Source organism: Pristiophorus japonicus, chromosome 1 (assembly GCF_044704955.1).
Source record: "Pristiophorus japonicus isolate sPriJap1 chromosome 1, sPriJap1.hap1, whole genome shotgun sequence".
NCBI classification, from domain to species: domain Eukaryota; kingdom Metazoa; phylum Chordata; class Chondrichthyes; family Pristiophoridae; genus Pristiophorus; species Pristiophorus japonicus.
The window spans coordinates 453065155-454218587 of NC_091977.1; the positions used below are offsets into that span (position 1 = coordinate 453065155).

General features: G+C 45.5%; 3 protein-coding genes, 1 long non-coding RNA gene and 1 other non-coding gene across 12 annotated transcripts in view; 2 read left to right on the plus strand and 3 right to left on the minus strand.

The window, feature by feature from the left end:
* The first annotated feature begins 185354 nt into the window (after positions 1 to 185354).
* Positions 185355 to 969024, plus strand: LOC139276002 (RNA-binding Raly-like protein). 3 transcript variants are annotated; one of them, XM_070893323.1, is made up of 8 exons: positions 185355 to 185610; positions 511910 to 511985; positions 690883 to 690930; positions 775883 to 776046; positions 805081 to 805194; positions 832204 to 832382; positions 834100 to 834156; positions 967201 to 969024. In XM_070893323.1, the coding sequence occupies exons 1-7, from the start codon at positions 185355 to 185357 to the stop codon at positions 834136 to 834138; spliced, it is 876 nt and encodes a 291-aa protein (XP_070749424.1). In that variant the 3' UTR covers positions 834139 to 834156; positions 967201 to 969024. The 3 variants fall into 3 exon arrangements, with proteins under 3 accessions (XP_070749424.1, XP_070749433.1, XP_070749443.1); XM_070893332.1 differs by lacking the exon at positions 967201 to 969024 and adding an exon at positions 895749 to 895811; XM_070893342.1 differs by lacking the exon at positions 185355 to 185610 and adding an exon at positions 409288 to 409399.
* On the minus strand, positions 701120 to 791995 carry LOC139276012 (uncharacterized). The gene is made up of 3 exons (XM_070893357.1): positions 791516 to 791995; positions 702332 to 702494; positions 701120 to 702026 (listed from the first exon to the last, which is right to left on the minus strand). Exons 1-3 carry the CDS (start codon positions 791684 to 791686, stop codon positions 701665 to 701667), a joined length of 696 nt encoding a protein of 231 aa, XP_070749458.1. The 5' UTR covers positions 791687 to 791995; the 3' UTR covers positions 701120 to 701664.
* Positions 969025 to 1078094: 109070 nt separating the features above from the next.
* lrrcc1 (leucine rich repeat and coiled-coil centrosomal protein 1) overlaps positions 1078095 to 1153433 on the plus strand; it is a 371497-nt gene continuing 296158 nt past the window's right edge. For 4 of the 6 annotated variants that reach the window (XM_070893371.1, XM_070893397.1, XM_070893406.1 and 1 more), the window contains exons 1-5: positions 1078095 to 1078390; positions 1094082 to 1094124; positions 1094266 to 1094364; positions 1117538 to 1117743; positions 1119857 to 1119922. In XM_070893371.1, the coding sequence (XP_070749472.1) occupies positions 1094306 to 1094364; positions 1117538 to 1117743; positions 1119857 to 1119922 (331 nt within the window). In that variant the 5' untranslated portion in view covers positions 1078095 to 1078390; positions 1094082 to 1094124; positions 1094266 to 1094305. The remainder of the gene's footprint in view (positions 1078391 to 1094081; positions 1094125 to 1094265; positions 1094365 to 1117537; positions 1117744 to 1119856; positions 1119923 to 1153433) is intronic. The other 2 variants (XM_070893380.1, XM_070893389.1) reach the window with 2 other exon arrangements.
* LOC139260050 (uncharacterized) lies at positions 1099564 to 1100880 on the minus strand. The gene is made up of 2 exons (XR_011592709.1): positions 1100664 to 1100880; positions 1099564 to 1100550 (listed from the first exon to the last, which is right to left on the minus strand). It is a non-coding gene; the product is annotated as an uncharacterized lncRNA (long non-coding RNA).
* On the minus strand, positions 1110370 to 1110461 carry trnay-gua (transfer RNA tyrosine (anticodon GUA)). The gene is given in 2 exon segments: positions 1110370 to 1110405; positions 1110425 to 1110461. It is a non-coding gene; the product is annotated as a tRNA-Tyr (tRNA).

The window sequence follows — 1153433 nt, forward strand, 5'->3', positions numbered from 1 at the left end:
ATTCCTATCCAGGGCCAGCGGAACATCACTCCTAACTCTCTGCGGGCGAGCAGCTTGGAGCAAATCAGTGACGCCTTGTAAGGCCAGGGCTGAAGTATCTGTAATCCTGTTTATGCAGCATAAAATGTTGGCATCCATAATTTGCATGGCTGTGGTCAGGGCCTGCATGGACTGATTAGAGTTCCACATTTGAAGCTCCACAGGTGAGGCCAGACTATCCATGAAAAACATCCTCGCAATGGCCTGCGACTTCCATTCACAAATACTTTAGCTGGTACAAGTATTCCTCCATCCTCTGTGCTGTTGTGGACAGTGTGCCTGGCACATCTGCCAGTACTTCGCAGATTTTCTGCTGACCCTCTACCACTCTCCTTTTCATTGATGGCCCCTGGGATTCAGCTTCTATGTCCAGCTGAGCAGAGCTTGTAGAGGAGTGCACCCTCCAACGCGGACTCTTCACAGCTATCCCTGCCACCACTCTCTGCTCGTGCTGACTTGTGAACTGTGAGGCAGTCACCAGGTGAGAACCCACCTAACTATCTAAGAGGACTCATTTCATTCGGTGCTTAATTCAAGTCTCGCAGGAGATGTGGGTCAGAGAAGTCCCAGTCTCTCCATCTCCGATGTTCAGGTACACTGATATACTCCTTATGTCCGAAGCCTTGTGTTTGGCATTTGGCATTCCACAATCTGTGGGGGTCGCCTCTGGTCCTCTCCCTCTCCCTCTATTTTGTACTCTCTTTTCCTGCAAGGAGGGACAACAGATCTATGAGTGGCTGTAAGGTATATGTACATCCAATGGATGCAGTGTATTCAGTGAGGGTAACTATCAGACAGGATTTATCGCCTTCAAGCCCATCAATTTCCCTAACACAATTTCCTGACTAAAAAGGATTTCCTTCAGTTCCTCCTTCTCGCTAGACCCTCGGTCCCCTTGTATTTTCTGGAGGTTAATCGTGTCTTCCTTAGTGAAGACAGAACAAAAGTATTTGTTCAATTGGTCTGCCATTTCATTGTTCCCCATTATAAATTCACCTGATTCTGACTGCAAGGGACCTACGTTTGTCTTTACTAATCTTTTTCTCTTCACATATCTATCGAAGCTTTTGCAGTCAGTTTTTATGTTCCCAGCAAGCTTCCTCTCATACTCTATTTCCCCCCTCCAAATTAAACCCTTTGTCCTCCTCTGCTGAATTCTAAATTTCTCCCAGTCCTCGGGTTTGCTGCTTTTTCTGGTCAATTTATATGCCTCTTCCTTGGATTTAATATTATCCCTAATTTCCCTTGTTAACCACGGTTGAGCCACCTTCCCCATTTTATTTTTACTCCAGACAGGGATATACAATTGTTGAAGTTTATCCATGTGATCTTTAAATGTTTGCCATTGCCTATCCACCATTAACTCTTTAAGTATCATTCGCCAGTCTATTCTAGCAAATTCACGCCTCATACCATCGAAGTTACCTTTCCTTAAGTTCAGGACCCTAGTCTCTGAATTAACTGTATCATTCTCCATCTTAATAAAGAATTCTACCATATTATGGTCACTCTTTCCGAAGGGGCCTCGCACAACCAGATTGCTAATTAGTCCTTTCTCATTACACATCACCCAGTCTAGGATGGCCGGCCCTCCAGTTGGCTCCTTGACATATTGGTCGAGAAAACCATCCCTAATACACTCCAGGAAATCCTCCTCCACCGTATTGCTACCAGTTTGGTTAGCCCAATCTATATGTAGATTAAAGTCGCCCATGATAACTGTTGTACCTTTATTGCACACATCCCTAATTTTCCTAATCCTTATTAGTAAGGACATTGTGTTAGGGAAATTGATGGGATTGAAGGCCGATAAATCCCCAGGGCCTGATAGTTTGCATCAGAATATTTAAGGAAGTGGCCCGAGAAATAGTGGATGCATTGGTGATCATTTTCCAACAGTCTATCAACTCTGGATCAGTTCCTATGGACTGGAGGGTAGCTAATGTAACACCACTTTTTAAAAAAGGAGGGAGAGAGAAAACGGGGCATTATAGACCGGTTAGCCTGACATCGGTAGTGGGGAAAATGTTGGAATCAATTATTAAAGATGAAATAGCAGCGCATTTGGAAAGCAGTGACAGGATCGGTCCAAGTTAGCATGGATTTATGAAAGGGAAATCATGCTTGACAAATCTTCTAGAATTTTTTGAGGATATAACTTGTAGAGTGGACAAGGGAGAACCAGTGGATGTGGTGTATTTGGACTTTAAAAAGGCTGTTGGCAAGGTCCCACACAAGAGATTAGTGTGCAAAATTAAAGCACATGATATTGGGAGTAATGTATTGACATGGATAGAGAACTGGTTGGAAGACAGGAAGCAGAGAGTCGGGATAAATGGGTCCTTTTCAGAATGGCAGGTGGTGACTGGTGGGGCGCTGCAGGGTTCAGTGCTGGGACCCCAGCTATTTACAATATACATCAATGATTTAGATGAAAGAAGTGAATGTAATATCTCCAAGTTTGCAGATGACACAAAGCTGGGTGGTGGTGTGAGCTGTGAGGAGGATGCTAAGAGGCTGCAGGGTGACTTGGACAGGTTAGGTGAGTGGGCAAATGCATGGCAGATGCAATATAATGTGGATATATGTGAGGTTATCTACTTTGGTAGATAACCTCACAGGAAGGCAGAATATTATCTAAATGGTGACAGATTAGTAAAAGGGGAGGTGCAACGAGACCTGGGTGTCATGGTACATCAGTCATTGAAAGTTGATATGTAGGTACAGCAGGTGGTGAAGAAAGCAAATGACATGTTGGCCTTCATAGCTAGGGGATTTGAGTATAGGAGCAGGGAGGTCTTACTGCAGTTGTACAGGGCCTTGGTGAGGTCTCACCTAGAATATTGTGTTACATTGTGATCTCCTAATCTGAGGAAGGACATTCTTGCTATTGAGGGAGTGCAACGAAGGTTCACCAGACTGATTCCCGGGATGGCAGGACTGATATATGAAGAGAGACTGGATCGACTGGGCCTGTATTCACTGGAGTTTAGAAGAATGAGAGGGGATCTCATAGAAACATATAAAATTCTGACGGGATTGGACAGGTTAGAGGCAGGAAGAATGTTCCCATTACTGGGGAAGTCCAGAACCAGGGGTCACAGTCTAAGGATAAGGGGTAAGCTATTTAGGATCGAGATGAGGAGAAACTTCTTCACTCAGAGAATTGTTAACCTGTGGAATTCTCTACTGCAGAAAGTTGTTGAGCCCAGTTCATTAGATATATTCAAGAGGGAATTAGATATGGCCCCTATGGCTAAAGGCGTCAAGGGGTATGGAGAGAAAGCAGGAAAGGGGTACTGAGGTGAATGATCAGCCGTGATCTTATTGAATGGTGATGCAGGCTCGAAGGGCCGAATGGCCTACTGCTGCAACTATTTTCTATATTTTCTATGTTTCTCTCCATACCCCTTGATCCCTTTAGCCATAAAGGCCACATCTAATTCCCTTTTGAATATATCTAATGAACTGGCCTCAACAACTTTCTGTGATAGAGAATTCCACAGGTTCACAATTCTCTGAATGAAGAAGTTTCTCCTCATCTCGGTCCTAAATGGCTTACCCCTTATCCTTAGACTGTGATCCCTGGTTCTGGACTTCCCCACAACATCGGGAACATTCTTCCTGCATCTAACCTGTCCAATCCCGTCAGAATTTTATATGTTTCTATGAGATCCCCTCTCATTCTTCTAAATTCCAGCGAATATAAGCCTAGTCGATCCAGTCTTTCTTCATATGTCAGTCCTGTCATCCCGGCAATTAGTCTTGTGAACCTTCGCTGCACTCCCTCTATAGCAAGAATGTTTTTCCTCAGATTATGAGACCAAAACTGTACACAATATTCAAGATGTGGCCTCACCAAGGCCCTGTGCAACTGCAGTAAGACCTCCCTGCTCCTATACTCAAATCCTCTCGCTATGAAGGCCAACATGCCATTTGCCGCCTTCACCGCCTGCTGTACCTGCATGCCAACTTTCAGTGACTGATGTACTATGACACCCAGATCTTGTTGCACCTCCCCTTTTCCTAATCTGTCACCATTCAGATAATATTCTGTCTTCCTGTTTTTGGCACTAAAGTGGATAACCTCACATTTATCCATATTATACTGCATCTGCCATGCATTTGCCCACTCACCTAACCTGTCCAAGTCACCCTGCAGCCACTTAGCATTCTCCTCACAGCTCACACTGCCACCCAGCTTAGTGTCATCTGCAAACTTGGAGACTTGGATATATTACATTCTTGGGCCACTTGCAACCACACCTTCTTTGTTGTGGCACAAGGTTTCTTTTCCCCAATGGTAGGGAAGAGGACCTCCTTCCTCACCCAGCAGTAAATCCAGAGAAACGTCATTGAATCTCGGTCCAACCTTTGCCGTCCTTGATTCCGTGTCTCAACTTGTAATTCACAGAAAAAGTTGAGCCTGCTCACAGGCATCACACTCGCTCATATGCAGTAGAGAAGAGAAACCTGGAAATAAAGTGAAATTGAGACAACGCTGTTGAAATCTGACATTTCCACGATGTTGCGCATTAGTCGTTACTATCAACCCCCACTCCTGCTCAGATCCTGCCTCTGCTTTATTAGTGGGCCCTAATTGTTGTTCACTTCATGTTAATATATAGAAATCAATTTAAAACCAAGCCCTGTAACCGTTTAGTTTTATAACGGTTTGTATTCCATAACCCTGTATCAGGATGAAAGTGATGTCAGGTTATTTGTTGCCTTCATTTTATATTAGTCCATCATTAGAATTATTAGAATCTTTAACTCCATGTAGGTATATAGGAATATCAGAATTACTAGATAAAAAAGTCCAAAGTCTATCTAGTTCATCATCTACCATCTTGGTCGCATGAACATGATAATAACAAATAGGAGCAGAAGAAGGCCATCTAGTCCCTTGAGCCTGCTCTGCCATTCAATACGATCATGGCTGATCTGATCTTGGCCTCAACTCCACTTCCCTGCCTTCTCTCCCATAACCTTTGACTCCCTTATCCTTCAAAAATCTGTCTACCTCCACCTTACATTTATTCAATGACCCAGCCTCCTTAGCTCTCTGGGGTAGAGAATTCCAAAGATTCATGACCCTCTGAGAGGAAATTCTTCCTCATTTCCATTTTAAATGGGTGACCCCTTTTTCTGAGGCTATGCCCCCTAGATCTAGAATCCCCCACAAGAGGAAACATCCTCTCTGCATCCAACCTGTCAAGCCCCCTCAGAATCTTATACGTTTCAATAAGATCGCCTCTCAGTCATCTAAACTCTAGTGAGTATAGGCCCAATTTGTTCAACCTTTCTTCATATGACAAACCCTTCTTCGCAGGAATCAACCTTGTGAACCTTCTCTGAACTGCCTCCAATGCAACTATATCCCTCCTTAAATAAGGGGACAAATACTGTACGCAGTACTTCAGGTGTGGTCTCACCAACGCCCTATACAGCTGAAGCAGGACTTCTTTACTTTTAGACTCCATTCCCCTTGCAATAAAGGCCATCATTCCATTTGCTTTCTTAATTACTTGCTGTATCTGCATGCTAACTTTTTGAGTTTCATGTACAAGGACCCCCAGATCTCTCTGTACTGCAGCATTTTGTAATCTTTCCCCAAATTAAATAATTTGCTATTTTAATTTTTCCTACCAAAGTGGATAACCTCACATTTTATCACATTATACATCATTTGCCAAAATTTTCCACTCACTTAGCCTATCTATATCCCTTTGCAGATTCTTTGCATACTCCTCACAACTTGCTTTCCTACCTATCTTTGTATCATCAGCAATTTTGGCTACATTACATTTGGTCCTTTCAACCAAGTTATTAATATAGATTGTAAATAGTTGAGGCTCCAGAACTGATCACTGTTACAGTTTGCCAACCTGAAAATGATCCATTTAACCCGACTCTCTGTTTTCGTTAGTTAGCCAATCCTCTAGCCATGCTAATATATTACCCAGAACCCCGTGAGCTCTTATCTTGTGCAATAACCTTTTATGTGGCACCTTATCGAATGCCTTCTGGAAATCCAAATACACAACATCTACTGGTTCCCCTTTATCCACCCTGCTTGTTACATCCTCAAAGAACTCCAGAAAATTTGTCAAACATGATTTTCCTTTTGTAAAACCATGCTGACTCTGCTTGACTGCAATATGATTTTCTAAATGTCCTGCTATTACTTCCTTAATAATGGACTCCAGCATTTTCCCAATGACAGATGGTAGGCTCACTGGTCTATAGTTTCTTGATTTCTGTCTCCCTCCTTTCTTAAATAGGGGTGTTACATTTGCGGTTTTCCAATCCGCTGGGACCTCTCCAGAATCCAGGGAAGTTTGGTAGATTATAACCAATGTATTCACTATCTCTGCAGCCACTTCTTTTAAGACCCTAGGATGCAGGCCATCAGTCCAGGGACTTGTTCATCTTTAGTTCCATTAGCTTGCTTCGTACTTTTTATCTAGTGATAGTGATTGTTTTGTCCCCACCCACAATAGCCCCTTGATTATCAATTTTTGGGATGCTTTAAGTGTCTTCTACCGTAAAGACCGATACAAAATATTTGTTCAAAGTCTCTGCCTTTTCCCTGTTTCCCATTATTAATTTCCCAGTCTCATCCTCTAAGGGACCAACATTTATTTTAGCTACTCTCTTCCTTGTTATATATCTGTGGAAGCTCTTACTGTCTGTTTTTACATTTCTTGCTATTTACTCTCATAAATTATCTTCGCTTTATCATTTTTTTAGTCGTCCTTTGCTGGTTTCTAAAAATTTCCCAATCCTCTGGCCTTCCACTATTCTTTGCCACCTTGGGCACAATTTTCCCCAGTGATTTGCGCCATTTTTTTGGAGCAGGCTGTTCTTTTTGGCCTAAGTTGAAAAACCACAGTTTCCCCAATCAATTTGTATCAGCGTGACTCAGTTAGTTACGATTTTTTTAGGCCAGTTTTTTTTTCAGCCAAAGGGGGCGTAACCAGCCACCTCCGCCAATTCTGACAATTTAGGGAAGTTTGGCCAGCTGAGAGTTACTCCAGTTATGCTTACGCCAGCATGTGTGGCCTCGGCAGAAAAACTTTCCCTAGATTTCAGGAAATTGGTGCAGGTAAGGAAATTGGCGCAGGTAAGGAAATCGGCGCAGGTAAGGAAATCGGCGCAGCAGATGCCCGGACACACTAAAAGAATTGAAAACCACATAGCAGCAACTTACCTCTAACCCTCTCTGAAGGCTGTCCGGTCCCATTCTCGGGTCCCATTCTCCCGGTCCGGTCACATTCTCAGCCCTCGGTTCACACAGAGAGAGAGAGAGAGAGATATCCACTTTGCAGCCTCAGCTCGCATTGTGTCCCTGGTTACCATGGCAGTCCAATTTTTCACGCAGATCAAGACTTCACCCCCAAAACTAAAGGTCGGGTTAGGCCACGCCAAAATAAAAAAATCCAACGGGGAAACTTAGAATTTTTTGGGGGGCGTAATTAGGCCCCAAAAATGCTTTGGGGAAAATTGAACCCAATGTATGGGCTAGAATTTTGATTTTCAGCGTAAAAGGTAGTTTTACACCAAAATTACTGTTTTCGCTCGCTACCATTATTCGGCCCGTTTCTCGGCCTTTAATTTGTGTATCGGTAAAAATCAGTGTTGCACAAGGATTCGCAGTGCAAACCGCAAATTTCGGCAACTTTATTCCGGGGCCGATAACGCTACGAGAGAGGCCTTGGGAGAGGGGAAAAAACAACACAAAAAAATTGCAAAAATAAATTCACAAAACCCTTACCCACTAAATTGCTGAAAAAGAATTAAAGAATAAAAACTTAAACTTACCTTTTTTGCAGGTCTTCATACTTACTGCTCCTGGCAGGGCTGCACCGCAGGTTTTAACTTGTCGGTATTCTGGGTGCAGAATACGGGTCCCGAGAGAGCCAAAAATCGATCGCAAACGCTATTTCCGGTGTTGCACGACGGCGCTCCCCTCCTTGGCAGTATGTGGAAGCGCCACCGCAAAAAGGTACCTCGAAGATCCCGCCGACTGGGTTTTCGCCGCGGAGGGTCAAATCGTGGCGAAAACCCGGTCGCAAAGTCATCAAAATTCTAGGCCTAAGCCTTTGTTTTCAATTTGATACCATCCTTTACTTCCTTAGCCAGGGATGGTTCATCTTTCTCTTAGAATCTTTCTTTCTCACTGGAATATATCTTTGCTGAGAGTTATGAAATATCTCCTTAAATATTTGCCACTGGTTATCTACTGTATTACACTTTAGTTTATTTTCCCAGTTCACTTCAGCCAACTCTGCCTTCATATCTTTGTAATTTCCTTTATTTAAGTTCAGGACACTAGTTTGAGACCGAGCTTTCTTACTCTCAAACTGAATTTGAAATTCTACCATGCTGTGATCACTCTTCACCAGGTGATCATTAATTAATCCAGTCTCATTACACAATATCATTACACAATATCACAATAAAATAGCCTGCTCACTGGTTGGTTCCACAATGTATTGTGCTAAGAAACCATCCAGCATACACTCTATCAACTCTTCCTCAAGGCTACCTTTGCCAATTTGATTTGTCCAATCAAAATGAAGATTAAATAAAATCACCCTTGATTATTGCTGTAACTTTCTTACAAGCCTCCATTACTTCTTGATTTATACGTTGTCTTACAGTGTGGCTACTGTTAGGGGGCCTATAGACTACTCCCACCAGTGACTTCCTTCCCTTATTATTGCTTATCTGCACCCAAACTGATTCTACATCTCTATTTTCTGAGCCAATATAATTTCTCAGTAATGCATTGATTTCATCCTTTATTAACAGAGCTACTCCAGCTCCTTTTCCTTTGTGCCTATCCCTCTGAAATGGCAAATACCCCATAATATTCAATTCCCAGCCTTCATCATCATCATCATAGCCAGTCCCTCGAAATTGAGGAAGACTTGCTTCCACTTTAAAAGTGAGTTCTCAGGTGACTGAACAGTTCAATATGGGAATTACAGTCTCTGTTACAGGTGGGACAGACAGTCATGGAAGGAAAGGGTGAGTGGGACTGGTTTGCCGTACGTTCCTTCTGCTGCCTGTGCTTGGTTTCTGCATGCTCTTGGCGACGAGACTTGAGGTACTCAGCGGCCTCCCAGATGCACTTCCTCCACTTAGGACAGTCTTTGGCCAGGGACTCCCAGATGTCAGTGGGGATGTTGTATTTTATCAAGGAGGCTTTGAGGATGTCCTTGAAATGTTTCCTCTTCCCACCTGGGGCTCGCTTGCCGTGTAGGAGTTCCGAGTAGAGCACTTGCTTTGGGAGTCTTGTGTCAGGCATGCGAACAACGTGGCCCACCCAATGGAGCTGGTGGAGAGTGGTCAGTGCTTCGATGCTGGGGATATTGGCCTGATCGAGGATGCTAGCATTGGTGCGTCTGTCCTCCCAGGGGATTTGCAGGATCTTGCGGAGAAATCGTTGGTGGTATTTCTCCAGTGATTTGGGTGTCTACTGTATATGGTCCACATCTCTGAGCCATAAAAGAGGCGGGTATTACTACAACCCTATAGACCATGAGCTTGGTGGCAGATTTGAGGGCCTGATCTTCGAACACTGTTTTCCTCAGGCGGCCGAAGGTTGCACTGGCGCACTGGAGGCGGGGTTGAATCTCGTCGTCGATGTCTGCCCTTACTGATAATAGGTTGCTGAGGTATGGAAAGTGGTCCAGGGCCGCGCCGTGGATCTTGACTGGGGGCCAGTGCTGTGTAGCAGGGTCGGGTTGATGGAGGACCTTTGTCTTATCGATGTTTAGTGTAAGGCCCATGCTTTCGTACGCCTCAGTAAAGATTTTGACTATGATTTGGAGTTCAGTCTCTGAATGTGCGTAGATGTAAACCTAAAACAATAACCTAACTCGGGCGCAGCAAAGCAGCATTACAGACGGCTTAAGGCCAAGGTCCAACAAAAAACCCGCGATCTAAATAATAGCTGGTGGGTGGAGAAAACACAGAAGATTCAGCAGCTGGCCGACAGCCATGATGTGCGAGGATTCTTCACCACAGTCAAGGCCACCTACAGCCCAAGCACCCAAGGCCCCATCCCACTGCTGGCCAAGAACGGGGAGACACTCTTCGAGGATACCGAGGCAGTCAGGACCCACTGGAAGGAGCACTCCAAAGATCTCCTTAACCGAGACTCTGCCTTTGACTCGAGTGTTCTCGACTCCATCTTGCAGCATGCCACCCGCCACCATCTCAGCAAAACTCTAGCCCTGCACGAGATAGAAAAGGCCATCCGTCAGCTCAAGAACAACAAGGCAACGGGAGCGGATGGAATCCCCGCTGAGGCACTAAAGTATGGCGGAGAGGCAATATTGGCATGAATGCATGACTTCATCTCTTTCATCTGGAAGGAGGAGAGCATGCCGGGAGATCCCAGAGATGCAGTAATCGTGACCATCTTTAAAAAAGGGGACAAGTCCGACTGCGACAACTGCAGAAGAATCTCCCTGTTATCAGCCACTGGGAAAGTCGTCGCTAGAATCCTCCTCAACTGTCTTCTCCCTGTTGCTGAGGAGCTCCTTCCGGAGTGACAGTGCGGATTTCATCCTCTACAGGGTACAACGAACATGATTTATACAGCGCGACAGCTGCAAGAAAAATGCAGGGAACAGCACCAACCCTTGTACAAAGGCCTTTGACACTATCAACCGAGAGGGACTATGGAGCGTCCTCCTCCATTTCGGCTGCCCTCAAACGTTTGTCACCATCCTCCGCCTGCTTCACGACGACATGCAAGCCGTGATCCTTACCAACGGATCCATCACAGACCCAATCCACATCCAGATAGAAGTCAAGCAGGGCTGTGTCATCGCACCAACCCTCTTCTCAATGTTCCTCGCTGCAATGCTCCACCTCACTCTCAACAAGCTCCCCGCTGGAGTGGATTTAAACTACAGAACCAGTGGGAACCTGTTCAACCTTCGTCGTCTCCAGGCCAGATCCAAGACCGTCCCAAATTCTGTCGTCGAACTACAGTACGCGGATGACACTTGCATCTGCGCACATTCAGAGACTGAACTCCAAGTCATAGTCAGCATCTTCACTGAGGTGTACGAAAGCATGGGCTTTACACTAAACATCCATTCCCAGCCTTGGTTACCTTGCAACCACGTCTCTGTAAGGACTATCAGATCATACCCATTTATTTCTATTTGTGACGTCAACTCATCTATCTTGTTGCGAATGCTGCGTGCATTCAGATAAAGAGCTTTTAATTTTGCCTTTTTACCATTCTTCACTACTCTAACCCCACTTTTTGATGCACTTTTATGTGTATATGCTCTGTCCCTTCCTGTCACACTCTGGTTATCATTACCCTTATCGCTATCCTGCACTATTGCCTTCTCCTTTCTCTTTGACTTTTTTAATTTCCACACACCGGATCCCTCCCCATATTAATTTGTTTAAAGCCCATTGATGCAACAATAATGGAGTTGTTCATTAATCATAGCTATCAGTCTCTTTCTGATCCACATTTCTTCTTTTTGTAGAGATATTTACTTCAAATATTAAAAGAGTGGATCATCATCAGAGGCAGTCCCTCGGAATCGAGGAAGACTTGCTTCCACTCCTGAAGTGAGTTCTTTGGTGACTGAACAGTCCAATACGAGAGCCACAGGCTCTGTCACAGGTGGAACAGATAGTCGTTGAGGGAAGGGGTGGGTGGGACTGGTTTGCCACACGCTCTTTCCGGTGTCTGCGCTTGATTTCTGCATGCTCTCGGCGTTGAGACTCGAAGTGCTTAGCGTCCTCTCGGATGCACTTCCTCCACTTAGGGCGGTCTTGGGTCAGGGACTCCCAGGTGTCAGTGGGAATGTTGCACTTTATCAGGGAGGCTTTGAGGGTCCTTGTAGCATTTCCGCTGCCCACCTTTGGCTTGTTTGATGTGAAGGAGCTCCGAGTAGAGCACTTGCTTTGGGAGTCTCGTGTCTGGCATGCGGACTATGTGGCGTGCCCAGCGGAGCTGATCGAGTGTGGTCAGTGCTTCGATGCTGGGGATGTTAGCCTGAATGAGGGCGCTGATGTTGGTGCACCTGTCCTTCTAGGGGACTTGTAGGATCTTGCGAAGACATCATAGAAAACATAGAAAATAGGTGCAGGAGTAGGCCATTCGGCCCTTCTAGCCTGCATCGCCATTCAATGAGTTCATGGTTGAACATGCAACTTGAGTACCCCATTCCTGCTTTCTCACCATACCCTTTGATCCCCCTAGTAGTAAGGACTACATCTAACTCCTTTTTGAATATATTTAATGAATTGGCCTCAACAACTTTCTGTGGTAGAGAATTCCACAGGTTCACCACTCTCTGGGTGAAGAAGTTTCTCCTCATCTCGGTCCTAAACGGCTTACCCCTTATCCTTAGACTGTGACCCCTGGTTCTGAACTTCCCCAACATTGGGAACATTCTTCCTGCATCTAACCTGTCCAAACCCGTCAGAATTTTAAACTTTTCCATGAGATCCCCACTCATTCTTCTGAACTCCAGTGAATACAAGCCCAGTTGATCCAGTCTTTCTTGATATGTCAGTCGCACCATCCCGGGAATCAGTCTGGTGAACCTTCACTGCATCCCCTCAATAGCAAGAATGTCCTTCCTCAAGTTAGGAGACCAAAACTGTACACAATACTCCAGGTGTGGCCTCACCAAGGCCCTGTACAACTGTAGCAACACCTCCCTGCCCCTGTACTCAAATCCCCTCGCTATGAAGGCCAACATGCCATTTGCTTTCTTAACCGCCTGCTGTACCTACATGCCAACCTTCAATGACTGATGTACCATGACACCCAGGTCTCGTTGCACCTCCCCTTTCCCTAATCTGTCATCATTCAGATAATTGTCTCTCTGTTTTTCGTTGGTGATATTTCTCCAGCAACTTGAGGTGTCTACTGTACATGGTCCATGTCTCTGAGCCTTACAGGAGGGCCGGTATTACTACAGCCCTGTAGACCATGAGCTTGGTGGCAGTTTGGAGGGTCTGATCTTCAAACACTCTTTGCCTCAGGCAGCCGAAGGCTGCACTGGCGCACTGGAGACGGTGTTGGATCTCGTCATCAATGCCTGCTTTTGTTGATAAAAGGCTCCCAAGATATGGGAAGTGGTCCACGTTGTCCAGGGCCGCGTCATCGATCTTAATGAATGGGGGGCGGTTCTGTGCGGTGAGGACAGGCTGGTGGAGGACCTTTGTCTTACGAATGTTTAGTGTAAGGCCCATGCTTTCGTACGCCTCAGTAAATATGTCGACTATGTCCTGGAGTGCAGCCTCTATATGTGTGCAGACACAGGAGTCATCCGCGTACTGTAGCTCGACGACAGAGGTTGGGGTGGTCTTGGATCTAGCCTGGAGACGGCGAAAGTTGAACAGGTTCCCACTGGTTCTGTAGTTTAGTTCCACTCCAGCGGGGAGCTTGTTGACTGTGAGATGGAGCATGGCGGCGAGAAAGATTGAGAAGAGGGTTGGAGCGATGACGCAGCCATGTTTGACCCCGGTCCGGACGTGGATTGGGTCTGTGATGGATCTGTTGGTAAGGATCACGGCCTGCATGTCGTCGTGGAGCAGGTGGAGGATGTTGCCGAACTTTTGGGGGCATCCGAAACGGAGGAGGACGCTCCATAGACCCTCTTGGTTGACAGTGTCAAAGGCCTTTGTAAGGTCGAAGAAGGTAATGTATAAGGGCTGGCGCTGTTCCCTGCATTTTTCCTGTCGCTGTCGCGCTGTGAAAATCATGTCCGTTGTGCCCCGTAGGCTACGAAATCCGCACTGTGACTCCGGGAGGAGCTCCTCAGCCACGGGAAGAAGACGATTGAGGAGGACTCTAGCGACTACTTTCCCAGTGGCTGATATCAGGGAGATTCCTCTGTAGTTGCCGCAGTCAGTCTTGTCCCCTTTTTTAAATATGGTCACGATCTCTGCATCTCTGAGATTCCCCGGCATGCTCTCCTCCCTCCAGATGAGAGAAATGAGGTCGTGTATGAGAGAAGAGCTGAACACTCATGGAAAAAGGTAACCTCTTTGAACAGTACGGTTAGCAGAAGAATGTAGCTGGAGGACATTTGTTCTCTGTCGTCAAGACCCCATTCCCGAGGCTGTGGAAACCCTCAGGACCAGAAAGAATGCTATTACAGCTGACATTTGTCATTATATCATACGACTACCAGAATGGTAGAAGGCAAACGAAATGGAGTTGATAATGATAATGGAGTTGTTCACTAATCATAGTAATCAATCTCTTTCATTTAGCCGACAACAGACCCATGACGTGGGCAAAACTCCAGTGGTGCAGAGCTTTGGGAACCAGGGGTCCAAAGTCGTTCATTCCACCCAAGCATGCTACACTTATGACATGTCATGTCTCAAGTGACTCATATACTGCATCCCAAGATGTTATTTTCTGAAAGATACATATTTAGAACTTTCGATTAAATTTTACTGATATAAAAGGCCATGTAGGTGGTAGTAATAAGTTTGATTGCATTACACTCCAATGTGTGTGATGAAAGTATTATTCTGTGAGTGTACATGGATTTTAATTATTTGATGGATCCAGCCCTGTACATTAATATTATGTCTGTCTGGTCCTCCAGGTAGAAAAAAGACTTGCATTCAGAGATTTCAGTAAAAAATATTTACATGTTATAGTTAGATGTCATTGTGCTTCTGAAATTGCCATTTCAGGAGCTCTAACTTCTCTCTTGTTTCTAAATGTAAAAAGCTATTTTAATTATTGCAACATTATTTTTCAATCAAAATTTTTCTTGAAAAATTACGTCTTTGGTTGATTAAATGTGATCTGTATGAACCTTGACTACCCCACGTCTGCACTTCTGTGTCAGCATTTTCCTGCGACCCGGTATGGCAGATGCATTATTTTAGAATGATTTTGCCTGGTATCCAAATAAAAACACTTTGAAGTTGTTTGTCACAAAGCTGGCATTGGTTTACCCACTCTGGGACACTCGGGTAAGAGCAGTCTGAGGATTTCTTCCCAAACAATTAAATTTGATGCCGGACAGGCCTCCCCGAGTTATCGCACAAATCACGTTGCAGCACCGATGATGGCTTTTAAATCGTAATTTAGTTCCTCGCTGGCCTGCAGCGGGAGTCGTGAACAACTTCAGAGTCAGTGAAGTTAAGATGTTGCCGGGCGAGAATAGTGCTTAAATGGACTTGACCTGATCTTAACCCCTCCCATGCACCATTTACACTGGGGCGGGGAAGTTAAAGTTTACCCCAAAGTGAGAGATTAATGGTTTAGATTCCATTTTTCAATGCAAATACAAATTAGGAGAGATGTAAAACGGGCTACCGATTTGCTCTTGCTCATTTTACATTATCAGCCAAAATCAAAATGACACCTAAACATATTCATTGATGCTTACATCTCCATTTTGCTTTGCCCTGTTGCCCTCCTGGCCATTCTGCTCTGCCCCACAATACAGGAATAATTTAGCCTTGCGAAGTCATTGAACATCTCAGTTTATACCTGCCGCTATACTACCAATCCCACGCGCAAACAGCTACGAATCCAGGGTTTTTTTAAAGACATAATTGTCAGTAGACTATAAAACTTTCCAACCACTCAAATCATATTTTTGAGATTTATTAATTTCTACAACTGTTATAAATACTTGTGATCCTTTGTGCTGTCAGAATGGTAAATTTGTCTTCTCCTATGGCTGCTATATTTATTTCTTTTTGTAAGAAAATAGGAAGATAAGGTGTAGTATCACAGATAAATAGGTCATTTTATGTAGAAAAGTATGTAAACGTATTTTGCAAGTTCATGCAAATAAGTACCAATTAATTACAGACAGTATGTTATAATTAATTTTGCCAGATATAATACTTCTTTGTGTCTGATCTTGAGATATTTCTTTACAGATTGCTTTTAAATGATCTGCTGAAGGCTTATTAAAACGGCCACAATTTGAATTACTGTTGTTGATCCTATTGCTTTACTTTGGCACATAATGGAATGAGAAGACTATTAGAGCATGAAATTGCATATGCTGCAAGGCAGGACTTCCTGCGCCAGGTGCAGAAGGCCCATCCCACCAGCTAAATTGGGCTTACCGCCCCCAAGAGGAAGTGGAGCGCAATTTCGCATGCTCCACCTCCTCTCGGGGGCGGGACTGGGACGCTAACCATCGCACATTTTTCAGCGCTGCGCGGAGAGGCACATGAAGCTGGTGAGAACGGTGCGTAAATGGACTTGACTTGATCTTAACGCCTCCCATGCACCATTCATGCTGGGGGGTGGGGGCAGGGAGGGAGGCGGTGAAGTTAAAAATTTACCCCAAAGTGACAGATTAATGGTTTAGATTCCGTTTTGCAATGCAAATACAAATTAGGAGAGATGTAAAACGGGCTACCGATTTGCTCTTGCCCATTTTACACTATCGGCCAAAATCAAAATGACACCCAAACATATCCATCTGTGCTTACATCTCCACTGTTCAGCTTTGCCCTGTTGCCCTCCAGGCGAGTCTGCTCTGCCCCACAATGCAGGAATAGTTTAGCCTTGCAAAGTCATTGAACATCTCAGTTTATACCTGTCGCTATACGACCAATCTCACGAGCAAACAGCTATTATTCCAGGTTTTTTTTAAAGAAAAATCCATTAAAGGGGAGGGCATGCAGCGGACCCTGCATTAGGGAGAAGGGGACAGCGTTAGACGACTAGTGAGTGTGGTGCCGTGGCAGCAGCCCCCCACAGAAGCGGAGTGCTGGGCTGCAACATTGCGGCATGAACCGCGCAATATGAAGATGAGAAGGCTGCGATTGGCAAGTTGGCTATTTTTAACATTTCCAGTGCCGCACCTCCCCTTTAATTTTCATCTGCAAGCAGTCTAAATCCCAGTATGTGCCCCGTGAAGCTATCGCGAGCATTGCCCGCGGCAACCTCATGGGCTGCTACCGAATTTTCACTCTGGGCGGAAACAGGTCACTGTGCATGGTAATGACGTAGCCATCGCCAACCCAGTGGCTCGGGGCGCTAACGGGAGGCGCAAATGACCTGAATGTTTCCACCTTTGTTTTCTTATATATTACATGGTAGTCTTGAATATAAACATTGATGTTTCTGATACCCAAACATTTCAGGAATGGACATTTTTTGTCACTTACATTTGTTCAGATTTTTACAAAGTTATTTTAAATAACTTGCATTTATATGCCACCTTTTATGACTTCAGGACATCCCAAAGCACTTCACAGACAATTAAATACATTTGAAGTGTAGCCAATGTCGTAATGTAGGAAACATGGCATCCAATTTGCGCTCGGAGACTCCCACAAACAACAATGTGATATTGATCAGATGTTTTTTAGTGATGTTGATTGAAAGATAAATATTGGCCACGACACCAGGGAAAATTCCCCAGTTCTTCAAAATAATCGGCTGCATTTCAATCGGGAGGCGGGTTGCGAGTAGCGGTGGAGTGGGGAGGAGAGGTGGGGGTGTGGGACTCGGGAGAACGGGTTCCTGAAAGGCCTTGCCGAATTTAATGGCAGGCTCTGTTTTGCATTGGAAACCTCTGTTTCCCAACCGCAGACAGCCAGATTGGGAGGGTGGCTGGCTGCGGGCAGGTAGGCCTGCGGCACTAGGCCGCAGAGAGGAGAGAGGGGTAGAGGAATCACGGGGCCAGAGTGGGTTGTCTGGGGGTGGGGGGGGTGGTTCGGGGGCGAAGGGTTGCGGGACTGACCGGGGGTGGGAGGAGTGAGGGGGTCAGGACCAATCAGGTGCAGGAACGCCTGATTGGGAGGGTTCCGGAAAGATCGGGGGCCGGAGCGGCTGATTGAAGGAACAGGGGGTTGGGGAGTCGGGACTAATAGCAAGGCCAGGGGGCCACGAGGGGAGAGCATTGGAGCTGCCGGGGGTGCTGGGTGAGCATCGGAGGGCCGGGAGCGACTGATCGGGTTGCCGGAGCAGCCTTATCGGGGGGCTGGAGGAGCGTGTGGAGGGGGCGGGGCGGGGAGCCCTCGTGGGACACAATTGGAGGCCTCAGAGGATGGGTTAGGCGGGGACGCTGGATTCAGGAGGTAAGTGTAAAGGCTTTTAGCTTACTTTAGCTGGCGGGTTTCGTAAGGCCTGCAAAAAACAAACTGATTACCCAAATGGTGGTTAAATCTGAGGCATGGCAGCCTCATTATAATATTTAAATTGCCGACCTGGCTCCTGGGAGCGGTTTGGCTGCCCGCTTCAGTTAAACTGGAAGTGGGTGGGATAGAGGCGGATTGGGATTCAGACTTTAAATACTTGGGCTAGGATTTTCCCACAGCGTTTTAACTCCACAGCGTGCGTGTGATGAAATGAGTGGGTTAGGCGCCCATAAGTCAGCCTGATTGACAGACTGGCTTCCAGTCGGGCGGGGAATGCAGACTGGACACTGCAGCAACAGGTAAGTGCTGGGTCCAGATGAGGGGGGGGGGGGTTCCGATCCATGACCTGGTGGGGGATCCAGTCCCCAGGAAGGGTCCGATCCCTGACCCGGGGGATGGGATCCAATCCCTCGGATGGGTCTAATTCCCGACTGCGGGATGATGTGATTGATCCCTGGGAGAGAGGGTTCTGGATGGGGGGGTGGGGGGGGGGGGGGGGGGCGGGCTGAATTGTTTATCCCGGGAAGGGATTAGATTTTTCCAACTTTCACTTTCCGCCCCCCCTACCGCACCCCACCGCCTCCAACCCATCCCCTTTAACTTCCCACCCAACCTCAACCTACCCGTTTTGTTGGGTTAGAAAGAAAGAAAGCCAATGAAGTACTTTTGGAGTGTAGTGACTGTTGCACTGTTGGAAATGCCGCAGCCAATTTGTGTGCAAGCAAGCTCCCACAAACAGCAATTTGATATTGACCAGATAATCTGTTTTTTCTGTTCTGTTAATTGAGGGAAAGATATTGGCCAGGACACCGGGGATATCTCCCCAGCTCTTCAAAATATTGCCATAGGTTCATTTACGTCCACTTGAGAGAGCAGACGGGGCCTCGGTTTAACACCTCATCCGAAAGACAGCACCTCCGACAGTGCAGTGCTCCCTCAGCACTGCACTGGAGAGTCAGCCTAAATTTTTTGTGCTCAAGTACCTGGTGTGGGAAGGTTGAACCCACAATCTTCTGACTTAGAGGCGAGAATGCTACACACTGAGCCACAGATGACAAAATTGCCCTCATGTCTCAGGATCTTTTACGTTCACCCGAGAAGGCAGACGGGACTCAGTTTAACATTTCATCCAAAAGACGGCATCTCTGATTTTGTGTGTCCTCAGTCCTGCACTGAAGTGTCAGCCTAGATTTTGTGCTCAAGTCTCTGGAGTAGAATTTGAGCCCATAAATTTTTGACGCAGTGCTACCAACTGAGCCATTATGATTAATAGATTATCACTACAGTGGGCAATAGTATTTACATTGCAAGACTGTTTTTGTCACAATATGCATTTGCTGCTTGCCTTTATCCTGCTGTGTATTTGCAATTTCCAATCCCATTGCAAAAGTCACCACTGCAAAACCAGAACATTATGTGTGGGAAGAAACAACCATTGGGGAACCATTTGCTAACTATTGAGTATTGTCTTTGTAATAACTTTTTTTATAGTAGCCTTTTATTTTTAGGCGGAATTATGTTGCAAAATTCTGTTTCCCTCATGGCTTCACATTCTGCACACATAAAGGTTTTATTGTTGCAGGTGTAGCATTTGAAATTACAGTAGGTTGAAAATTGGGGCTCAAGGCTGTATTTAAACAAAGTAGCAATTAATTCTGATAAACTGCAGTAACATCTAAACTTGTCTGATGCTTCTTTTTTATCAAAATGTATATTGAAGTGTTAAGTGAGGAATGTTGCTTTTGGTTGATTCTCCACCACAGTCCTATTTTTTATCCTTTGCTGTTTAGAAACATATAGAAAATAGGTGCAGGAGTAGGCCATTCGGCCCTTCGAGCCTGCACCGCCATTCAATAAGATCATGGCTGATCATTCCCTCAGGACCCCTTTCCTGCTTTCTCTCCATACCCCTTGATCCCTTTAGCCGTAAGGGCTAAAACTACCTCCCTCTTGAATATATCGAATGAACTGGCATCAACAACTCTCTGCGGTAGGGAATTCCACAGGTTAACAACTCTGAGTGAAGAAGTTTCTCCTCATCTCAGTCCTAAATGGCTTACCCCTTATCCTTAGACTATGTCCCCTGGTTCTGGACTTCCCCAACATCGAGAACATTATTCCTGCATCTAACCTGTCCCGTCCCATCAGAATCTTATACGTTTCTATGAGATCCCCTCTCATCCTCCTAAACTCCAGTGAATAAAGGCCCAGTTGATCCAGTCTCTCCTCATATGACAGTCCAGCCATTCCTGGAATCAATCTGGTGAACCTTCGCTGCACTCGCTCAATAGCAAGAACGTCCTTCCTCAGATTAGGAGACCAAAACTGAACACAATATTCCAGGTGAGGCCTCAGTAAGGCCCTGTACAACTGCAGTAAGACCTCCCTGCTCCTGTACTCAAATCCCCCAGCTATGAAGGCCAACATACTATTTGCATTCTTAACCGCCTGCTGTAACTGCATGCCTACTTTCAGGGACTGATGAACCATGACACCCAGGTCTCGTTGCACCTCCCCTTTTCCGAATCTGCCGCCATTCAAATAATATTCTGCCTTCGTGTTTTTGGCCCCAAAATGGATAACCTCACATTTATCCACATTATACTGCATCTGCCATGCATTTGCCCACTCACCTAACCTGTCCAAATCACCCTGCAGCCTCTTCACAACTCACACCACCACCCAGTTTAGTGTCATCCACAAACTTGGAGATATTACACTCAATTCCTTCATCAAAATCGTTAATGTATATTGTAAAGAGCTGCGGTCCCAGCACTGAGCCCAGCGGCACTCCACTAGTCGCTGCCTGCCATTCTGAAAAGGACCCGTTTATCCCAACTCTCTGCTTCCTGCCAGCCAACGAGTTCTCTATCCACGTCAGTACATTACCTCCAATACCATGCGCTTTGATTTTGCACACCAATCTCTTGTGCGGGACCTTGTCAAAAGCTTTTTGAAAGTCCAAATACACCACATCCACTGGTTCTCTCTCGTCCATTCTGCTGGTTACATCCTCAAAAAATTCCAGAAGATTCGTCAAGCATGATTTCCCTTTCATAAATCCATGCTGACTTGGACCGATCCTGTCACTGCTTTCCAAATGAGCTGCTATTTAGAAACATAGAAACATAGAAAATAGGTGCAGGAGCAGGCCATTCAGCCCTTCTAGCCTGCACCGCCATTCAATGAGTTCATGGCTGAACATGAAACTTCAGTACCCCCTTCTTGCTTTCTCGCCATAACCCTTGATCCCCCGAGTAGTAAGGACTTCATCTAACTCCCTTTTGAATATATTTAGTGAATTGGCCTCAACTACTTTCTGTGGTAGAGAATTCCACAGGTTCACCACTCTCTGGGTGAAGAAGTTTCTCCTCATCTCGGTCCTAAATGGCTTACCCCTTATCCTCAGACTGTGACCCCTGGTTCTGCACTTCCCCAACATTGGGAACATTCTTCCTGCATCTAACCTGTCTAAACCCGTCAGAATTTTAAACGTTTCCATGAGGTCCCCTCTCATTCTTCTGAACTCCAGTGAATACAAGCCCAGTTGATCCAGTCTTTCTTGATAGGTCAGTCCCGCCATCCCGGGAATCAGTCTGGTGAATCTTCGCTGCACTCCCTCAATAGCAAGAATGTCCTTCCTCAAGTTACGAGACCAAAACTGTACACAATATTCCAGGTGTGGCCTCACCAAGGCCCTGTACAACTGTAGCAACACCTCCCTGCCCCTGTATTCAAATCCCCTCGCTATGAAGGCCAACATGCCATTTGCTTTCTTAACCGCCTGCTGTACCTGCATGCTAACCTTCAATGACTGATGTACCATGACACCCAGGTCTCGTTGCACCTTCCCTTTTCCTAATCCGTCACCATTCAGATAATAGTCTGTCTCTCTGTTTTTACCACCAAAGTGGATAACCTCACATTTATCCACATTATACTTCATCTGCCATGCATTTGCCCACTCACCTAACCTATCCAAGTCACTCTGCAGCCTAATAGCATCCTCCTCGCAGCTCACACTGCCACCCAACTTAGTGTCATCCGCAAATTTGGAGATACTGCATTTAATCCCCTCGTCTAAATCATTAATGTACAATGTAAACAGCTGGGGCCCCAGCACAGAACCTTGCGGCACCCCACTAGTCACTGCCTGCCATTCTGAAAAGTACCAGTTTACTCCTACTCTTTGCTTCCTGTCTGACAATCAGTTCTCAATCCACATCAGCACAATACCCCCAATTTCATGTGCTTTAACTTTGCACATTAATCTCTTGTGTGGGACCTTGTCGAAAGCCTTCTGAAAGTCCAAATATACCACATCAACTGGTTCTCCTTTGTCCACTTTACTGGAAACATCCTCAAAAAATTCCAGAAGATTTGTCAAGCATGATTTCCCTTTCACAAATCCATGCTGACTTGGACCTATCATGTCACCATTTTCCAGATGCACTGCTATGACATCCTTAATAATTGATTCCATCATTTTACCCACTACTGAGGTCAGGCTGACCGGTCTATAATTCCCTGTTTTCTCTCTCCCTCCTTTTTTAAAAAGTGGGGTTACATTGGCTACCCTCCACTCCATAGGAACTGATCCAGAGTCAATGGAATGTTGGAAAATGACTGTTAATGCATCCACTATTTCCAAGGCCACCTCCTTAAGTACTCTGGGATGCAGTCCATCAGGCCCTGGGGATTTATCGGCCTTCAATCCCATCAATTTCCCCAACACAATTTCCCGACTAATAAAGATTTCCCTCAGTTCCCCCTCCTTACTAGACCCTCTGACCCCTTTTATATCCGGAAGGTTGTTTGTATCCTCCTTAGTGAATACCAAACCAAAGTACTTGTTCAATTGGTCTGCCATTTCTTTGTTCCCCGTTATGACTTCCCCTGATTCTGACTGCAGGGGACCTACGTTTGTCTTTACTAACCTTTTTCTCTTTACATACCGAAAGAAACTTTTGCAATCCGCCTTAATGTTCCCTGCAAGCTTCTTCTCGTACTCCATTTTCCCTGCCCTAATCAAACCCTTTGTCCTCCTCTGCTGAGTTCTAAATTTCTCCCAGTCCCCAGGTTCGCTGCTATTTCTGGCCAATTTGTATGCCACTTCCTTGGCTTTAATACTATCCCTGATTTCCCTAGATAGCCATGGTTGAGCCACCTTCCCTTTTTTATTTTTATGCCAGACAGGAATGTACAATTGTTGTAATTCATCCATGCGGTCTCTAAATATCTGCCATTGCCCATCCACAGTCAACCCCCTAAGTATCATTCGCCAATCTATCCTAGCCAATTCACGCCTCATACCTTCAAAGTTACCCTTCTTTAAGTTCTGGACCATGGTCTCTGAATTTACTGTTTCATTCTCCATCCTAATGCAGAATATTATGGTCACTCTTCCCCAAGGGGCCTCGCACAATGAGATTGCTAATTAATCCTCTCTCATTACACAACACCCAGTCTAAGATGGCCTCCCCCCTAGTTGGTTCCTCAACATATTGGTCTAGAAAACCATCTCTTATGCACTCCAGGAAATCCTCCTCCACCGTATTGCTTCCAGTTTGGCTAGCCCAATCTATGTGCATATTAAAGTCACCCATTATAACTGCTACACCTTTATTGCATGCACCCCTAATTTCCTGTTTGATGCCCTCCCCAACATCCCTATTACTCTTTGGAGGTCTGTACACAACTCCTACTAACGTTTTTTGCCCTTTGGTGTTCTGCAGCTCTACCCATATAGATTCCACATCATCCAAGCTAATGTCTTTCCTAACTATTGCATTAATCTCCTCTTTAACCAGCAATGCCACCCCACCTCCTTTTCCTTTTATTCTATCCTTCCTGAATGTTGAATACCCCTGAATGTTGAGTTCCCAGCCCTGATCATCCTGGAGCCACGTCTCCGTAATCCCAATCACATCATATTTGTTAACATCTATTTGCACAATTAATTCATCCACCTTATTGCGGATACTCCTTGCATTTCATCCTTAATGATTGATTCCAACATTTTCCCCACTACTAATGTCAGGCTAACCGGCCTATAATTACCCGTTTTCTCTCTCCTTTTTTAAAAAGTGGTGTTACATGAGCTACGCTCCAGCCCATAGGAACTGTTCCAGAGTCGATAGATTGTTGGAAAAAGATCACCAATGCATCCACTATTTCTATTGCCACTTCCTTAATTACTCTGGGATGCAGACTATCAGGCCCCGGTGATTTATCAGCCTTCAATCCCATCAATTTCCCGAACACAATTTTCCGCCTAAAAAGGATATCCTTCAGTTCTTCCTTCTCACTAGACCCACTGTCCCCTAGTACATTCAGAAGGTTATTTGTGTCTTCCTTCATGAAGACAGAACCGAAGTATTTGTTCAATTGGCCTGCCATTTCTTTGTCCCCCATTTTAAATTCACTTGAATCCGACTGCAAGGGACCTATGTTTGTCTTCACTAATCTTTTTCTCTTCACATATTTATAGAAGCTTTTGCAGTCAGTTTTTATGTTCCCTGCAAGCTTCCTCTCGTACTCTATTTTCCCCCTCTTAATTAAACCCTTTGTCCTCCTCTGCTGAATTCTACATTTTTCCCAGTCCTCAGGTTTGTTGCTTTTTTTTAGCCAATTCATAGGCCTCTTCCTTGGATTTAACACTATCCTTAATTTCCCTTGTTAGCCATGGTTGAGCCACCTTCCCCATTTTATTTTTACTCCAGACAGGGATGTACAATTGCTGGAGTTCATCCATGTGATCTTTAAATGTTTGCCCTTGCTTATCCACCGTCAACCCTTTAAGTGTCCTTTGCCGGTCTGTTCTAGCCAATTCACGCCTCATACCGTCGAAGTTACCTTTCCTTAAGTTGAGGACCCTAGTTTCCGAATTAACTGTGTCACTCTCCATCTTAATAAAGAATTCTACCATATTATGGTCACTCTTCCCCAAGGGGCCTCGCACAACAAGATTGCTAATTAGTCCCTTCTCATTACACATCACCCAGTCTAGGATGGCCTGCTCTCTAGTTGGCTCCTCGACATATTGGTCTAGAAAACCATCCCTAATACACTCCAGGAAATCCTCTTCCACCGCAATGCTACCAGTTTGGTTTGCCCAATCAATATGTAGATTAAAGTCGCCCATGATAACTGCTGAACCTTTATTGCAAACATCCCTTATTTCTTGTTTGATGCTGTCCCCAACCTCACGACTACTGTTTGGTGGTCTGGACACAACTCCCACTAGCATTTTCTGTCCTTTGGAATTCCGCAGCTCCACCCATACTGATTCCACATCATCCAGGCTAATGTCCCTCTTTACTATTGCATTAATTTCCTCTTTAACCAGCAATGCCACCCCACCTCCTTTTCCTCTCTGCCTATCCTTCCTAAATGTTGAATACCCCTGGATGTTGATTTTCCAGCCATGTCTCCATGATGCCAATTATATCATATCCGTTAACTGCTGTCTGCGCAGTTAATTCGTCCACCTTATTACAAATACTCCTCGCATTGAGGCACAGAGCCTTCAGGCTTGTCTTTTGAACATACTTTGCCCCTTTAGAATTTTGCTGTAATGTGGCCCTTTTTGTTTTTTGCCTTGGATTTATCTGCCCTCCACTTTTACTATTTTCCTTTCTATCTTTTGCTTCTGCCTCCATTTTATTTCCCTCTGTCTCCCTGCATAGGTTCCCATCCCCCTGCCATGTTAGTTTAACTCCTCCCCAACAGCATTAGCCAACACTCCCCCTAGGACATTGGTTCCGGTCCTGCCCAGATGCAGACCGTCCGGATTGTACTGGTCCCTGAACCGGTTCCAATGTCCCAGGAATTTGAATTCCTTCCTTCTGCACCACTCCTCAGCCACGTATTCATCTGAGCTATCCTGCGATTCCTCCTCTGACTAGCACGTGGCACTGGTAGCAATCCTGAGATTACTACTTTTGAGGTCCTACTTTTTAATTTAGCTCCTAGCTCCCTAAATTCATTTGCAGCCTACACATCTGTTTGGATATGATTGAACCAGGCTGGCGCACATATTTTATTTGATCTAGAAGACTGAGCATTTTATAATTGGAGGATCCTTTGGAGATGTACAAACAATGATGAAATTAAAAATGTACAATAATGGCAAGCACAGCCTTAGTGAGTTATATCTTTTGACATGATCTGATATAACAACTTTTTTTCTTAGAAAAATGTGGCGTGTATTATGGTTTGTTTTGTGTACTTGAGCATAGCAGCAATTCCATTTTTGCAAAGTTTAGACAGATTTCATGGTAATCAAGATTATCTTGCAGTATAGTGATCATGCAAACCCTTGGTTGGTCATTGCTAGGGTGATGACGAGGTCCAACACCGCCTCCAGTGCGCCAGTGCAGCCTTCGGCCGCCTGAGGAAGAGAGTGTTTGAAGACCAGTTTGGGTATGGAGAAAGAGTCAGACTGAACACTGTGAACTCAAAGTAAAGTGTGACTTTAGTCTTTTATTGCAGGTCTCCAGAGTGTCTCTCCAACCTGTGAAGCCTCCTTAAATACATGTGATCCCAAGGGATTATGGGATCCCTTGGGGATCCAGGGGATGAGCCCTCTAGTGCTGTACAGAGTAAATACAAGTCCATCTATATAAGAACACTCCCCCCCCAAAGTCAATAGTGTAACTCTTTACAATGTGAGTCGATCTGGGGCCCTTCTTGCCCTGGTTGATCGTCTCGGTGTGAAAGCTGGTGCTGTTGAATCATTTGTTGGGCCCTCGCTGGGCTGCTATGCAGCTGGCCTTGCTGGGCTGCCTAGTATGTTGGGTCCTGCTGGGCTGCTGTGGATGATTGGTTCTGCTTCGTGGTCAACCGTGGTGCCGTTTGCCAATGGTGTGTATGTTGGGGGATCAAAAAAGGTAGGGTCCAAGGTGGGTTGCTCAGGATAGTCTGTGAATCTGAGTTTGATTTGGTCCAAGTGTTTCCGGTGAATGAATCCATTTGAAAGTTTGACCCGAAACACCCTGCTTCCCTCTTTGACCATGACAATGCCGGGAAGCCACTTGGGACCTTGTCCATAATTTAATACAAATACAGCATCATTGATTTCGATCTCACGTGACACATTTGCGCTATCATGGTATGCACTTTTGTGAAGCCGCTTGCTCTCTACCTGTTCATGTAGATCAGGGTGAACTAACGAGAGCCTTGTCTTAAGTGCTCTTTTCATGAGCAGTTCAGCAGGTGGGCTCCCAGTGAGTGAGTGGGGTCTCGTGCGGTAGCTAAGCAGGACTCGGGATAGGCGAGTCTGCAGTGAGCCTTCAGTTACCCTCTTCAAGCCTTGCTTGATGGTTTGCACTGCTCTCTCTGCCTGATCATTGGACGCTGGTTTAAACGGGGCAGATGTGACATGTTTGATCCCGTTACGGGTCATGAATTCTTTGAACTCAGCATTGGTAAAACATGGCCCGTTGTCGCTCACCAGGACATCGGGTAAGCCGTGACTGGCAAACATGGCCCGCAGGCTTTCAATAGTGGCAGTGGACGTGCTAGCCGACATTACCTCACATTCAATCCACTTAGAGTACGCGTCTACAACCACAAGGAACATTTTACCCAAGAATGGGCCTGCATAGTCGACGTGTGCCCTAGACCACGGTTTGGATGGCCAAGACCATAAACTTAGCGGCGCCTCCCTGGGTGCATTGCTTAACTGCGAGCATGTATTACATCTGTGAACGCAGGACTTTAAGTCCGCATCAATACCGGGCCACCACACGTGGGATCTGGCTGTCGCTTTCATCATTACGATGCCTGGGTGGGTACTGTGGAGGTCATTGATGAAGGTGTCTCTGCCCTTCTTGGGGACCACTACACGATTGCCCCACAGAAGACAGTCTGCCTGTATAGACATTTCATCTTTGCGCCGCAGGAACGGCTTTATCTCTTCCTGAATTTCCACTGGGACACTGAACCAGCCCCCGTGAAGCATACAGCTTTTGACTAGAGATAATAAGGGGTCCTGGCTTGTCCAGGTTTTGATCTGCCGGGCAGTGACGGGTGATTGCTCACTCTCAAATGCTTCCATAACCATGGCTAGATCTGCGGTTTGCGCCATTTCCACCCCCGTGGTGGGCAATGGCAGCCTTCTGAGAGCATCGGCGCAGTTTTCTGTGTCTGGTCTGAGGCGGATGGTGTAGTTGAATGCGGACAACGTGAGCGCCCATCTCTGGATGCGGGTCGATGCATTGGTATTTATTCCTTTATTCTCTGAAAACAGGGATATAAGTGGCTTATGGTCAGTTTCCAATTCAAATTTTAGCCCAAACAGGTATTGATGCATTTTCTTTACCCCATAGACACAAGCAAATGCTTCTTTTTCAATCATGCTGTAGGCTCTCTCAGCCTTAGACAGACTCCTGGAAGCATAAGCAACCGGTTGCAGTTTCCCGAAATCATTAGCTTGTTACAATACACACCCGACGCCATATAACGATGCATCACGTGCTAGTACCAAACGCTTATATGGATCATACAACACAAGCAATTTGTTTGAGCATAAAAATATTCTCATTTTTACAAAGGCATTTTCTTGGTTTTTACCACAAACTCACTCACCCTCTTTTTGTAGGAAGACATGCAGTGGTTCTAGCAGTGTGCTGAGACTCGGTAAGAAGTTACCAAAGTAGTTCAAGAGTCCCAGAAATGACCGCAGCTCCGTCACGTTCTGTGGCTTCGGTGCGTTCGTGATTGCCTCTGTCTTTGCGTTAGTGGGCCTGATGCCGTCCGCCACAATCCTCCTTCCCAAGAATTCCACTTCAGGCGCCAGGAAAACACACTTTGAGCGTTTTAACCTAAGCCCCACGCGGTTGAGTCGACTAAGATCCCCCTCCAGGTTCTGCAGGTGCTTGACTATGTTCCGACCTGTGACCAAGATGTCGTCCTGGAAGACCACGGTGTGCGGGACCGACTTCAGTAGACTTTCCATGTTTCTCTGGAATATCGCCGCCACTGATCGGATTCAAAACGGGCATCTGTTATAAACAAAAAGACCTTTGTGCATGTTGATGTAGGTGAGGGTCTTTGATGATTCTTCCAGTTCCTGCGTCATGCAGGCTGAAGTCAGATCCAGCTTCGTGAACGTCTTTCCTCCAGCCAGCGTTGCAAAGAGGTCATTGGCCTTTGGTAGTGGGTATTCGTCCTGCAGGGAGAAACGATTGATAGTTACTTTGTAATCGCCACAGATTCTGACGGTGCCGTCTCCCTTGAGGACTGGGACAATAGGACTGGCCCACTCGCTGAACTCGATCGGTGAAATGATGCCCTCTCTTTGCATCCGGTCTCGCTCGATCTCTACCCTTTCTCTCATCATGTACGATACTGCTCTCGCCTTGTGATGGATGGGTCGCGCCCCCGGAATTAGGTGGGTCTGCACTTTTGCTCCTTGGAATTTCCCGATGCTTGGTTCGAACAGCGAAGGGAATTTGTTTAAGACCTGCGCACACGAAGTGTCGTCAGCAGGCGATAGCGCTCGGACGTCGTCCCAGTTCCAGCGTATCTTTCCCAGCCAGCTCCTGCCGAGCAGCGTGGGACCATCGCCCAGTATCACCCAGAGTGGTAGCTTGTGCACCGCTCCATCATAGGAGACCTTTACGGTAGCACTGCCGATTACAGGAATCAGTTCTTTTGTGTAAGTTCTTAGTTTCATGCGAACTGGAGTTAAGACTGGCTTTGAGGCCTTGTTGCACCACAACCTTTCGAAAGTCTTTTTGCCCATGATGGACTGGCTCGCACCCGTGTCCAGCTCCATTGACACCGGGAGTCAATTTAGTTCAACATTCAGCATTATCAGGTGACAATTCGTGGTGAATGTGTGCAGCCCATATACCTCTGCCTCCTCTATCTGAGGCTGTGGTTCGTCGTGATCCTCCGTGGATCTGTCCTCCTCTGCAGCATGGTGGTTTGCAGGTTTAACAGACTTTGCAGCTCGCCTGCACACACGTTGGAGGTGTCCCATTGTTCCACAGCCCTTGCAAACACACTCTTTGAATCAGCATGAATGGAAACGATGATCACCCCCGCAGCATCAACAAAGTGTTAATGGCCTTGCATTCATCACCCTTGATGGTGGACTCTGAGACATCTGTGGACGTGCAGCTGCAGGTATGTGTGACCTGCCCTGTACGTTACGATTCGAAAACAACATCACTTTGTTCACAGTACTTGTAGCTGCACTTGTGTGCTGAGAGATTTGCTTCGTATTGTCACTGGTGGCAATGAACGCCTGGGCTATCGCTATGGCCTTACTCAAGGTTGGATTCTCTGCAGTCAAAAGTTTGCGAATTATGGTTTCGTGGCCAATGCCAAGTACGAAAAAGTCTGAGCATGTGCTCCAAATGTCCTTCAAATTTGCAATGTCCTGCAAGGTGTCTTAGCTTGGCGACATAACGCGCCACTTCCTGGCCTTCAGACCTTTTGTCGGTGTAGAACCGGTACCTCGCCATCAGAACGCTTTCCTTCAGGTTCAAATGCTCTTGGACCAGTGTGCACAAATCATCGTACGATTTCTCCGTGTGTTTCGCTGGAGTGAGCAGATTCTTCATGAGGCCATACGTTGGTGCCCCACAGAAGGTGAGGAGGATCGCCCTTCATTTGGCAGCGCTCTCATCTCCATCTAGCTCGTTGGCCACGAGTATTGGTCAACTCACTCCACAAAAGTTTCCCAATCATCTCCCTCTGAGAATTTCTCCAGGATGTCCACTGTTCTCTGCATCTTTGGGTTCACTATCTGTATCTCTTCGCCAGTTGTTGTGTAAGGAGAAAGAGTCAGACTGAACACTGTGAGCTCAAAGTAAAGTGTGACCTCAGTCTTTTATTGCAGGTCTCCAGATTGCCTCTCCAACCTATGAAGCCTCCTTAAATACCTGTGCGGGACTCCAGGGGATGAGTCCTCTGGGGCTGTACAGTGTAAATACAAGTCCACATATCTAATACCCAGGACCTCAAATCTGGCACCAAGCTTATGGTCTACAGGGTAGTAGTTTTACCCGCCCTCCTATATGGACTATTTACAGCAGACACCTCAAAGCGCTGGAGAAGTACCACCAGCGTGCCTCCACAAGATCTTGCAAATCCATTGGGAGGATAGAAGCACCAATGTAAGTTTCCATGCCCAGGCCAACATCCCTAGCATCGAAGTACTGACCACACTTGACCAGCTCCGTTGGGCAGGCAACATCATCTGCATGCCCAACACGAGACTCCCGAAGCAAGTACTCTACTTGGAACTCCTACACGGCAAGTGAGCCCCGGGTAGGCAGAGGAAACCCTTCAAGGACACCCTCAAAACCTCCTTGATAAAGTGTAACATCCCCACCGGCACCTGGGAATCCCTGGCCCAAGACCGCCCAAAGTGGTGGAAGAGCATCCGGGAGGGCGCTGAGCACCTTGAGTCTCGTTGCCGAGAGCATGCAGAAACCAAACGCAGACAATGGAAGCACTGTGCGGCAAACCAGGCTCCCCACCCACCCTTTCCTTCAACCACTGTCTGCCCCACCTGTGACAGAGACTGTAATTCGCACATTGGACTGTACAGCCACCTGAGAACTCACTTTTAGAGTGGAAGCAAGTCTTCCTCGATTTCGATGGACTGCCTATGATGATAATGACGATGATGATGTTCGTGCAGCAGAGTACTGTTGCAACCAGGTAAAGTTCAGTTTATCAGTTTAACAACAAGAGATTCTCTGGATTGTAAGGTGCAATGAGCACTCTTACCAATAGTAAACATTTTATCTCCATGGTAAAAACGAGTCCATGGAATATTTTCTTGATAAACTGTTCAGATTGGATCTAATAATGATAATGACCTGTAATTTATGGTCACGGCGATGCAACGGCAATCGCCGTTCACGTTGAAGAAAGCTTCCTACAGAGATCTATGATGAGAACTTTAACTTCCTCAATGTGAAATTGATTGTTGCACTTTCAAAAGGGGAACTCCAGCGCAGAGCAGCAGTAATGTCATCAAGCTAATCATATTGAAGAATTCTCAGAGAGAGCAAATCAGGAAATAAAAAGCACTGATTATCTGCACTTCACAAAAATGTTACAAAGAGAAAAATAAAGATTCGGACATACATCTGGGGTTAAGATAGAAGCTGAAATATCATGAACAACTTTTAAAAAAATATATATATATTTTTAAAAATCTGATCGTTTTTATCATAATGGAGAAAGTTGAAATTTCACAAATATAAAAAATTAGCTTTTCAGGGCCAGAACAGTTACTTAGCAGTCAATACAATGTTAAAACCCTAATTACACCTATTTCAACAACGTTTAATGTTTAATCGGTAGTTTAACAGTGATATTAGCACAGAAAAGTTTACATTTTCTTCAGTTGCACTGATTTCACTGATTGCTGGCTATGGCGGGGAGTGGGGGGGGAGGTCCACATTGTAGCATGTGTCAGAGCAGTGAATGACAGGCCGCATCTTCAGAATTTCCTTGTTTAGCTGTCCATGCGATAAATGCTGAAATTACGATCAGTTTCAGAGGGATAAGTCGTGATTACCATTTTATTCTCTAGACCAATATAGATTTAGGAAAGTGAGGATGTGTATCATAAATTTATTGAGATTCTTGAACTTTAGTGTAAAGCAATATATATTTGTTTACAAAGATTTATAACAAACATGATCACAGAAATCTGTCAGCCATGCATCACGGCATAAGTGCCAGGATGCACCTCCCAGTGGTGACCATCAGTGCTGAACCTGGTGGTAGGCCACCTCATTTAAATAAACTGGGTGTGTTCCTATTTCACTCAGTGGCCATCTTTGTTGCCTGGCAAAGGGAGAGGATGCAATATATGGCGGAGATAGAAACCAGTGCTACCCCAGAAAGATGGCTTATGTGTGCTCATTGGCCCCAAATATTGTGCTCAAATTCTTAAGATCTTCTGCAATATAAACCACAATCTCCACCAGCTGGCAGACTGCTCTCATTCAAAATACCAGCCTGTTACTTATATGCCAGGCCGGGGATGGAGGAATGCTTCCTCCCACCTCTGGTCATGTTCCTTTGGACATGGCGGGTCCATTTTTGGGGTGAAAACTAGCAGAGAAGGCTAGGAGTCAGCATTACTGGGTCCTGGCCTAATTTCTGGTGCTTCTGCCATATTCCTGTTGGATTTACGGTGGGAAGGCACCAGTAGGGCTGTGAATTTTGGGCCTGAATATCAAAGCACAACATAACAATGTATTGAATTTGGCTGCATAACAAAAAACATAAAAGTGATTATACAAATATGTAATCAATAACATTCCACAATTCTTACCAATTAGTAATGTGTAATCATTGTAAATGACCTTGAAGGGTCTCTAAGTAAATTTGTCTGCAAAAATTGTGTGAGAAAGCAGTTTCTTCAGTCCAAGTACATCCTATTCAAAGGAATCTGAAGAAAATTAACCCATGGACCAATTATTGTCCAATAGCATTCAGTGTTGATAAATGCAAAATAATGTCCATAGGTCTGAAAAGATTGAAACATATGAAAAGAAAAATTAATGCCTTGAAAGTAGTGACAAGAAAACAAATTTATAATGGAAGATTCCTTGAAACAGTACCACAGCACAAAGCACCCATAAATAATGCAAATAGAATGAAGTGTTGCATCACTAGATATTTGAAGTGTGCATCCTGCAGTGTTTAATTTATCTTGTTGTATTGCATTGGGAAATAAGTACAGTAAATTCTAAAGGAACAGAGGATGATGAAGTGGTGCTGCAGGTTAGACATTACCTGTAGGACCTGCCTTCAAATCTAGCCCAGACTGCTGAAATAAAATTTTCCATTGCCAGCTAGTTGCAAAGTAGTTTCAATGCAGTTTCTACTGGATATGCACCTGCAGCACAAAACTGCCCTAAATATCACACTGATGCAGTTGAGTGATTTTCAGATGTTGGGAGAGTTTGGCTCTGCAATTCACTGGGACAGTTTGATTTTGACACTGGGAACCTAAAATATGAAAGTGTTCTATTCACAAGGCACTAACATCCCTCACCTTGAGTTAAAAAGCCCACAAAAAGTCTTAGAGGACTGAAGTACATCAAACAGGAGGCATATCGATGCATGTTGTCTTAAATTGTTGTGGTATGAGACTTCATTTGGTTCAAGACTAATCTCATAAGCAAGGACGAGAGGGCACATGATTTAGATATTTTTCATTATTAAGGGAAGTATGTCCTTAATTATTTGTTCTGTCGAGAAAGAGCAAGAGCAGTGGACATAATCTTAATTAGCAAATAACAAACTAATGAAGTGCTAAGAAGAGGCTAATGTCTAATATGTATCGACTAATTGTAAGGATGAGACAATCATGTTTCTCGAGAACATTCCTGTTGGAGATTTTTTGTAGTATATATGTGTTACAGTAATACAGATGTAAGACTTAAAGGGATAAAAATTGAATAGCCACAAGGGGCGCTAAAGGTTAGCATTCGTCCGCAGCGATATTAGCGCCGCTTGCCAACTTGATTGGGGATTAGTGTCGGCTAGCACCAGTGGAACGCCCCGGTAGTGCCAGGGGAACCAACTTCAATGGTTTCGCCTGCCTTAGCGCCTGGCGCTAATTTCACCAGAGAAAGCTGGAGTGCAGAGCTGTCCCAGGGCGCTAATGAAAGGGATTAGTGTACCAGGTAAGTTTTAGTGATTTTAGTTCCTTTTATTTGCCATGATTTTACTTTATTTGGGGTGTTTGATGTTTAAAATAGTTCATTTGTAATTTATTTTAAGTTTTTATGTTTTGCAGCTAACCTTCTCTTCAAGCACTATGATGCCATTTTTTTAGCAGCAGAACTTCATTAACGCTACTGGCTTAGAGCCCTAAGAGAAGTGTGGAAAGTTTCCCTTAGTGCTCCACTCCACTCTTAGGGTGCCCATAATCAATTAGCGACCAGGCAATATTAGCACCTTAAGACTGCATTTATTCAATTTTTTCCCCAAAGAGCTTAGTGTTCCCTATTATTCACAGTTTGTTTGAAATTTCAGGCCCACGATGAAAATTGGGTGGACCTATCATTTAAGTTGCAGAGAATCTTGTATCTTACCTGGCCTCAGTGGACTGGTGACTGCTGTCTGGTCATCCAGGCAGGGCTTCCATATGTATTGCTGTAAAATAATTGGCTAATATAAGCCACCATTGAAGAGGAAGGCTAAGTGGCAGCTGCAGAAATAATTACGTTTTGAAGGAAGGCATTTTCTTCAGGATTCAAACTGTTCATCAAGCCTTGCTGTTCTGTTGTGGGAGAGGACATGTCTCCTCTCACCTCAAGGGAATTTTGCCCTAGACAAGGGGAGTACTTTCTAACATATTGTGGTTTGTTCAGGAAAGTGAAATAACATCTTCACCGCAACTTTTTGGAGAGTCAGATCTTGACTAATGGTTGTTTTGTCACATGGAAATTTTGCTTGATGTTCAATTGTTTCACCTGAAATGAAAATCAAATGCATCTTCTATTCTGCTTGGCATATTTGTTGATAATATTGGAGAGGTTACGAGACTGATTTACTGAAATGAGAAAACGGATCATTTAACTTTGGACGTGCTTATTTGTACTGTCAAAATGGCCAACATGCTCCACCCTTTGTTTCTGATTGGTCCCATTGATGGATAAGCCACACCCCTGAAGTTTCACTGGAATGTGTAACTGGAACCGCCCATCCTAAGGTCTCACTGACTTTGCAAATTGTAACTCGACCCACTTTGACTTCCTGAAGGGACAGAGGACAGAGCTCCTCCAGAAGACAGCAAGGGCCAGCCAAAGTGTCTTACCCCAGTCCGTGCATGCCTCCCCCAGCCAAAGTGCCTTACCCCAGTCCGTGTATGCCTTCCCCAGCCAAAGTGCCTTACCCCAGTCAGTGCATGCCTTCCCCAGCCAAAGTGCCTTACCCCAGCGCAAGTGCATCTTTCCCCCCCGCCCCACTCCCACCCACCATAGACGGGGCAGGCATTGTGTACGGGTTGTTAACAGGTTTATTGGGTATGAAGTGAATAGGGCCAGTGTCGTGAAATCTGGATATCATCCACTCCAACGATGTCCCTTGTAGGGGGTTGGAAGAACGTGATCCATCTTCCCCCCCACCCGTGTCTCTCCCCCCCACACCCCCCACCCATGTTTCTGCCCCCCGCCCCCCCCAACCGTGTCTCTCTCACTCTCCCCACAGTCTCTCTCACTCTCCCCCCAGCCTTCCTCACTCTCCTCCCAGCCTCTCTCACTCTCCCCCCAGCCTCTCTCTCTCCCCAAGCCTCTCTCTCCCCCAGCCTCTCTCACTCTCCCCCAGCCTCTCTCACTCTCCCCCAGCCTCTCTCACTCTCCCCCCAGTCTCTCTCACTCTTCCCCCCAGTCTTTCTCCCTCTCCCCCCAATTTCTCTCCCTCTCTCTCCCACCAGTCCCCCTCTCCACCCCCCCCCCCCCCGCCCCAGCCTCTCTCTTGCTCTCAGCCCCAAACCCGCCGCTCTTAGCCTCAGGGCCTCCGCTCTCAGGCCCAAGCCGGCCTCATCAAAAATCTGCTAGCACCGACGAAACCAACGGACAAGACATATGAAGAGTTGTGCACGCTGGTTCGGGCATACCTCAAGCCGAAGGAGAGCATCTTAATGGCCAGGTATCGCTTTTATACGCACCATCGCTCTGAGGGCCAGGATGTGGCGAGCTATGTCGCTGACCTAAGACGCCTTGCGGGACCGTGCGTATTTGCTGGATTTTTGGGGGCAGTGTTGCGGGACTTTTTCGTGCTTGGAATCGGCCACGAGGTCATTCTTCACAAACTGCTGTCTGCCGAATCCCTAGATCTGAGCAAGGCCATCACGATAGCTCAGGCTTTTATGTCCACGAACGATAACACTAAACAGATATCATTGCAGCATCGAAGCTCACCGGCAAGTACTGTGCATAAAATAATGTCTTCAGCAGGCAGAACTGTACTTGGCAGGGCCTGCACGCCTGCAGAGGCCAGATCTAGGATCACTCAGAGTCCGCCATGGGGCGTGAATGCGAATCCATTAGCACCATGTTGGCGCTGCGGGGGTAATCATCGAGCCCATCAATGTCGATTCAAGCACTACATGTGCAAGGGCTGTGGAACAATGGGGCACCTCCAGCGAATGTGCAGAGGTGCTGCGACTCACCAAGTGGCAGAATCGGCAGTAGATGACCGATCCGGCACAGATCATGCTGAACGAGTAAGAGAGGCAACTTAACCCAAGGCTGATGAGGAAGTGTATGGGGTACACACCTTCACCACCAAAAGCCCTCCGATAATGTTAAAAGTCAAATTAAACGGCATTCCAGTTTCCATGGAATTGGACACGGGGGCAAGTCAGTCAATTATGAGCCAGAAGGCTTTTGAGAAACTGTGGGGCAACAAGGCACAAAGGCCAAAACTAAGTCCGATTCACACCAAGCTGCGCACTTACACCAAAGAGCACATACCAGTCATTGGCAGTGTGGCAGTGAAGGTAACCTACGAAGGAGCTGTGCATGATTTGCCACTATGCCTGTCCATGTTTTACCAGGCGATGGCTTAATGCTGTTCGACAGAAGCTGGCTAGGAAAGATCCGATGGAACTGGGACAACATCAAAGCACTGTCTTCGGTGGATGATGCCTTCGTTCGCCCAAGTGCTAAACAAATTCCCGTCGTTATTCTAGCCAGGCATCGGCAACTTCACAGGCACCAAACTGCAGATCCATCTCGTCCCTGATGCACGACCCGTTCATCACAAGGCCCAAATGGTTCCATACATGATCAGAGAGAAAGTCAAGATCGAGCTGGACAGTCTTCAACAAGGGGATCATATCGCCAATCAAGTTCCACGAGTGGGCCAGTCCAATTATTCCGGTGTTGAAGAGCGATGGGATGGTCAGAATCTGCGGGGACTACAAGGTAACGATCAACCGAGTCTCGTTACAGGACCAGTACCCACTACCCAAAGTGGATGACCTGTTTGCAATGCTAGCAGGGGGGAAGTCGTTCACCAAGCTGGATCTAACATCTGCTTACATGGCACAGGAGCTGGCTGAACCTTCGAAAAAATTGACGTGCATCAACACGCAGAGAGGACTGTTCATATATCACAGATGCCCCTTTGGGATTCGTTCGGTGGCAGCCATCTTCCAGAGGAACATGGAGAGTCTGCTAAAATTGGTTCTGCACACCGTGGTGTTCCAAGACAACATCTTGATCACTGGCCTCAACACCACCGAACACTTGCACAACCTGGAAGAAGTTCTCAAGCGACTGGACAAAGTGGGACTCAGGTTGAAACATTCCAAGTGTGTTTCCCTGGCACCAGAGGTCGAATTTCTGGGGAGAAAGATTGCAGTGGACGGCATCAGACCCACGGACTCCAAGATGGAGGCCATCAAGAATGCACCCAGACCACAGAATGTGACGGAGCTGCGTTCGTTCCTGGGACCCCTCAACTATTTTGGTAACTTCTACCGGGGTTGAACACTTTGCTGGAACCATTGCATTTATTGTTATGCAAGGGTGACGACTGGGTTTGGGGTAAATCTCAAGAGACAGCCTTTAACAAGGCCAGAAATCTGCTATGTTCCAACAAGTTACTTGTATTGTATGACCCGTGTAAACGTTTAGAGCTAGCTTGTGATGCATCTTCGTCTGGGGTTGGTTGTGTGTTACAGCAAGCCAATGTGTCAGGCAAACTGCAACCGGTTGCATATGCGTCCAGAAGTTTATCTAAGGCTGAAAGAGCCTACAGTATGGGTGAAAAAGAAGCATTAGCATGTGTATACGGGGTTAAGAAAATGCACCAATACCTATTTGGGCTCCAGTTCGAGCTCGAAACCGACCACAAACCGCTCATTTTGTTGTTCCCAGAAAGCAAATCTATTAACACCAATGCTTCGTCCCGCATCCAAAGATGGGCACTAATGTTATCTGCGTATGACTATGTAATCCGCCACAGACCAGGCACGGAGAATTGTGCGGATGCCCTCAGTCGGCTACCATTGCCCACCACCGGGGTGGAAATGGGCACAACCCGCAGACTTGCTCCTTGTAATGGATGCTTTTGAGAGCGAGGGGTCACCCGTCACGGCTTACCAGACCAGGACCTGGACTAACCAGGACCAGTTGCTATCACTAGTAAAAAGCTGTGTCCTCAATGGGAGCTGGTCGGCGGTCTCAGGGGAAATGCAAGATGAAATTAAGCCGTTCCACCGACAGAAGGACGAAATGTCCATCCATTCAGACTCTACCTCTTATGGGGGAATCGTGTAATTTTGCCAAAAAAAGGCAGGGTAACGTTTATACGCGACCTTCACAGTACCCTCTCAGGCATAGTCATGATGAAGGCTATCGCCAGGTTGCACGTTTAGTGGCCCGGCATTGACTGGGAATTGGAGTCATGCGTACACCAATGCAACACTTGCTCACAGTTGAGCAATGCACCAAAGGAGGCCCCACTGAGTCTGTGGTCATGGCCCTCCAAACTATGGTCAAGGGAGGCATGTGGTCATGCTGTTGGAAATCATTACTGTGTCCTCATTTTTTTCTCGCATTCTCACTCGAGATAACTTGATCAAGATAGTTTACAACAGAGATTTATAGTCCATTTGTGTTGAAACCTTGTCGGTACTTCTTTTGAACCATTGGATTCTGCCACCTGCCCCCACCACTCTACCCCACTCAACATCATATATGTATATGTACCTATATCAGCCAGGTGTATTATGGAGCTAAAGACTATTACAGTGAATTCACTGTACTTTTAATTTTCAGGGTTATAGTACTTTTGGGGCCCACATTGGAGTTTTATCCAAAGTAACCTTGCCATGTCATATTAATTAGGTTGTGAAACCTCCTAATCGGAAAGGTTTGGATTGTAAACTTCAGCAGATGTTGAAAGAGCACTTATATTATATTTAGGGACCCAGGAGACATTGATATTTGGGTATGATGAAAATGGACATCATAAGCCTGACTGAATTGAGGGTCATTTGATTGCTAGAGGCATTATGTTTTCCAATGGAGAGTAGTTGGAGACTTTGTGGGTTGATATTTGTAATGTGGTAATGAGGTTTTTTGGCGACATTTTTCCAAGCATTATAAATTACATTTAGCCTCTGCTGAGGCTGCGATTAGCGGGCAGCATTACTGATAGTTGTTTAAGTAGGATGTTTTTAATACCTTCAGATCTTTTGGGCATTGCTCTGTGCTTCCTGTGGTAAAAAAATGAATTGTAAGAGAATAAAAAAAGAGAATTAAAATTTTTCTGGGAGAAAAATGAAAAAATAAAATGAGCGTTCCACTCTTCTTGCCTCTGCTGGTTTTCTTTCCTCGGAAATCTACTGTTATTTCTTTACATCTTGAATAATGTATGAGGGTGTCAGGAGGGAATGAGCACTATAGTTGTACATCAGCAGCTTAGTTATTTTATCTCATCTTCTGTTTCTAGCTCACTGGATTTCATCTTTCTCTTACGCTAACCTAGATAATTCTGACCTGCACTTTGGGGTTTTTGCTTCCTGACTTAGAATGTTCAGTTCAATTAAATATTTCCTTCCATGTTTAGAATCTGTCCAGCTTTGCTAAGTTATCTTCATGCTGGACCATATTTTTTCTCAATAAATTCATGTTGGAATCTTGAAATATGACTCTGATCTTTCCTTGTTACCACTGAGGAAGATGAGGGATGGCTGCCTTTATAGATCTGATTGGGGTCCTTATTCTTTGTGATGTCACAGCCTCCTATATCTTGTAGGTGCCTGACTAACCCCATGGTGAAGGTTTATGGATCAGGAGCGAAGAGAACTTTAGAAACCATCTCCGGGTAAGTGAAAATTCTCTTTAACCTGTTCATCTTGGCCTCCTTGTTATTTGGGGTGTGTGCAATCACTTACTAGTATTTTTTATCTTGATTAAAGCTTCTTTTAGCTGCACTATGGGCAGTATCTGGTGAAATGTTGAATTATTCAACATGGAAACAGACTTGGGGCGAATAGATTGATTCGACAGCCTTTGTACCAAATATTAGATGCAACAAGAACTGCTAACTGCATAGATTTTTCCAAAGGGAAAAAATGTAAAGGCTTGACTTGCATGTAAGTTTTTGATGAAGGATACAAGCTGTCAATGCTCCAGGACTGCTGCGTTTCTTGGATCAGTACTATTTATTATCCTGAAGTAGACAGTTATAAGGGTGTATGAACTGTAAATTAGTCTATATCTAGCATCCAAAGATGCTACAATTCACAACCTTTCACATTTGTCTCTAAGCTATCATTAACCAATTCGTTTGGAACTCCATAGAACTGATTATCTTGGTGTGCGCCAGAGAAGAATGATTGACAGTGGGACTTCACACTTGTCACATGAGTGAGCAAGATTTCATAACTCATTGACAAGTGGATTGTTATGGCGATAGTTAAGAGAGGAATGGATGAGGTGTTCCACTGACATCTGTAATTTTTTGTTTATACCAGACACTTACATAAAAACAAGATATTTTGAGAAGTAATTGTTCGTGCAAACCATGCAATACACTAGGAACCCAATTTTAACTCAATCAGCATAGGAATGGGATAGATGAGTGGCTAAGATTGAGTAAAATGATTTATCACTATGTTCCCACTGGAAATTCACCAGCCACCATTTTCACATGCAGCTCACAGAAGTTGCAAAAACAACCATCAGAAAGTGGCAGGTGCCTTGTAGATACAACAACAACTTGTATTTAAATAGCACCTTTAATGTAGTAAAACATCCCAAAGCGCTTCAAGGAGCATTATAAAACAACATTTGACACGAGTTACATAATGAAAAATTAGGGCAGATGAACAAAAACCTTGGTCAAAGAGGTAGGTTTCAAGGAGCATCTTAAAGGAGGAAAGATAGGCGGAGAGGTTTAGGAAGGGAATTCCAAGCTTAGGGCCGAGGCAGCTGAAGGCACAGCCATCAATGATTGAACGATTAAAATCAGAAGAGCCAGAATTAGAGAAACGCAGATAGAGATTCATAGAAATTTACGACACAAAAGGAGGCCATTCGGCCAATTGTGTCTGAACCGGCGGAAAAAGAGCTATCCAGTCTAATCCCACTTTCTGCCATTTGTTCCGTAGCCCTGTAGGTTACAGCACATCAAGGGCATATCCAAGTACTTTTTAAATGTGATGAGGGTTTCTGCCTCTACCATTCTTTCAGGCTGTGCATTTCAGATCCCCCACCACCCTTTGGGTGAAGAAAGTTCTCCTCAGCTCCCCTCTAACCTTTCTACTAATTACTTTAAATCTATGCCCCATGGTCATTGACCTCTCTACTAAGGGAAATAGGTCCTTCCTATCCATTCTATCCAGACCCCTCATAATTTTATACACCTCAATTAAGTCTCCCCTCAGCCTCCTCTGTTCCAAAGAAAACAACACCAGCCTATCCAATCTTTCTTCATAGCTAAAATTCACCAATCAACATACTTGTAAATATCCTCTGTACCCTCTCTAGTGCAATCACATCTTTCCTGTAATGTGATGACCGGAACGGCACGCAGTACTCTAGCTGTCATCTAACTAGTGTTTTATACAGTTGAAGCATAGCCTCCCTGCTCTTGAGGGGATTGTGAGGCTGGAGGAGATTACTGAGGTAGGGAAGGGCGACCCCATAGAGGGATTTGAAAACAAGGCTGAAAATTTTAATATTGAGGCGTTGCTTAACCAGGAGCCAATGTAGGTCAGCGAGCACAGGGGTGATGGGTGAATGGGACGGTGCAAGTTAGGACATGGGCAGCAGAGTTTTAGATGACCTCAAGTTTACATAGGACAGAACATGGGAGGCAAGCCAGAAGTGTATTGGAATAGTCAAGTCTAAAGGTAACAAAGGCATGGATGAGGGTTGCAGCAGCAGGCAGTCTTAGTTATGGTGTGCATATATCGTCGGAAGCTCATTTCAGGGTCAACTATGATACCAAGGTTGCGAACAGTCTGGCTCAGCCTCAGACAGATGCTAGGGAGAGGGATGGAGTCAGTGGCTTGGGAATGGAGTTTGTGGCGGGGACCAAAGACAATGGCTTTGGTTTTCCCAATGTTTAGTTGGAGGAAATTTCTGCTCGTCCAGAACCGGATGTCGGACAAGCAGTCTGACAATTTAATGACATGAAGGGGTCGAGAGAAGTGATGGTGAGGTAGAGCTGGGTACCGACAGCGTTCATGTGGATACAGACACTGTGTTTTCGGATGATGTCGTGAGGGTAAGCATGTATATGAGAAATAGGAGCCTGATGCCACTATATCAACCCAACGAGATTTTAACTGGATTTTAACTGGTCAGAAGTCCTGCCCAATAGCATACCTGATGAGTAAAACTTAGTGGCATTGGCTTCATAAACTGACATATCTAGAAGCTGAATTTAAAGAGGCACCCACCTGCAGGCACTATGGTCATCAGGATCTACATACCACCGAGTGATGTGCATTCACAGAGCAGTTCTGTGCTTCCAGTTTGAATGTTTATGATCTATCTTGCCCTTATTTATCCTCATCAAGCACCACTGTTTATCGTGGGTGCTGTTTTTGCTTCACTCCTTTGCATGGATGAACAGTTGGAGGAAAAGGAACAGCAGCATGAAGAACCTTAACAAGCAGTAGCTGGACTTGTTAGAAGACAGCAGGGTAGAGGGGGGAACTGATCGTAGAAGGCCTTACCCAGCCCACAGAGTCGATAGTCCGAGAGTTACTTTCTTGAATATTTCTGAGGAGCAGTGCAGGAGGAATCTGTACATCACCAGGCAAGCCGTTGCTGATCTATGTGACCTGTTTCAGCAGGACCCACTGTGTGCTGGACCAGGGGCCCATGCTTTGCCAGTGGCTCTCAAAGGCACCACCACTCTTAATCGTTTTTGCCACAGCCTCCTTCCAGGCTGCTGTAGGGTACATTGTACACTCTGCAGTGCATGGCTGTATTAAACAGGTCGCCTGTGCCTTCCTTGCCAGAGTAAATCAGTACAATGGATGCCAATATGAAGATGAGAGAGCCATGGGATTTGCAGCAGTAGTTGGCTACCCTTCTGTCCACTGCATAATAGATGGCACTCATGTAACTTTCAGGGCACCTGAAAAAGAGCCCACAGTTATATCACCATGGAGAGCTTCCATTCCATCAAAATTCAACTGATCTTGCGGAGATCAGCGATGTCTCCGCAAGATCCTGCAAATCCCCTGGGAGGACAGACGCACAAACGTTAGTGCCCTCATCTAGACCAACATCCCCAGCATTGAAGCACTGACCACACTTGGCCAGCTCCGCTGAGCAGGCCACATAGTTTGCATGCCAGACACGAGACTCCCAAAGCAAGCGCTCCACTCGCAACTCGTCCACGGCAAATGAGCCAAAGGCGGGCAGAGGAAACGTTACAAGGACACCCTCAAAGCCTCCCTGATAAAGTGCGACATCCTCACTGACACTTGGGAGTCCCTGGCCATAGACCGCCCTAAGTGGAGGAAGTGCATTCAGGAGGGCACTGAGCTCCTTGAGTATCGTCGCCAAGAGCATGAAGAAATCAAGCGCAGACAGCGGAAGGAGCGTGCGGCAAACCAGGTTCCCTGCCCACCCTTTCCCTCAACGACTATCTGTCCCACCTGTGACAGAAACTGTGGTTCTCCTATTGGACTGTACAGCCACCTAAGAACTCATGCTAAGAGTGGAAGCGTCTTCCTCGATTCCGAGGGTCTGCCTATGACTGCAGAAGGAGAAAGCAAGTCTGCAAATGTTACACTGATAGCTGCCTACATGCCTTCATTATGCGACCCTCATCCATCACCCTATTTTTTGATCCATCTAGATGTCAGAAGATGGCTGCTAGGAGACAAGGGATGCCTCCTCCACATCTGGCTGATGATGCCCCTCTGCCTAAGCAACACAGGTGCAATGAAAGCCATGGGATCACCAGGAACATCATGGAGCATACCATGGCATTTTGAAGCAAAATTTCAGGTGCATTGATCGCTCTGGGGGCTCCCTACAACATTTCCCAGAAAAAGCAGGCCGTATCATTGTAGTTTGCTGCATTCGGCACAACCTAACAATTCAAAGGGGCTTAGAGTTGGAAGAGGCACAACAATAAAAAGATGCATTGTTAGAACAGGACAAATTAGATGACTGTGAGGGAGCACCATAAGAAGGAGCAACAGCAGAACAATTTGCAGCTAGACGAGCCAGGGAGAAGTTGATCGAGCAGCGCTTTCAGTGACCTCCTCAGCCTCCTTGACCAAAAATGTCAGAAAAAGCATTAACAGTGCTTGTTACCCTTTCACAACTCCCTTGATTCTGCATTGAAGGACATTGAAACAATTCAGCCAACCTCTATGTCAATCAAATTCTGACAATACAGACTAAGAAGATGTACTGAGAAGAAACGTGAGACCAATGCTGAAAATGTATAAATGTGTTGATCTTCATTCCAAGCACAATAGTGTAGTGAATTATTTTGTCAACCAAGTGCTCAATCCATAGTGCTTTATTTAAAAGAAGATTTACTAACTCTCATACTCCTATGAGGTGCTCCCCCAGTGACTTCAGCACTGGTGGTGGAAGGCAGCTATTGCTCATGTGGGGACACTTGAGATGTTTGTGGCTGTGGGAGTTGGACCACTTCGGCTACGACCAAAGCAGTTTGGCCCAGCTCGATTGCTGGCACCATGGCTGGCATTGGTTGAGGGGGTGACAATGAATCAGACATGCTGACTATTATGTATAGAAGAACTCCGCGAGGCTGAATACTTAGTGTGAGCTAAACTTAGTGTGACCTTGGTCTTTATTACAAATCCAGAGTGCCTAAACAACATGCCAGCCAACCTTTTATACTGGCCCTGCACGTGAGTGCAGGTAACCATTAGAACTCCAATAGTCGCGCCCTCTGGTGGCAAGTATTACATAGTTACATACATAACATCATTTCCCCCTCCAAAGTCTTCGGTACAAGTTATTTACAAGTTGAGGCAAACCGGAGCCCTTCGCTCCCTGGTTAATCGTCTAAGTTCAAACCCTGGCACGTGTGAGTTGGTCGGACCATTGCTGTACTGCAGCCCGGCTAGCCTGACCAGACTGTCAGGAACGGTGGGTTCATCCTCGTGATTGACAGTGAGGTCGATTGCTGGTTGGGTGTGCGTTGGTGGATCGTCGATGGTGAAGTCTCTTCAAGTCATTCCTGGTTGTCAGTAAATCGCAATTTGGTCTGATCTAAATGCTTTCTGCACATTTGGTCATTTAACAGTTTGATTATAAATGCCCTATTCCCTTCCTTGGCCGAAACAGTGTCAGCAACCCACTTGGGACCATGACCATAATTCAGGACAAACACAGGGTCGTGAACATCAATGTCATGTGAAACAGCCGTGCGATCGTGGTACATGTTCTGCCGGTGTCGCCGGGTTTCCACGTGATCATTAAGATCCAGGTGGACAAGGGAGAGCCTGGTTTTGAGGGCTCTCTTCATTAACAATTTTGCCGGGGAAACCCGGTGAGCGAGTGGGATCGCGTCCGGTAACTGAGCAGAATGCGAGACAAGCGGGTCTGCAGGAAGCTGTCCGTCACGCGTTTCATGCTCTGCTTGATTGTTTGGACTGCCCACTCCACTTGACCGTTAGATGCGGGCTTAAACGGAGCAGACCTGACATGCTTGATGCCATTGCAGGTCATAAACTCGTTGAATTCCGAGCTGGTGAAATACGTTCCATTGTCGCTGACAAGGGCGTCGGGCAATCAGAGCCCGAAGACTTTCAATGATGGCTGTGGACGTGCTGGATGACATGATTACACATTCAATCCATTTGGAGTAAGCGTCCACTACTACTAAAAACACCTTTCCTAGAAAGGGGCCCACAAAGTCTACGTGGATCCTGGACCATGGTTTGGAGAGCCATGACCACAGACTCAGTGGAGCCTCCCTTGGTGCATTGCTCAGTTGTGAGCAAGTGTTGCACTGATGCACGCATGACTCCAAGTCCGAGTCAATGCCGGGCCACCAAACATGCGACCTGGCAATTGCTTTCATTATGACAATGTCTGGGTGGGTACTGTGTAGGTCACGTATAAACATTTCCCTGCCTTTTTTTGGCAAAACCACGTCATTACCCCATAAGAGACAATCCGACTGGATGGACATTTCATCTTTGTGTCGGTGAAACGGCTTAACTTCATCTTGCATTTCCCTTGGAATGGCCGACCAGTTCCCATTTAGGACACAACTCTTTACTAACGATAGCACAGGATCCTGGCTGGTCCAGTTCCTGATCTGGCAAGCCGTTAGTGGGAGTTGTGTACAGACCTCCAAACAGTAGTAGTGATGTTGGGGAGGGCATCAAACATGAAATTAGGGGTGCGTGCAATAAAGGTGCAGCAGTTATAATGGGTGACTTTAATATGCACATAGATTGGGCTAGCCAAACTGGAAGCAATACGGTGGGGGAGGATTTCCTGGAGTGCATAAGGGATGTTTTTTTAGACCAATATGTCGAGGAATCAACTAGGGAGGAGGCCATCTTAGACTGGGTGTTGTGTAATGAGAGAGGATTAATTAGCAATCTCGTTGTGCGAGACCCCTGGGGAAGAGTGACCATAATATGGTGGAATTCTGCATTAGGATGGAGAATGAAACAGTTAATTCAGAGACCATGGTCCAGAACTTAAAGAAGGCTAACTTTGAAGGTATGAGGCGTGAATTGGCTAGGATAGATTGGCGAATGATACTGAAGGGGTTGACTGTGGATGGGCAATGGCAGACATTTAGAGACCGCATGGATGAATTACAACAATTGTACATTCCTGTCTGGCGTAAAAATAAAAAAGGGAAGGTGGCTCAACCGTGGCTATCAAGGGAAATCAGGGATAGTATTAAAGCCAAGGAAGTGGCATACAAATCGGCCAGAAATAGCAGCGAACCCGGGGACTGGGAGAAATTTAGAACTCAGCAGAGGAGGACAAAGGGTTTGATTAGGGCAGGGAAAATGGAGTACGAGAAGAAGCTTGCAGGGAACATTAAGACGGATTGCAAAAGTTTCTATAGATATGTAAAGAGAAAAAAGTTAGTAAAGACAAACGTAGGTCCCCTGCAGTCAGAATCAGGGGAAGTCATAACGGGGAACAAAGAAATGGCGGACCAATTGAACAAGTACTTTGGTTCGGTATTCACTGAGGAGGACACAAACAACCTTCCGGATATAAAAGGGGTCGGAGGGTCTAGTAAGGAGGAGGAACTGAGGGAAATCCTTATTAGTCGGGAAATTGTGTTGGGGAAATTGATGGGATTGAAGGCCGATAAATCCCCAGGGCCTGATGGACTGCATCCCAGAGTACTTAAGGAGGTGGCCTTGGAAATAGTGGATGCATTGACAGTCATTTTCCAACATTCCATTGACTCTGGATCAGTTCCTATGGAGTGGAGGGTAGCCAATGTAACCCCACTTTTTAAAAAAGGAGGGAGAGAGATAACAGGGAATTATAGACCGGTCAGCCTGACATCGGTAGTGGGTAAAATGATGGAATAAATTATTAAGGATGTCATAGCAGTGCATTTGGAAAGAGGTGATATGATAGGTCCAAGTCAGCATGGATTTGTGAAAGGGAAATCATGCTTGACAAATCTTCTGGAATTTTTTGAGGATGTGTCCAGCAGAGTGGACAAGGGAGAACCAGTTGATGTGGTATATTTGGACTTTCAGAAGGCTTTCGACAAGGTCCCACACAAGAGATTAATGTGCAAAGTTAAAGCACATGGGATTGGGGGTAGTGTGCTGACATGGATTGAGAACTGGTTGTCAGACAGGAAGCAAAAAGTAGGAGTAAATGGGTACTTTTCAGAATGGCAGGCAATGACTAGTGGGGTACCGCAAGGTTCTGTGCTGGGGCCCCAGCTGTTTACACTGTATATTAATGATTTAGACGAGGGGATTAAATGTAGTATCTCCAAATTTGAGGATGACACTAAGTTGGGTGACAGTGTGAGCTGCGAGGAGGATGCTATGAGGCTGCAGAGCGACTTGGATAGGTTAGGTGAGTGGACAAATGCATGGCAGATGAAGTATAATGTGGATAAATGTGAGGTTATCCACTTTGGTGGTAAAAACAGAGAGACAAACTATTATCTGAATGGTGACAGATTAGGAAAAGGGGAGGTGCAACGAGACCTGGGTGTCATGGTACATCAGTCATTGAAGGTTGGCATGCAGGTACAGCAGGCGGTTAAGAAAGCAAATGGCATGTTGGCCTTCATAGCGAGGGGATTTGAGTACAGGGGCAGGGAGGTGTTGCTACAGTTGTACAGGGCCTTGGTGAGGCCACACCTGGAGTTTTGTGTACAGTTTTGGTCTCCTAACCTGAGGAAGGACATTCTTGCTATTGAGGGAGTGCAGCGAAGGTTCACCAGACTGATTCCCGGGATGGCGGGACTGACCTATCAAGAAAGACTGGATCAACTGGGCTTGTATTCACTGGAGTTCAGAAGAATGAGAGAGGACCTCATAGAAACGTTTAAAATTCTGATGGGTTTAGACAGGTTAGATGCAGGAAGAATGTTCCCAATGTTGGGGAAGTCCAGAACCAGGGGACACAGTCTAAGGATAAGGGGTAAGCCATTTAGGACCGAGATGAGGAGGAATTTCTTCACCCAGAGAGTGGTGAACCTGTGGAATTCTCTACCACAGAAAGTTGTTGAGGCCAATTCACTAAATATATTCAAAAAGGAGTTAGATGGAGTCCTTACTATTAGGGGAATCAAGGGGTATGGTGAGAAAGCAGGAAGGGGGTACTGAAGTTTCATGTTCAGCCATGAACTCATTGAATGGCGGTGCAGGCTAGAAGGGCCGAATGGCCTACTCCTGCACCTATTTTCTATGTTTCTATGTTTCTATGACCCCTTGCTCTCAAAAGCATCCATAACCAGTAGCAAGTCTGCGGGCTGTGCCATTTCAACCCCAGTAGTGGGTAATGATAGCCAGCTGAGAGCATCGGCATAGTTTTCAGTGCCTGGTCTGTGGCAGATAACATAGTCATAAGCGGATAATGTTAGTGCCCATCTTTGGATGTGGGACGAAGCATTAGTGTTTATACCTTTGCTCTCTGAAAACAGCAAAATGAGCGGCTTGTGGTCAGTTTCAAGCTCAAACCGAAGTCCAAATAGGTATTGGTGCATTTTCTTAACCCCATATACACATGCTAAAGCCTCTTTCTCGACCATACTATAGGTTGTCTCAGCCTTAGACAGACCTCTAGATGCGTATGCAACCGGTTGGAGGTTGCCCGATACATTGGCTTGCTGTAACACACAGGCAACCCCGTACAGTGAGGTGTCACAAGCTAGCACTAAACGTTTACGTGGGTCAAAGTGTACAAGTAACTTATTTGAACATAGCAGGTTCCTGACCTTCTCAAAGGCTGTGTCTGCTGCAATCTTTCTCCCCAAAAATTCGACTTCTGGCACCAGGAAATCACACTTGAAGCGTTGCAGCCCGAGTCCCACTCTGTCTAGGCGACTTAGAACCTCTTCCAGGTTGTGTAGGTGTTCGATGGTGTCACGACGGGTGATCAGAATGCCGTCTTGAAACACAACGGTGCACGGAACAGATTTCAGCAAACTCTCCATGTTTCTCTGGAAAATGGCTGCAGCCGAGCGAATCCCAAAAGGGCAACTCTGGTATATAAACAGTCTTTTGTGTGCGTTGATGCACGTCAGTCTTTTCAAAGATTCAGCCAGATCCTGTGTCATGTAGGCGGAGGTTAGGTCCAACTTGGTGAAAGACTACACCCCCCTCCCCCTCAGCTAATGTTGCGAACAGGTCATCCGCCTTGGGCAGCGGGTACTGGTCCTGTAGTGAGACTCGATTAATCGTTACCTTGTATTCTCCGCAGATTTTGACCGTGCCATCGCTTTTCAACACCGGAACAATTGGACTGGCTCACTCGTTGAACTCGACTGGTGATATGATTCCTTAGCGTTGGAGTCTGTCCAGTTCGATCTCGACTTTCTCCCTCATCATGTACGGAACCGCCCAGGCCTTGTGATAGATGGGCCGTGCATCGGGGCCCAGATGGATCTGTACCTTGGCGCCTGTGAAGTTGCCGATGCCTGGTTTGAATAGCGAGGAAAACTTGCTTAGCACTTGAGCACACGAGGCATCATCCACTGAAGATAGTGCTTTGATGTCGTTTAAATTCCATCTAATTGTTAACTTGTGGAATTCTCTACCACAGAAAGTTGTTGAGGCCAATTCGTTAGATATATTCAAAAGGGAGTTAGATGTGGCCCTTACGGCTAAAGGGATTAAGGGGTATGGAGAGAAAGCAGGAATGGGGTACTGAAGTTGCATGATCAGCCGTAATCATATTGAATGGTGGTGCAGGCTCGAAAGGCTGAATGGCCTACTCCTGCACATTTTCTATGTTTCTAATATTTTCTAGCCAGCTTCTGCCGAACAGCATTGGGCCATTGCCTGGGACAATCCACAATGATAGGTCACGTAGAGCTACATCATACGATACCTTCACTGCCGCACTTCCAATGACTGGTATGAGGTCTTTGGTGTAGTTACGCAGCTTTGCATTAATCGGGCTCAGTTTGGGCCTTTGTGCTTTATTACCCCACAGTTTCTCGAAAGCCTTCTGGCTCATTATTGACTGACTCGCACCCATGGATATTAGAACTCCATGGATAGTAGAACTCCATTTAATTTGACTTTCAGCATTATAGGAGGTCTCTTGGTGGTGAAGGTGTGTACCCCATTCACTCCTTCCTCGGGTTGAGTTGCCTGTGCTGCGTGATCCGCGCCGGGTCGATCATCCTCTGCCACGTGGTGTGGCGCCACGTTTGCACATTCGCTGGAGGTGTCCCATTGTTGTGCAGCCTTTGCACACGTGGTGCGTGAATCAACATTGATGGGCCCAATGATTACCCCCACAGCGCCAACATGGTGCTAATGGATTCACATTCACCCCCGATGGCGGACTCTGAGTCATCACAGGTCTTGCAGCTGCAGACGTATAGGCCCTGTCATATGCAGTCTGGCCTGCTAGTGATGTCATTTTATGCACAGTACTTGCCGATGAGCTTTGATGTTGAGAAGATATCTGTTTGGTGTTATTGTCCGTGGCCATGCATGCCTGGGTGATCGCGATGGCCCTGCTCAGGCCCAGGGTTTCGGCAGCCAGCAGCTTTCAAAGAATGACCTCGTGGCTGATGCCAAGCACGAAAAAGTCCCGCAGCATTTCCCCCAACGCAGCTCCAAAATCGCAAGGTCCTGCGAGGCATCTCAAGTTGGCGATATAATCCGCCACGTCCTGGTCCCCGGAGCGATGGTGCGTGTAAAAATGATACCTGGCCATGAGGATACTCTCCTTCGGCTTGAGGTGGTCCCGAATAAGTGTGCACAACTCTGTATATTCCTTCTCCATTGGTTTTGTCGGTGCGAGCAGATTCTTGATGAAGTCGTATATTTTAAGCCCACAAATGGTGAGGAGAACCGCCCTGCGCTTGGCTGCGTTAGTGTCTCCTTCCAGCTCATTGGCCACAAAGTACTGGTCGAGATGCTCGACGAAGGCTTCTCAATCATCACCCTCTACGAATCGCTCTAATATTCCAACGGCAGCCATGGTTGCGTGAAGGTTCGTATTCTGTTACTCGTCGTTAATTATTATGTATAGAAGAACTCCACAAGGCTGAGTACTGTGAGCTAAACTTAGTGTGACTTTAGTCTTCTTTATTACAACTCCAGAGTGCCTAAACAACATGGCAGCCAACCTTTTATACTGGCCCTGCATGTGTGTGCAGGTGACTATTAGGACTCCAACAGTTGCACCCTTTGGTGGTAAGTATTACATAGTTACATACATAACATTGACATCCTGAGAGAGGGTAATGTACAAACATAATAACAAAACATTAATTTGTTGGCTGCTGTGAAAGGAGCAAGAAAGTGGTGAGTGTGTAATTGGTGAGGGGTGGGGAGGCAGGGAGGACTGGTGCTAAGTCTACTTGAAAGAGCTGTATGAAATTAAGAGATGTACTCATTCTTACTAGTCTTGTGAGGTAATTGAAACACTTCCTGCACTGGATCTAGGTCCTGGGCTGAATGCACTTGGAGGTGACAACCTCAGCAATCATTCTCCATGCCTATTGGATGACTTTCAGGGCTCTTCCTGGCATTAGATGGGACCTTCAGGGAGACCTCCGGGAACCTGGGGCTATACCTGTGACCTATGCTGACACAAATTCTTTCTGCACCACTCCAACATTGAAATCTTGCAGAAGGAAATGCAACCTCACTTTAAGAAGTGCTTTTGTACTTTAAATAGGCTTCTGGCTGACCCACCGGAAATTACACTTTGGCTGGTCAGCGAATGGACTGGGAAACCTTATAATGAGGCCCGGAAGTTAAAATAACTTAGGCCTGCTTTTGGCTGCAGTGAGTGAGTTTTGAACTGATAACAAAACTTACCCACTGAAAACTGGCTGGGAGTTAAAATCAAAAGTCTGTGGGGGAGAAATTGGCCTCCTTTGCGCCTCCCATTAGCGCCTCCAGGGGCGCGGTAATGGGACGCTAAGGGGTTACCGACCGGGTGCGGCAAAATTACTGACACCGGCGAACTTCCCTGGCGGGTTTGCACTGGCGCTAAAACAACAGCAGTTGTTACCTTGGCTGGCCGCTTGGGGAGCTCTAATTAAAGGCAGTGGTGGTCAGGTAGTGCAAAATTGATTTATGTCCCCATTCTGGTGCCTCCTGCTTTCTTTTGTCCCCGCGTTTGTTCAGCCTACACTCTCTTAGAGTGCTTGGGGCTGCTATGCGCGTAGTGCAGGTACCGTCCTCCAGCAGACACAGCCTCAGCATTCATTGAATGCAGGATTGGCCCTTCCCTTTAAGGGAGGGAAGGAGTCTGTAAAACTGGCATCGCTGCCCCAAACATTGCTCGGTGCTCTGCAGATGCTGCCCCTCTCACTCCCTTTAGCGCTCTAAGGGAAGTGATAGTGCTTGAATTAGCGCTCCACTATACCTCTTGAAGCGCTAAAGCGGAAGTTCCCGGCAAAATCAAATCTGTAACGCCCTGCGATACTTTTGCGCTTCCGCAAAAGTTATCGCCTCAAATGGGGCACTAAGCATTTTCTAGCTCTATAGGTCTCAAGAGCAGTTATGATATAGTTCTCAAGTCACTAATTCCTACGTGTATGTGTCCTTCCCTACACAGCAATTACTTTTTTAATTCATTTAATTCTGTGGCAACTTACTGTACTGACATATAAAGATATACTCAAAGCTTGTTGTTTTTTCAAAGCTAACTGGCTGAAATACCTTAGCAGGTTTCCATGAAGAACCATGGAAACTGTTGAGTGTAGAGTAAAATCTTGATCAAAAAAAAAGAAAGACTTGCATTTCTATTGCGCCTTTCATGACCACTGGATGTCCCAAAGTGCTTTACAGCCAATGAAGTACTTTTTGAAGTGTAGCAATGTGGCAATCGATTTGCGCACAGCAAGCTCCCATGAACTGCGTGATAATGATCAGATAATCTGTATTTGTTATTTTGTTATGTTAATTGAGAGATAAATATTGACCAGGACACTGGGAATAGCTCCCTCGCTCATCTTCAAAATAGTACCATAGGATCTTTTATGTCGAACTGAGAGAGCAAATGGGACCTTAGCTTAATGTCTCATCTGCACCACCGATAGTGCAGCGCTCCCTCAATCCTGCACTGGGGTGTCAGCCTAGATTTTTGTGCTCAAGTCTCTGGAGTGGGATTTGAACCCACAACCTTCTAACTCAGAGGCAAGAGTGCTATCACCTGAGCCACAGCTGACATGGTAAGCTATATATGTAAACAGAAATGCACAGCTCCTCTGATAGCTGTTTTTGTAAAACCAACTGCTTGCTTATACAGATCAGAAGGACTTTGGTTCAATTGATGATCCTTGCAGAGCAGACTGGTGCCATCCTCATTGTCCATGGATTAGGGAGAACAAAATCAGTCAGGGCTTCTATTTCTGATCACAATCCAGTGCTCCCTACTGGAAAGTTAAAGAACATAAGAAATAGGAGCAGGAGTAGGCCATTTGGCCCCTCAAGCCTGCTTCACCATTCAGTAAGATCATGGCTGAACTTCTACCTCAACTCAACTTTCCTGCACTAGCCCTTTATCACTTGATTCCCTTAATATCCAAAAATCTATTGATCTCTGTCTTAAAAATAATCAACGACTGAGCCTCCACAGCCCTCTGGGGTAGAGAATGCCAAAGATTTACCACCCTCTGAGCGAAGAAATTTCTCCTCATCTCAGCCCTAAATGGCATTGTGACCGTTAGTTCGAGACTTCCCAGCCAGGGGAAACAAATTCCTGTAAGAATTTGTATGTTTCAATGAGATCACCTCTCATGCTTCTAAACTCTAGGGAATATAGGCTTAGTCTACTCAATCTCTCCTCATAGGACAATCCCCCCATCCCAGGAATCAGTCTGGTGAACTTTTGTTACACTCCCTCTATTGCAAGTATATCCTTCCTGAGGTAAGGAGTTCAAAACTGTACACAATATTCCAGGTGTGGTCTCACCAAGGCCCTATATGATTGCAGTAAGGCATCTTTACTCTTATATCTAAGGAAGGATATACTGGCCTTGGAGGCAGTACAACGGAGGTTCACAAGATTGATTCCTAGGATGAGAGGGCTGTCTTATGATGAGAGATTTTAGAATGGGCCTATACGCTCTGGAGTTTGGAAGAATGAGAGGTGATCTCATTGAAATATACAAGATTCTGAAGGGGATTGACAGGGTAGATGCTGAGACGTTGTTTCCCCTGGCTGGCGTGTCTAGAACTAGGGGGCACAATCTCAGGATAAGGGGTAGGCCATTTAAGTCAGAGATGAGGAGGAATTTCTTCACTCAGAGGGTTGTGAATCTTTGGAATTCTCTCCCCCAGAGGTGCTGTGGATGCTGAGTCTCTGAATATACTCAAGGCTGAGATAGATAGATTTTTGGAGCCTAGGGGAATCAAAGGATATGGGTATCGGGCAGGAAAGTGGAGTTTGAGGTCGCTGATCAGCCATGATCTTATTGAATGGTGGAGCAGGCTCGATGGGCCGTAGGACCTACTCCTGCTCCTATTTCTAATGACTTATGTCTTATATTTAAATCCTCTTGTAACAAAGGCCGACCTACCATTTGCTTTTCTAATTACTTGCTGCACCTGCATATTAACTTTCAGCGATTCGTGTACAAGAACATTCTGCTTTGCTATTTTTCCTACCAAAGTGGATAACTTCACATTTCACAAGTGTAGATATACCAGGTAAGGACAGCAGCAGGCTTGAATTTAATGCTTAATAGTCTATAAGTCACTATTTAGCCTTACACACAGTGTTGGCCATTCATGTGAGGTACCCACTGATCTACGTCTGAACTTAGCTGGTATCTGTGGAACCATACTCAACACAAGACCAATGGGCTGGATTTTCCTGTTAGTTGACTGGACTTTCAAACCTGCAGCATCTTCAACCAACTTTCCTAGGTTTGGGGTTATTGGCTATTCGGGGTAGGATCCTGGTGGGAACCCTGCCATGACGAAGGAGCCCACCGTTGCGAGGGTGAGAAATCCCAGTGCAACACCAGAAAAGGCAACTGGAAATTTAAAGAAGTTGGAGAGCCTCAAAGAGGAGAAGGGTGTGGTAATGACAAGAGAGGAGGCCTCAACTAGAATCTCTCCCTCTATTTGCAAACATCAGGACCATTACCGACAACTTTCACCAAGAGGTCCTGGATACTGAACCGTTCCTTCAGCGTCGCTGGGTCAACATCCTGGAAATCCCTCCCGAGCAGCACTTTGGTGGAACCTTCACCACAGGAATTGCAGTGGTTCAAGAAAGCGGCTCACCACCACATTCTTAAGGGCAGTTAGGGATGGGCAGTAAAAGCTGGCCTTACCAGCGATGCCCACATCCCGTGAATGAATTTTTAAAAATTTTGAGGTGGAATGGCAAAGAAAAAATCAGTCCACAGACTTCAGACATAGAGGACTGGGGGAAGTGAGAAGAAACACTACACCAAAATAATGGCTTAATATTCATCTTCAGCACTGCGGGAAAGCATATTGGGAATTTGCGTACCCTCTCTCCCCTTCCATTATTTTCCACAAGCAAATTCCCAAACTGTGCTCTCCGGGAAGACTGATGATGAAAATTTATCTCCTACTTGTGGTTCATAATGTAGTTTGTACTATTTTCTCTTTGATACCCAGAATATTTTATCAAGATACACATTAACTGTATACATAATAAATAAATTACTGTACAAAATAATTTGTGTATACAACTTTATAGGTCATTTGCTGTAAGTGCAGTATGAATTGTCTCTGACGTAAATGCAAATGTTTTCACATTTTACTTCTATTGTCTGAGTTCCCCATATCTTTTACTGCAGCCACAGGCATTCTTTTTACTTTGACCTATTACTATAAGTATAGCATATTTGTAAATGCCATAGTTGTTATTGTTAATGACTGTCCCTACTGTCTGCAAACAAAAAACTCCATTACAAAATCTTCAAATTTAAACAGTGACCAGTTAACTGTTGCTATTTACTTTATGAGAAAATAGGTTTAATACCAGTGAGAGACATTTGCACTAATTTCGTTATTCCAAAACTTCCATGCATTCATTGTCTGTATCTGTGTTATTTTATTGATCGTAGTGTTACATTGGATCTTTTCCTAATGTAATCTGGAAATCATGTTTATAGGGCAGAACTCTTGATTTACTGGGAACTATCAAATGACTATTTGCAATTTAAGTAGTTGCCATTTACTGATAATGCTGAAGTTACCCAGAAATCCTGTGATGCAAGAGAAGAAATTTTAAGAAAGGTCAGACATATTGGGATCAAAGGGTGTTATGTGTGCGATAGATATCATTACCTTTGTAGACTTTGCAATTTTCTAATTTTTATTATTGTCAGTATATGTTTTTTTAAATTTATTAGTATTGTGTTCCTAACACAGATGAGACTGCACACAGGGAGGTTAAAGTAACAGTGACCTCAGTCTTTATTAAGACACTCCAGAGTGAGGAGCAGGCCTTAGGGGCCGGCTTATATACAGTGCTCCCAAGGGATGCTGGGATCCCTTGGGACTTCAGGGGATGCGCTCCCTGGTGGCGGAACATGGGAGTGCATGCTTTACAGATGCACAACAATTAGTTCCTGGGCTATGGGCGTTGTTGGCAAAGCTAGCATTTATTGCCCAAACCTAATTGCCCCTGGTGAACTGCCTTCTTGAACTGCTGCAGCCCCTATAGTGAAGGTACTCCCACAGTGCTGTTCGGGAGAGAATTCCAGGATTTTGATCCAGTGACGATGAAGAAATGGTGATATATTTCCAAGCCAGGATGGTGTGTAACTTGGAGGGGAACTTGGAGGTGATGGTGATCCCAATGTGCCTGCTACCCTTGTCCTTCTAGGTGGTAGAGGTCGCAGGTTTGTGAGGTGCTGTCGAAGAAGTCTTGGCGAGTTGCTGCAGTGCATCTTGCAGATGGTACACACTGCAGCCACGGTGCGCCATTGGTGGAGGGAGTGAATGTTTAAGGTGGTGGATGGGGTGCCATTCAAGCGGGCTGCATTGTCCTGGATGGTGTCAAGCTTCTTGAATGTTGTTGGAGCTGCCCTCGTCCAGGCAAGCGGAGCGTATTCTATCACATTCCTGAGTTGTGCCTATGGTAATGGTAGATTGAGGGATATGCAGGCCTATGAAGTTACAGATTCTGCTGCTGCTGATAACCCACAGTGCTTCATGGATGCCCAGTTTTGAGCTGCTGGATTTGTTCTGGATCTATCTCATTTAGCATGGTGATAGTGCCACACAGCATGATGGAGAGTGTCCTCAGTGTGAAGATGGGACTTTGTCTCCACAAGGACTGTGCAGTGGTCACTGCTACCAATGCTGCCATGGACAGATGCAACTATGACAGGTAGATTGGTGAGGTTGAGGTCAAATAGGTTTTTCCCTCATGTTGGTTCTCTCACCACCTGCCACAGGCCCAGTCTGGCAGCAATGTCCTGCAGGACTCGGCCAGCTGAGTCAGTAGTGATGCTACCAAGCCACTCTTGGTGATGGACATTGAAGTCCCCCACCCAGAGTACAGTCAGTGCCCTTGCTACCTTGGTGCTTCTTCCAAGTGGTGTTCAACATGGAGGAGTACTGACCCATCAGCTGAGGGAGGGCAGTAGTTGGTAATCAGCAGGAGTTTCCTTGCCCATGCTTGACCTGAAGCCGTGAGACTTCCTGGAGCCCAGAATCAATGTTGAGGACTCCCAGGGCCACTCCCTCCCAATTGTATACCATTGTACCGCCACCTCTGGTTGATCTGTCTTGCTGGTGAGCTAGGACGTACTCAGGGATAATAATGGAGGAGTTTGGTACATTGGCTGAAAGATTATGAATGTGACTATGTCAGGCTCTTGCTTGTCTAGTCTGTGGCACAGCTCTCCCAATTTTGGCACAAGTCCCCAGGTGGTAGTGAGGAGGATTTTGCAGAGTTGACTGGGTTGGGTACTGTTATCGTGTCCGAAGTCGGTACAGAGGTCGAAGCCGGGTGTTCTGTCTGGTTTTATTCTCATTATTGTTTTCTGTAGCAGTTTGTTACAACTGAGTGGCTTGCTAGGCCATTTCAGAGAGCAGTTTGGAGTCAACCACATTGCTGTGGGTCCAGAGTCACATATAGGCCAGACTAGGTTAGGACAGCAGATTTCCTCCCCTAAAAGACATTAGTGATTCAGATGTGTTTTTACGACAATCCGATAGTTTCATGGTCACCATTACCGATACTAGTTTTTTATTCCAGATTTATTTAATTAATTGAATTTAAGTTCCCCAGTTGCTGTGGTAGGATTTGAACTCATGTCTCTGGATCATTAGTCCAGACCTCTGGATTACTCATCCAGTAACATAAACACTATACTACCATTACCTATATTATTTAATTTACTGTATATACCTTAAAACTGCTGTACAGTTTGCAAGTCTTAAAGTAAGGTTGTGGATTCAAGTCCCACTCCAGGGGCCTGAGCACAAAATCGAGGCTGACACCCTTGTGCTGTACTGTTGGAGAAGCAATCTTTCAGATGAGGCGTTACACCGAGGCCCCGTCTACCCTCTCATGTGGATGTACAAGATCGCAGGGCACTGTTCAAAGAAGAACAGGGGATTTCTCCCTGGTACCTTGGCCAATATTTATCCTTCATCCAACACCTAAAAAACACAGATTTTCTAGAGACTGTAAGCCTGCACAGGAGTGATGGGTGAGTGCACCACCCGACATATTGGGTAAGGACAAACAAGACATTAGGCCGTTTGAGTGTAGTATATAAGGGACGTAAGGCCTAACCACTGTTTTATACAGTTCAAGCATAACCTCCTTGCTCTTGTATTCCATGCCTCGACTAATGCGGCAAAGGTGTTGGATGAAGGATAAATATTGGCCAAGGTACCAGGGAGAAATCCCCTGTTCTTCTTTGAATAGTGCCATGCAATCTTGTACATCCACATGAGGTAAGAGATCATGGCGGAGGTGTGCACACGCTTCCTGCCTGCCATTTTGAGGCCCTAGGAGGCCAACCTGCGCCTGAAAAACGGGTGCTACGCGGCAAAATTTAACCTCAGAACGGCGAGAGATCATGGCGGAGGTGCGGCAAATGGGGGTACAGGGCCCAGAAGAGGCGAGGGCCCAGGGGCAGCACAGGCCAGTCCACACTGCGCTATGTGTGCGCACTAGGTCCGTGCAGCAGAGCTTGTCTCCAGCCGTCCTGGTTAACCCTTGCCACTGGATAAAGGCGTTGCTCTGTCAAGCCCGTGTGGTGGCTGATATGCAATGTCACCACATGTTTAAAAAAAATCCACGCACAGGCATCTTCCACTCCTGGAGTTCAGAACTGGAATGTCGGGTCCTTCATTGAAATATCTGCAAACTCATCCCTTTTGGTGTGGAAGCAAGTCATCATTGTTTCAAGGGACTGCCTATGATGATGATGATGGGTGAGTGGGACTTGGTTACTTGTGCCAGAGGTTTGGATGAGGTGAAGTTTATGGAGAATAGGAATGTGGCCAGGAGAACATTGGAATAGTTGAGTCTGGAGGTAAGAAAGGCAGGGGTTGATAGGGAGGAAGTAAATGGTCATTGTGATATAGAGAATCTGGTGTTGGAGTTTAGCTGAGGGTTGAATAGGAGGTCAAAGTTGCAAGCTTCTGCCTGAGACAGATTCCAGATTTTTATTTAATTATTTCGAATTTAAATTCCCCAGCTGCTGTGGTGGAATTTGAACTCGTGTTTCGGGATCATGAGTCCAGGTCTCTGAATTACTAGTCCAGTAATATAACCACTATGCTACCATACCCCATGAAGAATGACTTGAAGAATGGTCACTTGAGTTAGGCACTAGAGGCAACACCTTTAGAAAAGGAATAACAGGGAGGAAGGAACTACCTGTATGTTAACTGTTGTGTTGCTTATTCCTGTTGTTTTATTACATTTGAAGTAATATATTCAAGTATAATAACTATTAGTATTTTAGAAGTTCTCCCTTCTTAGCTGATCAATTCAAGGGATGATTTCCTACCACTGAAATTATTAACCTATTTACATATTACAGAGACAGTGGACGCATAGGGGGAAGATTCATTCTGTGCAGTATATGTAGCAAATTTATGAATATATTTAGAAAGCATATATTTATGATTTGCTGCATGTAACACAGAATAAATGTCATTGATGCAAAGTTTATTGTTTAACCCTTTGAGTACTCAATTTCGATTGTACTTTCTGAAAATGCACATGTACAATCTATACTATAACTGCTACAGAAAAGAAACACAATGGGCTGAATTTTCCATGGTGGTAGCGGGCGTGATCGATGGCGAGTCGGGTGGAAAATGCTTTTTTGACAGCTGTTCGGAAATCCACTATCAACTTGCTTTCACACACCTTTCCCACAGGCGCATCTGTTAGCGTGGAGCCAACCTGACCAGCAGCGGTGGGCGACCCAATCTAAATCATTATGAGGTATTTAGGAGAAACTTTTAAGAGCCTTTTCCCCATACTTTTTAAATACTGCATGGCCACGGGTCTCACACAGCTCAGGAACCATGTCTGTCAACCTGAGTTCCGTGGCCATTACTCCAGCTGGTTACTTGACAGTATGGAAAATAAACCAAAATAAACACATGTTGATTACATCACCTAACAGATTGATGGAGATTCTGTTCTACTTGAAAAGCTACTGTAAATGTTAATTTTTCACTGGCCATTCTCGGCTGTTGCCTTCCAACTGAACAGTAGTTGCAGTGAATTGATCTGCACTATAAAAAATTACATCTACGATTTCATTTTTGTGATGTTTCTGGGAAGGTGTTGCTCACAGTATAGGTGATTGTCCAGTTACACATTAAATCAAGTCACCAACTGTAACACTTTCAATCTCATCACTCATTCCACTGGTTCAATTTGCTTTCAGTCCCTGACTAATTTAATTTTTCAGTCTGAGACATCAGGGTAAATTTCTATGGAGGTTCTCTCAGTTATCCATTGTTAACTTCAACGGAAGAGCTGCAGAAATCTGAGAAACACATTGTAAGTACCACTTACACTGTTTATCAGGGTTTCCAAAGCTCTTTTGCTGAACTTGCATAAGATTGTAAACCACCCCTTTACAATCACATTTAAAACCTGCTTAATTTTGTGTTACCTCTTTTATTTGTATCAGTTACTGATACAAAAGTCTATAGATGTGTGATTAAAGCACCAATAACTTCACAATTAATGTACTTTTTAAATTATGTTTGTATTTGTAAATGAAGTCATATTACTTAATAATATTGTTTAAATATTTCTTTGTCACTCATATGTAACTTTTATTATATGATTGTACAATAAAGATTCAACATCCACTATGTATGATTGAAACAGTCACGGTTCAAATGTCGGAAATGCAGCAGCCAATTTGCGCACAGCAAGCTCCCACGAACAGCAATGTGATAATGACCAGATAATCTGTTTTTGCTATGTTGATTGAGGGCTAAACATTCAGAATGACTATATGCACTATGTTTTTTCTGCACCTGCTTCCTCTGGACTCTGCCCCTGACGTCTCTTGCGCATGCACAGACTCCTCAGATCCAAAACCGGAACCAGAAGTGGGGCCCCGACGAGTCCACATGGAGTCCGCTGCTGAAATATTGCTTCCAGCCTTTGCATTATTGCAGCCTTCTGTGGGAGAGAAAACATCGGAGGTAGTGGGAGAAAGGGTGGTGGAGTGAGAGAGAGAGACGGAGGGTGGCGGGTGGGAAGAGAGAGGTGGAGGGCGGGGGGGAGAGAACTTGGGCTGGGGGTGTCAGGGACTTGAGCTGGGTGAGGGGAGGCATGCACTTGGGCTGGGGATAGGGGTTTGGGAGGCTTTTGCTGGGAGCTCTATCCTCTCTGTGACTGCTTGCAGGGAAGTTCTGAAGTCAGAACGGCTTGAATTACACTTTGCAAAGTCACTCAAAACTTGGGCTGGGCGGTTCTAATTACACACTCCAGAGAAACTTTTGGGTGTGGCTTATCCTTCAAGGGGAACAATCAGCAATCAGGTCATGTGATAATGGAGTTCCAATCAACCAGAAACACAGTGCAAATAAGCCCATCCATGAATATTGATCAGAACACCAGGAAGAACTCCCCTGCTCGTCGTCGAAATACTGCCATGAGATCTTTAACGTCCACCTGAGAGAACAGATGGGACCTCGGTTTAACATCTCATCCGAAAGATGGCACCTCCGACAGTGCAGCATTCCCTCAGCACTGCACTGGAGTGTCAGCCTGGATTTTTGTGCTCAACTTCTTGAAGTGGAACTTGAACCCACAACCTTCCAATTCAGAGACGAAAGTGCGACCCACTGAGCCACAGCTGACACAAATTTAATGTGGCCAGGGTCTCTTTAAGGATCCCGATTAAAACGTGTCATGAGTGTTGTCACCAGATCCGCTCCAATGATTGGGCCGGGTAATGCTCTGGGCAGGCTTAAAAGGCCCCATTAAGGTAAGTTCATTTTGTACAACAGGATGGATCCAGCAATGGGGTCGGGACTCGCCACGGACTCCGGCTGCACCTGACGCGCCAAGGTAAGGAAAATTCAAGCCAATACTTTCTCATTTTTTGAGTGAAGGAAGACACAAAAGAATTCCATGATTACATAGAATTTACAGTACAGAAACATGCAATTCAGCTCAACAGGTCCATGCCGGTCTTTATTCTGCACACGAGCCTCCTCCCACCCTTCTTCAATGAACCCCATCAACATATACTTCTATTCCTTTCTACCTCATGTGCTTATCTAGCTTTCCCTTAAATGCATCGATGCTATTCACTTCAGCTACTCCTTGTGGTAATGAGTTCCACATTCTAACCACTCTCTGGGTAAAGAAGTTTATCTGCATTTCCTATTGGATTTATTAGTGACTATCTTACATTTATGGCCCCTAGTTCTGGTCTTCCCCACAAGTAGAAACATTGGGGGGAATTTTAACATGAAGAAAAGGGTAGTTTGAAAGCGAGGGGGTAATTAAAGTTTAAAAAATCTAAATTCCCACCCCAATTCACCCACTTACAGGAGGCGGGTTAGCATTTAAAATATGATAATGAGACCCTGAAACCATTGCTTTAACCTACTGTGCAGGTTTGACTGCAGGCAGCTGGGGATCCTGGGCCTCAGCGTTCCCCGCCCGACTCCAAGTCAGCCTGCCCATGATGTTATACACATGCTGTGGAGTTAAGACTTCTGGGTTTCCCGCGGTCTACCGTCTCCCCCTCCCCCCACCCACTGCTCGCTCCGACTGAGTCGGAAACTTCAAAATTCAGCCCATCTTTTATACGTCAACCCTTTTCATACTCTTAAAGACCTCTATTGGCCTTATTGAGGAATTAACTGGTGAGAAGTGTTAGCTTGGCTCAGTTGGTAGTACTCTCTCCTCACAGTCAGAAGGTCATGGATCCACGCTCTATCCAGAACCTGAGTACATAATTCAGGCTGATACTTTTCAGTGTGATATGAGGAAGTGCTGCACTATTGATATTGCCGTCTTTTGGATGACATGTTAAACTGAGGCCTCCACCTGCTTGTTCAGATGGGCATAAGGATTCCAAAGTTTTCTTCAAAGAACAGCAGGGAGTTCTCCCAGTGCCCTGGCTAACAATCCTCCCTCATCCAACATCATTAAGAATAGTTTAATTGATAATTCATCTCAGTTGCAGTTTGTGGATCCCTGTTATCTGCAAATTAACTGGCAACATTTGCTCAACAACAATAATGATTACACTGAAAAAAAATAATTGGATGTAAAATGCTTTGAGACATCCTGAGAACGTGATATAAGAACATAAGAACATAAGTAATAGGAGCAGGAGTAGGCCATTTGGCCTCTCGAGCCTGCTGATCATGGCTGATCTGACATATAGTGCAAGTTCTTTCTCTCAGATTATTGTTTACTAAGGATATATAAGAATACATACATTTTATATTGTACTTAAACATCAATGGGAATATTCAACCTAGAATAAGGGATCATAAGGTTTTTTTCATTTCTACAAAGAGGATTGGATTAACTGAACATACAAAATCAATGAACCACTGTTATCCCGATTAGCCATGTGCACTCTCGTGATGGACTGTCCATTGAAAAATAAAGGTTGTAAACCAGTACAGTCACAGATGCTAAGACAGCTAGCATTGTCACTCTCATTCACAAAAATATCCCCAGTACCTTTTTATAATCCCATTGCATTCAGCAGAGTTTTCCAGATAAAATTTTGGAAAATAAACTCTGAACCATTCTGATAATTTTCTTCATTATCCAGCAGTCAAATATTATTCGGGATTAATCTACTGACAAAAATGCATATTTTTATTTTATTAAATGCCAGTAAAGCAAATTCCACTAGAAAATGGACCATGAATGTTCTGAATGAATTTGATAGACAGGATCAAAAGTGTGCGGCAACCCTTAGATGGATCAAACTGTGGGGAGTAATAAAACGAACTGATGCGCTCAATGTACCAACAAAGCCTGGAGAAAGGAATAGGAAATGATTTGGTTCCCTTAGGCTGCTCCAGGCTAAATACTGTATGACAATGAATGGTTGCACTATTCATTATCTCTGATTGCTAATTACCCCTTTGAATGATTCAGCTGTGCCTGCTGCTGGATAATTAGTTTAGAAATTTATGGTTACAGTTCATAGTAGTGTTTCCATTGCAAAGAATCTTGATATCTGTGATTTTAAAGTATTCATTTATTTGTTATTAACCCTTTAAATCAATCATATCTATATGATGACTCACAGCTGGAGGGCAGGATTCCACGAGCTGACATTTAAAATTTATTTCACAATCACTCCATAATGACAACAATTTAATCAGTCCTTATTTGAATATTGAAAGCTGATTTACTGAAATTATATCTTTTGACAAATTTGATGATACATAAGACAAATAATCTCTGGTATTCAACTGTGGGTGAGGGGGCGAGGAGGAAAGGTTTCATATAATAAAGTATTTGCGAGATAAAATTGACAAATAATCAAAAAATAAGAGACTAAAATGTTAAAACCTAAAAGCATTTTTGGGCCGCGTGCTTCAGTTGACCAGTCCTAAACTTGCAGAGACAATATTCATGTCAAACCATTATTACAGATGATTTATTATTGATGATGGTTAACCACTTAATGGAGGGCAGGAATTTATAGATGTTAATTATTTTTGCAGGCCGTTAACGATATCTGGAAATAGCCCAGATCCTGAGTTGAACTCCGATCAGAAATTAAATATATTTTTCAATCTGGTATTTGTGGGGGGGCGGGGGGCACCAGGTAAAAAATGATGGAAGTTGTCAGATTGCTGTAAAAACCTTACTGGTTCATTGTCCTTTGGGAAGGAGCGCCTACCTCTACCTGCTTTTGCCTAGATTTTGACTCTTAATGCCCTCTAAAGTACTGCTTAGTTCTAAAAGCAATAATTACAGAAGGTCCATCGCCACTTTCTCAGGAGTAACTAGAATAAGCAATAAATGCAACTTTTCCAGCCCTGTCCACAACCTTTAAAAAAGGAGGGACAGAAAACAGGGAATTATAGACCGGTCAGCCTGACATCGGTAGTGGGTAAAATGATGGAATCAATTATTAAGGATGTCATAGCAGTGCATTTGGAAAGAGGTGACATGATAGGTCCAAGTCAGCATGGATTTGTGAAAGGGAAATCATGCTTGACAAATCTTCAGGAATTTTTTTAAGGATGTTTCCAGTAGAGTGGACAAGGGAGAACCAGTTGATGTGGTATATTTGGACTTTCAGAAGGCTTTCGACAAGGTCCCACGCAAGAGATTAATGTGCAAAGTTAAAGCACATGGGATTGGGGGTAGTGTGCTGACATGGATTGAGAACTGGTTGTCAGACAGGAAGCAAAGAGTAGGAGTAAATGGGTACTTTTCAGAATGGCAGGCAGTGACTAGTGGGGTACCGCAAGGTTCTGTGCTGGGGCCCCAGCTGTTTACATTGTACATTAATGATTTAGACGAGGGGATTAAATGTAGTATCTCCAAATTTGCGGATGACACGAAGTTGGGTGGCAGTGTGAGCTGCGAGGAGGATACTATGAGGCTGCAGAGTGACTTGGATAGGTTAGGTGAGTGGACAAATGCATGGCAGATGAAGTATAATGTGGATAAATGTGAGGTTATTCACTTTGGTGGTAAAAACAGAGAGACAGACTATTATCTGAATGGTGACAGATTAGGAAAAGGGGAGGTGCAACGAGACCTGGGTGTCATGGTACATCAGTCATTGAAGGTTGGCATGCAGGTACAGCAGGCGGTTAAGAAAGCAAATGGCATGTTGGCCTTCGTGGCGAGGGGATTTGAGTACAGGGGCAGAGAGGTGTTGCTACAGTTGTACAGGGCCTTGGTGAAGCCACACCTGGAGTATTGTGTACAGTTTTGGTCTCCTAACCTGAGGAAGAATATTCTTGCTATTGAGGGAGTGCAGCGAAGGTTCACCAGACTGATTCCCGGGATGGCGGGACTGACCTATCAAGAAAGACTGGATCAACTGGGCTTGTATTCACTGGAGTTCAGAAGAATGAGAGGGGACCTCATAGAAACGCTTAAAATTCTGATGGGTTTAGACCGGTTAGATGCAGGAAGAATGTTCCCAATGTTGGGGAAGTCCAGAACCAGGGGTCACAATCTAAGGATAAGGGGTAAGCCATTTAGGACCGAGATGAGGAGAAGCTTCTTCACCCAGAGAGTGGTGAACCTGTGGAATTTTCTACCACAGAAAGTTGTTGAGGCCAATTCACTAAATATATTCAAAAAGGAGTTAGATGTAGTCCTTACTACTAGGGGGATCAAGGGGTATGGCGAGAAAGCAGGAATGGGGTACTGAAGTTGCATGTTCAGCCATGAACTCATTGAATGGCGGTGCAGGCTAGAAGGGCCGAATGGCCTACTCCTGCACCTATTTTCTATGTTTCTATGTTTAGAACAAATAGAAAAAAAAAAGCAATCCACAAAACAGTTGTTTAGCAGTGACAGAGGCACCCAATTTCTGATCTGGTTTAAAACTTTGGCATTGGACTTCCAGCATTGGAAGGGAAGCAACAGTTATGCCTATTTATTGATGAGAATGTCAAATTAAATGTAGCCTTGTTGCACTTTCTTCACATGAGTTTATGGATGTTCCATTCTTATCTATCCAGTCGTAGCCAGAGAATTACCGCAATGGCTTCTCTTCCCACTCCTGCACCATTCCCTCTGGAGTCCTCCAAGGATCTATCCTCGGCTTCCTCCTATTTCTCATCTGTATGCTGTCCCTGGGCAACATGATGTGAAAAAACAGCATCAGGATCCACATGAATGCTGACGACACCCAGCTCTACCTCACCACAGCCTCTCTCGACCAAGAGCTATCCAGCCTAATCCCACTTTCCTGCTCTTGGTCTGTAGCCCTGTAGGTTATGGCACTTTAAGTGCACATCCAAGTATCTTTTAAATATGGTGAGGGTTTCTGCCTCGACCACCCTTTCAGGCAGTGAGTTCCAGACCCCCACCACCCTCTGGGTGAAGAAAATTCCCCTCATAGCTCCTCTAAACCTCCCCCCAATTACTTTAAATCTATGCCCTCTGGTTGTTGACCTCTCTGTCAAGGGAAATAGGTCCTTCCTATCCACTCTATCCAGGCCCCTCATAATTTTATACATCTCAATCAGGTCTCCCCTTAGTCTCCTCTGTTCCAAAGAAAACAGACCTAGCATCTCCAATCTTTCCTCATAGCCAAAATTCTCTAGTCCAGGCAACATTCTTGTAAATCTCCTCTGCACCCTTTCCTGTAATGTGGTGACCAGAACTGCACACAGTACTCCAGCTGTGGCCTAACCAGTGTTTTATACAGTTCAAGCATAACCTCCTTGTTCTTGTATTCCATCTCTTGGATAAACTTGAGCTCATCCAAAACTCCGCTACCCATATCCTAACTCGCACCAAGTCCCGGTCACACATCACCCCTGTGCTCGCTGACCGACATTGGCTCCTGGTTGTAAGTGGTTTTGCCCTTGGTGGTTTCGAATCACCCCCCCCTTTTTTACAACTGTTCTAGACACTGGGATTACAATGGTGAACAGAGATACACAGTTACAGCCAGATCTTTCGGTCTCAACCGTCACAATGCTTTTATTCAAGTGAAAGCACACACCTGCACCCAGCAAAAACACACCCTGGTGGTGTAAAACAAACAAACACAGTCCAACACACGCAACACTGGCCCCTAATGCAAAGTACCCACGTCTAAAACACCCCTGCTCGGATTCAAAAGTGCACCACCGAATCTGTTCAACAGAATTGTACGTACGCTTATGATCCTAGCAGAAAACCTCCCCTTAAACCCCTAAGGTTTGGTTGGGACACACGACACCCTTTCACACTATGCGGTGGTCTTAAAGATGTGTGGGCTGGGATAAATGCTCACCAATTACCCCTCTGGCTTACTCGCTGCTTCTCCCGATCAGGCGTATCTTCTGGTTCTGTACCAACCTGTGGTATTCAAGTCCAGTCTCAAGGTCAGCTTCCCAGTCAAAATAGTGAGGCTCTCTTTGCTCGTAGATGGTGTTTCTTCTCTCCATCCCAGATGGAGTGCTCAGTCCTTGTCCGTTGAAAGGCGCAAGCAGATGTAGTAGAGAGAGAGAGAGAGAGATGGTTGCAAACTGCCACTCTTATACCTGCAATATGCTTCTTCTTGCGCCAAAAGTTCAACTGTCCTTTCGCCTGAGGCAGTGCAACTGAAAGAGCAAAATCAATGTCCTCGGCCTGTTCCTTTGTTACTGGCTGTTTCCACGATAAGGCTCCGACCAATCCGGGTGGTCGTATAGCTTCCTTTGTGTTCTGAGCACCGACCAATCTGCTTGATCTCTCACTGATTGCATGACAAAGGGCCTGTCCATCAACCATTCCTGCCATTTCAACCATTGATTCATTCCTGTGCAGCTGATGTGTATTCCTGTGGGACATGTTTGGATCTGTCCCAAGTCAGGCTGCTCTGCTCCTCTGCAGTAATAGAAAATGTGTCCAAGCAATGTCAAAAACTTAAGCCCAAAAGTATATTATCGCCGAATTCTTACATGGTTCAGTAACACCTCAATTTTCAAATTCTCATCCTTGTTTTCAAATCCCTCCATGGCCTCGCCCCTTCCTACCTCTGTAACCTCCTCCAGTCCTACAACTAATATTCCCTCTAAGCTGCGTGCGTGTGCGGCTGCACAATAATCGGGAAGTTAGTGCACAGGCGGATCACAAGCTGTTCCCTCTAAGATACTCCATGTGCACGGCCGTGGCGCAAAATAAAATTTAGAGGGTACATTGCCGACAACCCTCCTTGATCCGTGTGTCCTCCAATTCTGGCCACTTGAGCATTCCTGATTTTAATTGCTCCACCATTGGCAGCTGATCCTTCGGCTGCCTGGGTCCTGTGTTTTGAAATTCCCTCCCTAAACCTCTCCGCATCTCTACTTCTCTATCCTCCTTTAAGACGCTCCTTAAAACCTGCCTCTTTTGCTCAACTGTACTAATCTCTTCTTATGTGGCTCAGTGTCAAATTTTGTTTGATAACGCTCCTGCGAAGTGCCTTGGGATGTTTTCCTACATTAAAGGTGCTATCTAAATGTAAGTTGTTGTTGTGTGAGCTGGGCATATGTTGACTATGGGGTCAATAGTGCAACTCCTTCAACCTGCACTGATGACCAGTATTATTGGATGCTGAGGCCTGCTGTGCACCATATATATGGTGTGGTAAAGCCTCTAGCACCGAAGGCTCGTACAAATTATGTTAACGAGTTGCGTGTCCTATTAAAGGAAATGCAATTATACAAAGACTATGAAGCACCTATGCATATCCCACTGAGCATCCTTCTATATCTGGCAGAGAAAGAGGAGGATCAATTGAGTCATGTAAAGCTGTTCAAGAAGGAGCAGACCGCCACCAGTATGTATAGATCAATGCAATAAAGAGATCTGCATATGCATAATCAGCAATGGTGTGACAAGACTAGATAGTCTCCTGCAGCCAGATCTTAAATGCAATTTAAGGACAGGGATGACTCTGTCAGTGGCCGTGAAAATTAATACAAATGTGAATTCTTTATGCCACTGAATCATTCCAAGCAATGGCAGGAGATATCAAATGAATCTCCCAATCTTCAGTGCACAGTTGTATTATGTAGGTGACACATACATTGGTGACTTAGGTCAGGAACTTAATTGCTTTCCCAATGGATTGTTGCCAAGGGACTAAGGGCTAGAACCTCTACTTTTTTGCATGATTAACGTCCACTTAACGCCCATTTTACCGCCGAAATGACGTATAACGCTCATATATCGCCCATTTTGGCACAAAATGGAAACTTGCGGACATTTTTCGGAAACTTATCGCCGAGTGTTACTTTCCCCATGTGCTTAACGGTGAGAAAAAATATTACTACCCACCCACTTTTTTTGGGCTGAATCAGCAGAATGTGCGAATTCAACGCCCATAATATCGCCCAGCGTTACTTTCCGCCCTGAATTAACGCCGAGATTCAATATTAACGTCCGCCCACTGTTTTTTGTTGTAAAGAGCATATTTATCCAAACTAGCGGCCATGGAGATCGCCCATTGTCAATTTCACCATCTCGCACACATATCGTCCACAATATCGCTCGCTCAAAATACCACACAAAAAAGTGGAACTAACCGGAATGAATCACAGCGTTATGGACGCCATGTTAGAACATAAGAAATAGGAGCAGGAGATGGCCATATGGCCCCTGCTCCGCCATTTAATACAATCAAAGCTGATCTGATCATGGACTCAGATCCACTTCCCTGCCTGCTCTCCACAACCCTTATTCCCTTATCGTTCAAGAAACTCTCTCTTTCTGTCTTGAATTTATTCAATGTCCCAGCTTCCACAGCTCTGAGGCAGCAACTCCCACAGATCCACAACCCTCTCAGAGAAGAAATTTCTCCTCATCTCAGTTCTAAAAAGGCGGCCCCTTATTCCAAGATCGTGCCTCTAGTTCTAATCTCCCCTATCAGTGGAAACATCCTCTCTGCATCCACCTTGTCAAGCCCCCTCATAATCTTACACATTTCGATAAGATCACCTCTCATTCTTCTGAATTCCAGTGAGTAAAGGCCCAACCTACTCAACCTTTCCTCATAAGTCAACCCCCTCATCTCTGGAATCAACCTAGTGAACCTTCTCTGAACTGTCTCCAAAGCAAGTTTATCCTTTCGTAAATATGGAAACCAAAACTTCATGCAGTATTCCAGGTGTGGCCTCACCAATACCCTGTACAACTGTAGCAAGACTTCCCTGATTTTATACTCCATCTCCTTTGTAATAAAGGCCAAGATTCCATTGGCCTTCCTGATCACTTGCTGTACCTGCATACTAACCTTTTGTGTTTCATGCACAAGTACCCCCAGGTCCCGCTGTAGTGCAGCACTTTGCAATCTTTCTCCATTTAAATAATAACTTGCTCTTTGATTTTTTTCTGCTAAAGTGCATGACCTCACGCTTTCCAACATTATACTCCATCTGCCAAATTTTTGCCCACTCACTTAGCCTGTCTATGTCCTTTTACAGATTTTGTGTCCTCCTCACACATTGCTTTTCCTCCCATCTTTGTATCGTCGGCAAACTTGGCTACGTTACACTCAGTCCCTTTCTCCAAGTCGTTAGTATAGATCATAAATATTTGGGGTCCCAGCACTGATCCCTGTGGCACCCCACTAGTTACTGATTGCCAACCCAAGAATTAACCATTTATTCCTACTCTCTGTTTTCTGTTAGTTAGCCAATCCTCTATCCATGCTAATATATTACCCCCAACCCTGTGATCTTTTATCTTGTATAGTAACCTTTTATGTGGCACCTTGTCAAATGCCTTCTGGAAGTCCAAATACACCACATCCACTGGTTCCCCTTTATCCACCCTGTTCGTTTATCCTCAAAGAATTCTAACAAATTTGTCAAACATGACTTCCCCTTCATAAATCTGCCTGACCGAATTTTGCTTTTACAAATGTCCTGCTACTGCTTCTTTAATACTGGACTCCAACATCTTCCCAACCACAGATGTTAGGCTAACTGGTCTACAGTTTCTTGCTTTTTGTCTGCCTCCTTTTTTTAAATAGGGGCGTTACATTTGCAGTTTTCCAATCTGCTGGGACCTCCCCAGAATCCAGGGAATTTTGGTAAATTACAACCAATGCATCCAGTATCCCTGCCGCTACTTCTCTAGATCACATGTCGAATCCTTTAAAAGGCTGCTGTGCTTCAACCTCAGCGGAGTTCGGATGTACTCTGCAGGTCGTTGGAGTTGATGTAAACATCTTGACCACACTGTGACCGATTGGAATTGAAAAGGTGTGTTCGTCGGGACATTCCTTACTTGTGAGCAATCGGTGGAAAACCGAGAACGATTGCAATGGGGCCTGTCCTTTCTCACCCTCTTTTGATGACCAAATACATGCAGCAGACTCGACATCGCCAAAGAAATGCTCCACTGCATTATGTGCCCAATGTAAGAAGTGACAGACAGATGAGGAGGACCAGATGTTACACCCCCCCACAAGTACAGGGAGAAGCAGTCTTACCTCGACTTGCCCGACACCACCTGCCTTCGGAGACTGCGCTTCCACAAAGAGGTTATCACTGAGGTATACCAGCTCATAAGGGGAGATCTGCAGCCTGCCAGCACCAACAGTACTGCACTGTCCATCGAGGTCAAAGTCAACGCGGCACTGTCGTTCTACGCCTCGGGTTCTTTTCAGGCCACAGCTGGCGACATTTGCAGACTTTCTCAGCATGCCACACATTGCTGCATTAGACAGGTCACTAAAACCCTGTAGGCATGCTAGATCAGCTTCCCTATGACCAGGGAGGCTCAGAGTGAGAGGGCTCTAGGATTCTCCAGAATTGCAAACTTCCACAAGATGCAGGGAGCATGAGACTGTACGCACATCTTCAGGATGCTGAGGTTTTCAGGAACCGCAAGGGATTCCACTCCCTGAATGTCTAACTGGTTATCGACCACCAGCAAATTATACTGGCAGAGAATGCTCAATTTCCAGGCAGCATCCATAATGCTCACATCCTGCATGAGAGCACTGTATCTAACTTGTTTAACAGTGAGCCACAAGGTCAATGCTGGATGCTTGTGGACAAAGGATATGGCCTCACCACCTGGCTGATGGCTCCCCTGCGTGACACCCACACCGAGGCCGAGAGGCAATACAACGAGAGCCACAGAGCAACTCGCAATATCGTGGAGAAAACCATTGGAGTGCTGAAGCAGTGCTTTAGATGACTGGACCACTCAGGAGGCGAGCTCCAATACCACCCTGAGCAGGTAGTTCAATTCGTGGTGGGGTGCTCCATGCTGCACAACTTGGCTATCAGACTCTTCAGGCAATTCTTGTCCCCTCCTAACAGGCCACCTCACCAGAGAGAGGAAGAGGAGGATGAGGAGGTAGATGCTGAAGCCATGCCCCCACCCCCCTGTAGACTGCATGAAAGGGCCCATGGTGGCATAATAGCTGCAAGAGCCTTAGTCAGATGCTCATAAATGAGCATTTTGCCTGAAAGAATGTTGGTGTTATTTACAAGGCTGACACACTGCTGGGTGTGCAGGTCATACATCAATGGTGGGCATCACCTTAGTGACAGTTAAAGTTTAAATTGATTGAAATTAAGTGTGATTATACCCTTTGATGTTAAGGAATCACCAGTGTAATGGTGCAGCTATCTGAGCCAATGTGCTACAAGGTTTTGTTAAATAAAAAACATTTAAACTGAACATTAGGCTGAAATCATCAGTATTCCTGTACATACCAACCCTCTTCCCTCCCCCCGCTTCTCCTCCCCATCTCTACCCCTTCCCCTTCCCCTCCTGACTCCAAGCCGCCTGGCCGAGGAGGTCCTCAGGCGATGCTTCATTGGGGGGAAGTGGTGGTGACGGCCGAGGCACTGCTTGGAGAGGACTATCCCGAGGTGGAAACGTGCTCCGAGCCAGAAGCAAGATGTTGCTCCTGGCTCTTATGGGGTTGCGGCATCATGGGGTGCAGTGCCGCACTCCGGGACCACTGAGAGCCCTCTGCCACCAGTGTTCCTGGCTACCAGCTCCAGAGCCTCCTCCATCCCTTCCATTTTATAACTTATTTGTTGGACAAAAACTCGGTGCCAACTATGTTCTTGGTGCTTAGTCGACTTTTTGCTACTGGTGAATCTCTGTCATGCCTCCCACAACAGCCAGACAAGCATGCACCACAGCCACACACACTTCAAGTGCCTCTGAGCTCCCTCTCTCTCTCTCTGTCTCCTCTTCTGTGCATGTCATGATGACCCTTGACCTCCTGAATCGCGGGAATCGAGCGTTGCCATGTTGTTGCTAAGGACAGCCACACTTTACAGCAGAAGGTCAAAAAAATTTAACGCTACCACTCATTTGATATTGCCCGCGGGAATGCCCATTTTCAAAAATGTAAACTAAGTGTTTTGAGAATGGGCGAGAAGCCGGCGATCTGAAAACCCTTTTTTAATGCCCACGGCGGAAATAACACACGTTTTTGGGCGATAAGCACAAAAGTGGAGGTTCTAGCCCTAAGACTGATTCCTGGGATGAAAGGGTTATCCAATGAGGAGAGACTGAGTAGAATGGGGCTATATTATCTGGAGTTTAGAAGAATGAGGCATGATCTCATTGAAATGTATACAATTCTTAGAGGGCTAGACAGGCTTGATGCTGAGAGGCTGTTTTCACTGGCTGTAGAATCTGGAACTAACGTTCATAGAGGGCGAATGGCTTTACGACCGGGTACGGCAATGACATCGACTCCTGCCATATTCGGCGGCACCACGGCATTCTGCCCGATCTCCTTTGCCCGGAGATCGTGACATTATTGCTCCAGTAGCGCCCTAAACCCGAAATTGCCTCCCGCTCCCTGCGGCAGTGCTGGGTGAAGTTTGCATCATCATTATAGGCAGTTCCTCGAAATCGAAGAAGACTTGCTTCCACTCCTAAAGTGAGTTCTCATGTGACTGAATACAGTCCAATACGGGAATTACAGTCTCTGTTGCAGGTGGGACAGACAGTGGTTGAAGGAAAGGGTGTGTGGGGAGTCTGGTTTGCCGCACGCTCCTTCCGCTGCCTGCGCTTGTTTTCTGCACGCTCTTGGCGATGAGACTCGAGGTGCTCAGCGCCCTCCCGGATGCTCTTCCTCCACTTAGGGCGGTCTTTGGCCAGGGACTCCCAGGTGTCGGTGGGGACATTGCACTTTATCAAGGAGGCTTTCAGGGTGTCCTTGAAACATTTCCTCTGCCCACCGGGGTCTCGCTTGCCGTGTAGGAGTTCCAAGTAGAGTGCTTGCTTTGGGAGTCTTGTGACCTGCCCAATGGAGCTGGTCGAGTGTGGTCAGTGCTTCGATGCTGGGGATGTTGGCCTGATCGAGAACACTGACGTTGATGCGTCTGTCCTCTCAGGGGATTTGCAGGATCTTGCGGAGACATCGTTGGTGGTATTTCTCCAGCGATTTGAGGTGTCTACTGTACATGGTCCATGTCTCTGAGCTATACGAAAGGGCAGGTATTACTACAGCCCTGTAGACCACAAGCTTCGTGCCAGATTTGAGGGCCTGATCTTCGAACACTCTCTTCCTCGGGCGGCCAAAGGCTGCGCTAGCACACTGGAGGCGGTGTTGAACCTCATTGTCACTGCCTGCCCTTGCTGATAATAGGCTCCGCATGGGCGGCCGGCCACTTTGGAGGGCGATGCGTAAAGGCGAAGTAAGTTTTTTTTTAAAGTACCTTTTTTCTTTCAGCTTGTTTCGTGGGTTCCTTCTTGCGACCCATCGACCCGGCACTCTGCTTGAATGCCAGGCTGATCGCGCGGGATCGCGGCTGCCGTTGTGGTCCACGTAAGTTGTTTTTACTTTGCAGAGCCTGCAGCGATGGCCATTCCCTTTAAGGAAGGGAAGGAGCCTTTCAACACAGCAGCGTTAAAATGCCCAGTGTGCAGCGCTGCTGAACTCATCGTCCCGCCTACTGCCGATTGTGCTCCACAAGGGAAGTGGAGCATTTGTTTAGCACTCTGCTTCCTTCTTGGAGCGCAAAGAGTGAATTTTTTACAAGTTTGAAATCATTGGCGCCTTTTCAAACTTTTAAAAGTTACTGCTCCAAATAATGAATTTCTCCCCCATAGTCTCATGATTTTGCAGTCAGTTATTTAGGACTGAGATGATGAGAAATGTCTTCACTCAGCAGGTTGTGAATTTTGGAAATCTCTATCCCAGAGGCTGTGGATGCTCAGTCAATGAGTATATTCAAGACAGAGATTGATAGATTTTTGGGACTCAAAGGAATCAAGGGATATGGGGATAGGGCAGGAAATTGGAGTTGATCTAGAAAATCAACCATGATCTTATTAAATTGCGGAGCTACTCCTACTCCTATTTCTTATGTTCTTATACGCTGGAGCTCTGGCATATGACCCCTTTAAAGAAAGGCGACCATAGAATAGAAAAGGATCACCCTCAACTAATGCCAGAAATACACCTTGATCAGGAGCCAGAGAGATGTCTGATGTTATTCATTTAAAAGGAATCTTAAGGCAGGCTACAATTTAAAAAAAAACATCTTGGGTGCTGTGCCATACAATGCACAACATCCATGTGTACATTTGCCCAATGCCCTGACAAAAAAAAGGATCCCTACCATTGCTATAAACCTTCGTCAATTATAAGAATAAAACTGGATGGACCACCCGGCATCGACCTCGGCACCAACTTCGGACACGACAACAGCGGACCAGCCCAGTCGACCCTGCAAAGTCCTCCTCACTATTATCTTAACACCGCAAGTTAGCGCCGCAATCCTGGCTAAAAATGGCAGCTGCCACTCTAACGTGCTTCTCTGGTGCGACTCGACAGCCGCCATTTTGGTGAGGGTCTTGGAGCTACCAATGACAGCGCTGGCCCTGAAGATGCAAATATCGAGCGTGTGATGTCAGTCGGAGTGCAAATCCAACTTAACTTGAAACTTCGACTTTAGCATGGAGTTTATTGATGGGTCCTAAGCTCGCTCTGAAAAGCTGACTGACAGGACTCCTCTGCTTTTATACTCTATCCCGCTTGCAATAAAGGCCAACATTCCATTTGCCTTCCTGATTACTTGCTGTACCTACATACTAACTTTTTGTGTTTCATGCACAAGAACCCTCAGGTTTCTGTACTGCAGCACTTTGCAATTTTTCTCAATTTAAATTAAAATTTCCTTTTCTATTATTTCTGCCAAAGTGGATAACCTCACATTTTCCCACATTATATTCCATCTGTCAAATTTTTGCCCATTCACTTAGCCTGTCTATATCCCTTTGCAGATTTTTTGTATCCTCATAATTTGCTTTCCCACCCATCTTTGTATCATTAGCAATCTTGGCTGCATTACACTCGGTCCCTTCATCCAAGTCATTAATATAGATTGTGAATAGTTGAGGCCCCAGCACCGATCCCTGCTGCATCCCACTATACACCTTATACATGTCCGCCTTCGACCTGACAAAGGCCTTTGACACTGTCAACCACGAAGGTCTATGGAGCGTCGTCCTCCGTTTCGGATGCCCCCAAAAGTTCGTCACCATCCTCCGCCTGCTCCACGACTACATGCAGGCCGTGATCCTTACCAACGGATCCACTACAGACCCAATCCACATCCAGACCGAGGTCAAACATGGCTGCATCATCGCCCCAACCCTCTTCTCAATCTTTCTCACTGCCATGCTCCACCTCAGTCAACAAGCTCCCCACTGGAGTGGAAATAAACTACAGAACCAGTGGGAACCTGTTCAACCTGTGCCGTCTCCAGGCCAGATCCAAGACCACCCCAACCTCTGTCATTGAGCTACAGTACGCGGACGATGCCTGCGTCTACGCACATACAGAGGCTGAACTCCAGGACATAGTCGACTTATTTACTGAGGACCTTACGCTAAACATCCATAAGACAAAGGTCCTCCACCAACCTGTCCTCACCGCACAGCACTGCCCCCGTCATCAAGATCACGGCATGGTCCTGGACACCGTGGATCACTTCCCATATCTCAGGAGCCTCCTATCAACAAGAGCAGGCATCAATGACGATATCCAACACTGCCTCCAGTGAGCCAGTGCAGCCTTCGCCAGCCTGAGGAAAAAAGTGTTTGAAGACCAGGCCCTCAAAACTGCCTCCAAGCTCATGGTTTACAGGGCTGTAATAATACCTGCCCTCCTGTATGGCTCAGAGACATGGACCATGTACAGTAGACACCTCAAGTTGCTGGATAAATATCACCAACGATGTCTCCGCAAGATCCTACAAATTCCCAGGGAGGACAGGCGCACCAACATCAGCGTCCTCATTCAGGCTAACATTCCCAGCATTGAAGCACTGACCACACTCGATCAGCTCTGCTGGGCAGACCATGTGGTTCGCATGCCAGACACGAGACTCCCAAAGCAAGTGCTCCACTCGGAGCTCCTTCACGGCAAACGAGCCAAAGGTGGGCAGCTACAAGTCACCCTCAAAGCCTCCCTGATAAAATGCGACATCCCCACTCACAACTGGGAGTCCCTGGCGCATGGCCGCCCTGAGTGGAGAAAGTGCATCCGAGAGGGCGCTGAGCACCTCGAGTCTCAACGCTGCGAGCATGCAGAAATCAAGCGCAGTCAGCGGAAAGAGCGGGCGGCAAACCAATCCCACCCACCCCTTCCCTCAATGACTATCTGTCCCACCCGTGACAAAGTCTTTGTGGCTCTCGTATTGGACTATTCAGTCACCAAAGAACTCATTTCAGGAGTGGAAGCAAGTCTTCCTCGATTCCAAGGGACTGCCTATGATGATGATGACCCCACTAGTCACTGTTTGCCAACTAGAAAAAGACCCATTTATCCTGACTCCCTGTTTTCTGCTGGTTATCGAATCCTTTATATTACCCCCAACCCCGTGAGCTTTTATTTTGTGCAGTAACCACTTAAGTGGCACCTTATCGAATGACTTCTGGAAATCCAAATACACCACATCCACTGGTTCCTCCTTATCCACCCTTCTTGTTACATCCTCAAAGAACTCCAGCAAATTTGTCAAACATGATTTCCCTTTCATAAAACCATGTTGACTCTGCTTGATTGAATCATGCTTTTCCAAATGCTGGATCTGGTGGATGGGAGTGTCAACTCGAGTGACAGTATTTCTTCTTCTTCTTCACTCTCCTCTCCCTCTTCTTGGTCATCCACTGCCTGGGGAGGCTGCATTTCTTGGGTGTGTGAAATGAGAAAGCCACACAGCTGTGGTGACGGGAGGGTGGGAAAACAAGGGGTGCATGCAGGAGGATAACATATGAGGATACCAGCATCTTGTATCCTTAGCCATGGGTCTGCCAAGAATGGCCAGCATCGTCTCCTCCAAGGGGGTGAGGTGAAGGTAGGAATGGGAGGTGTGCCTCGTGTTTGGTACAGATTGTTGGTAGATGAATGATTGGGGGAGCTGGCCACAGTCGTACATTGTGAAGTTTGAGAGACTAGTGATTCAGATGGTCGGAGACGATTTTTGAAGATGCATTCACTGACCTTGACCACTGGTCTGAGGTCACTAAACTTCTTTGGGCACTGGAGCCAGGTGGTTGGGGCAACACTGGTGGCAGTGACGGCCTCGTGATCTGGTCCCACGTCCTTCTTTCTGGAGGGCTTCCTGACCTTTGTGGATGGAGGACCTCTCTTGCAGTGTTGATCTCCTGCACAAAGCTGTGTGCAAGAGCCTGGTTGCCCTTTCCCTGGCTTGTTGAGCCATTTGAGTTAGTGCTGAAGCACCTTTCCCAGTTTTTTAGGTGCGGAAGGCAGTTCAGCTTTAAGAACTGGGGATTTGGGAATTCTTTTTAATGTGATTTTTTTTGTTTTCAGAAGACAGTTTAGCTTTAAGGGCTAAAAACTGCCTATTTTTACATGATTTTTATTTCTTTTCATTTCAGACGGCAGTTCCCCTTTATGGGACCGAACTATTTTCCACAATGTCAGCCTTGCTTTAAGAGAAGGCTGTTCTTGCTGCAATGACGCTATGGCCACACTACATTGGGGCCTCCTGCTGGAACGAACGCCTCCAGAACAGCATTGCACGCTAAGTTTAGCGCTGGACTAATGTTAATTAGCCACCAGTGTCAATTTACTGGTCCTGCAGTGCAATCATTTCTGGTGACCAGGCCACGGTGGCATTGGCAGGTGTTTACCGATGTAAAATTTCTCGACCAATATATGTACTGCCGCTTGCCACTGTAGGTTGGTGCAGTGGAAACACCTATTCTACACGTAAACGGGATTTCCGCTGCAATTGAAGTGAAGTTACAGTGGCAGAGCAGGAACAGTCCTGAGGAAATTCCTGGCTATATGATGACCCTCTCCAGCACTGACATTGCTATCAATCATGGAGTCAGCTGATAGGCTCAGCTGTCACTGCTTAACGCCTGTGTAACATGGAAATACTGTGCTGAAAGGAATGGAAATTGCAAAACACAAAGCCTAGCGTAGCCGAAGATTGCAGTCGGAGGCTGAAGGAGCAGCAGGTGAACATTTTGCAAGGTTGAGGTTACTGTCTGCTCATGTGAGTTTTTCATGATGATCAGAAGCAGAAAGTTGAGGAAAGGACCACACAACGTTCCCAAGAGCAATGTCTGACCTTGTGTTTCCGTGGCACAAACCTCACAATCTCATCTCCCCCCCCCCCCCTTGCACAGCTTGCTTTTTCACTTTTACACATCAACTCAGATACCTTCACGTGGAGCAAATTAGATGGTGTTAGTCAAGCTGTGGCGTTGGCTGATTTGTGTGGAGTCGGCGGAGTTTCTGAAGCACAAAATACATTTTTCAGATCACAATAACCTATAGAACTCATGTTTAAATAGAAATGAATGATTTCTCAAATTTGATAAGAAAACGCAACTAGCAGCACAGTCCAATGACTAGAAAAATAGCTTTGTAAGTTTGCGGTTGAAAGGGTTAGAGGTTAAAATCCTTGTGAAGATTTTCATTTGAAAGTATATCATTTGAGACAGCTTTATGCAATATACCTCTGCAGAAATGTAAAGCCTGGCTGTTGGTAAAAGATGGCAGTAGTTGCGGTCAGATACAGTCATCTACCAAATATCCAAAACATATAAGAAATGGTAAATGAGCTAAAATATCTGAGAGACGGTATTCCATTTATTATGATACTGTATATTGGAAACATGTAACATACGTAGGAAATAGATTATCCAGCAAAGCAATCTAAATAATGTTTAATTGAATAAAGTCTACTTACATGAAAATAATACAGAAGCTTTTTGATTTCTGCAAAAGCAGCATGCTTATAGACAGAGCTATGTGATCCCACAAGTAACTGATCAGGTCAAAGCTCTGAAGTCCTGTCACATCCAGTCATAAATGTTGGTGGACAATTAAATAGCTAATGAGAGGAGGAGACTCCATGAACATCCCCATCCCCAACAATGGTGCAGCCCATCACGCAAGTGCAAAAGACAAGGCTGAAGGGTTCACAACTATCTTCAGCCAGGACAAAAGAGCTGAATTCCAGAGGTGAGTTGAGGGTGACTGCCTTTGACATCAACGCAACATTTGACCGAGTGAGGCACCAAGGAGCCCAAGTAAAATTGAACTCTATGGGGAAAGGTCTCCACCGGCTGGAGTCATACCTAACACAAAGGAAGATGGTTGTGGTTTTTGGAGGCCAATCATCTCGGCTCGAAGACATCACTGCAGGAGTTCTGCCGGGCAGTGTCCGAAGCCCAACCATGTTCAGCTGCTTCATCAATGACATTCCCTCCATCATAAGGTCAGAAATGGGAATGTTCGCTGATGATTGCATGGTGTTCAGAAAATGAGCAGTCCATGCCCGCATCCAGCAAGACCTGCACAACACCCAGGTTTGGGCTGTTAAGTGGCATATAACATTCACACCACTTAATGCCAGGCAATGAACATCTCCAACAAGAGAGACTATAACCACCACCATTTGACATTCAATGGCATTACCATTGGCAAATCACCCACCATCAACATTCTAGGGGTCACCATTGACCAGAAACTTAACTAGACCAGCCACATATATATTGTGGTGACAAGAGCCAATCAGAGGCTGGGCATTCTGCGGCGAGTGTCTCCCCTCCTGACTCCTCAAAGCGTTTACATCCACTTGCCTGAATGCCTTTCCAGCAACATTCAAGAAACTCGACACAATCCAAGACAAAGCAGCCGACTTAATCGACACCCCAACTACAAGATGCACTGCAGCAACTTGCCAAGGCCTCTTCGACAGCACCTCCTGAACGCCAAACTCTACCATCTAGAAAGAAAAGGGCAGCAGACACATGGGAACACCACCTCCTTCAAGTTCCCCTCTAAGTCACACACAATCCCGATTTGAAAATATATCCCCATTCCTTTATCGTCATTGGTCAAAATGCTGGAACTCCCTCCCTAACAGCAGTGTGGGAGTACCTTCACCTGCAGCGGTTCAAGAAGTCGGCTCACCACCACCTCCGCTAGGGCAACAAATGCTGGCCTTGCCAGCGATGCCCACATCCCGTGAATGAATAACTAAAAAAATAATTAGTTTGCTGGAAATTACAACAGATGGATGAACAAACCATCTCTTACTCCAATATCAACATTTCAAAAATTAATTGTCCGAATGAAGGGCATCATTGTCAAGGCCGGCATTTATTGCCCATCCTAGTTTCTCTAAGAAGGTGACGGTGCAGTTGATTGATTTGCTAGGCCACTTCCGTGGGCAGTTAAGAGTCAATCACTTTGTGGAACTGCCGTCATATAAACATTAGACCGGGAAAGGACAGCAGCTGTCCTTCCCTAAAGGATGCAAGTGAACTGGTTGCATTTTACAATAATCCAACTGCTTCATGGTCATATTTACTGACAGCAGCTTTTTATTTCCAGATTTTAAGAAATGGGAGCAGCAGTAGGCCATTTGGCCCCTCGAGCCTGCTCCGCCATTTAATAAGATTATGGCTGATCTGATCATGGACTCAGCTCCACTTCTCTACCCGCTCCCCATAACCCTTTATTCCCTTATCGCTCAAAAATCTGTCTATCTCCGCCTTAAATATATTCAATGACCCAGCCTCCACAGCTCTTTGGGGCAGAGAATTCCATAGATTTACAACCCTCCGAGAGGAAATTCCTCCTCATCTCAGTTTTAAATGGACAGCCCCTTATTCTGAGACTATGTCCCCTAGTATTAGTTTCCCCTAAGAGTGGAAATATCCTCTCTGCATCCACCTTATCAAGCCCCCTCATTATCTTATATGTTTCGATAAGATCATCTCTCATTCTTCTGAAGTCCAATGAGTAGAGTCCAACCTACTCAACCTGTCTTCATAAGTCAACCCCCTCATCTCTGGAATCAACCGAGTGAACCTTCTCTGAACAGCCTCCAATATAAGTATATCCTTCCTTAAATACAGAGACCAAAACTGTACACAGTACTCTAGGTGTTGCCTTACCAATACCCTGCACAGTTGTAGCAGGATTTCTCTGCTTTTATGCTCTTTCCCCTTGCAATAAAGGTCAACATTCCATTTGCCTTCCTCATTAATTGCTGTACCCGCATATTCACTTTTTATGTTTCATGCACAAGGACCCCCAAGTCCTTCTGTACTGCAACACTTTGCAATTTTTCTCCATTTAAATTATACATGTTGAACCTCCCTTATCCGGGACCCTCGGGACCTAGCCTGTTCTGGATAAGGGATTTATCCATCGAGGGGTGGTCATGTTAAATTGCATGGTACAGGTACTGAGCAAGGGGATATCGGGCTGGCTGGCTTGGGTCTGGGAGTGCAACAGAGAGATCATGGAGGGGGGGGGGGAATCACGGGGTCAGGCCAGTGATTGCAGGAGTTGACAGTGAGGAAGGACTTCAATTTGTTCATGTCGGAGTTCTGCGCATGTGCCACCCAGTAGCCGGGAATGGTTCTTGACGAGGGGTGGTTCCGGATAAGGGAGGTTCAACCTGTAATTTCCTTTTCTATTTTTTTCTGCCAAAGTGGATAACCTCACATTTTCCCACATTATACTCCATCTGCCAAATTTTTGCCCACTCACTTAACCTATCTATATCCCTTTGCAGAATTTTTGTGTCCACCTCACAATTTGCTTTCCCACCCATCTTTGTATCATCAGCAAACTTGGTTGGTTACATTACACTCAGTCCCTTCAACCAAGTCATTAATATAGATTGTAAATAGTTCAGGCCCCAACACTGATCCCTGCGGCACCCCACTAGTTACTGTTTGCCAGCCAGAAAATAACCCATTTATCCCGACTCTCTGTTTTTTGTTAGTTAGCTAATCCTCTATCCATGCTAATATATTACCCCCAACCCCATGAACATTTATCTTGTGCAGTAACCTTTTATTTGGCACATTATTAAATGCTTTCTGGAAATCCAAATACATCACATCCACTGGTTCCCCCTTATCCACCATGCCCATTACATCCTCAAAGAACTCCAGCAAATTTGTCAAACATGATTTCCCTTTCATAAAATCATGCTGACTCTGCTTCATTGAATTATGCTTTTTCAAATGTCCTGTTATTGCTTCCTTAATAATGGACTCCAGCATTTTCCCAACGACTGACTGGTCTATAGTTTCCTGCTTTCTGTCTGCCTCCTTTTTTAAATAGGGGTGTTACATTTGCGGTTTTCCAATCCACTGGGACCTCCCCAGAATCCAGGGAATTCTGGTAGATTACAACCAATGCATCCATGCATCCATTATCTTTGCAGCCATTTTCTTTACTAAATTCAAATTCTGAAACTATCATGGTGAGATTTGAACTCACATTCTCTGGATTATTAATCTCGGCCTCTGGAATACAAGGTAGATTTTAATCCAGGTTGCTTAGGGTGAACAGAGCAGGCAGGTTGATAAAATGACTGCAAAAGTTTCTACTATGTAGTGGGTAAAATGATGGAATCAATTATTAACATAGAAACATAGAAAATAGATGCAGGAGTAGGCCATTCGGCCCTTCTAGCCTGCACCGCCATTCAATGAGTTCATGGCTGAACAAGCAACTTCAGTATCCCATTCCTGCTTTCTCGCCATACCCCTTGATGTAGTAAGGACTTCATCTAACTCCTTTTTGAATATATTTAGTGAATTGACCTCAACAACTTTCTGGGGTAGAGAATTCCACAGGTTCACCACTCTCTGGGTGAAGAAGTTTCTCCTCATCTCGGTCCTAAATGGCTTACCCCTTATCCTTAGACTGTGACCCCTGGTTCTGGACTTCCCCAACATTGGGAACATTCTTCCTGCATCTAACCTGTCTAAACCCATCAGAATTTTAAACGTTTCTATGAGGTCCCCTCTCATTCTTCTGAACTCCAGTGAATACAAGCCCAGTTTATCCAGTCTTTCTTGATAGGTCAGTCCCGCCATCCCGGGAATCAGTCTGGTGAAGGATGTCATAGCAGCGCATTTGGAAAGAGGTGACATGATAGGTCCAAGTCAACATGGATTTGTGAAAGGCATGCTTGACAAATCTTCTGGAATTTTTTGAGGATGTTTCCAGTGGAGTGGACAAGGGCGAACCAGTTGATGTGGTGTATTTGGACTTTCAGAAGGCTTTCGACAAGGTCCCACACAAGAGATTAATGTGCAAAGTTAAAGCACATGGGATTGGGGGTAGTGTGCTGACGTGGATTGAGAACTGGTTGTCAGACAGGAAGCAAAGAGTAGGAGTAAATGGGTACTTTTCAGAATGGCAGGCAGTGACTAGTGGGGTTCTATGCTGGGGCCCCAGCTGTTTACATTGTACATTAATGATTTAGACGAGGGGATTAAATGTACAAATTTGCGGATGACACTAAGTTGGGTGGCAGTGTGAGCTGCGAGGAGAATGCTATGAGGCTGCAGAGTGACTTGGATAGGTTAGGTGAGTGGGCAAATGCATGGCAGATGAAGTATAATGTGGATAAATATGAGGTTATCCACTTTGGTGGTAAAAACAGAGAGACAGATTATTATCTGAATGGTGACAGATGAGGAAAAGGGGAGGTGCAACGAGACCTGGGTGTCATGGTACATCAGTCATTGAAGGTTGGCATGCAGGTACAGCACGCTGTTAAGAAAGCAAATGGCATGTTGGCCTTCATAGCGAGGGGATTTGAGTACAGGGGCAGGGAGGTGGTACTACAGTTGTACAGGGCCTTGGTAAGGCCACAGCTGGAGTATTGTGTACAGTTTTGGTCTCCTAACTTGGGGAAGGACATTCTTGCTATTGAGGGAGTGCAGCGAAGGTTCACCAGACTGATTCCCCGGATGGCGGGACTGACATATCAAGAAAGACTGGATCAACTGGGCTTGTATTCACTGGAATTCAGAAGAATGAGAGGGGATCTCATAGAAACGTTTAAAATTCTGACGGGTTTAGACAGGTTAGATGCAGGAAGAATGTTCCCAATGTTGGGGAAGTCCAGAACCAGGGATCACAGTCTAAGGATAAGGGGTAAGCCATTTAGGACCGAGATGAGGAGAAACTTCTTCACCCAGAGAGTGGTGAACCTGTGGAATTCTCTACCACAGAAAGTTGTTGAGGCCAATTCACTAAATATTTTCAAAAAGGAGTTAGATGTAGTCCTTACTACTAGAGGGATCAAGGGGTATGGCGAGAAAGCAGGAATGGGGTACTGAAGTTGCATGTTCAGCCATGAACTCATTGGATGGCGGTGCAGGTTCGAAGGGTCGAATGGCCTACTCCTGCACCTAGTTTCTATGTTTCTATGTGAAAAGAAAAATATTAGTGAAGACAAATGTCGGTCCTTTACAGACAAAAATGGGAGAATTTGTAATGGTGAACAAGAAAATGGCAGAACAATTAAATAAATACTTCGGTTCTGTCTTCACAGAAGAGGATACAAATAATGTCCCAGAAATGCTGGGGAATCAAGGGTCTAGTGAGCAAGAGGAATTAAAAGAAATGATTATTAGTAAGAAAATAGTACTGGAGAATCTAATGGGACTGAAAGTTGATAAATCCCCAGGGCCTTATGATCTGCATCCCAGAGTACAAAAAGGTGGCCATGGAAATAGTAGATGCATTGGTTGTCATCTTCCAAAATTCTATAGATTATGGAACAGTTCCTACAGATTGGAGGGTGGCAAATGTAACCCCACTATTTAAAAAAGGAGGGAGAGAGAAAATGGGGAACTACAGACCGGTTACCCTGACATCAGTAGTAGGGAAAATGCTGGTTTCTATTATAAAGGATGTGATAATGGCACACTTAGATAATATCAACGGGATTAAACAAAGTCAACATGGATTTATGAAAGGAAAATCATGTTTGACAAACCTACTGGAATTTTTTGAGGATGTAACTGATAGAATAGATAAGGGAGAACCAATGGGTGTAGTGGATTTGGATTTTCAGAAGGCCTTTGATAAAGTCCCATATAAGCGGTTAGTGTGCAATTGATTGGGGGTAATGTATTGGCATGGATTGAAAATTGGTTAAATGACATGAAACAGAGAGTAGGAATAAACGGGTCTTTTTTGGGGTGCTGGGCAGTGACTAGTGGGGGTACCACAGGGATCAGTGCTTGGGCCCCAGCTATTCACAATATATAAATAAATGATTTAGATGAGGGAACCAAATGTAATATTTCCGAGTTTGCTGATGACACAAAACTAGGTGGGATTGTGAGTTGCGAGGAGGATGCAAAGATGCTGCAAAGCGATTTAGATAGGTTGAGTGAGTGGGCAAACACATGGCAGATGCAGTATAACGTGGATAAATGTGAAGTTATCCATTTTGGTAGGAAAAACATAAGGACAAAGTATTATTTAAATGGTGATGGTTTGGGAAGTGTCGATGTACAGAGGGACCTGGGTGTCCTTGTACACCAGCCATTGAAAGCAAACATGCAGGTGCAGCAAGCAGTTGGGAAGGAAAATGGTATGTTGGCCTTTGTTGCAAGAGGATTTGAGTACAGGAGCAAGGATGTCTTACTACAGTTATACTCGGCCTTAGTGAGACCGCACCTGGAGTATTGTGTGCAGTTTTGGTCTCCTTACCTAAGAGAGGATATACTTGCCATAGAGGGAGTGCAGCGAAGGGTCACCAGTCTGATTCTTGGGATGGCAGGACTGTCGTATGAGAAAAGATTGGGTCGACTCGGCCTGTATTCACTAGAGTTTAGAAGAATGAGAGGAGATCTCATTGAAATGTATAAAATTCTGACTGGGTTGGATAGACTGGATGCGGGGAGGATGTTTCCCCTGGCTGGGAAGTCGAGAACAAGGGGTCACAGTCTCAGGATATGGGGTAGGAAATTTAGGACCGAGATGAGGAGAAAGTTTTTCACTCAGAGGGTGGTGAATCTGTGGAATTCTCTACCACAGAAGGCTGTGGAGGCCAAGTCACTGAATATATTTAAGAGGGAGATAGATAGATTTCTAGAAACAAAAGGCTTTAAGGGGTTTTGGGAAAAAGCGGGAATATGGTGTTGAGATAGAGGGTCAGCCATGATCATATTGAATGGCGGTGCAGTCTCGACAGGCCGAATGGCCTACTACTGCTCCTATTTTCTATGTTTCTATGACAGTGGGGTTTGCACCATGTTCTTGACGGTTTCCTGCTCCCTGTCATTTTAATTTACTCCAAAACAGCTTGAAAGTGTTGTCATCCACAGACAGGTGGGGAGCTACTGTAAAGTCGTGGCCCAATTACATCATCAGTGCCACAACAATTTAACTAAATCGAGGAGGCCCGCACAGGGCCAAACCGCACAGACAGACCTGGAGGCAATCAGCTTTTCTGAGGATTTGTAGTGGGCTAAGAGGAGCAGGAGTGTGCACCAGACTCCACAAGGAATCTCCAGCCTCAGCCTTGCCTTTCCTCAGTACCGCCATCTCCTGCTAAACTGCAGCCCCCGCCAGCACTAACTTCATGCAGGGGTTCATTTGCTTCATTCTCTTGTGTCCTCAGGCTACATCCCAATTTCCTCTCTTGCCGGTTTCAGGTTGGATACATCATTTGTGGAAACTGCATCGGTTCTTTGTTTTAGATTTTCAAAAATGTTGTATTGTGTTCCCACCACAAATTTAATGCTTCACTCCAGTATTGGTTCTATTTTTATTAATTAAGAAGTGATGTTAGGGCAGAACATTTGCCTGAGTTGAATTGCCATTTTGTGCCTGCACAATTGGAAGGATAGATGCAAGCACTGCTTGCCAGTAAGTCACAAAAGAGTACCATCTGGTTTAAAAAATGTTTTTTTGATTGCTATGGGATTGGAAGGGGTTCGCCAGAGACAGGGGCTTGATATGGGTGGCAAGCTTTGTATTTCAACAAGAAATTGTTTTCTCACTGCATCTTAATGAGATCAGCTCTTGGTGCAACAATTCCTGTTGGGTTTTTCTGATAACGTACTAGAGAAAATCCCGTGGCATAATTCATAAGAAGCTGGCCCACCCCTCCTCCATAATCGCTGTGGTATCTCCCTACAGTTGGAGGCAGTGAGAATATATTTTGGTCGCAGTAGCTGCCACAAACCATCCAACTGCATAAGTGCCAGGGGATATAAACTACCATTGCAGCATAGCAAAAATAAAATCCAATTGTATGTAGTTAATCAAATGTATTCAATGCTAGGCCATGTCCAACAGCAGCCAATGTCCAGTATATTATTAACAGAATATAGCTACTTAAAAATTTCAAGCCTGCACTAATCCAGAGTTCGAAAGAATTAGTAGAGTGTTTTAATTATGTAGTGGCTGAAAACTTAACTGAAACAAAGGATTGTGGTTGTCAGAGGTCAGTCATTGTCATCCCAAGACATTGCTGCAGGGATTCCTCAGGGGAGCGTCCTTGGCTCAACTGTCTTCAGCTGCTGCATCAATCATCTTAAATAAAAAGAAAAACTGCTGGAAATACTCAGCAGGTCGGGCAGCATCTGTTGAGAGAGAAACAGAGTTTCAGGTCGATAATCTTTCGTCAGAACTTGAAAAGTGAGAGACGGAACAGTTTTTAAACAAATACAGAGGCAGGGAAAGAGGGTAGGAGACAAAAGAACAAAAGGTAAGCAGCATCTGTGCAGAGAGAAACAGAGTTAACGTTTCAGGTCGATAATCTTTCGTCAGAACCATTCCGACGAAAGGTCATCGACCTGAAACGTTAACTCTGTTTCTCTCTCCACATATGCTGACTGATCTGCTGAGTATTTCCAGCACTTTTTCTTTTCCTTTTATTTTCCACTTCCTTTTGGGACGGTAATCCCAACTTCTCTCGAGAGGCGAGACATCTGCGTCTCACGTGTTTTAGCCCAAAATGTTTTCTTCAGCACTAAACTGAGGTGTCAACCTAGAATATGCATTTAAATGCTGGAGTTCAACTGGTACCTACAGTTAACGTGATAAACTGAATTTATCAAAATATTAAAAAATAGGCTCGAACTAAGATATTAATAATAAATGAGTTAACATTCATATGAAATTCCTTTGGCCATTATTTTAACAAACTGGTTAAGACACTCACTAAAACAGCAAATGGGAATTTCATGTGTTCATTACAATTATGGTAGATGAGATGCTTTTGATTTTTGGAGGTACAAAATCAATATAGCTTGTGTTGCTAAAACAAAAAGGAGATTGTAATTTCCTTGAACTTAACTCATTAACTTGCATTAATGGTGAACTGCTAATATGAATTTTGAGGATAAAGTAAACAAACAGCAATATCATGACTCCCTGGGAAGCCTGGAGGGACTTGGGGCCCAAACTTGCCCAGAAGTTGCTCCGTTTTTTTGGAGCAACTTGATTTTTCTGGAGTATCTTAAGAATCCACATTTTACACATTCAATTTGCGCCAATGTAAGTGAGTTAGTTCGGATTTTTTTAGTTTAGTTTAGTTTTTTTTTTCAAAAGGGGGCGTTACCAGCCACCTATGCCCATTTTGGCCATTTAAGCCACTTTGGACAGCTAATAGTTGCTCCAAACTAACTTACACCAGCGTATGTGGCCAGTTGTGGTCGCACAGAAAATCCTTGTGGAGAGTTAAGAAATTAGCCAGAGATAGGGGCGGGAAGGGGAGCACTAAACAAAGCACAACATTCAAGAAGCATAAAAACCATCAAGAAGAAATAAAAAATAAAATTTAAGTCCGACCTTCCTAACTTGGCCCGGGAAGTCAGCGGGCCGGCCGGTGCGAGAGGCCACTTGGCCGGGGATAGGTGCGGGTGGGATGACCGAACAGGAGAGCACAGGGAACTGGCTACAGGCTCGCAGAAGACATAGGCAGGCTGGCTGGCTGGGCTGGGCTCGCAGAAGACACGGGTTGGCTGGCTGCAGGAATCAGCGGGCCGGTGCGGGAGGCCACTCGGCTGGGGATAGGTACGAGCGGGACGACGGGGCGGGAGAGCACAGGGAACTGAACACAGGCTCGCAGAAGACACAGGCAGGCTGGGCTGGGCTCGCAGAAGACGCTGGCTGGCTGCAGGAATCAACCAGGCTGCAACAGGCTGGGTGTGGGGTCGGGGAGGGGGCGAGGGTGGATGAGGAGGGAGAGAGAAGTCACATGACTGAAGGGGGGAGGGGAAGAGAACAAAAGATCTTTGGGTGTGGTCCATATACATACCTTGGGGGGAGGGAGAACTGCACAACTCTGCTGTGCTGCCTGCTTTGCAGCCATTGCAGTTAGGGTTAGGTGTTGTGTTAATGGAACATGATTCAGTTTCAATGTAAAATATATTTTATTCAAAAGTTTACAAAATGAGAACATTTACACTCTAAGATCACTTAAAACCTTAAAATCACTTATAAAGTTATAAATTTACACAACTTACAAAAAACTTTCAATTTGAAAACAGTAACAACAACAGCAAAGAAAGGCTGCACCCATCTCTCATTACCATCTCAGTGAATGTGTACTTCATGGTGGGGGGGGCAGGTGTTAATGTGGAGGGCCCGGCTTGGGTCTCTTCAGAGGCTGCTGTGGCGATTGCAGTGGGAGTGGCAGTTGATTCTGTCAATGGCGCATGGCCTGGGTGTGTTCCCTTATTGCAGCAGCTACCTCACACATGCCCTCCCTGATGGCCTGTGCCATAGCTTCCGCTACCTCTGACATTCCCTCCCTCATGGACACTATTCCCTCACTGATATTCCCAGAAATCATTCCCATCTCCCGTACGATTATTGTTATTTCTCCCAACAGTCCCGTTACCTCATCACCCACCCCACTAATGGTGTGCACGAGTGACTGGGTAAGGTCATTGCTCTCCGCACCCAATGCCATCATCTGAACCATGTCTGTTGCACCCTGCATCTCAGGAGAGTGTGGTCAACTTCTCCTTACCCTCATCCTGCCTCTGCCCCAGTGGGAGCCGCAACCTCGGATGGTGGGGCCCTGGGTGTTCCATGCTGCATCCCACCAGCACTGTGAGGGCAACCTCGAACGGTGGGGTTCTGGGTGTTCCATGCTGCATCCCACCAGCACTGGGACCTGCAACCTCGGAACTTGGGAAACCATGCAATGACACATCAGAACTTAAACCCCGATACATGGACGGGCTGAAACCAAAGAATGTCGCACCAGAACTCATGGAAGGGTTTGGCCATGCGAAGTTCATTAAATGGCCTTATCCATATTCATTTCAACGTTGTCCCCTTCATCCATCTCTATGCCCCCCCAGTCCCCCCCCCCCCCCCAAGTTGGTCTGCAGGGTTAGGCTCGTACGCATCTGAATCTTCTTCTGGATCTTCAGGATTGGCATCAGGTTCTGCAAAATATAACAGAACAGTCAAATGGTTAGCAGCACAGGAGGGGGCAGGATGGGCGGCATGAGTAGGCTCACACATCGCAGGCCAGGCAGCAGGTTGATTTGAAGGGCCATGATCCATTTTCAGGACTTACCCTCTCCCTTGCGTGTGGGCCCAGCTTGTGCAGTACTTATTGTTTTTCTCCAGGTAGGACCCATCAAAGCAGCGACCCTCTCTTCCAAGGGTGTCAGTTGTTGCAGATTTGGCAGGCCTCCTCCTGTTCGAGTTCTTTCCCTTTTGTTGTGGGCCAATTTCTTCTGCAAAGATGAAAATGCAACTTTTTAGAGATGGTGTCTTTCTGCTGGGTGGGACATGTACAGCTGATCACATTTACAATTGTAATTGCATTGAATAAATTAAAATATTACTTACACTAACTACTTGACCAAGGTCCTGCCATTTCTTTTTACACTGACTTCTAGATCTCTGGGTGTTCACCACTGCGCAGTAATCTTCTGCAACTTGGTTCCAGTGTTTCTTCATTTCTTTGGGTTGCACTTTTGGGCAACCTCTGTTGCTGCTATCCAGCTCCTGCCATCTGTTCTCAATTACATTAACTAGTATCTCCACTTAGTCATGCAAGAAATTCTTTATTCTTGGTGCACGTTATTGTATTGCTGTATTGAATTGACACTCAGTGATTTTTTTAAAACACACAGTCCTTATTTTGCATGCAGCAATTATTTTCACATATGCAGCACTCCTTCTGGAACTTTAGCAGCAACACAGGGCACTCACTGATTCCAGCAGCTGATTTATTCCACAGCACTCCTCACAGCACTCCTTCTGGCACCAAAAATCAATCAGCTTCCTTTCCCTTTAAAAATGGCCGATTGCCAATGTTATTCGCTACTGCGCATGCGCAAATGCTCCAGTGCGCATGCGCAGCACTGCCAGCACTCTTTCACGCGCAAGGCCCTAGCTCCGCCCCCCAATCCACTGGCTGCGCCAAGCCCCGGGAGAGTCAACAGAGTGGCCAGAATCCGGGGAGATCTTTTTGGCGCCATTTCCAGCCTACGAAGTCGACGCATCTCTGGTGAATGCGCCATTAAAACGGGTGGGCCAAATTTGGGCCCTCAGAGTGGAGAGAGGAATCATAAGTAAGTTCTACCAGGTGGTAATGTGCTGGGACCTAATTGACAATAAACTATGAAGACAATTGGAAGTAAAACAGAAATTAAGCATCTATGAAAGTATAATATTTCAATCAGTCTTACAAGCAGAAGCTTTGGCAAAAATGGGATATGCCTTCACTAGCATCTAAACTATTATCCTTGAGGCTGATGCTTACAGGCTGTAGCCTGTATAACCAATAAAAAAAGACAATTATTTCAACCAAATTAAATAATACTTTCTGATTAAAGGTAGAGTCTAAAAAGGTAATACATTAATTGCACTATATTTATGCACAATTCCTTATGAAAACTGCTCCCAATTTTCTACTTCAGTAAAGCATAAAGTGGTAGGATTTCTATTGTAACTGATTATATTTTCCTCAGCTGCATTGCACAAGAAATATATATGCAAATTCTAATTTAATATGTATTTGGCAGACATTGCTAGCATCAGTTGTAACTTTGTGGCTTATTGAGCATGCAGTGAAAGCGGCTAAGAGGCAGTCGATTTGGATCGATGGATTTTTCAATAAAGATATTTGTAGTGTCCGACTGCTTGAGCAGCAAGGAGGTCCACTCCAGTTTGCCATCAGTTTTGTTTTCATGCTAGCACTCGACACAATGTTATAGACCAGAACATGGCAGTACATCACAAATACAATGCCTGATTTACATATACTTTTTTGTTTGTTATTAAAATTAAATTTAGTTGAAAAGAAAAAAAACAGAATTAGAGATTTTAGAGAATGTCTAATTATTAAATAGACAAGAGGGGAGAAATTTGGTCTTGCCTCATTTGGGGTGGCAACCCAGGCGGAGCGGTAATTTTAGCACCTTGAAAATGTTTGCGCCATCTGCCCAGAAATTTGTCAGAATCGGTCAAAGAGCTGACGGGGTGCTAAATCAGTTGCACACCAGAGCTGGGGGGACGCTAATGAAAATGCCAGCACTAAATTTAGCCCAGTCATTGTGCATGCGCAGAACTCTGATTCAGATCATGGGAAAAGCCAAGTCTTAAAGACGCAGCATAGTAATGCACCCATTATTGTTTTCAAAATTACTTTTTCTCAAGCTGAACTTTTATTTCTGTCTGCCGCTGCAAATCGGAGGCTCACCACTCTGCTGTGTGTAAACGTTGTACTGACAGTGTTCTGACGGAAGTACGTCCTCATCCCTTTCAGTAGCCACCAGTTAACGACTCTGCAAGCCTGTACCGGCTGTTTTTCTAGACGTTGTTCTTGGCGGCCGCTAAATGAGGTGGCCGCAGCTAATTTTCCAACCAGGATGCAAGCGTGCGCGTTGCACCAGGAATACGTCACGATCAGAGTGATTGGCAGCAGCCAGGCGCTACTGGTTTACATCCCCAGTGAGCCTCTAATGAATTTTCAGTCGGAGCACTAAACACTGCGTTCCAGGTCGGTAACCTCTTACACTCCCATTAACGCCCCCTCTAGCCGATAACCAAGGCATTAAGACAACTGAACATCCAGCCAAAGGGTTTTATCAGTGCTGTGTTAACAGATTACATCATTGTTATCAATACCCTGTGATCTAATGCAAATTCTTTCCAGTTTTCCAGACTAATTAATTTATGGATCTGAAATTATTAACATAGGGGTGTCCTGGCCACTATTTTTCCCTCAACCAACATCTAAAAACAGATTATCTGGGCATTATCACATTGCTGTTTGTTGGACCTTGTTGTGCATGCATTGGCTGCCATGTTTCTTACATTACAACAGTGACTACAGTGAGATTAAACACTTCAAAAAAGTACTTAATTGGCCATAAAGTGGTTTGGGATGTCCTAAGGTTATGAAAGGCACAATATAAATGCAAGTTTTTCTTTTTTTCTTTCTATGTAGTGTAGACAGATTATATGAATATATATGCTAGGAATGGCAGCACAGTGGTTATGTTACTAGAATGTAATCCAGAGGCTTCGACTAGTGATCCAGAGACATGAGTTGAAATCTCATCATGGCAGCTGGGGAATTAAATAAACCTGGAGTAGAAAGCTACTATCAGTAATGGTGACCATGAAACTATCGGATTGTCGTAAAAACCCAACTGGTTCACTGGTGTCCTTTAGGAAAGGAAGTCAGCTGTCCTTACCTGGTCTAGCCTGTATGTGACTCCAGACCCATAGTAATCTGGTTGACTCTTAACTGTCTTCTGAAATGGCCTAGCAAGCCACTCAGTTGTAATAACTCACTACGAAAAACAATAATAAGAAAACGGACGGACTATCCATCATCAACCTCGGCACCGGCTATGTAAAGTCCACCTCACTAACATCTGGGCACGTGCCAAAATTGGGAGAGCTGTCCCACAGACTAGTCAAGCAATCGCCTGACATAATCATACTCTCAGAATCATACCTTTCAGCCAATGCTCCAGACTCCTCCATCACCATCCCTGGGTATGTCCTGATCAACCGGCAGGCCAGACCCAAGAAGTGGCGACACAATGGTATACAGTCGGGAGGGAGTGGCCCTGGGAGTCCTCAACATTGACTCTGGACCCCGTGGCTTCAAGCATGGGCAAGGAAACCTGCTGATTAACATCTACTGCCCTCCCTCAGCTGCTGAATCAGTCCTCCATGTTGAACATCACTTGGAAGAAGCACTGAGGGTAGCAAGGGCACAGAATGTACTCTGGGTGGGGGACTTCAATGTCCATCACCAAGAGTGGCTCGATAGCACCACTACTGACCAAGCTGGCCAAGTCCTGAAGGACAAAGGTGCCAGACTGAGCCTATGGCACGTGGTGAGAGAATCAACACGAGGGAAAAACCTACTTGACCTCGTGCTCACCAGTCTACCTGTCGCAGATGCATCTGTCCACGATAGTATTGGTAGCAGTGATCAGCACATAGTCATTGTGGAGATGAAGTCCCAGCTTCACTCTGAGGACACCCTCCATTGTACTGTGTGGCACTACCACCATGCTAAATGGGGTAGATTCAGAACAGATCTGGCAGCTCAAAATGACATCCATGAGGCGCTGTAGGCCATCAGCAGCAGAATTGTAATCCTCCACAATCTGTAACCTCATGGCCTGGCATATCCCTCACTCTACCATTATCATTAAGCCAGTGGACCAATCCTGGTTCAATAAAAGCATGCAAGGAGCAGCACCAGGCATACCTAAAAATTAGCTGCAAACCTGGGAAAGTTGCAACACAGGACTACATGCATGCTAAGCAGCAGAAGCAGCATGCTATAGACAGAGCTATTGATCCCACAACCAATGGATCAGATCAAAGCTCTGCCATCCTGCTATATCCAGTCGTGAATGGTGGTGGACAATTAAACAATTAACGGGTGGAAGAGGCTCCATCGCTATCACCATCCTCAATGATGGCAGAGTCCAGCACGTGAGTACAAATGACAAGGCTGAAGCGTTTGTAACCATCTTCAGCCAGAAGTGCAGAGTGGATGATTCATATAAGCCTCAACCTGAGCTCCCCACCATCACAGAAGCTGGTTTTCAGCCAATTCGATTCCCTCCACGTGATATCAAGAAACGGCTGAGCACCCTGGATACAGCAAACGCTATGGGCCCCAACAACATCCCAGCTGTCGTGCTGGAGACTTGTGCTCCAGAGCTAGCCAAGATGTTCCAGTCCAGCTATAACACTGGCATCTATCCGAAGAGGTGGAAAACTGTCCAGGTATGCCTGTCCACAAAAAGCAGGACAAATCCAATCTGTCCAATCCCTTGACATCAAGGCAGCATTTGACCGAATGTAGCATCAAGAGGCCCTGGTAAAACTGAGTCAATGGGAATCGGGGAAAACTCTCCATTGGCTAGAGTCATACCTAGCACAAAGGAAGATGGTTGTGGAGGTTGGAGATCAATCATTACAGCCCCAGGACATCGTTGCAGGAGTTCCTCATGGCACTGTCCGAGGCCCAACCATCTTCAGCTCCTACATCACTGACTTTTCCTCCATCATATGTTCAGAAGTGGGGATGTTCGCTGATGACTGCACAGTGTTCAGTCGCATTCGCAACTCCTCAGATAATGAAGCAGTCTTTGCCCGCATGCAGCAAGACCTGGATGACATTGTGGCTTGGGCTGATAAATGGCAAGTAATATTTGCGCCACACAAGTGCCAGGCAATGACCATCTCCAACAAGCGAGAGTCTAACCACCGCCACTTGATATTCAATGGCATTACCATCACCGCATTCCCCTACATCAACATCCTGGAGATCACCATTGACCCGAAATGTAACTGGACCAGCCACATAAATACTGTGGCAACAAAAGTAGTCAGAAGCTAGGTATTCTGTGGTGAGTGGTGACCTCCTGACTCCCCAAAGCCTTTCCACCATCTACAAGGCTCAAGTCAGGAGTGTGATGGAATATTCTCCATTTGGCTGGATGAGTGCAACTCAAGAAGCTCGATACCATCCAGGAAAAAGCAGCCCGCTTGATTGGCACCTCATCCACCACCTTAAACATTCACTCCCTCCACTACTGGCGTACTGTGGCTGCAATGTGTACCATCTACAGGATGCACTGCAGCAACTCGCCAAGGCTTCTTCGAAAGCACCTCACAAACCTGCGACCTCTACCACCTAAAAAGACAAGGGCAGCAGGCACATGAGAACACCTTCACCTGCAAGTTCCGCTCCAAGTTACACACCATCCTGGCTTAGAAATATATCGCCGTTCCTTCATCGTTGCTGAGTCAAAATCCTGGAACTCCCTCCCTAACAACACATTGGGAGTACCTTCACCACAAGGATTGCAGACGTTCAAGATGGCGGCTCACTACCACCTTCTCAAGGGCAATTAGAGATGGACAATAAATGCTGGCCTTACCAGCAATGCCCACATCCCTTTAACAAATAAAATATGAAAAAAATATATAACTTTTCAAGGATTGTGAATCAGATCAGAACTAGAATAATATATTTCAGAAGTTGATATGGCAAAGGATTGCAATTTGGTTTTTGTCCAATTTGGGGCTCGCCAGATGGACTGAAATGATACTTATAACCCTGTCCATGCCTATGTTCTTATTAAACGTTATTAATATCATTAGCCCTGAATTTGTGGTCGGAGGCTTCCCATGGGCGGATGCCTCTGACCAGCAAAAAAATCTACGAACTTAGCTGATGGTCCTGGATCCACAGCGACGTGCAGTCATGGGTATTGAAGCCTAGGCATGTGTAGAGGCCCACATATCCCATGGGCGCAAATGCTTTGCAAGCGCCCCTGGGATCACGTGGGCCAGCCCAACCAATATAAGAACGGGATTCCCATTCATACTTATGAGGATTCTATATGTATGGAATCCCTATAAGCATGAATGCGAATACCCCCAAAAAATACATGTACACTTCAAATAATTTTTTAAAAATCACATATTTAAAATGAATCAAAATAGCATTTAATTAAATGTTTAAAATAAAAAGTAATTTTTTGAAAAATTTAATTTTTAAAGGGGCTAAAAATAAACTTACCTTATTTCTCAGGGTTTTAAATGTATAAATTATTGAAAAAAAATATTTTTCTGTTCTTTAAAAGTCATATGCTGGTAAAAGCAGGCCTTTTCATGGGCATTCGCTGGGCAGAAGTTGGGAAAAAGCGAATTCTTGACAGATCGCAAATTCCGGGTTTTAGCACATGCACTTCGCATGTCCAAACCCGAAACTTGCACAGCCCCTATGAGCGCATGCACAATTCGTACGCACCCATAGAGACCGCAAATTACGGCCCAATGTTGCTGTGCAAAAGAAATTCTCTTGCATCCTAATTTGAACAATTTTATGATCATGTAAAGAATTTGAGACCAATGATTACTTCAAAGTAATCTTCATGAGTGTTACTAATGAACAACCAATCCTCCCCCCCCTGTTTATTAATATGTTCTGCCACACTGTAGTTGCCAATAATGGTCCTGGGTTTAAGTCTAGACCAGGGAGACAATAAGGTATTTTCTTCCTGACACGTGTGTAAATTGCTTTATCTGAAATGAGTTGTGACCATCTGCAATCTGCAATCCTGAGAAGGTAAAATTTAAACAGTACAGAAGTTATAGTCGATTTGGGGCTCTCGCTGAAGCCATTTTCTCTGTCTAACCTCGGAATTTGTACTGTTCATAGAGTCATAGGAGCCGAAATTGTCCCTTTCTATAAGGCCCGTACAAGTCGGTGCAGACTAGCCGCCAATTCTCCGCGGAGGGGCCGCCATTTTATAAGTTGCCCTTCCTCAGTTTTGGAGCGGTGTAGGGGTCCTTCCTGCCCATTTTCCCACCATGGTGTGCACGTGCCAACCACTTACCAATGGTAGCGACCCCTTCCCGAAATTGTCCCTTTCAAAAATTGCCCTGCGGGAGCGGCGCTGCCGCCAGTCAGTACCACTGACAGCTTTTACTGTCGGTACCCTTTCTGTGGCTTGGCGGTACGGCCACCCTTAAAGGGGAGGTGGCGCTGCCGGCGACTCCATCTTATTTTTTTTTGTTGGCCGACTGCCAGGTCGGGCCGACAATTATGGCCGTAGGTTTGGCCGGGCTGTCAACCGGCAGCCTGGCACCCCCTCTTGGGTGCCAGGCTGCTGGCCCAGCCGAAACCCTCACTTGTAGCCCAGTGTTTGCCACTAAAGTAGCTGCAGAGTTCGCAGTGGTCCTCCCCTTTAACTGAAGGGAAGTGATGTTGTGATGTGCCAGCATGATGATGATATCAGCGCGGCACTGATGACTTGTAGCATCAGCCACTGTGACCTGCTCCCACTTCCGCCCCGATGATGAGGCCACTTCTGCCCCACTCCAACAAAAAGCAGAACATGCATTGGGTCGGTCAGAACACTTCAAGAGTTTTAGGTGCAACTCGTTTTGGGCGGTGGCCGATTTCGGCCCCATAGAGTCATCACGGCACTGAAGGAGGCTATTTGGCCCATCGAGTCCATGGCGGCTCTCTGTAGAGAAATCCAGTCAATCCCATTCCCCCGCTCTATCCCTGTGGCCCTGCAAGTTTATTTCCCTCAAGTGCCTATCTAATTTACTTTTGAAATCATTGATCACCTCCGCTTACACCACGTTCGTCGGGAGCGAGTTCCAGGTCATTACCACTCGCTGCTTAACAAAGTTCTTTCTCACATCCCACGCTGTATCTCTTGCCCAAAACCTTCAATCTTTGTCCCCCAGTCCTTGTACCATCAGTTAATGGGAACAGCCTTTCTCTGTCTACCTTATCCAAACCTGTCATAATCTTGTGCACCTCTTTCACATCTCCCCTCAACCTCCTTTGCTCCAAGGAGAACAACCCCAGCTTCTCCAACCTAACCTTGTAGCTAAGATCCCTCATCCCTAGAACCATTCTGGTAAATCTCCTCTGCACCCTCTCAAGAACCTTCACATCCTTCCTAAAGTGTGGTGACCAGAACTGGACGCAATACTCTAGTTGTGGCCTAACCAGAGCTTTATAAAGGTTCAGCATAACTTCCCTGCTTTTGTACTCAATACCTCTATTTATGAAGCCCAAGATCCCATATTTGCTAATCACTCTCTCAATATGTCCTGCCACCTTCCAAGATCTATGCACATGAACCCCCAAGTCACTCTGTCCCTGCACACTCTTTAGAACGGTGCCATTAAGTCTATATTGCCTCTCTATCACTTCTGCCAAAATGCATCTTGAGGGGTCTCGACAATGTGGATGCAGAGAGGATATTTCTACTCATAGGGGAAACTAGAACTAGGGGGCATAGTCTCAGAATAAAGGGCCGTCCATTTAAAACTGAGCTGAGGAGGAATTTCTTCTCTCAGAGGGTTGTAAATCTATGGAATTCTCTGCCTCAGAGAGCTGTGGAGGCTGGGTCATTGAATATATTTAAGGCGGAGATAGACAGATTTTTAAACAATAAGGAAATAAAGGGTCATGGGGAGCGGGCAGGGAAGTGGAACGGAGTCCATGATCAGCCATGATCTTATTAAATGGCGGAGCAGGTTCGAGGGGCCAAATGGCCTACACCTACTCCTATTTCTTATGTTCTTATCTTCTTATAAAGCAGTTCTATTTAAAAACTATGGTCGAGATTTCACCAACAGAGGCGAGTTCGATGCGGGCGGCATTGGTGCAGCATTGGAAACCCGCTCCAAAGTGCAGCCCGCCCTCTCCCTTCAATTTTCCGTAGCTGGGGCTTGTTAAGCCTGCCCTGTGGGTTTTCCTGCTAATTAACTGGAAGCGGGTCTGATGACATCATCTGATGACATGTCATTTGGACCATTGGCAACTTTTTTTGACAGTTCTTCTGTCAATCTTTTGCAGCATTGAGGTGCTGCAAACACTGACAAACACTGCACAAAGGTGCATGGCTGCACCCAGGCGCTCCCATGCCTCCCTCCAGATGCTTATGGAGGGAGTCACAGCACACAGGGAGGTTCTCTTCCATTCCAGTCTGGTTGCACATTGCACATGCGGACACAAACAGTGATGTCGTCTGGAGGAGCTGGCTGCAGTGGCGCAAAACTTTCAATTATCTCAGTAGATCATGAAACGTTACTGCAAAGCTGCACTCAACCTCATCCTGCTGTGCCACTTATCATATTCCCGTCACTCTGCCTTCCCTAGTCTACCCCTGCACATCCTTACTTACACCAACTTACCTTGCACCTCCACTCATCCCTCTCTCACTCTATCTATATTATCAGTTCCCCATTTCACTATCCACCCCTCACAGTCACCCTCATCCTTGTCCCATCATACCAACTAACAACACACAAGGGTAGGCACTTGGGTCCTTTAGCCAATGTTCATATATAGTTAATGTTAATGCGTTGTCAAACATTGAAATCTTTATTTTCAGGACTTTGCGTTCAGGTTTGTGAGCTCCTTTACAAGTGGTTTAGTGAGTTGTAATGAATGGTGAGACATAAGGGAAGCCCCTACAATGGTGATGAATGTGAAAGGAAAGGATTAGACATTGCAGGGATGCTTTAGGAGCTGCTGTAGTGTGGTGCCAAACAACGTGAAGTGAAGTAAATGTGGCCATCACTGGCCTCCCGGGCAGCAATGTGGTTGGGTGCTGATGCCCTATGTACTGTGCAGCATCAGGTGATTGCGGAGAAGGTTGGTGTTGTAGGTGGCGATGCTGGTGTGTTTAGTGATGTTGGTGTTCGGGCTGATCTTGGTGGGATTCTAAGGACCAAGGTGAAATTTTTTTCAAGGGCACCGATGCTGCTGGAATAGATGGCAGGTAAAATTGAGATGACTGAAGCGCCTTTTCAATGGTGAGAGAGGTTGCTCTAAGGATCTCAAAAATCTCTTCCAATACCTGAAGGCTTCAGCTTCTGATATTGGAAAGTGAACAGTTGTGAAATGGCAGCTTTGAAACCATTTCTGCAGCTGTCAGCTAGACAAACCCGACTCCAATTACCTGGCGTGAAACCTGAGGGGCGGCAAAGCCGTCAAAAGGTTGGTAAAATTGTAAGTGCCTGCTTTTAAGCCTCTTAACAAGCATTTAAGTACTTTTTAATCAAGTTGGTTACCTGTCTCGCCGCTTGCTGTTGGGTCTGCAATCCAAACACCGACCTGACAGCTGAGAAACTCACACGGGGACGGATTCAGAGCGGGATCCCAACCCGCTGTCAATCAAAGCCATTTTGACAGCGGGCCCGCCTCCAAACCCGCACTCGCAGGGCTGGGAAGATTCCGGCCAATGTCCCAGAAATTTGGGTCATTTGCACCTCCCGTTACTGCCCCCGGGGAGCTAATGAGGCACGAATGACTTTGCAACTGGGTGCGGCGTCGCTAACGACTCCTACTAAATTTGGCGGGAGTTTAGCGGCGGCGGTAACCCATAGTGCCCCGTTCCGTTGCACCAGTGATGCTGACCTCATCACCGTGCGCAGTGCCCCGTTAGCACCCCGGAGCCTAATTAGGGTATCGTTCCCTGAAGCTGCGCCGGGTGATGCTTCAAGACAGCTTCAAGAGACACATACCGGACTGCCAGCTGCTACTAGGGCGACACCTAAAGGGGAGGTCTGCTGCGATACCAAAAATAATTAGCTGTTTTTTTTCTTGCGCCCCGTTGGCGCTTTGAACACACGGTCCGTGCTGCGATCGGTCAACCTGGCACCCTGCTTGAGTGTCGGGCTGTTGGCGTGGCACTCCCGCTCCCTGGTGGTCCAGGTAGGGCCCTTTTTATTCTGCAGCCTATGTAGGCTTTGGCCCTTCCCTTTAATTGAGGGAAGAGCCCCTCCTACGTGGCAGCGCTACGCAGCCCAGTTTGTAGCGCTGCGCCCCGGTCCTGATGTGTCCGCCCCACTACCGCCCCAGAAAGGAAGTGGTGTGCTTGATTTTGGGCTCCACTTCCTTTCGGGAGTGGTAACACCAATTTCTTGCATGAGGCACAAGACTTCAGCACGTGCTGCAAAGTCTTGTGCCTCGCAAGTATTACAGGGCCGAATGGGTTTACTAATCAGATCCGTAGTGTTGGGATTAAGGGTTTAAAAAATTCATTTTTCAGGCTTTAATATGAACCTGTAGAAATAGCTGAGATTATCAGCTTTTCCACTGTTCCCCATGGTTTTTATGCAGTACAGTCCCACTTAAAAGGTTTTAAGAACTTGGAATAAAGTTAATGCTTCATAAGAGTGTTAAGAAAATGCAATTTGGTCCATCGAGCTCAGAACTACCTTGCACAATTTGCCCTGACATGTACCGTACCCAATTTAGTCAATCACAAAGACAGATTCTGCAAAGTATCTCTCAGTTGCCTCCCGCCACCCATCCCCCAAATGCTAGTGTGAGATTCCAGAATACCTGTCTAACCTTGAAACTTACATTATACATCTTCAAACCTTCATTCTCATGCTCCTAGAAACTAAGAAACTATAGGTCTCCATAGAATATGTGATTATTATTTTCTGTAGTACTCCTTATAGCCTTCAGTTCAGTTGTTAATCAGATGCTAATGCAACTCTATTTTTTTGAGACGAGTTAATGCTATCATACATCCCTTCTAGCTTTCAGTTCTGGCACGTGAAGAAAATGAAAATAACACCTTCCACTCTATTGTAGAGAGTGGTCAATTTTCATGTTTTGAACTTTTACAGAAGAACATAAGAACATAAAAAATAGAGCAGGAGTAGGCCATATGGCCCCTTGAGCCTGCTCTGCCATTTAATACGATCATGGCTGAACCGATCATGGAGTCAGGCCCACTTCCTTGCCCGCTCCCCATAACTCCTTATCCCCTTATCGGTTAAGAAGCTGTCTATCTCTGTCTTAAATTTATTCAATGTCCTGGCTTCCACAGCTCTCTGAGGCAGCGAATTCCACAGATTTATAACCCTCTGAAAGAAGAAATTCCTCCTCATCTCAGTTTTAAATGGGTGGCCCCTTATTCTAAGATTATGCCCTCTAGTTCTAGTCTCCCCTATCAGTGGAAACATCCTCTCTGCATCCACCTTGTCAAGCCCACTCATAATCTTACACGTTTTGATAAGATCACCTCTCATTCCAATGAGTAGAGGCCCAACCTGCTCAACCTTTCCTCATAAGTCAACCCCCTCATCCCTGGAATCAACTCAGTGAACCCTCTCTGAACTGACGCCAAGGCAAGTATATCCTTTCGTAAATATGGAAACCAAAACTAAATGCAGTATTCCAGGTGTGGCCTTACCAATACCCTGTATAACTGTAGCAAGACTTCCTTGCTTTTATACTCCATTCCCTTTGCAATAAAGATCAAGATTCCATTGGCCTTCCTGATCACTTGCTGTACCTGCATACTAAGCTTTTGTGTTTCATGCACAAGTACTCCCAGGTCCCGCTGTACTGCAGCACATTGCAAATTTTCTCCATTTAAATAATAACTTGCTCTTTGATTTTTTTTCTGTCAAAGTGCATGACCTCACACTTTCCAACATTATACTCCATCTGCCAAATTTTTGCCCACTCACTTAGCCTGTCCATGTCCTTTTGCAGATTTTTTTGACCTCCTCACACATTGCTTTTCCTCCCATCTTTGTATCGTCAGCAAACTTGGCTACGTTACACTCGGTCCCTTCTTCCAAGTCGTTAATATAGATTGTAAATAGTTGGGATCCCAGCACTGATCGCTGCGGCACCCTACTAGTTACTGGTTGCCAACCATAGAATGAGCCATTTATCCCGACTCTCTGTTAGTTAGCCAATCCTCTATCCATGCTAATATATTATCCCCAACCCCATGAACTTTTATCTTGTGCAGTAACCTTTTATGTGGCACTTTGTCAAATGCCTTCTGGAAGTCCAAATACACTACATCCACTGATTCCCCTTTATCCACCCTGTGCATTACATCCTCAAAGAATTCCAGCAAATTTGTCAAACATGACTTCCCTTTCATAAAACCATGCTGAATCTGCCTAACTGAATTATACTTTTCCAAATGTCCTGCTACTGCTTCTTTAATAATGGACTCCAACATTTTCCCAACCACAGATGTTAGGCTAACTGGTCTCGTTCCTGCTTTTTGTCTGCCTCCTTTTTAAAATAGGGGCATTACATTTGCAGTTTTTCAATCAGCTGGGAGCTCCTCCAGAACCAAGGGAATTTTGGTAAATTACAACCAATGCATCCATTGTCCCTGCCGCTACTTCTCTTAAGACCCTAGGATGCAAGCCATCAGGTCCAGGGGATTTATCCATTATATTCATGAGTACCACCTCCTTAGTGATTGTGATTGTGTTAAGTTCTTCCCCCTGCCCTATAGCCCCTTGACTATCCACTGTTGGGATATTGTTTGTGTCCTTTACCGTAAAGACTGATGCAAAATATTTGTTCAGATTTTCTGCCGTCTCCATGTTACCCATTACTAATTCCCCAGTCTCGTCCTCTAAGGGACCAACATTTACTTTAGCCACTCTTTTCCTTTTTATGTACCTATAAAAACTCTTGCTATCTGTTTTTATATTTCATGCTAGTTTACTTTCACAGTCTATCTTCCCTTAATCATTTTTTTAGTCAATCTTTGCTGGCTTTTAAAAGCTTCCCAATCTTCTGTCATCCTACTAGTTTTGGCCACTTTTTATGCCCTTGTTTTTAATTGGATACCGTCCTTTATTTCTTTAGTTAGCCACGGATGGCTATCTTTTCTTTTACACCCTTTTCTCCTCACTGGAATATATTTTTCTTGAGAGTTGTGAAATATCTTCTTTAATGTACGCCACTGTTCATCAACCTTCCTACACTTTAATCTATTTTCCCAGTCCACTTTAGCCAACTCTGCCCTCATACCTTCATAGTCTCCTTTATTTAAGCTTAGTACACTGGTTTAAGATCCAACTTTCTCGCCCTCCATCTGAATTTGAACTTCAACCATGCTATGATCAGTCATTTCAAGGGGATCCTTTACCAGGAGATTGTTTATTAATCCTGTCTCATTACACAGGACCAGATCTAAGATAGCCTGCCCCCTGGTTGGTTCTGTTACATATTGCTCAAGAATTCTGCCCCTTGTGCACTCGATGAACTCTTCCTCAAGGCTACCCTGACCAATTTGATTTGTCCAATCAATAAGGAGATTAGAAATTCTGTTGCACCCCATTTGGGGCAGTAACATCCAGGAGGCGGGACAAAAATTTGCTCAAAAAATTCGGGTCTCTGCCCCCAAAAGGAAGTGGAGCGCAAAATAATGTGGGGTGGTAATGCAACGGACGGGTCGGGAGCAGGACACATCGCTATGCGCTGGGCCGCATAGCACTGTGACGTAGGAAGGCCTCTACCCTTCATTAAAGGGAAGGCCCAAGGTGCAAATACTGCAGTTATGAAACAGGCCTCCATGGACCAGCGGGGTGCTGAATGATTGCAGCATGGACCCTGTGATCATGGCGCCCAAGGAAACCGCCACTTTTTTTTAATGTGGTCGGCACTTCCCCTTTAAGTAACACCCCATGAGCGGCCTTCACTTCCTCTGAATCTGTTGCTGGTATCGCTCGGCACAGCTTCAGGGTGCGCTCCCCAGTTTTTGTTCTGGGGAAAAAACAGGACGCTGCGCACGGTGATGACATCGTCTTCGCCAGTACAGCAAGTGGGGCGCTACGTGTTACCACCGCGCTAAACTCCCGCCAAATTTAACGGGAGTCATTAGCGGTGCCGCGCCTGGGTTAAAAGATGTTTGTGCCCCATTAGCGCCCCCGGAGGCGACCCAAATTTCTAGGCCATAGTCTTATGGATACCACATTAGGCTGGATTTTGTTCTCAGCAGCGAACGAAAGACACCAGCCATTCATTACACATGCACTTGCCCGTAGACTTTTTATGGGCTTTTGCACTGAATGTTCCAGTCAGCCAACAATCAATAAAGCGCAGCGCCCTCTACAGCACATCTGGGATGTGTGTGAACAGGACAAGCAATTGTGTATCTCTTTAAACAATTGTTTATGACTAGCACAGAATCTGAAGTAGGAAGTGTCAGTTAGAATAATTAATTCAATGTCAAATCAGGTACAGAAAGCAAAATAAAGAGAGAGAAAGAAATATTGTATTGAAACAAAGAGATAAAAGAGACCAAAAGAAAAAGTAAAAAAATGTATTTACATTTTTATATTATTTAAATGTCCAACAATAATTAAAATCTGAAGGAATGAGACTCCACACTTGTTAAAGTTAATTTTCAGTGCCAGAGAGGTTGTTTGGCAGTAATTTAGACTTATCCTGCCGATAAAAGGTTACTTCACTGGAATGGACAAACCCTACCTTTTCTGACCAATTTAGAGGGTATATATCAGGTATGTACAGCAACTTCACAACGTTCCGTGTATTTGAATGGCGGGTCTTTCGGCGAGATACCATTATTGTGCAGCTTTGGGAGGACTAGGATATCTCGGACAGCAACTTCCTGATTTACACATTTCGCTGGAAGTTGTTCTCCAATTTACACGGTAATGAGCGCTATTAGCCACACCATTATTTCTACCACAAAATCCAACACAGTGAGGTATAAGGAGCTAAACACAATCATTATTTAATTTACAGTGTAAAGACTAATTAGGTGCCAGGCTCCAAGTGTGTAGAACTAGCAATGTTCCTCACTTTGTCATCTAGCTGCTAAGTACTGTCACCACTTCTAAGATACTAAATAGAGGTGTGGATGACTTAACCGAAATTGACCACCACCTAAAATGAGTCGCACCTACCACTCTTGAAGTGTCCTGGCCGCCCCATGCAAACTGGAGCAATTCAGCACTTCGTGCATTTTTTTGAAGCGGGGAGGAAGTGGCCTCATCAGGGTGGAAGTGGGGATGGGCCGGAGTGGCCATCACTAGCGGGGACGAAGTGGGGGGCGGAGTGGCCGATGCTGCAAGTCATCAGCGTCACAACGCCCCCCCCCCCCCCATCAGTTAAAGGGGAGGGCCACTGCGAACTCTGTAGCCACTTTAGTGGCAAACACTGGGCCACGAGGGAGGGTTTCGGCCGGTCCAGCAGCCTAGCATCCAAGAGGGGATGCCAGACTGCCTGTTGGCGGCCCGGCCGAACCCGCGGTCATAATTGTCCTACCGACCTGGCAGTTGGCCGACAAAAAAAACCATGGAGTATCACCTCCACTTTAAGTGCGTCCGCGCCGCCACGGCACAGGCAGGGCACCAACACAACAAGCTGTCTGGGGCACTGACCGGCTGCAGCGCCGCTCACACCGTGCAATATTTGAAATGGGGAGATTTTTGAAAGGGGTAATTTCCCACAGGGCAGTTTCGGGAAGGGGTCACCACTGGTTGGTAAGGTTTCGGCGGTGGGAAAACAGGTGGAGCGGTCCCCTACACATCTCCAAAATGGAGGAAGGGCAACTTCAAAAATGGCGGCCCCTACACGGAGACTCGGCGGCCAGTCTGCAGCGACCAGTGGCCACCACTTTCAGGTGGCCATGGGCCTTATAGAAAGGGGCAATTTCAGCTCCAGTAACTAATATATTTAATGGTATGCCTCGCTTCTGTAAATTACGAGACTTTTTAAAAAACATTTTTATTACATTTGTTATGGAGTTTCTCTACTGTGAAATTAATCTAACCCACCAGAGTTTAAATAATTTTCTGATGCAACATATTGTGGATAGAATGGAACCTCACTCTACGCAAAACAGATGATCAAGAAAAGCCATCTCTTTGCCTTGATTACTGTAGTCCCTCATGGGTTTTATGAAATGCCTTTAAAGGATTTTAATCATTAATAGCTCTGTAAATGTGTGCAGTAAATATCTACCTGCACCCTAGCAAGACAGTTGATTGATACCAATTGTCCTACATAACAATAGTAGTTGCTTATTGAAAAAACAAAGCTTCAAATGAACAGAAAAACACACATGTATTCCATTAATCTAACTAACAAAGCATACTGCCTCGGCGGTGTTATTTTTCTGCATCTAATATTAAAACCGGGGTTCAGTTGCTTCAAGGCTGGCTGGTTGCCATGCTGTACTAGTCCTGTCCCTTCTTGTCCACGACCTGTGAGCTCTTCCTGCCAACAAATTATCTTTGTATTGACTCTGTGGTGTTATTTAATACAAAACAATTCTTTTTTTTAAATTTCAATTTGATCTATATTTAGAGCAACTGTTATGAGGACAAATTGTAGAATCAAGCAGCACTTAAGGAGAATATTCAGCCCACTGTGCACTGTGCAGAGCAGCATCAATTATGTCTCAGCAACAAATCTGCAGTGCCTGATCCATTGAAATAAGGTTCATTTTGTAGTGGACAGAAGAAATCACAGAATTTTTGGCTGTTGCACAAATGATACCTTGGGGAAGTGAACATTGGAAAAGTGCATTTGCCGTTGCTACTGCCGTTACTGCTTGTTACTGAAACTAATGTAGTTGGGTACATGGGGAAATAAGGCTTCAGTTGTGTCCTTAAAGGACCACTGACTGGCACAGCTACTGCGGTGTCTTCTGCAGATGCCTGGAAGGACCTTGTGTGAGAAACGTGGAGTACACTGGTAAGCTTCAGTGCCACTGGTACTCCACAGTGGACAGCTGGATGTCTCTGGAAATCCTTGTGCACCAGTAAGTACACCTTCTTCACAGTTTGCGAGCTGATTCTTTTTCAAGTCATTTATTCCCTGGGGTAGTTTGTTCTGTGAGTGATGAGTCTCGAGGTACTTGGTGCTATCAGTTGACTCTTTGCTGCCACCATTTCCACACTATTACACAACAATAAGAGCCACTGTACCCATTCTGTGAGACTCAGAATCCTGCCTGTATTGTGCTGATATTTCCAAATCTACCCATTCTGCTATTGTAGTAACTTCAGCTCAGCGTGTAATCATAAACTCCCTGTTCGCTTTCATTTCCCTTCAGTGGGAGGCTGCAATGCTTTTCTTCGCATAGGCAATAACAAGCAAGTGATTTTATTCAAATAATGGTAGTACATATTTCTTAGAACAGATGGAACATTCTGAACAGCAGGAAAATGGGCAGAAATAGGCATTACTTTTTAGCCAATTTGCCACTCCTTTTAACACAATTCTCTACTGTCAACACATTTAACAGTTGGTGGTATATATACTCCTAATAGCTGACACCTTTAAGAACACTGGAAGATTCTAGAAGATTATATTTATAGATGGGGGATTTTTGTTGCAGCTTAACTTTGCATTGAATAAACTAACCATCCCAAATGATATTTAATTATTTGATTTTATTATTGTTTGGATAATCTATGTTGAGTAAGTGCACTCTGAATTCAGCTAAACTATTGTTTTGTGTTCTCGATTTAATAAAGGTATTTTTATCTGCAAATTTGAACAAATGCCAGTCAAATGTTAATGTTGGGTGAAAAGCCTATTAAGTACAAAAGCAAAATATTGCAGATGCTGGAAATCTGAAATTAAAACAGAAAATACTGGAAATAATCAGCAGGTCAGGCAACATCTGTGGAGAGAGAAACAGAGCTAACATTTCAGGTAAATGACCTTTCATCAGAGCCTACGGGCCTAAGTTTCTCCCCCCCCCCCTTTAGAATCCTCTGTGAGGTGCGGCGACTTTGTAGAAGAAAAACCGCGCCTAAAACTTACCTCGGTATTCTCCCCGCTGCTGGAATGTTGCAGGCTTTTGGCGTGGCACAGCACAAACCGTGCCGGGGCCTCTGCACATGCGAGCTAGAGTGTGCGCACATCTGCATTCGCTCCTCGCCCCCACAATCTCTGCAGGCTGTGCGGGAGGGGCCCGAAGCAAGCCGCCCCTAGCCCTGGCCGAATGGGCTCCCTCATCGATGGCCCGCTGCCTTATCCAGCCACACACACGTTGACCTGGGAAACCAGGCTGCTGAAGGGAGATGAGATCGGCTGGCTGAAACAGGTTAAGTGTCTTTCCAGCACTGCTTGTGGGTCAGGAGGAGCAAGAATGCTACCCCCGGCTCACCAAGCTGACCTGTAAACCACCGTGATCAGACCCCCGTAATCAGCCGACTCCCCCCACGGTTGGACATGCCTCCTCACACCCTTCCCGATGTCAGCTCTCCTCCCGATAGCGGACGCCAGCTGTGGCCTGGAGACGCAGGCCCACCCATCCGACAGCCAGGGGAGGTAGGTCGGAGGCCAAAATCGGTCAAAGAACCCGGCATGGCCAGGGACGTAGACGTCCTGCCCCCACCCAACCCCGCCTGCTCACAGGCCTCCCTGCCTCCTCCCCGTCCAGCCAGTAGTTTCCCCTCCTCCCCCCAGGTCTCCCAGTCGACAGCATCCCCCCAGCCTTTCTAATCGCCGACCAGGGCTGATTGGTACTGGGGACCAAACCCAAGGGGACCAAACCCAAGGGTCCCAGGCTGCAATCTCCTGCTGCTGGTGGTCCCTCCCATCCAGCAGCCGGACTGCCCATTTGGCCGGCAGCTGGGCAGGAGATGGTATAGACTCTGTGCAACAGTACCCAGCTGCTAGTGTTTTTCTGCAGTAAAGCTTTGCTGAAGGTAGGACTTCTATTTCTTATTTGTTTATTTATTTATTTATTGATTGATTATGTGGTCCTAAATTCTTGTTTGATTTACATTCAAGTTTACTCTTCTTCTGCTTTCAAAAGGAATTCTGTAAAATAGTTTGGCTGAAACTCTTATTTACAGGACTTACTATAATGTATTTGCTAGTTTACTAATCCATTTTTAACCTAGTTGTCAGGTGCTTTGTAAGTCTTGGTGCTAGGTGCAGGTCCTCTCTGCCTCCTTGTATTTTTTATTTGTTTTTGGTGCTTTAAATGTACTTACCTGCGCTGATTTCTTAGCTCACCGCATGGTTTTTCTGTGTGGCCACAAGTAGCCACATGCGCTGGCCTAAGTTTAGTTTAGAGTAACTTTTAGCTGTCTAAACTTGCTTAAATGGCCAAAACAGGTGTAAGTGGCTTGTAACACCCCCTTTTGAAAAAAAACGAAACCAAAAAAAAACCTAACTAACTCACTTACACTGGAGCAAATTAAATAGGCAGAATTGCGATTTTTAAAATGCTCAAAAAATCTAGTTGCTCCAAAAAAAACAGACAAACTTGGGCCCTATAAAACACAAGTGGCTCTCTATTAACATTAAAAAGTTGAAAATGAAGCTTAACCATCCGGGAATCTAAGAAACGTTATTGTACATTGGTTAAAGTTATAGTGTAATTGGGCAAAACCTGAAGTAATATGAGACTGCCCCTTTGAAATGCTTGGTTCACCAATTTCAATTCTTAAGTTATATTTCAATTTTGCATCGAAAAATTTTGTATTAATGAAATGTTTAGTGATAAATATTGGGTTGATCCAAAATACATCGTAGACCTGACCTGCAAAAATAATTTCAATTGTAGTATCTATTCCATGTTAGTTCTATTTTTCATCTCCCTGGTTTTGCTATGTCTAGAAATCAATAATAATTGCAATTTGTTTCTTTCTATTTGTCTGTAATTCTCATTTTGTGGAGGATTACAACCAATTAAATGTTAGAATTCATCGGCCAGAGGGAACCAGGTGTTTTATTTGATTTTCAAAAGAGACACTAAAATCAATCACTTTGTGTTATTTCATCATACATCTGCTAAACTATTGTTAACAGTGATTTTGTTCCATGCCTCGTTGGCTTACTACAAATAGCTACTGTTGATCTACACAGGTTTAATTTGAGCACTATGGAAACTCATTCACATTGATCAAAAGGCTATTGATTTTGGCAGCATGAATATTGTACACTCAGAAATTATGAAGACTTATTTTAGATTGTTAAATGATATAGAAAACGTCATTGTATATGTGCACCGGGAAACATGTACATGGCGTTACAGTATGAATAAAGTAGGCTCGAGCAAATTGTTTTATTTTGTTGCAAAATTATGCTTTCGTCTTTGAACTTTAGTGTTATGACTAAAGGAATCAGGGATATTATCAAATAGCCAAATAGCAATGATATTTGTCAGTGTGAATTGTTTCCATACGCGTGCAGATACTGATGATCTTTACGAGGCAGTGACAAAAGAAGAATCACTTCACATTTTTAGAGCATAAACAATAAAAAAATTGTCGTTTTGTATTTGCATTATTAGAAGACACCTAGGGCCTGAAATTGCCCCTTCCCTTAAGACCTGTTACCGTCAGAAATCGGCGGCCATGCTGCGGCGTGCAATGACCGCTGATTTTACGTGGAATGGCCGCCATTTTGAAAATTCCACTGCTGCGGTATCCTGGCGGTGACCTGCTCCCCCCACTTCCGCTCCGCTGCTGACGATCTGTCCGAAGTGCGTCATCAGAGCGCGCATTGCCGATGTGACCTCTGATAGCAAAATTCTGCCGAGAAAATCTTGCTCCCGCCGCTCGATGCTACCGGCAGCTTTTTCTGCCGATGCACTCTGCCGGCATACTTGCAAAAAGGCGGTGCGACTGCCATTAAAGGGCCGTTCCACACCGGTGCAACATTCCTTGGCACTAAGTATTGTTTTGTCGGCCGACTGCCTTGTTGGGCTGAAAATTATGCCCCCGGGTTTGGCTGGGCCGCCAACAGGTAGCCTGGCACCCCCACTTGGGTGCCAGGCTGCTGGCTCGGCTGAAATCCTCCCTGGTGGCCCAGTACACCTAACCTAAAGAATCGCAGCATCTTTTCCCTTTAAGTATATTGTGGGTCCGCTGGTGTGATTATGTTACTGAACTAGTAATCTAGAGGCTGGACTAATAATCCAGAGAACATGCTCATATTCCACCATGGAAGTTTGAGAAGTTGAATTTAGTTTAAAAAGAATCTGGAATTAAAAAGCTAGTATCAGTAAAAGTGACGTGAAGCTGTCAGATTGTCTTAAAAAAACAATTGGTTCACTAGTGTCCTTTAGGAGAGTAAACCTGCCATCCTTACCTGGTCTGGTCTATAATGTGACTCCAATCGCACTTCAGTGGTTGACTCAACTGCCCTCTGAACTAGCCTAGCAAGCCATTCAGTTGTATCAAGCACTACAAAGAGAAATAACAGGAATAAAACCCGAAGGACTTTCAGCTGCGACCTAGACATCAAATCAGCAAACAACTAAGGCACAACCAACCCAGTCAACCCTGAAAAGTCCTTCTCACTAACATCTGGTGACTGGTGCCAAAGTTGGAAGACAAGCAATGGTCATATTCACAGAATCATACTTATCAGGTATGTCTTGGCTTAGTAATAGCAATCTTGCTTCTGAGTTAGAATGTAGTGGGAACTAGTCCCACTCCAGAGACTTGAGCACAAAATCTAACCTGATATTAGTGCAGCATTGAGGGGGTGCTGTACTGTCAAAGGTGCCGTTTTCTGGATGACACGTTAAACTGAGATCCTGTCTGTTCTCTCAAATAGACGTAAAAGATCCCGTGGCACTTTTTTGAAAAAGAGCAGGGGTGTTCTTCCCAGTGTCCTGGCCAATATTTATCCCTCAACCAACATCACTAAAACAAGTTATCTGGTCATTATCACATTGCTGTTTATGGATCTTGCTGTGTGCAAATTGGCTGCCATATTTTTCATATTACAACAGTGACCATACTTGACTTGGCTGTGAAGTGGGTTTGGATATCCTGAGGCCACCGAAAGGTGATAAAAAGAAGAAAGATTTGCATTTTTATATCATCCAATGTTCCAGACTCCACCATCGCCAGATCCAAGTATGTCCTGTCCCACCATGGAAAGTAGTGAAAACAAGACTGTCATATCAACATGTTAAACGTTCACTCATTAATATTGTAAACAGTAATTTGTCGTCTATTTTTCTGTACCCACTAGAGAAATCAGCTTACAATATGCTCTCAGTTAAAAATGAAAACAAAAATAAAATTAAAAGACACTACTCAGCTCTTTTAAATACAACAAATTATATTTAATAGTGAGAAAACAGGTAACAATGAAACTGTTACCTTATTGCCAGTAATAGAAACAGAAACAGCTGGCGACACCTCCTGCGCACATGATCGCCCCGGCTGCGCGAAGCATCCAGGACTTCTCACATGCCATAGGATGTGCAATCCACGGGACTGAGCTGCCCTGCCATCCCTCTCATTACACTCGGAACTATCGAGTAGAACTAAACTCTAAACCTTAGCACAACACACCCAGCCGCTACTCAGCAAACAGCCGATTGAATTATCTCGCTCTCCTTAGATAATAAAGATCACAGATATTTACTTGCAGTTCCTATTTACAGCAATGCCAAAGGTTTCCTACTGAAAAGAAAAAGGAAAATACTCACCAATCCACCAGCCAATCACTTACCCACTTGGCTGTGACGTCACACTTCGATTTTGATTTTTTTTTTTACTTTTTGTCCCTGCACCAGCTGGCTCCTCCCAACTCTTGGGCCCTTTTATCTGGGCCTGGAACTCCTGCTCCTGTGGCTCCTTTCGACTCTCGGGCCCTTTATCTGGGCCAGGAACTCCCGCTCCTGTGTTTCATGTCCAGCTGCATTTGTTCAGATCCAAGGGCTTTAAAGGGCTGTATCATCATAGGCGGTCCCTCAAAACAAGGATGCTTCCACGCCAAAAAGGGATGGGTTCACAGGTGTTTCAATGAAGGATCTAAAATTCCAGGTCCCGAACTACATCTTGAAGGGTGAAAGATGCCTCTGCGTGGATTTTTTAACGTGTGGTGGCCGTTGCACACCAGCCATTACACGGGCTTGACAGAGCTAGGTCTTGGTCCAGTGGCAAGAATTACCTAAGACGACTGGAGACCTGCTCTGCTGCACGGATCCAATGCGCATACATATCGCAGTGTGGGCTGGCCCGTGCTGCCCCTGAGCCCTCGCCTCTTCTGGGCCCCGAACTCACGCCTCTCCTGGGCCCTGATCAGGACTCTCTACGAACTCTCGCCGCTCCTCCGCCCCAACCTTGCCTCTCCTGCTGTACCTGCGTGCACTCCAATCAGCGACCTGGATTTGGGTGACGTTAAATCCAGTCGCCCTCTTCACAGCCGTTGCCCTCCTGCAGCAGCACGCGCTGCTCCCTGCAGTGGCTCCATGCCGCACGTTGCTCCCTCTAATGGCCCCGGCCTACTGAGCAAAGGAAGCTTGAAATTCAATTAAGCACAGAGATTAATCCAAAATACTGATGACAGGCACAATGAAAGAAAATTGGATCTTGTCATAGAAAATCTCATTCTTGTCTTTACAGTTGAGTAATTTTTCAGACAGTTAGATGTTCTCTTACCAAAAATGTGTATTGTGAATGACTGGTACAATGAAAGACAGCTTTATTTGCATCAAGGTTTGATGAGTAAACCTGAACCTATTACAATAACCAATGCAGAGAAATATGGGAAGCTGATTGCATGGGAAAATGAACCAATAAACTGAATAGCATTTCAATTCATTCAGTGTTGTAAATTGTTTGTCAAAGTTCTTTTCAGCTGAAGTTGTCAAAGTTGCTGAGACGCAAGCATTCTATCACGAAAGAAAGGTCATGAAAAAATATACCGAATATCGTGATGCCACCATAAAAAAATTTAAAATGAGCTAATCAGAATTGAGTTTGTAATGTCAAAATTTAATGTTAGAAACATTTCTTTTATGGGAGTGTAACAAAATAACAGTTGTTTAAAGTAATTTCATCATGGTACACTGAATTGCATGTTATTCTGGTGGCGGCAGATGCTGTATTCAATTGCTAATATTTTAGAAACACTAGTGCTTTAATTCAATATACAGACATAATGGCATGCAACGATGACAATTGTAGTAATGGTGAGGCATGCGTCTGATTCGCACGGGCTACTGGGCCAGGACTAAATTTAGCAGGGCCTTTTTTTAGGGAGTCTTGGCAGCTCCCAAGGCTCTACATTGGTCTACATTTATGCCCTGCTAGTGATAGTTATGGCAAAGTCAGAGCTGATAGGAAATGACATATTAGGTGCATGGGAAATGGTAAGGACCCAACTGCTGATCAATGCAAAAAGGGTCGGTGTGTTGCACAGTGTAATGCTGAGCTTAAATGTCAGGTTTAAGATGAGAGTTACACTGCATCTCTTATGCATCCCTGATTTCTTTTGCCCCTTCCTTGGTGGCCTTGTCTTCAGCTATCTAGGCCCTAAGCTTTGGAATTTCCTCCCCAAACCTCTCTGTTTCTCTACATCACTCTCCTTTAAAAGGCGCTTTAAAAACTACCTCTTTGAGCATGCGTTTAAAAATGATGGGCCTGCTTCCAGGTGCAAGAATTTGGAAAATCTACATTTTAGTGTGTTTGCATGAAATTACTTTGTCCACTATTTTAATAGAGCATTTTAAAAGAATCCAGGCGGGGGGAAATTTGGTACCACCACTGCAAGGCTGGACTTCCTGTGCCAGGCGCAGAAGTCCCAGCCCAGCAGCGAAATTGGGGTTACCGCCCCCGAACGGAAGTGGAGTGCAATGTCCACTTCCTCTCGGGGGCGGGACTAGGGCACTAACCACAGCAATTTTCCAGCACTAGGCAGAGGCCGCATAGCGTTGGCGGGAGCGATGGTGAACTCTACATCGGGGAGAAGGGGCCACCAATATGCCACTGGGGAGTGGGGTGTCATGGCAGCAGATGTTGCCAATGGTAAGTTGACCATTGTTTAAAAAGTGCCGCTGCACCTCCCCTTTAATTTTTGCCCCACGAGTGGACTGAGGCCCGGTTTGCGACCCGCGAAGTGGCGCGGGCATTGCCTCAAAGTAGCCTCAAAGGACGTAACTGAATTTTTGCTCCGGGGCGAAAACGGGTTGCTGCGCACGGTGATGATGTGCCCCGGGCAAGAAGTCATTTGCGCCCCATTAGTGCCCCCTGGGGGCGCTAACGGGAGGTGCAGCAGACACAAATTTCTCCCCCAACATCGCTGTAATTTCATACAAACGTACACAAATCTCACAGAGCATAATTTCTAGGCTTTAGTTTAGACTTATGTTTCTAATTCAACTGCACAATACTGTATTGTATTTTAGTTTCCCTTCAATTAGTGATGGCCCTGTTGGGCTTTAACAATAGAATCAAGGGCTGAATTTCCGCTTTGATTATGCTGGTAAATCAGCGTAACCTGAGGTGGTCGTACAAAGCGCCCATCCTAACGTAGATGGTATTGTAAGGAGAGGGGACGATGTCAAGCACTCTATTTCCTGTGATTTGGCACAGCCATGCTTTTCCCCTCCATCCTTCTATAAACCAGTTCTGGTACAAGCTCAAATAGTCCAGCATCTTCTCCATCCAGTATTAACATCCATTAAAGCTCCAAACCTGTTCCAAAAATGCTGCCAAGCCCTGGGACCCTCGTCACTACTGCCAAACCCCAGGAGCCATTGAATAATCATACCCTACATTGCTCCCCCCTCCAGTCTTACCAAATTGTATGTCCTTTCTCCGCAAGTACAGCCAAATCCAGAATGATCCCAACAGTACCAAAGTAGCATAATTCCATAACTGTTGCTAAATCACACGTCCCTTTACAAGCCCACTACTGCTAAACCTGTCGCGCTATGTCCAGTTTGCTACATTATCAACCATATTCATATGTATCTTCAGGTTTAGAAAAGTTAAGAGATAAAAACTGAACACATAAGTAAAGGAGCATACAATAATAATCAAGGCCACTTAGTTACTCTATCTATACAAAAAGACCAGGGGCTAAAAATTGAATAGCTTAGTGGCACCGTGCATGAGTTAGCGTCTGTGCACAGCGATATTAGCGCTGCTCGCTAACTTGATTGGGGTTTACCGGCGGCACTAATACTTAGCACCAGGGAATGTTACACCGGTGTGGAACACCCCGGTCGCACCACGGAAGCCAACTTCAATGTTTTCACCTGCCTTAGCGCCCGGCGCTAATCTCACCAGAGAAAGCTGGCATGCATATCTGTCCCAGGACGCTAATGAAAGGGATTAGTGCTCCAAGTAAATTTTAGTGATTTTACTTCATTTTATTTGCTATGGTATAACTTTATTTGGGGTGCTTGATGTTTAAAATAGGTGATTTGTAATTTATTTTAAGATTTTATGTTTTGCAGCAATGCTTCTCTTTGAGTGCTAGGATGCCTTTTTTAGCGTCAGAACTTCAGTAGCGCTATTGGCTTGGCGCCCTAAGAGAAGTGTGGAACGCTTCCCTTAGTGCTCCACTCCACTCAGGCTGCTAACAATCAATTTTGCTACTGCTGCTGCTAAAATTCTCCCGACGCTAAAGTTAGCACCCAGGCGATACTGGCGCAAAAAGACCTTTAATCAATTTTCCCCCCAGATTTGTTGAATTTAATCCCCCCAAAAGCACAAGTAAAATCCCCTGACCCCAGCAATTTATGTGGTTAAGTTGAGGGCAGGACTAGGGGTAAATAATCATAATTTGCATTAAATGAGGGCAGGTGTATCTTATGTCAGCCAGAAATTCACATGCAGTGTAATAGGGCGGCATCTCTGGGTCTCACCCGATTTTTCTCCCCCGTTCTCCAGATTGAGCACTTTTTGTGCAACTTTCTGAGAGGGATTTCCAGGCTCTCTTCTCCAATCAATGAACTTTCTTTTCAACTTTGTTCCCTCTTTGTTATTGCAACATTAAAGTTAATTATATTATGATTGCTCATCCCTAACTTTTCTCATATTCGTGGCGTTGACCTGCTCCAGTTTGCTTTTCAGCACCAAGTCCTGCACTGTATCTTTCCTTGTAGGGCTTGTTCTGTATTCAGAAAACAGTTTTGAATGCAGTCTATAAAACTTTTCCCATTTGAATCCTTCTCCGATGTATTCTCGCAGTCTGTCTCTGAATTGTTAACCTCCCCCTTTACGGCAGCCATATTATTTCTATGCACAGTCTGCAGATTTCCTCCTCACTTTCTTTGAAAAAAATGATAGTCTTTTAAGGGCATTCAGTATTGTAGCATTCTCCACACACTCTATGTGGATATTCACAGATTAATGTAAGGAAAAATTGGCAAACAGAACCAAAGCAATGGGAAATATTAAAACAGGAGATAGAAAGGATACGAATGAAGAACATTCCAGGAAGGACAAAACGGGAGTCTCTTGAAGGCAGAGTTAACTCAGGAGATTAGATCAAATTTAAAAGTTAGTATGAAAATTGTGATGTGTATTCCATAAAATTGCAGGAGGACATAAATAGACAAAGAAAGACTTGGCTTTCACGATCTCAGGACGTCCCAAAGCGCTTGATAGTACTTTTGAAGTGTAGTCACTGTTGTAATGTAGGACTGGCAAAGTGGGCAGATAGATTATAAGTGCAATCCAGTGTAGAAAAATCTGAAATGATACATTTTGGAAGTAAAAATAAGGAAAGGAAGTACACCTTAAATGGTAAGATTTTAAATGAAGTATGAGAGCGGAGGAAGTACTGGTAGTTAAAGATGGTTTCATATCTAGAGGCATAGAATACAAAATCAAGGGAGTATCATTGAACTTCTATAAGATCTTAGTTCGGCTTTAGTTGAAGTATTGTGAACATTTTTGGGCACTCCATTATAGGAAGGATATAATAGCATTTAAGAGGTGTAGCGTAGATTCACTCGGTAGTTACAGGGATGAAGAGAGATTTGAGGTTCAGGTTTTTTTTTATTAGAGCTGAGAAGGTTAAGGGATAAGTATTCAAGATTATAAAGGATTATGATAAAAGTAAATGGTGATGAACTGTTTCCACTGGTCAGTGAGATTGTAACAAGAGAGAACAATTTGAGATAATCACAAAAATGTAAAGGGAAATATTTGGAATTCACTGTCACAAACTGTTGAAGTAGAGTCCATTAAAAGGCAATTAGATAGTTGCATAAAAAAGGGAAATATTAAGTTGTATGGGAAACATCAAGGAGAATAGGATTAGACTATGTGGCTCATGTAGATAAACACTGGCACAGATTTGATGGACTGAATATGCTGTAACATTCTGGGGGAGAAATTTGCAACAGTTGTGCCTCCCATTAGCACCCCCGTGGGGAGTCGCTAATGGGGCGCAAATGATTTCTCGCCCAGGGGGGACATCATCACTGCGCAGTGACCCATTTTTGCCCCGCAGCGGAAATTGGGTAGCGCTGTGTGAGGCCACCGCTGGCGATGTCAGTGCCAGCCTCACGGTTGCAAACCGGGCCGCACTCTGCCCGTGGGGTGAAAACTAAAGGGGGGTTGCGTGGCACCATTTGTTTTGCTCGACTGACTTACCAGTCCGGCTTTTTGTTGCCCATTACGCGGGCTCCATGCCGCAATAGTGCAGCCCGGTATTCCACTTCTGTGCCAGGCTGGGGTCACGGAACCCCGCCCTTTGCCCCACTGCAGAGCTTGCAATGTTGAAAGGGGAAGGTCCTGTGCTCACACCAGCGCTACACAGAGAGGCCGCAAAGCGCAGGAAAATTCACACGCTTACCGCCCCGGTCTCGCCCCCAAGAGGAAGTGGAGTGCCTGATTGCGCTCCACTTCCTCTCGAGGGTGGTAACCCCAATTTTGCATTCGGGGCGGGACTTCCACGCCGGGGGCAGAAAGTCCCGCCTTGCCTCGGTTACCGCCCCCAAACGGGCGATACCGAATTTCTTATTTGACTATTTGCAATATTTTTATTTTCCAACACTAAAGATGGTTCCTTAATAAGCAATGCTAAAACTTTGGGGTTGAATTTCCACGGGTGTTCTTCTGATCATCGTAACTTTGGCAGACAATCTGCGGAAACCCTAGAGAAATAGTGTAAATGGGGTTTACCCCTTTATATTGGAAAAAAATAAGAGAGAAAGTGCAAAGAGATTCACCAACCCCCCGCCCCCCCCCCCCCCCCGCCCCCCCCCCACCACCCCATTTTACTTTCCATAGTGCAAATGTAAAGCCAAGCACTTCTCCTCCCCCACCATTGCTCCTGCAATTAAACGCATCTTAAGTCTGCTCAAGCACGAGGTTCAAAACACTGCACAGAGGCTGCTGGAAATTACATTAGCGATGCAACATGAAGGCAATTATTTCACTCTGAAATGATGCTGTGTTCTTGTACCTGCCTTAACAAGCTGTCAGAAAGAGGAGTGTGTATACACAAGGCAAAATAGATTATTTCTGTTAAATCATATTCTATCTAGCTGCAGGTCTTGCAGGCTGGAGTCGTTATTGAAATTTAGTTGCTCTTTTAGAAAATGGCAACTTTCAAGTTTAGCCCCTCTCTAGAGTACCTGTTAAAGTTGATTTTTTTTTTAAAAGTCATGCATTGAGCTTTACAGAAGGTAACTGAACTTTAATAAGCCTGCAGCACATGAAGGAAGCTGAACTACTGTGAGGTAATAGGTAAATTGATTTCTCTGAGGAAATAAGCCACCAACTAACCACCTTCTCTCTGATTGAGAATATTATTGTGAATAGTGCAGATCTGTCACACCGTGCTCGGAAACAATAAAAAAGAAACAGTGTTATCTCAGAGCGTAAGAGGAGTATGCCACAGTCACTGAAACAAATCTGAATCAGTTATAATTGCAATTTTTAAGAAAATGGCTTTCCAATAGCCGTGTCTTTTCTGAATTGTATGATCCAATGTTGCCAACAGCATTGGTTATAATAGGGGTGAGAAAGAGGGGGGGGGGGGTGAAATTGGATAGAGTGAACTTGGCGTAGGGAATAATCCCTTCACCAGAATGGGTAGGACCATGGCCGCTCCATTTTGGGCCTCATGCCTCATTTAAATTAAACCGGTAGTCTGCGGCCGCTCACTAGTAAATGATTCCAGTCTTTGTTATCAGGAACTCATTCTCCAATGTCAGAGTCATTTTTATCAATTGACCTTCCCATACAGGGAAAAATCTAACAGGGTAGAAATTCTCTTCTGAGCTAGCCAGACTGTGCTTTTTCTTCCATTAAAGTGCATGGATGGAAAATTGTGAGTTGTCGAACATGGAACGGGGATTTCTACCCTTTTGTCTTTCAAAATGAAAATCGAGAGAGGTGTATAATGGGCAGCCAATCCAACATCATCCGTTTTACACTATTGCCAAAGGTTAAAATGAACTCAAACCTGTACATTCAGGGCATGGAAGCCCTTCCTGTTGAGGAAGCTGTCGGGATTGTTTGCAGGAGTTTCCAAATCAATGTGGGTGCCATCTGTTGCACCTTGGATCTTGGGAAAGCCAACAACACAGTACAACTGGATGTTCTATCTTGTCAAACTGGATGAACTCCCCAGCTATCCTGTGAAATATTTCAATTACCTGACAAAAGTCTGCTTGCACTGCAGTCTGGTGGATATTACTGTGATCCCCTGTGCTTTCTTAAATGAGCTTGTGTCTTAAAAGTTGAGTGCCATTTCACTCTTATAATCAGAGTCAGAGCAGTGTGAGCAGATGACCATGCCTGCAGGTCCTCATTCAGTAGGTGATAGAGCTTCCCTGTTGCCTCTTTGGTGAAACGCAGTCTTCTACTTCTAAGATCTTCATAGGACACATGCATATTTTTTTAGGGGGTGGGGTAATATTTTGTAGATTGACTCCTCCTTAATTGTTGCCTCAACCTCCTTTTCTTCATCCTGTGTAATTCATCCTCCCCCTCCATGAAAATGGCATACAATGGTGCGCTCTTGCGAAATGCCATACCTGCTCCTGCAAAGCCTCATTGTGGGAAGGATAAGGGGGTGCTGGGGGAACAGGACAGTCGGGAGGTGGGGGGCTGCAGGTGAAAATTTCCCAGTGGCCACAAACTCCCAGAAACAGTCAGTGGCAAGTCCACAGTTGTGTAAGCAGAATGCTAAAGGAAAAAACTCACTCCAAAATGCTGTTCCCAGCTGCAGAAATCATTATTCAAACTCTCAACACTCTGTAGACTCAAAGGGGGGGAACTTCGGTATGAGTGGAGGAGGGTTAAAGACGGCAAAAGTGTGATCACGTCTGGAAGCCAGCTCTAATGCACTAACTTACAGGTTTAACTTGGACAGGTTTGGTTGTATGCGCCTAACCTCTTCTGGAGAGGCAGGTTAGCGATTTGAATATTTAAATCGCTGAATTGCAGTGATATTTTAACTGGCATTTAATCTAGTCATCGAAACCAAAGCGAGAAGAAAACGGCAATTCATGGGACTCTTTAAAAGTCAGGCTTACAATACCAATAAATCCCTCAGTGCTCACAGCTGCTTTCTTGCCTACCACTGGGAAAGGCTTTGTTAAGAGTACTTATGCTGAGAGATTAATTTCAGCATTTTGGAAGTATTCGCACTCAGGATCAGGATGGGTGGCACCAAGGCTACATTAGATTGGACCACGGATGAGAAGCAATGTGACCATTAGCAGCAGCAGCTACAGCATGCTGTGGAGTTACCTGCAGGTGGTCAACATTGAGGGGAGCATCAGAGGGGTCAAAATCGCAGGAGGAACTACATGTGTAACAGGGGATACAGGTAGAAGCTCAGCTTCCTTGACCTCTCTGAAGAGCACTGGTTCCAGTGGCTGAGGTGGTGGCAAACATCTACAGCCTCCTAGAAGAAAATCGGCTCCCTGCTGGACCATGTGGCCACATATTACTAATGGCTGTGAATGTGACCACCGCCCTCAACTTTTTCATCTCCGGATCCTTCCAGGGTGCTGCTGGAAACTTATCCAGGATCCTCTAGTCAACTACACACAAATGTATAAGGCAGGTTACTGATGGGTTGTTTACCAGGAACAGCAATTATGTCAACTTCGCCTGTGATGAAACTAGGCAGAATGAGTGGGCGCCACGAGGAATTCCATTCCATCAATGTGCAGCTGGTGTGGAACCACAAGAGAAGGTTCGTGCAGGTGTGTGCCAAATTCCCGGGGACCTGCCATGATGCTTTCATCCTGAGGCAGTCCAAGCTCCCTGACCCCTCTGGACCTGTAAGCAGGCTTAAGGGGTGGCTGCTAGGAAACAAAGAATACCTCCTTCAAATTTGGCTGATGACACCCATCAGGAACATAACCAATGAAGCTCAAGAGCACTACTATGAAAGCCATATGACAGCCAGATGTGTCATTGAGCAAGAGATCCGCATGCTCAAGATATGCTTCAGGTGCTTGGACAGATCTCGAGTACTCACAGCCAGTGTCTCCAGAATGATCGTGGTGTGCTGCACTCCGCATAACATTGCGCAGCAGTGAGGAGTGGAGCTGCAGGAGAAACAATGTGCTGAGCACACATCATGTACGGATGAATCTGAGAAAGAGGAGGAGGAAGAAGATGGAGACCCCAACGCAGCACTAGCTGCTTACATTACCGCTTGGGATGCCAGAGATTCCTTTATAGCTGTAGAGTTCAGTTAGTTACCACCACTGGAACGATGTAGCAATCACATCCAATGGCCACTCTCCCCCCAACCCCGATCCCTCTGACACAAAGCAGTCCTATAACCAACCAACCATCCATTGCATATACTCACATTGGTCAATTCATGTCTTCTCATTCTTCAACAAGCAACTGAGAAGGCAAGTTGCTAAATAGCAACCAAGAATGAACAACATGGGAAAGTGGAGCAAATAAATAGATTTTATGTAATTGTACTAAACAAAGGAAACTTCACAACCTAATATTTTCTCATACACCCAAGTGCAAACTATTGATGAACTACAAAGCTTTTCTTTTCATGCTCCTACCGTTCCTATATAGCGCAAAGCCTGTGGCTTGAGCAGAGCTAAAGGCAGGTTGCTCAGATCCCTGTTCTGACTGTTGAGATGCTCTAGGCCGACAACCTCTGGGTGTTGGAGCACATGAGGGCCCCACCAAAGACTACTCCACCTGCACTTGTGCAGGGGCAGACTCGGCCATCAGGAGAGGAGAGGAGATAGTATGTCAGGTACTGACTAATAGGGGTGGGGGGGGGGCGGTCAACAGGTGAGAAGTGGGAGTGCTTTGAGTTGAGTTCCCACTTCCCCTTTTGCCATCAGACCTTCCATGGGCTAGCTGCACTGCCCACCCACCACTCTGTTGGAGAGCAGCTTGGTGCAGATCAGTGATGAGCTGTAAGGTTAAGGCATCTGTCGTCCTTTTTAAGGCACCAGACATGTTGGCATCCAGAGGCCATGGTCAAGGCCAACACTGATTTATTTGATGTTCCACAGAGTTGGCAACTCTATCTATGCAAGAAGACATCCTCGTAATGCCTGCGACATCAACCTACTCATGCTTGAACTGGACTCCTCCATCCTCTCTGCAATCGTGGACAATGTGTGTGGAAGGCCTACCAGTATGTTGCAGATTTTCTACTGCGCTTCAATGATTATCCTTTTAAGAATATAAGGATTAGTTGCAGCATTAGGCCATATGGCCCTTCGAGCCAGCTCCGCCATTCAGTACGATCATGGCTGATCTTCAACCTCAACTCCACTTTTTGACTCCTTATCCTGAGATTATGCCCACCCAGTTTTAGACTCAGCAGCCAGGCCATTTAAGACTGAGATGAGGAGGAATTTCTTCACTCAGAGAATTGTGAATCTTTGGAATTCTCTGCCCCAAAGAGCTTTGTGGATGCAGAATCGTTGACTATATTCAAGGCTGAGATAGATAGATTTTTGGACTCGAGGGGTATCAAGGGATATGGAGATAGGCTGGGAAAGTGGAGTTGAGGTTGAAGATCAGCCATGATCTTATTGAATGGCGGAGCTGGCTCGAGGGACTGTATGGCCTACTCCTGCTCCTAATTTTATGTTCTTATTTTCCAGTCATGTTTATTCAAAAAAGCTAGATCAGTTCAGTTAATTCAAATGGTAGTACCTTTGAAAGAGAAGTAGGAGCTCACTGTCAATTAAGTTGTAATTACAGTACGATTGCAAGTTAATGCCTCAAGGAAATTAGATATGCAGGTTTTTCACACATCCTTAGTCAAAGAAGTGCTGAGATTAAAAGCACTAAATACAAGTAATTGGAGATGGGAGGATCTGATAGATGCAATGAGGGAAGGTCACATTGAACCTGAATACTTGAAGGATACATGGTTCTCTCTTCTCCAGCCTGTGCTTACCTTATGGCATGTGGAGTGTCATTTTCATTTGAAGAATGATAATTATTGTGCCAAATTCAGCTTTTTTAAGAGAATTTTTTTTAGACTGCACTCAATTACTGATGGTAACTTTTAGCTTTCATAGAATCATAGAAGGAGGACACATTCAGCCCATCGTGTCTGTGCCGGTTGAAAAAGAGCTATCCAGCCGAATCCCAGCTTCCAGCACTAGGTCTGTAGCCCTGTAGATTACGGCTCTTTAAGTGCACATCCAAGTACTTTTTAAATGTGATGAGTGTTTCTGCATCTACCACCCCTTCAGGCAGTGAGTTCCAAACACCCACCATCCTTTGGTGAAGAAATGTTTCCTCATCTCCCCTCTAATCCTTCTACCAACTACTTTAATCGATGCCCCCTGGTTATTGACCGCTCTGCTAAGGAAAATAGATCCTTCCTATCCACTCTATCTAGGCCCCTCATAATTTATACACCTCAATTAAATCACCCCTCAGCCTCCTCTGTTCCAAGGAAAACAACCCCAGCCTAACCAATCTTTCCTCATAGCTAAAGTTTTCCAGTCCTGGCAATATCCTCGTAAACCTCCTCTGCGCTCTTTCTAGTGCAATCACATCGGTCCTGTAATGTGGTGACCAGAACTACATGCAGTACTCAAGCTGTGGCCTAACTTGTGTTTTATACAGTTCCAGAATAACTTCCCTGCTCTTATATTCTATGCCCAGTTAATAAAGGAAAGCATTCCGTATGCCTTTTTAACTATCTTATTGACCTTTCCTGCTACCTTTAAGGATCTGTGGACATACACTCCAAGGTCCCTCTGTTCCTCCACACCTCTCAGTATCCTCCCATTTAATGTGTATTCCGTTGCCTTGTTGCCCCTCCCCAAATGCATTTCTAATTATTTTGCCTTTCAGAGTCTGCTTTACCAAAATAGTGGTTCTGACTGCCTGGGATGGACACCACAGTCCATTCAACAACTGTCTCATCACCTATGGGTTGATTTACACCAACAATATTCTTTTTTTCTGCACTATTGAGTTGGCAGCTCCAGGGTCAGCTATGACCACAGCATCTCCTCAGGTATTGTAGCTAACACTTGGCTAATCTCGTTTTGAGTGCTATATCAGTTGTAATGCGGTTGTAATGATGGCTAAACTGTCCGCATATGCAGTTAAACACGGAAATCCGGAAGTTGCTCTCAGTGACACCCTGTTCCTCCACAGGTTGCGCTGTTGCAGTTTTCGTAGATGGAATCAATTAGAAATCACTGATTTGACGTCAACGTCAACTTTTTAGGCGCTATTCACGCTGTAAAAACTATTGAAAAAGTTAAGTCTTGTGGAATGAGGTGTAACTGAGTTTATAACGGTGTACTGTCATAATTAATGCTGAACAACATCTCTGGCTCTGAAAAACGTATTTTTCTTGTGGAGTGCCATTTCCTCCATTTCATGATAAAAATTCCATAGATTTTTAAAATAATAAATGTTTATTTTATTTTTCTAAAGTTTGTTATGATATTTCATCTTCTACATTAATCTCATATGTATGTCCCAATCTTTATTTTGCTTTCTGTAAAATTATTAAAAAGTGAAAGATAAAACCTACTTTTTACTTCCTGGTTGCTGTCTGTGAGAAATCTTCAATGTGATTGGCTGGTCAGCCTGCTTGATGACATCACTGTTGCTGAATGCCACAGATCCCTAATAGTTGGCACCAGATGCAAAATCACCAGAATAAAGGAAATTGATGCCACAAAGCCCACAGTGGGCAGCTCGCTTCGAGGTCAGCGGCAATCACCGCAAAATCCAAATATTATCCAATATCTTACTTTCTGGAAGACTGCTAAATTTAAATGGATCATATGAGATGTGTCAGGGAAACAGCAAAACTAAATAACTTGAATTTACTGAGTAGAATATTAGTCTGGAGTTTCTGGCCACAAATAAATTACGTGGTTTAACTGATTGCCAAATTTTGGCTGTAAGCAAGTAATTTTGACATTTTATGTTTGTCAAACCCTCTGTCCAGTTATTCTCCACCCACAAAACGGGCCACACCGCCAACTCTCAGATGTGAGCAGCCTCCAACTCCGCTTGTTCGTGGGATCTTTCAGCAATGCAGTCATTTTTCTCATTTTTTAATAGCAATTTATTAAGCCTTTTTAAAAAAAAATTAAAATTATCCTCACTGAGACCTGCTCTGTATTCTCTGTTTCTTTTAATGTATTTTTTATGGAATAAGAATAAGTCACATTAAAAATTTAAACGCTTCCCCGATTGGTTCTTAAAAATGCTGTGCTTGATGTGCATATATGATGATTAAATGAGTTTAAACTTAAATCTTAAGACTCAAAAAATAAAGATACCAGTGTGAGTTTGCCATTTCCATGGGCCTCGATTGTTTACACTGATTTATGCCCATCTACGCACTTTTACATTTGGGCGTATTCTAATGAGATTCGGAGGAAACTTGGACATAATTTGACATCTTCAAAGTGGGCACATTTTTGGACCTAGCTTCCAGGTTGCATCCAAGGAGGAAACTCCAGGCAATACTGGCCTAGTTACTTGGGCAGTATTTAAACTCCTGATGGGCAGGAAGCGTGTGCCATCCTCCATATTTGTTAAGGACAAATAAGAGGCATTCTTTGCCAATGCCTGAAGCAGCTGTAATGCCCTTTGCATATGCAACAAGGGGCCAAATGCCTGTTCTAGGTCTCCTCTCCAGGATTGGTTTCACTTGAGGCCACCAGCGTCATCGCTGGCAGCACTCTGGGAAAGCAAGCCTAGGAATTGCCTCCAAAAAAGAAGGTTTTACATATGTTATATAGCACGTAAAGAGGTCCTTCGGCCCAACCAGTCTATACCGGTATTTATGCTCCACTCGAGCCTTCTCCCGTCTTTCCTCATCTAAATCTATGAGCAGAACCATCTATTCCCTTGCCTCTATACTATTCACTTCAATCCCTATGGTAATAATTTCATATTCTCACCACTCTTTGAGTAAAGAAGTTTCTTCTGAATTCTCAATTGTATTTCTTGGTGACTATCTTGTATTGATGGCCTCTAGTTATGCTCTTCCCCACAACTGAAAATATTCTCTCTATATCCATCCTATCAAAACTTTCATAATTTTAAAGACCTCTATTAGATCACCCCTCAGCCTTTTTTCAAGAGAAAAGAGACCCAGCCTGTTCATCTGTTCCTGATATTTATACCCTCGCATTTCTGGTATCACCCTTGTAAATCTTCTCTGTACCCTCTCCAGTGCCTCTATATTCTTTTTATAATATGGCGACCAGAACTGTACGCAGTACTCTAAGTGTGGCCTAACCATACAGTTTTAGCATAACTTCCCTACTTTTCAATTCTATGGGCTGGATTTTAGGCTTTTCTGTTTTTGGGGGGAAAACGGAGGTGGGGCGGGAAAGTTACGGGCCGGAAATAGTATACGCTTTGGTAAGGAAGTTTCGCCATCTGGGCTTGCGTGAAGGGAAGCGTTGTACACTTTGAGGCGCAAAAATGGGAAACTCGCGAACAAAAGAGTCGGGCCGTGTGCGCTGTAAGAGAGGCCTGGGGGTGGGTTTGGGAGGGGTGGGGACAGAACACAAGAACATTCCCAAAACATTGCCCACGTCACCACAACACAAATCGCTGAAAAAAATTAAAAGAACAAACACTCGCACTCACCTTTACAGCACATTATCTTCCTCACCACTGCCAGCTATGCTGGACTGCTCTGATTTCTCAGGTGGTCATTGCAAGGAGCGCGATTCCAGGCATACGGGTCAAAACTCAGACGGTGTCGCACCGAGAGGCATTGCACACACGGCGCAGCTCTTCCTGGTGGTGCTGCTCAGCGCCACAGCAAAACCGGACCCGAGGATCGCGACCAGACACAGGAGACCTCACCGCCCCATTTCACGCCTCTCCGGGGCAAAATCTGAAGTGCAAAGGACCGTAAAATCCAGCCCTATACCTCTAGAAATAAACCCTCGTGCTTGGTTTTCTTTTTTTTATGGCTTTGCTAATCTGCGTCACAACTTTTAGTGATTTGTGTACTTGTACTCCGAGATCCCTTTGTTCCTCTACCCCATCTAGACCCGCACCCTCCAAGTAATAAGTGACCTCCCTATTCTTCCTACCAAAATGTAATACTCACATTTATCTGTATTGAACTTCATTTGCCAATTATATGCCCATTCAGCAAGTTTATTAATGTCCTCCTGTAAATTGTTGTAGTCCTACTCGGTATTGACTATCGCCCCCCACTCCCCTCCTCCAATTTGGTGTCATCTGCAAATTTAGAAATTGTGTTTTTGATTCCAAAGTCTAAATTGTTAATGTAAATTGTGAACCTTGTGGAACACCACTACCCACCTTCTTACTGTGAATAGCTACCCTTTACTCCTACTCTTTGCTTTCTGTCTAGAAGCCAGCTAGCAATCCATTCTGCTACTTGTCTAATATAACCACATTATGCTACTTGTCCCCTGACTCTGCATTTTCTGACCTTGGTCAGCAGTCTAAGGTAAGTACCTTACTTGAATATGTTGGGAGGAGCAGGAGTGCTCTGATGGAAGTGCCTGGGTAGCTGCCTCTGGCAATATGATGGCACCTGTACCACTACTGCTAATCTGGCACGTGACCTTACTCCCGAAAAGAGGCCCTCATTGCACCTGTTCAGTGTCTATCAAGGATCAATTTCTACCCAGTTTTGTGTTTTCTGTTCTTTCATCATTTTTTCTTTCATGCTGCTCTCTTTTCAATATTTTATCAACAAGTCTGTTATGCAACCTAAACCAACACCTTTTGAAATTCCATTCATGAACATACAAAAAATGACAGGGAAAGTACTTGGAAGTTTCTCTGTGACTCCTTAAGGCAATTAAAGAAGCTCCTGGAAGCCCAATGACCCACCTACATTCTAGATGTTGATATATTGGTCACTTAGAAACTTGTCCAGCTCCCTTTTGAGTGTTTGTAATGAATTCACACTCACTACACATGCCAGCAGTTTTTTTCCAGTGGTCGATGACTCTCTGCAAAAAGAAGTACCTCCACCTACTTATCCTAGTTCTATGCTTTTGTAATTTATACTTATGTCAACTTACTTATCTAGCTCAAATAGCCTATACACTTGTAACCTTCATTATTTTAAAGACCTCAATCATATCTCCTTGAAATCTACACTTTTTCAGAATAAAAATTACCACTTCGCTAAGCCTGTCTTGGTAACTAAGAGCCCTTAAAATATGTATCAATTTAGTGACTCTTCTCTGAACCTTTTCCAGGACATATATAACAACCATCACGCGAGAGAAACAAAACTGGACACAGCACTCTTGGTGCAGCCTGAACAAGACTTTATTCACAGAAAGAATAATGTTTCTTATTTTATATTTAATTGTCCTGGCAATACTTCCCAACACTTATTCACTTTCATAATAGCCTTGGATTACTGGTCATGGACTCATGCACTATAACCTCAAGGTCCTTCTCCCACTCAGCAGCTTTGGGCATTCAACCCTGTACAAGCTTGGGGTTGCTCCAAGATGCTATGTTTGTTTATACTAAAAGACCAGACAGGGCCATTCTCCCATTGTACCCAGATCTGCCTGCAAAAAAATGTCTTTATCCGAGGTCCTTACACCTGTATATAGCATTGTTCTTCATATGAGTTCTTCATCCAGTTTGTTGATAAAGATGGGGAAGAACAACAGCCTTACCACTGCTCCCTGTGAGATTTAATTAGTGAATGGAGAATGCAGAACTTCGACAACAATCCCACAAGACTCAACCTTGCCAAAGATTATTTTGTGAAATACTTTGTCAAAGGTTTTTTGAAAGTCTAGATACACAGGCTTCCAACTTTGTAACTTCCTCAAAATATTCATCCATGTTAGTGAGACAGAACATATACACAACATGTACTGCATTTCTTTTATCAACAATTTACATTAGTTATTCTGTAATACGTCATACAGCACTTGCCTTCTACAAATCCATGCAGACTGTCCTTACATACTCATGTTTTTTTAAGTGACTACTAATATTATGGTCTCTAGCAGCTTACTCACGACCAATATTAGGCTGACTGGTCTATAATTATCTGGCTTATCCCTTTTTCATTCTTGAAAAGAGGTGTCACATTAGCAACTCTGCAATCGTCTGGCCCAACTTCTGTCTCCAAGGGCTCAATTTTCCCTGGTCATTTGCGTCATTTTTTTGGCGCGCACCGTTTTTCCTGGCGTATTAATTTTTTTCCCAGTTTCCCCCTGCGATCTGCCCCGGCGTAACTGACTTAGTTATGATTTTTCTAGGCCGTTTTTTTTTTATGTTCCCTCATGTCTGCACCGTTTTTTTCAATTGTTCGCAGTTTGGCTAACATTTTTTTCTCTTAAGTTGGCGTATTGATTTGAAAAACCTTCTGATGAGTTAAGAAAACCAAAGCACATTCACAAATCTGCGCTGAAAGACGCCATTGTTTTTAAATCGAAGATTTTGGAGGGAGTCAAGAACACTGTCAAAATCAATAATAAAGTTCAACTTTTTTTTAACCTGTCAACGTAGAAGTGTAAATGTGTTGGATTTCAGAATTTTTCTCATATTGTTACTTACACGCCACCAGCAAACATCTTGAAGCAGGGCTGGAGGCTCATAGGTTTGGCCGACAGAATCGGCCTCGCGCCCGGACACAGCGGCTCGGGGCTCGGGGCTCGGCTACAAAACAAGCCGTGGGGCGGGGCGGGGGTGGAGAGGGAGGAGAGAGAGGGAGGTGCCGATCGGAAGAGTTGGAGCCCGGGGAGGGAGAGAGAGAGAGAAGTCATAAGACTCCAATTAGTAAAGGCTGGAGGAGAGGAGAGAGAGAGAGAGGTGCCAATCGGAAGGCTTGGAGCCGGGGGAGGGAGAGAGAGAGAGAGAAGTCACAAGACTCAGGGGTGGGGGGGGGCGGGGTGGGGGGGAAGAGGAGAAGTCACAAGACCTTTGGGTGTGGTCCATCCATACAGACCTGGAGAGATACAACTGCAAACCTGTGCTGCCTGCTTTCTTGCCATTTTGAGTTTCTTTCAAAGTTTAAATTTAAGCATGGGGGCAATACTGACAATGCCATACCTTGTGCGAGTCTTCTACATCATGGTGCTACGTAGAAGACAATTGATTCGACTTCATCATATCAGGAACATCAGATCCCATAGGGTGCTGGGTAGGAGGCCTTACCCACCTCGGGTATATCGAGACAGGCATTCGTACCTCCAATTGAGTGATGCAGACTGTGTCAGAAGCCTAAGTTTCCGCAAAGAAGTTGTAACTGAGATCTGTGAGTTGGTCAAATCAAACCTGCAACCTGGAAGCATCAGGAGGACTGCTTTGTCAGTTGAAGTGAAGGTTACAGCTGCACTTTCATTCTATGCCTCCGGATCATTTCAAGCTACAACTAGGGATGTGTGCGCCATCTCTCAACATGCAATACATATCTCCATTCACCAGGTCACGGCTGCACTGTATGCGCATAGGAATGACTTCATAACGTTCCCCATGACCGCCCAAGCAATCTATGACAGGGCTGTGGGCTTCGCCAGGATTGCTGGCTTCCCAAAGGTACAGGGCTGCATTGATTGTATCCACATCGCCTTGCGAGCACCTTTGAAGGATTCCGAGATGTACAGGAACAGAAAAGGTTTCCACTCCATTAATGTGCAGCTCATGTGTGACGACATGCATCATCATGTCAGTTGATGCAAGATACCCTGGCAACACCCATGCTGCATTCATCGTACACGAGAGCGTTATATCTGCCATGTTTCAGTAGCAGCCAGAAGGACAGAACTGGCCACTGGGAGACAAAGGGTACAGCCTCGCCACCTGGCTCATGACGCCCCTACACGTAACCCAGACGGAAGCTGACCGTCAATACAATATGTCACACATTGCGACGCGCAGCAACATTGAGAGGACCATTGGCATATTGAAACAGCGTTTCCCGATGCCTGGACTATTCCGGAGGCTACTTGCTGTACTCCCCTGAGATTGTCGGTCAGTTCACTGTTGTGTGCTGTATGATGCATAACTGAGCCATCATGAGGCAGCAACACCTGGTAGTGGAAGACCCACCTGCGGTGAGAGTGGCTGATGATAATGATGTGGAAGATGCAGGTGCCGAGCAGGAGGAGGAGGAGGATGACGAGGATGAGGAAGCTATGCAAGTGTCTGAGGCCAGAGCACAATGGCGGAGGAGGGCAGGGCATCATGCTCCTTTAACGATTGCTCGAGCCTTGCGCCAGCAGCTCATCCGTGAACGCTTTACTGATGCCTGAGGGCTCAGCGCCGACTATTTTACATGGACATATTTACTGTTTGAAGCTGTTCCATAATGTTGTGTTGTTTTAATGGAACATGATTCAGTTTTAATGTAAAATATATTTTATTCAAAAGTTTACAATAACTTAACTTCAATAAAATTATTCTTATATCAAACTTTACTTTAAGATCACTGAAAAACATTAAGATCACTTATAAACTTGTAAATTTACATAGCTTAGAAAAAACTTTTAATTTGAGAACAATTACAACAGTAACAATAATAATAACAACAATAACAGCAGCAAAGAAAGGTTGCACCCATCTCTCAACCCCCTTATTCTAAGACCGCCCGCTGCGATTGGTCTTAGACACTCCACCACCCCTGCCCGCAGGCAGTGGTGCAATGTTTCTGGGTTTGATACTAAGCTTAATCTTTCTAACATCTCAGGTACTGCGCACCTCTTGAGAGGGCGGGCGGGGTGGCGTCAGCGTCAGGCGGCAAGTTGGAGGGCCCGGCTTTGGGTTCTTCAGAGGCTGGTGTGGGGATTGGAGTGCGAGTGACAGTTGATTCTGTCAATGGGCGGTGGGGTCTGGGCGTGTTCCCTTATTGCAGCAGCTAACTCCAACATGCCGTCCCTCATGTGCTCTGACAGTGACTGCAACATTCCCTCCCTCATGGTAAGTGATGTGATATGCACTACCTCTGACATTCCCTCCCTCATAGCCACTATTCCCTCACTGATGGTTCTAGATATCATTCCCATTTCTCGTGTCATTGCTGTTGCTTCTCCCGACAGTCCCGCTACCTCATCACTCACCCCACTGATGGTGTCCAGGAATGATCGGGTAAGGTCAATGCTCTCCGCACTCAATGACATCATCTGAACCAGATCTGTTAGATCCTGCATCTCAGGAGAGCGCGGTTGAGCTGTCCTTCCCCTCCTCCCCATGGGTGTCGCTTGCACCCCAACATTGGGACCCACAGCCTTGGATGATGGGACCCTGGGTGTGCATGACTGCACCACACCACTGGGACCCGCAACCTCAGAAGGTGTGAAACCATGGAATGTCCCACCAACACTCAAATCACTAGCCACGGAAGGGGCTGTCACCTCCATGAGGGGCACCTCCTCCAAAGTCAGTAGAACAGTGGGAGCTTCATCCAGCTCCATTCCCTCCCTCTCCCCCTCACCCCCATGTTCTTGATCTGGCGGGTTGGATTGGAAGATGTTCTCTTCAGGCTCATCCTCATCTGAATCTTCTTCTGCATTGTCAGGGTTGGCCTCAAGTTCTGCAAAAAATAACAGAACAGTCAAATGGTTAGCAGCAGAGGAGGGGGCAGGGTGGGTGGAATGACTAGACTCACACATCGCAGGCTAGGCAGCAGGCTGATTTGAAGGACCATGATAAATTTGCAGGACTTACCCTCTCCCTCGAGTGTGGGCCCAGCTTGTGCAGTACTGATTACTTTTTTTCCAGGTAGGACCAATCAAAGCAGCGACCCTCTCTTCCAAGGGTTCCAGTGGGTGCAGATTTGCCGGGCCTCCTCCTCTTCAAGTTCTTTCCCTTTTATTATGTGCCACCATCCTCTGCAAAGAAGAAAATGCAACTTTTTAGAGAGGGTGTCTTTCTGCTGGTGGGACATATACAGCTGGTCACATTTACAATTGCAATTGCAATTCCATTGAATAAATGAAAATATTATTTACACGAACTACTTGACCAAGGTCCTGCCATTTCTTTTTACACTGGCCTCCAGATCTCGTGGTGGTCACTATTGCACAGTAATCTTTTACAACTTGGTTCCAGCATTTTTTAATTTCTTTGGGTGGAACTTTTATGTGACCTCTGCTGGTGTCCAGCTCCTGCCATCTGTTCTCAATCACAGTAACTAGTGCCTCCACTTCTTCCTATAAGAAATTCTTGGTCCTTGCACCGCGTTTCATCTTGTACTGCTGCAGCTGCGATTTTTCCAATGCTCTCATACAGCACTCAACGTTCTCACACACACAACTGGCTCTTTAAAAATGGCTGATTGCCAAATCCAAGCTGTACTGAGCATGCTCGTCCATTGGAATGACGTCAAAAGCGTAACTTTTTTCCGCGCATGCGCAGAAGGTACGGCTTTGTTTTTCGGCGCAGACGAGGTTGGGTTGTTGAGGGCCGGGGTGAGATTGGGCCGCCGAGGGCCGGGGTGAGATCGGGCCGTCGAGGGCCGGGGCAAGGTCAGGCCGCCAAGGCGGGGGAGTCCGGATTTTGGAACATTTTCTAGTTCCTGGACGACCTTGCTACATATCAGCCCGGTGTCCAGATTCTGGAACATTCCGAATTTCAGAACTCCGGATTTCGGACACTCAACCGGTACATACAAGGTATGCAAGGTGCATTCTTCCTCTGTAACAACAATGAAATAAAATGTGGCATTACTTCAGCTCAAATCACAGTAACACTTCAGTTCAAATCATATCATTCAGTAGATAGAGCTTGCCAACAGTCACTATCTATCATGACATCTGCTCCCAGTTAACAAATAATGTGCAGTAAACAGAGTAAAACTGACATCGAGGAACTGTACCTTTCTACAAAATAATAGAGGCTGAAATATATTTCAAGGATAAAATCCATCTTGGGATGGAAGTGATGCGATATAGGCTTAACTTTACCTTTGTGTTTTTGATGTCATCACAAAAATGCCCAATTGCCTTATCACATGGTCTAACTTATGTCATGCTACACAATCCTAGATGTCTATTATCCTACAATAATATGCTAGTGAATTAATAGGAAATACGTTAAAAAGCAACAGATAATAACTTTCTATCTGTAATATGATGTGTTACAGTTCAATAGTTCAGTGCTAATGTACCAAGGATTTTTCTTCTCTTATCTTGTGCTCATCAAGCTGAAGGATATTAGATCTAGGGAATGGAACCTTTTCATTTCAGCCACCCAGTGTTGGCACCAGGTACTGGCAAATCATGTATAGCATAGTCAGGTGAAGAGTAACGCTCCTCTGCTCTGCTCTAATAATATGCATCATCCCCAACCTCAATAATCCCTGACTGCTACAGTGTGAATTTTTCTCCCCATTTCCCACATCAGACATTCTGTGATCTCACTGAGGAGGAGTTTGCCGATTAGTGTGAAATAGAAATGAAGAAAGAATTACAAAGAATATGTGGCATGGAAACAGGCCATTCAGCCCAACCAGTCCATGGCAGCATTTATGCTCCACTCGAGCCTCCCCCACACCCCATCCATCCTCATCCAACAGCGTAACCCTCAATTCCCTTCTCCCTCATCTGCTTATCTAGCCTCCCCTTAAATACATCTATATATTCGCCTCAACTACTCCCAGTGGTAGCGAGTTCCACATTCTCACCACTCACTGGGTAAAGAAGTATCTTCTGAATTATGCATTCCCTACTTGATTTCATGGTGACTATCTTATATTGATGGCCTCTAGTTTTGCTCCTCCCCACAATTATCAAAACTTTTCATAATTTTAAAGACCTCTATTAGGTCACCCCTCAGCATTCTCTTTTCAGGAGAAAAGAGACCCAGCCTGTTCATCCTTTCCTGATAGGTATACCCTCACCTTTTTGATATCATTCTTGTAAATCATTTTTGCACCCTCTCCATTGCCTCTGTATCCTTTTTATAACATGGTGACCAGAATTGTATGCAGTACTCTGTTAGATCTCTTAATTTCCAATGAAATACGAACTCCGATTGTAGTTTTAATTTCTTTATTTTTCTGGCAGACAGCAGTAACAAGCTTCTGGCTTTAAGCCAGGTCTTTGTCCTTCTGAGACCATATGGTCAAAATGGCTGTACTTATACCTGGATCAATTTACAGAAAAGAACTCGCCTTCTTTGACCTTATTGGCTCAATTAATAGTCTTTTAACCTTTTAATTGGCTCACTACCCAAGGTCCTAAAATGTCAAGTTGATTGATGACTCAATGCAACATGCCGAACTGCATGTAGCAGCCTTGACTTGGGGGTCCGTGAATTTTCACAATCTGTCTAAATGCAGCCTGTTTGAATTCTCTATCAATCCCCCCTTTGATTCTTTCACAAACTGAATCATAAAACATCAGGTATCACTGGTTAAACATTCTACAAAATAATTTCATACATGTTAATATAGTTTCCTTCTAAAATTTGTTGATTTGTTTCGCCACATGTCCGGACTAGTAGCTTCCACACAAATTTACACCAACCCGAGTTCCATCGTGGCCACAATGGAAGTCTGGTTTTAGTAGGTTAATTAACCTTATTCCAATTTAATCCAAATCAATATTTTAGTTCAACCAGTAAACAACCTTCCCTGAAGCATAACATACCCCTGTGCCACGTACAGATGGTCTGCTGGGACCTGCAAGGTGTCTCACCTGCGGGACAGCAGCTACAGCCATCTGGTCGCAACAACATTTAATCAACATAAACAAACAATATAAAAGTAAAATAATTACAATAAATAGAATTAAACCTTCTACCAATGAAGTTCCTATTGAACCCAGCCATTCAGTGGCTCCACTCCACAAAGTGAATGATGGGGGTTGCTTAAGTTTTTCTACCTCCTTTTGGATATGCTCCACTAAGTGGGTAATTTCCTCGGAGCTATCTGGGATACATGTGCAACACTCAGTTCCGAGTAGGGCGCAAGTACCTCCCTTTTCAGCCAGGATGTAATCAAGGGCCAGTCTATTCTGTAGGGCTACTGTGCGGATTGCTACCATTTCTGTATTGATTTTAATTAGGGTCTCTGAGGTATCATTGGCTACCCGTTCCACAACGGATGCCCTGTTAATGGATTCCCTTGCCAGTCTGGCGGTCCCATACGCGGGGATCAGAATGGCAAAGAACCTCTCTGTTTCTGTGATAGCTCTCTTAGGACGGTGTAAATGTTTCGACAGTGACTTTATATGATACATATATGGCACAATATAGGCTAAATAGCAGGATCCCATCCAATTCTGGGGCAGCCAAGGGTAGGCCTTGTGGCCACACACCCAATAGGTGCCATTATAGGCAATGAATGTTAGCTGTTTCTTTGTCAGCAACACTCCGGGACCTGTCCAGGCTTTTCCATCTGTTTTATTCAGAATCCCCGCTACGTTAAAAATTCCCACATCAGCCCAGTTTGGACGGTTCCGTGGCTTGATTATGTTATAATTCCGGGAACAGTTATTATACCCCATATTTTGGCTTCCTTTGATGTTTCTAATCAGACAGACCGATTCCCCCGGTCTTCCTATTCCCGTTGTATTAGTGATAACAAAAAATGGGGGCCGTTTGGAATTATTGTAGCACGGTTGGTATCCCCCTTCAAAGGTAGTCAGATTGTAACCTGCTGACTTCCATTTACGTGCCTAGTTTTCCGTATCCTGAAACGCATTGCCTGTTTTGTTTTGATTAATTATCTTGATACTTGATAAGGTCCTTCCCACTTGGCACCCAAAGGTTCTTTGTGCAACTTTTTCACATACACCCAGACTCCCGGGATGATGACATGTCCTCCTTCGGGTGGATTACCACAAGCTGCCGATACCTGTCGGGAAACAGAACTAATAGCATTGGTTAAGTTCTGACAGTATGATAACAAAGTGTCACTCATTAAGTGAACATCAGCTTTCGGTAAATCGATAGTTCCTGGCAGCGACATGGGTCTTCCTGTTATAATTTCAATGGGCTTAGACCTGTAGTTCTGTTCGGGGTTGCCCTAATGCTACATAGCACTATTGGTAGTGCCTGGGGCCATGGTGTTCCTTCTTGGTGATATTTGGCAAGCCGTTGTTTCAGAGTTCGATTCATTCGTTCTACTTGTCCTGATGATTGTGGATGATAAGGACAGTGTAAATCCCACGTAATGTTCAGTAACCTACAGACTTCTTGGCAGACAGCACCTGTGAAGTGTGTTCCCTGATCTGGGTCAATGCTACTCGGGACTCCACATCAGGGAATGTAATCCTTACACAAGACCTTTGCAGTGTGATTGGCTATGTGTCCTTCTGCTATTTGACATGCTTCTGACACAGCCCGTAACTCGGCCTGTTCTGATGTTCCTGAGGGTAAACATCCTTTTGCCACTACGTCATATAAGGTTGTAACTGCCCATCCTGCTTTTCTGGTACCATTGTCAACAAAGGAGGAACCATCTGTAAACAGGATGAGGTCTGGGTTGTGCAGAGGCTCCTCTGCTGCTAAGGCTGCTTCTTCTGTTTCTTTTAAAATCTCCACGCAGTCATGCTCTTCACATTCTCCCGCCTCTTGCTCCCTCGATTCTGACATCAGGAGCATAATTGCGGGCTGGCCCGGACGATATGGAGATTAGGAGCTTCCAAAACTGCTGTCCAGCGGGTCCATCTTGCTGCCGTCACCTGAGACATTCTATTCATAGACAGCAAAGCGTGTACGGTGTGGGGACACTAGACAATCAGCTTTTGGTCGAGGACTAGACCCGCAGTGATCATTACCGCTCGACATGTAGCTTCCATGGCCCTTAGGCAACTTCCCCATCCAAGGGCTACCGCATCCAGTTTTGCCAAATAATAGCCAATGGGTCTTTGCTGATCCCCATGTTCTTGTGTCAGTTTGGCTGTCATATATCCTTCTTTCTCATGGACAAACAGGGTAAATGGCTTACCACTGTCGGGGATTCCCAGAGCCGGTGCCGAACACAAAGCCTTTTTCAAACTCAGGAAGGCTCTTGCTGTTCCTTAGTGAGGGTGATGGCTTCTTTAGAGGCACGTTTCCCCTTTGTGTGAAGGAGTCAATCCAATTTCTGTTAAAGTTACACAATCCGAAAAAAGACCTTAGTTCCTGAATAGTGGTGGGTTTTTTAGCAGCCCGAATGGCTGCAGTTCTATCCTGGGTAAGTTCTCTCTTTCCTTGTGAAATCTTTTGTCCCAGGTATACAACCTCTTCTTGGGATATTTGTGCTTTGTCGATGCTGGCTTTATGTCCTTTCAGCCGAAGGTGGTCCAGCAAAGCTCATAAATCTTGTTCATGCTGTTCTTCCGTGTTTGAAGCTAGCAGGATATCGTCTACATAATGGATGACTGTGGATGACAGGGGAGGTAATTTTCGCAAATGGCTTTGTAAAACCATGTGGAATACCGTAGGGCTGTTGTGGAAACCCTGCGGTAACCGGGTCCAAGTATACTGTTGTCCTTGGACAGTGAAAGCAAACCACTGTCGAACCTCCGGTGCCAGAGGCACCGACCAAAATCCGTTGGCCATATCTATAACCGAGAAATATTTATGTTCCGGTTTAAGGGCATTAAAAATGGTGGAGGGATCTGCGACCAAAGGAGCTTTTTGATCAATACACTGGTTAGCTTTCCTATAATCGACAGTCAAACGCCAAGTCTCATTAGATTTCTGTACCGGCCACACGGGGCTAGTGGAGGAGCTATGCGTTTTAATAAGCACCCCTTGTTTCTCCAATTGCTGAATAACCGGTAAGATTCCCGCGATGGCAGTTGGACTGATGGGATACTGTTTAGTGCATGGAGGCTTGGTCCCGGTAAATGACGCAGGTTCCATCTGGAGTAGGCCACAATCATTCCTATCTTTAGCCCATATCGGGTGTTCCTTCAATTCTTCTTTCTTCAAAGTTCTAATTGACCATGTCACCCGACCATTCTCGAAATGCAACGATGAATCTATTTGGATTAGAACGTCCATTCCCAAAAGGGGTTGATCTACTGGGCCTATCTAGACCGGCGTGGTTAGTTCATGTGGACCCAGCCCTATAAGTACCGGTGTTGTCCTTTTAATTTCCATTTTATGGCCCCCAACTCCATAGGCTGTACGTGCCCTACCATCCAACGGCAAAAAGTCTCCATATTGTAGGGGTAAGCATGTTAATTCCGCCCCTGTGTCTAAAAGACAGTCCACATCCTTATCGCCCACCCTCACAGTTATATATAGCCCATCTCCCCTCTGTTGTATTAGTGCGAGGAGGGGGGCCAGGGTGGGCTCCAACCGTTTTTTGCTATCCCAAGTAACTCCTTCTGTTGTCGTATTGTCAGTCGCTTAAATGCTTCTATGAGGTCGTTATCTTGTGACAAGCCTGGCTTGTTGGCTGAATTGTATCCCTGGCTGCGTCCTCTTCCCCAGCCACGACCTTTCTGTTTTGCCCTGCACGTCTTGGCCCAGTGACCTTCTTTCCCACAATAATGACATTTTCCGGGTAATTTTCCTAATGACTGTTTATCGGAATCCTGGGATTTCCATCCCATAGCCTGTACAGCTCGGACTTTAGCTCCCATATCCCGATCTAATTGGTTACATCGATCCACCAATGCTGCAAAGGTAGTTCCTCTATCTTCCCAGTCCGGTAACACTACCTTAAGCATTTTGGACAATTCTGACTTTAGACCTGCCACGAAAGCTGCTTTCAGGGGTCCAAACACTTGTTCATCCATTTCCTCATCCGTATTATTCATACCCGAATGTTCGAGCCACGTGCATCTAAACCGCTTGTCATACTCCAGGACCTCCTCTGTTCCTTTCTGTTGACAGGCTGCAATTTTTCCCCAGTCTGTCTTAGCTGGACTGAAGGCTTGCAGCCAGTGTTTAATCGCCTCCCATCCTGCATCTAATTCTTGCTCATCCTGCCCCAAAGCTTCTTCTACCTTGTCGTGCAATTTTCTTCCCTGTGTTTTTCGCACCACTATGGTCAAAATTTGCACTCCGTCCCAGGGATGAAGTTGATATATATTTCTTAAGCGGTCCAATTGGTCCCACATTTTCACTCCCCCTTTCTTTGAATTGGGCAATTCCTTGGACCATTTATCAATTTTCTCTGGGTCTGCCGGATCATGAAATAAGTATGCTGCATGCACCCTTTTCCTCGCTTTTTTGGTTCCGCCCTCATCCGCAGTCTCTTCTGATTTGACTACAACTCGTCTTTTTTTAAATGGGGCAAAGCGCACCCCTAATTCTTCATCCTCCGACCCTGTATCGTCGGAGGATTCAGAATTCGTATCTATTCCTCGGTCGTGTCTTCGGGTTTGCACTTTTAATTTATCCAAACATGGGTACCCTGGGAATTGACCGATACATTTTCCTTTTCCTATTACTATCTTTTGACCTAATGATTTTTTCCATTCTTTAATTTCACCTTTAAGATCTTTAACTTCCGCTTCCAGCTTTTCTGTTCAAGTTTTTTCTGTCGCAGCTGTGCACAAACAGCTTGCAATTGATCCTTTGTACTGGTCAGTACTCGATCATGTTGGGAACCCATTATAATTTCATTCCGGTTTCGGATCTTTCCCATAACGGCTAGGGACCATCTAGTTCGCTCTTTATTTTTCATACTGGTCGTTTTTCCCCAGACCTTTTTAATCTCGTCCAAGGACCATTGTCCTTTGGAGGTTCCGTACTTTTGTTCGATCTTAATATAGGTTTTAGATAAATTGAATTGTTGCTCTATGTATTCTTTCAACTGTTCGAGAATTAAATCTAGCGAAACTTCAGGTGGTGCCTGCCCACCTTTAACAGGTGTAGGCAATTCTTTGCTATTATCTCCTGCTGCCATAATACTGATTTCTTTACTGGAGTCTCGAGTCGTAGGCTTTCCAGCCGATCAATAGGTCGGTGATTAATTAACTAACACACCGCCGAAGTTTAGACGTCTATGGGACCTCGAGCCGACTACCAACTGGAGGGTTCGCAAACCGGAGGCTTTCGGAATCGCATAGAAGGAGAGGCGAATTTAGACTTTTGACCGAGGACTTTTTTATAAAGAGGAGTCCTTACCTCAGTATGTAGGTCCGATGTCCAAAATTCAGTTTATTTCCTCAGCGATCGTGTTCGTGACGCCAAAATTGTTAGATCTCTTAATTTCCAATGAAATACGAACTCCAACTGTAGTTTTAATTTCTTTATTTCTGGCAGACAGCAGTAACAAGCTTCTGGCTTTAAGCCAGGTCTTTGTCCTTCTGAGACCACATTGTCAAAATGGCTGTACTTATAACTGGATCAATTTACAAAAAAAAAAATCGCCTTCTTTGACCTTATTGGCTCAATTAATAGTCTTTTAACCTTTTAATTGGCTCACTACCCAAGGTCCTAAAATGTCAAGTTGATTGATGACTTAATGCAACATGCTGAACTGCATGTAGCAGCCTTGATTTGGGGGTCTGTGAATTTTCACAGTCTGTCTAAATGCAGCCTGTTTGAATTCTCTCTCATACTCCAAGTGCTGTCTAACCAAAGTTTGATACAAGTTTAGCATGATTTCTTTACTTTTCAATTCAATCTCTTTAGAAATAAACCCTAGTGCTTGTTTTTATGGCCTTATTAACCCGCGTCGCTACTTTTAGTGATTTTTGTATTTGTACTCCCAGATTTCCTTGCTCCTCTATCCTATTTAGATTCTTATTTTCCAAGTAATATGTGACCTCTTTATTTTTCTCACCATAATGTAATACCTCATACTTATCTGTGTTGAAATGCATTTGCTAATTATATGCCCATTCTGCAAGTTTATTAATGTTTTCTTGTAATTTGTTGGAGTCCTTCTCGGTACTTACTTTTATATAACATCTTTCATAATGTCTGTATGTCCCAAAGCATTTTACACACAATTAAGTTCTTTTGAATGGTAATGTAGGGACAGTTTTCTGGCTTAGACCCATGCTCATTAGAAACTAGATTCAGACTGCCAAAACCCATTTGCATAGGATCCTTACTACTAGCAGACAGAGGAGACTTTTAACTGGGCCAGCTGCATTCAGGAAACTGTGGTCTAAATGCAGGGACCTTAAAGGGACTGCAGGAGGCCGCCATCATAAAGGTAAGTTTAAAAAAAATACTTACCAGAATGTAGAGCCATGAGATGCAGGAGGGCTCCTCCCAGTTACACTGCAGGACAAAGAGAGTGATCGACCCCTAATGATTGCCCCCACCCCGATCGCTTCACCCCTCTCCCGGTTGATCTCGTCCAAGACGTACCTGAGGGTCGCTACCGGTGATGCAGTGGCCTAAAACTGAACACATCTTTGCCGGCGAGATGCCTGTGGACGCCAGCAGTAGACCATATTCTGACCACACTTTCATAGAGAGCTTTGCACAAAAGGGGAGTAATTTTGACTATATGTAATGTAAAACAAGTGATGTTGATTCAGCAACAAGTTATACATAATTGGGAGAGATGCATAACGGGTGGTTGAATCAATATCGTCCATTTTACACCATAACCCAAAGCAAAAATTACCCACAAGCAGTTTGTATCAAAAAATTGAGCACATGATTTTTCCAACCGTAATTGCAAGTCTCCCTTTTGTGAGCAGGAAGCAACATAATTACCTCCAATTTATTTACTTTCCAAGAACCAATCAAAAAAACAATTGGGGAGAACTATAAGAAACTTCTTTCCAATTTTTTTCACTGATGATATATGTACTCTTATGATTCAGTGGGGCTCATTATTATGCAGCAAGAAGCTCACCTCCTGACTCCCCAAAACCTCTCCACCATCTACAAGGCACAAGTCAGGAGTATGATGGAATACTCTCCACTTCCCTGGGTGGGTGCAGCTACAACAACACTCAAGAAGTTTGACATCATCCAGGACAAAGTAGCCCTCTTGATCAGGACTCCATCCACCAGCTTAAACATCCCCTGACTCCACCACTGGCCTCATCATAGGCAGTCCCTCGGAATCGAGGAGGACGTGCTTCCACTCCCAAAGTGAGTTCTCTGATGGCTGAACAGTCCAATACGAGAGCTACAGACTCTGTTACAGATGGGACAGACATTCGTCGAGGGAAGGGTCGGTGGGGCTGGTTTGCCGCACGCTCCTTCCGCTGCCTGCGCTTGGCCTCTTCATGCTCTTTGCGTTGAGACTCGAAGAGCTCAACGCCCTCCCGGATAGACTTTCTCCACCTCGGACGGCCTTCGGCCAGTGTCTCCCAGGTGTAGTGGTGATGTCGCACTTTACCAGGGAGGCTTTGAGGGTGTCCTTATAACGTTTCCGCTGTCCTCCTTTGGCTCGTTTACCATGAAGGAGCTCCACATAAAGCATTTGCTTAGGGAGTCTCGTATCTGGCATGCGTACTATGTGGCCTGCCCAGCGAAGCTGATCAAGTGTGGTCAGTGCTTCAATACTGGGGATGTTAGCCTGGTCGAGGACACTGATGTTGGTGCGTCTGTCCTCCCAAGAGATTTGCAGGATCTTGCGGAAACATCGTTGGTGATATATTTCCAGCGACTTGAGGTGCCTTCTGTACATCGTCCATGCCTCAGACCCATACAGGAGGGCGGGTATTACTACAGCCCTGTAGACCATGAGCTTGGTGGTAGATTTGACGGCCTGGTCTTTAAACACACTTTTCCTCAGGCGGCCAAAGGCTGCACTGGCGCACCGGAGGTGATGCTAAATCTCCGCATCAATGTCTGCCTTTGTTGATAAGAGGCTCCCGAGATGTGGGAAATGGTCCACGTTGTCCAGACCCATGCCATGGATCATGATGATTGGAGGACAGTGCTGTGCGGCGGTGACAGGCTGGTGGAGGACCTTTGTTAAGTGTAAGGCCTATGCTTTCATATGCCTCAGTGAATGCATTGACTATATCCTGGAGTTCAGCCTCTGAATGTGTACAGACGCAGGCATTGTCCGCATACTGCAGCTCAACAACAGAGGTTGGGATGATCTTGGACCTGGCCTTGAGGCGGTGTAGGTTAAACAGCTTCCCAATGGTTCTGTAGTTTAGTTCCACTCCAGCGAAAGTGAAAAAGGGGACAAGTCCGACTGCGGCAACTACAGGGGAATCTCCTTGCTATCAGCCACTGGGAAAGTTGTCGCTCGAGTTCTCCTCAATGGTCTTCTCCCTGTGGCAGGAGAGCTCCTCCTGGAATCACAACGTGGATTTCGTCCTCTACGGGGCACAACAGACATGATCTTTGCAGCGCGACAGTTGCAGAAAAAATGCAGGGAGCAGCGCGAGCCCTTATACATGGCCTTTTTCGATCTTACAAAGGCCTTTGACACTGTCAACCATGAGGGTCTATGGAGCGTCCTCCTCCGTTTCGGATGCCCCTAAAAGCTGGCCTATCGTTGCTGCAGCATGCGCTATTTACAGGATGCACTGCAGCAACTTGACAACACCTCTCAAACCCTCAACCTCCATCACCTTGAAGAACAAGAGCAGCATATGCACGGGAACATCGTAACCTCCAAGTTCCCCTCCAATTAACACACCATCCTGACTTGGACATATATCAGTTTTCCATCATCGGCGCTGGGTCAAAATCCTAGAAATCCCTACCAAACAACACTGTGGGAGTAACTCATCACACGGACTGCAGCGGTTCAAGAAGAAGGTCCACCACCAGTTTTTCAAGGCAACAAGGAATGGGCAATAAAGGCAGCCTTAATAGTGATGGCCATATCTTATGAATGATTTTGAATTAATACTTTAATACTGAGTGTTCTCTCAGGCCTGTCAAATTTGACTGCTGGAAGTAGATGTTAACTTTCGGGCAGCCAGCCGGCCGAGCACGCTGGCCAGCAGGTCGTTCCAACCAGCCAGAAAGCTGAGCCATTTTGAGCCCTGGGCCTCATTTACATGCTACTAGCCAGCTACATGCCACTAGTGAGTGTCCTACTGAAGCTTGTTGACTTTGGTCCAATGCAGTATTGTATGGCTCAGACACTGCACCAGCCCACAGGTAGGTCCTGGGAGGGGTGGGTTGGGATGCAAAGAGGAGAGGGCGAGCCCACAGTACTTTTGTAGAACCAGTACATACACTCCTGTTTCTCCTAGCTCCACAAAAATATAACTTGGGAAAAGCTTTGTAGCCGTTTTTGGAGCGGTCAGCAGTGGTCACTTTAAGGCCTGTTGGTTCGGCAGTTCAACACCAGGACACATGGGTTGAGCAGGTGCAGTGTATGCTCATCTCATATGTCTGCTACAATAGCAATCAGGGTCCTAACTATGTTATTGGACCCCGATTTGCATAGTAAAGAGGCCTATCGCTCCTGCTGCCCATGGAAAGGCCTCTTTAAAAATAGCAACAGCCAGAAAGCCAGTGTTCACGGGGTGGTAAGTCTACCTACCCCATTTTTAGAACATTAGTGCCCGTAAATGGCGATCGTCAAAATTATGTAGATGATGCAGATTGTGATGTCAGTGAGTGTGCAACGCTCATCAATCTGCGAGTTTTGACTTTACCGCTCCATTTATCGGTATGCCTTAAGTGCGACCAGCTGAGCAGGCGTTGAGAAGCAGGAAGAGGGCTCCAGCACGGGTATTTAAAGGGATCATCAGCAACATCTTAAAGCTGCCATGTTTCTGCAGTTTGACTGCCTGTGTGCAACCTTTCGCAACTCCAGTGGTTTTAATGTTTCTTTCAAGGTTCTAAGGTAACAGGGAGTGTTATTGCAAGTGGAGAACAGCATCATTCTTTTTTTAAAACTTCTGCTCACAACAGTTGCTCACATTCAAGGGAGCTCTAATGGTAGTCCCCCTCACACTCGAGAGAGGAAGCTGAGGTAGTGACGAAGATGAGAAGATGTGTGCAGAGGGAGGAGGAGACCCAGGAGGCATCTCAACAGGAGTCTTCCGAGAGCACATCTCTTATATCCACTTAATTGAGGAGCAGTGTATTAGGAGGCTCCACTTCACCAAGGAGGTGCTCACAGAACTCTGCCACCTCCTACAACCAAACCTGCAGCTTGGGAGTAAGATGACCACGGCTCTCCCAGTGGCAGTCAAGTTCACCATGGTCCTCAATTTCTTCGCCAGCAGATCCTTCCAGTCTGCAGCAGAAGACACAGCTAACAGCTCCCAGTTTGCCATCCATCGCTGCATCCAGGAGGTCACTTAGGCTCTCTACACCAGGAGAAGGGATTACTGTAATATAGCTCCACCTAATGGACTACTGTTCCACCTAGTAGACTACTGTGGTAATGCAACTGCTGCTGTAAATACAATAAAAGCATCATCTAACAAGTACCTGTAGAGCCATCTTGTATGTGTGTGTTTGTGATGTTATAAAGTAGATATCACATTGGCGACAAGGATGGGATAATCGGATTCCCTAGCTTAAATTTTTGTTGGTGGATGATTCAGACCTTGAGAGCTTCTTTGTTTTTGCAGAGCAGCTATAAGTCCAAGGTAAATTACAAGCACATTTAGCTGAACGGTCAAAGTCCAGTTGGCCATGCCTATGGGAGTAGTAGGGCACTTGGATGAGTTCCAGCGCGACCGAGAGACTTTTGGAGCATGTGTGGAGCAGATAGAAATGTTTTTCACTGCAAATAGTATCGTCAAAGTCTCCGATGATGAAAACCATGGTTTTGGAAAGAAAATGGACTATTTTCTTGACTGAAGCAGGCCCTAAGTTGTATGAAACCCTGAAAAATGTGCTTGTTTCGTCAAGCTGAAGGACACGGCACTGGCGGAGATTCTAACAGGATTACAGTCCTGAGCCCCTGGAAATTGCTGAAAGTTATCATTTTGGAATACATGATCAATTACATGACGAGAGTCTCAGTGAATACATTGTAGCATTAAAAAAGCTATCCATTCACTGTCATTTCACAAACTTTCAGGACCGAGCATTGTATGGCCGCTTTGTTTCTGGGTTGAAAAATGAAGCGGAAAGTTGTTGGCAACTCCTAACTTGACTTTTGATTTAGCTTGTCAGACTACTATGTCGATGGATATGGCCGACCAATACTCCCGAGAATTTCGTGCCATTTCCAGTTATCAACCAACCAAGGTGAATTGCCTGCAGGTTAAAATTAAATGGCAGTTGGACCTCAAGACCTCAGCAATTGCCAAGGCAACAGCGCATTGAAGTTGTGCTATCGGTGCTCAAAGCTGTCCATATGTGATGGCAGAGTGTTTCTTCTGCAAGAAAACTGGTCATCTTGCAAAGGTGTGCTGACTGAAGGTTAACCAACTTTCAAGACAATAAGTAGAAATTGTCAGAGACTACATAGCATGAAAGAAAAGCAACAGGATGAGGAGGTTCAGGAGATACACATCATTAGGAGCACACGGGTACCTAACAACGATTTGCGAAGTATTGTCATCGAAGTAGATGTTGCAGGAACCAGGATACCCATGGAAATCGACACTGGTGCATTCATGAGTGTAGTACCAGAATCGCTATATCTCAAAAGTTGAGTGATTTTCCACTAGAAAAGTCACAGATAGAGCTGCGAGGCTACTCAGGAGAGCAAATCCCTGTGGTAGAATGTAACACCATACTGTGAAATACAAGGATCAGTTTCAGAGCTTGCCTCTCTTACTAGTATCAGGTAAAAGTTGGTTGGAATCACTGAAGCTGGATTGGAATTGAGATTTTTCGTGTTCAAACAAGATTTGCATCAAAGGATGATATAATCAAGCAGTATCCGAAGGTGTTCCGCGAAACAGGCAGTCCGAATCAAGACCAAGGCGAGTGTCAGAGTACAGAAATACGCTAGACCAGTTTACTGCAAGCCATGTCCTGTACCATACACACTCAAGGTGAAAGTTGAGCAAGAACTCAAAAGACTAGAAACTGAGAACATTATCTCCAAGGTAGAAGAAGTGTTCCATTTTTCATGCATTGATGAAATGTCAGTCACAGCTGAAGAGATTGGTAGAGCAACCAAATGTGACCCAGTTATGCCATAGGTGTAACCTATACTTGGCAAATGAATGGCCAAACCTGGTATCAGAGGAAGATATTCATCCATACTTCATTCGTTAGAATGAATTATCAGTGGATAAATATTGTATCATGTGGTATACAAGAGTAGTTATTCCAAATAAATTCAGGTCCGAACTATTAGGAAATCTTCATGACCAGCACCTGGAAATGTGCTTGACCAAGAGTTTTGCATGTAGTTACTTATGGTGTCCAGGTCTAGATAAAGATATAGAGGATACCATTAGTCAGTGTACAACATGTCAATCGGTAAGCAAGAAACCACCATCATACCATCACAGCCATGGAAATGGCCTCCCAAGTTGTGGCAAAGGTAACATGTAAACTTTGCTGAGCTAGAAGGACAACAATTGTTCATTGTGATTGATAACCATTCGAGGTGAGTAGAAGTGTTTCCGATGCGGAAAATAACAACAATTAAAACACTAGACAATTTGCAAAGATTGTTTTCTTCATATGGTCTCCCAGAAGAAATTGTGTCTGATAATGGGCCGCAAATTTGTTCAGAAGAATTTGCACAGTTCACGAGCAGAAATGGTGTGAAACATACCAAAGTTCCACCGCACCACCCTGCTTGAAATGGTGCAGCAGAGCGCACCGTACAAATTGTAAAACGTGCTCTCATCAAGCAAATGTTGGATCCAAATCCAAAGAAATGGCAGTTGTCGTTAGACCACACACTAACAAATTTTCTAATTACTTATCATAATACTTCTCATACAACTACTGATAGAACATCAGCAGAGTTGTTTCTCAAATGACAGCCATGAACAAGGTTCTCGTTGATTAAGCCAAACTTGGCACAGTTAATAGAAGAGAAACAATTAAGACAGAAAGAGAATCATAATAGAGATAGAGTAAAAGAGAGAAGTGTGAAATTAAATCAGAAGGTTAGAGTGAAGAACCATCACCATAAATGGTTAAAGTGGTTACCAGGAAGAGTAGGAAGATATGTGGCCCTCGCACATATTTGGTCAAGATGTTTGATCATGGAAAGGTTAGGTTTGTTCACATTGATCCTATTTTACCAACAGATGTGGAAGGAGTTGGAAGTTGGAATGATTCGATTAAATCTGATGAGTAAGATCGTCTTGTTACAAGTAGAGTACCAGTAGCAAATCCTACATCAGATGTACTAGAAACAAGTCTAAGAGAATGTCAGAATTAAAGTCTGAGTCCGAGTCAGGCAGACAAACAGTCTGAAGTTGTAGACAGTCCAAATGCCCTAGGAGAAAAACTTTCCTCAGGATCAGCCTAGAATGAGTCTAAGTTCGACACCATGTTTGGAAAGTTCTGTCCGAGAACGAAGGTATCCTCTTTGAAACAGAATACCAGTGGTTAAGTTTGATTTGTAAATATGGCAAAATATGTCCATGGGCTAGATTTTACACTTTTGTGCTTATTGGCCAAAAATGGGTGTTTTTCCGGCATGGGTGGTAAAAATGGGTTTTCAGATCGTCAGCTTCTCGCCCATTTTCAAAGCACCTAGTCTCCATTTTTTAAATTGAGCATTACCGCGAACGATATGAAATGGGCGGTAGTGTTAAATCTCGCTGACCTTCTGCCGTAAGATGCCTCGGTCCTTAGCAGTGACATGGCAACCCTCGATTCCCGCGATTCAGGAGGTCAAGGGTCATGATGACATGCGCAGAAGAGGAGACAGAGAGAGAGGGAGCTGAGAGGGACTGAAGGCGTGTGTCACTGTGGTGTGTGCTTGTTTGGCTGTTGTGAGAGGCACAAGGGAGATTCACCAGCAGCAAGAAGCCTACTAAGCACCAAGAACATAGTTGGCACCGAGTTTTTGTCCAACAAATAAGATATAACATGGAAGGAATGGTGGAGACCCTGGAGCTGGTAGCCAGGAACACTGGTGGCAGAGGGCTCCCAGTGGTCCCGGAGCACAGCACTGCACCCCAAGGTGCCACACCCCCATTTCCAACCACACACGAGAGCCAGGAGCAACATCTTGCTTCTGGCTCAGAGCACTTTCCCATCTCGGGACCGTCCTATCCCGTATCCGTCCAAGCAGAGGTGCGGCCGTCATCCCGCTCCAATGAAGCATCGCCTGAGGAGCTCCTCGGCCAGGCAGCTTGGAGTCAGGAGGGGAAGGGATAGAGGTGGGGAGGAGAAGTTGGGGGGGAAGGGTTAGTTTTTACAGAAGTACTGATGATTTCAGACAACTGTTCGGTTTAAATGTTTTTTATTTAACAAAACATTGTTACGCATTGGCTCAGATAGCTGCACCGTTACACATTGGTGATTCCTTAACATCAAAGAGTATAATTACACTTAACTTCAATCAACTTAAACTTTAACTGTCACCAAGGTGATACCCACCATTGATGTATGACCTGCACACCCAGCAGTGTGTCAGCCTTGTAAATAACACCAACGTTCTTTCAGGCAAAGCATTCATTTATGAGCTCCTGACGTAAGGCTCTTGCAGCTATCATGCCACCACGACCCTTTCATGTGGTCTACAGGGGGGTGGGGGCATGGCTTCAGCGTCAGCCTGATTGTCTGGGCTGATGTCAGCGTCCGCCCCCTCGTCCTCCTCTTCCTCTCTCTGGTGAATCTCTGGACTGTCGGACTCATCAGGCAATTCTTGTCCCCTCCTGATAGCCAAGTTGTGCAGCATGGAGCACACCACCACGAATTAAGCTACCTGCTCAGGGTGGTATTTAGATGCCTGGACCACTCCTTAAGCACTCCAATCGTTTTCTCCATGATATTGCGAGTGGCTCTGTGGTGCTCGTTGTATCGCCTCTGGCTTCGGTGTGGGTGTCACGCAGTGGGGTCATCAGCCAGGTGGCGAGGCCATATCCTTTGTCACCAAGCATCCAGCATTGACCTTGTGGCTGATTGTTAAACAAGTCAGATACAGTGCTCTCACGCAGAATGTGAGCATCATGGATGCTGCCCGGAAATTTAGTATTCGCTGCCATTATAATTTGCTGGTGGTCGACAACGAGTTGGACATTCAGGGAGTGGAATCCCTTGCGGTTCCTGAAAACCTCTGCATCCTGAAAAGGTGCCTGCATCACGATGTGCGTACAGTCTATTGCTCCCTGCACCTTGGGGAAGTTTGCAATTCTGGAGAATCCTAGAACCCTCTCACTCTGTGCCTCCCTGTAGGGAAGCTGATCAAGTCCCTCCTCCGTGCGTACAGGGCTTCAGTGACCTGTCTAATGCAGCAATGTGTGCCATGCTGAGACAGACCACAAATGTCGCCAGCTGTAGCCTGAAAAGAACCTGACACGTAGAACGACAGTGCCGCGGTGACTTTGACCTCGACGGACAGTGCATTACTGATGGTGCTGGCAGGCTGCAGATCTCCCCTTATGAGCTGGCATACCTCAGTGATAACCTCTTTGTGGAAGTGCAGTCTCTGAAGGCAGGTGGTATCGGGCAATTGGAGATAAGACTGCTTCTCTCTGTACTTGCGGGGGTGTAACATCTGGTCCTCCTCATCAGTCTGGCACGTCTTACATTGGGCACATAATGCTGTGGAGCATACCTTTGGCCATCTCGAGTCTGCAGCATCTAATTGGTCATGAAGAGAGGGTGAGAAAGGACAGGCCCCATTGCAATGGCTCTCTGTTTTCCACTGATTGGTCACAAACAATGAATGTCCTGACGAAGACACCTATTAAATTCCAATCGGTTACAGTATGGTCAAGATGTTTGTGCAGATGTTCACATCAACTCCAATGACCTCCAGAGTACATCCGAACTCCCCCGAGGTTCAAGCAGAGCAGCCTTTTAAAGGATGCGACATGTGATGTAGAACATGGTGTCCATAACGCTGTGATTAGTTCCAGTTAGTTCCACTTTTTCCGGGCGTATTTTTTGGACGAGCGATATTGTGTGCGAGGTCGTGAAAGTGATGCTGCGCGATCTCATGGCCGCTAGTTTCAGCAAATATGATCTTTGCGACAAAAAAAAGTGGGCAGTCGATATTATTGAATCTCGGCGTTAATTCCATGTGGAAAGTAACGCTGGGCAATATTATGGGCGTTGATTTCGCCCATTCTGATGATTCCGCCCAAAAAAAGTGCAGACGGGATTATTTTTTCTCGGCATTACGCACATGGGGAAAGTAACGCTCAGTGATAAGTTTCAAAAAAATGACCATCAGTTTCCATTTTGTGGCTAAGTGGATGATATATGGGCATTATACATCATTTCAGTGATAACATGGATGTTAAGTGGGGTTAAGCATGCAAAAAACGTGGAAAATCTAGCCGCTAATCTTTTGTAGTGTTTAACCATGTAAGTTATGTATAATGATTATTTTGTTATAATTATTTCTTCATTAAGGAGGGAGAAGTGTAATATAGCTCCACCTAGTGGACTACTCCACTTAGTGGCGTACTGTGGTAATGCAACTGCTGCTGTAAATACAATAAAAGCATCATGTGACAAGGTCATCTGACAAGTTCCTGTAGAGCCATCTTGTATGTGTGTGTTTGTGATGTCGTAAAGAAGATATCACAATTACATTGTCTTCTCTGAGCAGAGAAAAGCAGGAGGAGCATGCATGTGGCTTTGGCAGGATAGCTGGCCCCCCCATGGTGCAGGGCGTCATCGACTGCACGCACGTAGCTTTACAGATGCCGCATAACAATCCTGAGATCTTCCATAACTGCAAAGTCTACCACTCACTTAATGTGCAGTTGGTGTGCAACCATGCCAAGTGCTTCCTCATGGTCAATGCTCGCTATCATGGCAGCAGCCATGATGCCTTCATTGCGTGTTAGTCCAGTGTGCCAGCAATTTTCCAGCCACCACATGAAGCTCTGGCGTGGCTACTTGGAAACAAGGGCTATCTGGCTGAGGACTCCCCTCACCAAACCACCACTCATCCCAGAGCCTTCGAGATGTACGTGGCGATTGTTTCCTGCCAATCTGCGAGAAGAGGACAGCCCGCCTCCTTTCCATGGCCACCACCAGAGTCTCAAGAGCCACGTCTGAGAATCTGCAGGTTCTCTCCCTGTGCTGAGGCTCAGCCATCTGTTTCCACTGCCGTCTGTTTCTAGGTGAAGTTGAAACGGAGTTGACAATGAGGTGCTGTACCGTCACTGCACCACTACTTTAATTACCGAATAAAGTCTGCGACTGGGAATTAGACTGGACCTGACATTGGCCCGCCTGCTGAGCAATAAGCCAATGAGAAGCAGTGTTGCACTGAGATCAAGACTATAATCATGGTAATGAGGTCTGTGCTATCAAGACCATTTTGACCAGTTGCAGCTTAACATCGTTGGGACTTAACACTGTCCATTTTGTGGCCATATCCAACTTCTCGGCCTATGAGAAACTCTTTGTCCACATAAGACTATTCATCTAGATATCTGAAATACTTTTTTGTGTTGAAATATGAACAAAAATCACAACGTGTAAAGCCTTTTGTGACTTGAAGTGAAATAATTAATGAACAGTCATTCAGCAGCTAGAGTCAGAATGTTAGCCGCTGGCAATTTCTTACTTGGTTTAGTATAAGGGATAAGCTGACAGACAATATAATGGTTAAAACATGATGTACTATCTGAAGGCTTTTGCTGAGCTTCGGAACAAATCCTTTATGTACACATACATACTTTGCAAAATCCCCTCTATTGCTGTAATGAATGTAATCTCTACTGTAATGACATATTCTTTTACATAAGTCTTTTGCAGCACAAGATTACTGCTTATTGCTGGTAACTGGATATTATTATATTATTAAATGGTAGAATCATTGTTATTGGATATTGCTAGAAAATGTGAGTGTTCTGGTCATGGGGGAGTCAGAGCTCAATTTATACATCTGTGATTTAATTTATGCTGTCTTGTGTATATTTTACCTGTAAATGTCTAGGCCTTGTAAAATATTAATAATTTTAGCCTTATCATCCTTTTCTATTGTATTTTACTCTAAATCCCAAGAACCATGGCAGTGACTAGGCTCTACTCAGAACTCCTTCATGGCAAACGACCCAAAGGTGGGCAGAGGAAGTGTTACAAGGACACCTTCAAAGCCTCCCTGATAAAGTGCAACATCCCCACTGACACCTGGGAGTCCCTGGTTAAAGACCTCCCTAAGTGGAGGAAGTGCATCTGGGAGGGCGCTGAGCACCTCGAGTCTCATCGTCGAGAACATGCAGAAAGCAAGCGCAGACAGCGGAAAGAGCGTGTGACAAACCTGTCCCACCTACCCTTTCCAACAACGACTGTCTGTCCCACCTATGACAGGGACTGGGCTCTCGTATTGGACTGTTCAGCCACCTAAGGACTCATTCTAAGAGTGGAAGCAAGTCTTCCTCGATTCCGAGGGACTGCCTATGATGATAACTTACTACACTTTATTTCTTTAAGCAAGAACTCACAGTGAGGTCAGGGCTTCCTATGTAGGCCAAGTGCTTAAATTGCATTAGCATTTATAAAGTATAATATTTACAGACAAAACTTTAAATATTTAAGCAGCACATTCTAAATGTAATTCTAGACTGATTAGCCATTTTTAGCATTTTTTCTCACTGCATGAATTGCTAAAGCAAGTGTGAAGCTCCAAGAAGCCCGAAGCGTGCTAAATAAATCAAATCTCCAAGTATAGTCTAATTTCTTTCCAGCTTGGTAATTTTATTTATATTTTTCAGTGACAAGGCTCAAATTCAGTTTCATTGACATTCTGGATATTTAAAGGCCAGCATGTAGTTATACCTGTAATGAGCTTGTCAGCTCATAAACCAGTTGTCTGAGCAAGAAGTATCCATCAGGTGCTTAACAGGACTAATGCAGGCTGCTAGTGATGGAGGAAAGGGAATCAGCGATGCTGTACTGTATCATATCACATTTGTATGCAATGTTTCCAAAAATAATTTATTTTTATCAGTTTTCAGTTATCAGAAAATCAGTTTTACATCATTCAAATATAGCTGTAGGAAACCAATCTTCACAATTGACAGCATGTCGAACAAACACTGCCTTTATACGGCATAAATAATAGAATTTTCTGGGAAAGTTAGCAAAGCCAATTGAATGTCTGATGTCAAAACAGCTGAAGAGATAGAAAGGAGCTTTTCCAATATACATATAGGAAGTGTTGCTCTTGTGCAAATAACAAATGTATTATTGATTTTCAATGGGCCAAGAATGTTTAAGTTGGTTTGTGTTTTCAGTTGGGGTGCAGTATACTTGTCCAGCTTGAAAGAAATTAAATTACACCTTGTACATGCTCCTAATGGCCACCTTTTCATAATTGAATCAATCACCACGAAAAGTACCAGGTGGCCTCATTCTCACTGCAATTTCTCGTCCCAGAAAGATGCTACTTGACATTCTTATCCAGAACGAATGCAAGCTGCAATGAGTGTCATCTCACTACAAGTGTACAATGAAGGTGTTAATTATTTTGCGTATATGGAGCTTCCCATAATCTCTAATTACTCACAGACCCACATGCAGTGGGAGAGGAATTGCATCAGTGCTTATAGTTATTGAGATTTCAAGGCAACAACATTACTATGACAATGTGACTAATGATACTTCCTATAAGCCCCTTCTGAAACTACAGTGACTGCTATTTACTTAGTTATTATTGTACAGATAACCCTCCAGTTTATTCCTGATATTTTACATGGAATTGAAATAAGACGAATGAATCTGTAGTTAGGGTGTTTTGAATATTTGATAAGGTGCCACATTAAAGGTTACTGAACAAGATAAAAGTTCACGTGATTGGGGATAATATATTAGCATGGATAGAGGATTGGCTAACTAATAGAAAACAGAGAGTCGGGATAAATGGTTCCTTCTCTGGTTGGCAACCAGTAACTAGTGGGGTGTCGCAGGGATCAGTGCTGGGACCCCAACTATTGACAATCTATATTAACGACTTGGAAGAAGGGACTAAGTGTAATGTAGCCAAGTTTGCTGATGATACAAAGATGGGAGGAAAAGCAATGAGTGAAGGGGACACAAAAAATCTGCAAAAGGACATAGACAGGCTAAGTGAGTGGGCAAACATTTTGCAAATGGAGTATAATGTTGGAAAGTGTGAGGTCATGCACTTTGGCAGAAAAAAAATCAAAGAGCAAGTTATTATTTAAATGGAGAAAGATTGCAAAGTGCTGCAGTATAGCGGGACCTGGGGGTACTTGTGCATGAAACACAAAAGGATAGTATGCAGGTACAGCAAGTGATCAGGAAGGCCAATGGAATCTTGGCCTTTATTGCAAAGGGGGTGGAGTATAAAAGCAGGGAAGTCTTGCTACAGCTATACAGGGTATTGGTGAGGCCACAACTGGAATACCGTGTGCAATTTTGGTTTCCATATTTATGAAAGGATATACTTGCTTTGGAGGCAGTTCAGAGAAGGTTCACAAGGTTGATTCCGGAGATGAGGTAGTTGACTTATGAGGAAAGGTTGAGTAGATTTGGCCTCGACTCATTGAAATTCAGAAGAATGAGAGGTGATCTTAATCAAAATGTATAAGATTATGAGGGGGCTTGACAAGGTGGATGCAGAGAGGATGTTTCCACTGATAGGGGAGACTAGAACTAGAGGACATGATCTTAGAATAAGGGCCGCCCATTTAAAACAGAGATGAGGAGAAATTTCTTCTCTCAGAGGGTTGTAAATCTGAGGAATTCGCTGCCTCAGAGAGCTGTGAATAAATTTGACAGAAATAGACAGTTTCTTCATGATAAGGGGATAAGGGGCTATGCGGAGCAGGCAGGGAAGTGGAGCTGAGTCCATGATCAGATGAGCCATGATATTATTGAATGGCGGAGCAGGCTCAAGGAGCCGTATGGCCTACTCGTGTTTCTATTTCTTATGTTCTTAAGTTCTTATTAGCCTGTTTCCAGATTGTCAGTGTAGCTTCTCTTAGCAGTCTGGGGTAAATTCTATCTATCACTGAAGATTTATTTATTTTTTTTAGCCTTGTTAGGTCTTTCATCTCAGATATATATATATATATCAAAGTCATTTTGCTTAGGTTGTCTGCGTTTGGGGAGGACATGTTGCTCATGTATTGCCTTGTGAATGCTCGGAGAGAATAATCATTCAGAATTTTTACTATCTTGTGCCTACTCTGTTTCCAGCCCGATTGCATTCTTGATGGTGCGTATTTCTTCCCTGACTACCCTTTTATTGTTGAAGTACTGAAAACACCACAGTTCATGCCATTCTGGCGTTAATCATCCCATGTGACATGAGTGCTGAAGATTGCTAGACAGTTGCAAGTATATGATGGTTATGGAAAGGTTACAGAAATGTTGAGATAAGTGTATGTCAACCAATGCACCTTTGTGCCAGTTTTTGTATATTATTTATATTTCGCACTTGACACTGTTATTAACACCAATCTGTTTTGTAACGGGTATCCCGCTATTTGATGTGTTTGGAAGAAGAGGAGCAATAATGGGGGTGGGGGCACGCAGCTCAGGCAACACAAGAGATTGCCCAATCCACTGGGACCTTCACACCTGCATCTGCAGACAGAGGTTAACATATCGCACTTTGGCTGATGATTAAAGCAGCTGAAGGCTCCCATTCCTAACGAATGCTGTTGGATTCGGCCTGATAATATCACTAATTTACATGAATGCCTGTAATGTTGGATGCATTCTTGGAAGCACCCCAATCACAGTATGTCACACTTTTAGTGTCATTCATTAAAAAAAAACAGTGTACCATAATTGCCAGCATTCATCAAACTGCCAAGCCCTGGAAAATATACCTGGCACTACCTGTGGAGAACTATTTTCTCAAGGTCTGTGATATCAGACAGCTAGTTATCATGCAGCATAAGACTTGTACATCCAGTGATAATAATGGTCAACTGTGGTATGCTGCAATGCTGGCCTATGGGGAAGATGTCATGGAGTCATAAGTCCTCATTGTCCACATACATTGTCCTCACAACCGCCTCATGTAGCACAACCTCAGACTTCTGCAGCCATCAATAAGCAGTCAGGCATTGTATTGTTATGCCACTTGCCTGCAGATTCATGCTTGCATCTTGTAATTTCTTTTCCTCTATTTTTACCACGCTCTTCCTTATTCTTTGCCCCTTGCATCTTGGCTAAAACATGATCATGGGCTGGGGATGTATTTTAACTCTCTCCAAAGGCAATAGAACTTTTGATACACTCCCCTTTAAATATCACCACGTTTTTAAATTTCACTTACATTTATGAGCTTTAGTGTGCTCCATACAACCAAGCTACGCTATTGAGCTGACCTAGGAAAATTCAGAGGAAACAACCTCCTTCCTTTTGAGTGTATTTAAAATTCGTCATTTCCCCTGTAAACTATGCCAAAAGTGGAAAATCAGATATAGGGTCAGGTTTGAAAATTGGCCATTTTTATGAAGTGCCAGAGGACAATCAATGTTCCTGATGGCTCATCAGGTTTGTTCAGTAATAGCTGATCTGTACAGACTGAGACGGTCCCATCCTGATCCTTGGCCTGTGCTGAGTTAGATGATCGCAGCTGGGATATTGGCAGAAATGTACAATTGCCTTCATTACTCCAGTCTATCAACAAGTGTTCACACTCCTGTGATCAATACTGGAAATACATATTGGAGGACATTAGACGAAGACAGGATCAGGTTAATGGTGATGCTTGTTGTGGTTGAATAGCCTGCCAACACTCATTATCAAGGCTTGCACATGAATACGTGGCTACTTGGAAAAAGTACTGAAGGGATTTGACACCCATCAAACTGTATCCAGCAAGGAGAGAAAGGAAGAACAGAAAAATGGCAAAGAAAAAAATTCAGTTTCACATTTGGATCTACGTTTAAATTTGGTTATACATTGCTCCATGTCCTATGTAATGATCCTCATGGACCGGGATGAAGGAGAGCAGAGTTGTGGTTTCTCCCACCACTGAGGAAAGGAAATGGGAGAATGTTAATGCATAAGGCAAAATCCAGAAGGTTATGTGAAGTGAGAGAGACACACAAGGCAGGAGATGCTGTTGTAGTTGCTGACTTTTATCATTGTTGTTAGTTATTATTAAACACTCACTGTTCTATATATATAACTATGTTTGCAGTTTTGCCTGGAAGGAGTTGTAATCCCTGTTAGCTGGTGCTGATGTGAGTCTTCACACTTGAAATTCTGAAGATACAAGATTGTGGGGCTGAAATTGCCCCTTTCTATAAGAGGCGGCCCCAGATCAGTTAAGACTCACCGTTTGGTTGGCGCGGAGAGGCCGCCATTTTGAAAATTGTCCTCCTTTTTTTGGAGCAGTGTACGGGACAGCCCCGGCCGTCTTCCCTCCCCGTCGCGCACACACCGACACCTTACTGACCGGTGGCAACCCCCTTTCCGCACAGTCTGGGAAATTGCCCCATGGGAGCGGATCGGCTGCCGCTCAGTACCGCCGACAGCTTTCCCGGTGGGAAGTTTCTTGTGGCTGGGCGGCGCATCTGCCCTTAAAGCGGAGGGCGCACTGCCGCGGCCACCATTTTATTTTAATTATTGGTCGACTGCCAGTTCAGCCCCACAATAGTGGCCATGGGTTCGGTCGGGCCGCCAACAGGCAGCCCGGCACCTCCTCTTGGGTACCGAGCCACTGGCCCGGCCGAAACCCTCCCTGGTGGCCCAGTGTTTGCCTCTAAAGTGGCTGCAGAGTTCGCAGTGGCCCTCCCCTTTAACTGAAGGGGAGGGACGTGTGATGCGTCAGTGCGGCGCTGATGACTCGGAGCGGCAGCCGTTCCAACAAGCCCACACCTCCGACCCGCTGGTGACACCACATCCGCCCCCTGCAAAAAAAAAATAAAGAGCTGAATTTCACCGGATTCTCCACCCCATGCATTGGGACAGAGAAAACACTTAAAAAACAGTAACAGCGCCCCATTTGGGCGGAGGGCAATTTCGTCCCTGTATCTATAAAGTCATTACCGAACACTTCTCCAGATTGATTTCCATTCAGCACTTTTCTGCCCACCTGACCAGTCCATCGATCGATATCTTCCTGTGGTCTACAGCTTTCTTCCTCACTATCATAGGAACAAAAGTAAGCCATTTCGCCCTTTGAGTCTGTTCCGCCATTCAATGCGATCATGGCTGATCTGCGACCGAACTCCATATACCCGCCTTTGGCCCATAACTCTGAATAACACGGGGTAACAAAAAGATATACATTTCAGATTTCAAATTAACAATTCATCTAGCATCAATTGCTGTTTGCAGAAGAGAGTTCCAAACTTCTACAACCCTTTGGGCCAAAATTGTCCCTTCCCTTAGGCCTGTTACTGCCAGAAATCGGTGGCCATGCTGCGGAGTGCAATGGCTGCCGATTTTTTGTGGCATGGCTGCTATTTTGAAAATTCCGCTCCTGTGGTATCCCGGCGGTGACCCGCACCCCCCCCACTACCGCTCCGCTGCTGAAGATTCGTCCTAAGAGCGCCATCAGAGCGCCACCGCCGATGTTCCCCTCCGATGGCAAAATTCAGCTGAAAAAATCTTGCTGCCGACGCTCGGTTCCTCCAGCAGCTTTTTCTGCCAGTGCACTGTTCTTGGAGTACTTACAAAATGGTGGTGCGGCTGCCATTAAAGGGGAGCACCTACTGCCGCGGCCAACAATCTTTCCTTTTGTCGGTCGACAGCCAGGTCTGGCCGATAGTTATGCCCCTGGGTTCAGCTGGGCGCCAACAGACAGACTGCCATCCCTTCTTGGGTGCCAGGCCGCTGATCCGGCCGAAACCCTTCCTGGTGACCCAGTGGACCAAACTTAAATAATCACACCGATGTCCCCTTTAAGTAAAGGGAAGAGACATGTGACGAGGCACCATGATGATGTCATCAGCTGATGACTGATAGCGACAGACACTCCGCCCGCCCCCCAACTTCCGCTCACCACTGCACGTCCGTCCCCATTATGACTGACCTGTGGTTCATTGAAAAAAAAGCCAAAGAGCAGAATTTCGCTCAAGAGGCCACTGCATTTACCGCGCCAGTAAGAACAGTCGAAACACGGTAGGTGCGCCGCATTTCCAGCGGTGGGCAATTTCAGCCCCTTTGTGTGTAGAAGTGTTTCCTAATTTCACTCTAATTTTTAGACTATGCCCCCTAGTCCTAGTCTCCCCAACCAGTGAAAATAGTTTATCTCTATCTACCCTATCTGTTTCCCTTAATATCTTGAAAACTTCGATGAAATCGCCCTTTAGCCTTCTAAATTCTAGGGAGTACAACCCTTATTTGTGTAATCTGTCCTTGTAATTTAACCCTTGGAGTCCGGGTATCATTCTGGTAAACCAACACTGCACTCCATCCAAGGCCAATATATCCTTCCTGAGGTGTGGTGCCCAGAACTGCTCACAGTACTCCAGCTGTGGTCTAACCAGGGCTTTGTACAGCTGCAGCATTACTTCTACCCCCTTGTATTCTAGTCCTCTAGATATGAAGGCCAGAGTTCCATTGCCTTTTTGATTATTTTCAGTACCTGTTCATGACATTTTAATGATCGATGTACCTGGACCCCCCAGTCTCTTTGGACCTCCACTGTTTTTAATTTTTCACCATTTACATAGGATTGTATAGGATATACGCTACAGAAACAGGCCATTCGGCCCAACCAGTATGTGCTGGTGATTATGCTCCACTCGAGCCTTCTCTCATTCTCATCTAACTATCAGCATAACCCTCTATTCCCTCCTTCTCATATGCTTATCTAGATTTCCCTTAAATGCATCTGTACTATTTGCATCAATAGTCCCTGTAGTCGCAAGTTACACATTCTCACCACTCTCTGGGTAAAGAAGTTTCTTCTGAATTCCCTATTTAGAAAGTACCCTGTTCTATCCTTTTTAGGTCCAAAGTGGATGACCTTACATTTGCCTGCATTGAAATCCATTTGCCACAGTTTTGCCCATTCACTTAATCTATCAATATCCCTTTGTAATTTTATGCTTTCATCTAAACTGCCTAATCTTTGTGTCATCAACAAATTTGGATATGTGGTTTTCTATGCCATCATCTAAGTTGTTAATAATGACTGTGAATAGTGGAGGACCCAACACAGATCCCTGTGGGACACCACTAGTCAAATCCTGCCAATTAAAGTACCTGCCCATAATCCCTACTCTGTCACCTGCCACTCAGCCAATTTCCCAACCAGGTCAATAATTTGCCTCCAATTCCATGGGCTTCTACCTTAATTAACAGCCCCTTATGAGGGACTTTATCAAATGCTTTCTGGAAATCCATATAAATAACGTTCATAGACATTACCCTGTCCACTACTTAAGTCACCTCTTCAAAAGGTTTAATCAGGTTTGTCAGGCATGACTGGCCTTTCACAATTCCATGCTGGCTCTCTCTGATCAGCTGAAAATTTTCAAGGTGTTCAGTCACCCTATCCTTAATTATAGACTCTAGTAATTTCCCAACAACGGATGTTAAACTAACTGGTCAATAATTCCCTGGTTTCCCTCTCTTGCCTTTCTTAAATAGCAGAGTGGCATGTGCAATTTTCAAATCTAAAGGAATGGTTCCTTAATCGAGAGAACTTTGGAAGATTATAGTTGGGACATCTGCAATGTGCTCACCTACTTCCTTTAAAACCCTGGGATGGAAACCATCTGGTCCTGGGGATTTGTCACTCTTTAGTGACATTATTTTCTTCATTATTGTTATTTTACTTACATTAATTTTATTGAGTCCCTGTCCCTGATTCAGTATTAGATTCCTTGGGATTTCCGGCATACTATTGTCTTCCTCTACTGTAAGTACTGACGCAAAGTAATTATTCAACATGTCTGCCATTTCCTTATTATCACCGATATCAGTTTTCAGGGGACCAACGTTGCTCCTGATCACCCTCTTTTTCCTAAAATAATTGTAAATAAAATGTGGGTTTGAAGTTTCTTTTCATGCTCCCTTTTTGTAGCACATACTATCTGTTTTGTGACCCTTTACTTTTCTTTGTATCTTTCCCTTTCACCACAGTCTGTGCCATTTTTTGAATTTTTGAATGCCTTTTCTTTTAGTTTTATGCTGGCCCTTACCTCTTTAGTCCTCCATGGCTGTTTTTTTGGTAAGTAGAGCTCTTTTCCCTCAGAGGTATAAACTGGTTCTATATCACAATAAATTATTTTTTGAACATCTCCCACTGATCTTCTTTAGTTTTATCCAATGACAGATTTGCTCAGTATAATGTAGACAGCCTCTGTCTCATCCCATTGAAGTTTATCTTCCTAAATATAGAACCTTAGTAGCTGTTTCCTGTTTCTCCCTTTCAAACACTATGTTGTTGAACTCGATCATGTTATGATCGCTATTAAATAAATGTTCACGCAACGTTAGGCTGTTGACTAAATCTAGCTCATTACTAAATCTAATATGGTTTGCCCCCTTGTTGGTTCTATTGTTGTAGAAAACTATCCCAGCTGACACACACAAGAAATTCACTACCGTTCTGACAGGTGCAAGTCTGCTTATCCCAATCTATATGAAAGTTAAAATCCCCCATTAAAACCACTCTGACTTTATTGCACACTTGTCTAATCGCTGCATTTATACAATCTAGCACTTCACAGCTGCTATCAGGAGTCTATACACAACTCCCATCACAGTCTTAAATCCTTTCTTATTTCTTAATTCAACCATAAAGTCTCCACTGCCTGCTTACCTCTCACTATATCCTCTCTTATCATTGAAGTGATTTCATTCTTAACCACTCCTCCCCCTCTACCATTTTCCCTATCTTTCCTCTAGACCTTAGAGCCTGGTATGTTTCGTTTCCAGTCCTGACCATCTTGCAACCATGTCTCAGTAATGGTTACAATGTCATACCCTCCAATCTGAAATCACATGTTTCTTATTCCTGTCTCCTGGTTTAATAATTTTATATCGTTTTACTCTAATGCCGAAAGCACAATTTCTGACTGTTACTCTACTCTCTTCTCTTTCGTTTGTTTTTAAACTATTATTTGTACTACGATGACCACCACATGGAAGAAGCACTGAGGAGTAGCAAGGGCACAAAATGTACTCTAGGTGGGCGGCTTTAATGTCCATCACCAAGAGTGGCTCAGTAGCACCACTACAGACCGAGCTGACTGAGTCCTGAAGGACATAGCTGCCAGACTGGGCCTGCGAGAGAACCAACACGAGGAAAAACCTACTTGACCTCATCCTCACTAATCTACTTGTCGCAGATGCATCTGTCCATCACAGCATTGGTAGCAGTGATCACTGCAAAGTCATTGTGGAGACAAAGTCCTGTCTTCACTGAAGATACCCTCCATCGTGTTGTGTGGCACTACCACTGTGTTAAATGAGATAGCTTCAGAACAGATCCAGCAGCACTAACCTGGAGAAGCTGCAACACAGGACAACATGCATGCTAAACAGCAGAAGCAGCGTGCTATAAACAGAGCTAAGAGATCCCACAACCAATGGATCAGATCAAAGCTATCCAGTCCTACCACATCCAGTCGTAAATGGTGGTGGACAATTAACGGGAGGAGGCTCCGTGAATATCCCCATCCTCAATGATGGCGGAGCCCAGCATGCGAATGCAAAAGACAATGCTGAAGCGTTTGCAACAATCTTCAGCCAGAAGTGCCGAGTGGATGAATCATATATACACCTACTCCTGAGGCCCCCACCATCACAGAAGCCAGTCTTCAGCCAATTCTATTCATGCCATGTGATATCAGGAAGCTGCTGAGCGCACTGGATTCAACAAAGGCTACGGGCCTTGACAAAATCCCAGCTGTTGTGCTAAAGACTTGTGCTCCAGAACTAGCCACGCATCCAGCCAAGCTGTTCCAGTACAGCTTCAACACTGCCATCTATCCGACAATGTGGAAAACTGCTCAGGTATGTCCTGTCCACAAATTGCTGGACAAACCCATCCAGCCAATTACCACCCTATCAGTCTACTCTCAATCTTCAGCAAAGTGAAGAAGGTATCATCGACAGTGCTATCAAGTAGCGCTTACTCACCAATATCCTGCTCACTGATGTTCAGTTTGGGTTTGGCAAGGACAGCCAGCTCCAGACCTCATACAGCCTTGGTCCAAACATGGACAAAAGCTGAATTCCAGAGGTGAGGTGAGAGTGCCTTTGATATCAAGGCAGCATTTGACTGAGTATGGCATCAAGGAGCCCTAGTAAAATTGAAGTCAATGGGAAACAGGGGGGACACTTTCCACTAGTTGGAGTCATACCGAGCACAAAGGAAGATGGTTGTGGTTGTTGGAGGTCAATCATCACAGCCCCAGGACATCGCTGCATGAATTCGTCAGAGCAGTGTCCTAGGCCCAACCAACTTCAACTGCTTCATCAAATGACCTTCCCTCCATCATAAGGTCAGAAGTGGCAATGTTTGCTGATGATTGCACAGTGTTAAGTTCCATTCGCAACTGCTCAGAAAGTGAAACAGTCCATGCCCACATAAAGCAAGACCTGAATGACATTCAGGCTTGGGCTGATAAGTGGCAGTATACATTTGCGCCATATAAGTGTCAGGCAATGACCATCTCCAACAAGCAAGAGTCTAACCACCTGCCCTTGACATTCAACAGCATTACCATCACTGAACTCCCCCACTATTAACATCCTGGGGGTTACCATTGACCAGAAACTTAACTGGACCAGCCACATAAACATTGTGGCAACAAGAGCGAGTCAGAGGCTGGGCATTCTGTGGCGAGTGTCGCACCTCTCAACTCCCTAAAGCCTTTCCACCCTCTACAAGGTACAAGTCATGAGTGTGATGAAATACTGTCCACTTGCCTGGATGAGTGCAGCTCCAACAGCACTCAAGAAGCTCGACACCATCCAAGACAAAGCAGCCTGCTTGATTGGCACCCCATCCACCACCTTCAACATTTACTCCCTCCACCACTGACACACTGTGGCAGCCGTGTATACCATCTACAAGATGCACTGCAGCAACTTGCCACGGCTTCTTCAACAGCACCTCCCAAACCTGTGACCTCTACCACCTAGAAGGATAATGACAGCAGGCCCATGGAAGCACCATCAGCTGCAAGTTACCCTCCAAGTCACACACCATCCTGACTTGGAAATATATTGCCATTCCTTCATCATCGCTGGATAAAAATCCTGGAACTCCCTCCCTAGCAGCACTTCTGGGTGTACCTTCACCACAAGGACTGCAGCGGTTCAAGAAGGTGGCTCACCACCTCCTTCGCAAGGGCAATTAGGAATGGGCAATAAATGCTGGCCTTGCCAGCGATGCCCACATCCCAGAACTAATAATTAAAAAAATTACTAGTTACTATCAACCACACGGCCAATTTTTGTATCATCTGCAAACTTCTTAATCTTGCCCCCAACATTGAAGTATAAATCGTTAATTTTACACCACAAAAAGAAAGGGGTCTAATACTGAGCCCTGCGGAACCCCACTGGAAATAGCTTCTAGTCACAAAAACACCCGTGAACCCTTTATTTCCTGCCACTGTGCCAATTTTGGATCCAACTTGGCACTTTCCCTTCATCACCCTTTGAGGTTAGGCTAACTGGCCTCAAGGGATTGATTCACGTGGTAATACATTTTTAGAGCTCGTGGTGAGCAGTTAACACTTGGGAATATTGCTATTTGAACTTCTGTGTAATGTTGGCTGGCTATGGTGCAATAACATTAGAATAATTTTGACACCAAATGAGCCATGAATTAAACATTAAACATTAAACAAAATATGAATGAATAGGAAATGATTTAATGTTTGCCTTTCTATGTTAAATTTATTGTACAAAATGGTAAATTAATATGTTTCGCTGAAAAAATGTGAAGCTTATGACTGCAAATTGAGGATAAAATTCATACATTAAGTGCATGAACTACATTGGGCATGCATACCCTTGGATCTTTAGATGACATTGTCAAACCAGGATGGTCCCTATTGTGTTCCTAACACAGATGAGGCTGCACACAGGGAGGTTAAAGTAACAGTGACCTCAGTCTTTAATAAGACATTCCAGAGTGAGGAACAGGCCTTAGGGGCTGGCTAATATACAGTGTTCCCAAGGGATGCTGGGATCCCTTGGGACTTCAGGGGATGAGCTCCCTAGTGGTGGAACATGGGAGTGCATGCTTTACAGATACACAACATCACCTCCCCCCCCCCGCAAAGTCAAAGTGAAAACGATTTACAAGGTGAGGCGGTTGGGAGCCTTTCTTTCCCTGGTAGACCGCCTTGGTACAAATGTCTGTTCTGGTGTGTTGGCTGTGCCCTCGCTGGGCTGGCGTGTTGTTGGCCCTACAGGGCTGCTTGGTGAGCCTGGCCTTGCTGGGCTGTTGGGCGTGATGGGTTCGATTTCCTGCTCCGGCGTGGTGTCGTTGATCCTTTGGGTGTGTGTTGTGGGCTCGAAAAAGGTGGTGTCTGCTGTGGGTTGTTCAGGGCAGTCTGTGAACCGCAGCCTCATTTGGTCCAGGTGCTTTCTGCACATTTGTCCATTGTCTAGTTTGACTACAAACACCCTACTCCCTTCTTTAGCTATCACCGTGCCCGCGATCCACTTGGGACCATGTCCATAGTTTAGCACATACACAGGGTCATTCAGATCAATTTCCCGTGAGACAGTGGCACGACCATCGTTTACATTTTGTTGCTGCCGCCTGCTCTCTACCTGATCGTGCAGGTTGGGGTGAACCAGCGAGAGTCTGGTTTTAAGTGTCCTTTTCATGAGTAGCTTAGCCAGTGGCACCCCTGTGAGTGAGTGGGGTCTCGTGCAGTAGCTGAGCAGTACTCGGGACAGGCGGGTTTGAGCCTTCTGTGACTCGTTTAAGGCTCTGTTTGATGGTTTGTACTGCCCGCTCTGCCTGCCCATTGGAGGCTGGTTTAAATGGGGCCGAGGTGACATGTTTGATCCCATTGTAGGTCATGAATTCTTTAAATTCAGCACTGGTGAAACATGGCCCATTGTCACTGACCAGTATGTCAGGCAGGCCGTGGGTGGCAAACATGGCCCTCAGGCTTTCAATGGTGGCGGTGGCGGTGCTTCCCAACATTATTTCACATTCAATCCATTTTGAAAAAGCATCCATCACCACCAGGAAAATTTTACCAAGAAATGGGCCCACATAGTCGACATGGAACCTTGACCATGGTTTGCAGGGCCAGGACCACAAACTTAGTGGTGCCTCTCTGGGCGCGTTGCTCAACTGAGCACATACGCTGCATTACCGTACACAGGACTCTAAGTCAGAGTCGATACCAGGCCACCACACGTGGGATCTGGCTATCGCTTTCATCATTACTATACCCGGGTGTGTGCTGTGGAGCTCCGAGATGAACGTCTCCCTGCCCTTTTTTGGTAGCACTACGCGGTTACCCCACAACAGGCAGTCTGCCTGAATGGACAGCTTGTCCTTTCACCGCTGGAACGGCTTGATTGGCTCTGGCATTTCAACGGGGATGCTGGCCCAGCTCCCATGCAGTACATAGTTTTTTACTAGGGACAGCAGAGGATCTTGGCTGGTCCAAGTCCTAATCTGGCGGGCCGTGACAGGTGATTTATCATTTTCAAACGCTTCCATGACCATCAACAAGTTTGCAGGCTGCGCCATTTCCACCCCCGTGGTGGGCAATGGTAGCCGACTGAGAGCATCCGCACAGTTCTCGGTGCCTGGCCTGTGGCGGATGGTATAGATATACGCTGATAGCGCGAGTGCCCACCTTTGTATGCGGGCTGAGGCATGAGTATTTATTCCCTTGTTTTCAGCGAACAGGGATGTCAGGTGCTTGCGATCAGTTTACAGCTCAAATTTGAGGCCAAACAGTGACTGATGCCTTTTCTTTACCACAAACACACACGCTAATGCCTCTTTCTCAATCATGCTGTAGGCTCTCTTGGCCTTCAACAAGCTCCTGGAAGCATAGGCGACAGGTTGCAACTTCTCCGCAACGTTAGCTTGTTGTAATACACACCTGACTCCGTACGACGACTCATCACATACTAGCACAAGTCTTTTACACGGGTTATACAATACAAGCAGCTTGTTGGAGCATCAAATATTTCTGGCTTTCTCAAAAGCAATTACTTGGTTTTTTTCCCCATACCCAGTTCTCAACTTTGCGCAATAACACATGTAAGGGCTCTAAAAGGGTGCTTAACCCCGGTAGGAAGTTACCAAAATAGTTGAGGAGTCCCAGGAACGACTGCAGCTCCATGACGTTCTGTGGCCTGGGCGCGTTCCTGATAGCCTCTGTCTTGGCGTCTGTGGGCCGAATGCCGTCCGCCGCTATCTTTCTCCCCAAAAACTCCAATTATGTTGCCATGAAGACGCATTTCGACCTCTTCAGCCACAGCTCTACGCGATCCAGTCGCTGGAGGACCTCCTCCAGGTTTTGTAGGTGTCCCGACCCGTAACCAATATGTCGTCCTGAAAGACCACCGTGTGTGGTACTGGCTTGAGTAGGCTCTCCATGTTTATCTGGAAGATCACTGCAGCCGACCGAATTCCAAACGGGCATCTGTTGCAGATGAACAGTCCCTTGTGCATGTTGATTCAGGTGAGGCCCTTCGAAGATCCTCCAGCTCCTGCGTCATGTAGGCCGAAGTCAGGTCGAGCTTTGTGAACGTCTTGCTTCCTGCCAGCATCGCAAATAGGTCGTCTGCCTTAGGTAGCGGGTATTGGTCCTGTAGCGAGAAACGATTAATAGTTACTTTATAATCGCCGCAAATTCTGACCGTGCCATCACTTTTGAGTACTGGAGCAATCGGGCTGGCCCATTCGCTGAATTCCACTGGGGAGATGATGCCCTCGCGTTGCAGCCTGTCAAGCTCAATTTCCACTCTCTCCCTCATCATGTGAGGTACCACTCGCGCCTTGTGGTGAATGGGTCGTGCCTCTGGGACCAAGTGGATCCGCACCTTCGCCTGGGTACATGAGGCCTCATCGACATGTGATAGCGCTCGGATGTCATCCTAGTTCCAGCGGATTTTGCCCAGCCAGCTCCTTCCAAGCAGTGTGGGGCCATCGCCTGGGACAATCCAGAGTGGCAGTTCGTGCATCGTGCCCTCGTAGGTGACCTTGACCATGGCGCTGCCCAGGATTGTGATAAGCTCTTTGGTGTACGTTCTCAGTTTTGTGTGGATAGGGCTCAGGGCTGGTCTGAATGATTTGTTGCACCACAGTTTTTCAAACATCTTTTTACTCATGATGGATTGGCTAGCGCCAGTGTCCAGTTCCATGGCTACGGGTAAGCCATTCAATTTTACATTTAGCTTTATAGATGGACATTTCATCGAAAATGTGTGCACCCTGTGTACTTCAGCATCTGCCTCCTCTCTCTGAGGCTCAAAATTGCTTTGATCCATCATAGACCGATCTTCCTCTGCCACGTGGTGGTTAGCAGGTTTTGCAGAGATTGCAGCTCGTTTGCAAGCTCGTTGGAGGTCACCCATTGTTCCACAGCTCTTGCAAACAAACCCTTTGAAGTGGCATGAATACGCTGATTGGAAGCCTCCACAACGCCAACAAGGTGTGAATTGCCTTGCATTCATCCTTTGTTGGGGATTCTGAGTCATCTGGGTCACCTGAGGCCTGCTGGCAGTTGCAGACTCGTGGGTTCTGCCCTGTACATTTCTGCTCGCTAACACAGTTCCAGTTAATTTATGAACATTGCTAGCACTTGTGTGCTGAGAGATTTGTTTGGTGTTATCACTGGTGGACATAAATGCCTGTGCTATCGCAATGGCCTTACTGAAGGTCGGTGTCTCTACAGTGAAAAGTTTTCGTAGGATGGTCTCGTGGCCACTGCCCAGTACAAAAATGTCTCTGAGCATTTGCTCCAGGTAGCCATCAAACTTACATTGTCCTGCAAGTCACCTTAGCTCGGTGACGTAGCTCGCCACTTCCTGACCTTCAGATCGCTGGCACGTGTCGAACTGATACCTCGCCATCAGCACGCTCTCCCTTGGGTTAAGATGCTCCCGAACCAGTGTACACAGCTCCTCATATGACTTATCTGTGGGTTTCACCAGACCCCGAAGATTCTTCATGAGGCTGTAGGTCGGTGCCCCACAGACTGTGAGGAGGACCACTCTCCTTTTTGCAGCGCTTCCTTCTCCATCCAGCTCATTGGCTACAAAGTACTGGTCTAGCTGTTCAACATAGGCTTCCAAGTCCTCACCCTCTGAGAACTTCTCCAGGATGCGCACAGTTTGCTGCATCTTTGCGTTGGATTCGTATTCTCGTCACCAGTTATTGTGTTCCTAACACAGATAAGACTGCACACAGGGAGGTTAAAGTAACAGTGACCTCAGTCTTTAATGAGACACTCCAGAGTGAGGAACAGGCCTGAGGGGCCGGCTTATATACAGTGCTCCCAAATGATGCTGGGATCCCTTGGGACTTCAGGGGATGAGCTCCCTGGTGGTGGAACATGGGAGTGCATGCTTTACAGATACACAATGGTCTTGAATCTAAGATTAGAGCAATCTATTTTCTCTTTTATACAGGCCTGCCCTCCCTGCGAGTGTGGGTTTGGAGGCGGGCCTGCTGTCAAAATGGCCCTGATTGACAGCGGGACAGGATCCCACTCTGAGCCTCCGTGTCAGTTTCGTAACTGTCAGGTCTGCTGCAGATCACAGACCCGACATCAAGCAGCGGGCCAGTTAATTATGGTAGTTAACAGGTAGTTGAATGCTAATTAAGAGGATTAAAAACAGGCACTTACAATTTTACCTGTGCTTCACAGAGCATGCCAGGTCAGTGACGTCGGATTCTCCATGACTCTCCATTACTTTGGTTAGTTGAAAGCTACAAAAGTGGTATAAAAGCTGCCATTTCACAGCTGTTCACTTTCCAATGTCAGAAGCTGAAACCTTCAAGATTTGGAATCAACTTTTGCACCGTATGCAGTTTGGAAGTCTTTGCAGTGAACTCACTGTTACCTCCCTGGGGCAACCTCTTTCACCAGTGACAGATCACTTCTGTCATCTCAACCTCATACAATATATATTAATGATTTAGATGAAGGAATTGAGTGTAATATCTCCAAGTTTGCAGATGCAACTAAACTGGGTGGCGGTGTGAGCTGTGAGGAGGACGCTCAGAGGCTGCAGGGTGACTTGGACAGGTTAGGTGAGTGGGCAAATGCATGGCAGATGCAGTATAATGTGGATAAATGTGAGGTTATCCATGTTGGTGGCAAAAACACGAAGGCAGAATATTATCTGAATGGTGGCAGATTAGGAAACGGGGAGGTGCAACGAGACCTGGGTGTCATGGTTCATCAGTCAGTGAAAGTTGGCATGCAGGTACAGCAGGTGGTGAAGAAGGCAAATGGTATGTTGGCCTTCTTAGCTCGGGGATTTGAGTATAGGAGCAGGGAGGTCTTACTGCAGCTGTACAGGGCCTTGGTGAGGCCTCACCTGGAATATTGTGTTCAGTTTTGGTCTCCTAATCTGAGAAAGGACGTTCTTGCTATTGAGGGAGTGCAGCGAAAATTCACCAGACCGATTCCCGGGATGGCTGGACTGACATATGAGGAGAGACTGGATCGACTGGGCCTTTATACACTGGAGTTTAAAAGGATGAGAGGGGATCTCATAGAAACATTTCAGATTCGGACGGTACTGAACAGGTTAGATGCGGGAAGAATGTTCCTGATGTTGGGGAAGTCCAGAACCAGGGAACACTGTCTAAGGATAAGGAGTAGACCATTTAGGACTGAGATGAGGAGAAACTTCTTCACTCAGAGAATTGTTAACCTGTGGAATTCCCTACTGCAGAGAGTTGTTGATGCCAGTTCATTGCATATATTCAAGAGGAAGTTAAATATGACCCTTACGGCTGAAGGGATCAAGGGATATGGAGAGAAAACAGGAAAGGGGTACTGAGGGAATGAGCAGCCATGATCTTATTGAATGGTGGTGCAGGCTCGAAGGGCCAAATGGCTTAATCCTGCACCTATTTTCTATGTTTCTAATCTTACCTGCCATCTATTCCAGCAGCTTCTGTGCCCTTGAAAAAAATCTCACCTTGGTCCTCAGAAACCCACCATGATCAGCCCCAACACCATCATCACCAACAACAAAACCAACCTTTTCCATAATCAACCGATGCTGCACAGGACACAGAGCATCTGCACCTGACCACATGCTGCCCGGGAGGCCAGTGATGGTCTCACCATGGCCACATTTACTTCACTTGAAGCTGTACACCCAGGCTGCCACATGATGCGCCAGGGTGGCACCACCTGACACCAGCTCCATAAAGTATCCCTGCAATGCCCAAGCCATTCATTCACTCATCACCATTGTGCGGGGTACCCTGATATCTCACCATTCACTCGAACTCACTAAGCCACTTCCAAAGGTGCCCTCAAATCTGTCCAAGAACGCAAAGTGAAATGAAGATTTCAGTGTTTGACAACACATCAACATAAACTTTACATGAATATTGGCTGAAGGATCCAAGTGGTTACCCTTGTGTGCTCATTGGTATGATTGGACAAGGATGAGGGGTGGCTAGTGAAATGGGGAACTGATAATATAGAGAGAGAGGGAAGGGTGGAGGTGCAAGTTAAGTGGTGTCAGTAAGGATGTGCAGGGTAGCGTAGGGAAGGCAGAGTGATGGGGATGTGATGAGTGACACAGCAGGATGAGGTTGAGTGTGGCTTTGCAGTAACATTTCGTCATCTATTGAGATCATTGAAAGGTTTGCGCCACTGCAGCCAGATCCTCCTGATGACATCCCTGCTTGTGCCCTTTGGACAGGAAGAGAACCTCTCTGCGTGCTGCGACTCACTCCATAAGCATCTGGAAGGAGTGATGGGAGAGTCTGGGTGCAGCCGTGCACCTCTGTGCAATGCTTGTCAGTGTTTGCAGAACCTCACTGCCGCAGAGTACTGACAGATGAACTGTTATAATCAATGTTGTGGGCATGGTCCCTTTAAGGAAACCGACTGATTACTCGTCATCAAATGACATCATCAGACCCGCTTCCTGTTAATTGGCTGGGAACCTTGCAGCCCCATCAACGGAAGATTGCTTTGAAAGGGCAGGATGGAGCCGAATGCGCGTTTCCCACACTCCACCGATGGCGGCCACCCTGGACTTGCGAGAGGTGGCAAAATCGCGGCCGCAGTGTGTGAATTTTGCCAACTTGAGTTACCTAACTGCTGACCATTGTTGTTTTAATTTTGTTTCAGACGTACAGTATCTCAGTTACCATTTCTTCCAAGTGATTCCCTTGCAGAAGGACTAATTGCTTTGGCAGCTGCAGGGTTTTACCAACATCCCATTAAGATCTTGATGGCCCTTAGCTGCCTCGGACCATTCATTATGAGGGTGCTGCATGCAACTCTGGCATGTCCAGGACTATGGTGGCTGACTGTGCTGCCTGCTTTCAACCACAGCCTCCCATGCAGCAGGCACCACTGGGAGAAAGGCAGGTGACCTTCTGTCACATAAATTGTGTGCCTCTTGTCCCTAAGTCCTTACAATGGCTGGCCTGCAGTATTTTCATTACTCACTCTAATGTCCAATTCTTCAGCAGTTCTGCTGAATAAACATTTGGCTTTGCTTTCCCGTATTTTTACAGGTGCTTAATTGTTTCCTAATTGCAGTTCACGTCTGATTAAAACAATTACTGCTCCTTTCTTTTCACTGTATATGAGATTTTGCCAACACACTGAAAGCAACAAAATCGTGACTAAGCCAGCAGGCTTCTTTACTCTTAGTAACCCACAATTAGCATCTGAATCACACACCAACAGCAATTTCTAGGCTTATGTTCCTGCACTACTATATTGCGCTACATCATCGAGTTGCTGCATTCTAAAATATATTTGTACTTTCATCTGAAGCCTCTTCAACTAAACAGAGGTGGGGGGAGGGGGTGTAATAATGGGGCTTAAATCTCTGGAATTCTGTAAATCTTGGTTTGACAATTCTATTTTGCGTCGGAGACTCGGTTGACCAAAAAGAAAAATTAATGCAGATACTAAAGAAAAAAATACTTTTATGGAGTATGTGTAAGCTGAAATGCTTTAGGAAGGATAGATGAAAGCAGTCTGTCATGAAACTTTAAGGCTTGTTGCTAAGTTATTAAAATACAGATTGATCAATGTACACTCTTAAAGCTTCTGGGAGCCTTTGGGGATAAGGAAGCTGGATGTCGAGCTTTGAACGAATATTTTCATTGAAATGAATTCCATTGAAAGTCACAGAGCTAGATTCAGTATTTTAATAACCGTGCGTACTCAGGTGGTATGTTGCAAAAAGCAATGACTCTGGCTATTGTGAATGCATCAAATCACTATGACATTACTAGAGTTGTCAGTGTTGAGAATTGTGTTGTTCAATATATGTATACATATGACTTCTGTCAATTTGAAAAACAGCAAATTTTACTGTTCATCCTGTGAGGTTTATGGACGTAGCAACTTCTCTAACTCCATTCATCTGTCTTCTGGTCTGGCAAAATAGAAAAACAACCATAATAATCTTGCAGTGCTTAGTAAAATGACCAGAAAGTTGAAATAGAGTAAACCAAATATATGATCTGAGTTTGGCCTGAGTGCTAGGTTTATTGCCTGTTCACCTTGCTCCCTTCCCTTTTGGTTTTCTATCCCAGTCATTGTATAGCTATAGCTTTTAGTTTATCCTATTCCTTTATGTTTTCTTTTTCCATATTTTGCAATGTTAGCATTAATCACTAACAACATTGCTGCAAGAAGAATAGTGGGAGGGTTCCTGTGCACTTTTCATGTGGTAAAGCATTAATGTAGCAGATTAGGCACATTTTGTCCCATATTGCAATCGGAATGCAGTCATGGTGTGATATGGTCATCATACACAAATAGAGCAGGCACCACTGGAGAGACTGCAGGGAGAAAAGTGGAATTTTTCTTTAAAAGATTTAACATTCTAGATTTTTGGCTATTATGCTTCACTGGAACTGTACTTAGCAGAGGAGAAAGAGCAGGAGAGAGCTGCTTGTAATGTCAAGTACCACACATCATGTACTGTCAAATTCTGCTGCTTCACTCTACAGCAGTCTACTGTAACAGAAATAGCTGCTTGATTCATGACAGTAGAGAAGGATTTAAGGAGTCAGTGACTGATTTGTGCAATCTCCTTCAGGAAGACCTCCACACAACTTGTAACATCTATATGGCATTGCCAGTGGCTATCGAGGTCAGGCTCCTTCCAGGCCAGCACTGGTTACATTTAATTTGATTCTCGCAGGACGTCAACATCTGCAGTGTGAGAGGGTAACACAATTCTACAGAACTGCTGGCTATCCCAAAGTTTAGAGGGTCATTGATTGCGCCCATGATGGCTCCTATACATATTGTTGTGAACTATATGACTTGAAAGGGATTATATTCTCTCAATGTGGACATGACATGTGACTAGCAGCACAAAATGATGTGGCTCAATGCCTGCTTGTCCAGGAGCTTTCACAATGCCTTCCTTTTAACACAATCATCTGTATGACCTTTATTTGTAGGTGCTGGATTTAAAATATAGAAATTGCTGGACAAAAAAAGACCAAAATCCATTTAATTCACCTTCTACCATCCTGATGGTTGCACGATACAATGATAGTGGAACAGTTGACTAATCATTGCAATCAAACTCTATCAATTGGTCTACAACAGACCGAGACATGGCCAAAGGAAAACCACCAGTGGTGGAGAGCTTTGTAAACCAGAGGTCTAAAGTCATGTCTCAAATTATGCAAAATATTATTTTCTGAAATAAATCTATCAAATGTGTACTTTAATGAATCAATACTAAGGCTGCCACTGTCCCCATAGGGAGCTTGTTCCGTAGATTAACCACTTGCTTATTGAAATATTAAGAGTAATTTTAACCCCCAATAATGGGTGGATTTCGGGAAGTAAAAATAGTAAAAATGTAAAATCTGACCCCAAGCCACCACCAACCTGCCCACTTGTGGTTTTAATGGAGGCAGGTCGGGGGGCAGGCGACCAATTAGCTCTCAGGAGGTAGATTGGTCATTGAAATTATTTAAGGAGGCTGTGTGCCTTCATTTTTACGTCATTTTTATTTTTAACCAACGTTGGCCAGGTCCCGGGGCTCGGGAAACCTAGCAGGTAAAAGGAGGCGAGAAGTGCCAGATCCGTAAGGCAAGTGCATTTACATCACTGCTAGTGGGCCAGGAGGAGCAGGAGTGTTTTTTCCAGGCCCAACAAGCTAACCTCGTCGCAATCGGCCAAACCCCCATCCCAAATCTCCCCACCCCCCTGACCTCCACGATCTACCCCTGATCTCCGCGATCTACCCCCGATCTCCATGGTCTCACCCTCCCTTTCTCCTCCCCGCTCCGTGGCTTATGCCGCAGGCTTTCCTACCCAATGGGTGGTTGTTGGGCGGGCAACCTGCAGAAAAAAATTAAACGCCGTCCTGCTGTTAATTTTAGCAGGACGCCCAGGAAACCCTTACTTCCGGGTTTCCCGGCCGGAAATCTGCTTCCGCACCCCCAGGGTCCGAGTAAATATTGAGGCCCTTATTGCCGGAGAATAGTTTTGAATTTACCCCCCTTCAAGTGCAAGGCCGTGTCCTCAAGTTCTACTATTCCAGGGAGGCTAATGCTGTCCTATATGCCACTCATGACACCCAGGCACCATGATCATGAACAGAATGCGGGTACAACAAAGCTCCTACTACAACCAGGATTATTATCAAACATACCATTGGAATCTTGAAGCAGCGCTTCATCTCTGGTCCAGTGGAATGCAGCGCGGCAGTACACCCTCCTGCATCAGAATGTTTCCAGAATAATTGCCATTTGCAATTTACTCAGATCCAATCATCCTTTAATTCCTAATGGTTCTTTCAAGCATATTACTTGTGGCATGTTTTTGTGGTGGAAAGAATCATATCACATTAATGGAGAACTTACTTCAGTAGGGGAAATATTAAGCGAATGCTAAACACAATTTTTTTTGATTCAAAAGGCACATGTTGGGTCTTTGTTAACAAAATGTCAAATACATCAATCCATCATTTAAAGTTATGATTAATCCCAACTGTCTAATTTGCATAGCACTAATATATGAACTAAATGAGTAGGTTGGAGTTGCTATAGAAATTAATGGATATTCAGAGAAGAGTCTCGAACAGCAAGTTGAAAGAGCTCTTCGGACCTAAAAAGGAGGAAAGGTATTTGGTCCACAAGGGCTTCGAGTCCTTGTGACTTTGATTTAAAGTATATTATCATGACTGAGCAGCTACCGAAATTTTTAAGTGTTGAATTATTTTTCTTCTGTCTTAGGCGAAGATAATCTACAATGACTGGCAAAACACAGACCAGCAATGTTACCAATAAGAATGATCCCAGATCCATCAACTCCAGAGTCTTCATTGGCAACCTCAACACAGCCATTGTGAAAAAAGCTGATATAGAAGCTATTTTTGCCAAATATGGAAAGATAGTCGGCTGCTCTGTACACAAAGGATATGCATTTGTACAATACATGAGTGAAAGGAATGCACGTGCGGCGGTGGCAGGGGAAAATTCCAGAATAGTTGCAGGACAACCCCTTGGTAAGATGGCCTTATTTTCTACTTAAGGTTGTTTTTTGTGGTGTTCTATATAATACGTAAGCAGTCACATAAAGGTGTATTTATTGCAAAGAGCATGTTATACAGAGGCTGTTTGATATGGTTTCTATGTTAATGAATAAACCATAAATGATACATGTTGCATTAGAGGTTATAGGATATCAGAACATGTTATAGTTATGGGATGAGCATGTACTATCTTTTATCTTGTGTCTAAGTCAGTACTATGTGGACATTGGGAAGCACAGAGGGAACAATGGAAATAAACCAGCCCTTAAATCTCTGTTTTACTGAAACAACCGGCAGCAACCAGTAATCTTTATAGATTGCCAGAACAAAACTGATTCTATTAACCTATTAACAAGAAGGATAAACAGGTTTAATTAACACTTTTCATAAGCACAAATTACTTTTAGAAAGCAGTTAATCCTTGAGTGAATTAATCTTTTAATTAATAATAAAGTGCACATCGATGGGGGACGTAATCAGAATGTCGCATCAAGTCCTTTGTCAATGCATGTTTTAACATTTTCAGAACCTCTTCAAAAGTATTTAGTCACAACTAGGACATAATCACAAATCAATCAAGAACATAAGAACATAAGACATAGGAGCTGGAGTAGGTCATTCGGCCCCTCGAGCCTGCTCCGCCATTCAATAAGATCATGGCTGATTTCTTCCTCAACACTTTCCTGCCCTATCCCCATATCCCTTGATCACCTTAATATCCAAAAATCTATCGATCTCGGTCTTGAATATACTCAAAGACTGAACCACCACAGCCCTCTGGGGTAGAGAATTCCATAGATTCACAACCATCTGCTGAAGTAATTTCTCCTCATCTCAGTCCTAAATGACTGCCCCTTCTTCTGAGACTGTGACCCCTAGTTCTAGACTCCCAACCAGGGGAAACATCCTCCCGACATCTACCCTGTCAAGCCCAGTAAGAATTTGGTATGTTGCAATGAGATCACCTTTCGTTCTTCTAAACTCTAGAGAATATAGGCCTGGTCTACTCAATCTTTCCTCATAGGACAATCCCACCATCCCAGGAATCAGTCTGGTGAACCTATGTTGCACTCCCTCTATGGCAAGTATATCCTTCCTTAGGTAAGGCGATCAAACCTGTACACAATGCTGCAGGTGTGGTCTCACAAGGACCCTATATAATTGCAGTAAGACATCTTGAGGCCGAAATTCCCACCACTAGAAACAGGGCACACCTACCGTGTTTCGTCTGTTTTTACTGGCGCAGTTGTTAAGGTGGCCTCTTGAGCGAAATTCCGTTCTTTGGCTTTTTTTTCAGTGGACCACAGGTCGGTCATAATGGGGACGGATGTGCGGTGGTGAGCGGAAGCTCGCACACTCGAGGGAGGGAAGTTGGGGGGGCAGGCGGAGTGTCCGCCGCTCTCAGTCAGCAGGGTAGCGCCTAGGACGTCACCACGGTGCAGCGTCACCACGTCCCTCCCCTTCACTTAAAGGGGAGATAGGTGTGATTATTTAAGTTCGGTCCACTGGGTCACCAGGGAGGGTTTCGGTTGGGCCAGCGGCCTGGCTTCCAAATGGAGGGAAACATCGGCGGTGCGTGCTCTGATGACGCACTTAGGATGGATCTGCAGCAGCGGCGCGGTAGTGGGGGAGCGGGTCACCACCTCGATACCGCAGGAGCAGAATTTTCTAAATGGCGGCCATTGCACTCCGCAACGTGGCTGCCGATTTCTGGTGGTAAGAGGCCTTAAGGAAAGGGGCAATTTTGGCCCTCTTTATTCTTATGCCCAAATCCTCTTGTAATAAAGGGCAAAATACCATTTGCCTTCTTAATTGTTTGCTGTATCTGCATGATAACTTTCAGTGATTCGTGTACAGGTCCGTCTGAACACCAACATTTCCCAATCTCTCACCATTTAAAAATTACTCTGCATTTCTATTTTTCCGACCAAAGTGAATAACTTACCATTTCTCCACAAAATATTCCATTTGCCATGTTCTTGCCCACTCACTTAGTCTGTCTATATCCCCTTGAAACCTCTTTGCATCCTCCTCACAATTTACATTCCCACCTAGCTTTGTATCATCAGCGAACTTGGATATGTTACATTTGGTCCCCTCATCCAAATCATTGATATAGATTGTGAATAGCTGAGGCCCAAGCACTAAACCTTGCGGTACCCCACTAGTTACAATCTGCCAACCCAAAAATGACACATTTATTCCAACTCTTTGGGGCCAAATTTGCCCCTTCCCTTAAGGACTGTTACCACTGGAAATCAGCGGCCACGCTTGCGGAGTGGAATGGCCGCCAATTTGAAAATTCCGCTCCTGCAGAATCTCGGCGATTATCCGCTCTCCCCACTACTGCTCCGCTGCTGCCGATCCATCCTAAGTGCATCATCAGAGCGTGCACCGCCGATGTGGCCCATCGAACGCGAAATTCCATGCAGAAAATCTTGCTCCTGCTGCTCGGTGCCACTGACAGCTTTTTCTGTCGGTGCACTATGCTTGGAGTGATTGAACAAAAGAACATAAAAACATAAGAAATGGGAGCAGAAGTCGGCCATTTGGCCCCTCGAGCCTTCTCCGCCATTTAGTAAGATCAAGGCTGATCTGATCATGGACTCAGCTCCACTTCCCTGCCTGCTCCCCATAACCCTTTATTCCCTTTTCGTTCAAAAATCTGTCTATCTCCGCCTTAAATATATTCAAGGGTGCACAGCTCTCTGGGGCAGAGAATTGCATAAATTTACAACCCTTTGAGAGAAGAAATTCCTCCTCATCTCAGTTTTAAATGGGCGGCCCCTTATTCTAAAACTATGTCCCCTAGTTTTAGATTCGCCTGTGAGTGGAAATATCCTCTCTGCATCGACCTTGTCAAGCCCCCTCATTATCTTATATGTTTCGATAAGTTCACCTCTCATTCTTCAGTGAGTATAGGCCCAACCTACTCAACCTATCTTCATAAGTCAACCCCCTCCTCTCCGGAATCAACCTAGTGAACTTTCTCTGAACAGCCTCCAATGCAAGTATATCCTTCCTTAAATACGGAGACCAAAACTGTATGCAGTACTCTAGGTGTGGCCTCACCAATACCCTGTACAGTTGTAGCAGGACTTCTCTGCTTTTATACTCCATCCCCCTTACAATAAAGGCCAATATTCCAGTTGCCTTCCTGATTACTTGCTCTATTTGCATACTAACGTTTTGTGTTTCATGCACAAGAACCCCCAGGTCTCTCTGTACTGCAGCACTTTACAATTTTTCTCCATTTAAATTATAATTTGCTCTTCTGTTTTTTCTGCCAAAGTGGATAATCTCATATTTTCCCACATTATACTCCATCTGCCAAATCTTTGCCCACTCACGTAGCCTGTCTATTTCCATTTGCAGATTTTTTGTGTCCTCCTCACAATTTGCTTTCCCACCCATCTCTGTATCATCAGCAAACTTGGTTACATTACACTAGGTTCCTTCATCCAAATAATTAATATAGATTGTAAATAGTTGAGGCCCCAGCACCGATCCCTGCGGCACCCCACTAGTTACTGTTTGCCAACCAGAAAATGTCCCATTTATCCTGCTTGTAAAATGGCGGTGCGGCTGCCATTAAAGGGGAGGACCTACAGCCATGACCGCCATCTTATTTTTTTTGTCTGCCAACTGCCAGGTTGGGCCGACAATTATGCCCCGGGTTCGGCCGGGTTGCCAACATAGAGACTGGCACCCCCTCTTGGATGCCAGGCCGTTGGCCCAGCCGAAACCCTCCCTGGTGGTCCAGTGGGCCCAACTTAAAGAATTGCAGCAGCTTTCCCCTTTAATTAAAGGGGAGAGACGTGGTGATGTGCCAGCGTGATGATGTCATCAGCACTACACTGAGAGTGACAACGGCAGACACTGCCCACCCCCCACTTCTGCCCCTCTACTTACCGAACACATGCTCACCGCTGCACTTCCGCCCCCATTATGACTGATTTCTGGGCCAGTAGAAAAAAAAAGCCAAAGAACGGAATTTTTGCACAAGAGGCCACCACATCGACTGCTGTTTTTAAAAACAGTCGAAACACGTTGGGCGTGCCGCGTTTTAGGCAGGGGCATGGAGGCGGATTTCAGCCCTTCTGTTTTCTGTCTGTCAACCAATCCTCAATCCATGCTAGTATATTGCCCCCAATCCAATGAGCCCTAATTTAATAACCTCTTGTGTGGCACCTTATCAAATGCCTTCTGAAAATCCAAATACATCACATCCACTGGTTTCCCCTTATTTATTCTGCTAGTTACAACCTAAAAACACTCTGACAGATTTGTCAAACATATGATTTCCCTTTCATAAATCCATGTTGACTCTGCCCAATTCAATTGCAATTTTCTAAGTGCCCTGCTACCATGTCCTGAGTAATAGATTCTAGCATTTTCTCTACTACTGATGTCAAATAACTGGTCTGTAGTTCCACGGTTTTCACTCTCCCTCCTTTCTTAAATAGTGAGGTTATGTTTGCTACCTTCCAATTTACGAGAACCGTTCTCGATTCTATGGAATTTTGGAAGATGACAACCAATGCATCCACTATCTCTGTAGGCACCTATTTCAAAACCCTACGATGCAGGCGATCAGGTCCAGGGGATTTATTGGCTTTCAGTCCCATTAATGTCTCCAGTACTATTTTTTTACTAATACCAATTTCTTTCAGTTCCTCATTCTTGCTAGACCCTGGACTCTCCACTAGTTCCCGGAGATTTTTTGCATCTTCTTTCTCGAAGACAGACACAAAGTCTTTTTTTAAATTTCTCTGCCATTTCCTTATTCCCCATTATAATTTCTCCTGTCTCAGCCTGTAAGGGACCCACATTTACATTTACTAATCTTTTCCTTTCTATATACCTATAGAAGCTTTTACAGTCTATTAAGAGAAGTAGCGGCAAGGATAGTGGATGCATTGGTTGTAATTTACCAACATTCCCTGGATTCTGGGGAGGTCCCAGCAGATTGGAAAACCGCAAATGTAACGCCCCTATTTAAAAAAGGAGGCAGACAAAAAGCAGGAAACTATAGACTAGTTAGCCTAACATCTGTGGTTGGGAAAATGTTGGAGTCCATTATTAAAGAAGCAGTAGCAGGACATTTGGAAAAGCATAATTCAGTCAGGCAGAGTCAGCATGGATTTATGAAGGGCAAGTCATGTTTGACAAATTTTCTGGAATTCTTTGAGGATGTAACAAACATGGTGGATAAAGGGGAACCAATGGATGTGGTGTATTTGGACTTCCAGAAAGCATTTGACAAGGTGCCACATATTAGGTTGCTGCACAAGATAAAAGTTTACGGGGTTGGGGTAATATATTAGAATGGATAGAGGATTGGCTAAATAACAAAAAACAGAGAGTCGGGATAAATGGTTCATTCTCGGGTTGGCAATCAGTAACTAGTGGGGTGCCGCAGGGATCAGTGCTTGGACCACAACTATTTACAATCTAGATTAATGACTTAGAAGAAGGGACTGAGTGTAACATAGCCAGGTTTGCTGACTATACAAAGATGGGAGGAAAAGCAATATGTGAGGAGGACATAAAAAATCCGCAAAAGGACATAGACAGGCTAAGTGAGTGGGCAAAAATTTGGCAGATGGAGTATAATGTTGGAAAGTGTGAGGTTATGCACTTTGGCAGAAAAATCAAAGAGCAAGTTATTATTTAAATGGAGAAAGATTGCAAAGTGCTGCAGTACAGTGGGACCTGGGGGTACTTGTGCATGAAACACAAAAGGTTAGTATGCAGGTACAGCAAATGATAAGGAAGGCCATTGGAATCTTGGCCTTCATTGTAATGGGGATGGAGTATAAAAGCAGGGAAGTCTTGCTACAGTTATACAGGGTATTGGTGAGGCCACACCTGGAATACTGCATCCAGTTTTGGTTTCTATATTTAAGAAAGGATATACTTGCTTTGGAAGCAGTTCAGAGAAAGTTCACTAGGTTGATTCCAGAGATGAGGGGGTTGACTTATGAGGAAAGGTTGAGTAGGTTTGGCCTCTACTCATTGGAATTCAGAAGAATGAGAGGTGATCTTATCGAAACGTATAAGTTTGTGAGGGGGCTTGACAGAGTGGATGCAGGGAGGATGTTTCCACTAATGGGGGAGACTAGAACTAGGGGGCATAATCTTAGAATAAGGTGCCACCCATTTAAAACTGAGATGAGCAGGAATTTCTTCTCTCAGAGGGTTGTGAAGCTGTGGAATTCGTTGCCTCAGAGAGCTGTGGAAGCTGGGTCATTGAGTAGATTTAAGACAGAGATAGACAGTTTCTTAATCGATAATATGGAATAAGGGGTTATGGGGAGCGGGCAGGGAAGTGGAGCTGAGTCCATGATCGGATCAGCCATGATCGTATTTAAATGGCGGAGCAGGCTCGAGGGGCCGTATGGCCTACTCCAGCTCCTATTTCTTCTGCTCTTTATATTCTAATGCTATCTTTAACTTCTCTTTTTAGCCATGGTTGGACCACTTTTTCTGTGGGGTTTTTGTACCTTAAAGGAATATATATTTGTTGTAAATTATGTATTAATTCTTTAAATGCTAAACATTGCTTGTCTAATGTCAAATCTTTTAATGTAGTTTCCCAATCTACCTTAGCCAATTCACCCCTCATATCGATGTAATTTGCTTTGTTTATATTTAAGAACCTCATTTCGGATTTAACTAAATGACTTTCAAACTTGATATAAAATTCTATCATATTATGGTCACTCTTTATTACAAGGTTATTAATTAACTCTTTCTCATTGCACAATACTAGGTCTAAAATAACTTGTTTCCTAGTTCGTTCCTCAACATAATGATCTAGAATAATATTGTGCATATATTTCATGAATTTGTCCTCCACACTATTACTACAAGTTGTGGTTTGCGCAGTATATATGTAGATTAAAGTCCCCCATGATTACTGTATTACCCTTACATAGAAACATAGAACATAGAAACATAGAACTTAAAGAAGGGCAACTTTAAAAGTATGAGGCGTGAATTGGCTAGGATAGATTGGTGAATGATACTTAAGGGGTTGACTGTGGATGGGCAATGGCAGACATTTAGAGACCACATGGATGAACTACAACAATTGTACATTCCTGTCTGGCGTAAAAATAAAAAAGGGAAGGTGGCTCAACCGTGGCTATCAAGGGAAATCAGGGATAATATTAAAGCCAAGGAAGTGGCATACAAATTGGCCAGAAATAGCAGTGAACCCGGGGACTGGGAGAAATTTAGAACTCAGCAGAGGAGGACAAAGGGTTTGATTAGGGCACGGAAAATGGAGTACGAGAAGAAGCTTGCAGGGAACATTAGGACGGATTGGAAAAGTTTCTATAGATATGTAAAGAGAAAAAGGTTAGCAAAGACAAACGTAGGTCCCCTGCAGTCAGAATCAGGGGAAGTCATAACGGGGAACAAAGAAATGGCAGACCAATTGAACAAGTACTTTGGTTCGGTATTCACTAAGGAGGACACAAACAACCTTCCGGATATAAAAGAGGTCAGAGGGTCTAGTAAGGAGGAGGAACTGAGGGAAATCTTTATTCGTCGGGAAATTGTGTTGGGGAAATTGATGGGATTGAAGGCCGATAAATCCCCAGGGCCTGATGGACTGCATCCCAGAGTACTTAAGGAGGTGGCCTTGGAAATAGCGGATGCATTGACAGTCATTTTCCAGCATTCCATTGACTCTGGATCAGTTCCTATCGAGTGGAGGGTAGCCAATGTAACCCCACTTTTTAAAAAAAGGAGGGAGAGAGAAAACAGGGAATTATAGACCGGTCAGCCTGACCTCAGTAGTGGGTAAAATGATGGAATCAATTATTAAGGATGTCATAGCAGCGCATTTGGAAAGAGGTGACATGATAGGTCCAAGTCAGCATGGATTTGTGAAAGGGAAATCATGCTTGACAAATCTTCTGGAATTTTTTGAGGATGTTTCCAGTAGAGTGGACAAGGGAGAACCAGTTGATGTGGTATATTTGGACTTTCAGAAGGCTTTTGACAAGGTCCCACACAAGAGATTAATGTGCAAAGTTAAAGCACATGGGATTGGGGGTAGTGTGCTGACATGGATTGAGAACTGGTTGTCAGACAGGAAGCAAAGAGTAGGAGTAAATGGGTACTTTTCAGAATGGCAGGCAGTGACTAGTGGTGTACCGCAAGGTTCTGTGCTGGGGCCCCAGCTGTTTACACTGTACATTAATGATTTAGACGAGGGGATTAAATGTAGTATCTCCAAATTTGCGGATGACAATAAGTTGGGTGGCAGTGTGAGCTGCGAGGAGGATGCTATGAGGCTGCAGAGTGACTTGGATAGGTTAGGTGAGTGGGCAAATGCATGGCAGATGAAGTATAATGTGGATAAATGTGAGGTTATCCACTTTGGTGGTAAAAACAGAGAGACAGACTATTATCTGAATGGTGACAGATTAGGAAAAGGGGAGGTGCAACGAGACCTGGGTGTCACGGTACATCAGTCATTGAAGGTTGGCATGCAGGTACAGCAGGCGGTTAAGAAAGCAAATGGCATGTTGGCCTTCATAGCGAGGGGATTTGAGTACAGGGGCAGGGAGGTGTTGCTACAGTTGTACAGGGCCTTGGTGAGGTCACACCTGGAGTATTGTGCACAGTTTTGGTCTCCTAACTTGAGGAAGCACATTCTTGCTATTGAGGAAGTGCAGCGAAGGTTCACCAGACTGATTCCCGGGATGGCGGGACTGACCTATCAAGAAAGACTGGATCAACTGGGCTTGTATTCACTGGAGTTCAGAAGAATGAAAGGGGACCTCATAGAAACGTTTAAAATTCTGATGGGTTCAGACAGGTTAGATGCAGGAAGAATGTTCCCAATGTTGGGGAAGTCCAAAACCAGGTGTCACAGTCTCAGGATAAGGGGTAAGCCATTTAGGACCGAGATGAGGAGAAACTTCTTCACCCAGAGAGTGGTGAACCTGTGGAATTCTCTACCACAGAAAGTTGTTGAGGCCAATTCACTAAATATATTCAAAAAGGAGTTAGATGAAGTCCTTACTACTAGGGGGATCAAGGGGTATGGCAAGAAAGCAGGAATGGGGTACTGAAATTTCATGTTCAGCCATGAACTCATTGAATGGCGGTGCAGGCTAGAAGGGCCGAATGGCCTACTCCTGCACCTATTTTCTATGTTTCTATGTTTCTATTAGATCAAACCTATTAATTTCTATCTGTGCTATTAATTCTTCTATTTTGTTATGAATGCTTTGCGCATTCAGATATAGTGCCTTCAGCTTTGACTTTTTTCTATTTCTCCCTGATGTTACATTAGTCATTGATGCCCGATTACCTTTGTTACTCTCTTTGCCTCTTCGTGACCCACTCTGCTTATTTTTACCCAAAACTCTGCTCTGTTCTGGAGCCTTGACATTTCTTTGTTGCTTTTAAATTTACTCTTTCCTGAATCCTCCCACACACCTTTCATTAGTTTAAAGCCCCGTCTACTGCCCTAGTTATTTAATTCGCTAGGACACTGTTTATAGCCCGGTTCATGTGGAGCCCGTCCCAACGGAACAGCTCCCTCTTTTCCCAGTATTGGTGCCAGTGCCGCACGAAGCAAAACCCCTGCATCACACACCAATCTTTGAGCCACGCATTTAACCTTCTAATCTGCTTATCCCCGTGCCAATTGGCGCGTGGCTCAGGTAACAATCCAGAGATTATTACCTTTGAGGTTCTGCTTTTTAATTTGGTCCCTAACTTCTCAAACTCTCTCAGCAGAACCTCATTTCTAGTTCTACCTATGTCGCTGGTTTTTACGTGGGCCACAAAAACTGGATCCTCCACTTCCCAATCCAAATTCTTCTCCAACCGAGAGGAGATGTCCTTGACCCTGGCAAGAACACAACATTCAGAGCTCCTGGTTGTGGCTGCAGAGAACAGTTTCTATCCCTCCGAGTATACTGTCCCCTTTCACAAATACATTCCCTTTCACTCCCCCACTTAAATGGCCTCCTGCACCATGGTGCCATGGTCAGCCTGCTCATCCATCCTGCAGGCTTTTCCCTCATCCACACAGGCAGCAAGAACCTCATACCTGTTGGATAAGTACAAATGGCGAGGCTCCTCCTGCACTGCACCTGGCGCCCCTTACTTGCCCGAGTTGCAATCACACCCTCCTGTCCCTGACCACTAACCAGACTTGTACTATTATCTAACCTAAGGGGCGTGACCGCCTCCTGGATCAAAGTGTCCAGGTAACTCTCCCCCTTCCTGATGCCCCGCAATGTCTGCACCTCAGACTCCAGCTCAAAATTCTGAGCTGAAATTCCTCAAGATGCAGGCAGTAACTGCAAATGTGGTCGTCTGGGTTCACAATACTGTCCATAAACTCCCACATACTGCAGTTGCGGCTCACTACCTGCACTGCCATCCATACAAGACCTTGTTCTATTTAATTAAGTTTAATTACATTTGTATTTAAGTAACTTCGTTTACAGTTTAGTTTCTTGACTACTCAATGGATCTAGATTAAGTTACAGATATTGAAATTAGATATCTACCTGTAACACAAAGCACTACCAGTAATGTAGGCAACAAACAGCAACTCCTTCCCCCTCTTCTCCAAATTCCCACTCTTTCCAAATTCCCAAATAAAACATTCTGTTTAAGTGCACTGCGTTTAAAACAGTTCTGTGCAGACCACCAACTCTATTTCATGAACTCGCCACTTGGGCATAAAACTGACTTTGCGGATTGGGTGCCTGCTATAGAAACCACCCAATTTTCATTTTCATTTCCATGGCAATAAAAAGATGGTGGTTTCTATAATCTAACCCACAATGCCAGTTTTATACTCAGATAGCAAATTGAAAATCAGCCCCATTGTAGTTTTGTGTTGCAGTGAAATACAAGTCCATATTACAGCAGTATTGACAGTCACAGAAGTACTTAAGACTAGAATTTCCAGTGGTTCACCGCCCGGTTTCTCGGCGGTATTGGTCATTTTGGGCGAGAACCAGGTCGCCGAAAAATTCCCCAGCTGAGTTACGCCGGTGGTTTCGAAGTATCTCTGCGGAGCGGACCGCCGGCATGCACCGCCCACAGATAGCCATGGCACGATTTTTGGCTCAGCGGTGATCCGTTGGTAAGTATTTAAAAAATGCCCACGAGAATCAGCAGAGCTGGGCGGTAGGTGAGTAGCCCTGCAAAAAACAAGGTAAGTAATTGTTTTTTTACTAATTATTTTTAAATTCTCTTGTAGTGATTTAAGTGAAAATGGTCCTGAGAATGCTTTTATGATTTTTTATTTTGTTTTTTGAAAAAATATTTTTTGCGTTTTTCTCCTCCTAGACCCAACCCGCAGCCTCAGAGTAAATTTTTCAGTAAATTTATTAATTATCGCCCATTTTCTTTAAGAACCGCCCAATCGGCCCAAGATTCCATTTTTTTGCCGAAAATCAGGGTGCAACGCCCCTTTTTTCACTGATTTTTTTCTTTTTTGGGGGAGAAGTTTTCGCTGGCGATAATCTTGGGAATCTTAGCGGTCTTTTGGGCGGCAATCGGGCGCTGGTGGATTGTTTGGTAATTCTAACCATTGTATTTTATGAAAATCATTATAAAGATGGGAAGCTTGTTCCTCAAAAGTAAACACACTTAAATCATTGGAGTTGTTTGCTAAATGTTCTCAGAAAAAAATTAGCTCAACCCCGCTGAGTCCTTCAGAGATATAGATTGGTTGAACTGTGGAACCTGTAAACTGCATCTGGGAAAAATAAATAAGACAGTTGTAATCTCCACTCATGATTTTTTTACTTGCTAGGGAATCCAAAGAGTGAATTGCTTTCTTACATTCTTTAAGTTTTTAGTTGAGGTATCTACGCAATGAGTAACTACCATTTAAATATCATGTACATCCCCATCGCTGTGAAGAGAAATTAAATGGAATTGCAAAAGGTTCTCTGAAATTAAAATTAACATTGTAGCCATGAATGGGGAAGATAAGAGAGGATTTCTTTAATAAGGAAGCAGAGGCAAATTCCAGCAGACCGTCTCCTGCGCTTGTTGGGAGAGTGGGATGGAGGGCCGTGCAATGGCTGTCGGGAGTTCTGCCATTAAAGAAAGCTTTAGTGGCTCTGGTGGACAAAGTTAATCTAAGTTTTGTCCACTTGCTTGCCTGGGCAAAAGTGTACCTGTTGGCAGAGGTGTAACTGGAGACCATGGTGTTTGGATGCCTGGCAAGGTATGTTATGCACTTGTTGAAGGGAGAGGGAAGTTGTTAGAGTCAGGTTCATGGTAAGTTTTGAATTTTTGATCTCTTTTTTTTACGTGTTCAATTTTATTTTTAGGGATATTTCATTGAGTGGTTGAGAAAATGATGTGGAGGCTGAATCTCAAGGAATTACTTACATTGGAATGTGATTGCGTAGCTTCTTTCCTGGCCGAATTAGAGAGAGAAGTTTTTCACGATATTAATGCTGAATAACAATAACATAAAATAACTAAATTAACCAATTAAAAACAGAAAGCAGAGACTTGAGCAATGAGGAAGAAGGACAGACATTTAACTTATGAAGAAAAATTAATGGTCACAAAGTGAATGAACGATGCAAGAAATGTTATTGTAAAGACTGATATCATTGATATTAAGTGAATCTTTTGTAAAAGCAGGATGAATGGTTTAATAATGTATTTCTGAATCATGAGTAAGTCATATGTATTTAATTATGACCCTGGAACACAAACATATTTAACAGGAAAATTGGTGGGATGCGGAGACTTATTCCTGAGCCGCACTTTAATTTAACCTTGCAGTAAACTGGTTGTTAAGAAATTATGCACTTGTAGAATGAATATATTAGTGACTCTGTGCTGCATCTAGCCAACACTGTTGAATAATATTGCATGCCATTTATGTTCTTGGTATATAGACCTGTAGTAAATTATTTTTGTGACTATTTGCGAGAATATTTTTCAGCTTCTTAAACTTTTCTTTTTTTTAATTCATTCATGGAATGTGGGTGTCACTGGCAAGGCCAGCATTTATTGTCCATCCCTAATTGCCCTTGAGAAGTTGGTGGTGAGCTGCCTTCTTGAACCGCTGCAGATTGTGTGGTGAAGGTACTCCCACAGTGCTGTTAGGGAGGGAGTTCCAGGATTTTGACCCAGCGACGTTGAAGGATCGGAGATATATTTCCGAGTCAGGCTGGTGTATAACTTGGAGGGGAACATGGAGGTGGTGGAGCTCCAATGTGCCTGCTGCCCTTGTCCTTCTAGGTGATCGAGGTCTTAGGTTTGGGAGGTGCTGCCAAAGAAGCCTTGGTGAGTTGCTGCAGTGCATCTTGTAGATGGTACACACTGCAGCCATGGGGGGGTATGTCGGTGATGGAGAGAGTGAATGTTTAAGCTGGTGGATGGAGTGCCAATCAAGCGGGCTAATTTGTCCTGGATGGTATCGAACTTCTTGAGTGTTGTCGGAGCTGCACTCATCCAGGCAAGTGGCGAGTATTCCATCACACTCCTGACTTGTGCCTTATAAATGGTGGAAAGGCTTTGGGGAGTCAGGAGGTGAGACATTCATCACAGAATACCCAACCTCTGACCTGCTCTTGTTGCCACAGTATTTATGTGACTGGTCCAGTTAAGTTTCTGGTCAATGGTGACGCCCAGAATATTGATGGTGGGGGATTCGGCAATGGTACTGCTGTTTGAAAGTCAAGAGGTGGTGGTTAGACTCTCGCTTGTTGGAGATAGTCATTGCCTGGCATTTGTGTGGTGCGAATGTTACTTGCCACTTATCAGCCCAAACCTGATTGTCGTCCAGGTCTTGCTGCATGCTCCATTATCTGAAGAGTTGCAAATGGCATGGAACACTTCGCAGTCATCAGCGAACATCCCTACTTCTGACCTTATGATGGAGGAGGTGAAGATGGTTGGGCCTAGTACACTGCCCTGAGGAACTCCTGCAGTGATGTCCAGGGGCTATGATGATTGATCTCCAACCAACACTACCACCTTTCATTAGGTATGACTCCAGCCAGTGGAGTGTTTTCCACCTGATTCCCATTGACTTCAGTTTTACTAGGGCTCCTTGATGCCACACTCGGTCAAATGCTGATTTGATGTCAAGGGCAGTCACTCTCACCGCACCTCTGGAAGTCAGCTCTTTTGTCCACGTTTGGATCAAGTCTGTAATGACGTCTGGAGCCGAGTGGTCCTGGCGGAACCTAAACTGAGCATTGATGAGCAAGTTATTGGTGAGCAAATGCCACTTGATAGCATGTAGACAACACCTTCCATCATTTATCTGATGATTGAGAGTACACTGATGGGGTGGTAATTGGCCAAATTGGATTTGTCCTGCTTTTTGTGGACAGGACATATCTGGGCAGTTTTCCACATTGTCGGGTAGATGCCAGTGTTGTAGCTGTACTGGAACATCTTGGATAGAGGCGCGGCTAGTTCTGGAGCAAAAGTCTTCAGCACAACAGCCGGGATGTTGTCAGGGTCCATAGCCTTTGCTGTATCCAGTGCACTCAGCCGTTTCTTGATATCATATGGAGTTAACTGAATTGACTCAAGACTGGCTTCTGTGATGGTGAGGACCTCAGGAGGAGGCCGATATGGATCATCCACTCAGCACTTCTGGCTGAAGATGGATACATTAACGTTTGTACTGTAGTTCTGGTATGCTTGATGTTGTGAGTCAATATTGCCTGGAACATAATTGCTGTTTCTAAACTTGATTAAAGGAGACGCTATACATTATTTAAAAATGTTAGATTTCAGTTGTTGACTTGCAACTTCAGTACTTTGCTGAGTGTTTTATCTTGCAGTATTGCTTCAGCTCATTACCAAAGGACTCCAGTGTTTTTCCTTCATGGAGTGAATTCCCACTACGACAGCATTATTGTACTAATTTGTTCTCCAGAGTTATGCTATGTGGCGTTCTACAGAATTTTGAGTGAAACTTATTATTGTTTCACGATCTATGATTTCCCAGAACATTTTAAAGTGCATCTATAGAACATAAACTGGTCACAATTTTGTTATTCTATTCATATTATTGTACAAAGACAAGCAGCAATGGTGTCCCTATGGTGGTTAAAGAAACACTGTCACAAATTGGATTTCTGCTTAAGCCAGCAATAGATGGTTCAGAATACCTGACAGAGGTTTTTGCCTCTGTGTAAAATATTGGAAGTTACTGTTTTTAATTAAAGTAGGTAGCATTCTTTTTTCTGTCTCTTGAACTCACAAACGAATGTTAAGATATTGTACTCGCATTTCTATAAAAATATAATAATTTTACATAACTTGAGCATCATCTATCCATCAGCTTCTCTGTTCTGAAAATAGTTCATCAGTAGCTGCAGTCTGGTGTAGAATGGCCTCTCTGAGCTAAGGAGTTTATATGTATGTTTGCCGTGGTTCATTAATCTGCATGCAGTGTGTATAATGCTGATAAAGGAAAGATTGTTAAAAATCTAGGCATCAGAACACCCAAAACCAAAATAAAGTAATTCCAATCTTGCAACTTAATTTGTAGAGTTCTCCCATCCAATATAGGTTATTGATTACTCATCACATTTACATAAAATCCTTAAATAAGTTGAATAATGACCAACAGTATGTGGTCTGAGGAAAGTCATTGTAATGTTAATTGGTAAAGCTGCCTATCTGTGCTGAGCAGCCGTACCAAATATATTGAACTTTCATAATCCTGCCAGAGGATTCTCAGTAACATGGATATTACACATAAAAGTCCCATTAAATACAAGATATTTAAATATGTTTTATAGAATTAATACAGTTTTAAGAGTCACAAAACAATGCTTTAGTGTGAGGGGCAACAAATACAGTTACAAAGTTATTTTGCTTCACAAAATTAGGAAATCTTCATATATCACTTCCATGGGACTCATAGTTTGAAGAAGCTAAAAGTTATGTAGTTATTATTGCATTCACTCTGCAGCAAAAGCTGGTCATTGAGCTGTTGTAGGCTTGAATTCAATACTCTGAAGCAAACTAAATGGAAATCATTTATCCGTGCTGTATTACACCAGACTAGTATTTGACCACGTTAGCAGAAACAGATTGGCAGTCACCCAGGGCAAAGTGCATGAGCTCCAAAGATTCTGCTCCTTTAATCTGATTAATGAACATCAGGAACTAAAGCACAGCTTATTAGGATGCTTATTAATGTTTTTTTCTACCTCCACATTTTAGACTTGTGTATAAATAAATTGCTTTGCCATTTTTTCCATTATGAGGAATAATAGTCTACTGCAAGATACATGTGATTGCGTATATTTTTTGACAAACCTGTTTTTTGTGACTAGCCCAACACATAAAATATAATACTGGCCATGTTTAAATATTATTTTGAAGTTTTAAAATTATTTCCTTAGAAATTTCTAGATGTTATTAGATGCAAGGATGACATATTACAAAAAAAGCTCATCAATTCTCACCATTTTACCTCTGTACCTCACTTATGATTTCATCTGTTACAGATGTCCAGCAGCTCTCAATGACAAGAATACAATGTTATATATGCACTAGTTTATGTGACAGGCTTGTAGCTAGAGGCTGATATATTAAAAGAGGCCTAAGCCTGTAATAGTAGTTGAGTAGTTGTACTAAACAAGTAGTAGCAATAAAGGAAAAAAAATGACCTAAGCTATGAGAAAATAGTATCTTCATAACATAGGAATTGCTAGACTAAAATAGGTCAAGGTCCATCCAGTTTGCTATCGACCATCCTAGTAATCACATGATACAATGATAATGGAGTTGTTGACTAATTATAGCAATCAGTCTCTATCAATTACTCAACAACAGACCTAGAAATGACACCGGGAATGACCCAGGGTGGAGAATTTTGGGTACCATAGGTCCAAAGTCATCTTTTTCCTCATTCCTCATTCTTTCAAAAAGAAATTGGATATATACTTAAAAGATTTACATTTATATCGTGCCTTTCACCACCTCAGGACAAAGCTCTTTACAGCCAATGAAGCATAGTCACTATTGTAATGTAGGAAATGTGGCAACAATTTGTGCACAACAAGCTTCCAAAAACAGCAATATGTTAAAAATACCAGATTATCTGTTTTTTAGTGATGTTGATTGAGGGATAAATATTAGCCAGGACACAGGGGAGAACTCCCCTGCTCTTCTTCAAAATAGTGCCATGGGATTTTTTACATCCACCTGAGAGAGCAGACGGGGCCTTGGTTTAATGTCTCATTCAAAAGACAAAATGTTCAGGACTATGGGGAAAGAACAGGAGAGTGCAGCTAATTGGATTGCTCTTTCAAAGAGCTGACACAGGCATGGTGGACTGAATGGCCTCCTTCTGTGCTGTAAGATTTTATGATCCTGTGACAAGAAAAAACTTCCCAAAGTGCTGGTGAGATAGGACAGAGGCCAGAAGGAAATGTACTGGTCAGTAAGAGAGCACACCCTTGCATATTTTGAGATAGGAATCTGGAGGGTGTGACTGTGTTATGAGAGAGGCAAAAAGATGAAAGCAGCTAAACCTACAAGGGAGGTGGTTGCTCTTTCCCATAAGAGAAGTAAGAAGCTGAAACAAACTGCTTGGTTTCTGAAAGAGGCAAAGAGCTTAAAAGTAGGCTTCAGTCGATGTAGTAATGCTGTTAATCACCCCTGAACACATCAATCTGTAAATATATACCACAAAATATATTTTCTGTCCTAATCTAAATTTATGGGCATTCCATGCATAAAGTAATGGTATTTATTGAAAATCATGTTTGGGAGAGGTAAAATGATTGGTGATAATAAACATTGGGAGTTAGTGCTACAATTATCAGTTCCACTGGTAATGGTTCAAATGTACACATGTGCAAGTAAAGGCAGAGCTTGCAGTAACACACTGGTCTCACTGCAGTAGGTCATCCTAGTGGCTGTCAAAGTCACCACCGCCCTCAACTTCTTCACCTTAGGCTCTTTCCAGGAATCTGCAGCAGACATTTGTGGGATCTCACAGTCGGCCGTCCACAAATGCATCACCCAGGTGACCAATGCCACATTTCACAAGTTAGCCAATTATATCAACTTTGCCACTGAGGAGGCCAGTGTTACTGAGCGGGCGCTTGGCTGCCTGACTTCCCACAGGTGCAGGGCATCATTGACTGCACACATGTGACCATGAAGGCACCCCATCATCACCCAGGAATGTTCGTGAACCACAAGGTCTTCCACTCCCTCAATGTGCAGCTCGTCTACAACCATAAACAGATCATCATGCATGTGTACGCCACATTCTCTAGCAGCTGTCATGACTTTTCCTGCTGCGTCAGTCCACCCTCCCTCTTCGCACCTCCACACAGACTTACCGGCTGATTGCTTGGAGACAAGGGCTATCCACTGAAGATGTGGCTCTTGACACCCTTAAGGACGCCAAGTACTGAGGCCGAGGAGTGTTATAATGAGAGCCACATATTCACCAGATGTGTTAGATTGGCGAATGATACTTAAGGGGTTGATTGTGGATGGGCAATGGCAGACATTTAGAGACCGCATGGATGAACTACAACAATTGTACATTCCTGTCTGGCGTAAAAATAAAAAAGGGAAGGTGGCTCAACCGTGGCTATCTAGGGAAATCAGGGATACTATTAAAGCCAAGGAAGTGGCATACAAATTGGCCAGAAATAGCAGCGAACCCGGGGACTGGGAGAAATTTAGAACTCAACAGAGGAGGACAAAGGGTTTGATTAGGGCAGGGAAAATGAAATACGAAAAGAAGCTTGCAGGGAACATTAAGGCAGATTGCAAAAGTTTCTATAGGATGTAAAGAGAAAAAGGTTAGTAAAAGCAAACGTAGGTCCCCTGCAGTCAGAATCAGGGGAAGTCATAACGGGGAACAAAGAAATGGCAGACCAATTGAACAAGTACTTTGGTTCGGTATTCACTAAGGAGGACACAAACAACCTTCCGGATATAAAAGGGGTCAGAGGGTCTAGTAAGGAGGAGGAACTGAGGGAAATCTTTATTAGTCGGGAAATTGTGTTGGGGAAATTGATGGGATTGAAGGCCGATAAATACCCAGGGCCTGATGGACTGCATCCCAGAGTAATTAAGGAAGTGGCCGTGGAAATAGCGGATGCATTGACAGTCATTTTCCAACATTCCATTGACTCTGGATCAGTTCCTATCGAGTGGAGGGTAGCCAATGTAACCCCACTTTTTAAAAAATGAGGGAGAGAGAAAACAGGGAATTATAGACCGGTCAGCCTGACCTCAGTAGTGGGTAAAATGATGGAATCAATTATTAAGGATGTCATAGCAGCGCATTTGGAAAATGGTGACATGATAGGTCCAAGTCAGCATGGATTTGTGAAAGGGAAATCATGCTTGACAAATCTTCTGGAATTTTTTGAGGATGTTTCCAGTAAAGTGGACAAAGGAGAACCAGTTGATGTGGTATATTTGGACTTTCAGAAGGCTTTCGACAAGGTCCCACACAAGAGATTAATGTGCAAGTTAAAGCACATGGGATTGGGGGTAGTGTGCTGACGTGGATTGAGAACTGGTTGTCAGACAGGAAGCAAAGAGTAGGAGTAAATGGGTACTTTTCAGAATGGCAGACAGTGACTAGTGGTGTACCGCAAGGTTCTGTGCTGGGGCCCCAGCTGTTTACATTGTACATTAATGATTTAGACGAGGGGATTAAATGTAGTATCTCCAAATTTACGGATGACACTAAGTTGGGTGGCAGTGTGAGCTGCGAGGAGGATGCTATGAGGCTGCAGAGTGACTTGGATAGGTTAGGTGAATGGGCAAATGCATGGCAGATGAAGTATAATGTGGATAAATGTGAGGTTATCCACTTTGGTGGTAAAAACAGAGAGACAGACTATTATCTGAATGGTGACAGATTAGGAAAAGGGGAGGTGCAACGAGACCTGGGTGTCATGGTACATCAGTCATTGAAGGTTGGCATGCAGGTACAGCAGGCGGTTAAGAAAGCAAATGGCATGTTGGCCTTCATAGCGAGGGGATTTGGGTACAGGGGCAGGGAGGTGTTGCTACAGTTGTACAGGGCCTTGGTGAGGCCACACCTGGAGTATTGTGTATAGTTTTGGTCTCCTAACTTGAGGAAGGACATTCTTGCTATTGAGGGAGTGCAGCGAAGATTCACCAGACTGATTCCCGGGATGGCGGGACTGACCTATCAAGAAAGACTGGATCAACTGGGCTTGTATTCACTGGAGTTCAGAAGAATGAGAGGGGACCTCATAGAAACGTTTAAAATTCTGACGGGTTTGGACAGGTTAGATGCAGGAAGAATGTTCCCAATGTTGGGGAAGTCAGAACCAGGGGTCACAGTCTAAGGATAAGGGGTAAGCCATTTAGGACCAAGATGAGGAGAAACTTCTTCACCCAGAGAGTGGTGAACCTGTGGAATTCTCTACCACAGAAAGTAGTTGAGGCCAATTCACTAAATATGTTCAAAAGGGAGTTAGGTGAAGTCCTTACTACTCGGGGGATCAAGGGGTATGGCGAGAAAGCAGGAATGGGGTACTGAAGTTTCATGTTCAGCCATGAACTCATTGAATGGCGGTGCAGGCTAGAAGGGCTGAATGGCCTACTCCTGCACCTATTTTCTATGTTTCTATGTTACAGAACAAGCATTAGGCATGCTGAAGATGCACGTCACATGCCTTAACAGATCTGGAAGAGTCCTTCAGTACGGGCCAGTCAAGGTGTCCAGAATTATCGTCGTTTACTGCGCGCTGCACAAGATAATGCAACAGTGAGGAGATGGAGCTGCAGGAGGAGCAAGGCGCAGAACACATAGCCTCTTCAGAGGAAAAGGAGTAGGAGGAGAAGTAGGTGGAAGACAAGGAGGAGCAGGAGGAGAAACCCGAGGTGGAGATGGCACCAGCAGTAGCACACATTTCAGCCGAGGAGGCCAGGGATAGTCTCATCATGGCCAGATTTACTTAACTTGCTCCAATGCAGACACATGGCTGCCACATGCTGTACTAAGTCCCCCACCCCCCGCCAGCCCAAACAACACTACAAAGCATCCCTACCATGACCAAGCCATTCCTGTTATCCAAACCCACAGTGCTTCAGGTTAAGTAATGTCTCACCATTCACTCCAAGTGACAAAGCCACTTCCAAGGTAGCAGGCAAAAATGGACAAAATCGGAAAGTGGTGCAAAGAAATACATTTATGTGTCTCATCAAAATAACTGCAACTTAACACTAACATTTTTTCATACACCCATGTACATTCCTGTGTGCATCTACTTTTGTGACTTTTTTCTTTTCCGAGTGCTTCTACGAGGTGTAACCCCTGTGGCTTCAGCAGAGATAGTTGCAGGCTGTTCACTTCACTGCTACGACTCATTAGACATTTTTGGTGGCCGTCCTCTGGATTTTGGAGCCTGTGATGGCTCCGTCAAAGTCTGTTCCTCTTGCATCTATGCAGGGGCTGACTCGGCCATCAGGATCCGAGGAAGCATGTGGGGCTCTGACTAAGGGGAAAGCAATGGGAGAGAAGTGGGAGTTGTTTGAGAAGACCCCCCACTTTCATGTCCCCTCTATCATAACTCTCATGGGCCACCTGCACCTGCAAGGAGAGCACCTTGCTGTACAACAATGGGGCGATGAATGCCCAAGTCTATGTTTATATCCCTCCTAGAAATGAGGTTTATGAGCATCTGCCATTTGTTGTCCACAGCTAGCATGTGCTCGTGTGACTGGCTTCATGCATGTGGCCATCCTTTCCATTGAATAGCACATCATTGCCATTGCCTGTGACATGGTACTGCTCATGTTGGAGATGGACCCTTCTTCTGCTGGTGTTAGTTGGGTGAATACTGGAGGGCCACCTCCAGTTCTCTGCCTCTCCCACATGATCTGGACACTTTTCTCCTGCAAGGAGGGAAAGAAGAGAAGTTTGAGGGAAAGTGATGGAATAAGTGTCAGGAATGGATGGGTTACATCTGTAGAGGCAACTATGGGGGAGTGGGGTGACAATGCCAAATGGCCTCCTTCTGTGGTGTTACTTTCTATGATTACATTAGGGTGAGGGTAAGCGTCAGGGTGGTTAGTCAGATGGGGATGTGAGTATGTACATAGAGAGGGAGGGATGGGTGGGCGTGAAAGGTATGTTGATTTCAGTAATGATATGCAGGAGTAGGTTGAGAATGATGGGGATGTGCTGACAGGCACATCAGGATGTAGGTGAGTGTGACATTGCACTCACTTTTCTTGATCTCATGAGATCACTGAATCGTTTCCTGCACTGGATCCAGTTCCTCCTGACCACATTCCTGCTGCTGACCTCCTCTGCTATATCCAGCCAAGCTCTTTTGGTGTCTTTTGGAGATCTCCTGCACCTAACTGCAGGGAACAGGACCTCTGTGTGCTCTCATTGCCTCCACCTGAGTATGCAGGAATGCGTCAGAATTTCGTGGTGCAGCCCTCTGCCTTTGACTATTCATCATTGATGCTTTAGAACAGTACTCGTGCCTTTGTATTTCAGCTTCCACCCTCCTCTCGCAGCCTTCAAATAAGTTGTGTGCAAGGCTGCTTTAAATATTGGCACTGAAAACGAGTCACTGATGACATCATCAGATTCACTCCATTTAATTGGGCCGGAAAACGCGTATGACTGCTTTAAGTGGGGCCATGAAGTTAAAGTCGTCCCGAGGAACACGCTGAGCAGAATATCGATTTCCTGACCCGCGATGCAGTTTGCATGCACCCGACCCAACTCTGCGACTCCGCGGTAAAAGTTCCGGCCATAGTAGTTGTTAAATTTGCGAATCAGCCGTAAGTGGAATGCATAGCCAACATGAACCTCATCAAACATGTTCCCATGAGACAATTCAGCACTAGGTAGGCTAATGCATGCCAACATGACAAGCAAAGGAACAGCTGTCTTTTTGGAGTGTTGGTTGACATTTCGATGAAGTGCATGCAGATGCCTTTCCCTAGATGGCCTACATTTCTAGATTCCAGCTTCTCAAGCTGAAGTCAAGAGAAAAAATCCAAACCTATATTTTCTGATCTAAAATCTGGTTATTGTTTACTCATAAATTATGTATATAAATTTACAAACATTCATAGCCTTTGAACCAATTTGTCATGCCTTCCTGATGTTGCAGCTGATCAGTATGAAGAGAATCCTATCATTATAAAAAGTACAAACGCAAGATCAACTACAAACAACCACCTAATTCTCAGACATTCTCCAAGAACTTGTGGAAGATTGTCAAATCTGTTTTCAACATTAGATCCAAACTCACGATCCTTCCTGGAGAATGGAGTTTTATCGCACACTGCTAGATATTACAAAATGATTGAACAACTACTTGCCTTAAAGTTACCTGAAATCTAAGGTCAGATACCAATACACATACATCATTGATTGACGATAGAACTGACACTAGATTCCTTAATGGAAAACTGACATTGGCAACTCTTTTTCTCTCCCTGTTCTTCATTCTGCAGTGAAAGAACATGACAATTTTTTTTCAATTTCCCTGTCTCCTTTTCATGAAAGCATTGATTCTTGCTTGGGGTATGATTCCACAGATATCTACCAGTACCTTGCTAAAGTGGCCATTCTTCATGTGTATTCAACCTTGCAACGGACATGATTTTTGCAGCGCGATAGCTGCAGGAAAAATGCAGGGAACAGCGCCAGCCCTTATATATGGCCGCCTTCAACCTTACAAAGGCCTTTGACACTGTCAACCGCGAGGGTCTATGGAGCGTCCTCCTCCGCTTAGGATGCCCCCAAAAGTACGTCACCATCCTCCGCCTGCTCCACGACAACATGCCGACCGTGATCCTTACCAATGGATCCATCACAGACCCAATCCATGTCCAGACCAGGGTCAAGCAGGGCTGCGTCATCACCCCAACCTTCTTCTCAATCTTCCGCGCTGCCATGCTTCACCTCACAGTTGACAAGCTCCCGGCTAGAGTGGAACTAAACTACAGAACCAATGGGAAGCTGTTCAACCTTCGCCATCTCCAGGCCAGGTCCAAGACCACGCCAACCTCTGTCGTCAAGCTACAGTACGCGGACGACGCCTGCGTCTCTGCACGCACAGAGGCTGAACTCCAGGGCATAGTTAACGTATTTACCGAGGCGTATGAAGTATGGGCCTTACGCTAAACATCAGTAAGACAAAGGTCCTCCACCAACCTGTCCTCGCCGCACAGCACTGCCCCCCAGTCATCAAGATCCACGGCATGGCCCTGGACAACGTGGACCACTTACCTTATCTCGGGAGCCTCCTATCAACAAGAGCAGGTATTGACGACGAGATCCAACACCGCCTCCAGTGCACCAGTGCAGCCTTTGGCCACCTGAGGAAAAGAGCGTTTGAAGACCAGGCCCTCAAAACTTTCACCGAGCTCATGGTCTAGAGGGCCGTAGTAATACCCGCCCTCGTGTATGGCTCAGAAACGTGGACCATGTACAGTAGACACCTCAAATCGCTGGAGAAATACTACCAACGATGTCTCCGCAAGATCCTACAAATCCCCTGGGAGGACAGACGCACCAACGTTAGCGTCCTTGTCCAGGCCAACATCCCCAGCATTGAAGCACTGACCACATTTGATCAGCTCTGCTGAGCAGGCCACATAGTTTGCATGTCAGACACGAGACTCCCAAAGCAAGCGCCCTACTCGGAACTCGTCCATGGCAAACGAGCAAAAGATGGGCAGAGGAAACATTACAAGGACACCCTCAAAGCCTCCCTGATAAAGTGCGACATCCCCACTGACACCTGGGAGTCCCTGGCCAAAGACCGCCCTAAGTGGAGGAAGTGCATCCGGGAGGGCGCTGAGTTCCTCGGGTATCGTCGCCGAGAGCGTGCAGAAATCAAGCGCAGGCAGCGGAAGGAGCGTGCAGCAAAGCAGGCTCCCCGCACACCCTTCCCTTCAACCACTGTCTGTCCCACCTGTGACAGAGACTGTGGTTCTCGCATTGGACTGTACAACCACCTAAGAACTCATGCTAGGAGTGGAAACAAGTCTTCCTCAATTCTGAGGGACTGCCTATGATGATGATGATGATCAACCTTGCAAAGCATCACAGCTGAGTCTAATATTTTCCTCATGCAGGCTCCACAAATTCACACTTCCAAGCTTCAGTAACTGCATAGCAATAAGGACCACTGGCTGATTTTTCCCTTGCTAGCCCATATGTGTTGAATCAAATAAAACATCTGACTGCTGCCCTGACTGAGATTAGCTAACATAGCATAGACTAGAAATCAAACCTGGGATCTTTTGGTTCGTGTTGCATCAGTTAATGCCTTTACCCACTAATAGATTCCTTCTTAGATTAACGGAGAAACAGATACTTTTAACATAGCTATTAGGGCACGCAGAAAGTTGATGGAACAGGTCGCACAGACCGCAAAAGAAAGGATTTAAATAATTAACTCACTCCCTATCATCTAAGGCCAGAAAATGTCTTTGGGCATCCAATTGCCAATATAATAACATGCATAGACAAAGTGGCCAAATGTGTAACACAGTCCAGTGCCTGAGGCGATGAACTTGTTAAACATTTACTATTGATTTCATTTGAAAAATGGGAGATCTATATGTAAACTGTTCCTAAAGCTCAAAGTCTGTATAATTATTTATTAGGCTCTGCTCGCCAAATGGAGAGTAACTTTTTTTTTTAAAAAGGAGAATTGCATCTAAATGGTCTGGATTGGACAAAACATTGTAAAGATGTCTAAATTGGGACAACTTGGATTGTTTCAAATTTTGTTCAAGGCTCATGTTATAACACAAATATAGCATAAAATAATTTTCCTGGTGTTACTGATTCTGAAGAGACAGCGTGTCAGATAAAAGAAAAAATATTTGAAGCTTTACTTGTTTAAGAACCAACGTGATTTGAAAGTTGCTGTGACAGCTCAAGCTGAAATCTGCTGTGTTTCTGATCCTGAAATTTGAAGTGACAGATCCTGATGTAAAACTCCATACATTTGTACATTTTCAGTTTGTGCTGCTAAATAAAACAAAATCAGCATGTTAATTTACTTTAAAAAAATTTTAATCTCCATGGGCGGTTGGAATATGTGATACATTTGTCCATTTTATGCATGCATTGCCAATTGGACATCCAAAGAGATTTTCTGCAAGTATTAATGGTCCTTAGTTTGATTCAAAATTAGGAGTTTTTAAAGAAAAAGAGCAGCGCCTAATAAATAATTAGATAGAATTTGAGCTTTAGGAACAGTTTGTATACAGATCTGCCATTTTCCAAATGAAATCAATAATAAACATTTAACAAGTTCATCGTCTCAGGCACTGGATAATTTGATTGTTATGCTGACCCTGTCTTGATCAGCATTGCTCACTCTTGAAGTGCTAAGATATAAATGATAGCTGATGTACAATACAGTTAAAAGTATGTTTGCTTGCATTCATAGTATATGTGTATGTACATGAGCCTTATAAAACATAGATTTAATCTATGCTTACAGTGGACTAGTAATAAATTATCCAGAATAAACCAAGTAGGTAAACTTGATTATGTTTTTGAGATTTTTGAGAATGTAATTAATGGGCTAAAAGCATGTTTTTTTAAACTTATTTAGTAATTTATTTTCAGTCATAATGCAAGGAAGTTATTGAATGTCAGATTATTACAAATGCAACTCATTTGGTCTGCAAGGTGCTATCTTCCTGCATCGCTCGTTTCACAATATAACCATTTTGCAAGGAATGGGGACTTTGCTTACAAAAACCAAGTAAAGATTCTCATGGTTAGCTCAGTATGTTATCAACTGTCAGTGCTACAAGCATTAGGAATAACAAGGTAAGATGATGGACAGAACTTTAAAAGGATTTGGAACCCTGCTATTTCCCTTCTGCTGTGAGTATATTACTGAAAATAGACAGATTCACTTGATTGTTCTTTTCATAATGGGCTAGACTTTCACTAAACCCCCCGCCGGATTGCCGCCCAAAAAGACCGCTATGACTCTTCAAATAACGCCGGCAAAGAATTACATAAAAAAGGGAAAAATTACCGCCCAGCGAGAAAATGGATCTTACAAGTAGATTCTCAGCGGTTAAACGCAATCCTTGGCAAAATGGGCGGCTCTTAACCAGAATGAGTGCTAAGTACTCAAAATTTAGACCTAGGGAGAGGAAAACGCAAAAAATATTTTTTCAATGAAACAAAAAATAAAAATTTAGAAAATATTCTCAACACCCTTTTTAACTTAATAGTCGTGAAAGAATTTTAAAATAATTATTAAAAAATCTTTAACTTACCTTTCTTTGCAGGGTACTTACCTACCGCCCTGTTCTGGCAGCTTTTCATGGGCGTTTTTTTCGATCTTACCTACGGATCACCGCTGAGGCAACAATTGGACCGTGGCGGTTTTCTCGGCGGTAAATGCAGGTGCACGTGGGCGGTCTGCTCCCCAGCAGTATTTTGAAATTGTCGGCGGAACTCTTTAAAAAATGAAGTAGAAACGTCCGCCAGGTGGTTTTCCGCCGAAAAAGAGTTGTACCGCCGCGAAAACCGCCAAAAATGAAGAGGAAAGTCGAGCCCAATATGATCTCATGTCAATTTGGAATTTGCAGATTCTGTACTGATGCAAGTACAGCTTTTCATTGGCATGTTTCTAAAGCAAATTTTAATCTCCGATCTGTTTAACACATAAAGCAGAAAGCAAAATGGATTATAAGAAACAAAGACATGTGTACCTGTCTGGTAAAGCTTATTCGTGTACCCGCAGAGATTTGGGGAGAAACATTCAAATTTTCTGGACTTAAGCCTTCAATTTCACAGCTTGTAAATTTCAGTATTTCTCCATTATACCATTAAAATACTCTTCTGTACACCAACAGGATCTCAGCATTCCCCATGCCTACCAACACGATCAGAGGAAAGTGGACAAACACTTTTCACTCGTTGACAACAGAAATCACATTCTTTCATGCTAAATTCTGAGAGAAAAGAAATTGATATCTGTTCATCAGTAATGGGGAGGAGATTGTTTTTCTTTGGCATTTTAATGATGATTTAATATAGGGGTACATGTTCTGTTACCAAAGCCATCAGCAATGCTTTTCAAACAGTGTACCCTCAATTTTCCAATAAGCTGCCTAACTCTGTGTGAGGCCCCGATGCATTCATCACTGAACAACCAGGAATGACATTTCTAAATCCCCTCCCTCCATCCTTACCATCAGGAATGAGAACCCGTAACATTCCTCCCACATACTACACTGAGTTATAAGGTAAATAAAAATTATAAAAGAACTCTTTTGCTGATGTCGTTGCACTCAGAGCTGAGACTTATTTATCCACTATGTGCAAAATATCAATGGCAGGATTCGTCAAGTTGCGCTGTGTAATTACACATACTGTTCTCTTATATATGCAGGCCAGCATATTGTTTAAATAGAGAGACAAAGCAAAATAATTTCAATTAGGCAAAATTGGCATATTAATCTGAAATAACCTGCTCATTGTTCGTATATGTCGGCCTTGCAGATCAATAGCACAGGATTGATGCTCTTCTAATTTGATATTTTTATATAAAGCATTTTCATGAACAGCATACGTGAACATGAATATTGATTAATATTCTCATGTTACCAGTCTACATGTCCATTGGGTTAATATTCACACACATTACATTGCTGCACCTTCATTTGGATAATTATTATTCACACATGCATCTCTATATTATTGTTTAAATAGTTAATATTCACACACACTGCATCTCTACACATAATTTAAATATAAAGAACAATATTCACGCATTACATCTGCATACATACTGCTGCACCTCAATTTAGTTTATAGTTATGGATTTTTGCATGCTAGACCTTCATTTTGAACCCAGAATATATTCAGCAAAATCGCAGCCACAGTTTCTGCAATGCACTATGTCTGAATATAACACCAATTCAAAGGTTCCAGAAACTGCAAACAATTTGCTAAACATTTGCTGAGGAGACCAAGCATATTAACCTGCAAAAGCTCTATGAATAGAGTTCCTTTGTATCATACTTATACCAAAGTCCAAATGTCAGAAGATTTCCAATGGTGCATCTGTTTGATGTCAGGTTTAATTGATCGGTGTGCTTGCAAACCTTAGTAGGTGGGCGGATACCCTTAAGCAATCTATGTGTGCATGTTTTAAAGTGGATGATACACTTCTTTTTCAAAACTTTCTCCCTTATTTTCAGTTTTATATTCAGGACAGTTATTACCAGAGGCAGAAAAAAATGCCTGAAGGCAGCAAAGCCTCAAGTTGACAACAAAGTTGAAACAGCGTATTAAATGTGAATTTTAGTTAGGAGTTACATAGAACTCATAAGAACATAAGGAACAGGAGCAGGCCATACGGCCCCTTGAGCTGCTCCGCCATTCAACACGATCGTGGCTGATCCGATCATGGACTCAGGTCCACTTCCCTACCTGCTCCCCATAACCCCTTGTTCCCTTATCATTTGAGAAACTGTCTATTTTTGTCTGAAATTTATTCAATGTCCCAGCTTCCACAGCTCTTTGAGGCAGCGAATTCCACAGATTTACAAACCTCAGAGAAGAAATTTCTCCTCATCTCAGTTTTAAATGGGCGGCCCCTTATTCTAAGATCATGCCCTGTAGTTCTAGTTTCTCCTATCTGTAAAGTCCTGTCCCCTCAGTACAGATTCACACGAGGCATGTAGTGAAGTCAAGGCCACTCTGGACCTGCACCTTTATTTCACAGCTCTGGAATGCTGCACTTGCCTGAGAACTGCCCTTATATACCTGTCTCTTGCAAGTGCACCCCTGGTGGTAAGGTATGCTGGTGGTTACAGGTCATATCTTATTACAGTCATGTATAGCATGTTAGGATACAGTTATATATAATAATGTAAGATACATGACACTATCAGTGGAAACATCCTTTCTGCATCCACCTTGTCAAAGCCCCCTCATAATCTTATACGGTTCGATTAAGATTACCTCTCATTCTTCTGAATTCCAATGAGTTGAGGCCAAATCTACTCAACCTTTCCTCATAAGTCAACCACCTCATCTCCGGAATCAACCTTGTGAACCTTCTCTGAACTGCCTCCAAAGCAAGTATATCCTTTCGTAAATATGGAAACCAAAACTGCACGCAGTATTCCAAGTGTGGCCTCACCAATACCCTGTATAACTGTAGCAAGACTTCCCTGCTTTTATACTCCATCCCCTTTGCAATAAAGGCCAAGATTCCATTGGCCTTCCTGATCACTTGCTGTACCTGCATACTATCCTTTTGTGTTTCATGCACAAGTATCCCCAGGTCCCGCTATACTGTGGCACTTTGCAATCTTTCTTCATTTAAATAATAACTTTCTCTTTGATTTTTTTTCTGCCAAAATGCATGATCTCACACTTTCCAACATTATACTCCATCTGCCAAATTTTTGCCCACTCACTTAGCCTGTCTATGTCCTTTTGCGGATTTTTTGTGTCCTCCTCACACATTGCTTTTCCTCCCATCTTTGTATCATCAGCTAACTTGGCTATGTTGCACTCGGTCCCTTCTTCCAAGTCGTTAATATAGATTGTAAATAGCTGGGGTCCCAGCACTGATCCCTGCGGCACCCCACTAGTTATTGATTGCCAACCCGAGAATGAACCATTTATCCCAACTCTCTGTTTTCTGTTAGTTAGCCAATCCTCTATCCATGCTAATATATTACCCCCTACCCCGTGAACTTTTATCTTGTGCTGTAACTTTTTATGTGGCACCTTGTCAAATGCCTTCTGGAAGTCCAAATACACCACATCCATTGGTTCCCCTTTATCCACCCTGTTCGTTATATCCTCAAAGAACTCAGAGCTAGTCTCATACTTAAAATTTTAATGGATGCACTGAGTTCATTTCACCCAATGTCGTTTTATCCTTTTTTATGTATGTGAGTGAACAGAAGATTACATGCCATTTGTCATTTACATAATCTCAAATTCAATGGTGCTGCTGTCTAACCAGATGAAGACCAGCAGTGGAGCATCGTCATGGAAATTCTTGATGCATAAAATAGGGCTTTATGCATCCGTCTCTCCCATCCGTATTCCAATTGCTGAAGCTAGCTATGTATTACTTTTCTAACACAAACCTATTTTATTTCTTTAAAATATACTGTTTAATTGCATTTCTATCCCATATGGAGACAAGGAGCTGGACAGGTTGTTCTCAGTATTTCCCTCACCAGTATTCTAGCAGTAACTTGTGATTTTTCTGCCTTACATCTCTGGAATATTTTCTGTCCAACCACCTCAAGCATTTGAAGCCTCAGCAATCCTCACTCGCTATACATTTATACAGTCTGCAGTCAATCACTTGTGTACATGGGAGCCAAGAATTTCCATGGTGGTCTTCTGATCTGCCGTAACTTGGGTGGAAACTGTGGAGAACATGCATGCTTTTCCATTCACATCACTCCTTGTTGGGTGGCAGTGTGAGCTGCAAGGAGGATTCTATGAGGCTGCAGAGCGACTTGGATAGGTTAGGTGAGTGGGCAAATGCATGGCAGATGAAGTATAATGTGGATAAATGTGAGGTTATCCACTTTGGTGGTAAAAACAGAGAGACAGACTATTATCTGAATGGTGACAGATTAGGAAAAGGGCAGGTGCAAAGAGACCTGGGTGTCATGGTACATCAGTCATTGAAGGTTGGCATGCAGGTACAGCAGGCGGTTAAGAAAGCAAATGGCATGTTGGCCTTCATAGCGAGGGGATTTGAGTACAAGGGCAGGGAGGTGTTGCTACAATTGTACAGGGCCTTGGTGAGGCCACACCTGGAGTATTGTGTACAGTTTTGGTCTCCTAACCTGAGGAAGGACATTCTTGCTATTGAGGGAGTGCAGCGAAGGTTCACCAGACTAATTCCCGGGATGGCGGGACTGACCTATCAAGAAAGACTGGATCAACTGGGCTTGTATTCACTGGAGTTCAGAAGAATGAGAGGGGACCTCATAGAAACGTTTAAAATTCTGACGGGGTTAGACAGGTTAGATGCAGGAAGAATGTTCCCAATGTTGGGGAAGTCCAGAACCAGGGGACACGGTCTAAGGATAAGGGGGAAGCCATTTAGGACCGAGATGAGGAGGAATTTCTTCACCCAGAGAGTGGTGAACCTGTAGAATTCTCTACCACAGAAAGTTGTTGAGGCCAATTCACTAAATATATTCAAAAAGGAGTTAGATGAAGTCCTTACTACTAGGGGAATCAAGGGGTATGGTGAGAAAGCAGGAATGGGGTACTGAAGTTGCATGTTCAGCCATGAACTCATTGAATGGCGGTGCAGGCTAGAAGGGCCGAATGGCCTACTCCTGCACCTATTTTCTATGTTTCTATGTTTCCTTAAAGGCTTCTGCCGCAGTCACATTGGGAGATCAGAGAACCCCTGTGGAATTTCTACCCTGGGAAGCCACATCCAAGTGTAATCTTCAGGTCACTCAGACAGTGGCAGAGGCAGTGAGGGGTTGAGGGGGTTAAGATCACCACAGCCACTTTGAGGTTAGACAATTTTGTATGACAGGAGTCGACCAAAACTGATTGCAAATAATTTACTCTTAACTATTAAATTGTTGATCTTGATCACATTACTATTTTCAGATGGATGCAAATGGCAGGTGGTGTTAGAGGATATCGTCTTAGCTGTGCTCTATGGCAAATTAGGACTTCGAACGATGCCCCTCCCCCTCAATCCTTCGACCTTATCTCCCCCCAACTCAGAAAATCAAATCTCTATTTTAAAGTCATGCATTGACCTTATTTTTATATATTTAATTTATAAATTCCTGTGTCCAATTTATAACTTGTCATGCTCACCTGCCAACGTGCTGCTGCCCCTTGTAACTTGAAGATGATGGTGTTTGCATGACATTATGGAGCCAAAATTGGCCCTTTCGTTAAGGCCTCTGAGGCCACGGAGCAGCGGGGAATGGCCGTCGATTGCGCAATTGTCCTCATGCGTTTTTCCGGCAGTAAGCATAACCGCCCTACTCCCCCCCCCATCCCCCACCGCCCACTTCCGCCCTGCTGCTGCCGAAGCCTCCTTAAGTGCATCATCAGAGCACGCACTGCCGAGGACCTATCCCAGAAGCGACATTCAGTTGAAAAAGTCTTGCCACCGCTTGACGGTGCCAACGTTAGTTTTGTGTCAGTACACTGTACTTGCTGAAGACCACCAGTGGTGTTTAAAGGTGTGTTGGGTTTAGCAGCATTTTTGTCGCCGACTCTTTCTCTGACTTTTTAAAGAATTGCGAGCTTGATTGCCAGTGCTCCAGGCTCTTCCAACTCCACAACAGGGAGCCGTGATTGAGGAGGCTGGACTTGGGGAGGAGATCGAAATGGGGGCATTGTTGGCAGACCAACGCCTCCTGCACATTGTGCGTGGCAGGGACGCATGCAAGAGAAGGCGACGCCGAGTCCAACGGCTGGGGAAACAGCAGGCAAGGGCCGCAACAATCATGGCTGACCAGCATGGAGAGGGCCAGGGAGATGGCTAGAGAGGTCAGCCCAGAGAGCTGCAACAGGAAGGGCCTCAGCAAGGGTGTGCCATCAGGAGCAGGGTGAGGTACGCGGACCCCCCGCACCAGGCCAGGAGGCAGCCTGCACAGGAGGCAGATGCTGGCTAGCAGCAGCCTGCAGAGGCTGAGGACCAACCAGACCAGAAGGGAGAAGGCAATGATGCAGCTGAGAGAGGAAGACGCCTGCACAGATGGGGTGGCAGAAGGCACTATCGGCAAGGGGTCTATCGGCAGCAGTTATCGTACAGGGACCAAACTGATGCCCAGTGTCTCCATAGACTGCGATTCCGCAAGGACGTCATCACGGAGCTCTGCAATTTCCTGCAAGCAGACTTGCAGTCGCAAACAAGGTTGAGGACAGCCCTGAGCATCGCATCCAAGGTGACCATCGCCCTCAGCATATGCCACTGGATCCTTCAAAGCTCCAACATCAGACATCTCCAACATCTCGCAGTTTGCCATGCACACATCCATATGTGAGGTCACAGATGCTCTCTATAAGAGGAGGAGCGACTACATCTCCTTCCCGATGAGCAGGGAGAAGAAGTTGGAGTAGCAGACTGGATTCCTGCGCATTGCGGGCATCCCCAGGGTTCGGAGGGCCATTGACTGCACCCATGTCGCACTGAGGGCAACCCAAAACACTTCCGAGATGTTCCAAAACCGCAAGGGATATCACTCCTTCAACATGCAGCTGGTTTGTGAGCACAGCCGCAAAATCATGGCAGTTGATGCCCGGTATTCTGGCAGCAGCCACGATTCATACTGCGGCAGACCAGTGTGCCAGGCGTCTTTACTGGGCTTAATCAAGATTGCGGCTGCTTCCTTGGAGACGAGAGCTACCCACTGTGCACTTGGCTGATAAATTCCCTTCGCAATACCAATGACAGTCATTCGGCCACCAGGTCCTTCATCGAGCACACCATCGGAATCCTGAAACAGAGGTTCCGTTGCCTGGACCACTCAGGAGGTGTGCTGCAGTACTCGCCTGAGCGGGTTGCCATATTCGTGGTCGTGTGCTGCATGAGGGCACAACAATTGGAGGATGAGGCAGCAGTACCACCTGAGGAGGAGGAGGAAGAGGAGGAGGAGCAGGAGGAGGAAGTGCAGGAGGCGCAGGAGCCCGAAGTGCATGAGGAGCAGCAGGAGGAGGCACAGAAGGAAGACCAGGATGCAGGTGGCCAGCCACACAGGAGGCAGCGTCGACATAGTGACCCTGCAAGGGAAGCACACTTGTTGCGCATTTCCGATAAGCTAATGCACACATGAGCCTTTATTTGTGCATCTCCATGGGCAAACTTTGAGCCCTCTCACACAGCATTCCCCACACTAAAATGAGAGACTTATACAGAGATTGCAAACCAAATTATAGATTTATTAGACCCCAAACAATGGATCCACAAAACATAGACATTATCAATTATCATCCTGGTGCATCTCTTAGAAACATAGAAAATAGGTGCAGGAGTAGGCCATTCGGCCCTTCGAGCCTACACCACCATTCAATATGATCATGGCTGATCATGCATTTCAGTACCCCATTCCTGATTTCTCTCCATACCCCTTGATCCCTTTAGCCGTGAGGGCCACATCTAACTCCCTTTTGAATATATCTAACGAACTGGCTCCTTATAACTCCTCTTACGCATATCTATTCTTACACTACGCCACAGTGTCTCCCCTGTGGTTGCATCATGGCTCTGGGAAGGCTGTTCTGTGTCAGGTGAGGAAGCTACAGATGTCCTTCTAGGATGCCCTCGACCAGCTCTGGCCCTGGAAGGGCGGGCTGCAGACTGGGCAACATCCTCCTTGGTGCGTTCAGTCGGCCTTGGCTTGGGCGAGTCCATGCTTGTCGGCAATGGCGGACTGTTGTGATCCTGGTCTGAGGAGCCTGCGCCACTTCCCCGGGCCAGCACTGCACCATCCCCACCAATCTGAGGGAGCACAGGTCAGTGGTGTGGTGAGAAACCGGAAGGTCTCCCGGGGACTGTGATGGACCCAGCCATGATGGGATCCGGCTGGGACTGCATGAGAGCAGACACAGCCTCGGTGCCACCAGAGGCGACAGCAGTAAGATGCTCCGTGGCCTTTTACCCAGGGTGCATGAGCAAATGCTGAGCTTCCAGGGCTGCGGCCATCCTATCCAATCAAGGGGTATGGTGAGAAAGCAGGAATGGGGTACTGAAGTTGCATGTTCAGCCATGAACTCATTGAATGGCGGTGCAGGCTAGAAGGGCCGAATGGCCTACTCCTGCACCTATTTTCTATGTTTCTATGTTTCTAATACAGCACTGAGACATTGGCTCCCTTACGCATGTACTGCAATCGCAGCTGCCACCTTGCGCATGACACGTGTCATCACAGCTGGATCTGCACGGTCACTCTGGGATTCCACCATTGTCTGCACACTGGCAATGATGGGCTCCATGTTTTGTGCAGAGCTGTCCACAATATGGGAGGTTTAGTCCTCCACGTTGCTGACCACTTGCGACAGCCTCTCGGGTACCCTTTCCATTGCCCCAACATCTGGGAATGCATGGCCTCCACCCTTTTTTCATAAGCCTCAACATCGATGGGCTCGTCTGAGTCCTCTGCAGCAGAACTCGCGTGCGAAATTGTCCCCCCGGAGAGATGGCACCAGAGGTTCCCTTGGCCCTTAACCATGCTGCAGCTCACTAGGCCCCAGTGCATCACCCAGTGCAGACCCCTCTCCTAAATCTAACTGACTCAACCATGTACTTCCAGTATCTGAGCTGGTGCATGCGAGTGTAGGAAGCAGTGACACGGTGCTGCTCGGACTGTCCCCCTCTTCCTCGGCCTCATCGGACATTCCGGCAATATCTGCCATGGCCTGAAAGGTGCCCTCCTGACTCTGGCTGCCAGTCGCCTCAAGGGTGTCCATCTCACTGTGGCTCACACTCGGGGTCTCATCTGCAGTAATAAATGGGACAAGGGGTGGCGTCAGGGTAAGGTAGTGCACTGAACCATGCAGCAAGCAACTTGCACACAAGCATAAACAATTGCCAGGTAGACAATTACACTTTCAGTGAGCGATGGCATTGGACGAAGGCCTTCACTTACCCATGCTGCCCCCAGCGAGATCGGTGCGACCGGCGGCCACAGGGAAGCCAACATGCGGGCCCACTAGCCGCTGCACCCTCTCCTCTAGATCAGTCAGCGCTTGTGTTTCGGACTCGCCCTCACCAGTGCGCGACCTTGGCTTGCAAAGCAAAGAAAGGTTGCTGAGTAGCTGTGTAATTAGGTCTCAGCAATTAGTGCAAGTGTAGGTCCATTATATGCAGCTGTCAATCACACATGAAAGGGGAGCCTCCATTGTGAGTGTGCACACACATATATACAGGCTTATCAATCAAATGGTGCTTCAGTGACTATACAGTGTTGGTGAGAAAGAAGAGGTGAAGGAGAGTCTGCAGATGGAAGGTGAAGAGTTGGGGGGACACGTACTCACTTTCATCACTTGAATGAGGTCGTTGAGCTTTTCTGGCATTGGGTAGGGGTGTGCTGATGAATGGAGGTCCCCGATACCCTCTCAGCAATTTATCCCCAGGCATTGGTAAATACGCTCTTGAGTGGGTTGGTCTGTATCAGGGTACAGAATGGGCCTCATTCCCTCCACAGCTTCTAGGGTTTCGAGCTCCACATCACTAAAGCGGCTGGCAGGTCTCGCTTCAGCCATCTCCTCTCAAGCAATTGAGACCAAAATCAATGCTCAGGGCCTAGCTGTAAAACCTGTGCTTTAAGAAGGCCAGGGAGCAGCTGCCTCATTGTGAGCAATTGGTCAGTTGTCCTTCTCCATGGTAGAGGTGCTGTTGAAATAACTAAAGAGTGAGGGCTGGATTTTCAGCCCCTGTTAGTGCCCCAGAGGGACAGCAATGGCGGCGGTAAGCACTTGCGGGCGGGCTACCAGCGCCCTGCCGGGACTTTCGGTGCCAGTTTCAATGGGGCGTGGAGCATTACCACCCGGAAGAGGCAAGCAGGTGTGCACTGCCCATGATTGCGACACCGGCTTGATTTTTGGCTGCTGCCTGATCCATAGCGCTCTATAGAGCGCCGTGCTGGCACCACCTGTGAAAGATGGCGGTCCGACCTGCACAGGCTGCTGTGAGGTAAATAATGTCCACCTCGAGTAAGTGTGATTGTTTTTATTTTCTTTTTCTTGCGACTTATGTTGTGACGATGAGAGTTATTTATTGGGAATGTTTTGGGTTTTTTTTAAAAAAGGTTTTTTTTCCCCACCAGAACTGTCTTACAGTGCTCCAAGGCCGACTGTTTAGTTTGAGATTTTCAGTTGCTCAGCTGGCCTAAGAGAGGTGTGTAATGCCTCCCTTTGCACTCTGCCCCACACTCAGGGCCCAGCTGACGAATTTTGCTGTCTGAGGCGCAAACTTTACCGCCCGACCGCCATTACCGCCCCGAAATGAGCAGAACCAAAAATCCAGTCCTGAATCTCCATCCAGGAAATGCAATAAATAAAGAGCAGACCTCCATCAGAAAATGTCTTCTTTGTGTCCATTTCAGCCTATTCTGTGACAAAACTGAAGGCTTCAAAACTTAGCTGCTTGACAGTGACACTGAGTGGTGAGAGCCTACAACTGCACACAGATTCAGAACACCAGTGTAAAATCTCAGCTATTGCTTTCGCAGCTAACATTACTTGAATTTCACAGGGTGGAGGCCCCAACCGGTGTGAGAACACCAGCGGCAGGTCAGGGCCATAAAAGGAGCAGTGTGGAGGCCTCGGGAGCCGGGTGGAGGCCCCGGGAGCAGCGTGAAGGCCCTGGGAGCAGCGTGGAGGCCCCGGGAGCCGGGTGGAGGCCCCGGGAGCAGTGTGGAGGCCTCGGGAGCCTGGTGGAGGCCCCGGGAGCAGCGTGGAGGCATACTACTTCAGGGAGCAGCACGAGCTGGTGCAGGAAGGAGACGGCAGCGAAGAGTGACGTCATCAAGGTCGGTGATTGGAACGTGGGCAGACACAGCTGGAGCGGCGAGGAGCAGCGAGAGACTGTAGAGGGACATGATCGGGGCCTAGGAGAGGCGTGAGTTCGGGGCCAGGGGTAGCACGGGCCAGCCCACACTGCGACATGTGTACGCACTAGGTCCGTGCAGAAGAGCAGGTCTCCAGTCGTCTTGGATAGCCCTTGCCACTGGACCAAGACCGAGCTCTGTCAAGCCCGTGTGGTGGCTGGTGTACAACGGCCACCACACTTTAAATAAATCCACCCTTCAGGATGTAGTTCGGACCTGGAATATTAGTTCCTTCATTGAAACACCTCTGAACTCATCCTTTTTTGGCGTGGAAGCAAGTCATCCTCGTTTAAAGGGACCGCCTATGATGATGATGGTAATGATGATACTTGAATTTTAACATTGAACCTAGCTATCATGACACCACCTACAGGTGTAACAGGTACTACAGGTACACATGCATTTTCCTCAGAGACGAGCTGACACAGGAGTTTTCAATGTATTTTGTAATGGGATGTTGAAACCCGCCCAGCAGTTTTAAAGCAGGTTGAATCTTTCCTTTCCAGGACTCCCTTATCCGGCACCATCCCTCGTCTGGAACCATTCCCAGCCACTGGGTGGTGCATGCGCAGGACGTGGCCCGTCAAAATCCTACTCAACAATATAATCTTTCTCCTCAATCGGCTGCCTCCTCCTAGTAGCCCTGTTGGAACTCCTGCAGCCACAGTCCTCAGGCCAGCCACTCCATCCCCACAGCGCTCCCTCCGAAGGGGTCGGGCTGACTCTTCGGGGCCCGCCCGCTCTTCTCAGCCCCCTGCACACTGGCTGATTGACTGACTGACAATCGTTCCAGCCAATTGGTGCACACACATACTGACCACAGCAGCACCCCAGCCCAGCAACAGCGCTTAAATGCGCTGTTCACTCAAACACGTGACCTCCCCTTATCCGGCAAAATCCCTCGTTCGGAACAGGCCATGTCCTGAGGGTGCGGGATAAGGGAGGTTCAACCTGGATAGGCAATGGGGCTTTACTTTTTTTTCTCTTTTTATACAATGACCGCTGGTAGTTTTGCCTATGTGGAATTTTGTCAAAAACAATATTTATTAAGAGTCCAATCTATTTTAAATAACTAGTCATGGAGTAAATAGATGGTGAATCTGAAAATCATCACAATAAGGAGTGTTCCTCAGGACACAGGAGCCTATAATTTAAGGGGGGGGGCAGTCTAGTCCAGAACTTCTAAGAATGGATGTTGCCACATTACAACAGTGACTACACTCCAACAGTATCTCATTGGCTGGAAAGTGATTTGAGACATCTGGTGGTCGTGAAAGGCGCTATAGAAATGCAAGTCTTTTTTTCTAACTGAGAAGAGATTGTTATTAGTCGATGTGAACCTTCAACACCCCCCACCCCGCCAAAAGAAATACAGCACAGAAATGCTAATTTTTGCATGACCCAGATTCAATGTATAAAATATCCTATCATACATTAAATTTAAACAGGAGTAGGGTGCTTATTTTCACTTTTTCTTTCTGTTTCTTTTATCTCTGTTTTAATCCAATCTTACTTTCCTGCTCTTTATTTCACTTTCTGCACCTGATTTGACATTGAATTGAATATTCTAACTGACTCTTCCTGGTTCAGACTCTGGGCTGCTCAATAACAATTCTTCAGTCTGATTGGTTAAGGAGATGCATGGTTGCTTGACTTGCTCAGAGGTCCCAGATGCCCTAGGGCATTGTGCTGTTTGGATAGTTGGCTGACAGGAACTTACAGTGCAAAAGCCCATCGAAAGTCAAACGGCTGCTGCTGTTTGTTCACTGCCTTGAGCAAAATCTCGCGCATTATCACATCACTTGCATAGGTTAGCATTGTGACAAAAAGGACATGCAGCTCTCCTGGTTCTTCTCCCACCCTCCGAAAAGAAAAAGTCTTGTCAAATACTTTTTTTTCATGAAGACAGTGCCTCATGAAACAATTCAGAATCTTGCATATATTCTTACAACATTTCTTGTCCTTAAGAAAAATAGCTTGGAGGGTATAGACATTTGTGTTCCAGGATGTCCCCTCCGGCAATTCCTCTCTGGCACGGTGACAAACATGTCTGCTCCACAAGTGCATGCTGTATGATTTATGTCAGGTTTTATCTTATGGTACGAGCTGTTATCTGGTTGGAAAATTCCTTCATTGCATCTAAACAAGTGCCAAAAAAAGAATATTGAACATCTAGACTTTGAAGATAGTTTATTATTTAATTTTTTTGTAAGATTTAGTTCTCACTGTGATCACCCCCCCCACCCCCACCCTTTCTGAGGCTACATGCATAAATTGGTCCCTGGTCTTTTCATACTGTTACAGGCTGTCCCCAGTATCATTCTGAGATGCTAAATGTTACATTCAGCCAGGATTTTGTGTCTGGGCAGATTGCCACATACTTCACAGAAGCACGAATGACAAGGTCACAGTTAATTTTCTGTACACGTTGTGATCTGATTTAAGATTCCTTTCTTCTTCCAATAATTTTCTTGCCTAATAGATTATCCTTGACATACAGTATCGTGTGATGTAGATGTAACGTAGCACACAGATTTATAATGACAAATAATAACTTGTCTTATACTGGTTGAAATTAATGATGTTCTCCAGTGATTTACCCGGAAATCTAATAATGAGATTATGAATCCAATATAATGACAGGATTTTAGTTCAAAAGGACTCTCTCAGAAACCTGCAACCATGCCGAAACATTTCAATCAGAAATCAGAATATTGTACTGGGAAATGGGGTGCCACAGTAGGTTAGCACAATGCCGCTCCACTTCTAGGTTTGGATCACCCCAGACTGATGGAATGTAATGGGCCTGTGAAATTGTTTTCAGTGGTTTCAGCCTGGTTCCAGCAAGGCATGAGCCCACAGTGAATCAGTTGCTCATAATTTTGCAAAAAAATGGGCAGTGTACTGACAGTCTCACTCAGGAGGCCTTTACTTTGATAGAAAGTGATATTGTCATATTTGTGAATTAGGGATGATGCTCTTCGGAGATTGGATTTCAGGGACTTTAACCTGGAAATATCTCATCTGATATTATTGTACAAATGCTTACCACATTCCTATCTAATTGTTTTGTCCAATAGTTTAACCTTTACTTTAAATTAGACGGATTAATGCCTGTCAAAAAAGCAGACAGAGGATATTGATATCAATATATTATGCACTCATACAATAATGTTGCACAGTATACTTTCCTGGATTTTCTTTTCATATCCTGCTTCTATTTTTCCCTAGCCTCACGATTTCTTTCTATTGCCACCAGTTCAATTTATGGTTGGAATCCATGGAAACAATTTATCTCTCTGCTCTGATTTTCTGTCCTCCTGCCTTGAAGGTGCTGGGTTACTGGCTCATGCCCCATGGGAAGTAGTAGCCATCCATGTGAGCCTTGACTGTGAGTGTGAACAAACTATTCACCATGGGAGCACTGCAACTAAGTCTGATCCTGACATTCAAAATTACACATGTTCCGACAGACTGTCACAGCATTGCAAGTAGGAGCATAACCCGGGATGATTTTTTTCTCTCTGTTCCCTAACCAAGAGGCACTGAGGCCAATATAACTGTTCCTGCCTCTTCCCTGCCATCCAATTTCTCCAGACAAACCAAAAATAGAACCTATGATTTTCCTAATTTCTCTGGCTCAAATCGACATTATGTGGTGTATCAATGGATTGAACCATTGGCCTCAATATTTACGGGGAGGCTTGGGGATTGCGAGAGGGCGAAATCGGCCATGGAATACGTCGAGGACACATTCCTGTCGAATGTAATGGCATTATAATTTTGTCTAACGTTTACCACCCGGCAGATGGCCAAATTGACAGGCTGTCCGGCTGCAGGGCTGGAAAACCAGTGGCAGAGTGGCCACAACCGAGGATCCTTGGGAACGGTCCCGGCACTCGGAGCTTGGGGGAGGGAGGAGAAGAGAGAGGCCATGACGGGAGCGGGTGAGGGGGAAGGCTGGAGATTGGTGCTTAAGCAGGAAGAGGTCTGCAATCAGAACATGGTGCTTGGGGGTAGGTCTGCGACCACGGCAAGGGAGATAGAGAGGCCACACTTGGCAGAAGGGAGGCCAAAGGCTTGCTTGAGGGGCCAGGGCCAGGGCTACATTCCTGGTCTTTCTGGTCCACAATAAGTACTAGAAAAGGCATTTAACTTCTTGAACTGCAGCTCCCTCTTTCCTTTTGCTGCCGGGTTTCTTGAGTCCTGGGAGACCCACATAGTAGGTCTCAATCTTCCTCTCTTCTCAATCTTCCTCACCGCCATGCTCCACCTCACAATCAACAAGCTCCCCGCTGGAATTAAGCTATAGAACCAGTGTCAAGCTGCTTAATCTACGCCGCTTTCAGGCCAGGTCCAAGATCACCCCAACCTCTGTCATTGAGCTGCAGTATGCAGACGAAGCCTGCGTTTGTGCACATTCAGAGGCTGAACTCCAGGATATAGTCAATGTATTCACTGAAGCATATGAAAGCATGGGCCTTACGCTTAACATCCATAAGACAAAGGTCCTCCACCAGCCTGTCATCGCCGCACAGCACTGCCCTCCAATCATCAAGATCCACGGTGCGGCCCTGGACAACATGGACCATTTTCCAGATCTTGGGAGCCTCTTATCAACAAAGGCAGACATTGATGCAAAGATTCAGCATCGCCTCCAGTGCGCCAGCGCAGCCTTCAGCCGCCTGCGGAAAGGAGTGTTTGAAGACCAGGCCCTCAAATCTACCACCAAACTGATGGTCTACAGGGCTGTAGTAATACCCGCCCTCCTGTATGGTCTGAGGCATGGACAATGTACAGAAGACATCTCAAGTCGCGGGAGATATATCACCAACGATGTCTCCGCAAGATCCTGCAAATCTCCTGGGAGGACAGGCGCACCAACATCAGTGTCCTCGACCAGGCTAACATCCCCAGTATTGAAGCACTGACCACACTCGATCAGCTTCGCTGGGCAGGCCACATAGTACGCATGCCAGATACGAGACTCCCTAAGCAAATGCTTTATGCGGAGCTCCATCATGGTAAATGAGCCAAAGGAGGACAGCAGAAACGTTATAAGGACACCCTCAAAGCCTCCCTGGTAAAGTGTGAAATCACCACTGACACCTGGGAGACCCTGGCCACAGACCACCCGAGGTGGAGAAAGTCCATTCGGGAGGGCGTTGAGCTCTTTGAGTCTTGACGCAAGGAGCATAAAGAAGCCAGGCGCAGGCAGCAGAAGGAGCACGTGGCAAACCAGCCCTACCGACCCCTTCCCCCTACAAATGTCTGTCCCACCTGTAACAGAGTCTGTAGCTCTCGTATCGGACTGTTCAGCCATCAGAGAACTCACTTTAGGAGTGGAAGCAAGTCCTCCTCGATTCCGAGGGACTGCCTATGATGATGAGCTGTTAAATTTAAATCAAGCTCCCAATTACACTACGGGTGCCTGATTTAAATATGTTAATGAAGTGTCCTGCCTCTCCATGGTGGGACAGTCTTACGCCACGAAACCCACCGCCATGAAAATGGCAACAGGTGTGTACACGAAGGGTTGGGGATGCAATCCCCAATTTAAAAATGTTTAAACCCCTCCTCGCCCGACCCTCTCCCACCTATTGTGGTGGTGGAGGGGGGGGGGAGGGGGATGTTAATATCAAGTCCATCATGTATGTGGTAAGACAAATCTGTTAAAATTGTACCTTTCTTTCAAATCTGTTTCCTTGTCTTCCATTTTTCTTCATATCCTATATTTAATTCTTACTTTCTCTATTATCTCTTCAGCCAGGCAGGGATAAATGCCAAACTGAATTTAATTCCTTCAGTAAATATCTAAAATTGACCCTTTGGAGCCAAATTGTGGTGGTTGGTGGTCCGTATTATCAGGTGTGAAGACCTGAGGCCTACAATTTGAACAATGTGTTCAGAGAACCTCAATTTAGCCGACTAATGTATTGTATGCTGGCAGACTGCACACAAAATACACAGCAAACTCATTAAAGACCCACAATTTATTCAAGTTGGAGATCTCCCATAATGTTTGGAAAGGGCTCCTCAGAGGAGTCAAGTGGGAACGGGAGAAATATCATGCTGGGTTGCCCTCTCCCCAAAATAGGACCGCCCTTTTTTGCCACCATTGTTGCTTTTGTCCTTCAGCTTATGTCCCTGGGAGGGGCCAAGATAAAAAAATGTGCTACAGTAGAGCCAACCTGCAGCATTTTACTGCCTGTCTCCCGACCTTCCTGGCACTTCCATGGAACTTGTGCTCCTCATTATGGGATGAGGTCAGCTCATTCAGGCTCAGATGCAGCCAAGCACTTGAACATCTGTGACCCTGGAGCAATGTAGCCAAGATCGAATTGTTAGTTCCTTTAAAGTTCAGCTTCTCCATTTTTAAACAATTGTGACACTCCTGCAGAAAGAAACATGCTTAGTTGCTATTTTGTCTTTCTTGCCAGAAACTTTCCTAGCAATGTGTTGTTGGTGAATAATTAATGTCATCCATGGCTGAGGGACAGTAGCATAGATAAGGACTTGTATATATATTTTTTTAAATAAATATTTGTTTTAGGTGCAGGCAATGGAAGGAACTTGATTCCCAGGTAGTCTGATGAGTTCTAAGAAAGGCCATCGACCTGAAATATTCACTCTGTTTCTCTCTTCATAGATACTGCCTGGCCTGCTGTGTATTTCCAGCATTTTCTGTTTTTATCCCAGATAGTCTGTATCTGATCTAGTGTGCATTTCACCCATATGTGGGAGCCTTTACTAATTCCCAAGCAGTCTGTATCTAATTAATGCTGATCTGGTGCATATCCTATTTATACTCATAATTCCAGGTCCAATTCCTGAGAAATCTGTTAGTGGTAGCAAAAATAGGAAAAGCTGGAAATAAAGGTCAGGTAGCATCCATGGAGAAACAGAAGTCAGTCAACTGATGTTTTAGATCTAAAGACCCTTTTTTCCTGATACACTGGTGATCTAGTGTACATCTCATTCAAGCATGGAGATTTATATTTGATTCCCAGATAGTCTATTATGAATCTGTAATACATGTACATAAGGTCTGCCCACCACCAGAGGGCACTACCGTTGGAGGTCCTAGGGTCATAGGTACACTCGTGCTGGGCCCAGTATATAACCTAAACTTCACCTTTGTATCTTCACTTCTGGAAGCCATTAAAGACTGACCAGGTTACACCTAGTCACTGGCTCACAGTACGGCGTTCATTGTATCATTTCATACATGACAACTGGCGACGAGGCAAATACAAACCCACGCAAAAGTATGGCGACCACAGCACGATCAAGTACTGTTGGAATTCTCAAGAGATTCAATGAGGGAGAGGATTGGGAAGATTTCACGGGTCGTCTTGACCAGTATTTCGTGGCAAACAACCTAAACAAATACGTGGATGCAGAGAAGCGCAGGGCAGTTCTTCTCACCGTCTGTGGCCCCACGATCTATGCACTCATCAAGAATCTGTTCTCACCCTTTTCTTCCTACAGAAAAGGATTACAAATAACTGTGTCCTCTAGTTCAGGAACAGCTTAAGTCCATGGAAAGAATCCTCATATCCAGATATTGCTTCTATACACACGTTCGTCCAGAAGGCCAGGACGTAGTGGCATTTGTTGCCAACCTGAAACGTTTTACAGGGCCTTGCAAATTTGGGCCTGCGTTGGAAGACATGCTGCGTGACTTTTTCGTGATCGGGGTCAACCACGAGGCGATCTTAAGTAAGCTTCTGGCTTCGGAGACGCCAGACCTCAGCAAGGTCATCACCATCGCCCAGGCTTGCATGTCCACGCAGAAAAGCACGAAGCAGATATTGCGACAAAACAGGAACTCCATGGCAAGTACTGTGTACAAAATTGTATCGACGGCCGGCAGAGTTTCACATGGCAGGGCCTACTCGACTGCGTCTGCAAGACCGGGAGCAGCTCAAAGTTCACCATCGAGGGCCTAATTGACTTCGTATGTGAGAACGGGAGCCGCTCAAAGTTCGCCATCGGGTGCAAATCCGAGCTCAACGTGTTAGCGTTGCGGGGGAAATCAACGGCCCCATCAGTGCCGCTTCAGGCAGTATGTATGCAGAGGGTGTGCGAAGACGGGCCATCTTCAGCGGACATGTCTGCAGTGAAGCAAGCGAGCTGTGACACACCATGTGGATGATGATCAATTCAGCATGGATCTGGCAACGCAGCCAGAGGCATTTGAGAGCTCCGAGGAGGAAGTGTATAGTTGATGTGCATTCCTAACAAGGAGCCATCTGATAATGCTGGAGGTAAAATTAAATGGCGTGCTGGTAGCCATGGAATTAAACATGGGTGTGAGTCAATCGATAATCAGCCAGAGGACTTTCGAAAAGCTGTGGGAGACCAAGGCAGAGAGACCCAAGCTGAGTCCGATAAATGCGAAGTTGCGAACCCACACCAGTGATCGGTAGTGCAGCAGTAAGAGTGTCGGACGAGGGAGCGGTTCATGATCTATCATTATGGATCATCCGGGCAACGGCCCATCGTTATTCGGCAGGTGTTGGCTCGAGAAAATAAAATGGAAATGATACAATATCAAAGCTTTGTCATCAGCGGATGATGATTTGTGTGTTCAAATGCTGAGCAAATTTCCCTCACTGTTTGAACCGGGAATTGACAGCTTCAAGGGAGCCAAGGTGCAGATTCACCTAGGCCCAGATGCAAGGCTCATTCATTACAAAGCCAGGACGGTCCCGCACATGATGAGAGAAAACGTCGAGCTCGAATTGGACAGGCTACAACGTGTGGGGGTCATCTCATCGGTCGAATTTAATGAAAGGGATAGTCCAATTGTTCCGGGTGTTAAAGAGCGATGGCACGGTCAGGATTTGTGGAGACTACAAGGTCACGATCAACCGAGTTTCGAAACAAGATCAGTACCTGCTACCGAAAGCTGATGACCTGTTTGCAACGCTAGCCGGGGGAAAATCATTCACCAAATTGGATCTAACATCGGCCTACATGACACAGGAACTGATTGAATCATCAAAGAAACTTACGTGCATCAACACGCACGAAGGACTATTTATTTACAACAAGTGCCCTTTTAGCATTCGTTCGGCGGCAGCCATATTTCAGAGAAACCTGGAGACCTATTGAAATCCGTCCCCAGGACCGTGGTATTCCAAGACAACATCCTAGTCACAGGTCGTTACCCGCCGAGCACCTGCACAATCTAGAGGAGGTTCTGCGCCGTCTGGATAAAGTGGGACTCAGGCTGAAACGTTCGAAGTGCATTTTCATGGCACCAGAGGTCGAATTCCTTGGACAAAAGATTGTTACAGACAGAATCAGGCCGACAGATGCGAAAACAGAGGCCATCAAAAATGCGCCCAGGCCCCAGAATGTGACGGAGCTGCGTTCATTCCTGGGTCTTCTCAACTACTTTAGTAACTTCTTACCCAAATTGAGCATAGTATTAGAGCCTTTTCCAAGCTGCTCAGGAAAGGAAACGACTGGGTGTGGGGTGAACTTCAAGACAGAGCCTTTGAGAAGGCTTGAAATCTGTTGTGTTCCCACAAGCTACTGGCACTGTATGACCCATGCAAGCGCCTAGTTTTGACCTGTGATGCGTCGTCCTATGGGGTTGGCTGTATACTCCAGCAAGCCATGAGTCAGGCAAACTATAACCAGTTGCATATGCATCTCGAAGCCTGTCCAAGGCGGAAAAAGCTGATGACATGGTAGAGAAAGAGGCTTTAGCATGTGTTTATGGGGTAAAAAAAATGCACCAGTACCTGTTTGGGCTTCGCTTCGAGCTGGAAACCGATCACAAGTCGCTTATATCATTGTTCTCGGAACATAAAGGTATCAATACCGACGCGTCGTCCCGCATCCAGAGGTGGGCGCTAACATTATCTGCCTGTCATAAGCCATAGACCAGGCACCGACAACCGCGCTGATGCATTGAGCCGATTACCGTTGCCCACACGGGAGGTGGAAACGCCAATGCCTGCAGAGCTACTCATGGTCATGGATGCCTTTGAGAGTGAAGGGTTGTCTGTCACTGCTCAACAAATTGAGAACTGGACCAGCCAGGATGTGACCCTATCGGTTGTAAAACGTTGTGTTCTTAACGGGGACTGGTCGACCATCCCCAAGGAAATGGGTGATGAAACCAAACCGTACAGCCATCGCAAAGATGAGCTTTCCATCCAATCCAATTCGTGAGAGATTCGGAAAGCACTGGGATTGTACTGAGACGGTCAACTAGAGAGTGAAGGGCTCCGGACCGTCTGAACTTGTAATATGGACTTGTGCCAAGAACTGGGGGCGGGGGGGGATAATGTAATGTATGTACATAAGGTCTGTCCACCAACAGGGGGCACTACTGTCGGAGGTTCGAGGGTCACGGGTACACTCGTGCTGGGCCCGGTATATAACCTGAACTTCACCTTTGTATCTTCACTTCTGGAAGCCATTAAAGACTGACCAGGTTACACCTAGTCACTGGCTCACAGTACGGAGTTCATTGTATCATTTCATACACTACAGAATCTGCAGTTGTATTTTATAGCCTTGTGTGGGAGGATTCATCGGTCTTCCATGGGGAAATATGGTCACTTGCTCACTGGAGGTACGGGGCCAAATTTCCGCAGGGGTTCTTAACTATACCTGTCAAGGCTGCGGCCTGAATGTACCACCACAACGAGTCTCAACTGAGATCAGCGAACATAGCATCAGTGACAGATCCCTGTTTGTATGGCTCACTCCTACATTTACCAACTGAATTATCAAGGAAGGATTGCTGCTCCTATAAATTCAGTACTAAGCAAAATACACCGCCATGCTCCCCCTGGCTGTGCCTCATGCAAAGGTTTTTTTAATGAACGAAAGAAATATGAAACACAGTGCGAGAGCAGTATGTCCTTGGGAACAAAGTATCAGACCCTTATGCTGCTTTAACTCCCACCCCCGTTTCATTTTTGACAGCAGCAAGGAGTTTGTCAATTAAAACATAGAGGCCGCAAGGAAACCAAGACAGAGCTGTACATATAAGAAGTACACTTCAATATATAAAACATCAGATAAATGACTTAAAACCTATAAATTTATTTAAAAACCCAAGAGAGCTAGCCCCCAGTGAGAATTAGCAGATGATGAAAGGTGAAATTTGTGAATCTCATGCCCCTCCTCCCAAAATAAAGATAGCACACCAACACACAGCATAGTTTTGTTCGCAATTATGAAATGCAGACATCAGATCCAGCTTTAACATTTTAGAGTAATTATCTAACTGCACATTTCTGCTGCGGTGCTTTTCCTGCCAGCAGCACATAGAGTGGGATTTGAGGCGGGTGCTGTGCATAGCATTGCCAACCCTCCTGGGTGTAAATGAATGCTTAGAAAATCATGCGCATCATGCTTTCAAGCCTCTGGTACAAGCTTCCAGTGGGCAAGGCTCCCAACTGGTAGCGTTAAGTTGAAAATGTATTCCTTTTTTGTTTTGTGAAACATTGGAAAAATATTTCCGGTGATTAACTACCATGTAGTTACAAAAAAGAACTCAAATAAATCCCTGGATGTTTCCTTAAACTTTTCTGATCAGTTTAGCCAGTTTAAAGTCACAGGTCCTGTTATTTAATAAACTGAACACATGCAATGTATGGCTTGTAACATTAGAATGGTTCTTTTTAATTGATAGTATCATCCACATTGTCTAAACAAGCTTTGAATAGAATTCCACTAACTCACACAGCAATCAATAACTGCTTTAGGCAGTTGTGTTTGAAACGATTTTCCAACACAGTCTAACCTGCAAATAGAAATCTTTGTATTGGACCATTGCATGTTACATTTCTTGACAGTCCCTAGATAGTGTTTGAGGCAACCAGATTAGCCAGCCATGTAGGTGATTGCTTTCTTGGTCAATTTTTACAGAGATGAGAATAAGTCATTTTAAAAGTCATTTCTTTCTTTGTTATTCTCAACATTCTTCTCTGAATTTACAATGAACAGAATGTTAACTGGCAAAACTCTGTACTTTTATAATGCAAAGAATGCACTCGAGTTCCTATTTTTTAAACATCATTCTGAATCTCACGTTTGTTTCATATGGAAGCATAAGAAAACACGGAACAAGAAAAGATCGTTGGAGGCATTGTGCTCTTCTTTCTCCAGAACTTTGCACAATATTATGTGCCTGAGGAAAAGTCTGGCAAGTGTTGTCAAGCAAAACTCCTGAATATCTATCTAACGTTAACAAAAAGAAGTAGTAAGAATAATCTTACTTCTTACCAAATACATCTTAGACCAACAGCCTTCCTTACATTTCATGGCATTTAAGTTCTCTGAACAAGTCAGAAGTATTTATGGTGGAAGTTCTCCAGATTGCCCACCATAACTTTGATGGAAGAGCCCGGAGAAAATAATGCAATTTATGTAGTTTTCCTGAGGTTTCTGCTGCTCTTCTGCCGAAGTTACAGTGGTTGATCGGTAGAACCTTGGTGTAAAATCACCCCCTATATTCCAGACAGCGTTCAATCACCTTCATCTGTACTTTTCCTCGAACTCTCAATCTTGTTCTTAATCCTCTAACCCATTTTTACCTTTTATGCTGACTGACCAGTCTTTTTCGTTTTTGTCTCGCAAATATTTTTTTTAAGATGTTAATTGACTCAACATTAACCACTTTAGTTGAGATTTGTCCCTGTAACCACTACTCAAAACAGAAAAAACAGGAGAACCATGGAGGTTTACAGCATATCAGCATATACAGAGGTAATTTGGTCATCACGAGGGAAAATCCACAGTGCTTCTGGTATACTTTTACCATAACTCCAGCGGGGGTGCTGGAAGGACTGGAAATGAGATTGGCACTTGGATATGCTGGGTCCCCGCCTTACTCCAGGGATTTTGCGGGTCTTGGAAGGGGCAGTGCTTGCTCCTTACAAGGCTAATGGAGCAGAAGAGTCTGGAGCAGAAGCTGGGGATGGCCAATTCCAGAGGTTTTTGCACCCCTGTCTCTTAGAGTCACCTGGCACAGGTTTAGCAGTGGTATCTGCCAAACGAGGCCAGTTGAGGCCCAGCTATGGGTCCATGCATGGATTGTGGCCTGGACCACGAAGAAAAAGTAAGGGGTCCGATGGGGACAGTCTTCCTTGAGAGGAGGTCTCAAAATTGTTCCAAGCAAGTTTTGTGGCCCCTTTAGTAGACAGACACCCAAGATGAACCCCTAGTTGTGTGAATGGCTGCCAGTACAATACAAATAAAGCGATTGCCCCCGACCCCACTAATTTTGTCGGGTCAGCAGAGGAGGCTGCTGCAGGTGTATCGAATAGAGGTCTAATTACAACATCCTTCTCAGACAGCCCTTAGTGTAAGATATACAGGCCCACTGACACTTCTATACTGTTGCTAAAATAAGAGCACTGATATGAGTAAGGTATGTAGAACACCACCTCAGTTGTGCTGGCATGGTTTTTGTAGTGTATGAAATGATACAATGAACTCCGTACTGTGAGACAGTGACTAGGTGTAATCTGGTCAGTCTTTAATGGCTTCCAGAAGTGAAGATACAAAGGTGAAGTTCAGGTTATATACCGGGCCCAGCATAAGTGTACCTGTGACCCGAGGACCTCCGACGGTAGTGCCCCCTATTGGTGGGCAGATCTTATGTACATACATTACAGTTATATCATCTCATCACGTCGGCAATCCTGTGACAGTATTAATGTACAGATGACAGTATGAACACGAGTTCAAAGTATTTTGCTTTTTATGGAAGCAAATGAAGGGGCTCAATTTTCCCCAAAGCATTTTTTTGGCGTACTTCAAGAATTACGCACGATTTTTTGTGACCCAAGTACGCCAAAAAAAAATGGTGTAAGTTTCCCCTTAGGATCTCTTCATTTCGGTGTGGCCTAACCCAAGGGGGGTGGAGCCTCAATCTGCGCTGCCATGGTAACCTCTGAGTTCTCCTGCCTGCCGGTGAGTTCTGAGAGTTCTCCTGCGTGTGTTCTGTGAGTTCTCCTACCTGTCGGTGCGATTTCTTGCGTTCCTGCCTGCCGGTGAGTTCTGTGAGTTCTCCTACCTGTCGGTGCGATTTCTTGCGTTCTCCTGCCTGCTGTGAGTTCTGAGAGTTCTCTTGCGTGCGTTCTGTGAGTTCTCCTACCTGTCGGTGCGATTTCTTGCGTTCCTGCCTGCCGGTGAGTTCTGTGAGTTCTCCTACCTGTCGGTGCGATTTCTTGCGTTCTCCTGCCTGCTGTGAGTTCTGTGAGTTCTCCTACCTGTTGGTGCGATTTCTTGCGTTCTCCTGCCTGCTGTGAGTTCTGTCAGTTCTCTTGCCCACCCCTCGCCCTGGCTGAGTGGCCTCCCGGTGCGACTACTTAGTGCACCTGCCTGCCGGTGAGTTCTGTCAGTTCTCCTGATTGTGTTCTGTGACTTCTCCTGCCTGCTGGTGCGATCTCGGAGTTCTCCTGCCTGCCGGTGAGTTCTCCCGCCCCTAGCCCAGGCTGAGTGGTCTCCTCCTTTCCAGCCAAAGTTGCCTAAATGGCCAGAACTGGCATAGATGGCTGGTAACGCCCCTATTTGAGGAAAAAAAACGAACCTAAAAGAAACGTAACTAAGTGAGTTACACTGGTGCAAATTGATTGGGGAAACTGGGGATTTTTAAGTTAGGCCAGAAAAAGAAGCCTACTCCAAAAAAAAGAGAGCAATTCCTGGGGAAAATTGAGCCCATAGTCTTTCTTGAATATTTTTTTGATGTACTTAAAAATCACTGATTTTCTAACTTAGAGAAACTCTCAAGTTGGTGCTCCCTCTCTGTTAGGCCACTCCAGTGAGTTCGCTGATGGGGTGCATCCACTTTCCACTGCAAACAACAAGTAGCATGAACAAGCACCAGAACCACTGGACTGCAGAAGCCAAGCTACAGGGTTGAATTACATTGGCAGCACTTGTACCATTCAAAAGTAATTATAACCCTCCTGGCCGGTGGGTGTGTAGTTAAAATTGCCCAGCACAATGTCGCTCCACTTCCTGTATGGGTGGATTCAGAGACGCTGCAAACTCTGCAGGCCCTTTGGAGGTCTCCACTGGGCCACCAGGGCTAAGGGGTGCCGTGACCACAGCCCAGCACCGAGACAGAGTGCCGAGTTGTACAACTGCGAAAGGAGCTGCGAATGGCTCAACCGGTAAGGGGGGCTGGGGGCGGAAATAAAAGATGGCAACACCCCGCAATAGGTGACCGGCACGGTTCATGACTCGTAAGGCTGGCATGGGCATTGCCCGTGGCAGCCTCACATGGGCTGGCCAATTTCCACTGTGGGGCAGATAGGGGTCATCGCGCACAGCGATTATGTCATCGCCGATGACGCTGCGGCCCGGGGCATACCGACAGGGGCGCGCGCTACCGTTTTCATGCCTCCGCTAACTCCCGTGCAATTTCTTGGGGGCAGGCAGCATCACCATTACCCCACCCCCGGGCGAAAACAGTTTTGCGTCCCATTAGCACCCCTTGGAGGCGCTAGCAGGAGGCACAGAACAGGGGAATTTCGGTCTAGTCTACTCCAAAACACGTGTTGTGAACCAAGAGCTTCTGATCTTGCACCAGGCATTTCCAAGCTGGAAATCCTGGACTCCAAGCTCTGCACAAAGTACTGGGCAATGTTGGAGGCAGATTCCTCCATGCTCCTTGATATTGCCGAGAGGTTCTCTGGCAGGCTTGCCATTGCACCTTTCAATTCGGTGTGCATGCCCAGCACCCTTCTTCTGAAGGCCGCCCTATCAAATTCCTCATCTCAATCTTGTGCAGTAGAACTTGCGTGTGAACTCGCTGTCCAGGGAGCGGGCCCCGGGGCTACCCTTTCCCCCTGGCTTTGCAACAGCCCACTTGTCCCTATGCCTCACCCTGTGCAGATTCTGCTTCTACATTAGCCTCTCAAGTATGCATAGTGCCAGTTTTTGAGCTGGTGTCTGCGAGTGACAGATGCCAGGATGCAGTGTCTACTTCCTCTTGTTCCCCCTCACTCTCTTGCATGACCTTGGGGACAGGCTGGTCCAGTGCTTGTTGATTATCTGAAAGCAGAAAGGCACAAGAGTCCGGTTATGGTGAGCAGGTGGGGGCGGAGCCAGAAATGCATGCATTCACCATGAGTAGCTTGAAAGTGAGAAGAGATTGTGGGCTGAGGCGGAAGTGGGACGTGAGAAGAAGGATTAAGAATGAACATACCTTTGTTGTCTCCAAGGGGTTCAATCTCATCGGTTTCCACAGTCTCGATGATGTACCGCCTAATGCTCTGGAGAACTCTTTCCTTGAGTTGGCTGAGGTCCTGTATTTCAGCCTGCCTCCCATCTGTCTGCTGCTGCTCCCTCCGGTTATGAGCCAGCTTGGCCTGTGAGAGAAAGAGAAGTGTGTGAGTGAGTGTGGTGCAATGTGTTTGTGTGATGTGCCTGCCATAGTCGAATAGCTGTCAGTGTGTTCAAGGTGCTGGGGGTTTGAGAATGTCCAGCGAAGATTCCGCCCAATCAGGAGCTCAGCAGGTGTCTTCCTCGTTAGCGAATACTTTGTCGAACAGTTTGTGCGGAGAATGGTTTGAACCGCTTCGTCGAATATTTGGCCTGCTGCGAGGCTGGCTTTCAAACCCTCTTTGATGATGCGGTTAAATCGCTCAACACCTCCGTTGCTTTGAAAATTGTACCAAGCAGTCATCATCATCTTAGGCGGTCTCTCGAAACGAGGAAGACTTGCTTCCACACCAAAAAAGGATGAGTTCACAGGTGTTTCAATGAAGGACCCGAACTATATTCAAAAAGGAGTTAGATGTAGTCCTTACTACTAGGGGGATCAAGGGGTATGGCGAGAAAGCAGGAATAGGATACTGAAGTTGCATGTTCAGCCATGAACTCATTGAATGGCGGTGCAGGCTCAAAGGGCCGAATGGCCTACTCCTACACCTATTTTCTATGTTTCTATGTACATCCTGAAGGGTGGAAGATGCCTGTGCGTGGATTTTTTTTTAACGTGTGGTGGCCGTTGCACACCAGCCACCACATGGGCTTGACAGAGCTAGGTCTTGGTCCAAGAAGACTGGAGACCTGCTCTGCTGCACGGACCTAGTGCGCACACATATCGCAGTGTGGGCTGGCCCCTGGCCCTGAGCTCACGCCTTCCCTGGGCCCCGATCACATCCCTCCACAGTCTCTCACCGCTCCTTCGCCACAACCTTGCCGCTCCTGCTGCATCTGCCCACGCTCCAATCACCGACCTGCACCTTGATGACATCACTCTTCGCTGCCATCGCCCTCCTGCACCAGCTCGCGCTGCTTCCCGGAGTGGTCACCACGCTGCTCCCGGGCCGCCGCTCGCCGCTCCTTTTATGGCCCCGACCTGCCTCTGGTGTTCTCACGCAGGTCGGGGCCTCCACGCTGCTCCCAAGGCCTCCACTCCACTCCTTTTATGGCCCCGAGTAGTAAGGCAATGATTGATAGCATGACGAGTGAGGAAATCCGCAAATTGGTCGGACACAAACTGTGGTCCATTGTCAGTGATTATGAACTCTGGGAGGCCCCACTTCATGAACATTCGCTGCAGAATAGTGACGATCGTTGATGAGGTTACTGAACTTGTAGCAATTTCTGGCCATTTGGACTGCAGGTCATGTAGTACAACAAGGAAACGCTGGTGCTGTGGAGCTGCTTCAACTGGACTGAAGATATCCAACTGAAGTTGTTGCCATAGTCTTTGTGGCCATGGAATGGGCTTCATTAGCGCTGGTCGGATGTTTGTGGCCTTTTCGCTCAGGCTGTGTGCTTTGCAGTGTGAGACAAACTCTTCGATGCGAGTATCAATCCCAGGCCACCATACTGAATCGCGACATCTCTGCTTTATGCGGACAATGCCAGGGTGTCCATCGTGTGCCAATGAGAGAACGCGCTGTTGAAGCGACTTGGGAATTACTGCTCTATCACCACAAGCTAGGCAGCCATCATTCCAAACGGAAAATTAATCGCGAAGTCAGTGGAAGATTTTCAGTTCTTCCGGAATTTGCTGAGGCCATTCAGTCTGGAGGAAGTGGCACATGAGCTGGAGCGTAGCATCACTCTGTGATTCGGTTTTGAGTTCGTCGCAGGAGACAAGGCTTTTATGGACTGAGTGATGATCGACGTGACATATATGTCGTCATCTGTGAACAAGTCAGCACCAGAGTCTGAAGCAGGTGTCGAGTGGCTGAGCATGTCAGCAATGTACTGTGCATCAAAGTTATCCTGATGAAGGCGATCTGACCATCGGCTGATTCATAGTGGTCTGTACCCAGATCCAGTTGCAGCAAGAAGCGTCGTTAACACTTGGTGATCCGTACGGAGGGTAAATTTCCTGCCATAGAGGTAGATGTGCCAGCGTTCACATGCGTAGGTGCAAGCGAGTGCTTCGCGTTCCCCTGTAGAATATTTACGTTCTGCAGGTGAGAGCGTGCAAGAGACGAAAGCTACTGGGCGTTCCAGGTCGTCAATCCATTGCGAGAATATAACACCCATGGCAGTGCCTGATGTATCTGTGGTGATGTACGTAGTGGCATTTGGATCAAAGTACGTGAGGATAGGAGGAGATGTGATTTACTCCTTGTGGTGAATGCCCAAGCCTGGGAATCTGTCCATTCCCAAGGGACGTCCTTGCACAGCAACTTACGAAGTGGTTCAGCAATGTACGCGTAGTGTGGGACGAACTTCAGATAGAAGTTGCAAGTGCCAAGGAATGATGAAAGTTCTTTGACATTGGTAGCCTCCTGCATTCACTGGATCACATCAATGTTGTCAGTTGTCAGCTTGACACCTTGTGCTGTGACTCTGTAGCCCATAAAGTTTATTTCTCCAGCAGTTAATGTACATTGTAAGTGTAATGTTATGTGTAGCAAGTCTAGCTATAACTGTGTGAAGTCGCTGGTCATGTTCTTCCATTGTCGTCAAGCAGATTGAGGGCTCCCTCTATGCCTGCTAGCATAGTAGTGATAATTTTCTGAAATGCACTGGTGCAGAAGATAGTCTGTAGGGCATGCGTCGATACTGATACAGACCATCATGTGTCGTGAATGCCGTGAGCGGTTTGCTGTCCTCTGCTCGGGGTATTTGCAGGTAACTGTGGCACATGTCGTAAAAACTATTGAGCCGTGGAATACTAAAGACAGTTCGTTGATGGTAGGAAGAGGGTACTAGTCGGAGCTGATGGCCTTGTTGACCTCTTTCAGGTCGATGCATAGGCGGATCTCCTCATTTCTACGCCAAGCAATGACCAAGTTCGAGATCCAGGGTGAGGAGTCGATGCTCTCAATGATTCCCTGAGATTCGAGTCGCGTTAATTCTGCGGATACTTAGTCGCGGACCCCGAATGGGAGATGGCGAAGTCGCTGTGTAACCAGTTTGACAAGGGTCAACACGGGGCGATGGTAGAATTTTGTTGTCACTCCAAATCCTGTGAAGATTGAGGGATACTACTTGTCAAAGTTCACCATGTACACAGGTGTGCCGGTTGGGTGGTAAACTTTGAACCCAGGCTTGTCAAAAAGGTCAACACCCATGAGGCTTTGTCCCTTCGCGACATGAAAGGAAAAGTTCTCCAATGTTATATCCTTGTAGTATATCCGGACAGATATGACCCCAAATACCTCAATTTTGGAGTCGGAGTACGCATGTAGAGTGGAAGTTGCGGGCTGCAGTTGACAGTGCGTGAAGTGGGCTTTGTACACAGCCTCACTTAATATAGAGACTTTGGCTCCAAGGTCAATGAGGAGGCAGATGGGCATGCCGTCAATGTTTACATTACAATCCTTGAATTTGCCCAAACCGATGTGCGAAATGTCACTAAAAGTGTAAACCATACTGGGTTCATCACTATCGGGGTTATCCACATGTCGAATATACTGCAACGAGCGACAGACACTAGCCAAATGATTCATTTTACAACACACAGAGCATTACTTCCCACGTGCAGGGCAGTTAGGACTCTTTGCTGAATGTGATTTCTCCCCACAGTTAAAGCAGTGGAAGTTAGGCCCGCGATCTGTAATGGGTGGCTTATTACTAGCCCTGGGTCTCTGCTGTGATTTCCGCTTTGGATGAACACCTTGCACATGGGCTGTAGCTGCAGTCTGCTTCACAGGGGGAGCAGAGGATCTATTTGCTTTTGAATCGGAAAGTGCTGATTTGATTTGGATGGCCAAATTAGTTGCTTTGTCCAATGTCAATTTGTCAACCTCCATTAGCAAGCGTTTGCGAATGCGGGGGATCGTTGTTTTCTCAATAATTGGATCCCTGATCATTTCCTCTGTGAGTGCCCCGAAGTTACACATAGCGGCCAGTTCAGTTAATGAAATGATATACTGTTTGATTGGCTCACCGTTCCCTTGCCCCCTTTGATGAAATTTGTTTCTCTCCATCATGATACTTTTCTTTGGCCCAAAATATTTCTCTAGGGCACTTACCACTTTGTCGTTGGACTCCGTGTCTTCGATTTGGCCAAAGACGCGTTGGCCTTCAGTGCCGAGGCAGTAGATAAGTATTGCACGGTGGCGAACTGGTGTTACGGTGTCGCCGTCTAACCCACTCGTCGTGATACATAGAAAAGATTTTTATCCATCTCGGCCATGCGATTGGAGGATCTCCGGCTGTAGAGAGGAAAGGCGGAGGGGTAGGAAGGTTAATTGATTCATCCTCATCACCAAATTATGCTGTGTATGTAAATAATTAGATTAACTGAAACAGGAATAATGTAACTTAACTGTGTCCTTTATAGCAACTCCCAAAATGGTGTCCCAAAACCAGCATGAACCAGTAATACAAAAGCAAAATACTGCAGATGCTGGAATCTGGAATAAAAACAGAAAATGTTGGAAATCTCAGCAGGTCAGGCAGCATCTGTGGAGAGAAAGCAGAGTTAATGTTTCGGGTCGATGACCCTTCGTCAGAACGGGAAAGTGTTCGAAAAGAACATGAACCAGCATGTTTACAGTAGTGTGAGAATAGCTCCCGCATGCTGGTTAATGCTTGTCTAGTGAGGGTTCGTGCATCAAACAAAGAGTATGAACACAAAAATCACATTCCGTTTTCATGCAAACATTAAATGCAAAATAGAGTAAGTGTTATATGTCAAGGAAAGATGTGTGTATAGGAACCCAAATAAGTAAAAAAAAACACAACAGTATAAAATATTCCTGGCCCGAATAGTTCCAGTTACTCAAATCCCACAGTGTAAAATCTAGTGATTATATATAATATTGGACCAGATTTTATCAAAAAAACGGTGCAGCTAACGGCAAGTTTATGCATAAAATGCCCATGCTCCAACAGACGGAGCGGCGAGGTCGGGGCTCAGGAGAGGTGTGAGTTCGGGGTCCAGAAGAGGTGAGGGCCCAGGGGCAGCATGGGTCAGCCCACATTGCGATATGTGTACGCACTAGGTCCGTGCAGCAGAACTGGTCTCCAATCGTCTTGGTTAACCCTTGCCACTGGAACAAGACCGAGCTCTGTCAAGCCTGTGTGGTGGCTGGTGTGCCACGGGGCACCCCACGTTAAAAAAATCCACGCACCGGCATCTTCCACCCTTCAATATGTAGTTCGGGACTGGAATATCAGGTCCTTCATTAAAACACCCGTGAACTCATCCCTTTTTGGTGTGGAAGCAAGTCATCCTCGATATAAGGGACCGCCTAAGAAGTAGTATGCGTAAATGGTACAGCAACTTCAGGCGAGGAGCAGATGTGCGGTTAAATGCCAATGTCCAAAAGTTGCACCGCTCCGCTGTTAGCTTGGCGAAAAGTGTATTTCGCAGCTGCCTCACCATTGACATACATTGAATGCGTGACATTGCTGTATTTGCGCGGTAGATACAAATTAAACCTGCCATGGAAAGTTAAGTCTTGACATTACAGACGTTACCCTTTTAACAATGTGATAATTGTTAATTATCGGTTCAAGAAGATGGCTCAGCACTACCATCTCGAGGGCAATTAGGGATGGGCAATAAATGCTGGCCTGGCCAGCAACGCCCACATCCCAGGGACAAATACATTTTTAAAAATTACTGCCAATCAACCACTCTGGCACTGAAAATTAACTATCTCAAGTGTGGAGTCTCATTCCTTCAAGTATTGTTGGAGATTTTTTAAATGGCAAATTACATTTTTTTGTACTTTTTCTTTCTGTCTCTTTGTTCTCTCTCTTAATCCAATCTTTCTGTCCCTTTCTTTATTTCCCTTTCTGTACCTGATTTGACATTTAATTCACCCACTCTAATTTACACTTCCTTCTCAGTCCTTCCACTGTTTATTTCTTATTCCTTAAATCTCATTGGTTAAGGAGATACCCTTGTTGGTTGCCCTGTTCACTAAGGTCCAAGATGCCCTCTTTCCCATGCTGTGCCGTTATCAGCTTGCACATTCAGCAACTTAGTTAAGCTCAAAAAATTTTGCCCTCAAACGGGAGATGTCATAAGATGCCCTGCTACAGCAAAATCTGGTCCAAATATTGCATAACAAATCTCTTAAATCTCTGCACTACATTGTGTAATGCAGTTTTGCATTTAAAAATTTCTATAAGCATTGTAAATAATGATTTCCGTGCAGATATGAGGGATAAATCACTTGCCTTACCTGTTGTGCATGTAGGCACCTTTAGTATTGACTCCACGAGGCAGGGTATAATACTTAAACTGTGCAGACCTGCAAACCTGCAGTCCTTTATTTGCAGCTCCTGAGTGACGACAACAAGCTGTGAGTTCCCTTTTATATTGGGTTAGCTGCCGTGTGCGGGCAACCCCTAGGTCTCCAGCAGCTGCACCCTCTGGTGTACCGGTAAGGTGTGTGCAGTATGAGGATACATTCAATGTGGCATAACAGTGTTACAGACATCACACAGTAAACAGGCATGCATACACAACATTACCAAAGATGCATTGTTTGACTGCCCATAATAAGGTTTCACGAGGAGAGCCATTAGACCCATGTGACCCAATCTTAAACTATCCAGAAAGATTTGATTCTATCAAAACAGGTTCAGTCTTGTTTACATTACAGCTGAAATCCTGGGAGGCTATCACCAAGAACTGATCTCCGCTGATGATTTTCATAAGGGGTCGGGTCAGTTTCAAAAATATTGTTCTCAGGATGTGGGAAAGACCACATTTATTTGGCCGTCATTGGATGTCCTGAGAATAGTGATAGTTTGTACAACTCAGTGGCATGCTGGACCACTTCAGAGGACATTAAAAGTTAAGGAAGTAATGTGGGACTGAAATTATTTGTGGGACTAGATTCACATGTAGGCCAAACTGAGTAGGAGTGACAGTTTTCCTTCCCTGAAGAATATTCACATATCAGTTGCGTTTTTAATGAAAATCCGCCAGCTTTCACGGTCATTTTCTCTGGGATCAGACCACAAAGGAGAGGTGACAGTAATTGCCCTCAAGATCAACACAACGTTCGACCAATGATGTCACTGAAGAGTGCTCGAAAAATTGAAGTCAATGGAAGTCATGGGAGAAAGACATCCTGTGGTTGGAATCATACCTTTCACAAAAGAAGATGGGCATGATTATTGGAGGCTAATCATCATCAGCAGGAGTTCCTCAGGCAGTATCCTCACCCGATCATGTTCAGCTGCTTCATCAATAACTTACCTTTCATGGTACTTAAAGATGAAAAGGGAGTTATCTTGGTGTCCTGGCCAACTTTACTACTTCAACCAACACAACCAAAAAAGCACAGATTAACTGATCATTCACCTCACTTGCAGTTTGTGGGAACTTGTTCTGCACAATTGACCCACATTTACCTGCATAACATTTACTGCACTTTAAATGAAATTAATTGATGGTGAAATACTTTGAGATATCCTGAGGATGTGAAAAGGCATCGGGGTCAAACAGGGCTGCAACATCGCCCCAACCCTCTTCTCAATCTTCCTCGCTGCCATGCTCCACCTCACAGTCAACAAGCTTCCCACTGGAGTGGAACTAAACTACAGAACCAGTGGGAACCTGTTCAACCTTCGCCGCCTCCAGGCCAGGTCCAAGACCACCCCAACCTCTGTCGTCGAGCTACAGTACGCGGACGACGCCTGCGTCTGCGCACATACAGAGGCGGAACTCCAGGACATAGTCGACGTATCTACTGAGGCGTATGAAAGCATGGGCCTTACGCTAAACATCCGTAAGACAAATGTCCTCCACCAGCCTGTCCTCGATGCACAGCACTGCCCCCAGTGATCAAGATCCATGGCACGACCCTGGACAACGTGGACCATTTCCCATAACTTGGGAGCCTCTTATCAACGAGAGCAGACATTGATGACGAGATTCAACACCGCCTCCAGTGTGCAGCCTTCGGCCGCCTGAGGAAAAGTGTGTTCGAAGACCAGGCCCTCAAATCTACCACCAAGCTCATGGTCTATGTTGTGTATCTGTAAAGCATGCACTCGCATGTTCCGCCACCAGGGAGCGCATCCCCTGAAATCCCAAAGGATCCCAGATTCCCAGCATCCTCCTCCCAGTCTGCGGGGCACCGACCTACAGCCTCATGAAGAATCTTCTGGCTCCGGTGAAACCCACAGATAAGTCATATGAGGAGCTGTGTACACTGGTTCGGGAGCATCTTAACCCGAGGGAGAGCGTGCTGATGGCGAGGTATCGGTTCTACATGCGCCAGTGATCTGAAGGTCAGGAAGTGGCGAGCTATGTCGCCGAGATAAGGCAACTTGCAGGACAATGTGAGTTTGATGGTTACTTGGACCAAATGCTCAGAAACTTTCTTATACTGGGCATTGGCCACGAGTCCACCCTACGAAAACTTTTGACTGTAGAGCCACCGACTCTCAGTCAGGCCATTGCGATAGCACAGGCGTTTATGTCCACCAGTGATAACACCAAACAAATCTCTTAGCACACAAGTGCTAGCAATGTTCATAAATTAACTGGAACTGTGTTTGCGAGCAGAAATGTACAGGGCAGAAACCACGAGTCTGCAACTGCGAGCAGGCGTCAGGTGACCCAGATGACTCAGAGTCCGCAACAAAGGATGAATGCAAGGCAGTTCACACCCTGTTGGCATTGTGGAGGCTTCCAATCAGCATATTCATGCCACTTCAAAGGGTATGTTTGCAAGAGCTGTGGAACAACAGGGCACCTCCGCAAAACCTGCTAACCACCACGTGGCAGAGGAAGATCGGTCCATGGTGGATCAAAGCAATTTCGAGCCTCAGAGAGAGGAGGCAGATGCTGAAGTACACGGGGTGCACACATTTTCGACTAAATGTCCACCTATAATGCTAAACGTAAAATTGAATGGCTTACCCGTAGCCATGGAATTGGACACTGGCGCTAGCCAATCCATCATGAGTAAAAAGATGTTTGAGAGACTGTGGTGCAACAAGGCATTCGGACCAGCCCTGAGCCCCAGCCACACGAAACTGAGAACGTACACCAAAGAGCTTATCACTGTCCTGGGCAGCACCATGGGCAAGGTCACCTACGATGGCATGGTGCATGAACTGCCACTCTGGATTGTCCCGGGCGATGGCCCCACACTGCTTGGAAGGAGCTGGCTGGGCAAAATCCGCTGGAACTGGAATGACATCCGAGTGCTATCACATGTCGATGAGGTCTCCTGTACCCAGATTCTCAACAAATTTTCTTCCCTTTTTGAGACAGGCATTGGAAACTTTTCTGGGACGAAGGTGCGGACCCACTTGGTCCCAGAGGCACGACCCATTCACCACAAGGCGCGAGCGATACCTCACATGATGAGGGAGAGAGTGGAAATCGAGCTGGACAGGCTGCAACGCGAGAGCATCATCTCCAGAGTGGAATTCAGCGAGTGGGCCAGCCCGATTGTTCCAGTACTCAAAAGTGATGGCACGGTCAGGATTTGTGGCGATTATAAAGTAACTATTAATCGTTTCTCACTACAGGACCAATACCCGCTCCCTAAGGCAGACGACCTATTTGCGACGCTGGCAGGAGGCAAGACATTCACCAAGCTCAACCTGACTTCGGCCTACCTGGCGCAGGAGCTGGAAGAGTCTTCGAAGGGCCTCACCTGCATCAACACGCACAAGGGACTGTTCATCTACAACATATGTCCATTTAGAATTCGGTCGGCTGTAGTGATCTTTCAGAGAAACATGGAGAACCTACTCAAGTCGGTACCACGCACGGTGATTTTTCAGGATGAAATATTGGTCGTGGGTCGGGACACCATTGAGCACCTACAAAACCTGGAGGAGGTCCTCCAGCGACTGGATCGTGTAGGGCTGCGGCTGAAGAGGTCAAAATGCGTCTTCATGGCAACAGAAGTGGAGTTTTTGGGGAGAAAGATCGTGGCGGATGGCATTCGACCCACAGACGCCAAGACAGAGGCTATCAGGAACGCGCCCAGGCCACAGAATGTCATGGAGCTGCGGTCGTTCCTGGGACTCCTCAACTATTTTGGTAACTTCCTACTGGGGTTAAGCACCTTCTTAGAGCCCCTACATGTGTTATTGCGTAAAGGTGAGAACTGGATATGGGGAAAAAAACAAGTAATTGCTTTTGAGAAAGCCAGAAACATTTGATGCTCCAACAAGCTGCTTGTATTGTATAACCCGTGTAAAAGACTCGTGCTAGCATGTGATGCGTCATCGTACGGAGTTGGGTGTCTATTACAACAAGCTAACGTTGCGGTGAAGTTGCAACCTGTCGCCTATGCTTCGAGGAGCTTGTCTAAGGCCGAGAGGGCCTATAGCGTGATTGAGAAAGAGGCATTAGTGTGTGTGTTTGTGGTAAAGAAAATGCATCAGTACCTGTTTGTCCTCAAATTTGAGCTGGAAACCGATCACTAGCCCCTCATATCCCTGTTCACTGAAAACAAGGGGATAAATACTAATGCCTCAGCCCGCATACAAAGGTGGGCACTCGCGCTATCAGTGTACAACTATACCATCCGTCACAGGCCAGGCACCAAAAACTGTGCGGATGCTCTCCGTCGGCTACCATTGCCCACCACGAGGGTGGAAATGGCGCAACCTGCAAACTTGTTGATGGTGGCGCAGCCCGCAGACTTGTTGATGGTCATGGAAGCGTTTAAAAATGATAAATCGCCTGTCATGGCCCGCCAGATTAAGACTTGGACCAGCCAAGATCCTCTGCTGTCCCGAGTAAAAAACTGTGTACTGCATGGGAGCTGGGCCAGCATCCCCGTTGAAATGCAAGAGCTAATCAAGACGGTCCAGCGGTGAAAGGACGAGCTGTCCATTCAGGCAGATGCCTGTTGTGGGGTAACCGCGTAGTGTTACCCAAAAAGGGCAGCAAGACGTTCATCTCGGATCTCCACAGCACACACCCGGGTATAGTAATGATGAAAGCGATAGCCAGATCCCACGTGTGGTGGCCCGGTATCGACTCTGACTTAGAGTCCTGTGTACGGCAATGCAGCGTGTGTGCTCAGTTGAGCAATGCGCCCAGAGCGGCACCACTAAGTTTGTGGTCCTGGCCCTCCAGACCATGGTCGAGGATCCATGTCGACTATGTGGGCCCGTTTCTCGGTAAAATGTTCCTGGTGGTGGTGGATGCTTTTTCAAAATGGATTGAATGTGAAATAATGTCGGGAAGCACCGCCACTGCCACTATTGAAAGCCTGAGGGCCATGTTTGCCACCCACGACCTGCCTGACATATTGGTCAGTGACAACAGGCCATGTTTCACCAGTGCTGAATTTAAAGAATTCATGACCCGCAATGGAATCAAACACGTCACCTCGGCCCCGTTTAAACCAGCCTCCAATGGGCAGGCAGAGCGGGCAGTACAAAAAATCAAACAGCCTTAAACGAGTCACAGAAGGCTCACTCCAAACCCGCCTGTCCCGAGTACTGCTCAGCTCCAGCACGAGACCCCACTCGCTTACAGGGGTGCCTCCGGCTGAGCTACTCATGAAAAGGACACTTAAAACCAGAATCTCGCTGGTTCACCCCAACCTGCATGATGAGGTTGAGAGCAGGCGGCAGCAACAAAATGTGAACGATGGTCGCGCCACTGTGTCACGGAAAATTGATCTGAATGACCCTGTATATGTGCTAAACTATGGACATGGTCCCAAGTGGATCGCGGGCACACTGATAGCTGAAGAAGGGAGTAGGGTTTTGTAGTCAAACTAGACAGTGGACAAATTTGCAGAAAGCACCTGGACCAAATGAGGCTGCAGTTCTCAGACTGCCCTGAATAACCCACAGCAGACACCACCTTTTTCGAGCCCACAACACACACCCAAAGGATCAACGACACCACCCCGGACCAGGAAATCGAACCTATCACGCCCAACAGCCCAGGCTCACCCAGCAGCCCTGCAGGGCCAACAACACGCCAGCGCAGCGAGGGCACAGCCAACACACCAGAACAGACATTTGTACCGAGGCGGTGCACCAGGGAAAGAAAGGCTCCCGACCGCCTCACCTAGTAAATAGTTTCCACTTTGACTTTGAGCGGGGGGGGGGGGGGAAGCGATGTTGTGTATCTGTAAAGCATGCACTCCCATGTTCCTCCACCAGGAAGTGCATCCCCTGAAGTCCCAAGGGATCCCAGTATCCCTTGGGAGCACTGTATTTAAGCCGGCGCCTAAGGCCTGTTCCTCACTCTGGAGTGTCTTAATAAAGACTGAGGTCACTGTTACTGTAACCTCCCTGTGTGCAGTCTCAAATGTGTTAGGAACACAATAGTCTATAGGGCTGTAGTAATACCCGCCCTCCTGTATGGCTCAGAGACATGGACCATGTACAGTAGACACCTCATGTCGCTGGAGAAATACCACCAATGATGTCTCCGCAAGATCCTACAAATTCCCTGGGAGGACAGACGCACCAACATTAACGTCCTCGACCAGGCCAACATCCTCAGCATTGAAGCACTGATCACACTTGATCAACTCCGCTGGGCAGGCCACATCGTTCGCATGCCAGACATGAGACTCCCAAAGCAAGCGCTCTACTCGGAACTCCTTCACGGCAATCAAGCCAAAGGTGGGCAGAGGAAACGTTACAGGGACACCCTCAGAGCCTCTCTGATAAAGTGCAACATCCCCACCGACACCTGGGAGTCCCTGGCCAAAGACCGTCCTAAGTGGAGGAAGTGCACCCAGGAGGGCGCTGAGCAACTCGAGTCTCATCGCCGAGAGCATGCAGAAATCAAGTGTAGGCAGCAGAAAGAGCGTGCGGCAAATCTGTCCCACCCTCCCTTACCCTCAACGACTATCTGTCCCACCTGTGACAGGGACTGTGGCTCTCGTATTGGACTGTTCAGCCACCTAAGGACTCATTCTAAGAGTGGAAGCAAGTCTTCTCGATTCTGAGGGACTGCGTATGATGATGGGATAAGGCACTAAATAAGACCAAGATATTTCTTTCTTTCTTTAGGTTGCTAAAATACATTATAACAAATAATTAGAGAATGCTAATGTAAAGCTCAACAAACATTTTGCCGAGTCAAATGGAAACTGCTTCCAAACATTTACAAATGTACTCTGCTAAACCACTGTCTCCCATTTTATGAATAAAATTGTACTTCAACCCTTTGAATTGACAATTGCCAGATCAAAGCAAATCAGTCTCCCAGTTGAGCTGCGGTCTGTCAGCCATTTTTGGATGATTTATTTAAGTAGCCTAAAGCATGAAAGAAAAATCGTGCACTTTCTAAGCCTTTAAACATGTCCTCAGAATGTCTCTCCTGTGTGTCATGGCCTAATCAGCATTAAATTGGTTTCTCTCAGGTAATGTAATCTTCCTAACTTGCTGTAGATCAAAAACAATTCCATGAGAAATTAAATCCCCTATATAGACTTGTTCTGTGCATTGAAGCAAAAGTTCAGAGAGTCCTGGAAGACATTATACCTTTTTTTAAATGCAAGTTTAATTTTGGTACCTTGACCCTGCATTAGAAGTTGGGAAATTGGCTATCAGCCCTACAATTTGCTTCTCCTGATACTTGCTTATCATCCAATTAGTAATGTTCCAGTTCAGTGTCAAGCAGGTCTTGAGTTAAGGGCTGTCTGATTAGTTTTTGTTGTGCATTAATACATGATTAGTTTTTGTTGTGCATTAATACATGATGTAGAACTGCCAACGTACACAGATATAGTTGGAGGTGCTATCTGACTAAAGCTTTTCCAGAATGTTCGCTATTACATCAATAGAATATAATAAACTGCAACACTGGATGTAGGACAAATTAACACCCTGCTATTACAGCCTACAGAATGAGAGCAAGAAAAGAACCTGGGACAAAAACAAACAGATGTCTACTTGTTAATTAAGTGCAGTGGCAATTCTGAACACACAGCTGTTGTTTTCCCTCATGCAGCAACCAAGGCATTCCTAAGCATTATCCAATGTATGCATGACTTACATTATTTTATCTCTGACTGTCTGATCCAGAACATTTACTGTCACTCATTGATTCCTGCTCACTCTCTCTATTTTAGGGTTGATCTTGTGCCTTTGTTGGTGTTGCCACTATTGCAACAATACATTGGTATCTGTGTGAATAGATAAATTGAGCTTTACTGCATGCTGCTTGTTGAGCTTATGTAGAAAAGCAGGTTGCACGGTCATGATCACTTCAGCTGGCTTCCTGCTAATTAACAATTATGGTTATTAAATTAGTTTAATTCTACTTGTAAGTATCTTCATTCCCTCTTCCAATATTTGAAGGGGCTGCTCCTCAAATTCTGGTTGTACTTCAGTCCCACACTCCTGATCTTTGGGCACCCTGTGCGGAGGGGAGCGGGCTGAGGGCCTCCTCGTAGAACTGCTCCTGGGCACGGCCAAGGGTGCCATCAGCCGGTCCAGGCAGCGGGCGGTCGAGGGGGTCGTTCAGCCTGACTGCCTGCCTCTCTTCCGTGCGTACATCCGGGCCAGGGTGTCCTTGGAGATGGAGCACGCGGTGTCCACCGGTACGCTCGCAGCCTTCCGCGAGAGGTGGGCACCGGAGGGACTGGAGTGCATCGTCACCCCCGGCAACCAAATTTTAATTTGATTTTATATGTTTTAAAGATTAATTTGTTTTAATTGCCAGTTTTAGTGTCCCCCTCCCCTTTTATAGGGGGCACTTGTAAAATTTATGATTTTAAAGCCCCCAAAAAAAAATCACAAAAAAAAAAACCCCAAAAAAAAATTTGAAAAAAAGGGCAGTTGAAAAGTGTCTGGAGTGTCCCCCAGATTGGGGGGCACTTGAACTAATGTTTATTTTTCTCCAATCAAAAAGAGTTGTACTTTAGTCCCACACTCCTGAATTTTGGGCACCATGTGCGGAGGGGAGTGGGTAGGTCCGAAGGTCTCCTTGAAGGACTGCTCCTGGGCACGGCCAAGGGGGCCATCAGCCGGTCCAGGCAGCGGGCGGTCGAGGGGGTCGTTCAGCCCAACTGCCTGCCTCTCTTCCGCGTTTAGATCTGATCCAGGGTGTCCCTGGAGATGGAGCACGCGGTGTCCACCGGTACGCTCGCGGCCTTCCGCGAGAGGTGGACGCCGGAGGAACTGGAGTGCATCATTCCCCCCCCCCCCCAGCAACCAAATTTTAATTTGATTTTATATGTTTTAAAGCTTAATTTGTTTTATTGCCGGATTTTAGTGTCCCCCTCCCCTTTTATAGGGTGCACTTGTATAATTTGTGGTTATTAGTGCCAAAAAAAACCACAAAAAAAAACAGAAACAAGAAAAAGACAGTTTTAAACCGTTTGGAGTGTCCCCCCCTTTAATAAGGGGGCACTTGATTTAATGTTTATTGTTCTCTCTAAAAAGAGTTGTGGCCACAGCACTGGCTCTTAAATGGACTGTTGGAGGTTGCCACTAGAAATGTAAGTTCTTTCTAAAATACTTACCTAAATGTGGATCTGGAATAACCGGGAGTGCTCCTCCCGGCTCCATGGCTTTCACAGACTGTTACCGGCCCCACCTCCCCTCCCTCCTTCTCTTCCCGCTGCCCCCCCCCCACCCTCCCTTCTCTCTCCCCCACATCCCTTCTCTCTCCCCCCCCACCCTCCCTTCTCTCTTCCCCCCCCAACACTCCCTTCTCTCTTCCCCCCCTCCCTTCTCTTTCCCCCCCCACCCTCCCTTCTCTTTCCCCCCCCACCCTCCCTTCTCTCTTCCCCCCCTCCCTTCTCTTTCCCCCCCACCCTCCCTTCTCTCTCACCCCCCTCCCTCCCTCCTCTCACTCCCTCCCTCCTCTTCCCCCCCTCCCTCCCCCGTCTCCCTTCTCCCCACTCCCTCCCTTCTCTCCCTTCTCGCTCTCCCTTCCTCCCTTCTCGCCCCCCTTCTCGCCCCCTCCCCGCCGTCTCGCCCCCCCCTCTCGCCCCCTTCTCGCCCCTCCCTCCCTTCTCGCCCCATCCTCCCTTCTCGCCCCATCCTCCCTTCTCGCCCCTCCCCTCCCTCCCTTCTCGCCCCCCCTCCCTCCCTTCTCCCCCCCTCCCTCCCTTTTCGCCCCCCCTCCCTCCCTTCACGCCCCCCCCCCCTCCCTCCCTTCTCTCCCTACCTTCTCTCTCTCCCTTCTCTCTTCTCCATTCCTTCTCTCTCGATCTCCTCCACCGTTCACCTGACTGCCAGGTCCTACCTTTGATTTGCCGGCGAGCGGCCTCTGGATACACTGCCGGTGTCCGCAGCTCACTGGTCTAATTTAAATAAAGCCCAATTTTGATCAGGCCTTGGGCCTACCCATTCCACAACAGGGATCATTCCCTGCCCCTACTTTGTATCGGTAGGCCAGTGCTATCTTATTTCGCTCCCATTAATTCTTGCCAGTATCTGTCTAGTTGGTGTGAAGAACAGCCCTACATCCTCAATGCTCTGAATACTCAAATAAAGGATGCACAGCGGTAAGAACATTTGCCGTATCAAACATCACTGGTTTGGAACAAAAAATAATTGCCGTACTTGGTCAGTCTTTTACAACAGAGTACGAGATTGCTGTAATTCAGTACCACTCTGCCAACTCCTTAGTTGCCCCCGACACTTCTGGGATTTTCTGTCGGAAATGATAGGAGTATAGAATAGGTCTGCCAGTTATGGATAGATGTATTCAAATGACCGAAGTACATCACATTGTCATGTTTGTAACTACAATGTAACACCACTGTATTACTGTATGCACTGTATACACTCAACTCAGATGCACACCTTGACCACAGGGGGTGAACTTGTGGGAGACACTCCTTACCTTAGTGAGGCCTCAGCTGGAATATTGTGTTCAGTTTTGGTCTCCTAGTCTGAGGAAGGACGTTCTTGCTATTGAGGGAGTGCAGCGAAGGTTCACCAGACTGATTCCAGGGATGGCTGGGCTGTCATATGAGGAGAGACTGGATCAACTGGGCCTTTATTCACTGGAGTTTAGAAGGATGAGAGGGGATCTCATAGAAACATATACGATTCTGATGGGACTGGACAGATTAGATGCGGGAAGAATGTTCCCGATATTGGGGAAGTCCAGAACCAGCGGACATAGTCTTAGGATAAGGTGTAGGCCATTTAGGACTGAGATGAGGAGAAACTTTTTCACTCAGAGAGTTGTTAACCTATGGAATTCCCTGCCGCAGAGAGTTGTTGATGCCAGTTCACTGGATATATTCAAGAGGGAGTTGGATATGGCACTTAGGGTTAAGGGGATCAAGGGGTATGGAGAGAAAGCAGAAAAGGGGTACTGAAGAATGATCAGGCATGATCTTATTGAATGGCGGTGCAGGCTCATAGGGCCGAATGGCCTACTCCTGCACCTATTTTTCTATGTTTCTACCTGATCACACAGGTATATAAAGGGAGGTCCCATGCAGGGTCATCACTTTTGGAGTGCTGTAATAAAGAGTTAAGGTCACGGAGTGGTCTTGTCCCTGGAATGTGCCTCATGTGGTTTCATGCTGTAGAGTAAGGATTTTACATTGGCGACGAGAAACGGGAATTCACGACCCATGAGAATGGCCACCGGTAGCACAGATGAACGGTACTGTGTTGGGGAAGACTGGGACGATTTTGTTGAGAGGCTTCAGCAGAGCTTTGTCACAAAAGATTGACTGGGGGATGCAGCGGCTGACAAGCGTCGGGCTCATCTTTTGACCAGCGGGCCAAAGACTTATGCGCTCATGAAGGACTTACTGGCACCCAAAAAGCCGTCGGACAAAACCTTTTGAAGAGCTTAGCAAGTTGATTGGGGAGCACCTTAAGCCGGCGAGCAGTATACACATGGCTCGACACAGATTCTACACCCACCGACGTCGCGAAGGATAGAGCATACCGGACTTTGTAGCGGACCTCAGGCGCTTGACCAGCCTCTAAGTTCACAGACGCCTGCAGGAGGAAGATGCTAAGGGACTTCTTTATCGAGGGTATCGGTCATGCGGGAATTTTTCGCAAGTTAATTGAGATCAAGGACTTGACCTTGGAAGCGGCGGCGTTGTTGGCTCAAACTTTCATGGCAGGGGAGGAAGAGACAAAAATGATTTACGCGCGCAATTCTGCCTCCAATGCGATGATAGATCAGGGCGTCAACGTCCTCAATGCTACTAAGAGCACCCGCGGGCAGGTAGGGGCAGTCCGACATTCATCATGCAGTAATAGACCCCAGAGTAGGACCTCAACAGAGACAATGGCAAACTGAAAAGACATTCACGTCATCACAGTGGACAATGCAGCCTGGGATGGGACCATTGACACTCACTAATAGGGTACTTAAGAGCAGTCAGAGGAACAGTCAGCGCGGAATTCCTGGCCATAGCCCTTTTGTCCTCAACAATGGAAACTTTTAACTCGTGCTGGAGGTGTGGGGGAAAACACGCAGCCAGATCTTGCAGATTCCAACAGTTTGTCTGCAGAATCTGCAACCTCAGTGGCTATTTAGCTCGTATGTGCAGAAAACCTGCAACCAGGCTGATATGAGGCAGCTGGACCAGAAGAGGGTTCTTTGAGGCAGGATGACTTTTGGGGCATATCGATGGATGCCGAGGTTCAGCGGGTCCATGCGGCGAGTATTCACAGTTCATGCACCAAAACGCCACCAATGATGATGAGGGTTTTATTCAACGGTATCCCAGTACGCATGTAGCTGGACACGGGGGCCAGCCAGTCACTCATGGGCGTTCAACAATTCGAGAAGCTATGGCCACTCAAAGCCAGTAGACCCAAATTAGAACATATCGAGACACAATTAAGGACTTACACCAAAGAAATCATTCCGGTGCTAGGCAGTGCAATGTTGGCTGTCACACACAATGGGTTAGTGAACCGGCTGCCACTCTTGATTGTCCCGGGCAATGGTTCCGCACTGTTGGGGAGGAGCTGGTTAGCCGAGATGAACTGGAAATGGGGGGATGTTCACGCAGTGTCCTCGGTGGAGCGAAGTTCGTGCTCACAAGTCCTACAACAATTCGAGTCACTTTTCCAACCGGGCATCGGGACTTTCAAAAGCACTAAAGTAATGATACACATCACCCCGGACGCCAGGCCAGTGCACCACAAAGCCAGAGCGGTGCCGTATGTGATGTGGTATATAATCGAGAGCGAATTGGACCAGCTATTGCGAGAGAGCATCATCTCGCCTGTTGAATTCAGCGACTGGGCGAGCCCCATCGTCCCTGTTCTCAAAGCGGATGGCTCTGTCAAGATCTGTGGCGACTACAAGGCCACCATCAATCGGGTGTCCTTACAAGACCAATACCCACTCCCAAGAGCGGAGGACCTCTTTGCCACGCTGGCAGGCGGGAAGCTGTACACCAAGTTGGACCTCACTTCAGCCTATATGACCCAGGAACTGGCCGACGAATCTAGACTGCTGACCACCATCACCACGCACAAGGGACTGTTCATTTATAACAGGTGTCCGTTTGGCATTCGATCAGCGGCCACGATTTTTCAACGTAACATGGAAAGCCTGCTTAAATACATCCCTGGAACGATCGTATTCCAGGATGACATCCTCATCACGGGTCGAGACACCGAGGAACATCTCCACAACCTGGAGGAGGTGCTACGCTGACTGGACCGGGTAGGCCTGCGACTCAAGAAGTCTAAATGTGTGTTCTTAGCTCCTGGGGTTGAGTTTCTGGGCAGGAGGGCTGCTGCAGATGGGATTCGGCCCACCGAATCCAAAACAGAGGCAATTCGACAGCTACAACCTGTGGCTTATGCCTCCAGGTCTCGCTCTCAAGCAGAACAAGGCTATGGGATGGTTGAAAAGGAAGCGCTTGCATGTGTCTATGGTGTAAAGAAAATGCATCAGTACCTCTTTGGTAGGAAGTTTGAATTAGAGACGGACCATAAGCCACTCACATCCCTGTTGTCAGACAGCAAGGCTGTCAATATCAATGCATCAGCTCACATACAGCGATGGGCTCTCACGCTAGCGGCCTATGACTACTCCATCCGGCACCGGCCCGGTACTGCAACACATCGGAACTGTGTTCATTCCTGGGATTGTTCAACTATTTTGGGAACTTTCTGCCGAACTTGAGCACATTGTTGGAGCCGTTACACGTGCTCCTGCAATTGGTTTTGGAGGGACTATCAGGAAGGGGCTTTTGATTGGGCGCGAAACCTACTGTGTTCAAACAAGCTGTTGACTCTGTACGACCTTTGCAAAAGTTTAGTTATGACATGTGATGCATTATCCTATGGGGTTAGGATCGTATTGCAGCAGGGTAATGCTGAGGGTCAGCTACAACCTGTGGCTTATGCCTCCAGGTCTCGCTCTCAAGCAGAACAAGGCTATGGGATGGTTGAAAAGGAAGCGCTTGCATGTGTCTATGGTGTAAAGAAAATGCATCAGTACCTCTTTGGTAGGAAGTTTGAATTAGAGACGGACCATAAGCCACTCACATCCCTGTTGTCAGACAGCAAGGCTGTCAATATCAATGCATCAGCTCACATACAGCGATGGGCTCTCACGCTAGCGGCCTATGACTACTCCATCCGGCACCGGCCCGGTACTGCAAATTGCGCTGACGCGCTCAACAGGCTTCCACTGGCCACTAACGAGGGGGCAGCTGAGCAAAGCGTTGAGATGGTCATGGCTGTCGATGCCTTCGACAGTGCAGGCTCCCCTATCACAGCCCGCCAGATCAAAATCTGGACAAACAGGGATCCCCTCCTATCCCTGATTAAGAAATGTGTCCTGACTGGGGATTGGGCGCCCGCACACGGAGCATGCCCTGAGGAGGTCCGACCACAGACAGATGGATGAGCTCTCCATCCAAGCTGACTGCCTACTATGGGGCAGCCGGATAGTCATGCCCCAGAAGGGCAGAAAGGCGTTCATCAGGGAACTCCACAGCGAGCACCCAAGCATTGTACTGATGAAGGCCATTGCCCGGTCACATGTTTGGTGGCCCGGAATTGACTCAGACCTGGAACACTGTGTTCGCAGGTGCACGACATGTGCCCAGCTGGGCAATGCCCCTAGGGAGGCCCCGCTCAGCCCGTGGTCCTGGCCCACCAAGCCATGGTCACGCAGTCACGCATTCACGTTGACTACGCGGGCCCGTTCATGGGGAAGATGTTCCTTATCGTTGTAGATGCATACTCGAAATGGACGTCATCCATTCATGCACGTCATCCACCACCATGGAAAGCCTACGTGCGACCTTCGCAACCCATGGCTTGCTGGACATCCTGGTTAGTGATAATGGCCCGTGTTTCACGAGCTATGAATTCCAGGAGTTTATGTTGGGCAATGGCATCAACCACGTCAGGACTGCGCTGTTCAAGCCGGCCTCCAATGGCCAGGCGGAACGTGCTGTCCAAATCGTTAAGCAAGGGATACTCAGGATTCAAGGACCCTCCCTACAATGCCGCCTATCGTGCCTCCTGCTGGCCTATAGGTCCCGCCCGCACTCACTCACGGGGGTCCCACCCACAGAGCTACTCAGAAACGGACACTCAAAACTCGGTTGTCCCTCATCCACCCAGTCCTGAGCGACATAGTTGAGGGCAAGCGTAAGGCACAAAACGATTACCATGACCATAATTCGAGGGGGAGATGTATAGAAATAAATGATCCTGTATTCGTCCTCAATCACGCCATGGGGCCCAAATGGCTTGAGGGTACCGTCATTGACAAAGAAGGGAATAGGGTCATTGTGGTAAAACTCAACAATGGCCAGATATGCCGTAAGCATCTGGACCAAGTAAAAAAAAAAGTTCAGCATTGACACACAGGAACCTGAAGAAGACCATGAGATGGAGCTCACACTACCGCCAGTGAACGTGCAACAAAAGCAATCAGAGGAATGCACAGTTCCTGAGGTCAGCCCGGATAGGCCGGAATCACCACAGGTGACTGACAGACACTCACGTCAGTGTCAAACAATCAGAGCCCCAACTGTGGAGCTCCACGAGGGAGCGCAGACCACCTGAAAGACTAAACCTATGATCCCAATAAGACTTTTGGGGGGGGGGAAGGTGATGTCATGTTTGTAACTACAATGTAACACCACCGTATTACTGTATACACTCAACTCAGATGCACACCTTGACCACAAGGGGTGGACTTATGGGAGACACTCCTTACCTGATCACTCAGGTGTTTCAAGAGAGGTCTCCCGCAGGGTCATCACTTCTGGAGTGCTGTAATAAAGAGTTAAGGTCAAGGAGTGACCTTGTCCCTGGAATGTGCTTCGTGTGGTTTCATGCTGTCGAGTAAGGACTTTACACACATAATGTAATTTCTTATCATTTGGGTCCCAGCAAAACTGAATGCAAGCAATGCATGTGTGTTCCTTTGCAGGGCAGCAGAGGGAGATTTAAAATCTAACTAGCCAGAAAGCCTAAGCGGACAATTATAGTGTGTTTGATGCTACAGGCCAAAGCACTTTTTAAAAATATAGTTTTGTTTCTTGCATTTAACCCACTACAAGTCCAGCCACAACCATCTCTGCAACCTTGTTGATGAGCCTGACCCCAGAAAATTAGCTAGGATCAAAGGTTCATCTTTACAGTAGGCAGAGCTCCCGCCCAGCCGCACTTCCACCAGCACAATGGCTGAGCGGAAAATCTATGCCAATTGCCTTGATTTAGTAACTCAGCAGCAACCAGTCGTTTTTTGTATGAATTTTTATTGAATCAGGTACTAGAGTTAGTGGGTCAGTAAACCAGTAGATTATGATTTATTTTGATGAAATAGTATGCAGGGTTGAAGTGTCTACAACAAAATGAGCCCCTATCCCTCTCATACTCCGTTGTTGTAAGTGCCTGGCACCATTGGAATAATGGACAGGGATATGTGTTACTTGACAGTGTCGGGGGGGGGGGGGTCTGGGGTCCGGGGGAATACTCGAAAACAAGGTTAGGAATTTCCTCAAAGCTACTCTCGCTCCGCTGCCATTACTCCACAAGTGCGATGGAAACACTGATTTCAGGCATAAATGGGGTTTCTGTCACACTTCTGGTTAAGTTATGGTGGCAGAGTGGCAGCAGCTCTGGGGATTTTCCTGGTCTAAATTTACTGAAGAAGTCTCCAAGCATAATGGCTGCTTCTCCACTGCTGTTAATGCAGCTTCCTAGCAGATTAATACTTGTAGGTCTTTTCCACAATTATGTTATAACCACCCTAGAAATTTGTCTCAGGCGGTGGCGCAAAACGGGCGGTGTCAGATCAGCCGCCCGTTATACGCAGCGCCTGATATTCAGTTCCTTTGTCGTTAATGGCATTGAATATCAGGCACTGTGTATCTCAGGTGGCCAATTCGATACCGCCTGTTTGCATCACCGCACAACACAAATTTCTAGGCCAATGTCTTTAAAGCAAATAATAATAAATAGAAAATAGAACAGAAGAGGCATCTTTTTTATTGAATTTTATTGGTGATTGATCAAGATTTTTATGTGATCTATTTTGTGAAACATGAATTAATTAAGAGAAGCACAGAGAACTGGCCAGTCATGACTCTCCTGTAATAATGTTCCTTTCACACTTCTCAAGCAGCCGAATTCCCATTTAAGCTGTAGAAATTATGGTAATTCACTCAGACACTCAAATACTTCTGTATAATTGTTTAATAAAAGTGGAGAAAATGCCGATTTATGAGCAAAAGTTCCTGCTGCTCCGTCAAAATGGATGGTATTTAATTTTTTATTCATGATATTTATTCTTGTATATGATGTTTATGAGGCATTCACAGTACATGTTTCCGAGATCCACAAAATCCCCTGAGCACTTTGTAAGCCTGGTTTGACACTGCATAAGAACTATACCCCATGAGATATCTGTTATTTTGGGGTCTTTTTATTATTATTATTACTCTAAATTATTTCAGCTTTCATAGCTTCGATCACTCTCAAGTTCCAGCTTTCCATTCCTTTAAAAGTGCCTATTCGAACCTTACGATCTAGCAAAAATATTAGTAACATGCCCAGGATAATAAACAACTACTGTCTGGTAATTATTTTTAAGCTGCACTGGATGCCGTTTTTTCAGCGGCCAGTGAATTCTTTGGTGCCAAAGCTCAGTCCAAAGATTCCCAATGTTGGGGCGTCGGTGTCTACTACCAGTGCCAGAATGTTTGCCGCCAAACATTCTGGCACTGGTGTACCTGTAAAAGAAGGTCCCGCGTCATTTCTTTACATAAGGCAAACTTTCCCCACCAACAAAATTTTTAAAACCGGTGCAGAGACCCTAGAAGCACCGTAGGAAAAACCCTTACCTACAGTTAAAGAATCCGCGCTGGCCCGCTGCTATCCCTGGCCGAAGGGACTGCCATTTATCTTACAAATAAACTTTAAGGAAACTTAAAAAAAAAAAATTTTAACTATAAGCGGTATAAAATAAAAAATAAATATAAACTTACCCATACTGATTCTCCTGCGATGAGAAAATAATGATGGCAAAAAAAAAATATTTACCTTTTTCCATCGATATCCTCACTGTCTAAAATACTCCAAATAGTTAAGGGAAATCTTTTGAAACATTCAAAAATGAAGAATCAGCATACCAATCGTAGCCGTCTTCTTCTGGCATCCAATGCAGCCTTCTCCCCATTCTCCTGGACGTCGAATGCAGCAGCTGCTAGTCCCCGGCCGAAGGTCCTCCACCCACGCGGCCCACTGCTAGCCCAGGCACAAGGTCTGCACACAAAAGATTATGTAAGACACTCCAGGCTCAAAGGGAAGCAGAAGTGATCTCTATTAAAGGTGGAATAATACATTGAAAATAAAAATAATCCCACCACAAATCTTTTATGTTTTTATGGAGTATTGAAATGCTTAGGTGGACTTTACGTTATGTTTATTAGATATTCCCACCACAAATTTTGTATGTTTTAATGGAGTTTTGGAGTGTTGGACTGCTTAGGTGGACAATAAGACTAAGTTGTTCATGGATCTGGACTGGATGAGGGTCACTGATATATGCACCATGGTACTTCGTTGCATGTATCAGTGACCCAGAACAAGGCAGGAGCCATGAACACCTTAGTACTGGAACCTGCCCCTGTATCAGTTAAACTAATAGGTTGCAAGGGGTGAGGCCATTTCACATTTTGAGTCTGGTTCTCCTGTAATATTTATTAGTGCAGCATTAAAAAATGAAGTGCAGGAGTCAGGTTAAAAGTCCAAACTTAAAATGGTTATTAAACATTTATACAGCACAGTTGTAATTAGCTTGACATTACTTATGTTTAAACTTTCATAACTTGAAAAACTTTATTCAAAACCGTAACAAACTTTACAAAGAACAATCAACTAAAGCAATCAAAAAACAAACAAGCCATCTATCCTCTTCATTAGCACTGTGTGCCAATCCTGCCCCAGTAGATGCCGCTACCCCTGTGCGTGTCCTTGGTTGCAGACTTCTGCTTCCTTCCCCTCGTACACCCAGGTGTAATCTGTTTCTTTTCCGGCGCAGCGTTTCTTGATGCTGGGCTACAACAGGGACAGAGCCAAAATGTGTCATAGTGGAATGCCCGGGTTCCTATTCGTAGTCAACCTCAGCCTCAGGATCAACCCTTGAATTTGGTGTAGAGTGGAAAGCACTCCTCGCATTAAGGACAGCCTGGATGAGCCCCCTATTACCGATACTATCTTGTTCAACCATCCCGAAAGTCTTTTAACCTGTAATGACAGTCCCACCAAAGGCTTCCAGGACCAATCGAGATTGTTGGATGTTCTCCCCGCTCATCCCCACAAGATGTCCTATGTTCTGAGTCCAGTGTTTCTGCATCAGGTCTGGAGTTCGCCCTCCTATGACGTCTCGCAGGTGTGGGTTGCTGCGACACATTTGTACCTGCAGCCTCAGACGTCACACCTAGAAAAGTCCTCTCACTTGATTCACTCATGAAAGGGCTTGGAATCCTCGAGGGGTTCAGCACCTCCAAATCCAGGGTAACCGTCTCGTCGTCTATGACTTCTTGCTGCCCATCATTGTCTTGAATTTGAATATCTGCCATGGCGTTTTCTTGAACATTCTCTTCTTCAACTTCAGATGCACCTTTACTCCTCCTGATGCTCAACTTCTGCGAAACAAAAGATAGATGCTTGGTTAGCAGCATTGAGGAAGGAGAAGCGTAGGAAGCACACACGTCAGTGACATAACAGTTAGCCAACCCAGACTGTGCAATTTGCAGGGCTTACCCTCGAATGGAAAACTGGGCCCAGCTTCCACGTTGATTGTTGGTCTTCTCCTGTGACATTTAATAATTGGCGCTATCCTCTGCTCTACAGCTGTTAGTTGCAGCCTACTTGGCAGACTTCCTCCAGTTTGTGACCGTACTCGGTTGATCTGTGACACCATCTTCTGCAAAGATACAAATGGAACTTTTTAAGAGAGGGTCCTTCTGAACACACGCACACACACGGATCACATTTACAGATGTTATTGCAGTGCATAAAAAACATACATTTATTTGGGCTTTTAAATGTAAGTTTAACGTATTAAGTACAGTCACTGCTTGTCTGAAGTCCTACCACTTCTTTTTCAGCTGCGCACCAGTTCTCGGGGTTATGGACATTCCATTAAACTCGACTGCGACCTGGTCCCAAACTTTTACGAGTGCAGATGGTTTAAGTTTATTTTTACTGAATCTCTTCGCCCTTACGGTTTCCCCTTCTCCGTCCCTGGCCCTTTCACCTTCTCTGTGCCCTTCCATTGCAGCCATTTCATGAACGAAACTGTATTTCCTACCTGCGAATCTACCTCTGCCACCAATGAATTCTCAGTGGTGATCCACACAGTCCCCACATGTGCTGTTTTTTTAATACTTTCTACTGCGCATGTGCAAATGAGCATTTTATTTATTTATTGCATGCATGCGCAACGCGCATGCCCAGTGGGTGAAAAAAAATTATTATTTTTTGAGTGTAATGCATATGCGCAATTTGGTGTCAGTTTTTTTTTTGTTGCATGTGTTGTGCGGTTTCAGCGCTGAAGGGATGCAAAATTCACAAGAAACCCATCCTGTATTTGGGCTCATTCGAAAGGAAATTTAATTTGGGACTATCTACTGAAAAGTTTAGAACTCTTAAGTGCTTATGGAAGAAACTACAAATGTTAATAGAATTTTGGATTTTAAAAGACAAACTCAAGGCTGTGGACGGACCTACGGAACTAACAGAAGACAGACTGATTAAGTGAAGCTACCTGGGTGTGAGGACTAAGTTAACCTGTCTGGAAGAATGAGTATTCGAAAATCCTTCTCCACAAGAGACATAAACATCACAAAATCACCCAGAGGTAGCTACCCATCAAGATGGGCCTGGACAACCATTTCAGCATATACATCACAAAGAGGCTCAATCCAGCCTGTATGCGAAAGATAAACACAAAAGGACATTGCAATTACCAAACTAATATTTCCATCAGGAAACAGTTTTCGAACATCAACTCACCCAAAACATATCAACTTTTAACAAGCCCACCAAAATATTACAAAGAAGAACCAAGCCCGCCAAAATTATACAAAGGATTTTGAACTGATTTGGCGCTAAGATTAGAACCACTGAAATCGTATAACTGGCCCCTGTTTTCAACAGAGGTTAGGTGGTTGCTAGGTAGCTACAAGGCTGCTACTACCTCAGGTGCCATCATACACCAGGTGCTATACTGCGAGTATGTCATCATGACAAGGAGAGAAACCAACGTGACAGTTATAAACTAACTTCTCCAGCCTTGAAGTCCTGAAGGAAGAACATCACCATCGCGGCTTCAACCGACCACAGTCAACGTGGTATCAAGGGAAAAACAACTGTGATCTACCGTTAACTATCAAAAGGATTGGTGAGCATAGTCTTTGCCTGTCCTGGAGTCTAACCTAGCTAGAATTAGGTATTGGGAGGTGGGAGGTATCATTTTACTGCAACCCCCTTTGAATGTGTAGTTATGGTACTTTATTGGAGTGATTTTAAGTTTGACCTTGTACTTTTCCTTGTATTGTCCTTTATTAGAGTGATTGTAAGTTTGGCCTCGTATTTTCTTACTAGAATAATAAGCCTGTATTACTTTGACTGGAATAAAAACAAAGTTCTTTTGCATCAAACCAGTGTCCTTTGCACTTTTGTCACACCCCCCAAATAAATCCAGAGTACAGAAGCCAAGGGAGTGGGAGCGATTCGAACCGCTCAAGTTGGTCAGAAGGGAACCTGACCCCCTCAGAGACCACCCCCCTTACAGCGCACATTGGAGGCTCCGCCCTTCAGATTAGGATTGGGTAGCGCATGTGGTGAGAAAACTCTGCATTTTTATTTTCAGCGCTGAGGGGCCGCAATAAACGAGCATCCAGGTAAGTAAACGCCATTTTTCTTCTTTAGGGAAGCTTGGGCCCTAATTTGTTTGATAACATTCCTGTGAAAGGCCTTGGGATGTTTTACAATGTTAAAGGTGCTATATAAATGCAAGTTGCTGTTGTTGTAAGCTATTCCTTTATAGATAACTTTTACATATACATGATACTTTTCCTCCTTGTAATCTTTCTGACTATGGAAGCTATCTAGTCTACCTTAAGTTGTCCTGTGAAGATTCTAATCAGTTTGATTATTTTCTATTAACTTACCCGAATTCAAAGATAATTGGTTATAATATATTTAGCTGATCAAGTCACACAGACTTGATTTATTCAAAAATGGTTGGCTGGATCAATGTGATTGGCTGCTTGGTTCCTCCTTGCAAGACAAATAGTTTGGTCTTTAAACCATTTGACCTAAAAACTGTGGTCCTTCCCGCAATAAATTCAATGAGATTTCGCTGGAAGGGCCAGAAACAATGCCAGAACGCGGATATGCTGGGTTTTAGCATGGGTCTTAGTGATTCCATGATGGCTTTTTGGGGGGAGATCCTCTGTCTGTCCCAGACATTGCCATCAGCATAAGATGGGGTGGCCCCAACATAGGTAGTAAGAATTTTCTCAGCACTGAGTGGAACCCAGCATAGGCTTAGTGGTTGTATCTCTGGTGAAATAAAGTGTACAATGCCAATCAATGCTGGAAGTGGGGCCTACCTATGGAGCCATTGAATATGATGCACCCTCAGGGCACAAGCATCTGCCATGAGGGAATTACCCCTGACCCCGGAAGATCCACTGGAGTCAGCGGCAAAGGTTCCTAGCAGATGGATCTCATTGGCTTAGATTTTGTGGTCAGTGGTGACGTGATGGTGCATGTCGCTGAACTCGAAGAGGCCTGCCACCAAGATCTAGCGATCTCTGGGGCATCGATTTCCTGGTGTTAATTTGATTCTGGCACCAACTCCAGGGGATCTCCAGCGTCCAGCAACAGTGATGTCATCAATCTAGCGAAGCAGCCAATCATAATCTTACAGCAAACCAGGAAGTAAAATGCACAGATTATCCTTCACATTTTAATCATTTTACAGAAAGCGAAATAAAGATTGGGACATACGCATGGGAATAAGATAGAAGCTGAAGTATCATAAACAAATAAAAATATATATATTAAAAACCATGGAATTTTTATGATAATGGAAACATTTGATATTCCATAAATATAAAAATTAGTTTTTCAGGGCCAGAATGCTTGTTCAGCAATAGTTATGACTCAGTATGCCGATAAAAGTCCAGTTACACCTAATTCAATTTAGACTTTACATTTTCAGGGGTTTTTAAACCCAATATTACAGCATAAAATGGGATGTTTTCATCAGTTCAGTGCTTTCAATTGATTGCTGACTGCGGGGAGTTCAACACTGCAGGGAATCACTGACAGCAACTTCTGGATTTCTACATTTAACTACGCATGTGCAGACACCAGACAATGCTGTCACATTTACAGTTGTAATAACAGAAAACACTGAGAGCTTTGCCATCGTTACAACCGTGGCCATTGTGACTGGATTTAAAGAGTAAGACACCAAGCCAAACTAAGACAAACAAACTCAAGTGGTGTGAGACTGTCTCCTCCAGGGGATCTCAAACCACTCCAATCCCCTTCAGAAACAAGTCGAGACCTGGGGGGAGAAATTCCCCAGCGCCCCGAATTGGGGCGGTAACCGGCTCTGGGTGGGACTATCTGCATGAAAGTCCCGACCCGGTCGCGAAATTGCGGTTACCGCCCTTCACAGGAAGTGGAGCGCAATCTTGAGTGCTCCAATTCTTGTTGGGGCGGGTTCCAGGGCGATACTGGGGCGCGATCGGCAACGCTACGCGTCTGCTCCGTGTAGCATTAACGCGGTTCAATGCCCTTCCCCTTCAGAGAGGACTGCTGCGCACTCTGCCGGGCCTCAGATAGCCTTCACTGGGCCAACAGGGCGGCATGGTACTGAGTCCACAGCCTGGCACCCAAAACGGAGTGCCGTGCTGCACGGTGACGACCTGGACCATGCCAGTGAGTCGGACAAACAGGTAAGATGGCAGCGCAGGGCCCTCCCGACCTCTCCTTTAACTTCTGCCCCGCGAGCAGAGGTCGGCCCGGTTCGTAACCTGCGAGGCTCGTGCTGACACCGTTCGCGGCCAATGTCCGCCGTAGCCTGGAAAGGGGCTGGCATGCGGCGATGCCGTCATCGACGGTTGTGCGGAAGCCAGGGGCATTACCAGCGGTGTGCGGTGCTACCGTGGCAGCAATTCTGTAAACTCCTGCCAAATTTTGTGGGTTCCAGTAGCACCCCCTACCCCCGGCAAAAACTCGACTCCCCGGAGGTGCTAACCGGCGTCGTTAAACAGGGCAATTTCGACCGCCTCATTCCTTAGTTATGTCGCATCTTTAGTGTCTCTCACTATGAAGTAGAAACAGCTTTGGAGCAATGCTAAAATAGCAGTCTAATGACACCCTCAGAGTGCATTCAATCTCAGTGCATGCTATTGAGCCTAAATGAGGATGAACATATTGGAAGTGTTTACTTTTCTGAGAGCTCACATACAGCACAGATTCAGAAGTTCCTTTGATTATGGGACATTAGGAAGCACACCATCTTTTGTTGACACTTGAAAACATGTAAAATGTTCAATGAATAATACAAATGTAAATTTCATAATCTAGTTCTACTTTCCAAGTTAATATACCATCTAACTTTATTCATTTATTCTGATTGTAGCACTGTAAAAGTACATGTGATTGAGTGCATCATTTATTATCAGAAAAATACTGCGTTAAGTTTAAGTCCATTTCTTCGGCTGGAGCTTTTAGTGCCATTATCTAGGATTGCAATAAAATATGAATGAATGAAAAAAAATGACATTCATCTTGTTGACAACAGGTAGAATGCATTTTTCAGTTTATAAGGCTGTAGAGGAATAGAGAAAAATAGGCTATCCAGTGTGTCTAATTGTTTAGTGTGCAGTTTATAAAGGGTAATTTTGTTTTCCACAATTATCTCTATAGAAGCCTATTCTTCCAAAGTGTATTTTGGTCAGTTGCAAAGGTATAGTTTCACAACCTGTATATAACAGATGAAAATAAACAATATATGTTGGCCCTTATAACAGTCACTCCATTGGAAAAGTAATCTATTGCATAAAGTGCATCGACACGATAAGGCACCAAGTCATCATCATCATAGGCAGTCCCTCGGAATCGAGGAGGACTTGCTTCCACTCCAAAAGTGAGTTCTTTGATGGCTGAACAGTCCGAAATGAGAGCCACAGACTCTGTTACAGGTGGGACAGACATTCGTCAGGGGAAGGGGTCGGTAGGGCTGGTTTGCCGCACGCTCCTTCCGCTGCCTGCGCCTGGCCTCTTCATACTCCTTGCGCTGAGACTCAAAGAGCTCAACGCCCTCCCGGATGTACTTTCTCCACCTCGGGCGGTCTGCGACCAGGGTCTCCCAGGTGTCAGTGGTGATGTTGCACTTTACCAGGGAGGCTTTGAGAGTGTCCTTATAACGTTTCCGCTGTCCTCCTTTGGCTCGTTTACCATGAAGGAGCTCGCCACAAAACATTTGCTTAGGGAGTCTCGTATCTGGCATGCAAACTATGTGGCCTGCCCAGTGAAGCTGATCGAGTGTGGTCAGTGCTTCAATACTGGGAATGTTAGCCTGGTCGAGGACACTGATGTTGGTGCGCCTGTCCTCCCAAGAGATTTGCAGGATCTTGCGGAGACATCGTTGGTGATATATCTCCAGCGACTTGAGGTGCCTTCTGTACATCGTCCATGTCTCAGACCCATACAGGAGGGCGGGTATTACTACAGCCCTGTAGACCATGAGCTTGGTGGTAGATTTGAGGGCCTGATCTTCAAACACTCTTTTCCTCAGGCGGCCGAAGGCTGCACTGGCGCACTGGAGGCGATGCCAACAAGAGGCTCCCGAGATATGGGAAATGGTCCACGTTGTCCAGGGCCATGCTGTGGATCTTGATGATTGGTTGGCAGTGCTGTGCAGCGATGATAGGCTGGTGAAGGACCTTTGTCTTACAGATGTTAAGTGTAATGCCCATGCTTTCATATGCCTCAATGAATTGACTATATCCTGGAGTTCAGCCTCTGAATGTGCACAGACGCAGGCATCGTCCGCATACTACAGCTCAATGAAAGAGGTTGGGGTGATCTTGGACCTGGCCTGGAGGCGGCGTAGGTTAAACAGCTTCCCAATAGTTCTGTAGTTTCATTCCACTCCAGCAGGGAGCTTGTTGATTGTGAGGTGGAGCATGGCGGCGAGGAAGATAGAGAAGAGGGTTGGAGCAATAACGCAGCCCTGTTTGTCCCCGGTCCGGATGTGGATTGGGTCTGTAATGGATCCGTTGGTAAGGATCATGGCCTGCATGTCATCGTGAAGCAGGCGAAAGATGTTGACAAACTTTTGGGGGCATCTGAAACGGAGGAGGACGCTCCATAGATCTTCACGGTTGACAGTGTCAAAGACCTTTGTAAGATCGAAAAAGGCCATGTATAAGGGCTGGCGCTGCTCCCTGCATTTTTCCTGCAACTGGCGCGCTGCAAAGATCATGTCTGTTGTGCCCCGTAGGGGACGAAATCCGCATTGTGTTTCTGGGAGGAGCTCCTCGGCCACAGGGAGAAGACGATTGAGGAGAACTCGAGCCACAACTTTCCCAGTGGCTGAAAGCAGGGAGATTCCCCTGTAGTTGCCGCAGTCGGACTTGTCCCCCTTTTTAAAAATGGTCACAATCACTGCATCTCTGAGATCTGCCGGCTTGCTCTCCTCCCTCCAGATGAGAGAGATGAGGTCATGTATCCGCGCCAACAGCGCCTTTCCGCCATATTTTAGCGCCTCAGCAGGGATTCCATCCGCACGCGTAGCCTTGTTATTCTTAAGCTGTTTTATGGCTTTGCCAACCTCATGCAATGTTGGAGTTTCACTGAGTTGGTGGTGGGTGGCATGCTGCGGGATGGAATCGAGAACACTCGAGTCAAAGGCAGAGACTTGATTGAGGAGATCGTCAAAGTGCTCCTTCCATCGGGCCCTGACAGCCTCGGTGTCCTTGATGAGTGTTTCCCCGTTTTTGGCCAGGAGTGGGGTGGGGCCTTGGGAGTTTGGACCGTAGGTGGCCTTGACTGCAGTGAAGAATCCTCGCATATCGTGGCTGTTGGCCAGTTGTTGTATCTCCTGTGCTTTCGCCATCCACCACCTGTTCTTTAGGTTCGAGTTTTTTGTTGGACCTGAGCCTTGAGCCGTCTGTAATGTTGTTTTGCAGCTCCTGAGTTGGGCTGTTGCTTGTGGCTCAGAAATGCTTTGCACTTACGATCTATTAGTTCTTCGATCTCCTGTGAGCACCAATAGTATATGCTAGTCTAGAAATAGCTATTGCTGTGCTTTTTATTGGTAAATTGAGGGTCACTGAAAGTTTCTAGGAGAATTCAATCCTGTATGACAGGACATATTTTCTATCCAGCAAGCTCAGTCCCAGCAGCTAGGAAATTGAGTTCACTGTCTAACTAAAACAGTGCGTGACCTTTCAGCCAGCCTCGTGTTAAACACACAAGAATTTGATTTTAATAATGTAATCAACTCAAATAATCTACTAAGTGTTTGTGCAATTCCCCCATTTTCTCAAGTGTTCAGGTCAACCAAATAAACTGGGTAATGTAGATCAAGCCTCTTTGCAGGGAGTCAGCACAAAATGATAGAGCTTGGACTCCCTAGAAGGGCTCTACTCTAATAAGCCATTGATCTGTTCACACTACGTGATGCGCTGCTTTAAAATGTAATGTAATGCTCAATAATAAGGCTGGTGATTGCATGGGCTTATCTGTATCTGTGCTCTGCTTCTATCCATGGTTGTTTCAGGCTGTCAATAGCCAGCACTGAAGAAAGTAGCCTCGGCCTCCCAGGAGCTATTGTACTCTGTGGTCCCTTTCAATTAAAGGTGGTATATAATGGGCCGAAAATTCCAACCTTGCCGGGTCCGTACGAAGTGCGCACGGACCAAGTGAGGCCGCGTAAAAGCCGTTTTTTGGGGCGCAATGCGCATGCGCCGAAAACCGTCTTTTCCGATATGTCAAGATTTTTCTTGACAGATCCTCCGCATCCCCGGGAGAAGGACATTCGCGCAGGAGAGATTGGGCTAAATGCCCAGCGAATGTCCTTCAAACATTTACACCTGGTAAAAGCAGGAGCATAGCTTACTTTTACCAGCATAAGAGTTTTAAAACATATAAAAATTAAATGTAAACATTCATTTTTATATTAAAAACTCTGTCCATTAAGGTAAGTTTATTTTTAACCTTATTAAAACACATAGAAAAAAATATATATTTTTTGGAATTTTTTAAAAAACATTTAATTACATTTCATTTCAATTAATTTTAAATATGTGAGGTGTTTTATTTATTATGCTGTGTTTCGGTGTTTTAGGGGTTATCTCATTGATAGTAATGGGAACTCGTACAAACGGAGTTCCCATTTTTATCAATGAGAATACTGCATCGTGATTGGTGGTCCAGGCCCAAGTGACTCCAGCAGTACGTACATGAAAGACAGCTTCCCATGCACTGCGCAGTGATTCTAGGCCTCCGACCGGGATCCTACGTTCCTCCGGGACCACTAGGTTCTTTCGTAGATTTTTGTCGGGTCGGAGGCGTCCATACGAAGGATGCCTCCGACTGCAATATTCCCCCCAATAATTACGACAAAAAATGCATTGTGGAAGCTGCAGGGGAGGTGGGCATTGATAGAATCATAGAATGGTTATGGCACGGAAGAAAGCCATTCGCCCCGCCGAGCCCATGTGCATGATCTGCATGAATATATTCTGGTAATCTCAGCAGCTGGTCACAGAGAGTAGAACCCTTTTTTATCAGCCATAGCATTATCCTGCTCCTGTTTGTCTTCCCCAACTAACTAAAGCACCAGGGAAGGACTGAATGCAATGCTCATTGTGCTGTGTTCACAGAATAATAGATGATTTTTCAAGACTCTCCACAGCTATAGATGATTCCTCAGATCCCATAAGCCTATATTATAAGGGCAGTATATATAATTACTCGTGCAATGTGCATGTTGAGCAATATGGTCTGTTCCTCCTCCAACGGTAAATTATACCAGTACTAATTTTATGAATTAATGCTACATATATCACAGTTGTTTGCTTTTGATGATTTTGCTGCTGCATTGTCTTCAATTACAGCTGGTGCTTTTATGGTAACTGAACCATACTAATTTGTGAATGTCATCGCTGGGAGTGCTATCAGGAAATCTTGCTCTCAAACAAGCACATCTATTCGATATTAACTTTAAAACATCAAGGGGGGAATTGGGCTGGTCCCAGTGGGGGGGAACCCCAGGCACCTCGAGGCGGATTTTTAGAATATTTTCTCCCAACATAGAACCTCACCCACTGGGAAGCCCATTCCCCTTGATGTTTCAACCGTTAAAATGAATAGATGTGCATGCAAGATTTCCTGATACGCACTCCTCGTGGGTGGGGCTCCACACCAGGAGCATGAATTCACAAAATTAGTCTTCATGTGTTGCTGCTTCACTAAAGCATAGACAGTTAATCTGCAATGGACAACCTCACAAAAGCAAACTGTCATATATGTAGCCTTCATGTAACAACACTGCAATACTGTATATACTTGAGAAATGCACCGTTGGAGGAGGAACAGACCATATTGCTCAACATGCACATTGCACGAGTAATTATATATACTGCCCTTGTGAACTTGTGGGAGACACTCCTCACCTGGTCATCCAGGTATATAAAGGAAGGTCCCACGCAGGGTCATCACTTCTTGGTCCTGTGAATAAAGGTGCAGGTCACAGAGTGACCTTGTCCATAGAATGTGCCTCATGTGGATTTGTGGTATTGTGTAAGGACTTTACAATGGTGACGAGAAACGGGAATCAACGACCCACGAGAATGGCCACTGGTAGCACAGAGGAACGGTACTGTGTTGGTGAGGATTGGGACGACTTCATTGAGAGGCTTCAGCAGAGCTTTGTCGCGAAGGACTGGCTGGGAGATGCAGCGGCCAACAAGCGAAGGGCTCATCTACTGACCAGCTGTGGATCTAAGACTTACGCGCTCATGAAAGACCTGCTAACACCCGAGAAGCCAACGGACATGACCCAAGAACTGGCCGACGAATCCAAACTACTGACCACAATCACCACGCACAAGGGACTGTTTGTTTACAACAGGTGCACGTTTGGCATTCGATCAGCGGCCGCGATCTTTCAAAGAAACATGGAAAGCCTGCTCAAATGCATTCCTGGAACGATTGTATTCCAGAATGATATCCTCATCACGGGTCAGGACACCGAGGAACACCTCCACAACCTGGGGGAGGTGCTATGCCGACTGGACCGGGTAGGCCTGCGACTCAAGAAACCTAAGTGTGTGTTTTTGGCTCCCGAAGTCGAGTTTCTGGGCAGGAGGATTGCTGCAGACGGGATTCGGCGTACTGAATCCAAAACAGAGGCGATTCGACGAGCGCCCAGGCCCTGCAACACATCGGAGTTGCGTTCATTTCTGGGACTCTTGAACTATTTCGGGAACTTTCTGCCAAACTTAAGCACATTGTTGGAGCCACTACATGTGCTCCTGCGTAAGGGTTGCGATTGGTTTTGGGGGGGCTGTCAAGAATGGGCTTTCAATCGGGCGCGTAACCTGTTCAAATAAGTTGTTGACCCTGTACAACCCCTGTAAGAAATTGGTTCTGACATGTGATGCATTGTCCTATGGGGTTGGGTGCGTGTTGCAGCAGTACAATGCTGAGGGGCAACTCCAACCTTTGACTTATGCCTCCAGGTCGCTCTCTCAAGCAGAACGTGGATATGGGATGATTGAGAAGGAAGCACTCGCATGTGTCTATGGGGTGAAAAAGATTTTGGCAGGAGGTTCGAATTGGAAACGGACCACAAGCCGTTAACAACCCTGTTGTCAGACAGCAAGGCTGTCAATACCAGTGCGTCAGCCCACATACAGTGATGGGCTCTCACACTGGCTGCGTATGACTACACCATCCGGCAGCGGCCAGGCACTGAAAACTGCGCTGACGTGCTCAGCAGGCTTCCACTGGCCACCACTGAGAGGGCAGCGGAGCAAAGCGCTGAGATGGTCATGGCCGTTGATGCCTTTGACAGTGCAGGCTCCCCCATCACAGCCCGCCAGATCAAAATCTGGACCAACAGAGATCCCCTCCTATCTCTGATTAAGAAATGTGTCCTGACTGGGGATTGGGCACCCGCACACAGAGCATGCCCTGAGGAGGTCAGACCATTTCACAGGCGGATGGTTGAGCTCTCCATCCAAGCCGACTGCCTACTATGCAGCCGGATAGTCATGCCCCAGAGGGGCAGGGAAGCTTTCATCAGAGAACTCCACAGCGAGCACCTAGGCATCGTGCTGATGAAGGCCATTGCCCAGTCACATGTTTAGTGGCCGGGAATTGATTCAGACCTGGAACACTGTGTTCGCAGGTGCACAATGTGTTCTCAGCTGGGAAATGCCCCCAGGGAAGCCCCGCTCAGCCCGTGTCCCTGGCCCACCAGGCCATGGTCACGCATTCACCTAGACTACGCGGGTCCATTCATGGGGAAAATGTTTCTTATCATGGTTGATGCGTACTCGAAATGGATCGAGTGCATCATATTGAATTCGTGCATGACATCCACCACTGTGGAGAGTCTACGTGTGGTCTTTGCAACCCACGGTTTGCCGGACATCCTTGTTAGCGATTAAGGCCCATGTTTCACTCGCTACGAATTCCGGGAGTTCATGTCGGGTAATGGCATCAACCATGTCAGGACAGCACCGTTCAAGCCGGCCTCTAATGGCCAGGCGGAACATGCGGTCCAAATGATAAAACAAGGCACGCTCAGGATTCAAGGTCCCTCCCTTCAATGCCGCCTATCGCACCTCCTGCTGGCCTATAGGTCCCGACCGCACTCGCTCACGGGGGTCCCGCCCGCGGAGCTCCTTATGAAACATACACTCAAAACTCGGCTCTCCCTCATTCATCCTGTCTTGTCCAACATTGTTGAAGGCAAGTGCCAGTCCCAAAATGAGTACCATGACCGTAATTCAAGGGGGAGATTTTATAGAAATTGGTGACCCCGTATTTGTTCTCAATCACGCTTTGGGGCCCAAATGGCTTGAAGGTACTGTAATAGACAAAGAGGGGAATAGGGTCATCGTGGTTAAACTTAACAATGGGCAGATATGCCGCAAGCATCTGGACCAAGTAAAAAAAAAGGTTCAGCATGGACTCTGAGGAACCTGAGGAAGATCATGAGATGGTATTCACACCACCGCCAGTGAACGAGCAACAAGAACATTCAGCAGCATGGACAGGCCGGAATCACCATAGGGGACAGACACGCAGGCCAAGGCTCAACAGCCAGAGCCCAACTGCGGCGCTCCATGAGGGAGCGCAGACCACCCGAAAAACTTAACCAGTGATCCCAATAAGACGTTGGGGGGGAGGTGATGTCATGTATTTAACCTTCATGTAACAACACTGCAATACTGTTTTTACTTGAGAAATGCACACATTGACCACAGGGGGTGTACTTGTGGGAAACACTCCTCACCTGGTCATCCAGGTATATAAAGGGAGGTCCCATGCCGGGACATCACTTCTTGGTCCTGTGAATAAAGGTGCAGGTCACAGAGTGACCTTGTCCATAGAATGTGCCCCGTGTAGATTTGTGGTATTGTGTAAGGACTTTACACAAAGAATAACATTGCTTTTTTTTTTTAGCAGCTTACCAATCAGCTGCAGCAAAATGAACCAATTAAATCCAACGCTCCACACTATAGGCTGATTTAGTATTCAGGCATAGCTAGCGAGCAGTGTTGCTCACATGGAATCCTGTTTTTTGCTGGGAGTGCCCAATCACAGAGCCAGCACTAATATTTTTTATTTATTCATTCACAGGATGTGGGCATCACTGGCATGCCCAACACTTATCGACCATCCCCAATTGCCCTTGAGAAGGTGGTGGTAAGCCATCTTCTTGAACCACTGCTGTCTTGGATGAAAGCCTTGACGAGTGGCTATAGTGCATCTTGTAGATAGTACATGCTGCAGCCATGGTGTTCCGGTGGTGGAGGGAGTGAATGTTAAAGGTGGTGGATGGGATGCCAATCAAGAGGATTGCTTTGTCTTGGATGGTCACATCCCTGATTTGTGCTTTGTAGGTAGTTGAAAGGCTCTGGGGAGTCAGCAGGTGAGTCCCTCGCCACAAAATACAGCCTCTGACCTGCTGTTGTAGCCACAGTATTTATGTGGCTGGTCCAGTTAATTTTCTGACAAATGATGACTCCCAGGATGACTAGAACTAGGGGGCACAGCCTCAAAATGCAGGGGAGCCAATTTAAAACTGAGTTGAGAAGGTATTTCTTCTCCCAGAGGGTTGTGAATCTGTGTAATTCTCTGCCCAAGGAAGCAGTTGAGGCTAGCTCATTGAATGTATTCAAATCACAGATAGATAGATTTTTAACCAATAAAGGAATTAAGGGTTATGGGGAGCGGGCGGGTAAGTGGAGCTGAGTCCACGGCCAGATCAGCCATAATCTTTTTGAATGGTGGAGCAGGCTTGAGGGTCTAGATGGCCGACTCCTGTTCTTAATTCTTATGTTCTTATGAGCCTCTTGTGTGGTTTTGGAGCTGCACTCATCCAGGCAAGTGGAGACTATTCCATCACACCCCTGACTTGTGCCTTGTAGGTAGTTGTAAGACTCTGGGGAGTCAGGTGAGTCCCTCACCACAAAATACAGCCTCTGACCTGCTGTTGTAGCCACAGTATTTATGTGGCTGGTCCAGTTAATTTTCTGACAAATGATGACTCCCAGGATGTTGATGGTGGGGATTCAATGATGGTAATCCTATTGAATGTCAAGGAGAGGTGGTTAGACTCTCTCTTGCTGAAGATGGTCATTACCTGGCACCTGTGTGGTGCAAATGTTACTTGCCACTTATCAGCCCACACCTGGATGTTGTCCAGGTCTTGCTGCATGCGGACACGGACTGCTTCATTATCTGAGGAGTTGCGAATGAAACTGTGCAATCATCGGTGAACATCCCCACTTCTGACCTTTTGACGGAGGGACGATCGTTGATGAAGTAGCTGAAGATGGCTGAGAGATATGCTTGGGCTGAGATAATTGGCCTTCAACAACCACCACCAACTTTCTTTATGCTAGGTATGATTCCAGCCAGTGGAGAGTTTTCCCACTTATTCCCATTGACTTCAATTTTACTAGGGCTCCTTGCCACACTCGCTCAGATGCTCCCTTGATGTTAAGTGTAGTCACTCTCACCTGACTTCTGCAATTCAGCTCTTTGGTCCATTTTTGGACCAAGGCTGTAATGAGATCTAGAGCCGAGTGGCCCTGTTGGATCCCAAACTGAGCATCAGTGATGAGGTTGTTGGTGAGTAAGTGCCACTTGATAGCATAGTCGATGACTTTTTTCATCACTTTAATCAGAAGGAGTTTTCCTTGCCCATGTTTGACCTGATGCCATGAGACTTTGTGGGGTCCATAGTCAATGATGAAGATTCTCAGAGCCACTCCCTCCCGTGGGAAAGGACATACCCTGGGATGGTGATGGAGGAGTCTGGAACATTTACGGATAGTCATGTTCACAAAACTGTGCTTAGTCAGGCTGTTGCTTGACTAGTATGTGGGACAGCTCTCCCAATTCTAGCATAAGTCCCCAAATGATAGTGAAGAGGACTTTGCAGCGCCGACTACATCGGTGTCCCTTTGTCATGTCCGCATCCGATGCCTAGGTTGATGCTGGGTGGTCCATCCAGCTTTAATATTATTATAAAAACAGAAAATCCTGGAAGTCTCAGCAGGTCAGGCAGCATCTCCACTTAACTACCATTTCAGAGGGCAGTTAAGTGTCAATCACATTGCTGTGGGTCTGGAGTCACACATAGGCCAGACTAGGTAAGGACAGCAGGTTTTCTTCCCTAAAGGACATTAGTGAGCCAGTTGGTTTTTACAACATTCTGATAGCTTCATGTTCACCAATACTGAAACTAACTTTTTATTCCAGATTTATTTAATTTACTGAATTCAAATTCACAAACTGCAATGGCGGGATTTGAACTCTCATCTCTGGATTATTAGTTCTGGCCTCTGAATTACTAGTCCAATAATATAACCACTATGGTGTCATACCCACCATTTGCTCTATAAACCCCTAACAATTAATTTAATAGATTAACGGTTACATAATCATTTTATTTAACATTACTAAACCTACCACTAGAACTCCCTGCACCAACTTTGCAGTGCACACACTTGCCCTATTTTCTGGGGTCTGCTTTCTGCATTGTTCCTAAAGCTAACAGTCTCCACCTCAGTCTCAGTCCCTTTCCTAACCTCTGTTCATGTGCGGGCCCTTGCCATCCATGAGCTTATCGTGCATCAACATCATAGCCCTGACAGAAACTTGGTTGAGGGGTGATGACACCGTACCCTTAAATGAAGCCTCCCCGCCTGGCTATAACTTCCCCCACTTTCCCCACTCAGACCGCCATGGTGGCAGTATGGCTCTTATTGGCAAATTACACCTTGGTCTATTCCCCAACTCCTCCGGCACTTTCTCTTCCTTTGAACATCTCACCTTATTCTACCCCTCTCACCTCTCATTTAAAATTCTCGTTATCTACCACCCACCCAAGTACCATAAAAATGTTTACTGCCGAGACATTTTCACTGCTTTACTCCTTCAGCCTCTGCACCAAATGACTTCTCATCCTTGGTGATTTCAACCTCTAACTCAATTCATCATGCTCTCTCTCCTCTGAGTTCACAAGCCTCCCATCCTCCCTTAATCGCTCCCTCCCTAACCCAAATTCATGGCCAACTCCTCTACCTTGCCATCTCTTGTGGCCTCGCTACTCCCATTGTGTCAGTCAAAGGTAAGGCCATCTCTGACCACTTCCTCATATCTCTCTCCACCCACATCCCCCTTCCAACCCGCCACCATCCAACCCTACCCCCTCCTGTGTCCGTTCCTGGAAAAAAAACTCCCTCCCACCTCTCTTACAACTGCACTTATGAAATCCCAACTGTCCAGCCTTTGGTTCTCCATTCACCACGACATTTCTGAAGCTACCGATCTGCTCACCCACCCCCTCTTCATCTCCTTTCATGCCCTAGTCCCGACTAAAACTCTTACCCTGGCTGTTCCCCCGGTATGGCCCTCATCTTCGCTCCCTTAACTCCAAGGGATGCAGACTTAAATGGATATGGCGGACAACTGGTTCAGCCTTTCTCTGCCAGATCTGGCTGGACCACTTAAGCATTATCGGCTTCTGTTCTTGTCTGCCATAATTGCTCACTATTCCAGAATTATTCTGGAATGCAAAGATAAACCCCGGCTTTTATTCTCCACTGCTAACCATCTTCTTAAACCCTCTCCCCCCTGTCTCCTCCACCCTCATCTCCGACAAGTGCAAGGAGCTCGTGGACATCTTTGTCTCAAAGATTGAGACCATCCAGTCAGCTGCCTCTGCCACTTCCCTTCCTTCCCCTAGCCCACTGGGCCAAACTTCCTCTGAGCTTCCCCCCTGCCCTAGCCCTGAACTCACATCTTTCTCCACTTTCTCCCCAATGTCTCCTCATGAACTCTCCACGCTCATCTTGTCCATGAGACCCACTTCCTGCTCCCTTGACCCTATTCCCACTAAACTGCTGACCACCCAACTTTCTTTTCTGGCCCCCATGTTAGCTAACATTGTTAACGGTTCTCCCTCCTCAGGTACTGTCCATCTTGCCCTCAAATCTGCGGTCATCACCTCTCTCCTCAAAATACCAATCCTTGACCCCTCCGTCCTTGCAAACTATCGCCGCATCTCCAAACTCCCTTTCCTCTCCAAAGTCCTTGAACATGTTGTCACCTCCCAAATCTGTACCTTTCCTGTAACTCCATGCCCCCGCCATAGTACTGAAGCGGCTCTTATCAAAGTCACAAATGACTTCCTTTGTGACTGTAACAAAGGTAAACTATCCCTCCTCGTCCTTCTTGACTTGTCTGCAGCCTTTGACATGGTTGACCATTTTATGTATGTGAACCTCACCTGTGTGTAAGACTTGCCACAAGGGGCCACCTGTGTACCTTGGAGCAAGCAGGTATAAAAGGCAGTCCACCACACTGCTGTCTCACTGTGGAGTTATAATAAAGAGACCAAGGTCACAACGGTTTGAGCTTACAACACAGTCTCGTGAAGTTATTCTGAACTTAACAGAATCAAAGCTCACCGGCAAGGACTGTGCATGAAATAATGCCTTCAGCAGGCAGAACTGTACATGGTAGGGTCCACACGACCATAGAGGCCAGGCCTAGGGAGTCTCAGAGGCCACTGTGGAGTGCTAATGCAAATCCATTAACACCATGCTGGCGCTGCAGGGGCAGCCATAGAGCCCATCAATGTCGATTCAAGCACCAAGTGTGCAAGGGCTGTGGAACAATGGGGCACTTCCAGCGAATGTGCAAGCGACCTCGGACTCACTACGTGGCAGAGTCAGCAGAGAACGACCGATCCAGCGTGGATCACGCTGAACGAGCAGGAGAGGCAACTCAACCGGAGGATGAGGAGGAAGTGTATGGGGTATACACCTTCACCACCAAAAGCCCTCCGATAATGCTAAAAGTTAAACTTAACGGCATTCCAGTCTCATGGAATTGGACATGGGGGTGAGTCAATCGATTATGAGCCTGAAGGCTTTTGAGAAACTGCGGAGTAACAAGACAAGGAGGCTAAAACTGAGCCCGATTCACACTACGCTGCACACTTACATCAAAGAACTCATACCTGTTATCGGCAGTGCGGCAGTGAAAGTATCGTATGACGGAATAGTGCATGATTTACCACTATGATTGTACCAGGCGATGGCCCAACGCTGTTCGGCAGGAGCTGGCTAGGCAAGATCTGGTGGAACAGTCTGATCAGACCAGCCGAGCTGCCGTGCAGTAATGATCCGACCAACTCACCCATGCCAGGATTTCAACTCAGGCGATCGACCAGGGAACGCAGACCGCCAGATCGCCTCAACCTGTAAATAACTTGTACTCAAGACTTTGGGGGGGGGAAGTGATGTTATGTATGTGAACCTCACCTGTGTATAAGACTTGCCACTAGGGGGCACACCTGTGGGAGACCTATGGGTCACCTGTGTACCCTAGAACAAGCAGGTATAAAAGGCAGTCCACCATGCTGCTGCCTCACTTTGGAGTTATATTAAAGAGACCAAGGTCACAATGGTTTGAGCTTACAACAGTCTCGTGGAATTATTCTGAACTTAACAGACCACTCTATCCTTCTTCAACACCTCTCCACCCAGCTGGGTGGAACGACACTCGCCTGGTTCCATTCTTATCTATCTAATCATAGCCAGAGAATCACCTGCAATGGCTTATCTTCCTGCTCCCGCTTTGTTACTTCTGGTGCCCCGAAGGGTCGATCCTTGGGCCTTTCCTATTTCTCATCTATATGCTGCCCCTTGGTGACATCATCCAAAAACAGTGTCGGTTTCCACATGTACACTGATGACACCCAGCTCTACCTCACCACCACTTCTCTTGACCCCTCCATGGTCATTGAATTATCCGACTGCTTGTCCGACATCCAGTTCTGGATGAGCAGAAATGTTTTCTAATTGAATATTGGGAAGACCGAAGCCATTGTTTTCGATCCCCATCATAAACTCTGTTCCCTAGCCAATGATTCCATCCCTCTTCCTAACATCTGTCTGAGATTGAACCACACTATCCTCAACCTTGGTGTCATATTTGACCCCAAAATAAGCTTCCAAACACATAACTGTCTATTTCCACCTCCATAATATCCCCCATCTCTACCCTTGCCTCAGCTCATCCAGTGCTGAAATCCTCATCCATGCCTTTGTTATGTCTAAATTTGATGATTCCAACGCATTCCTGGCTGGCCTCCCACATTCTACCCTACCTAAATTTGAGGTCATCCAACACTCCCGTGTCCTAAGTTGCACCAAGTCCCATTCACCCATCACCCCTGTGCTCGCTGACTTACATTGGCTCCCGATTAAGCAACGTGATTTCAAAATTCTTATCCTTGTTTTCAAATCCCTCCATGGCCTCACCACTTCCCATCTCTAATCTCTTCCAGCCCAAGACCCCCTGAGATATCTGCGCTCCTCTAATTCTGCCCACTTGAGCATCCCTGATTATAATCGCTCAACCATTGGTGGCTGTGCCTTCTGTTCCCTAGGTCTTAAGCTCTGGAATTCTCTGCCTAAACCTCTCCGTCTCTCTACCTCTCTTTCCTGCTTTAAGCTGCTCCTTAAAACCTAACTCTGACTAACCTGCCCTAATTTCTCCTTCTGAAGCTCGGTGTCTAAATTTTTGTATTATATTACTTCTGTGAAGCGCCATGGGATGTTTTACTATGTTAAAGGCGCTATATAAATACAAGTTGTTGTTATTGAGGTCAGTGCTCCTCAGTGCCTCTTTTGGAGCCTGTGCACAATGCAGGACTATCAATACCTCTGTCACTTTCTGCATGTGTGACTCAGGCTCTGCTCCTTTTGAGCCTGATACCAGCCCAATTCCTAGTCCTGCCTCTCTTTGAGCAATGCCTCAGGAGTTCCACTCATTTATACCTGAAAATCTTTATGCTGACAATTTGTTTTTATAGTCTTGCTTTACTGAAAAGGCTGTAATTCTTTTCAGTTCCATATGAATCTTGTTTCAAATTCACTCAGGAGGAAAGGTCAAGTTATTAATCTCTTCTCACTATGAAAATGGTAACAAATTTATCAAACAAATTCTTTATAAAAAAAAAAGCTAAGAATAAATTGTCTAGAAATCTGGGCTGAGTGCTTCCTGTCATTCGCTCTATTAATATAATTCACAGATAATATTACATTAGCCTAACTCTGGCTGTGCTGAGGATAAATGGCATTTTCCAAGTAATATATTGGATATCCCATTGGGAATGGAAGTTGCAGCAGTTCGCTTGTGAGTGTCAGAGACTTTTAACGTTTGCATTCCACAGACACAATTGACCTATGATGATGGTCTTCGGCATATGTAAAGAAACCTTCCTGTAATTCACTGCATGATGCGGTCAAGCTCTCTTATTTGTGCAATTTTACTTTTGTACATTTTGTAAATATTACTGAGTGATGATAATATCACTGGAACAACATGTTATTTTAAATCTTGCAGTGCCGAAGACACAAATCTCATTTAATGATTCTGCTGTTTTCTGGTAATGCAGTGTAGATTGTCACTCAATAAACTTTAAGTGATTATGTTGCAGTCATTAATCTTTCAGGGAAGGCATCATCATTGATTGTTAACCACATTTTACCACTGACCCACCAAATCTTTATCCCAGCTCTGTCTCCACTCCTGCTCACTTGCTGAGATCCTCCTTAAGTGCTGTAGCTCTGCTTTTGCCAATCTTCCAGATTCAAGTTCAGCTTTGGGCATGCTCATTCCCTCCTGCCAGGCTTCTATAGAACCTTGGTTCGACCACACTTAGAATACTGTGCACAGTTCTGGTCTCCATACTACAAAGAGGACATAGAGACACCGGAGAAGGTGCAAAAAAGATTTACAAGGATGATACCAGAACTGAGAGGTTACAACTATCATGAGAAGGCTGAGAGATGAAGTAATAGAGATCTTTTAAAAATATGAAAAGATTTGATAGGATTGATGTAGAGAAAGGGGGCTGAAATTGCCCTCAGCAAGAAATTGGGGAGGGCACTTCGAAGTAGGCAGAAATTTACTGCCCGGCAGGAGTTGGAGGGAAGAGCCAACAAATTTGTCTCTTTACCTCTGCCAGCGCTGTTGGAGATAATATCAGATCAGGAGCAAGGTGGTGTCCTGCGGCGGTGATGACATCAGTGCGTTGTGGACGTGCCCAGTTGCGCTGAAGCATCGCACTGTCCCTCCCCTTCATTTAAAGGGGAGAGATGTTGCGGTGAGGCCTCCATGGGGCATGCTGGGCCACCAGAGAAGGGTATGGCCAGGCCAGCGGCTGGTACCCAAGAGGGGGCTGCCAGAACCAGAACCAGCAGCTGCCATTGTCGGGCCTATGCTCTGGAGTTTAGAAGAATGAGCAGGGTTGAATGTAGGGTTTTTTGTTGAGCAAATAATGATGACACTTTTGTTTAGGGGGAACAGTACCTGAGGAGAGGGAACTATTTACAAGGTGATTTTTATTTTAGTGGGGGAGCGCAATGTTCTTGAACACTGGGTAACAGCTGTTCCCTGCCTAATCGAATATCTGCTAGACCATGTCCTTAGTCGAAAGCCATCTGTTTGTCATTGGAACTTACACAAAGTCACATATAATTTATCCTGAAGTTATTACTAATTATAGGAGCAATTAGCTTTGCAGTGGGAGGAGGGTACCTTGCCCCCATCTCCATCCTGTTCCCTGGCTGATTGCTCAGATTAAACCAGTTGGTGTCCTTGAGCTGGGTTTCACACTGCATAATTCCACCACTATAACATTGCTCACCTCTGTGCTTACCTCACATCCAACTTTGCTGAAACCTATACCCATGTCATCATTACCTCCAGACTCGACTTCTCCCTCCTTGATGGCCTCCTGAGCTCCTCATTACACAAACTCAAAACGTGTACAAAGCTCTGCCATCTGCATCTTGTACTGCACCAAGCCCCACTCATCATCATCCTCGTCCTTGCTGACCTCTAGTGATTCACTATTCCCCTGGAATATTGAATTCAAAATCCTCACCTTCATCTACAAATCCCACCATGGCTTCGCCCTAGCGATCTCTGCAACCCCCTCTGGCTCTACACCTCATCCTATGCCCTTTAATTCTCTGACTTTCACCTCCTGTGTATCTGTCCTTTCTCTACCACCAGTGGGAGAACCTTCAGTGTATCAGCCATACTCTCTGCAACTTTTCCCCAAACCTTGTTTTGTGACTCCACCTTGTTATTTTCCTTACCTCAAGCCTGCAATTTGGCTAATCGAGGTCCTCTCTCCTAACTCTTCTACTGCCGCTTGGCATTTGTTTCTCCTCTAAGCGCTTTGGGATGTTTACTGCATTAAAGGCACTACGTAAAGAAAGAAAATGTTTAAAATTCTGACGGGTTTAGACAGGTTGGATGCAGGAAGAATGTTCCCAATGTTGGGGAAGTCCAGAACCAGGGGTCACAATCTAAGGATAAGGGGTAAGCCATTTAGGACCGAGATGAGGAGAAACTTCTTCACCCAGAGAGTGATGAACCTGTGGAATTCTCTACCACAGAAAGTAGTTGAGGCCAATTCACTAAATATATTCAAAAGGGAGTTAGATGAAGTCCTTACTACTAGGGGGATCAAGGGGTATGGCGAGAAAGCAGGAATGGGGTACTGAAGTTACATGTTCAGCCATGAACTCATTGAATGGCGGTGCAGGCTAGAAGGGCCGAATGGCCTACTCCTGCACCTATTTTGTATGTTTCTATGTAAAAGCAACACTTACATTTATATAGCGCCTTTCACGACCTCAGGACATCCTAAAGCGCTTTACAGCCAATGAAGTACTTTTGAAGTGTTGTCACTGTTGTAATGTAGAAAACGGGACAGCCAATTTGCGCACAGTAAGCTCCTTTAAACTTCTCCTTCTTAGGCGGTCCCTCGTACCGAGGATGACTTGCTTCCACACCAAAAAGGGATGAGTTCACAGGTGTTTCAATGAAGGACCTAATATTCCAGGTCCCGAACTACATCTTGAATGGTGGGAGATGCCTGTGCGTGGATTTTTTTTAAACGTGTGGTGATCGTTGCACACCAGCCACCACACGGGCTTGACAGAGCTAGGTCTTGGTCCAGTGGCAAGGATTAACCAAGACGACTGGAGACCAGCTCTGCTGCACGGACCTAGTGCGCACACATATCGTAGTGTGGGCTGGCCCGTGCTGCCCCTGGGTCCTCGTCTCTTCTGGGCCCCGAACTCACACCTCTCCTGGGCCTCGATCACCTCACTCTACAATCTCTCGCTGCTCCTTCACCCCGACCTCGCTGCTCCTGCTGTACAATCTTATTTTTGTTGTCAGATTGCACTGACCGACAATTTAAACAAAACATAATTGAACACAATGGGGCAGCAAGTGTAACTTGTTCTTTGATTTTCTGAACCTTGGGATTGCAAAAGCCATCAAAAGATTCTCTGAAGAACTGCATCTCTTAAACAGCAGTATGATAATCTCCAGATAATCTGTTTTTGTTATGTGGATTGAGGAATAAATATTGGCCAGGACATCGGGGACAACTCCTCTGCTCTTCTTTGAAATAGTGCCCTGGGATCTTTTACGCCAACTGAGAGAGCAGACGGAGCTTCGGTTTAACGTTCTCTGAAAGACAGTGGAATGCCAGCCTAGATTGTTGTGCTCAAGTCTCTGGAATGGGACTTGAACCCACAACCTTCTGACTCAAAGGTGAGAGTACTATGAACTGAGCCACGGCTGACACTTGTAAAGGCAATTCGTAATTATTACAGGTAAATTTTATGCCCAGTATCTAATTTATATATTAACAGTATTGTGTGATCGCCTCATCACAAATGACTGATTGCATGGTCTCCTCACCACAACAATTCTCTGTTCCAGTGGGCTATGGATGCTCAGTCATTGAGCATTGCAGAAAACAAGTGCAGGCAGTGGAAGGAGCATGCGGCAAACCAGGCTCCCCACCCACCCTTTCCTTCAACCACTGTCTGTCCCATCTGTGACAGAGACTGCAATTCCCGTATTGGACTGTACAGTCACCCAAGAACTCACTTTTAGAGTGGACGCATGTCTTCCTCGATTTCGAGGGACTGTCTATGATGATGATGATGATATTCAAGACTGAGATCGATAGATTTTTAGATACTAAGGGAATCAAAGGACATGGGGATAATCCAGGAAAGTGAAGTTGGGGTAGAAGACCAGCCATGATCTTATTGAATGGCGAGCAGGCTCGAAGGGCCATATGACCTACTCCTATTCCTTACCCTCTTATATCATATAAAACCATCAGAAATACTACTGGACAAATATAAATAATCCATATTATTCCAGTAATTAAAGTTAAAATGCGCCTTTTCTTTTCTCAATATTTATCTTAATCCATTGTTTTCTGACAGACTGTCCTCTTAAACTTAAACTGTTTGGACCAAAAAGGAGAAGTCCTTTGTCAATAGATCAAGAACATAGAACCTAAGCTGACTATAATAAACTAAGATAAATTAACCTTGGCATAAAGTTTTAAATACTGATTTAGTGAAAAAAGGTGATCAAAATTCTTTTTATGTACTGGTACTAGTGCTAAATACTTCTACTGCTACTGCCACCCTGTGGTTGAATACATGTACAACAGTTGATTTTTATTCCTATTAAAATAACAGCATTTTAAAATTATTTTTTCACTCCAATTTTCTCTTTTCTTCACTTGAAGACATTGGTTTATGCTAGGATCTGATTGCATAGGCACTATCTGGCCTCGGATGCCTTGTCCAAGTGGGAAACTGGTCACTACATTTTGGCAAGCTATTTGAGCATGGTGGCACCACAACCAAGCCTGGTCCTGTTCTCACCCCAACCTCCACAAACATGCAGCTGGAATTTTGTTCAGGTCGATGAGCTTGAAGCAGGGGGTCTCCGAGGTGGGCGGGAAGCCCGAAGGCCGGGTTTCCCACAAGCCCTGCCGACTTTAGCAGCAAGGCCTAATTTGCATGTGAGGCTTCGGATTCCCGCCCGCAGTCAGCCAGATTGTGGCTGGCTGCGGTCAGGTAGGCCTGCAGATGTGGGGGTTCAGCCTGGGACAGGAGGGGATGGGGGGTGCGGGGGGGGTTTGGCATTGGGGATCGCGGGGGGAAGTGTTGGCATAGGGCATTGGGGATCGTGGGAGGGGGGGGCGGCATCGGGCATCGCTGGGGTCGGCAATGGGGAACAGGTGGGTCAGCATTCAGGGGTCGAAATTCTTCATCCGAGAGCTCGGGGGATCGGCTTCGCGGAACGGGGTCGGGGTGGGGGGGTGGGTCGGCCGGGGATTGGGCATCGGTGAGGGTGGGGGGGGGGGAAAAGAGGATCGGCATCATCGGAGGGGGGGGGGTGGTGGAAGGCCTCATGGTGGGGATTGGAGGCCTGAGGCAGTGATCGGAATTCTCATGAGGGATCTGCGATCACAGGGTGCGGGTTAGGCAGGAACCCTGGATCAAGGAGGTAGGTATAAAGCCACTTACCTCCTGGATGCAGCAGTACCTGCCTCTGTTTAACTGCTAGGTTTCCTGAATTGTGTGAAACCCGTACACAGGCAGTTACATTCAAAATGGACGGGGACAAAGATGCTTCCAGCCTCATTACAATATTTAAATGAAAGTTCCGGCCCCTGGGAGTGGGTTCGTCACTGCCCTCCCCCCTCACCGCCCCCCGATTCTGCCTCTGGTAAAACTGGAAGTGGGCAGGTTGGAGTCGGAATCAGGTCGGGAATCCCATTTTTAACAATTTAACTGCCCCTACACTCCAAACCCACACATTTTTTGAGGGGGAAATTCTGGCCGCACTTTCTAGCAGGGATCACTGAATAGCAATTACAATTGAGATCTCTGACTCACATTTTTCCTTCTTGGCTCGGTAGGGAGGGAAAAAAAAAATCCATTTTAGCACCCCATCACTATCACAGCTGAGACCAATGAACTTACTGCTCCCTGAATTCCTGGGCGGAATTTTTTCCTATTTTTGTGGAATTTTTCGCCCGCGGTAATTTTAAAAGCAGTACTTTGGGCGGCAATCCGACGGTGGCGGAGTTTTTGGAAATTCCAGACATCAGGAACAGCAGGTAACTTCTGTTCTGAATTGCTTTTGCATCATGACTGATGCGCTATTTCAAGACCTTTCAAATCGACAAACACATTCAATAAAAGAAAATAATAGAATGATAATCTCACATACAGTATACAGATGAATTTTAAAGCAATTTCTGAAATGAAAATCTAAACAATAAGTCTTGAAATTAGAGTACTATTACTGTATGACTACTTAACACATTCCAATGAAATATACTTAGACTACTATTAATTATTGGGTTAACACATACATGTTAAAAAAGCAGACAATGACAATTCAACTTTGAGAGAGTTATGAAGACACAGGATCTTACTGGACACTTTTTGCAAGACACTGAACAGGAAGTGACGAGAGTAATTGTTGCATACACGGAAAAGAACATTATATTTAAACACTTTATCGAGAATGCCATCGTTACATGTGATCAGCTGGAAAGGATTAAGATCATTTCTGGGGAAGTGCATGATGCCAGCAGTTTTGAAGGGTGTGTCGCCTCAGCGATGAGTATTCATGTGTTGGTGCTCAGGGAACTGAGGTGAGAGATGTGAATGTGGAGAAAGTCAGAAGGGAAACGGTCAATTGAGCAGTTGGTAGGTTGTTGTTGCCAGTTTATTGGATATATTCAAGAGGGAGTTAGATATCGCCCTTACGGCTAAGGGGATCAAGGGGTATGGCGAGAAAGCAGGAAAGGGGTACCGAGGGAGTGATCAGCCATGATCTTATTGAATGGCGGTGCAGGCTCGAAGGGCCGAATAGCCTACTCCTGCACCTATTTCCTATGTTTCTATATGAATATATGAAATGTATGCCATGTTAAATGGTAGTGAACATTCACACTGATAGCTAGAATAAATAGCAATTGTACCCTCCAGCTGAATATAATCATGTTATGGTAAGTTCTCTCCCCCCAAACTACTACTTTGCCAAATAATGTTTCATAAGGTGATTGCCTTTAACATTATGGTAAGTATGAATAAAATATTATGATGGACTAGAGACTTTTAGTGGTCATTTCAGCTGCATCTGTAAATGTATACGATCAGTGCAAAGAGCTGCCCCATCAAACACTAGCCCTATTTATTACCAGAGAATGACAGCATGTGCCACATTTACTGCTATCCACTTCATGAGTTAGGTATCTGTTGTGACGGGAAATTATTTATGTGTCTATTTTTGATATAATTTCATAAAGAGCCTACAGCTCTGGCCGGGAAGTGTTAGAATCCTATTCTGAAAACTGCATTTGAGATTCTGCTTTATCCTCCGTGGAGGTTTAGTTGGTTTTACTCGGAGCAGGCTCGAGGGGCCAAATGGCCTACTCCTGCTCCTATTTCTTATATTCTTATGTACCTGGAATTGAGGCAAACGCATCTACCTTTTTTTAAAGAGGGGAGACACATTGGGAGAATTATTCTGCACTATAAGATATGGAGTGTGTCAATCAATATTCAGTCATCTGACATCTGATGGGACAAATAGCCAAAGAATCATAGAATCATAGAAGTTTACAGAAGGAGGCCACTTCGGCCCATCGTGTCCGCGCCAGCCAACAAGAGGCTATCGCCTAATCCCACTTTCCAGCTCTAGGTCCGTAACCCTGTAGGTTACGGCACTTCGTGCACAACCAAGTACTTTTTAAATGTGGTGAGGGTTTCTGCCTCTACTACCCCCTCAGGCAGGGAGTTCCAGACCCCCACAACCTTCTGTGTGAAGAAACTTCCCCTCAAATCCCCTCTAAACCTTCTACCAATTACTTTAAATTTATGCCCCCTGGTTGTTGACCCCTAAGGGAAATAGGTCCTTTCTATCTATTATATCTAGGCCCCTCATAATTTTATACACCTCAATGAGGTCTGCCCTCAGCCCCCTCTGTTTCAAGGAAAAAAAACTCAGCCTATCCAATCTGTCCTCATAGCTAAAATTCTCCACTTCCAGCAACATCCTCGTAAATCTCCTTTCTACTCTCTCCAGTGCAATCACGTCCTTCCTGTATTGCGGCGACCAGAACTGCATATAGTACTCCAGCTGTGGTCTAACCAGTGTTTTATATAGCTCAAGCACAATCCACTTGCTCTCTTATATTCCATGCCTCAGCTAATAAAGTCAAGCATTCCAAATGCACTCCCTTTGTTCCTCTACACTTCTCAATGTCCTTCCATTTAATGTGTATTCCCTTGTTCGCCCTCCCCAAATGCATTACCTCACACTTCTCTGCATTAAATTCCATTTGCTACTGTTCTGCCCACCTGATCAGTTGATTGATATCTTCCTGCAGTGCGCACTATCAACCACACAGCCGATTTTTGTACCATCTGCAAACTTCTTAATCATACCCCCTCTATTCAAGTCTAGATCATTGATGTATACCACAAAAAGCAAGGGACCCAGTACTGAGCCCCACTGGAAACATTCTTCCAGTCACAAAAACACCCATCAACCAAAGAGGAGAAAGCCAACTGGATCCTTCATTACTTGGAACCTCTACAGGATCACCTCAAAAAAGGATGTTGCCTTCTTGGCCTTAATCCATTAAAAAAGTAGTAACCTGAGATAATAGCAAGTAACTGGAGGAATGTTGAAACAAATAATATACTCAGCATAATACAACCTGGTTGAGGCCAGTTTAAATAGTGTTTGAATCAATCACAGCTGGGGATAGTTGGTTAAACAGGTGTCATTTTTTGACAAAACAAGTTCATCTTTTCCATGGGAAAAAAATGATTCCATTGATCCTTCGAATGACTGAGGTAGCAGGACTATTGTGACTTTTGTGGACTCCACTCAGATCTGACCCTTTGAAAGGTTGCATAGTGATGCCTGCACCAGAAAGCTCCACCTGAGATAGTTCATAGCTATTCGCCCAGGCAGTAGTTAGGTCGAAAAAATACATCACCCTTTGTAAGACTGCTGAGCAGAAATTTTTTCCAATTGAATATTGGGAAGACCGAAGCCATTGTTTTCAGACCCCGCCACAAATTCCGTTCCCTAACCACTGACTCCATCCCTCTCCCCAACTTATGTCTGAGGCTGAACCGGACTGTTCGCAACCTTGGTGCCAGCATTTATTGCCCATTCTTAGTTGCCATTGAGAAGGTGGCGGTGAGCCTTCATCTTGAACTGCTGCAATCCATGTGCTGAAGCTACTCTGACAGTGCTGCTAGGTGCTGCTAGGTGCTGCTGGAAGGAGGCGAGCATGCTGGGAGATCTCAAAGATGCAGTAATCATGACCATCTTTAAAAAAGGGGACAAGTCCGACTGCAGCAACTACAGAGGAATCTTCCTGTTATCAACCACTGGGAAGGTCATCGCTAGAATCCTCCTCAACCATCTTCTCCCTGTGGTTGAGGAGCTCCTCCCGGAGTCACAGTGCGAATTTCGTCCACTACAGGGTACAATGGACATGATCTTTACAGCGCGACAACTGCAAGAGAAATGCAGGGAACAGCACCAACTCTTGTACATGGCCTTCTTTGACCTTACAAAGGCCTTTAACACTATTAACCGCGAGGGACAATGGAGCGTCCTCTGCCGTTTTGGCTGCCACCAAAAGTTTGTCGCCATCCTCCGCTTGCTCCACGACGATATGCAAGCCATGATCCTGACCAACAGATCCACCACGGACCCAATCCACGTCTGGACCGGAGTCAAGTAGGGCTGCGTCATTGCGCCAACCCTCTTCTCGATCTTCCTCGCTGCAATGCTCCACCTCACACTCAACAAGCTCCCCGCTGGAGTGGAACTAAACTATAGAACCAGTGGGAACCTGTTCAACCTTCGTTGCTTCCAACGGGATGGCACAAGACCATCTCATCCTCTGTCGTCGAACTACAGTATGCGGATGACGCTTGTGTCTGCGCATAGAGGCTGAACTCCAAGTCATAGTCAACATCTTCACCAAGGCATACGAAAGCATAGGCCTTACACTAAACATCCGTAAGACAAAAGTCTTCCACCAACCTGACCCCACCACACAGCACTGCCCCCCCAGTCATCAAGATCCACGGTGCGGCCCTGGACAACGTGGACCACTTTCCATACCTCGGGAGCCTATTATCAACAAGGGCAGACATCGACGATGAGGTTCAACACCGCCTCCAGTGCGCCAGCGCAGCCTTCGGCTACCTGAGGAAGAAAGTGTTCGAAGATCAGGCCCTCAAATCTGGCACCAAGTTGATGGTCTACAGGGCTGTAGTAATACCCGTCCTCCTGTATGGCTCAGAGACGTGGACCATATACAGTAGACACCTCAAATCACTGAAGAAATACCACCAACGATGTCTCTGCAAGATCCTGAAAATCCCTTGGGAGGACAGACGCACCAACATTAGTGTTCTCGATCAGGCCAACATCCCCAGCATCGAAGCACTGACCACACTCGACCAGCTCCATTGGGCAAGTCACATTGTTCACATGCCTGACACAAGACTCCCAAAGCAAGCACTCTACTCGGAACTCCTACATAGCAAACAAGCCCCAGGTGGGCAGAGGAAACATTTCAAAGACACCCTCAAAGCCTCCTTGATAAAATGCAACATCCCCACCAACACCTGGGAGTCCCTGGCCAAAAACCGCCCTAAGTAGAGGAACAGCATCCGGAGCACCTTGAATCTTGGTGCCGAGAGCATGCAGAAAACAGGCGCTGGCAGCGGCAGGAGCGTGCAGCAAACCAGACACCTCACCCACCCTTTCCTTCAACCACTGTCTGACCCACTGTGACAGAGACTGTAATTCCCTTATTGGACTGTTCAGTCACCTAAGAACTCACTTTTCAAAGGACTGCCTTTGATGATGAGGTAGAGAGTGCCAGGATTTTGGCCAGCAACGATGAATGAACAGCGATATATGTCCAAGTTGGGATTGTGTATGACTTGGACGGAAACTTGGAGATGATGATAGAAACATAGAAATCTACAGCACAGAAGGAGGTCATTTCATCCCATCATGTCCGCTCCAGATGTTCCCATGCATCTACTGCCTTTGTTTGTCTAGGTGGTGGAGGTTTAGAGGCTGCTGTCGAAGAAGCTTTGGCAAATTGCTGCAGTGTATTTATGTAAATTGTACACAGTGTAGCCACGGTATGGCAGTGGTGCAGGGCATGAATGTTTAAGGTGGTGGAGTGCTGCCAATCAAGCAGACTGCTTTTTCTTGAATGCTATTGAGCTTTTTGATTGGTGTTGCAGCTGCACCCCAGGCAAGTAGAGAGTATCCCATCACACTCCTGGCTTGTGCCATGTAGGTGGTAGAGAGGCTTTGGGGAGTCAGGAGGGGAGACACTTGCCTTAAGAATACGCTTCCCCCTTACCTGCTCTAGTAGCAATGGCATATATCTGGCTGTTCCAGCGGAGTTTCTGGTCAATGGCAACCCGCAGAATGTTGATGGTGGGAGATTCAGCAATGGTAATACCTTTGAATGTCATAGGCAGGTGGTTAAACTCTGTCTTGTTGGAGATGGTCAATGCCGAGCTCCCTGTGTAGACTGTTGTAAGAGCCTGGGATCCTTTGCCAGAGGGAATAGTTGACGCAGATATCGTTGCATTTTTTTTAAAGAGAAAAGCAGATAAACATTGAAACAGAGTCACAAGGCTCTGGAGAGAGCATGTGGCAGTGGGATTAGTTTGATATTGCTAGAGCAGAAAGCCAGCACAGACATGAAGGGCTCAATGATCTCATTTTTGTTGTGCTGTGAACTTAAATGGTTCAGTGGTGCTATTTATCTACTGAACCATAGGGAAGTTCTAAATTCAAATCAATGTTTACGCATCAGCTGGATCAAAGCTCAAAGAGGAATTATCTGAATTCCCAATTCAACCTAAATATTTTTTAAACACTCATTTATGTCTCAGTGTTCTCTGTGTTTAACAATTTAGCCTTTCTAGTCAGGGCATTAGGGAGAGAACCCTAAAGATACATTTTGTGTGTAATCTTACCAGCAAAGGCCTAAAGAAGCTCTGAGAGGGCTATTCACAGCCCTGTGTGAATGCAGTGTACCCCACCCCATTCCAAAATATTGCCTTTGCCCATGTTATAATTTGGGACATGAAGCACTGTTTTCCTTATCAATTTCCTTTTAGTGTACCTTTCCCCTTACAATCCTGAAGCTGTACACTGTGATCTCCCCTTGCAGATGTTATGCGACCCGAAGGTAACAATTACCCCAATTGCAGTAAGATGTGAACTGGAAGCTACATCGACTCATACTACATCTTCGGCCACTTGGTTAGATGGAATATCACCACGTTGATCAGTGTTGTTCCAGGTTGTGAAAACTACAGTATTTATTTGCAATTCAAAGTGCAAACAGAAGCAAAGGGATTAGGATTAAGCAACTCTAGAACTTTATGGTAATCGTATACCGGTATGTTCTTTGCAGTATTCACAAGGAATTAGTTACCCTTTTCAGTCTTCTGATGAAGTGAACATAAATAGCCGGATTTTGTCTCAGCGACGATTCATTACACTTACACCTACTCACAGAATTTCTATGGGATTTTGCACTGCAATGTACTGTAATTTGATGGTCCTTTTGGTGCAGTGCCCTCTACAGGGGATCTGGGACCTGTGTAAACAGGGAAAGCAACTGCATCTCCATAACCAATCAGATTGAAGAGTCATTCATGAGGAGTACAGAGTCTGAACCAGGAAGAGTAAGTTAGAATATTTAATTCAATGTCAAATCAGGTACAGAAAGCAAAATTAAAAAAAGAGGGAAAGAAAGATGGATTAAGAAAGAGATAGATAAAAAAGACACAAAGTGTTTTAAAAATTACATTTTTAAATTATTTTAAATCTCCAACAATAAATTTAAATCTGGAGGAATGAGACTCCACACTTGTAAAAGTTCATTTTCAGTGCCAGAGAGGTTGTTTGGCAGTAATTAAGACTTATCATGCTGTTAGTAATTTATTTACACTGGAATGGACAAGCCCCAACTTTTTCTGGGTTCGTGGGTATATATCACGTAAGTACAGAAGCTTCACTATGTTCCATGTATTTCAGTGTTGAATCTCTCAGAATATATCAGTTTCTGGAGGAGGTGGACAACTCGGACAGCAACTTCCTTATTTCCGCAATTAACTGTGGTGCAGTCGCTGGAAGTTGCTGTCCGATTTACTCTTTAGTCTCGCCGTTAGCCTTGCCGTTATTTCTACAGAAAAATCTGTCTCAAAATGTTTTGCAGCCTCTTGATTTTTGCTGAATTACTGTGCAGAATGCCTCCATTTCTCTGACTTTCGAACATATTCGTTCTCAAAGATGAATTTGACTTCAGCAGCTTTTAATATAGGAAAATCTTAAGGTTAGAAATTCCGTTGAGCTAAATAGTAAAACCAGAGGGTTTCATGGGCTCCATACGATGAGGGTGGGCCACCCACACACATACCAGACAAAAGTATCTCACTAGATAGCAGCACAGAATTCATAGCTGGAGCTGCAGTCTCCTCTCATCAGGACTGTCTGGTTCAAGGTTTGGACCCTACACATTCTGACATAGAGGCAGGAATACAACCATTAACCCCAAGGCTCGCTCCACTCTGACACATTTGTTGATTAGTAAAATGGCTGAACATTTTCTTGCTTAAATGAGACCAATTTGCCTATTAAATGAATTAGCTGCTGTGTGTATCCATTGAAACTCATATGCAGGCCTTAATCACTTGCAGGCTTGATTCCTCCATTGTGCTCTTTGTACATCTCCCTAACTTTACTCTACATAAATTCGAGCTCATCTAGTAATCCACCATTCACACTCTATTCCATATTACGTTCCACTAACCTGTCACCTCAATGTTGTTGACCTCCACCAGCTTCCGATTCTCCAGCATATTGGTTTCAAATTCTGGTTGAAGTTCAAATGCCTTCAATGGGGCCGAAATTCAGCCTCCCGAAAATGCCTCTTACCACCGGAAAGCGGCGGCCACACGGCAGAGTCGAATGGCCACCACTAACAAAATTCTTCTTGTTGCTTTTTCCGGCGGTCCCCACTTCCGGCCTACTGCTGCTGACACCTCCCAAGTACATCATCAAAGCGCGCACCGCCGATCTCCCACACCTCAATCAAAATTCACCGTAAAAAATCTTCGGGCCGCCGAGCGGTGCTCCCGACAGTCTTTTCTGTCAGTGCATTGTGTTCGCAGTGTGTACGACATGGCTATGTGGCGGTTATTCAAGGGGAGGGCGCACTTTTGTGGCTGCCATTTTCTTTTTTTTTTGTCGGCCGACTGCCAGGTCGGCCCGACAATTATGTCCCTGGATTTGGCCGGACCGCCAACAGGGCACCCCTTCTTGGGTGCCAGGCTGCTGGCCCAGCCAAAACCCTCCCTGGTGGCCCAGTGGACCTAACTTAAAAATATGCAGAGCTAGCAGCGGTTCTCCCCTTTAAGTGAAGGGGAGAGACGTGGTGACACACAAGCGTCATGATGTCATCAGCGCTACGCTGATGACTGACAGTGGTGGAGACTCCATCCTGCCTCCACTTCTGCCCCTCTACTGTGCTCACCACCGTACTACCACCCCCATTATGACCGACTTCCAGTCCGCTCGGAAAAAATTACAAAGAGCTGAATTTCACGCAAGAGGCCACCTCATCCACAGCGGCAATGAAAACACATCAAGAGGGGTAGGTGTGACCCATTTCTGGCAATGCTGAATTTCTACCCCCAGGTCTTCTATCACCTTACCTGTGCAACATCTTCCAGACCGTTGTCCCAACATGGATTATCCATCTTCCAATTTTAGGTTATTACCCAGCCCTACTCCCTCGGCTCCACAATGGATGACCGAGACTTCAGCAGCTGAAATCTTTTCCTAAACCCCTCCGTTTTGCTACATCTTTCCCCATTTTAAAACCCTCCCCAAAACCTAACTTTTTGACTATGCCTTTTGTCACCTCCCAAAACACCTTTTGACAATATCCTGTAACTTCTGCTCAGATTCTGATTTGTCGCTGCTTTAAGAAGTGCTTTGGAATATTTTAAATTGCATACAGAGCGACTTGGGGGTATTTGGCAGAAAAAAAATTGAAGAGCAAGTTATTATTTAAATGGGGAAAAATTGCAAAGTGCTGCAGTACAGCAGGACCTGGGGGTCCTGGTGCATGAAACACAAAAGGTTAGTATGCAGGTACAGCAAGTGATCAGGAAGGCAAATGGAATCTTGGCCTTTATTGCAAAGGGGATGGAGTATAAAAGCAGGGAAGTCTTGCTACAGTTACACAGGGTATTAGTGAAGCCACACCTGGAATACTGCATAGAGTTTTGGTTCCATATTTAAGAAAGGATATACTTGCTTTGGAGGCAGTTTAGAGAAGGTTCACTAGGTTGATTCTGGAGATGAGTGGGTTGACTTATGAGGAAAGGTTGAATAGGTTGGGCCACTACTCATTGGAGAGGTAATCTTATCGAAATGTCTAAGATTATGAGGGGGCTTTACAAGGTGGATGCAGAGAGGATGCACTGGTGGGGGAGACTAGAACTAGGGGGCATAATCTTAGAATAAGGGGCCGCCCATTTAAAACTGAGATGAGAAGGAATTTCTTCTCTGAGAATCTGTGGAATCCGCTGCCTCAGAGAGCTGTGGAAGCTGGGTAATTGAATAAAGGGAGCTAGGAAGAAAATTAAAGGGTAGGACCTCAAAGGTAGTAATCTCCGGGTTACTACTGGTGCCACGTGCTAATGAGTGTACGAATAGAAGGTTAGAGAGGATGAACACGTGGCTGGAAAGTTGGTGTAGGAGGGAGAGTTTTAAATTCTTGAGGCATTGGAACTACTTCTGGGGGAGTAGGACGGGTTGCACCTCAACAGCTCCCGGACCAATATCCTTGCGGGGAGTTTTGCTAGTGCTATTGAGGAGAGTTTAAACTAGCTTGGCAGGCAGATGGGAACCCAAGAATGAATTCAAAAGGGAAGGAAATAAAGCAAAAATTGGATAGCAAGAATCTCGAAAGCGAATCTGTAAGACAGAGGAAACAGGGCTTAGTATGTAGTAAGCAAGGAGGTCTTCCTGTGCTGAATGGTATATATTTTAATGCAAGTAGTATAGCAAATAAGGCAGATGAGCTAAGAGCACAGGTAGACACTTGGGAGTATGACATTATAGCCATTACAGAAACATGACTGAAAGAGGGGCAGGTTTGGCAGATCAATATTCCTGGCTACAGGATTTTTAGACAAGATAGAGAGCGGGGTAAAAAAATGGGGGTGGGGTTTGCGGTACTGATTAAAGAAACTATTACAGCGGTAAGAAGGGATGATATGTTATAGGGATCATCAAATGAGGCCATATGAATTGAAAAATAAAAAAGGGGTGATCACACCGCAGGGCATGTATTATAGACCCCCAAACAGTGGGAGGGAGATAGAGGAGAAAATATGTAGGCAAATTGCTGTGAAGTCCAAAAACCATAGGGTAGTAATAGTAGGGGATTTTAACTATCCAAATATTGATTGAGACAAATTTAGTGTGAAGGGTATAGAAGGTGCAGAATTCTTGAAATGCATTCAAGAGAACTTTTTTAGTCAGTATGTAGCAAGCCCAACACGAGAGGGGGCGGTCTTGGATTTAGTTTTGGGGAATGAAGCTGGGCAGGTTGAAGGGGTATTAGTGGGAGAGCTCTTGGGTGCCAGTGACCATAATTCAGTCAGATTCAAGTTGGTTATGGATAAGGACAAGAATAGGCCTGGAATAAAAGTTCCAAGTTGGGGAAAAGCTAATTTTGCTAAGTTAAGGAATGATTTGGCTATAGTGGACTGGAAACAGCTACTTGTGGGTAAATCAGTGTCGGAACAGTGGGAGGCATTCAAGGAGGAGATCCGGAAGGCTCAGGCCAAACATGTGCCCTTAAAGAAAAAGTGTGCGAATAATAATTCTAGAGCCCCCTGGATGTCTAGGGACTTACAGGTGGAGGATAAAGAAAAAAAGGGACGCTTATGTCATATATCAACAGCTAAATACTATAGAATCTTTAGAGGAATATAGAAAGTTAAGAGGCAAAATTAAAAAGGATATTAAGAATGCTAAGAGAGAGCACGAGAAATTCTTGGCCATTAAAATTTATATAAATATATTAAGAGTAAGAGGTTAACTAAAGCAAGGGCAGAACCTATTAGAGACCATGACGGTAATCTTTGTGTGGAGGCAGAAGATGTTGGGAGGGTTCTTAACGAATACTTTGCATCTGTCTTCACAAAGCAAAGTGGCAATGCTTTGTAGCAAAGTAGATACTGCTATCGAGGAGGAGTGTGATATTCTGGATGAAATAAAATATAGTGAGAGAGGAAGTATTCATGGGTTTAGCAGCTTTGAAAATAGATAAGTCTCCAGGCCTGAAATGCATCCCAGGCTGTTGAGTGAAGTAAAAGAAGAAATAGCAAAGGCCTTGACCATCATTTTCCAGTCCTCTTTGGATCTGGGCATGGTGCCGGAGGATTGGAGGACTGCTAATGTAGTACCCTTGTTTAAGAAGGGAGAAAGGGATAGACCGAATAATTACAGGCCTGTCAGCCTAACCTCAGTGGTGGGAAAATTATTGGAAAAAATCCTGAACAACAGGATAAATCTGCATTTGGAAAGGCAAGGATTAATTAGGGACAATTAACACGGATTTGTTAAGGTAAGATCGTGTCTGACTAACCTGAATGAATTTTTTGAGGAGGTAACCAAGAGGGTCGATGAGAGTAGTGCGTATGATGTAGTATATATGGACTTTAACAAAGCTTTTGATAAAATCCCACATGGCAGACTGGTCATGAAGGTTAAAGCCCATGAGATACAGGGCAAAGTGTCAAGTTGGATCCAAAATTAGCTTGGAGGTAGGAAACAAAGCGTAATGATTGATGGATGTTTTGTGACTGGAAGGATGTTTCCAGTGGAGTTCCACGGGGTTTAGTACTGGGACCCTTGCTTCTTGTGGTATATAGCAACAATTTAGATTTGAATATGGGGAGTATGATTAAGAAGTTTGCAGACGACACTAAAATTAGCTGTGTGGTTGATAATGAAGAGGAAAGTCATGGGCTGCAGGAGGATATCAATCTACTGGTCAGGTGGGCAGAGCAGTGGCAAATGGAATTTAATTCAGAGAAGTGTGAGGGGATGCTCTTTGGGAGGGCTAATAAGGAAAGCGTATACACATTAAGCAGTAAGCCACTTAATAGTTTAGATGAACAAAGGGACCTTGGAGTGCTTGTCCACTGATCCCTGAATGTAGCAGGCCAGGTGGATAAGGTGATTAAGAAGGCATATGGAATGCTTGCCTTTATTGGCCGAGGCATAGAATATAAGAGCAGGGAGGTTATGTTTTAATTGTATAATACTTTGGTTAGGCCACAGCTGGAATATTGCGTGCAGTTCTGGTCGCCATAATATAGGAAGGACGTGATTACATTAGAGAGGGTGCAGAGGAGATTTACGAGGATACTGCCTGGAATGGAGAATCTTAGTTATGAGGACAGATTGGATAGGCTGGGTTTATTCTCATTGGAACAGAGGAGGTTGAGAGGAGATCTCTTTGAGGTGTACAAAATATTAAGAGGCCTGGACATAGTGGATAGTATGAGTCTATTTCCATTGGTGGAGGGGTCTATTATGAGGGGGCATGGTTTTAAGGTGGTTGGTGGAAGGTTTAGAGGGGATTTGGGGGTGGGGGGCTTCTTTACGCAGAGGGTTGTGGGGATCTGGAACTCGCTGCCTGGAAGATGGATGCAGAAACCCTCACCACTTTTAAGAGATGGTTGGATGGGCACTTAAAGTGCAGCAACCTGTAGGGTTACGGACCGAGAGCTGGCAATTGGGATTGGACTGGATGACCTTTTGTTGGACGGAGCAGATATAATGGTAAGTAATGCAGGGAATAGAATACGGCCAGGGTGATCTCCTGGACTAGTTTCAATCGCCTGGATGGGTCGGAGAGGAATTTTCCCAGATTTTTTTCTCCCTAAATTGGCCTGGGTCTTTATCCGTTTTTTTCCTCTCCGAGGAGATCACATTGGGATGGAGTGTAGAATGTTTTAGTGTAAGGGGTGTCGCAGTTGTGGTGAAGCGGACTGGTTGGGCTGGGTGCTCTTTGCCTTTCCGTTATTGTTCATAGGTTTATATGTAACCTTTAGGGCTGCTGACCAAGGGCCGTGTGGCTCTTTGTCGGCCGGCACGGACATGATGGGCCGAAATGGCCTCCTTCTGCGCTGTAAGTTTCTATGTTTCTATAGACAGTTTCTTAACCGATAAGGGAATAAGGGGTTATGAAAGGGAAGTGGACCTAAGTCTGTGATCGGATCAGCCATGATCGTATTAAATGGCAGAGCAGGCTCGAGGGGCCGTATGGCCTACTCCTGCTCCTATTTCTTGTGTTCTTATGTGCACAAATCTTTGAAGGTGGCATGTCCAGTTGAGAAAGCGGTTAAAAAAGCAAACGGGATCCTGGGTTTTATAAATAGAGGCATAGAGTACAAAAGTTATGATGAACCTTTTTAAACACTGGTTCAGCCACAGCTGGCGTATTGTGTCCAATTCTGGGCACCACACTTTAGGAAGGATGTGAAGGCTTGAGAGGGTGCAGAAAAGATTTACCAGAATGGTTCCAGGGATGATTGACATCAGTTACGTAAATAGACTGGGGAGGCTAACTTAGAGCAGAGATTATTGAGAGGAGATTTGATAGAGGTGTTCAAAATCATGAGGGGTCTAAAGCAGAGCTAAAGTAGCGATAGAGATAGAGTAGAGATAAAGTGATCCCATTGGCGGATGGGTCAAAAACCAGAGGACACAGATTTAATGTGATTGGCAGAAGATCCAAAGGTGACATGAGGGAAATTTGCAGATGATACAAAAATTGGCCGTGTGGTTGACAGTGAGGAAGAAAGCTCCAGACTGCAGGAAGCTATCGATGAACTGGTCAGCTGAGCAGAAAAGTGGCAAATGGAATTCAATCCGGAAAAGTGTGAGGTAATGCATTTGGGATGGGGCAAAATGCAAGTGAATACACAAGAATGAGAGGATACAGAGAGGTGTGGAGAAACAGAGGGACCTTGGAGTACAGGTGTCCACAGATCCTTAAAGGTAGCAGGACAAGTCGATAAGGTCGTTAAAAAGGCATACGGAATGCTTTCCTTTATTAGCCGAGGTATACAATACAAGAGCAGGAAAGTTATGCTAGAACTGTGTACAACACTAGTTAGGCCACAGCTCGAGTACTGCGTACAGTTCTGCTAACCACATTACAGGAACGATGCGATTGCACAAGAAAGGGTGCAGAGGAGATTTACGAGGATGTTGCCAGGCGTGGAAAACTTTAGTTATGAGGAAAGATTGGTTAGGCTGGGGTTGTTTTCCTTGGACAGAGGAGGCTGAAGAGAGATTTAATTGAGGTGTATAAAAATATGAGGGGAGTAGATAGAATGGATTGAAATGACCTGTTTCCCTTAGCAGAGGGGTCAATAACCAGGGGGCATAGATTTAAAGTAGTTGGTAGAAGGATTAGAGGGGAGATAAGGAATTATTTCTTCACCCAGAGGGTGATGGGAGTCTGGAACGCACTGCCTGAAAGGGTGGTAGAGGTAGAAACCCTCATCACATTTAAAAAGTGCTTGGATGTGCACTTGAAGAGCCGTAATCTACAGGGTTACGGATCTAGAGCTGGAAGGTGGGATTATGCTGGGTAGCTCTTTTTCAACCAGCACGGACACAATGGGCCAAATGGCCTCCTTCTGTGTTGTAATTTTTCTATAATTCTTTGAAAAACTTTTTTATGCAGTGAGTGGTTATGCTCTGGAATGCACTGCCTGAAAGGGTGGTGGAGGCAGTCATAATCATGGCTTTCAAAAGGGAATTGGATAAGTATCTGAAGGAAAAAAAAATTGCAGGGCTTCGAGGAAAGGATGGGGGAGTGGGACTAGCTGAAGTGCTCTTGCAGAGAGCCGGTATGGGCTCCACGGGCCGAATGGCCTCCTACTGTACTGTATCGATTCTACGATTCTATGATATAAGTTCAAGATATTGTTATTACTGTTCACAGGTAAGAAATGCATGGATTTTATGTTTCAATTATTAAATATATTCTGCACAAGTGCACTGTGCCAGACAGTAAAATTGATTCTGTCATGGATAAGAAAAGATAAAAATATAAAAGATGGTTAAACAAAAGCCTGAGGAATGTGGGAATATGGGAGCCAGCTCTGGTAGCATGACAATAGGTAAACTCGGATGCTGTAATCGACCATTACAATGGACAACTATTATTCTAGAAGACAAAAGGATGGGACACACACCTGGCCTCTTGCAAACAGAAATGGAAGGAGCTCAAGATTCTTGTTGCCTGATGCCGCCTGTGGCTCTCAATGGAACCATGGAACCTGTGTCATGCTCTCTCTTTTTTTTCCACTTTGACTGTGTCCCTTTGATGACTCAGTCTCTCTCGGCCCTTCATCCCTTCCCTCCCTCTCTTTCTCAGCCCTTCTAACTTCACAGGTAGTACAACCAGGTAATACCATTGATATGTGATTATACTACACACTATGGTGGAGAAATTCGGTCGCGCCTCTGTTGCGGCGTTAATCCAGGTGGAGTGGTACTTTTAGTGCCTTGAAAAAGTTTGCACCTCCCGCTAAATCAGGGGTGCTAAATCAACCGTTGCGCACCAGCCCTGGGGGGGTCGCTAACGAAAGTTTGGTCGCTAAATTTTGCGGACCCAATGCGCATGCGCGGAACTCCGATTCAGATCCCGGGAAAAGCCAACTCTTAAAGGCACGGCAAAGCAAGTATGTGCCTACACAGTTCAAGATGCTCACTTACCCGAGAGTGAGAGGATGGATACGCAGGCAGCCAGACGAATAGCACACCACTTCTCGGCCGCAACCCTTGAGGCATTACTGGGGGCCGTGGAACATCGCCAAAATGTCCTGCTGCCGAGAGGGGGACGAAGGCCACCCCTCAGAGTGTTCAGGAGGCTGTGGAGGGAGGTCGCACAGCACGTTTATGCCCACGACACGGTGGTGAGGACCACGACTCAATGTCGCAAGAAATTCAATGACTGACTAGGTTCGTCAGGGTGAGTACCTGTTACATTATCCTGGCACTGCTTCAAACTGACCACACCTTCTCGATGTGTGCCAGGCCATGCTCCTCATTGCTGGAGACACCCTAATAGCTCTCTATAGCCTCCCCAGACATGCCCCACCCATCGAAGAGTCTCGCACTTTCTAGCTCCCGACTCAGCCTGAGGACACCAACAAGACATTTTAACTCTCCATATGCGGTCACAGGCCTTCAGCTTCATACTTACTCATAGCTCTTTGTGCCCAGACCTCATCTTTGGCACATCCACTGTGAGCTGCCACGCAGGCTGAGATGCAGACATTTACACACCGTGACATCAGTAGTGAGTCACTTACTACAGACACATGTGGCACACCAGTAGCTACAGACCCACTGACAACATCTTGTTTTGCTTATTGCAGGCCAAGTTCGCCCACAACAGGCGAGAGCAGGAGCTGAGGAGAGCCAGACCTCCAGGACCTCACTACCATCGAGGAGTGAGTGTCGGCCCTCATGGACCCAGCAATCGGAGCGGTGGTGGCTGGAGAGGCAGAGCCCCTCCCCAGGACACTGACGGTTTGTGAATGAGATGTCCGTTTTCTGTGACAGCCCTGACCCTTGATCCCACGTGCCTTACAACATGTATCTGCAAAATATCGATGTCCCCTCCTTCTTGCCTTCCTGCCTCCTCCCCAACACATTTGTGTTGCTTTGTGCTTGCAGATAATAATCCAACTATGTCTCAGCCTGCCCATCAGCCAACGTCCTCAAACGATGGGGGAAGAAGGGGAGGATGTCGCGACGTCTGTGGCGACCGACAGGGACCCAACCCCAGTGCCTGCGAGTGGGGACACCAGCTTAGTGGAGGACACCATCAACCTTCGGGGGTTTACAGATGCTGACGCTCCTGGACTCAGTGGTCTGCAGCAACGCGCTACACGAGGGGAAGCTCGCGGACAAGCTCGCCGGAGGGTAAGTCGGCCCAGGAGTCCTGCTCAGTCAGGCAGCTGAGAACTTGGATTGGGAGACTCTGTCCAGGGGGTCATCGCACCGTGAGATTATGAATGCACTGGGGAATGTGTTAGGGAGTGTGCCGCTGAGTGTGGATGTACTTGCTGTGAGTGTGGCGGAGTCCACCTCCAGCATGGCACATGCCTCTCGCGTCTAAAGCAGGAAACGACCTCAACGAGCAACAGTGGGGTCCCAGAGGTGATTGCGCGTGCCATGGTTGACAAGGTCTTTGTGATGCCATGCACTCTCAGAATGCAGTGGTTGAAGCGCAGACTGCAGCGTTTCAAGTGCTCCCTGTGTTTATGCAGTCTAAGAGTGCTGTCATGAAAGCAGTGTCTCCCGCTATCCTCTCTGTCTTCCCCACAGTCGGACAGGGAACAGGCCGTGCCGCAGCAGGTCACCAATCTGTGGTGGCACACATTGCTCCTGATGCTCTGGCACTGCCCTGGAGGAGGGGCAATGTGCCGCAGGAAATGGAAGAGGCTGTCCTTCCTCACGATGACAGCATTCCTGCTCCCACCACTGCCAGTCTGCCTTGCACCAGATATGGCTTGCACCTCCAGCCATCTCTCATTGTTGCCCTCCGTCCTGAGGCGGCGGTGCAGTCAGCAGTCAGAGCTGGTCCAGGGGGTCCTCCTAGGCCATGTGTCCTGTGCTCCTCAAACACACAGCAGCCCTCAAGCGACCTTGCTGCAGGCTTTGAGAAACCATTGAGGCAGAGCAGTAGGCAGGGGTGGGGGGGCAGAGGGGTGGGAAATGCCAATGTAAAACCCATTGATGAAAGGTGCCTCATGGGTCCTATATACATATGGTGCCAATTTTCTTCATCTGTTGTATAACTGAAGGAGGTGGGAGCTCCATTTTGTATTATTTGAGTGTGTGGGGTTTTAATGAAAATGTCCAAAGTCTGATGTTTCTTTTTTTTCTTGGAAGTGGCGGGTGCTCTGTGTTGATTTATTTGAGGGTGTGGGGTTTTTAGGGGATGTTACTGCTGTGTGTTAAATAAAGTGTTACTTTGACTGTCTCCTTCAGCCTCTGGTGTATGGCTGTGGACTTGTTACGGAGATGTGGCATTATTGTGGCACAATGCGCGCTCATTATTAGCTGCATCACTCAGCTCACTCCTTTTACGCGAAGCGCTCCCTTATGAGCCACCGCCGAAAAGCCCTGCCGCCGCCAACATTGGCATGCTGCCTCCTCCGCGGCTGCGCCTGGGTCCTCGTCGTCTTGCTGGACATTCGGGGCATCTGCAGGCTCCTGTTCCTCCTCCTCCTCCTCCCCCTCCTCTTTGTCCTCCTGAGGTGGGCCAATGATCCCCACTGGCAAGGTTTGGGCCCTCACGATGGCCAGGTTGTGCAGCATGCAACACACCACAGTGAATAGTGAGACCTGTTGAGGGGAGTATTGAAAGCTGCCTCCAGAGCAGTCCAGATATCAGAATCGCTGGTTCAGCAGCCCTACTGTCTGCTCTATGATGTTACGGGTAGCGACAGCATGGCTCTCATTGTAGCATTCCTCTGGGTGTGAGGTGGGGTTGTGGAAGGGATTCATTAGCCAGGTGGCCAGGCCCTATCCCTTGTCCCCGAGCAGCCAGCCTCGGCCTTCCTGTGGTGGCTGAAACAGTCATGGCACTGTCATCTCCTGCAGGATAAAGACATCATGTGCACTGCCAGGATAGCGAGTATTGACTGCAAGGATGCACTGCGTGTGGTCGCACATCAGCTGCACATTTAAGGAGTGATATCCCTTTCTGTTTCTGAATACCTCTGTATTCTGGAATGGTGCTCGCAAGGCCACGTGCATGCAGTCAATTGCTTCTTGAACCCCCGGGAAGCCCGCTATCCTGGCAAATCCACATGCGCACTCATTCTGTTTCTCCACAATCATTGGGAAGTTAATGAAGTCCATTCTGCGTGTGTAGAGAACCTGTGTGATGTTGCGGATGCAGTGATGTGCTGGGAATTGTGAGATGTTGCATATGTCCCCTAATGCAGCCTGGAAGGAGCCAGAGCTATAGAAGGTGAATGCCACTGGGATCTTCACTGCCACGGGCAGCGCAGTCCTGGTGCCGATGTGAGGCTGCAGGTCTTCCTGCAGGAGATGGCATATCTCTGTAATGACCTCCTTTCGGAAGCGCAGCCTTCTGACACACTGCTCCTTGGACAGGTCGAGGTGAGTGTTGCTGCTGGTAAAGCCATGGGTGGGTAAGACCTCCTGCCCCGACATTTAGGGACTCTTCTCCTTCGGCCACCAACATGGCCAATGGCCCTTCTCTCTTCATGATGCCTTGCTAGAGCATGTAGAATGCGATGCTGGTGAACTGATAATGCCCCCATTAAAGTTTTCAAAATGACTTTTTCTCAAGCTGAACTGTTATGTGTGTCTGCCGCTGCAAATCCGGATGCTCACGCACCATGCTCTGTGTAAACGTTGCATTGACTGTAACCGCCGAGGGAAGCACTTCCTCATCCCTTTTAAGTAGCCACCAGTTAACTACTCTGCAAGCCTGTACCAACTGTTTTTTCAGACATTGTTATTGGCAGGCGTTCAATGAGGCGCACGCACCGAATTTAGCAACCGATGCACAAGCATGCGTGTTGCACCAGGATGACATCATGATCAGAGTGATTGTCAGCAGCCAGGTGCTAGCGGTTTGTGTCCCAGGTAAACCTCCAATGAATTTTCTGTAATGAAGCTATGTGCCCAGTTAGCAAGCTCTAACGCTCGCATTAACACCCCTTCTGGACACTAACTGAGGCTTTAGACAACCGAAAATCCCGCCCTATATTTTTTGAAATTATATAACTGTCATCTGAGTTAATTCACTGAGTGAGCTTTGCTCTGTTGCTTTAATCAGAGTAGAGTTCTTAGAGGTGATTTTAAGAATTCTGTCCATTAAATGGCACATAGCCAAATTCCCAATATGTGGTCCAGCTCTACACAGGAAGCAGACATTTGTAAAATTACCCCGACTGTGCTGTGTTTTGTTACCTGTTGCTTTATTTTAATAACTTTGCTTTGTCTCACCATACTATGTTGAGCACTCCGTATGAACCTGAGTAATGAGTAAAAGGAATGTGGTTGCAGACTGCGAGGAAGGCGAGCACCAGAGCCCCATTAAACAACTGTTTTAAATTATACATCGTTTAATGCAAACTGAGCTGACAATACCAAAAACTGAGATTACCACCAGTCTCTTTTCTTTAGAACAATTTATATTATATGTTTTAATGATACTTTGCAACATTCAGAATTTTGTACATGGTTTGAGGTTAAAGACATTCTAACTGGATATATGTCATATCGTTTTGAGGAGTGTCTTTGGGGTAGAAATTCCCCTAGGCCTGTAATAAACATTGCGCACAGAACACACACCCCAACTGGGACAGGGGTCCAAGGCCGGCCCAAAATTTAACCTCGGGCTTCATTAATATTGTTTGGGCGAGCTGTCTGAGAAGGTGTAACAAGTGCTGGCAGCTTACACATTCTGTGAAGAACAATTCGGAGCAGCTTCCACGCTGGCAGCAGCCTAGGAGAGGGAGAGGAGAATGGGAGAAGCCAGGCAGCGGACCTCAGAAGTGCTGTGAAGCCAGGAGGCCAGTAGGCCTCACATTGGCATATGGAAGAGTCTTGGCGGGGGGGGGGGGGGGGGGGGGGGAGAAATTCACTAGCGTTTCATTTGGGGCGCTAAGTTTTAAAAGTTTGAAAAGTTAGCGCCAGGCTCTAACAATTTCAAACTTTTAGAAAATTTGCCATTTGTGCTTCATGAGCGCTAAATCAAGCGCTCCACTTCCTTCTTGGAGTACTAACGGCAGCAGGTGGGGCAGAGATTTTAGCAGCACTTCACACTGGGCCGTGCAGCGGTGCCGCATTCAAAGGGCCCCTCCCTCCCTTAAAGGGAAGGGTCATCGCTGCAGGCTCTGCAATATGAAAGGCACCGATCTGGACCACCAAGGCAGCGGTGAACCCGTGCGATCAACCGGCACTCAAGCAAAGTAACAGGCTAAACTACTGTGGGCAGAAACCCGTGAAAAAAACAAGAAAGGCCACCTCACCTTTAATCATCACCTCGGTAGTGGCCAGACGCCCGATGCATGCCTCCTGCAACGGGGTTCAGGGTGCTACCGGGGCAGTGCGCATGGCGATGACGTCTCAGTCTCTGGGCGCAGGAGATTGGGACGCAACGCCGTAGTGCCACCGCAAAACTCCTGCCGAATATGTCAGCGCCGTGCCCAGTCACAAAGGCACCCAATTTCTCCCCGTCAATGTCTGTTTTAGGTGTCAGTTCCAGACGGCTAAACAAATGGCCTGACCTAATATCAAGTTGGACATCTTTCAAAGGTCCTTGGGACACAGAATGTTGGTCGGCAAAATTGCCCTCATTGTACCCATTTTACACCTATAAAACAAACACATTGAGGTACAATTATCCATTTTAGTTTACAGCAGTGACAGTATTCGCAGTGTGACAGACTGGCCACAAGGTGGAGATCCTTATTTACTTTTTGACTGCCTGCTTGCTGTCAGTTGCCGGACTAAAAGCAGGTGCCTGATAGAGTTTTTAATTGGATTAGATCGCTCCTGTGCATAATTTTACTTGTTTAATTAATTGTAATAAACCTCCAGTTATCAAAAGATCAGTCAGTAGCCCTTCATGATCATATCAAGCATTTCTAGTGCCTGAGCCTGATTAAAAGATAAATTGGCTTCAGATGTAACAGCAGCTTATTTCTTTGGGAATTCCACTGGCATCTGGGGTTTGGTTCATTTGCAATATTACAAGCTACTTCAAGAAACTGGGATCCAATGTTGGTTGTTCTTTGAAGCTAAGGGGTAGCCTTGCAGAAAGACAGAAAGCTTATTTCAGTTTCTATTTTTTGGAATTACTTTGCCATCTGCTTCTCACTTTGTCTGACATTTCAGCAACAATATCAGAAATGTTATCAGGGAATCAGAATCCAAGTCAATGATTCCTCTGAAGTTCTTTTGTATCTACAAAGAACAACCTACACTGAAGCAGCACATATGCGAACTGTGAAGACAAAAATCAATATTCAACAGCCTTGGACGCTAGCCACTGCCGTCTCCTCATGGCCAAACCAGAAGCTTTTCTGCTGCCAACCATTTGGAAACACAGGAGCTTGGGTAATGAAACAAGAGTGACTTCCAGCAAAGATTCAGTTAACATCTTCAACTGCTTAATATGGTTTTTTTAACTATGCTCATTAATTTAATTTCAGTAAGAATGAAGGGCAAGTAGGATATATAGTTGCATAGGCTGCAGCTTATCTGGTCAAAACAATAACGGTAACACAAATTATAAGGAGAGAGAGAACGGGGCCGAAATTTAATCCCGCTGGAAAGCTGGTGCACCTACCTTTTGTAAAGAGTTTTTATCGTCCTTTCGGCTCTCATAAAATTCACCTCTGTTTTTTTTTCCAATCGGCCAGGAAGTTGGTGTTAAAGGGGGCTGAAGTGCGGTGGTAAGTGCTGGTAAGGGGCAGAAGTGGAGGCGGGACTGATTCTCCGCCGCTGTCACTCAGCAGCGGAGCGGTGTTGATGTCATTGCGCACCTGCAACACCACGTATCTCGCCTCTGTTAAAAATCGTCCGTCAGTCGCGATCGGACACTGGACCACCAGGGAGGGTTTCAGTCGGGCCAGTGGCCTGGCACCCAAGCCAGACTCCCTGTTGGTGGCTCGGCCGAACCCGGGGGCACAATAGTCCGGCTGACATGAAAGTCGGCTGGCAAAATAAAAATGGCGGCTGCGGAATTGGGCCCTCGCCTTTAATGGTTGCCTGCATCCCAACCAATTTTTCTTCTTTTGCTGCTGCTACTCAACATTGCCTCCTGTCTCTGTCATTCTCACTGCGCCAGAAATCAAGCAGCTGATACATCAACTGAGTGAAGTTGAACTGGCTTCCACAAGGACATTTGTGGGCCCTACCGGCCTGGCCACTGAAGACTTTGAAATGTCCATTTTAAATTTACCCAAATCATCCCACTTGTTCAGGGTGGCCAAAAGAAACATTGTTGGGATTGGGAAGGGACAACTGGGCTACCCATGTCCCTCCTCCATCCCGGGACGAGTGGGCACCCAAGTATCTGCCCAACAAGAAGGGGGGAATGCCAGAAATGCTCCCAATATGATGCTTGTAGCTGCTTGCCCAATGCAAATGAGATGCTCTTCTCAGATTCCTCAAGTTTCAGTGGGGTCAACTGGAGGGCACGTTTTGAGTAGATTTTCAACTTGCCGCCTGGCAGTAAAACTGGCATTATGAATCGGTCGACCATTATAGAAAACACACAGTTTTCATTTTCATTGTGCTTTTTGGAATAGTTTACAAGAACACAAGAAATAGGACAGGAGTAGGTCATTTCACCCCTTGAGCCTGCTCCGTCATTTAATAAGATCATGGCTGATCTGATCATAGACTCAGTTCCACTTCCCTGTCCGCTCCCCATCACCCTTTATTCCCTTATCGCTCAAAAATCTGTCGATCTCTGCCTTAAATATATTCAATGACCCAGCCTCCACAGATCTCTGGGCAGAGAATTCCATTAATTTACAACCCTCAGAGAAGAAATTCCTCCTCATCTGTTTTAAATCAGCGGCCCCTTATTCTGAGACTATGCCCCCTAGTTTTAGTTTCCCCTATGAGTGGAAATATACGCTCTGCATCCAACTTGTCCAGCTCTCTCATTATCTTATATGTTGTTTCGATTAGATCACTCTCATTCTTCTGAACTCCATTGAGTACAGGCCCAACCTACTCAACCTATCTTCATAATTTAACTCCCTTAACTCCGGAATCAACCTAGTGAACCTTCTATGAACAGCCTCCAATGCAAGTATATCCTTCCTTAAATACGGAGACCAAAACTGCACGCAGTACTCCAGGTGTGGCCTCACCAATACCCTGTACAGTTGTAGCAGGACTTCTCTGCTTTTTACTCTATCCCCCTTGCAATAAAGACCAACATTCCATTTGCCTTCCTGATTACTTGCTGTACCTGCATACTAACATTGTGTTTCATGCACAAGGTCCCCCAGGTCCCTCTGTACTGAAGCACTTTATAATTTAAATGGAAAAAAATTGCAATCTGCTTTTCTATTTTTTCTGCCAAAGTGGATAACCTCACATTTTCTTGCATTATACTCCATCTGCCAAATGTTTGCCCACTCACTTAGCCTGTCTATATCCCTTTGCAAATGTTTGTGTCCTCCTCACAATTTGTTTTCCCACCTATCTTTGTATCATCAGCAAACTTGGCTAGATTACACTCGGTCCCTTCATCCAAGTCATTCATATAGATTGTAAATAGTTGGGTTCCCAGCGCCGATCCCTGTGGCACCCCACTAGTTACTGTTTGCCAACGTAAAATGACCCGTTTATCCCGACTCTCTGTTTTCTGTTAATTAGCCAATCCTCTATCCATGCTAATATATTACCCCCAACCCCGTGAACATTTATCTTGTGCAGTAACTTTTTATGTGGCACCTTATCGAATGCCTTCTGGAAATCCAAATACACCACATCCACTGGTTTCTTCTTATCCACCCTGCTTGTTACATCCTCGAAGAACTCCAGCAAATTTGTCAAACATGATTTCCTTTTCATAAAACCATGCTGACTTTGCTTAATTGAATCATGCTTTTCCAAATGTCCCGCTACTGCTTCCTTAATAATGGACTCCAACATTTTCCCAACAACAGATGTAAGGCTAACTGGTCTATAGCTTCCTGCTTTCTGTCTGCCTTCTTTTTTTAAAAAGGGGCGTTACATTTGTGGTTTTCCAATCCGCTGGGACCTCCCCAGAATCCAGGGAATTTTGGAAGATTACAACTGATGCATCCACTACCTCTACAGCCAGTGACAGAGAGGTCAGAGAGAGAATGAAAGAAGGAGGTAAAGTGGCAAGGCACAGATAGTTCAGGGACTCATTTATTATAATATGAGTTTTCATTACATTGTAAAGTGAAAGTTAGGATTTTACAATAACTGACTCAGCAGGGAAGAGGATATCTTTGTAAAGTGCAAATAATTTAAAGGTAACTATTGCTTACAAAGGCCATGAAGGCTAAAACTGCTTCTGCAATTCTGAAAGTGTCATGGCACTGTCAAACACTGAGAAATTGGTAAGAGCCATTTATTTTATGCCATCTATGATGGTACAAATAGATATTGGCCCACCTGAGGAAGAGAGTGTTCGAAGATCAGGCCCTCAAATCTGGCACCAAGCTTATGGTCTACAGGGCTGTAGTGATAACCGCCCTCCTGTATGGCTCAGAGACGTGGACCATATACAGTAGACACCTCAAATCGCTGGAGAAATACTACCAGCGTTGTCTCTGCAAGATCCTGCAAATCCCCTGGGAGGGCAGACGCAGCAACATTAGTGTCCTCGATCAGGCCAACATGCCCAGCATTGAAGCACTGACCACACTTGACCAGCTCCATTGCGCAGGCGACATTGTTCACATGCCTGACACAAGACTCCCAAAGCAAGCGCTCTACTCGGAACTCCTATACAGCAGGCGAGCCCCATGTAGGCAGAGGAAATGTTTCAAGGACACCCTCAAAGCCTCCTTAATAAAATGCATCGGCACCTGGGAATCCCTGGCCAAAGACCGCCCTAAGTGGAGACAGAGCATTAGGGAGGGTGCTGAGCATCGCGAGTCTTGTTGCCGAGAGCATACAGAAAACAAGTGCAGGCAGCGGAAGGAGCGTGCGGCAAACCAGACTCCCCACCCACCCTTTCCTTCAACGGACTGTCTGTCCCACCTGTGACTGTAATTCCCATATTGGACTGTTCAGTCACCTAAGAACTCACTTTTAGAATGGAAGCAAGTCTTCCTCAATTTCGAGGGACTGCCTATGATGATATGAACTTACGCCAAGATTTCCTGGAAAAGTAATTTGCATACACTGCAACAACCATAATGGCAAATCAGGGAGCTCAATAATGACACAGCCAATGGTTTACCTCATCTGCAGCAATGAACTAATAAAGAAGATCAATATTGACAAAGCCTGAGTCATAGAATTCTGAATTTCAGATCCTTTCACTATGCTGAACTTGATCAGTTGCAGAATATTGTTTCAGTTATGGACAAATGCAGTTGCTGTATTCAGTTATCAGGACATTCTTAATTACAGATATATTTCCATGATGGCATTAGTAATTTAAACTACCTAAAAAGTCTCAAATTAAATAAATGGGGGGCACAATTGGACCTTATTTGCTCGGATGAGAGAGGTTATTTTTTTATTCATTCATCGATATGAGCATCACTGGCAAGGCCAACATTTATTGCCTATTCCTAATTGCCCTTGAGAAGGTGGTGGTGAGCCACCTTCTTGAACCGCTGCAGTCCGTGTGCTGATGGTACTCCTATAGTGTTGTTAGAGAGCAAGTCCCAGGATTTTGACCCAGTGATGATGAAAGAAAGACCAATATATTTCCAGGTCTGGATGGTGTGTGACTTGGAGGGGAACATGGAGCAGATGGTGTTCCTATGCGCCTGCTGCCCTTGTCCTTCGAGGAGGGAGAGTTGCAAGTTAGGGAGGTACTGTCAAAGAAGCTTTGGTGAGTTGCTGCCATGCATCTTGTCGATGATAAACACAACAGCCACAGTGTGCTGGTGATTGAGGGAGTGAATGTTTAAGGCGGTGGATTTGGTGCCAATCAAGCGGGCTGCTTTGTCTTGGATGGTGTCAAGCTTCTTGAATGTTGTTGGAGCTGCACACATCCAGGCAAGTGGAAAGTATTACATCACACTCCTGACTTGTGCCTTGTCGATGGTGGAAAGGCTTTGGGTAGTCAGGGGGTGATTCACTTGCCACAGAATAACCAGCCTGTGACCTGTTCTTGTTGCCACAGTATTTATATGGCTGGCCCAGTTCAGTTTCTGGTCTACAATGATCCCCTAGGATGTTGATGATGGGGGATTTGGTGATAGTAATGCCATTGAATGTCAAAGAGCTGTGGTTAGACTCTCTCTTGTTGGAGATGGTAATTGCCTGGCACTTGTGTGGCATGAATTTTACTTGCCATTTATCAGCCCAAGTCTGAATATTTTTCAGGTCTTGCTGTATGCGGGCACGGACTGCTTCATTATCTGAGGAGTTATGGATGGAACTGAGCAGTGTGCAATCATCAGCAAACATCCCCACATCTGACCTTAGGATGGAGGGAAGGTCTTTGATGAAGTAGCTGAAGATGGTTGGGCCTTGGACACTGCCCTGAGGAACTTTTACAGCGATGTCCTGGGGATGAGATGATTGGCCTCCAACAATGACAACCATCTTCCTTTGTGCTAGGTATGACTCCAGCCAGTAGAGAGTTTTCCCCCCGATTTCCTAAAAGGTTCAATTTCGCAGGCTATGTCCTGTGCTCCACCAGTGCCTGAACTACATTCCTAGCCATGTTGGCTCGAGCAATATTCAAGCGTTCCTGATGACCACCTTAAACTGGCATATGCTCCTTATTTATATGCTATTGGTGGGCCTAATGCCTGTTTATTGGTCCTAAATGGGTCAGCATGTTCTGCTCAGTTTCTCTGATTCCTTCTGCAGCCTAACCAGCAACAGCAGTCTTTAAAGGGACTGCTGGAGGCTGCTAATATATAGGTATAATTTTTTCCCTTTAACAAAAGTTAATCTGGGACCCGTGATCACCCCACTTCCAGTTTGCCTCCCCCTCCTTCCAGGAACTAATTGAGGGCTGCTGCTGGCATCGTCCAGAGGAAATAATTGAGCTGCCTCAGGAGGCCTGACAGGCTCCTGATGCCCTGTGAATTCGCCAATCATCTCGGGCTCGAAAATGAGCCTAAACATGTTTCTCCCCCACCTTCATTTTGATCAATGTCATGAGCAGGCACTTCGTCATGTTATGCATTGTGGACATAATACACACTAAACCTAACACAACGACAAAGAAGTATTTTGATAGGTCTTATCATAGAATTAAAAATATCAAGGAAGAGCAGACCCTTTATTTGACTTTAATCAATTATTTTGATCTCAGGAATTAAAAGACATTCACCTACACTGTTATTTTTCTGTTTAAGTGGCTGCAGTGAGAAAACTGGTGTAAATCCAGGAAATTTGTGATCGCCTTTGACTTGAGCAATGATAATCAGTTGAGAGGGTATTGGCAAAGTAGCGTGAAAATCTCAGGAAATTATGGTGAGGCGTGAATAATGGTGTAACTCACTTACGCCATCATTTCCTGGTACTTTTATGGTATAAAATGAACCCAGCGCCATAGATGTGCCGTTGCATTGGCACAAGTCTGCAAGAAATTCTCAATGTATTCTATTTGCCAAGGTATTAATACGGGAAATAGGTATAACTTTGCATGACTGAAATTTTCATTTGTGATAGTTTTTAAATTAGACAATAGTGATAATGCACATAAAGCCCCTAAAATTCCATTTATAAAACTCCACATATCCATCCTGAATTAATCAATACGATGCCAGATATTTCTTTGCTGTGCAGGTATCAGTATTCGTGTGAATAAATCGCCAGAGCATGCAGTGGGAAATGGTTACTGTAAATAAAGGCTCAATTTTGTCATTTGTTTAAAAGCTCCATAACTGTGGCATATTGTAGAATAACACAGTGGCCCTGATGTTTTATGGGTTGGGATGGAAGGCATACGGTAGGAGAGAGGAGGGAGACATCATGGGTTGGCAGCGGATTGTGGGGGTTGGGGGGGCGGGAAGGTTGGAGCGCTGGGGAGCTGGAGATCGGAGCGCTGTGGGGGGGGTGCTGGAGATCGGAGCACTCTGGGCGGGCTGGAGATCTGAGCACTGTCGGGGGTGGGGGGGGGGGGAGCTGGAGATCGGAGCACTGTGGTGGGGGCTGGAGATCAGAATGCAATGGGGGGCTGAACAACAACAACAACTTGTATTTATATAGTGCCTTTAACGTAGTAAAACATCTCAAGGCGCTTCATAGAAGTGTTATAAAACAACATTTGACACCAAGCCACAGAAAGAGGTATTGGGACAGATGACCAAAAGCTTGGTCAAAGTGGTAGATTTTAAGGAGTGTCTTAAAAGAGGAAAGGGAGATAGAGAGGCGGAGAGGTTTAGGGAGAGAATTCCAGAGCTTAGGGCCTTGGCAGCTGAAGGCTCGGCCACCAATGGTGGAGCGATTAAAGTCGGGGATGCTCAAGAGGCCAAAATTAGAGGAACGCAAATACCTCGCAGGGTTGTGGGGCTGGAGGGGATTACAGAGATAGGGAGCGGTGAGGCCATGGAGGGATTTGAAAACAAGGGTATGTTTTGGATGCAGCAGAGTTTTGGCTGACCTCAAGTTTACGGTGTGTAGAACATGGGAAGATCGGATCGCGGGTGAAGGTGAAGATTAGAGTGTAGGGGTCTTGGCCATTCACGGGGAGGGAGGCAGATTGCAGCATGTAAGCTTGAGGGGCCGGGTGGAAGACTCCTTCTCCTTCTGGCCCACAAGCAGTGTTCTCTTCTCCCTTCAGCTGCTGGGTTTCCCGAGCCCTGACAAATCCGGCACACAGCCATTAAACCCACATGGCTGCTAAAATCTGAGATACCTAACCTCAATTAACTATTATAATTTCTGACCCGCCTCTCGAGAGCAGCTCTCTCACCTGACCCCTAACCCGCCCAATAAACTGGAAGTCCTGGGTTGGGGTTGGCATTCCCATTTTTAAGAATTTAGCCCCCGCCCCTCTCCTGGGGGTTTAAATTATCACCAGTGAGTCTGCTTAACTTTATATATCTTTGTCAGCTCTTTGCGGCCAGCATGCATCTCTATTTAATAATCTTACTCTTTATGTTACTGCAGATATTCAGTTTAGAAAAGAAATAGCTTATCAGAGCAGACTGCAGCATCTCGCGACCTGCAGTAATATCCAATCTGATCAGTAGAGGGCAAGAATATTCCACTTTTAATATCGCAATTCTGAAAAAAGGATCAGCAACTTGAGAGTTCTAGATAAGTGTTGAATGTTCTGGGGCTAAAAACCAACAACAACTTGCATTTATATACCGCCTTTAATGTAGTAAAACATTCCAAGGCACTTCACAGGAGTGTTTTAAGAGAGAATAAAAAATTGACACTGAGCCACATGAAAAGAAATTATGGCAGATGACCAAAAGCTTGGTCAAAGAGGTAGGTCTTAAGAAGCGTCTTAAAGGAGCATAGAGAGGTGGAGAGGTTTGGGGAGGGAATTCCAGAGCTTAGAGCCCAAGTAGCTGAAAGCACGGCCACCGATGGTTGAGCAGTTATAATCAGGGTACCCAAGAGGGCAGAATTTGAGGAGCGCAGATATCTCGCCGGTTGTGAGGCTGGAGATTACATAGATAGGGAGGGGAAAGGCCATGGCGGGATTTGTAAACAAGGATGAGAATTTTGAAATCGAGGCGTTGCTTAACCAGGAGCCAATGTAGGTCAGCGAACATGGGTGATGGGTGAACGGGATTTGGTGCGAGTTAGGACATGGGTTGCCAAGTTTTGGATTACCTCAAGTTTACGTAGGGTAGAATGTGGGAGGCCAGCCAGAAGTGCATTGGAGTAGTCAAGTCAAGAGGTAACAGTGGCATGGATGAGGGTTTCAGCAGCAGATGAGCTGAGGCAGGGGCGGACATGGGCAATGTTAGAAGAGGAAATAGGCGGTTTTAGTTAAGCTGGGATATGTGGTCGGGAGCTCATTTCAGGGTCAAATATGACATCGAGGTTCCGACCAGTCTGATTCAGCCTCAGACAGATGATAGGGAGTGAGATGGAGTCGGTGGCTAGGGAACCAAAGACAATGGCTTTGGTTCCCAATATTTAATTGGAGAAAATCTTTGCTGTCAGACAAGCAGTCGGACAATTTAGAGACCGCGGAGGGGTCGAGAGAAGCGATGGTGAAGTAGATCTGGTTTTCATCAGCGTACATATGGAAACTGCTTCCGTGCTTTCGGATGATGTCGCCAAGGGGCAGCATATAGATGGGAAATAGATCCTTGAGGGACACCAGAGGTAACGATGTGGGAGTGGGAAGAGAAGCCATTGCAGGTGATTTTCTGGCTATAATTAGATAGATAAGAATGGAACTAGGCAAGTGCAGTCTCATTCAGCTGGACAATGGTGGAGAGGCGTTGGAGGAAGATGGATTGGTCAAACGTGTCAAAGGATGCAGACAGGTCACGAAGAAAGAAAAGGGATAGCTTACCTTTGTCACAGTCACAAAGTATGTTATTTGTGACTTTAATGAGCGCCATTTTGGTATTGTGGTAGGGTGGAAAGCAGATTCAAGGGATTCAAACCTTGTAAGATAATGATGTTTAACCCCTCCAACAATCCATCTTTATTCAAAAAAATAATTTTATTCTACCAAACTCTGTCGTATGATTCTTTACATCAAGAAACAATGGGGCCGAAATTCAAGCCCGTCAGAAACCTGGCGCACTTACCGTTTTCTAAGTTATTTCACTGCCAGGTAGGATGAGGTCAACTCTTCATTGATATTTAGTTCTTTGTCATTTTTTTTGCAGCGGACCGGAAGTTGGTCGTAATGGGGGCGGAAGTGGGGCAGTAAGTACTCTTGAGGGGCAGAAGTGGAGACGGGATGGTCTCCACCACTGTCAATCAGCGGCGGAGCGGAGATGACGTCATGACGTCATGACGCGTGTATATCACCATGCTCTCCCCTTCACTTAGAGAGAGCATTCGGCACTTTGAAACTTCAAGGAGGGTTTCGGCCAGGCCAGTGGTCCGGCATCCAAGAGAGGGTGCCGGGCTGCCTGTTGGCGGCCCAGCCGAACCCGGGGGACATAATTGTTGGCCCGACCTGGCAATCGGCCGACGAAAAAAAACATGGCCGCCACGGCAGTGCGCCCTCCCCTTTAAGGGCCACCGCACTGCTGTGGCTCATAGAGTGAAAGTAAGGTGCACCTACAGAAAAAGCTGTCGGGAGCACCGCACGGCGGAAAAAAGATTTTTGCAGTTACATTTTGCAGGAGGTGCTATGGAGGTGCGGTAGGTCGGCGGTGCGATCTTTGATGACGCATTTAGGATGGTCGGCAGCAGCAGGGCAGAAATGGGGATCGCCAGAAAAACCCCCGAGCTAAATGTCGATCGAGGCGGTCATTGGACCGGAAGTCGGAGGCCACTCGACTCTGCCGCCTGGCTGCCGCTTTCTGGTGGTATGTGGCTTTTTTGAGAGGCTGAATTTCAGCCCCCAAATATCATAGATGAATTAGGGTGGTAAATTAGTCTTGGGTGGTAGCACATAATGGGTGAATTTACCTCCTGTTTTACACCCCACCTGATTTTCTTTTCCATTGACTTCAATGTAACGGATAATTGGGTTGGGTGTAAAGCGGGCTGCCAATTTGCTTACCCCTGCTTTGGGCTGCCACCCAAGACCAATTTCCTGCTTCACCTTTTATCAATTTTTTTGGCTTCCTGGATGTCTGAAACACAGTAAAGTCATCCTCGACTCCAAGGGACTGCCCAAGAAGAAGAAATGTTGCTAAAGGAAAAAACAGCCACAATTCACTCTTCCAGTAGAAGGGATATATAAACAGCAAAATTGCAAGACTCCGCACCTTCTGGATCTCTGCTCACTTTTCTGCTAAGGCTCACCCTATTTATATTCACATTTCAAGCAAACGCGAGTGGAAAATCCACGCCACTCACTTCCCCACTCGCATGCATTCCGGCATGCCACCAACACATTATTAACTAGATCTGACTTCTGTTTGAAATGGTGTTTTGCATGCAAATTCAAACATAATTTCCTCTTCTGTTTCGATGCGATAACCCCAACAACAGCAGTAGATCTCATTGACACCCAATAAACCAGCATCTTGCAACACCCTGTGTTCCTCATTCCTTCTGTAACAAACAAAAGGACAGGCACAATCATCCCAGGTATAGTCATTTTGAGGAGGATGCCCCGGGTGATACATCAATTACAAGTTCACAGAATAGAGTCAATGGCAGAAAACAAGCAGGAATCTGATGGCCAGACAGCCCATTCACATCTTCCTCAGCTGACAAGCTGAAGTTTTCCTCTAAGATAGCCTGCTGTATAGATCTTCCTGCCTACATTGGCATTTCAGCAAGCATCGCTTCTGGCTGATGTAATTTCCATTCACTGACTTTGATTTGCACATTAAAACAAGGCTCCTGTCTGTTTGGGCAAGCACCTGGAGACCGTCTTTGTCACAGAAAATAAAGGAAGCAAACATGTTCTGGACATCAGTGACAGGAGTAAATATATTTAAATTTATATTCTTTGCACGCATATTTATTTCCCGCATGCGCTATATCCCGAACTTGCGATTTGTTAAGTCTCGCCTTGACAGATGAACCGCACAGACATGGAAATCCTATTGCTGGCACAGATTTGGGCTAATTACCCACCAACTGCCCAGCAATTACGCCTGAAAATGTTATGGCTGGTGCAAACAGACACAGCAGCCTGTTTGCACAACATAAAGGGATAACCTTTTGGAAATCCGAGTATATATTTAATTTTAAAAGCTTAAACTACAAGCCAGACTTTCAAACTTACTGCCAGCCCCAAAAAGAGTAGAAAACTCTTCCAAAAAATTACAACAATATCCAAAGTAACATTCCACTGTAGCCTGGCATATATCCTCTATTTTTATTTTTGGATGCGATTGGAAAGTTGCTGCATTTTACTTGAATGTCGCAAGCATTTACATGTAAGCAATTTCGTCTTGATAAAAATTTTGTTGGCTCTTAAGTGAAAGATTGGGGAATGAAGGAGAGACCATCTGTTTCCTGATTGGAGCACGGCCCACGTGAGTTCAGGTACACTGGCGCACACGGTGTGTCCCTGGGATCCATGGGCCACTACGCCGCCCTCTACTACGCAGCATCTGCTAGCTAGTTCCCAAAGGAGGGTCCCCATCAAGTAAGTGCGCATTTCGTTCAGATGCCGGTAGCATTATTCTTATTTACGCTGCCGTCCCCGAAAATTTGCACCTATACTTTTCCAATCCCTTTACTAAAGATGATAACCCATGTAGGTTATAGTAGGGAGCTGCATTTCAGCACAAATGTGACCCTAGAAGACAGATTATTCAACTGCATGGGCAACATAGTTGAACTCGATGCAGTCAACATCCAGCATCCACACACTTCTTAAAAGGGATCATTGAATAGTGATCATGGAGAAATTATTGGGAATAAAAGCCGACAAATCCTCTCGACCTGATGACCTACATCCTAGGATTCTAAAAGAGATGGCTGCAGAAAACAAGGTCCAGGTTGGTGATTGGAGCGAGGGCAGATACAGCAGGAGCGGCGAAGGAGTGGCGAGAGATTGTAGAGGGACATGATCGGGGCCCAGGGGAGTCATGAGTTCGGGGCCAGGGGCCCAGGGGCAGCACGGACCAGCCCACACTGCGCTATGTGTGCGCACTAGGTGCAGCAGAGCTGGTCTCCAGTCTTCTTGGGTAATCCTTGCCACTGGACCAAGACCAAGCTCTGTCAAGCCTGTGTGGTGGCTGGTGTGCTACAGCACCACATGTTAAAAAAATCCACGCATCTTCCACCCTTGATGTAGTTCGGGTCCTTCATTGAAACACCTGTGAACTCATCCTTTTTTAGCGTGGAAGCAAGTCATCCTTGTTTCGAGGGACTGCCTATGATGATGAGATGCATTGGTTGTGATCTTCCAGAATACCCAAGATTCTAGAATGGTCCCTGCAGATTGGAAGGTAGAAAATGTAACCCTGTTATTCAAGAAAGAAGGAAAAAAGAGAAAACAGGCAACTATAGGCCAGTTAGCCTGACATACATAGTAGGGAAAATGCTAGAATCTATTATTAGGGATGCAGTAACAGGGCACTTAGAAAATCATATGATTGGTCAGAGTCAACATGGATTTATGAAAGTGATTGACAAAGTTTTTTGAGGTTATAACTAGCAGGATAAATAAGGGGGACCCAGTGGATGTAGTGTATTTGGGATTTCAGAAAGCATTCAATAAGGTGCCACACAAGAGATTATTACATAAAATTAGAGCTCATGGGAATGGAGGTTGTTATGTATGTAACTATGTAATACTTGCCACCAGAGGGCGTGACTGTTGGAGTCCTAATGGTCACCTGTACACACGTGCAGGGAGAGTATAAAAAGTTGGCTGCCATGTTGTTTAGACACTCTAGTTAGTGTAATAAAGAAGATGAAGGTCACACTAAGTTTAGCTCAGTACTCAGCCTCGTGGAGTTCTTCTATACACAACAATTGGTGACGAGTAACAGAATATGAACCTTCATGTAACCATGGCTACTGTTGGAATATTAGAGAGATTCTTAGAGGGTGATTATTGGGAAGCCTTCATCGAGCGTCTCGACCAGTACTTCGTGGCCAATGAGCTGGAAGGAGACACGAACGCGGCCAAGCGCAGGGCAGTTCTCCTCACCGTCTGTGGGCCTAAAATATATGGCCTCATCAAGAATCTTCTCGCACCAACAAAGCCAATGGAGAAGGAATATACAGAGTTGTGCACGCTGGTTCGGGACTACCTCAAGCCGAAGGAGAGTATCCTCATGGTCAAATATCATTTTTATACGCACCATCGCTCTGGGGGCCAGGACGTGGCAGATTATGTCACCGACCTGAGACGCCTTGCGGGACCTTGCGATTTTGGAGCTGCATTGGGGCAAATGCTGCGGGACTTTTTCGTGCTGGGTATCAGCCACAAGGTTATTCTTCGAAAGTTGCTGGCTGCCGAAACCCTAGACCTGAGCAAGGCCATCGTGATCGCCCAGGCATGCATGCCCATGGACGATAACACCAAACAGATATCGTCTCAACATTGAAGCTCACCGGCAAGTACTGTGCATAAAATGACATTGCTAGCAGGCTGAACTGCATATGGCAGGGCCTATACGTCTGATGACTCAGAGTCCGCCATCGGGGGTGAATGTGAATCCATTAGCACTGTGTTGGCGCTGCGGGGGTGATCATTGGGCCCATCAATGTCGATTCAAGCACTACATGTGCAAAGGCTGCGCAATGATGGGGCACCTCCAGCGAATGTGCAAACATGCTGCGACATACCACATGGCAGAGGATGATCGATCCGGTGCGGATCACGCAGCACAGGCAACTCAACCCGAAGAAGTGGTGTATGGGGTACATACCTTCACCACCAAGAGCCCTCCTATAATGCTGAAAGTCAAATTAAATGGAGTTCCAGTATCCATGGAGTTGGACACAGGTGCAAGTCAATCAATAATGAGCCAGAATGCTTTCGAGAAACTGTGGGGCAATAAAGCCCAAAGGCCCAAACTGAGCCCGATTAATGCAAAGCTGCAAACGTACACCAAAGAGCTCATATCAGTCATTGGAAGTGCGGCAGTGAAGGTATCGTATGATGGAGCTGTGCGTGACCTATCATTGTGGATTATTCCAGGCAATGGCCCAACACTGTTCGGCAGAAGCTGGCTAGAAAAGATTAGATGGAATTGGAACGACATCAAAGCACTATCTTCAGTGGATGATGTCTCGTGCTCAAGTGCTGAACAAGTTTCCCTCGCTATTCGAACCAGGCATCGGCAACTTCACAGGCACCAAGGCACAGATCCATCTAGGCCCCGATGCATGGCCCATCCATCACAAGGCTCGGGCGGTTCTGTACATGATGAGGGAGAAAGTCGAGATCGAATTGGACAGACTCCAATGTGAAGGAATCATATCGCCAGTCGAGTTCAACGAGTGGGCCAGTCCAATTGTACCAGTGTTGAAAAGCGATGGCACGGTCAGAATCTGCGGAGACTACAAGGTAACGATTAACCGAGTCTCAGTACAGGACCAGTACCTGCTGCCCAAGGCGGATGACCTGTTCGCAACGTTAGCGGGGGAGAAAGTCATTCACCAAGTTGGACCTAACCTTCGCTTACATGACACAGGAGATGGCTGAATCTTCTAAAAGACTGGCGTGCATCAACACACACAAAGGGCTGTTTATATACCACAGGTGCCCTTTTGGGATTTGCTCAGCCGCAGCCATTTTCCAGAGAAACATGGAGAGTTTGCTGAAATCTGTTCCGCGCACCATTGTGTTTCAAGACGACATCCTGATCACTGGTCGTGACACCATCGAACATCTACACAACCTGAAAGAGGTTCTAAGTCGCCTAGACAGAGAGGGACTCAGGCTGAAATGCTCAAAGTGTGTTTTCCTGGCGCCAGAAGTCGAATTTTTGGGGAGAAAGATTGCAGCAGATGGCATCAGGCCCATGGACTCAAAGACAGAGGCCATCAAGAATGCACCCAAATCACAGAATGTGACGGAGCTGCGTTCGTTCCTGGGACTCCTCAACTATTTCAGTAACTTTCTACCCAGGTTAAGCACGTTGTTAAAGCCTTTGCACATGTTACTACATAAAGGTGATGACTGGGTTTGGGCCAGTCTCAAGATGCAGCCTTTGAGAAGGCCAGGAACGTGCTCTGTTCAAATAAGTTACCTGTACATATGACCCATGTAAACGTTTAGTGCTAGCTTGTGATGCCTCATCGTATGTATTGTGTCCCTAACACAGATGAGGCTGCACACAGGGAGGTTAAAGTAACAGTGACCTCAGTCTTTAATAAGACACTCCAGAGTGAGGAACAGTCCTTAGGAGCCGGCTTATATACAGTGCTCCCAAGGGATGCTGGGATCCCTTGGGACTTCATGGGATGAGCTCCCTGGTGGCGGAACATGGGAGTGCATGCTTTACAGGTACACAACAGTATGGGGTCGGCTGTGTGTTACAGCAAGCCAATGTATCGGGCAACCTCCAACCGGTTACATATGCATCTCGAAGTCTGTCTAAGGCTGAGAGAGCCTATAGTATGGTCGAGAAAGAGGTGTTAGCATGTGTATATGGTGTTAAGAAAATGCACCAATTCCTATTTGGACCGGTTTGAGCTTGAAACTGACCACAAGCCGCTCATTTCACTGTTTTCAGAGAGCAAAGGTAGAAATACCAATGCTTCATCCCGCATCCAAAGATGGGCACTAACATTATCCGCTTATGACTATGTTATATGCCACAGACCAGGCACTGAAAACTGCCGATGCTCTCAGCCGGCTACCATTACCCACCACTGGGGTTGAAATGGCACAGCCCGCAGACTTGCTACTGGTCATGGATGCTTTTGAGAGCGAGGGGTCACCCATCACAGCTCGCCAGATCAGGACCTGGACCAGCCAGGATCCTGTGCTATCATTAGTAAAGTGTTACATCCTAAATGGGAACTGGTCAGCCGTTCCCGGGGAAATGCAAAATGAAATTAAGCCGCTTCACCGACGCAAAGATGAAATGTCCATCCAGTCCGATTGTCTCTTCTGGGGTAATTGCGTGGTTTTGCCAAGAAAAGGCAGGGAAACGTTTATACGCGACCTACACAGTACCCACCCAGGCATTGTCATGAAGAAGACAATTGCCAGGTTGCGTGTTTGGTGGCCCGGCATTGACTCGGACTTGGAGTTATGCATGCATCAGTGCAATACTTGCTCGCAACTGAGCAATGCACCAAGGGAGGCTCCACTGAGTCTGAGGTCATGGCCCTCCAAACTGTGCTCCAGGATCCACGTAGACTTTGCCAGCCCCTTTCAAGGAAAGATGTTTTTGGTAGTTGTGGACGCTTATGCCAAATGGATTTAATGCGTAATCATGTCATCCAGCATGTCCACAGTCATCATTGAAAGCCTCCAGGCCATGTTCGCCACCCATGGCTTGCCCGATGTCCTTGTCAGCGACAATGGACCGTGTTTCACAAGCTCGGAATTCAACAAGTTTATGACCCGCAATGGCATCAAGCATGTCAGGTCTGCTCCATTTCAGCCCGCGTCTAACGGTCAAGCAGAGCGGGCAGTCCAAACAATTAAGCAGAGCATGAAACGCGTGACGGATGGCTCCCTGCATTCTGCTCAGTTACTGGACGCAACCCCACTCGCTCACTGGGGCTCCCCCTGCAGAATTGTTAATGAAGAGAGCACTCAAAACCAAGCTCTCCCTAGTCCACCCGGATCTTAATGATCACGGAGAAACCCGGCGACACCGGCAGAACATGTACCACGATCGCGCGGCTGTTTCACGTGACATTGATGTTCACGACCCTGTGTTTGTCCTGAATTATGGTCGTAGTCCCAAGTAATGCTGGCACTATTTTGGCCAAAGAAGGGAATATGGTGTTTATAATCAAACTGTTAAATGGCCAAACTTGCAGAAAGCATTTAGATCAGACCAAATTGTGATTTACTGACAACCAGGAACGACTTGAAGAGGACATCACCATCGATGATCCACCAACACACACCCAACCAGCAATCGACCTTGCTGTCAATCACGAGGATGAACCCACCATTCCTGACAGTCCGGTCAGACCAGCCGTGGTGCAGTGCAGCAAAGGTCCGGCCAACTCACACAGGGTTTGAACTTAAGACGATCAACCAAGGAGCAAAGGGCTCCGGCACACCTCAACTTGTACCGAAGACTTTGGGGGGGGCGGGGGGGGGGGAGTGATGTTATGTTTGTAACTATGTAATATTTGCCACCAGTGGGCGCGACTGTTGGTGACCTGCACACACATGCAGGGCGAGTATAAAAGGTTGGCTGCCATGTTGTTTACGCACTCTGGAGTTGTAATAAAGAAGACTAAGGTCATGCTAAGTTTAGCTCACAGTACTCAGCCTCTTGGAAATCATCCAAACACAACAGGGGTAATATATTAGCATGGATTGAGGACTGATTCATGGACAAAAAGCAGAGATTAGGAATAAACAGATCAGTTTAGGGTTGGCAGGCTGTAACTAGTAGGGTACCACAAGGATCAGTTCTTGGGCCTCAGATATTCACGATCTATTTCAATGATTTAGATGGGGGGACTGAGTGACAATAAAAAGCTAGGAGGGAAAGTAAGTTGTGAGGAGGATGCAAAGAGGCTGCATAGAGATATAGACTGGGTAAATGATTGGGCAAGAACATGGCAGATGGAATATAATGCAGTAAAATTTGAAGTTACCACTTTGGTAGGAAAAATAGAAAAGCAGAATATTTTTTAAATGGTGAGAGATTGGGAAATGTTGGTAATCAGAGGAACCTGCGTGTCCTTGTACACAAATCAGTGCAAGTTAACATGCAGGTACAGCAAGCAATTAGGGGAGCAAATGATGTGTTAGATACCCTTATTACAAAAGGATTGGAGTAATAAGAGTAAAGAAACCTTAATGCAATTAAATATGGCCTTGGTGAGAACACACCTGGAGTATTGTATACACTTTTGTGCTCTCCTTACCTAACAAAGGTTCACCAGACTAATTCCTGGGATGGGGATGCTCAGTTGTTGAGTATATTCAAGACAGAGATCAATAGATTTTTGGCAAAAAGCAAAAAGGGCCACATTACAGCAAAATTCTAAGGGGGAAAAGTGTGTTAGAAAGACAAGCCTGAAGGCTCTGTGCCTCATTGCGAGGAGTATTTGGAATAAGATGGACAAATTAACTGCGCAGATAGCAGTTAACGGGTATGTTGTAATTGGCATCACAGAGACATGGCTCCAGGGTGACCAAGGTTGGGAACTCAACATCCAGGGATATTCAACATTTAGGAAGGATAGACAGAAAGGAAAAGGAGATGGGGTGGCATTGCTGGTTAAGGAGGAAATTAATGCAATAGTAAGAAAGGACATTAGCTTGGATGATGTGGAATCGGTATGGGTAGAGCTACGGAATACCAAAGGGCAGAAAAAGCCCAGCGGGAGATCGAGAGCCAGCGGCAGTTGGAGAGAGGGGAGCGACCTATAAAAGGCCCAGCGGGAGATCGAGAGCCAGCGGCAGTTGGTGAGAGGCGGGAGCGGCCTATAAAGGCGTACCGGTGCAGCTACAGCGGGAGAGAAAGCAAAATAGAAGTAGAAAGAAATCAAAAAGTGATGTCACAGCCAATGGGGTAAGTGATTGGCTGGTGATTGGTGAGTAGCTTTTCTTTTTCTTTTTTATATCAGTAAGTGAACTTTAGCATTGTTATTACCAATTTAAGGGTATCTAAGGTTAACGCATGGCAGGAGAGCTTGGTCATGTGATATGCTCCTCCTGTACCATGTGGGAACTCGGGGACACTTCCGGTGTCCCTGGGGGCTACGTGTGTGGGAAGTGTATCCGCCTTGAGCTCTTGACGGTCCGCGTTGCGGAGTTGGAGCTGAGGGTGGATTCACTCTGGAGCATCCACGATGCTGAGAATGACGTGAGTATCACGTGTAGTGAGTTGGTCCTACCACAGGAGAAGGGTCCACAGCCAGATAGGGAATGGAAGACCAGCAGGAAGAGCAGTGCAAGAAAGATAGTGCAGGAGTCCCCTGTGGACATCCCACTGCAAAACAGATACACCGCTTTGAGTACTGTTGGGGGGGATGACTCATCAGGGGAGGGCAGCAGCAGCCAAGTTCATGGTACCGTGGCTGGCTCTGCTGCACAGGAGGGCAGGAAAAAGATTGGGAGCGCGATAGTGATAGGGGATTCGATGGTGAGGGGAATAGATAGGCGTTTCTGCGGCCGCAACCGAGACTCCAGGATGGTATGTTGCCTCCCTGGTGCAAGGGTCAAGGATGTCTCGGAGCGGGTGCAGGACATTCTGAAATGGGAGGGAGAACAGCCAGTTGTCGTGGTGCACATTGGTACCAACGACATAGGTAAAAAAAGGGATGAGGTCCTACGAAAAGAATTTAAGGAGCTAGGAGCTAAATTAAAAAGTAGGACCTCAAAAGTAGTAATCTCGGGATTGCTACCAGTGCCACGTGCTAGTCAGAGTAAGACTCGCAGGATAGCGCAGATGAATACGTGGCTTGAGCAGTGGTGCAGCAGGGAGGGATTCAAATTCCTGGGGCATTGGAACCGGTTCTGGGGGAGGTGGGACCAGTACAAACCGGACGGTCTGCACCTGGGCAGGACCGGAACCAATGTCCGAGGGGGAGTGTTTGCTAGTGCTGTTGGGGAGGAGTTAAACTAATATTGCAGGGGGATGGGAACCAATGCAGGGAGACAGAGGGAAACAAAAAGGAGGCAAAAGCAAAAGACAGAAAGGAGATGAGGAAAAGTGGAGGGCAGAGAAACCCAAGGTAAAGAACAAAAAGGGCCACTGTAAAGCAAAATTCTAAAAGACAAAGGATGTTAAAAAAACAAGCCTGAAGGCTTTGTGTCTTAATGCAAGGAGTATCCGCAATATGGTGGATGAATTAACTGTGCAAATCGATGTTAACAAATATGATATGATTGGGATTACGGAGGCGTGGCTCCAGGATGATCAGGGCTGGGAACTCAACATCCAGGGGTATTCAACATTCAGGAAGGATAGAATAAAAGGAAAAGGAGGTGGGGTAACATTGCTGGTTAAAGAGGAGATTAATGCAATAGTTAGGAAAGACATTAGCTTGGATGATGTGGAATCTATATGGGTAGAGCTGCAGAATACCAAAGGGCAAAAAACGTTAGTGGGAGTTGTGTACAGACCTCCAAACAATAGCAGTGATGTTGGGGAGGGCATCAAACAGGAAATTAGGAGTGCATGCAATAAAGGTGCAGCAGTTATAATGGGTGACTTTAATATGCACATAGATTGGGCTAGCCAAACTGGAAGCAATACGGTGGAGGAGGATTTCCTGGAGTGCATAAGGGATGGTTTTCTAGACCAATATGTCGAGGAACCAACTAGGGGGAGGCCATCTTAGACTGGGTGTTGTATAATGAGAGAGGATTAATTAGCAATCTCATTGTGCGAGGCCCCTTGGGGAAGAGTGACCATAATATGGTGGAATTCTGCATTAGGATGGAGAATGAAAGAGTTAATTCAGAGACCATGGTCCAGAACTTAAAGAAGGGTAACTTTGAAGGTATGAGGCGTGAATTGGCTAAGATAGATTGGCGAATGATACTTAAGGGGTTGACTGTGGATGGGCAATGGCAGACATTTAGAGACCGCATGGATGAATTACAACAATTGTACATTCCTGTCTGGCGTAAAAATAAAAAAGGGAAGGTGGCTCAACTGTGGCTATCTAGGGAAATCAGGGATAGTATTAAAGCCAAGGAAGTGGCATACAAATTGGCCAGAAATAGCAGCGAACCTGGGGACTGGGAGAAATTTAGAACTCAGCAGAGGAGGACAAAGGGTTTGATTAGGGCAGGGAAAATGGAGTACGAGAAGAAGTTTGCAGAGAACATTAAGGCGGATGGCAAAAGTTTCTATCGGTATGTAAAGAGAAAAAGGTTAGTAAAGACAAACGTAGGTCCCCTGCAGTCAGAATCAGGGGAAGTCATAACGGGGAACAAAGAAATGGCAGACCAATTGAACAAGTACTTTGGTTCAGTATTCACTAAGGAGGACACAAACAACCTTCCGGATATAAAAGGGGTCAGAGGGTCTAGTAAGGAGGAGGAACTGAGGGAAATCTTTATTAGTCGGGAAATTGTGTTGGGGAAATTGATGGGATTGAAGGCCGATAAATCCCCAGGGCCTGATGGACTGCATCCCAGAGTACTTAAGGAGGTGGCCTTGGAAATAGCGGATGCATTGACAGTCATTTTCCAACATTCCATTGACTCTGGATCAGTTCCTATCGAGTGGAGGGTAGCCAATGTAACCCCACTTTTTAAAAAAGGAGGGAGAGAGAAAGCAGGGAATTATAGACTGGTCAGCCTGACCTCAGTGGTGGGTAAAATGATGGAATCAATTATTAAGGATGTCATAGCAGCGCATTTGGAAAATGGTGACATGATAGGTCCAAGTCAGCATGGATTTGTGAAAAGGAAATCATGCTTGACAAATCTTCTGGAATTTTTTGAGGATGTTTCCAGTAAAGTGGACAAAGGAGAACCAGTTGATGTGGTATATTTGGACTTTCAAAAGGCTTTCGACAAGGTCCCACACAGGAGATTAATGTGCAAAGTTAAAGCACATGGGATTGGGGGTAGTGTGCTGACGTAGATTGAGAACTGGTTGTCAGACAGGAAGCAAAGAGTAGGAGTAAATGGGTACTTTTCAGAATGGCAGGCAGTGACTAGTGGGGTACCGCAAGGTTCTGTGCTGGGGCCCCAGCTGTTTACATTGTACATTAATGATTTAGACGAGGGGATTAAATGTAGTATCTCCAAATTTGCGGATGACACTAAGTTGGGTGGCAGTGTGAGCTGCGAGGAGGATGCTATGAGGCTGCAGAGTGACTTGGATAGGTTAGGTGAGTGGGCAAATGCGTGGCCGATGAAGTATAATGTGGATAAATGTGAGGTTATCCACTTTGGTGGTAAAAACAGAGAGACAGACTATTATCTGAATGGTGACAGATTAGGAAAAGGGAAGGTGCAACGAGACCTGGGTGTCATGGTACATCAGTCATTGAAGGTTGGCATGCAGGTACAGCAGGCGGTTAAGAAAGCAAATGGCATGTTGGCCTTCATAGCGAGGGGATTTGAGTACAGGGGCAGGGAGGTGTTGCTACAGTTGTACAGGGCCTTGGTGAGGCCACACCTGGAGTATTGTGTACAGTTTTGGTCTCCTAACTTGAGGAAGGACATTCTTGCTATTGAGGGAGTGCAGCGAAGATTCACCAGACTGATTCCCGGGATGGTGGGACTGACCTATCAAGAAAGACTGGATCAACTGGGCTTGTATTCACTGGAGTTCAGAAGAATGAGAGGGGACCTCATAGAAACGTTTAAAATTCTGACGGGTTTGGACAGGTTGGATGCAGGAAGAATGTTCCCAATGTTGGGGAAGTGCAGAACCAGGGGTCACAGTCTGAGGATAAGGGGTAAGCCATTTAGGACCGAGATGAGGAGAAACTTCTTCACCCAGAGAGTGGTGAACCTGTGGAATTCTCTACCACAGAAAGTAGTTGAGGCCAATTCACTAAATATATTCAAAAGGGAGTTAGATGAAGTCCTTACTACTCAGGGGATCAAGGGGTATGGCGAGAAAGCAGGAAGGGGGTACTGAAGTTTCATGTTCAGCCATGAACTCATTGAATGGCGGTGCAGGCTAGAAGGGCTGAATGGCCTGCTCTTGCACCTATTTTCTATGTTTCTATGTTTCTAAAACGCTAGTGGGAGTTGTGTACAGACCACCAAACAGCAGTAGTGAGGTTGGGGACAGCATCAAACAAGAAATTAGGGATGCATGCAATAAAGGTACAGCAGTTATCATGGGTGACTTGAATCGACATAATGATTGGGCTAACCAAACTGGAAGCAATGTGGTGGAGGAGGATTTCCTGGAGTTTATTAGGGATGGTTTTCTAGACCAATATGTCGAGAGACCAACTAAGGGAGCAGGACAACCTCGACTGGATGATGTGTAATGAGAAAGGACTAATTAGCAATCTCGTTGTGCGAGGCCCCTTGGGGAAGAGTGACCATAACATGGTAGAATTCTTTATTAAGATGGAGAGTGACATAGTTAATTCAGAAACGAAGGTCCAGAAATTAAGGAATGGTAACTTCGATGGTTTGAAGCATGAATTGGCTAGAATAGATTGGCAAATTATACTTAAAGGGTTGACGATGGATAAGCAATGGCAAACATTTGAAGATCACATGGATGAACTTCAGCAATTATACATCCCTGTCTGGAGTAAAAATAAAATGGGGAAGGTGGCTCATCCGTGGCTATCTAAGGAAATTAAGGATAGTGTTAAATCCAAGGACAATGCATATAAATTGGCCAGAAAAAGCAGCAAACCTGAGGACTGGGAGAAATTTAGAATTCAGCAGAGGAGGACAAAGAGTTTAATTAAGAGGGGGGGAAATAGAGTTGGAGAAGAAGCTAGCAGGGAACATAAAAACTGACTGCAAAAGCTTCTATAAACATGTGAAGAGAAAAAGATTAGTGAAGACAAATGTAGGTCCCTTGCAGTCAGATTCAGGTGAATTTATAATGGGGAACAAAGAAATGGCAGACCAATTGAACAAATACTTTGGTTCTGTCTTCACGAAGGAAGACACAAATAACCTTCCGGAAGTACTAGAGGACCGAGGGTCTAGTGAGAAGGAGGAACTGAAGGATATCCTTATTAGGTGGGAAATTGTGTTAGGGAAATTGATGAGGTTGAAGGCCGATAAATCTCCAGGGCCTGATAGTCTGCATCCCACTGTACTTAAGGAAGTGGCCCTAGAAATAGTGGATGCATTGGTGATCATTTTCCAACAGTCTATCAACTCTGGGTCAGTTCCCATGGACTGGAGGGTGGCTAATGTAACACCACTTTTTTTAAAAAGGGAGGGAGAGAGAAAGCAGTTAATTATAAACCGGTTAGCCTGACATCAGTAGTGGGGAAAATGTTGGAATCAATTATTGAGGATGAAATAGCAGCGCATTTGGAAAGCAGTGACCGGATCGGTCCAAGTCAGCATGGATTTATGAAGGGGAAATCATGCTTGACAAATCTTCTGGAATTTTTTGAGGATGTACTAGTAGAATGGACAAGGGAGAACCAGTGGATGTGGTGTATTTGGACTTTCAAAAGACTTTTGACAAAGTCTCACACAAGATTTTGGTGTGCAAAATCAAAGCACATGGTATGGGGGATAGAGAACTGGTTGGCAGACAAGAAGCAAAGAGTAGGAATAAACGGGTCCTTTTCAGAATGGCAGACAGTGACTAGTGGGATGCCACAGGGTTCAGTGCTGGGACCCCAGCTATTTACAATATATATTAATGATTTAGATGAAGGAAGTGAATGTAATATCTCCAAGTTTGCAGATGACACTAAGCTGGGTGGCAGTGCGAGCTGCAAAGAGGATGCTAGGAGGCTGCAGGGGGACTTGGACAGGTTAGGTGTGTGGGCAAATGCATGGCAGATGCAGTATAATGTGGATAAGTGTGGCATTATCCACTTTGGTGGCAAAAACAGGAAGGCAGATTATTATCTGAATGGTGACAGATTGGAAAAGGGGAGGTGCAACGAGACCTGGGTGTCATGGTACATCAGTCATTGAAGGTAGGCATGCAGATACAGCAGGCAGTAAAGAAAGCAAATGGCATGCTGGCCTTCATAGCTAGGGGATTTGATTATAGGAGCAGGGAGGTCTTACTGCAGTTGTACAGGGCCTTGGTGAAACCACACCTTGAATATTGTATGCAGTTTTGGTCTCCTAATCTGAGGAAGGACATTCTTGCTATTGAGGGAGTGCAGTGAAGGTTCACGAGACTGATTCCCGGGATGGCAGGACTGACATATGAAGAAAGACTGGATCGACAAGGCTTATATTCACTGGAATTTAGAAGAATGAGAGGGGATCTCACAGAAACATATAAAATTCTGACAGGATTGGACAGGTTAGATGCAGAAAGAATGTTCCCGATGTTGGGGAAGTCCAGAACCAGGGGCCACAGTCTAAGGATAAGGGGTAAGCCATTTAGGACCGAGATGAGGAGAAACATCTTCACTCAGAATTGTGAACCTGTGGAATTCTCTAGCTATGAAGGCCAGCATGCCATTTGCTTTCTTTACTGCCTGCTGTATCTGCATGCCTACCTTCAATGACTGATGTACCATGACACCCAGGTCTCGTTGCACCTCCCCTTTTCCAATCTGTCACCATTCAGATAATAATCTGCCTTCCTGTTTTTGCCACCAAGATGGATAATGCCACACTTATCCACATTATACTGCATCTGCCATGCATTTGCCCACACACCTAACCTGTCCAAGTCACCCTGCAGCCTCCTAGCATCCTCTTTGCAGCTCGCACTTTCACCCAGCTTCGTGTCATCTGCAAACTTGGAGATATTACATTCACTGAAAGTTGTAGAGGCCAGTTCGTTAGAAATATTCAAAAGGGAGTTAGATGTTGCCCTTACGGCTAAAGGCTTCAAGGGGTCTGGAGAGAAAGCAGGAATGGGGTACTGAAGCTGAATGATCAGCCATGATCATATTGAATGGTGGTGCAGGCTCGAAGGGCCGAATGGCCTACTCCTGCACCTATTTTCTATGTTTCTATTCAGAAGGGAAAATCTTGCCTGCCCAACCTGCTCCACAAGTGACAAACCAAGTGAACGGAGAGAAGCCCTCGGGCACAGTGTGACTTCAAACACTTTTGGTAAAGTTACATGTGAAAGATTATTAATTAAACTCAAAGCTGTGAGGATTCAGGGTAAACCCTGAGAGTGGATAAGAAACTGTCTGAAAGATAGGAAACAATGAGAGAGGAGTTATGTCAGATTGGGGAGGAGAGTGGTTAGGTGGGGCGAGGGGGAAACTACTGAGTGAGGTGCCTCAGGGATCGGTGCTGAGACCACTGCTATTTCAAATTTAGAAACTCAATGCAAAATGGTCAAATTTGCAGATGATGCCAAACTAGGACAGGCAGTGGAATCAGAAGAGCTAGCTCAGAAATTACAGAATGTTGGAGAAAGTACGTAAGTGAGCAGTTCAATGGCAGATGAAATTTAGTGCAGTAAAGTACTACACATAGAAAGGACAAATAGATGACATGCATAATCCCATGAATAGTGTTGAAATAGCTAAGAATGAGGTGAAAGACATATCGGAGCCTTAATAGATTCAACACTAAACAAGTCCAATAAATGCAAAGCAGCAATGAACAATGCCAATAAATACCCAAAACAGTAGAATATAAATCCGAGGAGGTATTGATCAATGCCCTGGTCAGACCGTACCTTTTGTTATGTCCTTAGATGCTCTGATAATGACTCCACGAGGCAATGTGTTGTACTTGAACTGTAGTGACCTTAGTCCTTTATTGATGACTCCAGAATGAGGCTCACACATGGTGGCCTGCTTTTTATACTAGACCAGGCATATCTTTACAAGTAATCTGCAAGTCTCCCACTGCGGTGCCCTCTGGTGGCACGCCTTATAATAGTACTAGCAATAACCATGTAGGATACATGACACCTTTCATATTGCGTCAAGCTCTGGTCACCAAGAAACAAGGGACACTTATGCACTGGCGGCAGTTTAGAGCAGAGCTATTCAGCTGTTCCCTAGTACAGGGGCCTGAATTCTGAAGAAAGACTGGAGAAATGGATGAATTTCCACAGGAGCTCACCCGCTGGTCTGCTATAACTTCGGCGGAAGAACCGGGAACCCATGGAAACGTGACGTGAATGGTGTTGACCTTGTTTTCTCCAGAGTTTATGCAGTTCTTCCGTTCTTCCACCAAAGCTATGGTGGATAAATGGGGGAACGCCTGCATAGATTCATTCACCTTCTCAGCCTAGAAGGGAGCCATCTGGGAGGATATTTTATGGAGATGTATAAAATTGTTAAGGGCAGAGAAAAAGGTAACCTGAAATATTTCTCCAAATTAACTGTGGGAGGAGGGAATGGGGAAACAGCAATAAAAGATCATTTTTGGACTGATATCCAAGAACTTCTTCACACAAGGAGTAATCAGCCGGTGGAATAAACTCTTAGACAAAGTAGTAGAGACAAAACCTCTGGAATCATATCGGAAACAATTGGATGCTACATTGGGAGAGAGGGCATTGCGATTCTCTGGATGGATGAACAAACTTATCTTGTGAACTGTAGTGTCCTTATACCTTACTATAGAATCACACGAGGCATGTACTGGAGACAAGGTCACTACGTGGTGGTTGAGCCTTGGCATGCATCTCTGTCGCCTGAGGTGATTCTGGCTTGTCCAGGCTGGCCGCAGGGACTGTGCATGCTGGTGAATGTCCTTGTTGCTTGTTCACTGGCAGTGGTGTGGGTGACATCTCATGATCTTCCTCAGGTTCCTCAGTGTCCATGCTGAACCTTTTCTTTACATGCTCCAGATTTTTTTGGCATATCTGCCCATTGTTAAGTCTGATCACTATGACCCTATTCCCCTCTTTGCCAATTACAGTACCCTCAAGCCACTTGGGTCCCAAAGCATGATTGAGAACAAATACAGGGTCATCAATTTCTATGCATCTCCCCACTGAGTTGCGATCATGGCACTCGATTTGGGACTGGCGCTTGCCCTCAACAATGTCTGACAGGTCTGGGTGAATGAGGGACAGCCGCTTTTTAAGCATGCGTTTCATGAGTAGTTCCGCGGGCGTGACTCCCGTGAGTGAATGCGGGCGGGACGTATAGGCCAGCAGGAGGCGCGATAGGCGGTACTGAAGGGAGCGTCCTTGAATCCGGAGCATGCCCAGTTTTATGATTTGAACCGCACGTTCCGCCTGGCCATTGGAAGCCAGCTTGAACGGTGCTGTCCTGACGTGTTTGATACCATTACCCGACATAAACTCCTGGAATTCATAGCTAGTGAAACACGGGCCATTATCGCTAACCAGGATGTTCAGCAAGCCGTGGGTCGCAAAGACCGTACGCAGACTTTCCACAGTGGTGGATGTCATGCATGAATTCAATATGATGCACTCGATCCATTTTGAGTATGCATCGATAAAATTTTTGGGAACATTTTTCCCATGAACGGGTCCACGTAGTCTACATGAATACGTGACCATAGCCTGGTGGGCCAGGGCCACGGGCTGAGTGGGGCCTCCTTGGGGGCATTTCCCAGCTGAGAACACGTCGTGCACCTGAGAATCCAGTGTTCCAGGTCTGAATCAATTCCCGGCCACCATACATGTGACCGGGCAATGGACTTCATTAGCACGATGCCTGGGTGCTCGCTGTGGAGTTCCGTGATGAATGCTCCCTTCCTTTCTGGGGCATGACTACCCGGCTGCCCCATAACAGGCAGTCGGCTTGGATGGAGAGCTCGTCCATCCGTGAAACGGCCTGACCTCCTCGGGGCATGCTCCATGTGCGGGCGCCCAATCCCCAGTCAGGACACATTTCTTTATCAGGGATAGGAGGGGATCTCTGTTGGTCCAGATTTTGATCTGGCGGGCTGTGATGGGGGAGCCTGCGGTGTCGAAAGCCTCAACAGCCAAGACCATCTACGCACTTTGTTCCGACGCTCCCTCGGTGGTGGCCAGTGGAAGCCTGCTGAGCTCGTCAGCGCAATTTTCGGTGTCTGGCCGGTGCCGTATGGTGTAGTCTTACGCAGCGAGCTGACGCATTGGCATTGACAGCCTTGCTATCGGACAACAGGGATGTTAACAGTTTGTGGTCCGTTTCTAACGCGAACCTTCTGCCGAAAAGGTACTGGTGCATTTTTTTCACCCCGTAGACACATGCGAGTGCTTCCTTTTCAACCATCCCATATCCCCGTTCTGCTTGGGAGAGCGATCTGGAGGCATAAGCCACAGGTTGGAGTTGGCCCTCATCATTACTCTGCTGCAACACACACCCAACCCCATAAGATGATGCATCACACGTTAAAACCAGTTTCTTACATGGGTTGCACAAGGTCAACAGCTTGTTAGAACAAAGCAGATTCCGCGCCCAATTGAAAGCCCGTTAGTGACAGTCCCCCCAAAACCATTCACAACCCTTACGCAGGAGCACGTGCAGCGGCTCCAACAATGTGCTTAAGTTCGGCAGAAAGTTCCTGAAGTAGTTCAATGGTCCCAAAAATGACCGCAACTTCGATGTGTTGCCGGGCCTGGGTGCACGACGGATCGCCTCCGTTTTGGATTCGGTAGGCCGGATCCTGTCTGCGGCAACCCTCCTGCCCAAAAACTCGACCTCTGGGGCCAAAAACACACACTTGCACTTCTTTAGTTGCAAGCCTACCCGGTCCAGTCGGCGTAGCACCTCCTCCAGGTTGTGGAGGTGTTCCTCGGTATCTCGACCGGTGATAAAGATGTCATCTTGGAATACGATTGTTCCAGGGATGGATTTAAGCAGGCTTTCCATGTTCCTCTAGAAGATGGCAGCCGCTGAACGAATGCCAAACGGACACCTGTTGTAAACAAATAGCCCCTTGTGCATAGTGATGGTGGTCAGAAACTTGGATTCTTCAGCCAGTTCCTGAATCATGAAGGCTGAAGTGAGGTCCAACTTGGTGAACAGCTTGCCACCTGCCAGCGTGGCAAAAAGGTCCTCCGCTCTCGGAAGCGGGTATTGGTCCTGTAGTGACACTCGGTTGATGGTGGCCTTGCAGTCGCCACAAATCCTGACCGAACCATCCGCTTTAAGGACAGGAACGATGGGCTTGCCCAGTCACTGAATTCAACAGGTGAAATTATGCCCTCTCTTAGCAGCCTGGCTCTGGCTTTGTGGTGTACTGGTCTGGCGTCTGGGATTAAAGGTCCCGACACCTGATTGAAAAAGTGGCTCGAATTTCTGTAGGGCCTGTGAGCATGAACTTGGCTCCACAGGTAAAATGGCGTGCACATCCCCCCATTTCCAGTTCATCTCGGCTAGCCGGCTCCTCCCCAAGAGCGCGGGACCATTCCCCGGGATAATCCAGAGTGGCAGCCGGTTCTCCAATCCATTGTGTGCGACCACCAAGTTTGCACTGCCTAGTACTGGGATGATCTCTCTGGTGTACGTCCGTAGCCAAGTGCCAATGCTTTCCAGTTTGGGCCTGTTAGCTTTGAGTGGCCATAGTCTTTCAAATTGTTGGGCACTCATAAGTGACTGGCTGGCTCCTGTGTCCAGCTCCATGCGTACCGGGATGCTATTTAATAGAACTTTCATCATTATAGGTGGCGTTTTGGTATACGAGCTGTGGACGTCTGCCACATGAACTCGCTGGACTTCAGCATCCATAGCTTTGCCCCAAGCATCACTCTACTTTGCAGACCCCTCGTCTGGTTCCTCTGCCTCGTAAACTAGCCTCGCTACGGGCTTTCTGCACATTCTGGCCAGATGTCCACTGAAGTTACAGCTTCTACAGATAAATTGTTGAAACCTACAGGTTTTCGCAGCATGTCTGCCACCGCACCTCCAGCATGAACTGAGATTGTTGTGAACAAAGGAACTGTTAACAGGCATTCCTCTCTGATTGTCTCTTTGATTACTCCTGAGCACTCTGTTGCTGAGTGTCAATGGTCCCATCCCAAAATGCATTGTCCCTTGTCATGGCATGAATTGCTGATCCCCCTGCCATTGTCTCTGTTGCTGGCCCACCATGGAGTCTGTTGCTGCCTGGGCAGTGTCGAACTGCCCTTGCCTGCCTGTGGAGTTCCGTGTCTCGTTTACAATGTTAACTCCATGGTCCATTGCCACGTTGGAACCAGGGCTGTGCACGTAAATTATCTTGGTCTCCTCTTCCCCTGCCATGAAGGTCTGAGCTATCAGCGTTGCCCTTTCCAAAGTCAAGTCCTTGGTCTCAATAAGCTTCCTGAAAATCCCGGCATGACCAATGCCCTCAATGAAGAAATCCCTTAACATCTCCCCCCTGCAGGCGTCTGTGAACTTACTGAGGCTGGCCAAATGCCGAAGGTCTGCAACGAAGTCCGATATGCTTTGTCCCTCCCGATGCCGGTGAGTGTAGAACCGGTGCCGGGCCATGTGTATACTGCTCGGCGGTTTGAGGTGCTCACCGATCAGAGTGCTGAGCTCTTCAAAGGACTTGTCCGCTGGCTTCTCGGGTGTGAGCAGGTCTTTCATCAGCGCATACGTCTTGGATCCACAGCTGGTCAGTCGATGTGCCCTCCGTTTGCAAGCCGCTTCCTCTCCCAGCCAGTCCTTCATGACAAAGCTCTGCTGGAACCTCTCAATGAAATCATCCCAGTCCTCACCAACACAGTACCGTTCCTCTGTGCTACCGGTGGCTATCCTCGTGGGTCGCTGATTCCCGTTTCTCATCGCCAAATGTAGTGTCCTTACACCTTACTATAGAATCACATGAGGCATGTACTGCAGACAAGGTCACTGCGTGACCTGATCCTTTATTCCCAGGACCAAGAAGTGCTGACCCTGCGTGGGACCTCCCTTTATATACCTGGATGACCAGGTGAGGAGTGTCTCCCACAAGTTCACCCCTGTGGTCAAGGTGTGCATTACTCAGGTGTATACAGTGTACAGTGTTGTTACATAAAGGTTACAGTTATGTGAAAGTTACAAACATGACATGAACCACTAGAGAGATAAGACTTTTCAACCCATTAGCCTCAACTGCATTCACATCCATAGGTGGAAATACCACATTAACCCACACCATCCCTTGCACCAACTATAAATAGACTATGCAGATATCACTTTCATTTTGGTCTGGGTTCAGTGTTTTATTTTGGGCCTAGGTTCAGTGTTTTATCTTGGGGTGGGGTTCAATGGGCTTTTTGTCTTTTACTTTTGCCACACAGAATCAGGCATTCTACTGTTAAAAAGGTAAACTTCTAAATGTAAGCCATTTTGGATTTCACTCTTGTGATAGTGTGGCAAACTCTTGTTTTAAAATAGGCAGAATCAATGGAGCTCATTTTCAGGTGACCAATTCTATCAGGTGGGACCCTGGCGGTGCGAGCTCGAGACCTGACCAATTTTCATGGATAGGCCTCATTTTCATAATGCCAGCGAGTTGCAAGTGGTGAAGCAGCGTTGACAGGCATTCCCCTGGTGCGAGGCCAGGAAATCAGATGGCTCCTCTGAGGAGCTGTGCCGAAAGTAAAGAGTTAAGCGGGGAGGCAGCAATTGGAGGAGAGGGGAGGGGGCCGGCAGAGGCCTGAAAGATTTTTGTGGGGCCAAGAGGACCGACAAAGATCTTTAAAAAACACCAGCATGTGTTGTTTTGTGAGCAGTCTGCAGCGGTCCCTTTAAGGATTGCTAGTTAGGCGACTCGATGCCGAGTACCAATAGGTGTGGTGTACGCACCACTCATTGGCACACCAGAATGGCATTGGGGTTCTACATTCTGGTGTAGGATCCTAATTTAAATACTGAAATCAGCAGTTGGAGATGTCGAGATCAGAGATCATCAGTAAGACACAGTATATTGGCAAAGTTAGATGAATAGCTGGTTTTAAAAGCGTGTTAATATGTTCTGTATTCTGCAGATCTAGATTTATAGTTAGAATTTATACGATTCATTTTTCACTGATAACCTTGCTTCTTCCGAAGTCTTTTACAAGCGGGCAATTTTTTAAATTCTTTCTTTTAACAACTGAAAAAAAAATTTTTAAATGTCATAATTTCAATGTTGGAAAATAGTTAACAAGGGAGAGTAGTTGCATGATTTCTTAACTAATGATAGATCATTAAAATAAAGCACACTGAGCAACTCGGTTTTATGGAAACACATTAATTTCAAAAGCACAGCGTAACAATAAGTGAGTGACTTATCACAAACAAAAGACTGGGGACAATTTTCTTTTGCCTATTTTTGGGCTGGAACGTTGGTTGTCCATTTCAAAGACTGCTCGAAAATCAAGGCAGGAGACAATTTTTAGATTTACATCTGCAATCCATGCCAATTTTCAGTGTGACTGAGATGGTAGGCAGATGAAAATCGACCCCAGTCTTTTGTTTTAATTGTGTCATTAATCAAGAAAGTGAAGAGTTTCATCAACAATGTAAAATTACCCAACATTTTAATGAAATGCTCTCTATCATCCTTCAGTACATGCAGAACTATGGAAAAGGCAAGGTCACACTCTGCAGTTTGCAGTGCCACTCACTGTTATATATCATCAGTGTTAAGCTGAACATTTGTAATAAATGTCTGGCCTGGTTTGTTATAAATATAATTAATTGTCCAAAATGTACTATATATTTTCAGTTTGAAGTACACAAATGTGAGAGTCTATAATATTGAAGATTACCAATCTTTCCCATGAAAAAATTTAAATCAGATATATTTGTCCATTGACTTTAGCATTTTAAAGTTGCAAAGTGTGTCGCCAATCACTGCATTCATCCATTATAATGTTCAGATGAAAACATGGCCTGAGAGGTCATGTTAGTAGCAAACAGTGACCCTGGAATTCATTGAGGTTCTATTGGTCTTCCACTGTAACCAGCTTGGGGTTATTACAGAGAGTCACTGATGATATCTGCAACATCAGTCAGTCAGTTTACATCAGTACATTCACCACGTTCAGAAAGCCTCCTCTTTTAAAAGCTTGTCCTCATCCTCTGGGGAGGGTGGTGAACTCAGCCCCTCCTCCACCTTACGGAGGTTCATCGTTCACCACATTCACCTGCTTCTGCCATTTGCATCCCGCACTGTGCTACTGACCATCCGCCTATCAAAATCCTCCGAGGGTGGATGGCTCTGTGCTGACACTTGTCAGATTGAGATGCCATGACATGGTGCTGGGTGAGGTGCTGGGTGACTATTCAATGGAAGGTCCTGCTTTAGCTTCTGCCCTAGCTGCAGAGACAGAAAGAGGCGACTGTTAAAAAAAGACTTACATTCCTACAGTGCTTTTCACGACCACCAGACGTCCCAAAGCGCGTTACAGCCAATGAGGTACTTTTTTTTGAAGTGTAGTCGCTGTTGTAATGTCGGAAATGTGGCAGCCAATTTGCGGATAGCAAGCTCCCACAAACAGTAATGTAATAATGACCAGATTATCTGTTTTTTAGTGAAGTTGGTTGAGGGCTAAATATTGGCCAGGATACAAGGGATAACTCCCCTGTTCTTTTTCGAAATAATGCCATAGGATCTTTTATGACCACCTGAGAGGGCAGACGATTTCACGTCTCATCCGAAAGACAGCACCTCTGACAGTGCAGCACTCCTTCAGTCCTGCACTGGAGATTCAACGTAGATTTTTGTGCTCAAGTATTTGGAGTGGGACTTAAACCCACAACCTTCTGAAGTTAAGAGCAAGAACTCCGAAAAACTTAGTCTGGAGCTGCCCTCAGCCATGGATGTAATGTATGTCCGCGTGTTTGTCAGTGCTGATGAGAGGAATCAGGATAGAATGTGATGAAAGGATCATTGTCATACCCAACCTGCACTGGGTCATGGCTTCATAGCTTATGAATCTTTTTCTGCCACTTTTCAATAATGTCTACTAAGGAGCAGCTGGCACACACACCACAAACAAGGTAGCGGGATGTGGCACACAGGCAGAGAAGATGTCACAATTTCACAGACCAGCAAGTCCTGCTCAAGGAAATTGACATCAAAAAACACAGACTACTGGGTGTCCATAGTAGGAGACCTGCCAGAAATGTCAGTTGTGCCAACTGGAGAGACACGGCACTGGCACTGAGTATTAGTCTTTCCCCACCCCCTCCCCTCCCCCAATTTTGCTGCCAAGTTACTTGCCACAATTATGCAATAAATTATACTGAAGAAGGCAAGGAATTTCTCCCCCAAGAATTTCAATATGATTTAAATCATGTTTTAAGGAAAAAAATATATTTTCAAACCTGTTTCCAAGAAGGTAAGATTGAGCAATTAATGTCTAGATTTTAAATTTTAAGTTCTTTTTTAATCATTTCATTTTTAATACAAGAAATCTATATTCTTTCAGGACATGGTTTCATACAGAATACATGCTACAGTACATATTTTGCAATACTTGCAGGTAAATGTATACATAATTAGAGTAAGAGGTACCCGGTGTCAGGACTGGGTCATCTTTGGTCAGGAAGTGCTGGGGCCTATTGGGAGTGAGGTACTGCAATCATTTACGACCATAAGTATAGTTGAGCATAGTTAGGTCCATTATTATTTTAGTGGCCTCCAGCATGACTGTACAAAAAGGGTTGGAGCGTGGGGTAGAACACTGTCTGGATTGAGTGGAATGTTCTCTGGTGAGATCTGTGGAATGGAGCCTTCTGCTGCAGGCGGAGATCATGAGGGCCAATCTTAGCACCTCCTTCTACTCTTCCACTGAGAGTAAGCATCCTAAGTCTGGTCCCAAGAGCCACATAGATTTTCTGTGCCATCTGGAGCAGAAGTGGAAAGTATTATATAGAGACCTGAGTCATAGTTGTTGTCGAGCCCTGTATGAACAGAGTCATATTTTGTTGGGTTTTACAGAGTATGCTAGAGTCTTGGTTGTAGTGATGGACCTGGAGGTTGAAGCTGTAGTCATGTTGGGTGTTGTGGAATTTATTGGCCAGCTACTGGATGAACATGATCCAGTGCTGGTGGAGCAGTGTGCCCAACCCTCTGATGCTTTTCGCATGTTATTCCTTGAAGCTGCTGGCATGAAGATCTTCTGGCAGGTCACTGTTACACCATGCTTGGGACAGATCCGACAGGCTCAGTGGTATCTCAGGGATTCAATTAGTTAATTCTCTGCACCGATTTGTCATTTAATGAGGGCTTGTGAGGCACACAGAGTGTGTAGCAGTGCTGGTACAGTGGCATTTATCTCCATACTAAGCCAAAGGTTTTGATGATGTCTTGCTCCCAGTAATGATGTACTAAAATTGGGCTGCTCAGTGGTTATGCTGAAATTTTGGACAATTCAGCCCACCTTTTTTTGAGAATTGGAGCCATCTCAGGCTATCCTTGGTTACCTTCATGCCCAGAGAAGTCTGGTGATCTGCATGATGAGGTCTCAGAACAGCTGAGCAAGGATAAGGATGGGCAGCCTCTGGGGAAAATGTACATGAGATGGGGAGCATATTCATTTTTATAATGCTTGTCAATGGATGCGCAGAAAATAACACAGAAGTAATGTATTAAAGTGACACTCCACGCTTAAAATAAATTGAATTAATTTGTCAGCATCTGAGCATGATATTAACTGGGTCTCTGCTCAGCCTCCTTCAAGGGATACAACAAAGATGCAACAAGGCATGAAGAAGCCAAATTGAAAATTATCTGACTTGTACTAAAATGCATGGCAAACATATTTTTGCCATGAGGTAAATGTAATAGAATTTATCTCTTGTGGTTTGGAAGTGAGCCACTGAGTGAAGTGCAATTCAAAACACATAAGTAAATGGGGGCATAAATTCAATACGTGGCACAGGTGCCTACATTTGCTAAATTAATCCCTGTGCCTAGGGTCAATAATAACTCATGAAAGAAACAACTTACAAAGCATTTTTACAAAATTGAGCTTTCTAATTAACCCTACAGTTTTCGATATATGTCCATTTTCTATTTTGTATATTCGGCTAGTTATTCATTTAATTTTGAATTACAATTCATACGTTTCAACGTCTTGTCTTTTATCTATTGGACGCATATAGGACATATCAGCATTCCTGTTCCAAAAAGACCAGACATTCGACAATTTTCCAAGGAAGTTAGACCAAAGTAGGAATAATTGAAAAAAAAATCAGTGATTGTATTCACATTGTAAATGACATCCCATTACATTCTTGGAATCCTAAAGGATTTCAGCCTCATCATCATCATCATAGGCGGTCCCTTGAACGGGGATGACTTGCTTTCACACCAAAAGGGCTGAGTTTGCAGATATTTAAATGAAGGACCTAATATTCCAGTCCTGAACTCCAGGGGTGGAAGATGCCTGTGCGTGGAATTTTTTAATGTATGGTGACTGTTGCACGTCAGCCATCACATGGGCTTGACAGAGCTAGGCCTTTATCCAGGGTTAACCAGTATTACTGGAGATCTGCTCTGCTGCATGGACCTAGTGCGCACACATATCGCAGTGCGGCTGGCCCGTGCTGCCCCTGGGCCCTCGGCTCTTCTGGGCCCGGTATTCTCATGGCCGCACCCCCGCCATGATCTCTCGCTGCTCCTTCCGCCACAAAACATTCGCCGCACCTCCGCCGCGATCTCTCACCGAATCAGATAAATTTCAGCCTACAAGGCTAAGGTCAACACGATGTCCATATTCACATCTCTGAGCACTAAATAGTACAATAGATTGTGTAAATATATTCGATTAGGTGCCACATAAAAGGTTACTGCACAAGATAAAAGTTCACAGGGGTTGGGGGTAATATATTAGCATGGATAGAGAATAGACAATAGGCTAACTAACAGAAAATAGAGAGTCGGGATAAATGGATCATTTTCCGGTTGGTAACAGTAACTAGTGGGGTGCCGCAGGGATCGGTGCTGGGGCCTCAACTATTTACAATCTATGTTAATGACTTGGATGAAGGGACCAAGTGTAATGTAGCCAAGTTTGCAGATGATACAAAGATAGGTGGGAAAGCAAATTGTGAGGAGAATACAAAAAATCTGCAAAGAGGATATGGAAAGACAAAGTGAGTGGGCAAAAATTTGGCAGATGGAGTATAATGTGGGAAAATGTGAGGTTATCCACTTTGGCAGAAAAAATAGAAAAGCAAATTATACTTTAAATGGAGAAAAATTGCAAAGTGCTGCAGTACAGAGGGACCTGGGGGTCCTCGTGCATAAAACACAAAAAGTTAGTATGCAGGTACAGCAAGTGATCAGGAAGGCAGATGGAATGTTGGCCTCTATTGCAAGGGGGATAGAGTATAAAAGCAGAGAAGTCCTGCTACAACTGTGCAGGGTATTGGTGAGGCCACACCCAGAGTACTGCATTCAGTTTTGGTCTCCGTATTTAAGGAAGGATATACTTGAATTGGAGGCTGTTCAGAGAAGGTTCACTCGGTTAATTCGCTCTCCTGTGACAGTTGGAACTGGTGCTCTCCACTCTCCCATCCTGTGACATTTGGAACTGGTGCTCTCCACTCTCCCGTCCTGCGACAGTTGGAACTGGTGCTCTCCACTCTCCCATCCTGCGACAGTTGGAACTGGTGCTCTCCACTCTCTTGTCCTGTGACAGTTGAAACTGGTGCTCTCCACTCTCCCGTCCTGTGACAGTTGGAACTGGTGCTCTCCACTCTCCCATCCTGCGACAGTTGGAACTGGTGCTCTCCACTCTCTTGTCCTGTGACAGTTTGAACTGGTGCTCTCCACTCTCCCGTCCTGTGACAGTTGGAACTGGTGCTCTCCACTCTCCCATTGGTGTAGGAGGGAGGGCTTTAGTTTCCTGAACAATTGGGACCGCTTCTGGGGTAGGTTGGACCTGTACAAGTCGGACAGGTTACACCTCAACAGAGACGGGACCAATGTTCTCGCGGGTGGTTTTGATAAAACGGTTAGGAGGGCTTTAAACTAGCTTGGCAGGGGGATGGGAACCCAGGAGAGGGCTCTGAGCTAGTTAGGGTGGGTGAGAGCTCAGATGAACAGAACCCCAAGAAAGAATGCAAAAGGTAGGAGGCAACAGAGCAGAATAGCACTGGGGTAAGTGTAAACCACAAGGTGATAGGAAGGGACAATGTGTATGAATATAAAGGGGCTGCAGGAGGGGTCAAAACTAAACATCATGGTTTAAAAACTAGTTTTAAAACACTTTACCTAAACACACGCAGCATTCGAAACAAAGTAAATGAGTTGACGGCACAAATCATTACAAATGGGTATGATTTGGTGGCCATTACTGAAACGTGGTTGCAGGGTGACCAAGACTGGGAATTAAACATACAGGGGTATCTGACAATTCAGAAAGATAGACAAGAGGGGAAGGGAGGTGGGGTAGCTCTGTTAATAAAGGATGATATCAGGGCAGTTGTGAAAGACGATATTGGCTCTAATGAACAAAATGTTGAATCATTGTGGGTGGAGATCAGAGATAGTAAGGGGAAAAAGTCATTGGTGGGTGTAGTTTATAGGCCCCCAAATAATAACTTCACGGTGGGGAGGGCAATAATCAAGGGAATAATGGAGGCATGTGAAAAAGGAACGGCAGTTATCATGGGGGACTTTGACCTACATATCGATCGGTCAAATCAAATCACACGGGGTAGCCTGGAGGAGGAATTCATAGAATGCATACGGGGTTGTTTCTTAGAACAGTATGTTACAGAACCTACAAGGGAGCAAGCTATCTTAGATCTGGTCCTGTGTAATGAGGCAGGAATAATAAACGATCTCCGAGTAAAAGATCCTCTCGGAATGAGTGTTCATAGTATGGTTGAATTTGTAATACAGATTGAGGATGAGGAAGTAGTGTCTCAAACGAGCGTACTATGCTTAAACAAAGGGAACTACAGTGTGATGAGGGCAGAGTTGGCTAAAGTAGACTGAACACACAGACTAAACGGTGGCACAATTGAGGAACAGTGGAGGACTTTTAAGGAGCTCTTTCATAGTGCTCAACAAAAATATATTCCAGTGAAAAAGAAGGGCGGTAAGAGAAGGGATAACCAGCCGTGGATAACCAAGGAAATAGAGAGTATCAAATTAAAAACCAATGCGTATAAGGTAGCCAAGGTGAGTGGGAAAATAGAAGATTGGGAAAATTTTAAATGACAGCAAAGAATGATTAAGAAAGCAATAAAGAAAGGAAAGATAGATTACAAAAGTAAACTTGCGCAAAACATAAAAACAGATAGTAAAAGCTTTTACCGATATATAAAATGGAAAAGAGTGATGAAAGTAAATGTTGGTCCCTTAGAAGATGAGAAGGGGGATTTAATAATGGGAAATGTGGAAATGGCTGAGACCTTAAACAATTATTTTGCTTCGGTCTTCACAGTGGAAGACACAAAAACCATGCCAAAAATTGCTGGTCACGGGAATGTGGGAAGGGAGGACCTTGAGACAATCACTATCACTAGGGAGGTAGTGCTGGACAAGCTAATGGATCTCAAGGTAGACAAGTCCCCTGGTCCTGATGAAATGCATCCCAGGGTATTAAAAGAGATGGCGGAAGTTATAGCAGATGCATTCGTTATAATCTACCAAAATTCTCTGGACTCTGGGGAGGTACCTTCGGATTGGAAAGCAGCTAATGTAATGCCTCTGTTTAAAAAAGGGGGCAGACAAAAGGCAGGTAACTATAGGCCAGTTAGTTTAACATCTGTAGTGGGGAAAATGCTTGAAGCTATCATTAAGGAAGAAATAGTGGGACATCTAGATAGGAATAGTGCAATCAAGCAGACGCAACATGGATTCAATCCATTTGGAGTACGCATCTACAACCACAAGGAACATTTTTCCCAAGAATGGGCCTGCATAGTCGACATGGACCCTGGACCACGGTTTGGGGGGCCAGGACCATAAACTTAGTGGCACCTCCTCGGTGCATTGCTTAACTGTGAAGGTAAGTGTTACATTTGTGCATGCAGGACTCTGCATTGATACCGGGCCACCACACGTGGGATCTGGCTATTGCTTTCATCATTACAATGCCTGGGTGGGTACTGTGGAGTTCACTAATGAAAGAGTCCCTGCCATTTTTTTGGCACCACTACCCGATTATCCCATAGCAGGCAGTCTGTCTGTATGGACATTTCATCTTTGCGCCGCTGGTACTGCTTTATTTCTTCCTGCATCTCTAACGGGACACTAGACCAACTCCCGTGGAGCACACAGTTTTTTTACTAAGGACAGTAAGGGGTCCTGGCTCGTCCAGGTTCTAATCTGTTGGGCGGTAACAGGTGATTGCTCACTCTCGAATGCTTCCATTTCGATAACTAAATCTGCGGTGGGCAATGGCAGCCTACTGAGAGCATCGGCACAGTTTTCTGTGCCTGGCCTGTGGCGGATGGCGTAGTTGTGTGCAGACAACGTGAGTGCCCATCTCTGGATGCGGGCCTATGCATTCGTATTTATCCCCTTACTTTCAGAAAAGAGGGATATAAGTAGCTTATGGTCGGTTTCCAATTCAAATTTGAGCCTAACAGATATTGATGGATTTTCTTTACCCCATAAACACACGCCATCGCTTCTTTTTCAATCATGCTGTAGGCCTTCTCGGCCTTAGACAGACTTCTGGATGCATAAGCAACCAGTTGCAATTTCCCAGATTCATTAGCTTGTTGCAATACACACCCGACACCGTATGACGACGCATCACATGCTAGTACCAAACGCTTACATGGATCGTACTACACAAGCAATTTGTTTGAACACAACAACTTCCTAGCTTTCTCAAAGGCATTTTCTTGGCTTTTACCCAATACCCATTCATCTCCTTTATGCAGTAAAGAGTGCAGGGGTTCTAACAGTGCGCTAATACCCGGTAAGAAGATACCAAAGTAGTTCAGGAGTCCTAGAAATGACTGCAGCTCCGTCATGTTCTGTGGTCTCGGTGTATTCTTGATTGTCTCCGTCTTCGAATCGGTGGGCCTGATGCCGTCCACCGCGATTCTTCTCCCCAGGAACTCCATTTCAGGCACCAGGAAAACGCACTCCAATCATTTTAACCTGAGCCCCACACGATTAAGCCGACTAAGAACCTCCACCAGGTTCTGCAGGTGCTTGACAGTGTCCCGACCCATAACCAAGATGTCATCCTGGAAGACCACCGTGTGTGGAACCGACATCAGCAAGCTTTCCTTGTTCCTCTGGAATATCGCCGTGACTGATCGGATCCCAAATGGGCATCTGTTGTAAATGACAAGACCTTTGTGCGTGTTGATGTAGGTGAGGCCCATCGATGATTCCTCCAGCTCCTGCGTCATGTAGGCTGAGGTCAAGTCCAGCTTCGTGAACGTTTTTCCTCCCGTCAGCGTCGCAAATAGGTCGTCTGCCGTTGGTAGCAGGTATTGATCCCGCAGGGAGAAATGATTGATAGCTACTTTGTAATCACCACAGATTCTGACGGTGCCATCTTCCTTGAGGACTGAAACAATCGGACTGGCCCACTCGTTGAATTCGATCGGCGAAATGGTGCTCTCTCGTTGCAGCTGGTCCAGCTCGATCTCCACCCTCTCATCATGTACAGTACTGCTCTCGCCTTGTGATGGATGGGTCGCGCCCCCGGAATCAAGTGGATCAGCACTTTTGCTCCTTGGAACTTCCCGATGCCCGGTTTGAACAGCGAGGGGAACTTGTTTAGGACCTGGGCACATGAAGCGTCGGCGACGGACGAGAGCGCTCGGATGTCGTCCCAGTTCCAGCGTATCTTTCCGAGCCAGCTCCTGCCAAACAGCGTGGGGCCATCGCCCGGTATCACCCAGAATGGTAAATTGTGCACCGCTCCATAGTAAGAGACCTTTACGGTAGCACTGCCAATTACGGGAATCAGTTCCTTTGTGTATGTTCTCAGAGAGTCAGGATCGGCCTTGCTGCACCACAATTTATTGAAAGTCTTTTTGCTCATTATGGACTAGTTCGCGCCCGTGTCCAGCTCCATTGATACCGGGAGTCCATTTAATTCAACCTTCAGCATTATCGGGGGACACTTTGTGGTAAATGTGTGCACCCCATATACCTCTGCCTCCTCAGTCTGAGGCTCTGATTCGTCGTGATCCACCGTGGATCTGTTCTCCTCTGCAACATGGTTGTTTGCAGTATTAGCAGGGTTTGCAGCTCGCCTGCACATGCGTTGGAGGTGTCCCATTGTTCCACAGCGCTTGCAAATGTATCCTTTGAAGCGGCATGAATGAAAAGGATGATCCCTCCACAGTGCCAACAAGGTGTTAATGGCCTTGCATTCACCACCCTTGATAGTGGACTCTGGAACATCTGCGGACGTACAGCTGCAGGCATGTGAGTCCTGCCTTGTAGGTTACGATTCAAAAACAACATTACTTTGTTCACAGTACTTGCAGCAGCATTAGTGTGCTGGTAAATTTGTTTGGTATTGTCACAATGAACGCCTGGGCTATCGCTATGGCTTTACTCAAGGTTGGGGTCTCTACCGTAAAAAGTTTGCAAAGTCTTATTTCATGGCCAATGCCAAGCACAGAGAATGTGCTCCAAGTTTCCTTCAAATTCACAATGTCCTGCAAGGTGCCTTAGCTCGGCGACATAGCTTCCTGGCCTTCAGACCTCTTGTACGTGTAGAACCAGTAGCTCACCATCAGAACGCTTTCCTTCGGGTTTAGATGCTCCTGGAGCAGTGTGCACAAATCTCTGTGGGTTTCGCTGGAGCGAGCAGATTTTTCATGAGGCCATACGTTGGTGCCCCGCAAATGGTGAGGAGGATGGCCCTTCGTTTGGCAGCGTTCGCATCTCCTTCCAGCTCGTTGGCCATGAAGTATTGGTCGAGTCGCTCCATGAGGGTTTCCCAATCATCTCCCTCCGAAAATTTCTCCAGGATGCCCGCGGTTCTCTGCATTGTTGTGGTGGGGTTCGTCATCTGTATCTTGTTGCCAGTTGTTATGTCTTGAATAAAGAATCTGACCAGATACTGTAAGTTTGAAGTAATGTGTGACCGTAGTCCTTTATTACAGGTCTCCAGAGTGCCTCTCCAGCCTGTGAGGCCTCCTTATGTACAGGTGCTCCCAAGGGATTGTGGGATCCCTTGGGACTCCAGGGGATGAGCCCTCTGGTTGTTAAACAAGGTATTTACAGGTTTACATATATAATAATTTACATACAAATATGTAAAGAGGGTTGCAGATATATCAATGTATTGTGTATTGCTCATCGCTGCTTTTAAATCCAGTGGTACAGCTGCTATACCTTCCAGGTTACATGGAGTTGATGGAGAGCATCAAGCTCACCATCTACCACAGAGGGACCATAACCACCAGTTGTCCCTCAGGATAAAAAATGATCTAACAAAGAATCTCTTCTGTTCAAAGAAAACAATGCTTTTGGCTATCCTTGAAGAGGTGAACTTTAAAATCACTTTTATTAAATTTGCTTACACTACACAAAAGATTTTTGCTGTTCATTACTGTGTTGGCCTGACATGTATAACTTATTTGTAGAGGTCAAGGGAAGTTCTGTAACATCTTCTGGGAGCTTGAATTAAAAATGAGAAGGCAGAAATTTGGACCATCAGTAATTTTATTGCTCACATTGTGTTCAGTGGAAAAATCCAGTCTTAGTGACAAGGGTACTTTGAATAATACTAATGCTGCTGCAGATTTTGACATAGGTTTAACATAGTAATAAATTATTACCACTAGGAAATTAAAACATTTGTTTCAAATTATAAAGGAGTAGCTCTAGTTAGTGTGGGTAATGGGGCATATTCTGATACTTCAAGATGCCAGTGTTATAGGTCAAACTTGGGCTATGTATCACCACCAACCACAGACTTAAGCCAGTATATTTAAATATAATTTATCTTAAAACTGACAGAATTTCCAATGTAAAAAAAGTGCTCAGAGTGCGATTGTGCACCAGGAACCCATGTTAATGACTGTTCCAACATTCGACCTGGATGGGAGCAGAGGAGGAACAGCAGCAGCCAGCCACCGGGAATAAGCAGGAGCAGGTAAGAGAGGGCGACAAAGGAGAACAGGGCAACTACATTCAATGTCACAGGAAGGCAGGGAAGTGATTGATTGGTGAGCTTTTCGCTCTCTTTTCTTGCTTTAAATTAAGGGTCTTAAATTAAGGGCCGGAATTAATAACAAAAAACAAAATCTAATGAATTAAATACATTAGAGATGACAGGGCAGGCAATGTGTTACTGCTGCAACATGTGGAAGCTGGTGGACGCCATTGAGGTCCACGGCGACCACAATGGCGTCCACGAGGAACTTCAGCTACGCGTTGATGAGCTGGAATCCGAGCTGCAGACACTGCGACACATCAAGGAGGGGAGAGTTACTTGGACGCCGTGATCCAGGAGCTAGTCACACCAATTAGATTAATTAATTCAATTTCGATCTGTGGTTAGGGACAGGAGGGTGTGACTATGAGTGAGGAAGGTATGGGGACTCAGGATGGAATGATGGAGGAGCCTCACCCCTTGCTCTGTCCAACAGGTTTGAGGCTCTTACTCCCTGTGTGGACGAGAGCAGGTATTGCAGGGAGGATGAGCAAACGAACCACAGCACCGTGGTACAGGGGGCCATTCAAGTGGGGGGAGTAAAAAGAAACGTAGTGGTAGGGGACAGTATCATTAGGGCGATAGATACTGTTCTCTGCAGCCCAGCCGTGAGTCCCGAAGGCTGTACTGTCTGCCTGGTGCCAGGATTAAGGACATTTTCTCTGGGCTGGAGAGGAGCTTGGAGTGGGAGGGGGAAGATCCAGTTGTTGTGGTCTACGTAGTACCAACGACATAGGTAGGACAAATCAAAAGGTTCTGCTGAGGGATTATGAGCAGCTAGGGGCCAAATTTAAATCAGAACCACAAAGATAATAATTTCTGGATTACTACCTGAGCCACGAGCAAATTTGCATCGGGTAAATAAGATCAGATCGTTAAACACGTGGCTCAAAGACTGGTGTGGGAGAAATGGGTTTTGTTTTGTGGGACACTGGCACCAGTACTGGGGTAAGAGCGAGCTGTTCCGTTGGGACAGGCTCCACTTAGACTGTCCTGGGACTAGGGTCCTGGCGAATCGAATAACTAGGGCTGGAGAGAGGGCTTTAAACTAATTAGTGGGGGGTGGGGGAGAGGATTCAGGTGAGCGGAAATTTAAAAAGTCAAAGAATAAGGAGAAGGCAATAGAGCAGGGTAGCACTGCGGGGAAATGAAAACCAGAACATGCCAGGAAGGGACAGAATATATAAACATAAAGGTGAATCAGAAAGTGGGATCAAAGCAGAGAAAAATGGTGAAAAAAAACAAATTTAAAAGCTCTATCTGAATGCACATAGCATTCGTAACAAAATAGATGGGTTGACGGCACAAATAGATACAAATAGGTATGATCTGATAGCCATTACAGAGACGTGGTGGCAAGGTGACCAGGACTGGGAACTAAATATTCAGGGGTATTTGACAATCCGGAAGGACAGACAGAAAGGAAAAGGAGGTGACGTAGCTCTGTTAAAAATGGATGAGATCAGTGCGATAGTGAGAAACGATATTGGCGCAGAAGATCAAGATGTTGAATCAGTTTGGGTGTAAATAAGGCATAATAAGGGGAAAAAGTCGCTGGTGGGCGTAGTCTCTGAGCCCCCTAACAATAGCTACACTGTTGGATGGAGTATAAATCAAGAAATAATGGAGGCTTGTAAAAAAGGAACGGCAATAATCATGGGCGATTTTAACCTTCATTTTGATTGAACAAAGCAAATTAGCCAGGGTAGCCTTGAGGAAGAGTTCATAGAGTGTATCCGGGATAGTTTCCTTGAGCAGTACATTGTGGAACCAACCAGGGAGCAGGCTATCTTAGATCTAGTACTGCGTAATGAGACAGGATTAATAAATGATTTCCTAATAAAGGATCCTCTAGGAATGAGTGACCATAACATGGTTGAATTTCAAATTCAGTTGGAGGGTGAGAAAGTTGGATCTCAAACCAGTGTCCTAAGCTTAAATAAAGGAGACTACAAAGGTATGAAGGCAGAGTTGGTTAAAGTGGACTGGAAAAATAGATTAAATTATGGGATGGTTGATGAGCAGTGGCAGACATTTAAAGAGATATTTCATAACTCGCAACAAAAATATATTGCAATGAGAAGGAAAAACTATAAGAGAAGGGATAACATCGGTCATTGAAAGATGGCATGCAGGTACAGCAGGCGGTAAAGAAGGCAAATGGTATGTTGGCCTTCATAGCTAGGGGATTTGAGTATTGGAGCAGGGAGGTCTTACTGCAGTTGTACAGAGCCTTGGTGAGGCCTCACCTGGAATATTGTGTTCAGTTTTGGTCTCCTAATCTGAGGAAGGACGTTCTTACTACTGAGGGAGTGCAGCGAAGGTTCACCAGACTGATTCCCGGGATGGCAGGACAGACATATGAGGAGAGACTGAATCGACTGGGCCTGTATTCACTGGAGTTTAGAAGGATAAAAGGGGATCTCATAGAAACATATAAAATTCTGACGGGACTGGACAGGTTAGATGCAGGAAGAATGTTGGGGAAGTGCAGAACCAGGGGACACAGACTAAGGATAAGGGGTAGACCATTTAGAACTGAGATGAGGAGAGATTTCTTCACTCAGAGAGTTATTAACCTGTGGAATTCCCTACCGCAGAGAGTTGTTGATGCCAGTTCATTGGATATATTCAAGAGTTAGATATGGCCCTTACGGCTAAAGGGATCAAGGGGTATGGAGAGGAAGCAGGAAAGGGATACTGAGGTAAATGATCAGCCATGATCTTATTGAATGGTGGTGCAGGCTCGAAGGGCCAAATGGCCCACTCCTGCACCTATTTTCTATGTTTTTAACCATCCGCAGCTAACTAAGGAAATAAAGGATGGTATCAAATTGAAAACAAGGACATAAAATGTGGCCAAGACTAGTGGAAGGCCAGAGGATTGGGAAACTTTTGAAAGCCAGCAAAGAATGACTAAAAAAATGATAAAGGGACCAAATTTTCCCAAACCCTTTTCTGGCGCACTCACCCGAGTTGCGCCGTTTTTGTCCGCTTCCAAGCACACCGAAAATCTTCCTCCCGATTTTGGCCGCTCCCCAGCCTCTTCTCAGTGATGGCGTAGCGTGGCCAGTGGATTGGGGGCAGAGCCAGGTCTCGGCACTGAAAACAGTGCCGGGACCTCTGCACATGCACGCTAGAGTGTGCACGCAAGTGCGGTAGCTCCTGGCAGCCCGAATCTGTGCGACACTCTGCAGGCTGTGTGGGAGGGGTCCGAAGCACACCGTCCCTAGCCTGACCGAATGGGCTTCCTCATTGGTGGCTTGCTGCGTTCCCTAAGGTAGGACTTCTATTTTTTATTTGTTATTTATTGATTGATTGATTGCTTATTACTTTGGTCTTGGTGCTTTAGGTGCAGGGTCCCTTCTATTTTTTATTGGTTAATTAATTGTTTATGACTTTTTGTGCTTTGTTTAGTGCTTTCTTAATTCACTGCAGGGTTTTTCAGAACGTACACTTATGCTGGCCTAAGTTAGTTTGGAGTAAGTTTTAGCTGGCTAAGCTTGCTTAAATGGCCAAAACAGGCGTAGGTGGCTGTTAACGCCCCCTTTTGAAAAAAATACCTAACTAGCTCACTTACACTGGAGCAACTTAAATGGGGAGAATTGCGATTTTTAAGTTACTCAAAAAAAATCTAGTTGCTCCAAAAAAAGCGGAGCAACTCCTGGGGAAACTTGAGCCCAAGAGGACAGATAGATTATGAAAGTAAACTAGCACAAAATATAAAAACAGATAGTAAGAGTTTCTATAGGTACATAAAAAGGAAAAGAGTGGCTAAAGTAAATGTTGGTCCCCTAGAGGATGAGACTGGGGTATTAATAATGGAGAGCAGGGAAATGGCAGAGACTTTGAACAAATATTTTCTGTTGGTCTTCACGGTAGAAGATACTAAAAACATCCCAATAGTGGATAATCAAGAGGCTATAGGGAGGGAAGAACTTCATACAATCACTATCACTGAAGAAGTAGTACTCAGTAAAATAATGGGACTAAAGGCAAACAAGTCCCCTGGACCTGATGGCTTACATCCTAGGGTCTAAAAGAAGTGGCTACAAAGATAGCGGATGCATTGGTTGTTAGCTACCAAAATTCCCTGCATTCTGGGGCGATGCCAGCGGATTGGAAAAATGCAAATGTAACTCCCCTATTTAAAGAAAGGAGGCAGACAAAAAGCAGGAAACTATAGACCAGTGAACCTAACATCTGTCATTGGGAAAATGCTGGAGTCCATTATTAAGGAAGCAGTAGCAGGACATTTGGAAAAGCATAATTCAATCAAGCAGAGTCAGCATGGTTTTATGAAAGGGAAATCATGTTTGACAAATTTGCTGGAATACTTTGAGGATGTAACGAGCAGGGTGGATAAGGGGGAACCAGTAGATGTGGTGTATTTGGATTTCCAGAAGGCATTCGACAAGGTGCCACATAATAGTTACTGCACAAGATAAAAGTTCACAGGGTTGGGGGTAATATATTAGCATGGATAAAGGATTGGCTAACTAACAGAAAACAGAGAGTCGGGATAAATGGGTCATTTTCCGGTTGGCAACAGTAACTAGTCGGGTGACGCAGGGATCGGGTTGGGTCCTCAACTATTTACAATCTATATTAATGACTGGGATGAAGGGACCGAGTGTAATGTAGCCAAGTTTGCTGGTGATACAAAGGTGGGTGAGAAAGCAAATTGTGAGGAGAACACAAAAAATCGGCAAGTTTGGATATAGACCAGCTAAGTGAGTGGGCAAACATTTGGCAGATGGAGTATAATGTGGGAAAATGTGAGGTTATCCACTTTGGCAGAAGAAAAAGAAAAGCAAATGATAAATTAAATGCAGTGTATTCAAATTACTTTTCCAGGAAATCTTGAAGTAAGTTCATATCATCATAGGCAGTCCCTCAAAATCGAGGAAGACTTGCTTCCATTCTAAAAGTGAGTTCTTAGGTGACTGAACAGTCCAATATGAGAACCACAGTCTCTGTCACAGGTGGGACAGACAGTGGTTGAAGGAACGGGTGGGCGGGGAGTCTGGTTTGCAGCACGCTCCTTCCGCTGCCTGTGCTTGATTTCTGCATGCTCTCGGCGTTGAGACTCGAGGAGCTCAGGGCCCTCCCGGATGCAGACCTCCACTTAGGGCGGTCTTTGGCCAGGGACTCCCAGGTGTCAGTGGCGATCTCACACTTTATCAGGGAGGCGTTGAGGGTGTCCTTGTAACATTTCCGCTGCCCATCTTTGATTCGTTTGCCGTGGACGAATTCCGAGTAGATCGCTTGTTTTGTGAGTCTCGTGTCTGGCATACGAACTATGTGGCCTGATCAAGTGTGGTCAGTGCTTCAATGCTGGGGATGTTGGCCTGGACAAGGATGCTAACGTTGGTGCGTCTGTCCTCCCAGGGGATTTGTAGGATCTTGCGGAAACTTGAGGTGTCTACTATACATGGTCCACGCATTGGAGGCTGTTCAGAGAAGGTTCAATAGGTTGATTCCAGAGATGGTTGGGTTGACTTATGAAGATAGGTTACATAGAAACATCGAAACATAGAAAATAGGTGCAGGAGTAGGCCATTTGGCCCTTCGAACCTGCACCGCCATTCAATAAGATCATGGCTGATCATTCCTTCAGTACCCCTTTGCTGCTTTTTCTCCATACCCCTTGATCCCCTTAGCCGTAAGGGCCATATCTAACTCCCTCTTAAATATATCCAATGAGCTGGCATCAACAACTCTCTGCGGCAGGGAATTCCACAGGTTAACAACTCTCTGAGTGAAGAAGTTTCTACTCATCTCAGTCCTAAATGGCCTACCCCTTATCCTAAGACTATGTCCCCTGGTTCTGGACTTCCCTAACATCGGGAACATTTATCCCGCATCTAACCTGTCCAGTCCCGTCAGAATCTTATACGTTTCAATGAGACCCCCTCTCATCCTTCTAAACTCCAGTGAATAAAGGCCCAGTTGATCCAGTCTCTCCTCATATGATAGTCCAGCCATCCCTGGAATCAGTCTGGTGAACCTTCGCTACATTCCCTCAACAGCAAGAACGTCCTTCCTCAGATTAGGAGACTAAAACTGAACACAATATTCCAGGTGAGGCCTCACCAAGGCCCTGTATAACTGCAGTAAGACCTCCCTGCTCCTATACTCAAATCCCCTAGCTATGAAGGCCAACATACCATTTGCCTTCTTTACCGCCTGCTGTACCTGCATGCCCACTTTCAGTGACTGATGAACCATGACACCCAGGTCTCATTGCACCTCCCTTTTCCTAATCTGCCACCATTCAGATAATATTCTGCCTTCCTGTTTTTGCCCCCAAAATGGATAACCTCACATTTATCCACATTTTACTGCATCTGCTATGCTTTTTCGCACTCACCTAACCTGTCCAAGTCACCCTGCAGCCTCTTAGCATCCTCCTCACAGCTCACACCACCACCCCAGTTTAGTGTCATCCGCAAACTTGGAGATATTACACTCAATTCCTTCATCTAAATCGTTAATGTATATTGTAAAGAGCTGGGGTCCTAGCACTGAGCCCTGCGGCACTCCACTAGTCACTGCCTGCCATTCTGAAAAGGACCCGTTTATCCCGACTCTCTGCTTCCTGTCTGCCAACCAGTTCTCTATCCACATCAGTACAATATCCCCAATAACATGTGCTTTGATTTTGCACACCAATCTCTTGTGTGAGACCTTGTCAAAAGCCTTTTGAAAGTCCAAATACACCACACCACATCCACTGGTTCTCCCTTCTCCACTCTATTAGTTACATCCTCAAAAAATTCCAGAAGATTCATCAAGCATGATTTCCCTTTCATAAATCCATGCTGACTTGGTCCGATCCTGTCACTGCTTTCCAAATGCACTGCTATTTCATCCTTAATGATTGATTCCAACATTTCCCCCACTATGTCAGGCTAACCGGCCTATAATTACCTGTTTTCTCTCTCCCTCCTTTTTTAAAAAGTGGTGTTACATTAGCTGCCCTCCAGTCCATAGGAACTGATCCAGAGTCGATAGACTGTTGGAAAATGATCACCAATGCATCCACTATTTCTAGGGCCACTTCCTTAAGTACTCTGGGATGCAGGTCCCAGGGATTAATCGGCCTTCAATCCCATCAATTTCCCTAACACAATTTCCCGCCTAATAAGGATATCCTTCAGTTCCTCCTTCAGACCCACTGTCCCCTAGAAGGTTATCTATGTCTTCCTTCGTGAAGACAGAACCAAAGTATTGGTTCAATTGGTCTGCCATTTCTTTGTTCCCCATTATAAATTCACCTGACTCCGACAGCAAGGGACCTATGTTTGTTTTCACTAATCTTTTTCTCTTCACATATTTATAGAAGCTTTTGCAGTCAGTTTTTATGGTCCCTGCTAGCTTCCTCTCGTACTCTATTTCCCCCCTCTTAATTAAACCCTTAGTCCTCCTCTGTTGAATTCTAAATTTCTCCCCGTCCTCAGGTTTGTTGCTTTTTATAGCCAATTTATATGCCTCTTCCTTGGCTTTAACACTATCCTTAATTTCCCTTGTTAGCCATGGTTGAGCCACCTTCCAACCATATTATGATCACTCTTCCCCAAGGGGCCTCGCACAACAAGATTGGGAATTAGTCCCTTCTCATTACACATCACCCAGTCTCGGATGGCCAGCTCTCTGGTTGGTTCCTCGACATATTGGTCTAGAAAACCATCCCTAACACACCCCAGGAAATCCTCCTCCACCGCATTGCTACCAGTTAGGTTAGGTTAGTCCAATCAATTAGGTTGATTAGGTTGGGCCTATACTCATTGGAATTCAGAAGAATGAGTGGTGATCTTATCGAAACATATAAGATAATGAGGGGGCTCGGCAAGGTGGATGCAGAGAGGATATTTCCACTCATAGGGGAAACTAAAACTAGGAGACATAGGGCTAAACTTTCCTTTTGTTTTTGGCGGGTTCTCGGTGATTTTCTTGGTGGTACAGCTGTTTTTCTGCCAGCGAAAGTTTCCCCATTAGTTTTTTAATGTTATCGCCCAAATCTGATAATGCCTGCTGGGACCAAACCGCTGACTTGCACCGCCGAGGAATTTGCCAGAGCTTTTGTTTGGCCTCAACGGAAGCCAGTCCAGATCGCCGAGGGAATCACCCTGTGAAAGCTGCTTGAACAGGGCGGTAGGTAAGTACTCTGCAAAGAAAGGTAAGTTAAGGTTCTTTATTTTTAAAATTTTAAATGGCGATTATGTGTAAAAATGTCTTGGAAGTGTTTTTAATTTCTTATTTTATTTTTTAGTGAACTTTTTATTTTTTCCCCTCCCTAGACCCAACTGCAGGCTTGGACTAAATTTTTTTTAAACTGCCCGAGAAAAATGCCGAGAATAATGGTGCAAGATCCATTTTCTCGCCGGGCAATTAGTTTTAATTAGTTTGAACTTAAAACTGGAAATTTTCACCAGCGTTACTTACCAAACATTAGCGGTTTTTCTGGGCGGGCAATCGGGCGTTGTGGGGCTCTCGGGAAAGTCTAGCCCCTCGTCTCAGAATAAGGGGTTGTCCATTTAAAACTGAGATGAGGAGGAATTTCTTCTCAGAGGGTTGCAAATCAATGGAATTCTCTGCCCCAGAGAGCTGTGGAGGCTGGGTCATTGAATATATTTAAGGCGGAGTTAGACAGATTTTTGAGCGATAAGTGAATAAAGGGTTATGGGGAGCAGGCAGGGAAGTGGAGCTGAGTCCATGATCAGATCAGCCATGATCTTATTAAATTGCGGAGCAGACTCGAGGGGCCAAATGGCCTACTCCTGCTTCTATTTCTTGGATTATTAAGTTCTAATACATGCAACCTACTCATTAATAAAGAAATATTTACAAATGCAAAAACATCTTGCATTAACGTAATACTCCTGTGCATCTCGAAGCTCTGTACAATTAAGAGGAAAAGGAAATAATGGACACTGAGAAAAACCAAGCCACTTGCTACATTTATATTTGAACAAAAGCAGGGCACACAAAAAAAAGAACACCTACTGTGACAGAATACTCCATAAAGGGCAACTAGGAGGGTGAAGAAACAGTGTATAGCAGATTTCCAATTTGTACATAAACTGAATCGAGTTGATATCGACAAGACACTGGACAAAGAACAATAAAAATAAACTGGTGAAAGACAATAATCACTTGTGCAGGTGAATAAAGATCTTTCTTTCTGTTCTTAATGTATATGTCAAAATCATTACATTATTAAAAATTATGAACATATTTACAGTGTTTGAAATTAAAAACACATTTAGAACTGTTTTAGAGTGATGAGCAAATTTAACAAATTAATGAAGGATAATTCTGTAATCCCATGCTTCTCATGAGGAGTCGCACTCGTCGAGAATCAGGGCTACATAATTTTCAGGCAGTGGTGATAGGACGACGATCAAAGCTGACCTCAAAGAAAGCTGCCCACAGTGATCTTGTGATCTCTGTGGCGAAAACTTGAGATTTCTCGACCTGTAATTGACGCGGTGTGAATAGGGAATTCCTAGAATGATGCAGCAGTGACATCAACAAGCTGTCTATAAACAGCCAATCATGAAGAATCCTCGCAGATAGCAAACTAGGAAATAAAAAGCAGCTTTTATCCTCTTTTTAAAAAATGTTACAGAGAACGAAATAAAGATTAGGACATACACATGGGGTTAAGGTAGAAGCTGAAATTTGAACAAACGTTAATTTTTTTAATTGTAATTTTTATCATCATGGAGTAACTTGACATTTCACAAATATAAAAATTAGTTTTTCAGGGCCAGAATGGTTATTTAGCAATCAATAAACCGTTACACCTATTCCAACAAGGCTTAACATCAAATGGGGTATTTAACAGTGATATTAGCGTGGAAAAGCCCAAGTTTTCATCAGTTCCACTGATTTCACTGATTGCCGGCTGTTGATGGGGGCGGGGGGGCTCCACCTCTGTGTTTAATTTATTTATTCAATTTACAAATTTACTCAATTTGTATACTTGTGGTTTAAAAGACTTTACCAACTATCATTGGTGCTGTGGAAATTGCTATGGCATTGTTATTTATGAGATACTTAAAAATATATGACATCTACATAAATCAGAATACTCCAAACATGTTAAGCTCCCTCATTTGGAAAACTGCAGTTTTTGGTTCTTACACTGGCTTAACTGAATATCTTATTTGAGCCATGTGCCTGTGTTTCTCATTTTGACCAGTTTCTGAATTATGTGGTTTCTTTTGCCTGGACAGTTTTTAACGTCCTGCAGTCAGCTGCTTTGTCAGCACTTTAGAAATGTTTCATTACATAATGTCTCAGACCTTTTGACAGCCCCAGATGTGGCCATAGTTGTTTTGGTGCCAAAAGATGTAACCTTGCAATTGAAGTACTGTTTTACTAAAATAGACAGTTGAGCGTCATTAAAATGTCTTCAGCGCCATCATTTCTGCTTTTATAGCCATCAGTGTAATAGAATGCATGCATTTTTATAGATCAAGTGACTGATTGCAACGTATTAGGGTGGTAAATTTGAGTAATTTCAGCAAATATTTTGTGGGATGACTTAATTTACCAACGGCAATAAGTTGCATTCCAGTAGATTAGGCTGGTCAGGGTTAAGTTTGCTGATAAATGTATTTTGTAAAGAGAACAATTCTTGCCCACTTCATCTCTATGCATAGCATAATAATGTAAGTCTCATTTGTCTCAACAGTTTTCCCTGATGTGGTGTGGTGAACAAAATTGAATAGAATATTCTAAATATAATTTCACTAAAGTATTATCTAGAATCAGTACCATACCATTAGAAAAATAGAATGTATTAGAAATATGGAGCAGGTTAGTCAGCACTTGTGAAGAAAAAAGAAGACTGATTATCAGTATTTTGGGTGTGTAAGTACTACATACCTGAAATATTAAAAACCTGCTTTTTTTGCTTTTACAGATGCTCACTGACTTGCAACATGTACTGTTTTGTCAGACTTGCAGGATTATCTTTTTCCACATCTTTAGATCTTTACTTCTACCACTGTATAATAACATTCCGTTAAATCTTAACAAGTGTCAATCTTGCACTACTGAGGTATTTTCAAAAACCAGTCCACAACAATTGCCAAATCAGCTACCCATGCAATGGATGGCTACCATTTGTGTAATCACAGTTAAGATATTTTTATATTTATATATACATATTTATTCCATATAAAAGGCATTGGCCAATCCTGAACTAAATACTGCTAAACCTATCACAATCCTTTCCAAGTAATAAATGCTTCCAATAAATGGAACATGCGTCTTTCTCATGCATGTTCCCCACAGTTATATAGTTTTTTTCCTTAACTCCCATAACCATGGAGCCCTGTGGTTATTTACTTACTGATGAATATCTGCGATCACTATTTCTCATCTTAAATGATGTGCGATATTTTGATTCCAAGGCCGCGAACTTGCCAACCTCGACAAGTCTGGGGCGGCCTGTGGCGGGTGGCAATTCCACTCCTGGCTCCAGCCTGTACTGTGTGAAGAATCTTCTGTTGATGGGGCTTGTTAAGCCTGCGAGATTGCTGGCCAATTAAAAGGAAGCCAATTAAAGGCCAATCAAAATTACTAATACCTGCGAACTTGCATGGCGAGTTAGTGCTGGCGCTAAAATTTATCGCCTCAATCTCCTGCGCTCAGAGATCGTGTCATCATCGCAGCGCCCCGTTATCGCCCCTGATCTTAAATTTGCTTCCGCCCCCTGCAGCATCGCCGGGCGTAACAATGGCAGCTGCAGAAGGCGTTGTGACCACAGCCGGCCGCTTGGGGAAAGGTAATTAAAGGCAGTGGTGGTCAGGTAGGCCAAAATTTTATTATCACCCTAGTGTGCTGTTTCTTGATTTTTTTTCCCATCCCACGATTGATCAGCCCGGCACTCTCAGAATGCTTGAGGCTGCTCTTCGAGGATCGCAGGTGCTGTCGCTGACCATTCCCAGCCTTACCTTGAAATGACCTCAGCATTGGCCCTTCCCTTTAAGGGAGGGAAGGAGCCTGTGAATCTAGCAGAGCTTCACGGGACATTGTGCAGCGCTCTGCCGCTACTGCCACTCTTGCTCCATTTAGCGTTTCAAGGGAAATGGTAGTGCTTAATTTACCGCTCCACTTCCCTCTTGGAGCGCTAAACAGGAAGGTTGCGTCTGACTGAATTGTGCAGCACCCGCCGATACTTTGGCGCTCCCGCAAAAGTTATCACCCCCAACAAGGCACTATGCAATTTCTAGCCCTTGGAGTTCCATTGTGATCATGTGTCCATGTCCAATGAAAAGTAAATACAGTTGTTGGAAGGCTCCCAAGCCTGTATTAGGCAAAGAATCACCAAAAGCAAACGCACCAAGTAAAAAGTACAGGGAAAATGGAAGATAAGGATGATGATGCGAACTATTGTGTAGGAGAGTCTCTTCTTGCTAAAGGAAAATAGAAGAGGAAGAAGAATGTCAATTTTGTTGTGAGAATGTTTGGGGAGGATGTGAATGAAGCTTGGGCCAATTATTATGTAATTTTTAAATTAATTATGCTTTTTTAATGTGATTAGTGTCGCTACCAAAACGATAAAAGATTGAAGCAGTTTAGATATAATTGTATCTTTACTTATGTAGAATTCCCCAACACAAATCCAAGGCCTTTTGAAAGGCACTTGTTTGAGGATGCCCCAGTGCTGAGGTGGACCATAGTTATACTGGGTGAAATATCCTCTACTAAGACATAATTTATTGAGCATTACTTGATAGGATTGCACTTTATTTTTCTTTGTATTACTTCTCATTCCATTTGAAAGGAAGATTGAGTATTAGGGCTGGATTTTCCAGTCTTGTCCGCCTCTGTTTTCATCCCGGAGGAGTAGCAATGGCAGCGGTGAGCTTCTGGGTGGGCAGCCAGCTTTAGCACCCCGGGGTTTTCGGGACTGGTCTTGGTGGGACACAGAGCAGTACTGCCCGAAAGAGGCAAGCACTGGCTCGATTTTTGAGTCCCGCACGACCCCTAGCCTTACCTGTGAAAATGGGCGGTCCGATCTATACCGGCTGCAGTGAGTAATATCCACCTCGGGTAAGTGTGATTGTATTTTCTTTTCTTTTTTTTACAATTTATGTTGCGGTGGCGTGGACTATATATTGGGAATGTTTTGGTGGGGGTTTTCCAGGTTTTTTTTTTCTCCCCAGGCGTCTCTCAGAGCGCTCCCAGGCCGGTTGTTTGGCTCGGGATTTTTGCATGCTCAGTCGGCTTAGCGCCCTATGAGAGGTGTGCAACACCTCCCTTAGCCCTCCGCCCCACAATTTTGCTGACTGAGGCACAAACTATTCCCAGGCGCAAACTTTACTGCCCCGCCTCCATTACCGCCCCAAAATGAGCAAAGCTGAAAATCCAGCCCTTTAAATTTAGAATTGAATACAAACAACAGCTTGGCTGAGAGGCATATTACATATTTACATAAATATGCTTAGTTTTACTATAGGATTAAATTTCATTTGCACTCCCTCCTGAGCAATGTTCCTTGGACCATCATGATCATGGACTTCTCCATTGCTGTGAAGGGATTCAGGCACAGGAAACTTCAGAAACTATTTAGATAATGTGGAACTCAGTTAAATTGTACTTTAGTCTGCTATGATGATTTGCTCATTTCTTTATAACTTAGGCATGCCAACTCATTTTTTTTCTAGGGTAAACAACATTGCATCATTTACGAATACGATCTTGTTTGGCCCTTAAATTTAGGCTGTCAGATATTTTCCTTCCAGTTAGTTATTTGGCCAAATCACATTTTCACCTCACTCAAGGCAAGATTAGGGTGTCATCACCATTATCATAGCAGATTCTCCTTGTAATGTATGTACATAAGGTCTTCCCACCACCAGGGGACACTACCATTGGAGGTCCTCGGGTCACAGGTACACTCGTGCTGGGCCCGGTATATAACCTGAACTTCATCTTTGTATCTTCACTTCTAGAAGCCATTAAAGACTGACCAGGTTACACCTAGTCACTGGCTCACAGTACGGAGTTCATTGTATCATTTCATACACCACAACTGGAGACGAGGCAAATAGGAACCCACGCAAAAGTATGGCGAGCACAGCACAATCGAATATTGTTGGAATTCTCAAGAGATTCAATGAGGGAGAGGATTGGGGAGATTTCACAGGTCATCTTGACCAGTATTTTGTGACAAATGACCTAAACAAAGAGAAGGATGCAGAGAAGCGCAGGGCAGTTCTTCCCACCGTCTGTGGCCCCACGATCTATGCACTCATCAAGAATCTGCTCTCACCCACTCATCCTACAGAAAAGGATTACAAAGAACTGTGTGCTCTAGTTCGGGAACACCTTAAACCCACAGAATAAATCCTCATATCCAGATATCGCTTCTATATGCACATTCGTTCAGAAGGCCAGGACGTAGTGGCATTTGTTGCTGACCTGAGACGTCTTGCAGGGCCTTGCAAATTTGGGCCTGCATTGGAAGACATGCTGCGTGACTTTTTCGTGATTGGGGCCAACCAAGAAGCGATCTTAAGTAAGCTGCTGGCTGCGGAGACGCCAGACCTCAGCAAGATCATCACCATCGCCCAGGCTTGCATGTCCACGCAGAAAAGCACAAAGCAGATATCGCGACGAAACAGGAACTCCACAGCAAGTACTGTGCACAAAATTGCATCGATGGCTGGCAGAGCCTTCAAGGCAGGGCCTACTCGATTGCGTCTGCAAGGCCGGGAGCCGCTCAAAGTTCGCCATCGAGGGCCTACTCGACTGCATATGCGAGAACAGGAGCCGTTCAAAGCCCGCCATCGTGCGCAAATCCGAGCTCAACGTGTTAGCGTTACGGGGGCAATCACCGACCCCATCAGTGCCGCTTCAGGCAGTATGTATGCAGAGGGTGTGCAAAGACGGGTCATCTTCAGCGGACGTGTCCGCAGCGGAGCAAGCGAGCTGCGACACACCACATGGATGATGATCAATTCAGCATGGATCTGGCTATGCAGCCCGAGACATTTGAGAGCTCTGAGGAGGAAGTGTATAGCGTACGTGCATTCCTAACAAAGAGCCAACCGACAATGATGGAGGTAAAATTAAACGGCGTGCCGGTATCTGTGGATTTAGACACGGGTGCGAGTCAATTGATAATGAGCCAGAGGACTTTCGAAAAACTGTGGGAGACTAAGGCAGAGAGACCCAAGCTAAGTCCGATAAATGCGAAGTTGCGTACCTATACCAAAGAGCTCATACCAGTGATCGGTAGTACGGCAGTAAGAGTGTCGTACGAGGGAGCAGTTCATGATCTACCGTTATGGATTATCCCGGGCAATGGCCCATCGTTATTCAGCAGGAGTTGGCTCGAGAAAATAAAGTGGAAATGGTACAATATCAAAGCTTTGTCATCAGCGGGTGATGATTTGTGTGCTCAAGTGCTGAGCAAATTTCCCTCACTGTTTGAACCGGGAATTGGCAGCTTCAAGGGAGCCAAGGTGCAGATTCACCTAGGCCCAGACGCAAGGCCCATCCATCACAAAGCCATGACGGTCCCGCACATGATGAAAGGAAAGGTCGAGCTCGAATTGGATAGGCTACAATGCGAGGGGGTCATCTCACCAATCGAATGTAATGAATGGGCCAGTCCCATTGTTCCGGTGTTAAAGAGCGACGGCACGGTCAGGATTTGTGGAGACTACAAGGTCATGATCAACCAAGTTTCGAAACAAGATCAGTACCCGCTACCGAAAGCTGATGACCTGTTTGCAACGCTAGCCGGGGGAAAATCGTTCACCAAATTGGATCTAACATTGGCCTACATGACACAGGAACTGGTTGAATCATCAAAGAAACTTACGTGCATCAACACACACAAAGGACTATTTATTTACAACAGGTGTCCTTTTGGCATTCGTTCAGAGAAACATGGAGAGCCTATTGAAATCCATCCCCAAGACCGTGGTATTCCAAGACAACATCATAGTCACAGGTCGTGACACCGCCGAGCACCTGCACAATCTGGAAGAAGTTCTACGTCGTCTGGACAAAGTGGGAGTCAGACTGAAACGTTCAAAGTGCGTTTTCATGGCACCAGAGGTTGAATTCCTTGGACGAAAGACGGAATCAGGCCTACACACACGAAAACAGAGGCCATCAAAAATGCGCCCAGGCCACAGAATGTGACGGAGCTGCATTCATTCCTGGGTCTTCTCAACTACTTCCGTAACTTCTTACCCAAATTGAGTATAGTATTAGAGCCTTTGCACAAGCTGCTCAGGAAAGGAGATGACTGGGTGTGGGGTGAACTTCAAGACAGAGCCTTTGAGAAGGCTAGAAATCTGATGTGTTCCCACAAACTACTGGTACTGTATGACCCATGCAAGCATCTAGTTTTGACCTGTGATGCGTCGTCCTATGAGGTCGGCTGCGTACTCCAGCAAGCCAATGTGTCAGGCAAACGACAACCAGTTGCATATGCGTCTCGAAGCCTGTCCAAGGCGGAAAGAGCCTACGGCATGGTAGAGAAAGTGGCTTTAGCATGTGTTTATGGGGTAAAAGAAATGCACCAGTACCTTTTTGGGATTCGCTTCGAGCTGGAAACCGATCACAAGCCGCTTATATCGTTGTTCTCGGTACACAAAGGTATCAATACCAACGCGTCGTCCCGCATCCAGAGGTGTGCACTGAGATTATCTGCCTATGATTATGTCATTTGTCATAGACCAGGCACCGACAACTGCGCTGATGCATTGAGCCGGTTACCGTTGCCCACACTGGAGGTGGAAATGCCAATGCCCTCAGAGCTACTCATGGTCACGGATGCCTTTGAGAGTGAAGGGTTGCCTGTCACTGCTAAACAAGTTAAGACCCGACCAGCCAGGATCCGACCCTATTGGTTGTAAAACGTTGAATTCTTAATGGGGACTGGTGGGGTAATCGTGTTGTAATGCCCAAGAAAGGCGGGGCGAGATTAGTACGGGACTTACATAGTAAGCATCCCGGTATTGTCATTATGGAGGCCATCGCCAGGTCCCATGTTTGATGGCCTGGCATTGACGCGGACTTAGAGTCATGTGTGCATCAGTGCAGCATTTGCATGCAGTTAAGTCCGCTCAGTCTGTGGTCATGGCCATTCAAACCGTGGTCTAGAATCCACATCAACTTTGTGGGCCCCTTCCTCAATAAAATGTTTTTTGTGGTGGAGGATGCATACTCCAAATGGATAGTGTTATGTATGTAAACCTGTAATTACCATGTCTAACCACCAGAGGGCTTATCCCCTGGCGTCCCAAGGGATCCCACAATCCCTTGGGAGCACCTGTATATAAGGAGACCTCACAGGCTGGAGAGGCACTCTGAGATCTGTAATAAAGGACTACGGTCACACTTACTTTGAGCTTGCAGTATCTAGTCTGACTCCTTATTCAAGACATAACAACTGGCGACGAGATATAGATGACGAACGCCAATGCAACAATGCAATACTATAGGCATCCTGGAGAAATGTTCAGAGGGAGATGATTGGCAAACCTTCGTGGAGCAACTTGACCAATACTTCGTGGCCAACGAGTTGGAAGAAGAAGGGAACGCTGCCAAACGAAGGGCAATCCTCCTCACCATTTGTGAGGCACCAACGTATGGCCTCATGAAAAACTTGCTCGCTCCAGCGAAACTGCACAGACAAGTCATACGATGAGTTGTGCACACTGGTCCGGGAGCATCTAAACCCGAAGTAAAGCGTTCTGATGGCGAGGTATCGGTTCTACACGTACAAGAGGTCTGAAGGCCAGAAAATGGCGAGCTACGTCGCTGAGCTTAAGACCCTTTGCAGAACACTGCGAATTTGAAGCACACTTGGAGCATATGCTCGGGACTTCTTTGTACTTGGCATTGGCCATGAAGTAATACTTCACAAACTTTTGACTGCAGAGACTCCAACATTGAGTAAAGCCATAGTGATAGCCCAGGCATTTATCTTCACCAGTGACAATACCAAACAAATTTCCCAGCACACTAGTGCTGCTACAAGTACTGTGAACAAAGTAACGTTGTTTTTGAATCGAAATGTACATGGCAAGACTTACACGCCTGTAGCTGCACGTCCGCAGATGACTCAGAGTCCGCCATCAAGGGTGGTGAATACAAGGCAATTAACACTTTTTTGGCGTTGCGGGGGTGATCATCGATTCCATTCATGTCACTTCAAAGGATACATTTTCAAGGGCTGTGGAACAATGGGAAACCTCCTTGCTAATCCTGCAAACCACCATGTTGCAGAGGAGGACAGATCCATGGTGGATCATGACGAACCAGAGCCTCAGACCGAGGAGGTAGAGGTATATGGGGTGCACACATTTACCACAAAGTGTCCCCCAATAATGCTGAAGGTTGAATTAAATGGACTCTCGGTGTCCATGGAGCTGGACACAGGCGCAAGCCAGTCCATAATGAGTAAAAAGACTTTCGATAAGTTGTGGTGCAACAAGGCTTCAAGGCCAGTCCTGACTCCCATTCTGAGAACGTACACAAAAGAATTGGTTGCCGTAATTGGCATGCTACCATAAAGGTCTCCTATGATGGAGCGCTGCATGATTTACCACTCTGGGTGGTACCTGGAGATGACCCCACGCTGTTCGGCAGGAGCTGGCTGGGAATATACATAGATGACCTGGAAGAGGGGACAGAGTGTAGTGTAACAAAATTTGCAGATGACACTAAGATTAGTGGGAAAGCGGGTTGTGTAGAGGACACAGAGAGGCTGCAAAGAGATTTAGATAGGGTAAGCGAATGGGCTAAGGTTTGGCAGATGGAATACAATGTCGGAAAATGTGAGGTCATCCACTTTGGGAAAAAAAACAGTAAAAGGGAATATTATTTGAATGGGGAGAAATTACAACATGCTGCGGTGCAGAGGGACCTGGAGGTCCTTGTGCATGAATCCCAAAAGGTTAGTTTGCAGGTGCAGCAGGTAATCAGGAAGGCGAATGGAATGTTGGCCTTCATTGCGAGAGGGATGGAGTACAAAAGCAGGGAGGTCCTGCTGCAACTGTACAGGGTATTGGTGAGGCCGCACCTGGAGTACTTTGTGCAGTTTTGGTCACCTTACTTAAGGAAGGATATACTCGCTTTGGAGAGGGTACAGAGACAATTCACTAGGCTGATTCCGGAGATGAGGGGGTTACCTTATGATGATAGATTGAGTAGACTGGGTCTTTACTCGTTGGAGTTCAGAAGGATGAGGGGTGATCTTATAGAAACATTTAAAATAAGAAAGGGATAGACAAGATAGAGGCAGAGAGGTTGTTTCCACTGGTCTGGAGAGACTAGAACTAGGGGGCACAGCCTCAAAATACGGGAGAGCCAATTTAAAACCGAGTTGAGAAGGAATTTCTTCTCCCAGAGGGTTGTGAATCTGTGGAATTCTCTGCCCAAGGAAGCAGTTGAGGCTAGTTCATTGAATGTATTCAAATCACAGATAGGTAGATTTTTAACCAATAAGGGAATTAAGGGTTATGGGGAGCGGGCGGGTAAGTGGAGCTGAGTCCACGGCCAGATCAGCCATGATCTTGTTGAATGGCGGAGCAGGCTCGAGGGGCTAGATGGCCTAATCCTGTTCCTAATTCTTATGTTCTTATGTTCTTATGATACGCTGGAACTGGGACGACGGACGACGTCCGAGCGCTTTTGTCTGTCGACGACACCTGATGTGCCCAGGTCCTAAGCAAGTTCCCCTCACTGTTCTAACTAGGTATCGGGAAGTTCCAAGGAGCAAAAGTGCAGATCCATTTGATTCCGGTGGCGCGACCCATCCATCACAAGGCGAGAGCGGTACCCTACATTATGAGAGAGAGGGTGGAAGTCGAGCTGGACAGGCTACAACGAGAGGGCATCATTTCATCGATCGAATTCAACAAGTGGGCCAATCCGATTGTTCCAGTCCTCAACGGAGACAACACCGTCAGAATCTGTGAGGATTACAAAGTAACTATCAATCATTTCTCACTGCAGGATCAAAACCTGCTACCAAAGGCAGATGACCTATTTGCGACGCTGGTGGGAGGGAAAACATTCACAAAGCTGGATATGACCTTGGCCTATATGACGCAGGAGCTGGAGGAATCTTCGAAAGGCCTCACCTGCATCAACACGCACAAAGCTCTTTTAGTTTACAACAGATTTATGTTTGGTATTCGATCAGCCGCGGCGATATTCCAGATGAACATGGAAAGCTTGCTGAAGTCGGTCCCGTGCACCGTGGTCTTCCAGGACGACATCTTGGTTACAAGGCGGGACACCGTCGAGCACCTGCAGAACCTGGAGGAGGTTCTTAGTCGGCTTAATCGTGTGGGGCTCAGGCTAAAATGCTCGAAGTGCGTTTTTCTGGTGCCTGAAGTGGAGTTCCTGGGAGAAGAATCGTGGCGGACGGCATCAGGCCCACCGATTCGAAGACGGAGGCAATCAAAAACGCACCAAGACCACAGAACGTGACGGAGCTGCGGTCGTTTCTAGGACTCCTGAACTACTTTGGTAACTTCTTACCGGGTCTTAGCACATTGTTAGAATCCCTGCACTATTTACTGCATAAAGGAGATGAATGTGTGTGGGGTAAAAGCCAAGAAAATGCCTTTGAGAAAGCTAGGAAGCTGTTATGTTCAAACAAATTGCTTGTGTTGTGCGATGCATGTAAACGTTTGGTACTAGCAGGTGATGCGTCGTCATATGGGGTCGGGTGTGTTTTGCAACAAGCTAATGAATTTGGGAAATTTCGACCAGTTGCTTATGCATCCAGCAGTCTTTCTAAGGCCGAGAGAGCCTACAGCATGATCGAAAAAGAAGCGTTTCCGTGTGTTTTCGGGGTAAAGAAAATGCATCAATATCTGTTCGGGTTCAAATTTGAATTGGAATCTGACCATAAGCCGCTTATATCCCTCTTTTCTGAAAATAAGGGGATAAATACGAATGCATCGGCCCGCATCCAGAGATGGGCACTCACGTTGTCCGCATACAACTACGCCATCCGCCATAGGCCAGGCACAGAAAACTGTGCCGATGCTATCAGTAGACTATCATTGCCCACCACCGGGGTGGAGATGGCACAGCCCGCAGATTTAGTTATGGTAATGGAAGCATTCGAGAGTGAGCAATCACCTGTTACCGCCTGACAGATTAGAACCTGGACGAGCCAGGACCCCTTACTGTCCTTAGTAAAGAAACTGTGTGCTCCATGGGAATTGGTCTAGTGTCCTGCTAGAGATGCAGGAAGAAATAAAGCCGTACCAGCGGCGCAAAGATAAAATGTCTATACAGGCAGACTGCCTCCTATGGGATAATCGGGTAGTAGTGCTATAAAGGGCAGGGACTCTTTCATTAGTGATCTCCACAGTACCCACCCAGGCATTGTAATGATGAAAGCAATAGCCAGATTCCACGTGAGGTGGCCCGGTATCAATGCAGACTTAGAGTCCTGTGTACACAAATGTAATACATGTTCCCAGTTTAGCAATGCACCCAGGGAGGCGCCACTAAGTTTATGGTCTTAGCCCTCCAAACAGTGGTCTAGGGTTCATGTCAACTATGCAGGCCCATTCTTGGGAAAAATATTTTTAGTGGTTGTAGATGCATACTCCAAGTGGATTGTATTGTGTTCCTAACACAGATGAGACTGCACACAGGGAGCTTAAAGTAACACTGACTTCAGTCTTTACTCAGACACTCCAGAGTGAGGAACAGGCCCTTTGGGGCCGGCTTATATACAGTGCTCCCAAGGAATGCAGAGATCCCTTGGGACTACAGGGGATGCGCTCCCTGGTGGTGGAACATGGGAGTGCATGCTTTACAGATACACAACATCACTCCCCCGCCAAAGTCAAAGTGAAAACTATTTACAAGGTGAGGCGGTGGGGAGCCTTTCTTTCCCTGGTGGACCGCCTCGGTACAAATGTCTGTTCTGGTGTGTTGGCTGTGCCCTCGCTGGGCTGGCGTGTTGTTGGCCCTGCAGGGCTGCTGTGTGAGCCTGGCCTTGCTGGGCTGTTGGGTGTGATGGGTTCAATTTCCTGGTCCGGGGTGGTGTCGTTGATCCTTTGGGTGTGTGTTGTGGGCTCGAAAAAGGTGGTGTCTGCTGTGGATTGTTCAGGGCAGTCTGTGAACCGCAGCCTCGTTTGGTCCAGGTGCTTTCTGCAAATTTGTCCATTGTCTAGTTGGACTACAAACAGCTTACTCCCTTCTTTAGCTATCACCGTGCCCATGATCCACTTGGGACCATGTCCATAGTTTAGCACATACACAGAGTCATTCAGATCAATTTCCTGTGAAACAGTGGCGCGACCATTGTTTACATTTTTTTGCTGCTGCCTGCTCTCTATCTGATCATGCAGGTTGGGTTGAACCAGCGAGAGTCTGGTTTTAAATGTCCTTTTCATGAGTAGCTCAGCTGGGGGCACCCCTGTGAGCGAGTGGGGTCTCGTGCGGTAGCTGAGCAGTACTCGGGACAGGTGGGTTTGGAGTGAGCATTCTGTGACTCGTTTAAGGCTCTGTTTGATTGTTTGTACTGCCCGCTCTGCCTGCCCATTAGAGGCTGGTTTAAACGGGGCCGAGGTGACATGTTTGATCCCATTGTGGGTCATGAATTCTTTAAATTCAGCACTGGTGAAACATGGCCCGTTGTCACTTACCAGTGTGTTAGGCAGGCCGTGGGTGGCAAACATGGCCCTCAGGCTTTCAATGGTAGCGGTGGTGGTGCTTCCCAACATTATTTCATGTTTAATCCATTTTGAAAAAGCACCCACCACCACCAGGCACATTTTACCGAGAAACGGGCCCGCACAGTCGACATGGATCCTCGACCATGGTCTGGAGGGCCAGGATCACAAACTCAGTGGTGCCTCTCTGGGCGCGTTGCTCAACTGAGCACACATGCTGCATTGCCGTACACAGGACTCTAAGTCAGAGTCGATACCGGGCCACCACACGTGGAATCTGGCTCGCGCTTTCATCATTACTATACCCGGGTGTGTGCTGTGGAGATCCGAGATGAACGTCTCCCTGCCCTTTTTGGGTAGCACTGCGCAGTTACCCCACAACAGGCAGTCTGCCTGAATGGACAGCTCATCCTTTCAACGCTGGAACGGCTTGATTAGCTCTTGCATTTCAACGGATATGCTGGCCCAGCTCCCGTGCAGTACACAGTTTTTTACTCGGGACAGCAGAGGATCTTGGCTGGTCCAAGTCCTCATCTGGTGGGCTGTGACAGATGATTTATCATTTTCAAATGCTTCCATGACCATCAACAAGTTTGCAAGCTGCGCCATTTCCACCCCCGTGGTGGGCAATGGTAGCCGACTGAGCGCATCCGCACAGTTTTCGGTGCCTGGGCTGTGGCCAACAAGGTGTGAATTGCCTTACATTCATTGTTTGTTGCGGACTCTGGGCCATCTGGGTCACCTGAGGCCTGCTGGCAGTTGCATACTCGTGGTTTCTGCCCTGTACATTTCTGCTCGCAAACACAGTTCCAGTTAATTTATGAACATTGCTAGCACTTGTGTGCTGAGAGATTTGTTTGGTGTTATCACTGGTGGACATAAACGCCTGTGCTATCGCAATGGCCTTACTGAAGGTTGGTGTCTCTACAGTCAAAGGTTTTCATAGGATGGTCTCGTGGCCAATGCCCAGTACAAAAAAGCCTCTGAGCATCTGCTCCAGGTAGCCATCAAACTCACATTATCCTGCAAGTCGCCTTAGCTCAGCGACGTAGCTTGCCACTTCTTGACCTTCTGATCGCTGGCACGTGTAGAACCGATACCTCGCCATCAGCACGCTCTCCCTTGGGTTAAGATGCTCCCGAACCAGTGTGCACAGCTCCTCATGCAACTTATCTGTGGGTTTCACTGGAGCCAGAAGATTGTTCATGAGGCTGTAGGTCGGTGCCCTGCAGACTGTGAGGAGGACCGCTCTCCTTTTTGAAGCGCTTCCTTCTCCATCCACCTCGTTGGCTACAAAGTACTAGTCTAGCCATTTGACAAAAGCTTCCCAGTCCCCACACTCCAAGAACTTCTCCAGGATGCCCACAGTATACTACATCGTTGCGTTGAATTCGTATACTCGTCGCCAGTTGTTGTGTTCCTAACACAGATGAGACTGCACACAGGGAGGTTAAAGTAACAGTGACTTCAGTCTTTACTAAGATACTCCAGAGTGAGGAACAGGCCTTGGGGGCCGGCTTATATACAGTGCTCCCAAGGGGTGCTGGGATCCTTTGGGACTATAGGGGATGCGCTCCCTGGTGGCGGAACATGGGAGTGCATGCTTTACAGATACACAACAGATTAAATGTGTGATAATGTCGGCAAGTACGTCCGCTGCCACCATTGAAAGCCATGTTTGCCATGCATGGCCTGCCTGATGTCCTTGTAAATGTCAATGGGCCGTGCTTTACAAGTGTTGATTTCAAGGAATTCATGACCCGCAATGGGGTCAAACATGTCACGTCTGCCCCGTTTAAGCCAGCGTCCAACGGTCAGGCAGAACAAGCAGTTCAAACAATCAAGCAGAGCTTGAAAAGGGTAACTGAAGGCTCACTGCAGACTCGCTTATCCCAAGTCCTGCTTAGTTACCGCACAAGACCCCACTTGCTCACCGGGGTCCCTCCCACTGAACTGCTCATGAAAAGGGCACTTAAGACAAGGCTCTCGTTAGTCCACCCTGATCTACACGAACAGGTAGAGAGCAGGTGGCTTCAACAGAATACATATCATGATCGCGCAAATATGTCACGCGAAATTGAAATAAATGACCCTGTAATTGTGTGAACTATAGACAAGGTCCCAAGTGGATTGCTGGCACTGTTTTGGCCAAAGAGGGGTGTAGGGTGGTTGTGGTCAAACTCGCAAATGGATTCAGCTGCAGAAAACATTTGGGCCAAACCAAACTCAGATTTACAGACTATCCAGAACAACCCACAATAGACTCTACCTTTCTCAATCCTCCAACACACACAAGTGGCAAACGACCCAGCGGTTGATCACGAAGCAAAACCCATCACCCCCAGCAGTCCAGCAAAGCCAGCTGCGTAGTAGCCCAGCGAAGGCCCAACAAACGACTCACCAACACCAGCATTTGCACCGAGACGATCAACCAGGAAAAGCGGGGGGAGTGTTGTTATATCTGTAAACCTGTAATTACCATGTCTAACCACCAGAGGGCCTTTCCCCAGTTGTCCCAAGGGATACCACAATCCCTTGGGAGCACCTGTATATAAGGAGGTCTCACAGGCTGGGGAGGCACTCTAAGATCTGTGATAAAGGACTACAGTCACTCTTACTTTGAGCTTGCAGTATCTAGTCTGACTCCTTATCCAAGACATAATAGATAGAATGTGTGATCATGTCATCCAGCACTTCTACTGCCACCATTGAGAACCTGAGAGCCATGTTTGCCACACATAGTCTGCCAGACATCGTTGTTAGGGACAACTGACCGTGTTTCACGACCCTGGAGTTTCAAGTGCTCATGAAATGCAATGGCATAATATACGTGAGGTCAGCCCCGTTCAAACCCGTGTACAATGGTCAAGCAGAGCGGGCAGTACAAACCATTAAACAGAGCCTGAAACGCGTAACTCACGGTTCCTTGCAGACATGCCTGTCGCGCATACTGCTCAGTTACAGAACAAGGCCATACACGATCACTGGGGTCCCGCCTGGGCACTATTGATGAAGAGAGGCCTCAAAACCAGGCTGTCTCTAGTCCATCCTGACCTTAATGATCATGTCGAAACCCGACGACAACACCAGCAGTGGTATCGCGACCGCGCCGCAGTGTCATATGACATATCTGTAACTGACCCAGTGTATTAAAAGAGATGGTGGAAGTTATAGCAGATGCATTCGTTATAATCTACCAAAATTCTCTGGAATCTGGGGAGGTACCAGCGGATTGGAAAGCAGCTAATGTAACGCCTCTGTTTAAAAAAGAGGGCAGACAAAAGGCAGGTAACTATAGGCCGGTTAGTTTAACATCTGTAGTGGGGAAAATGCTTGAAACTATCATTAAGGAAGAAATAGCGGGACATCTTGATAGGAATAATGCAATCAAGCAGACGCAGCATGGATTCATGAAGGGGGAAATCATGTTTAACTAATTTACTGGAATTCTTTGAGGATATAACGAGCATGGTGGATAGAGGTGTACCGATGGATGTGGTGTATTTACATTTCCAAAAGGCATTCGATAAGGTGCCACACAAAAGGTTACTGCAAAGATAGAGTTACGCGGAGTCAGAGGAAATGTATTAGCATGGATCGAGAATTGGCTGGCGAACAGAAAGCAGAGAGTCGGGATAAATGGGTCCTTTTCGGGTTGGAAATCGGTGGTTAGTGCCACAGGGATCGGTGCTGGGACCACAACTGTTTACAATATACATAGATGACCTGGAAGAGGAAACAGAGTGTAGTGTAAAAAATTTGCAGATGTCACAAAGATTAGTGGGAAAGCAGGTTGTGTAGAGGACACAGAGAGGCTGCAAAGAGATTTGGATAGGCTAAGCGAATGGGCTAAGGTTTGGCAGATGGAATACAATGTCGGAAAGTGTGAGGTCATCCACCTTGGGAAAAAAACAGTAAAAAGGAATATTATTTGAATGGGGAGAAATTACAACATGCTGAGGTGCAGAGGGACCTGGGGGTCCTTGTGCATGAATCCCAAAAAGTTAGTTTGCAGGTGCAGCATGTAATCAGGAAGGTGAATGGAATGTTGGCCTTCATTGCGAGAGGGATGGAGTACAAAAGCAGGGAGGTCCTGCTGCAACTGTATAGGGTATTGGTGAGGCCGCACCTGGAGTACTGCGTGCAGTTTTGGTCACCTTACTTAAGGAAGGATATACTGGCTTTGGAGGGGGTACAGAGACGATTCACAAGGCTGATTCCAGAGATGAGGGGGTTACCTTATGATGATAGATTGAGTAGACTGGGTCTTTACTTGTTCAGAAGGATGAGGGGTGATCTTATAGAAACATTTAAAATAATGAAAGGGATAGACAAGAAAGAGGCAGAGAGGTTGTTTCCACTGGTTGGGGAGACTAGAACTAGGGGGCACAGCCTCAAAATACCAGGGAGTCAATTTAAAACCGAGTTGAGAAGGAATTTCTTCTTCCAGAGGGTTGTGAACCTGTGGAATTCTCTGCCCAAGGAAGCAGTTGAGGCTAGCTCATTGAATGTATTCAAGTCACAGAGAGATAGATTTTTAACCAATAAGGGAATTAAGGGTTACGGGGAGCGGGCGGGTAAGTGGAGTTGAATCCACGGCCAGATCAGCCATGATCTTATTGAATGGCGGAGCAGGCTCGAGGGGCTAGATGGCCTACTCCTGTTCCTAATTCTTATGTTCTTATGTATGTACTTAACCATGGTCAGGGGCCCAAGTGACTCCCGGGCAATGTTATGGATAAGGAGGGTAACCGGATGTATATGGTTTAGCTCAAGAATAGCAGATGTGCAGGAAACACATTGATCAAATCAAGCTAAGACACACTGACGAACCGTAACAGTTGGAAGAAGACACCACGAGCTTAGACGACCAATCAACTCACGTCCAGCCATCAGAAGAACCCACTGTGATCAATGCCCAGCCCCAAGTCATGAGAGACTCGGAAAGCACTGAGATTGTACTGAGACGTTCAACCAGGGAGCGAAGAGCTCCGGATCGTCTGAACTTGTAATATGGACTTGTGTCAAAAACTGCGAGGGCGGGGGGGGAAATGTTGTAATATATGTACATAAGGTCTGCCCACCACCAGGGGACGCTACCGTCGGAGGTTCTAGGGTCACAGGTACACTTGTGCTGGGCCCGGTATATAACCTGAATTTCACCTTTGTATCTTCACTTCTGGTAGCCATTAAAGACTGACCAGGTTACACCTAGCCACTGACTCACAGTACGGAGTTGATTTTATCATTTCATACACCACACTCCTGGCAGCTGAATCATGTGTAATCCAACACATGTATTGTATTGGAAAATGAAAAATGAATTCACTAATAATAAGTGAAAGGCAAGAGCAAGCAGCTAATAATTGTCAGCAAAAACTCCTGCAACCATACTCAGTATCTTCAGAAGATAGAAAAGAGAAAATTGTTGTGGGTATTGAAAGGAATAAGAAGGTGAGATGATGAACTGAGTGTGTAAAAACAAAGGGCGTGAGATATGGAAATTGGAGGGAAGGAAGGACAGATGAGAGAAGAACAAAAGTAAAGCTTTGAAACATTCTGGTAAAATTTTAAAAAGTGAGAAGAGGCTGTCAGGATATGAAGTAGCATATATTGCTTTCAAATTGCCTGTCATTTATTCAAGTCCTGACATTCATTCATAATATATGTGAAATTACTTTAGTTTGATAGATAGAAATATTATTTTTCTGTCACTTTAGGTACATGTAGAAGAAGCATGCAATAAGAATTCTTCGAGTCACTTTGTATACTGAAATTGTAGTTAGAAGGTTTGATTTCTGTAGAAATAGCACACAGAGAGAACCTTCACAAAAAATGTACAATGTCACTACACATAAAGGGTAATTTCCACAAATTCACATTCCTGGCATGATCTGTGCCACATCAAAAATTTTTGGATGGAAAATCAGAGAAGACGTCTGCCTGAATTCCCAAACTGCATTCACAGAAGGCAAAGCTTCGAATCAGGCCCAAATTTGTACAACTACCCACATTTTAGAGAATAGTTTTCAGTTGACTTAGAACATAAGAATATAAGAACATAAGAATTAGGAACAGGGGTAGGCCATCTAGCCCCTCAAGCCTGCTCCACCCTGCTCCACCATTCAAAAAGATCATGGCTGATCTGGCCGTGGACTCAGCTCCATTTCCCCGCCCGCTCCCCATCACACTTAATTCCCTTATTTCCCTTATTTATTTCCTTATTTACTTCCACTTCTGTGAGAAGGTTTGCTGTATATAATGTTCTGAGTTTGTCTCTTAGTATGAGAGAGTTGTTGAGCGAGAGACATTTAACTTACCCTCACTCCCTGTATAGTGTTATGGATATGTTTTGTTCAGGAAACCTGCACTAATTCCAATTCAGTAACACAGTGGATAATGTGGATTGATTATCGGTGGTCAAATTATGTGCTTCGGTGCTTGAGGAAGACCAGTAATCTGTCAGACAAATAAATATAATGCACATCTGACAGCTTGCAACATCCAGAAAGAAGAAAGATGTCCCAAAGCGCATTATAGCCAATGAAGTACTTATGAAAATATAGGCTGTTTTGCCATTTGTTGTGGCAATGGTACATTGGAGACCTAATGAATGTGACCCTACCTCAGAAACCTTTAGCTGCTGTTCATACCATGAGAAATTTTGTAAGAAGTGCTTCAGGACCAGAAAGATCAAGAGATGTAAGGGAAAAGTGTAATAGATTGGGCCAAGGGAGTCTGCAGAATATACAAAGACTTACATGGCTATTGGGTCACAATGGACCAATCAAAATGGCAACTTCAATGGCATTTTACCCGAGATTGAAGCTAGGGCAGTCGGGAGCAGCGTCAAGGAAGTGCGTGGAGAAACCTATAAAAGGCACAGCAGGGAGTCCGGGGCCCAGCGTCGGCAGCAGTCGGGAGCAGCATCGAGGAGGTGCATGGAGAGGCCTAAAAAGGCACAGCAGGGAGTCCGGGGCCCAGCGTCGAGGAGGTACGTGGAGAGGCAAGAGGCTTGTGCAGCTACAAGGAGAAGGCAAAAAAGAAGTCGAAAGAAACAGAAAGGTGAAGTCACAGCCAAGGGGGTAAGTGATTGGCTGGTGATTGGTGAGTAGTTTTTCTTTTTTTCTCTTCTGTAACAGTGAGTAAACTTTAGCATTGTTGTTGCCAATTTAAGTGTAGCTAAGGGTTAAGTCATGGCAGGAGAGCTCGGTCACGTGATATGCTCCTCCTGTACCATGTGGGAACTCAGGGGCACTTCCAGTGTCCCTGACGACTACGTGTGCGGGAAGTGTGTCCGCCTCCAGCTCCTGACGGTCCGCATTGCGGAATTGGAGCTGAGGGTGGATTCACTCTGGAGCATCCACGATGCTGAGAATGACTTGAGTAGCACATGTAGCGAGCTGGTCTTACCACAGGTGAAGGGTCCACAGCCAGCTAGGGAATGGAAGACCAGCAGGAAGAGCAGTGCAAGGAAGGTAGTGCAGGGGTCCCCTGTGGTCATCCCACTGCAAAACAGATACACCGTTTTGAGTACTGTTGAGGGGGATGACTCATCAGGGGAGGGCAGCAGCAGCCAAGTTCATGGCACCGTGGCTGGCTCTGCTGCACAAGAGGGCAGGAAAAAGAGTGGGAGAGCGATAGTGATAGGGGATTCGATTGTAAGGGGAATAGATAGGCATTTCTGCGGCCGCAACCGAGACTCCAGGATGGTATGTTGCCTCCCTGGTGCAAGGGTCAAGGATGTCTCGGAGCGGGTGCAGGACATTCTGAAAAGGGAGGTTGAACAGCCAGTTGTCATGGTGCACATTGGTACCAACGATATAGGTAAAAAAAGGGAAAGAGGTCCTACAAGATGAATTTAAGTAGCTCGGAGCTAAATTAAAACGTAGGACCTCAAAAGTAGTAATCTCAGGATTGCTACCAGTGCCACGTGCCAGTCAGAGTAGGAATCGCAGGATAGCTCAGATGAATACGTGGCTTGAGCAGTGGTGCAGCAGGGAGGGATTCAAATTCCTGGGGCATTGGAACCGGTTCTGGGGGAGGTGGGACCAGTACAAACCGGACGGTCTGCACCTGGGCAGGACCGGAACCAATGTCCTAGGGGGAGTGTTTGCTAGTGCTGTTGGGGAGGAGTAATATGGCAGGAGGATGGGAACCAATGCAGGGAAACAAAAAGGCGACAAAAGCAAAAGACAGAAAGATGAGTAAAAGTGGAGGGCAGAGAAACCCAAGGCAAAAAACAAAAAGAGCCATTGAATACAAAGGGGCTGCAGGAGGGGTCAAAACTAAAAATCATGGTTTAAAAACTAGGATTAAAACACTCGACCTAAACGCACGTAGCATTCGAAATAATGTAAATGAGTTGCCGGCACAAATCATTACAAATGGGTATGATTTGGTGGCCATTACAAAAACGTGGTTGCAGGGTGGCCAAGACTGGGAATTAAACATACAGGGGTATCTGACGATTCGGAAAGATAGACAAGAAGGGAAAGGAGGTGGGGTAGCTCTGTTAATAAAGGATGATATCAGGGCAGTTGTGAGAGACAATATTGGCTCTAATGAACAAAATGTTGAATCATTGTGGGTGGAGATTAGAGATAGTAAGGGGAAAAAGTCACTGGTGGGTGTAGTTTATAGGCCCCCAAATAATAACTTCACGGTGGGGAGGGCAATAATCAAGGGAATAATGGAGGCATGTGAAAAAGGAACGGCAGTTATCATGGGGGACTTTGACCTACATATCGATTGGTCAAATCAAATCACACGGGGTAGCCTGGAGGAGGAATTCATAGAATGCATACGGGGTTGTTTCTTAGAACAGTATGTTACATAACCTACAAGGGAGCAAGCTATCTTAGATCTGGTCCTGTGTAATGAGGCAGGAATAATAAACGATCTCCGAGTAAAAGATCCTCTCGGAATGAGTGTTCACAGTATGGTTGAATTTGTAATACAGATTGAGGGTGAGGAAGTAGTGTCTCAAACGAGCATACTATGCTTAAACAAAGGGGACTACAGTAGGATGAGGGCAGAGTTGGCTAAAGTAGACTGGACACACAGACTAAACGGTGGCACAATTGAGGAACAGTGGAAAACTTTTAAGGAGCTCTTTCATAGTGCTCAACAAAAATATATTCCAGTGAAAAAGAAGGGCGGTAAGAGAAGGGATAACCAGCCATGGATAACCAAGGAAATAAAGGAGAGTATCAAATTAAAAACCAATGCGTATAAGGTGGCCAAGGTTAGTGGGTAAATAGAAGATTGGCAAAATTTTAAATGACAGCAAAGAATGACTAAGAAAGCAATAAAGAAAGGAAAGATAGATTACGAAAGTAAACTTGCATAAAACTAAAAACAGATCGTAAAAGCTTTTACAGATATATCAAACGGAAAAGAGTGACTAAAGTAAATGTTGGTCCCTTAGAAGATAAGAAGGGGGATTTAATAATGGGAAATGTGGAAATGGCTGAGACCTTAAACAATTATTTTGCTGCGGTCTTCACAGTGGAAGACACAAAAACCATGCCAAAAATTGCTGGTCACGGGAATGTGGGAAGGGAGGACCTTGAGACAATCACTATCACTAGCGGGGTAGTGCTGGACAGGCTAATGGGACTCAAGGTAGACAAGTCCCCTGGTCCTGATGAAATGCATCCCAGGGTATTAAAAGAGATGGCGGAAGTTATAGCAGATGCATTCGTTATAATCTACCAAAATTCTCTGGACTCTGGGGAGGTACCAGCGGATTGGAAAGCAGCTAATGTAACGCCTCTGTTTAAAAAAGGAGGCAGACAAAAGGCAGGTCACTATAGGCCGGTTAGTTTAACATCTGCAGTGGGAAAATGCTTGAAGCTATCATTAAGGAAGAAATAGCAGGACATCTAGATAGGAATAGTGCAATCAAGCAGACGCAGCATGGATTCATGAACGGGAAATCATGTTTAACTAATTAACAGGAATTCTTTGAGGATATAACGAGCATAGTGGATAGAGGTGTACCGATGGATGTGTTGTATTTAGATTTCCAAAAGGCATTCGATAAGGTACCACACAAAAGGTTACTGCAGAAGGTAAGAGTACGCGGAGTCAGAGGAAATGTATTAGCATGGATAGAGAATTGGCTGGCGAACAGAAAGCAGAGAGTCGGGATAAATGGGTCCTTTTCGGGTTGGAAATCGATGGTTAGTGGTGTGCCACAGGGATCTGTGCTGGGACCACAACTGTTTACAATATACATAGATGACCTGGAAGAGGGGACAGAGTGTAGTGTAAAAAATTTGCAGATGACACAAAGATTAGTGGGAAAGCGGGTTGTGTAGAGGACACAGAAAGGCTGCAAAGAGATTTAGATAGGTTAAGCGAATGTGCTAAGGTTTGGCAGATGGAATACAATGTCGGAAAGTGTGAGGTCATCCACCTTGGGAAAAAAAACAGTAAAAGGGAATATTATTTGAATGGGGAGAAATTACAACATGCTGCGGTGCAGAGGGACCTGGGGGTCCTTGTGCATGAAACTCTTTTAGAGTCTACCTGCAAAACATAAAACATTAAACCGTGCCACCCGACCTGGGTGACACAACAGACATTTACAAGGCCCTTTTTTTCCTTTTTTTGGTTTTTTTTTTGTTTTTTTTTTTTTGGGCACTAAAATCACAATTTTCCCAGTGCCCCCTATAAAAGGGAAGGGGACACTAAAAGCACCGGCAATTAAAACAAATTAAACTTTAAAACGTAAAATCAAATTAATATTTGGTTGCCGGGCGTGATGATGCACTCCAGTCCCTCCGGTGCCCACCTCTCGCGGAAGGCCGCGAGCGTACCAGTGGACACCGTGTGCTCCATCTCCAAGGACACCCTGGACCGGATGTAAGAGCGGAAGAGAGGCAGGCAGTCAGGTTGAACGACCCCCTCGACCGCCCGCTGCCTGGACCGGCTGATGGCACCCTTGGCCGTGCCCAGGAGCAGTCCTACGAGAAGGCCTTCGGACATACCCGCTCCCCTCCGCACAGGGTACCCAAAGATCAGGAGAGTGGGACTGAAGTGCAGCCAGAATTTCAGGAGCAGCCCCTTCAAATAATAAAACAGGGGCTGCAACCTCGTGCATTCCATAAAAACATGGAACACGGACTCTTCCAGACCGCAGAAATTGCAGGCGGCCTGGGAGTCCGTGAACCGGTTTAAAAATTTGTTGCACGGCACTGCTCCGTGCACCACCCTCCAGGCCAAGTCCCCGATGAATAGTGGGAGGACCCCTGCGTAGAGTGCCCTCCATCGGGGACCCCCGCCTCCTCCGGACGGCAAGATGGTACGCCATGGCATGTCCGGACGGCCGGCGAGGATGGCAAAGTTGAGAGTGTGCAGGAGCAGCCCGTACAGGAAACCCCTCCGCGCGGAACTGGAAGGCACGGAGGGGATTTCCCCGAGGCGGCTCAAGTTGTGAGGCGCCGGCCCCCGAGGGAGGTTTCGTGGCTTGGCGCCGATGAGGAATTCCATCCGGACAGGGGTCGGTTTGGACGGGATCTCCCCACGTGCTTGAGCCGCCTCGACACACCTAACGGAGTCAGGGCCCAGAGCTGTTTTTAGCGACTCGATGGCAATGGCCGCGCAGTGGATGTCGGCCGAATGTAGGCGCCGTGCCAGCGCGTCTGGCGCCATCCAGCCCGCTCCTCCACCATCGAGCAGGTCCCTGACCCTGGTCACCTCACCAGCCACAGCCCTCTCTTCCGACCGCCACATAAAACCTCGGTCGTGGAGGTACGGATTCCTGAGCAGCGGCTCCTGCAGGACGGCCGCCACTCCACCCGGCGGAGAGCTGCGCTTGGTGGAGACTTTGTTCCAGACCCTGATGAGTTCCTTGTAAAAGACAGGCAGCTCCCGGAGGGCGGTCCTGACACCCCCCAAGTTCACAAACAGGAGCCGCGTGTCGTAATTGAGGTCGCGCTGCTGGCAGAAGAAATACGTTGCCAGAGCACACCACCTAGGAGGGGGCTCGACGTAAAGGTATCTCTGCAGGGTCTGAAGACGGAAAGTCGCGAGCTGGGCGCTGACGCACACCAACGACTGACCGCCCACCTCAAGCGGGAGACTCAAGACCGCAGCAGAGACCCAGTGCTTCCTGTTGTTCCAGAAGAAGTCCACCAGCTTCTTCTGTATCTTGGCGACAAACGCAGGGGGAGGGGTCAAAGTGACCAGCCGGTACCACAACATTGCGGCCACCAGCTGGTTTATGACTAGCGCTCGACCCCTGTAGGACAGCACTCGGAGCAGTCCTGTCCAGCGCCCTAGGCGAGCGGCGACCTTGGCCTCCAGCTCCTGCCAGTTCGCCGGCCAGGCTCCCTCGTCGGGGCTAAGGTAGACTCCCAGATAGAGGAGATGGGTCGTGCTCCAGGCAAAAGGCCTGAGCTCCTCCGGCAGGGAGTCCACCCGCCACTGACCCACCAGGAGTCCGGAACATTTCTCCCAGTTGATCCTGGCGGAGGACGCGGCCGAGTAAATCTCCTGGCACTGACGCATCCTCCGCAGGTCAGCGGGATCCTCTACCGCGAGGAGCACGTCATCGGCGTAAGCCGAGAGGACGATCTCCACGCCCGGCCCTTGCAGAGCCAGTCTCGTCAACCTCGTCCGCAAGAGGCGCAGGAAAGGCTCCACGCAAACGGCGTATAACTGGCCGGACATGGGGCATCCCTGGCGCACCCCTCTCCTAAAGCGAAGGGGCGCCGTCAAGGACCTCCTTGTGCATGAATCCCAAAAAAAGCTAGTTTGCAGGTGCAGCAGGTAATCAGGAAGGCGAATGGAATATTGGCCTTCATTGCGAGAGGGATGGAGTACAAAAGCAGGGAGGTCCTTCTGCAACTGTATAGGGTATTGGTGAGGCCGCACCTGGAGTACTTTATGCAGTTTTGGTCACCTTACTTAAGGAAGGATATACTAGCTTTGGAAGGGGTACAGAGACGATTCACGAGGCTGATTCCGGAGATGAGGGGGTTACCTTATGATGATAGATTGAGTAGACTGGGTCTTTACTCGTTGGAGTTCAGAAGGATAAGGGGGGATCTTATAGAAACATTTAAAATAATGAAAGGGCTAGACAAGATAGAGGCAGAGAGGTTGTTTCCACTGGTCGGGGAGACTAAAACTAGGGGGTACAACCTCAAAATACGGGGGAGCCAATTTAAAACTGAGTTGAGAAAAAATTTCTTCTCCCAGAGGGTTGTGAATCTGTGGAATTCTCTGCCCAAGGAAGCAGTTGAGGCTAGCTCATTGAATGTATTCAAGTCACAGATAGATAGATTTTTAACCAATAAGGGAATTAAGGGTTACGTGGAGCGGGCGGGTAAGTGGAGCTGAGTCCACGGCCAGATCAGCCATGATCTTGTTGAATGGCGGAGCAGGCTCGAGGGGCTAGATGGCCTACTCCTGTTCCTAATTCTTATGTTCTTATGTTCTTATGTAACAAGCTCTTTGTGTGATTCGAACCAGGACAGCACTATTGCCAAATCATCAGATAAGAATGAGCTTAACACTATCTGCAGAATTCATCTGAGCCCTGGTAAAACCATCGCCCACATAATTCCTTAGTCCAATTTAATAGTGCGATTTGTATTACATGCATCCTTTAAATAATGAACACAGAGAGCAAATGAGAAGCATAAAGAATTAATATTCGTTTTTTTTAATGTTCATAAACTCTTCAAACAATTTTGTAATACAACTTAGCAGTTTTTCATGAAATGATTCATCATTTCTTTAATGGCTTCAGTAGTATTTTTAGCACTGTGACCAAAGTTTAGCAAATTCAACATTTTCCATGAAATTATTGTATTTTATTTTCAATGTGCTTTGCAGCATTCAGTTTTGCATGTACATAGATTATATATGAAATTATATTGATACACAAAGCTGATTCTGCATCTTTGCATTCTGACAATAGAAACATAGAAACTAGGTGCAAGAGCTTGCCATTCGGTCCTTCGAGCCTGCACCGCCATTAAATATGATCATGGCTGATCATTCAACCTCAGTACCCCACCCCAGCCTTCTCTCCATACCCCTTGATCCATTTAGCTGTAAGGGCCACAGCTAACTCCCTTTTGAATATATCCAACGAACTGGACTCAGCAACTTTCTGTGGCAGAGAATTCCACAGGTTCACCACTCTCTGGGTGAAAGTGTATCTCCTCATCTCAGTCCTATATGGCTTACCCCTTATCCTTAGACTGCGTTCCCTGGTTCTGGACTTCCCCAACATCAGGAACATTCTTCCTGCATCTGACCCGTATAGTCCCGTCAGAATTTTATATGTTTCGATGAGACCCCCTCTCATTCTTCTAAATTCCAGTGAATATAAGCCTAGCCGATCCAGTCTTTCCTCATATGTCAGTCCTGCCATCCCGGGAATTAGTCTGGTGAACCTTTGCTGCACTCCCTGAATAGCAAGCACGTCCTTCCTCAGATTAGGAGACCAAAACTGCAAACACAATACTCAAGGTGTGGTCTCAACAAGGCCCTGTACAACTGCAGCAAGACCTCCCTGCTCCTATACACAAATCTCCTCACTATGAAGGCCAGCATGCCATTTGCTTTCTTTACTGCCTGCTGTACCTGCATGCCAACCTTCAATGACTGATGTACCATGACACCCAGGTCTCGTTGCACCTCCCCTTTAACTAATCTGTCACCATTCAGATAATAATCTGCCTTCCTGTTTTTGCCACCAAAGTGGATAACCTCACATTTATCCACATTATACTGCATCTGCCATGCATTTGCCTATTCACCTAACCTGTCCAAGTCCTCCTGCAGCCTCTTAGCATCCTCCTCGCAGCTCGCACTGCCACCCAGCTTCGTGTCATCTGCAAACTTGGAGATATTACATTCAATTCCTTCGTCTAAATCATTAATGTATATTGTAAATAGCTGGGGTCCCAGCACTGAACACTGTGGCACCGCACTAGTCACTGCCTGCCATTCTGAAAAGGACCCGTTTATTCCCACTCTTTGCTTCCTGTCTGCCAACCATTTCTCTATCCACGTCAATACATTACCCCCAGCACCATGTGCCTTAATTTTGCAAACTAATCTTTTGTGTGGGATCTTGTCAAAAGCCTTTTGAAAGTCCAAATACACCACATCTACTGGTAAACCCTTATCCACTCTGCTAGTTACATCCTCAAAAAACTCTAGAAAATTTGTCAAGCATGATTTCCCTTTCATAAATCCATGCTGACTTGGACTGATCCTGTCACTGCTTTCCAAATATGCTGCTATTGCATCTTTAATAAGAGACTCCAGCATTTTCCCCACCACTGATGTCAGGCTGACCAGTCTATAATTCCCTGTTTTCTCTCTCACTCCTTTCTTAAAAAGTGGGGTTACATTAGCTACCCTCCAATCCATAGGAACTGATCCAGAGTCTATGGAATGTTGGAAAATGACCGCCAATGCATCTACTATTTATCGGGCCACTTCCTTAAGTACTCTGGGATGCAGACTATCAGGCCCTGGGGATTTATCGGCCTTCAGTCTCTTCAATTTCCCTAACACCATTTCCTGACTAATAAGGATTTCCCTCAGTTCCCCCTTCTCGCTAGACCCTCGGTCCCCTAATATTTTTGGGAGGTTATTCGTGTCTTCCTTAGTGAAGACAGAACCAAAGTATTTGTTCAATTGGTCTGCCATTTCCTTGTTCCCCATAATGAATTCACCTGAATCTGACTGCAAGGGACCTACATTAGTCTTCAATAATCTTTTTCTCTTCACATATCTATAGAAGCTTTTGCAGTCAGTTTTCATGTTCCCTGCAAGCTGACTCTCATACTCTATTTTCCCCTTCCTAATTAAAACCTTAGTCCTCCTCTGCTGAATTCTAAATTTCTCCCAGTCCTCAGGTTTGCTGCTTTTTCTGGCCAATTTATATGCCTCTTCCTTGGATTTAACACTTTCCCTAATTTCCCTTGTTAGCCACGGTTGAACCACCTTCACTTTTTTATTTTTACGCTACACACGGATGTACAATTGTTGTAGTTCATCCATGTGATCTTTAAATATCTGCCATTGCCTATTCACCGTCAACCCTTTAATTATCATTCGCCAGTCTATTCTAGCCAATTCACGTCTCATACCGTCGAAGTTTCCTTTTTTACATTCAGGACCCTAGTCTCTGAATTAACTGTGTCACTCTCCATCTTAATGAAGAATTCTACCATATTATGGTCATTCTTTCCCAAGGGGCCTCGCACGACCAGATTGTTAATTAATCCTCTCTCGTTACACAAGACCCAGTCTAGGATGGCCTGCTCTCTAGTTGGTTCCTCGACATATTGGTCTAGAAAACCATCCCTTATACACTCCAGGAACTCCTCCTCCACAGTATTGCTACCAGTTTGGTTAGCCTAATCAATCTGTAGATTAAAATCACCCATGATAACTGCTGTACCCTTATTGCACACGTCCCTAATTTTCTGTTTGATGACATCCCCAACCTCCCTGCTACTGTTTGGTGGTCTGTACATAACTCCCACTAATGTTTTCTGCCCTTTGGTGTTTCTCAGGGAATGTGTCACAAAAGGATTATAGAAAAATGTTAGTAATTTCCTCAGGGATTTTTCCGATCGTCCGCTATAACTTTGTTGTTTCTCTGGGGGTTTTGTGGATCTTCCACTGAAGTTGCAGCAGATGATCAGCAAAATTCCCCCACCATCCCGGAAATTCTGTCCGTTTGTCATGAAACTTAATTTGAAAAATTGAATTTGAATCTAGTTGGAACAGACTAGTGTATCGTCTTCAGCATCCTTTCGTTGCCCCCAGTGATCATTCCCCATAGAGCATTGTTTCTCCCCGACTGACCATTCATATCTTATTGGATAGGGAGGACTTCTGTAATTATGCCTTTTATAAGCTGCTTGATTGTTGCATCTACTTAGCACAAATTACATAATTAACATTAGGCTATCCCTTGATATAACTGTGCCATCCCCCTCGTCCCAATCTGGATTCAGCCGGGCAGGGGAAGTGAGAGTCATGTCAAAAGTCTTACAAAAATAATGGAAAGATTTTTAAATTACCACCTTGATCTGTCTCGGAGTGCCAGCTATTCAGTGCAATGGTAGATTAATTACAATAGAAATTTATTCATCCATCATAATTGATCAATAATTGCAATGAATGGCAATGAAAGGATTTAATTGAGTCCTGAAAGCTGGCAGATTGTCAAACAATTAGAACTGCATTCATGTAAAGATTTTAAACAACATACTTTCCATACGCATTTACAGTAAATTGGACCCAAAGCAGCCACACACACAATCATACATGGTTTCCTACGAGACCTAAATAGCTTTGCCTGCCAGAAACTGGGTAAATTTGCAAAATTGGTTGGTAACCCTAATCACAATTCCCCAAGCAAAAATCAACTCATTGTCATCCAACCAAGAAAATTACATTTGTCCGTCGACACACGTGCTTTATGTGAAGTGGTTGACTGTGCTTATTCCTGGTCAGATGTGCCTTATGTTTATTTTGTTGTTTTGTATTTGGCTATTCATATTTCTCTTCGGGTGGATTACAGTTAAAGTTTGATTGTGTTTGGATGAACATTGATTAGATACTTATATTGTCCCTTTCCTGTGGCTAGTTTTCTGCACTGTACAAGCCATTGTTCATTTATGAGCACATGCATAAGATAAAAACATAAGAATTAGGAACAGGAGTAGGCCACACAGCCCCTCGAGCCTGCTCCGCCATTCAATAAGATCATGGCTGATCTTCGATCTCAACTCCACATTCCTGCCCGATATCCATAATCCCTTGCTTCCTCTAAAGTTCAAAAATCTACCTATCTCAGCCTTGAACATATTGACTCAGCATCCACAGCCTTCTGGGGCAGAGAATTCAAAAGATTCACAACCCTCTGAGTTAAGAAATTCCTCCTCATCTCAGCCTTAAATGGCCGACCCCGTAGCCAGAGACTATACTCCTTAGTTCTAGACTCTCTAGCCAAGGGAAACAACGTCTCAGCATAGACCCTGTCAATCCCCCTTAGAATCTTATATGTTTCAATGAGATTACCACTCATTCTTCTAAACTCCAGATAGTATAGGCTAAATCTACTCAATCTCTCCTTATAGGACAACCCTCTCATCCCAGGAATTCATCTAGTGAACCTTCGTTGCACGGCCTCTAAGGCAAGTATATCCTTCCCCAGATAAGGAGACTAAAACTGTGCACAGTATTCCAGGTGTGGTCTCATCAAAGCCCTGTACTATTGTAGCAAGACTTCCTTACTCTTGTACTCCAACCCCCTTGCAATAAAGGCCAACATGCCATTACGAAGGTTCACTAGATTATACATACATATACATTGATGACTTGGATGAGAGAACAGAGTGTAGTGTAACAAAATTTGCAGATGATACAAAGATTAGTGGGAAAGCGGGTTGTGTAGAGGACACAGAGAGGCTGCAAAGAGATTTAGATAGGTTAAGCAAATTGGCTAAGGTTTGGCAGATGGAATACAATGTCGGAAAATGTGAGGTCATCCACCTTGAGGGAAAAAAACAGTAAAAGGGAATATTATTTGAATGGGGAGAAATTACAACATGCTGCGGTGCAAAGGAACCTGGGGGTCCTTGTGCATGAATCCCAAAAAGTTAGTTGCAGGTAATCAGGAAGGCGAATGGAATGTTGGCCTTCATTGTGAGAGGGATGGAGTACAAAAGCAGGGAGGTCTTGCTGCAACTGTACAGGATATTGGTGAGGCCGCACCTGGAGTACTGCATGCAGTTTTGGTCACCTTACTTAAGGAAGGATATACTAGCTTTGGAGGGGGTACAGAGATGATTCACTAGGCTGGTTGCGGGGATGAGGGGGTTACCTTATGATGATAGATTGAGTAGACTGGGTCTTTACTCGTTGGAGTTCAGAAGGATGAGGGGTGATTTTATAGAAACATTTAAAATAATGAAAGAGATAGATAAGATAGAGGCAGAGAGGTTGTTTCACTGGTCGGGGAGACTAGAACTAGGGGGCACAGCCTCAAAATACGGGGGAGCCAATTTAAAACCGAGTTGAGAAGGAATTTCTTCTCCCAGAGGGTTGTGAATTCTCTGCCCAAGGAAGCAGTTGAGGCTAGCTCATTGAATGTATTCAAATCACAGATAGATAGATTTTTAACCAATAAGGGAATTAAGGGTTGTGGGGAGCGGGCGGGTAAGTGGAGCTGAGTCCACGGCCAGATCAGCCATGATCTTGTTGAATGGCGGAGCAGGCTCGAGGTGCTAGCTGGCCTACTCCTGTTCCTAATTCTTATGTTCTTCTGTTCTTATGTTAACAACTTGTTATATATTACCTCAATCATGTGCTGCATGAGTTACAGTCAGCAGTCGAGTTAGTTTGATGCGTCATTTGGTGGATGCAATTAGTTGTAAAACTAGTTTTCAGTAATCATTTTATTGCTCATGAATAAGGCCGATGAGAAATGCTTTAGTCATTACTAACAAAAAGATATAGAATAAATATTTTATTTGAGCATTCTGCAACCTCAGATTTATATCCATGCTGTAATATCAAGCACTAGATATTCTTCTTTGGTCAGGTAGAAGCAAAAAAAAACAAGGTATAACTTATGATACAAAAATTACCATAATCATAAATGTTGTGCTTCAAAACTCATCTACAGTCTTGGTATTCACAGCATGTCAGTAATCCTTTATTTTAACAAAAGTGAGGGAATACAATTTATTGACCAAAGGCAATAGACCTTCTAGTCAAAGGAAGGCATTTAGAATCATGCCAGACCTCCATTTCCTGCAAGCTTGTGTATGATAGCTGTGTTTGCTTAATTTAGCATTTTTAATTTTCTTTAAGCACTTTAATTACTGCTGACATATTTGTCCTCGTTATGCAACCTTGTATGAAGTTGCTATGGTGCATCTTTTAGATCAGGTTGAAGTAGCAACAATTACAATTGTCAGTAAGTCTAATTATCATTGTGATGTATAACAAAGGTTACTTTGAGCAAAATCATGGAACATGAATGATTTTCTGTTCATATCTGCCCGTGTCACTATTTGCATACTGTAATAAAACTCCTTTCTTCTAAAGCACTTGTTGTTTAAGGAAGATTTTAATGTTCCTTTTCTCATTAATGTATCAGATGTATAACTGAATAACAGAATATTTGGTTCTTTAAAAGATAATGCATTTTTCTCTGAAGTGATGTGTATAGTGAGCTGCAAATCCTACATATAGAAGGTCTATTGAAGATTTAATGGTGTGTTTTAGTAGTTTTTTTTCCCAAATCCCAATTTGAAAATTAAATCATAATCTTTGAATTCTTGCAGCTCGTGTCAGCATGCTGTATCAGCTCATTAAGGTGATAATTACTTAGAAATGTGATGAGTCAAGAAAAATATGACAATTTCTTGATGGCGTGGGCACCTGTTAAAATTGCCATTAGCACATTTAGTTGTATGCTGCTTCCACTGCAGAAATGCTAATGTTGGTATTGAAGATCGAAGAAAATGTTTACACCATGTTAATGCAGATGATTTTCTGTTGGTAGATTTAAATTCATTTATAGAATTTCTGGTGCTCAACATTTTGTTCCTGATTAATGATTATGTTTGGTTATTTTATTACATCAATATATTTTTAATTCAAATCCTGTATATTGTATCCAAATTGTAATTTGGACAGGAAAAATTATGTTGTCATAAGTAGTCTCGAAGGAAGCATCAATGTTTGTACTCTCTGGGGATTCAAAGCTTTTACCCTGAATTGCTCAAATGCAATTTTTGCAATTTGCTTGTAAATGGTCAGTGTTGCAGAAACATCTGGCCATTTAAATACAAATTTTAAAAAACTGCACTAGATTCAAAGTCAAGATCAGATACTTAAAATAAACATACAATTAATTTATAATTAGAATAAAACAATATAACATTTGTTGGACAGGTATTTGAGAATGAGGAACTTACAGGGTTATGGACAAAAAGTGGGGTTGGGGTCTGAGCACAACTACTCTTTCAAAGAACCAACACAGACTCGACGGGCCGAATGGCCTCCTTCTGTGCTGTAAGTTTCTATGATGCTATTATTCTTCTAAATTAATATGTTTATCATCATCATCATAGGCAGTCCCTCGGAATTGAGGAAGACTTGTTTCCACTCCTGAATTGAGTTCTTTGGTGGCTGAACAGTCCACTACGAGAGCCACAGACCCTGCCACAGGTGGGGCAGACAGTTGCCGAGGGAAGGAGTGGGTGGGACTGGTTTACCACACGCTCCTTCCGCTGCCTACGCTTGACTGCTTCACGCTCTTGGCGTTGAGACTCGAAGTGCTCAACGCCCTCCTGGATGCACTTTCTCCACTTAGGGCGGTCTTTGGCCAGTGATTCCCAGGTGTCAGTGGTGATGTCGCACTTTATCAAGGAGGCTTTGAAGGTATCCTTGTAATGTTTCCGCTGTCCACCTTTGGCTCGTTTGCCGTGAAGGAGCTCCGCATAAAGCAATACATTCTTATCAAATATCAAATATCTGCATTATAAATAGGATTTTTTTTTTAGAGCCATGGGTAAAGAGCAGGGGAGTGGGACTAATTGGTAGCTCTTTCAAAGAGCCATCACAAGCACAATAGGCCGAATTGCCTCCTTTTGTGCCATATCATTCTAGAATCCTATATTAGATTCTACTAGTTTATCTAACTATATTGGGGGTGAAATTGGGTATCGCCCCATTTGGGGCGTTAACTTTTAAAAGTTAGAAAAATTAGAGCTAGGCTCTAATCATTTCAAACTTTAAAAAAATTTGGCGTTTGCGATCCAAGAAGGAAGTGAAGTGCTAAATCAAGTGCTCCATTTTCTTCTTGGAGTCCAATCGACAATAGGCAGGGTGGTGAATTCAGCAGCACTACACACTGGGCCATGGAATGGTACCGCATTGAAAGACTCCTTCTCTCCCTTAAAGGAAAGGGCCATTGCTGCAGGCTCTGCAAAGGAAAACAAACTTAACTTCTCAATGACGGCAGCCACGATCCTGCGTGATCAGCTCAGCACTCAAGCAGAGTGCTGGGCTGACAGGAATCCATGAAAAAAGCTGCAAGAGAAAAGGTAAGTTGTTTTTTTTACTTACCTCGGCCGTCACGCCTTAAAGCATCGCCGCGAAGCGGCTGGCCAGCCGATGCATGCCTCCTGCAGCTTTCAGTGTTTTCGCCTGCCGCTGCTGCAGGGGGCGAAACGCAATTTTGGGTTCGGATCGCTGCCAGGCAATGCGCACGATGATGACGTCCCGATCTCCTGACGAAGGAGATCGGGACGCAATGCCTTGGCGTCTCTGCAAAACTCCCGCCGGATATCACGGGAGTTGATGGTATCGCCGTACCCGATCGCAAAGCCATCCAATTTCGCCCCCATTATATTCATTATTAAATCAATATGTGAAATTTTGCCCCCCGCATCCTGCAATATTTTCTCTGCCTTAGTGGGTTCCTCTGCTCCATGCACTAAACCTGATTTGAGACAGAACACTGATGAATTATTCCTCTTCCCCCTGACAAGGCAGCTTTGTAACCAACTATTCGGAGGTGTACAAGAGTGCCACAGGTCAACTCCTCCAATTTTTGTTCACTTACCCTGTGGGGATAACTAATCACCTTCACTCAGCGCTTTATTTCCACTGGTTTAGCTGAGACCAGAGGCTTGCCATAAAATCAGCTCTCTTACACATCCATGATATTCCTACAGCCATACTGTTGGGCCATCCATGTCATATAATATTGTAAAATCAATCATCTTGTATTATGGTGGAAGCCACTTTTCTACATATGATGTGGATCTATACCTGGTACCTTGTGAATTTTCCATTTATTGGCACAGATATCTTGCATCGGTTAGAATGTTGTTGTGATTGGTTAAACATTGGTGCATGTGGACATCTATACTCGGAAGTAGTGTTTGTTGTTGACTTCAGTCTGTAATGATCACAAATTTGTGAAGCCAATGACTTAGGCTACAGCCCTGTAGCCACATTCTCACCGCTGCTAGGAAAAATACACCCATTTCAATCTCTTCCCCAACCCCCCCCCGCCCACCCCCCTTTATCATCCCACCCCATCCATCCCCCCACTCCATCACTCATACACATATACACACACACAATGGCCGGGATTTCGCCAACAGAGGCGAGTTTGATGCAGGCGGCATTGGTGCAGTGTGGGAAAACTGCTCCAAAGTGCAGTCAGCCCTCTCCCTTCAATTTTCTGTGACTAGGACTTGTTAAGCCCGCCCTGCAGGTTTCCCGGCCAATTAACTGGAAGTAGGTCTGATGACATCATCTGATGACGCGTCATCATCTGGTTTCCATCAAAGAACCATGCCCACTTTTTTTTTGACAGATCATCTGTCAGTCTTTTGAAGCATTGAGCTACTACAAACACTGACACACACTGCACAAAGGTGCATGGCTACACCCAGACGCTCCCATAACTCCCTCCAGATGCTTATGGAGGGAGTCACAGCATGCAGGGAGGTTCTCTTCCACTCCAATGGATGGAAGAGACCTCTCCAGGAGACCAACGCAACCTGATTGCACATTACACATGAGGGTACAAGCAGGGATGTCGTCTGGAGGACCTGGCTGCAGTGGCGCAAAACTTTCAATTATCTCAGTAGATCATGAAACGTTACTGCAAAGCCACAATCAACTTCATCCTGCTATGCCACTCATCACATCCCCATCACTCTGTCTTTCCTACTCTACCCCTGCACATCCTTACTCTCATCAACTTACCTTGCACCTCCATTCATTCCTTTCTCTCTCTGTCTATCTACATTATCAGTTCCCCATTTCACTACCCACCCCTCACACTCACCCTCATCCTTGTCCAATCATACCAACTAACAACACACAAGGGTAGGCATTTGGGTCCTTTAGCCAATGTTCATGTATAGTTAATATTGGTGTGTTGTCAAACATTGAAATCTTTATTTTCAGGACATTGCGTTCTTGGACAGATTTATGGGCACCTTTGGAAGTGGCTTAGTGAGTTGCAGTGTATGATGAGCCATAAGGTGATGAGTGTGAAAGGAATGGGTTGGACATTGCAGGGATGTTTTATGGAGTTAGTGTGGGGTGGTGCCAACCTGGTGCATCATGTGGCAGTCACGATGTACAGCATGAGGTACATCCTGACTGCCACATGTGGCCATGGTGAAGCCATGGAGAAGGTTGGTGTTGTTGGTAATGATGCTGGTGTGTTTAATGATGTTGGTGTTGGGGCTGATCGTTGTGGAATTATAAGGACCAAGGCGATATTTTTTCAAGGGCACCGTGCTGCTGGAATAGATGGCATGTGAGGTTGAGATGACAAAAGCACCCTGTTAATGGTGAGAAGTTGCTCCAAGGAGGTGACAGTGAATAGAGAGTTCACTGCAAAACACTTCCAAACTGCATACAGCTCAAAAGTGTATTCCAAAACCTGAAGGCTTCAGTTTCTGATACTGGAAAGTGAATAGTTGTGAAATGGTAGCTTTTGTACCACTTCTGCAGCTGCCAACTAGCCAAAGCAATAGAGAGTCACTGAGAACCCAACTCCACTTACCTGGCGTGAAACTCAAGGGACGGCAAACCCATCAAAAGGTTGATAAAATTGTAAGTGCCTGCTTTTAAACATCTTAACTGCCATTTAAGTATCTTTTAATGATGTTAATTACCTGTCCTGTTGCTTGCTGTTGGGTCTGCTATCCGAACGCAGATCTGACAGCTGAGGAACTCACACGGAGGTGTGTTCAGAGCGGGATCCCAACCCGCTGTCAATCACGCCATTTTGACAGCGGGCACGCCTCCAAACCTGCATTCGTAGGGCTGGGGAGATTCCGGCTAAAGAATGCAAAGACATATGGAGGTGTACTCAATTCCAATGCAATACAGACCATAGATAGCCCCCACTCCTGCAGGCTGAGTGCCCTAACATGGAACATGGTGATGCTTTGTAAATGCTCACTCTCCACCTCCCTACCCGAAATCCTGTGGCAAACAGCAATCATCCAGTTAGGGTTATCAACACTCCAGGAGGATTGGCCTGAAATCTCCAGGAATTGAAGATTAATCTGCAACACACTACTGCGAGCAACCTCGGAGAAGATCATGGGGCATTAAAAAGATTGTGGGTGAAATTGCCCCTTTTTAAAGCCCGGTTAGCACTTCCAGGGGGCGCTAACAGGACGGAGGAGACTTTGATCCCGGGGGAGGGGGCGCCACAGCCTCCCACGAAATTGCCCGGCAGCACCTCGGTTAGCGCTCTGGGCTGCCGCACAACCGGCGATGACGTTATTGCCGTGTTCGGTGACCCATCATCGCCCCATGCCAACCACTTAACGCCCCGCAGGGGAAATTGCCCCGCTGGCCACGAGACTGGCACTTGTGGATGTGAATGCCAGCTTCACGGGTTGAGAAGCTGGCCGACATCCGCTCTCGGGGTGCTCCTTAGAGAGGAGGGGGCCAGCGCCCTGGGCTGCCATCTTTTTTTGCCTGCTGATTTTCGGGTCGGCTCAACAATGGTGGCCCTAGCGTGGTCCGGGCCGCCATTGTGCAGCCTGGCACTTCATTTTGGGTGTCAGGCTGCAGGCCTGGTTGCACACTGCCCTGGTGGCCCAGTGGAGGCCATCAGAGGACTTACAGCATATACAGCGGCCCTCCTCTTTAAGCGAAAGTGAGGGGCATTGATGCACATCAGTGTTGCGTGGAGCATCCAAGTAGCGCTTCCTTCAGTGCCCCAGTAGCGCCCCAGTAACCGCCCCCAAAGGAAGTGGAGTGAGCCGGGGGGCGGGACATCAATGCCGGATGCTAAAAGTCCTGGCCCCATATGGTTATGCCCCCAGTTGGGGCCCAGAGCAATTTCATCCCGTTTCTTTCATTTTCTTTGAACACTTCTGTTTATTAGTTATAAAAATAGTGAAGGTGGAAAAAAGGTTATTTGACTGACAGTCAAGAATCAAGCATTTGGTCATTTATTGTCTTTTCACTTTCCAATTGATTTGGGAGGGTGGTGCGTTGCGAGAATGGACATGTTGTGTGACTAATGGCGGGAGTGGGGGAGCCGGTCATGTGATGAAACCTCCAGGTATACATTCAATCAGAGTTGCCAACATCACATCCCATTAATGCCAGCTTTGATAGTTGTATGTAGGAGCAGAAAGTGAAGAATTATGTTCATGTGCACCTCCTTTATTAAAAAAAAAACAACAGGTACATTTGCATCTCTGGGTCAGGTGTGGATCTTTGGAAATAAGCCTGAAAGGAGTCAGTTCAGGTCACATTGGCTTGCAAACATGATACATCACCTGGTTCCGAATGCATTAACCCCAGATAACACCGCCAGCTGCGTGCTCAGTAATATTACTCAGATATTATATGAAGTAATGAACTATTCTGAAAAATCTATTCTAGAACGTGAGAAAAGCAGTTCCAAAAAATAATGTTTAGCAGGGGAACAATGCGAAATTCTGGTCTATCTTGTGAAATTTGAGATTCTACCTTTGTTTTATTTACTCCTTTGAGAGCATTTTTTATTTGATGCAGAATTGGACAAAAGATATATCTTTAGCATCCATTGCAGAATGGAGCCTCTTGCTCCCCTGTTATATCATGCGAATGGTATCATCCAGGCTACTGCTGTTCGATCACTGGTTACTTTCTGTCGGTGAGTGGAACAACTGCCTCCCTGAAAACGAGAAGCCTTTTCATTCAGTGTCCTGGAGTGTGATTACTACAGAAGAAACCTGGAGCCGTTTAGAATGAGTATGGTTAAAGGCAGACGCCGCAACCAGAGATGTAAGTATTGTTGCTGTAACGACAACTCGATTAAGGACATTGACAGGTTTAGTGAAGGAAATAGTCCTGTTGAGCAAGGTTTGTTTAAATCAAATTTGGACAAATCAAGAATTGAGACAACTATGTAAGTAAATAAAGTAATCTGTCGGGAATGCAATTTAGTGGCAGTTAGAGGTCAGCTTATTTTATTGGTTTTATTCACCGGACCAAACTGCACAGAAGTATTCATCAGAACTTTCAATTACTTGTCGAATGGAAACTTGCTTTCTTCACACGTTTAGTGATGAAATAATTCGGATTATATGAGTATTCTGTCATTGTAAATTGCAGTCCGAGTTTCATATTTTACTTTAGCAAATTGTTGGGAAATAGGACTGGGAGTTTTATTTTTAATGTAAATATTGCAACAGAGAGGTAATTTAAAAATGAATAGAACCTGATATTGGAGTATAGAAGGTGTTTTAGAAAATCGGAGTATGCGTAATGGTCAAGGAAGTCCAAGTGAAGAGAGGAAACATGAAAATTATTTGACATCGAATAAAATAAATGACGAATATAGGAGCAGTTTTCTGTTGAGAAACAATTCGACTGCGATCCCCAAACTCCATTTACTTAAGGGAGATGAAAGCAATCCGACTTGAAGTTCAATCAGTTTAAAATTATAGCGAAATGAGATGTACTCAGCAAGGATTATTTTGCTGTTGAGATAGAAGTTGATGCATCGCCTCTGGGGCAAATCAGGCAGCCTTCACACCATGATACAAATTGCCCTGGGAATAAACCCCAGCAGCTGTGCCATCAGTCTGTTGAATGAGACAGCAGGGTGACAACATTCAGAGCATAATTCATACATTACTATGGGGAGAGAAAATGTGATAACTTCAGTGGAAAGACACCTAATCTTTAGGCAGTGGGAAAGAAAAAATTACTGCACAGTGCCAGGTGCTTATAATGCAATTGATTACAAACAAACATAACCTAGATTATGTATTTGACATAGGGGTGAAAAGCCATTTTTTAAGCTACAGTACATTTATAAGTAATGCAGCATGTAAACATGTGCTCTATGTCTATATTCTGCATTTGTTATATGATATGCCTCTGCTTAATACTGCAAACTTGCATTATTTCTTGATTTTATAGAAGCAGAAGCATTTCATCCTGACAAAACACTTATTGTTTTGGTAGCGGTCTGTCTCTCTTGAAGATAATAGCTTTTTATTCACCATTGACGTTTATATTTCTGGGTTGATTAAGGATTTAATATGTTGCACGTAATACTTGTGGGGTTATACACAGAAGTTATTCCAAAATCAAGAACCCAGAAATGTCTGACCCATCTGTATTCTTTTTGCGTACATTAATTTTGAGTTTTAAAATATGATTTAATGATTGGCCCCAGATTTTACTTCAAAATGATGATTCATAACTGTTGCAATGAAGTTTGGGAAGTTTCCGAATCTAATCCTTTGTCTGTTCTGAATGGTAGAATGTTCCAAACATATCTTGTCCGAGTGTAGATTCAATAGTTAATTAATTGCACTGTCCATTGGCCCCTTTTTCCATTTAGAAATAACACTTCCGAGCGATGTAAGCCAAATATTGGTGCATTGTGTTGCTTCAAAGCATTGTGCCATGGAAGAGACATGCACATGCCTCTGATTCCCAACTTCGGTCAAGCAAAGGCAGCAAATCAATAAAAGGCCAAGTCAGCTCTTTATGGCTGGCTCGAGTCGCATAGACAGGTAACTGGGTGCAGGCTGATGTGCAATAGATGTTAAAAAGAAGGAAAACTGCCCTGATGGCTAGGTTGGTAGGCACACTGCTTTGTGTAGACCTGAGACATGCAGCTGATGAAGGTCTGAGGTTCAATCTCTGGTCTATGCTGAGTTAACTAATCTCAGCCAGCTCATTGAGGATATGGCACTTCAGTTGGCGACAGCACCTTTGGTTAGGGAGGGGAAATGTCAGTGAGGGTTTCGACTCCAGATCATTAATTAGTGTCCTTGCTGAAAAGTCCATGTATGGATATTAGGCGAGAACTGGATTGGGGTAGCCTTGCCTGCCGCCATTCACTGTCAAGGTGCATGTATGAAGAGTGACCCCTTGGACCAGGTAATGGGAGGTAGCCAGTGTGTGTGGATCTCTACCCTTGCAGCAGTCAACATATTCACAACAGCAGGGGGGAAATTGGAAAGAAAATAAACAAAATGAGATTGGAGCAAAAAATAATTTTGAAAAATAAATGATCTTGTGATGGCATGTGTGTGTGTTGGGGGGATGGGTCCAAAATTATATGTGGTCATAAACAGATCTAGATCTAGTTATTATTGAGGTTGAAATTGGTTAACAATTTGGTTAAAACAGCAAACAGATAAATTTGCATGCAAATGCATGAATAGGTACATTACATGTATTGCACAGTGGAATTCAAACCCCTTCGTGTTTTTTTGAGGGAGGGGCCCATTCACTTATTTTGTCTTGAAAGTAAATACCATCAAAGTAAATATTCAGAACTGGTACCACTGTAACAGGATATTTAAAACATGAGTTGATGCATGGTAAATCAGAGATAAAATAATGTTTATAACTGAAACTTGAAAGGATGTGGATTTTAAACTTGTTTACGGCAGGATTCCAATCGCATAGTGCATTAGTAGAAAATAGAATAGAATGTTTGACCTCCATAACTGCAACACAATATAGAAAGAATTCTCTTTCTATTGGTTAAGTGTGGCCCTTTATATTGCAATCTATTATTAATCTTTTGAGGACCGTGAATGTACTTTTGTATCTGACTGAAAGTATTCCAGTACTATAATATTTAGTTTATTTGCTAAATACTGCAAACAACTATTTCATGATCATATACTTAATTTTCATTTCAGCACAGCATTTTTACAGAATATTTTTAATGAATGTCTGGATATAGGATTCTGTTAAGTCATGGCTGATGTGTACCTCAACTCCATTCACCCACCTTCGAGCCTCAGCCCTTGCCTAATAAATATGTCAAATCTCGGTCTTGGCCCAATTTTTGGGGGGAGTGAGTTATAGATTTCCACTCCCCTTTGTGTGGAAAAAGTGCTTCCTGATTTCACTCCTGAGTGACCGAGCTCTAATTGTAAGATTGTGCCCTGTATTGCCCAACCGTAGGAAATAGTTTCTCTGTATCTACTCTAGCTAATCCCCTTATCATTTTAAACAATTCAATTAGATCACTTCATAATAGTCCAAATTTAAAGGAATGTAAGCTATTTCTGAAACTTATCCTCATAAATTAACCCTTTAAGACCAAGTATTATGATTCTGGTGAATCTGTGCTGTATCTCCTCCAAAGCCAATATATTCTTCCTGAGGTGCGGTGCCCAAAACTGAATGCATCAGACTCGATGGGGTCTGACCAAGGCTCTGCACAACTGACTCATCACTTCCACCCCCTTGTATTCCAGCCCACTTGTGATAAAGGTCAACATTCCATTAGCCTTTTTAAATAACTGCTAGATCACAGGTACAAGAAATAGTGTGCCTGGATACCTAAATCCATTTGACCCTCCACATTTTCTAGTCTTTAATCGTTAAGAAAATATTCCTATTTGTCTTTCTTGGATCCAAACTGTATGAACTCACAATTCCCTGCATTGAACTCTATCTGCCACACCCCATTCACTTAATCTGTCTGTCGCTTAGAAATCCCCTGCTCCCATCTACACATTTTACTGTACCTCCTTAGGGACATCTATTTAAGGGTATGGTAGATTAGTGGATATGTGGAGGCCCCGACCTGCGTGAGAACACCAGCGGCAGGTCAGGGCTATAAAAGGAGCGGAGGTGCGGCACCTGGGAGCAGCGCGGAGGCATGCCACTTCAAGGAGCAGCGCGAGCTGCGATGGCAGTGAAGGTCCAGGTCGGTGATTGGAGCGTGGGCAGACACAGCAGGAGCAGCAAGATGGGGGCAAAGGAGCGACGAGAGACTGTGGAGGGTTGTGATCAGGGCCCAGAAGAGGCGGGAATTCAGGGCCAGGGGCCCAGGGGCAGCTCGGGCCAGTCCACACTGCAATATGTGTGCACACTAGTTCTGTGCAGCAGAGCAGGTATCCAGTTGTCTTGGATAACCCTTGCCACTGGACCAAGACCTAGCTCTGTCAAGCCTGTATGGTGACTGGTGTGCAATGGTCACCACACGTTAAAAAAATCCACATACAGGCATCTTCCATCCTTCAGGATATAGTTCAGGACCTGGAATATTAGTTCCTTCATTGAAACACATGTGAACTCATCCTTTTTTGGCGTGGAAGTAAGTCATCCTCGTTTTGAGGGACTGCCGATGATGATGATGGTGATGGTTATATTATTGCACTAGTAATCTGTCATGTATGTAGATCATGTATACTAACTGTATAGTCATATCAGGTGTGCCACCAGAGGGCACTGCGGTGGGAGCCCTGAGGGCCACCTGCATAGGTGTGCAGGGCCCAGTATAAAAGGCTGCCCACTCTGCTTGTGCCTCACTCTGGAGTTACAATAAATGGGACTAAGGTCACAACAGTTCAAGTACAATACTAGACCTCGTGGAGTCATTCATAAGAGTATTAAAGACGTAACATAATCCAGAGGCCTATACTAATGATCCAGCGACATGAGTTCAAATCCCAACACAGCTCCTGGGGAATTTAAATTCATTTAATTAAATAAATTTGTAATAAAAAGCTAGTATCATTAAGGGTGACCATGAAACTACTGGATTATTGTTGAAAACCCATGTGGTTCACTAATGTTCTTTCAGGAAGGAAATTTGCCATCCTTGCCTGGCCTGGCCTACATGTAGAAACATAGAAACATAGAAATTTACAGCGTAAAAGGAGGCCATTTCGGCCCATTGTGTCCATGCCGGCCGACAAAGAGCCACACGGCCCTTGATCAGCAGCCCTAAAGATTACATATAAACTTATGAACAATGACTGAAAGGCAAAGAGCACCCACCCAACCAATCCACCTCACACAACTGCGAAACCCGTTATACTGAAAACATTTGCACTCCACCCCAACGGGAGCCATGTGATCTCCTGGAAAAGGCAAAAACTAGATAAAAACTAAAAACACAGGCCAATTTAGGGAGAAAAAGATCTGGGAAAATTCCTCTCTGACCCATCCAGGCAATCGAAACTAGTCCAGGAGATCACCCTGGCTATATTCTATTCCCTGCAGTATTTACCATTATATCTGTGCCGTCCAACAAAAGGTCATCCTGTCCAATCCCAATTACCAGCTCTAGGTCTGTAACCCTGCAGGTTACAGCACTTCAAGTGCCCATCCAACCATCTTTTAAAAGTGTTGAGGGTTTCTGCATCCACCACTCTTCCAGGCGGCGAGTTCCAGATTCCCACAACCCTCTGCGTAAAGAAGGCCCCCCTCAAATCGCCTCTAAACCTTCCACCAACCACCTTAAAACTATGCCCCCTCATAATAGACGCCTCCACCAATGGAAATAGACCCTTACTATCCACTAAGTCCAGGCCCCTCAATATTTTGTACACCTCAATGAGGTCTCCTCTCAACCTCCTCTGTTCCAATGAGAACAAACCCAGCCTATCCAATCTGTCATCATAACTAAGATTCTCCATTCCAGGCAGCATCCTAGTAAACCCCCTCTGCTCCCTCTCTAGTGCAATCACGTCCTTCCTATAATACGGTGACCAGAACTGCACGCAGTACCCTAGCTGTGGCCTAACCAAAGTATTATACAATTTAAGCATAATCTCTCTGCTCCTATATTCTGTGTCTCGGCCAATAAAGGCAAGCATTCTGTATGCCTTCTAAACTACCTTATCCACCTGGCCTGCTACTTTCAGGGATCTGTGGACAAGCACTCCAAGGTCCCTTTGTTCATCTACACTATTAAGTGACCAACCGCTTAATGAGTATACCCTTTCCTTGTTAGCCCTCTCAAAGTGCATCACCTCACATTTCTCTGAATTAAATTCCATTTGCCACCTTTCTGCCCACCCGACCAGTGGATTGATATCCTCCTGCAGTCCATGACTTTCCTCTTCATTATCAACCACACAGCCAATTTTAGTGTCATCTGCAAACTTCTTAATCATACTCCCTTTGTTCAAATCTAAATCATTGATATATACCACAAAAAGCAAGGGACTGAATACTGAGCCCTGCGGAACCCCACTGGAAACATCCTTCCAGTCACAAAAACATCCATCAATCATTACCCTTTGCTTCCTACCTCCGAGCCAATTTTGGATCCAACTTGCCACTTTGCCCTGGATCCCATGGGCTTTAACCTTCATGACCAGTCTACCATGCGGGACCTTATCAAAAGCCTTGCTAAAGTCCATATATACTACATCATACGTACTACCCTCATCGACCCTCTTGGTTACCTCCTCAAAAAATTCAATCAGATTAGTCAAACACAATCTTCCCTTAACAAATCCGTGCTGACTATCCCTAATTAATCCTTGTGCAGATGCAGATCCAAATGCAGATTTATCCTGTCTTTCATGATTTTTTCCAATAATTTTCCCACCACTGAGATAAGGCTGACAGGCTTGTAATTACTCGGCCTATCCCTTTCTCCCTTCTTAAACAAGGGTACTACATTAACAGTCCTCCAATCATCCGGCACCATGCCCATATCCAAAGAGGACTGGAAAATGATGGTCAAGGCCTCGGCTATTTCCTTTTTTACTTCACTCAGCATTTCATCCAGGCCTGGGGACTTATCTACTTTCAAAGCTACTAAACCTCTTAATACTTCCTCTCACTGTAATTATTTCATCCAGAATATCACACTCCTCCTCGATAGCAGTATCTGCATTACCTCTCCTTTGTGAAAACAGATGCAAAGTATTCGTTAAGAACCCTACCAACATCTTCCGCCTCCACACACAGATTATCCTCATGGTCTCTAATAGGCCCTATCCTTTCTTTAGCTACCCTCTTACTCTTAATATATTTATAGAACATCTTAGGATTTTCCTTAATTTTACTGGCCAAGAATTTCTCATGCTCTCTCTTAGCATTCCTAATATCCTTTTTAATTTTGCTTCTTAACTTTCTATATTCCTCTAAAGATTCTAAAGAGAGAGCACGAGAAATTCTCGGATGAAATAATTACAGTGAGAGAGGAAGTATTAAGAGGTTTAGTAGCTTTGAAAGTAGATAAGACCCCAGGCCTGGATGAAATGTATCCCAGGCTGCTGAGTGAAGTAAAAAAAGAAAAATAGCAGAGGCCTTGACCATCATTTTCCAGTCCTCTTTGTATCTGGGCATGGTGCCGGAGGATTGGAGGACTGTTAATGTAGTACCCTTGTACTACATATGACATAAGCATCCCTTTTTTTCTTAATCCTCCCCTGTAAGTCCCTATACATCCAGGGGGATCTAGAATTATTTTTCCCAACCTTTTTCTTTAAGAGTAAATGTTCGGCCTGAGCATTCCAGATCTCCTCCTTGAATGCCTCCCACTGTTCCGACACTGATTTACCCACAAGTAGCTGTTTCCAGTCCACTATGGCCAAATCATTCCTTAACTTAGAAAAATTAGCTTTTTCCCAATTCAGAACTTTTATTCCAGGCCTATTCTTGTCCTTATCCATAACCAACTTGAATTGACTGAATTATGGTCACTGGCACCCAAGTGCTCTCCCACTAATACCCCTTCAACCTGTCTAGCTTCATTCCCCAAAACTAAATCCAAGACCGCCCCCTCTCGTGTTGGGCGTACTACATACTCTCTATACCCTTCACACTAAATTTGTCCCAATCTATATTTGGATAATTAAAATCCCTTACTATTACTACCCTATGGTTTTTAGACTTCAAAGCAATGTGGTTGACTCTTAACTGCCCACTGAAACGGCTAAGCAAGCCACTCAGTTGTAACAAGCTGCTACAAAAAATAATAAGAATAAAACTGGACGGACCACCTGGCATCAATCAGTCATGAAAACGGCACACCCAGCCCAGTCGACCCTGCAAAGTCCTCCTCACCAACGTCTGGGTATTTGTGCTAAAATTGGGAGAGCTGTTTCATAGACTAGTCAACCTTTCAGCCAATGTCCCAGACTCCACCACCATCCCTGGGTATGTCCTGTCCCACTGGAAGGACAGACCCAACAGAGGTGGCTGCACAGTGTTATACAGTCAGGAGTGAGTGCCCCTAGGAGTCCTCAACATTGACTACAGACTCCATGAAGTCTCACGGCTTCAGGTCAAGCATGGGCAAGGAAACCTCCTGCTGATTACCACTTATCGCCTTCCCTCAGCTGATGAATCATGATGAATCCATATTGAACACCACTTGGAAGAAGCACTGAGTGTTGCAAGGGCACAGAATGTACTCTGGGTGGGGGACTTCAATGTCCATCGCCAAGAGTGACACGGTAGCACCACTACTGACCGAAGCTGCCAGATTTGGCATGCAGCAGGTGGTGAGGAAACCAACACAAAGGAAAAACCTACTTGACCTCGTTTCGCCAATCTACTTGTCGCAGATGCATCTGTCCATGACCGTATTGGTAGCAGTGACCACCACAAAGTCCTTGTGGAGATGAGGTCCCGTCTTCACACTGAAGACATTGTGTTGTGACATGACCACCGTGCCAAATGGAATAGATTCAGAACAGACATAGCAGTTCAAAACTCGGCATCCATTAGGCGCTATGGGCCATCAGCAGCAGCAGAATTATATTTCACCACAATCTGTAAATACCTGGCCTGGCATATCCCTCTCTGTACCATTACATCAAGTCAGGGGACCAACCCTGGTTCAATGAAGAGTGTAGAAGAGCATGCCAGGAGCAGCACCAGGCATACCTAAAAATGAGCTGGCAAACTGGGGAAGCTGAAACACAGGACTAGATAGAAACATAGAAAATAGGTGCAGGAATAGGCCATTCGGCCCTTCGAGCTTGCACCACCATTCAATAAGATCATGGCTGATCATTCACCTCAGTACCCCTTTCCTGCTTTCTCTCCATACTCCTTGATCCCTTTAGCCATAAGGGCCATATCTAACTCTCTCTTGAATATATCCAATGAACTGACATCAATAACTCTCTGCAGTAGAGAATTCCACAGGTTAACAACTCTCTGAGTGAAGAAGTTTCTCCTCATCTCAGTCCTATATGGCTTGCCCCTTATCCTTAGACTATGTCCCCTGGTTCTGGACTTCCCCAACATCGGGAACATTCTTCCTGCATCGAACCTGTCCAGTCCTGTCAGAATTTTATATGTTTCTATGAGATCCGTTCTCAGCCTTCTAAACTGCAGTGAATACAGGCCCAGTCGATTCAGTCTCTCCTCATATGTCAGTCCTGTCATCCTGGGAATCAGTCTGGTGAACCTTCGCTGCACTCCGTCAATAGCAAGAACGTCCTTCCTCAGATTAGGAGACCAAAACTGAACACAATATTCCAGGTGAGGCCTCACTAAGGCCCTGTATAACTGCAGTAAGACCTCCTGCTCCGATACTCAAATCCCCTAGCTATGAAGGCCAACATACCATTTGTCTTCTTCACCGCCTGCTGTACCTGCATGCCAACTTTCAATGACTGATGAACCATAACACCCAGGTCTCGTTGCACCTCCCCTTTTCCTAATCTACCGCCATTCAAATAATATTCTGCCTTTGTGTTTTTGCCACCAAAGTGGATAACCTCATGCTAAACAGTGGAAACGCATGCTATAGATAGAGCTAAGCAATCCCACAACCAACGGATCAGATTAAAGTTCTGCAGTCCTGTCACATCCGTTCGTGAATGGTGTGGACAATTAAACGATTAACAGGAGGGGGAGGCTCCAAGAACATCCCCATCCTCAACGATGGCGGAGCCCAGCACGCAACTGTAAAACACAAGACTGAAGCGTTTGCAACCATCTTCAGCCAGAAGTGCTGAACGGATGTTCTAGATCAGCCTCCTCCTGAGGTCCGTATCATAACACAAGCCAGTCTTTAGCCAATTCGATTCGCTCCATGTGATATCAAGAAACGGCTGAGCGCACTGGATACAGCAAAGGGTATGGGCCGTGGCAACATCACAGCTGTTGTGCTAAAGATTTGTGCTCCAGAACTAGCTGTGCCTCCAGTATAGCTACAACACCGGCATCTACCCGACAATGTGGAAAACTGCCCAAGTATGTCCTGTTCACAACAAGCAGGACAAATCCAATCTGGCCAATTATTTGTCTACTCTCAATCATTAGAAAAGTGATGGAAGGTGGCACTTACTCACCAATAAACTGCTCACTGATACCCAGTTTGGGTTCCACCAGGACCACTTGGCTCCAGACCTCATTACAGCTTTGGTCCAAACATAGACAAAAGAGCTGAATTCCTGAGGTGACGTGAGAGAGACTGCCCTTGACATCAAGGCATCATTTGACTGAGATTGGCATCAAAGGGCTCCAGTAAAATTGAAGTCAATGGGAATCGGGGGGAAAACTCTCCACTGGCTCAAGTTATACTGAGCACAAAGGAATATGGTTGTGGTTGTTGGAGGCCAATCAGCTCAGCCCCAGGACATCGCTGCAGGTGTTCCTCAGAGCAGTGTCAACTGCTTCATCAATGACCTTCCCACAATTATAAGGTCAGAAGTGGGGATATTCGCTGATGATTGCATATTCAGTTCATTTGCAACTCCTCAGATAATGACGCAGTCTATGCCCGTATTCAGCAAGACCTGGATGACATTAAACTGGGACTAATAATTGGCAAGTAACATTTATGCCACACAAGTTTCAGGCAATGATTACCTCCAAAAAGAGAGTGTCTAACCATTGGCTGAATCCCCCACCATCCATCATCATCATCATAGGCAGTCCCTCGAAATCAAGGAAGATTTGCTTCCACTCTAAAAGTGAGTTCTCAGTTGGCTGTACAATCCAATGCGGGAATTAGTCTCTGTAACAGGGAGAAGACAGTTGTTGAAGGACAGTGTGGGTGGGAAGCCTGGTTTGCCGCACGCTCCTTCCTCTGTCTGCGCTTGGTTTCTATGTGCTGTCGGCGATGAGACTCTAGGTGATCAGCGCCCTCCCAGATGATCTTCCTCCACTTTGGGCGGTCTTGGGCCGGGGATTCCCAGGTGCCGATGGGGATGTTGCACTTTATCAAGGAGGCTTTGAGGGTGTCCATGAAGTGTTTCCTCTGTCCACCTGGGGCTTGTTTGCGTGTAGTAGTTCCGAGTAGAGCACTTGCTTTGGGAGTCTTGTGTCAGGCATGCGGACGATGTGGCCCGCCCAACGGAGCTGATCGAGTGTGGCCAGCACATCGATGGTGGGCTATTGTTGTCCTGGGCGAGGACAGTGATGTTGGTGCATCTATCCTAACAGTGGATTTGCAAGATCCTGCGAAGGCAGCGTTGTTGGTACTTATCCAGCGCTTTGAGGTGCCTTCTATACATCGTCCATGCCTCAGATCCATACAGGAGGGCAGGTATTACTACAGCCCTGTAGACCATGAGCTTGGTGGTAGATTTGAGGGCCTGGTCCTCAAACACTCTTTTCTTCAGATGGCCGAAGCCTGCACTGGCGCACAGGAGGCGATGTTCAATCTCCGCATCAATGTCTGTCTTTGTTGATAAGAGGCTGCCGAGATATGGGAAATGGTCCACGTTGTCGAAGGCCGCTCCGTGAATCTTGATGATTGGAGGGCAGTGCTGTGTGACGGTGTCAGGCTGGTGGAGGACCTTTGTCTTACGGATGTTAAGCGTAAGGCCCATGCTTTCATATGCTTCAGTGAATACATTGACTATATCCTGGAGTTCAGCCTCTGAATGTGCACAGACGCAGGTGTCGTCCGCATACTGCAGCTCAATGACAGAGGTTGGGATGATCCTGGATGTGGCCTGGAGGCGGCGTAGGTTAAATAGCCATATAGGAGGGCAGGTATCACTACAGCCTTGTAGACCATAAGCTTCGAGCCAGATTTGAGGTCCTGGTCTTCAAACACTCCCTTCCTCAGGCGACTGAAGGCTGTGCTGGCACACTGGAGGCAGCGTTGGACCTTATCATCGATATCTGCCCTTGTAGATAGTAGGCTCCCGAGTTATGGAAAATGGTCCACGTTGTCCAAGGCCGAGCCTTGGATTTTGATGACCGGGGCGGCAGTGCTGTGTGGCGGGGTCAGGTTGGTGGAGGAACTTTGTCTGACAGATGTTTAGCGTAAGGCCCATGTTTTGTACGTCTCGGTGAAAGTGTTGACTATGGCTTGGAGTTCGGTCTCTGAGTGTGCGCAGAGACAAGCGTCGTCCACATACTGTAGTTCGATGACAGAGGATGGGATGACCTTGGATCTAGCCTGGAGGCGAAGTAGGTTGAACAGGTTCCCATTGGTTCTATAGATTAGTTCCACTCCAGCAGGGAGTTTGTTGATTGGAGCATTGCAGTAGGGAAGATCGAGAAGAGCATTGGTGCGATGACGCAGCCCTTCTTGACCCCGGTCCAGACGTGGATTGAGTCTGTGGTGGATCCGTTGGTCAGGATCACGGCTTGAATGTCATCGGAGAGCAGGCAGAGGATGGTGACAAACTTTTGGGGGCAGCCGAAACAGAGGAGGATGCTTCATACTCCCTCATGGTTGACAGTGTCGAAGGCCTTTGTGAGGTCAAAGAAGGCCATGTACAAGGGTTGGTGCTGTTCCCTGCATTTCTCTTGTCGTTGTCGTTTGGTGAAGATCATGTCCGTTGTACCACTTAGTGGATGGAATCCACATTGTGACTCTGGGAGGAGCTCTTCAGCCACAGGGAGGACGGTTGAGGAGGATTCTTGCGATGACTTTCCCTGTGGCCGACAGCAGGGTGATTCCTCTGTAGTTACTGCAGTCGGACTTGTCTCCTTTTTTGAAGTTGATCATGATTACGGTATCTGAGATCTCCTAGCATGATTTCCTCCTTCCAGATAAGAGAGATGAGGTCATGCATTCGTGCCAATCGTGCTTCTCTGCCATACTTTAGTGCCTCAGCAGGGATTCCATCTGCTCCTGATGTCTTGTTGTTCTTGAGCTGATGGATGGCCTTTTCTACCTCGTGCAGGGCTGGGGTTTTGCTGAGATGGTGGCGGGTAGCATGCTGCGGGATGGAGTCGAGGGCACTCGTGTCGAAGGCAGAGTCTCGGTTAGGGAGATCTTTGAAGTGCTCCTTCCAGCGGGCCCTAACTGCCTCGGTGTCCTTAATGAGTGCCTCTCCGTTCTTGGCCAGCAGTGGGGTGGGGTCTTGGGTGCTTGGGCCATAGGTGGTCTTGACTGCGCTGAAGAATCTTCGCACGTCATGGTTGTCGACCAGCTGCTGGATCTCCTGTGCTTTCTCCACCCCACATCTCTAATCTTTAGGTCGTGGGTATTTTGTTGGACTTCAGCTTTCTGCCGCCTGTAGAGCTGCATTGCTGCTCCCGAATTGAGTTGCTGCTTTAAGTTCAGAAATGCCTTGCACTTGCGGCTTATTAGCTCCTGGATCTCCTGGTCATTCTCGTCAAACCAGTCTTGTTGTTTTCTGATTGCGTGACCTTGCGTCTCTTCGTAGGCCCTGGTTATAGAGGCCTTGCGGGCAGACCAGGTGTGTGGACATTCTGCGTCTCGGGGTCATCAAGGGTCGCCAGGTTGGCAGTGAGGCGCTGGCTGTATAGGGCTTTCTTAACTGGGTCTTTGAGTGCTCCGGCGTTGATTTTTCCATATCCTGGGCATCAGTATTGACCAGATATTTATCTGGACCAGCCACATAAATACTGTGGCAACAAGAGCATGACAGAGGCTGGATATTCTGCAGCGACTGTCTCACCTCCTGACTCCCCAAAGCCTTTCCACCATCTACAAGGCACCAGTCAGGAATATGTTCGAATACTCTCTACTTGCCTGGATGAGTGCAGCTCCAACAACATTAAAGAAGCTCAACACCATCCAAGATCAAGCAACCCGCTTGATTGGCACCCCATCCACCACTTTAAACATTCACTCCCTGCGGCACCGGTGCACCATGGCTGCAGTGTGTACCGTCTACAAGATGCACTGCAGCAACTCACCATGGCTTCTTCAACAGCGCCTCCCAAACCTGTGACCTCTACCACTTTGAAGGATAAGGGCAGCCGGCACATGGGAACACCATCACCTCCAAGTCACACACCATCCTGACTTGGAAATATATCGGTGTTCCATCATGGTCGCTGGGTCAAAATCCTGGAACTCCCTTCCTAGCAGCACAGTGGGAGTACCTTCACCGCACGGACTGCAGCGGTTCAAGAAGGTGGCTCTGGACCACCTTCTAAAGGGCCATAAGGGATGGGCAATAAATGCTAGCCTTGCCAGTGATGATCACATCCCAGGAGCTAATTTTTTTTAAATCTGCATTATTTGGATACGAATGGTTTTCAGTTCAATCTCTGGTCTGTACTAAGTTAACTTATAAAACAACAACTTGCATTTATATAGCGCCTTTAACATATTAAAACGTTACAGGAGTATTAAACATAGAAACATAGAAACATAGAAAATAGGTGCAGGAGTAGGCCATTCGGCCCTTCTAGCCTGCACCGCCATTCAATGAGTTCATGGCTGAACATTCAACTTCAGTAACCCATTCCTGCTTTCTCGCCATACCCCTTGATCCCCCTAGTAGTAAGGACCTCATCTAACTCCTTTTTGAATATATTTAGTGAATTGGCCTCAACAACTTTCTGTGGTAGAGAATTCCACAGGTTCACCACTCTCTGGGTGAAGAAGTTACTCCGCATCTCGGTCCTAAATGGCTTACCCCTTATCCTTAGACTGTGACCTCTGGTTCTGGACTTCCCCAACATTGGGAACATTCTTCCTGCATCTAACCTGTCTAACCCCGTCAGAATTTTAAATGTTTCTATGAGGTCCCCTCTCATTTTTCTGAACTCCAGTGAATACAAGCCCAGTTGATAGTCTTTCTTGATAGGTCAGTCCCGCCATCCCGGGAATCAGTCTGGTGAACCTTCGCTGCACTCCCTCAATAGCAAGAATGTCCTTCCTCAGGTTAGGAGACCAAAACTGTACACAATACTCCAGGTGTGGCCTCACCAATGCCCTGTACAACTGTAGCAACACCTCCCTGCCCCTGTACTCCAATCCCCTCGCTATGAAGGCTAACATGCCATTTGCTTTCTTAACCGCCTGCTGCACCTGCATGCCAACCTTCAATGACTGATGTACCATGACACCCAGGTCTCTTTGCACCTCCCCTTTTCCTAATCTGTCACCATTCAGATAATAGTCTGTCTCTCTGTTTTTACCACCAAAGTGGATAACCTCACATTTATCCACATTATACTTCATCTGCCATGCATTTGCCCACTCACCTAACCTATTCAAGTCGCTCTGCAGCCTCACAGCATCCTCCTCGCAGCTCACACTGCCACCCAACTTAGTGTCATCCGCAAATTTGGAGATACTACATTTAATCCCCTCGTCTAAATCATTAATGTACAGTGTAAACAGCTGGGGCCCCAGCACAGAACCTTGCGGTACCCCACTAGTCACTGCCTGCCATTCTGAAAAGTACCCATTTACTCCTACTCTTTGCTTCCTGTCTGACAACCAGTTCTCAATCCACGTCAGCACACTACCCCCAATCCCATGTGCTTTAACTTTGCACATCAATCTCTTGTGTGGGACCTTGTCGAACGCCTTCTGAAAGTCCAAATATACCACATCAACTGGTTCTCCCTTGTCCACTCTACTGGAAACATCCTCAAAAAATTCCAGAAGATTTGTCAAGCATGATTTCCCTTTCACAAATCCATGCTGACTTGGACCTATCATGTCACCTCTTTCCAAATGCACTGCTATGACATCCTTAATAATTGACTCCATCATTTTACCCACTACCGATGTCAGGCTGACCGGTCTATAATTCCCTGTTTTCTCTCTCCCTCCTTTTTTAAAAAGTGGGGTTACATTGGCTACCCTCCACTCTATAGGAACTGATCCAGAGTCAATGGAATGTTGGAAAATGACTGTCAATGCATCCACTATTTCCAAGGCCACCTCCTTAAGTACTCTGGGATGCAGTCCATCAGGCCCTGGGGATTTATCGGCCTTCAATCCCATCAATTTCCCCAACACAATTTCCCGGCTAATAAGGATTTCCCTCAGTTCCTCCTCCTTACTAGACCCCCCCGACCCCTTTTATAACCGGAAGGTTGTTTGTGTCCTCCTTCGTGAATACCGAACCAAAGTACTTGTTCAATTGGTCCGCCGTTTCTTTGTTCCCCGTTATGACTTCCCCTGATTCTGACTGCAGGGGACCTATGTTTGTCTTTACTAACCTTTTTCTCTTTACATATCTATAGAAAGTTTTGCAATCCGTCTTAATGTTCCCTGCAAGCTTCTTCTCATACTCCATTTTCCCTGCCCTAATCAAACCCTTTGTCCTCCTCTGCTGAGTTCTAAATTTCTCCCAGTCCCCAGGTTCGCTGCTATTTCTGGCCAATTTGTATGCCACTTCCTTGGCTTTAATACTATCCCTGATTTCCCTTGATAGCCACGGTTGAGCCACCTTCCCTTTTTTATTTTTATGCCAGACAGGAATGTACAATTGTTGTAGTTCATCCATGCGGTCTCTAAATGTCTGCCATTGCCCATCCACAGTCAACCCCTTAAGTATCATTCGCCAATCCATCCCAGCCAATTCACGCCTCATACCTTCAAAGTTAGCCGCCTTTAAGTTCTGGACCATGGTCTCTGAATTAACTGTTTCATTCTCCATCCTAATGCAGAATTCCACCATATTATGGTCACTCTTCCCCAAGGGGCCTCGCACAACGAGATTTCTAATTAATCCTCTCTCATTACATAACACCCAGTCTAAGATGGCCTCCCCCCTAGTTGGTTCCTCGACATATTGGTCTAAAAAACCATCCCTTATGCACTCCAGGAAATCCTCCTCCACCGTATTGCTTCCAGTTTGGTTAGCCCAATCTATGTGCATATTAAAGTCACCCATTATAACTGCTGCACCTTTATTGCATGCACCCCTAATTTCCTGTTTGATGCCCTCCCGAACATCACTACTACTGTTTGGAGGTCTGTACACAACTCCCACTAACGTTTTTTGCCCTTTGGTGTTCTGTAGCTCTACCCATTTTGATTCCACATCATCCAAGCTAATGTCCTTCCTAACTATTGCCTTAATCTCCTCCTTAACCAGCAATGCTACCCCACCTCCTTTTCCTTTTATTCTATCCTTCCTGAATGTTGATTACCCCTGGATGTTGAGTTCCCAGCCCTGATCATCCTGGAGCCACGTCTCCGTAATCCCAATCACATCATATTTGTTCACATCTATTTGCACAGTTAATTCATCCACCTTATTGCGGATACTCCTTGCATTAAGACACAAAGCCTTTAGGCTTGCTTTTTTAACACCCTCTGTCCTTTTAGAATTTTGCTGTACAATGGTCCTTTTTGTTCTTTGCCTTGGGTTTCTCTGCCCTCCACTTTTCCTCATCTCCTTTCTGTCTTTTGCTTTTGCCTCCTTTATGTTTCCCTCTATCTCCCTGCATTGGTTCCCATCCCCCTGCCATATTAGTTTAACTCCTCCCCAACAGCACTAGCAAACACTCCCCCGAGGACATTGGTTCCGCTTCTGCCCAGGTGCAGACCGTCCGGATTGTATTGGTCCCACCTCCCCCAGAACCGGTTCCAATGCCCCAGGAATTTGAATTCCTCCCTGCTGCACCATTGCTCAAGCCATTATAAGACAAAAAAATTGACACCGAGCCACAAGAAGAAATTAGGTCAGATGGCCACAAACTTGATCAAAGAGGTAGGTTTTAAGGAGTGTCTAAAAGGAGGCAAGAGAGGCGGCGAGGTTTAGGCAGAGAATTCCAGCACTAAGGGGCTTGGCAACAGAAGGCACTGGTTAAGCAATTATAATCAGGGATGCTCGAGGGGAGAATTACAAGAACGCAGATATCTCGGCGGGGGGTTGTGGGGTTGGAGGAGATTACAGATGGGGAGCGGCGAGGCCTTGGAGGGATTTGAAAATTAGGATGAAATTTTAAAATCGAGTCGTTTCCTAACTGGGAGCCAATGTAGGTCAGCGAGCACAAGGGTGATGGGCGAATGGGACTTGGTGCGAGTTAGGACAGGCAGCCAAGTTTTGGATGAGCTCAAGTTTATGTAGAGTAGAACGTGGGAGGCCAACCAGGAGTGCTTTTGAATAGTCAAGTTTAGAGGTAACAAAGGCATGGATAAGAGTTTCAGCAGCGGATGAGCTGAGGCAGGGGCAGAGACGGGCGATGTTACAGTGCTGGAAATAAGTGATCTTAGTTATGCTGCAAATATGTAGTTGGGAGCTCACGTCAGGATCCAATATGATGCAAAGATTGCGAACAGTGTGGTTCAGCCTCAGACAGAAATTAGGGAGAGGGATGGAGTCAGTGGCTAGGGAACAGAGTTTATATTGGGAACTGAAAACAATGGCTTTGGTCTTCCCAATATTTAATTGGAGAAACTTTCTGCTTATTCACTACTGGATGTCGGCCAAGCAGTCTGACAATTTAGAGACCGTGGAGGGGTCGAGAAAAGTGGTGGTCAGGTAGAGCTGGATTTCGTCAGCGGACATGTGGAAACTGACGACGATGTCGCCAAGGGGTTGCATGTAAATGGGAAGGGGCCAAGGATAGTTCCTTTGGGGGATACCAGAGGTGGCGATGCGAGAGTAGGAAGAGAAGCCATTGCAGCTGATTCTCTGGCTGTGATTAGACAGAAAAGAATGGAACCAGGCGAGTGCTGTCCCACCCAGCTGGACGATGTTGGAGAGGTGTTGGAGAAGGATAGAGTGGTCAACTGTGTCAAAGGCTGCAGGCAAGTCAAGGACGACGAGGGATAGTTTACCTTTGTCACAATCACAAAGTATGTCATTTGTGACTTTCATAAGAGCTGTTTTATTACTGTGGCAATAAGCATGATATGACTCAAAAATGAAGCCAAAATCCAATATTATGCCTTAAGAATGTTTTTTAACTAAATAAATAGCTATAACTGCTGAAGATAATTAAGTGATTTATAACTCTGCACATTTTGAGAGGTCTCAGCACAATTATTGTCGTGATAAAAGTCTTCAGTTGCTTGAAAGAGATTGGGCAATTTTAGTTAGACTAATGAGGAATATTGACAAAGGCATTGATCCTGTTACGTTGATCAGAGGTTCTGGATTTGCAGGAAATATGGTGTATTTGTAGTCATCATCAAGATGAGTTTCTCAGTTCCTCATCAAATGCCACCCACTGAAAAGTCACTAGTCTTGCACCAGTCTTGCTGATTTGTTTCGTTGAGGTCAGTCTGCTCATTGAGCATGCACCAATTGGGAATAGGGGTGGATTTTAATTTCCAGCTGGGAAGGTAGCCTAGCAGGAGCGGCACCTGGAATGTCCAGCCAATTATAATGGCTCATTAACATGCTGCTACTTTCTTCCCGACCATAGTAGTACCATACGACGGAAGGTAGCAGCTGTCTAGCCATTAAAATCAAGTGGCAGGAGGCCGCTGTCAGTGACCAGAAGCAACAGTCCCCAGCACTAAAGGTAAGCGATCGCGAAGGTATCAGGAGATCATTGCAGTCGAGGGAGAGGGAGGGAAGCCCAGGCAGGGTGGGCCCAAGATTCCTTGTGGTGCCCAGAGGAGCACTTCTGCTCCTCGTGGATCACGAGAAATTTTTTGTTTAGTTACTTTGGGCCCAAATTTGGCTCACCCGTTTTTTTCCTTCGTAGGCTGAAAACGGCGCCAAAAAGATCTCCCTGGATTCTGGCCGCTCTGTTGACTCTGCCAGGGCTTGGGCGCGGTGTGGCCAGTGAATCGGGGGACGGAGCTACGGCCCTGCGTGTGAAAGAGTGCCGGCAGCGCTGCGCATGCGCAGTAGCGCCTGCCGATGATGATGATGATGATGCGTGCTGCAGAGTGGGACCTGATGCGTCCCGCCCCTATCCCGGGCCAAGTGGCCTGCCGCACATTAACAAGAGAAGCCTGCCTTCTTCTAAAGTACTTGGTTCTTTTGTTAGCTGTCTGCATTATTGCCACTTTATGTTAGTATTCTACATAACTTGAAGACGTGAGGACATTGCCATGCAAAGGTTCAGGCAGAATTGTCTATTTTGAAATCCATCTGAAAAGTTTGATCGGAGGGCGGAGGGGGAGAGTTTGGAGGTGGGGAGAGTTTGGAGGTGGGGGGGGGAGCGGAGGTGTTGGCTATGATAACTGTGTAGCCAGTTAATGAACTTACTCAAGATTTTCCTTAACCCCGCTGATGAAAATACTTTCCTACATAAGAACATAAGAATTATGAGCAAGAGGTACTTCTATTTTTTACTTGGATATTTTGAAAAAATTATGTAAATATGTTTTGTCTCTTTACTTTTATTTTTGTAGTTTAAGCTTCCATGAATGCTTATGTTGTATAGTAAATTAACTTTGCGAAGTTTATCATATGATGTCCTGTATAGCTGTTTGATCCTATTCACATTCTTTAGTCAAGTCATTAAGTATCTACCTGCGCTGATTCCTTAACTCTCCGCAAAGGTTTTCTCTGGCCGCATACGCTGGCCTAAGTTAGTTTGGAGTAACTATTGGCTGTCCAAAGTGGCCTAAATGGCTAAAACGGACGTCGGTGGCTGGTAACGCCCCCTTTTGAAAATAACTAAACCAAACTAAATAAATCCTAACTAATTCACTTACACTGGCGCAAATTGAATGTGCAAAATGGGGATTTTTAAGATACTACAGAAAAATCAAGTTGCTCCAAAAAAAACGGAGCAACTCCTGGGCAATTTTGGGCCCAATAACTTGCCTTGCGCCTTTTCCATCCCTAGATCCATTTCTCAACAGCTTTGTCATGTCACATTACTTTGCACTGGGACCCCCAATGATGTTATCTGAGCCTGATCTGCATTTTTAAACAACAACTCCACCGACTTTGGGTGTCCTTGGTGCCTGCAATTTAAAATTTCTGTTGGTACGATGCCAGCGGAAAGTTTCCAGCTCCATTTTAGTTGGCCCTCTGCCCTGCTTCCACTGGATAGAGGAAGTAAAACCCCCACCCCAACATATGTAAATGGTGCAATTACCATTCAGCGTTACTGTCCATCTGGATTTTCAATAGGTACATTTAACCACAGAAGATTCAATAATGTAAAGTCTTGGGATAAAAATTGTAACTGGTCAATAATTTGAAAAAGAAATGTAAGGCAGAGACTTGGTGCACTGACAAGAGTTGTGTGCACAGTTTCACCAGCTATAACTTTTTGATACTGGTCAAGTGTTTGGGGATGTTGCACAATAAATTTTAAATGGCTTACTCCACAATGGAAGAAAAATCGAGTAGGTCGACCTCTGCATTATTTAGCATTGCCCCGTGGCCACTTCAGAGGAAAAATACATTTTGCATTGTAGCCCAGGGTACTAGATTTAACATTGTTTATGCCAATCCAAAGTGTTCATGTAAAATGGGGCCTATTGTTGCTGCATACTAGATCTTGCAACTTTTGAGCATGCCAATTATTTTTATGGTTTATTGAACACATTTTTGGTGGAAAGGCAGAATGGTACAAATGGTTGCAGTACCACATTGGGAGCTGGGATTATTTTAAAATAAAATTTGAATGGCCTTAGCAACCTTCAGAGCCATAGCAAAATAAACAATATTTATGATGCTACTATGTTCTCACCACGACAAGTAAAAGATTTTTGCTTAGTTTTGCACCCAAAATAGTAGTAAATATATATTTTTATGCGGCAAAGTTAAATTCTAGAATAGTCAAGTATAAATAGGCTGTATAGAGAATTGAGTCTGTAGTTTGGAACTTTGGAAGGGAGTTAATAGTTGTTATTCATTACTCGTGGAAAAAAAAGAAAAATATATTCAGCGTTTAATCTAAAAGCATGTAAAATTGGAGCTTGCAGTTCCCCTAAAGTAATTGAGTGCTCCTTATATTGTATTCATACATGAAGATTAGCTGTCAGGCTTAATGATGGGATCCACAAAATATAAGACTTTTAAAAATATATTCTAACAAGCATTAATATAGAGCTCTGCTGCTACAAAGAAGTGATTTTTAAAACAATGTTCTTCAATTTAATTTAATTTAATTAACAGAAATTGATCAGCCATAGTAGAAAATAAATCCCTATATAAGGAGATAAATTACCCATCGAGACAGGTATGGAAATGTGAGGTTATTCACTTTGGTAGGAAGAATAGAAAAGCAGAATATTTTTTTCAATGCTGAGAAACTATTAAATGTTGGAGTTCAGAGGGATTTCGGTGTCCTCGTATATGAAACACAGAGAGTTACAATGCAGGTACAGCAAGCAATTAGGAAGGCAAATGACATGTTGGCCTTTATTGCAAGGGATTGGAATACAAGAGTAAGGAAGTCTTGCTACAGTTGCTCAGGGCTTTGGTGAGACCACACCTTGAGTACTGTGTACAGTCTTGATCTCTTTATCCGAGGAAGGATATACTTGCCTTAGAGACGATGCAACAAAGCTTCACTAGATTGATCTCTGGGGTTAGAGGGTTGTCCTATGAGGATAGATTGAATAGATTGGGCCTGTACTCACTGGAGTTTGGAACAATGAGAGGTGATCTCATTAAAACATACGATTCTGAGGGGGAATCAACAGGGTAGATGCTTGGAGATTGGAGAGTCTAGAACTAGGGGGCATAATCTCAGGATAAGGGGTCAGCCATTTATGACAGATGAGGAGAATTTCTTCACTCGGAGGGTTGTTGGGAATTATCAATCCCAAAGGGCTGTGGATGTTTAATCGTTGAGTATATTCAAAGCTGCGGTAGACAGTTTTTCACTCTAGGGGAATCAAGGGATATGGGGATCGGGCGGGAAAGTGTTGAGATCAAAGATCAGCCTATGGCCTACTCCTGCTCCTAATTCTTATGTTCTTATGTATGAGTCTGAGAGAAGCGTATGCGGTTGTGAAAATGTCAGCCTGATAAAGGACAATGGGACTGATCTTCGGGTTGGGAGCGTAGTAGGTGGGCCAATCTAGCAGGAGCCCAAACTGTTTTTGTAATGTCCTTACACACTATTATAAATTCACATGAGGCACATTCTGCAAACAAGGCCACTCTGTGATCTGAACCTTTATTCACAGGACCAAGAAGTGCTGACCCTGCGTGGGACCTCCCTTTATATACCTGGATGACCAGGTGAGGAGTGTTTCCCACAAGTTCACCCCCTGTGGTCAAGGTGTGCATTTCTTAGGTGTATACAGTATGCAGTGTTGTTATGAAGGTTACAGTTACTTGAAGGTTACATACATGACAGTTTTCATGGGCAGGTTTTAGTAGAATAGAATTGACGAGCACCCAGTGCTCAAAGAGTGCTGACTGGCAGCTAATTGATCAGGGGAGGGCGGGATATCTGGCAGCTATTCCATCAAGCTGAGCCAGCAGTGGGTGGGGTAGGGATTGGATTTTTGTAGGTTCAGCATGATCAGCCAGTGCCACAACTTTATGTTGGGGTTTCCGAAGTGGACTGTAATGGTCCCTTTAAAATGACCATGATATCTTACAAACAACGTAAGTTGCTGATTAAATATTTTGATAAGGCTCCCGACTGGAGTGCTCACTAGTGAACAGTAGGTCTTTTTCTTAAAATGTCATCAGCCCTATTTTCCAGCATGAAAGGAGCAGCATAGATGAAAATTGCTCCCAAATGTGTTGAGCGAAAGATATAAAACAAAAGAGTGCTGGGGTTGTGCATTGTAAATTGCATGTTCAAAAGTTGCAGGATCTAATATGCAGCAACAATGGGCCCCATTGATTTACAGCAGAGGCTTGGTGCACAAACATGTTGTATGCACATGGTGCTATGAAAAATATTTCATGCGTGGATAAAGACCAAACATTTTGAAGACATTTATACAATAAAGGCAACACTGGGCCCAAAATTCATGCCTGCTGGAAAGCTGGTGCTCCCCCCCCCCAACTTTTTGTGGCCATTAGCGCCAAAATTTTTTCGTAGTTGGGCCACCCCAAATTCAGCTCCAAAAGTGAACAAATGAGTTCCAGCGCTAATGAACCCTTCCAAAGTGGATTTTTAAGCGATGTGGCTGTCTTCATTTGAGCGTTATGACCACTGAGAAATTCAGCATGCAGGTAAGGGTTTCTAACGAGCCAGCTGCTCCTCGGCTTTTTAAAGGCCAGGATTTGCAGCAAGGCCCTGAAGGGGGAAGGAGTTTGGAAGGATGACTGGTGCAAAAGGTTCAAGGAGAGCCAACAGGTTTACTGATATGGAGCTGGATACACTGATGGACGGTGTGGAAGTCAGAAGAAGAATACTGGCAGACCGCCAGTCAACATCATAGGCGGTCCCTTGAATGAGGATGACCTGCTTCCACGAGTTCACAGGTGTTTCAATGAAGGACCCGATGACCCAGTCCTGAACTTCAATTGAGGGGGTGGAAGATGCCTGTCCGTGAATTTTTTTACCGTGTGGTGACCGTTGCACACCAGCCACTACACGGGCTTGACAGAGCTAGGTCTTGGTCCAGTAGCAAGACGACTGGTGACCTGCTGTGCTGCACCGACCTAGCGCGCATACATATCGCAGTGTGGGCTGGCCCATGCTGCCCCTGGGTCCTCGGCTCTTCTGAGCCCCGTATCCTCATCTGTCGCACCTCCGCCATGATCTCTTGCCGCTCCTCCGCCATAAACATTCACTGCACGTTGCCACAAACACGCGCCGCTCTTCCGCCCTAATCTTTCCTGCCCACGCTACAAAATGGCGACCAGGGTTTTGATGACGTCACCCAGTCGCCCATCTCAAAAACGTCGCACACTTGGAGTTGCTTGCGCTGGAGATTGAAGTGGTATGCCGCTCCAGCTCTTTTACTTCCCGACCTGTGGAGCTGTTCTCTCGCAGGTTGGGGGGCCACGATGTTCCAGGGCCCGGCGCTCCAGCTCTTTTACTTCCCGACCTGCGGAGTGGAACAGACCGCCAGTACATAATGCATGGAGGGAGATTGCAGGGGAGCTGTCAGGCACCTCCATATATGTGAGGATGGACCCTCGAAGGAGGGTGCTGGCCAGTCTGCACCCGGCCCTTCCAGGGTGGCGATGGGTCAATGCCTCCGAGCTCTGGGGCGACGGGGATCCTCCTCCTCCTTCTCGGGTGGAACTGCTGGCTCTACCTCTAGTGGCTGTCCCCTCATGATGGCCAGGTTGTGCAGCATGCAGCAGACCTCGACAATTATGGAGACCTGTTGAGAAGAGTTACTGCAAGGTGCCACCAGAACAGTCCAGGCACCGGAACCTCTGCTTAAGGATGTCTATGCACTGCTCGATGAGGCACCTGGTGCCACAATGAGTGTCATTGTATGCATGCTCTGACGCTGTCCTGGGGTTCTGCAGTGGAGTGATCAGCCAAGTGAACAGGGGATATCCCTTGTCCCCAAGCAGCCAACTGTAATCCTGACTCGGGCCGGTGAAGACGGCGGGCGCACTGGTCTGGCACAGAATGAATGTATCGTGTCTGCTGCCTCCTCCCTTGCCTGCTGCCTGTCTGCACGGTGCTGACGGTGACGCCTTCTCCTGCGTGCCGCCCTGCTTCTGACCAGGTGTACCAGGTGTCGCCCTCCCAACACTCCTACCATCCTCAGTGTGAACCCTGCCAAGCAGGTCTCTGCAGTCCACAGGCCTCCATTAAAGAGTCAGACCTGAAAATTGTACGAAAGTCTGTGAAAACCTCTGAGCAGTACTCAGCAGGTTTAATGGAGCCAAAACAATTAATAAAACTATTTTGAAAGCAAAATACTGCGAGATGCTGGAATCTGAAATAAAAGCACTAATAATTAATAAAACTATTTCCTGACCAAACGGACCCGATCACGGCAAAACTCCAGCGGTGTCGCATTCGTGCATCAACTGGAAAACCTCTTGGGGGGGCTCTGCCGGGAAAAATCCTTCCTTTTGGATGCTCAATATCGCTGGCCTGGCCGCTTTTCAGCGGTCCGCACATTGCTGAAATCACTGCTGAAAACCTTTGCTGCGACTTCACCCCACCGTTTCTGGCGGAAGTGCGCACCGCGCAAATCCCCCCACCGAGCTGAATGTGACTCGGGGAGGAAAAAACTCCCGACATTTTTTCGATCAGCCACACAAACCCCGCGGTAGCCATCAGCCCCACTGGCTTTAAACAAGTCATCTTCGAGATACCTACCGCTTTAGTACCAGATTTTAGATTTTTTTTTCACACGCTGAGTGCAATGTTTTTATCATTGGTGGTAAGTAGTTAGTGGTGAAGGAGCAGAATTAAGTAATGAGTGGATGTAGTGATGGAATTACCTCTCCAGTTTTTAAACACAGCAGAGACTGGAAATGTAATCTTGACCTTATTTTTACACCGAGTTGTTTGCAAAAGCAAATTTTGTATTTAAGTAGAGCCTCAGTACGTTTGACATCAAAAGTTTCAAAGCACTTAAAATACAATGAATGGTTTGAAGTGATGTGACATACTGTTTAAACAAGTCTGGCAGCTATTTTGTTTGACTTGAAACACCAAAGCAGGCAATGGCTCTGATAATGGCGGCGGCGTCGTCGTCGTCATCATCATAGGCAGTCCCTCGGAATCGAGGAAGACTTGCTTCTGTCATGTATCTTACATTATTATATATAACTGTATCCTAACATGCTATACATGACTGTAATAAGATATGACCTGTAACCACCAGCATACCTTACCACCAGGGGTGCACTTGCAAGACACCTGTCTATAAGGACAGGTCTCAGGCAAGTGCAGCATTCCAGAGCTGTGAAATAAAGGTACAGGTCCAGAGTGACCTTGATTTCACTACATGCCTCGTGTGAATCTGTACTGAGGGGACAGGACTTTACAGTGCCGACGAGTTACGGGATTACAGCATCCACAGAATGGCGAACAACGGATCAGATGAAAAGTACAATGCGGGAGACAATTGGGAGGACTTTATAGAAAGGCTCCAGCAAAGCTTTGTAACCAAAGACTGGTTAGGCGACGATAAGGCAGACAAGAGAAGAGCCCATCTCTTAACCAGCTGTGGCTCGAAAACATACGCTTTAATGAAGGATCTGTTGACACCCGAGAAACCAGCAAGCAAGTTGTTTGAAGAATTGAGCACACTGGTAAGAGACCACCTGAAGTGAGCGAGCAGCCTACACATGGCCAGACACAGGTTCTACAACTACAGACGCTGTGTGGGCCAGAGCATACCCGACTTCGTGGCGGAACTTCGGAGTTTGGCTAGTTTATGTGAGTTCTCCGATGAACTGAGGAGAGAAATGCTGAGAGACTTTTTCATTGAAGGAATCGGCCATGCAGGCATATTCAGAAAGCTCATAGAGATCAAGAATCTGACCTTGGAGGCAGCAGCACTGGTTGCACAGACATTCTTGGTAGGGGAAGAAGAAACGAGGTTGATTTACAATGCAGGTATGATAACTAACGAAATATCGGAACAAGAAGTTCACAGCACTAAACAAGCTGCTACCGCCACACACAGACAAAACCGGGAGAACAGGCTCTCGACAGCAGGCAGAAGCCATCAAGGGCCACAGGAACGGCCATTCACACCTCATCAACCCTCAATGCGAGCAATCAACTACAAACTGAGAGAAGCTCAAGAGAGATCAGCCAGACGTAGCTCATTCTTTGGGAACACTTTGAACAATGAAACAGGTCTGTGCTGGAGGTGTGGGGGTGGGCACTCGTCAAGGGGATGTCAATTTCAGCAGGCTGTTTGCAGAAATTGTGAAAATACAGGGCATTTAGCCCGCATGTGCAAAAAAACGGCAGCTCGGCTGGTATACGAATTGGATGGGTCGGAAAGCGGACCAGAAGATGGTGGGGACAGTACCCGGACACCGATGTACAGCGGGTCAACACGATCACTGGCCGCTGCTCCTACAACAGGACGCCTCCTATAATGATGAGGGTCCTACTCAACGGGATATCTGTCAACATGGAGCTGGATACGGGACGAGTCAATCTCTCATGGGCGCTCAACAATTTGAACAACTGTGGCCGCATAAAAGAGACAGACCAAAACTCACAAGGGTCAACACCACACTAAGGACCTATACCAAAGAAATCGTACCAGTCCTCGGCAGCGCCATGCTCTCTGTCACACACAAAGGGACAGTGAACCGACTTCCCCTGTGGATTGTCCCCGGAGACCCCCCAGCACTGCTAGGGAGAAGCTGGCTGGCAAAACTAAACTGGAAATGGGATGATGTCCATGCCATGTCATTAGAGGAACGAACCTCCTGCTCAACAGTTATAAAGCGATTTGAACATCTCTTTCAGCCAGGTGTGGGCACTTTCAAAGGGGGCAAAGTCAAAATCTACATCACACAGGATGCTAGACCGGTCCATCACAAGGCCAGAGCTGTACCCTATGTGATGAGGGAAAAGATTGAACATGAACTAGACAGGCTTCTGCGGGAAGACATTATATCACCTGTGGAATTTAGCGACTGGGCAAGTCCCATCGTCCCAGTCATGAAGGCTGATGGATCCGTACGAATCTGTGGGGACTACAAATCTACCATAAACAGAGTCTCCCTACAGGACCAGTAACCGCTGCCCAGAGCGGAGGACTTATTTGCCACATTGGCTGGAGGTAAACTTTTCTCAAAATTAGACCTCACATCTGCATACATGACGCAAGAATTGACCGAGGAATCCAAGCTACTCACCACCATCAACACACATCGAGGCCTTTTCATGTACAATCGATGCCCATTCGGCATCAGGTCGGCAGCTGCCATATTCCAGCGCAACATGGAGAGTCTGCTCAAGTCCATCCTGGGGATGGTTGTATTTCAAGACGACATACTTGTCACGAGCTAGGTCACCGACTCCCATCTCCGTAATTTGGAGGAAGTACTAAAGCGGTTGGATCGGGTAGGCCTACGAGTCAAGAAATCCAAGTGCCTGTTTCTCGCACCCGAGGTTGAATTTTTGGGCAGAAGGATTGCCACTGATGGGATCCGCCCAACAGAGTCCAAAACAGAAGCAATTCGCCTAGCGCCCCGGAATGTCTCAAAACTGCGCGCCTTTCTCGGGCTACTCAATTACTTTGGGAACTTTATGCAGAACTTAAGCATGCTGCTGGAGCCTCTCCACATGCTACTCAGGAAAGGGTGCGATTGGTTTTTGGGGGACGCCCAGGAACGTGCCTTCAATAAGGCACGCAACCTTCTGTGTTTCAACAGTGTTTTGACTTTCTTTGACCCAGGTAAAAAGCTAGTTCTCACATGCGATGCGTCAGCGTATGGGGTCGGGTGCGTTTTGCAACATGTCAACAGTGCGGGCAAATTACAACCCATAGCTTATGCCTTCAGGTCACTTTCGCGGGCGGAGCGCGGGTACGGAATGGCAGAAAAGGAGGCGCTCGCGTGCGTGTATGGTGTCAAAAAGATGCACCAATACCTTTTTGGGGCCAAGTTCGCGTTAGAAACCGACCACAAGCCCCTCACATCCTTCCTATCCGAGAGCAAGGCAATAAGTGCCAACTCCTCGGCGCGAATTCAGCGGTGGGCACTCATGCTGGCGTCCTACGACTATACCATAAGGCACAGACCAGGCACAGAACTGTTCCGACGCGCTCAGCAGGCTACCCCTGGCGACCACGGAAGGGTCTGATAAACAGGACTGTGAGATAATCATGGCAATCAATGCCTTTGAGTCCACAGGTTCGCCCATGACGGCTCGCCAAATCAGAGCCTGGACGGCTAGCGACCCCACGTTATCCTTAGTAAAAAGATGTGTCCTAACTGGTGACTGGGCAGAGGCTCACGATGCCTGCCCCGAGGAATTAAAACCCTTTCACAGGCACATGCATGAGCTATCACTACAAGCAGACTGCCTGATGTGGGGCAGCCGAGTAGTCATGCCTCTGCGAGGCAGAGAGGCATTTGTCCGGGAGCTTCACCGCGAGCACCCGGGGATCGTTCTCATGAAGGCCATAACCAGATCCCACGTCTAGTGGCCTGGTATTGACGCGGACTTTGAGCTCTGCGTCCGATGGTGCACCATTTGTGCCCAACTCAGCAATGCCCCCAGGGAAGCTCCACTGAGTTCCTGGCCCTGGCCTACCAAACTGTGGTCGCGGGTGCACGTAGACTATGTGGGCCCATTCATGGGCAAAATGTTCCTCGTAGTTATAGATACATTTTCAAAGTGGATCGAATGCACTATTTTAAACTCGAGCACAACCTCCACCACTGTGGAGAGCCTCGCAACCATGTTTGCAACGCACGGAACCCCTGACATATTGGTCGGTGACAATGGTCCGTGCTCCACCAGCACAGAATTCCAAAACTTTATAATTGACCACGGCATAAATCACGTCAAGATGGCACAGTTCAAACCGGCCTCCAACGGACAAGTGGAGAGAGCAGTGCAAATCATTAAACAAGGCATGCTTAAAATCCAAGGTCCCACGCTGCAGGGTCACCTGTCGCGACTGCTGCTGGCATACAGATCTCGTCCGCACTCACTGACTGGGATCCCCCCTGCGCAACTGTTGATGAAAAGGACTTTAAAAATAAGGCTCATTAATCCTCCCAGACATGCACGAAATCATTGAGGCAAAGCGCCGTAAGCTGACTGAGTACCATGACACAAATTCGAGGGGGAGATGGAATGAGATAGGGGACAAAGTGTTTGTACTAAACTATGGCAGGGGTCCCAAATGGTTTGCAGGGACAGTAACGGGCAAGGAAGGAATCAGGCTACTGGTAGTACAAATGAACAATGGCAAAACCTGCCGGAGGCATGTAGACCAAGTCAAAAGCAGATTTACCAACAACACTGCAGAACCAGAGGCAGACTACAATGTGGAACTCGAACCACACCTAGTGGACAGACAGAGGGAACAACCTGAGGAAAGGGCAATCCCAACAGACAGCCCAGGCGAGTCAACAACAATCACACCAATCGAAACAGACAGCCCAGGCGAGATACCAGCAACCACACCCAAAGAAAAACAGACACCAAGGCAAACAACTGAACCACAACTCAGACGCTCTATGCGAGAGCGTAGACCACCTGAGAGACTGAACCTATAAAGACAATAAGACCTTGGGGGAGGGTGATGTCATGTATCTTACATTATTATATATAACTGTATCCTAACATGCTATAAATGACTAATAAGATATGACCTGTAACCACCAGCATGCCTTACCACCAGGGGTGCACTTGCAAGAGACAGGTATATAAGGACAGGTCTCAGGCAAGTGCAGCATTCCAGAGCTGTGAAATAAAGGTGCAGGTCCAGAGTGACCTTGACTTCACTACATGCCTCGTGTGAATCTGTACTGAGGGGACAGGACTTTACAGCTTCCACTCCTGAAGTGACTTCTTTGGTGGCTGAACAGTCCAATATGAGGGCTACAGACTCTGTCACAGGTAGGACAGCCAGTCGTCGAGGGAAGGGGTGGGTGGGACTGGTTTGCCGCACGCTCCTTCCGCTGCCTGCACTTGAACTCTTCACGCTCTTGGCGTTGAGATTCGAAGAGCTCAACACCCTCCCGGTTGCACTTTCTCCACCTAGGGCGATCTTCTGCCAAGGATTCTCAGGTGTCAGTGGTGATGTCGCACTTTACCAGGGAGGCTTTAAAGGTGTCCTTGTAACGTTTCTGCTACCCACCTTTGGCTCATTTGCCGTGAAGGAGCTCCACATAGAGCATTTGCTTAGGGAGTCTCGTGTCTGGCATGCGAACCATGTGGCCTGCCCAGCAAAGCTGATCGAGTGTGGTCAGTGCTTCAATGCTGGAGATTTTAGCCTGGACGAGGACACTAATGTTGGTGTGCCTGTCCTCCCAGGGGATTTTCAGGATCTTACGGAGACATTGTTGGTGATCTATCTCCAGCGACTTGAGGTGTCATCTTTACATCGTCAATGCCTCTGATCTATATAGTAGGGCAGGTTTTTTACTACAGCCCTGTAGACCATGAGCTTGGTGGTAGATTTGAGTGCCTTGTCTTCAAACACTCTTTTTCTCAGATGGCCGAAGGCTGCACTGGCGCACTGGGGATGGTGTTGAATCTCCGCATCAATGTCTGCTTTCTTTGACGAGGCTCCCGAGGTATGGGAAATGGTCCACCGTGTCGAGGGCCGCGCCGTGGATCTTGATGACTGGGGGGCAGTGCTGTGCAGCAAGGACAGGCTGGTGGAGGACCTTTGTCTTACAGATGTTAAGTGTAAGTCCCTGTGGCCGAGGAGCTCCTCCGGGAATCACCGTGTGGATTTCATCCCCTACGAGGCACAACGGACATGATCTTTGCAGCGCGACAGCTGCAGGAAAAATGCAGGGAGCAGCGCCAGCCCTTACACATGGCTTTTTTTGATCTTACAAAGGCCTTTGACACTGTCAACCGTGAGGGTCTATGGAGAGTTCTCCTCCGTTTCAGATGCCCTCAAAAGTTTGTGAACATCCTTTGCCTGCTCCATGATGACATGCAGGCCATGATCCTTATCAACGGATCCATTACAGACCCAATCCATGTCTGGACCGGGATCAAACAGGGCTGTGTCATCACTCCAACCATCTTCTCAATCTTCCTCGCTGCCATGCTGCACCTCACAGTCAACAAGCTCCCCGCTGGAGTGGAACTAAACTACAGAACCAATGGGAAGCTGTTTAACCCACACTGCCTCCAAGCCAGGTCCAAGATCACCCCAACCTCTGTCGTTGAGCTACAGTACACGGACGACGCCTGCGTCTGCGCACATTCTGAGGCTGAACTCCAGGATATAGTGATGTATTCTAATAATGTAGGATTCCCTCAGTGCTGCACTGAATAATATTTTAGATTGTGTGCTCATGTACTGGAGTGAGACTTCAACCCACAACCTTCTGAATCAGAGCAAATTCTGCTATTAACTGAGCCAAACCGACACTCCCATGGACCAGTGCAGTGTAGCAATAAATAGTGATATGATTACCAGGGACCTATAAACTATTACCGTACAATCACTGACTGACTGCCTATGCCTGACTTGTCCATAGCAGCATTGGTCCAGAGCCCTGTTAAACAAATGCATAACAGTCAAGTTGATCATATATTTATCAGTTGCCCATCAGTTTTCCAACCTGGTTGGAACCCTCGCCCTCATTGAGGTTGAATTTGGACCAAGTATTCAAAGGTCATTGGGAGATGGTTGGGGTGGGTTTTCAAGATGTAAATTTCTCATGATAAATCCTGATCTGATCTATTTATCTGCTGAGCTGAACTTTCTTTAGCTCTTCATTGGTAATGTTTAAGGCAAAAATTAAGCAAACAGTTATTTAGCTAGTTTAATTTCTCTGCTATGGTCAAGAGCACAAGGTGCACCAATGCTAAATGGACATTAAGTAACCTATTAATGTCCTGCAAAAAAATAATCATCAGCCTATGTTAAGCAAACACGGCAGTTCCATAGTTTCTTGTAATGAAAATACAAAATTGAAGGGCAGGAAAAGACCAGTTGTTCCATCAAGCCTACTCCCAATAGTTTTTTATATATATAAAATAATATATATATATATATATATATATATATATATGAAATCATTTTTTTTCCTGCACAATAAACTTTTAAAATGTGTGATTGTCTAACCTAGACAAACCCCTGGTTCCTTGCAAGCATGTATGTATAAAATTATGGGTCTGTCGGTCTGCTTATTGGAATGTGGTAACCACGTGACTGTTTCCATAGCAACTATTTCTCACTGGTTTTCAATACTGTAATTAATATGACTGAAAAATCTCAATTGCCATTGTTCAGTGGTAGCGAGGAATGATATTACAAGGACAGAGTCACATTGAGGAACAATTTCAACTGATATTCTTCAGACTAAATAAATTTCCTTCAATAATATATTTCCAAGGTCATAAATGGGATGTATACTTAAAAGGCTTGTGTCTAGCATCATTGCTCATTCTTGTCTAAGTGTACAACATACTTCAAAGTGTCACACCTATAAACTGTAAATTTGAAGGAGAAGAATTTAATATTGATTCTCATCTGTAATATATTAAAAATCTTGCATGTAGCATGCACTTCCTGTAAGTGTCACACTTGCTTTCTGTAACATTCTCCATCATACTTTTTTTTAATAACTATTATTAAAAAGCAATTCCCCCAAAGACATGCCACAGGAGCTCTGACAATTGAATTGTGATATGCAGCATGATGGAATAGCAAGAAATGTATATATTTAAAAGCAAATCTCGCCTGTGTTCATGTAGGGAGAGAAGCAGTTGCTCCGTGTAATGAACAACATACTACTCTGCTGCTATAGGGCGTATCCCTTTAAGGGCATAAGGTCTGACTGCAGTAAATAGGTACAACCTGAGTCAATTCTAGCACAATTCCAGTTAAGCACATCCTAAAGTCAATTCAAGGTTAAATGATTCTCTACATTTGCAGCTTCATGTATAATCCCTGGTTCTAGTGCAAGGTGAGAAGAAAACCAACAGAAATAACTGACTTTCTTTTTTTTTAATAGTTTCTTTAATGAATGATAAATGTGTCTGTGATACCTGAAGTGAGATGGACAGGTTTCTAATTTTTTGTACAAATTATATACATATGTTAATATACTTTTATTTACTTTTTCCATAAGCAATTCCACTGCCATAACAAGAATAATTTAAATGTTTTAAAATTTGTAGATATAATACACCCTCTGTACCTGTAGCTGCCATCTAATATTTTACACATCTAACTAGTGCTAATGATTTTGGCCCTGAACTGTTAATAATCCATAAAACTCATACTACACATATACATATGAGAGAAATGTTGTGAGCTTGGAGCAGTGACATACATTTATATAATAAGTGGTTTGGACCATAATTTTAACTGCAGGTTGTGCCTATTGCAATGAGAAAATCTCTGACATTTCAATCGCTTTGCAGTTTTAGGGTTGGCACTCCAGCTCGGCATGCTACAGCTGCTTCGTTACTGATTTTTATAATCGGCACTCTTGTTCAGTGATTCTTTTTTGAAGCAGCTAATTAGTTTCAATATTAGTAAAATTATGCACGCACATCTGAAATCTGTGTCTGATTTTTAGAATGCGTCATTTGTTTACTTTATTTCATGTGTTCAGCTAGAGAGAGCTAGGATTCCATGGCGTTTCTATGGTTGTATGAATTTCGGATGGCTCTGTTGATTTGGTAAGTAGCTATTCCATAGAGAACAGCAAGACTCCAGGTTTGATTCCTGGTCCGTGTTGAGTTAGGTGATCTTACCAGAGGGACAGGTTAATCGCTACAATTAGTCTCAGTACTCCTGGGTCAGGGGGAAACCAGCCAGGGTTTCCATTCCTCATTGGGATCCAGTAAAAAGGGCTTGTGCTTGTCAGTTGAGGACAATATTGCATTAACTGTGATGCTCCATATAATCAATTGCCTGTTGGCACTTACTTCCAAGGCTGACATATGAAGAATAGCACACACAGAAGTAGGCAATGCCTTTTGGTGCAGGGTGGGGGATAAATTGTGAAAGTATTTTTTTTTAAATTCTGGTCCATTTACAGATACATTCTCGATTACTTTTTTTCTCTTTTATTTAGAGAAGTTAGTAACATATGGTAAAGGAGTGTGCAACCCTCTAGCACCTTACCAAAGTATACATTTTTTAATACCAACTGTTTTGTTTGGATATCCTTCTAAATTGTTGTGCCTCTCATTTCCACATATCAATCCCTTTGTCACACTCCTTAGATTCTCAGTTTACCAGCTCACATTTTTTCCAACTTTGTCCTTTTTTTCCCCTCCTCTCTCTAGCACAGTGACTCGGCTCGGGTATAGTTCTGAAGGAACCAATCGCCCTTTGCTATCTTAACCAAGTGGTGGTGATTCTTGTAAAGTCCTGACACAATACCACAAATCCACACAAGGCACATTCTATGGACAAGGTCACTCTGTGACCTGCACCAAGAAGTGATGACCCTGCGAGGGACCTCCCTTTATATACCTGGATGGCCAGGTGAGGAGTGTCTCCCACAAGTTCACCCCCTATAGTCAATGTGTGCATTTCTCAAGTATATACAGTATTGCAGTGTTGTTACATGAAGGTTACATACATGACATCACCTTCCCCTCCCCACCCCCCAACGTTTTATTGGGATCACGGGTTAAGTCTTTCAGGTGGTCTGCGCTCCCTCGTGGAGCGCCGCAGTTGGGGCTCTGGCTGTTGAGCCTTGGCCTGCGTGTCTGTCCCCTGTGGTGATTCCGGCCTGTCCGGGCTAACCGCAGGGACTGTGCATGCTGCTGAATGTTCTTGTTGCTCGTTCACTGGCGGTAGTGTGAATACCATCTCATGATCTTCCTCAGGTTCCTCAGAGTCCATGCTGAACCTTTTTTTTTACTTGGTCCAGATGCTTGCGGCATATCTGCCCATTGTTAAGTTTAACCACGATGACCCTATTCCCCTCTTTGTCTATTACAGTACCTTCAAGCCATTTGGGCCCCAAAGCGTGATTGAGAACAAATACGGGGTCACCAATTTCTATAAAATCCCCCCCCTTGAATTACGGTCATGGTGCTCATTTTGGGACTGGCACTTGCCTTCAACAATGTCGGACAAGACAGGATGAATGAGGGACAGCCGAGATTTAAGTGTATGTTTCATAAGGAGCTCCGCGGGTGGGACCCCCGTGAGTGAGTGTGGTCGGGACCTATAGGCCAGCAGGAGGCGCGATAGGCGGCATTGAAGGGAGGGACCTTGAATCCTGAGCATGCCTTGTTTTATGATTTGGACCGCACGTTCTGCCTGGCCATTGGAGGCCGACTTGAATGGAGCTGTCCTGACATGGTTGATGTCATTACCCGACATGAACTCCCGGAATTCGTAGCTTGTGAAACATGGGCCATTATAGCTAACAAGGATGTCCGGCAAACCATGGGATGCAAAGACCGCACATAGACTCTCCACAGTGGTGGATGTCATGCACAAATTCAAAATGATGCACTCGATCCATTTTGAGTACGCATCAACCACGATGAGAAACATTTTCCCCATCAATGGACCCGCGTAGTCTATGTGAATGTGTGACCATGGCCTGGTGGGCCAGGGCCACGGGCTGAGCGGGGCCTCCCTGGGGACATTTCCCAGCTGAGCACATGTCGTGCACCTGCGAACACAGTGTTCCAGGTCTGAATCAATTCCCGGCCACCAAACGTGTGACCGGGCAGTGGCCTTCATCAGCACGATGCCTGGGTGCTCGCTGTGGAGTTCTCTGATGAAAGCTTCCCTGCCCCTCTGGGGCATGACTACCTGGCTACCCCATATTAGGCAGTCGGCTTGGATGGAGAGTTCTGTTGTGGAAAAATATTTCCGAGACTGTGTAATATATAAAGAGAGGTTTATTAAATCGGAGACAAAGCTTTGGGAGAAGTGTTAAAGACCCCTGTCTTTGAACCAGCTTCTCAAATTGGTATCTTCAGTGAGGTTCTTTTATCTTACAAATTACGTCACTTTACATCACATGCTTTAGCACGTGTTTTTAAGCCTAATCATCGCATTACAAGGTTTACTATCCAAGGCTGATCTTTTGATATAACCCAGCCTCGTATTGTGACAGGGCATTATAAACAAGGGCAGGCTTTTGGCACCGGTATAAACAAACATACCCAGCACTTAAATCTCCAGTGTTCATTATCTCACTTTCCTATCTCCATAACTCAAGGCCAGCATACCTTGAAGTCTAACTGTGTTTTTTATGCATCAGTATTGTTCCTTACAAAATTCATTAAAGGGGAAAATAAAACAAATGTTTGGTCCCGTATACTAGTCCAGTATATGTCCAAAAATCCGCCCCAACAGCTCAACCATCTGCCTGTGAAACGGTCTGATCTTCTCGGGGCATGCTTCGTGTGCGGGCGACCAATCCCCAGTCAGGACATATTTCTTAATCAAAGATAAAAGGGGATCTCTGTTTGTCCAGATTTTGATCTGTCAGGCTGTGATGGGGGAGCCTGCGCTGTCAAAGGCATCAACGGCCATGACCATCTCAGCGCTTTGCTCTGCTGCCCCCTCAGTGGTGGCCAGTGGAAGCCTGCTGAGCGCGTCAGCGCAATTTTCGGTGCCTGGCCGGTGTCAGATGGTATTGTCATACGCAGCCGGCATGAGAGCCCATCGCTGTATGCGAGCTGACGCATTGGCATTGACAGCCTTGCTGTCTGACAACAGGGATGTTAACGGCTTGTGGTCCATTTCTAATTCGAACCTCCTGCCAAAAAGGTACTGATGCATCTTTTTCATCCCATAGACACATGCGAGTGCTTCCTTCTCAACCATCCCATATCCACGTTCTGCTTGAGAGAGCGACCTGGAGGCATAAGCCAAAGATTGGAGTTGCCCCTCAGCATTGTACTGCTGCAACATGCACCCAACCCCATAGGACAATGCATCACATGTCAGAACCAATTTCTTACAGGGGTTGTACAGGGTCAACAACTTATTTGAACAGAGTAGGTTACGCGCCCGATTGAAAGCCCGTTCTTGACAGTCCCCCCAAAACCAATCGCAACCCTTACAAAGGGGCATGTGCAGCGGCTCCAACAATGTGCTTAAGTTCGGCAGAAAGTTCCCGAAATAGTTCAAGAGTCCCAGAAATGAACGCAACTCCGATGTGTTGCCGGGCCTGGACACTCGTCGAATCGCCTCTGTTTTGGTTTCGGTGGGCCGAATCCCGTCTGCAACAACCCTCCTGCCCAGAAACTCGACTTCAGGAGCCAAAAACACACACTTGGGTTTCTTGAGTCGCAGGCCTACCCGGTCCAGTCGGCGTAGCATCTCTTCCAGGTTGTGGAGGTGTTCGTCGGTGTCCCGACCCGTGATTAGGATATCGTCCTGGAATACGATCATTCCAGGAATGGATTTGAGCAGGCTTTCCATGTTTCTTTGAAAGATCGCGGCCGCTGATTGAATGCCAAACAGGCACCTGTTGTAAACAAACAGTCCCTTGTGCGTGGTGATTGTGGTCAGTAGTTTGGATTCATCGGCCAGTTCTTGGGTCATGTAGGCTGAAGTGAGGTCCAACTTGGTGAACAGCTTGCCACCTGCCAGCGTGGCAAAAAGATCCTCAGCTCTCGGAGCAGGTATTGGTCTTGTAGGGACACCCAGTTGATAGTGGCCTTGTCGTCGCCACAGATCCTGACCGAGCCATTCGCTTTTAGGACGGGAACAATGGGGCTCACCCAGTCGCTGAATTCAACGGGCGAGATGATGCCCTCTCTCAGCAAACGGTCCAATTCGCTTTCAATTTTCTCCCGCATCACATACGGCACAGCTCTGGCTTTGTGATGCACTGGTCTGACGTCCGGGATGATGCGAATCACTACTTTGGTACCTTTGAACATCCCGACGCCAGGTTGGAATAGCGACTCAAATTGCTGTAGGACCTATGAGCATGAACTTCGCTCCACAGATGACACTGTGTGCATATCTCCCCATTTCCACTTCATCTCACCTAACCAGCTCCTCCCCAACAGTGCAGGACCATTGCCTGGGACAATCCAGAGCGGCAGCCGGTTCACTGATCCATTGTGTGTGACAGCTAACGTTGCACTGCCCAGCACTGGAATGATTTATTTGGTGTACATCCGTAATCTCGATGCGTTCCAATTTGGGTCTGCTGGCTTTGAGTGGCCATAGCTTTTCGAATTGTTGAATGCTCATGAGTGACTGGCTGGCCCCCGTGTCCAGCTCCATGCGTACCAGGATGCCGTTTAATAGGACCTTCATCATCATAGGTGGCGTTTTGGTATATGAGCTGTGAATGTTTGCCACATGAACCCGCTGAACTTCAGCGTCCATTGATTTGCCCCACGCGTCATCCTGCCTCGCAGACCCCTTTTCTGGTCCATCTGCCTTGTAAATTAGCCTGGTCGCAGGCTTCCTGTACATTCTGGCTAAATGGCCAGTGAGGTTACAATTTCTGCAGGCGAACTGTTGAAACCTGAAAATCCTAGCAGCATGTCTGCCCGCACACCTCCAGCATGAACTGAGATTCCCATTGTTGTGAACAAAAGAGCTGTTACCAGGCATTCCTCGCTGATTGTCCCTTTGACTGCTCTTGAGCACCCTGTTTGTGGGTGTCAATGGCCCCATCCCAGAATGCATTGTCCACTGGGATGGCATAAATGTCCGTTCAGCCTGTCATTGTCTGTGTTGAAAACCTGTTCTGGGGTCTATTGCTGCCTGGGGTGTGTCGAACTGCCCTTGCCTGCCTGCTGGGCTCTGAGTCGCGTTTATGGTATTGACCCCCTGATCCATCGCCACGTTGGAGTCAGGGTTGCGCGCGTATATTATCTTGGTTTCCTCCTCCCCCGCCATAAAAGTCTGAGCCAGCAACGCCGCCGCTTCCAAGGTCAAGTTCTTGGTCTCGATTAACTTTATGAAAATCCCGGCATGACTGATGCCCTCAATAAAGAAATCCCTTAGCATCTCCCCCCTGCAGGCGTGTGTGAACTTGGAGGCTGGCCAAGTGCCGGAGGTCCGCAACGAAGTCCGGTATGCTTTGTCCTTCCCGACGTCGGTGGGTATAAAATCTGTGTCGGGCCATGTGTATTCTGCTCGCCGGTTTGAGGTGCTCACTGATTAGCTTGCTGAGCTCTTCAAAGTTTTTGTCCGCCGGCTTCTCGGGTGCTAGCAGGTCTTTCATGAGCGCGTAAGTCTTAGATCCACAGCTGGTCAGTAGATGAGCCCTTCGCTTGTTGGCCACTGCATCTCCCAGCCAGTCCTTCGTGACAAAGCTCTGCTGAAGCCTCTCAATGAAATCGCCTCAGTCCTCACCAACACAGTACCATTCCTCTGTACTACCGGTGGTTATTTTCGTGGGTCATTGATTCCCGTTTCTCGTCGCCACTGTCAAGTCCTTACACAATACCACAAATCCACACGAGGCACATTCTATGGACAAGGTCACTCTGTGACCTTTATTCACAGGACCAAGAAGTGATGACCCTGTGTGGGACCTCCCTTTATATACCTGGATGACCAGGTGAGGAGTGTCTCCCACAAGTTCACCCCCTGTGGTCAATATGTGCATTTCTCAAGTATATACAGTATTGCAGTGTTACATGAAGGTTACATACATGACAATTCTTGTGCAAACCTATATAACTTGGTGGAGTTTGCCATGTTACTGTTCATTTTGGGAGATGGGAGGTTGTGTGTTTGCATATGTGTATTTCATTTTGGAAAAGAACACATTTTTAGAAACCAATGTTCTGTCTACAACATTTCAACCTGAGTGCAGTTAACACAGCAAAGACCGAGACCTGTCTGGTCTGTATTCTCATCAATTCATAGGTGTTGAGAACCTTGCGAAAAGCAGCGATATCATCTTGAAAATATTTTAGAGCTTGTAGCAGCAATGACAAGGCATGCAGTCTAGTAAATGTTAGAGGATTTAAGGCAACTCATGATTGAAGAAAGGGTTAGTGAGAGCACATAATGAACATGGGTGCGAGCTACACTGCAGAGCTGACAGAACGGAGCAAAAAGGAATACAGAACAGAGTGTGGGAATCAAAGAGGGAAGAAAGTGCAGTGGAAGAAAATCCGAAACAGTGATGCACTGTTTGTTGGTTGTATACAAATTGCAGATACGTATTATTGCAGTTCAGCCTTTCAATTAACGCTCTTAACTTGTGTTCACAGCAAAAGAGGTCGTTTCCATAAGTAGACCAAGAATCCTACGAGCAGAAATCTGTACCTTTTTTTTTTATGCGTGCAGTGAGTAGGATAGTATGTCACAGGATTAATATTTACCATTTTAACAGAAGTGCATTGCACCAAAGATCAGGTAGGATCCCACATTTTTCAGTTTGCTCTGAATGGCATTAAATTACACTTTCATATTAAATTACACTGTCATTATTAACATGCAGGTTGAAAATAATAGATATATTCACAAGTAGAATAATACCCTGAAGCAGTAAGAGACAGCAATTTGATGATGGTACAAATAATTCGAAAATGATGACAGAATCAGTCCACAAAGGGTTAAACTATCCTGTTTAGAACATACTTCTTAGACAGTTCGATAATCTGCAAGATTTCTGGCTGAAATAGCTTTCATAGACTCCCTGAAGCAATATTTGTATATGGGCAATACAAAATTCTCACCCAGCTTCATGAGAACTGAACAGATGGGACAGTAACTGTGTCAAAATAAGCCTTTAATGACACCGGTGTTAGTGTTCAGTCATTAACTATATTCCTCTCAGGTATAACCCTTGAAGGAGCAATCATTAGTAATAATGATGCAGAAATTCCAGAGGTTCTGCTCCACAATGCCAGTATCTTTTTCAGGCCTCCATGGGATTTTGCGCCAGCTCTTGGCGAGTATGAGTTCCGCAGAGGCCGACAGAAGCTGTTGAGGATTGAATTTCCTGGGGAAGTCCAGGAAGCCCTCAGACATGCCTCCTTGACACAGGGAAGGGTTGGCAGAAGATCAGCCACAGACAGCCTGCCTACCAGAATTTAATGGGCTGGTCGAAACTAGGTCAAAGCCCAGTGGATTAGGGGTCTGGCCAAAATTGCTGGGCTCCACCCTGCCGGAGGAAACCAAGCTTTGCTCCTTCTCCAATTCGAGAAATGTCAAGGCAATTAATTCATCTACTTTTTCAATCTTCAAACTTGCGCACACAACATTTCAATGACTGCCCTGTCTCCAAACAACCTTGACCTAATTTGTTTGAGTACCAGCTAAGGCTAGCTAAGTCTCATTGAAAATATGGATGAATCAGTTGACAGGCTATTCCCCTGGCACAGAAACAAATGGACTCTTTAAAATAGAGGTTTTTGAAGCCAATTTTAAATTACTTTTACCCTGTTTACTTAATCTAACTTGGAGGAGAGGATAATGGGGTGGGGTGGACAAAAAAACATAATACAGAAACTTTCCTCTTTTTAACTCTGATTTCATCACCTCTGCTACTGGGCTGTAAACATGATTTTACTTCTGTATTCTTGCCTGTTTATCGATCATGAGTAGTATGTAAGTTCTGCAATGGTGAATTAGACCCAAATTATATTAATTTACTACCTTGACTGAAAATAAGCCACCAGAGTTTCTTAATGTATGTGGCTTAGTTTCCGCTGGGAGTTGAGTATTGGGAAAACCAACAAGGAAGCTGAGCAGTCACGAAACGTAACTCAAGCAAAAAATAAATAATTGAGGTGTGGAGACAGATAATTGTATCTCCTGGTCTACATCTCTTCAGGATAGCAAAATCTGGGTAGGAGTGACAACATAAAGTAATTAAAATATATCCTTTTAATTAGGTCAAGCTATTTGATGGTGTAACATCCTGCAGCAATTCCAGCAATTTACAATATTAGCGCATTTGGACACGTTGGTTTGTCTGAGCTAATGCATATCTTGGGAATAACCAATCATTTGATGCAAACTGTGGCAGTAGTATCTATAGGATGCACTGCAGCAACTCGACAAGCTTACTTCAAACAACAACTCACATCCTCGTGACCTTTATCATTGTTATATATGTGGACTTGCATTTACTCTGTACAGCCACCAGGGGGCTCATTCCCTGGAGTCCCAAGGGATCCCATAATCCCTTGGGAGCACAGGTATTTAAGAAGGCTTCACAGGTTGGAGAGGCACTCTGGAGACCTGCAATAAAAGACGAAGGTCACACTTTACTTTGAGCTCACAGTGTTCAATCTGACTCTTTCTCCATACACAACAATCATCAAGGGAAGCAAGAGCAGCAACATCATGGGAACACCCTCTTCCAAGCTCTCCTTCAAGTTACACACCATCTATACTTGGACATATTTTGCTGTCCCTTCATTTTTTTTTTGTTGCGTTAAGATCCCCCACTGAACACCATAATGGGAACATCATTATTACCACAAGGACTGCAGTGGATGAAAGCCCACCATTGCCTTTTCAAGACAACTGGGGATTTTAACAAATATTGCCTTGCTGGTATCGCCCACATCTCAAGAATAAATAAGTTTTTAAAAAAAAAATCAAAACTCTGTTTCTATAACTTAAGGATGTAGTAGAATGGGAAGGATCTGAAAGGAGTAGTTTGACTGAAGGTAGAACACTGAACAGATAGAAATATCCTGCGTAAAAGTGTGTCATTCCCCCCACCCCCCTCCGCAATGCCCCCAAAAGCGTAACAATTGCAGTGTGCAACATTTAATTTTCAATATTCTGAGCAGGGGAAGACACAGAGCAGGGGAAGACATTGTTATGTCTAAGTTTATTTATAATGAATAGATAATGTCACACAGGTATCTCGTAATTTAAATTAGCATTCAACTGAAAATGTGTGTGCGAGGCAGGGGATTAGAATCACAGAAATGTACAGGACAGAAAGAGCCCATTAGAGCTGTCCAATTTAGTCTCAACCCAGCTTTTTCCCATCACCCCTCATAATTTTGAATACCTCTATTCGGTCTCCCCTTGCCCTTCTCTGCTCTAAGGAGAACAATCCCAGCTTCTCCAATCTCTCCACATAACTTAACTCCCTCATTCCTGGTAAACCTCCTCTGTACCCTCTCCAGGGCCTTGACATCTGTCCTAAAGTAGATGCCCAGAATTGTAGACACTGCTCTAGCTGGGGCTTAACCAGAGATTTGTATAGATTTAACAGGACATTTTTGTTTTTGTATTCTATGCCCCCATTTCCTAAACCTGTATCCTATATGCTTTCTTAACTGCCTTATCAACTTGCCCTGCCACCTTCAAAGATTTGAGAATATGCACACCCAGGTCCCTCTGTTTATGCACCACCCTGAAAATAATACCTTTTTAGATTTATACTGCCTCCCCATGTTGTTTCTCTGAGTGCATCACTTCACACTTATCCACATTAAATTGCATCTGCCATGTATCTGCCCATTTCAACAGTCTGTCTTTCCTCCTGAAGTCTGCTACTATCATGCTCACTATTTACTACATTGCTAAGTTTTGTATCATTTGCAAACTTCCTATAACCAAGTCCAGGTAATTTATATACAAGAAAACAATGGTCCTGATACTGACCCCTAGGTGACTCCAGTGCATACTTCTCTCCAGTCAGAAAAACATCCATTCACCACTACTCTCTGCCTCCTATCCCTAAGCCAATTTTGTACAGGTTTCCAACATCCATTTAATAACATGCTTCTATTTTCTGAATAGGACTGTTATGAGGTACTTTATCAAATGCTTTTTGAAAGTCCATGGACTGTATTTTCAGCTCTTTTGTGTGTTTGTTGGCGCCCTGGAGGAGCGGTATATGCTGTTTTTGGGCGTTACGCCAGGCGTCCGGATTTTAGCACCCGTCCAGTAAAATCGGCTCCTGATTTGCAGTGGAGCAAAAACTTACCACCTCACCCTCCATTTTGACTGATATCATGACATCAATCGTCGTGCAACGCTGCGCTAGCATCCCAGATAGAAAATTCGGCACTTACGCCTCATTTATCACCCACCCCAGGAAATGTCTGAAAAAAATCGGCATGACCAGGGTGCAGCAGGCGGTATGGGCAAAATGGTGGGTGGAGGATTAGACATCGCAGTTGATATTGACTGCAACAGCTGCGCACAGCATGCTGTATGAAGCTCCAACATGCAAATGGCACTTTTATGTGCCATTACAGTTTCCTTACAAGGCCAGTGAGATTTGAATGGGGGCATTACTAGTTCGCCAGCGTATCATGCTGGTTGCTATTGGCAGGCGGCTTCAAGTTAGAAGAAGGGTTCTTAGCCATGTCGGCCCATGGATGAGGAGAGGTCGAAGACATCTGGGGAGGAGGTATTACCCCCCATGGGTTTACAGGGACCATCGCTCATACCTCCAGCTTTCTGAGGCGCAGTGCGTGAGAAGGCTGCGCTACCAAAAGGAAGTGCTGACAGAGATATGCCAGCTCCTACAGGCAGACCTACAGCCTACCAGTGCCAACAGGACTGCGCTACCTGTCAAGGTAGTGATGGCCGCCTATGCCTCCAGCTCTTTCCAGCCAGTAGCAGGGGACATATGCAGCATCTCTCAACACGCTGTACATCCCTGCATTCGGCATGTAACAAAAACTCTGTACGCCCACAGAATAGACTTCATAAAGTTCTCTATGAGCAAGGAAAGCTAAAATGAGAGGGCGTTGGGGTTTGGCAGAATTGTGGTCTGCTTTGGCACAGTCCCTTCCCCGTTGGACAGTGGGGAACACAGAGAATGGCACCAGTCTTCGACTGCATCACATCACCAAGCAGCAGTATAGCTTGTGCCTGCGAGTTGATCGATGCACCGACGTGATCAAGGGCATGCTCCACACAATTTGGAATGCCACTGTCGCTGTCGGAGGCCACCTGCCTCTGTGAGTGGGCAATGAAGGCCTCGCTGGAATCCTGAGTTGCACGAACAATTCGTGACGCTGCCTCCACAACAGTCATCGAAAGCTTGTCGATGCTCTGGGATCTGACCCAATGCAGTCATGAGCTGATGCTGCATGCCTGTGTTTTCCCTGGACATTTCCACCAAGTCCAGTTCCATGTCTGCCTGCTGTTGCGCAGACCTCCGAGATTTCTCCCTCGCTTCGCGTTACTGTAGGCGACTGGGGCCAGGACCTTCCGACGACTCCAATCCCTGGAAATTGGCTGCATTCCCAGATGTGGTCTCTTCCAAGGGACCAGCTGGTGGGCTCTGCAGCTCGGGCATTGCAGTGTCATCGCAAGCTTCGCCATCTCCCCCATGGCCAGATGTTGATGGCTCCCTGGAAGCCTGGCGCAATTGTGGCTGTTCTTCTGCAAGCACAAAAAAATGAATGTGTGGTTAGCAAGAGGGGAGGGGGCAGGGTGATAGCAGGAAGGTGGCATTGGACATACACATTTGAAGGCCCCCCGCCACTGCATAATACATCTCACAGAAGTCACATCAGTCACGTAATCCATTTACATATCCTCACTACCCGAAGGGCACTCAACATCGCCCCCGGCAACTGCCCGTGCTGGGGCTCCAATGAAGGCAGACACCCGTTCCTCGATGAGTCAATTCTAGGAATTGAGGCGGACCCCTACCTGTGTGCAGCTGCTCACAGTTGTTGTTTGAGTGCTTCGATTGCAAAAAGAAAACTAAGAAGAGTTCATAAAGGATACACCTCCTGATGTGCTGCATATGCCTACCATACTTCAATAGGTGAGACTGTGTGAATGTTCTAATGGCTTCACTTCAATCTGCGTTGATGTTGCATGCGCTTTTTGTGAGCGATTGTTACGAGGTGAGAGGAAGGTAACATAGGGGCTGCATTAATCTTTATGAAACCCATATCAGGAGGTTCTCAATGATTAGGGAACAAGAGTGTATGTTTATCCTTAATTAAGAGGCAATGGCTGGAGAAGTCATCCTTAAGTTTTGTGAGGCATTGTGAAACCCACCTCACAGGCTGCAAGACTTTGAGAACGGGCATGAGATACTTCATATAGTTTTGGACATTCATACAGAAGGATAGCAGCCATAAATAAATGTGAATAGTACTCACCCTGACGAACCTGGTGAGATTGTTGAACTTTTTGTGGCACCGTGTGCCAGTTCTGGCAACCGTGTCTGCCGCAGACACCTCCTGGGCAATTTCATAATAAATTATTATAAATATAGCTTCTGTGGTCTCTCTCCCCCAGCCAGATGTAGTGATGACCACCTTCTCTCTACTGCGTGGAATAAGGCCTCAGCAGCCTCATTAGAGAAATACGTGGCATGCTGCCTGCCCTCCTGTTCTGCATCTCTGCAGAAGTGCCAGAAGTCGGGCGGAACATATGTGCATGCGCGCAGGAAGCCACCGCGCCCTGAAATAACGCCTGCGCCCATGGAAAAAAAACCTCGACTGCGCATGTGCAAAATGGTCATCTCTTTTCCCGCCGCGATTTTCGGCTCGGGTACACAAAGTTCATTGTGTAATGCCTGATTTAATGCCCCCAATCGTGGATCCTCATTTTTTGCCGAAGTTTCCAGTCGAAGGCGCAGAATCGGGATCGTCCCAAAATTGGGAAAGATGAAAATTCAGCCCCATATATATAGCATCTACTGCATTACCTTCATCAACCCTCAGTTGTCATGGTTATGCATAGAAAATAAAAGCCGATTTTTAGTCATCCAACAAAGGATTAAAAAGCTGCTTCCTTTCATCACAACAACACTGAAGGGTGGATTTTAACCGAGTGGAAGCCAAGGGGTGCCTTCCAATTCACGAGTTTCCATGGGATGCTTCATGGGGGAAAATCCTCCAAGTCCAAGGGTGGAAATGTTTTACTACTGGTAGTCAAAGTAAGGATTGAAAACAAGCACCTTGTCTGCCACAAATGAACAATTTGACCAATGAAACGTATTTGTTTTTCCACCCTCCACAGACAGGAAAAAGACATTTAGTATAAGTACACAGTAAAAACCTGGCAGTGGTAGGCTGTTTTCTCAAATGGTCAACCTAGGCAAAAAGAATACATTAAATAAAATACATAGGTGTATATCCTTGACCATAGTCCCAAAATTGCAAGAAGGAGAACTTAATCCCTTATGTAAGATACTCAGGGATACTGCAACATGGGTTTAATAATATTTGTAGAGTCATAGCATATTGCATTAGAAACATAGAAATTTACAGCGCAAAAGAAGGCCATTTTGGCCCATCGTGTCTGCGCCGGCCAACAAAGAGCAGCACGGCCCTTGGTCAGCAGCCCTGAAGGTTACATATAAACCTATGAACAATGGCGGAAAGACAAAGAGCACCCAGCCCAGCCAGTCCACCTCACACAACTGTGACACCCCTTACATTGAAACATTCTACACTCCACCCCAACTGGAGCCATGTGATGATCTGGGAGAGGCAAAAACCAGTTTAAAAACCCAGGCCAATTTAGGGAAAAAAAGATTTGGAAAAATTCCTCTCCGACCCATCCAGGCGATCAAAACTAGTCCAGGAGATCACCGTGGCCGTATTCGATTCCCTGCAGTGCTTACCATTATATCTGCGCTGGCTAACAAGAGGTTATCCAGTCTAATCCCAACTACCAGCTCGAGGTCCATAACCCTGCAGGTTAGGGCATTTCAAGTGCCCATCCAACCATCTCTTAAAAGTGGTGAGAGTTTCTGCATCCACCACTCTTCCAGGCAGTGAATTCCAGATCTCCACAATCCTCTGCATAAAGAAGCCCCCCCTCAAATCCCTCAACTTTCCACCAACCACCTTAAAACTATGCCCCCTTGTAATAGACCCCTCCTCCAATGGAAATAGGCTCTTACTATCCACTATGTCCAGGCCCCTCAATATTTTGTACACCTCAATCAGGTCTTCTCTCAACCTCCTCTGTTCCAATGAGAACAAATCCAGCCTATCCAATCTGTCATCATAACTAAGATTCTCCATTCCAGGCAGCATCCTAGTAAGTCCCCTCTGCACACTCTCTAGTGCAATCACGTCCTTCCTATAATACGGCGACCAGAACTGCATGCAGTACTCCAGCTGTTGCCTAACCAGAGCATTATATAATTTAAGCATAACCTTCCTGCTCTTATATTCTATGCCTCGGCCAATAAAGGCAAGCATTCTGTATGCCTTCTTAACCACCTTATCCACCTGGCCTGCAACTTTCAGGGATCTGTGGGCAAGCACTCCAAGGTCGCTTTGTTCATCTACACTATTAAGTGGCCTACCGCTTAATACCCTTTCCTTATTAGCTCACCCAAAGTGCATTACCTCACACTTCTCTCAATTAAATTCCATTTGCCACTGCTCTGCCCACCTGACCAGTAGATTGATATCCTCCTGCAACTTTCCTCTTCATTATTACTTTGTGCAGCGAAGGTTCACCAGACTGATTCCCGGGATGGCGGGACTGACCTATCAAGAAAGATTGGATCAACTGGGCTTGTATTCACTGGAGTTCAGAAGAATGAGAGGGGACCTCATAGAAACGTTTAAAATTCTGATGGGTTTAGACAGGTTAGATGCAGGAAGAATGTTCCCAATGTTGGGGAAGTCCGGAACCAGGGGTCACAGTCTAAGGATAAGGGGTAAGCCATTTAGGACTGAGATGAGGAGAAACTTCTTCACCCAGAGGGTGGTGAACCTGTGGAATTTTCGACCACAGAAAGTTGTTGAGGCCAATTCACTAAATATATTCAAAAAGAAGTTAGATGAAGTCCTTACTACTAGGGGGATCAAGGGGTATGGCGAGAAGGCGGTAATGGGGTACTGAAGTTGCATGTTCAGCCATGAACTCATTGAATGGCGGTGCAGGCTAGAAGGGCTGAATGGCCTACTCCACCTATTTTCTATGTTTCTATGTTTCTATGTCCTTCCTCAAGTTAGGAGACCAAAACTGTACACAATACTCCAGGTGTGGCCTCACCAAGGCCCTGTACAACTGTAGCAACACCTCCCTGCCCCTGTACTGAAATCCCCTTGCTATGAAGGCCAACATGCCATTTGCTTTCTTAACCGCCTGCTGTACCTGCATGCCAACCTTCAATGATTGATGTACCATGACACCCAGTTCTCGTTACACCTCCCTTTTTCCTAATCTGTCACCATTCAGATAATAGTCTGTCTCTCTGTTTTTACCACCAAAGTGGATAACCTCACATTTATCCACATTATACTTCATCTGCCACATATTTGCCCACTCACCTAACCTATCCAAGTCACTCTGCAGCCTCATAGCATCCTCCTCGCAGCTCACACTGCCACCCAACTTAGTGTCATCCGCAAATTTGGAGATACTACATTTAATCCCTTCGTCTAAATCATTAATGTACAACGTAAACAGCTGGGGCCCCAGCACAGAACCTTGCGGTACCCGACTAGTCACTGCCTGCCATTCTGAAAAGTACCCATTTACTCCTACTCTTTGCTTCCTGTCTGACAACCAGTTCTCAATCCATGTCAGCACACTACCCCCCAATCCCATGTGCTTTAACTTTGTACATTAATCTCTTGTGTGGGTCCTTGTCGAAAGCCTTCTGAAAGTCCAAATATACCACATCAACTGGTTCTCCCTTGTCCACTCTACTGGAAACATCCTCAAAAAATTCCAGAAGATTGGTCAAGCATGATTTCCCTTTCACAAATCCATGCTGACTTGGACCTATCATGTCACCCCTTTCCAAATGCGCTGCTATGACATCCTTAATAATTGATTCCATCATTTTACCCACTACTGATGTCAGGCTGACCGGTCTATAATTCCCTGTTTTCTCTCCCTCCTTTTTTTAAAAAGTGGGGTTGCATTGGCTACCCTCCACTCCATAGGAACTGATCCAGAGTCTATGGAATGTTGGAAGATGACTGTCAATGCATCCGCTATTTCCAAGGCCACCTCCTTAAGTACTCTGGGATGCAGTCCATCAGGCCCTGGGGATTTATCGGCCTTCAATCCCATCAATTTCCCCAACACAATTTCCCGCCTAATAAGGATTTCCCTCAATTCCTCCTTCTTACTCGACCCTTTGACCCCTTTTATATCCGGAAGGTTGTTTGTGTCCTCCTTAGTGAATACCGAACCAAAGTACTTGTTCAATTGGTCTGCCATTTCTTTGTTCCCCTGATCCTGACTGCAGGGGACCTACGTTTGTCTTTACTAACCTTTTTCTCTTTACATATCTATAGAAACTTTTGCAGTCTGTCTTAATGTTCCCTGCAAGCTTTCTCTCGTACTCTATTTTCCCTGCCCTAATCAAACCCTTTGTCCTCCTCTGCTGAGTTCCAAATTTCTCCCAGTCCCCAGGTTCACTGCTATTTCTGGCCAATTTGTATGCCACTTCCTTGGCTTTAATACTATCCCTGATTTCCCTTGATAGCCACGGTTGAGCCACCTTCCCTTTTTTATTTTTACGCCAGACAGGGATGTACAATTGTTGTAATTCATCAATTGAAAGCAATGCACACAATAGTGAGGTTCATCAATTGATCCACCTTGCATCACAGAAATATCATCCGACCATAAAATGTACAGCAGAGAAGGAGACCATTCAGCCCATCATGACTATGCTGGCCGAAAAAGAGCTATCCAGCCAATCCCAGCTCTTGGTCCGTGTTCTTGTGGGTTATGGCACTTCAAGTGCATATCCAAGTACTTTTTAAATGTGATGAGGGCTTCTGCCTCGACCACTTTTTCAGGTTGTGAGCTCACCCCGGGTAAAAAAAAGTTTGCCTCAACTCCTCTCTAATTCTATTAAGAACATAAGAAATAGGAGCAGGAGTGGGCCATTTGACCACTCGAGCCTGGTCCGACATTTAATAAGATCATGGCTGATCTGATCATGGACTCAGCTCCACTTCCCTGCCTGCGCCCCATAAACCTTTGCTCCCTTATTGCTCAAGAATCTGTCTATATCTCCATCTTAAATATATTCAATTGCCCAGCCTCCACAGTTCTCTGGAGCAGAGAATTCCACAGATTTACAAACCTCTGAGAGAATAAAATCCTCCTCATTTCAGTTTTAAAAGCGCAGCCCCTTATTCTGAGACTGTCCCATAGTTTTAGTTTCCCCTCTGCTTCCACCTTGTCGAGCCCCCTCATTATCTTATATGTTTCGATAAGATCACCTCTCATTCTTCTGACCTCCAATGACTATAGGCTCAATCTACTCAACCTATCTTCATAAGTCAACACCCTCATCTCCGGAATCAAAGTAGTGAACCTTCTCTGAACAGCATCCAATACAAGTATATCCTTCCTTAAATACGGAGACCAAAACTGTATGCAGTACTGAAGGTGTGGCCTCACCAATATCCTGTGCAGTTGTAGCAGGACTTCTCAGCTTTTATACTCTATCCCCCTTGCAATAAAGGCCAACATTCCATTTGCCTTCCTGATTACTTGCTGTTCTTGCATACTAACTTTTTGTGTTTCATGCACAAGGACCCTCTGTACAGAAGCACATTGCAATTTTTCTCCATTTAAATTATAATTTACTTTTCTAAATTTTATGCCAAAGTAGATAACCTCTCATTTTCCCACATTATACTCCATCTGCCAAATTTTTGCTCAATCAGTCAGCCTATCTAGTATCCCTTTGCAGATTTTTTGTGTCCTCCTCACAATTTGCTTTCCCACCCATCTTTGTATCATCAGCAAACTTGGCTACATTACACTTGGTCCCTTCATCCAAGTCATTAATATAGATTGTAAATAGTTGATGCCCCAGCACCCATCCCTGTGACACCCCACTAGTTACTATTTACCAACCGGAAAATGACCCGTTTATCCCGACTCTCTGTTTTCTGTTAGTTCGCCAATCCTCTATCCATGCTAATATATTACCTCCAACCCCATGAATTTCTATCTCGTGCAGTAACCTTTTATGTGGCTCCTTATCGAATGCCTTCTGGAAATCCAAATACACCACATCCACCCTGCTTGTTACATCCTCAAAGGCGGCCAGCAAATTATCAAACACAATTTCCCTTTCCTAAATCCTTGCTGACTCTACTTGATTGAATTATACTTTTCCAAATGTCCTGCTACTGCTTCCTTAATAATGGACTCCAGCATCTTCCCAACGATAGCCGTTAGGCTGACTGGTCTATAATTTCCTGCTTTCTGTCTGCCTTTTCTTAAATAGGGGCGTTACATTTGCGGTTTTCCAATCCGCTGGGACATTCCCAGAATCCAGAGAATTTTGGTAGATTACAACCAATTCTTCCATGAATTACTTTAAATCTGTGTCCCCTGGTCTCTGCTAAGGAAAAAGGTCTTTCAATTTATCTCGGCTCCTCATAATTTTATACACATCAATTAAGCCTCCCCTCACCTCCTGTGTTCCAAAGAAAATAACCCCAACCTATCCAACCTTTCCTCAAAGCTAAAATTCTCCAGTCCTGGCAACATCCTCGTAAATCTTCTCTAGTCCAATCACATCTTTCCTAGGGTCTTAAAAAAAGTGGCTGCAGAGATAGTGGATGCATTGGTTGTAATCTACCAAAATTCCCTGGATTCTGGAGCGGTCCCAGCGGATTGGAAAACCGCAAATGTAACGCCCCTATTTAAAAAAAGGAGGGAGACAAAAAGCAGGAAACTATAGACTAGTTAGCTTAACATCTGTCATTGGGAAAATGCTGGAGTCCATTATTAAGGAAGCAGTAGCGGGACATTTGGAAAATCATGATTCAATCAAGCAGAGCCAGCATGGTTTTATGAAAGGGACATCATGTTTGACAAATTTGCTGGAGTTCTTTGAGGATATAATGAGTGGGGTGGATAAGGGGGAACCAGTGGATGTGGTGTATTTGGATTTCCACAGGCATTCGATAAGGTGCCACGTAAGAGGTCACTGCACAAGATAAAAGTTCATGGGGTTGGGAGTAATATATTAGCATGGATAGAGGATTGGCTAACTAACAGAAAACAGCGTCGGGGTAAATGGGTCATTGTCCGGTTGGCAAACAGTGACTAGTGAGGTGCCGCAGGGATCGGTGTTGGGTCCTCAACTATTTACAATCTATATTAATGACTTGGATGAAGGGACCAAGTGTAATGTAGCCAAAATTGCTGATGATACAAAGATGGGTGGGAAAGCAAATTGTGAGGAGGACACAAAAAATCTGCAGAGGGATATAGACAGGCTAAGTGAGCGGGCAAAAATTTGGCAGATGTAGTATAATATGGGAAAATACGAGGTTATCTACTTTGGCAGAAATAATAGAAAAGCAAATTATAATTTAAATGGAGAAACATTGCAAAGTGCTTCTGTACAGAAGGACTTGGGGGTCCTTGTGCATGAAACACAAAAAGTTAGTATGCAGGTACAGCAAGTAATCAGGAAGGCAAATGGAATGTTGTCCTTTATTGCAAGGGGGATAGAGTATAAAAGCAGAGAAGTCCTGCTACAACTGTACAGAATATTGGTAAGGCCACACATAGAGTATTGCATATACTTTTGGTCTCCATATTTAAGGAAGGATATATTGGAAGCTGTTCAGAGAAGGTTCACTAGGTTGATTCTGGAGATAAGGGTGTTGACTTCTGAAGATAGGTTGAGTAGATTGGGCCTTTCCTTATTGGAGTTCAGAAGAATGAGAGGTGAACTTATCAAAAAAATAATCTCAGAATAAGGGGCCGCCCATTTAAAACTGGGATGAGGAGAAATTTCTTCTGAGGGTTGTAAATCCATGGAATTCTCTGCCTCAGAGAGCTGTGGAGGCTGGGTCATTGAATATACTTAAGGTGGAGATAGACAGATTTTTGAGCGATAAGGGAATAAAGGGTTATGGGGAGCGGGCAGGGAAGTGGAGCTGAGTCCATGATCAGATCAGCCATGATCTTCTTGAATGGCGGAGCGGGCTCGAGGGGCCAAATGGCCTACTCCTGCTCCTATTTCTTATGTTCTTATGTAATGTGGTGACCAGGACTGTATGCATTACTCTACTCTAGTTGTGCCCTAACTAGTGTTTTATACAGTTCAAGCATAACTTCCTTGCTCTTAGATGCTATGCTTCGGTTAATAAAGGCAAGTATTCCATATGCCTTCTTAACCACCTTATCTACTTGTCCTGCTACCTTTAGGAATCTGTGGGCATGCACTCCAAGGTCCCTCTGTTCCTCTACAATTCTTACTATCCTACGATTTATTGTGAATTCCCTTGCCTTGATTTCCCTCCCCAAATGCATTACCTCACACTTCTCCAGATTGAATTCTATTTGCTACTTTTTTCCCACCTGACCAGTTCATTGATATCTTTCTGCAGTTTAGAGCTTTCTGCCTCACTCTCAACCACATGGCCAATTTTTGTATCATCTGCTAACTTCTTAATCATGCCCCCTACATATCAAGTCTAAATCATTGATGTATATCACAAAAAGCAAGGGACCTAGTACTGAGCCCTGCAGAGCCCCACTGATAACAGCCTTCCAGTCACAAAAACACCCATCAACCATTAACCTTTGCTTCCTGCCACAGAGGCAATTTTGGATCCAACTTGCCACTTTGCCCTGGAATCCCATGGGCTTTTACTTTTCTGACCAGTCTGCCATGTGGACTTCTGAAAATAATCTTCAGGAGAATATTGGGACTATCTTCAGTGGCACTGTGATCCAGAGGTTAACTGGGGAGAGCACAGGAATTGCTTGTTAGATAGTCAGAGATCCAATTTATCCACTTCAAGGTTGTTCATTGTCATATCTAGAGGTAGTAGGGTAAATCATTCAGTCTGGACAAAAGTTGGGGGAGAATTGAGTCCTGCAGACTTCTTGCCTACTTATTTGGTTGGAGGCAGCCCATATTCATATTTCTGTGCCGTGTCTTATTAACATTAGCAATTTAGCTCCTAGCTTGTGCACATTGGGAGCCCACATTTTTTTTTTAAGAGAACTGGTGTTCAGGCTTTTAAAGCCTGTAGTTGGGGAGAGCGGTTTGTGGATGTGAAACTTGAATTGCAATAATAAAGATAATGGACCAGGCTGAAAGAGCAGTACCGAGGTTCTCTGACGTCAGTACAGATAACTGCCCTTCTGAGATCCACTTGCAAGTGCATCTCAGGAAGGCAGCTATCTTTAGCACCCCAAGGTTACACAAGCCCCATAAAGTCCTCTTATGTGACTGAGAAGATGTAACCATTTGCATCAATATGCAAACTAACTCTCAAAGGACATGTGTTGAAGGACAAAATAAACCTCAGTCAGTCTGCCACGGTTGGACCAAGCACCACAGCATTCTCTTAAGTAAAACCCCAAACTGCAAGGCACATTGTACTCTTTCAGCCCCCTCGCACTCACTCTTCAGTACTCATCATGTACAACCATTTTGCCACATGCCAACTTTAATTTACAGGCCTTCAGACCTACAACTTTCCAAGGAAGCTATACTCTACTTTCCATACTTAGCAATGTTACTGCATGATGTACGTTCATGTCCATGCTACATGCATGATTGCCCTTAATAACTATATATCCTCCTAACTATGAACTTCTTCCCCCTACTTCTCTCCTTGCAAGGATGAGCTGGCATATAAGCCTCCAACAGACCCACTCAAGCAGAGAGCTGTACAATTGCCAACCTCACAGTTTCTTATAACAGTGGCTATAGAGAAATGGAGGATGGGAAGGTTGGAGGTTGACTCATTATTTTTTATCATCCTTTTTATTCTCAGTGTAGCTGCTCATTGCCCACTCACTGCCGCCAATGCATCCACTCCAGCACAAGAATGTGAGACAAATTTTCGTAGAATTCATTTTGCATGCAATTCAACACATAATATAGTATCTTTCCTGATTCTAGATGTAGAATTGGAAAATTCACCATGTCATTCCCCCAGCATTTCACAGCAGGGGACATCGCTCATTAATACCTGCCGAAATACCAGCTCAACAAATCCACTTTTTCTTTATTGTGAGTGACGAGGTCGATCGGGTGACTCTTAAAGTACAGATGAACAAAAGGAAGTAATTGAGGACAAAGTCCTCAAATGACAAGCTCATATTCTTTGTCTTCTGAAAAGCCCTGGGTTGCAGACTTTGCAGGACCGGCTTTTAAAATGATGCTTTCAAAGTATATAATCCATGAATTAAAGACAGTAGACACTAAACTTGATCAACCTGTTCACAGCTGAAGTCCATTGAGAATTCAGCCTGCATATGTACAGGGCTGAAAGATGAATTCAGTGCACATCTGCAATGGAGTGCCAACAATGTGCTCCTCCTCCGGTTTCTAGATGCTGGGAGAATTGATTGAGCAAAGTTCACCAGTGGGTTCGCAAATCTCATTTTTGCTATCAGGTCTGTTGTCATGAAAATCAGTAAACACAGTGGGGAAAGGGTTTGCAGCAAATAAGTGGATGAAGCTAGCACAAATGAGGTTGCTGAATCTGGATATCTGCTCACCTGGACCCTGATACAATACTCCCTCCACTCATTACACGTGCCAGAAAGCTGCCCACCTGGGAGCTGCAGCAAGAGGCTTGGTCGATTTTAATGACCAGATGGAACCCAGAATTTCTTTGTGGTCACAGAGGAGCATTCCTGCTCCAGCTGGCCCCAAAACGATAAATTCATTACTTGCCCCGACAGGACCTCCGCAGTGTCTCTGCCAGCGTTTTACTAAGTGAATGGCAGATGCACCGCTTGACCGGCAGTTAAGATTGCATCAGTGCACTAATGACATTTTCGGACCCTGATTTATATTTATTCATGAGGCTCTTGCCCGAGTCAAGCAACCACCTCAACCACTCAAGAAAACAGCAGTGTTAAAATGGCCTTGGATCAATATAATAGGATTGCATAGGATATACAGCACAGAAACAAGCCATTTGGCCCAACCAGTCAATTCCACTGTTTATGCTCCACTTGAGCCTCCTTTTGTCTTTCTTTATCTAACCCTATCTGCATAACCCTCTATTCCCTTCTCCCTCATATGCTTATCTAGCCTCTCCTTAAATGCATCTACACTATTCGCTTCAACCACTCCCTGTGGTAGCGAGTTCCACATTCTCGCCATTCTCTGGGTAAAGAAGTTTCTTCTGAATTCCCTATCTGATTTCTGAATTCTTTTTTTGATTTTTTTTGGTGACTATCTTATATTGATGGCCCCAAGTTTTGCTCTTCTCCACAAATGGAAACATTCTCTCTGTGGCTACTCTATCAAAACCTTTCATAATTTTAAAGACCTCTTATTAGGTCACCCCTCGCCCTTCTCTTTTCATGAGAAAAGAGACCCAGCCTGCTTATGCTTTCCTGATGACTATAACCTCACTGTTCTGATATCATCCTTGTAAATCTTTGTCACTATATCTTTTTTATAATATGGCGACCCAAACTATACACAGTATTCCAAGTGTGGTCTAACCAAGGTTCGATACAAGTGTAGCATAACTTCTCTACTTTTCAATGCTATCCCTCTGGAAATCAACCCTAGTGCATGGTTTGCTTTTTTTTATGGCCTTATTAACCTGCATCACTACTTTAATGATTTGTGTATTTGTACTCCCAGATCCCTTTACTCTTCTACCCCATTTAGATTTTTATTATCCAAGTAATATGTGACCTCCCTATTTTTCTTACCAAATTTAATACCTCACATTTATCTGTGTTGAAATTCATTTGCCAATTATATGCCCATCTATAAGTTTATTAATGTTGTCTTGTAATTTGTTGCAGTTCTCCTCAGTATTGACTGATCTACCACCTTCCTTCCCAATTTGGTGTCATCTGCAAATTTTAAAATTGTGATTTGGATTCCAAAGTCTAAATCATTAATATAGATTGTGAACAACATTGGTTCCAGCACTAATCCTTGTGGGACCCCACTTTCCACCATCTGCCATTGTGAATAGCTGCCCTTTACCTCTATTCCCTGCTTTCTGTCTTGAAGCCAGCTAGCCATCCATTCTTCGACTTGTTCCCAACTCTGCATTCTGCGACCTTATTCATTAGTCTATTATGTGATACCTTATCGAAGGTCTTTTGTAAATCTAGATAAATTACCTACTCCATTACCCTTGTCCACTCTCTCTGTTACCTCTTTAAAGAATTCAATGAGGTTGGTCAAGCAAGACTTTCCCTTTTGAAATCCATGCTGACTATTTCTTATATTTTTGGTTTCTAGATGTTCTATATTCTCCTTTAGTAGGGATTCCATTATTTTTACTACTACCGATGTTAAGCTAACTGGTCTACAGTTCCCTGGACATGATCTAGCTCTCAAATATAGGTATCGTGTTAGCCAGTCCTCTGGCACTACACCTTTTTCTAACATTATTAAATATGTGTAATAGTGCGTCTGCTTTCTCTTACCTAGATTATTTTACAATGTGCGGCTTTAATCCGTCCAGACCAGGGTTTATCCTCATTGAGTTTTATTAGTTTATTTAATATTTCTTTTCATTTTAAATGTATTTATATCATCTTTAATCTCATAGTCTGGTGTTATGTCCACCTGATCTGTCTCCCTCGTAAATACTGAAGCAAAGTAATTATTTAATATTTCTGCCATTTTGCTAACGCTGCCCATGATTTCATCCCAATAGTATATAAGTGGCCCTATTCCCAACCCGATTTTCCTTTTTTTTAAATTGATGTGCCCGCAGAATATTTTACTGTTTTGTGTTGTTCGTTGGTAATTTAATTTCATAGTTCGTCTTCGCCTTCTTAATTTATTTTTACTTCTCTCCTAATCTCTTCATATTCTCACTTGTCATGCTCTCCTCTGCTTTCCATGTACTTAGTGTATGCCTCTTTCCTTACCCTCAAATTTTCCCTTATGTCTTTATTCATCCATGGTGTCTTATTAGTGTATATTCTGTTCTTATTTTTTTAGTGGAATACATTTTTCCTGGGCTCTGTTGAATACCGTTTTAAATATTTCCTTTTGCTGTTATAGATCAGTAAATGCACAAATGCTTGGATTTTAACACCCATTTTGTTATGTATGTAAACTTTTATATACCTTGTACAGCCACCAGAGGGCTCATCCCCTGGAGTCCCAAGGGATCCCACAATCCCTTGGGAGCACAGGTACTTAAGGAGGCCTCACATGCTGGAGAGGCACTCCGGAGGCCTGCAATAAAAGACTAAGATCACACTTTACTTTGAGCTCACAGTATCAGTCAGACTCTTCATTCATATATAACAACTGGCGACGAGATACAGATGACGAGCCCAACGATGCAGAGAACAGTGGGCATCCTGGAAAAATTCTCGGAGGGAAATGATTGGGAAACCTTCGTGGAGCAATTTGACCAATACTTCGTGGCCAACGAGCTGGAAGGAGAAGTGAACACTGCCAAATGAAGGGCGATTCTCCTCACCATCTGCGGGACACCAACGTATGGCCTCATGAAAAATCTGCTTGCTCCAGCGAAACCCAGAGAGAGATCGTACGATGATTTGTGAACACTGGTCCGGGAGCATCTGAACCCGAAGCAAAGCGTTCTGATGGTGAGGTACCGGTTCTACACGTACAAGAGGTCTGAAGGTCAGGAAGTGGCGAGTTATGTCGCCGAGCTAAGACGCCTTGCAGGACATTGTGATTTGAAGGACATTTGGGGCACATGCTCAGAGACTTTTTCGTACTTGGCATTGGCCATGAAACAATACTTCGCAAACTTTTGACTATAGAGACCCCAACCTTGAGTAAGGCCATAGCGATAGCCCAGGCGTTCATTGCCACCAGTGACAATACTAAGCAAATCTCTCAGCACTCGAGTGCTGCTACAGGTACTGTGAACAAAGTAATGTTGTTTTCAAATCGCAACGTACAGGGCAGGCCCCACTTGCCTGGAGCTGCACATCCACAGATGTCTCAGAGTCCACCATCAAGGGTGATGAATGCAAGGCCATTAACACCTTATTAGCGCTGTGGGGGTGATCATCGTTTCCATTCATGCCGCTTCAAAGGGTATGTTTGCAAGGGCTGTGGAACAATGGAACACCTCCAATGTATGTGCAGGCGAGCTGCAAATCCTATTAATCCTGCAAACCACCATGTTGCACAGGAGGAAAGATCCACAGCGGATCACGATGAACCAGAGCCTCAGACCGAGGAGGCAGAGGTATATGGGGTGCACACATTTACCACAAAGTGTCCCTCGATAATGCTGAAGATTGAAATAAATGGACTCCCGGTGTCAATGGAGCTGGACACGGGTGCGAGCCAGTCCATTATGAGCACAAAGACTTTCGAAAAGTTGTGGTGCAGCAAGGCCTCAAGGCCAGCTTTGACTCCCAATCGCACAAAACTGAGAACTTACACAAAGGAACTCATTCCCATAATTGGCAGTGCTACTGTAAAGGTCTCCTACGATGGAGCGGTGCACAAGCTACCACTCTGGGTGCTACCGGGCAATGGTCCCAAGCTGCTCGGCAGGAGCTGGTTGGGAAAGATACACTGGAACTGGGATGATGTCCGAATGCTCTTGTCCGCTGACAACGCTTCATGTGCCCAGATCTTAAACAAGTTCCCTTCGCTGTTCGAACCAGGCATCGAGAAGTTCCAAGGAGCAAAAGTGCAGATCCACCTAATTCCGGGGGCGCGACCCATCCATCACAAGGCGAGAGCAGTACCATACATGATGAGAGAAAGGGTAGAGATCGAGCAGGACCTGCTGCAACAAGAGGGCATCATTTCGCCGATCGAATTCAATGAGTGGGCCAGTCCGATAGTCCCAGTCCTCAAGGGAGACGGCACCGTCAGAATCTGTGGTGATTACAAAGTAACTATCAATCGTTTCTCCCTGCAGGACCAATACCCACTACCAAAGGCTGATGACCTTTTTGCTACACTGGCAGGAGGAAAGATGTTCACGAAACTGGACTTGACCTCTGCCTACATGACGCAGGAGCTGGAGGAATCATCGAAGGGCCTCACCTGCATCAACACGCACAAAGGTCTTTTCATTTATAACAGATGCCCGTTTTGAATTTGATCAGCCGCGGCGATATTCCAGAGAAACATGGAAAGCTTACTGAAGTCGGTCCCACTCATGGTGGTCTTCCAGGATGACATCTTGGTTACAGGTCAAGACACAGTCGAGCATCTGCAGAACCTGGAGGAGGTTCTTAGTCGACTCAACCGCGTGGGGCTCAGGTTGAAATGCTCGAAGTGCGTTTTCCTGGCACCTGAAGTGGAGTTCCTGGGGGAGAAGAATCGCGGCCCACCGATTCGAAGACGGAGGCAATTGAGAATGCACAGAGGCCACAGAACGTGACGGAGCTGCATTCGTTTCTAGGACTCCTGAACTACATTGGTAACTTCTTATCGGGTCTCAGCACACTGTTAAAACCACTGCACGCTTTACTGTGTAAAGGAGATGAATGGGTATGGGGCAAAAGCCAAGAAAATGCCTTTGTAAAAGCTAGAAAATTGTTATGCTCAAACAAATTGCTTGTGTTGTATGATCCATGTAAGCATTTGGTACTAGCATGTGATGCGTCGTCGTATGGCGTTGGGTGTGTTTTGCAACAAGCTAATGAATCTGGGAAATTACAACTGGTTGCTTATGCATTCAGGAGTCTGTCTAAGGCTGAGAGAGCCCACAGCATGATTGAAAGAGAAGCGTTAGCGTGTGTCTATGGGGTAAAGAAAATGCATCACTATCTGTTTGGGCTAAAATTTGAATTAGGAAGCCGACCACTAATATCCCTGTTTTCCGAGAGTAAGGGATAAATACCAACGCATCGGCTCGCATCCAGAGATGGGCGCTCACGTTGTCCGCATACAACTACGCCATCCGCCACAGGCCAGGCACAGAAAACTGTGCCGATGCTCTCAGTAGGCTGCCATTGCCCACCACTGGGGTGGAAATGGCGCAGCCCGCAGATTTAGTCATGGTTATGGAAGCATTTGAGAGTGAGCAATCACCCGTCACAACCCAACAGATTAGAACCTGAACGAGCCAGGACCCCTTACTGTCCCTGTAAAAAATTGTGTGCTTCATGGGAGCTGGTCCAGTGTCCCAGTGGAAATGCAGGAAGAGATAAATCCGTATCAGCGGCGCAAAGATGAAATGTCTATACAGGCAGACTGCCTTCTGTGGGGCAATCGAGTAGTGGTCCCCAAGAAGGGCAGAGACACTTTCAGCAGTGACCACCACAGTACTCACCCAGGCATCGTAATGATGAAAGTGACAGCCAGATCCCACGTGTGGTGGCCCGGTATCAATGTGGACTGAGGGTCCTGCGTTTACAGATGTAACGCATGCTCGCAGTTAAGCAATGTACCCAGGGAGATGCCACTAAGTTTATGGTCTTGGCCCTCCAAACCATGGTCCAGGTCCACGTTGACTATGCAGGTCCGTTTTTGGGTAAAATGTTCCTTGTGGTTGTAGATGCGTACTCCAAACGGATTGAATGTGAGATAATTTCGGCAAGCACGTCCGCTGCCATCACTGAAAGCCTGCGGGCCATGTTTGCCACGCACGGACTACCTGATGTCCTTGTGAACGACAACAGGCCATGTTTTACCAGTGCCGAGTTCAAAGAGTTCATGACCGTAATGGGATCAAACATGTTACATCTGCCCTGTTCAAACCAGCATCCAATGATCAGGCAGAGAGAGCAGTACAAACTATCAAGCGGGGCTTGAAGAGGGTAACTGAAGGCTCACTGCAGACTTGCCTATCCAGAGTTCGGCTTAGCTACCGCACGAGACCCCACTCGCTCCCTGGGATTCCACCTGCTGAACTGCTCATGAAAAGGGCACTTAAGACAAGACTCTCATTAGTTCACCCTGATCTACATGAACAGGTAGAGAGCAAGCGGCTTCAACAAAGTGCATATCATGATAGCACAAATGTGTCACGCGAAATTGAAAACAATGATCCTGTATTTTTATTGAATTATGGACAAGGTCCCAAGTGGCTTCCCGGCACTATTGTGACCAAAGAAGGGAGCAGTGTGTTTTGAGTCAAACTTTCAAATGGACTCATTCGCCGGAAATATTTGGACCAAATCAAACTCAGATTCACGGACTATCCTGAGCAACCAACTTTGGACCCTACCTTCTTTGACCCCCCCCCAACATACACACCAGTGGCAACCAACACCACGGTTGGCCACGAAGCAGAACCCATCACCCGCAGCAGCCCAACAGGACTCACCACACCAGGCAGCCCAGCAAGGCCAGCTGCACAGCAGCCCAGTGAGGGCCCAACAAACGACTCACCAAAATCAGCATTTGCACCGAGATGATCAACCAGGGAAAGAAAGGCCCCAGATTGACTCTCCTTGTAAATAGTTACACTGTTGACTTTGGGGTGGGAGGGGGAGTGTTGTTATGTATGTAAACTTGTATATACCTTGTACAGCCACCAGAGGGCTCATCCCCTGGAGTCCCAAGAGATCCCACAATCCCTTGGGAGCACAGGTACTTAAGGAGGCCTCACAGACTGGAGAGGCACTCTGGAGACGTGCAATAAAAGACTACGGTCACACTTTACTTTGAGCTCACAGTATCCAGTCAGACTCTTCATTCATATATAACACATTCCACCTGGTTTCCATTAAAATTGCCCCTTATATTTCAGGTACTAATTCATCTTCATAAATGTTTCTTGTTTATTTAGGAACAATTATTCAATGTAACTACATTTACTGAGTTGCGTGCAGTTGTTGACAGCTAGGACACGAGTAAACAGTTCAAAAGAATCTGGACTAATTAAGCGGATCAGGGATACCAGTGGAGCTGTGCTGTGGTATTGTGAGCCTCTTGGGACCGAGATAGTCCTCATGTAAGGGCTTCCGAGTCCTGGGAGCACCTTTCAACAGGCTGCATCGTGACTATATCATGACACCTACATGAGTTGGTATCTGAGGGGGGCTAGCTAGAAAAGTAACATAATCTGTCATGACAAATGATGCAAGGGAGGGAACCCGAGGGCCCCTCTCCCACATGGCAGCAATGTACCATGCCTGGCAAAAGGTGGCAAGGCAGAATGAATGCTGTATTCAATATATGTACTATCTGGGAATATGTCAAACAAGATGGCATATTATGAGGAACCTGGTAAAGCAAGATTATCAAACAGTAACGGGTTGATGGTGCAGGATCACATCCCACGAAATGTTGCCCCTCAACCTGTCCCACGTGTACTGCTCATCCATGCCAAACTCTCACATAACCTTGCAGCTCTTTTGTTGCCGCTCATGTATACCCATACTTTAGCAGAGCACACAATCAAGCTGCAATTTAGAACATAACATAAGAAATAGGAGGAGGAGGAGTATGCCATTCGGCTCCACAAGCCTGCTCTGCCATTCAATAAGATCATGGCTGATATTCAACCACAACTCTACTTCCCTTGATTCGCTTAATATCCAAAACAAACGATGACAGCGGTGGGACGTAAATCTACGTCCGATAGAGACTGGAACCTATATCCAGCGTTTGAGACCACTTACAATGGAAAGTCTTACTACACTACAGCATCCAAAGGCTGCACAAATCAAACGACTGGAACACAAATATGATCACCCGTTGATACCCAGCATAGGTTTCAGGTTGAGCATAAGGCAGCCATCATTAACCTTTTGTACTTTGGAAAATGCAACATTGTAGTGACATTGTGCAGCTGTATCATTCTATTTCGTGGGAATTGAGATGAATGTGCCATGCTGACCAATGCCTCAGGCAGCTGTTTGATCTGTGAGCAGCATAAAGCTGATGGTACCATGCCACGAGCCTCAAGAATAGCAGCTTAGGGCATTGCCGTTTCTATGTTGCAATCAGCCTACAGGTATGCTTGCTGCAGATAGCAAAGTTCTAGGCCTAGCACTCTGTTGGCCCACAGGAGGTTGAGGCAGCTATCCCCAGTCAGCGATAGTTAAGAGTGCCAAATTTGAATATATGGTCTAAAAAATATGATCTAAAAACTAAAAGAAAGAAAATGCTGGAAATACTCAGCAGGTCAGGCAACATCTATGTAGAGAGAAATAAAGTTAATGGGGCTGAAATTCCAGTCGGAGGCTTCCCACCGATCTACCCACCCCCCCCCCCCTCACCTCCCCACCACCCGGAGAGCGAAATTCCAGCGTGAAAATCTGCGGCCCGCCCAGCGGTGCCTGAACAAGCTTTTTTGCAGTGGTGCAGTGAGGCTGCGGCCTTCTGCAATGGCAGCGCAGCTTCCCTTAAAGGGGAGGACCGACTGCTCCCCGTCTGCGATGGGGCACACGCACCCCGTTTCTATGATTTTTACCGCCACAGTGATTGAGGCCACCTCTTGAACGAAATTCCGCTCTTTGTTTTTTATTCCCACTCTGATCTAGAAGTCGCTCTTAATGGAGGCAGATATGCAGCGGTGACAACACGAGAGGGGTGGAAGTTGGCGGGAGTGCGGTGTGGCCGCCGCAATGACATTTCTACGAATTTACCCAGTGGTCCGGGAGGAGCCTGCGATTCCGGCGGGGAGGCCTTCTCTTCCCGTGCTGCGAAACGCACTCCTGTCCTCCTGGTTCCCACGTGTGACTGCTCAGCCAATCGGGTACCGTATTCCACAGCTTTTTCATTAATAACAATGAGAACTCCGTATCTACGAGTTCTCATTGCTATTAGTGAGGGAAAAAAACACTAAACACATGTAATAAAAAATAAAAAACACACCTCGCATCATTAACATTAATTGAAATTAAAGTTAATAAATATCAGAGAAAAAAAAATTCCAAGTTTTTAAAAAGTTTTTTTAATTATGGTTAAAAATAAATGTAACGTAGTGGGCAGGGTTTTTAAAAATAATGTGTTTTTTTTAAATTTAATTGAATTATGTTTTTGTATGTTTTTAAGCTCTTATGCCTGTAAAAGTAGGCTATGCGCCTGCTTTTATCAGGTACAAGAATTTTGAGGACATTTGCTGGGCAAGATATGGGTAAATACTGCAATCTTACCCTTGTAAATGTCCTCGCTCCCGATATGCATTGGATCTGTCAAGCTCCAACTTGACAGATCGGAAAAGCCAGTTTTCAGCGCATGTGCATTGTGCGCTGAAAACCAGCTTTTACGAAGCTTTCCCGGGTCCGTAGACACTCCGTACAGACCCGGGGAGGCCGGAATTTCCAGGCCAACATTTCAGGTTGATGACGTTTCGTCAGAACTCAAACCTTTCATTTGAACATATGGTTGCAGGCTGCTAATCTTTTTTCATCTTGTATCAGCTAGACTGCGACATACTGCATTTGAAGCACTAATAAAAAAACTTACCTGAAGGAGCAAATTGGCTCCACAACATTGTCCTGAACTATTTTTGAAAAATGTAAATTGCAAAAATGTGGGACAAATCTGTATTTTAAAAGAAAAGTTCAAACAATACAGATTTACTCCTGCTGTTTCTGGGAGATTGGATGCATTATATTTTAATGCACTTCTGAATAATTGATTGGAAATCACCTGCAGAGACACTTGGGGACCAAAATTGCTCCCCGTCTGAGATGGGGCACACGCACCCCAATTCTATGATTTTTACCGCCACAGTGGTTGAGGCTGCCTCTTGAGCGAAATTACGCTCTTTTTTTTTTCACTTGGATCTGGAAGTCGCTCTTAATGGGGGCAAATATGCGGTGGTAACAACACTAGAGGGGCGGAAGTTGGCGGGGGTGTAGAGTGGCTGCCGACATGACACCATCACGGTGCTGCGTCACCACAGCTCCCCCATTCACTTAAAGATCATTAAACTTCGGTCCACTGGGCCACCAGTGAGGGTTCCGGCTGAACACACAGGCATAATTGTTGTGCCGACATGGCAGTCAGTCGACAAATAAAAACATGGCAGCAGTGGCAGTAGGTCCTCCCCTTTAAAGGCAGCTGCGCCGCCATTACAGAAGGCCGCAGCCTCACTTCACCGCAAAAAAGCTTGTTTTGGCACCGCTGGGCAGGCTGCAGATTTTCACGCTGGAATTTTGCCCTCCCGGGGGGGGGGGGGAAGTAGATCGACGGTGCGCAATGTGAAGACGCACTTAGCACGGACCTGCAGCAGCGGAGTGGTAGGGGAAGGAGCGGGTCACCGCTGGGATACTGCAGGAGTGGAGTTTTGATAATGGTGGCCATTACACGAAAAGTTGGCATCCATTGCATTCCACAGTATGACCGCCGCTTTCCGGTGTTAAGAGGCCTTAAGGAAAGGGCAATTTTGGCCCCCAGTTGTCCTATTAAAAAAGTTTGATATGCACATCAATACTGAGAGGACGTAAAAGATCCCATGGCACTATTTTGAAGAAGAACCAGGGTTATATCTCCGGAGTCGTGGCTGTGATATATTCTTTACGACATCACAAACACACATACACAAGATGGCTCCACAGGAACTTGTCATCGACCCTTTTATTTTCCATCAGGAGTTGCATTACCACTAGGTGGAGCAGTATTCCACTAGGTGGAGCTCTATTACACTTTTCCCTCCTTAATGAAGAAGTAATCATCATAACAAAAAAACTAAATAATCATCATACATAACTTGCATGGTTATACACAATAAAAGATGCGGATTATTTTTTTCCATATTTACAAATCAAACTTAACCACTGGTTTGCTGTTTTGAAGAGGATACCTTCGCTCTCGAACAGACTAATTCTAGGCTGAGGAGAGTTTTTCTCCAAGGGCAACCCTTTTGACTCTCTGCAACTTCAGACTGTTTGTCTGGTTGAATCAGACGCAGACTTAAAATCTGACTTTCTCTTGGACTTGTTTCTAGTGCATCTGATGTAGGATTTGCTACTGGTACTCTACTTGTAACAAGGCTATCTGACTCATCAGAAATAATCTTTCAACTCCTTCCACATCTGTAGGTAAAATATGATCAATGTGAACAAACCTAACCTTTCCATGATAAAACATCTTGACCAAATATGTGCGACGGCCACATATCTTCACCACTCTTCCTGGTAACCACTTTAACCATTTATGGCGATGGTTCTTCACTCTAACCTTCTGTTTCAATTTTAAACTTATCTCTCTTACTCTACCTCATGATTTTCTTTCTGTCTTAATTGTTTCTCTTCTACTGACTGTGCCAGGTTTGGCTTTAACAACGAGAACCTGGTTCATGGCTGTCATTTGAGAAACAACTCTGCTGGTGTTCTACCAGTAGTTGTATGAGGGGTATTACAATAAGTAATCAGAAAATTTGCTAGTTTGTGGTCCAACGACAAATGTCGTTTCTTTGGATTTGGAGCCAACATTTGCTTGATGAGGGCATGTTTTACAATTTGTACTGTGCGCTCTGCTGCACCATTTGGAGCAGGGTGGTACAGTGGAACTTTGGTATGTTTCACACCATTTCTGCTCATGAACTGTGCAAATTCTTCTGAACAAAATTGTGGCACATTATCAGACACAATTTCTTCTGGGAGGCCACATGAAGAAAACAATCTTCGCAAATTGTTTAGTATTTTATTATTTTTTGTACGGGAAACACATCTACTCACTTCGATGACTATCAATCACAGTAAACAATTGTTATCCTTCTAGCTCAGCAAAATCTACATGTAACCTTTGCCACACCTTGGGAGGCCATTTCCATGGCTGTAATGGTACTGATTGATGGTTTTTTGCTTACCGATTGAAATGTTGTACACTGACTAACAATGTACTCTATATCTTTATCTAAACCTGGCTACCATAAATAACGAAGTAAATTCTTGGTCAAGCACATTCCCAGGTGCTGGTCATGAAGATCTCCTAATAATTTGGACTTGAACTTATTTGGGATAACTACTCTTGCACCCAAGGGGGCAGAGGAGGTTATCACCAGGCTACCTCAGAAACTGAATTTCGATAATGGCGGCTATTACACGAAAAGTCGGCGGCCATTGCACTCTGCAGCGTGGCTGCCGCTTTCCGGTGTTAAGAGGCTTTAAGAAAAGAGGTAATGTTGGCCCCTGGATAACTAGCTAAGCAGCCATTTAACATATAGATAGTGCACAGTCCATTTGTGGATGTGCAATTTGTGAGCAAATGGAGGGTCATCAGAGACCGCAACAAGCCTGCTTCAATGAACGCAAGATAATGATGGATTAGGCAGGACATTTAGTCCAGCTCATTTAATTCAGACAGACTCTTCAGTATCTGCCTCCCACAACCACATAATTGTTTCCTAAATGACTCCATGATCTTTCCCTCCACAGCTCTACCCAGAAGTTCACTTCAGAAACAACTTACATTTATGTAGCGTCTTTAACGTAGCTAAACGTCCCAAGCCACTTCACAGCAACGTCATCAGACAAAACTTACACTGAGCCACATAAGGAGATATTATGACAGATGAGGTAGGTTTGAACCATCTTAAAAGAGAGAGAGGTAATTAATCTTTCTGTGCAGAAGTGCCTGATATTGGTCCTAAATTTGCTTTTTACTAGTTTAAACCCATGTCTCCTTCTCCTACTCTCATGGTTTAGTTCCCTACTATTAACTATTTTATATATCTCGACAATACCGCTTAACAACCCCTCAAGTAACATGCACGGTGTATACATTCCACACATAATCTACATTAAAATTTGAAGCAAATACAGAAAAGTTTATGGCGGCTCCATTAATGTTAACAGACCAAGTAGGAATAATTGTGTCGGGCTCTGCTACTGGTATTGGGCTTGACTAGTGGTAAAGTTAGATCACATGATTTGGGGCCATAATGTTGCAGCCCTATCGCACAGATGAAGCACCATGGCTGCAGCAGGTGCAAGCTGTAAAGCATAGTCATTTTACCCCTCGGAGAGCTGTAGTTCTGTTTGTGTGTGGCACTAAAAAATAAAAACAGTTAATTTTCTTCAAAAGTTCAGAATAAATACTCTAAGTTAGCACTTGCTTGATTGACACCCCATTCACCACCTTAAACATTCACTCCTTTCACCACCGGCACACCGTGGCTACAGTGTGTACCATCTACAAGATGCACTGCAGCAACTCGCCAAGGCTCCGTCGGCACCACCTCTCAAACCCACAACCTTTACCACCTAGAAGGGCAAAGGCAGCAGGCGCATGGGAACACCATCACCTGCAAGTTCCCTTCCAAGTTGCACACCATCCTGACTTGGAAATATATCGCTGTTCCTTCATCATCGTTGAGTCAAAATCCTGGAACTCCCTCACAGCACTGTCATCATCATAGGCGGTTTCTCAAACAAGGATGACTTGCTTCCACACCAAAAGGGATGAGTTCTCAGATGTTTCAATGAAGGATCTGATATTCCAGTCGTGAACTCCAGGAGTGGAAGATGCCTGTGGGTGGATTTTTTTAACGTGTGGTGACCATTGCACATCAGCCACCACACGGGCTTGACAGAGCTAAGTCTTGGTCCAGTGGCAAGGGTTAACCAGGACAACTGGAGACCTGCTCTGCTGCATGGACCTAGTGCGCACACATATCGCAGTGTGGGCTGGCCTGTGCTGCCCCGGGCCTTCTGCTCTGTGCGAGTACTTTCACCACGCGGACTTGAGTGGTTCAAGAAGGCGGCTCACCACCACCTTCCCAAGGGCAATTAGGGATGGGCACTAAATGCTGGCCTTGCCAGCGACGCCCACATTCCATGAATGAAAGAAAATGCTTTACCTCTGCATGATGGCGTCTGTAATTGTCATGGTAACAGCTGTGATTAAAAAGTGACTTACTGCTGTAGAAATATTGTAAAATTGAATTCCGATATTGGATTCTTTTGTAGTGGCCTGTGTTTAGAAGGCAATTTAAAAAAAAGATTTAAATCAGTACAGTTGTAGGGGAACTAGCCTTGGTTGGAATAATTGAGTGATAGCAACTGCTGCTGTTGTCATTGGGAAAGACTGATAGAAGAGTGAGAGAGTCAAATACTTAGCTTTGTAAACTGTAAATTGTACGTTGGAAAGGCAGAATGAGATGTAACATTGCTCAGGGTTGAAATGGGGATACTCCAGTTTCTGATGCAAGGGTGAATTTTCCAATTTTGAACTTCCACCAGAGAGCCTTGGTTACTGGTTGCTGATATTGAAAATATGGATGTATACTGCACACGACTTTTTGACCATTAATTTGAATGGATGAAAATTGAGCACAGCCTGTGCCCAATGTGTGACGTTTCTGCTGGGAGTGAGAAGTCAGAAAATAATCACTGTAGTCTCCCTAGAATCCTGATTAATTGATTTTCTCTGGTATTGTAACATTCAGGCAAATCATGATTTTTTTTTTGTGCCTGCAATGTGAGAAAATGTTGATAGAAAAAAGTGTAGAAATCACTGTTTACAATGTTAATTAACCTGGGAAAGTTTATGTGCTCCCATGACATCTCCTTGTCCACCATTTTAACATGGGGATCAACCCATTTATTTGCTGTTGAAATACCACACACACACATGTCTTGCCAATGCTTTAAGTGCATATACTAATAACATATACTGGGGCCAATTTTCCTGAATTGAAGCCTACCAAGGAATGCCTACTTCCTGGGCGCAAAGGTCTGGAAAACTTGAGTGAAGACTCCTAATGTCAGATCACTGTTTCCCTCACATAGGCCTGGGGTGGTGCAGGCCCAATGTTCTCATTTAAATGAAGCAGCGGGGGACATTCCTTGATCTAATTCCTTTTTTCCTCCAGTTTAACCAATTGGATGCCCATACTCAGGGATGTGAGGGGGTGCCTACAAAAGGTGATGTTCCATGCACCAGTGAGTCCCTAAATCAGTAGTCTGCGGGTTGGCAGCAGAGTTGAAAGGTAGGGAGTCCACTTTTTTTTCTGAAGGATTATGTGGATTTTCAGGCCCAGAGGCCCTCTGGTTGCCGTTCTCCAAAAGCAACCAAAACAGCCCTGAGGGTAACAGCCGGCCTGCAACTACCCTCCTGTCTTTATCATATTCTCTAGCACAAAGGTCCTGGGCAGACATAGTGCACTTTGGTCAGACTGCACCTGTCATGTATTCAATTATCATTGTAACCCATGTATAAGCTGACCTAAGTTGTACACCTTGAGAACATTGACCACAAGGGGTGAACTTGTGGAAGACATTCCTAACTTGGACTTTCAGGTTCATCACTCGAGGTCTTGGTAATAAAGGTAACTGGTCACAGAGTGACCTTCTCTCAAGTATGGGCCTCGTGTGCATTTATACTGTATAGTAAGGACATATCATTGGCGACAAGAAACTGGGATTTAAACCACGTGGGCATGGCCATTAGCAGCACAGAAGAGAGGTACTGTGTTGGTGATGATTGGGACGACTTTATTGAGAGACTACAGCAGAGTTTTGTCACTAAGGAATGATTGGGACAGGATTCGGCCGACAAATGCAGGGCTCATCTCCTGACGGTTTGCGGATCCAGAACGTACTCCCTGATGAAGGACCTTCTAGCGCCAGAGAAGCCGGCGGACAAGACGTTCGAAGAGGTCAGTAAGTTGATCGGGGAACATCTTAAACCGGCGAGCAGCATGATCATGGCGAGACACCGGTTTTACACGCACCGGCGGCGAGAAGGGCAAAGCATTCCTGACTTCGTGGCAGATCTCCGGCAACTGGCGAGCCTATGTAAGCTCACAGATGCATGCAGAGCGGAGATGCTGCGAGACTATTTTCACTGAGGGCAGTGGGCACGCTGGGGTTTTCAGGAAACTGATTGAGACCAAAGATTTGACCCTGAAAGCGGTGGCTCTGATAGCCCAGACATTTATTGCCCAGACGATATTGGCTCCAATGAACAAAATGTTGAATCATTGTGGGTGGAGATTAGAGATAGTAAGGGGAAAAGTCACTGGTGGGCGTAGTTTATAGGCCCCCAAATAATAACTTCATGGTGGGGTGGGCAATAATCAAGGGAATAATGGAGGCATGTGAAAAAGGAACGGCAGTTATCATAGGGGATTTTAACCTACATATCGATTGATCAAATCAAAATCGCACGGGGTAGCCTTGAGGAGGAATTCATAGAATGCATACGGGATTGTTTCTTAGAACAGTATGTTACAGAACCTACAAGGGAGCAAGCTATCTTAGATCTGGTCCTGTGTAATGAGACAGGAATAATAAACGATCTCCAAGTAAAAGATCCTCTCGGAATGAGTGATCACAGTATGGTTGAATTTGTAATACAGATTGAGGGTGAGGAAGTAGTGTCTCAAATGAGCGTACTATGCTTAAACAAAGGGGACTACATGGGATGAGGGCAGAGTTGGCTAAAGTAGACTGGAAACACAGACTAAACGGTGGCACACTTGAACAGTGGAGGACTTTTAAGGAGCTCTTTCATAGTGCTCAACAAAAATATATTCCAGTGAAAAGGAAGGGCGGGAAGAGAAGGGATAACCAGCCGTGGATAACCAAGGAAATAAGGGATAGAATCAATTTAAATACCAATGCGTATAAGGTGGCCAAGGTTAGTGGGAAACTAGAAGATTGGAAAAATTTTAAACGACAGCAAAGAATGACTAAGAAAGCAATAAAGAAAGGAAAGATAGATTACGAAAGTAAACTTGCGCAAAACATAAAAACCAGATAGTAAAAGCTTTTACAGATATATCAAACGGAAAAGAGTGACTAAAGTAAATGTTGGTCCCTTAGAAGATGAGAAGGGGGATTTAATAATGGGAAATGTGGAAATGGCTGAGACCTTAAACAATTATTTTGCTGCGGTCTTCAAAGTGGAAGACACAAAAATCATGCCAAAAATTGCTGGTCACGGGAATGTGGGAAGGGAGGACCTTGAGATAATCACTATCACTAGGGGGGTAGTGCTGGATAGGCTAATGGGACTCAAGGTAGACAAGTCCCCTGGTCTGGAAGAAATGCAGGGTATTAAAAGAGATGGCGGAAGTTATAGCAGATGCATTCGTTATAATCTACCAAAATTCTCTGGACTCTGGGGAGGTACCAGCGGATTAGAAAGCAGCTAATGTAACGCCTCTGTTTAAAAAAGGGGGCAGACAAAAGGCAGGTAACTATAGGCCAGTTAATTTAACATCTGTAGTGGGGAAAATGCTTGAAGCTATCATTAAGAAAGAAATAGCGGGACATCTAGATAGGAATAGTGCAATCAAGCAGACGCAACATGGATTCATGAAGGAGAAATCATGTTTAACTAATTTACTGGAATTCTTTGAGGATATAACGAGCATGGTGAATAGAGGTGTACCGATGGATGTGTATTTAGATTTCCAAAAGACATTTGAGAAGGTGCCACACAAAAGGTTACTGCAGAAGATAAAGGTACACGGAGTCAGAGGAAATGTATTAGCATGGATCGAGAATTGGCAGGCGAATAAGAAGCCGAGAGTCGGGATAAATGGGTCCTTTTCGGGTTGGAAATCGGTGGTTAGTGGTGTGCCACAGGGATCGGTGCTGGGACCACAACTGTTTACAATATACATAGATGACCTGGAAGAGGGGACAGAGTGTAGTGTAACAAAATTTGCAGATAACACAAAGATTAGTGGGAAAGCAGGTTGTGTAGAGGACACAGAGAGGCTGCAAAGAGATTTAGATAGCTTAAGCGAATGGGCTAAGGTTTGGAAGATGGAATACAATGTCGGAAAGTGTGAGGTCATCCAGTTTGGAAAAAAAAAACAATAAAAGGGAATATTATTTGAATGGGGAGAAATTACAACATGCTGCGGTGCAGAGGGACCTGGGGGTCCTTGTGCATGATCCCAAAAGGTTAGTTTGCAGGTGCAGCAGATAATCAGGAAGGTGAATGGAATGTTGGCCTTCATTGCGAGAAGGATGGAGTACAAAAGCAGGGAGGTCCTTCTGCAACTGTATCGAGTATTAGTGAGGCCGCACCTGGAGTACTGCGTGCAGTTTTGATCACCTTACTTAAGGAAGGATATACTAGCTTTGGAGGGGGTACAGAGACGATTCACTAGGCTGATTCCGGAGATGAGAGGGTTACCTTATGATGATAGATTGAGCAGACTGGGTCTTTACTCGTTGGAGTTCAGAAGGATGAGGGGTGATCTTATAGAAACATTTAAAATAATGAAAGGGATAGACAAGATCGAGGCAGCGAGGTTGTTTCCACTGGTCGGGGAGACTAGAACTAGGGGGCACAGCCTCAAAATATGGAGGAGCCAATTTAAAACCGAGTTGAAAAGAAATTTCTTCTCCCAGAGGGTTGTGAATCTGTGGAATTCTCTGCCCAAGGAAGCAGTTGAGGCTAGCTCATTGAATGTATTCAAATCACAGATAGATAGATTTTTAACCAATATGGGAATTAAGGGTTACGGGGAGCGGGCGGGTAAGTGGAGCTGAGTCCACGGCCAGATCAGCCATGATCTTGTTGACGAGCGGAGCAGGCTCCAGGGGCTAGATGGCCTACTCCTGTTCCTAATTCTTATGTTATATCTCTGGGGAGGAATAGACCAGAATGATGTATGACAAAAATCTTGGCTCAAATGCGGCAAACGACCAGGGAGTCAACATTGTTAATGCGGCACACAGTTCTCTCGGCAGACAAGGCAATCGGACATGCCCCAGCATGTAGTCGAACCCAAAGGGGGAATTCAACAGAGACAATGGCTAGCTAAATGGTGATTCATGCCATCGCAGTGGACAATGCTGCCAGTAATGGGGCCATCAATACCTGTTAATGGTGCGCTTAAGGACAGTTACAGAGACAGTCAGAGATGATCGACTGGTAATGGACCTGTTGTTTATAACAATGGGGCCTCCAGCTCATGCTGGAGGTGTGGAAGCAAACACCCAGCCAGAGCTTGCAAGTATCAGCAATATACCTGCAGAAACTGCAACGTCAGCGGTGACTTGGCGCGTATGTGCAGGAAGCCTGCAGCCAGGTTGATGTACGAGGAGTACGGGCCCGATGTAAGCCCTACGAGGCCAAATGAATACTGGTGGAAATCGCTGGAAGCTGAAGTTCAGCGAGTTCATGTGGAGCACATATACAGTTCATATACCAGGACGCCACCGATAATGATAAAAGTGCTCCTCAATTGCATCCCAGTATTAATGGAGCTAGACACAGGGGCCAGCCAGTCCCTGATGAGTATCAAACAGTTTGAAAGGTTGTGGGTGTCCAAGGCCAGGAGACCAAAATTATTGTCGATTGACGCACAGCTACGGACATATACAAAGGAGATCATTCCGGTACTAGGCAGCGCCACAGTAGTCGTGACCCACAAAGATTCGGAGAACAGGTTGCCACTCTGGATTGTCCCGGGGGACCTTCCCGCACTACTGCGGAGGAGTTGGCTTGATGTCATGAACTGGAAATGGGGCGATATCAATGCAATTTCTTCTGTGGAGCGAGTATCATGCTCACAGGTCCTGGACAAATTTGACTCATTATTTCAACCCGGCATCAGCACTTTCATGGGGGCCAAGGTAGTGATTCACATAAACCCGGATATCAGGCCAGTACACCACAAGGCCAGAGCGGTGCCATACGTGATACGGGAAAAGATAGAATGCGAATTGGACCGCCTGCTGAGGGAAGGCATCATCTCGTCAGTTGAATTCAGTGACTGGGTGAGCCCGATTGTGCCGGTGCTCAAGGCGGATGGGTCGGTCAGGATATGTGGTGATTACAAGGTCACCATCAATCGGGTATCACTCCAAGACCAGTACCCGCTACTGAGAGCGGAGGACCACTTTTCGACGCTATCCGGTGGCAAACCTTTTTCAAAATTGGATCTGACCTCCGCTTACATGACCCAGGAGCTGGCGAGTGAGTCGAAGAAGCTGACCACCATCACGACACACAAGGGGTTGTTTGAATATAACAGATGTTTGTTCGGGATTCGTTCGGCCGCCGCGATCTTTCAGCGAAATATGGAAAGCCTCCTCAAGTCGATTCCAAGGACGGTGGTTTTTCAAGACAACATCCTCATCACGGGTCGCGATACTGAAGACACCTCCACAACCTGGAGGAGGTGCTACGCAGACTGGACCGGGTAGGGCTGTGACTGAAAAAGGTGAAGTGTGTCTTCTTAGCTCCAGAGGTAGAATTCCTGGGGAGGTGAGTAGCAGCAGATGGGGTCAGCTCTACTGCATCCAAGACGGAAGCGATCTGGAGAGCACCCAGACCCAGTAACATGGTGGAGCTGTGTTCGTTCCTGAGGCTCCTGAACTATTGTGGTAACTTTCTTCCCAAATTGAGCACGCTGTTAGAGCCGCTACACGTGCTCCTACGCAAAGGTCGCGATTGGGTCTGGGGGGACAGCCAGGAAAGGGCTTTTGATACAGCATGCAACTTGTTATGCTCCAACAAACTGTTCACGTTATATGACCCGTGTAAGAAACTTGTTCTAATGTGTGATGCGTCGTCCTATGGGGTCGGGTGTGTGTTGCAGCATGTGAGTGGCAATGGTCAGTTACAACCGGTAGGTTATGCCTCCAGAAGTCTCTCCCAGGCAGAAAGGGGCTTCGGGATGGTAGAAAAGGAAGCGCTAGCATGTGTATATGCAGTAAAACAAATGCACCAGTTTGGCAGGAAATTTGAGCTGGAGACAGATCACAAACCCCTAACGTCCCTTTTGGCCGACAACAAGGCCAAAAATGTGAATGCATCGGCTCGCACACAGAGGTGGGCACTTACGTTAGCCGCCTATGACTACACAATTCGGCACAGACCGGGCACTGAAAACTGCGCCGATACACTCAGCAGGCTCCCACTAGCCACCACTGAGGGGGCAACTGAGCATGATGCTGAGATGGTCATGGCTGTTGAAGTTTTCGAAGGCGAAGGCTCACCTATGGCAGCGCGTCAGATTAAATTCTGGACAAATAAAGACCCGCTTCTGTCTTTAGTTAAGAAATGTGTCCTGAATGGGGACTGGGCAGCCACGTACGGGGCATGCCCTGAGGAATTTAAACCGTTTCATAGGCACAAGGATGAACTCTCGATTCAGGCCGATTGCCTACTGTGGGGAAACCGAGTAGTCATGCCCCAGAGGGGCAGAGAGGTGTTTATCAGAGAACTTCACAATGAGCACCCGGACATTGTCATGATGAAGGCAATTGTTAGGTCACATGTTTGGTGGCCAGGGATAGATGCAGACCTGGAACTTTGTGTTCGCAGGTGCAACACGTGTGCTCAGCTGGGCCACGCATCCAGGGAAGCCCCCTTAGCCCGTGGTCCTGGCCCGCCAAACCATGGTCCCGCATCCATGTGGACTACGCAGGTCCTTTCATGGGAAAAATGTTTTTGGTTGTAGTAGACGCCTACTCCAAATGGATTGAGTGTGCCATTTTAAATTCAAGCACATCCTCTGCCACGGTAGAAAGTCTATGGGCAATGTTCGCCACCCATGGTCTACCGGATGTCTTGATCAGTGACAATGGCCCGTGCTTCACAAGCACCGAATTTCAGGACATCATGGCAGGCAAAGGAATCAACCATGTCAGAACGGCACCGTTCAAGCCGGCCTCAAACGGCCAGGCGGAACGAGCAGTGCAGATAATCAAACGGGATGCTCGGAATCCAAGGGGGTTCCCTACAAAGCCGCTTATCACACTTCCTGTTGGCCAATAGATCCCGACCACACTCGATCACAGGGATTCCACTCGCAGAGCTGCTAATGAAAAGGATGCTCAAAACCAGGTTATCCCTTATACACCCTACTATGAAATAAATTGTTGAGAGCAGGCATCAGTCACAATGTGACTACCATGATAGGAATGCGAGGGCGCGATGTATTGATGTCAATTATCCTGTTTTTGTCCTTAATTATGCTGCAGGGCCCAAATGGCTTGCAGGCACTGTGATTGCCAAAGAGGGGAAAAGGGTTTTGGTAGTTAAACTTACCAATGGACAAATCTGCCGCAAACACGTGGATCAAACTAAAAGGAGATTCAGCAACCCCATAGAAGAAGCAGAGGAAGAACACGACATAGAGTTTACTCCACCACAGGTGACCGAACACCGGAACCAAGTGGAGGAGAGCCCAGTCACTGTGGGCAGTCCGGACAGGCCTGAGGCACCGCTAACAGCAGACACTCAGGCCAGCGCCCAACAACCAGAGCCCCAACTCAGGCACTCTACAAGGAAGCGTAAACCACCAGAGAGACTCAACCTGTGATTCCAATAAGACTTTGGGGGGGAGGTGATGTCATGTATTCAACTATCATTGTAACCCATGTATAAGCTGACCTAATTTGTACACCTTGAGAACATTGGCCAAAGAGGTGAACTTGTGGGAGACACTCCTAACCTGGACTTTCAGGTATAAAAGGGGAAGCTCCACCCACCTTCATCACTCGAGGTCTTGGTAATAAAGGTAACTGGTCACAGGGTGACCTTCTCTCAAGTATGGGCCTCGTGTGCATTTATACTATATAGTAAGGACATATCAGCACCTGTCCAGAATCCTAGGCAAAGGATGCCATGAAAATCAACCCCAATCATTTCTAAACAATTACAAAATTATTCTGCACCAATATGTTTGCTACAACTATTGGTAAATTTATTTACTGCTCAGATTAATTTTTTTTCAAAATCCAATACTGCAGAATGTAGATCTAATCCAAGCCAAAGGAGTCATCTAACCACGGAACAGCTGAGTCTGTTGTTTTTTTTAAATTTGTTCATGGGATGCAGGCATTGTTGGCAAGGCCACCATTTATTGCCCATCCCTAATTGCCCTTGAGAAGGTGCTGGTGAACCACCTTCTTGAACCGCTGCAGTTGTGTGATGAAGGTACTCCCATAGTGCTGTTAGGGAGGGAGTTCCAGGATTTTGATCCAGCAACGATGAAGGAATGGCGATATATTTCCAAGTTAGGATGGGGTGCGACTTGGAAGTGATGGTGTTCCCATTCGCCTTGCTCTAGGTGGTTGAGATCGCGGGTTTGGGAGGTGCTGCTGAAGAAGCCTTGGTGAGTTGCTGCAGTGCATCTTGTAGATGGTACACACTGCAGCCGTGTTGTGCTGGTGGTGGAGGGAGTGAATGTTTAAGGTGGTGAATGGGGTTTCAATCAAGTGGGCTGCTTTTGACCTGGATGGTGTCGAGTCTCTTGAATGTCTTTCAACAGGAGCAAGTAACACAGAAGGTGCATTTGTACCATTTTGTTGTTAAATCCTTACATCCATAATAATTTTAATGTCCCTTGTTCCCTTGCAAATGCAAAATTAAATTGCTCTCAAACTAATAAAACTCACACAACATATCCCATGTAAGTTAATACATCTACAAATACTGACAATTACACGCAACATAATACAAATTTATTTTTTCCACCAGTGGTTTTTAATTAAAAGTTTGACCATGTCAATGGCCATATCACCCGTTATATTTATATTTCCTCTCTGGGTAAGTGCATTGTAAGCAAAATCTAATTTTTTGCCCATCTTTAGTTATCTTGTTTATCATTGAATGTCTTGCGAGGCCACTTCAGAGAACATTAAAAGTCAACCATATAGTGTGGAACTGAAGTAATTTATGGGTCAGACCTGAAAAGAGTGTTGAGGTCCATTCCTTAAAGGACGTTAGTTGGATTTTCTATGACAATTTATCAGATTAAAGGTCATTTTACTGGTGCCGATCCAGAAATAACCAATTTATTCAATTGGTTTCACATTTTGCTATTGTGGAGTCTCAACCATTGATCAAAACACTTTGCTCTCCCAAGAACACGAAATTCCCAATGTGCCATAGGTCATCATTTTTGCTGTCCACTTTTAAATGGCATAATCAGCTGAAGATAGCACCCAAATACAATCAGCTGACATGAAGTCAAGGAGGAGACCGCAAGAACTCCAGTCAACCAGAGAAGCGATCAGGAAGACCGATTCAACAATGATTGACCTTTTGTTTTAGATTAATATTTTGACTTGACAGCTATGAACTAAGGCTAAACAGTAGTTTGCCAAGGATTAGTTGTGTGGCTCAGGTGCCAATGGCCATACCTCTGGGCTACTTCATCATTGCAGCAAATGCCCCTGGTGACTCGGCTAAAACTTCTGCTGTACACATAAAGGTGGATGGAACTGCAGCAGGAAATGCAGATCTGGACTAATCAAATACAGCATGATGCCATTTTGGCAAAACACACAAAACCCTAAGAACAAATGGAAGTAAAGTATCATAATAATTGAACTTTAAATATAGCCACTTTGTGAGCTATTGCCATAAGATTCTATTGGGGGGAAAAAAAGCATTTATGTTGAAATAAACAAATTGTGCATATTGTGCAAATTGTGCATACTCCGAGCTCTGAATAAAGGCAAGGTTGTGTTGTTTACTGTATGGAAGTTGACAGTAATATATCTGGAATTATTTTACATCAGTGTCTTTGATAAAATTAAGTCATTGAAATTTTATGAACACCTGCTATGTAAGAGCTCATCTTGTATGCCAATGCAAGCGGGTAGGTCCGAGGGCCTCCTCGTAGGACTGCTCCTGGGCACGGCCAAGGGTGCCATCAGCCGGTCCAGGCAGCGGGCGGTCGAGGGAGTCGTTCAGCCTGACTGCCTGCCTCTCTTCCATGCTTACATCCGGGCCAGGGTGTCCCTAGAGATGGAGCACGCGGTGTCCACCGGTACGCTCGTGGCCTTCCGCGAGAGGTGGGCGCCGGAGGGACTGGAGTGCATTATCACCCCCGGCAACCAAATTTTAATTTGATTTTACATGTTTTAAAGTTTAATTTGTTTTAATTGCTGAGTTTTTAGTCTCCCCCTTCCCTTTTATAGGGGGCACTTGTAAAATAGATAATTTTTAAGCCTCCCAAAAATCACACAAAAAAACACAAAAAACAAAAAATATAAAAAAAGAGGGCAGTTAAAAGTGTTTGGAGTGTCCCCCAGATCGGGGGGGGGGGGGCACTTGATCTAATGTTTATTTTGTTCCCCCCAAAAGGGTTGTATGCCAATGCAAATCTTTCAACAAAGTACAATGACCTAATTTTATGCAGCCTGCCAATCAACAAGTCGATCGTCAGCAGAAATATCCTTTCTCCATTCTCTAAACAAATCCTAATTCCATGAGATGAAGCAATTTTGAGTAGCATATAAAAGGTCTCAAAAGATTTTGACAGACTTGTTGATGACTGCATTGAAAGCACCATCAGGCCATTTGTTTTAACTATCTGAACATGTACTCAGTAATACAAATTATATTTAGTTTTATTCTCGAGTTTGTGGAACCTGAAATGAAGTCTTTAGCCTGCAGCTAAAGCCACCTGATGGGCCACGAGCAACACATTTGGAAAAAATGATTTGTTTTACATAGCAGCTAGTCTGTTGCTGCTATTATCAGGCTTCTCTGAGAAATAAGTATGATCCATTAGTTGCTTATTCATTGAAGGTACGTGTTTTCTGCTTTTACAATATATTCAAAACACAATTTATTAACTGAGCTGAAGAGTCTCATTGCTTTAAGAAGATAGAAATTCTGTAGATTTATTTGTGCTAATACTGCTAAATATTCCATGAGCAACAGCCATATTTATTCTCCTACATGACATGATGCAACTTACCTGCATAATACTTGTGGGCATTAAAAAGCTGGATGATTCCTGTTATTTCACGTACAGGGTCTGAAAAGTGCTAGTGGCAATAAATGTTGGCGCTGTTTTCAATTTAAAAAAACATTGACATGACTTGACTTCTAGGGGCCTGGCAGTCCAGATTCTCGTGCAACACATAAATAAAATATAATTTGCTTGTTTAAGTGATGCTGTCAGATGATTTTGAGTATCTGAGTAATCAAAAAAGTGAATGCATGTTCCAAGTAGCCTGGCCTCATGGGCTTTTCACTTTTCCCGAGCTGTCTAACCACAAGCCTTTCAGCCATTTTCTCCATTTAAGATAGTGCATTGCTGCTAAGCAGTGATTTATGTTGTTTGCTTGTCATTCACATCACTGAAAAGCAGGTGCTACTAATTACACTCATTTGGGTTGATTTATAGCGCAGATGCGATCATTAAATTGCATGCAAAGTGCTACTTCTCTACCTTGCCTTAGTTTTTTGCCTGCAAATTACCCCTGACACAAGCATTACTGCGTGTTTTCATCAGTATAAATTGCAATATATGATGTATGCTGCAGTGAAAGAGGCACACACAGTTTTTTCAGCGTAATTCGGTTGAAGCCAGCATAACCGGCGCAAAATATCATGGAATTTTAAGCGCAAATTGCGTTCAGTGTAATTCGAGTTACCACGATCTTTTGCGCTAGTTTAAAAACATTGCGCTAGAAGCAGACCCCGCCCACAAAACTGGCCACTCCCCCGGGATGAATTAATCACCATTGGGAATTTCTGCTAATTGCGTTCCTTTGGAAGTCTTCAAGGAGGCTCTAAAAAAATAAAGCTGGATCTTAACGACAGGCCAGCGGCCAGGCACCCAAGAGGGGGTGCCAGGCTGCCTGTTGGTGGCCTGGCTAAACCCGGGGGCATAATTGTCAGGCCGACCTGACAGTCAGCCGACAAAAATAAAACATGGCGGCAGCGGCAGTGAGCCCTCCCTTTAAGGGAAGCCGCACCGCCGCTGCAGAAGGCCACAGCCTCACTGGAGCACTGGGGAAAAGGTTGCTTTGGCACTGCCGGGCGGGCTGAAGTTTTTCCGAGGGGAATGTTGCTGTCAGGGTTGGGGGTTTAGATTGTTGGTGCGCACGGTGATGACGCACTTAACACCAATCGGTAGCAGAGGAGCGGTAAGGGGAGGATTGGGGCACCATCGGGAAAACTTGGGAGGGCAACTGAGCTACCAAACATCGGCGGCCACTCCACTCCACAGTGTGGCCGCTGATTTGCGCTGGTAACAGGCCTTAAAGAAAGAGGCAATTTCAGCCCCTAAAAAACCTAAATGTGCAATTATAAGTCTGTCTAACTGGGTCTGCTGCGAGATGCCCTGCTCCTGCAAAATGTGGCCCATCATAGCTGCACTCATCTCGCAGGCTGTGCTGACTGATGTGGAACTATTTAGACTTTGATTGCTAATTTTGTGCTCCATTCAGTGACACCTGCACTAAATACAACTTACTTTACGTTTACAGCCATTGCTGAACCACCTGACTGGATAAACCTTGTGATTTAGATTTTTTCCAGTTCTCAGTGTGACAGTGGTGTTGCACAAATCTCCTAGGGTCATCGAAGATGCCAAAATTGAACATCAGAGTGTGAAAAGAGTTAACCGTAAAAATATTATCAAGGAAAAAAACAGGAATGTAGAATGCACTTTTGACCACTGGACGAATTGACAAAGGGAGAATGCAGAGGGTCCATTTCCTTCATTTTGACAGTTTGAGGGCTCTTGAAATTTCAATTGTAAATTGCTTCATTATTGAGAAAAATGAGGTCTACGTTCTTTCACAATGAAAAAGATGCTTGCGAGATTGCAACTGAATACTGATGAGAACAGTAGTAGATTTAAAAATGCTCAGTCAGGAATGAGGCATAATGTGCAGAATATCAATAGCAACAATACAATACCTTAGATTTTAAGCTTTAAAGATGCAGATTCATACTTTATCTTTCTTTCTACCAAAGTGAGACCATAAGTCAGTTTTAAACCTCCGTGTCTGTTTAGAACGGGGCACGTGAGGGGTTTATAATTGTGGTAGCATCCTTACCTCCAAGTTCGAGCGTATCCAATGCCTGCCGCTATTTCTGCTGTTGGGTTTTTATTGCTGGGAGGCGTGTGAGCAATGTTCCCTGTAAGTCGGGTGGCGCACAGTATGGACCGCGCCCGGGAAAGCTGCTGCAGAATGGATCCAGAGTCAGGAGAGGCCAGAAAGTGTTACTGGGCCACGAGCTGCAGGATTGCTGCTCTCAGCTCCACAGGAATCCTTAGACTTCGCGTCCCGTGATTGCGATTGCCTGGGCTCCCCCTCGTCACCTATCTTGACTGGGACCATTTCCGTAGATCTCCCGGTGATTTCTCGCTCCAGCGCCTTATTCCTGAGTGTTTAGATTGTAATCAGTTCTAGGATAATGTTCTGAGCCTCGGAGTAAAAATGGCCCAGGCCTTGCATCAGCGAGTCATGGTGAGCCCCGATGGCCCCACATTCTCCCCTCTCCCCAGGTTAACTATGGGTTCATATTTTTGCCTTATCAGAAATCACAATAAAATGATGGCACACCTTAGACGAAGTATCCAGAATTACTCTGTAATCCTCCCATTGCAGTATCCAATTATTTCTTAAATGATTCCAGATTTTATGCCCCCACATATCAATCCTGGAGTCCATTTTATGTATTGATCATTCTATGTGTAAGGAAAAATTTCTGGCTATCAGTCCTAAATTTGCCTTTTACTAGATTAAACCTGCAACCCCATGCCTCACTCTTGCATTTCGATTTGAGATTTGCCTTTTCTATACCATTCACAAATTTATATTTGTATTGTACCTCTTGTAAGATCGTCTTTCAGATCTTTTAAGGATGAAGAGCCCAAGGGGGTGAAATTCCCTAGGCGCTAATCGACTCGGGGTGGGGGGGGGAGGTGCTTCCTGCACCTGGCATGGTAGTTCCACACCGACCGCAAAATTGCTAAAGGGTCGCCGTGCATGGCAATGACATCACGGCAACGTCTCCGCTAACTCCCGCGCAGTCCCGTGGGAGCCAGTAGCATCACAACCCCCCACTGATCCTGGGTGAAAACAGTTTCAGGCCCTGTTAGCTTCCCCCGGAGGCGCAAAACAAGGCAATTTCAGCCCCCAAGTCTCTCCAGTCTTTCCCCGTTGCTGAGCTCTCTCAGACGAGGTATCAACTTTGTACACTGCCTCTTGAGGCTTGACTATCTCCTTTGGTGCCCAAAACTAGACACAGCACTCAAGCTGTGATGTGTCCAGAACACTGTATAGTTTGTTATGATTTCCCCTACTGTGTATTCTACTGCTGTGACTATATAGTTCAATATTCCATTGGCTTTGTTGATTGCTGCTTTGCATTGGTTGAGCATTTTGAGCATTACATCAACTAAGAATCCAAGGGCTCTTTCAAACTATCTGAACACCATTCATTGGGCTCAATTTTGGCCAAGAATTGCTCCGTATTTTTTGGAGTAACTTGGTTTTTCAGGCGTAACTTAAATATCCCCATTTTCCCCAATCAATTTGCACCAGTGTAACTGAGTTAGTTACGATTTTTTAGGTTAGTTTTTTTTTCTCAAACGGGGGCGTTACCAGCCACTTACACCAGTTCTGACCATTTAGGCAACTTTGGCCAGTTAATAGTTACTCCATTTATACTTAGGCCAACGTATGTGGCCACTTCAGAAAACCCGTGCGGAGAGTTAAAGAAATCTGTGCAGGTAGGTACATCGGAGGCCATTCGGCCTGAGATAGAGGCGGGAAGGGAAGCGGAGAGGACCTGCACCTAAAGGACCAAGCCTTACAAACTACCAAACCTTGCAAACAAAAAGTTCTAAAAATTCAATAACAAATAAAAAATTGAAGTAAATCTTGCCTTCATCGTCAAGTTCGGCCTGGGAATGCAGCGGCCGGGCCGGTGCGGGAGGCCACTTGGCTTGGGCTAGGGACGGGACAACGCACCTGGACGCTACTTGGCCTGGGCTAGGGGTGGGAGCGATCGAACTGGCCAGCATCGGGGCCCATAGAGCGGCTGCAGCAAGCAAATTAACGGAGAGGCTGCAGTAAGCAAACGTAGAGGATGGGGGCGAGGAGCGATTCAACCGCAGCAAGCAAATCAACACGGGGGGGGGGTGGGGGCGCGGTGGAAGGAGCTGGCAAACATCGGGCTTGCCAGATCGATAGAGAGGGAGAGGCTGCAATTCAACGGAGAGGTGGGGGGTGGGATGGAGAGAGGTCAAAAGACTCAAGGGGGGGAGGGAGAGAGGAGAGGACAAAAGACCGTTGGTGTGGTCCATCCATGCAGACCTTGGGGGTGGAGAGAGAGAAAACTGCAAACCTGTGCTGCCTGCTTTCCTGCCATTTTGACCTTCTTTGAAAGTTTAACTTTAAGTATGGGGGCAATACTGACAATGCCATACCTTTTGCAAGCATTCTGCATCATTGTGCTATTGATTAGAGCTCACCACATCAGGAACATCAGAGCCCATCGGCTGCTGGACAGGAGGCCTTACCCACCTCGGCAATTTCGAGTCAGGCGCTCGTACCTGCACCTGAGTGATGCAGAATGTGTCAGAAGGCTGCGTTTCCGCAGAGAATTTGTCCGTGAGATCTGTGAGTTGCTGAGACTAGACCTACAGCCGAGAAGCGGCAGGTGGACTGCTTTGTCAGTTGAAGTGAAGGTTACAGCTGCACTTTCCTTCTATGCCTCCGGATCGTTTCAAGATACAACTGGGGATGTGTGCGCCATCTCTCAACATGCAATACATGTCTCCATTCACCAGGTCACGGCGGCACTGTATGCGCGGAGGACTAACTTCATCAAGTTCCCAGTGACCGCCCAAGCAATTCATGACAGGGCTGTGGGGTTCTCAAGGATTGCTGGCTTCCTAAAGGTACAGGATTGAATTGATTGTACCCACATCACCTTGCGCGCACTTTTGGAGAATGCTGAACTGTTCAGAAATAGAAAAGGCTTCCACTCCATTAACGTGCAGCTCGTGTGTGACAACATGCATTGCACCATGTCAGTCGATGCGAGATACCCTGGCAGCACCCATGATGCGTTCATCCTACACGACAGCGTTATATCTGACATGTTTGAGCAGCAGCCAGAAGGGCAGAGCTGGCTACTGGGAGACAAAAGGTACGGCCTCGCCACCTGGCTCATGAAGCCCCTACACATAACCAGGACGGAAGCTGACCGTCAATACAACACGATGCGCAGCATCATAGAGAGGACTATTGGTATCTTGAAAAAGTGTTTCCGATGCCTGGGCCATTCTGGAGGCTACTTGCAATACTCCACTGTTGTGTGCTGCATACTGCATAACTTAGCCATCATGAGGCAGCAGCAGCTGGTAGTGGAAGAAGACCCACCTGTGGTGAGAGTGGCTGATAATGATTTGGAAGATGCAGCTGACGAGCAGGAGGAGGTGGTGGAGGAGGATGATGACAAGGATGAGGAAACCATGGAAGTGCCTGAGGCCGGAGCACCACGTCGGAGGAGGGCAGGCCATCGTGCTCCTTTAACGATTGCTCGAGCCTTGTGCCAGCAGCTCATCCGTGAACGCTTTACTGATGCCTGAGGGCTTAGCGACAACTATTCCACATGGACATTATTTTTTGGAGCTGTTCCGTAATGTTGTGTTGTGGTAATAGAACATGATTCAGTTTTAATGTAAAATATATTTTATTCAAAAGTTTACAGTGTACTTAACTTTAGTGTAATAAAATTATTCTTGTATCAAACTTTACTTTAATATGACTCTTTAAGATCACTTAAAAACTTTAAGATCACTTATAAAGTTGTAAATTTACATAACTTACAAAAAACTTTCAATTTGAAAACAGTTACAACAGTAACATCAACAACAGCAGCAAAGAAAGGCTGCACCCATCTCTCATCCCCCTTCGTCTAACACCGCCCGCCACGCTCGGTCTTGGACTGTCCACCACCCCGGGCCAAGCTTATTCCTTCTAACATTTCGGTGAATGTGCACTTCTTCATGGGTGGTGGGGGGGAGCGGGGGGGAGGGGGGGGGGGGTCAGGTGTTAATGTGGACGGACCGGTTTGGGTCTCTTCAGAGGCTGGTGTGAGGATTGCAGTGGGAGTGGCAGTTGATACTGTCAATGGGCGCATGGTCTGGGTGTGTTGCCTTATTGCAGCAGCTAACTCACAAATGCCCTCCCTCATGCACCCTGACAGTGTCTCAGCGGACTGAAACATTCCCTCCCTGATGGCCTGTGTCATTGCCAGTGTCATCCTTTCCACTACCTCTGACATTCCCTCCCACATGGACACTATTCCCTCACTGATGTTCCCAGACATCTTTCCCATTTCCCGTGCCATTGCTGTTACTTCTCCCGACAGTCCCGCTACCTCATCACTCACCCAACTGATGGTGCCCAGGAATGATCAGGTAAGGTCAGTGCTCTCCCCACTCAATGCCATGATCTGAACCACATCTGTTGCATCCTGCATCTCAGGAGCGCGTGGTTGATTTCTCCTTCCCCTCACCCTGGGTCTGCCTCGCCGCATCCCAGTGGGAGGCGTAGGCTCGGACGGTGGGGCCCTGGGCGTTACATGCTGCATTCCACCACTGGGACCCGCAACCTCGGATTGTGTGAAACCATGGAATGTCCGACCAGAACTCAAACCACTAGTCATGGAAGGGGCTTGCACCTCCGATAACTGCACATTCTCCAAATTCAGTAAATAAGTGGTAGTAGCTGCATCCGGCTGACACAACACCTCCTCACCCCCATGTTGGTCTGGAGGGTTGTTTTCGAAGATTTTCTCATGCTCAGGCTCGTTCGCGTCCGTGTCTGAATCTTCTTCAGGATTGGCATCAGGTTCTGCAAAATATAACAGAACAGTCAAATGTTTAGCAGCACAGGAGGGGACAGGGTGGGTGGCAAGAGTAGGCTCACACATAGGCCAGGCAGCAGATTGATTTGAAGGGCTACGATTAATTTTCAGGACTTGCCCTCTCCCTTGCTTGTGGGCCCAGCTTGTGCAGTACTGATTTTCTTCAGGCAGGACTCATCAAAGCAGCAACCCTCTCTTCCAAGGGTGTCAGTGGGTGCAGATTTGGCAGGCGCTTCCTGTTCGATTTCTTTCCCTTTTGTTATGGGACAATTCTGCAAAGATGAAAATGCAACTTTTTCGAGAGGGTGTCGTTCTGCAGGGTGGAATATATGCAGCTGGTCACATTTACAATTGCATTCAATAAATGAAAATATTACTTACACTAACTACTTGACCAAGGTCCTGCCATTTCTTTTTACACTGGCTTCCAGATCTCATGGTGTTCACCAATGCGCAGAAATCTTCTGCAACTTGGTTCCAGCGTTTCTTCATTTCTTTGGGTGGCACTTTTGTGCGACCTCTGCTAGTATCCAGCTGCTGCCATCTGGTCTCAATTACATTAACTAGTGTCTCCACTTCTTCCAGCAAAAAATTATTTGTTCTTGGTCCACGTTGCTGCATTGCTGTATTGCTGCAGCTGCTCTGAGACACTCACAGCACTTTTCCAATGCTCTTAGACACAGTGATTTTTCCAAACACACAGTCCTTATTTTGCATGCAGCAGTGATTTTTACAAATACAGCACTCCTTCTGGCACTTTTGCTGGCATGCAGCACTGATTTTACCAAACAGCGCACTGCTTCTTGAATTCAGCAGTTAATTTCATACCACAGCACTCCTTCTGGCACCAAAACACAAGAGGCTACCTAACTCTTTAAAAAATGGCCGATTGCCAACTTTCAGCATTACTGCTCATGCGTGGACATCACGAGTTGACTCCACTGCACATGTGCAGACGTTCCTGGCACAGTTTTTGGCGCAGAACGCTGGCTCACCCCCAACTCGACTGGTCACGCTGCACGACTGCAGTGAAGAGGCCAGACAGTGACCAAAGTGGCAACAACATTTTTCGGCGCACCTCGGAATGGAGAAAAGCGGCGCAACTCCGATAACTTGCCGAAAAACGGGCTCAGCCAAAATTGAGGCCAATGTGTATGGCAGGATCTGCCCTTCTAAATCCATAATGACTGCTGTTAAATCAATTACTATTCTGCTGATAATCTGCACGTTTACACCTGGTAATTCCATTATTTTACACGGGATGGCGGTGACTTTTTATCTGTGCTGTTTTGTGGCATAAGTTCGTACGTCTCTAATACTGTGCAGTATTAGTAACAAATGCTTTTAAAATTTTGCTAGAAGTAGAACAAATTAAATTTTCTTGCTATGTTTGTGGTGTTCCTAACACATAGCGGCGAGAGGAAGTCTTCCCCCATCTTAAAGTACAGAGTTGAAGATCTTGCAGGTACCATTTTACTCAAAAGAAAAACAGGCAAAAGAAGGATTAAACACAAACTATAAGAAAGGGAGGGGAAAAAAATCCAATCAGTAATCAGTCTACATTTTTGCATTTCTATTATTGGCAAGATGAAATCATTTGTTTTCTTGTGTGACATTTCACAGCTGCCAGGAAACCAGATTAAGCTATAATAATGATTATTGCTTGTAACTGAATCAGAAGCTTCAGTATAATCCTCACCTTGGCTGTAATATTTTAATTGTTAGCAATGGAGCAGATGTTCCAGTAGCTGCACCTGGAGTTATTGGATCTCTTGGGCACATTGAATACAGGAAAATCAGACAGGGGGAAACATGTGTCCTAATGGGGCTTGCCTGATTTACTGTCCAAAAACTGAGATTACGGAAAATTGGGCGGGTTCCCTTACAGGCATGTGCTCCTCCCGACTCAATCTTCCTGTATTCACTGCATTCAGGCAATCAAATAGCCACAGGCACAGGAACAGGAGCATCTGCTAGTTAACAGTAGCAATGAATGCATTTTCATACATTCTCTGCTCTATGGGTTTGCACCTTTAAATTAGCAGACAGAGGAATTTCATCTTTCTCTCTTAGGCAGTCCCTCGGAGTTGAAGATGATTTGCTTCCACACTAATATGAGTTCTCAGGTGACTGATGAGTCCAATGTGGGACCTACAGTCCCTGTCACAGGTGGGGCAGACAATGGTTGAAGGAAAGGGTGCTTGGGTTATCGTCTGCTCCTTCCGCTGTTGACGCTTGGCTTCCGCTTGCTCCCGGCGAAGAGACTCGAGGTGTTCAGTGCCTTCCCGGATGCTTCTCCTCCACTTTGAGCAGTCTGGTCCAGGGATTCCCAGGTATCGGTGGGGTTGTTGCACTTTTTCAAGGAGGCTTTGAGGGTGTCCTTGAAGCGTTTCCTCTGCCTACCTGGGGCTCGTTTGTCGTGTCAGAGCTCCGAGTAGAGAATTTGTTTTGGGAGTCTTGTGTCGGACATGTGGACGATGTGTCCCATCCAACGGAGCTAATCAAGTGTGGTCAGTGCTTCGATGCTGGGGATGTTGGCCTGAGCAAGAACACTAATGTTGGTGCGCCTATCCAGGGTCTCTGAAGCATACAGGAGGATGGCTATCACGACTGCTCTATAGACCATGAGCTTGGTGCAGGGTTTGAGGTCCTGGTCTTCAAACACTCTCTTCCTCAGGCGACCGAAGGGAGCACTGGCGCAATGAAGGCGATGTTGGACTTCGCCATCGACGCCTGCCCTTGTTGACAGTAGGCTCCCGAGGTATGGAAAATGTTCCACGTTGTCCAAGGCCTCATCATGGATCTTGATAAACAGGGAGTAGTAATGTGTGGCGGGGGCAGGTTGGTGGAGGACCTTTGTCTTTCGGATGTTTAGTGCAAGCCTTGTACAGGTGCAGCATCCAGATTCCAGAACCCACGGGTCCGAGGCCGTTCCGGATTCCGCTTTTTTCCGGACTTTGGATCGTCTTTCTGAAGTCACGAATCCTGAAAAACCCGAGCCCAGGTTCTGGTATTTCCGGATTTCGGAATGTCAGAAACTGGGGTGGGGGAGGGGGTGCTCGCTGAGGAGCTGTTCGGGTCACCGGCCCCGTCGATGAGGTCGTCGGGCGGGGCACAGCCTCCAAGGAGTTGTTCAGGCGGGCAGAGGAGGTGTTCGGGCAGGCCGGCGAGGAGGCCCCGAGGCAAGGGAAGCGGCGGTGAGGCGAGGCCCGAGGTCAGACAGCGGCGGGATCTCGAGGTTGGCAGGATCGGCGGGTCCAGATTCCCGAACATTTTACGGATTCCGGACGACCCTGCCACCAATTGGTCCGGATTCCAGAATATTCCAGATTCCGGAACTCCGGATTTTGGACACTGCACCCATACTCTCGTACGCTTCGCTGAAGGTGTTGACGATGGTTTGGAGTTCGACCTCCAAATGTGCGCAAACGCAAGCGTCGTCTGCATACTGTAATTCAATGACAAGAGGATGGGACGACCTTGGATCTGGACTGGAGGCGACGGAGGTTGAACAATTTCCTGTTCTGTCGATTACCTCCGCTCATGCAAATACATGAACAAATTTGTTACTAATTGCCATCTAAATGACTTCACACCTCCAGAAACCAAAGATACCGTTCCTACTGCAACAGGCAAACTAAAATGGGCTGTTGTTAATACTCCTATTCAAGGGAGTAGCGTGGTGACATACTACTTCAGGGAGCAACGCGAGCTGGTGCAGGAGGGCGACGGCAGCAAAGAGTGACGTCATCAAGGTCCAGGTCAGTGATTGGAGCGTGGGCAGATACAACAGGAGCAGCAAGAGACTGTAGAGGGATGTGATCAGGATCTAGGAGAGGCGTGAGTTCGGGGCCAGGTGCCCACAGGCAGCACGGGCCAGCCCACATTGCGATATGTGTGCGCACTAGGTCCGTGCAGCAGAGCAGGTCTCCAGTCGTCTTGGGTAATCCTTGCCACTGGACCAAGACCTAGCTCTGTCAAGCCCGTGTGGTGGTTGGTGTGCAACAGCCACCACACATTAAAAAAATCCATGCACAGGCATCTTCCACCCTTCAGAATGAAGTTCAGGACCTGGAATATTAGGTCCTTCATTGAAACACCTGTGAACTCATCCTTTTTTGGCGTGGAAGCAAGTCATCCTCGTTTCAAGGGATTGCCTATGATGATGATTCAAGGGAGGAAATCGGTCATTTTCCAATTTGTGGTGGCCAAAAACATATGTACCCAAATTCTCAATATAAACTAGCGAGGCTCTGTCTGCAGAAAATAGTTAGAAAATTACCCATAATGTCATGAGCAAACATATTTAAATATCAAAACACTTTCTCAACTGACTGGTATTTTGTGTAAATGTACAAGTTGTTTTAAACCGAGGCAGTGAAAGCCTCAGAACCATTTAGCTTCACTTAGTGGGTGATTACAAATCATTCTGGAGCACTTTCTTCTCCTCTTTAAATTGTTTTTTTTTTGCCTATACACACCCTTTACATGCATCTCGGAATGTCGCTGCGCATATACTATTACATATTGTCTAGAATATTCTAATACACACAATTGGCAGTGAACGTGAAAAAGTAATGAAATTACGATATTAAATTACCTTTTCTTCTAAATGTATTCACTATAGAGGATAACAAATTTTGCAGTAGATCCTGGATCTTAGAGGATTTTGAAATCAATGTGGCAGAGGTACTTGATAAGTTAAAGGATTTAAGACTAACTGATCTCCATAGGCATATTCTTACAGTTCTAAAGGAAATGAGAAAAATATTTCAGAACATGGCTGTCATCATTAAGGAATCATTCTCAACTTGAGATTCTGCAGAACTGGATGCAAGCAAACGATTTACTTATTCTTAAGAGGTTGACAAACTTGACCCAGTCAATTGAGGACCGATTAGCTGAACATCAACAACAGATGAAACAGTTGAATCTATTCTAAAGTGTAGGCTGGGGGACTATGTAAACAGCAATGAACTGAAGAAACATCCAGTGCTGATTTAGAAGAGAAAATTTGACATGACAAACCTCTATGATGTACTTGAGAATAATACAAATCAGTTTATGTTGACTTTCGGAGAGCTTTTAACAAGACCAAGTTAAAGGCTGTTTTTAAACTAAAAGCCACAGGAAATCAGAGTGAAATGTGAAATTGAGATGAAGTTGGTTTTAAAATAGGTAATGGAGAGTATTAGCGAGACGTATAGGGGATACATTTCTGCAGGGATTCTCCTGTTCATTCGCAAAAGAGAAGAATTTTCTTCAGGGTCTTGTTGGACTTCCTTTCCTCTGTCAAGGCAGCACAGTGTGACTCTACCGTTCTGCCGGGGCAGGGACTATTGATGCACCCACCTTGGCCATGTAAATGGCATCATCCCCATCTTGGGGCTAGAGCGAGCAGCAGTTCCGTTCCACTCATTTGAGTATGGAATGGACCACAAGGAACATCCGGGCCTAGGGGTGCATTGGATGGTGGCATTGGGGCAGAAGAGGAGTAATTGGAAATTATCTAGTACCATAATTGGAATAGGTATGACTTTTTCGTACTTGGCATTGGCCACGAAACCATACTTCGCAAACTTTTGACTGTAGAGACTCCAACCTTGAGTAAGGCCATAGCGATAGCCCAGGCGTTCATTGCCACCAGTGACAATACGAAGCAAATCTCTCAGCACACAAGTGCTGCTACAAGTCCTGTGAACAAAGTGATGTTGTTTTCGAATCGTAACGTACAGGGCAGGTCACACATAGCTGCAGCTACACATCCGCAGATATCTGAGTCCACCATCAAGGGTGATGAATGCAAGGCCATTAACACCTTGTTGGTGCTGCAGGGGTGATCATCATTTTCATTCATGCTGATTCAAAGAGTACATTTGAAAGCAGTGCAACAATGGGACACCTCCAATGAGTGTGCAGGCCAGCTGCAAAGCCTGTTAAACCTGTAAACCACCATGTTGCAGAGGAGGACAGATCCATGGAGGATCACGATGAACCAGAGCCTCAGATCGAGGAGGCAGAGGTACAGGGATTGCATACATTCAACACGAATTGTCCCCCGATAATGCTGAATGTTGAACTAAATGGACTCTCGATGTCAATGGAGCTGGACATGGGCGCGAGCCATCCATCATGGTCAAAAAGACTTTCAAAAGGTTGTGGTGCAACAAGGCCTCAAGGCCAGTCTTAACTCCAGTTCGCACGAAACTCAGAACTGACACAAAAAAAAACTGATTCCTGTAATCGGCAGTGCTACTCTAAAGGTCTCCTACGATGGAGCGGTGGTGACTGGCGATGGTCCCACACGGGTGATGCTCGGCAGGAGCTGGCTGGGAAAGATACACTGGAACTGGGACGACGTCCGAGCGCTATCACCTGCTGACGACACTTTGTGTGCCCAGGTCTTAAACAAATTACCTTCACTGTTCGAACCAGGCATCGGGAAATTCCAAGAAGCAAAAGTGCAGATCCACCTAATTCCAGGGGCGCAATCCACCCATTAGAAGGCGAGAGCAGTACCGTACATGATGAGAGAAAGAGTAGAGATCGTGCTAGACCGGCTGCAAAGAGAGGGCATCATTTCCCCGATCGAGTTCAACGAGTGGCCAGTCCTATCGTCCCAGTCCTCAAGGGAGACGGCACCGTCAGAATCTGTGGCGATTACAAAGTAACTATCAATCGTTTCTCCCTGCAGGATCAATACCCAGTACCAAAGACCGACAACCTCTTTGCAATGCTGGCGGGAGGATAGACATTCATGAAGCTGGATCTGACTTCAGCCTACATGATGCAGGAACTGGAGGAATCATCGAAGGCCCTCACCTGCATCAACATGCACAAAGGTCTTTTTGTTTATAACAGATGCCCGTTTGGAATCCGATCGGCGGCAGCGATATTCCAGAGAAACATGGAAAGCTTACTGAAGTCGGTCCCGCACACCGTGGTCTTCCAGGACGACATCTTGGTCACAGGTCAGAACACAGTCGAGCATCTGCAGAACCTGGAGAAGGTTCTTTGTCGATCAACCGTGTGGAGCTCAGGTTAAGATGCTCGAAGTGCGTTTTCCTGGCGCCTGAAGTGGAGTTCCTGGGAAGGAGGATTGCAGCGGACGGCATCAGGCCCACCAACGCGAAGACGGAGGCAATCGAGAACACACCGAGGCCACAGAATGTAATGGAGCTGCGGTTGTTTCTGGGACTCCTGAACTACTTTGGTAACTTCTTACCGGGTCTCAGCACACTTGTTAGAACCACTGCATATCTTACTACGAAAAGGGGACGAATGGATTTGGAGCAAAAACCAAGAAAATGCCTTTGTAAAAGCGAGAAAATTGTTATGCTCAAACAAATTGCTTGTGTTGTATGATCCATGTAAGTGTTTGGTACTAGCATGTGATGCATCGTCATATGGCGTCAGGTGTGTATTGCAACAAGGTAATGATTTCGGGAAACTGCAACTGGTTGCTTGTGCATCCAGGAGTTTGTCTAAAGCTGAGAGAGCCTACAGTATGATTGAGAAAGAAGTGTTAACGTGTGTCTATGGGATAAAGAAAATGCATCAATACCTGTTTGGGTTAAAATTTGAATTGGAAACTGACCATAAGCCACTTATATCCCTGTTCTCCGAGAGTAAAGGGATCAATACCAACGCATCGGCCCGCATCCAGAGATGGGCGATCACGTCCGCATACAACTATGCCATCCGTCACAGGCCAGGCACAGAAAACTGTGCCGATGCTCTCAGTAGGCTGCCATTGCCCACTACTGGGGTGGAAATGGCACAGCCCGCAGATCTAGCCATGGTTATGGAAGCATTTGAGAGTGAGCAATCACCCGTCACTGCCCAGCAGATCAAAACCTGGACAAGCCAGGACCCCTTATTATCTCTAGTCAAAAGCTGTGTGCTTCACGGGAGCTGGTCCAGTGTCCCAGTGGAAATGCAGGAAGAGATAAAGCCGTTCCAGCGGTGCAAAGATGAAATGTCTATACAAGCAGACTGCCTTCTGTAGGGCAATCGAGTAGTGGTCACCAAGAAGGGCAGAGACACTTTCATCAATGACCTCCACAGTACCCACCCTGGCATCGTAATGATGAAAGTGATAGCCTGATCCCACATGTGGTGACCCGGTATCGATGCAGACTTCGAGTCCTGCGTTTACAGATGTAATACATGCTCGCAGTTAAGCAATGTACCCAGTGAGGCGCTGCTAATTTTATGGTCTTGGCCCCCCAAACCGTGTTCTAGGGTACACGTCGACTATGCAGGCTCGTTCTTGGGTAAAATGTTCCTTGTGGTTGTCGACGTGTACTCCAAGTGGATTGAATGTGAGATAATGACGGCTAGCACGTCCGCTGCCACTACTGAAAGCCTGCGGGCCATGTTTGCCACACACGGCCTACCCGATGTCCTAGTGAGCGATGTTTTACCAGTGCTGAGTTCAAAGAATTCTTGACCCGTAACGGGATCAAACATGTCACATCTGCCCCGTTTAAACCAGCGTCCAATGTTCAGGCAAAGAGAGCAGTGAAAACCATCAAGCAAGTCTTGAAGAGAGTAACTGAAGGCTCACTGCAGACTCGCCTATCCAGAGTCCTGCTTAGTTATTGCATGAGACCCCACTCACTCACTGGGATCCCACCTGCTGAATTGCTCACGAAAAGAGCACTTTAGACAAGGCTCTCGTTAGTTCACCCTGATCTACATGAACAGGTAGAGAGCAGGCGGCTTCAACAAAGTACGTACCATGATAGCGTAAATGTGTCACCCGAGATTGAAATCAATGATCCTGTATTTGTATTAAATTATGGATAAGGTCCCAAGTGGCTTCCCGGCACTGTCGTGGCCAAAGAGGGGAGCAGATTGCTTCGGGTCAAACTTTCAAATGGACTCATTCACCGGAAACACTTGGACCAAATCAAACTCAGATTCGCGGACCAACCTGAGCAACCCACCTTGGAACCTACCCTTTTTGATCCCCCAACATACACACCAGTGGCAACCGGCACTATAGTTGACCACGAAGCAGAACCCATCATCCACAGCAGCCCAACAGAGCCCAACACACCAGGCAGCCCAGCAAGGCCAGCTGCACAGCAGCTCAGCGAGGGCCCAACAAATGATTCAACAACACCAGCTTTCAGACTGAGACGATCAACCAGGGCAAGAAGGGCCCCAGATTGACTCACATTGTAAATAGTTACACTCTTGACTTTGGGAGAGAGTGTTGTTATATATGTAAACTTGTATTTACTCTGTACAGCCACCAGATGGCTCATCCCCTGGAGTCCCAAGGGATCCCATAATATTTTGGGAGCATAGGTATTTAAGGAAGCTTCACAGGTTGGAGAGGCACTCTGGAGACCTGCAATAAAAGACTAAGGTCACACTTTACTTTGAGCTCACAGTGTTCAGTCTGACTCTTCCACCATACATAACAGACGGCACAGGAGACGTGGGGGTGGCGGGGGCGGGGTTGGGGTGGAACTGTCACAGTCTCAAAGAATGTAATTTGCAACTTTGAATGTCCCCTTGGCCCCCTCGTATTTCTTATCTACATGTTGTCCCTTGGCGACATCATCCAAAAACACTACATCAGTTTCCACATGTACGCTTATGACACCCAGCTCTACCTCACTACCACTTTCCTCGACCCCTCCATGGTCTCTAAATTGTCCGACATCCAGTTCTGGATGACCAGAAATGTTCTCCAATTGAATATTGGGAAGACCGAAGCCATTGTTTTGAGTTCCCCGCCACAAACTCCATTCCCTAGCCACTGACTCCATCCCTCTCCCCAATTACTGCCTGAGGCTTAACCAGACTGTTCGCAACCTTGGTGTCATATTTGACCTTGAAATGAACTTTCGACTCTAATCCGCAGCATAACTAAGACCGCCTATTTGCATCTCCGTAACATTACCTGTCTCCGCTCTTGCTTCAGCTCATCTGCTGCTGAAGCCCTCATCCATGCCTTTGTTACCTCTAGATTTGAGTATTGCAACACATTCCTAGCTGGCCTCCCACATTCTACCCTACATAAGCTAGAGGTGATCCAAAACTCGGCTGCCCGTGTCTTAACTCGCACCAAGTCCTGTTCACCCATCACCCCTGTGCTCGCTGATCTACATCAGCTTCCGGTTAAACAACGCCTTGATTTCAAAATTCTCATCCTTATTTTCAAATCCCTCCATGGCCTTGCCTCTCCCTATCTCTGTAACTTCCTCCAGCCACATAATCCCCTGAGATGTCTGCGTTCCTCTAATTCTGTCCTCTTGAGCAATCCTGATTATAATCACTCAACCATTGGTAGCCTTGCCGTCTGTTGCCTAGACCCCAAGCTCTGGAACTCCCTGCCTAAACCTCTCCGCTTCTCTACCTCTATTTCCTCCTTCAAGATACTCCTTAAAACATACCTCTTTGACCAAGCTTTTCGTTACCTGTGCTGATTTCTACTTATGCGGCTTGGTGTCAAATTTTTAAACTCGTAATACTCCTATGAAGCGCCCTGGGATGTTTCACTACATTAAAGGAGCTATATAAATACAAGTTGCTGTTGTTTTCTCAGTGCTGTGAATGGAGGTCAGGTCAGGACTGTTGGGTGAGATGGGAGTGTAGTTATGAGACGACGATGCATTCCAATACTTTGGAACGAAAGGGAAGACTGTAGATAGGCTATTAATTGGAGAAAATGGAGGAGTTGAGGGTGAGTGCCTTGAGGAGGGGAGTTAATATCCATGATCTTGAAGGAGGTGGGGAAAGTTCTAGAGGATGAAAACAAGTTGATGAGGTCAGCAAGCATGGGCTAGAGAAAGTGAAGTTGGGTGGTCAAATGATTGAGGGAGCAGAACACTGTTTACATAATTCAGCATTTACAAATTACAATATATACCTCCACTGTTAATGGTGCTATCAAAAGCATCGGTTCCATCCAATGGCGACCACAGATATGTCCATTCAAAGTGGAAAGAGGTATTGTTGATTGATGGGATTTGTGTCTTCCTGTTGATTTATGGAAAATATGCTGGTGAGCAGCGGTACCATTTAGGTACCAAGGTGATCTAATTTTTTTTAAGTAAGGTGCTGGTCGGGTTCTCATCTCCCAGGTTTCTAATAATGTGATGGCTCACCATGATATTTTGGTTCGTAGCAAGTGGATTTTATGAAGCACTTTAGATGAATCACCTAAAATAATTAGCAGTAGACTCATGGGGGTCTGGAGCTTGATGATGTTAGCTGTAGCCTTAGGATAATCAATGCAGAAAGTAGTAATCAACTGATAGGACCATAAAATATGTAACAGCATGCCTCTTACAGCATCAGCAGTAGCGTGTATATCACCAACACAATGCATAGCCAGAATCTTAAGTCATGACAGAGAAGTTACCTCGAGAATGGAAGAAGATGGATACCAAGTCACAGACCAAAATATTAAATTAATTGATTTATTTTGTTGAAGGAAAATTGGGAACAAATCTGCCTAGGAAACTTAGGAAACTCCCCAGTGAATGTGAGTCAACCAAAGTGAGAGATGGTGGCAACTTGAGTATCACTGCTTGAGGGCAGATTAGCTGTCATATGGCTTGGCTACAATTAGGGTGCATACTTTTAGCATTTAGTAATGTTTTGGGTGTACTCTTGTATATTCTAAACTTGACATAGTATATTAAAGAGGTGGAACACGTAATATTTTTTGAAGAATTTAAATATATCATTTGGTCATGAAGATGATTAGTATCCTTTCTTTCAGATATCAATATGGCAGGTGAACCCAAGCCTTACAGGCCCAAATCTGGAACCAAGAGGCCTCTGTGTGCCCTGTATGGGTAAGTGCTCATCAATGTCATGCCATCATAATCAATACATCATGCAGAGAACAAGAATTTTTTGCGATGTGTAGAATATATATACAAATTGTTCTTTACCAAACTTGAATCATTCAAAAACATGGAAAAGATCTTTCAAGGTTTGTATGAATGCACAATTTATATAAATACACTTTTCTCATTAGATTTACCAACATGTTGGTGAAGTAATTTGAAAGAAATGAAAGGTCATTTTTTGCCTGTATAAATAGCAAATGTGAGTGGAGTTCTGTTGGATTACTAAAAGATTTTACTGTGGGTAAGGTTACATATTTAAACAAGTTTAAATTTGCTGCATTTTACCTATGATATGACATTTCTTTCTGGTCTACATTGTATTCTAAGCTTGCTAAAGAATTTCATTAGTTTCAGAAATACTTTTTGCTTTATATCAATTATCAAAATCAAAATCTATGCAATCTACCTTTTGGATATAAGGTGATTACTTTGTATAACCACCATTTTCCTTAGCCATCTGAGATTTTTCTCCCCTCCCCATTCCTATCATCTTTGTGAAAAAATATATTGGCATAACAACAGGATTCAACTGAAATCAACTCTACCAGAAATAGTTGCCCTCAAAGGCTGGCCCGATTCAAGGATGGGCAATGGATAGATAATGCGCCTGCTGCTGGAATTTGGAGCAAAACTTGGCTGGGATTCTACGTCGTTGTTTTGGTGCAGTAGTGGGCCTTGGGTGGATCGAAAGCCTGACCTCACCCACCTCCACATCAAGGAGAAGAGTTTAGGGTCGTTCTCTGACCAGCTGGGAACTTTATCTTCAAATGGCTCCAAACCTTAACTAGACCATGTCTTCAAACAAAATGGTTCATTTTGATGCTGAAGATTCCAAAATTTAGATTTTTTTTTTGGCCCAAAAGGACCTGTAGGCAGTGCCCTACTCTACCTTCCAAAACTGGATTGGGACAGGCATCACTGAACTGGCCATCAGGTGCTATGGGCCTATCCTAACCAATGGAACTGAGCTGTTCCACAAATTTTGGGGCAGAGTCTATGGCCTTCTGCAATAGCAGATAGAGGTCCCTGTTCCACCACTCTTCTGTCGCTGGTGGCAGAATTTCAGGACCAGTATGTCACAAAATTGGTCTGGTGAGTGATAGGCGCTCAAAAGGCTTGAGAGAAATTAAATAAAAATAAGATAGCCATTAGCAGATGCAATAAAGAATTCAGTAACGTTTCCAGAGAGGGCCTAGCATGCCTGCCCGCTCACTCCCTCCCCGCACTGCACCCCCATCGCCACCTGGCAACTTACCACGGAGGGAAGATAGAAAACCTAGATATGGCTTTAGTGGCATGGATACCTGTTATCAGCATGATAATTAAGAGACTTTCTCTTCAGCGAACTTTGGCCGGGTCAGTGCCGGAGGAGAAAGCAAAAATTTCAACTATATTTACAAAGGTGGGTAATTTAATTGGAAAGTATTTCCTCAGAATGTTGTGCTCCATTGGTTTAAATTCATAACAAAAGTAATTGCGCTGACATGTATGGTTCCTGCTTAAAAAAACATTTTTTTGCACAGATTACCAATGCATTTGTCAATCCAAGTTAATGTGCAAAATAAGTTTTCTGAAATATTTAATTCAGTAACAGTCTGGAATGGCAGCATTATGAAGGCAATACTCAATAAATTCAATATTTAAAGGAAATTCCATCTTCTTTAAAATCATTTGTTACTTGTCTGATGAATTTATGTCCGTACGTTATTCAGTTCTGCAATGCTCTGGCACCAGAAACTATTTGCAGACTTTGTAGCTCTTTGAAGAATAGGGATATCCAGCATTGCCTTGTTCTTCAGTGCTGATGAAGCAATTATAGACAGAATTCTTGCGTTCAAAGAACGGTTAGAAACATAGAAACATAGAAAATAGGTGCAGGAGTAGGCCATTCGGCCCTTCGAGCCTGCACCACCATTCAATAAGATCATGACTGATCTTTCACCTCAGTACCCTTTTACTGCTTTCTCTCCATACCCCTTGATCCCTTTAGCCGTAAGGGCCATATCTAACCCCCTCTTGAATATATCCAATGAACTGACATCAACAACTCTCTGCAACCCGTTTTATTTTTACTCCAGACAGGGATGTACAATTGCTGAAGTTCATCCATGTGATCTTTAAATGTTTGCCATTGCCTATCCACTGTGAACCCTTTAAGAATCATTTGCCAGTCTATTCTAGCCAATTCATGCCTCAAACCATCGAAGTTACCTTTCCTTAAGTTCAGGACCCTAGTTTCTGAATTAACTGTGTCACTCTGCATCCTAATACAGAATTCTACCATATTATGGTCACTCTTCCCCAAGGGGTCTCGCACAACAAGATTGCTAATTAGTCCTTTCTCATTACACATCACCCAGTCTAGGATGACCAGCTCCCTGGTTGGTTCCTCGACATATTGGTCTAGAAAACCATCCCTAATACAATCGAGGAAATCCTCCTTCACCGCATTGTTACCAGTTTGGTTAGCCCAATCAATATGTGGATTAAAGTCACCCATGGTAACTGCTGTACCTTTATTGCATGCATCCCTAATTTCTTGTTTGATGCTGTCCCCCAACCTTACTACTACTGTTTGGTGGTCTGTACACAATTCCCACTAGCGTTTTCTGTCCCTTGGTATTCCGTAGCTCCACCCATACCGATTCCACATCATCCAAGCTAATGTCCTTTCTTACTATTGCATTAATTTCCTCTTTAACCAGCAATGCCACCCCGCTTCCTTTTATACAGTGATAGCCCAGAAAATGGCATGAGTACAAAGGAAGGTTCTTCCTTCAGAACGTTAGCTGACTGCTATTTATATTTTATGAGTCAATCAAACAAACAAATATAATCTTCCAGTGCATCCATGATCACATACTGAGAGTGATTACTAAACTTGAACTTAACTCAGTGTTTAAGTAGTGATTTCCATTTATCATATTGTTTTGAAAATCTTTAAATTCCAGTAACTAAAAATTCATGTAGCCCCATTATTCCAGCATAATATGATTTGTCTGGAATTTGTCTGCTGCCTCTCCATTTTCGGTCATTCTCAGAGTGAAGGCACTGTTGTCCACCCATTGATTTTTGAATGACCTAAGAATTGCTTGGTAGGGTTGTGATTATCTATTAATGCAACTAGATCATTTCACTCAAAGGACCTCATGAACTGCAAAGACTTTTAGTGCCTTAATATCTAACGTGTATGTGACCACAAGGAGATGTTTGTGCAGATGTGTCCCCACTTTCTAGGCAATTCTCTCAATTCTGACATCTTGCGGCAGTGCGGTATTTCGCCTCTCATTGATAAGGAGCAACAGATGACAGGCTGGCTGCTTGGAGACAAGGGACGTCGACATCAGATTTGGACTGCTGGCACCACTCTGAAGCACCTGTGGAGATCAAATGCAACAGACACTGCTCAAGCAGAGCAGTCAGTGAGCAGATGTCTTTAGACAACGATTCTGCTGCCTGGACTAGTTTGGGGATTAAATGTTCCCTGAGAGAGTATTGAGGATACTGGAGGTGATGTGCTGCCTCCTGCATAACTTTGTCATTCAACAGAGAGAGTACTGTTGGTGACAGTTGAAGAGGACCATCCAGCATATGGATGAAGCTGATGAGCTGGAGGATTCAGCTGCAGCAGGGGATCTCCAATATCAGCCTACAACCAGAACTGTATGCCAGCGGGTCACCGCCTCCGGATGTCCAGTCACCGTCGCTCTTGGGACTGGCAGGGATGGGACTAGGGTAAGGGTTTACGTATTTAGGACACCCTATTAGGCTAGGGGCAGTTTCCTCCTCAACCGTCTTCTTCCCGTGACCGAGGAGCTTCTCCCGGAGTCACAGTGCGGATTTCGTCCCCTACGGGGCACAATGGATATGATTTTTGCAGCATGACAGCTACAGGAAGAATGCAGGGAACAGCGCCAGCCCTTATACATGGCCGCCTTCGACCTTACAAAAACCTTTGACATTGTCAACTGCAGGGGTCCATGGAGCGTCCTCCTCCATTTCGGATGCCCCCAAAAGTTCGTCATCATCCTCCGCCTGCTCCACGACAACATGCAGGCCGTGATCCACCACAGACCCAATCCACGTCCAGACCGGGGTCAAACAGGGCTGCTTCATTGCCCCAACCCTCTTCTCAATCTTCCTCGCAGCCATGCTCCACCTCACAGTCAACAAGCTCCCCGCTGGAGTGGAACTAAACTATAGAACCAGTGGGAACCTGTTCAACCTTCGGCGTCTCCAGTCCAGATCCAAGACCACCCCAACCTCTGTCGTCGAGCTACCGTACGCAGATGACGCCTGCGTCTGTGCACATAGAGGCTGAACTCCAGAACATCGACAACGTATTTACTGAGGCGTACGAAAGCATGGGCCTTACTCTAAACATCCGTAAGACAAAGGTCCTCCACCAGCCTGTCCTCGCCGCAAAGCACTGTCCTCAGTCATCAAGATCCACGATGCGGCCCTGGACACCGTGGACCATTTCCCATATCTCGGGAACCTCCTATCAACAAGAGCAGGCATTGACGACGAGACCCAACACGGCCTCCAGTGCGCCAGTGCAGCCTTCGGCCATCTGAGGAAAAGAGTGAAGACCAGGCCCTCAAAACTGCCACCAAGCTCATGGTCTACAGGGCTGTAGTAATACCCCCGCCCTCCTGTATGGCTCAGAGACATGGTCCATGTACAGTAGACACCTCAAGTCGCTGGAGAAATACCACCAACGATGTCTCCGCAAAATCCTACAAATTCCCTGGGAGGACAGGTGCAGCAACATTAGCGTCCTCGTCCAGGCCAACATCCCCAACATTGAAGCACTGACCACACTTGATCAGCTCTGCTGGGCAGGCCACATAGTTCGCATGCCAGACACGAGACTCCCAAAGCAAGCGCTCTACTTGGAACTCCTTCACGGCAAACGAGCCAAAGGTGGGCAGCAGAAACGTTACAAGGACACCCTCAAAGCCTCCCTAATAAAGTGCAACATCCCCACTGACACCTGGGAGTCCTTGGCCAAAGACCGCCCTAAGTGGAGGAAGTACATCCAGGAGGGCGCTGAGCACCTCGAGTCTCATCGCCGAGAGCATGCAGAAATCAAGCGCAGGCAGCGGAAAGAGCATGCGGCAAACCAGTCCCACCCGCACCCTCCCTCAATGACTATCTGTCCCACCTGTTACAAAGTCTGTGGCTCTCATATTGGACTGTTCAGCCACCTAAGAACTCACTTTAAGAGTGGAAGCAAATCTTCCTAGACTCCGAGGGACTGCCTATGATGATGATGCCAGAAACTCATTAACATTGTCTCTCCAAGACCACTCATTTCCTGCCCACCCCCATCCCCCAACCACACACCATAATCGCCCACACAAAACGCACCATAATCCCCCCACACACACACACACACACCATAATCCCCACACATACCATAATCGCCCATGTTATATATGTAACTATGTAATACTTGCCACCAGAGGGTGCAACTGTTGGAGTCCTAATGGTCACCTGCACACACATGCAGGGCCAGTATAAAAGGTTGGCTGCCATGTTGTTTAGGCACTCTGGAGTTGTAATAAAGAAGACTAAGGTAACACTAAGTTTAGCTCTCAGTACTCAACCTCGTGGAGTTCTTCTATACATAACAGCCCACAAACACACACACCATAATCCCCCCACACACACCTTAATCCCCACACACACCTTAATCCCCACACACACACACCATAATTCCCCCCCACCCACACACACACCATAATCGCCCACACACACACTATAATCGCCCACACAAACCCCATAATCTCACACACACACACACACACACACACACACACACACACACCATAGTCGCCCACACACACCCCATAATCGCCCCCACACACACACACACACACACACACACACACACCATAGTCGCCCACACACACCCCATAATCGCCCCCACACACACACACACACACACACACACACACACACACACATTAATCGCCTATACACACACACTATAATCGCCCACACAAACACACACAAGGATATCCTTCAGTTCCTCCTTCTCACTAGACCCTCGGTCCCCTAGTACTTGCGGAACGTTATTTGTGTCTTCCTTCGTGAAGACAGAACCAAAGTATTTGTTCAATTGGTCTGCCATTTCTTTGTTCCCCATGAAAAATTCACTTGATTCTGACTGCAAGAGACCTACGTTTGTCTTTACTAATCTTTTCCTCTTCACATATCTATAGAAGCTTTAGCAGTCAGTTTGTATTCACTAGAGTTTAGAAGAATGAGGGGCGATCTCATTGAAACGTATAAAATTCTGCTGGGGTTGGACAGACTGGATACGGGGAGGATGTTTCCCCTGGCTGGAAAGTCGAGAACAAGAGGTCACAGTCTCAGGATATGGGGTAGGAAATTTAGGACTGGGATGAGGAGAAATTTCTTCACTCAGAGGGTGGTGAACCTGTGGGATTCTCTACCACAGAAGGCTGTGGAGGCCAAGTCACTGAATCTATTTAAGAAGGAGATAGATAGATTTCTAGACACAATAGGCATCAAAGGGTATAGGGAAAAAGTGGGAATATAGTGTTGAGCTAGAGGATCAGCCATGATCATATTGAATGGTGGTGCAGGCTCGAAGGGCCAAATGGCCGACTATGCTTCTATTTTCTATGTTTCTATGAATCGCGGTACCCAGGTACCTCCCACCCTCCCTGATGTGTCGTCATGTCTGCAGCTTGGGTTCCAGCTCATCAACACAGAGCTGTAGTTCCTCGAGCTGTAGTTCAGCCAAAAACTGAAAGAATATGCAAGGGAGATTAGCAACAGTGTTGAACACCTAAGAGAGATACATTAATACAAATAAATTCCATTTTAACCGCCCCCCTGCACACCCATGGAAGTATTGCCCCGGCAGCTTCTTCGGGATGCCTGCTTTCCCTATCGGAATTAGCGCCAGGTGCTACGGCAGGCGAAAGCATTCAGTTTCGCGACCATGGTGCTAAGGGGGCGTTGCACACTCATTGATGTCACCAAGTGGGTGGCGCTGGAGTGCGCACTCACTCTTAGCGCCACTGGTAAACATAGAAACATAGAAAATAGGTGCAGGAGTCGGCCATTCGGCCCTTCAAGCCTCTCCACCGAAGGTCGCGGGAGGTGCTGCCAGCGTGGCGCTCGGTTGAAAGGAGGTTGGCGGCTCGTTAGCGCCCCTCTCGGGTGCTAACAGATGGCGTTAAGCAAACAAATTTTTAGCCCAAAACCTCTGAATTATTTTCCTAGCATTGCTGCGTAACTAGGCCTATGTAACTTGAGTTTTCTCTGTCCGCTTTATTCACATGCACATTTTGGCTGCCGCTCTGGACCCGAGCTCCATGTAAACTCCCCAACCCATATTCACGGCCACCCCTTTGACCTTGACATCGCATGCGGCCTCGCTACTCTCATCGTGTCAATCATAGATAAGGCCATCTCTGACCACTTCCTTATATCATTCTCCACCCACATCCTCCTTTCCTTCTATGTTCGCCCTTGGAAAAAACTCTCTCCCAATTCACTTACAACTGCTATTTCCAAATCCCAACTGTCCAGCCTTTGGCCCTCCAGTCACTACAACATTTCTATAGTGACCGATTTGCTCAACCACACCCTCACCTCCACCTTTGATGTCCTAACACCCATTCAAACCATTACTCTCACCCTGTCCATTCCCCCAGTATGATCCTCATCTCCGTTCCATTAATTCCAAGGGAAGCAGACTTGAACGGATAAAGCGGACAAATGGTTAAGCCATCCCTCCCTCCATCTTTGGCCCCCTCATATTTCTCATCTACATGCTTAACCAATTGTCTGCCATATCCACATAAAACACTATTGGGTCCTGCTCTCGTCTGACAAAACTGCTCACTATTCCAGGATCATTGTGGAATGTAAAGATAACCCCCAGATTCTTCTCTCTTCTGCAAACCATCTTCTTAATCCCTCTTCCCTGTCTCCTCCACCCTCGCCTCCAACAACAGGTGTGAGGAGCTCAAGGACTTATTTTCCACGAAGATTGAGACTATCCGATTAGTTGCCTCTGCCACTTCCCTCCCTTCCCCTAGCCAACCAGGCCAAACTTCCTCTAAGGTTCCCCCCCTGCCCTTGACCTGAACTCACATCTTTCTCTAGTTTAGCTCCGATCTACCCTCATGCCTTCTCCAAGTGTATCTTGTCCAAGAGACCTGCTTCCTGCACCTATTCCCATCTTTCCCGCAACACCATGTTTGAATCCCTCCAATCAGGTTTCCATCCCTGCCACAGTACCGAGACGGCTCTCATCAAAGTCAAAAATGACATCCTATGTGACTGTAATAAAGGTAAACTATCTTTCTTTATCTTTCTTGACTTGTCTGTAGTCTTTGATCCAGTTGATCACCCCTTCCTCATCCAATGCCTCTCCACCTTCGTCCAGCTGGATGCAAATGCACTCGCCTGGTTCCATTCTTATCGATCTAATTGGACCCAGAAAATCACCTGCACTGGCTTCTCTTCCTTCTCCTGCACCATTATCTCTGGTATTCCCCCAAGGATCTATCTTTGGCCCCCTCATATTTCTCATCTACATGCTACCCATTGGCAACATCATTAGAAAACACAGCGTCAGTTTCCTCATGTAAAATGACAACACCCAGCTCCACCTCACCCCCACCTCTCTTGACCCCGCCACTGTCTCTAAATTGTCAGACTGCTTGTCCAACATCCAGTGAGCAGGAATTTCCTCCAACTAAATATTGGGAAGACCAAAGCCATTGTCTTCAGTCCCTGCCACAAACTCCCTTCCCATGCCACCGACTCCAACCCTCTCCCTGGTAACTTTGAGGTTGAATCAGACTGTTTGCAAACTTGGTATCCTAGTTGACCCCGAGATGAGCTTCCAGCACATAATCTGTGCCATCGCTAAGAGCGCCAATATCCACCTCTGGAATATCTCCCGACTCCGCCCCTGCTTCACCTCAACTCATCTGCTGCTGAAACCCTCATCTATGCCTTTATTACCTCTAGATTTGACTATTCCAACGCACTCCTGGCTGCCTTCCCACATTCTACCCTTTGTAAACTTGAGGTCATCCAAAGTTCTGCTGCCCTAACTCGCATCAAGTGCTGTTCACCCATCACCCCTCTGCTCGCTGACCTACATTGGCTCCCGGTTAAGCAACACCTTGATTTTAAAATTCTCATCCTTGTTTTCAAATCCCTCCATGACCTTGACCCTCCCTATCTTTGTAACCTTCTCTAGCCTCACAACCCTCCAAAATAGCTGCACTCCTCTAATTCTGGCCTCTTGAATATCCCCGATTTTAATCGCTCCACCATTGGTGACCATGCCTTCAGCTGTCTAGGCGCTAAGCTCCGGAATTCCCTCCGTAAACCTCTTCTTCTCTCTACCTCTCTTTCCTCCTTTAAGATGCTCCTTAAAATGAATCTCTCATCTGCCCTAATATCTCCTTCTGTGTCTCGGTCCCAAATTTTGTTTTATAACAGTCCTGTGAAGCGCCTTTGGATGTTTTACTATGTTAAAGGCGCTATATAAATATGATGATGTTTGTTGTAGCATAAACATTGGAAACATTTAATAAATTGCGTAGAAGCCTGGCATTGCCATAGTTTTGATTCTCACATTTTGTTTTCAAGATCTGAGTTCAAAATCCTGGGGGAAAGGCTGCATTTGAATATTCATGTGCACAGGACAAGAATTATACCAATCACATCAATGAATTTACTGATACAATTCCAATAGCTTCAGTACAGCTGAATTATTGATGCCAGCCAATTAAAATGCCTCTGGAAACAAGAAGACAAAATGACGATAGTTATTCTTATGATGATAACGGTATTTTTCTAGATTATATCTATTACAAAAGGAGATTATAATATGTATGTACAATAGCCACCAGGGAATTATATGTTTGAATGGTTGTATAATGTTTTCCCCTATACAAGTCATTAGTTCCCTGACTTGTCCATTTCACTCGACTATGCAATTTAACATAAAACAGCTCTCATATATTTGCATTTCTGTGTGCCAGATATAATTTAATTCTAAAGTAATTTTGCTAATATCTATTCTGTATATAAGGTGAATGGTAACAGAATTTTATGCACTTAAATTAGAAGAAACTGCTTCTCTGTTGTCTCATTTACCAGAGATAAGAGTTAAGCATGGATTATCACTGTTTTGATCTCATTATCAGAATTTATTTCTCTTCGGGGCAATTGATATGAGCTATGCCCATTTGTCAGGCATAGAATGGGCGCAAAGCAGACCCGTTCAGTAGTGGGACTGCTTGTGTCTAATCTGAGCAGGCATCGGTCCCACTGCTGAATTCATGAAGACTGTTTTTAGCCGTGCTTGTAAACAGGTATTAGATCTGTTTAAATATGTAAATAGGGGCCTAATGCCTGCTGAAGAAACCTGTCCAGAAATTAGTAGGCAATGAGTGGAGTAGGCATCGGACTTGCCCCGTTCAGAATTCTTCAGCAGTCTCTACAACCGCCAACACCAGGTAAATAAAAAAAAAATTCTTTTTAAAGGTAAATGTTCCTGTGGAGCCAAAGGAGCAGAACTCCACAAAACTGCTGATCAGCCCCCATCTCCCACTCCAAACACCAGCCCAGGACTTAGCTGAGGGTTGCTGTTTGCGAGGCAGGCTACTCAAAATTGAAGACTTCACGCGGGAAAGTTGCCTGTGGAGGTGCAACCAGCAGCAGCAGCTCACACTGAGTATGCTGATGAGGCCCGAGGATCAATTTCCATCAGTCTTAGCGCCTCTTGGTTCAGGTGCATGCTGGTCATGCAACGCCAAGTACAGGCCAGAAAATGGATCCAGGCCCAGGCCCCCATATCAGGCCCAGGCCCATTTGTATGTTTTTTCTATTCAGCAAGGTATTTGCTCTCCTAACATGAGGTCCTATATGTCAGAATCACATATCCACAAACTGCAGTCACACTCGCCATGATTTTGCATCCATGAAAATTAATGGATGTATTGCCTGAAATTTTATTTCAAGGATCCTCCTCAAAGCCTCTTTCTGGATTAAAAAGTTCTTCCTGGCTAGCCTCTGTTCCCTTTTTTAAGCCATATGTATATCCAGTAGCATACTTTACCACGTTTCCGTGACTCCGTACCATAGTTATTAACCGCCAAAGTCGAAATTTGTCAATAGTTCTTTGAAAATTCTCATTTTTAATATCAACTACCATTCCACTGCCCACCATGTCAATAATATCTCCAAATAAACAGCAACTAGTTATTGAAGCAAAACCTTCCCTTGCTGAATTAACATGTTAGTCTTCTGCACATATTCATCCAATAGAGGAGTGTTGTTATCATATGATTACTTAACATACTCGTATCGCTTTCTCGCTGAGATATTGTGTGTTTTAAATGGATTGACAGCTCTGTTAAAATAGTGGAGAGGAATTTGGCACAAGTGTATAAAGTGCCTGTATAATATCATTGACATAGTAACTTCAACCCTTAACCGTTAAAACTATTCCATAACTGATGTTAAATGCATAGGTCTACAACTTGCACATATTTTTCTTGACACTCTTTTACATAAGAGTTCAAATAGTGAATATTCAATCTTCTGAATTACAAATTAAGGTCAACAAAAGAAAGTAGGACATGCAGGAGGAATTCTCTCAATTTCATTCCCTTCTCTTTTAAGACAGTGAGAAATGTCTTTATGTAGACAGACGTTAGAGCATGGAATAATATGCTACAGGGAGTAAAACATAGAAACATAGAAAATAGGTGCAGGAGTAGGCCATTCGGCCCTTCGAGCCTGCACCGCCATTCAATGAGTTATTGGCTGAACATGCAACTTCAGTACCCCATTCCTGCTTTCTCGCCATACCCCTTGACCCCCCTAGTAGTAAGGACTACATCTAACTCCTTTTTGAATATATTTAGTGAATTGGCCTCAACAACTTTCTGTGGTAGAGAATTCCACAGGTTCACCACTCTCTGGGTGAAGAAGTTTCTCCTCATCTCGGTCCTAAATGGCTTACCCCTTATTCTTAGACTGTGACCCCTGGTTCTGGACTTCCCCAACATTGGGAACATTCTTCCTGCATCTAACCTGTCTAAACCCGTCAGAATTTTAAACGTTTCTATGAGATCCCCTCTCATTCTTCTGAACTCCAGTGAATACAAGCCCAGTTGATCATAGGCAGTCCCTCAAAGTGAGGATGACTTGCTTCCATGCCAAAAAGGGATGAGTTCATAGGTATTTCAATGAAGGACCTAATAGTCCAGATCCCAAACTACATATTGAAGGGTAGAAGATGCCTGTGCGTGGATTTTTATAACGTATGGTGGCCGTTGCACACCAAGCACCACACGGGCTTGACAGAGCTAGATCTTGGTCTAGTGGCAAGGATTAACCAAGAGGACTGGAGACCTACTCTGCTGCACGGACCTCGTGCGCACACATATCGCAGTGTGGGCTGGCCCATGCTGTTCCTGGGCCCTCACCTTTTCTGGGCTCTGAACTCACGCCTCTCCTGGGCTCCGGTCACATCCCTCTACGAACTCTTGCTGCTCCTTCGCTCCGACCTCCCCACTCTTGCTATACCTGCCCAAACTGCAATCAGCGACCTGGATTTGGGTGACGTCAAATCGAGTCTCTCCCTTCGAAGCCGTCGTCCTCCTGCAGCAGCACGCGCTGCTCCCTGCAGTGGCATGCCGTCGCACGTTGCTCCCTTCAATGGCCCCGGACTGCTGATGGTCTTGCACGCTGGGACCGCGCCAATTGCCGGGCTGTGCCGCCGCACGTTGCTCCCTCCAATGGCTCCGGTCTGCTGACCTAGTGGTGCAGCCCTGCCAGCATGGGTAAGTTAGAAAACCTGAAAAAAAGGTAAGTTAATGTTTTTAGTTTTAATTTTTTTACAGCGATTTGTTAGGTAGGGGTCTTGGTAACGTTTTTGAATGTTTTTTTTAATTGTTTTTTTCCCCCCCTCCCAAGGCCTCTCTCGCAGCGCTCCCGGCCCCACACTAAAGAAGGTGAGGATCGTGGTTTTGTGCCTTGAATAATAGTGCAATGCCTCCCTTTGCGAGGCGCAGACACCAAGTGCCGAAAGTTAGGCCTTAAAACGGCAAAGCAGCGAAAACGGTAATTTTCACGTATCGCTTATGTTTTCGCCCAAAAACGGAGGAACCTGATATTGTTGGTGGGTGTATGGGGTGGGGTGGGGCGGCAGGGTCACATACTAAGTTGGAAGAAGTATTGGTGGAACTGGCTGAAAGTGTGGTCTGAGAGGTAGGCTTTGAGATGGTTTTCGAAGATGAAGATAGTTTGAGAAATGAAATTCCAGATTGCATTGTGGTGGAGGGCTCTGCTATCATATATTGAGCATAGAGCTGGGGGTCACAAGTAGGTCAGAATTGGAAAATCAAAGCACACAGGTTGGGATATAGGGAGGACAGAAAGAGATTGAAGAGGTAAGGTAGTGCAAGGCCATGCAGCGATTGGTAGATGAGGATACGAATGAGAGTTTTTAAATCAATGTTCTGTGTGATCTAACAACAGGTCAACAAGCACAGGGGTGGCAGGTGAGTGTGATCGGATGTTGGCATTGATGGGTTGGGGCAGGTACAAAAGTCTAAGTTAGCAGTCTGTGTGTTAGACCAGACAATGTAGATTCAAACTCTTAAAGATCAAGGATGAAGCAGAGGCCATAACATTTTTTAAGAGAAAAGTAGATAGACATTTTAATAAGAGGAAGACACAGGGCTCATGGGGAAGTGCAGAACAGTTAGATTAGTTTTGAATTATTGTAAAAAAAAAAGGACTGCCACAGATGTGATGGACCGAATGGCTTCCTTTTGTGCTGTAAATCTCTGTGGTTCTGTGTTGGGTGTTTGTTGTCTGGAGCAGATACTTTGACTATTTTTAAAGCAGCTAACATTTTTACATTCATAATAGCTATCATTATTTGCATACTTTCCAGAAATTGTTGGAAATCTGAATTCTGAGTTAAACAAAATGTATTTGAAGGAACTATTTAATAACCTCGACTGTTACTTTGTCCTTGAGTTTTCACTTCCCACTATAATTTTTAAGTGGACCAATAATTTCTTTCACCTTATATTTATTGCACACACTTTTGATCTAGGCAATTTTTGAAAAGCGTCAAGTGTTTAATTATGGAGCAGATGAGAACCTGAAATATTCAGTTGGAGAGGAATGGAGCATCCATCATGCAAGTCAGCAGATGGAAGTGAAGCCAATCCAAGGATATAGCCAGCTCCTTTCTAGTTCTTCGGGAGTTTGTGCTCCATGGCTTTAGGTAACACAGCAATGTAGTAACCATTTCAGACAGGAGAAGATTGTTGCTCCATTTAGCCTATCTATCCACAGTATTCCCTTGATGCATTTAAAATAACCCTGAATCCTATTTGTTAACAAGAACCTGTCTCGATCCTTCTTGAAACCCATTATGGTTCCATTAGCCATGCCAGTAATCTGTTTCACATACTTAGCCTCCTTTTAGTATATAAATTCCTCCTGCATTTCCTACTTTCTTTTGTTGACCTTAATTTGTAAATATCATCCTTTATGCTTAAATTCTAAACACAGCAGCAAAGTGTACTTGGATCCAATTAGTCCAAACCTTTCATAGTGGTTAGTGCCCTGCACTAAGTGGCACAGAATCTTTTAAAATCTATTGTATTGCAATAGGCAGTTGTTGGGAAAATATGCACCAGCAATATTCATTTTTCAGGCAGTTCGGATGATCTGTCAAGGCGTACCTTGACAGATCGCAAGTTCCGGATTTCACGCGTGCGCAAGTGAATGTGGAAACCCAGAAGTTGCAGGGCCTTTCAAATGGATTACGATGGTGTAACGATGGCGTACTCTGAGTACATTATCACAGAGACTGCAATTTCAGGGCCAATGTTATTCTCATTTATACTGGTAGATTTGTAATTCTTTAGAAAAATGTGTTGGATTATCAAAACTCCCTCTCTGCATAATATTCTTTGGAGGTGAAATTGAACTGCAGTGGTCGGGCTGAGTGTAAAAAGAGGTTTTGATTTGCTATTGCCTGTTTTCTGCCATTGCCCATTTTCATCATCATCATCTTCATAGGCAGTCCCTCGGAATCGAGGAAGACTTGCTTCCACTCTTAACATGAGTTCTTCGGTGGCTGAACAGTCCAATACGTGAACCACAATCTCTGTCACAGGTGGGACAGATCGTCATTGAGGAAAGGGGTGGGTGGGACTGGTTGCCGCAAGCTCTTTCTGCTACCTGCGCTTGATTTCTGCATGCTCTCGGCGATTTTTCACTATCACTGAAGACCAATTTCATCCCTTTGTATTCTATATAGTCCCAGATGTCATTACAATTGGATTCTAAGATTTGTAGTCAATATTATCATGAGATTCCACACAATTCTCAGTCAAAAGCAGAGCAAGATTTTAAGTAATGCTGATATTTGCATTCTTTCATTCTTATCCTGATAGAAGACCTAGGGCTGTGTTTATCTCTTGTTAAAAAGAAATAGGAGAATAATCAACATTTCATTATTTTTGATCCACTAACAATCACTTAAATATGCACTTCGTGAGAAGGAACAAAATAGCTTAACCAGCTAATAAGGCACCTAAAAGCTGAAAACATTGTGAATCTGGCTGTGGAGCAGACATGTTATTTGAATGGCTATGAAAATGGAGAAAATACTGATTCATTCAAGAAGGTCAATTTAGGACCTTGATGGATCCTAATATTGTCAAGTTTTTATTTGCTTGATGGAGAACATTTTCTTCTGTAACATCAAAGGTTTTGATAGATTGAGAAATAAAAATGTATAATGGTCACATTGAACATAAATGTATTTGCTTGAAAAAAATGACAATTTAATGTTACAGGGCTAGATTTTGCACTTTTGTGCAGATCGCCCAAAAATAGGCGTTATTTCTGGCGTGAGTGATAAAAATGGGGTTTCAGATTGCCGGCTTGTTGCCCATTTTCAAAGCCCCTAGTCTCCATTTTAAAAATTGGGTGTTACCGCGAGCGATCTGAAATGGGCGTTAGCGTTAAATCTTTCTGACCTTCTGCCGTAAAGTGTCGCCGTCCTTAGCAACATGGCAACGTTCGTTCCTGCGATTCAGGAGGTCAGAGGTCATCATTACATGCGCAGAAGAGGAGACAGGGAGAGAGGGAGCAGATAGGGACTGAAAGCATGTGTGGCTGTGGTGTATGCTTGTTTGGCTGTTGTGGGTGGCAGGAGGGAGATTCACCAGCAGCAAAAAGCCTACTAAGCCCCAAGAACGTAGTTGGCACCGAGTTTTTGTCCAACAAATAATAGATAACATGGAAGGGATGGAGGAGGGCCTGGAGCTGTTAGCCAGGAACACTGGTGGCAGAGGGCTCCCAGTGGTCCCGGAGCGCGGCACTGCATCCCAAGGTGCCACAACGGCACTGGAGCCAAGAGGAACATCTTGCTTCTTGCCCGGAGGACGTTCCCACCTCAGGACCGTCCTCTCCCGTGTCCGTCCAAGCAGTGGTTCTGCCGTCATCCTCCCCCCAATGAAGCATCGCCTGAGAAGTTCCTTGGCCAGGTGACTTAGAATCAGAAGGGGAAGGGGTAGAGGTGAGGAGGAGAAGCAGGGGGGAAAGGAAAGTGAGGTGCATGGCCACAGGTGTTGTCTGGGGCATATTTTTTAGGTTGCTGCTGCTATTTTGGTGGGAGGGTTGGGGCAAGGGGCGAGGAGGCTACCTTGTTGGTTTGCATTATTTTTCTGTATTGTGGCAAATGGGGACCATTGTCGTGATGTAAATGTGATAAATTTGTTGTGGGCGGGGGTGGGTTTTTTTTTTACAGATATACTGATGATTTCAGACAAATGGTCGGATTAAATGTTTTTTTATTTAACATAACCTTGTTGCGCATTGGCTCAGGTAGCTGCACCGTTACACACTGGTGATTCCTTAACATGAAAGGGTATAATTGCACATAACTTGAATCAACTTAAACTTTACCTGTCACCAAGGTGATGCACACCATTAATGTATGGCCTGCACACCCAGCAGTGTTGCAGCTTTGTAAATACCACCAACGTTCTTTCAAGCAAAGTATTTATGAGCTCCTGACATAAGAGTCTTGCAGCTGTGATGCCACCACGGGTCCTTTCCTGAGATATAGAGGGGGGCGGGGCAAGGCTTCAGCACCATCCTGATTGTCTGTCTGGGCCAAGGTCAGCGTCCACCTCCTCATCCTCCTCTTCCTCTCTTTCCTGAGGTGGACCGTCAGACCCTTCTGGTGATTCTTGTCCCCTTCTGATAGCCAAGTTGTGCAGCATGCAGCACACCATCATGAATTGAGCTACCTGCTCAGGGTGGCATTGGAGCTCGCCTCCTGAGTGGTCCAGGCATCTATAGCGCTGCTTAAGCACTCTAATGGTTTTCTCGACGATATTGCGAGTGGCTCTGTGGCTCTCCTTGTATCGCTTCTCGGCTTCGGTGTGGGTGTTGCGCAGGGGGGTCATCAGCCAGGTGGCGAGGCCATATCCTTTGCCACCAAGCATCCGGCATTGACCTTGTGGCTGATTGGTAAACAAGCCAGATATGGTGCTCTCACGCAGGATGTGAGCATCATGGATGTTGCCTGGAAATTTAGCATTCACTGCCATTATAATTTGCTGGTGGTCGACAACGAGTTGCACATTCAGGGATTGGTTCCTAAAAAATTCTGCATCCTCGAAAGGATGTGCATACGGTCTATTGCTCCCTGCACCTTGGGAAAGTTAGCAATTCGGTAGAATCCTAAAACCCTCTCAGTCTGTGCCTCCTTGGTCATAGGGAAGCTGATCAAGTCCCTCCTGCGTGCGTACAGGGCTTCAGTAACCTGTCTAATGCAGCAATGTGTGGCATGCTGAGATACTCTGCAAATGTCGCCAGCTGAGGCCTGAAAGGAACCCGACGCTTTGAACGACAGTGCCGCGGCACCCTTGATCTCGACCGTCTGTGCAGTCCTGAAGGTGCTGGCAGGCTGCAGATCTGCCCTGATGGGCTGGCATAACTTTTTTGTGGAAGCGCAGTCTCCGAAGGCAGGTCGTGTCGCACAAGTTGAGGTAAGACTGCTTCTCCCTGTACTTGCAGGGGGGTGTAACATCTGGTCCTCCTCATCAGTCTGGCAGATCTTACATTGGGCACATGATGCTGTCGAATGCACCTTCTGCCATCTCTAGACTGCAGCATGTGTGTGGTCATCAAGAGAGGGTGAGAAATGACAGACCCCATTCCAACAGCTATCTGTTTTACACAGACTGTTCACAAAGAGTTAATGTCCCCACTAAGACACCTAGTAAATTGCAATCATCCCCAGTATGATAAGATGCTTGTTCAGATGTTCACATCACCTCAAAATACCTCCAGACTACATCCGAACTCCCCCGAGGTTGAAGCAGAACAGCCTTTTAAATGATGCGACCTGCGATTTACAACATGGCGTCCATACAGCTGTGAGTAGTTCTGGTCAGTTCAACTTTTTCACAGCGGTGTTTTCGATGAGCGATATTGTTGGCGAGATGTGTGCGAGGTGCCGAAGGTAAGGATGGCCGATATACTGGCCGTTGGTTTCGCCAAATATGATCTTTACGACAAAAAAAAGTGGGAGGTCGGTATTATTGAATCTCGGCGTTAATTACGTGCTGACAGTAACGCTGGGCGCTATTATGGGCATTAGGTTTCGCCCATTCTGATGATTCCGCCCCAAAAAAGTGGGCGGGCGGTATTATTTTTTCTCGGCGTTACATCCATGGCAAAAGTAACGCTCGGCGATAAGTGTCCGAGAAATGGGTGTCAGTTTCCATTTTCTGGCTAAATGGGCGATATCTCGTTGTTATACCTCATTTCAGCGTTAAAATGGACATTAAGTGAGTGTTATGCATGCAAAAATAATGGAAAATCTAGCCCATACACAATTATGTACAGATAATTGCATGCAGTTGTTTTTTTTTAAATTGAGGCTCCCATAAGAGCTGGCTGTTTCTCTTGTACTGCTAGCAATCTGTTGCTATTTTTAGCCATGTTAAACATCCATAATGCATTTTAGCTTGAGGATTTACATTACTGGAAAATTGAATAATGACACTATCTTGGATCCAGTGATTTCTACAATCAATCTCCAAACCAACAGGAATCTTTAAATTCTGACAGCAATAGATTCCTCGTTGGCACTCAGCATTCAAGGGTTCTGAATTCTGAACCTACAAATTAAACTGCATGGGCAAAATCATGCAATTCCTCTCTTCCTATTAACTATTACACTAAAACATTGCATAAATATCATCTATGTGGAAGTCACCAGGTCAGAATTGAGTAGTGTGGGTTGTAAGATTGAATAAAAATCTCTCGATTCAGTCCATTATCTTTTGGGAGTCAGAGAGAAATTCCATCGAGTTTTATCTTCTGCCAGAATCACCTGCAGTTGATTGCCAACTGAAGGAGTTTGTGTGGGCTAGGTAGAATCCACAGTGGGGCAAATTGATCATGATCTGTGCAGGAATAGCTTGATGAACCAATTGACCTTTTCTAGTTCCATATTTTTAATGTTAATATGAAAAGCATAGTAGAGATTCGAACTATGATACCAATGGAAGAGTCAATAAGAGCAGAAAAAGCAATGTAAATGCGGCAGCAACACTAAAGGCTGAATTTGTCAGTATTGTGTCAGATCTTTCTGCAAAACTAAAAAGATTACCAAACAGTGGGCTGGAAATTCATCATATTACCACCCACTTACCGCCCAGAAATGCGAATTTGATCAAAAAAAAATCAATTACTGCCCACTTAATGCCTACGGCCTCAAAAACGCAAATTTGATCACTAAGATCCATTTGCTGCCCGCCCTAAATACCGTCTTGAAAAGTAAGGTCTTACCTGGATACCATTTTGAAAACGGGAGTATTTGATGAAAGGCTGCTAAGAGCTTAACAGTGGGATTTATAGGGAATTGGAAGCGATTTTTACAATTTCAGCGCCAATTTCAGCTCAGTCCAAGTACATCCCTCCCCCAGCCGAAGTGTCTTACCCCAGTCCAAGTGCATCCCATCTCCAGCCAAAGTCCCTCCTTACACTAGCGCAAGTGCATGATCTTACCCCCCAACCCCCACCCCCATAGATGGGGCATTGTGTAGGGATTGTTAACAGGTTTATTGGGTATGAAGTGACTAGTGACAGTATCATGACTTCTGGATTTCATCCACTCCAACGTAAGAACTGAGTTAACTCACTCCCCTCCGATCTCCCCCACCCGTGTCTCTCCCCTCCCAGTCTCTCTTTCTCTTCCCCCCACCCCCCCAGGCTCTCTCTTCCCACCCCCCAGTGTCTCTCTCCCTCCCCTCGTGTCTCAGCCCCCTTGCCAGTCGCTTCTCAGCCCCCTCATCGAGCTTGGGCCAAAGCGGGGGAGAGACAGGTCGGCAGCTTGACATATGCATGTGCAGAACTTAGCCTCCGTACTTTGCCGAGTCTAATAGCCTGCACCGCCCGCCACTGCCTGCTAAACCCTGCTCCCGCAGCTGCCCGCTACATCACCATGAAATTCGCACTGGAGGATCTCAGCGGCAGCAGGCTATAAAAAATGAAGGGCTGCCTGAATACCACCGAGAAACGGGCGGTAGCGGGACATCATCAATTTCGGGCCCAGTATATTTTGATTGGCATCAAGGAGTGTAATTTCCTCATGGTACGAGCCATTATGAAAAAGGTGAAGCGCTTAACGTGATGAGGTGAAGAATATCGATATTTTTCAAAAAAATTCTGCAAACTATTATTGATGGCTATAGGATAAATATGAAGTACTAAATTATATTTTCTTTGAATGCCAAAGGTTTGCTCTTAACATTTTTAAAAAGTAATTTTCAGTCATTTAAAATCGGGTTGCTCACAGGTGGTGGATTGACATTCGTTTTAAAATGGTTACTTTTTGTGATAAATCCATTTTAGCTGTATTAATCAAACTACAGCAAGTTACCGACATATCAAGGACATTTTTTCAAAGCAAAATTTTTTTTAAAGTTACATTTTAAAATGCTGTACAATTGTGCTGATTCACGGCAGATTTTGCGTTCAGCGCTATGCAAAGGAGTTTGAGTGAAGGCTCGAGGTGGGTGAAGGCTCGAGGGGGGAGAAAAACACAATTCAAATTGCACCATTTTGCCGATTTGAACCCAAAGCAAAACTCTACCCCATACACTTTAATAAGCAATGTTATGTAATAGGTCTTATTCTTTGGTTCTGTGCAATATAACTATACCTTATTTTTTTGGTGATCAGGGCCATCGATAAGCAAAAGCTCTATTTGTGCTGTGCATTTAACTGTTTTTAAGCTTAGTGAATCAGTACATTTTAACAAATAGCAACAATTGTCTTATTTCTACAAAGCATTAAATTTAAGGGTAATTTTCAGACATTGTTCTGCCATTGAGGAATCTTGCCCAGCAGCAGTGTGTATTGCAAATTTGGGACCATACTGCATACAGTTTTCTGACCATTAATTCTGACCAAGGATGAGCAGTTACAGTTACAGCTATGTGGGAACTCAGGGATGCTTCCAGTGTCTCTGACGACTACATGTTCGGGAAGTGTATCCTGCTGCAGCTCCTGACAGACCGCATTGCGGCACTGGAGCTGCGGGTGGATTCACTCTGGAGCAGCCGCGATGATGAGGATACCGTGAATAGCACGTTTAGTGAGTTGGTCATACCACACGGTAAAGGTTACACAGACAGATAGGGAATGGGTGACCATCATGAAGAGCAGTGGAAGAAACGTAGTGTAGGGGTACCCTGCGGTCACCCCCCTCCAAAACAGATACACCATTTTGGTACTGTTGGGGGGGATGACTCATCAGGGGAGGGCAGCAGCAACCAAGTTCATGGCACTGTGGGTGGCTCTGCTGCACAGGAGGAAAAAGAGTTGGAGAGCTATAGTGGTAGGGGATTCTATTGTAAGGGGAATAGATAGACATTTCTGTGGCCGCAATCGAGACTCCAGAATGGTGTGTTGCCTGCCTGGTGCAATGGTCAAGGATGTCTTGGAGCTGCTGCAGGACAGGTTGGAGAGGGAGGGTGAAGAGCCAGTTGTCGTGGTGCATATAGGTACCGATATAGGTAAAAAAACGGGATGAAGTCCTACAAGCTGAATTTAGGGAGCTAGGAGTTAAATTAAAAAGTAAGACCTCAAAAGCAGTAATCGCAGGATTGCTACCAGTGCCACGTGCTAGTCAGAGTAGGAATTGCAGGATAGCTCAGATGAATACGTGTCTTGAGGAATGGTGCAGAAGGGAGGGATTCAAATTCCTGGGATATTGGAACCGGTTCTGGGGGACCAGTACAAACTGGACGGTCTGCACCTGGGCAGGACCGGAACCAATATCCTAGGGGGAGTGTTTGCTGGTGCTGTTAAGGAGGGGTTAAACTAATATGGCAGGGGGATGGGAACCTATGCAGGGAGACAGAAGGAAGTAGAATGGGGGCAGTAGCAAAAGATAGAAAGAGAAAAAGTAAAAGTGGAGGGCAGAGAAACCCAAGGCAAAAATCAAAAAGCGCCACATTACAGCAAAATTCTAAAGGGGAAAAGTGTGTTAAAAAGACAAGCCTGAAGGCACTGTGTCTCAATGCGAGGAGTATTCGCAATAAGGTGGACGAATTAACTGCGCAGATAGCAGTTAACAGATATGATGCAATTGGCATCACGGAGACATGGCCCCAGGGTGACCAAGGCTGGGAACTCAACATCCAGGCGTATTCAACATTTAGGAAGGACAGACAGAAATGAAAAGGAGGTGGGGTGGCGTTGCTGGTTAAAGAGGAAATTAATGCAATAGTAAGAAAGGACATTAGCTTGGATGATGTTGAATCGGTATGGGTGGAACTACAGAATACCAAGGGGCAGAAAACACTAGTGGGAGTTGTGTACAGACCACCAAACAGTAGTAGTGAGGTTGGGGCCAGCATCAAACAAGAAATTAGGGATTCATGCAATAAAGGTACAGCATGGGCGACTTTAATCTACATATAGATTGGGTTAACCAAACTGGTAGCAATATGGGGAAGGAGGATTTCCTGGAGTGTATTAGGGATGGTTTTCTCGACTAATATGTTGAGGAACCAACAAGAGGGCTGGCCATCCTAGACTGGATGATGTGTAATGAGAAAGGACTAATTAGCAATCTTGTTGTGTGAGGCCCCTTGGGGAAAAGTGACCATAATATGGTAGAATTCTTTATTAAGATGGAGTGACACAGTTAATTCAGAGACTCGGGTCCTGAACCTAAGGAAAGGTAACTTCGATGGTATGAGACGTGAATTGGCTAGAATAGACTGGCAAAGGATACTTAAAGGGTTGACGGTGGATAAGCAATGGCAAACATTTAAAGATCACATGGATGAACTTCAACAATTGTACATCCCTGTCTGGAGTAAAAATAAAACAGGGAAGGTGGCTCAACCGTGGCTAACAAGGGAAATTAAGGATTGTGTTAAATCCAAGGAAGAGGCATATAAATTGACCAGAAAAAACAGCAAACCTGAAGACTGGGAGAAATTTAGAATTCAGCAGAGGAGGACAAAGGGTTTAATTAGGAGGGGGAAAATAGAGTATGAGAGGAAGCTTGCTAGGAACATAAAAACTGACTGACAAAGTTTCTATAGATATGTGAAGAGAAAAAGATTAGTGAAGACAAACTTAGGTCCCTTGCAGTCAGATTCAGGTGAATTTATAATAGGGAACAAAGAAATGGCAGACCAGTTGAACAAATACTTTGGTTCTGTCTTCAAGAAGGAAGACACAAATAACCTTCTGGAAACACTAGGGGACCGAGGGTCAAGTGAGAAGGAGGAACTGAAGCAAATCCTTATTAAGCAGGAAATTGATGGGATTGAAGGCCGATAAATCCCAGGAACCTGATCATCTGCATCCCAGAGTACTTAAGGAAGTGGCCCTAGAAATAGTGGATGCATTGGTGGTCATTTTCCAATAGTCTATCAACTCTGGATCAGTTAGATCGGTTAGCCTGACATCAGTAGTGGAGAAAATGTTATCAATTATTAAAGATGAAATAGCAGCGCATTTGGAAAGCATTGACAGGATCAGTCCAAGTCAGCATGGATTTATGAAAGGGAAATCATGCTAGACAAATCTTCTGAAATTTTGAGGATGTAACTAGTAGGGTGGACAGGGGAGAACCAATGGATGTGGTATATTTGGACTTTCAAAAGGCTTTTGACAAGGTCCCACACAAGAGATTGGTGACAAAATTAAAGCACATGGTATTGGAGGTAATGTACTGATGTGGATAGAGAACTGGTTGGCAGACAGGAAGCAGAGAGTCGGGATAAACGGGTCCTTTTCAGAATGGCAGGCAGTGACGAGTGGGGTGCCGCAGGGCTCAGTGCTGGGACCCCAGCTATTTACAATATACATTAACGATTTAGATGAAGGAATTGAGCGCAATATCTCCAAGTTTGCAGATGACACTAAGCTGAGTGGCAGTGTGAGCTGTGAGGAGGATGCTAAGAGGCTGCAGGTTGACTTGGACAGGTTAGCTGAGTGGGTAAATGCATGGCAGATGCAGTATAATGTGGATAAATGTGAGGTTATCCACTTTGGTGGCAAAAACATGAAGGCGGAATATTATCTGAATGGCGGCAGATTAGGAAAAGGCGAGGTGCAACAAGACCTGGGTGTCATGGTACATCAGTCATTGAAAGTTGGCATGCAGGTACAGCAGGTGGTGAAGAAGGCAAATGGTATGTTGGCCTTCATAGCTAGGGGATTTGAGTATAGGAGCAGGGAGGTCTTACTGCAGTTGTATAGGGCCTTGGTGAGGCCTCACCTGGAATATTGTGTTCAGTTTTGGTCTCCTAATCTGAGGAAGGACGTTCTTGCTATTGAGGGAGTGCAGCGAAGGTTCACCAGACTGATTCGCAGGATGGCAGGACTGACATATGAGGAGAGACTGGATCAATTGGACCTTTATACACTGGAGTTTAGAAGGTTGAGAGGGGATCTCATAGAACCATATCAAATTCTGACAGGACTGGACAGATTAGATGCAGGAAGAATGTTCCCGATGTTGGGGAAGTCCAGAACCAGGGGACACAGTCTAAGGATAAGGGGTAAGCCATTTAGGACTGAGATAAGGAGAAACCTCTTCACTCAGAGAGTTGTTAACCTGTGGAATTCCCTACCATAGAGAGTTGTTGATGCCAGTTCATTGGATATATTCAAGAGGGAGTTAGATATTGCCATTACGGCTAAAGGGATCAAGATGGAGAGAAAGCAGGAAAGGGGTACTGAGGTGAATGATCATCCATGATCTAGTTGAATGGTGGTGCAGGCTCGAAGGGCCGAATTGCCTACTGCACCTATTTTCTATATTTCTGTGTTTCTATGTTTACAGTTATGTATAGGATTACTTGGGATATACGGCACACAAACAGGCCATTCGACCAAACTAGTCCATGCCGGCATTTATGCTCCACTCAAATCTCCTCCTGTCTTTCCTCATCTAAATCTATAATTGTAGCCCTCTATTCCCTTCTCCCTCATATGCTTGTCTAGCCTCCCTTTAAATGCATCTATACTATTCCCTCAACCACTCCCTGTGCTAGTGAGTTCCACATTCTCAATACTTTTTTGGTGTGGAAGCAAGTCGTCCTTGTTTTGAGGGACTGCCTATGATGATGGATGACTCTTTGAGTAAAGAATTTTTTCTGAATTCCCTATTGGATTTCTTGGTGACTATCTTATATTGAAGGCCTCTAGTTATGCTCTTCCCCACAAGTAGAAACATTCTCTCTGTATCCACTCTATCAAAACCTTCCAAAATTTTAAAGACCTCTATTCGGTCAACCCTCAGCCTTCTTTCTTCAAGAGAAAAGAGACCCAGCCTGTTCATCCTTTCCTGATATGTATATCCTCGCATTTCTGGTATCATCCTTGTAGATCTTCTCTGCACCCTGTCCAGTGCCTCTATATCCTTTTTATAAAATGGTGACCAGAATTGTACACAGTACTCTCCAAGGTTCGATACTGGTTTAGCATAAATTCCCTACTTTTCAATTCTATCCCACTAGAAATAAACCCTCGTGTGGTTTGCTTTTTTTCATCATCATAGGCAGCCCCTCGGAATTGAGGAAGTCTTGCTTCCAATCTAAAAGTGAGTTCTCAGGTGGCTGTACAGTCCAATGCGGGAATTACAGTCTCTGTCACAGGTGGGGCAGACAGTGGTTGAAGGAAAGGGTGGGTGGGGAGCCTAGTTTGCTGCACGCTCCTTCCGCTGTCTGCACTTGATTTTTGCATGCTCTCGGCAACAAGATTCGAGGTGCTCAGCGCCCTCCCGGATGCTCTTCCTCCATTCAGAGAGGTTTGGGCCAGGGATTCCCAGGTGCCGTGGGGATGTTGCACTTTTTCAAGGAGCCTTGAGGGTGTCGCTGAAACGTTTCCTCTGACCATCTGGGGCTCGCTTGCCATGTAGGAGTTCCGAGAAGAGCGCTGGCTTAGGGAGTCTCGTATCAGGCATGCGGACAATGTGGTCCGCCCAACGGAGCTGATCGAGTGTGGTCAATGCTTCGATACTGGGGATGTTGGCCTGAGTGAGAACACTAACGTTGGTGCGTCTGACCTCCCAGTGGATTTGCAGGATATTGCGGAGGCAGCATTGGTTGTACTTCTCCAGTGCTTTGAGATATCTGCTCTATATGGTCGACGTCTCTGAACCATATAAGAGGGCGGGTATCACTACTGCTCTGTAGACCATAAGCTTGGAGGTTCTGGTCTTCAAACACTCTCTTCCTCGGGCAACCGAAGGCTGCGCTGGCACACTGGAGGCGGTGTTGGACCTTGTCATCGATGCCTGCCCTTGCTAATGATAGTCTCCCAAGGTGTGGAAAATGGTCCACATTGTCCAAGGCCGTGCCGTGGATATTGATGACCGGGGGGCAGTGCTGTGTGGCGGGGTCAGATTGGTTGAGGACCTTTGTCTTATGAATGTTTAGTGTAAGGCCCATGCTTTCGTACGCCTCAGTGAAGGTGTTGGCGATGGCTTGGAGTTTGGCCTGTGGGTGTGCGCAAGCATTGTCTGCGTACTGTAGTTCAATGACAGAGAGTGGGACGACCTTGGATCTAGCCTGGAGGCGATGTAGGTTGAACAGGTTCCCATTGGTTCTGTAGCTTAGTTCCACGCCAGCAGGGAGCTTGTTGAGGTTGAGTTAGAGCTTTCAGCAAGTAAGATCAAGAAAAGAGTTGGTGCAATGATGCAGCCCTGCTTGACCCCGGTCCGGACTTGGATTGGGTCTGTGGTGGATCTGTTGGTCAGGATCACGGCTTGCATGTCATCGTGGAACAGGCGGAGGATGGTGACAAACTCTTGGGGGCAGCCGAAATGGAGGCGGGCACTCCATAGTCCCTCACAGTTGACAGTGTCAAAGGCCTTTGTGAGGTCAAAGAAGGCTATGTACAAGGGTTGGCGCTGTTCTCTACATTTCTCTTGTTGTCGATGCGCGGTGAAACATAGAAACATAGAAAATAGGTGCAGGAGTAGGCCATCCGGCCCTTCGAGCCTGCACCACCATTCAATAAGATCATGGCTGATCATTCCTTCAATGCCCCATTCCTGCTTTCACTCCATAACGCTTGATCCATTTAGCCGCAAGGGCCATATCTAACTCCTTCTTGAATATATCCAATGAACTGGCATCAACAACTCTCTGCGGCAGGGAATTCCACAGGTTATCAACTCTCTGAGTGAAGAAGTTTCTCCTCAACTCAGTCCTAAATGGCCTGCCCCTTATCCTAAGACTGTGTCTCCTGGTTCTGGACTTCCCCAACATCGCGAACATTCTTCCCGCATCTAACCTGTCCAGTCCAGTCAGAATCTTATATGTTTTTATGAGATCCCCTCTCATCCTTCTAAACTCCAGTGAATAAAGGCCCCATGATAAAGATCATGTCTGTTGTATCCCTTAGTGGACAGAATCCGCATTGCGACTCTGGACGGTTGAGGAGGATTCTTGCAATGACTTTCCCAGTGGCCGACAGCAGGGAGATTTCTCTGTAGTTACCGCAGTCAGACTTGTCCCCTTTTTTGAAGATGGTCACAATTACGGAATCTCTAAGATCTTCTGGCATGCTATCCTCCTTCCAGAGAAGAGACATGAGGTCATGCATACGTGCCAATAGTGCTTCTCCGCCAGACTTTAGTGCCTCGGCGGGGATTCCATCTGCTCCTGAGGCCTTGTTGTTCTTGAGCTGATGGATGGCCTTTTCTAACTCGTGCAGGGTTAGTGTTTTGCTGAGATGGTGCGGGTAGCATGCTGCGGGATGAAGTTGAGGACACTCATGTCGAAGGCAGAGTCTTGGTTAAGGAGATCTTCGATGTGCTCCTTCCAACGGGCCCCGACTGCCTCGGTGTCCTTAATGAGTGTCTCCCCGTTCTTGGCCAGCAGTGGGGTGGGGCCTTGGGTGCTTGGGCCATAGGTGGACTTGATTGCACTGAAGAAACCTCACACGTCATGATTGTCGGTCAACTACTGGATCTCCTATGCTTTCTCCACCCCCCCAACTGTTCTTTAGGTCACGGGTTTTTTGTTGGACCTTGGCCTTCAGCTGCCTGTAGAGCTGTTTTGCTGCTCCCAAATTGCTGCTTTAGGTTCAGAAATTCCTTGCGTTGCGGCTTATTAGCTCTTGGATCTCCTGGTTGTTCTCGTCAAACCAGTCTTGGTGTTTCCAGGTTGAGTGACCGAGCGTCTCTTTGCAGTTGTTGGTTATGGAGGCCTTGAGGGCAGATCACGCGCTGTGGGCACTCTGCGTCTCAGGGTCATCGAGGGTCTCCAGGTCGGCAGTGAGGTGCTGGCTGTATAGGGATTTCTTGACTGTGTCTTTGCGTGTCCCTTCGGATGGTCCAACGGCGGCTCCAGAGTCCCTTTGGCCGGCGGCCAATCTGCGGAGGCGAAAGCAGCTGGAGGAGCTGCGGCGGAGCCACTGTCGGGCACGTGGGGCGGGTAATGGCGGCCACATTCTGATTTCTCTCACGACCCCTCGAGAAGCTAAAATGGAGCAGGGCCCCAGCGTCCCTCATCCCCACCCCTCATCACACCTCATCTCCCACCACCTCCTGCTTTTTTTATGGCCTTGCTAACCTGTGTCGCAAGTTTTAGTGATTGGTGTATTTGTACTTTGAGATCCCTTTGTTTCTTTACCCCACCTAAACTTGCACCTTCCAATAAGTGACCTCCATATTCTTTCTACCATTGTGTACTACCTAGTATTTATCTGTGTTGAACTTTATTTGCCCATTCTGCAAGTTTATTAATGTCCTCCTGTAATTTGTTGCAATCCTCATCAGTTTTGACTATCCAACCCCCCCATCCCCCCAATTTGGTATCATTTGCAAAGTTATGAAGAGAGATTTGAATTGTTTTTTACCAGAACTAAGAAGGTTAAGGGGTATCCTGATAAAAGCCTTCATGCTCATGAGGATTTATGTTAAAGTTAATAATGATTCATTGTTTTTGCTGGTTGTCAAAATAGTAGCAAAAACACACAAATTTAAGATAATCACAAAAATAACTCAATGGGTTGGGAATTTAGGAAAAAAATCTTTACATAGAGGGTAAATAGATTGTGAAATGTTGATGGTTTAAAGGTGTTCTCACAGAAATCCTCAATCTCTCTCCTGTCTTGTTTCCTATAGACTGTTAAAATCTATTTATTACTTGCAATGTTTATTTTCCTTTCCCAGTGCCATATTTTTGCATTTTTCTATATTACGTGAGAGCTTTCCCTTTTTGGCTCAGTCTCCCAACCAGATTTAAGCTTTCTGACATGTTCAGTTTTGTCTTCTTGTAAAACCTTCTCAGGCTGATTTCAATCCTACCTACGTGGCAGAACCCGGGTGGGCAGGCAGACAGTTAATAACGAGAAGGTTATTTGTCCACTCAAATGCAGACATGTCTAATATTAACCTGCAGGCAGATGAGACGCTTACCTAAAGCAGATGGGAGCCTCATAAAGTTCTGCAAGTCAAGGTCCTGTAACGTCACTAGGACCCTGATGCAGTTTTATCCGGGGCTTGAGCTCGGAAGTCACTGCGGCCTTCCCGGATGGCAGAAGCAGGTTTACAGCTGATCCAAAGACAGAAGAGGCCCTTCTGATAAGTCTAAAACTTTCATTCCGTTAGGTCCCTCAAGAAAAGTCGCAGGCTTCCTTGTCCCATACTCCCTCTCCTCCCACCCATGAGACCCTCTCCGCCACGTGCCTGGAATCCGGTAGGCCACCTGATTTTCACCTACCAGCAGCTACTCTATGCCCCCTCTATGCCATTTCTTTGGTTCCCGTCGGGAAGTGAACTGGAAGCAATTAAATGAGACTCAGCGGTTAAAATAGCCGTGACCTCCTGCTGCTTCGGCCGAACGGAAATCAACTCAAACATTTGCACTGCCTAAAAGAGGTAGGTGTTTCGAGTCGGCCAGCATCAGGGTGGCAGCCTCCGGAGCACTAGCAGACATTTTAAAAAATGTACTCTAAGCTGGTTTTGAGCCACAACTGCCCCATTTATGCTGAGAAGTATAAAATCTAATCATTGCCTCAATTGTCATTTGTGGTGAAGCATTCCATGTTCTAATACACTGTGTGAAAAGATTTTTTCTAACTTTCCCTTCTTGTGATAATCCTGAGTTTATGACTTCTTCTGCTGCCCTCTCTCAAAACCTTTCATAAATATCAAATTTCTATTACATTTCCTCTTCACTTACAGTGAAATAGCCTCATTTCTTTGAGCCTTTCTTCATAACTATAATGTCTCATTCATTTCTTCTATCATTTTAGCGAATCTTCACTGTACCCTTTCTATGATTGCAATAGTGTTCCTATAAATGCATTGCCAAGAGCTGCATGCATTAACATGCTCATTTTATTCCGTCATTGCTTTCTACTCATGCACCAGATTTCACATCTTCAGACAGGCTATCAAGAGGAGGTGGCGAGTGGAGACAAAGCACTTTCTCAACAGGGAAGGTGTATTAAAGCAGCAGGGTAAGCAGCCTGTGAGCATATTACTTGATCTCTTTGTTATGGAACTAGTGGCAACATAGAGGAGATATTCTAATGCTCAGGAGAAATTTATTACGACAATATAATCTTCTTGTGAACATATTGTTTTTATAGTAGTGTTATAGTGTAGATGGAAGCTAGTGTTGCCCATGGTTACTGAACAGTATAATGTGCTGTTTTCAAAAATGTACCCCGTACAATTGATTGGTTCTTATGTTTTTGCCACTTTATTCTGGAAGTTATTTATTTTACAAGGCAAAATAGATGAAAAATGAAAAACACACAAAAATAATTTGAGTACAAAGCTGTCTTATAGGATGTGATTATCTGTGAATATAATTCACACTTTTTAATGTTTGGTATTCTATAATGAGCCACCAAGCGCTGTATATTATTAACAGACAAGCAAAAAAAATAAGGTGGTTGGGCCAATCTGTGCTCCACAGAACTACCTAGGAGAGAGTGGAATAGAGAGGCCAGTGGCACTGAGCTTGTATCATGATGAGATATTTAATGGACAATTCAGTAAAAGTTTCCTTAAAGAAAAACTACTTAATGGGGCAGATTTTGCGGTCAGTGGCGTACCTACGGAGTATGCCGCCGGCATCCTAATAGAATATGAACTTGCCTGATGGGGATCCTCCTTTGAGAACTTGCTGTTTGACACTACATGCTTGAGGACAGCGTAATGGCCCACAGATCCCAGTGGCGCAGCATATGAAGAAGCAGACCTAGGATCACATGGAACTGGTGCTCCAATCAGTGTAAGTGCCGAGTTTCTTCTTACAGTGTTGACAGGCCCATAGTGTTGATAGATATGTGGGAATCATTGCATCAGGCTTATAGAAGAAAGAAGGGTACAGACTAGTACCTGACATGTTAAATGTTGCATTAGAAGCTTTAATGTCAGGAAATAAGAAATAACTATATAGGTTTAACATTTTTTTTTAATTTTGGATTTAGTATTGATTGAATTCAGTCAGTCACAACCACATTACGTACAGAGAACTGAACAGTGGCACTCAGATTGTCCCACACAAAACAACTGACCAAATGGCAGCACCAAGCTTCAATATCAGGATTTCAATATTATAGAGAATAAATTTGTAGACACTAACAAAGAAATCCTCTTCGCAATTCTACGAAGCTCAAAGCTAAATTATTCAAACGGAGCTCAGGTGCTTCCATCTGTTATTATGTTCCAATTTCACTTTTCTGTGAGCTAAAACACACTGAATGATACTTTGGATCTTTTGAGGTATCCTCTTGCGCTGATGCAAACAGGCCCTGTGCCTGTTAGCATCAACCGTAAAATGTTTGAACCTAATTGCTGGGCAATTGATGGGCAATTAGTCCACGTCAAGTCATAAATCACGACTTGCGGTTCATTTTAAAGGCAGTATGATGGCATATGCTAAGAGAACGCCATCATACCCACCGCAAATTCTGCCCATTGTGTTGCATCAAATTTTTATCCTATTATCCTCCTATGAGAACACACTTGTATGTCAAGTTTAGCAATCTTCCAGGCATCCATGCCTATGATAGAATGTTAAAGTAGATTTAGAAATAAAATCCAACCTCGAAGAGAATAAGGACTGGACGTCCAATACCTCTACACTTTCATCCCCAACCAGGACATCCTGAAGGCTTTCCGCTTTTTCCTTGAACAGATGTCCAACCAATCCCCATCCATCATCTTCCGTCTGGCTGAACTTGTTCTCACATTGAACAACATTTCCTTTAATTCCACTCACTTTCTACAGTTAAAAAGTGTTGCTATGGGAGTCCCTATGGGTCCTAGCTATACTTGCTTTTCCGTGGGATATGTGGAACATTCTTCCTCGGGCCCCTCCCTCTCCTCTTTTTCTGGTACACTGATGACTGTATCAGTGCCATTTCCTACTCTCGCCCCGAACTGGAAAATGTCATCAGTTTTGCTTCCAATTCCCACCCTTCCGTCATCTTCTCATGGTCCATTTCCGACTCTACCCTACCCTTCCTTGACTTCTCTGGCTCTATTTCTGATAGGCTGCGCCTCCAGCGATTTCATCATTGCTGTGCACGGCGACCTATTTTCACCCCGCAGCAGCCCGTTTTTGCCCCATGGCCTAAATTGGGCAGCGTCCTGTGAGGCTGTCGCAGGCGATGTCAGCGCCAGCCTCGTGAGTTGCGAATCAGGCCGCAATCCGCTCGCGGGCTGAGATTTAAAGGGGCGGTGCGCGGCGCCATTTTGCGCCACCCTCCGACTTACCGGCCCGGCCTTGGAGTCCATTTTCATGGGGTCTGTGCCGCAATCGGCCCGTTTCAGTGCCAGGCTGTGGTCACGGAACCCCGCATTCTCGGTGGCCTAGTGGAGACCCATCAAAAGCCGTGCTGAGCTTGCACCGCCCCACCCCTTTAACGGAAGTGGTAGGCCCTTGGAACACGTCAGGGCTCTGACGTTAGCCTGGGTAGTGCTCCAGAGCTGACCCCAACAGGAAGTGAAACACCTGACATTGCACTCCACTTCCTGTCAGGGGCAGTAAACGCAATTTAGGTCGCAGGTAGAAGATGCTGTGCATGGATTATTTTAACGTGGTGACCGTTGCACACCAGCCACCACGGGCTTGACAGAGCTAAGTCTTGGTCCAGTGACAAGGATTAACCAAGACGACTGGAGACCTGCTCTGCTGCATGGACCTAATGCGGATACATGTTGCAGTGTGAGCTAGCCTGTGCTGCCCCTGGGCCCACGCCTCTTCTGGCCCCAAACTCACGTCCTTCTACAATCTCTCGCCGCTCCTTCACTTCGACTTCACCACTCCTGCTGTATCTGCCCACACTCCGATCACCGACCTGGACCTTGATGACATCCCTCTTCGCTGCCGTTGCCCTCCTGCACCAGCTCGCGCTGTACCTTGCAGTGGTATGCCACACTGCTCATGGCCGCCACTCGCCGCTCGTTGTTGACCAATCACAACAATCTCTGGATCATTCCCATGCTGACCACTCTTTCCTCAGCCCCTTACACTGTTGCAGTGAAGCTAAACATCAGCTCGAGGAACAGCACCTAACACCTCATCTTTCTATTCGGCACTTTACAGCCTTCCGGACTCAACATTGAGTTCAATAATTTCAGATCATAACCTCTGTCCACATTTTTTCAGACAGCAGCTGCTGCTCATGATTCTGACATTCCCATTTACACCTCTTTTGTTTCTTTACTTGTTCCATCAGCATTCATTTTGCATTGTCCTACTAGAGTGGCAGTTGGTGAGAGGCGGGAGCAGTGTCGGAGCGGCCTATAAAGGCCCAGCGGGTGTTCCACAGGCAGCGGCAGTTGGTGAGAGGTGGGAGCAGCGTTGGAGCGGCCTATAAAGGTCCAGCGGGTGTTCCACAGGCAGCGGCAGTTGGTGAGAGGTGGGAGCAGCGTTGGAGCGGCCTATAAAGGCCCAATGGGTGTTCCACAGGCAGCGGCAATTGGTGAGAGGTGGGAGCAGCGTCGGAGCGGCCTATAAAGGCCCAGCGGGTGTTCCACAGGCAGCAGCAGTTGGTGAGAGGCGGGAGCAGTGTCGGAGCGGCCTATAAAGGCCCAGCGGGTGTTCCACAGGCAGCGGCAGTTGGTGAGAGGTGGGAGCAGCGTCGGAGCGGCCTATAAAGGCCCAATGGGTGTTCCACAGGCAGCGGCAGTTGGTGAGAGGTGGGAGCAGCGTCGGAGCGGCCTATAAAGGTCCAGCGGGTGTTCCACAGGCAGCGGCAGTTGGTGAGAGGCGGGAGCAGTGTCGGAGCGGCCTATAAAGGCGTACTTGTGCAGCTACAGCGGGAGAGAAGGCAAAAAAGAAGTAGAAAGGAATCAAAAGGTGACGTCACAGCCAAGGGGGTAAGTGATTGGCTGGTGATTGGTGAGTAGCTTTTCTTTTTATTTTTTATATCAGTAAGTAAACTGTAACATTGTTATTACCAATTTAAGAGTATCTAAGGGTTAAGGCATGGCAGGAGAGCTCGGTCACGTGTTATGCTCCTCCTGTACCATGTGGGAACTCAGGGACACTTCCGGTGTCCCTGAGGACTACGTGTGTGAGAAGTGTGTCCACCTCCATCTCGTGACGGACCGCGTTGTGGAATTGGAGCTGAGGGTGGATTCACTCTGGAGCATCCACGATGCTGAGAATGACATAAGTGGCACGTGTAGTGAGTTGATCTTACCGCATGAGAAGAATCCACAGCCAGCTAGGGAATGGAAGACCAGCAGGAAGAGTAGTACAAAGAAGGTAGTGCAGGGGTCCCATCTGGTCATCCCCCTGAAAAACAGATACACTGCTTTGAATGCTGTTGAGGGAGATAACTCATCAGGGGATAGCAGCAGCAGCCAAGTTCATGGCACCGTGGCTGGCTCTGTTGTACAGGAGGGCATGAAAAAGAGTGGGAGAGCGATAGTGATAGGGGATTCAATCATAAGGGGAATAGATAGGCATTTCTGCGGCCGCAACCGAGACTCCAGGATGGTATGTTGCCTCCCTGGTGCAAGGGTCAAGGATGTCTCCGAGCGAGTGCAGGACATTCTAAAGAGAGGGAGAACAGCCAGTTGTCGTGGTGCACATTGGTACCAAAGACATAGGTAAAGAAAGAGATGAGGTCCTACGAGACGAATGTAAGGAGCTAGGAGCTAAATTAAAAAGTAGGACCTCAAAAGTAGTAATCTCGGGATTGCTACCAGTGCCACGTGCTAGTCAGAGTAGGAATCACAGGATAGCACAAATGAATACGTGGCTTGAGCAGTGGTGCAACAGGGAGGGATTCAAATTCCTGGGGCATTGGAACAGGTTCTGGGAGAGGTGGGACCAGTACAAACTGGACGGTCTGCACTTGGGCAGGACCGGAACCAATGTCCTAGGAGGAGTGTTTGCTAGTGCTGTTGGGGAGGAGTTAAACTAATATGGCAGGGGGATGGGAACCAATACAGGGAGACAGAGGGAAACAAAAAGGAGACAAAAACAAAAGACAGAAAAGAGATGAGTAAAAGTGGAGGGCAGAGAAACCAAAGGCAAGAAACAAAAAGGCCACTGAATATAAAAGGGCTGCAGGAGGGGTCAAAACTAAAAATCATGGTTTAAAAACTTGGATGAAAACACTCTACCTAAATGCACGCAGCATTCGAAATAAAGTAAATGAGTTGATGGCACAAATCATTACAAATGGGTATGATTTGGTGGCCATTACAGAAACATGGTTGCAAGGTGGCCAAGACTGGGAATTAAACATACAGGGGTATCTGACGATTCAGAAAGATAGGCAAGAAGGGAAAGGAGGTGGGGTAGCTCTGTTAACAAAAGATGATATCAGGGCAGTTGTGAGGGATGATATTGGCTCCAATGAATAAAATGTTGAATCATTGTGGGTGGTGATTAGAGATCGTAAGGGGAAAAAGTCACTAGTCGGCATAGTTTACAGGCCCCCAGATAATAACTTCATGGTGGGGCGGGCAATAATCAAGGGAATAATGGAGGCATGTGAAAAAGGAACGGTAGTAGTCGTGGGGGATTTTAACCTACATATCGATTGGTCAAATCAAATCGCACGGGGTAGCCTGGAGGAGGAATTCATAGAATGCATACGGGATTGTTTCTTAGAACAATATGTAACAGAACCTACAAGGGAGCAAGCTATCTTAGATCTGGTTCTGTGTAATGAGACAGGAATAATAAACGATCTCCTAGTAAAAGATCCTCTCAGAATGAGTGATCACAATATGGTTGAATTTGTAATACAGATTGAGGATGAGGAAGTTGTGTCAGAAACGAGCGTACCATGCTTAAACAAAGGGGACTACAGTGGGATGAGGGCAGAGTTGGCTAAAGTAGACTGGAAACAAGGACTAAACGGTGGCACAATTGAGGAACAGTGGAGGATTTTTAAGGAGCTCTTTCATAGTGCGCAACAAAAATATATTCCAGTGAAAAAGAAGGGCGGCAAGAGAAGGGATAACCAGCCATGGATAACCAAGGAAATAAAGGAAAGTATCAAATCAAAGACCAATGCGTATAAGGTGGCCAAGGTTAGTGGGAAACTAGAGGATTGGGAAAATTTTAAGCAACAGCAAAGAATGACTAAAAAAGCAATAAAGAAAGGGAAGATAGATTACGAAGGTAAACTTGCGCAAAACATAAAAACAGATAGTAAAAGCTTTTACAGATATATAAAACGGAAAAGAGTGACTAAAGTAAATGTTGGTCCCTTAGAAGATGAAAAGGGGGATTTAATAATGGGAAATGTGGAAATGGCTGAGACCTTAAACAATTATTTTGCTTCCGTCTTCACAATGGAAGACACAAAAACCATGCCAAAATTTGCAGGCCACAGGAATGTGGGAAGGAAGGACCTTGAGACAATCACTATCACTAGCGGGGTAGTGCTGGACAGGCTAATGAGACTGAAGGTAGACAAGTCCCCTGGTCCTGATGAAATGCATCCCAGGGTATTAAAAGAGATGGCGGAAGTTATAGCAGACGCATTCGTTATAATCTACCAAAATTCTCTGGACTCTGGGGAGGTACCAGCGGATTGGAAAGCAGCTAATGTAACGCCTCTGTTTAAAAAAAGGGGGCAGGCAAAAGGCAGGTAACTATAGGCCGGTTAGTTTAACATCTGTAGTGGGGAAAATGCTTGAAACTATCATTAAGGAAGAAATAGCGGGACATCTAGATAGGAATAGTGCAATTAAGCAGACGCAGCATGGATTCATGAAAGGGAAATCATGTTTAACTAACTTACTGGAATTCTTTGAGGATATAACGAGCATGGTGGATAGAGGTGTACCAATGGATGTGGTGTATTTAGATTTCCAAAAGGCATTCGATAAGATGCCACACAAAAGGTTACTGCAGAAGATAAAGGTACGTGGAGTCAGAGGAAATGTATTAGCATGGATAGAGAATCGGCTGGCGAACAGAAAGCAGAGAGTCGGGATAAATGGGTCCTTTTCCGGTTGGAAATCAGTGGTTAGTGGTGTGCCACAGGGATCAGTGCTGGGACCACAACTGTTTACAATATACATAGATGACCTAGAAGAGGGGACAGAGTGTAGTGCAACAAAATTTGCAGATGACACTAAGATTAGTGGGAAAGCGGGTTGTGTAGAGGACTCACAGAGGCTGCAAGGAGATTTGGATAGGTTAAGCGAATGGGCTAAGGTTTGGCAGATGGAATACAATGTCGGAAAGTGTGAGGTCACCCACCTTGGGGAAAAAAAACAGTAAAAGGGAATATTATTTGAATGGGGAGAAATTACAACATGCTGTGGTGCAGAGAGACCTGGGGGTCCTTGTGCATGAAACTCTTTTAGTCCTTGTGCATGAATCCCAAAAGGTTAGTTTGCAGGTGCAGCAGGTAATCAGGAAGGCGAATGGAATGTTGGCCTTCATTGCGAGAGGGATGGAGTACAAAAGCAGGGAGGTCTTGCTGCAACTGTATAAGGTATTGGTAAGGCCGCACCTGGAGTACTGCGTGCAGTTTTGGTCACCTTACTTAAGGAAGGATATACTAGCTTTGGAAGGGGTACAGAGACGATTCACTTGGCTGATTCCAGAAATGAGGGGGTTACCTTATGATGAGAGATTGAGTAGACTGGGTCTTTACTCGTTGGAGTTCAGAAGGATGAGGGGTGATCTTATAGAAACATTTAAAATAATGAAAGGGATAGACAAGATAGAGGCAGAGAGGTTGTTTCCACTGGTAGGGGAGTCTAGAACTAGGGGGCACAGCCTCAAAATACAGAGGAGCCAATTTAAAACCGAGTTGAGAAAGAATTTCTTCTCCCAGAGGGTTGTGAATCTGTGGAATTCTCTGCCCATGGAAGCAGTTGAGACTCGCTCATTGAATGTTTTCAAGTCAAAGATAGATAGATTTTTAACCAATAAGGGAATTAAGGGTTACGGGGAGAGGGCGGGTAAGTGGAGCTGAGTCCACGACCAGATCAGCCATGATCTTGTTGAATGGCGGAGCAGGCTCGAGGGGCTAGATGGCCTACTCCTGTTCCTAATTCTATGTTCTTATGTTCTATCATCCCTTTTGTCATTTAATCTCTGGTGCTTTCCATCCTATCACAAGCCTTCCACCTTCTCTTTTGTTCATTACTCCCTTCCTCTGCCTTTCCCTGCCCCTGCGCTTGCTTAAAACCTATTGCAGCTCTAACCATTTGCAGTTCTGATGAAAGGTCGTTGACCTGAAACGTGGGAGTGGGGAATTTTAACTCAGCCAAACAGGTGGGTTAGGGTTGGTGGTTAAAAGTCTGAAACACGACCCCAAGCCGCCTTCAACCCGCTCCCGCTTAAATGAGGCTGCCATGCTTCAGATATAACCACCATTTTAAATTTAACTGTAGCTGATCGGATTGTGCAGGCCTTGTGAAATCCGTCAGGTAAAGTAAGGCGAGGACTGCTGGATCAAAGAGATAAGTGCCTTTATAAGTACCTTCTGGATCCAGTGACCCTGCCTAAACCCACTTTCCGCGATCGGAGATCCCTCCCCCGCCATGATGTCTGTGATTCCCCCCAGGCTATCAATCCCCACCACAAGGCCTTCAACCACCCCTCCACCCCACCCCACAGGGCTTCGCCCTACCACCCCGTGCTACTGTGGTCCCCCCGATGCTCCAGCCGCCCAATGATCACCCGGCCCCCGGTGGTGCTCCTCCTGCCCTCTGATGCTCACCCTGCCCCCTCCATCCCCTCCTCTGATCAGCGGCTCGAGCCCCCAATTGGTCCCAGACCCCCACCTCAACCTGTTCCTCCAGCCCTCCGATCGGATCCTCCATTGCAAATGCTCCTCTGGACGTCCCCATGGTCTTCCAGCCTCGACAAACACAATTCCTCCCTCCTCTCTGCGGCCTCGTGCTGCAGGCGTACCCGCCCACAGTCAGCCTCTCAATCTGCTGGGTGGGAAACAGGTTTCCAATGCAAATCGGGCCCTGCCGTTAAATTCGGCGGGGTCTGCGGGAAACCCATTCAACGTGCTTCCCGACCACTTCCGAGATTCCACGCTCCCGACTCACCTCCAGTTTAAAATTCAGGCCGTTAACTCTGTTTCGTTCTCCACAGATGCTGCTTAATCTGCTGAGTATTTCCAGCATTTACTGTTTTTTATGTCAGATTTCCTGCATTCACAGTATTTTGCTTTTGTAAGGACTGGATTCTCCTCTTCGGAGTAGAATAGTGGCACGGTGGAACCTCCACTTGCCCATTCTCCTCTACCAATTTCCTGCACGAAGGGGTCATTTGACCCGCAGGTTAGGTTCCTGTTGGGATTTCTGCTACCAGTCGGCAGGATATCAGTGTCACAGAGGGAAATGAAGCGGTGCCACAGCAGCACCATAGCTACATCACCAAAAGAAGCGGGGAAGGCCGTTAAAGAGATAGCAAAGTCCGAGGCTAAAGATGGCTTCTGGCTTTGTAGGTCTTGGTCATGATTGAGGTCCTCCATCTGCACAATTTGGAGCTTTACTGCTGCTAACCTGGGTCTAATGCCACCTTTCACTCAGCAGCCCTGGCGAGCAGCAATGAGAGACCTGGGTGCAAAATTGCTGGGAAGCAGGCCCCGCCTCTCACTGGCTGGCGCCGGCCTTGGTTGGGGCAAGGGGAGAGAAATGGAGTTCAGGGTAGGGAGGCAGCAGTAGCCCTGGCCTCCCAAATTTACACTGTTTTCCAGGCAGGATCATAGAGGAAAATCCAAACCTAAAATTTGCAAGGTGTATATAAGGAGATAAGTATATCTTATAAATGAGGGGAGATTTGAGATAGGGGGATAGGGATTTATTTAATAATGGGGTACATTATCCTTAAAAAGCAACTATTTACTGTGGAAATAAATAAAAAGTTAAGAATAAGAAAGAGCTGCCCACATACACATGCTTATGCCTGACAATCTTATTACTAAGCCTCCCACACAGGAGACTGACTTAAAAGCAAGCTTTGTATCATGTATTGTTTGAAATGAAAATGTGGGAATGTTAATTAAACAGTACCGGAGAAAATGTTATAATTTCCAGCTGTTGACATCAGTGTTACATTTAGGAATTTCAATAATCTTTCTTATGTTTTGGCGCACTGGAGGTGATGGGCACATCTGACTTTGGCCCCACTCATACTTGCGATGCAGCCATTAATTAGAAAGTTAAGGGTTCAGCAATGGTTTGAACGTATTTTCCATGTAAAGTTTTTCAAATTATGATGATACTTGCGTTCTGTGCGTTCCAGAAACGACTGCATCAACATTTGGTGCATTGTGTGGGTGTGTTTTTGTGAGTGCTGCCCTATTTCTTTTTTCTAGTTTCAGTTCATGCTATTTTCCATTTGATTTTAACTTCATGGTTAAATCTGCGACCTTAGTAGGATGAGCAGGTAAACAATAATGGTCTGAGGGCTTAGTTGTACAAAATAAACATTTCAAAAATAATAAAATGGATAATATACACAAGCTGTGAAATTTCATAATATGGTTAAAACATTTAACCTGACAATGTATTTTATACTTGAATCTTTAGATGGACAGCAAGCCCGTGGAAAAGCATGTCTCCCTGTGCCCGATGGTTTTTTTTTTATTGGGACAGTTTTTTAAAAATCGTGTAACCAACCAGAAAAAGGGGCACAGATCTATAACTTAATATTTACCCCATTTGCCGCATGACTTGTATTTCTGTTAGGCTTGGAGGCAGGTTAAGAAGAAACGATCAGCAGATTCACTCTAATATTCAAATGACACAGGAGACCCATTATAATGGCTCCCCCATATTTCTTGGGTCTTCAATTTACAGTACAGGTGCAGCATCGAGAATCTGGAACCCTCGGGACCGAGGCCTTTCCGGATTTGGGGCTTTGCCGGACTTTCGATCGTCTTTCTGACGTCACGAATCCGGAAACACCCGAGCCCAGGTTCGGGTATTTCCGGATCTCGGAACATCAGAAAGGGAGGGGTGGGGGGGTGTCCCCCCCCGCCAAGGAGCTGTTGGGGCCACCGGCCCCGTGGATGAAGTCATCGGGCAGGGCCTCATTGCGGTGGAGCTGTTCGGGCGGGACCCCGCGGTGGAGGAGCTGTTCGGGTGGGCCCCGTCACAGAGAAGGTGCTCAGGTGGGACCCCGCGGTGGAGCTGTTTGGGCGGGACCCCGCGGTGGAGGAGCTGTTCGGGTGGGCCCCGTCACAGAGAAGGTGCTCAGGTGGGCCCCACCGTGGTAGGGCTGTTCGAGCGGGCCCTGTCGCTGAAGAGGTGTTCGGGCGGGCCGGCGAGGAGGCCCCGAGGTAAGGGCAGCGGGGACGAGGCGAGGGGCGGCGAGGCGAGGCCCGAGGTCGGGCAGCGGCAGGACTCCAGGGTCGGCGGGTCCGGATTCCGGACGACCCTGTCACCGATCGGTCCGGAGTCTGGATTCCAGAACCCTTTGGATTCCGGAACTCCGGATTTTTGACGCTGCACCTGTATTACCGCAATAAAGGAACTGAAATATCAGGAGAAGCTCTCTCGCTTTCATTCTCTCTCACTCTCTCTCTCTCTCTCTCCCAATACCACTGAAAGTACAATTCAGTTAAAAAGAAAACAATTTACAAACTTTAATTCTGCTTTCTTAGTTGTCCTATGCCCCCTCTAAATTCCTCTCTTCGCCATGCTCTCTCCTATTTTTATTATATTAACTGCAGTGTTACTTTTTTCCATCTACGCTATCTATTCGAATCCTCTCCCACTGCTTTTATACCATTTAGTTCCCTATGCTTAATTCACTAAAATCAAACTTCAGCTGGTTTATGCTTAGGAATGATACTGACAATGGGAAAACCACATGTCTACCTCTAATTGAAATCCTGTAATGTAAGAAGTGCCTTTCAAGCCCTAAGTTTTAAGATTTACATGGTGGAATCATTGACAGAACCAGTTTTATCTTTATGTAAAGGGTTCCTCGCAGGCAATCACTAACAGTCCCTGCAATCCAGCAGTCTGAAAACAATTAAGTTTGACCACACTCTTATTTTTTTCACTTTGGAGCAGAACGTTTGTAAATAATCAACTGAGGGAAAGTAGCATATTGTGATGCTGTCTAATGCTATGATCTTTGGGAAAACATGCATAGTTCCCAGCTCTGTGTCCAGCAGAGCAGCCACAGAAATCCCCTCCTCCACACTTTCTGCACATCTTCCCAAAGCAGCATTATGAAAGGGTCTATTGTATTAAACTATTTCTGGAGGCAGCAATAAGAATAATGGCAAAAGTGAATGACACTGATGGAAAGCAATTTGACCAAATGGAGGAGTGTAATGGCTTGGCTCAGTTGCACTGACAGTAACCAATTTGAAAAAGCAGAGAGGCACAGTGCTGCAGGATGTAAGAGAAATGAAACAAGCTCCCCCTCCCCCACCACCATCTTTGACAACAGTCAGCATTCAGCATATCAGAATACCATTTATCTGTGTCTGGGTAATTATTTTAATGGAAAGGATAAGAGCATTCTCTCTTTACAGGCACTGTGATCATGAAGAGACTATCTACAGAAGTGTTTCATTGTATGACTATTAGGCCTTCGATTTTTGGTTTGTTTCAGCTTTCACTGACCTTGTCCTGTGATTAGGGTTGCCAACTCTGGACGTATCCCTGGATGTTTCATCACATGAACTACTGCCTCCCCCAGTCAAACAGCCTTTTTGCCATCTCCAATATATACTATAACTAATAAGCAAAAGTGTTCAAAGAAAATGGAAAACCACACAATATTTTTTAATATAAATATAAATGTTCTTCTGGTTGCTTGCAGCAGTGTCCTGGAGATTCATCTTCCATTTTTGGAGACCCCAGGACAATCCTGGAGGGTTGGCAACCCTACCTGTGATATACTTGCACTTTCAAGCAAATGAAATTTCACAGCTTTCTATCCATTGGTTCATGTTTCTATCAATTCACTACTCTTCACTCCAGGTCAGAAGTTTGAGTTCAAGTCCCACATCAAGACTTCAGCACATAATGGAATGGAAAAAGTGCAGCATAGATTTAATACAAAGTTACCAGAGATGAGCGATTAAAATTATGAGAAGAAACTTGAGAAGCTAGGGTTTTTCTCATCAGAACTCATCTTTTTAACCCCATACACACAGGCTAGTGTTTCTTTCTCTACCATGCTGGAGGCTCTTTCCGCTTTAGACAAACTTTTTGAAGCATACACAACTGGTTGAAGTTTACCCGACTCATTAGTTTGTTGGAGTACGCAACCAATTCCATATGACGAAGCATCACAGGCCAATACTAAACGTTTACATGGGTCATAATGTACCAGCAGCTTGTTAGAGCAAAGCAGATTAGTGGCTTTCTCAAAAGCTCTGTCTTGAGATGCACCCCACACCCAGTTGTCGCCTTTTCTCAGCAGCATGTGCAATGGTTTTAATAAGGTGCTCAATTTAGGTAGGAAGTTACCGAAGTAGTTGAGTAGACCCAAGAACGAACGCAGCTCCGTCAACATTCTGCAGCTTGAGTGCATTCTTGATGGCCTTGGTTTTCGCGTCTGTGGGCCTGATGCCATCAGCAGCAATTTTCCTCCCCAGGAATTCGAACTCTGGTGCCATGAAGACGCACTTTGAGCGTTTCAGTCTGAATCCCACTTTGTCCAGATGATGTAGAACCTCTTCCAGGTTATTCAGATGTTCCGCGGAGTCACGACCTGTGATCAGGATGTCATCTTGGAACACGACGGTTCTGGGAACCGACTTCCGTAGACTCTCCATGTTCCTCTGAAATATTGCTGCAGCCGAGCGAATTCCAAAAGGGCACCTGTGATAAGTAAACAGTTCTTTATGCGTGTTAATACACATAAGTCTATTCAACGTCTCATAAGAACATAAGAATTAGGAACAGGAGTAGGCCATCGAGCCCCTCGAGCCTGCTCCGCCATTCAACAAGATCATGGCTGATCTGGCTGTGGACTCAGCTCCACTTACCCACCCGCTCCTCGTAACCCTTAATTCCCTTATTGGTTAAAAATCTATCTATCTGTGACTTGAATACATTCAATGAGCTAGCCTCAACTGCTTCCTTGGGCAGAGAATTCCACAGATTCACAACCCTCTGGGAGAAGAAATTCCTTCTCAACTCGGTTTTAAATTGGCTCCCCCGTATTTTGAGGCTGTGCCCCCTAGTTCTAGTCTCCCCGACCAGTGGAAACAACCTCTCTGCCTCTATCTTGTCTATCCCTTTCATTATTTTAAATGTTTCTATAAGATCACCCCTCATCCTTCTGAACTCCAATGAGTAAAGACCCAGTCTACTCAATCTATCATCATAAGATAACCACCTCATCTCCGGAATCAGCCGAGTGAATCATCTCTGTACCCCCGCCAAGGCTAGTATATCCTTCCATAAGTAAGGTGACCAAAACTGCACACAGTACTCCAGGTTCTTGTTGCCTCGTCACCAAATATTGTGTATGCAATAACTGTTAGACTGAGTACTGTTTAACTCCAAGAAGTATGACCTTGGCTCTGCTTTATTAAGGCCCAAAGTGACTAATATACAAAATGGCTGGCCTTTTATACTTGGGCTGCACACACGTCCGTGCAGCCCAATGGCCTCCAACAGTGATGCCATCTCATGGCTAGTGATCCCAAAAGTACATACATGACAAGGGGAGAGTTTAGAAATAAATTATTTACACAGTGAAGGGATAGAATGTGGAATTCTGACACAAACTGCTGTTGAAACAGTGTCTATAATACTTTTAAAAGCGAAATCGATAGCTGCTTAAAAAAAGAGGAATGTTAAAGGTAATGAGAGCGAGTAGGAGAGTGGCTTTAGACTGGGTGCCCTATGTGGAGAAAAACATAAGTGCAGCAGTGATGGGTCTATTTCTGTGCTGCAGTATTCTGTAATTTCATGATAATCAAAGGAAGAAGTTATGAATGCAAATTACTGTGGATGCTGGAAATCAGAAATAAAAACAGAAAATGCTGGAAATGCTCAGCAGGTCAGGCTGCATCTGTGGAGAGAGAAAGAGTTAACGTTTTATGTCGATGATCCTTTGTCAGAAGTTTGAAAAAAGTTACATTTATATAGGGCCTTTCATGATCTCAGACCACTCCAAAGTGCTTCACAGCCGTTAACGTACTTTTGAAGGATCGTCACTTTTGTAATATAGGAAAATGCAATACAGCAAGATCCCACAAACAGCAATGTCCTAGGTGGAGTGTTTGCTAGTGCTGTTGGGGAGGGGTTAAACTAATTTGGCAGGGGGATGGGAACCAATGTAGGGAAACCGAGGAAAGTAGAATGGGGGCAGAAGCAAAAGATAGAAAGAAGAGGGCAGAGAAACCCAAGGCAAAAAGCAAAAAGGGCCACATTACAGCAAAATTCTAAAGAGGCAAAGGGTATTAAAAAGACAAGCCTGAAGGCTCTGTGCCTCAATGCAAGGAGTATTCGCAATAAGGTGGACGAATTAACTGCGCAGACAGCAGTTAACAGATATGATGTAATTGGCATCACGGAGACATGGCTCCAGGGTGACCAAGGCTGGGAACTCAACATCCAGGTGTATTTAACATTTAGGAAGGATAGACAGAAAGGAAAAGGATGTGGCGGGGTGGCGTTGCTGGTTAAAGAGGAAATGAATGCAATAGTAAGGAAGGACATTAGCTTGGATGATGTGGAATCGGTATGAATGGAGCTACGGAATACCAAGGGGCAGAAAACGCTAGTGGGAGCTGTGTACAGACCAGCAAACAGTAGTAGTGAGGTTGTGGACAGCATCAAACAAGAAATTAGGGATGCGTGAAATAAAGGTACAGCAATTATCATGGGCGACTTTAATCTATATATTGATTGGGCTAACCAAACTGGTAGCAATGCGGTGGAGGAGGATTTCCTGGAGTGTATTAGGGATGGTTTTCTAGACCAATATGTCGAGGAGCCAACTAGAGGGCTGGCCATCCTAAACTGGGTGATGTGTAATGAGAAAGGACTAATTAGCAATCTTGTTGTGCGAGGCCCCTTGGGGAAGAGTGACTATAATATGGTAGAATTCTTTATTAAGATGGAGAGTGACACAGTTAATTCAGAGACTAGGGCCCTGAACTTAAGGAAAGGTAACTTCGATGGTATGAGACGTGAATTGGCTAGAATAGACTGGCGAGTGATACTTAAAGGGTTGACGGTGGATAGGCAATGGCAAACATTTAAAGATCACATGGATGAACTTCAACAATTGCACATCCCTGTCTGGAGTAAAAATAAAACAGGAAGGTGGCTGAATTGTGGCTAACAAGGGAAATTAAGGATAGTGTTAAATCCAAGGAAGAGGCATATAAATTGACCAGAAAAAAACAAAAATAGCAAACCTGAGGACTGGGAGAATTTTATAATACAGCAGAGGAGGACAAAGGGTTTAATTAGGAGGGGGAAAATAGAGTGTGAGGAAGCTTGCTGGGAACAAAAAAACTGACTGCAAAAGCTTCTATAGATATGTGAAGAGAAAAAGAAGAGAAAAGAGAAAAGGCAAACGTAGGTCCCTTGTAGTCAGATTCAGCAGAATTTATAATGGGGAACAAAGAAATGGCGGACCAGTTAAACAAATACTTTGGTTCTGTCTTCACGAAGGAAGACTCAAATAACCTTCCAGAATTACTAAGGGACCGAGGATCTAGTGAGAAGGAGGAACTGAAGGAAATCCTTATTAGGCGGGAAATTGTGTTAGGGAAATTGATGGGATTGAAGGCCAATAAATCCCTGGGGCCTGATAGTCTGCATTCCAGAGTACTTAAGGAAGTAGCCCTAGAAATAGTGGATGCATTGGTGATCATTTTCCAACAGTCTATCGACTCTGGATCGGTTCCTATGGACTAGAGGGTAGCTAATGTAACACCACTTTTTAAGAAGGGAGGGAGAGAGAAAGAGAGAAGGAGGGTAATTATAGATTGGTTAGCCTGACATCAGTAGTGGGGAAAATATTGGAATCAATTATTAAAGATGAAATTGCAGCACATTTCGAAAGCAGTGACTGGATCGGTCCAAGTCAGCATGGATTTATGAAAGGGCAATCCTGCTTGACAAATCTTCTAAACTTTTTTGAGGATGTAACTGGTAAAGTGGACAAGGGAGAACTGGTGGATGTGGTGTATTTGGACTTTCAAAAGGCTTTTGACAAGGTCCCATACAAGAGATTGGTGTGCAAAATGAAAGCACATGGTATTGGGGGTAATGTACTGACGTGGATAGAAAACTGGTTGGCAGACAGGAAGCAGAGAGTCGGGATAAATGGGTCCTTTTCAGAATGGCAGGCAGTGACTACTGGGGTGCCGCAGGGCTCAGTGCTGGGACCCCAGCTATTTACAATATACATTAATGATTTGGATGAGGGAAATCAGTGTAATATCTCCAAGTTTGCAGATGACAATAAGCTGGGTGGCGGTGTGAGCTGTGAGGAGGACGCTAAAAGGCTGCAGGGTGACTTGGACAAACGAGTGGCAGATGCAGTATAATGTGGATAAATGTGAGGTTATCCACTTTGGTGGAAAAAACACGAGCACAGAATATTATCTGAATGGCGGCAGATTAGAAAAAAGGGAGGTGCAACGAGATCTGGGTGTCATGGTACATCAGTCATTGAAAGTTGGCATGCAGGTACAGCAGGCGGTGAAAAAGGCAAATGGTATGTTGGCCTTCATAGCTAGGGGATTTGAGTATCGGAGCAGGGAAGTCTTACTGCAGTTGTACAGAGTCTTGGTGAGGCCTCACCTGGAATATTGTGTTCAGTTTTGGTCTCCTAATCTGAGGAAGGACATTCTTGCTATTGAGGGAGTGCAGCGAAGGTTCACCAGACTGATTCCCGGGATGGCAGGACTGACATATGAGGAGAGACTGGATCAACTGGGCTTGTATTCACTGGAGTTTAGAAGGATGAGAGGGGATCTCATAGAAACATATAAAATTCTGACGGGACTGGACAGGTTATATGCAGGAAGATTGTTCCTGATGTTGGGTAAGTCCAGAACCAGGGGACCTAGTCTAATGATAAGGGGTAAGCCATTTAGGACTGAAATGAGGAGAAACTTCTTCACTCAGAGAGTTGTTAACGTGGAATTCTCTACTGCAGATGCCAGTTCATTGGATATATTCAAGAGGGAGTTAGATATGGCCCTTACAGCTAAAGGGATCAAGGGGTATGGAGAGAAATCAGGAAAGGGGTACTGAGGTGAATGATCAGCCATGATCTTATTGAATGGTGGTGCAGGCTCGAAAGGCAGAATGTCCGACTCCCGCACCTATTTTCTATGTTTCTCTGAGATAAATGACCAGATAATGCAATTTAGTGATGTTCGTTGCGGGCTAAATGTTACCCAGGACATCAGGAGAATTTCCTTTTTCTTCGTCAAATAGTATCATGGGATCTTTTACATCCACCTGATAAACGTCTCATCCAAGAGACAGTGGAGGTAATTTTGACTTTGAGTGATCACGTAAAATGGGTAATATCGATTCTGCCATCCCTTCTACATCTCCCAATTTTCATTTCCATTGAGGAGGGAAAATGACAGCTGGTGAGCACAATTAAGTGGGCTTTTTTCATTTAAAATTATATTCCACTCTATAAATATAGGAACCATATTCCTGTTTTCTTTCATTGTATATATTATGGTTTATTTCACCACAAGATGATATCATGCAGCTACTTTGAACATAAAATGTAAGAAAAATGTAAATATAGCCCTTTCCCTCAGAATCCATCAATTCATTGTATATTCAAAACATTCACAAAACATTAAAAATGCAACTACTTCACAGCAGAGTCCACTTCTCACTTCAATCCTTTAAATGACTAAATCTATGAATTACTTTAGTGGCACTAATTTAATTAGTCCTGGGCCCCAAGATTTGGCTCAAGTTGCTTCTATTTTTTTGGAGCAACTAGTTTAGTATGGAGTATCTTAGAAATCGCAATTCTCGGCATTTTAGTTTGCGCCAGTTGTAGTTAGTTCAATAGTTTCGTTTTAGTAGTTTTTTTTTTTCAAAAGGGGGCGTTACCAGCCACTTGCGCCTGTTTTGCAAGTTTAGGCAGCGAAAAGTTACTCTAAACTAACTTAGAACGGAGTTAATTTGTATGCTCAGAAAAACCTTGCCTACACTTTAGAAATTAGGCGCAGATAGCAAGAAATAGGCGGGGTGGGGGGGGCGGTGCGGAAGTTAGGGGATTTTACAAAGCATTAAACACTTCACTTTTACCAATAAAGAGTCATCATCAATAATAAATGATAAATAAATCAATACAAAAAATAAATAAAAAATCAATCAATAAATAAAAAATTAAAAGTTTCTACTCCTGTACTGCAGCACCGGGAGCCCTCCAACAGCCTGCCGAAGATCTGGTCGGGCGGGCCCCGCCACCGAGGAAGTGTTCGGGTGGGGCCCACAGCCGAGGAGGAGTTCGGACTGGGCCTGCCACCGAAGAGCTGCAGTTTGGGCGGAGCCCGCCATAGGGGAGGAGTTCGGGTGGGCCCCGCCGCCGAGGAGGCAAGGTCACTGGCGACGAGGCGAGGGATGGTGAGGCAGGCAGGCCACTCGGCCCGGGATAGGGACGGCGAACAGCGCGAAATCCCTTTGGCCAGGGATAGGGTCGCCCGGAGACAGGACACGCTGGGAGGGCCAGGAGCTACTGTACACGCGCGCAGACTCCACTGCGCACGCGTGCAGCTGCCGGCACTCTTTTTGGCCCAGGGCTGTAGCTCCGCCCTCAGATGCTTTTGGTGCGCTGCGTTGATTGTGAAACAGGCTTGCTGGACTCGGGGAATCGCGAGGTAAGTTTTCGCCGCTTTTTTAATTCTAAAAAATAGGCGGACCTCTCTGAGTGCGTCATTCTGGGAGGACATCCGAAACTTGGGCCCAAGATGTGGAAATACAGCGACTCTAAATCGTGTCCTCTCTAAAGTGTGATCCTATTATTTTCTGTGATGGAATCTTAGAAAACACAAATCACATCTGGGCACAAGTTTTACATTCATCAAGCACCCCCTTCTAGTCTAAAAAGAGTGATCCATGGAAATCTCTCTCATTATCTTTCTAATGGAGCTTTTCAGGGTTGCAGTTTGTAATTTTTTCAAATTTTTAACATATTCAGCAACTTTACAAGCAGCAGTTTGTGAAATTTGCATATATTTTTTAAATAACACATGCTAAAAATATTGGACATGTTTAATGACATTGATACTTTAATCATCAATGAGGGGAAAGTCCACTTATAATGATTGATGGTCAGAAAACCCTAACAGCGATATAACTGGCAACCACCTTTTTCTGTGAAAAGCAAGAGATTGGTTAACATTGCCAATTTTTTTTCAACATATATTTGATACTTGATGCCAGCCCCAAATGGTGAAAAACAGGGTTATGGCACTGTTTTTAATGCTTAAAATAAAGCATGAGGGCTGACGTGCTGTTATACCACAGACCACACCATCCCATAGTTGGGAGGACTTTGACATTCATAATGTGTCTTCTCAGTGCCCCTGAGGTCCCCAAAACTGTTATTTTATAGTTTTAGTTGTATATTTGTTCTGAAAAAAGATAATTATGTTTCAAATATTGACATTGATTTGTTTCTGGGTAGCTCAGCATAGCATCCATGTTTGATTAATTAACACCAAGATCCAGCAAAAGCTTCTCTTTTACAAGGCACTCCATTATATGACCATAGCTGTCATTTTATTCAAGAATGCTCAGGAAACTAATAATGTTAAGTCTGCCACACAAGGCACTTTTGAATAGGTTCCAGTTTAGTTGCATGAATTAAACATGATTTGATGAGCCTTTCCCAGCATGCTAAAATCCATTCTTGTGTGAATCTTATGATTCATGTTTAATTCAGGGACTTACATACACTAGTCCTTTTTACATTTGTGTCATTAATAAATTCCAGTTGTTTCCTTGGAGTATTGTTATCAGTTTCAGTCAACGATTTTGTAGTTACAGTACTCTTAATCCATTCAAATATACACTCCAGCGATGTCCCTTTTAGGGGGTTTGAAGAACGTGATCCATCTTCCTTGAGTTCCCTCTCTCCGTTCTGATCCCACCCCAGTCTCTCTTCCCTGCCGCCCCCCTCCCTCCCCCAGTCTCTCTCTCTCCCTCCCCCAGTCTCTCTCTCTCCCTCCCCCTCCCCCAGTCTCTCTCTCTCCCTCCCCCTCCCCCAGTCTCTCTCTCTCCCCCCCCCTCCCCCCCCAGTCTCTCTCTTCCCCCCCCCCTCCCCCCCAGTCTCTCTCTTTCCACCCCCCTCCCCCCCCAGTCTCTCTCTTTCTCTCCCTCCCCCAGCCTCTCTCTCTCCCTCCCCCAGCCTCTCTCTCTCCCTCCCCCAGTCTCCCTCTCTCCCACCCCCAGTCTCTCTCTCCCTCCCCCAGTCTCTCTCTCTCTCCCTCCCCCAGTCTCTCTCTCTCCCTCCCCCAGTCTCTCTCTCTCCCTCCCCCAGTCTCTCTCTCTCCCTCCTCCAGTCTCTCTCTCTCCCCCAGTCTCTCTCTCTCTCTCTCTCCCCCCCCAGTCTCTCGCTCTCTCTCTCTCTCCCCCAGTCTCTCGCTCTCTCTCTCTCTCCCCCAGTCTCTCTCTCGCCCCCCCATCTCTCTCGCTCTCTCTCCCCAAGTCTCTCTCTTCCCCCCCCCCCCCCCCCCCACCGCTTCTCTTGGCCCCCCGCTGCCACACTCAGCCCCCACCAAGATCAGGTCGGCAGTCTCGGGCCTCAGGTCCTGCTTCTCGGCACCACGTGGAGTGAATGATTCAGGGCGGGGGGTGGGGGTGGGTGCGGAGCTTGACCGACACCGCATGGGGCGGCAGACGCATACGGAAATGAAACACAGTACAAATAGTTACATCGTATGTTTAATAGAAGGAAATTTTGAAGTCTCTTGCCTGTTGAAAAGGGGGTGCTAGCATCCCAAAACTGACGGGGCACAACTTACCACCCTGTTCCTGCCGTGCGTATAGCATTCCCTATTTTCACTGGGGGGAGTTGGAGTTTAAGTCCAGTAGTAGGCCCATTCAATATAGAAATTGGGTCCTATGACCTACTTGGGACACATGTTGTGGTGACCCAGAGATGGAGGGTGGGCTGCCCTGAGGCAGTTATTTTCTGCCTGCAGCCCACCAGATCTATGACAATTATAGCCCCACCTTCAAAATCGACTCATGTCCTGTTGGGATTATCGGGCAGCCAACCAGCTCGATCTGCTGGCAGACTGCACGAACAATGCTCGGGAAAATCTGCCCCATTAAATCATAGAATATTACAGCACAGAAACAGACCATGCAACTTATCATGTACCACCTAGCTTCATCCCACTCAACTGCTTTCCATATTCCTTTAATATTCCCCTTTTTAAAGCAACTGTTTAATCCCCTTTAAAATACACAACTGAGCTAAAGATTTGAACCAGTGCAGCATTATTTCCTCCAGAGAAACCCGTTATGTCTATAATGTACTTATGAATGATTCCACGAGGCAATGTGTTGTACTCAAACTGTAGTGACCTTGGTCCTTTATTCCAAACTCCAGAGTGCTCCACAAGCATGGTATGCAGCCTTTTATACAGGGCCCTGCCACCAGGGCAGGAAACCCTCCGTCTCCACCAGTTGTGCCCTCTAGTGGTGCCAGCATGTATATATACAGTGTAAACATTATTGATGGTATATCAGGTAAACAAGTCTCCAACTTAGGCAATCACACAGTGACTACACATAGAGTACATCCATGGTCTGCATATATAACAAAACCCACACATAGGGCCCAAGTTTCGGGCTGCGCCTAAAACGGCGCAGCCCCGACCTGGACCACCATTTTTCGCGCCACAAAGTGCGCCTAAAAAAAACTTACAGCTTCTCTGGCTCCCTGCAGGTCCTCTGGCCCTCGGCGCGGCGCAGCACGAGCTGTGGGGGGCGGAGCTAGGTCCCTGCGCTGAAAACAGTGCCAGGACCTCTGCACATGCGCGCTACACATGGGCGTGCATATCTAGTAGCTCCAGGCGCCCAAAACTGTGTGGGAGGGGCCCGAAGCACGCAGTCCCTAACCCTGGCCGAATGTCCTCACTGGGGCTGCGTGCATAAGGCTGCCTCCCACGCCCAGCTCCTACTTCCTCCCGACCCGACTCGACTCCCGCTTCCCCCCACCCCCCCGCCCCCGGACCCGACCCGACCCCAATCCCAACCTGACTCCCGCTCCCCCCCCCCCCCCCCCCACTCCCGGACCGGACCCCCCGGACTGGAACCGACCAGCGCTCCACCACCCCCCCCCCCCCCCCGACCTGACCTCCCTCTCCCTCCACCCGACCCGAACCGACCTCCCTCCCACCACCCCCCCAACCCGACCCGCGCTCCCGACCCCGACCCAATGACACCTACCTGTAAATCTGGTGCGGGGACAGGCCCTGCCCGAAGTCTTGGGCCCGGCCGGGCCCGACCCGTTCAGCCTCCCTCCCCCTACTCCTTCCCCTCCCCCCCTTCTCCTTCCCCTCCCCCCTTCTCCTTTGCCCCCCCTTCTCCTTTGCCCCCCCTTCTCCTTTGCCCCCCCTTCTCCTTTGCCCCCCCTTCTCCTTTGCCCCCCCTTCTCCTTTCCCCCCCTTCTCCTTTCCCCCCTTCTCCTTTCCCCTCCTTTCCCCTTCTCCTTTCCCCCCTTCCCCTTTCCCCACCTTCTCCTTTCCCCCCTTCTCCTTTCCCCTTCCCTTTTTCCCCCCTTCTCCTTTCCCCCTTCTCCTTTCCCCCTTCCCCTTTTCCCCCCCTTCCCCTTTCCCCCCCCCTTCTCCTTTCCCCCACTTCTCCTTTCCCCACTCTTTTCCTTTCCCTGCTTCTCCTTTCCCCCTTCTCCTTTCCCCCCCTTCTCCTTCCCTTCTCCCCCCTTCTCCTTCCCTTCTCCCCCGTTCCCTTTCCCCTTCTCCCCCCCTTTCCCCTTCTCCTCCTCCCCCTCTTCCCCTTCTCCTTCTCCCCCCTTCCCCTTCTCCTTCTCCCCCCTTCCCCTTCTCCTCCTCCCCCCCTTCTCTCCCCCCTCCCCCTTCTCCCCATCCCTCCCCCTTCTCCCCCATCCCTCCCTCCCCCTCTGCCTCCCTCCCTCCCCTCCCCCTACCCCCCCTCTCTCTCTCTACCCCCCTCTCTCTCTCTACCCCCCTCCCCCTCCCCTTGCTGTCAGAAACACAGACACTGGCATCAGAGAGTGAGAGACACAGACAGACGGACACACAGAGAGATAGAGACGCTGACCGAGACACACTGGGGGGGGGGGCGGGGGCATTCCAGCACGCTGTTGGAGGGCTCCCGGTGCTGCAGTCAGTAAGTAGAAAATGTTTTATTTATTGATTTTTTAAAAAATTATTTCTTCTTAATTTTTTTTGATTGATTTATTGGTTGATTTATTGATGTTTTTATCATTTATTATTGATGATGGCTCTTTATTTGTAAAACTGAAGTGTTTAATGTTTGTAAGCTTCCCTTTAAACCACCCCCCCCCCCCATTCCCTATGCCTGATTTGTAACCTACGCCTGATTTTCTAAAGTGTAGACAAGGTTTTTTCGAGCGTACAAAAATCTTCACTTACTCCATTCTAAGTTAGTTTGGAGTAAGTTTTCACTGACGAAACTTTGAAATCAGGCGTTAGTGGCCGGACACGCCCCCTTTTGAAAAAAAAATTCTGTTCCAAAGTGAAACTGTTCTAACTGACTAGAACTAGAGCAAACGAAATGCCGAGAATTTGAATTTCTAAGATACTCCGTTCTACACCAGTTGCTCCTAAAAATCAGGAGCAACTGAGGCCGAAACTTGGTCCCAATAAAACAGAAAAGAAAATACAAATAGCAATGCAGTATTTCTTTCAGAGCAAAATACATTAAAAACAATCTATTTAAAACACTGACATTTGCTGCCAGTGAACATATATCTATAATTTCTATCAATAGGCCAAACCCAATAAAGTACATGTAGGTTTGCTATGTGCACAAGTGAACTACAGCTTTTATGTAAAGTACGTGTCAACGACTGAAACAACAGCAGCTTAAATTTATGCAGCGCCTTTAATGTCATAAAATGTCCCAAGGTGTCTCACAGGAGTATTATCAAACAAAATTTGACACCGAGCCACATTAAGGAATATTAGGACAGATGACTAAAAGATTGGTCAAAGAGGTGCGTTTTAAGGAGCGTCTTAAAGGAGGAGAGAGAGGTAGAGAAGCGAAAAGATTTAGGGAGGGAATTCCAGAGCTTAGGGCCTAGGCAGCTGAAAGCATGGTTGACAATGGTGGAGCAATTAAAATCGGGAATGTGCAAGAGGGCAGAATTAGAGGAGCGCAGAGATCTCGGGGGATTGTAGGGCTGGTTACAGTGATATGAAAACAAGGATGAGAATTGTTAAATCGGAGAATTGCTGGACCGCGAGCCTATATAGGTTAGCGAGCTCAGGGGAGATGGGTGAAGTATACTTGGTGCGAGTTAGAAGATGGGCAGCAGAGTTTTGGATGAGCTCAAGTTTAAGGAGGGTGCAAGGTGGGAGGCCAGCCAGGTATGTGACAGAATAGTCAAGTCTAGAGGTCACAAAAGCATGGATGAGGTTTTCAGCAGCACACTAGCTGAGGCTGGGGAAGAGTCGGGCGGTGTTAGTGATGGAAGTAGGCGATCTTGGTGATGGAGCGGATATGTGGTTGGAACCTCACCTCTGGGTCAAATATGACACCAAAGTTGTGAACCGTGTGGTTCAGCCTCAGACAGATGTTTGGGAGAGAGATGGAATTGGTGGCTAGAGAATGAAGTTTGAGGCAGGGACTGAAGACAATGTCTTTGGTCTACCCAATATTTGGTTGGAACTTTCTGCTCATCCAATATTAGATGTTGGACAAGCTGTGCAACAAATCAGAGACCATGAAGGGGTTGGGAGAGGTGGTGGTGAGGTCGAGTTGGGTGACGTCAGCGTACATGTGGCACCTGACATTATGTTTTCAGGTGATGTCGCCAAGGGGCAACATGTAGATGAGAAATAAGAGGGGGCCAAGGATAGATCCTCGGAGCACTCCAGAAATAACTGGGATTGGGAAGAGAAGCCATTGCAGGTGATTCTTTGGCTACGATTAGATAGATAAGAATGGAACCAAGCGATTACAGTCCCACCCAACTGGACGATGATGGAGAGGTGTTGGAGGAAAATGGTGTGGTCAACTGTGTCAAATGTTGCAAACAAGTCGAGAAAGATGAGGAGGAATAGTTTGCCTTTGTCACAGTCACAAAGGGTGTCATTTGTAACTTTGATAAGAGCTGTTTCAGTACTGTGATTTGGGAGGTGACAACCTTCTTCAAGCACTTTGGAGAGAAAAGGGGGGTTGGAGATGGGGTGACAGTTTACAAGGATCCAGTAGGAGATGGGACAATAGTTTGTAAGGACAGAGGGCTCAATGTTGGCTCTTTTGAGGAGAGGGGTGATGACGGAAGATTTGAAGAGTATGGGGACAGTACGCGAGGAGAGAGAATCATTAATAATATGGGGGCCAGGAAGAAAAGTTGGGTGATCTGCGGTTTGGGGGGAATAGAGTCAAGGGAGCAGATGGTAGGTTTCATGGATAAGATAAGCTCGGAGAGGCATGAAGCGATATAGGAGAGAAACGAAACAAAGTTGTGAGTTCAGGGCTATGGCAGGAGGAAACCTCAAGGGAAGTTTGTCCTGGTGAGCGAGAGAAAGGGTGCATTGTGGCAGAGACAGCTAAACAGATGGTCTCAATCTTAGTGACAAAGAAGTCCATGAGCTCCTTGCACGTGTTTTTTTTAATATTTGTTTCTGGGATGTGGGCGTCACTGGTAAGGTCAGCATTTATTGTCCATCCCTAATTGCCCGTGAGAAGGTGGTGGTGAGCAGCCTTCTTGAAACGCTGAAGTCCCTGTGGTGAAGGTACTCCCATGGTACTGTTAGGGATGGATATCCAGGATTTTGACCCAGCGATGATGAAGGAATAGTATTTTATTTCCAAGTCAGGATGGTGTGTGACTTGGAAGGGAATTTAGAGGTGATGGTGTTCCCATGCACCTGCTGCCCTTGTTCTTCTAGGTGGTAAGTTCCCAGGTTTAGTAGGTGCTATTGAAGAAGCCTTGGCGAGTTGCTGCAGGGCATCGTGTATGTTATATATGTAAACTTGTATTTATTCTGTGCAGCCACCACAGGGCTCATCTCCTGGAGTCCCAAGGGATTCAAGGAGGCTTCACAGGTTGGAGACCTGCAATAAAAGACTAAGGTCACACTTTACTTTGAGCTCAGTGTTCAGTCTGACTCTTTCTCCATACATAACAACTGGTGACGAGATACAGATAGCGAACCCAAAGATGCAGAGAACAGTGGGCATCCTGGAGAAATTCTCAGAGGGAGATGATTGGGAAACTTTTGTGGAGCGACTCGACCAATACTTCGTAGCCAACGAGCTAGATGGAGAAGAGAACGCTGCCAAACGAAGGGCGATCCTCCTCACCGTCTGTGGGGCACCAACGTATGGCCTCATGAAAAATCTCCAGCGAAACCCACGGAAAAATCGTACGATGATTTGTGCACACTGGTCCGAGAGCATTTGAACCTGAAGGAAAGCGTTCTGATGGCGAGGTACCAATTCTACACTTACAAAAGGTCTGAAGGCCAGGAAGTGGCGAGTTATGTCGCCGAGCTAAGATGCCTTGCAGGACATTGCGAATTTGAAGGACATTTGGAGCAAATGCTCAGAGACTTTTTCATACTTGGTATTGGCCACAAAACCATACTTCACAAACTTTTGATTGTAGAGACCCCAACCTTGAGCAAGGCCATACGATAGCCCAGGCGTTCATTGCCACCAGTGACAATACGAAGCAAATCTCTAAGCACACAAGTCCTGCTACAAGTACTGTGAACAAAGTGATGTTGTTTTCAAATCGCAACATACAGGGCAAGGGTGATGAATGCAAGGCCATTAACACCTTGTTGGCGCTGCGGGGGTGATCATCGTTTCCATTCATGCCGATTCAAAAGGTACGTTTGCAAGGGCTGTGGAACAATGGGACACCTCCAATGTATGTGCAGGTGAGCTGCAAATCCTGTTAAACCTGCAAAATCACCATGTTGCAGAGGAGGACAGATCCATGGAGGATCACGATGAACCAGAGCCTCAGGTCGAGGAGGCAGAGGTACCACGGGTGCAGTCATTCACCACAAACTTTCCCCCGATAATGCTGAATTTTGAACTAAATGGACTCCCGGTGTCAATGGAGCTGGACACGGGCAAGAGCCAGTCCATCATGGGAAAAAGACTTTCAAGAAATTGTGGTGCAGCAAGGCTTCAAGTAACTCTAATTCGCACGAAACTAAGAACTTACACAAAGGAACTAATTCCCATAATCGGCAGTGCTTCAGTAAGGGTTTCCTATGATGGAGCAGTGTACAAGCTATCACTCTGGGTGGTACCGGGCGATGGTCCCACGCTGCTCGGCAGGAGCTGGCTGGGAAAGATACGCTGGAACTGGAATGACGTCCGAGCGCTATCGCCCGCTGACGACACTTCATGTGCCCAGGTCTTAACCAAGTTCCCTTCGCTGTTCGAACCAGGCATCGGGAAATTCCAAGGAGCAAGCGTGCAAATCCACCCAATTCCGGGGGTGCAACCCATCCATCACAAGGCGAGAGCAGTACTGTACATGATGAGAGAAAGGATAGAGATCGAGCTAGACCGGCTACAGAGAGAGGGCATCATCTCACCGATTGAGTTCAATGAGTGGGCCAGTCCTATTGTCCCAGTCTTCAAGGGAGACGGAACCGTCAGAAGCTGTGGCGATTACAAAGTACTATCAATCGTTTCTCCCTGCAGGACCAATACCCACTACCAAAGGTCGACGACCTCTTTGCAACGCTGGCGGGAGGAAAGACGTTCCTGAAGCTGGATTTGACTTCAGCCTACATGACGCAGGAACTGGAGGAATCATCGAAGGGCTTCACCTGCATCAACATGCACAAAGATCTTTTCATTTGGAATTCGATCAGCGGCAGCGATATTCCAGAGAAACATGGAAAGCTTGCTGAAGTCGGTCCCGCGCACCGTGGTTTTCCAGGACGACATCTTGGTTACAGGTCGGGACACAGTCGAGCATCTGCAGAACCTGGAGGAGGTTCTTAGTCAACTCAACTGCATGGGGCTCAGGTTAAAATGCTCGAAGTGCGTTTTCCTGGCACCTGAAGTGGAGTTCCTGAAGAGGAGGATCGCGGCAGAGGGCATCAGTCCCAGCGCTTCGAAGACGGAGGCAATCGAGGCCACAGAACGTGACGGAGCTGCGATCATTTCTAGGACTCCTGAACTACTTTGGTAACTTCTTACCGGGTCTCAGCACACTGCTAGAACCACTGCACGTCTTACTACATAAAGGGGACGAAAGGGCATGGGGAAAAAGCCAAGAAAATGCCTTTGTAAAAGATAGAAAATTGTTATGCTCCAACAAATTGCTTTTGTTGTATGATCCATGTAAGCATTTGGTACTAGCATGTGATGCGTCATCATATGGCATCAGGTATGTCTTGCAACAAGCTAATGATTTTGGGAATTTACAACCGGTTGCTTATGCATCCAGGAGTCTGTCTAAAGCTGAGAGAGCCTACAGCATGATTGAAAAAGAAACGTTAGCGTGTCTCTATGGGGTAAAGAAAATGCATCAATATCTGTTTGGGCTAAAATTCGAATTGGAAACTGACCATAAGCCACTCATATCCCTGTTTTCCGAGAGTAAGGGGATAAATACGAATGCATTGGCCCGCATCCAGAGATGGGCGCTCAAGTTGTCCGGATACAACTACGCCATCCACCACAGGCCAGGCACAGAAAACTGCGCCGATGCTCTCAGTAGGCTGCCATTGCCCACCACGGGGGTGGAAATGGCGCAGCCCACAGATCTCGCCATGGTTATGGAAGCATTGGAGAGTGAGCAATCACCCGTCACTGCCCAGCAAATCAAAACCTGGATGAGCTAGGACCCCTTATTGTCCCTAGTCAAAAACTGTGTGCTTCACAGGAGCTGGTCCAGTGTCCCAGTGGAAATGCAGGAAGAAATAAAGCCGTTTCAGCGGCGCAAAGATGAAATATTATACAGGCAGACTGCCTTCTGTGGGGCAATCGAGTAGTGGTTCCCAAGAAGGGCAGAGACACCTTCATCAATGACCTCCACAGTACCCACCCAGGCATCGTAATGATGAAAGCGATAGCCAGATCCCACGTATGGTGGCCCGGTATCGATGCGGACTTAGTGACCTGCGAGCACAGATGTAATACAGTTAAGCAATGCACCCAGGGAGGCGCCGCTAAGTTTATGGTCTTGGCCCTCCAAACTGTGGTCTAGGGTATATGTCGACTATGCAGGCCCTTGGGTAAAATGTTCCTTGTGGTTGTAGACGAGTACTACAAATGGATTGAATGTGATATAATATCGGCTAGCACATCCGCTGCCACTACTGAAAGCCTGCAGGCCATGTTTGCCACACATGGCCTACCCGATATCCTGGTGCGCGACAACGGCCCATGTTTCACCAGTGCTGAGTTCAAAGAATTCATGGCCCGCAACGGGATCAAACATGTCACATCTGCCCTGTTTAAACCAGCGTCCAATGTTCAGGCAGAGAGCAGTGCAAACCATCAAGCAGGGCTTGAAGAGGGTAACGGAAGGCTCACTGCAGACTCGCCTATCCCGAGTCCTGCTTAGCTACCGCACGAGACCCCTTTCGCTCACTGGGATCCCACCTGCTGAACTGCTCATGAAGAGAGCACTTAAGACAAGGCTCTCACTAGTTCACCCTGATCTACATGAACAGGTAGAGAGCAGGCGGCTTCAACAAAGTACATACCATGATAGCGCAAATGCGTCACACGAGATTGAAATCAATGATCCTGTATTTGTATTGAATTATGGACAAGGTCCCAAGTGGCTTTCCAGCACTGTCGTGGCCAAAGAGGGAAGCAGGTTGTTTCAGGTCAATCTTTCAAATGGACTCATTCACCGGAAACACTTGGACCAAATGAAACTCAGATTCACGGACTATCCTGAGCAACCAACTTTGGACCTTACCTTCTTTGACCCCCCAACATACTCACCAGTGGCAACCAGCACTGCGGTTAGCCACGAAGCAGAATCCATCATCCACAGCAGCCCAGCAGGACCCACCACTGCAGGCAGTCCAGCGAGGACCCAACAGTTGATTCACCAATACCAGCTTTCACACCGAGACGATCAACCAGGGCAAGAAGGGCCCCAGATCGACACATCTTGTAAATAGTTAGACTGTTGATTTTGGGGGGTGGGAGCGGAGTATTATATATGTAAACTTGTATTTACTCTGTACAGCCACTAGAGGGCTCATCCCCTGGAGTCCCAAGGGATCCCGTAATCCCTTGGGAGCACAGTTATTTAAGGAGTCCTCACAGTTTGGAGAGGCACTCTGGAGACCTGCAATAAAAGACTATGGTCACACTTTACTTTAAGCTCACAGTGTTCAATCTGATTCTTTCTCCATACATAACAGTGTAGATGGTACACATTGCAGCCATAGAATTGTAAAAGGTAGGTCATGCCTGACAAACCTGTTTGAATTTTTTGAAGAGTTGACTAAAGTAGTGGACAGGGAAATGTCTATGGATGGTATTTATATGGCCTTTAGAAGGCTTTTGATAAAGTCCCTCATATGAGACTGGTAACTGCGGTAGAAGCCCAGGGAATTGAAGGCAAATTATTGACCTGGTTAGCAAATTTGCTGAGCAGCAGGAGACAGAGAGTAGGGATAATGGGTAGGTACTCTAATTGGCAGGTTGTGACTTCTGGTGTCCAACAGGGATCTGTGTTGAGGCCTCAACTCTTCAGTGTATTTATTAACAACTTCGATGATGGTATAGAAAGCCATATATCCAAATTTGACGACAGAAAGATGGGCTGCATTGTAAGCAGTGTAGATGGAAGCATAAAATTACAAAGGGATATTACCAGATTAAGTGAATGGGCAAAACTGTGGCAAATGGATTTCAATGTAAACAAATGTGAGGTCATCAACTGTGGATCTGAATAGGATAGAACAGGGTTCTTTCTAAATGGTGAAAAGCTAAAAACAGTGGAGGTCCAAAGAGACTTGGGGGTTCCAGGTACATAGATCATTAATATGTCATGAACACGTACAGAAAATAATCAAAAATGCTAATGGAATGCTGCCCTTGATCTCTAGAAGACTAGAAATACAAGGGGGTAGAAGTAATGCTACAGCTATACAAAGCCCTGGTTAGACCGCACCTGGAGTACTGTGAGCAGGTCTGGGCACCACACCTTAGGAAGGATATATTGGCCTTGGAGGGAGTGCAGCGTAGATTTATCATCATCATTTCCAGACTTTGAGAGTTAAGTTGTGAGGGGAATTGCACAAATTAGGGTTATATTTCCCAGAATTTAGAAGGTTAAGGGATGATCTGATCAAAGTTTTCAAGATATTAAGGGGAACAGATAGGGTAGATAGAGAGAAACTATTTCCGCTAGTTGGGGATTCTAGGACGAGGGGGCATAGTCTAACAATTAGAGCCAGACATTTCTGGAGCGAAATTAGGAAACACTTCTACACACAAACTGCAGTTGATGCTGGATCAGTTGTTAATTTTAAATCTGAGATTGATAGCTTTGGGGAGTCAGGAGGTGAAACATTCACTGCAGAGTTGTTGGAGTTGAGGGTGGAGGAGGCAGGGGAGAGGGGTTTAAGAAGACTGTTTGCAGAGGAGAAGCGAATATGTGCGTTATCCTTTGGCAGGAACTGAAAGTGCTTTATGTGGTCCAGCCAGATCTAGATCTAGATCTGAAATAAACTTATTGCTTGATTTCCAGTTGTTGTTTTCAATCACAGTGTGACAACATAAATCAATGAAGCACACGACATCAACACAAGCAAAATGATGCATAAACTTCTGTTTTTTCTCCTTTCACAAAGAAAATAGTTCTCCTTCAAAACTGGATCCATACTGTATTACATAGGATTACAGGGGATACATGACACAGATACAAGGCATTCGGCCCAACCAGACCATGCCGGCGTTTATGCTCCACTCGAGCCTCCTCCTGTCTTTCCTTATTTAAATCTATCAGCATAACCCTCTATTCCCTTCTCCATCATATGCTTGTCTAGCCTCCCCTTAAGTGCATCTATATTATTCACTTCAATCACTCCCTGTGGTAGCGAGTTCCACATTCTCACCACTCTTTGGGTAAAGAAGTTTCTTCTGAATTCACGATTGGATTTCTTGATAACTATCTTATATTGATGGCCTCTAGTTATGCTCTTCCCCACAAGTGGAAACATTCTATCTGTATCAAAAGCTTTCATAATTTTAAAGACCTCGATTAGGTCACCCCATAGCCTCTTTTTCAAGAGAAAAGAGGCCTAGCCTGTTAATCCTTTCCTGATATGTATACCTTCGCATTTCTGGGATCATCCTTGTAAATCTTCTCTGCACCATCTGCAGTGCCTCTATATCCTTTTTATAATATGGTGACCAGAACTGAATGCAATACTCTAAGTGTGGTCTAATCAAGGTTCGATACAGGTTTTGCATAACTTCCCTACTTTTTAATTCTATACCTCTAGAAATAAACCCTAGTACTTGGTTTGCTTTTTTACAGTCTTGCTAACCTGTGTTGCAACTTTTATTAATTTGCGCATTTGTATTCCGAGATTCTTTTGTTCCTCTACATCACCTAGACTCGCACCCTCCAAGTAATAAGTGATCTCCTTATTCTTCCTACCAAAATGTAATACCTCACATTTATCTGTGTTGAACTTCATTTGCCAATTATATACCCATTCTGCAAGTTTATTAATGTCCTCCTTTAATTTGTTGCAGTCCTCCTCAGTATTGACAATCCCCTCCACCACCGCCCCCCCCCCACCCCTCATTTGGTGTAATCTGCAAATTTAGAAATTGTGATTTTGATTCCAAAGTCTAAATTGTTAATATAAATTGTGAACAACAGTGATCCCAGCACTGATCCTTGTGGAACCCCATTACCCACCTTCTGCCACTGTGAATAGCTACCTTTTACCCCTACTCTCTGTTTTCTGTCTTGAAGCCAACGAGTTATCCATTCTGCTCGTTGTCCCCTGACTCCGCATTCTCTGACCTTGTTCATCAGTCTATTATGGGGTACCTTATCGAAGGCCTTTTTGGAATCTAGATAAATTATATCTGCTGCATTACCATTGTCTACTCTTTCTGTTGCCTCTCTGTACTGAAATAAAGATACATTGAACTGTCTTCTGCTCCAGCGCAGTATTCTTTCCTGGGCACAACCACATTCACCTCCACTTAACTCTGCACGATGGTTCTGGTTGGAGAAGCAGTGGGAAGCTTTGCTGTGTTTTCTGGTTAAACTTCAGCATATACTTGGGAGTCCCTAAACCTTGGCTCTCTGAACTCAGAAATATGGAATGGGCCCCATGTGTGCACTCCATGGACTCAAATTTCCCCAGGAGCTGCCCCGTTTTTTTTGGAGTAAATAGCTTTTTTTGGAGAAATTTAAAAATCGCAAATTTCCCCATTTAACTTGCTCCAGTATCAGTCAGTTAGTTAGGTTTTTTTCTGGTTTTGTTTTTTCTCTCCAAAACGGGGCGTGACCAGCCACTTGCACCTCTTTTGGCCATAAAAGCAAATTTGGCCAGCTAAAAGTTACTCCAAATTAACTTAGGCTAGTGCATGTGGCTACTTTTGTAGGCACAGAAAAATCTTACCTATATTTAAGAAATCGGCGCAGGTAGCCAGAGATAGGGGGTGGGGGGGAAGATGAGTTAGAGGATTCTAAAGCACTAAACACACCTTCACAACATCAGCACAACATTTCAACATCCTCAACACAATAGCTGCACAACATCATCAAAAATAAATGAAAGATAAATCATTGACTGATAATAGAGCAGTTCTACCTTGCCAACTGCAGAACGCACCGGCTAGCCCTCCCACCAGGGCTAGGGGTGGCAGGCACGCATGACTGTAGGAGTGAGGGATTTTTACTTTTTACAGTTGTTCCTAAATGTGTGGTCCGAATGGAACATGATTCAGTTTTAATGCAAAATATCTTTTATTGGATATTTTACAAAGTACTTCAACAACAACAACAACAACAACATCAACAACAGCAAAGAAATGCTGCACCCATCCCTCACCCACATCTCGGTGATGGTGGTGGGGGGGGTTGGGGGCCCGGCTTGTGTCTCACCTGTGGCTGGTGCGTGGATTGAAATGGGAGTGGCATTTGAGTATCGGGCCTTTGTGCCCGCCCGCTCCCCATAATCTTTTATTACCTTATCGCTCAAAAATCTGTCTTAACTCTGCCTTAAATATATTCAATGACCCAGCCTGGTGCAGAGAATTCCACAGATTTACAACCCTCCTCCGTCTTTCTTCCTCCGTCTCAGTTTTAAATGGGTGGCCCCTTATTCTGAGACTATGCCCCTTAGTTGTAGTTTCTCCTATGAGTGGAAATATCCTCTCTGCATTCATCTTGTCGAGCCCCCTCATTATCTTATAGGTTGCGATAAGTTACCCTCTCATTCTTCTGAACTCCAATGACTATAAGCTCAACCTATCTTCATTAGTCAACTCCCTCATCTCCGAAATCAACCTGGTGAACCTTCTCTGAACAGCCTCCAATGCAAGTATATCTTTCCTTCAATACGGAGATTAAAACTGTATGCAGTACTCTACATGTGGCGTCACCAATACCCTGTACAGTTGTAACAGGACTTCTCTGCTTTTATACTCTCCCCCTTGCAATAAAGTCTAACATTGCATTTTCCTTCCTGATTACTTGCTGTACCTGCATACTAATCTTTTGTGTTTCCTGCACAAGGACCCCCAAATCCCTCTCTACTGCAGCACTTTGCAATTTTTCTCCATTTAAATTATAATTTGCTTTTCTATATTTTCTGCCAAAGTAGATAACCTCACATTTTCCCATATTATACTCCATCTGCCAAAATTTTGCTCACTCACTTAGCCTGTCTATATCCTTTTCCAGATTTTTTTGTGTCCTCCTCACAATTTGCTTTCCGACCCATCTTTGTAACATTAGCAAACTTGGCTACATTACACTCTGTCCCTTCATCCAAGTCATTAATACAGATTGTAAATAGTTGAGGACCCAGAACCGATCCCTGCGGCACCCCACTAGTTACTGTTTGCCAACCGGAAAATGACCCATTTATCCCGACTCTGTTTTCTGTTAGTTAGCCAATCCTCTATCCAATCCCTTGAACTTTTATCTTGTGCAATAATCTTTTATGTGGCACCTTATCAAATGCCTTCTGGAAATCCAAATACACCACATCCACTGGTTCCCCCTTATCCATCCTGCTCGTTACATCCTCAAAGAACTCCAGCAAATTTGTCAAACATGATTTCCCTTTCATAAAACCATGCTGACTCTGCTTGATTGAATTATGCTTTTCCAAATGTCCCGCTATTGCTTCCTTAAAAATGGACTGCAGCTTTTTCCCAACGACAGATGTTAGGCTAACTGGTCTATAGTTTCCTGCTTTCTCACTGCCTCCTTTTTTAAATAGGAGCATTACATTTGTGGTTTTCTAATCTGCTGGAACCTCCCCAGAATCTAGGGAATTTTGGTAGATTACAACCAATGCATCCACTATCTCTGCAGCCACTTCTTTTAAGACCCTAGGATGCAAGCCATCAGGACCAGGGGGCTTGTCTGCCTTTAACCCCATTATTTTACCGAGTACTACTTCTTTAGTGATAGTGATTGTGTTAAGTTCCTCCCTCCCCATAGTCCCTTGATTATCCACTATTGAGATTTTTTTTGTGTCTTCTACCGTGAAGAACAATACAAAATATTTGTTCAAAGTCTCTGCCATTTCCCTGTTCCCCATTATTAATTTCCCAAAAATAAAAAATGAAAGTGCACTTCAATATGAAATATATCTGCAATATGGAATACATTTGCACCACTCATTATAGAAACATAGAAAGTAGATGCAGGAGTAGGCCATTCAGCCCTTCGAGCCTGCACCACCATTCAATATGATCATGGCTGATCATGCAACTTCAGTACCTGCTTTCTCTCCATACCCCTTGATCCCTTTAGCCGTAAGGGCCACATCTAATTCCCTTTTGAATATATCTAACGAACTGGCCTCAACAACTTTCTATGGTAGAGAATTCCACAGGTTCACAATTCTCTTGAGTGAAGAAGTTTCTCCTCATCTCGGTCCTAAATGGCTTACCCCTTATCCTTAGACTCTGACCCCTGGTTCTGGACTTCCTCAACTTCGGGAACAATCTTCCTGCATCTAACCTGTCCAATCCCGTCAGAATTGTATGTTTTATGAGATCCCCTCTCATTCTTCTAAACTCCAGTGAATATAATCCTCGTCGATCCAGTCTTTCTTCATATGTCAGTCCAGCCATCCCGGGAATCAGTCTGGTGAACCTTCGTTGACTCCCTCAATAGCAAGAATGTCCTTGCTCAGATTAGGAGACCAAAACTGCACATAATACTGAAGGTGTAGTCTCACCAAGGCCCTGTACAACTGCAGTAAGACCTCCTTGCTCCTATATTCAAATCCCCTCGCTATGAAGGCCAGCATGCTATTTGCCTTCTTTACTGCCTGCTGTACCTGCATGCCTACCTTCAATGACTGATGTACCATGACACCCAGGTCTCATTGCACCTCTCCTTTTACTAATCTGTCACCATTCAGATAATAATCTGCCTTCCTGTTTTTGCAACCAAAGTGGATAACCTCACACTTATCCACATTATCCTGCATCTACCATGCATTTGCCCATTCACCTAACCTGTCCAAGTCCCCCTGCAGCCTCCTAACACCCTCCTCACAGCTTGCACTGCCACCCAGCTTAGTGTCATCTGAAAACTTGGAGATATTACATTCAATTCCTTCGTCTAAATCCTTAATGTATATTGTAAATAGCTGGGGTCCCAGCACTGAACCCTGTGGCATCCCACTAGTCACTGCCTGCCATTCTGAAAAAGATCCATTTACTCCCACTCTTTGCTTCCTGTCTGCCAACCAGTTCTCTATCCATGTCAATACATTACCTCCAATACCATGTGCTTCAATTTTGCACACTAATCTCTTTTGTGGGACCTTGTCAAAAGTCTTTTGAAAGTCCAAATACACCACGTCCACTGGTTCTCCCTTATCCATTCTACTTGTTACATCCTCAAAAAATTCTAGAAGATTTGTCAAGCAAGATTTCCCTTTCATAAATCCATGCTGACTTGGACTGATCCTGTCACTGCTTTCCAAATGCGCTGCTATTACATCTTCAATAATTGGTTCCAACATTTCCCCCACTACCAATGTCAGGCTAACCGGTCTATAATTCCCTTTTTTCTCTCCCTTTTTTAAAAAGTGGGGTTACATTATCTACCCTTCAATCCATAAGAACTGAACTAGAGTCTATAGAATGTTGGAAAATGACTATTTCCAGGGCCACTTCCTTAAGTATCCTGGGATGCAGACTATCAGGCCCTGGGGATTTATTGGCCTTCAGTCCCTTCAATTTCCCTAACACCATTTCCTGACTAATAAGGATTTCCCTCTGTCCCCTAGTATTTTCGGGAGGTTATTCCTGTTTCCCTTAGTGAAGACAGAACTAAAGTATTTCAATTGGTCTGCCATTTCCTTGTTCCCCATTATGAATTCCCCTGATTCTGATTGCAAGGGACCTACATTAGTCTTTACTAATCTTTTTTTCTTCACATATCTATAGAAGCTTTTGCAGTCAGTTTTTATGTTCCCTGCAAGCTTGCTCTCGTACTCTATTTTCCCCCTCCTAATTAAACCCTTAGTCCTCCTCTGCTGAATTCTAAATTTCTCCCAGTCCTCAGGTTTGCTGCTTTTTCTGGCCAATTTATAAGCCTCTTCCTTGGATTTAACACTTTCCCTAATTTCCCTTGTTAGCCACGGTTGAGCCACCTTCCCTTTTTTATTCTTACGCCACACACAGATGTACAATTGTTGTAGTTCACCCAAGTGATATTTAAATGTCAACCCTTTAAGTATCATTCTCCAGTCTAGCCTAGCCAATTCACGTCTATACTGTCGAAGTTTCCTTTCTTTAAGTTCAGCACCCTAGTCTCTGAATTTACTGTGTCACTCTCCATCTTAATGAAGAACTCTACCATATTATGGTCACTATTCCCCAAGGGGCCCTGCACAAGTAGATTGCTAATTAATCCTCTCTCGTTACACAAGACCCAGTCTAGGATGGCCTGTTCTCTAGTTGGTTCCTCGACATATTGGTCTCGAAAACCATCCCTTATACACTCCAGGAAATCCTCCAGGTATTGCTCCCAGTTTGGTTAGTTCCCAGTAGGATAAAGACTATAGGGCAGATTTACCCATTGGCATTTTCAGTAAACGAATGAGTGGAGAACAGAAAAGTGAGACTTACAGACTTTGCTAAGTCCAACACATAACATGTATAATATGTTTGTCTTTTCTACTTTGCATTGCCCAATTTAGTATGGATGCATCTTATTAAGAGCATTAAAATAAAACCCTTAATATTTCAACAAGGAAAGTCCCATTAAGTCTGCCCATTGAAAGTGGCTGCTATCACATGTGGACAGGAGCTCTTAAAAATGCAGTGGTTTATTTTTCAAAACAGTATTTTTCAACAAATATGGGGTTTGCTTTCAAAGCACTCCTAGCACAGATTTTATGCTTACAGATCAAGACAGTCAAAGAAGGCAACCCAATGAGAGCAGCAGACATAAAATCAGGACTACTATCACCCACCATTCTGCTATCAGTCACAACTGTAGACCCTGCCATACCTACCTGGCAAACACAGAGGGGCCGAAGCAGCCCCTTTCTAAAGGGCCTCTGACTGCCAAAAGTGGCAGCCACAGGTCGTTACGGAATGGCTGCCGAGACTCAGCGGAGGGGCCGTCATTTAAAAAATTTCCCTTCCTCAGATTTGGAGCGGTGCACGCGCTGACCCCTTACCGACTGGCACGGACCCCTTCCCGAAATTGCCCCTCGGAAAATTGCCCCTTTCCCAGAATTGCTCTGTGGGAGCGGTGCCACGACCAGTCGGTGCCACTGACAGCTTTTGCAGAGACGTTGTGACGCGTCAGCACAGTGCTGATTACTAGTCGGGGCAGCCGACCCGCTGCAAGGGCACTTCTGCACCGCAACCGCCACAACTTCCAGCCCGAGCCAAAAAACTTTCAAAGTACTGAATTTCTCCAGGGTATCTGCCCATGGACAGGGGTGGAGAAACCTTTCAAAAACGGGAGGTGCGCCCTGTTTGGGGTGGGGCTCAATTTCAGCCTCAGAGACTGTTATAGAGTTGTACCATTGATATAAGGATAATTCCAACCAACATCCATCATAATGACAACACTGTCAGTTAATATTATATCCCTCACTCCTGCCCCGGTTATGCCTCTACCTGCTTCTAGGCTAGCATAGGGATCATCACAGTATCAGCTAACTTGCTGCTCACAGATACATGAAATAAGTGACCAGAGTTAACATTTCCATTGCATTTAACACTGAATAGTAACAAGGGTCATGACATGGCTACCCAAATTCACAAAATGAAATGACAACTGGGTGACCCTAATAGCTAGAAAAAAAATAAACCGATTGCACAGTTTTGCCTACATGAGTGAAAACGCACAAGCTTCTGAACACAGTGCACTGAGGCATTTTATGTTGAACTGGAATCCATATTGTCATACAGGCAAATCTTCCTGAACTGAAAATGGATCATGCAGCTGGGGTGTGTTGCCAGGATTTGCTGTGGGAAGCAATGTTAAGCTTTCAGTGTGACAACAGCCTCAACTGTAACAGGCATCCTATATGAGTGCCATGTGGCTGCATACTCAAGTATACTAAAAATTCAAAAGGTTTTAAAGTTTTCTGGTATCTTTTGAAGGATGTGCCATAGAGAGTAATGGGTTCTGAGGACATACTTTATAGCACGCATACTTGGAATAGATACTTGCTATTAGAATCTGCTGAGTAGCATTACCATGTTTTCCTCCGGTCTACCATCTTCTCCAACATTTGCAGCAAGATTTACTGATTATTTAAACCCCTTTCCTTTATTTCATATGAAATAAGAGTTTAACTGAGAGGATTTATTGACTTGCATTTCAAAACTTTTTAAAATTTCTCTCATTGATGTAGTTTATTTGTAGGCCAAGAGGGAAATTCTTACATCGGACTTTTGATGTAGCTTGCTCCCCACTTCCTTTGCAATCCACTGTTTAAGAAATCCGCACTCTCTTTCAAAATTTCAGTTCTAAAGAGATTCTGATTTTCAGTATGAAATGCAAACAAGCTATTTCAAGTAATTGGAAGATGCTGAACCTGAGCATCAGTACACCATAAAATGCATCAGTACACTGTGTTTAGAAGCTTATGCTTTGTCAATCATGTAGGCAAAACTGTGCAGTTGTTTTTTTTTCTAGCTATATGGGTCACCCAGTTGTCATCTCATTTTTACTTCAGATTCTCTAGTATGATCCCTGTCTGCAGTGTAGCAAAGGACAAATGTCTTCTATACTTCAGTGTTACACTCCTTTAAATCACAGCAACAGTGATGCCATGCATGTGCCCACGTGGGCGGAAGCTCATCTCACATACATAACGAGGGGTCAAATCGGAAGATCCAGTGGGAACAGATGTACACTTTTGTCGTATATATAGACCATGTATACTAACTGTATAGTCACATAAGGTGTGTCACCAGAGGGCACTGCGGTGGGAGACCTGAGGGTCACCTGCATAGGTGTGCAGGGCCCAGTATAAAAGGCTGCCCATCATGCCTCACTCTGGAGTTACAATAAATGGGACTAAGGTCACAACAGCTCAAGTACAATACTAGACCTCGTGGAGTCATTCATAAGAGTATTAAAGACGTAACAATTGGCGACAAGATTACGAACTTTCATGCAAAAATGACTAACGTTGGTGCATTAGAAAAGTTCTCAGAGGGTGAAGATTGGGAAGCCTATACGGAGTGGCTCGACCAATAGTTCATAGCAAATGACCTGGTAGGCGATGATCCGGCCACACTGGCAGATAAGCGCAGAGCTATCCTGTTGACCAGTTGTGGGCCCGCGGTCTTTGGCCTCGTCAGGGACTTGCTTGCACCAGAGAAAACAACGACCAAGTCATACGAGGAGCTGAAAGTGCTAATTTGTGACCAACTCAAACCGAAGGAGAGCATCCTCATGGCCAGGCATCGATTTTATACACACCGCCGCCCTGAGGGCCAGGAAATTGCAATGAATGCTGCCGACATCAGGAGGCTGGCAGGACCATATGAATGATCCAGCCGAGACAACCCGAACGTACCTTCCCGGTTTCAGTGGCAGGACTCCTGGGGAGGAAGATTGGATCCGAGGGCGCCTTCCCAGCTTCAGTGGCAGAATCTCTGAGAAAGAAGATCGCGGCAGTCGACATCATGGACAGGGAAAAGATGGCGTCCAAACCACGAGGTGCAGCGCTAATGGAGCAACGACACATGGTTCCACACAAGGAAGACAATCGGGTTAAAAGTAGTAAGGCCATTTTAAAGGAGGCCAGCAACCTGCCATTATTGAATGAACTGCGTGAAATTGGTAACCAATGTAAAAGTCCAGCTGTAACAAGCAAAATGTTGTTGAACAATGTCGGGTGCAAATTGCAATCAACGAACACTTAACGGTCGTATACAGGTCCAGCGGGCTACCCAATGCTGTAGCCTGTGTTCCCGGGACCAGAACGATGTATCATAAAGTGTCCCCACAGCTGACAGAAGCAGACAAGCCGCAGAGCAAACGATCCCCGGAGAGCAGAGGCACCGGTAGCGACACCCTGCCTCAGATTGGTTTAACATTGCAGGCACCCGATGGCATGAACCATCATGGGCCAGAAACAGTAAACTGCGCCTATGCTCGCAGTCAGCTACCGTCGCCCACCACCCCGGTGGAAAAGGTGCAGCCCACAAACTCACTCGCCACCACGGCAATGGCCAAGAGCAAAGGGTCACCCGCAATGGCTCCTCCAAACAGGACCTGGACCAGCCAGGATCCCAAACTAGAGAGTGCTCACGACGGTGCACTCAAGGAAAGCGAGTCAGCATTCCCCTGCGAACTACTAGACAAGATGAGGCAGCCCCACTGTCACTTAGACGAAATGCGCACTCGCTCAGATCACTTCCCAGGGAGCAGCAGCGACACTGTGCAAACAAAAAGGACAGGGAGGTCACAGACACATCAGCTATCTTTGGGCCTGCCCAACACTAGGAGTAACGGCAAGAGCCCTGAGCTCCAGCAACTCGAGCAAAATGAGCTCACCTCGCCCACAGACACACTAGCATGGGGCGCTGCGCCACCACCAGACGACCCGGATCTCATCTGGCCGTGCTGGAACTAGACTGTCCTTGTGTACCTGTACTGATATACCTGTACTGATCATGTAAATGTACCACACGAAAGGAAACGCAACTGTAATCCACCCAACAAATGTACCAAGATGTAAATGTAAAACCCATGTGATGAACTTGAATGCAACTTGCATGTAACGGGCCATTAGCATGATCTCTGTGTCGGGGGGAGAATGGAGTAGTCATGGACTCACAACCAGAAATCACTGGGACCTTCACTGGCAACAAATCTCACTCCCAACCCACCCAAGCTAGAAGCGACCCTCCAATGGTCAACCAGGAAGAGCAAAGCCCAGGTCACCGTCAATGTACGAGTCAATACTAGACCACGTGGAGTCATTCATAAGACGTAACACTTTTTATGTTGGGCAGATGTCCCATTGTACCCTATTCTCACTCAATAACTCCTGTTCTGATTTTGTTTTACTCATGCCTCTTGCTTCAATCATATTTGCAATTAACAAGTCCTGTTCTGGAGAAATCTTCTAAGCTATAAGTTGGCCACTTGTGTGAAACATAATTATTCCTGCATCATTGCATTCAATCATTTACCCTGAAGTTTCTTGTTAGAAAACATCACACTGAGATCTAAGTGTAGATGTTAATTTCTCAGCAGACGTGTTCAGAAATTCTGTCACAGTAGAGCTGTCTGAGTATCTAGTGCACTTTTGTTTGCAGGCAAATGCACTTTCTTCTAATTGTTGCTTCTGCACTAGGTTCTTTTATAATTGGTTTTATAATTTTATCTACTACACCAATGTTTACAGCTACAACTAATGGGTAGACTTTTCATGGAGAAGGTGGGTTGGGGGGGCGGGGGGCTTTGAGACTGACAGGAAACCCGAGAGAATGGGTTTCCCACAGGACTTGCTAAATTTAACAGCAAGGTCTGATTTGAATGGGAAGCCTCTGTTTCCCACTTGCAGCCAGCCAGATTGAGAGGCTGGGTGGCTCCGGGCAGGTAGGCCTGCGGCACTAGGCCATACAGAGGGAGGGAGGGAGGAATCGCTTGGGGGGCAGTGGCGGCACCAGAAATCAGGGGGGTGGGGGGTTTCAGGGAGAATTGGGGATGGCGTGGCAACAGGAGGGGGAGCAGGTCCCATGAGAATTGGAGACAGCAGCGGGGGGGGGAAGGGGGAGCGGATCAGATGTAGCAGCAGTGGGGAAGCTTTGGGGGGCTGTAAGTGGGGTGGGTGGGTGGGTGGAGACCTGTGGTGGGAAAGCTTTGGGGGGATGCCTGGGGGCGTGATTGATGTGCTGGGAGGGTGGGAAATCGGAGGCTTGGCCCAGGTGGGAGATGGCGTTTATGCTCAGAGGCTGGGGACAAGGGCAATCAGAGATCTGTGAAGGGGAATTGGAGGCCTCACGGGGTCCCCGATCGCAGGGAGTGGGTTAGGCAGGGACCCTGGATTCAGGAGGTAAGTATAAAGTTAGGAATAAACAGGTCCTTTTCAGAATGGCAGGCATAGAAATAAACAGGTCCTTTTCAGAATGGCAGGCAGTGGGGTACCACAAGGTTCAGTGCTGGGACCCCAGCTATTTACAATATATATTAATGATTTAGACGAAGGAATTGAATGCAATACCTCCAAGTTTGCAGATGACACTAAGCTAGGTGGCAGTGTGAGCTGTGAGGAGGATGCTAAGAGGCTGCAGGGTGACTTGACAGGTTAGGTGAGTGGGCAAATGCATGGCAGATGCAGTATAATGTAGATAAATGTGAGGTTATCCACTTTGGTGACAAAAACAGGAAGGCAGAATATTATCTGAATGGTGACAGATTAGGAAAAGGGGAGGTGCAACAAGACCTGGGTGTCATGGTACATCAGTCATTGTAAGTTGGCATGCTGGTACAGCAGGCGGTGAAGAAGGCAAATGGCATGTTGGCGAGAGGATTTGAATATAGGAGCAGGAAGGTCTTACTGCAGTTGTACAGGGCCTTGGTGAGGCCACACCTTGAATATTGTGTACAGTTTTGGTCTCCTAATCTGAGGAAGGACATTCTTGCTATTGACGGAGTGCAGCGAAAGTTCACCAGACTGATTCCCGGGATGGCAGGACTGACATATGAAGAAAGACTGGATCGACTAGGCTTATATTCACTGGAATTGGGAAGAATGAGAGGGGATCTCATAGAATCATATAAAATTCTGACGGGACTGGACAGGTTAGATGCAGGAAGAATGTTCCTGATGTTGGGGAAGTCCAGAACCAGGGGTCACAGTCTAAGGATAAGGGGTAAGCCATTTAGGACCAAGATGAGGAGAAAGTTCTTCACTCAGAGAATTGCGAACCTGTGGAATTCTCTACCATAGAAAGTTGTTGAGGCCAGTTCGTTAGATATATTCAAAAGGGAGTTAGATGTGGCCCTTATGGCTAAAGGGATCATGGGGTATGGATAGAAAGCAGGAATGGGGGTACTGCTGTTGCATGTTCAGCCATGATCATATTGAATGGTGGTGCAGGCTCGAAGGGCTGAATGACCTACTCCTGCACCTATTTTCTGTGTTTATATGTTTGTATGTTTCCATGTCCTCGCCTTCCTTTAGCTCGCGGGTTTCACAAGGTGTGCAAAACCGGACCAGCTAAAGTTAAATACAAAATGGAGGTTAAAGAAGAGGCTTCTAGCCTCATTATAATATTTAAATTGGCCACCTGCCCCCTGGCCACCAGCCCCCCGACTCACCCACGTTAAATACGACCTAGGTGGGTTAGAAGCGGTTTTCGGTCTTGATTCCAATTTTTAACATCTCCCACGCCCCCAACTCACCTAATTTTGTAGTTTAAAATTCCCCCAATCTGTTTACACAGGCTCATTTTACACTGCATGGCTGATAAATCATAGAATCATAGAATGGTTACAGCACAGAAGAAGGCCATTCAGCTCATCGAGTACGTGCCGGCTCTCTGCAAGAGTATCTCAGCTAGTCCCACTCGCCCGCCCTTTCCCCGTAGCCCTGCAAATGTTTTTCGACCCTATCGCCATTGGGAACAGTTTCTCTCTATCTACTCGGTCCAAACCCCTCATGATTTTGAATACGTCTATTAAATCTTCTCTCAATCTTCTCTGCTTTAAGGTGAATATCCCCAGCTTCTCCAGTCTATCCATGTAACTGAAGTCCCTCATTCCTGGAATAATTCTCGTAAATCTTTTCTGCACCCTCTCTAAGGTCTTCATATCCTTCCTAAAGTGCAGTGCCCAGAATTGGATACAATACTCCAGTTGAGGCCGAACCAGTGTTTTATAAAGGTTCATCATAATTTCCATGTTTTTGTACTCTATATCTCTATTCATGAAGCCCAGGATCCCATAGGCTTTTTTAACTGCTTTCTCAACCTGCCCTGCCACCTTCAACGATTTGTTACATATACCCCTAGGTCTCTCTGTTCATGCACCCCATTTAGGATTGTACCCTTTAGATTATATTTCCTCTTCATTCTTTCTACAAAAATGTATCATTTCACACTTTTCTACATAAAATTTCATCTGCCACATGTCCGCCCATTCCACCAGTCTGTCTGTGTCCTCTTGAAGTCTATCACTATCCTTCTCATTGTTCACTATATTTCCAAATTTTGTGTCATCTTAAAATTTTGAAATTGTGCCCTGTCCACCCACGATTAATATATAAGCAATGGTCCTAGTCCTGACACCTGGGGAACACCACTGTATACCTTCCTCTAGTCTGAAAAACAGCCGTTCACCACTACTCTCTGTTTCCTGTCACTTAGCTAATTTCGTATTCATGCTGCCACTGTCTCTTTTATTCCATGGGATTCAACATTGCTGGCAAACCTATTATGTGGCACTTTGTCCAACACCTTTTGGGAATCCATGTACACTACGTCAACCGCATTGCCCTCATCAACCCTCTCTGTTACCTCATCAAAAAACTCGATCAAGTTGGTTCAAACGATTTGCTTTTAACAAATCCGTGCTGGCTTTCCTTAATTAATTCACATTTGTCCAAGTGACTGTTAATTTTGTCCCTGATTATTGTTTCTAAAAGCTTCCCCACTACCGAGGTTAAACTGACCGACCTATAGTTAATAGGTTTAACTTTACACCCTTTTTTGAACAAGGGTGTAACATTTGCAATTCTCTAGTCCTCTAGCACCACCCCATTTCTAAGGAGGATTGGAAGATTATGGCCAGTGCCACCGCGATTTCTTCCTTCACTTCCCTCAGCATCCTAGAATGCATCCCATCTGGTCCTGGTGACTTATCTATTTTAAATACAGCCAGCCTTTCTAGTACCTCGTCTTTATCAATTCTTATCCCATCAAGACAACCGAGGTGAATTGCTTGCAGGTTAAAAGTAAAAGGCAGTTGGGCCCCAAGGCCTCAGCAACTGGCCAAACTAACAGTGCATTGAAGTCGTGCTATCGGTGCCTGGGACAACACATTGCTCAAAGTTGTCCATATGTGAGGACAGAGTGTTTCTACTGCAAGAAAACTGAGCATCTTGCAAAGGCAAGCCGACTGAAGAGTAAACCTACTTTCAATGCCATAAGTACCAATCACCAGAGACTACATAGTTTTGAAGAGAAGCAACAGGACGAGAAGGTTTTGGAGATGCACATCATGAGGTGCATGAGGGTAGCGAAGTATCATCATCCATGTAGACATTGCAGGAACCAGGACTCTCTTGGAAATCAACATTGGTGCATCCGTGAGCGTAGTACCAGAATCTCTATATCTCAACAAGTTGCGTGATTTTCCACTGGAGCAATCCAAGGTAGAGCTGTGCGGCTACTCAGGAGAGCAAATCCCTGTTGTAGGACGTATCACCATACCGGGGAAAGACAAGGATCAGTTTCAGAGCTTGCCTCCCATAGTAGTGGTAGGATACAAGCCTGCCTTGATAGATATAAATTGGTTGGGATCATTGAAGCTGGATTGGAGCGAGATTTTTCATGTAGAAACGAAATTTGCATTGAAAGAGGATGTCATCAAGCAGTATCCGAAGATGTTCCATAAAACAGCCAGTCCAATCCAAGACTGTAAGGCGAGTGTCAGAGTACATACTCTGTGTCAGAGTGTCAGAGCTAGACCAGTTTACTGCAAGCCACATCGCGGTCTATATGCACTCAAGGAGAACATTGAGCAAGAACTCAAAAGACTAGAAACTGAGAACATTATCAATAAGGTAGAAAAAGTGTTCTATTTCTCATACATTAATGAGCTGCCAGTCACAGCTGAAGAGATTGGTAGAGCAACCAAACGTAATCCAGCTATGTCAAAGGTGTATGTCAAACCAGGTATCAGAGGAAGATATTCATCCATATTTCATTCGTAGGAATGAATTATCAGTGGATAAAGATTGTATCATGTGGGGTACAAGAGTAATGATCCCAAATAAGTTCAAGTCCAAATTATTAGGAGATGTTCATGACCAGCACCTGGGAATGTGCTTGATCAAGAGTGTTGCATGCAGTTACTTATGGTGGCCAGGTTTAGATAAAGATATGGAGTATATCATTAGTCAGTATACTTCATGTCAATCGGTAAGCAAGAAACCACCATCAGTACCATTACAACTATGGAAAAGGCCTCCCAGGGTGTGGAGCTAGAAGGACAGCAATTGTTCATTGTGATTGATAATCATTTGAAGTGGGCCGAGGTGTTCCGATGCAAAAAATAACAACAAGTAAAACACTAAACAATTTGTGAAGATTGTTTTCTTCATATTGCCTCTCAGAAGAAATTGTGTCTGATAATGGGCCGCAAATTTGTTCAGAAGAAATTACACAGTTCATGAGCAGAAACAGTGTGAAACATACCAAAGTTCCATCATACAACCTTGCTTGAAATGGTGCAGCAGAGCGCACAGTACAAATTGTAAAGCAAATGTTGGATCCAATTCTAAAGAACGACAATTGTTGTTGGATCACAAACTAGCAAATTTTCTGATTACTTATCATAATACTCCTCATACAACTACTGGTAGAACACCAGCAGAGTTGTTTCCCAAACAACAGCCACGAACCAGGTTCTTGTTGTTAAGGCCAAACCTGGCACAGTCAGTAGAAGAGAAACAAATAAGACAGAAAGAGAATCATGATAGAGGTAGAGTAAGAGAGAGAAGTGTAAAATTGAATCAGAAGGTGAGAGTGAAGAACCATCGCCATAAATGGTTAAGTGGTTACCGGGAAGAATAGTGAAGATATGTGGCCCTCGCACATATTTGGTCAGGATATTTGATCATGGAAAGGTTAGATTTTGATATTTTACCTGCAGATGTGGAAGGAGTTGAAAGTTGGACTGATTTGATTATTTCTGATGAGTCAGATAGTCTTATTACAATTAGAGTAATTTAGCAAGTCCTACATCAGATGTATTAGAAACAAGTCCAAGAGAAAGTCAGAATTTAATTCTGAGTCCAAGTCAGACAGACAAACAGTCTGAAGTTGTAAAGAGTCAAAAGGGTATCCCTTGGAGAAAAACTCTCCTCAGCCTAGAATGAGTCTAAGTACTATACCAAGATTGGAAAGTTCTGTTTGAGAGCGAAGGTATCCACTTCAAAACAGAAAACCAGTGATTAAGTTTGATTTGTAATTTTGGTCCAGGGGCTAGAAATTCGCCGACTTTGCGACCTTGCTTTTGGTGCTATTTCACCATATTTGGCAAAAATACGGTTGGTGGGAATTTCGGTGACATTTTGTGGCGGCGGTTTTCAAATATTGCTGGAGAGAGAAGTGCCACCATGCAAGACCCGAAATAGCATTTTCACCAAAAATTTGGCTCTCTGCGCACCAGTATTTTGCGCGAAAAATAGCAACATGTAAAAAGCTGCGTTACAGCCCTTGGAGCAGCGGTAAGTATGAACGCCTGCAAAAAATATAAGTTAAGGCTTTTATTTTTTGATTCTTTTTCAGCGATTCAATAGATAAGTGTCTTGTAAATGTTTTGTGAATTTTTTTCCCAATTTATTTTACGCCCTCCCAAGGCCCAACTCGCAGCAGTATCGGCCTCGGACTAAAGTTGACGAGGATCGTGGTTTGCGCCACGACTCCTCGTGCAATGCCGATTTTTACCGCTGTGCGAATTAAAGCTTGAATTTCCTGCCTGATAGCGATAGCGAAGCGATAACAGTAATTTTGGTGAAAAAAATACCGTTTTCGCAGAGAAACGAATTTCTAGCCCCATATCTTTTGTTGTGTATAACCATGCAAGTTATGTATGATGATTATTTTGTTATGATGATTACTTCTTCATTAAGGAGGGAAAAGTGTAATAAAGCTCCACATAGTGGAATACTTCTCCACCTAGTGGTCTTCTGTGGTAATACAACTCCTGATGCAAAATAATAAAAGGGTCACGGTCACATGATAAGTTCCTGTGGAGCCATCTTGTGTGTGTTTGTGATGACAACTCCAGAGATAACTCCCCTGTTATTCTTCAAAATAGTACCATGGGATCTTTTACGTCCCTTCAGTATAGGATGTCAGCCTTGTGTGTCAGCCTAGACGTTTGTGCTCAAGTCTCTTGGACTTGAACTCACAACCTTCTGACTGAGAGTACTACCAACTGGGCCATTTGAATTATGTACATGCAATATAAAAGCTCCATAATCTCGTGTCAATAATGAACTTGAGAATGTGTATATCAGACTTTTTTAATAGAACATCTGTATTTGTTGTAGCTCTCACCATTGCTTTGTGCCAAAACAGTTACTATTGTAGCAAAAGTCTCAGAACATAGCAAATGTCTTCTCATTCATTAATAACCAATCAGCTACCCTTAAAGAAAAACATCTTAAATTATGTGGCTACATTGACAACTGAAAGCAAATGATACCAGAAGATTTTTCTAACGTGTATCTCTGACCACATCAGATGCCGTGACTAATTTTAATCCATTAGCCTGCCATTTATTGGATGACATAGTAAACTTTCTGAATATTTTACCATCAGTCACATCTATAGCCAGCACATTCACGCAGATTAATTGTCAAAATCAGTTAAACTAGAGGTTGATGAGATATACGAAGATAATACGGATTTAGCTGACAGCCATCATATCTGTGAACAGCAATAAATGAAGAAAGGTTCATTTAAACTGCGTAGTATATCAGTAGAAATAAATAATGATTTTTACAAAAATAAAACTGAATCTACTGGTAAATATCTCGTTACGATCCTATTCACAAAGTTAATTAAAATGGAAGATATTCAGTCCGACAAAGCTAGCAGCGTACTTAAAAGTCCCACTGGTCCAGCAAATTTAATGTCAAATTATCAGATTATTCATGCCTTTTTAAATATTTTACATTGATGGTGATGGAGCATTATCCATTTGGTTCTAGGGTAAACACCTTCCATTGCAGTATTCTGAGAAGCAAAAGAAGCAGCTCAAAATGGAAGTTATAAATAAAATAGTTTGAAATATTGAGCAAGTATCATCATTGGTATGATGTGTACATAGTCTCAAATTACACTCATAGTCTCTCAGGTACTATATTCATTGCAATATAATCTGTTTCTGAACAGGAAGTGAATTAATCCACAGCATTTCCCTACCACCCTTGTGTTGCAAATGTGTCACTGAAAAAGCAACAGAAATTCAGCTTAATCAAAGTTTGTTATTGCTTCATCTTTCCTACACTAAAAATATAATTTAAAAATATTATAATTGGATATCCTTTGCAGGTTGGATATGAAATGCTGTGCCACTATAAATGCACAAATCGTATTTGAATAATGCAGCACAGTACTTGCAATTAAGCCTGGAAACTTTCTCTCTGGTTACTATCTAACATTACACGATCATCTCAATTATCATTACAACTGCTCTAACAGCAGAGACACCCCTTGAAAACACTTGAGGTTTCACAAACTGTTCCTGTTCAAAAAAGAGGGAGACAGAAAGCAGGAAACTATAGACCAGTTAGCCTAACATCTGTCAGTGGGAAAATGCTGGAATCCATTATTAAGGAAGCACTAGCAGGACATTTGGAAAAGCATAATAAAGTCAAGCAGAGCCAGCATGATTTTATGAACGGGAAATCATGTTTGACAAATTTCCTGGAGTTCTTCGAGAATGTAATGAGCAGGGTGGATAAGGGGGAACCAGTGGATCAAGATAAAAGCTCACGAGGTTGGGGGTAATATATTAGCATGAATAGAGGATTGGTTAACTAACAGAAAACAGAGAGTCGGGATAAATGGGTCATTTTCCGGTTGGCAAACAGTAATTAGTGGGGTGCCACAGGGATCGGTGCTGGGGCCCCAACTATTTACAATCAAAATTAATGACTTGGGTGAAGGGACCGAGTGTAACGTAGCCAAGTTTGCTGATTATACAAAGATAGGTGGGAAAGCAAGTTGTGAGGAGGTCACAAAGAATCTGAAAATGGATATAGACAAGATAAGTGAGTGGGCAAACATTTGGCAGATGGAGTATAATGTGGGAAAGTGTGAGGTTATCCACTTTGGCAGGAAAAAGAAAAAAGCAAATTATTATTTAAATGGAGAGAGATTAAAAAATGCTGCAGTATCGAGGGACCTGGGGGTCTTTGCATGAAACACAAAACGTTAGTATGCAGGAGCTGCAAGTAACCAGGAAGGAAAATGGAATGCTGACCTTTATTGCAAGGGGGATAGAGTATAAAAGCAGAGAAGTCATGCTACACTGTACAGGGTATTGGTGAGGCCACACCTAGAGTACTGCGCACAGTTTTGGTCTCCGTATTTAAGGAGGGATATACTTGCATTGTCGGCAGTTCAGAGAAGGTTCATTAGGTTGACTCCTGAGATGCAGAGGTTGACTAATGGAGAAAGGTTGAGCAGGTTGAGCCTATACCCATTGGAGTTTAGAAGAATGAGAGGTGATCTTATTGAAACATATAAGATACTAAGGGGGCTCGACAAGGTAGATGCAGAGAGGATGTATCCACTTGTGGGGTAATCTAGAATTAGGGGCATAGAATAAGGGGTCGCCCATTTAGAACTGAGTTGAGGAGAAATTTCTTCTCTGAAGGTCGTATATCTGTGCAATTCTCTACCCAGAGAACTGTGAACATAGAAACATAGAAAATAGGTGCAGGAGTAGGCCATTCAGCCCTTCTAGCCTGCACCGCCATTCAATGAGTTCATGGCTGAACATGCAACTTCAGTACCCCTTCCTGCTTTCTCGCCATACCCCTTGATCCCCCTAGTAGCAAGGACTTCATCTAACTCCCTTTTGAATATATTTAGTGAATTGGCCTCAACTACTTTCTGTGGTAGAGAATTCCACAGGTTCACCACTCTCTGGGTGAAGAAGTTTCTCCTCATCTCGGTCCTAAATGGCTTACCCCTTATCCTTAGACTGTGACCCCTGGTTCTGGACTTCCCCAACATTGGGAACATTCTTCCTGCATCGAACTTGTCTAAACCCATCAGAATTTTAAACGTTTCTATGAAGTCCCCCCTCATTCTTCTGAACTCCAGTGAATACAAGCCCAGTTGATCCAGTCTTTCTTGATAGGTCAGTCCCACCATCCCGGGAATCAGTCTGGTGAATCTTCGCTGCACTCCCTCAATAGCAAGAATGTCCTTCCTCAAGCTAGGAGACCAAAACTGTACACAATACTCCAGCTGTGGCCTCATCAAGGCCCTGTACACCTGTAGCAACACCTCCCTGCCCCGTACTCAAATCCCCTCGCTATGAAGGCCAACATGCCATTTGCTTTCTTAACCACCTGCTGTACCTGCATGCCAACCTTCAATGACTGATGTACCATGACACCCAGGTCTCGTTGCACCTCCCCTTTTCCTAATTTGTCACGGAGTCATTGAATATATTGGAGTTAGACAGATTTTTGAATGGTAAGTGAGTGAAGGGTCATGGGGAGCGGGCAGGGAAGTAGTTATGGCTTGATGGCACTATTGTTAACTCCTTCTATCACATCTCTGCTAATTGGAAGTAGACTGATAGGAAATCTGTGTGTGGAAGACATGGGTAGAATTCTTAATGAATACTTTGCATCCATTTTCACAAAAGTAAGGGGCGATGCAGACTTTGCAATGAGGGAGAAGGAGTGTGAAATATTAGATGAGGTAAACTTAGTGAGAAAGGAAGTATTAAGGGGCTTAGCAGCTTTGAAAGTGGGTAAATCCCCAGGCCCGGATGAAATGTATCCCAGGCTGTTAAGAGAAGCAAAAGAGGAAATAGCAGAGGTTCTGACCTTCATTTTCCAAATCCTCCCTGGCTACAGGTGCGGTGCCAGAGGACTGGAGAACTGCTAATGTTGAATCTTTATTTAAAAAGGGAGAAAGGGATAGACCGAGTAATTACAGGCCAGTCAGCCTAACCTTGGTGGTGGGAAAATTATTGGAAAATATCCTGAGGGACAGGATAAATCTTCATTTGGAAAGATATGGATTCTTCTTCTTAGGCAGTCCCTCGGAGTCAAGGAGGACTTGCTTCCACACTAAAGGTGAGTCCTCGGGTGCTTGAAGTGTCCAATGCGGGACCTACAGTCTCTGTCACACGTGTGGCAGATGGTGGTTGGAGGAACGGGAAATTGGGATGCCTGGGTTGCTGTGCGCTCCTTCCGCTGTTGACGCTTGGCTTCAGCTTGCTCTCGGCGAAGAGACTCGGTGTTCAGCGCCTTCCCGGATGCTTTTCCTCCACTTTGGGCGGTCTTGGGCCAATGATTCCCAGGTGTCGAAGGGAATGTTGCACTTTTTCAAGGAGGCTTTGAAGGTGTCCTTAAAGTGTTTCCTCTGCCCACCTGGGACTTGCTTGCTGTGTCGGAGCTCTGAGTAGAGAGCTTGTTTTGGGAGTCTCGTGTCAGGCATGTGGACGATGTGGCCCGTCCAGCGGAGCTGATCGAGCGTGGTCAATGCTTCGATGCTGGGGATGTTGGCCTGAGCAAGAACACTAACGTTGTTGCGCCTATCGTGCCAATGGATTTGCAGGATCTTGCAGAGGCAGCGTTGGTGGTACTTCTCCAGTGTTTTGAGGTGCCTGCTGTACATAGTCTGTTATGTATGTTAATGTATGTACTGTAACACTAGAACACTGAATGTACCTTCACACTGTATACACCATACCTGTACCACCAGAGAGTGCTACTGGTGGAGACCTAAGGGTCACCTGCACACCGCAGGTAACCAAGTCTAAAAGGGAGCTCACCTCTTGGTGTCCTCATTCAAGGAGCTGCAATAAATGGACTAAGGTCACTACAGTTCAGTACTATACCCTTACCTCATGGAGTCGTTATTAGAGTGCTTGCATATACTACAACTGTCGACGAGGTTATGAATTTCCACGCACAACATGTCTAACCTAAGCAACTTCCAGCAATTCGCTGATGAGGAAGATTGGGATGTCTTTGTGGAAAGGCTCGAATATTTTTCATCGCGAACGACCTGGCTGGAGACACACCGATCTCGCTGGCTGATAAGCGCAGAGCCATCCTGCTCAGCAGTTGTGGGCCCAACGTCCACGGCCTCGTCAGGGACCTGCTAGCCCCAGCGAAGACAACAACCAAGACCTATGCGGAGCTCGTAACTATAATACAAGAACAACTCAAACCTAAAGAGAGCATCCTCACAGCCAGACACAGGTTCTACACCCACCGGCGGCCCGAAGGCCAAGAAATTGCTAAATATGCTGCAGACCTGAGAAGATTGGCTACACCGTGTGATTTTGGTGACCACCTCACCGAAGCACTAAAGGACATCTTCGTTATTGGAATTGGCCACGAGGGCCTCCTCCATAAACTGCTCTCTGCATACACTACGGTCATCCTGCAGAAGGCAATCAAAGTGAGCCAGGCCTTCATGATTTTGGTCTACGACTCCAAGAGGATGATGACTCACCCCCAGGACTCTAACCCGACGAGTACAGTGAACCGAATGGCGCCTTTCAGAGGCAATGCTGCTGCCCCAAGTCCTGCAACACTGAGTCCGCCACATGGGGCCTATTGTGTTCCGAACACAGATGAAGCTGCACACAGGGAGGTTAAAGTAACAGTGACCTCAGTCTTTAATAAGACACTCCAGAGTGAGGAACTGGCCTTAGGGGCTGGCTTATATACAGTGCTCCCAAGGGATGATGGGATCCCTTGGGACTTCAGGGCATGAGCTCCCTGGTGGCGGAACATGGGAGTGCGTGCTTTACAGATACACAACATTACTCCCCCCGCAAAGTGAAAACTATTTAGAAGGTGAGGGGTCGGGAGCCTTTCTTTCCCTGGTACAAATGTCCGTTCTGGTGTGTTGGCTGGGCTCTCGCTGGGCTGGCATGTTGTTGGCTCTGCAGGGCTGCTATGTGAGCCTGGCCTTGCTGGGCTGTTGGGCGTGATGGGTTCGATTTCCTGGTCCGGGGTGGTGTCGTTGATCCTTTGGGTGTGTGTTGTGGGCTCGAAAAAGCTGGTGTCTGCTGTGGGTTGTTCAGGGCAGTCTGTGAACCGCAGCCTCGTTTGGTCCAGGTGCTTTCTGCAAATTTGTCCATTGTCTAGTTTGACTACAAATACCCTATTCCCTTCTTTAGCTATCACTGTGCCCGCGATCTACTTGGGACCATGTCCATAGTTTAGCACATACATAGGGTCAATCAGATCAATTTCCCGTGACGCAGTGGTACGACCATCATTTACATTTTGTTGCTGCCGCCTGCTCTCTACCTGATCATGCAGGTTGGGGTGAACCAGCGAGAGTCTGGTTTTAAGTGTCCTTTTCATGAGTAGCTCAGCCGGGGGCACCCCTGTGAGCGAGTGGGGTCTCGTGCGGTAGCTGAGCAGAAGTCGGGACAGGCGGGTTTGGCGTGAGCCTTCTGTGACTCATTTAAGGCTCTGTTTGATTATTTCTACTGCCCGGTCTGCCTGCCCATTAGAGGCTGGTTTAAACAGGGCCGAGGTAACATGTTTGATCTCATTGCGGGTCATGAATTCTTTAAATTCGGCACTGGTGAAACATGGCCCATTGTCACTGACCAGTATGTCAAGCAGGCCGTGGATGGCAAACATGGCCCTCAGCTTTCAATGGTGGCGGTGCTTCCCGACATTATTTCACATTCAATCCATGTTGAAAAAGCATCCACCACCACCAGGAACATTTTACCGAGAAACGGGCTCGCGTAGTCGACATGGATCCTTGACCATGGTCTCGAGGGCCAGGACCACAAACTTAGTGGTGCCTCTCTGGGCACGTTGCTCAACTGAGCACACACGTTGCATTGCCGTACACAGAACTCTAAGTCAGAGTCGATACCGGGCCACCACACGTGGGATCTGGCTATCGCTTTCATCATTACTATACCCGGGTGTGTGTTGGGATCCGAGATGAACATCTCCCTGACCTTTTTGGATAGCACGACGAGGTTACCACACAACAGGCAGTCTGCCTGAATGGACAGCTCGTCCTTTCGCCGCTGGAACGGCTTGATTAGCTCTTACATTTCAACAGGGATGCTGGCCCAGCTCCCATGCAGTACACAGTTTTTTTACTAGGGACAGCAGAGAATCTTGGCTGGTCCAAGTCCTAATCTGGCGGGCCGTGACAGGTGATTTATCATTTTCAAACGTTTCCATGACCATCAACAAGTCTGCGGGCCGCGCCACCATCAACAAGTTTTCAGGCTGCGCCATTTCCACTCCTGTGGTGGGCAATGGTAGCCAACTGAAAGCATCCACACAGTTCTCAGTGCCTGGCCTGTGACGGGTGGTATAGTTATACGCTGATAGCGCGAGTGCCCACGTTTGTATTTGGGCTGAGGCATTAGTATTTATCCCCATGTTTTCAGCGAACAGGGATGTGAGGGGCTTGTGATTGGTTTCCAGCTCAAATTTGAGGCCAAACAGGTACTGATGCATTTTCTTTACCCTGAACACACACGCTAATGCCTCTTTCTCAATCATACTATATTAGACAAGCTCCTGGAAGCATAGGCGACAGGTTGCAACTTCCCCGCAACGTTAGCTTGTTGTAATACACACCTGACTCTGTACGACGATGCGCCATATGCTAGCACAAGTCTTTTACACGGGTTATACAATACAAGCAGCTTGTGGGAGCATAAAATGCTTCTGGCTTTCTCAAAAGGAATTACTTGGTTTTTTTCCCCAAACCTAGTTTTCACCTTTGTGCAATAACACATGTAGGGGCTCTAAAAGGGTGCTTAACCAAGGTAGGAAGTTACCAAAATAGTTTAGGAGTCCCAGGAACGACTGCAGCTCCATGACGTTCTGTGGCCTGGGCGCATTCCTGATAGCCTCTGTCTTGGTGTCTGTGGGCCAAATGCCGTCCGCCGCGATTTTTCTCCCCAAAAACTCCACTTCTGTTGTGATGAAGTCGCATTTCGACCTCTTCAGCCGTAGCCCTACGCGACCCAGTCGCTGGAGGACCTCCTCCACGCTTTGTAGGTGCTCGGCAGTGTCCCGACCTGTGATCAATATGTCGTCCTGAAAGACCACCATGTGTGGTAGGCTCTCCATGTTTCTCTGAAAGATTGCTGCAGCCGACCGAATTCCAAATGGGCATCTGTTGTAGATGAACAGTCCCTTGTGCGTGTTGATGCAGGTTGATGCCCTTGGAAGACTCCTCCAGCTCCTGCGTGATGTAGGCCGAAGTCAGGTCGAGCTTGGTGAACGTCTTGCCTCCTGCCAGCGTCGCAAATAGGTCGTCTGACTTAGGTAGCGGGTATTGGTCCTGTAGCGAGAAACGATTAATAGTTACTTTATAATCGCCACATATCCTGACTGTGCCATCACTTTTGAGTACTGGAACAATCGGGCTGGCCCACTCGCTAAATTCCGCTGGGGAGATGATGCCCTCGCGTTGCAGCTTCTCCAGCTCGATTTCCACTCTCTCCCTCATAATGTGAGGTACCGCTCGTGCCTTGTGGTGAATGGGTCGTGCCTCTGGGACAAAGTGGATCCGCACCTTCGCCCCAGAAAAGTTTCCAATGCCTGGCTCAAAAAGGGATGGAAATTTGTTAAGAACCTGGGTACATGAGGCCTCATCGACATGTGATAGCGCTCGGATGTTATCCCAGTTCTAGCGGATTTTGCCCAGCCAGCTCCTTCCAAGCAGTGTGGGGCCATCGCCCGGAACAATCCAGAGTGGCAGTTCATGCACTGTGCCCTCGTAGGTGACCTTGACCTAAGCGCTGCCCAGGACAGTGATAAGCTCTTTGGTGTACGTTCTCAGTTTCGTGTGGATGGGGCTCAGGGCTGGTCTGAATGCCTTGTTGCACCACAGTCTCTCAAACATCTTTTTACTCATGATGGATTGGCTAGCGCCAGTGTCCAGTTCCATGGCTATGGGTAAGCCATTCAATTTTACGTTTAGCATTATAGGTGGACATTTCGTCGAAAATGTGTGCACCCCGTGTACTTCAGCATCTGCTTCCTCTCTCTGAGGCTCGAAATTGCTTTGATCCACCATGGACCGATCTTCCTCTGCCACATGGTGGTTGTCAGGTTTTTCAGAGCTTGAAGCTCGTTTGCAAGCTCGTTGGAGGTGCCCCATTGTTCCACAACTCTTGCAAACATACCCTTTGAAGCGGCATGAATACGTTGAATGGAAGCCTCCACAATGCCAACAAGGTGTGAATTGCCTTGTATTCATCCTTTGTTGGGGACTCTGAGTCATTTGGGTCACCTGAGGCCTGCTGGCAGTTGCAGACTCGTGGGTTCTGCCCTGTGCATTTCTGCTCGCAAACACAGTTCCAGTTAATTTATGAACATTGCTAGCACTTGTGTGCTGAGAGATTTGTTTGGTGTTATCACTGGTGGACATAAACGCCTGTGCTATCGTAATAGCCCTACTGAGGGTCGATGTCTGTACAGTCAAAAGTTTTCGTAGGATGGTCTCGTGGCCAATGCCCAGGACAAAAAAGTCTCTGAGCATTTGCTCCAGGAGCCATCAAACTCACATTGTCCTGCAAGTCACCTTAGCTCGGCGACGTAGCTCGCCACTTCCTGACCTTCAGATCGCTGGCACGTGTAGAACCGATACCTCGCCATCAGCACGCTCTCCCTTGGGTTAAGATGCTCCCGAGCCAGTGTACACAGCTCCTCATACGACTTATCTGTGGGTTTCACCAGAGCCAGAAGATTCTTCATGAGGCTATAGGTCGGCGCCTCGCAGACTGTGAGGAGGACCGCTCTCCTTTTTGCAGCGCTTCCTTCTCCGTCCAGCTCGTTGGCTACAAAGTACTGGTCTAGCCTTTCGACATAGGCATCCCAGTCCTCACCCTCCGAAAACTTCTCCAGGATGCCCAAAGTTTGCTGCATCTTTGCGTTGGATTCGTATTCTCGTCGCCAGTTATTATGTTCCGAACACAGATGAGGCTGCACACAGGGAGGTTAACGTAACAGTGACCTCAGTCTTTAAAAAGACACTCCAGAGTGAGGAATAGGCCTTAGGACCGGCTTATATACAGTGCTCCCAAGGGATAGAAACATAGAAAATAGGTACAGGAGTAGGCCATTCGGCCCTTCGAGCCTGCACCGCCACTCAATGAGTTCATGGCTGAACATGCAACTTCAGTACCCCATTCCTGCTTTCTCGCCATACCCCTTGATCCCCCTTGTAGCAAGCACTACATCTAACTCCTTTTTGAATATATTTAGTGAATTGGCCTCAACAACTTTCTGTGGTTGAGAATTCCACCGGTTCACCACTCTCTGGGTGAAGAAGTTTCTCCTCATCTCGTTCCTCAATGGCTTACCCCTTATCCTTAGACTGTGACCCCTGGTTCTGGACTTCCCTAACATTGGGAATATTCTTCCTGCATCTAACCTGTCTAAACCCGTCAGAATTTTAAACGTTTCTCTGAGATCCCCTCTCATTCTTCTGAACTCCAGTGAATACAAGCCCAGTTGCTCCAGTCTTTCTTGATATGTTAGTCCTGCCATCCCAGGAATCAGTCTGGTGAACCTTCGCTGCACTCCCTCAATAGCAAGACTGTCCTTCCTCATGTTAGGAGACCAAACTGTACACAATACTCCAGGTGTGGCCTCACGAAGGCCCTGTACAACTGTAGTAACACCTTCCTGCCCCTGTACTCAAATCCCCTCGCTATGAAGGCCAACATGCCATTTGCTTTCTTAACCGCCTGCTGTACCTGCATGCCAACCTTCAATGCCTGATGTATCATGACACCCAGGTCTTGTTGCACCTCCCCTTTTCCTAATCTGTCACCATACAGATAATAGTCTGTCTCTCTGTTTTTACCACCAAAGTGGGTAACCTCACATTTATCCACATTATACTTCATCTGCCATGCATTTGCCCACTCACCTAACCTATCCAAGTCACTCTGCAGACTCATAGCATCCTCCTCTCAGCTCACACTGCCATCCAACTTAGTGTCATCCGCAAATTTAATCCCCTCGTCTAAATCATTAATGTACAATGTAAACAGCTGGGGCTCCAGCACAGAACCTTGCGGTACCCCACTAGTCACTGCCTGCCATTCTGAAAAGTACCCATTTACTCCTACTCTTTGCTTCCTGTCTGCCAACCAGTTCTCAATCCACATCAGCACTCTACCTCCAATTCCATGTGCTTTAACTTTGCACATTAATCTCTTGTTTGGGACCTTGTCGAAAGCCTTCTGAAAGTCCAAATATACCACATCAACTGGTTCTCCCTTGTCCACTCTACTGGAAACATCCTCAAAAAAATTCCAGAAGATTTGTCAAGCATGATTTCCCTTTCACAAATCCATGCTGACTTGGACCTATCATGTCACCTCTTTCCAAATGCGCTGCTATGATATCCTTAATAATTGATTCCATCATTTTACCCACTACCGATGTCAGGTTGACCGGTCGATAATTCCCTGTTATCTCTCTCCCTCCTTTTTTAAAAAGTGGGGTTACATTGGCTACCCTCCACTCCATAGGAACTGATCCAGAATCTGTGGAATGTTGGAAAATGACTGTCGATGCATCCGCTATTTCCAAGGCCACCTCCTTAAGTACTCTGGGATGCAGTCCATCAGGCCCTGGGGATTTATCAGCCTTCAATCCCATCAATTTCCCCAACACAATTTCCCGACTAATAAGGATTTCCCTCAGTTCCTCCTTCTTACTAGACCCTCTGACCCCTTTTATATCCGGAAGGTTGTTTGTGTCCTCGTTAGTCAATACCGAACCAAAGTATTGTTCAGTTGGTCTGCCATTTCTTTGTTCCCAGTTATGACTTCCTCTGATTCTGACTGCAGGGGACCTACGTTTTTCTTTACTAACCTTTTTCTCTTTACATTTCTATAGAAGCTTTTGCAATCCGTCTTAATGTTCCCTGCATGCTTCCTCTCGTACTCTATTTTCCCTGCCCTAATCAAACCCTTTGTCCTCCTCTGCTGAGTTCTAAATTTCTCCCAGTCCCCGGGTTCGCTGCTATTTCTGGCCAATTTGTATGCCACTTCCTTGGCTTTAATACTATCCCTGATTTCCCTTGATAGCCACAGTTGAGCCACCTTCCCATTTTTATTTTTACGCCAGACAGGGATGTACAATTGTTGTAGTTCATCCATGCGGTCTCTAAATGTCTGCCATTGCCCATCCACTGTCAACCCCTTAAGTATCATTCGCCAATCTATCCTAGCCAATTCACACCTCATACTTTCAGAGTTACCCTTCTTTAAGTTCTGGACCATGGTCTCTGAATTAACTGTTTCATTCTCCATCCTAATGTAGAATTCCACCATATTATGGTCACTCTTCCCCAAGGGGCCTCGCACAACGAGATTGCTAATTAATCCTCTCTCATTACACAACACCCAGTCTAAGATGGCCTCCCCCCTAGTTGGTTCCTCGACATATTGGTCTCGAAAACCATCCCTTAAGCACTCCAGGAAATCCTCCTCCACCGTATTGTTTCCAGTTTGGTTAGCCCAATCAATATGCATATTAAAGTCACCCATGATAACTGCCGCACCTTTGTTGCATGCACCCCTAATTTTCTGTTTGATGCCCTCCCCAACATCACTACTACTGTTTGGAGGTCTGTACACAACTCCCACTAGCATTTTCTGCCCCTTGGTATTCCGTAGCTCCACCCATACCGATTCCACATCATCCAAGCTCATGTCTTTCCTTACAATTGCATTAATTTCCTCTTTCACCAGCAATGCCACCCCGCCTCCTTTTCCTTTCTGTCTATCCTTCCTAAATGTTGAATATCCTTGGATGTTGAGTTCCCAGCCTTGGTCACCCTGGAGCCATGCCTCCGTGATGCCAACCACATCGTATCCGTTAACTGCTATCTGCACAGTTAATTCGTCCACCTTATTCCGAATACTCCTCGCATTGAGGCACAGAGCCTTCAGGCTTGCCTTTTTAACGCACTTCGGCCCGTTAGAATTTTGCTGCAAAGTGGCCCTTTTTGTTTTTTGCTTTGGGTTTCTCTGCCCTCCACTTTTACTCATCTCCTTTCTGTCTTTTGCTTCTGTCTCCATTTTGTTTCCCTCTGTCTCCCTGCATTGGTTGCCATCCCGCTGGGATGCTGGGATCCCTTGGGACTTCAGGGGATGAGCTCCCTGGTGGCGGAACATGGGAGTGCATGCTTTACAGATATACAACAGGGCCAACCGGCTAGCCCCGTGCTGGCGCTGTGGAGGAAACTACAGGGTCCACCAGTGCCGATACTATACCAAAGACTATACCTGCAAAGGCTGTAACACTAAAGGTCATCTCCAGTGAAGGCGTAGAAGAAATTCTACTCACCGAGTCGCTGAAGAGTTGGCTGATCACCCGGGCTCCAGCGCTGATGAAGACGAAGTGGCTCAGCCCCTGGAAGAAGTGTATGGAGTGTATACCTGCTCCACCGAGAGTTCCCCGTGGAAACTGGAAGTAGAAATCAACGGTGTTCCAGTCTCGAGGGAGATCAACACGGGGCGAGCCAATCACTGATGAATCAGACGGCCGTCGAGAGACTCTGGGACAATCCCATCAAATGATCCAAAATGTTCCCAATCGTTGGCAGCGTGGATGTCCAGTTGTCCCATGGCAGGACGATGCACAAGCTTCCTTTGTGGATCGTTTCCGGTGATGGTCCAACGTTGCTGGGAAGAAGATGGATGAAGCAAATCCAAATCTGTTGGAGCGGGGAAAGCCTCCAGACCCCGGCGATCGACGTCCCACATTGCCCCAACCTTGGATCCATTGCAGCACCTGGAAATCCTGCTGTCCAGCTCGACTGTGTGGCGATGACACACACTGCACAACTCAACGGCGAGATGATCCAACCTGAACGACCAGATCTCATCTTCCAGGCCCAAGTGGCAGGACTCCAAGGGAAGAAGATCAGTACAGTAGTTGGATTCCTGGCTTCTGTGGCAGAACCTGGGGAGAAAAGGATCACCGCAGCCTACCTCGTGGAGAGAAAGAAGATGGCGCCCGCACCACAAGGTGAAGCACCTGAAATCAAGATGGCCACGACCAGACCATGAGGGGTAGCGTTGAGGGAGCAACACGTGATGCTGAGCAGCGAACCGGATTGGGGTAAAGATTGCAAGGCCCTCTTAAAGGAGAGCGGCAACCCAAAACAATTAAAGGGACAATTCCACTCTTGGTACAGCGATGCCGGTGACAATAATGATAAAGGTGTAATTAATGAATGCAAGTATATAACTGTACTGTTGAACAGTGATGCTGGTAATGCTAATGAGATAAATGTAACTAACAAAGGCAGGTGTCCAAATGTAACCCTGCACAGAGATACTGACAGTACACAGGAAAGTGTTGTGATGGACAAATGTGAAAGTGTAAAGACAAATAACAATGTTGAATTGGCTGGTTACAGTCGGAGCCAATGTATCATGAATGCTAATGATAAAATGAGAAATTATGCCAGGTTCTACATGTATGCCGACAATGCCAAAGGCAACCCCCCGTGGGAAACACCCAGGTCCAGCGGGCTAACCGATCATGTAGCCTGCGCCTCCGGACTCAATGTGATGCTCCAGGGAGGGCTCACACACACACACACAGTGGGAGCATACCCACTGCAGGGCCAGCGATCAATGGACGACACAGCCACCACCACTGGCAACCTGCCCCAGATCGGCCCCACCCCCCGCCCACCGCCCCCCCCCGCCCCCCGGGGCCAGCACCCTCCAGCTTTCCCAGCGGGACCTGGGATGACCAGACTTCAACCACCATGAAGGGCAGCGGGGTAACCCTGCAGCCCTCAATGGAGGACAAGCACACCACCCTGTGGCTCTTCCCACCACTAAACATCCTCACCAACGCAAACAATATAATGTATGTACCTTACCTATTGCGGGAAATTGTGTTAGCGAAATTGATGAGATTGAAGGCCTATAAATCCCCGGGGCCTGATGGTCTGCATCCCAGAGTACTTAAGGAAGTGGCCCTACAAATAGTGGATGCATTGGTGATCATTTTCCAACAGTCTATCTTATCTGGATTAGTTCCTATGGACTGGAGGGTAGCTAATGTAACACCACTTTTTAAAAAAGGAGGGGGAGAGAAAACGGGGAATTATCGACCGGTTAGCTTGACATCAGTCGTGGGGAAAATGTTGGAATCAATTATTAAAGATGAAATAGCAGCGCATTTGGAAAGCAGTGACGGGATTGGTCCAAGTCAGCATGGATTTATGAAAGGGAAATCATGCTTGACAAATCTGGAATTTTTTGAGGATGTAACTAGTAGAGTCGACAAGGGAGAACCAGTGGATGTGGTGTATTTGGACTTTCAAAAGGCTTTTGATAAGGTCCCACACGAAAGATTAGTGTGCAAAATTAAAGCACATGGTATTGGGGGTATTGTACTGATGTGAATAAAGAACTGGTTGGCAGACAGGAAGCAGGGAGTCGGGATAAATGGGTCCTTTTTGTTAAGTCCTGACTCTAATGTACTGACTTACACGAGACACATGCTGAAGTCAAGGTCACTCAGGACCTACACCTTTAATTCCAGCTTTCCAGTCCTGCACTTGCCTGAGACCTCCCTTTATATACCTCAGTGGGACAGGTATGGAGTGTCTCCTGCAAGTGCACCCCTGGTGGTAAGGCATACTTATTGTTACAGGTCATATCCAGTTACAGTCATGTACAGCATGGTAAGATACAGTTATATACATTAATGTGAGATACATGACACTTTTCAGATGGCAGACAGTGACTAGTGGGGTGCCGCGGGACTCAGTGCTGGGATCCCAGCTAATTACAATATACATTAATGATTTGATGAAGGAATTGAGTATAATATCTCCAAGTTTGCAGATGACACTAAGCTGGGTGGCGGTGTGAGCTGTGAGGAGGATGCTAGGAGGCTGCAGGGTGACTTGGACAGGTTAGGTAAGTGGGCAAACGCATGGCAGAAGCAGTATAATGTGGATAAATGTGAGGTTATCCACTTTGGGGGCAAAAACACGAAGGCAAAATATTATCTGAATGACGGCAGATTAGGAAATGAGGAGGTGCAACAAGACCTGGGTGTCATGGTACATCCGTCATTGAAAGTGGGCACGCAGGTACAGCAGGCGGTGAAGAAGGCAAATGGTATGTTGGCCTTCATAGCTAGGGGATTTGAGTATAAGTGCAGGGAGGTCTTACTGCAGTTGTACAGGGCCTTGGTGAGGCCTCACCTGGAATATTGTGTTCAGTTTTGGTCTCCTAATCTGAGAAAGGACATTCTTGCTATTGAGGGAGTGCAGCGAAGGTTCACCAGACTGATTCCTGGGATGGCAGGACTGACATATGAGAAGAGACTAGATCGATTGTTCCTATATTCACTGGAGTTTAGAAGGATGAGAGGGGATCTCATAGAAACATATAAAATTCTGACAGGACTGGATAGGTTAGATTCAGGAAGAATGTTCCCGATGTTGGGGGAGTCCAGAACCAGAGAACACAGTCTAAGGATAAGGGGTAAGCCATTTAGGACTGAGATGAGGAGAAACTTCTTCACTCAGAGAGTTGTTAATCTGTGGAATTCCCTACCGCAGAGAGTTTTTGATGCCAGTTCATTGGATATATTCAAGAGGGAGTTAGATATGGCCTTTACAGCTAAAGGGATCAAGGAGTATGGAGAGAAAGCAGGAAAGGGGTACTGAGTTGAATGATCAGCCATGATCTTATTGAATGGCGGTGCAGGCTTGATGGGCTGAATGGCCTACTCCTGCACCTATTTTCTATAACATGTACTTGCTCCACCACTGCTGAATCAAAAACAGTGACTTAACCAACCAGATTCCTTACTCACTCTGCATGTATGCCAATGCAGGTGTTGAGCCACACAAATGGTCTATCTATGGGGGGAGGGGCGGAAATGGATGTCTGTAGCCATGAACACATGGATCACACCCAGAACCCACACAACCCTCACTACAACCTCCAACCGTCCACTGCCGACCACTTCCCAATGTCATGGCAATAAGGACTTGGGGATCCACAGGGAGAGAGCCATTCCTAAGCAAAGACAAAGTGCAAGGGCTTTGGACACTCAAGTTGAGGGCCAGAGAACACAGTGCAAAAGCATGTGGCACAAGACTTGGGTGGCGGGGGGAGTGTTGTTATGTATATTATTGTATGTACTGTAACACTAGACCACTGAATGTACCTTCACACTGTATACACCATACCTGTACCACCAGAGGGTGCTACTGGTGGACACCTAAGGGTTACCTGCACACTGCAGGTAACCAAGTATAAAAGGTAACTCACCTCTTGGTGGTGTCACTCAAGGAGCTGCAATAAACGGACTAAAATCACTACAGTTCAAGTACTATACCCTTACCTCATGGAGTCGTTATTAGAGTGCTTGCATATACTACATAGTCCATGTCTCTGAACCATGTAAGAGGGCGGGTATCACTACTACTCTGTAGACCATGAGCTTGGTGCCGGGTTTAAGGTCTTGGTCTTCAAACACTCTCTTCCTCAGGTGACTGAAGGCTGCACTGGAACACTGAAGGCGGTGTTGGATGCCTCGTCGTCGATGTCTGCCCTTGTTGACAATAGGCTCCCGAGTTGTCCAAGGCCTCGTCGTGGATTTGATAACCAGTGGACAGTGCTGTGTGGCGGGGGCAAGTTGGTAGAGGACTTTGTCTTACGGATGTTTAGTGTAAGGCCCATGCTCTTTTATGCCTTGGTGAAGGTGTTGACGATGGCTTGGGGTTCGGCCTCCGAGTGTGCGCAGACGCAAGCGTCGTCTGCGTACTGTAATTCGATGACGGAGGATGGGATGACCTTGAATCTGGCCTGGAGGCAGCGGAGGTTGAACAGGTTCCCGTTTGTCCTGTAATTTAGCTCCACTCCAGCAGGGAGCTTGCTGAGGATGATATGGAGCATTGCAGCAAGGAAGATCGAGAAGAGCGTTGAATCAAGGGCACTCAGCATGGATTTGTCAAGGGAAGGTCGTGTCTGACTAACTAGATTTAATTTTTCGAGGAGGTAACCAGGAGAGTCGATCAGGGCAGTGTGTATGATGTAGTGTATATGGATTTTAGCAAAACTTTTGATAAGGTCCCACATGGCAGACTGGTCACGAAAGTAATAGCACATGGGATGAATCGCAAAGTGGCAAGTTGGATCCAGAACTGGCTCGGAGGCAAGAAGATTGAAGATGCCGGGTCTGTTTTCTTTGGAACAGAGGAGGCTAAGGGGAGACCTGATTGAGGTGTATAAATTATGAGGGGCCTGGATAGAGTGACTAGGAATGACCTGTTTCCTTTGGCAGAGGGGTCAACAACCAGAGGGCATAGATTTAAAGTCATTGGCGAGAGGTTTAGAGGAGATATGAGGGGAAATTTCACTACCCAGAGGGTGGTGGGCATCTGAAACTCACTGCCTGAAAGGGTAGTAGAGGCAGGAACCCTCACCACATTTAAAAGATACTTGGTTAAGCACTTAGGGCCCACGTTTTGAGCCGCGCCTAGAACGGCGCAGTCCTGACCTGGACGCCCGTTTTTCGCGCCACAAAGTGTGCATAAAAAAAACCCCTCCAGATTCTCCACCTCCCTGCAGGTCCTCTGGCCCTCGGCGCAGCGCAGCAGGAGCTGTAGGGGGCGGAGCCAGGTCCCTTCGCCGAAAACAGTGCCGGGACCTCTGCACATGCGCGCTACAGTGGGCACGCAAGTGCAGTAGCTCCAGGCGCCCAAAACTGTGGGAGGGGCCCGAAGCACGCAGTCCCTAGCCCTGGCCGAATGGCCTCACTGGGGCTGCGTGAATAAGGCTCCTCCCACGGCCAGCTCCTGCTTCCTCCCGACCCGACTCGACTCCCGCTTCCCGCCTCCGGACCAGACCCGACACCCGCTCTTCCCCCCCCGCTCCCGGACTGGTTCCGACCTGACCTCCCTCCCCCGACCTGACCTCCCTCTCCCTCCCTCCCTCCCCCCGACCAGAACTGACCTCCCTCCCACCACCCCCCCCCCGACCCGACCCAACGCCACCTACCTGTAAATCTGGTGCTGGGGACGGGCCCTGCCCGAAGTCTCGGGCCCGGCCCGTTCAGCCTTCTTTCCCCCCGCCCTTCCCTCTCCCCCCCCCAATCTCCTTCCCCCCCCCAATCTCCTTCCCCCCCCAATCTCCTTCCCCCTCCCAATCTCCTTCCCCCCCCAATCTCCTTCTCCCCCCCAATCTCCTCCCCCCCCCAATCTCCTTCCCCCCCAATCTCCTTCCCCCCCAATCTCCTCCCCCCCCATCTCCTTCTCCCCCCATCTCCTTTATCCCCTTCTCCCCCCCTCCCCCTTCTCCCCATCCCTCCCTCCCTCCCCCTTCTCCCCCTTCTCCCCCATCCCTCCCCCTTCTCCCCCTTCTCCCCCATCCCTCCCCCTTCTCCCCCTTCTCCCCCTTCCCTCCCTCTGCTCCCCCCTCTCTCCCTCTATCCCCCTCCTCCCCCTCCCCTCGCTGTCAGAAACACAGACACTGACAGACAGAAAATGAGAGACACACAGACAGACAGAGAGATAGAGACACTGACAGAGACACACTGAGGGGGGCATCCCAGCACGCTGTTGGAGGGCTCCCGGTGCTGCAGTCGGTAAGTAGAAAATGTTTTATTTATTGATTTAAAAAAAAAATTATTTCTTATTAATTTTTTTTGATTGATTTATTGGTTGATTTATTGATGTATTTATCATTTATTATTGATGATGGCTCTTTATTTGTAAAACTGAAGTGTTTAATGTTTGTAAACTTCCCTTTAAACACCCGCCCCCCCCCCCCCCACCATTCCCTACGCCTGATTTGTAACCTACGCCTGATTTTCTAAAGTGTAGACAAGGTTTTTTCGAGCGTACAAAAATCTTCACTTACTCCATTCTAAGTTAGTTTGGAGTAAGTTTTCACTGACGAAACTTTGAAATCAGGCGTAAGTGGCCGGACACGCCCCCTTTTGAAAAAAAAATTCTGTTCCAAAGTGAAACTGTTCTAACTGACTAGAACTGGAGCAAACTAAATGTGGAGAATTCCGATTTCTAAGATGCTCCGTTCTACACCAGTTGCTCCTAAAAATCAGGAGCAAATCATGTGGAAACTTGGGGCCTTAAAGTGCCGTAATCTACAGGGCTACAGACCAAGAGCTGGAAAGTGGGATTAGGCTGGATAGCTCTTTGTCGGTCAGCACGGACACGTTGGGCCGAAATGGCCTCCTTCCATGCTGTAAATTTCTATGATTCTGTGATAGGCTAACCAGCAAAGGTGAAGCCCATGGAATAAAAGGGACAGTGGCAGCATGGATACGGAATTGGCTAAATGATAGGAAACAGAGAGTAGTGGTGAGCGGTTGTTTTTCGAACTGGAGGAAGGTATTCAGTGGTGTTCCCCAGGGGATGGTTCCAGGACCACAGGTTTTCTTGATATATATTAATGATTGGATGTAAATTTTCAGATGTCACCCAACTTGGAAATATAGTGAACAGTGAGGAGGACAGTGATAGACTTCCGGAAGACATAGACAGGCTGGTGAAATGGGCAGACACGTGCCAAATTAAATTTAATGCGGAAAATTGTGAAGTGACACTTTTTGGTAGAAAGAATGAGGAGTGGACATTTCACCTAAAGGGGACGTGCACAAAACGTCGAAGGTTGCAGGGCAGGTTGAGAAAGCAGTTAAAAAGGCTTACGGGATCGTGGGCTTCATAAATAGAGGTATAGATTACAAAAGTGGAATTTATGATGAATCTTTATAAAATACTGGTTCGGCCCCAACTGGAGTACTGTGTCCAATTCTGGGCACCACACTTTAGGAAGGATGTGAAGGTCTTAGAGAAGGTGCAACAAAGATTTACGAGATTCCAGGGATGAGGGACTTTAGTTACATTGATAGACTGGAGAATCTGGGGCTGTTGTCCTTGGAGCAGAAATGATTGAAAGGAGATTTGATAGTGTTCAAAATCCTGTGGGGTCTGGACAGAGTAGATAGAGCGAAATTGTTCCCATTGACAGAAGAACCAGATGACATAGATTTAAGGTGATTGGCAAAAGAACCAAAGGCGATGTAAGAAATAACTTTTTTATGCAGCAAGTGGTTGGATTCTGGAATGCACTGCCTGAAAGGAGGCAGACAAAAAGCAGGAAACTATAGACCAGTTAGCCTAACATCTGTGGTTGGGAAAATGTTGGAGTCCATTATTAAAGAAGCAGTAGCAGGACATTTGGAAAACCATAATCCAGTCAGGCAGAGTCAGCATGGATTTATGAAGGTGAAGTCATGAAAGGGTGGTGGAGGCAGGCTCAATCATATCTTTCAAAAGGGAGTTGGATAAATAACTGGGAGAAAAAAATTGCAGGGCTATGGGGAGAGGGCAGGGGAATGGGACTAGCTGAGAGTCGGCACGGTCTCGATGGACCGAATGGCCACCTTCTGTGCTGTAACCATTCTATGATTCTATGATAGTAATTGGCCAGGTTAGATTTGTTTTGAATTGTATGGATAGGACATACCTGAGGTAATGTACAGTATCATAGCCAAGCTATTTTGGTACAACTAACGGCTGGCTAGTTGTGGTGCACAGATCATCAACACTACAGTCGGATTGTTTTCAGGGCCCATAGTCTTTACTGTTTCCAGTGCACTCAATCATTTCCTAACTGTTGTGTATCTGTAAAGCATGCACTCCCATGTTCCGCCACCAGGGAGTGCATCCCCTAAAGTCCCAAGGGATCCCAGCATCCCTTGGGAGCACTGTATATAAGGCCTATTCTTCACTCTGGAGTGTCTTAATATAGACTGAGGTCACTGTTACTTTAACCTCCCTGTGTGCAGTCTCATCTGTGTTCGGAACATAATACTAACGTCATGTGGAGTGAACTGAATTGGCTGGACGGGTTTAAACAGGTTAGATGCAGGAAGCATGTTCCCAATGTTGGGGAAGTCCAGAACCAGGGGTCACAGTCTAAGGATAAGGGGTAAGCCATTTAGGACCGAGATGAGGAGAAACTTCTTCACCCAGAGAGTGGTGAACCTGTGTAATTCTCTACCACAGAAAGTTGTTGAGGCCAATTCACTAAATATATTCAAAAAGGAGTTAGATGTAGTCCTTACTACTAGGGGGATCAAGGGGTATGGCGAGAAAGCAGGAATGGGATACTAAAGTTGCATGTTCAGCCATGAACTCATTGAATGGCAGTGCAGGCTCGAAGGGCCGAATAGCCTACTCCTGCACCTATTTTCTATGTTTCTATGTTTCTATGACACCAGCATCCATGATGATGGGGACGTCTAGCGGGGGCCGATAATCTACTTGGCAGTTTTATCTGAAGAAATTTTTGTCAGACTTTGTCCTTGTCAACATTGCACTTTTAATTTTGTATTTTACTCCCCTTCTTAAGAATTGGCCCTGTATTTAGATACTAATGGGGCTATCTGCTATACTATTTAAAAAAGGAGGCAGATGGAGTATAATGTTGGAAAGTGTGAGGTCATGCACTTTGGCAGAAAAAAATCAAAGATTTTAAACAATTTTAAACTGGGTGCAGGAACAGAGAGACATAGGGGTGTATGTACACAATTTTTTGAAGGTGAAAGGATAAGTATTAAAAAGGCATACTGGATGCTTGGCTTTATAAACAGGCATATATGGGTTGGGTTTTCGGCTTTAGAAACATAGAAACAAAGAAAATAGATGCTGGAGTTGGCCATTCGGCCCTTCGAGCCTGCACCACCATTCAATATGATCATGGCTGATCATGCAACTTCAGTACCCCATTGCTGCTTTCTCTCCATACCCCTTGATCCCTTTAGCTGTAAGGGCCACATCTAACTCCCTTTTGAATATATCTAACGAACTGGCCTCAACAACTTTCTGTGGTGGAGAATTCCACAGGTTCAGAATTCTCTGAGTGAAGAAGTTTCTCCTCATCTCAGTCCTAAATGGCTTACCCCGTACCCCTAGACTGTGACCCCTGGCTCTGGACTTCCCCAACATCGGAAACATTCTTCCTGCATCTAACCTGTGCAATTCCATCAGAATTTTATATATTTCTATGAGATCCCCTCTCATTCTTCTAAACTACAATGACTATAAGCCTAGTCGATCCAGTCTTTCTTCATATGTCAGTCCTGCCATCCCGGGAATCAGTCTAGTGAACCTTCGCTGCACTCCCTCAATAGCAAGAATGTCCTTCCTCAGATTAGGAGACCAAAACTGTACACAATACTCAAGGTGTGGCCTCACCAAGGCCCTGCTCATTTCGGGATGGTAATGACGGCGGTGCGGTAAAGTTTGCACCTCAGTCAGCAAAATTGGGCAGCTGTGCCCTGAGTGTGTGACGGAGCGCTAATGGAGGCATTGCACACCTCTCTTAGGGCGCTAGGACAGCTAAGCATGTGAAAATCTCAAGCTAAATAGCTGCCCACGGACCCCAGTTGGAGAGGCCTGGGGAGGAAAAAAACCTGAAAAAAACCCACCAAAAACATTCCCAATACATAGCCCACGTTACCACAACATAAATCGGGGGAAAAAAAAGAAAAAACAATCACATTTACCTCAGGTGGACATTACTTACCTCACTACAATCAGTATAGATCGGATTGCCCTTTTTCACAGGCGATCCCAGCGAGACCCAAAAATCGAGCCTGTGTCGCAACCAGGGGCATTGCACACCGGCTCACCAATGCTCCGCGCTCCGTCGAGACTTGTCCTGAAATCCTCAGCGGGATGCTGGAAGCAGGCCACCCACCCAGAAGAGCTCAATGCCGCCATTGCTGTCATTCTGGGCGAAAACAGAGGTGGACAGGACTGGAAAATCCAGCCCATAGAGTGCAAAAGCAAGGAGATTATGCTAAACCTTTAGAAAACACTGGTTAAGCTGCAGCTGGGGTATCGTGTTCAATTCTGGGCATCAATCTTTCGGAAGAATGTCAAGGCCTTCGAGAGGGTGCAATGGAAATTTACAAGAAAGGTACTAGGGATGAAAGATTTCAGTTACATGGAAAGGCTAGAGAAATTAGGGTTGTTCTCCTTAGAGCAGAGAAGGTTAAGACGAGATTTGATAGAGGTATTCAAAATCGTGAAGGATTTTGACAGAGTAAATAAGGAGAAACTGTTTCCAGTGGCAGAAGGGTCGGTAACCGGAGGATAATGATTTAAGGTAATTGACATGAGAACCAGAGACAACAGGAGGTAAAAACAAATTATGCAGCGAGTTGTAATGATCACTGCCTGAAACGCTGATGGATGCAGATTCAGTAATAACTTCCAAAAGGGAATTGGATAAATACTTGCAATGGAAACATTTAAACGGCTATGGGAAAAGAAAAGGTGAGTGGAACTAATTTGATAGCTCTTTTAAAGAGCCAGCACAGGCACGTGTGCCAAATGACTTCCTCCTGTGCCGTATCATTCTATGATTTAGGTGATTTTTTTTTATCATTATGAAAGCGTTACCATTCACTCAATTGGTTCAGCATACATGTCTATGGGCATATTATTATATATGTGAACTTGTATTTGCTCTGTACAGCCACCAGAGGGTGCATCCCCTGGAGTCCCAAGGGATCCCATAATCCCTTGGGAGCACAGGTATTTAAGGAGGCTTCATTGGTTGGAGATGCACTCTGGAGACCTACAATAAAAGACTACAGTCACACTTTACTTTGAGCTCACAGTGTTCAGTCTGACTCTTTCTCCATACACAACAACTGGCGACGAGATACATACAGATAGCGAACCCAAAGATGCAGAGAACAGTGGGCATCCTGGAGAAATTTTCAGAGGGAGATGATTGGGAAACTTTTGAGGAATGATTCGATCAATACTTCGTGGCCAACGAGCTAGATGGGGAAGAGAGCGCTGCCAAACGAAGGGCGATCCTCCTCACCGTCTGTGCGGCACCAACGTATGGCCTCATGAAGAATCTGCTCACTCCAGCGAAACCCACAGAGAAATCATATGACGATTTGTGCACAATGGTCCGATAGCATCTGAACCCGAAGGAAAGTGTTCTGATGGCGAGGTACCAGTTCTACACCTACAAAAGGTCTGAAGGCCAGGAAGTGGCGAGTTATGTCGCCGAGCTAAGACGCCTTGCAGGACATTGCGAATTTGAAGGACACTTGGAGCACATGCTCAGAGACTTTTTCTTACTTGGCATTGGTTTGACTGTAGAGACCCCAACCTTGAGTAAGCCACAGCGATAGCCCAGGTGTTCATTGCCACCAGTAACAATACGAAGCAAATCTCTCAGCACACAAGTGCTGCTACAAGTACTGTGAACAAAGTGAAGTTGTTTTCGAAATGTAACGTACAGGGCAGGTCACAATAACCTGCAGCTGCACGTCCGCAGATATCTGAGTCCACCATCAAGGGTGATGAATGCAAGGCCATCAACACCTTGTTGGCGCTGTGGGGGTGATCATCGTTTCCATTCATGCCGATTCAAAGAATACGTTTGCAAGGGCTGTGGAACAATGGGACACCTCCAACGAGTGTGCAGACGAGCTACAAAGCCTGTTAAACCTGCCAACCACCATGTTGCAGAGGAGGACAGAGCCACGGAGGAATACGACGAACCAGAGCCTCAGATAGAGGAAGCAGAGGTACATGGGGTGCACACATTCACCACGAATTGTCCCCCGATAATGCTGAATATTGAACTAAATGGACTCCCTGTGTCAATGGAGCTGGACACGGGCGTGAGCCAGTCCATCATGGGCAAAAAGACTTTCGAAAGATTGTGGTGCAACAAGGCCTCAAGATCAATCTTAACTCCAGTTCGCACGAAACTAAGAACTGATACAAAAGAACTGATTCCTGTAATCGGCAGTGCTACCGTAAGGGTCTCCTACGATGGAGCAGTGCACAAGCTACCACTCTGGGTGGTACCAGGCAATGGGTGCATGCTGCTTGGCAGGAGCTGGCAGGGAAAGATACGCTGGAACTGGGACGACGTCCGAGCACTATCGCCCGCTGAAGACACTTCGTGTGCCCAGGTCTTAAACAAATTTCCTTCGCTGTTTGAACCAGGCATCGGGAAATTCCAAGGAGCAAAAGTGCAGATCCACCAAATTCCGGGGGCGCGACCAAGGTGAGAGCAGTACCGTACATGATGAGAGAAAGGGTAGAGATCGAACTAGACCGGTGGCAACGAGAGGGCATAATTTCACCGATCGAGTTTAGCAAGTGGGCCAGTCCTCAAGGCAGACGGCACCGTCAGAATCTGTGGCGATTACAAAGTAACTATCAATTGTTTCGATTGTGTTCCAAACACACATGAGACAGCACACAGGGAGGTTAAAGCAACAGTGACCTCAGTCTTTATTAAGACACTCCAGAGTGAGGAAATAGGCCTTAGGGGCCGGCTTATATACAGTGCTCCCAAGGGATGCTGGGAACCCTTGGGACTTAAGCGGATGCGCTCCCTGGTGGCGGAACATGGGAGTGCATGCTTTACAACATCACTCCCCCATCAAAGTCAAAGTGAAAACTATTTACAAGGTGAGGCGGTCGGGAGCCTTTCTTTCCCTGGTGGACTACCTCGGTACAAATGTCTGTTCTGGTGTGTTGGCTGTGCCCTCGCTGGGCTGACGTGTTGTTGGCCCTGCAGGGCTGCTGGGTGAGCCTGGCCTTGGGCTGTTGGGTGTGATGGGTTTGATTTCCTGGTCTGGGGTAGTGTCGTTGATCCTTTGGGTGTGTGTTGTGGGCTCGAAAAAGCTGGTATCTGCTGTGGGTTGTTCAGGGCAGTCTGTGAACCGCAGCCTCGTTTGGTCCAGGTGCTTTCTGCAAATTTGTCCATTGTCTAGTTTGACTACAAACACCCTATTCCCTTCTTTAGCTATCATCGTGCTTGCGATCCACTTGGGACCATGTCCATAGTTTAGCACATACACAGGGTCATTCAGATCAATTTCCCGTGACACTGTGGCGCGAGCATCGTTTACATTTTGTTGCTGCCGCCTGCTCTCCACCTGATCATGCAGGTTGGGGTGAACCAGCGAGAGTGTGGTTTTAAGTGTCCTTTTCATGAGTAGCTCGGCTGGGGGCACCCCTGTGATAGTGGGATCTCGTGCGGTAGCTGAGCAGTACTCAGGACAGGCGGGTTTGGAGTGAACCTTCTGTGACTCTTTTAAGGCTCTGTTTGATTGTTTGTACTGCCCGCTCTGCTTGCCCATTGGAGACTGGTTTAAACGGGGCCAAGGTGACATGTTTGATCCCATTGCAGGTCATGAATTCTTTAAATTCGGCATTGGTGAAACATGGCTCGTTGTCACTGACCAATATGTCAGGCAGGCCGTGGGTGGCAAACATGGCCCTCAGGCTTTCAATGGTGGCGGTGGCGGTGCTTCCCGACATTATTTCACGTTCAATCCATTTTGAAAAAACATCCACCACCACCAGGAACATTTTACCGAGAAACGGGCCCGCGTAGTCGACATAGATCCTCAACCAAGGTCTGGAGGGCCAGGACCACAAACTTATTGGTGCCTATCTGGGCGCGGTGCTCAATTGAGCACACACGCTACATTGCTGTACACAGGACTCTGAGTTAGAGTCGATACCGGGCCACCACACGTGGGATCTGGCTATCGCTTTCATCATTACTATACCCGGGTGTGTGCTGTGGAGATCCGAGATGAACGTCCCCCTGCCCTTTTTGGGTAGCACTACGTGGTTACCGCAAAACAGGCAGTCTGCCTGAACGGACAGCTCACTGGAACGGCTTGATTAGCTCTTGGATTTCAATGGGGATGCTGACCCAGCTCCCAAGCAGTACACAGTTTTTTACTAGGGACAGCAGAGCATCTTGGCTGGTCCAAGTCCTAATCTGGTGGGCTATGACAGGTGATTTATCATTTTCAAACGCTTCCATGACCATCAACAAGTCTGCGGGCTACGCCACCATAAACAAGTTTGCAGGCTGCGCCATTTCCACCCCCATGGTGGGCAATGGTAGCCGACTGAGAGCATCCGCACAGTTCTCAGTGCCTGGCCTGTGGAGGATGGCATAGTTATACGCTGATGGTGTGAGCGCCCACCTTTGTATGCAGGCTGAGGTATTAGTATTTATCCCCTTGTTTTCAACGAACAGGGATATGAGGGGCTTGTGATCGGTTTCCAGCTCAAATTTGAGGCCAAGCAGGTACTGATGCATTTTCTTTACCCCAAACACACAAGCTAATGCCTCTTTCTCAATCATGCTGTGGGCCCTCTCGGCCTTAAACAAGCTCCTGGAGGCATAGGCGACAGGTTGCAACTTCCCCGCAACGTTAGCTTGTTGTAATACACACTCGACTCCGTACGATGACGCATCACATATTAGCACAAGTCTTTTACACGGGTTACACAGTACAAGCAGCTTGTTGCAGCATTAAGAACCTGGATAGCTCAGTCGGTAGAGCATCAGAGTTTGAATCTGAGCGTCCAGCGTTCAAGTCTATGTTCGGGCGTTGCTTTCAGATCAGCCATGATTTTATATTTATAACCAATAAGGGAATTAAGGGTTATGGGGAGAGGGTGGGTAAATGGAGCTGAGTCCATGGCTAGATCAGCCATGATCTTATTGAATGGCGGAGCAGGCTCGAGGGGCTAGATGGCCTACTCCTGTTCCTAATTCTTATGTTCTTATGTTCTTAAATGCTTCTGGCTTTCTCAAAAGCAATTACTTGTTTTTTTTTCCATACCCAGTTCTCACCTTTACGCAATACCACATGTAGGGGCTCTAAGAGGGTGCTTAACCCCGATAGGAAGTTACCAAAATAGTTGAGGAGTCCCAGGAACGACCGCAGCTCCGTGACGTTCTGTGGCCTGGGCGCGTTCCTGATAGACTCTGTCTTGGCGTCTGTGGGCCGAGTGCCATCCGCCGCGATCTTTCTCCCCAAAAACTCCATTTCTGTTGCCATGAAGACGCATTTCGACCTCTTTAGCAGCAGCCCTATGCGATCCAGTCGCTGGAGGACCTCCTCCAGGTTTTGTAGGTGCTCGACGGTGTCCCAACCCGTGACCAATATGTCGTAGTGAAAAACCACCGTGCGTGGTACCGACTTGAGTCGGATCTCCATGTTTCTCTGGAAGATCGCTGCAGCCGACCGAATTCCAAACAGGCATCTGTTGTAGATGAACAGTCCCTTGTGTGTGTTGATGCAGGTGAGGCCCTTCGAAGACTCCTCCAGCTCCTGTAGGCCGAAGTCAGGTCGAGCTTGGTGAACGTCTTGCCTCCTGCCGGCGTCGCAAATAGGTCGTCTGCCTTAGGTAGCGGGTATTGGTCCTGTAGCGGGAAACGATTAATAGTTACTTTATAATCACCGCAAATCCTGACTGTGCCTTCACTTTTGAGTACTGGAACAATCGGGCTGGCCCACTTGCTGAATTCCACTGGGGAGATGATGCCTTCGCATTGCAGCCTGTCCAGCTCGATTTCCACACACTCCCTCATCATGTGAGGTACTGCTCACGCCTTGTGGTAGATGTGTTGTGCCTCTGGGACCTTCGCCCCGGAAAAGTTTCCAATGCCTGGCTCAAAAAGGGATGGAAATTTGTTGAGAACCTGGGTACATGAGGCCTCATCGACATGTGATAGCGCTCGGATATCATCCCAGTTCCAGCGGATTTTGCCCAGCCAGCTCCTTCCAAGCAGTGTGGGGCCATCGCCTGGGATAATCCAGAATGGCAGTTCATGCACCGTGCCCTCGTGGGTGACCTTGACTATGGTGCTGCCCAGAACAGTGATAAGCTCTTTGGTGTACGTTCTCAGTTTCGTGTGGATGGGGCTCAGGGCTGGTCTGAGTGCCTTGTTGCACCACAGTCTCTCAAACATCTTTTTACTCATGATGGATGGGCTAGCGCCAGTGTCCAGTTCCATGGCTATGGGTAAGCCATTCAATTTTACATTTAGCATTATAGGTGGACATTTCGTCGAAAATGTGTGCACCCCATGTACTTCAGCATCTGCCGCCTCTCTCTGAGGCTCAAAATTGCTTTGATCCACCATGGATCGATCTTCCTCTGCCACATGGTGGTTAGCAAGTTATGCAGAGCTCGCAGCTCGCCTGCAAGCTCGTTGGAGGTGCCCCATTGTTCCACATCTCTTGCAAACATACCCTTTGAAGCGGCATGAATAGTCTGAATGGAAGCCTCCACAACACCAAAAAGGTGTGAATTGCCTTGTATTCATACTTTGTTGCGTGCTCTGAGTCATCTGGGTCACCTGAGGCCTGCTGGCAGTTGCAGACTCATGGTTTCTGCCCTGTACATTTCTGCTTGCAAACACAGTTCCAGTTAGTTTATGAACATTGCTAGCTGAGAGATTTGTTTGGTGTTATCACTGGTGGACATAAACGCCTGTGCTATCGCAATGGCCTTGCTGAGGGTCGGTGTCTCTACAGTCAAAAGCTTTCGTAGGATGGTCTCGTGGCCAATGCCCAGTACAAAAAAGTCTCTGAGCATTTGCTCCAGGTAGCTATCAAACTCACATTGTCCTGCAAGTCGCCTTAGCTCGGCGACGTAGCTCGCCACTTCCTGACCTTCAGATCGCTGGCACGTGCAAAACCGATACCTCGCCATCAGCACGCTCTCCCTTGGGTTAAGATGCTCCCGAACCAGTGTACACAGCTCCTCATATGACTTATCTGTGGGTTTCACTGGAGCCAGAAGGTTCTTCATGAGGCTGTAGGTCGGTGTCCCGCAGACCGTGAAGAGGACCGCTCTCCTTTTTGCAGCGCTTCTGTCGCCGTCCAGCTCATTGACTACAAAGTACTGATCTAGCTATTTGACATAGGCTTCCCAGTCCTCACCCTCCGAGAACTTCTCCAGGATGCCCATATATTGCTGCACCTTTGCGTTGGATTCGTATACTCGTCGCCAGTTATTGTGTTCCTAACACAGATGGGATTGCACACAGGGAGGTTAAAATAACAGTGACCTCAGTCTTTAGTAAGACACTCCAGAGTGAGGAACAGGCCTTAGGGGCCGGCTTATATACAGTGCTCTCAAGGGATGCTGGGATCCCTTGGGATTGCGAGGGATGTGTTCCCTGGTGGAGGAACATGGAAGTGCATGCTTTACAGATACACAATAGTTTCTCCCTGCAGGACCAATACCCACTACCAAAGGTCGACGACCCCTTTGCAACGCTGGTTCGTGGAAAGACGTTCACGAAGTTGGATCTGACTTCAGTCTCCATGACGCAGGAACTGGAGGAATTGTCGACACCGGCATCAACACGTACAAAGTTCTTTTTGTTTATAACAGATGCCTGTTTCGAATCTGATCAGCGGCGGCGATATTCCAGAGAAACATGGAAAGTTTACTGAGGTCGATCCCGCACACCGTGGTCTTCCGGGATGACATCTTGGTCACAGGTCGGAACACAGTCAAGCATCTGCAGCACCTGGAGAAGGTTCTTAATCAACTCAACCATGTGGGGCACAGGTTAAAATGCTTGAAGTGCGTTTTCCTGACGCCTGATGTAGAGTTCTTGGAAAGGAGGATTGCGGCGGATGGCATCAGGCCCACCAATGCGAAGATGGAGGTCGTCGAAAACGCACCAAGGCCACAGAACGTGATGGAGCTGCGGTCATTTCTGGGACTCTTGAACTACTTTGGTAACTTCTTACCAGGTCTACGCACACTGCTGGAGCCACTGCATGTCTTACTACGAAAAGGGGGCGAATGGGTTTGGGGCAAAAGCCAAGAAAATGCCTTTGTAAAAGTGAGAAAATTGTTATGCTCAATCAAATTGCTTGTATTGTATGATCCATGTAAGCGTTTGGTACTAGCATGTGATGCGTCATCATATGGCGTCGGGTGTGTATTGCAACAAGCTAATGATTTTGGGAAACTGCAACCAGTTGCTTATGCATCCAGGAGTCTGTCTAAGTTGAGAGAGCCTACAGCATTATTGAAAAAGAAGCATTAGTGGTTGTCTATGGGGTAAAGAAAATGCATCAATACCTGTTTGGGCTAAAATTCGAATTGGAAACTGACCATAAGCCACTTATATCCTTGTTTTCCAAGAGTAAAGGGATAAATACCAACGCATCGGCCCGCATCCAGAGATGGGCGCTCACATGTTCCGAATACAGCTGCGCCATCTGCCACAGGCCAGGCACAGAAAACTGCACTGATGCTCTCAGTAAACTGCCATTGCCCACCACGGGGGTGGAAATGACGCAGCCCGCAGATCTCGCCATGGTTATGGAAGCATTTAAGAGTGAGCAATCACCTGTCACTGCCCGGCAGATCAAAACCTGGACAAGCCAGGACCCCTTATTATCTCCAGTCAAAAGCTGTGTGCTTCACGGGAGCTGGTCCAGTGTCCCAGTGGAAATGCTGGAAGAGACAAATCCGTTCCAGCGGCGCAAAGATAAAATGTCTATACAGGCAGACTGCCTTCTGTGGGGCAATCGAGTAGTGGTCCCCAAGAAGGGCAGAGACACCTTCATCAATGACCTCCCCACCCAGGCATTGTAATGATAAAAGCGATCACCGAATCCCACGTGTGGTGGCCCGGTATCGATGCGGACTTATGTAATACATGCTTGCAGTTAAGCAATGTACCCAGGGAGGCGCCGCTAAGTTTATGGTCTTGGCCCGCCAAATCGTGGTCTAGGGTACACATCGACTATGCAGGCCCGTTCTTGGGTAAAATGTTCCTTGTGGTTGTAGATGCGTACTCCAAGTGGATTGAATGTGAGATAATGTCGGCTACCACGTCTGCTGCCACGACTGAAAACCTGCATGTCATGTTTGCCACTCATGGCTTACCCAATGTCCTAGTGAGCGACAATGGGCGATGTTTTACCAGTGCTGAGTTCAAAGAATTCATGACCTGTAATGGGATCAAGCATGTCACATCTGCCCCGTTTCAACCAGTGTCCAATGGTCAGGCAGAGAGAGCAGTGCAAACATCAAGCAAGGCTTGAAGAGGGTAACTGAAGACTCACTGCAGACTCGCCTATCCCGAGACCTGCTTAGCTATCGCACGAGATCCCACCTGCTGAACTGCTCATGAAAAGAGCACTTAAGACAAGGCTCTCGTTAGTTCACCCTGATCTACATGAACAGGTAGAGAGCAGGCGGTTTCAACAAAGTGCATACCATGATAGAGCAAATGTGTCACGCGAGATTGAAATCTATGATCCTGTATTTGTATTAAATTATGGACAAGGTCCCAAATGGCTTCCCAGCACTGTCGTGGGCAAAGATGGAAGCCAGGTGTTTCGGGTCAAACTTTCAAATGGACTCATTCACCAGAAACATTTGGACCAAATCAAACTCAGATTCACGGACTATCCTGAGCAACCCATCTTGGCCCCCACCTTTTTTGATCCCCCAACATACACACCAGTGACAACCGGCACCACGGTTGACCACGAAGCAGAACCCATCATCCACAGCAGCCCAGCAGGGCCTAACACACCAGGCAGCTCAGCAAGGCCAGCTGCACAGCAGCCCAGCGAGGGTCCAATGAATGATTCAACAACACCAGCTTTCACACCAAGATGATCAACCAGGGCAAGCAGGGCCCCAGATCGACTCACATTGTAAATAGTTGCACTGTTGACTTTGAGGGTGGTGGGGGGGGGGAGTGTTGTTATATATGTGAACTTGTATTTGCTCTGTACAGCCACCAGAGGGCTCATCCCCTGAAGTCCCAAAGGATCCCATAATCCCTTGGGAGCACAGGTATTTAAGGAGGCTTCACTGGTTGGAGAGGCACTCTGGAGACCTGCAATAAAAGACTAAGGTCACACTTTACTTTGAGCTTACAGTGTTCAGTTTGACTCTTTCTCCATACACAACACATATCTTATTTTCCTTAATGTAGGATTCATTGCCCTTATATTGAAATAATAACATACCCAAATCAAGGTATCAGGTGCATGCAATCTGAATCTGTTACAAGGATCAAACGAGAAGTCCATAATTATGCACCCATAATAATGCTTCGATCACATTAAACCACTTAAAAGGAATAGCTGATGAAAAGGGAGATGTAGTCCACTTTTCAATTTCATGCAATGACTACTTCATGCATGCTTTTCTCTTGTAAACCATATAACTTGTTCAGAATTTAGTGACTGAACTCAAAGTGGAAGTTAATGATATGATAAAAATATATGGATTTTATAAATAAAATAACATCAATGCCAACATGAAGATGGAAGAATACCCGCTACGACTGTGTAAAAAAAAATCCAATGAGTTCCTATCCACACATGACATGATGTTTTCAAGGAGGCTACATGGGCTATCTCTTATAATGCGATCACTCTTTTCCGAGAGCTCCATTTCTACTCCCTAACCAAGTCTCCTCTTCAGCATGCTGCTGAAAGGGGGAGGTGATGGATGGAGCTTTGTTGAAAGGTTGATACTTTTTCCTGCACCAAACTCCTGGAGAATCTTCTTGTGCAGAATACAGATCACCAACAGCCTTCACTTTTCTGTGCCTGTAGCAGAGAAGAATGATTTGATTCGAGTGTGATCATGGACTCAGCTCCACTTCCCTGTCCGCTCTCCATAACTCTTTACTCCCTTATCGCTCAAAAATCTGTCTATCTCCGCCTTAAATATATTCAGTGATCCAGCCGCCACAGCTCTCTGGGGCAGAGAATTCCATAGATTTATAACCCTCTGAGAGAAGAAATTTCTCCTTATCTCAGTTTTAAATGGCGGTCCCTTATTCTATGTCCTCTAGTTTTAGTTTCCCCTGTGAGTGGAAACATCCTCTCTGCATCCACCTTGTCGAGCCTCCTCAGTAGCTTATAAGTTTCAATAAGATCACCTCTCATTCTTCTGAACTCCAGTGAGTAGAGGCCCAACCTACTCAACCTATCTTCATAAGTCAACCCCCTCATCTCCGAAATCAACCGAGTGAACATTCAAAATGTCCATAAGTTTTGCATTCTGGTAACATCCAGATGCAGAGTGGGATGATGATGTGGCTTAATATTTGCAGTTTGGTTGAATGCATTTGGTGGAGCAGATTGAGTTTCCAATTAATCTGATCATCGTTCTGATGAGAAACTAGCTACCAAACTCCTCCATTCATAATTCCTCGAAGTCCACTGAAGGTCTCGTTGCAAAAATTGTGGGGCTATGATCCAGCTCTTCTGTGGCTTATGTGTTTCTGATGAACTTTGAATAATGAGTTCTCCCAAAGCTTACATCACAGCTAGTCTGTAAGCAGACTCTCAACTAGATCAAATGCGAAAACAATTAACATTAATAGTTGCCACATTTTTTGAACACTCCTTTATTCATTGCTTTAAGTAGTAAACAAAACTACTTCATTTCAAACATTATAAAGACATGCAATATTTTCTGTTTAAACTTTATAGTCATTCTATTCCATCACATGCTGCAGTGAAGTTAACACAACAATGTTGATACAAAATAGATTTTTAATTACCTGTATAATTTTATATGGTTATTTCAATAAATAAGTTTCCATTAAAATCATTTATTTTTCCAATGTGTTCTTTCTTCCTCCATGTCGATGTTTCCTTTCCATTCCACAGGTACAAAAAATAATCAACAAGGATATTGGAATGTTCGTCTTTAGCTCAAAAAGTGAAGAAGTTATGCTTCTGTTGTATGGAGCCTTGGTCAGACACTATGGAGTACTGCATTCAGTTTTGGGTACTAAACCTCAGGAAAAATAAGAATGTAAGAATTAGGAGCAGGATTAGGCCATACGGCCCTTCGAGCCTGCTCTGCCATTCTATAAGATCATAAAAGAAAAAAAGAAAGACTTGCATTTATATTATGCCTTTCATAACTACCGGATGTCCCAAAGTGCTTTACAGCCAATTAAGAACTTTTTTGAAGTGTAGTCACTGTTGTAATGTAGAAAATGCGGGAGCAAATTTGCGCTCAGCAAACTCCACAAACGGCAATGTGATAATGACCAGATAATCAGTTTTTGTTATGTTGATTTGAGGGATAAATATTGGCCAGGACACCGGGGATAACTACTCTATATGAAGAACACCTACGTGTTTGTGGTATGTCAACCATTCAGTCATACACCTAACATTGAAACAAGCTTCATTTTTATAATATTGAAGACACTTAGCAGTGACTAGACAAACTTCTGGGGTTTTCAACACCTAGACTAAATGGCGGTGAAATTGGGCTACAGCAATAGGGCAAAATGGGTGACAATGAAACAGCAGACCATTTTACACCCAACCCAATTTTCTTTTCCATTAACTTTAATAGAAAGCAAAATCAAGGGGGCTGTAAAATGGCCTGTCAGTTCGCGATCGCCCATATTGAGCTACCGCTGAAGGCCAATTTCACCCCAATGTATTATTTTGGGAACATCATCGAATTTAGTAATCTGTACTGGAGAGTGAGTTTAGTGTGATATAAATTATACAGTTGATTATTAGGCTGATTATAAAGTGCAAAACATATTTATAAATATTGATACTTCTGTTATATTTACAAAAACAATTTTAACAGCTATATTGCAAGGTGTTAATGGTAATTTTGTAAATTTAGGAATAGTTTCTTGCATGAGTACTTGCATGAACTAAACTTTACAGTTTGAGGATAAAAGATTTTGATTAGCTGATAATTGTTGTGAAACAGAAACATAGAACATTTTTTTTTTGTTCAACAAAAATATATTCCAGTGAAAAAGGGCGCTAAGAGAAGGGATAACCAGCCGTGGATAGCCAAGGAAATAAAGGAGAGTATCAAATTAAAAACCAATGCGTATAAGGTGGCCAAGGTTAGTGGGAAACTAGAAGATTGGGAAAACTTTAAATGACAGCAAAGAATGACTAAGAAAGCAATAAAGAAAGGAAAGATAGATTACAAAAGTAAACTTGCGCAAAACAGATAGTAAAAGCTTTCACCGATATATAAAACGGAAAAGAGTGACTAAAGTAAATGTTGTTCCCTTAGAAGATGAGAAGGGGGATTTAATAATGGGAAATGTGGAAATGGCTGAGACCTTAAACAATTATTTTGCTTCGGTCTTCACAGTGGAAGACACATAAACCATGCCAAAAATTGCTGGTCACGGGAATGTGGGAAGGGAGGACCTTGAGATAATCACAATCACTAGGGGGGTAGTGCTGGACAGGCTAATGGGATTCAAGGTAGACAAGTTCCCTGGTCCTGATGAAATGCATCCCAGGGTATTAAAAGAGATGGCGGAAGTTATAGCAGATGCATTCATTATAATCTACCAAAATTCTCTGGACTCTGGGGAGGTACCAGCGGATTGGAAAGCAGCTAATGTAACGCCTCTGTTTAAAAAAAAAAAAAGGGGGCAGACAAAAGGCATGTAACTACAGGCCGGTTAGTTTAACATCTGTAGTGGGGAAAATGCTTGAAGCTATCATTAAGGAAGAAATAGCGGGACATCTAGATAGGAATAGTGCAATCAAGCAGACGCAACATGGATTCATGAAGGGGAAATCATGTTTAACTAATTTACTGGAATTCTTTGAGGATATAACGAGCATGGTGGATAGAGGTGTACCGATGGATGTGGTGTATTTAGATTTCCAAAAGGCATTCGATAAGGTGCCACACAAAAGGTTACTGCAGAAGATAAAGGTACGCGGAGTCAGAGGAAATGTATTAGCATGGATCGAGAATTGGCTGGCTAATAGAAAGCAGAGAGTCGGGATAAATGGGTCTTTTTCGGGTTGGAAATTGATGGTTAGTGGTGTGCCACAGGGATCGGTGCTGGGACCACAACTGTTTACAATATACATAGATGACCTGGAAGAGAGGACAGAGTGTAGTGTAACAAAATTTGCAGATGACACAAAGATTAGTGGGAAAGCGGGTTGTGTAGAGGACACAGAGAGGCTGCAAAGAGATTTGGATAGGTTAAGCGAATGGGCTAAGGTTTGGCAGATGGAATACAATGTCGGAAAATGTGAGGTCATCCACCTTGGAAAAAAAAACAGCAAAAGGGAATATTATTTGAATGGGGAGAAATTACAACATGCTGCGGTGCAGAGGGACCTGGGGGTCCTTGTGCATGAATCCCAAAAAGTTAGTTTGCAGGTGCAGCAGGTAATCAGGAAGGCGAATGGAATGTTGGCCTTCATTGCGAGAGGGATGGAGTACAAAAGCAGGGAGGTCCTGCTTCAACTGTACAGGGTATTGGTGAGGCCGCACCTGGAGTACTGCATGCAGTTTTGGTCACCTTACTTAAGGAAGGATATACTAGCTTTGGAGGGGGTACAGAGACGAATCACTCGGCTGATACCGGAGATGAGGGGGTTACCTTATGATAATAGATTGAGTATACTGGGTCTTTACTCGTTGGAGTTCAGAAGGATGAGGGGTGATCTTATAGAAACATTTAAAATAATGAAAGGGATAGACAAGATAGAGGCAGTGAGGTTGTTTCCACTGGTCGGGGAGACTCGAACTAGGGAGCACAGCCTCAAAATATGGGGGAGCCAATTTAAAACCGAGTTGAGAAGGAATTTCTTCTCCCAGAGGGTTGTTAATCTGTGGAATTCTCTGCCCAGGGAAGCAGTTGAGGGTAGCTCATTGAATTTATTCAAATCACAGATGGATAGATTTTTAACCAATAAGGGAATTAAGGGTTATGGGGAGCGGGCGGGTAAGTGGAGCTGAGTCCACTGCAAGATCCGCCATGATCTTGTTGAATGGCGGAGCAGGCTCGAGGGGCAAGATGGCCTACACCTGCTCCTAATTCTTATGTTCTTATGTAAGAAACATAGAAAATAGGTGCAGGAGTAGGCCATTCGGCCCTTCGGCCCTTCGAGACTACACCACCATTCAATATGATCATGGCTGATCATTTTTGCAACTTTAGTACCCCATTCCTGCTTTCTTTCCATATCCCTTGATCCCTTTAGCTGTAAGGGCCACATCTAACTCCCTTTTGAATATATCTAATGAACTGGCCGCACCAATTTTCTGTGGTAGAGAATTCCACAAGTTCACAACTCTCTGAGTGAAGAAGTTTCTCCTCATCTCAGTCCTAAATGGCTTACCCCTTACCGTTAGACTGTGACTCCTGGTTCTGGACTTCCCCAACATCGGGAACATTCTTCCTGCATCTAACCTGTCCCGTCCTGTCAGAATCTTATATGTTTCTATGAGATCCCCACTCATCCTTCTAAACTCCAGTGAATATAAGCCTAGTCGATCCAGTCTTTCTTCATATGTCAGTCCTGCCATCCCAGGAATCAGTCTGGTGAACCTTCGCTGCACTCCGTCAATAGCAAGAATGTCCTTTCTCAGATTACGAGACCAAAACTGTACACACTATTCAATGTGTGGCCTCACCAAGGCCCTGTACAACTGCAGTAAGACCTCCCTGCTCCTATACTCAAATCCTCTCGCTATGAAGGCCAACATGCCATTTGCCGCCTTCATCGCCTGCTCTACCTGCATGCCAACTTTCAATGACTGATGTACCATGACACCCAGGTCTTGTTGCACCTCCCCTTTTCCTAATCTGTTACCATTCAGATAATATTCTGCCTTCCTGTTTTTGCCACCAAAGTGGAAAACCTCACATTTATCTACATTTATACAGCATTTGCCATGCATTTGCCCACTCACCTAACCTGTCCAAGTCACCCTGCAGCCTCTTAGCATTCTCCTCACAGCTCACACTGCCACCCAGCTTAGTGTCATCTGCAAACTTGGAGATATTACATTCAATTCCTTCGTCTAAATCACTAACGTATATTGTAAATAGCTGGGGTCCCAGCACTGAACCTTGCGATACCCCATTAGTCACTGCCTGCCATTCTGAAAAGGACCCGTTTATTCCTACTCTTTGCTTCCTGTCTGACAACCTGTTCTCTATCCATGTCAATACATTACCCCCAATACCATGTGCTTTAATTTTGCACACTAATCTCTTGTGTGGGACCTTGTCAAAAGCCTTTTGAAAGTCCAAATACACCACATCCACTGGTTCTCCCTTGTCCACTCTACTAGTTACATCCTCAAAAAATTCCAGAAGACTTGTCAAGCATGATTTCCCTTCCATAAATCCATGCTGCCACTGCTTTCCAAATGCGCTGCTATGACATCCTTAATAATTGATTCCAACATTTTCCCCACTACCGATGTCAGGCTCACCGGTCTATAATTCCCTGTTTTCTCTCTCCCTCCATTTTTAAAAAGTGGGGTTACATTAGCTACCCTCCAATCCATAGGAACTGATCCAGAGTCTACAGAATGTAGGAAAATGACCACCAATGCATCCACTGTTTCTCGGGCCACTTCCTTAAGTCTGCATCCCAGAGTACTATCAGGCCCTGGGGATTTATCGGCCTTCAGTCCCATCAATTTCCCCAGTACAATTTCCTGACTAATAAGGATTTCCTTCAGTTCCTCCTTCTCGCTAGACCCTCGATCCCTTAGTATTTCCGGAAGATTATTTGTGTCTTCCTTAGTGAAGACAGAACCAAATTATTTGTTCAATTGGCCTGCCATTTTTTGTTCCCCATTATAAATTCACCTGATCCTGACTGCAGGGTGCTGTGTATCTGTAAAGCATGCACTCTTATGTTCCGCCACCAGGGAGCTCATCCCCTGAAGCACTGTATAAAAGCCAGCCCCTAAGGCCTGTTCCTCACTCTGGAGTGTCTTATTAAAGACTGAGGCCACTGTTACTTTAACCTCCCTGTGTGCAGCCTCATCTGTGTTAGGAACACAATAACTGGTGACGAGAATACGAATCCAACTCAAAGATGCAGCAATATATGGGCATCCTGGAGAAGTTCTCGGAGGGTGACGACTGGGAAGCCTATGTCGAAAGGCTAGATCAGTACTTTGTAGCCAACGAACTAGTCGGAGAAGGAAGCGCTGCAAAAAGGAGAGCGGTCCTCCTCACAGTCTGCGGGGCACCAACCTACAGCCTGATGAAGAATCTTCTGGCTCCGGTGAAACCCACAGATAAGTCGTATGAGGAGCTGTGTACACTGGCTCGGGAGTATCTTAACCCGAGGGAGAACGTGCTGATGGCGAGGTATCGGTTCTACACGTGCCAGCGATCTTAAGGTCAGGAAGTGGCGAGCTACGTCGCCGAGCTAAGGTGACTTGCAGGACAATGTGAGTTTGATGGCTCCTGGAGCAAATGCTCAGAGACTTTTTTGTCCTGGGCATTGGCCACGAGACCATCCTACGACAACTTTTGACTGTAGAGACACCGACCCTCAGTAAGGCCGTTGCGATAGCACAGGCGTTTATGTCCACCAGTGATAACACCAAACAAATCTCTCAGCACACAAGTGCTAGCAATGTTCATAAATTAACTGGAACTGTGTTTGCGAGCAGAAATGTACAGGGCAGAACCCACGAGTCTGCAACTGTCAGCAGGCCTCAGATGACTCAGATTCCCCAACAAAGGATGAATGCAAGGCAATTCACACCTTGTTGGCGTTGTGGAGGCTTGCATTCAGCCTATTCATGCTGCTTCAAAGGGTATGTTTGCAAGAGCTGTGGAACAACGGGGCACCTCCAACGAGCTTGCAAACGAGCTGCAAGCTCTGCAAAACCTGCTAACCACCACGTGGCAGAGGAAGATCGGTCCATTGTGGATCAAAGCAATTTCGAGCCTTAGAGAGAGGAGGCAGATGCTGAAGTACATGGGGTGCACACATTTTCGACGAAATGTCCACCTATAATGCTAAACGTAAAATTGAATGGCTTACCCATAGCCATGGAACTGGACACTGGCACTAGCCAATCCATCATGAGTAAAAAGATGTTTGAGAGACTGTGGTGCAACAAGGCATTCAGACCAGCCCTGTGCCCCATCCACATGAAACTGAGAATGTACACCAAAGAGCTTATCACTGTCCTGGGCAGTGCCGTGGTCAAGGTCACCTACAAGGGCATGGTGCACGAACTCCACTCTGGATTGTCCCGGGCAATGGCCTCACACTGCTTGGAAGGTGCTGGCTGGTCAAAATCCGCTGGAAGTGAAATGACATCCGAGCACTATCGCATGTCGATGAGGCCTCAGGTACCCAGGTTCTTAACAAATTTCCATCCCTTTTTGAGCCAGGCATTGGAAACTTTACCGGGGTGAAGGTGCGGATCCACTTGGTCCCAGAGGCATGACTCATTCACCACAAGCGGTACCTCACATGATGAGGGAGAGAGTGGAAATCGAGCTGGATAGGCTCAACGCGAGGGCATCATCTCCCCAGTGGAATTCAGTGAATGGGCCAGCCCGATTGTTCCAATACTCAAAAGTGATGGCACGGTCAGGATTTGCGGCGATTATAAAGTAACTATTAATAGTTTCTCGCTACAGGACCAATACCCGCTACCAAGGCTGACGACCTATTTGCGAAGCTGGCAAGAGGCAAGACGTTCACCAAGCTCGACCTGACTTCGGCCTACATGATGCAGGAGCTAGAGGAGTCTTCAAAGTGCCTCACCTGCATCAACACGCATAAGGGACTGTTCATCTACAACAGATGGCCGTTTGGAATTCGGTCGGCTGCAGCGATCCTCCAGAGAAACATGGAGAGCCTAGTCAAGTCGGTACCACATACAGTGGTCTTTCAGGACGACATATTGGTCATGGGTCGGGACACCGCCGAGTACCTACAAAACCTGGAGGAGGTCCTCCAGCGACTGGACCGCATAGGGCTGCGGCTGAAGAGGTCGAAATGTGTCTTCATGGCAACAGAAGTTGCGTTTTTGGGGCGAAAGATTGCGGTGGATGGCATTCGGCCCACAGACGCCAAGACAGAGGCTATCAGGAACGCGCCCAGGCCACAGAACGTTACGGAGCTGCAGTCGTTCCTGGGCCTCCTCAACTATTTGTGTTATTGCGTAAAGGTGAGAACTGGGTATGGGGGAAGAAACCAAGTAATTGCTTTTGAGAAAGCCAGAAACATTTTATGCTCCAACAAGCTGCTTGTATTGTATAACCCGTGTAAAAGACTTGTGCTCGCATGTGGCACGTCGTCGTACGGAGTCGGATGTGTATTACAACAAGCTAACGTTGCGGTGAAGTTGCAACCTGTTGTCTATGCTTCCAGGGGCTTGTCTAAGGCTGAGTGCGCCTACAGCATGATTGAGAAAGAGCATTATCATGTGTGTTCGGGGTAAAGATAATGCATCAGTACCTGTTTGGCCTCAAATTTGAGCTGGAAACCAATCACAAGCCCCTCACATCCCTGTTCGCTGAAAACAAGGGGATAAATACCAATGCCTCAGCCCACATACAAAGGTGGGCACTCGCGCTACCAGCGTATAACTATACCATCCACCACAGGCCAGGCACCGAGAACTGTGTGGATGCTCTCAGTCGGCTACCATTGCCCACCACGAGGGTGGAAATGGCGCAGCCTGCAAACTTGTTGATGGTGGTACAGCCCGCAGACTTATTGATGGTCATGGAAGCGTTTGAAAATGATAAATCACCTGTCACGGCCTACCAGATTAGGACTTGGACCAGCCAAGATCCTCTGCTATCCCTAGTAAAAAGCTGTGTACTGCATGGGAGCTGGGCCAGCATCCCCGTTGAAATGCAAGAGCCAATCAAGCCATTCCAGCGGCAAAAGGACGAGCTGTTCATTCAGGCAGACTGCCCGTTGTGGGGTGACCGCGTGGTGCTACCCAAAAAGGGCAGGGAGATATTCATCTCGGATCTCCACAGCACACACCTGGGTATAGTAATGATGAAAGCGATAGCCAGATCCCACGTGTGGTGGCCCGGTATCGACTCTGACTTAGAGACCTGTGTACGGCAATGCAGCGTGTGTGCTCAGTTGTCCAATGTAAGGGGTGGTCTATCGGGGCGGGGTCAGCTTTCCCTTCTGACCGTATATGAGCGGTTTTGAATCGCTTCCACACCCTTGGTTCTTGACTCTGGAATTATGAAGGGACTGTGACAGACTTGGACAGACAATCGGTTTCAAGGTAGGAAGCAGGTATGACTTTATTGTGTTTAAAAAGAAGTAAAAGGCACACCTTTAATAACACACATAGAATAGTAATACCAATACACACTGAGGGGTATAACACATTGAATAAATTGTCAACATACAGCCTGTGGGGAAAAGAATACAGCTTAAACTCTAAATGGGGTAAAGAGGAGAATGCAGATACATTTACACAAGTTATCCCAGCCTCCCCCTCCCAATTCCCCTAACCAAGTTATAGCTCTGGGGGTTCAGGGGCTATGCTCACCAATCCCTTTTGACAGTTGCCGGTGAATCGCGGTTTTGGGGTTCACTGCACTTGGTGTTCTAGGCGAGCTGTACCCCAGACAGAGGAGAGGAATTCCGACTGCGTAGTCTTCAGTTGGGGTGAGTCCGTTGATGTGGTAAGTTGGGTTTTGGATGTATGGGGTAAGTACCCACTTTCTTTGGTTAGGAATAGTTTTAGTTAGTCCTTTTAGGTAATTTCTCACCCGTTGGTCATTCAGAAGTAGATTGTAGAGTGGAAATAAATGTCGATTCTTTGGTTTTTGCTGAGTTGGTTCAGTTGATCGTTTCGTTGGTTGTGGTAGCCCGGCTTGTCAATTTGGTTGCTGACAACCTTCCATTTTGTGGGCCTCATGCTCGGTCAGTCCTTGATGATTTCTTGTAGTTTTCTCCACTACTCTATTTCTTCACTCCCCACCTCCGGCTGCTTGAGTTCTTTTCCTTGTAAAACTGGGAATAGATATACCCCAAAAAGGCTTCCTTATCTCTCACCAAATCTGGCCCAGCTCTTTGTTTCAAGGGAGCTGCTCATTAGTTTTGAGCTCTCTTCTTTGTCAGAGTTTGTCGGGCTTGTTCAGCAGTAATTTGATTATGATGTGTTAATGTGGAAAATCACCGGTTGGCATTGTTGAAGCAGTGTTTAAACTCTTGGGCCGTTATGCTGGGCCCGTGATTTCTATAGGACTATTTGCATATGCATACCACTAATGGTCTCCGGTGATTAGCCTGATAGCTCTTGATGCATTTATTGTCACTAGGGAGCACATTTTTATGTGTCTCAGTTCTTGTTAGTTATCGATCGACTCATTCTCCCAGACAGATTGAATTAGCTCCAAACCCAATTCCTGAGTGAAGTCCCACCCTCTGTTCTGGCAGTCTGTTCCAAATTTGTTCCTTTAGAGATCTTAAACTTGTAAAGCTCTTCGGTATCTTCCTCAGAGTTTTTCCTAGGATACCAAAATGTTCATCGAGTTCCAAATTAAATTCCCTTTCCTAGGAGTCCAAACACTAGGCGGGGGGGGGGGGGGGGCGGGGTCTCCGTGAATACATCCCCTTTTATACTCTCCTGGCCTCGTCTGCCCCTTTAAACTCATTTGTGTCCTGAAGTTTTTCCTTCCATTTTAAAAGTCCAGAAAGGGATTCTTCTCTGCAGGAGAACAGGTACAAGGAATCTTTACGAAATATTGGTAAATTCTACAGCAATGCACCCGGAGAGGCACCACTAAGTTTGTGGTCCTGGCTCTCCAGACCATGGTCAAGGATCCATGTCGACAATGCGGGCCCGTTTCTTGGCAAAATGTTCCTGGTGGTGGTGGTGGATGCTTTTTCAAAATGGATTGAATGTGAAATAATGTCGGGAAGCACCGTCACCGTCACCATTGAAAGCCTGAGGGCCATGTTTGCCAGCCACGGACTGCCTGACATACTGGTCAGTGACAACGGGCCATGTTTCACCAGTGCCGAATTTAAAGAATTCATGACCCGCAATGAGATCAAACATGTCACCTCGGCCCCTGTTTAAACCAGCCTCCAATGGGCAGGTAGAGTGGGCAGTACAAACCATCAAACAGAGCCTTAAACAAGTCACAGAGGCTGACTCCACACCCGCCTGTCCCGAGTACTGCTCAGCTCCCGCACGAGACCCCACTCGCTCACAGGGGTGCCCTCGGATGAGCTACTCATGAAAAGGATATTTAAAACCAGACTCTCGCTGGTTCACCCCCAACCTGCATGATCAGGTAGAGAGCAGGCGGCAGCAACAAAATGTAAACGATGGTCGCACCACTGTGTCACGGGAAATTGATCTGAATGACCCTGTGTATGTGCTAAACTATGGACATGGTCCCAAGTGGATCACGGGCACGGTGATAGCTAAAGAAGGGAATAGGGTTTTTGTCGTCAAACTAGACAATTTTCAGAAAGCACCTGGACTAAACGAGGCTGCGGTTCACAGACTGCCCTGAACAATCCACAGCAGACACCACCTTTATCGAGCCCACAACACACACCCAAAGGATCAACGACACCACCCCGGACCAGGAAATCGAACCCATCAGGCCCAACAGCCCAGGCTCAACTAGCAGCCCTGCAGGGTCAACAACACGCCAGCCCAGCGAGGGCACAGAGACATTTGTGCTGAGGCGGTCCACCAGGGAAAGAATTCTGGGTGACTTTAATGTGCATATAGATTAGGCTAACCAAACTGGAAGCAATACGGTGGAGGAGGATTTCCTGGAGTGCATAAGGTATGGTTTTCGAGGAACCAACTAGGGGGGAGGCCACCTTAGACTGGGTGCTGTGTAATGAGAGAGGATTAATTAGCAATCTCGTTGTGCGAGGCCCCTTGGGAAAGAGTGACCATAATATGGTGGAATTCTACATCAGGATGGAGAATGAAACAGTTAACTCAGAGACCATGGTCCAGAACTTAAAGAAGGGTAACTTTGAAGGTATGAGGCGTGAATTGGCTAGGATAGATTGGTGAATTATACTTAAGGGGTTGACTGTGGATGGGCAATGGCAGACATTTAGAGACCGCATGCATGAACTACAACAATTGTACATCCCTGTCTGGCGTAAAAATAAAAAAGGGAAGGTGGCTCAACCGTGGCTATCAAGGGAAATCAGGGATAGTGTTAAAGCCAAGGAAGTGGCATACAAATTGGCCAGAAATAGCAGTGAACCTGGGGACTGGGAGAAATTTAGAACTCGGCAGAGGAGGACAAAGGGTTTGATTAGGGCAGGGAAAATAGAATACGAGAGGAAGCTTGCAGGGAACATTAAGACGGACTGCAAAAGTTTCTGTAGATATATAAAGAGAAAAAGGTTAGTAAAGACAAACGTAGGTCCCCTGCAGTCAGAATCAGGGGAAGTCATAACAGGGAAATGGCAGACCAATTGAACAAATACTTTGGTTCGGTATTCACTAAGGAGGACACAAACAACCTTCCGGATATAAAAGGGGTCAGAGGGTCGAGTAAGAAGGAGGAAATGAGGGAAATCCTTATTTGGCGGGAAATTGTGTTGGGGAAATTGATGGAATTGAGGCCGATAAATCCCCAGGGCCTGATGGACTGCATCCCAGAGTACTTAAGGAGGTGGCCTTGGAAATAGCGGATGCATTGACAGTCATTTTCCAACATTCCATAGACTTTGGATCAGTTCCTATCGAGTGGAAGGTAGCCAATGTAACCCCACTTTGTAAAAAAGGAGGGAGAGAGAAAACAGGGAATTATAGACCAGTCAGCCTGACATCAGTAGTGGGTAAAATGATGGAGTCAATTATTAAGGATGTCATAGCAGCTCATTTGGAAAGAGGTGACATGATAGGTCCAAGTCAGCATGGATTTATGAAAGGAAAATCATGCTTGACAAATCTTCTGGAATTTTTTGAGGATGTTTCCAGTAGAGTGGACAAGAGAGAACCAGTTGATGTGGTATATTTGGACTTTCAGAAGGCTTTCGACAAGGTCCCACACAAGAGATTAATGTGCAAAGTTAAAGCACATGGGATTGGAGGTAGTGTGCTGACGTGGATTGAGAACTGGTTGTCAGACAGGAAGCAAAGAGTAGGAGTAAATGGATACTTTTCAGAATGGCAGGCAGTGACTAGTGGGGTACCGCAAGGTTCTGTGCTGGGGCCCCAGCTGTTTACATTGTACATTAATGATTTAGACGAGGGGATTAAATGTAGTATCTCCAAATTTGTGGATGACACTAAATTGGGTGGCAGTGTGAGCTGCGAGGAGGATGCTATGAGGCTGCAGAGTGACTTGGATAGGTTAGGTGAGTGGGCAAATGCATGGCAGATGAAGTATAATGTGGATAAATGTGAGGTTATCCACTTTGGTGGTAAAAACAGAGAGACAGACTATTATCTGAATGGTGACAGATTAGGAAAAGGGGAGGTGCAACGAGACCTGGGTGTCATGGTACATCAGTCATTGAAGGTTGGCATGCAGGTACAGCAGGCGGTTAAGAAAGCACATGGCATGTTGGCCTTCATAGCGAGGGGATTTGAGTACAGGGGCAGGGAGGTGTTGCTACAGTTGTACAGGGCCTTGTTGAGGCCACATCTGGAGTATTGTGTACAGTTTTGGTCTCCTAACTTGAGGAAGGACATTCTTGCTATTGAGGGAGTGCAGCGAAGGTTCACCAGACTGATTCCCGGGATGGCGGGACTGACATATCAAGAAAGATTGGATCAACTGGGCTTGTATTCACTGGAGTTCAGAAGAATGAGAGGGGATCTCATAGAAACGTTTAAAATTCTGATGGGTTTGGACAGGTTAGATGCAGGAAGAATGTTCCCAATGTTGGGGAAGTCCAGAACCAGGGGTCACAGTCTAAGGATAAGGGGTAAGCCATTTAGGACCGAGATGAGGAGAAACTTCTTCACCCAGAGAGTGGTGAACCTGTGTAATTCTCTACCACAGAAAGTTGTTGAGGCCAATTCACTAAATATATTCAAAAAGGAGTTAGATGTAGTCCTTACTACTAGGGGGATCAAGGGGTATGGCGAGAAAGCAGGAATGGGGTACTGAAGTTGCATGTTCAGCCATGAACTCATTGAATGGCGGTACAGGCTCGAAGGGCCGAATGGCCTACTCCTGCACCTATTTTCTATGTTTCTATGTCTCTATGTTTCTATGAAATGCTCCCGACCGCCTCACCTTGTAAATAGTTTTCACTTTGACCTTGCGGGGGAGAGTGACGTTGTGTATCTGTAAAGCATGCACTCCCATGTTCCGCCACCAGGGAGCTCATCCCCTGAAGTCCCAAGGGATCCCAGCATCCCTTGGGAGTACTGTATATAAGCCGGCCCCTAAGGCCTGTTCTTCACTCTGGAGTGTCTTATTAAAGACTGAGGTCACTGTTACTTTAACTTCCCTGTGTGCAGTCTCAAGGGACCAACATTTGTCTTCACTAATCTTTTTCTCTTCAAACACACTTGATAAACACACAGGCCCAAAACGTTCTCACATCTCCTCCAATATTTCCTCTAACTTTTTTTCCATGTGCTTCCCCTTTAAATTTGCTGCACAGTATCTCTTCCAACTTGTGAGCGGCCGCGCAGCTTAAGGGGATCGTTAATCTCCACACTACAGCGTAAGAGTCGGGTTTTTTTCAAGGAACTTCACGCGTAAGTGACTTCCACTGCTTTTATGCCAGAACTTCACTACATCCAAAATTCCTTGATTTGCACCACTCCTGAGTTATGTCCAACAAAATCCCGCTTAGCACATTAACATAGCTCTCTTCCCCATGCATAAAAAACAGCGCATGTGAGTTTACTGCATTGGCACCAGTTCTGAACGGGTGTAAGTTTACACCCCAAATTTTAGGTGCAGCCGGTCCCAATGTCACTAATTCCTGGTGTTTTTTTGTGGGGTTTTTTCTATATTGAGACCCGCACTGTATTTTCTGTATCTTTGAATGCTTTTATGACATCAGAATGTGTTACGTTAAAAGTTTCTACAATTTCATTTTCTTCAATATGCTGTGCTTAATGTGCATAAATGATGGTTTGATGGGTTCAAACTTTAATTTTCATATCAGTAAGAAAATTGGACTTATGATTAATGGCGTATATTCTGTGCCTTCCTCAGGATCTTATTGTTTCTACTGACTTCTGTTTTACGTCGGTTTTTAAGTTCCAGCATATGCTAATGAGATTCTCAGGAAAGTTCGGCATAAGATGCCATCGGCATGATCGGTGGGGAAACCAGCATAAATTGCGTTGTAAGTCGGATCGAGGAAACTCCAGCCCTGTACAGTTTAGTTCACTCAGGAATCATTATTGTTCTTCTTCACAGCTACTATGAATAAAGATAGGAAATGAAAAATAAATCAAATGCCACCCCTCAAAAACAAATATCCTTTGTTATGGCAAGTTAGGCATATTGATGTAGAATGTAGCAACAGTTGAAATGGTTTATTCTGGATAAATTCTACCATGTGTGGACATCTTCTGATTCAAGTTTACTGCATGATGTATTCTTCTGCCAATCATATCACAGTCAGTAATTTGATGAATACAAAATTGTTCTAATGTATGTAGGCGCACCATTACAAAATACTTTTTCTTGCAAACTACCATCCCATTTCCAACCTCCTTTCCTCTTCAAAGTCCTTGAGCGTGTTTTCACCTCCTAAATCTCTTCAATGCCATGCTTGAACCTCTCGACTCAGGTTTCTGCCCCTACAGTGTCTGATTATGCTTCTGTGAAGCACCTTTGATGCTTCTCTTGACATTTCTCTGTGTTAAAGGTGCTATATAAATGCAAGTTGCTGTTGTTGCTGAGGTTCCACAACACGGTTTCCTGATTTCAGCCACAGAACTAGGAAGGGTTCGGAGTAGAGGTGAAGTGCTTCCTCAGAGGGAGGGTGGCAAATACTCAGCTTCTAGCACAAATCTGAAGAGAAGGCTCCGTGTTGAGGAACTGGAGTCTGAGCTGCGGACACTGCGACACATCAGGGAGGGGGAGAGTTATCTGGACGCTGTGTTCCAGGAGGCAGTCACACCCCTTAGATTAACTAATTCAAATTTGGTCTGTGGTCAGGGACAGGAGTCTGTGACTACGAGAGAGGCATGTATAGGGATCCAGGAGGTAGCAGTGGAGGAGCCTCAGCCCTTGCTCTTGTCCAACAGGAGGCAGTTCAGAGAAGGTTCACTAAGTTGATGCCGGAGATGAGGGGGTTGACTTATGAGGATAGATTGAGTAGGTTGGTCACAGATTTATTGGAGTTCAGAAGAATGGGAGGTGATCTTATTGAAACTTATAAGATAATGAGGGGGCTCGACAAGGTGGATGCAGAGAGGATATTATAGGGGAAACTAAAATTAGGGGACATAATCTTAGAATAAGAGGCCACCCATTTAACACTGAGATAAGGAGAAATTTCTTCTCTGAGGGTTGTAAATCTATGGAATTCTCTGCTCCAGAGAGCTGCGGAGGCTGGGTCATTGAATATATTTAAGGCGGAGATAGACAGATTTTTGAGCGATAAAGGAATAAAGGGTTATGGGGAGCGGGCAGGGAAGTGGAGCTGAGTCCATGATCAGATCGGCCATGATCTTATTGAATGGCGGAGCAGGCTCGAGGGGCCAAATGGCCTACTCCTGCTCCTATTTCTTATGTTCTAGGTACGAGATTCTTGTTCCCTGTATGGACAAGAGCAAAGACTGTAGGGAGGATGAGCAAACTGACCACAGCACCATGGTGCAGGGGGGCATTCAAAGGCGGGGAGTAAAAGGAAATGTGGTAGTGGTAGGAGACAGTATAGTTAGGGGGATAGATACTGTTCTCTGCAGCTGAGAGCGTGAGTCCCAAATGCTGTGTTGCCCACCCGGTGCTAGGGTTAAGGACATCTCCTCGTGGTCCACGTAGGATCAATGACATAGGTAGAACAAAGAAAGAGGTTCTGCTGAGGGAGTATGAGCAGCTCGGGACTAAATTAAAAAGCAGAACCATAAGGGTAATTATCTCTGGATTACTACCTGAGCCTCAAGCAAATTTGCATAGGGTAAATAGGATTGAAGAGATGAACGCGTGGCTCAAAGATTGGAGTGGGAGGAATGGGTTTCAATTCATGGGGCACTGGTACTAGTACTGGGATAGGAGGGAGCTGTTCCGTCAGGGCAGACTTCACTTGAACCACACTGCAGCCAATGTCCTGGCGAATCGGATAATAGGGTTTTAAACTAAAAAGAGTGGGAGTGGAGGGATCTGGTGAGCGAAAATTTAAAAAGTCAAAGAGAAAGGAGAAGGCAAAAGTGCAGGGTAGTACTGGGGGAAATGCAAACCAGAGTGGGACAAGTAGGGACAGAGTGTAAACACATAAGACAAAATTAAAAGCTCTATATTTGAATGCGTGAAGCATTCGTAAGTAGATGAGTTGACAACACAAATAGAAATAAATGGGTATGATCTGATTGCCATTACAGAGACGTGGTTGCAAGGTGACCAAGGCTGGGAACTAAGTATTATGGGGTATTTGACATTTCGGAAGGATAAGCAGAAAGGAAAAGGAGTTGGCGTAGCTCTGTTAATAAAGGATGAGATCAGTGCAGTAGTGAGAAATTATATTGACTCAGAAGATCAAGATGTAGAATCAGTTTGGGTGGAGATAAGAAATGATAAGGGAAAGAATCACTGGTGGGAGTGGTCTACAGGCCCCAAACAATAGCCATTCTGTCGCACAAAATATAAATCAATAAATAATTGAGGCTGTAAGAAAATTACAGCAACAATCATGGGCGATTTTAATCTTCATATTGATTGAACAAATCAAATTGGCAAAGGTAGCCTTGAGGAAGAATTCATACAGTGTACGTGGGATAGATTCTTGGAACAATACGTTGTGGAACCAATCAGGGAGCAGACTATTTTAGATCTGGTAATGTGTAACGAGTCTGGATTAATTAATGATCTTGTAGTGAAGGATCCTCTTAGGAAGAGTGATCATAGCATGATAGAATTTCAAATTCAGTTTGAGGGTGAGAAAGCTAGATCTCAAACTAGTGTCCTGAACTTAAATAAAGGTAATTACAAAGGTATGAAGACAGAGTTAGTTAAAGTGGTCTGGGAAAATATATTAAAGGGTAAGACTGTAGATAAAGAGTGGCAAACATTTAAGGAGATACTTCATAACTCTCAGCAAAGATTTATTCCAGTGAGAAAAAAAGATGCTAAGAGAAGGATGAACCATCCCTGGCTAATGAACGAAGTAAAGGATGGTATCAAGTTGAAAACAAAGGCATACAATGTTGCGAAGGACAGTGGAAGACCAGCGGATTGGGAAATTTTTAGAAGCCAGCAAAGGACGACTACAAAAATGATAAAGACAGAGAAGATAGCATATGAGAGTAAACTAGCAATAAATATAAAAATAGACAGTAAGAGCTTCTGCAGATATATAAAAAGGAAGCAAGTAGCTAAAGTAAACATTGGTCTCTTAGAGGATCAGACTGGAGAACTAATCATGGGAAACAGGGAAATGGCAGAGACTTGAACAAATATATTGTAATGGTTTTCATGGGAGAGGACATTAAAACATCACAATAATTGATAATCAAGGAACTATTGGGGGAGTGGGTATTTAAAACAATCACAATCACTAGAGATAAAGTACTTGCAGACTAATGGGATTAAAGGTGGACAAGTCCCGTGGAGCTGTTGGCTTGCATCCTAGGATCTTAAAAGAAGTGGCTGCAGAAATAGTGGAGGCATTGTTTGTGATCTACCAAAATTCTCTGAATTCTGGAGAGGTCCCAGCGCACTGGTAACCGCAAATGTAACACCCCTATTTAAGAAAGGAGGGAGACAGAAAGCAGGAAACTATAGACCAGTTAGCCTAACATCTGTCGTTGGGAAAATGCTGGAGTCCATTATTAAGGAAGTAGTAGCAGAACATTTAGAAAATCATAATGCAGTCAAGCAGAGTCAGCATGGTTTTATGAAAGGGAAATCATGTTTGACAAATTTGCTGGAGTTCTTTGAGGATGCAACAAGCAGGGTGGATAAAGGGGAACCAGTAGATGTGTATTTGGATTTTCAGAAAGCATTCGATAAGGTGCCACATAAAAGGTTACTGCTCAAGATGAGAGCTCACGGGGTTGGTGGTAACATATTAACGTGGATAGAGGATTGGCTAATTAACAGAAAACAGGGAGTCGGGATAAATGGGTCATTTTCAGGTTGGCAAACTGTAACTGGTGAGGTGCCACAGGGATCAGTGCTAGGGCCTCAACTATTTATTATTTTTATTAATGACTTGGATGAAGGGATGAAGAGACCGAATGTAACGTAGCCAAATTTGCTGCTGATACAAAGATAGGTGGGAAAGCAAGTTGTGAGGAGAATGCAAATCTACAAAGGGTATAGATAGGCTCAGTGAGTGGGCAAACATTTGGCAGATGGACTATAATATAGGAAAATGAGGTTTTCCATTTTGGTAGGAAAAATAAAAAAGCCAATTATTATTTAAATGAGCGATTACAAAATGCTGTATTACAGAGGGATCTGGGGGTTCTTGTACATGAAATGTAAAAAGTTAGCATGCAGGTACAGCAAGTGATCAGGAAATCAAATGGAATGTTGCCCTTTATTGCAAGGGGGAGGCAGTATAAAAGTAGGGAAGTCCTGCTCCAACTGTACAGGGCGTTGGTAAGACTACACCTGGACTACTTACAGTTTTGGTCTCCTTATTTAAGGAAGGATATACTTGCATTGGACGCAGTTCAGAGAAGGTTTACAAGGTTGATTTCTGAGATGAAGGGGTTGTCATATGAAGAAAGGTTGAGCAAGTTGGGCCTATACTTATTGGAGTTTAGAAGAATGAGAGATGATCTTATTGAGATTCTGAGGGGGCTTGACAGGTTAGATGCGAGAGGATGTTTCCCCTAATGGGGGAATCTAGAACTAAGGGGCACAGTTTCAGAATAATGGGTTGTCCATTTAAAACAGAAATGAGGAGGAATTTCTTCTGAGGGTCGTGAATCTTTGGAATTCTCTACCTCAAAGAGCTGTGGAGGCCTCGTCTCTGATTATATTTAAGGTGGAGTTTGACAGATGTTTGAATGATAAGGGAGTCAAGGGTTATGGGGAGCAGGTGGGGAAGTAGAGTTGAGGCCAGGATCAAATCAGCCATGATCTTATTGAATGGTGGAGCAGGCTTGTGGGGCCAATTGGCCTACTCCTGCTCCTATTTCTTATGTTGTTATGTAATGCATATATTTGGCAATTGATATAACAGCATGGAAACACTGAACCCCTCTGGACATAAGTCACAGTGTCTGCCATGCTTTATTATTTTACAATTTCAAAAATTAACTGTACTGGGGACAAAGTCCAATTTTAATTATATTTTCTTCTATCTAATTCTGTTTTTACATAATGGGTAGATTGCTCCTCTGTGCATATATTGGAAATATGATGATAAAGTAATTGTTATAAAAGCACAGATTTCAAATTACACATTTGTTTTGCTTATTGTTAAGGACTTACTCAACTGTGAAACAAAGTAGATTATAGTCTAACAAAAGCAGAACACTATGGATGCTGGAAATCTGAAATAAAAACAGAAAATGGTGGGAATACCCAGCATGTCAGGCAGCATCTGTGGAATGAGAAACATTTCAGGCCGATGACCCTTCGTCAGAACTGGAAAAAGTTCGAGTTGTAACAGGTTTTTAAGCAAGTGTAGGGGCAGGGAAAGAGGGAAGGGGAGGAAAAAAACAAAAGGGAAGGTCTGTGATAAGGTGAAAGGCAGAAGAGATTAAGAGACAAAAGGGATGATGGTGCAAGACAAATGGAGATAGTAATGGGGCAAGTTAAGAAACAAAAGATGAGTCTAGATAGGGTGTGAATGGAAATGGCATAATCATCAACAGCTGCCATGGGAAAGAGAAAAAAACAGAAAGAAAGAAAAAAAAAACGAGGGGAAGCAGTTATGGTCTGAAATTGGTGAACTCAGTGTTGAGACCAGAAGGCTGTAAAGTGCCTAAATGAAAGATGAGCTGCTCCTCAAGCTAACGTTGAGCTTTGTTGGAACAGTGTAAGAGATCAGAGTGGGAATGGAGTGGAGAATTAAAGTGACAGATGACTGGAAGCTCGGGGTTATGCTTATAGATTGAACGGAGATGTTCTGCAAAGCGGTCATCCAATCTGCGTTAGGTCTCCCCAGTGTCGAAGAGACCGCATCGTGAGCACCGAATACAGTATACTAAATAGCTGTTTCATCTGGAAGGAGTGTTTGGGGCCCTGGACAGTGGGAAGGGAGGAGGTAAAAGGGCCGGTGTTGTATCTCCTGTGCTTGCACGGGAAGGTGCCATGGGAAGGGGAGAGGCTGTTGAGGGTGATTGAGGAGTGGACCAGGGTGTCGCTGGGAGAGCGATCCCTTCGGAATGCTGAAAAAGGAGGGGAGGGGAAGATGTGTTTGGTGGTGGGATCATGCTGGAGGTAGCGGAAATGGCGGATGATGATCCGTTGAATGTGGAGGCTTGTGGGGTGAAATGGAGAACAGGAGGAACCCTAATGTGGTTCTGGGAAGGAGGGGAAGCAGTGAGAGCAGAAATGTGGGAAATAGAATTGACACGGTCGAGGGCCATGTCAACCACGGTAGAGGGGAATCCTCGGTTGAGGAAAGAACATAAGAACATAAGAATTAGGAACAGGAGTAGACCATCTAGCCCCTCGAGCCTGCTCCGCCACTCAACAAGATCATGGTTGATCTGGCCGTGGACTCAGCTCCACTTATCCGCCCGCTCCCCATAACCCTTAATTCTCTTATTGGTTAAAAATCTATCTATCTGTAATTTGAATACATTCAATGAGCTAGCCTCAACTGCTTCCCTGGGCAGATAATTCCACAGATTCACAACCCTCTGGGAGAAGAAATTCCTTCTCAACTCAGTTTTAAAGTGGCTCCCCTGTAGTTTGAGGCTGTGCCCCCTAGTTCTAGTCTCCCCGACCAGTGGAAACAACCTTTCTGCCTCTATCTTGTCTATCCCTTTCATTATTTTAAATGTTTCTATAAGATCACCCCTCATCCTTCTGAACTCCAACGAGTAAAGACCCAGTCTACTCAATCTATCATCATAAGGTAACTCCCTCATCTCCGGAATCAGCCTAGTGAATCGTCTCTGTACCCCCTCCAAAGCTAGTATATCCTTCCTTAAGTAAGGTGACCAAAACTGCACGCAGTACTCCAGGTGCGGCCTCACCAATACCCTGTACAGTTGCAGCAGGACCTCCCTGCTTTTATACTCCATCCCTCTCGCAATGAAGGCCAACATTCCATTCGTCTTCCTGATTACCTGCTGCACCAGCAAACTAACTTTTTGGGATTGATGCACAAGGACCCCCAGGGCCCTCTGCACCGCAGCATGTTGTAATTTCTCCCCATTCAAATAATATTCCCTTTTACTGTGTTTTTTTCCAAGGTGGATGACCTCACATTTTCCGACATTGTATTCCATCTGCCAAACCTTAGCCCATTCGCTTAACCTATCTAAATCGCTTAAAAGGAAGACATATCGGAAGCACTAGTATGGAAGGTGGCATCGCCAGAACAGATGTAACAGAGACGGAGAAACAGGGAGAATGGAATGGAGTCCTTACAGGAAGCAGGGTGGGAGGAAGTCTCGTCCAGGTAGCTGTGAGAGTGTAGGTTATCGTCTTTTCTGGTAAATGCTATTCTATGAAGAATATTTGCATTTTCATTAAGTAATGTGGTGGGTGTGAACTCTCTGAACTTGCTTCTTAGCAAATTATTTGTTGATAATGAAGTTTTATTTCATGAAATCCCTAAGGTACCTGAACTTTATTCAGCCATGATTTGCTTACTATTGACTTCACTCTGGAAATTGATTTCTGTACAACTATACAAATGAAAAGCTGAGGACTTGCTACTTATAGTGCACAAACATTTAACCTTATGAGCAAAACTGAAACTGTGCAAATTGAAACAAAAGGTTTGTTTAGTATCAAAGTACAATTTGGTTAGACTGACATTATTAAAATAACTAGAATTTTAGTTGCTTGACATTGAAGACCAACCTAAAAACACAAAAGTTGTCACTCACAGTAATTCTTCCAACAATTATGATCCTGCCATTTCAAATGTTATTAAATTGTGCATAAAAGTGATACTCGTTTGTCTAGAAAAGTCCCTATGAGTTGTCCTCTGTATTTCATCATTAATAATTACTTTCCTCGATACAGCAGATATAGGGGTAAATTTTGTCTCAGTGCTGCCCTGGTAGCATTCAAAAATGGGCCGGTAGTGGAACCAAAATTAAGCAGCTGCTAGTTGCGCCAACTTACCGCTGCTTTGACATCAGTTCTGATTTTTGGGTGGATATCAATCCAGACGGCTGGACCTCCCACCTGAAACAATAGTGGTGAAATTACTTCATCTGGATCCCAATTTCATTTTATCTCAACCCGTCTGTTCCTGCTCCCAACTACCAACCACGGACTTTACAAGTCAGGAGGTGGCCATATCCAGCTTTGCTTAAAGGAATCCATAATTGTTGTCAGGTAAAGCTGGATGGAGCTTTTGGAGACATTTTTTCTTTTGGTTTTCCATCTTAACAAATTTGAATGCTATATAGGGGCCAAGTTTCGGCCTGAGTTGCTCCTGTTTTTTTGGAGCAACTGGTTTAGAACAGAGTATCTTAGAAATTTGAATTCTCGGCATTTAGTTTGCTCCAGTTCTAGTCAGTTAGAACAGTTTCACTTTGGAACAGAATTTTTTTTCAAAAGGGGGCGTGTCTGGCCACTTACACCTGTTTTCAAAGTTTAGGCAGTGAAAAATAACTCCAAACTAACTTAGAATGGAGTAAGTGACGATTTTTATACGTTCAAAAAAACCTTGTCTACACGTTAGAAAATCAGGCGTAGGTTACAAATTAGGCGTGGGGGAGGGAGGGGGGGGGGAAGGGAAGTCATTAAATTCTACAATCAATCCTTAGTTATACTTATACAAATATTATACAAATAAATCCAATCTGAATTAAAATTTATAAGCAAAGAAAAGATTAAATAAACCATGTTCCAACCTGTGTGAAACAGCAGGAGCCTTCGAGCTGCTGTGCTTCATGCAGGCCTTTCATGTTGGAGACAGGCAGGGGTGTGGCGTCAGTGTCTCGACGGCAGCCCCAACAGCGGCAGCAAGCAGCCTTCAAGCTGAGCTGCTGTGCTGCAGGCAGGCCTTCATTCTGTTAGTGGCTGGCTGGCAGCCGAAGAATCAACACCGATGCACGCAGCTTTCCAAGGAGGTTGAGGCCATTCGGCCATGGGATAGGAGCGGCGTCAGTGGCTGGCCGGCAGCCGAAGAATCAACACCCATGCACGCAGCTTTCCAAAGGGGTTGAGGCCATTCGGACACGCTTAAGGGGCGGTGTCAGTGGCTCGACGGCAGCCGAAGATACAGCAGCAGCCTTCGAGCTGTGAGGGGACTGAGGCCATTTGCCCACGGGATAGCAGCATTTTCAGTGACTGGACGGCAGGCAAAGACACAGCAATCAAGCAGTCTTTGAGCTGTGAGGAGGACTGAGGCCATTTGGACAGGGAGAGGCAGCCATATAGACAGTTTTATACTTAAATTTGCATAATGGGTGCTGCATTGTCAACACCACGTATTATGCAATGGTTCGCCATCAATTCACTGCATAGGAGAGAATTGATTAGAGCTCATCGCACCAGGAACATCGTAGTCCGTAGGTTGATGGGCAGGAGACCTTACCCACGTCGACAATATCGAGCCAGGCGCTCGTACCTGGACATGAGCGAGGCTGATTGTGTGAAAAGGCTGCGTTTTCGCAGAGAAGTTGTCACTGAGATCTGTGATATGGTGAGAGCAGATTTGCAGCCCAGAAGCAGAACGCCAACTGCCCTGTCTGTTGCAGTGAAGGTAACAGCTGCACTTTCTTTCTATGCCTCGGGATCGTTTCAGGCTACAACTGGAGATGTGTGTGCCATCTCTCAACGTGCAATATATGCCTGCATTTACCAGGTCACGGCTGCACTGTATGCGCGAAGGAATGCCTTCATCAATTTCCCAATGACCGCACAAGCGATCCACGAGAGGGCTGTGGGCTTCTTCAGGATTGCCGGCTTCCCAAAAGTACAGGGCTGCATTGATTGTATCCACATAGCCTTGCGAGCACCTGTGGAGGATTCTGAGCAGTACCGAAATAGGAAAGGTTTCCACTCCATCAATGTGCAGCTCGTGTGTGACGACAAGCAGTGCATCATGTCAGTCGATACGAGATACCCTGGCAGCACCCACGATGCGTTCATCCTACGCGACAGCGTTATATCTGACATGTTTGAGCAGCAGCCAGAAGGGCAGAGCTGGCTACTGGGAGACAAAGGGTACGGCCTGACCACCTGGCTCATGACGCCCCCATGTGTGACACGGACAGAAGCTGACCGTCAATACAACATGGCGCACATTGCGATGTGCAGCATCATTGGCATATTGAAACAGCGATTCCGATGCCTGGACCATTCTGGAGGACACTTGCTATACTCTCTTCAGATTGTCGGTCACTTCACTGTTGTGTGCTGCATGCTTCATAACTTAGCCATCATGAGGCAGCAGGAGCTGGTAGTGGAACCAGAAGACCTACGTGAGGGTCCAGTGCATGATGATAGTATTACGGAAGAGCAGGATGTGGATGATAACGACGATCAGGAAAGCATGCAAGTGCCTGATGCCGGAGCACGAGGTCGGAGGTGGGCCGTCCATCGTGCCCCTTTAATGATTGCTCGAGCCTTGCGCCAGCAGCTCATCCATGAACGCTTCAACTACTGATGCCTGAGGGCTCTGCGACCACTTTTGCGCATGGACATGTTTATTCTTTGCAGTTGTTCCTACGTTTGTTGTGTTAATGGAACATGAAACCGTTTTAATGAAAAAATATTTTATTGAAAAGTTAACGTCACTGTAATAAAATATTTGTTGTATCAAACTATACTTTTTAATTTGACTCTTGAAGATCATTTAAACACTTTAAGATCACTTATAAGTTGTAAAGTTACAAAACAGTTTCAATGTGAAAAATCTTACACTCTGAAGAACACTTAAACTTCAGGATCACTTTTTAGGTGCAATATTAAATAAGATACAAAAAAATGTGATTGCATTTACACTATAAGATCACTTAAAAACCATAAGATCCCTGATAAGTTGTAAAGTTACAAAACTTACAAAAGAATTTCAATTTAAAAAACGCTACTATAGCTACATCAAGAACAAGAACAAAAGCAGCAAAGAAAGGCTGCAACCATGTCTCATTCATATCTCAGTGAACGTTCACTTCTTCATGGGGGTGTCATTTGATTGGCCGGGCTGTGTGCCCTTATTGCAGCAGCTACCTCAACCAGGCCCTCCCTGATGGCCTGTGCCGTCGATTGCACTCCCTCGGACATTCCCTCCCTAAGTTCCCGTGTCATTACTGCTATTTCTCCCGTCAGGACCGTCAACTCTTCACCCACTACACTGACGCTACCGATGAGTGATCGGGTAAGCTCATTGGTCTCCACACCCAATGCCACAACCTGATCCGCATCTCTTGCACGCTGCATCTCAGGAGAGCGTGTCTCCAATCTCCTTCTCCTTTGCCTGGGTTTGCCTCGTGGCACCACTACACAGGGAGGCGCGGGCTGGGACTGTGGGACGCTCTGTGTTCCAGACGGCAGAACTGGAGGGAAAGGCTCGGGCTGGAATGGTGGGATGCTCTGTGTTGCAGACGGCAGTACTCGAGAGAGAGGCTCGGGCTGGGATGGTGGGGCGCTCGGTGTTCCAGACGGCAGCACTCGAATGCGAGCCATGGGCTGGGATGTTAGACGAATGGGTGTAAGCTGCTCCATGATATCAGCAGCAACACTGGGACCCGCAGCATTGGAATCAAAACCATAGTAGGTGGAACCAGAACCTATGCGAGAGGGAGGCGCAGGCTCGGACGGTAGTGCATTGACTGTAGAATGCTGCATTATACCAGCAGCACCACTGGGACTCGGAAGCAAAACCATGGAAGGTGGAACCAAGATCTATGCTAGGGGTTGAAACTCTGATGCCCCTTGATGGGGGCTCATAAACATTAATTTGGAAGCTCTCCCCTGCAGACATTTTAGTCATCACTGCCATCATCCAGTCTGGCTCGTCCGCAGCTGGTTATACTGGTTCTTGTTCTGTATCCTCAGGATCCTCAGGGTTGGCAGCAGCAGCAGCAGCAGCAGCATCATCATCATCATGTTCTGCAAAATACATCAGAACAGTCAAATGTTTAACAGCACGGGAGGGGGCCGGATGGGTGGCATGAGTACTCTCACACATAGCAGCTGAGGCAGCAGGTTGATTTAAAGGGCCACGATGCATTTTCAGGACTTGCCCTCTTCCTCACGTGCGGGCCCAGCTTGTGCTGTACTGATTGCTTTTCTCCATGTACGACTCATCAGAGCAGCTACCCTTTGTTCTAAGGGTGTCAGTGGATGCAGATTGGGCATGCCTCCTCCTGTCCGAGTTGCCTCCCTTTTGTTGTGAGCCAATTTCTTCTGCAAAGAGTAAAATATAACTTTTTACAGAGTGTGTCAGTCTGCAAGGTGGGACATACAGATAGCCAGGTTACAATTACGATTAAATTAAAAATGGGAAATATTACTTGCACTAACTACTTGACCAAGGTCGTGCCATTTCTTTTTACACTGGCTTCCAGATCTCATGGTATGCACCACTGCGCAGTAATCTTCTGCAACTTGGTTCCACCGTTTCTTCATTTCTTTTGGTGCCACTTTTATGCGACCACTGTTGCTGGTATTCTAGCTCCTGCCATCTCTGCTCAATTACGTTGACTAATATCTCTACTTCCTCGTGCAAGAAATTCTTTGTTCTTGGTGGACGTTGATACATTGCAAAGTTGAATTGGCACTCTTAGTTCTCAAAACACACAGTCCTTAATTTGCATGCACCAATGCAGCACCGGTTCTGCAAGTTTAGCAGTGAAAAGCTGAACTCACTGATTTCAGCAGGTGATTTATTCAACAGTGCTGCTAAAAGCACTCCCTCACACACAAAAATATTACAAAAATTAAATTACAAGCCTTTCCAGGGGTCCAAGAGACAAATCTTCACTTTTTCTCCAGTCCCTTTAAAAATGGCCGAGTGCCAATGTTTGTTTGACACTGCGCGTGCGCGTGCGCGCACGCTCCAACGCGCACACGCAGGGTTGCTGGCTCATTTAAATTAGGCCCGCCCCCCACTGCTTAGAGAATCGGTGCAGTGTCTGGCTCCGCCTCCCGCTGTGATGTGCGCGCCGTGCCAAGCTGAGTTCGAGCTCCAAGGAGCCGGAGAATTAAACAGTTTTTTTCCTGCGCACCTTTAGGCGCGAAGAACAGGCGTGCAGCTCGCGTGGCCCGAAACTTGGGCCATAGTTACTGCTGTCAATTCTGCTCCACAGTGTTGCTTCTTTCTATTCTCGACAACAAGCCCTCCCTCGCCCCGCTTAACCTGCTGCAGCACATCCTTGACCATTGGCCTCACCACCCCCATTTTCTGCCTCTAAATTGGCAAGCTGCCTATCGGGAGCACATTTAATAAGTATCAATCTTTCAATTTGCATAGCTGCTGATGATTAGGCTCACACCGGCAAAGTCATTCTGCTAGATACAGTTTGTAAGCAGAATTTAAAATGCTGAAGAAGATAAAATAAATTGGATATGTACAATGGAGTGCAGGATGGGCCCAAGCCTTTTGGGAAACATGCATAAAATGTGGCAAGGATAAACATAACCACAGTGCAAAACCCAGAACGAAGCAAAATCAAGTGCATGTTGTGAGAAAAAAAAATCCGTTTTTTGTGAATGTAGTAGTGGCAAGTCAATGGAGATTGAGTACGAGCTCAATCATTGGCACCCGGTTGAGCAACGTCTCGATTTTAAAATTCTCATCCTTGTTTTCAAATCACTTCATGGGCTCACTCCCTCCCTATCTCTGTAATCTCCTCCAGCCCTACAGCACTCCAAGATCTCTGTGCTCCTCCAATTCTGGCCTCTTGACCATAGTAAAATCCCTGATTTTAATCGCTCCACCTTTAGCGACCGTGCCTTTACATGTCAAGACTTTAAGCTCTGGAAATCTCGTCCTAAACCTCTCTGCCGCTCTATCCCTCTTTCCTCCTTTCAGACAGACCTTAAAACCTATCTCTTTGACCAAGCTTGTGGTCATCTGCCCTAATTTCTCCTTATGTGGCTTGGTGTCTGTTATGTATGAATAACGAGTCTGACTAGATACGGTGAGCTCAAAGTAAAGTGTGACCTTAGTCTTTTATTGCAGGTCTCCAGAGTGCCTCTCCAGCCTGTGAGGCCTCCTTAAGTACCAGTGCTCCCAAGGGATTGTGGGATCCCTTGGGACTCCAGGGGATGAGCGTTCTGGTGGCTACACAAGGTATATACAGGTTTACATATATAACAACATTTCCCCCCAAAGTCAATAGTGTAACTATTTACAAGGTGAGTTGAACTGGGGCCTTTCTTTCCCTGGTTGATCATCTCGGTACACATGCTGGTTTGGGTGAATCGTTTGTTGGGCGCTCGCTGGGCTGCTAGGCAGCTGGCCTTGCTGGGCTGCCTGGTGTGTTGAGTCCTGCTGGGCTGCTGCGGGTGATGGATTCTGTTTCATGGTCAACCACAGTGTCGGTTGCCACTGGTGTGTATGTTGGGGGGGTCAAAGAAGGTAGGGTCAAATGTGGGTTGCTCAGAATAGTCCGTAAATCTGAGTTTGATTTGGTCCAAGGTGGATGAGTCCATTTGAAAGTTTGACCCAAAACACCCTAGTGCTGGGAAGTTACTTGGGACCTTGTCCATAGGTTCAACACAAATACAGGATCATTGACTTCAATTTCATGTGACACATTTGCACTATCATGCTGTGTACTTTGTTGAAGCTGCCTGCTCTCTACCTGTTCATGTAGATCAGGGTGGACTAATGAGAGTCTTGTCTTAAGTGCCCTTTTCATGAGCAGTTCAGCAGGGTGGAATCCCAGTGAGCGAGTGGGGTCTTGTGCAGTAGCTAAGCAGGACTCGGAATAGGCGAGTCTGCAGTGAGCCTTCAGTTACCCTCTTCAAGCTCTGCTTGATGGTTTGCACTGCTCTCTCTGCCTGACCATTGGTTGCTAGTTTGAACGGACAGATGTAACCTGTTTGATCCCATTACGGGTCATGAACTCTTTGAACTCAGCACTGGTGAAACATGGCCCGCTGTCGCTCACAAGGACATCAGGCAGGCCGTGCGTGCCAAATATGGCCCGCAGGCTTTCAGTGGTGGCAGCGGACGTGCTTGCCGACATTATCTCACATTCAATCCATTTGGAGTACGCATCTACAACCACTAGCAACATTTTACCCAAAAACGGTCCTGCATAGTCGACGTGGACTCTGGACCACGGTTTGGAGGGCCAAGATCATAAACTTAGTGGCGCCTCCCTGGGTGCTTTGCTTAACTGCAAGCATATATTACATTTGTGCATGCAGGACTCTAAGTCCGCATCGATACCAGGCCACCACACGTGGGATCTGGCTATCGCTTTCATCATTACAATGCCTGGATGAGTACTGTGGGATCACTGATGAAAGTGTCTCTGCCCTTCTTGGGGACCACTACCCGATTACCCCACAGAAGGCAGTCTGCCTGTATCGACATTTCACCTTTGCGCCGCTGGTACAGCATTATCTCTTCCTGCATTTCCACTGGGACACTGGACCACTCCCGTGAAGCACACAATTTTTTTACTATGGACAGTAAGGGGTCCTGGCTCATCCAGGTTCTAATCTGTCGGGCTGTGACGGGTGATTGCTCACTCTTGAATGCTTCTATTACCATGACTAAATCTGCGGCTGTGCCATTTCCACCCCCGTGGTGGGCAATGGCAGCCTACTGACAGTTTTCTGTGCCTGGCCTGTGGCGGATGGCGTAGTTGTATGCGGACAACGTGAGCGCCCATCTCTGGATGCGGGCCGATGCATTCGTATTTATCCCCTTACTTTCGGAAAAAAGGAATATCAGTGACTTATGGTCAGTTTCCAATTAAAATTTGAGCCCAAACAGATATTAATGCATTTTCTTTACCCCATGAACACACGCTAATGCTTCTTTTTCAATCATGCTGTAGGCCCTCTCAGCCTTAGACAGACTTCTGGATGCATAAGCAACCGATTGCAGTTTCCCAAAATCATTAACTTGTTGCAATACACACCCAACACCATACGATGACGCATCACATGCTGGTACCAAACGCTTACATGGATCATACAACACAAGCAATTTGTTTGAGCATAACAATTTTCTAGCTTTTACAAAGGAATTTTCTTGGCTTTTACCCCATACCCATTCGTCTCTTTTACGTAGTATGGCGTGCAGGGGTTCTAACAGTGTGCTAAGACCCGGTAAGAAGTTACCAAAGTAGTTCAGGAGTCCTAGAAACGACCGCAGCTCCATCAAGTTCTTTGGCCTCGGTGCGTTCTCGATTGCCACCATCTTCGAATCAGTGGGCCGGATGCCGTCCGCCGCGATTCTTTTCCCAGGAGCTCCACTTCAGGCGCCAGAAAAACGCACTTCGAGCATTTTAACCTGAGCCCCATGCGGTTGAGTCGACTAAGAACCTCCTCCAGGTTCTGCAGATGCTCGACTGTGTCCCGACCTGCAACCAAGATGTCGTCCTGGAAGACCACCGTGCATGGGACCGACTTCAGTAAGCTTTCCATGTTTCTCTGGAATATCGCCGCGGCTGATCGAATTCCAAACTGGCATCTGTTGTACACGAAGAGACCTTTGTGCGTGTTGATGCAGGTGAGGCACTTTGATGATTCCTCCAGCTCCTGCGTCATGTAGGCTGAGGTCAAGTCCAGCTTCGTGAACGTTTTTCCTCCCGCCAGCGGAGCAAAAAGCTCATCAGCCTTTGGTAGTGGGTATTGATCCTGCAGGGAGAAACGATTGATAGTTACTTTTTAATCACCACAGATTCTGACGGTGCCGTCTCCCTTGAGAACTGGAACAATCAGACTGGCCCACTCTTTGAATTCGATCGGCGAAATGATGCCCTCTCGTTGTAGCCGGTCCAGCTCGATCTCTACCCCTTCTCTCATCATGTATGGCCTTGTGAAGGATGGGATGTGCCCCTGCAATTAGGTGGATCTGCACTTTTGCTCCTTGGAACTTCCCGATGCCTGGTTCGAACAGCGAGGGGAACTTGTTTAAGACCTGGGCACACGAAGTATCGTCAGCGGACACGAGCGCTTGGACGTCATCCCAGTTCCAGTGTATCTTTCCCAGCCAGCTCCTGCCGAGCAGCGAGGGAGCATCGCCTGGTACTACCCAAAGTGGTAGCTTGTGCACCGCTCCATCGTAGGAGACCTTTACAGTTGCACTGCCGATTACGGGAATCAATTCCTTTGTGTAAGTTCTTAGTTTAGTGCGAATGGGAGTCAGGACTGGTCTTGAGGCCTTGCTGCACCACAATTTATCGAAAGTCTTTTTGCTCATAATGGACTGGCTCGCGCCATGTCCAACTCCATTGTCACTGGGAGTCCATTTAATTCAACCTTCAGCATTATTGGGGCACACTTTGTGGTACATGTGTGCACCCCATATACCTCTGCCTCCTCAGTCTGAGGCTCTGGTTCGTCGTGATCCGCCGTGGATCTGTCCTCCTCTGCAACATGGTGGTTTGCAGGATTAGCAGGGTTTACAGCTCGTCTGCACATATGTTGGAGGCGTCCCATTGTTCCACAGCCCTTGCAAACGTACCCTTTGAAGCGGCATGAATGGAAATGATGATCACCCCCGCAGCGCCAACAAGGTGTTAATGGCCTTGCATTCATCATCCTTGATGGTGGACTCTGACATCTGCGGACGTGCAGCTGCAGGTATGTGTGACCTGCCCTGTACGTTGCGATTTGAAAACAACATCACTTTGTTCACAGTACTTGTAGCAGCACGCGTGTGCTAAGAGATTTGCTTCGTATTGTCACTGGTGGCAATGAACGCCTGGGCTATGGCCTTACTCAAGGTTGAGGTCTCTGCAGTCAAAAGTTTGCGAAGTATGATTTCATGGCCAATGCCAAATATGAAAAAGTCTCTGAGCATGTGCTCCAAATGTCCTTCAAATTTGCAATGTCCTGCAAGGCGTCTTAGCTCAGCGACATCACTCGCCACTTCCTGGCCTTGTGACCTTTTGTAGGTGTAGAACTGGTACCTCGCCATCAGAACGCTTTCCTTCGGGTTCTGATGCTCCCAGACCAGTGTGCACAAATCATCATATGATTTCTCTAAGTTTCGCTGGAGCATGCAGGTTTTTCATGAGGCCACACGTTGGTGCCTCACATACGGTGAGGAGAATCGTCCTTTGTTTGACAGCGTTCGCTTCTCCTTCCAGCTCGTTGGCCACGAAGTATTGGTCGAATCGCTCCACGAAAGTTTCCCAATCATCTCCCTCCGAAAATTTCTCTACGATGCCCACTGTTTTCCGCATCGTTGAGTTCGTCATCTGTATCTCGTCGCCAGTTGTTATGTTTGATAAAGAATCTGACTAGATACTGTGAGATCAAAGTAAAGTGTGACTTTAGTCTTTTATTGCAAATCTCCAGAGTGCCTCTCCAGCCTGTGAGGCCTCCTTAAGTTCCAGTGTTCCCAAGGGATTGTGGAATCCCTTGGGACTCCAGGGGATGAGCCCTCTGGTGGCTACACAGGTATATACAGGTTTACATATATAACAGTCAAATTTTGTTTTATAACACTCCTGTGAAGCACCTTGAGACATTTTACTACGTTAAAGATGCTATATAAATATAAGTTGCTGTTGTAGTATTGCTATTGAATGAAACAGTCCTAATTACAAGTGAACACTATGTCTGACTGAGATTACAAGAGATTATGGAATAGACTGAAATTTTAAAGGCTAGATAAAAGTGATAGAATTACCTGAAGTATACACACCAATGAAATGAAGATGTGTTGCCAGCATCAGATATAAAAACACCAAATTGAACCTATCATTTATAGCGATGTCAATAGATGTCCAGCCAATTTTAGCACTGATTGCTTGTGAAAAAAATCAAACGAATAAAAAAGGTGCTTGCAGTTTAAGCTTAAAGTGACAGAGTTCATGGAATACATGCAGGAATTCAAAGACTCAGTTATTTGTCAGCGGAATACTGGTAAACAAGTTAACCCAGTTATCCACCTGTGCATTGGGATTTGATGGGCCATGAATCAAAAAAAATTGAGCTTTTATAATGGAGGTCTTAGATGAGCCAACATAATGCTCCTGCACCTATTTTCAATGTTTCTATGAGTTAGATCGTTAATAATGGCTGACAAAAAGGTTAAAAAATTGCAAATTTGCGAGAATGCCAGCGACTAAAACTGAACTCGTAAAAAGGAACTCATCAATCTTCCAAATTATGAAATACTTACGGCAGTAATCTTCTTCTGCCCAATATTTTAACATCTGAGATTCATCTTTAGGTTTCTGTCAGCTGGAACTGAATGAAGCAAGTTCTAGGTTATTCATGATCAATACTGCTTATGGGACATACTGATTCTTATTGATTCTGCTGGCATTGCATTTGCTCTGGAAGTCTATCAAATAATTTATTGATATATGAACACATTAAGATGATGGACCCATCTATTCTGTTTCAGATCATAAGAATTCCAGCATTATATATTTTTATTTTGAGCTTGCCAGTATTGTAATAATTTTAAAATTGACTTGAGTGACAATATGTCACTGCCTGTGTTTCTGTTTGGTGGAAGAAATGAAATACACATTCATTTGTCTAGCATCCTTGAATCATTCCTATTCAAATAGAGTACCTTTGGATTAATTTTCTTGTCTGATGCCTCTCGTTACATTTGAGCAAATATGTATGACCATGAACCAGCTATGTAGAATAGAAGTTTTATCACGATATTTTGTTCAAGATAGTGCAATAGATAAGGAATAGAGGATAAACCACCTGCTGTGTGTGTTCATTATGTCTAGGATAATCATTCTATTTCAAAACATAATCATTTGGGTTGTCATTTAACTCCATTATTTAAGAAAGGTGATGGGGAGAAACCTGGAAATTATAGACCTATTAATCTGTTAGTGGGGAAGTTATATTTGGGGAATCTATAATTAAGGACAGACTGACTTTGAGATATTTGAGCTGATTGGGGAGATGGATTTGTAACGGGTAGGTCATGTATAATGAGCGTAATTGAATTTTTTGAGGAAGTAAATAAAATAGGAGACAGGGGAATGTCTAATGATATAGTTTATATGGACTTCCAGAAGGCATTTGATAAGGTTCCACGTAAGAAATAGTTAGCTAAAATTAAAGCTCATAGAATTGAAGGCAAAGTATTGAGCTGGTTAAGAGATGGGTTAGATGGTAGAAGACAGAGAGGAGGGATAATGGGAATGGACTGAAATTGGAAGGAAATGACTAGTGGTGTTCCACAAGGAATGCAGGAGTAGGCCATTTAGCCCCTCACGTTTGTTCCGCCATACAATGAGATCATGGCTGATCTGTCACCTAACTCCATAAACCGCCTTTGCCCCATTTCCCTTAATACCTTTGGTTAACAAAAATCTATCAATCTCAGATTTATCATTAACAATTGATCTAGCATTAATTGCTGTTTGCAGAAGAGAGTTCCAAACTTCTGCCATCCTTTGTGTGTAGAAGTATTTCCTAATTTCATCCTTGAAAGTTCTGGCTATAATTTTTTAAACTATGCCTCCCAGTCCTAGACTCCCCAACCAGCGGAAATAGTTTCTCTCTATCTACCCTATCTGTTCCTCTTAATGGGCTTAATTTTCCTCAATGCCGTTTTTTGGCACACTGCAAGAGTTACACCCGTTTTTTGGGGGCCCCGACTACTTCAATAATACTCCAGTAATTAGCAAGTTTCCCCGTTCTATTTTTTGAAATTGGCGCCGTGCAGCCTGTCCTTTAGCTTCGGGGTGTGGAGCCTAATGTCCGCTCCGAAAAAATTATGTCCCCACCTTTTGCGCATGCGCGAAAATAAAAGGACGTTTTTGACATGATTGCTTTGCCCAGTACAGCGCTCAGTTTGCATTTAGCCATTTTTAAAGAGCTAGTTGTGTGTGAGAACTTTAATTCTCATTGGAAAAATTGGAATTGCAATATAAGATACAACGCAGCTCAAGACCAAGAATTTCTTCCAGGATGAAGTGGAGACACTAGTTACTGTAATTGAGGCCAGATGGCATGAGCTAGACACCAGCAGATGTCACACACAAGTTTCATCAGAAGAAATGATGGAATCAACTTGCAGAATATTACTGTGCAATGGTGACCACCCTGAGGTCTGAAGGCCAGTGCAAAAAAAGTGGCAGGACCTTGGTCAAGTATTTAGTGTAAGTAATATATTCATTTATTCACTGGAATTGCAATTGTAAATGTGACCATCTGTATATGTCCCACCCAGCAGAAAGACACCCTCTCTAAAAAGTTATATTTTCATCTTTGCAGAGGAAGGTGGCACACAACAAAAGGGAAAGAACTCGAACAGGAGGAGGCCTGGCAAATCTGCAGCCACTGACACCCTTGGAAGAGAGGGTCGCTGCTTTGATGGTCCTGCCTGGAGAAAAGCAACCACCACTGCACAAGCTGGGCCCACACTCGAGGGAGAGGATAAGTCCTACAAATTCCACAGATGTGGCTTTGCTAAATGTTAAGTACTGCATGGGCTAGCCTTGCTTCGGTTCATGGTGATGTCTCCATCAACGACGCTTCAGTTGATGCAATGTGCTATCATTCATCGTGGTCCTTCAAATCAGCTGTTGCCTGCGCTGTGTGAGCCTACTCATGCCACCCTGCCCTCTCCTGCTACTAACCATTTGTCTATTCTGTTATATTTTGCAAAACTTGAGGCCAAGCCTGACGAGGCTGAAACCGATGCAGAAGAAGATTCAGAAGCGGCCGAGCCTGAAGAGGAGAACATCTCCCAATCCCTCCTTCCAGATCAAGAGCATGGGGGTGAGGGGGGAGGGGCAGGGGGAGGTGATGGATGAAGCCCCCACTGTTGTACTCACTCTGGAGGGGATGCAGGTGCCGGCCCCTTTCCTGAGTGGTACGAGTGTTGATGGGACATTCCATGGTTTCCCAGAGTCCGAGGCTGGGGATTCTAGTGGGGTGCAGCGAGGCACACCCAGGGCCCCACCATCCGAGATGATGGGATGCACCGAGCCGCACCCAGGGTGAGGAAGGGAAGGAGAGCTCGACAACGCTCTCCTGAGGTGCAGGATCTAACAGATGTGGTTCAGATGATGGCAATGAGTGCAGAGAGCATTGACCTTACGCAATCACTCCTGACACCATCAATGGGGTGGGTAATGAGGTATCGGGACTGCCGGGAGAAGCAACAACACTCTCATGAGAAATGGGAATACTGTCCGGGAACATAAGAGGGAATGTCGCAGGTAGCTGATGCGCTGTCAGTGAACATGAGGGAAGGAATGTTGCAGGTAGTTGAGACACTGTCAGGGCACATGAGGGAGGGAATGTCAGGATTAGCTGCTGCAATAGGGAAACATGCCCAGACACCGTGCCCATTGACAGAATCAACTGCCATTCCCACTCCAATCCCCAGACCAGTCAGTGAAGAGGACCAAGCCAGGCCTTCCACATTTCCGCCTGCCCCCCCACCCCCCGATCACGAATTGCGCATTGCAATAGATTTTCGAAAGAATAAGCTTGGTACCAACCCGAGAAACGTTGTGCCACCACCTGCGGGCAGGGGTGGAGTCAACAAGAACAAGTCAGAATCAGAGGAAGTCATAGCGGGGAACAAAGAAATGGCAGACCAATTGAACAAGTACTTTGGTTCGGTATTCACTAAGGAGGACACAAACAACCTTCCGGATATAAAAGGGGTCAGAGGGTCTAGTAAGAAGGAGGAACTGAGAGAAATCCTTATTAGTCGGGAAATTGTGTTGGGGAAATTGATGGGATTGAAGGCCGATAAATCCCCAGGGCCTGATGGTCTGCATCCCAGAGGTGGCCTTGGAAATAGCGGATGCATTGACAGTCATTTTCCAACATTCCATAGACTCTGGATCAGTTCCTATGGAGTGGAGGGTAGCCAATGTAACCCCACTTTTTAAAAAAGGAGGGAGAGAGAAAACAGGGAATTATAGACTGGTCAGCCTGACCTCGGTAGTGGGTAAAATGATGGAATCAATTATTAAGGATGTCATAGCAGCGCATTTGGAAAGAGGTGACATGATAGGTCCAAGTCAGCATGGATTTGTGAAAGGGAAATCATGCTCGACAAATCTTCTGGAATTTTTTGAGGATGTTTCCAGTAGAGTGGACAAGGGAGAACCAGTTGATGTGGTATATTTGGACTTTCAGAAGGCTTTCGACAAGGTCCCACACAAGAGATTAATGTGCAAAGTTAAAGCACATGGGATTGGGGGTAGTGTGCTGACGTGGATTGAGAACTGGTTGGCAGACAGGAAGCAAAGAGAGTAGGAGTAAATGAGTACTTTTCAGAATGGCAGGCAGTGACTAGTGGGGTACCGCAAGGTTCTGTGCTGGGGCCCCGCAAGGTTCTGTGCTGGGGCCCCAGCTGTTTACACTGTACATTAATGATTTAGACGAGGGGATTAAATGCAGTATCTCCAAATTTGCGGATGACACTAAATTGGGTGGCAGTGTGAGCTGCGAGGAGGATACTATGAGGCTGCAGAGTGACTTGGATAGGTTAGGTGAGTGGGCAAATGCATGGCAGATGAAGTATAATGTGGATAAATGTGAGGTTATCCACTTTGATGGTAAAAACAGAGAGACAGACTATTATCTGAATGGTGACAGATTAGGAAAAGGGGAGGTGCAACGAGACCTGGTTGGCATGCAGGTACAGCAGGCGGTTAAGAAAGCAAATGGCATGTTGGCCTTCATAGCGAGGGGATTTTAGTACAGGGGCAGGGAGGTGTTACTACAGTTATACAGGGCCTTGGTGAGGCCACACCTGGAGTACTGTGTACAGTTTTGTTCTCCTAACTTGAGGAAGGACATTCTTGCTATTGAGGGAGTGCAGCGAAGGTTCACCAGACTGATTCCCGGGGTGGCGGGACTGACATATCAAGAAAGACTGGATAAACTGGGCTTGTATTCACTGGAGTTCAGAAGAATGAGAGGGGATCCCATAGAAACGTTTAAAATTCTGACGGGTTTCGACAGGTTAGACGCAAAGAATGTTCCCAATGTTTAGGAAGTCCACAACCAGGGGTCACAATCTAAGGATAAGGGGTAAATCATTTAAGACCGAGATGAGGAGAAACTTCTTCACCCAGAGAGTGGTGAACCTGTGGAATTCTCTACCACAGAAAGTTGTTGAGGCCAATTCACTAAATATATTCAAAAAGGAGTTAGATGTAGTCCTTACTACTAGGGGGATCAAGGGGTATGGCGAGAAAGCAGGAATGGGGTACTGAAGTTGCATGTTCAGCCATGAACATGAATATGAATGGCGGTGCAGGCTCGAAGGGCCGAATGGCCTACTCCTGCACCTATTTTCTATGTTTCTAAGTCTAGCGGGCGGTCTTCAAATAAGGTGGAGGAGAGATGGGTGCAGCCTTTCTTTGCTGTTGTTGTTGTTATTACAATTGTTACTGTTGTAACTATTCTCAAATTAAAAGTTTTTATGTAAGTTATGTAAATTTACAAGTTTAAAAGTTTGTAAGTGATCTTAAAGTTTTTAAATGATCTTAGTGTTTGTAAGTAATAAGTTTGTAAGTGATCTTAACTGAAAACTTTAAAGTTTGATACAAGAATATTTTTATCAAAGTTCAGGTATTACAAAAAAGTGTTTGTTAAACTTTTGAATAAAATATATTTTAAATTATAAAGGAATCACTTATATTATTTGTTCCATTATGGAACAGGTCCAAGCAGTAATACATGGTGCATTTGGAATAGGTGCCCTCCTCCGCCGTCGTGCTCCAGGTTCAGGTAGTTGCACGGCTTCCTCGACCTCCTCCTCCTCCCTCGTCATCTGAATCTTCCTCCTCATCATCAGCCACTCTCACCTCAGGTGGGTCTTCTACTACCAGCTGCTGCTGCCAAATGGCACTGTTGTGTGCTGCATGATGGCTAAGTTTATCAGCATGCAGCACACAACAGTGAACTGACCGACAATCTCAGGGGAGTATTACAAGTAGCCTCCGGTATGGTCCAGGCATTGGAAGCGCTTTTTCTAGACGCCAATGGTCCTCTCTATTATGCTGTGCGTTGCAATGTGCAACATGTTGTACTCCCGGTCAGCTTCCGTTGGTCATGAGCCAGGTGGCGAGGCTGTACCCTTTGTCACCCAGCAGCCAGCTCTGCTGTTCTGGCTGCTGCTGAAACATGGCAGATATAGTACTCTTGCATAGGATGAATGCATCATGGTACTCCCAGGGTATCTTGTATCAACTGACATGATGCGATGCATGTCGTCACACATGAGCTGCACATTAGCGGAGTGGAAGCCTTTTCTGTTCCTGTATATCTTGGAATCCTTCAACAGTGCTCACAAGGTGATGTGGGTACAATCAATGCAGTGCTGTACCTTTGGGAAGCCAACAATCCTGGAGAAGCCCACAGCCCTTTCACGTGTTGCTTGGGCGGTCATGGGGAACTTTATGTAATTACTCCTGCAGGCATATAGTGCAGCAGTCACCTGCCGAATGCAGATATGTGTTGCATGTGGAGAAATGGCGCACATATCCCCAGTTGTGGCCTGGAATGATCCAGATGCATAGAAAGTGCAGCTTGTAACCTTCACTTCAACTGACAAAGCAGTCCTCCTGACGCTTCGAGGTTGCAGGTCTGCTTTTACTAACTCAGAGATCTCGCTTACAACTTCTTTGCAGAAACGCAGCCTTCTCACACAGTCTGCATCATTCAGGTGCAGGTATGAACGCCTGTCTTGATATACCAGACGTGGGTAAGGCCTCCTGCCTTCATCCTATGTGCTCTGAGGTTCCTCATGCGATGACATCGAATCAATCATCTCCTCCACAGCACCATTATGCAGAAGGCTTGCATGAGGTATGGCATTGTCAGCATTGCCCCATGATTAAATTGTACCTTTGCAAGAACCTCAAAACAGCAGGACAAGCTTTTTTGTTGTCCCTCTCCCCAAGGTCGACACCTAGTATGGACCACACCCAGATCTGGGCATGTGCAATAGGCTTGCTTAGATCGGGAAACAGCCCCCCTGCCCCCCCCTCCCCTCCGGTCTTCTTTTAAAGCTGAGCCCCGAGCCTCTGTGACTGGACGTGGGACCGATTCTGCCAGCCAATGCTCCGACCTTCAAGCCTGGTTTGGAGACGTTCAGTAGTGGCGTGGCACTTTTAAAATAATCCAAAATTAAAGAATTGCATTAAACTTCTATTTGCTGCATTTTAAGTTTGAAAAATTAAATTTCATGATGCATATTTAATGTGTTCTTGACTCCCTCCAAAACTTCACCTAAAAACAATGGCGTCTTTCTGCACCGATTTTTTGATGTTCTCTGATTTTTCTTAAATGCCCAGAAGGTTTTTTGGGAGTAATCACATATGCCGTCCTAGGAGACATGTAAGCTGGCCAAACTTGCATAAATGTGAAAAACTGGCGCAGACATCAGGTTACGCAAAAAAAAACTAACCTAAAAAAATCATTACTAACTGAATTACGCTGACGCACAATCTTTGGAGAAACTTGGATTTTTAAAATTAAGCCAAAAAAAGCAGCGCATGCCAAAAAACGGCGTAAATCACTGGGGAAATCAAGCCCAATATTTTAAAAATTATCAAATCACCCCTTAACCTTCTAAATTCTCGGGAATACAACCCTAATTTATGTAATCTCTCCTTGTGATTTAACCCTTGGATTCCAGGTATCATTGTGGTAAACCTATACTGCATTCCCTCCAAGTCCAATATATCCTTCCTAAGGTGTGGTGCCCAGACCTGCTCACAGTACTCCAGGTGTGGTCTAACCAGGGCTTTGTATAGCTGCAGCATTACTTCTACCCCCTTGTATTCTCGTTCTCTAGATATAAAGGCATTTTTGATTATTTACTGTACCTATTCCGACATTTTAATGATCTATCTGCCTAGACCCCTGCCCCCCCTGAATTTTCTTCGGATGAGTACTATTTATAGCTTTTCTTCATTTAGAAAGTACCCCGCTTTTTAGGTCCAAAGTGAATGACCTCACATTTGCTTACATTGACATTCATTTGCCACAATTTTGCCCATTCACTGACTCTATCAGTATCCCTTTGTAATTTTATGCTTTCATCTGCACTGCCGACAATTCCACCTATCTTTGTGTCATCGGCAAACTTGGATAGATGGCTTTCTATGCCATCATCTAAGTTGTTAAGAAATAGTGTAAATAGTTGAGGTCCCAATACAAATCCCTGTGGGACACCACTAGTCACATCCTGATAATTAGAAAGCCTGTCCGTGATCTCTACTCTGTGTCTCCTGCCGCTCAGTCAATTTCCTAACCAGGTCAATAATTTACTTTCACTTCCATGGGCTTCAACCCGAGTTAACAGTCTCTTATGAGGGACTTTATCAAATGCCTTCAAGAACTCCATGTAAATAACATCCATAGACATACCCCTGTCCACTACTTTAGTCACCTCTTCAAACAATTCAATCAGGCTTGTCAGGCATGACCTACCTTTCGCAAATCGATCATGGCTCTCTCTGATCAGCTGAGAATTTTCAAGGAGTTCAGTCACCGTATCCTTAATTATAGACTCTTGTAATTTCCCGACAACGGATGTTTGGCTACCCAGTTTAAAATTCACAGGTTTCCCTCTTCTGCCATTCTTAAATAACGGAGTGACACACACAATTTTCCAATCTAAAAGAACGGTTACTGAATCGAGAGAACATTGGAAGATTATAGTTGGGGCATCTTCAATGTGCTCAGCTACTTCCATTAAAAGCCTGGGATGGAAACCATCTGATCCTGGGGATTTGTCACTCTTTAGTGCCATTATTTTCTTCATTACTATTATTTTGCTTATGTTAATTTTATCGCGTTCCTGTTCCTGATTCAGTATTAGTTTCCTTGGGATTTCCGGCATGCTATCCTCTTCCTCTACTGTAATTACTAACACAAAGTAATTATTCAACATGTCTGCCATTTCCATCTTATCATTGACAACACCATTGATAGAAATATAGAAACATAGAAAGTAGGTGCAGGAGTAGGCCATTCGGCCCTTCGAGCCTGCACCTCCATTCAATATGATCACGGCTGATCATGCAACTTCATTACCCCATTCCTGCTTTCTCTCCATACCCCTTGATCCCTTTAGCCGTAAGGACCAAATCTAACTCCCTTTTGAATATATCTAACGAACTGGCCTCAACAACTTTCTGGGATAGAGAATTCCACAGGTTCACAATTCTCTGAGTGAAGAAGTTTCTCCTCATCCCAGTCCTAAATGGCTTATCCCTTATCCTCAGACTGTGTCCCCTGGTTCTGGACTTCCCCAGTATCGGGAACATCCTGCCTCTAAACTGTCCAATCCCGTCAGAATTTTATATGTTTCTATGAGATCCCTCTCATTTTTCTAAATTCCAGTGAATATAAGCCTAGTCGATCCAGTCTTTCTTCATATGTCAGTCCTGCCATCCCGGGAATCAGTCAGGTGAACCTTCGCTGCACTCCCTCAATAGCAAGAATATCCTTCCTCGGATTAGGAGACCAAAACTGTACACAATATTCAAGGTGTGGCCTCACCAAGGCCCTGTACAACTGCAGTAAGACCTCCCTGCTCCTATACTCAAATCTATGAAGGCCAACATGCCATTTGCCTTCTTCACCGCCTGTTGTACCTGCATGCCAACTTTCAATGACTGATGTACCATGACACCCAGGTCTCGTTGCACCTCTGCTTTTCCAAATCTGTCAACATTCAAATAATATTCTGCCTTCCTGTTTTTGCCACCAAAGTGGATAACCTCACATTTATCTACATTATACTGCATCTGCCATGCATTTTCCCACTCACCTAACCTGTCCAAGTCACCCTGCAGCCTCTTAGCATCCTCCTCACAGCTCACACTGCCACGTAGCTTAGTGTCATCTGCAAATTTGGAGATATTATATTCAATTCCTTCGTCTAAATCATTAATGTATATTGTAAATAGCTGGGGTCCCAGCACTGAACCTTGTGGTACCCCACTAGTCATTGCCTGCCATTCTGAAAAGGACTCTTTTATTCCTACAATTTGCTTCCTCTCTGCCAACCTGTTCTCTATCCACGTCAATACATTACCCCCAATACCATGTGCTTCAATTTTGCACACTAATCTCTTGTGTGGGACCTTGTCAAAACCCTTTTGAAAGTCCAAATACACCACATCCACTGGTTCTCCCTTATCCACTCTACTAGTTACATCCTCAAAAAATTCTAGAAGATTTGTCAAGCATGATTTCCCTTTCATAAATGCATGCTGACTTGGACCGATCCTGTCACTGCTTTCCAAATGCGCTGCTATTACATCTTTAATAATTGATTCCAACATTTTCCCCACTACCGATGTCAGGCTAACTATAATTCCCTGTTTTCTCTCTCCCTCCTTTTTTAAAAAGTGGGGTTACATTAGGTACCCTCCAATCCATAGGAACTGATGTAGAGTCTATAGAATGTTGGAAAATGACCACCAATGCATTCACTCTTTCGAGGGCCACTTCCTTAAGTACTCTGGGATGCAGCCTATCAGGCTCTGGGGATTTATCAGCCTTCAGTCCCAACAATTTCCCAAATACAATTTCCTGACTAATAAGGATTTCCCTCAGTTCCTCCTTCTCGCTAGACCCTCGGTCCCCTAGTATTTCCAGAAGGTTATTTGTGTCTTCCTTAGTGAAGACAGAACCAAAATATTTGTCAATTGGTCTGCCATTTCTTTGTTTCCCATTATAAATTCACCTGATTCTGACTGCAAGGGACCTACATTAGTCTTCACTAATCTTTTTCTCTTCACATATCTACAGAAGCTTTTGCGGTCAGTTTTTATGTTCCCTGCAAGCTTACTCTCATATCCTATTTTCTCCTTCCTAATTAAACCCTTTGCCCTCCTCTGCTGAATTCTAAATTTCTCCCAGTCCTCATGTTTGCTGCTTTTTCTGGCCAATTTATATACCTCTTCTTTGGATTTAACATTATCCACGGTTGAGCCACCTTCCCCGTTTTATTTTTACGCCAGACAGGGATGTGCAATTGTTGAAGTCCATCCATGTGATCTTTAAATGTCTGCCATTGGCTATCCACTGTCAACCTTTTAAGTATCATTCACCAGTCTATGCTAGCTAATTCACGTCTCATACCCTCGAAGTTTCCTTTCTTTAAGTTCAGGACCCTAGTCTCTGAATTAAATGTGTCGCTCTCCATCTTAATGAAGAATTCTACCATATTATGGTCACTCTTCCCCAAGGGGCCTCACACAACAAGATTTCTAATTAATCCTCTCTCATTACACAACACCCAGTCTGGAATGGCCAGCTCTCTAGTTGCTTCCTCAAAATATTGGTCTGGAAAACTATCCCTTATACACTCCAGGAAATCCTCCTCCACCGTTTTGCTACCAGTTTGGTTAGCCCAATCTATATGTAGATTAAAGTCACCCATGATAACTGCTGTACCCTTATTGCACGCATCCCTAATTTCCTGTTTGATGCCATCCCCAACCTCACTACTACTGTTTGGTGGTCTGTACACAACTCCCACTAGTGGTTTCTGCCCTTTGGTATTCCGCGGCTCTACCCATACAGATTCCACATCATCCAAGCTAATGTCCTTCCTTACTATTCCTTACTTTAACCAGCAACGCTACCACACCTCCTTTTCCTTTCTGTCTATCCTTCTTGAATATTGAATACCCCTGGATGTTGAGTTCCCAGCCTTGGTCGCCCTGGAGCCATGTCTCCGTAATCCCAATTACATCTTATCCGTTAACAGCTACCTGCGCAATTAATTCATCCACCTTATTGCGAATGCTTCTTGCATTGAGACACAGAGCCTTCAGCCTTGTTTTTTTGACACTCTTTGTCCTTTTAGAATTATGTTGTACTGTGGCCCTTTTTGATTTTTGCCTTTGATTTCTCTGCCCTCCACTTTTCCTTATCTCCTTTCGCTTCTGCCCCCATTTTACTTCCCTCTGTCTCCCTGCATAGATTCCCATCCACCTGCCATATTAGTTTAAACCCTCCCCAACAGCTCTAGCAAACACTCCCCCTAGGACATCGGTTCCGGTCCATCCCAGGTGCAGACCGTCCGGTTTGTCTTGGTCCCATCTCCCCCAGAACCGGTTCCAATTTCCCAGGAATTTGAATCCCTCCCTCTTGCACCATTCCTCAAGCTTAACTATCATCTTAACTATCGTGCTATTTCTACTCTGATTAGCACGTGGCACTGGTAGCAATCCTGAGATTACGAACCTTTGAGGTCCTACTTTTTAATTCAACTCCTCGCTCCCTAAATTCAGCTTGTAGGACCTCATCCCATTTTTTACCTATATCGTTGGTACCTATATGCACCACGACAACTGGTTGTTCACCCTCCCCCTCCAGAATGCCTTGCAGCCACTCTGAAACATCCTTGAACCTTGCACCAGGGAGGCAACAGACCATCCTGGAGTCTCGTTTGCGGTTGCAGAAACACCTATCTATTCCCCTTACAATAGAATCCCCTGCCACTATGGCTCTCCCACTCTTTTTCCTGTCTTCCTGTGCAGCAGAGCCAACCATGTTGCCAGGAACTTGGCTGCTGCTGCCTTCCCCTGATGGGCCATCTCCCCCAACAGTACCCAAAACAGTATATCTGTTTTGGAGGGAGATGACCGCCGGAGACTCCTGCACTACCTTTCTACTCCTATTCTGCCTGATGGTCACCCGTTCCCTATCTGCCTTTGTAACCTTTACCTGCGGTGTGACCAACTCACTAAGCGTGCTATTCACGACATCCTCAGCATCACGGATGCTCCAGAGTGAATCCATGCGCAGCTCCAGTGCCGCAATGCGGTCTATCAGGAGCTGCAGCTGGATACACTTCCCGCACACATAGTTGTCAGGGACACTGGAAGCGTCCTTGATTTCCCACATAACACAGGAGGAGCATGACACGGATCTGGGCTCTCCTGCCATGACTTAACCCTTAAATTCTCTTAATTTGGCAACAATGACAAACGATTCTTACTGATAAGAAAAAAGATAAAGAAAAAAAGAAAAACTATTCACCAATCATCCAGCCAATCACTTAGCCACTTGGCTGTGACGTCACATCTCGATTTCTTTTTACTTCTTTGTTTTACCTTCGGCCTCATTCTCCCGACTGCCATTCCTCCTCCCGAACTCCGCGCCCTTTTTATGGGCCCTGATCTCCCGACTGCTGTTCCTCCTCCCGAACTCCGTGCCCTTTTTATGGGCCTCGATCTCCCGATTGCCACTTTCCAGGGGCCAACATTGCTCCTGACCACCCTCTTTTTCCTAATATAATTGTAAAAATTCTTTGTGTTGATTTTGATATCATTTGCATGTTTCTTTTCACACTCCCTTTTTGTAGATCTTACTATCTGTTTTATCACCCTTTGCTGTTCTTTGTATCTTTCCCATTCACCAGGATCTGAGCTATTTTTTGAATTTTTGTATGCTTTTTTCTTTTAGTTTTATGTTGTCTCTTACCTCTTTAGTCTTCCATGGCCGTTTTGTTTTTGGTAAGTAAACTCTTGCCCTTCAGGGTATCATATTCATTATCATCATAGGCAGTCCCTCGAATGGAGGATGACTTCCTTCCATGTCAAAAAGTTCACAGATGTTTCAATGAAGGACCTAAAATTCCAGGTCCCGAACTAAATCTTGAGGGGTGAAAGATGCCTGTGCGTGGATTTTTTTAATGTGTGGTGGCCATTGCACACCAGCCACCACACGGGTTTGTCAGAGCAAAGTCTTGGTCCAGTGGCAACTGGAGACCAGCTCTGCTGCACGGACCTAGTGCGCACACATATCGCTGGCCCGTACTGCCCCTGGGCCCCTGAACTCACGTCTCCCCTGGACTCCGATCATGTAAACTGGTTCTGTATCACATTACATTATTTTTTGAACACCTCCTCCTGATCTTCTGTCATTTTACCCATTAACAGATTTGCCCAGTTTAGAAAACTATCCCAGACACACTCAAGAAATCCACTACCGTTCTGACAGGTGCTAGTCTGCTTATCCCAATCTCTATGAAAGTTAAAATCCCCCATTAAAACCATTCTGCCTTTGCTACATGCTTGTCTAATCTCTGCATTTATACAATATAGCACTTCATAGCTGATACCAGGGGGCCTATACACAACTCCCACTACAGTCTTAAATCTTTTCCTATTTCTTAATTCTACCTATAACGTCTCCACTTTCTGTTTACCTCTCGTTATATCCTCTCTTATCATTGAAGTGATTTCATCCTTAATCACTAAGGCTACTCTTCCCCCTCTACCATTTTCCCTATCTTTCCTGTAGACCTTATAACCTGGTATATTTAGTTCCCAGTCCTGACCGTCCTGCAGCCATGGCTTAGTAATGACTACCATGTCAGACCCTCCAATTTGAATTTATGCCTGCAGTTCATTCAGTTTATTTCTTATACTCCATATGGGCTAGAAATTGGTATTTTGGTGATAGCGGTATTTTTCGCCAAAAATACTGCTAATCACGTTGCCGTTTTTTAAAGGCCTAAAATTGGCAAAAAAAAGCGTTCAGCGATAAAAATTGGCATTGCACGAGGATTCGCGGAGGTGACCGCAGTCCTCACCAACTTTAGTCCGAGACCGATTACCACTGAAAGACAGGCCCTGGGAGGGGGAAAACACAAAAAAAAAAATTGCAAAAAACAAAAAATAAAAAAATCACAAAACATTCACAAGACACTTACCTAATGAATCACTGAAAAAGAATAAAAAAATTAAAACTTTAACTTCCCTTTTTTGCAGGTCTTCATGCTTACCGCTGTTTCTGGGGCTGCAACGCAGGCTTTTCTCAGGTGTTTTTTTCACCCAGAATATGGGTGCACCGAACGGCCAATTTAAAGCGATAGTGCTTTTTTTCGTCTTGCACGACGGCGGTCCGCTTTTTAACGGTATTTCAAAACCGCCGGTGCAAGACTTGGCCAATTTACCTGATCACCTTTTTCAGCCAAAAATGGCAAAATAGCACCAAAAAAATGGACACAAGGCTGGCCAATTTCCAGCCCCGTGTGTTTGTATAAAAAACTTTTATTTGGCCCACACACCCTAGCCTGTCCTTCAGCTCTAATGTTTTACTCACATGTTTTTTATTTCTGTCTCATGGTTTAATCACTTTACATCTTTTAGTTTTCCCTTTACCTGTAGTGCCTAACACGCAATTTCTTATTGTTACTCTACTCTCTTCCCTTTTGGCTTTTTTTTGGAACTATTAATGTAATGATACTACAATTTCCACTTGAGCCCCCACCCATTTATTAATTTGAAGCCCTGTGCTGGGGCCTAAACTATTCACTATATTTTTTAATAACGTAGATAACGTAATAGAGAGGCATATATCCATGTTATCCGATGACACACAGGGTGGTATAGTAAGTAGTGTAGATGGGAGCATAAAATTACAAAGAGACATTGATAGATTAAGTGAGTGATTAATACTGTGACACGTTAATTTCAATACCGGTAAGTGTGAGGTTATCCATTTTTGACCAAAAAAGGATAGATACAAGTATTTTGTAAATGGTGAAAAGCTAGGAACAGTGGAGGTCAAAAGATATTTAGGGATCCATGTACACACATCACTAAAATGTAGTGGTCAGGTATAAAAAATAATCAAAAAGGCTAATGGAATGTTAACCTTTATAACTAGAGGGCTAGAATATAAAGGGGAGGATATGTTGCTGTACAGCTATTCAATGCCGTGGTTAGGCCACACCTGGAATACTGTGTATAGTTCTGGGTACTGTACCTTCGAAAGAATAAAATGGGCTTTGAAGGATTGCAGCACAGATTCAGCAGAATGTTACCAGGGATCGAAGGGTTAGATTATGAGGAGAGATTACTTCTCATAAACTAGGCTTTCATTTCCTGGAATACAGAAGGTTAAGGGCTAAGTTGATTGAGGGTTTTAGGATGTTGAAAGGAATTGATAGGATAGATAGAGAGAAACTTTTCCCACTGGTGGGGGAATCTAGGACAAGGGGACATAACATTAAAAATAGAGACAAGCCATTCAGGAGAGAAGTTAGGAAACACTTCTTCCACAAAGGATGGTAGAAGTATAGAACTCTCTCCCACAAAAAGCAGGAGATGCTGGCTTAATTAATCATTTTAAATCTGAGCTCGATATCTTTTTGCTAATCAAGGATATTAAGCGATATGGAGCCAGGTGGCCCAGTGGGTGCCACTAAAGTGGCTGCAGAGCTCGCAGCAGCCTTCCTCTTTAACTGAAGGAGAGGTACATTGCTACACGTCAGCTCGACTCAGCACGTCCGCGTCGCGCTGACACCATCAGCGTCGCACTAACGTGTTCAGCACAGGACTGATGATACATCCCACCTTCCGCCCCGCTCCCAACCCACTTCCGCCCCTCAGCCGCCACAACACCGCCCGGACAAATTAAAATATTTAAATAGGACAATTTCCCTCTATTCTCCACCTCACGCTTTGGAGCGGAGAATAATCATTTATTTAAATGTGCGTCCCGTTTGGGGCGGAGGGCAATTTTGGTGCCCAGAACTGCATCTTTTTGCAACATATACTGTGAAGTATTGTAATCCAACTAAATCTGCTGCTTTTGCTTTTGCCTGTGTTTGATATTACCTCTTAAACTTCGTTGATAGCTTTCAGTCTGAGGCATATGGCCTGTCAGTGTGATATTTGCTGTTATGCAGAGAGATCAGAAGTATATATCCCATATATTTTCAGGGTATACCTTAATGGCAAAAAAGTTTATTATTCACTCTATAGCCTGTTTTCCCAATTAATTTGCATGTGAAGCTGTATAATGACATGTTTTGGATCATAGGGAGCAGGTTTGCCTATGGAACAGGACTTTCCTCATTGGCGTGAGTAAAAAGTATTGGGAAGTAGCTATACGGTGTAGGGTTTGTTTAAAGGAGCACATGACAATCGATTTCAGAAAGTATTGAAGTTAGTGGAACAGCTAACCTAAAACCTAATAAAGACAAATATATATTCGAAGTCAGCGAGCTTAACTTATTGGTAGCATCACCATTAGTGAAGATATTAAGCGCAATCATTGAAAAGAGTCAACAAATGTCTGCAGTGCAAAAAAATGTGCAGAGATTCCTAAGTATAGCCAGTTATCTGGGTAAATTCATAGCAAGTCTCTTGGAAAAAATTGTATCACATGCTAGAAACTGTTAGAAAAGACTACTGAATGGAGCTAGAACATTGCGAAAAATAAGGAAACTTAAAATCATGAAAGAGGCAATGATGAAATGTTATGATCCTGGAAGGCCAATACATGTATTCAGTTGACTCGTCACAGACAGGATTTGGGATGGTGCTGCTGTAAAGATATGATGATTGGCGACAACCATTGCATTATTGACAAATATTAGGAAAAGACAAAATAATTTTTAATGAGTTATAATATCCTGCAACTCGGGCCGGAATCTTCCCAGCCCTGCGAGTGTGGGTTTAGAGGCGGGTCTGCAGTCAAAATGGCCCTGATTGACAGCGGGTCGGGATCCTGCTCTGTACCCGCCCCCATGTGAGTTTTTGAACTGTCAGATCTGCGTTCGGATCACAGACCCGACAGCATGCAGTGGGACAGGTAATTATCATTAAAAGATATTTAATTGCTAGTTAAAAGGCTTAAAAGCAGGCATTTACATTTTTACCAACCTTTTGATGGGTTTGCGGTGCCTCAGAGAACACACCAGGTAAGTGGAGTCGGGTTCTGAGTGACTCTCTATTGCTTTAGCCAGTTGATAGCTGCAGGAGTGATATAAAAGCTACCATTTCACAGCTGTTCACTTTCCAATGTCAGAAGCTGAAGCCGTTAGGGTTTCTGACTTTGAGCTGTATGCACTTTGGAAATGTTTGCAGTGAACTCTCTATTCACTGTCACCTCCTTAGAGCAACCTCTCTCACCATTCACAGGGCACTTCTGTCATCTCAACCTCACCTGCCATCTATTCCAGCAGCATCGGTGCCCTTGAAAATACTCACCTTGGTCCTTAGAATCCCACCATGATCAGCCCCAAAACCAACATCACTAAACATATGGTTATGCGCCACCTTGGCCTGCAAGAGAATGGAAAGTGTGCCAGTGAGTGTGATGCAATGTGTTTGGGTGATGTGCCTGTCTTGGTTGAATTGTGTGCAAGGTGTGAGATGTGGGTGAGAGGCTTGTAACAGTGGTAAGTGTGTAAAGGTGAGGTGAAGCTACAATTGTGAGGTATGAGTCATGATTGCTAGAGATTGTTGGCAGGTGTGGGGGTGTGGTGCATTGAGCAGTGTGTGAGGCGAGTGGTGCAGTTGGTGGGCTATGGCATTTGGAAATGTATTCATTGACCTTGACTGCTAGTGTGAGGTCATTAAACTTCTTCCGGCACTGGATCCATGGCCTGGGGGGGGGGAAACTGATAGCACTGACCGCTTCAGCAATCTGCCCCCACTTCCTTCGTACAATCTGTCTGAAGTGCCTTCTGGCCCCCTGTGGGTAGAGGACCCAGTGGCATAACTACGCCAATGCAGTGGCATTGGGGCCCTCACCTGAAGGGGGCCCACCACCTGCTTCCTCCCAAACTCGTTGGCGGTGTGGCTCAGCTGGAAAACGCTCTCATCCATCCTCTTGGTGAAAGTTTTGAACCTGTCGACCTTCTCTCCACCTCCTGCAGGTCGAGGGGGCCCTGCGGGGTGCTGAGCATCAGGAAGAGGTTGCCCCCCCCACCATGTCGCCCTTCTCGGCTTTCCTCTTGCCCTGCTTCCAAGCCTTCTCATCGTTGCAGGTGAGGAAGTGCTGGAATGCATTGCACCATATGGTTCATCCACAGGGTCAGCCCTTTCTTCCCCTTGGAAATGAAGTCCTCCTCGAAATGCTCAGTGGCTTGCTTCTCAGGGATGTGGGGCACCGAGATGATGGGGAATTTCTCCACCAGACGGCCGTACAGCCAGTCGAAGTGCATGTAGCGCCGGTTGACCGGGCACTGAGTGTGGCTGGGCACCAGGTGGTACGAGATGTAGCTCTTGATGCCCTTGAACTTGGTCTGCTTGGTGGAGCAGGCGAACGGGTAAGGGTTCTCCTGCCACTCGGGGCCGGGCCGGCCGGCCGCCATGCAGATCTTGTCGCCGTCCTTGATGAAGCCGGGCACCTCGCCCAGGATGAACGCCTCGCCGCCTGACTTGACGAAGGTGGAGATTGAGATTGAGGTTCCTGCTGACCATGGCCGTGCTCTTGGAGGAGGAGGAGGTGGCGGCCGAGGAGAACATAATAAGAACATAAGAATTAGGAACAGGAGTAGGCCATCTAGCCCCTCGAGCCTGCTCCACCATTCAATAAGATCATGGCTGATCTGGCCATGGACTCGGCTCCACTTACCCGCCCTCTCCCCGTAACCCTTAATTCCCTTATTGGTTAAAAATCTATCTATCTGTGACTTGAATACATTCAATGAGCTAGCCTCAACTGCTTCCTTGGGCAGAGAATTCCACAGATTCACAACCCTCTGGGAGAAGAAATTCCTTCTCAACTCGGTTTTAAATTGGCTCCCCCGTATTTTGAGGCTGTGCCCCCTAGTTCTAGTCTCCCCGACAAGTGGAAACAACCTCTCTGCCTCTATCTTGTCTATCCCTTTCATGATTTTAAATGTTTCTATAAGATCATCCCTCATCTTTCTGAACTCCAACGAGTAAAGACTCAGTCTACTCAATCTATCATCATAAGGTAACCCCCTCATCTCCGGAATCAGCCTAGTGAATCGTCTCTGTACCCCTTCCAAAGCCAGTATATCCTTCCTTAAGTAAGGTGACCAAAACTGCACGCAGTACTCCAGGTGCGGCCTTACCAATATTCTATACAGTTACAGCAAGACCTCCCTGCTTTTGTACTCCATCCCTCTCGCAATGAAGGCCAACATTCCATTCACCTTCCTGATTACCTGCTGCACCTGCAAACTAACTTTTTGGGATTCATGCACAAGGACCCCCAGGTCCCTCTGCACCTCAGCATGTTGTAATTTCTCCCCATTCAAATAATATTCACTTTTACTGTTTTTTTTTCCCCAAGGTGGATGACCTCACACTTTCCGACATTGTATTCCATCTGCCAAACCTTAGCCCATTCACTTAACCTATCCAAATCTCTGCAGCCTCTCTGTGTCCTCTGCACAACCCGCTTTCCCACTAATCTTTGTGTCATCTGCAAATTTTGTTACACTACTCTCTGCCCCCTCTTCCAGGTCATCTATGTATATTGAAAACAGTTGTGGTCCCAGCACCGATCCCTGTGGCACACCACTAACCACCGATTTCCAACCCGAAAAGGAACCATTTATCCCGACTCTCTGCTTTCTGTTAGCCAGCCAATTCTCGATCCATGCTAATACATTTCCTCTGACTCCGTGTACCTCTATCTTCTGCAGTAACCTTTTGTGTGGCACCTTATCGAATGCCTTTTGGAAATCTAAATACACCACATCCATCGGTACACCTCTATCCACCATGCTCGTTATATCCTCAAAGAATTCCAATAAGTTAGTTAAACATGATTTCCTCTTCATGAATCCATGCTGCGTCTGCTTGATTGCACTATTCCTATCTAGATGTCCCGCTATTTCTTCCTTAATGATAGTTTCAAGCATTTTCCCCACTACAGATATTAAACTAACCGGCCTATTACTTGCCTTTTGTCTGCCCCCTTTTTTAAACAGAGGAGGAGGACACCAACCTCCGACATTCCGGCCCCTGGCCCCGTGCTCGCTCGATAACGGTCCGTCCCATCGGAATCTGAGAACCTGCCGCCGCCTCCCCCGCTCCCGCCGCCCCGGACAGCGGCCCGTCCGCCACCGTCGAGTTATCGTCCCAGTCGTCGTCGTCGCCACTACCCGACACCTAGTGCTGCAGGACCAGCCCCCCGAAACCACCACCCATTTGGGCGAGAGGCCGGGGGCAGAAGGTGCTGGCTGGCAGGGGGAAGCCGCTAGGGTCTGAGGCGGCGCTGGGTTGGCATAGCGGGAGACAGGGGTCTCGGCAGCACTGACACCGGGCGCAGCATCACACGTACGAGGCTGGGAAGAGGCACCTCTGGCCGTGGCTGCTGGCCCGCTCCAGCCAGCCCTCGGTGTCGTGCTCGCTGTACACGATCAGCACCTCGTCCTCCCGCACCGAGATCTCGCCCACATTCTCGCTCTGGAAATCATACAGAGCCCAAGCCTGCACCCGGCTCAGCTCCGCTCCCGGACCCCTCGATAACCCCCCACAACATAAACCCTCCTTCACACTGGTCCCAGCTCTGCCTCACACCAGCTCCCCCAGACCCCAAACTCCCTCTTCGGCCCCCCGGATCCCCTCACTCGAGGAGCAGCTGTGCGGGGTCTTCCCTGGCCAGCTGCACGTTTCCCTGTGGTTCTGTGATTCTTTAAAATCTATATTTGCATTGGGGCCCACATCCTCTAGTTACATCACTGAGAGGACCTGTCTCCTCCTTTCGACCCCTGCACTGAAGCCTCAATTGCTGCCTCTGAGAATCAAGGTGCCCTTACTCTGTTGTACCATTGGCACTTTCTCCTTTCCTTAGCTACATTAACAATGGGGTGTGTCATGTATCTCACATTACTGTATATAACTATCTTACCATGCTATACATGACTGTAACTGGATATGACCTGTAACAATAAGCATACCTTACCACCAGGGGTGCACTTGCAGGAGACACTCCATACCTGTCCCACTGTGGTATATAAAGGGAGGTCTCAGGCAAGTGCAGCACTGGAGAGCTGGAGTTAAAGGTGCAGGTCCTGAGCGACCTTGACTTCAGCATGTGTCTCGTGTAAGTCAGTACATTAGAGTCCGGACTTAACAGTGGCGACGAGTTACAGGATCACAGAATCCACAGAATGGCTACCAACAGCTCAGATGAGAAATACACTGCTGGAGACAATTGGGATGACTTTATAGAAAGGCTCCAGCAAAGCTTTGTGACCAAAGACTGGCTGGGCGATGATAAGGCAGACAAGAGAAGAGCCTATCTCTTGACCAGCTGTGGCTCGAAAACATACGCTTTAATGAAGGATCTGCTGGCACCCGAGAAACCAGCAAGCAAGTCGTTTGAGGAGTTGAGCACATTGGTGAGAGACCACCTGAAGCCAGCGAGCAGCCTACACATGGCCAGACACAGGTTCTACAACTACAGACGCTGTGTGGGCCAAAGCATACCCGACTTCGTGGTGGAACTTCGGAGGCTGGCTAGTTCATGTGAGTTCCCCAATGAAGTAAGGAGAGAAGTACTGAGAGACTTTTTTATTGCAGGAATAGGCCACGCAGGCATATTCCAGAAGCTTATAGAGACTAAGAACTTGACTCTAGAGGCAGCAGCACTGGTCGCACAGATGTTCTTGGCAGGCGAAGAAGAAACGAGGCTGATCTATACTTCGGGTACGACAACCAACGAGGCATCGGAACAAGGGGTTCACATTGTGAAACAAACCGCTACCCCCACACACAGACAAAGGCAGGAGAGCAGGCCTTCAACAGCAGACAGTGGCGCCAGAAGCCATCAAAATCAAGGGCCACATGAATGGCCGTTCACACCTCATCAACCCACAATGCGAGCAATCAACAACAGATTGAGAGAAGCTCAAGGGAGATCAGCCAGACGCAGCGCATCCTTCGGAAACAATGGAAACGGTCTGTGTTGGAGATGTGGGGGAAGGCACTCAACCAGGGTGTGTCGATTTCAGCATGCCGCTTGCAGAAACTGCAACTGCACAGGGCATCTGGCTCGCATGTGCAGAAAAACAGCAGCTTGGCTGGTATATGAATCGGAAGGGTCGGAAAGTGGACCAGAAGGCGGTTGGAACAGTGTACAGGACGCCGAGGTACAGCGGGTTAACACGATCAATGTCCACTGTTCTTACACCGAGATGCCTCCAATTATGATGAGGGTTCTACTCAACGGGATACCTGTCAACCTGGAACTGGACACGGGAGCCAGTCAATCCCTCATGAGCGTTCAACAATTTGAACAGCTGTGGCCGCACAAAAGCAACAGACCAAAACTCACGAAGATCGACACCAAACTAAGGACCTATACTAAAGAAATCATCCCAGTCCTTGGCAGCGCCATGCTCTCAGTCACACACAAAGGGATGGTGCACCGACTTTCCCTGTGGATTGTCCCCGGGGATCTCCCAACCCTGTTGGGGAGAAGCTGACTAGCAGAACTTAATTGGAAATGGGATGATGTTCACGCCATGTCGTCAGAGGAACGGACCTCCTGCTCAACAGTTCTAAGCCATTTTGAACATCTCTTTCAGCCAGGTGTGGGCACCTTCAAAGGGGCTAAAGTTAGAATCTACATCACACAGAATGCCAGACCGGTCCATCACAAGGCTAGAGCTGTGCCTTATGTGATGAGGGAAAAGACTGAAAACGAACTGGACCGGCTTCTGCGGGAAGGCATAATTTCTCCCATGGAATTCAGCGACTGGGCAAGCCCCATCATCCCCGTCATGAAGCCTGATGGATCCGTGCGAATCTGTGTGGATTACAAGTCTACCATAAACAGAGAGTCTCCCTACAGGACCAATACCCGTTGCCCAGAGCGGAGGACCTATTTGCCACGTTGGCTGGAGAAAAACTTTTCTCGAAACTTGACCTCACATCTGCGTATATGACACAAGAACTGACCGAAGAGTCTAAGGTACTCACCACCATCAACACACATCAAGGCCTTTTTGTGTACAATCGATATCCATTCGGCATCAGGTCGGTAGCTGCTATATTCCAGCGCACCATGGAAAGTCTGCTCAAGTCCATCCCGGGGACGGTTGTGTTTCAAGATGACATTCTCATCACGGGCAAGGACACCGACTCTCATCTCCGCAATCTTGAGGAATTACTAAGTCGATTGGATCGGGTAGGCCTAAGAGTTAAGAAATCCAAGTGTCTGTTTCTCGCGCCTGAGGTTGAATTTTTGGGCAGAAGGATTGCCGCTGATGGAATTCGCCCAACTGAATCCAAAACCGAAGTGATTCGCCTGGCACCCAGGCCCCGGAATGTCTCGGAACTATGCGCCTTTCTCGGGCTACTCACTTACTTTGGGAACTTTATGCAGAACTTGATCACGCTGCTGGAGCCTCTCCACGTGCTATTCAGAAAGGGGTGCGATTGGTTTTGGGGGGACGCCCAAGAGCGTGCCTTCAATAAGGCACGCAACCTTCTATGTTCCAAGAGTGTTTTAGCCTTTTTTGACCCAGGTAAAAAGTTAGTCCTTACGTGTGATGCGTCAGCGTACGGGGTCGGGTGCGTTTTACAGCACGTCAATGATGCGGGTAAATTGCAGCCTGTTGCTTATGCCTCCAGGTCACTTTCGCGGGCGGAGCACGGGTACGGTATGGTTGAGAAGGAGGCGCTCACGTGCGTTTACGGTGTCAAAAAGATGCACCGATACCTTTTCGGGGCCAAGTTTGCGCTAGAAACCGACCACAAGCCCCTCACGTTCCTGCTATCCAAGTGCAAGGCAAACAACGCCAATGCCTCGGCGCACATTCAGCGGTGGGCACTCATGCTGGCGGCTTACGACTACACGATAAGGCACAGACAACTGTGCCGACATGCTTAGCAGGCTACCCCTGGCGACCACAGAAGGGTCCGACGAACAGGACTGAGATGGTCATGGCAATCAATGCCTTTGAATCCACAGGTTCGCCCATGACGGCTCACCAAATCAGAACCTGGACGACCAGCGACCTCACGTTATTTCAAGTAAAAAGATGCGTTTTAACCAGTGACTGGGCAGAGGCTCGTGATGCCTGCCCCGAGGAGGTCAAACCCTTCCATAGACGCATGCATGAACTCTCACTACAGGCAGACTGCCTGATGTGGGACAGACGAGTAGTTATGCCCTTATGAGGCAGGGAGGCGTTTGTCCGGGAGCTCCATCGCGAGCACCCGGGGATCGTCCTTATGAAGGCCATAGCCTGGCCTGGCATTGACGCGGACTTGGAACTCTGAGTCCGTCGGTGCACCATTTGTGCCCAACTCAGTAATGCCCCCAGGGAGGTCCCCCTAAGCCCCTGGCCCACCAAACCGTGGTCGTGGGTGCATGTAGACTATGCGGGCTCACTCATGGGCAAAATGTTCCTCGTAGTCGTTGATGCATTTTCAAAATGATTGAGTGCACCATTTTAAACTCGAGCACCACCTGCACCACTGTGGAGAGCCTTAGAACCATGTTTGCAACGCACGGCATTCCTGACACATTGGTCAGTGATAATGGTCCATGCTTCACCAGCGCAGAATTTCACGATTTTATAGTTGACCACGGTATAAATCACGTTAAGACGGCACCTTTCAAGCCGGCCTCCAATGGCCAGGCGGAGTGAGCAGTGCAGATCATTAAACAAGGCATGCTCAGAATCCAAGGTCCCACGCTGCAGAGCCGCCTGTCGCGACTGCTACTGGCATACAGATCTCGTCCGCATTTGTTGACTGGGGTTCCCCCTGTGCAACTATTGATGAAACGAACCTTAAAGACCAGGCTCTTGTTAATCCTCCCAGACTTGCATGAAATTGTTGAGGCTAAGCGTCAAAAGCTAACTGAGTACCAAAATTCGAGGGGGAGGTGGAATGAGATAGGGGACATAGTGTTTGTGCTAAACTATGGCCGGGGTCCCAAATGGCTTGCAGGGACAGTAACAGACAAAGAGGGAAACAGGCTACTGGTTGTACAAATGGACAATGGCCAAACCTGCCGGAGGCATGTAGACCAAGTAAAAAGTAGATTCACTGATAACACTGAAGAACCAGAGGCAGACTACAATGTGGAACTCACACCACAGCTGGTGGACAGACAGGTGGAACAACCTGAGGAAAAGGTAGTCTCAACAGACAGCCCAGGCGAGATACCAGCAAACACACCGAACGAAACAGACAGCCCAGGCACGATACCAGCAATTACACCGAACAAAAAACAGGCACCAAGGCAAACAACTGAACCACAACTAAGATGCTCCACGCGAGAGCGCAGACCACCTGAGAGACTGAATCTATAAAGGCAATAAGACCTTGGGGGAGGGTGATGTCATGTATCTCACATTACTGTATATAACTGTATCTTACCATGCTATACATGACTGTAACTGGATATGACCTGTAACAATAAGCATACCTTACCACCAGGGGGGCACTTGCAGGAGACACTCCATACCTGTCCCACTGTGATATATAAAGGGAGATCTCAGGCAAGTGCAGCACTGGAGAGCTGGAATTAAAGGTGCAGGTCCTGAATGACCTTGACTTCAGCATGTGTCTCGTGTAAGTCAGTACATTAGAGTCCGGACTTAACAGGGTGCTTCTTTCAGAAAGCACCTCCCCTTTAAGAAGTGCAGTTAGTGTTTCACACTGCAGGCTGCCTTTAAATAGAAATCACCTCCCCGTGAAATTGGATCCCCTGATGAATGCTGAACTAGCCACGCTTTCAACACTTCAATTATATTAATTAGCAGGCAGCACGAATTTTACATGCTGCCTGCATTACTTTCAAAGGGCGCGGGTAGATCCCGTATCGTGATCCCCACACCCGTTTTTGGACCTTATCGAATTTAGCCCTCTTTGTTTTTACAAAGGCAAGTCATTTAAGATTCCACAAACACAGAAATTGGAAGTTTGTGATTTGGAGGATCTGTCAAGCTGACAGATCGGAAAAGCCGGTTTTCAGCACATGCGCATTGTGCGCTGCAAAACCGGCTTTTGCGATACCTTCCCGGGTCCATACACATTCAGTACGGATCCGGAGGGGCCGGGATTTCCAGGCCATTACTTAACACTTTGGTTGGACTAATATGGAAAGACAGTATACTATGAATGGCACAATTTAGTCAAGTGTGGATGAGCAGAGAGACCTTGGTGTCCATGTACACAAATCCTTAAAGGTGGCAAGGTAAGTTGATAAGGTGGTTAAAAATGCATATTGGTTACTTGAATTTATCAATAGAGAGCTAGAATATAAAAGCAAAGAGATCATGTTAGAAATTTATAAGTCACTGGTTAGGCCTCAGCTGGAGTATTGTGGACAATTCTGAGAACCACACTTCAGGAAAGATGTAAAGGCCTTAGAAATAGTAGAGGAAAGTTTACCAGGATGTCACCAGGGATGAGGGATTTCAGTTATGAGGAGAAGTTGGATAAATTCAGACTGTTCTCCTTGGAACAGAGAAGGTTAAGCGGTGACATAATAGATGCTTTCCAGATGATGAGAGATTTTGATAAAATAGGGAAAAAGTATTTCCTCTGGCAAGTCAGTAACTAGAACTCATTGATACAAAATCATTGGAAAAAGACCTGGAGGAGATGAGGAGAAATGTTTTCACTCGGAGAGTTGTCAGGTTCTGGAATGTTCTACCTGAAAAGGTGGTGGAAGCTGATTCCACAAATAATTGTAAAAGGGAATTGGACAGTTACTTGAGGATGTGGAACATGCAGGGTTACGGACAAAAAGCAGGGATGTGGGTCTAAGTATGATTTCTCTTTCAATGAGCCGGCATAGGCCGGGCCAAATGCCCATCTTCTGTGCTGTAAGTTTCTATGATTCTATGTACGAAATGTATACTGCACTTAAAAAAGATTTTAAAAAGGACAAAGGCTGGAAATCTAAAACAAAAACTGAAAATGTTAGAAATGCGTAGAAGAATCTTCAGAACTGAAAACATTTTTATCAGATTTGGAAAAACATGGAGGGGGAATAGAATCTGACTGAGTCTACCCAGTATTTCCAGCATTTCCTGTTTCCTGTATTCCTCACTTGTTTTGTCCATTAATCTTGCCACCTACATTTCTACATACTATTAGCAATGTTCTTGTTTTCTTAGCATTGAGTGTATTTTGAATTGATCCAAAGATAATTCATTTCTTTAAGTTTATAAAAGTGAAAGTTTTTATTCTGCAGCTTCTCATTAAAGCTTATTTTTCCTTTTTCAATAGTGGTTACGACTTTGACTACGATTATTACAGAGAAGATTTCTACAGTCGGTATGTATACGATTTATACATTGACTTCTTTTACAGGGTGTGCAATATTTTAGCTTTTTCATTAACTGTAAATAGTTTGTCTAATACAATTTTTAAATTCAGTGATCAGCACCTACTCCTGTGCTGCCATGGCAAATTAAGGAACAGTAAGACCCTGCAAAATTACTGCAAGTTCAGCACATCAGTAAAAAACTCCAAACTCAGTTAGACAAGGGTCAAAATCCTGCAGTGTTCAAAATGCATCCATTCAAAGATGGATAATCTATCTTTACACACCATTTTTAAAATTATAAGTAAAATTAAAGAAAACCTCTGGTGGAAGAGAAGCAGGACTTGGAGAAAAATACTGCATTTTGGGGGGATTTAATTGGCTAGTTTTCAGCAATGAAATAGACACAATTGGAGTCTTAATCTTGTCATTCTTTTATTGTGCGTAAAAGAAAATGTCAGTTGTTCAAAAGCAAAAAGAACTTAGCAAAGTATATAAGAAATAGCAGCTCCATCAAACTTATCCGTGACTTGTCCCTATTTTACTTTTAAGTGCTGATACGTTCTTTAATGGAATCAAACTTCCCATGTTATCTATCCGAGAAGATGTTGAAGTACTATATTCTCTAGAAAATAGTATTTGTAGCTGTCGACAATTTTTTTCTGTCTAAAGTGTCTCATAAATTGCAATATAAAACTTGCAGCTATTACATTCATGTATTTTTAAGATAAACTATAAACTGGTATGAATAAAGAAATTGCTCTTTAAAACTGCATGAGGCAAGTGATATGAAAGCTCGTTGGAAGTGAATCAATCCCATTCAGCAGAGACACTTTCATCACAGCCTTCCCCATAGCTTTAAATGTTTTATGCGTGGTGAGCAAAAATACAAAAAAGACACAGCCTAGCTTACTGACTTAATTCAAGTGCAACCGAACGTCTGCCCCCTCAATCCAAAACTATCACTGCAGATACTGGCAGCCTCCACACGCATGAAATTAAAATGATGCAGCAGTAGCAGTACAGTCAGCGGCAAGGCCAACATATCTGAGTAACCTTCAGTGATGCGTTGTAATATATTTGCTTCATGGGTTCTTTGCTTAAGAATTCATAGCAACACATTGCTATTAAGAACTAGTTAGTTTATTAACAAAGGTTTAACAATCACACTACACATTATCAGTTTATCCACTAGGCTCACAACTGCGTACCTCATCGTGGATGACCTAGAACCAACTGACTGGGGTTTTATTGAGTCTTGTGAACATCACGTGACTGACTAAGCCACTCACAATGCAACAGCTCTACAAACCTGTGAGCATACTCACAGGTATATACATTATATGCGTGATTCACCTCTTACCAGTGCGCCTCCACATACATCAAATTTGGCCATTATCGAACCCCCGAAATCCCTTTTCAGTCTCCTCACTTATATTGACATGTATGAATCTCTGAAAGAATAAAATAGTTTAAAAAAAACTAAGAATCACCAACGTGTTTACTCCTTGTGTCTTTAAGATCTCTCTTTTGGCCTATTCTTACATTTCTTCACTCCGCCATCTGAGGGCCTGGGGTCTTTGATGTGGACAACTACTGATCATTAGAAGGAGCCTGTTGGGAAGGCAGTGGCCCTCCTGTCAGTGTTTGAATCCCACCAGTCTGATTTCTGTCCTGCACACAGCACCAAGACCAGCAAAATAATACATTGTTCTCACCTCATCCTCCTCAACATTTGGTACGGAAGTCCAGCAAAGCAGAGATCCCATTGTGACAAATTCAGAAATTCCATTTAATAAATTTGTGGGTAGCACCAAATGAAAGTCACCAGATTGTCATTAAAACCCAACTGGTTTACTAATGCTACCCCTGCATGGTCTGGCCTGCATGTGACTCCAGTCCAACTGGTTGGCTCTTAATGCCCTCGGGAACTAGGGACGGGCAATAAATATTTTCTCAGCCCTCCAGAAATCTGCTAGTATTTAATTACCAAAAAATGGAAGCGTGTGGAATTGCAGGCAACCTTTTGGCATAGAATCATGCAGCACAGAAGGAGGCCATTTAGCCCATTGTGCCTGTGCCAGCTTTTTGGTAAGGCATTGGTAGGGAGTTGGTTCGGAGATGAGAGTTCGGGGTTGAAATTCGGTTTGGGGGCAGTAACCAAGGCGAGGCGGGACTTCCTGCGCCTGGTGCAAAAGTCCCGCCTCGGCCATGAAATTGGGGTTAGCGCCCCTGAAAGGAAGTGGAGCACAATGTTGGGCGCTCCACTTCTTCTCGGGGGTGGGACCGGGGCGGTAAATGCGTGAAGGGGAGGGCCCTGTGCTTGCACCAGCGCTTCCCGGTCTCTCTGCGTAGCACTGGTGTGAGCACAAGGCCCTCCCCTTCCGTTAAAGGGGAGGGCACACTGCGAGATCTGCAGTGGGGTGAGGGGTCTCTACTATGCTACCGGGGATGCCAGGTGCCGTGGCCGCAGCCCGGCAAAGAAGCTGAGTGCCGGACTGCACCATCGCGGCACGGACCCCGCATAATAGACAGCGGAAGGCCGGACTGGTAATTTGGACCTAAGAAAGATGGATCAAAGTATTTTCCAAATGGTGCCAAGGTAGGAACTGTGAAGGAGCAGAGAGATACAGAAATCACTGAAATATAGTGGACAGGTGCAAAAAAATTTTTTAAAGGCTAATGCAATGTTAGCCTTCATCTCAAAGGGGCTGGAATACAAATGGGTGGATGTCATCCGACAGTTGTATAAAGCTCTGGTTAGACTGCATCTGGAATACTGCGATCAGTTCTGGGCACCGAACTCAGGAAGGATATATTGATCTTTAAGGGGGTGCAGCACAGATTCATCAGAATGATACCAGGGCTAAAAGGGTTAAAATATGAGGACAGGTTGCATAGACTAGGTTCCATATTCCCTCAAGTATAGAAGATTAAGGGGTGACAAAATTGAGGTGTTTAAGATGATTAAAGAATTTGATAGGGTACATAGAGATAAACTATTTCTTCTGGTGGAGGAGTCCACAATAGAGGGGAATAACCTTAAAATTAGAGCTAGGCCACTCAGGGGTGATGTCAAGAAGCACTTGTTCACACATAGGGTAGTGAAAATCTGGAACATTCTCCCCCAAAAAGCTGTTGAGGCCAATGGAAAATTTCAAAACTGAGATTGAGAGATTTTTTTTTAGGCAACGATATTAAGGGATAGGGAACCAAGGCGGGTAAATGGAGGAATGATACAGGTCAGTCATAATCTAATTGAATGATGGAACAAGATCGAGGGGCTGAATGGCCTATTCTTGTTCCTATGTGCCTAATCTGCAATACAGATGGCCATTTCATCTTCCTGCACTACCTCTCTCATAGATTCACTCCTACCTGTCCTAACACAATCCAATGACTTTTCCTCTCATCCACAGTCACTTTTGGTGTCACCCATGGTTCAAACCATGACTTCCTCCTATTCACTGTGCGTGGTTTTGTATTACGAACTTGTGCTGATTTCTTTTTGTTTCATATATTAAAATTCAATTGTAAGATACTTATTACTTTAATCTGCAAACTGCTAAGCTTTGTGACATAAGGCTGCATTAAATAAAGTAAATAGATTGCTTATTTAGTTTAATGTGGGATAATTGTTTGTTCCACAGGAATGCACCTCTTTGAGGACCATGTATAGAAAGGTACACACTCTGAATCGTAGTGGGTACTGTTTAGTTGTGGCAACCATAGTTTGAACCATTGAGAGAAGCTGATTCTATAAAACCCAAGTGATAACACTATCTGAACAGTCGTGACACAATTTGATTTTATCTACTAATAATTTAATGAATATTTCAGTGTGTTTTATGTTGAAATATAGGATCACATTAAAGCACTTAGTTGCACCTTTAGCTATAATCGGCCCTCAATCTGCTATCAAACATAAAATATGCTGGAACACTCATGAATACCATATAATCAATTGATATTTGAAAGCTGACTTATTAATATAAGATGTTAAGAAAATTTAAATTATTTTTGATATTTACAAAATACCATCTGCCCATATTGTACCATTTTATTTTCATAAAAGGGGTGAAATTTCTTTTTAATTCAAGACCCAATACATGTTCCCATGATTTTGCTAGTGGCTCATTAATCACAGAGGAAAGCAGAATTCTATCTTTGTCATGAAAAGTCTCGGGGCTAATTTTCATTTTCAGCACAAGTGGAGAACTGGTGGTGGTGGATCAGCCCGATTTTCTTTACAGTCGTGCTGCCTTTGTTACTATGTGCTACAGATTGCAGACAAGAATCCATTTACAAATGTAGCACCAAATTCACAGATTGAAACCCATTCTTGAAACTGCTTTTTAACAATCTTGAGCATACTGCCTGCTGCCAGTGTTTCATTGACAGTGGCTGGCAGTAAATTAAAATACAAAAGTAAACTCAAGGTATCATATCAACAATAAACTAAGGGTGATGAGGATAAGATGCATTTGAGTGCTGTTAGCCATTTCACAGGCATCTGCATCTGTGACTAACATCATCACACCTTAAATGAAGAAGTCAGATTTCGAATGAAAGACGTGGGCCTTGAAATTTGACACCGTAGTGCAGGCTGATAAAGCCGGTTTTGGATAAAAAAAATGGCAGCCAACTTGCTTCCGCCCACTTCTCATGGGTCCCGTGACGGCTGCCATTTTGGGCAGGTCGGCAGCGGGACCATCGCCTGTACTCACTAGAGAAATGGTAATGAGGCAGATTGTGACATCAATCAGCATGCAGCGCTGATTTTATGCACAATCTGCCATTTTGGACGTCGTCACTCCATTCAACGGCCTCTCCAAATCACGAACAGCTGACCATGCATTCAGCAGCAGGAAGCAACCCCCACCAGCGGGATTTAAAGGGATCAGCAACAACTTGTAGCTGACTTGATTTTTGATTTGTATTGGCTCTGTGTACGTTTGTGCAACTCTTTGGAGATTTCTGCAGTTAGTTAAAGTTGGTGAGGTGACAGGGAGTGGTCTGCAAGTGGAGAATGCCTTCCTTCTGATTTAAAAGGTTCTGCTCACACCTCTTGCTATACTTGCATAGAGTACCATGGGGGCTCTACGTGCAGATCTCTCTCGTGCTCGGGTATGACAGGGAGATGGAGTGAAGGCAGTGAATAAAATGACCAGCTTCTCACAGTGAGAGGAGGAAGAGGGGAATGAGAGCTCTCAACAGGAGGCCATAACCACCCAGGGTCTTCAGGGAGCAATTCTCCTACCTCAAACTCAGTGAGGAACAGTGTATGCAATGTCTCCACTTCACTAAGGAGGTGCTTACAGAAATCTGCCACCTGTTGCAGGCAGAACTGCAGCCTCAGAGCAGGGCAAGGGCGACATTGCCATTAGCTGTGAAGGTGAGCATGGCCATGAATTGTTATGTGTCGGGCTCCTTCCAGGTTTCCAACATCTCCCAATTTGCCATGTACTGTTATACAAGGGAGGTCACTGAGGCTCTGTATGCAAAGAGAGGTGAATACATTTCATTGTCTCTTGCCGAAGAGTAGCAGGTGGAGTGAGCACAAGGATATCCGGCTTCGCCATGGTGCAGGGTGCCATTGACTTTACGCATGTCGCTTTGCGGGTGCCGCGTGTGAATTCAGAAATGTACCGCACCCGGAAGAAAGAAAAAGAAAGATTGGCATTATTCACAACCACCAGAACTCTCAAAGCACTTTATAGCCAATGAAGTACTTTTGGAGCGTAGTCACTGTTGTAATTTGGGAAATTCAGCAGCCAATTTGTGCACAGCAAGCTCCCACAAACAGCTATGTGATAATGACCAGATAATCTGTTTTTGTTATGTTGATTGGGGATAAATATTGGCCAGGACACCGGGGAGGATTCTCCTGCTCTTCATCGAAATAGTGCCATGGGTTCTTTTACGTCCACCTTAGAGAGCAGACGGGGTCACGGTGCAACGTCTCATCAGAAAAACGGCACTTCTGACAGTGCAGCATTCCCTTATCAACATCACTAGAAACAGATTATCTGATCATCATCACTTTGCTGTTTGTCTTGATGTGAGCAAATTACAACAGTGACTACACTTCAAAAAGTACGTAATTGACTGTAAAGCACTTTGGGACACCCTGGAGCCATGAAAGACGCTATATAAATACAAGTTTTTCTTTCTTTATTTCTTGATTTGGGAAGAAAAATAGAAAAGCACAATATTCTTTAAATGGTGAGAGATTGGCAAATGTTGGTGTTCAGAGGGAGCTGAGTGTCTTTGCACACATATCAAAGAAAGTTAACATGTAGTTACAGTAAGCAATTAGCAAAGAAAATGATATGTTAGCTTTTATTACAAAGGGATTAGATATAAGAGTAAAGAAGTTGTAGTACAATTATATAGGGCCTTGGTGAGATCACATCTGGAGTACTGTGTACAATTTTGAGCTCGTCACCTAAGAAAGGACTTCCTTTAAAGGGATTGCAATGTAAGTTCATTAGACTGATTCCTAGGATGAGAAGATTGTACGAAGAGGAGAGATTGAGTAAACTAGGGGCTAGACTTTCCACTTCAGATCGCCCATTTATGGCCCATATATCACCCAAAACGGACCTTTATCGCCCATTTTGAGTAAAAAGTGGAAACTAGACCCAAAACATCGCCAGAAAAATAAGCCCCCAAGTTTCGGCTCACTTCGCCGAAGTGATCGCTGAGCTGATCGGCGACACAAGGCCCATCCCAACTTTCGGCACATTGCTGGCACTTCGCCGGGCTGATAGAAGGCCAAAAACATTGCTGAGAAATAGTTGCTTTTCCCAGGCTTTACAGAATGAAACGGGCACTACGGACGCCATTTTGATCGGAGGAAGGGTGGAGGCAACGGAAAAAAACTAGCTAGATAGTTGAGAGTTATTTATAGATAGATCAACTCAGAATATTAACTTATATATAAATTTACTGATAGTAGTTTAGTGGATAGGCATTTTTTTATGAAAAGTGCATTTATAGTAAGTTAAAACAATTATTGACATTGTTGGGGCCTATGAGACTGACTGGTATACAGGGCCCAAGTTTCCACATGATTTGCGCCTGATTTTTAGGAGCAACTGGTGGAGAACGGACTATCTTAGAAATCGCAATTCTTTACATTTTTTTTTCTGCAGTTCTAGTCAGGTAGAACAGATCCACTTTGGAACAGAATTTTTTCTTCAAAAGTGGGAGTGTCCGGCCACTGACGCCTGATTTCAAAGTTTCCACAGTGAAAACGTACTCCAAACTAACAGAATGGAGCAAGTGAAGATTTTTGTAGAACTGAAAAACCTGTTCTACACATTACAAAATCAGGCGCAGGTTCCAAATTAGGCGTCCAGAACGAGGTGGGGGGGGAAGGGAAGTCATTAAATTCTACAATAAATCCTTATTTATACTTATACAAATATTATACAAATAATTCCAACCTGAATAAAAATTTATAAACAAAGAAAAGATTAAATAAACCATCTTCCTACCTGTGTGAAAGTGCTTCAGTCACGGATAATTCTGCAGCAAGCCTCACAATACGAGGCAGCCGTTCCCGAACGCGGGGGGGGGGGGGGGGAAGGAAGACATTCCAGAAGGCCGGCGGGCGGGAGGGAGGCGACCGACCAACCGACTGAACGCGGGGGGGGGGGGGGGTGAAAGGGAGGAAGCCGTTCCAGACGGCGGGAGGAAGGGAGGGAAGGAACCGACCGACGACCGACCGAACGCGGGGGGGAGGAAGCCATTCCAGACAGCGGGAGGGAGGGAGGGAAGGAACCGACCGACCGCCGACCGAACGCGGGGGGGAGGAAGCCGTTCCAGACAGCGGGAGGGAGGGAACCGACCACCGACAGAACGCGGGGGGGGGGGGGGGGGGGAGGGAACCGACCGCCGACCGAACGCCGGGGGGGGAGGAAGCCGTTCCAGACGGCGGGAGGGAACCGACCGAACGCAGGGGAAGAAGCCATTCCAGACGGCGGGGAGGGACCGAACGCGGGGGGAGGGGGGGGGAGCCGTTCCAGACGGCGGGAAGGAGACAGAAGGCTGCAGGAAGCCTCAGAAATTGAGGAGCCATTTCCCGACGGCAAAAGGGGGAGGTCGTCGGGAAACGGCTGCCTCAACTTTCTGAGGCTTCCTGCAGCCTTCTCAGTGCTGATGTGCTGATGGCAATGTGCTTTTATTAAAAAAATTTCAAAAACTAAACAGCTACAAAGAACTACAAAAATGGCCGAGTGCCAATGTTTCCTTCACACTGCGCGTGCGCGAACGCTCCAACGCGCACGTGCAGCGTTGCCGGCAGGAAAAAAACTAATTTAAATAGTACCCGCCCCCTCCCACTTACAAAATCGGCGCGAGTGTAGGCTCCGCCCCCCTGGGCGCCGCGCCAGGCAGACAAGGAGCTGCAGGACACTCCAGAATCGCGAGTTTTTTTTCCGGCGCCGTTTTAGGCGCGAAAAACGGGCGCCCAGCTCGGAGTGGCGCCCGTTTTTTATCGTGTGGAAACTTGGGCCTACAGTGTTAGACTGGGGTTGGTGTAGAGAGAGTAGTAGAGAGAGAGAGTCGTTTAATAAAGTGAAAGTCATTGTTGATAGTGATGGGGCCTATGCATTCTGCACCATTACTCGTAACTGCTCACAAACTGGTTTCTGAAAAGATCAATCGAGGAGGTGGCAGAGTAAGGCGTGGACAGAGACAAAGGAGACAGAGGAGGTGAGTGTACAGCCAACGAAGGTACAAAGAAACGCAATCTTACCTAAACTTGTCTGAAAACACGTGTCTTAGGAGGCTGCGCTTCCGGATGAAGGTCATCAATGAGATTTGCCAGCTCATCAAGGGGGATCTGCAGCCTTCCAGCATCATCAGAACCGTACTGTCCATTGAGGTGAAGGTTACTGCAGCCCTAGCCTTCTATGCATCAGGATCCTTTCAGGCTTCAGTTGGCGACATCTGTCGTATCTCTCAGCACGCCAGACACTGCTGCATTCGGCAGGTGACCGAAGCCCTTTACGCTCACAGGGTGGACTTTATAAGCTTCCCGATGACCAGGGAGGCACAGACCGGGAGGGCTTTGGGGTTCTCGAGAATAGCAGACTTCCCCAAGGTGCAGGGAGCAATAGACTGCACGCACATCGTCCTGAAAGCCCCTTTAAAGAACGCGGAAGTGTTTCATTACAGAAAGGAGTTCCACTCCCTAAATGTGTAGCTTGTTGTCGACCACAACCAAATAATCATGACAGTAAATACTACATTTCCTGGCAGCATCCATGATGCGCACATCCTACGTGAGAGTGCTATCCCTGACTTGTTTCTCAATCAGCCAGTTGGTCACGGTTGGATGCTGGGGGATAAGGGATATGGCCTTGCCAGTTGGCTGATGACCCCACTGCGTAATCCCATCACTGAAGCAGAGAAAAGTTACAATGAAAGCCACATAGCGACACGCAACATCGTCGAAAGTGCAATTGGGAGTCTTAAAGCAGCGCTTCAGATGCCTCAACCATTCTGGCGGCAGCCTACAGTACCACCCTGACCAGGTCGCTGAGTTTATTGTGGTGTGTTGCATGCTGCATAACCTAGCTATAAGGAGAGGACAACTAATGCCAGACTTGGCTGCAGGTCCACCTCCAGAAGGAGGGGAGACAGAAGAGCCAGCCGGCGAGGAGCAAGAGGAGGGACAGGCGGAAGTGGAGGCTGGTGAAGACCTTGGGGAGGGCAATCAGCCTTGCGATGTATCCATGTTACCATCACCACACCCCCGCCCCCAAAGACCAGTACCCAGTGGCAGTTACACGGCAGCTAAGCTGTTGCGTCAGCAGCTCATTTATGAATGCTTTGCATGAACTTACATTGTGGATAGCTCCATTTTAATTTACAGGTACGGTTAAGCAAAAGTTTAATTTGCGTTGAGTTACGTTTTTTCCTTGCCTGCATAGCCTGGCATATGCATATGCATTTTAATGCTTATTTTAAGTAAACTCTGGTTAAAATAAAAGAATGAACAACTAATGCAGAACAACTGTAAATATATTATGCTTAACATAACTATAAGAGAATGCACAGCAATTGTTTAACTCAATAAAAATTTTTATTTAACATAATAAATTTGTAAAAATATTTTATGAGCACCCTCCCACCCCCGCCACCCCCCCACACTTCCCCCCCCCCCCCCACCCCCACCCATACCATCAACAATGAACGCAAGAACTTTAAAAAATGTAATATGTAACTTGAACAAACAACCAACCCCCCTCCCTACCTACGGCCACGTTTCCCTCCAGGTCCTCTACCATACCGTATTTTAACACCGCCCTCCCGTTTTGGTCTTCGCAGATCGAGATGAAGCTGGCGTGGAGCGGGCAATGGCAAGACTTCCTGCCGTGGTGGAGATGATGGAGTGAAAGGCGAAGCCTGAGGCTCATCTTCCGAGTCAGGAGGAACTGTATCTTCCGTACTCGCTCGAGTGCTAGGGGTCACACTCTGAGCTGACACGACACCTTGGGGTGCAGCACCATGTCCAGCCAGCAACGCATGCCAAAGGGCATTTGTTGGAGCGGTCTGCTCTCAAATCCCCTCTAAGGTCTGCCGTGCTAACTCAGTTTGCATGGTAAACAAGTTGGAGAAGTTCGTGTTGAACTGGCTCCAGTTCGTGGAGAACTCATGGAACCCCTGAATAAGATCACGACCAATCACGACCGTCTCCCTGCGCAGGGAAATCAAGCACTCCGTCTACCCTTCTATAGTAGGCGATTGCACATCTCGCTGACCTGACCTCCATAGGGTCGGCGTTCGCAATATATTGCGCCTTGGCGTTGCCGGATCAACACTGCTTGATCCCGGTGTCTCTTCAATATCAATGCAGATGGCCGCAGGCTCATCCCCCCCCTCCCCGCTAGCACAACAATTGCAGATTCTAGCAGCTCTGGAATTATATCTTGATCGTCATCCTCCTCCTCCTTGTCCTCTGCCAGGAGGTGAGGAAAGTTATCTTCTTCCTCTATGGACTCCCTCGAGTAATGAGGTTCCTCCTCTTCATCCTCCGAGGTGAATGGTGGTGGTGCAATGGAAGGCTGCAGTGACACTCGCTTCTCTGGTTGACCTTAAAAACATGTATGACATTTTTGAAGAAATTAGAACAGGACCAATAGACGTTACATATCAATATTTTTCAATACCCCATTAAGTTGTAGCAGCTATATCCCCAGCTTCTTAGGCACAAGGGCTGCACCCGGGCTGCATGCATGCATGCATGGCTAGACATGACATCATTAGTATATCAACAGTACATCTCTAGTATATTGCATGTTACATTATAATTACAGGACATTACATGCGTTACTTATTTAAGTTTTTAGAAAATGTTTTTCATAATGTTTCACATATTACATAGTACACCTTACTCACGAGACTCGAGGCTCGGTTCGGCCAGACCACGGGTGGTGGCCGAACGGCTTTCAATTCCCACCAGCGCGACCGCACACTCCTCAATTTCACTCAAGGGTTGAAGTTGAGCAGAGTCGCCCCCCCCCGTCGCCCTCTGCTCTGCCCGGTTGATTGATATCTTCTTCTGCAAACGAGAAGAGAGCACATCGAAACATAGAAAATAGGTGGAGTAGGCCATTCGGCCCTTTGAGCCTGCACCGCCATTCAATGAGTTCATGGCTGAACATGCAACTTCAGTATTCTATTCCTGCTTTCTCGCCATACCCCTTGATCCCCCAAGTAGTAAGGACTATATCTAACAACTTTTTGAATATTTAATGAATTGGCCTCAACAACTTTCTGTGGTAGAGAATTCCACAGGTTCACCACTCTCTGGGTGAAGAAGTTTCTCCTCATCTCGGTCCTAAATGGCTTACCCCTTATCCTTAGACTGTGACCCCTGGTTCTGGACTTCCCCAACATTGGGAACGTTCTTTCTGCATCTAACCTGTCTAAACCCGTCAGAATTTTAAACGTTTCTATGAGGTCCCCTCTCATTCTTCTGAACTCCAGTGAATACAAGCCAAGTTGATCCAGTCTTTCTTGATATGTCAGTCCCTCCATCCCGGGAATCAGTCTGGTGAACCTTCGCTGCATTCCCTCAATAGCAAGAACGTCCTTTCTCAAGTTAGGAGATCAAAACTGTACACAATACTCCAGGTGAGGCCTCACCAAGGCCCCGTACAACTGTAGTAACACCTCCCTGCCCCTGTACTCAAATCCCCTCGCTATGAAGGCCAACATGCCATTTGCTTTCTTAACCGCCTGCTGCACCTGCATGCCAATCTTCAATGACTGATGTACCATGACACCCAGGTCTCGTTGCACCTCCCCTTTTCCTAATCTGTTACCATTCAGATAATAGTCTGCCTTCTTTTTTTTGCCCCCAAAGTGATAACCTCACATTTATCCACATTATACTGCATCTGCCATGCATTTGCCCACTCACCTAATCTGTCCAATTCACCCTGCAGCCTCTTAGCGTCCTCCTCACAGCTCACACCGTCACCCAGTTTATTGTCATCTGCAAACTTGGAGATATTACACTCAATTCCTTCATCTAAATCATTAATGTATATTGTAAATAGCTGGGGTCCCAGCACTGAGCCCTGCGGCACTCCACTAGTCACTGCCTGCCATTCTGAAAAGGACCCGTTTATCCTGACTCTCTGCTTCCTGTCTGCCAACCAGTTCTCTATCCACGCCAGTACATTACCCCCAATACCATGCGCTTTGATTTTGCACACCGATCTCTTGTGTGGGACCTTGTCAAAAGCCTTTTGAAAGTCCAAATACACCACATCCACTGGTTCTCCCTTGTCCACTCTACTAGTTACATCTTCAAAAAATTCCAGAAGATTTGTCAAGCATGATTTACCTTTCATAAATCCATGCTGACTTGAACCGATCCTGTCACCGCTTTCCAAATGCGCTGCTACTTCATCTTTAATAATTGATTCCAACATTTTCCCCACTACTGATGTCAGGCTAACCGGTCTATAATTACCCATTTTCTCTCTCCCTCCTTTTTTAAACAGTGGTGTTACATTAGCTACTCTCCAGTCCATAGGAACTGATCCAGAGTCGATAGATGGTTGGAAAATGATCACCAATGCACCCACTATTTCTATGGCCACTTCCTTAAGTACTCTGGGATGCAGACTATCAGGCCCCGGGGATTTATCGGTCTTCAATCCCATCAATTTCCCTAACACAATTTCCCACTTAATAAGGATACCCTTCAGTTCCTCCTTCTCACTAGACCCTCAGTCCCCTAGTAGTTCCAGGTTATTTGTGTCTTTCTTCATGAAAACAGAACCAAAGTATTCGTTTAACTGGTCCGCCATTTCTTTGTTCCCCATTATAAATTCACCTGAATCTGACTGCAAGGGACCTACGTTTGTTTTCACTAATCTTTTTCTCTTCACATAGCTATAGAAGCTTTTGCAGTCAGTTTTTATCTTCCCAGCAAGCTTCCTCATACTTTATTTTCCCCCTCCTAATTAAATCCTTTGTCCTCCTCTGCTGTATTGCAAAATTCTCCCAGTCCTCAGGTTTGCTGCTTTTTCTGGCCAATTTATATGCCTCTTCCTTGGATTTAACACTATCCTTAATTTCCCTTGTTAGTCACGGTGTTGAGCCACCTTCCCCGTTTTATTTTTACTCCAGACAGGGATGTACAATTGTTGAAGTTCATCCATGTGATCTTTAAATGTTTGCCATTGCCTATTCACCATCAACCCTTTAGGTATCACTCGCCAGTCTATTCTAGCCAATGTTCGCCACCCATGGGTTGCCCGATGCTCTTGTCAGTGACAATGGACCATGTTTCACCAGCTCAGAATTCAATGAGTTCATGACCCGAAATGGCATCAAGCATGTCAGGTCTGCCCTATTTAAGCCCACATCCAACGGTCAAGTGGAACTGGCAGTTCAAACCATCAAGCAAAGCTTGAGATGCGTAACGGACGGCTCCTTGCAGACCCGATTATTTAGGGTCCTGCTCAGAAACATTGACAATAGGTGCAGGAGTAGTCCATTTGGCCCTTCGAGCCTGCACCGCCATTCAATAAGATCATGGCTGATAATTCGCATCAGTGCCCCTTTCCTGCTTTCTCTCCATACCCCTTGATCCCTTTAGCCATCATGGCCATATCGAACTCCCTCTTGAATATATCTAACGAACTGTCATCAACAACTCTCTGCGGTAGAGAATTCCACAGGTTAACAACTCTCTGAGTGAAGAAGTTTTTCCTCATCTCGGTCCTAAATGGCTTACCCCTTATCCTTAGACTGGCCATAGTGAGGAGGATCCAAGAGATGAAGATGATTGCCCAGACTTAGTTGAACTGTCCACTCAAAACAAGAATTTAACTATTTGAGTTCTCATCACTGCATTCTGTGTGGCTGGAATCTAGGGCTACTGGCTCCACAAGCTCCTGAGTCAGACACTCATTCTGGACTTCCCCAACATTGGGAACATTCATCCTGCATCTAACCTGTCCAGTCCCGTCAGAATTTTATATGTTTCTATGAGAGCCCCTCTCATTCTTGTAAATTCCAGTGAATATAAGCGTAGTTGATCCAGTCTTTCTTCATATGTCAGTCCTGCCACCCCAGGAATCAGTCTGGTGAACCTTCGCTGCACTCCCTCAATAACAAGAATGTCCTTCCTCAGATTAGGAGACCAAAGCTGTACACAATATTTAAGGTGTGGTCTCACCAAGGCCCGGAACTATTGCATTAAAACCTCCCTGCTCCTATACTCAAATCCTCTCGCTATGAAGGCCAGCATGTCATTTGCCTTCTTCACCGCCTGCTGTACCTGCATGCCAACTTTCAATGACTGATGTAACATGATACCCAGGTCTTGTTGCACCTCTACTTTTCCTAATCTGTCACCATTCAGATAATATTCTGCCTTCCTGTTTTTGCCACCAAAGTGGATAACCTCACATTTATCTACATTATACAGCTAACAAAGGAAATTAAGGATAGTGTTAAAGCCAAGGAAGAGGCATATAAATTGGCTAGAAAAAGCAACAAATCTGAGGGCTAAAAGAAATTTAGAATTCAACAAAGGAGGACTAAGGGTTTAATTAAGATGGGGAAAATAGAGTACGAGAGGAAGCTTGCAGGGAATATAAAAACTGACTGCAAAAACCTCTATAAATATGTGAAGAGAAAAAGATTAGTAAAGACAAACGTAGGTCCCTTGCAGTCGTATTCAGGTGAAATTATAATGGGGAACAAAGAAATGGCAGACCAATTGAATCAATACTTCGGTTCTGTCTTCACGAAGGAAGATACAAATAACCTTCCGAAGGTACTAGGGGACAGTGGGTCTAGTGAGAAGGAGGAACTGAAGGCGGGAAATTGTGTTTGGGAAATTGATGGATTGAAGGCCGATAAATCCCTGGGGCCTGATAGTCTGCATGCCAGAGTGCTCAAGGAAGTGGCCCTAGAAATAGTGGATGCATTGGTGATCATTTTCCAACAGTCGATCGACTCTGGATCAGTTCCTATGGACTGGAGGGTAGCTAATGTAACACCACTTTTTAAAAAAGGAGGGAGAGAGAAAACGGGTAATTATAGACTGGTTAGCTTGACATCAGTCGTGGGGAAAATGATGGAATCGACCATGAAGGACGAAATAGCAGCGCATTTGGAAAGCGGTGACAGGATCGGTTCAAGTCAGCATGGATTTATGAAAGGGAAATCATGCTCGACGAATCTTCTGGAATTTTTTGAGGATGCAACTAGCAGAGTGGACAAGGGAGAACCAGTGGATGTGGTGTATTTGGACTTTCAGAAGGCTTTTGACAAGGTACGCACAAGAGATTAGTGTGCAAAATCAAAGCACATGGTATTGGGGGTAATATACTGATGTGGAAAAGGAACTGGTTGGCAGACAGGAAGCAGAGAGTCAGGATAAATGGGTCCTTTTCAGAATGGCAGGCAGTGACTAGTGGAGTGCCGCAGGGCTCAGTGCTGGGACCCCAGCTCTTTACAATATACATTAACGATTTGGATGAAGGAATAGAGTGTAATATCTCCAAGTTTGCAGATGACACTAAACTGGGCAGTGGTGTGAGCTGTGAGGAGGACGCTAAGAGGCTGCAGGGTGACTTGGACAGGTTAGGTGAGTGGGCAAGTGCATGGCAGATGCAGTATAATGTGGATAAATGTGAGGTTATCCATTTTGGGGGCAAAATCACAAAGGCAGAATATTATCTGAATGGCAGCAGACTAGGAAAAGGGGAGCTGCAACGAGACCTGGGTGTCATGGTTCATCAGTCACTGAAAGTGGGCACGCAGGTACAGCAGGCGGTAAAGAAGGCAAATGGTATGTTGGCCTTCATAGCTAGGGGATTTGAATATAGAAGCAGGGAGGTCTTACTGCAGTTGTACAGGACTTGAGTGAGGCCTCACCTGGAATATTGTGTTCAGTTTTGGTCTCCTAGTCTGAGGAAGGACATTCTTGCTATTGAGGGAATGCAGCGAAGGTTCACCAGACTGATTCCAGGAATGGCTGGGCTGTCAAATGAGGAGAGACTGGGTCAACTGGGACTTTATTCACTGGAGTTTAGAAGGATGAGAGGGGATCTCATAGAAACATATAAGATTCTGATGGGACTGGACAGGTTAGATGTGGGAAGAATGTTCCCGATGTTTGGGAAGTCCAGAACCAGGGGACATAGTCTTAGGATAAGAGGTCGGCCATTTAGGACTGAGATGAGGAGAAACTTCTTCTCTCAGAGAGTTGTTAACCTGTGGAATTCCCTGCCGCAGAGAGTTGTTGATGCCAGTTCACTGGATATATTCAAGAGGGAGTTAGATATGGCTCTTACGGTTAAGGGGATCAAGGGGTATGGAGAGAAAGCAGGAAAGGGATACTGAGCGAATGATCAGCCATGATCTTATTGAATGGTGGTTCAGGCTCGAAGGGCCGAATGGCCTACTCCTGCACCTATTTTTCTGTGTTTCTATCTCTATGTTTCGATCTGCCATGCACTTGCCCACTCACCTAACCTCATCCTTCTCACAGCTCAACTGTCACCCAGCTTAGTGTTATCTGCAAACTTGGAGGTATTGCATTCAATTCCTTCGTCTAAATCATTAATATATATTTTAAAGAGCTGGGGTCCCAGCACTGAACCTTGCGGTACCCCACTAGTCGCTGCCTGCCATTCTGAAAAGGACCCGTTTATTCCTACTCTTTGCTTCCTGTCTGCCAACCAGTTCTCTATCCACGTCAATACATTACCCCCAATATCATGTGCTTTAATTTTGCACACTAATCTCTTGTGCGGGACCTTATCAAAAGCCTTTTGAAAGTCCAAATGCACCACATCCACTGATTCCTCCTTATCCACTCTACTAGTTACATCCTCAGCTACCGAACGCGCCCTCACTCGCTCACCGGGATTCCGCCTGCAGAATTGTTAATGATGCGAGCACTAGAAAACCAGGCTCTCCTTAGTCTACCCGGACCTCAATGATCACGTCGAAACCCAGCGGCAGAGGCATAACGTGTACCATGATTGCGCAGTAGCGTCGCGTGACATTGAAGTCAATGACCCGGTGTTTGTTCTAAATTACGGTCACGGTCCCAAGTGGATTGCTGGCACTGTCTTAGTCAAGGAGGGGAATAGAGTGTTTGTTGTGAAATTGTTGAATGGGCAAACGTGCAGAAAGCGCCTGGAGGAGACTAAACTGCGATCCACGGACTACCAAGAACAGTTTGAAGAAGACCCCACCATCTATGATCCACCAATACACAACCAACCAGCAATCGACCTCGCTGTCAACCATGAGAATGAACCCACCTTGCCCGACAGTCCGACCAGACCAGCCGAGCTGCCGTGCAGCGATAACCCGACCAACTTACCGATGCCAGGATGTCAACTCAGGCGATCGACCAGGGAACGCAGACCACCAGATCGCCTCGACCTGTAAATAACTTGTACTCAAGAATTTGGGGAAGTGATGTTATGTATTTGAACCTCACCTGTGTGCAAGACTTGCCACTAGAGGGCACACCTGTGGGAGACCTATTGGTCACCTGTGTTCCTTGGTCCATGCAGGTATAAAAGGCAGGCCACCTCGTTGCTGCCGTACTTTGGAGTTATATTAAAGAGACCAAAGTCGCAATGGTTTGAGTTTACCACACGGCCTCGTGGAGTTATTCCGAACATAACAGTAACATTACCGAAAATTCACATTGCCCATTCCACATCACCGGGCTAAGGCCGAGTGGAAAATCGCAAAAAAAAAAATGGGCTATGTACCAGTGATCAGTAAGGCTGAGATGTCCTACATCGCTGGAACAAGGTCCATTTTTTCTGGCGATGTCCCCCTCGTGGAAAGTCTAGCCCTAGGCCTCTAGAGTTCAGAGCAATGAGAGGTGATCTAATTAAAATGTATAACATTTATAAGGGGCTGGGGAGTCTGGAACTAGGGGTCACAGAATAAAGGGGCGGCCATTTAGAACTGAGATGAGGAGAAATTTCTTCACTCAAAGGGTTGTGAATCTTTTGAATTCTCTGCCCCAGAGAGCTGTGCATGCTCAGTCGTTGAGTAAATGCAAGACAGAGATTGATAGATTTTTAGATACTCGGGGAATCAAGGGATTTGGGGATAGTGCAGGAAGGTAGAGTTGGGGTAGAAGATCAGACATGATCTTATTGAATGGCGGAGCAGGCTCGAAGGGCTGAATGGCCTACTCCTGCACCTATTTCTTATATTCTTATCAGATTATTGGTAGGTAAGTGAAGGGGGCGGATGAATCGATCAGTGTCTGAGCCTTGTGGTTCAGTTGTAAGGATATGATATTTGAAGATGAATTAAATGACGTTGACCACTCGTGTGCTGTCATTAAACTTTGAGGCATTGCAACCAGGTCCTCGGGACTGGCAATGACCGCAACGGCTATCTGTTCAAATTGCCTTCTTAAGTTAGTCTGGAGGTCCTACTGGCTTCCATGGATAGAGGACCTCCCTCCTCCTGTCCACCTCCTGCACCAAGACCTCCAGTGCAGCATCAGAAAATCTTAGAGCACACTCTCTGCCCTGCTGCGCCTTTAGTACTTCTTGTTCATCCTCTATTCCCCAGCCACTTTCAGCACCTGCTGCAGCCAGAATACATCTCCACTTTTTAATTTAGAGTCTAACTCCCTTTAAACAGGACCTTCCTCCTGTTTCTACCTACATAATTTGTTGCAACATGAACCATGACAACTACATTTACCCCCTCCCTTTCCAAGTTCCTCTCCAGCTGCCGTCAGATACATTAGCACGGATAGAGGATTGGCTAACGAACAAAAAACAGTGAGTCGGGATGAATGGTTCATTCTCTGGTTGGCAACCAGTAACTAGTAGGGTGGCGCAGGGATCAGTGCTGGCACCCCAACTATTTACAATCTATATAAATGACTTGGAAGAAGGGACTGAGTGTGACGTAGCCAAGTTTGCTGATGATACAAAGATGGGAGGAAAAGTAATGTGCGAGGAGGACACAACAAATCTGCAAAAGGACATAGACAGGCAAAGTGAGTGGGCAAAAATTTGGCAGATGGAGTATAATGTTGGAAAGTTCGAGGTCATACACTTTGGCAGAAAAAACTCAAAGAGCAAGTTATTATTTAAATGGAGAAAGATTGTAAAGTGCTGCCATACAGCTGGACCTGGGGGTACTTGTGCATGAAACATAAAAGGATAGTATGGAGATACAGCAAGTGATCAGGAAGGCCAATGGAATCTTGGTCTTTATTGCAAAGGGGTGAAGTATAAAAGCAGGGCCGTCTTGCTACAGCTGTACAGGGTATTGGTGAGGCCGCACCTGTAATACTGTGTGCAGTTTTAGTTTCCATATTTATGAAAGAATATACTTGGTTTGGAGGCAGTTCAGAGAAGGTTCACTAGGTTGATTCCGGAGATGAGGGGGTTGACTTCTGAGGAAAGGTTGGGCCTCTACTCATTGGAAGTCAGAAGAATGAGAGGTAATCTTATCGAAACGTATAAGATTATGGGGGAGCTTGACAAGATGGCTGCAGAGAGGATGTTTCCACTGATGGGGGAGACTAGAACTAGAGGGCATGATCTTAGAATAAGGGGCCGCCCATTTAAACTGAGATGAGAAGAAATTTCTTTTCTCAGAGGGTTGTAAATCTGTAGAATTCGCTGCCTCAGAGAGCTGTGGAAGCTGGGACATTGAATAAATTTAAGACAGAAATAGACAGTTTCTTAAACGATAAGGGAATAAGGGATTATGGGGAGCGTGCAGTCAGGTGGAGCTGAGTCCATGATCAGATCAGCCATGATCTTATTGAATGGCAGAGCAGGCTCGAGGGACAGTATGGCCTACTCTTGTTCCTATTTCTTATGCTTTTATATTCTATATCCCTTACCCTGGCACCGGGTCCAGAATACAGTCACACCCTAGGGAAAGCACAGGTTCAGGAAAGGAAGGGCGTAACTGCTAGGGAGCAGGGTAGCGGGGATTTAGGAGAGGTTGAGAAGGAGATCCTGTAAACACTGGTTCTGTCTAACAGGTACGATGTACACGCTACCTCTGAGGACAAGGAGAAAGACTGCAGGGAGGACAGCCTCAATGCAGACCTAGGCACCGTGGCTCAGAAGGCTGTCCAAGGCTGGAGAAAAGCAGAATAGAAATGTGGTAGTGATAGGGGACTCTATAAATTAGGGGGATAGATAGCGTTTTCTGCAGCCAAGAATGAGAATCCTAAAGGGTATGTTGCCTACCCGGTGCCAGGGTAAGGCATATCTCACGATGGCTGGAGAGGAACTTGGAAAGGGAGGGGATAAATCCAGTTTGTGTGGTCCATGTTGGAACAAATGAATTAGGTAGTAACAGGGAGGAGGTCCTGCTAAAACAGTATCAGGAGTTAAGCTTTAAATTAAAAAGCAGGACCTCAAGGGTAATCTCTGGATTATTGCCCGAGCCACAAGCAAATTGGCATAGAAGCAGACAGGTCAGGAAAATTAACACGTGGCTTAAGGGCTGGTGTGGGAAAGAGGGGGGCCTTTTCATGGGATTGTTATGTATGGAGAAAGAGTCAGACGGAACACTGTGAGCTCAAAGTAAAGTGTGACCGTAGTCTTTTATTGCAGGTCTCCAAAGTGCCTCCCCAACCTGTGAGGCCTCCTTAAATACCTGTGTTCCCAAGGGATTATGGGATCCCTTGGGACTCCAGGGGATGAGCCCTCTGATGGCTGTACAGAGTAAATACAAGTTCACATATATAACAAACCCTCCAATCGTGTAACTGTTTACAATGCGAGTTGATCTGGGACCCTTCTTGCCCTGGTTGTTCGTCTCGGTGTAAAAGCTGGTGTTGTTGAATCATTTTTTGGGCCCTCGCTGGGCTGCTGTGCAGCTGACCTTGCTGGGCTGCTTGGTGTGTTGGGTCCTGCTGGGTTGCTGTGGATAATGGATTCTGCTTTGTGGTCAACCGTGGTGCCAGTTGCCACTGGTGTTTATGTTGGAGGATCAAAAAAGGTAGGGTCCAAGGTGGGTTGCTCAGGATAGTCTGTAAATCTGAGTTTGATTTGGTCCAAGTGTTTCCAGTGAATGAGTCCATTTGAAAGTTTGACCCAAAACACCCTGCTCCCCTTTTTGGCCACGACAGTGCCGGGAAGCCATTTGGGACCTTGTCCATAATTCAGCACAAATACAGGATCATTGATTTCAATCTTGCATGACCCATTTGCGCTATCATGGTATGTACTTTGTTGAAGCCGCCTTTTCTCTACCTGTTCATGTAGATCAGGGTGAACTAACGAGAGCCTTGTCTTAAGTGTTCTTTTCATGAGCAGTTCAGCAGGTGGGATCCCAGTGAGCGAGTGAGGTCTCGTGCGGTAGCGAAGCAGGATTCGGGATAAGCGAGTCTGCAGCGAGCCTTCAGTTACCCTCTTCAAGCCCTGCTTGATGGTTTGCACTGCTCTCTCTGCCTGATCATTGGACGCTGGTTTAAACGGGGCAGATGTGACATTTTTGATCCCGTTAAGGGTCATGAAATCTTTGAACTCGGCCCGTTGTCGCTCACCAGGACATCGGGTAAGCCGTGAGTGGCAAATATGGCCCGCAGGCTTTCGGTAGTGGCAGCGGACATGCTAGCCGACATTATCTCTCATTCAATCCACTTGGAATATGCATCTACAACCACAAGAAACATTTTACCCAAGAACAGGCCTGCATAGTCGACGTGTACCCAAGACCACGGTTTGGAGGGCCAAGACCATAAACTTAGTGGCGCCTCCCTGAGTACATTGCTTAACTGTGAGCATGTATTGCATCTGTGAACGCAGGACTCTAAATCCACATCTATACCGGGCCATCACACGTGGGATCTGGCTATCGCTTTCATCATTACGATGCCTGGGTGGGTACTGTGGAGGTCATTGATGAAGGTGTCTCTGTCCTTCTTGGGGACGACTACTCGATTGGCCCACAGAAGGCAGTCTGCTTGTATAGACAGTTCATCTTTGTGCCACTGGAACGGCTTTATCTCTTCCTGCATTTCCACTGGACCAGCTCCCGTGAAGCATACAGCTCTTGACTAGAGATAAGAGGTCCTGGCTTGTCCAGGTTTTGATCTGCCGGGCAGTGACGGGTGATTGCTCACTCTCAAATGCTTCCATAACCATGGCTAGATCTGCGGGCTGCGCCATTTCCACCCCCGTGGTGGGCAATGGCAACCTACTGAGAGCATCGGCGCAGTTTTCTATGCTTGGCTTGAGGCGGATGGCATAGTTGTATGCGTGAGCGCCCATCTCTGGATGCGGGCCGATGCGTTGGGTATTTATCCCTTTAGTCTCGGAAAACAGGGTTATAAGTGGCTTATGGTCAGTTTCCAATTCGAATTTTAGCCCAAACAGGTATTGATGCATTTTCTTTACCCCATTGACACACGCTAATGCTTCTTTCTCAATCATGCTGTATGCTCGCTCAGCCTTAGACAGACTCCTGGATGCATAAGCAACTGGTTGCAGTTTCCCAGAATCATTAGCTTGTTGCAATACACACCAGACACCATATGACGACGCATCACATACTAGTACCAAACGCTTACAAGGATCATACAATACAAGCAATTTGTTTGAGCATAAGAATTTTCTTACTTTTACAAAGGCATTTTCTTGGCTTTTGCCCCAAACCCATTCGTCCCCTTTTCGTAGTAAAACATGCAGTGGTTCTAACATTGTGCTAAGACCCGGTAATAAGTTACCAAAGTAACTCAAGAATCCCAGAAACGACCACAGTTCCGTCACGTTCTGTTGAATCGGTGCATTCTCGATTGCCTCCGTCTTCATGTTGGTGCGCTTGATGCCGTCCACTGCAATCCTCCTTCCCAAGAACTCCACTTCAGGCACCAGGAAAACGCACTTCGAGCGTTTCAACCTGAGCCCCACGCGGTTGAGTCGACTTACAACCTCTTCCAGGTGCTGCAGATGCTCGACTGTGTTCCGACCTGTGACCAAGATGTCAGCCTGGAAGACCACGGTGTGCGATACCAACTTCAGTAAGTTTTCCATGTTTCTCTGGAATATCGCCGTCGCTGATCGGATTCCAAATGGGTATCTGTTATAAACAAAAAGACCTTTGTGTGTGTTGATGCAGGTGATAGCCTTCAATGATTCCTCCAGTTCCTGCGTCATGTAGGTTGAAGTCAGATCCAGCTTCATGAACGTCTCTCCTCCCGCTAGCATTGCAAAAAGGTCATCGGCCTTTGGTAGTGGGTATTGGTCCTGCAGGGAGAAACAATTGCTAGTTACTTTGTAATCGCCATAGATTCAGACGGTGCCATCTCCCTTGAGGACAGGAACGATCGGACTGGCCCACTCTTTGAACTCGATCGGTGAAATGATGTCCTTTCTTTGCAGCCGGTCGAGCTCGATCGCTACCCTTTCTCTCATCATGTACGGTACTGCTTTTGCCTTGTGATGGATGGGTCGCGCCTCCGCAATTAGGTGGATCTGCACTTTTGCTCCTTGGAATTTCCTGATGCCTGGTTCGAACAGCGAAGGGAACTTGTTTAAGACCTGGGTACACGAAGTGTCGTCAGTGGGCGATAGCGCTCGGACGGTGGCCCAGTTCCAGCGTACATTTCCCAGCCAGCTCCTGCCGAGCAGCATGGGACCATCGCCCAGTACCACCCAGAGTGGTAGCTTGTGCACTGCTGCATTGTAGCAGACCTTTACGGTAGCACTTCTGATTACGGGAATCAGTTCCTTTGTGTAAGTTCTTAGTTTTGTGCGAACTGGAGTTAAGACTGGTCTTGAGGCCTTGTTGCACCACAATCTCGCGCCCGTGTCCAGCTTCATTGGCACTGGGAGTCCATTTAGTTCAACATTCAGCATTATCAGGTGACAGTTCGTGATGAATGCGTGCACCCCATGTACCTCTGCCTCCTCTGAGGCTCTGGTTCATTGTGATCCTCTGTAGATCTGTCCTCCTCTGCAACATGGTGGTTTGCAGGTTTAACAGGATTTGCAGCTCACCTGCACACTCGTTGGAGGTGTCCCATTGTTCCACAGCCCTTGCAAATGCACCCTTTGAATCAGCATGAATGGAAACGATGATCACCCTCGCAGCGCCAACAAGGTGTTCGTGGCCTTGCATTCATCACCCTTGATGGTGGACTCAGACATCTGCGGACGTGCAGCTGCAGGTATGTGTGACCTGCCCTGTATTTTACGATTCGAAAACAACATCACTTTGTTCACAATACTTGTAGCAACACTTGTGTGCAGAGAGACTTGCTTCATATTGTCATTGGTGGCAATGAACGCCTGGGCTTATCACTATGGCCTTACTCAAGGTTGGGGTCTCTACAGTCAAAAGATTGCGAAGTATGGTTTCGTGGCCAATGCCAAATACGAAAAAGTCTCCGAGCATGTGCTCCAAATGTTCTTCAAATTCGCATTGTTCTGCAAGGCGTCTTAACTCGGCGACATAACTTGCCACTTCCTGGCCTTCAGACCTTTTGTAGGTGTAGAACCGGTACCTCACCATCGGAACGTTTTCCTTCGGGTTCAAATGCTCTTGGACAAGTGTGCACAAATCGTCGTACGATTTCTCCGTTGGTTCGCTGGAGTGAGCAGATTCTTCATGAGGCCATACGTTGGTGCCCCACAGACGGTGAGGAGGATCGCCCTTCGTTTGGAAACATTCTCTTCCTCATCTAGCTCGTTGGCTATTGGTCGAGTCGCTCCACAAAAGTTTCCCAATCATCTCCCTCCGAGAATTTCTCCAAGATGCCCACTGTTCTCTGCATCTTTGGGTTCGCTATCTGCATCTCGTCGCCAGTTGTTATGTATGGAGAAAGAGTCAGACTGAACATTGTTAGCTCAAAGTAAAGTGTGACCGTAGTCTTTTATTGCAGGTCTCCAGAGTGCCTCTCCAACCTGTAAGGACTCCTTAAATACCTGTGCTCTTAAGGGATTATGGGATCCCTTGGGACTCCAGGGGATGAGCCCACTGGTGGCTGTACAGAGTAAATACAAGTTCACATATACAAGAGGGAGAATGGCACCAGTTCTGGGTCAGGAAGGAGCTGTACCAAAGGAACGAGCTTCAGCTGAACCAGGATCGACCATGTCCTAGCGGCAAAGATAAATAGGGACGTGTCAAAGGCTTTAAACTAGTAAGTTGAGGGATGCGAACTACATGAAATGTAACCAGCCAAAATATAAACAAAACAGGAATAGAGAGCATAAGGAAAGAATAACGTAAGAAAGGACATTGATGGCAAGGCAATAAATAGTTATAGAATAGGGAGGCGAAAGACTCCTTTCCAAAAGCTCCGTTGCAGGCGCTGATGAATTAGCACCCAGAGGCGGGTGGCGGAAGTGACCCGCTCGGAATTGTCTGCAGATGCCGTGGGAGAAAACGGGTTTACGCTGTGCCCCATACTTTTCGCCCTGGGCGGGGGCGCACACGGCGATGATATCGCTGTGTGCCCTGACCCCTTATCACCCCGTGCCAACCCCTTTGCGCCCTGCGGGGGAAATTGACCCATGGGACGCGAGATTGGTGTCAGGCGATGCCAACGACAGCTTCTCATGCCACAAAGCTGTCGTGGCTGGGGTGCCCCGGCCACCCTTAAAGGGGAGGGCCTTGTGCCGCAGCCGCCATTTTGTATTGTCGGTCAACTTTGCACACCTCTTGGGTGCCGGGCTGCTGCCCCGGCTGAAACCCTCCCTGGTGGCCCAGTGGGTGCCAGGAAAGCAGATGCAGAGATCGCAGCGGTGCCCCCCTTTAAAAGGTGAGGGACATTGTGGCACGTGAGAGTGACGTGGCACGTCCACATCGTGCTTACATCATCAGCGACGTGCTTATATGGTCAATGCGGCGCTGAGTGTCGCGCAGTGCTTCCGCCCCTCTATCGCTCTGCAAGGCAATTTATGCCTCCAATACTGCCCCACGGATTTTTTTGATTCAAAGACTCCAATTCCAGGACATTAAGCTGTCCATCTCGCCGTGCACTAAATTTTTATTTGATTCAAATTGTGGGCCCCAAACAGGGCATGACACAATTTTGCCCCCCAGGAATCTAAAAAGATGGTTAATCATAAAGTGAGGAAATCCTATTAAAAATGAGTTAAACTGTCTACAGCAATGCACACAGTGTCCATACTAGGCAAACTAATGGGACTAAAGGTGGACAAGTCCTCTGGACCTGATGGCCTGCATCCTAGGGTCTTAAAAGAAGTGGCTGCAGAGATAGTGGATGCATTGGTTGTAATCTACCAAAATTCCCTGGATTCTGGAGAGGCCCAGCGGATTGGAAAACCACAAATGTAACACCCCTATTCAAGAAAGGAGGTAGTCAGAAAGCAGGAAACTATAGACCAGTTAGACTAACATCTGTCATTGGGAAAATACTGGAGTCCATCATTCATCATCATAGGCAGTCCCTCGAAACAAGGATGACTTGCTTCCATGCCAAAAAAGGATGAGTTCACAGGTGTTTCAATGAAGGACCTAATATTCCAGATCCCGAACTACATGTTGAAGGGTGGAAGATGCCTGTGCGTGGATTTTTTTAACGTGTGGTGGCCGTTGCACACCAGCCACCACACAGGCTTGACAGAGCTAGGTCTTGGTCCAGTGGCAAGGATTAACCAAGGTGACTGAAAACCTGCTCTGCTGCACCGACCTAGTGCAGACACTCATATCGCAATATGGGCTGGCCCGTGCTGCCCCTGGGCCCCTGGCCCCGAACTCACGCCTCTCCTGGGCCCCGATCACATCCCTCCACATTCTCTCGACACTCCTTCGCCCTGACCTCCTGCTGTATCTGCCCACGCTCCAATCACCGACCTGGACCTTGATGACGTAACTCTTTGCTACTGTCGCCCTCCTGCACCAGCTCGCGCTGCTCCCTGAAGTAGTATGTCACCACGCTGCTCCTTTTATGGCCCCGACCTTCCGCTGGTGTTCTCACGCAGGTCAGGACCTCCACGCTGCTCCATCATTAAGGAAGTAATAGCAGCACATTTAGAAAATCAAAATGCAGTGAAGCAGAGTCAGCATGGTTTTATGAAGGGGAAATCATGTTTGACAAATTTGCTGGAGTTCTTTGAGGATGTAACGAACAGGGTGGATAAAGGGGAACCAGTAGATGTGGTGTATTTGGATTTTCAGAAAGCATTCGATAAGGTGCCACATAAAAGATTACTGTACAAGATAAGAGCTCACAGGGTTGATGGTATCATATTAGAAAACAGTGAATCGGGATAAATGGGTCATTTTCAGGTTGGCAAACTGTAACTAGTGGGGTGCCACAGGGATCAGTGCTACAGCCTCAACTATTTACAATTTATATTAATGACTTGGATGAAGGGACAGAGTGTAACGTAGCCAAATTTGCTGATGATACAAAGATAGGTGTGAAAGTAAGTTGTTAGGAGGCCGTAAAGAATCTGCAAAGGGATATAGGCCCCAAAATTTGGCCGTCCATTTTTTTTCCACGCACATCTGAGCCCCCTGCCTCAAAAGCAGTGCCGAAAAACTCCCTGCGAACATGGCCAATTCTCGGGCCATCTGTGGAGCTGGCGTGGTGTACAATGAAGAAGGGGGGTGGAGCTAGGTCCTGGCGCTAAAAACACTGCCGGGACCTCTGCACATGCACGCTAGAATCTGCGCGCAAGTGCAGTAGCTCCTGGCAGGCCGTTTCGGCAAACGTGCGCTGCAGGCTGTGTGGGAGGGGCCGAAGCACGCCATCCCTAGCCCTGGCCGAATGGACTCTCTTCTTGGGTGAGCATCAAAAGACTTCTGTTATTTTCCCATTTGTTATTTCTATAAGAGTTTGACATCAGGCGATGAGTCCACAGATACAACACCTATAAGAATATTGTGACAAAAACCCTGAATCTCCTCTTTCTCTTTATATGGTGTAAGCATCAAAATGGAGAACTCCAAATCCGTGTGAGTAAAATAAACCCTGAGACTGGGTGATTCAGTGAATTGGCACATTGCTCTTTCACCTCTGGGACCGAGTCAGAATCAAAATTACAGCATGAAAATTTTCCCTCTCTGCCAGCTGTCAGGAACACGATGTGAAACAAGTTTTGCCAGCACCAATCTAGTTCCCTGTGCGGAAAATGTTGTTATTGGTGATTTTCTGCAGTTGTGGCTAAGGTACAGTATGAGGGAAGAATATTATTTTGGCCTTGGTGCTTTAGGTGCAGGGGTGCTTCCTATTTATTTGTTAATTAATTGCTTATTACTTTTTGTGCTTTGTTTGGTGCTTGGTGGTGCTTTAAATGTAGTTACTTGCTGTGCCGATCTTTCTGTGCGGACAAAAGTGGATGCATACGCTGCCCTAAGTTAGTTTAGTACAACTTTTTTCTGGTCAAATTGGTATAAATGGTGCAAGTGACTGGGAACGACCCCTTTTGAAAAAAAAAACTGACCTAACAAAAAAACTAACTAACTCACTTACACAAATTGGCCCCAAGTTTCCACACGCTACAAAACGGGCGCCCCTCCGAGCTGGGCGCCCATTTTTCACGCCGAAAAAAAACGCGCGATTCTGGAGTGCCCTGCAGCTCCATGTCTGCTTGGCGCGGCGCCCAGGGGGGCGGAGCCTATCACTTGCGCCGATTTTGTAAGTGGGAGGGGGCGGGTACCATTTAAATTAGTTTTTTCCTGCCGGCAACCCTGCGCGTGCGCGTTGGAGCGTTCGCGCACGTGCAGTGTGAAGGAAACATTGGCACTCGGCCATTTTTGTCGTTCTTTGTAGCTGTTTAATTTTTGAACATTTTTTAATAAAAGCACATTGCCCTTCCATGATCAGCACTGAGGCTTCTTGCTGCAGTGAGAAGGCTGCAGGAAGCCTCAGAAAGTTGAGGCAGCCGTTTCCCGACAGCCTCCCCCCACTGCCGTCGGGAATGGCTGCCTCAACTTGTGAGGTTTCCTGCAGCCTTCTCACTGTCTCCTTCCCACTCCCTGCCGTCGGGAACGGCTTCCCCCCCGCCCCCCCCCCCCCGCTGCGGCCGGTCGGTCGGTTGGGCCCGCACTCCCTCCCTCCCTCCCGCCCGCCGTCTGGAACGGCTTCCTCCCCCCCCCCACTGCGGTCGGTCGGTCCTGCACTCCCTCCCTCCCCCACCCTCCCCCCCCGCCCGCCGTCGGGAACGGCTGCCTCCTCCCCTCCTGCCGTCGGGAACGAACGGCTGCCTCAACTTGAGGCTTCCTGCAGCATTCTCCCTGGCTGAAGCACTTTCACACAGGTAGGAAGATGGTTTATTTAATCTTTTCTTTGCTTATAAATTTTTATTCAGGTTGGATTTATTTGTATAATATTTGTATAAGTATAAATAAGGATTTATTGTAGAATTTAATGACTTCCCTTCCCCCCCCCCCCCCCACCACCTCGTTCTGGACGCCTAATTTGTAACCTGCGCCTGATTTTTTAATGTGTAGACAAGGTTTTTCAGTTCCACAAAAATCTTCACTTGCTCCATTCTAAGTTAGTTTGGAGTACGTTTTCACTGTGGAAACTTTGAAATCAGGCGTCAGTGGCCGGACACGCCCCCTTTTGAAGAAAAAATTCTGTTCCAAAATGAAACTGTTCTAACTGACTAGAACTGCAGAAACAAAATGTGGAAAATTGCGATTTCTAAGATAGTCCGTTCTCCACCAGTTGTTCCTAAAAATCAGGCGCAAATCATGTGGAAACTTGGGGCCATTAAATGGTCATATTTGCAATTAAAAAGATACACCAGAAAAATCAAGTTACACCAAAAACACGGTGCAACTCATGGGGAAATTTGAGCCCATAGATAGGCTCAGCGAGTGGACTAAAATTTGGCAGATGGATTTATGGGCCCAAGTTTCCACATGATTCGCGCCCGATTTTTAGGAGCAATTGGTGGAGAACGGACTATTTTAGAAATCGCAATTCTCCACATTTTTTCTTCTGCAGTTCTAGTCAGGTAGAACAGTTCTAGTTTAGAACAGAATTTTTTCTTCTAAAGGGGGCGTGTCCGGCCACTGACGCCTGATTTGAAAGTTTCCACAGTGAAAATGTACTCCAAACTAAAGTAGAATGGCGCCAGTGAAGATTTTTGTAGAACTGAAAAAACCTGTTCTACACATTAAAAAATCAGGCGCAGGTTACAAATTAGGCGTCCAGAACGAGGTGGGGGGGGAGGGAACTCATTAAATTTGACAATAAATCCTTATTTATACTTCTACAAATATTATACAAATAAATCCAACCTGAATAAACATTTATAAGCCAAGAAAAGATTAAATAAACCATCTTCCTACCTGTGTGAAAGTGCTTCAGCCAGGGAGAATTCTGCAGCTGTTCGTGCCGCTGAGCGAGAGAGGGAGGGAGAGAGAGGGAGGAGGGAGAGAGGGGGAGGGAGAGAGGGAGAGGGAGAGAGGGAGAAGGAGAGGGGGGGGGGGGAAGAGAGGGAGGGGGGGTCGGGGGAGCGGGTGTCGGGTCGGGGGGGAAGCGGGTGTCGGGTCGGGGGGGGGAGCGAGCCTCGGGTCGGGGAGCGAGCCTCGGGTAGGGGAGCGGGACTCGGGTCGGGGCGGGGGGGGGGGGGGGGGGGGAAGAGAGCAGGTCTCGGGTCTCTGTCGGGGCGGGGGGGAGCGGGTGTCGGGTCAGGGCGGCGGGGGAGAGCGGGTCTCGGGTCGGGGGGGGGGGGGAGAGCGGGGGTCGGGTCGGGTCGGGCGGGGGGGGGGGGGGGGGAGCGGGTCTTGGGTGTCTGGTCTCGGTCGGGGCGGGGGGAGCGGGTGTCGGGTCGGGTCTGGTCGGCGGGGAGGGGGGGTGGGGAGCGAGTGTCGGGTCTGGTCTGGCGGGGAGCAGGAGCTGGCCGTGGGAGGAGCCTCATTCACGCAGCCCCAGTGAGGCCATTCAGCCAGGGCTAGGGGCTGCGTGCTTCGGGCCCCTCCCACACAGTTCGGCGCCTGGAGCTACTGCACTTGCGTGCCGACTGTAGCGTGCATGTGCAGAGGTCCCGGCACTGTTTTCAGCGCAGGGACCTGGCTCCGCCCCCCCCCCCCCACAGCTCGTGCCGGCTGCGCCGAGTGCCACAGGACCTGTAAGTCGGTGGAGACTACCGAGGATTTTTTTAGGCGCCGTTTTAGGCGCGAAAAACGGGCGCCCAGCTCGGAGGGGCGCCCGTTTTTTTTCTTGTGGAAACTTGGGCCCATAATTTGGGAAAATATGAGGTTATCCACTTTGATAGGAACAATAAAAAAGCAAATTACTATTTAAATGGGGAGAGATTACAAAATGCTGCAGAGGGATCTGGAAGTTCTTGTACATGAGACACAAAAGGTTAGCATGCAGGTACAGCAAGTAATCAGGAAGACAAATGGAATGCTGGCCTTTATTTCAAGGGGAATGGAGTAAAAAAGCAGGGAAGTCCGGCTCCAATTGTACAGGGCGTTAGTAAGACCACACCTGGAGTGCTGCGTACAATTTTGGTCTCCTTATTTAAGGAACAAAGAAATAGCAGACGAATTGAACAAATACTTCGGTTCTGTCTTCATGAAGGAAGACACAAATAACCTTCCGATTGTACTAAGGGACAGTAGGTCGAGTGAGAATAAGGAACTGAAGGATATCCTTATTAGGCGGGAAATTGTGTTCTGGAAATTGATGGGATTGAAGGCCAATAAATCCCCGAGGCCTGATAGTCTGCATCCCAGAGTACTTAAGGAAGTGGCCCTAGAAATAGTGGATGCATTGGTGATCATTTTCCAACAGTCTATCGACACTGGATCAGTTCCTATGGACTGGAGGGCAGCTAATGTAACACCACTTTTTAAAAAAAGGAGGGAGAGAGAAAATGGGTAATTATAGACCGGTTAGCCTGACATCAGTAGTGGGGAAAATGTTGGAATCAATCATTAAAGATGAAATAGCAGTGCATTTGGAAAGCAGTGACAGGATTGGACCAAGTCAGCATGGATTTATGAAAGGGAAATCATGCTTGACAAATCTTCTGGAATTTTTTGAGGATGTAACTAGCAGAGTGGACAAGGGAGAACCAGTGGATGTGGTGTATTTGGACTTTCAAAAGGCTTTTGACAAGGTTCCGCACAAGAGATTGGTGTGCAAAATCAAAGCGCATGGTATTGGGGGTAATGTACTGATGTGGATAGAGAACTGGTTGGCAGACAGGAAGCAGAGAGTCGGGATAAATGGGTCCTTTTCGGAATGGGAGGCAGTGACTAGTGGAGTGCCGCAGGGCTCAGTGCTGGGACCCCAGCTCTTTACAATATACATTAATGATTTCGATGAAGGAATTAAGTGCAGTATCTCCAAGTATGCGAATGACACTAAACTGGGTGTGAGCTGTGAGGAGAATGCTAAGAGGCTGCAGGGTGACTTGGACTGTTTAGAAGAGTGAGCAAATGCATGGCAGATGCAGTATAATGTGGATAAGTGTGAGGTTATCCATTTTGGGGGCAAAAACATGAAAGCAGAATATTATCTGGATGGCGGCAGATTAGGAAAAGGGGAGGTGCAACGAGATCTGGGTGTCATGGTTCATCAGTCACTGAAAGTGGGCATGCAGGTACAGCAGGCGGTGAAGGCGGCAAATGCTATGTTGGCCTACATACCTAGGGGATTTGAGTATAGGAGCAGGGAGGTCTTACTGCAGTTGTACAGGGCCTTAGTGAGGCCTCACCTGGAATATTGTGTACAGTTTTGGTCTCCTAATCTGAGGAAGGACGTTCTTGCTATTGAGGGAGTGCAGCGAAGGTTCACCAGACTGATTCCCGGGATGGCTGGACTGACATATGAGGAGAGACTGGATCAACTAGGCCTTTATACATTGGAGTTTAGAAGGATGAGAGGGGATCTCATAGAAACGTATAAGATTCTGACGGGACTGGACAGGTTAGATGCGGGAAGAATGTTCCCGATGTTAGGGAAATCCAGAACCAGGGGACATAGTCTTAGGATAAGGGGTAGGCCATTTAGGACTGAGATGAGGAGAAACTTCTTCACTCAGAGAGTTGTTAACCTGTGGAATTCCCTGCCGCAGAGAGTTATTGATGCCAGTTCATTGGATATATTCAAGAGGGAGTTAGATATGGCTCTTACGGTTAAGGGGATCAAGGGGTATGGAGAGAAAGCAGGAAAGGGATCCTGAGGGAATGATCAGCCATGATCTTATTGAATGGCGGTGCAGGCTCCAAGTGCCGAATGGCCTACTCCTGCACCTATTTTCCATGTTTCTATGATATACTTGCATTGGAGAATGTTCAGAGAAGGTTCATGAGGTTGATTCCTGAGATGACGGGGTTGTCATATGAAGACAGGTTGAGCAGGTTGTGCCTATACTCATTGGAGTTTAAAAGAATGAGAGGTAATCTTGTTGAAACATATAAGATTCTGAGGGGGCTGGACAGGATAGATGCAGAGAGGATGTTTCACCTCATGGGGGAATCTAGAAATAGCGGGAATAGTTTCAGAATAAGGGTTTGCCCATTTAAGATAGAAATTAGGAGGAATTTCTTCTCTCAGAGGGTTGTGAATCTTTGGAATTCTCTACCCCAGGAAGTTGTGGAGGCTGGGTCATTGAATATATTTAAGGTGGAGATTGACAAATTTTTGAATGATAAGGGAGTCAAGGGTTATGGGGAGCGGATGGGGAAGTGGAGTTGAAGCCAGGATCAGATCAGCCATGATCTTGTTGAATGGCGGAGCAGGCTCGAGGAGTCGTAAGGCCTACTCCTGCTCCTATTTCTTAAGTTCTTATGAACTAAAAAGAGCAGATTGATTGAAGGATGAAACTTGTGGTCTCATCATTCAATCAACCTACCTGTCCTCACTACTGACAGCCATCCTTTATTACTTAAAAGTGGAAGAACAAAAGCATCATGCTCACTATGAATAATGCCTTTCTTCAAGTTTAGCTTTAGGTAACAAGAGCGTAGGATGTCTTTGTTCCCTTCTGAATGGAAAGTCAATGTGTTGGCACTCTGATCAACACTCCCCAGCTAATTGAATCAGGCTGCTGAGTGAAAAATGTTTTGTCATTCACCAGCTAGTTAATTCAAATAGATGAGCTGAGTGCCTTGTATAAGGAAACACAGCAGATGAGATTTTATTAATGTATGAACATTATGAGGAAAAATAGTTTTGTACCACCAAAGAAAATCAAAACAGCTCATAAAACTTCAGTTGTCACTTAACATTTTCCTGAGTTTTGTTTTTATAATTTGTTTTTCATTTCTATGTCTTTGTATCACATGTGGAATTCAGCTGCATATCACAGTATTTAGTGTAATGCACAAAGTAAAAATTTCCTCGCGGAAAATGGGAACTGGTAGAATAATTTCAGATATGTGTACACAGAAATAGCGGAGTGAATGGGAGGTTACCACAATTAAATATGACAGACTGGTTCCCACACAACTAGGGACGTGTCTCAAGTGCCCATTCGCTCCAGGAAGCCACAACCTGTGGTGGAATGTGCTGAGTCCTTTATAAGGAGGCAGAGAAAAAGTCACAAGTGACTGAAATCACCTGGGGTCCAGGCCAGATCCTATGCCTGGACTCCAAAGGTGGGCCCTACATCTGCTGTTGAACAAGCCTGGTTGCAATCAGCATAAGCGACTACTGCTGTTCAATACCGGCCAAGCACACTGCTAGATTGCTGACCTTGTTTGGAGCAGGCAGAATCTCCATTTCCAACAGCTGATAAGTAGCAAATAACATTCGTGCCACACAAATGCCAGGCAATGACTATTTCCAACAAGCGAGAGTATAACCACCGCCCCTTGACATTCAACGGCATTACCATCGCTGAATCCCCCACCATCAACATCCTGGGGGTCACCATTGACCAGAAACTTAACTGTACTAGCCACATAAACACTGTGGCAACAAGAGTAGGTCAGAAGCTACAAGGCACAAGTCAGGAATGTGATGGAATACTCTGCACTTGCCTGGATGAGTGCAGCTCCAATAACTCTCAAGAAGCTCAACACCATCCAGGCCAAAGCAGTCTGCTTGATTGGCACCCCATCCACCACCTTAACTCCCTCCATCATCAACGTACCGTGGCTGCAGTGTGCACCATCTACAAAATGCACTGCACCAAGGCCTCTTCGGCAGCACCTCCCAAACCCGTGACCTATACCACCTAAAGGGACAAGGGCAGCATGCGCATGGGAACACCACCACCTCCAAGTTCCCCTCCAAGTCACATACCATCCCGACTTGGAAGTATATCGCCAATAAGGGAATTAAGGGTTACGGGGAGCGGGCGGGTAAGTGGAGCTGAGTCCACGGCCAGATCAGCCATGATCTTGTTGAATGGCGGAGCAGGCTTGAGGGGCTAGATGGCCTACTCCTGTTCCTAATTCTTATGTTCTTATGTTCCTTAATCGTTGCTAAGTCAAAATCCTGGAACTCCCTCCCTAACAACACTGTGGGAGTACCTTCACCACACGGACTGCAGAGGTTCAAGAAAGCAGCTCACCACCACTTCACAAGGACAATTAGGGATGAGCAATAAATGCTGGCCTTGCCAGCAACGCCCACATCCCTGGAGCGAATTTTAAAAAAACAGGGCCAGCAGAAACTTCTGTGGAAGGCCGGGATCTGGCTAATTACATAGCATTTCCAGCACAGAAAGAGGCCATTCAGCCCAACAGGTCCATGCCGGTGTTTATGCTTCTGCCCATCTTCATCTAACCCCATCAATGTTTCCTTTTATTTCTTTTTCTCTCATGTGTTTATCTAGCTTCCCCTTAAGTGCATCTGTTAGTCACCTCAACTGCTCCCTGTGGTAGCAAGGTCCACAATCTTACCACTCTCTGGGTAAAGAGATTTATCCTAAATCCCCTATTGGATTTAATAGTGACTATCTTATATTGATGGCCCCTAGTTCTAGTCTCCCCCACAAGTGGAAACATAGTCTCTCCGACTACCCTATCAAACCATTTCATAAAAGATCTCAATCAGGTCACCCCTTCGTCTTCTCTTTTCCAGAGAAAAGAGCCCTCGCCTGTTCAATCCTGGTATATCCTGGTAAATCTCTTTTGCACCTTCTCCAGTGCCTCTATATCCTTTTTATAATATGAAGACTGAATTGTTCACAATTGTGGGCTAATCAAAGTTCTGTACCAGTTTAACATGACTTCTCAACTATTTAATTCTGCACCTCTAGAAATGAACCCCAATATTTTGTTTGCTTTTTTATGGCCTTATTAGCCTCCATTGTTACTTTTAGTGATTTGTGTGTCTGTACCCCCAGATCACTGTGCGCCTCTACCCCATGTAGCTACTTATTCGCCAAGGATTATGTGGCCTTTTTATTCTTCCTACCAAAATATACTACCTCACACTTATAGAATCATAGAATAGTACAGCACAGAACGAAGCCATTCAGCCCATCAAGTCTGCGCTGGCTCTTTCATAAGAACATAAGAAATAGGAGCAGGAGTAGGCCATCTGGCCCCTCGAGCCTGCTCTGCTATTCAATAAGATCATGGTTGATCTGATCTTGGCCTCAACTCCACTTCCCCGCCCTCTCCCCATAACCCTTGACTCCATTATCTCTCCAAAAACCCGTCTAACTCCTCAGCCCTAGTTATTCGATTCTCCAGGACACTGGTCCCAGGCTGGTTCAAATGAAGCCCGTCCCGAGGAAGCGCAATCCAGTGAGTTCCACCCAACCTCGCTTTTTCCTAATTATTTTGCTATTTTTTCTCCCCTTCAGGTATTTATCCAAATCATTTTTGAATGCTACTAATGATTCTGTATCCATCATCCTATTAGGCAGTGCATTCCAAATCCTAACCACTCATTGCGTAAAAAAGCTTTTCCTCGTGTCACCTCTGGTTCTCTTGCCAATCACCTTAAATATGTGCCCTCTGGTCATCAACCCTTCAGCCATTGCAAACCGTTTCTCTTTATTTACTCTCTCTAAACCCTTCATGATTTTAAACACCTCTATCAAATTTCCTCATAGCCTTCTCTACTCAAAGAAGAACAACCCAGCTTCTCCGTCTATCCATGTAACTGTGACCCCTCATCCCTGGAACCATTATAGTAAATCTCTTTGTACCCTCTCCAAAACGTTCACGTCCTTTGTAAAGTATGATGCCCAGAATTGGGCACAATGCTTCAGCTGGAGCTGAACTAGTGTTGTATATATTTTTAGCATAACTTCCTGCCTTTTGCACTCTATGGGCTAGAAATTGCACAGCGCTCCATTATAGGTGTTAATTTTTGCGGTAGCGCAAAGGTATTGCCGGGTGTTATGCAAGTGAAGCCGACGCAAACTTCCGGTTTAGCGGCCCAGGAAGGAAGAGGAGCATTAAATCAAGCGCTACCACTTTATTGGAGTGCTAAAGCCAGCAAGAGCAGGGGGCGGGGGTTAGCGATGCAGCGCTACCCAATATCGAGAGCATGCTGCTGAGATTGTAGGCTCCTTCCCTCCCTGAAGGGAAGGGCCATTGCTGCAGGCTCTGCATTACAAGGATTTCTGTCGTTGCCATCCGCGACGATCAGCCGCAAGCACTAACTCTTAGCGCCGCCGCAAATCTCGACGGGGTGCTCGCGGGCATCGGTTCTCTTGCCACGTCCGGTCGAAGAGCCGGTAGCTCCCCGTTATCGCCTCCAGGAGCTGCTGACAGGAGGCGCAAAGGAAGCCGGTTTCTCCCACTATGCCCCTATTTATAAAGCCCAGGATCCCATTTGCTTTACTGACTGCTTTTTTTAACCTGTCCTGCCACCTTCAAAGATTTATGCCCATCCCCCTGGCCTGGTCTCTCTGTTCTTACACCCCCTGTAAAATTGCACCATTTAGCTTGTAATGTCTCTCTTCATTCTTGCTACCGAAATGTTTCACCTCACACTTTTTTTGAGTAGAATTTCATCTGCCAGGTGTCCATTCTACCAGCCTGTCTATGTCCTCTTGGGGTCTGTTACTCTCTTCCTCACGGTTTACTACACTTCCAAGTTTCGTGTCATCTGCAAATTTCAAAATTGTACCCTGTACCCCCAAGTCCAAGTCAGTAATATATATCAAAAACAGCAGTGGGCCAAGTACTGAGCCTTGGAGAACGCCACGCTATACCTCCCTTCAGTCAGAAAAACAGCCATTCACCACAACCCTGTTTTCTATCCCTTAGCCGATTTTCTATCCATGCTGTTACTGCCATTTTTATCCCATGGCCTTCAATTTAGCGAAGAAGCCTAATATGTGGTACATTATCAACTGCCTTTTGAAAGTCCATATATACAACATCAATTGCACTGCCCTCATCCACCCTCTCTGTTACTTCATCTAAAACTCAATCAAGTTAGTAAAACACAATTTTCCATTAACAAATCCATGTTGGCTCTCCTATCTTTAGTCCATGCTTGTCGAAGTGGTTTTAATTTTCTCCCGGATTATAGTTTCTAGAAACTTCCCACCACTGACTGGCCTGTATTTGCCAGGTTTATCCTCCCTTTTTTGAACAAGGGTGTAAAATTTGTAATCCTCCAGTCTTCTGGCACCACCCCTGTATCTGAGGAGGATTGGAAGATTGTGGCCTGTACCTCTGCAATTTCTACCCTTACTTCCCTCAGCAACCTAGGATGCATCCCATCTGGACTGGGTGCCTTATTCACTTTTAAGTATTGCCAGCCTTTCTAGAACCTCTTTATCTGTTTTTATCTCATTCAGTATCCCAACAACCTCCTCGTTTACAGTAACTTTGGCAAAATCCTCTTCCTTTGGACACACCGATGCAAAGTATTCATTTAGTACACCATCCATGATTCTCCCTTGTATTATGTGAGGTTATCCACTTTGAGGGCAAAAACACGAAGACAGAATATTATCTGAATGGTGGCAGATTAGGAAAAGTGGAGGTGCAATGAGATCTGGGTGTCATGGTACATCAGTCATTGAAAGTTGGCATGCAGGTACAGCAGGCGGTGAAGGCGGCAAATGGTATATTGGCCTTCATAGCTAGGGGATTTGAGTATAGGAGCAGGGAGGTCTTACTGCAGTTGTATAGGGCCTTGGTGAGGCCTCACCTAGAATATTGTGTTCCGTTTTGGTCTCCTAATCTGAGGAAGGACGTTCTTGCTATTGAGGGAGTGCAGCGAAGGTTCACCAGACTGATTCCCGGGATGGCTGGACTGACATATGAGGAGAGATTGGATCGACTGGGCCTTTATTCACTGGAGTTTAGAAGGATGAGAGGCGATCTCATAGAAACATATAAAATTCTGACGGAACTGGACAGGTTAGCTGCAGGAAGAATGTTCCCGATGTTGGGGAAGTCCAGAATCAGGGGACACAGTCTAAGGATAAGGGGTAAGCCATTTAGGACTGAGATGAGGAGAAACTTCTTCATCAGAGAGTTGTGAACCTGTGGAATTCCCTACCGCAGAGAGTTGTTGAAGCCAGTTCATTGGATATATTCAAGAGGGAGTTAGATATGGCCCTTACGGCTAAAGGGATCAAGGGGTATGGAGAGAAAGCAGGAAAGGGGTACTGAGGTGAATGATCAGCCATGATCTTATTGAATGGTGGTGCAGGCTCGAAGGGCCGAATGGCCTACTCCTGCACCTATTTTCTATGTTTCTATGAAGCTAACATCTGTTACACACAGTTTATTTTCTTATCTATATTGAAGTTTATTTGCCAATTGCATGCCCATTCTGCAAGTTTATTAATGTCTTCCTGTATTTTGTCGCAGTCCTCCTCTGTTTTAACTATAACCCCAATTTGGTGTCGTCTGCAAATTTTGAAATTGTACTTCCGATTTCTGAGTCCAAATCGTTTATGTAAATCATGAACAACAGTGGTCCCAGCACCAATCATTGTGGAACATAGCTTCCCTCTTTTTGCCAGTCTTCAGTTTTGTAGCCAGCTTGCTATCCATTCTGCTACTTGTCCTCTGAATCCACATGCTCTGACCTTAGTCATGAGTCTTTTACCTCAGCAAAGGCCTTTAGAAAATCCAAATGTATTACGTCTATTGCATCCTGGCCAAATTTGTGGCCCTTCTATCACATTCCCACTGGAGTTAACTGCAGGAGTGCACTGCAAGGGCCTCAAATGTTTGGCCCCAAGTATTTTTCACAGGTCTTATTTTTTTAAAAGTGTAACAACAATCGAGCTAAAATCTAAATGAAATAAATGACATTTCAGTGGTTCTGAGAACTTGACTTTCATCCAAAGTGAAGTAATTGGTTACAGTAACATTATTTAGTTCTAGGATTAGCTGGGCTACATTACAGTGTACAAGAAACTGAGCTGGTTTGTTATGCTCAGCCAGACCAAGTAATTAGAACAAGATCTTAGCGAATATTCAGTTGAAACATATGAGCTGACCAGCTCCGTTGGGCGGACCACATTGTCCGCATGCCCGACACAAGACTCCCAAAGCAAGCGCTCTACTCGGAACCCCTACACGGCAAGCGAGTCCCAGGTGGCAGAGGAAACGCTTCAAGGACACCCTCAAAGCCTCCTTGATTAAGTGCAACATCCCCACCGGCACCTGGGAGTCCCTGGCCAAAGACTGCCCTAAGTGGAGGAAGAGCATCCGGGAGGGCGCTGAGCACCTCGAGTCTCATCGCCGAGAGCATGCAGAAACCAAGCGCAGGCAGCGGAATGAACGTGCGACAAACTAGACTCCCCACTGTAATGTCTGTAAGCTTGTGATATTTGTAGCTCCACACTGTGGATGTGGACGTATTGTGTACTGCAACTGCATAGTTAATAATAAACAGAAACAGGCAGATTCCGGAGGCTTCCGAGAGAGCTGCCTGCCATGTAGGAAGCTGTGTGTGCTGTGCTCTATGAATGTATCACACCCACCCAGCCTTTCCTCCAATGACTGTCTGTCCCACCTGTGACAGAGACTGTAGTTCCTGTATTGGACTGTTCAGACACCTGAGAACTCATTTTTAGAATGGAAGCAAGTCTTCCTCGATTTCGAGGTACTGTCTATGATGATGAGCTGACAAAAAATCTAATTAGACAATGTGGCTGCTGAAAAACATTTTTACAAGTGCCCATCACATATTTCCAGGATTGACATCACATATGCATAAAGTGTCATCGCCTGCATCCTGTTACCTGTAAATCTATTTAAACAACTCTGACTTGTGTTTATTTATTCACTACTGCCATTGGTATTGATTGTATCCATACAAAAAAATACTGTTTTATTTTTAAAATCTAGTTTGTATTTAAACTAACAAAATCCATCACACTCAAAATAATAGTACAAGGCTCCCACCTGGTTGACTCTAAACAATTTTTGAATTGCAACATTATCTGTATTCTTTCCCTGTTGCATAGCATCAATTAATTACATTCAGTGCAACAAACCGAACACAATGGAGGCAAAATTGGTTATCACTGATTTTGGGCGCTAAGTTTTATCTGTTTGAACATTTAGCGTCCGGTGAGATGGGCTGCAAAATTGTGGGAAATTGGGTACTTTTCCCTCAAAAATGAAGGGAGGCAATATCTGAAGTGCTGCAGGGGTGCTATTATGAGAACTGCACCCAATTTCAGCTGACTTTCATTCAGTGATAATCAGCCTGCTGCTCAATCCAGTTCTTAAAGGGGATGTTGTTTCAGGCAGCACCTGGTCATTTTCATCATTGCTGGAGTTGACTGAGAGCTACGATGGCTGCTCCAATGCTTTATAGAAGGCCCACTCGTTTCAATGACCTGGCAATGGAGACATCGGTGGGGGCAGTGGAGAGAAGGAGGGATGCACTGTTCTCGCCATCTGGGAGAAGGCCAATTCCACAGATTTTTAGGGCCATGTGGGCAGGGGTGGCCGCAGAGGTGTCGGCCAGCACCATGGTTGACAGAAGCCCAACACAATGCTGCAAGAAATTCAACGACTTCAGTCAGGTAATCAAGGTGAGTACATGTTTGCACAGCTCTTACATACCAGCCTCTGAGCCTCTGTCTGTGCACACTCTGCATTTAACCCAGCATGCAACCACCAATCATCTGTGCCTACTCACAGTCACAGTCACAGTCTCATTTCACGCCTTGCCTACATTCACAGCTATTTAACCACGGCAGGTATACCTTCCACATACATAACTGGACTCTTACTCACGCAGGTTCTTTTCCTTTGCAGGCCAAGATGACTCATAACAGAATGGAGCAGCAGCGGACTGGAGGGGGGGGAAGCTGACTGCGCCAGCTCACTGACCCGGAAGAGCAAGTGCTGCAGCTCATTGGCCCGCAGGTGATGGGTGCCGTGGCCGGCGGAGACGTCGAGCCCACTGGGGGCAACAATGGTATCTTTATTCCCCTCTTCACACCCCACTTCCTTGTTAAACCAGAAGGCGTTATCACTTTCCACCTCCTGATTCTGTCCATCTTCCTTGCTCCATTTCTGCCCCTCTGACCTCACCTTAATGGGACTCTTGTGCCATTTCTACTTTCGGATAACCATGCAGCACGAGTGGCCTGTACCTGAGCCCTCCTCCCCACCAACTGAGTCATGAGGGAGAGGAAGAGGGGGTGAGGAGGAGGAGGAGCCAAGCACAGTGTCACTGCTTCTCTCACCCACAGGCACCAGCTCGAATACTGGCACTACACGGTCCTTAGACATTAGCTTAGTACAGGGGTCTGCACTGGGTGATGTACCGGGGCCTAGCAGGCTGCAACACTTTCAAGGAGAAAAAGAGAACTTCGGGAGCAATTTCCCCGGAGGGCGAGTTCTGCTGCATAGGTCTCAGATGAGGATCTCGATGGGGAGGCGTTTACACAAGGGGGATGGACATGCACTGCGTCAAGATAGGTTCAATGCCAAGGGTGCCCAAGAGCCTGTCGGAAGTGATAAAGAGCGTGGAGGAGTCCACCTCCCGCATTGTACACAGCTCTGTGCACAGAATGGAGCCCATCATTGCCAGTGTGCAGACGATGGTGGGCTCCCAGAGAGACCGTGCAGATCCAGACCTCATGGCACGTGTCATGGGCGATGTGGCAGCTTCCATTGCGGCACAGGCAGAAGCAATGCAACATCTTGGCGCTGCAACGTCTTGCTCCCGAAGTTCCCTTTCTCCTTGAAAGTGTTCCTCGCATGGAAGCTCAGATTGCTCCCATGCAGTCTCAGCTTGAAGCCACGCAATGTATTGGTACTGTCATGTAGTCTCAGCTGCATGCCACGCAAGCTCGGACTGCTGCCATCGTTGCTGAGACCACCACAGTCGACCGAGAATCAAACGGTGTCGCAGCAGTCCAGCAATCTGTGCTCCAGAAGTTGGTGGGGATGCAGAGGGAGTGGCAGTGAGTCAATGGAGCAGGAACCTGCTGTCTTCTCTCACGATGACAGCATTCTGATCCCACCACTGCCACTCCGCCATTACACTTGTCACTGCCTGTCACCCAGCTAGCCAAATTGCCACTGCCCAGCCTGAGGTGGTGCATTCTGCAGCCGGCCTTCCAGGCCCAGAGCTGGTCAAGGGGGTCCTAAAAGGCCATGTGTAGTCTCTGGCCCTGACACACAGCAGCTTTCCACCAGCTGTGCTGCAGCCACAGGGGACACACTGCGGAGGAGTATTAGAATAGGTCAACGAAAAAGTGGCTATAAGGAAATGCACAAGGGTGATGAATAAATACAGTTATACATTTCATTGTTGTCTGATAAAATGTTGATTGCAATATTTAATCCCTCCAATCTGGTTTTCGCACCTGCCACAGTACAGAAACGGCTCTCATCAAACTCACAAATTACATCCTTTCTGACTGTGAGAAAACAAACTATCCCTCCTCGTCCTTCTTAACTTGTCTGCAGCCTTTGACATGGTTGACCACTCCTGCCTTCTCCAATGCTTCTCCACCGTCATCCAACTGGGTGGGACTGGACTTGCCTGGTCCTATTCTTATCTATCTAATCATAACCGGGGAATCACCTGTAATGGCTTCTCTTCCAGCCCCCACATCATTACCTGTGGTGTCATAAACAGAGGTGATCCAAAACTATTGGTGGCTGTGCCTTCTGTTGCCTAGGCCCCAAGCTCTGGAACTCCCTGCCTAAACCCCTCCACCTCTCTTTCCTCCTTCAAGACGCATCTTAAAGCTTCTTGGTCTCTTTGACCAAGGTCACCTGCACTAACGTCTACTTATGCGGCTAGGTGTCAAATTTGTATCGCGTAATATTCCCGTGAAGCGCGTTGGGATGTTTCACTCTGTTAAAGGCGCTATATAAATACAAGTTATTGTTTGCTGTTGTCTCTCATTTCGGTCTTGGGGCTTTGGTATGGAAGGGCAAATTGATGTGGTGATGGGGACATCCACAGGAACCGGGAAGTGGGGTGGAAATCAGTGAAAACGAGTTCTGATGAGATGGTCGGTGGACCTCCCTTGCAGGGTCGATGACTCCTCTGTCGTGGCTGTTGCTGCTCCTGCTTCTCCTCGTCCTCCTGCTGTTACTCCTCCTCCTGGTCCTCGTGAGGTGCTGTGGCTATGCCTGGTGGCAATGGCTGTGCCCTCATGATGGCCAGGTGCAGCATGCAGCAGATGACGATGAATAGGACACCCGCTCAGGCGAGTACTGCAGTACTCCTCCTGAGCGGTCAAGGCAGTGGAACCGTTGCTTCCGGTGGTCTGCTCAATGATGTTCCTGGTGACGGTATGGCTCACATTGTACGAGTGCTGGGCAGGAGTGGTGGGGTTACGGAGAGGAGTCATGAGCCAGGTGGATAGCTGATAGCCCTTGTCTCCGAGCAGCCAGCCGCAAGCTTCATTTGGTGGCTGGAACAGAGCTGGCACGCTGGTCTGGTGCAGGATGAAGACATCGTGGCTGCTGCCAGGATAGCGGGCATTCGCTGTCGGTATTGTGTGTGTGTGGTTGCACACCAACTGGATATTAAGTGAGTGATATCCTTTGCGGTTACGGAAGATCTCAGGATTGTGATGTGGTGCTCTCAAAGCTACATGGGTGCAGTCAATGGCACCCTGCACCATGGGGAAGCCCGCTATCCTGGAAAAGCCACATGCACACTCATGCTGCTTCTCTCTGCTCATGGGTAAAAGTGATGTAGTCCCTACTCCATTCTGTACGGAGCATGTGTGACCTCACAGATGGAGCAATGGACGACAAGCTGGGAAATTGGGCACGATGGTAACCTTGACTGTCACTGAGAGAGCCGCTCTCACACTGTTATGAGGCTCGAGGTCTGATTGCAGCAGGTGGCAGAGCTGCGTGACCACGTCCTTTCTGAAACGCAGCCTTCGCACACACTGCTCCTCAATGAAATTGATGTAGGAGAACTGCTGCTCGAATATCCTGGGAGAGTAGGGCCTCCTGTTGCCAGCCCTGTGGCGCATTCTTCCTCTGACAACATGTTGCTGTGGCCCTCCCTGGGCTGCTGCCTCTGGTTGTCCCTGTGCTGTTGCATATATTTGTCTGTGCCTCTCCTTTTGTCTCTCCATTTGCCTCTCCCTTTCCCTCTCCCTGTGGCATGCTCCATGGGCCTCTCCATTAGCCTCTCCCTGTGGTGCTCCCTCTCTTTGTCATTGCCTTTCTCCCTCTCTCTATGCCTTTCCTCTGTAATTGACGGAGCCTTTGTCGTCGTCTAAGCATCCTCTGACGGTGACATCGGAGCAGGAGGTCGAGTGCCAGCACAGCCCCCATGAAGCAACAGAAATGGTTGAACTTTAAAACTGCCATGAGTTGTACAGGTGAAAAGTTAGGAGGCAGAAGACTCGTTGAGCTAAAAAGTCTTTGCTATCGGTCCACCAGCCACTATATTTAACTGTTGCAAAGCAGAATAAAGTAACGGCCGACAGAAAATAGTTTCCAAAATGTAGCGCTGCTGCATTCGGTTCCCGACTGCAACTCGACAGCTGAAGCTGTCGTTGCCATCGCCAGGTGCTAAGGTAGGTTACGCGGGGCAATTTGACTTTCAGGGCAGTAAGGGGGCGCTGCGCACACTGATAACATCATCATTGCCGCGCGCAGCTCAGTGGAGCAGGGCTCCGACCTCATAGCTCCTCCGCAAAACCCCCGCCCAATTCCGCAGGGGGCGATTTTTGCACCACGCCCAGGCGAAATCCATTATGTGCCCCTTTAGCATCCCGGAGGTGCTAATGGCCATCAATAAAAGGGGCAATTTCATCCCAATCTCTATTATATTATGTTAATCTCTCACCCAATTTGTGAAAATATTTTTGTAAGTGGCACAATTAGGCACGGATGAAAACTGGCAGGTGAATTCTTAATCACAGGATTGTCAAAATATATACTGTGTACATATGTTTCTGTTGTGTATCTGTAAAGCATGCACTCCCATGTTCCGCCACCAGGGAGCGCATCCCCTGAAGTCCCAAGGGATCCCAGCATCCCTTGGGAGCACTGTATATAAGCTGGCCCCTAAGGCCTGTTCCTCACTCTGGAGTGTCTTAATAAAGACTGAGGTCACTGTGACTTTAACCTACCTGTGTGTAGTCTCATCTGTGTCAGGAACACAATCACTGGCAACGAGTATACGAATCCAACACAAAGATGCAGCAAACTGTAGGCATCCTGGAGAAGTTCTCGGAGGATGAGGACTGGGAAGCCTATGTCGAACGGCTAGACCAGTACTTTGTAGCCAACGAGCTGGACGGAGAAGGAAGCGCTGCAAAAAGGAGAGCGATCCTCCTCACGGTCTGCGGGGCACCAAACTACAGCCTTATGAAGAATCGTCTGGCTCCAGTGAAACCCACAGATAAGTCATATGAGGAGCTGTATACACAGGTTAGGGAGCATCTTAACCCGAGGAGAGTGTGCTGATGGCGAGGTTTCGGGTCTACACGTGCCAGCGATCTGAGGGTCAGGAAGTGGCGAGCTACGTCACCGAGCTAAGGCAACTTGCAAGACAATGTGAGTTTGATGACTACCTGAAGCAAATGCTCAGAGACTTTTTTGTACTGGGCATTGGCCACGAGACCATCCTACGAAAATTTTTGACTGTAGAGACACCGACTCTCAGTAAGGCCATTGTGATAGCACAGACGTTTATGTCGACCAGTGATAACACCAAACAAATCTCTCGGAACACAAGTGCTAGCAATGTTCATGAATTAACTGGAATTGTGTTTGCGAGCAGAAATGTACAGGGCAGAAACCATGAGTCTGCAACTGCCAGCAGGCCTCAGGTGACCCAGATCACTCAGAGTCCGCAACAAAGGATGAAAGCAAGACAATTCACACCTTGTTGGCGTTGTGGAGGGTTCCATTCAGCTTATTCATGCTGCTTCAAGCTATTTGCAAGAGCTGTGGAACAATGGGGCACCTCCAACGAGCTGCTCCAAGCTCTGCAAAACCTGTTAACCACCACGTGGCAGAGGACGATCAGTCTATGGTGGATCAAAGCAATTTTGAGCCTCAGAGAGAGGAGGCAGATGCTGAAGTACACGGGGTGCACACATTTTCGACAAATTGTCCACCTATAATGTTAATTGTAAAATTGAATGGCTTACTCGTAGCCATGGAACTGGACACTGACGCTAGCCAATCCATCATGAATAAAAAGATTTTTGAGAGACTGTGGTGCAAAAAGGCACTCAGACCAGCCCTGAGCCCCATACATGCGAAACTGAGAACGTACACCAAAGAGCTTATCACTGTCCTGGGCAGCGCCATGGTCAAGGTCACCTACGAGGGCATGGTGCACGAACTGCCACTCTGAATTGACCCAGGCGATTACCCCACACTGCTTGGAAGGAACTAGCTGGGCAAAATCCACTGGAACTGGGATGACATCCGAGCGCTATCACATGTCGATGAGGCCTCATGTACCCAGATTCTTAACAAATTTCCTTCCCTTTTTGAGCCAGGCATTGGAAACTTTTCCGGGGCGAAGGTGCGTCTCCACGTGGTCCCAGAGGCATGACCCATTCACCACAAGGCGCAAGCGGTACCTCACATGATGAGGGAGAGAGTGGAAATCGAGCTGGACAGGCTGCAACGTGAGGGCATAATCTCCCCAGTGGAATTCAGCCAGCCCGATTGTTCCAGCACTCAAAGTGATGGCACGGTCAGGATTTGCGGCGATTATAAAGTAACTATTAATCATTTCTCGCTACAGGACCAATACCCGCTACCAAAGGCTGACGACCTATTTGCAACGCTGGCAGGAGACAAGACGTTCACCAAGCTCAACCTGACTTTGGCCTACATGACGCAGGAGCTGGAGGAGTCTTCGAAGGGCCTCACCTGCATCAACACGCACAAGGGACTGTTCATCTACAACAGATGCCCGTTTGGAATTCGGTCGGCTGCAGCGATCTTCCAGAGAAACATGAGAGCCGACTCAAGTCGGTACCATGCATGGTGGTTTTTCAGGACGACATATTGGTCACGGGTCGGGACACCATCGAGCACCTACAAAACCTGGAGGAGGTCCTCCAGCGACTGGATCATGTAGGGCTGCGGCTGAAGAGGTCGAAATGTGTCTTCATGGCAACAGAAATTGCGTTTTTGGGGAGAAAGATCGCGGCGGACAGCATTCGGCCCACAGACGCCAAGACAGAGGCTATCAGGAACGCGCCCAGGCCACAGAACTGCAGTCATTCCTGGGACTCCTCAACTATCTTGGTAACTTCCTACGCGGTTAAGCACCCTCTTAGAGCCCCTACATGTGTTATTGCGTAAAGGTGAGAACTGGGTATGGGGAAAAAAACAAGTAATTGCTTTTGAAAAAGCCAGAAACATTTTATGCTCCAACAAGCTGCTTGTATTGTATAACCAGTGTAAAAGATTTGTGTTAGCATGTGATGCGTCATCGTACAGAGTCGGGTGTGTATTACAACAAGCTAACGTTGCGGGGAAGTTGCACACTGTCGCCTATGCCCCCTGGAGCTTGTCTAAGGCCGGGCGGACCTGCAGCATGATTGAGAAAGAGGCATTTGCGTGTGTGTTCGGGGTAAAGAAAATGCATCAGTACCTGTTTGGCAATGATAAATCACCTGATCACAAGCCCCTCATATCCCTGTTTGCTGAAAACAAGGGGATAAATATTAATGCCTGAGCCCGCATACAAAGGTGGACACTCGCGCTATCAGTGTATAACTATACCATCCGTCACAGGCCAGACACCGAGAACTGTGCGGATGCTCTCAGTCGGCTACCATTGCCCACCACGGGGATGAAAATGGCGCAGCCTGCAAACTTGTTAATGGTGGCGCAGCCCGCAGACTTGTTGATGGTCATGGAAGCGTTTGAAAATGATAAATCACCTGTCACGGCCCGCCAGATTAGGACTTGGACCAGCCAAGATCCTCTGCTGTCTCTAGTAAAAAACTGTGTACTGCATGGGAGCTGGGCCAGCATCCCCGTTGAAATGCAAGAGCTAATCAAGCCATTCCAGCGGCGAAAGGACGAGCTGTCCATTCAGGCAGACTGCCTGTTGTGGGCTAACCATGTGGTGCTACCCAAAAAGGGCAGGGAGACATTCATCTCGGATCTCCACAGCACACACCCGGGTATAGTAATGATGAAAGCGATAGCCAGATCCCATGTGTAGTGGCCCAGTATCAACTCTGACTTAGCGTCCTGTGTACGGCAATGCAGCATATGTGCTCAGTTGAGCAACGCGCCCAGAGAGGCACCATTAAGTTTGTGGTCCTGGCCCTCCAGACCGTGGTCGAGGATCCATGTCGACTACGCGGGCCTGTTTCTCGGTATAATGTTCCTGGTGGTGGAGGATGCTTTTTTAAAATGGATTGAATGTGAAATAATGTCGGGAAGCACCGCCACCGCGACCATTGAAAGCCTGAAGGCCATGTTTGCCACCCATGGCCTGCCTGACATATTGGTCAGTGACAACGGGCCATGTTTCACCAGTGCCGAATTTAAAGAATTCATGACCCGAAATGGGATCAAACATGTCACCTCGGCCCCGTTTAAACCAGCCTCCAATGGGCAGGCAGAGCGGGCAGTACAAACAATCAAACAGATTCTTCAATGAGTCGCAGAAGGCTCACTCCAAACCCGCCTGTCCTGAGTACTGCTCAGCTACCGCACGAGAACCCACTCGCTCACAGGGGTGCCCCCGGCTGAGCTACTCATTGAAAAGGACACTTAAAACCAGACTCTCGCTGGTTCACCCCAACCTGCTTGATCAGGTAGAGAGCAGGCGGCAGCAACAAAATTTAAACGATGGTCGCGCCACTGTGTCACGGGAAATTGACCTGAATGACCCTGTGTATGTGCTAAACTATGGACATGGTCCCAAGTGGATCGCGGGCACGGTGATAGCTAAAGAAGGGAGTAGGGTGTTTGTAGTCAAACTAGACAATGGACAAATTTGCAGAAAGCACCTGGACCAAACGAGGCTGCGGTTCACAGACTGCCCTGAACAACCCACAGCAGACACCACCTTTTTCGAGCCCACAACACACACCCAAACGATCAACACCACCACTCGGACCAGGAAATTGAGCCCATCACGCCTAACAGCCCAGCAAGGCCAGACTCACCCAACTTCCCTGAAGGGCCAGCAACACGCCAGCCCAGCGAGGGCACAGCCAACACACCAGAACAGACATTTGTACCAAGGCGGTCCACCAGGGAAAGAAAGACTCCCGACCGCCTCACCTTGTTAATCATTTTCACTTTGACATTGGGGGGGGGGGGGCGGGGGGAGTGATGTTGTGTATCTGTAAAGCATGCATTCCCATGTTCTGCCACTAGGGAGTGCATCCCCTGAAGTCCCAAGGGATCCCAACATCCCTTGGGAGCACTGTATGTAAGCTGGCCCCTAAGGCCTGTTCCTCACTCTGGAGTGTCTTAATAAAGACTGAGGTTACTGTTACTTTAACCTCCCTGTGTGCAGTCTCATCTGTGTTAGGAACACAATAGTTTCGATGCAAAGTTATTTTAAAATCGTAATTATTTTTAATGATTCATTCATTAGATTTTCTTGGAACAAAAGCCTAGTCAGAGCATTCAAATCAAGGTTCTGTATATTAATGGAGAAGTCTGTCATGTAGTAAAAAGATGTAGCCACAGACAATCTGATAATATCAATGATCACATGTCTCTGGTATTCTATTTCCATTTTGATTTTGATTTAAATGTTATTATTTAAATGTGTATATTTATATTGTAAATTTAGGGAGAATAAATGATGCTCAGACTGTTGTCAGCCTGTAACACATCCGGAAGTATAACATAATAAACTGGGAGAATGAAGCTTGACTGGCTTACAAAGTCACTTGACATTTGCGAATGTATTACAGCCTTCCGCACGTTACTTTGGTCTTATTCCTTAAAATGGCATGCTCACTTTCAGATCATTTACATTTTCCAAGCTTTCTAGCTATAGATTCACAATCTGATCATCATTTCATGTGCTGAGTTTTTCCTTCTGACGTTGTGTGACATGAGTAAATGATGTCTATTTTAGTTTTGCCAAATCCACAAAGCTGAAGCAAATAGTTTATTTTCTCCCCTCCAGTACAAAAGGCTAATTTAGTTGCACCAATTTTGATAGCTCTTATCTTATCCAATTGGCTATTTCTAATGTGTGAGCCCAGAGAGTGAATGTCCACAGTGTGTTTAACCATAGACCATTGACCAGTGTATTGCAACTAACCTGATACTTTCCTGACCTGACCTGACATCCACACTTATGCACATTCAAACAGAGGTCATGGGACAGTATTCAGGAATGCGAGCTGTGGCTGCTTTTCACCCCTCTTAGTAAGTGAGGGGGGGCACTAAAGTCTTTATAGTGCCCCGCACCATTCCTTGTCTCGCATCAGCTAACTCAGCAGAGACCAGGGATCAAATCTGGACCTTCTTAATTTGTGGCATCACAAGCTACATTTAGCTGCTAAGCAATCAAGGGAGTCTAGAAATTTGATCACTTTATGTTGCCTGTAATGTGTGACATGAAAAATATTGTGTTGCTAATGCAATGAGACTGGAAAATAGAGGATAACTCTGGAATGGAAAAGTCTTCACCGTAGTATTAAACGGATGTTAGTCTAGAAGGTTTAGAACCTGTACAAAAACACATATAAATTACTTTATCACAGGATTGCTTAAAAAAAAGCTTTTTACTGGTGAGAACACACAGTTCATTATCACTATGTTCTACCTATTAGCTTTGTTTCATTTGTCTGTGTAATCTACAGCCCTACAATTAGGACTAATGGGAAAAATTGTAGACAACCTTTTCAGCACTCATCTAGCGGCTCCTCTGAAGCAATGAAAACACATGGCGATTCAGACACATAACTATATTTATTTCAAGGTTTGCCCTTGAAAATTGACTCCTTTAACAGACACCATGATATCACGTGATGGACAATGTTTTTTGAGATCGTCTCGTACCTTTTTGAGTGTCAGCTGTGGCTCAGTGGGTAGCACACTCACCTCTGAGTCAGAAGGTTGTGGGTTCAAGTCCCACTCCAGGGACTTGAGCATAAAAATCTAGGCTGACACTCCAGTGCAATACTGAGGGAGTGCTGCACTGTTGGAGGTGCCGTCTTTCGATGAGACGTTAAACTGAGGCCCCGTCTGCTCTCTCAGGTGGACGTAAAAGATCCCATGGCACTATTTCGAAGAAGAGCAGGGGAGTTATCCCCAGTGTTCTGTCCAATATTTATTCCTCAATCAACATAACAAAAACAGATTATCTGGTCATTATCACATTGCTGTTTGTGGGAGCTTGTTGTGTGCAAATTGGCTGCCATGTTTTCCACATTACAACAGTAACTACACTCCAAAAATACTTCATTGACTGTAAAGCGCTGAGACGTCTGGTAATCGTGAAAGGTGCTATATAAATGCAAGTCTTTCTTTCTTTCAAGGATATTGATTTTAATACTTAAGGGGAAGGGTTAATCTGGGGGGTGGGGGTGGGGTTGGGGGGGCAACGCACTTGACAGAAATGTTACACATCATTGGCAGCCGCTAATAAATGTATATAAGCAATTCAACAGTGAATGAAGAGCTCTTTGTTAGGGTTGAGCTTCCATTCTGAGAATTATTATTTTTTCTCCTGTTTTACAATATGACAGTCCATCTATTGAAACCGGTGGCCACCGGTGATGCATCTCTCTGGGAATTTATTGCATGGTCCCTAGGGAAATGATGAATTCTTGCAATAAAAATGATTCATTCTGGTTAGTTTCAAGCATTTTTTGTTAACTTCACAATTAGCCGCTTTTTAATTTAAAAAAATGGAAAGTAAGTGGCATTTGGCTTTTCAACAGATAACTCGCCCATCACTTCTCCAAACGTTACTTCAACAGTCCACGGAGGTTCTGTCTCTGCTCCAACCAACACACTCCCACAGATACACACTCCCTCCAACCTCCCAGTTAAAAGACACCCTCTCCCCCAAAACCCAGGTTTACAGACAGTGTACCCTCTCCAAATGCCCTCGCCCACAGAGGAACACTACCCACTCCATCCCACCCAGTTCACAGACACCATACCTCTCCACCTGTACAGTTCCGCAACTGTACCTTTGTTGAAAGTGCGGAATAAATTACATTTAAGCACATAAATGGGGGGTCATTTTAACCTACCCTATCCAGTGGGAAACTAATGAGATTGAAGCAGCACCTCATTTTACAACTCAGCCAATTGTTAAAGCTGCCTTAAATGACACCACTTTTTGGCAGCGAGGCGCACAGAAACCACACAGAGGGAAAAGTGATCCCATTGTATGTGGTATTATAAAATACAAATTTTATGGGATTATGCGACATATTTCTCGTCAATTGCACTTCTGGCGTTCAGCGTTACTATGGACAGCAGGTGCAGGGTAAATTTTAAAGGAGATCTTTGCCTAGTTCAATCAATTGATCCCATTACTCAAAGTGGCAAATTCAAAATGTATCAAAAAAAAAGAATCTTGACGAGCACCGCCAACCAAACTACCTGTGCTAAGGCGGCACTGCAATTCCCGTCCTCCTAACTACCTGTGGTAAGACAGTACAACAGTTCCCTTCACCCCACAACCTGTGGTAGACCACCCAGCAGCAGTGTGAACAGCCCCATCACCTGCCCAAGTTAAGATAAAGAACCTGACCCTCGGAAATTGACCAGGGCTGGGGCACGAGGCAGGCAGAAGTCCTAGATCCACAGCTAGGAAAGAGGAAAATAGGACTTAGTGCCTTAAAGAAGAGAAGCGGGAAAGATTTTTCTCATGAGAAAATCATCCACTTATGGCCGAAAATGTTCCATCATCTCATCGGAGTACACCTTTCTAATTTTCATAAAACTTGAAATTGTGGTTAATGCTGTCTGCAGTGGATTTGATTGAGGCCTAAGTATATGCTTGAGCCCCATAATCCAGGCTAACATTCCCCAATACTACTCCTGAGAGCGCTGCACTGTCAGTGGTGTCGTCTTTCGGATGTAATGTTAAACCAAAGACCCATCTGTCCTCTCAGGTGGACATAAAAGATCCCACGGCCATAGTTGGAAGAAGAGCAGGGGAGTTCTCCGCAATGTCCTGGGCCAATATTTATCCCTCAACCAACATCAAGAAAGACAGATTATCTGATTACATTGCTCTTTGTGGGATCTTGCTGTGTGCAAATTAGCTGCTGCATTTCCGACATTACAACAGCAGCCACACTTCTAAAACATTTCATTGGTTGTAAAGCACATTGGGATGTCCTGAAGTTGTGAAAGGCAAGTTCTTTCTTGTGTTAATGAAGGGGTTAATCAACTCAAGTCATATCAAGCCTTACAGTGGTCCCATTCTCTTCCAAATTTCAAATAGAAAACCTGTCTGACAGGAGATGACATTCCTGTCCCAGCCTTTGCAAAAAATGCAGCCAACTGCTATTAATTCCCACCTTAGTTCAATTTCTGACGTTCCTCCTATCCTTGATTATAATGCTGACAGTCTGAGATTTGAAAAGTCAAGCCAAAGCTCTGGCAGAATATATAACTGCTGTTCTAAATCTTGAGAAGGAAAAAATAGGCACCTAATAAGTGTATTTCAGAGTTAACATGAATAATGCAGTTCTTATCAGTTTCTCCTCCAAACCTCTTCCAGCTGGTATAAATCTCATCTGGAATTTGATCAAATCGAGCTTTTCAAACCAGCACCATTTCGACATTTGTTTCAAGACAATTGGCTACAAAGGTCATCCAGATAGTTGTCGAAAATATGAATGCGTTTTTAACTAGAATATCAAGCTGTAATGAACATGACAGCTATGAAAATGTGGTGGTATGCTTTTTTCACAGCCTTTATCAGATGGCTTTTTGAGTGATATTAGAATATGTGGCCTGAATCATAGAATCAAGGAACTGTTATTTTCTCAGCCATCTTTGAAGCTACAGTATCATGGGGTAACGCCACGATTATCTGCTGCTGGCAGGGAGCCTCACCCACCATCAACACATATAGAAAGTTTGAGCACACAGTGTGCATGATTTTTACCCATTAATTTGAATGAATGAAGACCCACGCAGCATGCCTGAATTTACAATATGTGCGACAGCAAGCCTCTTACTTTTCCACTTAGCTATAAAAGTACCCCTCATATCTCTTATTTTCTAAATATTTCTCTTACTTTCCCCTTTAATTGGCGATTAACGAAGGAATGACACTTCCGCATGAACCTGCAGCCATCTGATACTTCAACCAACAGGCCATTGCTCATATGTGATAAGGGGGTAGATTTTTGCGTTTGACTGCCTGGCCAGTAATCTTGCAGGGTGGATTGCCCATCCTTTATAGAACCCACTTTATAATGATTCCACTGATTTAAAGGGCACGCGAACCAACACACCAGATTACTGCCCAGTTAGTGAAGATGAAAATGTATCCCAAGGAGTGTTGGCAAGGTTTGCAATTATGAATGGCGGATGGGGAGCGGGGTGAGGGAGAGACAGGGAGAACATTGATCCTGTCTTCGATGTATACACACATGCACCAACATGAATGTTGTTCTTATTATACAATGTTACTTATGTTGATTCTATGGGCTAGAAATTGCGTAGCGCTCCATTTGGACCTTTGCAGGAGCGCTAAAAGTTATCGCCAGGCACTACACAAGTGAAGCCGATGTGAACCTCCGGTTTAGCACTCCAGGGAGGAAGTGGATCGCTGAATCAAGCGTTACCACTTCCCTTGGAGCACTAAACCAATTGGCAACAGGGCGGTAGCGGCAGAGCACTGCACAATGTCCAGTACAATGCCACCGGGATCAGAGGCTCCTTCCCTCTCTTAAAGGGAAGGGCCATTGCTGCAGGCTCTGCAAGAAATTGAATCCCTTGCTTGCCAACGGCACCTACGATCCGCAACGATCGGCCCCAAGCACTCTCACAAAGTGCAGGGCTGATCAATCATGGCAGAAGAAAATGTTTAAAAAAATGACCTGAGGGCGAAGTAAAGATTTTTTCCCCTACCTCACCGGAAATCCCTTTAACTAGCGCTCCCCAGGCAGCTGGCCTACCTTACAACACCTCCTGCAGTTGCCGTGTTGGTGGCTGGCGATGCTGCAGGGTGCAGAAGCGAAGTTCGCATCCGGGGCGGTACCTGGGTGCTGCGTGTCGGATGACGTCACAATCTCAGGGGCACAGGAGATCGTGGGGTTAGGGGTTACCGCTGGCGCTAACCTGCAAGGGAAGTTCGTGGGCGTCGGCAATCTCCCCCCACCCCCGGAGGTGCTAACAGGAGGCGCAAAGAAAACCAATTTCTCCCCTTTTGCCTTTGGAAGTGTGAATTCAGCACAAAAATCATAATCTGATATAGTTCCACCACTTCCACTGAGACGCTTCCAAATTGATGGTTTAGAAAGAAAAAAAGAATGTCTTGCATGTATATAGCGCCTTTTATGACCTCAAGACGTCCCAAAGTGCTTTACAGCCAATTAAGTCCTTCTTGAATTGTAGTCACTGCTGTAATGTAGGAAACGCGGCAGTCAGTTTTCCCACAGCAAGGTCCCACAAACAGCAATGTGATAATGATCAGCTAATCTGTTTTTAGTGATGTTGATTGATGGATAAATATTGGCCAGGACACCGGGGATAACTCCCCTGCTCTTCTTCGAAATAGTGCCATGGGACTTCCTCAGCACTGCACTGGAGCGTCAGCCTAGATTTTTATGCTCACGTCTCTGGAGTGGGATTGAACCCACAACCTTCTGACTGAGAGGCGAAGGTGCTATCCATTGAACCACACTGATACCAGTATAAAAATATTTGGAAAATTGTATCAAGAATATTTAACAATCCATGTAATTTCTCTGCTGTACATTCTATGTAATTCTATGCAATAGAACATTCAAATTAATTGTCAGAGGGAACATGAGGCACCTAAATCCAATGTACAAGTCACATGTATCAGAATTTCTATTTTCCTACTGGACTCTGATGAATTGGACTGGTAGATTTGTATCAGAAATAGATTTAAGGTTCGTTCAACAGATTGACATGGACAAGCATAGTTACGAAACCCAAGTAAACATCAAAACATTGAAAATAGGTGCAGGAGTAGGCCATTCGGCCCTTCGAGCCTGCTCCACCATTCAATATGATCATGACTGATCATGCAACTTTAGTAGCCCATTCCTGCTTTCTCTTCATACCACTTGATCCCTTTAGCCGTAAGGGCCACATCTAACTCCCTTTTGAATATATCTAACGAACTGGCCTCAACAACTTTCTGTGGTAGAGAATTCCATAGGTTCACAATTCTCTGAGTGAAGAAGTTTCTCCTCATCTCGGTCCTAAATGGCTTACCCCTTATCCTTAGGCTGTGATCCCTGGTTCTGGACTTTCCCAACATCGGGAACATTCTTCCTGCATCTAACCTGTCCACTCCCATCAGAATTTTATATGTTTCTATGAGATCCGCTCTCATTTTTCTAAATTCCAGTGAATATAAGCCTAGTCGATCCAGTCTTTCTTCATATGTCAGTCCTGCCATCCCGGGAATCAGTCTGGTGAACCTTCGCTGCACTCCCTCAATAGCAAGAATGTCCTTCCTCAAATTAGGAACAGGGACTCGAATAGATATAAGCCAAGATTCCCCAGTGCTGTTTTTTGGTGTATTGCCAGAGTTGCGTTTGTTTTTCTTGGCCCCAACTGCTCCAAAAAAAAATAGCAAGTTTCCCCATTCTATTTTTTGGCGCCGCACAGCCCGACCTGTAGCTTTGGGGGGTGGAGTCTAATATCTGCGCCGAAAAAACTGCCACCCCTTCTGCGCACACGCGGAAAAAAAAATAAGTTTTTGACGTGATTCCTGTGGGTGCGCATGCCCAATACAGCACCCAGTCTGCGTTCAGCCATTTTTAAAGAGCCAGTTGTCTGTGTGAGAACTTTGAGTGCTGTGTGAGAACTTTAATTCTCATTGGAAAACTCTGCGCAAAGACCAAAAATTTCTTACAGGAAGAAGTGGAGGCACCAGTTACTGTGATTGAGAACAGATGGCAGGAGCTGGACACCAGCAGAGGTCACATAAAAATTCCACCAAAAAAAATGAAGAAACGCTGGAACCAACTAGCAGAAGATTACTGTGCAATGGTGACCACCCCGAGTTCTGGAGGCCAGTGCAAAAAGTAGCAGGAATTTGGTCAAGTAGTTAGTGTAAGTAATATTTTCAATTATTCAGTGGAATTGCAATTATAAATGTGACCAGCTGTATATGACCCACCCAGCAGAAAGACACATTCCCTAAAAAGTTATATTTTCATCTTTGCAAGGGAAAGAGGCACACAACAAACGAGGAAGAACTCGAACGAGAGAAGGCCCAGCAAATCTGCAGCCACTGACACCCTTGGAAGACAGGGTCGCTGCTTTGATGGGTCTTGCCTGGAGAAAAGCAACCATCACTGCACAAGCTGGGCCCACACTCAAAGGAGAGGGTAAGTCCTGCAAATTCCAGTGTCTGGCTTTGCTAAATGTTAAGTACTGCGTGGGCTAACCATGCTTTGGTTCATGGGGATGTCTCCGTCAGCTACGCTTCGGTTGATGCAGTGTGCTACCATTAATCGTAAGGGGAATAGATAGGCATTTCTGCGGCCGCAATCGAGACTCCAGGATGGTATGTTGCCTTCTTGGTGCAAGGCTCAAGGATGTCTCGGAGCGGCTGCAGGGCATTGTGGAGGGGGAGAGTGAACAGCCAGTTGTCGTCGTGCAGATAGGCACCAACGATATAGGTAAAAAAATGGAATGAGGTCCTACAAGCTGAGTTTAGGGAGCTAGGAATTAAATTAAAAAGTAAGACCTCAAAGGTAGTAATCTCAGGATTGCTACCAGCGCCACGTGCTAATCAGAGTAGGAATAGCAAGATAGTTAAGAGGAATACGTGGCTTGAGGAATGGTGCAAGAGGGAGGGATTCAAATTCCTGGGACATTGGAACCAGTTCTGGGGGAGGTGGGATCAGTACAAACCTGACAGTCTGCACCTGGGACGGACCGGAACCGATGTCCTATGGGGAGTGTTTGCTAGTGCTGTTGGGGAGGGTTTCAGCTAACACGGCAGGGGGATGGGAATCTATGCAGGGAGAGAGAAGGAAGTAAAATGGGGGCAGAAGCAAAAGGTAGAAAGGAGAAAAGGAAAAGTGGAGGGCAGAGAAATTAAAGGCAAAAATGAAAAAGGGCCACAGTATAACTTAATCTAAAAGGACAAAGAGTGTCAAAAAAAAAAGCTTAACAGCTCTGTGTCTCAATGCGAGGAGCATTCGTAATAAGGTGGATGAATTAATTGCGCACATAGCTCTGAACGAATATGATGTAATTGGGATTACAGAGACATGGCTCCAGGGTGACCAAGGCTGGGAACTCAACATCCAGGGGTATTCAATATTCAGGAAGGATAGACAGAAAGGAAAAGGAGGAGGGGTAACGTTACTGGTTAAAGAGGAGATTAACGCAATAGTAAGGAAGGACATTAGATTGGATGATGTGTAATCTGTAAGGGTAGAGCTGCGGAACACCAAAGGGCAGAAAACGCTAGTGGAAGTTGTGTACAGACCACCAAACAATAGTAGTGAGGTTGGGGATGGCATCAAACAGGAAATTAGGGATGCGTGCAATGAAGGTACAGCAGTTATCATGGGTGACTTTAATCTACATATAGATTGGGCTAACCAAACTGGTAGCAATACGGTGGAGGAGGATTTCCTGGAGTGTATATGGATGGTTTTTTAGACCAATATGCCGAGGGACCAAAAAGAGAGCTGCCCATCCTAGACTGGGTGTTGTGCAATGAGAGAGGATTAATAAGTAATCTTGTTGAGCGAGGCCCCTTGGGGAAGAGTGACCATAATATGGTAGAATTCTTTATTAAGATGGAGAGTGACACAGTTAATTCAAAGACTAGGGTCCTGAACTTAAAGAAAAGAAACTTCGATGGTATGAGACGTGAATTGGCTAGGATAGACTTGCAAATGATAGTTAAAGGGTTGACGATAGATAGGCAATGGCATATTTAAAGATCACATGGATGAACTTCAATAATTGTACATCCCTGTCTGGCGTTAAAAATAAAATGGGGAAGATGGCTCAACCGTGGCAGATGACACTAAACTGGATGGCACTGTGAGCTGTGAGGAGGATATTAAGAGGCTACAGGGTGACTTTGACAGGTTAGGTGAGTGGGCAAATGCATGGCAGATGCAGTATAATGTGGATAAATGTGAGGTTATCCACTTTGGTGGCAAAAACAAGAAGCAGATTATTATCTGAATGGTGACAGATTAGTAAAAGGGGAGGTGCAATGAGACCTGGGTGTCATGGTACATCAGTCACTGAAAGTAGGCATGCAGGTACAGCAGACAGTAAAGAAAGCAAATGGCATGTTGGCCTTCATAGCGAGAGGATTTGAGTATAGAAGCAGGGAGGTGTTGCTGCAGTTGTACAGGGCCTTGGGGAGACCACACCTTGAGTATTGTGTGCAGTTTTGGTCTCCTAATCTGAGGAAAGACATTCTTGCTATTGAGGGAATGCAGCGAAGGTAAACCAGACTGATTCCCGGGATGGCAGGACTGACATATGAAGAAACACTGAATTGACCAGCCGTGGATAACCAAGGAAATAAAGGAGAGTATCAAATTAAAGACCAATGCGCATAAGGGGGCCAAGGTTAGTGGGAAACTAGAAGATTGGGAAAATTTTAAACAACAGCAAAGAATGACTAAAAAAGCAATAAAGAAAGGAAAGATAGATTACGAAGGTAAACTTGCGCAAAACATAAAAACAGATAGTAAAAGCTTTTAAAGATATATAAAACGGAAAAAAGTGACTAAAGTAAATGTTGGTCCCTTAGAAGATGAGAAGGGGGATTTAATAATGGGAAATCTGGAAATGGCTGAGACTTTAAACAATTATTTTGCTTCGTTCTTCACAGTGGAAGACACAAAAACCATGCCAAAAATTGCTGGTCACAGGAATGTGGGAAGGGAGGTCCTTGAGACAATCACTATCACTAGCGGGGTAGTGCTGGACAGGCTAATGGGACTCAAGGTAGACAAGTCCCCTGGTCCTGATGAAATGCATCCCAGGGTATTAAAAGAGATGGCGGAAGTTATAGCAGATGCATTCGTTATAATCTACCAAAATTCTCTGGACTCTAAGGAAAGCAGCTAATGTAACGCCTCTGTTTAAAAAAGGGGGCAGACAAAAGCCAGGTAACTATAGGCCGGTTAGCTTAACATCTGTAGTGGGGAAAATGCTTGAAACTATCATTAAGGAAGAAATAGCAGGACATCTAGATAGGAATAGTGCAATCAAGCAGACGCAGCATGGATTCATGAAGGGGAAATCATGTTTAACTAATTTACTGGAATTCTTTGAGGATATAATGAGCATGGTGGATAGAGGTGTACCGATGGATGTGGTGTATTTAGATTTCCAAAAGGCATTCGATAAGGTGCCACACAAAAGGTTACTGCAGAAGATAAAGGTACGCGGAGTCAGAGGAAATGTATTAGCATGGATAATTGGCTAGCGAACAGAAAGCAGAGAGTCGGGATAAATGGGTTCTTTTCGGGTTGGAAATCGGTGTTAGTGGTGTGCCACAGGGATCGGTGCTGGGACCATAACTGTTTGCAATATACATAGATAACCTGGAAGAGGGGACAGAGTGTAGTGTAACAAAATTTGCAGATGACACAAAGATTAGTGGGAAAGCGGGTTGTGTAGAGGACACAGAGAGGCTGCAAAGAGATTTGGATAGGCTAAGCGAATGGACTAAGGTTTGGCAGATGGAATACAATGTCGGAAAGTGTGAGGTCATCCACCTTGGGAAAATAAACAGTAAAAGGGAATATTATTTGAATGGGGAGAAATTACAACATGCTGCGGTGCAGAGGGATCTGGGGGTCCTTGTGCATGAATCCCAAAAAGTTAGTTTGCAGGTGCAGCAAGTAATCAGGAAGGCGAATGGAATGTTGGCCTTCATTGCGAGAGGGATGGAGTACAAAAGCAGGGAGGTCATGCTGCAACTGTATAGGGTATTGGTGAGGCCGCACCTGGAGTACTGCGTGCAGTTTTGGTCACCTTACTTAAGGAAGGATATACTGGCTTTGGAGGGGGTAGAGAGACTATTCACTAGGCTGATTCCGGAGATGAAGGGGGTTACCTTATGATGATAGATTGAGTCGACTAGATCTTTACTCGTTGGAGTTCAGAAGGATGAGGGGTGATCTTATAGAAACATTTAAAATAATGAAAGGGATAGACAAGATAGAGGCAGAGAGGTTGTTTCCACTGGTAGGGGAGACTAGAACTAGGGGGCACAGCCTCAAAATACGGGGGAGCCAATTTAAAACCGAGTTGAGAAGGAATTTCTTCTCTCAGAGGGTTGTGAATCTGTGGAATTCTCTGCCCAAGGAAGCAGTTGAGGCTAGCTCATTGAATGTATTCAAGTCACAGATAGATAGATTTTTAACCAATAAGGAAATTAAAGGTTACGGGGAGCGGGCGGGTAAGTGGAGCTGAGTCCACGGCTAGGTCAGCCATGATCTTGTTGAATGGCGGAGCAGGCTCGAGGGGCTAGATGGCCTACTCCTGTTCCTAATTCTTATGTTCTTATGTTCTTATATTCACTGGAATTTAGAAGAATGAGAGGGGATCTCATAGAAACATTTTAAATACTGACAGGATTGGACAGGTTAGATGCAGGAAGAATGTTCCCGATGTTGGGAAAGTCCAGAACCAGGGGTCACAGTCTAAGGATAAGGGGTAAGCCATTTAGGACCGAGATGAAGAGAAACTGCTTCACTCAGAGAATTGTGAATCTATGGAATTCTCTACCACAGAAAGCTGTTGAGGCCAGTTCGTTAGATATATTCAAAAGGGAGTTAGATGTGGCCCTTACGGCTAAAGGGATCAAGTGGTATGAAGAGAAAGCAGGAATGGGGTACTAAAATTGCATGATCAGCCATGATCTTATTGAATGGTGGTGCAGGCTCGAAGGGCCGAATGGCCTACTCCTGCACCTATTTGCTATATTTCTATGTCCTTCAAATCAGCCTATTGCCTGCGCTGTGTGAGCCTACTCATGCCACCCACCCTGCCCCCTCCTCTGCTGCTAACCACTTGTCTGTTCTGTTATATTTTGCAGAACTTGAGGCCAACCATGATGATGCAGAAGAAGATTTAGACATGGACTAGCCTGAAGAGGAGAACATCTTCCAATCCCACCTTCCAGACCAAGAGCATGGGGGTGAGAGAGTGGGGGAGGGGATGCATGACTCCCCTACTGTTGTGCTCACTCTGGAGGAGGTGCAGGTACCGCCCATTGCGGTGACAGCCCCTTCCCTGAGTGGTGAGTGTTCGTGGGACATTCCATGGTTTCCCACCATCCGAGGCTGGGGATTCCAGTGGGGTGCAGTAAGGCACACCCAGCGTCCAAGGCTGCGGGTCCCAGTGGGGTGCAGCGAGGCACACCCAGGGCCCCACCATCCGAGGCCGTGGATCCCAGTGGGCTGCAGCGAGGCACACCCAGGGTGAGAAGGGGAAGGAGGGCTTGACAGTGCTCTCCTGAGGTGCAGGATCTAACAGATGTGATTCATATGATAGCAATGAATGTGGAGAGCATTGACCTTATGCAATCAATCCTGGACATCATCAGTGGGGTGGGTGATGAGGTATCGGGACTGTTGGGAGAAGTAACAACACTCTCACGAGAAATGGGAAAACTGTCCGGGAACATGAGGGAGGGAATATCTCAGTCAATAGAAACAATGTCAGTGAACATGATGGAGGGAATGTTTCAGGTAGTTAAACACTGTCAGTGAACATGAGGGAGGGAATGTTGCAGTTAGTTGACATACTGTTGCTCAACATGAGGGAGGGCATGTCACAGGTAGCTGAGACACTGTCGGCGAAAATCAGGGAGGGTACAGAAACATAGAAAATAGGTGCAGGAGGAGGGCATTCGACCCTTCGAGCCTGCCCCGCCATTCAGTATGATCATGGCTGGTCATTCAACCTCAGCACCCTACCCCAGCCTTCTCTCCATACACCCTGAACCCTTTAGCCATAAAGGCCACAAATAACTCCCTTTTGAATATGTCCAACGAACTGGACTCAACAGCTTTCTGTGGTAGAGAATTCCACAGGTTCACAATTCTCTAGTTGAAAAAGTGTCTCCTCATCTCAGTCCTATATGGCTTACCCCTTATCCTTAGACTGTGTCCCCTGGTTCTGGACTTCCCCAACATCGGGAACATTCTTCCTGCATCTAACCTGTCCAGTCCCGTCAGAATGTTATACGTTTCTATGAGATCCCCTCTCATTCTTCTAAATTCCAGTGAGTATAAGCCTAGCCGATCCAGTCTTTCCTCAAATGTCAGTCCTGCCATCCCGGGAATTAGTCTGGTGAACCTTCGTTGCACTCGCTCAACAGCAAGCACGTCCTTCCTCAGATTAGGAGACCAAAACTGCACACAATACTCAAGGTGTGGTCTCACCAAGGCCCTGTACAACTGCAGCAAGACCTCCTGCTCCTATGCTCAAATCCCCTCGCTGTGAAGGCCAGCATGCCATTTGCTTTCTTTATTGCCTGCTGTATCTGCATGCCTACCTTCAATGACTGATGTACCATGACACCCAGGTCTCATTGCACCTTCCCTTTTATTAATCTGTCACCATTCAGATAATAATCTGCCTTCCTGTTTTTGCCACCAAAGTGGATAACCTCACATTTATCCACATTATATTGCCTCTGCCGTGCATTTGCCCATTCACCTAACCTGTTCAAGTCCCTCTGCAGCCTCTTAGCACCCTCCTCGCAGCTTGCTCTGCTACCCAGCTTCGTGTCATCTGCAAACTTGGAGATGTTACATTCAATTCCTGCGTCTAAATCATTAATGTACATTGTAAATAGCTGGGGTCCCAGCACTGAACCCTGCGGCACACCACTAGTCACTGCCTGCCATTCTGAAAAGGACCTGTTTATTCCCACTCTTTGCTTCCTGTCTGCCAACCATTTCTCTATCCACGTCAATACATTACCCCCAATACCATGTGCTTTAATTTTGTACACTAATCTCTTGTGTGGGACCTTGTCAAAAGCCTTTTGAAAGTCCAAATACACCACATCTACTGGTTCTCCCTTATCCACTCTACTGGTTACATCCTCAAAAAACTCTAGAAGATTTGTCAAGCGTGATTTCCTTTTCATAAATCCATGCTGACTTGGACCGATCCTGTCACTGCATTCCAAATGCGCTGCTATTACATCTTTAATAATTGACTCCAGCATTTTCCTCACCACTAGGCTAACTGGTAATTCCGGATTTTCTCTTTCCCTCCTTTTTTAAAAAGTGGGGTTACATTAGCTACCCTCCAATCCATAGGAACTGATCCAGAGTCCATGGAATGTTGGAAAATAACCACCAATGCATCTACTATTTCTCAGGTCACTTCCTTAAATACTCTGGGATGCAGACTATCAGGCTCTGGGGATTTATCGACCTTCAATCCCATCAATTTTCCTTACACAATTTCCTGACTAATAAGGATTTACCTCAGTTCCTCCTTCTCACTAGACCCTCGGTCCCCTAGTATTTTCGGGAGGTTATTTTTGTCTTCCTTAGTGAAGACAGAACCAAAGTATTTGTTCAATTGGTCTGTCATTTCCTTGTTCCAAATTATGAATTCACCTGATTCTAACTGCAAGGGACCTACATTAGTCTTCACTAATCTTTTTCTCTTCACATATCTAAGGAAGCTTTTGCAATCAGTTTTATATTCCCTGCAAGCTTACACTCATACTCTATTTTCCCCCTCCTAATTAAAGCTTTCGTCCTCCTCTGCTGAATTCTAAGTTTCTCCCAGTCCTCAGGTTTGCTGCTTTTCTGGCCAATTTATATGACTCTTCCTTGGATTTAACACTTTCCCTAATTTCCCTTGTTAGCTACGGTTGAGCCACCTTCCCTTTTTTTATTTTTACGCCACACAGGGCTGTACAATTGTTGTAGTTCATCCATGTGATCTTTAAATGTCTGCCATTGCCTATCCACCATCAACCCTTTAAGTATCATTTGCCAGTCTATTCTAGCCAATTCACGTCCCATACCGTCTAAGTTTCCTTTCTTTAAGTTCAGGACCCGAGTCTCTGAATTAACTGTGTCACTGTCCATCTTAATGAAAAATTCTACCATATTATGGTCACTCTTCCCCAAGGGGCCTCGCGCGACCAGATTGCTAATTAATCCTCTCACGTTACATAAGACCCAGTCTAGGATGGCCTGCTCTCTAGTTGGTCCCTCGACATATTGGTCCAAAAAAACATCCCTTATAGACTCCAGGAACTCCTCCTCCACAGTATTGCTACCAGTTTGGTTAGCCCAATCAATATGTCGATTAAAGTCACCCATGATAACTGCTGTACCCTTATTGCATGCGACCCTAATTTCCTGTTTGATGCAATCCCCAACCTCACTACGACTGTTTGGTGATCTTTACACAACTCCCACTAACGTTTTCTGCCCTTTGGTGTTTCGCAGCTCTACACATATAGATTCCACATCATCCCCCCTAATGTCCTTCCTTACTATTGCATTAATCTCCTCTTTAACCAGTAACACTACCCCACCTCCTTTTCTTTCCTGTCTATCCTTCCTGAATATTGAATACCGCTGGATGTTGAATTCCCAGCCTTGTTCACCCTGGAGCCATGTCTCCGCAAACCCAATTACTTCATATCCGTTAACAGCTATCTGCGCAGTTAAGTGATCCACCTTATTACGAAAAGTTGAGACACTATCAGGACACATGAGGGAGGGAATGTTGGAGTTAGCCGCTGCAATAAGGAAACAGGCTCAGACCCCATGCCCATTGACAGAATCAACTGCCACTCCCACACCAATCCCCAAACTAGCATCTGAAGAAGTCCAAGCGGGCCCTCCACATTACTGCCCCCCCCCCCCATCAAGAAGTACGCGTTACCCGAGATGTTCGAAAGAATAATTTGGTACCAACCCGCGAAATACTGCGCCACCGCCTGTGGGCAGGGGTTGAGTCACCAAGACCAAGCGCAGCGGGCGGTCTTGCAATAAAGTGGAGGAGAGATGGGTGCAGCCTCCCTATGCTCCTATTGTTGTTATTATTATTGGTGTTACTATGGTCACTCTTCTCAAATTAAAAGTTTTTTGTAAGTTATGCAAATTTACAAGTTTCAAAGTTTGGAAATGATCTGAACGTTTTTAAGTGATCTTCGAGGTTGTAAGTGATGTTAAAGTTTGTAAGTGATCTTAACTGAAAACTTTAAAGTTTGATACAAGAACATTTTTACTATAGTTAAGTACAAACAAATGTTTGTTAAACTTTTAAATAAAATATATTTTACATTATAACTGAATCAGTTCCATTATTAACACAACTTTTTGAAGTAAACAAGAATCATTCCCATCATTTGTTCCATTAACACAACACAACACAACATTACGGAACAGGTCCAAACAGTAATATGGCAGGGGGATGGGAATCTATGCAGGGAGGAAGAGGGAAGTAAAAAAGGGGCAGAAGCAAAAGGTAGGAAGAAGAAAAGTAAGATTGGAGGGCAGAGAAATTAAGAGCAAAAATCAAAAATAGCCACATTGCAACATAATTCTAAAAGGACATAGAGTGCTAAAAAAACAAGTCTGAAGGCTCTGAGTCTCAATGCGAGGAGCATTCGTAATAAGGTGAATGAATTAACTGCGCTTATAGCTGTTAACAGATATGATGCAATTGGGATTACAGAGACATGGCTCCAGGGTGACTAAGGCTGGGAACTCAACATTCAGGGGTATTCAATATTCAGGAAGGATAGATAGAAAGGAAAAGGAGGTGGGGTAGCGTTACTGGTTAAAGAGGAGATTAACGCAATCATAAGGAAGGACATTAGCTTGAATGATGTGGAATCTATATGGGTAGAGCTGCGAAACACCAAAGGGCAGAAAACGTTAGTGAGAGTTGTGTACAGACCAACAAACAGTAGTACTGAGGTTGGGGATAGCATCAAACAGGAAATTAGGGATGCCTGCAATAAAGGTACAGCAGTTATCATGGATGACTTTAATCTACATATAGATTGGGCTAACCAAATTGGTAGCAATACTGTGGAGGAGGATTTCCTGGAGATGGGATATAAGGGATGGTTTTCTTGACCAATATGTCGAAGAACCAACTCGAGAGCATCCCAGACTGGGTCTTGTGTAATGAAAAAGGATTCATTAGCAATCTGTTCGTGCGAGGCCCTTTGGGGAAGAGTGACCATAATATGGTAGACCTCTTTATTAAGATGGAGAGTGACACAGTTAATTCAGAGACTAGGGTCCTGAACTTAAAGAAAGGTAACTTCGATGGTATGAGACGTGGTTTGGCTTGGATAGATTGGCGAATGATACTTAAAGGATTGACGATAGCTAGGCAATGGCAGACATTTAAAGATCACATGTATGAACTACAACAATTGTACATCCCTGTCTGGCGTAAAAATAAAACGGGGAAGGTAGCTCAACTGTGGCTAACAAGAGAAATTAGGGATAGTGTTAAATCCAAGGAAGAGGCATATAAATTGGCCAGAAAAAGAAGCAAACCTGAGGACTGGGAGAAATTTAGAATTCAGCAGAGCAGGACTAAGGGTTTAATTAGGAGGGGGAAAATAGAGTAAGCTTGCAGGGAACATAAAAACTATAGATATGTGAAGAGAAAAAGATTAGTGAAGACTAATGTAGGTCCCTTGCAGTCAGAATCAGGCGAATTCATAATATGTATCAAGGAAATGGCTGACCAATTGAACAAATACTTTGGTCTGTCTTCACTAAGGAAGACAAGAATAACCTCCTGAAAATACTAGAGGACTGAGGGTCGAGCGAGAAGGAGGAACTGAGGGAACTGAGCTAAATGCTTAGTAGTCAGGAAATGATGTTAGGGAAATTAATGGGATTGAAGGCCGATAAATCCCCAGGGCCTGATAGTCTGCATCCCAGTGTACTTATGGAAGTGGCCCTAGAAATAGTAGATGGTCATTTTCCAACATTCCATGGACTCTGGATCAGTTCCTATGGACTGGACGGTAGCTAATGTAACCCCATTTTTTTTAAAAAGGAGGGAGAGGAAATAGGGAATTATAGACCGGTTAGCTTGACATTGTGGGGAAAATGCAGGAATCAATGATTAAAGATGTAATAGCAGTGTATTTGGAAAGCAGTGACATGATCGTCCAAGTCAGCATGGATTTATGAAAGGGAAATCATGCTTGACAAATCTTCTAGAATTTTTTGAGGATGTAACAAGTAGAGTGGATAAAGGCGAACCAGTGGATGTGGTGTATTTGGACTTTCAAAGGCTTTTGACAAGGTCGCACACAAGAGATTAGTGTGCAAAATTAAGGCACATGGTGTTGGGTAATGTATTGACTTGGATAGAGAAATGGTTGGCAGACAGGAAGCAAAGAGTGGGAATCAACGGGTCCTTTCAGAATGGCAGGCAGTGACTAGTGGGGTACCGCAGGGTTCAGTGCTGGGACCCCAGCTATTTACAATGTATATTAATGATTTAGACGAAGGAATTGAATGTAATGTCTCTAAGTTGCAGATGACACTAAGCTGGGTGGCAGTGTGAGCTGTCAGGAGGATGCTAAGAGGCTACAGGGTGACTTGGACAGGTTAGGTGAGTGGGCAAATGCATGGCAGATGCAGTATAATGTAGATACGTGTGAGGATATCCACTTTGGTGGCAAAAACAGGAAGGCAGATTATTATCTGAATGGTGACAGATTAGTAAAAGGAGAGGTGCAACGAGACCTGGGTGTCATGGTACATCAGTCATTGAAGGTCGACATGCAGGTACAGCAGACAGTAAAGAAAGCAAATGGCATGTTGGCCTTTATTGCGAGAGGATTTGAGTATAGAAGCAGGGAGATCTTGATGCCGTTGTAAAGGGCCTTGGTGAGACCACACCTTGAGTATTGGATGCAGTTTTGGTCTCCTAATCTGAGGAAGGACATTCTTACTATTGAGGGATGCAACAAAGGTTCACCAGACTGATTCCTGGGATGGCAAGACTGACATATGAAGAAAGACTGGATCGACTAGGCTTATACTCACTGGAATTTAGAAGAATGAGAAGGGATCTCATCGAAGAATATAAAATTCTGACAGGATTGGACAGGTTAGATGCAGGAAGAATGTTACCAATGTTGGGGAAGTCCAGAACCAGGGGTCACAGTCTAAAGATAAGGGGTAAGCCATGTAGGACCGAAATGAGGAGAAACTTTTTCACCCAGAGAATTGAGAACCTGTGGAATTCTCTACCACAGAAAGTTGTTGAGTCCAGTTCGTTGGATATATTCAAAAGGGAGCTAGATGTGGCCCTTACAGCTAAAGGGATCGGGGGGTATGGAGAGAAGGCAGGAGTGGGGTACTGAAGTTGCATGATCAGCCATGATCATACTGAATGGTGGTGCAGGCTCGAAGGGCCGAATGGCCAGCTCCTGCACCTATTTTCTATGCTTCTAAACATGGTCCATGTGGAATATTTGTCGTTGAGCCTTCAGGCAGCAAAGCGTTCACGGATGAACTGCTGACGTAAGGCTCGTCAATCGTTAAAGGGGCATGAAGACCCGCCCTTCTCCGCTATCGTGCTTCGGGTTCTGGTAGTTGCATGGCTTCCTCGTCCTCCTCCTCCTCATCTGCATCTTCCTCATCATCATCAGCCACTCTCACCTCAGGTGGGTCTTCCACTACCAGATGCTGTTGCCTCATGATGGCTAAGTTATGCAGCATGCAGCACACAACAGTGAACTGACTGACAATTTCAGGGTTGTGTTCCAAGTAGCCTCCAAAATGGTACAAGTATCGGAAATGCTGTTTCAAGATGCCAATGGTCCTGTCTATTATGCTGCGCGTCGCATTGTGGGACGTATTGTATTCTCGGTCAGCTTCCGTCCGGGGTACATGTAGGGGCATCATGAGCCAGGTGGCGAGGCCGTACCCTTTGTCTCCCAGTAGCCAGCTCTGCCAATCAATGCAGCCCTGTATCTTTGGGAAGCCAGCAGTCTTGGAGAAGCCCACCGCCCTTGCACGGCATTTCCTAGACTGTCATGGGGAACTTTATGTAGTCATTCCTCCGGGCATATAGTGCAGCAGTCACCTGCCGAATGCAGATCTGTGTTGCATGCTGAGAAATGGCTCACTCATCGCCAGTTGTAGCCTGGAACGATCCAGATGCATAGAATGAAAGTGCAGCTGTAACCTTCACTTCAACTGACAAAGCAGTCCTCCTGATGGTTCTAGGCAGCAGGTCTGCTTTTACTAACGCACAGATCTGTTACAACTTCTTTGCGGAAACATGGCCTACTAACACAGTCTGCATCACTCAGGTGCAAGTACGAACTCCTGTCTCGAAATACCTGACCTCCTGCCCATTACCCTACATGCTTTGAGTTTCCTTATGTGATGACGTCGAATCAATTGTCTCCTCTATAGCACCATCATGCAGAAGGCTTGCACAAGGTATGGCATTGTCAGTATTGCCCCCATGATTAAATTGTACCTTTGCAAGAAGCTTAAAACAGCAGGCATGGCAAGGTTCATTGTTCTCTCTCCCCAAAGTTGACGCCCCAGTATGGATCACACCCAGGTCTGAGCAGGCGCAATGATCGGGAAACACCCCCCCCCCCCCCCCATGGGCTTTATTTGAAGCGTGGCGTGGGCTTCTCATGCCTTCCGTTAACCTTCCACAGCTCCCCAACTGCCCTAGCTTCTTTTGAAGCCGAGCCCTGAGCCCCTGTGTCCAGGCGAGGGACTGATTCTGCCGGGCAACGCTCCGAACCTCGAGCCCAGTTTGGAGACGTTCGGTGGTGGCATGTCAGTTTTTAAAACAATGAAAAGTTAAAGAATTCCATTAAACTTTCATTTCCTGCGTTTTAAGTTTTAAAAATTTAAGTTTGATTTTGGATATTTATGTGTTCTTGACTCCCTCCAAAACTTCGCATAAAAGCAATGGCGTCTTTCTGCGCCGATTTTTTAATGTGCACTGGTTTTTCTTCAGTGCCCAGAAGGTTTTTTTCGGGAATGGTCACGTACGCCATCCTAGGATAAATTTAAATTTGCCAAACTTACATAAATGTGAAAAACTGGCACAGACATCAGGTTACTTTGACGCAAAAAAAAACTACCCTAAAAAAATCGTAACTGAGTTACGCTGGCGCACAAAGATTGGGCAAACTTGGATTTTTAAATTTAGGCCAAAAAAGGCGGCGCACGCCAAAGAAACAGTGCAAATCACTGGGGAAAATTGAGCCCACTGTCACTGATCGAGGGTCACGCAGTGTATAATTCATTTCCCACACTCTGTCTTCAGTACTCCATGCTAATAAAAAAAAAACGACAGAGAAGCAAATGTTGAGGTTGGTACTAATTCTTTGGTACTATTTGCTCCTGATTACCTGAAGATTTTATAAATGGTACTTTGCAATCATATTTTTTGCAATGCATCAATTATATCAGTGTTGTCACTAAGATTTTAGTAAAGTAAAATGGTGGATGTCTGAAATTATAATATTATATTCAATTCAACTGTGAAAAGCATAAAAGCATGGGCCAGTTGGGCCTAATGGCATGTTTCTGTGCTGTACATTCTATGTAATTCTCTGTAATAGTACAAGGAAATGTTGGGACAGTCCCTGGCAATCGGCAATGATCGCGTGGTATGAAGGGAGATCGGCAAAAATTACGGATCATAAGACTTGGAGTCAGGAGTTTGGATGCGGAGGCAGCTAAACGTGGCAGACAATATTCTTGAGGGCTTGGGGAGTGCTCCTGCTCCTCCTGGCTCACAAGCAGACAATAAGAACAAAAGAATTAGGAGCAGGAGTGGGCCATTCGGCTCCTCGAGTCTGCTCCGCCATTCAATCAGATCATGGCTGATCTTCTACCTCAACTCGACTTTCCTGCACTATCACCATATCTCTTGAGTCCCTTAATATCCCAAATCTATCGATTGCTGTTTTGAATATACTCAACGACTGAGCGTCCACAGCCATCTGGGGTAGAGAATTCCAAAGATTCACCACCTTCTGAGTGAAGAAGTTTCTCCTCATCTCAATCCTAAATGGTTAACCCCTTATTCTGAGACTCTGACCCCTGGTTCTAGACTCCCATGCCAGAGGAAACATCCGCCCTACATCTACCCTGTCAAGCGTTATAACAATTGTGTATGTTTCAATGCGATCAACTCTCATTCTTCTAAACTCGAGAGAATATAGGCCTAGTCTACTCAATCTCTCCTCATAGGACAAACCCTCCATCCCAAGGCTCAGTCTGGTGTACCTTCGTTGCACTCCCTCTGTGGCAGGTATAGAAACATAGAAAATAGATGCAGGAGTAGGCCATTTGGCCCCTCAAGCCTGCACCACCATTCAATATGATCATGGCTGATCATGCAACTTCAGTACCTCATTCCTGCTTTCTCTCCATACCCCTTGATCCCTTTAGCCGTGAGGGCCACATCTAACTCCCTTTTGAATATATCTAATGAACTAGCCTCAACAACTTTCTGTGGTAGAGAATTCCACACGTTCACAATTCTCTAACTGAAGACGTTTCTCTTCATCTCGGTCCTAAATGGCTTACGCCTTATCCTTAGACTGTGACCCCTGGTTCTGGACTTCCCCAACATCGGGAACATTCTTCCTGCATCTAACCTGTGCAATCCAGTCAGAATTTTATATGTTTCTATGAGATCCCCTCTCATTCTTCTAAATTCCAGTGAATATAAGCCTAGTCAATCCAATCTTTCTTCATATGTCAGTCCTGCCATCCCGGGAATCAGTCTGGTGAACCTTCGCTGCACTCCCTCAATAGCAAGAATGTCCTTCCTCAGTTCAGGAGACCAAAACTGTACATAATATTCAAGGTGTGGTCTCACCAAGGCCCTGTACAACTGCAGTAAGACCTCCCTGTTCTTATACTTAAATCCTCTCGCTGTGAAGTCCAACATGCCATTTGCCTTCTTCGTCGCCTGCTGTTCCTGCATGCCAACTTTCAATGACTGATGTACCGTGACACCCAGGTCTCGTTGTACCTCCCCTTTTCCTAATCTGTCACCATTCAGATAATATTCTGCCTTCCTGATTTTATCACCAAAGTGGATAACCTCACATTTATCTACACTATACTGCATCTGCCATGCATTTGCCCACTCACCTAACCTGTCCAAGTCACCCTGCAGCCTCTTAGCATCTTCCTCGCAGCTCACTCTGCCACCCAGCTTAGTGCCATCTGCAAGCTTAGAGATATTACATTCAAAATCACGTCTAAATCATTAATGTATATTGTAAATAGCTGGAGTCCCAGCACTGAACCTTGCGGTACCCCACTAGTCACTACCTGCCATTCTAAAAAGGACCTGTTTATTCCTACTCTTTGCTTCCTATCTGCCAACCATTTCTCTATCCACGTCTATACATTACCCCCAATACCATGTGCCTTAATTTTGCACACTAATCTCTTGTGTGGGACCTTGTCAAAAGCCTTTTGAAAGTCCAAATACACATCTACTGGTTCTCCCTTATCCACTCTACTAGTTACATCCTCAAAAAACTCTAGAAGATTTGTCAAGCATGATTTCCCTTTCATAAATCCATGCTGACTTGGACCGATCCTGTCACTGCTTTCCAAATGTATTGCTATTACATCTTTAATAATTGATTCCAACATTTTCCTCACTATCGACGTCAAGCCAACCGGTCTATAATTCCCTGTTTTCTCTCTCCCTCCTATTTTTTTTTTTTTTAAAAGTGGGGTTACATTAGCTACCCCCCAGTCCATAGGAACTGATCCAGAGTCGATAGAATGCTAGAAAATGACCACCAATGCATCCACTATTTCGAGGGCCATTTCCTTAAGTACTCTGGGATGCAGACTATCAGACCCTGGGGATTTATCGGCCTTCAATCCCATCAATTTTCCTGACACAATATCCTTCCTTAGATAAGGAGACCAAAACTGTACACAATACTCCAGGTTTCCAGGGTCCTGTATAATTGCATTGCATTGAGACTTCTTTATACGTATACTCAAATCCTCTTGTAATAAAGGGTAACATACCATTTACTTTCTTAATTGCTTGCTGTACCTGCATGTTAACTTTCAGTGATTTGTGTACAAGGACAACCAGGTCCCTCTGATTTCAACATTTCCCAATCTCTCACTATTAAAAAAACCCTGCTTTTCTATTTTTCCCACCAAAGTGGATAACTTCACTTTTCTCCACATTATATTCCATTTGCAATGTTCTTGTCAACTCACTTAGCCTATTACTATCCCCTTGAAGCCTCCTCACAACTTGCATTCCCACCTAGCTTTGTATCATCATCAAATTTGGATATATTACATTTGGTCCCCTCATACAAATCATTGATATATATTGTGAATAGCAGGGGCTCAAGCACCGATTCTTGTGGCCCCCCATTAGTTACAGCCTGTCAACCTGAAAATGGCCCATTTATTCTTACTCTCTGTTTTCTGTCCGTTAACCGATCCTCAATCCATGCTGGTATATTACCCCCAATCCCATGAGCCCTAAATTTGTTTAATAGTCTCTTATGTGGCACCTTATCGAATGCCTTCTGATAATCCAAATACACCACATCCACTGGTTCCTCCTTATCTATTCTACTAGTTAAAACCTCAAAAAACTCTAACAGGTTTGTCAAACATGATTTCCCTTTCATAAATCCGTGTTGACTCTGCCCAATCCTATTATTATTTTATAAGTGCCCTGTTACCACGTCCTTAAAATAGAATTTAGCATTTTCCCTACTACTGATGTCAGGCTAGCTGGTCAATAGTTCCCCATTTTCTCTATCCCTCCTTTCTTAAATAGCAAAGTAACATTAGCTACCTTCCAATCTGCGGGAACCGTTCTAGAATCAATGGAATTTTGGAAGATGACAACCAATGCATCCACTATCTCTATAGCCACCTCTTTCAAAATCCTCGGATATAGGCCATCAGGTCCAGGGGATTTATCGGCTTTCAGTCCCATTAATTTCTCCAGTCCTATTTTTTTTACTAATATTAATTTCTTTCAGTTGCTCATTCTTGCTAGGCCCTTGGTTCTCCACTATTTCCCAGAGGTTTTTTGTGTCTTCTTTCGTGAAGACAGACACAAAGTATTTGTTTAATTTCTCTGCCATTTCCTCATTTCCCATTATAATTTCTCCTGTCTCATCCTGTTGAGGACCCACATTTACTTTTGCTAATCTTTTCCTTTTTGCATACCTATAGAAGCTTTTACAGTCTGTTTTTATGTCTCTCGCTAATTTACTCTCATATTCTATTTTCCCTTTATCAATTTCTTGGTCCTCCTTTGCTGAATTCTAAAATCCTCCCAATCCTCAGGTTTACTGCTCTTTTTGGCAATAGTTTAATCGTTTTCCTTTGATCTAATACTATCTTTAACTTCTCTTGTTAGCCATGGTTGGATCACTTTTCCTGTGTTTTTTTTTTACCTTAAAGGAATGTATGTTTGTTGTAAATTATGTCATCATCATCATCAACATAGGCAGTCCCTCGGAATCGAGGAAGACTTGCTTCCACTCCTGAAGTGAGTTCTTTGGTGGCTGAACAGTCCACTATAAGAGCCACAGACTCTGTCACAGGTGGGGCAGATAGTCGTTGAGGGAAGGGGTGGGTGGGACTGGTTTGCCGCACGCTCTTTCTGCTACCTGCGCTTGATTTCTGCACGTTCTCAGCGTTAAGACTCGAAGTGCTCAACGCCCTCCCGGATGCACTTTCTCCACTTAGGGCGGTCTTTAGCCAGGGACTCCCAGGTGTCAGTGGTGATGTCGAACTTTATCAGGGAGGCTTTGAGGGTGTCCTTGTAACGTTTCCACTGCCCACCTTTGGCTCGTTTTCTGTGAAGGAGCTCCGCAAAGAGCATTTGCTTTGGGAGTCTCGTGTCTGGCATGTGAACTATGTGACCTATCCAGCAGAGCTGATCGAGTGTGGTCAGTGCTTCAGTGCTGGGGATGTTAGCCTGGATGAGGACACTGATGTTGGTGCGTCTTTCCTCCCAGGGGATTTGTAGGATCTTGCGGAGAAATCGTTGGTGATATATCTCCAGCGAATTGAGGTGTCTTCTGTACATTGTCCATGTCAGACATTGCTTGTCTACCATCATATCTTTTAATGTAGTTTCCCAATCTACCTTAGCCAACTCTCACCTCATAACTACGCAGTTTGCTTTGTTTAGATTTAAGACCCTAGTTTCATATTTAACTAAATCACTTTCAAATTCAATAGAAATTCTATCATATTATGGTCACTCTTCCCGAAAGGCCCCTTTACTCATCATCATAGGCAGTCCCTCGGAATCGAGGAAGACTAGCTTCCACTCACAAAGTGAGTTCTTTGGTGGCTGAACAGTCCAATAAGAGAGCCACAGACCCTGTTACAGGTGGGACAGACATTCATCGTGGGAAGGAGTGGGTGGGGCTGGTTTTCTGCGCACTCCTTCCATTGTCTGTGCTTAACCTCTTCACACTCTTTGCGTTGAGACTCAAAGAGCTCAATGCCCACCCGGATGCACTTTCTCCACCTCGGGCGGTCTTCGGCCAGAGTCTTGCAGGTGTCAGTGGTGATGTCGCACTTTACCAGGGAGGCTTTGAGGGTGTCCTTGTAACGCTTCCATTGCCCACCTTTGGCTCGTTTCCCATGAAGGAGCTCCGCATAAAGCATTTGCTTAGGGAGTCTCGTATTTGGCATGCGAACTATGTGGCCTGCCCAGCGAAGCTGATCAAGTGTGGTCAGTGCTTCAGTACTGTTATATATGGAGAAAGAGTCAGACTGAACACTGTGAGTTCAAAGTAAAGTGTGACCGTAGTCTTTTATTGCAGGTCTCCAGGGTGCCTCTCCAACCTGTGAGGCCTCCTTAAATACCTGTGCTCCCAAGGGATTATGGGATCCCTTGGGACTCCAGGGGATGAGCCCTCTGGTGGCGGTACAAAATAAATACAAGTTTACATATATAACAACATTCCCCTCCAAAGTCAATAGTGTAACTATTTACAATGTGAGTCAATCTGGGGCCCTTCTTGCCCTGGTTGATCGTCTTGGTGTGAAAGCGTATTGTTGGATCATTTGTTGGGCCCTCGCTGGGCTGCTGTGCAGCTGGCCTTGCTGGGCTGCCTGGTGTGTTGGGTCCAGCTGGGCTGCTGTTGATGATGGGTTCTGCATCGTGGCCAACTGTGGTGCTGGTTGCCACTGGTGTGTATCTTGGGGGATCAAAATCGGTAGGTTCCAAGGTGGGTTGCTCAGGATAGTCTGTGAATCTGAGTTTGATTTGATCCAAGTATTTCTGGTGAATGAGTCCATTTGAAAGTTTGACCCGAAACACCCTACTCCCCTCTTTGGCCATGACAGTGCCGGGAAGCCACTTGGGACCTTGTCCATAATTCAATACAAATAAAGGATCATTGATTTCAATCTCGCGTGACACATTTGCGCTATCATGGTATGCAATTTGTTGAAGCCGCCTGCTCGCTACCTGTCCATGTAGATCAGGGTGAACTAACGAGAGCTTTGTATTAAGTGCTCTTTTCATGAGCAGTTCAGCAGGTGGGATCCCAGTGAGTGAGCGGGGTCTCGTGCGATAGCCAAGCAGGACTCGGGATAGCTGAGTCTGCAGTGAGCCTTCAGTTACCCTCTTCAAGCCTTGCTTGATGGTTTGCACTGCTCTCTCTGCCTGACCATTGGACGCTGGTTTAAACAGGGCAGATGTGACATGTTTGATCCCGTTACGGGTCATGAATTCTTTGAACTCAGCACTGGTAAAACATGGCCCGTTGTCGCTCACCAGGACATCGGGTAGGCCATGTGCGGCAAACATGGCCCGCAGGCTTTCAGTTGTGGCAGCGGATGTGCTCGCCGACATTATCTCACATTCAATCCACTTGGAGTACGCGTCTACAACCACAAGGAACATTTTACCCAAGAACGGGCCTGTATAGTCGACGTGTACCCTAGACCACGGTTTGGAGGGCCAAGACCATAAACTAGCTGCGCCTCCCTGGGTACATTGCTTAACTGCGAGCATGTATTACATCTGTGAATGCAGGACGCTAAGTCTGCATCGATACCGGGTCACCACACGTGGGATCTGGCTATCGCTTTCATCATTACGATGCCTGGGAGAGTACTGTGGAGGTCGTTGATGAAGGTATCTCTGCCCTTCTTGGGGACCACTACTCGATTGCCTCACAGAAGGCAGTCTGCCTGTATAGACATTTCATCTTTGTGCTGCCGGAATCGCTTTATCTCTTCCTGTATTTCCACTGGGACACTGGACGAGCTCCCATGAAGCACGCAGCTATTGACTAGGGATAATAAGGGGTCCTGGCTCATGCAGGTTTTGATCTGCCGGGCAGTAACGGGTGATTGTTCACTCTCAAATGCTTCCATAACCATGGCTAAATCTGCGGGCTGCGCCATTTCCACCCCCGTGATGGGCAATGGCAGCCTACTGAGAACATCGGCGCAGTTTTCTGTGCCAGGCCTGTGGCGGATGGCGTAGTTGTATGCGTACAACATGAGCGCCTATCTCTGGATGCCGATGTGTTGGTATTTATCCCTTGACTCTCAGAAAACAGAGATATGAGTGGTTTATGGTCAGTTTCCAATTCAAATTTTAACCCAAATAGATATTGATGCATTTTCTTTACCCCATAGACACACGCTAATGCTTCTTTTTCAATCATGCTGTGGGCTCTCTCAGCCTTAGACAGACTCCTGGATGCATAAGCAACTGGTTGCAGTTTCCCAAAATCATTAGCTTGTTGCAATACACACCAGACGTCAAATGAGCACTCATCACATGCTAGTACCAAACGCTTACATGGATCATACAACACAAGCAATTGTTTGAGCATAACAATTTTCTCGCTTTTACAAAGGCATTTTCTTGGCTTTTGCCCCAAACCCATTCGTCCCCTTTTCATAGTAAGACATGCAGTGGTTATAACAGTGTGCTGAGACCCGGTAAGAAGTTACCAAAGTAGTTCAAGAGTCCCAGAAACGACTGCAGCTCCGTCACGTTCTGTGGCCTCGGTGCGTTCTCGATTGCCACCGTCTTCATATTGGTGGGCCTGATGCCGTCCGCCACAATCCTCCTTCTCAAGAACTCCACTTCAGCCACCAGGAAAACGCACTTCGATCGTTTTAACCTGAGCCCCACAAGGTTGAGTCGACTAAGAACCTTCTCCAGGTTCTGCAGATGCTTGACTGTGTTCTGACCTGTGACCAAGATGTCGTCCTGGAAGACCACGGTGTGCGGGATCGACTTCAGTAAGCTTTCCATGTTTCTCTGGAATATCGCCACCGCTGATTGAATTCCAAACGGGCATCTGTTATAAATAAAAAGACCTTTGTGCGTGTTGATGCAGGTGAGGCCCTTCGATGATTCCTCCAGTTCTTGCGTCACGTAGGCTGAAGTCAGATCCAGCTTTGTGAACATCTTTCCTCCCACCAGTGTTGCAAAGAAGTCATCGGCCTTTGGTAGTGGGTATTGGTCCTGCAGGGAGAAATGATTGATAGTTACTTTGTAATCGCCATAGATTCTGACGGTGCCGTCTCCCTTGAGGACAGGAACGATCGGGCTGGCCCACTAGCTGAACTCAATCGGTGAAATGATGCCCTCTCGTTGCAGCTGGTCTAGCTCAATCTCTACCCTTTCTTTCATCATGTATGGTTCTGCTCTCGCCTTGTGATGGATGGGTCACACCCCCGGGATTAGGTGGATCTTCATTTTTGCTCCTTGGAATTTCCCGATGCCTGGTTCGAAAAGTGAAGGGAACTTGCTTAAGACTTGGACACACGAAGTGTCGTCAGCAGGCGATAGTGCTCAGATGTCGTCCCACTTCCAGCGTATCTTTCCCAGCCAGCTCCTGCCGAGCAGTGAAGGACCATCGTCCAGTACCACACAGAGTGGTAGCTTGAGCACCACTCCATCGTAGGAGACCTTTACGGTAGCACTGCCGATTGCGGGAATCAGTTCTTTCGTGTAAGTTCTTAGTTTCGTACGAATTACCGTTAAGACTGGCCTTGAAGCCTTGTTGCACCGCAATCTTTCGAAAGTCTTTTTGCTCATGATGGACTGGCTCGCACCCATGTCCAATTCCATTGACACCGGGAGTCCATTTAGTTCAACATTCAGCATTATTGGGGGACAATTTGTGGTGAACTTGTGCACCCCATGTACCCCTGCCTCCTCGGTCTGAGGCTCTGGTTCATTGTGATTCTCTGTGGATCTGTCCTCCTCTGCAACATGGTGGTTTGCAGGTTTAACAGGATTAGCAGCTCGCCTGCACATACGTTGGAGGTGTCCCATTGTTCCACAGCCCTTGCAACCGTACCCTTTGAAGTGGCATGAATGGAAATGATGATCACCCCCGCAGCACCAACAAGGTGTTAATGGCCTTGCATTCATCACCCTTGATGGTAGATTCTGAGACATCTGCGGACGTGCAGCTGCAGGCATGTGGGGCCTGCCTTGTACGTTGCGATTCGAAAGCAACATCACTTTGTTCACAGCACTTGTAGGAGCACTTGTGTGCTGAGAGATTTGCTTCGTATTGTCACTGGTGGCAATGAACGCCTGAGCTATCGCTATGGCCTTACTCAATGTTGGGGTCTCTACAGTCAAAAGTTTGTCAAATGTGGTTTCGTGGCAAATGCCAAGTACAAAAAAATCTCTGAGCATGTACTACAAATGTCCTTCAAATTTGCAATGTCCTGCAAGGCGTCTTAGCTCGGCGACATAACTCGCCATTTCCTGGCCTTCAGACCTCTTGTAGGTGTAGAACCGATTCCTCGCCATCAGAACGCTTTCCTTCGGGTTCAAATGCTCTCGGACCAGTGTGCACAAATCATCGTATGATTTCTCCATGGGTTTCGCTGGAGTGAGCAGATTCTTCATGCAGCCATACGTTGGTGCCCCACAGACGGTGAGGAGGATCGCCCTTCGTTTGGCAGTGTTCTCTTCCCCATCTAGCTCGTTGGCCACGAAGTATTGGTCGAGTCGCTTCACAAATGTTTCCCAATCATCTCCCTCCGAGAATTTCTCCAGGATGCCCACTATTCTCTGCTTCTTTGGGTTCACTATCTGTATTTCCTCGCCAGTTGTTGTGTATGGAGAAAGAGTCAGACTGAACACTGTGAGCTCAAAGTAAAGTGTGACCGTAGTCTTTTATTGCAGGTCTCCAGAGTGCCTCTCCAACCTGTGAGGCCTCCTTAAATACCTGTGCTCTTAAGGGATTATGGGATCCCATGGGACTCCAGGGGTTGAGCCCTCTGGTGGCTGTACAGAGTAAATACAAGTTTACATATATAACAAATACTGGGGATGTTAGCCTGGATGAGGAAACCAATGTTGGTGCGCCTGTCCTCCCAGGGGATTAGCAGGATCTTTCGGAGACATTGTTGGTGATATATCTCCAGCGACTTGAGGTGCCTTCTATACATTGTCCATGTCTCTGATCCATACAGGAGGACGGGTATTACTGTAGCGCTGTAGACCTTGAGCTTGGTGGTAGATTTGAGGACCCGGTCTTCAAAAACACTTTTCCTCAGATGGCCGAAGGCTGCACCGGCACGATGTTGAATCTCTGCATCAATGTATGCCTTTGTTGATAAGAGGTTTCCGAGATATGGGAAATGGTCCACGTTGTTCAGGGCCGCGCCGTGAATCTTGATGATTGGAGGGCAGTGCTGTGCGGCGGGGACAGGCTGTTGGAGGACCTTTGTCTTACGGATGTTTTCATATGCCTCAGTGAATACATTGACTATATCCTGGAGTTCAGCCTCAGAATGTGCGCAGACGCAGGCATTGTCCGCGTTCCGCAGGTCAACGACAGAGGTTGGGGTGATCTTGGACCTGGCCTGGAGGCAGTGTAGGTTGAACAGCTTCCCACTGGTTCTGTAGTTTAGTTCCACGCCAACGGGGAGCTTGTTGATTGTGAGGTGGAGCATGGCGGCGAGGAAAATACTACAAGGTTATTAATTAGCCCTTTTTCATTGCACAAACTAGATCTAAAATAGCCTGTTCCCGAGTTGGTTCCTCAACATACTGATCTAGAAAACCATCTTGTATACATTCCATGAGTTCGTCCTCCACACTATCACTGCATATTTGGTTAACGCAGTCTATATGTAGATTAAAGTCCCCCATGATTACTGCATTACACTTGTTGCATGCACCTCTAATTTCCTGATTTATACCCTGCCCTGCATTACAGCTACTGTTTGGGCGCTTATAAACAATTCCCACCAATGTTTTCTGCCTCTTGCTGTTTCTTAGCAAACTGATTCTACTTCTTGATTTTCCGAGCTATGATCCTTTCTCTCTACTGTCTTTATCCCATCCTTTATTACCAACTGAAATATGGGAAGCTGATTTAAATATGAGATATCCCATCTCTCGAGGTTTATAAAATGTGGCTGCAAGTGCAGGTTGCGCACCTGTTACCTGATTTTTAATTTTCAACTCACCCCCGACATGGGGTGGGGGGTTAAAATTCCCCCCAATGTATAATTTTAACGTTTAAATTTTAAATAATATCTGTTTGTCTTATCCAGCTATCCCCGCCCCCTAACCCTGCCTCAGCTGAATTCTACCCTTTGTCTTGACTCCCCATGTGCAAGGCCACAGGAAATCGAACAGCAATTTACATAAAATTGCATTCTCAGTTGTCAAATTCAGCAATATGACAGAAAAATAGATGGCATCACCCATGTGACAAACCCCTGACTACAGCACTGTCACAACCAAAACAAGGCTGCAGCCAAAACAGAACCAACAACTCCCCATATGTTTCAAATGTCGAAGTATAAAACTGGAGAAGCTGGGAAGCCCCTGAAGTGTGCTTATCAATAAATGCTTTGCTGCGGCTGAAGTCATTTATTGGAATCACTTTACTGTCTCGTAGACTGGAGTAGAGGTGCTAACTTTGTCACCTAAATATAGGAATAAAACAACAGTTGCAGCTTGCATTGTAATTATAAATTTATTTTTCAGGATGTTTGACTACCATGGCCGTGTTCCACCACCTCCTCGTGCTGTTATACCAATAAAACGCCCACGTGTCACAATACCTGTCACACGCAGAGGAAAGGGTGGTTTCCCCATGAAAGGAGGTCCACGTTCTACAATCACCGGGACAGCTTCAGCAGGACCGAAATGTAAGCCACTGGTATAAGTCAATGTGCTCAGCTTATCACAAGTTTTGGAAAGTCCTCAGCATGTACATTAGTATAAGTACTATCTCAGCAATAAGTGTCACCTCTGCCTCTTTATGTTTGTAAAATCTTTATCTTGAAAATTTTATGATTATGGTTAATTTCTAAAAATACTCATGGTTGAAATTGCAATTTTTGGACATGAGATAATTCGTGAATGCATGTCAAACGGCATTTAGTTTGGTTTTTAATAGGCCAAAGATAATATAATTGGACAATATACTTTCATCATGGGTGAAAATGCAATATTATGAAATGGATGCTGTTTCAGAATCGTCTGTCTCTGTTACACTGGGACTTAAATTCATTAGCGCCCCAAGTCAGCATGGATTTGTGAAAGGGAAATCATGCTTGACAAATCTTCTGGAAAATTTTTTGAGGATGTTTCCAGTAAAATGGACAAGGGAGAACCAGATGATGTGGTGTATTTGGACTTTCAGAAGGTTTTCGACAAGGTCCCACACAAGAGATTAATGTGCAAAGTTAAAGCACATGGGATTGGGGGTAGTGTGCTGACGTGGATTGAGAACTGGTTGTCAGACAGGAAGCAAAGAGTAGGAGTAAATGGGTACTTTTCAGAATCGCAGGCAGTGACTAGTGGGGTACCGCAAGGTTCTGTGCTGGGGCCCCAGCTGTTTACATTGTACATTAATGATTTAGACGAGGGGATTAAATGTAGTATCTCCAAATTTGTGGATGACACTAAGTTGGGTGGCAGTGTGAGCTGCGAGGAGGATGCTAAGAGGCTGCAGAATAATTGGACAGGTTAGGTGAGTGGGCAAATGCATGGCAGATGCAGTATAATGTGGATAAATGTGAGGTTATCCACTTTGGTGGTAAAAACAGAGAGACAGACTATTATCTGAATGGTGACAGATTAGGAAAAGGGGAGGTGCAACAAGACCTGGGTGTCATGGTACATCAGTCATTGAAGGTTGGCATGCAGGTACAGCAGGCGGTGAAGAAAGCAAATGGCATGTTGGCCTTCATAGCGAGATGATATGAGTACAGGGGCAGGGAGGTGTTACTACAGTTGTACAGGACATTGGTGAGGCCACACCTGGAGTATTGTGTACAGTTTTGTTCTCCTAACTTGAGGAAGGACATTCTTGCTATTGAGGGAGTGCAGCGAAGGTTCACCAGACTGATTCCCGGGATGGCGGGACTGACATATCAAGAAAGACTGGATCAACTGGGCTTGTATTCACTGGAGTTCAGAAGAATGAGAGGGGATCTCATAGAAACGTTTAAAATTCTGACGGGTTTAGACAGGTTAGATGCAGGAAGAATGTTCCCAATGTTGGGGAAGTCCAGAACCAGGGGTCACAGTCTAAGGATAAGGGGTAAGCCATTTAGGACCGAGATGAGGAGAAACTTCTTCACCCAGAGTGTGGTGAACCTGTGGAATTCTCTACCACAGGAAGTTGTTGAGGCCAATTCACTAAATATATTCAAAAAGGAGTTAGATGTAGTCGTTACTACTAGGGGGATCAAGGGGTATGGCAAGAAAGCAAGAATGGGGTACTGAAGTTTCATGTTCAGCCATGAACTCATTGAATGGCGGTGCAGGCTCGAAGGGCCGAATGGCCTACTCCTGCATCTATTTTCTATGTTTCTAAACCGGGCACAATCCCGATGATGCACCAAGAACAGAGTGGCCCAAGGACCAAACTAAATTCACCCTCGGATCTCATCATCATAATCCAGGTGAGCTGTAGGCGCCAGTCAAGTGCCCAGACGCAGCTCACCTGTCTGAGCCTAACCAATTTTGACCGGCACTGAGGCCCACAGTTAAGTCCAGGGGAGGGGGGCAGGCAAGCGATTCAGAGGGGACTCTTTCCAACATCACAAAACACAAAATTTCACAAAGTTTTGGGATCTTTTTTGCCACACATGTACTGAGCTTTCTGAGAAACCAGCCAGGTCTAGGGGGAGGAGAGGCAGAAGGTCGTGCGGGCTTAAAGGGGGTAGGTGGGGTCGGAAGAACGTGATCCATCTTACCATCTGGATCACGTTCTCGCTCTCATTCCCCCCTTTAGACCTTGATCATGTTTTTTTTCCCTCGTCTCAACTGTGCTGTCTGTGGTCTCCCCCTCCTCCGCCCCTCCGCAAGCTTCCTGACCGCTTCTCCACCTCCGATTCCCGCCCTCTTTCCTGCTCCAATTCCCTTTCTCTCCCCCTTCCGATTCTCCTTATTCTCTCTCTCTTTTCTCCTCCGATTCCCCCTCTTTTCCCCTCGAACTCCTCTCTCTCCTGTCCAATTCCCTCTCCCTCCTGATTCCTTCTCTCTCTCTCTCCTCCCTCCAATTCCCTCTCTCTCCCGTCCAATTCCCTCTCTCTCTCCCCCGATTCCTTCTCTCTCCCCCCTCAGCTTCCGTCTCTCTCGTTCTCTCTCCCACCTCCGATTCCCTCTCTCTCTCTCCCGTCCAATTCCCTCTCCCCCACGATTTTTTCTCTCGCTCTTCCCCCCGATTCCCTCTCTCCTCCCTGCGATTCCCTCTCTTCCCCCCTCTCGCGCTGATTCCCTCTCACTTCCCCCCCCCTCCGATTCCCCCTCTCTCCTCCCCCCCCCCAATTCCCTCTCTCTCTCTCCCCTCCAATTCCCTTCTCTTTCTCCCTGCTCCGATTCCCTCTCTCTATCCCACTGCGATTCCTTCTCTCTCTCTCTCTCTCTCTCCTCTCCAATCCCCTCTCTCACCCTCTACGATCCCCTCTCTCACTTCACTCCAATCCCCTCTCTCTCCCCCCCTCAGATCCTCTCTTCTCTCCCCAATCAGCACGGATCCAGTGACCTTCTCCCATGGAGCTGAGGAAAGCATGGCCAACTGCGGGCCACAACTGTTGTGCAATGCGCATGTGCGACTCTGTGATACTGCACGCATGAGCATAAGGCTGTGCAGAATGCAGATAATCACGCCATTATCTTTACACCCATTTTACACTCTTGACCACAGGAAGTGGAGGGTCCTGTCTCTCTGACCTCTTCTCTAACTAGTGATTTTCCAGAAGGCCTATCAATAAAATTGCTACCACCCCTCCTCCCAAGAGCTGATTCATGCAGAAACTCCATCACTTAGTTGAAGCAGGGGGCAGTGTCACATGTGGCTTCCCATGTCTTCCCCCTAAACAGATAAGACACACAATGCTATCTCATTAGAATGTGGTGTACTATAGAAGCATTTCTCGACCACCTCAATCCCCCGGTGTGACTGGAAACACACTCCTACAATCTGGTGATTTTTTTAATTCAGTTTGTGAGGTGAGGAGTGAGCTTTCTCTTTGCTTTTCCCTGAGCTCTCAAAGCATGGTTGGTCGACTTGTATGACCCAGGCCCTGCGGGCAGTTCGGAACATAGGAACAGGAGTAGCCCATTCAGCCTCTCGAGCCTGTTCCGCAATTCTATTTGATCGAGGCTGATCGGCACCTCAACCCCAGATAAACTCCTAAAATCATTCAGCGCTTTTACAGTGTCGTGGTGGTATTCGGAGCGAGGTTAACAAGATCTGCCCCTTTAATCATAATAGCCCCCTGACCTTTTTAGGTGGGTCAAGCCTCTGATTTCTGAGGCTCACTGTGCTTGCCTAATCAGGCTGGCCCCTTTTCTGTGCTACCCTGTTCTCGTCTCTCCTGAGTTGTGCTCACCAGTTCACATAAATGAGACGGAGCCTCAAAATTGCAGCTGCCAGGGCAGACAGCCGACTGACACACTCTGCCAGTCCACCACCCAAAAGCCAACGTCATTTGTTTTATCATTACTGCCTGTATGCTTGACATGTTAAATCATAAGCACCAAGAATCATCATCATCATAGGAAGTGCCTCAGGGTCAAGTATGACTCGCTTCCACATTAAAAATGAGTACTCTGTTGACTGATGAACTCATTTTAAATGGTGGAAGATGCCTGTGCGTGAAATCTTTTAACGTGGGGTGGCCGTTGCACACCAGCCACCACACGGGCTTGACGGAGCAAGGTCTTGGTCCCGTGGCAATGGGATCCAAGACGACTGGAGACCAAGCTCCCAAGAATAGGGGGCTTATAATATCATAGTTCGGATTGACATGAGAAAACACCATGTGTCCTTCTCGCTTTGTGAGCTTATCGAGTCTGTTGACCTGTTTGTTTTTGTTCCACTTGTGATGACCAGCGATCAATTCATGATGAGCATCAAGCCTGAAATCCAAACTCAGCCCCATTGTGCTTCTTACTCTAAACAAACCAACCTTACTTCACCTCAACTCAGCCTCGGTTCACTTTTGGTTAACTTGTAAAAAAAATTCTGTTGCAAAAAAAAAATCACTGATTTTTAGCTTTGCCTGTGTGTAACTGTACACATCATTTTTTTTAAGTCATCCAGAATATACTACTATTAATGTGCCATCAAATGCATAACTAAGACCATTGCATTGGTGTTACTGTCCCTTTTTAAATGATATATTCCTCTTCCTAATGCCCTTGGGCTAAATCAGTTTTTCTTCCTTCTACCCTATTGTATTAGAGTGGCCTGGATGTGAGAGATTTATTCTACTTATCAGAATTCAAAGGATGGCATGCGTCTTTTCCCAGTTAATTAACAGTCATCTTCTTGACTGATCTGAGTGCTTCAAATATAATCAAAGAAAACAGAAATGAGGAATTGTGGAATGCAGAATTTATTATCGTCTTCCTCATAAATAGCATAAACCTTGTGATCCACATTTCTCCATTGTGTTTTCTGTTTGTTGCATGTAGATTTATTTTAAACAGCTTAAATATTAGCCACATTTAACTTATTTATGACGAGGTCATTAATCAACAATGTTAAGTTTGTATGGTGCTTTTAGCATTGAAAACATGTCCCAAAGTGCTTTACAACTCAGAGAATAAAATGGGGAATTGATAGAATGGGCTGAAGAAGCAGTTGAAAAGAAGAGCTTTTGAAATGGAGTGAGGGAGTAAGGCAGGGGATTTTCAGGATGGAGTTCCAGAGGAAGAAGCATTGTGGTTGAAAGAACCAATGGTGGAGTGAAGATACTCGTGGAATGAGAAGTAGACCAGCATCAGAAAAATGAAGGGTGCAAAGAGGGACATAAGGACTGCATCCCAGAGTACTTAAGGAGGTGGCCTTGGAAATAGTGGATGCATTGACAGTCATTTTCCAACATTCCATTGACTCTGGATCAGTTCCTATAGAGTGGAGGGTAGCCAATGTAACCCCACTTTTTAAAAAAGGAGGGAGAGAGAAAACAGGGAATTATAGACCGGTCAGCCTGACATCGGTAGTGGGTAAAATGATGGAATCAATTATTAAGGATGTCATAGCAGTGCATTTGGAAAGAGGTGACATGATAGGTCCAAGTCAGCATGGATTTGTGAAAGGGAAATCATGCTTGACAAATCTTCTGGAATTTTTTGAGGATGTTTCCAGTAGAATGGACAAGGGAGAACCAGTTGATGTGGTATATTTGGACTTTCAGAAGGCGTTCGACAAGGTCCCACACAAGAGATTGATGTGCAAAGTTAGAGCACATGGGATTGGGGGTAGTGTGCTGACATGGATTGAGAACTGGTTGTCAGACAGGAAGCAAAGAGTAGGAGTAAATGGGTACTTTTCAGAATGGCAGGCAGTGACTAGTGGGGTACCGCAAGGTTCTGTGCTGGGGCCCCAGCTGTTTACACTGTACATTAATGATTTAGATGAGGGGATTAAATGTAGTATCTCCAAATTTGCGGATGACATTAAGTTGGGTGGCAGTGTGAGCTGCGAGGAGGATGCTGTGAGGCTGCAGAGCGACTTGGATAGGTTAGGTGAGTGGGCAAATGCATGGCAGATGAAGTATAATGTGGATAAATGTGAGGTTATCCACTTTGGTGGTAAAAACAGAGAGACAGACTATTATCTGAATGGTGACAGATTAGGAAAAGGGGAGGTGCAAAGAAACCTGGGTGTCATGGTACATCAGTCATTGAAGGTTGGCATGCAGGTACAGCAGGCGGTTAAGAAAGCAAATGGCATGTTGGCCTTCATAGCAAGGGGATTTGAGTACAGGGGCAGGGAGGTGTTGCTACAGTTGTACAGGGCATTGGTGAGGCCACACCTGGAGTATTGTGTACAGTTTTGGTCTCCTAACCTGAGGAAGGACATTCTTGTTATTGAGGGAGAGCAGCGAAGGTTCACCAGACTGATTCCCGGGATGGCGGGACTGACCTATCAAGAAAGACTGGATCAACTGGGCTTGTATTCACTGGAGTTCAGAAGAATGAGAGGGGACCTCATAGAAACATTTAAAATTCTGACGGGGTTAGACAGGTTAGATGCAGGAAGAATGTTCCCAATGTTGGGGAAGTCCAGAACCAGAGGTCACAGTCTAAGGATAAGGGGTAAGCCATTTAGGACCGAGATGCGGAGGAACTTCTTCACCCAGAGAATGGTGAACCTGTGGAATTCTCTACCACAGAAAGTTGTTGAGGCCAATTCACTAAATATATTCAAAAAGGAGTTAGATGAGGTCCTTACTACTAGGGGGATCAAGGGGTATGGCGAGAAGGCAGGAATGGGGTACTGAAGTTGAATGTTCAGCCATGAACTCATTGAATGGCGGTGCAGGCTAGAAGGGCTGAATGGCCTACTCCTGCACCTATTTTCTATGTTTCTATGTTTCTAACATTACCATAAAGCCTGGGGACCAATGAAGAGTGTAGAAGAACATGCCAGGAGCAGCACAAGGCATCCCTGAAAATGAGGTGCCAGCCTGGGGAGAAATATAGAAACATAGAAAATAGGTGCAGGCGTAGGCCATTCGGCCCTTTGAGTCTGCACCATCATTCAATATGATCATGGCTGATCATGCAACTTCAGTACCCCATTCCTGCTTTCTCTCCATACCCTTTGATCCCTTTAGCCGCAAGGGCCACATCTAACTCCCTTTTGAATATATCTAGCGAACTGGCCTCAACAACTTTCTGTGGTAAAGAATTCCACAGGTTCACAATTCTCTGAGTGAAGAAGTTTCTCCTCGTCTCGGACCTAAATGGCTTACCCTCTATCCTTAGACTGTGTCCCCTGGTTCTGGACTTCCTGAACATTGGGAACATTCTTCCTGCATCTAACCTGTCCAATCCTGTCAGAATTTTATATGTTTCTATGAGATCCCCTCTCATTCTTCTAAATTCCAGTGAATATAAGCCTAGTCGATCCAGTCTTTTTTCATATGTCAGTCCTACCATCCCGGGAATCAGTCTGGTGAACCTTCGCTTCACTCCCTCAATAGCAAGAATGCCCTTCCTCAGATTAGGAGACCAAAACTGTACACAATATTCAAGATGTGGCCTCACCAAGGCCCTGTACAATTGCAGTAAGACCTCCCTGCTCTTATACTCAAATCTTCTCGCTATGAAGGCCAACATACCATTTGCCTTCTTCACCATCTACTGCACCTGCATGCCAACCTTCAATGACTAATGTACCATGACACCCAGGTCTCATTGCACCTCCCCTTTTTCTAATCTGTCACCATTCAGATAATAATCTGCCTTCCTGTTTTTGCCACTAAAGTGGATAACCTCACATTTATCTACATTACACTGTATCTGCCATGTATTTGCCTACTCACCTAACCTGTCCAAGTCACCCTGCAGCCTCTTAGCATCCTCCTCACAGCTCACACTGCCACCCAGCTTAGTGTCATCTACAAACTTGGAGATATTACATTCAATTCCTGCATCTAAATCATTAATGTATATTGTAAATAGCTGGGGTCACAGCACTGAACCTTGCGGTACCCCACTAGACACTGTCTGCCATTCTGAAAAAGACCCATTTATTCCCACTCTTTGCTTCCTGTCTGCCAACCATTTCTCTATCCACGTCAATACATTACCCCCAGTACCATGTGCTTTAATTTTGCACACTAATCTCTTGGGGCTATGGACCCCGACAACATCCCAGCTGTTGTGCTGAAGACTTGTGCTCCAGAACTAGCCGCACCTCTAGCAATGCTGGTCCAGTACAACTTCAACACTAGCATCTATCCGACAATGTGGAAAACCGCCCAGGTATGTCCTGTCCATAAAAAGAAGGACAAATCCAATCTGGCCGATTACCGCCCCATCAGTCTGCTCTCAACATCAGCAAAGTGATGGAAGGTGTCGTCAACAATGCTATCAAGCGGCACTTACCAATAACCTGCTCACTGATGCCCAGTTTGGGTTCCACCAGGAGCACTCCGCTGCAAACCTCATTACAGCCTAGGTCCAGTCAAGGACAAAGCAGCTGAATTCCAGAGCCCTCGACATCAAGGCAGCATTTGACCAAGTGTGGCATCAAGGAACCCTAGTAAAACTGAAGTCAATGGGAATCAGGGGGAAAACTTTCCACTGGCTGGAGTCATACCTAGCACAAAGGAAAATGGTTGTGGTGGTTGGAGCTCAATCATCACAGCCCCAGGATATCGCTGCAGGAGTTCCTCAAGGCAGTGTCCTAGGTGCAAACCATCTTCAGTTTGTTCATCAATGAACTTCCTTCCATCATAAGATCAGAAGTTGGGATGTTGGGATGACTGCACAGTGTTCAGTTCCATTCGCAATTCCTCAGATAATGGAGCAGTCCATGCCCGCATACAGCAAGACCTGGACAACATTTAGGCTTGGGCTGATGTGTGGTGCGAATGTTACTTGCCACTTAAGTGCCAGATAATGACTATCTCCAATAAGCGAGAGTCTAACTACCGCCCCTTAACATTCAATGCCATTGCCGAATCCCCCATCATCAACATCCTGGAGGTCACCATTAATCAGAAACTTAACTGGACCAGCCACATAAATACTGCGGCAACAAATACTGCGGTCAGAGGCTGGGTATTCTGTGGCAAGTGTCTCACCTCCTGACTCCCCAAGTCAGGAATGTGATGGAATACTCTCCACTTTCCTGGATGAGTGCAACTCGAACAACACTCAAGAAGTTCGACACCATCCAGGACAAAGCAGCCCGTTTGATTGGCACCCCATCCAACACCTTAAACATCCACTCCCTCAACCACCGGCGTACAGTGGCTGCAGTATGCACCATCTACAAGAAGCACTGAAGCAACTCGCCAAGGCTTCTTCGGCAGCACCTCTCAAACCCACGACTTCTACCACCTAGAAAGACAAGGGCAGCAGGCGCATAGAAACACCACCACCTCCACGTTCCCTTCCAAGTCACACACCATCCTGATTTGGAAGTATATCGCCGTTCTTCATCGTCGCTGGGTCAAAATCCTGGAACACCCTCCCTAAGAGCACTGTGGAGTACAATCACCACACAGACTGCAGCAGTTCAAGAAGGTGGCTCACCACCATCTTCTCAAGGGCAATTAGGGATGGGCAATAAATGCTGGCCTTGCCAGCAGCGCCCACATCCCGTGAACGAATTTTTAAAAATAGAGAACAGTTCCACAAAGATGGACTACCGAGGAAACACACTAGTATGTAGGAAGATGGAACGATCAGTGGAAATGTCAAGGTGCATGGGAGCGACCGCTGTCACAAAAGGTGTCATTATGACTTTGACGGGAACAGTGCAGGCAGACTGAAAATTCGTTTTCAGAGTCTCGAACAAGCTGTGGTACGAGGTGGGTGAAAAGCGCTCAGCATTGACACAATGTAGTACCTTGGTAAGGAAGGAATGGTTAGAAATAGGGCAGTAACTGGAAAGGATGGAGGGGTCTAAGGTATGAGAAATAGCTATGGAATAAAGGTGGAGTGGAGGTGAGACAGTTTGGAGGAAGGGATAAATAAGGGATTAAACCTGAGAAAGAAGAAAGGGGTGGAGGCAGAACAATTCTGTGAATAGCATTAATTTTAGCCCAGAAGAAGTCTATTAGTTCTTTGAATTTAGAAGAAAAGAGGAAGCAGAAGGTGGAGGATAGAGTAGATATTAGATAGCGGCGAATAGAAGTTTGAAGTCACTCCTACTCTTCAAGTTAATTTTGAGGCTTGTAAGTGATTTATATTAGATTCAGTCTGTGACTCTCAAGAGACTACAGGGGGCCTTGTTCCAAAGTATATATGTTTATTACAGTTATAAAAGAAATTACATTACAAGAAGTAAAGAAGTTAAAATGGAAAGGTTATACTTATAGCATAGTCAGTTAAAGACAGTTGCAACCTATTAGCATCTACAGGTTTCGAGGTGATTGATCTTGAGTGACCTTGTGATAACACGTGAGCAGCCCAGTCTTACTCCGAGGACGTTTTAACATCTATGCTCTAAGTCTAAGCTTATCTACATTAAAAGCTCTCTTATTCCGAACAATCCTTATGGCCTGGGAGGTCTCCCATCAATCATCCCCTTTTGTGTACCTAACAGCAGAGATAAGCTCATCCCAGAGGTGATACCTTATCCATGATAATACCCAGAACCTGATCTCCCAAAGCCTCCCTAAAACCATCCTATAAAACATAAGATAACAAGGATGAATGAACGCCTCCTCTCAAAATGCTCCAAGGACAGGCTTGATTAGACAAGAGGTAGTTTTACCCCCTAAAAACGATTGTGTTTGGTTCGGGTGGGAGATAAAAAGTTAAAAGTTTTAAACGGGAACATAACATGATTTGAACCCGCCCACCTTTATGGAGGCAGGATGAGGGGCGAGCGACCAATGCGCTCCCCGGAAGCGGGTTGGTCGTTGAAACCTTTTCAGAAGGCTACATTTCTATTTTTAACAATAGTCGGCCGGGTTTTCCAGGTCCAGCAGGTAAAAGGAGGTGAGAAGGGTCGGATCCATTAGGTAAGTTCCTTTACAGCACTGCTTGTGGGCCAGGAGAAGCAGAAGTGTATCCTCCAGGTCAAAAGCTAACCTGCAAACACACCCTCATCTCCACAATCTCTTACTGAACACCTCCCTGCGGTCACCCCCCGCGATCACCGGTGCTGCGTGATCACTGACCCCTCCCCCGCGATCACTGAATCCCCCCCCCGCGATCACTGAATCCCCCCCCGTGTTCACTGCCGTACACCCCCACGATCACCAATTACCGAATCCCTCCCGCGACCACCACTCTCCCTCCCACGATCACCAACCCCCTGCGATCATCGTTCCTCCCACCCCCCAACGATCACCGAGTCTCCCCCGACACTCCATCTCTCACTCTGATATTACTTCAACCCCCCTCTGATCTCTCCCCGAACCCCTCGCTCCCTCCGATCTCGCCACAACACCCCCTCCCCCCATTTCTCCCTCTGGGGAACCTGTTAAAAAAAAACATGCACACCAAACTCCACAGTGTTCGAGGAAGCCCGGCCCCACAATTGGAAATCCCTCCCCAGTAAATATCCGGACCAAGGTTTTAATCCTTAGCTGCCTAATTAAACTACACAGTTTATATAGAAAGCTTTATTCTAAAATGGAAGATTTATTCTAAAATGGAAGCTTGCAAAAGCATTTAGCTTACAGAGCCAGAGATGGATTTTACTAGTGAAAGGGAGAGAAGTCTTCGGGTGTTTAAATCAGATTTGGTGGTTAGTAAACAGGCCAATCACACCCCAAGTATGTTTGAACCTACAGAGGTCGATCTTATACTGGGGAATGATGGAATGAGAGATCACCCGGGAGCTATTGAGGATCTGTTTTTTTTTAATTTATTAATTCATGGGATGTGGGCGTATTTATTGCCCATCCCTAATTGCTCGAGAAGGTGGTGGTGAGCCGCCTTTTTGAACCGCTGCAGTCCTTGTGGTGAAGGTACTCCCATGGTGCTGACTGTGTTGTAGCGGTTTGGTAAGAGGGCAGTTAAGAGTCCACCACATTACTGTGGGCCTGGAGTCACATATAGGCCAGGCCAGGAAAGGATGGCAGATTTCCTCCCCTAAAGGACATTAGTGAACCAGTTGGGTTTTTAGAACAATTCTGTAGTTTCCTGGGGCTCAAAATTGGCCAGGAGTTGCTCCATTTTTTTTGGAGCAACTTGATTTTTCTGGAGTATCTTAATAATCCCCATTTTGCACATTCAATTTGCACCAGTGTAGTGAGTTAGTTACGATTTTTTTTAGTTCAGTTTAGTTTTTTTCAAAAGGGGGCATTACCAGCCACCTACACCCGTTTTGGGCATTTAGGCCACTTTGGACATAGTTACTCCAAATTAACTTAGGCCAGCATATGTGGCCACTTGTGGCCGCACAGAAAATCCTTGCGGAGAGTTAAGAAATCAGCGCAGGTAGGTACATCGGAGGCCAGCAGAACTTAATGACTTGACTAAAGAATGTGAATAGGATCAAACAGCTATACAGGACATCATATGACAAACGTCGCAAAGTTAATTTACTATACAACAGAAGCATTCATGGAAACTTAAACTACAAAAATAAAAGAAGTAGAGACAAAACATATTTACATCATTTTTTCAAAATATCCAAATAAAAAATAGAAGTACCTCCTGCTCATAATTCTTATGTTCTCCCAGCCGCCTAAGCTCACCCACCATCATAGAAATATTTTTTACCATATAGCCAGGAAATTTACTGTTTGTTTTATGCTTTTAAATATTTTGAAAATTCAAGCAAAATTATTCCACCAAATCTAATGTTCAAGAATTGATTATGATGTATTTGAAAGTATTTTCTATTAACTTGGTTAGGAAAGTATTTTCATCAACAGGGTTAAGGAAAGTTTTGAGTAAGCTCATTAAAATTACTGGCTACATAGTTATCGCCCCCCGCGGATCAAAACTCTCCCCAGGATCAAAACTCCCCCCCCCCCCCCCCCCACCTACCCCAACACCCCCCCCGGATCAAAACTTCGCCCTCCCCCCGGATCAAAACTCCAAAACTCCCCCCCCCCCCCCGGCCCCGGGGACCAACCCCTCCCCTCACCCCCCCCAGAATCAAACCCCCCCCCCAGGATCAAAACTTCCCCCCCCCCCACTTCCCCAGATCAAAACTCCCCCCCTCCCCCAGGAATCAAAACTCCACCCCCCCCCCCACTGGATCAAAACTCCCCCCCCACCTCCCCATCCCCGCCGCCCTGGCTTGAGCCCCACACCAACCTGCATCTTGTGGCCTTCTAGCCTGGGAAGGCAGCGGGCCAGCCTGTGCGGTAGGCCACTCGGCCCTGGATAGGGGAGGGATGCATCGGGTCCCACGCTGCAGCACGCATACAGAGGCTGGGGGCAGAAGTTACTGCACATGCGCGTACACTCCAACGCGCATGTGCAGAGCTGCCGGCGCTGTTTCTGGCACAGGGCCCTAGCTCCGCCCCCCCCATTGACTGGCCGTGCCAAGCCAAGCCCTGGGAGAGGCAACATAGCTGCCAGAATCGGGGGAGATTTTTTAGGTGCCGTTTTCAGCCCACAAAGTCGACGCATCTCTGGTGAGTGCGCCGGAAAAAGGGTGGGCCAAATTTGAGCCCCTGATCACCATTACTGATACTAGCTTTTTAAATTCCAGATTTATTTAATTAATTGCCGTGGTGGGAGCTGAACTCACTTTAGGATTATTAGTCCAGGCCTCTGAATTACTAGTCCAGTAACGTAACAACTATGCTACCTGTGGTGCTTTACTGCCAGTGTAGAATTTAATTACCACTTTGCTGCAGATGCAGAAATTAATCTACATTTCATTTCAAACAGAAGGTGCTGGAACATTGTCATAAAGCTAGGATGAGATTTTAATCTCTGTAATTCAACATAGGTACAGAAACAAAAAGGAAAGGAAACAGAATGTTGGAGTTGAGCTGTCATGTTGTAGGAATTTCGAATCTATAGTTGCTACTTATGGATTTGAAATGATGACAGGGTACATTAATTTTGTTTCATGACTGAATTTCAGTTTAAAAGTGTTTTTATTTTTCTCTTTCTTTACTACTACCCCCCCTCTGCCTCACTACACAGGTGTGAAAAGGGAGAGGGAAGGAGATTGTTCTCAGGCATGTTCACCAGTGATTCAGTGTAAGCAATTATATAGGCAGAGAATGCATAGCTTATACAGGTAATAAATTGAAATTGCAGGTTACATATAATATATGGTAATGGGATGCATCTATTACTGTTGTTGTGAGCAAAACTGTTCATAAGTGCTAATTTACAAAATGGATGGTGGATATCCTTTGCTTCAAGCGTATAATCAGTGCACAGAGGAGCTTAAATATAAAACTTAATTGAAATTCATGAATTCCCCAAGAACCATTTGAAAGAATTTTAATAAGGGTGGTTTCTGTATAAATAGAACAGTCTGAAATCAAAAAGTGATCTCTTCAGTTAAAGTGTAATACAGTGAAGTCTGAAGTTAGCAGGATTACAGAATTCAGATCTGTTTGTTACAGTTTTATTTCTGTATTGTTGAATCATATGCATATCATCGCAGTGAAGCTGATACATGGCAGTTCTGCCTGTTGGTCCTTCAAAGGCCCCGAGAAGGATGGAAATCCTGATTTCCACTTACCTGGTAGGAGGCTATGGTCAGATATTCCATCTGCTACCCCACGTCAAGGGCTTGACTGGGTCAGTTTCTGGGTTACCGCAAGAATTCTGCCCTTCCTGCTATCTATATTTCTCAGCAGAACTCATGCCAGGTGTCCCACTAGGGCCATGAGGCCCCAGATCTTTACTAGGGAAATCCCACATGGGGATTGATTACTCAACCCAAGAGGTCCACTTTTTAAAAATTCATTCACAGGATATGTGTGTCGCCAGCAAGGCCAGTATTTATTGCCCATCCCTAATCGCCCTTGAGAAGGTGGTGGCTTGCTCGGCCATTTGAGAGGGCAGTTAAGAGTCAACCACATAGCTGTGGTCTCGAGTCACAAAAAGACTAGACTGGGCAGACTTCCTTTCCCAAAGGGCATTAGTGAACCAGATTTTTTTAATGACAATCCAGTAGTATTAAGGGGCCCAAAATTCCCCATCAGTTGCACCGTTTTTTTTTGGTGTAACTTGATTTTTCTGGTGTATCTTTTAAATTGCAAATATGACCATTTAATTTGGGCCATTGTAAGTGAGTTAGTTAGGTTTTTTTGTTAGGTCAGTTTTTTTTTTCAAAAGGGAGTGTTCCCAGCCACTTACACCATTTATGCCAATTTGGCCAGAAAAAAGTTGTATTAAACTAACTTAGGGCAGCGTATGCGTCCACTTTTGTCCGCACAGAAAGACCTTACTTACAGTTAAGGAATCGGTGCAAGTAACTACATTTAAAGCACCACCAAGTACCAAACAAAGCACAAAAAGTAATAAGCAATTAATTAACAAATAAAATAGAAGCAACCCTGCACCTAAAGCACCAAGACCAAATTAATAAGCAATCATAAATAAAAAAAAAGATACCCTGCACCTAAACAACATTTCAAACACCACCAAGCACCAAACAAAGCACAAGCAGTAATAACCATTCAATAAAAACTAAAGAACTGAAGTAAATAATTAAATTAACAAAATTAACAAATAAAGAGCTGAAGTAAATCCTACCTTCGGCCTGGGATAGGGGAGGGAGAACGCGGCTGCTGCTCCACCGACTTTCAACCCTTTTCGGGTGGGAATTTTTTCCCTTTTTCCCCATTTTCCCTTTTTCCCTTTTTGCCCACTGACATCTTCAAAGAGCTTCACACATAAATTATTTGTAATACAACCTAATTGCATGTTGCTGGTTATTTATTGACACACAGGATGGGATATAGGTTAAGCACATGGCTGTCACTGTATATGTGCTTCTTTAACATGACAAGACCGCCACCCAACCAAACGAACGCAAAGCCAGCCCAGCATGGCAAGCTATCTTCGGTCCAAACCACTAGACTGCAGCCAAAGTTGACCAACCTCTCCCCCCTCTCTCGCCCCGATCAAAACTCAGTTCCAACAACCTGTTTCTTGCAGCCCTCAGCGGCCAGCCTGTGCAGCAGGCCATTCGACCTGGTATAGGGGCTGGACGCGTTCTGCAGGCATCATCATAACAATCATGTGACGCAGCTACTGCGCATGCGCGCCCGCGCAGCTACCGGCACTGTTTTCGGCGCAGCTCCACCCCACTCCCACTCCACGAGGAGCGCCGCGCCAGGACCCGGGATACGCAGCAGAGCGGCCAGAATCGTGAGTATGCTTTTCGATGCCGTTTCCAGCGCACAAAGTCGGCACATCTTGGGAGAGTGCGCCGAAAAAAGGAGTTGGAGAAATTTGGGCCCAAGGTCACTAGCTTTCTATTCCAGATTTATTTAATTATTTGAATTTAAATTTCCCAGCTGTTGTGGTGGGAATTTAACACATGACTCCAGATCATGAGTTCAGGTCTCTGGATTATTAGTCCATTAACATAACCACTATGCTACCATACCCTCACTTGTTCCATTTGCAGGAGAAGATGTAAAGCAAAGGATTTTCTGGGACTCTCACCATGCCTCCTCTCTGGCGTCAGAGCAGCATGGCGCCAGTCTGATATTCCGGCCGTCAGTTCAGGTTAAGCACTGTTGATGTGCCCTCCCTTGAAATTTGGGGCAGAGTCTGTGGCTATCAGCGTGTGTGGACAGGCGTTCTGGTCTGCTGCATTGGGACTGCGAGAACGGACCGCTCGGGGTTTTGGGGACTGTGCCTCTTTAACACTGGCATCAGATTGTGCATTCATTCACTCCACTCCAACGTAGCGGGCATTATCTTAGAATAAGGGGCCGCCCATTTAAAACTGAGATGAGGAGAAATTTATTTTCTCAGAGGGTTGTAAATCTGTGGAATTCGCTGCCTCAGAGAGCTGTGGTAGCTGGGACATTGAATAAATTTAAGACAGAAATAGACAGTTTCTTAAACAATAAGGGGTTATGCAGAGCAGGCAGGGAAGTCGAGCTGAGTCCATGATCAGATCAGCCATGATCTTATTGAATGGCGGAGCAGGCTCGAGGGGCCGTATGGCCTACTCCTGTTCCTGTTTCTTATGTTCTTATTAATGCAAATTTTGCAAGAGTATATGTGAAGACCTGTTAGAAGTACCTTTTTTTCTTGAGATATTTTAACCTAATTCATTCACTAGAATTGCTAAAATGACTGCTGAACATTTTTTAAATCTCGCTGCGACTAAAGGTACAGTTACAGTGGTGCCTGTTTAAATCAGATTGAGCAGTGTCCGTGCAGTGTCCCAGCATTTACACTGAAACAACTAGCTCTCCTGTCTGGGTGGCAGAACCTTAGGCCCAATTTTTGTAGGCCCATGATTCTGGTGTCAGAATAGGGCATTGGTTTTAGCAGTGTGAACGTGCAGAGCCAGTGCATGGGCATCGGTCCATTACAATTGAAATTGAACATAAAAACATAAGAAATAGGAGCAGGAGTAGGCCATTTGGCCCCTTGAGCCTGATCTGATCATGGACTCAGCTCCACTTCCCAGCCCGCTCCCCATAACCCTTTACTCCCTTATCGCTCAAAAATCTGTATCTCTACCTTAAATACATTCAATGAGCCAGCCTCCACAGCTCTCTGGGGCAGAGAGTTGCATAGATTTACAACCCTCTGAGAGAAGAGATTTCTCCTCATCTCAGTTTTAAATGGGCAGCCCCTTATTCTGAGACTATGTCCCCTAGTTGTAGTTTCCCCTATGAGTGGAAATATCCTCTCCGCATCCACCTTGTCAAGCCCCCTCATGATCTTATGTTTCAATTAGATCATCTCTCATTCTTCTGAACTCCAATATGTATAGACCCAACCTACTCAACCTATCCTTATAAGTCAACCCTCTCATCTCCGGAATCAACCTAGTGAACCTTCTCTAAACAGCCTTCAATGCAAGTATATCCTTCCTTAAATATAGAGACCAAAACTGTATGCAGTACTCCAGGTGTGGCCTCACCAATACCCTGTACAGTTGTAGCAGGACTTCTCTGCTTTTATACTCTATCCCGCTTGCAATAAAGGCCAACATTCCATTTGCCTCCCTGATTACCTGCTGTACCTACATACTAACTTTTTTGTGTTTCATGCACAAGGGCCCCCAGATATCTCTGTTCTGCAGCACGATGCAATTTTTCTCCATTTAAAATATAATTTGCTTTTCTATTTTTTTCTGCCAAAGTGGATAACCTCACATTTTCCCACATTATACTCCATCTGCCAAATTTTTTCCCACTCACTTAGCCTGTCTATATTCCTTTGCAGATTTTTTGTGTCCTCCTCACAATTTGCTTTCCCATCCATCTTTGTATCATCAGCAAACTTGGCTACATTACACTCGGTCCCTTCATCCAAATCATTAATATAGATTGTAAATAGTTGAGGACCCAGCACCGATCCCTGCGGCACCCCACTAGTCACTGTTTGCCAACCGGAAAATGACCCATTTATCCTGACTCTCTGTTTTCTGTTAGTTAGCCAATCCTCTATTAATGCTAATATATTACACCCAACCCAGTGAGCTTTTATCTTGTGCAGTAACCTCTTATGTGGCACCTTATCGAATGCCTTCTGGAAATCCAAATACACCACATCTATTGGTTCCCCCTTATCCACCATGCCAGTTACATCCTCAAAGAACTCCAGCAAATGTGTCAGACATGATTTCCCTTTCATAAAACCATGCTGACTCTGCTTGATTGAATCATGCTTTTCCATATGTCCCGTTACTACTTCCTTAATAATGGACTCCAGCATTTTCCCAACAACAGATGTTAGGCTAACTGATCTATAGTTTCCAGCTTTTTCTCTGCCTCTTTTTTTAAATAGGGGCATTGCATTTATGATTTTCCAATCTGCTGGGACTGCCCCAGAATCCAGAGAATTTTGGTAGATTATAATCAATGCATCCACTATCTCTGCAGTCACTACTCGTAAGACCCTAGGATGTAAGCCATCAGGTCCAGGAGACTTGTCCGCCTTTGGTCCCATTATTTTACCTAGTACTACTTCATTAGTGATAGTGATTGTATTAAGTTCCTCCCTACCTATAGCCCCTTGATTATCCACTATTGGGACGTTTTTAGTGTATTCTACCATGAAGACCGATACAAAATATTTGTTCAGAGTATCTGCCATTTCCCTGTTCTCCATTATTAATTCCCCAGTCTCATCCTCCAGGGGACCAACATTTACTTTAGCCACTCATTTCCTTTTAATGGGCCCAAGTTTCGAACCGCGCCTAGAACGGCACAGTCCTGACCTAGACGACCGTTTTTCGCGCCACAAAGTGGGCCTAAAAAAAACTTCCATATTCTCCACCTCCCTGCAGGTCCTCTGGCCCTCGGCGCAGTGCAGCAGGAGCTGTAGGGGGCGGAGCTAGGTCCCTGCGCTGAAAACAGTGCCGGGACCTCTGCACATGCGCGCTACAGTGGGCACGCAAGTGCAGTAGCTCCAGGCACCCAAAACTGTGTGGGAGGGGCCGAAGCACGCAGCCCCTAGCCCTGGCCGAATGGCCTCACTGGGGCTGCGTGAATAAGGCTCCTCCCACGGCCAGCTCCTGCTTCTTCCCGACCCGACTCGACTCCCGCTTCCCGCCTCCGGACCGGACCCGACACCGACCCTTCTCCCGCCCCCCGCCTCCGGACCCGACCCGACCCGACTCCCGCTTCCCCCACCCCCCCCCCCCGACTGGACCCGACCTCACCTCCCTCCCCCCGACCTCACCTCCCTCCCTCCCCCCGACCCAAACCGAACCGACCTCCCTCCCACCACCACCCCCAACCCGCGCTCCCCCCGACCTGACCCAACGCCACCTACCTGTAAATCTGGTGCTGGGGACGGGCCCTGCCTGAAGTCTTGTGTCCTGCCCGAAGTCTCGGGCCCGGCCCGTTCAGCCTCCCTCCCCCTTCTCCTTCCGCCCCCCCCCCCATCTCCTTTCCCCCCATCTCCTTTCCCCCCATCTCCTTTCCCCCCATCTCCTTTCCCCCCATCTCCTTTCTCCCCTCCATCTCCTTTCTCCCCTCCATCTCCTTCCCCCCCTTCCCCTCCCTTCCCCCCCCTCCCCCCTTCTCCTCCTCCCCCCTCTTCCCTCCCCCTCCCCCCCTTCTCCCCCATCCCTCCCCCTTCCCTCCCTCTGCTCCCCCCCCTCTCTCCCTCTACCCCCCTCCTCCCCCTCCCCTCGCTGTCAGAAACATAGACACTGACAGACAGAGAATGAGAGACACACACAGACAGACAGAGAGATAGAGACACTGACAGAGACACACTGGAGGGGGGGGGGGGGCATCCCAGCACGCTGTTGGAGGGCTCCCGGTGCTGCAGTCGGTAAGTAGAAAATGTTTTATTTATTGATTTTTTTTTAAATTATATTCTTAATAATTTTTTTTGATTGATTTATTGGTTGATTTATTGATGTTTTTATCATTTATTATTGATGATGGCTCTTTATTTGTAAAACTGAAGTGTTTAATGTTTGTAAACTTCCCTTTAAACCCCCCCCCCCCCCATTCCCTACGCCAGATTTGTAACCTACGCCTGATTTTCTAAAGTGTAGACAAGGTTTTTTTGAGCGTACAAAAATCTTCACTTATTCCATTCTAAGTTAGTTTGGAGTAAGTTTTCACTGACGAAACTTTGAAAACAGGCGGAAGTGGCCGGACACGCCCCCTTTTGAAAAAGAAATTCTGTTCCAAAGTGAAACTGTTCTAACTGACTAGAACTGGAGCAAACTAAATGGCGAGAATTCCGATTTCTAAGATACTCCGTTCTACACCAGTTGCTCCTAAAAATCAGGAGCAAATCATGTTGAAACTTGGGGCCAATGTACCTGTAGATACTCTTACTATCTGTTTCTATATTTTGTGCTACTTTACTTTCATAATCTATCTTCCCTCTCTTAATCATGTAACTAGTTCCATTGCAAAAGGACGTTCTGTGCATTTTGAATTGGTGAAATGTTTTTCATTGTTTGCAGGAATAAATAATATTATGTTGGTGATCTGGGTTCTAATGACAGGTACTGCAGCAGTTCTGGTCTGAACATTGTGACCTGTCCCCTCAATCACAATCATCTCAAAAGTCGTAAGCTATTACATTTGATGAAATCTGGACCTTAGAGGAGCTGATATTCATGTATATAGGCAGCAGTGATTGAAAATAAAATTATTTAGCTGATGTTAAATATTGATATACATTTTAATAATGGAAATAAAAGTGAATTTGAAGTGTTTTTATGTTTTTGATGATATAACAGGGACTTGCTAGCTGTTGAGTTTATTCCAAAAGCATCAGGGAGGTAACTGACAAGCACACTAGGCTCAGGAAAATTTGAAACGAAAAAATAAAAGGGTATGGGTCAGCTTATTACATGTGGCACACTGTGATTGAGGGAGACAGGTCATAATGTTTACTGCATAGCAGTCAGAGTTACTACAGTACTTATTCGATGGAAGGAATAGGGGACCAAGTAGATACCTCTTTCAGAGAGCTGGCATAGGCATCATGGGCCAAACAGCCTCCCTCTATGATGTAAAAATCTATGATTTAACTTGTGAAAGCTCCACTGCTAACTCCAGTAAATTTCATATTCAATGGTTACTATCAGTTATTCTATTTAACTCCGTGAGGTATAAAATGTAAGTTGAGTTCATTACTATATCAATGTTACTTCAGTTTGAATTATTGTAGCAATAAAAGGGATGATTTAACCCTTACTTCTTGCATGGAATTTTAGCCTTCTTGGTTGGCCATTTTCAATATTTTCAAATCGCATATTGTGATGTTTACATAAATACTCATATTTCAGAATATCCCTTTGTTACCTCTGGACTTGACTATTCGAATGCTCTCCTGGCCTCCCATTTTCCACCCTCCATAAACTTGAGCCCATCTAAAATTCTGCTGCCAGTACCTAAACTCGCACCAAGTCCCATTCACCCATCACCCCTGTGCTCGCTGACCTACATTTGCTCCCAGTCCAGCAACACCTCAATTTTAAAATTCTCATTGTTGTTTTCAAATCCCTCCGTGGCATCGCCCCTCCCTATCTCTGTAATCTCCTCCAGCCCTACAAACCTCTGATATACCTGCGCATCCCCTATTTTAATCGCTCCACCATTGTCAGTCGTGCCTTCAGCTGCCTAGGTCCTATACTCTGGAATTGCCTAACTAAACCTCTCCACCTCGCTGCCTCTCCTCCTTTCAGACGCTCCTTAAAACCTAACCCTCTGATGAAGCTTTTGGTCACCTGTCTTAATATCTCCCTATATGGTTCAATGTCGAATTTTGTTTGATAACACTCTTGCGAAGCGCCTTGGGATGTTGTACTATGTGAAAAACAGTTTATAAATGCATATTGTTGTTGAACTTGCATTTATATATGTCTGATGATTGGCATTCAGCACTATTCCAATGCTCTCCTGGCCTCCCAGTTTCCACCCTCCATAAACTTGAGCCCATCTAAAATTCTGCTGCCCGTACCCTAACTCACACCAAGTCCCATTCACCCATCAGCCCTGTGCTCGCTGACCTACATTTGCTCCTGGTCCAGCAACACCTCAATTTTAAAATTCTCATTGTTGTTTTCAAATCCCTCCGTGGCATCTCCCCTCCCTATCTCTAATCTCCTGCAGCCCTATTGCATTCAGCACTATTGCTCTTACCTTGAGTGTCCTGCTGACTCCACCATTGTGAATAGATGACAAGGAGCAGCAGCAACGCTAAGTGCGCAGAACAGGAGATGGTGCTCGAAGAGGGCGAAGGAGGCGATGACACCAGAGGCCCTACACCATGATGTATTTAGGAACCACATTTTCTACCATAACTTGACTGAGGAGCAGTATGTTCGGCACCTCTGCTTCACAAGGGATACTTTCACTGAGCTGTGCCACCTGTTGCAGTACCATCAGGAGCCCCGCACCAGGGCATGGACAGCACTGCCTGTGGCTGTCAAAGTGACAGTAGGCCTTCATTTCTAATCCACAGGGTCATTCCAGCCTGGGACAGGTTATATAAACAACATCATCCAGTTTGCAGTTTATTGCTGCAATGGGGATATGGCAGAGTTGCTTTACTCCACGAGGAATCAATTCATCTCATTCCCCCTGGAGCTTCAGGCTTGCAGACATCCGCTGGTACAAGGCATTATAGACTCCAAGCACAATGTCTTGTGTGCTCCACGTGAAGACCCAGGGATCGATGTCAACAAGAAGAGATTCCACTCCCTCGCTGTCCTGCTAATGTGCAGCAAATTACACAGGTCATTGCCTGGATTCCAGGCAGTTGTCGTGATGCTTTTATCCTGTGCTAGTCCTGAATATCTCTTCTATTCCACCAAGATCATCAGGTCACAGGCTGGCTGCTTTGGGACAGGGAGTATTCCCTGACCACATGACTCATGACTCTTGTCAGGGTCCTGGACACAGACAGTAAGGAGCGCTACAATCAGAGCCATACCTCTATAAGAGCTCTCATAGAGCAGACCATCTGACTTCTGAAACAGACCCTTCTGGTGATGTATTACAATACACCCCTGACAGAGATTCCAAATTCGTCATCGTCTACTACATCCTCCATGAGCAAAGGGACCAACTCCTAGAGACATCTGGGGAGGAAGAAGTGCAGGAGTAGGAAGATCAGGTTGCTGATAGAGCAAGGACACCAATCCCACCAGTTGCCAGAACTGCGAGGCAGCAAATCAATGAGCACTTGACTAATCCCTCCACTCCCCAATACACCAGCAGTTCCTCCTCCCAAATATCATAGCAACATAGAAAATAGGTGCAGGAGTAGGCTATTCAGCCCTTCGAGTCTGCACCACCATTCAATATGATCATGGCTGATCATGCACTTCAGTACCCAGTTCCTGCTTTCTCTCCATAGCCCTTAATCCCTTTAGCCGTAAGGGCCACATCTAACTCCCTTTTGAATATATCTAATGAACTGGCCTCAACAACTTTCTGTGGCAGAGAATTTCACAGGCTCACAACTCTCTGAGTGAAGAAGTTTCTCCTCATCTCGGACCTAAATGGCTTACCCCTTATCCTTAGACTGTAACCCCTGATTCAGGACTTCCCCAACATTGGGAACATTCTTCCTGCATCTAACCTGTCCAATCCCGTCAGAATTTTATATGTTTCTATGAGATCCCCTCTCATTCTTCTAAATTCCATTGAATATAAGCCTGGTTGATCCCAGTCTTTCTAGGAGCCAGCTCCCCGGAGGGTGATTGTGCACCTGAGTGATGCTCAGCAGCACTCTGATGAGAAGGCTGAATTGCAGGTTGTTGCAAGACAATCATTGCAGATGCACAGCAATCTGTTGGGTACATTGGCAAGTGTGCCCGCAAGTCTCAATGCTGTGAGGATGGAGGAGTCGACCTCAACTTTTGCACTTGTGTCTCAGCAGCCCATTGAACCTCTCCTTGATAGATACAAATGGATGTTGGATGTTGGAAGCCACAAGTGACCATGGGGTCCCAGACATGCTGGCCCGGGCTATGGCTGACGTGGCAGTAGCCATTGAACACCTAGCCGAAGCCACGCAAGGCCTGCATTCTGTCATGTCGTCTGTGCATGGTGGCATCAGTGCGCTCTCTGCTCTGATGCAGACTCACTCTGCTCTGATGCAGAGTCAACTTGATGCCACGCAAGCACTGACTGCTGTCTGGGTTCCCATCAGTCCAATGGGGAACTAACGGTGCAGAAATAGGCCAGCAATCTGTGCTCGCCCAGATTGCTCCAGATGCTGAGATTCTGCCCTGGGGGAGTGGCAGCGGTTCGATTGAAATGGAGTGTGATGTCCTCGCTCAGGATGACATAATTCCGCCTCCCATCACTGCCATTCCGCCTTTGCACCTATTGCTGTCTGCAATCCATCCAGTCGAGACTGCTGTCGCCCATGCTGAGGTGGTGCAGTCCACTGCCGGGCCTTCCAGGGCCTGAGCTGCTCAGGGATGTCCTGCTAGGCCATCAGTTGTGTCTACGGCACCAATAGAGCAACTTTCACCCAGCCTTGCTGCAGGCACTGAGACCCCATTGAGGAGTAGCAATAGGCGTGGGAGGGGGGAAAAGGAAAGGGATAGTAAATCACTGTGCAAGTCCCACTAATGATAGCATCGTGCCCATATATGTTGACCTTATTGGAATATTAAGCTGAATATATAGTTGCAATTGCCTCTGGGTGATTATGTTTGCAGTGGTGTTGTTTCATTCATAATTTGCTGTTGATGATGGCTCTATGTTGTGCTTCTTAACGGCACACTCTTGTTAATAAAGGTTATTTTGAGACTTCACATTATTGTCGTGCGATTTATATACATGCAGGGTTGGAGGATGAGGTGCGATGTCTTCAGCACATCGTCAGGTGAATAGGCTGGCCACTCAACATGTGTTACGTCATTCACTGGAATCATTGTGCGATGAGTCTCTGATGAGCAGCCCTTGCAGTGACAACAGTGTCAGGCTGCCTCCTCCATGGCTGAAGCTCCTCATCTTCCTCCTCATCGTCGTCATCTTCCTGAGGTGGAGCTGCCATCCCTGGTGGCAATGGCTCGCCCCTCATGATTGCCAGGTTGTGCAGTATGCAGCACACAACAGTGAAAAGGGACACTCTATCAAGGGTGTACTGAACTGTCCCTCCAGAGGAAATGTTGCTCAAGAACCCCGCTAATTTGCTCTATTGTATTGGTTGTGGCATGCCTGTGGTTGTAGCGCTGCTCGGCAGGGGTGGTGGGATTGCGGAGAGTTGTCATCAGCCAGGTAGCAAGACCATATTCTTTGTCGCCAATGAGCCAGCCATGCCCTTCATGCGGTGGCTGGAACAGCCGTGGCACACTGCTCTCCCGCAGGATGAAGGCATTGGGCAGCTGTCGGGACAGGGGTGCATTGATAGTGAGGATCCTCTGCCTTTGGTCACACAACAGCTGAATGTTGAGAGAGTGGAAGCCCTTGCGATTACGAAACACCTCTCCATTGTGGGGTGGGACCCGCAATGCCACTTGCATATAATCAATGGCCCCTTGAACCATGGGGAAGCCCGCTATCCTGGCGAAGCCACAGGAGCGCTTATCCTGATTTTCCTTGGACATGCTGAACTTGATGTATTCCATTTGTCTGCTGTAGAGAGCGTTGGGCACCTGGCAAATGCAGCAATGTACTGCAAACTGTGAGATGTTGCAAATATCACCTACAGGAGCCTGGAAGGACCCAGTAGCATAGAAGTTGAGTGCTACTGTCACTTTGACTGTCACTTTGACTGGCACTGACAGAGGTCCCGGTGCAGATTTCAGCTTCGAGGTCTGTGTGCAGGAGGTGGCAGAGCTCCATGGCCACCTCCTTGCGGAACCGCAGCCGCCTTATGCATTGCTTCTCAGACATATCAAGGTAAGAGTAATGTGCACAGTAAACCCTGTGTGTGCGTAAGGCCTCCTGACCTGACGTCTGTGGCCTCTCCTCTGGCGTGGACCCACATTGGCCATATCCCGTCTCTGTAGCCGGCATCTTTGAGGTCTTCGCCACAGGATGATGTGGTGTGCCATCACTGCCCCCATTAAGTTGCAGAAGGTAACAGTGAGATGCTACTTGCCAATGTATCCGACCTGGAACCCAGCAATGTTGCCAAGCTGAGTAGTCACCAGCCGCAGCACGCCAACACCTACACACTGTGCTAGAAGAAAACGCAGTATTCACTGCGACCTCTGTGCCCCGGCTGCAACTCCCTTTAAATACCGTCCCGGCATTGTAACGTCGACTTGTGAACACTTACTTTCTGTGGCCATTCGGTAAATGAAGCGTAAAAACAGAATTTCGTATGACTGGCGCCAGCAAGACATTGCACATGTACTGATGTCATGATTTCCTTGACGGTAGTAGGCGAGAGCTCAACTGAATTTCCCAGCAGGTGACAACGTCGTCTAACGCCGGCACTCAGCCGTTTGCGGCCAGTTACCGCTTCTCCTCGGCAGTATCGGCTTGCGGTAGCAACCGAATTTCAGCCCCACAGTGTTTACGCTGTTTGCAGCTTCGTGCCAGGTATGCTGGCATCTGTCCTTGGTGATATTGATTTCTGTCAGCCCGAGAAAGCTTCTTTCCATTTGAGCACTGCATCCACAAATTGAGATGGAGCCTCATCCATGAAATGAGTTTCCAAGTGCACAAATGAGACATGGTAGCCCAGAACTGTGGTCCATACAGCTGGGTTGGCATCAGCGAGGATGAACATTAGTTAAGCAGCTGTTAAACTGTTTGATAAATGTGAAGCCAGCATTATCAGAGGAAGGCAGGATTGGCCACACATTTCTGGTGTTAACATTGCTGCCAAAGCAGTGAAAGACTGCTTCCAACAGAAAACGCAGCAAGTTTCACATGGAAGCATATTAGCAGCAATAAATCTCAAAAATAGGAATGTTAATGAACCAAAAGGGGAAAACATACCTCAATGTCCCTTTTCATTTCCCTCAATTAATTAAATGCTAAAATCTTCTTTGTATTCAGCACGGCACACAGTCATACAAGCACATGAAACATATTATTGTCCTTCAGCTCGAAGGTCATATTGAAACCCAAATATAATTACACAATATAAGGATCAAGCACGTCCTACATCTACCTGAATATATCAAAGAAAGATACATTTCAATCAAATTTCTTCAGGGTTTGACTTAAAGATGTCATTTGAATTTTGTTTTCTAAATACTACCAAAATCTCATTGGTCCTTAGTAAATGTACTTGACATCTGACAACTAGAATTACTGAGATACACTTTGTGCTTAATGTTCCCTGCATTAAGTTTTCGTGTCATTGACAATGCTTATAAATAAGCTTTGACTTTTGCGAACTACAGCAAAATAAATTAAGAGGCCATTTTGCTTGTGTCATCTGAAATATGAAGTCTCTTTCTCATTTAGCTTTTAGGGAATTTATGTTATATTTAAGATATAAATATATTTCATTTGGTAGTAATATTTGATAAAACAACAGTCATTTGGTAAAAAATTAACTCCTTCACATTAAAAATGATAGTGTAAAAGACTACAAGATCAACAAGATTCATTCATCCAGCTGCACTATCCCAATTAGTTTTGAGCCGAAACAGAGGTGACAAATTGGACAGAGTAAATATGTTTCAGCAATTATAAGTCTTTAGATGTCAAGCCTAAAGCAATGATTATAAACTGATGTACTAATGTATGATAGTGGGAACGGTAGCATAGTGGTTATGTTACTGGACCAGTAATCCAGAGGCTTGGACTGATAATTTGGAGATGTGAGTTCAAATCCTACCATGGTAGCTGTGGAATTTAAATTTAATTAAATAAATCTTTGAATTTAAAAAAAGCTAATATCAGTAATGGTGACTATGAAACTACTAGATTGTTATAAAAACCAATCAGGCTCATTAATGTCCTTTAGGGAAGGAAATTTGCCACCCTTACCTGGTCTGGCCTATAGGTTGAGTCTGAAATGTCTCAGCACTATCTTCTCAAGGGCAATTTGGGATGCCAGAGATGAACGAATAAAAAAAAATGTTGTGCCATAAATTGGTATAATGCCATGGGCAGAATATCTCTCCATAGGTGTAATTGATTTCCCATTGTATTAATGAGAAATTGCATGGAAGAAACAATGTCAGTGTGTTGAATGTAGATGAACTGCATCCAAAGGGAAGGAAATAAAACCCAAGGTATTATGTAACTATGTTACTAGGATTTTGCTGTATTCAACTCCTAGAATTGCAATGATTTTAGTTCTGGAATGGTGAACAAGTTATTGCTTATTAATATTATTGCACATTTTTTTTCAACTTGTCTATTTTATGTATGTGTATAGATTTGTATCAGTAAAGAGTTAAATCAGCTCTAATATAATATTTCTAAAAGCCTCATTTGTCATAAAATGCAGGACAATGTTATTTGCATCTGATAAATTTTAATCAAGTGCTTGTCATTGCAAAATCTGCTTTACATAAAAGAGGTAAAGAACCAATGTGATGATAGTATATAGATTTGTATCACATGCAATAGATGGGAAATGCAAATATCATAAGAACCTAGCAGTGATCAGACTTTATGAACTGTTCTACCAAATTAAGGCTGTAGGAATTGTTGTTTTATTTTATCCAAAGATGAAATTGTATGCATTTGGAATGTACGCTTCTCTGTCCCCAGTGAAATCAGATGAGCTGCAGACAATCAAGAAGGAACTGACCCAAATCAAAAACAAAATTGACTTCTTACTAGGAAGACTGGAGAAGATTGAGAAACAACAAAAGGCAGACGCCGGTGGGTAGAAATAAGCTTCAGTAACAGACAAGTCATCCTGTGCTAAATTAAGTCAGCATAGCACCATCAGTCACATTGACAGGAAGGATACATGGCTCAAAGTGACTTTCATTACATAACAAGCTCTTAAAATGTTATCGTAATGTAATAGTTACTTTAAATCAAACTATGCCAGCAGCTGAAGCTCGAAGCAGCCTGTCAGTTTTATTCAAAGTATAATTTGGAATATTATGATCGGAATGAGAAGAACACAATCATATTCTGAATCTTCTGAATTAGATGATTCTGGGTAAATTTATGAATATCACCATTTCTGAAAAATGAAAATGTCATGGGCAAAGAGGAAAATGCCATGATTGTGTGTACGGTGACACGACTTCTCACAGTTATTGCAGAGACAAGGCCGGAACCATAACAGTGGTGTTTAATCTTAAACTTTCACTTATTGAATGTTTTTTTTCATACATCCCTGGAAATCTAATCAGAGGGAGAAGGAGATAGAATGAGGAGATTCCTAGGATATGTATTCGGAATGGTGAGATCAGTATTTTGAATTAGGTTTAAAAGCCTTAATTTTTCAATCTACATGCTTTTTCAGAAATACATTAAAATTCTTACCCCAATGTCATGATACTGAGATTTTTGCAATACAGTTACCCTCTGAGCCAGACACGTCAGAGTAGTGTGTCCCCGGAGCTATGACGCTTTGGTTTATTTGATAAGGGTGGGTATTTAATGTGTCTAAAAGCATGTTTTTAAAGAAATAAAATAGTTTTCAATTGCTTTTCATCATATCAGTTTTATACACATTCACAATTCGGAGTAATCAATGACTTTCGGTCCAAGATGTTTTAACCCTCGGGTTCTGATGTTTTTGGAAAGAAAGGTCACATGTAATAAAGGTGCTGCACCATATCCCATTCTTCATATTTCATAAAAGAAACAATGATTCAGACAAATTAATGTCAGTATTTTGCAAGGAATACACATGCAAGCCATAATAGGTAATTGTTTAATATCTCAAATTTCAGCATTTTATTTTATTACCATCTTGTGCCTTGAGAGGGTTGAAGTACATCTTATCCTCACTGGGATTTTTAGTCAGTTTTCAGGGCATATACAAAATTGATGGCAATTCACCGGTTAAATAACTTTGTTACCTTATGAGTCACTAATTGCTGCTATCCAATCCAACATTAATGGGGCAGATTTTAACTCTAGACATGGAACGGTGGGCAGTGGAGGACCACCCAGCCGTTCATGCTGATGAGGTGTCCAGTCCATTTCGAGGGCTGAGCCTCATTGGCGAACTGCACACCCTGAACAGGCATCCCTCTGCAGCTTGTCAGCTGTGAGACGGTCAGCAGGAAGGTAGGTCGGGGTGGGGAGGTGACTGATTGTGGAGGGGAGAGCCCATAGTGGCAATGGCCCACAATATATTTTTGCTCCTCCTGGCCCTATAAAAAATAATTCTGTACTTACATTTTGGGGCTTCTTCTGATTCGCTTCCTAATACAACTGGACGGAGTGTGCACAGCACAGACTGCACACAGTGGTCCCACAAAGTTGTATTGGGGTCCTATGTATTTCATAGGACCCTAATTTGCATAAATTGAAGAGGCTCCTACCTGATAAAGGTAGGCCCCTAGGATGCCTCGCGGAAGGCACCGGAACATAGGCGGTGGGCGGGATCTGAGAGGGAAAAGTGCAGCACAGCTATTTTAAGGTTGCTATTACCCCATTGCGCCAGGTGAGCCAAGATAAGATCAGCTTTCAGCTATTTTAAGGCTACTACTGCCCTATTTCCGTCGGGTGGGCCAAGTTACAATCGCCCCAGTGAGTAGCCAAAATTGGGAAAATATTCTCCTTTTGCCTTCATAGTTTGCATTTAAGCATCTTACAGACAACTTAGGACTAAGCATTGATAAATCTGTTGGCATCCCTTTGCCCTTTGGCATCAAAATTAGATCAGCAATCAATTACAACTACAGGACAGAGACTCTGTACTGAAGCATATTTATTTCTGATCATTAACTTCTGTGTCTGGTCATTCTCACTGTCAGTATCTTTAAAGATCTTGTTGTATTCAACATGTCCATAGACACTAGGAGGGCAAAATTCGGCTCCGTAGTGCCCAGATTTTCAGCGCTATGGATGCTGTTTTGAGTCAAGAATGATGTCCATGCCGCACACACACACACTTCTGGAGTGAACCGCACCGACCACCATTTTGGTGAGGTTGTTATTGGAGGTGCTGGGAGCGTGCGGCGGAACTATGCAGGGTAGGCAGATCATTCAGCGTGTAATGCTGATTTGATGCCAGCGCTGTCATTTTTGACCTCAACGCTCCAGCTAAAGTCCTCTGTTAAACATGCACAGTTGAAGGGCTCCCACCAACACCCTTAAATAAAGGGATCATCAGCTGCTTTCAGGTTAGTTGCTGATTGATTTCTACTGGCCCTTGGTGAGGTTATTTGTTGGTTTGTTACCTTATTTGAAGTTATTAAAGTCTCTACGGAGTGGTGTGGCAGTTACTTCAAGGCTTCTGCTCAGACCAGTTGATCCCTGACAAGGGTGCAGTAGTTTGTATCCCACTTGGCCTGCAGCATGATAGGGAGAATGAATAGAGCGACACAGAGGAGAACAAGCTACTTGAAGAGGGAGGAGGAGGAGGAGGGAGAAAAGGGCTCTCAGCAGGAGGCCATATCAACCCAGGGTCTTCAGGGAGAAATTCTCTTACCTCAACCTCAGTGAGGAACAATATATGCAATGTTTCCGGTTCACTAAAGAGGTACTCACTGGAATCTGCCACCTGTTGCAGGCAGAACTGCAACCTCAGAGCAGGACGAGGACAACATTGCCAAGGGTTGTGAAGGTGAGTGTGGCCATTAATTTTTATTTGGTGGGCTCTGTCCAGGGCAGGTGACCTTTCCAACATCTCCCAGTTTGCCATACACTGTGTATGCAAAGAGAGAAGGAAAGGTTGATAGGTTGGGCCTCTACTCATTGGAATTTAGAAGAATGAGAGATGATCTTATCGAAACGTATCAGATTATAAGGGGGCTTGACAAGGTCGATGCAGAGAGGATGTTTCCACTAATAGGGGAGATTAGAACTAGAGGGCATAATCTTAGAATAAGGGACTGCCCATTTAAAACTGAGATGAGAAGGAATTTCTTCTCAGAGGAGGAATTCACTGCCTCAGAGAGCTGTGGAGGCTGGGTCATTGAATACATTTAAGACAGAGATAGATAGTTTCTTAACTGATAAGGAAATAAGGGGTTATGGTGAGCGGGCAGGGAAGTGAACCTGAGTCCATGATCGGATCAGCCATGATCGTATTAAATGACGGAGCAGGCTCGAGGGGTCTTACGGCCTACTCCTGCTCCTATTTCTTATGTTCTTACGTTAGGAAGCAGGCAGAGCACGCACGCAGCTTTGTCAGGATAGCAGGCTTTCGCAGGGTGCCATTGACTGCACACGTTGCTTTGTGGGTGCCACGTGTACTGCTACCAGAAAGGATTCCATTCCCTCAGTTTCCAGCTGCTGTGCGACCATACTCAGCGCATCATGTAGGACAATGCTCAGTATCCTGGCCGCAGTCATGCTACCTTCATTCTGCGGCGGTCCGCTGCACCATCCGCATTTGAGCCATCATGACAAACTAGAGGATGGCTACTGAACGACAAGGGCTATCCGCTGACCACCTGGCTCATGACTCTGGTGTGTAACCCAAGCAGACGTGGGCCGCATGCATACAATGAAAACCATGCTGCCACACGGAAGGTCAAGTGGGCCATTGGGTGCTAAAACAATGCTTCCGCTGCCTGGAACGCTGTGGAGGAGCCCTGCAGTAATCGTCGGAGTGCATCTCAAGATTCTCCGTGGTCTGCTGCATGCTGCACAACCTCGCCATCATGAGGGTACAGTCCTTGCCACCAGGTATACATGAAGAGCTGAGGAGGAGTTGACGGAGAGGAAGCAACCAACACAGCCCCTTCTTGGCCGGGCTGTCCGTGATCGACTCATCTGACTGCGGTACCAATGAAAGCAACCCCAATTCCCCATTCACAAATAGGCCCATACCTTACCTTCACTCTGTTACTGACCATCACAGCATCCTCTTGGTCACATTTCTACAATAAAACCCACCACAAAACAAACATTCCAAACTAAATTTATAAATCAAACCATGCATTATTACGTACTAAGTTAACTAATCACCCCTATGCATTCCCTTATTGCCTGTTTTCCATGTGCCTTTGCCTGTCCTACGTTGTGCTACCCCAGTGGTTGCAGAATGACTGGTGGAAGGCTGCTGACTTTCAGTGAGGGAGACTGCAGATGGCCTTGTAAGACGACCTCGAGTAGCTATGGGCCTAGACGGCCCGGCTTCAGACTCCACCATCTCGATATGGGCGGCAGCATTCCGGGCTGGCTGGCTGACAGGCAAAAGCAAGGGCACTGGTGGAGTGGCAGTGATGGGAGCACAAAGGCTGGCATCCTGAGAGAGGACAGCAGGTTTGTGCTCCACAGAGCCACTGCCACTCCCTTAGGGCGGCGCCACAGCGATTCTAGGAATCTGTTGGAGACAGGTTGCTGGACTCCTGTGACACCCTGCAAGCCCCTTTCCACACGGGTAATTACAACCACGATGACAGCAGTCTGAGCTTGTATGGTAGCAATCTGAGCTTCCACTACAGCACCCAGACATTGGGTGGCATCATGGTTGGGTCCACAAGTGCACTACCCATACCCCCTCCCTGGCTGCATGCCACTTGTGTCTGGTGACTCATCACGTGCAGATCCCATGCCTAACCTACCCTATAAAGTATGCGGAGTGCCCGTATCTGAGTTGGTGGCTTCGAGTGTGAAATCGAGTGACGGTGCTGTGACTTCAGCATCACTGCCTTCTTCCTTTTGGAGTTCCTGCTCCTCTACCAGTGCCTGGCTAGGTTGCAGTTCTTGGATATCTAAAAGGAGAAAGGCACAAGGGTAGGGTTGTGGGGAAGGGAGAGGGTAAAGAAAGAAGTGCATCTGCAGCTTGTAAATCAGAAAAGATTGTGGGTTGAGGAGGAAGTGTGATGTGAGAAGAAGGATTAGGGATGAGGATACCGTCACCTTTGATTGTTTCGGCCCCGCCGCTGGCCCAGTGTCAGCAAAGTCTGTGGCAATAATCTCCAGCACCGTCTCCTCCATGGAGGTTGGTCATGCGGGTGCGCCTGTCTCCCTGCGGGTAGCCCTTGCTGCCTAGTGTTGGTGGTTGCTGTTTGTGTGTGTCCCTGACCACTCCATTCTCCCTCCCCACCCACCACCACATATAGATTATGCCGGAGGCTCATTGCTTTCATATACATTCAAGTTCAGGAAAACAGGTTTGCATTACATTTGTGGTTCCATTGTGAGACAAGTTAGTTAGACTGGTGAGATACCTTATCTATGCAGTGACCAGTGCGCAAGGACAAACTAGTTCCAGAGCTGCTGGGTTGTGTCCCTGCAGTCTGGTGGCGGCGCAGTGCCCAGTGCTGGCAGTGGGAAGCCGGTTGACTCAAGTTGCCTGCTCTTGAGGCTGTTGCCGTGGTCCCTAGCGTCAAGCCGGTTCACAGGTGCCTGTGACCTCCCTGTCCTTTCTTGGCACCCTGGGTCGCTGCTGCTCCCTGAGGAACTGTCGCCTAGCAGTGCACAGAGGACTGCGGACTCGCTGGCCTGAGCGTGTTTGGTTTGGGATCCTGGCTGGTCCCGGACCCCTTTGGGGGAACTGTGGCGGGTGACCCTTCGTTTACGGGTATGGCCTTGGTGGCGGTGGTGTCTAGGGACTGCGCCTTAGCACAGTTTGCTCTTTCAGGCTCGTGGCGGTTGGTGCCATCGGGGGCCGATCAGGGGCAGGGTATCGGTGCCGTTGCTCTGCTGAGGTCGCTTGCTCTGCAGCTCGTATGTGTTGGCTGCTTGTGGCCACACTCCATGGTGCATAACTCTGGTCCCCGGGACGCTCGCTGGGCCTGTGTGCTCCCGATGGGTGTCTGCCTGCTGCATTGGCTGCGTGCAGTTGAAATCCTACATCGCACAACTTTTCATTACTTATGATGGAAACTCTGTGGGTCCAATCGTGATCGCGCAACTTTTCCTCGCTGGTTGCATGTGCACAATTCAGATCATCAATTACACATTTTACATGATCGAGGATTACACATTTTGTCTCTGACTTACAGTTACAATTACATTGCTTGAGTGTGTGGAACTGAACCTTTAATTGTAGTGGGTTGCAGGCCTCCTTTTCTTCAGCGCCTCACCTCGTGGTTTGGGCGCCATCTTTCCTCCATCCACGATGTCGACTGCGGTGATCCTCTTCGCCCCGGGTTCTGCCACCGAAACTGGGAAGTCGGCTTTGGATCCGATTTTCTTCCTCCGGAGTCCTGCCACTGGAGCCTGGAAGGTGCATTCAGGTCGTCTCAGCTGGATCATCTCCACGCAGTTGTGCTGAGCAGTCTGTGCCTCAGGTGCTGTGCTGGTCTGCTCTCCGGTGTCGGGTCCACCCTCAAGTGAGGGCTTGCTTTGACTGAGCGCAGAGAACGTCAATTACTGGAGAGGTGAAGTCTTCCCACTTCCAATGGATCTTCTCCATCCACCTTCTGCCGAGCAGCATTGGTCCATCACCTGCAACACTCCAGAGGTAACTTGTGCACCGCGCCATCATAGAGTACCTTTACATTCGTGCCACCAATGACCAGGATAATTTCATCGGTGTAGGTGCGCAGCTTTGCTTTAACCGGGACCAACTTGGGTCGTTCAGCTTCATTGTCCCATAGCCTCTCAAAGGCTTCTTGATTCATCACTGACTGGCTCACCCCCGTGCCCACTTCCATGAAGAACACCATCTATCGTGACTTCCATCTTCAGCGGAGAAAATTCGGTGGTGCAGGTAAACATGCTATGTACCTCATCGTGGGGCTGGTCTGCCTCTCTGCCAATCGTTTCATAATCCGCACTGGATTCATGGCTATCTGCAGACTCTTCATCGACAGTGAGTCATATTTCTCTTACACATTCACTAGAGGTGGCCCTTTGTGCTGCAGCCTTTGCGTACATAGTTTTTAAAGCGGCACTGGTGAGCCCTGTGATTCCCTCCGCACGCCAGCATGGAGCTACTCGAGTAGCCCTACTCGGCGGACTCTGAGTTAAGGGACTCGGGGGGCCTGTTCTCTCTTCCCTGAGAGGGTTTGCGCTCTACAGTCCAGCCTCTAAATGGCGCCACTCTGTGCACAGTACCTGCTGGGTTTGAGTCCTGAGGGTGAAACATCTGCCTAGAGCCGCATGTCCAGGTCATGAATGCCTGGCTCACAGAGATGGCCTTCTGCAGGATGACTGTGGTATCCGCCGACAGTAGTTCATGAAGAAGGCCCTCATGGCCAATTCCAATGACAAAAATGTCCCACAGAGCTTTGGTGAGGTGGTTGCCGAACTCGCATGGTGCCGCCAGCCTCATGAGGTCTGCGGCGTATTTCGCGACTTTCTGGCCTTCGGGCCGTCGGTTGGTATAGAACTGGTGTCTGGCTGTGAGGATGCTCTCCTTGGGCTTACGTTGCTCATGGATCAGGGTTATGAGCTCCTTGTATGTCTTGGTCATTGTCTTTGACACTCTCTGAAGAGGCCATAGACGTTGGACCCATAACTGATTAGCAGGATAGCTCTGCGCTTATCAGCCAGTGTGGCCGGGTCGCCTCCTGCCAGGTTGTTTGCTGTGAAGAAGTGTTCGAGCCTCTCCACAAAGGCATCCCAATCATCACCATCAGCGAACTGCTGCAACGTACCGAGGGTAGCCATTTCTGCGTGAAAGTTCGTAATCTCGTCGCCAATTGTTGTGTCCTTAGATGCTCTAGTAATGACTCCACGAGGCAATGTGTTGTACTTGAACTGTAGTGACTTTAGTCCTTTATTGATAACTCCAGAGTGAGGATCACACCTGGTGGACTGCCTTTTGTATTAGGCCAGGCACACCTGTACAGGTAACCTACAAGTCTCCCACTGCTGTGCCCTCTGGTGGCACACCTTGTGATAGTACCAACAGTAGCCATGTAGGATACATGACACTAATCTTGCACAAACTTGGGCCCCCTGTTGAGACATGCAGCCACTCAGCAGCACGTTCAGCGCTGGACTGCATGCCACTACAGGTTGAGCATCCGAAATCCGGAGTTCCGAAATTCAGAATGTTCCAGAACCCGGACACCGGGCCCATCTGTGGCAGGGTCATCCTGAAACCGGAAAATGTTCTGAAATTCAGACTCTCTTGCATCAACTGCACTACATTCCCCTGCCTCGGCTGCTGGACGCCCGACCTACCCGCCTCGGCACACGACCTCCCTCCGCCTCGGCCCCCGACCTCCGCCCACCCGACCTCCGGCTGCCCAACCTCCCCACCTCGGCCGCCCGACCTCCGGCTGCCTGACCTCCCCACTTTACCTCGGCCGCCCGACCCCATCCCCCTTACCTCGGCCGCCCGACCCCACCCACCCCCCCCCCCCTTACCTCAGCTGCCCGACCCCACACCCCTTACCTCAGCTGCCCGAATCCACCCCCTTACATCGGCCGTCCCCAACCCCACCCCCCTTACCTCGGCCACCCGACCCCCCACCTCGGCCGTCCGACCTCCCTAGGCCTTGGCCCCCGCCTCGTCCGCCCGACCTCCCCCCCCCTTACCCCGGCCGCCCGACCTCCGGCCGTTCGACCTCTAGCCGCCCGACCCCCCCCCCCCCCCATTCCTTACCTCGGCCCCCCAACCTCCGGCCGCCCAACCTCCCCAGGCCTTGGCTCCCTGCCTCGGCGATCCAACCTCTAGCCGCCCGACCTCCCCGCCGCTTACCTCGGCCGTCCGACCTCCCCAGGCCTTGGCCCCCGCCTCGTCCGCCCGACCTCCTTACCCCGGCCGCCCGACCTCCGGCCGTTCGACCTCTAGCCGCCCGACCCCCCCCCCCCCCCATTCCTTACCTCGGCCCCCCAACCTCCGGCCGCCCGACCTCCCCAGGCCTTGGCTCCCTGCCTCGGCGATCCAACCTCTAGCCGCCCGACCTCCCCGCCGCTTACCTCGGCCGTCCGACCTCCCCAGGCCTTGGCCCTCGTCCGCCCGACCTCCGGCCGTTCGACCTCTAGCCGCCCGACCCCCCCCCCCCCCATTCCTTACCTCCGGCCGCCCAACCTCCCCAGGCCTTGGCTCCCTGCCTCGGCGATCCGACCTCTAGCCGCCCGACCTCCCCGCCGCTTACCTCGGCCGCCCGATCTCCTCAGGCCTTGGCCCCCCGCCTCGTCCGCCCGACCTCCACCCCTTACCTCGGCCCCCCGCCCTCCGGCCACCCGATCTCCCAAGGCCTCAGCCCCTCGTCTCGGCTGCCCAACCTCCAGCCGCCCAACCCGCCGCACTCCCCCACCTACCTCGGCCCGGGTAGTTCCAGATTCGGGACCTCAGAAAGACATTCCGAAATCTGGAAATACCTGAACCTCGGCCCAGGGGTTTCTAGCTTCAGGACGTTGGAAAAAAGTTTCGAAATCTGGAAAACCCGAAATCTGGAATGGCCTCGGTCCGGAGGTTCCTGGATTTCGAACGTTCCACCTGTATTATTTAAATTAACATGCAGTATTATGTTTCTGTGCCAGGTTTCGGGCCTTGTCCAATTTCCATGCCTATCATTGTTGCAATTAGTTCCCGTTGTGATGAATGAGAACTAGAAGAGGTCATGCTACTTCAACAGTGATACTATCTATAGAAATCCACTGGCTTCTTTTATTTATGATTACCTTTTTGGAATAGGGGAATCTTAACTTGCTCAAAACTAGGTCAGCTCCCAAATTACTGAAATACAAGTGTCAATGCATTGTTATTAAGCCATCTTTCTATATGGAGTGGGGGGTCTTCGTTCATAGGACTTGCACTACATGGCCCTGGGAGATAATTGTTTCTTTATCTTTCCTATAATCCTTTAGGTATGTCTTATCCCAGTTTACAGATTCAGTTAATTTGCTGTCGCTCTCCATTCCTGAGATGTGTTGCACTGAGAGCATTCTTTGACTGGAAGCAGATTAGCATTAAGCAAATGTAACCAAAATGTTCATTGATCAAAGTTCATACAATTAGGGTGAAGCAGGCAGCACCTGTCGTGATATATAAAAGAGAGAGGGGGTGGAGAACCAAGTGAATGTGTGTAACTGCAATGGAAGCTTCCTCCATCAAGCCATTTAGTTTCAGCAATAGTCTGTGTAAAGCTGATTGTGCTAATTGTCCAAGCATATCAGTGCCTGACTTAATTAAAAATATCTGACTTTACAGAGCCTGTTTTATTCATTGTTTAACAATTGACGTTTAATAATCTTTAGAGGCTATGATTTGTATAGTTGAAGACTTAAAAGTGACAGAGTACACAGGAGAACAAATGTGGTGCACTTCACAATGATGGGATGAAGGTTTGGTTTCACCAATCCACTAAATTCCCATCTTGGGCATATATCTGTTACAGGGCTGCCAACTTTAGTTGAATGTATTTCTGAAGGTGTCGTCACATGAACTCCTGCCCAATTGGCTGCTTATTGACTGTCATCTAACAGCCTTTTTCCATCTCCAATATTTTTATAACTAATAAACAGAAGTGTTCAAAGAAAATGAATAAAAACACAATTGTTTGCTTGCAGCAGCATCCTGGAGATTAATCTTCGATTCCTGAAGACTCCAGGCCTATCCTGGAGCGTTGACATCCCTAATCCGTGAGGACGACTTTTATATAGCATACTTAACTTATAATATTGGCTCTTAAATTCCGGTTGAGCTCTTCCCACGGGCAAACGACAAAAAAAGAGAAAAAAAGATGCGCACTTACCTGTTGCTGCTGCGCCCGTTGGAACTTCCGAGCCTGAGGCCTCTCGTGACTGCGCATCGCAGGACGTGCGCAGGCTGGGCGCTGGAGACAGCAGCCAATCAAGTGTGGTATAGATTCTCATTCATAGTATTAGGAGTTCCGTAATGTCCGGAACTCCTATTACTATGAATAAGAAACCCCCCCCACAAACACCCAAAACACAATAAAAAATAGAAAGTAAACTACATATTTAACATTCATTTAAACTAAAGTTGTTCTAAAAAAATATATTTTCCCGAGTTTTAAAGTTTTTTTAATTAAGCATTAAAATAAATTTACCGTAGTGGAGAGGGTTTTTAACAATAAAATGTGTTTTTATAACTTTATTGTGTATTTTTAAACACTTGTGCCTGTAAAAATAGGCTATACGCCTGCTTTTTCAGGCGCAAGATTTTAAAGGACATTTGCAGGGCAAGATATTTGTAAATATCGGAAATCTTGCCCTGCAAGTGTCCTCGCACCCGAGATACGGAGGATCTATCAAGCCAGTAACTTGACAGATCGAAAAAGCCGGTTTTCAGTGCATGCGCATTGCGTGCTGAAAAACGGCTTTTCTGATGCCTTCCCGGTCCGTACGGACCCGGGACGTCGGAATTCCAGGATCATTGTGTCCATCTTTGGCGAGTCTACGTTAGGAAGAATTTCAAGGCCATGTTGAGGTTTACTAAAGTGATATCAGGGATGAAAAGCATTAGCTATGAATAGAGACTGGAGAAACTGTGACCTTTTTCAAAAGAACAGCAAAGGTTAAGAGAAGATCTGATAGTGGTGTTTAAAATATGAGGTATTTGATAAGGTAAATTAGCGGAAACCTATTTCTTCTGCTAGGTCAATTGGTAACTAGAGGGCGTACCTCCTCTGATCTTGTTTATGTGGGCTAAGCTTCACACCAAGAAAAGCCCCTTGAAAATGGACAGCTGAAATCCTGATGAAATAAACATAGTGAGAGAGGAGGTATTAAGAGGTTTAGCAGCTTTGAAAGTAGATAAGCCCCCAGGCCCGGATGAAAAGCATCCCAGGCTGTTAAGCGAAGTAAAAGATGAAATTGCAGAGGCCTTGACCCCTTTGGATTTGGGCATGGTGCCGGAGGACTGGAGGACTGCTAATGTGGTACCCTTGTTTAAGAAGGGAGAAAGGGATAGGCCGAGTTATTACAGGCCTGGCAACCTAACCTCAGTGGTAGGAAAATTATTGGAAAAAATTCTGAAAGACAGGATAAATCTACATTTGGAAAGGCAAGGATTAATTAGGGACAGTCAGCACGGATTTGTTGAGGGAAGATCGTGTTTGACTAACCTGATTGAATTTTTTGAGGAGGTCACCAGGAGAGTCGATGAGGGTAGTGCGTGCAATGTAGTGTATATGGACTTTAGCAAACCTTTTGATAAGGTCCCACATGGTAGACTGGTCACAAAGGTTAAAGCCCATGGGATCCAGGGCAAGTTGGATCCAAAATTGGCTTAGAGGTAGGAAGCAAAGGGTACTGGTTGATGGATATTTTTGAGACTGGAAAGATGTTTCCAATGGGGTTCCGCAGGGCTCAGTACTGGGTCCCTTGCTTTTTGTGGTATACATCAATGATCTAGATTTGAATATAGGGAGTATGATTAAGAAGTTTACAGATGACACTAAAATTGGCTGTGTGGTTGATAGTGAAGAGAAAAGTCATGGACTGCAGGAGGATATCAATCTACTGGTTAGGTGGGCAGAGCAGTGACAAATGGAATTGAATTCAGAGAAGTGTGAGGTGATGCACTTTGGGAGGGCTAATAAGGAAGGGGTATACACATTAAGCGGTAGGCCACTTAATAGTGTAGATGAACAAAGGGACCTTGGAGTGCTTGTCCACAGATCCCTGAAAGTAGCAGGCCAGGTGGATAAGGTGGTTAAGAAGGCATACGGAATGCTTGCCTTTATTGGCCGAGGCATAGAATATAAGAGCAGGGAGGTTATGCTTAAATTGTGTAATACTCTGGTTAGGCCACAGATGGAGTACTGCGTGCAGTTCTGGTTGCTGTATTATAGGAAGGACGTGATTGCACGCGAGAGGGTGCAGAGGTGATTTACTAGGATGCTGCCTGGAATGGAGAATCTTAGCTATGAGGACAGATTGGATAAGCTGGGTTTGTTCTCATTGGAACAGAGGAGGCTGAGAGGAGACATCATTGTGATGTACAAAATATTGAGGGGCCTGGATATAGTGAATGGTAAGGGCCTATTTCCCTTGGTGGAGGGGTCAATTACAGGGGGGCATAGTTTTAAGGTGGTTGGTGGAAGGTTCAGAGGGGATTTGAGGTGAGGCTTCTTCACGCAGAGGGTTGTGGGAGTCTGGAACTCACTGCCTGGAAGGGTGTTGGATGCAGAAACCCTCACCACATTTAAAAGGTGCTTTGATGGGCATTAACCTGCAGGGTTGCGGACTTGGAGCTGGTAAGTGGGATTAGACTGGATAACCTCTTGTTGGCTGACGCAGATATGATGGTAAGTACTGCAGCGAATTGAATACGGCCAGGGTGATCTCCTGGACTAGTTTTGATCACCTGGGTCGATGTAATGTATGTATGCCTGGGTTTACCTGCCGCCTGGGTTTACCTGCCACCAGGGGGAGCGACCGTCGGAGGTCATTGAGCCACAGAGACGCACGTGCAGCCCTTGTATATAAAGAAAGCCTCCGTGTTTAATCCTCACTTTGAGAGCTAATAAAGTAGCGTCAGGTCGCACCTGATTGAGTTCACGGTACTAAGTCTATTGAATTATTGCAATTGCAACATTTGGCGACGAGGCACAATACGAACTTTCACGCACATAAAAAAAGGAGCACCATTGGAATACTGGAGTGATTCGTGGAGGGAGAGGACTGGGAGGATTTTATAGATCGCCTCAACCAGTACTTCATGGCCAACAAGATAGATGAAGACGCTGACGCAGTTAGATGCAGGGCGGTTTTCCTCACGGTTTGTGGTCCAATGGAAAAAACCTATGAGGAATTGCGTGTTCTGATTCGGGACCATCTCAAACCTAAAGAAGGCATCATTATCTCGAGATACTGCTTTTACAAGCATGTTCGTTCTGAGGGCCAGGACGTGGCGGAATTTGTTGCCGACCTGAGAGTCGGAACTCCAATGCAAGTACTATGCACCAGATTGTGTCGTTGGTTGGCAAAGCTGCACCTGGCAGGGCCTATCTGACTGTGTTTGCAAAACCTGTAGCTGCTCGAAGCTGTAGCCATTGGGCATGACTCCGATTTCATCCTGTTGGCATTGTGGGGGTAATCATCGGCCTCATCAGTGCCATTTCAAGCAGTATATTTATAGAGGCTGTGCAAAAATGGGGCACCCTCAACGGATGTGTCCGCAGCTCAGCAAGCGTGCTGCGACACACCACGTGGATGATGATGACCGATTCAGAGCGGATCCGGCAATGCAACCCGAGATACCTGAGGAGGAAGTGTATAATGTACATTCGTTCCTGACAAAGAGCCAACCGATAATGATTGAAGTAAAATTGAACGGCGTGCCGGTATCTATGGAATTAGACACGGGTGCGAGTCAGTCAATTATGAGCCAGAAGACTTTCGAAAAGCTGTGGGACACCAAGGCCGTGAAACCCAAGCTGAGTCCAGTAAATGCAAAATTGCGTATCTACACTAAAGAGCTCATACCAGTGATTGGAAGTGCAGCAGTCAAGATGTCGTACGATGGGGCGGTTCATGATCTATCGCTGTGGATCATTCCAGGCAATGGTCCAACGCTGTTCGGCAGGAGTTGGCTCGAAAAAATAAAGTGGAACTGGAACGCTGTTAAAGTTTTGTCATGGTGGATGACGCTTCGTGTGCTCAAGTGCTGAGCAAATTTCCCTTGCTGTTTGAACTGAGTATCGGCAACTTCATGGGAGCCTGGACTCGGATGCAAGACCCGTCCATCACAAAGCCCGGGCGGTCCCGTGCATGATGAGGGAGAAGGTCAAAATCGAACTGGACAGACTCCAACATGAAGGAGTTAATTCACTGGTCGAATTTACCGAATGGGCTAGTCCCTTTGTTCTTATGCTGAAGAGTGATGGCACTGTCAGGATTTGTGGAGACTACAAGGTTATGATCAACCGAGTTTCGAAACAGGATCAGTACCCGTTACCAAAGGCTGATGACCTGTTTGCAACGCTAGCCGGGGGAAAGTCATTCACCAAATTGGATCTGATGTCGACCTATATGACACAGGAGCTTGTCGAATCTGTTATGTCATCAGATGCTCTGATAATGACTCCACGAGACAATGTGTTGTGCTTGAACTGTAGTGACCTTAGTCCATTTAATGTAACTCCAGAGTGAGGATCACACATGGTGGCCTGCCTTTTATACTAGGCCTGGCACACCTGTACAAGTAACCTACAAGTCTCCCACTGCAGTGCCCTCTGGTGGCACACCTTGTAATAGTACAAGCAGTAACCATGTAGGATACATGACATCACTCCCCCCCAAGTCCTTCGTGCAAATCGCCTCTGCATTGACGATGCTCTGGGCTTAGCTCTATCTGGTTGACCCTTGGAGGATCGTTTCCATCTTGGGTGCATAGGTGGTGTTTCGTTGGCAGTAGGGGTGCTGGTAGTTTCTGCTTGTGCGTCCATGACCATTCTATTCTCTCCCCCTACATACAGATTGTGCCATTGGCTCATTACATTCATATACATTCAAGTCTAAAAAAAAAATTGCAATTACAGTATTACATTCGTGGTACTATGGTGAGGCAAGTACATTTGAATGGTGAGGTACATACTTGGAATATACTTGGAATCAGTGCTGGGGTCAGCACCGGTGCATGAGGACAAACTAGTGCCAGAACTGCTGGATGGTGTCCAGGTAGTCTGGTGGCGGTGCGGTACCCAGTGCTGTAGAATTTACCAATATCTCACAAAGATTCCAGGTACCTTTCCCCTACAGAGGAGAAGAATCCCTTTCTGGGCTTTTAAAATGAGTTTAAAGGGGCAGACGAAGCCTGTGGGGGATAAAAGGGGATGCATTCATGGAGACCCCCCCCCCCCCAGTGTTTGGACTCATAAGAAAGGGAATTCAAAATGGACCTAAATTACAGAAGCTTGAGATCCCCTAAACATCTATGGGAAGGAGCATATCAATTTTAAGATTCTACAACATTTTGGCTGCGAAAAAGAGTTACCAAATACAGGAGGTGGAGCCAACGTCTGAAGCAAATTCGTGTATTAAAGACCCCAGACTGTCTGGGGGAACTATTCACCCTCTAAGAGATAATCGAATTACCCAATCAAGCACAATGGAAATCATGGTCAAGAAACTGGACAATCCTAAAACAATGCAAAACCAGTGATAGCACATTCTCACACCCTAATCGAGTTACTGCAGACAAAGGAGACATTTGAAAATCAATGGACAGTACAGTTTAAACAGAGCCCAAGAGATTTGATGTGAGATAACAGAGCCTTTTTTTGGGATATATCTATCCCCCAGTTTTTACAAGGAGAGGAGCAGCACGCAGACTAGCAGGACACAGAAACTAATGGAATTCGCACAGACTTGAACACAGACAGAAACAAGCAGCTGAAGCTGGGAAGTGAAGAAATGGAGTAGTGAAGGAAACTACAAGAAATCGTCAAGGACCGACCGAGCACGAGGCCCACGAAACGGAAGGTTGTCAGCAACCAAATTGACAACCCGGGCTACCACAACCAGCGAAACGACTAACCAAAACCAACTCAGCAAAAACCAAAGAATCGACCTGTATTTCCACTCTGCAATCTACTTCTGAATGGCCAACGGGTGAGAAATTACCTAAAAGGACTAACTAAAACCAAAGAAAGTGGGTACTTATCCCATACATCCAAAACGCAACTTACCGCATCAACGGACACACCCCAACTGAAGACTACGCAGTCCGAAGTCCTGTCCGGGGTACGGCTCGCCTAGAAGGCCAAGTGCAGCGAACCCCGAAACCGTGATTCAGCAGCAACTGTCTAAAGGTATTGGTGAGCATCGTCCCTGAACCCTGAGAGCTATAACTTAGTTAGTTAGGGGAATTGGGACGAGGGGGGAGGCTGGGATAACTTGTGTAAATGTATCTGCATTCTCCTCTTTACCCCATTTAGAGTTTAAGCTGTATTCTTTTCCCCACAGGCTGTAATTTGACATTTTATTCAATGTGTTGTACCCTTCAGTGTGTATTGATCTGTGTGTGTTATTAAAGGTGTGCCTTTTACTTCTTTTTAAACACAATAAAGCCATACCTGCTTCCTACCTTGAAACCGATTGTCTGTCCAAGTCTGTCACAGTCCCTTCATAATTCCAGTGTCTAGAACCAAGGGTGTGGGAGCGATTCAGAACCGCTCATATAAGGTCAGAAGGGAAAGCTGACCCTCTGCAAACCACCCCTTACAGTGCTGGCAGTGGGAACCTGGTTGGCTCAAGTTGCCTGCTCTCAGGGTTTTTGCTGTTGCTCCTAGCGTCAGGCAGTGACCTCCCTGTCCTCTCCTTGCGCCTCGGGTCACTGCTGCTCCATGAGGAGCAGTCGTCTGGCAGTGCACAGGGAACTGCTGAGTCACTTGCCTGGGCATTATTTGGTTTGGGATCCTGGCTGGTCTCAGTCCCATTTGGGAGAACAATTGCGGATGACCCTTTGTTCCTGGGTGTGGCCTTGGTAGCGATAGGGTCAGGGGGCTGCGCCTTAGTGCAGTTTGCTCTTTCAGGCTCATGGCGGTTGGTGCCATCGGGTGTCTGAGAGGTGGAGCTGATCGGGGGCAGGGTATCGGTGCCATTGCCCTCCTGAGATCACTTGCTCTTCAGCTTGTATATATTAGCTGCTTGTGGCCACACTCCGTGGTGCATCCTTCTGGTCCCAGGGACGCAGGCTACAGCATTGGGTAGCTCGCTGGACCTGTGTGCTCCCGATGGGTGTTTGCCCGCTGCATTGACTGTATGCAGTTGAAATCCTACATCGCACAACGTTTCATTATTCATTGTAAATAACCTGTAGCTCCGATCGCAAACGTGTGACTTTTCTTTGCTTATTGCATGTACACAAGTCTGATCATCAATTACACATTTTTTTACATCTAACTCACAGTTGCTATTATATTGATTAGGAATGTGAAACTATCCCTTTAAGCGTGGTGAGTTGCAGGCCTCCTTTAAGAGAGCCTTGCTATCTTTATCCCAAACCTCTTCTTCGCTTGGTGCCATGTGTTGCTCCATCAGCACTGCACCTCGTGGTCTGGCCGCTGCCATCTTTTTCTTCAGCACCTCAGCTCGTGGTTTGGGCGCCATCTTTCTTCCGTCACGATGTCAATTGCTGTGATCCTCTTCTCCCCGGGTTCTGCCACTGAGGCTGGGAAGTCGCCTCTGGGTCCGATTTTCTTCCTCCGGAGTCCTGCCACTGGAGCCCGGAAGGTGCGTTCGGGTCATCTCCACTGGATCATCTCCACGCAGTCGTGCTGAGTGGTCTGTGCCTCGGGTGCTGTGCTGGTCTGCTCTCTGGTGCCGGATCCAACCTCGTGAGGACTTGCTTTGCCTCTGAGCGCGGAGGACGTCAATTACTGGAGGGATGAAGTCTTCCCAGCTCCAATGGATCTTCTCCATCCACCTTCTTCCAAGTAGCGTTGGTCCATCACCTGCAACAATTCACAAGAGTAACTTGTGCACCGCACCGTCGTGGAGTACCTTTACATCCAAACTACCAACGGCTGGGATAATTTCATCGGTGTAGGTGCGCAGCTTTGCCTGAACCAGGACCAACTTGGGTCGTTCAGTTTGATTGTCCCATAGCCTCTCAAAGGCTTTTTGATTCATACTGACTGGCTCGCTCCCATGTCCACTTCCATGAAGACTGGAACACCATTTATCTCGATTGCCATCCTCAACGGAGAATATTCAGTGGTGCAGGTAAACATGTCATATACCTCATCGTGGGGCTGAGCTGCTTCTCTGACTATTGCTTCATAATCCGTACTGGATTCATGGCCATCTGCAGACTCTTCAACACAGTGAGTTATATTTCTTTTACACATTCGCTGGAGGTGGCCCTTTGTGCTGCAGCCTTCACACACATAGACTTTCAAACGGCACTGGCGAGCCCTGTGATTCCCTCCGCAACGCCAGCATGGTGCTACTCGATTAGCCCCCCTCGACGGACTCTGAGTTAAGGGATTTGGGGGCCTGTTCTCTCTCCCCTGAGAGGATTCACGCTCTACAGTCCAGCTCCTGAATGGTGCCACTCTATGCACAGTACTTGCCGGGTTTGAGTCCTGAGGATGAGTCATCCGCCTAGAGTCGCAGGTTGAGGTCATGAATGCTTGGCTCACGGAGGTGGCCTTCTGCAGTGTGACTGTGGTATCTGCAGATAGTAGCTTATGAAGAAGGTCCTCATGGCCGATTCCGATAACAAAGATATCCCGCAGTGAGGTGAGGTGTTCGCTGAAATCACACTGTGCCGTCAGCCTCCTGATGTCTGCAGGCCGTCGGTGTGTATAAAACCAGTGTCTGGTTGTGAGGATGCTCTCTTTGGGCTTGAGTTATTCTTGGATCAGCGTTACAAACTCCTCGTATGTCTTGGTCGTTGCCTTCGCTGGTGCCAGCAAGTCCCTGACGAGGCCATAGACGGTGGGCCCACAACTGGTTAGCAGCATAGCTCTGCGCTTATCAGCCAGTGTGGCCAGATTGTCGCCTGCCAGTTCACTTGCTGTGAAGAAATGGTCGAGCCTCTCCACAAAGGCGACCCAATCATCACCATCGGCAAACTGCTGCAACGTACCAAAGTTGGTCATTTTCACGTGAAGGTCCGTAATCTCATCGCCAATTGTTATGTCTTCAGATGCTCTGATAATGACTCCGCGAGACAATGTGGTGCTTGAACTGTAGTGACCTTAGTCCATTTAATGTAACTCCGAAGTGAGGATCACACATGGTGGCCTGCCTTTTATACTAGGCCTGGCACACCTGTACAGGTAACCTACAAGTCTCCCCGCTGCAGTGCCCTCTGGTGACACACCTTGTAATAGTACAAGCAGTAACCATGTAGGATTCATGACATAATCGTCGAAGAAACTTACGTGCATCAATACACATAAAGGGCTATTCATTTACAACAGGTGTCCTTTCGGAATTCGCTCGGCTGCAGCCATATTTCAGAGAAACATGGAGATTTTACTGAAGTCCGTCCCTAGAACCGTGGTATTCCAAGATGACATTCTGGTCACAGGTCGTGACACTGCCAAACACCTGCACAACCTGGAAGAGGTTCTACGTCTTCTGGACAAAGTGGGGCTCAGGCTGAAACGTTCAAAGTGCGTCTTTATGGCACTAGAAGTCGAATTCCTGGGAAGGAAGATTGCTGCAGATGGCATCAGGCCTACGGAATCGAAAACAGAGACCATCAAAAATGCACTCAGACCCCAGAATGTGACGGAGCTGCGTTCGTTCCTTGGTCTTCTCAACTACTTTGGTAATTTCTTAGCTAAATTGAGCACATTATTAGAGTCACTGCACATGCTGCTCAGAAAAGGCGACAACTGCGTTTAGGCTGTATCTCAAGACAGGACCTTCAAGAAGGCTAGAAATCTGCTTTGTTCCAACAAATTGCTGGTACATTATGACTCGTGCAAGCATTTAGTATTGACCTGTGACACTTCATCACATGGGGTTGGTTGCTTGCTCCAACAATCCAATGAGTCGGGCAAACTACAACCCGTTGCATACGCGGCGAGAAGCATGTCTAAAGTGGAAAGAGCCGATGGCATGATAGAGAAAGAAGCTTTAACCTGCTTATATGAGGTTAAAAACTATCTGTCTGGGCTTCGTTTCGAGCTTAAAACTGATCACAAGCCGCTCATATCTTTGTTTTCAGAGCGTAGAGGTATCAATACTAACGCGTCGTCCCGCATCCAGAGATGGGCGCTGACATTATCTGCCTATGATTATGTAATTCGCCATAGACCTGGCACCAAGAATTGTGCCGATGCATTGAACCGTTTACCGTTGCCCACACCGGAGGTGGAAACACCACAGCCCGCAGATCTACTGTTGGTCATGGATGTCTTTGAGAGTGAAGGGTCGCCTGTCACTGCTCAACAAGTTAGGACCTGGACCAGCCAGGATCCGATCTTATCGGTTGTAAAACGTTGTGTCCTTAGTGGTGATTGGTCGGCCATTCCCATGGAAGTGTGTGATGAGACCAAATCTTACAACCGTTGCAAAGACGAACTATCATTCAATCTGATTGTTTGCTATGGGGTAATCGTGTAGTTATGTCCAAGAAAGGCAGGGGGAGATTTGTACGGGATTTACACAGTATCCATCCAGGTATTGTGATGATGAAGGCCATTGCCAGGTCTCACGTTTGGTGGCCTGGCATTTACTCTGATTTGGAGTCATGTGTGCATCAGTGCAACACTTGCATGCAGTTAAGCAATGCACCAGTGGAATCTCCGCTAAGTCTGTGGTCGTGGACATCCAAACCATGATCGAGGATCCACATCGACTTTGCGGGTCCTTTCCTGGGCAAAATGTTTTTGGTGGTGGTGGATGCGTATTCCAAATGGATAGAATGTGTAATCATGACATCCAGCACATCTACAGCCACCCTTGAGAGCCTTCGTGCCATGTTCGCCACTCATGGTCTGCCCGACATCGTTGTGAGCGACAACGGATCATGCTTCATGAGTTTGGAGTTTCAAGAGTTTATGAGACTCAATGGTATCAAGCACGTAAGGTCAGCACCATTCAAACCCACGTCCAATGGTCAAGCGGAGCGGGCCGTCCAAACCATCAAACAGAGCCTGAAATGTGTAACTCAGGGTTCTTTGCAGACTCGCTTGTCACGCATACTGCTTAGTTACAGGACGCGACCTCACACACTTACCGAGGTCCCCCGTGCTGAACTGTTGATGAAGAGAGGTCTCAAGACCAGACCCTGATCTTAACGATCACATCGAAAATAGACGTCAACATCAGCAGTGGTATCATGATTGCACTGCCGTGTCACGTAACATCTTTATTAATGATCCTGTGTATGTGCTAAATTATGGTCAAGGCCCCAAGTGGGTCACTGGCACTGTTACGGCCATGGAGGTTAAGAGGGTGCTTATTGTCAGGCTCACTAATGGGCAAACATGCAGGAGGCACATTGATCAGACAAAATTGTGGCACACAGATGAACCGGAACAGCTTGAAGAAGACACCATCAATGACCAACCGATTCATATTCAGCCATCAGAAGACCCTGCTGTTGTCAATGAATCTGGACCTTCAATCCCCAACTGCCACTCCCATTAGATTGGCTACACAGCCTCAAGTCATGAATGAGTCGGAGAGCTCACCCAGATCTGGAATTGAACTGAGACGATCAACTAGGGAGCGGAAAGCCCCGGGCCGTCTCAATTTGTTAATAGGACTGATAGGACCAAGATCTTGGGCGGCGGGGGGGGGGGGGAAATGATATAATGTATGTATGCCTGGGTTTACCTGCCACCAGGGGGAGCGATTGTCAGAGGTCATTGGGTTACAGACACACGTGCAGCCCTTGAATATAAAGAAAGCCTCCATGTTTCATCCTCACTTTGCGAGCTAATAAAGTAAAGTCAGGTCGCACCTGATTGAGTTCACAGTATTAAACCTATTGAGTTATTGCATACGCAACAGTCGGAGAGGAATTTTTGCAGATATTTTTATCCCAATTGGCCTGGGTTTTTATCTGGTTTTTGCCTCTCCCAGGAGATCACATGGCTCCGGTTGGGGTGGAGTGTAGAATGTTTCGGTGCAAGGGCTGTCGCAGTTGTGAGGGGCGGACTAGTTGGGCCGAATGCTCTTTACTGTTCCGCCATTGTTCATTGTTCATAGGTTTATATGTAGCCTTCAGGGCTACTGACCGAGGGCCGTGTGGCTCCTTGTCGGCCAGCGCGGACACGATGGGCCGAGATGGCCTCCTTCTGCACTGTAAATTTCTATGTTTCTTTTATGTTTCTGATGGGACTGAGCATATCCTGGTTCTGGCCTATTTCCCAGGCCTTCCACTAGGCTTCTGCCATGGATATTTGGGATCTTTTACGTCCACCTGTGAGGGCAGATGGAGCCTCAGTTTAACGTCTTTTCCAAAAGACAGGAATAACTCGACTTCACAAAACAGAATATCATGCCTGAGAAATTTCCATTTCTGAATAAAATTGTTTCAAACTAATAACAAATGTTAGCTAATGTTTAAAAGTACATTGGACTGTTTAAATTGGATTTCTTTAATATTACGTCTGTATTTATGTGAGATTATTGGATATATATGCTGCCTACTTGAAAGCCTTGGATCACCATAGAATATTTCACATCAGCGCATTTATATGAAGCATCCATCTTTATTTCTTTTTAACTATTGCTCTGACATTGTAAAATACATAGCCACAGGTATCTGGTAGAATGGGATTAGGTTTTAAGAAGAGATATGCCACATGAGATCAGCAAGGAAACTTGTTTCCTGTAGCTCACTACAGAACACTGATGCATTGTTTTTGAAAAGGTTGTTCAAATTTTTATTTTCTGATGCAATTCCTATTTCGAACTCCTCCCTTTTCATATACTTTCAGGTTTAACAATGTGTACCTGTATATAGTTAATTGTTGATAGATGCTAGTTCTGAGTATGGAGACAAAATTATGAATAATGACTAAGCTTAATTATGCATCAGCAGAACATCCTTTTAAATCCCTTGTTTACCTATAACACATCGGCTTATGTTGCCCTATCACCAAAGACAGATCACATTTCTGCAATCCATTTCCAGCCTTCAGCTCAGGAGCAAGATGAAAACAGAGAAAGAACTTAAGTACAGTACCATCTGTCAAGCTGCCTATGCCTAAACTGCTCCCATTGCATCTGCCAAGCGTACATCAAACTCCAAGCACTACAATCCCAGGAGCCTAACTTTACAGTAAAAATATGTCCAGAATACCTTGAGACTCATCACAACAGCAAACAGTACCTCTGAAAAAGACTCTGAATATAATGTGGAATTTGACCAATTACAAAACAGAAACTTCTCCCAATGGTCCTCAAGTTATAATAACCATATCTGCTATGATTAAAATGGTTATGGCAAGGGTATACAGCCCAGATGAATATCTTTAAAATTTTGTTCAGACCTAGCTCCCAAACTTCCAATTCATTCCATAGAGCTACTTAAGGAATTTATAAAATTGTAAAATTAACCTGATGTAGGGGAATTCTTAAAAAATCTGCACCCCCAGTCTATACATTATTCTAAGCCACAATGGCAGATATAGAAATATAGGGGTCGAAATTCAGTTTATACCGCCACCCATTACCGCACGTTGGAGGCGGCTAATGGGCGGATAAGGCCTACCTTCGACGGTAAGAGGCTCCACGCCCTGGCTGAAATTGAGTCAACTCTTTGGCAGAGGCGGCAAGAGGCAATGCTCCACCAGCTAACGCCACCTGCGTGGTGACATCATCCAGCGTACAACGCCTATTTGATGCCTCGATCGTGATATTTGCTTTGTACGGCTGCCGTACCGACAGGCTACCGTACAGCCTGAAAAAAGTGGTGGTTAAATAGTGGAACTCGGGTGAGCAAAGTAAGTTTTTTTTCTTTCTTTATTTCTTCATTTTTTTCATTCGTTTTAACAGTGGGGAAGTTTGTGTGTGGGTTGGAGAAGTTTTTTTCCCCTTTTTCCCTTTTCTTCCTGTTATCCAGATGACATGGCAGCAGCCTCCCAATGCGAAATACAGGTGGCCTCCTGAGCTCCCGCCCGAGTTTGTGTGTAATGCCACTTTTAGTGCTGCTCTTTCATCTTAGGGCGTAAAAACTGAATTTGGCAGTTTGGTGGTAAAATCAGCATTCGGGTCGTGACACTGCCTCAAAAACGGCGGTACAGAATTTTGACCCCATAATATTTAACAGGTAGAGTAGAAGTAACAGAAAGAGTAGACAAAGGTAATGTAAAGGTAAGGTAAAGGTAATAAACTTGGATTTTCAAAAGGCGGTTGATAGGATATCATATAGTGGACTCATGACGAAGGTCAGAGTGTGTGGAGTCAAGCAATATGTAGCAGAATGGATAGTAAGCTAGCTACAAAACAGAGAGCTAGGGGGTTAAAGGTATTCACTCGGACCGGTGGAAGGTGGGAAGTGGTGTTTCACAGGAATTTGGACTCAGGAATAGGAAGTTTACAATTTCAAAATTAGCGAATGACACCAAATTGGGAGGTATAGTTAACACTGAGGAAGACTGCAATAAAATACAAAATGATGTTAATAAACTTGCAGAATGGGCATGTAAATATTAAATTAATTTCAATATAGTGTGAGGTGGTACATTTTGGTAGGAAGAATAAGGAAGTCACCTACTCCTTGGAAAATAAGAGTCTTAAAGGGGTAGAGGAGCAAAGGGATCTAGGGGTACACATTCACAAATTGTTAAAAGTAGCAACACAGGTTAACAAAACCATATAAGTGCAAAGAAAGTACTGACGTTTATTTGTAGAGGAATAGAATTGAAAACCAGATGTTGTGTTAAACTTATATAGACCTTGGTTAGACCACGCTTAGAATACTGTGCACCATTCTGGTCTCCATATTACAAAAAGGATGTAAAAGTGCTGGAGAAGGTGCAAAAAAGATTTACAAGGATGATACCAAAACTGAGAGGTTATAACTATCAGGAAGGACTGAACAGGCTGGGGCTTTGTTCTCGAGAAAAGAGAAGGCTAAGGGTGACCTCATAGAGAATTTTTTTTAATCTGAAAGGGTTTGATAGGGTAGACATAGAGAAGACATTTCCACTTGTGGGGGAGTCCAAAACTAGGCATCATAAATATAAGATAGTCATTAATAAATCCAATAAGGAATTCAGGAGAAACTTCTTTACCCAGAGGCTGGTTAGAATGTGGAACGTTGTACCACAGGGAATGGGCGAATAGTATGGATGCATTTAAGGGTAAGCTAGTAAGTACATGAAGGAGAAAGGTATGGAAGGATATGCTGTGATATTCTATTGCTGATAGGGTTAGATGAAGTATTGTGGGAAGAGGCTCACATGGATCATAAACACTGGCATAGACCAGTTGGGCCAAATGGCCTGTTTCTGTGCTGTTAATTCTATGTAACAATAGCATTCAAAATGTTCCACAACACAGCCAGCTAAGTAATTTACATTTTACATAAATAATCATTTGGGGGCTTCATTGCATCTACTTACCATCCAGTGGTCTTGAAGCATCGATTTGTGGGATCTTCTGCAAGGGCATCTTTGGACTTGCTAATAACTTTCAAATTGTTGCTTTCAGTGGCTCTCATATCATTTACAAAAGTATCTCTGAAGTTATAAAGAGAACTCCAGTCTGAGTGCGACTTACTATAATGTCACCAGCATTTATTCTATTATGAGGTGGCTGCTCATTGTCACTCACTCCAACTACACCATGAATATCTACTCAACTAACTTAAATACTCACTTATACTCTGTCCATCCAAATTCTTTCACAATCACCTGTCTGAATCATCTTCATGTTTGTCTCCCAGGAAAAGTACTTGTTTCTTATTAACATCTCATATTACAGATATCTAACTTTTATTAATCAAAGTACTTTTGGAAGTATTCTGCAGATTGTCTCCCTTCAATAATGGAACATCACTTCAGACATAATACATATTAATAGATTGATCAAGTACAACAAAGCCAGTGAAAGAGTTAGATATCAGCTTCGTTTTTTTTCCTCAAATGGGGTATAAACTTCATCTGGAACTCGCTACCACATGAAGTAGTTGAAGCGAATAGCATAAATGCATTTAAGAGGAAGCTGGATAAGTACATGAGGGAGAAAGGAATAGAAGGATATGCTGATAGGGTTAGAGGAAGTAGAGTGTAGAGTATAAACACCGATAGTTGGGCTGAATAGCCTGTTTCTGTGCTATAAACACTATGTAATCGAGATTGTTTGTTGCATATCTTTAGTATCAATCAGTCTAAATCAAGATAAACTCCAGCAACATGGCATCTGTGCTTTTATTCCCTTATCTATTCCATTGAAGCATCTTCTGAGAATCTCAGAGATATAGGACATGATGTTTATGTGCCTTTTCCATAGAGTCACAGAAGAAGCAGCTTGAAGAAAATTCAGAGTCTGCACATGAGGAATCCATATCAGAGAATGCAGAAACCTCCACAGAAGAACAAGTGGAAGGGGGCCCTGACGTTGATGCAGATGGGGAAGAGATGACTGATGGGGTAGAAGAAGATTACGATGAGGATGGCAGCAATGAGATGGTATGATCTGCATGAGTTAACCTGTAGTATGATATGGATCTTCTTGCAAGGCTGCATAATTAGTTCCTAAATTATTCAATTAAGAATGGCAGTGTCAACTCTTAAGAGTTATGCAGGAATATTTTGAAGCAGAAGGCAAACGTGATTGTCAATATGTGAATGTGGCATCTGCATTATGATACGTGCATTGAACAACAGTAGTTTTGATGTGATCAGATAGTTAATATCTTAGTTTTTTTGAAGGAGTATTGCCATTTCCTTGGGGAGTTTAGAGGCAGACTAAATTGCTGCAACAGTCAGCTATTTACCCCTATAAAAACTACATTGAAATTCCAATATTTTCAACCATGGTTAGTTAACACATTGTATTCCCATAGTGCTGCAAGATTTTTTTTCGGTTGGCTATAGAATAGATACAGAGCAGTTTATTTGACACTGATGAGGAATGGCAAGTTGCACTCCCTGGAAGAGGACTATAAAATAAAAAGGAAGGAAGAGGAGGCCTCACCAGAAGATATCTGGCACAGCCTGCTCGCTCAACCTTCTATGGAAAACTTAGATAAGCTTTTTGTCAGATGTGGGACCATCTGCAAAAGGAGAACTGAGGCAGCATGAAGACAACTTTTTAAAGTTTAAAAGGAATGCTGATCTGCTGGACTGCCTTTACATTTCGCATTATTTCTTTTTTAACATTAGAATTGCTATCAGCATTCAGAGGCTAGCGAGCGGAGCTTAGTGAATGTTTATAAGTCTACATGCACAGAACTTCACTTTCCCCAATTATAAAGTGACATGAGCAGGTAGTATAGCTGCAATGTCTGTGCACACCACTCTACACACAGTACTGATATGAAATCAACAGTTGCAGTATCACTGTACAATATATCAAACCAACTAACCTGGTCCAATAGTTCCGAACTCTGCATACATGTGCAAGATTTTTAATGTGCTCTCTGAAACTATAATGCTTGAAAATTATTTAATTTTCCGCATCATTCAAAATGTTGAAAATGTTATATATTGAAGGATGATCAATATATTTCTAAAAGTGAACTAAGGATAATGGGCTAATTTAATGACATTGTAGCATATGGAAATGGAACTTTTGCTTATTTAAGTCTCCCTGCAAACCCCACAATTAAGATGAACATTTGTGCATTGGAGTTTCTGTAGGTAGCAATCGTTAGTATACTGAAGAAAGAGAGATGACTCAACATGTGCAGAGATTCAGTCAATATACGGCAGAGTTGTTTGGAAAAAATTTCCTCTGTTTATAAGCACATACTGTGATAATGTTGATTATGTTCTTGGCATTTTGAAAATGTCATTGTGTCACGTGTGCATGACATTAAGACAGAAAAATGCTGGGCTCTTTCACCATTGAGCAATTGAATTCCCATCCTCAAAGCAACAGCAGCCCCCTTTTAATCTGAATACTTCACATCCTTGTCATTTCATCTGTGCCTGTTAATCCAGCTCTATCTCTCTGTCAGTTTTAGTTTTTCTTCCTAGGCATTACTCCCAGTAATCTCAGCACTGATTGTTTCAATACCGATGGAAAGGAATCAGTAGAAATAATTGTGATACTTTGTAACTGATCAGAAAAGTGACATTGATGAAACACTCTAACTTAATTGGCCTTCACTATTGCCAATAAGCCTTCTCTGGTTACTTTTTCTTTTTGTCTAATGAATTCTGTTTATTCTGTTACTTTCAGAATGAGAATCATGTATCAGACATGGAGGACACACAGTAACTGATTCAAATAGATAAGGTTGGTTTTCGACTTGATTTCTGTTAAGTGCAAATAACTGTATTAACAATATTCAAAATCTCAGACTTCAAATCAGGTTAAATCAAGGTGACGAGTAGATTTTTGTAACAATGCACTTTCAGCTTTTAAATTATTTTACAATGTAATTTTTGTACTGTTATGTTACTAATTCAATCTTTGAAGTATTTCAAATTAGTAATACAGACAGATAGTTCATCAGTTTATGATCCTACATGTAATAAATTCCTTCAAAAAGACAATGAATTGAACATGTTAAATAGATCTAATTTTTATTATAACTGGAAATCTCGTACAATCGATTTTTATGACCTATCATATTTCATACTAAGACCTATAGCTGTTCAGTCCAGTTCCCAGCCGCATTAACTGAAGCAGCCCTGATCACATTGTTCTGCACAGCAGGACTGCTTTGCAATGAATCTTCAATTTTAAACATTGCGTGCATGAATAATTGTCAGCACCTACTTTATTAGAAAGCTGTATGATATAATGGTTTAGCATCTTTAGTTTTTATCATTTCAGAGGAGCCCAGTGGGCTCTCACACTACCCACTCAATGCCACTAGCGAGAGGTCTGATCATTTTCATGGTAAGGCCTCATTTGAATGTGATTAGCGAGCTTACAGCACTCTGAGTGCTGACAGGTGGCTCATGAATCGGGGAGAAAGTGTGGGCTGATGGGTCTCCATGGAATCAAGCCAGAAGTATTCATGTGAAGGGAGTTGGGCGAGGGTGCGGGGGTGGGGTCACAGAAGAATTGGCAACGGGCCAGAACATTTTTATTGAGCCTGAAGGAGCATGAATGCCCCTCCTGGCCCCATTAAACCATTTAGAAAAGTTACTGCAATGTTTCCAGCGGCTGCTGTATGGTCAGTACAGGGCTCCAATCTAAATGTTTTAACGAGGCTCCGGCTTGTTTTGGTGGGGGAACGCTGGCCGTCCATTTTGAGGTCCTCTCAAAAATCAAGTCTGCAGGCAAAAATTGCCACCATGTGTGTACAAAGAGGTGCTATTCCTTTACAGCATACAATCCATTTAAACAAAACATTCAATACCTCTCTTAAATTAGCTTTCCCTTAAAGCATTGCACCAAAGTTGCTGCATTTATTTAATAACACTGACGTTTATGTTATTATTGTCCACAACAAGCTTTTCTTTCTCAAATCATCCTGTGTGTTAGAATGGATTTTAAGTGTATTGATGTAAATGAACAGAAATGGATTGGATTAACCTCTTAGGATTTAACAGATGCTGCATTCACTAAAAGTGGTTAGATATATCAGCATAGATGCAGTGGCGTGAAGCATTCTGGCTATTTCCACCAGTACAGGACCATTTGGTAGTTTGTGCAGGATTTATGGGTATTAGAACAATACTAAATCAGATGTATAAAATAAATGGGATTTTACAGTCAATTCATTAATTATATTTAATAAATCTACAACACATACCTTGCACTGCTCCTCATTCAGTACCCATGAGCCTCCTCTGCCACCGCACCCCCAGTTGACTAAAGCTGCATGCTAAAGAATGAACGAAGCTCTGTAAGTAGTACCAGCCAAATCTGCAGAACTGTGTGGGACCCTCAGTGTATGTATCTGGAAGTACCTGTATCTTGTAATCTGTTCTCTATGGGGTAATGATCTGTGCAAGAAGAACATAGTGATTTACTCTGCTAATTGTAAGGAACAGAAAGTCATGAGGGTAGATGACCTGAAACTTGATATGTACCCCTGCCATGTGAAGCTCTGCAGCAGGAATGTTGAAGATTGGAATATACTACTTTATTTGTGTACCAGATTATACAATAAATTCACATGAGCACCAAATGCCATTTGAGTGCTTTAAAATGTATTCATTCGGTAAGGGCGGCATTTATTGGCTATCCCTAGTTGCCCTTGAGTTGGTCTTGGGCTGTCTTCTTGAATCGACTGCAGCCCATGTAGTGAAGGTACTCCCATAATGTTGTTAGGTATGGGGTTCCAGCAATTTGACTCGGCTATGATGAAGGAACAGTGATATGTATAAGTTCGGTTGGTCTGTAACTTTGAGGGGAACTTGGAGGTGGTGGTTTTCCCATGTTCCTGCTGCTCTTGTCCTTCTAGGTGGTGGAGGTCATGGGTTCAGGAAAGGCTGACGAGGAAGCATTGCCAATTTGCTGCAGTGCATCCTGTAGATAGTACACACTGCAGCCACAGTGGAGGGAGTGGATTTTTAAGCTGGTCGAAGGGGTGCCGATCAAGCAGACTGCTATGTCCTGGATGGTGTTGAGCTACTTGAATGTTGTTGCAGCTGCACCCATCCAGGCAAATGGAGAGCATTCCATCATACTCCTGACTTGTGCCTTGGAGGTGATGGAGAGGCCTTGAGGAGTCAGGAGGTGACACACTCGCCACAAGATACCCAGCCTCTGACCTGCTGTTGTTGCCATAGCATTTATGTGGCTGGTCCAGTTGACTTTCTGGTCAATGATTACCCCAAGATGTTGATTGTGGAGGATTTGGCAATGATAAGGCCATTGAATATCAAGGGTAGGTGATTAGAATCTCTCTTGTTGGAGACAGTCATTGCCTGGCACTTCTGTGACAGTACACTCAGCCATTTGGCTGAAAACTGGCATGTGTGATGGTGGGGACCTCAGGATGAGGCTGAGAGGGATCATCAACTCGGCACTTCTGGCTGAAGCTAGTTGCGAACTGATGAGTGCTTAGATTTGAGTATTGAAAAAACAGACTCACAAAGATAGGTCAACATTAATTTTAGAGCTGCACCTCTGATGTTGGGGTATTTATCCTTTGGTACAGATTTCCAAAAACTAAAGATCCTTTCTGTCTTCTGAACAAATTTCAATCTGTCATCTTCCAAAAGTTCTTTTGGCCCTGAAATCCTGGTTTCTTCTCCCTGCGGACGTTCGACTAAAAATAGGACAAAAGATGTGCACTTGCCTTTTGGTCGAATGCTCACTAGAGATCCCGGACTCGAGGCCCCCCAATCTTGCGCAACGGAGCGCGTTCATTTTGGGACGTCCGTAGGAGTCACATGGGCCTGGGCACCCAATCACAGTCAAGTATTTTCTCATTCATAGTAATAGGAGTTTCGTAAGTTTGAAGCTCTTATTACTATGAATGAGAAACAGCCCCAAACACCCAAACGCTACATAAATTTTTTTTTAAACACCTCACATAAACACGTTATAGAAATTAAAGTTGATAGAAATGTTTTTGAAAAAGAAACTTTGCCGATTTTTTTAAAAAGTTTTAATTATGGTTTAAAATCAAATTACCTGAGTGGACAGGGTTTTTAACAAATATGTATTTTTAAATTTTATTTTTATATGTTTTTGATATGTTTTAAAACTCTTACACTGGTAAAAGTAGGCTATGCGCCTGCATTTACCAGGCACAAGAGTTTTAAGGACATTCGCAGGGCAAGAGATGGACAAATAGCCCAATCTCTGCCATGGGAATGTCCTTCTCCCTGAGATGCGGAGGATCTGTCAAGCCAGAAAATTGACAGATCGGAAAAAACGGTTTTCGGCGCATGCGCATTGCGCGCCGAAAACCGGCTTTTGCGATGCTTTCCCGGGTCCATACACACGCCGTACGGACCTAGGGAGGCTGGAATTTCAGGGCCATTATTTCCAACTGGGACATTGCTGTGTCAGTGACTAAAGGATGCATCAGACAATCGACTTCAGCACTAAAAGGGTCAACCAGAAATCTGATTTGAATTCTTTTCCGCTGCAAATCGTGGAAACTTTCCTCAAATAATTGTCCTTAAGATCAAGCTTGCATATCTAGTTGTGCTCCGTGTTGGAGATTGAGATGGAGGTGGAGTATAATGTGGGAAAATGTGAGGTTATCCACTTTGGCAGAACAATAGAAAAGCAAATTATAATATAAATGGAGAAAAATTGCAAAGTATGCAGTACAGAGGAACCTGGGGGTCCTTATACATGAAACACAAAAAGTTAGCATGCAGGTACAGCAAGTAAACAGGAAGGCAAATGGAATGTTGGCCTATATTGCAAGGGAGATAGAGTATAAAAGCAGAGAAGTCCTGCTACAACTGTACAGGGTATTGGTGAGGCCGTACCTGAAGTACTGCGTACAGTTTTGGTTCAGAAGAATGAGAGGTGATCTTATTGAAACTTATGTGATGAGGGGGCTCAACAAGGTGGATGCAAAGAGGATATTTCCTCTCATAGGGGAAATTAAAACTATTGTGTTCCGAACACAGACGAGACTGCACACAGGGAGGTTAAAGTAATAGTGACCTCAGTCTTTATTAAGGCACTCCAGAGTGAGGATCAGGCCTTAGGGTCCGGCTTATATACAGTGCTCCCAAGAGATGCTGGGATCCCTTGGGACTTCAGGGGATGCGCTCCCTGGTGGCGGAATATGGGAGTGCATGCTTTACAGATACACAACATCACTCCCCCCGCAAAGTCAAAGTGAAAACTATTTACAAGGAGAGGCAGTCGGGAGAATTCTTTCCCTGGTGGACCACCTCGGTACAAATGTCTGCTCTGATGTGTTGGTTATACTCTCGCTGGGCTGGCATGTTGTTGGCCCTGCAGGACTGCTGGGTGAGCCTGGCCTTGCTGGGCTGTGGGGCATGATGGGTTCAATTTCCTGGTTTGGCATGGTGTTGTTGATCCTTTGGGTGTGTGTTGTGGGCTTGAAAAAGGTGGAGTCTGCTGTGGGTTGTTCAGGGTAGTCTGTGAACCGCAGCCTCGTTTGGTCCAGGTGCTTTCTGCAAGTTTGTCCATTGTCGAGTTTGACGACAAACACCCTACTCCCTTCTTTAGCTATCAGCCCCGCGATCCACTTGGGACCATGTCCATAGTTTAGCACATACACAGGGTCATTCAGATCAACTTCCCGTGACACAGTGGCGTGACCATCGTTTGCATTTTGTTGCTGCTGCCTGCTCTCGACCTGATCATGCAGGTTGGGGTGGACCAGCAAGAGTCTGGTTTTAAGTGTCCTTTTCATGAGTAGCTCAGCCGGGGGCACCCCTGTGAGCGAGTGGGGTCTCGTGCGGTAGCTGAGCAGTACTCGGGACAGGCGGGTTTGGAGTGAGCCTTCTGTGAATCATTTAAGGCTCTGTTTGATTGTTTGTACTGTACGCCCTGCCTGCCCATTGGAGACTGGTTTAAACGGGGCCGAGGTGACATGTTTGATCCCATTGCGGATCATGAATTCTTTAAATTCGGCACTGGTGAAACATGGACGGTGTCACTGACCAGTGTGTCAGGCAGGCCGTGGGTGGCAAACATGGCCCTCAGGCTTTCAATAGTGGCGGTGGCGGTGCTTCCCGACATTATTTCACATTCAATCCATTTTGAAAAAGCATCCACCACCACCAGGAACATTTTACCGAGAAACGGGCCCGCATAGTCGACATGGATCCTCGACCATGGTCTGGAGGGCTTCGTGGTGCCTCTCTGGGCGCGTTGCTCAACTGAGCACTCGCAGCATTGCCGTATACAGGACTCCAAGTCAGAGTCGATACCGGGCCACCACACGTGGGATCTGGCTATCGCTTTCATCATTACTATACCCGGGTGTGTGCTGTGGAGATCCGAGATGAACATCTCCCTGCCTTTTTTGGGTAGGACTACGCGGTTACACCACAACAGACCTGAATGGACAGCTCGTCCTTTTGCCGCTAGAACAGCTTGATTTGCTCTTGCATTTCAACGGGGATGCTGGCCCAGCTCCCATGCAATACACAGTTTTTTTACTCGGGACAGCAGAGGATCTTGGCTGGTCCAAGTCCTAATCTGGCGGGCCGTGACAGGTGACTTATCATTTTCAAACGCTTCCATGACCATCAACAAGTCTGCGGGCTGCGCCACCATCAACAAGTTTGCAGGCTGCGCCATTTCCACCCCCGTGGTGGGCAATGGTAGTCGACTGAGAGCATCCGCACAGTTCTCGGTGCCTGGCCTGTGGTGGATGGTATAGTTATATGCTGATAGCGCGAGTGCCCACCTTTGTATGCGGGCTGAGGCATTAGTATTTATCCCCTTGTCTTCAGCGAACAGGGATGTGAGGGGCTTGTGATCGGTTTCCAGCTGAAATTTGAGGCCAAACGGGTACTGATGCCTTTTCTTTACCCCAAACGCACACGCTAATGTCTCTTTCTCAATCATGCTGTAGGCCCTCTTGGCCTTAGACAAGCTCCTGGAAGCCTAGGCGACAGGTTGCAACTTCCACGCAACGTTAGCTTGTTGTAATACACACCCGACTCCATACGACGACGCATCACATGCTAACACAAGTCTTTTACATGGGTTATACAATACAAGCAGCTTGTTGGAGCATAAAATGTTTCTGGCTTTCTCAAAAGCAATTACTTGTTTTTTTTCCCATACCCAGTTCTCACCTTTTCGCAATAACACATGTAGGGGCTCTAAGAGGGTGCTTAACCCCGGTAGGAAGTCACCAAAATACTTTACAGATGCACAACAAAAACTAAGGTACAGGAGTAGGCCAATCGGCCCTTCGAGCCTGCACTGCCATTCAATAAGATCATGGCTGATCATTCACCTCAGTACCCCTTTCCTGTTTTCTCTCCATACCCCTTGATCCCTTTAGCCATAAGGGCCATATCTAATTCCCTCTTGAATATATCTAACGAACTGGCATCAACAACTCTCTGCGGTAGAGAATTCCACGGGTTCACAATTCTCTGAGTGAAGAAGTTTCTCCTCATCTCAGTCCTAAATGGCTTACCCCTTATCCTTAGACTGTGTCCCCTAATTCTGGACTTACCCAACATCGGGAACATACTACCTGCGTCTAACCTGTCCAGTCCCGTCAGAATTTTATGTTTCTATGAGATCCCCTCTCATCCTTCTAAACTCCAGTGAATACAGGCCCAGTTGATCCAATCTCTCCTCATATGTCAGTCTTACCATCCCGGAAATCAGTCTGGTGAACCTTCTCTCAATAGCAAAAATGTCCTTCCTCAGATTAGGAGACCAAAACTGAACACAATATTCCAGGTGAGGCCTCACCAAGGCCCTGTACAACTGCAGTAAGACCTCCCTGCTCCTGTACTCAAATCCCCTAGCTATGAAGGCCAACATACCATTTGCCTTCTTCACCGCCTGCTGTACCTGCATGCCAACTTTCAATGACTGATGTACCATGACACCCAGGTCTCGTTGCACCTCCCCTTTTTCTAATCTGCCGCCATTCAGATAATATTTGGTCTTCGTGTTTTTGCCCTCAAAGTGGATAACCTCACATAATACAAGGGAGAATCATGGATGGTGTACTAAATGAATACTTTGCATCGGTGGTGTGACTGTGGATACGTCGTGTGACTGTGGATACGTCCTTAGTGTGAACGAGAAGTAAATAACTAAGCTAATAAACCTGCAAGTAAATGGAACTCGGGAAGTAATTATGTTTCCTTAACAACTGTTGTTATTGAATACACTCTACTTTATCTTTAAATATTTGAGTACAGTTTGTATTCAATAGAATGAATAGCAGAGTCCAAATGCAGCACGGAGTAAAGGGTATAGGTTTGTTACTAAAGGTGGAGGGAATTGACTACACCCACATGAATCTTACATTTGAACTTTAAAGGTAGGGTAAACTAGACAGACTGAATTATTACTATACTCACGCTAGCCTCCTTTCATTATTCTACCTTTCAATTTTCTGACATCTTTTCCTGAAAGTGCTGACTAGTTGGGTACAGTCTCCTGGACGCTCTCCTAAGTTTTACCCAAATGATCATTCTTCCAGTGTGAGCCTAAACTTAGTGACCTAGAAATTCAATTGCACCCAACAAAGGGCACACAGCTGGTGGGACGCGCACCTCACACCCCAGGCAAAATGTTAAATTCATGCTGGGACCTCATTAACGTGACTCTGGCATGCAGCCAGCGGTACCTACACTGTTCATTAGTTGCACGTCTATTTGGGAGGTGGGTGTTGGGTGGGAGGGAGAAAGTGCGGGAAATCAAGAGTCTCTAATACCAATTAATGGCAGTTCTTAAAGGTGACGTGCACTCAGGCTGCAGACAGCCGGAAAGATTGTCAAACAACTTACATTAACAGAATGATATAGGCTATACAGCACATTAACAACCAGCCCAACCACTCCATGCAAGAGTTTAGACTCCATTCGAGCCTTCAACCATCCTTCATCATCTAACTCTATCAGCATAACCCTCAATTCCCTTCCCCCTCATATGCTTATCCAGCTTCCCCTTAAATGCATATACACTATTTGCCTCAACTAATCCCTGTGTTTAGCAAGTTCCACATTCTTACCACTCTCTCGGTAAAGAAGTTTCTTCTGAATCCACTATTTGATTTCTTGGTGACAAGCTTATATTGATGGCCTCTAGTTTTGCTCGTCCCAACTGGGCTCAATTGGCGTCCGCTGATTTTTTTGGAGTAATCTTGATTTTGCAATTTTCCTCAAAGTTTGTATGCCGGCAGCAACTGTCAGCACCGGATTTTTTGTACGCCAGATTTTGCCCACCAACCTCCCCCGGGTCCCGCTTCAATCCCGGGCCGATTGGCCCCTCTGCTTGAATGGCGGGTCAAATGGCTCCCCCCCACCCCAGTCCTGCTGCAATCCCAGGCAATCTGCACCGTCCCCCACCACACCCTACACTGCCGCTGCAAGCACTGGCTGTGGAACTTCAACTCTCAGATTGGCGGAGCTTCAGCCCTCAGTGTGTCTCTCATTACCCTCAGCTTTTGACACAGACTCGAAGCTCCACCCCAGATTTAACTTCGGGTACCGCAGCACCAATATGAAATTTTACTTTGGCGAAAGTTGCTAATTTTTGGGGGGGCGCAATTGGGCACAAAAAAATCGGCCGTTAATCCTCCTGGGCACCAAAAATCGGCAAAGAGGAAAATTGAGCCCACTCTCTCTAAATTTACTCTATCAAAACCTTTCATAATTTTAAAGACCACTTATTAATTCATCCCTCAGCCATCTCTTTTCAAGAGAAAATACCCAGTTTGCTCATCCTTTCCTGATCGGTATTATCACACTGTTCTGGTATCATCCTTGTAAATCTTTTTTGCACCCTCTCCAGTGTCTCTATATCCTTTTTGTAATATGGCGATCAGAACTGTCCACATTACTCCAAGTGTGGTCCAACTAAGGTTCGATACAAGTTTAGCATAACTTCTCTACTTTTCAATTCTATCCCTCTAGAAATAAACCCGAGAGCATGGTTTGCTTTTGTTATTGAGTATAATGTTGGAAAGTGTGTGGTCATGCACTTTGGCAGAAAAAAAATCAAAGAACAAGTTATTATTTAAATGGAGAAAGATTGCAAAGTGCTGCAGTGCAGCAGGACCTGGGGGTACTTGTGCATGAAATGCAAAAGGTTAGTATGCAGTTACAGGAAGTGATCAAGAAGGCCAATGGTACCTTGGCCTTTATTGCAAAGGGGATGGAATATAAAAGCAGAGAAGTCTTGCTACAGTTGTACAGGGTATTGGTGAGGCCACACCTGGAATAATGCGTGCAGTTTTGGTTTCCATATTTACGAAAGGATATACTTGAAGGTTCACTAGGTTGATTTCGGGGATGAGGGGGTTTACTTATAGGAAAGGTTGAGTAGGTTGGGCCTCGAGTCATTGGAATTCAGAAGAATGAGAGGTGATCTTATTGAAACGTATAAGATTATGAGGGGGCTTGACAAGGTGGATGCAGAGAGGATGTTTCCACTGATAACTAGAGGGCATAATCGTAGAATAAGGGGCCGCCCATTTAAAACTGAGATGAGGAGAAATTTCTTCTCTCAGAGGGTTGTGGATCTGTGGAATTCGTTGCCTCAGAGAGCTGTGGAAGTTGGGACATTGAATAAATTTAAGACAGAAATAGACAGTTTCTTAAACAATAAGGGAATAAGGGGTTATGGAGAGCGGGCAGGGAAGTGGAGCTGAGTCCATGATCAGATCAGCCATGATTATATTAGTTGTGTATGGAGAAAGAGTCAGACTGAACACTGTGAGCTCAAAGTAAAGTGTGACCTTAGTCTTTTATTGCAGGTCCCCAGAGTGCCTCTTCAACCTTTGAGGCCTCCTTAAATACCTGTGCTCCCAAGGGATTATGGGATCCCTTGCGACTCCAGGTGATGAGCCTCTGGTGGCTACAACACTCCCCCCGCAAAGTCAATAGTGTAACTATTTACAATGTGGTCGATCTGGGGCCCTTCTTGCCCTGGTTGATCGTCTCAGTGTGAAAGCTGGTGTTGTTGAATCATTTGTTGGGCTCTCGCTGGGCTGCTGTGCAGCTGGCCTTGCTGGGCTGCCTGGTGTGTTGGACCCTGCTGGGCTGCTGTGGATGATGGGTTCTGCTTCGTGGTCAACCATGGTGCCGATTGCCACTGTTGTGTATGTTGGGGGATCAAAAAAGGTGGGGTCCAAGGTGGGTTGCTCAGGATAGTCCGTGAATCTGAATTTGATTTGGTCCAAGTGTTTCCGGTGAGTGAGTCCATTTGAAAGTTTGACCCGAAACACCCTGCTCCCCTCTTTGGCCATGACAGTGCCGGGAAGCCACTTGCGACCTTGTCCATAATTTAATACAAATACAGGATCATTGATTTCAATCTCGCGTGACACATTTGCGCTATCATGTTATGCACTTTGTTGAAGCCGCCTGCTCTCTATCTGTTCAGCTGGATCAGGGTGAACTAACGAGAGACTTGTCTTAAGTGCTCTTTTCATGAGCAGTTCAGCAGATGGGATCCCAGTGAATGAGTGGGGTCTCGTGCGGTAGATAAGCAAGACAAGGGATAGGCAAGTCTGCAGTGAGCCTTCAGTTATCCTCTTCAAACCTTGCTTGATGGTTTGCACTACTCTCTCTGCCTGAACATTGGATGCTGGGGCAGATGTGACATGTTTGATCCCGTTACGGGTTATGAATTCTTTGAACTCAGCACTGGTAAAACATTGTCCGTTGTCGCTCACCAGGACATCAGGTAGGCCGTATGTGGCAAACATGGCCCGCAGGCGGACATGCTAGTCGACATTATCTCACATTCAATCCACTTGGAGTATACAACCACAAGGAACATTTTACCCAAGAACGGGTCTGTATAGTCGACGTGTACCCTAGACCACGGTTTGGAGGGCCAAGACCATAAACTTAGCGGCGCCTCGCTGGGTACATTGTTTAACTGCGAACATGTATTCCATCTGCGAATGCAGTACTCCAAGTCCGCATCGATACCGGGCCACCACACATGGGATCTGGCTATCGCTTTCATCATTACGATGCCTGGGTGGGTATTGTGGAGGTCATTGATGAAGGTGTCTCTGCCCTTCTTGGGGACCACTACTCGATTGCCCCACAGAAGGGAGTCTGCCTGTATAAACATTTCCTCTTTGCGCCACTGGAATGGCTTTATCTCTTCCTGCATTTCCACTGGGACATAGAAAATAGAAACATAGAAAATAGGTGCAGGAGTAGGCCATTCGGCCCTTCTAGCCTGCACCGCCATTCAATGAGTTCATGGCTGAACATTCAACTTCAGTACCCCATTCCTGCTTTCTCGCCATACCCCTTGATCCCCCTAGCAGTAAGGACCTCATCTAACTCCTTTTTGAATATATTTAGTGAATTGGCCTCAACAACTTTCTGTGGTAGAGAATTCCACAGGTTCACCACTCTCTGGGTGAAGAAGTTCCTCCGCATCTCGGTCCTAAATGGCTTACCCCTTATCCTTAGACTGTGACCCCTGGTTCTGGACTTCCCCAACATTGGGAACATTCTTCCTGCATCTAACCTGTCTAACCCCGTCAGAATTTTATATGTTTCTATGAGGTCCCCTCTCATTCTTCTGAACTCCAGTGAATACAAGCCCAGTTGATCCAGTCTTTCTTGATAGGTCAGTCCCGCCATCCCGGGAATCAGTCTGGTGAACCTTCGCTGCACTCCCTCAATAGCAAGAATGTCCTTCCTCAGGTTAGGAGACCAAAACTGTACACAATACTCCAGGTGTGGCCTCACCAATGCCCTGTACAACTGTAGCAACACCTCCCTGCCCCTGTACTCAAATCCCCTTGCTATGAAGGCCAACATGCCATTTGCTTTCTTAACCGCCTGCTGCACCTGCATGCCAACCTTCAATGACTGATGTACCATGACACCCAGGTCTCTTTGCACCTCCCCTTTTCCTAATCTATCACCATTCAGATAATAGTGGACTAGCTCCCGTGAAGCACACAGCTTTTGACTAGAGATAATAAGGGGTCCTGGCTTGTCCAGGTTTTGATCTGCCGGGTAGTGACGTGTGATTGCTCACTCTCAAATGCTTCCACAACCATGGCTAGATCTGCGGCTGTGCCATTCCTACCCCCGTGGTGGGCAATCGCAGCCTACTGAGAGCATCGGCGCAGTTTTCTGCGCCTGGCCTGTGGCGGATGGCGTCGTTGTATGCAGACAATGTGAGTGCCCATCTCTGGATCCTGGCCGATGCGTTGGTATTTATCCCTTTACTCTCGGAGAACAGGGATATGTGGCTTATGGTCAGTTTCTAATTCGAATTTTAACCCAGACAGGTATTGATGCATTTTCTTTCACCATAGACACACGCAAACGCTTCATTCTCAATCATGCTGTAGGCTCTCTCAGCCTTAGACAGATTCCTGGATGCATAAGCACCCGGTTGCAGTTTGGTTAAGAAAGCAAATGGCATGTTGGCCTTCATAGCGAGGGGATTTGAGTACAGGGGCAAGGAGGTGTTGCTACAGTTGTACAGGGCCTTGGTGAGGCCACACCTGGAGTATTGTGTACAGTTTTGGTCTCCTAACTTGAGGAAGGACATTCTTGCTATTGAGGGAGTGCAACGAAGATTCACCAGACTGATTCCCGGGATGGCGGGACTGACATATCAAGAAAGACTGGATCAACTGGGCTTATATTCACTGGAGTTCAGAAGAATGAGAGGGGACCTCATAAAAACGTTTAAAATTCTGACGGGGTTAGACAGGTTAGATGCAGGAAGAATGTTCCCAATGTTGGGGAAGTCCAGAACCAGGGGTCACAGTCTAAGGATAAGGGGTAAGCCATTTAGGACCGAGATGAGGAGAAACTGTTTCACCCAAAGAGTGGTGAACCTGTGGAATTCTCTACCACAGAAAGTAGTTGAGGCCAATTCACTAAATATATTCAAAAGGGAGTTAGATGAAGTCCTTACTACTCGGGGGATCAAGGGGTATGGCGAGAAAGCAGGAATGGGGTACTGAAGTGCATGTTCAGCCATGAACTCATTGAATGGTGGTGCAGGCTAGAAGGGCTGAATGGCCTACTCCTGCACCTATTTTCTATGTTTCTATGTTTCCAAAATCATTAGCTTGTTGCAATACACACCCGATGCCATATGACAACGCATCACATGCTCGTACCAAACGCTTACATGGATCATACAACACAAGCAATTTGTTTGAGCATAACAATTTCTCGCTTTTACAAAGGCATTTTCTTGGCTTTTGCCCCAAACCCATTCATCTCCTTTTTGTAGTAAGACATGCAGTGGTTCTAGCAGTGTTCTGAGACCTGGTAAGAAGTTACCAAAGTAGTTCAGGAGTCCCAGAAACGGCCATAGCTCCGTCATGTTCTGTGGCCTCGGTGTGTTCTCGATTGTCTCCGTATTCATGTTGGTGGGCCTGATGCCGTCCGCCGCAATTCTCCTTCCCAGGAACTCCACTTTAGGCGCCAGGAAAATGCACTTCGAGCATTTTAACCTGAGCCCCACGCAGTTGAGTCGACTAAGAACCTCCTCCAGGTTCTGCAGATGCTCAACTGTGTTCCGACCTGTGACCCAGATGTCGTCCTGGAAGACCACGGTGTGCGGGACCAACTTCAAATAAGCTTTGCATGTTTCTCTGGAATATCGCCGCTGCCGATCGGATTCCAAACGGGCATCTGTTACAAACAAAAAGATCTTTGTGCGTGTTGACGCAGGTGAAGGCCTTCGATGATTCCTCCAGTTCCTGCGTCATGTAGGCTGAAGTCAGATCCAGCTTCGTGAACGTCATTCCTCTTACCAGCGTTGCAAAGAAGTCGTCGGCCTTTGGTAGTGGGTATTGGTCCTGCAGGGAGAAACGAGTGATAATTACTTTGTAGTCGCCACAGATTCTGACGGTGCCATCTCCCTTGAGGACTGGGACGATAGGACTGGCCCACTCTTTGAACTCGATCGGGGAAATGATGCCTTCTCCTTGCAGCCGGTCTAGCTCGATTTCTACCCTTTCTCTCATCATGTACGGTACTGCTCTCGCCTTGTGATGGATGGCTCACACCCCCGGAATTAGGTGGATCTGTACTTTTGCTCCTTGGAATTTCCCGATGCCTGGTTCGAACAGCGAAGGAAATTTATTTAAGACCTGGGCACACGAAGTGTCGTCAGTGGTTGATAGTGCTCGGACATCGTCCCAGTTCCAGCATATCTTTCCCAGCCAACTCTTGCCGAGCAGCGTGGGACCATCGCCCGGTACCACCCAGAGTGGTAGCTTGTGAACCACTCCACCGGAGGAGACCTTTACGATAGCACTGCCAATTACAAGAATCAGTTCTTTCGTGTAAGTTCTTAGTCTCGTGCGAACTGGAGTTAAGACTGGCCTTGAGGCCTTGTTGCATGACAACCTTTCGAAAGACTTTTTGCCCATGATGGACTGGCTCGCACCCGTGTCCAGCTCCATTGACACCAGGAGTCCATTTAGTTCAACATTCAGCATTATCGGGGGACAATTCGTGGTGAATGTGTGCACACCATTTACCTCTGCTTCCTCGATTTGAGGCTCTGGTTCGTCGTGATCCTCCGTGGATCTGTCCTCCTCTGTAACATAGTGGTTTGCAAGTTTAACAGGCTTTGCAGCTCACCTGCACACTCATTGGAGGTGTCCCATTGTTCCACAGCCCTTGTAAGCATACTCTTTGAATCGGCATGAATAGAAACGATGATCACCCCGCAGTGCCAACAAGATGTTAATGGCCTTGCATTCATCACCCTTGATGGTGGACTCTGAGTCTTCTGCGGACGTGCAGCTGCAGGTATGTGTGACCTGCCCTGTACATTACGATTCAAAAACAACATCACTTTGTTCACAGTACTTGTATCACCCTTTGTGCTGAGAGATTTGCTTCATATTGTCACTAGTGGCAATGAACGCCTGGGCTATCGCTATGGCCTTATTCAAGGTTGGGGTCTCAACAGTCAAAAGTTTGCGAAGTATGGTTCCGTGGCCAATGCCAAGAAGGAAAAAGTCTCTGAGCATGTGCTCCAAATGGCCTTCAAATTCGCAATGTCCTGCAAGGTGTCTTAGCTCGGCGACATAACTCGCCACTTCCTGGCCTTCAGGCCTTTTGTAGGTGTTGAACCAGTACGTCGCCATCAGAACGCTTTCCTTCGGGTTCAAATGCTCTCAGATCAGTGTGCACAAATCGTCGTACGATTTCTCTGTGGGTTTCGCTGGAGTGAGCAGATTCTTCATGAGGCCATACATTGGTGCCCCACAGACGATGAGGAGGATCGCCTCTTGTTTGGCAGCACTCTCTTCCCCATCTAGCTCATTGGCCATGAAGTATTGATCGAGTCGCTCCACAAAAGTTTCCCAGTCATCTCCCTCTGAGAATTTCTCCAGGATGCCCACTGTTCTCTGCATCTTTGGGTTCGCTATCGGTATCTCGTCACCAGTTGTTGTGTATGGAGAAAGAGTCAGACTGAACACTGTGAGCTCAAAGTAAAGTGTGACCTTAGTTTTTTATTGCAGATCTCCAGAGTGCCTCTCCAACCTGTGAGGCCTCCTTAAATACCTGTGCTCCCAAAGGATTATGGGCTCCCTTGGGACTCCAGGGGATGAGCCATCTGGTGGCTGTACAGAGTAAATACAAGTTTACATATATTACAGTATTAAATAGTGGAGCAAGCTCGAGGGGCCGTATAGAAACATAGAAACATAGAAAATAGATGCAGGAGTAGGTCATTCGGCCCTTTGAGCCTGCACCGACATTCAATAAGATAATTTCTGATCATTCACCTCAGTGCCCCTTTCCTGCTTTCTCTCCATACCCCTTGATCCCTTTAGCCGTAAGGGCCATATCTAACTCCCTCTTGAATATATCCAATGAACTGTCATCTACGACACTCTGCGGTTGGGAATTCCACATATTAACAACTCTCTGAGTGAAGAAGTTTCTCCTCATCTCAGTCCTAAATGGCTTACCCCTTATCCTTTGACTATGTCCCCTGGTTCTGGACTTCCCCAACATTGGGAACATTCTTCCTGAATCTAACCTGTCCAGTCCCGTCAGAATTTTATATGTTTCTACGAGATCCCCTCTCATCCTTCTAAACTCCAGTGAATACAGGCCCAGTCGATCCAGTCTCTTCTCATATGTCAGTCCTGCCATCCCGGAAATCAGTCTGGTTAACCTTCGCTGCATTCCCTCAATAGCAAGAACGTCCTTCCTCAGATTCGGAGACCAAAACTGAACACAGTATTCCAGGTGAGGCCTCACTAAAGCCCTGTACAACTGCAGTAAGACTTCCCTGCTCCTATACTCAAATCCCTTGCTATGAAGGCCAACGTACCATTTGCCGCCTTCACCGCCTGCTGTACCTGCATGCCAACTTTCAATGACTGATGTACCATGACACCCAGGTCTCGTTGCACCTCCCCTTTTCCTAATCTGCCATCATTCAGATAATATTCTGCCTTCATGTTTTTGCCACCAAAGTAGATAACCTCACATTTATCCACATCTGCCACACGTTTGCCCACTCACCTAACCTGTCCAAGTCACCCTGCAGCCTTTTAGCGGCGTCCTCACAGATCACACCGCCACCCAGCTTAGTGTCATCTGCAGACTTGGAGATATTACACTCAATTCCCTCATCCAAATCATTAACGTATATTATAAATAGCTGGGGTCCTAGCACTGAGCCCTGCGGTACCCCACTAGTCACTGCCTGCCATTCTGAAAAGGACCCGTTTATCCCGACTCTCTGCTTCCTGTCTGCCAACCAGTTCTCTATCCACGTCAGTACATTACCTCCAATACCATGTGCTTTAATTTTGCACAACAATCTCTTGTGTGGGAAATTGTCAAAAGCCTTTTGAAAGTCCAAATACACCACATCCACTGGTTCTCCCTTGTCCACTCTACTAGTTACATCCTCAAAAAATTCTAGAAGATTTGTCAAGCATGATTTCCCTTTCATAAATCCATAGTGACTTGGACCGATCCTGTCACTGCTTTCCAAATGCGCTGCTATTTCATCTTTAATAATTGATTCCAACATTTTCCCCACTGCTGCCTTCTCCTGCTCCTATTTCTTATGCATTGCCCTGCAGCTTTTAGTGATTTGTACTCCCAGATCCTCCACTCCATTTAGATTCTTATCTTCCAAGTAATAAATGACCACCTTATTTTTCTTCCCTAAATGTAACACCTCACATTTACCTACATTGAAATTAATTTCTCAATTATATGCCCATTCTACAAGTTTAGTAATGTCTTCTTGTAATTTGTTGCAGTCCTCCACACTGTTGGCTATCCCTCCCAATTTGGTGTCGTCCACAAATTTAGAAATTGTGTTTTTAATGCCAAAGTCTAAATTGTTAATATAAATTGTGAACAACAGTGGTCCCAGGACTGATCCTTGTAGGACCCCACTTGTTACTTCTGCCACTCTGAATAGCTGTCCTTTAGCTCTTACTTTCTGCTTTCTGTCTTGCAGGCAGCTAGCTATCCATTCTTCTACTTGTGCCCTGACTCCACATGATGTGACCTTATTCATTAGCCTATTGTATGATACCTTATCGAAGGCCTTCTGCAAATCTAGATATATTATTTTGACTGCATTACTCTTGCCTATTCTATCCATTACCTATTCAAAGAATTCAATGAGGTTAGTCAAGCAAGACAATCCCTTTTGAAATCCATGTTGACTATTCATTATATTTTAGGTTTTTAGATGTTTTTCTATTTTCTCTTTTATAGCACCTTTAACGTAGTAAAATTTTCCAAGGCACTTCTCAGGAGCGCAATAAGACAAAAACTGACTCCAAGTTAAGAAGGAGACATTAGGCAAGTGACCAAAAACTTAGACAAAGAGATAGGTTTTCAGAAAAATAGAGAGGTCGAGAGATTTAAAGAGAGAATTCCAGAGCTTAGGGCCTACACGGCTGATGGCGCAGCCACAAATGTGGAGCTGAAGGAAGTGTACAGAAGACACCTCAAGTCACTGGAGATACATCACCAACGATGTCTCTGCAAGATCTTGCAAATCCCCGGGGAGGACAGACGCACCAACATTAGCGTCCTCGTCCAGGCCCACATCCCCAGCATTGAAGCACTGACCACACTCGATAAACTTCCCTGGGCAGGCTACATTGTTCACATGCCAGACACGAGACTCCCTAAGCAAATGCTCTATGCGGTGCTCCTTCACAGCAAACGAGCCAAAGATGGGCAGCGGAAACGTTACAAGGACACCCTCAAAGCCTCCCTGATAAAGTGCGACATCACCACTGTCACCTGGGAGTCCCTGGCCGAAGACCGCCCTAGGTGGAGAAAGTGCATCAGGGAGTGCGTTGAGCTCTTCGAATCTCAACGCCGAGAGCGTGAAGAGGTCAAGCGCAGGCAGTGGAAGGAGCATGCGACAAATCAGTCCCATCCACCCCTTCCCTCAACGAATGTCTGTCCCACCTGTGACAGGGTCTGTGGCTCAAGTATTGGACTGTTCAGCAAAGAACTCACTTTAGGAGTGGAAGCAAGTCTTCCTCGATTCCGAGGGACTGCCTATGATGATGATGATGATGATGATGATGGAGGCTAAAGAAAAGGACAAATCAGCAATTAACCTCTATGTCACAAATGTGCCCTTTAAATAGCGCTGGAAGGTTCTTTCCTGCTCATTAGCACCATGAAGTGCAGAGTGACTTTATCACATGATGAGTCAGATGCTGGGAAGACCAGTATCATAAAAGGGTCCTACAACAAGCGCAAGAGTCTTATTTAAGTATTTTATTCTTTGTTTTATATATTTCAGGCAACCCATCACTTCGGCCCCTTTCGTGCCGAATAATGAGCGTGGTTCCAGCAGATTTCTTGGGCAACCGTTTCTGCTACCTATTCAACCATGGGGGATAGCATCACCAAATTCTGTTGTCCTTACTTAACAGCTCCAACCAAACGATTAGCACTCGATATCCAAGCTGATTTTTCTTCAACTGTGAGATGAGCTGACTTAGCACAGATCAGCTATCAAACTGACATACCTCTGGTTTATGAGGCTGTGCTTCATATTAGGCAGTGCAATTACCAACTGAGCCAACAGGAGAGCTCACTCTCTTATTTTTTTGTTCTTTACTCCAACAAAGCCAAGATCTTAACCCTGAAATTCTTGGAGCCTGGTGGTACTGATCTGCCATTATCAGGGTAGTCGGGGAGGAAATTAGGACAGGACCCAGTTACCCTGGAGCTCCAGCCTTATTTGACTATTCAAAATTCCACCAGAAAGTGATGGAAAGCTGCTTCTTGCATCCACTTGCTTCTGTGTGGAAGTCATAGAAAGAAGGAGGACTGGCAATGAGCTATTTGGGGGTAATTGTGACTCTGGCTGGCTGTATGAAATGGCCCATATTAATTCAGCTGCCCGTTATACATCTCTACTGATTGCAGTCAATGGAAATTAAAATCCAGAAAGATGTATAACATGTGCTGAATTAATGTCACCTAAAATCAAAACTACTCCATCATTTGCTTTAGATCAGGCCAGTTCTGCCACCTTTGCACCCAACGCTATGTATGCCTGCATGAAGTAGGCATACGAACATGCCAGGATTCGATCCTGACGAGAGTGGAGCCAGTTTTATTTTTTGTGGTTGTTCTTCCGACAGCAATCAATCGCTCAGCAATCTATTCCATTGGAAAAACTATACTTGTGAAATTACAGGGTTTAACATTTTTTTTGAGAATCTTCAGCGAGCACAGCCAGTCCATTGCTGCGACAAATTCCAGGATTCCGGAAGGCGTCGGAAGCGCATCAGTGAAGCAGGTGGAAATTCTGCCCTGGCCCCAGGAGGCCAGCAGAGGAATTTCTGGACTTTGATGCTATGACAAGCTTAAAAAATATAAATAAGATCGTTTTGTATTTTTAAACAATGTGGAACTGATTGCCACAGTTTGAGATGTTACTAAACAATAGACACTTTTATACTTTTTTTGTAAAATTACCTATTGTGTGTCATGTTATGCAAGTAAGACCTTAAAGTGACGTCACTGATTACAAGGGGAAAAATATAATTCATTATTTGAATTAGAACATAAGAACTAGGAACAGGAGCAGGCCTTTCAGAGCCTGTTGTGCCATTTAATAAGACTTGGCAGATCTTTTACCTCAACTCCAGGCACTATCCCATATCGTCAGTTTCCACATGTACGCTGAAAACACCCAGCTTTACCTCTCCACCATTTCTCTCGACCCCTGCTTGGTATCTAAATTGTCAGATTGCTTGTCCGACATCCAGTAGTCGATGAGCAGAAATTTTCTCCAATTAAATATTACGAAGCCCAAAACCATTATCTTTGGTCCCCACCACAAACTGCGTTCCTAACCACTGACTCCATCCCTCTCCCTAGCATCAATCTAAGGGTGAACAAGACTGTTCGCAACTTAGGTGTCATATTTGAACCTGAAATGAGTTTCCAGCCACATATCCGCAGCATAACTAAAACCGCCTTTTTCCATCTCCGTAACATTGCTCGCCTCAGCCCCTGCCTCAGTTCTTCTGCTGCTGAAACCCTCATTCATGCCTTTGTTACCTCTAGACTTGACTACTCCAACTCACTCCTGGCCGGCCTCCCACATTCCACACTATGTAAACTTTGAAGTCATCCAAAACTCAGCAGCCCGAGTACTAACCCGCACCGAGTCAAGATCACCCATCACATAGAAACATAGAAACATAGAAAAATAGGTACAGGAGTAGGCCAATCGGCCCTTCGAGCCTGCACTGCCATTCAATAAGATCATGGCTGATCATTCACCTCAGTACCCCTTTCCTGCTTTCTCTCCATACCCCTTGATCCCTTTAGCCATAAGGGCCATATCTAATTCCCTCTTGAATATATCTAACGAACTGGCATCAACAACTCTCTGCGGTAGAGAATTCCACGGGTTCACAATTCTCTGAGTGAAGAAGTTTCTCCTCATCTCAGTCCTAAATGGCTTACCCCTTATCCTTAGACTGTGTCCCCTAATTCTGGACTTACCCAACATCGGAAACATACTACCTGCGTCTAACCTGTCCAGTCCCGTCAGAATTTTATGTTTCTATGAGATCCCCTCTCATCCTTCTAAACTCCAGTGAATACAGGCCCAGTCGATCCAGTCTCTCCTCATATGTCAGTCCTACCATCCCGGAAATCAGTCTGGTGAACCTTCTCTCAATAGCAAGAATGTCCTTCCTCAGATTAGGAGACCAAAACTGAACACAATACTCCAGGTGAGGCCTCACCAAGGCCCTGTACAACTGCAGTAAGACCTCCCTGCTCCTGTACTCAAATCCCCTAGTTATGAAGGCCAACATGCCATTTGCCTTCTTCACTGCCTGCTGTACCTACATGCCAACTTTCAATGACTGATGTGCCATGACACCCAGGTCTCATTGCACCTCCCCTTTTCCTAATCTGCCGCCATTCAGATAATATTCTGCCTTCATGTTTTTGCCACCAATGTGGATAACCTCAAATTTGTCCACATTATACTGCATCTGCCACACGTTTGCCCACTCACCTAAGCTGTCCAAGTCACTCTGCAGCCTCTTAGCATCCTCCTCACAGCTCACACCGCCATCCAGCTTAGTGTCATCTGCAAACTTGGAGATATTACACTCAATTCCTTCATCTAAATCATCACCCCTGTGCTTTCTGACCTACATTGGCACCCAGTTAAACAACGCCTCGATTTCAAAATTGTCATCCTTGTTTACAAATCACTCCATGGCCTCGCCCCTCCCTATCTTGTAATCTTTTTCAGCCTCACAACCCCACAAGATATCTACGCTCCTGAAATTCTGGCCTCTTGAACATCCCTCTTTATAACTGCTCAACCATCGGTGGACGTGCCTTCAGGCTGCCTGGGCTCTAAGCTCTGGAACTCCCTCTCAAAATCTCTCCGCCTCTCTGCCTCTCTTTCCTCCTTTAAGACTCTCCTTAAAATCTACCTCTGCAAACAAGCTTTTGGTCATCTGTCTTAATTTCCTCTTTTGTGGCTCGATATCAAATTTATCTGTTTGTCTTGTAACACTGTTCTGAAGCGCCTTGGGACGTTTTATTACGTAAAAGGCACCATATAAATAAAAGTTCTTTATTTAATATAAATTATTAAATAAAAGTTATTATTATATACAAAATGTCTCTTCTCATAGTAACCAAGGAAAAGTTAGGCCATGAAAGTGCTGCAACTAGAATAGGATCAACAGCATCATTGGGTGCAGTTACTAATGCAGACGTGGAGTTACTTAACAGCGCCTCTAAATAATAAGGTCTCACGTTAGGCTGTGGTGGGTAGGGAACTCAAATTTGAGTTCATTGCCCTGAATCCTAAATCTTTCTAATTTAGAAATTTAAAAGATCATGAAGATATTTATACACTGCTTTACCTAATTACTTCATAAAATGTCTCTTTTAATAAGGTAATTAAGAGTCTTATCAATGCTGTTCTGCAGAAAGCTCCAGTGACAAAGTATTTCATTTTCTGCAATTATTTGGGGTTTTATTTAAATTGCTTTGCTAACTTGCTCTCTACTTTGAATACAATGACAAAATGAACATCTGGATCAGTATGTGGCATGAGCAAGTGGTGTTTGACTGGTTGGTTGGCTCGCTGCAATGTGTGAAGGTGAATACCCACGAATCTCACACAGCTTGAAGATAAATAGAAAGGCAAAAGGTAATGTTCCCATGATTAATATCAGTGTAACTTATTGGAAACATCTGCAAGTTGAAACAGTCATTAGCAGCAAGAGATGTGACATTTACAAATGCAACCTACTTACGGGTCGCAGACGAATGCATGTTCACGGCGGCAATTAACAGAAGGGGAAAAACCGGAACAAAAAGACTTTCGATTTCGCACAGTTCTATCGCTTAGCTAATCTGGGGGGGAAAGCACTTCTTTCTGATGACATTTCGCATAGATTCATTATATATTAGTAGAAATGGATAATCTATCAGTCATGTTGAGATTGCTTTTCAAGCTACCATCTGAACATTATTGTGCCTGCATTTCTGCATTTTGCTCCATACATATATGGCTTAGTTTTAAACCATCATTTTCCCCACAGTCAATATGCACACTTTGATGTCTTGTCAGTATATAAATCTCAGCTGAATGTTTAGCAAGGACTGTATACTTAGACTGGTGGATGATCAAGAGATGAATTCCATAAAGGATGTATGTTGAGGACCAGTCGTTCACAGAAAATGGTGTTGCCCAAGTGCTGGAGATGGTTTATTTTTCATAAACCATCCATGAAGTATATCTATTTACACATCAAATTAATTATATCATTTTTTAAGTTATTTAACATTGTGTAAAAAAGAACATATTAGACTAGAAACTTTGGCCTGCAGTACAATTATGGCAGAGGTCTTCGATTTGGGCAGAGCCTAGATCTGCCAGGTATCTACCTCATTAAATTCCCCCACAAATTGTGTTCCAGGAGTTAGGTGCTTCTTCAGCTGCTCCCATCAAGTTGAATAGCGACTTTGGGAGCATTCCTGTGCTACTTAATAATATTGATGCCATATTCATTAAGTAATTAATTAAGAGTCAGAGGTAAGGAACAGTATTTAGCATATTAAAACTCTACGACATTAAGGGGTCAAAATTGCCCCTTTCCATAAGGCCTCTGGCTGCCTGAAACTGGCGGCCATGAGTCGGTGCAGAGTGCCCGCCTAGTCTCCATGGAGGGGCCGCTATTTTTGAAATTTGCCTTCCTCATGTTTGGAGCGGTGTCGGGGACCACTCCACCCGTATTCCCATCACGGCATGCATGCGCCGACCCCTTACCGACCAGCAGCAACCCCTTCCCAAAATTGCCCCACGGGAAATTTCCCTTTCCAGGAACTGCCCCGTGGAAGCGGCCCCGCCACTGGTCGGTGCCACTGACAGCTTTTGCTGTCGGTACACGCTCTGTGGCTTGGCAGCGCGGCTGTCCTTAAAGGGGAGGTGGCGCTGACGGCGACGTCATATTATTTTTCTTTGTCGGACGACTGCCAGGTCAGGCCGACAATTATTGGCCGTGGGTTCGGCCGGGCGGCCCCCTCTGTTGGCACCCCAACTGGTGCTGGGGCCTCAACTATTTACAATCTATATTAATGACTTAGATGAAGGGACCAAGTATAATGTAGCCAAGTTTGCTGATGATACAAAGATGGGTGGGAAAGCAAGTTGTGAGGAGGACACAAAAAATCTGCAAAGGGATATAGGCAGACTGAGTGAGTGGGCAAACATTTGGCAGATGGAGTATAATGTGGGAAAGTGTGAGGTTATCCACTTTGGAAGTAAAAATAAAAAAGCAAATTATTATTTAAATGGAGAAAAATTACAATATGCTGCAGTACAGAGGGACCTGGGGGTCCTTGTGCATGAAACACAAAAAGTTAGTATGCAGGTACAGCAAGTAATTACAAAGGCAAATGGAATGTTGGCCTTTATTGCAATGGGGATAGAGTATAAAAGTAGAGAAGTCCTGCTACAACTGTATGGGGTATTGGTGAGGCCACACCTAGAGTACTGCATGCAGTTTTGTCTCCTTATTTAAGGAGGGATATACTTGCTTTGGAGGTAGTTCAGAGAAGGTTCACGAGGTTGATTCGGGAGATGAGGGGATTGACTTCTGAAGAAAGGTTGAGCAGGTTGGGCCTGTACTCATTGGAGTTCAGAAGAATGAGAGGTGATCGTATTGAAACATATAAGAGAGTGAGGGGGCTCGACAAGGTAGATGCAGAGAGGATGTTTCCACTCATGGGGGAATCTAGAACTAGGAGGCATAGTTTCAGAGTAAGGGGTCGCCCATTTAAAACTGAGATGAGGTGGAATTTCTTCTGTCAGAGGGTTGTAAATCTGTGGAATTCTCTGCCCCAGAGAGCTGTGGAGGCTGGGTCATTGAATATATTTAAGGCGATGAGAGACATATTTTTGAGCGATAAGGGAGTAAAGGGTTATGTAGAGTGGGCAAGAAAGTGGAGCTGAGCCCATGATCAGATCAGCCATGATCTTATTCATAAGAACCTTAAGAACATAAGGCAATGGTAAACATTTATAGATCACATGGATGAACTTCAACAATTGTACATCCCTGTCTGGAGTAAAAATAAAACGGGGAAGGTGGCTCAACCGTGGCTAACAAGGGAAATTAAGGATAGTGTTAAATCCAAGGAAGAGGCATATAAATTGGCCAGAAAAAGCAACAAACCTGAGGACTGGGAGAAATTTAGAATTCAGCAGAGGAGGACACAGGGTTTAATTAAGAGGGGGAAAATAGAGTACGAGTAGAAGCTGGCCGGGAACATAAAAATTGACTGCAAAAGCTTCTATAGATATGTGAAGAGAAAAAGATTCGTGAAGACAAACGTAGGTTCCTTGCAGTTGGATTCAGGTGAATTCATAATGGGGAACAAAGAAATGGCAGACCAATTGAACAAATACTTTGGTTCTGGCTTCCGCAGGAAGACAAAAATAACCTTCCGAAAGTACTAGGGGACTGAGGGTCTAGTGAGAAGGAGGAACTGAAGGATATCCTTTTTAGGTGGGAAATTGTGTTCGGGAAATTGATGGATTGAAGACCGATAAATCCCCGGGGCCTGATGGTCTGCATCCCAGAGTACTTAAGGAAGTGGCCCTCGAAATAGTGGATGCATTGGTGATCATTTTCCAACAGTCTATCGACTCTGGATCAGTTCCTGTGGACTGGAGGGTAGCTAATGTAACACCACTTTTTAAAAAGGGAGGGAGAGAGAAAACAGCTAATTATAGAACGGTTAATCCTGACATCAGTAGTGGGGAAAATGTTGGAATCAATTATTAAGGATGAAATAGCAGCGCATTTGAAAAGCAGGATTGGTCCAAGTCATCATGGATTTATGAAGGGGAAATCATGCTTGACAAATCTTTTAGAATTTTTTGAGGATATAACTAGTAGAGCGGATAAGGGAGAACCAGTGGATGTGGTGTATTTGGACTTTCAAAAGGCTTTTGACAAGGTCCTGCACAAGAGATTGGTGTGCAAAATCAAAGCACATGGTATTGGGGGTAATATACTGATGTGGATAGAGAACTGGTTGGCAGACAGGAAGCCAAGAGCCAGGATAAACGAGTCATTTTCAGAATGGCAGGCAGTGACTAGTGGAGTGCCACAGGGCTCAGTGCTGGGACCCCAGGTCTTTACAATATACATCAATGATTTGGATGAGGGAATTGAGTGTAATATCTCCAAGTTTGCAGATGTCACTAAACTGGGTGGCTGTGTGAACTGTGAGGGGGACGCTAGGAGGCTGCAGTGTGACTTGGACAGGTTAGGTGAGTTGGCAAATGCATGGCAGATGCAGTATAATGTGGATAAATGTGAGGTTATCCACTTTGGGGCAAAAACGCGAAGACAGAATATTATCTGAATGGCGGCAGATTAGGAAAAGGGGAGGTGCAACGAGACCTGGGTATCATGGTTCATCAGTCTTTGAAAGTTGGCATACAGGTACAGCAGACAGTGAAGAAGACAAATGGTATGTTGGCCTTCATAGCTGGGGGATTTGATTATAGGAGCAGGGAGGTCTTACTGCAGTTGTACAGGGTCTTGGTGAGGTCTCACCTGGAATATTGTGTTCAGTTTTGGTCTGCTAATCTGAGGAAGGACATTCTTGCTATTGATGAAGTACAGCGAAGGTTCACCAGATTGATTCCCGGGATGGCAGGACTGACATATGAGGAGAGACTGGATCAACTGGGCCTTTATACATTGGAGTTTAGAAGGATGAGAGGGGATCTCATCGAAACATATAAGATTCTGACGGGACGGGACAGGTTAGATGCGGGTAGAATGTTCCCAATGTTGGGGAAGTCCAGAACCAGGGGACACAGTCTTAGGATAAGGGGTATGCCATTTAGGACTGAGATGAGGAGAAACTTCTTGACTCAGAGAGTTGTTAACCTGTGGAATTCCCTGCCGCAGAGAGTTGTTGATGCCAGTTCGTTGGATGTATTCAAGAGGGCGTTCGATATGGCCCTTACGGCTAAGGGGATCAAGGGGTATGGAGAAAAATCAGGAAAGGGGTACTGAGGGAATGTTCAGCCATGATCTTATTGAATGGTGGTGCAGGCACAAAGCGTCGAATGGCCTACTCCTGCACTTATTTTCTATGTTTCTCTATGTTTCTATAAGAAATAGGAACAGGAGTAGACCATACTCCGCCATTCAATAAGATCATGGCTGATCTGATCATGGACTCGGCTCCACTTCCCTGCCCGCTCCCCATAACCTCTTATCCCCTTATCGTTTAAGAAACTGTCTATTTCTGTCTTAAATTTATTCAATGTCCCAGCTTCCACAACTCTCTGTGGCAGCGAATTCCACAGATTCACAACCCTCTGAGAGAAGAAATTTCTCCTCATCTCAGTTTTAAATGGGCGGCCCCTTATTTTAAGATCATGCCCTCTAGTTCTAGTCTCCCCCATCAGTGGAAACATCCTCTCTGTGTCCACCTTGTCAAGCCCCCTCATAATCTTATACATTTCGATAAGATCACCTCTCATTCTTCTGAATTCCAATGTGCAGAGGCCCAACCTACTCAACCTTTGCTCATAAGTCATCCCCCTTATCTCCGGAATCAACCTAGTGAATCTTCTCTGAACTACCTCCAAAGCAAGTATATCCTTTCGTAAATATGGAAACCAAAACTGCACACAGTATTCCAGGTGTGGCCTATCCAATACCCTGTATAGCTGTAGCAAGACTTCCCTGCTTTTATACTATATCCCCTTTGCAATAAAGGCCAAAATTCCATTGGCCTTCCTGATCACTAGCTGTACCTGCATACTATCTCCTTTTGTGTTTCATGCACAAGTACCCCCAGATCCCGCTGTACTGCAGCACTTTGCAATCTTTCTCCATTTAAATAATAACTTGCTCTTTGATTTTTTTCTGCCAAAGTGCATCACCTCGCACTTTCCAACATTATACTCCATCTGCCAATTTTTTGCCCACTTACTTAGCCTGTCTATGTCCTTTTGCAGATTTTTTGTGTCCTCCTCACACATTGCTTTTCCTCCCATCTTTGTATCATCAGCAAACTTGGCTACATTACACTCGGTCCCTTCTTCCAAGTCGTTAATATAAATTGTAAATAGTTGGGGTCCCAGCACTGATCCCTGTGGCACCCCACTAGTTACTGGTTTCAACCAGAGAATGAACCATTTATCCCAACTCTCTGTTTTCTGTTAGTTAGCCAATCCTCTATGCATGCTAATATATTACCCCCAACCCTGTGAACTCTTATCTTGTGCAGTAACCTTTTATGTGGCACCTTGTCAAATGCCTTCTGGAAGTCCAAATACACCACATCCACTGGTTCCCCTTTATCCACCCTGTTCATTACAGCCTCAAAGAATTCCAGCAAATTTGTTAAACATGACTTCCCCTTCATAAATCCATGCTGACTCTGCCTGACCGAATTTTGCTTTTCCAAATGTCCTGCTACTGCTTCTTTAATAATGGACTCCAACATTTTCCCAACCACAGATGTTAGGCTAACTGGTCTATATTCAATAGCAGAGCAGGCTCGAGGGGCCATATGGCCTACTCCTGCTCCTGCTCCTATTTCTTCCGTTTTTATGTTCTTACACCCTCCCTGGTGGCCCAGTGTGTGCCACTAAAGTGGCTGCAGAGTTCACAGTGGCCCTCCCCTTTAACTGTTGGGGAGGGACGTTGTGACGCGCCAGCATGATGACGTCATCAGCATGGCGCTGATGCTTTGCAGCAGTTGGTCACTCTGCCCCGCTAGTGATGGCCACTCTGCCCCGCCCCCACTTCCGCCCCCATGATGAGGCCACTTCTGCCGCACTCCAAAAAAAAAGCAGGAAGTGTTGAATTTCTGCAGCATGGGGCGGCCAGAACACATTGAAAATGGTAGGTGCGACTCGTTTCGGGCAGGGGGCAAGTTCGACCCCTAAGTCTCCCATCATGGCAAAGAACGCTATTAAATAACGAGGTTAAAAAAGATAGGTTGCACTGCATTCATGTGTGGTTTGCAGTTAGTACAAGTTCAAATTAATGTATTGCTATATGTGGATGGGTTTTGAATATTTATACTTGCTCATCGAATGGATTTTCAAAAGGAAAATGGTTCCAGTGATTATTTAAGAGTTAGAGGTAAGGAAATGTATTTGGCACATTAAAGTTCTTTTCTCTATGGCAAGTCTTCCATAATAGTATCTAATTGTATTTGGAGCAGCCCCAAAGTTTTGGCATCTATTATTACAAACATTTATCAATCTGAGTAAAGATTCTTTTCCTGTTTTTCTAAATTTAATTTTCAATCATTTCTATTTCTGCACGCTGGTCCTACTTTCTTACTGTACTTTGAAGGAATAATGTGGCTTTACTTTATCTATCCAATTTATTAATATTTTGATGAGGTCTGCCTTTAACTAGCCTACAGTACTTAATCAAAAATGTGATGTGTTTTCAGGTAAATTATATCACTATGTATGGTATTGTTTCAGCTGTGGATCAGTGGTAGCACTGTTGCCTCTGAGTCAGAAGGTTGTGGGTTCAAGTGGGTCCCAGAGACTTGAGCACAAAAAACTAGGCTGACACTCCCTCTTCTTCGACAGTCCCTCAGAGTCGAGGATGGCTTGCTTCAACACTAACATGAGTTCTAAGGTGGCTGATGAGTCCAATACGGGATCTATAGACTCTGTCACAGGTGGGGCAGGTGGTGGTTGAAGGGACGGGTGGGTGGGGTGCTTAGTTTGTCGTACGCTCCTTCCGCTGTTTGTATTTGACTTCCGCGTGCTCTAGACGAAAAGACTCTTAGCTGTTCGGTGTCTTCCCCACTTTGAGCGGTCGTGGGCCAGGGATTCCCAAGAGTCGGTGGGGATATTACATTTTTTCAGGAAGGGTTTGAGCGTGTTCTTGAAGCATTTTCTCTGCACTCTTGGGGCTCGCTTGCCGTGACGAAGCTCAGAGTAGAGTGCCTGTTTCGGGAGTCTTGTATCAGGCATGTGGACTATGTGGCCCGCCCATCAAAGCTGATTTGCAAAAATCAAAGCTGATACTCCAGTGCAGTACTGAGGGAATGCTGCACTGTCACTTTTTCTCTTTTTAAGTTGTGCAGAATATGTTCTACTATTATTCTTCACAGAAAGGGAATGCTGTGCTATCTTTCAGATGAGACGTTAAACCGTCTATCCTCTTAGGTGGCCATAAAAGATCCCATGGCACTATTTTGAAGAAGAGCAGGGGAACTCTCCCCACTCTCTAGGCCAAGATTTATCCCTCAACGAACATCGCTAAAGAAACAGATTATCTGGTCATTATCACAATACTGTTTGTGGGAGCTTGCTGTGCACAATTGGCTACCCCATTTCCGACATTACAACAGTGTCTTCAAAAGTACTTCATTGGCAGTAAAGTATTTTGGGACATGCTGAGGTCATAAAAAGCACTCTATAAATGCAAGTCGTTTTTGTCTTTTTCTTGTTTTAAAAAATAAATTTTCAAATTAATTTCCCATTCTGGTTGTGGAGTGATAATGTTGTGGTATTAGATGATGCAATTCAGCACATTATTTAAATGGCAGTTTGATGATCGAGCTTGGAAGGGAGAGCAGATCACAGAGAAAATTGTGAATCGATTGTGCTACCATTAGGGTGCACTTGACTTCATCATGGGTCCAATCCTGACCATGACTTGCATCAATTTTTTTGGAGCAAGTTGTTTTTTCTGGCGTAAGTTTAAAAAATGTCATTTTCCCCCCAAAATTTGCTCCAGAGTAAGTCAGTAAGGTACGATTTTTTTTAGGTCAGTGTTTTTTTTCAAAAGGGGGCGTTCCCAGACACTTACGACAGTTTTGGCCATTTATGCCACTTTGGCCAGCAAAAACGTACTCCAAATCCACTTCGGTCAGCGTATGTAGCCAGCTCTGAAAAATCTTGCGGGCAGTGAAGAACAAGCAGCGCACATTTGGCAGACATTAGGACAGGGATAGGGGAGGGAAGGAAATTGGAGAGAACCTCAACAACCAAGCACCAAACATTACAAGGAAAAGCTCAAACAATTAAAATACTAATAAAACTGAAGTAAATCCTACCGGAGAAATGCGAGCTGCTGGCCGCGATGTCACGGTGTGGGGCGAGGGGTGGGGGTAGCCAGAGAGACACTCTTTCTCCCCACCCCCACAAAACTCTCCTCCTCCCCCCACCCCCCACAATACACTCATTCTCTCCCCCCCGCCCCCCACAAAACTCGCCTCCTCCCCCCCCCCCCCAAAACTCTCCTCCTCCCCCCCCCCCCCCCCAATCAAAAGTCTCAAGCACAGCCACACAAGCACAGCCACTAAATAAAAAATAAAAGCGAAGTCCTGCCTGCCCGGGAACTCAGCGGGCCGGCCGGCCGGTGTGGGAGTCCACTCGGCCAGGGATAGAGTGCGGCGAGATCGGGCATCCCTTCAGCCTGGGATAGGAGCTGCGAGCACTCGGGTCCCACCCCCCCCACCCCCCCCCCTCAGTCTCCACACCACACCACGACTCTGGGGACTCCGAAGAGCGGCCAGGATGGGGCCCCTTTTTTCTGGCGCCCTTTTCAGCGTGCAAAGTCGGTACGCTTCAGGTCAGTATGCCGAAAAAATGGCTTGGGCAATGTTGGGCCCCATATGTCTTTCATAGAGTTGACCAGACCATCCTCCTCCAACTCCTCTCCTCCGCTGTCCAGCTAAGTGGGACTTCCCTTGTCTTGTTCCACTCTTACCTATCCAGTCGTAGCCACAGACTCTCCTGCAATTGCATTTCTTCCCGACCCCACACCATTACCTCTGGAGTCACCCAAGGATCTATCCTTGGCCCATCATATTTCTGATTTACATGCTGCCCCTCGGCAACATCATCCGAAGAAATGACATCAGGTTGCATGTGTACGCTGATTACACCAGGCTCTACCTCATCAGTTCCCTCTCCACCAATTCCATCCCCCCTCCTGGCCACTGTCTCAGCCTGAACCAGACTGTTCACAACCTCAGCATCCTATTTGACACTGAGTTGAACTTCTGACCCTATATCGTCTCCATCACAAAAACCGCCTACTTCCACCTCGGAAACATCACCCATTCCCTGCTTCAGTTAACCTGCTGCTAAAATCCTCATCCATACTTTTGTTACCTCCAGACTCAACTGTTTCAATGTTCTCCTGGCAGGCAAACTATTCCCCCCTTCTGTAAATTTGAGCTCATCCAAACCTCTGCTGCGTGTTTTCTAACCCGCATCCAGTCCCATTCACCCATCATCCCTGTTCTCTGATCTACCAAAACCTCAATTTTAAAAATATGGTCCTCATGTTCAAATCTCTCTATGGTCTCGCACCTCCTTAGCTCTGTAACTTCTTCCAGCCCTACAACCCTCCAAGAACTCTGTGTTCCTGCAACTCTGGCCCCATTGTCTTCACCCCACCACTTGTGGCAGTGCCTTTATCGTCGAGGCCCTAAGCTCTGACATTCCTTTCCTTCATCTCTCAGCCTCTCCACTTTCTCTAAAATGTTCCTTAAAACCAACCTCTCTGACCAAGCTTTTAGTCACTCTTCATAATATCTCCTTTGGCTCAGTGTCAATGTCTGATGATGCTCCTGTAAAATGCCTTGGGATACATGTAATGACTTTGAGGTTCTTGGGAAGCATAAACTATGTAAAGAAGAAATATTTAAGAACATAAGAACATAAGAATTAGGAGTAGGCCTTATGGCCCCTCGAGCCTGTTCCGCCATTTAATAAGAGCATGGCTGATTTTTAACCTCAACTCCACTTTCCTGCCCTACCCCCAATATCACTTGATTCCTCTAGAGTCCAAAAATCTATCTATCTCAGCCTTGAATATACTCAATGACTGAGCATCCACAGTCCTTTGGGGTAGAGAATTCCAAAGAGTCACAACCCTCTGAGTGAATAAATTTCTCATCATCTCAGTCTTAATTAGCCAACGCCTTATCTTAAGACTATGCCCCCTAATTCTAGGATAGGATTTTCTGGTCCTTTGCGCTCCGGGTCTCGCCCCTGTCGCAAGCTTCGAGTCGGGTTTTGTGGCGGCGCTTAGCAGCATCGCCGGGAAGTGATGCGCCGGGTGTGCAACGCCTCTCGTTGCGACACTGTCCGAGTTTTGACTCGAACCCAACCCATACACCTGGAATCACGCTCCTCGCAATAACCGCCTGGGAAACCAGAGCAGTCCAGCCTTGCCGGTGGTGAAGTGATGAAGGTAAAGTGCTGTAAAGATAATTGCAAGTGTTTGTTCTTTTAATACTTGTGTGCTGTGGTGGTGTTGGCAATATTTTGGGAATGTTTTTGTGCTTTTTTTTTTTAAGTTTCCCCCCGCGCCCCCGTCCCCCCGCCCCCCCCACCCCCTCTCTTGGAGCGCATATGGCTCGGTACTTTAGTTCGTGAGTTTCCCATTTTTACGCCTCTCAAGTTGTACAATGCCTCTCTTTGCGTTGCGCACCCTGGTGCAGGGCCCAGATGGCAAAAATTCCTTACAAAAGCGCAACCTATTCCCGGCTGGTAACTTTCCCGCCCCGCCTCCGTTTTCACCCTGAAAACAGAAAAGGCTAAAATCCAGCCCCTCGTCTCTCCAGCCAGGGGAAACAATCTCGCAGCATTCATCCTGTCAATTCCCCTCAGAATCTTGTATGTTTCAACCCACTGGTGCTGTATAAAGCTGGAGGATTGATTAGCAGATGGTATGTACACAACTGGTGAGAACACATACAAGTCTTAACATTTTTAAGAAAATTGGTATCAGTGATTGAAAAATAGAGTAAACTTCTATAACTGTGCCATGCAATTCAAAGCACTGCAGTGCTGATTCGTTTTATCTCATTGAATGTTACAGAGCAACAAAATACCCTGTATATTGTAAGTGAAATGAAACTCATTTTGGAAACTGACGTTACTTCTGCATTGCTCATTGACACCTTGTCAGGTGCACTCGGGTGAATTTCTCCAGGTTGCTCTCCAAGGTTGCATTTCCAACCAGTATGATTCAGATTCCAGATACTCTAAACTGCTACAAAGAAGTGTGTGGTGGGGAGGTGGTGGAGTGAAGCATATGATATTGTCAGTCTCTCTGTTACCCACGTCTTGCTGAAGGAGCTTTCATTGCAGTCAAGAAACATTCAAGGATTACATTTTTGGTAGAACCCTTGTAATGAAAATATACATCAATTAAAAAATATATTGAGCACTATTGCCCTTTTTTATATTACCTGATATTCCATGGAATGAAGATAAATTACATTCTACAAAAGGAATAAAACACAATAATGCTTTTTGATGTTGCTGTAAATTGCAGCTTTTAGTTTCTGTATTTTTATCCAAAATGTTGTGAAATATTATTTGTGGAATTTAGTGGATGTCAGAATGATTTTGGAAAAGTAATGTTTTTTGGCTTGCTCCGTGTCGATGGAGTCCCAGTGGGGCTGCAGACTATATGAATAATAAAAATATTGGGCTTCGCTATAAAAAGAATCATTGGGCTTTTCTGCAAAACAACATTTGTGTTATTACACAGCTTAGTGGTCTGGATCCAGTTCATGCTGTGCATTTCCAACCAGTGTGATTCAGATCCCAGATACTCTAAACACAACATACTCTGCTCAAAAGATTAGAATATGCCATTTTAGGTTCAGTTCTTCAAATACTTTGGAGAAAGGCCTTTTCATTTACAATTTATTAAGCTGAGAAAATATGTCAAAAAGAAAATGCCATTAAACTGGACAATACTGCTCGTCGATGTCAGTGATTAGAGAATGAGATTCAGTTGTATGATGGCAAAATGAAAACCTGATGTATAAAATATTTATAATCTCCTTTTACTTGATCCTCAGAAATAAAAAATAACACTGCCTAGAGTTTTAAAGGAATTATTCTTTGTACCTCTGAACATCTCAGTGGAAAATTGCTGGACTCAGATCATGTTAAGTTAATTGCAAAAGTGTTGATGAGGGTGGTTGTTCATTTTGTTGATCATCTGGTTGGATTTCAGTATCCTTTATTATAAACTTGTAGCCTAACGGAATACAGTTTCCCTGTGAAAGGGAAATGATTCAAATGTCTTTTCCGTGTTGTCCAAACAATGAACAAATTCCTGGATGTTTTTGCTTGCAGCAGTTGAGGAAAGATAGATAGATTTTTAACCAATAAGGGAATTAAGGGTTACGAGGAGCGGGCGGGTAAGTGGAGTTGAGTCCACGGCCAGATCAGCCATGATTTTGTTGAATGGCGGAGCAGGCTCGAGGGGCTAGATGGCCTACTCCTGTTCCTAATTCTTATGTTCTTATGTTATGTAAAGACAGCAGTATTGACTTATTAGGCTCCATCAAATTACTCGGGTTGGCTGCCACAGATTGTTCAGCAATAATCCTTGCCCCTTTTAAAACAAAAAGGGCTGGATTATCCGTTCCTGTCTGCCTCTGTTTCCATCCCAGAAGGGCGGCAATGGCGGCGGTGAGCTCTTCTGGACGGGCAGCCAGCTTCTAGCGCCCCGCCAGGGATTTCGGGACCAGTTTTGGCAGGGCGCAGAGCATTACCACCCAGAAGTGGTAAGTCGATGTGTAACGGCCCTGGTTGCGACACCTGCTCAATTTTTGCCTCCCACCTGACCCACAGTGCTGCGTGGCGCGCCGTGGTGTGAACGCCTATAAAACCAGGCATTCCAAGCTGTAGCGGCTGCAGTGAGGTTAGTAATGCCGACCTCAGGTAAGTGTGATTGTTTTTTCTTTTCTTTTAATTTTTGAAATTTATGTTGTAGTGGCATGGGCTATGTGGTGGCAATGTTTTGGGTGTTTTTTGCTCAGGTTTCTTTTTTTCTCCCCAGGCCTCTCTTAGAGCGCTCCCAGGCTGCTTAGTTCAGGATTTTCACATGCTCAGCCGACCTAGCGCCCCAAGAGAGGTGTGCAATGCCTCCCTTAGCGCTCCATCCCATGCTCAGGGCCCAGCTGCCTAATTTTGCTGACTGAGGCACAAACTTTTCTCAGGAATCTGAGTCGATGCCGGGCCACCACACATGGGATCTGGCTATGGCTTTCATCATTACAGTGCCTGGGTGGGTGGTGTATAGCTCACAAATGAACATTTCTCTGCCTTTCTTGGGAAAGACCATGCGATTACCCCACAACAGACAGTCCGTCTGCAAGGACATTTCGTCTTTGCGCCTGTGGAACGGCTTAATCGCCTCCTGCATCTCCGCTGGGACACTGGACCAGCTCCCATGGAGGACACAGTTTTTTTTACCAAGGACAGTAAAGGATCCTGGCTGGTCCAGGTCCTGATCTGGTGAGCCGTAACGGGTGACTTTTCGTTTTCGAATGCATCCATTACCATGAGCAAGTCCGCAGGCTGTGCCATTTCCACCCCGGTGGTAGGCAGTGGTAGCTGACTGAGAGCATCAGCGCCGTTCTCTGTGCCCGGTATGTGGCGGATTACATAGTTGTATGCCGACAGCGTGAGCGTCCATCTTTGGATGCGGGCAGAGGCAATGGCGTTAATCCCTTTGCTCTCAGAGAACAGCGATATGAGCGGCTTGTAGTTAGTTTCAAGCTCAAACTTGAGGCCAAACATGTACTAGTGCATTTTATTTACCCCGTAATCGCACGCCAGAGCCTCTTTTTCAATCATGCTGTAGGCCCTTTCAGCCTTGGACAAACTCCTGGACACATAAGCGACTGGTTGCAAAATCCCCGATTCGCTAGCCTGTTGTAACACACACCCCCCGACCCGTAATGACGACGCATCGCAAGCTAGCACTAATCGTTTACAAGGGTTATACAGGACAAGCAGTTTGTTTGAACACAACAGATTTATGGCTTTCTCAAAGGCAGCCTCTTGTGAATTCCCCCATACCCAGTTGTCTCCCTTGCACAGTAGCGCATGTAGGGGTTCTAGCAGGGTGCTTAACCTGGGTAGGAAATTACCGAATAGTTAAGGAGCCCCAGGAACGACCGCAGCTCCGTCACGTTCTGTAGTCTCGGCGCGTTCTTGATGGCCTCCGTCTTGGTGTCGGTAGGTCTGATGCCGTCTGCTGCGATTCTTCTTCCCAAGAACTCGACCTCCGTCATCAGAAAAAAACACTTCAAGCATTTCAACCTGAGTCCCACGCGATCCAACCGACTAAGTACCTCTTCCAGATTTTTCAAGTGCTCAATCCTGTCCCGACCTGTAACCAATATATCGTCCTGGAAGACCACGGTGCGAGGAACCGACTTTAGCAAGCTCTCCATGTTCTGTTGGAAGATTGCCACGGCCGACCGAATCCCGAACGGGCATCTGTTATAGGTGAACAGACCTTTGTGCGTGTTGATGCAGGTGAGGCCTTTCGAAAACTCCTCCAGCTCCTGCGTCATGTAGGCCGAGGTCAGGTCCAACTTGGTGAACGTCTTCCCTCCAGCCAGGGTCGCAAATAGGTCGTCTGCTTTGGGTAGCGGGTACTGGTCCTGTAGCGAAAAACAGTTAATCGTTACTTTATAGTCCCCACAAATTCTGACCGAGCCGTCACCTTTAAGTACTGGGACAATCAGACTGGCCCACTCGTTGAATTCCACCAGTGCGATGTTGCCTTCTCGCTGCAGCCTGTCTAGCTCAATTTCCACTTTCTCACGCATCATATATGGCACCTCCCGTGCCTTGTGGTGGATGGGTCGTGTATCGGGAACCAAATGGATCTGCACTTTCGCCCCCGAGAAGCTTCCAATGCCGGGCTCGAACAATGATGAAAATCTGCTGAAAACCTGGGCACATGAGGCGTCGTCGACGGATGAAAGCGCTCAGATGTTGTCTCAGTTCCAGCAGATTTTTCCCAGCCAGCTTCTGCCAAACAGTGTGGGGCCATCCCCTGGCATGATCCACAGCAGGAGTTCGTGCACTGCTCCATCATAGGAGACTTTGACTTCTGCGCTGCCAATTACAGGGATCAGTTCTTTGGTGTAAGTCCTTAGTTTGGTGTGAATGGGGCTGAGCTTGGGCCTGTGTGCCTTCTTGCACCACAGCCTGTTGAAGGCCTTTTTACTCATTTATGGACTGACTCACACCTGTATCCAGTTCCATGGATACTGGAATTCCGTTCAGTTCAACTTTCAACATTATTGGTTGCCATTTTGTGGTGAATGTGTGTACCCCATACACTTCTGCCTCCTCGGTACGAGTCTCCAATTCAGCCTGATCCACAGTGGATCGATCTTCCTTTGCAACATGTTGGTTTGCAGGGTTTGCAGCTCGCCTGCACATTTGCTGGAGGTGTCCCATTGTTCCGCAACCATTGCACACATAGTGTTTGAAGCGGCATTGATGGGCCTGATGATCACCCCCACAACGCCAACAGGGTGTTAACTGCCTCGCATTAACAATTGATGGCGGACTCTGGGTCATCTGAGGTCGTGCAGCAGCAGCCGGCGTGTATGTTCTGTCATATATATTCCTGCTCGAAAACGACGTTACTTTGTGCACAGTACTGGCCGAAAACTCTTTACTCTGCGAAATTTGTTTGGCGTTGTCGCTGGTGGACATAAATGTCTGGGCTATCGTTATGGCTTTGCTTAGATTCGGAGTTTCAACAGTCAACAGTTTGCGAAGGATTATCTCATGGCCAATGCCTAGTACAAAAATGTCTCTCAGCATTTGTTCTAGGAATCCCTCAAATTCCTAATGTCCTGCGAGGCGCCTTAGTTCGGCGACGTAACTCGCCACTTCCTCGCCCTCCGACCGTTGACACGTGTGGAACTGATACCTCGCCATTAAAATGCTTTCCTTAGGATTTAGGTGCTCCCGGACCAGCGTACACAATTCTTCATAGGATTTAGTTGTTGGTTTTACCGAAGCTAGAAGATTCTTCATGAGGCCATAGGTTGTTGCCCCACAGACAGTAAGGAGGATCGCCCTTCGTTTGGCAGCGTTCTTGTCCCCTTCCAGCTCATTGGCCACAAACTATTGGTCGAGTCTCTCCACGAAGGCCTCCCAATCATCCCCTTCTGAGAACTTCTCCAGGATACCAACAGTTCTTTGCATTTTCGTGTGATTGTTCGTTACCTCGTCGCCAATTGATAAGCTCATAATAAAGGATGAAACTGAGTACTGTGTACAATGAGCAAGTGTGACCTTAGCTCCTTTAATAAGACTCCAAAGTGCAGGTACCTCGTGGGTGGCCTGCTTATATACCATGCTCCCAAGGGATGCTGGGATCCCTTGGGACTCCAACAGGTAGGCCCTCTGGTGGTGGTGTGATACTGGTTGCAAAGGGTTAAATACATAACAATGTTGGTGCTTATCTTTGTAGTGAAGTGAGGACAAGATCCATAAGTCTGGAGTGAAAGAAGGCAATTGGATGGTGGTTGTTAGGAAAGTAGTACAAATTGTGACACTGTTGATGAATGGGGAATGGGAGGGCTGAGTCTTAGAATTAACAATAAGAGCACTTCAGTTCAATTGTGTATTATATGTAGAAACGGAAGGAATGTTATCGAAAGGAATGTTATCTAAGGGGCTGGATTTTCCGGTCCTTTGCACTCCGGGTTTTGCCCCGGAGCGGCGTGAAAGGCGGCGGTCAGGTCTCCTGCGCCCCGTTGTGATCCTCCGGTCCGGTTTTGCAATGACGCTGAGCAGCACCGCCGGGAAGAGCTGCGCCGGGTGTGCAACACTGGCACTAGTTTGGACTTTTGCCCGATCTATCCGCCCGGAATTGCGCCCACAATGACCGCCTGGGGAATCAATGCGGTCCAGCATAGCCGGCAGTGCAGAGAAAGGTAAAGTGCTCCAAAGGTTAGTTCGAGTGTTTGCTCTTTTGAATTTTAGCGATTTGTGTTGTGGTGGCGTGGGCAATATTTTGGGAATGTTTTTGTGTTTTTTTTTAAAGGTTTCCCCCCGCCCCCAGGCGCCTCTCGGAGCACACACGGTCCAGCTCTTTAGTTCGCGAGTTTCCCATCCTTGCACCACGAAAAGTGTACAACACCTCCCTTAGCACTGTGTCCCCTGATGCAGGGCCCCAATGCCCAAACTTATATACTAAAGTGTTAACTATTCTCGGCCGGTAACTTTCCTGCACCACCTCCGTTTTCGCCCCGCAAACAGAAAAGCCTAAAATCCAGCCCAAAGTCTTTACTCTCTTCGGCAATATAATTACTGAACCATTCAAACTTACAACTGTTTACCTTTTGTAGCGGTAATAGGATATGCAAAGTGATTTATGTTAGGGATATGACAAGGAGTTTAGATATCCTGTCTTAATATACTTATATACATAAGTGGAAACAATAAAGTGCTGTAATAGTGCAGAATTGAATCAGGAAGCCCTCAAATCATGAGATGCTTTTTCCTTGCAAGGATCTAAAGACAGAATTACTTTATTATAGAATTACCCAGTTGATATACTGATTATAACCTCTCAAATGTCCAATTTTTTTTATTGGTAAAATGATAAATGCTAATTTTGGAAATGTAAAATATAGATAAAATATGTTGGAGGTGCTCAAACAGCATTGCAAGTGGAAGGCTGTTTCCAGTTTGCCGTGGTGGGTGGGAGCAAAAACTAAGTGAAGTATGCTAGTCACTGGTGCTAGAACTACAATTGTTCATAAATTACATTAATGACCTGAACTCAGAGAGACAGAAAATCCCTTCAGCCCATTTATATGCTTAAGGCTGCTTTTCCTTATGGGGTCAGAGGAGCATTCCTGCATTCCTGGCCCCACTAAGGAAAGTTTTTGAGTTACCTTAGATGATCTCCTCTTCTTCCCTGCCAGGTTTTACCCACTCAGTAGGCCGTTAATATGCGAGCACCATCAGAGCGGGCCGGGGAGTGGACGAAGCAGCATGGCGGCATGCCACTCCAGGGAGCAGCAGCAGCAAAGTGGGCGACTGGATTGGACATCACCAAGATCCAGGTCGCTGATTGGAGCATGGGCAGGTACTGCAGGACCAGCGAGTGATCGTGGAGCGATGTGATCGGGGCCCAGGAGAGGTGTGAATTTGAGGCCCAGGAAAGGCGAGGGCCCAGGGGCAGCACGGGCCAGCCCACACTGCAATATGTGTGCACACTAGGTCCGTGCAGCAGAGCTGGTCTCCAGTCGTTTTGGATAACCCTTGCCACTGGACCAAGATCTAGCTCTGTCAAGCCCGTGTGGTGGCTGGTGTGCAACGGCCACTACACGTTAAAAAAATCCCCGCACAGGCATCTTCCACCTTTCAAGAGTTAGTTCGGGACCTGGAATATTAAGCCCTTCATTGAAACACCTGTGAACTTTTTGGCGTGGAAGCAAGTCATCCTCGACTCGAGGGACTGCCTATGATGATGAATATGCTATTGGAGTCTTAATGACATCATAGGAACACGATTTGCATGTAGTAATGAGGCTCCCGCCTGAATTTCGACGGGCAACTTGGTCGCCCAAAAAAAGGAGCCCAGTTAAGACGGCAACAGCCGAGAATTGAGTGGGAACGGGACGCTTCACCATTGCGCAGCTATTTTAACTGCACAGTCACCCTGTTCCTGTCGGATGGGTGGGTTAAAGTTCCCCCCATAGTGTCAGAGGACTGTGTTTTGAAAAAGCCTGGAGAGCTTTGAAAGGACGCAAGAGTAGACTTTATTTTGTTATATTAGAAAAGGTAAATCCATAACATTACTTCAAGTTAAACAAAGAAACACAGCTTCAAACTGGCATTAGATAAATTTAGGAGTGATATCAGGAACTTCTTCACGCAAAATGATTAGCGTGTGAAGTTCCAGCTCGGGTATTTGATTTATTTAGGAAAAGTTGGTACCTGTGATGGTGGGAGGGGGGGCTAGGAGGGAGAATGGTGGCTATAGATTTTTTGCCATCCAGATAGATGAGCTAGGATGGGTCAAATGACCTTCCTCGTGCCTATCTATCTTATGAGAAACTGCTTTGGTAATATTGATAAGGTCAAGTCAAGATATACTCAAGATAAAAAGGCTTTAGGCGAGCGTTGCCAGATTTATATATAATGGGAGGATAGGAACCTTATATAATTTATTTGTGGTTACAATCACGAGTCCCTTACCATATCCCATGTTTCCCAAAAACTTTTGTGTTCATATGTGGTTGAGTTGAACTGGTGCATCACTTAATGGATCCATCTTGTCATCAGACATTTCACATGAATCACACATTTTTTCTGTATTTTGTAAATATTTCTCTGCATGTTTTTCTGCACATACATCTAGGCCTCAATATTGGTGTCTGTCATGTATCTTACATGGCCACTGTTGGTACCTTATCAAGGTGTGCCACCAGAGGGCAGAGCAGTGGGAGACTTGTAGGTTACCTGTACAGGTGTGCCTGGCCTAGTATAAAAGGCAGGCCACCAGGTGTGATCCTCACTCTGGAATTAACTAATAAAGGACTAAGATCTCTACAGTTCAAGTACCGATAGTCGGAATTGTATACATGCAACCAGCGAGAAAAAGTCACGCAATCGCAATCAGACCCCTAGAGCGTCCAATTTAAGCAAGGAAAAGCTGTGCGATGCAGGATTCCCAATGCAGCGGGCAGACACCCATCGGGAGCACACAGATCCAGCAAGCTACCCAATGCAGTAGCCTGCGTCCCGGGGACCAGAGTCATGCACCACGAAGTGTGGCCACAAGCAGCCAACACACACGAGCTGCTAAGCAAGTGACCACAGCAGGGCAAAGGCACCGATGGTGATACCATGCCCTGGGTCGGCTCCATCTCTCAGGCAACCGATGGCACCAACTGCCACGAGCCTGAAGGAGCAAACTGCACTAAGGCCATACCCCTATATGTAGGGTCACCCACCACTGTCTCCCCAGAGGAAACAAGCACCAGTCAGAATCTCAAACCAGGCGACGCTCGGGCCATCGAGTCAGCGGTTCCCTGTGCACTGCTAGACGACAGCTCCTCAGGGAGCAGCTGGGACCCAGGGCTTAAAGAAAGGACGAGGGGGTCACAGACATCTGTGAACCTGCCTGACGCTAGGAACCACGGCGACAGCCCCGAGAGCAGCCTACGCGAGCCTACCGGCTTCCCCCTGCCAGCACCGGGCACTGAACCGCCACAGGACTGCAGGGACACCACCCAGCAGCTCCGAAACTAGCTTGTCTTCATGCACCGGCCACCGCATCGACAAGGCACCTAACTCTCTTGTTGCACCACGGAAAAAAAACATGCAAAACCTACTTACCTGAACTTGTGTGTACATGAATGCTAGGAGCCCCCGACACACCAACGTGGGGGTTGGGGGGGGGGGGGCGGTGGGGGAGAATGGAAGGGTCAGGAACACACATACACACAAAAACAGCAACCACCAGCCTGCTACTGCACCAACTACCCACCCAAAGTTCAGCCGGCCCGTTAGAGGTCTACCAGACAGAACCCACATAGAGTTAAGCCCAGAGCATAAGTAATGCAGAGACGATTTGCACTGAGGGTTCAGGGGGGAGTGATGTCATGTATCTTACATGGCCACTATTGTTACCATATCAAGGTGTGCCACCAGAGGGCACAGCAGAGGGAGACTTGTAGGTTACCTGTACAGGTGTGCCTTACCTAGTAGAAAAGGCAGGCCACCAGGTGTGATCCTCACTCTGGAGTTAACTAATAAAGGACTAAGGTCACTACAGTTCAAGTATAACACACTGCCTCGTGGAGTCATTGTTAGAGCATCTAAGGGCATAACAGTAGCCTTACCGCCCACTACTGCCAAGTTTTGCTGCCGGTCTCCCCTCTTCGCCATTTTCCACTTGGGCTGGAGCAAGCGGGAGGAGAGCACTGCCGGGAACCGGCTGAAGTCCTGTGGCGGCCAAGTAGTGCAAGTGTCTTCCCGCCCGTCGAGCTGCCAGATTGGTACGGGCGGGAGTTGGCGCTAGCAGGGGGAAGTACCGCTGCGTGGAGGCAGGTCTAACCCTGATGGTAAGTACGAAGAACGAAACAAAGGTTACACTGATTTACCTGGATGGGCTCCCCTGAAAGTGCTGCGGTGTTTTTTTTTGCTATGATTTTTATTTGCAGGTCTTCAACCCTCCCTGGGCCCGACTCCATCCTCAGCGGCACTTGGGAGGCAAGCACATTTTCCGCCGAGATTAAGAGCTCCCGCCCGCTGCCGCCCAGATTGATGGTGTAAGCCATTATTTGGCCACCAGGTGGTAATGCTACCTCTTTTAGAGGAATCTTCCTGGCAAAGTACCGCCCGGTCTCTTGGCGGCCATCGGTAGTCCTTTGGGTGGCACTTGGGCGGCCTTGGCCTTCATCAATTTCGGGCCCTAAACACACTAAGAAAAGTTATAGAAACATCGAACCATAGAAATTTACAGCACAGAGGGAGGCCTTTCCAGCCCATCGTGTTTGCGCCAGCCGACAAACAGCCACACGGCCCTTGGTCAACAGCCCTAAAGGTTACATATAAACTGATGAACAATGACGGAAAGGCAAAGAGCACCCAACCCAACCAAACTGACTCACCACAACTGCAACACCCCTTATACTAAAACATTCTACACTCCACCCCAACCGGAACCATGTGATCTCCTGGGAGAGGCAAAAACCAGATAAAAACCCAGGCCAATTTAGGGAGAAAAAACTCTGGGAAAATTCCTCTCCGACACATTCAGACGATCGAAACTAGTCCAGGAGATCACCCTGGCCATATTCTATTCCCTGCAGTACTTAGCATTATATCTGCTCCGTCCAACAAAAGGTCATACACACTAATCCCAATTACCAGCTCTAGGTTACTGCACTTTAAGTGCCTATCCAACCATCTCTTAAAAGTGGTGAGGGTTTCTGCACCCACCACTCTTCCAGGCAACGTTCCAGATCCCCACAACCCTCTGCTTAAAGAAGCCCCCCGCCGCCTCAAATCCCTTCTAAACCTTCCACCAACCACCTTAAAATTATGCCCCCTCGTAATAGTACGGCGACCAGAACTGCACGCAATACTCCAGCTGTGGCCTAACCAAAGTATTATACAATTTAAGCATAATCTCCCTGCTCTTATACTCTATGCCTCAGCCAATAAAGGCAAGCATTCCGTATGCCTTCTTAACTACCTTATCCACCTGGCCTGCTACTTTCAGGGATCTGTGGACAAGCACACCAAGGTCCCTTTGTTCATCTACAGTATTAAGTGGCCTACCGCTTAATGTGTATACCCTTTCCTTATTAGCCCTCCCAAAGTGCATCGCCTCACACTTCTCTGAATTAAATTCCATTTGCCACTGCTCTGCCTACCTGACCAGTAGATTGATGTCCTTCTGCAGCCAATTCCTCTTCATTATCAACCACACAGCCAATTTTAGTATCGTCTGCAAACTTCTTAATCATACTCCCTATATTCAAATCTAAATCTTTGATATATACCACAAAAAGCAAGGGTCCCAGTACTGAGCCCTGCGGAACCCCACTGGAAACATCCTTCCAGTCACAAAAACATCCATCAATCATTACCCTTTGCTTCCTTCCTCCAAGCCAATTTTGGATCCAATTTGATACTTTGCCCTGTATCCCATGGGCTTTAACCTTCATGACCATGTGGGACCTTATCAAAAGCTTTGGTAAAGTCCATTTATACTACATCGTATGCACTACCCTCCTCAACCCTCTTGGTTACCTCAATCAGGTTAGTCAGACACGATCTTCCCTTAACAACTCCGTGCTGACTGTCCCTAATTAATCCTTGCCTTTCCAAATGCAGATTTATCCTGTCTTTCAGGATTTTTTCCAATAATTTTCCCACCACTGAGGTTAGGCTGGCAGGCCTGTAATTACTCGGCCTGTCTCTTTCTCCCTTCTTAAACAAGGGTACTACATTAGCAGTCCTCCAATCCTCCGGCACCATGCCCAGATCCAAAGAGGACTGGAAAATGATGGTCAAAGCCTTTGCTATTTCCTCTTTTACTTTGCTCACCAGCCTGCGATGCATTTCATCTGGGCCTGGGGACTTATCTACTTTCAAAGCTGCTAAACCCCTTAATACTTTCTCTCTCATTATATTTATTTCATCCAGAATATCACACTCATCTTCAATAGCAGTATCTGCATTGCCTCTTTCCTTTGTGAAAACAGATGCAAAGTATTTGTTAAGAACCCTCCCAACATCTTCCACCTCCACACAAAGATTATCCTCATCGTCTCTAATAGGCCCTACCCTTTCTTTAGTTACCCTCTTACTCTTAATATATTTATAGAACATCTTAGGGTTTTCCTTAATTTTACTGGCCAAGAATTTCGCGTGCTTTCTCTTAGCATTCCTAATATCCTTTTTAATTTTCTCTCTTAATTTTCTATAAACCTCTAAAGATTCCACAGTATTTAGCCGTTGATATCTGACATAAGCGTCCCTTTTTTTCTTAATCTTCCCCTGGAAGTCCCTTGACATCCAGGGGGCTCTAGAATTATTTTTCCCAATCTTTTTCTTTAAGGGCACATGTTTGGCCTGAGCCTTCCGGATCTCCTCCTTAAATGCCTCCCACTGTTCCGACATTGATTTACCCACAAGTAGTTGTTTCCAGTCCACCATGGCCAAATCACTCCTTAACTTAGCAAAATTAGCTTTTTCCCAATTCGGAACTTTTATTCCAGGCCTATTCTTGTCCTTATCCATAACCAACTTGAATCTGACTGAATTATGGTCACTGGCACCCAAGTGCTCTCCCACTAATACCCCTTCAAGCTGCCCAGCTTCATCCCCAAAACTAAATCCAAGATCGCCTCTCTCGTGTTGGGTTTGCTACATACTGATTAAAAAAGTTCTCTTGAATGCATTTCAAGAATTCCGCACCCTCTATACCCTTCACACTAAATTTTTCCCAATCAGTATTTGGATAGTTAAAATCCCCTACTATTACTACCCTATGGTTTTTGGACTTCACAGCAATTTGCCTACATATTTGCTCCTCTATCTCCTTCCCACTGTTTTGGGGTCTATAATACATGCCCAGCAGTGTGATCGCCCCTTTTTTATTTTTCAATTCGACCCATATGGCCTCATTTGATGATCCCTATAACATATCATCCCTCCTCACCGCTGCAATATTATTTTTTAATCAGTACCGCAACCCCCACCCCCCCTTTTAACCCCCTCTCTATCTTGTCTAAAAATCCTGTAGCCAGGAATATTGATCTGCCAAACCTGCCCCTCTTTCAGCCATGTTTCTGTAATGGCTATAATGTCATATCCCCAAGTGTCTACCTGTGCTCTTAGCTCATCCGCTTTATTCGCTATACTCCTTGCATTAAAGTATATTCAGCACAGGAAGACCTCCTTGCTTACTACATACTAAACCCTGTTTCCTCTGTCTTACAGATTCCCTTTCTAGATTCTTGCCATCCAATTTCAGCTTTACTATCTTCCCTTTTGAATTCGTTCTCAGGTTCCCATCCCCCTGCCAAGCTAGTTTAAACTCTCCCCAACTGCACGAGCAAAACTCCGCCTGACGATATTGGTCCCGGCACTGTTGAGGTGCGACCCGTCCGATTTGTACAGGTCCCATCACCCCCAGAAGCGGTTCCAATGCCTCAAGAATTTAAAGCCTTCCCTCCTACACCAACTTTCCAGCCACGTGTTCATCCTCTCTATCCTTCTATTCTTATACTCATTAGCTCGTGGCACCAGTAGTAACCCGGAGATTACTACCTTTGAGGTCCTACCCCTTAATTTTCTTCCGAGCCCCCTGAATTCTTCCTGTAGGACCTCATCCCTTATTTTATCTATGTCGTTGGTCCCGATATGGACCACGACCTCTAGCTGTTTACCCTCTCCCCACACCCCCAGGATGCCCTGCATCCGCTCTGTGACATCCTTGACCGTGGCACCAGGGAGGCACAAAACCATTTGGGAGTCACGTCTATGGCCACAGAAATTCCTGTCTGTTCCCTTAACTATAGAATCCCCCATCATTAGGGTTCTTTTGTTCTTCGTCCCTCCCCTGAAATTGGTGAAGGCCAAGGCTCGCCCAAGTGCCGCCGAAAGGACCACCGATGGCCACCGAGAGACTGGGCGGTACTTTGCCAGGAAGATTCCTCTAAAAGAGGTGGCAGTACCGCCCGGTGGCCAAATAACGGCTTACGCTGTCAATCTGGGCGGCAGCGGGCGGGAGCTCTCAATCTCGGCGACAAATGCGATTACCAACCAAGTGCGGTCAAGGCTGGAGTCAGGCCCAGGGAGGGTGGAAGACCTGAAAATGAAAATCATCACTAAAAAAAAAACCTGGAAGACCTTCAGGGGAGCCCATACAATAATTTGCTGTTAAAAAAAAATAATTAAAAGATGTTCACTAACCTTTTTTTGCAGATCTTCGTACTTACCGTCGGGGTTCGACCTGCCTCCACGCAGTGGTCCTTACCCCTCCTGGTGCCGACTCCCACTGACTCCCACCCGCACCAATCTGGCAGCTCGCCGGGCAGTAGGTCACTTATGCTATTTGGCCGTCAGCAGCCATCAGCGGGTGGTTCCCGGTGGCACTCCCCTCCCGCCCGCTCCAACCCAAGTGGAAACTGGCACAGAGGGGAGACCGGCGGCAAAACTCAGCGGCATCTGGTGGCAGTGGGCGGTAAGGCCACCAATTTCGGGGCCTATATTTCCCTCACTGAAATTGCCATTGACCAGCTTGTCTGCATGCATCTCCCATGACAAAATGGCTGCTGAGATATTTTGAAATCCTTTGAGAAAATGTACAGAATTACATGAGGGTGGATTATGTACAGACCCCAGTCACACGATCAGCACCAGTACTAACATTTTTTTCAACAGCTATTTACATTGTTGGCTAGAGTTGTGGAAAGCCCATTGAAGTGGCTGTTGGTGTGAAATTCTTACTATATCCATTTTTGGGTCTGGTTTCCTATAGAATGTGGGAATATGTATGTCAATTCATGTTGCACCATCATAAAATAGAACCAAGGCTACAAAATTACATGTTTAAATTTTTACTACATTCTAAATTGCTCAAGAACTTAAAAGACCACAATGTTCAAGGAGAACTTTGCAAATAGATCTGAATGAAATTAATTTGGATCTATTTGGGTGTTTCTGAATTTACTCTATTGAAATCAATTCCCTTTGGTACGGGTCAAGCAGCTAGTTCAGTTAAGTACCATCAGGTTTTTTTGAAGATAGGAAAAATACCTCAAATATAACATCCAGCTGTGCTGCAAAAAGCTGGGAGAGCAATCCAAATCCTCAGTGATCTGAAAAATGTAGGATTTCATTTCCCCACGATACACAAGCTTACTGATAAATCCAGTAACTCCCAAAGTTGGAGTGAATCAAATCACGTCATACACTTTTCACATTTTCAATGAGAAAGTCATAGAAAACAAAAGGACAACATTTCAGATACAAAAATATTTTTTGTTGCCCTTGCTTTCCTTTTTGTCCTTCACGGATAAGCTCCCATTTTTGTGCTAAAGTCTTCCCAGATATATATTATGCTGATTCAAGTTACTTAATTACCCTTGACTTAATTTCTAATAACTTTAGTCTGTATAAGTGTGCATTATAATTTTTGTATTTCACTGTATGAAAAAAGATAGCAGCTGCTAAGCATAAAGACAATAATAAAAGATTGCCTAATGGCTCCGTGTATAAATGCTCCATAAGGTGCGATATTGAACTAAGTAGAATAGGTCTGTCTGTGCTGGATCAGCCAATCTTAAACAGGTTGGCGATAGGCTCAAAATAATTGACCTTGGTATCCTCTGGTTAGGCAGGGGAAAAGTCAACAAGATCTCCTGTTCCTCATCACTCGGTGCTGAGGGATCTGGGTGTTCTTGTACAGGAATCACTGAAAGTTAACATGCAGGTACAGCAGGCAATTAGGAAAACAAATGGTATGTTGGCCTTTATTACAAGAGGATTTGAGTATAAAAATAAAGACGTCTTACTGTAATTATATAGGGTCCTGGTGAGACCGTACCTGGAGTATTGTGTACAGTTCTGGTCTCCTTACCAAAGGAAGGTTATAGTTGCCATGGAAGGGAGTGCAACAAATGTTTACCAGACTGATTCCTGGGATACTGGGATTGTCCTATGAGAAGAGATTGAGTAGACTAGACCTATATTTTCTAGAGTTTAGAAGAATGAGAGGTAATCTCATTGAAACATTCAAAATTCTTACAGGGCTTGACAGGCTAGGTGTCTAGAACCAGGGGTCACAGTCTCAGAATAAGGGGTCAGCCATTTAGGACTGAGATGAGGAGAAGTTTCTTCACTCAGAGGGTGGTGAATCTTTGGAATTCGCAACCCCGGAGGGCTGTAGAGGCTTAGTCATTGAGTATATTTAAGACAGAGATCGATAGATTTTTGGATATTAAGGAAATCAAGGGATATGGAGATAGTGCAGGAAAGTGGAGTTCTTATGATTCCTGCTCGAAAGTTCTGGATGGCAGGAGATGAAAGAACCGTACACAACTGTGTTGTTTCCCACAACTGCACGTTATCGTCATCCCTCTTTGAAATCAGTTGGAAAGAATTCTGAATTACTTTGATTTTCTTTTGGTTTAGCCATTTCTACTGATTAAAAGCAAGGAATACTGATTACTTTGTGGCAACTGGCTCGAGCTGAACTAACATCAGCATAAATTGGGGGCTAAATTGGTCTCTGTCGCGCTTGTGTATTAGGCACTAATCAGCCTCTTAAAGGTCATAAATTGGGATCTAGATGCGGTACACACTTCTGACGGGTAGTGCACCGGATGCCGCCTTGGTACAGTAGTTTACCCTTGTACACCTAATGACCACTGGCAGCATGCAGAGCAGTTAGGTTATGATGGCAATCAATGTGCAACACTGATTTGATGCCAGCGCTGCAATTTTAGAAAGCCCCACTCCAGCCAACGTTCTCTTAACCTCACACAGCTGAACACACATTCAACGGCATGAAGGACTCCCCACCAGCGCTACTTAAAGGGATCATTAACAACTTACATGTTAATTGCTGGATTATTTCTTCTGGTTGTTGGTGCAATTCTATGCGTTTTTGGAGCTTTCCTATACATCGAAAATTTCATTAGTTTACAGGGAGTGGTCTGATTGGTGCTGAAGTACTTTTTTGTTCATCTAATATTTTGTGCTGAAACAAGTTGCTTCCAGCCACAGGTGGCCTGATAGACCTTCCTTTTGGAATTGAGCATGACTGGGAAAATTAAGAGAAGACTTGCAGAGCAGGATAAGTGTCTGGCTCCTTACAAGCTGCTGCTGGAGATATAAGCAACATCTTGCAGTTTGCATATACACTGCTGCATAAGGGATGTAACTGAGGCTCTCTATACACAGAGCCACAGTTTAATCTCATTCCCTCTTTCCAGAGACAAGCAGGTGGAGCGAGCACAAGGGTTTGCATGGATTGCAGGCTTCCCCATGTTGCAGGGTGCCATTGACTGCAGGTATATTGCCTTGTGTGTGCCTCATGTGAACTTGACCATTTTCATGAACTGAAAGGGATTCCACTCCCTCAATGTGCAGCTGGTGTGTGACTACAGGCAACCCATCATTCAGGTCAATGCTTCTTATCCTGGCAGCAGTCATAATTCCTTCATTCTATAGCAGTCCTCTCGACCACCTGTATTTTACCCACCATGGCAAGTCAAAGGTGGGCTACTAGGCAACAAGGGTTATCCACTCATGACATAACTCATGACTTTGGTGCTAAACCCACACAAACATGCACAGCGGGCCTACAATGAATGCCATGTTGCCACAAGGAGCATGAAAGAGCACACCATCTGCGTCCTCAAGCAACACTTCAGCTGCCTGGACTGCTCTGGAGGAGTCTTGTAATATTCAGTTGAGTGCGTCTCAAAATTTGTGGTAGTATGCTGCATGCTGCACAACCTTTTCATTATGAGAGAACAGCCCTTGCCACCATCTATCAATCAAGAAGCTGAGGAGCAGAAACATGAGGAAGATAAGGAGGAGGAAGTGGAACATGCAGAGGAAGGGAGGCTACAACGTAGACAGCTCCTTTCTGCCCAGGCTCTATGTGATCAGATAATTCATGAACAAAACCAGTAACCTCAACCACACCTCTCATTCACCAACAGTCTCACGCTTCTTACCTTTCCTCTATCACTGACCTTCACATTATCCTCTTTCTGACTACACAAAAGTAAAACTACCAGAAAATGCACATTCCAATCCAATTTTATAAATTCAATCATTGCATAATGCATACAAAATAGACAAATTATCCTTGCAGATTCCCTTAGTGCCTGCCTTCCTTGTGCCTTTGCCTTTCTTAGTGCTCCTACGAGGGGCTACCCCCAGTGGCTGCAGCATGGGTGGTGGAAAGCTGCTGATCTTCAATTGGGGAGACTGCAGATGGCCTTGGTCGTCAACCTCAAGCAGCTCTGGGCATATAAGGCCCGGCTTCTGACTGGAACATCACAGCCTGGGCATGCAACAGTCTGGATTGGCTGATTGACAGGCAACAGCAAAGGCACTGGCAGAGTGGCTGTCATCCTGAGAGGAAAGCAGGTTCGCCACTGCCATGCTCCTGGGGCAGTGCCTCAGCAATCATAAGAACAGATTGATGGACAGCTGTGATGCCTAATTCCAAAGGGGCAAAGAGTGTTAGAAAGGCAAGCCTGAAGGCTCTGTGCCTCAATGCGATGAGTATTCGGAATAAGGTGGATGAATTAACTGCGCAGATAGCAGTTAACGGGTATGATGTAATTGGCATCACGGAGACATGGCCCTAGAATGACCAAGGCTGGGAACTCAACATCCAGGGGTATTCAACATTTAGGAAGGATAGACAGAAAGAAAAAGGAGGCGGGGTGGCATTGCTGGTTAAAGAGGAAATTAATGCAATACTAAGAAAGGACATTAGCTTGGATGATGTGGAATCGGTATGGGTGGAGCTACGGAATACCAAGGGGCAGAAAACGCTCGTGGGAGTTGTGTGCGGACCACCAAACAGTAGTAGCAAGGTTGGGGACAGGATCAAACAAGAAATTAGGGATGCGTGCAATAAAGGTACAGCAGTTATCATGGGTGACTTTAACCTACATATTGATTGGGCTAACCAAACTGGTAGCAATGTGGTGGAGGAGGATTTTCTGGAGTGTATTAGGGATGGTTTTCTCGACCAATGTGTCGATGAACCAACTAGGGAGCTGGCCATCCTAGACTGGGTGATGTGTAATGAGAAAGGACTAATTAGCAATCTTGTTGTGCGAAGCCCCTTGGGGAAGAGTGACCATAATATGGTAGAATTTTCTATTAATATGGAGAGTGACACATTTAATTCAGAAACTAGGGTCCTGAACTTAAGGAAAGGTAACTTTGATGGTTTGAGGCGTGAATTGGCTAGAATACACTGGCAAATGAAACTTAAAGGGTTGACGGTGGATAGGCAATGACAAATATTTAAAGATCACATGGATGAACTTCAGCAATTGTACATCCCTGTCTGGAGTAAAAATAAAACGGGGAAGGTGGCTCAACCGTGGCTAACAAGAGAAATTAAGGATAGTGTTAAATCCAAGGAAGAGGAATATAAATTGGCCAGAAAAAGCAACAAACCTGAGGACTGGGAGAAATTTAGATTTCAGCAGAGGACGACAAAGGGTTTAATTAAGAGGGGGGAAAATAGAGTACGAGAAGAAGCTTGCCGGGAACATAAAAACTGACTGCAAAAGCTTCTATAGCTATGTGAAGAGAAAAAGATTAGTGAAGACAAACATAGGTCCCTTGCAGTCGGATTCAGGTGAATTTATAATGGGGAACAAAGAAATGGCAGACCAGTTAAACAAATACTTTGGTTCTGTCTTCACGAAGGAAGACACAAATAACCTTCCGGAAGTACTAGAGGACCGAGGGTTTAGTGAGAAGGAGGAATTGAAGGATATCCTTATTAGTCAGGTAATTGTATTAGGGAAATTGATGGGATTGAAGGTCGATAAATCCCCGGGGCCTGATAGTCTGCATCCTAGAGTACTTAAGGAAGTGGCCCTAGAAATAGTGGATGCATTGGTGATCATTTTCCAACAATCTATCGACCCTGGATCAGTTCCTATGGACTGGAGGGTAGCTAATTTAACACCACTTTTTAAAAAGGGAGGGAGGTAATTATAGACCGGTTAGCCTGACATCAGTAGTGGGGAAAATGTTGGAATCAATTATTAAGGATGAAATAGCAGCGCATTTAGAAAGCAGTGACAGGATCGGTCCAAGTCAGCATGGATTTATGAAGGGGAAATCATGCTTGACAAATCTTCTGGAATTTTTTAAGGATGTAACTAGTAGAGTGGACAAGGGAGAACCAGTGGATGTGGTGTATTTAGACTTTCAAAGGCTTTTGACAAGGTCCCACGCAAGAGATTGGTATGCAAAATCAAAGCATATGGTATTGGGGGTAATATACTGACGTGGATAGAGAACTAGTTGGCAGACAGGAAGCAGAGAGTTGGGATAAACGGGTCCTTTTCAGAATGGCAGGCAGTGACTATTGGAGTGCCGCAGGGCTCAGTGCTGGGACCCCAGCTCTTTACAATATACATCAACGATTTAGATGAAGGAATTGAGAGTAATATCTCCAAGTTTGCAGATGACACTAAACTGGGTGGTGGTGTGAGCTGTGAGGGGGATGCTAGGAGGCTGCAGGGTGATTTGGACAGGTTAGGTGAGTCGGCAAATGCATGGCAGATGCAGTATAATGTGGATAAATGTGAGGTTATCCACTTTGGGGACAAAAACACGAAGACAGAATATTATCTGAATGGCGGCAGATTAGGAAAAGGGAGGTGCAACGAGACTTGGGTGTCATGGTTCATCAGTCATTGAAAGTTGGCATTCACAGCAGGCGGTGAAGAAGGCAAATGGTATGTTGGCCTTCATAGCTAGGGGATTTGAGTATAGGAGCAGGGAGGTCTTACTGCAGTTGTACAGGGCCTTGGTGAGGCCTCACCTGGAATATTGTGTTCAGTTTTAGTCTCCTAATCTGAGGAAGGACATTCTTGCTATTGAGGGAATGCAGCGAAGGTTCACCAGACTGATTCCCGGGATGGCAGGACTGACATATGAGGAGAGACTGGATCAACTGGGCCTTTATACATTGGAGTTTAGAAGGATGAGAGGGGATCTCATAGAAATGTATAAGATTCTGACGGGACAGGACAGGTTAGATGCGGGTAGAATGTTTCCAATGTTGGGGAATTCCAGAACCAGGGGACACAGTCTTAGGATAAGGAGTAGGCCATTTAAGACTGAGATGAGGAGACACTTCTTCACTCAGAGAGTTGTTAACCTGTGGAATTCCCTGCCGCAGAGAGTTGTTGCCAGTTCATTGGATATATTCAAGAGGGAGTTAGATATGGCCCTTACGGCTAAGGGGATCAAGGGGTATGGAGAGAAAGCAGGAAACGAGTACTGAGGGAATGATCAGCCATGATCTTATTGAATGGTGGTGCAGACTGGAAGGGCCGAATGGCCTACTCCTGCACCTATTTTCTATGTTTTCTTTGAATGCCCTTTGTCTCCAGAGCCACAATGGCAGTAGTCTGAGCTTCCACTGCAGCACTAAGACCTTTGATGCAAGCTGTGATATCGGCTGTCAGATGCTGCATCATGATGGGTTCCACATGTGTCCTGATGGAAGTGACCACCCATTCCATGCTCTGTGCCAAGTTAGTGCTGGACTCCTCCATGCTCCTTAACATTGAGCACAGGCTTTCCAATGCATCATGCATTTGGTTATGTACACCCATCAGTCTTCTTCTGTAGCCTGGCCCATCAAAGTCCTCATCTGACTCCTTTGCAGCAGAATTAGTGTGCGACTTCACCCTCCGGCAAGCTGACCCCTGCGCTATCCTTTCCCCCTGCCCTGACTTCTGCGCACTTGTGTCCGGTGTCTCACCACATGCAGATCCCTCCACTATGCTATCCTCTAAAATATACTGAGAGCTGGAGGCTGAGAGTGTAAGCTGGAGTGACGGTGTCTCTTCATCTTCACTGTCTTTTTCCTCCCTCTTCTGACTGGGAAGGTTCCAGTTCTTTGGTATCTGAAATAAAAAGGGAACAAGGGTTGGTTTGTGGTGAGGGGTGAGGAGAAAATAAGAAGTGTGTGCTTACACCGTCTGTAGCTTGTGAGTCAGAACCTATTGTGGGCTGAGGGAGAAGTGGGATGAGAGAAGGAGAATTAAGTATGCAGATATACTCATCATCGATCCCTCCAAAATCCTCTCTCCCTCCCCCAGTGGCCACAGCCTCAGTGATGGCCGGCACTGTCCCCTCCATCAGGGTCAAAACATGCAGGCAGGCTTGCCCTCCTCCAGTTCTTTGCTGCTGCCTCCTGTTATGCACCACCTTTTCCTGCAAGAAAGAAGGAAGTGTGTCAGTGAGTGTCCTGCAATATGTTTGAGTGATGTGGCTGTCATGGTTGAATAGCTGCCAGGGTGTACAATCTATGAGTTATGGGTGAGAGGCTTGCAACAGTGCAAAGTGTGTGAGGGTGAGCTGAAGTTATGTATTGTAGGGTTGAGTACTGATTGATAGAGATTGTTGGTAGGTGGATGGTGGGGATGCAGTGCATTGAGCAATAGATGAGGCTAGTGCTGCAGTTGGTCGGAGATGCCATTTGAAGGTGAACTCATTCACCCTGACAACTCGTGTCAGATCGTTAAACTTCTTCCTGCACTGCATCCATGTTCTTGGAATTACAGTCCTGGCATTGATCTCTGCTACTTCATTCCACTGCCTCCTGAGCATATATCTGGAGGGCCTCCTGTCCTCCTGCGGATACCAGTTGCCTCTCCTTCTCTCCATGCCTTGCACCAAGACCTCCAGTGCATTGTTAGAAAACCTTGTTCCATGCTCTCTCGCATGTTCAAACATTGCGTAAAGTAAAACAACCCAGAAAAACTCACCATTTTTTACAGTCACAATGCACTAGCCACTGATGATATCAGGTCCCCTGTTAATGCGTGCAGCCAAAGAACAGCACAGGTAACCCTAACCCTGCATCGCAATGAGCGGGTGCAGGTTAATCACGTACTGCGATCCCCACGTCCCTTTTCGGGAGTTAGCCAATTTATCCCCCATTATGTTTAAGCAAATGTGCTTCAACAACCTTGTCCTTCCCAGTGTGTGTATTAATTTGGTTCCTGATAACCTCACTCTTCTGAGCCCAGTCCATGTTCATGTTCAGTGCTGAAGCAAAAATATGCATAACAAATGGTCATTAAAACCTATCACAATTCTTTGTACTTGCTTGACCATTGAATGAGTTACTGATAGTGAGAATTCTCTTTAAGTTAATCTTATCTTTAGGGGATTTTTGTTCTCTATGGCAATGATCAAGGGCAAAGCTAGGCATTTGTGTCACGATTTAATTTCTCATTGTAATCCTGCTCTTTTATATTGAAGCAGCCCATTCAGCTCAAATTTATGACAGTATAGGGGAGAATAATATCCAATGACACTGTAACATTGGGGGAATTTTAACCCCAAGGACGTGTGGGAGCTAAAAATGTAAACATTCTCAAACCTGACCTCGACTCGCCTCCAACTCGCCCACTTCTGGTTTTAACCGAGGTGAGTCGGGAGGCGGGCAACCAATCCACTGCCAGGAGGCAAGAAGGTGCGTAAAAGCTATAAGGAAGTTGCGTTCCTTCATTTCTACAGGATTTAAATTTTTAATCCATGAAGGCCGACAGATAAAAGGAGGCGATAAGGGCCGGATCCGTGAGCTCAGTGCATTTACAGCACTGCTTGTTGGCCAGGAAGAGCAGGAGTGTTTCACCCCCACCCCCACCCAAGCTCATCTCTTTACAGACCCCACAATGTCCGACTCCTGTCAACCTCCCCGCGATGTCCGATACATCCCCCAGCGGTCTCCAGCTCCCTACATTCCCCTCGATCCCCAACTCCCCGCACCCCCCTCGACCCCCAACTCCCCCCACCCCCCGCGATCTCTGATACCCCCCACCCCCCTCGATCTCTGACTCTCCCCCCACCCCTCGCGATCTCTGACTCTTCCCCCCCCCACCCCCCTCGATCCACAAATCCCCCCACCCCCCGCGATCTCTGACTCTCCCCCCACCCCTCGCGATCACTGACTCACCCCCCACCCCTCGCGATCTCTGACTCTCCCCCCCCACCCCCCTCGATCCACAAATCCCCCCACCTCCCGCGATCTCTGACTCTCCCCACCCCCCGCAATCTCTGACTCCCCCCACCCCCCGCGATCTCTGACTCTCCCCGCCCCCCGCGATCTCTGACTCTCCCCACCCCCCGCGATCTCTGACTCTCCCCACCCCCCGCGATCTCTGACTCCCCCCACCCCCCTCGATCTCTGACTCCCCCCACCCCCCTCGATCTCTGACTCCCCCCCACCCCCCTCGATCTCTGACTCCCCCCCCCACCCCCCTCGATCTCTGACTCCCCCTACCCCCCCGCGATCTCTGACTCTCCCCACCCCCCGCGATCTCTGACTCTCCCCGCCCCCCGCGATCTCTGACTCTCCCCGCCCCCCGCGATCTCTGACTCTCCCCACCCCCCGCGATCTCTGACTCTCCCCGCCCCCCGCGATCTCTGACTCTCTCCGCCCCCCGCGATCTCTCCCCCCAGCTCCCACAATCTCTGACTCCCCCCACCCCCCTCGATCTCTGACTCCCCCCACCCCCCGCGATCTATGACTCTCCCCCCACCCCCCGCGATCTCTGACTCTCCCCGCCCCCCGCGATCTCTGACTCTCCCCGCCCCCCGCGATCTCTGACTCTCCCCACCCCCCGCGATCTCTGACTCTCCCCACCCCCCGCGATCTCTGACTCCCCCCAGCTCCCACAATCTCTGACTCCCCCCACCCCCCTCGATCTCCGACTCCCCCCACTCCCCGCGATCTCTGATACTCCACACCCTTACGCGATCTCCGACTGCTTGCTACCTGCAATCTCTGACTCCCCCCAGCTCACACAATCTCTGACTCGCCCCACCCCCTGCGATTTCTGACTGCTCACCCTCTGAAATCTCTGTCTCCCCCAACAACCCCGTGATCTCTCACTCCCCCCAACCTCCACGATCGGCAACTGCTCCCCCCTCTCCCCCCCCCCCCCCCCACAATGTCCGATTCCCCCTGCGATTGCCTCCCCCATCCCCCACGATTTCCCCCTACCACCTTCCCACCGCGATCTCCTACTTGCCTGGTATCCGCTCCCCAACTGCTTTCCCATCCTACAGGTGGCCCGACTGTCAAGCAAGGGTGGCTGTCAGGCAGGAAACCTGTTGAGAAAATTTTAGCGTGTCCTGTATTTAATTTTTGCAGGACATCCGGGAAACCTATACTTTCAGCTTTCCTGTCCGGAAATCCTGCCCCAACTCTCTTCCCGGTCCTGAGTAAATATCGGGCCCGTCATTTCTAGAATTTTTAGCCAGCTGGTTACCAGCAAACCATAGATCTAGTGTAATGGAGCTTTTTGTAGTGCTGACAGTTTAATTTATTGGATGCCATGGAGCATGAAGCCAATTCCTGCTAAATGCCATTTTGCTGATCTCTCACTCCCTTCCTCTCAAGGAAAAATAATGTCAATTCAATCAGTCAGTTCGGTTCTTTAGTGGGTTTTGCTTCTATTCTATAGTCACTTGTCTACATGCAGAAAGAGACACATATTTCAGTAGCCAAATCTTTAACCGACAGTGTGCAATGCAGCAAAGAGAAATGGTTGTGCAAATGAGATGTTACTGATGTTTATGGGAGATTTTTTTCAGAGCCTGTTTGCATTCAGCAATATGCAGTAAAGAGAAAAATATATCGACGTTTGTAAATACCATCTAGTCCATAAAAGATGTACTTTAACCTTGTGGAGGAAAAAAATATCTGCATCCCATTTCAAAAAGGAATGCACTGAAAATAGGGGATGGCAATATAATTGGTACCACACTACTGATTCCACAATCAGGCCCTTCCAGTGAGGAGCGGCATCTATACAGAGCGCAGGTCAGCAAATTATAGTCATGCAGCCCATAAATGATGGAAATTCATGTGCATGTGGGCCTGTGATTTGACGACCTGCATTGCTTGCCAGAGCTGCTCCCCATTTGGATTGCCCTTACATTTATTTAAAATTTTGTCGCAGCAAAATATTCCAACATCGCAGTTTCCGCAGAGATAAAACATATGAAATGTGTAAAACTAAAGCAGAGTCAGAAAATTCTGAAAATTTACAGATTAGTCAGAGTCTGAAAGAGAAAAATTATTTAATGTTATGGGTGAGACCTTCATCAAAATCCAGTACTGCTAGTTCTGATAAAGAGTTGCATTTGAAAACTTAACCTCTCTCTCTTTCTGATGCTGAACAACTTGGTCTGTATTTCCACATTTTCTGTTTAGTTCAATGCTTTCAGCACTATTTTTTTGATTTGTTTTATTTTTCTTTAAAAATGTTTTCTTAACTTTATCTTTTCTTTGCAAGCTCTGCTGCTCAAAACTCGCGGGTTGGAGAGCAGGACTTAGTGACTTTTTCCAGTGAATAGCTGGGAAAGTACTAGATTCAATCCCTAGTCAGTGCCGAGTCATCCGATCTCAGCTGGAGAGAGGGCCGGGGAGATGTAATTGGATTTAGTGTCCCTGGTTGGAGAGAAGAAAATTGGATCCTGATCTCTATCCAACAATCGCTGCTGAAAGTGGGCACATGTGAATATCGAGTGAGGACAAGAACGGGCTCATTTAAGGAGTTTGCGTCATAGCTGAGATGAGTTCTCGTGCTAAAAATTCGGGGGCTTAATGGTACACATTACCAGTAAAACATTGCGTTAAGAGGGCAACCGCCGCTCTTTTACCAGCTGGTGGTGGGACCCCCGACATCCTCCATTTTCCCAGGCCCAGCAGTGCTGCCGGTAAGATCCATTGCTCTGCAAATTAAAATGATGAAGAGATGGCATCAGTAGGCAAATAACGGCAACTTAACATCACCATGGCAAACTTGGACCTTAGCACTGAATTCAACGCTGAGTTCTAAGCTAGCCATGTAAACTGACAGAGACGCTGTCAGCATCTCTTAAAGAGACACATACATCTTTCAGGTAAGTTTGCATTTTAAGTTGTTGGACTATGTTTTTATGATTTTATTGAAGTAGTGGTTTGCTGCAATCAAATGTTTTTCAAGCGTGTAGGGAGTGCTACTGAATGCTTGCAAGGTCTCAGATGGTAAAAGAAAGTCTCTGAAAAAACAGAAAATACTCAGTAGACCAGGCAGAATCCATGGAGAGAGTGAGTTCACTTCTCAGGTCAAGATGTTGCCTGACCTCCTGAGTAGTTCTAGCATTTTATGCTGTCATTTCAGATTTTCAGCATCCACTTGCAGAGTGAAGAGGAAGACGCAGAAGAGGAAGAAGCCGATAAGGAGGTAGCAGAAGGAAGGATGCAACCAAGACCACCCTCCCGTTCTGGTCGGGATAGCCAGGATCGAATCATCTGTTTACCAGCAACAGCAACCCCAATTCCCCTTTCAATATTAGTCACAAACCTTACCTTTCCTCTGTTATTGACCATCACTCAGTGGTGAAATAAAAGCCACCACAAAGCAAACTTTCCAATCCAACTTTATACATCTATCCATCCAATATGGCATCAAGAAATCAACTCATCACCCTTATGCATTCTCTTAGTGACTGTCTTGTGTGTGCCTTTGCCTATCCTACTGATGTCACGCAGTGCTACCCCAGTGGCTGCAGCGTGGCTGATGGAAGGCTGCTGACTTTCAGTGGGGGACACTGCAAAAGGCCTTGCTGGTCGACCTTGAGGAGCTGGTGGATGGGAGTGTCAAATCAAATGACTGTGTTTCTTCTTTACTCTCCTCTCCCTCTTCTTAGCCAACCACTGACTGGGCAGGCTGCATTTCTTGGGTGTGTGAAATGAAGGGAGGGCAGGAAAGCAAGAGATGCATGCCAGAATGAGGATAACGTATGAAAATACCAGAATCTTGTATCCATTTTGCCCTGCTGCTGGCCAAGGGCTCAACCATGCCCCTGCCGATGTTGGCCTGCACGTCTCCTCCAAGGGGGTGAGGTGAAGCTAGGAATGAGAGATTTGATTGGCACAGATTGTTGGTCGGTGAGTGATTGGGGGAGGGTGGGGCATGGGAGTCATGCATTGAGCAGTTTGTGAGGTTAGTGGTGCAGTTGGTAGGAGACGGCTTTTGAAGATGCATTTACTGACTTTGACCAGTGGTCTGAGGTCATGAAACTTCTTTGGGCAATGGAGCCAGGTGGTGGCAGTGAATTCCTCGATGATCTGGTCCCAATCATTCTTTCTGGAGGGCCTCCTGGCCCCTGTGGAAAGAGGACCTCGCTTGCAGTGTTGACACCCTGCACAAAACTGGAGTGCTGTGTGTGGGACCCTGGATGTCCCTTCCCTGGCTTGCTGAGGCACTTGTGTTAGTGCTGAAGCACTTTTTGAGGCTCGGAAGGGAATTTTGTGTTAAAAGTTGAAGTTACCCATTTGGGACTTTTTAATGTTAATTTTCTTTTAAATGTTAATTTTCTTTTAAAGGTAATAAGGGGTGAAAACTGCATTTTTCACTTTTTTTATTTTTGTTAGTTCAGATGGCATTGCTCTTTTAATTTCCACAGTACCTAGCAAACTCTATTGCCTCGCTTCCAGAGGCTGTTTGGAAGCTGGACCGCCTCTCCTGGATGGGAACTTCGATTCCCATGCCTGAACTAATGCCACTAGGAGGATGTTACACAGTAAGTTAACGCCAGGCTAAAAACATTTATCCCCCAGTGCGAATTTCTCCCTGGTCGCGCATTGTCCTATTTAAGCAGCTGTTAACCCGAGGCTGCGGTGACACCAGGAACTCTCGTGGCGGCCACAAATTTTTAGCCCTAGCTAGTGTATTGCCCAGGTTATTATCGAAGACTGAACAAGCTACATCACAAGCAGCCTGCGCTTGTGCATCAACCAGCACTGAGATTTGTGAAGTGAACACCTTAAGCAATATGCTACCAATTTATAAGGTGAGTCAAAGAAACCTCGGTTAAATTAAATATATGCCGAATTGTTGTGGACACCTAACACAGGCCAAGTTTTCATGCTAAATACAGTTAATCATAACCAAGGTCCCTGTAATTCTGCAACACCTCAAGGCCAGTTTCTGATTGTACATACTTTATTGTTATTACACTACATTTTTGTTGTGTGATGATAAGAAATTGATTAAATTCTATTATACTTATCTTTGGTATACATTGGAATACATGCAGGGCCCTGGAAGATTTGAAGACAAATTACTTTTCAAATCATTTGGAGTATTTAATTTGTTGATGTGATTGTTTGCCTCCACTAATTGCATGTGGCATGCAAATGGAATAAAACATAGTTGTTATTTATTCCTATGATATGTGTGATACAAAGAAGAATCAGCTTTGGGGGTCCTCAGAATGTAATTCAGTTCCAAAATACCTGGCAGCAGTACTGGCAATACTTCAAGAAAATTCACTGTTAATTTTAGTCATTCAGAATTCAAGTCATTTATCATGGGACTTATTTGGCATGACTAATAGAAGTTCGAAGTCAAGTTTAATTTCTGGAATTTTCCATCCGCCAAAACTAAGTCTCAATCCCCCGCTAAAGCCTGGGAAAAAGCAGAAAGATATTTGCATAATGTTGAAAGATCTGAAGCAGACAGAAAATGCCTTTCTGAATTCTGGTTCTGGTTGCACCAGCCAGATTCTGAGAGACATTGCTAATATAGAAACACTTTCACATACATCTAGAGAATTTAAATTATAAGAGCTTCAAATACTAAATCTTTTCTCACATAGGTCACATTTAGAGACCGCATGGATGAACTACAACAATTGTACATTCCTGTCTGTCGTAAAAATAAAAAAGGGAAGGTGGCTCAACCGTGGCTATCAAGGGAAATCAGGGATAGCATTAAAGCCAAGGAAGTGGCATACAAATTGGCCAGAAATAGCAGAGAACCCGGGGACTGGGAGAAATTTAGAACTCAGCAAAGGAGGACAAAGGGTTTGATTAGGGCAGGGAAAATGGAGTACGAGAAGAAGCTTGCAGGGAACATTAAGACGGATTGCAAAAGTTTCTATAGATATGTAAAGAGAAGAAGGTTAGTAAAGACAAACGTAGGTCCCCTGCAGTCAGAATCAGGGGAAGTCATAACGGGGAACAAAGAAATGGCGGACCAATTGAACAAGTACTTTGGTTCGGTATTCACTGAGGAGGACACAAACAACCTTCCGGATATAAAAGGGGTCGGAGGGTCTAGTAAGGAGGAGGAACTGAGGGAAATCCTTATTAGTCGGAAAATTGTGTTGGGGAAATTGATGGGATTGAAGGCCGATAAATCCCCAGGGCCTGATGAACTGCATCCCAGAGTACTTAAGGAGGTGGCCTTGGAAATAGTGGATGCATTGACAGTCATTTTCCAACATTCCATTGACTCTGGATCAGTTCCTATGGAGTGGAGGGTAGCCAATGTAACCCCACTTTTTAAAAAAGGAGGGAGAGAGAAAACAGGGAATGACAGACCGGTCAGCCTGACATCGGTAGTGGATAAAATGATGGAATCAATTATTAAGGATGTCATAGCAGTGCATTTGGAAAGAGGTAATATGATAGGTCCAAGTCAGCATGGATTTGTGAAAGGGAAATCATGCTTGACAAATCTTCTGGAATTTTTTGAGGATGTTTCCAGTAGAGTGGACAAGGGAGAACCAGTTGATGTGGTATATTTGGACTTTCAGAAGGCTTTCGACAAGGTCCCACACAAGAGATTAATGTGCAAAGTTAAAGCACATGGGATTGGGGGTAGTGTGCTGACATGGATTGAGAACTGGTTGTCAGACAGGAAGCAAAGAGTAGGAGTAAATGGGGACTTTTCAGAATGGCAGGCAGTGACTAGTGGGGTACCGCAAGGTTCTGTGCTGGGGCCCCAGCTGTTTACACTGTACATTAATGATTTAGACGAGGGGATTAAATGTAGTATCTCCAAATTTGCGGATGACACTAAGTTGGGTGGCAGTGTGAGCTGCAAGGAGGATTCTATGAGGCTGCAGAGCGACTTGGATAGGTTAGGTGAGTGGGCAAATGCATGGCAGATGAAGTATAATGTGGATAAATGTGAGGTTATCCACTTTGGTGGTAAAAACAGAGAGACAGACTATTATCTGAATGGTGACAGATTAGGAAAAGGGCAGGTGCAAAGAGACCTGGGTGTCATGATACATCAGTCATTGAAGGTTGGCATGCAGGTACAGCAGGCGGTTAAGAAAGCAAATGGCATGTTGGCCTTCATAGCGAGGGGATTTGAGTACAAGGGCAGGGAGGTGTTGCTACAATTGTACAGGGCCTTGGTGAGGCCACACCTGGAGTATTGTGTACAGTTTTGGTCTCCTAACCTGAGGAAGGACATTCTTGCTATTGAGGGAGTGCAGCGAAGGTTCACCAGACTGATTCCCGGGATGGCGGGACTGACCTATCAAGAAAGACTGGATCAACTGGGCTTATATTCACTGGAGTTCAGAAGAATGAGAGGGGACCTCATAAAAACGTTTAAAATTCTGACGGGGTTAGACAGGTTAGATGCAGGAAGAATGTTCCCAATGTTGGGGAAGTCCAGAACCAGGGGACACAGTCTAAGGATAAGGGGGAAGCAATTTAGGACCGAGATGAGGAGGAATTTCTTCACCCAGAGAGTGGTGAACCTGTGGAATTCTCTACCACAGAAAGTTGTTGAGGCCAATTCACTAAATATATTCAAAAAGGAGTTAGATGAAGTCCTTACTACTAGGGGAATCAAGGGGTATGGTGAGAAAGCAGGAATGGGGTACTGAAGTTGCATGTTCAGCCATGAACTCATTGAATGGCGGTGCAGGCTAGAAGGGCCGAATGGCCTACTCCTGCACCTATTTTCTATGTCTATGTTTCTATGTTTCAAAGGATTCGCTTATTAAATCGAATTCCCTGAAAGCAGAGTGTCAGTCTCGTCTCTGAAATGAGTGTAATTCCTGAGGCATACCTCTCTACACCGTATCACTTGTACCCATCAACTATTGTGAAATTGAAACAACAGCTCAGGGGCTCTGTGCTATTATTTACATTAATTCAGAACAACTTCAAAGAAAGGAAATTCTAGAGAGTATTACTTACATTGAAATTACATTGAAGTTACAGCACTGAAACAGACAGAAACACAGCCGGACAGAAGAGGAGTAGGCAGGTAGTGATTGAGTCCCCTGTGTCCGTCTCGCTCTTCAACCGGTACTCTGTTCTGAGTACAGGTGAGGGCGATGGTGCCTCTGGGGAGTGCAGCCAGAGCCAAATCCACGGCACCACGGTTGGCTCAGCTGCACGGGGCGGGGGGAAGAAGAATGAAGATCTATAGTGGTAGGGGATTCAATAGTCAGGGAAACAGACAGGCGTTTCTGCAGCCGCAGACGTGACTCCAGGATGGTATGTTGCCTCCCTGGTGCCAGGGTCAAGGATGTCACCAAGCAGCTGCAAAGCATTCTGGGGGGAGAGGGTGAACAGCCAGAGGTCGTGATCCACATCGGGACCAATGACATGGGTAGAAAGAGGGATGAGGTCCTGCAAGCAGAGTTTAGGGAGCTAGGAGAGAGATTAAAAAGCAGGACCTCAAAGGTAGTAATCTCCGGATTACTCCTGGTGCCACGAGCTAGTGAGTACAGAAATAAGAGGAAAGAGCAGATGAATGCGTGGTTGGAGAGATGGTGCAAGAAGGAAGGCTTTAAATTCCTGAGGCATCGGGATCGCTTCTGGGGGAAGGTGGGACCTGTACAAACCGATCAGGTTGCACCTCATCAGTGCCGGGACCAATATCCTCGCGAGGGGGTTTGCTACTGCTATTGGATGGGGTTTAAATTGCTTGGCAGGGGGATGGGAACCTGAGAATAGATTCAGTAGGGAGGGGAGTAAAGCTGGAATTAGAAAGCAAAAATGTAGAAAGTGAGTTTGAAGGACAGAGGAAACAAGCAGGAAAAAAAGATTTAAAAAAATTAAAAGCTCTTTGTTTAAATGCATGTAGAATTCGTAACAAAATAGATGAGTTGACCGCACAAATTTATACAAATGGGTATGATCTGATAGCCATTACAGTGACATGGTTGCAAGGTGACCAGGACTGGGAACTAAATATTCAGGGGTATTTGACAATTCGGAAGGACAGACAGAAAGGAAAAGGAGGTGGGGTAGCACTGTTAATAAAGGATGAGATCAGTGCGTTAGCGAGAAACGATATTGGCTCAGAAGATCGAGATGTTAAATCAATTTGGGTGGAGATAAGGAATAATAAAGGGAAAACGTCGCTGGTGGGCATAGTCTATAGGCCTCCTAACAGTAGCTACACTGTTGGACAGAGTATAAATAAATAAATAATGGAGGCTTGTAATAAAGGAATGGCAATAATCATGGGTGATTTTAACCGTCATATTGATTGAAGAAAGAAAATTGGCCAGGGTAGCCTTGAGGAGGAGTTCATAGAGTATATCCAGGATAGTTTCCTTGAACAGTACGTTGCGGAACCAGTCAGGGAGCAGGCTATCTTAGATCTAGTACTGTGCAATGAGGCAGGATTAATAAATGATCTTGTAGTAAAAGATCCTCTAGGAATGAGTGACCATAACGTGGTTGAATTTCAAATTCAGTTGGAGAGGAAGAAAATTGGTTTTCAAACCAGGGTTCTAAGCTTAAATAAAGGAGACTACAAAAGTATGAAGGCAGAGTTGATAAAGTGGACTGGGAAAATAGATTAAAGTATGGAAAGGTTGATGAGCAGTGGCAGACATTTAAAGAGATATTTCATAACTCGCAACAAAAATATATCCCAATGAGAAGGAAAGACTGTAAGAGAAGGGATAACCATCCGTGGCTAACTAAGCAAATAAGGGAGGGTATCAAATTGAAAACAAAGGCACATAATGTGGCCAAGACTAGTGGGAGGCCAGAGGATTGGTTAATTTTTAAAAGCCTGCAGGGAACGACTAAAAAACTGATTAAGAGACGGAAGATAGATTATGAAAGTAAACTAGCACAAAATATTAAAACAGATAGTAAGAGTTTCTATAGGTACATTAAAAGGAAAAGAGTGGCTAAAGTAAATGTTGGTCCCCTGGAGGATGAAACTAGGGAATTAATAATGGAGAACAGGGAAATGGCAGAAACGTTGAACAAATATTTTGTATCGGTCTTCATGGTAGATGACACTAAAAACATCCCAATAGTGGATAATCAAGCGGCTATAGGGAGGGAGGAACTTAATACAATCACTGTCACTAATGAAGTAGTACTCGGTAAAATAATGGGACTAAAGGCAGACAGGTCCCCTGGACCTGATGGCTTACATCCTAGGGTCTTAAGAGAAGTGGCTGCAGAGATAGCGGATGCATTGGTTGTAATCTACCAAAATTCCCTGGATTCTGGGGCAGTCCCAGCAGATTGGAAAACCGCAAATGTAACACCCCTATTTAAAAAAGGAGGCAGACAAAAAGCAGGAAGCTATAGACCAGTTATCCTGACATCTGTCGTTGGGAAAATGCTGGAGTCCATTATTAAAGAAGCAATAGCGGGACATTTGGAAAAGCATGATTCAATCAAGCAGAGAGTCAGCATGGTTTTATGAAAGGGAAATCATGTTTGACAAATTTACTGGAGTTCTTTGAGGATGTAACAAGCAGGGTGGATAAGGGGGAACCAGTGGATGTGGTATATTTGGATTTCCAGAAGGCATTCGATAAGGTGCCACATAAGAGGTTACTGCACAAGATAAAAGTTCACGGGGTTGGGGGTAATATATTAGCATGGTAGAGGATTGGCTAATTAACAGAAAACAGCGAGTCGGGATAAATGGGTCATTTTCCGGTTGGCAAACAGTGACTAGTGGGGCACCGCAGGGATTGGTGCTGGGCTCTCAACTATTTACAATCTATATTAATGATTTGGATGAAGGGACCGAGTGTAACCTCGTCAAGTTTGCTGATGATACAAAGATGGGCGGGAAAGCAAATTGTGAGGAGGATACAAAAAATCTGCAAAGGGATATAGACAGACTAAGTGAGTGGACAAAAATTGATACATGGCGTATAATGTGGGAAAATGTGAGGTTATCCACTTTGGCAGAAATAATAGAAAAGCAAATTATAATTTAAATGGAGAAAAATTTCAAAGTGCTGCTGAACAAAGAGATCTGGGGGTCCTTGTGCATGAAACACAAAAAAGTGAGTATGCAGATACAGCAAGTAATCAGGAAGGCAAATGGAATGTTGGCCTTTTCTTGCAAGGGGGATAGAGTATAAAAGCAGAGAAGTCCTGCTACAACTGTACAGGGTATTGGTGAGGCCACACCTGGAATACTGCGTACAGTTTTGGTCTCTATTTAATGAAGGATATACTTGCTTTGGAGGCTGTTCAGAGAAGTTTCACGAGGTTGATTCGGAAGATGAGGGGGTTGACTTTTGAAGATAGTTTGAGTAGGTTGGGCCTATACTCATTGGAGTTCAGAAGAATGAGAGGTGATCGTATTGAAACTTATAAGATAATGTGGGGGCTCGACAAGGCAGAGAGGATATTTCCACTCATAGGGGAAACTAAAACTAGGGGATATAGCCTTAGAATAAGGGGTCGCCCATTTAAAATTGAGATGAGGAGAAATCTCTTCTCTCAGAGGGTTGTAAATCTATGCAACTCTCTGCCCCAGAGAGCTGTGGAGACTGGCTCATTGAATATACTTAAGGTAGAAATACAGATTTTTGAGTGATAAGGGAGTAAAGGGTTATGGGGAGCAGGCAGGGAAGTGGAGCTGAGTCCATGATCAGATCAGCCTTGATCTTATTAAATGGCGGAGCAGGCTCGCGGGGCAAAATAGCCTACCCCTGCTCCTATTTCTTCTGTTCTTATGTTCTTAAACTGGCCATTCGGCCCAACAGGTCTGTGCCGGCATTTATGCTCCACACGAGCTTCTTCCCACCACACTTCATCCCACCCTATCAACCAATCTTTCTATTCCTTTCTCCCTCAGGTGCTTATCTAGCTTCCCCCTAAATGCATCAATGCCTGAGCCACGCCATGTGGTGGCGAGTCCCACATTCTCACCATTCTGAGTAACGAAGTGCATTCATTCTTGCCAAGGCTGCCGGATTTTTAAAAATAGTCAACAGTTCCAATGCAGCAAAACTCAACTACAATGCTGACTGTTTGAACAAAAAGAGGTGTTTCAAGACAGAAATGTTTGGGAAGGTCCTGTAAACAGCGTACAATTCATTAACACCTTTAACATGTAACTCTAGTTTTCAATTTTTTTTTAAACAAGATTTTAGATAGACAAGAATGGGCTAGAACCTCCGCTTTTTTTGCATGCTTAACGCCCACTTAACGCCCATTTTACCGCTGAAATGATGTATAATGCCCATATATCGGCCATTTTGGCACAAAATAGAAACTTACAGGCATTTTTAGGAAACTTATCGCCAAATGTTACTTTCGCCATGTGCTTAACACCGGGAAAAAATATTACCGCCCGTCCACTTTTTTGGGGCAGAATCAGCAGAATGGGTAAAATCAGCATTACTTTCCGCACTGATTTAACGCCGAGATTCAATAATACTGCCCGCCCACCATTTTTTGTCATAAAGAGCATATTTACCGAAACTAGCGGCCATGAGATCACCCAGCGTCAATTTCGTCACCTCGCACACAACGCCCACAATATCACTGGCCTAAAAAAACGCCCAGAAAAAGTGGAACTAACCAGAACTAATCACATTGTTATGGATGCTATGTTCTAGATCACATGTAGCGTCCTTTAAAAGGCTGCTGTGCTTCAAACTCGGCAGAGTTCAGATGTACTCTGCAGGTCGTTGGAGTTGATGTGAACACCTCTACAAACATCTTGAACATACTGTGACTGCTTGGAATGGAATAGGTGTCTTCGTCGGGACATTCCTTGTTTGTGACCAATTGGTGGGAAACAGAGAGCTATTGCAATGGGGCCTGTCCTTTCTCACCCTCTCTTGGTGACAAATTACATGCTGCAGACTCAAGATCGCCGAAGGAACACTCCACTGCATTATGTGCCCAATGTAAGACATGACAGACTGATGAAGAGGACCTGATGTTACAGCCCCCGCAAGTACAAGGAGAAGCATTCTTACCTCGTCTTGCCGAACACCACCTGCTTCCAGAGACTGCGCTTCCACAAAGAGGTTATCACTGAGGTATGCCAGCTGATAAGGGCAGATCTGCAGCCTGCCAGTACCATCAGTACTGCACTGTCCGTTGAGGTCAAAGTCACTGTGGCACTGTCGTTCTATGCCTCGGGTTCTTTTCATGCCACAGCTGGAGACATTTGCGGACTTCCTCAGTATGCCACACATCGCTGCATTCGTTAGGTTGCTGAAACCCTGTACGCTCACAGGAGGGACTTGATCAGCTTCTCTATGACCAGGGAAGCACAGAGTGAGAGGGCTCAAGAATTCTCCAGAATTGCAAACTTCCCCAAGGTGCAGGGAGCAATAGACTGTATGCACATCGCAATGCGGACACCTTTTCAGGATGCAGAGGATTTCACGAACCGCAAGGGATTCCACTCATAGAAACATAAAAACATAGAAAATAGGTGCAGGAGTAGGCCATTCGGCCCTTCGAGCCTGCACCACCATTCAATAAGATCATGGCTATTCATATCCTCAATACCCCTTTCCTGCTTGCTCTCCATACCCCTTGATCCCCTGAGCCGTAAGGGCCATAATCTAACTCCCTCTTGAAGATATCCAATGAACTGGCATCAACAACTCTCTGCGGCAGGGAATTCCACAGGTTAACAACTCTCGGAGTGAAGAAGTTTCTCCTCATTTCAGTCCTAAATGGCCTACCCCTTATCCTAAGACTATGACCCCTGGTTCTGGACTTCCCCAACATTGGGAACATTCCTCCCGCATCTAACCTGTCCAGTCCCGTCAGAATCTTATACGTTTCTATGCGATCCACCCTCATCCTTCTAAACTCCAGTGAATAAAGGCCCAGTTGATCCAGTTTCTCCTCATATGACAGTCCAGCCATCCCTGGAATTAGTCTGGTGAACCTTCGCTGCACTCCCTCAATAGCAAGAACGTCCTTCCTCAGATTAGGAGACCAAAACTGAACACAGTATTCCAGATGAGGCCTCACTAAGGCCCTGTACAACTGCAGTAAGACCTCCCTGCTCCTATACTCAAATCCATAGCTATGAAAGCCAACATACCATTTGCCGCCTTCACTGCCTGTTGTAACTGCATGCCAACCTTCAATGACTGATGAACCATGACACCCAGGTCTCGTTGCACCTCCCCTTTTCCTAATCAGCCACCATTCAGATAATATTCTGCCTTCATGTTTTTGCCCCCAAAATGTTTAACTTCACATTTATCCACATTATACTGCATCTGCCATGCATTTGCCCACTCACCTAACCTGTCCAAGTCACCCTGCAGCCTCTTAGCGTCCCCCTCATGGCTCACACCGCCACCCAGTTTAGTCTCATCTGCAAACTTGGAGAAATTACACTCAATTCCTTCATCCAAATCGTTGATGTATATTGTAAAGTGCTGGGGTCCCAGCACTGAGCCCTGCGGCACTCCACTAGTCACGCCACGCCATTCTGAAAAGGACCCGTTTATCCCAACTCTCTACTTCCTGTCTGCCAACCCGTTCTCTATCCACTTCAGTCCATTACCCCCAATACCATGCGCTTTGACTTTGCACACCAATCTCTTGTGCGGGACCTTGTCAAAAGCCTTTAGAAAGTCCAAATATACCACATCCACTGGTTCTCCCTTGTCCACTCTGCTAGTTACATCCTCAAAAGATTCCAGGAGATTCGACAAGCATGATTTCCCTTTCATAAATCCATGCTGACTTGGACCGATCCTGTCACTGCTTTCCAAATGCACTGCTATTACATCCTTAATGATTGATTCTAACATTTTCCCCACTCCTGATGTCAGGCTAACCGGTCTATAATTACCCGTTTTCTCTCTCCCTCTTTTTTAAAAAGTGGTGTTACATTAGCTACCTCCAGTCCATAGGAACTGATCCAGAGTCGATAGACTGTTGGAAAATGATCACCAATGCATCCACTATTTCTAGGGCCACTTTCTTAAGTACTCTGGGATGCAGACTATCAGGCCCCGGGGATTTATCAGACTTTAATCCCATCAATTTCCCGAACACAATTTCCCGCCTAATAAGGATATCCTTCAGTTCCTCCTCCTCACTAGACCCACTGTCCCCTAGTACATTCGGAAGGTTATTCATGTCTTCCTTCGTGAAGACAGAACCGAAGTATTTGTTCAATTGGTCCGCCATTTCTTTGTTCCCCATTACAAATTCACCTGAATCTGACTGCAAGGGATCTACATTTGTTTTCACTAATCTTTTTCTCTTCACATATTTATAGAATTTTTTTGCAGTCAGTTTTTATGTTCCCTGCAAGCTTCCTCTCGTACTCTATTTTCCCCCCTCTTAATTACACCCTTAGTCCTCCTCTGTTCAATTCTAAATTTCTCCCAGTCCTCAGGTTTGTTACTTTTTCTTGCCAATTTTTATGCCTCTCCCTTGGTTTTAACACTATCCTTAATTTCTCTTGTTACCCACGGTTGAGCCACCTTCCCCACTTTATTTTTACTCCAGACAGTGATGTACAATTGCTGAAGTTCATCCATGTAATCTTTAAATGTTTGCCATTGCTTATCCACTGTCAACCCTTTAAGTATCCTTTGACAGTCTATTCTAGCCAATTCACACCTCATACCATCAAAGTTACCTTTTTCCAAATTAACTGTGTCACTCTCCATCTTAATAAAGAATTCTACCATATTATGGTCACTCTCCCCCAAGGGCCTCGCACAACAAGATTGCTAATTAGTCCCTTCTCATTTCACATCACCCAGTCTAGGATGGCCAGCTCTCTAGTTGGTTCCTCGACATATTGGTCGAGAAAACCATCCCTAATACATTCCAGGAAATCCTCCTCCACCGCATTACTACCAGTTTGGTTAGCTCAATCAATATGTAGATTAAAGTCGCCCATGATAACTGCTGTACCTTTATTGCACACATCTCTTATTTCTGGTTTGATGCTGTCCCCAACCTCACTACGACTGTTTGGTGGTCTGTACACAACTCCCACTAGCGTTTTCTGCCCTTTGGTATTCCGCAGCTCCACCCATACCGATTCTACATCATCCAAGCTAATGTCCCTCCTTACTATTGCATTAATTTCCTCTTTGACCAGCAATGCCACCCCGCCTCCTTTTCCTTTCTGCCTATCCTTTCTAAATGTTGAATACCCCTGGATGTTGAGTTCCAAGCCTTGGTCACCTTGGAGCCCTGTCTCCGTGATGTCAATTACAGGATATCCATTAACTGCTGTGTGCGCAGTTAATTCGTCCACCTTATTACGAATACTCCTCGCATTGAGGCACAGAGCCTTCAGGCTTGTCTTTTTAATACACTTTGCCCCTTTAGAATTTTGCTGTAATGTGGCCCTTTTTGTTTTTTGCCTTGGGTTTCTCTGCCCTCCACTTTTACTATTCTCCTTTCTATTTTTTGCTTCTGCCTTCATTTTTATTTTCCTCATAGGTTCCCATCCCCCTGCCATGTTAGTTTAACTCTTCCCCAACAGCACTAGCAAACACTCCCCCAGGACATTGGTTCTGGTCCTGCCCAGGTGCAGACCGTCCGGTTTGTACTGGTCCCACCTCCCCCAGAACCGGTTCCAATGTCCCAGGAATTTAAATCCCTCCCTTTTGCACCACTCCTGAAGCCACATATTCATCTGAGCTATCCTGCGATTCCTACTCTGACTATCATGTGGCACTGGTAACAATCCTGAGATTACTACTTTTGAGGTCCTACTTTTTAATTTAGCTCCTAGCTCCCTAAATTCGTCTCGTAGGACCTCATCCTGTTTTTTACCTATATCGTTGGTACCTATGTGCACCACGACAACTGGCTGTTCACCCTCCCTTTTCAGAATGTCCTGCACCCGCCCCGAGACATCCTTGACCCTTGCACCAGGGAGGCAACATACCATCCTGGAGTCTCGGTTGCGGCCGCAGAAACACTTATCCATTCCCCTTACAATCGAATCCCCTATCACTATAGCTCTCCCACTCTTTTTCCTGCCCTCCTGTGCAGCAGAGCCACCCACAGTGCCATGAATTTGGCTGCTGCTGCCCTCTCCTGATGAGTCATCCCCCTCAACAGCACCCAAAGCGGTGTATCTGTTTTGCAGGGGGATGACCACAGGGGACCTTAACTTAGATTGGCAACAACATTGTTAAAAGTTTACTTGCTGATAGAGAAAAGAAAAAGAAAAACTACTCACCAATCACCAACAATCACTTATCCTCTTGGCTCTGACGTCACCTTTCGATTTCTTTCTACTTCTTTTTGTCTCCCTGCTGCAGCTGCACTGGCTGGCCTCCCAACTCCTGGGCCTTTTGTAGGCTGCCTCGATCTCCCCACTCCGCCTCCTCGACAACTCATGAACTCTCGAACCTCCCGACTCCTGGGCCTTTTGTAGGCCGCTTCGATCTCCCCACTCCGCCTCCTCGACGACTCACGAATTCCTGGGCCTCCCGACTCCTGGGCCTTTTGTAGGCTGCCTCGATCTCCCCGCTCCGCCTCCTCGACGACTCACGAATTCCTGGGCCTCCTGACTCCTGGGCCTTTTGTAGGCTGCCTCGATCTCCCCGCTCCGCCTCCTCAAAAACGCTCGAGCTCCCGAGCCTCCCGACTCCTGGGCCTTTTGTAGGCTGCCTCAATCTCCCCGCTCCGCCTCCTCGACGACTCACAAACTCCTGGGCCTCCCGACTCCTGGGCCTTTTGTAGGCTGCCTCAATCTCCCCGCTCCGCCTCCTCGACGACTCACGAGCTCCTGGGCCTCCCGACTCCTGGGCCTTTTGTAGGCTGCCTCGATCTCCCCACTCCGCCTCCTCGACAACTCATGAACTCTCGAACCTCCCGACTCCTGGGCCTTTTGTAGGCCGCTTCGATCTCCCCACTCCACCTCCTCGACAACTCATGAACTCTCGAACCTCCCGACTCCTGGGCCTTTTGTAGGCCGCTTCGATCTCCCCACTCCACCTCCTCGACAACTCATGAACTCTCGAACCTCCCGACTCCTGGGCCTTTTGTAGGCTGCTTCGATCTCCCCGCTCCGCCTCCTTGACGACTCATGAACTCCCAAGCCTCCAGAATCCTGGCCTTTTGTAGGCCACCTCGATCTCCCCGCTCCGCCTCCTCGATGACTCACTCCCTGAATGTCCAACTGGTTATCGACCACCAGCAAATTATACTGGCAGTGAATGCTCAATTTCCAGGCAGCATCCATTGTACTCACATCCTGCGTGAGAGCACTGTATCTGACTTGTTTAACAATCAGCCACAAGCTCAATGCTGGATGCTTGGTGACAAAGCATAAGGCCTCGCCACCTGGCTGATGACCCCACTGCATGACACCCACACCGAAGCCGAGAGGCGATACAACGAGAGCCACAGAGCAACTCGTAAATTATGGAAAAAACCATGGGAGTGCTGAAGCAGCACTTTAGATGCCTGGACCACTCAGGAGGCGAGCTCCAATACCACCCTGAGCAGGTAACTCAATTCGTGGTGGTGTGCTCCATGCTGCACAACTTGGCTATCAGGAGGGGACAAAAACTGCCTGATGAGTCTGACAGTCCACCTCACCAGAGAGAGGAAGAGGAGGACGAGGAGGCGGATGCTGACATCGGCCCAGACAATCAGGCTGATGCTGAAGCCATGCCACTGCCCCCGCTCTGTAGACCGCATGAAAGAGCCCGTGGTGGCATGATAGCTGCAAGAGTCTTATATCAGGAGCTCATCAATGATCGCTTTGCCTGAAAGAACGTTGGTGTTATTTACAAGGCTGACACACTGCTGGGTGTGCAGGTGATACATCAATGGTGGTCATCACCTTGGTGAAAGTTAAAGTTTAAGTTGATTGAAGTTAATTGTAATTATACCCTGTGATGTTAAGGAATCACCAGCGTGTAATGGTGCAGCTATCTGAGCCAATGCGCTACAAGGTTTTGTTAAATAAAGAACATTTAAACCGAACATTAGTCTGGAATCATCAGTACTTCTGTACAAACCAACCCTTCTCCTCACCCCCCGCTTCTCCTCCCCACCTCTACCCCTTCCCCTTCCCCTCCTGACTCCAAGCTATCTGGCCGAGGAGCTCCTCAGGTGGGGTGACAGCCAAAACGCTGCTTGGACGGATACGGGAGAAGACGGTCTCGAAGTGGGAACGTGCTCCAAGCTTGAAGCAAGATGTTACTGCTGGCTCTCATGTGTGGTTGGCAATGTGGGTGCGGCACCTTGGGACCACTGGAAGCCCTCTGCCACCAGTGTTCCTGGCTACCAGCTCCAGGGCCTCCTCCATCCCTTCCATGTTATATCTTATTTGTTGGACAAAAACTCGGTGCCAACTATGTTCTTGGAGTTTAGTAGGCTTTTTGCTGCTGGTGAATCTCCCTCTTGCCTCCCACAACAGCCAGAAAAGCACACACCACAGCCACACATGCTTTCAGTGCCTCTGAGTTCCCTCTCTGTCTCCTCTTCTGCGCATGCCATGATGACCCTCGACCTCCTGAATCGCGGGAATCGAGCATTGCCATGCCGTTGCTAAGGACGGCGACACTTTACGGCAGAAGGTCAAAAAGATTTTAACGCTGCCGCCCATTTCATATCGCTCGCGGTAACGCCCATTTTCAAAAATGGAGACTAGGTGTTTTGAGAATGGGCGAGAAGCCGGCGATCTGAAAACCTATTTTTACCGCCCACACTGGAAATATCGCCCATTTTTGGCGATAAGCACAAAAGTGGAGGTTCTTGCCCAATATTCCCAGCACTACTGTTCACCTCGTTTGAAAGTTTAAATCTGTGCAACCACATCATTATCAGTGGAGTGGAATCATGTTTTACTTGTTTGAGTTCATTACCCTCCTGTCCTCCCTTGATCTCTCCCTCCATGTGAACTCCAGCTCATATTTACGGCCATCCCCTTAACCTTGCAATCTCTCGTGTCCTCACTATTCCTACCGTGTCAATTACAGATAAGGCCATATCTGATCATTTCCTTGTATCGCTCTCCACCCACATCCCCCTTCCCCAATCCAAACCTACTTCCTTCTGCATCCTTCCCTTCAAGAAACTCTCTCCAAACTCGCCTGCAACTGCACTTATCAACTCCAAACTGTCCAGCCTTTGGCCCTCATTTCACCATGACATTTCTGCAGCCACCGATCTGCTCAACCACACCCTCACCACCACCTTCGATGCCTGTTGTGTACGTAAATAAACAGATTAACTGAGCCAGGAGTAAAGTAACTTAACTGTGTCCTTGATAGCAACTCCCAAAATGGTGTCCCAAAAACCAGCATGAACCAACTTGTTTACAGCAGTGTGTGAATAGCTCCCGCAGTGTCCTCATGCCTGTCAAATACAAATAGAGTATAAACACAACATATTTCCCCCCTTCTAAAAACACAGTCTAAGAACAGACAACGTCCTTGAGATAGCCAGGCCATGTTCTTATACGCTGAGACCGGCGTGGAACTTGCGGTGTTTGATCGAGGTTTTCAGTTGGGAAACAGAACGGTGCCTCTGTTCCATCCTGCTGGTCTGTTAGCCTGTGAGTTGGGATCAGTCTACGAGTATTCCATCGAGTTCCATCATTGATCTCGTAGGTGTGAGGGCTGAACTTTCGCCTGATCTGTTTTGGAGGCAAAAGTGAAGATGCGAGCTTATGACTGTGGTTTGGGCGATTAGCTCTGACCCAATCTCTGTTCTTCAGTTGGAGCTTTTGAGCGCGTCATTTTGTGGCAGAGTACGACTTTGCTTTTTGTTGGCGTTCCGAAATCTGGGATGCGAATGTGGTTATCTTCACGCTAGGTTTGGCTGGGGGTTTCAGAATGTCCAGTAGCCAGCGAAGATTCCGCCCAATCATGAGCTCAGCGGTTAGCGAGTGCTTTGTTGAACGGCATGTGCAGAGAATGGTTTGAACCGCTTGGTCAAATGTTTGGCCTGCTGCAAGGTTGGCTTTCAAACCCTCTTTGATGATGCGGTTAAATTTCTCAACACTTCCGTTGCTTTGAGGATTGTACCGAGCAGTAAGGCGATAGCATGACGAGTGAGGAAATCTGCGAACTGGTCGGGCACAAACTGTGGTCCATTGTCAGTGATTATGACCTCTGGGAGACCCCACTTCATCAACATACGCTGCAGAATAGTGATGATTGTTCATGAGGTCACTCACCTTGTAGCGATTTCTGGCCATTTGGAATGCAGATCATGCACTACAACAAGGAACCGCTGGTGCTGTGGAGCTGTTTCAACTGGACCGAGGATATTCAACTGAAGTTGCTGCCATGGACTTTGTGGCCATGGAATGGGCTTCATTGGCGCTGGTTGGATATTTGTGGCCTTTTCGCTCAGACTGCATGCTTCGCAGTGTGAGACAAACTCCTCGATGCGAGTGTCAATCCCAGGCCACCATACTGAATCGCGACATCTCTGCTTCATGCGGACAATCGTGTGCCAATGAGAGAACGCACTGTTGAAGAGACTTGGGAAATACTGCTCTATCACCATGAGCTAGGCAGCCATCATTCCAAATGGAAAATTCATTGCAAAGTCTGTGGAAGGTTTTCAACTCTTCCGGAATTTGTTTAGGCATAGCATCACGCTGTGATTTGGTTTTGAGTTCGTCGCAGGAGACAAGGGTTTTTGACGGACTGAGTGATGATCGACGTGACATATGTGTCATCTTCTGTGAACAATTCAGCATCAGAGTCCGAAGCAGGTGTCGAGCGGCTGAGCATGTCAGCAACGTGGTTGCAACTGCAAGCGATGCACTGTACCTCAAAGTTATACTGATGAAGGCGATCTGACTATCGGCTGATTCGTAATGGTCTGTGCCCAGATCCAGTTTTAGCAAGTAGCTTGGTTGTCCGTACAGACGGTACATTTCCTGCCATAGAGGTAGACGTGCCAGCATTCACATGCATAGATGCAAGCGAGTGCTTCACACTCGCCTGTAGAGTATTTACGTTCTGCAGATGAGAATGTGCAAGAGGCGAAGGCTACTGGGCATTCCAAGCTGTCAATCCATTGGGAAAGCACAACACCCACGGCGATGCCTGATGCAATCGTGATGATGTACATAGTGGCATTCGGATCAAAGCACACAAGGATAGAGGGGATGTGATTTTTCTCCTTAAGCTTGGTAAATGCCTGAGCCTGGGAATCAGTCCATTCCCAAGGGACATTCTTGTGGAGCAACTTGTGAAGTGGTTTGGCAATGTACGCGTAGTGCGGGATGAACTTCAGATAGAAGTTGCAAGTGCCGAGGAATGATAAAAACTCTTTGACATTGGTAGCCTCCTGCATTCGTTGGATCGCCTCAATTGTGCTGTGACTCTGCAGCCCAGAAAGTTTATTTCTCCAGCAGCTTATCGGCATTAAGTGTAATGTTATGTGCATATAGGTACCAATGATACAGGTAAAAAATGGGATGAAGTCCTATAAGCTGAAATTAGGGAGCTAAGAGTTAAATTAAAAAGTAGGACCCAAAAGATAGTAATCTCAGGATTGCTACCAGTGCCACATGCTAGTCAGAGTAGGAATTGCAGGAGAGCTAAGAGGAATATGTGGCTTGAAGAGTGGTGCAGGAGGGAGGGATTCAAATTCCTGGGGGGAGGTGGGACCAGTACAAACCGGATGGTCTGCACCTGGGCAGGACCGGAACCAATGTCCTAGGAGGAGTGTTTGCTAATGCTGTTGGGGAGGGGTTAAACTAATATGGCAGGGGGATGGGAACCTATGCAGGGAGACAGAGGGAAGTAGAATGGGAGCAGAAGCAAAAGATAGAAAGAAGAAAAGTAAAAGTGGAGGGCAGAGAAATCCAAGGCAAAATTCAAAAAAGGGCCACATTACAGCAAAATTCTAAAGGGGCAAAATGTGTGAAAAAGACAAGCCTGAAGGCTCTGTGCTTCAAAGCGAGGAGTATGCGTAATAAGATGGACGAATGAACTGCGCAGGCAGCAATTAACGAATATGATATAATTGGCATCACGGAGACATGGCTCCAAGGTGACCAAGGCTGGGAACTCAACATCCAGGGGTATTCAACACTCAGTAAGGTGAGACAGAACGGAAAAGGAGGTGGGGTAATGTTGCTGATTAAAGAGAAAATTAACGCAATAGTAAGGAAGGACATTAGCTTGGATGATGTGGAATCTATATGGGTAGAGCTGCAGAATACCAAAGGGCAGAAAACACCAGTGGGAGTTGTGTACAGACCACCAAACAGTAATAGTGAGGTTGGGGACAGCATCTAACAAGAAATTAGGGATGCGTGCGATAAAGGTACAGCAGTTATCATGGGCGACTTTAATCTACATATAGATTGGGCTAACCAAACTGGTAGCAATACGGTGGAGGAGGATTTCCTGGAGTGTATTAGGGATGGTTTTCTTGACCAATATGTCGAGGAACCAACTAGAGGGCTGGCCATTCAAGACTGGCTGATGTGAAATGGGAAAGGACTAATTAGCAATCTTGTTGTGCGAGGCCCCTTGGGGGAGAGTGACCATAATATGGTAGAATTCTTTATTAAGGTGGAGAGTGACATGGTTAGTTCAGAGACGAGGGTCCTGAACTTAAGGAAAGGCTGGTATGAGATGTGAATTGGCTAGAATAGACTGGCGAATAATACTTAAAAGGTTGACGGTGGATAGGCAATGGCAAACATTTAAAGATCACTTGGATGAACTTCAACAATTGTACCTCCCTGTCTGGAGTAAAAATAAAACGGGGAAGGTGGCTCAACTGTGGCTAACAAGGGATAATTAAATCCAAGGAAGAGGCATAAAAATTGGCAAGAAAAAGTAACAAACCTGAGGACTGGGAGAAATTTAGAATTGAACAGAGGAGGACTAAGGATTTAATTAAGAGCGGGAAAATAGAGTACGAGAGGAAGCTTGCAGGGAACATAAAAACTGACTGCAAAAACTTCTATAAATATGTGAAGAGAAAAAGATTAGTGAAAACAAATGTAGATCCCTTGCAGTGGGATTCAGGTGAATTTATAATGGGGAACAAAGAAATGGCAGATCAATTGAACAAATACTTCGGTTCTGTCTTCACGAAGGAAGACATGAATAACCTTCCGAATGTACGAGGGGACAGTGGGTCTAGTGAGGAGGAGGAACTAAAGGATATCCTTATTAGGCAGGAAATTGTGTTCGGGAAATTGATGGGATTAAAGTCTGATAAATCCCCGGAGCCTGATAGTCTGCATCCCAGAGTACTTAAAGAAGTGGCCCTAGAAATAGTGGATGCATTGGTGATCATTTTCCAACAGTCTATCGACTCTGGATCAGTTCCTATGAATTGGAGGGTAGCTAATGTAACACCACTTTTTTAAAAAAAGGGAGAGAGAAAACGGGTAATTATAGCCTGACATCAGTAGTGGGGAAAATGTTGGAATCAATTATTAAGGATGCAATAACAGCGCATTTGGAAAGCAGTGACAGGATCGGCCCAAGTCAGCATGGATTTATGAAAGGGAAATCATGCTTGACAAATCTTCTAGAATTTTTTGAGGATGTAACTAATAGAGTGGACAAGGGAGAACCAGTGTTTGTTTGTGTATTTGGACTTTCATAAGGCTTTTGAAAAGGTCCCACACAAGAGATTGGTGTGCAAAATTAAAGCACATGGTATTGGGGGTAATGTACTGACATGGATAGAGAACTGGTTGGCAAACAGGAAGCAGAGAGATGCGATAAACGGGTCCTTTTCAGAATGGCAGGCAGTGACTAGTGGGTTGCTGCAAGGTTCAGTGCTGGGACCCCAGCTATTTACAATATACATCAATGATTTAGATGAAGGAATTGAGTGTAATATCTCTAAGTTTGCAGATGATACTAAGCTGGGTGGCCGTGTGAGCTGTGAGGAGGACACTAAGAGGCTGCAGGGTGACTTGGACAGGTTAGGTGAGTGGGCAAATGCATGGCAGATGCAGTATAATGTGGATAAATGTGAGGTTATCCACTTTGGTGGCAAAAACAGGAAGGCAGAATATTATCTGAATGGCAGATTAGGAAAAGGGGAGGTGCAACGAGACCTGGGTGTCATGGTACATCAGTCATTGAAATTTGGCATGCAGGTACAACAGGCGGTGAAGAAGGCAAATGGCATGTTGGCCTTCATAGCTAGGGGATTTGAGTATAGGAGCAGTGAGGTCTTACTGCAGTTGTACAGGGCCTTGGTGAGGCCTCACCTGGAATATTGTGTTCAGTTTTGGTCTCCTAATCTGAGGAAGGACGTTCTTGCTATTGAGGGAGTGCAGCGAAGGTTCACCAGATTGATTCTCGGGATGGCAGGACTGACATGAGGAGAGACTGGATTGACTGGGCCTGTATTCACTCAGGTTTAGAAGGATGAGAGGGGATCTCACAGAAACATATACAATTCTGATAGGACTGGACACGTTAGATGCAGGAAAAATGTTCCCAATGTTTGGGAAGTCCAGAACCAGGGGACACAGGCTAAGGATAAGGGGTAAACCATTTAGGACTGAGATGAGGAGAAACTTCTTCACTCAGAGAGTTGTTAATCTGTGGAATTTTCTACAGTAGAGAGTTGTTGATGCCAGTTCATTGGATATATTCAAGAGAGAGGTAGATATAGCCCTTACGGCTAAAGGGATCAAGGGGTATGGAGAGAAAGCAGGAAAGGAGCACTGAGGCGAATGATCAGCCATGATCTTGTTGAATGGTGGTGCAGGCTCAAAGGGCCGAATGATCTACTCCTGCACCTATTTTCTATGTTTCTATGTGTAGCAACTCTAGCCATAACTGTGTGAAGTCACTGGTCATGTTCTTCCATTGTCCGTCCATGGACGACGATATCGTCAAGCAGATTGAGCGCTCCCTCTCTGCCTGCTAGCGTAGTCGTGAGAAGCTTCTGAAATGCACGGTGCAGAAGTATATCTATAGTCCGTAGCGCATGCGTCGATACAGACCATCATGCGCTGTGTGTTATATATGTAGACGATAGATATAGAAACATAGAAAATAGGTGCAGGAGCAGGCCATTCAGCCCTTCTAGCCTGCACCGCCATTCAATGAGTTCATGGCTGAACATGCAACTTCAGTACCCCCTTCCTACTTTCACGCCATACCCCTTGATCCTCCGAGTAGTAAGGACTTCATCTAACTCCCTTTTGAATATATTTAGTGAATTGGCCTCAACTACTTTCTGTGGTAAAGAATTCCACAGGTTCACCACTCTCTGGGTGAAGAAGTTTCTCCTTATCTCGGTCCTAAATGGCTTACTCCTTATCCTTAGACTGTGACCTCTGGTTCTGGACTTCCCCAACATTGGGAACATTCTTCCTGCATCCAACCTGTCCAAACCCGTCAGAATTTTAAACGTTTCTATGAGGTCCCCTCTCACTTTTCTGAACTCCAGTGAATACAAGCCCAGTTGATCCAGTCTTTCTTGATAGGTCAGTCCCACCATCCCGGGAATCAGTCTGGTGAATCTTCGCTGCACTCCCTCAATAGCAAGAATGTCCTTCCTCAAGTTAGGAGACCAAAACTGTACACAATACTCCAGGTGTGGCCTCACCAAGGTCCTGTACAACTGTAGCAACACCTCCCTGCCCCTGTACTCAAATCCCCTCGCTATGAAGACCAACATGCCATTTGCTTTCTTAACCGCCTGCTGTACCTGCATGCCAACCTTCAATGACTGATGTACCATGACACCCAGGTCTCGTTGCACCTTCCCTTTTCCTAATCTGTCACCATTCAGATAATAGTCTGTCTCTCTGTTTTTACCACCAAAGTGGATAACCTCACATTTATCCACATTATACTTCATCTGCCACGCATTTGCCCACTCACCTAACCTATCCAAGTCACTCTGCAGCCTCATAGCATCCTCCTCGCAGCTCACACTGCCACCCAACTTAGTGTCATCCGCAAATTTGGAGATACTACATTTAATCCCCTCGTCTAAATCATTAATGTACAATGTAAACAACTGGGGCCCCAGCACAGAACTCTGTGGTACCCCACTAGTCACTGCCTGCCATTCCGAAAAGTACCCATTTACTCCTACTCTTTGCTTCCTGTCTGACAACCAGTTCTCAATCCACGTCAGCACACTACCCCCAATCCCATGTGCTTTGACTTTGCACATTAATCTCCTGTGTGGGACCTTGTCGAAAGCCTTCTGAAAGTCCAAATATACCACATCAACTGGTACTCCTTTGTCCACTTTATTGGAAACATCCTCAAAAAATTCCAGAAGATTTGTCAAGCATGATCTCCCTTTCACAAATCCATGCTGACTTGGACCTATCATGTCACCATTTTCCAAATGCGCTGCTATGACATCCTTAATAATTGATTCCATCATTTTACCCACTACTGAGGTCAGGCTGGCCGGTCTATAATTCCCTGCTTTCTCTCTCCCTCCTTTTTTAAAAAGTGGGGTTACATTGGCTACCCTCCACTCGATAGGAACTGATCCAGAGTCAATGGAATGTTGGAAAATGACTGTCAATGCATCCGCTATTTCCAAGGCCACCTCCTTAAGTACTCTGGGATGCAGTCCATCAGGCCCTGGGGATTTATCGGCCTTCAATCCCATCAATTTCCCCAACACAATTTCCCGACTAATAAAGATTTCCCTCAGTTCCTCCTCCTTACTAGACCCTCTGACCACTTTTATATCCGGAAGGTTGTTTGTGTCCTCCTTAGTGAATACTGAACCAAAGTACTTGTTCAATTGGTCTGCCATTTCTTTGTTCCCCGTTATGACTTCCCCTGATTCTGACTGCAGGGGACCTACATTTGTCTTTACTAACCTTTTTCTCTTTACATATCTATAGAAACTTTTGTAATCCGCCTTAATGTTCCCTGCAAGCTTCTTCTCGTACTCCATTTTCCCTGCCCTAATCAAACCCTTTGTCCTCCTCTGCTGAGTTCTAAATTTCTCCCAGTCCCCAGGTTCGCTGCTATTTCTGGCCAATTTGTATGCCATTTCCTTGGCTTTAATACTATCCCTGATTTCCCTAGATAGCCATGGTTGAGCCACCTTCCCTTTTTTATTTTTACGCCAGACAGGAATGTACAATTGTTGTAATTCATCCATGCTGTCTCTAAATGTCTGCCATTGCCCATCCACAGTCAACCCCTTAAGTATCATTAGCCAATCTATCTTAGCCAATTCATGCCTCATACCTTCAAAGTTACCCTTCTTTAAGTTCTGGACCATGGTCTCTGAATTAACTGTTTCATTCTCCATCCTAATGCAGAATTCCACCATATTATGGTCACTCTTCCCCAAGGGGCCTCGCACAATGAGATTGCTAATTAATCCTCTCTCATTACACAACACCCAGTCTAAGATGGCCTCCCCCCTAGTTGGTTCCTCGACATATTGTTCTAGAAAACCATCCCTTATGCACTCCAGGAAATCCTCCTCCATCGTATTGCTTCCAGTTTGGCTGGCCCAATCTATGTGCATATTAAAGTCACCCATTATAACTGCTGCACCTTTATTGCATGCACTCCTAATTTCCTGTTTGATGCCCTCCCCAACATCACTACTACTGTTTGGAGGTCTGTACACAACTCCCACTAACGATTTTTGCCCTTTAGTGTTCTGCAGCTCTACCCATATAGATTCCACATCATCCAAGCTAATGTCTTTCCTAACTATTGCATTAATCTCCTCTTTAACCAGCAATGCTACCCCACCTCCTTTTCCTTTTATTCTATCCTTCCTGAATGTTGAATACCCCTGGATGTTGAGTTCCCAGCCCTGATCATCCTGGAGCCACGTCTCTTTGTGTAGTCACTGTATAGTTGCATAAGGTGGAGACTTGTTACCTGATATACTATCAATAAGGTTTACACTGTGTATATACTATACTGGCACCATTAGCGGATGCAGCTGGTGGAGAATGGGGTTTCCTGCCCCTGTGGCAGAGGCTGTCCACCAGAGGGCACTGTAGTGGGAGACCTGAGGGTCAACTGCATAGGTGTGCAGGGCCCAATAGAAAAGGATGTCCACCATGCTTGTGCCGCACTCTGGAGTTACGAATAAAGCACCAAGGTCACTACAGTTTGAGTACAACAAATTGCCTCGTGGAGTCATTCATAAGTGTATTACAAATATAACAACTGGCGACGAGATACAGACTGTCACGCGATTATGCCTACCTTTGGCACACTAAAAGACTTCGCAGAGGGTGATGATTGGGATGCATTCATGGAAAGGCTCATGCAATATTTTGTGGCAAACGACTTGGCAGGGGAGATGGACACATTGGCGGAGAAGCGCAAGCCTATACTGCTGACCAGTTGTGTGCCCGAGGTCTACCGCCTCGGCAGGGACTTGCTGGCACCCACGAAGGTTAAGGACAAGACATACGATGAGCTGACTGAACTAATTCACGACAAACTAAAACCAAAACACAGCATCCTCACGGCCAGGCACAGAATCTACACTCTCCGCAGACCTGAGGGCCAGGAGATTGCAAAATATGCTGCTGACCTCAGGAAACTTGCGGCACCGTGTGATTTTGGCAGACACCTCAACAAAGCATTGCGGGACATCTTCGTTATGGGAATTGGCCACAACGGCCTCCTTCACAAGCTATTATCTGCCGACACCACAGTCAACCTGCAGAAGGTATCAGCATCAGTTAGGCGTTCATGATCTCGACCTGTAGCACCAAGCAAATTATTCATCTTGTGGACTCAAACCCAGCAAGTACTGTACACAGAATGGTGCCTTTCACAGGCAAGACTGTAGAATGTGGCTCTGCCCAGGGCAGAGAGCACAGACCTCAGGGTTCCAGAACTCAGAGTCCGCCGCGGGGTGCTAATTGAGTAGCACCATGCTGGCAGAGGAAACCATAGGGCTCATCAGTGTCAGTTTGCTGAGTACGTATGTAAAGCCTGTAACACGAAGGGCCACCTCCAGCATATGTGTAAAAGAAATATGACTCACCATCTAGCAGAGGAGTAGGTAGATGACTTTGAATCCAGCGGGGAGTGTGATGATTTGGCCAGAGAGGCAGCTCAGTCCCAAGAAGAAGTGTATGGAGTGTATACCTGCACCACCGATTGTCCTTCAGTGAAGATGGAAGTAGAGATAAACGACGTTCCAGTCTTCATGGAAGTGGACATGGGAGCGAGCCAGTCAGTGAAGAGCCAGGATGCCTTTGGGAGGCTATGAAACGAAAAACGACCCGAGCTGATTCCAGTACAGGAAAAGTTGCGCACCTATACCAAGGAGCTGATGTAAGTGTAATCCATAATGGCGTGGTGCACAAGTTACCTCTATGGATTGTTGCAAGTGATGGTCCAACGCTACTCGGAAGAAGGTGGATGGGGAAGATCCAGTGGAAATGGGAAGACCTCTTCACTCCAGCAATCGATGTCCCCCGTGCTCAGAGGCAGAGCAAAACCTCACCTTCGCTTGTGCCAGGCACCAGAGAACAGACCAGCGCAGCACCTGAGGCACAGACCGTCCATCATGACTGCGTGGCAATGATCCAACCGGAACGACCTAAAAGTACCTTCCCGGCTCCAATGGCAGGACTCCTGGGGAGGAAGATTGAATTCACAGGCACTCTTCCAGCTTTTGTGGCAGAATCGCGGGAGAGAAGGGTCAAGGCAGTCGACTTCGAGGACAGAGGCAAGATGGCGTCCCTGCTGCAGCGAGGTGCAGCGTGGCTGAAAAAAAAATGGCCGTGGCCATATCACGAGGTGCAACACTGAGGGACCAACACGTGGTGTCTAACAAAGGATTTGATTGGGGTTTCGCCCACCTGGCCAAAGTTCCTCTGAGGCTCCCCTCTGCCCTAGCCCTGAACTCACATATTTCTCTAGTTTCTCTTTGATCTCCCCTCTTGACTTTTCCACGCTCATCTTTTCCATGAAACCCACATCCTGCTCCCTTGACCCTATTTCCACTAAACTGCTGACCACCCAACTTCCTTTTTTGGCTCCCATGTTAGCCGACATTGTTAACCGTTCTCTCCCCTCAGGTACTGTCATCATCCCCTCCTCAAAAAATCAACCCCATCTCCAACCTCCCTTTCCTCTCCAATGTCCTTGAACGTGTTGTCGCCTCTCAAATCTGTGACCTCCTTTCCCGGCGCTCCATGTTTGAATCCCTTCAATCTGGTTTCCGCCCGACCACAGTACCGAAACGGCTCTCATAAAAGTCACAAATGACATCCTTTGTGACTGTGATAAAAATAAACTATTCCTCCATGTCCTCCTGGACCTGTCTGCAACCTTTGACACAGTTGACCACTCCATCCTCCTGCAACGCCTCTTCACCATCATCCAACTGGGTGGGACTGCACTCGCCTAGTTCCATTCTTATTTATCTCATCGTAGCCAAAAGATCTCCAGCAATGGCTTCTCTTCCCACTCCCGCATCATTATCTCTAGTGTCCCCAAGGATCAATCCTTGGCCCTCTCCTATTTCTCATCTATATGCTGCCCCTTGGCGACATCATCCGAAAACACGGAGTCAATTTCCATATGTACGCTGATAACACCCAGCTCTTCCTCTCCACCACTTCTCTCAACTCCTCCATGGTCTCTAAATTGTCAGACTGCTTGTCCGACATCCAGTACTGGATGAGCAAAAATTTTCTCCAATTAATTGTTGGGAAGACTGATGCCATTGCTTTTGGTCCCCGCCACAAACCGTGTTCCCTAGCCACTGACTCCATCTCTCTCCCTAGTATCTATCTGAGGTTAAACGAGGCTGTTCTCAACCTAGGTGTCATATTTGACCCTGAAATGAGCTTCCGGCCACGTATCCGCAGCATAACTAAAAGCGCCTACTTCCACCTCCATAACATCGCCCACCTCCGCCCCTGCCTCAGCTCTTCCGCTGCTGAAACCCTCATCCGTGCCTTTGTTACCTCTAGATTTGACTATTCCAACTCACTCTTGGCTGGCCTCCCACATTCTACACAATGTAAACTTGAGGTCATCCAAAACTTGGCAGCCCATGTCCTAACTTGCACCAAGTCACAATCACCCATCACCCCTATGCTCGCTGACCTACATTGGCTCCCGGTTAAGCAATGCCTCGATTTCAAAATTCTCATCCTTGTTTACAAATCCCTCCATGGCCTCGTCCCTCCCTATCTATGTAATCTCAGCCTCACAACCCCACGAGATGTCTACAAACTCCTCAAATTCTGCCCTCTTGAGCATCCCTGATTATAACTGCTCAACCATCGGTGACTGTGCCTTCAGCTACCTGGGCCCTAAGCTCTGGAACTCCCTCCCGAAACCTCTGCGCCTCTCTACCTTTCTTTCCTGCTTTAAGACGCTCCTTAAAACCTACCTCTTTAACCAAGCTTTTGGTCATCTGCCATAATTTCTTCTTATGTGGTTCGGTGTCAAATGTATCTGTTTTGTCTTATAACACTGCTGTGAAGCACCTTGGGACGTCTTACTACGTTAAAAGCGCTATATAAATAAAAGTTGTTGTTGTTATAGTCAACTACAATCTACAGAGAATTACATAGAATGTACAGCACAGAAACAGGCCATTCGGCCCAACAGGTCTGTGCCGGTGTTTATATTCCATATGAGCCTCATCCCCTCCCTCACGTCTTTATCGAGCTTCCCCTTAAATGTATCAATGTATTACTGGAATGTAGAGTTGTCTGTTAATAAGAAAATGCATCACTTTTGAAAGTTTTCCAACTGCTCCAGATTTTTAATATAAGTTAATAACATGACAGCAGCAGACAACATAAATCATGGTTTTTTTCAAATATATTAATAAAAGTTTTTTTTTAAATCCAGTAAGAAATAATCCACTCAGGCAGGAAGAGAAGCCAGAATTGCAACTGAACCCTTTCAACAAGCAAAAGACCACAAGTGACCAGACTTATTTGTGCACTGGCACCAAAAAAATGACGACAGTTATAAACACCCAACTGGTTCACGAGTGTCCTTCAGGGAAGGGAAGCTGCCATTCCTCCCCAGTCTGGCCGACAACTGACTTCAGTCCCGTATTGCATGGTTGATTCTATTTCCTCTCAGAACAACAAGGAATGGACAATAATTACTGCCTTGCTGGCGTTGCTCACATCCCAAGAACAAATATTTTTTTAAGTATATTTTTGATGAAAGATGTATGAAGTACACATCTACTTTTATTTTTGTACATTGCCACATTTCACTAGCCGAACAATCTGCTGAGACAAAGGGCAGGATTTTAACTTGGAGGCAAGTAGGGAGCGGGAGGGTGAGGAAGTGGGGGGGTGGGAGGGGGTGGGGGCGGAGAGCTGGATTGTGGTCGGGAAACCCTGGAGAACAGGTTCCCTTCAGGCCCTGTGGAATTCTGTGCCATAGAGAGCTGTGGAGGCTGGGTCATTGATTATATTAAGGCGGAGATAGTCAGATTTTTGAGCGATAAGGGAATAAAGGGTTATAGGGAGCGGGCAGGGAAGTGGAGCTGAGTCCATGATCGGATCAACTATGATCTTATTAAATGGCGGAGCAGGCTCGAGGGGTCAAATGGCCTACCGCTACTCCTATTTCTTATGTTCTTATGTGCTAGGCCCTGACAAATTTAATGGCAGGGCCTGATGAACATTTTTTTCTGTTACCCACCCGAGGCTGGCTGGATGTCGGTCAGGTAGGTCTGTGGCACCAGGATGCAGTCATTGAGCAGAGAGGAGGCAGGGTGGGATCAGATAACAGGATCCGGGAGGGGAGGCGGAAGGCCGTGATCAGGAGTGGTCGGCGGGGGGTGGGGGAGGTATGCGGTGCTCAGAAGTCTGGGATCATGGGGGTGGGGTGGGGTCAGAGATCGAATCGAGGATCAGAAGGCTGCGATCGGATGGGGGATGGGTCGGAAGGCTGTGATCGGAGTATGTTGGAGATCGAGAGCGGGGCGGTGGTCGGAAGGCCAAGATCGAAGCTGGTCAGAGATCCGGGGTGGTGGGGAAGTCGGAAGGCCAAGATTGGTGGGCCGGAGGTGTAGTTGAGAGCTGGGAATCAGAGACAGAAGGTCTTATGTGTAGGGGGAGGTCAGTGGCCTCTTGGGGGAGGAAAATGGAGGCCTCTGTGGGGGAGTTCGGAAGCCTTGGGGGGAGGTCGGGGGAGATTGGTATAGAAACATAGAAACATAGAAAATAGGTGCAGGAGTAGGCCATTCGGCCCTTCGAGCCTGCAGCGCCATTCAATAAAATAATGACTGATCATTCACCTCAGTACCCCTTTCCTACTTTCTCTCCATACCCCTTGATCCCTTTAGCCGTAAGGGCCATATCTAACTCCCTCTTGAATATATCCAATGAACTGGCATCAACAACTCTCTGCGGTAGGGAATTCCACAGGTTAACAACTCTCTGAGTGAAGCAGTTTCTCCACATTTCAGTCCTAAATAGCTTACCCCTTATCCTTAGACTGTGTCCCCTTGTTCTGGACTTCCCCAATATCGGGAACATTCTTCCTGCATCTAACCTGTCCAATCCCATCAGAATTTTATATGATTCTCTGAGATCCCCTCTCATCCTTCTAAACTCCAGTGAATACAGACCCAGTTGATCCAGTCTCTCCTCATATGTCAGTCCTGCCATCCCGAGAATCAGTATGGTGAACCTTCGCTGCACTCCCTCAATAGAAAGAACATCCTTCCTCAGATTAGGAGACAAAAACTGAACACAATATTCCAGATGAGGCCTCACCAAGGCCCTGTACAACTGCAGTAAGACCTCCCTGCTCCTATACTCAAAACCCCTAGCTATGAAGGCCAACATACCATTTGCCTTCTTCACCACCTGCTGTACCTGCATGCCATCTTTCAATGATTGATGTACCATGACACCCAGGTCTCATTGCACCTCCCCTTTTCCTAATCTGCCACCACTCTGATAATATTCTGCCTTCGTGTTTTTGCCCCCAAAGTGGATAACCTCACATTTATCCACATTATACTGCGTCTGTCATGCATTTGCCCACTCGCCTAACCTGTCCAAGTCACCCTGCAACCTCTTAGCGTCCCCCTCACAGCTCATACCACCACCCAGTTTAGTGTCATCTGCAAACTTGGAGATATTACACTCAATTCCTTCATCCAAATCATTAATGTATATTGTAAAGAGCTGGGGTCCCAGCACTGAGCCCTGCAGCGCCCCACTAGTCACTGCCTGAAAAGGACCCGTTTATCCCGACTCTCTGCTTCCTGTCTGCCAACCAGTTCTCTATCCATGTCAGTACATTACCCCCAATACCTTGTGCTTTAATTTTGCACACCAATTTCTTGTGTGGGACCTTGTCAAAGGCCCTTTGAAAGTCCAAATACACCACATCCACTGGTTCTCCCTTGTCCACTCTACTAGTTATATCCTCAAAAAATTCCAGAAGATTTGTCAAGCATGATTTCCCTTTCATAAATTCATGCTGACTTGGACCGAACCTGTCACAGCTTTTGAAATGCGCTGTTATTTTATCTTTAATAATTGATTCCAACATTTTCCCCACGACTGATGTCAGGCTAACCAGTCTATAATTACCCGTTTTCTCTCTCCCTCCTTTTTTAAAAAGTGGTGTTACATTAGCTACCCTCCAGCCCATAGAAACTGATCCAAGGTCGATAGACTGTAGCAAAATGATTGCCAATGCATCCACTATTTCTAGCGCCACTTCCTTAAGTACTCTGGGATACAGACTATCAGGCTTTGGGGATTTATCGGCCTTCAATCCCATCAATTTCCCTAACACAATTTCTTGCCTAATAAGGATATCCTTCAGTTCCTCCTTCTCAATAGACCCTCGGTCCCCTAGTACTTTCAGAAGACTATTTGTGTCTTCCTTCGTGAAGACAGAACCAAAGTATTTGTTCAACTGGTCTACCATTTCTTCGTTCCCCATTATAAATTCACCTGAATCTGACTGCAAGGGACCTACGTTTGTCTTCACTAATCTTTTTCTCTTCACATATCTATAGAAGCTTTTGCAGTCAGTTTTTATGTCCCCGGCAAGCTTCCTCTCATACTCTATTTCCCCCCCTAATTAAACCTTTTGTCCTCCTCTGCTGAATTCTAAATCTCTCCCAGTCCTTGTCTGGCCAATGTATATGCCTCTTCCTTGGATTAACACTATTCTTAATTTCCCTTGTTAGCCATGGTTGAGCCAACTTCCCCATTTTATTTTTACTCCAGACAGGGATGTACAATTATTGAAGTTCATCCATGTGATCTTTAAATGTTTGCCATTGCCTATCCACCGTCAACCCTTTAAGTTTCATCTGCAAGTCTATTCTAGCCAATTCACGTCTCATACCATCGAAGTTACCTTTCCTTCAGTAAGGGACCCTAGTCTCTGAATTAACTGTGTCACTTTTCATCTTAATAAAGAATTCTACCATATTATGGTCACTCTTCCCCAAGGGGCCTCGCGCAACATGATTGCTAATTAGTCCTTTCTCATTACACATCACCCAGTCTGGGATGGCCAGCCCTCTAGTTGGTTCCTCGACATATTGGTCTCAAAAACCATCCCTAATACACTCCAGGAAATCCTCTACTGTATTGCTACCAGTTTGGTTAGCCCAATCTATATGTAGATTAAAGTCGCCCGTGATAACTGCTGTACCTTTATTGCATGCATCTCTAATTTCTTGTTTGATGCTGTCCCCAACCTCACTACTGCTGTTTGGTGGTCTGTACACAACTCCCACTAGCATTTTCTGCCCTTTGGTATTCCGCCGCACTAACCATACAGATTCCACATCATCTAAGCTAATGTCCTTCCTTACTATTGCGTTAATTTCCTCTTTAACCAGCAACGCTACCCCACCTCCTTTTTCTTTCTGTCTATCCTTCCTGAATGTTGAATACCCCTGGATGTTGAGTTCCCAGCCTTGGTCACCCTGGAGCCATGTCTCCTGATGCCAATTATATCATATTCATTAATTGCTGCCTGTGCAGTTAATTCGTCCACCTTATTATGAATAGTCCTCGCAATGAGGTACAGAGGCTTCAGGCTTGTCTTTTAAACACGCTTTGCTCTTTTAGAATTTTGCTGCTATGTGGCCCTTTTTGATTTTTGCCTTTGGTTTCTCTGCCCTCCACTTTTACTTTTCTTCTTTCTATCTTTTGCTTCTGCACCCAATCTACTTCCCTCTGTCTCCCTGCATAGGTTTCCATCCCCCTGCCATATTAGTTTAACCCCTCCCCAACAGCACTAGCAAGCACTTCCCCTAGGACATTGGTTCTGGTCCTGCCCAGGTGCAGACAGTCCAGTTTGTACTGGTCCCACCTCCCCCAGAACCGGTTCCAATGTCCCAGGAATTTGAATCCCTCCCTTCTGCACCACTCCTCAAGCCACATATTCATCTGAGCTATCCTGCAATTCCTACTCTGACTAGCACTTGGCACTGGTAGCAATCCTGAGATTACTACCTTTGAGGTCTTACTTTATTAATTTAAATCCTAGCTCCCTAAATTCAGCTTGTAGGACCTCATCCCGTTTTTTACCTATATCATTGATACCTATATGCACCATGACAACTGACTGTTCACCTTCCCCCTTCAAAATGTCCTGCAACCGCTCCGAGACAGCCTTGACCCTTGCACCAGGGAGGCAACATACCATCCTGGAGTCTCGAATGCGGCCGCAGAAACGTCTATCTATTCCCCTTACAATAGAATCCCCTACTACTATAGCTCTCCCACTCTTTTTCCTGCCCTCCCTGTGCAGCAGAGCCACCCACGGTGCCATGGACTTGGCTGCTGCTGCCCTGCCCTGATGAGTCATCTCCCCCCAATAGTACCCAAATGGTCGGGGTATTCGATAGCAGGGGGTTGGGAAGGCAAGGACGCTGGATCCAGCAGGTAACTGGAAAGGCACTTAACTCCTGGAGCCAGTGGTCCTCGCCTCCTTTTAGCTTCAGGGTTCCCCGAAGCCCAGGAAACCAGCTGCCCAGAGTTAAATTTAAATTGGAGATTCAAAATGAGGCCTGTAGCCTCATTATAATAACTAAAATGCCAACCCAAAGTTAAGGTGTTGGAAGGTGATCCCGGGGCAGGTTCGCAGAGGGCTGGTGCTACACCCATTGGTACTTTATAATTGCATTGAGGCTCTATTGACATCATGGCCCCCTATTTCCATTGGCTTATAAGGTTCCCATACCCAGCAGGCATCTAGGCCACCTACTTCAAGGCCCTTGCGAACATGGCGGAGATCTGGCCATCATGGGAATGGGGCAATAAGTTCTGCACTTCAACTTTCCTTGTGCTACCATTCCATTCCCATCCATAAGCAGAGACAAAAATTTAGTTTCGTCAAGCTATAATATAAAACGGTGCACCATGAATAATTCTCAGAAACATAATCATGTGAAATTTGTCTGTGAAAGCTCTGATCGAAAAATGCAATTAACTGGTATTACGTGCAACGAGATTCACAGTGACAACAAAAATGGCCTTAAAGATTTCCAATATCAGTGAAGATTGCAAACTGGGTTTAGGTAGCTGACTTGTGACTTAAGTAATCCTACTATGAAATGCTGTACATTTCTGTGCACCATTAGTCACGAAATTCATCTACCATTCATCGACACAAATCATCATTTCACTCCATCGAATTAATATCCCTGAGCACAGTTCAGTCATCTCCACTTCTATTTAATGTTAGCATGCTTGGGGTTTTTGACACTGCAAAGAAGGAAATAATTTCATAAGATGCCATAAAAATAAGAATTCTGCTATTTCTCATAAACAGTATGGGATTTAATCGATAACCTCCGAAAACGGGCACGTTAAATTTTGTTGCCTGCTGTTTTAAAAGATTGTTGCATACAGCCAGCGCTGCCCATGCTCTTCATTGGCTGCAGGCATCAGGAAGGGGCCTGATATCACGAGTGGCTAGCACAACTTAAAGGCAACCTTCACCTCTTACAAGGGAAGTGCATTGTGGCTACAAGAAGTGGTGGGGGCCCTTTGAAAAGTGAATCTGTGCTGTGATACTTTAACCAATGGCTGAAGTTGCAATAGAGCATGCACCAAGGTTTTCAGACACTGCACTGGAGGAGAGACATTCTGTATCCACAGCGGGGCAGGAGGTCCTCCAGACAGATGCTCAGCAGGCAATGGGATGAAGTAGTGGCGGAGGTCAATGCCAAGTCTGTAACTCCAAGGACATGGATGCAGAGTAAGATGAAATTTAACAATCTGACATGAGTTGGCAAGGTGAGTAAGTTCATCTTCAAATGGCATCTCCTACCAACTGGCACCACTAGCCTCATCCACTGTTCAATTCATTACACTCCATCACCCACCTGCCAACAATCTCTATCAATCAGTACTCAATACTTCAATTCATATGCTTTACCTCACCCACACCTCACACTGTTACAAGCCACGCACCCACAACTCACAGATTGTACTTACTGGCAGCTATTCAACCATGACAGCCACATCACCCAAACATATTGCAGGACCCTCATTGACACACTTCCCTCTTTCTTGTAGGAGACGGTGGTGTATAACAGGAGGCAGCAGAAAAGAACTGGAGGAGGGCAAGCCTGCCTGCATGTTTTGACCCCTATGGAGGAGACAGTGCCGGCCATCATAGGAAGAACCTCACTGAGGCCGTGGCCACTGGGGGAGGGGAGGTGGCGGTTGGAGGGATCGATGATGAGTATATCTGCATACTTAATCCTCCTTCTCTCATCCCACTATTCCCTCATCCCACAATATCTTTTGACTCACAAGCTGCAGATGGTATAAGCACGTACTTGAAACTTTCTCCTCTCCCCTCGCCACAACCCAAACTTTGTCCCTTGCATATTTCAGATACCCAAGAACTGGAGCCTTTCCAATCAGAAGAGGAAGAGGAAGAAGACAGCGAAGATGAAGAGACACTGTTATTCGATCTTACACTCTCAGCCTCCAGCTCAGAGATTGGCACTGCACGTGTTTTGGAGGCTAGTTTTAGAAGAGAGATCGTCACGTGGTGAGACACTGGGCATGGGTGCGCAGGAGGAAGGGCAGGAGGAAAAGATAGCACAGGAGGCAGGGCAGGGGGGAAGGATAGTGCAGGTGCCAGCTTGCCGGAGGGCGAAGTCGCACACGAGTTCTGCTACAGAGGACTGAGGGCAGAGGTCGGATGAGGACTTTGAAGGCCCAGGCTACAGAAGAAAGCTGATAGGTGTACACAACCAAATGCTTGATGCACGAGAAAGTCTCAGATAGCCAGTGCACAATATCAAGGAGCATGGAGGAGTCCAGCACCAGCCTTTGTGCTTGGAACCCATCCTTTACAACATGGAGCAGGTAACCACCTCCATCAGCACACCTGAGGAATCCACCATGATGCAGCATCTGATTGCTGATATCACAGCTTGCATTGCAGCACAGGCAGCTTCCATCAAAGGTCTGAGTGCAGCACAGAAAGCCGAGACAACTGCTATCATGGCTCTGGATTCCATTGTGCAAAGTGGCTTCCAGAGTGCCATCGCAGTCTATCAATCTGTTCTCCAACACATAAGCCGGATTGGTGAAGCACTGCCCCAGGATAGTCACAGTGGCTCCATAGAACACTATTCTGCTGTCCTCTCTCAAGAAGACAGCATTCCTGCTCCTACCTCTACTGCAATGCCAGTGCCCTTGCTGTTGCCTATGAGTCAGCCAGCCCAGACTACTGCAACCCAGGCCGAGGTGGTGGTTTCTGAAGCCAGGCCCACTAGTGGTGGTTTCTGGTGGTTTTTATTATGTGTTGGAAAGAGGATGATGTGATAGTGATATAGGAAAGGTAAGGAATGTGGGACTGTAAAAACAAAAAAAAGACTTGCATTTATATAGCGCCTTTCACGACCATGGCATTAAAGTCAATAAAGTACTTTTTGGAGTGTAGTCACTTTTGTAATGTAGGAAACGTGACAGCCAATTTGCGCACAGCAAGCTCCCACAAACAAATGTGATAATCACCAGATAATCTGTTTTTGCTATGTTGATTGAGCGATATATATTGGCCAGGAAACCAGGGATAACTCCCCTGCTCTTCATCGAAATAGTGTCATGGGATCTTTCACCAGAGAGCAGACCGGACCTCGGTTTAATATCTCACCTGAAAGATGGCATCTCCGACAGTGCAGCACTCCCTCAGCACTGAACTGGAGTGTCAGCCGAGACAGGTGAATTGGAAGATGTGGTTGGGGTTACTGGTATCGCTCATGAATAATCTGATCACATATGCGAATGAGTAGAAGGATAGTGAGAATGAACGTGTGGCTGGAGAGTTGGTGTAGAAGGGAGGGCTTTAAATTCCTGAGGCATTGGGACCGCTTCTGGGGGAGATGGGACCTGTACAAACCAGACAGGTTGCACCTCAACAACGCCGGAACCAATATCCTCACAGGGAGTTTTGCTGTTGGGGAGAGTTTAAATTAGCTTGGCAGGGGAATGGGAACCCGAGAACAAGTTCAATAGGGAAGGAAATAAAGCTGAAATTTGAAAGCAAAAATGCAGAAAGTGAATCTGTAAGACAGAGGAAACAAGGGTTAGTAAGTAGTAATCAAGGAGGTCTTCCTGTGCTAAATGGCATATACTTCAAGGCAAGGAGTATAATGAATAAGGCGGATGAGCTGAGAGCACAGGTAGACACTTGGGAGTATGACATTATAGTCATTACAGAGACATGGCTGAAGGAGGGGCAGGTTTGGCAGCTCAATATTCCAGGTTACAGGATTTTTAGACAGGACAGAGATGGGGTAAAAAGAGGGGGAATGGGTATCGTGGTGTTGATATGTTAGAGGGATCATCAAATGAGGCCTTATGGGTCGAACTGAAAAATAAAAAAGGGGCAATCACACTGCTGGGCGTGTATTATAGACTACCAAACAGTGGGAGGGAGATAGAAGAGCAAATATGTAGGCAACTTTCTGTGAAGTCCAAAAACCAAAGGGCAGTAATAGTAGGGGATTTCAACTTTCTTATATAGATTGGGACAAATATAGTGTGAAGGGTATAGAGGGTGCGGAATTCCTAAAATGCATTCAAGAGAACTTTTTTAGTCAGTATGTAACAAGCCCAACACGGGAGGGGGCGGTTCTGGATTTAGTTTCGGGGAATGAAGCTGGGCAGGTGGAAGGGGTATCAGTGGGAGAGCACTTAGGTGCCAATGACCATAATTCAGCCAGATTCAAGATAGTTATGTGTTATGTGTGTAAACATTGTAACTGTGTAAGACTTGCCACTAGAGGATGCAACTGTTGGAGGCCCAAGGGTCACCTGCACACCTCATGCAAGGAATATAAAAGGTTGTCTGCCATACCGCTTAGGCACTCTGGAGTTGTATTAAAGAGACTAAGATCACATCAGTTGTAGCTCACAACAGTCTTGTGGAGTTCTTCCATACCTAACAATTGGCGACGAGTAACAAATAACGAACTTTCACGCGGTCATGGCTGCCATTGGTATTTTAGCGAGATTTGTAGAGGGTGATGATTGGGATGCCTTCGTTGAGCGTCTTGACCAGTACTTCGTGGCCAACAAGCTGGATGGGGACGATAAGGCGATCAAGCGCAGGGCGATTCTCCTCACCGTGTGTGGGTCCACAATATACGGCCTCATCAAGAATCTGCTAGCACCGGCAAAACCAGCGGAAAAGACAAATACAGAATTGTGTACGCTGGTTCGGAACAACCTCAAGCCGTAGGAGAGCGTCTTAATGGCCAGGTATCGCTTCTACACGCACCACAGCTCCAATAGCCAGGACATGGCGAGTTATGTCGCCGACCTGAGACGCCTTGCGGGAACTTGCGAATTTGCTGGATTTTTCGAGGAAATGCTTTGGGACTTTTTTGTGCTTGGCATTGGCCACAAGGTCATTCTTCGCAAGCTGCTGTCCACTGAATCACTCGACCTGAGCAAGGCCAGGAATTCATATCCATGAGCAATAATACCAGACAGATATCTTCCCAGTATCAGAGTTCACCGGCAAGTACTGTACATAAAATAACCTCGCTAGCAGGCAGGATGGCATATGGCAGGGTCAATATGTCTACAGCTGCAAGACCTAGGATGACTCAGAGTCCACCATCGGGCGTGAATGCAAATCCATTAGCACCATGTTGGCGCTGTGGGGGTAATCATCGAGCCCATCAATGTCGATTCAAGCACTATGTGTGCAAAGGCTGCGAAACAATGGGGCACCTCCAGCGAATGTGCAAGAGTGCTGCGACTCACCACGTGGCAGAGTCGGCAGAGGACGATCGATCCGGCGCGGATCCCGCAGAACAAACGAGAGGCAACTCAACCCGAGGATAAAGTGTATGGGGTACACACCTTCACCACCAAGAGTCCTCTTATCATGCTGAAAGTCAAATTGAACGGTATTCCGGTATCAATGGAGTTGGGAACGGGGGCGAGTCAGTCAATTATGAACCAGAAGGCTTTTGAGAAACTGTGGGGCAACAAGGCACAAAGGCCCAAACTGAGCCCGATTCAGACAAAGCTGCGCACCTACACCAAAGAGCTCATACCAGTCATCGGCAGTGCGGCAGTTAAGGTATCGTACGATGGAGCTGCGCATGATTTATCACTGTGGATTGTACCAGGCAATGGCCCAATGCTATTCGTCAGAAGCTGGCTGGGAAAGATTCGATGGAACTGGGGACGACATCAAAGCACTATCTTTAGTGGACGATGCCCCGTGCGCCCAAGTGCTGAGCAGGTTTCCGTCGCTATTTGAACCAGGCATCGGCAACTTCACAGGTGTCAAGGTGCAGATCCATCTAGTCCCCGATGCAAGTCCCATTCATCACAAGGCTCGAGCGGTTCCATATATGATGAAGGAGAAAGTCAAGATCGAACTGGACAGACTGCAACGAGAGGGAATCATATCGCCAGTCGAGTTCAACGAGTGGGCCAGTCCGATTGTTCCGATTGTTGAAATGCCATGGCACGGTCAGACTCTGCGGAGATTACAAGGTAACGATCAACCAAGTCTCGTTACAAGACCCAAGGTGGGTGACCTGTTCACAACGTTAGCGGGAGGGAAGTCATTCACCAAGTTGGACCTAACCTCCGCCTAAATGACACAGGAGCTGGTTGAATCTTTGAAAAGATTGACGTGCATCAACATGCACAAAGGACTGTTTACATACCACAGTAACCCTTTTGGGATTCGCTCAGCTGCTACCATCTTCCAGAGGAACATGGAGAGTCTGCTGAAATTGTTTCCGTTGTGTTTCAAGACAACATCCTGATCACCGGTCGTGACACCACTGAACACCTGCACAACCTGGAAGAGGTTCTAAGCCGACTAGACAGAGTGGGACTCAGGTTGAAACACTCCAAATGTGTTTTCCTGATGCCAGAGGTCGAATTTTTGGGGAGAAAGATTACGGCAGACGGCATCAGACCCACGGACTCAAAGACAGAGGCCATCAAGAATGCACCCAGACCACAGAATGTGATGGAGCTGCATTTGTTCCTGGGACTCCTCAACTATTTTGGTAACTTTCTACCCGGGTTGAGCACTTTGCTGGAACCGTAGCACATGTTGCTCCATAAGGATGACGACTGGGTTTGGGGTAAATCTCAAGAGACAGCCTTTGAGAAGGCCAGAAACCTACTTTGTTCTAATAAGTTACTTGTACTGTAAACGATTGGTGCTAGCATGTGATGCATCTTCGTACAGGGTCGGCTGTGTGATACAGCAAAGCAATGTATCGGGCAAATTTCAACCTGTTGCATACGCGTCTAGAAGTCTGTCTAAGGCTGAAAGAGCCTACAGTATGGTCGAGAAAGAGGCATTAGCATGTGTATATGGGGTTAAGAAAATGCACCAATACCTATTTGGTCTTCAGTTTGAGCTTGAAACTGACCACAAGTGGCTCATTTTGCTATTTTCAGAAAGCAAAGGTATAAACACCAATGCTTCGTCCCGCATTCAAAGATGGGCACTAACATTGTCCACCTATGACTGTTATCCGCCATAGACCAGACACGGAGAACTGTGCTGATGCCCTCAGCCGGCTAACATTGCCCACTACCAGGGTGGAAATGGCGCAGCCCACAGACTTGCTTCTGGTCATGGATGCTTTTGAGAGCGAGGGGTCACCCGTCACTGCTCTCCTGGATCAGCCAGGATCCTGTGCTATCACTTGTAAAAAGTTGCGTCCTCAGTGGGAGCTGGTCGGCCGTTCCCGGGGAAATGCAAGATGAAATTAAGTCGTTGGGTAATCGCGTGGTTTTGCCAAAAAAATGCAGGGAAATGTTTATACGCGACCTACACAATACCCACCCAGGCATAGTCACGATGAAGGCTGTAGCCACGTCGCATGTTTGCTGGCCCGGCATTGACTCGGACTTAGAGTCATGCGTACGCCTGTGCAACACGTGCTCACAATTGACTCGGACTTAGAGTCATGCGTACGCCTGTGCAACACGTGCTCACAATTGACTCGGACTTAGAGTCATGCGTATACCAGTGCAACACGTGCTTACAATTGAGCGATGCACCAAGGGAGGCTCCATTGGGTCTATGGTCATGGCCCTCCAAACCATGGTCCAGGATCCACGTAGATTTTGCTGGCCTCTTTCTCGGAAAGTTGTTTTTAGTTGTAGTGGACGCTTACTCTAAATGGATTGAATGCGTAATCATGTCATCCAGCACATCCACTGCCACCATTGAAAGCCTCCGGGCTATGTTCGCCGCCCATGGCTTGCCGGACATCCTTGTCAGTTTCACCAGCTTGGAATTCAACGAGTTTATGATCCGTAATGGCATCAAGCATGTCAGGTCTGTCCTGTTTAAGCCCGCATCCAACGGTCAAGCGGAACGGGCAGTCTAAACAATCAAGCAGAGCTTGAAACGCGTGACGGAAGGCTCTTTGCAGACCCGCTTATCTCGGGTTCTGCTCAGCTACCGGACGCGACCCCACTCGCTCACTGGGGTTTCCCCTGCAGAATTGTTAATGAAGAGAGCACTCAAAACCAGGCTCTCCCTACTCCACCCAGATCTAAATGATCATGTGGAAACCCGGCGTCACCGGCAAAACATGTACCACGATCACGCGGCTGTATCGTGTGACATTGATGTTAACGACCCTGTGTTTGTCCTTAATTACGGTCATGATCTTAAATGGGTCGCTGGCACTGTCTTGGCCAAGGAGGGGAATAGAGTGTTTATAGCCAAACTATTGAATGGACAAATGTGCAGAAAGCATTTGGATCAGACCAAACTGCGGTTCACCGACAACCAGGAACAACCTGAAGAGGACGTCACCATCATCGATCCACCAACACATACCCAACCAGCAATTGACCTCGCTGTCAATCAAGAGGATGAACCCACCATTCCCAACAGTCCTGTCAGACCAGCCGTGCCGCAGTGCAGTAATGGTCCAACCAACTCACCCATGCCAGAGTTTGAACTCAGATGATCAACCAGGGAGCGTAGGGCCCCGGATAGTCTCAACTTGTAAATAATTTGTATCAAAGGTTTTGAGGGGAATGATGTGTATGTAAACATTGTAACTGTGCAAGACTTGCCACCTGAGGGCGCAACTGTTGAAGGCCCCAGGGCCACCTGCACACCTCGTGCAAGGGAGAATAAAAGGTTGTCTGCCATGCTGCTTAGGCACTCTGGAGTTGTATTAAAGAGACTAAGGTCACATCAGTTTTAGCTCATAGTACTCAGTCTTGTGGAGTTCTTCCATACTTAACATTATGGATAAAGACAAGGACGGACCAGGAATAAAAGTCCTAAATTGGGGAAAAGCTAACTTTGCTATATTTAGAAGTGATTTGGCCACAGTGGGCTGGAAACAGCTACTTGAAGGTCGGAACAGTGGGAGGCATTCAAAGAGGAGATCCGGAGGGCTCAGGCCAAACATGTGCCCTTAAAGAAAAAGGGTGGGAATAACAATTCTAGAGCCCCCTGGATGTCTAGGGACTTACATGGGAGGATAAAGAAAAAAAGGTAAGCTTACGTCATATACCGACAGCTAAATACTGTAGAATCTCTGGAGGAACATAGAAATTTCAGAAGTAAAATTAAAACATAAGAATATGAGAACATAAGAAATAGGAGGGGGAGTAGGCCATTTGACCCTTCGAGCCTGCTCCACCATTGAATAAGATCATGGCTGGTCTGATCATGGATCCAGCCCCACTTCCCTGCCTGCTCCCCATAACTCTTATAGCTCAAAAATCTGTCTATCACCGCCTTAAATATATTCAATGACCCAGTCTCCACAGCTCTCTGGGGCAGAGAATTCCATAGATTTACAACCCTCTGAGAGAAGAAATTTCTTCTCATCTCAGTTTTAAATGGGCGGACCCTTATTCTGAGACTATGGGCTAAATTTTACACTTTTTTTGCATGCTTAATGCCCACTTAACGTCTATTTTACCGCTGAAATGATGTATAACGCCCATATATCGCCCATTTAGCTACAAACTGGAAACTGATGGGCATTTTTTGGAAACTTATCGCCAAGCATTACTTTTCCCATGTGCGTAACGCCGGGAAAAAATAATACCACCCGCCCATTTTGTTTGGGCGGAATCATCAGAATGGGTGAAATCAACGCCCATAATATTGCCCAGCGTTACTTTCCACACGGAATTAACACCACAATTCAAAAATACCGCAGCCCACTTTTTTTTGTCATAAAGATCATATTTGCCGAAACTAGCGGCCATGAGATCGGCCAGCATCACTTTCACCACCTCGCACACATATCGATCATAATATTACTCGCCCAAAAAACCGTCTGGAAAAAGTGGAACTAACCATAACTAATCACAGCGTTATAGACGCCATGATCTATGTCACATGTCGCATCCTTTAAAAGGCTGCTGTACTTCAACCTCGGGGGAGTTTGGATGTACTTTGGAGGTCATTGGAGTTGATGTGAACATCTGTACAAACATTTTGACCATACTGTGACCGATTGGAATTTGATCGATGTCTTCATCAGGACATTCATTGTTTGTGACCAATCGGTGGAAAACAGAGAGCTTTTGCAATGGAGCCTGTCCTTTCTCACCCTCTCTTCATAGAAACATAGAAAATAGGTGCAGGAGTAGGCCATTCGGCCCTTCTAGCCTGCACCGCCATTCAATGAGTTCATGGCTGAACATTCAACTTCAGTACCCCATTCCTGCTTTCTCGCCATACCCCTTGATCCTCCTAGTAGTAAGGACCTCATCTAACTCCTTTTTGAATATATTTAGTGAATTGGCCTCAACAACTTTCTGTGGTAGAGAATTCCACAGGTTCACCACTCTCTGGGTGAAGAAGTTCCTCCGCATCTCGGTCCTAAATGGCTTACCCCTTATCCTTAGACTGTGACCTCTGGTTCTGGACTTCCCCAACATTGGGAACATTCTTCCTGCATCTAACCTGTCTAACCCCGTCAGAATTTTAAATGTTTCTATGAGGTCCCCTCTCATTCTTCTGAACTCCAGTGAATACAAGCCCAGTTGATCCAGTCTTTCTTGATAGGTCAGTCCCGCCATCCCGGGAATCAGTCTGGTGAACCTTCGCTGCACTCCCTCAATAGCAAGAATGTCCTTCCTCAGGTTAGGAGACCAAAACTGTACACAATACTCCAGGTGTGGCCTCACCAATGCCCTGTACAACTGTAGCAACACCTCCCTGCCCCTGTACTCAAATCCCCTTGCTATGAAGGCCAACATGCCATTTGCTTTCTTAACCGCCTGCTGCACCTGCATGCCAACCTTCAATGACTGATGTACCATGACACCCAGGTCTCTTTGCACCTCCCCTTTTCCTAATCTGTCACCATTCAGATAATAGTCTGTCTCTCTGTTTTTACCACCAAAGTGGATAACCTCACATTTATCCACATTATACTTCATCTGCCATGCATTTGCCCACTCACCTAACCTATCCAAGTCGCTCTGCAGCCTCACAGCATCCTCCTCGCAGCTCACACTGCCACCCAACTTAGTGTCATCCGCAAATTTGGAGATACTACATTTAATCCCCTCATCTAAATCATTAATGTACAGTGTAAACAGCTGGGGCCCCAGCACAGAACCTTGCGGTACCCCACTAGTCACTGCCTGCCATTCATGACCAATTACATGCTGCAGACTTGAGATGGCTGAAGGTACGCTCCACAGCATTATGTGTCCAATGTAAGACGTGCCAGACAAATGAGGAAGACCAGACGTTACACCCCCCACAAGTACAGGGACAAGCGGTCTTATCTCAACTTGCCTGACACCACCTGCCTTAAGAGACTGCGCTTCCACAAAGAGGTTATCACTGAGGTATGCCAGCTCATAAGAGGAGATCTGCAGCTTGCCAGCACCACCAGTACTGCACTGTCTGTCGAGGTCAAAGTCATTCTATACGTCGGGTACCTTTCAGGCCTCAGCTGGCGACATTTGCGGTCTGTCTCACCATGCTACGCATTGCTACATTCGACAGGTCACTGAAGCCCTGTGCACACGCAGGAGGGACCTTATCAGCTTCCCTATGACCAGGGAGGCACAGAGTGAGAGGGCTCTAGGATTCTCCAGAATTGCAAACTTCCCCAAGGTGCAGGGAGCAATAGACCGTACGCACATCGCGATGCGGGCACCTTTTCAGGATGCTGAGGTTTTCAGGAACCGCAAGGGAGTCCAATCTCTGAATATTCAACTCGTTGTCAACCACCAGCAAATTATACTGGCAGTGAATGCTAAATTTCCGGGCAGCATCCATGATACTCACATCCTGCATGAGGACGCTGTATCTGACTTGTTTAACAATGAGCCACAAGCTCAATGCTGGATGCTTGGTGACAAAGCATAAGGCCTCACCACCTGGCTGATGACCCCCCTGCATAACACCCACACCGAAGCCGAAAGGCGATACAACGAGAGCCACAGAGCCACTCGCAATATCATGGAGAAAACCATTGGCGTGCTTAAGCAGTGCTTTAGATGCCTGGACCACTCAGGAGGCAAGCTCCAATACCACCCTGAGCAGGTAGCTCAATTTGTGGTGGTGTGCTCCATGCTACACAACTTGGCTATCAGGAGGGGACAAGAATTGCCTGATGAGTCTGACAGTCCATCTCACCAGAGAGAGGAAGTGGAGGACGAGGAGGCGGACGCTGACATCGGCCCAGACAATCAGGCTGACACTGAAGCCATGCCCCTGGCCCCCTGTAGACCGTATGAAAGAGCCCATGGTGGCATGATAGCTGCAAGAGCCTTATGTCAGGTGCTCATCAATGAGCACTTTGCCTCAAAGAACGTTGGTGTTATCTATCGGCATCACCTTGGTGACAGTTAAAGTTTAAGTTGATTGAAGTTAAGTATAATTATACCCTTTGATAAGGAATCGCCGGCGTGTAACGGTGTAGCTATCTGAGCCAATACACAAGGTTTTATTAAATAACAAAACATTTAAACTGAACAGTTATCTGAAATCATCAGTATTTCTATAAAAACCAACCCTTCCCCCCCGCTTCTCATCTCCACATCTACCCCTTCCCCTTCCCCTCCTGACTCCAAGCCGCTTGGCCGCCTGATGCTCATTGGGGGGGGCGGAGCGGGGGGGTGCGGGGATGACAGCTGAACCGTTGCTTGGACGGATATGGGAGCGGACGGTCCCGAGGTGGGAACGTGCTCCGAGCCAGAAGCAAGATGTTGGAATAAACGGGTCCTTTACAGAATGGCAGGCAGTGACTAGTGGGGTACCGTAAGGTTCAGTGCTGGGACCCTAGCTATTTACAATGTACATTAATGATTTCGACGAAGAAATTGAATGTAATATCTCCAAGTTTGCAGATGACACTAATCTGGGTGGCAGTGTGAACTGTGAGGAGGATGCTAAGAGGCTGCAGGCTCACTTAGACAGATTAGGTGAGTGGGCAAATGCATGGCAGATGCAGTATTATGTAGATAAATGTGAGGTTATCCACTTTGATGGCAAAAACAGGAAGGCAGAATAGCATCTGAATGGTGATAGATTAGGATAAGGGGAAGTGCAACGAGACCTGGGTGTCATGGTACATCAGTCATTGAAAGTGGGCACGCAGGTACAGCAGGTGGTGAAGAAGGCAAATGGCACGTTGGCCTTCATAGCGAGAGGATTTGAGTATAGGAGCAGGGAGGTCTTACTGCAGTTGTACAGTGCCTTGGTGAGGACACACCTTGAATATTGTGTACAGTTTTGGTCTCCTAATCTGAGGAAGGACATTTTTGCTATTGAGGAAGTGCAGCGAAGGTTCACGAGACTGATTCCCGGGATGGCAGGACTGACATATGAAAAAAGACTGGATTGACTAGGCTTATATTCACTGAAATTCAGAAGAATGAGAGGGGATCTCATATAAAATTCTGACGGGATTGGACAGGTTAGATGCAGGAAGAATGTTCCCGATGTTGGGGAAGTCCAGAACCGGGGGTCACAGTCGAAGGATAAGGGGTAAGCCATTTAGGACCGAGATGAGGAGAAACATCTTCACTCAGAGAATTGTGAACCTGTGGAATTCTCTACCACAGAAAGTTGTTGAAGCCAGTTCGTTAGATATATTCAAAAGGGAGTTAGATGTGGTCCTTATGGCTAAAGGGATCAGCGGGTATGGAGAGAAAGCAGGAAAGGGGTACTGAAGTTGCATGATCAGCCATGATCATATTGAATGGTGGTGCAGGCTTGAAGGGCCGAATGGCCTACTCGTGCACTTGCTTTCTATGTTTCTATGTTGCTCCTGGCAATGTGTGGTTGGCAATGGGGGTGCAGCACCTTGGGGTGCAGTGCCGTGCTACGGGTCCACTGGGAGCCCTCTGCCACCAGTGTTCCTGGCTACCAGCTCCAGGGCCTCTTCCATCCCTTCCATGTTATACATTATTTGTTGGACAAAAACTCCGTGCCAATTACGTGCTTAGTAGACTTTTTGCTGCTGGTGAATCTCCCTCGTGCCTCCCACAACAGCCAAACAAGCACACACCACAGCCACACACGCTTTCAGTCACTCTCAGCTCCCTCTCTCTCTGTCTCCTCTTCTGCGCATGTCATGATGACCCTTGACCTCCTGAATCGTGAGAATCGAACGTTGCCATGCCGTTGCTAAGCACAGCGACACTTTACGACAGAAGGTCAGCGAGATTTAACGCTACCACCCATTTCATATCGTTCGCGGTAATGTCCAATTTCAAAAATGGAGAGTAGGTGCTTTGAGAATGGGTGAGAAGCCGGCGATTGGAAAACCCATTTTTAGCGCCCACACTGGAAATAATGCACATTTTTGGGCAATAAGCACAAAATTGTATAATCTAGCCCTATGTCCCCGAGTTTTAGTTTCCCCTATGAGTGAAAATATCCTCTCTGCATCCACCTTGTCAAGCCCCCTCATTATCTTATATGTTTCAATAAGGTCACCTCTCATTCTTCTGAACTCCAATGAGTATAAGCCCAACCTACTCAACCTATCTTCATAGTCAACCCCCCTCATCTCCGGAATCAACCTAGTGAACCTTCTCTGAACAGTCTTTAATGCAAGTATCTCCTTCCTTAAATACGGAGACCAAAACTGTATGCAGTACTCTAGGTGTGGCCTCGCCAATACCCTGTACAGTTGTAGCAGGGCTTCACTGCTTTCATACTCTATCCCCCTTGCAATAAAGGCCAACATTCCATTTACCTTGCTGATTACTTGCTGTACCTGCATACTAACTTTTTGTGTTTCATGCACAAGGATCCCCAGGTCTCTCTGTACTGCAGCACTTTTCAATTTTTCTCCATTTAAATTATAATTTGCTTTTCTATTTTTTCTGCCAAAGTGGATAACCTCACATGTTACCACATTATACTCCATCTGCCAAATTTTTGCCCACTCACTTAGCCTGTCTCTATCCCTTTGTAGATTTATTGTGTCCTCCTCACAATTTGCTTTCCCTCCCATCTTTGTATCATCAGCAAACTTGGCTACATTACACTTGGGCCATTCATCCAAAGTCATTAATATAGATTGTAAATAGTTGAGGACCCAACACCGATCCCTGCGGCACCCCACTCATCACTGTTAAAAAGGGTATTAGGACTGCTAAGAGAGAGCATGAAAAATTCTTGGCAAGTAAAATCAAGGAAAGCCCAAAGATGTTTTATAAATATATTAAGAGCAAGAGAATAACTAAAGAAGGGGTAGGGCCTACTAGAGGATAATCTGTGTGTGGCGATGGAAGATGTTGGTATGGTTCTTAGTGAATACTTTGCGTCTATTTTCACAAAGGAAAGGGGCATTGCAGATATTGCTATTGAGGAGGTGTGTGAAATTCTGGATGAAATAAACATAGTGAGAGAGGAGGTATTAAAGAGTTTGGCGGCTTTGAAAGTGGATAAGTCCCCAGGCCAGATGAAATGCATCCCAGGCTGTTCAAAAGAGGAAATAGCAGAGGCCTTGACCATCATTTTCCAGTCCTCTTTGGATTCAGGCATGGTGCCGAAGGACTGGAGGACTGTTAATGTAGTACCCTTGTTTAAGAAGGGAGAAAGGGATAGGCCTGTCAGCCTAACCTCAGTGATGGGAAGATTATTGGAAAAATTCCTGAAGGACACAATAAATCTACACTTAGAAAGGCGAGGATTAATCAGGGACAGTCAGCACAGATTTGTTAAGAGAAGATCGTGTTTGACTAACCTAATAGAATTTTTCGAGGAGGTAACCAGAAAGGTTGATGATGGTAGTGCATATGATGTAGTGTATATGGACTTTAGCAAAGCTTTTGATAAGGTCCCACATGGCAGATTGGTCACAAAGGTAAAAACCCATGGGATCCAGGGCAAAGTTTCAAGTTGGATCCAAAAATTGGCTTAGAGGTAGGAAACAAAGGGTAATGGTTGATGGATGTTTTTGTGACTGGAAGGATGTTTCCAGTGGAATTCTGCAGGGCTCAGTACTGGGTCCCTTGCTTTTTGTGGTATACATTAATGATCTAGATTTGAAAATAGGAGTATACTTAAGAAGTTTGCAGATGACACTAAAATTGGCTGTGTGATTGATACTGAAGAGGAAAGTCATGGGCTGTAGGAGGATATCAATCTACTGGTCAGGTGGGCAGAACAGTGGCAAATGGAATTTAATTCAGCGAAGTGTGAGGTAATGCACCTTGGCGGGGGGGGGGGGGGGTTGCTAATAAGGAACGGGTATACACATTAAACGGTAGGCCACTTAGAAGTGCAGATGAACAAAGGGACCTTGGAGTGCTTGTCCACAGATCCCTGAAAGTAGCAGACCAAGTGGATAAAGTGGTTAAAAAGGCATATGGAATGCTGGCTGAGGCATAGAATACATGAGCAGGGAGGTTTATGCTTAAATTGTATAATACACTGGTTAGGCCACGGCTGGAATACTATGTGCAGTTCTGGTCGCCATATTATAGGAAGGACATGATTGCACTGGAGAGGGTGCAGAGAAGATTTATGAGGATACTGCCTGGAATGGAGAATCTTAGCTATGAGGACAGATTGGGTAGGCTGGGTTTGTTCTCATTGGAACAGAGGAGGCTGAGCGGAGACCTCATTGAGGTGCATAAAATTTTGAGGGGCCTGTATATAGTGGATAGCAAGGGCCTATTTCCCTTGGTGGGAGGGTCAATTACGAGGGGGCATAGGTTTAAGGTGGTTGATGGAAGGTTTAGAAGGGATTTGAGGGGAAGCGTCTTCACGCAGAGGGTTGTGGTGGTCTGGAACTTACTGCCTGGAAAAGTGGTAGAGGCAGAAACCCTCACCACATTTAAAAGGTGCTTGGATGGGTACTTGAGGTATCGTAACCTGCAGGGTTACAGACCTAGCTATAAGTGGGATTAGACTGGATAGCCTCTTGTTAGCTGGCGTAGATATGATGGTAAGTACTTCAGGGAATCTAATATGGCCAGAATGATCTCCTGGACTAATTTTGATCACCTGGATGGTTCGGAGAGGAATTTTCCCAGATTTTTTCCCAATTGGCCAGGGTTTTTATCAATTTCTTTGCCTCTCCCAGGAGATCATATGGCTCCAGGTGGGGTGGAGTTTAAAATGTTGCGATACATGGAGTACCGCAGTTGTGGGGGACGGACTGGTTGGGCTGGATGCTCTTTACCTATTTGCCATTGTTCATTGTTTATGGGTTTATATGTAACCTTCAGGGCTGCTGACCGAGGGCCGTGTGACACTTTGTCGGCCGGCGCGGACACGATGGGCCGAAATGACCTCCTTCTGCGCTGTAAATTTCTATGTTTCTATGTATGCTGTAGCCTCCCTTCCTCCTCCTGTTCCTCCACATCCTGTTGCATATCCTCCACTTCCTCCTCAATGCCTCCTCCTTGTGCTCCTGCTCTTCAGCTTCTCGCCTTACAGATGGTGGTAAGGGCTGTTCCCTCATAACAGCGAGGTTGTGCAGCATACAGCACACTACTACAAATCTTGATACCCACTCAGCTGAGTACTGCACGGCTCCTCCAGAACAGTCCAGGCAGTGGAAATGTTGATGTGGTCTATAATGTTCCTTGTGGCAGTATGGCTCTCATTGTAAGTCTGTTGTACACATGTGTGTTGGTTTCGGACTGGAGTCATGAGCCATGTCATGAGTGGCTAACCCTTGTGCCCAGTAGCCAGCCTTTGCCTTGCCATGGTGGGTCAAATACAGGTGGCACAGTGGACTGCTACAGAATGAAGGAACCATGACTGCTGCCTGGAATACAGGCATTCACCTGCATGATGCACGGCCTGTGGTCACACACCAGCTGCACATTGACAGAGTGAAATCCCATTGGTTCATGAAAATGACATGTTCACATGAGGCACACAAACAGCAAACCCTCATGGTCACTCCACCTGCTTTAAACTAAGAAATGGAGTGTGTCGGGGGGGGGGGGGTGGGGGCAGGGGGCAGCTGAGGGGAAATGTAGTAAGTTAACGAAAAAGTACAAGGCAAAAGTGCAATATGGGTAATGATAATCAGAGTGTGATAGGAAGGGACAGAGCGTACAAGCATAAGAGTGCACCAGAAAATAGCATCAGTGTAGGGAAAAATGGTAATGGTATAATGACAAAATTAAAGGGGGCCGAAATTGCCCCTTTTTTAAGAGCTGTTACCACCTCAAAGAGGCAGCAATGGTGCGGAAAGCAATCACTGCTCGGTCGGCGCGGAGAGGCTGACATTTTCTAAATTGCCCTCTTTTATTTTTGGAATGGTGTACGGGACTGCCCCGGCCGTCTTCCCACCCCGTCGGGCACGTGCCAATCCCTTCCCGACTGGCGTTGCCCCCTTTTCCGCCCCGCGTGGGAAATTATCCTGCAGGAAATTGCCCCATGGGAGCAGATCGGCCGCCAGTTGGTGCCCCCGACAGCTTTCCCCAGTGGGAAGCTTCCTGTGGCTGGGCGGTGCGTCCACCCTTAAAGGAGAGGGTGCACTGCCACAGCCGGCATTCTATTTTAATTGTCGGCCAACTCCGAAGTCTGCCCGACAATGGCAGCCTCTTGGGTACCAGGCCGCTGGCCCGGCCGAAATCCTCCTTGGTGGCCCAGTGGACTTAACTAAAATAAATACAGAGCTCACAGTGGCCCTCCCCTTTACCTGAAGGGGAGGGACGTTGTGATGCATCAGCGCGACGTGGCACGTTTGCATCGCGCTGACATCATCAAAGCAGCGTTAATGAGTCAGGGCAGCAGCCGACCCAACACAACAACACTTCTGCTCCTCAGCCGCCCGGAACACCAAACCGACACCAAAAAAAAAGATCTCAATATCACTCTAATCTCCGCCCCATGGATTGGGGTGGAGAAAAAAATACAAAATTTTTAAGTGCGCCCCATTTGGGGTGGGAGGCAGTTTCGGCCCCAAGTTCTTTATCTGAATTCACGCAGCATTCGTAACAAGATAGATGAATTGATGGCACAAATAGAAATAAATGGGTGTGATGTGATAGCCATTACAGAGACGTAGTTGCAAGGTGACCAAGGCTGGGAACTGAATATTCAGGGATACTTGACATTTCAGAAGAATAAGCAGAAAGGAAAAGGAAGTGGCATAGCGCTGTTAATAAAGTATGAGATCAGTACAATAGTGAGAAATGATCTTGGCTCAGAAGATCAAGATGTAGAATCAGTTTGGGTTGAGATAAGAAATAACAAGGGAACAAAGTCACTGATGGGAGTAGTCTATAGGTCCCCTAACAGTAGCTGCACTGTTGGACAGAGTATAAATCAAGAAATAATGGGAGCTTGTAAGAGAGGTACTGCAATAATCGTGAGCGACTTTAATCTTCATATAGATTGGACAAATCAACTTGGCAAAGGTAGCCTTGAGGAAGAGTTCAGAGTGTATCGGGACAGTTTCTTAGAACAATACGTTGTGGAACCAACCAAGGAACAGGCTATTTTAGATCTGGTGATGTGTATTGAGACAGAATTAATTAATGATCTCATAGTAAAGGATCCTCTGGGGAAGAGTGATCATAACATGACACAATTCCACATTCAATTTGAGGGTAAGAAACTTGGGTCTGAAACTAATGTCTTAAACCTAAATAAAGGCAATTATAAAGGTATAAAGACAGTGTTCACTAAAGTGGACTGGGAAAATAGATTAAAAGGTAAAACGGTAGATGACCAGTGGCAGACATTTAAGGAGATATTTCATAATTCTCAACAGATTTATTCCATTGAGAAAGAAAGACCCTATGAGAAGGATGAACCATCCATTACTAACTAAGGAAGTTAAGGATGGTATCAAATTGAAAGAAAAAGCATACAATGTTGCAAAGATTAGAGGTAAGCTAGAAGATTGGGAACATTTTAGAAACCAACAAAGAATGACTAAAACAATAATAAAGAGGGAGAAAATAGATTATGAGAGTAAACTAGCAAGAAATATAAAAACAGACAGTGAGAGCTCTACAAGTATAAAAGGAAGAGAGTAGCTAAATTAAATTCTGGTCCCTTAGAGGTTGAGACTGGGGAATTAATAATGGGAAACGGAAATGGCAGAGATGTTGAACAAATATTTTGTATCTGTCTTCACGGTAGAATACACTAAAAGCATCACAATAATAGTTGAAAATCAGGGGGAAAATGAGAGGGAGGAAATTAAAACAACATTTTCACTAGAGAAAAAGTACTCGGCAAACTAATGGGACTAAGAGCTGACAGTCCCCTGGACCTGATGGCCTGCATTCTAGGGTCTTAAAAGAAGTGGCTGCTGAGATAATGGATGCATTGGTTGGAATCTTCCAAAACTCCCTAGATTCTGGAAAGGTCCCAACGGATTGGAAAACTGCAAATGTAATATCCTTATTCAAGAAAGGACAGAGACAGAAAGCAGGAAACTGACCTAACATCTGTCATTGGGAAAATGCTGGAATCCATTATTAAGGAAGAAGTAGCAGGACATTTGGAAAATCATAATACAATCAAGCATTGATTGAGAAAGAGAAGTTGTGTTTGACAAATTTATTGAGTTCTTTGAGGATGTAACCAGCAGGGTGGATAGAGGGGAACCAGTAGATACAGCGTATTTGGATTTCCAAAACGCATTCGATAAGGTGCCACCTAAAAGGTTACTGCACAAGATAAGAGGTCATGGTGTTGTGCGTAATATATTAGCATGGATAGAGGATTGGCTAACTAACAGAGAGTCGGGCTAAATGGATCATTATCAGGTTGGCAAACTGTAACTAGTGGGGTCCAACAGGGATCAGTGCTGGGGCCTCAACTCTTTACAATCTATATTAATGACTTGGATGAAGAGACCGATTGTATTGTAGCCAAATTTGCTGATGATACAAAGCTAGGTGGGAAAGCAAGTTGTGAGGAGGACACAAAGAGTCTGCAAAGGGATACAGATAGGTTAAGTGAGTGGGCAAAAATGTGGCAGATGGAATATAATGTGCAAAAATGTGAGGTTATCCACTTAGCCGGGAAGCTAAATATTATTTAAACGGAGAGAGACTACAGAATGCTGCGGTACATGAAACACAACAAGATAGCATGCAGGTACAGCACGTAATCAGGAAGGCAAATAGAATGTTGGTCTTTATTGCAAGGGGGTGGAGTATAAAAGCAGGGAAGTCATGCTACAACTGTACAGGGCATTGGTGAGACCACATCTAGAGTATTGCATACAGTTTTGGTCTCCTTATTTAAGGAGGGATATACTTGTATTGGAGGCTGTTCAGAGAAGGTTCACAAGGTTGATTCCTGGGATGAAGAGGTTGTCTTATGAGGAAAGGTTGCGCAGGTTGTGCCTGTACTCATTGGAGTTTAGAAGAATGAGAGGCGATCTTATTGAAACATATAAGATTCTGAGGGGGCTTGACAGGGTAGATGCTGAGAGGATGTTTCCCCTAGTGGGTGAATCTAGAACTAGGGGGCATAGTTTCAGAATAAGGGGTCACCCATTTAAGACAGAGATGAGGAGGAATTTCTTCTCTCAGACGGTTGTGAATCTTTAGAATTCTTTACCCCAGAGAGCTGTGGAAGCTGAGTCTTTGAATATAATTCAAGGCTGATTCTTGAACTATAGGGGAGTCAAGAGTTATGGGGAACAGGCAGGTAAGTGGAGTTGAGGCTAAGATCAGATCAGCCATAATCTTATTGAATGGCTGAGCAGGCTCGAGGGGCCATATGGTCTACTCCTGCTCCTATTTCTTATGTTCTTATGTTTGTCCCTGGCAAGAGGGAATGAGATGAATGAGTTTCTTTGTGTATAGGGAGCCTCAGCGATCTTCCTTATGCAGCAGTGCACTGCAGACTGTGTTATGTTGCTTATATCTCGAGCAGCAGCCTGGAAGGAGCCAGATGCATAAATGTTAAGAGCCACCGTCATCTTGACCGCCACAGGCAATTTTGTCCTTGCCCTGCTTTGAGGTTGCAATTCTGGCTGCAGCAATTGGCAGATTTCAAATCAGAACCTCTTTTGTGAAGCGAAGATGTCGCAAGAATTAGTACTCGCTGAAGTTGATATAAGAGAATTTCTCCCTGAAGACCCTCAGGAAATATGGCCTTTTTTTGAGAGCTCTTCTCCCCACTACTTCTCCCTCTTCTAGCAGTTTGTCCTGCTTTGCGTGGCCTCTCTTCATTCTCCCAGTCATGCTCAATTTCAAGAGGAAGGCTTACCAGGCCACCCATGTTTGGAAGCACAAGCTTTTAAATTGCCAAAAATGAGTTCAACATCAGCGAGAGCTCTCCCTGCAGAGTATTCAAACTATAGACAAATGTAGCAAAGCTCCAAAAACCCATACAATTGCACCAGCAGTCAGAAAAAAGAATCCAGCATGTAACCTTTAGTAGTTCATGATCCCTTTACATAGTATTGGAGCGGGGGGGGGGGGGGGGGGGAGTCATTCATTATGTTGTGTTCATCTTTGCGAGATTAAAGCGGGGTGTAGGTTGGAGCATGGCATTCAAAAATGTCAGTGATGCCATCAAATCAACATCGCACACTGATTGACATCATTTCACTGCTCTACATGTTGCCGGCCTTCATTATGCACGCACACAAACCTTTTTACCAAGATGGCGTCGGGCGCACTTCCCAGCAGAAGTGTGTGCACACATCTCGGACCCCATTTTCGATCCTTATGTGACCATGTAGCACCCAAATAACAGGTGCTGCACAGCTCAATTTAGCCTCCTATCTCTCACCATGTAATAATCGGTGATTAATTTTCTCAGTCAGATCAAAGGATGTGAAGAACAGCATAATTTTTATTCATATGATTAAAGAAAACAGCGATGAGGCTCTTGGGAACACAATTATTCACCACATGGATGCTTGCGGAATTGTGTTTGTCCCCGGTGCTCAAGCATAAATGGCAACTAAAAATTAAGAAGAGACAAGTGATTCACATGCTGCTCTAACAACAGCTGCATGCAAAGTATGCCATGTGAGGTGGAGGGAGCAATTAGAAACTAATGCTTAGAGATGGCTATGCCACAAAATCTATAGCAACTGCATTTTTGCAGCACTGTGAACAGAATGAATTTCTGTCCCAGTGAGAGTAACTTTTCTCAAAGTTTGATGTTCGCAGTCCACCACGAGCAATTCAATTCCTGGGAATGTGACAATATACAATTTGTCTCCTTCTGAACTGATTGTAAATGTCATTAACTGATGTTATGTGGCGTGAAACAATGTGCAACAGCAATAATAAACTTCAAGATTTCCTGCATCAGTGAGCTTTGCATGCCTGGCCTGTTCCTTTACTTAACCTAGCATGAATTTGATGTTAAAGCATGGTTACCCAGGTTGCCGAAGTTATAGACCAGTCATTTTTCATGTTCTCGTAAGCAGCCTTTGTGCCCTCAGTGCTGCAGGTGACATATTCTCACAGTTATATTGGCCCAAAGATTACTGGAAAAATAATGGCGAGTTCACAGAGCCCGCTGTTATTAATGTGTAAAAAGCCCAGCGATTTGTGGTGAAGAAGAGATACCCTGTGAGTTGTGAATCGCCACAAATCGCTGCTCCGCCGTTAGCCTCACAAAAATGGGAGCTGACCATCAACCTCCCTGTGAGTTTAAAGAAATTGCTAGATTTGCGGCGTAAATATAAATTAAGCTGATATTTAGAGCTGCTATTTCACGTCATAAGGACCCTGTTAATGGTGTGATTTATGGTACTGACATTAAACTCAACCTTGGAGGCCCAGAAAAGGAACAATGAAACTGTTGGGTCTCATTCCTCCAGGTAGTAAATTCATTTAAAAAAATTAAATAAATAAAACATTCTTACTTTTCCTTTCTGTCTCTTTTCTCTCTCACTCTTTATCTAATATTTTGTTCCCTCTTTATTTCTTGTTCTTATGTAATTTAAATCGCAAGCCCGAGCCCAACCTACCCATTCCAGGTTGGCATGCAGGTACAGCAGGCGGTTAAGAAAGCAAATGGCATGTTGGCCTTCATAGCGAGGGGATTTGAGTACAGGGGCAGGGAGGTGTTGCTACAGTTGTACAGGGCCTTGGTGAGGCCACACCTGGAGTATTGTGTACAGTTTTGGTCTCCTAACTTGAGGAAGGACATTCTTGCTATTGAGGGAGTGCAGCGAAGGTTCACCAGACTGATTCCCGGGATGGTGGGACTGACCTATCAAGAAAGACTGGATCAACTGGGCTTGTATTCACTGGAGTTCAGAAGAATGAGAGGGGACCTCATAGAAACGTTTAAAATTCTGACGGGTTTAGACAGGTTAGATGCAGGAAGAATGTTCCCAATGTTGGGCAAGTCCAGAACCAGGGGTCACAGTCTAAGGATAAGGGGTAAGCCATTTAGGACCGAGATGAGGAGAAACTTCTTCACCCAGAGAGTGGTGAACCTGTGGAATTCTCTACCACAGAAAGTAGTTGAGGCCAATTCACTAAATATATTCAAAAGGGAGTTAGATGAAGTCCTTACTACTCGGGGGATCAAGGGGTATGGCGAGAAAGCAGGAAGGGGGTACTGAAGTTGCATGTTCAGCCATGAACTCATTGAATGGCGGTGCAGGCTAGAAGGGCTGAATGGCCTACTCCTGCACCTATTTTCTATGTTTCTATGTTTCTATGTTAACGGAGATGGGACAGGGGGCAGGCAGCCAAACCACTCTCAGGAGGCAGGTTGCCCATTTAAATATAATGAGGCTGGTAGGTTTAACCCCGCAGCTCAAGGGAGGCGAGAACAACTTTAGGGAAAGGTAATTGCCTTTACAGCACTGCTTGTGGGCGAGGAAGAGCAGAAGTGCTTCCCCCCGGTCCCCCAAGCTTACCTTTCTTCCCTGCCACCCCGGCAATCAGACCCGTCCCACCCAGGATTGGAGTTCCCCCCCCCCGGGATCCCGGACCCCCTCCCCTCGGGTTTGGACCCAGCTCGGGGTCAGGGATCGGGCCCCATTCTCCTGCCCCAGACACCCACTAATGCAGCAGAAGGATCCAGGTTGCGGCCTGGTCCAGATTGCTCCTGGCCCGACAAGGAGCCAAGTTTGTCAATTGGCTGACTTCCAGGCAGGGATCCTATCGAAAAAAATGACACATGCTGGCGAAACTTCCAGGTCTCCCAACTAAATGACTTCCCCTGCCCTCTTACGAAACCTGGCAATATCAGGGCCAATGTTTCAGGTTGACGACCTTTCGACAGAACTGGAAGTAGTTGCGCCTCGTTATATTGTTTTGAGGTGTTAGTCCTGGATTTTAGACTGATATTAGAAGTGATGAATCAAGAGGGTATCTCTGGAACCCCAGTTCAGTCTAGTCCTCTGTCTGCCCATGAATTAAAAAAACTAATTCTAGTATGGCTGGCACTATCAAGGCTGCATTTATTGCTCATCCCTAATGGTCCAAAGATATTCCCTTAAATAATAGTGGCTCTGTTGACTGCAGCTTGTGGTCTAGAAATTGGCCCACTTACCACCATGAGTTTTCAGCGCGATCTGGTCAAAAACTGGCGGCTGCTACTCTAGCGCCCTTCTCTGGCATGGTATTCGGTGGTCGCCATTTTGATGAGGGCCTTAGCGCTGCCGACAGCAGCGCTGGCCCTGGCGATGTAAATTAAGAGAGGGTGACGTCACATGCTGACTTAATGTCACCTCAGTGAACGTTGACCTTAGCGCTGACTTCAGTGCTGGGTCCGAAGCTCACCATAAAAACCCAGAGTGCAGCAGACTGACAGACGCTGTCAGCACCTCAAAGGAAAAAAAACACACAACTTTCAGTTTTTTATTTTTATTTTATATTCAAAAAGGAGTTAGATGAAGTCCTTACTAAGGGGGATCAAGGGGTATGGCGAGAAAGCAGGAATGGGGTACTGAAGTTGCATGTTCAGCCATGAACTCATTGAATGGCGGTGCAGGCTAGAAGGGCCGAATGGCCTACTCCTGCACCTATTTTCTATGTTTCTTTGTTTTAGTGAAGTAATGTCTTGATGCATTACATGTTAAAAGTTTTTTTAAGTGGTCCACGGTGTCTGGGGCCCACATGGATCTTGATGACTGGGGGCAGTGCTGTGCGGTGAGGACAGGCTGGTGGAGGACCTTTGTCTGACGGATGTTTAGCGTAAGGCCCATGCTTTTGTACGCCTCAGTAAAAACGTCGAGTATGTCCTGGAGTTTAGCCTCTGTATGTGCACAGACGCAGGCATCGTCCGAGTACTGTAGCTCAATGACAGAGGTTGTGGTGGTCTTTGATCTGGCCTGGAGACGGTGCAGGTTGAACAGGTTCCCACTGGCTCTGTAGTTTAGTTCCACTCCAGCGGGGAGCTTGTTGACTGTGAGGTGGAGCATGGCGGCGAGAAAGATTGAGAAGAGGGTTGGGGCAATGACGCAGCCCTGTTTGACCCCGGTTTGGATCTGTGGTGGATCCATTGGTAAGGATCACAGCCTGCAACTCTTCATCCTCATGCATTCCCTTAGTGAGTATCTTGTGTGTGCCTTTGCCTATCCTACTGATGTCACGCAGTGGCTGCAGCATGGCTGGTGGAAGGCTGCTGAATTTCAGTGGGGGACACTACAAATGGCCTTGCAAGTCAACCTCGAGGAGCTGGTGGCTGCAAGTCTGAAATCGAGTGACGGTGTTTCTGCTTCTTCAGTTGTGGTGGGGGAGGGTGGGAAAGCAAGAAGTGCATGCGAGAAGGAGTTGGTAGGAGGCAGTTTTTGAAGATGACTGAGATCATGAAGCTTCATTGGGCACTGGATCCAGGTCATGGGGTGACACTGCTGGCAGTGACAGCCTCGACAATCTGGTCTCACATCCTTCTTTCTGGAGGGTCTCCTTGCCCATGTGGGTAGAGGACCTCTCTTGCAGTGTTGACCCCCTGCACAAAGCTAGAGTGCCCTGGGTGCGAGGCACTAGGGTAACCCTTTCCTGTTGTGTTAGTGCTGAAGCACTTTTAGCATTTTTTTTAAGTGCGGAAGGCAATTCAGCTTTAAGAGCTGAAAACTCCCATTTGGGAATTTGTTTTAATCTTAATTTTGTTTCAGAAGGCAGTTGAACTGAAAGGGATAAAAACTACATGGGCTAGACTTTCCACTTCACATCGTCCATCTAAGGCCCATCTATCACCCAAAACGGACCTCTATCGCCTATTTTGATGAAAAAGTGGAAACTAGGCCCAAAACATTGCTGGAAAAACAGGTGCCTAAGTTTCCACTCACAACGCCAAAATGATTGCCCACACAAGGCCCATCCCAAGTTTCGGCACCGAGCATGCACTTCGCTGGGCTGATGCAAGACCCAAAAGATCGCTGAGAAATAGTTGCTTTTACTGGGCTTAACGGAAGGAAATGGGCACTACAGACGCCATTTTGAAGATCGGAGGAAGGGTGGAGGCAACAGAAAAGAAGAAGCTAAATAGTTGTGAGTTATTTAGAGAGTTATTTAGAGAGTTATTTAACGATAATTCTACTCAGAACATTAGATCAGGGTATATAAAGAAGGTATTGTATTGTAATTTTGAAAATAGCTTTTATATAGTGAAACTATTTACTGATATTGTTGGGGCCAATTAGACTGACTGGTATACATTGAAACATAGAAAACAGGTGCAGGAGTAGGCCATTCGGCCCTTCGAGCCTGCACCACCATTCAATAAGATCATGGCTGATCATTCACCTCAGTACCCCTTTCCTGCTTTCTCTCCATACCCCTTGATCCCTTTAGCCGTAAGGGCCATATCTAACTCCCTCTTGAATATATCCAATGAACTGGCATCAACAACTCTCTGCGGTAGGGAATTCCACAGGTTAACAACTCTTTGAGTGAAGAAGTTTCTCATCTCAGTCCTAAATGGCTTACCCCTTATCCTTAGATTGTGTCCCCTGGTTCTGGATTTCTCCAACATCGGGAACATTCTTCCTGCATCTAACCTGTCCAGTCCCGTCAGAATTTTATATGTTTCTAGGAGATCCCCTCTCATCCTTCTAAACTCCAGTGAATACAGGCCCAGTCGATCCAGTCTCTCCGCATATGTCAGTCTTGCCATCCCGGGAATCAGTCTGGTGAAGCTTCGCTGCACTCCCTCAATAGCAAGAACGTCCTTCCTCAGATCAGGAGACCAAAACTGAACACAATATTCCAGATGAGGCCTCACCAAGGCCCTGCACAACTGCAGTAAGACCTTCCTGCTCCTATACTCAAATCCTCTAGCTATGAAGGCCAACATACCATTCGCCTTCTTCACCGCCTGCGTAGCGAGTACAGAGTACAGTGATTAGAGAGTAGAGAGATTATTTTAAATTAGTGAAAGTAATTATTGATAGTGATATGGGGCCTATACTTTCCCTGGCATAACTTGTAATACTCACACACTGGTTACTGAAAGGATCAATCGAAGAGGCGGCAGAGTAATGCGTAGACGGAGACAAAGACAGAGGAGGAGACCATACAGCCAACGAAGGTACTTGGAAAAGCAATCTTACCTGAACTTGTCTGAAAACGCTTGTCTTAGGAGGCTGCAATTCCGGAAGGAGGTCATCGATGAGATATGCCAATTCGTCAAGGGTGATCTGCAGCCTTCCAGCACCATCAGAACAGCACTGTCCATTGAGGTGAAGGTTATTGCTGCCCTAGCCTTCTACACATCGGGATCTTTTCAGGCTTCAGCGGGCGACATCTGTCATATCTCTCAGCACGCTACATACTGCTGCATTCGACAGGTGACTGAAATCCTTTACGCTCACAGGATGGACTTCATAAGCTTCCCAATGACCAGAGAGGCACAGACCAAGAGGGCATTGGATTTCTACAGAATATCACATTTCCCCAAGTTACAGGGAGCATTGGACTGCACGCACATTGCCCTGAAAGGACCCTTAACGAACGCGGAAGTGTTTTGTAACAGAAAGAGGTTCCACTCGAAATGTGCAGCTCAGACCACAATCAAACAATCCTCACAGTAAATGCTACATTTCCTGGCAGCATCCATGATGTGCACATCCTACATGAAAGTGAGTGCTATCCCTGACCTGTTTGTCAATCAGCCAGAAGGTCACGGTTGGATGCTGGTGGATAAAGGATATGGCCTTGCCAGTTGGCTCATGACCCCTCTGCGTAATCCCGTCACTGAAGCACAGAAACGTTACACTGAAAGTCACATAGCGACATGCAACATCGTTGAAAAGACAATTGGATTCCTAAAGCAGCGCTTCAGATGCCTGGATCATTCTGGAGGCAGCCTACAGTACCACCCTGATCAGGTCGCTGAGTTTATTGTGGTGTGTTGCATGCTGCATAACCTAGCTATAAGGAGAGGACAAGTAATGCCAGATCGGGCTGTAGGTCCACCTCCAGAAGGAGGGGAGACAGAAGAGCCAGCTGGCGAGGATGAAGAGGTGGAAGAGGACGCAGGCGAGGACATAGAGGAGCGCAGTCAGCCTGGCAATCTAGCACCGGTACCACCATGCCCCTCCCAAAGACCAGTAGCCAGGGGCAGTTACAAGGCTGCTAAGGTGTTGCATCAGCAGCTCATTAATGAACGCTTTGCATGAACTATCATTGTGGATATTCAAATGTTCATTTACAGTTAGGGTTAATCAAAAGTTTCATTTTTGTGGGGTTTCATTGTTGTCTTGCCTGCACTGGCCTATCATCGGCATTAATGCTTACTTTAAGTAAAGTTAAGTAAAGTACGGCTATAATAAAAGACTGAATAAATAAGGACGAACAACTTTAAATTTGTTAACTAATGTAACTAAAAGAGAAGGCACAAAATTTGCTGAATTAAAGATTTTTTTAATAACAAAGACAATTAACGAATTAATTTGTAAAAAACTATTTAACAGCACCCTCCCTCCACCCACCCCCAACCCACCCTTCCCTCAAATCCCAATCAACCTTGAACAAAACGGTAACAATTTTCAAACTACAAAATACAATTTAACAATGAAAAACACACCCCCCTCTCTACTTGCAGCCACTTTTCCCTCCAGGCCCTGTCCCACCCCGTGTTCTTACCCCAACCGCCCGTTTTGGTCTACGCTGACCGACACGAACGCGTTATGTAGTGTGGGATGGCAAGACTTCCTGCCGTGGTGGAGATGAAGGAGTGGAAGTTGAAACCTGAGGCTCCACTTCCGAGTCAGGAGGAACTGTGTCCTCCGTACTCGCTTGCGTGCTCGGGGTCTCGCTGCGAGCTGACACGACACCTTGGGGTGCAGAGCCGTGTCCAGCCAGCAATGCATGCCGAAGGGCATTGGTTGCGGCGGTCTGCTCACGAATGGCCTCCAACGTCTCCCGTGCTGTCTGGGTTTGCACAGAAGACCAGTTGGAGAAATTCGTGCTGAACTCGCTCCAGGTTGCTGGAAACTGGCTCCAGTTCGTGGAAAGCTGGCTCCAGTTTGCGAAGAAACCCGCGAAACCCTGGATAAGGTCGCGACCGATCACCACCATCTCCCTCCATAGGGATATCAGGCACTCCGTCTGACCTTCCGTGGTAGGCGATTGCTCACCCCGCTGACCCGACCTCCGTGGGGTCGGCGTTTGCAACATTTCGCGCTTTGGCGTCGCCACCTGCACACCGCTTAGTCCCGGTGCCTCATCCATCTCAATAGAGATGGCCGCAGGTTGTTCCCCCCCATAAAAAGAATTTCCTCCTCTTCCTCCTCCTCCTCCTCCTGCTCTTGCTCCACAGTTGGCAGCTGTTCCTCCTCTTCTTCCTGCGAGGTATTTAATGGTGTAGGAGGAATGGATGAGTCCACTGACTCTAACGACACTTGACCTTAAAAAGACGAATGACATTTCTAAACAACTTATTCGGACATTAACGGTGCTCATTATTAGTAAACATACATATCAATACATATCAATTTTTCAATGACCCCTAACATAAGAATATTTTTCAGTACCCCATATTCACAAGGGTTCACCATGGCTGCCATAACATCATTCGTAAATCAAGAGTACATCAAAAGTATATATCATATTGCATTATAATTGCAGGACATTACATGCGTAAGATATATTTTTAAGATGTTTTTAATAATGTTTGACTTATTGCACAGTTCCCATTACTCGCGAGACTCATGGGGGGGTTTGGCCACATCACGGGTCGTGACCGAACGGCTGTCAGGTCCCACAAGCTCCTCGTATTCAGATTGCATCTGCACCAGAGCAGAGCCACCACCCGTCCTCCTCTGCTCAGCATGATTGATAGATATCCTCTTCTGTAATTGATAAGATAACATGGCATGGCATAAGCTAATGGACTTGGTAATAACATTTAAGAATGACAGCTTTAAATGTTCGATTAGAAATTTGCATTGCATTGCATATGAACAATATTTCATAATATAAAATTCAACTTAGTGTTAGGATGCATAAATTAATTTATAATTTAATTAATTAATACTATAACGAAATGACATTCAAGATTTCAATTAAAATTTGCATGCATCATTTAAATATTACATATGTTAAATTTAAAATATAAAATGCAACTTATTCTGGCTGCTGCCATCAAGCAGTTCCACCTTTTCCTGCACTGGTCAGGTGTCCATACTTCATTAGAGGCCGAGGTTACAACATCGGCAATCTCGGCCCATATTTTCCAATACTCATGGGGTGGAGGTTTCCCATGCCCACCCCGTGTCAAGTCATCCCACCTGCCACTTACAATATTCACGGGTGCCTCGTTGGCCCCCTCGCTAAAGGATTTATCCCTTTTCCTTTCACTATCTCCATTTATTCTTTGTTTTAGCTATTATATTTCAATATTGTAAAAAAACATTGTAAGTATTTTATGTTCAAATAATAAGGCTTAGTTAGTTCAGAATAATTATTTTTCAATCACAATTCACAAACCACTGCCACCAACCACAAGAAGCTCTTCCTCTCTTCCTTCCTCTCTCTCTCTGACCCTCCCTGTGCTTTTGAGCATGTGTGATGACCCCTGACCTCTCAAACCATGGCAAAGAAACTCAACCACAAAAAGAAATCCCACACACGCGCAGAATAGCGTTGCTAGGGAAGCTTTTTATTTTACTTCTGTTTTTGGTGGGCGATCATGAGATTACCGAAAAATCACATCACCCATTTGACATCGCCGGGGTAAGGCCGAGTGGAAAATCCCCCAAAAAATAATGGGCCTTGTGCCAGTGATCAGCAAGGCTGAGACGTCCCACATCGCTGGAACATGGCCCATTTTTGGGGGCCTTAGCCACCTAGTGGAAAGTCTAGCCCCATATTTTTACCTGATTTTTTTCATTTCAGAAGGCAGTTCCCTTTTAAGGGACTGTACCGCTTTCTAAAATGAAAGCCTTGCTTTAAGAGAAGGCTGTTCATGCTGCAATGACACTCTGGCCACATTACATTGGGGCCTCCTGCTGGGACTAACGTCACCAGAACAGCCTTGCACAGTGAGTTTAGCATTGGACTAATGTTAATTAGCCACTAGCGCCAATTTATCGGTCCTGCCAGCGCCATCAGTTTTGGCGGCCGTTGACACCGGCCTGCGGTGGCACCGACAGGTTTTTAGAGATGTTTTTAATATTATAACCAAAGTGTTACAATCTGATTGGAAGAACCCAATACTTAAACTATAGCTTGATTTACAGAAATAGTTACTTCAAATGACTAAAAACTCTGAACTAAAAGCTCGCTGGAAATTAAACAGCATGATATCTAAATTGAGACAAAATACAGACAAGAAATAAGTTCACCCTTCCAACTGAATGGCTCACTGCAAATTGACTTGATGTTGACTAAGGATGGTAGACTTTCATCTAAATTAATATATTGCACATTTGGAATGATGAGTTGTTAATCATGTCATCATTATCATCATCATAGGTAGTCCCTCAGAATCGAGGAAGACTTGCTTCCACTCTTAAAATGAGTCCTTAGGTGGCTGAACAGTCCAATACGAGAGCCACAGTCCCTGCCACAGGTGGGACAGACAATCATTGAGGGTAAGGGTGGATGGGACAGGTTTGCCGCACGCTCTTTCCACTGCCTGCGCTTGATTTCTGCACGTTCTCGGCGATGAGACTCGAGATGCTCAGCGCCCTCCCGGATGCACTTCCTCCACTTAGGGCGGTCTTTGGCCAGGGACTCCCAGGTGTCGGTGGGGATGTTGCACTTTATCAGGCACTTTAACACCTGATGTGCTTCAATATACTTTGAATTCTTCTGAACTGAACTTACACTTCAATATTTGTAACAGTAATGTTTTCATCTGTTACTTTGTTGATAATGACGGTTTTTCTCTGTAGTTAATGATATGCTAACAAAATTGCACTTTCAAACATCAGCAAGCTGTCACTTATAGAGAAAATCACCCTTTTTCATTGAAAGAGGAATTCCACCTGCTCCTCGTGCGATTCCAGATGTTGCATCAAAAATTAAGAGGACCTGGAGACAATGCAAGAGAGTATGCTAAGAGAAAATTGGTGAACATGTGTGCTCATTCAAGACCGCAGATAGTAGCTTCCCCTGAATAGAGACTTACTGAGTTGAATGGAGAAAAGCTAAATCTAGCATGTTTGTATTCATTATCACTCATGCTTATTTCACAATTTAATTTAAGATGTAAAAAAGTTGGATGCATATTTAAAATACAATACAGATATTACACAATGCCACATTCCCCTCCTTTTGTACTTTATTGTGAACTTTAAGACAAGGCCACTAGAGAATTACATATCATTGGCATCAACCCAAGAGTTCAACTTCATTGTTTTTCACCAGCATTGTAACAGCCCTACAGAATCTTGTTATCTCTAAGATTCAGATGTTAAAGAAAATTAATATGCACATTGTTATGTTGAATATTAAGCAGACATACAGCTTATGTGTTCAATTAAATGGTTGTTAACAATGAGACACTTGGGATAATTGAATAAAGGACACAGTCAACTTTGCATTTCCATAGATTCTCAATAAATATATTTATTCGAGCTGTTTGAGTTGCCATGTGTAGGATGATTATATTAACTCTGACTGCACTGGCCACTCCGACTGCCCTGCTAATGGGCCCAAAGTTGCCCAGGAGTTGCTCCGTATTTTTTTAGAACAGCTTGATTTTTCTGGAGTATCTTAAAAATCCCCATTTTGCACATTCAGTTTGAGCCAATGTAAGTGAGTTAGTTAGGATTTTTTTTAGTTTAGTTTAGTTTAGTTCAAAAGGGGACATTACCAGCCACCGATGCACGTTTTGGCCATTTAAGCCACTTTGGACAGCTAATAGTTGCTCCAAACTAACTTAGGCTAGTGTATGTGGCCACTTGTGGCCGCACAGAAAACCCTTGCGGAGAGTTAAGAAATCAGCGCAGGTAGGTACATCGGAGGCTAGCAGAACTTAATGACTTGACAAAAGAATGTGAATAGAATCAAAGAGCTATACAGGACATCATATGACAAACTTCACAAAGCTAATTTGCTATACAACAGAAGCATTCATGGAAGCTTAAACTACAAAAATAAAAGAAGTAAAGAGACAAAACGTATTTACATAATTTTTTCAAAATATCCAAATAAAAAATAGACATACCTCCTGCTCATAATTCTTAGGTTCTTATGTAGGAAAGTATTTTCATCAACAGGGTTAAGGAAAGTCTTGAGTACGCTCATTAAAATTACTGGCTACACAATTATCACACCGCCCACCCGCCCGGATCAAAACTACCCACCTGATCAAAACTCCCCCCCCCCAATCAAAACTCCTCCCCTGCCACCCCCACCCACGCCATCCCCCCCGCCCCCCCCCCCCCCCGCACCATCAATCTTTTGAGATGGATTTCAAAAACTAGACAATTCTACCCGAACCTTTGCATGGCAATGTCCTCAAGTCTTCAAGTTGTGTGTAGAATATAATGTAGGCAGCCAACAAAAGAACCAAGTGCTTTAGAAGAAGGCAGGCTTCTCTTGTTACTGTGCGGCAGGCCACTCGGCCCGGGATAGGGGCGGGATGCATCGGGTCCCACACTGCAGCACGCATCATCATCATCATCGGTAGGAGCTACTGCGCATGCGCCAACGCTCTAATGCGCATGCAGACAGTTGCCGGCATTCTTTCACGCGCAGGGCCCTAGCTCCACCCCCCCAATGGAATCGCCACACTGCGCCAAGCCCCGGGAGAGTCAACAGAGCGGCCAGAATCCGGGGACATCTTTTTGGCACAGTTTTGAGGCTAGGAAGTCGGCGCATCTCACGTGAGTGCGCTGAAACAACGGGTGGGCCAAATTTGGGCCCATCCTTGGGGGCCTGCTTCACTGAACCCAGTAGTGCCTGGCATCTTTGCATAAATTACAATGAGAAATAATTATACAGCTTTATCTGCATATCCTGCGGCTTTCTGCCATCCTGCAACCAATATTTTTTTAGTCCATAGTTTAAAATTAATTGCCAGAATAATTTTAGCTGTGATGTCCCCTTAATGTTGCTGCAGAACTTTAATTCCTGTAGCAGCACACCAGATCTCACCCACCCCATAATAACAAGCTCCCAATAAGTGGTGTCTCCAATGTAGGGAATTCACCATGTATATTGAAATTAGACTGACCCTGGGCACTATGCTGGGGCAGCCCACTTCCCGTTGAATGAATTCAAATCACACTTTGCCATATTTCCACTCTAGAATGCAGTGAATGTAAAATCCATACTGTATGCAGGGAGACTTGAAAGGATGAATGTCAATGAGCAAAGAGCTGTGGGAGCTGCCACAAAGAAAGAATAATGGCACGGTCTTAAGGTATTATGACCAGTCTGGCTATGCTGACTGACTGAATTGGTAGGTCTAACTAGATCAGCTGTGCCAATCACCGCTCCACTTGGTATTCCAGAGTCGGAGATAGTTGCATATAGCTGAAGACCGCCTGCTCCATTCTTCTTGCAAATAGGGTGCCAGCCTGAGGTGGGGGAGGGATTTCACTGTGTCACTTTGCTCCGCAATTAATTGCTTTACAGAAAGTTCACTTTGAACTCTAAATTACCCCCAAGCCCTAAGCAATGATGGACTTCAATGATGTGCAGGTGTCTCTTGCACCCAGTGTGTGTATTAAGGCCTGAATGAGAGAAATATGCATCACAACACACTTGCCCAATTGTGAACTAGTGTGGTTTGTGCCTGCTCCTAAAATGTGTAGAATTTCTGATGGGTCAAAAAGGGCATGGACTCCGTTTACACAGGTCCTACCCCAAATTATTCCGTCACCTGTCCAGATAATGGTGCCACCCCATTCCCTCCCTTACTTCCCCCCCCACCCCCCCGCACCCCTACCCCCGGGCTGTGGAATTTCTAGATATGAAAATTAAGATGTAATCCCATTTCAAATGATGAAGTATAGGTTGGAAACAACAACTTTAATGCTTAGCTTTATCATTTGCTGAGCTTCTGAGTCTAGAAAATGGATAGCTATCAGGACAAGTGATTAAAACATAATTTAACTGAAGGAAAATAGCTACCTATAACAGCTTCCCTCCAACAAAAGATTATCTGTCTGAAATCAGATGTAGCAATTTTTTCAGATGGAAGCAAATATTTATAACAAGGGATTGTGGCTGACATGGATTTATTTAGTTTAACGTGTTTGGCTGCAATTTTTCATTAGACCAAGCATTTGTTTTTGAAAGCAGTGCTGTCAAACGGTTTGAAAAGTTTTCAATGAAACCTGTAAATTTTTGTGTGTTTGTGCTTTTGATGAATTATACGGTGCCCTGACTGAAACAAGCACTCATTTGTCTCATTGGTATTTTGCAGCTAAAAACTGAAGGAGACATAGTGGTTGATGAGGATGGAATGGGTGACATCTGGAATAAGGTGTCACCTTGAGCCACAACTGAAGAAAAGATGTAACAAATATTAAGACTGATAGTCAATCCTACGTGGGAGTTACTTCATCTTTGTTGGAGACTACATTTGTGACCTGCAAGGGAGAAACTTTCATCAGGTTTAGATTCTGTCCAGTTTGTATGCTTGTTGGATTTCCATAGCCATAACTGGAGGCATTTTTTTAAAACATATATTCTCAGTATTTTAAATGTGACAAAAACACATGTATCTCTTTTACATGTAGCCTACGATAAATGACTCTGTAAAGGAATCTTAACAGAAATTATACTCGTATAGTAATGAGAGAAAAAGTTATTTTGATATCCGCATGTTGATTAATTGCCAAACCTTGTTTTCAGGTTTGAGTGATGTTTGAAGTTGTAATGTGGTCTTGGCTTTAAGTGTGTTAGAGTAATTGCGTGATCTGATCGATCATGTACAAACTATGCCTAATTATACTTTTGTTTGTTGAATGGGAAATATGGGTTATATATTAAAAGTATATGTTTGCATTAACAAAAAATAGCGGGGAAATCCAGGGGTCATATTCTTGAAACTTTAAGTTGTTACTACTAAATTTAAAGATTAGGGGTCATTTTAACCTTACCCACCCATCAGGAAACCCACGATATCAGGTGGAATGGCGGTTTGCATCCTGCCCAATATTGCTATCCATTGACTTCAAAACTATAAAACTAGTGTTGCACCTGATCCCGTCAGTTTTCCGATGGACACGTTAAGTTAATTTGCTCTGAAAAATTCACGCCAAGTCTGACGAATAAATTCTGTCTTGAGATATTGACCCAGATTTTCTTCTGTATTTACACCCATTTTGGGGCAGTTTTGGAATGGGCGGGAGCAGGAATTGTGGCAGGGAGCCATTTCACTGGCTCCTCAATGCCTCCCACCACGTTTGGGATTGTCCTTGGAGATAATGGTGGGTGGTAAATATGTATGAAACTTACAGGGTAATAAAAGGAAAACATTGTTTCCCGTCATGAATACCTTAGCAATGCTGAATCTCGTTGCATTCCTGGCATCCAGCAAGACAGAGGAGAGGTAAAAAAAATGAAAGGACTGACTTGCCTGGTGCAGTTTATAATAGAGTGAATGATTGCACTAGACAACATGGGATATTAAAATAAATCTTTGGCCAACACTGCCAGCCACACTATACTGTGGTGGTACTGTAATCACATCTATTTCCCTCCCTTACCTACGAGGCCAGCTCCCAAAAGTTGCCATGTCTGTTAAGTGCATCTAGTGAGCACATATTTGCAGAGGCTGAGGACCGGCGAAGGACTATATTCCAGACAAGATTTAAAGTGACTTATACTAACATTCAGTTTTGATTTATTTCCTTTAATCTTAATCATATGAAATCTTTTGGAAAGTAGCCTTCAATAGTGTGATAAAAAATAAATTGTTTCAAATATAAAAATGTTGCAATTTTCATTGATCTTTTTAACGAGCTTAAATTGATAATAAAGTAGAAAGAGCTCAACCATTTAAAGCAGAATCTTCCATCTCTCACTCTCAGCAATGTCAGTCATTGTCTGTTGCCTTCAGAGATTCATGTAGTCTGTATGTAAAAGAATAACAAAATAAAGACACAAATGGTCTGTTTTTAAAAATAGGCTTTGGACATCAGTTAGTAACTGCATTCCCCAAATCATCGCAAGGTGCTGTAAAATGTTCTAAATTATCATTATGTGGTATTTTACAATCTAAATAAAAGACACTTTTAGCTAATGGTGTGTTTTGAGAAAAAGTTATTGAACAATAATTCATCTGAACCAAAAGTATTTCTTTGGTTTTAATCATAAAAGCAAAACAGAGAGGATGCTGTAAATCTGAACTAAAAACAGAAAATGCTGGAAACACTCAGGTCCGGCAGCATCTGTGGAGAGAGAAACAGAGTTAACATTTCAGGTCGATTCAAGGACCTGAAACATTGGCCGGAATTTTCACATTGGAGAGCGTGTGGGTTGGGGGTGGGTCGATGGTTAAAAACGCAGAAATTGACAGTGCACTTTTACCCGCCGTCATCCCGCCAACTTCCGCTTTAACTGGGGCGCATTTCGTGGCACACCACGGACCCGCTCGGGAGAGGCGGGAGAACTGATCGAGATATTTAACTGCTCGTTTACAGACTCTTAACTGTCTTTTTAACGCCAGGTTTGAACTTTAACTGGTTGCACATGTGATTCCCACAACTCGGGAACCTCGCCTATGAAGGGCAGGCAGAAGCTCAGTGGCCATTGTGTAAGTTCATTAAGTGACAGCAGGAAAAAGCACATAAATACTCACACCTGCTTCCTTGCTTACGGGAAAGGCTCTTGCTGACATTATTTTGTGCAGAAATGTAGCTTTCAGGAGTTTGAAGGTGATTTCAGCAACCTCTGAAGCCACTCTCACCACATTACTAGTCACTCTCAGTACATTGGAGGATTGTGCCTCTGATCTCCACTTTACCTGGCATCTATTAGGTCAGCATGGGTGCTGCTCGTGCTGTCTCACCTTGGATCTCAGAATCAGACCAAGATGAGCCACAGAACCAACAACACCAGCCACACCAATAGCAGCAGCAACCACACCAGCAGCAACAACCACACCAATAGCCTTCTCCTCACCTACCTGTGGCTCCGCAGGAGAGGAGTCAGCAAAGGGTTGCTTCACGCCAAAGGCAATACCCCCAACATAGGGTATACATGAGCCTTCTCAATATGACTGAGCAGCAGTGCTTCAGAAGGCTCAGGCTATCACGCCAGCTCGCCGCAGATATTTATAGCTTGCTGGAACAAAACCTGCTGCCCAGAGGACCTGGTGGGCATGCCTTATCGGTGGGCGTCAAAGTCACCACCATCTTCAACTTCTTCGCCTTCCAGGGATCTGCAGAAGACATTTGCAGGATCTCGCAGTCGGCCGCCCACAGATGCATCACCCAGGTGACCGATGCCATGTTTCACAAGTCAGCCAATTATGTAAACATTGCCACTGATGAAGCCAGTGTTATTATGCGGGTGCTCAGCTTTGCAGCTCTGGCTGACTCCACACGGGTGCAGGGCATCAGGGCCTGCATGCATGTGGCCATCAAGGCACCCTCACATCACCCAGGAGTATTTGTGAACCGCAAGGGCTTCCACTCCCTCAATCTGCAGCGTGTCTGCAACTGTATATAGATAGAAACATAGAAAATAGGTGCAGGAGTAGGCCATTCGGCCCTTCGAGCCTGCAACGCCATTCAATGAGTTCATGGCTGAACATGCAACCTCAGTACCCCATTCCTGCTTTCTCGCCATACCCCTTGATCCCCCAATAGTAAGGACTATATCTAACTCCTGATTATGCATGTGTGCCACATTCCCTGCCAGCTGCCACCCTCACTCAGCTCATCACACCTCCAAACAGACTTACTGACTGGCTTCTTGGAGACAAGGACCATCCACTGAAGATGTGATTAATGAAACAATTGAGGAGGCTAAGCAATTAGGCCAAGGAGTGCTATAACGACACCCAAATGTCCAGCAGATGTGTCATAGAACAAGCAATCGACATGCTGAAGATGCGCTTCAAGTGTCTTGACAGATCTGGAGAAGCCCTTCAGTATGCACAAGTCAATGTCTCCAGAATCATCATCATATGCTGTGCACTGCGCAACATAGCGCAGCAGTGAGGTTTGGAGCTGCAGGATGAGCAAGGGGCAGAGCGTGCAGTCTCTTTGGAGCAGGAGGAGGAACAGGTGGAACATGAGGAGGAGGAAGATGACAAGGTGGAACACTAGGAGGAGGAGGAGGATGAAGAGGTGGAACACAAGGAGGAGGAGGATGAAGAGGTGGAACACGAGGAGGAGGAGGAGGAGGATGAAGAGGTGGAACACGAGGAGGAGGAGGAGGATGAAGAGGTGGAACACAAGGAGGAGGAGGATGAAGAGGTGGAACACGAGGAGGAGGAGGATGAAGAGATGGAACACGAGGAGGAGGAGGTTGAAGAGGTGGAACACGAGGAGGAGGAGGATGAAGAGGTGGAACACGAGGAGGAGGAGGATGAAGAGGTGGAACACGAGGAGGAGGAGGATGAAGAGGTGGAACACGAGGAGGAGGAGGAGGATGAAGAGGTGGAACACGAGGAGGAGGAGGATGAAGAGATGGAACACGAGGAGGAGGAGGATGAAGAGGTGGAACACGAGGAGGAGGAGGAGGATGAAGAGGTGGAACACGAGGAGGAGGAGGATGAAGAGGTGGAACACAAGGAAGAGGAGGAGGATGAAGAGGTGGAACACGAGGAGGAGGAGGATGAAGAGGTGGAACACGAGGAGGAGGAGGATGAAGAGGTGGAACACGAGGAGGAGGAGGAGGATTAAGAGGTGGAACACGAGGAGGAGGATGAAGAGGTGGAACACGAGGAGGATGAAGAGGTGGAACACGAGGAGGAGGAGGATGAAGAGGTGGAACACGAGGAGGAGGAGGATGAAGAGGTGGAACACAAGGAGGAGGAGGATGAAGAGGTGGAACACGAGGAGGAGGAGGATGAAGAGGTGGAACATGAGGGGGAGGAGGATGAAGAGGTGGAACACGAGGAGGAGGAGGATGAAGAGGTGGAACACGAGGAGGAGGAGGAGGATGAAGAGGTGGAACACAAGGAGGAGGAGGTTGAAGAGATGGAACATGAGGAGGAGGAGATGACACCAGCACATTGCACATCTCTGTCATGGACCACCTGCAATTCCCTGCTAACAAGGAGTTGGAGAGCAGTTAGTATCCCTCCCCAAGATGAGGTCAATGAGTATCTGCAATCTCTTATTCACAGCAAGCATGTTCTCATTTGACTGATGCAGTTGCTATTCCATGCAGGTTGCCATCCTTTCTGTGGAACAGCACATTACCGTTATCACCTGCGAGATGGTGGTACTCATGTTGGAGATGGACTCCTCCATTCTCTGTACATTCGCACATATCAAAAGCTACCCGAGTCTCATGCATTTGTTGCTGTTCTTCCAAGATCACCCACTTTCTCGATGGCCCCCAAGGTTCACCATCTGCATGCAGCTGAGCAGAGCTGGGAGTGTCCTGCGCCCTCCGGATAGGACTCGCCACTGCTGTCCTTGTCACCACCATCTGCTCTTGCTCACGTAATCTGTGAGACACATGGGACTGGATTTTACCAACCACGGTGAGTCCATGGTTGGTGACGTCGGTGGCAGGTCCCAGCCTCACTGTTGGCTCCAGCCCACTGTGTAGAATGATTTTCCCCTGATTTGGCATGTTAAGCCCGAACAGCGCGTTTGCCCGCCAATTTAAGGAAGCAGGTCCAGTGACGTCATTTGATGACGTGTCATCAGCCAGTTTCCTTAAAGAGCCCATGCGCAAATTAATTTTGACAGTTGTGCTGTCAGTGTTCTACAGCATTGAGGTTCTTCAAACACTGACAAGCACTGCACATAGGTGCACGGCTGCACCTACGCCCTCCCATGACTCCCTCCATATGTTTATGAGGGAGACACAGCACGCAGGAAGATTCTCTTCCCTTTCAAGGAGCGGAAGAAATCTTGCCAGGAGACCAACACAGCCTGGTTGCACATTGTACAGGAGGAAACAAGCAGGGATGTGGTCAGGAGGCCCTGGCTGCAGTGGCGCAAAACTTTCAATGATCTCAGTAAATCACAAAGCGTTACTGCAAAACCACACTCAACCTCATCCTTCTGTGCCACTCATCACATCCCCATCATTCTGCCTTCCCTACCCTACTCCTACACATCCTTACTCACACTGACTTACCTCACATTCTGTTAATGTGTCAAATATTGAAACCTTTATTTTGAACACCTTGCATTCTTGGACAGATCGGTATGCACCTTTGGAAGTGGCTTAGTGAGTTGCAGTGAATGGTGAGACTTAATGGTACCTCTCGCAATGTTGATGAATGTGAATGGAATGGATTGGGCATAGTAGGGATGCTTTATGTGTTGGTGTGGGGTGGTGCTAACCTGGCACATCATGTGGCAGCCAGGCTGTACAGCGTGAAGTGAAGTAAATGTGGCCATGGTGAGGCCACCCCTGGCATCCCAGGCAGCAATATGGTTGGGTGCTGATGCTCTCTGTCTTGTGCAGCATCAATAGATTGCGGAGAAGGTTGGTGTTGTTGGTGGTGCTGCTGGTGTACCTGGTGCTGCTGGTGTTGAGGCTGATCATGGTCAGATTCCGAGGACCAAGGTGAGACAGTATAAACTGTACTCATTCTGATGTAATAGATGACAGATGAACTTGAGATGGCAGAAGCATTCTGTCAATGTTGAGAGAGTTTGTTTCAATGAGGTGACACTGAATAGAGAGTTTGCTCCAAACACTTGCAACCTGTATAAAGCTTAATCTGTCTTCCAAATGCAGTGTGCAACAGCTTCTGAGCTTGGAAAGTGAACAGCTGTGAGATGAGAGCTTTTATTGCACTTGCAGCTGTCAAGTAATGAGATAATTCCATGGTCACACAACTCCTGACCTGATCCCCGAGCAACATGGACCCCATAAAATGTAAAGTTGAGCTCAAAATACTTCTTAATGGGCTGTTAACAAGGTCATAATGACCTGAATTGCCTCCCCCACCACTGCATGTTGGCACTGACAGACTCAACATCTTGGAAAGGTGTGTGGGGGCGGGTTGACAGCTGGGTCCCAACCCACTGTCAAAAAAAACAATTTCCCACGCAACCCACCACCAAATGCGCCCGCTGACCTCTGAAAAATCCCCCCACCCCCAGGTGACAACATTACTTAATGTCTCGCTGGACCCACTGAGGTACGCATATCTGCGCTGGTGCTGGGTGTGCATGGGTGTGGTGACGGTGCACCCTCAGAGAGTGGAGCTTCCTCTGAGAAATCATCTTTCTCCTCTAGCTGGACAGTGGGGAGGGGGGCACTTGATGGACCTGTGGTAGAGTAAAGACATGAATTAGAAGTCTTACGATAAAAATGTGTAACGTTACCATTATGCACATGATGACATTTCACTGGCTGCTGACATCATGTGGCTGTATGAGATTGCTGAACGGTTCCCCTTTCTCCGTCGCACTCCACCAGCAGCTCTGCAACGCCAGTGATTTCAAGCACCTTCCTCCTCTGCTGCAGTCAAGTTGGTGAACATTGAAGGGCCACCTCCGGTTCGTTGCCTCTCCCTGTTGTTCTGGGCTCTCCTGCGAGAAGGGAAAGAAGAGAACTTTGAGTGAGAGTGATGGAATGAGTGTAAGGGATGGATGGGCTACATCTGTAGAGGGTAACTATGAGGGAGTGGCGTGACATTGCCAAATAGTCTCTTTCTGTGGTGTTACTTTCTATGATTGCATTAGGATGAGGATGGACGTGCGTGTCAATGGTAGATAGTCAGATGGGATGTGAGTAGGTGCATAGAGAGTGAAGAATGAGTGCACCTCGCAAGGTAGGTTGGTGTGAGGATTGACATGCAGGAGTAGGCTTGGGAAGGCAGAGCTATGGGATTGGGGTGACACGTAGATCAGGATGTGGCATTGCACTCACATTTCCTGACCTCATGTGATCATGAAATATTTTTGGCACTGGATCCAGGAGTGCCTTACAACATCCCTAGCACTGACCTCCTCCACGATCTCCAGCCATGCCCTCTTGGTGTCTCTGGCTGCTCTGTTGCACCCATCCCCAGGGAACAGGACCTCCCTGCCTGCTTGGACTCCCTGGACCAGGACTTCTAGGAAGGCATCAGTGAATATGGGCGTAGCCTTCTGTCGGTGTGACTCCATGACCCACAGAAATTTCGATGATAGCCAGCAATCTCCACTTCTCCCAACCACCTTTATTTCTCCTCCAACAATCTTCAACTGGGATGTGTGCAAGGCTGCTTTAAATATCCGAGCTGAAAATGAGTCATCGGTGACATCAGCTGACCCGCTCCATTTAATTCGGCTTGGAAACATGCATGACTGTTTCAATTGATGTAATTAAGTTAAACGTGCAATGCAGAACACGCTGTTTAAATTTTGGGATGGCGACCCGCTAAGCAGCCCACACGCACCCACTTTGACGCTCAGTTAAAGATTCCGGCCATTAACTCTTTCTCTCTCCACAGCTGCTGCCTAAGCTTGTTTAGAATATGGCCCAAGTTTTCTGATGTGCAGTAGATTTACCATTGCTTATGATGATAGGCAGTGCCAATCTGGGTGCGATCTTTCAAAGGTTATACATTTTTTTACGTCAGTAAAAAAAGTATACAGATTAATATATAAATCCAACAGCAAAAACCCTAGCTGCTAGCCAATAATTAATAAATCTTCATGTGCAGCTAGTACATTTTTTTAGTTGGTGATGAAACTGTCCATCGGGCTGCAGAGGAAGATTAGAATGGGGATTGCTTTGTTCCAGCTGATATGGGAAATGTTTTACTAAGCAATACTTTACCATATTCTTCAAATTAAAAGAATGTGAAAGCTGAAAGTCCAAAAGTGCTGGCAATGTGTAGCAGATTGATCAGCTCTTGAAAAAAAGGTGGGTTACACTTCTGATTAAATGTTAGAATGTAGTTCTCACTCAGATAATCATCGACATGGTGTTTCATTCTCAGCATTGTCTGTTCTTGACCTGCAACAAATATTATGATACTAGCTATTGTTTTCGTGTGATAGTTTGGAAACTCAAACTTTTAAAACTTTTTGTGAACTCAAAGAAAAATAGAATGATATATTCATATAAGGTGAGCCATAAATAGCTCACGATAATAGTAAGCAAAGCTACAATGGCACTTAGGTGTCTGGCACAAGTAGGATATAACATTCCATTCTATTACATTGCTTTCACTTATTGCTCTTGCATTGACAATATATGGCCTATGCTCTCGATAATGAGGATGGAGCTAAGAAATGGCAGAAAAAATAGTGACAGACTAAAAAATTAAAAACAGTGATGAAAAGTGAAAAATATCCCTTATATTTGCCTAGAGTTGATCCTGCTATGGTTTGGGATGCTTTTCCAATTAGAGATGGGAGCCATTTTTACATCTCCCCACCCCTGTAGAATAAACTGTTATGTATTTAACCCTTTGTAACTTGCATTACACCTGACCACCAGAGGGCCCACCTGTTGGAGTCCCAAAGGATCCCAGCATCCCCTGGGAGCACAGTATATAAGCAGGCCATCCACGAGGTACCTACACTCTGGAACCTTAATAAAGGAGCTAAGGTCACACTTGCTCATTACACACAGTACTCAGTCTCACCATTTTTTATGAGTCCAACAACTGGTGACGAGGTAACGAACAACTGCGCAGACGTTCACCAAGCTCGACCTGACTTCGGCCTACATGAAGCAGGAACTGGAGGAGTCTTCGAAGGGCCTCACCTGCATCAACACGCACAAGGGACTGTTCATCTACAACAGATGCCCTTTTGGAATTCGGTCGGCTGCAGCGATCTTCCAGAGAAACATGGAGAGCCTACTCAAATCGGTACCACGCACGGTGGTTTTTCAGGACGACATATTGGTTACGGATCGGGACACCGTCGAGCACCTACAAAACCTGGAGGAGGTCCTCCAGTGACTGGATTGCGTAGGGCTGCGGCTGAAGAGGTCGAAATGCATCTTCATGGCAACAGAAGTGGAGTTGTTGGGGAGAACGATCACGGAGGACGGCATTCGGCCCACAGACGCCAAGACAGAGGCTATCAGGAATGCGCCCAGGCCACAGAACATCACAGAGCTGCGGTCGTTCCTGGGACTCCTCAACTATTTTGGTAACTTCCTACTGGGGTTAAGAACCCTCTTAGAGCCCCTACATGTGTTATTGCGCAAAGGTGAGAACTGGGTATGGGAAAAAAAACCAAGTAATTGCTTTTGAGAAAGCCAGAAAGATTTTATGCTCCGACAAGCTGCTTGTATTGTATAACCCGTGTAAAAGACTCGTGCTGGCATGTGATGCGTCATCATACGGAGTCGGGTGTGTATTACAACAAGCTAATGTTGTGGGTAAGTTGCTATCTGTCACCTATGCTTCCAGGAGCTTGTCTAAGGCCGAGAGGGCCTACAGCATGATTGAGAAAGAGGCATTAGCGTGTGTGTTTGGGGTAAAGAAAATGCATCGGTACCTGTTTGGCCTCAAATTTGAGCTGGAAACCGATCACAAGCCCCTCATATCCCTGTTCGCTGAAAACAAAGGGATAAATACTAATGCCTCAGCCCGCATACAAAGGTGGACTCTCGTGCTATCAGCATATAACTATACCATCCTCCACAGGCCAGGCACCGAGAACTGTACGGATGCTCTCAGTCGGCTACCATTGCCCACCACGGGGGTGGAAATGGCACAGCCTGCAAACATGTTGATGGTGGCGCAGCCCGCAGACTTGTTGATGGTCATGGAAGCGTTTGACAATGATAAATCACCTGTCACGGCCCACCAGATTCGGACTTGAACCAGCCAAGATCCTCTGCTGTCCCAAGTAAAAAACTGTACTGCATGGGAGCTAGGCCAGCATCCCCATTGAAATGCAAGAGCTAATCAAGCCGTTCCAGCGGCAAAAGGACGAGCTGTACATTCAGGCAGACTGCCTGTTGTGGGGTAACCAAATAGTGCTACCCAAAAAGGACAGGGAGACATTCATCTCGGATCTCCATAGCACACACCCGGGTATAGTAATGATGAAAGCGATAGCCAGATCCCACGTGTGGTGGCCCGGTATCGACTCTGACTTCCTATGTACGGCAATGCAGCATATGTGCTCAGTTGACATGGTCCCAAGTGGATCGCGGGCACGGTGATAGCTAAAGAAGGGAGTAGGGTGTTTGTAGTCAAATCAGACAATGGACAAATTTGCAGAAAGCACCTGGACCAAACGAGGCTGCAGTTCACAGACTGACCTGAACAACCCACAGCAGACACCACCTTTTTCGAGCCCACAACACACACCCAAAGGATCAACGACACCACCCCGGACCAGGAAATTGAACCCATCACGCCCAACAGCCCAGCAAGGCCAGGCTCACCCAGCAACCCTGCAGGGCCAACAACACGCCAGCCCAGCGAAGGCACACCCAACACACCAGAACAGACATTTGTACCGAGGCGGTCCACCAGGGAAAGAAAGGCTCCCGACCGCCTCACCTTGTAAATAGTTTTCACTTTGACTTTGCGGGGGAGTAATGTTATGTATCTGTAAAGCATGCACTCCCATGTTCCGCCACTAGGGAGCGCATCCCCTGAAATCCCAAGGGATCCCAGCATCCCTTGGGAGCACTGTATATAAGTCGGCCCCTAAGGCCTGTTCCTCACTCTGGAGTGTCTTAATAAAGACTGAGGTCACTGTTACTTTAACCTCCCTGTGTGCAGTCTCATCTGTGTTAGGAACACAACAACTTGGTTCCGGGTACGCGACCCATCCACCATAAGGCTCAGGTGGTACCGTACATGATGTGTGAAAAAGTGGAAATTGAGCTGGACAGGCTGCAACGTGAAGGCATCATCGCGCCGGTGGAATTCAACGACTGGGCCAGTCCGATTGTCCCGGTACTCAAGGAAGACAGTACGGTTAGAATTTGCGGGGACTATAAAGTAACGATTAACCGTTTTTCGCTGAAAGACCAGTACCCGCTACCCAAGGCAAACGACCTATTTGCGATCCTGGATGGAGGGAAGACATTCACCAAGCTGGACCTGACCTCGGCCTACATGACGCAGCAGCTGGAGGAGTCTTCGAAAGGCCTCACCTGCATCAACACGCACAAAGGTCTGTTTATCTACAACCGGTGCCCGTTCCGGATTCGGTCGGCCGCGGCGATCTTCCAGCGGAACATGGAGAGCTTGCTAAAGTTGGTTCCTTGCACAGGGGTCTTCCAGGATGACATATTGGTTACAGGTCGGGACACCAAGGAGCACTGAAGAATCTGGAGGAGGTTGCTAGTCGGTTGGATCGCATGGAGTTCAGGTTGAAACGCTTGAAATCTGTTTTCCTGGCACACGACGTCGAATTCTTAGGAAGGATAATCGCAGCAGACGGCATCAGACCCACCGAGACAGAGGCCATCAAGAACGCGCCACGACCACAGAACGTGACGGAGCTGCAGTCGTTCCTGGGACTCCTCAACTATTTTGGTTATTTCCTACCTGGGTTAAGCACCTGCTAGAACCCCTACATGCGCTATTGCACAAGGGAGATGACTGGGTATGGGGGAATTCACAAGAGGCTGCCTTTAAGAAAGCCAGAAATTTCTTGTGTTCTAACAAACTGCTTGTCCTGTATAATCCATGTAAACAATTAGTGTTAGCTTGCGATGCGTCGTCATACTGGGTCGGGTGTGTGTTACAGCAGGCTAATGATTTGGGGATTCTGCAACCAGTTGTGTATGCATCCAGGAGTTTGTCCAAGGCTGAAAGGGTCTACAGCATAGTTGAAAAAGAGGCCCTGGCGTCCGTTTATGGGGTAAAAAAATGCACCAGTACTTATTTGGCCTCAAGTTCGAGCTTGAAACTGACCACAAGCCGCTCATAGCGCTGTTCTCTGAGAGCAAAGGGATTAACACCAATGCCTCTGCCTGCATCCAAAGATGGGCACTCACGCTGTCGGCATACAACTATGTAATCCACCACAGACCGGGCACAGAGAACTGCGCAGATGCTGTCAGTCGGCTACCATTGCCCACCACCGGGGTGGAAATGGTACAGCCAGCGAACTTGCTCATGGTCATGGAGGCATTTGAGAACGAGAAGTCCCCCGTTACAGCCCGCCAGATCAGGACCTGGACCAGCCAGGATCCTTGGTAAAAACTGTGTCCTCCATGGGAACTGGTCCAGTCTCCCAGTGGCGATGCAGGAAGCGATTAAGCCGTTCCACAGACGCAAAGAAGAGTTGTCCCTGCAGGCGGACTGTCTTTTGTGGGGCAATCGCGTGGTCTTTCCCAAGAAAGTCAGAGACACATTTATTTGCGAACTGCGCAATACCCACCCAGGCATCGTAATGATGAAAGCCATAGCCAGATCTCACGTGTGGTGGCCTGGCATCGACTCAGATTTAGAGTCATGCGTGCGCCAGTGCAACACTTGCTCTCAATTGAGCAATGCACCCAGAGAGGCACCGCTAAGTTTGTGGTCGTGGCCACCCAAACCGTGGACGAGGATCCATGTAGACTATTCGGGCCCATTTCTAGGCAAAATGTTTTTGGTTGTCGTGGACGCTTACTCAAAATGGATTGAATGTGCAATAATGTGAAGGTGGGTGGGGTGGCTTGACCCATCCACCTCCACGGAGGTGTGTGGGGGGCCTGACCCATCCACCTCCATGGCACGAACCTGGTATTGCAGTACTTCCAGGAACGGTGCAGTGGCTCTAGACCTTTTGGCTAAGAGCATTGGCGCAGAGTGATCCTTGATGTGTGCAAGGTGACCTCTGGCGTTTGTAATCTGACAAAGAATTGGAAAGATTGGCAACGAATATATATAAAAAAAAATTAAAAAAAAAAAAAGAATGTGCAATAATGTCTGTAAGCACCATTGAAAGCCTACGAGTCCATGTTTGCCACACATGGCTTGCCTGATGTCCTAGTCAGCGACAATGGGCCGTGCTTCACCAGTGCTGAATTCAAGGAATTCATGACCTGCAACGGGATCAAACATGTCACATCTGCCCCGTTCAAGCCCACATCCAATAGCCAGGCATAACGGGCAGTTCAGCAAAGCTTGAAACGTGTGTCGGAAGGCTCCCTGCAGACCCGGTTGTCCCGAGTGCTGCTCTGTTACCGCACCAGACCCCACTCACTTACCGGGATTCCCTAGCTTAGCTGCTCATGAAAAGGGTGCTTAAAACAAGGCGCTCTCTTGTCCACCCTGATCTCCATGATCACATTTAGGGCAAGCGGCATCAACAAAGTGTGTACCATGACCGCGCAAATTTGTCACGTGAAATTGAGATCAATTTCTGCTGTGTTTCTGCTCAATTATGGACATGATCCCAAATGGCTCGCTGGCACGGTCACAGCCAAAGAGGCGAGTAGAGTGTTTCAGGTCAAACTGACCAATGGACAAACGCACAGAAAACATTTGGACCACACCAAATTGCGGTTCACCAACAGTTACGAACAAGCCGAAGAGGACACCACCAACTTTGACCTTCCAACACACACACAAGTGGCAACTGACATCATGGTTGACCACGAAACCGAAGTCATCATCCCCAGCAGCCCTGTAAGGCCGGCTGCCCAACAGCCCAGTGAAGAACTGACCAACCCACCCACACCAGCATTTGTACCAAGACGATCGTCAAAGGAGCGCAAAGCCCCAGATCGTCTCACCTTGTAAATAAGTGTACTGTTGACTTCATGGGGGAGTGATTTATGTATTTAATCCTTTGTAACTTGCATTACACCTGACCACCAGAGGCCCCACCTGTTGGAGTCCCAAGGGATCCCAGCATCCCTTGGGAGCACAGTATATAAGCAGGCCACCCACGAGGTACCTGCACTCTGGAACCTTAATAAAGGAGCTAAGGTCACACTTGCTCATTACACACGGTACTCAGTCTCACCATTTATTATGAGTATAACATAAACTAGCTCAGACCTTGAGTAAAACTTACTCTTCACTTGGATCCCTTTGGTATGCAAAACTGGCCAGCCTCCGGTCTGAAATGTTAACTATCCAATGCATGTAGTTTTCATTCAATACTTCATTCTATTGCAATTCCTCAGCTATCCCCTTGTTGTTTAGTATGATCCTTACTCATTACTAATTTAATTATTCATGAAATCCTGTGTTTGAAGAAACATATCAAAAAAAAGAAAATGAATGAGTAGGTGATAGATACATCAAATAATAAATAAGTTTAAAAGAAAGAGAGAAAAATTAAATCAAGAAAGATAAGGGGCTAGACTTTCCCCAAAGCCCTCACTGCCCAATTGCCGCCCAGAAAAGACCGCTAAGCTTTTGCAATTAATGCCGGTGAAAATTTCCATTCATGAGGTAAGAAATACCACCCGGCGAGAAAATGAATCTTGCACCAAGATTCTCGGTGGCTTCTCGGCAATTAAAGCTGAAACTAGGGAAAACGGGTGGTTCTTATCTGAATGGACGGTAAGTATTTAAAATTTAGTCCGAGGCTGCGGTTGGGCTTAGGGAGGGGGAAAAACTCAAAAAATATTTTACATTCCCAAGATAGCTTAAATGTAATCGTTGTTTTCGAATTCAATTATTATTTTTTTAGAACCTTTAACTTACCTTTCTTTTCAGGGTACTCACCTACCACCCTGTTTCAAGCTGCTTCCCATGGGCAGTTTTCTTGGCAATCTGTACAGGCTTCCGTTGAGGCCAAACTTCAAGCCTGGTGCTTTTCTCAGTGGTGCACATGGGTGGTTTGCTCCCCGGTGGTCTTTTCGAAATGTGGGTGGTTCTACTTAAAAAGTAAGGGGGAAACTTTCGCCGGGCGGTTTCTCTTCCAAAAACAGCTGCACCACCGAGAAAACCACCGAAAATGAAGGTGAAAGTCTCCCCCAAAGAATTTTGAAAACATGGTTGAAGCAACACCTGTTGTTAAAAATATACTTGTTAAGGTTAAAAATTACTGTGGGCAATGCTATTGTAGAAATGCTTATTATATTCAAATCAAATTCTCTCTCCACTATTATAATAAAAGCATTAACCCACTTAAAAGAAACAGGTTAATGGCTCCATTTAAATAGCATCGAATGGAAATTAACACTAACACTTTAAGTATTCATACAATAACAGCAGCGAGAGTAATTTCAACCCTGTAGAGAAAGACAGCGAAAATGCCTCACTGTTGGATAGCACTGGTGAAGTTTAACACAAATTAATTCTATATGTCTCACTGTACAATAACTAGCAAAAGATTTGAGACAAGAACACCGAAGATGGGCATTGCCTTTATGGCAGGTTCTCCAGATCTACCTCAGAAATGGAGCTCAAAAAATAATTAAAAGACATTGCAGTGTTTTCATTTATTCTGCCTGTGGTTGCATGAATAGAAATGCTTTGACCTGTGGGTTGCTCCTGTGTAGGTTATTTTTGAAGACAAGTGTTTCTACTGGCTTTCCAATAAATCAGCAAACATTTATTTAAGAATTCCTGTACTGTTTAATAATCAGTGTACAAATTCTCATTTCTTGTGATTTAAATTTCTACATGTTTGTGGATAAAATCTATGATTATTTAGCTGAAACATTTGTTGTATTAAAAGAAATTGGGATAATTTTATGATCATTGAAAACTGGCGCTAACTTGCTTTTTGGCCATTCAAAAAAAAAGTTTGGCTTATGGTTAATGATTGAGGAACCTTTCAGGATATTCTTCAATTTGGTGGCTCTTCTATCTTTTCCCACAGTTTTCAAACATCTGAACTTTTGTATTGATAAGGACAGAATATTAAATAAAAACATGAATAGAATCTATTGCATTATTCCTTTTTTGATATAAATTTAACAGAGCATAGAATTTAATAAATGACAGCTTATGTTCAGCATTTCCAGGAATAACAGACTGCGCCACTGGACACGAAAATCAGGATAACCCAAGCAGCGTGACCTTTGTCATTAATATTCACTCAAAATGAAGATACTATTTTAGCAGGAAAATGCCAATTCTGGATTGTAAGCTATGATTGGATTCTTCTAATTGGTGACAAAGCTAGGGAGAGAGAGAGCGAGAGAGAGAGAGAGGAACGCAAAGTTTTGAAGAGATGTGACAGAGATTTAGGAAGGAGTAGAAAATATATGGCTGGCTGAGCCTGGAGAAATGCACAGGGAAATAATTTACAATGTTTAACCAATGGAATAGCTGGATCCCATCACACAATAGTAGTCTGAAATCTACATTCATTTGTGGCACTGAGAGTAAGCTTCTGTTACATTTATTGGTATCACACTCATATCTATACAATGCAATGCAAAACCAACAAACTTGAGTTCCCAAATCACACTTTTGGCTTCATATTGCACTCTTTCCAGCAATAAAGGTGCCCTGTCTAGCTGGTTACATTTCAGTTGCAAGAAGGCTTTCTTCTAACATTTAAAATATTGAGGATAAAATTCAACTTCAGCAAGGGCATATTGGCAGTAACGGATTGGCTGCCTGTTATACACCCTGCCCAAGTTTCCTTAAAAGACATCTGAGTTTTATGGCTCTGGGAGCTTTTGCAGCCTGCTTTCTCAACTTGGTTGATTTGTACTATACCTGGTGCAAAGCCTATGCAGTATAAGTGAACTTACCTCTCACAACACTTGCCTTCAGTGCACTTGGGAGATCAGGTCATTGAACTAATTCCCAAGTCACATTACTGCTTTCAGGTAAGTGCACATCTGAACTACTTCACATTGGTGAGAATCAAAGAATCATAGAAGTTTACAACACGGAAGGAGGCCATTTCGGCCCATCATGTCTATGCCGGCCATCAAGAGGCTATCCAGCCTAATCCCACTTTCCAGCTCTAGGTCCGTAACCCTGCAGGTTACGGCACTTCAGGTGCATATCCAAGTACTTTTTAAATGTGGTAAGGGTTTCTGCCTCTACCACCATTTCAGGCTGTGAGTTCCTGACCCCCACAACCCTCTGTGTGAAGAAATTTCCCCTCAAATCCCCTCCAAACCTTCTACCAATTACTTTAAATTTATGCACCCTGGTCATTAACCTCTCTGCTAAGGGAAATAGGCCCTTTCTATCCACTATATTTAGGCCCCTCATAATTTTATACATCCCAATGAGGTCTCTCCTCAGCCTCCTCTGTTCCAATGAAAACAAATCCAACCTATCCAATCAGTCTTCATAGCTTAGATTCTCCACTCCCGGCAACATCCTCGTAAATCTCCTCTGTACCCTCTCCAGTGCAATCACGTCTTTCCTGTAATGTGGTGACCAGAACTGCATGCAGTACTCCAGCTGTGGCCTAACCAGTGTTTTATACAATTCAAGCATAACCCCCTGCTCTTGTATTCTATGCCTCGGCTAATAAAGGCAAGCATTCTGTATGCCTTCTTAACCACCTTATCTACCTGGCCTGCTACCTTCAGGGATCTGTGGTCATGCACTCCAAGGTCCCTTTGTTCCTCTACACTTCTCAGTATCCTACCATTTAATATGTGTTCCCTTTCCTTGTTAGCCCTCCCGAAATGCATTACCTCACACTTCTCTGGATTAAATTCCATTTGCCACTGTTCTGCCCACCTGACCAGTTGATTGATATCTTCCTGCAGAAGGCAATAGTAAAATGGCAAGGCAATTTGAAAAAGTTGTGCTGGGGTGCTGAATCTTTCAGTGATGACGCAATGAACTTCGGACTCAAGTTGATTTTTATACAAAGCTGAATTTCTGAAATTTATAAATATTACATTCCAATTACATTTTAGGTCGTAAATATCAATAGGTAGCTTGAAGCAAAAACAAAAAATGCGGGAAACATTCAGCAGGTCAGTCTGAGCAATGAGTTAAAGTTGCAGTGAGTTGCAATGAGTTAAACCTTTTTCAGAACTGGAGATATTACAAATGAATAGCATTTAAAAAGGAACAGAACTAAAGGAAGGGGGATGGAAAAAAACAAATGAGAGAAGAGCGCTTATGTGGAAAACTGGAATTGATTAAATGTCTGAAATTATATTAACATGAGATAATAGGAGGCATAATGAAATAAATAATATATGAGACATAGAGAATATGTGAATAGTTGAGGTGGAGAGGGGCTGGTGGTTAAGATAGATAGAAATGGAAACAAAAGCACTGATAAAGCAGAGCAGGCTCCAGTGGGAAAACGAATAAGGTCAACCAAGGGATGGACAATTGGATGGACTCCTTTCCAATATTTTCCACTATTCACTGCACTCCATGATCCAGTGTACCTGTGTGCAAACCCAGGAAAATATTCTATATTGTGTATATGTGTGCAGTGGCAAAATAATAGGCTGGAATTTGTAATCAGGGTGATGGCAAACAGGCTGCGTTCACCATCATTTCACCTTTGAAACTGACCGCAACTCCAGGAAATCTCAAAGTTGCAGTCTGTCAATGACAGTACTGAACTGGTTCCCGAGGCCCGGCGGCACTGTCGGTAAGATCGATGGCCCTGCAGATTTAAATGAGAGAGAGGTGACCTGCACTTGGCGAACTTGGACCTTGGAGTTCAGCACTGTGTCCAAAGCCCAGCCTTCAGCAAACTCACAGAGGCGTTGTCAGCATCTCTTAAAGGGCCACACATATCTTTCAGATAAGTTTGCATTTAAGCTTTTGGATTCAATGTTTTTGATATTACCGAAGTAGTGGCTTGCTGCAATACATGTTAAAAGTTTTTTTTTAAATGTAGGGAGTGCTGCTGGACACATGCAAGGCCTCAGATGGTAAAGGAAGGCCTCTGAGAAGACAACTGAGAAGATAGAAAATGCTGGAAATACTCAGCAGGTCAGGCAACATCCATGGCGAGAGAAACAGTTCACGTCTAATGGCTGACCTGCTGAGTATTTCTAGCATTATATACTGTCATTTCAGATTTACATCATCTGCTCGTAAAAGGAAGAGGAAGATGCAGAAGAAGAAGAAACAGAAGGGAAAGAGGCCGAGAAGGAAGAAACAGAAGAGGAGGAAGCAGAAGAGGAGGAAGCAGAAGGAAGGATGCAAACCAGACAGCATCTTTCTAGCCAGGAAAGCCGGGATGGAATCATGCACCTGCAGTACCAGTGACCACAACCACAATTCCCTCTTCAACATTTGTCCCACACCTTACCTTACCTCTGTTACTGACCTTCACAGTGTCCTCTTGGCCATGATGCTGAAATAAAAGCCAACACAAAGCAAACTTTCCAATCCAACTTTATACATCAATCCACCCAATATAACATCAAGAAATCAACTCATCATCCTCATGAATTCTCTTAGTGACAATCTTGTGTGTACCTTTAACTATCTCACTGATGTCAGGCAGTGCTATCCCAGTGGCTGCAGCATAGCTACTAGAAAGCTGCTTACTTTTAGTGGGGGACACAGCAAATAGCCTTGCTGGTCAATTTTGAGGATCTGGTGGCTGAGAGTGTGAAATCGAATAACGGTATATTCTCCTCTCCTCCTTCTTCACTCTCCTCTCCCTATTCTTGGTCAACATCTGGCTGGGCAGGCTGCCTTTCTTGGGTGTGTGAAATGAGAAATGCACGAGGGTGAAGTTGTGGTGATGGAGGGCGGATTGGCAAGAGGTGCATGCAAGAAGCAGGATAACGTAGGTGGATACCAGCATCATAAGAACATAAGAACATAAGAAATAGGAGCCGGAGTAGGCCACCTGGCCCCTCGAGCCTGCTCCACCATTTAATAAGATCATGGCTGATCTGATCTTTTGTTCAGCTCCACTTCCCTGCCCACTCCCCATAACCCTTTATTCCATTATCGTTCAAACATCTGTCGATCTCCACCTTAAATATATTCAATGACCCAGCCTCCACAACTCTCTGGGGTACAGAATCCCATAGATTTACAACCCTCTGAGAGAAGTATTTTCCTCCTCATCTCAGTTTTAAATGGGCGGCCCCTTATTTTTAAACTATGCCCCTAGTTGGAGTTTCCCCTATGAGTGGAGATATCCTCTCTGCATCCACCTTGTCGAGCCCCCTCATTATCTTCTATGTTTCGATAAGATTACCTCTCATTCTTCTGAACTCCAATGTATATCAGCTCAACCTATCTCCATGTCAACCACCTCATCTCTGGAATCAACCAAGTGAAAGTTCTCTGTACAGCCTCCAATGCAAGTATATCCTTCCTTAAATACAGAGATCAAAACATAGAAACATAGAAACATAGAAAATAGGTGCACGAATAGACCATTCAGCCCTTCGAGCCTGCACCACCATTCAATAAGATCATGGCTGATCATTCAACTCAGTACCCCTTTCCTGATTTCTCTCCATACCCCTTGATCCCTTTAGCCGTCAGGGCCATATCTAACTCCCTCATGAATATAGCTAACAAACTGGCATCAACAACTCTCTGCAGTAGAGAATTCCACAGGTTAACAACTCTCTGAGTGAAGAGGTTTCTCCTCATCTCAGTCCTAAATGGCTTACCCCTTATCCTTAGACTGTGACCCTTGGTTTTGGACTTCCCCAACATCGGGAACATACTTCCTGCATCTAACCTGTCCAGTCCCTTCAGAATTTTATATGTTTCTGTGAGATCCCCTCTCATTCTTCTAAACTCCAGTGAATATAGGCCCAGTCGATCCAGTCTCTCCTCATATGTTACTCCCGCCAACCCGGGAATCAGTCTGGTGAACCTTCGCTGCACTCCCTCAATAGCAAGAACGTCCTTCCTCAGATTAAGAGACCAAAACTGAACACAATGTTCCAGGTGAGGTCTCACCAAGCCCCTGTACAATTGCATGAAGACCTCCCTGCTCTTATACTCAACTCCCCAAGCTATGAAGGCCAACATGCCATTTGCCTTCTTCATCGCCTGCTGTAGCTGCATGCCAACTTTCAATGACTGATGTACCATGACACCCAAGTCCAGTTGCACCTCCCCTTTTCCTAATCTGCCACCATCCAGATAATATTCTGCCTTCCTGTTTTTGCCACCAAAGTGGATAATCTCACATTTATCCACATTATACTGCATCTGCCATGTATTTGCCCACTCACCTAACCTGTGCAAGTCACCCTGCAGCCTCTTAGCATCCTCCTCACAGCTCACACTGCCACCCAACTTAGTGTCATCCGCAAATTGGGAGATACTACATTTAATCCCCTCATCCAAATCATTAATGTACAATGTAAACAGCTGGGGCCTCAGCACAGAACCTTGCGGTACCCCACTAGTCACCGCCTGCCATTTTGAAAAGTACCCATTTACTCCTACTCTTTGCTTCCTGTCTGACAACCAGTTCTCAATCCATGTCAGCACACTACCCCCAATCCCATGTGCTTTAACTTTGCACATTAATTTCTTGTGTGGGACCTTGTCGAAAGCCTTCTCAAAGTCCAAATATACCACATCAACTGGTTCTCCCTTGTCCACTCTACTGGAAACATCCTCAAAAAATTCCAGAAGATTTGTCAAGCATGATTTCCCTTTCACAAATCCAAGCTGACTTGGACCTATCATGTCACCTCTTTCCAAATGCGCTGCTATGACATCCTTAATAATTGATTCCATCATTTTACCCACTACCGATGTCAGGCTGACCGGTCTATAATTCCCTGTTTTCTCTCTCCCTCCTTTTTTAAAAAGTGGGGTTACATTGGCTACCCTCCACTCGATAGGAACTGATCCAGACTCAATGGAATGTTGGAAAATGACTGTTATTTCCAAGGCCACCTCCTTAAGTACTCTGGGATGCAGTCCATCAGGCCCTGGGGATTTATCGGCCTTCAATCCCATCAATTTCCCCAACACAATTTCCCGACTAATAAGGATTTCCCTCAGTTCCTCCTCCTTACTAGACCCTCTGACCCTTTTATATTCGGAAGGTTGTTTGTGTCCTCCTTAGTGAATACCGAACCAAAGTACTTGTTCAATTGGTCCGCCATTTCTTTGTTCCCCGTTATGACTTCCCCTGATTCTGACTGCAGGGGACCTACGTTTGTCTTTACTAACCTTTTTCTCTTTACATATCTATAGAAATTTTTGCAATCCGTCTTAATGTTCCCTGCAAGCTTCTTCTCGTACTCCATTTTCCCTGCCCTAATCAAACCCTTTGTCCTCCTCTGCTGAGTTCTGAATTTCTCCCAGTCCCCGGGTTCGCTGCTATTTCTGGCCAATTTATATGTTTCTTCCTTGGATTTAACACTATCCCTAATTTCCCTTGTTAGCCACGGTTGAGCCACCTTTCCCATTTTATTTTTATTCCAGACAGGGATGTACAATTGTTGAAGCTCATCCATGTGATCTTTAAATGTTTGCCATTGCCTATCCACCGTCAATCGTTTAAGTATCATTTGCCCGTCTATTCTAGCCAATTCACGTCTCATACCATCGAAGTTAACTTTCCTTAAGTTCAGGACCCTAGTCTCTGAATTAACTGTGTCACTCTCCATCTTAATAAAGAATTCTACCATATTATGGTCAGTCTCCCCCAAGGGGCTTCACACAACAAGATTGCTAATTAGTCCTTTCTCATTACACATCACGCAGTCTAGGATGGCCAGCCCTCTAGTTGATTCCTCGACATATTGGTCGAGAAAAATCTCCCTAATATACTCCAGGAAATCCTCCTCCACCGTATTGCTACCAGTTTGGTTAGCCCAATCTATATGTAGATTAAAGTTGCCCATGATAACTGCTGTACCTTTATTGCACGCATCCCTAATTTCTTGTTTGATGCTGTCTCCAATCTCACTACTACAGTTTGCTGGTCTGTACACAACTCCCACTAGCGTTTTCTGCCCTTTGATATTTCGCAGTTCTACGCATACAGATTCCACATCATTCAAGCTAATGTCCTTCCCCTTTTTGCAGTAACGCTACCCCACCTCCTTTTCCTTTCTGTCTATCATTCCTGAATCTTGAATACCTCTGGATGTTGAGTTCCCAGCCTTGGTCACCCCGGAGCCAAGTCTCCGTAATCCCACTTATATCATATTCATTAATAGCTGCCTGCGCAGTTAATTCGTCCACCTTATTACAAATACTCCTCGCTTTGAGGCACAGAGCTTTCATGCTTGTCTTTTTAACACACTTTGTCCCTTTAGAATCTTGCTGTAATGTGGCCCTTTTTGATTTTTGCCTTGGGTGTCTCTGCCCTCCACTTTTACTTTTCTTCTTTCTATCTTTCGCTTCTGCCCCCATTTTACTTCCCTCTATCTCCCTGCATAGGTTCCCATCCCCCTGCCATATTAGTTTAACCCCTCCCCAACAGCACTAGCAAACACCCCCCCCTTGGACATTGGTTCCGGTCCTGCCCAGGTGCAGACCATCCGGTTTGTACTGGTCCCACCTTCCCCAGAACCGGTTCCAATGTCCCAGGAATTTGAATCCCTCCCTCCTGCACTACTCCTCCAGCCATGTATTCATCTTAGCTATCCTGCCATTCCTACTCTGACTAGCACGTGGCACTGGTAGCAATCCTGAGATTACTACTTTTTGATTTAACTCCTAGCTCCCTAAAACTCAGCTTGTAGGACCTCATACCATTTCTTATCTATATCGTTGGTACCTATATGTACCACGACAGCTGGCAGTTCACCCTCCCCCTCCAGAAAGCGCTGCAGCCACTCCAAGACATCCTTGACCCTTGCACCAGGGAGGCAACATACCATCCTGGAGACTCGTTTGTGGCCACAGAAATGCCTATTTATTCTCCTAACAATAGAATCCCCTATCACTTTCGCTCTCCCACTCTTTTTCCTGCCCTGCTGTGCAGCAGAGCCACCCACGGTGTCATGGACTTGGCTGCTGCTGCCTTCCCCTGATGAGTCATCTCCCCCAACAATACTGAAGGTGGTGTATCTGTTTTGGAGGGAGATGCCCGCAGGAGACCCCTGCACTACCTTCCCTCCACTGCTCTTCCTGATGGTCACCCATTCCCAATCTGCCTGAGTAACCTTTACCTGCGGTGTGACCAACTCACTAAACGTGCTATTCATGACATCCTCAGCATCGCAGAAGCTCTAGAGTGAATCCATGCGCAGCTCCAGTGCCGCAATGCGATCTGTCAGGAGCTGCAGCTGGATGCACTTCCTGCACATGTAGTCCTCAGGGACATTGGAAGTGTCCCTGTCTTCCCTGAGAGCACAGAAGGAGCATAACACGGGTCTGAGCTCTCTTGCCATGACTTAACCCTTAGATTACAAAACTGTATGCAGTATTCTAGGTGTGGACTCACGAATACCCTGTACAGTTGTAGCAGGACTTCTCTGCTTTTTTACTCTATCCCCCTTGCAATAAAGACCAACATTTCATTTGCCTTCCTGGTTACTTACTGTACCTGCATACTAACCTTTGGTGTTTCATGCACAAGGACCCCCAGGTCCCTCTGTACTGCAGCACTTTGCAATTTTTTTCCATTTAAATTGTAATTTGCTTTTCTATTATTTCTGCCAAAGTGGATAACCTCACATTTTCCCACATCATACTCCATCTGCCAAACTTTTGCCCACTGACTTAGCCTGTCTAGATCCCTTTGCAGATTTTCTGTGTCCTCCTCACAATTTGCTTTCCCACCTTTCATCAGCAAACTTGCTACATTACACTCGGTTCCTTCATCCAATCATTGATATAGATTGTAAATAGTTGAGGATCTGGCACTGATCTCTGCCAACCAGAAAATGACCCATTTATCCCAACTTCCTGTTTTCTGTTAGTTAGCCAATCCTTTATCCATGCTGATATATTACCCCCAACCCCGTGAACTTTATCTTGTGCAGTAACCTTTTATTTGGCAAATGCCTTCTGGGAATCCAAATTCACCACATCCACTGGTTCCCCCTTATTCACCCTGTTCATTACATTCTCAAAGAACTCCAGCAAATTTGTCAAACATGATTTCCCTTTCATAAAACCATGCTGACTCTGCTTGATTGAATTATGCTTTTCCAAATGTTCCGCTACTGCTTCCTTAATATATGGACTCCAGCATTTTCCAAACGACAGATGTTAGGCTGACTGGTCTATAGTTTTGTGCTTTCTGTCTGCCTCCTTTTTTAAATAGGGGCATTACAGTTGCGATTTTCCAATCCGCTAGGACTGCCCCAGAACCCAGGGAATTTTCGTAGATTACAACCAATGCATCCACTATCTCTGCAGCCACCTCTCTCAAGACCCTAGGATGTAAGCCATCAGGTCCAGGGGACTTGTCCACCTTTACTCCCATTATTTTACCAAGTACTACTTCATTAGCGATAGCGATTAATTGTTCCTTCCTCCCTATAGCCCCTTGATTATCCACTACTTGGATGTTTTTAGTATCTTCTACCGTGAATAATGATACAAAATATTTGTTCAACGTCTCTGCCATTTCCCTGTTCTCCATTATTAATTCCCCAATCTCATCATCTTGTAACCCTTCTGTCTCACCGCTGGCCAATTGCTCAGCCATGCCCCTGCCAAGAATAGCCAGCACCGTTTCCTCCAATGAGGTGAGATGAGGCTAGGAATGGGAGGTGTGATTGGTACATATTGATGCAAGGTGAGTGATGGTGGGGATGGGGGGGGGCATCAGGGGGAGTTGTACGTGGAAAAGTGTGTGAGGTTAGTGATTCAGTTGGGTGGAGATGGCTTTTGAAGATGCATTCACTGACCTTGACCACTTATCTGAGGTCATTAAACTTCTTTGGGCACTGGAGCCAAGTGGTGGAGGTGACACTGTTGGCAGTGATGGCTTCGGTGATCTGGTCCCACATCCTTCTTTCTGGAGGGCCTCCTGGTCCCTGTGGTTAAAGGACCTCTCTTGCAGTGTTGACCTCCTGCACAAAGCTGGAGTGCTGCGTGCGGCATCCTGGGTGCCCCTTCCCTGGCTTTCTGAGCCATTTGTGTTAGTGCTGAAGCACTTTTCCCATTTTTGAGGTGCAGAAGGGAATTCAGCTTTAAGAACTGAAGATTCCCATTTGGGACTTCTTATTAATACTATTATTTAAAAAGCAGTAAGGACTGAAAACTGCATTTTGCACTTCTATTTTATTTTTATTATTTTAGTAGGAACTGCCCTTTTAATGCATTGCCCTTTTGATATCCCATAATGCCTAGCAAACTCATCGCCTCGCTTCTAGAGGCTGTTGGAAGATGGAACGCCACTTCTGTGTAAGGGTTCCTACATACCTAGTCCCCCGTTACACACTGTTCTTTGACGTCAGGATTTATAAGAACAAAATACACATGGCACAGAGTTTTGGCTCAACCAAGATTCATTCGTTTTATTGAACATACACACAGTTACCTCCCCAGTATAAATCACTATGATTTATATTGGATTAACAAACCCCAAAATACAAACCCCCATGAAAGGGTCATTTGCATCGCACAGTTACCTCTCCTGTATAAATCACTATGATCTATGTGGGACTAACAAACCCCAGAATAAAAACCCCTATGAAATGGTCATTTGCATCGGCACAACTTGACACAGTTAAACCCATCCGCAATTTAGACTGCTACACATATAGTTACTCAGACCCTATCACAAAACCCTTCTATGATTTGGCTGGAACAAACATACAATCACCAATTCCTTGGCTATCTTCTGAGGTTGACTGTTGGCCCTTTTCTTGGTTGCAGCTTGTGTCCTGAAGACACACCGCTGGCTTGTGTTGCAGTTTCGATTCTGTTCCTGTACTGCCCCCTTGCCTTCGAAAATGGGTCCTGTTTATTCCAAAAACCAGCTTGTGATCTTGAAACAGATTTCCTGTTCCCCCCTGTGATATCAGCTCTCCTGCTGTGCAACACAATGCAGAGCCTCCCTTGATATCGATGGTTGAGGAATGTATGAATGTCCCTGTATCTTTTCAGACAGAAAACCATTGAAGGTGTGAGAATCCCTCTAACTTTTTAGACAGAAAACCATTGGAGGTGTGGATGTCTCTCTTCTGGTGCTCTGATGATGAATGTCTCTCTTTTGACGCCACTGTCTGGTGATTTAGATCGATGGCAGATATCTTGTATCATTGACTCTCATGATGTCTGATGGTTTGGCTGCAATGGTTGAATTTCCTGCCCAGCTCTATTTGCAGGCTGTAATGCAGTTCTGGATTTTTTATATATAATAATCCAATTTTTACTATTGGGGGGAGGAATGGATCCGACATCTTTGCCTCTGATGCCTGCACTAACGCCATCAAGAGGGCATTACAGAGTGAGTTAACGCTGGGCTAAAAATCTTTAGCCCCCCAGCTCGAATTTTTCTCTTCTACAGCCACAACCATTTTCAGTGGCTTTTAACCTGAGGCTGGGGTAACACCAGCAACTCTCGTGGTGCCACAAATTTCTAGGCCTTGGAATTTGAAGGGCTTACTCACTTCTTTGTTTGCTGTGAGAATTCTGCCTTTTGAGTGACTGCTTACACAGTCCGTTGACTTCACAGCAGTTCAAACAAGGGGATCCCCATTAAGTTCCATTGAATGCAACTGTAGGTTGGAAAACCCATAATTCTCAATACAGGGATTGCAAGATCCTTGTGTGGATCCTTGTACTTCGGAGCCAACAGCGAATGCCTTCGCTTCGCTGCTGACTGCAAATTCCAGGCCATTGAGTCCAACTCTCTTCCCATAGGGAATAATCCCTTAGCATTGCCTCTAATGTTTTCATAAATACAGTAACTATATCTAGAGCGTATTACTATAGTATACTCGGTGCTTAATATATCCACTCGCTGTGGAGCAGCAATCAACAAAGCAAACAGTACACTGAATTTTATAGTCAAAACAATAGAATACAAACCAAGGAATTCATGCTGAAACAGTACAGTTCTCTGATTAAACCTCACCTTGAGCAATCCCTGTGTCGAGAACTTTGGGTTTTCTGACCATACAGTTGAATTCAATGGAACTTAATGGGGATCCCCTTGGTTGAACCGCTGTGACGTCAAGGGACTGTGTAAGCAGTCACTCAAAAGGCAGAATTCTCACAGCAAACAAGGAAGTGAGTAAGCCCTTCAAATTCTAAGGCCTAGAAAGTGGTGCTCACCATGAGAGTTGCTGGTGTTACCGCAGCCTCAGGTTAAAAGCCACTGAAAATGGTAGTGGCGGTAGAAGAGAAACATTTGTGCTGAGGACTAAAGATTTTTAGGCAAGTGCACTCTAATCCTAATGAACAATAGCAACCAGTAAATCTGATAAATCCTCAAAGAATTCCAATACGTTTATTATACCTCTTTTTCATTATCCTAGTTGCTCAGTATTATCAACAAATTAGACATATACAATGCCTTTAACATTGTGCAACATCCCAAGGTGCTTCACAAAGGAGCCAATCAAACACCAAGTAAGAATAAAGAGAAGGCTAGGGGAAGTGACTGGTCAAAGGGGTAGGTTTTGAAGAGGCTTTTGACTGTGGAATGAAATACAGCAGGTTGCATGAGTTTAGGAAGAGAATTCCAGAGTACCTATTCAGTTAAATGCTCTTGAATTGCTTCATCCATAATGATATTTTCATAGAAACATAGAAACATAGAAAATATGTGCAGAAGTAGGCCATTAGGCCCTTCGAGCCTGCACCATCATTCAATAACATCATGGCTGATCATTCACCTCAGTACCCCTTTCCTGCTTTCTCTCCATATCCCTTGATACCTTTAGCTGTAAGGGCCGTATCTAACTCCCTCTTGAATATATCCAATGAACTGGCATCAACAACTCTCTGCGGTAGAGAATTCCACAGGTTAACAACTCTCTGAGTGAAGAAGTTTCTCCTCATCTCAGAGCTAAATGGCTTACCCCTTATCCTTGGACTGTGTCCCCAACATCGAGAACATTCTTCCTGCATCTAACCTGTCCAGTCCCGTCAGAATTTTATATGTTTCTATGAGATCCCCTCTCATCCTTCTAAACTCCATTGAATACAGACCCAGTCGATCCAGTCTCTCCTCATATGTCAGTCCTGCCATCCCGGGAATCAGTCTGGTGAACCTTCGCTGCACTCCCTCAATGGCAAGAACATCCTTCCTCAGATTAGGAGACCAAAACTGAACACAATATTCCAGGTGAGGCCTCACCAAGGCCCTGTACAACTGCAGTAAGACCTATACTCAAATCCCCTAGCTATGAAGGCAAACATACCATTTGCCTTCTTCACCGCCTGCTGTACCTGCATGCCAACTTTCAATGACTGATGTACCATGACACCCAAATCTTGTTGCACCTCCCCTTTTGCTAATCTGCCGCCATTCAGATAATATTCTGCCTTCGTGTTTTTGCTTCCAAAGCGGATAACCTCACATTTATCCACATTATACTGCATCTGCCATGCATTTGCCCACTCACCTAACCTGTTCAAGTCACCCTGCAGCCTCTTAGCGTCCTCCTCACAGCTCACACCACCACCCAGATTAGTGTCATCTGCAAACTTGGAAATATTACACTCAAATTCCTTCATCTAAATCATTAATGTATATTGTGGTTGTCAAGTTAACAGGTCTACAATTTCCATAATCATAACTCTGATGTTTAAAAGTCAGAATAGTAGCCGTTAATCTTTGGGGACTAGTCCTGTACTCAATGAGCTGCAAAATATTTCCTGCATAGCTGTTCCTACTTCTACTGCATTTTCTTAAATATTCCTGGATGGATTCCATGAATTAGTGATGCCTTATGAAAATTCAAACTTTTAAAATCAGCAATATTGATCGCTATTTTTTCTATGAACTTGTATAAATCCCTATGTTTACAATTACCATAACGGGGATGCTGAAAATGTATTCTATAGTTTAAAACAATGAGAAACATCATTTTTCTCCACATTTTTTATGTATCTAGCTCATCTCTCTTATCTAGTTCCTCTGATGATATCCCATGATACCACACAAGAAATGTTTTTGTTTCCCCGAACGTCCTATGATGTTTCAGTTCTCATTTTATCTTCAAGTATTATTTTTAACAGCTTTGGCCTCAGATGTTTTTTCCATTTCTCATTCATTGCCATTTCATTTTGATTGTTTATTAGGAACCAATGTCCTGGGGGAAGTGCTTGCTAGTGCTGTTGGGGAGGAGTTAAACTAATATGGCAAGGGGATGGGAACCTATGCAGGGAGAGAGAGGGAAATAGAAGAGGGGCAGAAGCAAAAGATAGAAAGGAGAATTGTAAAAGTGGAGGGCAGAGAAACCCAAGGCAAAAAGCAAAAAGAGCCACATTACAGCAAGATTCAAAAGGGGCAAAGTGTGTTAAAAGGACAAGCCTGAAGGCTCTGTGCCTCAATGCGAGGAGTATTCGGAATAGGGTGGATGAATTAACTGCACAGATAGCAGTTAACGGATACGATGTGATTGGCATCACGGAGACATAGCTCAAGGGTGACCAAGGCTGGGAACTCAACATCCAGGGGTATTCAGCATTTAGGAAGGATAGACAGAAAGGAAAAGGAGGCGGGGTGGCGTTGCTGGTTAAAGAGGACATCAATGCAATTGTAAGGAAGGACATTAGCCTGGATGATGTGGAGCTGCAGAATTCCAAAGGGCAGAAAACACTAGTGGGAGTTGTGTATAGACCACCAAATAGTAGTAGTGAGGTTGGAGACAGCATCAAACAAGAAATAAAGGATGTGTGCAATAAAGGTACAGCAGTAATCATGGGCGACTTTAATCTACATATAGATTGGGCTAACCTAACTGGTAGCAATGCGGGGGAGGATGATTTCCTGGAGTGTATTAGGGATGGTTTTCTAGACCAATATGTCGAGGAACCAACCAGGGAGCTGGCCATCCCAGACTGGTTGATGTGTAATGAGAAGGCACTAATTAGCAATCTTGTTGTGCGAGGCTCTTTGGGGAAAAGTGACCATAATATGGTAGAATTCCTTATTAAGATGGAGAGTGACAAAATTAATTCGGAAACTAGGGTCCTGAAATTAAGGAAAGGCAACTTCGAAGGTATGAGGTGTGAATTGGCTAGAATAGACTGGCAGAGGATACTTAAAGGATTTGACGGTGGATAAGCAATGGCAAACATTTAAAGATCACATGGATGAACTTCAACAATTGTACATCCCTGTCTGGAGTAAAAATAAAACTGGGAAGGTGGCTCACCCATGGCTAACAAAAGAAATTAAGGATAGTGTTAAAACCAAGGAAGAGGCATATAAATTGGCGAGAAAAAGCAACAAACCCGAGGACTGGGAGAAATTTAGAATTCAACAGAGGAAGACTAAGGGTTTAATTAAGAAGGGGAAAATAGAGTACGAGAGGAAGCTTGCAGGGAACATAAAAACTGACTGCAAAAACTTCTATAAATATGTGAAGAGAAAAAGATTAGTAAAGACAAACGTAGGTCCCTTGCAGTCGGATTCAGGTGAATTTATAATGGGGAACAAAGAAATTGAACCAATACTTCGGTTCTGCCTTCACAAAGGAAGATACAAATAACCTTCCGAAGGTACTAGGGGACTGTGGGTCTAGTGAGAATGAGGAACTGAAAGATATCCTTAATAGGCGGGAAATTGATGGAATTAAAGGCTGAGAAATCCCCGGGTCCTGATAGTCTGCATCTCAGAGTACTTAAGGAAGTGGCCCTAGAAATAGTGGATGCATTGTTGATCATTTTCCAACAATCTATCGACTCTGGATCAGTACCTATGGACTTGAGGGTAGCTAATGTAACGCCACTTTTTTAAAAAGGAGGGAGAGAGAAAGCGGGTAATTATAGACCGGTTAGCCTGACATCAGTAGTGGGGAAAATGTTGGAATCAATCATTAAGAATGAAATAGCAGTCCATTTGGAAAGCAGTGACAGGATCGGATCGAGTCAGCATGGATTTATGGAAGGGAAATCATGCTTGACGAATCTTCTGGAATTTTTTGAGGATGTAACTAGTAGAGTGGACAAGGGAGAACCACTGGATGTGGTGTATTTGGACTTTCAAAAGGCTTTTGACAAGATCCCGGACAAGAGATTGGTGTACAAAATCAAAGCGCATGGTATTGGGGGTAATGTACTGACATGGATAGAGAACTGGTTGGCAGACAAGAAGCAGAGAGTCGGGATAAGCGGGTCCTTTTCAGAATGGCAGGCAGTTACTAGTGGGGTGCCGCAGGGCTCAGTGCTGGGACCCCAGCTCTTTACAATATACATTAACGATTTGGATGAAGGAATAGAGTGTAATATCTCCTAGTTTGTGGATGACAATAAACTGGGTGGCCATGTGAGCTGTGAGGAGGACGCTAAGAGGCTGCAGGGTGACTTGGACAGATTAGGTGAGTGGGCAAATACATGGCAGATGCAGTATAATGTGGATAAATGTGAGGTTATCCATTTTGGGGGCAAAAACACGAAGGCAGAATATTATCTGAATGGCGGCAGACTAGAAAAAGTGGAGGTGCAACGAGACCTGGGTGTCATGGTTCATCAGTCACTGAAAGTGGGCACGCAGGTACAGCAGGCGGTAAGGAAGGCAAATGGTATGTTGGCCTTCATAGCTAGGAGATTTGAATATAGGAGCAGGGAGGACTTATTGCAGTTGTACAGGGCCTTAGTGAGGCCTCACCTGGAATATTGTGTTCAGTTTTGGTTTCCTAGTCTGAGGAAGGACGTTCTTGCTATTGAGGGAGTGCAGCGAAGGTTCACCAGACTGATTCCAGGGATGGCTGGGCTGTTATATGAGGAGAGACTGGATCAACTGGGCCTTTATTCACTGGCGTTTAGAAGGACGAGAGGGGATCTCATAGAAACATATAAGATCCTGACGGGACTGGACAGGTTAGATGTGGGAAGAATGTTCTCGATGTTGAGGAAGTCCAGAACCAGGGGACATAGTCTTAGGATAAGGGGTAGGCCATTTAGGAATGAGATGAGGAGAAACTTCTTCACTCAGAGAGTTGTTGACCTGTGGAATTCCCTGCCGCAGAGAGTTGTTGATGCCAGTTCATTGGATATATTCAAGAGGGAGTTAGATATGGCCCTTACGGTTAAGGGGATCAAGGGGTATGGAGAGAAAGCAGGAAAGGGGTACTGAAGGAATGATCAGCCATGATTTTATTGAGTGGCGGTGCAGGCTCGAGGGGCCGAATGGCCTACTCCTGCACCTATTTTCCATGTTTAAACATTTCTAGTTTCCTTTGTGCTATTTTTAACCTGCTTTTGTAACCATTTCTGTTCAAATTTTGATATTACCCTCTCCTGAAAATAATAATTTTTGTTTAGTGTTTTTTACCTCAGCTATTATTTCCTAATTAACCACCACAATTCAACCCTCTTGGGTTCAATGAAGTTTCCTTCTGAAATCTGGTCTTTCACTTTATTATTACTGGCATCTACCCACACCCCAGTAGAGTGAATTGGGAAAGACTATTTCATTTGGTTGGGCAGTTCGTGATGAAAGGTCATTAATTTAAATTTATTACTAACAGAATGACGAAAGAGGTTAGGAAAATGTCCTTACACAGAGTTGTTGGAGCATGGAATGCTTTGCCACGGGGAATGGTTGAGACAGAGACTGTTGCATCTTTTAAGTGACAACTAGATACAGTTTTGAAGCAGGGAAAGATCCAGGACACTTGGGAGAGAGTTGGGCACTGAAATTTAGAATTGCTCTTGCAAAGTGCCAGCACAGATACAATGGGCTCAATGGCCTCCTTCTGTACTGCAAACTTCTTTGGTCCTATAGTTCTTACTCCCACTAGAGCTGAAATACTCCCATGCATCAACATTTTCCACGAGCTCACAATCAAATAAAAGATAACTCTGTGCATTACCTTTACGTCACGTCAACTTAATCATTTTTATTTCTTTAAATCATTCCTTTGTGTGGACATCTGAAAGTACCCTTGAAAGGAATCAATGCCGTCATAGAAGAAGTTAAAAAAATAAATTATAATTTTAATCCCATTTTGACATAGATTTCCACCGAAATTGACCTCATTCAAAGTCCATTCTTTCCATTGCTTTCAAACCTACTCTTACTTGAAATTCTAACGCTATCCCTACCCTCAATTAAGTTTTTTCTAACCATTGTAAAAAATGTTAACTTCCTACATTGTTTATTTCCATCGTCTGGTTCAAACCTCTCTGTTTGAGATTGGAGGTTGGAGAAAACTAGTTTGAGGAAAAGTTGTTTCCAAAGAAAGCAGAAAAGTTTGATTACATTAATCACGAGGTTTTCTTCCCATCAAATAAACCCATTCCTGGATTTTAAAGTATTCTGTGTGGAAAAAAAACCTCCATATCCCTGCTTCATTGCCTAGCTCCCTTATCACAAACATTTAGACTGGATATTAACTGAGCTAGGTTCATGTTACTGTTACTTTATAAAACCTTAACAAAATGAGGCAAAGTGCACAGAATTAAAAGGTACAGTAGCATAAATATGGTGCAGTGTAACCTTGATCAGTTCAACCTGCTACACCAGCTGAATACATGGTGGATGTTAGATATGATTAATAGAGACAAATAATAAACATCACGATATGGAAGTGAATGAAAGTGAAACAAAGGAAAGTGAAAAAAAATCAATAGAGGTGTACATCTTAAGCAGACAATTGGATAGTTTATTGGGGTTAATTTTATAGTAGGTAAAATAATATGATCTGTAATCTTTGTTTCTCTAGGAGGGGTGCTGAGATACAGCCTGCTCAATGTTGCAGTAGCACTGATGGTATGGTTATGGTGTAGGATCCTTTCCATATTGGGTGCCCTGTGTTAAGCTGAATTAGGGGCTGTCTTGCCATCAGCTGGAGAATATCTTTAGGTGAAGAGGCCATTGGGTTCAATCCTTCTTCCTTGGATTATGATCATCTTTATCGGACCAGCAACTTCTGCTGACAAAGCACAGACTTTTGCTTAATATGTTGTCCAGTACTTCTACTCTGGCTGTGCACCACCTGAATCAAGAAGACTGTAGCTATATTTACTAATCTGGTCCGGGGTATTTTGAACTGCCTGAGTGTGAAGTGGGCCACAAGAGTACAGAATATATTCGTAGTGCTAAAAATATTAGTTCTGGCCATCATTGGCCTTGGAGGAGTGGTCTTATAGCAATGGGAAAAACAGAGGCTGGAATTTTCCGGGGGGGGTCAGCAAGCGGGATCAGGAGTAGGTCGGTTGCGAAATTAGATTTTTTTTTGACAGCGACCGTTGCAACATGCCTTTGTAATATAAAGATCCACTTAGTGGACTATTGCTCCACCTAGTGGACTACTTTGGTAATGTAGCCATTGCTGTTTACAACAAGCCATCTTGGAAGTCCTGTGTGTGTTGTGATGTCATTAAGAATATACCACATTTGGTGATGAAGATTAGGATTTCTGGATACCCTAGCTGAAATTTTTGTTGGTGGATGATTCCAACCAAACAGAGAGACTAGAGAGGTGCTTTGTTTGCAGAACAATTAAAAATCCAAGATAAATTACAAGTACTGCCAAAGTCCAGATGGTCATGCCTATGGGAATAATAGGGCACTTGGGGGAGTTTCAATGCAACCGTGAGACTTTTGGAGCATATGTGGAGCAACTAGAAATGTTTTTCAGCGCGAATAGTATCATCGAAGACCCCGATGATGAAAACCATAACAGGGTGGTGTTAGAAAGAAAACGGGCTATTTTCCGGACAGAAGCAGGCCTCGAGGTGTATGAAACCCTGAAAAATGTGCTTTTTCCTGACAAGCCAAAGGACACATCACTTACGGAGATTCTGTGCAAGTTAGAATAGCACTACAGTCGTGAGCCCCTGGAAATTACTGAATGCTTCGGAATACAAAATCAATTACCTGACAAGAGTATCAGTGAGTACATTGTAGTATTAAAAAAGCTATCCATTCACTGTCATTTTGGAAACTTTCAGGACCGAGCATTGCGTGACCGCTTTGTTTGTGGGATGATAAATGAAGCGATCAGAAGAAAGTTGTTGACAACCCCTAACTTGACTTTTGATTTAGCTTGTCAGACAGCTATGTCAATGCATATGGCCAACAAATATTCCCGGGAATTTTGTGCCATTTCCAGTTGTCAGACAAATGAGGTGAATCGCCTGCAGGTTAGAAGTAAAAGGCAGTTGGGTCCCAAGGCCTCAGCAACTGGCCAAGGTAAAAATACATAGAAGCCATGCTATCGGTGCCTGGGACAACACATTGCTCAAAGTTGCCCATATGCGAAGGCAGATCACTGGGCATCTTGCAAAGGCATGCTGACTGAAGAGTAAACCAACTTTCAAGGCTATAAGTAGAAATCCCCAGAGACTACATAGCATGGAAGAAAAGCAACAGGATGAAAAGACACACCTCATCAGGAGCACGAAGGTATCTAACAGTGCTTCGAAAAGTATCATCATCCAAGTAGACTTTGCAGGAACCAAAATACCCATGGAAATCGACACTGGTGCATCCGTGAGCGTAGTACCTGAATCGCTATATCTCGACCAATTGCGTGATTTTCCATTGGAGAGTTGCGAGGCTACTCAAATGAGCAAATTCTTGTAGTAGGACATATCAGCGTACCAGTGAAATACAAGGATCAATTTCAGAGTTTGCCTCTCTTAGTAGTGGCAGGAGACAAGCCTGCCTTACGAGGAAGAAATTGGTTGGAATCGCTGAAGCTGGATTGGAGTGAGATTTTTTGTGTTGAAACAAGATTTGCATCGAAGGATGACGTCATCAAGAAGTATCCGAAGGTGTTCTGTGAAACAGGCAGTCCGATCCAAGGCTTCAAGTGCCAGGGTACAGAAGGACGCTAGACTAATTTATTGCAAGCCACGTCCTGTAGCATATGCACTCAAGGAGAGAGTTGAGCAAGAACTCAAAAGACTAGAGTCTGAGAACATTATCTCTAAGATAGATCTATGTAATTGGGCTAAGCCCATTGTTGTTGTACCTAAGTCAGATGGTAAGGTAAGGTTGTGTGGTGATTATAAAGTAACTGTCAACCAAGTTCTAGAGGGTAATCTCCCCAATACATTGCCAAATATATAATATTTGTTCACAACACTGACAGGTAGTCAGATCTTCTCAAAGTTAGATCTTACAAATGCCGACTTACAACTGGAGCTAGATGCAGAATCCAAGTCATGCTGGATTATAAATACTCATCTAGGCCTATATCAATTTAATAGGCTAGCATTTGGAGTGACTTTCACCCCCACCATATTTGAAGGGGTGATGAATCAGATTTTGCAAGGCATTGAAGGGGTAGTATGTTATTTAGATGACATACTCATTTCAGCACCAAACAGGCAAATCCATAATAACATATTGAATGAAGTGCTCAAACGGCTAGAGAAGCACAGAGTATGAGTGACTGCTCGCAAGTGTGAGTTACTTCAAAACTCAGTGGAGTACTTGGGGCACAGAGTAGACAAAGATGGTTTATCCAACCAAGGGAAAGCTGGATAAATTAGAAATGCATCCACTCCCAAGAATGTCACTGAACTTCGATCATTTTTGGGTCTTTTGAACTATCATGGGAATTCCTACCAAATTTGGCTACTGAATCCACTGAATGAGCTGTTGAAAAAACAGGTCCATTGGAAGTGGTCAGACGAATGCGATACAGCATTCGAGAAGTGTAAAAGCCAGTTGGTAGAGAGCACCATGTTAGTTCACTATGACGTATCTAAGGAGATCAAGCTAGCATATGATGCCTCTCCGTAAGGAGTTGGGGCAGTGATCTCTCATGTACTACATAGTGGGGAGGAGAGATTAATTGCTTTTGCTTCACGCACTCTCAGTGCCAATGAGCGTAATTATGTGCAAATCGAAAGGGAAGCTTTGGCATTAATTTTTGGGGTCATAAATTTCCACAAATACTTGTATGGTCGTAAGTTTACCATCATTATGGGCCATAAGCCCCTGACAGCAATCCACCATCCAAAGTTCCCAGTTCCAACATTATCTGCAGTCCGAATGCAGAAATGAGCTTTGATTTTATCAGCATATACATATGTTATTGAATACAGATGATCAGCTGATCACAGTAATGCTGATGCTATGTCTAGATTGCCTTCCCCATCACAAGTTACACCCAATAGGGAAGAAGTGTTCTATTTTTCATACATTGATGAATTGCCAGTCACAACTGAAGAGATTGGTAGAGCAACCAAACGTGACCCAGTTATGTCAAAGGTGTATGATTACATAGCAAATGGCTAGCCCAATCAGGTATTAGAGAATGATATTCATCAATTTTTCATTCGCAGGTATGAATTGTCCACTGATAAAGATTGTATCATGTGGGGTGCAAGAGTGGCTATCCTAGATAAATTCAGGTCCAAATTATTAGGAAACCTTCATGACCAACACTTGGGAATGTGCTTGACCAAGAGTTTTGCACACAGTTACTTATAGTGGCCAGGTCTAGATAAAGATATAGAGTATATCGTTAATCATTGTACATCATGTCAATCGGTAAGCAAGAAACCACCATCAGTACCATTACAGCCATGGAAATGGCCTCCCAAGGTGTGGCAAAGGTTACATATCGATTTTGCTGAGCTAGAAGGACAGCAATTGTTCATTGTTATTGATAGCCATTCGAAGCGGGTAAAGGTGTTTCCAATGCGGAAAATAACAACAAGTAAAACACTAGACCATTTGCAAAGATTATTTTCTTCATATGGCCTCCCAGAAGAAGTTGTGTCCGATAATGGACCACAATTTTGTTCAGAAGAATTTGCATAGTTCATAAGCAGAAATGGTGTGAAACGTACCAAGGTTCCACCGTACCACCCTGCTTCAAATGGCGCACAGTACAAATTGTAAACCGTGCTCTCATCAAACAAATGTTGGATCCAAATCCAAAGAAACGACAGTTGTCGTTGGACCACAAATTGGCTAATTTTCTAATTGAGTATCATAATACTCCTCATACAACTACTGGCAGAACACCAGCAGAGTTGTTTCTCAAATGACAGCCATGAACCAGGTTCTCGTTGTTAAACCCAAACTTGGCAGTCAGTAGAAGAGAAACAATTAAGATAGAAACAGAATCATGTTGGAGGTAGAGTAAGAGAGAGAAGTGTGAAATTCAATCAGAAGGTTAGAATGGCCATCATAATCATCATCATCATAGGCAGTCCTTTGGAATCGAGGAAGACTTGCTTCCACTCTTAGCATGAGTTCTTAGGTGCCTGTACAGTCCAATACGAGAACCACAGTCTCCGTCGCAGGTGGGACAAACAGTCGTCGAGGGAAGGGGTGGGTGGGACTGGTTTGCACTCCTGCACTTGATTTCTGCATGCTCTCGACAACAAGACTCGAGGTGCTCAGCGCCCTCCTGGATGCACTTCCTCCACTTAGAGTGGTCTTTGGCCAGGGACTCCCAGATGTCAGTGGGGATGTTGCACTTTATCAGAGAGGCTTTGAGGGTGTCCTTGTAACGTTACCACTGCCCTCCTTTGGTTCGTTTGCCGTAAAGGAGTTCCGAATAGAGCGCTTGCTTTGGGAGTCTCATGTCTGGCATGCGAACTATGTGGCCTGCCCAGTGGAGCTGATCAAGTGTGGTCAGTGCTTCAATGCTGGGGATGTTGGCCTGCACGAGGACACTAACGTTGGTGCGTCTGTCCTCCCAGGGGATTTGTAGGATCTTGCAGAAACATCGTTGATAGTATTTCTCCAGCGACTTGAGGTGTCCACTGTACATGGTGTGCAACTTGGAGAGCAACTTGCAGGTGATGGTGTTCCCTTGCACCTGCTGTCCTTGTCCTATGTGGTAGAGGTCGTGGGTTTGGGAGGTGCTGCCGAAGAAGCCGTGGTGAGTTGCTGCAATGCATCTTGTAGATGGTACACACTGCAGCCATGATGTGCCTTTAGTGGAGAGAGTAAATATTGAAGGTGGTAGATGGGGTGTCAATCAAGCAGGCTGCTTTGTCCTGGATGGTGTCGAGTTTCTTGCGTGTTGTTGGAGTTGCACTCATCCAGGTAAGTGGAGATTATCCATCACACTCCCGACTTGTGCCTTGTAGATGGTGGAAAGGCTTTGGGGAGTCAGAGGTGAGACACTTGCCGCATAATACCCAGCTGCTGACCTGCTCTTGTTGCCACAGTACTTATGTGGCTGGTCCAGTTAAGTTTCTGGTCAATGGTGACTCCCAGGATGTTGATGTTGGGGGATTCGGCGATGGTAATGCCATTGAATATCAAGGGGTGGTAGATAGACTCTTGCTTGTTGGAGATTGTCATTGCCTGGCACTTGTGTGGCGCAAATTTTGCTTGCCACTTATCAGCCCAAGCCTGAATGTCGTCCAGGTCTTGCTGCATGAAGGCATGGACTGTTTCATTTTCTGAGGAGTTGCAAATGGAACTGAACACTGTGCAATCATCAGCGAACATCCCCACTGCTGACCTTATGATGGAGGGAAGGTCATTGATGAAGCAGCTGAAAATGATTGGGCCGAGTACATTGCCCTGAGGAACTCCTGCAGCGATGTCCTGGGGCTGGGATGATTAACCTCCAACAACCACAACCATCTTCCTTTGTGCTAGGTATGACTCCTGCCAGTGGAGAGTTTTCACCTGATTCCCATTGACTTCAGTTTTACTAGGGCTCCTTGATGCCACACTCAGTCAAATGCTGCCTTGATGTCAAGGACAGTCACTCTCACCTCATCTCTGAAATTTAGCTCTTTTGTCCATATTTGGACCAAGTCTGTAATGAGGTCTGGAGCCGACTAATTCTGGTGGAACCCAAACTGAGCATCGGTGAGCTGGTTATTGGTGAGTAAGTGCGGCTTGATGACACCTTCCATCACTTTGATGATGCTTGAGAGTAGACAGATGGGGCGGTAATTGGCTAGTTTGGATATGTCCTGCTTTTTTTTGTCAGGACATACCTGGGTAGTTTTCCACACTGTTGGGTAGATGCCAGTGTTGTAGCTGTATTGGAACATCTTGGCTAGAGGCGCGGCTAGTTCTCGAACACAAGTCTTCAGCACAACAGCCGAGGTGTTGTTGGGGCCCATATCCAATGCGCTCAGCCATTTCTTGATATCATGTAGAGCGAATCAAATTGGCTAAAGACTGGCTTCTGTGATTGTGGGCACCTCAGGAGGAGGCCAATATAGATCAACCACTTGGCACTTCTGGCTGAAGATGTTTGCAATTGCTTCAGCCTTGTCTTTAGCAGTTGTGTGATGGGCTCCACCATCATTGAGAATGGGGATATTCATAGAGTCTCCTCCTTCCATTAGTTGGTTAATTGTCCACCGCCATTCATGAGGGAGTTAGATATGGCCCTTATGGCTAAAGGGATCAAGGGATATGGAGAGAAAGCAGGAAAGGGGTACTGAGGTGAATGATCAGCCATGATTTTATTGAATGGAGGTGCAGGCTCGAAGGACCGAATGGCCTACTCCTGCACCTATTTTCTATGTTTCTATGACTGGATGTGGCACAGGACTGCAGAGCTTTGATCTGATTGGTTGATTGTGGGTTCACATAGCTCTGTTTATAGCCTGCTGCTTCCGCTGCTTAGCATGTGTGTAGTCCTGTGTTACAGCTTCCCTAGGATGGTATCTCATTTTTAGGTACGCCTGGTGCTGTTCCTGGCATGCTCTGCTGCACTCCTCATTGAACCAGGGTTGGTCCCCTAGCTTGATGGTAATGATAGAGTGAGGGATATGCCGGGCCATGAGGTTAGAGATTGTGGTGGAATACAATTCTGCTGATGTCCCACAGCGCCTTGTGAATGCCCAGTTTTGAGCTGCTACATCTGTTCTGAATCTATCCCTTTTAACTCAGTGGTAGTCATCATCATAGGCGGTCCCTCAAAACGAGGATGACTTGCTTCCATGCCAAAAAAAGATAAGTTCACAGGTGTTCCAATGAAGGACCTGGAATTCTAAGTCCTGAACTATATCCTGAAGGGTGGAAGATGCCTGTGCGTGGATTTTTTTAATGTATGGTGGCCATTGCACACCAGCCACCACACAGGCTTGACAGAGCTAGGTCTTGGTCCAGTGGCAAGGATTACCCAAGACGACTGGAGACCTGCTCTGCTGCACGGATATAGTGCGCACACATATCGCAGTGTGGGCTGGCCCGTGCTGCCCCTGGGCCCTCGTCTCTTCTGGCCCCGAACTCACGCCTCTCCTGGGCCCCGATCACATCCTTCCACAGTCTCTCGCCGCTCCTTCGCTCTGACCTCGCCGCTCCTGCTGTATCTGCCCACGCTCCAATCACCGACCTGGACCTTGCTGATGTCACTCTTCGCTGTCATCACAGCTCGTGCTGCTCCCTGAAGTGGCATGCCTCCACACTGCTCCCAGGCCGTCGTACCTCCGCTCCTTTTTATGGCCCCGACCTGCCGCTGGTGTTCTGCCATAGGTCGGGGCACACAACACAATGGAGGGTGCCTTCAATGTGAAGACGGAACTTCGGCTATACAAGGACTGTGTGGTGATCACTGTTACCAATGTCATGGATAGATACATCTGCGACAGGTAGATTGGTGAGGATGAGGTCAAGTAGAGTTTTCCCTCGTGTTGGGTTCTCTCACCACCTGCTGCAGGCTGCTCAATCTGGCAGCTATGTCCTTCAGGACTCAGCCAGCTCAGTCAGTAGTGGTGCCATCGAGCCACTCTTGATGATGGAAATTGAGGTGCTTCTTCCAAGAGGTGTTCAACATGGAGGAGTACTGATTCATCAGGTGAAGGAGGGCGGTGGGTGGTAATCAGCAGGGGGTTTCCTTGCCCATGCTTGACCTGAAGCCATGACACTTCATGGGGTCCGAAGTCAATGTTGAGCCACCACCTCAGGTGGGTATGTCCCGCCAGTGGGACAGGACATACCAAGGGATGGTGATGGAGGAGTCTGCAACATTGGCGGAAAGGTATGATTCTGTGAGGCTGTTATGTCAGGCTGTTGCTTGATTAGTCTGTGGGATAGCTCTCCCAATTTTGGCACAAGGCCCCAGGTGTTAGTGAGAAGGACTTAGCAGGGTCGACTGGGCTGGGTGTGCCGTTTTCATATCCGAGGCCGGTGTCGAGGTCGATGCCAGGTGAACTGTCCGGTTTTAGTCTTCTTATTGTTTCTTGTAGTGGTTTGTTTTACAACTGAGTGGCTTGCTAGGCCATTTCAGAGGGCAGTTGAGTCAACCAAATTGCAGTAGGTCTGGAGTCAAATATAGTTAGGTAAGGGCAGCAGATTTCCTTCCTTAAAGGACATTAGTGAATTAAATGGGTTTTTACAACAATTTGGTAGTTTCATTACTGACACTAGCTTTATATTCAGATTTATTTAATTAACTGAATTTAAATTCCCCAGCTGCCATGGTGGGGTTTGAACTCACGTATCCGGATCATTAGTCGAGGCGTCTGGATTACTAGTCCCGTAACTAAACCACTATACTACTGTTCCCGATAACTTGGCCATCAAGAAGGCACAGCCATTGCCACCACAGGTTCCAGGACCACCTCAGGAAGTGAGAAGGGATTGTGCGATGAGGGGGAAGTGGGATGTGAGTAGAAGGATTAGGTATGAGCACACTGTCATCATCAATGGGTTCAACTTCACCACTTGCCACAGCCTCAGTGATGGGCCCCTCCAATTATCTGCAGCAGGTCTCCTCCAGCGCAGTACGGTTGTGCAAATGTGCTTGCCCCCCACCTGTCTAGAACTAGGGGTCATATTCTCAGGATAAGGGGTCATAGAAACATAGAAAGTAGGTGCAGGAGTAGGCTATTCGGCCCTACGAGCCTGCACCACCATTCAATATGATCATGACTGATCATGCAACTTCAGTACCCCTTTCCTGCTTTCTCTCCATACCCCTTGATCCCTTTAGCCATAAGGGCTACATCTAACTCCCTTTTGAATATATCTAATGAACTGGCCTCAACAACTTTCTGCGGTAGAGAATTACACAGGTTCACAACTCTCTGAGTAAAGAGGTTTCTCCTCATCTCGGTCCTAAATAGTCCCTTGGACTGTGACCCCTGGCTCTGGACTTCCCCAACATCAGGAACATTCTTCCTGCTTCTAACCTGTCCAATCCCGTCAGAATTTTATATGTTTCTATGAGATCCCCTCTCATTCTTCTAAATTCCAGTGAATATAAGCCTAGTCGATCCAGTCTTTCTTCATATGTCAGTCCGGGAATCAGTCTGATGAACCTTTGCTGCACTCCCTCAATAGCAAGAATGTACTTCCTCAAATTAGGAGACCAAAACTGAGCACAATATTCAAGGTGTGGCCTCACCAAGGCCCTGTACAACTGCAGTAAGACCTCCCTGCTCCTGTACTCAAATCCTCTCGCTTTGAAGGCCAACATGCCATTTGCCTTCTTCACCGCCTGCTGTACCTGCATGCCAACTTTCAATGACTGATGTACCATGACACCCAGGTCTTGTTGTACCTCCCCTTTTCCTAATCTGTCACCAGATTAAGAATCCATTTAGGACTGAGATAAGGAGAAATGTCGTCACTCAGCGGCTTGTGAATCTTTAGAATGCTCTACTTCAGTGAGCTTTGGATGCTGTTGATTAATATTTTCAAGACTCAGCTCGATAGACTTTTGGGCACTAAGGACATCAAGGGATGTGGGGATAGGGCGGAAAAGTGGAGTTGATATAGAAGTTCAACCGTCATCTTATTCAACAGGCTAGATGGGCCGTATGGCCTACTCCTGCTTGTATTTAGGTTCTTATGCTGCAACTTATTGTCAGTGTAAGGAGATGAAATTGTTTGCTCAGGCAAGCAAGACATTGGTCACTTGGTTTATTTCCCCTTTGAAGAACATCATTGCTTCTCCTGCTGATGTCGCCAGTGGCAGCCTGGAATGAACCTGAAGAATAAAAATTAAGGGCGGTTGTCACCTTGATGGCCACTTTGCAGTACCATGCCTGTGGAGACATTTTAGCTGGAGTATGCGGTACAATTCTGTCACAGCCTATGTTGTCAATCAAAGCCTACACAGCCACTGTTACTTGGAAAAATTGAGGTACGTAACAATATAAGAAATAGGAACAGGAGTAGGCCATTCAAATGGTAGAATCTGTTATTAGTGACATGGTAGCAGGGCACTTAGAAAACAATAATAGGATTGGGAAGAGTCAACATAGCTTTATGAAAGGGAAATCATGTTTGACAAATCTGTTGGGTGTAATTAGCAGAAAAGATAAGAGGAAACCAGTGGATGTGGTGTATTTGGATTTTCAGAAGGTATTTGATAAGGTGTCACACAAGAGGTTATGAAACAAAATTAGGGCTCAGCGGATTGGGGGTAATATATTGGCATAGATTGAGGATTAGTTAATGGACAGAAAACAGAAAGTAGGAATAAACAAGTCATTTTTGGGTTGGCAGGCTGTAACTAGTGGGGTATCGCAAGGATCAATGCTTGGGCCTTAGCTATTCACAATCTATATCAATGATTTAGACGAGGGGACCAATGTAATGGGCCAAACATTGCGGCCTCACCGGGACCGTATGAAGTGCACATGGACCTGGCAAGGCCTCGCAAAATCGGTTCTCAGGGCGCGATGTACATGCGCCGAAAACCACCTTTTCCGATCCGTCAAAATTTCTTTAGACAGATCAACTGCATCCCTGGGAGAAGTTCATTCGCGTGGGAGAGATTGAGTTATTTGTTCAACTCATGCCTGCGAATGTCTTTCAAACTTTTACACCAGGTAAAAGCAGGCGCATAGCTTACTTTTACCAGCGTAACACTTTTAAAACATAGAAAAATTTAATTTAATCATTCATTTTTATGTTAAAAACCTTGTCCATTCAGGTAAATTTATTTTTAATCCTATTAAAATATATTGGGGTTAGAATTCCGGTCGGAAGCTTCCTTCGGACGGACGACTCCGACCCGAAAAGTACCTGGTGATCTCGGAGGCGCTTTTGATTCCGTTCGGAGGCCTTCATTCCATGCATAGCATACGGGGAGAGGACTTCCCCGTAAGTACGAAAAAGCTGGAGTCACATGGGCCTGGACCACCAATCACTCTGCAGTATTCTCATTGTTAATAATGGGAACTCCGTTTTTACAAATTCCCATTATTATCAATGAGAATAAACCCCTAAAAAAAGAAACACAACATAATAAATAAAACATCTCACATATTTAAAATTAATTGAAATTACAGTTAATTAAATGTATTAGAGAAAAAAATATTTTTTGAAATTTTTTTAATGTATTTTAATGCAGTTTAAAATAAACTTGCCTTAATGGACAGGGTTTTTAACGTAAAAATATGTTTTTAAATTTAATTTTTATATGTTTTTAAATTTTTACCAGGCATAAGAGTTTGAAGGACATTCACTGGGCATGAGATGGGCATATAGCCCAATCTCATTTACGCGAATGTCCTTCTCCTGGGGATGCGGAGGATTGGTTAAGACAGATCTTGACAGATCGGAAAAGCCAGTTTTCGGCGCATGCGCATCGCGCCCCGAAAACCGGCTTTTGCGAGGCCTTGCCAGGTCCGTGTGTCCGTCGTACAGAACCAGTGAATTTTAGTCCCATTAAAAAAAGAATTCCAAAAAATATTTTTTTTTCTAAAACATTTAATTACATTTAATTTCAATTAATTTTAAATATGTGAGTTTTTTTTAATTTATTATGCTGTGTTTCGTGTTTTTGGGGGTTTTCTCATTGATAGTAATCAGAAGACCAAGAGAAGGCGCAGTATGTGCCAATAGCGAGGCTCTGAGCTCATGAGGCTCACATTGCATACTATGAATTCCATGTAGAGAGAGGTCCTGTGGGAAGGAGGAAGGAAGGAGGACAGTAGGAGCATGTTTGAGTTTGTGTGCATGTATTGGCACATGCAGAGAAGCCTGGTCTCCAGTCATCTTGCTCCGTCAAGCCCGTGTGGTGGCTGGTGTGCAACGGCCACCCCACATTAAAATAATTCACGCACAGGCATCTTCCACCAGTTAAAATGAGTTCATCGGTCACCTGAGTACTCATTTTTAGAGTGGAAGCAAGTCATCCTCGAACCCGAGGGACTGCCTATAATGATAATGAGTAATAGGAACGCGTACAAACAGAGTTCAATATGTTATCAATGAGAATACTAGTTAGTGATTGGTGGTCCAGGCCCACGTGATTGCAACATAGACGTCCGTATGCGGAAGACAGATTCCCGTACGCTGCGCAGCGAATGTAGGCCTCAGACCGGAATCGCGGAATCGTACGTTTCTCCGAGTAGTTTCATTGATTTTTTTCGGGTCGGATGCATTCGTACGAAGGAAGCTTCTGACTGCAATTTTCCTCACAATATATCCAGTGTGCTGATAATACAAAGCTAGATGGGATGTAAGTCGTGAGGAGGATGCAAAAAGGCTTTGAGGGTGTTATGTCTTGCATAAAGAATCTGACCAGATACTGTGAACTCAAAGTAACGTGTGCCCGTAGTCCTTTATTCAGGTCTCCAGAGTGTCTCTCCACCCTGTGAGGCCTCCTTATGTACAGGTGCTCCCAAGGGATTGTGGGATCTCTTGGGACTCCAGGGGATGAGCCCTCTGGTGGTTAAACAAGGTATTTACAGGTTTACATATATAACAATTTACACACAAATATGTAAAGAAGGTTGCAGATATGTCAATGTATTGTGTACTGCTCATCATTGCTTTTAAATCCAGTGGTACAGCTGCTATGGAGTTGATAGAGAGCATCAAGCTCACCATCTACCACAGAGGGACCATAACCACCAGTTGTCCCTCAGGACAAAAAGTGATCTAGCAAAGAATCACTTCTGTTCAAAGAAAACAATGCTTTTGGCTACCTTTGATGAGGTAAACTTTAAAATCACTTTTATTAAATTTGCTTGCGCCACACAAAAGATTTTTGCTGTTCATTACTGTGTTGGTCTGACATTTATAACCTATTTGTAGAGGTCAAGGGAAGTTCTGTAACATCTTCTGGGAGCTTGAATTAAAAAGGAGAAGGCAGAAATTTGGACCATCAGTAATTTTACTGCTCACATTGTGTTCAGTGGAAAAATGCAGTCTTAGTGACAAGGGTACTTTGAATGATACTAATGCTGCTGCAGATTTTGACATAGGTTTAACATAGTAATAAATTATTACCACTAGGAAATGAAAACATTTGTTTCAAATTATAAGGGAGTAGCTCTAGTTAATGTGGGTAATGGGGCATATTCTGATATTTCAAGATGCCAGTGTTATAGGTCAAACTTGGGCTATGTATCATCACCAACCACAGACTAAAGGCTGTATATTTAAATATAATTTATCTTAAAACTGACAGAATTTCCAATGTAAAAAAGTGCTTAGAGTGCGATTATGCACCAGGAACCCATGTTAATGACTTTTCCAACATTCGACCTGGATGGGAGTAGAGGAGGAACAGCAGCAGCCAGCCACCAGGTTTATGAGACTCAATGGTATCAAGCACGTAAGGTCAGCACCATTCAAAACCACATCCAATGTGTTATGTATGAATAACGAGTCTGACTAGGTACTGTGAAGTCAAAGTAAAGTGTGACCTTAGTCTTTTATTGCAGGTCTCCAGAGTGCCTCTCCAGCCTGTGAGGCCTCCTTAAGTACCAGTGCTCCCAAGGGATTGTGGGATCCCTTGGGACTCCAGGGGATGAGTCCTCTGGTGGATACACAAGGTATATACAGGTTTACACGTACATAACAACACTCATCCCCAAAGTCAATTGTGTAACTATTTACAATATGAGTCGATCTGGGACCTTCCTTTCCCTGGTTGATTGTCTCGGTGCAAATGCTGGTTTTGCTGAGTCATTTGTTGGGCCCTCGCTGGGCTGCTGCACAGCTCGCCTTGCCGGGCTGCAGGGTGTGGTGAGTCCTGCTGGGCTGTTGCACGTGATGGGTTCTGCTTCGTGGTCAACCGCTGGGTTGGTTGCCATTTGTGCGTGTGTTGGAGGATCAAAAAAGGTAGAGTATTGTGGGTTGTTCTGGATAGCCCGTGAATCTGAGTTTGGTTTGGTTCAAGTGTTTCCTGCAGATGAGTCCATTTGAAAGTTTGACCTGAAACACCCTACTCCCCTCTTTGGCCACGACAGTGCCGGGAAGCCACTTGGGACTTTGTCCATAGTTTAACACAAATACAGGATCATTAATCTCAATTTCGCGTGACACATTTGCGGGATCATGCTATGTATTCTGTTGAAGCTGCCTTTTCTCTACCTGTTTGCGTAGATCAGGGTGGACTAACGAGAGCCTTGCCTTAAGTGCCCTCTTCATGAGCAGTTCAGCGGGGGGAACCCCAGTGAGCGAGTGGGGTCTTGTGCAGTAACTAAGCAGGACTCGGGATAGGCGAGTCTGCAGTGAACCTTCAGTTACCCTCTTCAAGCTCTGCTTAATTGTTTGCACTGCTCGCTCTGCTTGACCATTGGACGCTGGTTTGAATGGGGCAGAAGTGACATGTTTGATCCCATTGCGGGTCATGAACTCTTTGAACTCGGCACTGGTGAAGCATGGCCCATTGTCCCTCACAAGGACATCAGGCAGGCCGTGCGTGGCAAACATGGCCCGCAGGCTTTCAATGATGGCAGCAGATGCGCTTGCCGACATTATCTCACATTCAATCCATTTGGAGTACGCATCTACAACCACAAGGAACATTTTTCCCATGAATGGGCCTGCGTAGTCGACATGGACCCTGGACCATGGTTTGGAGGGCCAGGACCATAAACTTAGTGGCACCTCCCTAGGTGCATTGCTTAACTGAGAACATGTGTTACATTTGTGCACACCAGACTCGAAGTCTGCATCGATACCGGGTCACCACACATGGGATCTGGCTATGGCTTTCATCATTACAATGTCTGGGTGGGTGCTGTGGAGGTCACTAATGAAAGTGTCCCTGTCCTTTTTTGGCACCAATACCCGATTACCCCATAGGAGGCAGTCTGCCTGTATGGAGATTTCATCTCTGCGCTGTTGGTATGGCTTTATTTCTTCCTGCATATCTAACGGGACACTAGACCAACTCCCGTGGAGCACACAGTTTTTTACTAGGGACAGTAAGGGGTCCTGGCTCGTCCAGGTTGACATCTGTCGGGCGGTAACAGGTGATTGCTCACTCTCGAATGCTTCCATTACCATAATTAAATCTGCGGGCTGTGCCATCTCCACCCCTGTGGTGGGCAATGGCAGCCTACTGAGAGCATCGGCTTAATTTTCAGAGCCTGGCCTGTGGCGGATGGCGTAGTTGTATGCGGACAACGTGAGTGCCCATCTCTGGATGCGGGCCGATGCATTCATATTTATTGCCTTACTTTCAGAAAAGAGGGATATAAGTGGCTTGTGGTCGATTTCCAATTTAAATTTGAGCCCAAACAGATATTGATGCATTTTCTTTACCCCATAAACACACGCTACGCTTCTTTTTCGATCATGCTGTAGGCCCTCTCAGCCTTAGACAGACTTCTGGATGCATAAGCAACCGGTTGCAATTTGCCAGATTCATTAGCTTGTTACAATACACACCCGACCCCATATGACGACGCATCGCATGCTAGTACCAAACGCTTACATACAACACAAGCAATTTGTTTGAGCATAACAGTTTTCTAGCTTTCTCAAAAGCATTTTCTTGGCTTTTACCCATACCCATTTATCTCCTTTACACAGTAAAGAGTGCAGTGGTTCTAACAGTGTGCTAAGACCCAGCAAAAAGTTACCAAAGTAGTTCAGAAGTCCTAGAAACGACTGCAGCACCATCACGTTCTGTGGCCTCGGTGTGTTCTGGATTGCCTCCGTCTTCGAATCGGTGGGCCTGATGCTGTCCGCCGCGATTCTTCTCCCCAGGAACTCCACTTCAGGCACCAGGAAAACGCACTTCGAGCATTTTAGCCTGAGCCCCATACGATTAAGCCGACTAAGAACCTCCTCCAGGTTCTACAGTTGCTCGACAATGTCCCGACCTGTAATCAAGATGTCGTCCTGGAAGACCACGGTGCGCGGGACCAACTTCAGCAAGCTTTCCATGTTCCTCTGGAATATCGGCGCGGCTGATCGAATCTCAAATGGGCATCTGTTGTAAATGAAGAGACCTTTGTGCGTGTTGATGCAGGTGAGGCCCTTCGATGATTCCTCCAGCTCCTGCGTCATGTAGGCCGAGGTCAAGTCCAGCTTCGTGAACGTTTTTCCTCCCACCAGCGTCGCAAATAGGTCGTCTGCCTTTGATAGCAGGTATTGATCCCGCAGGGAGAAATGATTGATAGTTACTTTGTAATCACCACAGATTCTGATGGTGCCGTCTTCCTTGAGGACTGAAACAATCGGACTGGCCCACTTGTTGAATTCGATCGCCGAAATGATGCCCTCTCGTTGCAGCTGGTCCAGCTCAATCTCCACCCTCTCTCTCATCATGTACAGTACTGCTCTCGCCTTGTGATGGATGGGTCGCACCCCCAGAATCAACTAGATCTGCACTTTTGCTGCTTGGAACTTCCTGATACCCGGTTCGAACAGCGAGGCAAACTTGTTTAAGACCTGGGCACATGAAGTGTCGTCGACAGAAGAGAGCGCTCGGACGTCGTCCCAGTTCCAGCGTATCTTTCCCAGCCAGCTCCTGCCGAACAGCGTGGGGCCATCGCCCAGTACCACCCAGAGTGGTAATTTGTGCACCGCTCCATCGTAGGAGATCTTTACGGGAGCACTGCCGATTACGGGGATCGATTCCTTTGTGTACGTTCTCAGTTTAGTACGAATGGGAGTCAAGACTGGCCTTGAGGCCTTGCTGTACCACAATTTATCGAAAGTCTTTTTGCTCATTATGGACTGGCTCACACCCATGTCCAGCTCCACTGGCACTTGGTCCATTTAATTCAATCTTCAGCATTATCGGGGGACACTTTGTGGTAAATGTGTGCATCCCATATACCTCTGCCTCCTCAGTCTGAGGCTCTGGTTCATCGTGATCCCCCGTAGATCTGTCCTCCTCTGCAACATGGTGGTTTGCAGGATTAACAGGGTTTGCAGCTCGCCTGCACATACGTTGGAGGTGTCCCATTGTTCCACAGCCATTGCAAACGTATCCTTTGAAGCGGCATGAATGGAAACGATGATCACCTCCGCAGCGCCAACAAGGTGTTAATGGCCGTGCATTCACCACCCTTGATGGTGGACTCTCAGCTGCAGGCATGTGAGTCCTGCCCTGTATGTTACGATTCAAAAACAACATTACTTTGTTCACAGTACTTGCAGCAGCACTCATGTGCTGAGAGATTTGTTTGGTATTGTCACTGGTGGCGATGAACGCTATGGCTTTACTCAAGGTTGGGATCGCTGCAGTCAAAGGTTTGTGAAGTATTACTTCATGGCCAATGCCAAGTACAAAGTGCCTGAGCATGTGCTCCAAGTATCCTTCAAATTCGCAACGTCCTGCAAGGCGCCTTAGCTCGGCGACATAGCTCGCCACGTCTTGGTCTTCAGACCTCTTGTACGTGTAGAACTGGTACCTCGCCATCAGAACGCTTTCCTTCGGGTTAAGATGCTCCCGGACCAGTGTGCACAAATCATCGTACGACTTCTCTGTGGGTTTCGCTGAAGCGAGCAGATTTTTCATGAGGCCATACGTTGGTGCCCCACAAACGGTGAGGAGAATCGCCCTCGTTTGGCAGCGTTCGCTTCTCCTTCCAGCTCGTTGGCCACGAAGTATTGATCAAGTCGCTCCACGAAGGTTTCCCAATCATCTCCCTCTGAAAATTTCTCCAGATGCCCATGGTTCTCTGCATTGTTGCGGTGCGGTTCATTATCTGTATCTCGTCGCCAGTTGTTATGTCTTGCATAAAGAATCTGACCAGATACTGTGAGCTCAAAGTAAAGTGTGACCGTAGTCTTTTATTACAAGTCTCCAGAGTGCCTCTCCAGCTTGTGAGGCCTCCTTAAGTACCAGTGCTCCCAAGGGATTGTAGTCCCCTTGGGACTAAAGGGGATGAGCCCTCTGGTGGTTAAACAAGGTATTTACAGGTTTACATATATAACAGAGGGGATATAGACAGGCAAGTGAGTGGTCAAGGACATGGTAAATGGAATGTAATGTGGAGAAATGTGAAGTTATCCACTTTGGGAGGAAAAATAGAAAATATGAGTAACTTTTTAAATGGTGAGAGATTGGGAAATGTCGGTGTTCAGAGGGACCTGGATGTCCTTGTACACGAATCACTGAAAGTTAACATGCAGGTACAGCAAGCAATTAAGAAAGCAAATGGTATGTTGGCCTTTATTACAAGAGGATTTGAGTTTAAGAGTAAAAATGACTTACTGCAATTATATAGGAACCTCGTGAGTCTACACCTGGGCCAAAATTGCCCCCCACCTGAAATGGGGCGCTGCCACCCCGTTTCGTGCATTTTTACTGCCACGATGGTTGAGGTCGCCTCTTGAGCGAAATTCCGCTCTTTGTTTTTTTTTCACTTGGATCCGTTAGTTGCTCTTAATGGGGGCAGATATGCGGCGGTGGCAACACCTGAGGGGTGGAAGTTGGGGTGGGTTGCGGAGTGGCCACTTCGATGATGTCATCACGGTTCTCTTTCCTCTCCTGTGTTATCCCGGCGGTGCCCCATTCCATCCCCCCATACCACTCCGCTGCTGCCGATCCATGTTAAGTGTGTCATCACAGTGTGCACCGCCGACCTCACTTAAAGGGGAAAGTATTCGCAATTTAAAAACTTTGGCCCACTGAGCCACCAGGGAGGTTTCGGCTGGGCCAGCAGCCTGGCACCCAAGAGGGGGTGCCAGGCTGCCTGTTAGTGGCCCAGCCGAACTGGGGGCATAATTGTCGGGCCAACATGACAGTCAGCCAACAAAAAAAAACATGGTGGCCGCGGCTAGATCCTCCCCTTTAAGGGGAGCCGCACCGCCATTGCAGTATGCCACAGCCTCACTGGACCACCGGGAAAAACTTGTTCTGGCACCGCCAGGCGGGCCGAAGATTTTCACGGCGGAATTTCACCATCGGTGGGAGGGGGTTAGATTGGCGGTGCACACTGTGATGACAGACTTAACACGGATCGACAGCAGCGGAGCGGTATGGGGGGACAGAATGGGGCAACGCCGGGATAACACGGGAGAGAAATTTTGATTATGACGGCCATTACACGATAGTCAGTGGCCATTGCACTCCACAGCGTGGCCTCTGCTTTCCGATGTTAAGAGTTCTTAATAAAGGGGCAATTTCGACCCCCAGCTGGTATTGTATACAGTTTTGATTTCCTGACCTGAGAATGGATATACTTGCCATATGTGCAACGAAGGTTTACCAGACTGATTCCTAGGATGGGGAGTTTGTCCTATGAGGAGAGAGTGAGTAGACAAGGCCTATATTCTCTAGAGTTTAGTGAGCCAAAATTCCCCCCCGCCCGAAATGGGGTGCATGCACCTGTTTCAATGTTTTTTACTAATGTGGTGGTTGAGGTCGCCTCTTGAGCAAAATTCCACTCTTTGTTGTTTTTTTTTAATTTGGATCCGGAAGTCGCTCTTAATGGCGGCCATTACACGTAAAGTTGGCGGCCATTGCACTCCGCAGCGTGGCCACCACTTTCCGGTGTTAACAAGCCTTAATGAAAGGGGCAATTTTGGCCCCTTGAAGAATGAGAGGTGATCTCATTGAAACATACAAATTTGTTACAGGGCTGACAGGGTAGATGCAGGGATGATGTTTCCCCTGGCTGAGGAGTCTAGAACCAGAGTGCTTCTGATGTAGCCTGAATCGCCTGAAAACCCTTCAGTGTTCCTTCTCTTATTCCTTCAAAAAACACAAGTATAGGCCAATTGTTAAGGGGAAACCCATTGTGCTACTATTATTTATATTGGAAAAGCTGGCTGTGCCCCAACAATTACAAAGACATCTGACCAGCGAAGTGGACAAAAGAAACACCAATTCCCTTTCCTCACTCAGCTATGACCTCACAAAGCTCCTACCAACATTCCCATGAGGTATTTTAAATACATTTCTATCAACAGCACAGACCCTAGTAGCCTTGGATGTCAATTTTATTTGGGTGTAGATGAATTACCAATATCCTGCTGGGAATCCCAGGAATAGGCTTAATTTACATTAAGACTTCATAGTCATTTACATATTATAAGCAACAAATCTTCAGGCACCTCTGGTATCAGAACAAAATCTGAAGGCAAAATTGGATGGGATGCTGAATGGTTGGAGAACAAGTGTGCTGGGGTAGTTAAAGTCTCCCATTATTTTTACTCTATAGCTCATGCACTTCTCAGTAATTTTCTTGCAACCTGCTCCTCCATCACCTTCTCATTATTTGGTACCTATAAAATACATCAAGTAGCGCAATAGTTCCTCTATTGTTTCTTAACTCCAACCAATTAGATTCTCTCTTTGATTCCTCAAGAACATTCTCCCTTTCCAGTGCTGTAATATTTCCTTAATCAAAACTGCTACGCCTCCTCCATTTTTTTACTTCCCTATCTTTCCTGAATACCTTGTACCCAATCCTTCCCTTTTCTGAGCAAGGTCTCAGTTATCACCATGACATCATATTCCTACGTGGCTATTTGCACCTTCAGCTCACCAACCTTATTAACCCCACTTCATGCATTTACATGCACTCCAAACCTAGCTTAGATCTCTTTGTATTTTCTATGATCCCACCTAACTCTGTATTACGGCTAAAGGGATCGGGAGTATGGAGAGAAGGCAGGAGTGGGGTACTGAAGTTGCATGATCAGCCATGATCATATTGAATGGTGGTGCAGGCTCGAAGGGCCCAATGGCCTGCTCCTATTTTCTATGTTTTCTATGTTTCTGTATTTCTAACTTTAAGTGTCGGCCATTTAAGACTGAGATGAGGGTGAATTTCTTCACTCAGAGGGTTGTGAATCTTTGGAATTCTCTACCCAAAAGGGCAGTGGATGTTGAGTCGTTGAGTATATTCAAGGCTGAGCTCGATAGAATTTTGGACTCTAAATGAATCAATGATATGGGGATTGTGGAGTGGAGTTAAGTTTGAAGATCAGCCATGATCTTACTGAATGGTAGAGCAGGCTCGAAGGGCTGTATGCGCGACTCCTGCTCCAAACCCTAAGATGTTCTATAAATATCTTAAGAGTAAGAGGGTAACTAAAGAAAGGGTAGGGCCTATTAGAGACCATGAGGGTAATCTTTGTGTGAAGGCAGAAGATGTTGGTAGGGTTCTTAACGAATACTTTGCATCTAATTTCACAAAGGGGCACTGCAGATACTGCTATTGAGGAGGAGTGTGATATTCTGGATGAAATAAATATAGCGAGAGAGAAAGTATTAAGGGGTTTAGCAGCTTTGAAATTAAATAAGTCCCCAGACCTGGATGAAATGCATCCCAGACTGTTGAGCGAAGTAAAAGAGGAAATAGCAGAGGCCTTGAGCATCATTTTCCAGTCCTTTTTGGATCTGGGCATGGTGTCGGAGGATTGGAGGACTGCTAATGTAGTACCCTTGTTTAAGAAGGGAGAAAGAGATAGGCCGAGTAATTACAAGCCTGTCAGCCTAACCTCAGTGGTGGGAAAATTATTGGAAAAAATCCTGAAAGACAGGATAAATTTGGAAAGACAAGGATTAATTAGGAACAGTCAGCATGGATTTGTTAAGGGAAGATCGTGTTTGACTAACCTGATTGAATTTTTTGAGAAGGTAACCAAGAGGGTCGATGAGGGTAGTGCATACGATGTAGCATATATGGACTTTAGCAAGGCTTTTGATAAGGTCCCACATGGTGACTGATCATGAAGGTTAATGCCCATGGAATACAGGGCAAAGTGGCAAGTTGGATCCAAAATTGGCTTGGAGGTAGGAAGCAAAGGGTAATGATTGATGGATGTTTTGTGACTGGAAGGATGTTTCCAGTGGGGTTCCGCAGGGCTCAATTCTGGGTCCCTTGCTTTTTGTGGTATATATCAACGATTTAGATTTGAATTTTGGAAGTATGATTAAGAAGTTTGCAGAAGCCACTAAAATTAGCTGTGTGGTTGATAATGAAGAGGAAAGTCATGGGTTGCAGGAGGATATCAATCTACTGGTCAGGTGGGCAGAGCAGTGGCAAATGGAATTTAATTCAGAGAAGTGTGAGGTGATGCACTTTGGGAGGGCTAGAAGGAAAGGGTATACACATTAAGCAGTAGTTCACTTAATAGTGCAGATGAACAAAAGGACCTTGGAGTACTTGTCCACAAATCCCTGAAAGTAGCAGGCCAGGTGGATAAGGTGGTTAAGAAGGCATACGGAATGCTTGCCTTTATTGGTCGAGGCATAGAATATAAGAGCAAGGATGTTATGCTTAAATTGTATAATACTTTGGTTAGGCCACAGTTGGAGTACTGTGTGCAATTTTGGGTGCTGTATTATAGGAAAGATGTGATTTCACTAGAGAGGGTGCAGAGGAGACTTACTAGGATGCTGCCTGGAATGGAGAATCTTAGTTACGAGGACAGATTGGATAAGCTGGGTTTGTTCTCATTGGAACAGAGGAGGTTGAGAGGAGACCTTATTGAGGTGTACAAAATATTGAGGGGCCTGGACATAGTGGATAGTAAGGGCCTATTTCCATTGGTGGAGAGGTCTATTACGAGGGGGCATAGTTTTAAGGTGGTTGGTGGAAGGTTTAGAGGGGATTTGAAGGGGGGGGGTTCTTTACACAGAGGGTTATGGGGATGTGGAATGCGCTGCCTGGAAGAGTGGTGGATACAGAAACCCTCACCACTTTTAAGAGATGGTTGGATGGGCACTTAAAGTGCAGTAACCTGCAGGGTTATGGACCTAGAGCTGGTAATTGGGATTAGACTCGATGACCTTTCGTTGGGCGGCGCAGATATAATGCTAAGTACTGCAGGGAATAGAATACGGTCAGGATGATCTCCTGGACTCGTTTCGATCGCTTGGATGGGTTGCAGAGGAATTTTCCCAGATTTTTCTCCCTAAATTGGTCTGGGTTTTTATCTGGTTTTGTCCTCTCCCAGGAGATCACATGGCTCCAGTTGGGGTGGTGTGTAGAATGTTTCAGTATAAGGGGCGTCGCAGTTGTGTGAGATGGACTGGTTTGGGCTGGGTGCTCTTTGCCTTTCCGTCATTGTTCATAGGTTTATATGTAACCTTTAGGGCTGCTGACCAAGGGCCGTGCGGCTCTTTGTCGGCCAGCGGGACACAATGAGCTGAAATGGCCGCCTCCTGCGCTGTAAATTTCTATGTTTCTAATTCTTATGTTCTGATTTTCTTAACTGTCTCTCCCAGTCCTCTGCACTTCTTTTGAAAAAAAAGTTTTGCATTTTTCCAGCGCCTTTCATGACCTCATGGCGTCCCAAAGTACTTTACAGCCAATTAAGTACTTTATGAAGTGTAGTCACTGTTGTAATGTAGGGAACGAGGCAGCCAATTTGCACACAGCAAACCCCCACGAGCAGAAATGTAGTAATAACCAAATAATCTGTTTTAGTGATGTTGAGTGAGAGATAAATATTGGCCACGACACCTGGCTAACTCCCCTGCTCTTCTTTGAAATAGTGCTAAGGGATCTTTAAGTCCACCTGAGTAGGCGGGGCCTCAGTTTAATGTCACATCTGAAAGATGGCACTCTCTGACAATGCAGCACTCCATCAGTACCCCACTAGAATGTCAGCCTAGATTTTTTTTTCTGGTGTGGGACTTAAACCCACAGCCTTCTAGACCCAGAGGCAAGAGTGCGACCAACTGAGCCACAGTAGACACTTTTCTACTTTTTAATACTACATCTTGATGCCAACTCTCTGTCAAATTAGTTTAAACCCACCCCACAGCACATTAACCTGCCCGCAAGGACATTGGTCCCATCTGACAATTGATTTCTGTGCTTCCATATTACAGCAGTATAAATTAATAGTGCAAATGTGCTATCATTTATGTCAAGAGGGAGCCTTATTACCTACCCTGGAATTCATTTAAAAAAGATGCAAATAGTCCCGTGGTATGATTTTCTGGCTTTTTGCCAGGAATTTGCTGTGAACTGGGTAAATCCATTTCAATGAGCTTAAGGGAAATGCGATTGTTAAGTCACGTTTTAAAGGGGAACAGTCTTGGGCCGGGTTTTTTTATGCCGCTTTCTTATGAAATTAATTATTTTACATTTTAAGGTTTTTTGGAGGCATGATATTAAATGTTTTTGAGTGATTTTTGGGGGGGCTACAATTTTTATTTTCACCCATGCCAGATATGGCGCACTGGTGTCCTCTGGGAAAGGTGGACTGGAATACAAAATGGAACAACTCTCCTCACAACATCCTCATGCAGCAAGACATACATTTCACCAGCCATAGAACAGCGGGTTGCTTGTAGATTTGGTTTCCTGCCTCCACATAGGCATCTTGTCACTTCATTTTTGCTTGGCAGTTCTCCTCCTTGCCAACTCGTTCCACAGCCTGCCAAAGGCTGCCAATTAATTCAAATGAATTGTGAGCCTTCTTAAAGGTTTTAAGGATGTTTGCCCCTATGTAGTCACTTGCCTTTAAATGACTTCATTCCTTTAAATCTTAGCTGCAGCATGGTTTTCTGCTCCTCATCCCTTAGGCTAACTATATGTGGATGTTATATATAAATATTAAGTTACATTACATTACATTAACACAAGTACTGCTCTTGCTGACCTATATTGGCTCCTGGTCCAGCAACACCTCGATTTTAAAATTTTCATCGTTGTTTTCTAATCTTTCTAGGGCCTCACCACTCCCGATTACTGTTACCTCCTCCTGCCCTACGATCTTCCAAGATCTTTGCGCTCCACCAATTCTGGCCTCTTGCGCATCCCTAATTGTCATCACTCCACCATTGCCGACTGTGCCTTCAGCTGCCTAATCCCCAAAGTCAGGTATCCCACCCCTAAGCTTGCACAATACAGAAGATGTTAGTCACCCATGGGCTAATGAGGATACACAACCTTTTGTTCTTATACTGTTACAGGAAACATCCAGGAAAGCTCCCAATATTTTGTTTATCTCAGATGAAAAACAAAGTTTTTTTTTAATGGATATGAAAGTTGCCTTTCTCTGGCCCTTTATCTCTTTGCTCCATTACCCCTCCTCCCGTTCGAGGCAGTCAGTGCATCAATACTCGCAGCACCTGCAGAAGCGGGACTATTTGCTGACCACACAAGGAATATTGCACCATCTGCTTCGCAAGAGGCAGAGACGGGTATACAGTAGCCACCCTCCTAACTTCCTCCTCACAGTGAGGAACCACTTCAAAAGAGCACACCTTTAAGAAGCAGAAGACGTTGGTCATGCACTCTAACTAAAGGGGGCCCACAGAGTACAGTGAAAGTATTAGTGGTATTTGTGCGAGAAGTACAAGTCAGTGGCCTTGATTACTATTTTAGCAGGAATCAGCTAGAAGTGCTTTATGCACTTTGAGTGCATTGAAAACCAGAGCTCACTTAAAGAATTTCAATCCGCTTTCCAATAATGGCAAGGAACATTGCTTTTCAAATTGCGGATGGTTGAGTTGGGGCTTGGGTATGGGAATTCCAGGGTTTACGAGTCCAGATCGGGTACTACAGATCAAAGCTGAGAGTCAGGGTGGTTGGGTTGATCAGCAGTGGTAATGGTTGCATTGCGTTGAGACAGTGACAGAGTGGGAGAGGGATAGAGAATGTAATGCGACGGGAAAGCGGCAGTGGTAAAAGGCAGCAGCGAGGAGGTGGAGAAGCACCCAGACATGGAACCAGATGCCCCATCTTTGCCTGAATAGGTGGTGTGCTTTAAGAGAACGGCGCCACAGTGCTGTCTATCTTGGTGTTGGACCAGGGAGGTCTCAGGTAAGTAACCTTGGAGACACAGTTTGAAGGACTCAATCAGAGATAAATAAAGTGATTAGCAAAACTTACCATGCCAGAAAAGACTTGACAGAAATAGCACGACAAGTATTACATTTGCAAATTAAAATTACTTAATTACCTAGGGGCAGCTTATCTGCCTTCATTCGCATTGTTTCCAGTTCTGATGAAAGGTCATTGACCCGAAACAATTTTAATTCCATAAAAAGGTGAGTCAGGTGGGAGGTTAAAGTGTTAAAAACCTGAATTCCGACCCCAACCCGTCCACTTCTAGTTTTAATGGTGGCCGGACGGGTGGGCAGGCTGCTAGCCTGCTCGCAGGTGGAGGGTTGGCACTTTAAATATGATAATCAAGCTGGAAGTCTCAAATTTAACCGGCTGAGCAGGTTTAAATGTGGCTGGCTGGGTTCCCCAGGCCTCGGGATTCCCGACAGCTGCAGCGAGGCGAGGACAGGCTCAGGAAGCTTTCATCCGGCCCTCCAAGCTCCCCCACCATCAACCCGTCCCCATACAAACATCTCCCACCCTGCCCCCGGGGTCAGGGGTTGGACCCACCAATCTAGCATTGCCCCCACCCCCCCCCCACGCCCAGGGCTCGGATTTACCTGGGGCTGCAGCCTCTTCTCCGTGTTCCCCAGTCGACTGGAAGCCTGTCAATCGGGCAGGGAACCTGTCCATGACATCACACGCACGCTGTGGAGTTAAAACTCTACCAGGCCCAACCCCCTCTCCCTGGCGAGTCCATAATAAAAATTCCAGCCATTACCTGTTTCTCTCTCCACAAATGTTCCTTGGACTGCTGAGTATTTCCAACATTTTCTGTTTCTATTTCAGATTTCCAGAATCTGCAGTATTTTAATTTTGTAATAATGTTCCATTGACTGTGGCTCACACTGCTGGTGAATGCTGCAAAAAAATGCCGCATTCAATGTTGAACAAAATTTCATAAAAACAATTGCTCAAAGAACCATATTGACAGATGCATGGAACAGTGCCACTTAAGTTAAATTATTTATATTCATTGGGCTAAAAGTTCAGATAGTTTGTGCCACCTATGACCGCCATGAAATGTAGAAAAAAACAGCGGCGGGCGCTCTTCCACCAGTTGATGGCGGATCCCGCGGTGAGTGCCATTTTGTAAGGATAGGCAGGGCTGCCGGTAAATGCGATCGCTGGAGGAATTGAAATTAATGAGATCGTAACATCAAGTGAGTGTGCAACGCTCATTTACCCCCAATCTGCAGCATTGGATTTTGTTATTCAACTTACCGTCCGTCATGCCTAAACAACGGCGGGGAGAGCAGACGTTCAGGGATCATCAGCAATCAGATGCACCTGACATAGTTATGCAGTTTGAGTGGCTGTGTGCTACTTTCTGCAATTCAGACTGCGTTTAAACTTCTTTGAAGGTTCTAAGGTGTGAGATGTGGGTGTGAGTTTTGCAGCAGTGGTAAGGTTGTGAGGGTGAAGTGAAGCTATGATTGTGGGGACTGAGTGGCGAAAGGTTGAGATTGTTGGTAGGTAAGTGCTGGGGTTGTGGTGCATTGAGCAGTGTGAGATGCTTGTGGTGCAGATGATAGGATATGGCATTTGCTGAAACCTTCATTCACCTTGACCACTCGTGTGAGGTCATTAAACTTCCTCCTGCACTGGATGGGGATCCTTGGGACCACAGTGCTGGCCATCAATTGATCTACAATCTACTGCCACATGGTTCACCATGTATAAGGCGAGGGCTTCCTGCCAGTTTGCAGGTAAAGGACCACCCGCCTCCTCTCCACCATGAATATAAATGGTTCTAGAGCTTCTTCTGAGAACCTCCAGGCTCTGTCCCTTCGGCGACAATCTGCCATCACCATTTGTACAGAAGTCTTGCTTGTCCTTCAGCTTCTTCTTATGATTGTTGGGGCAGCTGCAAACTACCCTGACAATGGGGTGCTGCAGCATTAATGCCCCTCCTCTTAAAGTAGTGAAAAAAACCTGTGCCAACAATGGCAGTGAATTAGATTGGCCCGATATTGGTCCACCTGTTGACAATAAGCCAATAAGCATCAGCTTTAGCGCTGAAATCATGAATATAATCATGTTAATGAAGAGTGAACACAGTTTTTGGTGCTACCTGGACCATTTTCAGGTGGCGTAGCTGAACCTCATTTGGCCTTAACATTGCCCATTTTGTGGCTATATCCAATTTTTAGCCCAAATTGTTTAACTTGTTTCCACTTGATGGTCAGCATGATGGTCCCCAGGACCCCCATCCAGTGCAGGAGGAAATTTAATGACCTCACACGAGTGGTCAAGGTGAATGAAGGTTTCAGCTGTGGCTCAGTTGGTAGCATTCTCACTTCTGAGTCAGAAGGTTGTGGGTTCAAGTCCCACTCCAGTGACTTGAGCACAACAATGTCAATGAATACTCCAGTGTAGTACTGAGGGAGTGCTGCACTGTCAGAGTCTTTCAAATGTCACATTAAACCGAGGCCCTGCCTCATTTGGACATAAAAGATCTTTTGACACTATTTTGAAGAGGAGCAGGGGAGTTATCCCCGTGTCCTGGCCAATATTTATCCCTCAATCAACATCACTAAAAAACAGATTATCTGGTCATTATCACATTGCTGTCTGTGGGATCTTGCTGTGTGCAAATCGGTTGCTGTGTTTCCTACATTACAAAAGTAAACAAGTTAAACAATTTGGGCTAAAAATTGGATATAGCCACAAAATGGGCAATGTTAAGGCCAAATGAGGTTAAGCTGCGCCACCTGAAAATGGTCCAGGTAGCACAAAAAACTGTGTTCACTCTTCATTAACATGATTATATTCATGATTTCAGCGCTAAAGCTGATGCTTATTGGCTTATTGTCAACAGGTGGACCAATATCGGGCCAATCTAATTCACTGCCGTTTTTGGCACAGGCTTTTTTCATTACCTCATTGGCCATAAAGCACTTTGAGAAGTTCTGAGGTCATGAAAGGTGCTATATAAATGCAAGTCTTTCTTTCTATAGCTACTGAATTTTTTCCACTGAGGATGAATACTTGATTTGTATTTATTACAGCAATACCTCTGCTCATTGTTCTCACTAAACCAGAAAGTACACAAGTCACTTATTATCATTCTTCAACAGAAAAAGTTTCATGTTTTAGAAGTTATGACACAGTTGTATTAAATGAAGCGGAGCACAAATTCTAGCAAAGAGACTTCTTTAGCTCCTGTTTACATGTGGCAAACACTTAATTATATGGAATGGCCCCTTTAATTTTTCTGATGCAGAAGTGTGCATTGTGAGAAACAATTTTCCCAAAATGGTAAAGAAAAAACTTGGTAACAGCCTCACACCAAACATGATTTTTTTTTTATTATAATGTTATAATGGAAGATAATTTTGAATTTAATTTTAACACTCTTTGAAAGTCAATTATTTCCAAATAATCACTTAGTAGTTTTCTCGTTACCATGTGGCTGATGGAATTTATTTTATATGACTTTAATAACGCAAGAGAGAAAATAAAATCATTACTGTGTAAATATTTAAGCATGCTACAGTGAAATTCACTTATTACCATGCTGGGTTACAGCATAATCACCTTATCATCATAAAATTTCAAAGAATTTATACATTAATGATGGATTTTTGAACTGTTATTTTTATGCAATTTTGTTCAACTGGGAATGCTGCATTTTCTGCTCACCAGCAGTATGAGTCACAACTATGTGGTATTGGACAAATCCATACCACATATTTAACTATGTTTAATAGCACACACATATCATTGCCCTTTATTGCATGGGTACATGTCTGCAGCTTTTTTTTAACCATTTATAATATCTCTATTATTTCTTTGTTTTATTTGTACTATTTTATCTTAAATGGAGAAAAGGACGTGAAATTCCTAAAATGTGTGCAGGAATGTGTTCCTCAAATAATGCAAGGGGTGAGCAACCACAATATGATAAGGCTTAAGATCCACATAGAAATGGAAACATTTTATACAAAAACAAGGGGATCATATTGGAATAGAGCTGATTTTAGAAAGATGAGGAGTGAGCTAGCTGAGGTGAGGTGGAAAGAAAAATTGGCACACAGGATTGTAGCTCAACAATGAAATGTTTCTAAAAAGGAGATTGAAATGGTGCAGAATAAATATTTACCAGAATAAATATTTACCAAGGCATTCGATAAGGTGCCACACAAAAGGTTACTGCAGAAGATAAAGATACGCGGAGTCAGAGGAAATGTATTAGCATGGATAGAGAATTGGCTAACTAACAAAAAGCAGAGAGTCGGGATAAATAGGTCCTTTTTGGGTTGGAAATCGGTGGTTAGTGGTGTGCCACAGGGATCAGTGCTGGGACCACAACTGTTTACAATATACATAGATGACCTGGAAGAGGGGACAGAGTGTAGTGTAACAAAATTTGCAGATGACACAAAGATTAATGGGAAAGCGGGTTGTGTAGAGGACACAGAGAGGCTGCAAAGAGATTTAGATAGGTTAAGCGAATGGGCTAAGGTTTGGCAGATGGAATACAATGTCGGAAAATGTGAGGTCATCCACCTTGGGAAAAAAACAGTAAAAGGGAATATTATTTGAATGGGGAGAAATTACAACATGCTGCGGTGCAGAGGGACCTGGGGGTCCTTGTGCATGAATCCCAAAAAGTTAGTTTGCAGGTGCAGCAGGTAATCAGGAAGGCGAATGGAATGTTGGCCTTCATTGCAAGAGGGATGGAGTACAAAAGCAGGGAGGTCCTGCTGCAACTGTACAGGGTATTGGTGAGGCCGCACCTGGAGTACTGCGTGCAGTTTTGGTCACCTTACTTAAGGAAGGATATACTAGCTTTGGAGGGGGTACAGAGACGATTCACTAGGCTGATTCCGGAGATGAGGGGGTTACCTTATGATGATAGATTGAGTAGACTGGGTCTTTACTCGTTGGAGTTCAGAAGGATGAGGGGTGATCTTATAGAAACATTTAAAATCATGAAAGGGATAGACAAGATAGAGGCAGAGAGGTTGTTTCCACTGGTCGGGGAGACTAGAACTAGGGGGCACAGTCTCAAAATACGGAGGAGCCAATTTAAAACCGAGTTGAGAAGGAATTTCTTCTCCCAGAGGGTTGTAAATCTGTGGAATTCTCTGCCTAAGGAAGCAGTTGAGGCTAGCTCATTGAATGTATTCAAATCACAGATAGATAGATTTTTAACCAATAAGGAAATTAAGGGTTTTGGGGAGCGGGCAGGTAAGAGGAGCTGAGTCCACGGCCAGATCAGCCATGATATTATTGAATGGCGGAGCAGGCTCGAGGGGCTAGATGGCCTACTCCTGTTCCTAATTCTTATGTTCTTATAAAAAATAGCAAACTACTTCAAGTTTCTGAATTCCATTAATAAATTAAAAGGTTAGAAACAAACTAAAATTGACGACAAAGGCATATTAGTAGGATAGAAAGAGAAAATAGAAGGAAATAAGGAAAGAGGTAAAGAGAGGGATAAGTAAAGCAAAGAGGGAGTATGAAGAGAGAATTTAAAAAACATACTAAAAAGAAAAGGAAAATATTCTACAAATATATAATTAAAAGTGAATTCTCAATTGTCAATCCCTGAGAGGAGAGGATAGTGAGTTCGTAAAGGAGATATGGAAATTGGTGGGGATGCTGAACCAGTATTTCACATCAGTGTTTACAAAAGAGAAGGGTATTGGGGAAGAGGTAAATCTTGAATTAGTTAAAGGTGAGATGAGAGTTATAATCAATAAAAGGAAAGAATTAGAGAAATTAGTTAAGCTAAAGGAAGGCAAAGCGTCAAGATCTGATGGAACAAATACAAGGATCCTGAGGGATATAGAGGAAGAAATATCAGAGACCCTAGGGGGTTATTTTGGTGAAAGGGTGAAAACAGGTGCAAAGTGGGTGCTGTACTAGTAAGACACGCCCATTTGAAAGTCTGGTTTTAGCATGCAATTTTGGTCCTAATTATGGGTTACCACAATTTAAACTTGGCTGGAGGTGCAGTACCTGGGTGTCCCTGGAGAGGGAGTACGTGGTGTCCACCGATACACTTGAGGCCTTCTGTGACCTGTGGGCACTGAAGTACTTTTTCAATCCCCGGAGCCATATTTTAATTCAATTTGTTGAGGTTCCTTTAAAAAATGTTGGTTTCATTTTCAGCTTTTTAGTTGTGCCCCTTTAAGAAGGGAACTCTTAACAATGATGACACCAGTCATCAATCACTGCAATTAACAAAAAAAGGTGCTAAAACAGACACATAGGAAATAGGAGCAGGAGAAGGCCATACGGCCCCTCGAGCCTGCTCCACCATTTAATACGATCATGTCTGATCCGATCATGGACTCAGGTCCACTTCCCTGCCCACTCTCCATAACCCATTATTCCCTTATCGTTTAAGAAACTGTCTATTTGTGTCTTAAATTTATTCAATGTCCCAGCTTTCACAGCTCTTTGAGGCAGCAAATTCCACAGATCCACAACCCTCTGAGAAAATAAATTTCTCCTCATCTCAGTTTTAAATGGGTGGCCCCTTATTCTAAGATTATGCCCTCTAGTTCTAGTTGCCCCCATCCGTGGAAACATCCTCTCTACATCTATCTTGTCAAGCCCCCTGATAATCTTATACGTTTCGATAAGATCACCTCTCATTCTTCCGAATTCCAATGAGTAGAGGCCCAAGCTACTCATTCTTTCCTCATAAGTCAACACCCTCATTCTCTGGAATCAACCTTGTGAACCTTCTCTGAACTGCCTCCAAAGCAAGTATATCCTTTCGTAAATATGGAAACCAAAACTGCACACAGTATTCCAGCCACACCAATACCCTGTACAACTGTAGCAAGACTTCCCTACTTTTATACAGCATCGTCTTTGCAATAAAGGCCATTTCTTCCATTGGCCTTCCTGATCACTTGCTGTACCTGCATACTATCCTTTTGTGTATCATGCACAAATACCCCCAGGTCCTGCTGGACTGCAGCACTTTGCAATCTTTCTCCATTTAAATAATAACTTGCTCTTTGATTTTTTTTCTGCCAAAGTACATTACCTCACACTTTCCAACATTATATTCCATCTGCCAAATTTTTGCCCATTCACTTAGCCTATGTCCTTTTGCAGATTTTATGTGTCCTCCTCACACTTTGCTTTTCCTCCCATCTTTGTAACGTCAGCAAACTTGGCTACATTACACTCAGTCCCTTCCTCCAAGTCGTTAATATAGGTTGTAAATAGTTGGGGTACCAGCACTGATCCCTGTGGCACCTCACTAGTTACTGATTGCCAACCCGAGAATGAACCATTTCTCCCTCCTCTCTATTTTGTGTTCGTTAGCCAATCCTCTATCCATGCTATTGTATTACCCCCAACCCCAAGATCTTTTATCTTGTGCAGTAACCTTTTATGTGGCACCTTATCAAATGCCTTCTGGAAGTCCAAATACACTACATCCACTGGTTCCCCTTTATCCACCCTGTTCGTTACATCCTCAAAGAATTCTAGCAAATTTGTCAAACATGACTTCCCCTTCATAAATCCATGCTGACTCTGCCTGACCGAGTTTTGCTTTTCCAAATGTCCTGCTACTGCTTCTTTAATAATGGACTCCAACATTTTTCCAACCACAGATGTTAGGCTAACTGGTCTTATGTTTGCTGCTTTTTGTCTGCCTCCTTTTTTAAATAGGGGTGTTGCATTTGCAATTTTCCAATCTACTGGAACCTCCCCAGAATCCAGGGAATTTTGGTAAATTACAACCAATGCATCCACTATCCCTGCCGCTACTTGGATGCAAGCCATCAGGTCCAGGGGATTTATCCACCTTTAGTCCCATTATCTTACTGAGTACCACCTCCTTAGTGATTGTGATTGTGTTAAGTTCCGCCCCCCCCCTGTAACCCCTTGACTATTCACTGCTGGAATATTATTAGTGTCTTCTAACATAAAGACTGATACAAAATATTTGTTCAGAGTTTCTTCCATCTCCACGTTCCCCATTACTAATTCCCCAATCTCATCCTCCAAAGGACCAACATTTACTCTTGCCACTCTTTTCCTTTTTATATACCTATAGAAACTCTTGCTATCTGTTTTTATATTTCGTGCTAGTTTACTTTCATAGTTTATCTTCCCTTTTTTAAACATTTTTTTAGTCATTCTTTGTTGGCTTTTAAACACTTCCCAATCTTCTGTCCTCCCACTAGTTCTGGCCACATTGTATGCCCTTGTTTTTAATTGGATACCGTCCTTTATTTCTTTAGTTAGCCACGGATGGCTATCTTTTTTCTTTTCTCTTACGCCCTTTCCTCCTCACTGGAATATATTTTTCTTGCAGGTTCAGCACTCAAGTGCTGATTAGACACAGTTTTCATGGAGCAGTATGTGGGCTCCATGCAGCCATTTCTATTGAAGGTGTGGATTGTGCTGGACGACTCACAGTGGCACATTTCAGGATGGTTGAGGGACTGGGTGCACAGGTTCTCAGACATAGTATTTGGAGGTCCTGGTGGAGGAGGTCCATAGGAGGAGGGATTTCCTGTACCTGCAAGTGGGAAGGAGTCCACCTTGTTCTCCTGTCCCTCTTCTGTAGCAGAAGGTGCTGCTTTGCCTGGCCTCATATCCTCCACCCATTCTTCCTGCAGACTAAGGGGGACCGCAGACTAAGGGGGACCATTAGCAAGATAAGTGGATACAGAGAGACTGTTTCCACTAATGGGGAAGAGCATATCTAGAGGCCATTAATGTAAGATAGTCATCAAGAAATCCAATAGGGAATTCAGAAGAAACTTCTTTACCCAAACAGTGGTGAGAATGTGGAACTCACTACCACAGGGAGTGGTTGAAGCAAATAGTATAAATGGATTTAAGAGGAAGCTAGACAAGCATATGAGGGAGAAGGGAACAGAGGGTTATACTGATAGATTTAGATGAAGAGGCTCAAGTGGAGCATAAATGCCGGTATGGACTGGTTGGACCGAATGGCCTGTTTCTGTGTTGTATATCCTATGTAATGTCCATGACCAAGCACTCACTTTCTCCTGGTGACTCCTATAAGGTAGAGTAGTACAGCAGTTACTCTTTTTAGGTGAAGTCCTCAGAGAATTTTGGAATAAATGTTGATAAAGTGTTGAAGTCTTGACAAAGTGTTCCAGAAAGGCTGCAGGAGGATATCAATCTACTGGTCAGGTGGGCAGAGCAGTGGCAAATGGAATTTAATCCAGAGAAGTGTGAGGTGATGCACTTTGAGAGGGCTAATAAGGGAAGGGTATACACATTACGCGGTGGGCCACTTAATAGTGTAGATGAACAAAGGAACCTTGGAGTGCTTGTCCACAATTCCCTGAAAGTAGCAGGCCAGGTAGATAAGGTGGTTAAGAAGGCATACGGAATGCTTGCCTTTATTGGCCGAGGCATAGGATATAAGAGCAGGGAGGTTATGCTTAAATTGTATAATACTTTGATTAGGCCACAGCTAGAGTACTGCCTGCAATTCTGGTCGCCGTATTATAGGAAGGACGTGATTGCACTGGAGAGGGTCCAGAGGAGATTTACTAGGATGCTGCCTGGAATGGAGAATCTTAGTTATGAGGACAGATTGGATGGGCTGGTTCTCATTGGAACAGAGGAGGTTGAGAGGAGATCTCATTGAGGTATACAAAATATTGAGGAGCCTGGACATAGTAAGGCTCTATTTCCATTGATGAAGAGGTCTATTATGAGGGGGCATAGTTTTAAGGTGGTTGGTGGAAGGTTTAGAGGGGATTTGAGGGGGGGGCTTCTTTATGCAGAGGGTTGTGGGGCTCTGGAACTCGCTGCTTGGAAGAGTAGTGGATGTAGAAACCCTCACCACTTTTAAGAGATGGTTGGATGGGCACTTAAAGTGCCGTAACCTGCAGGGTTACGGACCTAGAGCTGGTAATTGGGATTAGACTGGATGACCTTTTGTTGAATGGTGCAGATATAATGGTAAGTACTGCAGGGAATAGAATATGGCCAGGGTGATCTCCTGGGCTAGTTTCGATCGGAGAGGAAATTTCCCAGATTTTTTTCTCCCTAAATTGGCCTGGGTTTTTATCTGGTTTTTGCCTCTCCCAGGAGATCACATGTCTCCAGTTGAGGTGGAGTGTAGAATGTTTCAGTATAAGGGGTGTCGCAGTTGTGTGAGGCAGACTGGTTGGGCTGGGTGCTCTTTGCCTTTCCGTCATTGTTCATAGGTTTATATGTAGCCTTTAGGGCTGCTGACCAAGGGCCGTGCGGCTCTTTGTTGGCTAGCACGGACACGATGGGCCAAAATGGTCTCCTTCTGCACTGTAAATTTCTATGTTTCCAAAGTCCTCTTCAAACCTCCAGCAGCAAATTATATACCTTTAAGTAGCGCTCAAAATCCTCGGCAATGACTTCTTTACTCCCAATCAGCTGGTCACTGTTAGGAGAGGACATTAGGTCAATCACTATTCACCAAAATGCCTCGTTAATGAGCACAAGCAGACAATTTAAAGTGGCAATCTGCCCCTAAACGAGCCTCTGGGCGGCCATTCCTAGCGCAACTTTCAACTCCTTTAACAAGATTGTGTCTTGCGCTAAACGCAGGGTAAACTGGTGTTTCAGCTCAAGACCCCATCTTGGCCATCTCGGAGGCTTTTTGGCGCTTGAAGGACCTGTTGAAAATCACCCCCAAGAAATTGTATTTCATGGTTCTATTGAGTTTTGATGTGTGCTTAGGACTGGAGAATGACCTATGTAATATCCATTTTCAAAAAGGGATATAAAGCTGTTAAGAGCTTGGGTGGAGGAGAGCATATGATGAAATGGAAGACATGATATTAGCAAAAGACAAAAAGAGGCATGAAGAGATAAATCAAAGAAATAAAAAAGACATATATGAGACACAGAGAATATCTAAAGGGAGATAAGTAGAGAGAGAAACATGAAAAATTGGCAAGGTGGGGCAGGCTCCAGTGGCCCTGGAGTCGAATGGAAAAAGACCAAAGGAAGCAGGTCGACACTGACAGTGCAGACCATACCATCTGTAGTGTTTCAACAGGGGCTGTCGTTCACAAGTACCAACTGGGTTTCTCCCCCATCCCCAGAAACACTCTTCCCACATTGCCAGCACCAACTGCCGGAGAAATTGTGAGTTTTAGTTGTTGGAAACTGTTAAAGTCAATATTAAGGCCAGAGCGCTGCTAAGTACTTAGTAGAAAGATGAGGTGCTGTTCCTCAAGCTTATGTTTTGCTTCACGGGTCAGGGCAGAAGGCAGTGAGTGGGAGTGGGACAGATAATTGAAATGGCAAGCAACAGGGAGCTTACAAACAGAACGGAGGTGTTCAGTAAAATGATAACCTAATCTGTGTTTAGTTTCTCCAATGTAGAGGACACCATAGCATAAAATGCGAATGCAGTACATTTGGTTGGAGGAAGTACCTGTAAATCACGGTCCCCTCATGCAGAATGAATGTTCGGCCCCCTGGACAGTGGTGAAGGTGAATGTACAAGTGTTGTATCTCCTGCACATGCATGGGAAGATGCCAAAGGGAGGAGAGCAGATGGTGGGAGTAGAAACCATGCTTACATGCTTAAATAGGGTTTGCACCACACTTCCGATGAAGGAATGCAAGTAGAGCGGAAGCAACTTTGAGGAATTTTCCAGCCTACGGTTTTGCCTTGTGTTTGTACTGCATCCTAACACTCAGAAATTCCAGATGGCATAAGTGTAATAGAGCTCCTCCTAGTGGACTACTGTGGTAATGCAACTACTGACATAAATACAATAAAAAGGTCAAAAGCCACATGATTACAGTTTCTGTGTTAAGACCCATCGCGTAGAGTGTGTTTGTTAGTGATATTCTAAATATATATTACAATAAGTGGTTGCACAAGCAGTAACAGTGTGTGTAGGAGGCTGAAAATCACAAGTTTCTCAGCTTGCTCACTTTCCACCCACTCAGAACTGCGCAACGTCCTGGCCCTGGTTCCCTGCCAGTGGCACACTCTCACAGCGAAAGTGGTAGATCTTTGGAAATTAAATAATCACTTACCTCTTTAAGAGTGAGGTCTCGTTGGGATTAAAGTGGTTTCAAGAAAGCACAGGTGGCAATGAAAATTTGAACCAAGTCAATCTTTCGTGGCAGATTTGATTATCTATCTGTAGTACCTCAGGGTACATGTTTATATTTGACTAGCTAGCCTGGCTCACTGATGGAATCTGGAGGTATGGACGGACCTGTCATTAGGGGCTGGGATTCTGTGTGGTTGGCTCCAGTTAATCCTGTAATTTAATGCCCTGAAACCAATCCCTCCATCTTTTACTCAGGCAGACTCAGTACTGAGCGGGACTTCTACTATTACGTGTTAATATTGCATCGGACCCTAATAACATCATAGGATCTCAATTTGCATATATTCTTGAGGCATTAGTCTGCTTCTGGCAAGTGACCTGGCTGACTAAAAGAACTGCATGGTTAATATGGTGGCAGGCAGGAATCGAGCAGTAGCAGGGCAATAAATGCTCCCAGGCTTTTTTAATTGCGTGCAAATCCTGTTCCTCCTGGATGGAGGGGGGAAATTAAAGCGTTTCTTCGAATGACAGATAACTGAGTTATGAGGATAGGTTGAAAAATTTGGACCCTTCAACCTTGAAAGGAAAATAATGAGAGGAGACCTTTTTGAAGTATGTATGATACTAAGTGGAATAGAAATTCTAATAGTCTTCTGGTCAGCCTCCCACCTTGCACCCTCTGTAAACTTGAGATCATCCTACCTGCATCCTAACTCACACCAAGTCCTTCCATTGGCTCCTGGTCTGGCAGCGCCCCAATTTAAAAATTTTCATCCTTGCTATCAAATCCCTCCATTGTCTTGCCCCTCCCTATCTCCGCCTCCAGCCCTATAACCCATGGATATCTCTGTACTCCTCCAATTCTGGCCTCTTGCAAATCCCCAATTTTCATCACTCCATCATTGGTGGCTGTGTCTTGTAAAGAGTTAATATCTTCGCTGAATCAAGAGTCATAAAGGCCAATCTTATTTATGACTTTACTTCCTGGACTATTATAAATGTGCTCGTTAGTTAATGCTTTCTCTCTGTAAGACACAAAGACACAATCACCGAGGCCAGTCTTGTTGATGGCTTTACACAAAGGCTCTATCTTTAAGGCCAGATTTGTTAATGGCCTTACGGAGTCGACTATTGTAAATGCATTCGCCAGTTAATGCTTTCTGTCTGAAAGACACGGTCACAAAGGCCAGAAGAGATGGGACCAGTTCATGAGATTGGAAAACGATAATTCAATCATCAACCAAACAAGGCAAAGCACAGACAGCCATCAATAAGGAATGTGACGATTATATATTGAAGAAAGTATAAGAAAGGTAACTTTCAGACCCCTCACCACACGGAGGAGACAACTTCAAGGAAGAGAGAAGAGAGGCTGTCCAGAGAAACTTCCCACATCAGCGCGTTCTGTCGTCCTTGGTTGTACGGGAAGTAAAGCCTGTGTTTAAACAAGTCTTTACTGTTCAAGTTTGTATAATGCATGCTGTGTGTATGTGTTTAATAAACTGTTCTGATTTACTAAAGCGAGTACCCTTGTCACCATTTATGTCAGTCAAATCTAAGTAAACAAGAGCATTTAAAACTGTCAATAGTCTTCAGTTGCCTAGGCCCTAAGCTCTGGAATTCTCTCCCTAAACCTCTCTGCCTCTCTATCTTTCTCTCCTTCTTTAAGATGCTCCTTAAAACCTACCTTTTTGACCAAGCTTTTGGTTACCTGTCCAAACATCTCCTTATGTGTCAAATTTTGTTTGATAATGTTCTTGTGAAGAGCCTTGGGATGTTTTACTATGTTAAAAGCGCTATATAAACACAAGTTGTTGTTGAAAAGCTTAAATTGGAGCAGGATTGAAGACAGCAGGACCATAGGACATAGATACAAACAAATAAAACAAGTTAGGGATTGAATTCAGGAAGCACTTCTTCAAGCAGAGTAAGTAATACCTAAATAGTCTGCTGGGTAGGGTAGTGGAGGCAAAAGCATTGGACTTAAGACACAGTTATGTGCTGTGATGGGAGAATCATGACTTCTTGAAAAGATTAACTAGATGGACTGAATGACCTCCATTATCTGTAATTAACTTCATAATCTTTGTGCAGGTCTGCAGTACTTTCCCATCTCACCAATCTATCTCTTGTGGTTTGTAATCAATGTCGTATCATAAAGGAAACAAGGAGTTACAGATGTGTCAAATGAATCTTTCTCATCTGTAATCACAAAATAATAGTCTGGAAAATTTCAAATCAACTCAAGTTGGCTTGGGAAATATAACATATGGACAAGTCAATAAAGCATGGATTAGGAAGAAACTCAAATAAATACATGATCACAGGGCACCTACAGTAGATGGAATACACCCTTAAGAATCCTCAAGGAAATGGGTAAAAAGGGAAATCATAATTAAAATTTGAAGACTTTCAATATATGCCTATGTATTATACATGGGGATTATACGTTATGGTATATAAGCTTGCTATTCAGAAAAGAAAGTAAGATATGACTTGTGGAAATAGACCAACAATAATAATGCGAAATCCTGAAGAACATCTAAAGAACATCCATAAGAAGGAGCATAATTTTCAAAATAATAACTTATGCCCTGGAAAGGTATTAGAATTATTTGAGAAAGTAATCAAATCGGTGGATGAATGCTATTCAATAGATATAATTTATTTGGAGATTGAATGTGTACTGTATAATATTAATAACAAATGCCTTTAATGAGCTTTTATAAAATTCTTTTGTCTGCTATTTTAACAATAAAATGTTTCATGATGAAATGTTGGTTTTTGTTACCATCATTCAGTCACATTGCTGTACAAAATTTCATTTTTCTTATTGAAATGTGTATGTATTTATTTACCTTCTTTAGGAGACTAAATAAATTAAATCCTGGCACAGCACACATATTTTAGCAGCCCAGATAACCTTGCAGAATTTTGTGAGCCCAGCTTAAAATAATTTACATACACATTAAGCTATCACAGGGTAATGTACTCTAACGATGAAATAGCAGGTATTGTGTGCCACATTATGTGACACCTTTAACATTGAAAATATCTCTCATAGTACAATCTACAGATAGATATGAAGTACTACAGCTACTTAAATGAGCTTTCAATTAAACACGTAACCCACATACAGAATGTAGTAGATAATATAAAATATAGGTTGCTAGATCAAACAATTATTAGAACAGAAGATTACATTTTAGATTTACCAAGCGAAGTATCAGTAACATCCAAGAATCAAATGCCTGGGCTAAGAAAGCTCAAAAACAGTAACAAAAGTGGTCAAGATTACTAGAGGTTCTATAATGAGTAACAGAAAAATTACAATGTAGTACAGTAATTAGAAATAAAGTTAAAGTAATAAAAGCAAATGAGAGACAGAATAAAGAAGAGAGAATGGGAGAAAAAGGAAAGTGCGGGAATGGGAGAAAAGGGGAAGTGAGAGAATTAGAGAAAAGTGAAAGTAATAGAATGGGAGAAAAGGAAAGGCAAAATGAGCAAAAGAAAATTGTTTTAAAATCTGATTTTGAAAGTATAAGGTTATTATCACCATAATAAATTGAAATCTGAGAACAATTACTGCTGTAAAATGGTGTATGACCTAAATATTTTTAAACTGGCCAGATCATGGACACTGCACTGCTTTTGATCTGTTGGCATTGTGAAAGTTAAATGAGTTATTCAGCTTTTTTTACACACATAATAATGTGGATTCTGCTACACAATCGTAACTTCTTTAATTTTATATATTTATTTGAGTCTTCCCAAATTTTATTTTTCTGCTTTATTTATAGACCAGCAAATGGTTATTGTGCAGAACATATGATTTACAAAAGATTTTTGACTTCACAAGGTCCTTTTTATCTCAATCATGTTTCCAAGTTGTCCTTGTAACATATATATATAGTGTGCAATTTTTATTCTAAATTTGGAGCTGAATGTACATGAGGGACTTGTAATTATTCAAAAGGAAGCAGCGTTCAATAAATCTGCATATTTTCAGTCCTCATGTGTCTCTCCTCAAAGCTCTAAGGTTTGCAACAAATCTCATGACAATTTAATTCTGCTGGAATGGAAGTCCCATGCTCTGCTATCCTAAAACTGGTCTCAACTGGCTTCATATTGCTTGTTGCCCTGCGGAGCTCCCCAGCTATCAAGGGCAAGTCTACAATATCTTCATTGAAAGAATAATTTATTATCTTTATAAAATATATAAGCTGTTATTTCAGCAACTCACCCATGTTCAATTCCTTGTGTGGGGCTAGAATCTGGTGTAGACTGCTTGGCTGAACGGCCTGATTCCGTGTTGTAATTTTCTATATCATTCTATGCAATTCTTCTCCTTGCTGGTCCTGAAATGATCTTGGGAACCACTCAATGGTGGACTGGATGTTATGAAATTCTCAGTATGACCACAACCTTTGAAAACATACAACTAAAAGTGGCATCTGTGGCAAATGAGATAGGGGCACCAAAAGAATACAGACAGAAATTACTAACTTTTAAAAGTCAATGACATAATGAAGTCACAAATAAAAAATATTATTATAGCCAAATTAGTACTAGATTCAATTGCTATTACTATCAAACAAATAATAAATTCATTTTTTTTTTATTTAGCTGGGCTATACTTTATTGACAATAAAACTTTTTTTTTCCCACAGGTATTCTTGCTAGTTCCAGTTCTTCTGCTGGCAGTCAGTTTCTTGTTATAGAAAGAAAGAAGAAAGAAAGACTTGGATTTATTTAGCGCCTTTCATGACCACCGGACATCTCATATCGCTTTACAGCCAATGTGTCACTGTTGTAATGTGATGGCACCAATAGTACAAATTCCCAAGATCAAATATATCTACGTACTGATTTTGATGATAACCTGTCTCTTCCTGTATTTTCCATTTGTATATTTCAAATTACATTTCAAATACATTGACAGCTTCACCTGCTTTTTCCAGCTGTTTTTGGAAATATCTGCCACTAATCCGTTTGATGATTTCAAAACCCGAATACAGCATAAATCTTATTATTCACAACAAAGAGATATTTGTTAACTATTATTTTCACCCCATTCTTGCTGTGCCGTATTACAGTGTCCATTTCTTTATGTTCAAACTTGTGATTTTGTCACTTTCTTTAAATCAGGGTAATTTTTAATAATATTTTAATAGATGAAAAATCTTGTTGGGCCTGCTGGCCAATACAGCTGAATTCCATGCTCGAGGCGCGAAGCTCAACACTAGGTGGTCAAATTTGTAAAACTCAAATGCTGGCATAATTTTCATTATACTGTTAAGCAGTCAGGCTTACTCGGTGCTGAAGGCGAATTACAGACACCCAAAATAGGAACATACGAACATACGAACAAAGGAATGTACAGGACTGGAAAAGATCATTGCAGTCACTTGGCTAGTGCCAAAAACAAGAAATATACTGCCATAATATTCACTGTATTTAATATATCAGTCAAGTGGAAGTCAAGGATTAGTAATTAAAATAAAAGAATATTGATAGTTCTACTGACAACTCAGTGAATTTTTGAATGTGTACCTAGCCATGGAAATCAGGAAAGTCCCCGGTTTAATTACCAGTTGTATTACAGCGTGACGGCCCCGATCTGCGAGAGACCATCAGCGGCAGGTCGGGGCCATAAAAGGAACGGCGAGCGGCGGCCATGAGCAGCATGGCGGCATACCACTTCAAGGTACAGCGCGAGCTGGTGCAGGAGGACGACGGCAGCATAGAGGGACATCATCAAGGTCTAGATTGGTGGTTGGAGTGTGGGCAGATACAGCAGGAGCGGCGAGGTAGGGGCGAAGGAGCGGCGAGAGAATGTAGAGGGATGTGATCGGGACCAGAAGAGGCGAGGGCCCAGGGGCAACACGGGCCAGCCCACACTGCGACATGTGTACGCACTAGGCCTGTGCAGCAGAGCAGGTCTCAAGTCGTCTTGGGTAATCCTTGCCACTGGACCAAGACCTCGCTCTATCAAGCCCGTGTGGTGGCTGGTGTGCAACGGCCACCACACGTTAAAAAAAATCCACGCCCTTCCACCCTTCAAGATGTAGTTCGGAATCTGGAATATTAGGCCCTTCATTGAAACACCTGTGAACTCATCCCTTTTTGGCATGGAAGCAAGTCATCCTCATTTCGAGAGACTGCCTATGATGATGATGTATTGAATTAGTAGATCTCAACCAGGATGTTCGTAAAGGTTGTTTAATTAGTTTCACTGCCTCTGAGAAAAGAACATCAACCAAACTGCCTATTCCTGATGCTATCCAGAAGCCATGACTGGATTATGTACATGTGTGAATATGGGGTGATGGCAGGATCAGCCTTGGCTGAGATACCCACCACAATGGAATTGACTGTTGGCATTTACTGTCAAGCCATATACATAAATAATGACAGCTTGGGCAAAGTACTACAGGGTGCTTGATGCCGACAGAATTGTAGCCCAGCAAAAAATTAATATCAGAAGAAAGGTGGTGTGATAACTTGAAACAAAAAAGGAAATACTAAGGAGATAATTCAGGAGAACACTGAAGATCAACCTGAACAGCTATCTAATAAAAATGTTAAAATTTCTTTTGATATTTTTTGTTTAATTGAGTAACTCAGGCGAAGGAATAAGGGTTATAGGGCAAAAATGGTCACAGTACACAAATCACGAAAGTTAAAGGGAGAGAAATTCACGCCCTGGCCGCGAAATTGCGGTTACCACCCCTCAAAAGAAGTGGAACGCAATCTCGCCTGCTCCACTTCCTCTTGGGGCGGATTCCGGGGCACTAGTGGGTTGTGTTCGTCAGTGCTACGCAGCTGCTCTGCCTGGCACTGACGTGTTTCAACATCCTTCGCTTTGGTTAAAGGGAAGGACCGTAGTGCACTCTGCCAGGCCTCTGATGGCCTCCACTGGGCCACCAGGACGGCGTGGTGCTGAGGCCACAGCCTGGCACCCAAAACATCGTGCCAGGCTGCACGATGGCGGGCCAGACCACACAAGGGAAGAAGTCAGGCCGACCGGTGAGTCGGCCAGGATGGCGCAGGGCGGTCCCCACCTCCGTTTTAACTTCCGCCCCGCGAGTGGAAGTTGGCCCGGTTCACGAACCGTGAGGCTAGTGCTGACACCGCGAGCGGCAGCTTCGCATAGTGCTGGGAAATTGTCACCGCAGAACAGAAAGGGGTCGGCATGCGGGGCTAAGGGGTCGCTTCCCACCGCGATGACGTCATTGCCGGTTGTGCGGCGGCCCGGCGCATTTTTATTACAAGGGGAATGGAGTATAAAAGCAGAGAAGTCCTACTACAGCTGTACAGGGCATTGGTAAAACCAGAGCTGGCGTATTGCATACAGTTTTGGTTTCCTTATTTAAGGAAGGATATACTTGCATTGGAGGCAGTTCAGAGAAGGTTCACTAAGTTGATTCCTGAGATGAAGGGGTTGTCATATGAAAAAAGGTTAAGCAGGTTGGACCTATACTCATTGGAGTTTAGAAGACTTAAAGGTGATCTTATTGAATCATATAATATTCTGAGGGGGCTTGACAGGGTAGATGCAGAGAGGATGTTGCCCCTCATATGAGAATCTAGAACAAGGGATCGCCCATTTAGAACGGAAATGAGGAGGAATTTCTTCTCTCAGATGGTCGAGAATCTTTGGAATTCTCTACCTCAGAGTGCTGTGGAGGCTGGGTCACTGAATGTATTTAAGGTGGAAATAGACAGATTTTTGACAGATAAGTGAATGAAGGGTTATGGGGAGCGGGTGGAGAAGTGGAGTTGAGGTCAGGATCCGATAAGCCATGATCTTATTGAATGGCGGAGCAGGATCGAGGAGCCAAATGGCCTACACCTGCTCCTATTTCTTATTTTATGTTCTACCATGGCAGCACCTCCCACGCAATCTCGCGGATGCCATGACCATCTCGGGTGAGCTCTCTGTAACGGCGCTCCACCTCAGAGACAGGGTGTCGCCCCCCCTCCCCTCTGGGTGAAAACTGTTTTGCACCCCATTACAGGCGTCGCAAAACATGTCAATTTTGAGCCCAAAGAGTTGGTGGGAAAAATTAGGGGTTCGATGTTCTGCATGGGGATTTTTCCAATCATCTGTCAAAATTCTGGGTCATTGACTCCCTGTCAATTATTGTCATATTTCTACACCATTGATGTGGTTTGTATGGTTAAGTAAAAATATGAGATTTATGCCAAAGATAGTGGCAGATGAAATTCTTCTTCTTAGGCAGTCCCTCAGAGTCGAGGATGACTTGCTTCCACACTAATATGAGTTCTCAGGTGACTGCTGAGTCCAATGTGGGACCAGACGGTGGTTGGAGGGACGGGTGGGTGGGGTGCTTGGCTTGTCATTCCGCTTGCTCCCAGCAAAGAAACACGAGTTGTTTGGTGCCTTCCCAGATGCTTCTCCTCCATTTTGAGTGGTCTTGGGCCAAGGATTCCCAGGTGTCAGTGGGGATGTTGCAATTTTTCAAGGAGGCTTTGTAGATGTCCTTGAAGTGTTTCCTCTGCCCACCTGGGGCTCGCTTGCCGTGTCGGAGCTCTGACTAGAACACTTGTTTTGGGAGTCTAGTATCGGGCATGCGGACGACGTGGCCCGTGCATCGGAGGTGATCGAGTGCAGTCAATGCTTCGATGCTGGGAATGTTGGTCTGAGCAGGAACACTGATGTTGGCGCGCTTATCCTTGTAGGATCTTGCAGAGGCAGCGTTGGTGATACTTCTCCAGTACTTTGAGGTGCCTGCTGTACATAATCCGTGGGCCCAAATTTCACCAAACCTAAGTTCCGCCCGTTTTTCGGCAGTCACCGGGCGGTGCATGCTTTTTTACCGGCCGCTACCGCTGGGGCCAATTGGGCGCAAGATTCATCCCAGTTTTGTCGGCTGGAGCGGAAGCGGCAGGCAGCAGGAGGCACCAGCCGGTAGCGGGCGGCAGCGGGAGTCGGCCTCTCGACTCGGGAAAGATCGGAGGCTGTGTACTATGCATGCGCAAGATTTGACTTTTTTTTGTAGTTTTTTTTGACTGATGACCTCACTTCTTCCATGATTGGGGCTGAGGGGTCAGCTGCGCATGCGCATAAAACCTCGTGAGTGACTTGCACCTGACCATTAGAGAGGGAGGTCATTGAGAGAGAGAGAGGGAAGAGAATCATCAGCCATCCATCTTGAAAACCCATTATGAGTGGTAAAAAAGTTGCTAGGATGCCCAATGCAGGGAGGCTCAGAGCTCCCTAGTTTACAAATGATGAGCTGGAGGTACTTGTCTCTGAGGTGGAGTGCCGTTACAGAGAGCTCACCCGGGATGATCATGGAAAGCCAGGCCCGCCCCAATATAAACGCATTTGTTGGGAAATTGGGGAGGCTGTGTCTGCAGTGGGCACCATGGTTCGTGATGGAGACCAGTGCAGGAAGAGATGGAATGATATGGTAGCGGCAGCAAGAATAAGTAAAGATCTTATTGTTGTACTCCCATACTACTGAAAAAGCATATGTAGCCGTAATGTGTGTGTGTGTATGAGTTGCATCTGTAAACCGGTTAAAGATTGCAATTTTTATTTCTGCAGAGGAAAAGAACATCCAACGCCTCAAAGCAATGTGGCACAGGAGGGGTCCCACCAGAGGTCATCGAAGTGACTGACATCGAGGGGGGTGCCTTGGCATTGGTGGGTGACCACCCCCGTGCCACCACATATGGTGGTGCCGTTCCTGTGCTACAGCATGGCAAGTTGATCATAATCTCCAGTCTGTGTTACGCTCATGTCATGCAAGGTCATGTAGCGTGATGTAAAATCCATTTTAATATACTGTCTGTCGGCCATTTTGGGTGTGCTGATGTAGCCATGGTAGTCCTTGAAATAAGACTGTGATACGTCATGGTATTCATATCACCATTACCAATGGCACCCCCCCCCCCGCCCCGCTGCTAAACACTGAAATGTTGTTTGTACTTGCAGATGATGAATCGAAGAGCACCGACTTAGGCACCCCATCCACCTCTGGCACGCAAAGGCCATGGGCACACCAACACCATCCACCTCGACCTTATCAGGAGCCCTCGCCAGCAGCTCCTTCTGCCCCCACCCCCACTCAACATCCCCCATAGCCTCCGCCTCCACCTCCGCAACCCACAGAGATGAAGACCAGGAGGAAGAAGAGAGAGAAGGCCAAGTGTTTGTCCCACTTGAGCTCGATGAGGTGGAAGAGGAGGACACCATCCTCTTGACATATGTGCCACCTGCGCACAGTATCGGGATCCGAGTTTTTGGGCTTCGACTCGGAGGAAGCGGGACTAAGCATTGTGAAGCGTTGCACCCGTGCCGTTAAAGCCACCAAGCCGCATCCACCCAGGTTGATGCAGCAAGGAGATGATGATGCAAGACGGTGGAAGAAATGCAGGAAATGGTTCAGCTGTCAAGGATGAGCGTCGACCTAGATCGAGACCTCCTCCAGGCCATATCTGGGATAGCTGCCAACGTCGCCTCGTTTGCAGAGCAGCATACCAACAGTATGTCACTGCCGATCACCGCAGTGCAGCAAACCGTCGACTCTGTCGATGCCATGCGGCAATCGATAGTCCCGGGATATGGCATGGAACCCCCCCCCCCATGCCATAGCAGCCAGAGGGTCCGGAGATGCCAGCATCTTCAAGCTCAGCGCCTCCATTCTCTCCCCGACGAACACGACAGCAGCGATCTGGGTGCACTCCTGCACAACATGCAGGTACCGACGCGGTGAGGGGCAGGGATGCGGTTCGGCGTGGGGATGGGCAACCCATCAAGAGGAGAATGGGGCTCACTTGGAGGGGAGGGGAAGAGAGATGGTGGGAATGGGCAGATGGTTGGGTGTTGGTGATGTTCGTATATATTGTTCATGTTGTTGTTGTTGGTGCTTAAGATGTTGCCTTTTAATGCTAAATATACTGTTTTTTGAAATACTGTAAAATATTTTGCTTGACACGTTTGAATGCTCTGCCACTTTTGAATGTTGTATAATTCAATACAGACATTTTTTTTTAAACCACTCTTGGTCAGTTTAACTTTTAAATAATGAAGGGTATGTGCTGAGAAACATACAAATGTCCTTTAAATGTAGTGTAATGTGCTAACATTTTTGCCTTACAGGTATGATGCTACTTTTTAATGGGTCCTGACAGTACCTCATTTCACTAAGACGGGTGACCGCTCACTCTCAAAAACATCCATTACAAGAAACGAGTCTGCGGGTTGCGCCATTTCCGCCCCGGTGCTGGGCAATGGTAGCCGACTGAGGGCATCAGCACAGTTGTCAGTGCCTGGTCTGTGGCGGATTATATAGTCATACGCAGATAATGTTTGTGCCCATCTTTGGATGCGGGATGAGGCATTGGTGTTAATACCTTTTCTTTCTGAGAACAACAAAATGAGCAGTTTGTGGTCAGTTTCGAGCTCGAACCGGAGTCCAAATAGGTATTGATGCATTTTCTTAACCCCATATACGCATGCTAATACTTCTTTCTCAACCATACTGTAGACTCTTTCAGCCTTAGATAAACTTCTGGATGCATATGCAACCGGTTGCAGTTTACCTGACACATTGGCTTGCTGTAACATACAACCAACCCCATACGAAGATGCATCACAAGCTAGTATTACACAGGTCATACAATACAAGTAACTTGTTAGAACATAGCAGGTTTCTGGCCTTATTAAAGGCTGTCTCTTGAGATTTACCCAAACCCAGTCGTCACCCTTGCGTAGCAATAAATGCAAAGGTTTCAGCAAAGTGCTCAATCCTGGTAGAAAGTTACCAATATAGTTGAGGAGTCCCAAGAACGAACGCAGCTCCATCACATTCTGTGGTCTGGGTGCATTCTTGATGGTCTCCGTCTTGGAGTCCGTGGGTCTGATGCCGTCCGCCGCAATCTTTCTCCCCAAAAATTCGACCTTTGGCACCAGGAAAACACTTAGAGCGTTTCAGCCTGAGTCCTACCGTCCAGTCGCTTTAGAACCTCTTTCAGATTGTGCAAGTGTACGGTGCTGTTGCGACCAGTGACCAAGATGTCGTCTTGAAACACCAAGGTGCGCGGAACCGATTTCAGCTGAGTTTCCATGCTCCTCTGGAAGATGGCCTCAGTCGAGTGAATCCCAAAAGGGCATCTGTAGTATATGAACAGTCCTTTATGCATGTTGATGCACGTCAAAATTTATCGAAGGTTCAGCCAGCTCCTGTGTCATGTAAGCAGAGGTTAGATCCAGCTTGGTGAATAACTTCCTCCCTGCTAGCGTTGCGAACAAGTCATCCGCTTTGGGTAGTGGGTACTGGTCCTATAACGAGACTCGGTTGATCATTACCTTGTAGTCTCCGCAGATTCTGACCGTCCCATCGCTTTTCAACACCGGAACAATTGGACTGGCCCACTCGTTGAACTTGACTGGCGATACGATTCCCTCTCGTTGAAGTCTGTCCAGCTTGATCTCGACTTTCTCTTGCATCATATGCTCGGGCCTTGTGATGAATGGGCCATGCATCAGGGACTAGATGGATCTGCACTTTGATGCCTGTGAAGTTGCCGATGCCTGGCTCAAATAACGACGGGAATTTGTTTAGCACTTGTGCGCATGAGGCATCATCCACCGAAGACAGTGCTTTGATGTCGTCCCAGTTCCATCGGATCTTTCCTAGCCAGCTTCTAACGAACAGCATTGGGCCATCGCCTGGTACAATCCACAGTGATAAATCATGCACAGTTCCATCATACGATACCTTCACTGCCGCACTGCCAATGACTGGTATGAGCTCTTTGGTATAAGTGCGCAGCTTGATATGAATCAGGCTTAAGTTTTGGCCTTTGTATCTTGTTGCCCCACAGTTTCTCAAAAGCCTTCTGGCTCATAATTGACTGACTCGCCCCCGTGTCCAATTCCATGGAAACTGGAATGCTGTTTGATTTGACTTTCAACATTATTGGAGGGCTTTTGATGGTGAAGGTGTGTACCCCATACACTTCCTCTTCAGCCTCAGGTTGAGTTGCCTCTCTTACTCGTTCAGCGTGATCTGTGCCAGATCGGTCATCTTCTGCCGACTCTGCCACGTGGTGAGTCATAGTCTGTTTGCACATTCGGTGGAGGTGCCCCATTGTTCCACAGCCCTTGCACATGTAATGCTTGAATTGACATTGATGGGCCCGATGATTAACCCTGCAGCGCCAACATGGTGCTAATGGATTCACATTCAGGCCATCCTAGGTCTGGCCTCTGCAAGTGTGTAGGCTCTGCCATGTACAGTTCTGCCTGCTGAAGGCATTATTTTATGCACAGTACTTGCTGGTGAGCTTCGATGCTGCAAAGATATCTGTTTAGTGTTGTTGTTCATGGACATGAAAGCCTGGGCTATCGTGATGGCCTTGCTCAGATCTAGGGATTCGGCAGACAGCAGTTTGCAAAGAATGACCTCGTGGCCGATTCCAAGCACGAAAAGGTCCCGCAACATTTCCCCCAAAAATCCAGCAAAAACGCACAGTCCCGCAAGGCGTCTTAGGTCAACGACATAGCTTGCCACGTTCTGGCCCTCAGAGCGATGGTGTGTGTAAAAGCGATACCTGTCCATTAAGATGCTCTCCTTCGACTTGAGGTGTTCCCGAACCAGCGTGCACAACTCTGCATATATCTTGTCCGTTGGCTTTGTTGGTGCTAGCAGATTTTTGATGAGGCCATATATCGTGGACCCACAAACAGTGAGGAGAATCGCCCTGCGCTTGACTGCAGTATCTTTCGTATCCAGCTCGTTGGCCACGAAGTACTGGTCAAGAAGCTCAATGAAGGCTTCCCAATCATCACCCTCAACAAATCTCTCAAGAATACCCAACGGCGGCAATAACTGCTTGAAAGTTCGTGATCTGTTACTCGTCACCAATTGTTATGTTCAGAATAACTCCACAAGACTGTACAATGTAAGCTCAAACTGTTATGACCTTGGTCTGTTAATGTAACTCCAGAGTGAGGAAGCAGCATGGTAGACTGCCTTTTATACCTGCTTGCCTGGAATGCGCAGGTGACCCTTGGGTCTCCAACAGGTGCGCCCCCTGGTGGCAAGTCTTACACACTAGTAAAGTTTACATACATAACACAGACGAAGCTTGTGTTTGCGCACACTCGAAGGTCGAAATCCAGACCATCGTCAACACCTTCACCAAAGCTTACGAGAGTATGGGCCTTACACTAAACATCCGTAAGACAAAGGTTCTTTACCTACCTGCCCCCGCCACATGCTACTGCCACCGATTATCAAGATCCATGACGAGGCCTTGGACAACGTGGACCATTTTCCATACCTCGGGAGCTGACTGTCAACAAGGGCAGACTTTGATGACGAAGTCCAACACCGCCTTCAGTGCAACCTTCGGTCACCTGAGGAAGAGGGTATTTGAAGACCAGGACCTCAAACCCAGCACGAAGCTTATGGTCTACAAAGCAGTAGTGATACTCACCCTCCTATATGTTCAGCTGAAATTAAGGGGAATGTGGCCACATGATACAGAGATGTTTGCAGGGCAGAAACCAAAAGCTAGAGATAAAAGGAAGTTTATCAGACTGGAAAGATGTGACGAATTGTGTTCCACTAGTGTCTGTTTTGGGGCTATTCTTATATACTCTATACATAAATGATATAGACTTAGGCATTCAGGGAACAATATTGACATTCACTATGATATCAAATTGTGGCAAAGATTGTGAAAAATTGCAGCAGGACATGAATAGTCCAGGAGGATTAGTAGATAGATGGTAGATGCAGTTCAATGCAGAAAAATGTAAGAGAAGCTATGCTACATGAGATTGCATTCAGATTCCATCTTGAAGTCTCCATTTTGTGATACGGGTAGAAATTGGAATCAAAACTAAACAAGCACTAATATAAAAGCAGTTTTGTTATGATCTGGAATACACTGCCTGAAAGGGTCGTGGAAGTACAAAGCGCTCCAAAGAATAAGGTCAAGATGGCTAAATGCTCCTCCTCCAATGATGGCGTGATGGGATTGAGGGATACAAGGAGGTTCAGAATTAGATGGCCACAGAGCATAGGCTGGGATGTAGGCCTGAAGGAGGTTTTAGATGTAAGGTGGAGCAAGGCCACCAAGGGATTTTTAAATGTCGAGAATTTTGAATTTGATGTGTTGGGGGTCAGGGAGTAAATGAAGATTAGAAAGGATGGGGCCGATGGGTGGAACTTAGTGTGGAACAGATTGTGAGTAGTGGAGCTTTGGAGAAGAGGAAGTTTGTGGATGGAGGAAATCAGGAAGTTGGCAAGAGGGGCGTTTGGAGAAGCTGAGTTTCAGTGGCAGTGGAGGGAGTGAGATAAGGGCAGATGCAGGCGATATTAAGGAGGTGGACATAAGTGATTATGGTGATGGACAGGGTGTAGGGTTTGAGACATTAATCACTACCGCAAAGGATTTCCCTAAGAATTGTATTCTCTGATCACATTCCAAAAGTATATTAATCATGTGTGGCAAAGGCCTGGGGATAGGCTACCAGAGTGCCCTCACAGCTGGGAATGTTGCAGAACACTGGAGGCCATAAAAAGATAGAAAACATGACAGTTATAAATGTGGAGTCCTCTGTGACTTTCTTTTGAAGGTTGCAGTTGTAATTTTTATTTAAATGACAAAGAGAGAGGAGAGCAGGCTAGAGAAAACTCTTCACCTATATCAGATCACAACAGGAGAAATCGATTACATGGAAACACTTTTCAATATGTAATACTAAAATGTTTCATGTCAATCCCAAATTAGTAATGGGTAATAAAATGTAATTTTCCCCTTTGTCTTTCAGCATATCAGAAGGAAGAAGACTCTGACTGGTTATCTTCCCCGTTGTGCATGACGGTCATTCTGGAGCCAAAACTATACAATACTGTCATTGTCAAATCTATCTCCACACCTAATCTCATCATTGGATGGCTTTCAAGCTTCTTTCATAATAGCTGGTGACTTCATCTCCCTTGCTGATTTTTAAACATAAATCCCATTGTATTTAAACTTGTAGTAAATCTTGCTTTCCAGCTAATACAAAAGCAAAATACTGTGGATGCTGGAAATCTGAAATAAAAACAGAAATGTTGGAAATACTCAGCAGGTCTGGCAGCATCTGTGGAGAAACAGAATTAATGTTTCTGGTTGATGACCTTTCATCAGAATTGAATCATGAAAGGTCATGAAAGGTTCTGATAAAAGGTCATCGAGCTGAAACGTGAACTCTGTTTCTTTCTCCACAGATGCTGCCTGCTAAGTATTTCCAACATTTTCTGTTTTTATTATTGCAAACTTATTAGCTACAGAGGCACAGAACTTTCTGTCACCCCTACTTGGTACAAACTCTGGAATACCAAAGGTTATGCTACGAATAGTAACTTGGAATTTACTGAGGAACTTTGGACAAGATACAGGAGTAATGTTTTCAAGCCTTTACAGTACATTGAGAAACTGTAGCAGTGTCCCCTCTGGCATTGCCTTCAGCATTACCAGTTAGTGGTATAATAAAGGAGCGATGATGCTGTAATGGAACATTCTATCTTATTGCAGCTAATTTAGTTAGGTACTCAAATATAATATTAGCAATTTTATTGAACTTTTACAAACCATAAATCACTATTTCAAAGTAAAAATGTGACATACAGGGCATGCACTACAATGAAATTGAAGAGAAAATAAAACAAGTGGGTACAGACATGAATATTTAAATAATATCTTGCTACAATTTTTAAGTATGCTGTCCTTCCACCCAAGCTGGAATGCGAACATTTCCTCGTTTGCTACAAATCCTGAATCTTGTACATAGACCAAAGGACATGCCTTGGATTTCTGAAGAATGAAACATAGAAACAAAGAAACTAGGTGCAGGAGTAGGCCATTCAGCCCTTCGAGCCTGCACTACCATGGCTGATCATGCAACTTTAGTACCCCATTCCTGCTTTCTCTCCATACCCCTTGATCCTGTAAGGGTCACATCTAACTCCCTTTTATCTAACAAAGTGGCCTCAACAACTTTCTGTGGTAGAGAATTCCAAAGGTTCACAATTCTCTGAGTGAAGAAGTTTCTCCTCATCTCGGTCCTAAATGGCTTACCCCTTATCCTTAGACTGTGACCCCTGGTTCTGGACTTCCCCAACATCGGGAACATTCTTCCTGCATCCAACATGTCCAATCCTGTCAGAATTTTATATGTTTCTATAAGATCCCCTCTCATTCTTCTAAATTCCAGTGAATATAAGCCTAGTTGATCCAGTCTTTCTTCATATGTCAGTCCTGCCATCCCAGGAATCAGTCTGGTGAACCTTCGCTGCACACCCTCAATAGCAAGAATGTCCTTCCTCAGATTAGGAGACCAAAACTGCACACAATATTCAAGGTGTGGCCTCACCAAGGCCCTGTACAACTGCAGTAAGACCTCTCTGCTCCTATACTCAAATCCTCTGGCTATGAAGGCCAATATGCCATTTGCCTTCTTCACCGCCTGCTGTACCTGCATGTCAACTTTCAATGACTGATGTACCATGACACCCAGGTCTCGTTGCACCGCCCCTTTTCCTAATCAGTCACTATTCAGATAATATTCTGCCTTCCTGTTTTTGCCACCAAAGTTGATAACCTCACATTTATCTACATTATACTGCATCTGCTATGCATTTGCCCACTCACCTAACCTGTCCAAGTCACCCTGTAGCCTCTTAGCATCCTCCTCACAGCTCACACTGCCACGCAGCTTAGTGTCTTCTGCAAACTTGGAGATATTACATTCAATTCCTTCGTCCAAATCATTAATGTATATTGTAAATAGCTGGGGTTCCAGCACTGAACCTTGCAGTACCCCACTAGTCACTGCCTGCCATTCTGAAAAGGACCTGTTTATTCCTACTCTTTGCTTCCTGTCTGCTAACCAGTTCTCTATCCACGTCAATACATTACTCCCAATACCATGTGCTTTAATGTTGCACACTAATCTCTTGTGTGGAACCTTGTCAAAAGCCTTTTGAAAGTCCAAATACACCACATCCACTGGTTCTCCCTTGTCCATTCTACTAGTTACATCCTCAAAAAATTCTAGAAGATTTGTCAAACATGATTTCCCTTTCATAAATCTATGCTGACTTGGACCGATCCTGTCATTGCTTTCCAAATGCGCTGGTATTGCATCTTTAATAATTGATTCCAACATTTTCCCCACTACCGATGTCAGGCTAACCGGTCTATAATTTCCTGTTTTCTCTCTCCCTCCTTTTTTAAAAAGTGGGGTTACATTAGCTACCCTCCAATCCATAGAACTGCTTGGACTCATACCTTATACATTATAAGAAAGATCAAATTATCCTCTGACCCTTGTCAGCAAGGTCCTTAAGGATTGTGTCCAGGCCACTTATGGCATCCACTAGGAACCCCAGTCACTGATATGAACTAATATTTGGGACAGATGTCCTTTGTATCTTCCAATGTATAGATTTCAGATCCTTGAACCCTGTAAACCCATAATACTGTTCATACTTATAGAAAGCGAGAGACTGATGCCATGCTTGTCATGGGAAACACCTTTATCACTTTCTCAGTGGAAAGTAGACACCAACTGAAGGGGCCACAGAACTTTTAGCATGTGCGAATGGTTTCTGACCACAGAAATGCACCTGGCATTTCTGTAGAAGTTATTCCGATCTCCTGTTGCATATTTGCCAGAAGCCCCAGTGTAAACATCCATTCTACCATTTCTCCAGTGTTTCTGCTGATCTTCGGATGAGAGATTGGTGAAGCTTGCAGAAATTCAACTTCATGTCATTTTGTATGTTAATGCCTATTAGCCATGAACTATGATGCTTTTATTATCCAGCAGTCCACAATACCTGTACTTGCATTATTTGAAGACCCTGAGAGACTGCACAGCACAGCATGGCTATTGGGCAAGCAGGGTGTGATTTTGCTCCACACCATTGGAAAAGAAAATCGGGCGCGGTGCAAAATGTACTGCCAATTCGCTATGAGCTCATTTGGCACTACTGCCGAAGACCAATTTCAAACCCCAGTTGTTGGATATGTGAAGCAAAACCAGAAAACGTTGTAAACACACAGCAGGTTAGCTAGTATCTGTAAATAGAAAAGACAAGAGTAATGTTTAAGATATAATCATTCTACTATAATCTACATCTTATATGTGTATGTGTAGGAGTATTTGACATTTCAGAAGGATTGACAGAAAGGAAAAGGAGGTGGGGTAGTTCTGTTAATAAAGGATTACATCAGTGCAGTAGTGAGAAATGCTATTGGCTCAGAAGATCAAGATGTAGAATCAGTTTGGGTGAAGATAAGAAATAAAAAGAGAAAGAAGTCACTGGTGGGAGTAGTCTGTAGGCCCCCCAAACAGTAGCTACACTGCAGGACAGAGTATAAATCAAGAAATAATGGGGGCTGGTAAGAAAGGTACTGTAATCATGGGCCATTTTAATCTTCAATTTGCAAATCAAATTGGTAAAGGTAGCTTTGAGGACAAGTTCATAGAGTGTATTTAGGATGGTTTCTTTGAACAACATGTTGTGGAACCAATCAGGGAGCAGGCTATTTTAGATGTGGTAATGTGTACTGAGATAGGATTAATCAATGATCTCATTGTAAAGGATTCTCTAGGGAAGAGTGATCATAGCATGTTAGAATTCCAAATTCAGTTTGAGGGTGAGAAACTTAGGTCTCAAACTAGTGTCCTGAACTTAAATAAAGGCAATTACAAAGGTATGAACACAGAGTTGGCTAGAGTGGACTAGGAAAATAGATAAAAGGCTAAGATGGTAGATAAGCAGTGGCAGACAGTTAAGGAGATAGTTCATAATTCTCAGCAAAAATATAATCCAGTGAGAAAAAAAGACTCCACGAGAAGGATGAACCATCCGTGGCTAACTAAGGAGTTAAGGATGGTATCAAATTGAAAGAAAAGCATACAATTTTGCAATGATTAGTGGTAGGCAAGAGGATTGGAAAAATTTTAGAAATCAACAAAGGATGACTAAAATAATAATAGAGGGAGAAAATAGATTATGAGAGTAAACTAGCAAGAAATATAAAAACAGACAGTGAGAGCTTCTACAACTATATAAAAAGGAAGAGAGGAGCTAAAATAAATGCTGGTCCCTCAGAGGATGAGACTGGGGAATTAATAATGGGAAACAGGGAAATGGCATAGAATATGAACAAATATTTTATATCGGTCTTCATGGCAGGAGACACAAAAAGCATCCCAATAATAGATAATCAAGGGGATATAGGGAGGGAGGAACTTAAAACAATCACTATCAATAGAGAAAAAATACTAGACAAACTAATGGGGCTAGAGGTGGACAAGTCCCTGGACCTGATGGCTTACATCCTAGGGTCTAAAAAGAAGTAGCTGCAGAGATAGTGGATGCATTGGTTGTAATCTACCAAAATTCTCTGGATTCTGGAGAAGTCCCAGCGGATTGGAAAACCGCAAATGTAACACCCTTATTCAAGAAGGAAGACAGAAAGCAGGAAACTATAGACCAGTTAGCCTAACATCTGTCATTGGGAAAATGTTAGAGTCCATTATTAAGGAAGTAGTAGCAGGACATTTTGAAAATCTTAATACAATCAAGCAGAGTCAGCATGGTTTAATGAAAGGAAAATCATGTTTGACAAATTTGCTAGAGTTCTTTAAGGATGTAACGGAAAGGGTGGATAAAGGGGAACCAGTAGATGTAATGTATTTAGATTTCCAGAAGGTATTTGATAAGGCGCCACATAAAAGGTTACTGCACAAGATAAGAGCTCATGGGGTTGGGGGTAATATATTAGCATGGAGAGAGGATTGGCTAACTAACCAAGCTAAAGAAGGTGATATTCGAGGGATGGCCAAATGCTTGATCAAAGAGGTGGTATTTAAGGATGTTCTTGTAGGAGTATCGAGGGGTTTTGTTTGAAAGGTAGGCTGACAAGTTAATGTTTCAGGTGTGGGTCCTTCATCAGAACTGCTGGGTGTTTCCAGCATTTTCTGTTTGTGTTTCAAATCCCCATCATCTGCAATATTTTGCTTTTGTCTATGTTACCAGATGTTTTTAGGAAGCAAAGGTTTACTTACCTTGGCACAGGGCAAAAGATAAATATTTAGGTAAGCTCTAAAAACACCATGTACAATATAACTTACCATGAACTGCCCTGACCCTCAGAGAAAATCAACTAAAGCTCCAGAATATTAGGAAGTGGAAAAAAATAAGCAGAGTGGGTCAGCAAAGGTCAGCGAGTAACAAAGGTAATAGGGCATCAGTAACTAAGGTGACATCAGAGAAAAATAGAAAAAAAGTCAAAGCTAAAGGCACTATATCTAAATGTGCAAAGCATGAGCAACAAAATAAATTAATAGCCAGATAGAAATGAATAGGTTTGATCTAATAGCCATTACAGAGACGTGGTTGCAAAGTGACCAAAGTTGGAAACTAAATATTCCAGGATACTTAACTTTTAGAAGAGATAGGCAAAATGGAAAAGGAGGAGGGGTAGCCCTGATAATAAAGGATGGGATAAAGACAGTAGAGAGAAAAGATCTTAGCTCGGAATATCAAGAAGTAAAATCAGTTTGGCTGGAGCTAAGAAACATCAAGGGGCAGAAAACATCAGTTGGAGTTATTTATAGGTCCCCAAACAGTCACTGCAATGTAGGGCACGGTATAAATCAGGAAATTAGAGGTGCATGTAAAGAATGAAAGGAAGTTTTGCATTTATATAGCGCCTTTCATGACCACTGGACATCTCAAAGTGCTTTGCAGCCAATTAAGTACTTTTGAAGTGTAATTACTGTTGTAATGTGGGAAACATGGCAGCCAATTTGTGCACAGCAAGCTCCCACATACAGCCATGTGATAATGACCAGATAATCTGTTTTTTTTAAATGTTGATTGAGGGAAAAACATTGGCCAGGACATCAGGGATAACTCCCCTGCTCTTCTTCGAAATAATGCCATGGGATCTTTTATGTCCTGAGAGAGCAGACAGGGCCTTGGTTTAACATCATCTGAAAAACGGCACCTCCGACAGTGCGGCACTCCCTCAGCACTGCACTGGAGTGTCAGCCTAGATTTATGTGCTCAAGTCCCACAACCTTCGGACCCAGAGATGAGTGTGTTACCCACTGAGCCACAGCTGCCCCGTGGAGGACCTTAATCTACATATAGACTGGGCAAACAAAATTGGCAGTAATAGTGTGGAGGACAAATTCATGGAATGTTTTCAAGATAGTTTTCTAGATCAGTATGTTGAGGAACCAACTCGGGAACATGCTATTTTAGATCTAGTATTGTGTAATGAGAAAGGGTTAATTAATAACCTGTAGTAAAGGGACCTTTAGCGAAGAGTGACCATAACATGATCAAATTTTATATTGAGTTTGAAAGTGTTTCATTGAATCCAAAACGAGGGTTTTAATTCTAAACAAAGTAAACTACGTAGGTATGATGGGCGAGTTGGCTCAGGTATATTGGGAAGTTACATTAAAAGGTTTGACGGCAAGCAAGCAATGGCTAGCATTTAAAGAGGTAATACATAATTTACAACAAATTTACATTCCTTTAAGGCACAAAAACCCCACAAGGAAAGTGGTCCAAAAGAAGTTAAAGTTATTTGATGATAAATGGAAACGAGCGCCCGATTATCGCCCATTTATCACCGGCACAACTTTCGGCATACAGGAATGAGATGAATTGCACGGCCTATTTTTTTTTAATCTAAAAATTTTTCACTCGTGCAAGGCCCAGAATACTGTTTATAATGGAAAATGCCCCCGATTATCACCCAGATTACTGCTGAGCGCTACTTTCAGCATTTCGCCCATATTGCGCCCAAAAAGACGCTCAAGAAAAGCTGCACTCATCTGATCTTAACCCGGCAGTATGGACGCCATTTTGTTAATCGAAGGAAGTTTAATAAAAGGCTACTTGAAGTGGATGGGAGCACTGAAGTAATTCTTGAGTGATTTTAAGGGTTTTTGAATCTTGCCAATCATCTAATTACATTGTGGTTAATTTCCAATTTATTTTGTATTTATTGAGGACAATTTAAGAAGACAGATTAGTGCATTTATAGTGAATTATAGTCATGGGGCCTGTAATGTCTCAACCAGTATTGATGACTAATCACATCCTGCAGAATAGAGATGGGAGAAGGTTCATTGAAGAGCATTATGTGCCCAATCAAAGAGATGGTAGACTGTTCCAGGCTAGATCCAAGACCTTCTCAACCTCTGTCGTTGAGCTACAGTACGCAGACGACGCTTGCGTCTGCGTACATTCAGAGACTGAACTCCAAGTCATAGTCAACATCTTCACTGAGACGTACAAAAGCATGGGCCTTACACTAAACATCCATAAGACAAAAGTCCTCCACCAACCTGACCCTGCTGCACAGCACTGCCCTCCAGTCATCAAAATCCACGGCGAGGCCCTGGACAACGTGGACCACTTTCAATACCTCGGGAGCCTATTATCAGCAAGAGCAGACATCAACAACGAGGTTCAACACTACCTCCAGTGTGCCTTCGGACGCCTGAGGAAGAGAGTGTTCGAAGATCAGGCCCTCAAATCTGGCACCAAGCTCATGGTCTACTGTGCTTTAGTGATGCCCGCCCTCCTGTATAGCTCAGAGATGTGGACCATATATAATAGACACCTCAAATCGCTGGAAAAATACCACCAACGATGTCTCCTCATGATCCTTCAAATCCCCTGGGAGGACAGACGCACCAACGTTAGCATCCCCAGCATCCATGCACTGACCACACTCGACCAGCTCTGTTGGGTGGGCCACATTGTTTGCATGCCTGACACAAGACTCCCAAAGCAAGCGTTCTACTCGGAACTTTTACACGGCAAGCGAGCCCCAGGTGGGCAGAGGAAACGTTTCAAGGACACCTCCTTGATAAAATGCAAGATCCCCACCGACACCTGGGTGTCCCTGGCGAAAGACCGCCCTAAGTGGAGGAAGAGCATCCTGGAGGGCGCTAAGTACCTCGAGTCTCATCGCCGAGAGCATGCAAAAAACAAGCGCAGGCAGCGGAAGGAGCACGCGGCAAACCAGTCTTCCCACCCACCCTTTCCTTCAACGACTGTCCATCTCACCTGTGACAGAGACTGTAATTCCCGTATTGGACTGTTCAGTCACCTAAGAACTCATTTTTAAAGTGGAAGCAAGTCTTCCTCGATTTCGAGGAACTGCCTATGATGATGGGTAGACTGCTGAGGAGGAGGAGACGTTACACCCAACGCATTTACAGGGATAAGCGATCATACCTGGACTTGTCCGATAACACGTGCGTTAGAAGGCTGCGATTCCAAAAGAAGGTCATCAGTGAGATGTGCCAGCTAATTAAGGGAGATCTGCAGCCGACCAGCACCATCAGGACCGCACTGCCCGTTGCGGTTAAGGTTACTGCGGCACTTTCCATCTATGCATCTGTTGCGTATGCAATAATTAAAAAGGCTTAGTATCGTGAACTCAATCAGGTGCAACCTGACTCTACTTTATTAGCTCTCAAAGTGAGGATTAAACATGGAGGTTTTTCTTTATATACAAGGGCTGCACGTGTGTGTCTGTGGCCCAATGACATCCGACGGTCGCTCCCCCTGGTGGCAGGTAAACCCAGGCATACATATATTACAGCATTGGGCTTCTTTCAGGCCTCAGCTGGCAACATTTGCAGCATCTCTCAGCATGCTACACATTGCTGCTTTTGACAGGTGACTGAAGCCCTTTACGCACACAGGACAGACTTTATAAACTTCCCTATGGAGGCACAGAGTGAGAGGGCTTTCGGGTTCTCGAAAATAGCACACTTCCCCAAGATGCAGGGAGCAATAGACTGTACTCACATCGCCCTGCGAGCACCTTCACAGGATGCAGAGGTTTACCATAACCGAAAGGGATTTCACTCCCTGAATGTGTAGCTCGTTGTCGATCACAAGCAAATAATCATGGCAGTAAATGCAAATTTTCCAGGGAGCATCCATGATGCGCAGATCTTGCGTGAGAGCACTGTCTCTGACCTGTTTAAGAGTCAGCCACAAGGTCATGGTTGGATGCTGGGTGATAAAGGATATGGCCTTGTCAGCTGGCTCATGACCCCCCTAAGTAAGCCCCAGACAGAAGCCGAGAAGCGCTACAACGAAAGCCAAATAGCCACATGCAATATCGTCAAAAAGACAATTGGAGTTCTGAGCAGTGCTTCAAATGCCTGGGCCACTCAGGACGCAATCTACAATACCACCCCGAGCAGGTTGCTGAGTTCATTGTGGTATGCTGCATGTTGCATAATCTAGCTATCAGGAGAGGATAACAATTACTGGATGGGACTTCCGGTCCACTTCAGGACAGAGGGGAGGCGGAAGAGGAGGACGAGGAGGAGGAGGATGAGGACCTCGGGGAGGACAATCAGCCTGGCGATGAACCCATACCCCAGCCCACACCACTGGAAAAGCCCCGTGGTAGTTACGCAGCTGCAAAACTGTTGTATCAGCAGCTCATAAATGAATGCTTTGCCTGAAGTTACATTGGTGACAGTTACAGTTGCGTTACATTTCATCCTTGCCTGTTTGTAACCCTTGTATTGATGTTTAACCTTCCGTTGTTGGAAGACACTGCACAACAATTGTAAAGTTCAATAAAAATTTTTAATAATTTAACAAGAGACGTAAAAAAAAATTTCAACAAACTATTTAACACCCATCTCCCCCTCACCCCCAACAGCCAACAAAATGTATCCAACAACAATAATCTTTAATTAACGATAACACCCTCCCACAACCCCAACATTCATCAAATATTTAATAACAATAATAGATTAGGTCCCCCCTCCTACCTGCGGCCATTCTTCCTGCCTCCACCTTTACCCCACCTCATCTGAACCACCCCTTTCCCACTAACGCCCCTAGTAACGGGGCCAAGTCATCTTGCAGTAGAGCACCTCGAGGGCTGCTGCTGTGAGGGGTGGGGGGGGGTGACATTGGCAGATTGACTTCAGGAGGCCAAGGAGAAGACGTTTCCAAAGAAACTTCTACCGAGTCAGAAGCAACTGCTTCCTCCTGACCTGCATCTGTCGAAGTGGTTGGTGGTACGGCACATTGGGGTGCAGTGCCGTATCCCGAAACTATCGCCTGCCGCATAGCATCGACGGAGTCGGCCATTCGCCGCATTGCCACATCTGCCCCATGTCCTGTGAGATTCTAGCAGATAGTGTGGCAATGTTGCCGGTCAACCCACCAATGCTTGGAGGAGCTCTCGACCAATGTCGACGCTCGCCCTCAACATAGACACCATATCCTCGTTCACATCTGCCTGTTGCTGCGCGTACCTACCTCACTGACCCAAACTGCGCAGGGTCGGCTTGGGCACTGGACGACTTGGAGTACCCTGCTGCAAGCCGCTTGGTCCTGCTACTTCATTCGTTGAGGATGACGTGGCCGCAGGTACTACAGATGAACCTTCAGGCTCATCATCCTCCTCCTCGGTCGTATCTTGTTCTTCCCCCGTGGTCAGCAATTGGGGTGATGCTCCAGGTGATGCTCCGTTGCGCTTGGGGAGCTAGAAAACATAATTGAGGTTAGAAGAGAAGGGGAGACATGAGAATGCTCACGCTGCGCAGACATATGTACAAGGAGCAACACTACTGTAATAAATGTGAATAATAATTGCATATAATTAACGAGAGTACAGAAGAGTACAGAAGCTGCAAGCATAACATTACATCATTCATATATTATAATCAAATGGCATTAAATTACTTTAAATTACAACTGGTTTACACATTACTTACGTGGCTCAACAACGGTATCTGCACCACCACGGGTGGCAGAACGATTATGCGTGCCTACTAAGGCTGCGGCACGCTCCTCGAAATCGGTCAAAGCGTGAAGGTCAACAGGCCCTCTTCCGGTCCACCTCCACTCTGCCTGATTCTTAGATATCTTCCTCTGCAAACGTGACAAGAGCATAGCATAAGCTAATTGACTAGGTACTATTACGGAAACACAATAGATATTGTAATCCACAATTAATCACCCCACATCGTTAACGTTAAATGCTAATACGGTTTGTATCCAATGGATGCATAGTTATGGGGCTCAATTTTCCCCAACCCATTTTCTAGTGTATTGCCAGAGTTAAGCCTGGTTTTCTAGGCCAGAAATATTTTGCCAAACTTTCCCCGATGTATAATTCGAATTTGGCGCCGCACAACCTGTCCGGTCTCCTCAGGGGATGGAGCCTGCTGTTAGCGCCAAAAACAATACCGCACCTTCTGCGCAGAAAAAAAAAAAGTTTTTGACATCGTTTCAATGGACACGCATGCTCAGTGCAGCTCGGATTTGGCAATCGGCCATTTTTCAAGAGCCAGTTGTCTGTATGAGAAGGAGTGCTGTGTGAGAGCATTGGAAAAATCACAGCTGGAGCAATACAAGATGCAACGCGGACCAAGGACCAAGAATTTCTTGCTGGAAGAAGTGGAGACACTAGTTACTGTGATTGAGAGCAGATGGCAGGAGCTGGATACCAGCAGAGGTCACATAAAAGTTCCACCAAAAGAAATGAAGAAACGCTGGAACCAACTTGCAGAAGATTACTGCGTAATGGTGAACACTACGAGATCAGGAAGCCAGTGTAAAAAGAAATGGCAGGACCTTGGTCAAGTAGTTAGTGTAAGTAATATTTTCAGTTATTCCATGCAATTGTAAATGTGACCACCTGTATATGTACCACCCAGCAGAAAGACACCCTCTCTAAAAATTTGCATTTTCATCTTTGCAGAGGAAAGTGGCACACAACAAAAGGAAAAGAACTCGAACAGGAGAAGGCCCGGCAAACCTGCACCCACTGACACCCTTAGAAGAGAGGGTCTGCTTTGATGGGTCCTGCTTGGAGAAAAACAATCAGTAATGCACAAGCTGGGCCCACATTCAAGGGAGAGGGTAAGTCCTGCAAATTCATTGTGGCTCTCCACTGCCTGGCCTGCTATGTGTGAGCCTACTCATGCCACTTATCCTGCCCCCTCCTCTGCTGCTAACCATTTATCTGTTCTGTTATATTTTGCAGAACTGGAGGCCAACCATGTAGATGGTGATGAAGATTCATACGAGGATGAGCCTGAAGAGGAGAACATCTTACAATCCAACTTTCCAGATCAAGAACATGGTGGGCAGGGGGAGCGGACTGAGCTGGATGAAGTTCCCACTGTTGTACTGAATATGGAGGATGTGCCGCTCATGGAGATGCCAGCCCCTTCTGTGAGTAGTGGTTTGAGTGTTGGTGGGACATTCCATGGTTTCACACCTTCCAAGGTCTGGGTCCCAGTAGTGGGTTGCAGCGAGGCACACCTAGGGCCCACCGTCCCAGGCTGCAGGTCCCAGTAGTGGGATGCAGCGAGGCACACCCAGGGCCCCACCGTCCGAGGCTGCGGGCCCCAGTGGGATGTAGCGAGCCACAGCCAGGGTGAGGAGGGGAAGGAGAGCTCGACCACGTTCTCCTGAGATGCAGGATGTAACAGATGTGGTCCAGATGATGTCATTGAGTGCGGAGAGCATTGACCGTACCCGATCACTCCTGGACACCATCAGTGGGGTGAGTGATGAGGTAGCAGGACTGTCGGGAGAAGTAACAACACTCGCCGGGGCCATCAGTGAGAGAATAGTGGCCATGAGGGAAGGAATGTCAGAGGTAGTGCAAACCACGGCACTGGCCATGAAGGAGGGAATGTCAGAGGTAGTGCAAACTACGACACTGGCATTGAGTAAGGGAATATCAGAGGTAGTACTGGCCATTAGGGAGGGATTGTTGCAGTCCACTGAGACACTGTCAGGGTGCATGAGGGACGGCATGTTGGAGACAGCTGCTGCAATAAGGAAACACGCCCAGACCCAGAATCAACTGCCATTCCCACTGCAATCCCCAAGCCGGGCCCTCCAACTTGCAGCCTGATGCTGACGCCCCCCACCCTCAAGGGGTGCACTGTACCCGGGATGGTAGAAGGCATAAGCTTGGTACCAAGCCCCAAAACACTGCGCCACCGCCTGTGGGCAGGGGTGGTGGAGTGTCCAAGACCAAGTGCAGCGGGCGGTCTTAGACTAAGGGGGATGAGAGATGGGTGCAGCCTTTCTTTGCTGCTGTTACTGTTGTAACTGTTCTCAAATTAAAATTTTTTTGTAAGTTATGTAAATTTACAAGTTTATAAGTGAGCTTAAAGTTTTTAAGTGATCTTACCGAGTGATATTAAAGTAAAGTTTGATAGAAGAATAATTTTATTAATATTAAATTAAGTACATTGTAAACTTTTGAATAAAATATATTTTACATTAAAACTGAATCATGTTCCATTAACACAACATTATGGAACAGCTCCAAACGGCAAACATGTCCATGTGGAAAAGTTGTCGCTGAGCCCTCAGGCATCAGTAAAGCGTTCTATGATGAGCTGCTGGCGCAAGGCTCACGCAATTGTTAAAGGAGCACGATGGCCCGCCCTCCTCCGCCGTCATGCTCCGGCCTCAGGCACTTGCATGGCTTCCTCATCCTCATTATCATCCTCCTCATTCTCCTCCTCCTGCTCGTCACCTTCATCGACCACATCATTATCATCAGACACTCTCACCGCAGGCGGGTCTTCCACTACCAGGTGCTGCTGCCTCATGATGGCTAAATTATGCAGCATGCAGCACACAACAATGAACTGACAAATGGTCTCAGAGGAGTACAGCAAGTAGCCTCCGGAATCGTCCAGGCATCGGAAACGCTGTTTCAATATGCCAATGGTCCTCTCAATGATGCTGCATGTCGCAATGTGCAACATGTTATATTGACGGTCAGCTTCTGTCCGGATTGCACGAAAGGGCATCACGAGCCAGGTGGCGAGGCCATACCCTTTGTCTCCCAGTAGCCAGCTCTGCCCTTCTGGCTGCTGCTCAAACATGGCAGATATAACACTGTTGCATAGGATGAATGCATCATGGGTGCTACCAGGGTATCTTGCATCGACTGACATGTCATCACACATGAGCTACACATTAATGGAGTGGAAGCCTTTTCTATTCCTGTACATCTCGGAATCCTGCAAAGGTGCTCGCAAGGCTATGTGGGTACAATCAATGCAGCCCTGTACCTTTGGGAAGCCAGCAATCCTTAAGAAGCCCACAGCCCGGTCATGGATTGCTTGGGAGGTCATGGGGAACTTGATGAAGTCATTTCTCCGCGCGTACAGTGCAGCCGTGACCTGGCGAATGGAGACATGTATTACATGTTGAGAGATGGCGCACAAATCTCCATTTGTAGCTTGAAACGATCCGGAGGCATAGAATGAAAGTGACCCTAGAAATAGTGGATGCATTGGTGATCATTTTCCAACAGTCTATCAACTCTGGATCAGTTCCTATGGACTGGAGGGTAGCTAATGTAACACCACTTTTTTTAAAAAGGAGGGAGAGAGAAAACGGGGAATTATAGACCGGTTAGCCTGACATCAGTAACGGGGAAAATGTTGGAATCAATTATTAAAGATGAAATAGCAGCACATTTGGAAAGCAGTGGCAGGATTGGTCCAAGTCAGCATGGATTTATGAAAGGGAAATCATGCTTGACAAATCTTCTAGAATTTTTTGAGGATGTAACTAGTAGAGTGGACAAGGGAGAACCAGTGGATGTGGTGTATTTGGATTTCAAAAGGCTTTTGACAAGGTCCCACACAAGAGATTGGTGTGCTAAATTAAAGCATTGGGGGTAATGTATTGACGTGGATAGAGAATTCGTTGGCAGACAGGAAGCAGAGAGTCAGGATAAATGGGTCCTTTTCAGAATGGCAGGCAGTGACTATTGGGGTGCCACAAGGCTCAGCGCTGGGACCCCAGCTATTTATAATATACATTAATGATTTAGATGAAGAAATTGAGTGTAATATCTCCAAGTTGCAGACGATACTAAGCTGGCTGGCGGTGTTAGCTGTGAGGAGGATGTTAAGAGGCTGCAGGGTGACTTGGACAGATTAGGTGAGTGGGCAAATGCATGGCAGATGCAGTACAATGTGGATAAATGTGAGGTTATCCACTTTGGTGGCAAAAACATGAAGGCACCTCCCCTTTTCCTAATCTGCCGCCATTCAGACAATATTCTGCCTTTGTGTTTTTGCTACCAAAGTGGATAACCTCACATTTATCCACATTATACTACATCTGCCATGCATTTGCCCACTCACCTAACCTGTTCAAGTCACCCTGCAGCCTCTTAGCATCCTCCTCACAGCTCACACCATCACCCAGCTTACTGTCATCTGCAAACTTGGAAATATTACACTCAATTCCTTCATCTAAATCATTAATGTATATTGTGGTCGTCAAGTTAACAGGTCTACAATTCCCATAATCATAACTCTGATGTTTAAAAGTCAGAATAGTAGCCGTTAATCTTTGGGCACTAGTCCTGTACTCATTGAGCTGCAAAATATTTCTGGCATAGCCAGTCCTACTTCTACTGCATTTTCTTAAATATTCCTGGATGGATTCCATGAATTAGTGATGCCTTATGAAAATTCAAACTTTTAAAATCAGCAATATTGATCGCTATTTTTTCTATGAACTTGTATAAATTACCTATGTTTACAATTACCACAACGGGAATGCTGAAAATGTATTCTATAGTTTAAAACAATGAGAAACATCATTTTTCTCCACATTTTTTATGTATCTAGCTCATCTCTCTTATCTAATTCCTCTGATGATATCCCATGATACCACACAAGAAATGTTTTTGTTTCCCCGAATGTCCTTTGATGTTTCAGTTCTCATTTTATCTTCAAGTATGGTCAGAAACCCCAAAGTTCTTGACACAGGGATTGCTCAAGGTAAGGTTTAATCAGAGAACTGTACTGTTTCAGCATGAATTCCTTGGTTTGTATTCTATTGTTTTGACTATAAAATTCAGTGTACTGTTTGCTTTGTTGATTGCTGCTCCACAGCGAGTGGATATATTAAGCACCGAGTATACTATAGTAATACGCTCTAGATATAGTTACTGTATTTATGAAAACATTAGAGGCAATGCTAAGGGATTATTCCCTATGGGAAGAGAGTTGGACTCAATGGCCTGGAATTTGCAGTCAGCAGTGACGCGAAGGCATTCGCTGCTGGCCCCGAAGTACAAGGATCCACACAAGGATCTTGCAATCCCTGTATCGAGAATTATGGGTTTTCCGACCTATAGTTGAATTCAACGAAACTTAATGGGGATCCCCTTGGTTGAACTGCTGTGACGTCAACGGACTGTGTTAGCAGTCACTCAAAAGGCAGAATTCTCACAGCAAACAAGGAAGTGAGTAAGCCCTTCAAATTCTAAGGCCTAGAAAATGGTGCTCTCCATGAGAGTTGCTGATGTTACTGCAGCCTCAGTTTAAAAGCCACTGAAAATGGTTGTGGCGGTAGAAGAGAAAAATTTGTGCTGGGGACTAAAGATTTTTAGGCAAGTGCACTCTAATCCTAATGAACACTAGCAACCAGTAAGTCTGATAAATCCTCAAAGAATTCCAATACGTTTATTATACCTCCTTTTCATTATCCTAATTGCTCAGTATTATCAACAAATTAGACATATACAATGCCTTTAACATTGTGCAACATCCCAAGGTGCTTCACAAAGGAGCCAATCAAACACCGAGTAAGAATAAAGAGGCTAGAGGAAGTGACTGGTCAAAGGGGTAGGTTTTGAAGAGGCTTTTGACTGTGGAATGAAATACAGCAGGTTGCATGAGTTTAGGAAGAGAATTCCAGAGTACTTATTTAGTTAAATCTCTTGAATTGCTTCATCCACAATGAGATTTTCATAGAAACATAGAAAATAGGTGCAGGAGTAGGCCATTCGGCCCTCGAGCCTGCACCATCATTCAATAAGATCATGGCTGATCATTCACCTCAGTAACCCTTTCCTGCTTTCTCTCCATACCCCTTGACCCCTTTAGCCATAAGGGCCGTATCTAACTCCCTCTTGAATATATCCAATGAACTGGCATCAACAACCCTCTGCGGTAGAGAATTCCACAGGTTAACAACTCTCTGAGAGAAGAAGTTTCTTCTCAACTCAGTCCTAAATGGCCTTATCCTTAGACTGTGTCGCCTGGTTCTGGACTTCCCCAACATCGAGAACATTCTTCCTGCATCTAACCTGTCCAGTCCTGTCAGACTTTTATATGTTTCTATGGGATCCCTCTCATCCTTTTAAATCCGGTGAATACAGACCCAGTCGATCCTCATATGTGAGTCCTGCCACCCCGGGAATCAGTCTGGTGAACCTTCGCTGCACTGCCTCAATAGCAAGAACGTCCTTCTTCAAATTAGGAGACCAAAACTGAACACAATATTCCAGGTGAGGCCTCACCAAGGCCCTGTACAACTGCAGGAAGACCTCCCTGCTCCAAAACTCAAATCCCCTAGCTATGAAGGCCAACATACCATTTGCCTTCTTCACCGCCTGCTGTACCTGCATGCCAACTTTCAATGAATGATGTACCATGACACCCAGGTCTTGTTGCACCTCCCCCTTTTCTAATCTGCCGCCATTCAGATAATATTCTGCCTTCGTGTTTTTGCCACCAAAGTGGATAACCTCACATTTATCCACATTATACTGCATCTGCGATGCATTTGCCCACTCACCTAACCTGTCCAAGTCACCCTGCAACCTCTTAGCATCCTCCTGACGTGAAGATTAAGTTCAAGTTCAGGACCCTAGTCTTTGAATTAACTGTGTCACTCTCCATCTTAATGAAGAATTCTACCATATTATGGTCACTGCTCCCCCAAAGTGCCATGCACAACCAGATTGCTAATTAATCCTCTCTTGCTACACAAGACCCAGTCTAGGATGGCCTGCTCTCTAGTTGGTTCCTCGACATATTGGTTGAGAAAACCATCCATTGTACACTCCAGGAAATCCTCCTCCATAGTATTGCTACCAGTTTGATTAGCCCACTTAATATGCAGATTGAAGTCACCCATGATAACTGCTGTACCCTTATCGCATGCGTCCCTAATTTCCTGTTTGATGCCATCCCCAACCTCCCGACTACTGTTTGGTGGTCTGTACACAACTCCCACTAATATTTTCTGCCCTTTGGTGTTTCGCAGCTCTACCCATATAGATTCCACATCATCCACGCTAATATCCTTCCTTACTATTGCATTAATCTCCTCTTTAACCAGTAACGCTACCCCACCTTCTTTTCCTTCCTGTCTGTCCTTCCTCAATATTGAATACTCCTGGATGTTGAATTCCCAGCCTTGGTTACCTTGGAGCCATGTCTCCTTAATCCCAATTACATCATATCCGTTAACAGCTATCTGCGCTGTCAATTCATCAACTTATTATGAATGCTCCTCACATTGAGACTCAGCTTTCAGGCTTGTTTTTTTTAACACTTTTTGTCCTTTTAGAATTATGTTGTAATGTGGCCCTTTTTGATTTTTGCCCTTGATTTCTCTGCCCTCCACTCTTGTTTTTCTCCTTCCTACCTTTTGCTTCTGCCCCCATTTTACTTCCCTCTGCCTCCCTGCATAGATTCCCATCCCCTTGCCTTTTTAGTTTAAACTCTCCCCATCAGCACTAGCAAACAATCTGCCTAGGACATCGGTTCCATTCCTGGCCAGGTGCAGACCGTCTTACCTCCCCCAGAACCGGTTCCAATGTCCCAGGAATTTGGGTCCCTCCCCCTTGCACCATTCCTCAAGCCACATATTTAGCTGAGCTATCCTGCAATTCCTACTCTGACTAGCATGTGGCACTGGTAGCAATCCTGAGATTACTACCTTTGAGGCCCTACTTTTTAATTTAACTCCTAGCTCCCTAAATTCAGCTTGTAGGACCTCATCCCGTTTTTTACCTATATCGATGGTACCTACATGTACCACGACAGCTGGCTGTTCACCTTCCCCCTCCAGAATGCGCTGCAGCCACTCCGAGACATCCTTGACCCTTGTACCAGGGAGGCAACATACCATCCTGGAGTCTCGTTTGCGGCCGCAGAAATGCTTATCTATTCCCCTTACAATAGAATCCCCTATCACTATCGCTCTCCCACTCTTTTTCCTGGCCTTCTGTGCAGCAGAGCCACCCCTGGTGCCATGGACTTGGCTGCTGCTGCCTTCCCCTGATGAGTCATCTCCCCCAATAGTATCCAAGGTGATGTATCTATATTGGAGGGAGATGCCCGCAGGGGACCCCTGCACTACCTTCCTTCCACTGCTCTTCCTGATGGTCACCCATTCCGTATCTGCCTGTGTAACCTTTACCTGCGGTGTGACCAACTCACTAAACGTGCTATTCATGACATCCTCAGCATCGCGGATGCTCCAGAGTGAATCCATGCGCAGCTCCAGTGCGGTCTGTCAGGAGCTGCAGCTGGATACACTTCCTGCACATGTAGTTGTCAGGGACGCTTCCCACATTGCACAGGAGGAGCATGACACGGACCTGGGCTCTACTGCCATGACTTAACCCTTAAATTACTTAATTACTCAACCAGCCAATTATTTACCCTCTTGGCTGTGGCGGCACCCTTCGATTAGTTTTTACTCCTTTCTTACTTTTGACCCTGTTGCAGCTAGCTGCTCCTGAACTGCCGCCAACCCTGGATTGCCGTTGGGCCTTTATAGGCTGCCGCTGCTCCTCCTCCGGCCGCTGCTCCCGAACTGCCGCCGACCCCGGACTGCCTTTGGGCCTTTATAGGCTGCCGCTGCTCCTCCTCCGGCCGCTGCTCCCGAGGAGGACACAAAGAATGTACAAAGGGATATAGACAGGCTATGTGAGTGGGCAAACATTTGGCAGATGGAGTATCGTGTAGGAAACTGCAAAGTTATCCACTTTGCCAGGAAAAATAAAAAAAATTATTATTATTTAAATGGAGAGAGATTACAAAATGCTTCAGTACAGAGAGACCTGGAGGTCCTTGTGCATGAAACACAAAAACTTAGTATGCAGGTACAGCAAATAATCCGGACGGCAAATGGAATGTTGGCCTTTATTGCAAGGAGGATGGAGTATAAAAGCAGGGAAGTTCTGCTACAACTGTAGAGGGTATTGGTGAGACCACACCTAGAGTACTGCGTACAGTTTTGGTCCCCTTATTTAAGGAGGGAGATACTTGCATTGGAGGCAGTTCAGAAGAGGTTCACTAGGTTGATTCCGGAGATAAAGAGGTTGACTATGAAGAAAGGTTGAGCAGGTTGGGCCTATACACACTGTAGTTTAGAAGACTGAGAGGTGATCTTAGTGAAACATAAAAGATACTGAGGGGACTCAACAAGGTGGATGCAGAGAGGATATTTCCACTCGTGAGGGAATCTCGAACTCGGGGGCATAGCTTCAGAATAAGGGGTCGCCCATTTAGAACTGAGTTGAGGAGGAATTTCTTCGCTCAGAGGGCCATAAATCTGTGGAATTCTCTGCCCCAGAGAGCTGTGGAGACTGGGTCATAGGTGGAGATAGACAGATGTTTGAACGATAAGGGGGTGAAGGGTTATGGGGAGCGGGCAGGGAAGTGGAGCTGAACAAAAGATCAGATCAGCCATGATCTTATTAAATGGCAGAGCAGGTTTGAGGGGCCAAATGGCCTACTGCTGCCCCTATTTCTTATGTAATATACCAGCATAGGATTGAGCAGCCAGTAGAGGGTGAACGATATATCTGTGGGATGAATGCAGATGAGGGAACTAATACGAGGATCTGCCATAGGGAGGTGAGGAGCGCACAAAATTCGGAGCAACAGTCCAGCAAAGAGTGACGGAGGATTTCTGAAGGATGAGTGAAGTCAATTGCCAAACATGGGCAAGGTTCCAGGCATTGAGAAGAGCACTATAAAAATACTGAACAAGCCGAGTTGGGGGTTGGACAATGCACTCTGCCCAGCTAACTTTAAACTCATTGATTGAACTAAAATGCACTCACTATTCCGGGCAGGGGATTTGAAGCAGTGAAGGAGAGGACACTGGGGGTAAAGGGGCAAAAGGATGGCAAGGTAAAGAATGGCGATGGACAGAGTTACAAAGGAGAAGTGCTCAGGAGGGAGTTTCAGCCCAGCATCTATCTTGCTTGACAAGAATCAGATCAATGCATTACCTGGGACTCTGGTAAAAGTACCCACTGAGAGGAGGACAATATCCCTCACATCTCATGATTTTTGATGTATGAGGTGCTGGCCCCACTACAGTACAGTGTGAATTCAGCCAATATGTCCCACAGCAACATCCATGGGCAGAAAAAAAAAACCCACCACAGTTTATAATTTAGACATAACCAAAATTTGAAGAGTCAGCCTTTTCCTGGTGACCCAAGAGCGGATGTTCACTCCCCTACACTTGGTCTTGACTGCTGCTGGTGGTGGTGGGCGGAGCTCGGACCAGCGGGCCGGAATTGGGTGGAGGCGCCGTTTGAACTGTTTGAGCGGCAAAGTTTGACGGGACGGGACGGGACGGGACGCGGCGCACACTCCGTTCCCCGGGTTACGGGAGCTCGCGATCGGCCCAACCCGCGACTGTTGCGATAGAGACGGGGCCAAAGGGAAGCGGCGGGTGAAAGAGGCGGAAGCGCCTGGGTCCTCACGGCGGTGGAATCTGAGCGGCCGAAGCTGGCGGGTTACTACGCTCGGCAAAGTTTGCAATGTTTGTGGTGATACAGGATCGCAGTTTAGCACTGGGCCTGAGGCGGCGGCTGTAGTGTGACGGGTAAGACCGTAGTTATACTATCGGCAGTTGCCAACCCTCCAGGATTGAGCTGGAGTGTCCAGGAATTACCGATTAATCTCCTGGACTCAGCAACCGGGAGAAACATCTTGGCAGTATTTAAAAATTGTTTGTTTATTTCATTTTCCTGGAACACTGAAATAAAAACAAAAAGTGCTGGTCATCGACCTGTGCTGGTCATGGACCTGAAATGTTAACTGTTTCTTTCTCCACAGATGCTGAGTATTTCCAGCGTTTTCTGCTTTTATTTCAGATTTCCAGCATCCACAGTATTTTGCTTTTGTTCTTTGAACACTTTTATTTATTAGTTACAAACATATTGGAGCTAAAATTGCGGTTGGAGGCTTCCCGTGGGCAATTGCCTCCGACCTGACAGGAGGGCTTAAAAAAGAGTGGGAGAGCGATAGTGATAGGGGATTCAATCATAAGGGGAATAGATAGGCGTTTCTGCGGCCGCAATCGAGACTCCAGGATGGTATGTCGCCTCCCTGGTGCAAGGGTCAAGGATGTCTCTGAGCGAGTGCAGGACATTCTAAAAAGGGAGGGAGAACAGCCAGTTGTCATGGTGCACATTGGTACCAACGACATAGGTAAAAAAAGGGATGAGGTCCTACGAGACGAATTTAAGGAGCTAAGAGTTAAATTAAAAAGTAGGACCTCAAAAGTAGTAATCTCGGGATTGCTACCAGTGCCACGTGCTAGTCAGAGTAGGAATCGCAGGATAGCACAGATGAATACGTGGCTTGAGCAGTGGTGCAGCAGGGAGGGATTCAAATTCGTGGGGCATTGGAACAGGTTCTGGGGGAGGTGGGACCAGTACAAACTGGACGGTCTGCACTTGGGCAGGAACGGAACCAATGTCCTAGGAGGAGTGTTTGCTAGTGCTGTTGGTGAGGAGTTAAACTAATATGGCAGGGGGATGGGAACCAATGCAGGGAGACAGAGGGAAACTAAGAGGAGATTAAAAACAAAAGACAGCAAAGAGATGAGTAAAAGTGGAGGGCAGAGAAACCAAAGGCAAGAAACAAAAAGGGCCACTGAATATAAAAGGGCTGCAGGAGGGGCAAAAACTAAAAATCATGGTTTAAAAACTAGGATGAAAACACTCTACCTAAATGCACGCATCATTCGAAATAAAGTAAATGAGTTGACGGCACAAATCATTACAAATGAGTATGATTTAGTGGCCATTACAGAAACATAGTTGCAAGGTGGCCAAGACTGGGAATTAAACATACAGGGGTATCTGACGATTCAGAAAGATAGGCAAGAAGGGAAAGGAGGTTGGGGTAGCTCTGTTAATAAAGGATGATATCAGGGCAGTTGTGAGGGATGATATTGGCTCCAATGAACAAAATGTTGAATCATTGTGGGTGGAGATTAGAGATAGTAAGAGGAAAAAGTCACTGGTGGGTGTAGTTTATAGGCCCCCAAATAATAACTTCACGGTGGGGCGGGCAATAATCAAGGGAATAATGGAGGCATGTGAAAAAGGAACGGCAGTAGTCATGGGGGATTTTAACCTACATATCGATTGGTCAAATCAAATCGCAGGGGGTAACCTGGAGGAGGAATTCATAGAATGCATACGGGATTGTTTCTCAGAACAGTATGTAACAGAGCCTACAAGGGAGAAAGCCATCTTGGATCTGGTCCTGTGTAACGAGACAGGAAAAATAAACGATCTCCTCGTAAAAGATCCTCTCGGAATGAGTGATCACAATATGGTTGAATTTGTAATACAGATTGAGGATGAGGAAGTTGTGTCAGAAACGAGCGTACTATGCTTAAACAAAGGGGACTACAGTGGGATGAGGGCAGAGTTGGCTAAAGTAGACTGGAAACGAGGACTAAACAGTGGCACAATTGAGGAACAGTGGAGGACTTTTAAGGAGCTCTTTCATAGTGCTCAACAAAAATATATTCCAGTGAAAAAGGGCGGCAAGAGAAGGGATAACCAGCCGTGGATAACCAAGGAAATAAAGGAAAGTATCAAATCAAAGACCAATGCGTATAAGGTGGCCAAGGTTAGTGGGAAACTAGAGGATTGGGAAAATTTTAAGCAACAGCAAAGAATGACTAAAAAAGCAGTAAAGAAAGGGAAGATAGATTACGAAGGTAAACTTGCGCAGAACATAAAAACAGATAGTAAAAGCTTTTACAGATATATAAAACGGAAAAGAGTGACTAAAGTAAATATTGGTCCCTTAGAAGATGAAAAGGGGGATTTAATAATGGGAAATGTGGAAATGGCTGAGACCTTAAACAATTATTTTGCTTCCGTCTTCACAGCGGAAGACACAAAAACCATGTCAAAATTTGCAGGCCACAGGAATGTGGGAAGGGAGGACCTTGAGACGATCATTATCACTCGGGGGTTAGTGCTGGACAGGCTAATGGGACTCAAGGTAGACAAGTCCCCTGGTCCTGATGAAATGCATCCCAGGGTATTAAAAGAGATGGCGGAAGTTATAGCAGATGCATTCGTTATAATCGACCAAAATTCTCTGGACTCTGGGGAGGTACCAGCGGATTGGAAAGCAGCTAATGTAACGCCTCTGTTTAAAAAAGGGGGCAGGCAAAAGGCAGGTAACTATAGGCCGGTTAGTTTAACATCTGTAGTGGGGAAAATGCTTGAAACTATCATTAAGGAAGAAATAGCGGGACATCTGGATAGGAATAGTGCAATCAAGCAGACGCAGCATGGATTCATGAAAAGGAAATAATGTTTAACTAACTTACTGGAATTCTTTGAGGATATAACGAGCATGGTGGATAGAGGTGTACCGATGGATGTGGTGTATTTAGATTTCCAAAAGGCATTCGATAAGGTGCCACTAAAAGGTTACTGCAGAAGATAAAGGTACGCGGAGTCAGAGGAAATGTATTAGCATGGATAGAGAATTGGCTGGCGAACAGAAAGCAGAGAGTCGGGATAAATGGGTCCTTTTCCGGTTGGAAATCAGTGGTTAGTGGTGTGCCACAGGGACAACTATTTATAATATACATAGATGACCTAGAAGAGGGGACAGAGTGTAGTGCAACAAAATTTGCAGATGACACTAAGATTAGTGGGAAAGTGGGCTGTGTAGAGGACTCAGAGAGGCTGCAAGGAGATTTGGATAGGTTAAGTGAATGGGCTAAGGTTTGGCAGATGGAATACAATGTAGGAAAGTGTGAGGTCATCCACCTTGGGGAAAAAAAACAGTAAAAGGGAATATTATTTGAATGGGGAGAAATTACAACATGCTGTGGTGCAGAGGGACCTGGGGGTCCTTGTGCATGAAACTCTTTTTGGAGTTTATCTGCAAAACAAAAGACATTAAACCGTGCCACCCGCCCTGGATGACACAGCAGACATTTACAAGGCCCCTTTTTTTTTCTTCTTTTTTTTTCTTGTTTTTTTTTGGGGCGCTAAAATCACATTTTTTCCAGTGCCCCCTATAAAAGGGGAGGGGGACACTAAAAGCACCGGCAATTAAAACAAATTAAACTTTAAAACGTAAAATCAAATTAAAATTTGGTTGCCGGGCGTGATGATGCACTCCAGTCCCTCCGGTGCCCACCTCTCGCGGAAGGCCGCGAGCGTACGGGTGGACACCGCGTGCTCCATCTCCAAGGACACCCTGGACCGGATGTAAGAGCGGAAGAGAGGCAGGCAGTCAGGTTGAACGACCCCCTCGACCGCCCGCTGCCTGGACCGACTGATGGCACCCTTGGCCGTGCCCAGGAGCAGTCCTACGAGGAGGCCTTCGGACCTACCCGCTCCCCTCCGCAAAGGGTGCCCAAAGATCAGGAGAGTGGGACTGAAATGCAGCCAGAATTTCAGGAGCAGCCCCTTCAAATAATAAAACAGGGGCTGCAACCTCGTGCATTCCATAAAAACATGGAACACGGACTCTTCCAGACCGCAGAAATTGCAGGCGGCCTGGGAGTCCGTGAACCGGCTTAAAAATTTGTTGCACGGCACTGCTCCGTGCACCACCCTCCAGGCCAAGTCCCCGATGAATAGTGGGAGGTCCTTGTGCATGAAACTCTTTTTGGAGTTCACCTGCAAAACATAAAACATTAAACGGTGCCACCCGACCTGGGTGACACTCCAGACATTTACAAGGCCCTTTTTTTTTTTCCCCCCCCTTTTTTTTTGTTTTTTTTGTGTTTTTTTTTGGGCACTAAAATCACAATTTTCCCCAGTGCCCCCTATAAAAGGGAAGGGGGACACTAAAAGCACCGGCAATTAAAACAAATTAAACTTAAAAACGTAAAATCAAATTAAAATTTGGTTGCCGGGCGTGATGATGCACTCCAGTCCCTCCGGTGCCCACCTCTCGCGGAAGGCCGCGAGCGTACGGGTGGACACCGCGTGCTCCATCTCCAAGGACACCCTGGACCGGATGTAAGAGCGGAAGAGAGGCAGGCAGTCAGGTTGAAAGACCCCCTCGACCGCCCGCTGCCTGGACCGACTGATGGCACCCTTGGCCGTGCCCAGGAGCAGTCCTACGAGGAGGCCTTCGGACCTACCCGCTCCCCTCCGCACAGGGTGCCCAAAGATCAGGAGAGTGGGACTGAAGTGCAGCCAGAATTTCAGGAGCAGCCCCTTCAAATAATGGAACAGGGGCTGCAACCTCGTGCACTCAATAAAAACATGGAACACGGACTCCTCCAGACCGCAGAAATTGCAGGCGGCCTGGGAGTCCGTGAACCGGCTTAAAAATTTGTTGCACGGCACTGCTCCGTGCACCACCCTCCAGGCCAAGTCCCCGATGAATAGTGGGAGGACCCCTGCGTAGAGTGCCCTCCATCGGGGACCCCCGCCTCCTCCGGACGGCAAGATGGTACGCCATGGCGTGTCCGGACGGCCGGCGAGGATGGCAAAGTTGAGGGTGTGCAGGAGCAGCCCGTACAGGAAACCCCTCCGCGCGGAACTGAAAGGCACGGAGGGGATTTCCCCGAGGCGGCTCAAGTTGTGAGGCGCCGGCCCCCGAGGGAGGTTCCGGGGTTTGGCGCCGATGAGGAATTCCGTCCGGACGGGGGTCAGTTCGGACGGGATCTCCCCACGTGCCTGAGCCTCCTCGATGCACCTAACGGAGTCAGGGCCCAGAGCTGTTTTTAGCGACTCGATGGCATCGGCCGCGTGGCGGACGTTGGCAGAGTTTAGGCGCCGCGCCAGCGTGTCTGGCACCATCCAGCCCACTCCTCCGCCATCGAGCAGGTCCCTGACCCTGGTCACCTCACCAGCCACAGCCCTCTCTTCCGACCGCCACATGAAACCTCGGCCGTGGAGGTACGGATTCCTGAGCAGCGGCTCCTGCAGGACGGCCGCCACTCCAGCCGGCGGAGAGCTGCGCTTGGTGGAGACTTTGTTCCAGACCTCCTTGTGCATGAATCCCAAAAAAAAGTTAGTTTGCAGGTGCAGCAGGTAATCAGGAAGGCAAATGGAATGTTGGCCTTCATTGCGAAAGGGATGGAGTACAAAAGCAGGGAGGTCTTGCTGCAACTGTATAAGGTATTGGTAAGGCCGCACCTGGAGTACTGCATGCAGTTTTGGTCACCTTACTTAAGGAAGGATATACTAGCTTTGGAGGGGGTACAGAGACGATTCACTAGGCTGATTCCAGAAATGAGGGGGTTACCTTATGATGATAGATTAAGTAGACTGGGTCTTTACTCCTTGGAGTTCAGAAGGATGAGGGGTGATCTTATAGAAACATTTAAAATCATGAAAGGGATAGACAAGATAGAGGCAGAGAGGTTGTTTCCATTGGTGGGGGAGATTAGAACTAGGGGGAACAGCCTCAAAATACGGAGGAGCCAATTTAAAACCGAGTTGAGAAGGAATTTCTTCTCCCAGAGGTTTGTGAATCTGTGGAATTCTCTGCCCAAGGAAGCAGTTGAGGCTAGCTCATTGAATGTTTTCAAGTCAAAGATTGATAGATTTTTAACCAATAAGGGAATTAAGGGTTACGGGGAGAGGGCGGGTAAGTGGAGCTGAGTCCACGGCCAGATCAGCCATGATCTTATTGAATGGCGGAGCAGGCTCGAGGGTCTAGATGGCCTGCTCCTGTTCCTAATTCGTATGTTCTTATTTCTACAAAAGCACCCGGTGGTCCGTATCTCTGTATCTCCGAGTTCTCATTGCTATTAATGAGAGACAAAACCCAAACACACTGGGGCAGAAATTCCGAGGAGGGTTTCCCACGGGCAAATCAAGAAAAAATAGAAATAAAATGTGCATTTACCTGAAGCTGCTGCGCCCGCTGGAACTCCCGATCTACAGGCCTCCTCTCCCCGCAACGCGCAGCACGTGCACGTCGGGACATCCGCAGGAGTCACGTGGGCCTGGACACCCAATCACAGGTAAGTATTTTCTCATTCATAGTAATAGGAGATTCGTAAGTTAAAAACGCACAAACACTACATAAAACATTTAAAAAACACCTCACGCAATAAACGAATCGAAATTAAAAATGTTACACGTTTTTAAAAAAAAAACAAATTCGTGATTTTAAAAAAAAGTTAGGGTTTAAAATAACATTATCGGAATGGGCAGGGTTTTAACATAAATGTGTTTTAAATTTTAATTTAATCGTGTTTTTTCAATGTTTTTAAACTCTCACGCCTGTAAAAGTAGGCTTTGCGCCTGCTTTTTCAGGCATAAGAGTTTTGAGGACATTTACCGTGCAAGATATGGGTAAATAGCCCAAACTTCCACCTATAAATGGCCTCGCTCCTGATCTGTGGATCATCGATCAAGCTTCGGCGAGAGGTGCGTGGAGAGGCGTCGGGAATTTGTTGATGAGGCCTATAAAAGGCACAGCAGGGAGTCCGGGGCCCAGCGTCAGCGGGAGGTGCGTGTTGAGGCGTCGGGAGTTCGTTGGTGAGGCCTATAAAAGGCACAGCAGGGAGTCTGGGGCCCAGAGTCAGCGAGAGGTGCGTGGAGAGGTGTCGGGAGTTCGTTGGTGAGGCCTATAAAAGGCACAGCAGGGAGTCCGGGGCCCAGAGTCGTCGAGAGGTGCGCATGGTGAGGCGTCGGGTGTTCGTTGGTGAGGCGTACTTGTGCAGCTACAGGGAGAGGGCAAAAAACAAGTAGAAAGAAACAGCAAGGTGATGTCACAGCCAAGGGGGTAAGTGATTGGCTGGTGATTGGTGAATAGTTTTTCTTTTTTTTCTTCTATAACAGTGAGTAAACTTTAGCATTGTTGTTGCCTATCTAAGGGTTAAGTCATGGCAGGACAGCTCGGTCATGTGTTATGCTCCTCCTGTACCATGTGGGAACTCAGGGACGACTCCAGTGTCCCTGACGACTACGTGTGCGGGAAGTGTATCCGCCTCCAGCTCCTGACGGACCGTGTTGCGGAGTTGGAGCTGAGGGTGGATTCACTCTGGAGCATCCACGATGCTGAGAATGACATGAGTAGCACGTGTAGCGAGTTGGTCTTATCGCAGGTGAATGGTCCACAGCCAGATAGGGAATGGAAGACCAGCAGTGCAAGGAAGGTAGTGCAGGGGTCCCCTGTGGTCATCCTCCTGCAAAACAGATACACTGCTTTGATTACTGTTGAGGGGGATGACTCATCAGGGGAGGGCAGCAGCAGCCAAGTTCATGGCACCGTGGCTGGCTCTGTTGCACAGGAGGGCAGGAAAGAGTGGGAGAGCGTTAGTGATAGGGGATTCAATTGTAAGGGGAATCGATAGGCGTTTCTGCGGCCGCAACCGAGACTCCAGGATGGTATGTTGCCTCCCTGGTGCAAGGGTCAAGGATGTCTCTGAGCGGGTGCAGGACATTCTAAAAAGGGAGGGAGAACAGCCAGTTGTCGTGGTGCACATTGGTACCAACGACATAGGTAAAAAAAAGGGATGAGGTCCTACGAAACGAATTTAAGGAGCTAGGAGCTAAATTTAAAAAGTAGGACCTCAAAAGTAGTAATCTCGGGATTGCTACCAGTGCCACGTGCTAGTCAGAGTAGGAATCGCAGGATAGCGCAGATGAATACGTTGCTTCAGCAGTGGTGCAGCAGGGAGGGATTCAAGTTCCTGGGGCATTGGAACCGGTTCTGGGGGAGGTGGGACCAGTACAAACCGGACGGTCTGCACCTGGGCAGGACCAGAACCAATGTCCTAGGGGGAGTGTTTGCTAGTGCTGTTGGGGAGGAGTTAAACTAATATGGCAGGGGGACGGGAAACAAAAAGGAGACAAAAGCAAAAGGCAGAAAGGAGACGAGGAAAAGTGGAGGGCAGAGAAACCCAAGGCAAAGAACAAAAAGGGCCACTGTACAGCAAAATTCTAAAAGGACAAAGGGTGTTAAAAAAACAAGCCTGAAGGCTTTGTGTCTTAATGCAAGGAGTATCCGTAATAAGGTGGATGAATTAACTGTGCAAATAGATGTTAACAAATATGATGTGATTGGGATTACGGAGACGTGGCTCCAGGATGATCAGGGCTGGGAACTCAACATCCAGGGGTATTCAACATTCAGGAAGGATAGAATAAAAGGAAAAGGAGGTGGGGTAGCATTGCTGGTTAAAGAGGAGATTAATGCAATAGTTAGGAAGGACATTAGCTTGGATGATGTGGAATCTATATGGGTAGAGCTGCAGAACACCAAAGGGCAAAAAACGTTAGTGGGAGTTGTGTACAGACCTTCAAACAGTAGTAGTGATGTTGGGGAGGGCATCAAACAGGAAATTAGGGGTGCATGCAATAAGGTTGCAGCAGTTATAATGGGTGACTTTAATATGCACATAGATTGGGCTAACCAAACTGGAAGCAATACAGTGGAGGAGGATTTCCTGGAGTGCATAAGGGATGGTTTTCTAGACCAATATGTCGAGGAACCAACTAGAGGGGAGGCCATCTTAGACTGGGTGTTGTGTAATGAGAGAGGATTAATTAGCAATCTCGTTGTGCGAGGCCCCTTGGGAAAGAGTGACCATAATATGGTGGAATTCTGCATTAGGATGGAGAATGAAACCGTTAATTCAGAGACCATGGTCCAGAACTTAAAGAAGGGTAACTTTGAAGGTATGAGGCGTGAATTGGCTAGGATTGATTGGCGAATGATACTTAAGGGGTTGACAGTGGATGGGCAATGGCAGGCATTTAGAGACCGCATGGATGAACTACAACAATTGTACATCCCTGTCTGGTGTAAAAATAAAAAAGGGAAGGTGGCTCAACCGTGGCTATCAAGGGAAATCAGGGATAGTATTAAAGCCAGGGAAGTGGCATACAAATTGGCCAGAAATAGCAGCGAACCCGGGGACTGGGAGAAATTTAGAACTCAGCAGAGGAGGACAAAGGGTTTGATTAGGGCAGGGAAAATAGAGTACGAGAGGAAGCTTGCAGGGAACATTAAGACGGACTGCAAAAGCTTCTATAGATATGTAAAGAGAAAAAGGTTAGTAAAGACAAACGTAAGTCCCCTGCAGTCAGAATCAGGGGAAGTCAGAACGGGGAACAAAAAAAGGGCAGACCAATTGAACAATTGGTTCGGTATTCACTAAGGAGGACACAAACAACCTTCCGGATATAAAAGGGGTCAGAGGGTCTCGTAAGAAGGAGGAACTGAGGGAAATTCTTATTAGTCGGGAAATTGTATTGGGGAAATTGATGGGATTGAAGGCCGATAAATCCCCAGGGCCTGATGGACTGCATCCCAGAGTACTTGAGGAGGTGGCCTTGGAAATAGCGGATGCATTGACAATCATTTTCCAACATTCCATTGACTCTGGATCAGTTCCTATCGAGTGGAGGGTAGCCAATGTAACTCCACTTTTTAAAAAAGGAGGGAGAGAGAAAACAGGGAATTATAGACCAGTCAGCCTAACATCGGTAGTGGGTAAAATGATGGAATCAATTATTAAGGATGTCATAGCAGCGCATTTGGAAAGAGGTGACATGATAGGTCCAAGTCAGCATGGATTTGTGAAAGGGAAATCATGCTTGACAAATCTTCTGGAATTTTTTGAGGATGTTTCCAGTAGAGTGGACAAGGGAGAACCAATTGATGTGGTATATTTGGACTTTCAGAAGGCTTTTGACAAGGTCCCACACAATAGATTAATGTGCAAAGTTAAAGCACATGGGATTGGGGGTAGTGTGCTGACATGGATTGAGAACTGGTTATCAGACAGGAAGCAAAGAGTAGGAGTAAATGGGTACTTTTCAGAATGGCAGGTAGTGACTAGTGGGGTACCGCAAGGTTCTGTGCTGGGGCCCCAGCTGTTTACATTGTACATTAATGATTTGGACGAGGGGATTAAATGTAGTATCTCCAAATTTGCGGATGACACTTAAGTTGGGTGGCAGTGTGAGCTGTGAGGAGGATGCTATGAGGCTGCAGAGTGACTTGGATAGGTTAGGTGAGTGGGCAAATGCATGGCAGATGAAGTATAATGTGGATAAATGTGAGGTTGTTCACTTTGGTGGTAAAAACAGAGAGACAGACTATTATCTGAATGGTGACAGATTAGGAAAAAAGGAGGTGCAACGAGACCTGGGTGTCATGGTACATCAGTCAGTGAAGGTTGGCATGCAGGTACAACAGGCAGTTAAGAAAGCAAATGGCATGTTAGCCTTCATAGCGAGGGGATTGGAGTACAGGGGCAGGGAGGTGTTGCTACAGTTGTACAGGGCCTTGGTGAGGCCACACCTGGAGTATTGTGTACAGTTTTGGTCTCCTAACCTGAGGAAGGACATTCTTGCTATTGAGGGAGTGCAGCGAAGGTTCACCAGACTGATTCCCTGGATGGCGGGACTGACCTATCAAGAAAGACTAGATGAACTGGGCTTGTATTCACTGGAGTTCAGAAGAATGAGAGGGGACCTCATAGAAACGTTTAAAATTCTGATGGATTTAGACAGGTTAGATGCAGGAAGAATGTTCCCAATGTTGGGGAAGTCCAGAACCAGGGGTCACAGTCTAAGGATAAGGGGTAAGCCATTTAGGACCGAGAAGAGGAGAAACTTCTTCACCCAGAGAGTGGTGAACCTGTGGAATTCTCTCCCACAGAAAGTTGTTGAGGCCAATTCACTAAATATATTCAAAAAGGAGTTAGATGTAGTCCTTACTACTAGGGGGATCAAGGGGTATGGCGAGAAAGCAGGAATGAGGTACTGAAGTTGCATGTTCAGCCATGAACTCATTGAATGGCGGTGCAGGCTAGAAGGGCCGAATGGCCTACTCCTGCACCTATTTTCTATGTTTCTAAGCTCATTGCGCGCTGAAAACTGGCTTTTGCAATGCCTTCCTGGGTCCATAAACACTCAGTACGGACCCGGGGAGGGCTGGATTTCCACGCTATTCAAAGTGGGGACTGACAATCAAGAATTATCCGATTGGATAATTAATAGTCTGTTCAGTTTCCATTTGGCAATGGGAAAATGGCAACACGAGGGTGGACCTGTGGAGTGTGTAGGGGAGGCGCAGCAGTTGGAGGTGAGCGCTCATGATAAATCTTTCAATACGTCCAACCACCTGGCAATATAGCAAAGCGCCTCTGTGACTGCAGCTCTATAACCCACTGCTAATGGCCCTATATGTTCTGCGCTTGAACTAGTTTCTGTTGGTGCTGCATCTACCTGGGACAACTGTATACCTCTATGTGCAGTTGTTCCTAAATTGTAGAACATCTATAAATGAACAGCGCATGCATATTGGGTGCAAATTCATGATTTTGCCAGTCAGGCTTGGATCTTTCCTGGTTTTGGGTGGTAGTTTGTGTAGGACTGCAAAGGGCTGAATGGTCAGTCTGCCTGCAGCCAAACTCAAGATATAGCAAGTACTACCAGTATGAACTGTCATTTAGCTTTGCTGGTGCAGCACTTTTTACCCACACAATTTCCCTAGCTAAATGAGTCCAGATGACCATTGATATTTAACATTCCTTAGCTTGTCAGTCTAGATCAGTGGCGGCACTCTTGCTTCTGAGTTAGAAGATCATGGGTTCATGCCATTATCTCGGATATGAGCACATAATCTGGGCTGCCAATTTAATACTGAAGGATTACTGCAGTTTCAGAGGTGCTATCTGCCTGGTCTGGTGGAGAGAAAATACCCTCTGACTATATTTGAAGAGGAGCAGTAAACTTGGTGGCCTGGCTATGATTTATCTCTCAATCAACACCAGCAAATACGAATAACTGGCCATTCATCTCTTTGCTATTTCTTTTACCTTACTGTGCTGAGTGTTATATAAAAATAGCTCTTCAATATTTAATTACCTGTGAAATGCTTTGGGATCTGCTGAGGATGTGAAGGGTGCAAAACAAATGCAACTCTTTATTCTCCCCTGACGGCACCACATGCAATTCAGTCTCTCTAGATAGCCACCTGCACACTCTTGACCTCTCCCTTCAATAGCATTGGCTCAATCTATATCCTAGCTCAGATCAATATCGTAGCTGTCCTGAGTTTCCGATCCATATCATCCTTTATCTCATCCAGTGCTTTAACAAAAAACGATTTTTCTTACTTTCAGATATGAAGAGCTGAAAGATTAAGTAACTCCTGGATGTTGCCCCACCCCCAATCCCTCTTGACTTTCTACTGATCCTATCTTTCCAAACCTCACTCCTTGCTGGGTTTTCACGATCCACGTTGATCTCGAACAATCTGCCGCCGTGACATTGACTGTCTCAGTTTATCTATTCCCCTTTAATCTCTCTAATCTATTTCCCTTTCAACTTGTAGCTCTCGGTTCTCTTGGCTTCAACTATTTTAAATCATACAATTAACCAAGTGTCCTCCTTGTTAAACGGGCACAACAACTAGAAAACTGAAAAAAATTACATTAGAATTTGGTTGCCGGGGGTGATGATGCACTCCAGTCCCTCCGGTGCCCACCTCTCATGGAAGGCCGCGAGCGTACCAGTGGACACACGTGCTCCATCTCCAGGGACACCCTGGCGCGAACGTAGCCACGGAAAAGAGGCAGGCAGGCAGTCAGGCTGAACGACCCCCTCGACCGCCCGCTGCCTGGAGCTGTTAATGGCTTCCTTGACCAGGCCCAGGAGCAGTCCTACGAGGAGGCCCTCCGACCTGCCCACTGCAACAGCTCTACAACTATTTTGGTTGAAACTTCCATTCAAGTGCCCCCTTGTTTTTTTTTTGATGGGAACCAAAAACCACAAATTAACAAGTGAAGATAAAAGGGAACCTTTGTTAAATCAAATCAAATTAAAAATCTGTTCCCGGTTGAAATGATGCACTCCAGTCCTTCCGGCGCCCACCTCTCGCGGAAGTGTACCGGTGGACACCGTATATTCCATCTCCAGGAACACCCTGGCTCAGATGTAACCGCAACCTTGACATCATCATCAAATCTGCTGACAAAGCAGATGCTGTTGTTCAATGGTGAAGGACCTCTATAACTGTCTGAGGCTGAATGCCAATTTTTTTGATGACTGCTCCAATCTCCCTCGGTCCATGAGCCCACTTTCCATGACAAGTTGGCCAAGTTATGTCCTGACCATTTGGTGAAGGCCAGACATAAATCTGTATCCTGCACCTCTCTAGTTATTCACAGTATGTTCAACATTATTATAGACAGTGCTATTATTAATTGACTTTTCAACATTAACATTTTAGAGAGTGACAACGAAATGAGAAGCTGCAATATGTTTGGGATGTAAATGCAGAAAAAAACATGTGTGTAATTGAAAAATCTTGAAATGTTTCAACCTTCACTTCTGGAATTACCCAAGCATCAAACCTTGGTGTGCTTTAGCAGTATCATCTGCAGACACCGTTCAGCTTTAATATGACACTGATTATCTCCAGTTCTACCTATACAATAGCTCTTTTGATCCATTGACTGTCGACGTATTGTCAGACTGCATGTCTGACATCCAGTCTTGGCTAAATCTCAATTTCCTCAACATTGGGAAGACAGAAGCCGTGGGCTTTAACTTCTACCATAAACTCTGCTCTCTTGTCACTGATTTCACCCCCTGCCCCCTCCCCAGCCACAGTATTAAGCTGAACTCAATTGTTCGCAACCACGGTGTCCTGTTCAACCCCAAGCTAAACCTATCCACTTATCTCTTCCATCACTAAGGATACTTACTTCCATCTGTGCTACATTGACCATCTTACATCATCCCCTCTGCCACTGAAGCCCTAATATACCATCATCACCTCCATGTTCAACTACTTCAACGCTCTCCTTGCTGGTCTCATTTTTCTTAAACTTCACCTTGTCTAAAACTCTATTGTATGTATCCTGTCCTGCACTAATTCCCACTCAATCCTTTTTGATTTACTTTGGTTTCCTCTTCCCCCAATGCCACAAGTTTAAAACCCTTGCCATCATCTGTAAATTCCTTCATGGCCTTGCTCCACCTACTCTCCACAACCTCCTCCAGCCCTGAATTCCCCATTCCCTATTCCTCTGGCTCTGGTTTATACTTTCATTTTCTCAAGACATGATTTCCTCTTGTGCATCACCCCTCTCTCTGCTCCACCATTAAGCCAAATTTATCCTTTTAAAAAGCTAGCGACCCATCTCTGACCAAGCTTTTCATCACCCCAATCTCTCTCCTTTGCTCAGCGTTCATTTTCCATGTGCCTATTTATGAAGTGCATTGCAATATTTTTCTTATTAAAGGTGCTATATAAATGGAAATTGTTGAGATGCCTTTAATCGAGCTGCCAACCAATGACTTTCATTTAAATTTCTTTTTAAAAATAGTTCAAAGTGAGTTTTTCTAATTTGAGACATTTTGGAAAGTTTGTAATTATAAAATAAAATTGGGATTAGTATGATTTTATTTTCATAAGCAGAATGAGCCTATGAGAGTACAGCAGGTTGTAATTGAACCAAGCAGCTTTATTGTAGGACACACCCACTTGCTGAGTGAGAACTCGAAAACTGGCAAAAAAACAAATCTGAGAATAAAATAGTTTCATGTAAAAGGTTGTAAGAAAGTGGATCTCATTGCACTAGAATGTCAATTGAGGTGGTTAGAAGGAAGATACTGACTTGAGATGTACGGTATTAAGGGATATAGCGAATAGACAGGTAACTGGGATTAAAAAGAGCTGCCTTGGCTAATAAAAAATAATGCTGGCATGAGCCTTGTTTATGCTTTCCTTATCTCAAGACATGATTTCTCAAAAAAAAACACCTTCAATTCTGGTCTCCTGAGTTCCATCCTAAACAAACTTCAACTTTTCTAAAACTGCTGCACCCTGTCCTATATTAAGCCCTGCTCGCTTATCACATCTGTCCTCGCAGACCACCACTAACTCCCTGATCCCCAACACATTCAACTCCCTGTCTTGGTTTACGGATCCCTCCGAGCCTTGCTCCACTGATCCTCTGCAACATCTTCTGATCCTACATGCTAACTGTTGCTCATTGGTCCTATGACTCTGACCTCCTGTGCATATCCTCTTCCTAGCACTCCTCTATTGCTGCCTCGGCCGCACTCTATAACTTTCTCCCTGAACTTCTTTGCCTTGTTACTTTTCTCCATGACTTTAGAAGCCTCCTCAAATCCGTCTTTTCAGCCATATTTTTGGTCATCTTTCCTAACTCCTTTTCTACAGCTCAGGGTCTGATTGCTCCAATGTGCAGCGCCTTGGGATGTTTTATAACGTTAAAGCAGAAAAATAAATGCATGTTATTGAGTGAAGTAAATACTAATGTAACTTTATTTCTGTAATTTAAGCAGTATGATCACATTGGAGCACAGCAGTCCAAAAGAGAGAAATGTAAGTTAAAGTATATACTTGCACTTCTAAGTCTGTGTAGTTTCTCTGATGCAAGGATAGGAGAATCCTACTGTGATTAATGTGAGATGAAGCTTCTCAATGGTTGAGTAAATTGAACTTTTTCTTTATTTTTCTGATTAGGATTCAAATAACTGACAGTTTTATTATATAATGAAGTGGAATGGCTTATGGCGATCAGTCATCCCAAGAGCTGTGTCTAATTGATAGGACTATTACCAGGTACATTGTCACTCTCTACTCTACTAAATATTCTAATGTACAAAGAATTCATATTCATGAATTTATTTCACTATCTTCTATTTTATACTAACTCTGCGACTGTCCAACAGGAGACAAATGTTCTTAAACCATGTAAAATATAATTAATGTTTTACTGGCCAAAAATGTATTTGAATCATTTAAAATGAAGTGGAGAAACGATTGACTTTCACTGGAATGTAACGTTTTAGTTTAGTAAGCAAGCTACTACCTTTGCCTAAGAATCACAAATAAAACAAATTACATAGGATTACAAAGGATATACGGCACATAAACAGGTAATTCGGCCCAACCAGTCCATGTCGGCGTTTATGCTTCACTCGAGCCTCCTCCCGTTTTTCCTCATCTAATTCTCAGCATAACTCTCTATTCCCTTCTTCCTCATATCTAGCATCCCTTTAAATACATCTATACTATTCGCTTCAACCACTCCCTGTGGCAACGAATTCCACATTATCATTACTCTTTTTGGGTAAAGAAGTTTCTTCTGAATTCTGCATTGGATTTCTTGGTGGCTATCTTATATTGATGGCCTCTAGTTATGCTCTTCTCCACAAGTGGAAACATTCTCTCTCTATCCACGCTATCAAAACCTTTCATAATCTTAAAGACCTCTATTAGGTCACCCCTCAGCCTTTTTTCAAGAGAAAAGAGACCCAGCCTGTTCACCCTTTCCTGATATGTATACCCTCGCATTTCTGGTATCATCCTTGTAAATTTTCTCTGCACCCTCTCCAGTGCCTCTATATCCTTTTTATAATATGGTGACCAGAACTGTACACAGTACTCGTAACTGTGGTCTAACCAAGGTTCGATACAGGTTTAGCATAACTTCCCTACTTTTCAATTCTATCCCTCTAGAAATAGACCCTCCTGCTTGGTTTGATTTTTTTATGACCTTGCTAATCTGTGTCGCAACTTTTAGTGATTTGTGTACTTGTACTCTGAGATCCCTTTGTTCCTCTACACCATCTCGACTCGCACCCTCCTAGTAATAAGTGACCTCCTTATTCTTCCGACCTAAATGTAATGCCTCATATTTATCTGTGTTAAACTTCATTTGCAATTATATACCCATTCTGCAAGTTTATTAATGTCCTCCTGTAATTTGTTGCAGTCCCCCTCAGTATTGATAATCCCCCCAATTTGATGTCATCCACAAATTTAGAAATTTTGTTTTTGATTCCAAAGTATAAATCGTTAACAGAAACTGTGAACAACAGTGATCCCAGCACTGATCCTTGTGAAACACCACTACCCACCTTATGCCACCTTTTACCACTACTCTTTGCTTTCTGTCTTGAAGACAGTTAGCTATCCATTCTGCTACTTGAGCCCTGACTCCGCATTTTCTGACCTTGTTCATCAGTCTATTCTAGGGTACCTTATCGAAGGCCTTTTGAAAATCTAGATACATTACATCTCCTGCATTACCAGTATCTACTCTCTCTGTTATCTCTTCAAAAAATTCAATGAGGTTGGTCAACAGGACTTTCCCTTTGATTGTGAAATCTCTCTCATTACCTCTTACTGTTCATCCATTCTGTGCCTTTGTTAAACATGGTCCTTCTTCAACTCTGTTTTGTTTTGTTTTTATCAATTTTGGAACTAAGTTTGTAATTGTGGAATTTTTGTTTTTACCATGTCATCCTGAATATTCACAGACCGTGAATAGGCCAGCTCCAGGCTTCTATCAAAGCCGTCCCTTGAGATGGTTGCTTGGATGTTTATAATTGGATTTGTCCTTTTGTTCAGTCTCTTTGGAGAGTTGCTTCATCTTGTCTTGTGTAACTCCTGTCTGAGACTGGAGCCTCTCTGAATGTTGATGCACCAATGTACTTCATCACACAGTGATAGCATATGGTGTCTCTTGTGCTTTTCTCACTTGGTGAATTCCTAATCTCAGCCATTCCATGTATTGAAGGTTGTGAGTGGAGGTAAAAACTTTTTTGGGGACGGGTGAAGGAAGATTTGTCCAATACACTCTGAGATTTTCTGGTGGCGAGCTCAAGATGGTCATTGACAGAAACATGGGAATAGATTGCTAGTTTGGCCTCTAAGTTTGTAAATGGTACCTAAAAGGAAAGGGACTAAAGTGGAATCTATACTGGTCAATATGTTAGGTGTTGTTTGAAGATTAAAGAAGTGAGCCTTTGGTTTAATGTTTCCATTCCAGCCTCTGAGTCAGAAGGTGCAGGGTTCAAAATCCATTCTACGAGTTCCACGAGTAGAGACCTGGCTTTGAATTCTGAATTATCTAGCGGGCTACTTGTGGTTCCCCTCTCATCATATAGGATGTGCGGAAATCCCTCCTGCTGTATAGGACTAACCTATAGGAATGTTCACGTCTGTCTGTCAGACTGTTAATCAGCCTGTGATCCTTCCGCTACTTTGCACTATTCTCCAAGATATGTAAACAACAACATCATGGTTGAGCTTTAATTTTTACCAGTTTAACAGTCTAAATCTAACAAAGAGCTTGCATTTTCTGAGGCTGAACCTGGGTGTCATATTTGACCCTGAAATTAACTTCCGACTACACATCCGCGACATAACTAAGACCATCTCTTTCCACTTCCATAACATTGTCTGTCTCGGCCCCTGCCTCAGTTCATCTGCTGCTGAAACCCTCATCTATACCTTTGTTACCTCTGGACTTGACTATTCCAACACCCTCCTGGCTGGCCTCCCACGTTCTACCCTACTTAAACTTGAGGTCATCCAAAACTCGGCTGCCCGTGTCCTAACTCGTACCAACTCCCGTTCACCCATCACCCCTGTGCTTGCTGACCTACATTGGCTCCCGGTTAAGCAACGCTTCGATTTCAAAATTCTCATCCTTGTTTTCAAATCCCTCCATGGCCTTGTCCCTCCCTATTTCTGTAATCTCCAGCCCCCACAACCGCCCCCCCCACGAGATATCTGCACTCCTCTTGAGCATCCCTGATTATAAGCGCTCAATAATTGGTGGCTGTGTCTTCAGTTGCCTAGGCCCTAAGCTCTGGAATTCCCTCCCTAAGCCGCTCTGCCTCTACCTCTCTCTCCTCCATTAAGACACTCCTTAAAACCTATCTCTTTGACCAAGAGCCTTGGGATGTTTTACTATGTTGATGGTGCTATATAAATACAAGTTGTTCTGACTTCGAGGCAGTGGCCCTATTACTGGGTTAAGCCGACACTTAACAAATGTTCTATAGTAGTTTTTCACATTTAAAAAAAAAAATAGTCTTTCTGCTTTTTCTAATGTTAAGTTTATTTTGAAGTGATTTTATGTCTAATCCACTCAGTACTTTGGCCCCAATTTTCCCCAGCACTGGGCACCGCTTTTTCGGCGCCCAGTGATTTTTCTGGTGAAGAAGCTTAGTTTAAAGATTCCACAATGTTGGGGCGTGGGCGCTGGCGTTGACTACCAGCGCCATATTGTTTGGCGCCATACACTCTGCCGTTGGTGTAGGTTGAAAAGTAGCATATATGCCATTTCTGGCCATAAGGCCAACTTTCCACATTACCGATATTTTTAAAATCGGCGCACAGACACTAGAACCCGGCTGAAGGGATTCCCTGGCTATTATACATACACTTTATGGAACTTTAAAAATAAAACATCATCTTTATAGCACTTTAAAAAAATAAAACAGATTAAAAGAAAACTTACCATTAATGCTACTCCTTCAATGATAGAACTGTAAGTATTCAAATAAAACATAAATCTTCACCACCTTTTCCAATGATGTCCCAAGTGGCCCAAAATTCTGAAAGATGTTCCTGAAGTCCAGGGAAGTCTTCTAAATCTACATGGCAGGCAAAATCATCAGATGAATAGGAGTCTTCACCCCACACACATCAAGGGCAGCCTTCGCCCAATCCTCCACGCAGCCGACTGGACCCGCTGCTATCGCCAGCTGAAGGTCCTCTACACAAGACAGTGCCAGACACTCCAGGCACCTAGGAAATCATCAGTGATTTTTTTAATGAAGACTGGATATTACATTTTATTTATTAAATAATCCCCCTAGCATTTTTTATGTTTTAATACAATGTTGGAATGCTTAGGTGGACAATAATAAACAATAATATATTTAAAGGGATATTAAATTAGCGTAAAAATATCTTTATACAACGGAATAGTGTCTGATCAACCTCCATAAGTATGTTTTGTACCTTGTTTTGAAACCTGCCTCCACTCTTGCCTCAGCCCATCAGCTGAAACCCTAATGTGTACCTTGTTCAAGTCCAGACTCAACTATTGCAATGTTCTTCCAGATGGGCTTGCATCCTCCACCTTCCTTAAACTTTAGTTCATCCAAAACTCAGCTGCATATAGTCCCGCTGACCCATCACCCTTGTGCTTGCTGCTCAACATTGGCTCCTGGTCCAAAGACGCCTCCAATTTATAATTCTTAGCCCTATTTTTAAATTCCTTCATGACCTCCCTCAGCCGCTCTCACACTCTAACCTCCTTCAGCCCTAAAATTACCACCAGAACTCTACATTATTTTCTCCCTTGACTCACCATTGGCAGCCGTACCTTCAGTCGTCTAGGCTCCACATTCAGGAATTTACTCACTGAACCTCTCCGCCTCCCTCTCCTTCTTTAAGACCCTCGCAAACCCATCTCTTTGCCCTTGATTTGCATCACCCCTCCTAATAGCTCCTTTCTTGGCTGAATGTCCTTTAAGGTCTGAGTATACTTGTGTGAAGCACCTTGAGACATTTTTAAATGTTAAGGGCGTAATTTAAAAGATGGTTGCTGCATTTAAAGCTCCTTAATAGTAGGAGGTACCTAACGACAACTTATTTCCCAATCAGATGTTCTTAACGATCTGAACATGTCAACGGATTCAACATGTCAACATGTCAAATTGCTTAATTCCCTGTGACCTATATGTTTAAATGAAACAGGGGCATGTTCCTGTACTAAGGTGTTCATGGATCTAGACTGGGTCAGGGTCACTGATACATGCACCATGGTCCTGCGTTGCATGCATCAGTGACCCAGAACAAGTTGGGATCCATGAACACCGTTGTATTGGAATCTACCCCTGTATCATTTAAACTTGCAGGTTGCAAGGAATGAGGCCATTTGACATGTTTAGTCCATTCCTTTATCCAAAAATATTTAGTAGTGCTGCATTTAAAAAATGAAGTGCAGGAGTCAGGTTAAAGTCCAAAATAAATATATTTATTAAACATTTGTATAAAACAGTTGTACTTAGCTTAACATAACTTATCTTTAAAATGGCATAACTTTAAAATCTTTCATGAATTACGTGGCAAACTTTCAAAAGAACAATCAACTAAACAAACAATCAAGCCATCTATCCTCCTTCGCGCTGTGCGCCACTCCTGTCCCACTAGATGCCGCTACCTACCCCTGCGCGTGTCCATTGTTGCAGACTCTGCCTCCTTGCCCCCCTTAACCCGAGGTTTAATCTGTATTTTTTACAACGCAGTATTTCTTGCTGTTGGGTTACGACAGGGACAGAGTCAAAATGTGTCATTGTGGAATGCCCGTGTTCCTCTTTGTAATCATCCTCCGCCTCTGGACCAACCCCTGATTTTGGTGCGGAGTAGAAAATGTTCCTCGCATCAATGACAGCCTGGGTGAGCCCCCCATTGCTGCTACTACCTCTGTCATCTGTCCCGAAAGTCTTTCCACCTGTAATGACAGTCCCGCAATTTCTCCCCTCACCTCACCTATTCCTCCAGTCAGTGTTGCTACTTCATCTCTTAATTCCTCCTAACGCTACCTTCAGTCCACCGTAGGCTGCCAGGAGCAATCGCGATTGTTGGACGTTCTCCCCGCTCATCCCCACAAGATGTCCTATGATCTCTGAAGCCTGTGTTTCTGCATCAGCTCTCCCTTCCACGCTCCTTTGACGTCTCGCAGTTGTGGCTTGCTGCGACACACTGGGACCCGCAGCCTCAGACGGCACACCTAGAAATGTCCCGTTGGTTGATTCACTCAGGAAAAGGCTTGGAATCCTTGAGGGGTTCAGCATCTCCAAATCCAGGGTAACCATCTCGTCGTCGACATCTTCTTGCTGCCCATCATTCTCCTGATTTGGAATATCTGGAGTGGCGGTTTCCTGAACATGCTCTTCTTCAACTTCAGGTGCACTTCTGTCTCTTCCTGATGTGCAACATCTGCGAGCAAAAGATAGATGCTTGGTTAGCAGCATTGAGGAAGGAGAAGCGTAGGCAGTACACGCAGTATGTAACATTTAGCCAACCCAGACTGTGGCATTTGCAGGGCTTACCCTCTATTGGAAAACTGGGACCAGCTTCCACGCTGATGGTTGGTCTTCTGTAACATTTAATCATAGACACGATCCTCTGCTCCATGACTGTTAGTTGCAGCCGACTTGATGGACCTCCTCCAGTTTGTGACCGTTCTCGGTTGGTCTGTGACATCATCTTCTGCAAAGATGAAAATGGAACTTTTTAAGAGAGGGTCCTTCTGAACACACACACACACACACACACACACACACACACACAGTATTGCAGTTCGTAAATATAAATATAATTGAAAACGTAAATAAATTTAAATATAAATTATTACTTACAGTCACTGCTTGTCCGAGGCCCTGCCACTTTCCGCTGCGCACCAGTTCTCGGGGTAATGGGCATTGTATTAAACTCGACTGTGACCTGGTCCCAAACTTGCGAGTACAGAGTTTGTTTCTTTTTACCGGAGCGCCACTTGTTTTCAAGAACTTCCCATCTACTCTCAATTAAGTCTACCAGGGGTTCAATTTCTTCCGCGAGAAATCTCTTGGCCCTTACAGCTTCTCCGTCTCTGTTGCTGCCCCTTTCACCTTCTCTGCCCCCTTCCCTTGCATTCATCTCTTGATTGAAACTGTATTTCCTACCTGCAAATCAACGTCTGCCACCAATGAATTCTCAGTGGTGATCCACACAGTCCCCACATGTGCTGATTTTTTTTTTGTGCATGCACAGTGCTTTTTCATTTTTTTTGTGAGCGCTTCCGTTGTGCGTTTTAGGCACACACTCTAAGCACCGCCCCCGAGATCGACTCGGGTCATCATCATCATCATCATCAAAGGCAGTCCCTCGAAATCGGGGAAGACGTGCTTCCACTCTAAAAGTGAGTTCTTAGGTGATTGAAGAGTCCAATACGGGAATTACAGTCTCTGTCACAGGTGGGACAGACAGTCGTTGAAGGAAAGGGTGGGTGGGTGGGAAGACTGATTTGCCGCATGTTCCTTCTGCTGTCTGCGCTTGATTTCTGCATGCTCTTGGCGACGAGACTCTAGCTGCTCAGCGCCCTCCCGGATGCTCTTCCTCCACTTAGGGCGGTCTTTGGCCGGGGCTCCCAGGTGTCGGTGGGGATGTTGCATTTTATCAAGAAGCGCTGGCACGACAGAATGGTTATGTTTACCGGAAACTTGGGATTTCTTTTTTCTAGCATAGACAGTCCACAACAAAACGTGCGTACAGGTCAGTGTCCGCCTTTATTTTTGCTTGGGCAAAACTGGGGCCTATGTCCTGTTGATATAAAAAATAAAATATTTTTATTCCCCGGTTTGAGGCTTTTCCTGACAATATTAGGTACTCTAAGCTTTCGCAAGAGGAATTTGATTAATTTATTTTGAGTTCGTGGCTCTCAGTCCAGCTGATGTCTTATTAATTTCTATTTGAGTTATATTGGGCTCAATTTTCCTGGGTCATTTGCGGCGTTTTTTTGGCGTGAGCCATTTTTTTGATGTATTTATTTTTTTCAAAGTTTCCCCCTGTGATCTGTGCTGGTGTAACTGATTTAGTTATGATTTTTCTAGGCCAGTTCCCTCATGTCTGCGCCGGTATTTATAATTTTTCGCAGTTTGGCCAAACATTTATTTCCTCCTAGGTCCGCGTATGTGGCCACTCTCAAAAAAACCTTTTGGGCACTTAAGAAAACCAGCGCACATTGACAAATCGGCACTGAAAGATGTCATTGTTTTTAATCGAAGATTTTGGAGGGAGTCAAGAACACTAAAAAAATCAATAATAAAGTTCAACTTTTTTTACCTGTCAACATAGTAAATGGAACTTTGTTGGATTTCAGAAGTTTTCTCTTATTTTTACTCATTCACACGCCTCCACCGAACGTCTTGAAGCAGGGCTAGAGGGTTGTAGCTTTAGCCGGCAGAATCGGCCCCGCGCCCGGTCACGGGCTTGGGTGGAAAACAACTGGGGGTGGGGGGGAGAGGAGGAGAGACAGAGCGAGGTGCCGATCAGAAGCCTTCTGCACTGAGCCCGGGGAGTGAGGTGCCGATCGGAAGGCTTCTGAAGACTTCAATGGGTGGGTGGGGTAGCGGGGGAGGAAAGAGAGAGAAGGGGAGAAGTCATAAGACTGCAATTAGTTAAGGGGGTTGGGGGGAAGAGAAAGGAGAAGTCACAAGACCTTGGGTGTGGTCCATCCATACAGACCTTGGGGGGTGGGGAGAGAACTGTGAATCTGTCCTGCTTGCTTTCCTGCAGTTTTGAGCTTCTTTCAAAGGTGAAATTTAAGTCTGGGTGCAATACTGACATTGCCATACCTTGTGCGAGCCTTCTGCATCATGGTGCTACATAGGAGACAGTTGATTCAGCGTCATCGCATCAGGAACATCAGAGCCCGTAGGGTGCTGGGCAGGAGGCCTTGCCCACCTTGGGTATATCGGGACAGGCATTCGTACCTCCACCCGAGTGATGCAGACTGTCAGAAGGCTGCATTTCCGCAAAGAAGTTGCAACAGATCTGTGAGTTGGTCAAAGCAGACCTGCAACCCAGAAGCATCAGGAGGACTGCTTTGTCAGTTGAAGTGAAGGTTACAGCTGCACTTTCATTCTATGCCTCCGGCTCGTTTCAAGCTACAACTGGGGACATGTGCACCATTTCTCAACATGCAACACATGTCTGCAATCGCCAAGTGACAGCTGCACTGTACGCGCGGAGGAATGACTTCATAAAGTTCCCCATGGCCGGCCAAGCAATGCATGAGAGCTGTGGGCTTCTCCAGGCTTGCTGGCTTCCCAAAGGTACAGGGCTGCATTGATTGTCCCCACATCGCCGAGATGTACAGGAACAAAAAAGGCTTCGACTCTATTAATGTACAGATCGCATTGTATCATGTCAGTCGATGCAAGATACCCTGGGAACACTCATGATGCGTTCATACTACGCGAAAGTATTATATCTGCCATGTTTCAACAGCAGCCAGAAGGGCAGAGCTGGCTACTGGGAAATAATGGGTATGCCCTGCCTCCTGGCTCATGACGCCCTATGCGTAATCCGGACGAAAGCTGACAGTGAATACGACATGTCGCACATTGCGACGCACAGCATCATAGCGAGGACCATTGGCATCTTGAAACAGCATTTCCGATGCCTGGACCATTCCGGAGGCTACTTGCTGTACTCTCCTGAGATTGTCGGTCAGTTCATTGTTGTGTGCTGCATGCTGCATAACTTAGCCACCATAAGGCAGCAGCACCTGATAGTGGAAGACCCACCTGAGGTGAGAGTGGCTGTTAATGATGCGGAAAATGCAGATGACGAGCAGGAGGAGGAGAAGGAGGAAGATGACGAGGACCAGGACAAGGAAGCCATGCAAGTGCCTGAGGCTGCAGCACGATGGCGGAGGAGGGCGGGCTATCGTTTCCCTTTAACGATTGCTTGAACCTGGCGCCAGCAGCTCATCCGTGAACGCTTTACTGTTCCTGAGGGCTTAGCGACAACTATTCCACATGGACCATGTTTGCTGTTTGGAGCTGTTCCGTAATGTGTTGTGATAATGGAATAAATAATGGAAATTATTCTTGTTTACTTTAAAAGTTGTGTTACGAATGGAACACATAATGGAAATGATTCAGTTTTAATGTAAAATATATTTTATTCAAAAGTTCAACACAGTTCTTTTGTACTTTTAATAAAATTATTCTTGTATCAAACTTTACTTTAAGATCACTCTAAGATCAGTTACAAACTTTTAAACTTGGAAATTTACATAACTTACAAAAAACTTTCAATTTGAGAACAGTTATAACAGTAACAACAACAATAATAACAACAACAAGAGCAGCAAAGAAAGGCTGCACCCATCTCTCAGCCCCCTTAGTCTAAGACCACCCGCTGCACTTGGTCTTAGACACTCCACCACCCCTGCCCACAGGCAGTGGCGCAGTGTTTCTGGGCTTGGTACCAAGCTTATTCTTTCTAAGATCTCAGGTAGTGCGCACCAGTTTGGGGGGGGCGTTGGTGTCAGATGGCAAGTTTGAGGGCAGGTGGCAAGTTTTGAGTGCCCGGCTTTGGGCTCTTCACAGGCTGGTGTGGGGATTAGAGTGGGAATGGCAGTTGATTCTGTCAACGAGCGGAGGGTCTGGGTGTGCTCCCTTATTGCAGCAGCTAACTCCAACATGCTGTCCCTCATGCATCCTGACAGCGTCTCACCTATCTGCAACATTCCCTCCCTCATGGTCAGTGACAGAGTTTGCACTATTTCTGACATTCCCTCCCTGATGGTAACTGACAGCGCATCAGCTACCTCTGACATTCCCTCCCTTATGGTCATTATTCCTTCACTGATGGTTCCAGACATCATTCACATTGCTGCTACTTCTCCCGACAGTCCCGCTACCTCATCACTCACCCCACTGATGGCGTCCAGGAGTGATCGGGTAAGGTCAATGCTCTCTGCACTCAATGACGTTATCTGAACCACATCTGTTAGATCCTGCACCTCAGGATAGCACGGTTGAGCTCTCCTTCCCCTCCTCTGCACGGGTGTGGCTCACACCCTACCACTGGGACCCACAGCCTGGGATGGTGGGACACATAAGAACATGTGTGCCTCGCTGCACCCCACCTCCTGGGACCCGCAACCTCGGAAGGTGGGAATCCATGGAATGTCCCACCAATACTCAAACCACTAGTCACGGAAGGGACTGTCACCGCAATGAGCGGCACCTCCTCCAAAGTCAGTAAAACAATGGGGCATCATCGAGCTCCATCTCCTCACACTCACCCCCCTGTCCTTGGTCTGGAGGGTTGGATTTGAAGATGTTATCCTGTTCAGGCTGGTCCTTGTCTGAATTTTCTTCTACATTGTCAGGGTTGACCTCAAGCTCTGCAAAATATAACAGAACACAGACTAATGGTTAGCAGCAGAGGAGGGGGCAGGGTGGGTGTCATGAGTAGGCTGACATAGCGCAGGCCAGGCAGCAGGCTGATTTGAAGGATCACAACAAATGATAGCACATTGCATCAACTGCCGTGTAGCTGACAGAGACATCCCCAGGAACTGAAGCATAGCTAGCCTGCGCAGTACTTAACATTTAGCAAAACCAGACTGGAATTTGCAGGACTCATCCTCTCCCTCGAGTGTGTGCCCAGCTTGTCAGGGGTGATTGCTTTTCTCCAGGCAGGACCCATCAAAGCAGCAAGCCTGTCTTCCAAGGGTGTCAGTGGCTCCTGTTCGTTTTCTTTCTCGTTTGCTGTGTGCCACTTTCCTCTGCAAAGATGAAAACATAACTTTTTAGAGAGGGTGTCTTTCTGCTGTGTGGGACATACAACCGGTCACATTTACAATTGCAATTCCATTGAATAAATGAAAATATTACTTACACTAACTACTTGACCAAAGTCTTTTTTATACTGGCCTCCAGATCTCGTGGTCATCACCACTGCACAGTAATCTTCTGCAACTTGGTTCCAGCGTTTCTTCATTTCTTTGGGTGGAACTTTTATGTGACCTCTGCTGGTGTCCAGCTCCTGCCATCTGTTCTCAATCACAGTAACTAGTGCCTCCACTTCTTCCTGTAAGAAATTCTTGGTCCTTGCATAACGTTGCATCTTGTACTGCTGCAGCTGCAATTTTTCCAGTGCTCTCACGCAGCATTTGTAACACACAACTGGCTCTTTAAAAATGTCTGATTGCCAACTCTGAGCTGTACTGCGCATGCGTATCCGTTGCAACGACGTCAGAAACGTAACTTTTTTTCCCTGTGCATGCGCAGAAGCTGCGCCATCGTTTTTCAGCGCAGACAGCAGGCTCCGCCCCCCCCCCCCGAGGCGACTGGACACGTTGCGTGGTGCCAAATTCAAATTATAGATCGGGCAAATTTTGGCAAATTATTGTCGGTGCATTATTTCTGGCCTAGAAAAACGGGTGTAACTCTGGCAATACGCCAGAAAATGGGCTTGGGCAAAATTGAGTCGATTAATTTTAGGAAATAGGGGACTTTTAACTTAGCGGCAATAAAGGTCAAGTATATCTAAAATATGATGAACTGTTCAGTTTGACACTGATACTGTGTGTTAATGAATCTTAGTCTAGTTGCAGAGGGCAGGGTTCAGCATTTGTTAATTTTCCCGACTCTTAATGGCAATTTCGAACTTGGCGAACAGTAAGTGTGCTCATTTTGTGTCTAATGCATTAATTAGTGTGCAATTTTTAAAATTAATAATAAATTAGGCAGTTCATGGTAGAATTGCTTTATCTCTACAATGAATCACTGCGGCTGACACTATTGCTTTTTAAATATTCAACCATTTATTGAAACCGTTTACCTTAATTAAATATTCCATGCTCGTGCTCACAGCCAGCTAGGGAATGGAAGACCAGCAGGAAGAGCAGTGCAAGGAAGGTAGTGCAGGGGTCCCCTGCGGTCATTCCCCTGCAAAACAGATACACTGCTTTGAGTACTGTTGAGGGGGATGACTCATCTGGGGAGGGCAGCAGCAGCAAAGTTCATGGCACCGTGGCTGGCTCTACTGCACAGGAGGGCAGGGAAAAGAGTGGGAGAGCGATAGTAATAAAGGATTCAATCGTAAGGGGAATAGATAGGTGTTTTTGCGGCCACAACCGAGACTCCAGGATGATATGTTGCCTCCCTGGTGCAAGGTCAAGGATGTCTCGGAGCGGGTGCAGGACATTCTGAAAAAGGAGGGTGAACAGCCAGTTGTCATGGTGCACATTGGTACCAACGTTATAGGTAACAAAAGGGATGAGGCCTTACGAGACGAATTTAAGGAGCTAGGAGCTAAATTAAAACGTACGACCTCAAAAGCAGTAATCTCAGGATTGCTACCAGTGCCACGTGCTAGTCAGAGTAGGAATCGCAGGATAGCTCAGATGAATACGTGGCTTGAACAGTGGTGCAGCAGGGAGGGATTCAAATTCCTGGGGCATTGGAACCAGTTCTGGGGGAGGTGGGACCAGTACAAACCGGACGGTCTGCACCTGGGCAGGACCGGAACCAATGTCCTAGGGGGAGTGTTTGCTAGTGCTGTTGGGGAGGAGTTAAACTAATATGGCAGGGGGATGGGAACCAATGCAGCTAGACAGAGGGAAACAAAATGGAGACAAAAGCAAAAGACAGAAAAGAGATGAGTAAAAGTGGAGGGCCGAGAAACCCAAGGCAAAAAACAAAAAGGGCCACTGTACAGCAAAATTCTAAAGGGTCAAAGTGTAATAAAAAGGCAAGCATGAAAGCTCGGTGCCTCAATGCAAGGAGTATTTGGAACCCAGGAGAGGGCTCTGAGCTAGTTAGAGTGGGTGAGAACTCGGATGAACAGGACCCCAAGAAAGAATGCAAAAGGCAGGAGGCAACAGAGCAGAGTAGCACAAGGTGACAGGAAGGGACGATATGTATGAATATAAAGGGGCTGCAGGAGGGGTCAAAACTAAAAATCATGGTTTAAAAACTAGTATTAAAACACTCTACCTAAACGCATGCAGCATTCGAAATAAAGTAAATGAGTTGACGGCACAAATCATTACAAATGGGTATGATTTGGTGGCCATTACAGAAATGTGGTTGCAGGGTGGCCAAGACTGGGAATTAAACATACAGGGGTATCTGACAATTCGGAAAGATAGACAAGAAGGGAAAGGAGGTGGGGTAGCTCGTTAATAAAGGATGATATCAGGGCAGTTGTGAGAGACGATATTGGCTCTAATGAATAAAATGTTGAATCATTGTGGGTGGAGATTAGAGATAGTAAGGGGAAAAAGTCACTGGTGGGCGTAGTTTATAGGCCCCCAAATAATAACTTCATGGTGAGGCGGGCAATAATCAAGGGAATAATGGAGGCATGTGAAAAAGGAACGGCAGTAATCATGGGGGATTTTAACCTACATATCGATTGATCAAATCAAATCGCACGGGGTAACCTTGAGGAGGAATTCATAGAATGCATACGGGATTGTTTCTTAGAACAGTATGTTACAGAAGCTACAAGGGAGCAAGGTATCTCAGATCTGGTCCTGTGTAATGAGACAGGAATAGTAAACGATCTCCTAGTAAAAGATCCTCTCGGAATGAGTGATCACAGTATGGTTGAATTTGTAATACAGATTGAGGGTGAGAAAGTAGTGTCTCAAACGAGCGTACTATGCTTAAACAAAGGGGACTACAGTGGGATGAGGGCAGAGTTGGCTAAAGTAGACTGGAAACGAGGACTAAACGGTGGCACAATTGAACAGTGGAGGACTTTTAAGGAGCTCTTTCATAGTGCGCAACAAAAATGTATTCCAGTGAAAAAGAAGGGCGAGAGAAGGGATAACCAGCCGTGGATAACCAAGGAAATAAGGGAGAGTATCAAATTAAAAAACAATGCGTAATAAGGTGGCCAAGGTTAGTGGGAAACTAGAAGATTGGGAAAATTTTAAACGACAGCAAAGAATGACTAAGAAAGGAAAGATAGATTACGAGGGTAAACTTGCGCAAAACATAAAAACAGATAGTAAAAGCTTTTACCGATATATAAAATGGAAAAGAGTGACTAAAGTAAATGTTGGTCCCTTAGAAGATGAGAAGGGGGATTTAATAATGGGAAATGTGGAAATGGCTGAGACCTTAATTATTTTGCTTCGGTCTTCACAGTGGAAGACACACAAACCATGCCAAAAATTGCTGGTCACGGGAATGTGGGAAGGGAGGACCTTGAGATAATCACTATCACTAGGGGGGTAGTGCTGGATAGGCTAATGGGACTCGAGGTAGACAAGTCCCCTGGTCCTGATGAAATGAATCCCAGGGTATTAAAAGAGATGGCGGAAGTTATAGCAGATGCATTCGTTATAATCTACCAAAATTCTCTGGACTCTGGGGAGGTACCAGCAGATTGGAAAGAAGCTAATGTAACGCCTCTGTTTAAAAAAGGGGGCAGACAAAAGGCAGGTAACTATAGGCCGGTTAGTTTAACATCTGTAGTGGGGAAAATGCTTGAAGCTATCATTAAGGAAGAAATAGCGGGACATCTAGATAGGAATAGTGCAATCAAGCAGATGCAACATGGATTTATGAAGGGGAAATCATGTTTAACTAATTTACTGGAATTCTTTGAGGATATAACGAGCATGGTGGATAGAGGTGTACTGATGGATGTGGTGTATTTAGATTTCCAAAAGGCATTCGATAAGGTGCCACACAAAAGGTTACTGCAGAAGATAAAGGTTCGCGGAGTCAGAGGAAATGTATTAGCATGGATAGAGAATTGGCTGGCTAACAGAAAGCAGAGAGTCGGGATAAATGGGTACCTTTTCGGGTTGGAAATCGGTGGTTAGTGGTGTGCCACAGGGAGCGGTACTGGGACCACAACTGTTTACAATATACATAGATGACCTGGAAGAGGGGACAGAGTGTAGTGTAACAAAATTTGCAGATGGCACAAAGATTAGTGGGAAAGCGGGCTGTGTAGAGGACACAGAGAGGCTGCAAAGAGATTTAGATAGGTTAAGCGAATGGGCTAAGGTTTGGCAGATGGAATACAATGTCGGAAAATGTGAGGTCATCCACCTTGGGGGAAAAAAAACAGTAAAAGGGAATATTATTTGAATGGGGAGAAATTACAACATGCTGCGGTGCAGAGGGACCTGGGGGTCCTTATGCATGAAACTCTTTTAGAGTCTACCTGCAAAACATAAAACATTAAACCGTGCCACCCGACCTGGGTGACACACAAAAGAACACTAACTCCTTCGAGCCGGAATTGAACCAGCGACCTAAGGATGACTTTGCTTTGTATTCCACTACAGTCCTCCGCTCTACCAACTGAGCTATCGAAGGAAAGCTGCTCCCCAAAAAGTTAGTTTGCAGGTGCAGCAGGTAATCAGGAAGGCGAATGGAATGTTGGCCTTCATTGTGAGAGGGATGGAGTACAAAAGCAGGGAGGTGCTGCTGCAACTGTATAGGGTATTAGTGAGGCCGTACCTGGAGTACTGCGTGCAGTTTTGGTCACCTTACTTAAGGAAGGATATACTAGCTTTGGAAGGGGTACAGAGACGATTCACTAGGCTGATTCCGGAGATGAGGGGGTTACCTTATGATGATAGATTGAGTAGACTGGGTCTTTACTCGTTGGAGTTCAGAAGGATGAGGGGTGATCTTATAGAAACATTTAAAATAATGAAAGGGATAGAGAAGATAGAGGCAGAGAGGTTGTTTCCACTGGTCAGGGAGACTCGAACTAGGGGGCACAGCCTCAAAATACGGGGGAGCCAATTTAAAACCGAGTTGAGAAGGAATTTCTTCTCCCAGAGGGTTGTGAATCTGTGGAATTCTCTACCCAAGAAGCAGTTGAGGCTAGCTCATTGAATGTATTCAAATCACAGATGGATAGATTTTTAACCAATAAGGAAATTAAGGGTTACGGGGAGCGGGCGGGTAAGTGGAGCTGAGTCCACGGCCAGAAGCCATGATCTTGTTGAATGGCGGAGCAGGCTCGAGAGGCTAGATGGCCTACTCCTGTTCCTAATTCTTACGACAGTGATGTCAATGAATTGCTTTCCAGGATGTTGAGCACCTAATTAACTAGATATATTAACAGTGAAAGCCAACTTAAAACAATGCTGTACATTTGTCAGTTACCCAGCAAATAAATTTAAAGACTGGTTGACACAATGAAATCAACTGTTTTCTGAGGAAAAGGAACTAAAAGCTAGTTGAAATGTTCCTGCATGAAGAGTACTAGCTGTTATATGCACACTGGCTCGATGACGAATGCTTATTGTGATTGAGTTAATTATTTACATTTGTCTTTTTTTAATCGAGTAGTACTATTGCATTCCCTACTGTTCTACACTCCAGTACATTTAGAAAGTAAAGGTTCAGAATGGAGGCAGATGGAGTAATATGTTGGAAAGTGTGAGGTCATGCACTTTGGCAGAAAAAAATCAAAGAGCAAGTTATTTAAATGGAGAAAGATTGTAAAGTGCCGCAGTACAATGGGACCTGGGGGTACTTGTGCATGAAACACAAAAGGATAGTATGCAGGTACAGCAAGTGATCAGGATGGTCAATGGAATCTTGGCCTTTATTGCAAAGGGGATGGAGTATAAAAGCAGGAAAGTCTTGCTACAGCTATACAGGATATTGGTGAGGCCACACCTGGAATACTGCGTGCAGTTTTGGTTTCCATATTTACAAAAGGATATACTTGCTTTGGAGGCAGTTCATTTAAGGTTCACTAGGTTAATTCCGGAGATAACGGGGTTGACTTACGAGAAAAGGTTGAGTAGGTTGGGCCTCTACTTATTGGAATTCAGAAGAATGAGAGGTGATCTTATCGAAATGTATAAGATTATCAGGGGGGTTGACAAGGTGGATGCAGAGAGGATGTTTTTACTGATGGGGGGAACTAGAACTAGAGGGCATCGGCTGCCCATTTAAAACAGAGATGAGAATTTTTTTCTCTGAGGGTTGTAAATCTGTGGAATTTGCAGCCTCAGAGCTGTGGAAGCTGGGACATTGAATAAATTTAATACTGAAATGGACAGTTTCTTAGACAATAAGGGGATAAGGGGTTATGGGGAGCGGGCGAGGAAGTGGAGCTGAGTCCATGATCAGATCAGCCATGATCGTTTTAAATGGCGGAGCAGGCTCGAGGGGCAGTATGGCCTACTCCTGTTCCTATTTCTTATGTTAATAGAATAGAAGTTTGGATAGGTACTTTAAAAATGAGGTTACACCAGAAACTGAGAAAATGAGCTAACTTGCATGTATAGTGTTGTAGAACTAAACTACTGTGTAAATGTAATTACATTTCTGCACTCCTCTGATTTTCCCTCTCCTCTCAAGTCTTGGGTTACCAATTCTCCCTGTATTCACAATCTTGCACAAACAAGGCTCTCCCCATCCACAACCTCATCCAGGATGAAAGGATTGGTGTGTTCGACTTGAACAAAGCTTAGCTCATCAACTGTGACTATTGTAAACCCTTCACCAAGGCTGCCCCATCTGGTTACAGGTTCTACCACATCTCTCACCCAAGCTGTTATAGCTCATATTAACAGTTCTAATTAAGCATCTTGAAAAGCATTATAGTAGGTAAGGGCCAGCTCCATAATTCCTCTTGGCCTTTTCTCCTCTGGCACCTTTTTCTCGTTTGAATATCTCTCTCTAACACAAGATCCTCCTTTTTTTCTCCACCCAGATCTCAAAGTGCCTAGTGCCTTCCTTGCTGAAACCTCTGTTTTGTCCTCACTAAACAGTTACTCTGAGCGGATCCTTGTCCTTGGCAACATTAGCCTGAGCCACAAATTCATGTACTGATTTATCTATCCTCCATTTGCTTCACAACCTCATCCTTCAAATACTTCTATCTACACCCATTCCATTGATCTTGCTATCACACAAGATTATGTTCAAAAGTCATGGTCATTGACTATTTCCAATCATCTTTATGTATTTTACTATAAACATGCACTTGTTCACTTCTAACATCTCCACCCTCACTAACGCCCTCCAGTTCCCAATTCACTCTTTTCTAAAATTGGACCTATCAATCTGCGCCATAACTACTATGAATCTAACATCAGTGCTCTCAGTCCCAGATAGCTTCTTACCCCTCTTATTCTCCCAGGTACATCAACTGTCTCTGTGGTCTCGAGTTTATGGGTCAGAGATAAGAATACATGAGCAGTATAAAATTCCTGCTGTCTACGGCAAAATCTGTCATGATCAACTTAAGCAATATGCATCCTCCTCTCATAATGAAAAGTTCTTATGCCCCTGGAGGCTTGGGCAACCCCAATCCTTTACTCCAGCAAAAACTTTCTCTTCCACTTATTCTAGATGTAAAGAACTTGTAGATTTATTTGTTTCTAAAATTGAGGCCACCTCAATCTGCTTCTCCCCACAATCTGCCGGTCTCTTAAATTGTTTCTCAGCCTAGAATTTCTACATTGCTGTATCTCCTCTCTTGGTTCTTATCACACTCATTTATTTCATAAAGTTCATTGCCTGCTCTCTGAACCTTCCGCTTTCAACTTCACTCCTAGCTATTCAACTTAATTTCTTGACTCCACTCACATTGTCACTCCTTCCTTTCTTTTGGCATTATCCCCACATCTTCTAAAACTGACATCATTACCTCTCTCCTTAAAAAGTGTGCCTTGTTCCCATTAGCCTTCAAATTATCATCCTATCCCCAAACTGGCCTTTCTGTTCAGTGTTTGAATGTTTGGTGCTAACACACCCTTCCCACTCACTGCTCCATGTTGCTGTCCCTCTAATTGGATTTCTGTTCAGTTCAGACCATCCTGGTCAAAGCCCCACATTCTGTGGCCCCAAGTTTCCACATGATTTGTTCCTGATTTTTAGGAGCAACTGGTGTAGAACGGAGTATCTTAGAAATCGGAATTCTCCACATTTAGTTTCCTCCAGTTCTAGTCAGGTAGAACAGTTTCACTTTGGAACAGAATTTTTTTTTCAAAAGGGGGCGTGTCCGGCCATTGACGCCTGATTTCAAAGTTTCCACAGTGAAAACGTACTCCAAACTAACTTAGAATGGAGTAAGTGAAGATTTTTGAAGATTGCAGTGGCGTCAGTGGCTGGTCGGAAGCTGAAGAAAGAACAGCAGCAGTCTTCGAGCTGTGAGGGGGACTGACTGAGGCCATTCGGCCATGGGATTGCAGCGGCGTCAGTGGCTGGCCGGGAGCCGAAGAAAGAACAGCAGCAGCCTTCGAGCTGTGAGGGGGACTGACTGAGGCCATTTGGACAGGGAGAGGCAGCCACATCGACATCTTTATATTTAAATTTGCAGAATGGGTGCTGCATTGTCAACACCACATATTATGCAATGGTTTGCTTCCTCATGTTCTTGGTGGACGTTGATCCATTGCAAAGTTGAATTGGCACTTTTATTTCTCCAAACACACAGTCCTTAATTTGCAGGCACCGGTTCTGCAAGTTTAGCAGTGAAAAGCTGAACTCACTGATCTCAGCAGGTGATTTATTCAGCATTGCTGCTAAAAGCACTCCCTCACACACAGAAATATCAAGAAAATTAAAATACAAACCTTTGCAGATGTCCAAGAAACAAATCTTCACTTTTTCTGCAGTACTTTTAAAAATGGCCGAGTGCCAATGTTTACTTCAGACTGCACATGCGCGAACGCTCCAACGCGCACGCGCAGGGTTGCCGGCACCAAGAAGCCTCATTTCAATTGTACCCACCCCCTCCTACTTACAAAATTGGCGCGAGTGGTAGGCTCCGCCCCCTGTGCGCCGCGCCAAGCAGACATCGAGTCAGAATACCGCACTTTTTTTCCGGCGCCGTTTTCAGCGCGATAAACAGGCGCCCAGCTCTGAGGTGCGCCTTTTTCGCCGCGTGTGGAAACTTGGGGCCTGTGTGACTACACTGTTATCCTCAATGGTTTCATTCTCTTTTGGTTCCACTCTTACATGTCACTTCATATCCTCAAATTATTTCTCCTCCCACACTTGCAAGGTCATTTATGAGCAAGCTCTCTTGCTCCCTTCTTAGTCATCATCTACATTCTACCCCTTGGAAAAATCATTCACAAGCGTGGTCTGCTTTTGCATGTACACTGGCTACCCAACTATGCCTTTATGTCACCACTATTGACTTCAGATTGTTACTGTTCTATCTGATTGTCAGCCCACAATCTAATGTAGATCTATTTTAGACCTGCACCCTTGGCTATTTTACTTGTTACCTGCTTGTCCTCAAAAGCCTGATTTAAAAAAATACATATTTTTCTTGGACTGTGCCTTTAGTTGCCTCTTCATCCCACCCAATTCCTTTACTTCTTGCTCAGTATCCACCTCTTGTTCTCCTCCCCACCCTTGTTAAGTACTCTGGTGTTCTTTTACATGAGAAGTGCTATATAAATGCAACTTGTAGGTTGTAGCAGTAAATATCTTTTTGGATTAACATAACAATTGGGCAATGTGGTAAAGGCTTAATATTAAAAAGTTCAATTTAAAAAAAATTAAAAAAAAAAAATCCCGCCCCCAAAAAATCTAATTAGATTTTTAAAATTTGTTCAAATTTTTCACATGAAGCAAGAGTTATTTTTTGAGGTCCAGTGTTAATTTTGCAACCACACAGCACTCCTCTACTTGGCTCAAAGACTTGACATAGAACCATGGTTTAAAAATACAGTGGCTCATGTCTAAAGATGTAACCGCATGTGGTTCCATAGAGTGGATAGAAATCTTTTGTTGTCCTGTATTTTGTTTGGGACTTGACTAAGGTCAAACAAATTTAGGGCTAAAAATTAGGTATTGTCCAGTTTGAGGCGGTTTTTACCACCTCAAACCGGGATATTCACTTTTAGCGCCCTAAGAGGGGAGTGGAGCGCAAAGGAAAGTGTTTCACATCCCTCTTAGGGCACTAACCCTGATTCCTGGAGCACTATCGTGGGAGCACTGCTGAAGTTCTGGCGCTAGGAAACCGGCATCCGAGCGCCTAAAGGGGAGGTCAGCTGGACCACCCGAAAAGTCAAAGAAAAGCCAAGGCAGCTAAACAACAGTGTCCAGCATCTAGGAGAGATGTATTAGCGTCCCCCCCACCCCAGCCCCCCCCCCCACCAAATAATTTTAACTGCCCACCTGCTCCCCCTCCGACATATCGCCCTGGCAGCTTCTCCATGATGCATGCTTTCCCTGTCGGAAGTAGCGGCAGGCGCAACGGCAGGCGAAAGCAGTCAAGTTCATGACTGCGGCGCTAAGGGGGCGTTGCACACTCATACAGACACCAAGTGGGTGGCACTAGAGTGTGCAGCGCTAACTCTTAGTGCTGTGGTAGACCTCCACTGAAGGTCGCAGTAGGCACTGCCAGCGCGACGCTCGGTCGCGAACAGCTTAGCAGCCTGTTAGCGTCACTCTTGGGCGTTAACAGGTGGCACTGAACAACCACATTTTTAGCCCCTAGTCCCTTATCTGTGCTAAGATGCATAATGGCTATATACAGGGGAGACACTTGGGAGTAGGGTGAATACTTTGGGTTTTGTAAAAAATATGTGCTATTGAGGGGGGAAATTAAAAATGGAAAATATTTCTTTTAAAAGGAGTATAGTTTCTTTTTTTTAAATCTCCATAATTTAATCTTATTTTTTACTTCATGCAATCCATTTTAAAGACAGACCCAATACAAAAAGACTGTTAGCTAATTTATTAATGATCTCATTTATTAACACAAAAATCTAGGCTGACACTCCAGTGCAGTGCTGAGGGAGTGCTGCACTGACGGAGGTGCCGTCTTTTGGATGAAACGTTAAACCGAAGCCCTGTCTGTTCTCTCAGGTGTACATAAAAGATCCCATGGCATTATTTCAAAGAAGAGCAGAGAAATTACCACTGGTGTCCTGGCTAATATAAATCCCTCAACCAACATCACTAAAACAGATTATCTGGTCATTGCCATTGCTGTTTATGGGAGCTTGCTGTGCGCAAATTGACTGCCGCGTTTCCTACATTACAACAGTGACTACACTTCAAAAAAAAAGTGCTTCATTGGCTGTAAAGCGCTTTGGGACGTCTTGTGGTCGTGAAAGGCGCTATATAAATGCAAGTGTTTATTTTTGTTTTAAATCATTTCATGTCAAATTCATATATTCAAAAAGAAACCAGTAGATCAATGTCAAAGGATAATGTCTTCACTTTACAAATTCAGTGCACCTAAAATTCTGATATTATGATCCAATTCATGTACGTGTCTATCAATAATTTACTAAAATATTTTTAATCAATTCTGATGACTGGTCCACACCCAAAATGTTAACCTATTCTTCTCTGTCCATATGCTGACAAATCTGCTGTGTATTTTCAGCATTTTCTGTTTTAAAAAAAAATTGTCCAGAATATATTTTAATTAATTTTCTCTTTTTTTTTAATAGCTTGTTAACAGTACCTTTAAGCCCAAAGATTCGATCACTCAATCTCCATTGCAATCAAATCGCCAGAATTGAAGGCCTTGGTCAAGTGTGGCAGTTGCGGCATCTCGATCTCTCCTCCAATCAGATTACTCGTATTGAAGGATTGGAGACATTGGTGGCCTTGCGTACACTAAACCTGTCCTGTAACTTTATAACCAAAGTAGAAGGTTTGTAAATGTTATTGCATTGAAATCATATGTAAAACTTTTCAAGTTATCATATTGTTGGGATGTGCTAAGTCTGCATTTTTTTACTTGCTCAAGACCTTGTTTAGGCGACAGTTAAGTATTGAATACAGTTTTGGGACCCTATTGTAGAATGAACATTAAAAAAATGGGAAAGGTGCAACATGCATTTACAAAGATATTGCCAGAGATGAGGGGTTACAGTTTGGAAAAGACACTTGAGAAACTGGGGCATTTCTCAGGTTTACTCAACTTTCTCAGATCCAGTAAGAAGAGGTCTCCAAGTTAAAAAGTCTTACGATGTGTTAAATCGTGATAGATTGTCACCACTGGATAGCTTTTTTTCGAGAGCTAGGGCAGGCATGATGTGCTGAATGGCCTCTTCCTGTATTGTAAAATTCAAATAGGCTCAGGTTTCGGCCTGAGTTGCTCCTATTTTTTTTGGAGCAACTAGTTTAGAATGGAGCATCTTAGAAATTGCAATTCTCAGCATTTAGTTTGCTCCAGTTCTAGTGAGTTAGAATAGTTTCATTTTAGAACAGATTTTTTTTTTCAAAAGGGGGCATGTCCAGCCACTTAGGTCTGTTTTGCAAGTTTAGGCAGTAAAAACTTACTCAAAACTAACTTAGAATGGAGTAAGTGTAGATTTTTGTACGCTCAGAAAAACCTTGCCTACACTTTAGAAATTAGGCGTAGGGAACGAGAGATGGAGGGGGGGGAAGGGAAGTTGACAACATTAAACACTTCACTTTTACAAATAAAGAGCCATTATCAATAATAAATGATAAATAAACCAATAAATCAAACAAAATAAATAAATAAATCAATCAATCAATAAATAAAAAATTAAGTTTCTACTCACCTACTGCAACACCGGGAGCCCTCCAACAGTGTGCTGGGATGGGGCCTCCCCAGGAGATGCTGGTCAGGCAGGACCGGCCGCCGCCCAGGACTTCGGGCAGGACCCGCACGCAGAAGATGCCAGGCTGCCGCAGCCGACGCTTTGGGCGGAGCCCGCCCCAGCGAGATGTTGGGCCGACGCCCGCACCAAGAAGCCGGGCTGCCACTGAGGACTTTGGGCTGGGCCCGACCCCCAGTGAGATGCTGGATGGGCGGGCCCCACCGCCCGCGCTGAGAAGCCGGGCCGCCGCCGAGGACTTCAGGCAAAGCCTGCCCCCAGTGAGATGCCGGGCGGGCGAGCCCCGCCGCCGCCGACAACGGCAACGCCCGCACCGAGAAGCTGGGCCACCGCCGAGGACTTCGGGTGGGGCCCGCCCCCAGCGAGATGCTGGACGGGTGGGCCCCGCCGCTGCCGATGAAGCCGGGATGCTGCGGAGGACTTCGGGCGGGGCTCGCCCCCAGTGAGATGTCGGGTGGGCGGGCCCTGCCGCCAATGAGTTAAGAGGTGCCAGGCCACTTGGCCCGGGATAGGGTCGCCGCCCGGAGACAGGACGCGCTGGGAGGGCCAGTAGCTACTGCGCACACGCGCAGCCTCCACTTTGCACGCACGCAACTGCCGGCACTGTTTTTGGTGCAGGGCTGTAGCTCTGCCCCCAGCAGCTCCTGCTGCGTCGCGCCGTGCTGGAAACAAGCCTACAGATATCGGAGTATTGCGAGGTAAGTATTCGGCGCAATTTTTGTTCTACAAATTAGGCGGGCCTCTCCGATGTGCGCCGTTCTAGCGGGGGTCCGAAACTTGAGCCCAATGATTCTATAAAAATCTTTGATTCTAAACCTATAATCTGCCTTCAGTCTAATAATGTGAAATTATTATTGTTCATATCTGTTTAGGATGTCGTCTATTGTGTGGATATTCAAGTGGAGCCTTCATAAACAGATTAAAAAAATATATACCGGTATATACTAAGTATGTTGGTGCCATGTTTGACATTACTTAGCTGCCTGGTTTCAGCGCAGCGATATCCAGCAACTGTGTTTTGTAACTGGGAATTCCAGTTTATAAATTGCTGTTATACAGGGGATTAAAATACAGTCTTGAATTTCTTGTCGATATGTTTCTCAAGATAGTATTTGTGCTGTATGGTACATAAAACCTGTTGACATTAACATTTGAAAAATATTGTTCTCTCTTTAGGACTTAATGGACTTATCAATTTAACTAGATTGAATTTATCATACAATCGCATTACTGACGTAAGTGGTAAGTAAAGGTACTTTTGCAATTTCAAACTAGCAATATGACTTTAGTAGACAAGTATTGCTACTGTGCCATCGGTTTCATTTTAAGTTTAGATGAATTGTGGTTGTTCGCATTTGCCCACCTGTTGCCTACCTCAATTTTGAAGTCTGCCATCTCGCTGTCCTGTACATTGCTCTGCTTTAGAAAGGTACATTGGAGGGGAGTCCCGCAGTAACTGTCAGCAGCCCAGGACATGAGCATCCCTATTCCATCAGACGTGGCCGAAGGCTGTGCTGACGCACTGGAGGCGGTGTTGGACCTCGTCGTTGATGTCTACCCTTGCTGATAATAGAGTCCCGAGGCCAGTGGTAGTATCTCACTGCTGCCTGGGAAGTGATCAGTGGATTCAGCACAGTGCTGGGGACTGAAGCGGGTCACTCCTGGGCTGTATGGCATCCTGGTTAACCCTTGCCACTGGATAAAGGCCTAGCTCTGTCAAGCCCGTGTGGTGGCTGGTGTGCAACGGTCACCACACGTTAAAAAAATCCATGCACAGGCATCTTCCACCCCCTCAATTGGAGTTCAGGACTGGAACATCAGGTCCTTCATTGAAACACCTGTGAAGTCATGGAAGCAAGTCATCCTCGTTCGAGGGACTGCCTATGATGATGATGCTTAACCTGGATGATCTATTAGAGGTGGATTGGACTAACTGTAAATATTTTTCTTTTGTTTGGTTTTCCACTCCTTCTCACCACTTTTTTTTCCTCCTCCTCCTGAAGGAGTTCTTTATTTGCTGGGGTATGTTCGAAGTGCTGGTGCCATTTAGTGCCATGGCCAAATTGACATTATTTATGAGTTTTGACACGGACTGTCAGCAACCTATTCATTCTTGTGGCATTGAAGCTGAGCCTGATCCTGTCTTCATCTAACATCCATAGAATTGCAGTTTTATTATGTATTGTTGATAGCACTCGAACAGGAACCCTGACTGCTTTTTCCCTTGCGTCTTAAACCAGGGGCACAGCCCATTTGCAGCATCTCTGTAGCTGCCCAGTTGAGGACAGACTGGAACATAAGGCATCAGTTATTGTGTCTTCATTAACTTTTTTTTAAAATTAGAAATAAAATGTTGCAATTGTGAATGAAGATTGCATGAAGCATGTGTAGTTTGTTGCATTATTATCTGAAAAGTCATACAGCAAATAGTAAACCTTACACCAAATGTATTGCTGTGCCGAGGGTTTAATCAATATACAGTTGATTGTGAAATAATTTCGTGCAGCTCTGTTACTCTAATGTATATTTCATTTTTTTTTCTGTTGAAGTGTTATGCAAGTGTTACTTTTGTTAAATTCTGAATTTCTCATCCCTGTTGCCCACCCGTTCTTCTTTTGTTCAAAACTGGAAATATGTAGTCTTGTATGGTTTCATCCCTGCATGTTTAAAAAGGAGATACAGTCCTCACCACTTACACTGTCCCAGTTTATCACAGATAGCTGCCTATATTGGGCAAATGGTGTTCAAGCAGCTGTTCGGGGTTGTCTTCCGTCTGGCTCCCTCAACTGCTGTTCGCTCTGTACCACTCTTTTAATGTACATTGGTAAAAAAGGAGCTAGTTGAATAATCCCTTTCGAGATCATAGAATAAAAATTTACGGTACAGAAGGAGGCCATTTGGCTCATCATGTGTGTGCTGGACTTTCAGATCTCAAAAATTTCAGACCAACTGTACTTAGCAAATATATTTCCTTCTTTGAATCACCCCTTTATTAAATGTTAATTCCCTAAATTTATAATAATGTCTTATTAAAAGTGATGGCACTGGCTTAAATTTTGGTGCTGATCTGCCATAAACGTTATACAGACCCCCAGTATGAGTCAGCCCATTTAAAAATGTTATTTTATAAAAAGCTTCTGATGGATAAAATACAATACAAAGGAGCAGTGCAAACCCAGGCTTTGACATTAAGCTCAGTTATTCACAGGAAGTGTTTGGAAGTATTTTGTTGCTGTTAAATACCATTGCATAAATACCCAGGTCTATATCCTAGGGTTTTGAAAGAGGTTGCTATAGTGGATGTATTGGTTGTCATCTTCCAAAATTCCATCGATTCTAGAATGGTTCCCGCAGATTGGAAGGTAGTAAATGTAACCCCACTATTTAAGAAAGGAGGGAGAGAGAAAACGGTGAACTATTGACCAGTTAGTCTGACATCAGTAGAAGGGAAAATGCTAGAATTTGTTATTAAGGATGTGGTAACAGGGCACTTAGAAAAAAATAATAGGACTGCGCAGAGTTAACATGGATTTATGAAAGGGGAATCATGTTTGATGAATCTGTTTGAATTTTTTGAGGTTGTAACTAGTAGAATAGCTAAGGGGAACCAGTGGATGTGGTGTGTTTGGATTTTCAGAAGGCATTCGATAAAGTGCCACACAAGAGGTTATTAAAGCAGGTTAGGGCTCATTAGATTGGGGGTAATATACTAGCATGGACTAAGGATTGGTTAATGGACATAAAACAGAGTATGAATAAACAGGTAATTTTCAGGTTGGCAGCCTTTTACTAGTGGAGTACCACAAGGATCGGTGCTTAGGCCTCAGCTATTCACAATCTATATCAATGATTTGGATGAGGGGACCAAATGTAATGTTTCCAAGTTTGTTGATGACACAAAGCTAGGTGGGAATGTAAGTTGTGAGAAGAATGCAAAGAGGCTTCAAGGGAATATAGACAGGCTAAGTGAGAGGGCATGAACATGGCAAATGGAATATAATGTGGAGAAATGTGAAGTTAATCCACTTTGGTAGGAAAAATAGAAAAGCAGATTATTTTTTAAGGATGTGTCTATTTGTACTGCCAAAATGGCCGCCTTGTCTCGGATTGGCTCTCCAATTTTACTGCACCGTTTGATGATTGGTTCCCTTTGGAGGATAAGCCACACCCTGAATTTTCTGTGAAGTGTGTACTTCGAACCGCCCAGCCCAAGTTCTGACTGACTTCACAAATTGTAACTCGATTCATTTTGACTTCAGAAGCCACAGAGGATAGATCTCCCCAAAAGCCATCAAGTGCCAGCCGAAGTCCCTTACCCCAGCACAAGTGCATCCCTCCCCCAGCTGAAGTTTGTTGCTTTTCGAAAGCTAACCTATCAGCCCGAGTAACTGCCAATAGCCATTGATCCACATGACATGGAAATAATGTAAAAAATGTAATGACATTTATTGACAATAAAAGACAAACAAGTTGCATTGCACAGAACTCGGGCTCAGCGGCTCGGTAGGTTGGAGGCTCAGCGGCTCGGTAGCTCAAACAAGCAAAAATCACACTATAAAACAAGCAAACGCGGTCGCTCAGGCTCGATTGGAGGCTCAGCGGGAGGCTTGCTCGGGCACTCAGTGGGAGGAGCAGGCTCGCGGAGGATCAGCAGCAAATGTGGAACAACAACATGGTCAGACTGATTACAGGGCCCCACTTCTGGTTCGGGGTCCCACTTTCAGTTCAGGGCGGGAGGCATCGGGGGGTGGAGTCCACTTTGGAGGTTAAAAAGAGAGACAGACTATTATCTGAATGGTGACAGATTAGGAAAAGGGGAGGTGCAACGAGACCTGGGTGTCATGGTACATCAGTCATTGAAAGTTGGCATGCAGGTACAGCAGGCGGTTAAGAAAGCAAATGGCATGTTGGCCTTCATAGCGAGGGGATTTGAGTACAGGGGCAGGAAGGTGTTACTACAGTTGTACAGGGCCTTGGTGAGGCCACACCTGGAGTATTGTGTACAGTTTTGGTCTCCTAACTTGAGGAAGGACATTCTTGCTATTGAGGGAGTGCAGCGAAGGTTCACCAGACTGATTCCCGGGATGGCGGGACTGACATATCAAGAAAGACTGAATCAACTGGGCTTGTATTCACTGGAGTTCAGAAGAATGAGAGGGGATCTCATAGAAACGTTTAAAATTCTGATGGGTTTAGACAGGTTAGATGCAGGAAGAATGTTCCCAATGTTGGGGAAGTCCAGAACCAGGGGTCACAGTCTATTGATAAGGGGTAAGCCATTTAGGACCGAGATGAGGAGAAACTTCTTCACCCAGAGAGTGATGAACCTGTGGAATTCTCTACCACAGGAAGTTGTTGAGGCCAATTCACAAAATATGTTCAAAAAGGAGTTAGATGTAGTCCTTACTGCTAGGGGGATCAAGGGATATGGCGAGAAAGCAGGAATGGGGTACTGAAGTTGCATGTTCAGCCATGAACTCATTGAATGGCGGTGCAGGCTCGAAGGGCCGAATGACCTACTCCTGCACCTATTAATATGTTTCTATGAGTCTCGAGAGGACGCAGGTGCAGAAGGACAGAAAAAGGGCAGTACAAATAGACACTCACGATTTTTTAAATGGTGAGAGGTTGGGAAATGTTAGTGTTCAGAGGGACTTGGGGTCCTTGTACACAAATCACTGAAAGTTAACATGCAGGTATAGTAAGCAATAAGAAAAGCAAAAGCAAAATACAAGTACTGCAGATGCTGGAATCTGGAATAAAAACAGAAAGTGCTGGAAATCTCAGCGGGTCAGGCAGTAACTGTGGAGAGAAAACAGAATTAAAGTTTTGGGTCAACGACCCTTTGTCGGAACTGGAGAGTGTTTGGGAAGAACACATTCTTAACGAGCACCGAAAGGGGGAGGGGAAGAAAGAACAAAAAATGGGGGGGTGAAGGTCTGTGATAGGGTGGAAGGCAGGAGAGATTAGAGAGACAAAAGGGATGATGGGCCGAATTGAAATGGTATCGGCAGGAGTTATAAAAACATTAGTTAAGATAGGGTGTGTATGGCGGAATAATGACCAGCTGCCATTAGAGTCGAGGAAAAAAAAAGAAACCGGCTCGGGGGGGGGAGGAGGGAGGGGGTTGGGAGGAGGAGGAGGAGGAGGGGGGGGGAGTGGTGCGCAAACAAATGGTATGTCCGCCTTTATTACAAGAGGATTTGAGTATGAGGTATGAGTAAAGACGTCTTACTGCAATTATATAGGGCCTTGGTGAGACCACACCTAGAGTATTGTGTACAGTTTTGGTCTCCTTACCTAAGGAAGGATATACTTGCCAGAGAGGGAGTGCAACGAAGGTTCACCAGTCTGATTCCTGGAATGAAGGGGGGGATTGTCCTATGAGGAAAGATTGAGTAGACTAGCCCTATATTCTCTTGAGTTTAGAAGAATGAGAGGTGATCTCATTGAAACATAAACTTCTTGTAGGGCTTGACAGGGTAGTTGTAGGGAGGATGTTTCCCCTGACTGGGGAGTTTAGAACCCGGGGTCACAGTCTTATAATAAGGGATCGGCCATTTAGGACTGAGATGATGTGAAATTTCTTTACTCAGGGTGATGAATCTTTGGAATTGTCTATCCCAAAAGGCTGTGAAGGTTCAGTGGTTGAGTATATTCAAGACAGACGTCGATAGATTGTTGGATATTAAGGGAATCAAGGGACATTGGGGATAGTGCAGGAAAGTGGAGTTGAGGTAGAAGATCAACCATGATAATGAATGGTGGAGCAGGCTCGAGGGGACAAATGGCCTACTCCTGCTCCTATTTCTTATTTAGCGGGAATAATCACATTGGCACGAATACACCCACTATATGCGGTGGAGTGCGTATTGTCATTCTTTTCTAGATTTTCAAAACTGTCTTTCCTTCCTGCAGCCTTGAGGTTTTTGTAACCCAAGCTTATTGGCATTATATACTCATTACTTCCTGGCTTACTTTGTTCTTTTCAACCTTGGTGGTGTCCTTCATTATGCACCATGGCCCATCAGCTTGGTTTCTGAAGTTTAAAAAAAAATCCACTATAAACCAGTCATCTACTTGTGTCATCGTAAGTATCCTGAAAATGAGTGTTATTTTTCAAGATGTATGATATAAATAATATGTAGAGTGGAGTATAAACTACGGCATGGGCCGAATGGCCTGTTTCTGTGCTATGTAGTTCATGCAAGTGGCATTCAGTGGTTTCAGAAATTTTTTTTTATAGCATCGATAACTGAACTTCAAAATAGTTCATTGGTAGTGAAATATTTTGAAACATGCCGAGGACATGATATTCATGGCCACGCCCTCAACCTTGCCATCTCGTGGCCTTGCTGCTTCCATCGTATCGCCCGCCACCCACCTCCCCCTTCCACCCTCCAACCGTACCTCCTTCTGTGTCCACCCTTGGAATAAGCTCTTTCCCAACTCCTTTTGGCTTTTGTCCCTCCATTCACCATGACATTTTTGCAGCTCCTGATCTGCTCAACCACACCCTCACCACCACCTTGGATGCCCTAGTCCCTATTAAAACAAGTACTCTCTTACCCTGGCTGTTCCCCCTGATATGGTCCTCATCTTCGCTCCCTTAAGTCCAAGGGACATAGACTTGAATGGATATGGCGGATAACTGGTTTAGCCATTCACCACCAGGTCGGGCTGAACTCCATAAAGCATTAACGGGTCCTGCTCTCATCTATTAAAATTGCTCACCATTCCATCATTCTGGAATGCAAAGATAAACCCCGGATTCTATTCTCCAGTGCTAACTGTCTTCCTAAACCCCTCTCCCCTGTCTCCTCCACCCTCATCTCCAACAACAAGTGTGAGGAGCTCATGGACTTTGTCTCTAAGATTGAGACCATCAGTTCAGCTGCCTCTGCCACTTCCCTTCCTTCCCTTAGCCCACCGGGCCAAACTTCCTCTAAGGATCCCCCCTGCCCCAGCCCTGAACTCCCATCTTTCTCCAGTTTCTCTCCAATCACCCCTCATGAGCTCTCCATGCTCATCTATCCATGTGACCTACTTCCTGCTCCTTCGACTCTATTCCCACCAAACTGCTGACCACCCAACTTCCTTTTCTGACTCCCATATTAGCTGACATTGTTAACAGTCCTCTCTCCTCGGGCATTGTCCCACTCTCCCTCAAATCTGCCGGCATCACCCTTCTCTTCAAAAAAACAGCTCTTGACCTCCTCCGCCCTTCCAAACTGCCGCCCCATCTCCAACCTCCCTTTCCTCTCCAAGGTTGTTGAACGTGTTGTCGCCTCCCAAATCCGTGCCCACCTTTCCCGCAGCTTCATCTTTGAATCCCTCCAATCAGGTTTCTGCCTCTGCTAAAGTACTGAAACGGCTCTCATCAAAGTCACAAATTACATCTTTTGTGACTGTGACAAAGGTAAACTATCCCTTTATGTCCTTCATGACTTGTCTGCAGCCTTTGACACGGTTGACCACTCCATCCTTCTCCAACGCCTTTCTACCGCCGTCTAGCTGGATGGAACTGCACTCGCCTGGTTCCATACTTACCTATCTAATCATAGCCAGAGAATCACCTGCGACGGCTTCTTTTCCCGCTCCCGCTTCGTTACCTCTGGTGTCTCCCAAGGATCTGTCCTTGTCTCCCTCCTATTTCTCATCTACACGTTGCCCCTTGGCGACATCATCCAAAAACACAGCGCCAGATTCCACATGTACGCTGATGACACCCAGCTCTACCTCACTACCATTTCTTTTGACCCCTCCACTTTCTCTAAATTGTTTGTCAAAGTGCTTGTTTGACATCCAGTTCTGGATGAGCAGAAATTTTCCCCAATTAAATATTGGAAGACCGAAGCAATTGTTTTTGGTTCCTGCTACAAACTCCGTTTCCTAGCCACTGACTCCAACCCTCTCCCTAACATCTGCCGGCATGGACTGGTCGGGCTGAATGACCTGTTTCTGTGCTGTATATTCTATGTCTGGGGATGAAACGCGCTGTTAGCAACCTTGGTGTCATATTTGACCCTGAAATGAGCTTCTGATCACATATCCGCAGCATAACTAAGACCGCTATTTCCACCTCCGTTATATCGCCCATCTCCGCCCTTGCCTCAGCTTATCCACTGCTGAAAACCTCATCCATGCATTTGTTACCTCTAAACTTGATTATTCCAATGCCCTCCTGGCTTGCCTCCCGCATTCTACCTTGCATAAATTTCAGGTGATCCAAAACTTGGCTGCCCATGTCCTAACTTGCACCAAGTCCCGCTCACCCATCACCCCTGTGCTCGCTGACCTACATTGGCTCCTGGTTAAGCAACGTCTCGATTTCAAAATTCTCATCCTTGTTTTCAAATTCTTTCATGGCCTCACCCTTCCCTATCTTGTTATCTTCAGCCCTACAACCCCCCGAGATGCCTGCGCTCCTCTAATTCTGCCCTCTTGAGCATCCCTGATTATAATCGCTCTGTTGCCTAGGCCCTAAGGTCTGGAATTCGCTGCCTAAACCTCTCCGCCTCTCTACCTCTCTTTCCTCCTTTTAAGACGCTCCTTAAAACCTACCTCTTTCCCTGTCCTAATTTCTCCTTATGTGACTCGGTGTCACATTTCTTTGTCTTGTGATACTCCTGTGAGGCGCCTTGGGATGTTTTGCTACGTTAAAGGCATTATATAAATACAAGTTGTTATATAATTGTCAGTGTGTTCTCTTTCTCTCTCATTTGTCTGTCCTCCTTCCTCTCTCCAAAAATCACTCTCTTTTGGAAACCAGCATTCCATTCCTTCTAAAGTCCACAACCAAAGATATATTGGCCCAGAAATCCCGGTTGGCTGCTTCCTGTGGGCGATCGGGTAAAAAAGTTTAAAAAGATAAGCATCTACCTGTTCCTGCTGCGCCCGCGCGAGTTTCCAGTCCTGAGGCCTCCATTGACTGCGCGTCGGAGCGCGTGCATGTCTGCATGTGCAAAAGGCTGGAGCTGCAGTCACATGGCTCTGGGCAACTAATCCAGGTAAAGTATGTTCTCATTCATAACAATGGGAACTCCGTAAGTTGGAGTTCCCATTATGATGAATGAGAAACCCCACCCAAACACACAAAACTCTAATAAAAAAAATAGAAAAAATACACCACATATTTTTATTAATTTAAATTAGTTATTTATGTATTATAAAAAAATATATATATTTCCAATTCAAAAAAAAAGTTTTTTTAATTATGGTTTGAAATAAACTTTCTGTAGTGGGGAGGGTTTTTAACAATAAAATGTGTTTTTAAAATTTTATTTTATAATGTTTTTGTGTATTTTAAAACTCTTGCGCCTGTGAAAGTAGGCTATGCGCCTGATAAAAGTAGGTGCAAGTGTTTTCAGGACATCCGCTGGGCAAGATATGGGTAAATACTGTAATCTTTCCCATGCAAATGTCCTGACTCCCGAGATGCGGAGGATCTGTCAAGCCATAAACTTGACCGATCGGAAAAGCCGGTTTTCAGTGCATGCGCATTGTGCGCTGAAAACCTGCTTTTGCAATGCATTGCCGGGTCTGTACACAAGCCATACGGACCCGGGAGTCCGGAATTTCTGGGCCAATAGCACATGAAGTTTAAAGACAACCTTGCAAATAAAATGTAGCAAAATTGTAGGCAGAACCTAGGGCCAATGGAAATTTGCAACTATTGATCTTGATAGTGGAAGCAAATGAGTCAGAGTGGAGCAAATAACAACTATGGCTCTTTGTATGCTTTATTTTGCACCTGTCCACTCACTAAATCCAGATATGATGAAAGATAAAATGCAATGGGAGCAGGGCAAAGAAAAATCAACCCAGAGATTTCAAGTAAATTGGAAACAAACCTATGAAAAGAAACATTGATGGGTTAGGTTTCAACATTTCTAGCATTGTATTCTGCTTGTTGTACTCACAGTGCCGAATATCCGTGAATGTACTAACATGCTGCAACAAGTATGTTCAACAAGTAAATAGGAGCTTGTTGAGGTCCAATTACCTTGTCTATTTAATGGTGGCGAGACAGATGCTGACAAAATTGTGGCAGAAATGGAGACTATTACAGCACCAGAAGGGATGTCCGAGAGCATTCTCTCAGCTAGTTACTTTGCATACAGTCTTGTTTAATTTATTCAATAGTTATTTGCTACAGTCTTATTCAATAGTAATACAACTTCCCCTTTAAATTATCCAACACAAAAAGTGGACAAATTGCCTTTGTCTCAATGTGCCCGCTATACACATGGGAGGACTGCATAAAGAGCTTGCAGTTCTTTGTTTCTTTTTCTGGCTCTTGAGAAGAATACATTTTCAATTTTGAGCCTCTGTCAGAGTCTTTGATTGCGTGGTCTGTTTATTTTCCCCGCAGACCTGCAGTGTTGTTGCTTTCTGGTTCTGGTGTATGATATTCTTTCTAGCTCATCCCCAAAATTCTATCTCAGCCACCTATTTAACCTCCTTTCCTGTCACATCCAATATTGTATCATTGGTTATCTTTCATGGATTAAGTCTCACTATTTTCCAGCTTTTCTTTATTGATTTATTACCATTTTAAATTTCGCTTTCTTATTTTCAGATTTTCTCAACCTTGCTGTTTTTATAGGTGTGTATTTATAATTGACCTAGAATTAAATGCAGTGACATGATTGGTTGGAAATTGCAATCTTTAAATGTGTTCCTTTTTGTTTTTCTTCCCCTACCCCCCTTTTTTTATTTAGAGAAACCGTTCCATACAAGCATCTTGAGAAGTTACAGTGCAGTTCTGTTAAAGGAGAAAGGTTGTTAGTACAGTTAACACATGCAGGTGACTGATGGTCCTGGGGCCCAAACTAAGTTAATGAAGTCCCTCAGGTTTGGCTGGATCATCGTTTTTCAGAGCCCCGCTATAGAAAGGGATCGTGCAAAGTTGGGTCATTGCCCTAATTCTAGGGCTCCAAACCAATGGCATTAAGTCTCTGTTAATTTGCCATGCTGCTCAAAATTGTTTTTTTTTCTTTCATTTTGAGGGGCAGTCTGGATGTGTATAGGGAATGTATGTGTAGTGCAGGCTTTCAGGAAAGAGCTCCAGACTGCTTGCTACTTAGTTCCAGGAGCAATCGAAACTATCTGGTCTGACGAGCAGATGTCCCACAGGTATTTCATCCACATGTTTGCTGTGTGAAATTGTGCACTTTGCCAATTGGGGAGAATAATGTACCTTTGAACAGCTAGCGGTGTTAAGTATAAAAACAGAAAATGCTGGAAATCTCAACAGGCCAGGAGGCATATGTGGAGAGAAACAGAGTTAACATTTCAGATCTGTGACCCTTCATCAGAACTGGAAAAAGTTAGAGATGTAACAGGTTTTTAAGGAAGTGTAGGGACAGGGAAAGGGGGGAGGGGAGGAAAGAACACAAGGGAAGGTCTGTGATAGGGTGGAAGGCAGAGAGATTAAGAGGCAAAAGGGATGATGGTGCAAGGCAAAAGGAGATGGTAATGGGACAAGGTAAGAAACAAAAGATGAGTCTAGATAGGGTGTGAATGGCAGAATCATCACCAGCTGTCATGGAAAAGGAAAAAAAAGTGTTTAAAAGAAAAGAGGAAAAAATATGGGCAGAGGTTATGGTCTGAAATTGTTGAACCGGATGTTGAGTCCAGAAGGCTGTAAAGTACCTAAACGAAAGATGTTCCTCGAGCTTGCATTGAGCTTCATCGGAACAGGGTAAGAGGCCAAGGACAGAGAGATCAGAGTGGGAGTGGAGTGGAGAATTAAAGTGACAGGCGACTGGAAACTCGGGGTCACACTTGCGGACTGAACGGAAATATTCTGCAAAGCGGTCACCCAATCTGCGTTTGGTCTCCCTAATGTAGAGGAGACCACATCGTGAGCTGTGAATAACGTATACTAAATTGAAAGAAGTACAAGTGAATCGCTGTTTCACCTGGAGGGAATGTTTGGGGCCCTGGACAGTGGGAAGGGAGGAGGTAAAAGGACAAGTTCAGACCTGAAACATTAACTGTTTTCTCCACATATGCTGCCTGACGTGTTGAGATTTTCAGTATTTCCTGTTTTTATTTCAGATTCCAGCATCTGCAGTATTTTTGCTTTTGTAGCAATGATAAATATGCCAGCTTATGAATTGCCAGAGGCGTTTGTTCTCCGTTGGATAAGCACAAGCTTAGTGCTGCAGAATTGTGAACCCTGTCATGTTCTCTGTGGCCTCCTGCCCAGAATGGTTAAATTCCAGGGCATGACCAGAATGTGTATAGCAGTTTGTCTTTCTATCAGCAGCCCCATTACCCACCAAGGGATGGGATTTTAAAGCATTTTAGGAATGTGGTACACTGATGTATTATCCTGAGCAGGCCCTCTTGTGTTCTGCTACAGTTGGTAGCAGAACACAAGTGAGTATTTGCTTTCATACCTGTATCCATTCTTGCTCTGCTATCGAGTGCTCTTGGACTTGTGTTGCCTTTTTTGATTTGGAGGTGAGCTTGGAGATCTTGATTTTCTGATCATTTCAGTGAATTAGTACGAGATGCACATTTGCGTCAGTTCTGCTACAGACGACTTTCATTTGACATAAAAGGGGTCAGAGGGTCTAGTAAGGAAGAGGAACTGAGGGAAATCTTTATTAGTCGGGAAATTGTGTTGGGGAAATTGATGGGATTGAAGGCAGATAAATCCCCAGGGCCTGATGGCCTGCATCCTAGAGTACTTAAGGAGGTGGCCTTGGAAATAGCGGATGCATTGACAATCATTTTCCAACATTCCATTGACTCTGGATCAGTTCCTATGGAGTGGAGGGTAGCCAATGTAACCCCACTTTTTAAAAAAGGAGGGAGAGAGAAAACAGGGAATTATAGACCGGTCAGCCTGACCTCAGTAGTGGGTAAAATGATGGAATCAATTATTAAGGATGTCATAGCAGTGCATCTGGAAAATGGTGACATGATAGGTCCAAGTCAGCATGGATTTGTGAAAGGGAAATCATGCTTGACAAATCTTCTGGAATTTTTTGAGGATGTTTCCAGTAAAGTGGACAAAGGAGAACCAGTTGATGTGGTATATTTGGACTTTCAGAAGGCTTTCGACAAGGTCCCACACAAGAGATTAATGTGCAAAGTTAAAGCACATGGGATTGGGGGTAGTGTGCTGACGTGGATTGAGAACTGGTTGTCAGACAGGAAGCAAAGAGTAGGAGTAAACGGGTACTTTTCAGAATGGCAGGCAGTGACTAGTGGAGTGCCGCAAGGTTCTGTGCTGGGGCCCCAGCTGTTTACATTGTACATTAATGATTTAGACGAGGGGATTAAATGCAGTATCTCCAAATTTGCGGATGATACTAAGTTGGGTGGCAGTGTGAGCTGCGAGGAGGATGCTATTAGGCTGCAGAGTGACTTGGATAGGTTAGGTGAGTGGGCAAATGCATGGCAGATGAAGTATAATGTGGATAAATGTGAGGTTATCCACTTTGGTGGTAAAAACAGAGAGACAGACTATTATCTGAATGGTGACAGATTAGGAAAAGGGAAGGTGCAACGAGACCTGGGTGTCATGGTACATCAGTCATTGAAGGTTGGCATGCAGGTACAGCAGGCGGTTAAGAAAGCAAATGGCATGTTGGCCTTCATAGCGAGGGGATTTGAATACAGGGGCAGGGAGGTGTTGCTACAGTTGTACAGGGCCTTGGTGAGGCCACACCTGGAGTATTGTGTACAGTTTTGGTCTCCTAACTTGAGGAAGGACATTCTTGCTATTGAGGGAGTGCAGCGAAGGTTCACCAGACTGATTCCCGGGATGGCGGGACTGACCTATCAAGAAAGATTGGATCAATTGGGCTTGTATTCACTGGAGTTCAGAAGAATGAGAGGGGACCTCATAGAAACGTTTAAAATTCTGACGGGTTTAGACAGGTTAGATGCAGAAAGAATGTTCCCAATGTTGGGGAAGTCCAGAACCAGGGGTCACAGTCTGAGGATAAGGGGTAAGCCATTTAGGACCGAGATGAGGAGAAACTTCTTCACCCAGAGAGTGGTGAACCTGTGGAATTCTCTACCACAGAAAGTAGTTGAGGCCAATTCACTAAATATATTCAAAAGGGAGTTAGATGAAGTCCTTACTACTCGGGGGATCAAGGGTTATGGCGAGAAAGCAGGAAGGGGGTACTGAAGTTTCATGTTCAGCCATGAACTCATTGAATGGCGGTGCAGGCTAGAAGGGCTGAATGGCCTGCTCCTGCACCTATTTTCTATGTTTCTATGTTTCTATGTTTCTATGACACCATGTGATAGACTTTTTAATCGTATCGATTTCCGTGTGCTTTTTCATGTCATTGTCACATTTGGTTTCCCATTTCTCTCCTGAAAGCATTGAATCCTTGTTGGCATACTGTTTAACAGACCCTCTATATCTGTGAACCTTGATGGTGATTGGCAGCATGCTATTAGGTGACAATAGCCTGCTGACATTGGCAATTTCTAATTGTGTTCTTCCCTGTACTTGCAACGTAAGTAGTCGGTTACTGATCGGAAGTGGGAACCCTGGCTAATACATTCCTTGCTAGCTCAGGTGCTTGGGCCGAATGTAGTGCCCCTATGGACACACTGGCTGAGATGAGCTAACTTGAGGATTCAACATGGAACTTTTTTTTTTGAACAGCTCAGCTACTCACTGAATAAACTTGCTGAGACTTGATGGTAATGTAGACACACCGTGCTTTGGGTGTGCATTTAATGAATATGCATCTTTGAAATTGTAACCATCAGGATTTTTATGTTTGCATAAATTACCATATTTCCAATTAATTCAAATTTCATGCATTAAATGAATTAAGCAAAACTCTTTTTAGGCTTGCCAAATGAGGTCATTGAATATATTTCTCACCACTAAATTCTGTAAGATGTGGCCCAACTTGCACATAATAATGTAAGATTTAACTGACCTAATTTATTGTGCAACTTCATAAATTCAAAGGGGTGCGTTAGTGTAGTGGTTATGTTACTAGGCTAGAAATCCAGAGGCCTGGACTCATTCAAATCTCTCTCTTTTTGTTTGACAAACACAGTTTTAAAAAATTCAGTTAAAATGACTTATGAAGTTGGGAAGGAAAATCGGGAGAGGTGTATAACTGGTGGCGATCCAAAATTGCTCGTTTTACACAATCCCTAAAAGTGAAAATTGCCCCCCAACGAGTGATCAAAGTGCGGAGTAGACTTCCTTGAAAACTAGTGGAAGTGAAAACTCTGCAGTCTTTTTGTTGGGGTAAAAGGACTAGTATGTTCCCTTGCACTACAACCAGTACATGTGACACTATCCGTATCCACGGATGCACTTGCACATTGAGTCCAGCATTCCATTTTCTCAGTGTTCGAATTCTGCCCCGCCTGGGGTATCCTCTGTTTCTTCTATCTTTCCTCCACCTGAGGTCTTCTCTATGTTGTTTTGAATATTCTTTCATTGTGTCCAATTTATTCGAATATGTTCCTCATTCAGTTCGATTATCGGTTTTCCTTGCGGCCCGATGGCCTTCTCATACCCTTCTCAGATAGTGTCTATCATTGTCCCATTGATGGTTTCTTCTTTCAGTTCAGAGTATATAACATATCCATTTATGTGTGTCTCATCAAGCAGGGTAAAGCATAAGTTAGTATTCATGATGGCGCATGAGGTATTTGTGACCGTCATCACAGTCGCCGTGGTGCTCACACACCATTCCCCATTTCCTTGTGGAACAGCAGTAGTTTCGTAGTCCCGTACTAGGGGGTGATACTCAAGGTGCACCCATCCACTTGGTCATATCCAGAGTCATCTTTGATCATTCGTAGTGGATCTCGACATAAAACAACTTGGTTATTTTTATAACAATCATCCATGCTGAGACTCTTAGTACTGTTGTTCTCTTCCATTACATATCTGGATTGTCATGGTACTGCACGCAAGTTTGATTTCTTACAAACCAGACGGTCTGCACCTGGGAAGGACCGGAACCGATGTCCTAGGGGGAATGTTTGCTAGTGCTGTTGGGGAGCGTTTAAACTAATATGGCAGGGTGATGGGAATCTATGCAGGGAGACAGAGGGAAGTAAAATGGGGGCAGAAGCAAAAGGTAGAAAGGAGATAAGAAAAAGTGGAGGGTAGAGAAATCAAAGGCGAAAATCGAAAAGGGCCACATTACAACATAATTCTTTAAAAAAAAAACAAGCCTGGAGGCTCTGTGTCTCAATGCGAGGAGCATTCATAATAAGGTGGATGAATTAACTGCATAGATATCTGTTAACGGATATGATGTAATTGGGATTACGGAGACATGGCTCCAGGGTGACCATAGCTGGGAACTCAACATCCAGAGCTGTTCAATATTCAGGAAGGATAGACAGAAAGGAAAAGGAGGTGAGGTAGCGTTTCTGGTTAAAGAGGAGATTAACGCAATAGTAAGGAAGGACTTTAGCTTGGATGATGTGGAATCTGTATGAGTAGAGCTGCGGAACACCAAAGGGCAGAAAATGCTAGTGGGAGTTGTGTACAGACCACCAAACAGTGGTAGTGAGGTTGGGGATGGTATCAAACTAGAAATTAGGGATGCGTGCAATAAAGGTACAGCAGTTATCATGGGTGACTTTAATCTACATATAGATTGGGCTAACCAAACTGGTAGCAATACGGTGGAGGAGGATTTCCTGAAGTGTATAAGGAATGGTTTTCTAGACCAATATGTCGAACCAACTAGAGAGCTGGCCATCCTAGACTGGGTATTGTGTAATGAGAGAGGATTAATTCGCAATCTTGTGCGAGGCGCCTTGGGGAAGAGTGACCATAATATGGTAGAATTCTTCATTAAAATGGAGAATGACACAGTTAATTCAGAGACTAGGGTCCTGAACTTAAAGAAAGGTAACTTCGATGGTATGAGACGTGAATTGGCTAGGATAGACTGGCGAATATTACTTAAAGGATTGATGGTGGATAGGCAATGGCAGACATTTAAAGATCACATGGATGAACTTCAACAATTGTACATCCCTGTCTGGCGTAAAAATAAAATGGGGAAGGTGGCTGACAAGGGAAATTAGGGATAGTGTTAAATTCAAGGAAGAGGCATATAAATTGGCCAGAAAAAGCAGCAAACCTGAGGACTGGGAGAAATTTAGAATTCAGCAGAGGAGGACAAAGGGTTTAATTAGGAGGGGGAAAATAGAGTATGAGAGTAAGCTTGCAGGGTACATAAAAACTGACTGCATATAGATATGTGAAGAGAAAAAGATTAGTGAAGACAATGTAGGTCCCTTGCAGTCAGAATCAGGTGAATTTATAATGGGGAACAAAGAAATGACAGACGAATTGAACAAATACTTTGATTCTGTCCTCACCTAAGGAAGACACAAATAACCTTCCGGAAATAATAGGGGACCGAGGGTCTAGTGAGAAGGAGAAACTGAACGGAATCCTTATTAGACAGGAAATTGTGTTAGAGAAATTAATGGGATTGAAGGCCGATAAATCCCCAGGCCTGATAGTCTGCATCCCAGAATACTTAAGGAAGTGGCCCTAGAAATAGTGGATGCATTTGTGGTCATTTTCCAACATTCTATAGACTCTGGATCAGTTCCTATGGATTGGAGGGTAGCTAATGTAACCCCACCTTTTAAAAAAGGAGGGAGAGGAAAACAAGGAATTATAGACCGGTTAGCCTGACATCAGTAGTGGGGAAAATGTTGGAATCAATCATTAAGGATGAAAAAGCAGCGCATTTGTAAAGCAGTGACAGGATCGGTCCAAGTCAGCATGGATTTATGAAAGGGAAATCATGCTTGACAAATCTTCTAGAATTTTTTGAGGATGTAACTAGTCGAGTGGATAAGGGAGAACCAATGGATGTGGTGTATTTGGACTTTCAAAAGGCTTTTGACATGGTCCCACACGAGAGATTAGTGTGCAAAATGAAAGCACATGGTATTAGGAGTCATGTATTGACGTGTATAGAGAACTGATTGGCAGACAGGAAGCAAAGAGTAGGAATAAACGGGTCCTTTTCAGAATGGTAGGCAGCGACTAGTGGGGTACTGCAAAGTTCAGTGCTGGGACCCCAGCTATTTACAATATACATTAATGATTTAGATGAAGGAATTGAATGTAATATCCCCAAGTTTGCAGATGACACTAAGCTGGGTGGCCGTGTGAGCTGTGAGGAGAATGCTAAGAGGCTGCAGATGACTTGGACAGGTTAGGTGAGTGGGCAAATGCATGGCAGATGCAGTATAATGTAGATAAATGTGAGGTTATCCACTTTGGTGGCAAAAACAGGAAGGCAGAATATTATCTGAATGGTGACAGATTATGAAAAGGGGAGGTGCAACGAGACCTGGGTGTCATGGTACATCAATCATTGAAAGTTAGCAAGCAGGTACAGCAGGCGGTGAAGAAGGCAAATGGCATGTTGGCCTTCATAATGAGAGGATTTGAGTATAGGAGCAGGGAGGTCTTACTGCAGTTGTACAGGGCCTTGGTGAGGCCACACCTTGAATATTGTGTGCAGTTTTGGTTTCCTAATCTGAGGAAGGACGTTCTTGCTATTGAGAGAGCGCAGCGACTTATTCCCGGGATGGCAGGATTGACGTATGAAAAAAGACTGGATCGACTAGGCTTATATTCACTGGAATTTAGAAGAATGAGAGGGGATCTCATAGAAACATATAAAATTCTGACGCGATTGGACAGGTTAGATGTTGGAAGAATGTTCCCGATGTTGGGGAAGTCCAGAACCAGGTGTCACAGTCTAAGGATAAGGGGTAAGCCATTTAGGACCGAGATGAGGAGAAACTTCTTCACTCAGAGAATTGTGAACCTGTGGAATTCTCTACCACAGAAAGTTGTTGAGGCCAGTTCATTAGAGTTAGATGTAGCCCTTACGGTTGAAGGGGTATGGAGAGAAAGCAAGAATTGAGTACTGAAGTTGCATGATCAGCCATGATCATATTGAATGGTGGTGCAGGCTCGAAGGGCTGAATGGCCTACTCCTGCACCTATTTTCTATGTTTCTATATACTCCATTATTTGTTTGGAATAGGGGATCTCTCTTTGTCACTTCATACTGTAGTATAGCTTTAAATGTCCGGTTACACATCTGACCCTTGGGACCCAAGCATGACTGTTTCTCCGAACTGCACAGGCATGAGTCATGTTTTGTCCAAGGTCCAGTTGGTAAATACATCAAGTGTTATTCAATCTGGCACCATTGCATTTTGAAGTTGCTCTAGGTTATGTTGTATACCTTTGAGTAACCAAGCTCCGTACCCTGCGCATACTATTTCTGTCTGTATGGTTCTGTTCAATTTTCTTTCCGCTCTCGTTCTGGCGTGGTCTCGCAACATGTGACAATTACCTATCCAACAATCCCTGTAAGGTTCGGGTTAGGGCGTTGACCCAATCATCTATCGTGTGCAGGTCTATAGTGTTTACCGTCGCAACTCCCGCCGCGTAGCCCGCACCTACCATTTCTAGTATCCTTTTTCCTCGGTCCTGCCTTTTACCTGACCCTCTTTCCACATTAAACTTCATGGTTTTGGATTCAGGGCCTTCAAGTGCTCGCAGGGTCAGGTTTCTATACAGGCTTGTGGTGTTTGGCCCGCAGAAGCTGGGGATGGTTAAGTGTGTTAAATTTAGGAATACAGTAATTAATCGCTGACGTACCCCGAAGTGTATCTTATCCTTGGTCTGCCTTATTACCAATCCCCCTTTTGCCCCAGCGTTCATAGTTGGACATGTTGGTGGTGGTCGGGGTCCTGGTAGTGATCGCTGTTGCTAAAGTAGTGGGTGGGGCCGTGGTGGTGGGTCTATCTCGGGAGATAAACCCTCCACCATCATTCATAGATGTTGAGTGAAATCTGCACCCCCTTCCCCCGGGTGCAGAATCTTTGTCCCATATTATTGGCCCATCCCCAATGTAGTTTCCTTTCCTCATCACGTTGTTTTATGCCCGTTATTTAAGTCTACCGTTGCTCCATCCGTCACCATCAGCGTTTTTGATTCTTTATCACAACTAATGTTGCCCGAGTCCCTGTAATACAGGCCTTACCGTCCCTCAGCCTGTTGTCCTTGGTCTGAGTTACCCCACGTTGTTCCCACGCGCACCAGAATCCTGTAAAAAAAAAAAAAAAAAAATTATATTTCCCGGTCGTCACCGGTTAATTAGTGACCATGCTTTTTTAACTGGGTTCAGTGTTTCCACTTGCCGATACCCCTTATAACTACGCAGGCACATGTGTCACTTACTATTTGGGGTGTTTGGACCTTCTGTTCCTTGGTGTCGTTCTCTAAGTCCTTGATTACTTGCTGGTCTCTAACCTGTGCCTTTAAATCATGTAACTGCTTACAGAGTTTCATCACTAATCTCTGTATCCTGTCTTTATATGGTTCTATGTCCTCGCTTCCTGTAACCACGACTTCTGGCAGTCTCATTGCCTTGGCTAGGGCCACTTTTATGGCTCTATTCATTCGTTCCACCAATCCAGAAGACTCCAGATGGTATGGAATATTTTTGCCTGATCCCTAGTAAAGCGCAGGCCTGTTTCATCACCTTCCCTGTGAAGTGTGTACCTTGATCTGAGTCCAGCTGTAGTGGCATTTTCCATTGGGGTATTATTTCCTCTGCTAGGATCCTGGCCACGGTTTCTGATGAACAATTTCTAGTGGCGAAAGCTTCTACCCATTTCGTAAACTGCTCTAATTTCACCAGGCAGTATGTCTTCCCCCTGTTGCTGGGTAACGGTCCAGTAAAATCTATCTGTAAGTTTTCCCAGGGTCCTTCCTGTCGAGGCTGATGTCCCATTCTGATCTTTACTTTCCCCCCAGTGTTGTATTTTGCGCATGTCATGCACCTTCTACATTGGTTCTCTATATCTCTGCCCATTCTCTTTCACCATTACCATCTGGAGATCGAGCTTATCATGTTGGTTCTACCTGTATGGACATGACATACCCATGGTATAAATTCCCATACCTCGTCGGCCCCTTGTTGGGCTTCTCTCTGCTTCCACCCCTCCTTTTCCTGTGAAACATAGAAACATAGAAAATAGGTGCAGGAATAGGCCAATCGGCCCTTCGAGCCTGCACCACCATTCAATAAGATCATGGCTGATCATTCACCTCCGTACCCCTTTCCTGCTTTCTCTCCATACCTCTTGATCCCTTTAGCCATAAGGGCCATATCTGACTCCCTCTTGAATATATCCAATGAACTGGCATCGACAACTCTTTGCGGCAGGGTATTCCACAGGTTAACAACTCTCTGAGTGAAGAAGTTTGTCCTCATCTCAGTCCTAAATAGCTTGCCCCTTATCCTTAGACTGTGTCCCCTGGTTCTGGACTTCCCCAACATCGGGAACATTCTTCCTGCATCTAACCTGTCCAGTACCGTCAGAATTTTATGTTTCTATGAGATAAGAACATAAGAATTAGGAACAGGAGTAGGCATCTAGCCCCTCTAGCCTGCTCCGCCATTCAACAAGATCATGGCTGATCTGGCCGTGGACTCGGCTCCACTTACCCGCGCGCTCCCCATAACCCTTAATCCCCTCTGATCCTTCTAAACTCCAGTGAATACAGGCCCAGTCGATCCAGTCTCTCCTCATATGTCAGTCCTGCCATCCTGGGATTCAGTCTGGTGAACCTTCGCTGCACTCCCTCAATAGCAAGAACGTCCTTCCTCAGATTAGGAGACCAAAATTGAACACAATATTCCAGGTGAGGCCTCACCAAGGCCCTGTACAACTACAATAAGACCTCCCTGCTCCTATACTCAAATCCCCTAACTATGAAGGCCAACATACCATTTGCTTTCTTCACTGCCTGCTGTACCTGCATGCCAACTGTCAATGACTGATATACCATGACACCCAGGTCTCGTTGCACCTCCCCTTTTCCTAATCTGCCGCCATTCAGATAATATTCTGCCTTCGTGTTTTTGCCACCAAAGAGAATAACTTCACATTTATCCACATTATACTGCATCTGCCATGCATTTGCCCACTCACCTAACCTGTCCAAGTCACCCTGCAGCCTCTTAGCATCCTCCTCACAGCTCACACCACAACCCAGCTTAGTGTCATCTGCAAACTTGGAGATATTACACTCAATTCCTTCATCTAAATTATTGATGTATATTATAAATAGCTGGGGTCCCAGCACTGAGCCCTGCGGCACCCCACAAGTCACTGCTTGCCATTCTGAAAAGGACTCGCTAATCCCGACTCTCTGCTTCCTGTCTGCCAACCAGTTCTCTATACTCATCAGCACATTACCCCCAATACCATGTGCTTTGATTTTGCACACCAATCTCTTGTGTGGGACCTTGTCAAAAGCCTTTTGAAAGTCCAAATACACTACATCCACTGGTTCTCCCTTGTCCACTCTATTAGTTGCAACCTCAAAAAATTCTATAAGATTTGTCAAGTATGATTTCCCTTTCATAAATCCATGCTGACTTGGACCGATCCTGTCACTGCTTTCCAAATACGCTGCTATTTCATCTTTAATAATTGATTCCAACATTTTCCCCACTACTGATGTCAGGCTAACCGGTCTGTAATTACCTGTTTTCTCTCTCCTTTTTTAAAAAGTGGTGTTACATTAGCTACCCTCCAGTCCATAGGAACTGATCCAGAGTCAATAGACGGTTGGAAAATGATCACCAATGCATTCACTATTTCTCGGGCCACTTCCTTAAGTACTCTGAGATGCAGACTATCAGGCCCCGGGCATTTATCGGCCTTCAATCCCATCAAATTCCCTAACACAATTTCCCACCCAATAAAGATTTCCTTCAGTTCCTCCTTCTCACTAGACCCTCGGTCCCCTAGTATTTCCGGAAGGTTATTTGTGTCTTTCTTTGTGAAGACAGAACCAAAGTATTTGTTCAACTGATCTGCCATTTCTTTGTTCCCCATCATAAAGTCACTTGATTCTGACTGCAAGGGACCTATGTTTGTCTTCACTAATCTTTTTCTCTTCACATATCTATAGAAGCTTTTGCAGTCAGTTTTTATGTTCCCAGCAAGCTTCCTCTCATACTCTATTTCCCCCCTCCTAATTAAACACTTTGTCCTCCTCTGCTGGATTCTAAATTTCTCCCAGTCCTCAGGTTTGCTGCTTTTTCTGGACAATTTATATGCCTCTTGCTTAGATTTAACACTATCCTTAATTTTCCTTGTGAGCCACAGTTGAGCCATCTTCCCCGTTTTATGTGGAGTAGCTTCTCCCTGTACTTTAAGCATGTTTCCTTCCTCAGGCCCGATTGTACATGCTCCGGCCTGGGCTTCCCTGGCCAGTGTATCTGTCTCCGCCACCCTCTTGGCTGCCTCATCTGCCCCTCGCACACTCTTGGGGTGGGAGGGAGGCTTCCAATAATTTCTTAACAATATCCTCGTGTTTTATTGTCCCTCCTGAAGTTATGTATCCCCGTCTACTCCAGGCTATCATATAATCATGCACTCCTCCAAAAGCATACCGACTGTGTATAGATGTTTACTCTTTTTCCATTAGCCAGCCTCAGAGCCTCAGTGAGAGCCACCAATTCAGCCACTTGAGCGGATAGGCTCCCTTCTAGCCATCCTTCCCTTCTCACCTGTCCGCTGCTATCTACCACTGCCCATCCAGTCCATGGTGTCCCGTTGATATAGTGCCGGGACTTATCTACGTACAGATCTTTGATTGCCTCCTCAAGTCTGACTACTTCTCTTGTCTTCTCCTGTCTTGCTATACTGATGCTCCTCTCCCTGCGTAATGACCTGCAGGGTTGTTACAGTTGTCTTTTATTGTTACCGTCCCGTTGGGGGAGGTAAGAGCATTGCTTTCCACCTAGCCCTTTGTACGTCGGATACCGTTTTTTTTAGCCTTCCTGTTAAGCACTTCTGCTAAGGTATGCTGGGTATGTAGGATTGTTATGCCACTGGCCTATGCCTGTCCCCATGTAAACTTTACTGTGGTATGTATAGATTCTGGTCGGGTAATCCCAGGGCTTGGTGCACTTGTGAGAGCTTGTTTTAACTCTATATACGTCGTTTCCTGATCTTGGGAGGGTTTCCCCCCTTTGACCAGGTTCTGTATAGGTTGGACCATATCGGCATATTCGAGGATAACATTTCTGCAGTAATTGAATAGCCCTAGTACCTGACTGACCCCTTCCACGGTTCCTAGCCTGGGCATGATAGGATTGCTTCCTTTCTGTCCTCAGGCATCTGTCTCTTCCCTTGTGTTATTATGTATTCTAGATATGTTACTTCACTCTTTCCATATTAAAGATTACACATTTTTAAAAAATTCTTTAGAACCGTTACAATTTTATTTTCTTTCTGGCATGTGGGAAAATATTCACTTCCAATTAAGAAACCCAAATTAATAATTTCCAGTATTTATTAAATTCCATGCAGTGATGCTAAAGTTATTAGGTGAGCTAAATAAAACAGCTGTCAGTGGAAAGGGTTAACTCCTTTGCAGGTTTGTAAGAAGGCCTGACGTCATTACGTGACTTTGCGTAATTCTTTTTTTAAACCTTTCCCGGTATCAGAATACGGCATCCATTTTAAAAAGGTTTTCAAACCCGAAAATTAAATCTCCTTTACTACAGTAGAAACTTTCCCGTGATTTAAAATCATTATCAACATAGTGTCTTTTATCTCTTTTCCAATATTCACACTTTGAAACAAAACCGGAATTTCACTGTGGCCACAGTGAAAGTCTGGTTTTCATTGGTTAATTCACCTCCAATTTAACCAATATCTTTTCCACAGCCAATGTCAAAGTGCATCCAGTAAGTTACGTCTTTTTCCATTTTCTCCTTTTTTCAAATTAGTTTTTGTATCGAACAAACATTTTACACAGAGGGCTTGTGACTGAGAAATTGTTAATTTAAACTACATAAGACAATCACAACTTGTTTTTCTTCAATTAAATGTCCAATTTGTTTTCTGTTTAGCAGTCTAGCTGCAATGTTGCACCTTTTATTTTTTGATAAACAAGCTGTCCTTTGTGCATTCAATACAGCTTATACTATGTTTTTTCAGCAACTTATTCCAGTCAAGAAAGCTACCACATGAACACTTTCACTTAAAGACAGACATTCACACCAACTTTACATTCAATACACCTTATCCTATGTTTTTTCAGCAACTTATTCTTGCATGCCGTTTCTCGTCTGGGTACGTTTACCCCTCTACCAGATTCCGTGTGCTATTTCCAAGCCCTTGAACCCCTCTAACGTCCGACCTTCCTAATCTGGTTCCTCTGCAACTTAAGTCGTTTTTATTTCTCGTCTTTCCTTTTTGGTCCATATCTCAGAGACCCCCCATGGTCTTCATTTCATCCCACTGGCCAGTTTTTCCTCAACATCCTGGGGTACCCCCCACCCCACCTCGGTTTTCGTCCTTCCATGGTTCGCTATAACTTAGATATACAGATTACCCCCTTCTAGTTCTTTATACAGATTACCTCCTTCCCCGTCAATGTTACAGCTCTGCAGGTGGTACAAAAAACAGACTCGCTGCCATTGCTAGCTGTCACATCATCTGGGTTGGAGGGCCAGTTGTTGGGGTAAAAAGACTTCTCTTCCTCAAGGTGGACTCCCTGATATAAGAAATCAACACCTGCCCGTATTGTATGGCAACCATGGAATCACGCAGACGAAACCTCGGTTAATCAGTTTATTTGAACATGCTCGGGAAATGTTCCGATGAACACTTCAAAGTACAAGAGTTCTACATAGTTATACGATTTTTCGATTTGTGCAACCCTCCTACAGAACCATCGATTGGCCTACTGCTCAGACTGGCTCGGAGTGGTTCTCCCCCACCTGTCCATCTCCCGTGGTGTCATCCTTCTGGAATGTGTTCAACTTTGCTCAGTTTCTCATGACTTGTTGATTGACCTTGCTTCCCAGGATTTGCTATCTTTCTAGGCTGTTGATTCTCCACTGCCCTTGTTATTCAGTACTGAGTGTATGTTTTATCTTCTATCAGTCTGTGCTAAGGGTCAGTGCAGTGTTGGCTACTTATGATGGTTCATTAACCATCAGGCATTGCTGCCTCCCTCTTAACCCAATGTAGGCGAGTGTATAAGCATTCTTTACATACATAAGCGAGCTTTACATAATGGGTCAATATTACAATCCATACCGTAAGACACAGGAACTCCCAATTCCTCAGAACTTCCTAATTCCCTTGTGCTTCTTACTCAAGTGTACTTTTTACCCTCTTATACTTGTTAAGAAATAATTGAATGCTGAAGGATCTTTTTCAATGGATGAACTAAGATAGGGTGATGGTCATCCTCATCTGTAACTATCTTGTGATGTATAGCTTTAATATATTGAAGATCTCAGCTGTTCCCTGCATGTTCTTAAGCATAACATGCTTTTTCTATTCTATTTCCTTCATGCCTATCTGTGGCTTTTTTGTTACAATTACCTGTCATTATTAAATGTAACCATTTAATTTTAGCTGGCACTAATTGAGTTCTTCAAGATAGGTGGTGCTGTTGCTTATTTGCCTCTGAAACCTCTGTGCTCTGTCTCTTAAAGTCTCTTTAAAGGAAGCAAATCATTAAAAAAAAATTACTGAAGGCATTGAAGAATTTTTACGTGGAATGTGCCATTTATGACTCTTTGTTGCTATGCTTTTGTCAGCAATACCCTGAGCCTCTAACCCTCCCTCTCAACACTTTCACGAGTACCCTCTGAGCACAGCACCGTCCTCCCAGTCCTCCTACCCGTCGTGACTTCTCCTACATCCAAGTACAGCCACGTAGTGCTACCACACCCAACACCTTCCTTCCACTCTTATCAAACCTTGGCAGCTCTTTTTGCCAGCATGACTGCACTCCTTTCCAGTTCTCCTAGAAACCTGTATCTCCACTTTTCTTCCATGATCCTTGTTCCTAATGTTCTCAAATCCACCGTTCCAACACTAATGACCCACGAGTCATATGTTCTTACAATTTACCTCTTGCTTACCTGGAATATCTTCCCTACTATCTTATTCTATATCCTGGGTTTTAATGAAAGGTAACAGATTAATTCATATGTTCATGAGTTATCAAATCCGCTGATTTACAATTTCTACACAAGTACGCACATAATCATATGTTAATTACTACAATACCCAGCAATGAAAACACAATTCATTCACAGCATTGGTCTTAATAAAATATTATACATTGCATAGTATAAACCAATGTAGCTTCTGATTTGCTATGAGCAATGCCATGGAAGATCTACTAATAAGAAAGTCATGGATATAGAACCGTGGTAGGTAAAATATGGCCGGCCAATTCATTCTATCCGGCCCGCTGGAGCTGTACATTCCTTGCAAGTCTTGCGAGGAGAGCTCGCTCAGGGTCCCTGCGGACTGGGAATAGGTTGCACCGGAACCTGTGCAATTTTAAATAAATAAATAAATAAAACGGCTGGGACTGCTGCTATATGTCTGATGCAGATCTGCTTCTCTTTTGTGTTTCGGAGCTGGCCTAATGCCTGTCTGTGGCTTTCTCCCGCTCTGGCTCTGTGAACCATTTTTCAAAACTCCACCAAATCTGCTGCTCATCACTGGCTGGTGGGGGCGCTGCTGTACATGCGCACTGGATGTTCCTCCTCCGAGTCATGGCTGCCCATCTCGACAACTCTTTTACTGAAGAAAGAGACCGGTACTGCATCTTTCCTCTCGAACAGATAAGGACTTAATATATGTCTATACAATCCTCGTGACAAATTAATCCAATGACATAGTAAACTGCAAAAAAATCTATATACCCTGTATTATATAGATTGCACAAAAAAAATATTGCACCCATATCTGGACTAATCACCCAGTCTTTAAATGCTGCAAAAGGAAGACAATAATTGGCAATTGTGAGTAATCAGTTTTTTTTCAAACATGAATAAAATTACATTTTATGGTCAGTTTAAGTTTTAAATATAATGTAAACCTACAAATGAAATATACTCAATCACTCACATTGGTCCTGCCGCTCTGATTACTGTCACATTTAATGCTAGATGTATGACTGCAGGATATTTAAAAAAATATATCATTGTAGGACTACATTTTCAAATGATAGTTAAAGTGGAGATTAAATAATTAATCTTGACACAGTCTGTTAGGAATCAAATACACGTAAGTTTATTTTACTTGCAAGGGAGAAAACAGGCTGCACGCCAGTCCCTACTGAACTCCCCTTACTCGTTTTTCTCCGAACAAAGAACACACGGGGTTTTTATACAGTTACTCGGCCTATAATGGCTAGACTTTCAATGCATAAGACATACATTGATTCGAATGGTCAAAACCCTCGTCACTCAAAGCAAAGGTACGATACTGACCACCCTTGTCCCTAGTACTTTCCCACACCCCTCTCTCTGTCCCCTGTGAGTGATAAAACACATTGGAATGTTATCTTACCTCTCTTGTGCCTTGCTATGAGTTATACCAAATGGGCCCCCTGTCAGGTTGCCACATCTTAATTGTGCTTCATTATGTGACCTTTGCTTTTCTAAGACCAGGTCCCTTATCCATCCTGTTATTTCAGGCGAGTGATGCCTATTTTGTCCCTGCAACCAGGAGATAACTCGCATCTGTTCTGCTGCTTCAGCTGCATAGACGTTGTTGCTACACTGGCTTTTGCACGTTCACATTTAACCCTTTATCCATGTCTGATTATATGTCCAGTGTGACCTATTGTCCCACTTCAATAGTATTTTCCAATATTACTAATTACATATACAATACTATATAGATAGCAAAAAGAATGGTTTGCTTCTGGTTCTTTTGACGGTCACTTTTAAGTATGTGCCCTATGTTTATCGACCCATCAGCCATTGGAAACAATTTCATTTTATTTACTCTATCGAAACCCTTCATGATTTTAAACACCTTTATCAAATTTCTTCTTATCCTTCTCTGCTCTAAGGGGAACACTCCCAGCTTCTCCAGTCTAGCAAGCCTTCCTGGCTTTTATACTCTGCCTCTATTTATAAAGCCCAGGATCCCATATGCTTTATTAACTGCTTTGTTAATCTGTCCTGCCACCTTCAAAGATTTGTGCACAAACATACCCCAGGTCTCTGTTCTTGCACCCCCTTTAAAATTGTACCACCAGTTAGCTTGTATTGCCTCTCCTCATTCTTCCTATCAAAATGCATCACCTCACACTTTTCTGTGTTGAATTTCATCTGCCACGTATCCAACCATTCCACCCCACCTGTCTACTGTTAACTACACTTCCAATTCTGCAAATTTTGAAATTGTGCCCTGTACCCCAAGTGATTAAATGTTTTTCAAAAACAGCAGTGGTCCTAGTACTGAACCCTGGGGAACACCACGGTATATTTCCTTCCAGTCTGAAAAACAGCCATTCATAGCTCTGTTTTCTATCTCTTGGCCATTTTTACATCCGTGTTGCTATCGCCAATTTTATCCCATGGGCTTTGATTTTGCAAACAAGCCTAATATGTGGTACTTTATCAGACGCCTTTTGAAAGTCTATATAGACTACATTAACTGCACTGCCCTCATCCACCCTTTTTGTTGCCTCATCAAAAAACTCAATTAACTTAGTCAAACACGATTTGCCCTTAACAAATCCATGCTGGCTCTCCTTTATTAGTCCATGCTTGTCCAAGTGGCTGTTAATTCTCTCCTGGATTATTCTTTCAAAAAGCTTCCCCACCACTGACATTAAACTGACTGGCCTGTAATTGCCAGGTTTATCCTTCTCTACTTTTTTGAATAAGGATGTAACATTTGCAATCCTCCAGTCATCTGGCACATCCCTGTATCTAAGGAGGATTGAAAGATTATGGTCAGTACCTCTGCAGTTTATACCCTTGCTTTCCTCAGCAAACTAGGATGCATCCCATCCGGACTTGGTGGCTTATCCATTTTAAGTACTGCCAGCCTTTCTAGTATCTCCTCTTTATCCATTTTTATCTCATCCAGTATCCCAGCAACAACCTCGTTTACCATAGCTTTGGCAAAGTCCTCTTCCTTGGCAAACACTGATGCAAAGTACTCAGTACCTCAGCCATGCCTTCTGCCTACACCAATAGATCTCCATTTTGGTCTCTAATTAGTCCCAGCGCTTCTGACAACCCTTTCACTGTTAATGAGCCTATAGATGACCATTGGATTCCCTTTTTATGTTATCTGGCCATCTAATTTCCTACTATCTCTTTGCCCCTCTTAATTTTTTTATTCACTTCTCCTCTGTACTTTTAAAATTCAACCTGATCTTCCCTTTTTCTGCTATATCCCTCAAAATCCTTCGTCATCCAGGGAGTTCTGGCTTTGGTTGCCCTCCCTTTTTCCCTTGTGGAAATGTACCTAGTCTGTACCCAAACCATCTCTTTAAAAGCTGCCCATTTCTCCATTATATTTCTGCCTCCAATTTATCTGGGCCAGATCCCTCCTTGATTCGCTGAAATTAGCCCTCCTCTCAAGTATTTTTAGTCTAGATTGCTCCTTGTCCTTCTCCATTACTAATCTAAACCTTATACTATGATCACTATTCTCGAAATGCTCCCCCCTGGACGTTCTCCACTTGACTCACTTCATTCCCCAGATCTGGCAATGCCTCCTTCCTCATTGGGCAGAAAATATACTGATCAAGAAAATGTTCCTCAACATGCTTCAGAAATTCTTCCCCTTCTCTGTCCTTAATGCAATCACTGTCCCATTCAATATCAGGGTAGCTGAAGTCTCCCATTATCACTACTCTATAGTCCGTGCACCTCTCCGTAATTTCCTTGCAAATTTGCTCCTCTATTACCTTCCCACTATTTGGTGGATTATAAAATACACTGAGTAGCACTTTAGCTCCTCTATTGCTTCTTAATTCCAACCAAATAGATTCTTTGACCCTCTAATATTTTCTTTCATCAGAACTGCAATCCCACCTTTTTTCCCCCCTTCCCTATCTTTCCTGAATGTGTTGTACCAAGGAATTTGAAATAAACAAATCCTCCCATTTTTGAGCCAGGTCTCCGTTATCGCCACGACATCATATATATGTGGCTATTTGCCACTGCAGCTCACCAATCTTATTAACCACACTTTGTGTATTTACACACATGCACTCCAAATCTAACTTTGTTACAGCTTTTTCTGGTGCAACCCATCCATTTTGAACAGTTCCCTCCTGCCACAGAACTGGTCCCAATGTTGATTTTTTTTATTGTGGGCGCAGGCGTAGTAGGAATGTTGCACAAAAAACTCCAGGCCATTACCGGCTTCTGGGGGTATAATGTTGGAAAGTGTGAGGTCATGCACTTTGGCAGAAAAAAATCAAAGAGCAAATTATTATTTAAATCAAATTATTATTTAAATGGAGAATGATTGCAAGGTGCTGCAGTACAGCGGGACCTGGAGGTACTTGTGCATGAAACACAAAAGGTTAGTATGCAGGTACAGCAAGTGATCAGGAAGGCCAATGGTATCTTGGCCTTTATTGCAAAGGGGATGGAGTATAAAAGCAGGAAAGTCTTGCTACAGCTATATAAGGTATTGATGAGGCCACACCTTTAATGCTGTGTGCAGTTTTGGTTTCCATATTTATGAAAAGATATACTTGCTTTGGAGGCAGTTCAGAGAAGGTTCACTAGGTTGATTTCGGAGATGACGGGGTTGACTTATGAGGAAAGGTTGAGTAGGTTGGGCCTCTACTCATTGCAATTCAGAAGAATGAGAGATGATCGTATTGAAACACAAGATTATGAGGGGGCTTGACAAGGTGGATGCAGAGAGGATGTTTCCACTGATGGGGGAGACCAGAACTAGAGGGCATGATCTTAGAATAAGGGGCCGCCCATTTAAAACAGAGATGAGGAGAACGTTCTTCTCTGAGGGTTATAAATCGATGGAATTTGTTGCCTCAGAGAGCTGTGGAAGCTGGGACATTGAATAAATTTAAGACAGAAATAGACAGCTTCTTAAACAATAAGGGGTTATGGGGAGCAGGCAGGGAAGTGGAGCTGAATCCATGATCAGATCAGCCATGATCTTATTGAATGGCGGAGCAGGCTCGAGGGGCTGTATGGCCTACTCCTATTCCTATTTCTTACGTTATTATGTTCTTATGATTGCCTTCCCCTCCCAAATCTGACCTGCCGGTCAGCTCTGCAACAAAGCTAGCCAATTTCCTGCCCTCCCAGAACTGCCGAGCTGCAGCAGAGTGCCTGTATTAGCCGAATGCCAGCCACGAATAAGCAGGCGGAGCAGGCGTCGAATTTCTCAGCCAGGTGGGCCAAATGGCCACCATCTGTTCCATAAGCTTCTATGATTCTCAACCTTCTCTGCTTGAATGAAAAGAACCATAGCTTCTCTGGTCTCTCCCGTTATCTAAAGATGATCTCTTTCATCCAGTGTATCTCTTTAGTACTCTTTCTGTGACTTGCTTCCTAAAACATTAATTATCTGACAAAATGGAGATTAACTTTAGGCAGAAGGGTATAATAACTTGGAAAATATTATGCTTTTTAACTTTTCTCTTAATGCAACGGGAACAGTGTCAGAAAATCTGTTAGCAGGTAGTAAGTACATTAATAAAGCAAAGTAGGAGAGGAGCAAGAGGTTACAGAAGAAAGCCTTGTTAATCAAACTAGCCATTGAAGAGGAAACACTGTAATGATCAATGGACTTGGAGGATGTCTTGGCGACTGTAGGGGTACTGAAGAACGGTGTAGAATGTGGCCTGGGTCAGATCCTCTTAAGTCCCTTACATTTTTGCTACTGGCTGAGAAATTCGACGCCTGCTCCGCCTGCTTATTCGTGGCTGGCATTCGGCTAATACAGGCACTCTGCTGCAGCTCGGCAGTTCTGGGAGGGCAGGAAATTGGCTAGCTTTGTTGCAGAGCTGGCCGGCAGGTCAGATTTGGGAGGGGAAAGCAATCATAAGAACATAATCATTTTTCATCAATACCAGCATAATGCCTTACCACCAACTGCTGATAATGGAAACATTCTGCTTTGGATTGCTCTCCAAACTGCTGATTTGAATTTTTTAAAATCATATTACCATTCCAATGAGGCAGTGTTAGATCTTTGAACTAGTATTGAGACAAATAATTGAAATATGCTATTCTTATAACATTAACTGAGACAGTTCTGGCAAGAATTAATTCGTAGGAAATTGATTTGTCTTCACACCTAAGTGCAATTTTGACTCGCCGAATAACAAAATAAATTTTAACAGATTGTATCCCTGAAATCATTGCCAGGATTTTTATGCATTCCTTTAGCATGCAATAGCATCTGTTTGTCTCAATGAAAATATTTGCATCGGAGTTTCTCAAAGAATATAAAAATCATCCCTGACCACATTTTTGTTCTTGTGCACTCTTGTACATAATATATACACTAAGTTCCATGATCATTGAGCTGTCGCCGAAGTCAGCGGCGTAAAAAATAAAATTAGTAGTGCCACATGTCGGTGTGAGCTATGGCCCTCAATGCAGTCAGTAGTGCCACATGTTGGTGTGAGCTCTGGCCCTCAAAGCCCAAAGAACTCTGTTCTATTTTCTCTTGTATCCTGGAGAACAAAAATAAATCCTAGCCTCTTTCCTTCATTTCCAACTGGCTTCTAAAACCCCTCCATCTTCACTTCTTAAAATCAAGTGTGAGGGGTTCATGGATTACTTTGTCATCAAGATAGAGACCATTGTTCAACTGCCTCTGCTGCTTCATCCTTCTCCTTTCTCACCAGGCCTAACCTCCTGATAGCACACAGACC

Bases quoted from the DNA above. Each gene is read 5' to 3' on its own strand.
- LOC139276002 (XM_070893323.1), top strand. From the start codon at position 185,355: ATGACTGGCAAAACACAGACCAGCAATGTTACCAATAAGAATGATCCC. The intron at 805,195-832,203 runs GTGGGTAGAAAT...CCTTTTCCATAG, and splicing joins ACAACAAAAGGCAGACGCCG to AGTCACAGAAGAAGCAGCTT. The intron at 832,383-834,099 runs GTATGATCTGCA...TGTTACTTTCAG, and splicing joins AGGATGGCAGCAATGAGATG to AATGAGAATCATGTATCAGA.
- LOC139276012 (XM_070893357.1), bottom strand. From the start codon at position 791,686: ATGCAATTAGGTTGTATTACAAATAATTTATGTGTGAAGCTCTTTGAA. The intron at 702,495-791,515 runs GTAGGATTTACT...TCTCGTTTGCAG, and splicing joins TCCCCTATCCCAGGCCGAAG to AAGAAGATATCAATCAACCG. The intron at 702,027-702,331 runs GTGAGTAAGGTG...CATGTTTTTAAG, and splicing joins CGAACCGAGCCTCGAGTCTC to GTCAACCAGAGAAGCGAGTG.